Source organism: Homo sapiens, chromosome 1, assembly GCF_000001405.40.
Source record: "Homo sapiens chromosome 1, GRCh38.p14 Primary Assembly".
NCBI classification, from domain to species: Eukaryota; Metazoa; Chordata; class Mammalia; order Primates; family Hominidae; genus Homo; species Homo sapiens.
Genome location: NC_000001.11, coordinates 93,006,851 through 94,138,198, shown reverse-complemented (window position 1 = coordinate 94,138,198; position 1,131,348 = coordinate 93,006,851). Strand labels below are relative to the sequence as shown.

The 1,131,348-nt window shown below is 41.3% G+C and overlaps 9 protein-coding genes, 6 long non-coding RNA genes, 3 other non-coding genes and 13 pseudogenes across 125 annotated transcripts, besides 95 other annotated features; 19 read left to right on the top strand and 12 right to left on the bottom strand.

Annotated features, from left to right (window-relative positions):
- On the top strand, positions 17,051–145,365 carry ABCA4 (ATP binding cassette subfamily A member 4). Of its 2 annotated transcripts, NM_000350.3 has the most exons (50): positions 17,051–17,219; positions 25,133–25,226; positions 26,620–26,761; positions 29,483–29,622; positions 35,057–35,184; positions 39,208–39,405; positions 54,758–54,847; positions 57,481–57,721; positions 58,738–58,877; positions 59,493–59,609; positions 60,312–60,509; positions 74,882–75,087; positions 75,446–75,622; positions 77,440–77,662; positions 81,377–81,598; positions 82,884–83,088; positions 86,501–86,566; positions 89,242–89,331; positions 91,106–91,280; positions 93,455–93,586; positions 94,724–94,863; positions 95,301–95,438; positions 96,797–96,990; positions 98,072–98,156; positions 100,849–101,054; positions 101,411–101,459; positions 106,156–106,421; positions 107,079–107,203; positions 107,673–107,771; positions 108,568–108,754; positions 113,151–113,245; positions 114,781–114,813; positions 116,248–116,353; positions 116,485–116,559; positions 116,790–116,959; positions 118,440–118,617; positions 122,345–122,460; positions 123,509–123,656; positions 126,814–126,937; positions 127,270–127,399; positions 129,328–129,448; positions 129,902–129,964; positions 130,459–130,565; positions 132,617–132,758; positions 136,207–136,341; positions 137,094–137,197; positions 137,271–137,363; positions 140,089–140,338; positions 142,004–142,090; positions 144,957–145,365. In NM_000350.3, the coding sequence occupies exons 1-50, from the start codon at positions 17,154–17,156 to the stop codon at positions 144,960–144,962; spliced, it is 6,822 nt and encodes a 2,273-aa protein (NP_000341.2). In that variant the 5' UTR covers positions 17,051–17,153; the 3' UTR covers positions 144,963–145,365. The 2 variants fall into 2 exon arrangements, with proteins under 2 accessions (NP_000341.2, NP_001412253.1); NM_001425324.1 differs by lacking the exon at positions 81,377–81,598.
- Positions 23,977–24,959: an enhancer, noted in NCBI's record as "OCT4-NANOG-H3K27ac-H3K4me1 hESC enhancer chr1:94578796-94579778 (GRCh37/hg19 assembly coordinates)". NCBI's record gives its function as "activates a minimal SCP1, AML or CMV promoter by ChIP-STARR-seq in naive H9 embryonic stem cells {active_cell/tissue: H9 hESC(naive)}" and the evidence as "EXISTENCE:reporter gene assay evidence [ECO:0000049][PMID:30033119]".
- Positions 30,695–31,194: an enhancer, noted in NCBI's record as "H3K4me1 hESC enhancer chr1:94572561-94573060 (GRCh37/hg19 assembly coordinates)". NCBI's record gives its function as "activates a minimal SCP1, AML or CMV promoter by ChIP-STARR-seq in primed H9 embryonic stem cells {active_cell/tissue: H9 hESC(primed)}" and the evidence as "EXISTENCE:reporter gene assay evidence [ECO:0000049][PMID:30033119]".
- Positions 31,195–31,696: an enhancer, noted in NCBI's record as "H3K4me1 hESC enhancer chr1:94572059-94572560 (GRCh37/hg19 assembly coordinates)". NCBI's record gives its function as "activates a minimal SCP1, AML or CMV promoter by ChIP-STARR-seq in primed H9 embryonic stem cells {active_cell/tissue: H9 hESC(primed)}" and the evidence as "EXISTENCE:reporter gene assay evidence [ECO:0000049][PMID:30033119]".
- Positions 36,308–36,808: an enhancer, noted in NCBI's record as "H3K4me1 hESC enhancer chr1:94566947-94567447 (GRCh37/hg19 assembly coordinates)". NCBI's record gives its function as "activates a minimal SCP1, AML or CMV promoter by ChIP-STARR-seq in primed H9 embryonic stem cells {active_cell/tissue: H9 hESC(primed)}" and the evidence as "EXISTENCE:reporter gene assay evidence [ECO:0000049][PMID:30033119]".
- Positions 44,377–44,929: an enhancer, noted in NCBI's record as "OCT4-NANOG hESC enhancer chr1:94558826-94559378 (GRCh37/hg19 assembly coordinates)". NCBI's record gives its function as "activates a minimal SCP1, AML or CMV promoter by ChIP-STARR-seq in primed H9 embryonic stem cells {active_cell/tissue: H9 hESC(primed)}" and the evidence as "EXISTENCE:reporter gene assay evidence [ECO:0000049][PMID:30033119]".
- On the bottom strand, positions 52,765–67,840 carry LOC124904222 (uncharacterized). The gene is made up of 2 exons (XR_007066231.1): positions 67,639–67,840; positions 52,765–54,470 (listed from the first exon to the last, which is right to left on the bottom strand). It is a non-coding gene; the product is annotated as an uncharacterized LOC124904222 (long non-coding RNA).
- Positions 65,892–66,186: a silencer, noted in NCBI's record as "tiled region #14437; K562 Repressive non-DNase unmatched - State 22:ReprW". NCBI's record gives its function as "represses a minimal TATA promoter and a strong SV40 promoter by Sharpr-MPRA in K562 cells {active_cell/tissue: K562}" and the evidence as "EXISTENCE:reporter gene assay evidence [ECO:0000049][PMID:27701403]".
- Positions 68,386–68,943: an enhancer, noted in NCBI's record as "OCT4-NANOG hESC enhancer chr1:94534812-94535369 (GRCh37/hg19 assembly coordinates)". NCBI's record gives its function as "activates a minimal SCP1, AML or CMV promoter by ChIP-STARR-seq in naive H9 embryonic stem cells {active_cell/tissue: H9 hESC(naive)}" and the evidence as "EXISTENCE:reporter gene assay evidence [ECO:0000049][PMID:30033119]".
- Positions 69,134–70,333: an enhancer, noted in NCBI's record as "BRD4-independent group 4 enhancer chr1:94533422-94534621 (GRCh37/hg19 assembly coordinates)". NCBI's record gives its function as "activates an origin of replication core promoter dependent on BRD2, P300/CBP, MED14 and CDK7 cofactors, and independent of BRD4, by STARR-seq in HCT116 cells {active_cell/tissue: HCT116}" and the evidence as "EXISTENCE:reporter gene assay evidence [ECO:0000049][PMID:35650434]".
- Positions 93,341–93,841: an enhancer, noted in NCBI's record as "H3K4me1 hESC enhancer chr1:94509914-94510414 (GRCh37/hg19 assembly coordinates)". NCBI's record gives its function as "activates a minimal SCP1, AML or CMV promoter by ChIP-STARR-seq in naive H9 embryonic stem cells {active_cell/tissue: H9 hESC(naive)}" and the evidence as "EXISTENCE:reporter gene assay evidence [ECO:0000049][PMID:30033119]".
- Positions 100,368–101,567: an enhancer, noted in NCBI's record as "BRD4-independent group 4 enhancer chr1:94502188-94503387 (GRCh37/hg19 assembly coordinates)". NCBI's record gives its function as "activates an origin of replication core promoter dependent on BRD2, P300/CBP, MED14 and CDK7 cofactors, and independent of BRD4, by STARR-seq in HCT116 cells {active_cell/tissue: HCT116}" and the evidence as "EXISTENCE:reporter gene assay evidence [ECO:0000049][PMID:35650434]".
- Positions 116,254–117,453: an enhancer, noted in NCBI's record as "CDK7 strongly-dependent group 2 enhancer chr1:94486302-94487501 (GRCh37/hg19 assembly coordinates)". NCBI's record gives its function as "activates an origin of replication core promoter dependent on BRD2, BRD4, P300/CBP, MED14 and CDK7 cofactors, with strong dependence on CDK7, by STARR-seq in HCT116 cells {active_cell/tissue: HCT116}" and the evidence as "EXISTENCE:reporter gene assay evidence [ECO:0000049][PMID:35650434]".
- Positions 126,389–126,888: an enhancer, noted in NCBI's record as "H3K4me1 hESC enhancer chr1:94476867-94477366 (GRCh37/hg19 assembly coordinates)". NCBI's record gives its function as "activates a minimal SCP1, AML or CMV promoter by ChIP-STARR-seq in naive H9 embryonic stem cells {active_cell/tissue: H9 hESC(naive)}" and the evidence as "EXISTENCE:reporter gene assay evidence [ECO:0000049][PMID:30033119]".
- Positions 157,952–158,246: an enhancer, noted in NCBI's record as "tiled region #9909; HepG2 Activating DNase matched - State 1:Tss". NCBI's record gives its function as "activates a minimal TATA promoter and a strong SV40 promoter by Sharpr-MPRA in HepG2 cells {active_cell/tissue: HepG2}" and the evidence as "EXISTENCE:reporter gene assay evidence [ECO:0000049][PMID:27701403]".
- Positions 209,897–210,485, top strand: MTCO1P21 (MT-CO1 pseudogene 21; annotated as a pseudogene).
- MTCO2P21 (MT-CO2 pseudogene 21) lies at positions 210,630–211,584 on the top strand (annotated as a pseudogene).
- Positions 212,127–212,793, top strand: MTATP6P13 (MT-ATP6 pseudogene 13; annotated as a pseudogene).
- MTCO3P21 (MT-CO3 pseudogene 21) lies at positions 212,814–213,456 on the top strand (annotated as a pseudogene).
- Positions 213,483–213,813, top strand: MTND3P21 (MT-ND3 pseudogene 21; annotated as a pseudogene).
- On the top strand, positions 214,642–215,624 carry MTND4P11 (MT-ND4 pseudogene 11; annotated as a pseudogene).
- Positions 216,530–216,930, top strand: CHCHD2P5 (coiled-coil-helix-coiled-coil-helix domain containing 2 pseudogene 5; annotated as a pseudogene).
- LOC124904221 (uncharacterized) lies at positions 218,601–228,607 on the bottom strand. The gene is made up of 2 exons (XR_007066230.1): positions 228,045–228,607; positions 218,601–218,870 (listed from the first exon to the last, which is right to left on the bottom strand). It is a non-coding gene; the product is annotated as an uncharacterized LOC124904221 (long non-coding RNA).
- Positions 228,246–228,405: an enhancer, noted in NCBI's record as "active region_1345". NCBI's record gives its function as "activates an Ori minimal core promoter by ATAC-STARR-seq in GM12878 lymphoblastoid cells {active_cell/tissue: GM12878}" and the evidence as "EXISTENCE:reporter gene assay evidence [ECO:0000049][PMID:35858748]".
- Positions 228,446–228,685: a silencer, noted in NCBI's record as "silent region_1091". NCBI's record gives its function as "represses an Ori minimal core promoter by ATAC-STARR-seq in GM12878 lymphoblastoid cells {active_cell/tissue: GM12878}" and the evidence as "EXISTENCE:reporter gene assay evidence [ECO:0000049][PMID:35858748]".
- On the top strand, positions 228,769–253,000 carry GCLM (glutamate-cysteine ligase modifier subunit). 4 transcript variants are annotated; one of them, NM_002061.4, is made up of 7 exons: positions 228,769–229,161; positions 233,611–233,676; positions 236,530–236,614; positions 240,301–240,360; positions 241,379–241,581; positions 243,471–243,585; positions 249,040–253,000. In NM_002061.4, the coding sequence occupies exons 1-7, from the start codon at positions 229,036–229,038 to the stop codon at positions 249,207–249,209; spliced, it is 825 nt and encodes a 274-aa protein (NP_002052.1). In that variant the 5' UTR covers positions 228,769–229,035; the 3' UTR covers positions 249,210–253,000. The 4 variants fall into 4 exon arrangements, with proteins under 4 accessions (NP_002052.1, XP_047273987.1, NP_001295182.1 ...); XM_047418031.1 differs by lacking the exon at positions 249,040–253,000 and adding an exon at positions 244,109–244,310; XM_011541261.3 differs by lacking the exon at positions 228,769–229,161 and adding an exon at positions 229,277–229,534.
- Positions 228,896–229,255: a silencer, noted in NCBI's record as "silent region_1090". NCBI's record gives its function as "represses an Ori minimal core promoter by ATAC-STARR-seq in GM12878 lymphoblastoid cells {active_cell/tissue: GM12878}" and the evidence as "EXISTENCE:reporter gene assay evidence [ECO:0000049][PMID:35858748]".
- Positions 229,306–229,355: a silencer, noted in NCBI's record as "silent region_1089". NCBI's record gives its function as "represses an Ori minimal core promoter by ATAC-STARR-seq in GM12878 lymphoblastoid cells {active_cell/tissue: GM12878}" and the evidence as "EXISTENCE:reporter gene assay evidence [ECO:0000049][PMID:35858748]".
- Positions 247,130–247,278: a silencer, noted in NCBI's record as "fragment chr1:94356477-94356625 (GRCh37/hg19 assembly coordinates)". NCBI's record gives its function as "represses an EF-1alpha promoter that drives an FKBP-Casp9 reporter gene in an ReSE screen in K562 erythroleukemia cells {active_cell/tissue: K562}" and the evidence as "EXISTENCE:reporter gene assay evidence [ECO:0000049][PMID:32094911]".
- Positions 258,171–258,986: an enhancer, noted in NCBI's record as "H3K27ac hESC enhancer chr1:94344769-94345584 (GRCh37/hg19 assembly coordinates)". NCBI's record gives its function as "activates a minimal SCP1, AML or CMV promoter by ChIP-STARR-seq in naive H9 embryonic stem cells {active_cell/tissue: H9 hESC(naive)}" and the evidence as "EXISTENCE:reporter gene assay evidence [ECO:0000049][PMID:30033119]".
- Positions 258,171–259,267: a biological region, named in NCBI's record as "H3K27ac hESC enhancer GRCh37_chr1:94344769-94345584".
- Positions 258,838–259,267: an enhancer, noted in NCBI's record as "active region_1344". NCBI's record gives its function as "activates an Ori minimal core promoter by ATAC-STARR-seq in GM12878 lymphoblastoid cells {active_cell/tissue: GM12878}" and the evidence as "EXISTENCE:reporter gene assay evidence [ECO:0000049][PMID:35858748]".
- On the top strand, positions 258,993–271,915 carry DNTTIP2 (deoxynucleotidyltransferase terminal interacting protein 2). Its single transcript, NM_014597.5, has 7 exons — positions 258,993–259,122; positions 260,337–261,931; positions 262,416–262,554; positions 264,985–265,080; positions 265,963–266,127; positions 267,407–267,516; positions 268,255–271,915. Exons 1-7 carry the CDS (start codon positions 259,051–259,053, stop codon positions 268,346–268,348), a joined length of 2,271 nt encoding a protein of 756 aa, NP_055412.2. The 5' UTR covers positions 258,993–259,050; the 3' UTR covers positions 268,349–271,915.
- Positions 271,916–290,047: 18,132 nt separating this feature from the next.
- Positions 290,048–576,458, top strand: BCAR3 (BCAR3 adaptor protein, NSP family member). 53 transcript variants are annotated; one of them, NM_001412054.1, is made up of 15 exons: positions 290,980–291,129; positions 292,487–292,632; positions 414,660–414,900; positions 432,057–432,107; positions 463,258–463,585; positions 495,856–495,895; positions 545,806–545,934; positions 548,780–549,222; positions 554,078–554,181; positions 555,246–555,898; positions 562,070–562,185; positions 566,358–566,529; positions 570,348–570,459; positions 570,708–570,920; positions 575,780–576,458. In NM_001412054.1, the coding sequence occupies exons 3-15, from the start codon at positions 414,894–414,896 to the stop codon at positions 575,956–575,958; spliced, it is 2,547 nt and encodes an 848-aa protein (NP_001398983.1). In that variant the 5' UTR covers positions 290,980–291,129; positions 292,487–292,632; positions 414,660–414,893; the 3' UTR covers positions 575,959–576,458. The 53 variants fall into 53 exon arrangements, 33 of the variants coding, with proteins under 33 accessions (NP_001398972.1, NP_001398983.1, NP_001398984.1 ...); NM_001412055.1 differs by lacking the exon at positions 414,660–414,900 and adding an exon at positions 354,008–354,226 and having other exon boundaries at positions 290,980–291,246; NM_001412043.1 differs by lacking the exons at positions 290,980–291,129; positions 414,660–414,900 and adding an exon at positions 290,048–290,808 and having other exon boundaries at positions 575,780–576,408.
- Positions 290,217–290,266: an enhancer, noted in NCBI's record as "active region_1343". NCBI's record gives its function as "activates an Ori minimal core promoter by ATAC-STARR-seq in GM12878 lymphoblastoid cells {active_cell/tissue: GM12878}" and the evidence as "EXISTENCE:reporter gene assay evidence [ECO:0000049][PMID:35858748]".
- Positions 290,481–291,271: an enhancer, noted in NCBI's record as "H3K27ac hESC enhancer chr1:94312484-94313274 (GRCh37/hg19 assembly coordinates)". NCBI's record gives its function as "activates a minimal SCP1, AML or CMV promoter by ChIP-STARR-seq in naive H9 embryonic stem cells {active_cell/tissue: H9 hESC(naive)}" and the evidence as "EXISTENCE:reporter gene assay evidence [ECO:0000049][PMID:30033119]".
- Positions 290,542–290,626, bottom strand: TRR-TCT1-1 (tRNA-Arg (anticodon TCT) 1-1). The gene is given in 2 exon segments: positions 290,542–290,577; positions 290,590–290,626. It is a non-coding gene; the product is annotated as a tRNA-Arg (tRNA).
- Positions 290,967–291,106: a silencer, noted in NCBI's record as "silent region_1088". NCBI's record gives its function as "represses an Ori minimal core promoter by ATAC-STARR-seq in GM12878 lymphoblastoid cells {active_cell/tissue: GM12878}" and the evidence as "EXISTENCE:reporter gene assay evidence [ECO:0000049][PMID:35858748]".
- Positions 291,287–291,666: a silencer, noted in NCBI's record as "silent region_1087". NCBI's record gives its function as "represses an Ori minimal core promoter by ATAC-STARR-seq in GM12878 lymphoblastoid cells {active_cell/tissue: GM12878}" and the evidence as "EXISTENCE:reporter gene assay evidence [ECO:0000049][PMID:35858748]".
- MIR760 (microRNA 760) lies at positions 291,288–291,367 on the bottom strand. The gene has a single exon (NR_030621.1). It is a non-coding gene; the product is annotated as a microRNA 760 (primary transcript).
- Positions 291,757–291,816: a silencer, noted in NCBI's record as "silent region_1086". NCBI's record gives its function as "represses an Ori minimal core promoter by ATAC-STARR-seq in GM12878 lymphoblastoid cells {active_cell/tissue: GM12878}" and the evidence as "EXISTENCE:reporter gene assay evidence [ECO:0000049][PMID:35858748]".
- Positions 291,947–292,076: an enhancer, noted in NCBI's record as "active region_1342". NCBI's record gives its function as "activates an Ori minimal core promoter by ATAC-STARR-seq in GM12878 lymphoblastoid cells {active_cell/tissue: GM12878}" and the evidence as "EXISTENCE:reporter gene assay evidence [ECO:0000049][PMID:35858748]".
- Positions 298,619–298,819: a silencer, noted in NCBI's record as "peak325 fragment used in MPRA reporter construct". NCBI's record gives its function as "represses an SCP1 promoter by STARR-seq MPRAs in K562 erythroleukemia cells {active_cell/tissue: K562}" and the evidence as "EXISTENCE:reporter gene assay evidence [ECO:0000049][PMID:32103011]".
- Positions 304,440–305,078: an enhancer, noted in NCBI's record as "OCT4-NANOG hESC enhancer chr1:94298677-94299315 (GRCh37/hg19 assembly coordinates)". NCBI's record gives its function as "activates a minimal SCP1, AML or CMV promoter by ChIP-STARR-seq in naive and primed H9 embryonic stem cells {active_cell/tissue: H9 hESC(naive and primed)}" and the evidence as "EXISTENCE:reporter gene assay evidence [ECO:0000049][PMID:30033119]".
- Positions 323,586–324,126: an enhancer, noted in NCBI's record as "H3K27ac-H3K4me1 hESC enhancer chr1:94279629-94280169 (GRCh37/hg19 assembly coordinates)". NCBI's record gives its function as "activates a minimal SCP1, AML or CMV promoter by ChIP-STARR-seq in naive H9 embryonic stem cells {active_cell/tissue: H9 hESC(naive)}" and the evidence as "EXISTENCE:reporter gene assay evidence [ECO:0000049][PMID:30033119]".
- Positions 341,743–342,331: an enhancer, noted in NCBI's record as "H3K27ac-H3K4me1 hESC enhancer chr1:94261424-94262012 (GRCh37/hg19 assembly coordinates)". NCBI's record gives its function as "activates a minimal SCP1, AML or CMV promoter by ChIP-STARR-seq in primed H9 embryonic stem cells {active_cell/tissue: H9 hESC(primed)}" and the evidence as "EXISTENCE:reporter gene assay evidence [ECO:0000049][PMID:30033119]".
- Positions 367,299–367,499: a silencer, noted in NCBI's record as "peak324 fragment used in MPRA reporter construct". NCBI's record gives its function as "represses an SCP1 promoter by STARR-seq MPRAs in K562 erythroleukemia cells {active_cell/tissue: K562}" and the evidence as "EXISTENCE:reporter gene assay evidence [ECO:0000049][PMID:32103011]".
- Positions 383,812–384,106: an enhancer, noted in NCBI's record as "tiled region #10321; HepG2 Activating DNase matched - State 5:Enh". NCBI's record gives its function as "activates a minimal TATA promoter and a strong SV40 promoter by Sharpr-MPRA in HepG2 cells {active_cell/tissue: HepG2}" and the evidence as "EXISTENCE:reporter gene assay evidence [ECO:0000049][PMID:27701403]".
- Positions 399,432–400,631: an enhancer, noted in NCBI's record as "P300/CBP strongly-dependent group 1 enhancer chr1:94203124-94204323 (GRCh37/hg19 assembly coordinates)". NCBI's record gives its function as "activates an origin of replication core promoter dependent on BRD2, BRD4, P300/CBP, MED14 and CDK7 cofactors, with strong dependence on P300/CBP, by STARR-seq in HCT116 cells {active_cell/tissue: HCT116}" and the evidence as "EXISTENCE:reporter gene assay evidence [ECO:0000049][PMID:35650434]".
- Positions 420,870–420,989: an enhancer, noted in NCBI's record as "active region_1341". NCBI's record gives its function as "activates an Ori minimal core promoter by ATAC-STARR-seq in GM12878 lymphoblastoid cells {active_cell/tissue: GM12878}" and the evidence as "EXISTENCE:reporter gene assay evidence [ECO:0000049][PMID:35858748]".
- Positions 421,000–421,069: an enhancer, noted in NCBI's record as "active region_1340". NCBI's record gives its function as "activates an Ori minimal core promoter by ATAC-STARR-seq in GM12878 lymphoblastoid cells {active_cell/tissue: GM12878}" and the evidence as "EXISTENCE:reporter gene assay evidence [ECO:0000049][PMID:35858748]".
- Positions 426,692–426,751: an enhancer, noted in NCBI's record as "active region_1339". NCBI's record gives its function as "activates an Ori minimal core promoter by ATAC-STARR-seq in GM12878 lymphoblastoid cells {active_cell/tissue: GM12878}" and the evidence as "EXISTENCE:reporter gene assay evidence [ECO:0000049][PMID:35858748]".
- Positions 426,852–427,146: a silencer, noted in NCBI's record as "tiled region #5000; HepG2 Repressive non-DNase unmatched - State 23:Low". NCBI's record gives its function as "represses a minimal TATA promoter and a strong SV40 promoter by Sharpr-MPRA in HepG2 cells {active_cell/tissue: HepG2}" and the evidence as "EXISTENCE:reporter gene assay evidence [ECO:0000049][PMID:27701403]".
- Positions 426,882–426,931: an enhancer, noted in NCBI's record as "active region_1338". NCBI's record gives its function as "activates an Ori minimal core promoter by ATAC-STARR-seq in GM12878 lymphoblastoid cells {active_cell/tissue: GM12878}" and the evidence as "EXISTENCE:reporter gene assay evidence [ECO:0000049][PMID:35858748]".
- Positions 430,048–430,177: a silencer, noted in NCBI's record as "silent region_1085". NCBI's record gives its function as "represses an Ori minimal core promoter by ATAC-STARR-seq in GM12878 lymphoblastoid cells {active_cell/tissue: GM12878}" and the evidence as "EXISTENCE:reporter gene assay evidence [ECO:0000049][PMID:35858748]".
- Positions 430,318–430,367: an enhancer, noted in NCBI's record as "active region_1337". NCBI's record gives its function as "activates an Ori minimal core promoter by ATAC-STARR-seq in GM12878 lymphoblastoid cells {active_cell/tissue: GM12878}" and the evidence as "EXISTENCE:reporter gene assay evidence [ECO:0000049][PMID:35858748]".
- Positions 433,418–433,567: an enhancer, noted in NCBI's record as "active region_1336". NCBI's record gives its function as "activates an Ori minimal core promoter by ATAC-STARR-seq in GM12878 lymphoblastoid cells {active_cell/tissue: GM12878}" and the evidence as "EXISTENCE:reporter gene assay evidence [ECO:0000049][PMID:35858748]".
- Positions 434,198–434,277: an enhancer, noted in NCBI's record as "active region_1335". NCBI's record gives its function as "activates an Ori minimal core promoter by ATAC-STARR-seq in GM12878 lymphoblastoid cells {active_cell/tissue: GM12878}" and the evidence as "EXISTENCE:reporter gene assay evidence [ECO:0000049][PMID:35858748]".
- Positions 434,544–445,048, bottom strand: LOC102723480 (uncharacterized). 4 transcript variants are annotated; one of them, XR_947602.3, is made up of 4 exons: positions 444,684–445,048; positions 444,025–444,185; positions 443,754–443,920; positions 434,544–439,063 (listed from the first exon to the last, which is right to left on the bottom strand). It is a non-coding gene; the product is annotated as an uncharacterized LOC102723480 (long non-coding RNA). The 4 variants fall into 4 exon arrangements; XR_007066228.1 differs by lacking the exon at positions 434,544–439,063 and adding an exon at positions 440,921–441,150; XR_426726.4 differs by lacking the exon at positions 444,025–444,185.
- Positions 435,720–436,630: an enhancer, noted in NCBI's record as "H3K4me1 hESC enhancer chr1:94167125-94168035 (GRCh37/hg19 assembly coordinates)". NCBI's record gives its function as "activates a minimal SCP1, AML or CMV promoter by ChIP-STARR-seq in primed H9 embryonic stem cells {active_cell/tissue: H9 hESC(primed)}" and the evidence as "EXISTENCE:reporter gene assay evidence [ECO:0000049][PMID:30033119]".
- Positions 435,720–437,053: a biological region, named in NCBI's record as "MED14-independent group 3 enhancer GRCh37_chr1:94166702-94167901".
- Positions 435,854–437,053: an enhancer, noted in NCBI's record as "MED14-independent group 3 enhancer chr1:94166702-94167901 (GRCh37/hg19 assembly coordinates)". NCBI's record gives its function as "activates an origin of replication core promoter dependent on BRD2, BRD4, P300/CBP and CDK7 cofactors, and independent of MED14, by STARR-seq in HCT116 cells {active_cell/tissue: HCT116}" and the evidence as "EXISTENCE:reporter gene assay evidence [ECO:0000049][PMID:35650434]".
- Positions 444,001–445,200: an enhancer, noted in NCBI's record as "P300/CBP strongly-dependent group 1 enhancer chr1:94158555-94159754 (GRCh37/hg19 assembly coordinates)". NCBI's record gives its function as "activates an origin of replication core promoter dependent on BRD2, BRD4, P300/CBP, MED14 and CDK7 cofactors, with strong dependence on P300/CBP, by STARR-seq in HCT116 cells {active_cell/tissue: HCT116}" and the evidence as "EXISTENCE:reporter gene assay evidence [ECO:0000049][PMID:35650434]".
- Positions 444,822–444,991: an enhancer, noted in NCBI's record as "active region_1334". NCBI's record gives its function as "activates an Ori minimal core promoter by ATAC-STARR-seq in GM12878 lymphoblastoid cells {active_cell/tissue: GM12878}" and the evidence as "EXISTENCE:reporter gene assay evidence [ECO:0000049][PMID:35858748]".
- Positions 456,340–456,619: a silencer, noted in NCBI's record as "silent region_1084". NCBI's record gives its function as "represses an Ori minimal core promoter by ATAC-STARR-seq in GM12878 lymphoblastoid cells {active_cell/tissue: GM12878}" and the evidence as "EXISTENCE:reporter gene assay evidence [ECO:0000049][PMID:35858748]".
- Positions 471,192–471,486: a silencer, noted in NCBI's record as "tiled region #8830; K562 Repressive DNase unmatched - State 7:EnhWF". NCBI's record gives its function as "represses a minimal TATA promoter and a strong SV40 promoter by Sharpr-MPRA in K562 cells {active_cell/tissue: K562}" and the evidence as "EXISTENCE:reporter gene assay evidence [ECO:0000049][PMID:27701403]".
- Positions 475,115–476,314: an enhancer, noted in NCBI's record as "MED14-independent group 3 enhancer chr1:94127441-94128640 (GRCh37/hg19 assembly coordinates)". NCBI's record gives its function as "activates an origin of replication core promoter dependent on BRD2, BRD4, P300/CBP and CDK7 cofactors, and independent of MED14, by STARR-seq in HCT116 cells {active_cell/tissue: HCT116}" and the evidence as "EXISTENCE:reporter gene assay evidence [ECO:0000049][PMID:35650434]".
- Positions 493,427–494,148: an enhancer, noted in NCBI's record as "NANOG-H3K27ac-H3K4me1 hESC enhancer chr1:94109607-94110328 (GRCh37/hg19 assembly coordinates)". NCBI's record gives its function as "activates a minimal SCP1, AML or CMV promoter by ChIP-STARR-seq in primed H9 embryonic stem cells {active_cell/tissue: H9 hESC(primed)}" and the evidence as "EXISTENCE:reporter gene assay evidence [ECO:0000049][PMID:30033119]".
- Positions 495,633–495,682: an enhancer, noted in NCBI's record as "active region_1333". NCBI's record gives its function as "activates an Ori minimal core promoter by ATAC-STARR-seq in GM12878 lymphoblastoid cells {active_cell/tissue: GM12878}" and the evidence as "EXISTENCE:reporter gene assay evidence [ECO:0000049][PMID:35858748]".
- Positions 498,148–498,783: an enhancer, noted in NCBI's record as "H3K27ac-H3K4me1 hESC enhancer chr1:94104972-94105607 (GRCh37/hg19 assembly coordinates)". NCBI's record gives its function as "activates a minimal SCP1, AML or CMV promoter by ChIP-STARR-seq in primed H9 embryonic stem cells {active_cell/tissue: H9 hESC(primed)}" and the evidence as "EXISTENCE:reporter gene assay evidence [ECO:0000049][PMID:30033119]".
- Positions 498,912–499,206: a silencer, noted in NCBI's record as "tiled region #755; HepG2 Repressive non-DNase unmatched - State 16:ElonW". NCBI's record gives its function as "represses a minimal TATA promoter and a strong SV40 promoter by Sharpr-MPRA in HepG2 cells {active_cell/tissue: HepG2}" and the evidence as "EXISTENCE:reporter gene assay evidence [ECO:0000049][PMID:27701403]".
- Positions 500,790–501,348: an enhancer, noted in NCBI's record as "H3K27ac hESC enhancer chr1:94102407-94102965 (GRCh37/hg19 assembly coordinates)". NCBI's record gives its function as "activates a minimal SCP1, AML or CMV promoter by ChIP-STARR-seq in primed H9 embryonic stem cells {active_cell/tissue: H9 hESC(primed)}" and the evidence as "EXISTENCE:reporter gene assay evidence [ECO:0000049][PMID:30033119]".
- Positions 501,349–501,907: an enhancer, noted in NCBI's record as "OCT4-NANOG-H3K27ac-H3K4me1 hESC enhancer chr1:94101848-94102406 (GRCh37/hg19 assembly coordinates)". NCBI's record gives its function as "activates a minimal SCP1, AML or CMV promoter by ChIP-STARR-seq in primed H9 embryonic stem cells {active_cell/tissue: H9 hESC(primed)}" and the evidence as "EXISTENCE:reporter gene assay evidence [ECO:0000049][PMID:30033119]".
- Positions 520,133–520,785: an enhancer, noted in NCBI's record as "NANOG-H3K27ac-H3K4me1 hESC enhancer chr1:94082971-94083623 (GRCh37/hg19 assembly coordinates)". NCBI's record gives its function as "activates a minimal SCP1, AML or CMV promoter by ChIP-STARR-seq in naive H9 embryonic stem cells {active_cell/tissue: H9 hESC(naive)}" and the evidence as "EXISTENCE:reporter gene assay evidence [ECO:0000049][PMID:30033119]".
- Positions 522,093–522,745: an enhancer, noted in NCBI's record as "NANOG-H3K27ac-H3K4me1 hESC enhancer chr1:94081011-94081663 (GRCh37/hg19 assembly coordinates)". NCBI's record gives its function as "activates a minimal SCP1, AML or CMV promoter by ChIP-STARR-seq in naive H9 embryonic stem cells {active_cell/tissue: H9 hESC(naive)}" and the evidence as "EXISTENCE:reporter gene assay evidence [ECO:0000049][PMID:30033119]".
- Positions 523,399–524,051: an enhancer, noted in NCBI's record as "H3K27ac-H3K4me1 hESC enhancer chr1:94079705-94080357 (GRCh37/hg19 assembly coordinates)". NCBI's record gives its function as "activates a minimal SCP1, AML or CMV promoter by ChIP-STARR-seq in naive H9 embryonic stem cells {active_cell/tissue: H9 hESC(naive)}" and the evidence as "EXISTENCE:reporter gene assay evidence [ECO:0000049][PMID:30033119]".
- Positions 524,052–524,705: an enhancer, noted in NCBI's record as "H3K27ac-H3K4me1 hESC enhancer chr1:94079051-94079704 (GRCh37/hg19 assembly coordinates)". NCBI's record gives its function as "activates a minimal SCP1, AML or CMV promoter by ChIP-STARR-seq in primed H9 embryonic stem cells {active_cell/tissue: H9 hESC(primed)}" and the evidence as "EXISTENCE:reporter gene assay evidence [ECO:0000049][PMID:30033119]".
- Positions 527,940–528,503: an enhancer, noted in NCBI's record as "H3K4me1 hESC enhancer chr1:94075253-94075816 (GRCh37/hg19 assembly coordinates)". NCBI's record gives its function as "activates a minimal SCP1, AML or CMV promoter by ChIP-STARR-seq in primed H9 embryonic stem cells {active_cell/tissue: H9 hESC(primed)}" and the evidence as "EXISTENCE:reporter gene assay evidence [ECO:0000049][PMID:30033119]".
- On the bottom strand, positions 538,169–546,231 carry BCAR3-AS1 (BCAR3 antisense RNA 1). The gene is made up of 4 exons (NR_034091.1): positions 545,691–546,231; positions 543,750–543,826; positions 539,209–539,282; positions 538,169–539,038 (listed from the first exon to the last, which is right to left on the bottom strand). It is a non-coding gene; the product is annotated as a BCAR3 antisense RNA 1 (long non-coding RNA).
- Positions 545,535–546,035: an enhancer, noted in NCBI's record as "H3K4me1 hESC enhancer chr1:94057721-94058221 (GRCh37/hg19 assembly coordinates)". NCBI's record gives its function as "activates a minimal SCP1, AML or CMV promoter by ChIP-STARR-seq in primed H9 embryonic stem cells {active_cell/tissue: H9 hESC(primed)}" and the evidence as "EXISTENCE:reporter gene assay evidence [ECO:0000049][PMID:30033119]".
- Positions 545,869–546,028: an enhancer, noted in NCBI's record as "active region_1332". NCBI's record gives its function as "activates an Ori minimal core promoter by ATAC-STARR-seq in GM12878 lymphoblastoid cells {active_cell/tissue: GM12878}" and the evidence as "EXISTENCE:reporter gene assay evidence [ECO:0000049][PMID:35858748]".
- Positions 548,521–549,065: an enhancer, noted in NCBI's record as "H3K27ac-H3K4me1 hESC enhancer chr1:94054691-94055235 (GRCh37/hg19 assembly coordinates)". NCBI's record gives its function as "activates a minimal SCP1, AML or CMV promoter by ChIP-STARR-seq in primed H9 embryonic stem cells {active_cell/tissue: H9 hESC(primed)}" and the evidence as "EXISTENCE:reporter gene assay evidence [ECO:0000049][PMID:30033119]".
- Positions 549,066–549,610: an enhancer, noted in NCBI's record as "H3K27ac-H3K4me1 hESC enhancer chr1:94054146-94054690 (GRCh37/hg19 assembly coordinates)". NCBI's record gives its function as "activates a minimal SCP1, AML or CMV promoter by ChIP-STARR-seq in primed H9 embryonic stem cells {active_cell/tissue: H9 hESC(primed)}" and the evidence as "EXISTENCE:reporter gene assay evidence [ECO:0000049][PMID:30033119]".
- Positions 552,978–553,490: an enhancer, noted in NCBI's record as "H3K4me1 hESC enhancer chr1:94050266-94050778 (GRCh37/hg19 assembly coordinates)". NCBI's record gives its function as "activates a minimal SCP1, AML or CMV promoter by ChIP-STARR-seq in naive H9 embryonic stem cells {active_cell/tissue: H9 hESC(naive)}" and the evidence as "EXISTENCE:reporter gene assay evidence [ECO:0000049][PMID:30033119]".
- Positions 564,720–565,717: an enhancer, noted in NCBI's record as "OCT4-NANOG-H3K27ac hESC enhancer chr1:94038039-94039036 (GRCh37/hg19 assembly coordinates)". NCBI's record gives its function as "activates a minimal SCP1, AML or CMV promoter by ChIP-STARR-seq in primed H9 embryonic stem cells {active_cell/tissue: H9 hESC(primed)}" and the evidence as "EXISTENCE:reporter gene assay evidence [ECO:0000049][PMID:30033119]".
- Positions 576,459–583,537: 7,079 nt separating the features above from the next.
- FNBP1L (formin binding protein 1 like) lies at positions 583,538–690,081 on the bottom strand. Of its 3 annotated transcripts, NM_001164473.3 has the most exons (17): positions 689,894–690,081; positions 638,616–638,731; positions 616,064–616,117; positions 614,708–614,855; positions 613,876–613,938; positions 608,443–608,547; positions 607,316–607,444; positions 605,131–605,277; positions 603,291–603,494; positions 601,709–601,867; positions 597,143–597,157; positions 593,983–594,092; positions 591,225–591,357; positions 590,758–590,852; positions 588,773–588,921; positions 587,094–587,252; positions 583,538–585,790 (listed from the first exon to the last, which is right to left on the bottom strand). In NM_001164473.3, the coding sequence occupies exons 1-17, from the start codon at positions 689,915–689,917 to the stop codon at positions 585,783–585,785; spliced, it is 1,818 nt and encodes a 605-aa protein (NP_001157945.1). In that variant the 5' UTR covers positions 689,918–690,081; the 3' UTR covers positions 583,538–585,782. The 3 variants fall into 3 exon arrangements, with proteins under 3 accessions (NP_001157945.1, NP_060207.2, NP_001020119.1); NM_017737.5 differs by lacking the exons at positions 597,143–597,157; positions 601,709–601,867; NM_001024948.3 differs by lacking the exons at positions 597,143–597,157; positions 601,709–601,867 and having other exon boundaries at positions 583,538–587,252.
- Positions 584,657–585,185: an enhancer, noted in NCBI's record as "OCT4-NANOG hESC enhancer chr1:94018571-94019099 (GRCh37/hg19 assembly coordinates)". NCBI's record gives its function as "activates a minimal SCP1, AML or CMV promoter by ChIP-STARR-seq in naive H9 embryonic stem cells {active_cell/tissue: H9 hESC(naive)}" and the evidence as "EXISTENCE:reporter gene assay evidence [ECO:0000049][PMID:30033119]".
- Positions 585,233–585,527: a silencer, noted in NCBI's record as "tiled region #13550; HepG2 Repressive non-DNase unmatched - State 6:EnhF". NCBI's record gives its function as "represses a minimal TATA promoter and a strong SV40 promoter by Sharpr-MPRA in HepG2 cells {active_cell/tissue: HepG2}" and the evidence as "EXISTENCE:reporter gene assay evidence [ECO:0000049][PMID:27701403]".
- TRC-GCA7-1 (tRNA-Cys (anticodon GCA) 7-1) lies at positions 621,850–621,922 on the top strand. The gene has a single exon. It is a non-coding gene; the product is annotated as a tRNA-Cys (tRNA).
- RNA5SP53 (RNA, 5S ribosomal pseudogene 53) lies at positions 649,747–649,866 on the top strand (annotated as a pseudogene).
- Positions 658,510–658,710: a silencer, noted in NCBI's record as "peak323 fragment used in MPRA reporter construct". NCBI's record gives its function as "represses an SCP1 promoter by STARR-seq MPRAs in K562 erythroleukemia cells {active_cell/tissue: K562}" and the evidence as "EXISTENCE:reporter gene assay evidence [ECO:0000049][PMID:32103011]".
- Positions 682,471–682,989: an enhancer, noted in NCBI's record as "H3K27ac-H3K4me1 hESC enhancer chr1:93920767-93921285 (GRCh37/hg19 assembly coordinates)". NCBI's record gives its function as "activates a minimal SCP1, AML or CMV promoter by ChIP-STARR-seq in naive H9 embryonic stem cells {active_cell/tissue: H9 hESC(naive)}" and the evidence as "EXISTENCE:reporter gene assay evidence [ECO:0000049][PMID:30033119]".
- Positions 682,990–683,509: an enhancer, noted in NCBI's record as "H3K27ac-H3K4me1 hESC enhancer chr1:93920247-93920766 (GRCh37/hg19 assembly coordinates)". NCBI's record gives its function as "activates a minimal SCP1, AML or CMV promoter by ChIP-STARR-seq in naive H9 embryonic stem cells {active_cell/tissue: H9 hESC(naive)}" and the evidence as "EXISTENCE:reporter gene assay evidence [ECO:0000049][PMID:30033119]".
- Positions 689,454–690,432: an enhancer, noted in NCBI's record as "NANOG-H3K27ac-H3K4me1 hESC enhancer chr1:93913324-93914302 (GRCh37/hg19 assembly coordinates)". NCBI's record gives its function as "activates a minimal SCP1, AML or CMV promoter by ChIP-STARR-seq in naive H9 embryonic stem cells {active_cell/tissue: H9 hESC(naive)}" and the evidence as "EXISTENCE:reporter gene assay evidence [ECO:0000049][PMID:30033119]".
- Positions 689,924–689,973: a silencer, noted in NCBI's record as "silent region_1083". NCBI's record gives its function as "represses an Ori minimal core promoter by ATAC-STARR-seq in GM12878 lymphoblastoid cells {active_cell/tissue: GM12878}" and the evidence as "EXISTENCE:reporter gene assay evidence [ECO:0000049][PMID:35858748]".
- Positions 690,913–691,207: a silencer, noted in NCBI's record as "tiled region #11866; HepG2 Repressive non-DNase unmatched - State 1:Tss". NCBI's record gives its function as "represses a minimal TATA promoter and a strong SV40 promoter by Sharpr-MPRA in HepG2 cells {active_cell/tissue: HepG2}" and the evidence as "EXISTENCE:reporter gene assay evidence [ECO:0000049][PMID:27701403]".
- On the top strand, positions 753,205–753,705 carry LOC100421273 (F-box and WD repeat domain containing 11 pseudogene; annotated as a pseudogene).
- Positions 768,706–792,292, bottom strand: DR1 (down-regulator of transcription 1). Its single transcript, NM_001938.3, has 3 exons — positions 791,334–792,292; positions 784,128–784,291; positions 768,706–777,706 (listed from the first exon to the last, which is right to left on the bottom strand). The coding sequence occupies exons 1-3, from the start codon at positions 791,551–791,553 to the stop codon at positions 777,560–777,562; spliced, it is 531 nt and encodes a 176-aa protein (NP_001929.1). The 5' UTR covers positions 791,554–792,292; the 3' UTR covers positions 768,706–777,559.
- Positions 791,453–791,662: an enhancer, noted in NCBI's record as "active region_1331". NCBI's record gives its function as "activates an Ori minimal core promoter by ATAC-STARR-seq in GM12878 lymphoblastoid cells {active_cell/tissue: GM12878}" and the evidence as "EXISTENCE:reporter gene assay evidence [ECO:0000049][PMID:35858748]".
- Positions 791,723–791,792: an enhancer, noted in NCBI's record as "active region_1330". NCBI's record gives its function as "activates an Ori minimal core promoter by ATAC-STARR-seq in GM12878 lymphoblastoid cells {active_cell/tissue: GM12878}" and the evidence as "EXISTENCE:reporter gene assay evidence [ECO:0000049][PMID:35858748]".
- Positions 792,162–792,697: an enhancer, noted in NCBI's record as "H3K27ac hESC enhancer chr1:93811059-93811594 (GRCh37/hg19 assembly coordinates)". NCBI's record gives its function as "activates a minimal SCP1, AML or CMV promoter by ChIP-STARR-seq in primed H9 embryonic stem cells {active_cell/tissue: H9 hESC(primed)}" and the evidence as "EXISTENCE:reporter gene assay evidence [ECO:0000049][PMID:30033119]".
- Positions 792,388–828,090, top strand: CCDC18-AS1 (CCDC18 antisense RNA 1). Its single transcript, NR_034089.1, has 9 exons — positions 792,388–792,475; positions 797,689–797,741; positions 798,520–798,550; positions 798,663–798,842; positions 798,925–800,822; positions 811,537–811,597; positions 812,304–812,430; positions 813,470–813,564; positions 826,591–828,090. It is a non-coding gene; the product is annotated as a CCDC18 antisense RNA 1 (long non-coding RNA).
- Positions 808,938–809,047: an enhancer, noted in NCBI's record as "active region_1329". NCBI's record gives its function as "activates an Ori minimal core promoter by ATAC-STARR-seq in GM12878 lymphoblastoid cells {active_cell/tissue: GM12878}" and the evidence as "EXISTENCE:reporter gene assay evidence [ECO:0000049][PMID:35858748]".
- Positions 859,013–859,431, top strand: LOC100130531 (ribosomal protein L39 pseudogene; annotated as a pseudogene).
- Positions 859,469–958,286, bottom strand: CCDC18 (coiled-coil domain containing 18). Of its 41 annotated transcripts, none has more exons than XM_011541361.4 (29): positions 957,317–957,483; positions 954,704–954,839; positions 954,053–954,221; positions 951,696–951,854; positions 946,093–946,199; positions 944,455–944,583; positions 936,211–936,307; positions 932,568–932,689; positions 930,801–931,092; positions 927,273–927,397; positions 925,938–926,098; positions 923,233–923,456; positions 921,453–921,563; positions 920,330–920,461; positions 916,456–916,590; positions 916,263–916,340; positions 911,750–911,866; positions 905,606–905,773; positions 901,809–901,951; positions 898,726–898,889; positions 898,303–898,516; positions 891,995–892,094; positions 891,245–891,361; positions 883,585–883,728; positions 881,661–881,864; positions 879,314–879,451; positions 873,298–873,498; positions 867,385–867,852; positions 859,469–859,736 (listed from the first exon to the last, which is right to left on the bottom strand). In XM_011541361.4, the coding sequence occupies exons 2-29, from the start codon at positions 954,835–954,837 to the stop codon at positions 859,722–859,724; spliced, it is 4,368 nt and encodes a 1,455-aa protein (XP_011539663.3). In that variant the 5' UTR covers positions 954,838–954,839; positions 957,317–957,483; the 3' UTR covers positions 859,469–859,721. The 41 variants fall into 41 exon arrangements, with proteins under 41 accessions (XP_011539663.3, NP_001293005.1, XP_047275448.1 ...); NM_001306076.1 differs by having other exon boundaries at positions 923,233–923,453; XM_047419492.1 differs by having other exon boundaries at positions 923,233–923,453; positions 927,273–927,349.
- Positions 860,484–861,451: an enhancer, noted in NCBI's record as "OCT4-NANOG-H3K27ac hESC enhancer chr1:93742305-93743272 (GRCh37/hg19 assembly coordinates)". NCBI's record gives its function as "activates a minimal SCP1, AML or CMV promoter by ChIP-STARR-seq in naive and primed H9 embryonic stem cells {active_cell/tissue: H9 hESC(naive and primed)}" and the evidence as "EXISTENCE:reporter gene assay evidence [ECO:0000049][PMID:30033119]".
- LOC107985521 (uncharacterized) lies at positions 912,508–917,732 on the top strand. Its single transcript, XR_001737683.2, has 2 exons — positions 912,508–912,547; positions 913,828–917,732. It is a non-coding gene; the product is annotated as an uncharacterized LOC107985521 (long non-coding RNA).
- Positions 947,113–947,509, top strand: RPL36AP11 (ribosomal protein L36a pseudogene 11; annotated as a pseudogene).
- Positions 957,176–957,385: an enhancer, noted in NCBI's record as "active region_1328". NCBI's record gives its function as "activates an Ori minimal core promoter by ATAC-STARR-seq in GM12878 lymphoblastoid cells {active_cell/tissue: GM12878}" and the evidence as "EXISTENCE:reporter gene assay evidence [ECO:0000049][PMID:35858748]".
- Positions 957,446–957,725: a silencer, noted in NCBI's record as "silent region_1082". NCBI's record gives its function as "represses an Ori minimal core promoter by ATAC-STARR-seq in GM12878 lymphoblastoid cells {active_cell/tissue: GM12878}" and the evidence as "EXISTENCE:reporter gene assay evidence [ECO:0000049][PMID:35858748]".
- Positions 957,786–988,457, top strand: TMED5 (transmembrane p24 trafficking protein 5). Of its 4 annotated transcripts, none has more exons than NR_030761.2 (5): positions 957,786–958,145; positions 977,973–978,070; positions 979,314–979,384; positions 981,716–981,899; positions 983,311–988,457. NR_030761.2 is itself a non-coding variant. In NM_001167830.2 (5 exons), exons 1-5 carry the CDS (start codon positions 957,957–957,959, stop codon positions 983,370–983,372), a joined length of 582 nt encoding a protein of 193 aa, NP_001161302.1. In that variant the 5' UTR covers positions 957,786–957,956; the 3' UTR covers positions 983,373–988,457. The 4 variants fall into 4 exon arrangements, 3 of the variants coding, with proteins under 3 accessions (NP_001161302.1, NP_057124.3, NP_001397754.1); NM_001167830.2 differs by lacking the exon at positions 979,314–979,384 and adding an exon at positions 982,115–982,163; NM_016040.5 differs by lacking the exon at positions 979,314–979,384.
- Positions 958,256–958,405: an enhancer, noted in NCBI's record as "active region_1327". NCBI's record gives its function as "activates an Ori minimal core promoter by ATAC-STARR-seq in GM12878 lymphoblastoid cells {active_cell/tissue: GM12878}" and the evidence as "EXISTENCE:reporter gene assay evidence [ECO:0000049][PMID:35858748]".
- Positions 967,233–967,342: a silencer, noted in NCBI's record as "silent region_1081". NCBI's record gives its function as "represses an Ori minimal core promoter by ATAC-STARR-seq in GM12878 lymphoblastoid cells {active_cell/tissue: GM12878}" and the evidence as "EXISTENCE:reporter gene assay evidence [ECO:0000049][PMID:35858748]".
- Positions 991,450–991,650: a silencer, noted in NCBI's record as "peak321 fragment used in MPRA reporter construct". NCBI's record gives its function as "represses an SCP1 promoter by STARR-seq MPRAs in K562 erythroleukemia cells {active_cell/tissue: K562}" and the evidence as "EXISTENCE:reporter gene assay evidence [ECO:0000049][PMID:32103011]".
- Positions 999,123–1,058,916, bottom strand: MTF2 (metal response element binding transcription factor 2). 4 transcript variants are annotated; one of them, NM_001164391.2, is made up of 16 exons: positions 1,058,668–1,058,916; positions 1,027,953–1,027,969; positions 1,027,771–1,027,872; positions 1,027,573–1,027,654; positions 1,023,416–1,023,511; positions 1,023,111–1,023,211; positions 1,022,581–1,022,729; positions 1,019,759–1,019,854; positions 1,018,798–1,018,866; positions 1,017,527–1,017,650; positions 1,010,900–1,010,967; positions 1,008,751–1,008,921; positions 1,004,391–1,004,496; positions 1,004,219–1,004,271; positions 1,004,004–1,004,108; positions 999,123–1,001,529 (listed from the first exon to the last, which is right to left on the bottom strand). In NM_001164391.2, exons 5-16 carry the CDS (start codon positions 1,023,489–1,023,491, stop codon positions 1,001,172–1,001,174), a joined length of 1,476 nt encoding a protein of 491 aa, NP_001157863.1. In that variant the 5' UTR covers positions 1,023,492–1,023,511; positions 1,027,573–1,027,654; positions 1,027,771–1,027,872; positions 1,027,953–1,027,969; positions 1,058,668–1,058,916; the 3' UTR covers positions 999,123–1,001,171. The 4 variants fall into 4 exon arrangements, with proteins under 4 accessions (NP_001157863.1, NP_031384.1, NP_001157864.1 ...); NM_007358.4 differs by having other exon boundaries at positions 1,027,771–1,027,969; NM_001164392.2 differs by lacking the exon at positions 1,008,751–1,008,921 and having other exon boundaries at positions 1,027,771–1,027,969.
- Positions 1,008,260–1,008,460: a silencer, noted in NCBI's record as "peak319 fragment used in MPRA reporter construct". NCBI's record gives its function as "represses an SCP1 promoter by STARR-seq MPRAs in K562 erythroleukemia cells {active_cell/tissue: K562}" and the evidence as "EXISTENCE:reporter gene assay evidence [ECO:0000049][PMID:32103011]".
- Positions 1,008,260–1,008,667: a biological region, named in NCBI's record as "Sharpr-MPRA regulatory region 11191".
- Positions 1,008,373–1,008,667: an enhancer, noted in NCBI's record as "tiled region #11191; HepG2 Activating DNase matched - State 9:DNaseU". NCBI's record gives its function as "activates a minimal TATA promoter and a strong SV40 promoter by Sharpr-MPRA in HepG2 cells {active_cell/tissue: HepG2}" and the evidence as "EXISTENCE:reporter gene assay evidence [ECO:0000049][PMID:27701403]".
- Positions 1,058,873–1,059,167: an enhancer, noted in NCBI's record as "tiled region #13810; HepG2 Activating DNase unmatched - State 1:Tss, and K562 Activating DNase unmatched - State 1:Tss". NCBI's record gives its function as "activates a minimal TATA promoter and a strong SV40 promoter by Sharpr-MPRA in HepG2 and K562 cells {active_cell/tissue: HepG2 | K562}" and the evidence as "EXISTENCE:reporter gene assay evidence [ECO:0000049][PMID:27701403]".
- Positions 1,058,873–1,059,353: a biological region, named in NCBI's record as "Sharpr-MPRA regulatory region 13810".
- Positions 1,059,104–1,059,353: an enhancer, noted in NCBI's record as "active region_1326". NCBI's record gives its function as "activates an Ori minimal core promoter by ATAC-STARR-seq in GM12878 lymphoblastoid cells {active_cell/tissue: GM12878}" and the evidence as "EXISTENCE:reporter gene assay evidence [ECO:0000049][PMID:35858748]".
- Positions 1,095,447–1,095,706: an enhancer, noted in NCBI's record as "active region_1325". NCBI's record gives its function as "activates an Ori minimal core promoter by ATAC-STARR-seq in GM12878 lymphoblastoid cells {active_cell/tissue: GM12878}" and the evidence as "EXISTENCE:reporter gene assay evidence [ECO:0000049][PMID:35858748]".
- Positions 1,111,657–1,111,947, bottom strand: RN7SKP123 (RN7SK pseudogene 123; annotated as a pseudogene).
- Positions 1,116,293–1,116,587: a silencer, noted in NCBI's record as "tiled region #7481; HepG2 Repressive DNase unmatched - State 12:CtcfO". NCBI's record gives its function as "represses a minimal TATA promoter and a strong SV40 promoter by Sharpr-MPRA in HepG2 cells {active_cell/tissue: HepG2}" and the evidence as "EXISTENCE:reporter gene assay evidence [ECO:0000049][PMID:27701403]".
- RNU6-210P (RNA, U6 small nuclear 210, pseudogene) lies at positions 1,127,848–1,127,942 on the bottom strand (annotated as a pseudogene).
- Positions 1,129,653–1,129,947: a silencer, noted in NCBI's record as "tiled region #5366; K562 Repressive DNase matched - State 9:DNaseU". NCBI's record gives its function as "represses a minimal TATA promoter and a strong SV40 promoter by Sharpr-MPRA in K562 cells {active_cell/tissue: K562}" and the evidence as "EXISTENCE:reporter gene assay evidence [ECO:0000049][PMID:27701403]".

Genomic DNA, 1,131,348 nt, shown 5'->3' with positions numbered 1-1,131,348 from the left:
GGGCATCCCTGTCTTGTGCCCTGGAATGCTTCCAGTTTTTGTCCATTCAGTATGATATTGGCTGTGGGTTTGTCATAGATAGCTCTTATTATTTTGAGATACGTCCCATCAATACCTAATTTATTGAGAGTTTTTAGCATGAAGGGCTGTTGAATTTTGTCAAAGGCCTTTTCTGCATCTATTGAGATAATCATGTGGTTTTTGTCTTTGGCTCTGTTTATATGCTGGATTACATTTATTGATTTGCGTATATTGAACCAGCCTTGCATCCCAGGGATGAAGCCCACTTGATCATGGTGGATAAGCTTTTTGATGTGCTGCTGGATTCAGTTTGTCAGTATTTTATTGAGGATTTTCACATTGATGTTCATCAGGGATATTGGTCTAAAATTCTCTTTTTTTGTTTTGTCTTTGCAAGGCTTTGGTATCAGGATGATGCTGGCCTCATAAAATGAGTTAGGGAGGATTCCCTCTTTTTCTATTGATTGGAATAGTTTCAGAAGGAATGGTAACAGCTCCTCCTTGTACCTCTGGTAGAATTCGGCTGTGAATCCATCTGGTCCTGGACTTTTTTTGGTTGGTAAGCTATTAATTATTGCCTCAATTTCAGATCCTGTTATTGGTCTATTCAGGGATTCAACTTCTTCCTGGTTTAGTCTTGGGAGGGTGTATGTGTCGAGGAATTTATCCATTTCTTCTAGATTTTCTAGTTTATTTGCGTAAAGGTGTTTATAGTATTCTCTGATGGTAGTTTGTATTTCTGTGGGATTGGTGGTGATATCACCTTTATCATTTTTTATTTTGTCTATTTGATTCTTCTCTCTTTTCTTCCTTATTAGTCTTGCTAGCGGTCTATCAATTTTGTTGATCTTTTCAAAAAACCAGCTCCTGGATTCAATGATTTTTTGAAGGGTTTTTTGTGTCTCCATTTCCTTCAGTTCTTTTCTGATCTTAGTTATTTCTTGCCTTCTGCTAGCTTTTGAATGCGTTTGCTCTTGCTTCCCTAGTTCTTTTAATTGTGATGTTAGGGTGTCAGTTTTAGATCTTTCCTGCTTTTTCTTGTGGGCATTTAGTGCTATAAATTTCCCTCTACACACTGCTTTGAATGTGTCCCAGAGATTCTGGTATGTTGTGTCTTTGTTCTTGTTGGTTTCAAAGAACATCTTTATTTCTGCCTTCATTTCGTTATGTACCCAGTAGTCATTCAGGAGCAGGTTATTCAGTTTCCATGTAGTTGAGTGGTTTTGATTGAGTTTCTTAATCCTGAGTTCTAGTTTGAGTGCACTGTGGTCTGAGAGACAGTTTGTTATAATTTCTGTTCTTTTACATTTGCTGAGGAGTGCTTTACTTCCAACTATGTGGTCAATTTTGGAGTAGGTGTGGTGTGGTGCTGAAAAGAATGTATATTCCATTGATTTGGGGTGGAAAGTTCTATAGATGTCTATTAAGTCCGCTTGGTGCAGAGGTGAGTTCAGTTCCTGGATATCCTTGTTAACTTTCTGTCTCAATCTGTCTAATGTTGACAGTGGGGTGTTAAAGTCTTCCATTATTATTGTGTGGGAGTCTAAGTCTCTTTGTAGGTCTCTAAGGACTTGCTTTATGAATCTGTGTGCTCCTGTATTGGATGCATATATATTTAGGATAGCTAGCTCTTCTTGTTGAATTGATCCCTTTGCCATTATGTAATGGCCTTCCTTGTCTCTTTTGATCTTTGTTGGTTTAAAGTCTGTTTTATCAGAGACTACGATTGCAATCTCTGCTTTTTTGTTTGTTTGTTTTCCATTTGCTTGTTAGATCTTCCTCCATCCCTTTATTTTGAGTCTATGTGTGTCTCTGCACATGAGATGGGTCTCCTGACTACAGCACACTGACGGGTCTTGACTCTTTATCCAATTTGCCAGTCTGTGTCTTTTAATTGGAGCATTTAGCCCATTTACATTTAAGGTTAATATTGTTATGTGTGAATTTGATCCTGTCATTATGATGTTAGCTGGTGATTTTGCCCATTAGTTGATGCAGTTTCTTCCTAGCATCGATGGTCTTTACAATTTGGCATGTTTTTGCAGTGGCTGGTACCGGTTGTTCCTTTCCATGTTTAGTGCTTCCTTCAGGAGCTCTTTTAGGGCAGGCCCAGTGGTGACAAAATCTCTCAGCATTTGCTTGTCTGTAAAGTATTTTATTTCTCCTTCACTTATGAAGCTTAGTTTGGCTGGATAGGAAATTCTGGGTTGAAAATTCTTTTCTTTAGGAATGTTGAATATTGGCCCCCACTCTCTTCAGGCTTATAGAGTTTCTGCTGAGAGATCAGCTGTTAGTCTGATGGGCTTCCCTTTGTGCGTAACCTGACCTTTCTTTCTGGCTGCCCTTAACATTTTTCCTTCATTTCAACTTTGGTGAATCTGACAATTATGTGTCTTGGAGTTGCTCTTCTCTAGGAGTATCTTTGTGGCGTTCTCTGTATTTCCTGAATTTGAATGTTGGCCTGCCTTGCTAGATTGGGGAAGTTCTCCTGGATAATATCCTGCAGTGTTTTCCAACTTGGTTCCATTCTCCCGTCACTTTCAGGTACACCAATCAGACGTAGATTTGGTCTTTTCACATAGTCCCATATTTCTTGGAGGCTTTGTTCATTTCTTTTTATTCTTTTTTCTCTAAACTTCTCTTCTCGCTTCATTTCATTCATTTGATCTTCCATCACTGATACCCTTTCTTCCAGTTGATCAAATCAGCTACTGAGGCTTGTGCATTCATCACGTAGTTCTCATGCAGTGGCTTTCAGCTCCATCAGGTCCTTTAAGGACTTCTCAGCATTGGTTATTCTAGTTAGCCATTCAACTAATTTTTTTTCAAGGTTTTTAACTTCTTTGTCATGGGTTCGAACTTCCTCCTTTAGCTCGGAGTAGTTTGATCGTCTGAAGCCTTCTTCTCTCAGTTCGTCAAAGTTATTCTCCGTCCAGCTTTGTGTCATTGCTGGTGAGGAGCTGCATTCCTTTGGAGGAGGAGAGGGGCTCTGATTTTTAGAGTTTCCAGTTTTTCTGCTCTGTTTTTTCCCCATCTTTGTGGTTGTGTCTACCTTTGGTCTTTGATGATGGTGACAAACAGATGGGGTTTTGGTGTGGATGTCCTTTCTGTTTGTTAGTTTTCCTTCTAACAGTCAGGACCCTCAGCTGCAGGTCTGTTGGAGTTTGCTGGAGGTCCACTCCAGACTCTGTTTGCCTGGGTATGAGCAGCAGAGGCTGCAGAACAGCGGATCTTGGTGAACCACAAATACTGCTGCCTGATTGTTCCTCTGGAAGTTTTGTCTCAGAGGAGTACTCAGTCATGTGAGGTGTCAGTCTGCCCCTACTGGGGGGTGCCTCCCAGTTAGGCTACTCGGGGGTCAGGGTCCCACTTGAGGAGGCAGTCTGTCCATTCTCAGATCTCCAGTTGAGTGCTGAGAGAACCACTACTCTCTTCAAAGCTGTCAGACAGGGACATTTAAGTCTGCAGAGGTTTCTGCTGCCTTTTGTTCGGCTATGCCCTGCCCCCAGAGGTAGAGTCTACAGAGACAGGCAGGCCTCCTTGAGCTGCAGTGGGCTCCACCCAGTTGGAGCTTCCTGGCCACTTTGTTTACCTACTTAAGCTTGGGCAATGGCGGGCGCCCCTCCTCCAGCCTCACTGCCACCTTGCAGTTTGATCTCAGACTGTTGTGCTAGCAATGAGCAAGGCTCCATGGACGTAGGACCCTCTGAGCCAGGCGCAGGATATAATCTCCTGGTGTGCCGTTTGCTAAGACCTTTGGGAGAGCGCAGTATTAGGGTGGGAGTGACCCGATTTTCCAGGTGCCATCTGTCACCCCTTTCTTTGACTAGGAAAGGGAATTCCCTGACCCCTTGTGCTTCCCGGGTGAGGCGATGCCTCACCCTGCTTCAGCTCATGCTTGGTGCGCTGCACCCACTGTCCTGCACCCACTGTCCGACATTCCCCAGTGAGATGAACCCAGTGCCTCAGTTGGAAATGCAGAAATCACCCGTCTTCTGCGTCGCTCACGCTGGGAGCTGTAGATGAGCTGTTCCTATTCGGCCATCTTGGCTCCACCCTAGTCCAGCCCAAAATCTTAAAGAGAATGGAAGCCATGCTATCTCTAATTGGAACAGAAGTCCAGTATCTGTGACAAGTTGACCTACCCTGTTACTGACTAGCTACATGTCTTTGGGTAAGTAAATTCTGAGCCTTAATCTCTCCAGAGCTGGGGGGGCATAATGTTTTCTAGGCCACCTTATAGGTAATTGTGAGAATCAAGTGAGATGGTACATATGAAAGTATTTTTGGATACCATAGAAAGGAAGGGCTTGATTAAGAGTTTCTTCAACCAGAAAGGGATTGGGGGAAATTTTGGTAAGTAGTATAGGAAAAGAAAAATAACCTTTAATGTCCTGTCTGTAATAGTCTTTTCATTATATAGTTGATCATCTAAAGAAGTGTCTTTTAAAGTATGGCCTGCCTATTGGTGCTGCACAAGATGATTTTAAAATGTACATGTGAAATGTATTTTAATAGCTCTGTACTCTTTCTAGAAGTTTAGTAAACCTGTGATTTCCCAGATTATTGTTTAGGGTTCAGCTAAGTATAAAAAGTGAGTCAAGCCTGGGCACAGTGGCTAATGCCTGTAATCCCAGCACTTTGGGAGACCAAGGTGGGCGGATCACCTGAGGTCGGTAGTTCGAGACCAGCCTGACCAACATGGAGAAACCCCATCTCTACTAAAAATGCAAAATTAGCCGGGTGTGGTGGTGCATGCCTGTAATCCCAGCTACTCGGGAGGCTGAGGCAGGAGAATTGTTTGAACCCAGGAGGCAGAGGTTGCGGTGAGCCGAGATTGTGCCATTGCACTCCAGTCTGGGCAACAAGAGTGAAATTCCATCTCAAAAAAAAAAAAAAAAAAGTGAGCTAAGCCACTTGCAGTGGCTCACATCTGTAATCCCAGCACTTCGGAAGGCCAAGGCAGAAGGATTGCCTGAGCCCAGGAGTTCAAGACCAGCCTGGGCAACATAGTAAGACTCTATTTTTTTTTAAGTGAGTCAATTGAAAATCAATTAAATATAATAAAGTACAGGTGTTCCATGGATATGGCGAACATAGTAAAAGTGGAAGACAAATGATTCTAGGAAGCACTGACAAAAGCCTGCTGTGTTTGAAAACAAAGGCTTATCTCAGAGGCGTTTGTCAAGGCTATCTCTGATTGATCTCTATTGATCTCATTATGTCTTCAACAACAGTAATAATAGTCATAAATAAAGAGGTCTGTTGACATTCTCCCCAAAGCTTACCCTGCGCCCCCACCCCTACTCTGGTTGAATGCACCAACCCCATAAGGAAGGCAATGGGAGCCAAAGAGTTGTTTTATTTTTATTTGTTTATTTGTTTATTTATTTATTTATTTATTTGAGACAGAGTCTCACTCTGTTGGCCAGGCTGGAGTGCAGTGGCACGATCTTGGCTCACTGCAATCTCCGTCTCCCAGGCTCAAGCAACTCTGCCGCCTCAGCCTCCCCAGTAGCTGGGATTACAGGCATATGCCACCATGCCTGGCTAATTTTTGTATTTTTAGTAGAGATGGCCCCGAAGGGTTGTTTTATTCCTACCCTAAGAAATACAGTTTTTCATCCCGTATCACTTACAGGATACAAACCATGGCTGCATCTTCTATACGGGGCACGAGTCTCTACTCTAAAAAGTGAGAATTTCCGAAAAGTCTTGATCCAACATCTTTCAGAGGGAAAGCCTAAGTGCTCTGGAAAAGATTTGTAACAGCCTTGCTGGGATTAGCTCCTCAGCTCAGGCCCAAGGGTCTGCCATTCCCTAGCTGCAACTTGGCTGCCAAAGGTTGAAAGCCAGTTATAACCATTTTACAGAAAGGTTTGTTTTGTCTTTGATGACAGCGCTTTTGCTTAAGACAGCCTCTCCAGGCATTGTTGGGAAACCAGTGTTGACCTGATGTGACCTCTAGAAAAGCAATATAGCCTTCTATGTTATGGGACTTCTATGGCCATGTCTAAACTTTCCCTGAATCTAATCTAGCAGCTTAAACAGCAGTCGAAAGAAAGATAAAGACGCATCACTGATGAAGAAAAAAGGCCCTTCATGTGTTTACTTGAGGTGCTCCTGGTTTAATGCAGACGTTTTCTGTCATCATTTTAATAGCAGCTTCCAGACTTTTAAACCTCTCTAAGGTCACATAGCTAAGTGGCAAATATGAGATCGCAACCCAGTTTTGTCTGGTTCCAAAGACCGTGGTATTCCACAATATCACAATACTCACACTCGAATCTTTATCAATGAAGTGATATCGAGGATCAGCACTTTAAAAATAATCTACTTTCATAAAAGAATAAAGAGGATCAAAGTTTTTGCGTCGCCTGCAGGGACAGAGCCACTTGCACACCATTCATGGGGGATCCTAGGATGATTGCTGGGTCCACTGGGGCCCTGTTGCTTCCATGGCTATCCTTGTGATTATTAAAATGACCCTGCGGCATCCCACTGGGGTGGAGCCGGAAACGAGATGGCAGGAATGAAGGCTGACACATGAGGCAGAGCTAAGGATATGGACCACTTCTCCGTTCTCCTTCCCAGCTCCAACATGTGTGAAGAGAGGAGGACACAGAGGACTGGGGATGGTGTGAGCCAGGGAGGAGGGAGGCGATGTGCATCTGTTTGAAGAGAGAGGTCTCTCACTCAAGAGAGGTTTCTCTCCCTTTGACACATTTAGTTGAAGGAATCTGACAACAAACCACAGCTTTCTTTGTCAGGCTGAGTAGGCAAGAGCCATGTGAAATATTTTCCCACGCTGCTTCCACCTCCTCACAAAATGCTGCCTAAGTAGTTTCCATTTTCCTTCTGTTTTCTCCACGCTCCAGGTCAAACAGTAACTGAAAAACCAACGTCATGTTCGGTCATTGTTTGGTTTTGCCGTTTAGTGGATAAATTGGAAAAGTGCTTCTCCTGATAATTTGTTTGTTGCAAGATTGTACCAGGAGGCAAGCTCTGTACCTGTTATTGAAAGTTATTCAGGCACATGCAAGTTCCAGGTCTGTGGAGATTTCACTTCCCAGCCTCCTGATCACAGATTCCTGCGGGCAGGGGCCAAGTCTTCCTTCAAAGGAAGGCAGTGTAAGGAAGCACACACTTCCATACAGTCACTCAAGTTACTATCATTCATCTTATTCATAGTAAATGCATCACTACAAAGGCATGTGCTGAGTTAATCTGGGTCCCTAATTCTAAAAAATTATTATTGGCATTAGAACGTCTCTTTCCCTATGTGTTGTTGTTGTTGTTGTTGTTGTTGTTGTTGTTTTGAGACAGAGTCTCGCTTGTCGCCCAGGCTGGAGTGCAGTGGCTCAATCTCAGCTCACTGCAAGCTCCGCCTCCCGGGTTCACCATTCTCCTGCCTCAGCCTCCTGAGTAGCTGGGACTACAGGTGCCCGCCACCATGCCCGGCTAATTTTTTGTATTTTTAGTAGAGACGGGGTTTCACTGTGTGTTAGCCAGGATGGTCTCGATCTCCTGACCTCATGATCCACCCACCTCGGCCTCCCAAAGTGCTGGGATTACAGGTGTGAGCCACCACACCAGGCCTCCCTTTGTTTTTTAAGTTTGTCATTGGGTTGGGTTGCTTGCTTCTGGCCATAGCCTTTTGGAATGTCCAACTCTCGATACACAACCACAGCTGAGCTCAGGATGCCCTGAGACTCAGAGTGACAGATCTGGCCCTGATAATGAAGCTTCTCAGGTGTTACCCTACTCTGTACTCAGCCGGCACTTCACTGCGGCTCATGTGATAACAGCCCAGTCTCACGGTCTGCTATGCAACACTCCTTGGCAACCCCCTAAAACTCTGTTATCTGGCAAGTACTTTGCACTTAATGCCCAGAAAATGTAAAATCTCTGGACTCCCGTGGGTTTTCTGGGTGTCAAATCGGCAAAACTCTAAACAGCTTTGGAAGTGAGTGTATTAAATGTGTTTGGAATAACAACCTGCCTCTCATTTTTGATAACAACTTGATTTAGCTTTTTTTTTTTTTTTTTTTTTTTGAGACAGTCTCGCTCTGACATCCAGGCTGGAGTGCAGTGGCTCAATCTCAGCTCACTGCAAGCTCCGCCTCTTGGGTTCCCGCCATTCTCCTGCCTCAGCCTCCCAAGTAGCTGGGACTACAGGAGCCTGCCACCACGCCCGGCTAATTTTTTTTGTATTTTTAGTAGAGACGGGGTTTCACCATGTTAGCCAGGATGGTCTCGATCTCCTGACCTCATGATCTGCCCGCCTCGGCCTCCCAAAGTGCTGGGATTACAGGCATGAGCCACCGCTCCCGGCCCGATTTAGCTTTATTCTGCTAAAGCAGAGCCCATCGCTCTGGGGTATATGGACTCCACCCTACCCCCGTGCCTCCCTGGACTCCACGAAGACTTCCCAAAGGTGCCTGGCCAGGTAGTTTATATGAATACATTCCCCGATCTTTAGTTTCCATATGTGTAGTCACCCCAAACTGATCTGCCTTCAGCAGAGCTTGGGGTGCCAGCAGAAGCCCCAAAGCAGCTGAAGATTGAGAAGAAAGTTGGTTCCACTGCAGGACACAAACTCGACCTTGCTTTTCCTGGGGCCAAGAGACCTCTGAACGGATTTAGCTGTCCTAGGCCAGAAGAAACCGTACCTGGGAAAACAATTTCCAGAAAGCATTGTTATTGGTGCTAATTATTGGGTTAAACTGTCAAGCTGAACTGAATAACAATACTCTTTATCTGTCGTTTGCCAATTAATAAAATGGATATAATGGTGAGTGTATGTGTCTGGGTGAGAAGGGAGGGGGAGTTGTCTGTGAATAATTTGTCCCCCTAAGATTTCTACACACTGTCTATAAGTTTTTTTTCCATTTTAGATGACTGACTAAACTGCACTTTGCTTTAGAAATGATCAAAGGAGAGCAAAGTTAAGATGAGGCAATGAATCTGCACATAAGATTTCTCATTATCTGACTTAATCTCCTTATTGACCTCCTATGCAAATTTAAGTTAGAAGTCATGAGGATGAGCTCCCTCAACTCTCAGCCTCCACTCCCTCAGTGAATCGTACTTACTTCCTGGCCTCCTTTCCTGCAGTGTCTGTGGAATGCAAGGAGCCCCTTCCCCTGCCCAGGGCTAATCCCACCTCCTCCACTTCCTCGGGAACCCCATCAACCATCCCCCAGTAACTTTAGCATCTCTCTCTCAACCAGCTGTCTCCCACACATTAACGTGGTTCAATCTCTCCTGTCTTCAGGGAAAAGACCTCCTGGACCCAGTGTTCTCGTTCCCTGCAGCTGCTGTGGCCACTGGAAAGAGTAGCTCCCATCTCCAGGGTCTTGCTCTTCAACCCTCTGCTGTCTTGTTTCTGCCTCCCATTAAAACTGTTCTTTCAGAGGTCAGTTGTCAAATCCAATGGGCAGCTTTCAGTCTTTATCCTTCTAGGCCTTTCTTGAGCCATTTAGTACTGCAGACTGATCCTTCCTCCTGAAACATCCTCTTTCTGTGGCTCCCAGGGCACCCCTCTTTCCAGACTTTTCTCCATCATCTCTAGCTCATCCTGCTCAGCCTCCCTCACTGGGTTCTCTTCCTTCACCTGTTTAAAAATAAATAAATAAATAACAGACTATGATTGAAGTATACATACAGAGAAGTGCACAAATCGTAAGTTCACAGGTTGATCATTTTCACAGACAGAACACTCCACGTAACTAGCACTGAGATCAAAAGATGATGTGTTTCCAGCACGCTTAGAAATGGTCTTGTGCCCCTTCCAGCCACCAGATCCCCCGAAGAGTAACTACCATCTTGACTTCAAGCATTAGAGATGAGTTTTTTCTGTGCTTGAACTTTGTAAATGTAGGCTATGAATGCTCTGCCAGGCTTCTTTTGCTCAGCATTATGTATGGGAAAATTGTATTTTTGTAGATGTGGTTTATTCATGCTCACTGCAGTGAGAGATTTGGCTGAGAGAATATACCATAATTCATTTATCCATTCTTCTGTGACAGATATTTCCAAGTTTTGCTGTTAGAAGGGATGTTGTGATGAACACTTGTGTACCTGCCTTTTAAATAATCAGTTCCCTAGATTTCCATCTTAGACCTTTCCCCCTACATAGTCCCCTGGAATATTTGGAATATTTGGAGGAACTCTGGAATATTTGGAGGAGGTGATGGACAAAGATTGTTTAGACATAAAAGCAGTAACTCTCTTCTCATTCCCAAGAAAAACTCATGAAAATGTTCAAGTGAGTATTGTTTTTGCAAATAGTACTATTTTCATAAGCTAAACTTCAATATCTACATGTCAATCCAATAGTAACAACAACCTGAGGTCCAAAATTATTACAGGCAAAGTGAAATTAGTACCAGCTGGAGTGCAAGATTTTTATAGGGGAAATTCAATTAGTAAAATAAAATTTATTTCTCAGCTGATGGGCCCAATGATTCCACAATACCACTGAGTCCTTTAGTTCTATTAGTTTGGTCATTAATTTCTGCTCCACAATAATTAGAGATGAGGGGACCTCTTTTGCTGTGTAAATTTTCCTAGCAATGAAAGGTAGAAAATTGGGCATGCCATTCTTGCTACAATGACCAGCCAAATCAAAGCAATATGCAATAGCTCCAAGCCACATGGCTTACTAATAAGACCATGTCAAGTATGAGAACAGTCAAGATTGATTAATAAGTAAAATTGAGCTATAGGCATTTTAGGTAAAAGTAAAGTTCTGGAATTACATTTGCATCAAGTTTGTAAAGTTTTTTTAAGTGTTTTGTTATTCAATAATTCAGAAATTATTTTCATTTTGGTATAATTATCAGAAAAAAAGTATGAATTTAAATTTACTGATATAGTTAGTAAGCTACAGTTAGATATTAATCTTATTCTGTCTTGAGGAGGTAGGGGGAAATGCCTTACCCCAAATCTTACAATTTTAAGTTTTTTCTCCTCCAAAGATATTTTAAAATATGGGAATTTTGGAGATATTTTTTCTGGAAAAATTCCTCTTCTCTGTGCCAAATGGTTTTGAAATATCCATCACTTCTCTCTGATGGTAAACTATGTGATATTGCTTCTATTTTTTAAAACAAAGGAAAAATATTTTTACAGTTCCACTTTGAGGCGCTTTAGAAAGAATTCTGGTAATGCTGAGTGAACAATAAATAAATTTTAAACAAAAGTCGATTCAGAATTGGAAACAAATATTTCACTTGATTCATTGGCCATGAAAGGATTTGGAGAATCAGATGATATCATTTTAATGTTTTTGTAACCTATGAAAGCACTTCCGTTCCAGCTAGTAATGTGCAATGGTTGATGTATTTTGAACTTGCCACACATCTTCCTACTTGGCTTGACACTGCTTAGCAAGTTTTGAAAACTTGTAAGCCTTTTCTTAAGAGATGCAGGAATTGCTGATATTGGGTATTTTGGATTTCTTTTACTTTCTTGAAGATACTCATGACAGTACCTCTCTTCTTTAAATTCTGCTGCAACTCCATTGGATTATGTTAGTATTTATAATACTTATATTATTATTGCAATCATGGACCTACCCAGGAATTTTATTCATATACTATGGAAGCCAAATTTGAACTAATTTAGGCAAAAGGAGGTTTTATTGAAAGGATTGGAGTGTCTTACTGCTAATCTGCCTGAAGAGGAGGGAACAGCTGTCTCCCAGGGACAGCTGGAACCAGGGACTCAGCTACAACTGGGACCTATGCTCTCTACCTCGGCCTCTCTGTGCATTCCCTTCATTCTCTGTTACTGCAGATCAGATTTCTCCTAGTGGTGGGGAACACAGCCTCAGGTCCTCTGCTAGCCTATATGGCATTTTTATGCAAATTAGAAAAGGTGCTCCTCTGGGTGGATGCAGCCTCGTGGTTGTATAGTTTGGTGAGCAGAAGACGCCTTTGTGAAAGGAAAAAGGTACCTCCTTTGATAGGATGCAGCCCTATACCAGGGTCCCGGGCTTGTTTAGCAAAAACAAGTGAAATCCAGTCCCCAGTCTTTGCTTAGGCCCCTACGTACACAAACTGAACCTAGTGACCCAGCATGGCCTCTAATTTCTCAACACTTCTGTACTTCTGTAATGATTAACCCATGCTTCTCACAGATCCATGCCCCAAATTTCTGTGAATAGGCCCTGACTGGCCCAGCTAAGATCATGTGACTGCACATGACCAGTCCACTTTGGCATTAACAAGCCTACTGCAGACTCTTCCCTTGGTGTTGGAGTCACTCCTAGAAAAGAGCAAATCTTTGTGAGCCAGGCAGTCAACCTGCTGGCAGCTTCCACTCAGCCTTGGAGTTTTTTCTATGTGTAACTTTCATAAACTGAGCCTTATTTATTTATTTTTTGCACTATCATCTCATGAAATATTATTGCGTAAGCTGAGGAAACATGTTATTCATGATGACTGGAGTTTCAAGTTTTAATTGTACAATGATTTAGTTTTGAGTTTGGTAGAAATAAAATCAAATTTAAAAATCAGATATTTTTCATCTTACATTATGATGTCCCAAAACTGCCTTTATGCTTGTGACATAGATTCATAATGTCTTCTCATTCCACCTGTAATCACTGTTTGAAATAAACATATGTCTAATGATATATTTGGGGACATTCTATTTTCTTCAGCTTGTTGCAAGTGAATTGATGGTGATCTTTTGGTATTGGTTTCATTATCAAATTTATCTCCACTCCAAAATTACAGTAATTTCAAAGTAATTTAGTCTATATATTTTTCCATAGCTTTTCTTCCAAATAGAAACTGTAAAAAGTTATAAATTACTTCTCTCCACTACTGAATTTTTGTTTGCAGAATAACTGATGTAAGTAGCAGAATGCCTCTTCCTAGTTCAACCCTCAGGAATAGAAGTGAGAAGATCTTTAAAACTTCACCATTTTCCTTGACTTGTTTATAATTCTGAATGTAAATGTGAATTGATATGGTCTATCGCTTAACACCACAACTCTTAATCTATGTGCAGGGTCGTAGCTCAAAACTACTGCCAGGACCACATCAATTTCATATTCACCCTGATCAATGTGTATTAATGGTGATAACTATGAGAATGAAATGTACAGTTATCAGTATCATTTTTGACTCACTAGGTATATCCTCAGAAATATATGAAAAAACTAAACACAGCTTTTAGTTTGACATAATTTTTAAACAACTGGAGTTACCTTGGGAGAAAAATCCTACCAAATATCTATAATATTGAAAGAGTAAAAAAGAGTTAAATGTCCTTAACATCATTAATCATTAGGGACATGCAAATCAAAACCACAGTGAAATACCATCTCACACCCTTTAGGATGGTGGTGATAAGAAGAAAAACAGAGCATAACAAGTGTTGGCCAGGATGTGGAAAAGCTGGAACCATTGTGCACTGCTGATTGGAAAGTACAATGGTGCAGCTGCTAAGGGAAATAGTATGGTAGTTCTTCAAAAAATAAACAGTTATACCATTTGATTCAGCAGTTTCACTCCTAGGTATATACCCCAAAGAATTGAAAGCAGAATCTCAAATATTTGTACACCTATGTTCATAGCAGCATTACTCACAATAGCCAAAAGGTGGAAACAACCCGAATGACCCTGGATGGACGAATGGATAAACAAAATGAGGTCTATACTGACAATAGGATATTAATTGACCTTAAAAAGGAAAGAAATTCTGGCCGGGCACGGTGGCTCACACCTGTAATACCAGCACTTTGGGAGGCCAAGGCAGGCAGATCACCTGAGGTTGGGAGTTTGAGACCAGCCTGACCAACATGGAGAAACCTCATATCTACTTAAAATACAAAAAAAAAAATTAGCCAAGCATGGTGGCGCCTGCCTGTAATCCCAGGTACTCAGTAGGCTGAGGCAGGAGAATCGCTTGAACAGGAAGCAGAGGTTGCAATGAGCTGAGATTGCACCATCACACTCCAGCCTGGGCAACAAGAGTGAAACTGCATCTCAAAAAAAAAAAAAACAAAAAAAACAAAAAAAGAAATTCTGACACATCTGCTATGGTCTAAATTATGTGTTCCTCTAAAATTCATAAATTGAAATCCTAACCCCCAAGGTGATGGTATTAGGAGGTGAGGCTTTGTGGAGGTGATTAGGTCATGAGGGTACAACCCTCGTGAATGGGACTAGTGCCCTCATAAAAAGAAGCCCAAGAGAGACCCCTTTTCCCTTCCACTGGATGAGGTCACACCAAGAAGTTACCATCTACATGTCAGGAAATAGGCCCTCACCAGACACCAAATCTATTGGCACCTTGATCTTGGACTTCCCAGCCTGCAAAGCTGTGAGAAATAAGTTCCTGTTGTTTATAAACCACCCAGTTTATGGTATTTTGTTATAGCAGCTCAAACAGATTAAGATGGCTTGCTACAACATAGATGAACTTTAAAGATTATGCTTTTCTATGATTCCACTTAGATGGGGTACCAAGAGTAGTCAAGTTCATTGAGACAGAAAATAGAGTGGTTGGCAGGGGCTAGGGGGAGGGAACTCTGGGGAGTTAGTGTTTAATGGATACAGAGTTTCAGTTTTGCAAAATGAAAAAGTTCTGAAGATGGATGGTGCTGATGGCTGCACAATATGAATGTATCAACACTACTCAACTGTACACTTAAAATAAGGTTCAAATGATACATTTTATTTCATGTGTGTGTCAATCTCAACAAACAGATTTGTTCAGGCAAGGAAACTGGTTAGATGCGAATAATACTATTAGAGCATCATCAATTGAATATTAACAAAGTGCTCATAGTTTAACTTTCTAGCTCAAGGAAGAATGGACCATTTTGAAACTATGACAGAACATTACTTATATAGCTGATGTCTTTGGGAATTGGAAGGAGGCATATTCCTTCACCAGCTGTGGCTCCCCTTCAGCAACCTCATATACTCTCCAAGCTTCTCTTTCCTGGGTCACCTGTTTAATCACTCCCGGGACTTAATCTTCCACCTATATGTTGACCACTCACAAATCTATGTCTCCATCTCACAAGCTTATTCTTGACTCCAGACCCAAGTATTCAACTGCCTGCTGAATACGTGTGGTCAGATGTCATAGAACTTCAGCTTCAGTATATCAAATGCAAACCCCTGTTCCCCCCAACTGCCTCCTACTCCCCACTGGCCTTCCTCTGGCATTCCCTCCTCAGTTATGAGCACCACCGTCTCACTAGCCAGCCAGTCAAGCCCCAAACTCCATCTAGCTGACTTCTGCCTCTTCCTCACCACCCTCTTCCAGTAACTCATCAGGCACTGCTGTGTCTCATTCCTTCCTATCCCTCCAGTCCCTCCCCTTCTCTCCATCATGGCTGTCACTGCATGGTTCAGGCTCTCTGGCTCCCCCCAAACCACCCCCACATTGCTGCCGAGGTGAACTGACTACTCTTGGCAGCCACTGGATTAAAATCTTTCATCATCTTCAGCATGATAAAACCCATATCCTTTAGCATGTAACAAGGTCTTAATGATTCTGCCAGAGCTTGCTTGGGGGTAGCCTGCACTTGTGGGCCACTCCAGTCACTTCACAGGTGCTCAGTAAATCTCAGTTGAATCAGTCATCATCATCATCATCATCATCATCATCATCATCATCATCAATTTTTCAGTCTGGTTCCTGTCTCCTTTTCCAGCATCCTCCATTCATAGCCTCATAGCCTTCACTCCAGCCATGTTTCACTTGTGGTTTTCCTGGGCAAGATAAGCTATTCCTCCCTGTCTTTGCAGAGTTTAAATGACTCACTTGTTCAAGTACCCACCGTTGCCATGTGGGACCGTGAGCAAAGTACTTAATCTCACTAAGCTTCACGTTCCTCATCTGTAAAACAGCAAATATGGACCTCACAAAATTGTAGTGAGGCTAAAATGAAATAACATATGCAAAAGCAGTTTATAAATAATAAACTTACTATAAAATATTATTTTGTAATTCTGCAAGCTTGTCTTAAATGCCATCACCTCCAAGGAGCCTTTTTGCCATCATAAGCAGAAACTATCTCTCTCTTCTTGGAAGCTCCACCATGCACAGCCTATGGGCCCTCATCACACTCCTTGAGTTATTCGAGTTCAAGTCCCGTGTTTACAACCAGACCGCAAACTCTATGAAGTCAGCATCCATTCCTCTCTGTGGTTCTCCCTCCGCCCCATCCAGGTCTCAAGGGTCTAGAGTCTTTCAAAGAGAACACATTCTGAGATTTGAGGAGGCAGAGACAAAAAGTTCCACTGCGAAGTGCCAGGGAGGCTTCTGTTTGGGGTGTCCCTTGGGATCACAGATCCCCCACCTGGTGATGAGTCAACCCAGCACCACCCCATTGCAGGGCTGGAATGACAGTAATGGGCCCACCTGCTGCCTCTCCTCATACCCGCACCCCAGTCAGACATTGCAAGTCAGTCACGGCTCTGTCCTGCTGGGCCTGGAGTGTTCCAGTGCCTTTTCCATCACAGCACCAAGCAGCCACTACTAGTCGATCAATTTCAGCACAAGAGATAAACATCATTACCCTCTGCTAAGCTCAGAGATAACCCAACTAGCTGACCATAATGACTTCAGTCATTACGGAGCAAGATAAAAGACTAAAAGAGGGAGGGATCACTTCAGATCTGCCGAGTGAGTCGATTGGACTTAAAGGGCCAGTCAAACCCTGACTGCCGGCTCATGGCAGGCTCTTGCCGAGGACAAATGCCCAGCCTATATTTATGCAAAGAGATTTTGTTCCAAACTTAAGGTCAAAGATACCTAAAGACATCCCCCTCAGGAACCCCTCTCATGGAGGAGAGTGCCTGAGGGTCTTGGTTTCCCATTGCATCCCCCACCTCAATTTCCCTGGTGCCCAGCCACTTGTGTCTTTAGGGTTCTCTTTCTCTCCATAAAAGGGAGCCAACACAGTGTCGGCCTCCTCTCCCCAACTAAGGGCTTATGTGTAATTAAAAGGGATTATGCTTTGAAGGGGAAAAGTAGCCTTTAATCACCAGGAGAAGGACACAGCGTCCGGAGCCAGAGGCGCTCTTAACGGCGTTTATGTCCTTTGCTGTCTGAGGGGCCTCAGCTCTGACCAATCTGGTCTTCGTGTGGTCATTAGCATGGGCTTCGTGAGACAGATACAGCTTTTGCTCTGGAAGAACTGGACCCTGCGGAAAAGGCAAAAGGTAACAGTTACTGTCTGTGGTTTAAAAATGAGGTGTGGAGCAAATAAACAGGTTGGAAGTGTGGGGTGGGGTGGTGGGGTAGGGTGGTGGGGCAGGGTGGGGGGTTGTGAGCAGTCAGTGGGCTTGTCGCCGATTAGCACTGAAGCAGTGTTTAGCTGGACGGCCTTTCTGTGGGCCCCTCTGACAGTGCCCTTCCCAGGAAGATGTGTTTCTCTGTCCTCAGCCACATGAAAATCTTTTGCCTACCGTGCCTGTCAATCCATTGCCTGCCCGCCCCTCCCCCACCCCCCGTTTTACACCTGCCTGTCCAGTCTACCGCTCTCTAGGGCATCCACGCTGAGCAGTGGGAAGAACTTTAAGCCCTGAAGAGCAGGCCAAAGGCAAGCAAGAACCCCCTCGAACAGCTTCCCAGCTTAGTGAGGCCTTATTTCATTGATTCTCTGAGGCACATTGTTTTTTCACATGTTAGCATTTCTGAAATTGGGATGCAGCTCACGATCAAGTCACAGTTTAACTGGACACATTATTTTTCTTTCTTAGTGGTGCAGAAAAGTAACAGTGTGTCTTACAATTGACTGCGTCCTAGATTCTGTGAGATGCAATACGTTATTAACCATCACGCACATTTCCTGAACTCTTTCAATGAGCAGACACCAGCCTGGGTTAGACTGGAGCCCTAAAAGCACGACACAGATTCCACCCTGGACTGGCTTCTGTTCTGCCTGGGAAAACCCAAAGTACGTTTGGAGACCAAGAGCAACATAAAGTAGCATAGGTGGAATAGTCCATGAGAAGTGCGAGCAAAAGGTGCCGGAGATCAGAGAACACCAAGACTGTACTTGTAAATGACAACTGGCTTTGTGCAATTTTTTCTGGGAAAGGATAAGGAGTGACTATAGAACTGTAAAGAAAGAATGCACTTTGCTACAGCCTTGCAGAGTTGTGCAAATGCCGATGACTAAAGGAGCTGAAAGAGGAAGGAGGGGATAAGGGATGGGGGCTGGGTAGGGGTGAGATTAGGACCCTGGGAGCTGCAAGCCACTGGAGAGATCAGGAGGAAAGGGAGGGAGACCTGCTTTAGGCGAGAAGAGAACAGTATTTGTTCCAAATCTCGGTTCAGAATAAGTTCATGTAGGTGATGGGGCCAACTGGAACAGGTGAAGGCCTATGAATGAGTGTCTCAGTTAGGGTCTCCTTAGAGTTTAATATGAAAAGGTGTTAGCTAAGTACAGAGCTGGTACCTGAGAGAGTAAAAGGAAACTCTAAGGTATCATGGAGGTAGCAATTGCAGGACACAGCTCCCACCCCTAGGGCTGAGAGAACCAAGGGAAGAGACAGGAATTATTAAGACTTGGAGCATAGATGAGAGGTCTGTGGAGCTGACATTAGGACTTGGGAGGAAGGCGTGCATGGAGGCTGCTGCTGGATCTCTGAACCTGACCTCGGGTCTGGACCCCTGAGGAGAAAGCCCTGGCAGGTTGGTGCATGTGGGGCCGAGGGACAATAGCTTAACAACCAGCATAAAAGAGAGCAGCATGGGACACGCTTCAACCATGCGCATGGATGGCTCCAAAACCTGTGTGTGGCTGGCCCAGGACGCAGGGAGGCTGCAGGGGGAAGAGACAAGTTAAACCTGACTTGTCTGGGAAGCACCATTGTCCTCAGGTCACTTTCCTCTGTCAAGCCTGGTGCTGAAGTTATCTGTTGTCTCCAGGGGCCAAGTATTAAGAGTAATCAGAAACTCAGTCCTTTCTTCTAGGAGCTTCCCTTCTTGCATGAAAATCCTGATAAAACTGGAAAAAAAAACCTCATGATTAAATTTTTTCATGTATTCATTCTTTCCTTCTATCAAAAAATAATCTCCAGGCACCGTGCTAGGTTCATTGGTATACAATGGCAACAAGACCTCCCAGCCCCTGCCTATGTGAGGCATCTGTGGACTGCGGAGGAAAATCCAATATGCCATTGTTCTCTCTTTCCCATAAGAAATTACAATTCTCAGTTCATTTTATTCTCACTGTGCTCTTTGTGACCCTCAAAGGGGGTCACATGATAACAGGACTGTAGCTGCTGGCCTAAAATGAGCCCATTCCTGTGGCGCTCATGTCGCTGTGACAGAGAATAACCCTGTTTTCAGAATGCTCTGGTGCCCTCCCTCTCAATCTGGCCTTTCGCTGGCATGGGTGGGCGACTCCTGCTCAGGGACTCTGCCTTCTCCACAGTGTGCTCCCAGGGAGATGGAGCCACTCGGGCTGAGGGCCTTGGCCAGGGCACCTCCCAGGGCTGGGCCTGGTCTGGGCTGGCGTTCACTGGATGCCATCCTGATGGCCTGGAAATTGAGATTTCTGTCTGGCACGCCTCCCGATGGCTCCCCACCTGCTACCACATTCCAGGAGCTTCCAGGATGTCTGGGTAAGACAGAGGCACCCCCAACAGATTCAGTAGCTCTGAGAGGGATCTGTGGCTCCTTCCTAAGCTTGCGGTTCTTCTGGAAACTTCTGCCTCTAGAAGATGGTCCCTCTAAGAAAAGTACAACCACCCAGCCCATAATTCAGCTCCCAGGTTTTCCCTCAAACCTCCATGTCTCCTGTAAGCAGAGCAAGAGTAAAATCAGATACCAAATTTCCTCATTCCTCAGCTCCCAATCCCTAAGGGCATAAGATGAAAATCTTCAGATCTCTGCTTTCCTCCCTCTTTTTTTCTTCCTCTGTTAACATTTGTCAAGTGTTACTAAGTGTCTGGCACTGTACTAAGTGCATCACCTCCCTGAACTCTCCGAACAGTTCCACGAGAGAGGCCTCTCTGTGATCCCCCCGGTACTGATGAGGTCACTGAGGCTCCAGAGAAGGATTAGTAACTGGTGGGGTTGGACCTGGGATTCACACCCATGCTGCGTGACCCAGGACAGGCAGGCATGGCCGTTACACCACACTGACCCCCGTGGATCGAGATCTATCCAATAGTCTGGTCACTGATATCACTAAGATAGAGTGGCCATATAATTTATCATCCAATCAGGGCAGTTTTGCAAGTGAAAGGGAGCACTATTAATAATTGCACTGGGACAATAAATGTAAACCAACACTGGACCTGGAAAACTGGGACGTGTGTTTGCCCTATACCAAGGTAAGCTAGACACAGCCACTGCCTTCATGGAGTTCAGAACCAGGCAGGGGCGGCTCCCACGTATAATTACTGTGCAGCACAACGTGGAGACCGTGGAGTAGAAGGAAACACGGATGGGAGGTGAGGAGGAGGTCTGTGAGCTCAGAGGAGGCACCGGGGCTGGAGAGGGTGAGAGAAGACTTCCCAAGGAGTTCATCCTGATAACGTGCATTCCCAATGACGAGCGCTCTCTCCACTGCACAAGACAAGTATACATCTGCCCGTGTTGGCTGTGGACCTGGCGCTGTGTCAGGGAGGGTTTATGAAGATCACTAGGTGGGTCTCTTGGTGTCATCCCTTCATCCCAGCTTCTGGGTTAGGATGGATATCTGTGGGGGGGCCTGAGGACTCATGAAAGTGGGGCGCTAATCATGTTTTGGACACCACACCCTGGAGCACCTGGGACAGCTGTGGCCTTTGTCCTGGGTTCAGCATCAAGCCGAGGATGTGGCAAGTAAAGAGAGGCTGGGCACCAACTCCAGTGTACCCAGGCTCCGGGTCATGTTTGTCCAGGCTAAGAATTCTGTCCTGGTTCTCAGTGCAGAAGGAAGAATCATGGGGCTCATTTTAGGCCTTGGCTGCCTTCTGTTAAATTGAAAACAGAGCAGGAAGGAAGAAAATTTAACAGGCTCAGTTCTAAAACAACAAGCACAACTGTGCCCTTGCCAGAAACCCCTCCTCCCCATGTTGATTGAATGGTAAAGAGAGGAGGGGAGGTGAGAGGGAGAGAGAGAGAGAGGAAGAGAGAGAGAAAGGAAAGAAAGGAAAGAAGAAGAAAGAAAGAAAAGGAAAGAAAGAAAGAAAGAAAGAAAGAAAGAAAGAAAGAAAGAAAGAAAGAAAGAAAGAGAAAGAAAGAAAGGAGGGAGGGAGGGAAGGGGAAAAGAAAAGAAAAGAAAAAGAAAAAAAGAAGGAAATACCAGTTTGGGAAAAAAGAATTTTCCACCAGCCCTTCTGAGCCTTGGCTGGGCTTAATTAAAGTTACAGACATGTGTAAAGGGCAGGGTAGGGGGAGTCTGAGCTGCTGAGAAAACATGTTTTTAATTATACTGTGGAATTTCTCCCTGGGGTATGCCTGTACGCAGTTAAGCGTCAAGGACAGGGATGCCGCTCTGGGGAGGGGAAGCTGAGCATGATTTTGGAAGCCGGCAGAAGAGGCTATTGTGAAAACCAGACCTGTCAGGCTAGGAAAAGAATGGCTGGTGGTCTTTGACCAGGGAGTGACGCGTGAAATGCAGCAACCGCCCCCGCCCCCCGCCAAAAACAAACACACTCTCACAGAGTTAGAACAACAGTGACCTCTCAACAAATATTTTTCAAAGATTACCAACCAACCATTACCTAGAGCAGCGGTTCTCAACCTTGGCTGCACGGTGGAACTACCTGAGACGTGTTAAAAAGAAGAACCCTGATGTCCCATGCCCCAAGATTCTGATGTAGTTGATCTGGGGTATGATCTGAGACCCCGGCATGTTTTCAGCCTGCAGCCACATGAGAAGTGCTGACCTAATCAACAGGGGTGATGATTTGAGGGGCGGGGACTATAGGCAAAAAAAAACAGCCTAATTCAAGGATGAGAAGAGGGCACAGGTGAGGTGGGAACAGTCCTAGGGCCAGACAAAGAAGGAAGGGAGAAAGGAGGTGCTGATCCCTCCCCTACTCCTGAGAGGAGGCCTTTAAGTCACCGTGCCTTGTGGAGACCAGATTCTTCAAAAATACAAGAATGAGTGAGTGAGGGAGTGGGTGGATGCCAGGAGAGTGCGTGACAAGCCTTGCAAGGGAGGATGACAATGCACTAGCTTGGTTTGGAAATTTTACCCCTGGAACAGGCAGGCCAAGCTGGCTGGTCCCCTCCCTGATACACAGCCCTCCCTCTTTATATATGGAGCAGGGGACGGTGTGTGGCTGGTTTCTTAGCAAGCACCATGGTTCCAAGTTGGCAACTGGGGAGTTCTGAATCCAAAAAGGAGGGAGATGAACGTAAGTGGAGGGCAGGCCTACAAGGTTGCAGATAAGCTTAATTCTGTCTCCTTACTCTTCTGCCTTTGCAACAACCCTGTGATCTTGCGACAACCCTGTAAGGCAATAACAAATGGCTCATGTTTATTGAGTGTTACCTCATGCCATATTGTGCTTTCGTGTTTAACACAATTGTCTCATTTCACCCTCACGACTGCTCTGGGAGGTAGGTCCTGGTATCACATCCATTTCACAGATGAGACCATTTGGCACGGAAGAGTTGAGTGGGCTGCCCAAGGTCACATAGCTAAGATGGAACAGGCTGGATAGGAACCCCAGTAACTTGACCTCAGAGTAACCTTCTCTTAACCCTGAGTGTACACTGTAGGAAAAATGAGCAGTCCCATTTCAGAGAGGACAAAACTGAGACTCAGAGGTTAAGCAAGCCCCAAAGTGGTTGTTAACCCAGATCTTCCCACTAACTCCCAAATCAGCATCAGTGTTTAACGTACCAGACCTCTCCCAGATAGATGTTGCCGCATGGAAGACAGCCGATCTACGTGATAGAAAGCCAATATTGCAAGCAGTCGTCTAAAGGAGTCAAATGTGTTGGATTTGAACTGGATGTCTCATTTCTTTGGTGAAGACACTGGAAACAACTTCCAGGTTTCATCAATTGCTCCTATCACTCAACGTTGCTATCTTACTGAACTTGTTCCCCAGCCTTACCCACTGATGGAATGATCCAGAATGGAAGACAAGACACCAATGTACATGACCCTGGGGGAGGCTGTTTCTTAAATCTACAGACTGTTGGTGACCTGAGCCCCATGTCACCAAAGGCTTTCCTGGAGAAGCCTCCTAGACCAGTCTTGACAAAGGCTCACTCATTCCGTGGATATTTATTGGGCACCTATTATGAGTTCTGCCCCATGTGGGGTGCTGGAATCACAGTAGTGACAACGACAGATGAGGTTCCTGTCCTCAGGAAGCTTACTGCCCTTGAGGGCTTCACTTACTTGGAGGAGTGATGAACCTGAAGTGCGGTGTGTGTTAAGAAGCGGAAGTCCAGGGCCAGGCGCGGTGGCTCACGCCTGTAATCCCAGCACTTTGGGAGGCTGAGGCAGGCGGATCACCAGGTCAGGAGATCGAGACCATCCTGGCTAACATGGTGAAACCCCGTCTCTACTAAAAATACAAAAAAATTAGCCGGGCATGGTGGTGGGCACCTGCAGTCCCAGCTACTCAGGAGGCTGAGGCAGGAGAGTGGCGTGAACCTGGGAGGCAGAGCTTGCAGTGAGCCAAGATCGTGCCACTGCACTCCAGCCTGGGCAACAGAGTGAGACTCCGTCTCAAAAAGAAAAAAAAAAGTGCCTCACGGAGAGTCTATTCTTTTCTTCCCATATTGTGTGTGTGTGTGCGCGCTTCCTCCAACACATCCTCCCTATATATATTTTGAGTAAAACATCTTGTAAAAAGTTACAGCTACATAATCACCACCTGTCCCTAAATAGTTTTTGCTTTTTCTTTCTTCAATGCACGATCATTTTCCCCCATCAATTTATTTTTTAGTTTCTTATAATCTTGTTGCCAGTAGGCTGTTTTTTAAAAAGCAGAACATGGTTTGTTCTTACTAGCAGGAAAGGAGCATTTATTGAGCCTCTGCTATGGTGTCTTTTATTTTGCTGAGAGCCTATTTACATTTCTTTGAGAGGAAAACAACAAAGGGTTACATGAAAGACCATGTGAATAGCCCCTAGCTGATCTATTAAACTTGCTATTCCCCGGCCAGCTGCTTCAGATCTCCTTCAGATCTTATGTGTTTCCTTCCTAAGGTCCCTGGAGTAAGGGTTGCATAGACCTATTCTACTCTCCAACTCACATGTCCCTCTCCCTCTTCCTCTCCATAATTCCACATCTCCAACCCCCACCCCTATGTGCAATGCCACAGGGTGTGGACTGCCACAGCCACTGGATCTGCTTTTGGAATCAAGAGTCCTTAAGCTCCAAATGGAACCGAAATTTAAATACCAACTTTCAACCATATGTTAACATCAGCAGCCTCTTCCAATGTAAAAACCCATGGCAGTGTGCCCTGCTTTGTTTCTTTAAGCAATAGAAACTTGAAGGAAGCATGTTGGTAGGCCAGATTTTTGTTGGCTTTGCAATGGATCACAGTCATTTATTCACTCATTCATTCACTGATTCATTAAATGACCACATTTGCAAGGGCAAGGTAATGGGGAGGGCCAGAAAGGACACTGGCCCCAGAAACAGGAGGCTGGATTTTGGTTCTGATGCTGCCACTGCTGATGTGACACTGCACAGGTCACCTGCCTCCTCTGAGCCTCTTTCCTTAACTGCAGAGTGAGTGGCTACAGAGAAATCTTTACTACCTGTTAGATCAGCATTACCTGGGAGCTTGTTAGAAATGCAAGCTCTGGTGGGGCCATACTGAACCCAAATCTGCATTCATGTGCATAGTGACAGCTAAAATGCACTGAAGCAGATGATCTTGATGATCCTTTATGAAAGTCTCATGCTAATGCAGTTTTCTAAAATAGAGGCAGAGTGGAACCCAGATGGACACAAAATCTGGTTGATATAATAAAACAAGGTAGAGGGTGTATGGTGGGGAGGGGGTAAAGGAAGGAAACTGTTTAGGTAAAGATACCACAACCAAAGTCCTACTGCACACATGGGATCTGAGGAGGGCTGTGTCTGCTCTGGTTACGTTTTCTATAATCTCTTAGCACCACTGAACTTTCTCTCTTTTTGTTTTGTTTTTCCAGATTCGCTTTGTGGTGGAACTCGTGTGGCCTTTATCTTTATTTCTGGTCTTGATCTGGTTAAGGAATGCCAACCCACTCTACAGCCATCATGAATGTAAGCATAGCAGGGTAGCTTGGGCAAGCCCTGAAGAGACTTTGGTCTGGGCCTTTTGTCTAGAAAGATCTTGGGGTGGGAGTGTGGGGATCAGATCTGCTTATCATCATTTCATGTCTATGATGCATGTAACAGATTTATCAATGTTACACAAATTATAATTTTTAAAAAGTCTTTAGAGACAGGGTCTCACTCTGTTGCCGAGGCTGGAGTACAGTGTTAGGACCATGGCACACTGCAGCTTCTATCTCTTGGGCTCAAGTGATCCTCCTGCCTGGGCTTCCAAAGTGCTGGAATTATAGGCATGAGCCACTGCTCCCAGCTAATTTTTTTGTTTTTTGTGGAGACAGAGTCACTACATTGCCCGGGCTGGTCTTGAACTCCTGGCCTCAAGTGATCCTCCCACCTCAGCGTTCTAAAGCACTGGGATTACAAGCATGAGCCACCTTGTCCAGCCCAAATTTTCATGTTTTAATCCTACACATTCTAAGCAAATACTTGTGTGTAGTTACTAAGGGACTGTGCACTTATTTTTGTTTGCTTTGTTGTTGCTAGTTTTTATTTTTTTATACCTAAACTCTCTCGTTTTAAAGAGAACAGATTTGTAGATGAGTTCTCGAAAATATTTCAGGAATCAATATAGAGAATATGTTATACATGGTGCCAGAGAAAAATGAGGACAAGAGATGCTATACAATCGTACTGAAGAAAAATTTTATTTCTTGGACCCCTGAGGTGTCTGCAGACCTGAAAGGAACCTAGTGAGAGCCTCTTTTACACTCTGCCCCTGTGGGAAAGCCTTCACCTGGTTTCCGGCCCTCTATGTGGTGAATGTGGAAGCCTCAAGCGTTATGCAAATCTGCCCAGTCCTCTATTCTTGATCTTCACCTTCTCGTTCATGAGTTTCAGGCCCCAGTTCTGAATCAGCCTCCTGTCCATCAGACTCTTCTTTACCTCTCCCCGAGGAGCCCATAACCTGCAGCCCTACTGCATGCTTGGGGTAGGTGCTCAGTTCACCGTGGTTGAAGGAATAGACGAGCGTCTGCTCAAGCAGCAGCAGCAACTGCGTGGAGTCTTCTTGAACTAACACTCCTATGCCCCTCTCGGCACAAAATGACGTGTCCCCCCTTGCTTCCCCTTCACATTTCCACCCATGCCTATTACAACATCCGTCTGTCTCCCCACTACACCGGGAGCTTGAGAGAAGAGGCCATGTCTCTAGCACCCAGCACAGGGACTGGCACACATGAGATGCTCCTGCTTCTTAAATGCTGAGAATGAAGGAGGACATCAGAGGGGCCCGGGCCCCTTCCCAAAAAGGCCAACTCCTAGGTCTGCATCCTGCTTGGTCTCCATGACTAATCCCGTCTTGTCCTCATTTTCTGTTTTAAAGGCCATTTCCCCAACAAGGCGATGCCCTCAGCAGGAATGCTGCCGTGGCTCCAGGGGATCTTCTGCAATGTGAACAATCCCTGTTTTCAAAGCCCCACCCCAGGAGAATCTCCTGGAATTGTGTCAAACTATAACAACTCCATGTAAGTGTTGAGATCCCTACCATGCAGGGGAGGAAGTTGCACACCCCTTCACGTGCTGAAATGCACACGTGCGTGCACGGAGCATGGAGCACTGAGTGTTCTTGTGGCTTTGCTGAGCCCCTAACCTCTTAGGAGCAGAGCAGGTTTCCTCTCTGGAACATTCTGTTAACTGTCAGGGCACTTGGGGAGAAATCTCCAAGCTAAGGCCACGTGCACAAAATTTCTTGGTCCTTATATCCCCAGAATGTGACCTGGAGTCTGATGGCAGCCCGCTGCAGAGATGTGTCCACTGCCTTCTGGTCATTGACCTGCTTGGGTGGAGTGAATCATTGTAGGAGAAAAACTCAGTTCCCTCACCCTGATCAACCTGGACAGATCTCTCTTCCTTTAAAAGCTTTCTTGGACATCTAAGGGCTAGGAAAAATGTCAGGGAGCATTGGGAAGGTAAATGAAGTCAGGTTTACAAAGTCAAGTTTACTTCTTGGGAGAAAAATACAATTTCCAAATCCTCTGTTATAATTGCCATCGGCCCCCTGGAGTGGTGAGATCTCGGAATATGGCTCGGGTGCAGTGGCTCTTCACTGTGGGCCTGCAGGCTATTCTGAAAAGCTGATGAAAACCAATGACCCCTCTTCCAAGAAAAATGGCCACATACCAAACATTACACTGTACATCTGATTTCAGGGAATTGTAGATGCCAGGTTAGTAGCCTCAGGTCTAGGGTCAAAATTCAAGTCGAATCCCACAGGAAGAGGGTCTGCCTTCGGAATTCCCTTTCAGAGCATTGGGAGAACATCATGGGAGCATATTCTAGAGACAGAGGCTTAGGGTGTGGACAGGGCCATCCCTCACCCACTGTGCTGACCTTAAGCAGCACCTTGTGCAGCCCATACCTGAAGGCCACCAGCAAAGGCCTGTTGGGGAGCAGGCTTTACCCGACCTGTATAAACACCAGGCTAGGTGAAAACTGAGATACCTGGTTACTTTAGTTTTTTCCTTGGGGGAGCTCAGTATGATTCTTCCAGGAGAAGCCTGCTTTTAGACTAAAAAGAAAAAAAGTTTGATAGGTCAACCTAATGATTGGAGGTGGCCTTCCCCACTGTGAACAAACTATGGCTGCATGTGCCCTACAATGGCAGAGTTGAGTAGTTGTGATAGAGACTGTATGATCTGTAAGCCTGTAATTTTTATGTTTGCTGACCCCTGGATTACCAGATGATAGAAGAGGAAACATCTGTCTTCCTAGCAAAGTCAAGGAAGTGGCATTTAGCAGGACTCATATTGCTGCAAGCACTGCCTTGCAGTTTTAGTTTACAACTGCACTTTCAGCTTAAGAAACACCTGCCCATCCAGAGAGATCGTGTGGGGTCACATGGTGGGATCAGGGAGGCCTGAAGACAGCTCAGTGGAGGCTGCATGGAGCTTTGGTGGGAACGGCCCTGGCAGTGTCTATAGATGTTATTGCGGAAAACTGAGGGGTGGGAGTTGGAGAAGGGGGCTCCAGACTCTAGCTGTACTTGGCATTTGAACCCGGAAAGTTGGGTTTCATGTTTTGCACTCACATTATGAGTGAAATATTGGCTTATTCAAGGTTCTTTTGCTTGCAAGGCACGGAAACCCATTCAAGCAATCTTAAACCCCAGAAGGAAATCTATGATTTGGATACTAGACATTCTCACAGAGCCAAGGGCAGCAAGGCGGGGCTCAGGAGAGGCAGGCCAAGACCTGGAGAGCTGTCAGGAGCTGCTTCCTCAACTCTCTTCCATCTGGGCCTGCCAGCCCTGGCCTCTGTATCTACTCCATTCACCTCTCTCCATGGACCAGTCTCCCCTGCTCCTCAATGCCTGGGCTGCCATTGTTCATGCAATTCACAATACCTCGGCCTGGGCAATCAGAAGCTCATCTCTGAACACCATCCAAATTCCTGGGAACAAATCGGGTTGACCCAGCTTTATTCTCCCTGTCCCATCAGCCTTGGCAGAGGCGTGCATGTGCATGCGTGCCAATGTGTGTGTGCAGGGAGGTCCTTGTGGATGAAGCATGGCTGTCAGAGCCTACCTGCGTGAATGGGTGGAAGGGCAGGTCTCAGAGAATTGGGTAAAAACTGGATAAACCCTCCAGTGATATCCACCAATGTCACCCTGTTTAAGGCTTCTCTGGGCAAGAGACACACAGAGCATGGGACCGAGAGGCGAGCAGACCCTGCCAAAACTGGGAGACTGAATAGATCGCTCACCATCCTTGTCAGTTAGCCTATATGTACAAGGAAGTAAAATTATCTCTTTCTCCTGCCTTGGCAGTATTGTAAGGATACTCAATGTAGTAGCTAGGCCAGACACATAGTATCTTTAAATATAGCATGAGATGGCCAAGCACGGTGGCTCATGCCTGTAATCCCAGCACTTTGGGAGGCTGAGGCGGGTGGATCACGAGGTCAGGAGATCGAGACCATCCTGGCTAACACGATGAAGCCCCGTCTCTACTAAAAATATAAAAAATTAGCTGGGTGTGGTGGCGGGCGCCTGTAGTCCCAGCTACTCGGGAGGCTGAGGCAGGAGAATAGCGTGAACCCGGGGGGCAGAGCTTGCAGTGAGCCGAGATCACGCCACTGCACTCCAGCCTGGGTGACAGAGCGAGATAAAAAAAAAAAATAGCATGAGATATTATTACTGTTATAAAAATAACAGCTATTTCCTTATTAATGAGGCTTTGTCCTTACAGCTTGGCAAGGGTATATCGAGATTTTCAAGAACTCCTCATGAATGCACCAGAGAGCCAGCACCTTGGCCGTATTTGGACAGAGCTACACATCTTGTCCCAATTCATGGACACCCTCCGGACTCACCCGGAGAGAATTGCAGGTAAGCATGACTGCAGTGCTCTCAAGCATCATTTCCCTCACCTATGGAGAGACTGAAGATATAGGAAAGAACAGGGAGAGTTGGTGAAAAATATACTAGCGGAGGCAGGAAGGGATGGGGTCTGGAGGCGGCTTGAACATCACCTTGGTGAAGATGCCTCTTCCTCCACAGAAGCCTGGAAGGTAGGAAGTTGGGAAGGAAGGCAGGAAAGGTCTCATCCACGTTAAGTCTAGAGACAGAAAGAATGCTAAGAGAGATGGCACTATGGGAAGTATGAGGCTAGGTCAAGGGCTAGAAGCAGGGGAGACGAGTTTACAGAGTTTCGTAAAGATATAGAGCAACTCTCACAGAGTTCTAGAGCGAGAGCTAACCAGGAACATGAAGCAGCAAGGCCAACTATCATTAAGGAGCCAGGGAGGTCAGAGATCATGTATTATCATGACATAAATATGCATAATTGTACTATTTCTCCCAGTAATATTTAGCACCCAGGCCCCGAGGCAGAGCAAGTGGAGAGTGGGTGATGCAGGGCTGGGGGTGTGTATGGAGGCACCACAGAAGGTCAACAGGCAGCGGGCTGAAGGCAGGGACTGGACTACATGCATCAAGTCCAGGCTGCACGAGGAAGGATGAGAAGGCAGATGAGCACGGAAATGGACTGGGGGAAATGAAGAGGCAAGGGAATAGAAGTCTCAGTGGGTGCCATGACCCTGTTTAAGTGATTGAGAAAATGAACAAGATGAAAAGGTTAATGGCTGTGGTCAGAAAGTGAAATATGTGAATTCAGGATTTCGAAGGTAGGGTGGGTGATGACTGGCCCCCAGATGCGGCCATGGTGAAGTGGGGCAAAGGTGCAGGTGCATGGTGAGGGGAAGGAGGAAATGGGAGGTGATGATGTTGGCCCCACACGGACACCACGGTTGTGCAGGAAGATGGCAGGAGCTGGGCACCAGGGTGGGAGCCACCTGGAGTCAGGAAGAGTGAAGAGAAAGGATGAAGAGGCTCCCTCTCCTGTGTCTCTCCTCCCCAGGAGAAGAACAAGAAACAATCCGAAAGTAATAACACCAATGTGCCTTTACAAAGTGTGAGTGGGTGTTGTGTGCTGTCACGTGTGTAGTAGGCTCCTCTGTGGATGGCTAGAGGGACTGGACATGGCCACTGGATCCCACTTGCAAGAGCAGAGGAAAAGAGTGGTCGTGAGGAAGTAAAGCCCCCCAAAATCCAGGGGTTGCTGCAGCTTTGGGTGTGGAGCGTGCCCTCTGAGGAAAGGCTGCTCTGGGGGAGATTGCCCAGGAAACGGGGCTCAGAGGCCACGAAAGCAGCTGTTAGGGGCTTCTGGGAGATGTGTGCTCCTAGGATTAGGGAGTTGACTCTAAGGATGACCTTAGAGGTTAACAGGGATGAGAAAGGGGTCACCAAGGGGTCTACCAGGGGAATGGGAGAGGCTGTATTGATAGAACAGCTTCTGCTGCAGGTTCCAAACAAGAAATGTGGGAGAATGGTTGAAATCAGCCCCGGGGGCACCTTCCCGTGCATGCGTGCAGCTCCTTCAACATTCAGTCGACCTTCAGTGCCTCCTGTGAGCCAGGCACTGGGCTAGTCTCTGGGGGTGGAGAGATGAGTCAGGCAAATGCCAGCCCTCAGAGGGCTCACAGGGCAGAAGGTGAGAGATGAGTGAGCAGAAAATGACCACAGCGCGTGTGGGGCCCAGTGGAGGGAAGGAGGGGATTCAGGAGCACAGGAGAGTCAACAGGGGAAACTTCTCCGAGGAGAATCTGATCCTCCTCCCATCTGGCCACCTTCTGAAGCCCTCTCTCCCCATCCAAGTGAGAAAGGACAGGCGTATGACCAGATTGGTGTATGAAGATGCTGAATTACGTTCTCATTGTTTCAAACTAGTAAACCATAGATTTTATGTAGTAACTTCTACAAACTGCATTACAAACACTCCATTCTTTGTTGCCCTGGGTAGAAGTTTATTTTAGTGAGCCCAAGTTTGAGGAACCTTATATGGTATGAGTACAATTACCATTTTAATAGTAAGAAATCCCCCTTCCCCTGTGTACCAACCAGAAGGTGTTTTTTTCCTAATTTAAACAAACAGATGCAGACGTGGGCTGTCCAGCTCCTGGCGGGATGACATACCTCATGCATCCAGTGGGTTTGATGATGAGGCAGACATTTCACTTAAGTGCCTGATCATCAGATTGAGTCCTGCTGGGAGGAAGTGTGAAGGAAGTAATTTCAAACCACAGTTTCTCTGTGGCTTTTACAATGTGGATATGAGAACCAAAATCACTACTTCTTAACCCCAGAGCAGGACTGATTTTGAATTGGTATGCAGGCGGTTCCTTCTGCAGGCTTCGGGCTGTGAGAAGTCCCTAACAGAGCAAATCTGGGGACAAGGGCTCAGGAAAGGTTGGCCACGGCCCCCTAGGAATGGGGGCTCTGCAAGATCCCTGGCCTTAGAGGCTGTGAGAGGGAACAGGGGTCCATCCCCAAGTAAGGGACACGGTCTTTGAGGAAATCCCAGGCCAGGGCCTGAAGGGCACTGTCAGGAACACAGGCTGTTTCAGTCTGTTGAGATTCACCGGGGCGCTGCTCACTGTGAGCACGGACTCCTCAGGCCAATGTGGCAGAAGAGCCCACCTTTGAAAGCGAGCGGGTGGGGGTGGCGGGGCTGGTGCTGGTGCGTGCTTCTGCACAGCCACCTGGGAAGGTATGCCGCTGGTTGACCCAGGCAGAGGTTTTCTTTCATGGCAAACCTGCAGTACTGCATTCTCAGCAGGGAGGATTAATGGTAAAAGACCAGGCATGGAGCCCCCTTCCCTCTCCCTCGAAGCAAGCTCTGTGGTCTCTCAATCATCTTTAAAACACCTTCTTCCCGGGAGCCTCCTACATTCTCCTGGCTTCCCTCCCACCCCCACCCTCAGCTCCTGGGGCCTCAGCAGCCCCACCCCCAAGCCTCTAATCTTCCCAGGGAAGGGAACAAGAAGAACCACATTTTAAACGAAATTTATTTTTCTTTCCTCAGGCTCCCAGTTCACATTTCTCCCTCAGGAGTCTAGGGAAGCTTCTGTCTGGTATCGGCCTCCTCTTCACCTGGGCCCCCGCCCTCCTCAGGTGTACCAGAAGCCAGCACACTCCCCCTTCCCCCCCAGAGCCACAGCAGCCCTGTCTCCTGGGTGGTCTTGTGTGCCAAGCCTGGGCAACATCACTCCCAGCTTTTCTTGTTTTGCCCCTTCTCCCCAGCAAGATATTTGTATGTAAGGTCAGGTGAGTGAGTTAAAGAATAACGAAGAGATAAACAGTCAAATGGAGTCCTGACTGTCAGGTCAAGACAACAGTTATTTACTGAATGCCTCATGTCATTCAACAGACATTTATTGAGACTCTGATTGGATGTCAGTCTTTAATGCTGGGTGTCAGAGAGAGGTGACTTCAAGGGCTTGCATCTGTGCACCCAGCATTGCTAGGTACAATGAGGAGTATAATAAAAGCAGGAGCCATAGCCCCCAACTCTCAAGAGATCTCCCATGTGTGTATGTCTGCATATGCGTGCGTGTGCATGTGTGCGCATGTGTGCATGTGTGTGTGCATGTGTGTGCATGCGTGTGTGTGTGCGTGTGTTGGGGATGGTGTTGGTGGAGTGAGAGTGTACAAGGCTGTGTATGAAGGGGTAATTGGGAAAAGAACAATGGAGCTGGCACCCAGGGACAGGAGGAAAAGCAGGAGGGCTGGGTTTGGAAGACAGCCGGATTTATGTTTTTGAAGAGGGAAGACTAGAATATAAGGGAGCAGCCCTTCTCAGAGCCCTCCTCCTCCCTTCGGGCCCTGTGTCCAGCTTTCCCCAAAGTCCTTGGATCTTTCCTATGCAAAGGGGAGTGACAGTGGGCACCACTCTCAGGGAACCCATTACTGTGAGAGAAGCCACTGTGCCACTGTGTGGTCGAACTTCAAGACCGGCTTCCCCTGCCCCAGCTGCATGGACAGGCCTGTGGGGTTGGCGCAAGACCCTTCCAGAGGAAACTAGCTGCAACATAAATCCGGATATGGTGCTGTTCAGGGAAAGGCACAACCTGGGGATGAGAAGGGTGGCTGTCCAGCACACAGGGGCAGGCCTCTTGGCCACTGGGGGAGGGGAGAATTTGGAGAGGAAGAGGATGGGATGCCGTGGAATTGGGACCAGGAAAGAATGGGGACATGTGATGGTTAAAGCTAGTTAGAGAAGAACTGGGAGATAAACAGTCACCCATGCCCCTGAAGCACTCGGGGTGAAGAGATTGGCATTTTCACGCACCCCAGTGCTTTCCCTTTGTGTTGAAGTCCCTTCGTAGACATCCAGGCCCATAAGGCTCTTCTCTGGCCAGAGCCTCATGAACTATAGCACTAGCAGGGTTGAGGCCAAGCATTGGCCCTGGAAGCCAGCCGAGGAGGAGGGTGCTTGTGTGAATCTCCCAGGAGGGGTAAGAATTATATTAATTCGATCATAATAAGCATTTATTGAGTGCTGTTTTGAGGCCTGGGAGCTAAGCACTTCACATTCCTTACCCCGCATCAACAATCCTATGAGGTAGATGTGGAAAATGCAGACACGGGGACAGGCTCAATCACTTGCCCCAAGGTCACCTTAACTGTTAGGTGTTCTTTATGCCTCCTTATAAAGAAACCCTGCTTCCCACAGGTGTTGAGAGGAGCTGGAGGGAGCTTGACTAGGGCTCATCAGGCAAGCCCCGGCATGTGCCTGGCTCTCCTCTTTCTACCTGGAGCTTTTCCTGCCCTTAATGGCCCCAACTCATTTCTCTTAGTCCATGTCAGTGCCCTGAGCATCTCAGCCCAAGCTGAGATGATAGAAACACCCAGAGGGGTCCTCTACCCTGTGACAGCTGCGGTGTGGGAAGAGCACGTGTCTCCTCCAATCCTAGACCAGAGTTTCTCAGCCTCAGCATCACTGACACTTGGGGCTAGATAATCCTTTGTGTGGGGGAGGGAGGAGTGTCTTGGGCCTTGCAGGATGTTTAGCAGCATCTCTGGCCTCTACCCACCAGCACCTCCCCAGTTGTGACACCCAGAAATGTCTTTAGATCTTGCCAAATATTTCCAGGAGGATGAAATTCCCCTGTTTCAGTTCCCCAGCCCCACCTCAATGAGAAGCACTGTCCTAGACCAACCCCACAAAGCATCTGACACCCCCATCCAGCCCTGGCTAACTTTTTCCACCTTCTTACTAAATTGGGCCCAGCTGCTTCAGCAGTCAATGTGTTGGGGGCAGCCCACTGGCAAGAGCCTCACCTCTAGGGGCTCCCAGAGACCCCAAGAACAGAACCTTCCTCTGAGAGTTGAGTTACAAGTGTTTCCAATCGACTCTGGCTGTTTTCCTTTTTTTGACCCATTTCCCCTTCAACACCCTGTTCTTTCTCTTATTCATATGTAGGAAGAGGAATACGAATAAGGGATATCTTGAAAGATGAAGAAACACTGACACTATTTCTCATTAAAAACATCGGCCTGTCTGACTCAGTGGTCTACCTTCTGATCAACTCTCAAGTCCGTCCAGAGCAGGTAGGGGGATGTCACTGGCCAGTGGTCCCTGGAGGGGAGGGAAGCACCCAGCCTGAGAAAGGCAAGAAATATATTGGCTTTTTTCTTCTTTCTTCCTTGTGTTCACATTCAGAATCCATCACTTAATGCCTTGTATTTAGAAAAAAACCGGGGGATCACTTGAGATCGTGATCATTTTCAACATAGGATTCGAAGCTGTACACATCCTGGTGACCTTAAAACATCTCAGGTTTTTATAACTGGAAGGAACCTTAGAGATCATGGGGCACAACCTTCTCTTTATAGATGAGGAAACAGAAATCTATTCATTTATTACTCAAATATTTAGGGACAGTTGTAGGTACTAGAACACAGTGTGAACCAGACAGGCAAAACCCCAGGCCAGGGAGCTTCCATTCCAGTGGGGCCACAGGCGATGCTCAGGTAAGCAGAGACTCCGCTGTGTGACTTCTGGCTGTGATGGGTGCTGCAAGGAAAATCCGGTAGAGTCGAGGGTTAGAGAGGGACGGAGGGGCAGGTTTAAGGGGGATGCTCAGGAAGGCCTTCCTGAGGAGGTGGTATTTGAGCAGAGTTGTCTGTCAGCCACACAGTAAGTGAGAGGGGAGTTCCGGGCTTGGAAGCTGCCAGCACAGTGCTGGCAAGTGCTGGGGTGGCGTCCCGAGGCTACAGAACCTGAGATGCTGCAGAAGAGCCCACTTCTGCTTTCCTGGACCACTTCCTTCTCAGCACCAGGCAAACTCCTTCTTCTATCCCCTGGCACATTTCTGACCTGTGTATACGCCCCCAATTTATCTAACCCCTTTAAATAATCTCCTCTATTTATGCAGAGCATTCTTACCACTAACTCACGACTTGCACATCCCTTAGCTCCCTTACTCCTCACAACAATCCTGAGATGGGTCAGAGAAGGAGGCTTGCGCGTCTGGTGATGGGGTGATTTGTGCACAGTTACAGGGCTAGAAATTGTCAGAGCCAGATGGAATCCAGGTCCTCTCAATCCTAATCCAGTGTTTCTTACTTCAGTCCTGTGGCTCTCAAAGCCCAGAGACCAGCAGCATCAGCGATGCCTGGGAGCTTGTTAGGAATGCAAATTATCAGGGCCCACTCCAGGTGAACTGGGTCCAAAGCCCTGGGATAAGGCCTAGCAATCTGTGCTTCACAAGCCCTCCAGGTGATTCCGCAGGCTCAGGTGTGAGAGCTGCAGCTGTCCTCTGGGCCTTCTGGGCTCCCCGCCCAGCTTCTTCAGTGTGATGAACACAGCGAGAATGCTAGATCTGCAGCAGCTGATATCCCAGACACCCTCCCGACTCCCTCCTGGCTGGGTCTGATCCTCCTCCAGACTCCAGGAGAGAACGAGACATAAACAGAACTTCAGAGCCTGTGTTAACCCTGAGATCAAGGTCTGCACAGGGTGCTGTCTGAGTCCAGAGGAGTGAGGGACCCCACCCCACCTGGTCAGCACCAGCTCCTGGAAGCAGGTTCTCACACTGGTTCCCTGCACAATGAAGGAGCTCATACCTGCTTTTCTGGCTTCTCAGACCCTGAGGTTTTCACCGAAACTAGACAAGGGGAACCTAGGGTCAGCCTGGAGGCAGGGTGAGCTTGGCGCCTGCAGTGCCCAGGCCCTGGGTGGTGCGGCTCCGGCCAGGCCCTGTTTAGCTTCCTCTCCCACCCCCACAGAGGGGGTGCTGTCGGCACCGATTGCTCATTTTCCCCTTTGCTTTCTCTTCAGCTCGTAAAACTCAAGTCCTGACAATGCCTTGATGACTTCCAGTTGGTAATAAAAGGGAGATGAAGATAAGGACAGGAATTTCGGGGAAATTTCTTTCCAGTTCCTTACTAATGTGACATTTAGATCTCTAGTACTGTGCTTCTGGCATCAGTGCCAAGGCCTTTCATGTTGGAGAATGGAGGCCGGGGTCACCAGGTTGTGCCTTTATTTCATGTTGCTGGCTCTGATGAGCTGATGCTCTGCTGATTAGCAAACGCTGAGCCATCTGCGCTTCGCAGAGGCACGTTCCAGCCAACCCGGCCCTCCCTGCCCACTTCCCAGGATGCTTTGCCTTGTGGGCTCACCTGTCTTCTAGCTCCTGATCTGTATCTCCACCTCCATCCAGTTCCGGGGCTCCTTATCAGCACTGTTCCCAGAACTGTCCATCACGATGGCAACGTTCTCTCTGGGCGCTGTCCAACATGGGAGCTCGCCTCTGTGTTGTCACTCATGCTCATTGAACATGGATTTGTGTCCTTTACCATCAGGACTGGATACCCCTCCTGGTCCTTTCTGCCTGGGGTCTTAGCACAGCTCAGAAGGAACCTCACCATTCCCTCTCTCCATCTAGGGAATTAGAAGATGACAGGGGCACAGTTCTCTGGCTCACCCCCAGCCCAGTAAACTCCTGGACATGCTTCAAGGCCCAGCTCAGATGTTGCCTCCTCAGTGAAATAATTTATAAACCCACCCTTCTTTGTCCTGCCTTCTCCCTCTTCCCTACTCACTGGAGAGTTAACAGGTGATGGTTAAGCTCTGGGTTCAAATCTCACAAGGCCACACACTTAGCTATGTGACTTCAGGCAAGTTAATTAACCACTCTGTGCCTCTCGTTTCCTCATTTGTAAAATGGAAATAGTAAAAGTGCCTACCAGCATGGCAGTTGAAGTTAAAAGAAATAATATATGTGAACACTTGGAAGGGCGCCTGACACATAGTAAACTCTCAGTAAATACTAGCTGCTTTTAGTGGCTATTCTTAACACACCCTCTTCAGTGCTCTGGTTTCACTATGTTTTATGGGTCCCTGAGATCGAAAGTGTCCACACCGACTCATGGTCAGCTGTAACCTGTGCCTCGTGTGGGGACCAGGCTGCCATGTGTAGTCTGGACAGTGTAGGAGGTGGCAGAGCTCAGGCCTGTTCTGCCCTCCAGCCCAGAGAGCCACGTCGTTAGATGTCATGGGAGACTGTGGTGCCCCGGGAATCTCACGAATTTGCCCACGGTACTCAGTGTCTGTCCAATGCTATGGGAGTCCAGGACTCTAGGAGCCAGTTAAGGTGCTGGGTGGCCACAGGTCCCTGGCCAAGGTCCAGGCCTCTCCCCTGCCACCTGATCCTCGAGAGGCCATCACGAGGGTTGTACTTCAAGAACCACTATCCTTGAGCTACCTAGGAGCTGCAGAATGTGCACTCTGCAGGGCTTAGGGCCTGCAGACAAGATAGATGCAGGGTGTCTAGTTAAATTCGAACTTCAGATAAACAACAAATAATTTTTTCAAATAATTGTGTTCTATTCGGTCCCTATTTGGGACATATTTGTACTAAAAAGTATTCATTTATCTGAAATTCAGATTCGACTGGGCATCTGGTGCTTTTGTTTGCTAAATCCAAGAGCAAATTTGTTCTAGCTACTTCTCAACCCCACCTTCAGAGAGGAAGCCTTGATGGTACTGTAACATCATGCTGTAAGAAGGGGATCCCTTGAATTGTAAATGGCACTCTGATAAGATGAGGTATGGGGATTGTATTGGTTTCCTGTTGCTGCTGTCATAAATTACCACAAACTTAGTGGCTTCAAACAACACAGATGCATTATCTTACAGTTCTGGAGGTCACAAGTCTGAAAGTTAGGGCATCAGCAGGACTGCATTCCTTACTGCGGAGTTCTAGAGAAAAATCCATTTTCCTGCCTCCTTCAGCCTCCAGAGACACGCCACATTCTTTGGCTAGTGGTCTGCTTCCATCTCCAAGGCCAGTGGGGGCTTATCAAGTCTTTCTCACATCACATGACTCTGTTTCTTCTGCCTCCCTCTTCTACATTTAAGGGACCCTTGTGATTACACAGGGGCCCACCTAGAAAAGCCAAAATAATCTCCTTATTTTAAAATCAGCTAATCAGTGGCTTTAATCCCATCTGCGATCTTAATTCCTGTCGCCATGTAACACAAGGTATTCCCAGGTTCTGTGGGTTAGGACGTGGGTGTCTTTCCTACCACAGGGCAGTTTCTAGTGTTGCCTCTTCTCCCTGCAGTTCGCTCATGGAGTCCCGGACCTGGCGCTGAAGGACATCGCCTGCAGCGAGGCCCTCCTGGAGCGCTTCATCATCTTCAGCCAGAGACGCGGGGCAAAGACGGTGCGCTATGCCCTGTGCTCCCTCTCCCAGGGCACCCTACAGTGGATAGAAGACACTCTGTATGCCAACGTGGACTTCTTCAAGCTCTTCCGTGTGGTAAGGGAGGGGTTTGGCTGCTCGCCAATTGCAAGGTGATTCCTGGGGTAGCAGAGCCTCACGAATTGACCTTGGGGAGGGCGTGAGCCTGGTGTTCTGGACAATCCTTGCAAAAGCTCCAGGCTCCCAGGGCTCAAAAAATCACAACTGATAGTATTTCTAGAACAGTGGCCCAGGGACCCAGAAGTCACTATGAGGTTCACCATTAGGTATGTGGCTGTGGCATGTTTGTGTCCACTCTAAATGTGGGGATAATCCCCTTTACCTCCTCTAACAGAGTGGTAAAGGAAGGAGGAGGCCTGGTTTGACTCCCTGACCTGCTATTTCCTAGCCAGGTGATCATGGTAAGATATTGAACCTTTTCTGGTCCCAGTACTCATCTATAAAACAAATATAATACTTTACAGAGTGGTAGGAATTATACAAGAAAAGTATACGCAAAACATTTCATAAATTTTAATAAATGATGGCCCCATGCTTCTTCCTCTGGAAATGGTCTCAACCTCAATGGTTGGTGTTTCTAGAGAGAAAAAACGACAGAGAAAGTTTCATAGTCTCAAAAATTTGGAAAGCCCTGATCTAGCTCAACCCTTTGTTCTAGAACTGCATCCCAGACAGACTGCTTGGGACCTGAAAATATCTCCTCCTTTGCTAGAAGGATAAGATGAGAAGGAATTAGATAAAGGAGGTGTAGAGCAGAGGTTTTCACACTGCAAAGTGCATAAAAACCATCAGAGGGCCGGGCGCAGTGGCTCACGCCTGTAATCCCAGCACTTTGGGAGGCCGAGGCGGGCGGATCATGAGGTCAGGAGATAGAGACCATCCTGGCTAACACGGTGAAACCCCGTCTCTACTAAAAAACACACACACACAAAAATTAGCCAGGTGTGGTGGCGGGCGCCTGTAATCCCAGCTACTGAGGAGGCTGAGGCCGGAGAATGGCGTGAACCCGGGAGGCGGAGCTTGCAGTGAGCCGAGATTGCGCCACTGCACTCCAGCCTGGGTGACAGAGCAAGACTCCGTCTCAATAAAAACAAACAAACAAACAAACCAAAAAAACCCATCAGAGAAGTTGGTAAAAGATGCAAGTGCTAAATCCCCACCCCCAATCACTGTGATTCAGAAGAACCAGGCCAGGCCCAGAATCTATCCTGTTACCTTAGGCGATTCTGATGAAGACCATTGTAGGCCACACTTTCAGAAACACTCAAAATTAGAATCCTTCAGAGAAGGTGGCATATATAATATTTCTAGCATGGAATTATGTTTTTTTTCTTTTGCCTACATTTTAATTTCTAGAACTGTGTTGTAGGGAATGTCAGTCACTAAGAACTTGATTGAGGAACTGTGTTTTGTCTGTTTCATGACTGCTCTCTCAAGTCCCAGGAAACTCACTTTCAGCTTGTCTTAAAAAGCAAGCTGAAGGCTTTTAAAAATGAAGCAACATGAAATAAGACACCGCAGTTTCTGGCACGGTCCACGCTTAATCCCCTTCAATGTGTGACTTTCCGTGGAAAGTTACTCTACGATTTTCCCAGCTCGTCAGGGTGGGGCCCCAGAGTGAGTATGAAGGGTCAGAGCCTAGGGATGCCACCATCAGTGAGAGCCCAGGACCCCAGAAAAGGTCTCTTGGCTCACCACACTGTAGGAAAAATAAAAAGCAATGTAGTCCAAATGTCTCTATCCAAAGTTTCAAAAAGAACTTGATTTTAGACACGCTCCTTGACTTGTTTTCAGAATCAGACAGAAGAGTGAGGCAACAAAGGTCCCTTATTCCAGGCAGCTGAATACCAGCACAGCCAGGAGTCCAGTGCTGGTGTTTGCAGAGCCACCAGAGGCTCCCTCTCAGGTGTCCAGGGCCCGCATGCTTTGTAGAATGGGCAGAATGAGCAATGTCTGTGCACCTGGGCTTTGCAGGCAGGGCCTGGGTACCCAGGTTCGTGCAATCCTCTCGTCACCATGAAGGGAGCAGCATCATTCTTCCCTTCTTGAAGCACCTTGGCCACCAGTATAGGTAAATTTACCTCCCAGGACATGACCATTGATTCTGGGATGTCAATGCCAGAGATAGTAGGGTAAATCGGCACCTGGGTAAAACTTTCCATTGGAGACTAGAACCAAAACTCAGGACACTGGCTTCCAAATGTTTCTTTATCAGACAAGAAAGACCAAGTCTTTCCTTACGTCTTCACATGCTGCCTTGGCAAATGCTAGCATTCACAAACCCTGGGCTACCTTGACCTGTCACCCTTGCAGACCTCAGACGGGTCCTGGGGGCTTGCTTTCTCGGTTTCTGTATGCAGGCACTCAAACCTGCATCAGGCACCTGTGAAGGGCCGGGCACTGTGCTGAGGCCAAGGCTCCAAATGTGAACCTTCCACCCTCACTGAACTCACAGCCAGACCAGAGACAAGCAAACAGGACATTTCACAGCAGTGCAGCCTAGAAAGGGCCAACACCAGCAGCATTTGTCCCCCCGAGCGGTAGCTTTTAGAAGCTTCCCCAGTGATTCAATGTGTCCTACAAATGCCTGGCCCCCACTCCCAGAGATTCTGAGTCAGCTGGCCTAGGGTGCAGCCTTGACTTCACTGTGTTAAAAAGCTTCCCAGATAAGTCCAATGTCCGGCCAAGATTGAGAATCACTGACCTAGAGTTTAATTTACCACCTCAGTCTCTATAGACCACGCATAATAATAGTACCCCACACACCTCTGAGGGTCCAAAGAACTTTCATTTGATCACCCATGAGACCACCGTGGTGTGGAGATGCTTTCTCTCTCCTGTTCTCTTAACAAAGCTGGTGAGCGACAGAGCCTGCAGTGGACCGGGAGATGGCCCAGAGGAGAAAGCTCTGCCGTAGTCGGCCTCAGTTAACCACGGAGCACCACCCCTACCTGCTCTCCTCTCACTCCTGCTTCCGTCTCGGTGGAGAAAGATCCAACCGAAGCAGGACACATCTAGTCTTCTGGTGCCTTTAAAATGTACTTTTCCATTTGACAAATGGATTACACTAAAAACAAAAATTTACAAAAAAAAAAAAAAAACCTGAAAGAAATTGCAGGCATTAAAATGGGACTTTGCCTTTATTGCTCCTGGGCCCATCCTATTTGGGTTTTTAGAAAAACAAGCCTGAGGCAGGCCCAGAAAGGCTCAGGGCAGACCCTCCGATCCTCTGAAAGGAGCATCAGGCAGGCAGGGGTTGCTCCGGGGCCAGGGAAGGGGCCCCGCTGGGACGCGGCTGTTATTGCAGCTGGTTGGCGCGCAGCCATGCTTAGCTGCAGTGCGGGAATGCTGGGCCTTCTGTTCTGGGCTGTTTCTCATACGCACGTAGGCCAGTGTATAAATAAGGTTTTATTAAATGCCAAATGAGTTCTCATTAACAAAGAAAGAGGGAAAATCTCAGTAAACCACCGTGACGGCATCTACCCACTTTGAGTCAGGAGCTGGGGGTGTGAGTGCAACCTCCGAGACAAGGGAACCTGTGGAGCCCAGAGAATCGGAGGGGGGCGCTGGGGTTAGCACCGACTGAGACCAGCTGTGTTTTCTCTCGGTTCCTTGGAGATCAGAAGTGAGTGTTGTCATCTTCAAACAATCCAAAGGCAGTACCCATGGCCTTACTACATCCCTCCCACACCATCCCACCCATCCCCGCGCGTACACTCACACGCTCATTTGCACACTATCGCACACGCTCACTTGCGTGCGCACACACAGATTGGTGACCTAGGTGGACTGGGAGAGAAATAAGAGCCAAATGACTGGATTTTCTCCAAGGAAATTTATTAATAGCCCCTCTTGGTTTCACCTGAAGGAGCTTGTCTTCACCTGCGGCCTTTGCAGGCTTAACGCCCCCAGCTTGAAACCCAGAAGCTCAGACTTGGGCCCAAGGTATTATTAGTGCCAACACTACCTGAAATGTTTCGCACCTCATAAAAATGGTGTGTCAGTTTCGGGTGAGAGGTTGGGACGCTTCCCATCTGATTTGGCCCAAGGCATGCATGCCCCTCCTTCTCCTTCCCCTCCTCCTCCCCCTCTTCCCCCTACCATCCTTCCTGTTTTCTCTCCAACTCTGGTGCACAGCTTTGAAATCTTGCTGAGAAGCAAATCTGTCCCTTCTGCTTTGAATGTTTATTTGTGGAAGTTCGGCAGGGGAACCGAGGCGGGTGCCAAGACCTGCCATGCTGCTGGGAAGTCTGAGTCTCCCTCCCTTCCCCCTCCTAAATGCTTGTTGATAGAGAAAAGTCAGCCTCCTCGGCATTTGGGCTCACGGTTTTCCTTTGAAAATGCTTCCAGTGTGGCATGATTCAGCTTTCTTTTCTGTCCCCCAACCACTGCTCTGTTGTCATTTTTACTTTTCTGATTGCATTTTATCCGTGTCTCTTTGACTACGGGGTGGCTGGACGTTGAGTTCCAGGAAGAAAAGGGCCCAATCTTGGGGTTCTGACTACATGCGCCCATCAATGTCCTGTTTCATTCTTGGCTCTGGCTCCCTGAATTCCTGAGTCACTGGGGAGAAGCGTGGGTGGACCGCCCCCTACCCAGTGAGAGTTGCCACAGTTGCTGCTCTCCTGGGTCATTGGTTGCAGATTGTTAAACTTCACCTATGCATTTCAACTTTCGGGTGGATATTGCTACGTCAAGTGTCTGGGAAAGCCCCCACAGCTACAGGATTTTACAGTGAGGTCCCACTAATGACTTGATGTCATGACTTCCTCATTCTTTCCAATTTCTCCCACTTCTCCATAAGGGTTTTGGGAAGGGGAGAAGAGAAAGGAGTGATTCCTGAGTGCCAGTACCAGGGAACAGCAGGGCTGTTGGGAGGAAACAAAACTAAATCAGGAAGGTTTTTGTTGTTGTTTTTGGGGGGTTTTATGAAAATATTCAAGCCACAGCAAATATATTTGATTTATAGCATTAGTATTTTTTCTGCCTGCATCTACAAAAATCTTTACCTATTACCATCAAAATATCCTCTGGGTGAATGGATTTCAACAAAGAAGAAATAAAAATGAAATAGAAGAGAGGCCCCTTCGTGCACATTGAGCCTACTGGCTGGATTGTCACTTGCCTGCCTTGATGTCTTTTCAGCTCCAGGCAGGCAGTAGGCCAGGGCTTATTTTCATGACAGATCAGATGTTCTTTTATGGATTTACAAAGAAAGAAATACTGAGAAGTCAAAACTGAAGTCACTTAAGACAAGAGCAGGCCCCTGGGAAGGCTGCCATTGAGGATAATGAGTCCTGGGGTCCTGGCCTTTGTTCAGTAAATACGCACTAGGCGCCTACAATGTGTGCACCAATGTGTGAGGCGTCAGGTTCTCTCCAGGGTCAGTTGGTTTTAAGAAAGGTTTTGGCTTCTGATATGTTTTATCTCTACAGAACAGTAGCTCTTAACCTTTCTTATGGGTTAGGATTACCTTCGAGAATCTGACTACAGCTCTAGACCTGTTCCCTAAAGAAAACTAAGTTCACAGGGACACACAGGATGGGGCTCATGGAGCAGCTGAAGCCAGACCCCAGGTTAATAGCCTTTACATTAAAATGTTTTTCTACCTACCACTAATATGCATTCTTTAGTAAGCGGTCTCAATATACACCGATTCTTCCTTAACTCTGTTTATGAAGTATTCAGCATCCTCCCTGCCCCCTTCAGCATCCTCCCTGCCCCTGAGCACAGGATCCAATGGCGTGAGGACCACAGGCCTGGGCAGCTGCTGGGGCATACAGGCATCTCTTAGTGGCTGAGAGACTGGGCCCTGGCTCTATGTTGGCTCCTAACTTGCTGCCATTTAAAGGAAATCTTAGCCTCCCATCCGTAAAATCGAGAAAATAAGACTTGTCCTACACAGCTCATGAAATAGTAATGAAATTCACATTAGAGAAGAGATGGAAAAACACTTTGAACAAAAAGCATTTTGCTCTTATAAAAGCACAGCCTCTTTTGAGAGGCCCTTTGCTCCCCATTTCTCCTTCTTCAGACCCCCCCAGACTAGGAGAAGGTCTGTCTCATGGAGTGACCTTTTGGCTGCCTCTAGATTCCAAGCTCAGTTTTGCTTTCATTAACCACAGATACTGGGACGGACAGAAAAAGACCTAGTTTCTGTTGAGCCAAAGAGTCTCATAACTTGTCTGTTCACATACCCAAGAGCCCACCCTCTAGTTGAGACACTCAGTTCCCTCTCATTCTGGGAGACTGCATGTCTCTGTGACCTCCTGGTAGAGACCGTTTGACATGTCCCCCAACCCCCCAGTGATTGAGTCTGAATTCTCCACTGATGACGCATTTCCTAGCACTCAGGGTGTCCCCTCCTGGTTGCCCCCTCACCACTGAAGCCCGCTTCCTCCCTTTTCATTTGATGCTTAACAACTGTCAGTTTGCAAGAAACATGCTTCAAATCCACATTCTCCCAGTTGCCTAGCAACAACTTCCCTCCCGGATAAATGTGGGTTTCCTGTAGCTCAGCCCAGGACTGAACACAGCAGCACACACTTCTGTCCACTGCTTCAACTGCTTTTCACCTCTGGTCTGCATGCCTTCAAGACTGCAGCTCATCCCTCCCTTCAGAACCTTCCATAGCCTGCAGAGGCCATGTCTGCCCCAAAAAGACACATTGAACCTGAGGCTACTTATTTACCCTTGTGTTAGGTATATCCTCAACTTAGAAATTAATACTGTTTCCAGATTGTCTTCTTTGAATCACAGAAAGTAAAACAACAAAACATTCAATGCTTAAGACATTTCATGTGCGGTTGGGTGACATCTGTTTGATGAACACATTTGATCCAAAGCATCAGAAATACTATGCCAACAAGACTTTTTAGGAGGTGATAAACATGTCTGTTCTACCTTAAGAAAAAAATATTACACAGTCCCAAGGGAGAGACATGGTTTTGATCCCAGACAACCCAAGCAGAGACCTCTTAGGGCCGGAATCATCTTGGCTGCTGCCTAGGACCTTATATCAATTTCTTAAGCACAGGATCAAGGCCTAAAGGCCCCTTAGACTGACCTCAGTTAGTAGAGGCAGATCCCTTCACAGCCTTATCTTCCTTAGAGGTCTAGTCTGACCTTGAACTTCGGCTGGCAGTGCTGTCAGTTGTGATGTGTGACATGGAAGAGTTATTTGTTACTTGGAAAATTAAGAGAACTTATTTGGCATAGGAAATTGTGTGTGTGTGTGTGTGTGTGTGTGTGTGTGTGTGTGTGTGTGTGTGAGATGATGTTTGCCATTTTGATCTGTGACTTTTTTTTCCAGAAATAGTTTCTCAGTTCCATTCCAACTAAACTTACAGTCTCTTCCGGTTCTTTGACAGAAACAATTCATGTGAATTTGAACAGATAATAGGGAAGGGGGAACCAAAAGAAGAGGAGAGCCCTGGGAAAGTTATTTTATAATTTATGGCAACCTCAGTCAGGCAACTGTGAACAGGTACATATGGAGGGCTCCCTCGGGACTAGGCAGTATTCAGAGATGTAAGGTGTGAGGACCGGACCCTCATCATTTACCATTCCCACTAAAAAGAGCTGGGAAGGAAATTGTAGCTGTAGCACCAGGCACGTAACTGGAGCTTAGTAACTATTTGGTGAAGGAATATTATTAAATTATTAACAAGATGGAAAAAAGGGTATTAACCACACAAAAATACATCTCAAGCTATTGTTTCTCTGTTCCCTTTCCCCCAAATTCCTAGTCTTGCTCTTATCTGGCTGTCTCTCTAGTCACTCTTTCTTGCTGACTCTCTTCACGTTCCTTTCTCCACCTGGAATTCCTGGGCCCTCCCCTTTTACTGACAGACACTGTCCTCACTCTCACAGTCATCAGTTTGTCTCTTTACAAACCTCAGCTCAAGTGTCACTTCCCCGTCCCCAGGTGAAACTGACTGCTCCCTCCCTGTAAGTCACCATGATGACTGCTATATATAGCCCTCATGGAACCTAAAACCTCAACAGACACAGTCTCTTTCCTACTCTGTTATAGTTTATTTACTCATTAATTACCACAACACGTATTATTGAGCACCTACTGTGTACCATGCCCAGAAGATAAAAGACAAACAAAATAAAACCTATTCCTATGCTTAATGAGTTTACAGTCTAGTGGAGAGATAGATACATTAAAAAATAACAGCAAACCAAAATAAAAGTGGTAAATAAATGCACTGAGAAAGACAGGAATAGCTAGGAGGGGCACCTAATCCCTAGGGAAGGAAAGCTGGAAGAGCATGGTGATGGGGGAAGAAGGCTTTCTGGAGAAGGTGAGGTAGTTTGAAATGAGTTGACTCTGGCCAGTAGGGGTAGAGTGAGAATGGGGTGAGACAGGGTGGGTTGGTCATTTTGATCCATTAGTCCTCAAAGTGATAGGACTAGTGGCTAAGGACTGCAGGCTTTACAGAAGCCTACAAAACTATTTGAGATTTGAAGTTTTTTTTTTTTTTTAATTGGCTCCAAAAGAAAATGAAAAAACTTTAGAATTATAATGAATGAATATTAAATGAATATTTAAGGAAGGTAATTTTATTCAACTTCATTGTTAAATTTAGTTAAAACAAGCCCTTGAGTTTCATTCAACACTGTTTTATCATACCGTTGATGAGAGAAAACAAAACTGATTCCTGGCCAGGGCCACTGTCAGCGTGGGGTTTGCACATCTTTCCCATGTCTGCTTGGGTTAGCTCCAGGTACTCCTGTTTCCCCCACATCCCCAAGATGTGCCCATTAGTGGAAACGGTGTGTCTGCATGATTCCAACGTGAGTGAGTGTGGGTGTGGGAGTGAGTGCCCCTGCCATGGGAGGGCATCCTGTCCAGGTTAGATTCCTACCTTGTGCCCTGAGCTGCTGGGATGGAATCCAGCCACCCATGACTCTGAACTGAAATAATTGGGTGAATAATTATCTTACTTTTTAATTAATCTTTGAAAATGTATGTATAGTTCACATGTATTTCAATATTTAATATTAGAAGTATTTTAGTCTTTATTTTGAAGTTTGGTGATTTATTGTAACCAGAAACAAGCTATAGAAACTTAATTTTGGGCCAAGTGCAGTGGCTCACACCTATAATCCCAGCATTTTGGGAGGCCGAGGCAGACGCATCACTTGAGGTCCGGAGTTCAAGATCAGCCTGGCCAACATGGTAAAACCCTGTCTCTACTAAAAAATACAAAAATTAGCCAGATGTGGTGGGCACCTGTAGTCCCAGCTACTTGGGTGGCTGAAGCAGGAGAATCACTTGAACCCGGGAGGCGGAGCAGTGAGCAGAGATCGTGCCACTGCACTCCCACCTAGGCGACAGTGTGACACTCCATCTCAAAAAAAAAAAAAAATAGAAAAGAAAGAAACTTAATTCTGGTTTATATCAATTAGCCTGTGGTAAAATTGGTTTCATTATAGCCATTTCACTTAGTTGAAGTTTCCAATAACCTGTGGATGAATTAAGTGAGGATTTACTATATTCATAAAATCTTAAATTCCAAAGCCTGTTTGCAGTTCAGGTTTTTCCACTTTACAAACACTTCTAAGTATTCACAATGATTGCTTAAAATTCATACCAGATAAATCATTAAATAAGTTGTTCAAAGTCAAATAATTTCATAAGTAAAAATTAGGAGCTTTTAGAAAACTATACCTACATAGACCTAGACCTATAGATAGACAGAGATCTGAATAGATATGGACACAGATGCTTTCCAAAGTGTTCATGTGATGTGTGGTGGAGTTTCAAGACCAGAGTGTGCCTGGGGCCTGCAGAAGTAAAGGAGAGGGGATGGAGAGAAGATTGTCCACATGGCCATGGGCAATCTCCCACCCACACTCAAGTGAGGAAGACAGGAAACAAATTCAGAAAGAAGAGAAAATAATCAAAACTGATGGGAGCTTGTGACTGATTTACTTATGCGCAGCCTCCCTGGAGACATGAGTGTGGCTGTTCCTTAGGTTGTGCCTCTGGGCTCCTACCCCCTCTTAGATGCCTTCCTATTATCTAGGACCTGGTTGCTTTTTGTCTGCATAGCTTCTTTGGATTCCAGTCTTTGATGCCAGCTTCCTCCTAAAGTAGCCTTTCAGATGTCCCTTGGTTACCCTCTGCTATCTAAGGGCTCATCCTACCCCACACTCATTCCCAGCACCAATTTCTGGATCTCCAGGCTGGAGATTTAGACAATGGGATGGGAAGAACCCATGATGGGTCCCAGACAGAAAGTGGTGCCAGCCACAGAAAGGGCACACAGGCACAGAAGTTGGTTTGGGGTAAGACGATGTGGTCAGTTCAGAACACGCTGGATCTAGGCAGATGCCCAGCAGACAGTTGGATATGTAAGTCTGAAGCTCTGGGGAGAGGTCTAGGTTGGAGGTACAGATTTAGAAGTCATCAACAAAAAGGTAGCAGATTAAATGATAAAGGAAATGAGACTATCCGGGGAGTGTGCAGAGTGAGAGGAGCAAGGGAGGCCCTTGGGAACCTCAGCACTTCAGGGGAAGGTAGAGGTACAGTTGCTGGTGGGAAAGGCAGAGAAGTAGCAAAGCAAACCAGGCAAAAGCAGTGTCACAGACGACCAGGGAGGAAAAGGACATGATCAAAATGTTGAGAAAAGCAGAGAGGTTTGAAAATACAAGAAGCAAAAATGTCCACTAGACTTAAAAACCAGGAGAAAACTGGGGGGTTCTTGATAAAGCATCTTAGTAGGATGGTGAGGGTAGAAGCCAGGGAAGTGTTGGTGAGGAAGTGAAGTCACTGATTACGGACTATGCTTAAAAGAATGTGGGAATGAAGGGTGGAAGAGAGAAATTAGACTGTAGCTAGGGAGACATAAGCGATCAGAGGTAGATTCTTTCTCTCCTGTGGGAGAATCTTGCACGTATACACAGCATGACGACAGTGATGGAAGGGCTGGCGAAGCCTCAGGGAGACTCTTGGAGGTAAACCCCATGAAGGGAGGACTTTGTTTCATTCACTGCCGTGTCCCCAGCACCTGGCACAATAGCAGACACTCAATACATATTTGTCAAATGTGGGATTTTATCATTTAGAAACTGCACCTGGCTGTGAGTAACAAAAGTCAGAGAAACCGTGGGTTTCATTTTTCTCCCCAGGCAGAGTCTGGAGCTGGGTCCTCCAAGAGGGGTTTGGAGCACCACAGGTTTCCTCAAGACCCCCAGGCTGCCCTGTGTTTCCCTCCTTCATCCCCAGCATATGCCTGTCATCTGGTGACCTCCAAACACCTGTGCTGCCTCCTCCAGCACATCCATGTTGCAGGCAGGGACCAGGCAAAGGGCAGAGGGGCCTACTTCAAAAGACCATTTCCAGAAACCCCATCCTATGACTTCTCCTGGTGTCTTGGTTACCATTGTGCCATAGGCTCACCCTGTATGCATGGGAGGCTGGGCCAGGCATTATGACTTTTAGCAATATTGCATAGATAAGCATCAATCTTTGTCACTGTGACGAAGCCTAGTCACTCAGTGCTAGGCAAGGTTAATGGAATGGGTTGGTGTGTGCATTATTCTTGAGGTCTTTCTTATGCTTCATGTTATACATTTATTAGGACGTTTAGGCAACAGGGGGATAAAAATGAAGAGGAGATGCATGCTATGATCTGAATGTTTGCATCCTCCCCAAAATTCATATGTTGAAATCTTCATCCCCAAGATGATGGCATTAGGAGGTGGGGCCTTTCGGAGGCAATTAGGTCATGACTGGGATTAGTGCCCTTGTAAAACCCCAGAAAGCCAGCTTGCCGCTTCCACCATATGAAGACACAGAGAGAAGATGCCATCTACGAATCAGGAAATGAGCCCGCACCATGCAATAAACCTGCTGGAGCCTTGATCTTAGACTTCCCAGCTGCCAGATCTGTGGGAAATAGATTTCTGTTGTTTACCCAGCTTATGGTATTTTGTTGTAGCAGCCAGAGTGAACTAAGACAGTGCTGATCTCGTATTCTTGGAGGGAACCCTTAGTCTTTAGGGAAAGCAAAGCCACCATTTGGGGCAGGGTGTTCTCCAAGTGCTGCCACATATGCTGATGTGGTTAAACTGCAAACTATGGTAAAAATGTGGAGGTCTGTGGAATTGTCAATCAGGAAAAAGATATAAAAAGAAGTTAAAGTCTTCGTGCTTCTGGAAGGATATGTGCCAAATTGTTAACATTGATTATCCTTGGGTAGAGATGTGGGGAAGTTTGCAGAGACAGTTTTGCCTTGTACTTTATATAAGTAAACAGCTACTACTTCGTTGTCTTAAAAAAAAAAAACAGCCTATGTGCTCTTCATGTGACTCAGAACTACCTAGGCAATACGATTAATTGAATTAGTAAAATTGAGTGATTATGAATTTTCAGGAAGTCATTAATTTACCACTTCTTTATTACATCCACTTCTAACAGGACTTCAATATAGGGGAATTTGACTTCAAGATAAAAAGACCAAATTTATTTACCCTTTTAAAAAAAGACAACTTAAAAGCAGACTTGTCTTACAGAACCTTCCTTAGTTGGACATCGATGAGTGTACAGAAAATGCAATGGATAAAAAGCTTGGTGATACAAAGATAAAAAGTGGGGTCCTGTCCTTAATGAACATACCATTTCATGGAGTATCAGGTGTATAAACAATTATAATCAATCTGCTTGTTATTCTGATAAGATCATTTACTCACACATCAAATACTGAGTGCCCACCACATGCCCAGCATACCTAGAAGTCATCCAGTATGATTTCTGTCTACATGGAGCATAGAGTCTTACAGGGGAGATAGATGACAAGTAAACACCAGAATAATTACCAATGGTGAAGAGCACAAGGAAGGAAACAGAACTCCTAAAGAGAGCGTGGCTGGGCAGGGGTGAGCAAGAGGCATAGAAAAAGGGGCATCTAAATCTACTTGGGAGGAAGCTGTTTCTCACATAGGTCATCATGTTAGGAATGAGACTTGAGGGATGAGTAGAAGTTTGCCAGGCAAAGAAGGAATGGGGGGGAATAGAGAGCAGAGCTAGGGGCAGGAGACAGCTGACGTGTGAGCAGACATAAAAAGAAGTCCACTGTGGCAGCAGAGAAGCAGGAGAGAAGGCAAGTGAGGGAGCCAGGCACCAGCTCACAGAGGTCATGTGTGTCAAAACGTAGTAATGGCCTTCTCTTCTGGAGACAGTAGGGAGCCATGGAAGATGTTTGAGCAGGGAAAGCGACATGACTGGATTGGCCTGTTGGGTAACTCAGACCACAATGCATTGGAAGGGAGGGGGCTAGAGGCAAGGGGACTGGCAAGAAGGCCAGTCCTTTTTCTATGCCTATTTTGATGAAATATTCTAGAAGGGAAGTGAACAAAGGTAGTCCTAGAGAGGAAGAACAAAACAGATAGGATACTTCCTTAGTATTTGCTCATTCGACAATTTATTTTTGCATATACACTAAAACCTTTTTTATTATTAAAACGTTTTATTGTAGGAAAAAAGTATGAAAGTAGAGTGAATAATAAAATGAGCTCCCATGGATCTATCACCCAGCTTCAACTATTATCAATATTTGGCTGTTCTTGTTTTAACTGTTCTCCACCTTTTTTTCCTGAAGTTTTTTTGAAGCAAATCACAGACAACATATCATTTCACCATATGTACTTCCCTCTGTATCTCTAACATGTAAGAACTTGTTTTAACAAAATCACCATGCTATGATCATACCCAACAAAATTTATCATAATGTCTTAATAATACCTAATACCCATTTCATGTCCACTTTCCCCCAATTGCTACAGCTGGTTTGTTCAGATCAGAATCAAAATCCACCTGTGGCCATTTTACTGCTATGTCTCTCAGGTCTCTTTTCATCTCTAATAATCTCAGGGGAGACAGGAGGGAGGACGGGCAGGACTTGGGGCTAACTTGCTTATCGACACACAGTTTTGCCTACTTGCTTCCTCCCTTCACACCCACTCTTCTTCTCAGCCCCACCCTTGTATGGAAAAAACAGAAATTAAAGTGCTTTGCCCAGCACCCACTGAAGCTATTTCGAAGGAGTTTGAAGAGTACTCCCGGCAAGACAAATGCCTCGGTCCAGTGCTCAGGTCAAAGAGGGGAGACGCTTCTCAGTGATGTGGTGTCAATAGCAGCTTAGTTGTTCTTTCCTCTGGAAAATTCTACCCATCTGCTTTGTAACTCCCATACCTAACAAGGCCTTTTATTTCACAATTAGAAAATAAGCCTGAAATATGAATGCTGCCTGAGTGTACCTACATTTATTCTAGAGTTTCAGGGTCAAAAAGAATACAAGGACCTCTGCATCTACAGCCAAGAGGAGAGGGGCAAAGACACACAGCTACAAATGAGAACCTGGCTGGTCAAAGCCTAACTCCACCTGTTTGTCAGCACTGATGCAAGTTAGGTCAGCCCAATGATCATTTAGGAGAACTGTGCTGGCAAATAAAAAGCAGAGGCTTTTGGTCCCCAGATACTTGGATGAGAATTACAAGTCCAGCTGGTTAAAAGGCACATGCCCAGTGCTCACTTCACACCTACTCAGGAAGCACACTTGAGTTGGAAAACCACTGTCTTTACACTTAGAACTCAGTCCTACATGACTCCTCTAGGATCAGTGATTCCATCAGTTTTGAAACATGAAGCATGAAGTCAAACAGGACATGACCTTGGTTTCCAGAAAACCAGATGTTCACATCAGTCTCTGGAGCTTGGAGGCAGCACACCTGGGGACTTCCACATCCCCTGCCGAGGTGGCAAAAGCAGGAGCAGTGGTGAGTTCACATGGGCTGGGGTTTCCTGAACACTGCTGGCAATTGGAGAATCTGCAAGGGAACTTCTCCGACTCCTACCAGCAGCTGCTTTAAAATAAAGGTGATGTAGCTGGTCAAATCCTCCATGAGAGAGCAGTGTTGAATGGAGGAAGAGACACAACCTGTCTGAAAATGGCACAAAGGAAGAAAGATGTAAACAATGACGAGAAGACTGCAGTGTCTACAAAGCTCCGAGGTGAACAGATGGGCACCCCAGGCCCGCAGCACTTCCTTCAGTCTCTGCCAGCTGCACTCTGTTTTCCTTCCTCCAGGAATCTTGTTTGGTGTCACTAAAACAGCAATTAGAATCACTTTGAAATAGTGATAGTATTTAATATAACTATGAAACTATCTGTGATTGACAAGTGCAGCAAGGAGTCTTGGAATGAGAGCCTTTATTTTTTCAATTAAATAAAAGAGTTTTTTGTTTCTAAAAGTAATCTTGCAGAAAAGATCCTGCGATCAGAAAGAAGGAGGGGGGGAGTTTTCAAACATATAGGAGATCAGACTGTGCCTATGTGTGTATATACCTACAAACATATATATATTTAAAAAATTGTTTTACTGTCAATTACAGCTTCCCACACTCCTAGACAGCCGTTCTCAAGGTATCAATCTGAGATCTTGGGGAGGAATATTATCTGATATGTCACCAAGAATTCAAGAGGTGAGTAGCCTGATGGTAGTAATTATAATTTCATTATGTCTTTCCACCATTTACCCCACTTATGTCAAATAATTTAATTGTATTTCAAACCTGTTCAAGGAAAAGTACATTTGATCTTTCCATCTAGCAATTTCAAAGCACCTGTTCACATCCCAAATTATCTGTGCTCTTAAGTAAGAGGCAGAAAGAAAGGAACCACCCTTCTGATTTCACATCAAAAAAGAAATGCCACTGGCAATAAGCAACTTGCCTGGTGTGGCATAAATCATCAGAAGACTTACAGTTGAATCTAAGTCTTTTCAGTACTGAGGTGGTTCATTATTCTGTTACAGTCTTAAAATTCACATAAATATATACTGCCAATAATAATAGCATACACCTTTATAGCTTACAGGCACTCTTCTTCTAAGTGTTTTACCTATGTTGGCTTATTTCATCATAAAGAAAACAATGGACTTTTGTGTTGTTTTGTAAAAAGATGCGCACATTTTAATTAACATCTGATTGCACAAGTCTCCTCCCATATAGAAATGGATTCTTCCACGCAATAGATAAGAGGTGCTGGGGATATGATGATGAACACACAGATTTGGTCATGACCCTGTGGGAAAGAGAGATGGGAAAAAAACAATTCTCTTCAAGTGTGATGAGTGTTACGAAAGGGAGGGAAAAGTTGAAACAGGTTTTTTTCCAAACTTTTCTCCCTCCATTATTCGCAGCTGACTTGGGCTCCACCAACCTGGAAAACTGCATGGTTGGAATCTGTCTTTATAAAACGCATCTCAACCTGGGCCGAGTATGCACACTGATGTGGGAAAGTTAGAGAAGAGCCCATTGTACTAATGCTCACCTGCTACAGTGGGAGTCTCTGTTAAACAGTCTTTTCTTCATAGCATTAAAAAAATTTATATCACTACAATAAGGTTGAAATTGATAGAGAATGTACAAACAATCCCCAAAGTATATCAACACTCTTAGTTCTGAGTAGAAGTTCCAGAAGGCTTCTTGACTGTCTAGATAGCAAGTCTAATCATTTGTGAACTAAGTTAAAGCAGAAGGCCCAGTTTATATGAATTGGTATTACACCATTTGACCTGAGAACAGCCCCTTCATCTCTGAGTGCTTTGACTAAATGAGCAACATAATAATAGTAATAACCCCTTACAAGATGTCATAAGACTCACTGTTGTTGAAGCAATTTGAGATTTTGACTTTATTGAAGCATAGATGGTGATTATAGGCATGACTCACTGTGTGGATTCTCCCTGGGCTCATCAGTTTCAGAGGGCAAGTGTTGGCATGTGGACAAAGAGAGGGATGACACGTAAACATGGCTTATTGCAATGGGGAAATATTTTCAGTCTCACTGATTGAATCCTAATGGTTTTATAAATTCCCCAGTACCACTGAAAGCAAAGCAAGTAATCAGGTGTGTTTTAGGAATAAAAGCAGCATTATTTTAATTTCGTATTTTCCCCTAAAGCAAAGCCAAATGGCATTATGGGAGCCAAGCTACTGGCAGCTCCACCAGCCTTCTCCTGAGTTCTCGGCATTACAGATCTACCCTCAAAGGATGAGGCCAGCAAGCACCACAGGGTGCCCACATGGAGAAGAGAAGGCCACCAACCTCCTCTTAGCTGGCACAGAATTGAAAAAGTGTTTTTCCAGGAATGGATACTTCATCTGTTCTGTATTTGCTAGAATTTTAAAACGCACACACAGACACACACAGGCGTGCACACACACACGCACACACACACGAGAAAACCACAAACCACACATTTCAAGGAAATGGAAGAATTCATTGGTAAAATTAAGCTAATAAGATTATTTTCCAAATATAAGAAACTAAATTTTAGACTATTTAGCCAAAGAAATTTGCTCTGATCTTGCTTTTCTACAACAGAATCATTCCCCAATCATTTTATTTCCCTCTTTTTCTCCCCAGTATCCCCATCTTGGTGGGACAACAGAACCCAAGAACTGGCTTAACAGTAAAATATTTTCTGCATTTGCCCAAGGACACATTCCCAACGAATTCAAATAAAGGAGACTAGAAGAAGAGAGGCTATACTACAGTGCTCTAGGGGTCACTCTGTGATTTGTTGTTGTTGTTGTTGTTGTTTTGAGACGGAGTATTGCTCAGTCGCCCAGGCTGGAGTGCAGTGGCACGATGTCTACTCACTGTAAGCTCTGCCCCCCAGGTTCACGCCATTCTCCTGCCTCAGCCTCCCGAATAGCTGGGAGTACAGGGGCCCGCCACCATGTCCGGCTAATTTTTTTGTATTTTTAATAGAGACGGGGTTTCACCATGTTCGCCAGGATGGTCTCGATCTCCTGACCTCGTGATCCGCCCGCCTCGGCCTCCCAAAGTGCTAGGATTACAGGCATGAGCCACTGCGCCCGGCCACTCTGTGATTTTCTTTAAGGCTCATCCTAGTATTCTCCTAGTCCCTAAGTAGATGGCAGTAGGTTTTGTTTTTTGTTTTTCGCAGCTGGATTAAGGATTGCTGAGAATATATGGATGTTTTCTTTTAAATGTGGAAGTCAAACCAAACGTTGGAGCATTGGCCTCACAGCAGATTATGACTCTAGCTGCCTTAAAATAACCTGAAGACTTTGCCTTGCCCTAGTTTATCCATCGGCCGAGTATGCAGGACTTGCTGTGGGTGACCAGGCCCCTCATGCAGAATGGTGGTCCAGAGACCTTTACAAAGCTGATGGGCATCCTGTCTGACCTCCTGTGTGGCTACCCCGAGGGAGGTGGCTCTCGGGTGCTCTCCTTCAACTGGTATGAAGACAATAACTATAAGGCCTTTCTGGGGATTGACTCCACAAGGAAGGATCCTATCTATTCTTATGACAGAAGAACAAGTAAGTTTTCTGAGTCCTGCTTATAAATTGGCCTCTCATGTTGGTTAAGTTGATGGTTTAACACTTCTAGGTGAAACCAAACCTGGGGTTGCATCTGTCTTGTCTTGCTGAGTGGCCTTAGGTAAAGAGACTTCTCCCAGAAAGTCCACTTCCCCTTGCAGAAAGGGGGCATTGCTTATAAGCAATTCTGGACATGAACCACAGAAAGAACTGAGGCCCACTTGGAAAGGGAACAGAGGGGCCATTTCCCACTGATGTAATTGAACTAGGGCTAAGTTCAAGAGGAAGAGAATGATCCGCAAGGAAGCAACCCAGAGTTCCAGGTGAAGCTCAGGTCAGAAGGGCCCTGGCAAGTAAACACGGCTGTGGGATGCTTTTACAAACACAATATCGTGAAAATCTATGTGTGTAGTACTGAATTACATTCCAAATGGCAAATTCCTGGCAAATCATCTTCCCCACCTTTCACTATTTTTTTTTTTTTGGTCTTCTATGGGGTAAAGGAGGATGGGGTGGGGAAGAAATGTAACTGGCTGCCCCTCTAGTTAAAAACTGAAAAGAGGCAGCAAGGGACATGCCAAAAGTAGTTGGACTCTAAGATAGCTACACACAACAAAGCAGCTAAGCAGCTAATTGAAGGGAAATTACTGAGGCTCAAGCTGAGATTCCAAGCGGGGGCCTTGTTTGGCCTCTCAGTCCCTTTCATCTGAGAAAGGCCTCAGTTCCTAGCAGTAATCAGAGGCAGGCTTCTCAGCCTCCTTCTCCTAAAGCAGAATAAACCACAGGGCAAGTCGCATCCTTTGTTTCTCTGATGAGGCCATTACTGAGAGTCACTGTGGCATTTTGCTACTAATGATGAGCTTGTTATTGGTGGGGTACAGCCTATTAATTTAGGTTATTCATCAAATCCTCCAGCATGGAGTTGAATGAGACATGTGATGTGGATACACTAATGACTATATTGAGTTACAAGCAATGGGGAGTTTCTGTAAAATCTGTCCCTTGTCTCCTGGCAGCATCCTTTTGTAATGCATTGATCCAGAGCCTGGAGTCAAATCCTTTAACCAAAATCGCTTGGAGGGCGGCAAAGCCTTTGCTGATGGGAAAAATCCTGTACACTCCTGATTCACCTGCAGCACGAAGGATACTGAAGAATGTAAGATCCCAGCTGGGCTTGCCTTGTGTACCCTGGACCTCCCAGAAGTGTGTGTGTGTGTGTGTGTGTGTGAGAGAGATGTGCCTTCCTGGTAGCACATCTCATGTTTGTTTTTTGCTAAGTGGACTCTTGCGTTTCCTCCCCCATCCACAGTCATCACTGGAATGCTTTGCTTCAGTGCCCCTGCCTGGGCCCTCCCCTCTCTACTGCAGCCTACAATGAGGTTTTCTTTCCCATTGCTTGAATTATATCCCTAATGGAAGGGTTCACAATTCTCTGAATCCTGGCTACTCAGATAAAGACAGGGAGGAAGGGAGGAAGGGTATTTTCTCCCAGGGGGTCCAAATCTAGCTTTAACGAGGGAGGTTCTGAGAAAATAATATCATCAATATTACATGGACTTCTGAGATACTAAGAAATTAGATTCTGTCAGCCCAGGAAGTTGGGAGATGGTGAATTGTTCTGGGAAATAGCAATAGACTGAGAAAATAAAAACACTTCCTTGAAAAGCCTTTCCCTAACACTAAGTGATAGGGGCAGAAAAGACACAACCAAAAGTTCTCTCTCACTTTTCTCTCTGTTCGTGTCTCTGTCTTGATCTCTGTCTGGTTTTAGGCCAACTCAACTTTTGAAGAACTGGAACACGTTAGGAAGTTGGTCAAAGCCTGGGAAGAAGTAGGGCCCCAGATCTGGTACTTCTTTGACAACAGCACACAGATGAACATGATCAGAGTAAGGGGGGTTGGAGGATGGGGAGGGGAGGGGAGGAGGAAGCGGTGGGGGCAAGAAAGTTCCACTTGTTTCCTTTTCCCAGGAAAGAGTTAATCGCTATTGGAGTTAGATCAAAATACAACAAGCAGGCCCCAAAGGCCTTCATTCCAAGCAGTCACCAAGTGGGGTCACTGACTTTGGATGAGAAATATGTTTCTTGAATTCTGGGAGAAGTCTAAAAGCTGCCACAAGACCAGTGGCTTCCTGGAGTTTCCTACTTTTATGAATTCACTCAAGGGCCTCAAATTCAAAGAGGCATCTCCCCAAGGGGCCAGCTCTGTAACTCCAAAGATGGTGGAATGTGTTTGTCTGGTCTCATTTTCAGCTTTGCAAAATGAAGACAAGAGTTCTATATATCAGGGACACTCAAAAGAAAACAAAAATATCCATAAGCAAAAGAAAGCTTTTTATACACCATATTCAATGACCCCCATCTGGCCCCTCCTTTGCCCCTACACATCTTCCCTCTATTCTAGAGACCCATGGACTTGGGGAAATGGGATATAGATAGGTATGTTTCATAGTGGAACAAGCTCACCAGCTCTTCAGGGAGCCTTAGCATCTCTATCCTCAATCACTAAAAATTAGAAATGGCTGAAGAACAAGACCAAAGATCCTATGGAATTTCTAAGCAGAGCAGTGACTGTATTTCTTCTTCCCAAGGATACCCTGGGGAACCCAACAGTAAAAGACTTTTTGAATAGGCAGCTTGGTGAAGAAGGTATTACTGCTGAAGCCATCCTAAACTTCCTCTACAAGGGCCCTCGGGAAAGCCAGGCTGACGACATGGCCAACTTCGACTGGAGGGACATATTTAACATCACTGATCGCACCCTCCGCCTGGTCAATCAATACCTGGAGGTAAGGGGCTGCAAGCCCCACAGTGGGCCCCTTGAAGATAGCCCCATGAGTGGGGCCAGAGCTCCCTTAGCAAGTCAAGTGGTCTTGAATTTAAGCTTTCATTTTCCCCACTGAAGAAACAAGAATCCCTACATCCCCTGTACAGTTCTCATTCTCTAACAGCTTATCCATACTTAAAACTTATCTATGCTGAAAACGGTTTCCTCTTCACATCTCCTACTTCTCATGCTGGGCACCTCCTCCTGTAGCCCCCTTTAAGCATCTGTGTCTGTCCTCAACCCTCTTCTGTCTGACATTGCTTGAGTGGCCATCTATGGCCAGTGTCCCCTCAACCCCACAGTCCATTGCTTGCTGGACACTCCTGCCCTCAAGTTCTACAAGCACATCAGCCTCAACATGTCCCCTCCAAAAACTGTATGTTCTCCTTGCCCATAGAACATATCCTTCTCCTATATTTCCTATCCTAATTAACGTCCTCAGCATTTGCCCGAATTCTCAAGTGAGGGATTTCAGGGTCATCCCTAATTTTCCTTCTTCACCCTCCACACAGTAGCTGTCACTTACTGAGTGTTACTTTATGCCAAGTACTGTGCCAACTGCTTTTACACACATATGCTTCATTTAATTCTCACAGCTCCATGAGGCTTGCACCATTATCATTGCCAATTTGCAGATGAGAAGCCAGGGCTTAAAGAGGTTAAATAAGATCCCACGCATGACCATTAAGAGGAGCGAACAGGATCCAGCTCTGGGGGTGCCTGAGTTCAGAGCCTGCCTTTCTGATTTCTCTTACCAAGCTTTGTCTCCTCTCCCTCCTAAATATCTCTCAACTCTGCCTCTTGCATTCCAGGCTCTCTGAGGACTAGAGGCCTTGTCATCTCTGCGCCAGCCCATTCCAAGGGCTTCCTTCCTGGAATCCAGGGTCCAGCCTCTGTTGGCCCAGGCATTTCTCTACACTGGCACCAGAGTTACATTCCGCACACCTGCTTACGTTGCTCTCTCACTTAAAATCTTAATGACTCGACCCCCAAATAACACAGGTCCCTTCCAAATCTGTCCTACCCCACCTTCCCAGCCCTTGCTCAACTCTGCTACCTGGCCCTTTCACGCCTACAGGCATTCCCATTCCATGACCTCTTGGGATTCTACCCTTTGCAAATGCTGTTTTCATTGCCCATTTATTAGAGCGCTTTTGGTCACAAGCTTTTTGCTTAACCAAAAAGAAAGCATTTATTGGTGGACATAAATAATGAAGTTCAGGAGGATCCAAGAGTTGGAAGCCACCATGAGACCCCTGTGTCCTTCCACCTCACTTTTCTACTCGCCTCTGCTCAGCTTCATCTCTGGCCAGGCCCTCTCCTCTGCTGATGCCCTAGCTGCTTACAGCCCTTAGCAGTCATCTATACACCAAAAATCCCTTTCCCATAGCAGAAGCAATGCTCCTAGAGAGTTTCCCTGTTGGTCTGGCTCCTGTACCCACCCCTGTGTACTCTGATTGGGAGGCCTGGGTCAGCTGCCCACCATGGGGCCATTTCTATGAGCAGGATTACTGTGAAGTGGAGGAAGATGTTTCCCCAAAAGAAGAAACACAAGGTAGAAAAGTGTATGTCCACCAATGCCTGAAATGACTGTCCCTTTCCTCATCTGCTGAGCTTCTACTCATTCATTCTTTGAGACTCAGCACTCAGCTCTTAAATGTCACTTCTGCTTTGATGGAGGTTTAGTCATTCACTCCTCTGTGCTTCCTGGCCCTCTCTTCACACCTCTCTCAGACCCCTCTCCCAGATAGATTAGAGTTGGCTGTTGACATGTCCATCTCTGGCTGGGCAGCTAAACTGGAGTTATTTAGAATCAGGGAGCACATGTCAGTCATTTTCAAATTCTCAACCTCATACTCCCAGTAAATGACTCCATCTAAGGGTGGACCACTCTTGCCCATGGGCCAGGTCTGGGTCTGTGTCATCTAGAACTGTTGGAAGGTAGGGGCTTCTGTGAGCAGTAGGAGAGGGAATAAACTCGAGGGCCCTCGGGAGCATGCCCTCTTGTCTCAGACTTGTGAGTCCTGAGGATAACAAACTAGTGAAGAAAAGCCTCGTTCTATCTGTCACCTGGTGCTCTTGAGGACTTTCTGTTGCCCTGGTGCCACCACAATTTTCCAGAGTGTGTGACCCTCGCTCTCCAAACTCTGGAAGTGGCAGCCGAGGCTCCCCAGTGGCCTTTCAGAAGGTGCCAGTCATGACAGCAGCACCAAACTGCAGGCAACTACTAAGCGATCACCAACTTGTCTGAAGATAAGAATGACCTTGAATGCATTTTATAAAACAGGATTTTTTTTTTAATTTTTAGATTTTCTTTCTTTATTTTACCTTAAGTTCTGGGATACAAGTGCAGAATGTGTAGGTTTGTTACATAGGTATATGTGTGCCATGGTGGTTTGCTGCACTTGTCAACCCATCATCTAGGTTTTAAGCCCCACATGCATTAGCTATTTGTCCTAATGCTCTCCCTCGCCTCGCCCCTACCCCACCCCAACAGGCTCCGGTGTGTGATGTTCCCCTCCCTGTGTCCATGTGTTCTCATTGTTCAGCTTCCACTTACAAGTGAGAACATGTGGTGTTTAGTTTTCTGTTCCTGTGTTAGTTTGCTGAGGATGATGGCTTCCAGCTTCTTCCATGTCCCTGCAAAGGACATGATCTCATTCCTTTTTATGGCTGCATAGTATTCTATGGTGTATATGTACCATATTTTCCTTATCCAGCCTATCACTGATGGGCATTTGGATTGGTTCCATGTCTTTGCAATTGTAAACATACATGTGCATGTATTTTTATAGTAGAATGATTTATATTCCTTTGGTTATATACCCAGTAATGGGATTGCCTGGTCAAATTGTATTTCTGGTTCTAGATCCTTGAGGAATCACACTATCTTCCACAATGGTTGAACTAATTTACATTCCCACCAACAGTGTAAAAGCCTTCCTATTTCTCAACAGCCTCACCAGCATCTATTGTTTCTTGACATTTTAATAATCACCATTCTGACTGGCATGAGATGATAGATACCCATTTGTCAGATGGGTAGATTACAAAAATTTTCTCTCATTCTGCAGGTTGCCTGTTCACGCTAATGATAGTTTCTTTTGCTGTGCAGAAGCTCTTTAGCCTAATTAGATCCATTTTTCAATTTTGGCTTTTGTTGCAATTGCTTTTGGTGTTTTAGTCATGAAGTCTTTGCCCATGCGTATGTCCTGAGTGGTATTGCCTAGGCTTTCTTCTAGTTTTCATGATTTTAGATTTTACATTTAAGTCTTTAATCCAGCTTGAGTTAATTTTTGTATAAGGTGTAAGGAAGGGATCCAGTTTAAGTTTTCTACATATGGCTAGCCAGTTTTCCCAACACCATTTATTAAATAGGGAATCCTTTCCCCATTGCTTGTGTGTGTCAGGTTTGGCAAAGATCAGGTGGTTGTAGATGTGTGGTGCTATTTCTGAAGCCTCTGTTCTGTTCCATTGGTCTATGTGTCTGTTTACAAAACAGATTCTTAAGCATCAACCCAGATCGACTGGCTCAGAATTTCCAGGGAAGAGGCCTGGTTATCTGCATGTTTACAGACCTATTAGATTTGTGGGACCTGCAGTTCCCTTGTACAGTTAGTTACTCAATTAACATCTCCCTCCTCTCATGGTGCCTCTACCTGCTAAGCCCTTATTCCCAGCCAGGCCCACCACCATCCACCCACTGCTGTTATAACATAAGCAGGACCTGTGCGAGGGGGTGTGGACGGAGGAGAGAGGCTCTGTTGCTTCATTTGTGCAGCATGGAGTTCAGTGGTTCTCACAATGTTTTTGCAAAGTATATAAAGAATACTCCTTGTCTACTTGACATTCGTATCGTGACATAAATGTCTTGTTTTCCAGAAGGATTATTTTTTCCAAGCAGCTTGTTCCTAATGCAGCCCCAGGCACCAAACAGATACTTAAAATATATTAATTGCTTAAATGGTTAAGAATTCAGTCTCTGGACCCACACTGCCTGGGTTCAAATTCCTATTATCTGTGCCCAGTTTCCAAGTCTATAAAATAGGGATATTAATAGCACTTACCTAATAGGCTCGTTATGAGAATTAAATGAGCTAATTCATGCAAAGCACTGACATATAGTAAGCACTTAATAAATATTAGCTTTTTAACAAAATACAAGCCAAAAAACACTGCTTAGGAGAGGAAATGATGTTAGTGCCTCCTGTAAATAGGCCCAGCCTCCAAGCTGGTGCTCCTCTAGGAATCACAACGCTGCAAATCACATCCTCCGGGGCCGCCAGGACTTCACGAGGGCCTCTGAGCAGAGGGGTATGATGGGAGCAGAAGCCCAGCAGCTGTGATGATGTGGTTTCTGATCTTCCTGCCCTTGGGGTGGGGGAGGAGGAAAGCAAGGGGCAATGAACAGAAAGGAGAAGATAGCGGGGAGGAAATGTGTGAGGAAGAAACACATCACTGTGGCTTGTCCTGGATTTTTCTGCTTCTGTTCTCGTGTTTTGGGAAGTCTGGAGGAGACTTGAAAATCATTCATGTCCCCACCCTGAGGATGGCTTAGTAGCAGAGAGGCCATGAAAACTCTTTGCTGATGGCTCTGAAAGCAAGGATGTTGCTTCACTGGGCTGCTGAAGGCCTGCCTGGGGGTTCTGAGCAGAGAGTACAGGCCCCTCCCAGGAGGGCGGCCTAACCACCATGCTGGCATTTCTGTGGACCATGGTCTGCTGTCTCAGACCCCCTCCACAATAGGGTCTGCAATCTCATTCACCCCATAAATACATTCTGTCTTTCCTCTGATCCCCTCCCATTAGCAGGGGGAAATAAATGGAAGTCAGACGGCCCAGTTAGAAGGCAGGCAGTGGAGTAGGAAAATAGATGATGGTGGTTTGGGGAGCCTCACATCACTCATGGGGAGACATTCATTCCCATGGGCCTTCCAATCACCCTTTTCTCCAAATCTAAGGACACAGGACAAATGGGTCCTCATACAGGCAAATATCTTAAACTGGTATGTGTATTCATTTATAGTTCTAATTTATATGTGTCTTTATTCACATATATTTTGCTTCTGGAGAAAAGCTCAATTAGAAAAATTAATACATTATTCTTCTTATTGCCCTTCAGCTAAAACAAGCATACACACCCCTCCCCTTTGGATTTTTTGTTTAGCAAAAGGTTAGGCCTGGCACAGATGAAATACTATTCAGAGTTCACAGTGTATTTTCATTTCATAATATATTTGATTTTCAGGTCTTGAATTTCACATCAGGAAGCTGATATAGGAAGCTGAATTCAGCCAGATTTTAATACGAAAATACCTCTGATCAAGGCATAAAATTGTACTTTAACCAGTAACCACTGTATTTCTCTAAGCTGTGAAAAAACATGCATTCATTAACTGCTTTTTCCTCTGCTGTCAACACAGTCAATACATGTGCATAACTCCTTATTGTCTACATGGTGATTATCTTGCTGATGAATTCTCAAAGGCCAGAGATTTGGACTATTTTTTCTCTGTAACCTTGCATGTTCCTGGCCACATGCCACCACCACCCAAACAGAATGTACGCAGGGAATGTATTTTTCAGGATAACCTAAGAAAAAATAGGATTAAGAAGATAAAGCTGCTGATCATGTAATGTACTTTAGACTCAGATATATAAATATTTGTGAATTATCTGTCCTATTTCTTTCTTCTATTAATTCATTGACTCTAGATGTGCATTGGAAGGCTAGGGAGAAATCAGGGGATCGTGAGAAAGAGCACAGAAGTCTGCATCACACAAACAATATTATTTCAAGAGCCATGAACTAGATCCTAAGCAACTCATAGGCAATGACCTCATTTCATACCTCTAGTCTCTAAGAAACATATAACTGGCCTGAGGAAGGAAAATGTGGGCAAGGGGTAGACCGGGGTCATGGGTGGAGGTCCAAATAGTAATCAATGGAGCTCATAGGGTGGACTGATATTGAAGCTGCTATGAGCCAGCCACATGCTGGGCACTGTTACATGTCATCTCATGCAATACTCCCAATTACCTGCCTAGTAAGCATAATTGTCATTTTATAGAATTAAAAACAGACTCAAAGAGGTTGACAGTCTAATGTAACACAACAGCTAAATGGGGGATCTGGAATTATAATCCAGAGCTGCCTGGCTCTGATGAGAAAGCTCTTTCTGCTGTCATATGCAGCCCACATTAATAGGGGGCTCAGAAAGTATTCTCTGGATAAATTATATAATGAATCCAATGAAGGAAGACATTATTTTATAATATGCAGCATAATAGGCACTATTATGATTGGATTTTCCTGCTTGAAAGTAGCTAGATTAGAGTAGGAAACCAAAAAGATGTGAATTCATTCAGTCATTCATGCATTTGCATGGATTGAGCTACCTACATTTGAATAAATGCTGTTAATCCCTGATTCCTTGGAAGCTCACATTGGAGAGATAAGCATGTCATTAAATAATGCCATAATAGTGGTATCTCAGAGGACTAGCAGAACATAATTCAATCTGACAGAGTAGAAACAGATTGTACAAATCCAATTCAAAACATCATAAATCCTCTAAGCACTGTCAATTCTTCCTCCAAATTATCTCTGAAATTCCTCCTTCTTTCCCATTTATGGCCTCCATTTACAGAAGCGTGTACTGTCTCTCTTAGCTGTTTGCCAGGCCGCCAGTCTCTTGCTGTTCAGCTCTCAACTGCTTCCAGCAAGATCTTTCTAAAATCCCAGGCTTGCCAAGACTTAGCGCCCACAGCTCCACAGTGACTCCTCATTGCTGTTAAGGTAAAGGCCTTCCCAGTCTAGCCCTTCATGCTTCTTCCATGTTCTATGGGACTGCCCCAGGCTTCCCACCTGGTACCACTGAGCCTTTCCATCCTTCCCCCACTCGACTGCCAGGTCAACACCCACACCCACGCTTCAGGACTCAGGTCCTATGTTTCGGGCCTTCTTCTGTGCACCATTCCCTTCCCTGTAGCCCTTGATCATGATTTGTTTATACGCCTCCGCACCTTCATGGCCCTGAACCCCTCAAGGGCCGAAACTGCCTTACTTTTCTTTTTGACTTCCCAACTTACCTTAGTGGAGCTGTAGTCACATAGAATAGACGCTCATAAATGCTTCTCTGGGCTGTAAAGGTTGAATTTTCCAGCTAAGCAAGGAAGAAAGACAATTTCAGGCAGGAGGAAGGGCATAAGCAAAGTGCAGAGATGTGAAGCTCAAGAGAAATGGATGGGCTGGGCAGAGGTGTGGCTGCAGCATCAGGGGAGAAGAAGTAGTGCCTGGAGTCAGCAGGCACGGCTTGCAAAAGCTTCACCTATAGGTGAAAGGACACCATCTCTTGCACCAATAGGCTCTGTGATTGGAGGCAACTTTGCTGTTTTACTGCCAGAAAACTGAGGATGATAACCCAAACTGCAGTTCAAGTGGCATTCACTGGTGTGGCTGAAATGGGTGTTTGTGGCCAGAATGTGGTCTGATTGGTCAGTGCCCAGCTCTGTTGATTAGCAGATGTTTTGAATATAGTAGCATCCATGTGCCCAAGTTGTTGGGATGATTCAACAAGAAACTTTAAGAGCTCAAGTGCCCTGCAGTTGTCAGCCAGGTGATTCTCTTCCTTTGGACCCAGTTAGACGCAGGCATTACCTCGTGGCTTTGCCCCAGTGTGAATCTTTGTCCTCCAACTTGATCTTTTTATTTGTTTCATTATTGTATTTAAGTTGTTTATTTTAGAGACAGACATTTTTTAACAGCTGTGCATTTCCTGTCCCTTTGTTTTCCAGTCGTCATGTGTTTCCTTACTCTCTGTGGGTGAACGTTTCAGATGTCTGTTTGCGGTGCCCAGCGTGCAAGATAAAATTTATTGCAGTGCCTTCGGCCTCTAACTCACCATTCCAACCAATTCAGATAGCCCAAGGCTGTTTTATCCAGTGGATTTTTCCATGTAGTGGGAAATAAATCTTGAATGTTACTGTTTAGATTAGCCAGGAAACTCATTCTGGGATGTTTGCCCACATCCATTGGCATTTCTCAAAAGGAACCCCAGGTGTCTACCTTGACACCAGCAGGGCCACTTGAGCCCTCCGCTGGCATTCATCGCCCGCTTTGTTCTCAGCCTGAGTTTAGGAGTTACAGATGTGAGAGGCGGGATTATACAGCCAACATCTCTAAGCGGGCAGTGGCTCCCTTACCCTCGAAGACCTCACTCCTAGCACGTCCTGGATGTATTCGTCAAAATATGTCCTCTTATGCCACGTCAGCACAGGGTTGCTCCCCACTTTGATCATCAAGTTTAAACAAAAGGAAAGATTTTCTTTCTTTCTCTGCCTCTACTGGACATCATTTCCCACCTAACAGATAATTTAATGTATCTGTTACTGAATGTGTTTGAATTACAGACAGAGAGGTCACAGTTAAAGAAGGAAGCCTGCTGCTACTGCAGCTTGTCCTCCCAAGGAGGTGTTTGATTTAGCTGTGTAAACAAATGACTGCATTCTCCAGAGGTCCTGAACACAGCTGCCTGCGCTGGAGAGGGCTCAAACCTCTTCCGCCAGGGTGAACTCTGCTTCCTGGTGAGTGCCAGCAAAACAACCAACAAAGAGCTGTAGGACTTGTGTGGACTTCAAATGGTGGTGGTCCTGCCACTTGGGCTCAGCCACAGCAGTTAGGAAACTAAAGGGGAGGAGGAAAGCCCTTTCCTTGCTTTATTGTCATTGGCTGTCATAGGGCATTACAATGGTTCTCTTTGAGATTCTGAGCTCCGGCTATAACATTTGCCCAGAATCTGCCTCTGAGGCCTTAAGACACTGTGTTTTTATTCAGCAAAGATGCCCTTTGACTCCTTTTCCCACTAGTGGTGCTAGGTTTGAGCACCTTACACTGGCCCCTTACAATAGCCAGTTCTTGTCTACCTACATTCTTCCCTAACATTCATGATTGCATAGTTACTCTTAGTGTAGAAGCAGACAGCTTTTACACATAGACTCCATGGCCGTAGCCTCATAGAACCTACTATATTCTAACTTGCAAGCTAATCAGACCAAATATATCAAAATCAAAAACCTCTGCTGAGAGTTTATTCATTCATCTCTGTCTCCCAAACGTACTTATGTACATACGTGCACTAATATACATGTCCATTAGCCAAGATTTTGATTTCAGGGATCAAAGCAAGTACCAATAGGGAATGAGGTCACTTGCTGCATGGCAGGTGGCTTCCCCATGAGAATGCAAGGCCACCTCATGACTCATACTTCAGAGGGTGACCCAGGAACTTCTGATTCATGTCCAAAGCAGCTTCTACAATTGCTCTACCTTGATCTAGGGAAGATGTGGGGAGGATGACATTCGGGATTAGCTTTATAAGGCCTTCCTGTGGGCAGAGTTGTCTGACTTTCACCTAGTGATCAACAAGCAGCTAGCAAGCATCAGTGTGTGAGGCCCCACGCCCTCTCAGCTCCCCTACTGCCCACCTGGGACATGGGCTTTGGCATCTGTCCATAGCATTGTTCTAACCAAATGAGGTGTTATGGATCAGCTCAGGATGGGATATGTTCCCAGACATATTATTTAAAGAAAATAGCTCCCTTCCTCCCCTGATAAACAGCTGCCATGGCTAAAAGGTAACCTGGCTGGGGCTTAAAAGTCTGTTGACTTTCAAGATATTTTGCAAAAACAGTCATAAAAATGGTATTTATCAGATCCTAACTATTTGTGAGACGGTTTGGTATACCATAGTGGTTAAAAACACAGGCTCTTTCCAGAGGAGGTTTACTTTGCTTAGTCGTGTCTCCTAAGTGAACTTGGACCTCATAAGGTTGTTGTGAGAATGAAATGGGTGAATATGAGTAAAGTCCTTGGACCAGTTTTGGCCGTATAGTAAGCCTTCAGCAAGCATCTGCTTTTATTCCTACAGGGAGGCAATTGTAAGCCCTTCACAAACAGCGTCTAATGTGATCCTTAGAACAAACCTATGAGATAGGGCATATCTCAATTTTGTAGGTAGGGAAACAGAAGCCACACAATTAGGAAATGGCAACAGATCTGTTAGACTCTTAAACACTATGCTACACCAATTTGCAAGGCAAGGAAGACAAAGCACCTTTGAAAATGGGTCAGATGTTTTAGGGTAAATGAACGTTTGAGAATCTTTTAAGTTTTTTTTCCCCCAGAGATTATCAAGGTATCATTGTAGGGGGATGCATCAGGAAACATGACTATGAATCAGCTGCCTGATAAACCAGCCAGGATGGAGCCCACGTCATCACAGCAGTCAGCAATGCCACTGAAAAACATCAGCTGCTTATTCCCGTATAGATTTCCCCTTAAGACATGAAAAGGGAGTTCAAAGAGAATGGGCCAGATATCTCTGAGAGTCATATTACTAAAATATATTTATTTTTACTAGCTTTTTTGTTTTAAGAGGTATACTGTCATTAGCACTGTAGCAAAAATTCACGTTTTATTAATTTCTCCTAGTTTATCATGTGATTCTAGGGTAGGATGCAGAGTTATATTCAAAATACACAAATCAACTCAACTCAGTAAACATATATCGAGGCCCTATCATGACAAAATGCTATTCTAGAGACCACGGCGAACAAGCCACGGCCCCAGCCTCAAAGAATGTACTATCTTTGGAACTGTGCTGGCCAATACAGTAACCAGCAGCCACGCAGGGCTATTTAAATTTAAATTAATTAAAAGTAAAAACACAATGCCTCAGATGCATTAGCCACATTTTAAGTGTTCAATAGATATTTGTGGCTCCTGCCTGCCATATTGGACAGGGCAGATATAGAACAATTCCATCACTGCAGAAAGTTCTACTGAACAATGCTGCTCTGGAGCAGAAGATCTTCTTGTTCAGGGATGTTACACCCCCGCTTGTGGCTAGAGTGTGGCTTATCCTCAGAGCAAGGATAGGGGAACCATGGCACTCTGCAGGCTCAGCACTGAAGACACGGATGCAGGCTCTGCTTCTGACCTAGATTGACCTTGGGCAAGGCCCTTTGCTCCTCTGATCCCAATTTCTTCACCAGCCAAGTAAGAACATCAGACCACAAGCCCTCTAGGGCTCTGTCCAAATGCCCCATGACTGAGTGAACTGGTAGAACATTCTATGTGTGTGTCACAACATGAAGAGCAAAGACTTTCATCTCCCCAAATAATTTTGTTTTTCGTTTTAGGAATTAAATTTCAGATTCACTCTAATTGCCAATACTAAAATTCTCTATATGCAGTTCTAAACTTGACAAACCAATAAAAAAAGATTATTTGACTACTTATCTTTGTACAACATTGAGGTCTCCCTAAAGCAAATTTAAATGCATATTTTAAAAATGTATTCTAGCAGTTCAGTTCAGAAGCCCCCTGGCCCAAGCATCACACTGTCAATCCTTTGTCCTCAAGCAGCATGGTTGGGTGGGTTAAGTACTGACAAACACTGGGTGTCAGGCCCATGGTCAGGGACTGTGCTAACAGTCTACATATTAGATGCCACCTACCCCCACCCTCAACAGACCCAAACTATTTATCCAATAGCAAACCTTGCATTATTTCTGTCCAGAAGAAACAAACATTTATTGACAACTTTTGGTGTGTGACCTGTTTAAGTCCTACATCTCATTTAAGGACTGGTCAATGTTAGGCTAGGCAATGCCTGTTTGTGAGAGAATCACTGCCTAAAGAAAATTCTCCATTTCCCTTAGCTCTATGGTGGGTGACTACACATACTGGTATTTCTTAAAGAAATACCAATTCCATTTCCTTTTAACATAATTATTAATATCTCATTAGCATGGTGTCACTGAAGCCTGGGCCCAAAGAAATACCAATTCCATATCATTTTAAGATCATTATTAATATCTCATCAGCGTGGTGTCACTTAAGCCTGGGCCCTTTAGAATTTTTCATGTACCTGTGTTCCTCTGCCCATATCAGCTGGAACACTAATAGTTTTCTTCCTTTTTATCTAGAAGACTGAGAACATTACATGGGACCTGCCCCCAGGGCATGGAGGCTGAGGTGGGACAGTTTAGTTCAGGAGGCCCAAGAAGTGTTGGGTGTGCAGCCCCTTGTTCAAACACAGCCTCTGAATCGCCAGAGGCTTCCGGTGCATACTCTGAGGCGCAGGTGGGACTCGGGAGTGAGAGGTTTCGGCGAATGAATTGGGATTGCCTACTTCTTCCCAGTGCAGTGGAGCTTGGTTCTGTGGTCAGGTCCTTACGCCCTGTCTGCCTTTCTCGTTTCTTTATTTCTCGGGTAGTAGTTGTGGAATCAAATGACCTGGGGTTTGATACCTACTCTACCACGCCTCTGGGGGAGTCACTCAGACTCGTTGAACCTAAGTTCCGGGGCTGCCAAGTGAGGATAAGTAGTAATTGCTGATCCACCTACTTGACAAGATAGTAGTGAGGGCCCTGAGCGCCAGGCTGTGGATCCAGCCTTTCCCACGGTTCCTGGTGTGGCAGGAAGAACTCTAGGCCTGAAGGTGAAATTGGGGAGGGAGTCCCAGCTCTGCCACTGTCTCTCTGGGTGACCTCAGGCAGGTCTCCTCAAAAAAATAAGATACTTTATAAAGCTCAGTTTCCTCTTCAGTAAAATGAGGATTCCAGGTAACTCACAGATAGTTTGTGGGGATGAATCTGTTCCTTAAAGCCTGCAGTACATCAATAACCCAGTCTTCCTGCTTGCTTTCCCCCCTCTCCACTACCAGTGATCATAGTCTGATCCCATAGGTGATATCCCAGCTCAAAACCCTACATTAGCTTCTGTGGCTGTTTAAGGCCTGCCCAGAACTCCCCTGGTCTTAGCACTGAAAGCACGTGTCCGGGGAAGCCCTGCATTGGTCGTTCATACTACTGAGTCCCGCAGGGCAAACCGTCCGGTCCCACCCTCCTTTCTAGTGCTGCTGTCACACTCACCTCCCTTCACCCTACACTCCCTTCTGTGCCTTGCAATTACCTAGGGAGTTTTTTACAAGATATGGATGCCCTGGCCCTGCCACTAGAGATTCTGATTTAATTGCTTGGGGTAGGGCCTGGCATAGGTATCTTTTAAAGCTCCGCAGTGGTTCTAAAGCACAGCCACAGATGGGAACCACTGATCTATTCTTGTAGGTCCCCAGATACCTCATGTGCTGTTCCCTGTGCCTGAGCTGACCTTTCCCCCACTTTCCTCTCCTCGGCTAATTCCTGCTTATCCTCCTACTCAGGAGGCTCTTCCTCCAGGCAGCCTTCCCTGATCCCTCCAGGAAGACTTAGCTGCGTCCCTCCGCTGGGCTTCCCCAATACACTGGGCTTGCTTTCATTAGAACCTGATCCTTCCACATTATGGTTGTTGGTTTGCTCCAATCCTCTCCCTCATTAGCTCTCAACTTTCTTTCAGGAAGAGATGTTTATCTTTCCTTCTTGTATTCCTAGAGTCGACCAGGCTCTGGCACATTGCAGATTCTCAGTATGCATTCAGGGAACAACTTAATCAAGACAAGACCATCTGACTTCTTGTGAGTTACATGCTAAGAAAGAAATGTCGACACCAATAGCCCTCACAATGATAGGAACAGGAGGTTAAAGAAAAGGAAATAGATGCAAATAGCAATATAAGTGCTTTAACAAATCTATACAGGAGGACAACCATCATATTCAAATTTTCAAACATTCTTAGTTCTGCTCTTTTGTGGGTAATGGTTTTTTTTTTTCCTCTTCCAGGAGAAGAAAAGAGGCATATTATAGAAATTCCTCCTCCCCCAGCATTACTTGTCACAGAATTGTAATTGGAAGTGATTTCCCTGACTAAGTTATTTTGGCTGTCTGTTATTTTCTCTCTTCCTCCTTGCTCTTCCCTCAGCTGGCCATCCTGTGTGTTTGGAGAGAGCCAGAAAGGTTCAAGGCTAGGAATGTTTCTCTCTCTCTTTAAAGCTCTTTAATCGTCAGGCTTTCTGATCTTCAAAGCAGGCTGTAGCCAGTGTGACCCCACTCCCTCGCCTCCCCATGCTGGAGAGTAAAAGCCTGGAGTATTTTTGTCATTTTGAAGACTTGCATATTTGGACAGCCTTGGACATCTGGAAAGTGTGGTCCTCACTAGCTCTGCAGGGATAAGAGCACGTCAGCACTTCCAAGCTCTCTGGCGCCCCTACATCTGGACACGTTGAAAAATTAACACCAGACTCTGGAGTTAAGCAAACATTAAGTTTATAGGCCTCCTTGCATTTGACCATTTCCTGGGACAGCAGCCCTTATCCTGTGACTTTCTGTGTGTAGAGTTGAGTCTTTGCAGTTGGTCCTCCTCACACTCTCTCAACTTTGTGACTCTCTGCAGTGCTTGGTCCTGGATAAGTTTGAAAGCTACAATGATGAAACTCAGCTCACCCAACGTGCCCTCTCTCTACTGGAGGAAAACATGTTCTGGGCCGGAGTGGTATTCCCTGACATGTATCCCTGGACCAGCTCTCTACCACCCCACGTGAAGTATAAGATCCGAATGGACATAGACGTGGTGGAGAAAACCAATAAGATTAAAGACAGGTGATGTTTCAGGAAGGGCTCGCTGCATTTCTCCAAAGTCAGTGGGAAATTACATTTGGTAGAGAGAAAGGGATTGAGACTGGACTCATAAATCAATAAAATTAAGTTAAATAAGAAAAAATAAGATATTTTATAAAGCTCAACAAAGAGTCCTTGAATGAAAGCAATTACAGAGTCACATTGTGGCTAATATTCAAAACTGAGATTTAAACTGAGGACTAGGAAATAGAATTGGATCCTTTTGAAGCGTTTAGGAGAAAGATTTTAAGAGAATGAGTTCCGAGTCACCCTGTGGTCGGGAGGTGTGAGTGAGCTATCCAAGCCCGTTCCCATCCTTTGTCCCTCTGTGTCTTCTCAGGTATTGGGATTCTGGTCCCAGAGCTGATCCCGTGGAAGATTTCCGGTACATCTGGGGCGGGTTTGCCTATCTGCAGGACATGGTTGAACAGGGGATCACAAGGAGCCAGGTGCAGGCGGAGGCTCCAGTTGGAATCTACCTCCAGCAGATGCCCTACCCCTGCTTCGTGGACGATTCGTGAGTCTGAAGTTCGCGATCCTCCTCCATGACACGCTAATGGGGGTGCTGGAGTGGGCTGGGGTGGGCTGGGGGTGCCCTCAAGGCTTCCATGTCTTTAGAGAGAGCCCCAGGGACCAGAGCCAAATTGGAGAGCATGGAGCTCTGACTGAGGAACCTGCTTCTCCCAAGCTCCAGGCAGGCACAGATGAGTCAGTGCAGTGGTGGGAAAGGGAAAAGAGTTGATGTTGTAGCTGGAAAAGGGAAGGGGAAAATTAAAGCAAGGAAAGTGAGGCTGGGGGAGGGGACAAATTCCCCACTATGTAGTATGTTTGGTATGTGGAAGGGTTCTGGTCAGAATGTTTGCCCAATGATTGCCACATCAGCATTCATTTTGGACTCTGTATGGCCAGTAGGTCTGGTTCCTGGGAGCCCTGGAATAATGCAGCCCCTTCCCTAACTAACATTTCCATGATGTATGCTCAATGACAAGGCAGAGGAATGTGTTGGATGAGCTCAGGACCTGCCTCCCTGGACACTCCCATCCCAGGCCTGTATATCTGTTGACCAGGAATAAGCCAAGCAAGCAGCCTACTGTTTGACTGAATATGGATTTGGGGGGTGGTAGAGAAAGGGCCGGGGTGGAGGGTTGGGAGGCTCATTTGTCATTATAGATGGGGTCAGACACACTACCAAAACAGCAGCAGAGATCTACAATTGAGTTCACCTAAAACTCAGTGTGGACACAGGAAACCCTCTTTTAATAACTGTCCAATGGGTTTTCCAGCCTCAGCTCTACAGAAAACTTGAGATAACAGTGGCCAGTCTGCAGTTAGTTTGGGTTCGGACAATAGGCAGAGCTGGGAAATGGAGCCAGGGGCGAAAGCCCAGGTCCACTTTAGGATCAGGACGGGAGTGGCTGGTGGGGAAGTGAGGTGGGTGTGGGGAGGCAATAGGGAGCTGGGTCATTTGGTATGGGAGAGTCCTCTGGTGGCTAGTCCCAGAAGTGCATGCTTTACGAACATATGCTTCTCTCCCTAGGGCCACCTTGAGTGAAACCCTCCCATGCTGGAATTGGGCCCTTTCAGTGACAACACACAACAGTTTTCAATAGATAATAATCCCAAGGGCTTTACTAGCACATGAAACACAGGGAAAACGTGTAAAGTTCACAAGAAAGTCGTTCCAGTGTATCAAATCTATCCTGTTTGCCAGGTGGATATACCAGGGTCTCCTCCACCTGTGCATGGCTGGTGGTGGGTCCAGTGGCTGTTGGATAACTGATGTATTGATGGATCATTCGCCTTCTGAAAGTGCCAAACTGATTAGTTATTTTGTGTGTCTTTTTGTGTAACTAGGGTTTGACCTTCCAGGGCAGACTGTGCTGGGGCGGCTGACCCCTTGGGGAGCCAAGTTATTGCTCTTACCACCACCACTTGCCCTTGTCAGTCCTCCACCCTCTTGGGTTTCAGTGTCAGCATGTAGCTGTCTACTCAGATCCCATCCACATCATCAAGTCTGCAGTTTTTTCCTTGCAAGGCCTTACAGGGAAGATCTTTGACATAGAGGATATAATTTTATTGACACATTTTACTTGCAGAGCATTCACCCGGGCTAACCAGAAAGCCAGCACTCTGCTATAAACAAAAAATAATGCTTCAGGGCTAACATGGAATGTGTTAAAAGATTCCAGCCCATTAAATGTCCAGGGGAGGTTTTCCTGTTTTCCTTTCCCTCCATCTGGGCTTTGTTCTCAACACATTCATTCAACAAACATTTATTCTGCCTCTACCAGGTACAGAGCACTCTACTATTCTGCTTCTCTCCTTTTGCTTTAGTTTCATGATCATCCTGAACCGCTGTTTCCCTATCTTCATGGTGCTGGCATGGATCTACTCTGTCTCCATGACTGTGAAGAGCATCGTCTTGGAGAAGGAGTTGCGACTGAAGGAGACCTTGAAAAATCAGGGTGTCTCCAATGCAGTGATTTGGTGTACCTGGTTCCTGGACAGCTTCTCCATCATGTCGATGAGCATCTTCCTCCTGACGATATTCATCATGGTAAGCCAAATGGAGAAGGCCCAGAAAATCTTGAATACTTTGGTTCCTTTCCCCTTTCCTCCTGTTCATGTGCCTGGATTAGTCATGTGGCCACCAAGGAGAGCGTGACATCTAGCTTCCCAGCCCTTCCTTTTAGCCAACGTGGGAGACACTCAAAGAGACGAAATCTCCTGAAGGAGCCACTGTATCACAGCATCCTCCCATCTCCCACTTCCTGCCCAGGGGTCCATGGTCCACACAGACTTCCCAGTCCCATTCCGTGACCATCTGGAGAAGCTGCTATTAGCAGAGCCCTGCACAGGGTGATAGTGTAATTAAAGTGGTCTTCTCTTTCCAAACACAGAAAAAATCAGTTCAGGGAGTGTTTTCCTGGGCTTACAATTTTAACTACTGGCTAGAGTTGAAATGGGGAAAGCCTTTTGCCTTTTCAGTAGCAGTAGGGGAGGAGATCTGGATTATTTACTTATCATCATCATGGTCACCTCCTACATGGCTTCACCAAAAAACATTCTGCTGCCTGAAAAAGCTCCAACACCTCTCTCTCTTTTAAAGGATGGAATTTGGAGTCCATCCTTCCTCAGTGATAAGGAGTTTTTATAGCCACAGGCAGCATCTATTGGTCTGTCCTCTGCAAACTTGCAACTCCTCTGAGAGCTAGACTTGGAAATGAAACATTATTTTGCAATGCGCTGCTATCCTTCATTTTTAGCTCCTCCACCGTAGATGATAGTTTGTACTTGTTAAATGATAAGGATATAAATTTAGGTCATTTTTTATATTTTATTGGGTGGAATTTGGTATAATTTTTAGACTTCAGGCTTTACAGGCTCCTGAGATGGACTGATTGAGCTTGTTCTACTTCTTCCCCATCATGATAGGAAGTGCTGTACCACACTAGGCAGTGTGTGTAGTGACCACAGACTGGCTGAGTGTCTCCCATCCCATGCTGGCCCATATCTGGTACCCACCTGATCCACAAATGTTCCATCAGATCCTGTTCAAACAACACATCTCCAGTTAAGCCAAATCTTGCCCTTTCTCCTTACGGTAAAATGTACTAAATCTGAAGGTTTTGTCTTTTTAATGTTGCTCCATGATCCAGTGATCTGTGGCCTTGGTTATGCTCTGTGCTAGAGTCCTAACAAGACAAATGCTAAGGTAGAGGTCATTCTGCTCAAACAACCTGACCCCACCTGGATGTGGGCTTACATTTGCAAAGGGCACCAAAGTTCTAAGAGATGAGGGGAGGAGCTGAGCCCCTTGTCCTTATCTAGGTTTCCCTTGTTCTTTCCCATCCCTCAGTCTGCTTCTTTTCCCAGTACCAACATGTTTGTGTCCTCAGAATTAAAGGAGTAAAAATGTGTAAACATCTGACTAGCAACAGCCATGAGATTTTGCCTGGCTTGTTGATAAGCAGCATTGAGATCTGCCCTCCTAAGAATGGGCCATTAGGTCTTCAAAGCTTTTACGATGTGAGGTAAAGAATGTTCACCAGGAGTTTCATGCACAAAAGGGTTTCTCTTTGTGGGAACTAGAACATTGTTCCAGTGATGACGGAAACAGGGCTTTCCATACCAAAACAGGGTTTTCCTTTGAATGACTCTCCCACCTTTCCCTTGTCTCTTCCTCCCCACCTCAACAACACAGGAAAGAAGCTGGAAGCAGGGACAATGGGAAGGTCCCTTTGTTACTCGAGCTATTAGAAACAAAAAGAAAAGTGGCCATCTGAGGAAGCCACAGCTGGTGAAACTGTAGGGTCACAGAGTGAATTACACCTCTGGCTTAAGTCAGTGAAAAGTCCTAGAAGTTTGTGGTCCTAGAAGTCCTAAAAGTTTATGGGACTTTGTTTTGAGCAAGGATAAGAAATTGATTTCAGGCTGGGCGTGGTGGCTCACGCCTGTAACCCTAATACTTTGGGAGACAGAGGCAGGTGGATCACTTCAGGTCAGGAGTTCCAGAGCAGTCTGGCCAACATGGCGAAACCCTGCCTCTCCTAAAAATACAAAAATTAGCCAGGTGCGGTGGCACATGCCTGTAGTCCCGGCTACTCAGGAGACTGAGCAAGGAGAATCCCTTGAACCCAGGAGGTGGAGGTCTCAGTGAGCTGATATCATATCACTGCACTCTAGCCTGGGCAACAGAGCAAGACTCTGTCTAAAAAAATAAATAAATAAAAAAGAAATTGATTTCATTCTTCTGAGAACTGCAACAACTACCTTAAAGTGATTCCATCCAAAACCCACATGTTCAGCCATGGACTTGCTTTTATGGAGCTGCGTGTGGGTGACACACAAAATCAGGAGCTCTGAGTCCTAATTTAGACTTTTATTTAGATTTCCTCAAATTTGGGTTCCAGTTAAGCGTGGGTCTCTTCTGTGCCCCGCTCCCCTTTGCCATTTGTTTTATCTGTTCTTCAGTCTGTTCTGTCAGTACCCACAGGCAGGAGAGCAGAAAGGAGAAATGGCAGCCACAGCAGACAAATGGCACATTCGTTCCACTCAGCTCTCGCATGCCCATCACAGATACAGCTCATTGGTCTCTTTTCTATGAGAGGAAGCCAGAGCTCCAGGGAACTACTGCCAACTGATCAGAACTCATTTAGGACATGGACCTATTTGTTCCTTTATGTTCCTGGGAAGAGCACAGGATGAATTCTATGTACTCATTTACGTGTTCAGAGAGTAAAGTGCCTCATAGGATGCCTCCAGCAAAAGATAACCAAGAAGGTCTAATACCTTTGACAATCTCAGTTTATCCTATAGTGTAATTGGATAGCAGTTCCCCTAGCAAAAGTTGCTAGTTTGGTCCTATTTTCTACATAGCCAAAGTGATTGATTCATTGGTTAATGTGAAAGTTACTGAGTACTGCCAGCAGGTTCTAGGAAATATATTTGTGTGATATTCATGGATGGGGAGGATCAATCCACTTCCAAGTGATTTGGATTAATTACTGGTATTTTCACCTGTGTGGGTAGCAAACCTCAGAAAATCAAGTATAGATGACGGCATAGGACAGGCCAGGCCCCAGGCAAAATGTTGAAGCTCCTCTGGAGTTCCCTCCCATCTCCCTCTTTTGTTTTCCATATACCTGGTTTATCCAGGGCCCTGGAGATGCTCCAAGACCCCCTACCCAGGTCTTCCTCCCTTGTCCCAGCTATATTTCTCCATATTACCACTCTTCTCACCGAGGATTTGCTTACTTAACACATAATAAATACTATTAAAAGAGAAACTTAGGCACATTAAAATGTTAGAGTTGATTCCAGCAAACAGTGATTCACAGGAGGCTCCAGATCACAAGTGGTTCAGGGCCCCACTGAGGGGTAGGGAAGCAAGACAAAGAAAAACAAAGCAAATATTTGATTGGTTCAAGTGGAAAGTCCCTGATTACAGGTTAGTGGGCAGTTTGTGATTAGTTAAGTTTCTCTAAGTTGGGTTTTGGTTTGCTGATGTAGGAACACAGAATGCTGGGGCCGTTTCAACCTAATGGTCTCCCAATTAATTTTTTTAACATTACTGATGACTGTTAGGAGTCTAATGTGCTACTCCTCCCAGGGAAAATGGCATTCCTAGGATTAAAGGAACTCAGCACATGGAGTGTGCGTAGAAATTTAGACACTAACTGCAGGCTGGTGGGAGAGAGCCCTTTAGGGCAGAATGAGAAGGCGTCCGGCCAAGGGCAGGAGTTACTGACGCATGGCCTCTTGGTTTCAGCATGGAAGAATCCTACATTACAGCGACCCATTCATCCTCTTCCTGTTCTTGTTGGCTTTCTCCACTGCCACCATCATGCTGTGCTTTCTGCTCAGCACCTTCTTCTCCAAGGCCAGTCTGGCAGCAGCCTGTAGTGGTGTCATCTATTTCACCCTCTACCTGCCACACATCCTGTGCTTCGCCTGGCAGGACCGCATGACCGCTGAGCTGAAGAAGGCTGTGGTGAGGCCCTTGGGCTGGCCCCTGTCCTACAACACGTTTCCTTGGAAGGGTCCGTAGCAGTCCTGGAGGCCCAGCCTGCCCTCTGAGGGGGTCCACTTTGCCTTTGACCTAAGGTTAAAAAGTTCACGTGAGGCTAAAATGTACAGGGGCAAAAGTGGGAGCAGTCCTCACCCCGAGCGATGCAACAGTGACTCCTCACCACGCCTGCTTGATTCATCTGCCCTGGAAAGTCATTAAAAAACCAGTTCAACTCATGGGTCCCTTTATTTACTCACAAGAGAGAGCCAGCAGCCCATTTCACTAGTTTTCCTTTCCTACTCTTTGAGAAGAATCAGAAGGGAGGGAGCTTGCCACTTTACTATCTGTCTAAAGAGATGTTTCCATTAATTAAAGGTTTTTGTTTTGCTTCAAAAAAACTTGAATTGGAGTATTTCCACAAGTATCTTTAACATGCTCTACCAATGTTTGCAGAAAGAAGTGCAGAAATGAGACTGTCCACAGAGTCAGGCTCGCTGGCCAGGAGAGGACTCCCGAAGCTGACTTCTGATGGCCTGAGAAACTTCCTAGTTCACAATTCCCAGACCCAGACAAAGAGCACTGTCTTTTCTCTAATTGTTTTCAAATGGGCCATTTCCACCCTCTAATCAGCCTCTGGCCCTGGAGGGTGCAGTTCCCCTTGTCCTCCGGAGTCTCCCTGTCTCTGTGCTGTAGAGTCAAGAAGGGACAACCACCTGCCCTCACTGGGAAAAGACAGAAAGTCTGACTTGTTCTCACGACTCACACTTATTAGGCTCCAGAGGTGTCAGGGCATCTGCCTTTCATTTCTTAGGTTAAATAAGAAATCAATTGCTGCCATTTGTAGTACCCAATTTTCTAAAATGATCACAATGGATAAGTGGCAAGAAATCCTTATGACTCATCTGTGGGCAGAGTTGGGCTATTTTGGTAATCCTTGAGTAGGCAGATGGAATTTGAGGCCATCTTCTTGGGTACATAGATCACTAGGAAGCTATAGGTCTAGCAACTGTGGATTAGGGCTGGGCTGAGAATTGTTTCATGTTTTTTGTGACTGTATAGCTAGAGACTCTCTTGTTTGCAGAGAGACACTCTGAACTCCCCCTGGCCGTCAAGGGAAAGACTGCCTTCACCCTCCTGAGCTGACCTTACACTGAGAGACAATGGGGACCCTCTTTTGGCCCTCCCCTCTACCTCGAGGGCATCTGGGTGCTGTTGCATTGGATAAAAGGCACTGCTCTTTTTCTGTGCCCTCTCCGCCTCACTGCAGAGCTTACTGTCTCCGGTGGCATTTGGATTTGGCACTGAGTACCTGGTTCGCTTTGAAGAGCAAGGCCTGGGGCTGCAGTGGAGCAACATCGGGAACAGTCCCACGGAAGGGGACGAATTCAGCTTCCTGCTGTCCATGCAGATGATGCTCCTTGATGCTGCTGTCTATGGCTTACTCGCTTGGTACCTTGATCAGGTGTTTCCAGGTAAGCATCCTCCTCTATAGGGTAAAGGTAATTGAGTTCTTCAGATCCCCAGCCCTCTCCATTCATCTAGTTTAAATTTCATTTCTTCCAAGCTCTTTGTCAGAACCAGCATTTGAAGTTTAAATCTAGAAGTTAAAAATCCACCAGCAAATCCTACTGGCTCTACTTGAGAAACAAATCCAGAATCTGATCTCTTGTCACCACCTCCACCACAACCTTCCCAATGCCAGTCTCTTCCTTCCACTACCACCTCCCATCAGTCCATTCTGCACACTGTATTCAGGGAGATCCTTTCAGAATCAAGGTCATGTGGTGTCAGCCCTCTCTGTCAAATGCTTGCACTGGCTTTTCCTCTCTTTCAGAGTAAAACCCAGTGTCTCAACCCTGGCCTCCAAGCTGCTTCATTATCCGGCCTCCAACTCTCTTCTTCATCTTACGATTTTCCCTACTCCTCCATGTTCCTCTGCTCCAGCCACGTCGGCCTCCTTACTGACTGTTTAATACACCGAGCGCATTTCCTCTTCAGGGCCTTTCCACCTGCTGTTCTCATGCCAGAAGCACATTTCTCTCCCCACAACCTGCAACCCGCCCCTCATATCTGCAGGCTTGCTTCCTTACTTTGTTAAGGTCTCTGTTCAAATGTCCCATTATCACAGGGATCTTTCCAGACTGAAGAGATCTACATAACTATGGCTCTGTAAACAACATTCCTCCAGGGTTCCTGTCCCCTTACCCTACTTTATTTTGGGGAACATTCTTCACCATCTGATACAATGATGTATCTTATGCATGTATTTACTGACTCTCTGCCCTTAGTAGAATATGAGCCCAGAGAGCATGCATGTGGTCTATTTTGTTAACTGTGACAGTCCCAGTGCCCAGAATAGTGCCTGACCTTTGGTGGGCACTGAATAAATATCTAAGTAATCTGTAGCATGGAAAATCAGCTTCTGAAAATTGGCTGTTTGCACGGTCGTGTATTTGCTTGGTAGAAAATCAAATTTTCCTTCAAATTAGCATTTTCTGGTAACTAGAGCTGCCCCATCTTCCTCTGAGTGGTCTCCAAGTCAGCCAATAGCCTTGTGCTGTGGCAGCCATGCCTGGCTCTTGATGCTGTAGCCAAAAGCAGGCAGGGGATGGTGAGGCTGGTCCAGTCCATGGGGAGGGACAAACTCACAGCTCTCAGATCATCTCAGGGCAGCCTTTGTTGGCAGAAATAGGTAGGCAGCCACCCTGAATAGGAGGAAGGCTTCTAGACTGGGTCAGGAGGCCTGGGTTTGCATCCTAGTGGCAAGCGTGCATTCATTTACTAGGGCTGCCATAACAAAATACCACTAACTGGGCAGCTTAGACAACAGCCATTTATATCTCACAGCTCTGAAGGCTGGAAGTCCAAAATCAAGGTGTTGGCAGGGCCATGCTCCCTCTGAAACCTGTAGGTGCTTGGGCACTCCTTGACTTGTAGATGCTTCCTGCTGATCCTTCGTCTGCACATGGCATTCTGCCTGTCTTACATGGCCATCTTATAAGGATACCAACTGGATTGGATTAGGTGCCTACCTTGCTCCCATGTGACCTCATCTCAACTAATCACATCTGCAATGACCCTGTTCCTAAACAAGGCCACATTATGAGGTACCTGGGGTTAGCACTCTGGTATCTTTTTTCTTGACAGCACTTCTGACACCAAATGTGTGTTTTGGTTTTTTGTTGTTGTTGTTTTGGCACCAACCAATTCTCCTATATTAATGGGTTGTCCAAGAATTCAATTGAATTCTGACACTATCCAGAATTCACACAGACTCCACGGGTTCAGTCCCACAAGGCTTCCCCGTCTTCAGATGCCAGCTGGAAATGTGGTGCCCAGGCTACCCACACTTTTGCCAAAATCCTGTACTTACAATCACAGCTTTAAAATGAAGGATGCAGCTCAGGAACTGCCACATGGAAGAGAAGCACAGTATGGGGTCGGGGGAAGAGTTTCTATGCTCTCTCTAGACGCACCACTCTCCCAGCACCTCAAAGTGTTCAGCAACCCAAAAGCTCTCCAAATCTTGTTGTTCGAGAGTTTTTATAACCCTATCTCCAGCTCCATACTCCCCCATTGGAGGTTGAGGGTTGGGACTGAAAGTTCCATTCTTCACATGTGTGGTGTTTCTGGTGACCAGTCCCCAGAAACTGCAGCTATCTTGGGGCTCTACCCTGAGTCACATCATTAGCATAAACTCAGATGTGGTAGAGGAAGGGGCTTATTATGAATAAAAAAAGACACTCCTTTCTGCCAGGAAATTCCAAGGGTTTTAGGAGATCTGTGCCCTGCACAGGAGCTGGGGACAAAGACCAAGTATATTTTGTGTTATGCCACAGACCCCAACATGTCTTTTTGGAGGGAGACCAAATTCAACCCATGACAGTGACTTTGAACAAGACATTTGAACTTAGTCTGTTTTTTCTATCCTACTAGATTGTTGGAAACAGATATAATAGATGAAAATTAGTTGATTAAAATTGAAATTTGTGCATAATTCAAAAGTTTTATTTTAGCCAAGCTAAAGCTTTCATTTATTCAACAGCTATTTACTGAGCAGCACCTGTGCATGAGGCTCAGCAGGGCCAGGTTCTGGGAACAGAGCGGTGGAGATAAAGATCCAGACCTGCCCCGAGGAATAGACAGTCCAGTGGCAGCAAAGGCCATGAAACATACGGCAACTCTTAAAAAAAGCCGAGACCATGATTTTACAAAATCAACATTTTGTAGGGAGCAGAACTTTCAAAGAGAACTGGACTAGAAATTTGGGAGTCTTTTTCTTGGAACCCTGGTAGATCCAGTAGAATGAGGGATGGGGGTGTAGGGTTAAAAACACTGACATTAGAACTGGATTACCTGTGTTGGAATTCCTACATTTCTGTTTCACTATCTGTGACGGGGGGCAGATGGCTGAATCTCAGTGTGCCTCTGTTTCCTTTCTCACAAGAATAATATTACTACCTATCTCCTGGGGTTGTTTTGAGGTTTAGATTATTTAACACATGGAAAGCACTCACAGCAATGCCTGCCACAGAAAGAATATCCAGTACATCTTAGTGATGATCACCATTATTATTATCTGACTCCTGGAAAAGGACTTGATTTAATTCTCTCATGAAACGTTTTCTTGGAAAACTGATGTCAACCAAGATTATTGGTCTTGCTGTTGCTTATAACACCCCAAAAACATGACTGTGTGGATAAAAATATGTTGGAAGGGGTAGTCTTTCTGGGAGCCTGAGAATAGCCATGTAATAATAACTGCAAATATCTATAGTTACAATTTGAGGTTCAGGTAAATAAACTCTAGATCTTATAGAACTGCGGTAAGGTAGGATAGGGAGACTCCTTCGACTTTCTCTGTTTATTTGTCTCTATTTTTAGGAGACTATGGAACCCCACTTCCTTGGTACTTTCTTCTACAAGAGTCGTATTGGCTTGGCGGTGAAGGTGAGTCCTTTAAAACACAAATCTTAATGTTTGAAATCAACTCCTTGGGCTCTGTGCAAGATGTATATGGATCACAGAGGTGGCCCTCTATGTAAACGGTGTGATTCCTGATGAGTCAGCTGCCTCCTGGGGCTCTGCCCCTTGATGGGCATTGCAGCGTCTGGGGGACCACCTTTCACAAGTTGCTGGGCCCTGTGTGATCATGAATGGCTGATCATGGATGAAGCCCTGGGTCCTGTACACCTTGTCCAGTAGACTAAATTGCCCTATTTAAAAAAGGCCAAGCCACTTCAGGGTTCAAAGAACTTTTGCAGCTTTTCAGTATAAAGCAGAAATCCAGGGAATCATGAAGGAACCTTTGCATTCATCTCCCATTGCCTTCCTTGTGCCTTTTTATTCTTCTCTGCCTTTTCAAAATATAAATTAGTTTATTCTCCCAAGATGAAGACTCCTCCTGGGGCTGAGGCAGAGCTGTTATCTTCAGGGCAATACCTCAGATTCTCCTGGTGTTGATCTTTCTTAGGGGTGGGGAAAAAGGCTGAAAGGGCATTTGCCCACAACACATCTTAGGTAAAAGGCACCTTTACTACTGAACCAAACAGGAGGCCTAGCTAGAGAAAGTTCTAGAAGCAGGGAAAAGCACAGACTCTTTTGTGAGGTCTGAGAAAGCAAAGAAATTCCAGGGTGAAAGCGGGGGACTCCCCTAGAGCTGAAGTACTCTCCCATCTGTTTGTTGCTCACCTACCTATTCTTTACTTTGTATTATTGGGCCTGGGCCAGGACTTATCCTGCAAGCACTGAGATGGATGTTTGTTTTCTCTGGGGGATTAGTCTTTTTTTTTCTTTTTTTCTTTTGTTTTTTGCTTTTGTTTTCACTGGGTCAAACAAACAACACTTTAACAGCTCAGGATTTTTTCATTGTATTGACTTGTCTACCTGTAAACTTGTTAATTTTTTACTATAATAAAATTATCATATAATAAATGAAAAATTTCAACACAGGGCTTGTGGGCATTTTATTTTTCTCTACAATCCCAACAGATACTCTGCCTCTTAAGAAAAAAAGAAATCATAAGGAAAATATGCTCCTTCAAAAGTGAATCACAAATATGTTTGCCAACGGAAGGCAAATATTTTTCACCTGTCTCATAGGCTGGACTGAAATGGATTTCTAAAACTCTCTAAAACCAGAAAAGAGCTGAGTGTCTCCACCCAACCTCCCTCCTTTCACAGATTAAAAAATAAAAAATGGAGCCCAGGAGACATCCAGTATCTTCCCCTATTGGTCACCTGGGACAAAATCTGGAACATGCACATGCATTGCCTGGCAGGAACTCATTCCAGTGATTAAACTCTTCAGGAGGATGTTTCCTCTTGCTATTTCATTACCTATTTGTGCAGTTTGATAGCTAGTAAAGTGATCAAAGGAACTGTGGGGCATAGATTCAAAAGTCCTTCAGGAAGCAGAAATAGAAGAACAGTACTAGAGGCAGCAGGTCCCTGACCAGCAGGCCCACTACCTGCTGCTCCAGCACACATCCTGCACATTTTCAGAGGGTGGGGGACAGAGGGGCCCTGGGTGGCTGTTGCATTGAGAAATCTCGCCCTGCTCCTGTATGTGCACTTGAGGCCGAGAGCCCTTGGATGCCTGGTGACAGTGGTTTCCTCCTGCCCCTGCCTTCCTCTCTGGCAGACTGACTGGCCCTTCTGCTCCTCTTCCCCTTCCAGGATGTCCTGATATCTTTTTAAACCAAATGCCAAGTTTGCCAAAAAGTGTCTGTTTGTGTGTGTGTGTGTGTGTGTGTTCAATGCGTGTGTTTATACCACACTTCACAATTTGTCCAGGCTTGTATTAATACCATCACCAGGCTCAACCCTGGTGTTAATTCCAAGATACTTAAATGCCCATCTAGGTGAATTTCTCAGGTAAACCATATATTCAAGCTGTAGTTTAAGCTGGCTGCCCGTCATAGCACTTTGAATAGACTTTGTTTTTGTTTTTGTTTTTTGAGACAGAGTCTCACTCTGTCGGCCAGGCTGGAGTGCAGTGGCACTATCTCGGCTCACTGCAACCTCCGCCTCCCGGGTTCAAGCGATTCTCCTGCCTCAGCCTCCTAAGTAGCTGGGATTACAGGTGAGCGCCACCCCACCCGGCTAATTTTTGTATTTTTAGTAGATACGGGGTTTCACCATGTTGGTCAGACTGGTCTCGAACTCCTGACCTCATGATACGCCTACATTGGCCTCCCAAAGTGCTGGGATTACAGGCGTGAGCCACCACATCCGGCCCCTGAATAGACTTTTACTCAAGGTTCACCATGACTTTCACATGTTTTGTATTGGAGTAAAATGTGCCAGTGGTGGGCTAAAGAAAATTAACTCATTTCAAATTCAAACCTGGTTTTCTTAATTTTTTTAAAATCACAGTTTCTGAAACTGTGGGCTCCTCATGGCACATTGAGAGGAGGAGGTGAAACTCTCCAAGTCTGAAGCTCCTGTTATAAATCTTCCTCTGGCAAAGATTGTGTGATCAGGCTTGAGTACCTCACAGTCCTAGAGCAGGTCAAAGGCTGGCTAGGAAACTCATTTGCTCCCTGTACCTCTCCCCTCCTTTCCTGCCTTTGCTCGTTCTCAGCTCCCGGTGGTAGAGTAACACTGGCTTCTGATTGGTGCAGGGTGTTCAACCAGAGAAGAAAGAGCCCTGGAAAAGACCGAGCCCCTAACAGAGGAAACGGAGGATCCAGAGCACCCAGAAGGAATACACGGTAAAACCCCGATAAAGAATACACAGCAGAGGCGAGGAAAAGGCTCTAAGCACTGCAGAGGGCCAGAGCAAAACATCTCATGGCAAGGGTGGAAAGAAGCCTAGGAAACTGACTCTCTCTGTGGACAAGTGTTAAACCAGATCCCTTCTCAGAGGTCCATCTGCATGTGTGTGGAATGAATGGTTCAGCCCAGACATTAGCGCATATTTCCTGGAGAAAGCAAATACCAACTATGTAGTGTGCCTGTGCCCTTGTTAGGCAAATCCCAAGTGAGTTGCACAAATGTGCTGACTTCCGAGGATTTAGCAAGAACAATAACTTTGGTCACTGGGACTTAAAGCGGATATGAGCTATAAGGAAAGACAAAAATAAATGCTTCTGTGTCCAGGGGGAAAGAGACTCCAGGGGAGCTGACTACACTTCACTTACGGCTTACAAATCTAGAAGGCCATTCATTGAAACCATCAGAAGCCTTTCCTGACAGTGGAAGTTACCTAATAATCCCTAAACTGACGACCCAGATTTACAAGTTTTGTTTTCCTGGCTTTTGCTGCCCTCATCTTCTCTCTTAAACTAGTTCTGTATTTCTCCCAAGGCTTTTCATTCCCTAAGCATACGCATTTCTCTGTGGCCAAAATGCTCTGGGTTTAGACAGGCAGCACAGCCCCTGGGCTCTGCCTGACAGGGCAGGAGAGGGTCTGGCCTTTATCCCTCCAGCCCACCCCAGGGGCCATTTCATAAAACTAAAGCCAGAGACCTGCAGCCCCTCCCAGAGTTAGACTGCAGTACACCATGCCTCTGGCAAGATCCTCCTCCCACAGTGGAAAGTCTAAGCCAAATCAGGAGGCTGGGGACTGGTTCCACCTCAGTTGCAGGCAAGGCCAGGAGGCACGGATAGAAGAAACAGTGGACTTTTTCCCCCTAGGGAAAGAAATGCTTAGAGCTACAGTATTAAGATGACAAATTAAGCTGTGCCATATAGGGTGAAATGAAGCAGGGATAGATGGGAGGTCAGGGAGAAGTGAGAGCACTCGGTGAGGGTCTGCACTGGAGGGGGCATGGGAGGAAGAAGGAGGGGAGTGGGGTTTGAGGGATGGTGATGAGGAAGCGTGGACTGCCCTACCCACCTATTGGAAAACCTGGGAGTTCTGAGGAGCAAGAAGCCTTAGTCAAAGTCAACTCAAAGATTCAAGCCAAGGTGACTAAGAGAATGGCGGTCCAGAAAAGGTCATGGGAGAATCTGAAGGCAGATGTTGTTTTGGGAAGATGAAGAACCTAAGCCGCTTCCAGAAATTCATGAGGAAATGCCCCGTGGACTGTTGGCAATGAGGGCCTAGGACCAAGGTTGAGCTTGGGGCCAACTCTCCCTATAGACAGTGAGTGCATTCTGACAAGCATGGGCTCTGGGTTCAAATCCCAACTCTGCCACTCATGCCTATGTGTCCTTAATAGGACGCTTGATGTCTCTGTGTCTAAGGTTTCCTGGACTATGGAAATGAGCCTAATAAATGTCTACCCCTTAGGACCATTGTAAGAGTACATTGAGGTAATTTGTGTAAAGCAGTCGAAGCAGTGCCTGGCATATAGGAGGTGCTGTATAAACGTTTGATGCTAGTATTACTATTATTATTCTGGAGTCTTCCTTGCAACGGTGATAGCCGAAGCCACAGGGGCAGGTGACGTTATAGGCAGAATACAAGGGCCTGGAGACAGAGCCCTGGGGCCATGTAATTAGGCATTATGTTTACATCATGTTCATTTTTTTTCCTCCAAGACTCCTTCTTTGAACGTGAGCATCCAGGGTGGGTTCCTGGGGTATGCGTGAAGAATCTGGTAAAGATTTTTGAGCCCTGTGGCCGGCCAGCTGTGGACCGTCTGAACATCACCTTCTACGAGAACCAGATCACCGCATTCCTGGGCCACAATGGAGCTGGGAAAACCACCACCTTGTGAGTCTTCCAGCAGAGAAGCTGGCTGCCATGCTAGCCTGTCATTTCCTGGCTTAGTCTTTCCCTATCAGCGGCTGTCTACTCTTTCCCACAAATTTTAGTGACAAATATTTGCGGCCCCAAAAATGTGTAAAAGCTTTCTGCAGTATTCAAAGATCACTAATATGTATTCTCTTGATGGGGAGGTAGAATACGTTTATTGCCCCTTTTGTGTGCCGGGGAAGTGGACATTCATTCAGAGAGTTGAAGTGACTTTCCTGAAGCCACCAAGTTGTCATGGCTCAGCGGGGGCAAAAGCCAGGCACCACAGTTGCCTCTTGTTTCTCACACCTTGAGTCTTTCCCCCCATCTCAACAGTCCATGGTGGTGATCAAGTCATGGCCACTGTCATCATGTGCATGGAAGCTATAGAGTCCTCCTATTTCCTTTCTCTTTTCTTTTCTTTTTTTTTTTTTTTTTTTTTGAGATAGTAACCATTACCCATGCTGGAGGGCAGTGGTGCGATCTTGGCTCACTGCAACCTCCGCCTCCCAGGATCAAGCGATTCTCCCACCTCAGCCTCCCAAGTAGGTGGGACTACAGGTGCATACCACCATGCCCAGCTAATTTTTGTATTTTTTTTTTTTTTTTTTTTTTTTAGTACAGACAGGGTTTCACCATGTTGGCCAGGCTGGTCTCGAACTCCTGACCTCAGGTGATCTGCCCGCCTCAGCTTCCCAAAGTGCTGGGATTACAGGCGTGAGCGACCGCACCAGGCCGAGTCCTGCTATTTTCAAGGAACATTCCTTTTCCTACCAATCATTAGGCAGGCTTCAACATCAGCTGATGAGGGTTAGTGGTCGTTCTGGAGAAAGTGAAAAAAGAATCAGTCTCTAGAGGGGCTTGTGGAGTAACCGCCTGGTAACAGAAGGTCAGGGCAGGGAAGGCAAAGGGGCTCTGCGCGGATCTCTCAGCTCCGCAGGCGCCCCACTCTCCTCCAAGGGACCCGAGCGCCATCTGCTGAGAGGAGAACACGGCCCGCCATGGTTTCCCAAGGAGCAGCAGACACGGACCTCGCAGGGGGCAGCGAACCCACGTGACACAGTCTTCAAGTCCTTTGGAGAGCCCCAGGAAGGAACAACAGCGTGTACACCCTGTGATGGAATGTTCTCTAGGGCGGTTCAGTGTGAATGGAATGTGGGGCCGGTGCCATTCTAATTGGTTCTGTTTCCCTCTAGTGGTTGATCGCGGAGATTTCGGCTTCTCCATCAGGACAAGTTCAGATAGCCTGAGATGGTATCAGAACTCAGGGACAGAGCTGGGTGTGGCGGCCCTGCATCCATCTGCTTTCTCTCCATGCTAACTGATATGGTCAGAGAGCTGGAAGCAAATTCCAGGACCCCAGGGCTCCGCAAAGGCAAACACATTACTTCATCGGCTGCTGACATGCAACTTCCCCCAGGGGTTAAAACAATGTTTAATACTAACAGTAATAATATTTTTGAGTTTTACTTTATGCTGGCGCTGTTCTAATGTTGTAAGTGTATTAACTCATTTAAGCCTTACAACAACCTAAGGACATGGGAGTCATAGTTCCCATTTAAAAAAAAAAAAAAAAAAAGCCCACCATTGCTCTGAGGCTTTTTATGTTTTGGATCCAAAGCTAATATTGGTGGTGGTAATTCCCATGCCTGGCTTCGATCAATTAATCAGCAAATGCCTAGGACTGCTTAGGGTTCTGGCCTTCATCAAGACCTTACCCGGGCTTTATGATGATGACACCTGGCTTTTCAATAGCCATGACTGCTCACCCAGGAGGCAACGCCTCGAGTCATGCACCGAACACCTTTTATTGATCCTCTCCAACACCAGGCTCCGTGATGGCTGAGCTGGGGACACCTGTGACTGCACGTGAACATTTTGAGGCTGGGAATCCCAAAGGCCCTCGGCGTTGGCCTGGGAGCACCATGAAACAAGTAGAAGCAGAGAAGGATGGCAGAGGTGGCCCTCTGCATTAGGGCCTGGATGTATACACTGGTGCTAAGGGGGCCCCACAGCTAATAGGGGTTTGAGTTTGACTGACAGCCCCAGGCAGGAATCTGTGAGAGTTCTCACTGAACCTGGTGTGGGGGTGGCCCTCCTAAGGCATGTTGCTAAAGGCCATCTCTTCTGCCACTGACGCCTGTGTTCTGCAGGTCCATCCTGACGGGTCTGTTGCCACCAACCTCTGGGACTGTGCTCGTTGGGGGAAGGGACATTGAAACCAGCCTGGATGCAGTCCGGCAGAGCCTTGGCATGTGTCCACAGCACAACATCCTGTTCCACCAGTAAGCGACACAGGAACTGAGACCGCCCCATCCCCTCTCCTCACCTCTGCCCCCAGCACACTTCTCTAGAGCCCAGCTCAGGGGTGCCAGGCCTGGGCACAGGCAGAGATACAGACTCTTATTTGGTTTCCCCTATGTTTAAAGTCCTTTGTCCTACTTGCAGTGAGAATTGTCCCTGAGAATATGGGACTCTGCCTCTGCTGCTCAGAGCTGAGGGCTCCTCCCTCAGAAGGGTGAGGCTGCCTTCGCTCTGACAGAGCAGCTGATCGATCCCCGAGCCCCTTGTGCAGCCCTGAAGTACTTCCTCTCTGGGACCAAAGACAGGAGAACCATTGTTCCTTTTTCCTGTTGAAGCCACGGCCTGAAAGGCAAACTTTTCAGGGGGCTTTTCAGTTACTTTTTTTCCCCAATAAGATATCTTTTATTTCTTATCTAAGAAGCTACGCATAGTCATTGTGAAAGAAAAAAAAGGAAGGGAGGAAGGAAGGGAGGAAGGAAGGAAGGAAGGAAGGAAGGAAAGAAGGGAGGGAGGGAGGGGAGAAGGAAGCGAGGGAGGGAGGGAGGGGAGAAGGAAGGGAACAGGAGGGAGGAAAAGGGAAGGGGAAGGAGGAAGGAAAGGGAAGGAGGGAGGAAGTAAATATAGGTAAACAAAAAATTGAAAATAAAAGTCACCTGTAATTTCACTACTCAGAGATAACCGCTGAGTTATAACATTGGTATATAATTTTTTAGAACTTTCTCCTATACATGTATAGATAGATAAACACATATACTTCAAAATGATAAAGAATAGTAAAACTATGCATACAATTTTATAACCTGACTTTTTTTTCAAAAAAAAGGATTGCTTTTTTAAACATAAGATATCAGGAACATCTTTCATGTCATTACATATTCTTCTATAAAATAATATTTAATGTTTACAGATTATTCCATTGTATGCATGAACTATGTAAGCCATCCTCTTATTAGATATTTAAGCAGGGTCTGCTATTTTTGTATTGTATCATAAACACCACCACAGTGAGCATCTTGATTGCCAAATCAAGAATACTTGTCCTCAATTATTTCTGTAAGATCAGCTGCTGGAAGTGGAAGTGCTAAGCCACTGCTTTTCTCGTTGTCCCATCCTCCTAGCCTCACGGTGGCTGAGCACATGCTGTTCTATGCCCAGCTGAAAGGAAAGTCCCAGGAGGAGGCCCAGCTGGAGATGGAAGCCATGTTGGAGGACACAGGCCTCCACCACAAGCGGAATGAAGAGGCTCAGGACCTATCAGGTGCTCAGAGCTGGATGGAGACAGGGCCACAGATGGCAAATCCATGGCTCCCCAGTGCACCCAGGAGGCAGGGGAGGCTTGGAGCAGGAGAGCTTCTAAGGGTGGGAACACCTCTGTGAAGTTACACCAAAAATCTAAGAGCAGCCCCCAGATCATTTTCCCTGCAGAGCACTGTCTCACAGCAGCCTGGGTTTTATTTGTCCTGAGATTGATGTGCTTGAACAGTCTTCAAAGGGTCTGATCCGAGGAGGTGAGGGTTGCCCTTTCTGCATTTACAAAGCCTGAACAGTATTAGGGCTTTGAACGCTATAAACATCTAAGAGGCAGCACCAAACCACTGCTGGGTTAAGGTACCCCCACAATGCCACTTGCCCTGGGCCTTTCTCTTCCTCACCCTCCACAGCCCCTTAACTCTCCCGTCCTTCTTGTGCCTCCAGGTGGCATGCAGAGAAAGCTGTCGGTTGCCATTGCCTTTGTGGGAGATGCCAAGGTGGTGATTCTGGACGAACCCACCTCTGGGGTGGACCCTTACTCGAGACGCTCAATCTGGGATCTGCTCCTGAAGTATCGCTCAGGTAACAGCTGCTGCTCAGTCTCCTGGGCTGGGCTCTCACTGCAGCCCTAGCTGTGGTCCCCACTCTCTCACCTGCCATTTTGTAGCTGAGTACAGGAACCACAATGACTACACTCAGAAGGGGGTTTATCAGTGACTTGGTGAATCTAAGTTCCAGCTAAAGCCTCCTGAGGTTTTTACAAATATAAACAGAGAATCACTGATGATGCAACCTACTTCCCAAAATATTTTAGAAAATTCTCTTGACCTGCAGCCCTTCTGTCTGGAATAATGGATGCTACTCTAGGTGAATGTCTTCTCTGACCATGGGGACCCAGGTCACCTGCAAACATACCTAGAAGCTCCATAGCTGTCAGATGACCACTCAGGACCAGTGTGAGGGTGACCTGCTGGGCATTCAGTGCTCCAGAGGGTGGCCACAGATGGAAGTGGCTCCTCTGTCATGGCACCTCTCAGACAAGGGGCTCAGATCAGAAGAGACAGCAAGCAGAGCTGAGTGCCCATAGAGGTAACAGCACGGTTCAACCCCGTGGTCAAGCCAGAGCTTTCCCCCTTGCTCTACTCACACAGCGTTGCCCCGTGCCTTTCTCTGAGGGTTTGTCATCCTGAAATCCTCATTGCTATTTTCTTTCTTTCTTTTCTTTTTTTTTTTTTTTTTTTTTTGAGACAGAATCTCGCTCTGTCGCGCAGGCTGGAGTGCAGTGGCGCAATCTCCACTCACTGCAAGCTCCGCCTCCTGGGTTCGAGCCATTCTCCTGCCTCAGCCTCCTGAGTAGCTGGGACTACAGGTGCCCGCCACCACGCCTAGCTAATTGTTTTTGTATTTTTAGTAGAGACGGGGTTTCACCGTGTTAGCCAGGATGGTCTCGATCTCCCGACCTCAGGTGATCCTCCCGCCTTGTCCTCCCAAAGTGCTGGGATTACAGGCATGAGCCACCGTGCCCGGCCTGCTGTTTTCTGTTAATGACATCTCCAGTTAGTGAGAGTATGCACGTGTGTGTTCTTTATGAAGAGTATAAATCCAGAGCTTAATGATCCAGAAAATGTACATATGAAACTCCCTAGATGCTGACCATAATACATGAGCCCCTAATATAGAGATTTATTTGAATCAGATCCTATGCTGGATACAGAGACACTGTGTGTGGCAATGCTTTACAGTATGTAGGAAGCTATGAAATGTTAGTTATTATTGTCCTAATATGCTGGAATTTGCTGCTGAATTAGTTCCCTTGGGTTTTTTTTTTTAGTTAACTCCTGATTTTTGCAACTATATAGCCAGGAAATTGCTGTACACCCTTTACCAACAATGCCCAACCCAGGGCAGGCCTGGTGATTGCCCTGGCCCCTACCTTGCAGGCAGAACCATCATCATGTCCACTCACCACATGGACGAGGCCGACCTCCTTGGGGACCGCATTGCCATCATTGCCCAGGGAAGGCTCTACTGCTCAGGCACCCCACTCTTCCTGAAGAACTGCTTTGGCACAGGCTTGTACTTAACCTTGGTGCGCAAGATGAAAAACATCCAGAGCCAAAGGAAAGGCAGTGAGGTAGGTGTCTGCCCAGGGAAGGACCCTGGCCTGGGTGAGAAGGAGCACACAGCACGGGGCTGCCACTCCAGACATGGCTACTCACACAGGCTCTCGCCACCAGAATCAGTGTCTTTGTTCTGGGACCATTTGCAGAAGATTTCGATGAACACATTCTGAAGCCTCCTCCTACAGAGATGCTTTAGCCAAAATGAAACAACTAGCTTTAAATGGTCTGCAAGTATTACATGCCAGATTACACACCAGTTTGGTGCGGTTTGGTGCAACATAGAAGTGAGTGTCTTATTCTGTAAGGTTAGGCTGTTTTAAGAGCAATTGGTTGAGCTTCATTTCAACATTAATATTCCCTAATTAAACCTGAATTTCAGTGGTAAGTGAAAACTAAGAAGAGGCCTCCTTGGGTGCTATAACATAAAAATGATGAAGGCAAAAAGTACCAACCAGCAGAGACCACTTCAGCACATCAGGAGACCCAGTTTTATGTCTGTGCTGCGAAGTGAACAAACTGTGTCATCCTAGGCAAATTATTTAATTCCTCCTTTTTTTTAGTATTTTTTTCTTCTTCACATGGAACATGAAGCTAATGACCTCTGCTTCTATTTCTTAGGGATGTGAAGATAAGTGAGATAAAGTATTATAAATGTGCTCTGGGCTTCTTAAGAACAGGCATTGCTCACATTCAAATGGTCATGATTATGATATGGCAGCATTATTTATGCCTCTGGTTTAAGTGTCTGGCTGCCGCTGGGGTTTCCTATGTCCATCCACGGGGAGGGAGGCACAGAATGTCTCCCACAGGCAGAACCTACAGCTGCCACATAATTGATGACAAGCCAAAGGGACCCTTGGAGGTTCTGCTCCTCTCTGTGTGTGACTCACACACTCTCTAGGATAAAATCAAGCGACTACACCCTCAAAATGCTCAGATGAATTAACAGATTAAACAGTGAAGAAAAAAATGTGTTGACTACACTTGGCAGTGAGAAATAAATAAAGCGGGCGGTGACAGCAGCTGGCATCAGGGAGAGGCTGTCATGGAAGGGATGTGCATCTTGTCAGTCATCCCATCCATCTGTTGCAGGGGACCTGCAGCTGCTCGTCTAAGGGTTTCTCCACCACGTGTCCAGCCCACGTCGATGACCTAACTCCAGAACAAGTCCTGGATGGTAAGGACTGGACGGGCCATACTTGGGTTCCGTCTGGCAGCCATCTCCCAGTATTGCTGGGTGTGTCCTGTTGTGATGCATTTTAATGGGAGCAAAGAGAACACTGGGTACTTCTGCAGGTCACACAGTTGTTCTTTTGCTTTGAGCTTCTTTCTCCTCTTCCTTCTTCCTTCATTCCCAAAGGGATTTTAAAAGTCATGCACCTAAAGGCCCTCTCCCTTTAATGAGGAATACACTCTGTGCTCTTACCCTTAGTAAGCCATCATTCCTGGGGTCCCCCTGCCCTGGCTCCAGGCCACATTCCTTAGTGTCTGGGGAGAGCTTCTTCTACATGTGTGCCGTGGCGCCCTCTAGTGGAAGCATGGTGATGCACGGCTCTTCCAGTGAATTCGTGGAGTCAGAGATTGCACATGTGGATGGCAAGTCTGGAAATAGCATACACCCCTGTTATACTCCTGATTCTCCCCTCAGCTTCCCAATTTCCCAGTGATTCTCCCTTTAATTAGGATGCACTGAAGCTCTCAGGGGTGCCCCCATCTCCAAGGAGCTGCAGTGGAGAGGCTATCCCCTCTCTATGTGAGAGAATGTGTGAGAAGCGTATTCCCACACAGGAGCAAAACTAAACTTACGTACTGATGCAGGTTAATGAATGGGGAAAGTATCTGCTTATCAAAGAAAAGGCATATTTTTCTATTTAGCACAAACTTTTTCAAATGTTAAGAATTTACTAACTGAAATCTGGTGAAGCAAGAGAACCGGGCAATATTTGCGTTGTCTGATCATTACAACTGGAGGGAACATGCTCAGAGAGGCATCATCACTGTTCATGCACCTGCCCTCTCTTTACACTGAGAGACCCTGTGATGAACAGAAAACATCTTTTTAGGATGACATCTCTGGGTCTTTCTCCTAGCCTGCCTTGCTGTGGGTACCTATCTCCCTGCTCTCTGAACCTTGGTCAAGAAGTTTATATTTGTTTTAAATTGATACTAATATGTTAAGTTACTGTGATTTGCCAAAATCAGATTGGAAACAGGGCCTGCATGGCTGAATGATTCTTTTTTTTAAATTACTTTATTTCTAAATAAAGGTTTTCTTTGTATAGAATCGGGATGCTGTGAATGGTGGGAAATGCACTAAATAGTTATGCCCCAAATAAGAAAGGGAAAATCATTTGAATCCCCAGTTAGCTCCTTGAAAGTCTTTTCACTTAAACACACCCACATACCACACACACACTCACAGACCTCCCTCCCAGATGCCCAAAGCCCTGCTGACCTACAGAGCTACTTCTGGAAAGGCTGACACATGCCTAAGACACAATTCCTGGGAATCCAGCAGCTTTGGGTTCAATTTCCTTCCTAAAAGAACAATGAATATGACCCCTGGAGAGCTATTAGGGCAGAGCTGCTTCCTTAACGTAAAGGACTCTCCAGCCTCCGTATGAAGTCATCTCAGAGCTAAAGACAATCAAGTCCAACTTGCAGATTTGACATAAAGCAAGACTTCCAATCCGGCTAGGCAGAAGGATTTTGGTTGAAAACCATGAAATCCCTTCATATGGATCATTTTTTAAACAACAAAAAAAGAAAAGAACCTACTGGGTGTCCACAACTCTGAGAGCTGCTTTCTGAAGAGTCATGTTTTGAGTCCTGGAATCCCTCTCCCTTTGACCTGCCTCTCAAGACAATGTGCGAGAGAACTCTCTCTTCAAGTGCATGCAAGTGAGGTTTTCACAGTTAGATTTTTAATTTTAAAGTAATACACATTTGTACATAAAATTCAATTCTGACTGTATACATGTGTCAGATAAACAGTTGATACCTGACACTTGTTCACAGTCTATGATACGCACCGCATATCCTACCCTCTCCCCCAGCCTCTCTCCATGGCTTCTCAACCCCCCCTCTGCATTTCCTGTGACCTGAGGATTCAGTTTTGTTTGTGGAGGCAGGTGCAATCCCAAGAGAAACTGTGCAATCTTCTGAGAAGTTAGAGTAGGCATGTGTGTGTGATTTAGGGAAGGTACTTCTCACTCAGCTTGGTCACCGGTTCCAGGTTTGTGTCTTGGGCAAGTCCCCCATAGCTGGTGACAGACCAGAAAAATGAAAACAACTTTGACTTAGCCCTCAAGTTTTCAGTGAATGAGAATGAAAAACAACCATGAGTAAGAGATTTCTTACCGAGATGATGTAAAGGATAATAATAGCAGCCAGCACTCACCTATGTGCCAGGTATTTCTCTAACTGCTTTGTGTAGTTTGACTCATCCAGTCCTCAAAAACAACAATGAAGTGGATACCAGTATTTTCCCCTTTTCACAGATGAGGAAAGTCTAATGTGACCCACCCAACATAACATAGTTTGAGGGGACAGAGCATTTCGTTGAACAGAGGAGGAACTGGCACAGGAAAGTTGCATGACCCCCCCACCAACCTCCGCCCCCAGGTTGCACAGCTAGCTAGTCGGGAGGACTTTGCTTCCGTTTCCCTCTGCCTCTCAATGATGATCTCAGGGCCAACTAAGCTAAAAGCAGACTTGATGGAGCATCAGTCCTCTGAAAGAGTCACTGCCGAGATACAAAATACCTCTTCTTCAAAGGGGAAGTGGAGAGAAGTAGGAAATCTGGGTAACCTCACAGTCTTCCAGTTTCTGGAAAACAGAGCTGGCATCAGTCTTTTTTCTTGTCCTAGGGGATGTAAATGAGCTGATGGATGTAGTTCTCCACCATGTTCCAGAGGCAAAGCTGGTGGAGTGCATTGGTCAAGAACTTATCTTCCTTCTTCCAAATAAGAACTTCAAGCACAGAGCATATGCCAGCCTTTTCAGAGAGCTGGAGGAGACGCTGGCTGACCTTGGTCTCAGCAGTTTTGGAATTTCTGACACTCCCCTGGAAGAGGTAAAGTAGAGATTCCAGCTGGTTTCTGTCAAGTGCCAGAAGTGGCGGTTCTTTGAAAAAGTCTAACATTAGAGCAAAGTTTTGTAAAAGCAAAAAGCCATCGTTCCCCACCCAAGCATAGCAACTATCTTTATTTTTGGCATAGTTCCCCCATCTCTGCATGCATACAAATTTTATGTACTTGTGGTTACTGTGTGCTTACGTTTTTGTATTTATAGAAGATGATGTTCTCAGATAGAGTCGTAATGGATTTTCTTCCCATTATGAAGCAATACCCAACAAAACAGAGCTTGGGTTAGATTTTTCTGAGAATAAGAATGACTAAACAAAATTCTCTCTTTTTTTCTTCTTGACAGATTTTTCTGAAGGTCACGGAGGATTCTGATTCAGGACCTCTGTTTGCGGGTATGGTGCTGGAGCCAGTGGCTTGTTCCCTTCCTTGCCTCCCTCCCAAGTTCCATCTCGAAAGTCTAAGGGGCTGGGCACAGTGGCTCATGCCTGTAATCCCAGCAATTTGGGAGGCCAAGGCAGATGGACCACCTGAGTTCGAGACCAGCCTGGCCAACATGGTGAAACCCCATCTGTACTAAAAATACAAAAATTAGCTAGGTGTGGTGGCGCGCACCTGTAATTCCAGCTACTCGGGAGGCTGAGGCAGGAGAATCACTTGAACCTGGGAGGCAGAGGTTGCAGTGAGCAGAGATTGTGCCACTGCACTGCAGCCTGAGCGACAAGAGCAAAATCCATCTCAAAAAAAAAAAAAAGTCTAAGGAAAAAGTCATGAAACAACAAAGCAGGCAAATACTCCTCCATAGTATCTGACTCCCCAGTAGTAGGCATTTTGCATCCTAGATGGCTTTGAGTGACAAAGGAATAACAGACTGAGTTAGGTCTAGATGGGGACACTTTGGATGAATGAGGATTCTTACGGAGGTCAGGTTGGTAGCTTCATCCCTCAGCTCCTCATGCTGTATCCCCAGTCTCTCGGCCTGCCATGTCATCATCCTCATCTCCTCCTGTCATCTCCACCAGGCCTCTGATCCATCTCTGTCTGCATGAGTGACAGCTGGCAGAGTCCTTAATGTTTATCAAATACAACTCAGACGTCAGTCTCCTGGCCCCTTTGAGATCAACATAAAATCATTTTGAACCCTTATTTAGTGGTCTATGGGCTTTGAAAACATGGGGACCAAAATTCCTGTGGATTCTAGAAGTCTCTCTTCTACATGTGTCAGCCTGGGCACCAACTAGCTCCTTCCATGAACTTTTATCAAACCCACAGCCACACAAAGCATGTGTGAGTGTAGCAGAGTTTACAGCAGAGGGTGGAGGGTGGGGAGATAGATGTGTGGAAGGGTTACCTGCCACACAAACAGAAACCACTTCTGATAGAACACGAGGTGTCCACCCACACTGTAAAATCCTCTCCTGGTACAGGCAAAGCTTTGCAGCGATTCTCCTTTGCTGCCCCTGGGCTCCTAACACCTCCTAAACCACCAGTTACCTCCTTCTTTCCAGTGTGGCATATTTCAGTGTTTTCCTGTTGGAGTGTTTCCTTTCTATGTGGATTCTGGAATCAGCTCTTAAGATAACTTGGTTTTCATCTTTCTTCATAATGATCCCAAACATCTATCTACTATGCCTAGAACTACCAATGGACACATATACCAGCCCAGATATGCTTCAGCCCATCCCAGTACATCGCATGGTGACCAAAAGATGTAGTCGTCCTGGCACAGTGGGTGTGGGGCAGGAAGCAGTCCTCTCCAGGGGACAGCAGCAATTCACCACAGAACCCAAGTTTCTTTCAAGCTCTGCTGACACAGAAATTGAATAATCTCAGCTCACCCAATGTCAAAGACTCATATTAACCAAGACCAGAATGAAAATATGCTAATTTATATCAGAAGCTTTGCTGGATTCAAGAGTTAGGGCCTTTTACCTGTGCAGAATATTCCTTCTTGATAAATAGGCCCTCTCAGGAGAATAAATTACACATCAGAGGACTGTTTAGTCAGCATAGGCATAGAACAGGATGTTCCAAAGATACAGTCAAGGGGAGTGGGTAAGAGTGTAGCCTCTGGAGTGAGGCCGACCAAATATCAAACCTGAGCTTCATAATTTGCAAACTAACTGGCTTTGGGTAAGTACATAGCCTCTTTGTACCTGTTTCCCCATCTGCAAAATGGAGATAATAATAGCATCTACCTGTAGCATTGTTGAGAGAATTAAGTGAGTTAATGCTTGCCGACTTATAACACAGTATACGATCACTGATTAAGACTTAGCAACTCTAAACTAAATGTTTACAAACCATCTCTTACCTCAAAGCACTTAACATCCATTGTCTTATTTGATTATCACTGTAATCTTATGAAGCAGGCAGGGCAGGGGTCTGCCCCATCTGGGGGGAACTGAGCTCACAGAGGTTGGAGGGTTTGCCTAAAGTCACCCAGGCCACTGGGTCTCACTCTCTGGTCTTAGCTCTGTAATCTAGGATGCTCAATGCCACACTCTCAGCCACTTTTCAGATGGCTAAGTACATTTGTTTTGAGTTAGCTCAGTCTCAGAGGATGACATTTTCTGATCTTGTCTCCAGTGTTTAAATGAACCTGTAGCTGTGCATTGGGGTCACACAATGCGTGGCATGGAGAGGGTCTGTGGCTGACTGCCACGGTTACTACGTGAAACCATCATTACAGCAGTTACTACTGTTACTGCCTGAGAACATCATTACAAGACTGAACGAAGGGATCAACATGGAAATGATAACAAAAAAACCAAAGTAACTGTTTTAAGGAAAGGCTAGCATCGGGAAGAAGAAGAGAGAAGAAGAGAAGAAGAAAAGGGCTCCCTGCTTCTAATGAGTAAAGGCAGCTCCCTAAGCTTCTGCAGCCCTTCATTATTTATTGGGTAACAGGAGGAAGGAGCAGGAGGTAATGATTGGGTCAGCTGCTTAAATGATCACGGGTTCATGTTGTTACTGACAGATTTCAATTATGCCTAATCATAAGAAACATTTGTGCAGCCTCCAACAAGGGTCAATGCCACTTCTGAAGGGGTGACTCATAGTCAGTAACTAGAAAGCAGCAGATAGCTAGGGACAAACTGGCGATTCTGAATAGGCCTGGAACCCTTAGCTCTGGCCAGGTCAGTGGGCTCCAGTCAGGATGGAGCCTTCAGGGAGAGATCAAAGCTCAGAGGTTTGAGATGATATCAGCCAGCAAAGAGGAGGGGCAGTAGGGATCCTCCCAGAGGGAGGGCCAGCCATAGAAGACATCAAATCTGAGCCCGGATCAGGAGAAGGAGCCTGCAGAACTGGGGCTCTGGCACCGAGAACCTGCAGAACTTCGCCCCTCTGAGTGCAGGTGCCAGGGCTGGGGCTGCCACCCAGCCTTCGCATCCCAGGCCTGGCACGTCATAGGTAAATGTAGTTGAAAGGATGACTGAGCTGATCCAATTCCCTTTACAACTGTCCTTGTCCTGGGGGACTTGAGGAGGGTTAAGAAAGCAGCTGGGGACCAACCAACAGTCCTCTAGGCTCTCCATGTCCAGCAATAGTTGTTCAGCAAATGAGCATTAATCAGTGACTATAAACTGTAGCTTCAACATAACCGACAACTTGCAATGGTTTCTAGAGCATGCTCCCATGTGTTATCTCATTTAAATTTCCAAACCAATCCTGTGAAATGTTCTTTTTTTTTTTCTTTTTTTTTTTTTTGAGATAGAGTTTTGCTCTGTCACCCAGGCTGGAATACAGCGGCTCGATCATAGCTCACTGCAGCCTTGACCTCCTGGGCCCAAGGGGTCCTCCCACCTCAGCCTCCCAAGTAGCTGGGACTACAGGCACACGCCACCGTGCCTGGCTAATTTCTTTTCTAGTTGTTTGTAGAGACAGGGTCTCCCTATGTTGTACAGGCTGATCTGAAACTCCTGGGGTCAATCAATCCTCCTGGCTTGGCCTCCCAAAGTGCTGGGATTACAGGCATGAGCCACCATGCCTTCATTTTACAGATAAGAAGTCTGAGAAAACTCAGATTTAGGCAGATTGAGTCACTTCCCCAAATTTATGTATCTTGTAAGAATCCATATTCAAACCTCAGTCCCCTAACTCTTAGTTCATTACTTTTTCTACCACTTCTCAGTATCCTCTAAGAATTCAGAAAGAACCACATCGACTCTGATTTTTCATTTGTTTAAGTACACAGGTAATAGGTGAATGTATTTTGTTGTTTAAAAATTCATATAATACACAAAAGGCTAAAGTCTCGCTTCCCACTTCCTCTCCCCTTTCTACCCAACTCTGCCTCCCCAGGGAGAGCTTCTGCTGACAGTCGGTGGACATTCTTTCAGAGTTTTACAATTATGTGTGTGTGTGTACATAAGATGTCAGTTTTTCTTTGTGTAGGATACATGAACATGAATTTTAAACATAAATGTGAGTGTATTACACATATTGACCAGCACCTTAGTTTTTTTGTTTGTTTGTTTGGTTTTCTTTGTGCTGTTTGAGAAGGAGTCTTGCTCTGTCACCCAGGCTGGAGTGCAGTCTTGCAATCTCGGCTTACGCAACCTCCACCTCCTGGGTTCAAGTGATTCTCCTGCCTCAGCCTCCCGAGTAGTTGGGATTACAGGTGCCTGCCACCATGCCTGGCTAATTTTTGTATTTTTGTAGAGAGGGGGTTTCACTATGTAGGTCAAGCTGGTCTCAAACTGCTGACCTCAAATGATCCATCCACCTCAGCCTCCCAAAGTGCTGAGATGACAGGCGTGAGCCTCCGTGCCCAGCCAGTTTTGTTTTTTTATTAACCAAGTTACGTATTTTAAACTTCTCCATGTCAATGCTTTTAGAGCTATTTTGTTCTCTTTAATGTTAATAGAGAATTTTAAGGCAATTTCAGGTGAATCTATACAATTTCTCTGTATAAGTAATTTACACTAGAAATAGATTTTTATAAAGATGATTAAGCTACCAGCCTGGTATTTCATTGCTGACTTAAATGAAGAGGAAAATCAATGCTGTAAGGGAAAAAAAAAATGGCATTAGAGATCCAGACCTTATAGGCATTTTCCAAATTATTAATTCAATCTCTCAAAACAGGTGGCGCTCAGCAGAAAAGAGAAAACGTCAACCCCCGACACCCCTGCTTGGGTCCCAGAGAGAAGGCTGGACAGACACCCCAGGACTCCAATGTCTGCTCCCCAGGGGCGCCGGCTGCTCACCCAGAGGGCCAGCCTCCCCCAGAGCCAGAGTGCCCAGGCCCGCAGCTCAACACGGGGACACAGCTGGTCCTCCAGCATGTGCAGGCGCTGCTGGTCAAGAGATTCCAACACACCATCCGCAGCCACAAGGACTTCCTGGCGCAGGTACTATTGTCGGTCGGTGTTTAGCTGAGCTCAGTGGCTCCTCTCCCAGCCTTCCCCTCCTCTCCTGAGTGTTCCTTCAGGCATGGGTTATAACTCAGCAAGGAGCACCCTCTTTAGATTCTGCTGGTTTTGTTTCCTGCTTTCCAAACCCTTATCTTGATTCTTGGTAACATGAATCTTCTTTGTAAGTTGGACCTCCCCTAGCAAAGAAAATAGAATAATAGTGAAAATGTTAATATTGTTTTTATTTTTACAGTGAGGGATAAAGTCATGTTTTCATTCATTTTTGCAGTGACCCTACATATCAAAATCATTGCCCTCTTTTTTCTTTTAATGTTGTTTAATTTAGAAAAAGAAGCTCTGGTTTAAAGAACAGTGAGTCACGTGACTTGCTCTTTGAAATGCCCTTTGAAGTCTGGCTGAACACTGGGCTGCATTCAGATTCTTCAGTGGCCACCAGAACATTCTGTTTTCTTCTGCACATCTTACCTTTGCACACCCTGCTTATTATGTTCCCCCAGAAGCCCAACCCTCTCCACCAGGGGCTGATTAGGAGGCTGCAGGATAAATGTTTAAAAGAATGAAGATGTGTGTGCACGCGCACGTGTGACATCTCCATGCCACAGTCATGTTTATTCCACGTCTATTCTCCCACAGATCGTGCTCCCGGCTACCTTTGTGTTTTTGGCTCTGATGCTTTCTATTGTTATCCCTCCTTTTGGCGAATACCCCGCTTTGACCCTTCACCCCTGGATATATGGGCAGCAGTACACCTTCTTCAGGTGCGCGGACTCGGGGTCACCATTCTCCTCTGTGGGTTTGGGGCACCTGGGTCACATGCTGCTTAGAAGGGCCCTGACCTTCCCACTTCACTGGGACCTTCACCAATGAGAGAGGGGAGGGGTCTTTGGGCTGCCTGCAGAAAGGAACTTAATGTATCTGCCACTGCTTGGAAAGGCGATCCTAGTGGACAGGCAGGACTGCTTGGGAAGGCCGAATGGGGAAAGGAATGCAAAGCTTAGGTGAATGGGTTGAAGCGCCATCTTTTTGAGGCATAGGTGACATGCCATCAGACCACTGCGAGTGTTCAGGCAGCCTACCGCACTCCCAGGAGAGCTAGCGCCATCCCAAGGCAGCATTCGGTGCCTCCAATACATACCTGGCACACAGCAGCTATCCAGTAAAGGCTCTGAGTTGCATGATGTTGGCACGCGCCTGCTCTGTCCCAGTCACATGTCTCACTCTGTCTAGCATGGATGAACCAGGCAGTGAGCAGTTCACGGTACTTGCAGACGTCCTCCTGAATAAGCCAGGCTTTGGCAACCGCTGCCTGAAGGAAGGGTGGCTTCCGTAAGTGCCTACGCGCCCCTGTCCTAAGAAGACTAGCTCCCCTGGGAGGACCCAACGGTGGGTTCAAGATGGCAGGCGTTGGGGAGGCCCCACTCAATCCTGCTCTGCTGGTCACTTCCATGTCTCTGACCAGCACTCCCCCAACCTCTCCTTCCACACTTGTGTGCAGGGACATTCACTACCTCCTAGGAAGCCCCCACACCACTGGACAGCTCTATATTTCTCAGCATAGAAGTTCTATGTTGAGTTGACAGATGATTCCCCATAACTTATTTGAAAGGCCTCTGAGCAGGGAGGGAGGGAAATAGGGTTATGCTATTGTGTGATTGGGCCTTGAATGGCGTGAGTGACACAGTGGCCAGTACTTTGTGATAGTTGTGAGTCTGGAGAAGGGAGTTAGCGAAGGCCATTGACATCCACCAGGAATCCTAAAAGTTCAATATAATTTTAACTTTTCTCCCTCAGTCTTTTTCAAAGCTGTCAATAAGGACCAAAACAGACTAATTTCAAATTCCTCTTCTGGTTGCTGTGTCTCTCAACAGCTAGAGCTGCTAGGAATAAAAAGGGAGACAAAACGATCCACAAGCTAGAGATGGTTATTCCCCAGCCCCACACCTAGTCAGTCACAAAACCCTAGTTTTGATATTGCTTGAGCAGAAACCAGCCTCCAAGAGAATAAGAAGAAAGGGCCTGGGTCTAAAGAGGAGGAGGAAAGGGTTGGGCACAATTTCTTATGCCTAGGGATTTGTCAGCAACTTTGAGGCTGATTATGGAATATTTTCTTGTCTTCCATGAGGGAGTACCCCTGTGGCAACTCAACACCCTGGAAGACTCCTTCTGTGTCCCCAAACATCACCCAGCTGTTCCAGAAGCAGAAATGGACACAGGTCAACCCTTCACCATCCTGCAGGTGCAGCACCAGGGAGAAGCTCACCATGCTGCCAGAGTGCCCCGAGGGTGCCGGGGGCCTCCCGCCCCCCCAGGTACCTGACCTCCAAACAACGGGGCCCCAGGTCTGCCTGCCACAGAGGGACTAGGGGAGTCCCTGGTATCTCCTGAGTCTCTCACAAACTAACATTTCAAACTGGCAGTTGAGTAGGGGACTAAACCAAACTCCCTGCACCCTCTGGGAGGGGCTCCCCACAGGGCGCTGTGGCTGCCAACTGGAGGAAGCCACTCACCAAAAGCTTCATTTTCCACCAGATACTTCCTATTTGATCTAGTAGAAAAAATGTGTTTAAGCACTAAAAAAAATTAAGTCATATGTGCTCATTATAGAAAAATTAGAAAACACAGGTAAGTCAGAAGGAAAAAAAATCATCGCTTGGATATAAACACAGATAATGTTTGGTTTGCAGCCACCCAAACAGATTATATTCCAAATATTGTCTTAAAATCTGATTTACTGCATAATTTACTAGGAACATGCATCCATGTCAATAAATAGACATCTGCATCACTTTTAATATCTGTATATTATCCCATTGTTTGAATTTCTTTTTTTTTTTTTTTTTTTTTTTTGAGACAGAGTCTCTCTCTGTCACCCAGGTTGGAGTGCAGCGGTGTGATCTCGGCTCACTGCAACCTCTGCCTCCCAGGTTCAATTCTTGTGCCTCAGCCCCCCCGAGTAGTGGGGATTACAGGCATGCACCATCATGCCCGCCTAATTTTTTTGGTAGTTTTAGTACAGATGGGGTTTTACCATGTTGGCCAGGCTGGTGTTGAACTCCTGGCCTCAAGTGATCTACCCACTTCTGCCTACCAGAGTGCTAGGATTACAAGCGTCAGCCACTGCTCCTGGCCTAAAGTTACTTTAAATTAACTGATCTCCCATTATTCGCCACTTAGGTTTTTTAGTTTTCACCATTATAAGCAATGCTATGATGTACATTCAAATGGAAATGTGTTTACACACTTATTAACAGTCTTAATTAAGAAGCTCTCCATGTGCTGTGTCTCTAACATCTGCAGGTATGTACACAAATACATGCACAGCCAGCATCCATCTTTTGCAGGGACATTAATGATCTTGGCTCTGAGCAGCACCCTGTCCTGGGAGTTCTAAAGTCCAGAACAGATTACAGTGAGCATCTCCTGGGGGATTTAGAGACATCAAAGAAGGCTGTGTCCGTGGTTGATAATGGGCCTCCCAGCTGACTTGCCAGGGCTGGGCCTTAGACAGCCCTGTCCAATGATTTGTCAATGAATAAACTGTTCCCAAACAGGCTATGCAGTTCAGTGGGAAAGCACAGGTATGGGACACGGAGAGCCCCAGGTGGACTACTTGACCTCTCTGAGCCTTAATTTTATCACCTGTGAATTGGGAATAACTGCTTATTTCATAATATTATTATGAGGATTTAATGAAATCATGTGGGCAAGGAATTATTTAGAATTAGATTCAACTCAAGTGATGACAACCCCAAACTAACAGCAGATAAAACAAGACACAACTTGTTTCTCACTCATCTAAAAGTCTACGTGGGTGGTGCACGATGTTCTATTCTCTTTCTCCTCCACACTAAACAGGCCTCAGCCTCATCAGCCAATAAGGCAGGAGCTGCCTTCCAGGCAGCGGAATGGAAGAAGGATGAAGCAAAACAGAGGGCAGAGTGTGCACATGTGCTATGTTTAGGGAAGGTTTTCTGAAGTTCCCACATAGTACTTCCACTTACAAACCCAACAAAAAAGGCTATGGCTAAGGCAGCAGGGAGGAGCAAATAATGGGAGCAACTAGATTTTGCCACAGCACCTATCACAGTCTGGTTTATAAATGGTTCTAGGCCAAGAACACCCGATCCCTGCTCTTTTTTATATTCTAAAGCATGTATCTTTATATTTCTCAAGCAATATTTTCTCTCTTTGAATCACAGCTCATCTGCTGCATCATAGGGATCCCAAAAGAAGGACCCAAGGAACTTGTCTCAGTCCTCTGTGCCCCAAGAGGAAGCTTTGCTTGTTTGCTTTGCTGTCAATGCTGAGGGCTCCTGTGGCTGCCTCCACTCAAAACCCTCCAGCATCAGGACGTCAAGGCTGTGATACTGTACCCTGAGCTCTTGGCCAGGGCGAGGGAGGGGAGGCCAAGCCTACCTACATGGTGTTTCATTTCCTAAACGAACCCTTACTTCCACGCGGTCTGTCCAGCTTAGAAACTTATTTTCAGTAGTGTTGGTCCTTGGTCCCTGGACAAAATGTAACAGCCAAAGTCCTAGAAAAAGGCAAGCCAGTTCCTGCCATTTTCTTTCACTTCTGCATTTCCTCACTATTATACGTGCCTTCCATTGGAGCAAAACTGAATGCCACGCATATGCACAGGAGCTGTGCGCGCTCTGTCTCTCTCACTCACTCTTTTTCTCTCTCTCTCTTTCTCTCTCAATCTCTCTGTCTCTATCTATCTCTTACTCTTTATCTCTCACTCTCTCACTCTTTCTCACTCTTTCTCTCAATCTCTTTCTCATTCTCTCTCTATCTTTCTCTCTCTCTCTCTTTCTCACACACACACACTCACAAACCCACACTCTTATTCACATCTGCTCACCCTAGCCACTCAAACACAATCCCTCATTCAGCCTGGAATAAGTCCAGAGGGCGTGGGCCTGATTCAGAGACAATCAGTTGTTCTCATCTGGGAAATGGGGCAATGTGGTCATCTCTAGGGACCCTCCCTGCTCTAACATTCTTTGAATGTGGTGGGTCCTGAGGTGGAAGCACTCTGTCCCTGACTTCTAGTATATGTGGAGATAGGGTTACACAAATATTTTATTGGGCAGAACTTTTATAAAACAATTTATCATAAGCTATCGCAGCCAGCAGCAATTTTTCCAACCTGGATTCCACCAGGGGAGCTTGGCCGGTGTCTGAGTGCCACTTTCAGCTTGAGAAGCAGGTGACTCAGTGAAAAGAGCAAGGAGGAGACAGAGGCAGATTCAGTTCCTAGGCCCTGGGCCACCCACCTGCAAGTTTGCAGCCCAGTCAGTGCAAGTCAGCTAACTGTTCTGAACCTCAGTTTCTCTGTCTGTAAATTAAGCTAAAAATTCTTCTTTCAAAGAGTGTCAGGATGAAGTGAGATCGTGTATGTAGGGCATTTAACATAGTGCCCGACACACAGGGAGCATTCGGTAGGTGCCAGCTCTCCTCCTGGCAGGAGAGAGAGAAACAAGGTGAAAAGAGTGAATTAAAGAAGAGGAAAGTCAAATGGGAAAACAGGGGGAGGAGATAGAAAGTGTATGAAAAGGAAAGAATGGTGCGCAATAACGGCGGTGTAATGCCACCAAAATCCCCTCAACTACTTCTGGGCAGCACCCTTGACAGAGTGAATGCTTTTATGAGAATGTAAGCGGAATGTGTTCCCAGATTTGCAGTAATATTGCCACCTGGTGGACAAACCCATGCACCTTTGAATTTTCCAAAATATTTCGATGAACTAGCTTCCAGTCCTAGATGTATTTTGAAAGTGATTTGTAAATTGTAAGGAACTATTCAAATTCTTTCATTAATGTCACAAATCAACTGTGTCATCTGTATGCCACCCACTATTCTGGGTGCTGGGGACACAACAGCTCACAAATCAGGCAAAGTCCCTGCTCTCACCAAAATGATATCCTACGGGGGATTACAGATACAAATACGTAAACAGATCCATCGGGAGGAAACTCTCAGATGGAAATGAGAGCTATGAAGATAACACAACAGTACATGACAATACAGAGTGACTGGAACCAGGAACATTTCTCCGAGGAATAAAATTTGAAGCGAGCCATGAGAGGGTCTACAGGTAGAGTTCCCAGGCAGAGTGAACAGCCAAGCACAAAGCTGCACCAGGAGAGAGAGGTGCTCGCCGAGAGACAGGGAGGGGAGTGTGGCAGGTGAGCTCAGAGAGGGGCAGGGCCACACACATCGGCCACATGGGCCTTGGTAGTGAGTCGAGATTTGATCCCAGGGTTTATTGGAGTGGATAAGTAAGCAAGGTGACTGAGGTGCTCGGGTTTACATTTTTATAGTTCAAGCTGGCTGCTGGGTGGAAAACGGAAGTTGGCAGACCAAGGACAGAATCAGGCAGACCCATGTGGAAGTTTCTCTAGTGGTCTAGGTGGTGGCTTGGGTAGCGTGGCAGTATTGGAGCTGGAGAAACGCAGATGGATTGGAGATTTGTTTTGGAGTGACGCCATTCTGTCTTGTCAATGGATTGGCGAAAAAAGAGGCATCAAAGATGAGTTACACATCATTGAAGTGAGAACTAGGGAGATGCCAGTACTTTATTTAGTATTTTCTCAGCAGCTCAATCCATAAATAATTTTTGGAAGACAACAAGCAGTTTCACAAACTACTTATAAGTCCTCAAGTTCCAAGGTAATTAACGTGGGTGTCTCATTGCCTCAGAGAACACAGCGCAGCACGGAAATTCTACAAGACCTGACGGACAGGAACATCTCCGACTTCTTGGTAAAAACGTATCCTGCTCTTATAAGAAGCAGGTAAGAAGAAATCCTTTTATGCTTTTTATCCTGGCTCCCTGTAGAAGATATTAACTAGGGACAGAAGATAATTTTCTCTCTCAATTTATGTATGATCAGGGCAGTAGATTTTTTTCTTTTTTATCTGATTTGAGGGCCCCATTCAACATAAAAAGCAATTGAGGCACATACAAGTAAAATGTAACTTAAGATTAATTCTTTTTTTGTTGTTTGTTTGTTTGTTTTTACATTTAGGGCAAGCAGTCTTAAATTTTAACCCACGTATTATTAAAAGTTATATCAGAAGACCATAGAAGTTATTCAAAAATGCAGCCACATATTTTAACTAGTTAAAAGAGAGAGTAAAAATTTGGAGGGAGGTGGAGGAGTATAGGGGAAAAGGTAGAAGAAAAAGAGAAAATAAGTAAGTGGCAAAAAAGAGAAAGGAAAAAGATAGGGTGGGAAAGAGGCAGCGGGACAGTGTCTGAGTCCAGCACACGCCAGGGCGAGCCAGGTCAACTGCAGCTGTCATATTCTAACTGTGAATTATCATCTTTGATCACTGCCCTTTGAGATGCCAATGAACTTTTCAAGAAATATCTAGTTCTCTTGGCTCTCCAGCTGTTCTTATCAGCCCCATCCAGGATGGAACAGCTTTGGCAGCCCGTATCAGAACAAGCAGCTTGACAGGGGCATGCCATGCCAGGAGAGAGGATCCTAAGGAAGCGTGGTCCAGTCCGCACAGGCTCTGGGGCTTTAAGATAAAACCTCCTGTCTAACTTTAGTAGGACTTTCTGTTGCTTCACCTGCCAGAGCCCTGAACGAGGGATAAATTGACTTAATTAACTAGAACACACTGCAAATGGTGAAAGCATTTAGCAAAACAAAGAATGCCATCCAAGCCCCAAAATAAAAGCAGAATAAATAGAATGCAATAAACAGCAACCATCCCAAACTGAGTTCTCAGCAGCAAATCTCCAGTATGAAATTTTGGATTTTGTGCGTGTGTGCTTAAAGGTGGATGACAATGACAGTTCATGGGATTGAGCTCTGGGGTCCAGAGTTGGCATCTGTTCATTTCCCATTTTGTCATTTTACCCTTGATTGACTGAATGTCAGTGCCTTAACTTTGGGCTGTGGAGTGAGTCGGAACTCCCCCGAGGTGTGCAGGTGGTTGTTAGAGTCTCATTTTTGCAGGGTGGAAGACAGGAGGGCTGCAGCCTTCATTCCACACTGACATGGTCATTGCCGTGTGTTCTGGGTCCAGATCAGGCATATTGACCTGACATATGACCTGACAACAGGACCACTCAGAAAGTCCAGCATGCGGGATATGATTTGGAGAGCCAGTGGGGGAAATCATAGGTCCTTTCTCTGCATGTGTATTCAGGCAATGTCCCAGGGCTGGGCGGCTTCCGCATTGCTTGGATATCGGAAAATGCAAAAATGCCCCTGAAGACTGAGACTTCAGTCTTCAAAATGAATGTTTGGGAAAGAAAGTTAACGGCACTGCTGTACTTGTGGTATTCATTGCATTATTTTATTTTGGCTTTCAGCTTAAAGAGCAAATTCTGGGTCAATGAACAGAGGTAAGAAACTATTTTTATCAGAATTAAAATCTCAGATTGATTCATTGTTGAAATAATTGCACACTTTTAAAAGGCACACCTCACAGCCATGAGGAGGGGCTGTTCTGTAGGTGCTCAGGAAGTCACAAGACACGTCCTGAAGAATATGTGGCTAGGGACATCCCAGACTCAGAAGACACTCAGTGGTGCCTCTTCTTGGAGGACATAAGTGGGGGTGGCATTCCCTGATGTGGCGTTTCAGAGCATTCTCACCCAAAAAAAGCTTCTAAAACCTCCAAGTATATAACAGTTTATAATACTCCAACAAGAGGGCCTTGTAGCCTAAACCCGGGACACTCCTTGGCCCATTCCTTTTAAGCTTCAGGGAGTGTGGGCCAGCCCCAGACTCACCCCATTCCTGAGGCATCCTGGAGGTTGAAATATTTCCAGAGGTTTAGAACCTCACCAAGTGGGACTCTAGGAGCCTGCTGCCTCCCAGCCTCCCTCAGGAACTGCACCTCCAGAACAGGTGCGGGGCTGACATGTATGTGCTTTCCTGGGCAGATTCTAGACCGTACACATGAAATCTGGCTTTCAGGATTGCTCTCCAGAGGGACCTGTGGGGCCTCGGCTGAGACAGAGAGTAGGAGTGAGGCAGTGATTCAAGGCCCTGAGAAAGAGCTCCTCCTCTGCTTGGTATAACCAGCTAATTCATTCTGTTCTGTTGACTTTGGCTTCTGCCCTGCCTTTGAAGGGTTTGAGGCCAGGGAGTGATGCACTCAGACTGGTGTTTCCACACAGTCACTTCAGACTTCCAGGGCAGTACAGGAGATAGATCCCAGGGCCAGTGAAGAAGCAGAGCACAAGTCCAGGCAGGAGAGGCTAAGGGCCTCCCTGAACAGGTGTGAGGCACAGAAGCCCCGAGAGGTAGGGATGACAGGATGAAGATGGGTCCTGTGCTGCTAGAAGTACCTGCAAAGCACAGAGGTGGCACAGAAAAGGAGTCCTTGGCTGGGATGGGAGGAGATGACATGTGACATGTGAAAGAGGACCTGGAGTTGGCTCGATGCTCCCAAAAGGGAAAGGTGCCGAGGGGAGCTAGCAGCCATGCAAAGGCAGAGACATGCAGGCAGTCTGGGCCATGAGGAGCTCTGGAAGTGACTCGATATGTCCAGAATAGGCCACTCCAGGGAAGGGCTGAGGAAGGATGAAGTTGGAGAGGGGCACAGACCAGATGCAGAAGGGCCTCAGAGGCCAGGATGAGGGTTTGGACTCCTTCCTGGAGGCAGCAGCAGTGGGAAAAGAGTTAAAAGCTGGTTTGTAAAGTGGAGCCATGTTGCTCGCTGGTCCAGGCAATTCCCCCGAAAGTTCATGTTTCCCTACAAAACCCGAGAGAGCTACTAGTAGGCGTGAAGTTCGTGGCCCTGGTCTGAGGATTTCCTGTTTCCTTGTCAGGTATGGAGGAATTTCCATTGGAGGAAAGCTCCCAGTCGTCCCCATCACGGGGGAAGCACTTGTTGGGTTTTTAAGCGACCTTGGCCGGATCATGAATGTGAGCGGGGTATGTAAACAGACTGGAGATTTGAGTAGGATTTTTGACTTGCTTAACTACCATGAATGAGAAACTCTCATGAGTGATAACAGGAAAAAAAAATTAAAACCGTCTTGTTTGTTTGTTTACATGGTTTTTAGGGCCCTATCACTAGAGAGGCCTCTAAAGAAATACCTGATTTCCTTAAACATCTAGAAACTGAAGACAACATTAAGGTACTTGACCTATGTATAATCTGCTCTGGAGCTAAAAATTTACCTGAGCTGGTTATTTTATTTTTACTTTCCTACCTTCATTAAATTCCATCCCTCCTCCTGCTGAAATCTAGCAAGGAATGTCTTCCAGCTACCAAACCCTTCCTGCTTCTCAAATTTCCTTTCCTTCACTGATTTCTGCTTTAACTAGCTGTTAGTGCAGCGTCTCAGATGTCCTCTCCACCCTCTAGGTGTGGTTTAATAACAAAGGCTGGCATGCCCTGGTCAGCTTTCTCAATGTGGCCCACAACGCCATCTTACGGGCCAGCCTGCCTAAGGACAGGAGCCCCGAGGAGTATGGAATCACCGTCATTAGCCAACCCCTGAACCTGACCAAGGAGCAGCTCTCAGAGATTACAGTGTAAGCCACCACAGCCCCAGCCTCACCACTTTCTTGTCACCTTCTCCACTCTTTGAACATCCTGAGAGGATTCTCACCACCGCGAAGTGCTGATTTGGATGGTAATGCTGTTTAGTCAGGCACATATGAACATCCGACTTTCAAATAAGTGCCTCACACTTCACATACCAGACCTCTTGGTCATTCTTTCTCCCCAACATTTATGTGGCAAGTAAGTTTACATTTGGTTCCATTCCCTTTTGGCTTTTGATAGCAAGTTGCTCCTGGAGCTTATACAATTATTATCTTTGCTATGTGCAAAGCAGCTGCCAGGAACTGGCAAAGTTCAGTAAACCTTTCAGCTCCCTCGGAGTAATTATCTTAGATTCCAGGAATTTCCTCAGAAGAGCATACTTTGGAGATGTCGACAGAGCTTTGCTACCCTCAAGCTGAGGCTCTTCTTGCACAGTTTCAGCCAGTGGAGACAGTGGCCTTGTGCGTTTTGTAGTATGTTCACTCTATTTGAGGCCTACATGGAGGAGGGGTTGGTAGGAGCACCTTTGTTAGTGCAAACTTCAGCAACGTTGTGGGGTCCTGATTTTACTATCCTAGCACACGCTGAGTGCCAGTGAACATGCCCAGGGTCATCCACTAAAACCTGGGCCTTGGCTCCTTGGTGTCTTCCTCTGGACACCCTAGGGCCCTAGACTGTCCTCTGTTAATTCTCACTCAGCCACACTTTCGTGTGTCTCCTTCCAGTCATTTGTTCTAAGCTTACTACGTGTATGGATGATATGATCTGTAGTTTTATCAAGGTAGTGACTACCACATAGGATACCTTTGTGGAAATTAGTAAAAATGCTCTTTTCTGCAGGTGGACACTGTCCCATGCCAGGGGTTATGGCTTGTACATAAAGTTCAGGCTGGCTTTAGCCCCAACTTACCCCTCAGCCAGATGCCTTCTATTTGTCCGAGGAAAGAATAAATAGAGCCAAGTCCCTGTACAACTTGCCTGCCCTCTTTTCACTTAAATTTACATCATGAACATTTCCTTGTGTTACGATGTACTTCTTGAAAATGTGATTTAACAAGATGATTATTAACAAAAGATAAATCTCACAGACCGTATGTCTGTCAACATAGAAAATTCAAGAGACTCTATAGACAGATTATTAGAGCTAATGAGAGCATTGCAGTACATAAGATTAATATAAACATCTATTTCTATACACCATAAAAATAATTAGAGAATATAATAAAAAGAAAGGTTGTCTAGAAATATTCACATGAAATAGAAAGGCAACCCGCAAATACCCATTTAACCTTGGTCCATATGGATTAAGACAGTTTAGTGGAGTGACAGCTTCAAGGTAGAGAAGAGGAACCTGGAGGCCACACCTGGGCGGGTGTAAGGCCTTCCCAAAGCCTGACTTTGTATCTTCTCCTCCTTCTGCTCTTCCCTCTTCATCGCCCTCTCCCTGTGTCTCTGGCCCTGCTGCAGGCTGACCACTTCAGTGGATGCTGTGGTTGCCATCTGCGTGATTTTCTCCATGTCCTTCGTCCCAGCCAGCTTTGTCCTTTATTTGATCCAGGAGCGGGTGAACAAATCCAAGCACCTCCAGTTTATCAGTGGAGTGAGCCCCACCACCTACTGGGTGACCAACTTCCTCTGGGACATCGTAAGTGTCAGTTTACAGCGCCTCCCTCCCCTCCGTGGGCCCAAGGTGGAGCTTGTGTGTGCTCTGAAGGACCAGACCAAGAGGGGAGGGGTTCTCACGGTGCCAGGGCTGCTGAAAGGCACTGGGCCAAGGGCCTTGTGTATCTGCTGTCCCTTGACATCTTCTCAGAAAGGCACAGAACTAGGAGCCCGAAGCTAGGAAAGGCTGTGGGGTGCAGCTTAACAACTGGTGAACGGGGGCTCTCTATGTCCTGCACTGAGGGGTCTTCTGACCCATCAAATAATCACTGCACCGCAGGCATGAGTCTGGCCTTCCTGGCATCAGTCTGGCGCTGAGAAGGTAATATGAAGGGGTCTTTCACCCCAAGTCCCCTTCTCAAATCCTGCCCCACCTTCAAAAGGGTAAAGGTAAAACTTTCCCTGTGGTAGGGTCACCAGATAAATACAGGACACCCAGTTAAATTTAATTTCAGATGATGAATAATTTTTAGTATAAGCATATGCTACTTCAAATATTGCACAGGACATATCTACACTAAAAAAAAAAAAAAAAAAAAAAAAAACCTGGTTGTTTATCTGAAACTCAAATTTCACTAGGCATCCTAGATTTTTATTTGCCAAATCTGGCAACCCCAGCCAGTGGCCAAAATAATAAGACCTTCACTTATTAGATTAACCACCGCTACAGGGAAAAATGAAGAAAAAATATTTATTAAATCAATAGCACACTACCACCTTCCTGACAACCAAGGTTGGTGGGGGTAGGGAGGGGTCAGGATAGCGTACCCTATTACAGGCTGCAGGGTCAAAGGAATTGGTAGTAAAGGCCTAGTTATAATGTAACAGGGATCATTATGACATCAACCCCAATTTATTCTAGGTGTCTTGAGTAGTAAAATCTCAACATTTTAAGACCAACATGAGCCTCCATTTCATGTGATGATAAGATATACCAACTGATGGAGACCAACACAAATGACCTTCTCATCCATGGTTTTTTAAAATGATGGTGAATATTGGAATTCCTGAAGATATGATTTCTATCTTACTCAGCTTAGTAAGCAGCTATCACTTAACAATACAAAACCAGAGATTATCAGTAGCAACTAAATTATTTCCTCTCTCTTCTGTCTACACGAGGAAACACTCATAAATGCACGGGGAGGAGGTCAGAACCTGAAAGCCTTTCTTTGGATAAGAGCATCAACTGCAGGTACCACATTGGCCCTGTGATGCTAATATAAAAGGAGCTAGGCCCACCGGTACCGAAAAGTTACTTAGAAAAGTGCGGAGGCTTTTAATTTTACTTTTTTTAAAAGATAAGAAATAGAATTTACACACTTGGGGCTGGCCCACGTGTTTCTGTGTGTGTGTATGTGTGCACGCACGCGCGTGTGCGCTTACAGGGATCTCTGAGCCTATGGAGAGAGATGTAGCTAGGATAGAGTGGACATCTGAGGTGGGAGGTGATACTAGCTGGCAGTCCAATGAAGGGGTAGAAGATGGTAGGCATCATGTTAGCAGGCTTTCTGATGCTCCAGAATTTTAAAGCTGGCCTGGAATCTCACCTCCGCGATCCATCATTTTGGAACTTAGGACCACCATTAGCCAGTGGCAAAAAAAAAGTTGAATGAAGGAACAAACAATTATTGCTTATGTAATTCACTTAGCACATATATGATGTTTTAAATTCTTATATGTGTCATCTATTTTTCTTTACTTTAAAATTTTGCAACAGTTACAGACTTATGGAAAAGTCACAAGTACAGTTGAAACCTTTTTTTCTTAGTCATTTGAAAGTAACTTCTCAGCAAGATGCCCCTTCTCATTTATTTCTCTCTTCCTGTCTCTCTCTCTCACACCCCTCAGCACGTCCGATGTATACTTCCTACAAACGAGGATACACCCCATACAACCACAACACAAACTGTCAACATGAGGAAACCAGCACTGATGTGTCATCACCACCTAATCCTCACACCCCACTCCTCTTTCGCCCATTGCCCCAGTGATGTCTTTCAGAAAAAAGGATCTAGCTCAGAATCATGCATGACATTTGATTGTGCTGTTTCTTTAGTCTCGTTCAGCCTGGAAGAGTTCCACAGTCTTTTGTTAACACTCATGGTCTTGACACTTTGAGGACTGCAGGCTGGTTATTTTGCAGAATGTCCCTTGGTCTGAGCTTGTCTGAGGTTTCCTCTTGCCCAGGTTGAGGGTGTGCATCTTGGCAGCAGTATCAGCAAACAGATGCTGTGTTCTCACTGCATCCTATCAGGTGGCTTCTGATTTCAATTTGCTCTGTTACTGATGATGTTCAATTCGGTCACTTAAGAAGGTGTCTGCTGAGCTTCTTCACTGTAAAATTACTCTTTTCCCCTTTATAATAAATACAAATTTCAGGTAGAGGCACTTCAAAGATATATAAATATCCTATTCATTATACAATTTTCCATTTATTCATCCATTTATTTATCTCTGTATGCAGTCATGGTTCATGTGTTAATCAATGGACTATGATCCAAGACTATCATTATTTATTTTGATATTCACATTATCCCCACTGTGGTCAGTGGGGGGCCGTTGAAGCTGGCTTCTGTATCGTCTTGACTTGGGTCCTCATGCCCCTGGACCTCCTCCATGCTCAATGGCACAGCAAGATATTCCAGGCTCATCCTTCCATTATCCCCATTCCTACCCTCTCCCCAAGAAGCCCTGGTTCCTGCCAGTGGGAAGTGGCCCTCAGAAGCCAAGGTCTGAGTGCTAGATATGTTCATTGCCTCTGGAGCACCATTGGTCCCAGGCCTTCTCAGTGATAGAACTAGGGAAGATATGGATGTACACACACAGGTATGCACACACCTCTATCTATAGTTCTCTATCTACCTATACAGTGAACACTATGAGCTCTCCAAAACCAACTCCACAGGGCTCATTCTAGTTTTTTTTCTTTCCACATCTGTAACTCCCTTCTCCAACAGTGAGACGCTGGCTTCTCTCACTCCCAACTCATTTATCTACCGGACCTATACACCTGAACAGTGCCCAACTCTGCCACCATCCCCTCCCCATGTGGATGCCGTCCTCTCCCTGCTCCAGCTGCCTCTGCTGCATGCAGGTCCTCCTCGTTCTGCTCTGGCTCTGATACCCTGCACCAGATCAGCCTCCTGTAAGGATATCTTTCTCATCCCGTTGAGGCCTCCACACCCCACGGCAGGTTGCCCCCTGAGGAAGCCCGTCTCTGGTTCTTGCCCTGCTCCTGATCACCATGGCTCCTCCCCTAACCCCACTGTTGCCGTCCCCTTTCTGTGCCCAGTATAGTGGCTGTAGGACTAAATTGTTTAAAAAGGGTATCATTATTTATTTGAGCTTTGTGAAGCCAAGAACTAGGCTTTAAGTTTTTCTGAATTCTGAAGACATGCTTAGAAAGAAGAATCAACAAAACTTTATGACCAAATAGAAAGAGTGAGAGACCAGGCAGAATTTTGTAATTGATCCTTTCAAAAGATACAAACTAAAGGTTCCCTTGGCAGGGAGGTAGGGCATGGGGTGGGGTAGGAGGACTAGTGACAGCTTAACATATGTTTGCCAACCAAGAACTGTTTAAAAAGCAAGTCGAATCAGAATCCCAGACCCTACGAGCTGGAGGAGCCTGGCCCCACCCCTCATTTTGCAGAGCTGGCAGCAGGTCTGAGAGGTTAAGTGACTTGCTCTCCTCTTCTCTTTCCGAGATGAATTATTCCGTGAGTGCTGGGCTGGTGGTGGGCATCTTCATCGGGTTTCAGAAGAAAGCCTACACTTCTCCAGAAAACCTTCCTGCCCTTGTGGCACTGCTCCTGCTGTATGGGTAAGCCGTTTGGGCCATTAGCTAATGCCTCTGAAGAGAAGCCTGGTGGTGGGGGTGGGGGATCATCTCCTGACAGAAAACCTGGGCTGTCCTGTGGTGGTAGCACCCACAAGTTTAGCTTCCGGCCCCAGGTAGGGTCTGAAGCTGATAACCAGGGATCTGTCTGGCTTCTGATTCTGACTCCACTGACAGAGGTATCTCTGAGGCCTGGTCCTGTCAGTGACAATGAGAGAAGTCCCACATGATCTGAATCTCCTACTCAAACTGAGGCCTTGACCAAAGCCTGGGGGCAGCCATTCCCCAACCCCTCACCCAGCTCTGACTCTCACTCATCTGTGGCCAATCTGTCCACCTCAGTGTCCCCATGTGAACTGGCCAAGAGTTACCGCCCACAGTAGAAGACTCCGGCCAAAAAGCTCCTCCTGAGTCAGGGACAGAGGATGACACAGGGGTTACATCAGCAGAGTTACAGGGCCCAGCATGCAACTTTCTTTCCCACGTGTGTAAATTTGAATGAGTAATTCATCCATCTCGGCCTCAGTTTCCTCATCTGTAAAAGAAAATAGTGATCCTGGTCCTTCCTCTGTGGGCCAGTAGAGCCTTGCCAAAGCATTGTTCTCCACATCTTTCTCTTGGAAATAGAGAATTTGGGAACCAACCTGACTATAAGCTGTGAAGATGAGCTCACTGGGCTCATCTGAGATGACCTCAGCTGGGCTTTGCTGACCCAGGCTAGAGTGGGAGGTGTTGCAGGCTGGAGAACCCTCCTATGAATTGTACAGGGCTTTGTAGTTTACAGAGTATATACACAGCTAGCAGCCCATTTGCTCCTCACAAAACCCCATGAAGTGGTCAAGGCAGGCATCATTATCTCCATTTAAAGTTGAGGCACAGAGACCAACAAATGGAGTATCTCTCTGGTCCCCTGGGACTCTGGCCAGTTCACACACATCACCTCAGGTGTAAGGGGAGTGCATTATATCCAGACGTATTGTAGGTGGAATGGAATGTGGAACTCCATCACTCTGAGTTGTCTCATTTCACACAGATGGGCGGTCATTCCCATGATGTACCCAGCATCCTTCCTGTTTGATGTCCCCAGCACAGCCTATGTGGCTTTATCTTGTGCTAATCTGTTCATCGGCATCAACAGCAGTGCTATTACCTTCATCTTGGAATTATTTGAGAATAACCGGGTGAGCATAACTTTCTTGGCTTTTTTGTTTGATTAGTAGGATAGTAGAGTATGTGTTGGTCGAGCAGAGCCAGGGGCAAGCATCGTACATGTAGCAGCTGTATGCGGATGAGTGCCACTTTCTTCCTCCCTACCCCCGACCCTGCCTCCTTTCCTTCCTTCCTTCCTCCCATCCTTCCTTCCTCTTTCCTTCTTCTCCTCCCTCCTCCCTCCTTCCCCCGTCCCTCCTTCCTTCCTTTTTCATTGCTTCCTTCCTTCCTTCGTCCCTCCTTCCCTTCCTCTTTCCTTCTGCCCTCTCTCCCTTTTTCCTTTCATCCTCCCTCCATCCCTCCCTCCATCCTTCCTTCTTTCTTCCTTCTTTCCTTCCTATAAGCACCTTTTTCATTTCTGTGCTCTGAATGAAATGGTTTTCTGTGTTTATTCTGCAAGCAAAACTTGATTCTTGCAATAAACTTTAAGCTTTGCTTACTCTTTCAGAAAGGTTTTCTCAGGGACTTTGGGTGTTGGGTTTTACACACACACACATCAATACATTTGGGTAATTTCAAAATCTAAAAGGAACAAAAAGGCATACAATGAAAAAATCTCCTTCCTACCCCTGTTTCCCACTCATGCAGTTCTCTTCTCCAGAGGCAAACTCTTACTTGAGTTTCCTGTGTGCTCTGGAGACACATCAGCAGATCCCTATACGGTCTTTCTCCCGCTTTCTTATGGAAATTGTAACACTCTGACATATACTATTCCTTGGGCAAGTTAATCTTGATGAAGAGACTGGGTGTTCTCCATGCTGAATGCCTCACTTTTATGAGCTGCCAAGCCCAGTTGTCCCTTCCACCTGACCTCCCCCTGTCCAGAGACAGATGGCCAAACTGAATCATAAAAAGAGGGGGAAAAAAAGAAGGCAGTCGCTGCAGGGCTGTCTTTACTCCACACTCCACACTCCCAGTCCCCACCGCTGTGTCTGAGTCCTGGCTGTGGCTGTCCTTGGAACATTTGCCTCACCACGTGCCTGTGTCCCCAGGCGCCTCAACCTTTCCTCTCCTCATTAGCTCTTCCCAGTTCAGAGGGTGGGACCGGCCAGCACATCTGCACTGCTGCCCTGCCACACCCACCTCCACCTGCCTCTGGGCCCCACTGGGGAACACAGGACAAATCTGTGCGGAGGCCCCACCATGAACCGCCCAGACCCGTGGACCCCTGAGACTGACTCTTTCCAGATCTTGTTAGGGTTTCGTGGCTGCTAGGCAAGTAACGAAGCCTCATCTGTCCCATGAATGATAAGAAATTCAGCATGTCAGAGTCAGACTCTGGAAAGGCGGGGGGATAAGAACACAGCCCCAGCAGATGGCCAGAGCACCCAGGTGACTGAAAGTGCTGCTTTGCAGAGCTGTGTTTGCCACAGGCTCACAGCCCACTAAGTCTTAAGACAGTTTTCCTTCAGAATAATTAAATAGCCAGCTTAAAGCAACTCAGAACATTTTCCCCTCTGAGGCTGCACCCATTTAGCCAACATTTGCTAAGCACCCGCCTTCAAAAACCTGGTATTTTCATGTAAATTATCCGATACACAGCTGCTATGGAAACCCCCAGTATCCCACAGGAAGCTCCCCAGCTCCCAGCAGCTGCCGGCCCGTGTGAGATCAGGAGGTCTTTACCAGCTGAACACCACGTGCCGGGTGTGTGCTGATATAAACAAGCGTGGCCCACTCGTCCTGCCCTCCAGAGGCTCCCGTTCCAGTCGGAAAAGGACCTGCCCACGAAGTTTGCAACGATATAAGCCACAGTGTATGATCCTCCATAATACAGCGTGTGACAGAGCAGCAGAGGAGCGAGGCAGATAACATGCTGCAGGCCAGAGGCAGCGGGAAGAGCCAGGCTGCAGGGGCTGGGGGAGCCGTGGTGGAGGAAGTTCAATTTCAGCCTGTAGATTTCTATTAGCCCATTTAATAAATAATGAAGTGCCTACTCTGAGCTAATCATTGTGCAGGTATTTAGGAAGGACAAAAAAATAATTAGGACTCAGTGCCCACCCTCCAGGGGCCCACTGACTAGTAGAGAAAGTAGGCAGATTTTTAAAAAATTAATCATGGGAATGTGATAAGTGCTGGGAGAGAGGAATGGATACTTTCTCATGGGAATCTTGGAAGGCTTGTAAGGGAAGGCACTCTCTGAGCCAGCTGTCTAAAGAAGAACAGGAATCTTTAAGAAAGCAGAAGGGAAAAGAGCATTCTTTCCTGCTTGGAGCAATAGGTAACAGCCTGCACATGCCCAGGCCTAGAGGCCAAAGAGCACAGTGATTCCAGAAAGAGTGGGGAGAAAGGGTAGGCAGGGAAGGATGAGGTAATGTGGGCGCAGGTGTGGAGGCTGGAGAGGGAGGAGGTTGTGGGACTGGGAGGAGCCAGATGGAATGGACAGCAGTGGCCCAGCCAGGAGCTATGCTGGCCTCGTACGCCTCGATGTCCCTTCTATTTTCTCAGGGGAGGCTCTGCCCAACATGCCAAGTCCGACCACTTGAAAACAAGTCCCTGGCTTAACACAGACCCCAGAGAGAGTCTCCAACCCTCCTCTCCCTAGACAATGGTAGTTGCCCTGTGAGGGGCTGAAAAGCAGAGCTGGAGATGGCTCAGGGCCTGGTGTTAACAAATGCCTTGAGGGCTCCTGTTGTTTCAAAGTGAGTCTGCAGGGAGAGCTCCCTAAGTGGACAGCAGGAGGGCTGCAGCTTCTCTGCACATTCCTGCTGTCACCCCCAGAGTCACCTAGGGGAGGGGTAAGGACAGTAATGCAGGTTCCTCACAGTTAGCCTCGGTGCCCACATGGTACTGAGCATAGTAAATGTTTAGAAGATGCTGCCTGGCTAGACAAAGGGGAAGCTCCCGCCCACTAGAAACTTGCAGGGAGCCCCAGTCCTTGATTGGTCATTTAATTGATTAGCTCCTTGGCCTGGCCTTGAGGCACTGCTTGTAAGTACTTCATGACCTCCATTGCAAACCCATGATGCTCTGCTGGACAAATCCCTCCAGTGGCCAGTCTGGCTGCAAGGACTCTCTGTCTGCAGGCCTTGCCCTGTGCTGTCCTGTGAGAGCATCTGGGCCCCACCTGCTGAAGAGAGGGGGGGTGGGGTTTGCCCCGTTTCCAACAGTCCTACTTCTCTGTTTCAGACGCTGCTCAGGTTCAACGCCGTGCTGAGGAAGCTGCTCATTGTCTTCCCCCACTTCTGCCTGGGCCGGGGCCTCATTGACCTTGCACTGAGCCAGGCTGTGACAGATGTCTATGCCCGGTTTGGTGGGTGGTAGCCGAGGCCCATGGAGCATGGGCCCTGGGTCCAAAGCTGGGAGGGTTACCGGGGGGGCTCCTGCATCAGACTGTGGCAGGGGCTGGTGCTAGGAGGGGACCTTGTTGGGCTGGAGGTGTCCTGCCAGCTGGAGAGGATTAGGGTGCCTCTGTTTCCATGGCTGGGGAGCCACAGGAGGGATGGAGGGCAGCCCTTATGAGGCGGGTGTTTGGCTCTTGCTCAGTTCCCACATAAGGCCTGGTCTAGTGGGCCCTGTGCTGTGGCCAGGTCTGTGGGGTGAGCTGGGGCGGCTGAAGTGGACTCAATTCCTGTTGATGCCCAGGTGAGGAGCACTCTGCAAATCCGTTCCACTGGGACCTGATTGGGAAGAACCTGTTTGCCATGGTGGTGGAAGGGGTGGTGTACTTCCTCCTGACCCTGCTGGTCCAGCGCCACTTCTTCCTCTCCCAATGGTACGTCCATGCCACACCCTGGGCCAGTGGGCAGCTCAGGGCATCCAGAACTGGACCTTATACCCACATGGTCATTTCTTTCCTCAGGAGCCCCACTCCACAATGTTTTTTCTACATTCTCAAAGCCTGGCTTTTCTCCAATAATACAAGTAGAGGATCGGGTTAAAATAGGCACATTCAAATATGTGAAGAGCATCCACTTTAAAATATTTAAAATGCAGTGCTATTAATTTCAATTGCTGATATTTAATCCTTCTCATTTAATTACCAAATGTGTATTTTGATTAGATGATAGTATTGCAAATAACAATGGTTACAGGGTATCCAAAGTACTAGGAAATAGACTAATGTATTTATGAGAGAAAGGACACAGCAGGCCCCTTTGCTAATTAGAGATTTGGGAGCATGGGAGTAATATGGGAGCCATGTGGAGGGGTGCGGGCAGTGATCACGACCCCCCACTCCTGGAGGAAGGTGGGTAGCTGCCAACCCTGACTTTTGACCAGGGCTTCTCAAATGCCAGGTTAGCTGGCAATTGCCATTCTTCCGCAGGCTCTTCCTGAAGCTGGGTGGGCCCCTGCCTCACTCCCCTCTGCAATCCAGTCCTACCTTTATTGTCCTCACCCAGGGGCCTGAATTGCCAAGCAGCAGCCCTTCCTAGCAAGCTTTCCCCAATAGTGTTTTGTTTCTTAACTTTTCCTCCTCTCAGGCTGAGTGTGGTCACCTGTAAATAGATTCCAAGGACTTGGTTTTATGTTTTGATCCACAGGGAATTGATTTATTGGAAATGAATCTGCCTTTCTACTCACAGGACTGTGAGAGGTGAATGAGATCACAGGTGTCAACACACGCCTGATGAAACAGGATACACAAGCAGTTCTAGTTATGGGAGACAGTGTCAGGAATTGTTGTCCTTGGCACCCTCAGCCCCTGCAGACCCTTTCTGCAGCCTTGGCCATACCTTTTAGAGGCTTTTGTGTGGGAGAGAGCAGGTCAGGAGGTTGACTACCCAAATTGACTCATTAGCTTCAAACTCTGATGTCAACACATTTGAATGAGTCCTGCCTGCTTTAGGGCCTAAAGAGGACCAGAGAAGTACACCATAGTCCCTGGCTTCCAGAAGGTCAGGGAGGGTTTCAAAGAAGAGGCTGTGTCTTTAAGAATGGGGAAGATTCCATTTGGTGGGGCAGGAGGAGGAGAACATTGAGGGACTGGAAACACATGCGGAGGCTGGGAGACGGGAATGACCAATAGGACTGGGAACCAGGGGGAGATGCCAATTGCTGACAGAGGAGTTAGTGCAAGAGGTAAGTGAGAAGGGTAGGTGGGGCTGGATTGCAGGGCTGTAACTACAGCTGCAGAGGGAGGGCTTCAACCTACAGCTGATGGGGAACAACAGAAGGTTTTGAGGCATGAGGTGGCCTGATGACAACTCTGTTTTGGAAAGGTGGAGTTGGCAGGGCAGACTGGAGGAAGTGGGAGGCTCGGAGGTTAGTAACTACCCCTTACTGAGTGCTTGCTGTAGAGGAAGCATTTTAGTCCTGACGGTGATCCCAGGCCCTGAGTCTTTACTCTGTGCCAGGCACTGTGCTGAGTTCATCTTCAGCACAATCCTATGAGACAGGTATTGTTACCCTCCTCCTCATCACATGGTTGAAGTAGGCAAGGTTCAGAGAGGTCCAATGCCCAAGATCACACATGAGGAGGCCAGGACTGGAACCCAAGGCTGACTCTGGACATGAGCACCTGACCTCTCTACCTAATGCCTAATGCCTCTCCTGCTGGGAGCCCTTTTTAGAATTTAAGTCTTAAAGGATGGAAGCCCAGAAGGAAGCAGAAGCAAGGAAGTGGAAGAGAGGTCCCATGGAAAGGACAGTGCCAAGGACACTGTACAGCCAGCCCAATCCTGACCCCTTTTCTTCATCTAGGATTGCCGAGCCCACTAAGGAGCCCATTGTTGATGAAGATGATGATGTGGCTGAAGAAAGACAAAGAATTATTACTGGTGGAAATAAAACTGACATCTTAAGGCTACATGAACTAACCAAGGTAAGGGAATGGGTATGAGTTTGGAGGTGCTGGTTAGATCCACAGTTGGCATGATGTTGCCATTTTCCTTCTATAGAACAATTGATATGCTTATGCAAGCAATTTGGTTCCCAGTTTTATGTAGGGTCATCATCCCTGTGTTATAACTCGTCTTCCAAGAGCATCTAATTCCAATGTGTGTTCCCTGCTATTCATCTCGGGCACTGACACAGGGCCTCAGTGAGAATCACTCCAGCTGAGCATCATTCCCTTTTCTGTGTTCTGTTTCTGCAGAGCATGGGTCAGCCTCGAGATGTCTCAGTACTCACCACACCTCTGTGCCTGCCCATGTCAATATGTAACCTCCTAGTGCTGGTAGTTTTCTCCTAAACCATCCTTTGCTCTTTGTTCCCTCTTCCCCTCCTTGCTCTCACCCTGTCTCAGTTCTCAGTCCGGTTTCTTCGTATCTTGCAGATTTATCCAGGCACCTCCAGCCCAGCAGTGGACAGGCTGTGTGTCGGAGTTCGCCCTGGAGAGGTGGGTACTCTGCAGACCACGTGTGAAAGGCTTCCGAACATCAGCTCTTGTGCCTGCCTCTCCTCCCCATAAGGCAGAGCTATTCAATAGGAACATAATGCCATAATGCAAGTCACATATGTAATTTTAAATCTTCCACTAGCCACATGAGAAAAGTAAAAAGAAAATAGGTAAAATTAATTTCATTAGTATTTTTTATTTTACTCAATATAACCAAAATATTATTTCAAAATGTAATTAATAGAAAACCTTATTAATGAAATATTTGACAATTTCTCGTTGTTTTTAAGTCTTTGAATCTTTACACTCAGGGCCCGTGTCAACTGGGACTTAGATGTGTTTCAAGTGCTTAGTAGCCACATATGGCTCGTGGCCTCTGATGGCAGCCCAGGTCTAAAATTCCTCCCCCAGCTCACACACACACTTACCCTGGGGCCTGACATTTTAGACCTTCTTGATCTCTAGGGCCAGGCTAGCTCTGTGTTTTCTCCTAGTGCTTTGGCCTCCTGGGAGTGAATGGTGCCGGCAAAACAACCACATTCAAGATGCTCACTGGGGACACCACAGTGACCTCAGGGGATGCCACCGTAGCAGGCAAGAGGTGAGTATCCTGCTCCTCCTGTCTCAGGGAGTCTCTCACAGGTCCTGTGAGAAGAATAGGAAGGGTGATCATCAGACCCTATAGTAGGGTGGCTCTGAGGCCCTGAAAGATCTGTACAGAGAAGGAGGCCTCCCAGAGAGCATGGCCCAAAAAGCCCAACACATAGACCCAATGGAAAAGTGAACTGAATTGTGATAGTTAAGAGATTCCTCTGTTGGGATGGATTCTTGGAAAGACCTGGGAAGCACTAAGTGTGTGGTTCTTAATCTCTTAGAGGTCACGGAACCTTTTAAGCATCTGATGAATATTTGTAGCCTATTCCTATAAAAATGCACCATTGCTTCCCATTACCTCCCTCCACACATTTTTACAAAACGTTTCAGGGAGTTTACTGAGCCCCAGGTCACATTTATGATCCTGCAGGAGCTCTTGAATCCCAGGTTAAGAACCCCTGTGATGAATGAAGAATCCTTCCTCTGGGTTGAGTTTCTAGATAGGGGCTCATGCATGGGCCTTTGGGGTAGCCTAACCTGCATTGGCTATTTGTAGGCTGATATTTGGCTTTGCCAGACCAAGGAGCATAGAGGGAAAACTGGCGTGTGCCCTTGGATTCTGGAGGGTGACTGCTGCTCTCTGTAATAAAATGTGTTTAAACAGACTGGTCCCCTATGGGCAGGACAGAGAGGATGAGCTCTCACTCATCTGCCTCTTTCCTGGCTGCAGGAAAAGCTTGAACAGTAAAACTTCAGCACACACAATAGAGGTGCCCAGAGGAAGCCTCTGCCCTGGTTTATAAGTGGAGTTAGGTGCTGCTGACATCTGTCCAGCATCTGCTTGACTGGGGCCTCTTCCTCTCTCCTGAAAGCCATCCTCAGCATGGCCCAATGCCCAGTGGGCAGGACGAGTCCTGAGCACGCTTCACTGGCTCAGACAGGATGAATTTGATTCTTTGGCCTCCATAGCCAGCCCTACTGGGTTTACAGAAAAGGGACAGGCAGGGGTGAAGCCAGGTCATGGCTGAGTCCATCTCAACAGATCCAGCTTCACCTGCAAGTGACCACGCAGGTGACTTCCTCATGGTGACAAAAGGAGTCATGGCAGGGTAGAGATATCATACCATGGCAGGGGAAAGATATCATAGAATTTTCCATGAGCACATTTATGAGACATCAAGTTACAACTGTGTCCAAGTGAGGCACAGTCTGACATCCAGAAGGTAAAACTGAGCTGGACGCTAGAAAGAAACTATAGGCTTAAGACACAGAATTGGGATTATATGGTAGGGTAGCTCCCACTAATTTGGAAACGTACCCTACTTGCTTCCCTGAGTAGTTTTAATTGGCCCAGCCATGCCTTTGGTGGCTTTTGTCATTGTGGGGAACTGTAATGGTCTCTCTGTACCATCCTATATCATCCATCCTTTATTCATAGACCCTAAGCTATAAGAAGAAAAGGATGAGATTAGACTAAATGTCTATGTATAGTTTATTTTCCATCTTGGCAATATATTTTTTAGTGGGGGTGAATATATTAGCCAAAGGGAGTTGGTGGAACCCAACTCACTCTACCCCTGCTCCCTGCAGGCCTCTCGCTGTGGGTAGTTATCTGACTGGCTCCTCTTTCATTGCTATCTTTGCCAATAAATACAGATAGAGAAGTTTACTTCCATCGGGACACATGCATCTTTTCTAGTTACTTCCCAAATGTCTGAAAATTATTGATAAATCATGAATCATTTTCTTAAACCTGATCTTCCCTCTGTTTTTAAACTCACATGTGAGGTGATCTGATCCAAAATGAAAGCTGACTTTTGGCGTAACAGGGATTCAATTAATCCTAGACATGGAAACATGGAAGAATCTGACAGGATTCAGTTTCTAACCGAAGGGCCCCTGTTTTGATTCCCAAATATCCCATGCATTTCTGAAGCCAAATAGGAGAAGAGAAGAAGCAGCTTCCTTTTCCCGTTGGCAGAAGCTTCTCCAGCCCTAGCTCTATGGTCATCCCTCCACTCCTTGAAGGATACTCAGTAATTGCTTTTTTTCTTGCAGTATTTTAACCAATATTTCTGAAGTCCATCAAAATATGGGCTACTGTCCTCAGTTTGATGCAATTGATGAGCTGCTCACAGGACGAGAACATCTTTACCTTTATGCCCGGCTTCGAGGTGTACCAGCAGAAGAAATCGAAAAGGTGAAAAATGTTTTGTTGTGGCCACATAGGAGTCTGGTTAATTACAAGCCTGTTTCATGAGAGTGCATTCTCTTGGAGATGAGAAACTGAAGCGTGCTATTCATTCATTCATTCCAACAAATGTTTACTATGTGTCTACTGTGTGCCAAGTACTGTTCTAGAAACCAGGAGTATAGCAGTGAACAAGACAGACAAAAAAAAATCCCCACTCTCATATCTAACAAAATGTTGTATGCATTTATCCTCTGACTCAGCAATCACACGTCTAAGAGTTTATCCTGAAGATGCATCTCCCACAGTGCAAAATGAATATGTATAAGGTGATCCATTGCATTTGTAATTGCAAAATGCTGGAAGTTACCTAAATGTTTAGTCATTGTAGATTGGCTGAATAATTTATGGTACAGACACACAATAAAGTCTTACGCAACTATAAAAAAGAAGAAGAAAAGTCTCAGTAAACTGATATGGAGATATTTCCAGTAAATACTGTTAAATGATAAAAAGCAAAGTGGAAAACAGAACATAGAGAACGCTACTTTGTATGTAAGAAAGAAGGAAAAACAAGAAAGTAAACGTATGTCTGCTTACCTTTGCAAATAGAACGTAGAAAGGATAAACCAGAAAACAATGAATTTGGTGATCAACAAGAAGAAAATGGGAAGAAAGAAAAATGGGAGGAAACAGTACTTCTGGGGATATATTTTTGTATAGTTTTAATTTTTGGAAGCATGTTAATGTTCCACATATTCAAAAAAAATCAGTAAGAATGGGAAGTAGGCAAAAATGAAAACAAAAAGAAAACCTAACACTGACAGCAAACTAAATAAAGTAACCCAATTTTATTTCAAATAAATATCATAATCTTGCAAAAGGGGGATAGAGCTAACACAAACAACTGCTGAACACAGTGTTTGACTCTATATCCTCATTCTTGGGCAGGGTGGAGCGGGGGAGAAGAACTACAAATAATTTCTGAGTTCTTTTTAGTTTGTTTTTTATAGTGGTATAGGCAAAGTGATTCTGAAAATTTTAGATGTGTTACAGGATTAAATAAATTAATAAATGTTTTGATGTTATTGGGACCCAGAATTCTCACCGTGGAAGAAGGGACTTACAAATATGGAAAAGGGAAAAGCAAGAAAGAACTGTGAGGTCATGGATAGGAACCGGAGGTAGCACTGGGAATTCAGGAATATTTATATGCTTGTGTTTGTGGGTGCATGCAGATGTGTTCATGTTTCATGCACATAGGCATGTATATATAGACATATATTTGCATGTGTGTATCTGTCTTCCGAAAGGCTCAAGAAGCAAAAACACCCCAGTAGCCATGAGCACACTTAGCACTCAGGCTTTTGTCTTAATAACATTCCCCACTAAAAGTAACCCTGATTCCTCCAATAAATGATAAGTTCCAGGGCTGGAATGGCATAGGTATAAAATGAACCTGGAATATCTTATGCCAGAAAGTAAGGAAGTGCTTTTAAAAAAAAAATAAGGGGCTGGGCATGGTGGCTCACACCTGTAATCGCAGCACTTTGGGAGGCCAAGGTAGGAAGATCGCTTGAGCCCAGGAGTTCCAGATTAGCCTGTGCAACATAGGGAGACCCTGTCTCTACAAAAAATTAGCAAACAAATTAGCTGGGCCTGGTGGTGCACGCCTATAGTCCCAGCTACTCAGGTGGCTGAGGTGGGAGGAATGCTTGAGCCCAGGAGGTTGAGGCTGCAGTGAGCTGTGATCAAGCCACTGCTCTCCAGCCTGGGAAACAGAGCAAGACTCTGTCTCTTAAAATAATAATAATATAATTTTAAAGAAATAAAAGTAACTCTGTACAGATTGCTTATTGGTTACATGGGAGAAACATAATAATTTTACAATGGAGAAATTAGACAGCACCTTAACTGGGTGATCAAAATTAACCATAAGGGGCAGATGGACATCTCATGCCCCGAGATGTGATACCCTGTGAAGGACACAATTTCACTTATGTAGAATCCAGATTGGAGATATGTAACCTGAATCTTATCATGAGGAAACATCTGACAAGCTCCAAAGAAGGAATATTCCTTAAAAAAAAAAAAAGGAGACTGTATTCTTCAAAAACATAAGAGTCATAAAAGACAAAGAAAGAGCTATGGAAATATCTCTGATCGCAGGAGGCTAAACAGGCATAATGACTGAATAGCAGACAATAGACTACATCTTGTGCAGAAGAGAAAAAAAATGATAGAAGGATATTATTGGACCAACTGACAAAACTGAACTATGAACAGTAGATTAGGTAAATGTATCATAACATTAAGTTTACTGACATTGATAATGTACTGTGGTTATGTAAGAGAAGATCTCTATTCTTAGGAAATATGCCCTGAAGTATTTAGGAGTGAAGGGCTGTGATGAGTAATTTACCCTCAAATGGGTCACAAAAAATTGTGTGTGAGAGAGAGAAGGGTTTTATTAGTTAATAATTCTATGAACTATTTTTATTCCTATATGTTTGTGTGAGTTTGAAACTATTTCCAAATAAAAAGTTAAAAATGGAGATTACATTCTAGTGGGAGGGATAGACGATCTGTAGATAAATAGGTAAAATATCCAGTACATTAGAGAGTGAAAAGTCCTCAGGGAAAAGTAACGCAGGGAGGAACTGCTGGGGCAGGGTTTGCATTTTGAGGTAGGGTGGCCCAGGGAGAGCCTGCAGAGGAGAGAACCTGAATGAAGAACTAGAGGTGAGAGAAGGAGCCACGTGCACACCTAGGGAGGAACATTCCAGGCACGGGGGACTAGTATAGAAGGCAGAAGCATGGTGAGCTTGTCTCCAGTGGCTTCCCTAGATCCCCTCCTGCGCATGTGCACACACACCTGGTGTCTCTGTCATCGTTCCCTCACAGCACTGTCACGATCTGCCAGTATTCTGTTTATTTTGACTGCCACCTCCCCGCAGTCTGAGGATAGCAGCAATGGCTGTGTTCACATTGTTCTCCAGTGCCTGGTTCAGTGCCTGGCGTATGGTCAGTGCTCCATAGGTATGTGTCGGATGCACAAGGCTTTGGGTGTAACCCTCTTGACGGGTGGGATCAACAGGTCTGGGACTCACCATCTTCTCAAACAGAGCCTTCCTCCTCCACTGCTAGCCATGGTCCAGGACGCTGGGCGAGACCCACTGTCTTGCTCTTTGTAAGGCTGAAGTCCATTTCCCAGGCGGCTACACCCAACAGATGCTGAGCAGGCTGGGCCACCCTGGGATCCAAGACACAGAGAGAAAGAGCCCCTGTCTGGCGCCTGAAGCACATGCCAGAGGACAGGAGCCAGCAGGAGCCTGTTTCAGCCTAGCTGGGGATTTCATTCTGGAGGCGTGAGATCTGGGAGCCCAAGGCTTTGAACTGGGGGAGGTTTGGGGTGTTTGCTTGTCTTCTCCAAATGGCATTTCTTTCTCTTCCCTAGGTTGCAAACTGGAGTATTAAGAGCCTGGGCCTGACTGTCTACGCCGACTGCCTGGCTGGCACGTACAGTGGGGGCAACAAGCGGAAACTCTCCACAGCCATCGCACTCATTGGCTGCCCACCGCTGGTGCTGCTGGTAACTGCGGGCTTGGGCCGCACCAAGGGCTTAAACCAAGTGCTGGGTCTCTTGGGTTGGGGAAATAGGTTCTGGGTCGGCAGATTTAGAAACTGCAGCAGTTTGGCTTTAGTCTGGACTGTTTCCTGTGTTGCTCATTTTGAGCGATCAGCCCAGTGTTTGGTTCACACAGCTCCGGAGAAAAACAAGTCACGGCACAGCCTTGACTTGGGACTGCGCACATCCTGCGTTCCCAGGATGTCTCCTGTGGGGCCATCGGCTCACAGCCGGGAAGTTCAGCCCACTCTGCGGCCTGTCGGTGTCTGGTCCCCATACAGGAGCACTGAGCTGGGTCAAAGGCTCCTGAGCTGAGCCAGGCCAGGCCTGAGGCCATGCCCACGCAGCCCAAGGATCATGAGGGCACAGGACATAGCGGGAACCAAGGAAGTGACCTGAGTGACCTCCCTGCCTTCTGACAAATGTATTTGCAGGATTTTCTTTTTTTGAGGAGAATTCTGTCATTGCCTTAATCCACTTTAATCCCCTCGTGGGCTGAAATGGGCCCAGGATGGACGCCACGCTTCTTTACTCTTGGATCCACCTCCTGCCTTCCCTACCCTACACCAGGGTACCCCTGTCTTGCTCAAGTGAGGGGAGTGACTGTGTGCGCCTTCTGTCAGCTCATCCTCCACAGGGGAGCCAGCCCAGGGGGAAGCAGTAATCAGAAGGGCCAGCTCCCAGCCTGTGCCCCCAACCTTCTCTCCACCCCCCAGGATGAGCCCACCACAGGGATGGACCCCCAGGCACGCCGCATGCTGTGGAACGTCATCGTGAGCATCATCAGAGAAGGGAGGGCTGTGGTCCTCACATCCCACAGGCAAGAGATTCCCAGGGCTGGGGAAGGTGGGTGGGAATCCTCTCCTGCTCACCTCCTCTCTCCTGCCCCACAGCATGGAAGAATGTGAGGCACTGTGTACCCGGCTGGCCATCATGGTAAAGGGCGCCTTTCGATGTATGGGCACCATTCAGCATCTCAAGTCCAAGTAAGCAGATGGTGGGGCGTGCCCCTTGTTGCCTTCTGTGGATCCACCTGGATCCTGTGTTCTCCATTGACACTTGGAAGAGTCCTGCTGCTCCGTCATCCCCTGGGGCAGAGGCAGGTGGTGGCTGGGCCTCATTCTCCAGCAGCAGATGGAGAAGGCCATCATGCTGATAAGAAACTCCTCTATATTGGCCTAATTTCCTGTGGTCGAAGACTCGCCCAAGTCTCTGGATGGGGCATCTGATCAGGATGCATGCAGAGCCTGGCTGGGATGAGGGAGGGCTGCTACCACTGCCTCAATATTTCACCACTTATCTCAACAGATCCGGGACCTGTGGCCTATTTACTAAGAGTCCACTCCAATGTAGGAATGGTTAGGAGACCAACTGACTTGAGGACCCATCTTTGTTTTTAGAATATTGTATGCTTTTGAGTTTGAAAAAAGACCATATGTTATATGACAAACCAACAATGGCAGTAATCTTGAATAGGATTATCCTTATCCTGTACCCACACATTGTAAACTATTGTAGATAATTCCTTATTATTAAGAGTTTGCATGCCAAAGCTAACAGTTTAAGATTATCAGCATATTGCCGTGCTCATTCACGTTCTGATATGCTTTATAACCTAGAAAAGAGCAGAGTTACAATTACTCATTTATTTAACAAACACTTATTAAGAGCTCAGAATATAAGTCACTAAGCTGGTTGGTGGGAGGAACAGCACATAACCCACCTTATCTATGCTGAGGTGCATAATCCTGATGCACCCACAGGAGGGTGTTACACAGAAGATGTCATCCTTTCATATGTGTCAGAGCAGATAAATAATTGAGAGAAAGGTCTAATAGATTAGCTGCTTGTGGCAAGTGGACGTTTGACCCATGATTTATTGAGCAACTACAACTTGGACACTGCATAGATATCTATAGAAATAGCAGCATGTCAGGTCACCAGACCTGTGTCAGCAACTTCCTGTGTCCAACTGCTGGAGAAAGGGAAGTCTCCTATTCCTTTCCCTCCAGCTCCTTAATATCTCCATGATAGAGGGGGTGAGAGGGGAGTGTTCCCTGTGTGGAGGGATGGTGAGTTTTCTGGAGCTGAAAGGTAAACAGCCTTTCTCCTCTGCATCTTACTGCAGAGGAGAACAGCCCTAGACTGTGGAGGAAGCTTTGGAGTCAGTTATGACTGACACAGGATACCAGGGCATAGGGTACTGACACCCGCTAGCCGTGCACACACTCTCTGGTGGACCATCACTCATCCAAGAGAGGGTAACCAGCCATCCTGCTGAAGGAGAAAGAAAGCACCAATGGCCCAAGCCCTAGCAGCTCCATTGTTTCAGGAAGCTTCCTCAGGGAAGTGCTGCCTTCCCGAGCCTTTGCTCCCACCTGGCCCATCAGCCCTTACCACCACTCAGTATGCACTGGTCCACGTGTCTTTATGGGCAGTCTTGGGATCCCCACACTGGGCTAAAACTACCTTTGACGGCCAGGTGCAGTGGCTTACACCTGTAATCCTATCACTTTGGGAAGCTGAGGCAGGTGGATCACTTGAGGTCAGGAGTTCGAGACCAGCCTGGCCAACACGGTGAAACCCTGTCTCTACTAAAAATACAAAAATTAGATGGGCATGGTGGTATGCACCTGTAATCCCACCTACTCGGGAAACTGAGGCACAAGAATTGCTTGAACTCAGAAGGCAGAGGTTGCAGTGAATCGAGATCACACCACTGCACTCCAGCCTGGGTGAAACAGCAAGACTCTGTCTCAAAAAATAAAATAGGCTGGGCGTGGTGGCTCATGCCTGTAATCCCAGCACTTTGGGAGGCCAAGGCGGGCGGATCACTTGAGGTCAGGAGTTTAAGACCAGCCTGGCCAACATAGTGAAACCCTGTCTCTACTAAAAATACAAAAAAAAAAAAAAAAATTAGCCGAGTGTGGTGGCAGGTGCCTGTAGTTCCAGCCTCTCAGGAGACTGAGGCAGGAGAATTGCTTGAACCCAGGAGGCGGAGGTTGCAGTGAGCCAAGATCATGCCACTGTACTCCAGCCTGGGCAACGGTGAGACTGTCTCAAATAAAATAAAATAAAATAAAATAAAATAAAATAAAATAAAATAAATAAAATAAAATAAATAAAACTACCTTTGACTTCAGCAAGTACGATTATCCCACATTACCATGCAGACATTTGATCTCTAAAAACTGGTATCAAATGATTTCTCCAGGGACTACCATGGTTTTTCTCTCCTAGTTTTCAGTATGTACACAGGTCTATGGTATGGGCCTTTAATCCCCAGTATTTCTTTTTTTGTTGTTCTTGTTTGGGTTTGTTTCTTGTTTTTCGGTTTTTTTGAGACAGGGTCTCACTCTGTCACCCAGGCTGGAGTGCAGTGGCATGATCATGGCTCACTGTAGCCTTGACCTCCTATGCTCAAGTGATCCTCCCGCCTCAGCCTCCCAAGTAGCTGGGACCACAGGCATGTGCCACCATGCCCTGCTAATTTTCGTAGAGACAGGGTCTTTCTTGTTGCCCAGGCTTATCTTACATTCCTGAGCTCAAGTGATCCTCCCACCTCTACCTCCCAAATTGCTGGGATTTCAGGTGTGAGCCACCAAGCTGAGCTTAATCCCCAAAATTTCTGATGAGTCTACTCCTTATTTTGGGATTACCTTAGGCCCAACCACTAACAGAGGCCTGTCCTGCACTGTGTGCATCCCCTAGATTTGGAGATGGCTATATCGTCACAATGAAGATCAAATCCCCGAAGGACGACCTGCTTCCTGACCTGAACCCTGTGGAGCAGTTCTTCCAGGGGAACTTCCCAGGCAGTGTGCAGAGGGAGAGGCACTACAACATGCTCCAGTTCCAGGTCTCCTCCTCCTCCCTGGCGAGGATCTTCCAGCTCCTCCTCTCCCACAAGGACAGCCTGCTCATCGAGGAGTACTCAGTCACACAGACCACACTGGACCAGGCAAGTTGGCCCTGGGGCACCGAGAGCTGAGCAAAGACTGGTCCAGAACACCCAGTGTGGGTTGGAATTGCCATAAGAGGGAGGCATAACATTCCCGATTTTTAACAAACTCTTGCCCTCTGTTTATTGGGGTAAAAGCTGATATATCAGAAATTGTTTTCTAACAATATTTTTTAGTCATCAGGAAACTTCATTGATTCTTTTTTTTACATTTTCCTTCCCTGTGATGCTATGGTGTGTTATTTCATTCTTGCTCGTTTGTGGTGGTGGTTTTTCCTTCAAATCAGCTTTATTGATGTGTAATTAACATACGATGAAACACAGGTTCTTTGGGAGGCCAAGGCAGGAGGATCACTTGAGCCCAGGAGTTTAAGACAGGCCCATGTAACAAAGTGAGACTTTGTCTCTACAGAAAAAAAAAAAAAAAATCAGAAAATTAGCCAGGCGTGGTGGTGCATGCCTGTGGTCCCATCTACATGGGAGGTTGAGGAAGGAAGATTGCTGGAGCCCAGGAGGTCAAGGCTGCAATGAGCTGTGTTCATACCACTGCACTCTAGTCTGGGTGACAGAGCAAGCCCCTGTCTCAAAAAAGCAAAACAAAACAAAAACACCTATTTTAAATGTACAGTTTAGTGAGTTTTGATAAACGTGCATTCCATGTGTGGTTTTTAAAAATGTAATCACATTTTTTATTGCGGTAAAATATAATAACATAAAATTGACCATGCCAACCATGTTTAAGTGCACAGTGCAGTGGCACTAAGTACATTTACATTGTTGTGCAACCGTTACCACCATCCCCGATAGAACTCTTTCATCTTGCTTCAGTGAAAATCTGTGCCCATTAAACACTAACTCACCACTTACTGCCCCCCTCGCCCTTGGCAACTACTGTTCTACTTTCTGTCTCTAAGGCTCTGACTACTATAGATACCTCATATAAGTGGAATCATACAGTGTTTGTCCTTTTGTGTCTGGCTTATTATGCGAGGACTTAGCATAATGTCCTCAAGGTTCATCCGTGTTGTATCATGTGCCAGAATTTCCTTCCTTTTTCAGGCCGAATAATATTCCTTTGTACGTATATGTGCTACATTTTGTTCATCCATCTATTCATTCATTGATAGACATTTGGGTTGTTTCTGGGTTTTGTGTTTTTATATATGTTTTTTTAAAAATAAACATCTTTAGAGACAGTTCAGTAAAGCAGTGGAAACAGGGAAGTCTCCATTTAACCCCTGAGGATCTGGCTCACCTGCACCTTCTCATCAGCATTAAGCAGAGGGAGGCACGAGCAGGAGCCACCTGCACACTCAATGAGGAGCTGAACAGGGATCAATTACCTTTTTTTTTAGTTATTAGGATGCTGCTAGCTGAGAATCTGCCTTGCCTTGATTACCCCAATGTCTGGTGCCCAAGTCCCTTGAGTCCTCCAGCAGGAACTCCTGTGGCATCACTCAGGAGTCTAGTCTAAGAAGCTAGCTCTGACCAGGGCAGTGGTGGCCAGGCTTCTGTGAGTGGGCCAGCCTCCCCCGGGTAGGACACAAGCCATACCAGCAGGGCTGTATGTGAACTGTGGAAAATAGAGAGCAAAGTGGGTAGGTGGGTGTAGGGTGCTGTTTTCCTGGAAATATCTACCTAATCTCGCTCTTCTCTTACCTCTAGGTGTTTGTAAATTTTGCTAAACAGCAGACTGAAAGTCATGACCTCCCTCTGCACCCTCGAGCTGCTGGAGCCAGTCGACAAGCCCAGGTACCCCTGCTGCTTATGCAGTCCACAGCTTGAGGCAGTTCCTTGGCTCAGAGCCCAGCTGGTTCACTGGGCTTGAGTTGCTCCAAGGCTCAGATATGCCTCCTACAGAGAGCCCCACCCACACCACGGTCCCTACCAAGTCCCCACCACATCCTCATCACATCCTTGCTAAGTCCCTGCCACTGTGTGTTCTGTGCTGAAGAACTTTTCATTCAGTAGTTGTAGGGGTTCCTATTGTAATCAGGAAACCATCTGGATAGCATGGGAGAGCATTTTTGAAAAGAACTTTCCCATGTTTTTGCTTACAGCAAAAAAGCTTGGATTTGGGGAATAAGGAGCAGAGAAGGTAATAGAGAATATTAGAATGTTTTGGGTGCTTGACATCTATGTCTGGACATGTGTTTGAGTTTCAAGGGAAGGGACTTAACTGGCACATCATTTCAGTGTCAGACACATTTGGTTAGATCAAGGAATAGCATCTGTTGTAGGAAGAGGGCTCTTTGTTCTTTATAAAAATTACAAGAAGATGGAGAAAGAAGCAATAGGAGGTATGTCTCCTGGCTTGTGATAACTCTTGGAATAGGTGCTTGTAGGTTCCTGCCCTGGCACAGTGCCCCATGTAAGGAGCACACCACCCAAGAAGGAGAGAGCTAGAGCAAGTACTGGAGGAGGCACCAGCATCCCAATGCCTTGGCTTAAGCCTGGGATTGTAGAGGGATGAATTAGCCACTCTCTTCTGACTTACCTGGAGAGTAAATCAAATCAAATCAAGAAGCAAGGATATGCAAAAACCTTATTTCCCCATAAAGTTTTTATTCTGCCCAGTTTCTGGATTGCAAGAAAAACCAAATACAGCTAATGATTGAAACACTGCTGTCTAAAGCAGTGCTTGTGATGAATTTTTTCCCTTCCTCTTGACCAGCAGAGACCTAATGGCTACTTGGCAAAACTGACTTTGTCTTCCCACCCCTTACCTGCCAGAGGGCCCAGAAATGCCTAAGGCTCCTTTAGTTACAGAAAGTTTGCTTTTACTGAGATCTTCCAGCCACTGATTCCCATTTATAGATCTGGTGATTGCTGTTGACATCAGTTGAAAATTATTTTTAAAAACCACTTGCAGTTGCAAATCCTTTTTATAACTCTGTAACTCAGAATATAGAATTGGGTAGCAAAATTGTTTCCCAGAATTACCAATGGTCTCCCCACCCCTGCCTGGCATGTTCCCTCTTAAAGGACTAATCCCACCACATCACCTCTGGGCCAGGCAGAACATCAGGGGTGCTGATGTTCTGTGATCTACAGCAGTTAATTCCAAACTTTTCTCCCTTATTGGATGAGATCATTTTTCTATTGTGTTTTTTACATTTTTGTTCACAAAGATTAGAAAACCTGCAACACACTTATTGGCATATTTTTCTGATAATTTTCATCCAAAACCTAATTCTGACTTTACAACATACTATCTTTACAAAGGTTTGCAAAAATTCTTTCATATAGCATTGTATATGTCTGTCATGAAATAATAGTAAGTATATTATTGTTTACATTATACCACTTCAAAATAATTTCCTTTAAAGTATTCTTCAAACAAGAAAAAGGCAATTTCTCTCAAGAAGTTTTAGAGAGAATTTACAACTTGCTCCTAAGCAAATGTGAGAACTTCAGGAGGTTCATCTGGCCATTGGCTTTACAACTCCAAATTGTGAGCCAGGACCACACAGATATTTCTCTAGAAATCAGCGTTTGCTTACCAAGAACATTTTTACTCTCCAAAGGACTCCATCCTGGAAAACATGTTTTGGGATAAGGTCTTATGCAATCTTATACTCTGTTATTAAAACCAGTGAGGGTCAAGGTGTTAATAGATTAAGTAGTGACAGATGATCAGACAACTTAGAAACATCCTAAATAGGTTAATAATTATGTGACCATCGCATGTGCATTCCCAAATTAGGAACAACTCAGATCAATTTCTAATCCTTATTCTTACACTGTTCCAGTTCCCCCATATAACTCGTATCTTTGTGTTAGTTTCAGAAGTTTCTGAAGTACCCTCAGCCTTGATGGGGATCCTCGCACCACCTCAAATCCTGTTCTCAGCCCTAAGAACTGTGTTAGTCATCCTCTTAAGAGGATGTGTGATTTTAAATCAGATAATGGGATAAACCACATTTCGTCTAGACTGGTCAGGCCTTTGTCCAGTCCCCTCCTCGCCCACACTACCCCAGCTCCACAGCGGGCATTGGTTCAGGAATTCAACCCACACTTTATAACTGGAGACAGTATCTCTCCAGTTAAAAAGGTCACCTTGGTGTCCGCTTCTCAAGGAACATGGACATCTTTATTAATCAAAGCCCAAGCTTTGATCTGGAGCCTAATATCCTGCACTCCAGCTCTCATCTCTCCCCTCCCCCAGTCACACTTTCATGCTTCCCAGAGCCACCCCTACAGGAAGTGGTCAAGGGAATTCTATACCTCAGGGCTGACCTAAATTAGGATTTCTTGGCTTTTAAGATAATGGTAACTTTCTTAAGCTAAAAAAGCCCCAAAAGACCCTGTAAGAGCCCTTGGAAACAGCACCATGGGTGTAGCTTCCCCCCAGGATGTAAGCATGTATGCACACATCTCGTATGTGTGTCTTTGTAACAAATGCCTGGATCTTAGTACCAGGGAGACCTGATTCATAGATTTCATAGAGAAGGAGAGAAAGATGGCCCATAACCTGGGTGATCTGACAGAATCACAGTGCCCTCAGCTGAGTGCCCTTCAGAAATTGATTGACAACTGTTTAGCTTTTGAAATCTAAAAGTAGTACAGCATCTCAGAAAACCAAGATGACGCGAGTCCATGTGATCTCCTTCCACAGGACTGATCTTTCACACCGCTCGTTCCTGCAGCCAGAAAGGAACTCTGGGCAGCTGGAGGCGCAGGAGCCTGTGCCCATATGGTCATCCAAATGGACTGGCCAGCGTAAATGACCCCACTGCAGCAGAAAACAAACACACGAGGAGCATGCAGCGAATTCAGAAAGAGGTCTTTCAGAAGGAAACCGAAACTGACTTGCTCACCTGGAACACCTGATGGTGAAACCAAACAAATACAAAATCCTTCTCCAGACCCCAGAACTAGAAACCCCGGGCCATCCCACTAGCAGCTTTGGCCTCCATATTGCTCTCATTTCAAGCAGATCTGCTTTTCTGCATGTTTGTCTGTGTGTCTGCGTTGTGTGTGATTTTCATGGAAAAATAAAATGCAAATGCACTCATCACAAACTATCCTAATTCACAGTCTCCCTGGTGTGCACCACCTAGTATAGTTTTAGACATTCTTTAGATGGGTGCATAGCTCCTTGTCAGTCCCATGCACTTCTGTGAGTGTTACTGCCTCAGGACTGCTCGTTCTGGCAAGATTCTGCAACACTAGGTTGGAAGTGAATGGACTAGTCTTAATGTTCCATGTCAAGTCTTTGTAGAGTTTGAAGAAAACACCCAACTAGTAATGCCTGTAAACATTATCCATTGTCAGCTGGGTATTACTGACTTTAAGTTTCGTGTCTGTTTGCCCAGCTTATTTGAGTGTTTACCTCACAAGTGTAATTAGGACAGGAGACAAAGAGGCATGCACAGGCGAGAGTTGGTCCTTGGTTGGACGTGAGACCCGACAGGACTTTGTAACCATTTGAAGAGGTCAGGACCTCATTCTCATGCTGCTGTGCCTTTTCTGCAGTGCTACCATGTGCATCTTCTGCAGTGGTGTTAGAAGGGAATGAAGGCCGGGCGCAGTAGCTCACGCCTGTAATCCCAGCACTTTGGGAGCCTGAGGTGGGCAGATCACAAGATCAGAAGATCAAGACCATCCTGACTAACACAGTGAGACCCCGTGTCTACTAAAACTATGAAAAATTAGCTGAGCATGGTGGCACATGCCTGTAGTCCCAGCTACTCAGGAGGCTGAGGCAGGAGAATCGCTTGAACCCAGGAGGCAGAGGTTGCAGTGAGCTGAGATTGTGCCACTGCACACCAGCCTGGCGACAGAGCAAGACTCCATCTAAAAATAAATAAATAAATAAAAAGGAATGAAGATGGACATCTAGTTCACATAAATGCTCATCAAGATTCAGAAAATAATAATTTTAAACCAAACATTTCCAGAGACTGTGGATGAGGAGAACAAGTGGGTTTCCTTGTCAGGGCAGTCTCCCCTCCATGACCTAGAGATGGGCTTCGTCGTAAACATGCTTTCATTATACTGAGGATAGACTCCAGAGTCGGGGTGAGGCAAGAGGAAAAGGGGAGAGATGCTGAGGCCCAGGAACTGTTGCTGAGAAGAGGATGAGAAAGAAAGTGAGCACAAGGTGCTAAAATTTTTGTTTCAGCTGTGCTTGTTTAGAGGCAGACAGAGGGCAAGGGCTACACAACTTTAAGTCCTGCACACCTCCTGGCTTGCCACTTTGCACCTTCTAGATGCTAGGCAAACAACTGCCCATAGAGACTATAAAACTACTTTGGTAACCCCGCAGCTTCATCTGGTGTTGACTTTTTCTTTTAAGTTACCAAGGACCAAAACTGTAAGACCATTTTAGCTAGGGCTAGGATAGAGGTTGGGAAAGCCCAGCACACTGCTTGCATCACACTGCTGCACCCTGGCTGGTTTCATAATTTAAATTAGCAACTGCAATATCACAGGAAAGAAGACTACACTCTTCGGGGCTGCTTAGGAAAAGAAAACTAAAAAAAGACTATGTAGGGGAGGTGGTTTAGCAGCCATTCTGTTTGGCTGTGAGGGTTTCGGAAAGGCATCATGAACTGGGAAGAGTCGATGCAGGTAAAATCTGCACACCCCCTTAAGGAAAAATCTCAGTTTACCTTTTGTCTCCACTACACCTGAGGTCTGTGTCTTTTCATCCTGTTTTTTCCAGCTCCTGGCACACAGAAAATGTTCAACTAATACCCACCAAACTGAAAACCCAGCAAACTATGAAAACTCAGCAAGAAAAATAGACAGAAAAGAAGTGGGTCCAAGAAAATGATGCCTCCAAAAAGCAGCAAAGGGCAAGTGGAGCAGGAGGATGCCGTGCTTTAAAAACAGCCACAGGCCGGGTGTGGTGGCTCACGTCTAATCCTAGCACTTTGGGAGGCCGAGGCGGGCGGATTGCCTGAGCTCAGGAGTTCGAGACCAGCTGGCCAATGTGGTGAAAGCCCGTCTCTATTAAAATACAAAAAAAAAAAAAAGAAAGAAAGAAAATTAGCCAGGCGTGGTGGTGGGTGCCTGTAATCCCAGCTACTCAGGAGGCTGAGGCAGGAGAATTGCTTGAACCCGAGAGGCAGAGGTCACAGTGAGCTGAGATCGTGCCACTGCACTGCAGCCTGGCAACAGAGTGAGACTCTGTCAAAACAAACAAACAAACAAACAAACAGCCACAAAGCAAGGAGGAGGTGGCAAAGCCACAGCTTGCTTGGGTTTGAGGAGGGCTGAAGCTGGAAGCTTGGCCCAGATCTCCTGAGAATGTGTGACTCTACTGAAAGATGCCTCAGTCTGTTAATAAGGGAAATTATTGAGGAAATGGAGGAAAAGGAGGAGGAAATGGAGAGAGTCAGTTCAGAAAACATGGCCACTCAAGAGAAGCTACAGGCATATGATGTGCTGCCAGAATTTCTAAGTTTCCAGTTCTTTGGGGAGCTCAAGATTTTGGAATAGCTGGGATAAAAAGAGAAATCTCTTTCAAGCTGAGTGAAAAGCCCACTCTAGCTCTCCTGAAGAGACAGGAAGAGAAAAGTGGGGCAGAGAACCCATCGGCAAAGCTCTGGGCTTGGGGCACAGGGTCTCTGTGACATCCTGGGCACCTTCACTGTGGCCAGTGAGGAGGAAGTTCTGCCCCAGCCGGCCTGCGGGGACTATGGGGCAAGGGAGGAGCTCTTCCTCTAGAAATACAGCAGCCTCACCCTTGTGGGGTAGCTGTTTCAGGCACCAGAAGGACTCAGCCCATGGACTCCGGCCACCTGGGGCTTGGTTTCCTCAATGCAGCATTTCAATGCCTGAGCAGGTGCCCCGAGCTTAACAGTTCATGACTCCTGATGACAACAAGGAAGGATTGCTCCACATTTTGTCCAAGGCGATCATCAAGTTGGGGAAAGCATAGGTACTGGAATTTTCAGATTCATAAAGCCATAGGCTTGTAGAGTTGGAAAATACCTCAGTATTCACAAATTAAGCCTTTGTGGGATTGTTTTGTTTGCACTGTTTTCATAGAAAATGAAAAGCACATTCCAGAAAAATTCAATGGCTTGGCAGGCCATCCAGCCTTCCCTGCAGCCCCGCTCCACTGCCGTCCTCCTTAAGTGGCTGCATTCTCCCAGGGCTAAGCATCCACAGGTCCCAGGGGGCATGCCCACTGGACCCAGAACTCCTCTGCAATTCCCTGTCCAAATGATCTAAAGCTCACTTCTAGGGCCTGTGTGAGCTGAGTCAAGGCTGGTCCCGGATCGTGCAGGCTAGTGTCCATCCATGGCACACGAGGCCACTTGGGAAAACAGGGGAAAGAAGAAAAGGGGAGCGAGCCATGGGGCAGTGGGCTGTGCACCACCACAGGCCAGTGTGGAACTCCAAGGATGCCAAGAAGCTGACATTTGAACCCAGGTCATTATGAAGGTGGTTATTTAGCAGTTTGTTAGCTTCGTTTGTAACTTTAAGTATTGAGACATAAATGGCATGAGGACCCCCCAAGGCACTCTACTCAGGGCCCTTCCTGCAGCTCACCATGACACACACTCAGCTTCCTGAGCAGCTGCCTGATGTCCAGGCTCAGATGTGCACATCCCATAAGACATGCTTTGCCCAGACCCAAGCCTTCTTGGTTTTATACTTTAGTACATTTCATAAGAGACCACAGATTATTGTAGCCAAATCCCACAGTCTTGAGTCATGGTGAGTTTCAGGGGGCACATTTCATCCATAAGACACTGCACAGCACCTGGTCAGACGGCATTCCAGGCACACAGCCTAGCCCTGGTGCAATTCTTGTTTTCCAGCAGAGCTAGGCAGCCTCTTTGGTCCTGAACAATACTGATTGCCACATTCATCCTCTAACAGTTGCCAAAAAGCAAAAGAGGAAGGGGGAAAGGAGAGGAGAGAGGAAACATTGCAGAAGAAGGTAAAAAAGCATCCACTACTCCATATTCTGGGGACAAAGCAGAGAACAAGACACAGCCTCTGCTTTCACGGTGTTAACATCCTAATGCATCAGTCAGCACATTTTTTTTTTCTGTAAAGGGCTGGACAGTGACTATTTCAGACTTTGCAAGTCATACAGCCTCTGGTTGCAACTACTCAACTTGGCTGTGGTTCACGGAAGCAGCTATAGACAACATGTAAGGAATGGGCAAAGCTGGGTTTGGCTCACAAGCCATACTGTGCCCACCCCTGTTCTAGCAAGTAAACAGATTAATGTTAAGGGACATCAGACACAGCTTCAGGTGCCTTTTAAGGACCCCCCCCCCCCCACACCCATTGCCACTTGTTCCATTTTCTGTTTTATAGTAGGAACTGCAAGTAACTCCAGTTTAGCTGGGACAGCAGATGTTGAAAGATAAGTTGAAGGTCAGAGAATGGGGACAATTTTAAGCTCAGAAACTGTGATTTTAGATCTTCGTTGAACTAAATCAACAGCTGACAGCAGCCAGCCTGCAGGAAGGTGTAATAAGCCTGGGTTTTTACCTGCTTCCCCCATCAGCCCCACTTCATGTAACAAGATGTCTTATAGGTACAGCATCAAGTCCCACCTAAACCAGCAGGAGCCTGAGGGCTCAACTCCAAACATTCATAATTGTTCCCTCAGCTAAATGTCTAGGGAGCTCTATAGAAACAAAATAGCAAGGTCAGTAGGTTGATCACTTTTAAAATGTGGGCTCTTGGGCAAAAATGTCAGGGAAGAGCCAGGAAGTCCCAATGTATTCGTAGTCCCCACTTTGGAGAGGATTCCCTATTTTGGAGTGTTCAATGGTATTTATCACTATAAAGGTGTAGATGATGAACTTTGAAAACTACAGGATGGTAAGCAATTATAAGGTAATGTTACACTTTTTGTTATTTTAATTGTCCTCACTTTCTGAGATCCTGAACTGATTAATTTTCCTGTTTCAATTGTAGGCATGACTCTTCTCCTGTCCTAAGAGACTTAAAAAAAACCCTCAGATTCCTTCTCTTCCACCTTCTTCACCCCCTGTATTCTACCACTTGCCAAAATACAGCTTCCAACACCACAAGGTCATTCCCAAATACCCCTTTTGCCTTTCTTTTATCACTGTCCTTTCTCTGATAGAGGCCTTTATTACTTCCTGCCTGGGTGATGTTCCAGCTCCAAGCCTGGCCTGGCCTCGCCTCTCCCACATCCACTGATACTACTCTGCTTCTTAAAATTCATTTCCTGAGGTCTGTTTGGTAACCACGATTGAACACTTACTATTAGCCAGGCACTGTGCTAACTGCCACATACAATAAAAGTCCCCAACACCACTCTGGTTGGGAAGTTGTCTCAGAAATAGATGAGGTCAATTTAGTAGGGAAAGGGAGGGAGAGGGGATGGGAGAAGGAGAAGGAAAGAGGAGGAGAGAGAGATTGAGAAAACATGAATGAATGAATTATAGGAGCCCAAAAGAAGCACACTCAACTAGCAGGAAGTGGGAGGAGTAGGGAAGTCTTCCCAAAAGGATCATTCACTTAAGTTCTCAATGGTTCCTATAAACTGCAGAGTTAAGTGCAAAATCCTCACTTTGACATTAAAGGCCTTTTATGATTTGGCCCCAACTTACCCTTCCAGATTGACCCCTTGCCAGTCCACATATGAGCTACAGTCTAGCCAAACAAAACCCCTAAATTCAACCCTCATTTTCCTGTCCTTGTCTTTAATTATTCTCTCCCCCCTCCCTAGAATATCACTTTTCAAATTTGTATTCAGTGTTAACAACTAGTTATCTACATGAAAGTATTTAAAAAATTAAGTTAGTTCTATCTCACAGCATACACAAAGATAAACTCCAAGTGGATTAAAGTATTCTTTTTAAAAAATAAGAAGTCATTTTTATGTAATAATTTTTAAATTGTGAAACAATCACAAATTTACAAGAAAGTTGCAAGTATAATAGAATTTTCTCTTCAATCATTTGACAAAAAACTGCCAACCTGAAGCCTCATAGTTTGTATAGTTTGTATATTTCCTACAAACAAGTGCATTCTCCTGCATGATCACAATACAACCACCAACAGCAGTAAATTAACATCACTACCATCTAATCCTCAGACCCCATTCAAGTCTCAACAATTATCCCAATAACCTCCTCCTTTATAGCAAAAGGATCCAGTTCAGAATCACATGTTGCATTGAGTTGACAGGTCTTTTTGATCTCCTTTAGTTTGGAACAGCTCCTCAGTCTTTTAACGATGACAGGTCAGTTATTTTTTAGTGTTCTTCAATGTGGGCATGTTTGATGTTTCCTCATAATGAGATTTATGTTATGTATCTTTGGCAGGAATATCTCAGAAGCGATACTGTGTTCTTTCATTTCATTGCATCCTATTAGATGGCGTGCAATTTCAATTTGACCCATTACTAATGATGTTCACTTTAATCACTTGATTACGGAGGTGTCTGCAGGCTTCCATAAGATGATTCTCTTTTCCTTTGTAATTAACAAGAATTTTATTTATTTATACGTATTTATGAATTCATGGCTTCCTATTTTATTCAATGGGTTTAATTCTTTACTATTTAACTTAATGTCCAATTTGTCTCTTATTTAGCTAGTAGAAATCCATCAAATGGCTCTTGTGTCCTTTTGATGTGTTTCACATCATTCTTTGAGCACTTACCTGCTTTCTGGCACAACAAGATATTCCAGGTTTATCTTGCCATTTCCCAATCTGGAATCACCCATTTCCCCAAGGGCCCTGGTTCTTTTTAGGGAAAATACTATTCAGAAGCCAACATCTAGGCTCTCTTAGTGGACAATTAGAGAATATGTATGTATGTATGTATGTACATATGTATAGATAGAGAATAGATATATATACAGTCATATCTATATTTATTTCTCTATATATTAATGTATACATCAACAATCGTGAGGTTATGCTGATACCTCCAATTCCAATACATCACAGCATTTACTTTCATTTTTTTCTTTCCACATTTTCAGCTCCCTTCCCTTAAAAATTGGCTCCCAATATCTTTAAGATATTTATACACACATTTACTTATATGATCGATCCCTCTGGATATAACACATCTCCCATCTCCACCATTGTCCTCCTGCCTACCTTCCCCAACAAGAATCTCACCTGACACTACCGGGGTTCTGACACCCACACTTCCCCCCCTGCTCAGGCTCTGACTCCCCACCCTGGGCCACTCCAGCACATAGATACCCTCCTCACCCTGCCTGGGGTCTGGTTTCCACACCAGGCCACCTTCCTACACAGACGCCCTCCTTGCCTCGCCTGGGCTCTTACACCTGCTCACAGCCCCTGAGGCTCCCCTCAGCCCTACCTGGGCACCTACCCGGCTCCCTAACACCTAAGAGCCTTAAGAATGATTTACTCGGCCGGGCATGGAGGCTCACGCCTGTAATCCCAGCACTTTGGGAGGCCTAGGCGGGTGGATCACAAGGTCAGGAGATCAAGACCATCCTGGCTAACACAGTGAAACCCCGTCTCTACTAAAAATACAAAAAATTAGCCAGGTGTGGTGGCGGGCACCTGTAGCCCCAGCTACTTGGGAGGCTGAGGCAGGAGAATGGCGTGAACCCAGGAGGTGGAGCTTGCAGTGAGCCAAGATCAGGGCACTGCACTCTAGCCTGGGCAACAGAGCGAGACTCCGTATCAAAAAAAAAAAAAAAAAAAAAAAGAATGATTTACTCAGAAAGAAAGGAAACAGAAGAGGGAAAAGAAGAGTACCCAAGACCACTTTTGAAAAACCAAAGTGGAAAATCCTTAGAAGAAAACATAAGATACTGTTTTCATTGTGTTAAGAAAAGTTTTCTTAATAATGTTGGTTGCTAACACTTAATGAGTGCCAGGGACTCATGGCACTAATGAGTCAACTATGTGCCAGGGACTGTTTTAAGCACTTTATATATTTAATTACATAATCCTTACAACTACCTAATAAGCAGGAACTGTAATTATCTCCATTCGACAGATAAATGGATGGAAACCCAAAGAGGTAAACTTGACCGAAACTGCACAGTAAGCCGTGGGGCTGGGATTTAAACCCACATGGTCTGGCTCCAGAGCTTATATTCTTACTCACTACTCCATACAGCCTCTCCAAAGACACATAACAAAACATGCGCATGTGCGCACACACATACACAGACGCACACACACACACGCGCACACTCCGTAGGGGAAAAGATTCATCAATTTGAGCACATTAAAATGAAAAACATACACAAAACAAAACACACTCTAAAAAATAAAGACAGACTGCAGACAGGAAGAAATTATTTTCAGTGTACATAATGAACAAAGAATTAGTATTTTGATAGATGTAAAAAAGACAAATAACCAAAAAGACAAATGAGCAAAGAATACAAATAGACACTTCACAGAAGGGGAAACTCAGATAGTCACTAAGCATGTGAAAAGATGCACAGCCTCACTAGTAATCAAGGAAATAAAAATCCAAATAACAACGGGATACTATTTCACACCTATTAGGTTGGCAAAAATCAGAAAGATGAATGCTACCAAATCTGTCATCATCATGAATTGGGAACTCTCCCTACTAGTGGACATGTGTGAAGATTAGAAGAAGACTTAGAAGATTCAGCATATAATTGTACTCATGTCTAAGATGTATTACAGCAATGGAGTAAGAATACACAGCTGGATCATACAGGAAGAAAACATGGAAAGGATCTGGTGGGATCCATGCATAGGCTCCTGTATGCTTTCCCCCTCCCATGAGGGATCACATGGAGTACATTCATTTCCCAGTGGTGAAAATGCAGCAACAGGTATGTGATGCTTCTGCCCAGAGAAGCCCATTAGAGAGTTGGTACCCAAGGTTTTTATTGTGTCACATAAGCACACTTTAACTAGCATGTTTCAAAATTCCAGTCTCCCAGGAGGAAAGGAAGGGCTCAGCATGAACCACATTGTTTGCACAGTCTAGGCACAGTAAGCCATGCTTATTCATTAAAGAACAATAGGAACACTCCAGAAACCCAAGTTCCCAGATGCCAGCTAAGGGCTAGCCTTGCAAGCAGGCCCTTCTAAAAACAGCAGCTTCGGGTCTGCTATGATAACCATTTACTGCAGAATGTCCATGGATAGGACCAGTTTGGACAGCCTTTGACAACATCTAGTTAAGTTAAAGATGTGCATGTCCACTGGCTCAAACCTTTCTTCTAGGTCTACTCTGTCTTAGAGAAACTGGACATGTGCACAGGAGGAGATGCTCAGGTGTGTTCCTTGCAGCCTCGTTTATAAAAGCAAAATATTAAAAACAATCTGAATGCTAATCAAGAGAAAATGAGTAAATAAAGTATGACCTGTTCATGCAATGGATGTTATGTAGTAATGAAAATGAACTAGAAATGGGTAAGTCTCAAAATATAATGTTAGTAAAAATATATAATGGCAGCAAGATCTTCCATGGCCACTCTAAGGAAAATTTTGATTTCCTCTACAGCCATCCTCATGTCATATTCCCTTCTCTGCTTTTTCTTATATTGTTAGTAGTTGTCACTTTGTCACATACCACGTTTTTATTTATTTATCTTGCTTATTGTCTCTCTGCCCCTCTGGAATACAGAGAATAAATTTTCATTTATTTTTTATGGCTGTATCTCCAATGCCTAAAACAATACTTGGCTATAGTAGTTAATAAAGTACTTCCTACCTGGGAAACACCATTCTGGACTTCGTCTGGGAAATAACTTATAACTAAGTCCTCAAAAGCAATTGCATCAAAAACAAAAATTGGCAAGTGAGATCTAATTAAATTAAAGAACTTCTATACAGCAAAAGAAATTGCCAACAGAGTAAACAGACAACCTACAGAATGGGAGAAAAAATTCACAAACTATGCGTCTGACAAAAGTGTAATACACAGAACTTATAAGGAACTTAATTCAACAAGCAAAAAACAATCCCATTGAAAAGTGAGCAAAAGACATGAACAGACACTTCTCAAAAGAAGACATACAAGCAGCCAACAAACACGTGAAAGAACGTTCAATATCACTAATCATCAGAGAAATGCAAATCAAAATCACAAGTAGATACCATCTCGCACCAGTCGGAATGGCTATCATTACAAAGTCAAAAAACAATAAATGCTGTGAGACTGGAAAAAAGGAAACACTTATACACCGTTGGTGGGAATGTAAGTTAGTTCAGCAACTGTGGATTTCACAAAGAACTTAGAACTACCATTTGACCCAGCAGTCCCAATAAATCATCCAGAATGATTTATTTCTCAAAAGAAAATAAGTCATTGTACCAAAAAGACACATGCACACATATGTTCACTGCAGCACTATTTATAATAGCAAAGACATGGAATCAACCTAGATGCCCATCAACAGTAGACTGGATAAAGAAGAAAATGTGAGATTATATATATATATATATATATATATATATATATATATCATGGAATACTATGAAGCCATAAAAAAGAACAAAATTATGTCCTCGGCAGCAACATGAATGCAGCTGGAGGCCAATATCTTAAGAAAATTAAAAAGCAAAAGAAAACCAAAACCACATGTTCTCATTTATAAGTGGGAGCTAAACATTGGGTACTCATGGACCTAAAGATGGCATAATAATAATAGACACTGAGGACTACTAGAGGGGGCAGGGAGGGAAGGGGGAAAGGGTTGAAAAACTAACTATTGGATACTATGCTCACCACCTGGGTGATGTGACCAATGATACCCTAAGCCTCAGCATCACACAATACACCCATGTAATAAACCTGCACATATACTTTTTAAATGTAAAATAAAAGTTGAAATTATTTAAACAATAAGGTATTTGCTGAATTAATAAGTGAAGTATGGTGCAATTTTTATAAAATTTAAAACGTAAAATACTAAATACTATAGATACATGTGTATATAGTAAAAAAAAAAATATTGTGACATGCATGAGGATTATCAACACCAACTTCAGGAAGTGATTGTCTGTTCCTAGGCAGGGAAAGAAGGGGATGAGATCAGAGAGAGCTACAAAGGAGGCTCAACTGTATCTGTAATATTTAAATTTCTTAAAAATATGTGACACAAACATGGCAATACGTTAAGAATTGACAAAAAAAAGTGGTGGGCACACAGATATTTTTAAGATTATTCTCTATATTTTTATATGCTTGAAATGGTTCCTTTAAAAATATTATATCCCTGCTGGGCACTGTGGCTCATGCCTGTAATGCCAGCACTTTGAGAGAATCGCCTGAGCCCAGGAGTTTGAGATCAACCTGGGCAACATGGCAAGACACCATCTCTACAAATATTTTACAATATATTAAATAAATAGAAATAAAAATTAAAATATTCTACCCAGAGCAAATATCTTACACCACCAGCCACCACCCCTGCCAACATCACCATCAAGCAGAAGCTGCCTTCATTCCCATGAATATTCACAGCCATATGTGCACAACTCTTCTGAATGACAACTTACTTCACTTCTCCCAGCTCCCTACTGGACTGCAAGATCTCTGATATTGAATTTTACTCATCTTTGCATCCCTCACATGATCTTTCATGGTATCTTGCTATAAAATGTATTTTCATTAAATACTGAATTGGGTAGAACAAAAATGTTAATTTGGGAAAGAGCAGACAGAACGGGCTACGTAATCTGTGGGGCCCAGTGCAAAATGAAAATGTGGTCACCTTGTTAAAAAAATTAGACTTTCAAGAAGGCAGTAACAGAGCATTAAATCAAATGCAGAGCCCTATGAGTGTAGAATCCTGTGCAACTAAACAGGCCACATACCCTTGAAGCCGGCTGACAACAGGCTTTGAATTCACAATTCACAAAGTATCTGAATGATTTATAAGGATGGAATGTAGGGAGGCCGCTAGCTATGCATCCAAATCCATTCTTTTCTTTTTCTACAGTAACAGAGTAATAAGTTGGTGGGTGGTCGCCCAGGTAAGAGCTACATTTCTCAAGCTCATAGTAAGGTGTGGCCTTGTCACTAAGTTTTCTCCAGCAGAACAGAGTAGAAAGGATGTGTCCAAAGTCCAAGAAGCATTGCCCCTCCACGCTGTCTTCCCCGACTCTGCCATATGACATGTGGATTTATGGTAACCCAGTTTCGACCATGGAAACAGCCTCAAGGACTCAGGATAGCAGAGCCACAAGATGGAAGGACTCTGGGTCCCTGAGCGTTTGTGTGGAGCAGGACTGCAGCACAGTCCCCTTAGACCACTAGGTGGCCCAAGTTAGTGAGGGTCTCTGGCTACAGCAGCTGAGCTTGGGTAACTTAAGTGATAGGATGAAAATACTATTTTTTATTCATACAACAGCCAGATATATGACCTTCCAGACTAAGCCAATGCTGTAACAGGCCTGCAGGCCCCTGTGCACTGGCGGCAGCAGTGGGCCCTGGGTCAGCTCTGAGGAAGGAGCTTAGTTTAGAGGAGGAAGGAGCTTAGTTTAGAGGGGGAAGGGAACTCAGCTCAGGTGGGACAGACAGCTCTCTCCAGAGAACTCAAGCAGCTGCACAGGATGTTAAAGTTCCTTGACAGAGCAAGCTTGGAAGTCCCACACTGAAAATATCTTACGGTACAGTCCATTAAAGATGTCCCCAGAGTGCCCAGAATCCTTCCTGCCAGCCTGGGATGGGCTCCTCACCAACCATTCAGATCTCTGTCTCTAGGAGAATCAGTAAGCAGGATCACTGGAGCTGAAAAGCAGCTGGGCTGTGGCAGATGGATCAGGGAAAGAGACTATTTACACAGCAGGATTGAGACAACACAGAGTCATCTAGTTCCCACCAAGGCTCCAAACAGCTCCCAAGCCATGTTAAGCCCCAAATCCAACCAGCTACTCACTGGATAACATCCAGGGATCAAGGATCAGAAGTTATATAACAAGCACATATCCCACAATGCACGCACATGCACGTGCACATGCACACACACACACACACACACACACACATCTTTCTTTGGCAACAGGCCTTGGCTTTCATAACCACATTCTACTTGGATTTGCTTGGGAATTTTAACAGCTACAATTAATGAATGTCTATGCCTCATATTCCTATTTCCCTGAAAACTGGGCCAGCTAACTGAAGAGGCTTAGGCAGAGGGAAACTAGGATATCTGACCTTGGACCTTGCAAAACCAAAGACGGATAGGAAGGAATCTGGAATTTGCCAAAGGATGCAGCTGAGAAAGTATTTTCAATATTTAGCATTTTCAACATATTTAACATGTTTTCCAAGAAACAGCCAGGCTACTCACTAAAGCCCATAAAAAAGCCAAGGTTTAGGGAACTTGCCTGAGGTCAGAGGGAAACTGAATGCCAGAGCCAGGACCAGGCTCAAGTCTTAACGGCCCCAGTCCTGCTCCAGCCCGCATACATACCTCTCTCCCTTTTAATTAAAAAGAACAGCAGAGGAGCAGACAGGTATCAAGCAAAGGCCAAATGGCATGTACTGCGTATACATGTCAGACTCTCTTCTCAAAAACACAGTGCAGTTGCAGGACCTAAAACACTAGTGAGAAACAAATCTTGGGACTGTAACAGCAAGGTAGGATGGAGAAGGGGGTTGAAACAATGCTGAAGCCATATGCAGAGAGCCCAGGAGTGGTTCCCACCTGGAGGCAGGCACCCGCAGGGCTGTGCATACACAGCCAAGCAGAGAGCAGCGGGGCCAGGACGGAGGTGGGGAGCCAGGACAACTTGCCTTCACGATACTCCCTGATGGCATGGTTCCATGGAAATCTGATGAATAGACATCCTTTCATTCAACCTTTTGATGAAGTGGAAAAAAATGGCAAATACAGGCCAAGCTGAAAATAATAAAACAAAAGGATGTAAGAAAGCTAAAGAAACATGCATGGTGAGCCATTTGGAATAAACACTCTGCTGCTGACACACCCTGGGATTCTGGAAAAAGACAGTTAACACAGGGAGGCGGACACAAGCTTCTTGTCAGGCTAAGGTTAAAAGGTCTGCCAAGGTAACAGAAGCTGGCTGTTTAGGGAAACTGCATCTTCTATCAGAGGCCTCTGCAAAAAGAAAGAACTTCAGGAGTGTTAATAAAGTTTCAAACGTGCAAACTCATGGGCGCACCATTTCGTGATCTGAGTTTATTTTGGGAGAGCAAGAGATGAAAAAGGGGCTACATATGGTTGACCAGAGCAGAGGGAGGGGTGCTGGCCTGTTTTTAAGCCATGAAAGCCTTGGTTAATAGCAGAGAGAGGAGACTGGGGAGAATCTTATCAAGGAGTTCCTGCCTACCATGCCCACATGCCCACCCTTCCATAGGTATCTATTGCCATGAACACTCACCAGCACCCACAACTTCCCTCTGGTTGACAGCCCAAAACAAGGCCTTCATTATAAAGCCTCATGGCAGAGCCTGCCAAGCCTCCCAAGAGCTGGTGGGAGCATACCAGCTATACCTTTCCCAAACTCTTCCCCATTCTTGGCCCAGTTTTTGTCTGACCCCTGACCCTCACTGATGGTGTTGTTTGTGGCCCCTACTCTAATTCCTACCTTTAAGACTTGGTATGGTTTTTACTTGATCTTAGGAGCACTGACCCTTAGTACGCCGACAAATGCCCACTCAGACCTCCTTTCTCCTTCAAAGTCCTGGGGTGAGGTACATGTCTTAGTTTCAGGCCCTGGGTTCCCTCACTCCCAGTGGTAGCCCACCCATCTGCCACCCCCACCAGTCCAACCCCAGCCTCAGGTGGGTGGTTTTGCAGAGTTAGAACAGGGACATACTGTGGTGGTACCTCTATTTGTAATTTGTTCCGTATGTTATACCTAACTTAATCTTTAGTTAAATGTACACAGCTAATCTCATATCTTGGGTTTATTTCTTTTATTAATTTTATTGTCCTTTAGCGACCAGAATTTAAAACCACCAATATTCAGGTTTTGTTAAGAAGACATACCAACCCAAATAGACTCAAAGCTCTGGTATCTCTAACTGAAGATCTTTGTTAGCTCTCACCTGTTTCTGAGCCCCTACTATGGGTCGAGAAGCATAGAGTGCACTGAGAAACCAAGGACAAGACACAATTCCCAATCTTGCAGGGCTCAATGTCCCATGGGGAGAAAGGCAAATATCCAGTGTTATGATTCAGGGTGAGTTTCACTAAGAGGGAGGAAGTGGAGGCATGCCTGATCCAAAGGAGATGATGACTAAACTCACTGTTAAGAAGACTAACAGAATAACAAGGGGGAAGAGTAAGGAGAGGAGGGGAATGGTAGAGAGAGTACTCTAAGAATGGGAGCAGCATGGGAGTGATAGAGAGACCCTGGCAAGTTCTCTGAGATGCATCAGTATGGCTAGAAGTGGGGAGATGTGTGTTTGGTAGGTGCTTCCAGGGAAGATAGAAACCAGTCAAGCTATGTGCTGGTGCACCTTGTACTCCAAGCTAAGCCATTTGGATTTTAGCTTGTGGTGTACTTTGACTCTTACACTTTCATGAACATAAAATCACAAGGAGAGCTTGTTTTAACTGTAGGCTCCTGAACCCTGCATGCAGAAATTCAGATTCAATGGCCAGAGAGTGGACCCAGGAGTCTGCAGGTTGATAATCCCTCCCTTCCCAGGGTGAGTTTGATGCAGGGGATTGTTGGGTGACACTTTTCCAAACACAGCTGTAGGAGACATGGAGTTATAGAGGGGTGGCATGATCAGGACTGTTTCAGAAAAATCACTCTTACAGAAAGCACCCTGTACATGCTCACTCAGCAGAGCCCCCTAATCCTTTGATAATCCTCCTGTAACCTTCTGTTGCCCAGGGGCTGCAAAGCTCAGAGTGGGCTCTGAGAGTGACAGTCTCCTGAGAAGAGAGGCCACTGGGAAGGCCATGTCTGAGTGGTCCTGGACTGCTTTGTTTTGCCTCTTTTGTAGCCCAAAACCCAAGACAAGGAGGTGTGCTGGTTGTGAAAGCATGAAAGCCCTGGGGCCCCAGGTCCATTGATGGGCTTATGGATTCTGGAGGACACAGCTAGGGGCTAGAGCCTGGAACAGATCCCTGTCTGGTCTAGCCAAGGCTGCAGAAGCTCCTGACAGGATGGAACCTGTGCTCATTTTGTTAACAAAAGACCCAGGGGAATTTGGGTTCAGGTCCTGTCAGCTATTTACCCCTGAAATGTCAATGAAAGCACCTCCTAGAGCTGACCTCACCCTGATTAATGTAGTCTAGCTTCCTGCAGCCAATACTGATAAATTCACTGATAAATATTTTGTATGTGGGTTTTTGTAGCGACTGCCTTCTTATAACCTGGGGATACTGGGAATGGTCAGAAACCCAGGCTGGGTGGCTGACGCTGGCTGACAGCACAGAAGGCTAGGTGATGTTATCTCTTCTTGTTACTCACAACCTGCTCACACCAAATTCCAGGTCCTATCAGCACCCACCATCTGTCTCATCTTCCCATGCTTCCTCCAAAGCAAGAGTCTCATCTCTCCCAAATTTAGACAATGCTATGGAAAGTATCATTTTGCATCATAATTTTAGAACATGATGTCAGAGCAAGAGGGCAAGAAACAAGTCTTGGGCTTCTTTTTTCTGGCTCTTGGTAGCAAGCAGCTACTCCAATGAGCAGGTCTGAAATGAGCAAGAGATCTCTCTATGGGTGGGGTGGGCTGGGACTCACTTTCAGCCCCCCAGCCAATATGCTAAAAACTCAGCTCCAAGGCCACCCAGTCACCAGCTATTATACTGGGACCACTTGTTGACTAAACACTTCCCAGATAACTTTTTGGCCTATGCTTAACATAATTGCCCCTTCACCAGCTGAATCCTGACTGGAACTTGCTGGTATTGTGACCCCATTGCCATCTGGTGGGACAGCATTAAAGATCTGGAGAAGAAAACAGAAAAAATAATCATATTCAGGTGCTTTAAACGTCTATAAGGAGATAGCTCAATTTAAGGTAGAGACAGGGACCTAAATTAAACATTTTGGCTTTTCTATGTCAAACTGTCTGTCAATTTATAGGCCATAAACATTTAAACGTCATATTTGTGTGTGTGTGGTCTGATGATATTTGCGTGCAGTCGATACCTAAAATATTTAAGAAACATCAACCTTATGTCACTAATTAAAGGATAAGTTTCACACAAGTATCAAACATATTTATAATTAATAAGGAGCTTCTAGAGAGTTGATCATTTGGAATCTACTTTCAATATCATGCTCAGGCCAGGCATGGTGGCTCATACCTGTAATCTCATCACTTTGGGAGGCTGAGCCAGACAGATCATTTGAGGTTAGGAGTTCGAGACCAGCCTGGCCAACATGATGAAAACCCATCTCTACTAAAAATACAAAAATCAGCTGGGCATGGTGGCACATGCTTGTAATCCCACTACTCAGGAGGCTGAGGCAGGAGAATCACTTGAACCCGGGAGGCGGAGATTGCAGTGAGCTGAGATCAAGGTCGAGCCACTGCACTCCAGCCTGGGTGACAGAGCTGAGACTTTATCTCAAAACAAAAACAAACCATGAACAAAGCTTGAGATGGCTATCAAGGATACTATTCTACTCTAAAGAACTAAAGCAATAAAATCATTACAACTTGTTAACATGAGGAATTGAGTGGTTGGGTTTAGTAAGACCCAGACAAAGTACCTGCGCATCTTGGTGCAGAGACCAAGAGGCTGATGGGTCAGGACAATTCAGTGATGATCATCCCTCTGCTGCTCATGACACCCATGACACCTAGAGACAGGGATTTAAAACTGGCCCAACTAGGGAGTGCAGTCACCATCCATTCGGATCTGGGATAAAGATACCTGAAGTCCCAAGATAACTGTTAGATCTAGGAATTGGTTGTAACTAGAATAAGCCTTCAGGTAGTCTCCAAAATGATATGTTTATACATTTTATAGCTATTTTGTCAAAAGTGGGACATATAAGTCAGACATGTCCACATACAGGAAACTCATTCATGTCAATTAATTCTAGACATTATTACCTCAACATTAACTATGAGAATTAAACTGAGGCTCAGAGAAATTCAGGATCATATAACTGGTAAGTGGTAGAGTTCACCCAGAATGGTCTGTCCCCACCCCCATCTTGTTTCCACTACACTTTCTTTCCAGCACACCATACCTGTGACACCTGGGTTTACTGTCTTGTTCAAGGGACATGGCTGTTTCTCAGTCTTATAGTCAAGAATTTCCATCTGGGGTACACAACAATTATAACAAAAAACTATAATTATTGGTCATGTCTGGCCTGCCAGTGTAGGATGGCCCCCAATACCATCAAGGCCAAAATCAAAGATCAGGGGGCCCCACTGCCATGCCTTCACCCTTCCCAAGTACTCTCAGCTTGGGGACCCAACTCAGAACCACAGAATAAATTTTCAGACACCAAATGGCAAAGGTGAGTGATACGGTTTGGATCTGCGTTCCCGTGCAATCCCATGTTGAATTGTAATCCCCAGTGTTGGAAGTGAGGCCCGGTGGGAGATGATTGGATCATGGGAACAGTTTCTCCTGAATGCTTTAGCGTCATCCCTCTTGGTATTGTCCTCATGACAGTGATTTCATTTTTGCAAGATCCGTTTTTGTTGTTGCTGTTGTTGTTGTTGTTGTTGTTGTTTTGAGATGGAGTCTCACTCTGTCTCTCAGGCTGGAGTGCAGTGGTGTGATCTCGGCTCACTGCAACCTCCACCTCCCAGGTTCAAGCGATTCTCCTGCCTCAGCCTCCCAAGTAGCTGGGACTACAGGCATGCACCACCACCCCCCAGCTAATTTTTGTATTTTTAGTAGAGACGGGGTTTCACCATGTTAGCCAGGCTGGTCTCAAACTCCTGACCTCAAGTGATCCACCCACCTCAGCCTCCCAAAGTGCTAGGATTACAGGCATGAGCCACCACGCCTGGCCAAGATCTGGTCATTTAAAAGTGTGTGGCACCTCCCCTCCCACCCCCCTCCCCCCGCTTTCTCCTGCTCTGGCCATGTGACGTGTGTGCTCCCCCTCTGCCTTTTTCTGTGATTGGAAGCTTCCTGAGGCCTCCCCAGAAGCTGATGCCACCATGCTTCCTGTTGAGGCTGCAAAACTGTGAGTCAATTAAACCTCTTTTCTTTATAAATTGCCCAGTCTCAAGTATTTCTTTATAGTAATTCAAGAATGGACTACTACAGTGAGTTTCAGGAGATCAATATTTTCACACACACAAAGGCACACAGACAGCTGGGTTGCTCTTCATCTTAGGCACACAAAGGATTTTATAAGTATCTGGTTGGTTCCTCTCAGATATTATATTTCAGGTGGGTCAGTTGAGTCCTTCCTATTCTCAAATTGTCATCTCAATTTATAAATTATGACTGCCCCAAGCTGTAACAATTATGTTGCAAAGCTGTGGCTCTGTAACCTACTCATGGCAAAACAGAGAAGGCTTAAAAGACATAATAGAAATGGGAGGAACACTAACATTTGTCAGGTCTCTATTACAAACCAGGAGCTTTCAAAATAATCCTATGAAGTAGTTATTCTTACCCTCACTTTTTAGCTGAGGCCACTCAAGCTTTGGGAGGTTAAGTGATCTGCCAAACTCATACAGGTAATGAGAGGCAGAGCTGAGATTTGAATCCAGATTTGTCTCTTTCTCTCTCTCTCTCTCTCTCTCTTTTTCAGAGACGGTGTCTCACTATGTTGCCCAGGCTGGAGTGAAGTGGTGTGAGCATAGCTCACTGCAGCCTTGAACTCCTTATCTCAAGCAATCCTCCCGTCTCAGACTCCTGAGTAGCTAGGACTACAGATGTGCACCACCATGCCCAGCCAGATTTGTCTCTCTTAACATCAATATATTATCTCACTTAATTTAATTTAATTTAATTTAATTTACTATTCTTAACATTATTACTATTACTCCTCCTTTACAGGCAGAAAACTGAGGTTGCTTATGAAAAGGGTTTGCCCTCTGGGACACTCAACTTAAGCACTTTTCAGTCTTACAAAACCATTATTAAAACACAAATCAAGACTCCTAACAGAATACAACACAATATAAGCTCTTGAGGACAAACCCCTCACAATAAGCACTCAACTGTTTCACAGTTCCAGGAGAACTATGTATAGCCCTCATGTTTTAATGGTACAACCATTATGTTTTAATGATACAACCATTACCTACGTAATGATGTAATGAGCCACCTCAAATGAACCAAGACTTCCAAATCAAGATCTGAAATAAAACTCAGATCTGAAGAGAGGATTCTGGGAAGATAGCAGAGTAGGGAAGCACCAGGAATCTATCTCCCCACCTACACAACAATTTCGGTGGCAGGATCTGTCTGATGTGACTATTTTGGAACTCTAGAGTCTATTAAAAGACTTCCAATTTCCAGGGGAAGGCTTGCATGGTAAAGTGTGGGTTAATTTTAGTCAACTTCAGCTCATAGCAGCTACCCATCACTCATGCCCAGGGCAGGCAGCTGTGATGTGTTCCTGGAGCAGCTTGCTGGCAACTAGCGGAAGGCAGGACAGACAATAAGGACCCTCTGCTCCAAAAATTGGGGATCTGTGTTCTGATTACTGATTGTTGCTTCTGATCTTGAAGATGCAGGCACAGGCAGGCAGCCATTATTGCTCCCTTTCCCCTATTGTTGCAAGTCCTTTCTCCTCAAGCAGAAGCAAATTCTGGGGGATTTAAAGTGCTGTGTCCTTTTCCTCCCTGCTCTACCCTTTCATTTTTCTCTTTTTCCCCTTTTGGGAGCCAAACATGTAAAGTCTTGTACATTCAAGAGCAACCATACACACAGGGCAGTTTAGAAAATGATTGTGCATGCCCAGGGAAAGGTGCAGGCTTTAAAAAGACCTGAAAAGACTTTAGGTTTGCACCTCAGGCTGATCCTTGGCATAGAGACAGCCCACAACAATCAAAAAACAAAAATGAAAATCAGTAAACCTTGGGGAAGAGTTAGAATCTGATTTCCAGAGTTACTGCGATATTAGATTCAAATGTCCAGTTTCAATAACAACAACAGAAAAATCACAAGGCATACAAAGAAACAGGAAAGTACGGCTTCTTCAAAGGAAAAAGTAAACCAACAAAAGCTGTCCCTGAGCAAGACCAAATCACAGACTTGTTAGACAAAGACCTTAAAACAACTGTCTTAAAGATGCTCAAAGAACTAAAAGGAGACATGGAGGCTGGGCGCAGTGGCTCACACCTGTAATCTCAGCACTTTGGGAGGCCGAGGTGGGCGGATCACCTGAGGTCAGAAGTTCGAGACCAGCCTGACCAACATGGTGAAACCCCATCTCTACTAAAAATACAAAAATTAGCTGGGCATGGTGGCAGGCACCTGTAATCCAAGTTACTCAGGAGGCTGAGGTAGGAGAATCGCTTGAACCTGGGAGATGGAAGTTGCAGTGATACAAGATCATGCCACCGCACTCCAGCCTGGGTGACAGAGTGAGACTCTGTCTCAAAAACTAAAAATGGTTAATATGTAAGTGTCATGTGTATTTTACCACAATTTTTAAAATGCATTGTTTTTAAAAACTCAGATCTGGAAGCAACTGATGTATCTTATCATTGGCTTCTTTGGTTTTTGTTTAAGACTTTCTTGAATGCAAATAACAGAAACCAATCTGAGTTAGCATCAATAAAACAAGGGTTTTGTTGGAAGAATGAAATCCAAGAAATAGGACAAGACAGCTTGTAAGACTTCAGTGAAGAAATTTGAAGACCTTCCTTCTACAGCTTAGAAAGCTAACATGAATCCATTCCCAATTCCTGGACTCAGTCCAAAATCTCAGAATAAGAATCTAATGGGTCCAACTAAACCAATCAGTTACAGTGGGAGTAGGGTGCCAGGACGTATCTGAGAAGTAAAGTTCTCAGCAAGGAGAAAATAATCAGTCACCCCTAAATATCCCTTCACAAAAATATATGGTAATTCCAAATTCTAAGCATAAGATTATAATATGAGCAGCAGAATATGGTGGGTAAAACGCCATGTAAGAAGTCAGAAGATCTGATTCTCATGAATCCTCTGTACTGACCTTGGGCAATTCCTTCATCTGTAAAAGGAGGAGTTGAAGTAAATGATCAAATATCTTCTAAAGTCACCCTCAGTTCTAAGGCTCTCTAGATGCTGTTGTACTATTTACTTCAAGGCAACTGTAGCACAGCTGTCTGAAGAATGTACATGCTTTGATGAGCTCGAGGATCTCTTAGAAGCTTTTTCTAAGAAATAAATGAGTGCAGTATCTCAAGAAGATAAACATCCAGCTCTATGAAAGGAGGAAGAAAAAATAAATGTCTTCAGGGCTGGCCTCACAGATCCCATTTCTAATGGGATTTCTTCTATGCCTATTACTGTGTAGACTGAATGTTTGTGTCCCCTCCCCCCACCCCCAAATTCACATGTTGAAATTCTATTGCCAGTATGATGGTATTAAGAGGTAGGACCTTTGGTGGGTGATTAGGTCATTAGGGCTAATCTGGGACTAGTGCCCCTATAAAAAAGACCCTGGAGAGCTCCCTCACTCCTTTCGTCATGTAAGGACTCAGTGGTAAGATGGCTGTTCATGAACCAGAAAGTGAGCCCTCACCGGACATCAAATCTGTTAGCACCTTGATCTTGAACTTCCCAGCGTCTAGAACTGTGAGTAATAAATGTATGTTGTATATAAGTCACTCAGTCTACGGAATTTTGTTATAGTAGCCCAAACAACACCTATCTAAAGTTCTGTTTGTCCTCAGCTCACCTAGCACATGAAATGACCACAACATAATATGGCTATTCTGGATTTGTGCTCAGTTCTTTATTTTTATCCCGCCTCAAGTTAACTCTGAACCTGATCCAGAGGTACTGCTGGTATTTTCCTGATGCCAATCAACCAAAATAGAGCCCAACTCATTATTAGAATAGGAATAATGAATCACAGCAATTTGTTTCAACCATACACTTAATTTCTTATCATACCCTTTGTATATTTTCTATTAATGATTCTATTCTGCACCAAGCACAGTACAATCATGCATTGCTTAACGATGGGGATATATTTTGCAAAACGCATCATTAGGCGATTTTGTTGTCATGTGAACATCATACAGTGCACTTACCCAAACCTAAATGGACTAGCCTACTACATACCTAGGCTATACGGTATAGCCTATTACTCCTAGGCTACAAACCTGTATAGTGTGTTACTGTACTGAATACTGTGTAGAAAATTGTAACACAATGGTAAATACTTCCATATCTAAACATCAAAAATACATTTTAAAATGGTATGCCTGTATAGGGCACTTACCATAAACAGAGCTTGCAGGACTGGAAGTTGCCCTTGGTGAGTCAGTGAGTGAGTGGTGAGTGAATGTGAAGGCCTAGGACATTACTGAATACTACTGTAGACTTCATAAGCACTGTACACTTAGGTGACACTAAATTTATTCAGAAACTATTTCTCTTTAATAACAAATTAACGGTTTTACTTTATAAACTTTAACATTTTTTAAACTTTTTGGTTCTCTTGTAATAACACTTAGCTTTAAACACAAATTGTATAGCAATAACAAAATTATTCTCTTTCTTTATATCCTTATTCTATAAGCTTTTTACTGCTTTTTAAATTCTTTATTTTTTCTCTCTTTAAATGTTTTGGTTAAAAACTAAGACACAAACACACATATTAGCCTAGGCAAACACAGCATCAGGGTCATCAATGCCACCTTCTTCCACCTCCACATCTTGTCCCACTGGGAAGTCTCCAGGGGCAATCACACTCATGGAGCTGTCATTTCCTACCACAGCAATGCCTTCTCCTGGAATTCCTCCTGAAGGACCTGCCTAAGGCTGTTGATGGAAATGTAGTTATGTGGCACACAACTATACTTGAGTTTTTGCCTAAAACTAAATTAGCTCTCACCTGAAACACATTTAAAATTGCTACACATTTGCCACTCCTGCCCACCTATCCCCCAGCCCCTTTACTCTGCTCTGCTTTTTCCCCATAGCACTTATCGCCTTCCAATATGTCAAAGAACTTATGTCTATTTTTTATTGGGAGTTTTCTCCCACCAGACTGTAGGTTCTACAAGGACAGATATCTTACTGTGGTATAATAAAAAATACATATCTGGTATTTCTCCCTGCATCCTGGCAGAGAGCTCCTAAAACCCTTGAAATTTTCTGAGTGATGGAAGTGTCTTTTTGTTATTCCTAATAAACCTCTTTTGAACAAACCTGACTTTTTGCTAATGAGGTGACTCATCGTGGACCCCCATATAGCTTCAGGATGGGGGCTGGTTGCCAAAGGAACCAACCATGTTATTAGAGAGCTGGAACTTTCAGCCCTTCTCCCAACCTCTGAGAGGGAAGAAGAGCTGGAAATTTAGTTCAATCACCAATAGCCAGTGATTTAATTAATCATGCATATGTAATGAAACTCCATATAAAAGCCCTAAACAATGGGGCTTGGGGAGCTTCCAGATTTAACACTTCCATATGATGAGAATATACCCCAATTTCACCAGGACAGAGGCCCCTGCACTCCAGACCCTTCCAGACCTCAGTCTATGTACCTCCTCATCTGGTTGTTCATTTATATCCTTATAATAAACTAGGATCATATGTTCCTGAGTCCTGTAAGTTGTTCTAACCAATTATTGAACCTGGTGCTGGGGAGGTTGTGGGAACTCTAGATTTTGCAGTCTGCCAGGCAGAAGTGTGGGTAGCCTGTAGACACCATTTGCAGCTGGCATCTAAAGTTGGGGGTGGGGGGTGCATTCTTATAGGACTGAGCCTTAACCTGTGTGGTCTGCACTAACTCCGGGTAGTTAATGCCAAAATTGAATAGAATTGCAGGACACCCGGTTGGTGTCAGAGAATCAAATTAGTTGTTACTGGAAAAACAACACATCCTCCTAGAAAACTGCCTAGTACACAGTAGGCACTCAACTAATATTTGCCGGATGAATGGATGGATGTCACCTCCCCTACAGACTGCCATTAAAGTTCTCATTCTGATCATCATCTTCCTGGACACCCCATTTCCTTGCTAATGGTTTCCTAGCAACTCAATAAATAAGTATTTTTGATGCCCACACAGGCATCAAATACGTATTTTTGATGCCAGGCACTGAGGTACAATCACTAAGGAAGGTAGCCAGGAGGCATGGAGGATGCCATCCGATGCCATGCAGCTTAGTGCAGCTCAGAACTCCAGGATTCCTTGCCTACCCCACCAGGGCGGGGCAAGGCCTTGTGAACAGGAGAGTCCTGGCCCTCTTTGAAACTCAATCTTCATGGTTCACAGGCATCCTTCAGCCTCTCCCTGCATGCAGCAATAATGCAACCCTGAACACATCCCTCTGAACTTCTGAAGCCTGAACTAAATTGCAAGGGAAAGACCGGCCCTGACAACACAAGGTACAAGAGTTATTTTCAGCAGGAAACAGAGCTGGCCAAGAGCGCAGTCATCTGTGTTTTCAGCAATTGAGCCCTCCCTCCCCCACCTGCTGCCAGGGTATCCACAGCTAAAAGCCAGCTCAGTCCATCTGTGGCTTTGAGCTTCTACATCTAACACTATAGGGAATTTTAAAGAAATTCCACTTACCCCACAACATCCACAAAAATAAATTCCAAATGGATAAAAGAGATTAATGTAAATATGAAGCTCCTATATTACTAGAAGATAATATTGTAATCTGGAATAGAAGAGGCCATTCCAAACAGAATACAAAACACAGAGGTTATAAAGGGAAATTTAGGCCTATTTGCCTAACTAAAATTTTGAAAATGTTTAAGAACAAAAGTTTCCACTAACAATGTCAAAGACAAACTGATACAAGTGTCTTCAGTATAGATAAATAGAAGGTTAATAATCATAATACATAAAAGGCTTCTACAAATTAAACTCTTTGAAGATGAAGGACAGGAGAGAAGAGAGTTTTATTTGAAAGAGTGGGCAGAGGCAAAGAAAGGGGAAAAGAACAGTGAGAGAGAGAATAGCCTCTTCCCATCCACTCGATCCCCAGGCTGATTTTGAGGCCACCTACAAGAGGCATTAGCAGCAGAAGCTGATGGGGACTACTCAGTCGAGAACTCATGAGATGCAGGATCTGAGCAGAGCAGACTGGGGACCCAGATGACAAAGGACACTGGCACACATTGAGCAGACTGTCCTCTCCCACCTCTGCCTGGACACCATCATCCCATCTATGCCAACCAAGGACTGGAGACTCAGGAGGCACCTGGAGACAGCACCTACGACGTGGACTTTGGTGTCTGGCTCCCATGAACTTCTCCAAGCTTCTGTGAGCAGCAGACACACAAGGGTGGGAGCAAACGTGGGAGAAGAGAAACAGAGAGGTTGCCATATGGACTACAAGCACCAGACAGGCTTATGGACACATGTAAGGCACCCTTTGGGGGACTTCTGGAAAGAACTGGGGGACACTTTGAGGGTCCTGAGGGCTTGTTTTTGCTTGGGTGAAAGATACTGCAACAGGAAATGTCTGGACCTACATATATATGCATTTCTTTTAAAGTTTGGAAGGATAATGGTTGGGAGGGACAGGACTGTAAGGGGAGGCAGGAAATTCCACTTTCTATTGTATAAAATTCTGGAATGTTTCTTTTTTATAAGGAATATACATGTACATAAAACTTTAGTAATAATAACTTACAATAAGATAGTCCCATTTAGAAAAAAATACACAGGATATGGCACTGGCTTTCAAGGATTGAGCTCTTCTCCTCACCGTTGCTGGTGACAACATGAGTCCACAATGACATCATCTAGTGCATGCCAATACCTGTGACAGGGAATAAAGCACAGAGCTGCAGGAGGCACAGGAGCTTCCCTGGGTCCAGTTTCCAGAACAGAATCATGACCAAGGTCAAAAGCTGGCTTGGTGGCCAGCGTGGAGTGCCAGGGTTACCTGTTAACCCTGGCATAGAGCCCCTGAACTTGTTCTGCCTCCAGAGCTCTTAGAAGTTTTTCTTAGAAGTTCTTCTTTTGTGGGCTGACACCATGGGATAAAAAGGGTTTCTCTCTCATAAATGCTTAGGTTACAGGAGAGAGATGGAACTGAAGTCTCACACCCTACTGCTCCCATGAAAATGTCCAGTGTCTCCACTGAGACATGTGTGACCTGGCCCTGCTTTCCTCTCCAGCCTCATGTCCCATCCCTTGTGACTCTCTGCAGAGGGCAATAATACAATTGGGAATAGAAGAATGAGCCAAGGGGCTGGTGTGGTGGGAGGGGATCCAGATTAGAGAGGTGACAGTTTGGGGAATAGTATGTGCCTGCTACAAGAGTCCTCCCTGAACACCCCTGGGTTAGACACCATCAGCTCTGCTCCTGGACCACCCAGGGTCATCTGTGGAAACATTACTACTTTGTGGAATGTTTGACTCGTTATATGTCTATAGCCCCTACCAGACTGTGCGCATTTTTGCCAGCATGGGCAGTAGCATTTGTCACAGTTGCCTCTGGTTCTGGGCAAAAGGTTCAATAAACAGTTGCTGAATGAGAAAGTTGCTGGTCTGGCCTAACCTTTCAGGCACTCTCATGTCAGGCACAGAGCATTCTGGGCTGGGCTCTCACTTGCTCACCTGTAAGCTCCACACAGTTCTAGGGTACAGATGGTGGCAAAACTCCAACAAATAGCCACACTGGCCCAAATATCTCTTCCTGGAAGAGAAACCTCAACACACAAAAAGAATTAAATGCCGACGGAGGTCACTGAGGCCGCAGACCCCTCACCCAGAGTTCTCAATGTGCTGATTCACCAGGAGCAAACAGGAGCCCTAAGGCCTGGCAGAGGAGAGGATGGTGCACCAGAAATGGGAGTTCTAGCTCTGACTCCACCCCAGAGCCTGTAAAGGTCTGGGTTTGGTGCTGGCTATGATCCTGGGAGTAGGAAGGTAAGAGAAAAGCTGGCCAATCTGAAAAGCACATAGGCTGGGCTACACCCAACCTTGACCTCAGCTCTGGAGACAGCCCAACCCAAATCCTCCCACCTAAAACAAACTCGCCTTGCATCATACATTCATATTGTGAGTCACAGGGCAAAAATCCCCTGAAGACCCTTGTGGTTGGTGCTTTTTACAAACAAGGATATCTATATTGGGCAGCTAGCTACCTTTCCTTTGACAGGAAAGAGACATGCCTCCCCACACCTCATTTCCCACAGTACAGATCTTGTCTGGACCTTATTTTTGCCAAGACCAGGCAATAACCAGCCCTGTGGTGCTGTGCTGTGTCACCAGCCTCAGCCTCCCTCCCCAACACTTGAACTCTGGAGGCAAACCCATGCCCCTTTCCTAAGATGCTGGAGTTGAGAGGCTGCCAACTATGTTATAAGGAAGATGGGAGCAATCTATTCCCACTGAGCTAACTGAGGTAGTGGGAAAGGAGAGGGTTTGTTGAGATTTTTCCTCTATTCTATTAAATGCACAGGCTTTGGCATCAGTCAGACCTGGGTTCAAGTCCCAGCTCCGCCACTTTCTAATTATTTGACTTTGGGCCAGTCACCAACCTCTCTGAATCTCGGTTTGAATCTATAGAGTGCAGATAGGACTAACATCCACCTTGAAGGGTTGCTATGAGGACTATGTGAAGCAATAACTGTCATACACGCAGCATGGCACCTGCATAGTGCACAGTAAGAGCTTAGCAAATGTTAACAACTGTTCACAGCCGGGAAATTTTGGGCCCAGAACAATAGGGCTTATGTTTTTTTTTTTTTAATTTCCCCATGAACCATTGTAATTGAGCTTATATCAAGACCAAATCCTAATCCCACACACAGAATTCATGTCTTGTCGTGTCACCCATCTACTACCCCATAGTTCCAGCTACTTTGGATTAAACAACTGAGAGCTCAGAAGTGTACAAATAAAAATCCACAAGCAAAGACTGGCCTGTCTCTGACCGTAATGGCAAATACAAAGCCCAAGAATCCCCACAGCTCAGATCTGCTGTTTCTTTCTGCCCTGGCAGTAAGCTCAGAAATCTGGCAGCTGAAATTCAAGTTACTCACTTTGAGCGTGCAATACCTCTGCCTCAGTGTTTTTGCTTATTCATGGTGAGAAGGGTTACTTTTTAACCTTATTTAAAAAAAAAAAAAATCTCTGCAGCCAGCAGTGGGAGGACTGAGTACCAGGAAGCTGGAAGCGCCTTCAGGACGCGTGATAATAGACGTCACCTGTTGGAGAGGCTGGTCCCGGGTCCCCCTGCCAGTTTTGGGCCAATAAACCCTACTGTTCTGTTTGGGTTGGCTTCGATTTCTGGCATTTTACAAATCTAAAGGATTCAGATGAGGCGGGCAATAGGGTGAGTAAAGACTACAACCCCAAATGTAAGTTAGGGTCCTTAGCCAAACTTTCCCTGACTTGGTTAACAAATAAGCCAGTGATTAAGCACATTCTATTCTGTAGCCCAGAGAGGATCCTCCCCATTACCCAGCCACATAAACTCTAGAATAGTAACTTCAGCCCCAATTCAACATCACTTTGTTTGTGTTTGCTGCATGTGGTGGATGGCAAGCCCACCTCCAACTCCAAAGCCACTGCTGGGACACCATCAGGACCCAGAGCAAAGGAAGGTGGGGCCCTGTTCTGTGGGACTGGCCCACAGGGATTGGTGTATGCCTGGCACTGTGCCTACCACTTTACCTGCATTTCTTCAGTTAATCCTTATAACAACCCCATGCCGCAGAAACTGTTATTCATGTCCCCTTTACCTATGGGAAATGGATAGCTCAGAGAGGTTAAGTGGCATGTCCAAAAAATCGTCAGAAGCAGACCTTAAACTCCACAATCTGATGTCAGATAACACCACCTTTACCATCAGAAGGGGATGCAAAGACAGGAAGAAGAATGTTCCAGATTGAAGGAACAGCACTTGCAAAACCATGAAGTTACAAGTTAGAAAGACTGTGGCATTTCCAAAAATTGGGAGATTAGTGAGCAGTGGAGTTACTTGGGAAGGCTCAATGGGAGAGGGAGAAGGATTGGGAGGGACCCAGGGGAAAGGGAAGCGGAAGAGGCAAGAAACCCAAGTGCAGTTAAGGAGTCTGGCATGTTCAGGAAACAGCGAAAGACCAAGCACAGACTTGGTTACAGCAAAATGTGCTGACATCCCTGCTGTAATATATCTATTCTCTAAACTAAAGCCTATCTGAACATGTATGAATGAGTGCTGTTAAGGACACCTGTGAATTGTGGCAGCTCTCATCAATGCCTCAGGACCAGAACTCAGGCTACCATCCTCAGGGAGGCATGGTGTCCTACCTGTGGTTCTCTCAGCCAACCTCTGCTGACATTCTATTCCCTTCCACACCAGGGGCATTGCAAATGTGGGTGGCTCATGATAGCTTCCTCTAGACAAGCTCTTTAGACTCAAAATCCTTTTACAAAAGAAGTTGCTCTTTATTTGTGCTTTGGGAATTCCATTGTTCAGATGGCAAGTTTAACTTCTTCTCTCTTTGGCACTGAGAAAAAAAAATGTTTTTGTTTTTAATAGGCTTCTACAAATCAAATACTTAATATTTCTCTTAAAATTGAGGTTATCTGGGTGACTAGTTCAAGAGACATTCCAGGTTGTCCTGACACAACCAGAGAGGCTGGTCACTGTCCGGCTGAGACACCAGCTCCTTGTCCGGGAAAGTTAAGCACACTGGAGCCAGCCCCCAACCCCCAGGCAGCATGGGTCTCTCCCTCCTCCCAGGTCCTCAAGCCTCCTAAAATCTCTGCCTCTGACCTCATATCATAACTTTCTGTGACCAAGCCACCACACAGAAAGTTCCTGGAGGTGAGGGTCACGCTTCATCTACTCTTCCAACAAGTATACACTAATGCCTTCTAAGTGCCAAGCAAATTGTTAGGCCTGGAAAACACTGCCAGCAAGGCTGTTCTGGTACTGGAAATGCCAGGATGCCAAGAGTACATGAACATTTATGAGTATGCACTCTGGAGCTAGACTCCCCTGCTCCAACACTGGCTAGCTAAGTGACCCTAGGCAAGTCACTTAACTTCTACGCAACTTCGTTTCCACTCTATCTAATGGTGATAATAACAGGGCCTACCTTATCATGATGAGAGGATAAAATGAATCCAAATAGGTAAAGTACATCTATGGTTAGTACTCAGTAAGCTCTATGTACAAGGGTAAGCACAAGATGTTTTAGGAGACCACAAGAGGGTTGCATAACTCAGACTTGGGAGGGCTTCCCAGAGGATTCGCACTCTAAACAGGGACTTTAGAAATCAGTTAACCATCGGAAGGGGATGCAAGGACAGGAAGAAGAATGTTCCAGATTGAAGGAACAGTACTTGCAAAACCATGAAGGCAAGAGTCCATGCTTTCTTTGATGAGTTTGCTTCATTTAAAAAAAATAAAACAAACAGCAATTCAGTCACTAATAACAGTTATTACAAAGTTTGTACTGTGCCTTCTATCCTTGAACTATTAGTGTACAAACTGCAAAGAATGCAGATTTAGGTCACAGAGAGCAAGTCTGAACTAAATCCATCTTTGAAGGCTCTACCAGCAAGGTCAAAATGGCTCACAGTTCTCTTTTTATTTTCAACAGGAAACAAACATTTATGAACCCCAAATGTTAGGTTAATTTAATGGCTTCTTAGAAGATGTTTGGTCTGAGGATTTTGGAAGAGAAAACACAGTGTAGTCTTTGTTTTTTACTCCTCACCACAGCACATTGCTTGTGGGAGGCACCCAATAAATTCTTTTTCCTTTTATACTCAAATGCACTGCATTTTAGTTTTCATACTAGTTTTTTAACAAATGCTTTTTAAATGATGTATGTTCAAATGAATCCTGCCAATGCCCAGAACTTCTCTTCCCACTCACCTCACAAAAGGCAAGCCTAGGCCTGCCTCCAGCCTCTTAGAGTAGCAGCTTATCTCCAAGATGACATCCCCACAGAGCTGAGTTTTATGATCAGCTATCAAATCTCAGCATAAACTGAGAGCAAAGATTGGAAAGACAATAAAAATAGAAACGAGGCCAAGCATGCTGGCTCACACCTGCAATGCCAGTGCTTGGGGAGGCTGAGGTGGGAGGGCCTCTTGAGCCCAGGAGTTCAAGGCCGTGGTGAGCTAGAATCACATCATGGCACTCCAGCCTGGGTGACAGAGCAAGACCCTGTCTCTAAAAACAAACAAACAAGCAAGTCAGGTTTTACATGCCAAGCCAGTTCAGAGAAGCAGTGGGACCTATGATTAAATTTCGATTTTAAGAAAACTAAAGGGGAAGGAATTTTCCCAGCAAGCAATAATCCTTTTCAGAAGACTAGCAAAGCCTGTTCTTTATTAATGAATGAGGAACTGTGGTTCCTGAGATAATAGGAGGAAAGGGATTTTATAATTCATCAAAGCCAGGGATTTTCAAACACCTTTTGAAAGCTTTGTTCAAAATAAATATTACCAAGATATGTAAATAAAACACACCATGACAGAACTATTCTGGTTGAACGCAGGGACTAGGCCCCAATATTGTTGCCTTCTAACCCCAGAACATATCTAAAACTACTAATTTTAGTCTAATAACCACTCTTCCCTTTTACAGATGGAAAACCTGAAGCTGAGAAAAAAATAGATGACTTCTCCAAGGTCACACAACTAATTGCTAACAGAGCCAGTGTAAGTTCCTAGGTCTACTTACTCCAAATTCAATGACATGTAGATGGTATGAGAAATACACTTACTGATGTGGAAGGGGTGGATGATGGAAAGTAGATGGGACATGAGAGGAAGAGGGTCACCCTGTTGAATACACACAGAAACAGGGCAGGACAAAGCCATGCAGTGGCTATTACAGGTTGAGTATCCCTTCTTCTAAATGCTTGGGACCATAAGTGTTCCAGATTTCAGACTTTTTAAGATTTTGGAATGTGTGCATTACACTTACCAGTTGAGCATGCCTCATCCAAAAATGCAGAATTCTAAGTGCTCCAATAAGCATTTCCTTTGAGAGTCATGTCAGCATTCAAAAAATTTCAGATTTTGAAGAATTTTGGATTTCAGGTTTTCAGATTAGGGACACCCAATCTGTAGCTGCCTGGGGGGCTCTAAGATGCCTACTTAGAAGACAGCATATCCCATCTTCTCTGGATTACTAGGATGCGATGATTTGTTTGCATATTCAAGTCAACAGGTATTAACTGAGCTTCTGTTATTAGCTGCTAGGCAGCGTGCTGGACAGAGTTAGCAAACACCAACCCACTACCACCACTATCCCAGCACTCACCACCCAGTACAGAAGACAGATGGGAAGCCCTTAACTTAATGGACCTTTAGGGTAGCTACGCAACCAGAGGGAGGAGGGAGACAGATTGAGTCACTGGGAGAATCAAACAGCCCAGAAGAAAAGACATCTATGTAGCGTTTCCAAGGATGAGCTTGTCACCAGGAAGACAGGGGAAGTGGGGCATCTTGTTCATAGAAAACAGAAACAGCTTTCAAACGAGGCAAAAGATATTCATTTGTAGTTTAGAGAGATCACCAAGGTGGCACTGTAGAAATCCATGGCATGAGGAGGCTTCTGTGATGGTTGAAAATGGTGGTTTTCAGAAGAAAAATCAGCGTGGGGAGCAGGAGGGATAAAGCCTTCCCTGGTTCCCATGGCTCCCAGAAACTGCCAGGTGGTATCACCAACCAAGATTAAAAAAAAAAAAAAAAAAACGTTTGGGAGGGAAAATAAGGAGCCCATCTTAGCTGTCAAGAGTTGAAGGTGCTAATGGGAGCTCCAGGTGGAGATCCCAGCAGCACAGGGCTGAGTCTGTGTCACAGCTTTAACTTCCCAAGGAAAAGCCTCAGCCTGATTCCCCTGTTGTGTACAGAGCTTGTTTTAGGCTTCTACTCTGAGGGCTTTACTAAGTAGAATGTACTGAAATTGTGTGTTTGGTGGTTTCTTTTTCTCCAATCTATCTAGTAGAATCCAAACCCTATCAGCTTTTACCACAAGTTAGCTGGGGATTGCAGCAACACCCGAGAAACTGGCTTCCTCTATTGCATCTAAGCTAGGAAGCAAATTTATTTTAAGCAACAATAAAAATATGCCACATTGAAAAAATATAGAGGGTCTGTCCAATTTAGTTCCATGCCATTCTTTTACAGAATAAAATTAGCACAATTTTGCAAGCAAGAAAAGTAAGATATGAAGAAGGTAAATGTATAGCTGCCTAAGCCAGGGAATCCTGTGATTATTCACAGTTGAATTCAATCAACACATCTTCACCAAGCAATCTATGGCACTGAAACACAACACTCAAAACCAGATGTTAAAAATATAAGTCTAAGAAATAGCACATCAACTCCAGGAGCAGATTACTAATTGATTAGGTAAGCAAAATACAAAAATAATGACAATTTACAGAAATATGTAACAAATGTCAACAGAAGCTAAATGTCACAACAGTTCACAGGTGGGATATATAATGTTTAACCAGGATAATGAAGAAACATTTCACAAAAGAGTGCTGCCATCTAAATTTAGTGTAAAAGGGAGAGCTGGGTTTCTATAAGCAAATAAAGGAGAGGCCAGCAAAGAGGGAGAGAGAGAATGGACTCAAGACATGGCCATGGAAACCACTGGGAGTTTCAAAACACAAAGAAGAGAAGCCTTTGGATGGAGCACAGAGTTTACACATGGGGATGACTTGAGACCAGACTGGAGGGGTGTGAGGGCCTTCCCCCCTGTTGGACTTTAACTGAGGTCATGGGCAATCCCAGAAGGGATTCTGAGCAGGAAAAGACACGGAGCATAGGAAGGGTGGGAGTCAAGACAAACTGCTAGACAGGACTGCCAACCAATCATAAGCTAGGGCAGAAAAGAATCAGGTCATGACAGGGGCAGAGCAGAACAGAGGCAAGGGTGGCTTCATGAAGAAGAGAGCATGTTAGACACGCCTTGTAGTTTGGGCTGCTTTGGATGTTGAGATAGGAGAGCAAAGTCATGGAGGCTGGAAAATGTGGCACAGAAGGGGCAAAGCCACAAGGTCCAATTGCCTTAAATGTAGGGCATGAGTCAGGAGTCAGAGGAGGTGAGGAAGAAGGCAGGCTGGGGCCATGAGTGCAGGGCTACCAAGAATTTGGATTCTACCCAAGAGGTAGTGAGATTTCCTAAAAGTGACTTACTAGATCACAAGCTGTATTGAGGAACATTTGATGATAGCTCTACTACTAAACATTTGCAGTATTAATGGCATTTACATTTGGTAGTAAGCATGGTCAAGACAGGTCAGAAAAAGCTTCTCAGGCCAGGCAGAAGGGGTGGCAAGATCCAAGCACAAGGCAGTGCCTACCTAAATTGGAATGTGGGCATTAGAAAGAGCAGAAAGGAAGTATGGAAGGGACATTGTGAAGGCCTGACTTGAAAGACTGAATGTGTTGTGGTGGTGCCATGTTTCCTTGTTTTTTTCATGTTTCCTGTGTCCTCATGTTGATATTTGCCCATCTGGTGTAACAGAGGAGAGGAAGTTGCAAGCTATGGCTTGAAGATTTTGAACAAACACCCTCATAGACCTTCTGCTTCTGTGAACTGTGAATGCTCAGCACAGCATAACATTTATATTGATGGCACTGAAACTTTCTAAGTTTAAGGATCCATACCTTTGGCTTTTTAAGAAATTTTCCCTACATACATACTTAAAGGGTACTCATAGGACAGTAAGAACTTCTAAAAATATTCTTAAATTATTAAACATATCATCTTTCCAGAAAGAGTAAGTAAAACATGTATGTGCATCTTCTAGCAAGGGAGGGGGTGTGTGGGGATCACCCCACCCTACTCATCACAGCCAGCACCTGAGCATACCAGCAGGGAGCCTGAGGACAGTCCCACCTGGCTTGGTACCACATGCACCCCCGTACCCGAGCACACTGCCTGGGGGCCTGTTGACCACCACTGGCATCTGTGCATTCTTCCTGGGGGCCTGAGGATAGGCCCACCCAACTTGCCACTACCACCACAGCCAGCACCCACTGCATATACTACCTGAGGGGTTGGAGACTGGCCCATCCAGCCTGCTGCAGCCACTGCAAACACCAACACATGTTGCTTTGGAGCCCAAGCAGCTACTGCCATCACTGCTACTGCCATCACCCACACCATGCACACTGCCCAGAGGATCCATGAACCTGCCTGGCCTCCCACTGCCATTGCCATCACCCAAGCAAGCCATCTGGAGGCCCAAGAATTGGCCTGTTGAGACCTGTTAACACTAGTGCCGGTGTATACTCCCCAGGGACCCAAGGACAGGCATGCTCAGCCAGCCACTGCCATGACTGGAGCCTAAGGACCAGCCTACCTGGTATCCCAGGTCCTCAGGTTTGTCCCCAGCAAAACCTTATCACTGCCTCCATGAATAACCACACTCTAAGCCACTGAGGAAATCACAGACACCACTGACACTGTTTACAGCTGAAGAAATCACATGAAGACTACACTACTTCATGTATCCAGAAGCAAAGCTAAAGTGTCCCACTTAACCAATACCATAGACACATCTTTGGGATGTGTCCCCAATGAAGGTCAATCCAAAAAATTGGAAGAAGCTACTGTTACACAAGATGGGCAAATATCAACATGAGAACACAGGAAACATGAAAAAAAAACAAGGAAACATGGCACCACCAATAATTCTCCAATAACAGATTCCAATGAAAAAGCAATTTATAAAACACGAGAAACATAATTCAAAATAATGATATTAAAGAAGTTCAGTGAGATACAAGAGAACATAAACAATACAAAAAAATCAGAAAAACAATTCAGAATTGAATGAGAAATTCACCAGAGAGATAGATATCATAAAAAAGAACCAAACAGAAATCCTGGAACTGAAGAATTTAATGAATGAAATAAAAAATTCCTTCCACAGCTTCAACAATAGACTAGAGCAAGCAGAAGAAAGAATCTCAGAACTTCAAGACAGGTCTTTTGAAATAACCCATTCAGACAAAAACTAATTTTTTAAAATGAACAAAATCTACATGACATATAGGACACCATAAAGCGACCAGATATACAAATTTTGAGTAATCCAAAAGGTAAAGAGAAGACTAAAGGCATAAAAAACCTTTCTAATGAAATTACAACTGAAAACTTCTGAAGTCTAGCAAGAGACTTAAACATCCAGATACAGGAAGCTGAGAGATCCCCAAATAGATACAATCTAAAAAGGTCTTCTTCATGGCTCATTATGATCAAACCACCAAAATTCAAAGGCAGAGAGAATTCTAAAAACAGCAAGAGAAAAGCATTTAGTCACATATAAGGAAATCCCCATTAGACTAACAGTAGATTTCTCAGCAGAAACCTTACAGGCCAGGAGACAATGGGTTGATATATTCAAAGTGCTGAAAGAAAAAAGGAACCTTCAGCCAAGCCAAAACAACAACAACAACACAAAAAACTTTGCTATACCTAGCCAAGTTACATTTCATAAATGAAGGAGAAATAAAGTCTTTCCCAGAAAACAACAACAACAACAACCATATGACCACTAGGCCAAACCTGCAAGAAATGGTTAAGGGAGTCCTATACCTGTAAGCAAAAACAAAAACAAAACTCAAACCATAAGTACCATCATGAAAACACACCAAAGGCCAGGTGTGGTGGCTCACACCTATAATCCCAGCACTTTGGGAGGCCGAGGCGGGTGGATCACAAGGTCAGGAGATCGAGACCATCCTGGCTAACACAGTGAAACCCCATCTCTACTAAAAATACAAAAAAAAAAAAAAAAAATTAGCCAAGCATGGTGGTGGGTGCCTGTAGTCCCAGCTACTTGGGAGGCTGATGCAGAAGAATGGCGTGAACCCAGGAGGCGGAGCTTGCAGTGAGCCGAGATCGCACCACTGCACTCCAGCCTGGGTGACAGAGTGAGACTCCAACTCAAAAATAAAAAAAACACACACACGCCAAAGTATACAACTCACTGGTGCAGTGAACACAGACAAATGAAGAAGAGAAAGGACTCAAAATTTTATCACTACAGAAAACCACCAAACTTCAATGATAAACAAGAGAGAAAGAAAGAAACACAGGATATGCAAAATAACCAGAAAACAATGAACAAAGTGATAGAATTAAGTCCTCACATATCAATAATAACCTTGAATGTAAACAGATTACATTTTCCACATAAAGGATAGACTACTAAATGGATATAAAAAATGTGACCCACCTATATGCTGTCTACAAGAAGCTCACTTCCCTGTAAAGGCATATAGACTGAAAGTAAAGAAATAGAAAAAGGCTGGGTGTGGTGGCTCATGCCTATGATCCTAGCACTTCGGGAGGCCAAGGCAGGAGGATCCCTTGAGGCCAGGAATTCAAGACAAGCCTGGGCAACATAGTGAGACCTGTCTACAAGAAATAAAAATTTAAAAAAATTTTTTTAAAGAACTAGACAGATTCCACACAAACCAAAAGCAAGCAGGAATAGTTATATCAGATAAAACAGACTTTAAGTCAAAAACAGTAAAAAGAGACAAAGAAGGTCATTATATAAGGATAAAGGGATCAATTTTGCAAAAAAAAAAAACTATTCTAAATATTTATGTAGCCACCACCAGAGCACCCAGATATATAAAGCAAATATTAGACCTGAGGAGAGTGATAGACTCCAAAACAATAAAAGCTGCAGACTTCAACACCTCATTGTCAGCACTGGACAGATCATCTAGACAGAAAATCAACAAAAAGACTTTAGATTTAAACTGCACTTTAGACCAAATAGACCTAAAAGACATCTAAAGAACATTTTATCCAACAGCCGCAGGACATACATTCTTCTCATCAGCACATGGCACATTCTTCAGGATAGGCTATGTGTTAGGCCACAAAACAAGTCTCAATACATTTTTAAAAAATTGAAATTATACCAAGAATATTCTCAGAACACAATGGAACAAAACTAGAAATCAATAAAAAGAAGAATTTTGGAAACTATACAAATACATGGAAACTCAGCAACATGCTCCTGAATGACCATTGGCTCAGTGAATAAATTAGGAAGGGAATAAAAAAATTCTTGAAACAAATAAAAATAGAAATAAAACATACCAAAACCTATGGGATACAGCAAAAGAAGTGCTAAGAAGGAAGTATATAGCAATTAGCAATGAACACCTACATCAAAGAAGTAAAAAGATTTCTTTTTTTTTTTTTTTTTTTTTGAGACAGAGTCTCACTCTGTCACTCAGGCTGGAGTTCAGTGGCGTGATCTTGGCTCACTGCAAACTCCACCTCCCAGGTTCAAGCGATTCTCCTGCCTCAGACTCCCAAGTAGCTGGGACTACAGGTGCTCGCCACCACACCTGGCTAATCTTTGTACTTTTAGTAGAAGCAGGATTTCACCATGTTGGCCAGGCTGGTCTTGAACTCCTGACCTCAAATGATCTGCCCACCTCGGCCTTTCAAAGTGCTGGGATTACAGGCGTGAGCCATTGTACCCAGCTGTAAAAAGATTTCATATAAGCAATCTAACAATATACCTAAAGGAATTAGAAAAGCAAGAACATGCCAAACCCAAAATTAGTAAAAGAAATAATAAAGATCAGAGTAGAAATAAAATAGAGACTTAAAAAGCACAAAGAATTAGTGACACAAAAAGCTGGGTTTTTTAAAAAGATAAAATTGATAAGCCAGTAGCTAGACTAGCCAAGAAAAAAGAGAGAAGATCCAAATAAACAAAATCAGAAATGAAAAAAGAGACATAACAACTGATAACATATAAATATAAAAGATCATCAGAGACTATTGTGAACAACTATATGCTAACAAATTAGAAAAACTAGAGGAAATCGATAAATTACTAGACATATACAACCTACCAAGATTGAATTAGAAAGAAATAGAAAACCTGAACAGACCAATAATGAGTAACAAGGTTGAATCCATAATAAAAAGACTCCCAACAAAGAAAAGCCCAGGATCTGAAGGCTTCATTGCCAAATTCTACCAAATTTATAAAGACCTAACACCTATTGTCCTCAAACTATTCAAAAAAATTAAAGAGGAAGGAATTCTCTCTAACTCATTCTAGGAGGCCAGCATCAACCTGACACCAAAACCAGACAAAGACACAACAAAAAAAGAAAACCAGAGGCCAATATCTATTGCAGGAAGTCAGGGACCCCGAATGGAGGGACCAGCTGAAGCCATGGCAGAAGAACATAAATTGTGAAGATTTCACGGACATTTATTAGTTCCCCAAATTAATACTTTTATAATTTCTTATGCCTGTCTTTACTGCAATCTCTGAACATAAATTGTGAAGATTTCATGGACGCTTATCACTTCCCCAATCAATACCCCTGTGATTTCCTATGCCTGTCTTTACTTTAATCTCTTAAACCCATCATCTTTGTAAGCTGAGGAGGATGTATGTCGCCTCAGGACCCTGTGATGATTGCGTTAACTGCACAAATTGTTTGTAGAGCATGTGTGTTTGAACAATATGAAATCTGGGCACCTTGAAAAAAGAACAGGATAAAAGCAATGTTCAGGGAACAAGGGAGATAACCTTAAACTGTGACTGCTGGTGAGCCGGGTGGAACAGAGCCATATTTCTCTTCTTTCAAAAGCAAATGGGAGAAATATCGCTGAATTCTTTTTCTCAGCAAGGAACATCCCTGAGAAAGAGAATACGCCCCTGAGGGGAGGCCTCTGAAATGGCCACTTTGGGGACGGCTGTCTTTTACGGTCGTAGTGGAGGGATGAAATAAGCCCTAGTCTCCCGTAGCGCTCCCAGGCTTATTAGGACGAGGAAATTCCTGCCTAATAAATTTTAGTCAGACCAGTTGTCTGCTCTCAAACCCTGTCTCCTGATAAGATGTTATCAATGACAATGCGTGCCCGAAACTTCATTAGCAATTTTAATTTCACCCCAGTCCTGTGGTCCTGTGATCTCTCCCTGCCTCAATTTACCTTGTGATATCTTATTACTTTGTGAAGCATGTGATCTCTGTGACCCACACCCTAATCGTACACTCCCTCCCCTTTTGAAAACCACTAATAAAAACTTGCTGGTTTTACGGCTCAAGGGGCATCACAGAACATGCCGACATGTGATGTCTCCCCTGGACACCCAGCTTTAAAATTTCTCTCTTTTGTACTCTTTCCCTTTATTTCTCAGACCGGCCGACACTTAGGGAAAATAGAAAATAACCTACATGAAATATCGGGGCTGAATTTTGCCCAATAAATGTCCCTGATGAACACTGATCAAAAATTTTCAAAAAAATACTAGCAAATTGTACATCAAAAGATATTATACCCCACAGTCAAGTGGGATTTATCCCAGGGATGCAAGAATAGTACAACATATGCAAATCAATAAATGTAATTACATCATATCAACAGAATGAAGGACAAAAACTATGATTGTCTCAACAGATGCAAAAAAAAAAGAGCACTTGACAAAATCCAATATCCCTTCATGATAAAAACTCTCAACAAACTAGGCATAGAAGGAATATACCTCAACATTAATGATATGGTTTGGCCTTGTGTCCCCACTCAAATCTCAACTCAAATTGTAATCCCCACGTATCGAGGGAGGTACCTGGTAGGAAGTGATTGGATCATGGGGGCAATTTGCTCCATGCTGTTCTCATGATAATGAATGTGTTATCATGAGATCTGATGGTTTAAAAGTGTTTGGCAGTTCCCCCCTTGCTCTCTCTCTCTCCTGCCACCATGTAAGATGTGCCTTGCTTCCCCTTCACCTTCCCCCATGATTGTAAGTTTCCTGAGGCCTCCCCAGCCATGCAGAAATGTGAGCTAATTAAACTTCTTTTCTTTATAAATTACCCAGTCTCAGCTATTCTTTATGGCAGTGTGAAAATGGACTAATATAGAAAATTGGTACTGAGAGATGGGTACAGAAATAAAGAGAACTGAAAATGTGGAAATGACTTTGGAACTGGATAATGGGCAGAGGTTGGAACAGTTTGGAGGGCTCAGAAGAAGACAGGAAGATGTGGGAAAGTTTGAGACTTCCTAGGGACTTATTGAATGGTTTTGACCAAAATGCTGATAGTGATATGGACAATGAAGTCCAGGCTGAGGTGGTCTCAGAGATGAGGAACTTATTGGGAATGGGAGTAAAGGTCACCTTGCTATGCTTTAGCAAAGAGACTGGTGGCATTTTGTCCCTGTCCTGGAGATCTATAGAACTTTGAACTTGAGAGAGATGATTTAGGGTATCTGGCAGAAGAAATGTCTAAGGAGCAAAGCATTCAAGAGGTGACCTGGCTGATTCTGAAATTGTTCAGTCATATGTGTTTATGAAGAGATTATCTGAAACTGGAACTTCTATTTAAAAGGGACACAAAGCATGAAAGTTTGGAAAATTTGCAGCCTGACCATGAGGTAGAAAAGAAAAACCCATTTTCTAGGGAGGAATTCAAGCTAGCTGAAGAAATTTGCATAAGTAATGAGGAGCTGAATATTAATAGCTAAGACAATGGGGAAAATGTCTCCAGGGCTATGTCAGAGATCTTCATAGCAGCCCTTCCCATCATAGGTCTGGAGGCCTAGGAGGGAAAAATGGTTTAGTGGGCTGGACCCAGGGCCCAACTGCTCTGTGAAGACTTAGGACTTGGTGCCCTGAGTCCTAGCCACTTCAGCTCCAGCCATGGCTAAAAGGAGCCAAGGTACAGCTCAGGCCATGGTTTCAGAGGGTGCAATCCCCAAGCCTTGATGGCTTCCACATGGTGTTGGTCCTGCAGGTGCACAGAAGACAAGAGTTGAGGCATGCCAGCCTCCACCTAGATTTCAAAGAATATATGGAAACACCTGGTTGTCCAGGCAGAAGTCTGCTGCAGGGTCAGAGCCCTCATGAAGACCCTCTAACAGGGCAATGCACAGGGGAAATGTGTGGTTGGAGCACCCCCACAGAGTCCCAACTGGGGCACTGCCTAGTGGAACTGTGAGGAGAGGGCCACCATCCTCCAGACCCCAGAATGGTAGATCTGACAGCTCATCCATGTACCTGGAAAAGCCTCAGGCACTCAATACCAGCCCCTGAAAGTATCCATGGGGGATGTACCCTGCAGAACCACAAGGGTGGAGCTGCCCAAGGCCTTGGGAGCCCACCCATTGCATCAATGTGCCTGGGTGTGAGACTCGGAGTGAAAGGAGATTATAGCTTTAAGATTTAATGAGCACCCTGCCGGGTTTTGGACTTGCATGGGGTATGGTCCCTTTGTTTTGGCCAATTTCTCCCATTTAGAACAGGAATATTTACCCAATGCCTGTACCCCCATTGTATCTTGGAAGGAAAAACTTTTTTTTTATTTTACAGGCTCACAGGCAGCAGGGACTTGCCTTGTCTCAAATGAGACTTTGGACTTGGGCTTTTGGGTTAATGCTGGAATGAGTTAAGACTTTGGGAGACTGTTGGGAAGACATGATTATGTTTTGAGATGTGAGAAGGACATGATACTTGGGAGAGGCCTGGGGCAGAATGATATGGTTTGGCTTTGTGCCCCTACTCAAATCTCATCTCAAATTGTAATCCCCACTTATCAAGGGAGGGACTTGGTGAAAAGTGATTGGATCATGGGTGCAGTTTCCCCCATGCAGTTCTCATGATAGTGAGTGAGTTATCATGAGATCTATTGGTTTAAAAGTGTTTGGCAATTCACCCCTTGCCCTCTCCCTCCTCTGCCACCATGTAAGATGTGCCTTGCTTTCCCTTCACCTTTCACCATGATTGTAAGTTTCCTGAGACCTCCCCGGCCATGCAGAACTGTGAGTCAGTTAAACCTCTTTTCTTTATAAATTACTTAGTCTCAGGTATTCTTTATAGCAGTGTGAAAATGGACTAATACAATAATAAATGAGAAATTCACAGCTAATATAACAGTAAATGAGGAAAAGCTGAGAGACCTTCCTCTAAGAACTGAAACATGACAAGGATGCCCACTTTCACTGCTCCTATTTAAAATAGTATTAGAAGTGCTAGCCAGAGCAACTGGGCAAGAGAAAGAAACAAGTGGCATCCAAATTGGAAAAGAAGAATTCAAATTGCCCCTCTTTACAAATAACATAATCTTATGTCTAAAAAACCCTAAGGACTCCACCAAAAAACTCTTAGATCTCATAAACAAATTCAGTAAAGTTATAGAAAAGATACAAAATCAACAGACAAAAATCAATATTGTTCCTATACACCAATAATGAAATAGCTGAAAAAGAAAGCAAGAAAACAATTCCATTTACAGTAACTACAAAAAAAAAATAAAAATAAAATAGCTAGGCATACATTTAACCAAAGAAGTGAACAAACTCTACAAAACGTTGATGAAATCAATTGACAATGACACAAACAAATGGAAAGATATCTCATGATCATGGATCAGAACACTTAATATGGTTAAAATAACCATACTGCCCAAGGCAATCTACAGATTTAATGCAATCTCTATCAAAATACCAATGTCATTTTTCACAGAAACAGAAAAAAACAATTCCAAAATTTGTATGGAACAAAAAAAGAGCCTGAATAGTCAAAGCAATCCTGAGCAAAAATAACAAAGTTGGAGGCATCACACTGCCTGAGTTCAAAATATATTACAATCCTATTGTAACCAAACAGCATGGTATTGGTGTAAAAATAGGCACATAGACCAATGGAACAGAATAGAGAACCCAGATGTAAATCCACATATTTATAGCCAATGAATTTTTCACAAAGCACCAAGACCACACATTAAGGAATGGATACCCTCTTCAATAAATTGTGCTGGGAAAACTGAATATTCATTTGGAGAAGAATTAAACTAGACCTCTACCTCTCACCATATGCAAAAATCAACTGAAAGTGAATTAAAGACCTAAATGTAAGACCCAAAATTATGAAATTACTATAAAGAAAACATAAGGGAAACCCTACAGAACACTGGTCTGGGCAAAGATTTTATGGCTAAGTCCTCAAAAGGCATGCAACAAAACTAAAAACAGATAAATGGGACTATATTAAGGTAAAAAGCAAAGGAAACAATCAACAGAGTAAAGAGACCCAAAATGGGAGAAAATATTTGCAAACTACTGGAACTAATATTTGATAAGGAACTAATATCAAGAATAAACAAGGAACTCAAATGACTCAAAAGCAAAAAAAAAAAAAAAACCAAAACAAAACCCTAGTAATACCGTTAAAAAGCAGGCAAAGTACATGAACAGAAATCTTTGAAAAGAAGAATACAAATGGCCAGGAAGTACATGAAAATGCACAATTCCACTAATCATCAAGGGAATGCAAATCAAAACCATAATGAGATATTATCTCACCCCAGTTAGAATGGCTATTATTTTAAAAACAAAAAAATAACAGATGCTGGCAAGAATGCGGGGAAAAAGGAACTACTATACAGTGTTAGTGGGAATGTAAATTAGTACAGCCATTATGGAAAACAGTATGGAGATTTCTCAAAAAACAGAAACAGAACTACCATACAATACAATTCAGCAATCCCTCTACTGGGTATTTATCCAAAGGAAAGGAAATCAGTATACCAAAGGGTTACCTGCACCCCCATGTTTATTGCAGAAGTTAAAAAAGAATGAAATCATGTCATTGGCAGTAACAACATGGATGGGACTAAAGGTCATTATGTTAAGTGAAATAAGCCAGGCACAGAAAAACAAATATTGCATGTTCTCACTCATGTGGGAGCTAAAAGAGTTGATCTCACGGAAGCAGAGAGTAGAATAATAATTACCAGAGTATTGAATAATAGTTACCAGAGGCCAGGCACAGTGGCTCACATCTGTAATCCCAGCACTTTTGGAGGCTGAGGTGGGCAGATCACAAGGTCAGGAGTTCAAGACCAGTCTGGCCAATATGGTGAAACCCCATCTCTACTAAAAACACACACAAAAAAATTAGCTGGTGTGGTGGCAGGTGCCTCTAGTCCCAGCTACTCAGGAGGCTGAGGCAGGAGAATTGCTTGAACCTGGGAGGCGGAGACTGCAGTGAACCAAGATCGTGCCACTGCACTCTAGCCTGGGCAACAGAGTGACACTCCATCTCAAAAAAAAAAAAAAAGTTACCAGAGGCAGGGAAGGGTGTGGGGTTGGGGGTGGAATGAAGAGAGGTTGGTTAATGTGTACAAAAGCTCAGTTAGATAGAAGGAATAAGTTCCAATTAGTGTAAGGTGACTATAGATAACAACAGTGTGTTGGATATTTCAAAATAACTGGAATGGAAGACTTGAAATGTTCCCAACACATAGAAATGATAAATTTCTATGGATGATGGATACCCTAAATACCCTAACTTGATCATTACACATTTTATACATATAACAAAATACTACATGTACCCCATAAAAATGGACAAATATTATATTATATAGTAATAATTTTTTAGAAAAACATATGTGGAGTGTAAAAAGCTATTTTAAGGTGAGCCTCTGAGTAACCTCCCCCAGGTTAGTAAATAAAACTTTAGTAGCACCCCAGTAGCAAGCCATGGCGCCTCCTAATTTACAACCTCACCATCACTCTAAGAAGTGACTACTGTCCTGAATTTTGTGATTAATATTTTCTTCCATTAGTTTCCACTTTTAACATATGTGTGTGCGTCCTTCAATGGCATAGCATAGTTTTATCTATGTAAATGAAGTTACACTGTGAGACAAAAACAAATGAAATAAAATAAATAATACCATAGTGCTACTGGATAGAGGACACATCAATGAAGAGAACAGAAAGACTAGAAACAGATTTAAGCATGTATATTAATTACACATGCCTACTCATGTCTTTTTTCAAAATAGATGCCAAATGAGATAAATATTTAGTGTAAAAATTAAACCAATAAAAAATTAGAAAACTTTAATAGACAGTTCTTTTTATTTATTTATTTATTTATTTTTGAGACGGAGTCTCGCTCTGTCACCCAGGATGGAGTGCAGTGGCACTATCTCGGCTCACTGCAACCTCCACCTCCCAGATTGAAGGGATTCTCCTGCCTCAGCCTCCCAAGTAGCTGGGACTACAGGTGCGTGCCACTACGCCTGGCTAATTTTTTGTATTTTTAGTAAAGAGGGGGTTTCACCATGTTAACCAGGTGATCCGCCCACCTCAGCCTCCCAAAGTGCTGGGATTATAGGCGTGAGCCACCGCGCCCGGCCAATAGACATTTCTTAAAAGAACATATACAAATAGCCAACAGGCACATGAAAAAATGCTCAACATCACTAATTATCAGAGAAATGTGAATCAAAACCACAAAGAGATACCACTTCACTCCAGTTAGAATGGCTATTACCAAAAAGATGAAAGAAAATAAGTGTTGGTGAGGACGTGGAGAAAAGGAAACATTTAAACACTGTTAGTGGAATTGTTAACTAGTACAGCCACTCTGGAAAATAGGATGGAGATTCCTCAAAAAATTAAAAATAGGCTGGATGTGGTGGCTCACACCTGTAATCCCAGCACTGTGGAAAGCTGAGGCGGGAAGATCACTTGAGCCCAGGAGTTTGAGACCAGCCTGGGCAACATGGCCATCTCTACAAAAAATACAAAAAAATTAGCCAGGCATGGTGGTGCTGGCCTGTAGTCCCAGCTACTCACGAGGTTGAGACAGGAGGATTGCTTGAGAATCAGTAGGTGGAGGCTGCAGTGAGCCGTGATCACACCACTGAACTCTAACCTGGGCAACAGAGTGAGACCTGTCTCAAAAAGAAAAGAAAATTAAAAATAGAACTACAATGCAATCCAGCACTCCAACTACTGGGTGTATATCCAAAAGAAATGCAATCTGTCTATCAAAGAGATATCTGCACTACCATGTTTATTGCAGCACTATATGTAACAGCCAAGTTATGAAATCAACCCAAGTGTCCAACAATAGAGGCATGGATTAAGAAAACGTGGTTTGTATACACAATGGAGAACTTTCAGTCATAAAACAGAATGAAATCCTGCCATTTGGGACAACGTGGATGAGCCTGGAGGGCATCAGGTTAAGTGAAACAAGCCAGACACAGAAAGAAAAATACCTCATGACCTCACTCAGGTGAAATCTAAAAAATGAAAGAGTTGCTATCATAGAAGCAGAGAGTAGAACAGTAGTTACCATAGCCTGGGGAAGGGAGGTGAAGGCGGAGAAGGCAAAGAGGTTGGTCAATGGAAACAAAGTGACAATTAGATGGAAGAAATGAGTTCCAGTGTTCTGTTACACAGTAGAGTGACTTATAGTAAACGGTAAGGTATTGTATATTACAAAATAACTAGAAGAGAGGCTTTTGAATGTTCTCACCACAAAGAAATGATAAATGCATGCAGTGATGGGTATGTTAAATACCCTGATTTGATCACTATACAACATATACATTTATGGAAACATCAAATTTTGCCCCTTAAATATGCACAATTACAATGTGTTAATTAAACATAGTAAATTTTTAAAAGAAGTTTTTAAAATACTAGAGGAAAATAAGGGGAATATTTGTGTTATATTACTGTATATTTTTAACTTATATAAAATGTCCAACATATGCAAATCTATAGAAACAGAAAGGTTTGTTTTTGCTTAAGACTAGGGAATTGGGAAAAAATGTGAATGACAACTAATGGGTAAGGGGTTTCTTTTGAGGGGGTCTCCCTCTGTCACCCAGGCTAGAGTGCAGTGGTGCCATGTCAGCTCTGCAGCCTCGACCTCCTGGGCTCAAATGATCCTCCTGCCTCAGCCTCCTGAATAGCTGGGATTACAGGTGCACGCCACCACACCTGGCTAATTTTTGTATTTTTAGTAGAATCGGAGTTTTGCCGTGTTGGCCAGGCTGATCTAAAACTCTTGAGCTCAGGTGGTCCACCCACCTCAGCCTCCCAAAGTGCTGTAATTACAGGCGTGAGCCATCTCACCCAGCCAAAGTGTCTAAATTTTTTTTAAAAACCTGTTTAAAAAGTAAATTTCTGGTCCCCAGGCCCCAAAACCAAGATAATCCACCTAGCCATACACAGTTGCCAGTCTTTGATTCTTACTATACAAAAACTGTATTTGACAATGCAATATCTGAGTATAGGCAAATATGAATATCTCAACTTAATATCTTCTAATACAGACAATTTTCTCATAGTATTTCTTTTTCTTTTTCTTTTTCTTTTTTAATTTTTGAGACAAGGTCTTTCTCTGTTGCTCAGGCTAGAGTGCAGTGACACAATCATAGCTTACTGCAGCCTCGACCTTCTGGGCTGAAGTGATCCTCCCGCCTCAGCCTATAACGTGCATATAGCTGGGACTATAGGCATGCACCGTCATGCCTGGCTAATTTTTTTAGTCCTTGTAGAGACAAGGTCTTGCTCTGTTGCCCAGGTTGGTTTCAAACTCCTGGGCTCAAGGGATCTGCCCACCTTGACTTCCCAAAGTGCTGGGATTACAGGTGTGAGCCACTCTATCTGGCCTGTATTTCTATTATAACACTGTCATATCTGAATTAAAACTGTTATGATAATAAACCTTTTACAACTTTGCTTTCTCAGTTGCCAATTATTCAGGAAAGTTCTTCTTTTTGATAAGTGAGCCAGCCATTGGGAAATAGTACCATCCAAACCAGTTCCTTCACTTCACAAATGAGATTCTGACACTAGGGAAAGTTCATGGCTTGCCTGAGGTCGCTCCTCTGTTCTGTGAGAGCCTCTGCTAGAACAATGGGCTCCTGATTCCCCAGCAACCTGGGGTTCTCTCTAACCTTTTGGTTTTTCTTTCTTTCTTTCTTTCTTTTTTTGTTTGAGGTGGAGTCTTGCTCTGTCGCCCAGGCTGGAGTGCAGTGGCACGATCTCGGCTCACTGCAAGCTCCGTCTCCCAGGTTCACGCCATTCTCCTGCCTCAGCCTCCCGAGTAGCTGGGATCACAGGTGCCCGCCACCATGCCCGGCTAATTTTTTGTATTTTTAGTAGAGACGGGGTTTCACCATGTTAGCCAGGATGGTCTCGATCTCCTGACCTCATGATCCGCCCGCCTCGGCCTCCCAAAGTGCTGGGATTACAGGTGTGAGCCAACGCGCCCGGCCACCTTTTGGTTTTTCAATGGTAATTCTTCCTTTAAAGATGAACATGTTTTCTGAATTTAGTCTGTGTTCATCTTTGGACACAGCCATCTCTGGGGACAGTAAAGGCAGAATCTAGGTTTCCACTTTCCTCTGTGTACTCACAGGTTATACTTAGTTCTAAAGTCCACTGGTCCCCAAACCAACATCAAGCAATTTAATACAAACCCAAAGTAGGATCAACACTGTTCAGTTCTTAAATATAACTTGTAGAGAATTAGCAAGTACTGGCAAGTTTTGAATACATTTGAAGGTCATTTATTATCTAGTATTCCTTGGATGAGTCTTTGAGGAAGACAGCCAATGTACCATAGATTATATGAAATTATATGTAGAAATAACTAAAAGCAGAAATCAAGAAGTATCACTTCCTTGAAGGAAAGTTTAAGAATCTTTGGACTAATAGTCTTGTATTTTCTGAGTAAATCATGCAAAAAAAGATAATCACATACCTGTTCCTATGACAGTTAATTATTTGAGCTACATATGCCAGGCATTATGCTAAGAACTTTAAATATATTCTCTTTTATATAATAACTATACAAGTTGGGTGCTAAGATTACCCCCATTTTATAGATGAGAAAACAGCCATGGAGAGATTACAAATTTACCCAAACACAGTTGAGTGTGGTGTCTCATGCCTATAATCCCAATAAGTTGGGAGGCCGAGGCAGGTGGATCACTTGAGGCCAGGAGTTTGAGACCAGCCTGACCAACATGGTGAAACCCCATCTCTACTAAAAACACAAAAATTAGCTGGGCATGCTGGTGAGCACCTGTAGTCCCAGCTACTCGGGAGGCTGAGGTGGAAGGATCGCTAAAACCTGGGAGGTGGCGGCTGCAGTGAGCCGAGATAGTAACATTGCACTCCAGCCTGGGAAACAGAGTAAGACTCTGTCTCAAAAAAAAGAAAAAGAAAAAAACTTATCAAACACATGCTGCTGGCAAGTGTTGGAGCCAAGATTTGAACTAAGGTTGTCTGACACCACGTCCTTATTCTCCTAACAATTCTACCATGTGCTTCTCTAGATAGCTATCATCTATCATTCTTCTATCTATCTGTGAATATAATCCTCAAATATGTATATCAGGATTATGAGGGACTTTTTTCTTATTTTAATCTTCCTAGAACTTTGCAATTATGTTTTATAGAAAAATAATTTTAAATAGGTATAGCATACTTATGGGTGTTATTTTGTGTACAAATTGCAAAATAATATTGGCATTTTGCCCAAATGTGTAAACACCTTACCAATGTATACCTAAAAATTATAAAGTAATGCTTGCTTTTGTCAGAGAGGAGAAAAAAATACATGATATTTTCTATGTAGTAGTATATTTCAAATGTGGTTATAAGAACAGAAATGATACCAGTCAGGGTTCAGTTGTGGGAAATAGGAAGTACTCCACTTTAAGCAGAAGGTATTTAGTACAGGGAATTAGGTACTTACATAATTGAAGGTTGGGAAACAAACTCGGCTGGGCCTCCAAGAATCACTCACAGAATGACACTGCTCAACTGTTCTTCCAGGAGAACTGTTCCTGGGTCATAATAAGAAGGGGGAGTAGTATGGCCATTTTCACAATATTGATTCTTCCTATCCATGAGCATGGAATGTTCCTCCATTTGTTTGTGTCCTCTTCTACTTTGTTGAGCAGTGGTTTGTAGTTCTCTTTGAAGAGGTCGTTCACATCCCTTGTAAGTTTGATTCCTAGGTATTTTATTCTCTTGGAAGCAATTGTGAATGGGAGTTCACTCAGATTTGGCTCTCTGTTTGTTTGTTATAGATGTATAGGAATGCTTGTGATTTTTGCACATTGAATTTGTATCCTGAGACTTTGCTGAAGTTGCTTATCAGCTTAAGGAGATTTTGGGCTGAGACGATGGGGTTTTCTAGATATACAATCATGTCATCAGCAAACAGGGATAATTTGACTTCCTCTTTTCCTAACTGAATACCCTTTATTTCTTTCTCTTGCCTGATTGCCCTGGCCAAAACTTCCAATACTATGTTGAATAGGAGTGGTGAAAGAGGGCATCCCTGTCTTGTGCCAGTTTTCAAAGGGAATGCTTCCAGTTTTTGCCCATTCAGTATGATATTGGCTGACTGCCCGAGGTAATTTATAGATTCAATGCCATCCCCATCAAGCTACCAATGACTTTCTTCACAGAATTGGAAAAAACTACTTTAAAGTTCATATGGAACCAAAAAAGAGCCCACATTGCCAAGACAATCCTAAGCAAAAAGAACAAAGCTGGAGGCATCACGCTACCTGACTTCAAACTATACTACAAGGCTACAGTAACCAAAACAGCACGGTACTGGTACCAAAACAGAGATATAGACCAATGGAACAGAACAGAGCCCTCAGAAATAACACCACACATCTACAACCATCTGATCTTTGACAAACCTGACAAAAACAAGAAATGGGGAAAGGATTCCCTATTTAATAAATGGTGCTGGGAAAACTGACTAGCCACATGTAGAAAGCTGAAACTGGATGCCTTCCTTACACCTTATACAAAAATTATTTCAAGATGGATTAAAGACTTAAATGGTAGATCTAAAACCATAAAAACCCTAGAAGAAAACCTAGGAAATACCATTCAGGCCATAGGCATGGGCAAGGACTTCATGACTAAAACACCAAAAGCAATGGCAACAAAAGCCAAAATTGACAAATGGGATCTAATGAAACTAAAGAGCTTCTGCACAGCAAAAGAAACTGCCATCAGAGTGAACATGCAACCTACAGAATGGGAGAAAATTTTTACAATCTACCCAACTGACAAAGGACTAATATCCAGAATCTACAAAGAACTTAAACAAATTTACAAGAAAAAATCAAACAACCCCATCAAAAAGTGGGCAAAGGATATAAAGAGACACTTCTCAAAAAAAGACATTTATGCAGCCAACAGACACATGAAGAAATGCTCATCATCACTGGTCATCAGAGAAATGCAAATCAAAACCACAATGAGATATCATCTCACACCAGTTAGAATGGCAATCATAAAAAAGTCAGGAAACAACAGGTGCTGGAGAGGATGTGGAGAAATAGGAACACTTTTACACTGTTGGTCAGACTGTAAACTAGTTCAACCATTGTGGAAGACAGTGTGGCGACTCCTCAAGGATCTAGAACTAAAAATACCATTTGACCCAGCCATCCCATTACTGGGTATATACCCAAAGGATTATAAATCATGCTGCTATAAAGACACATGCACACGTATGTTCATTGCAACACTATTCACAATAGCAAAGACTTGGAACCAACCCAAATGTCCATCAATGATAGACTGGATTAAGAAAATGTGGCACATATACACCATGGAATACTATGCAGCCATCCAAAAGGATGAGTTCTTGTCCTTTGTAGGGACATGGATGAAGCTAGAAACCATCATTCTGAGCAAACTATCGCAAGGACAGAAAACCAAACACCACATGATCTCACTCATAGGTGGGAACAATGAGAACACTTGGACACAGTGTGGGGAACATCACACACCAGGGCCTGTCGTGGGGTGCGGGGAGCGGGGAGGGATAGCATTAGGAGATATACCTAATGTAAATAACGAGTTAACAGGTACAGCACACCAACATGGCACATGTATACATATGTAACAAACCTGCACATTGTGCACATGTACCCTAGAACTTTAAGTATAATAAAAAAAAGGGGGGGGGGAGTAAGCAGGAGTTTACCATTGAATCTCCTGAGTTTGAGAGTGCATGGCCATCACTGTGTTCCAGGGATCAGAAAAACAACTCTAACCACCCTCTGACACCTGTAAATCTGGAGCTAGGACGTCACACCACAGCTGCAGCAAAACTCAACAGCTGAATCAGTAGGAAGTGCCCTTCATTACACTCCAGTCTTTGAAGTCTAAAGACAGTACATGGAATTGATGTCAACTAATTTGTATCCAGAAACAGCTGCAAGGGGTTCTGGGAATTATAGTGTTTAGCCCCCAAGCTCTGTATAGGAAGACACACTAGAAGAAATCTGGAGATTGAATGTCAATTTAAGATTTCCACCACAGAGTGCATTACCAAATAATGTAACTGGGATTCCTATAGCTATAAGCCAATGTAGTCTATGTCCCACTGGCAAACCACCAACTCAGTAATTGGACAGCAGCCTCCAGTACTTCATGAAGAGATATGTGATGTTGTCTAACAAGTTCCACTGGAATTGCTACAGAAACAGGAATCAAGAGAGAAGAAACTTGGTTTGTGGATTCTTTTTTTAACCTGTTTAAATCACTCTTGCAAAAAACAAAATCTGTTTGTCCCCAAAGGTTACATACTATCAATAGATACATGATAGCTACCTTGACAAAATATGTCTTAAGACCAAAAAAATAACAAAAATTGGCAATGTCCTTGTGTGTGTGTGTCAACAGAGACTAGAAAATAATTCATTGTAGTAACAGGGAAAAAGTGCTTATGATACAACCTTAGTGTTAAAACGGTGCAAAATTATATAGAGTAAAAGCACCATATATCATAAAACAACAAAATGTTACTAGTAATTAAGGAATAATGAGATACTATTTACCACCCATCAGATTGGCAAAAAAATAAAAAGACTGATACTATCTAGTATTGGTGATGGTGGGAGGAAATGGGGAGTCTTACAGAATTTCAGTTTGAGTGCAAATTGGGTCAGTGGTAGTTATTAAAGTAGAAAAGGTACACACCATTCAGAACAGCAATTCTACCTTTAGGTATCTGAGAAAAATGTTCCCCTGTGTACAAAGAGTCAAGTACTAAGAATGTTGTCACACTGTTTATTCTAGCAAAAACCGAAAACAATCTATGATGCCATCAATACACAGAATAAATTATATCCATACAGTAGACTAGGTCATCTTTAATATGGACAAGGTAGACTTCTATGTACAGACCTACACATACCACAATAATATATTATTAAGTTAAAAATAAATTGCATAAAATAATGGTATATTCACATTTATGTCATGTATACACACACACATACACACAAACAAAAAGTAATAATTATATTTATTTAGAACAAAACATTCACTCACAACAAAAAGTATAGGAGACAGAAATTTCTTTACATGCTATGGAAAAAGTACCATAAGGGAAAGATAAATTTAAAAAGCAAACCTAATGGCTTATACTTCTCGCATAATGAATTAACTAGAACAACTTCATAAAGAGAACTTTAGCTAAAAACACTGAAATTAGACAGGATACTCATGGATGGTTGTAAGAACTCATGAATGTAGCAAAAATAGTAAGAAAATCCCTGAGTAGAGGTGAAAAGTCAGCCAAATATGGTGATAGCTGGTTATTCAGAATAGAATTTCAGTTCAACTTTAAATTCACCTAAAGAAATGTTAATCTTAATGTAAGTTTAAGTGTTAATCTAAAAAGGGACACCTCTTTATAAACAAGAAATAATTTTTAATAAAGTGTAAGTTATTAAATTGTCATAGGTGGCTTAAAAGTAGCCAGCCACTAATTAAGAACTCATTCAAGCCCAGCAATTCTGATATCTTAATCCCAACTATTTCCATAAGCCCCTAACATTTTACTGATTAACCTATTTATAACCAGAAGAAATACTGTTAATATAAATAACAAGAAACAAAATCTCCTTGCAGAAACTTAGATCGGATATCCACTGATAGTTAATGACTAAAGAAAACTAAATTAATTAATTGACTGTTTATTCAAATAATTATTAACACAACACAGGCATGCACCTAAGGAAAGATCTCAAAAAGTAAAAGGATCTCAGCAAACACAAATGCCACCTGTTTAATGAAACATCACCTCTAGCAACCTAGTATTAGAGGCACTGCCTACTCAGTGACATGTTTAACAGCTTTGGTCTCCTGACCATGCAAAGGCAACATAATCACTGGTTCCCTAAATAGGAACTTGAATGAATGGCCACAGGAAGGATTAACTGTCTCTTACTTTCCATGAAATTGGCCTTCACATGAAGAGGCAAGGATATAAAAATAAGACAAGATGACCCTATGAAGGTTAAATTAATGAGACCATATAAAAGCAAACAACCCAATTATAAAGCATAACACTGTACTTACTGGACTAAAACTTTCAGCTGGGGTGACCTCAGAGCACAACATAACCTCCAAATGATTAACACTTAGACCTATCCAGTTGAAGTAGCATAATCATCAACTGACCCAAACAATTCAATCAACAGAAAAAGTTACCCTAGGAATAACAGTGTAATCCTATTCTAGAGTCCATATTGACAATAGGATTTACAACTTTGATGTTGAATCAGAACATCCCTTTGACGTAAACATTGTTAATTGTTCATTTGTTTAACAATTAAAGTCCTATGTGATATGCATTCAGATAGGAGCAATCCAGGTTGGTTTCTAACTACAGGCATACTTGAGAGATATTGAGGATTCAGTTCCAGACCACTGCAATAAAGAAGTATCACAATAAATTGAGTCACACAAATTCTTTCACTTCCCAGTGCATATAAAAGTTATATTTGCACTATACTATTGTCTATTAAGTGTGCAATAGTATTAGACCTTAAAAATGCACATACCTATATTTTAAAACAATGTATTGCTAAAAAATGCTAACAATCATCTAAGCCTTCCACAAGTCAATCTTTCTGCTGGTAGAGGATGTTGCCTCCATGTTGATGGCTGCTGACTGATCAGGGTGGTGGTTGCTGAAAGTTGGGGTGGCTTTGGCAATTCAGTCACATCTTGAGGTTCTACTTCTAGTTCTCTTGCTATTTGCACCACATGCAGCTATGTTCTCTACTGACATCTTAAACCCAACAAAGTCATCCATGAGGGTTGGAATCAACTTCTTCCAAACTCCTGTTAATGTTGATATTTTGACTTCCCCCCAAGAATCATGAATGTTCTTAGTAGCATCCAGAATGGTGAATGCTTTCCAGAAAGTTTTCAATTTAGTTTGTCCAGATACCTCAGAGGAGTCACTGTCTGTGGCAGCTATAGCCTTACAAAATGTATCTTAAATAATAAGACTTTGAAAGTCAAATTGACCCCTTGACCCATGGGATGCAGAATGGATGTGTTAGCAGGCATGAACATAACATTAATCTCCTTGTACATCTCTGTCAGAGCTCTTGGTTGGCCAAGTGCATTGTCAATGAGCAGTAATATTTTAAAAGGAATCTTTTTTTCTGAGCAGAAGGTCTCAAAAGTGTGCTTAAAATATTCAGTAAACCATTCTGTAAACAGATGTGCTGTCACCTAGACTTTGTTGTTCCAGTTATAGAGCACAGGCTGAGTAGAGTTAGGAGAGTTCTTAAGGGCCCTAGGATTTTCACAATGGTAAATGCATGGGCCTCACCTTAAAATTACCTGCTGCATTGGGCCCTATCAAGAGAGTCAGCCTGTCCTTTGAAGCTTTGAAGCCAGGCATTGACTTCTCCTCTCTGGCTATGAAAGTCCTAGATGGCATCTTCTTCTGATATAAGGCTGTTTCATGTACATTGAAAATGTTGTTTAGCATAGCTACCTTCATCAATGACCTTAGCCAAATCTTCTGAATAACTTGCTATTATTATTAATACATTATACTCTGGGTAATGAACAATCATAAAAATCCCCAACCCAACAGCATCCCTAATAATTACTGTGGCACTAGTTATAAAACTTGGACTCTCCCCATTCCATTTTTGAGTCCCAGAAATAACAGAAGGAAATCCACTAATATCAGGCATAATCCCATTAACATGACCAAAACGGGTACCAATTTCAATTCTACTCCAAGTATCATCAATTGACCTAAACATAATACCAATCATTGCTATAATATTAATTCTTGTAGGAGGCTGAGGACTAAATCAGACACAATGACAAAAAAACTTAACCTATTCATCAATTACAATAATCTTGTCTACGAATTTACATTATACTAAAAATTACTGTATTCATAATATTCAGTTTAAACACAACTATCACAACATTATCACTTCCACATACATAAAATAAATTATCACTAATAACTTCCACAATCCTTATAATCCTATTATCTTTAGGGTTACAATCACCACTTACAGGATTTTTACCCAAATTAATCATTATTCTGGAATTAACCCCCAAAATAGCATTATTATACCAAAATTTATAGTTATCATGCATTATTCAACTTACATTTTTATATACAATTGTTAGTGATGTTGAGCATCATTAACAATATTCCCAACAACCAACAACATGAAAACAAAGAGACAATTCAAAAATACAAAACATTCTTTCTATCATTACTTGTTATACTATCAACCTTTTTCCCTCTGACTTGCACCAATATTCTCAACACTGGACTAGGAATTTAATTTAGACAGACCAAGAACCTTCAGATCACTAAGGCTGGGCATGGTGACTCATGCCTGTAATCCTAGCACTTTGAGAGACCAAGACAGTTCAAGGCATTACTAGAGGCCAGGAGTTCAAGACCAACCTGGCCAACATAGCGAGACCTCGTCTCTACAAAAAAAAAAAAAGACTAAGAAAGTACTCCATACTTAATTCCTGAAAAATAAGGACACAAGACTCTATCTTACATCAGCAGAATGCAAATCAAACACCTTAATTAAGCTAAATCCTTACTAGACAGATCAGTGGCATCCAATCCCGCAGAGAGTTAGTTAACTGCTAACTCTAATCAACTGGGTTTAATCTACTTCTGCCATCAAGGGAAAAAAGGTGGGAGAAACCCTGGAAGAATTAGAGCAGCTCTTTTGAGTTTGCAATTCACTTTAAATATTCACCACAAGACTTGGTAAAAAGAGAGCTCAATCTCTCTTTAGATTTATAGTCTAAAGCTTACTCAGCCATTTTACCTTACTGTCTACATTCATTAATCTTGACAAACCACAAAGGTATTAACACACTGCATTTACTATTTGATGCTTGAGCTGGAATAGTAGAAACTTTCCTAAATCTTTTAATTTGAACTGAAATGGGTCAATCAGTGGCCCTGATAGTTGATGATCAAATTTTATAATGTCATCATCACTGCCTATGTGCTGGTAATAATGTTTTTTATTTATTTATTTTTATTATTTTTCCATAGGTTACTGGGGTACAGGTGGTGTTTGGTTACATGAGTTTTTTTTTTTCGTTTGTTTGTTTTTTGTTTTTTGACACGGAGTTTTGCTCTCGTCGCTCAGGCTGGAGTGCAATGGCGTGATCTCAGCTCACTGCAACCTCTGCCTCCCGGGTTCGAGCGATTCTCCTGCCTCAGCCTCCCAAGTAGCTGGGATTACAGGGATGTGACACCACGCCCGGCTAATTTTTATATTTTTAGTAGAGATGGGGTTTCACCACGTTGGCTAGGCTGGTCTCAAACTCTTGACCTCAGGTGATTCATCCACCTCAGCCTCCCAAAGTGCTGAGATTACAGGCGTGAGCCACCACACCCAGCAGTTTATATGAGTAAGTTCTTTAATGGTGATTTGTGAGATTTTGGTGCACCCATCATCTGAGTAGTATACACTGCACCCTATTTGTAGTCTTTTATCCCTCGCCCCCACACTCCCACTCTTACCCCCAAGTCCCCAAAGTCCATTGTATCATTCTTATGCCTTTGTGTCCTCATAGCTTAGCTCCTACATATCAGTGAGAACATAACGATGTTTGGTTTTCCATTCCTGAGTTACTTCATTTAGAATAATAATCTCCAATCTCATCCAGGTTGCTGGGAATGCCATTAATTCATTCCTTTTTATGGCTGAGTAGTATTCCATCATATATATATATATATATATATATATATATATATATATATATCTCACAGTTTATCCACTCATTATTGATTGATGGGCATTTGGGTTGGTTCCACGATTTTGCAATTGCAAATTGCTGCTATAAACATGTGTGTGCAAGTATCTTTTTCATATAATGACTTCTTTTCCTCTGGGTATATACCCAGTAGTGGGATTACTGGATCAAATGGTAGTTCTACTTTTAGTTCTTTAGGGGATCTCCACACTGTTTTCCACAGTGGCTGTTACAGTTTACATTCCCACAAACAGTGTGTAAGTGTCCCCTGATTACTGCATCCATGCCAACATCTGCTTTTTTAAATTTTTTGATTACGGCTATTCTTGCAGGAGTAAGGTGGTATCGCATTGTGGTTTTGATTTGCATTTCCCAGATCACTGGTGATGTTGAGCATCTTTTCATATGTTTGTTGGCCATTTGCATATCTTCTTTTGAAGATTGCCTATTCGTGTCCTTAGCCCACTTTTTGATGGGATATTTTTTTCTTGCCAATTTGTTTGACTTTGTTGTAGATTCTGGATATTAGTCCTTTGTCAGATGCGTAGACAGTGAAGATTTTTCTCCCATTCCGTGGGTTGTCTGTTTATTCTGCTGACTGTTCCTTTTGCCATGCAAAAGCTCTTCAGTTTAATTAAGTCCCAGCTATTTATATTTCTTTTTATTGCATTTGCTTTTGGGTTCTTGGTCATGAAATCCTTGCCTAAGCCAATGTCTAGAAGGGTTTTTCCAAGGTTATCCTCTATATTTTTTACAGTTTCAGGTCTTAGATTTAAGTCCTTAATCCATCTTGAGTTGATTTTTGTATAAGGTGAGGGATGAGGATCCAGTTTCATTCTCCTACATGTGACTAGCCAATTATCCCAGCACTATTTGTTGAAAAGAGAGTCCTTTCCCCACCTTATGTTTTTGTTTGCTTTGTCAAAGATTAGTTGGCTGTAAGTATTTGGGTGTATTTCCAGATTCTCTATTCTGTTCCATTGGTCTATGTGCCTATTTTTATACCAGTACCATGCTGTTTTGGTGACTATGGCCTTATAGTATAGTTTGAAATCAGGTAGTATGATGCCTCCAGATTTGTTCTTTTTGCTTAATCTTGCTTTGGTTATGCAAGCTCTTTTTTGGTTCCATATGAATTTTAGAATTGTTTTTCTAATTCTGTGAAGAATGATGGTGGTATTTTGATGGGGATTACATTGAATTTGTAGATTGCTTTTGGGAGTATGGTCATTTTTACAATATTGAGTCTATTCATTTACAAGCATGGGATGTGTTTCCATTTGTTTGTGTCATCTACAATTTATTTCAGCAATGTTTTGTAGTTTTCCTTGTAGAGGTCTTTCACCTCCTTGGTTAGGTATATTCCTAAGTATTTTATTTTATTTTTTGCAGCTATTGTAAAAAGGGTTGAGTTCTTGATTTGATTCTCTGCTTGGTCACTGTTGGTATATAGAAGAGCTACTGATTTGTGTACATTAATCTTGTATCCAGAAACTTTGCTGAATTATTTTATCAGTTCTAGGAGCTTTCTGGAGGAGTCTTTAGGGTTTTCGAGATAAATTATCATATCGTCAGGAAACAGTGATAGTTTGACTTTCTCTTTACCAATTTGGATGCCCTTTATTTCTTTCTCTTGTCTGATTGCTCTGGCTAGGACTTCCATTACTATGTTGAAGAGGAGTGGTGAGAGTGGGCATCCTTATCTTGTTCCAGTTCTCAGAGGGAATGCTTTTTGATTTTTCCCCATTCAGTATTATGTTGGCTGTGGATTTGTCATAGATGGCTTTTATTACATTGAGGTATGTCCCTTGTATGCCGATTTTGCTGAGAGTTTTAATCATAAAGGGATGCTGGATTTTGTCAGATGCTTTTTCTGTATCTATTGAGATGATCATGTGATTTTTGTTTTTAATTCTGTTTATGTGGTGTATCACATTTATTGACTCGTGTATGTTAAACCATCCCTGCATCCCTGGTATGAAACCCACTTGATCATGGTGGATTATCTTTTTGATATGTTGTTGGATTCAGTTAGCTAGTATTTTGTTAAAGATTTTAGCAACTATGTTCATTAGGGATATTGGTCTGTAGCTTTCTTTTTTGGTTATGTACTTTCCTAGTTTTGGTATTAGGGTAATGCTGGCTTCATAGAATGAATTAAGGAAGGTTCCCACTTTTTCTATCTTGTGGAGTACTGTCAATAGGATTGGTAACAATTCTTCTTTGAATGTCTGGTAGAATTCTGCTGTGAATCCACCTGGTCTCGGACTTTTTTTTGTTCGTTATTTTTTAATTACCATTTCAATCTTGCTGCTTGTTCTTGGTCTGTTCAGGGTATCTAATTCTTCCTGACTTAAGCTAGGAGGGTTGTATTTTTCCAGGAATTTATCAATCTCTTCTAGGTTTTCTAGTTTATGCACATAAAGGTGTTCGTAGTAGCACTGAATGATCTTTCGTGTTTCTATGGTGTCAGTTGTAATATCTCCTGTTTCATTTCTTATTGAGGTTATTTGGATTTTCTCTCCTCTTTTCTTGGTTAATCTTGCTAATGGTCTATCAATTTTATTTTTCTTTTCAAAGAACTAGCTTTTGTTTCATTTATCTTTTGTATTTTTTGTTGTTGTTGTTTCAATTTCATTTAGTTCTGCTCTGATCTTGGTTATTTCCTTTCTTCTGCTGGTTTCTTGTTTCTCTAGTTCCTTGAAGTGTGACCTTAGAATGTCAGTTTGTGCTCTTTCAGTCTTTGTGATGTAGGCGTTTAGGGCTATGAACTTTGCTCTTAGCACTGCCTTTGCTGTATCCCAGAGGTTTTGATAGGTTGTGTCACTATTGTCATTCAGTTCAAAGAATTTTTAAATCTCCATCTTGATTTCATTTTTGACCCAATGATCATTCAGGAGCAGGTTATTAATTTCCATGTATTTGCATGGTTTTGATGGTTCCTTTTGGAGTCGATTTCCAGTTTTATTCCACTGTGGTCTGACAGACTGCTTGATATAATTTCACTTTTCTTAAATTTATTGAGGCTCGTTTTGTGACCTGTCATATAGTCTATCTTGGAGAATGTTCCATGCACTGTTGAATAGATTGTGTATTCTGCAGTTGTTGGATGGAGTGTTCTGTATATATCCTTTAAGTCCATTTGTTCCAAGGTATAGTTTAAATCCATTGTTTCTTTGTTGACTTTCTGAATTGATGACCTGTCTAGTGCTGTCAGTGGAGTATTGAAGTCCCCTGCTATTATTGTGTTGCTGTCTATCTCATTTCTTACATCTATTAGTAATTGTTTCATAAATTTGGGAGCTCCAGTGTTAGGTGCATATATGTTTAGGATTGTGATATTTTCCTGTTGGTCAAGGCCTTTTACCATTATATAATGTCCCTCTTTATCTTTTTTAACTGCTGTTGCTTTAAAGTTTGTTTTGTCCGATGTAAGAATAGCTACTCCTGCTTGCTTTTGGTGTCCATTTGCATGAAATGCCTTTTTCCACCCCTTAACTTTAAGTTTATGTGAGTCCTTATGTGTTAGGTGAGTCTCTTGAAGGCAGCAGATAGTTGGTTGGTGAATTATTATCCATTCTGCAGTTCTGTGTCTTTTAAGTGGAGCATTTAGGCATTTAGGCCATTTACATTGAATGTTAGTACTGAGATTTGAGGTACCATTTCATTCATTGTGCTATTTGTTACCTGTGTACCTTGGTTTTTTGGGTTTTTTTTTTTTTTTTGCCTTTTAAATTGTATTTTTCTTTTAGGTCCTGTGAGATTTATGATTTAAAGAGGTTCGTTTTGATGTGTTTCCAGGATTTGTTTCAAGATTTAGAGTTCCTTTTAGCAATTCTCGTAGTGGTGGCTTGGTAGTGGTGAATTCTCTCAGTATTTGTTTGTCTGAAAAAGACTGTCTTTCCTTATAGATGATGCTTAGTTTCACTGGATATGAAATTCTTAGCTGATAATTGTTTTTTTGAAAAGGCTGAAGATAGGGCCCCAATCTCTTCTAGATTGTAGGGTTTCTTCTGAGAAATCTGCTGTTAATCTGATAGGTTTTCCTTTATAGGTTACCCAGTGCATTCATCTCACAGTTCTTAAGATTCTTTCCTTCATCTTAACTTTAGATATCCTGATGACAATGTGCCTAGGCAATGATTTTTTGCGATGAATTTCCCAGTTGTTCTTTGTGCTTCTTGTATTTGGATGTCTAGGTCTCTAGCAAGGCTGGGCAAGTTTGCCTTGATTATTCCCCCAAATGTGTTTTCCAAACTTTTAGATTTCTCTTCTTCCTCAGGAATGCTGATTATTCTTAGGTTTGGTCATTTAACATAATCCCAGACTTCTTGGAGACTAAGTTCATATTTTCTTATTCTTTTTTCTTATAGTTCCTCAGGCTGTATAGGAAGCATAGCAGCTTCTGCTCAGCTTCTGGAGAGGCCTCAGGAAACTTACAGTCATGATGGAAAGCAAAGGGAAAGCAGGCATGTCTTCACACAGCCAGAGCAGGAGGAAGAGAGGGTAAGTGGGAGGTGCTGCACACTTTTAACCAACCAGATCTCATGAGAACTCTATCACAAGAATAGCATCAAAGGGATGGTGCTAAACCATTCACGAAGGATCCACTCCCATAATCCAATCACCTCCCACTAGGCCCCATTCTAACACTGGGGATTACAATTCAACATGAGATTTGGGTAGGGACACAAATCCAAACCATGTCACTATTCCCACAGGAGTTAAAGTATCTAGTTGACTAGCAACACTACATGGAGGTAATATTAAATGATCTCCAGCTGTATTTTGAGCCTTAGGCTGTATTTCTCTATTTATAGTTGAGGGCCTAATAGGAATTGTACTAGTTAACTCATCACTAGACATTGTTCTTTGTAGCACATATTATGTTGTAGCACATTTCTACTATGTTCTATCAACAGGAGCAGTTTTCATTATTATAGGAGGGTTTGTTCACTGATTCTCACAATTTTTAGGTTACACACTGAACCTGAGCCAAAATTCATTTTACAATTATATTTGTGCGTATAAACCTGACTTTCTGCAACATTTCCTTGGTTTATCCAGCATATCATAACAATAGTCTAATTATCCTGATGCATATACAACATGAAAAATCATCTTATCAATAGGCTCCTCTATTTCACTAACAGAATATTAAAAATTTTCATAATTTGAGAAGACTTTACTTCAAAATGAGAAGCCTCAGTAGTGGGGCTTTCATTACAAACTTTGAATGACCTTATGGCTGCCCACCCCCATATCATGCATTTGAAGAGCCTGCTTACGTAAAAGCTTAAGATAAGAAAGGGAGGAATCAAAATCACATAACCAATTTCAAGCCAGACCCATAACCACTAGGCTTTCTCAACAAGTGAGATATTAGTAAGAATACTAAATAACTTAGTTGAAGTTAACTTACAAGTTAAAATCCTTTATATCCTTATGGCATACCCATTCCAGTTAGGCTTCAAGATGCAGCATTACCTATTACAGAAGAACTTTTGCATTTCCATGATCACGCTTTAATAATTATATTTTTAGTTATCCCTTTATTTCTTTACATTATTTTATTAACAATTAAACTAACCCACACAAGTACTATGGATGTTTAAGAAGTAGAGAGAACATAAACTTTTTTTTTTTTTAAGACAGAGTTTCACTCTTGGTTGCCCAGGCTGGAGTGCAATCTCGGATCACTGCAACCTCCACCTCCAGGTTCAAGTGATTCTCCTGCCTCAGCCTCCCAAGTAGCTGGGATTACAGGTATTTTTAGTAGAGATGGGGTTTTGCCATGTTGACCAGGCTGGTCTTGAACTCCTGACCTTAGGTGATCCGCCCACCTCGGCCTCCCAAAGTGCTGGGATTACAAGCATGAGCCACCGTGCCCGGCTGATATGACCTATTTTACCCACTATTATTTTAATCCTAATTGCTTTACCATCTTTACAAATCCTATTAATATACATAATGGATGTAATTAGTAACTCCTCCCTAACTATAAAAACTATAGTCCATCAATGATACTGAAGTTATGAATACACACATTACAAAGACCTAATTTTGATTCCTACATAATCCCTATAACAAATCTAAACCAGGAGAAGTACCACTACTCAATGTTGATAATTGAGTAGTCCTGCCTATAGAAATATCAACTCATATACTAATCTTCTCTAAAAATATCCTACACTCATTACATTTATGAGCTGTTCCATCATTAGGATTAAAAACAGACACATTTTCAGGACGTTTAAATCAAGCAACTCTAACACCCACACAACCAGACCTGTATTATGGACAATGCTCAGAAATTTGTGGATCAAATCACAGCTTTATACCCATAGTACTTGAATTAGTTCCACCAAAACACTTTGAAAACTGATCATCTGTTATAATGTCATTGTGTGAAGCTAAATAACCTTAATATTTTAAGTTCAAGACTGAGAGTATTAATGTCTTCATAATGAAATGCTATGACTAGACACATCAACATGATTTATCAGTTTTTTTTTCTTTTGTAGACAGGATCTTGCTGTGTTGCCCAGGCTGGAGTGCAGTGGCACAATCAGGACTCACTGCAGCCTCAACATCCTGGGCTCAAGAGATCCTCATTTCAGCCAGCTGAGTGGCTGGGACTATAGACGTGTGCCACCATGCCTGGCTAATTTTTTAATTTTTTTGTAGAGATGGGCATCTCACTATGTTGCCCAGCCTGATCTCGAACTCCTAAGCTGAAGTGGTCCTCCTGCCTCAGTCTCCCAAAGTGCTAGGATTACAGGCATGAGCTACCACTGTGCCCTGCCGATTTATCACCCTTGTTTCAATATTTCTAGTACTATATATTCTATCTCAATTAAAAATTTTGAACTATATTTATTCTTTAAATCCATCACCAAAGAACATCAAAGCATCAAAACACTAGATCCCTTGAGGAAAAAAAGTGAACAAAAATTTATTCACTTCTTTCACTACCCCTACAATAACAGGACTACCTATTGTTATTCTAATCATTTCATTTCTAAATATCATGTTTCCTGCCCCCAATCACCTAATCAATAATCTATTGAACAGTCTCTGTTCAACAGTAATTCGTGCAACTCATACTAAAACAATAACAATACATAATATCAAAGAACACATTTGATCTCTAATATTAATTTCACTTATTTATCAGCTAAACAAATTCACTAGGATTATTACCCCACTCACTCCCACCAGCCACCCAATTATCAGAAAATCTAGGTATAACTATCCCACTATCAGCAGGAGCAGTAATTACCTGCTTTCACCACAAAACAAAGCATTATTAATGGCTCACTTCCTACCACAAGGAACACCTTTCCACTTATCCCCATGCTAGTTATTATTGAAACTATAATATTAGCCTTTTTATTCAACCCACGGCCCTAGCAGTACAATTAACAGCCAACATTACAGTGGCTATCTACCATATGCTTAATCAGTGGAGCCACCTTAATCCTAATATCCATTTGCCCGGCAACAGCCTTAGTTACATTTCTCATTACTTATCACTCCTGAATTTACGGTTGCCCTAATTCAGGCTAACATCTTCAAGCTTCTAGTTAGGCTTTACCTAGATGATAATGCTTAGTCACCCACCAGACCAGCTCTTGATCACTTATCAGTTCTGCTCATAGCATTTAGTAGTATAATTTCACTTTAGTTCAATTCTTTTACTATCCTTAGTTGTACTAACTGATACATTAACCGTATATCAATGATAACAAAATGTAGTCAAAGAAAACACATTTCAAAGCCACCACACATTAATTGTTCAAAAAGGCCTGTGATACAAAATGATTCTCTTTATTGTATCAATGTAATTATTGGTGTCACCATTTTTATCATTTCCTTCTTATGTCAATCGCAATTCCTTTTCTTTTATTTAAGACAGAGTCTCACTCTGTCTTCCAGGTTGGAGTGCAGTGGCGTGATCTTGGCTCACTGCAGCCTTGACCTCCCGGACTCAAGTGATCCTCCCACATCCACCCCCTCAGTAGCTGGGACTACAGGCATGGACCACCATGGCCAGCTAATTTTTGTATTTTTTGTAGAGATGAGGTCTCCCTATATTGCCCAGGCTAATTGCAATTTCACTTCTTCACATCTAATCACCCATTCAGATGTGCTGCTGCTGCCTGAGAGTGACATTTTGTAAATGTAGTCTGACTATTTGTATACATCTCTGTTTATTGATGAGGATCCTATTTTAGTATTAATCAGCACAATTGGCCTCCAATAAATTAACTTCAGTATCAACCTGAAAAAGAATAATCAATCTTACATTAACCTTATTAACTAATACATTACTAGCACTACTGCTTATCATCATTGCATTCTGATTACCACAATTAAATATCTATACAGAAAAATCAAGGATATACAAATGCAGATTTGATCCAACAGCATCTGCCCAGCTATGATTTGCCATAAAATTTTTCTTAGTAGCTATAGCTTTCTGATTATTCAATCTAGAAATCCCCTCTAATTACCATTACCATGAGCATCTCAAATAAACAACTCAAAACTCATACTCATTATGGCACTAATTTTAATCCTTATCCTATCCCCAGGCCTAGTTTATGAATGGATGCAAAAAGGACTAGAATTAATTAAATATGGTTTTTAGTTTAAATTAAAACAAACAATTTCAACCCATTAAATTATATTTCATAATTACCAATATACCTTCATTTATATTAACATTATTCTAGCTTATATTGCATACTTAATACAGCTTTCAGTATACCAGTCACACCTATTTTCATTATTATGTTTCGAAGGCATAATGTTATGATTATTTATTGTAAAATTCTAATTTTTTGTTTTTTGTTTTGTTTCATTACAATTTTTTGTTTGTTTTTTGTTTTGTTTTGTTTCAGACAGAGCCTCACTATGTTGCCTAGGCTGGACTCAAACTCCTGGGCTCAACCTATCCTCTCAGCTCAGCCTCCTGTGTGGCTGGAATTTACAGATACATGCCACTGCATCTGGCCATAATTTTAAATATTTATCTTATCCCACCCCATCCAAGTCCAACTTGACTACTTTCCCTAATAATTATAAGAAATCAACACCATCTCTCAAAAAAATCAGATACATGAAAAAAACTATATTTCTCAGTATTAATTTTTCTTTTCTTTTTTTTTTTTTTTTTTTTCCAGACAGGGTCTCACTCTGTCACCCAGGCTAGAGTGCAGTGATGTGATCACAGCTCATAGCAGCCTTCCCTGCCCGGGCGATCCTTCCACCTCAGCCACCTGAACAGCTGAGACCACAGGTGCGCACCACCACACCTGGCTATTTTTTCTGCATTTTTTGTAGACACAGGGTTTTGCCATGTTGCCCAGGTTGGTCTCTAACTCCTCAAGTGATTCTCCAGCTTCAGGCATCCCAAGGTGCTGTGATTACAGGCTTGAGCCGCCACACCCGGCCAATATTAATTTTTCTACGAATATTCTTAATCATGACATTTACTGCCATAGAACTAATTCTATTCTATATTCTCTTTGCAGCAACCCTAATCCCTACTCTAATCACTGTCACTTGATGAGGAGGCTGAAGAGAACAATTCAATGCAAGACTTTATTTCCTGTCCTACACACTGATTGGCTGTTCAACCCTACTCATAGCATTAATCTATATCCAAAATTCCTCAGACTCATTAATTTTTTTAAGAACCACTATTGAATTCAAACATGACCAAGCTCCTGATCTAATGTCTCCCATGATTAGCCTACATAATAGCATTCCTAGTAAAAATACCCCTTTACGGCCTCCACCTCTGACTACCAAAAGCGCATGTAGAAGCCCCAATTGCAGCCACATTACTAAAACTAGGAGGCTGTAGTATAAAATGAAATTTTGCAATTTTAAATCCACTAACAGAATACATAACCTAATCATTTCTTATATTATCCCTAGGAGGAACTATCGTAACAGCTCTATTTGTTTACACCAAACAAGACTTAAAATCAATCATTACCTGTTCATCCGTAAGTCTTGTAGCACTAGTAAAACTAGCCATTTTTATTCTAATGCCATGAAGTTTTACAGGAGCCACAGCCCTAATAATTGTCCGTGGCCTAATGTCATCAATGTTGCTGTGCCTCAAAAACCCAATCTATGAGCGAATCCATACTTGAACTATACTATTAGCTCTCAAACTACAAATATTACTGCCTTTAATAGCAACATGATGAGTACTGGCTAGCTAACTTATCTAGCCCTACCACCACTATGAACCTAATTGGAAAATTCTTTGTAGTTATAGCATTATTTTTGTGAGCTGGTTTTACCACTATCCTAATAGGACTTAATATACTAATTAGAGCCCTATATTTACCCTACATATTAAACACAATATGATGAGGAAAGTGTACATACCACATTAATAACATTAAGCCAGCTGGTCACGGTAGCTCATGCCTATAATCCCAGCACTTTGGGAGGCCAAGGCAAGTGGATCACCTGAGGTCAGGAGTTCCAGACCAGCCTGGCCAACATGGTGAAACACTGTCTCTACTAAAAATACAAAAATCAGCCAGGTGTGGTGGTAAACACCTGCAATCCCAGCTACTCAGGAGGCTGAGGAAGGAGAATAGCTTGAACCCGGGAGGTGGAGGTTGCAGTGAGTCGAGATTGCACCATTGCTCTCCAGCCTGGGCATCACAGCGAGACTCCTCAAAAAAACAAACAAAACAAAACAAAACAAAACATTAAACCATCATTCACACGAGAAAAATATTCTAATACTTATATATTTCTTCTCCTATCACAACCCCCAAACTATTCTAGTACCCATATATTATAAATATTGTTAAACAAAACATTATATTGTGACTAAAACAACAGAAGCCTAAAACTCCTTATTTACTGAGAAAGTAAGCAAAAACTACTAACTCATGCCTCCATGTAGAATAATATTGTTTTTCAACTTTTAAAGCATAGAAATAATCCGCTGGAGTTAGGAGCTAAAAAAATGAGTGTAACTCCAAATAAAAGCAATAAATTTGTTCTCTTCTTCTATCATAACTTCACTTACCATCTTAATTACTAACATTTCCTAAGATACCTCTTATCCTCACTACATAAAAACTATTTCATATGCTTTTGCTATGAGTCTAATTCCAATCCTAATATTCATCTATTCAGGCCAAGAAATAACTATTTCAAACTCACCCTGGATGATTATTCAAATCTTAAAACTGACACTCAGACAGAGGTCCACACTTCTAGAGGTAAAGTTACCACACACACTTACGATGCTTGCAGAAGTCAAAGCACCTTCCTCATGGTTGCCTGGGCCAGTTGGGCGTCTCCAGCAGGTACCTCAGATGAGAAGTGCACCCAGGCCAGCACTAGCAGCAGCCCCATCATCTGCAGTTGGCTCACCTGCTGCTGTACCCCACAGCCAGGTCTGATGACCCAAATGACAACTGCTGCAGCTGGCATGGCTGTCAGGCTGTCAGGCACATACTGGGTCAGGCCATCACTGGGAGCTTCAGAAGAGTAAGTAATGCTGAGCCCTCAAAGCCTAACATCTCTAAGTAGGGCCCTCAGAAACCCAGCTGGCACAGCAGCAGCAACAGCAGCAGCAGTTTCGCCCTTGCTTCTATGAGATAAACAGTTTTTAGAGTGTGCGCAGAACCAGGGTGACATAAAGCTCTGTGAGGGTTTCACTAAGGTGTTGAAACAGTGCAGACTTGCAGGTGAATTAGCCTAGTCAAAAAGTTCAGATTGAAGAAATGAAAAATCAGCTCACCTCACCAAGATAATTTAGCATAAAAATATAGTTGATAATAAAAGTATAAAGTGCAAAACCATCAGTTAAACTTCTCTTTCATTAATAGCTTCCTTGCTTCAGAATTGCAATGGAAAAGAGCATTCTTACTGTATACAAGTTCACTGAGATGGTATAGAATTTCGGGCTGGGCAAATGTTTGTGTGGCCTCCTTAAACCTGCCATTGTGGTGTTACTGTTTGCGGAGTTAGTTGGAATAACGTGATTTTCTTTAAAAAAAAAAAAAAAATTGTAGAGAGGAGGCCTCACTATGTTGCCCAGGCTGGTCTCCAACTCCTGGGCTCAAGTGATCCTCCTGCCTCGGCCTTCCAAAGTGCTCACTTACATGTATGAGTCACTGCACCTGGTCGTGATTTTCTTAAAAAAAAAAAAAAAAAAAAAAAAAAAAGACACTCATCCCCAAGTTACATTACTTCTCAATGATATCTGTACTAGTAGCACTCTTCATCACATGGTCAATCATAGAATTTTCAATGTGGGCAGGGCACGGTGGCTCACGCCTGTAATCCCAGCACTTTGGGAGGCCAAGGTGGGCGGATCACCTGAAGTCAGGAGTTCAAAACCAGCCTGGCCAACATGGTGAAACCCCATCTCTACTAAAGATACAAAAATTAGCCAGGCATGGTGGTGCATGCCTGTAGTCCTAGCTACTTGGGAGGCTGAGGCAAGAGAATCGCTCAAACTTGGGAGGTGGAGGTTGCAGTGAGCCGAGATCGCACCACTGTACTCTAGACCGAGCAACAGAGTGAGACTCTGTCTCAAAAAAAAAAGAAAGAATTTTCAATGTGATGTATACATTTAGACCCAAATATTGACTCTTTAAATATCTACTTGTATTTTTCATCACTATACAAATTTTAGTTACTGCCAACAACCTCTTCCATCAGCAGATGAGGAGTAGGAATTGTATCATTTTTAGTTAGCAGATGATGATGATGACACAGACAAACAGATGCAAATACAGCAGCCCTCCAGGCAATCTTACATAACAGTATTGGATATTTTGGATTCATATTATCAATGGAATGATTTCTATTGTACTTGAACATATGAGAATTTTAACAAATTTTCTTGCTCAACCCCAACCCTGATATTCCCACTGGGACATTCTCCCATGGCTCCCTATTGAGAAAAGAAACTATTTTGCTTCGTCTAAGTAAATCCATGGTAACCTGATTCCCTCCTTCCCACTAACTAGGGCAAAACAAAGGCACCTGAGCTCTGTCTTGATTCATATTCACAGCCTGCATTCAGTGTGGGTCATGTTCTCACTAACCTATGTCTAGGTGATTACTAGAGTTTTCTCACTGGTCTCCTAGCATTGAGTCATTCTCCACTGCAATTTTACATACCACTTGCTGATTTGTTATATTTGTACTCCTTTTTCATAATAACCACCAGAGTATAATTTTACATTTACTATAATTATATGATTAAAATCTTTCTCTACCACTAGACTGTAAATTACATAAGAACAGGAACAATGTGTTTGCTCACTATGAATTTGCAGTGCCTAGCTCAGTACCTTAAGTATTAGACACTGGAGAAATATCTACTGAGTAAATGAATAGCATTTTAAAATATAGGGGTGTGGAGTTTTTTGCCAATTTATTACTTTGAGTCAAGACTCTACCTTACTCAAGTTTAAGAGGTTTCCCAGTGCCTCTCAGACCAAACCCAAAAGAGTCTTCTTGATAATGGTCCTCTGTTGCAACACCCACGTTCCCTTCACCTTTAAGGGGTACCACTGCTCCAGGAAGGTGCCGCTGTATCCAGTCTTCAGAACAAACTGTGGTAATTTCCACTCCTCTGCACTCGTTCATGTTCTATTCCAAACCATGGCTCTCTTCCTCCAAATCCTTAAGATGGTAACAGGTCATGACAGCTGTATTATTTTCAAGGGATTTAGGTTTCAGAAAAATCCTTTTAAAAATAGAACCTTCAGCTGGGTGTGGTGGCTCATGCCTATAATCCTAGCACTTTGGGAGGCTGAAGCGGGCGGATCACTTGAGGTCAGCTGTTCAAAACCAACCTGGCCAACATGGTGAAACCCCGTCTCTATTAAAAATACAAAAAAATTAGTCAGGCGTGGTGGTGCATGCCTGTAGTCCCAGCTACTCGGGAGGCTGAGGCAGGAGAATTGCTTGAACCCAGGATGCGGAGGTTGCAGTGAGCCGAGATTGCACCACTGTATTCCAGCCTGGGCGACACAGTGAGACTCTGTCTCAGAAAAAAAAAAAAAAAAAAAAAAGAACCTTCACCTCTAGATGGGGCAGGATCCATTTAGTGGCTTCTGAATATGGCAACATAAATGTAGCAGTTACACTCATTCCAGGAGTTAAAATTTGAGAATTTAAATCCATTTTACCTTATTAAGAATAAAATGCACCAGGTGGTCTCTTAATAAAGTAAAACTAATTTTAATTCATTTTGTTTGTCTTGATAAAGCAAAAAGACTATGAATAAAAATGTGATCACTTCTACAGCAATTAATTAATCTGTGAGACTTTTTTTTGCTGCCTGCTTTGTTCTAAACACTTAAAGCTTGTGAGCTCCTGTTGGGCTTCCAACAGTACATTATAATTTCAAAAGCGTTCTGTGATCAAATACATTGGGGAAACTGATGCAGGGTATTACAGGACACACAAGGAGACTGGTTTGTCTTGTTTTTATTTTTTTGAGACAGGGTCTTTCTCTGTCCCCCAGGATGGAGTGCAGTGACACAATCACAGCTCACTACAACCTCTGCCTCACAGGCTCAAGTGATCCTCCCACCTCAGCCTCCCAAATAACTGGGATGACAGACACGTGCCACAACATTTGGCTAATGTTTAAATTTTTTGTAGAGATGGGGTCTCTCTTATCGCCCAGGCTGGTTTTGAACTCCTGGACTCGAGCGATCCTCACACCTCAGCCTCCCCAAAATGCTGAGGTTACAGGTGTGAGCCATGGTGCCTGGCCTGGAAGAGTGGTTTTTTAAAGAAAAACATAAACAGTTGAATATCAGATCCTATAAATGTCAAGCATGAAAAAAAAAAGCAGTCAGTGTTAGTGACACTGTATTTATACAGCACTTGTAGAAGTGCTTTAAAGCACCTAAAAACAAAAATATATTCCCAAAGATAGAAATGTTATCAATATTATTTCTCTTTTCTAGACAGGAGAAAAATAACTTACTAAAAGTGACTACATAATCAATTTCTGATTTACATTCCCTGGTTTTTCCCCCAAAATAAGTTTAGAAGATTAAATTTCCCTCCCTAAGAACTGCGGTGTTATGGCAAGGGTATCATTAAGTACAATATGTAGTAAATTTAAGCCGTACAGGCATTAAAAACATATAAATCATGTATAAGCACATTCAAGAATTTAAATTATCTATAGTATGGAAGAGTAAAGAATTTGAAGTTGAAGGATCTAGGTTTTGATCGTGGCCACAATACTAATTACTAACTGAGATTTTCAACAAGTTACTTAACTGAGTTGCTGCGAAGAGCAAATGAGTTTACATATGCAAATCTTAAAAACATAACACGATGCCTGCCGTGAATTCATGTTATAAATTTACCAATATTGTGAGAACTGCATTGTAATGGGGAAACAGTAGGGGCATTAATAATAGGAGCTCTCACTTACTGGACATTTACTAAGGGCTTTTCATGCCTCTTCATCATTAACTCCTCACACCTGCCCAATGTGGTAAGTATTCTATTTGGTGGAACCATGGGACTTTCCATTTCTGTCGGTTAAAAATGGTCAATTATCACCGGACGTGGTGGCTCAGGCCTGTAATCCCAGCACTTTGGGAGGCCGAGGTGGGCGGATCATGAGGTCAGGAGATCGAGACCATCCTGGCTAACACTGTGAAACCCCGTCTCTACTAAAAATACAAAAAAAATTAGCCAGGCGTGGTGGCAGGCGCCTGTAGTCCCAGCTACTCTGGAGACTGAGGCAGGAGAATGGCATGAACCTGGGAGGTGGAGCTTGCAGTGAGCCAAGATCGCGCCACTGCACTCCAGCCTAGGCGACAGAGCAAGACTCTGTCTCAAAAAAAACAAACAAAAAAAAGGTCAATTATGAGCAATTTCATATGGTTCAAACTATCCTCTTGCTGGTTTAGAGAAACTGAAATACAGAGAGACTTGGGTAAGTAAGATAAAAGAGCCAGTGCCTGGTAAAAGTAAGGTTGGTAAGCCAATACCGGTTGATGTCAGCACCAACATTCTTGGCCAATATGTTATATAAGTTCCCAGCAAAGAGGCAAGTCTAATAGTTTAGGAGATGTAAACTCTAAGCTTTAATCAAGTATTGATTGCATGCTATCAGATAATATACAAACAATCAAGAAATGATGCCACAGCAAATTCAGCATATGAATCAAATGTACACATTAATTAAAGCAGCACAAGCGAAGATGGCTGAATAGGAACAGCTCAGGTCTGTAGCTCACAGCATGATCGACACCGAAGACAGGTGATTTCTGCATTTCCAACTGAGGTACCTGGTTCATCTCATTGGGACTGGTTGGACAGTGGGTGCAGCCCAAGGACGGCGAGCCAAAGCAGGGCGGGGTATCACCTCAACCAGGAAGCACAAGGGGTCAGTGGATTTTCCTTTCCTAGCCAAGGGAAGCTGTGACAGACTGTACTGGGAAAATTGGGACACTCCCATCTTAATGATGCACTTTTCCAATGGTCTTAGCAAATGGCACACCAGGAGATTATATCCCGCTCCTGGCTCAGCAGGTCCCACGCCCACAGAGCCTTGCTCACTGCTAGTGCCGCAGCTCCCAGATCTAACTGAGTGAAAGCCGGCAGCCTGGCTGCAGGGTGTTGCAGGGGCGGGGGGCGGTCTGCCATTGCTGAGGCTTGAGTAGGTAAACAAAGTGGCCTGGAAGCTCCAACTGGGTGGAGCCCACCACAGCTCAAGGAGGCCTGCCTGCCTCTGTAGACTCCACCTCTGGGAGCAAGGCATAGCTGAACAAAAGGCAGCAGAAACTTCTGCAGACTTAAACGTCCCTGTCTGACAGCTCTGAAGAGAACAGTGGTTCTCCCAACATGGTGTTTGAGCTCTGAGAATGGACGGACTGCCTCCTTAAGTGGGTCTGTGACCCCCATGTAGCCTAACTGGGAGACACCTCCCAGTGGGGACTGATTGACACCTCATACAGCCAGGCACCCCTCTGAGACGAAGCTTCCAGAGGAAGGATCAGGCAGCAATATTTGCTGTTCTGCAATATTTGCTTTTCTGCAGCCTCTGCTGGTGATACCCAGGCAAACAGGGTCTGCAGTGGACCTCCAGCAAACTCCAACAGACCTGCAGCTGAGGGACCTGACTCTTAGAAGGAAAACTAACGAACAGAAAGGGATAGCATCAATATCAACAAAAAGGACATCTATACCAAAACCCAATCTGTAGGTCGCCAGCATCAAAGACCAAAGGTAGATAAAACTACAAAGATGGGGAGAAACCAGAACAGAAAAGCTGAGAATTCTAAAAACCAGAGTGCCTCTTCTCCTCCAAAGGATTGCAGCTCCTCGCCAGCAATGGAACAAAGCTGGATGGAGAACAACTTTGATGAGTTGACAGAAATAGGCTTCAGAAGGTCGGTAATAACAAACTTCTCCGAGCTAAAGGAGGATGTTCAAACCCATTGCAAGGAAGCTAAAAACCTTAAAAAAAGATTAGATGAATGCCTAACTAGAATAAACAGTGTACAGAAGCACTTAAATGACTTGATGGAGCTGAAAACCATGGCACAAGAACTACCTGATGCATGCACAAGCTTCAGTAGCTGATTTGATCAACTGGAAGAAAGGGTATTAGTGATTGAAGATCAAATTAATGAAATGAAGCGAGAAGAGAAGTTTAGAGAAAAAAGAGTAAAAAGAAACTAACAAAGCCTCCAAGAAATATGGGACTATGTGAAAAGACCAAATCTACGTCTACGTCTGACTGGTGTACCTGAAAGTGACGGGGAGAATGGAACCAAGTTGGAAAACACTCTGCAGGATATTATCCAGGAGAACTTCCCCAACCTAGCAAGGCAGGCCAACATTCAAATTCAGGAAATACAGAGAACACCACAAAGATACTCCTCGAGAAGAGCAACCCCAAGACACATAATTGTTAGATTCACCAAGGTTGAAATGAAGGAAAAAATCTTAAGCGCAGCCAAGAGAGAAAGGTTGGGTTACCCACAAAGGGAAGCCCATCAGACTAACAACAGATCTCTTGGCAGAAACTCTACAAGCCAGAAGAGAGTGGGGGCCAATATTCAACATTCTCAAAAAAAAGAATTTTCAACCCAGAATTTCATATCCAGCCAAACTAAGCTTCATAAGTGAAGGAGAAATAAAATACTTTACAGACAAGCAAATGCTGAGAGATTCTGTCACCCCCAGGCCTACCTTACAAGAGCTCCTGAAGGAAGCACTAAACATGGAAAGGAACCATCAGTACCAGCCACTGCAAAAACATGCCAAATTGTAAAGACTATCGATGCTAGGAAGAAACTGCATCAACTAACGGGCAAAATAACCAGCTAACATCATAATGACAGGATCAAATTCACACATAACAATATTAACCTTAAATGTGAATGGGCTAAACGCCCCAATTAAAAGACAAAGACTGGCAAATTGGATAAAGAGTTAAGACCCATCAGTGTGCTGTAGTCAGGAAACCCATCTCATGCACAGACACACATAAGCTCAAAATAAAGGGATGGAGGAAGATCTACCAAGCAAATGGAAAGCAAAAAAAAGCAGGGGTTGCAATCCTAGTCTCTGATAAAACAGACTTTAAACCAACAAAGATCAAAAGAGACAAAGAAGGCCATTACATAGTGGTAAAGGGATCAATTCAACAAGAAGAGCTAACTATTCTAAATATATATGCACCCAATACAGGAGCGCCAATACAAAGAGACTTAGACTCCCACACAATAACAATGGGAGACTTTAACACCCGACTGTCAATATTGGATCAACGAGACAAAAAATTAACAAGGATATCCAGGAATTGAACTCAGCTCTGGACCAAGTGGACCTAATAGACATCTACAGGACTCTCCACCCCAAATCAACAGAATATACATTCTTCTCAGCACATCACACTTATTCTTAAACTGACGACGTAATTGGAAGTAAAACACTCCTCAGCAAATGTAAAAGAACAGAAATCACAACAAACTCTATCTCAGACCACAGTGCAATCAAATTAGAACTCAGGATTAAGAAACTCACTCAAAACTGCACAACTACATGGAAACTGAACAACCTGCTCCGAATGACTACTGGGTAAGTGAGGAAATGAAGGCAGAAATAAAGTTGTTCTTTGAAACCAATGAGAACAAAGACACAATGTACCAGAATCTCTGGGACACATTTAAAGCAGCGTGTAGAGGGAAATTTATAGCACTAAATGCCCACAAGAGAAAGCAGGAAAGATCTAAAATTGATGCCCTAACATCACAATTAAAAGAACTAGAAAAACAAGAGCAAACAAATTCAAAAGACAGCAGAAGACAAGAAATAACACAGATCAGAGCAGGACTGAAGGAGATAGAGACACAAAAAACTCTTCAAAAAGTCAATGAATCCAGGAGCCGGTTTTCTGAAAAGATCAACAAAATAGACTACTAGCAAGACTAATAAAGAAGAAAAGAGAGAAGAATAAAATAGATGCAATAAAAAATGATAAAGGGGATATCACCACTGATCCCACAGAAAATACAAACTACCATCAGAGAATACTATAAACACCTGAATAGACCAATAACAGGTTCTGAAATTGAGGCAATAATTAATAGCCTACCAACCAAAAAAAGTCCAGGACCAGACAGATTCACAGCCAAATTCTACCAGAGGTACAAAGAGGAGCTGGTACCATTCCTTCTGAAACTATTCCAATCAATAGAAAAAGAGGGAATCCTTCCTAACTCATTTTATGAAGCCAGCATCATCCTAATACCAAAGCCTGGCAAAGACACACACAAAAAAGAGAATTTTATACCAATATCCCTGATGAACATCAATGTGAAAATCCTCAATAAAATACTGGCAAACTGAATCCAGTAGCACATCAAAAAGCTTATCCACCACGATCAAGTTGGCTTCATCCCTGGGATGCAAGGCTGGTTCAACATACGCAAATCAATAAAAGTAATCCATCACATAAACAGAACGAAAGACAAAAACCACATGATTATCTCAATAGATGCAGAAAAGGCCTTTGACAAAATTCAACAGCCCTTCATGCTAAAAACTCTCAATAAACTCGGTATTCGTGGAATGTATCTCAAAATAATAAGAGCTATTTATGACAAACCCACAGCCAATATCATACTGAATGGGCAAAAACTGGAAGCATTCCCTTTGAAAACTGGCACAAGACAGGGATGCCCTCTCTCAACACTCCTATTCCACATAGTGTTGGAAGTTCTGGCCAGGGCAATCAGGCAAGAGAAAGAAATAAAGGGTATTCAGATAGGAAAAGAGGAAGTCAAATTGTCCCTGTTTGCAGATGACATGATTGTATATTTAGAAAACCCCATCATCTCAGCCCAAAATCTCCTTAAGCTGATAAGCAACTTCAGCAAAGTCTCAGGATACAAATTCAATGTGCAAAAATCACAAGCATTCCTCTACACCAATAACAGACAAACAGAGAGCCAAATCATGAGAGAACTGCCATTCACAATTGCTTTGAAAAGAATAAAATACCTAGGAATCCATCTTACAAGGGATGAGACGGACCTCTTCAAGGAGAACTACAAACCACTGCTCAACAAAATAAAAGAGGACACAAACAAACGGAAGAACATTCCATGCTCATGGATAGGAAGAAACAATAGTGTGAAAATGGCCATACTGCCCAAGGTAATTTATAGATTCAATGCCATCCCCATCAAGCTACCAATGACTTTCTTCACAGAATGGGAAAAAACTACTTTAAAGTTCATATGGAACCAAAAAAGAGCCTGCATTGCCAAGACAATCCTAAGCAAAAAGAACAAAGCTGGAGGCATCATGCTACCTGACTTCAAACCATACTACAAGGCTACAGTAACCAAAACAGCATGGTACAAAAGAGAGATACAGACCAATGGAACAGAATAGAGGCCTCAGAAATAACACCACACATCTACAACCATCTGATCTTTGACAAACCTGACAAAAACAAGAAATGGGGAAAGGATTCCCTATTTAATAAATGGTGCTGGGGAAATTGGCTAGCCATATGTAGAAAGCTGAAACTGGATCCCTTCCTTACACCTTATACAAAAATTAATTCAAGATGGATTAAAGACTTAAATGTTATACCTAAAACCATAAAAACCCTAGAAGAAAACCTAGGAAATACCACTCAGGACATAGGCATGGGCAAGGACTTCATGACTAAAACACCAAAAGCAATGGCAACAAAAGCCAAAATAGACAAATGGGATCTAATTAAACTAAAGAGCTTCTGCACAGCAAAAGAAACTACCATCAGAGTGAACAGGCAACCTACAGAATGGGAGAAAATTTTTGCAATCTACCCATCTGACAAAGGGCTAATATCCAGAATCTACAAAGAACTTAAATTTACAAGAAAAAATCAAACAACCCCATCAAAAAGTGGGCAAAGTATATGAACAGACACTTTTCAAAAGAAGACATTTATGCAGCCAACAGACACATGAAAAAATGCTTATCATCACTGGTCATCAGAGAAATGCAAATCAAAACCATAATGAGATACCATCTCACACCAGTTAGAATGGCAATCATTAAAAAGTCAGGAAACAACAGGTGCTGGAGAGGATGTGGAGAACTAGGAACACTTTTACACTGTCAGTGGTAGTGTAAACTAGTTCAACATTGTGGAAGACAGTGTGGTGACTCCTCAAGGGCCTAGAACTAGAAATACCATTTGACCTAGCGATCTCATTACTGGGTATATACCCAAAGGATTATAAATCATGCTACTATAAAGACACATGCACAGGTATGTTTATTTTGGCACTATTCACAATAGCAAAGACTTGGAACCAACCCAAATGTCCATCAATGATAGACTGGATTAAGAAAATGTGGCACATACACACCATGGAATACTATGCAGCCATCAAAAAGGATGAGTTCATGTCCTTTGTAGGGAATGGATGAAGCTGGAAACCATCATTCTGAGCAAATTGTCGCAAGGACAGAAAACCAAACGCTGCATGTTCTCACTCATAGGTGGGAATTGAACCATGAGAACACTTGGACACAGGGTGGGAAACATCACACACTGGGGCCTGTCATGGGGTGGGGGGTTGGCGGAGGGATAGCATTAGGAGAAATACCTAATGTAAATAACGAATTAATGGGTGCAGCAAACCAACATGGCACTTGTATACATATGTAACAAACCTGCACATTGTGCACATGTACCCTAGAACTTAAAGTATTATAAAACAAAAAGTATAGACAAATCTTATTCAATCTTGAGTTCAGAAGATAGTTATATCGGGTTTCATTATAGTATTCTTGCTATTTTTGTATATGTTGGAATTATTTACAACAAATGTTAATTGTATGTTACAGTGCATCAAAATGTGTTTAAGTAGTGGTGGTGCTTGTGGGTAGCTCTTTCACTATAATAAAAAATCAATATCCAAAAAAAAAAAAAAAAAGCAGCGCAAGCTCGTTCAATGAACTCTTACCATCATTCATTCAGCCAACAAATATTTACTCAACATCAGGCTCAATTTCTAACTTCCTAGAAAGATCTTTTTTCCCATCCCTCCCCTAATTCTTACCATTTTACCAACTGGTTCATCTCTCTTTTCAATAGCTATATTGTCCCCGCTTATAATGAGAATCTCATTTTGCCTTTAATAATCTGATTCACCTCAACGAATGTGAAAGATTGTTGAGGAAAGCTCAATACATGTTCAATTTGATGTTTATACCGAGTCCACCACCACACGTGAAATTTAATAGGGGTAAATAATCTCGACCACCTCTAAAGGGGTGGGTGATAAAAGCTTTCTGTGATCTCACCGGCTCAAGTGTCCTCTTTAATCTGAATTCATCTGGAGAATAACTGCCCTATGATGTTCTTATAAAATTACTTGTTTCCTGTGCTTAGAACTTGTCTCTGGGTAGAGTGTACGCGTCTCAAGGGCAAAGACTCAGTCTTGTTCGTTGACTTCACACACTGCCAGCAAATAATGTGAATCAATAGACCTTTAACGGATGAAGAAAAATTAGCAGTTTGGGAGAAGGTCCTTGAAGGTAGCAAAGCGAAAAGAAGAAGGGGGCGCTTGCGCATAAACAGCTGCTTCTGAGAACGAAAACTACGTAGCATTTCCGAGTCCCGGTGGCCGCTCAGGCTGCCCTTTAAAGAGACGTGTAGGAAGCCCACCCTGGGGCGGCCGTGGGCGGAGCCGCGACCTGAACGCCGGGAGACCTCACCAGGCGGAGGCGGTGTCTACCTCACCAGGCGGAGGCGGTGTCTGCCTCGCGCTGTCCTCTGACCGCCAGGGGGAGCCCTGCCGCGCGCTGCGCTCCGGGCCGCGCCGCCACGCTCTCTCGACCCGCGCGCCCGCCGCGCACCACCCGTCGCCACGCCCGCCGCAGGCCAAGGGCCAGTCACTTGCGGGCCGGCGTCCCGCAGCCCATTCGCGCCCCGCCCCTGCCCCGCCGCGGGATGAGTAACGGTTACGAAGCACTTTCTCGGCTACGATTTCTGCTTAGTCATTGTCTTCCAGGAAACAGCTCCCTCAGTTTGGAATCAGCTCTCCCGCTGCGGCCGCAGTAGCCGGAGCCGGAGCCGCAGCCACCGGTGCCTTCCTTTCCCGCCGCCGCCCAGCCGCCGTCCGGCCTCCCTCGGGCCCGAGCGCAGACCAGGCTCCAGCCGCGCGGCGCCGGCAGCCTCGCGCTCCCTCTCGGGTCTCTCTCGGGCCTCGGGCACCGCGTCCTGTGGGGCGGCCGCCTGCCTGCCCGCCCGCCCGCAGCCCCTTCGCTGCGCGGCCCCTGGGCGGCCGCTGCCATGGGCACCGACAGCCGCGCGGCCAAGGCGCTCCTGGCGCGGGCCCGCACCCTGCACCTGCAGACGGGGAACCTGCTGAACTGGGGCCGCCTGCGGAAGAAGTGCCCGTCCACGCACAGCGAGGAGGTGAGCGTGGCGACACTCGCCGCGGGGCTCCCGGGGCAGGCCTCGGGCGGGGCCGGGCGGTTCCGGCAAGGGAGAAGCGCCCGCGGGCGAGGGAGGGTGGCAGGGCCTCGCGCGCACCTGGGCTCCGCCCGCGGTCAGATGCTGAGGCCAGTGTCGACGCGACCTTGGGTCCAAACCCGCTGCCGAGGGCAACGCGTCTAAAAAACTTAGCCGGTGCAGCTGCGCACTGAGTGACACCTCTCTCGGTGCTTAAGGCTGGTAGCAAAACTCTCAAACATCCTGGGTCCCTCTTCCTGGCACGGAGGTCACAGAGGGCCAGGACGTCGCTCCGTCTCTCTCCACATCTCTCGCTTCCTTCCCCCACCCTGTCCAGGTAAAGGAATATTTTCGGAGATTATCCTTTGGTGCATTCAGATGAAGTAGTATTCATAGTACACCTAACTTTTAGAATGTTGACATTAGACTCTCTATTGCAGTGAGGCAAATGAGTAAGCACTCAATTTTGGCTTTGGAATACCCTAAATACCCTGACTTTAGTCATTACACATTTTATGCACTTATCTGTGCGTCTATGTATGCTTTATCAGTACACATTCTATGCATGTAACAATATCATTGTACATTCTATGCATGTAACAGAATATCACATGTGCCCCATAAATATGTACAAATATAATCTATCAATTCAAAAATTAAAGTTTTGTAAAAACTGGAAAATAAAAAGACTAGTCACTAGTTGGAGGTGACAGAGATTAATCTGGAATTACAAACTTGTTACCTATTTGTTGGCCATTTCTGAGCGGATAGTCATCCACTGCACATTGTGCATATTGGTGGTATGGGACAATTTTAGTATTTAAAAAATAACAAAATCTTTAGATTTAGGAGCTATATGACTTTGGAAAATTACTTTAAAGTTGGATAATAACACCTTCCTCATCAGGTTGTTGTGAGAATTAAGAGGTAATATATGAAAACGCTCACCATGCAGGCATCTATCTCCCTGTCATCTGGTTCCATCAGAAAGATAAATCTTAATTAAGAGAAAAACCTTCCTAAACTATGTGTGTTTAGAAAAACCTTCCTAAATCAGCTGTGTTCCTAAGTGGTTTCTGCTCTCTTCTATGAGATGTTGGTAACAGACCATGCAGCAGCACACGGCATCCCTCTGAGTTAAGTGCTGGACCTGTGCCCAGGCCTGTTGTTGGGGTCAGTGCCCATCAAGAGATGAGAACTCTTGCTTGTAACTTTAGTAGGAATCTGAGTCTGTACCATATTCTGTGTTCACGTTCCAGCTCAGTGTGTATGTTTTGTTTTATTTAAACCACCTACTTTGGCTGTTTCTCCCACAGATAAATATTTCTGTATTCGGTACATAGACTCTTAATTTCTTCCAGTACTGTTGGTGGTAGTTCAATACAGAATTTTGCACGTATATTGATATTATTGGGTGAAATTTTACCTATCTCACAATAGCATACTCTAAAGTAGTGACTCAAAAGAGTTTCTGACTGCAAACACAGTAAGAAGTACATTTTACTTTGCAATCCAGTTAATAGTTGTATAATCAGTATATCTGAAACAGGTTTCACAAAAAGATATTAGCCCTTATACCGTATATTCTGATTTTTTCTTTTATTTTAATTTTTAAAATGTTGATTTCTTGATGCTCAGAGTCACACACCACAGTTTGTAAAACATTGTTCAAAGGACTAATTCTGGTTTCTAGTGTTTTATTTAGGGTGCTTCATAACAGTAGGATAAAACTAAAGAAACTAGAAAACATTTCAGGAAAACTTGAAGGAATGGCATCATACTGTAGGGAAACTATGACTGCTTGGTAAGAGCAAAAGGGGAGGCACATTTTGTTTCTATGTAAAAGAACTTTGTAACACCCAGAGCTCCAAATTGGGATGTACTACTTGGAACAGTTCCGCTTCACTGAAGAAATTAAGTAAACTGAACAAATCACTTATTTTTGAGAAAATGTACGTGTTGGGTCAAGAGTTCAGTTAAATTTCTTACAAGGTCTCTTCTAGTTCTAATTTTTTAAAAAATGTTATGACCTCTGCCCAGATTTTTTGTCTCACTGGAATTTTATGAAATCAAATAGTTTGTAAGTGGACCATTATAGGACTGTTTTGCCCAGTTCTTTGTTGTAAGGGTGTTTGACCGGTTGAATCATGGTATTTAAAAAATTCTTATACAACTCCAGATCTAATGGTAGGCTAAGTTGTGGTGATGCTTATACTCAGTGATATTGGGTGTGTATTATAAGAATGAAGAGAGCGGAGAACAAACATAAACATTAATGTTAATGACAAACATTAACCCAAGTACAAGGTTAATGTTTAGTCAATATAGCAAACATGTAATTTACAAGATTAAAAATAATTAGGCTTGTGATAAAGTCAATGAATTTCCTACGTAATTGTAACATTAGACTGTTTTATTATTTGTCCTGACATTTTGCAGAATCCAAGATTAATTAAAGAAATGGTTTCAAGAAGAGGGTGAATACTATAAAAATAGACTTACCTTCCTGAATTGAGGAATTCATCAGGAAAGCCTCAAGTGTGCAAATGAGCCATCCTTCCAGAGGGAAATTTCTTAGAATTATCCCACGATTTGAGCCAAAGCACTTCCGATAGAATTTTTAACCTCTAGTTGGTTCTGCTCCTTCCATTTTTACTAATTTTTAAGAAAATACTATGACTTATAATTGTATCTGGAATGATTATCAACTCCTTTTCATCCACTGACTTAAATTTGATTATAAATATGCTTTACATAAAGATCTAGACCTTATAATTTGAATTCAAGTGAATTGTTGTGACTAGCATGTAAATTATTATTATGGATTGTAAATCTTAACATAGGTAGTTCTGTGCCCTTAAATTGATAAACCAGTTATCTCTTGTAATCATGTGTACTAAGATATACGTAGTAAAGTGATTGTATCAGTTTTTATCATAAGCAGTCATAGTTCAGATAGTTCAGAAGTTTAGTGTCTGCTGTTTCTATTAGGAAAGTGCTTTTGCAATTCAGGGGCTTGCCTCTAGTTACTCATTTGTGTTTTCATTGATTGCCCACAGAAGAATGCAAAACACTGTGTCCTTGGTTATCTAATAAGGCAGTGATTTCAGATTGCCAGGTTTGGCCCATTAGTGGTCATAAATCAGTTCAGTGAGTCATGGACCAGTATATTTTTTCTAATTAATATATTGGAAGCCATTAGAGTGCCTGGCATGTTGTGAGCATAAATACCGCTTTATGACTGTTTTGTTCCATTATATGTATATAGGTCTTTGCTCACTATGTGAATGTATGTCTTACTTTGGACTACTATCAAATAAGTCTGAAATACACTTTAATAAAGTATGTTTGAATTAATTTACAACATACTATAATATTTGTATAAATTTTTTTTTGTTTATCTAAGAAAACATGGAAGATAGGTTAGAGGTGCACCTAAATGTTACGAAATGACTTCTGGAGTGTCATACAAGTTGAGTTCTGCAAGATATGTCTATCCTGGTGGTTCTCAGACTTTAGAGTACGTAGATAAAGTACTCTCCTTAGGATGCTTGTTAAAATGAAAGTCCAAACTGCTCTTGGAGAATGATTCAGTGGGTCTAGGATTAGGCTCAGGAGTCTGAAATTTTAATAAACAGCACAGGTGAATCTGAGGTAGGATTTACCAGCCACACTTATTCTCTAATAATTTAATTTGTTTGTCTTTGAGAAATGTAGCATAGTTGTGATATGAATTCTAGTCAGACAGCCTGGGCTTGACTCCAAGTTCCTTTGTTTATAAACCTTATTTTTGTTTCTTTATGAATGCCTTTTTTTTTTTTTTTTTTTGGAAATAGAGTCTTGCTCTGTTGCCCAGGCTGGAATGAAATGGCATCATCTCAGCACACTATAACCTCCACCTCCTGGGTTCAAGCAAAATTGTCCTGCCTCAGCCACCCGAGTAGCTACTACAGGCTTGCACTACTAGGCCCACATGATTTTTGTATTTTTAGTAGAGACAGGGTTTCACCATGTTGGCCAGGCTGGTCTTGAACTCCTGACCTCAAGTGATTTGCCCCCCTCAGCCTCCCAAAGTGCTGGGATTACAGGCATGAGCCACTATACCTGGCCTATGAATGCTTTTGTGTCTCAACAGTTAGCTTAAATTTTCACTGGTACAAAAAAAGCTTTAAAGTAATTAGACAACTTCTTTAGTTCAAGAACATTTGAGAAACAAGAGTAGGATGAAAACAGGCCTGAATTTATGTATGTTGAAGGAAACAAAAACCTTGTAGGATTAAAATTGGGGTTTGTATGGTATTTCCTGTTGCTATCTTTTTTTTCCTGCTTATCAAATTAATATATTCTTATTGTAGAAGTACAGAAAAGTATATAGACTTTGATTAACAGTTTCAAAATGCATTCCTTTTGCAGCTTCATGATTGTATCCAAAAAACCTTGAATGAATGGAGTTCCCAAATCAACCCAGATTTGGTCAGGGTAAGTGAAATGTGAATGCAAAAATCATGCAGGTCAAAAAGGAAGTAAAGTAAACAGGAAGTTAATTTCTTCAGTTTTGTGAGGGAAGTCAAATAGGCAATTAGCCATAAACTCTCTGTGGTTGATTTGCTGAGACGGCACTCTGATCCAGTAGGCTTATGCATAAAACAGAAAATCTAGACCGTAGGCAACTCTTTAACCAGACAAGATACTAGGATTCTCATGCTTAATTCTCACCATGGTTTCCTCACTATCAGTGTTTTATTTCAGTTTATATTTGGTCTAGGAGAGGAATGATTATCAATTGTGATTGGTAGATTGCTTTAGTAGACTCAACATCACTAGAAGTAATTTTTCAAATGTCAGTTTCTGATGAAACAATAAGGAACTGTGTTCCACTAAATGTCAGTATATGGCTACTATCATAAATGTTAATGTTCAAAACCCTAAAACACATTTTGAAATCCAACTCAGTCAAAGGCTCACAGCACATTACTTAGGCTACTTTAAAAGTATGGAAAAGGACATGTGCTGGAAATACTGGTTCCCCTGGGCATACTGCAACCATGTAACTCTATAGCTACTATATAGACATTGAGTTATGGTTTTTTTTAAATCAATCTCTGTTTCTCTGAAATGACTGTTTATTCTACTTATGCTTGACTTGTAAACACTTACTGAACCCCTGATACGTGCTGTGAAAGTGCTCAAGAATCATGGGAAAGCCTTTGCCGTTTACTTTGTATGATATTGTAAATGTAAGTTAATATGTATCTGATTTATATGTACTAATATTTTCTCATTATCCTTGTAAATTATTCATTAAAATACATTCAAATAGCCTTTGCTTTTTTCTGCTGCACTCAGGAAAAAAAAAGTTTTGGTTTACAATGCTTGTGATTACAGGCTGGGCGCAGTGGCTCACGCCTATAATCCCAGCACTTTGGGAGGCTAAAGCAGGTAGATCACCTGAGGTCAGGAGTTTGAGACCAGTCTGGCCAACATGGCGAAACCCCATGTCTACTAAAAATACAAAAAAAAAAAAAAAGCCAGGCGTGGTGGTACCCGCCTGTAATCCCAGCTACTCGGGAGGCTGAGGCAGGAGAATCACTTGAACCTGGGAGGCAGAGGTTGCAGTGAGCTGAGATCACACCACTGCACTCTAGCCTGAGCAAGAGAGTGAGACTCTGTCTCAAAAAAATAATAATAATAAAATTAAATAAATAAATAAATAAGAATAAAATGCTTGTGATTATAAAACTAAATATACTATTGTCATAAAATCAGCAATTATGCTCCTTAGTATCTACCCAAAGAAGCTAAGAACTTATTTCCACACACAGACCTATGCATGGATATTTATAGCAGCTCCATTCATAATTGCTAAAATTTGAAGCAACCAAGATGTTCTTCAGTAGGCGAGTGTATATATAAATTATGAATGCATATATAAACTATCCAGACAATATAATATTATTCAGTGCTTAAAAGAAATGAGCTATCAAGCCATGAAAAGACATAGAGGAAACTTGAATGCATATTTCTAAGTAAAAGAAGCCAATCTGAAAAAGCTACATAATGTATGATATCAACTATTTGATATTCTGGAAAAAACAAAACTATGTAGACTATAGTTTTGCTAGTCTAGTAAAAAAAACTAGTAAAAAGATCAGTTGTTGCCAGGGGTTAGCAGGGACGGAGGGATGAATAGGCAGAGCACAGGATTTGTATGTCAATGAAACTACTGCATATGATATTGTAATGGTGGATACATGTTATTATATGGTTTTCTAAATCCATAAACTATGCAGCACCAAGAGTAAACCCTAAGATAAACTGGACTTGGGTGATTATGACATGTCAATGTAGGTTCATCAAGTGTAACAAATGTATACCACTGTGGTGGGTATGTTGATAATGGGGGAGGCTGTGTGGATGTGAGTGTAGGGAGTGAATGAGAAATCTGTTCAATCTACCTTCTACTTGATATTCTTGTGAACCTAAAACTGCTCTAAAAAAAAAGTATATTTAAAAAAAAAAAAACAGGCTGGGCGCGGTGGCTCATGCCTGTAATCCCAGCACTTTGGGAGGCCGAGGTGGGCGGATCACAAGGTCAGGAGATCGAGACCATCCTGGCTAACACGGTGAAACCCTGTCTCTACTAAAAATACAAAAAATTAGTCAGGCGTGGCGGCGTGCACCTGTAGTCCCAGCTACTCGGGACACTGAGGCAGGAGGAATGGCGTGAACCCGGGAGGCAGAGCTTGCAGTGAGCCGAGATCGTGCCACTGCACTCCAGCCTGGGCGACAGAGCGAGACTCTGTCTCAAAACAAAACAAAACAAAACAAACAAACAAAAAAACCCAAAAACTAAATCCCCTTACAGGTTAAAGTTCAAATAACATTAAAATCCAAATAAATTAAAAAGTAAAAGAAAATGCTTGTAATTAATGTAGAACGTGTTTATTATGTCATCTAGAGTGGATATTATTTTCATTGGTTTCTTTTTAGAGTAAAATTATCTGCTGTGCTACTGTTTCTAACTCCTCACATATCCCTCCACTGCTTGTTTATTTTTAATTTTTTTGATCATGCTTCTTTCTAAATACCTGGTCAAAATGAGATACATTTTCCTAGAAAATAGATACACACACACAAACACACACACACACCCCACTTTACCTTTATTTCAGAGCTTTACAACCCTTGTGAAGCCCACCCAGACCTCAGGTAGAGAACTCTGTTGTCTTATAGGTTCTCTGATTCTAAAAGGCATTATGGATAATAGAAAATTTTATAATTAATCAGAAGCATTAAATTTTATATTTGTTTTAAATATTGTGTTTATTATAGGAGTTTCCAGATGTCTTGGAATGCACTGTATCTCATGCAGTAGAAAAGATAAATCCTGATGAAAGAGAAGAAATGAAAGTTTCTGGTAAAGTCCAGTCTTTTCTGTTTATTTTGTTACATAGCGGAAGCGATAGATTTTGTTAGGCATTAGAATAAGCCTTTCTTTGCTCAGACACTAAATGTGGGAAATACAGAAATTCTTTTTTAGCATAATTTTACTTAAACTCCAAGATGGAGTTATAAGAGGTCAGTGCTGGCTATTATATAAGAGTCAGAATAGAACTTCAACTTGCTGTTCTTCATGATGATGTCATCATGTCATGTAATTTATGTGTCAAACTTCAGAGCAGTAGAAAGATTAAGATGAAGGAGATGGAAAGGATAAAGGGAAGGCTTAGAAGCAGCATCCACCCAAAGCAAGCATAAGCACCCCCTTCCTGGTAAGATACTGGTAAGCAATGTGTGAGGTCACCTGGGAATATAAAAAGAAACCTGGGCAAGTTACATGAAGAGAAAGAAAATACTGTAACACCCATTCAGGAAATGTAGTAAGTGACAAATTCCAGAAACTGTACTATACTCAAGGAATACAAAAATGAAAAGATGCGCCATCTCTGCCCTCACCTTACAATTAGCATAGCATAGTCATTAAAAGCTTGAGCTTTGAAGTTTCGGGGTGTGCAGATTACAGGCTAGTATAATGTTGGGCTAACAAAGACTTTAACCTCCCTGAGTCTCAGTTTTCTCTTCTATAAAATGGGGATGTACCTGTTTCTCCGGCTTCTTTGTAAACTGGATGAAATAACAAAAGAAGCACTTAGCACAGTGTTTGCCTCAAAGTAAGTTCTAGGTAGCTATTATTTGCTACCATGTTGTTATTATTGTGGTTGTTGCTATTTTATTATTATTGAGATGGATAATAATAATAAATTACATGTAAGATGAGATAGGGTATTGTCTCTTTTTAATCTAATTATAGTAACTACCATTTATTGAGTCTTGCTTTGTGCCAGGCACTGTGCTTGGTACTTTATGGTTATATTTTCTCATTTAATTCTCAAGACAATCCTGCAAGTTAAGTCTGTTACTGCATTGCATTAGTGATACTAAATAACTTGAAGGTTGTCATACAACCAGTAAGTGGTTGAACCAGGAATCCACTCAGGTATGCCTAACTCCAAAACCCATTTTTTCCTGTTAATTTCACATTGCTGTTTGTGTTGGAAAGGACGTAAAGCAACATTCTTTCTGAGGTTGACTGTAATTCATGATTTAGTTCCATCTTGGGTCTCTTAGAAGTCCTCAGTTCCTAGAGGGCTTGAGATTTTTTTATAGGTATCAAAATTCTCCCCATATAAAGAGCTTTCCTCTTTCTACCTATCCAAAAAAGCCTCATCCTTCAGAGAGAAGAGGCCATTTCAGATGGCACAAATTCATGGACAGAGAAATAGTATTGGGGGGGGCTTTCATAGAGTTATAGGGGCTAAAGTTAGACCAAAATAGTAAATACTGACTCTCATCTAGTAGAGAAGCTAGGATGGCTGTTCAATAGGGAGTAATCTCAGGGAAGCAGTGTTTTTAGGGAGATCACCTAGCAGTAGGAAGGAAGGGACTCATATAAGAAACGTAGAAGAAAATGTGTTGCATATATCGAATGTCAGCACTTTATGTAAGGGTATTTCATTAGCCTTATTTTTCTCCATTTCCTCTTTTGATTTTTTTTGTTGCTCTTCTGCTACTCTACCTGTTTGTCTATTGAATACATTTATTTTTTTGAACAGTGAGTTTACATAAAGTAAATATGTACATATAAAGTTGAATTTGAATGAAACCAAAACCTCAATATTACAAATATAGAAAATGACTCAACTTTCCTAGTAACCAAAGAAATGACAATTAATGTGGTCTTGGGTAGGTATGCATTGTACCTACTAAGTTTTAAAAAAAAATTAATAATAGCATCCTATGTTGTTAGAAGAGCAATTGTTAATTGGTGGTGGTGTGGTAAACTGGCACACATCTTTTAAAATATAATAAGACTCACACAAAACGTCACATGCTTTGACTCATAATAACATTTCTAACAATTCATCCCTGGGAAATTATATAGTATAATGCTGAATAAAAAGTTACTAAGATGTTTGTTTTGGCATTATATATGCGAAAACAGAAAACTGGAACTAGTACTGGAACATTTACTAACCTAAATGTTCAATAAGTAGAACTCATTTAATAAATGACACTCTTCAAAATTTACAAAATAATATTCAACCATTAAAAAATGAGCATGTAAAATTGGCTGGGCGCAGTGGCTCACGCCTGTAATCCCAGCACTTTGGGAGGCGAGTCGGGTGGATCACTTGAGGCCAGGAGTTCGAGACCAGCCTGGACAACATGGCAAAACCCCGTCTCTACTAAAAATACAAAAATTAGCCAGGCATGGTGGCGCAGGCCTATAATCCCAGCTACTTGGGTGGCTGAGGCATGAGAATTGCTTGAACCCAGGAGGAGGTTGCAATGAACCAAGATGGCACCACTGGGCGACAGAGTGAGACTCTGTCTCAAAAAAAAAAAGTATGTAAAATTATACACTAAAAACATAGAATACGTTCAAGGCCACCCCTAAGTGGAAAAAAAGCCACAGAATACACAGAAATCTAAACAGTAATTTGGGTGATGAGACTGGCAATTCTTTTTGGTCTTTCTGCTTTTATAGGTCTTCGTTATTTCTACAGTAAGCACATGACTATTAGGATAAAAAAAATCTTGGCCTGGTGTGGTGCTGTAATCCTAGCACCTTGGGAAGATTGTTTGAGACCGGGAGTTCAAGAGCCCCTGGGCAACATATCGAGACCCTGTGTCTACAAAAAAATGAAAATTAGCCAGGTGTATTGGTACATGCCTGTAGTCCTAGCTACTTGGGAGGCTGAGGTGAAAGGAACACTTGAGCTCAGAAGGTTGATGCTGCAGTGAGCCGTGATCGCACCACTGCACTCCAGCCTGGATGAAAGTGAGACCCTGTCTCAAAAAAAAAAATTGTGGTGATTCACACCTGTAATCACAGCACTTTGGGAAGCCGAAGCGGGAGGGTCCTTTGAGGCCAAGAGTTCAAGGCCAGCCTGGGCAGTATAATGAGACCCTGTCTCTACAAAAAATTTTTAAAAGTAAAGAAATTTTAAGATAACTAAATACTACATAGACATATATTTTAAATATTTATTACATAAAGGTAAACCAAATAGAAGAGGAAATAATGTTATGCCCTACTTCATATGACCAAAAACTGGAAGATAGTGTCTGAAAATGAAAATGATTGTATTGGGAAGGTAGAATTGTGGCCTTTTTTTTTTTTTTTTTTTTTTTTTTCAGTTTTCTTCTCATTACATTTTCAATTTAGTCTTTGTATATAGATTTTGGTTTATTGGAGAATATATAATGTGCTCTATTAATGTTTAAGTCATAAAAATATAAATTTCAAGTAATTTAAGCTCCAATAGTTATCTAACCTGCCTTCTAATAAATGGGAAATAAATATTTACTTTTTGTTTTGATAAACATATATTTGTTGGCAACTAGCACATGATTTTAAAAGTATAGTGGAACTATACATTTATGTCTTAAAATTAAAACTATAAAGTTATGTGACTGGGAAAGGAAAAATAATTCATTCAGGATTATCTGACATCTTAGTATTATAGTAGTGTTAATACTAGCATATAGTGAAATGTGTATCCAAATGTAGTAATCAGTTTTGTTTTCTTTGTTACCCAGCAAAACTGTTCATTGTAGAATCAAACTCTTCATCATCAACTAGAAGTGCAGTTGACATGGGTAAGCAAAAACTGAATTTTTTATCTTAATAGTGGACTTTAAATTAGTATAGGTGTATTAGTTATAACTTGTGCTTAGGTCCAGGTAAAAAGAAAATGAGTTGATTCCAATTTTACCTTTTAAAGTTCTAGCTTAGTTTCTTAAGGCTTCTGTAAAATCATACTGACTTATGTAGGGTCATATTTTGATATGCAAGAGGAATGTAAAAGGTGTAATGTACTTAAATGTTCACTATCCGTTTGGAGATAGAAGTTCTTATTCTTAGCCCTTTTAGTACTAGAGGTGAAATATCAAAACCAAACAACGGCAAAAAAAAAAAAATCCAAAAAAAATCCAAGTATATCTGTTTTTAGCACTTAGGTTATTGTGATATTAAAGTTATTCAATACTTAAATAAAAAATTATTCCAGTATTTACATATATTGAAAACTTAAATAATTGGCTCTTTAATGTAACTTTAGAATGAATAATCATTTAAAATAAGCTCTTAAATTATTTTTATAGAATTAAGAAATTATCTACCTCTATAAATATGGATTAAGACCAAACATTCAGTTTTTCAGTGTCTCAAGCTTATTCTTTGCTGTGACTACTAGTTACAGAATATTAGGTCATAATTCTTGTGATCATCCATATGCGATAGTAGTGAGCAAGTAGAACTGGAGAAGAAAATTTTATGAAGATAAGGGAGCTACTAAAAACTTCTGGGACCTAGGAAACAAGAAGAAATTTTGTTCCCTAGAAAGAGGAGCATGTAGTAGTAGCTGCAAGCTGCCTAGGAATAAGGCAGGTCAGAGAAACCCACTTGTCTGCCACACAGAGCAAGTAGGTAAATGGGCACTTACACATTTTTGAAAGATAGAAATGTTCTAAATGAAAAGTAAACTATGAAATAATCTGTTATTTTGAAAACAAGTGAAGAATATGGACAGAATTCAGTGGGATACTTTGAAAACATTAGAAATATTTGTTTTTATGATGTAAGCATTTATTTTCTTTGTGTCTTCCTTCCTATCAGCCTGTTCAGTCCTTGGAGTTGCACAGCTGGATTCTGTGATCATTGCTTCACCTCCTATTGAAGATGGAGTTAATCTTTCCTTGGAGCATTTACAGCCTTACTGGGAGGAATTAGAAAACTTAGTTCAGAGCAAAAAGATTGTTGCCATAGGTACCTCTGATCTAGACAAAACACAGTTGGAACAGCTGTATCAGTGGGCACAGGTGAGGGATGGCAGGATCATGAGCACTCCAGGAAGAACTTGCCCTTTTCAGTCTTTGCTGCACACTGTTGAGCATCATGCACATAGTGGCCACCCCTGCGGGGTGACTTTTCCACATGTGGGAGTTTTGTTTTGTTTCTGCAGGAGTTTTGAGGCAGGTTTTATCTAAATCATTTGAGGTTTTTGTTTGTTTTTATTTAAATATATCTCTGATTGAACTGAATGTTAATCCTGGTTAAAATGAGTGACAAAAATACTAGAAGATGTGTGTTAAAACATTTATACCAAATGAATTAAGGCCATTTCCTTCAGTTCTACTTATGTGCTGAAAACAATAATACCTAAAGAAAAACCTTACGGCCGGGTGTGGTGGCTCACATCTGTAATCCCAGCACTTTGGGAGGCCGAGGCGAGCAGATCATGAGGTCAGGAGTTCGAGACCAGCCTGACCAACATGGTGAAACCCTGTCTCTACTAAAAATAAAAAAATTAGCCAGGCATGGTGGCGTGCACCTGTAATCCCAGCTACTCAGGAGGGTGAGGCAGGAGAATCACTTGAACCTCAGAGGCGGAGGTTGCAGTGAGCTGAGATTGCGCCACTGTACTCCAGCCTGGGTGACAGAGCAAGACTCTGTCTCAAAAAAAAAAAAAAAAAGAAAGAAAAACCTTCTTTTTCTTTAGGTACTATTAGACCATGGCTCTAATTTCCTAAGTAAGGGAATATTTTATATATAACAGATATTTTGCTGTTATTCAAAGATGTGTAAGACTGTCAGTTCATACAACTTGATATGGAGTGAGTGTCATAAATTAATTATTCCCACTCTCTGGTCTAATAACCTACAAAATTATTAGGAAAGTCACTTACTAGCGTTTTACCTTTACTCTCAGTATTTCTTTATTCCTTTTACTTCTTCTTCAGCCTTCTCCTTTTCAGAGCTTTCAGAGTTTCTTATGGACAGGAAGACCTAGAGAAAGTATTTCCCCTTCTCCTTGATGATAGCCAGAATGAGGACAAGAAAGTATTGGAGAGACTTAGATGATTCAGAATGTAAATTAACCAGTGTAGCTACTGGAAGCTGTCAATTCTTCTCTTTCAAAATGTGTCTGATTCATAGCCATATTTTATACTTTAACATTAAAGGTATTTACTTGTATTTGATCCTTTACCTTTAAGAACTATTTGCTCTGTAGCTGAAACCATCACACTTAACAAACTAACAAAAATCATGTTTGTGTTCTAGGCAGATGTATTAGATTGTTAAATGGTTCTAGCAGGAGACTTTTTAATAGTGTAGTACCAGGCTGGGCATGGTGGCTCATGCCTGTAAGCCCAGCACTTTGGGAGGCCGAGGTGGGTAGATCACCTGAGGTCAGGAGTTCAAGACCAGCCTGACCAACATGGTGAAACCGCGTCTCTACTAAAAATACAAAAAATTAGCTGGGCATGGTGGCAGGCACCTGTAATCCCAGCTACTTGGGAGGCTGAGGCAGGAGAATTGCTTGCACCTGGTATGTGGAGGTTGCAGTGAGCCAAGATCACGCCACTGTACTCCAGCCTGGGCGACAGAGCAAGACTCCATCTCAAAAAAAAAAAAAAAAAAAAGTGTAGTACTGTTGGCTTTTTCGTTCCCCTAGTGTTACACTTCCTTTCCCTATTACATAGGGAAAAGGTAATAGGGAATTCCTATTCCCTATTACTACTAACCTGGGTTAGAAAAGCATATATTAATAAAGATATTAATGTAAAAGTATTTTGTAAACTTTAATCACTGTGGATTGTGATTTTTCATATGTTCTAAAATTAAGTTATTTTATTGCTTATTGCTTTCTACTTTTGGTATTATATTTAATTTAGTAGTGATATCATGATTTTATTTTCACTTCTAGGTAAAACCAAATAGTAACCAAGTTAATCTTGCCTCCTGCTGTGTGATGCCACCAGATTTGACTGCATTTGCTAAACAATTTGACATACAGCTGTTGACTCACAATGATCCAAAAGGTAAAACTGATATTTTCATTATAGAGATTGATCATAAGCTTTTGTCTTACAAAAAGGTATTTGTTGATACATAATTTTAAATGTGGACAGTGATAAAAATACAGTGTTATCTGAACTATTCTTAATGGTTAGTTCAAAACCTATATGCCCTCATTTTATTTTCAGAAAACTTTATCTCTGTACCAATGGGGAAAAAAAAGTGAAGGGATCATTTCCTGAACATCTGGTCTTTTGAGGTTCACAAATATTAAACTACACAGAAAAGATCTTTTGAGACATTCTAAATAGTAATATATATAATCCTATCTAGTATAGCAAAGACTGGACCAAAAGGCCACTTGATTTTTTTAGTTTTGAGATGGAGTCTTGTTCTGTCGCCCAGGCTGGAGTGCAGTAGCATGATCTCAACCTGACTGCAGTCTCCACCTCCCGGACTCAAGCTCTCCTCCTGCCTCAGCCTTCCGAGTAGCTGGGACTACAGGCGCATACCACCACACTTAGCTAATTTTTCTATTTTTTGCAGAGACAGGGTTTCACCATGTCACCCAGGCTGGGCTTGAATTTCTGGACTCAAGCAATTCCCCCACCTCGGCCTCCCAAGGTGCTGGGATTTTAGGCATGAGCCACTGTGCCTGGACAAAAGGCTACTTTATTCAAGGAGATAAATATCTGGAAAAAGTGGCACATGTAATTTAATTCAAAACTTAATAAGCATCTTAGGATAGGTAAGTAGGTATTTTATTAAGACGTTTAGTGTTAATCAGAAATATTTGATTAATGAGAATGGCTTGTCTGCCTTTTATAGAATAATTTTTTACAACATTTTGTAAGATAACTAGAAAGACTTGGAAGATAATATTGAACATAACTTGCAAAGATAAATGTTTCAGAGAGCCTGTATATTATTAAGTAATGTATATTACTACATATTTTTGGTATAAATGAGAAATGTTTGGTTATAAGTGAGAAATGTCTTGTGAAAGTTTTAATTCTCGATGACATTTTTATAGAAGTTCTGATTTAATAAATATTAGAGGAAATTATATTTCATAGATAATTCCCGCCGAAAAAATATTCAGCTTTTATTTCCATACCTAAAAAGATGACACAATATCAGTGGGTTGATTCAGTTTGCTCATTTTAAGAATGCTATGGATAATCTATTAAGACTTTATACTATTTATTAGCAGTCTACTTCATTCTCATTTCTTCACTGTTTCATCAGAGGAGGGGGAGATGGAGGAGAAAGAGTTTTAATAGTTATTTTTCCTTGAATGCCAAGCATCATGCCAAATGCCTCAGAGAGATTATCTATAATCCTCACAACAACGGAAACTATACATTTTTTTTGTCAGGAAATAGAGCCTCAGAGTGAAAGGAACTAGCCAAGGTCACCCAGCTGGCTTTGGGCAAAGTTTGAACTTGGCCTAAGTCTTGGATTATTTTGGAGCCTTTTCCACTATACAATCTCTTTGATTTGAAACATTAGTATTACAGTATTACAGTCTGAAAACTTCATCCATTTTCATTTAAATCATACCAGAATAAAATACAGTGACTTTTGCCTTCCCAGTAGAGCTTTCACAATCAAGTAAATTGATTTTTTAAGCCATTTTAGTGAAAATCTAACAAATTGTTATGCTGATTTATTCTGAACTATAAGTCATTTAAATTTTAACTTTCCATATGTTGGCAGATGTCATGTGTCTGTTTACTTTTTGGAGGCTCTTCTAACAGTAATTGTTACCAACAGCTGATGATCCAGCCTGTACCCTCTTCTAGCTTCACTTGAAAAAAACTCAATCCTTTTACTAGTAGGAAAGGAAGTAGGAAAAGATTAAGGTTCCTAGTGTTTTATTTTCACATATCTAAATGTTGACATTTAGAATGTGTGCTAATACATTATTGTTATGGCAAAATATATTGCATATGTATATGAGGAGAGAGATTTAATCCTTTTTTATATTTTTTGTATTACATAATTTGATACTTAGTTGTCTTTTTTAATTCTAAGACTTTTGGTGAAAATGTATAGGCTTATCCTGCATTTATCATTAATGAACCTTCAGACACTTTAATCTATAATGAAGCAACTCTCGATTTAATTTGTCATGTTTACTGACTAAAGAGTTCAACCATAATTAAATTTTAAAAGCAGTTAAATGAATAGCATAGTCTCTGATTTTGTGTCATATTTTTTATTTTTTTAAGCAACCAAACTGAAAAAACTGTAAAACATTTAACTCTGTAAAATTTAACTCTGTAAAACTGTAAAACATTTAACTCTGCTTGTCATCTAAAATAGAATTTTGTTTATAAATTCCCTGAAGGTCTACCCCTGTTCTAAAAATTACCCTTACTCCCCATAATGGGTTTATTTTCCATTACCCTTTGTTCTAGAAGTGTAATAACAATTTAACTAGAGAGTAAAATTGTAAAGTAGATGATCCTGAATTTAGAACTTTCCATTTTTATTTGTTCCCCGCCCCCCATTTCGATTAAATCCAATCTGTATTATGTCTCTTTCCCTCAGGGTCTTCTCTGTTAGAAAATCTGATAAACAAATCCATATTAATGTTACTTTTCCAAGGAGACATTTGTGTTCTATATATGAAAACTACCATTTACTAGTGGTGTGACCTTGGCCAACTTACCGAACCTCTCTGCCTTGGTTTCCCCCCATAAAGAGATAATAGAATCTATCTCATAGGGTTAGCATGTGGATTAACTGAGTTAATACATGTAAAGTACTCAGAAAAGTACCTCGCACATGAAAATAGCTAACATTGATTGAGCGTTTACTGTTAATGCTATTCAGGTATCACAGCAGTTTGGGAGTAGGTGGGTCCTTTAGCACTCCGAAATCAAACTGTGAAGATGCTCACTTAATCCCTATCTGTAGGTTGCTTCTGACCCCAGTGGAATCTTTCCATATTGATTGATGCATTTAATAGACGTTTGAGCACCATTTGCCAGCCATTGTTCTGGGTACTAGAGATAAAGGATCAAGTCAGACAAAAACCAACCCTCATGGAATTTATATTCTAATGGGAGGAGACAGACAATAAAATAAATGTTACATATGATAAGTGGTAGTATATGCTATGGAGATAACTTGGCTGAAGGAGAAAGAGTATCCAAGTTAATTGTTGTTTTATATGGTACAGTCAGAGAGGCCTCTCTACTAAGGGAATGTTAATCAGAGACCTGCAGGAAGGGAGTGAGCCATGTGAATATCTGGAAAAAGTGTGTTCAAGGAAAAGGCAGAAGCTAATTCAGAGGCTCCAAGGTGTGAATGTGCTTGAGGTTTTCAGGATACAGCAAGGAGGTGAGGCCAGTGTGGCCAGAGGAGTGAGGCAGTGAGGAGAGGAGTGGTGGGATATGGCATCAGAGCAGTCATAGAGAGCTTGGATATAAACTTGGAATTTGCTGGGCATGGTGGCTCACACCTGTAATCCCAGCACTTTGGGAGGCCAAGGCAGGGGATCACTTGAGTCCAGGAGTTTGAGACCAGCCTAAGCAACATAGTAAGACCTCATATCTACAAAAATAATAATAATAATAATTAAATTAGCTGGCCTTGGTGACGCACACCTCTAGTCCTAGCTACTCAGGAGAATGAGGTGGAAGGATGCATTGAGCCCAGAAGTTTGAGGCTGCAGTGAGCTGTGATCATGCCACTGCACTCCAGCCTGGGCAACAGAGTAAGACATTGCCTCAAAAAAAAAAAAAAATAGAAAAGAAAAAAAGAATTGGCACTGCGGCACTCTCAAATTATCAACTGCTGGTAGAAGTGTAAAGTATAGCCTTTCTGTAAAGCAGTTGGCAATATAGCGTGTATCTAGCTTTAAGAATGTACTTGTACTTTGGCCCTTCATTCCACAGCCAGGCATGCATTTTAAAATGTTCATCATCTGCATCATTGTGACGGTTTGTTTCTTCCATATTTGGAGATAAATTTATGTGTAGACTTTTTTTTTGTAAGACATAGTTGATAATGAAAATTTATTTAAATGGTCTTGCAATGATTTAAGTATTCAAATGCTTAAAGAAAGCATTGCTGGTACAAATATTTCTATTTTTAGAAAGGGTTTTTATGGATCAATGCCCCAAGTGTCATCAGAGCCATTGGTGTTTTCATTTTTAAAATGTCACCTGTAAAATGGGCATTATTTATGTGTATATGGCTTTTTTTGGCATTCCTGATAAATGTATTATATAAAGTCTATACATTGGATAATAACACTAGTATATTTAAACTTACAGACTTATTTGTAATGCAAACCACCATTTTAATGTACTGTAATTAATATGGTTATAATATATATATAGTCCTTCTGTCCTACCATCACACAACTTTTTGTGTGTGTAATAAACCGCTTTTGGTTTGAAAATATTTTTCGAGGCCGGGCACGGTGGCTCACACCTGTAATCCTAGCACTTTAGGAGGCCAAGGTGGGTGGATCACCTGAGGTCAGGAGTTCGAGACCAGCCTGACCAACATGGTGAAACCCCATCTCTACTAAAATATAAAATTAGCCAGGCATGGTGGTGCATGCCTGTAATCCCAGTTACTTGGGAGGCTGAGGCAGAAGAATTGCTTGAACCCGGGAGGTGGAGGTTGCAGTGGGCCAAGATCACACCATTGCACTCCAGCCTGGGCAACAGAGTGAGATGCCATCTCAAAAAAAAATATATATATATATATTTTTTAAAAAAAGAATGTTTATCCTGGCATTATTCTTATTAGCAAAATATTAGGAAAAACATAAATGTTTTGACCAATAATAAGGAAATATATGAATTATGATATCTATGTAATATAGTAATGGGGAAATTATTAAAAATGATCTTTTCACAGACTATTACATGGGAAAATATTCACAATATAAGTGGAAAAAGATAAGCAAATAAGGCTTTAACTACAGTGTGATTTCTAATTTTGTAAGATATGGATATACACACACACATACAGATATAAGATCTAGAGATATATAGAGATTCAAGATATGGATGAAGATATATATATATATATGAAGATATATACTCATATACACCAAAAAAGTTGTAAGGAAATGCATGACAATGTTATATCATCTCCAATTGATAGGATTATCAGTTACTTTTTTTTTCTTTAGACTTTCCTGTATTTTCCCTGACTATACATTAGAATCACCTGGAGATCTTTAAAAAACTGCAGATGTCTAGGCTCCACTCACCAAAAGTTAAGAATTAAATAGGCTGGGGTACAGGTGTAGATACTTTTTAAATAACTGCCTGGGAATTTCTAATATTCTGGTTCAGATTCATAGCACACACATGAAGAATAAGCATATTATATATTAAATGTTGAGGTGTTTCTTTTGTTATGTTAAATGCTTACCTACATACTAAAGTGCTTTTTTGTTTTCCAATTTAACACGCTGGAGTTTTGTTTGTTGTTGTTTCTTTTAGAACTGCTTTCTGAAGCAAGTTTCCAAGAAGCTCTTCAGGAAAGCATTCCTGACATTCAAGCGCACGAGTGGGTGCCGCTGTGGCTACTGCGGTATTCGGTCATTGTGAAAAGTAGAGGAATTATCAAATCAAAAGGCTACATTTTACAAGCTAAAAGAAGGGGTTCTTAACTGACTTAGGAGCATAACTTACCTGTAATTTCCTTCAATATGAGAGAAAATTGAGATGTGTAAAAATCTAGTTACTGCCTGTAAATGGTGTCATTGAGGCAGATATTCTTTCGTCATATTTGACAGTATGTTGTCTGTCAAGTTTTAAATACTTATCTTGCCTCCATATCAATCCATTCTCATGAACCTCTGTATTGCTTTCCTTAAACTATTGTTTTCTAATTGAAATTGTCTATAAAGAAAATACTTGCAATATATTTTTCCTTTATTTTTATGACTAATATAAATCAAGAAAATTTGTTGTTAGATATATTTTGGCCTAGGTATCAGGGTAATGTATATACATATTTTTTATTTCCAAAAAAAATTCATTAATTGCTTCTTAACTCTTATTATAACCAAGCAATTTAATTACAATTGTTAAAACTGAAATACTGGAAGAAGATATTTTTCCTGTCATTGATGAGATATATCAGAGTAACTGGAGTAGCTGGGATTTACTAGTAGTGTAAATAAAATTCACTCTTCAATACATGAATGGAAACTTAAATTTTTTTTTATGTGTCCTTGCTTATAGTTTAGCTGTAATAATTTAACCTTGTATTCTTGTGCCATATTCTGTCTTTTTATTACTTATAAAGACAAACCAAAGTAAATCTGAAAGGAGACTAGAAGCTTTGAAATTATTGTTTGGGGGTTTTATAAAAGCAACTACTGTCACCTCCATCCAGATTCTTTTAAATTATTGATCCATCCATAGTATATATTGCTACTCATTCAAGAATCCTCAATAAGTATTGAGTATTTACCATATGTTGGGATACTGTGGGCTCTGGAGAGAGGAGGGGGCAATAGAGCTAGGAATTAAGAATCAGTTGAGTAAAATGTGTAATATTTATTCCCCATTAATAACTGACTAGGAAGGACTAAAAGCCAGAAAGGGGATGAAAAAAAAATCCTTAATTCAGGGCCGACATTATCTACTTAAACAACTTTGAGATATGGTCTTAATTATTTTAAAGCAGAATAATATAATTGAAAGTTTATAGCTAAAAGAGACTATATAGGTCATTTAGTATAATTCTTCATTAGTTTACGAACCACAAAATTGCAAATAAATAAGCTATGAACTTTGATGTACACTATAAATCTCCTTAATTCTATAAATTTGTGTCTGTAACCTGAATAGTTTGAAAACTTCTTTAAAAATCTCTTGTATTTCATCCGGGCGCAGTGGCTCACACCTGTAATCCCAGCACTTTGGGAGGCCGAGGTGGGCAGATCACGAGGTCAGGAGTTTGAGACCAGCCTGACCAACATGGTAAAACCCCATCTCTACTAAAATACAAAAATTGGCTGGGCGTGGTGGCACTCGCCTGTAATCTCAGCTACTTGGGAGGCTGAGGCAGGAGAATCGCTTGAACCCGGGAGGCGGAGGTTACAGTGAGCCGAGATCACATCACTGCACTCCAGCCTGGGCGACAGAGCGAGACTCCATCTCAAAAAAAAAAAAAAACTCTTGTATCTCAATATTTTTAAACCACAGGCCTAAATAAAACTAATTTTGCTCAAGTTTTCTCAACCTAGGGAAAAAGAACTATGGTTCCATATTCAAAATAAATATTATAGACCCTTTTCCTAAGTAGGATTTTGTGGTTTACTGATTGGGTAATTTGATCATTAAAATTATGTGAAATCTGCCCGGGCACACCTCATGCCTGTAATCCCAGCACTCTGGGAGGCCAAGGCAGATGATCACCTGAGGTCAGGAGTTCTAGACCAGCCTGGCTAACATGGTGAAACCCTGTATCTGCTAAAAATACAAAAATTAGCCAGGCGTGGTGGCGGGCTCCTGTAATCCCAGCTACTTTGGAGGCGAGGCACGAGAATCGCTTGAACCTGGGAGGCGGAGTTTGCAGTGAGCCGAGATCACGCCATTGCACTCCAGCCTGGGCGACAGAGCGAGACTGCGTCTCAAAAAAAAAAAAAAAAGAAAAATTATGTGAAATCATGTGATTTGCCTGGGAAAACTTGTTTAGATATTGAGCTACTTATGCCTTCTAGCCTTTATATTAATTGTATGTAATGTTATTAAATATATATATAGTTCATCTTTACATTTGGAAATGCCCAACATTTTTTTCATATAAGTCCTTAAACAAGCGTTCATTTTATTTTAAATCTATACAGTGAACTGGCCAAGATATTTTAAGAGGGAACTTTAATATCCCATTTATTGTTTTTATAACCCTGGACTTATAAAAATGGGTTGTTTGAAGGGTTATTTTGAAAGTGGGGGAAAAAAAAACTTAGTTGCTAATGTATCTAAACTTCAGCAGAGCTTTTTGGTGATCTCCTACCTGCACCCTCAACTCTTGACAAAGAAGCAAGACTATAGATTCATTTTCTGAAGGGGATCATGTATGGAATTTTTTGATGAGTTTTTACTTTTACCTCTCTACTCTTGATTTTCTATTATTGAATACTCTTTTAAAACACTGATTTTTAAGGCTTTATATATGTTTTCCAGGCTGATGTTCACATCTTTTTTTCATGAACTATCAGAATATAGTGAACACTTTTCAAATATTTAAGGACTTAATGTTTAAAAAGCCATAAAATAGAGAGTGGTAATACTACCAAATAATTACTTAAAACTGAAAGCTAAGTTATCAATAGTTTATATAAGAGATGTTTTCTGAGGAGATGTGCATCCAGTGAGACCAAGGTAGAAAGTTTATATAATTGTTTTTTTTCCAGTAAATATGAAAAAAAAAGCTGTAGCTTGTTTATTACATGTCCAAAATACAGTGGAGCCTTACTTTAACACAATGTACTGTAACTTGGAATTTGTTCTGTTATGAGTCTATCTTGAATTCCCATCCATGAAACTGTAGTCACCAAAAGCAACAAGTATTTTCACATGATGTAAAAGACCATACTATGATGGCCATTGCTAGAAATTGAATCACAAATAATAGCTAATAATTTTTCATTTTTCAAAAAAGATCATTTGGATAGCAGCTATGTATAAAATGGAAAATAAAAAATTATTCTATTTTGCATGAATAGTTCAGACTTTCCCATACCACAGCCAAGCAGTAACTAAAATTAGGATCTTAATTTTCAATGATAAAAGGTCTAAGGTTCATTTAATTATGCTCCTTTAACACTGTCTTTCTAGATTTTTCACCCAGTATTTTCAAAATTTGGGAATGTAAACAATTGATATATTTATTGTATGTTGGCTAGCAGTTCATCCTTCTGCAAAATATGCATTCAGAGAAATGTGAAGCTTGTTTTAATGAAGACTTAAACCATTTGTGTCATTTGTGTTTTCATATTCAAATACACCAAATTAAAATTCTGAACCTATATTTTTCATCATTAACTTCCTAATATACCAGAACATATACCTTTTTCATGTAAAGTTGGCAATGGGATATGGCAGTTTTATTTTTGAAAAATATGTAACATGACTTTAATATTTTTATAGTTTTCAGAATTAGAAACATAGGAAGGGAAAATGTTTTAATTAGATAAGTCAACTTTTTATGTGTCTGTAGTGGTGTACTATAATAGCAAATTATAAAGCATTATTAAATGTTTATAATAATTTTTAATATTACCTACATTATGAATTTAACTAAAATAAAGTGTGAGTTGTATATTTTTTAATTGGGTTGTTTCAATAGCTGGAAGCATCCTGAAGCATTATATTGATTTTTGAACTATTTGAACTCAAACTGAGTATGATTTGAAAATAAATTAATAATTTAAAAACATCCAAATCATAAAGCTATTTATGCATTCATTCATTCCACAAAGATTTATTGAATGCCTGCTATGTGTTAGGCACTGTGCTACAGATGGACACAGATGAAAAATAACTCCTATACCCAAGGAATATACGATATATTTGGGGGGAAAGGGAGGAATCTGTATGTGAATAAGAGCAATAAAAGGCTGCATCTGTTGGCTGGGCGCAGTGGCTCACACCTGTAATTCCAGCACTTTAGGAGGCCGAGGCGGGCAGATCACTTGAGGCCAGAAGTTCGAGACCAGCCTGGCCAACATGGTGAAACCCAGTCTCTACTAAAAATACAAAAATTATTCGGGCATGGTGGTACATGCCTGTAATCCCAGCTACTTGGGAGGCTGAGGGATAAGAATCACTTGAACCTGGGAGGTGGAGGTTGCAGTGAGCCGAGATCACACCACTGCACTCCAGCATGGGTGACAGAGCCAGACTCTGTCCCCCAAAAAAAGAAAAAAGGCCGGGCACAGTGGCTCATGCCTGTAATCCCAGCACTTTGGGAGGCCGAGGTGGGCAGACCACGAGGTCGGGAGATTGAGACCATCCTGGCCAACATGGTGAAACCCTGTCTCTACTAAAAATACAAAAATTAGCTGGGCGTGGTGGCATGTGCCTGTAGTCCCAGCTACTCAGGAGGCTGAGGCAGGAGAATCGCTTGAACCAGGGAGTTGGAGGTTGCAGTGAGCCAAGATCATGCCACTGCACTCCAGCCTGGTGACAGAGCAAGACTCCGTTTCAAAAAAAAAAAAAAAGCTGTATCTGTTGATAGAAGTAATGAAAAGGACTGGGGCATGTGGAAGGAAGTGGGACTGAGTAGCAGGTTAAGGATAAGAAAAACTTCCCTGAAGAAATTAGCTTTAGACTAGGGTCAGATGACAAGGTGTGGTAGGCATTCTGGGCAGAAACCCTTGTTTGCCTGGTTTGTAAATATGCCCCTATTGAATGATGGAGTAGTTAATATGTAAACTTTAGAAGTTCAAGGAAAACATCTTCAAAAGCTTATTCTTATAGAAAGGAATGGCTTCTGTTGAGATAAGCGTAGGTTAAGTTTGGAAAAGTCATAAAAAGATGAAAGCTTGCTAATTTCCTCTAAATATATCAGGATATGGTCATATGTAGTTCCGCTACCAGAGAAGTCAACAAAAGCTTTAACATGTTTCCTCAGCAATGACTAAATGTGTAAAATGTCATGCAAGATTTTGATGTGTCTGCTGGTCCATTATTTTAAGGTTCATGTTTTACAATGAACATTACTTATTTTGATTATTTTCCCTCTTTCTTTGCTCACTGTTGATTCTTGCATTCTATTCAAGTTTTTTTTTTTTGTTTTTTTTTTTTTTGAGACAGGGATCTCACTCTGTTTCTTAGGCTGGTGTACTGTGGCATGATCATGGCTCACTGCAGCCTCAACCTCCCAGGCTTAAGCCATCCTCCCACCTCAGCCTCTCAAGTAGCTGGGACTACAGACATGCACCACCACACCTGGCTAACTTTTATTTTTGTAGAGACAGGATCTCGCTATGTTGCCCAGGCTGGTCTTGAACTCTTGGACTCAAGTGATCCTCTCACCACAGCCTCCCAAAGTGCTGGGATTACAGGCATGAGACACAGTACCTAGCCTCCTTAGTAATTCTTTACCAAAGGTCTTTAGTGACAGTAAATTTTCTAGATCCCATTTGTCTGAAATGTCTTTATTTTGCACTCAACCTTTGTTTTTTGTTTTTGTTTTTGTTTTTTATAGAGATCAGTTTTCATTATGTTGCCCAGATTGGAGTGCAGTGGTTATTCACAGGTGTGATCATCGCATACTACTGCCTAGAACTCCTGAACTAAACAATCCTCCTGCTCCAGCCTCCCAAGTTGCTGAGACTACAGGCACATGCCACCACACCCAGCTTAGTTTGCACTCAATCTTAAATGATCATTTGACATTACAGAATTCTAAAAGCCCCCAAATACAATATTGAAAACCAGATACAACCCAAATGTCTATCAACAGCTGAATGGATAAATCCATTGTTATATAGTCATACAATGAAATACTCAGCAATAAAAAAGAATCAACTACTGGTATACACAATAACATGGATGAATTACAGAAACACTATGCTGAGTGAAAGAAGCTAGACATGAGTACATACTGTATTATTTCTTTTTTCTTTTTTTTTTTTTTAAGACGTGGTCTCGCTCTGTCACCCAGGCTGGAGTGCAGTGGCATGATCATGGCTCACTGCAGCCTCAACCTCCCAGGCTCAAGTGATCCTCCCACCTCAGCCTCCCAAGTAGCTGGGACTACTGGCGCATGCCACCATGCCTGGCTAATTTTTATATATTTTGTAGAGATGGGGTTTTGTTATGTTGCCCAGGCTGGTCTCAAACTCCTGGGCTCAAGTGATCCTGCCTCCTCAACCTCCCAAAGTGCTGGGATTACAGGTATGAGCCTCTGTACCTGGCCTGTATTATTTATTTTACTTGAAATTTTAGGAGAGATGAAGTTAATCTATAACTACTGGTTATCTATTGTTGTATCTGGATGACTTTGAGGCATCCAGATGCAGCAATGGATAAGTCAAGACTGCAGTCTCACCTGAAGGCTGGACTGAGGGTCTGTTTCCAAGCTCACTCGTGTAGTTGTTGGCAGGACTCAGTGCCTCACACGTTGTCAGACTGAGTTCCTTAATTCTTCACTGGGTGTAGGCCAGAGGCCTCCTTCACTCAGTTCCTTGCCACAGTGTTCTCTTCAAAGGACAGCTTATAACGTACAGCTAGGTTCCTACAGAGTGAATGATTGAGAGAGAGCAAGATAGAAGCCAGCCTTTTGTTAACCTAATCCTGAAAGTGACATCCATCATTTTTGTCATACTCGTTTCATTAGAACTCACTAAGTCCAGCCCACATTCAAAGGTTTGAAGACCAGAAAATGGGATCACTGGACATCTTACAGGTCAAACTTAATTTTAATAGTAATGTTTTACATGTAACAATGCAGAATGACCATGAATAGTATGCATTTTTAGAAGGCTCATGCACTAAAACTCTCATCTTTTGGTTAATGCCTAAAATTCCAGGGAGCTTTGACCTTTCAGTTTAAGGATTTAATTAGTAAAATATAGATTATTTAAGGTAAATTTCCTTTTGGGCCTGAGTAATAGTACTGGTTACCGTTAAAAAATGTGGGGGTTGGGGCATTGACCCCCCTGCACAGTTGAAAATCCACAGATAACTTTTGACTACCCCAAAACTTAACTACTAATAGCCTACTATTGACCAGAAGCCTTGCAGATAACTAGTTGATTAATACATATTTTATATGTTGTATATATTATATATTGCATTCTTACAATAAACGAGAAAAGAAAATTTTAAGAGAATCATAAGGAAGAGAAGTGGAAGTGGATCATCATAAAGGTCTTCATCCTTGTCTTCATGTTAAGTAAGCTGAGGAGGAAGAGGAGGGGTTGGTCTTTCTGTCCAGGGGTGGTGGAGGCAGAAGAAAATCACTGCATAAGTGAAACTTCCCAGTTCAAACCCGTGTTGTTCAAGGGTCAACTGTATTGTATATACTATATATACCTAAAATTAAATATACTGTATTTGCCCTAAATCCACTTCAGATAAAGAAGATAGGCAAAGAATATGGCAAACCTGGTAAGCCCACGTAAAAACACTTCTTTTTTTTTTGGCCTATGGTAGATTTGTTGATAGACCAGCTCAATCTTCTCATATTATAACTATGTACTGACAATTTTAGTATCTTACGTTTGTTTCTTGACCTTAGATTGTATATGAGTTGGTTTTCTCCTTTTTTTTTTTCTTTACTTGAAAGGGCCATGCTTGCAAGTGAGTATTAGACATTGCATGATTTTCTAATATTCTCTCCAGTTTTCTACACCTACCTCTGTCATCTTAATTTCTATTTTCATGCATTTGCTCAAATTAAAGATGTGGAGATTAAATGAATGAATACATGTAAAGCACGTAGATTAGTATCCAGCAGATATTAAGTGGCCAATACTATTATGATTGATGCTGTTGTTCTTTGATGCTTTGATCTCCACAACCTACATCCAATTGGTTCACTTTCCTTCTACACGATTTGTCTCCTCCTCAAATCTAACCTTTCTCTTCTGTTCATCTTCTTACATAGTCTCACTGCTACTTGGCCCTACTAAAATTTATTTTTGCTTCTTACCACATTTGCCACAAATGTTGATATAAACCATTTCCATTCTTCTGAGATGTATCACCTACTTACAGAGGTTATTATCTACCCAAAATCTTCTCTTCTTCACTCCACTTGAACATACTTGCATTCACATTCTCCTCTCTGTTTCAGATATCAACTCTTTCCTCCTGGCTCAAAGGAAGGTGCATTCTTTTCTGACTACACCCACATCTCTGTTTATTATCCAGTTCAGTTAGCATTAGGCTCGGCTGCAAATAGAAAAATCCTTAATTAACAGTGGCTTTTAACAAGGTGTTTCCATCAGGTGAAAAATCTAGAAGGCGGCTCTTGAGGGCTCATAGGGCAGCTCCACAAGTTGATTTTTCCATCTCACTGCTATGCCATCTCTAAAGCATGCCTTCATCCTTATGGCACAAACTTGCCGCCTGAAAACCAGCGAACCCAACTTTCCAGGAAGTAAAATGCACTTTAAAAGATCAGGAGGGCTGGGCGAGGTCGTTTAGGCCTATAATCCCAGCACTGTAATCCCAGCACTTTGAGAGGCCGAGGCGGGTGAATCACCTGAAGGCAGGAGTTCAAGACCAGCCTGCCCAACATGGTGAAACCCCGTCTCTACTAAAAATACAAAAAAAAAATTAGCCAGGAATGGTGGCGGGCGCCTGTAATCTCAGCTACTCAGGAGGCTGAAGCAGGAGAATCGCTTGAACCCGGGAGGCGGAGGTTGCAGTGACCCAAGATTGCGCCATTGCACTCCACCCTGGGCGACAGAGCAAGACTCCGTCTCCAAAAAAAAAAGTCAGGGACGGCCTCCTCTCTTTTAGATGCCGTCCCTAAAGACATGCACACAATTTATACCTAATTGGCTAAAACGTAGTCACATAGCCACATTTGGCTGCAAGAGAGACTATAAAATAAGCTATTTTAAGCTGGGAAGCAGTGTGTCCATCGACACAGTGTTCTGTGACTTTAAATAAAAAATTGGTTTTCTGTCATGAAGTAGAGACTAGGTTTGGTGAGGCACTCATTCATCCTTTCTCACCTCCAACAATAATTTGCGTTTACTTATTTTTTCAACCCCTTCCCATCCCCTCAAACATAGTTCTCTACCTTTTATCTCAAAAGATAACCAAAGAAACCTCTTGATTCTGGTCATACTCTTCCTTTCACTGTGACAATAACAACAACAACAACAACAACAAAACCTTATTCTTCTCCTTTACAATTTCTTTAACGTTTTTTTCTTTTCTGCTATTCCCAATCCCTAAACACCATCTCACGTTTAGATTATACAGCTTTCCACTTCGTCTCCCAGTTCCTGCGAGCACCTTATATCCCTTTTACCCCAACCAAGTCCTTAAATTTTATTTATAGTTAGCGTCACAATACACGAGTAAATATTGTCTTTCTTTAAAAAGCACAAATATCTCAAACTTCTCCCTTGGACATACCAATGGCTACATTAAGCTCTTTAGAACGTAGAAATGAAAGAACGCCTCCCGGGTTCAAACGATTCTACTAAACAAATGAAAGAACGAATGGCATGTAAGTGCGTTTTTACAATTCATGTGAACGGGTACGCTAAGACCCTCTGTCACTGCGGGCTTCGCCGCCCCGATGAAGGTCTTTCCCAGCAAAAATCTGGCTTGCCTTCTACAGCTCTGAAATGCACACTTAAACCCAGGCCCTTTGTCTCTGACCGCCCTGGCCTGAACTGGCTGGGCGGAGATTCTCGCGAATTCTCGGATCTGCGCGGAAAACGCGCTCGAGGCAGTTCTCTGACGCATTTCCGGAGCGCCAGGGAAGAGGGAAGTCGTGGTGGTCGCGAGGGAGCCGGAAAGATGGTGGTTACCAGATCTGCACGGGCTAAGGCCAGCATCCAAGCCGCGTCGGCTGAAAGTTCCGGGCAAAAGGTAGGAAATCCAGTCTTCCCTACTTCTCGCCGCTTCGCAGAGCCGCGCTCAGGCAGGCGGGGCGGCGCAAGGGTCCGGTTAAGGGTGAGGACCTGCCGACAGAGAGGACCCGAGCTTGCCGCGCGCTTGGGTCTCCCAGGCCCCGTGCTAAGCCTGTCACGGAAACTGTTTAGCCTTCACCACTGTCTCTTAAGGCAATTTTTAGTATGGAAGAGAGGTTAGATAACTTTATTTGGGTCGTTCAACTCCTTAATGCAGAAGCACAGTTCGAACTTTTAAACCTTACTGTTAACACGGTACCAAGGAGGGTTAATTTCGGCCACCATGCACAAGCCCCATTTAGGGGGGCTGGAAAAAAAGCTTCGTTTTCACGTGGGGAGGCTGGCAGCTGTCCAGCATCACCTCCTTAAGGCGTGAGGAGGGCTGTGGTGTCGTCGCCTGGTGACTCTTAGTGGCGTTAGTCGGCTGTCTCATTCTGACTCAGCGATGCAGGGAACGGAGCGGCGGCGATTTTTTCCTGTACGTAAAGGTAAGGGCGGCGACTGATTCCATCAGTGTGTTCCTAAACACATCGGTGTTCAGAGTTAATATTCCCTTTCTCCCCTCTTCTATAGGTGGGTCAGAATGTTGGTCTACCCATTATATTTGACTTTAAACAGAAAAATTTTAATCGTTCTGCTTCTGAAGTTACATCTAGGAAGGATGAGGCTAGTGAAGTAAATGCAGGGTTGGCTCCAGTGTTTAAATTTTGATTTTTTTGTTTGTTTGTTTTTGATTCGGAGTCTTGCTCTGTCGCCCAGGCTAGAGTGCAGTGGCGCAGCCTCGGCTCACTGCAACTTCTGCCTCCCGGATTCCAACAATTCTTCTGCCTCAGGCTCCTGAGTAGTTGGGATTACAGGTGCGCACCAACACGCCCCGCTAATTTTTTTACTTTGAGTAGAGATGGGGTTTCACTATGTTGGCCAAGCTGTCTCGAACTCCTGACCTCGTGATCCACCTGCCTCGGCCTCCCAGAGTGCTGGGATTACAGCCGTAAGCCACCGCGCCCGGCCAAATTTTGATTTTTTAAAAATCATGAGTTGGGCAGGTTTTTTTGTTTTTTGTTTTAAAGGTAATCTTGTTTACTGGGTTTTAGCTTTTGGGGTCAGTATTTCATTTGCTTTGCCCTTGTTCCAGCCCTACCTAAATTACAGTGTGTTTTCTCTGGTTTGCAGAGTTTTGCTGCTAATGGGATTCAAGCGCATCCAGAAAGTAGTACTGGATCTGATGCCCGAACTACTGCTGAATCACAGACCACTGGGAAGCAAAGTTTAATCCCTAGAACTCCTAAAGCTAGAAAGAGGAAGAGCAGAACTACAGGCTCACTACCAAAGGGGACTGAACCATCTACGGATGGAGAAACCTCTGAGGCAGAGTCAAATTATTCTGTGTCTGAGCACCATGATACCATTTTAAGGGTAACTAGGAGAAGGCAGATCTTAATTGCATGCTCCCCAGTGTCCAGTGTTAGGAAAAAGCCGAAAGTAACTCCAACAAAGGAGTCTTACACTGAAGAAATAGTGTCTGAAGCAGAATCTCATGTTTCAGGTATTTCTAGAATTGTGCTTCCTACAGAAAAAACTACAGGAGCCAGAAGAAGTAAGGCTAAATCTCTGACAGATCCAAGCCAAGAATCTCATACAGAAGCTATATCTGATGCTGAGACATCAAGCTCAGACATTTCATTCTCTGGAATTGCAACTAGAAGAACCAGGAGTATGCAGAGGAAATTAAAGGCACAAACTGAAAAGAAAGATAGTAAGATTGTACCAGGAAATGAGAAACAGATCGTGGGTACACCTGTGAATTCAGAGGATTCAGATACCAGACAAACTTCCCATTTACAAGCAAGATCTCTTTCTGAGATAAATAAGCCAAATTTCTATAATAATGACTTTGATGATGATTTCTCCCACAGAAGTTCAGAAAATATATTAACAGTGCACGAACAGGCCAATGTTGAATCTCTTAAAGAAACAAAACAGAATTGTAAGGATTTGGATGAAGATGCCAATGGAATAACAGATGAGGGGAAAGAAATTAATGAGAAAAGTTCTCAGCTGAAGAATCTTTCTGAACTTCAGGACACTAGCCTTCAACAGTTAGTTTCTCAGAGACATTCAACCCCCCAAAATAAAAATGCTGTATCAGTGCACTCTAATCTGAACTCTGAGGCTGTAATGAAATCATTAACTCAAACATTTGCAACTGTGGAAGTAGGCAGATGGAATAACAACAAAAAGAGCCCCATAAAAGCAAGTGACTTGACAAAGTTTGGTGATTGTGGTGGTAGTGATGATGAAGAAGAGTCCACAGTTATAAGTGTCAGTGAAGACATGAACAGTGAAGGGAATGTAGATTTTGAATGTGATACCAAACTATACACGTCTGCGCCCAACACATCTCAGGGTAAAGATAATTCTGTCTTACTAGTTCTCAGCAGTGATGAAAGCCAACAGTCTGAAAACAGTGAGAATGAAGAGGATACTTTATGTTTTGTTGAAAATAGTGGCCAAAGGGAGTCATTAAGTGGAGACACAGGAAGTCTGTCATGTGACAATGCATTGTTTGTAATTGACACAACTCCTGGAATGAGTGCTGATAAAAATTTTTACTTGGAAGAGGAAGACAAGGCAAGTGAGGTTGCCATTGAGGAAGAAAAAGAAGAGGAAGAGGATGAAAAAAGTGAAGAAGATTCATCAGACCATGACGAAAATGAAGATGAGTTTAGTGATGAAGAAGACTTCCTAAATAGCACAAAGGCTAAACTGTAAGTTTTTCCTTTATTTTTATAAGTTTTTGATACATGTATTTCAAGTGGTTAATTTACCATAAAAATATGAAATGTTAGCCTGGGGAATGAGAAAATCACTGCCTTGGGTTCTTCATGGAATGGCTCATTCATTTGACATTATGGAGCCAGGTGTTGGGTGTGCACCTGTAGTCCCAGCCACCCAGGGAGGTTGAGGTAGGAGGATCACTTGAGTCCCAAGAGTTCAAGGCTGCAGTGGTCACTACTGCACTCCATCCTGGGCCAACAGTGAGACCCTGTCTCAAAAAATAAAATAAAATGATGAAAAATATATTTATTTAGAGTTTTTTTTCAGGAATTCCTCATAAAAATAAGATGCTTTTTTTTCTTTATTGTGGACAATACAAGGGAAGAGAAGAATAAGTGATTTTTTAAAATGCCATCTTATATGTTTCCATTTTGATTTAATTACTTGATCTTTAAGTGATGATTTCTTTTTCAGTCTGAAGTTGACAAGCAGCAGCATAGACCCTGGTCTGAGTATCAAGCAGTTGGGTGGTTTGTATATTAATTTTAATGCAGATAAACTACAGTCTAACAAGAGAACCCTAACACAGATCAAGGAGAAAAAGAAAAATGAGGTAAGTTAATTGTGCTGTTAGGTTTTCACAGAACTAACCAATCACTTTTAGAAATTAGTCCTTGGTAAAAGACTTAATTTTCCTACAGTGAAACCACATTGGCCTAATGTGTTAGTTTTTTCCTTCTCTCTAAAACAGTCATTTCTTTTTACAATAAAATCCTATCTATGAATGATAATGCTTTAAAAATAAATCAATACAGGGTCAGTGTTCCTCATCTTACACCCACCAATTATGATCCCAGGGGTTTTGTTTTTTTCCCTTTTCTTGCTATACTTTTAGTTCTTAAGTTCTTAACTAGTGTAGACTGTTGAGAATCTGAAAGCTGTGAATGCCTGCCTGCCTCTTCCACCCGGAAAAAAATGCACATGTGCATATAGACATTTTACATATAATTTCAGAAGGAATTACTGTTAAGGTAACTTTACCCAAACCCTTAGCTTTAGCCAACACCTTGCACTGTTTTCTCCTAAATCTATATTTTCTAGCCTTGATGCTTCTCACTGTCACTTTCAGACCTTTAAATCCAAGTACCTATTTGTTCATTTAGATGTCCTCAGGTACTTGACGTCACTAATTCCCCTTTCCCTGCCTGAACCAGGAATCCTCTTCTTGTATTCTTTTTTCTGGCTAATGAAACCAAACTCTCTTTTCCTTTTGTAGTCAGTCACCAAGCCTCTAGGGGAAGATATTTCTCTGCTTCCTCCTTTTCAAGCGACTGTCACCAGCTAGTGCAGGCCTTTGCTTCTCATCTGGACTACTCCAGTGGCTTCCTTATTGATCTTGTTTTCATCTTGTTCTTCAAGCCATCCTCCACACTTCTAGATTTCTCTGTCTAAAAACACAAATCCGGCTGGGCAAGGTAGCTCACATCTATAATCCCAGCACTTTGGGAGGCTGAGGCAGGAGAATTGTTTAAGCCCAGGAGTTTGAGACCAACCTGGGCAACATAGCTAGACCACATCTCTCCTCCCTGCCCCAAAAAACACACCACACACACAGATGTGACAGTATTCTCTTGAATCCTTCAAAGTACCTCTCTACCCCACCCAGCTGTCATCTGCTCTATTCTTGCCACTGAAGACTACTGTAGTTGCCTGAACTTACCCTGCTTTTCCCCAAGCAAGTGCAAAATAATTGATCGTTGCCCTTGGGGAATATTTTACCTCCAGTCCTTCTCACAACCCCTCTGTTTCCATAACATCTAGCATAGATCTGATTCATTGTTGATCATGTGATATATTAACTTACCATCTTTTCTTTATATTCCTAAAACAGGGTTTTTCAGTCTCAGCACTACTGATGTTTTGGGCTGCATAATTTTGTTGTGAGATGTTCCGTGCATAGTAGGATGTTTAACAGCATCCCTATCTTTTGCCCACTAGATGTCAGTAGCATTCTTCCTTATCCTCACCACCACCAAAAATGTCTCCAGACATTGCCAGATGCTCCCAGTTGAGAACCACTGTCCTTGAATGTACTACAGTACTTGACTCACAGCAAACTCTTAATCATTTGTTAAGTAAATATCATGCCCCCTTTTATGAGTGATAGGAAAGCCTAGACGGCTACCTATACCACACAGAAACATCTAGGCCTGAACCTGAATTGTGTGCCTGACTGTTAATTTCTGAGTTGATCATTTCAAATGTCAGTCCCAAATTAATGCTTGTACTATATTCCTGTAAACTATTTTGAGGGCTACAGAGCAGTCTTACTTGGTTCTTGTACTGAGAAAAATACTAATTAACCTGAGGTTCCTTTAGTCACACAGAGTTTTAGGAGAATATAATCATCCTAGTCAAGTAACAAAAGTACAGAAATCATTTAGGAAAAGATAAACAGATTTGACTGCACAAATTTATTTATTTATTTTGGAGAAATGGCGTTTTCTTATGTTACCCAGGCTAGTCTTGAACTCCTGGCCTCAAGTGATTGTCCTGCCTTGGCCTCCTAAAGAGTTGGGATTATAGGCATGAGCCATCGTGCCTGGCCTTTTTTTTCTTTTTTCTTTTTTTTTTTGGGAGGGAGCTGGGTTTGGGGGGAGACAGGGTCTCACTCTGTCACCCAGGCTGGAGTGAGTGGCACAGTCATAGCTTGCTGCAGCCTCAAGCTCCTGGCCTCAAGTGATCCTTCTGCCTTAGCGTCCTGAGTAGCTGGGACTACAGGTGTGTGCCACCATGCCCAACTAATTTCTTTTCTTTTTTTTTTTTTTTTTACAGTCAGGGTCTTGCTATGTTGACCAAGGTGGTCTAAAACTCCTGGCCTCAAGTGATCCTCCTCCCTTGGCCTCCTCAAAGCACTAGGATTATAGGTGTGAGCCACTTTGCCAGGCTGACTAAAAATTTTAAAACTTACAGAAGTTTAAACTGTTGAAAAACTTATATAACATTCTGACATTATTTTAAAACCAATTTTATGTTTTTATAGCTTCTGCAGAAAGCCGTCATTACACCTGATTTTGAAAAAAACCACTGTGTTCCACCATATAGTGAATCAAAGTATCAACTTCAGAAAAAACGCAGAGTAAGTACAGTGACTTAATTAAAATGCTTAGATATGTTTGGCTATATATTTTCAGCTTATACAACATAACTGCACAATTAAACTGTATCTGTTGGTCTATATATGAGTCCAAAGAAAATAATTACAGATTTCTAAGGGCTGTAAAATATAGTACCATAAACACATTATGTATAGATTTTCACATCTTTGCAGCCACAATAGTGCATCTATAAGTAGAGGTTTTTTAAAAAAATATATATATATATAGATTACTTCTATCTGCCATTTCGACTAGTTATCCAGAGAGCTTGAAGGAAAGTTGAGGATGGTATTCTAGTAATGTTACTGTAATATGGAGCACCCTGGCACATGGTAGGCACTAACTAAATACTTGTTGTATGAATGAAACAAAATTAAATAACTTGTAGGAGTTTTCTAAAGAATAGTATTTTGTTTTATTGTAGAAATAACACAAGGTTCTGGATCCTTGTATGAGTGGCATTCTGAGACTCCTGGGTGACTGAATAAAAATGTTTACATATAAGCTCTAGAAACGAAAGTGTTTTTATACATTTTCTTACTGCATATAGTCTGTTTTAGACAATAAAAATTGAAGTTGTGTGTTATTCTCCCAGCAAGTCAGCAGTTACTCTCTGAGACAGAAAATAGATTTTACGGAGCCCTCATTTATGAAACTGATAATCCTGTCCCTAATTTAGCGGAGAAGTCACTTTTTGTGATTTAATTCCTTTTATCTCTATGATTCTGGATTTAAGTGCTTTCAATAAAGTAACCATTTGTTTTTAATTTACAAAATTTTCTGTATGTGTTACTTCAGGGGAAATGAATTATAATGTATACTCTTAGCTGTTAGAATGTTTATTTTTGAAATCATAATTTCAGAAAGAACGACAAAAAACAGCAGGGGATGGCTGGTTTGGTATGAAAGCTCCAGAAATGACAAATGAACTGAAAAATGATCTCAAAGCACTGAAGATGAGAGCCAGCATGGACCCGAAAAGATTTTACAAGAAAAATGATAGAGATGGCTTCCCCAAGTACTTCCAGGTATGAAGCAAACAGAATAGTGGTGATGATCTGTGAATTTTAGTTTGGAAAGCACTGTAGTGTTCTTTAAAGTTTACTCCTAAAATAGAGGATATTTCCATTGTGCATGCCTAATGTATGGAACATATCTGCATAGGCCATATAAGAATGGCCATTACCCAATTCAGCCACTAACTTTTAATTTGATCACATTTAGAGAGATGGTGTTACAAATGGTTTCCAGGTCAGCTAAAACCTGTTGAACCTATAAAGTTCACTATGTGAATGTATGAATAGTATCAGCCTAACAGCAAGAGTCCATACGGGATAGGGGTAAAAGGGTATCACGTGTACTAATCCAAGTTGGTTTTTAAAATGTTTTCATCTGTTCGTGTTACACCTCTGCTCAGAAACATTCAGTGATGAATTATGACATAGGATTGGGTCTGTATCCTTTCATTTAGCCATTAATAATCCATACCCAAACTAGTTCACCTGCCTTTCATCATATAGCCCAACAAATTCCAACACACTTAGCTACTCAGTCTTGTCAGAACACGTACATACCAGTCCCTGCATAATTTGACTTTGCATATCCATAGTTCTTGTTTGTTTGGTGAAATTTTACCCATACAAATTCAAGCTAAATTGTCATTCTTTGTTAAATCTTCCTTACCTCTCTTAGGTACAATTGGTCACTTTGTCTTCAGAGCGTCTATAGTGTTTTGTTCAGCACATGTTATGCTTTAATATTTTAGTTACTTTTTGTGGAGCTTCCTTAAGACTGCAGGCTCTGCACTGCAGGAACCAGATGTTCTTTGTTTCCCTAACATGTAACACAGTGCCTGGTGCATAGTGATCACTGTAAATTTTATTCAGTTGAGTGTATGAACAAATACAGAATGATCACTAAGTAGGCCAAACTGGCAGCCTTTGTGATGACCTAGGAAACCAAATAGGTATGTAGTAGAATTTATGTGTCTAATTCATTGATTTGGGAAACTAGAACAAAAAGTATATATTATCTGTTCCACTTTTCTCCTTTAGTTACACTGTGCATCATGAATTTAGTGTTTAGCAAAGAAATTTTGGATCTACTATAAACTACTGAAGAAACATAATAGCACCACTATGCTACTTTTTTTTTTTTGCTTTAAATAAATGGCAAAATTTACATTACTATTAGTGTAATGTAAGCTTGTTCTTTCCATTCCTTTCTCTAAATATAATTAGAGCTACACTGAAGTATGAAAGCATCTTGGCACTCAATGCATGACTTATTTCAATCAATTGTTCACAGATTGGAACCATTGTTGACAATCCAGCTGATTTCTACCATTCACGAATTCCCAAGAAGCAAAGGAAAAGAACTATTGTGGAAGAACTGCTGGCTGATTCTGAATTCAGAAGGTAAAGGAATTCATATTTATTTTATAATATGTATACTTTGCTTTAAAAATGTATAAACTTATAAATTTTCAAATAATTTAAAAATAACTCATTTATAATAACCCATAACATATTAACATGAATATATATTTTTATGAAAAATAATTTAGTGCAAATCTCTTTAATGTCTGGCTTAACTAAAGACAGAGGCTCATACCTGCTTCTGCAGATAACATACATCACGTAGCCCCTGGAAAACACTACACTCATGAGAGAACGAGGGTGAAAAAAGCGATTAATGCCTTAGTATTCTTGAGAAAATAGTTTTTACCTAATGAATCCCTTGAAAGGGTCTACTCCACAGACCACACTTTGAAAACCATTGGTCGCTTCTAAGAAATATATATATCATACTGTGCATTTTCAGGATAAGTGTGACTTTTTGTTTTGCTTAGTCCTGATTTTTGTGTTTTTATCCCTCAAAAATGTTTAAAGCATTTGATACAGCCTGGTGGATGGATATAGTGCATATATAGATCATATATGGATATATGGATAGATAGATGGATATAGTGCATATAGTAGGAAAGTCTTCCTACTACAGTTGCCATTTTTTCTCCCTAGATTGCAAGCAAGTGCTATGAGGTCAGAGACTATACTTGTCTTGTCCACCACTCCATTCCCAACTTTTACCCTAAGGTTATATTAACTTCTAATGTCTGATATATCAAACATAAAGTTCTGATTTTTCTTTTTCAGATACAACCGAAGGAAGTACTCAGAGATCATGGCTGAAAAAGCAGCAAATGCAGCAGGAAAAAAGTTCCGAAAGAAGAAGAAATTTCGCAATTAAGATTTACCAAGCAAACTGCAACATTTTACATTGCTCCTTTATTTACTTATTAAAGACGTTTGGAAAACTAACACCATCATCTAAATTAATTTACCATAGACTGGCCCTGTTCATACAGGAATTTGTATTTGGAAAAAGTTGATTTGAGAATCGATTACATGCCCTTAGAAAATAGGGGTGTCTAAAAGACCCACCCTGGTGTAGACTCTTTATGGGAAAAAAGGAAAAAAAATCTCAACCATTTTAAGATAACTGATGGTTTGTAAAGTTTTCAATGCTTAGTTATTTAAAGAAAATTTAATTAAAAGATAGGAAGTATAAAGTTTGCTAACATGTTCAAAGAACTTTAAAAAATGATCAAAGATATATAAACATTATTGTAATTAATAGGTAGTTTTATGTGTGTATGTGTGTGTGTGTCTGTGTAGGGGACGGGAGATGGTAGAGAGGCAATGCCCTATAGTTAGCTATAAAATTCAGATCCAGAAAGTTGGGATACAAAGATATGAAGAATATGACCTAGAAAGCTTGGGCAGAGGAGCTGTTTTCCTTGCTTGGCAACTGAAACAGGGAGGAATAATTGGTTTTTATCTAGATTTAAGTGTTGTGGTCCAAGTAAAACAGGATTAAACTATAATTTAAGTTGGCCAGGGTTTCTTCGAAGTTAACCCAGCTTACCTCTTCTCCAGTGGTACAGTATGCACCCTGGCTAAGCTGGTTTCTGGCACCCAAGGAGTGTTGGTCATTTCTGTTGATACTTGGTGAGTTGTAGCTTCCTTTATGTTACTATTCACTTTACCTCTATTTTTCCAGCATACTGCTTCCTTGAGATATCAGCAAATATGAAATCTTTTTTTTTTTTAATAATAGTTTTGGGGTACATGTGTAGAACATGCAGGTTACATAGGTATACACGTGCCATGGTGGTTTGCTGCACCCATCAACCTATCTACATTAGGTATTTCTCCTAGTGCTATCCCTCCCCTAGTCCCCCACCCACAACAGGCCCCAGTGTGTGATGTTCCCCTCCCTGTGTCCATGTGTTCTCATTGTTTACCTCCCACTTACGAGTAAGAACATGCAGTGTTTGGTTTTCTGTTCTTGTGTTAGTTTTCTGTTCTTGCTGAGATGATTTCCAGCTTCAGCCATGTCCCTGCAAAGGACATGAACTCATGCTTTTTTATGGCCACATAGTATTCCATGGTGTATATGTGCCACATTTTCTTTATCCAGTCTATCATTCATGGGCATTTGGGTTGGTTCCAAGTCTTTTCTATTGTGAACAGTGCCACAGTAAACATACTTGTGTATGTGTCTTTATAGTAGAATGATTTATAATCCTTTGGGTATATACCCAGTAATGGGATTGCTGGGTCAAATGGTATTTCTGGTCCTAGATCCTTGCGGAATCACCACACTGTCTTCCACAATGGTTGAACTAGTTTACACTCCCACCAACAGTGTAAAAGTGTTCCTAGTTCTCCATATCCTCTCCAGCATCTGTTGTTTCCTGACTTTTTAATGATTGCCATTCTAACTGGCAATGAGATGGTATCTCATTGTGGTTTTGATTTGCATTTCTCTAATGAGCAGTGATAATGAGCGTTTTTTCATGTTTGTTGGCTGCATAAATGTCTTCTTTTGAGAAGTGTCTGTTCATATCCTTCACCCACTTTTTGATGGGGTTTTTTCTTGTAAATTTGTTTAAGTTCTTTGTAGATTCTGGATATTAGCCCTTTGTCAGATGGATAGATTACAGAAATTTTCTCCCATTCTGTAGATTGCCTGTGCACTCTGATAATAGTTTCTTTTGCTGTGCAGAAACTCTTTAGTTTAATTAGATCCCACTTGTCAATTTTGCCTTTTGTTGCCATTGCTTTTGGTGTTTTAGTCATGCAGTCTGCCCATACCTATGTCCAAAATCTCATATTTACTGCTTGGAGTCAAAAGCTAGTAATAGCAGAACTGACAATAACATTCATAGTTGGAGTTAGGGAAGCATCTATGTCTGTTCTCTTTTATTTTAAAAAAAAACTACTTTTGTTTCTGGAATACTATGTTTTGCCTTCTACTGGATAAAATAAGGACCCAGTATGAGAGAATTGTATCCTTTAGTGCTTCTGGCCTTCTACAAATACCTGGATATTTAAATAATGGATGAAGTTATGTTTTGCTTTTTAATAAGCAAGTCTTTTGAGAAACAGGTTTTACTGACTTTGGCCTGTGTCACTAAACTCAGTTCACCTACTGGAACTTTTTTTTTTTTTTTTGAGACGTCTCACTCCATCACCCAGGTTGGAGTGCAGTGGTGCCATCTCAGCTCACTGCAACCTCCGCCTCCCAAGTTCAAGCGATTATCATACCTCAGCCTGCCAAGTAGCTGGGACTACTGGGCATGCCATTATGCCCAGCTAACTTTTGTATTTTTAGTAGAGATGGGGTTTTGCCATCCTTACCTCAAGTGATCCACCCGCCTCGGCCTCCCAAAGTGCTGGGATTACAGGTGTGAGCCACCATGCCCAGCCAACTGGAACTATTTGAAGGCTTTATACCAGAAAAGTATAAAGAATCCAAAGGGCTGCCACAGTCAGGTGTGCTGGTGAAAGAGACCTTCAAGATACCCCTGAGAAGATCTTGAAAGATTTCGAAAAGAATGCTGTATTTATACACCATCTGGCTCCAAGATGCTTTTTTTTTTTTTTTTTTTGAGAGACGGACTCTCGCTCTGTCGCCCAGGCTGGAGTGTAGTGGCATGATCTTGGTTCACTGCAACCTCCGCCTCCCGGGTTCAAGCAATTCTGCCTCAGCCTCCCAAGTACCTGGGATTAACAGGCACCCACCACCACACCCGGCTAATTTTTGTATTTTTAGTAGAGACGGGGTTTCACCATGTTGGCCAGGCTGGTCTTGAACTTCTGACCTCAGGTGATCCACCGGCCTCAGCCTCCCAAAGTGCTGGGATTACAGGCAGGAGCCACCACGTCTGGCCCAAAATGTTCTTAAAACAAAGTAGATGCTGTAAGACTACAGTTGATAAAGTTGGGCTCTGGGCTAGGTTCTTAGCATCCAACACAATCAGTTCTGTGTTCAGTGTTCTGCTGTATGATAAACCAACTGCTCTAGAGAAACACCAATATTCCTCTTCTGAAACCTGGGAAAATGTCTTTTTTGGGTCCCATAACTAGATGTCACAAAAGGAGTGGGGAGTGGGGAGGCTATATAAAAAAGTTCAACAAAACCTTAGTAACTGGTATACATTAATAGGATCCCATTCTTAGAAACAGCAAGTTAAAGAAAATACCATAATGGGAAAAAAAAGTTAACATTTCTGAGAGATGTACCAGGTATTCAGTCTCTCAGGCAGTGACAACTTGTTCAGAATAATTACCTACAATAGATCCCAAACCATTGAAAAATGCCTAATTGTTTACTTAATGGAATTTGTACTTACTATTTAATTAGATGAATATCTTTATTGAAAGTTTTCAGTAAGGGTTGCAACAAAAAGGGCTTTCTAATTAACCAATTCCCCAAGCATCTGTCTAATTAAAATGTAAAGTGCAATTATTCTCATTGTCACATAGTTTTTGAAGTGAAGAAAAATCTTCCAAGAAGTAGGATCAATACCATGACCTATAATTAAATGTCATAAGCGGATCAGTGTTCTATCACTGGAGAAATGAGACATCTCCAATGAACTATGAAATGTAAAATTAGGTAAGTTTGTGCATAGAGGATTTCTAGGAGGACATACAAGACATACCTTCAAATCAAGATGGCCCTGTAGTTCCTCAAGCTCAATTTTATCAATTCCAGTTACCCTCATTTCCAGTTCACTTTAGCGAATCACTATCATGGCCTTAGACTCGTTGTTTGAGAATTCAGTGGTCAAGATTCTTAACTCAGACTACCCCAATTTGTATCTTGTTATCTGTTATCCTGTTAGTCTTCCCTTCAGTTGTCTCCAACTTAGCCTTGGCTGCAATTTGGAATTACCTATGGTGGCTTCAAAATGCTGATGCCTGGGTCTCACCCCCCAAACATTGTGAAATCATGATTTCAAGCCTTTCAGCCACTCATTCTCTGAATCCTCTATCCTCATGAAGATACATTTTTCTCCCTAACCAATCTAGACCCAATTCATCAGACATTTCAAAAATTCTTTGTATGCCCCGCTAGTCTCTTTATTAATAGTCTTTTGGTTTCTGTTACTCTCGCCTCACCAATCCCAGTCAGGGAAACACTCACTATTCTTATTCTTACCAGTCTAGATTATTGAGATTCAGGAAAGTATAATGAAGCTATTGACTCAGCTGGGTTTTCACTGCCACTCCACAATCCATTTATTCAATTTTAAATACTTTCTGCCAAATTCAGTCATTCATCCTGCGAGTCAGCTAACACAAATAATTGAGTCCTGTGCATTATATAAGCACTTGGGTACAGCAGGGAAGCTAATGCAGCCTCTACACCCAAAGAGCACGCAGGAGATACAGGACACTTCCATTCTCCCAGAACCCAACTTCCACGCCTAGCCTCAGCAAACTACTTACTCCTCCTCCGCTAAACCAGCCATGGCCATCTGATGAAGGCTGCCTTACCTCCTCATGGCCCCACCAGTCTAGAGAAACTGTTCCTACATACTGCTATATTCAATTTTTTTCTCAGTCTTCATCCCTTCTAACCAGACAATGTCATCTGACACACTGATCTTCCCCTTCTTGAGGCTTCAGCTACTCTGCTTCGGTAGGAAGATCAGCTTTTCTGCTTCTCCTACCTACTCTTTATTTTTTTACTCTGTCCATCACTTAAATTGTTGGTTTCCCTAATGCCTGCCCTCATCTTCTTTCTCGATACTGTTTGACTTGAGTATCTTGTCCTCCCTCTCCTTCAACTTCTGCTCTCATCTCTTCAGATGACACCAGAGTCTCCATCCTTACATCTCTATCCCCCACCCTCTGTTGCAGACTCACATTTCCAATTAACTGTGCAAATTACCCATATGAAGTACTAGTAAGTTATCTCAAATTCCACGTATCTGGAACCAAACACATCATTTTTCTGAGATGATTAAATAAAAACTAGCACCATGCCTAGTAAATAACAAGTACTCAAAGGGAAGCTACTGTTTCCCTTTTCTCCCCCAACCTCCCCATTGAACAGTTTTAATGAGGCCATACTGCATTTTACCTTCTATGGCTCACCTCTGCGTAATGACACATACAGAAACCCTACATTCAAGACCTGACATTCAAGCCCCTCCACAAAATGACGCCACCACAGGTTTATATTCACTGCTTCCCTACTCATGCCCTAAACTTCACTTGTGCTACTTACTTGCCTATTTCTCTCTCAGCTCTTTTCACACCCTTTCTCTGGTCTGCTCTGGAGTGTCTGGATTGCAGGAAACTACATTTCCCAGATTCCCTTGCCAACTGGCTTAACAGTAAGACACTGACAAAAGACAGAGGGGCATGAAGAGGAAATAAACCAGGGTATTTCTCTCCTCTGCCTTGGTTTGGGTTGTGGCCCCACCATGCTCCCAGCCCCCACCAGCCAGATGACTCAGGCTTCCAGGTTCCGGTAACACCATCTCCCATTGTCCCTCTGGCACTAGAGGTGGTAGACGTTTCCTACTGTTGCAGTATCTGCGTTGCCAACACTTTCAGCATTTCTGCCACCTGTGGAACAATTCCCTATATTAAATTCTCTAGAGTGATGTGTTTTTCTGTCCAAACCAGACTGATACATTTCAGCCAAACCAAACTACTTGATACTGAGCATTCATTCAATCAACATATACTGAGTTCCATGCACACCAAGTACCATGACAGGTTCACCTTTTATGTCTTTGTTCATATGGTTAGTTCCACCTAAAATATCTTTCCTGCCTCCATTTCACCTAACAAAATAGTACTGACCTGAAGCCTATTCAGCAACCAATACTTTGAGCATCTCCTCTGTGTAAGGCACCACACTAGGTGCTAGGGGTGCACAGGAAAGGAGGTCATCCTAGCCATCACAGAGCTGACAGTCTACATGCTTCAGAAAGCCTTTTTCAGATTCTCTACACGGATGTATATACTCCTATTTGCCTGTGCTTATTTTTACTCCACTTATTTCTATTTAACAAATGTCTATATAGCACTTATTGTCAGGGACTGTTCTAAGGACTTACACATATAACTTATTTTTATGTTACACTTATGTACCTAAGTTCGTATGTACATATGTAACATTATATTTGTATGTAATAACTTAGGCATTTGGTAAACCTATGAGGTAGGTGCTATTATCCCATTTTATAAGTGAGAAACTGAGGCACAGAGATTAATCTATGGTCACAGAACTAGTAAGTGTAAATCTCTGTCACACTTTTATTCTTGTCTTGAACTACAGCTATCTGCACACCTGTTTCAGCATCACTGGCAGAAATTGCTGGACTTTAACTTTCTTCTGTAGTTACAGGACACTTGATTTTTGGCTGAGAATGTGGCCACCTGGGGGAAAAAAGCTGTAATTCCCACCTTCCTATGGGATGTGAGTAGAAAAAAGTGGTATGTGCAACTTTTAGGAAGTGTCCTTCAAAGATGGATGAGGTTGGAGTAGGGCCCTTCTCTGCCCTTTCATCTCCTTCCCACAAGCTAGTACGTTGACCTGATGGCTCCTGGTATGTTGACCAGAAGCAGCCATCTTGGAGCAGGAGGTGGAAGCTGCATTTTGAGGATGGAAGAATATGCATTTTGAGGATGGAAGAATAAGAACGAACCTGGATCTCTCATGATTAAGTAGCTGCTATTCCCTGGTAGCTGTTATTTCTACATGAGAGAGAAAAAGCCTTTATCTTGTAAAGTCCACCATTATTGTGGGTGTCCTGTCACACTCATAGCTGAAACCAATCCTAATTAATGAAATCACCAATCCATGCTCTCTGTCCCTCACTAGGCTCAACTTTTAAGAATATTCACTCTATCTCACTCATGTTTGTATTTCCTTCGTGCATAGTTCCTCGCACAAACTACTACTCAAAAGTTACATACTGAGGGTGAGTAGGTTACAAAATATAAACTGATGGATGTAGAAGGTCCCAGATAAGGAGGAAATTGATATGAAACCGCTCCTGACCTCTGGTCTTTTAGAATCTGTATTGGTCATAGGCAACAAAAAGGTGGGAGTGTCTCATCCTTTAAGGCAGCTTCCACTTTGTCAATACCTTCCTTAGGTCCTAGGTATGAGTAGAGCTGTAAAAGAGAGCACACAGAAGCTAGGTCTTCAAACATGAACACCTTCAGTTGTCCCCTGTCTACCTTCATGCTTTTATCTCTGCCCCCTTCCCTCTTGCCTCAGAAGGACAGGCATTTTTCTACCATTCTTAGGCTGATCATTTCACCCGACTCTCAGAACATCTTTGCATCTTAACTTTCTCATCTGTAAAATGGGGATAATTCACACTTCTTAGAATTGGGGGATAATTAAATGGTAAGGGTTAAATAAACTTTCTGGCATAAAGCAGGTGTTCAAAAAATGTTAGGTGATTCTCTTTTCCTCTTGACCCCCTTCTCCTCCAGAGGAAACTTGCTCCATTGGTTCTTGGGGAAACACCTCTTCCCTGCATCTCTTCCTATCTCTCTGGACACCCTTTCCTGGTCTCTTGGAAGGACTCATTATTTGCCTGTCCTTCAAATGTCTGTGCTGGGTTTCTGTCTTCTATACTCAGCCCTCTTCTTTTTTTTTTTTTTTTTTTTTTTTTTTTGAGAGAGTTTCGCTCTTGTTGCCCAGGCTGGAGTGCAATGGCGCGATCTCGGCTCACCACAACCTCCACCTCCCGGGTTCAAGCGATTCTCCTGCCTCAGCCTCCCAAGTAGCTGGGATTACAGGCATGCGCCACCACGCCCAGCTAATTTTGTATTTTTAGTAGAGATGGGGTTTCTCCATGTAGGTCAGGCTGCTCTTGAATTTCTTTTTATTTTTATTTTTATTTTTATTTTTTTATTATACTTTAAGTTTTAGGGTACATGTGCACAATGTGCAGCTTAGTTACATATGTATACATGTGCCATGTTGCTGTGCTACACCCATTAATTCGTCATTTAATATTAGGTATATCTCCAAATGCTATCCCTCCCCCCTCCCCCCACCCCACAACAGGCCCTGGTGTGTGATGTTCCCCTTCCTGTGTCCGTGTGTTCTCACTGTTCAATTCCCACCTATGAGTGAGAACATGTGGTGTTTGGTTTTTTGTCCTTGCGATAGTTTGCTGAGGATGATGGTTTCCAGCTTCATCCATGTCCCTACAAAGGACATGAACTCTTCATTTTTTATGGCTGCATAGTATTCCATGGTGTATATGTGCCACATTTTCTGAATCCTGTCTATCATTGTTGGACATTTGGGTTGGTTCCAAGTCTTTGCTATTGTGAACAGTGCTGCAATGAACATACGTGTACATGTGTCTTTATAGCAGCATGATTTATAATCCTTTGGGTATATACCCAGTAATGGGATTGCTGGGTCAAATGGTATTTCTAGTTCTAGATCCCTGAGGAATCGCCACACTGACTTCCACAATGGTTGAATTAGTTTATAGTCCCACCAACAGTGTAAAAGTGTTCCTATTTCTCCACATCCTCTCCAGCACCTGTTGTTTCCTGACTTTTTTATGATCGCCATTCTAACTGGTGTGAGATGGTATCTCACTGTGGTTTTGATTTGCACTTCTCTGATGGCCAGTGATGATGAGCATTTTTTCATGTGTCTTTTGGCTGCATAAATGTCTTCTTTTGAGAAGTGTCTGTTCATACCCTTCACCCACTTTTTGATGGGGTTGTTTGTTTTTTTCTAATAAATTTGTTTGAGTTCATTGTAGATTCTGGATATTAGCCCTTTGTCAAATGAGAAGATTGAAAAAATTTTCTCCCATTCTGTGGGTTGCCTGCACTCTGATGGTAGTTTCTTTTGCTGTGCAGAAGCTCTTTAGTTTCATTAGATCCCATTTATCAATTTTGGCTTTTGTTGCCCTTGCTTTTGGTGTTTTAGACATGAAGTCCTTGCCCATGCCTATGTCCTGAATGGTATTGCCTAGGTTTTCTTCCAGGGTTTTTATGGTTTTAGGTCTAACATTTAAGTCTTTAATCCATCTTGAATTAATTTTTGTATAAGGTGTAAGGAAGGGATCCAGTTTCAGCTTTCTACATATGGCTAGCCAGTTTTCCCAGCACCATTAAATAGGGAATCCTTTCCCCATTGCTTGTTTTTGTCAGGTTTGTCAAAGATCAGATAGTTGTAGATATGCGGCATTATTTCTGAGGGCTCTGTTCTGTTCCATTGGTCTATATCTCTGTTTTGGTACCAGTACCATGCTGTTTTGGTTACTGTAGGCTTGTAGAATAGTTTGAAGTCAGGTTGCGTGATGTCTCCAGCTTTGTTCTTTTGGCTTAGGATTGACTTGGCAATGCAGGCTCTTTTTTGGTTCCACATGAACTTTAAAGTAGTTTTTTTTCCAATTCTGTGAAGAAAGTCATTGGTAGCTTGATGGGGATGGCATTGAATCTATAAATTACCTTGGGCAGTATGGCCATTTTCACGATACTGATTCTTCCTACCCATGAGCATGGAGTGTTCTTCCATTTGTTTGTATCCTCTTTTATTTCCTTGAGCAGTGGTTTGTATTTCTCCTTGAAGAGGTCTTTCACATCCCTTGTAAGTTGGATTCCTAGGTATCTTATTCTCTTTGAAGCAATTGTGAATGGGAGTTCACTCATGATTTGGCTGTTTGTCTGTTATTGGTGTATAAGAATGCTTGTGATTTTTGCACACTGATTTTGTAACCTGAGACTTTGCTGAAGTTGCCTATCAGCTTAAGGAGATTTTGGGCTGAGACGATGGGGTTTTCTAGATATACAATCATGTCATCTACAAACAGGGACAATTTGACTTCCTCTTTTCCTAAGTGAATACCATTTATTTCCTTCTCCTGCCTGATTGCCCTGGCCAGAACTTCCAACACTATGTTGAATAGCAGTGGTGAGAGAGGGCATCCCTGTCTTGTGCCAGTTTTCAAAGGGAATGCTTCCAGTTTTTGTCCATTCAGTATGATATTGGCTGTGGGTTTGTCATAGATAGCTCTTATTGAGATACGTCCCATCAATACCTAATTTACTGAGAGTTTTTAGCATGAAGAGTTGTTGAATTTTGTCAAAGGCCTTTTCTGCATCTATTGAGATAATCATGTGGTTTTTGTCTTTGGTTCTGTTTATATGCTGGATTACGTTTATTGATTTGCATATTTTGAACCAGTCTTGCATCCCAGGGATGAAGCCCACTTGATCATGGTGGATAAGCTTCTTGATGTGCTGCTGGATTCGGTTTGCCAGTATTTTATTGAGGATTTTTGCATTGATGATCATCAGGGATATTGGTCTAAAACTCTCTTTTTTTGTTGTGTCTCTGCCAGGCTTTGGTGTCAGGATGATGCTGGCCTCATAAAATGAGTTAGGGAGGATTCCCTCTTTTTCTATTGATTGGAATAGTTTCAGAAGGAATGGTACCAGCTCCTCCTTGTACTCCTGGTAGAATCTGGCTGTAAATCCATGTGGTCCTGGACTTTTTTTTGTTGGTAAGCTATTAATTATTGCCTCAATTTCAGAGCCTGTTATTGGCCTATTCAGAGATTCAACTTCTTCCTGGTTTAGTCTTGGGATGGTGTTTGTGTCGAGGAATTTATTCATTTCTTCTAGATTTTCTAGTTTATTTGCATAGAGGTGTTTATAGTATTCTCTGATGGTAGTTTGTATTTCTGTGGGATTGGTGGTGATATCCCCTTTATCATTTTTTATTGCATCTATTGGATTCTTCTCTCTTTTCTTATTAGTCTTGCTAGCGGTCTCAATTTTGTTGATCTTTTCAAAAAACCAGCTCCTGGATTCATTGATTTTTTGAAGGGTTTTTTGTGTCTCTATTTCCTTCAGTTCTGCTGTGATCTTAGTTATTTCTTGCCTTCTGCTAGCTTTTGAATGTGTTTGCTCTTGCTTCTCTAGTTCTTTTAATTGTGATGTCAGGGTGTCAATTTTAGATCTTTCCTGCTTTCTCTTGTGGGCATTTAGTGCTATAAATTTCCCTCTACACACTGCTTTGAATGTGTCCCAGAAATTCTGGTATGTTGTGTCTTTGTTCTCGTTGGTTTCAAAGAACATCTTTATTTCTGCCTTGATTTCGTTATGTGCCCAGTAGTCATTCAGGAGCAGGTTGTTCAATTTCCATGTAGTTGAGCAGTTTTGAGTGAATTTCTTAATCCTGAGTTCTAGTTTGATTGCACTGTGGTCTAAGAGACAGTTTGTTATAATTTCTGTTCTTTTACATTTGCTGAGGAGTGCTTTACTTCCAACTATGTGGTCGATTTTGGAATAAGTGCAGTGTGGTGCTGCGAAGAATGTATATTCTGTTGATTTGGGGTGGAGAGTTCTGTAGATGTCTATTAGGTCTGCTTGGTGCAGAGCTGAGTTCAATTCCTGGATATCCTTGTTAACTTTCTGTCTCGTTGATCTGTCTAATGTTGACAGTGGTGTGTTAAAGTCTCCCATTATTATTGTGTGGGAGTCTAAGTCTCCTTCTAGGTCTCTAAGGACTTGCTTTATGAATCTGGGTGCTCCTGTATTGGGTGCATATATATTTAGGATAGTTAGCTCTTCTTGTTGAATTGATCCCTTTACCATTATGTAATGGACTTCTTTGTCTCTTTTGATCTTTGTTGGTTTAAAGCCTGTTTTATCAGAGACTAGGATTGCAACCCCTGCCTTTTTTTTTTTTTTTTTCCATTTGCCTGGTAGATCTTCCTCCATCCCTCTATATTGAGCCTATGTGTGTCTTTGCACATGAGATGGGTTTCCTGAATACAGCACACTGATGGGTCTTGACTCTTTATCCAATTTGCCAGTCTGTGTCGTTTAATTGGAGAATTTAGCCCATTTACATTTAAGTTTAATATTGTTATGTGTGAATTTGATCCTGTCATTATGATGTTAGCTGGTTATTTTGCACGTTAGTTGATGCAGTTTCTTCCTAGCCTCGATGGTCTTTACAATTTGGCATGTTTTTGCAGTGGCTGGTACCAGTTGTTCCTTTCCATGTTTAGTGCTTCCTTCAGGAGCTGTTTTAGGGCAGGCCTGGTGGTGACAAAATCTCTCAGCATTTCCTTGTCTGTAAAGGATTTTATTTCACCTTCATTTATGAAGCTTGGTTTGGCTGGATATGAAATTCTGGGTTGAAAATTCTTTTCTTTAAGAATGCTGAATTTTGACCCCCACTCTCTTCTGGCTTGTAGAGTTTCTGCTGAGAGATCAGCTGTTAGTCTGATGGGCTTCCCTTTGTGGGTAACCCAACCTTTCTCTGGCTGCTCTTAACATTTTTTCCTTCATTTCAACTTTGGTGAATCTGACAATTATGTATCTTGGAGTTGCTCTTCTCGAGGAGTATCTTTGTGGCGTTCTCTGTATTTCCCGAATCTGAATGTTGGCCTGCCTTGCTAGATTGGGGAAGTTCTCCTGGATAATATCCTGCAGTGTTTTCCAACTTGGTTCCATTCTCCCCGTCACTTTCAGGTACACCAATCAGATGTAGATTTGGTCTTTTCACATAGTCCCATATTCCTTGGAGGTTTTGTTCATTTCTTTTTATTCTTTTTTCTCTAAACTTCTCTTCTTGCTTCATTTCATTCATTTGATTTTCCATCACTGATACCCTTTCTTCCAGTTGATCGAATCGGCTACTGAGGCTTGTGCATTCATCACGTAGTTCTCATGCCTTGGTTTTCAGCTCCATCAGATCCTTTAAGGACTTCTCTGCATTGGTTATTCTAGCTAGCCATTCATCTAATTTTTTTTGAAGGTTTTTAACTTCTTTGCCATGGGTTCGAACCTCCTCCTTTAGCTTGGAGTAGTTTGATCATCTGAAGCCTTCTTCTCTCAACATGTCAAAGTCATTCTCCGTCCAGCTTTGTTCTGTTGCTGGTGAGGAGCTGCATTCCTTTGGAGGAGGGGAGGGGCTCTGATTTTTAGGGTTTACAGTTTTTCTGCTCTGTTTTTTCCCCATCTTTGTGGTTTTATCTACCTTTGGTCTTTGATGATGGGGACGTACAGATGGGGTTTTGGTGTGGATGTCCTTTTTGTTTGTTAGTTTTCTTTATAACAGTCAGGACCCTCAGCTGCAGGTCTGTTGGAGTTTGCTGGAGGTCCACTCCAGACCCTGTTTGCCTGGGTATCAGCAGCGGAGGCTGCAGAACAGCAGATATTGGTGAACAGCAGATGTTGCTGCCTGGTCGTTCCTCTGGAAGTTTTGTCTCAGAGGAGTACCCAGCCATGTGAGGTGTCAGTCTGCCCCTACTGGGGGGTGCCTCCCAGTTAGGCTACTCGGGGGTCAGGGACCCACTTGAGGAGGCAGGCAGTCTGTCTGTTCTCAGATCTCCAGCTGCGTACTGGGAGAACCACTACTCTCTTCAAGGCTGTCAGACAGGGACATTTAAGTCTGCAGAGGATTCTGCTGTCTTTTGTTTGGCTGTGCCCTACCCCCAGAGGTGAAGTCTACAGAGGCAGGAAGGCCTCCTTGAGCTGCGGTGGGCTCCACCCAGTTCGAGCTTCTGGGCTGCTTTGTTTACCTACTCAAGCCTCGGCAATGGCGGGCGCCCCTCCCCCAGCCTCGCTGCTGCCTTGCAGTTTGATCTCGGACTGCTGTGCTAGCAATGAGCGAGGCTCCATGGGCATAGGACCCTCCAAGCCATGTGTGGGATATAATCTCCTGGTGTGCCATTTGCTAAGACCATTGGAAAAGTACAGTATTAGGGTGGGAGTGACCCAATTTTCCAGGTGCCGTCTGTCACCCCTTTCTTTGACTAGGAAAGGGAATTCCCTGACCCCTTGTGCTTCCCGGGTGAGGCGATGCCTCGCCCTGCTTCGGCTCACGCTCAGTGCGCTGCACCCACGGTCCTGCACCCACTTTCCGACACTCCCCAGTGAGATGAACCCGGTACCTCAGTTGGAAATGCAGAAATCACCCATCTTCTGCGTCACTCAACGCTGGGAGCTGTAGACTGGAGCTGTTCCTATTCGGCCATCTTGGCTCCACCCCGGGTCTTGAATTTCTGACCTCACATAATCCACCCACCTCAGCCTTCCAAAGTGTTGAGATTACAGGCGTGAGCCACCGCGCCTGGCCCATCTTTTCTTACTCTACACTCTCCCTACACAATCTCATCTTTGTCCAGAGCTTCAAGTGCCATCTGTAGGATAATGAATTTTAAATCCCAAGCATAGATCTCTCTCCTGAGCTCCAGACCTTCTCTTCTTTTCTTTCCCTCTCCCTTCCTATAATTCTCCTCTTCCTGATATTCTTTCATTCTATAAATACTTACTGAGAGCCTGCTATGTGCTTGGCATTGTATATCCAGCTGCCAGGATGTTCCACAGACCTCAAACTCAACATATGCAAATCTGAGCTCATTTCCATCCCCCATCCCCAAACCCACTTCTCACTCCTTTGTTTGTGGTCCCAGTGACTACTTCAGCACCCACCCATCTGCCTAATTAGAAATGGGAGTCATTCTGACTGCTCCCTCTCTCCTTTACATCCCTTAATTCATCAAGGCCCATCAATTTGGCCTCCCTTGAAACATCTCCAGTTTGTATACTTAACCTTCTCTCCAAACCACCTCCCTGGTTCCAGTCCTCATCATTTTATTACCTAGATAGCTCCAACTACCTTGGGCTGGTCTTCCAACTTCCAGTTTTGTGTTATTCCAGCCCGTGATCCACATTGCAGCCAGACAGTGGTACAAAACACACATCTAATCCTACTGCTTCTCAACTAAAAACTATTCAGTGGCTTCCCATTGCCTTTAGGGTGAAGTCCACACTCTTCAACACAGTGTACAAGACTTACAGGATATGATTCCTGCTGGAATCACTCTGAAAAGAGATATTTAGTTTATATGTTTCTCCAATAGTATCAGGAGGAGTTCCTAGAGATGCTTAACAGATGGGCTCCTAATGGGCTTATTAATCACTGAAATCAGGCATATAGTAGAGCATAAGGGGTCAATAAATGTTTTTTAAAAACCAAGTTTGAGAAATCTTTAATGGATAAGCAGTATTAGAGCTACCTGTGTGAAGGTGATCCAGGAACACGTAGGTACTCTTTTTTCCTTCCTCTTTAGCATTAAAAAAAAATTTTTTTTTTTTTTGAGACAGAGTTTTGCTCTTGTTGCCCAGGCTGGAGTGCAGTGGTGCATTCTTGGCTCACTGCAACCTCCACTTCCTGGGTTCAAACGATTCTCCTGTCTCAGTGTCCCGAGTAGCTGGGATTACAGGTATGCGCCACCACGCCCAGCTAATTTTGTATTTTTAGTAGAGACGGGGTTTCTCCATGTTGGTCAGGCTGGTCTCAAACTCCCGACCTTAGGTGATCCCACCCGCCTCGGCCTCCCAAAGTGCCGGGATTACAGGCATGAGCCACCGCAACTGGCCGACCTTTAACTTTTTAAAAATTAACTTTTTATTATAAAGGTAAGATGGCTTATTAAGAAAAAACCTGAAACATTACATACAGGTATACAGTAAAAAGGAATGCTCCCTCCCTTCATACCACTGCTTCCCCCAAACCAGCATTACCCTAAAGTAACCACTGTTAATTGTTTGAATATCTTTCGGGAAATCATCTATGCATGCACAGTGATAGGAGTAAACATACATAATTTCTACTGTTACTATGGGCATTATTTAACACAAATGGAATCTCATTTAAAATATTCATCTGCATATCTTCTTTTTTCACATAATCTTGGATATTCTTGGATATAGCAATATATATAGATATTTCTCATTTTTAAAATGTCTGCGTTGTATTTAATTCTATGTCTCTACCACACTTTCTTTAAACAGACTATTATTGATGAACATCTAGATTATTTCCAATTTGGGAGCCATTACAAACAATGCTGTACATGCTATTCATTTTATGATAAATAAATGTCAATTTTTCTAACTATGCAAAAATTGTAAAATGTTAGAATATTAAAATAAGTATACACCACAACCAGGTAGGATCATTTCAAGAATGTAAAATGAGTTAAATATTACAAAATCTGTTAATATATCACGCAATATGAGATCAAAGAAAAATCTCCATAGATTATAAAGAAATAGGGATAGGTATTTTCTTAATGTGATAAAACATGTGTGTGCTCATGCCACACCAACCCCAAAAGCCAGCATCATGCTTAGTGAAGAAGCATTTCTATTTCTATAATGACCAGGAACAAGTCAAAGAAGTCCACTATCACCATTATCATGAAAAATTATTTAACATTTTCTGGATTACTGTACTAGCTAATGCTATTACAAGAAAAATAATAGTAAGCATAAAAATTAGAAAGGAAAAAGTAAACTTATAATTTGAGGCTATTTCTAGATAACACAACTTAGTCAACTGAAAAACTATTTTTCCTTTTTTAAATTGAGATATAACTCACTTATCATAAAATTCACCCATTTGAAAAGTGTATAATACAATGGATTTTTGTATATTCACAGTTGTGCAACTATCACCACTACTTCCAGAACATTTTCATCATCCCAGAAAGAAACCCCATACCCATTAGCAGTCAGTCACTTCACATTCTCCCCATTCCCAATTCCTGGCAACCGCTAATTTACTTTCTGTCTCTATGGATTTGCCTATTTTAGACATTTCATATAAATGGAATCATACAATATGTGGTCTTTTGTGATTGGCTTCTTTCATTTAGCATGTTTTCAAGGCTTATTAATATTGTAACATGAATCACTACTTCATTCCTTTTTTTGCTGAATAATATTTCATCAAATAGGTATACCAGATCTTGTGTATCCAATCATCATTTGATGGACATTTGGATTATTTTTACTTTCTGGTTATTAAAAACAATGCTAGCCGGGCATGGTGGTTCACACCTGTAATCCCAGCACTTTGGAAGGTTGAGGCAGGCGAATCACTCGAGCCCAGAAGTTCGAGACCAGCCTGGGGTAACACGGTGAAACCCATTCTCTACAAAAAATACAAAAATTAGCCAAGCATGGTGGTGCACGCCTGTAGTCCCAGCTACTTGGGAGGCTGAGATGGGAGGCTCCCTTCAGCTCAGGAGGTCGAGGCTGCAGTGAGCTGTGATCATGCCACTGCACTCCACTGCACTCCAGCGTGGACAACACAGCGAGACCCTGTCTCAACCACCGCAACAAAAATAATGTTGTTATGGATATTCCTATACACATTTTTGTGTGGACATGTTTTTAGTTCTCTTGGGGATATGCCTAGGAGTGGAATTGCTGGGTCCTATGGTAACTCTAATATTTAATTTTTTGAGGAATTGCCAAACTGTTTTCCAAAGAGGCCACACATTTTACATCCCCACTGGCAATGAATGAGGGTTCCAATCCTTGCCAATGCTTGTATTGTCGTCTTTTTTATTACAGCCTTCCTACTGGGTGTGAAGTGGTATCTCATTGTGATTTAGAACTGAAAAACTATTTTAAATAGTAAGATAATTTAATGAGATATAAAATTATTTAAAATATCAAAAGCCTTCTTATATATAAATAATAACCAGTTACAAAATATAGTGGAGGAAAGGATTCCAACAAAAAAGATAAACTATCTGGAAATAAAGTTAAAAAAATCAAGATTTATATTTAACACACTCCAGAAGAGCACAGGACTGAAAATGAAAAGGCATAGCTGTTCTTTATTTCCTCCTGCTGCTCTTACACAGGAAGACTCAACATCCTAATTAGTTCAATTCTCATTTTCTCTCTCTCTCTCCTCTCTTCCCTCCCTCCCTCCCTCTCTCCCTCCCCCTCCTCCCTCCCTCCCTCTCCTCCCTCCCTCCCTCCCTCTCTCTCTCTCTCTCATCTGGCTCTGTCACCCAGGCTAGAGTGCAGTGGTGCGATCTCAGCTCACTGCAACCTCCACCTCCCAGGTTCAAGCGATTCTCGTGCCTCAGCCTCCCAAGCAGCTGGGATTACAGGCATGTGCCAACATGCCCACCTAATTTTTATATTTTTTGTAGAGACGGGGTTTCGCCACGTTGGCCAAACTCATCTCAAACTCCTGGCCTCAAGTAATCCACCTGCCTTGGCCTCCCAAAGTGCTGGTATTACAGACATGAGCCACAGCACCTGGCCCAATTCTATTTTAATCTATAAATATAACATGACTCCAACAAAAATACCTCCTAAAATTAGAGCCAGACTAGCTGTAGCTAAAGCTCATGTGAAAAGATGATAAGGAATTGTGGTTTTACCCATAGACCCAGCCTTTCTGGGTTCTCATCCAGGCTTGTTGCTTATTAGCTGTGTATCCTTGCACAAGTTACTTAACCTCTCTGTCTCAGATGCCTCTTCCATGAAAGGGGATAATAGTATCTGCCTGGTAGGGCTGTCAGGAGGATTAAATGAAGATACATAGAGCACTGAGAATAGTACCTGTCATATAACAAATGCCAAATAAGTGCTATTATTATTCACTGAGGAAAAATAATAATTCAAGAATGAGTAGAAAAATGTTTAAAAAAACAAAAGAGTAACAAGAGAGGACTTGTGGGTGGCAAGCCACCTAGGTGCTGAGGCAAGAGACCGAGGGCATGAGCTGTTCCAGTATAATAAAATATATAAAATAAGAATAGTTATACTATAGATCATAGATATTATATATGAATATCATTAATCATTAGTTTGTAGCAATTAGTCTTTATTCCAATATTATAATAATCCTTACTCTATAATCATAACCTAGGAAAAACCAGGCCATACAGAGATAGGAGCTGAGGGGACATAGTGAGAAGTGACCAGAAGACAAGAGTGCAAGCCTTCTGTTATGCCCAGACAGGGCCACCAGAGGGCTCCTTGGTCTAGCGGTAACACCAGCGTCTCGGAAGACGCCCGTTGCCAAGCAGACCATGGTCTAGCGGTAGCGTCGCTGTCCAGGAAAAACACCTGCTACTTAGCAGACTGGGAAAGGGAGTCTCCCTTTCCCCAGGGGAGTTTAGAGACAACTCTACTCCTTTACCTCTTGTGGAGGGCCTGACTAGGCCTAACCATCTCCCTGTGATGCTGTGCTTCACTGGTCACGCTCCTAGTCTGCTTTCATGTTCCATCCTGTACACCTGACTCTGCCTTTTAGATAGCAGTAGCAAATTACTGAGAGTACTAAAAGTCTCTGATATGCAGAAATAATGGCACAAGCTGTCTCCTCTCTCCCTCTCTCTCTGCCTCGGCTTCCAGGCAGGGAAGGGCCCCCTGTCCAGTGGACACGTGACCCATGTGACCTTACCTATCATTGGAGATGGCTCACACTCCTTACCCTGTCCCTTTGTCTTGTATCCAATAAATATCAGCGCAGCCTGGCATTTCGGGCCACTACTGGTCTCCGCATCTTGGTGGTAGTGGTCCCGCAGGCCCAGCTGTCTTTTATCTCTTTGTCTTGTGTCTTTATTTCTACAATCTCTCGTCTCCACACATGGGGCGAAAACCCACTGACCCTGTGGGGCTGGACCCTACAAGGACTGACCCTACTAAATGGTAAAACAGCACAGTTCTGGTGAATCAAAATTAACAGAAAAGTCAGTGGAATAGAGCAGAGAATCCAGAAACCCATATGCAGCAGAGAATCCAGAAACCCATATGCATGTGGGAATTTAGAAAATTATAAATGTGGGCCGGATGTGGTGGCTCTTGCCTGTAATCCCAGCACTTTAGGAGGCAGAGGCAGATGGATCGCCTGAGCTCAGGAGTTCCAGACCAGCCTGGCCAACATAGCGAAACCCCGTCTCTACTAAAAATACAAAAATTAGCCGGGCGTAGTGGCATGCACCTGTAATCCCAGCTACTCAGGAGGCTGAGGCAAGAGAATTGCTTGAACCTGGGAGGTGGAGGTTGCAGTGAACTGAGATTTGTGCCGCTGCACTCCAGCCTGGGCAACAGAGCAAGACTCTGTCTCAAAAAAAAAAATTATAAATGTGGCATTTCAAATGACATCGTGTAGAAAAGAAGGAGTGTTCATTAAAAGTGATTTTGGGACAAAACTTCCACTTCACTCCTTATACAAAAACACATTCCAGATGAAGCAAAGATAAACAAAACCATAAAAATAAAGCCATTAAAGAAATAACTTAATAATCTGAGTGTATTATGGCCCCAAACCTAGAAGCCATAAAAGACTGATAAATCCAAATACATGAATCATGAATTTCTGTAAGACAGAAAAACAAAACAAAATACCATAAACAAAGTCAAACGACAAAAAGACTGAAAAAGAATAAGTGTAACATATATCACAAAGGGCTGTTTTCCATCATACCACAGAAAAATGAACACAACTCAAGAACAGATAAATCACAGGAAAAAAATTACAAATTATTCTCTGTATGGAAAGGTACTCATCTTGATTCATAATAAAAGACACAGTCCAGGCGTAGTAGCTCCTGTCTGTCATCCCAGCACTTAGGGAGGCCAAGATGGGAGGATTTCTTGAGTCCAGGAGTTCAAGACCAGCCTAGACAACATAGAGTGACCCCCATCTCTACAAAAAATTTTAAAATTAGCCGGGTGTGTTGGCATGTGCCTGTACTTCCAACTATTTGGGAGGCTGAGGTGGAAGCACTGCTTGAGCCCAGGACGTTGAGGGTGCAATGAGCTGTGATAGTGCCACTGCACTCCAGTCTGGGCAACAGAACAAGACCCTGTCTCAAATAATAATAATAATAATATAAATACAAATTTTAAAAAATCAATATAAGAGACGAATTAAAATCACAGCTAGAAACCACCTTTTGTGAGTTGTGGGGAAACAGGCACTCTCACACATTGCTAAGGAGAGAAAAATGGATACAATCTCTATGGGGCAATTTGCCAATATATATTAAAAAATGTACAGATTAAGAACGCACAAACCTTTGAACCAGCAATTCAACTTTCTAGGAATCTATCCTACAGATAGATGTACCTGTACTTGTGTACAATAATAAAAGAACAAGGATGTTCACTGATGCATTGTTTGTAATAGGAAAATACTGGCAATCTAAATGTCCAGCTATTAGGGACTGTTAAATCATTACCATACATACGTACAATGGAACGAGGCAGCTCTACATATATTCATAAGTAAAACAAGCCAGTATAGCATACTACCATTGTGTTTTTAAAAGGATATGTATCAATAACATTGTTATTTACGACATATTTATGACAAAAGATGTTAAAAATGCTGATATGGGCATAAAATAAATCTGAAAATATTTCCAAGAAACCATTACCACTAATGGCTTGTGGAGAGAATTGCAAGGCTGGACTATAGGAATAACATGGATGTTTACTTTTCCCTGTATCTTTTTTGACAATTTTGGATTTTGTATCTTTTGTGTGAATTACCTTTCATTGTTGTTTTACGAGTTTTAAGATTCCATTCATTCCTGGATTTATTTGCTAACCTTGTACAAAGTTAACAGTTGTCAGAAAAAGATATAGTAATTCCTGTCTTGAGGAGCTGATGGGCACTGGGCCTAGGACCTCTTTGCACTGGAATAATGGGGGAGGGGAGCGGGTGACCTTATCAGAAATGCAGATTCCTGGGCCCCACCCCAGACGGACCGAATTAAGAGTCCCAGAGTGACGGCAGAAATCTCCATTTTTGACGGGCTCCCGCTGGGATTCGGGTGTCTGCTCATCTGGAAGCCTCCATGCTGGAGAGGTAGTCAGCACAGCGCACGCAGGGCGTAGGCGTGTTTTCTCGTCCCTCCCTCGCAACCACAGTCCCGCTCAAGGCGTGGGGGTGTCACCCGAGACCCGGGCCTCCCCTGCACTTTCCTTTAGGCCGAAACCGCGAGCCTTCGCTTCAGTGTCGCTTTTCCTTCGCCGCCGCCGCCGCCGCCGCCGCCGCTCTTCTCAGGACCTACATCGACTGCCCAGTCGGCTGAGCTGGGCCCTGGGCCACCGAGGCCCGGGGAGCTGAGGGGCTCGGGACCCTGCGAGCCGCTTAAGAAAGGACCGCAAGAACCGAATGCAGTGAACTGCGAGAGCAGGGAATGAGAGAGAAGTTAAACCGTTTAGCAAAAAAAAAAAATAAGAGACATGATGGAGGCAGAAAATAAATTGTAGGGGGGAGGGAAAAAAGCGTTACGACTCCGCCGGGACTCGAACCCGGAACCTTTGAATGCCTTCAGCCTCTAGAAGTCCAATGCGCTATCCATTGCGCCACGGAGCCACCTGTTGGAGTCTCAGCGCATCTGCTATGTTAAGCCAGAGGCGACGGCCCCGCGCTCTTCCGACCGCGCCTCCCGTCGTCAGTGTCACCGAGACCCAGCCGCCGCGCTCAGGGCACTGCCATCCGCCTCAAACGCCAGCCGCAGGCTCTCGGTCTCCCCGCAGTGGTCGCCCCTCAACAAGGTCGGCGACCCAGTTGAGCCAAGGGCGGCCGCAGTCCGACGGTCCCACCTGGTCGGTGTGAGGGCAGCCGCAACCCGGTCCCCTTCACGGTCCGGGCCCAGCCGTACGAATCACAGTCGCGCTTTTCCCTCCCCGGCTCCCTTCCTGCCCCAAGCGCCCCGCCTACCAGGTCTCTCCGGCGGCCGCTCCAGCCCGGCCGGGACCCCAGAGTTGCAGGCCCAGGCCAGCCGTTGCACCGTTAAGCCGGGCCGGTGACGCCGGGCCTTTACGTCGCGCCTGTGAGCGGCCGAGGCCGAGCGGCCTCCCCTCGGGCTGCGAGACGTAAGCGGCGACCCCTCTCGGGCCTGGGCTCTTCCCTCGCGCCCGGCCGCCGCGCCCGACCCAGCCGCGGCTGGACCTGCGCGCGAGCGCCGCCGCGCGACGTCTGTGTGCGTGCTTGTGCGTGTTTATTTGCGCGGGGTTCGAAAAACGGGGTTTGGGTTGCATTTCGCTCCCCACAGACCCAGAGCCGAATTTCTGAGGTATCCGGGCTCTGGTGGACTGAGGGGGGCGACGCGCCCCGCGCCGCAGCATCCTCCGAGAGCTCGTCTTGCCGCCAGCACCTGCCTCCAAGGACGCCGCGCAGCTGCCCCGAGCCCGCGCGCCCGGGGCCCGCGACTGCGTGGGCGGAAGCCGGGAGGGTGTCAGCACGCGTGGGAGCGCTGGGAGCATGCGTATGCGGGTGCATGTGGTCGGAGGGCGCGCGCTCGAGCGCGGCCGCGGGGTTTCCTGGTGGCTGCGAGCGGTGGGGACGGCAGCGGGCCTGGCGCCGCTGCCCAGAAGGGTGCGGTCGCCACGAATCTGAGAGGCGGCTGGGTGGGGGCCGGCAGGTTTCCAGTGCCCGCAGTGATCCCCATCCGCAAGACCCCGAAGCCCTTTGAAATAGACGGTCAAAGCCGCGTGGTTGCTCTGCGACTGCAGCGGCGAGACCGAACGCCCGGCCCCCGTTCCTATTAGCTCACAGCAGTCCCGGCCCCGCCTACGGAGGATTCGCAGGGCGGCCGCTGGGCGCGCTTTCTCGGCTCGGCCACAGCCCGTTTCTGCACCAAACCCGCCAGCCGCGGCCCACCCTGTGCTTCACCCATACCCGCCCCTGCCCAGCATCGCCAGGCCTCAAATGCAGAATAGTCTCTGGCAGAGTTCAAAGAGGGAAAGGGAAGTCCTGGGAAGAGTCCAGTGTGGTAGGGATTTTACAGTCTTACTTAACCCCAAGACGAAGCTATGGGGCGGGTACATACACACCACCGTCCCCTTTATAATATAAAGAAGGGAAACTGCAGCTAAGAGAGGTTAAAAAACTCGTGTAGGGACGCCCAGCTAGTGAGCGTGGAGAACTGTGATGAATCATATTTTGTTATGTTTGCAAACTAACACGTTAGCTTTCACGGTTTCATGAATGCTGACAGAACACACCAGACTTCTGAGTCAGAGATAAAAGACTATTACAACAAAAGCAATAGCCAGAGTATCACCATTTTTGAGTTGGCTCCCTGGACCCCAGTTCTCACAGGAACGAAGCACACGGGCCCAGATGCATGCTTACACACAAGATGGGTTGCATTACAGAAGAGGAATGCTGAGCTTGGGGAACCCACCATGTTATAGTGAGCAGTAAGCAAGCCTGCTCTTTGTTCCATAGGGAGACATTACCTCATCCCTCAAGATTGCTCGCTGCAAACACAACGCTGAGAAATGGCCCAAGTAAAGCGTGATCAGGGTCTTGCATTCTTGGCACATCTAGGAAGAACGTGCAAGGATGCGAATTGTGAATCGCTTCTCCAAACAGTAAGTGGCAGAGCCCTGATTGGTGCCAGGCCTATTTAATTATACTCTAATGTAAACAAAGTTTTATATATATATATATATATATATATATATATATATATATAAAATTGTTATGCCCCTTTAATGAATTAAATGTCTTCACATTGCATGCAGGGAGAATTCTCATATGGATAAAATTAGCCTTTAAAATGGAATATGGTTTTAAATTGTATTTATTTAAACAAATCTTTTTTGAATTCTGAAATATGCCAGGCACTGGTGGCATCTCAGGGTCTCCACTGGTCTTAGGAGTTGCTCACAGCCGAAATGGGAGAAGAGATGCTCTGTATGCCTGTGGGAAAACCATACAGAGGAATTCTGCCTGGGGTATTGGAGCCAAATCTCAAATGATGAGGAGTCATTGACGTGATTAAGTGACAGTTGAGATGCGTATATAAAAATTCTGGAAAGGGGGAATTGGGAAAGAAACAATGTGCTAAGGAAAGATGTGTATGTGTTTGATTCCACTTAATGATTCAAACGAATAATTTTAGATATTTTATTCCACTAGATGAAGCCAAAAAAATTCCTGTATCATGGAAAATATTAGAGATACAGTGTTAGCAGACAGTGTGGGAAAGCCAGGCTTTCCCTGTGCAGCCTTCTGTGAGCTATCAAGGTTGTACTTCTTATACCCTGCAATTAGAAGACTGGGGCCAGGTGCAGTGACTCACGCCTGTAATTCCAGCACTTCTGGAGGCTGAGGCGGGAGGATCACTTGAGGCCAGGAGCTTGAGGTTACAGTGAGCTATGATCGCGCCACTGCACTCCAGCCTGGGCGACAGAATGAGACCCCATCTCCAAAAGAAAAAAAAAAAAAAAAAGAAGAAAGTCACAGCCAAACAAGGTCAGGTGTGTGGTGGTTCTCTGAACAATTAACTAAGCAGTTTATAGGTAGCAATGTTAGCATGTAAGAAAAATGAAAAGAGTATTTAGTTGCCATCTGGGGAGAAAGATTCAGTGGGTGTTGTCTTCCCCTTATCTAATCTGGCTGAATTTTCTCAGGCTGTATCTGTAGTAAACAGCCATTATACAACCTGAGCTAAGAATTCCCGCAAGTGAGAAAGCAACCTCTTCCTGCCAACAGAGGGAGTCAAAGCATGGGTTATAACCACTTTCAATTAGGCTGATTGCAGCACATCTGCAGTTTGAGTTCGCTGGACAGCAAAGCCCTAAATTAAATACGGTTTCATGTTGGTGTTTTATTTTTATTTTTATTTTGAGACAGAGTCTCACTCTATCACCCAGGCTGGAGTGCAATGGCATGATCTTGGCTCACTGCAACCTCCATTTCCCGAGTTGAAGCAATTCTCCTGCCTCAGCCTCCTAAGTAGCTGGGATTACAGGCACGTGCCACCACACCCGGCTAATTTTTGTATTTTTAATGGAGATGGGGTTTCACCATGTTGTCCAGGCAGGTCTTGAACTCCTGACCTTGTGACCTGCCTGCTTCGGCCTCCCAAAGTGAGGCGTGAGCTACCGTGCCTGGCCAGCAGGATTATTTTTAAGTTACTGTGTGGTTAGTGATTTCGGCCTTCCCAGAAGCTCTGGAAATGGACTATACTTCTACTGTATATATTTGCACTAGCTTTGCTTTACTCCAGAGGTATAAGGTTGCTGGAGTACCAGTTTTATTCAATTCAATGAGTAGGGACAATACAGTTAGGCCTACTGTGGGAACCAAGTGAAAGTTTAAGACATAATTCCTACCTTCAAGGACACTCCAAATTTCCTAGGAGAAATACGATTTATGAATATGAAGCAATAAGCAAATGAAGCAAGGTAGCATGTGAAAAAGTGGCATAATGTGACTGGGCATTCCTACCGGTAAAAATTTTTCAGTTTGGACCCCCAAGGAACCAGGATGCTCTATTATACTACTAATAAAACATACCTAAAAAGGAATTTTTAAAGGGTGAGATTTAAAAAACAAACAAACAAAAACTGTGGTAGTAGCAGTTAAGAGTACAGCCTGTGGAGTCAGGACCCTGTCATTCAAATCTTGGTTCAGCCTTTATTTGCAGGACATGATCCTTAACTTCTCTGCCTGAAAAATTATAAAATTGTTATGAGAATTGCAAGAGTTAATCCTCTCAAGGACTTGTCTCAGTTCTGGCACATGGTAAGTGTGTAACAAATATTTGCTATTATATTAGTAAGTAGCTCTTAATAAAGAAATCCCACATCCTGCAGAAACAAAGGACAGTACAGATACAGCATCAGCTAAATTTGTTGCAACCGGAGGGACATTCTGCAGCTCCCTACCCCACTCCTACTCAGCTGTACATTTCATTTCTGTTACCGAACAGAACACTTAGCTTCTCAGACTGAAGACATCTACCTTCAGCTTCAATTCCTCACAGTTCTTAGTTCAAGAACCTTAGGCACATTTTTATTTTCATTTGTCCCACCCACCACATGGTTTCCCAAGACAAGGGTACCATCCACCCTTAAGGACTTAAGAAGACTCATTTCTTGCTAGAAAAATCTACTCACAACGTTGAAATGAAGGCCTTTTTCATCCTAAAATCTACTCACAACATTGAAATGAAGGGCTTTTTCATCCTAAAATATCTCAGTGCTGAGTGTGATTACTGAGCCAGGCCAATAGCCAAACCACATTAGGTGGCCAGGCAGGAACAGGGGAAGGAAAAGAAAATTTTCCAGGATGAAGAAAAACATAACGTCAAGACAAAAATGAGGGTTGGATGGGTCCTTATGGAAGTACAGTTTGGGGTGATGGAAGATGTGTCAACAGACGAGGTTGGGAAGGTAGGATCCAGGCCAGATACGGCAAAAGGGGTAGGGGCAGACTTGATTCAAGATAAGGAATGTGGCAATGGGAAAGCATTTGGCATGAGAAAAGCTGTGTTTAGAGTGATTACTATAGGAGGGGATGTGCAGGCAGAATGGAGTGGGTCCAGAGGGTCAGGGAGACTACTGCATCCTATTTAATTTGTCTGATTTCTTCATCTTTTCAGAAAACCGTCTGAGGGTCCAGTAGTGACCTTGGGGCATACAGAGATGAAAAACACATGTGCTTGGCTTACAAGCCTTATAGAAAGGATGATAGTCCAGGCGTGGTAGGTAGCTCATGGCTGTAATCCTAGCACTTGGGGAGGCTGAGGCGGGTGGATTGCCTGAGCTCAGGAGGTCGAGACCAGCCTGGCCAACATGGTGAAACCCTGTCTCTACTACAAATATAAAAATTACCCAGGTGTGGTGGCACATGCCTGTAATCCCAGCTACTCGGGAGGCTGAGACAGGAGGACTGCTTGAACCTGGGAGGCAGAGGTTGCAGTGAGCCAAGATCACAGTATTTGCACTCCAGCCTGGGCAACAGAACGAGACTCCATCTCTGGGGAAAAAAAAAAAAAAAGGATGACAGGTACACAAACAGCTGTGATGTAAAATAAAAAGGTCTTTAAGTGAGGTGCAGGTGTGGTGATACGGGACTTCAGGGAAGAGAAAGATTACATTGTGAGAGGGAATTACACAGGGAGGCTGCATTTGAAATGGGCTATCTAACCTAGGACTGACTTGCGTACAAGGAATGCTGTGGCTAGGGCGCAGGGTAGAAACCAGACTCAGGAGTTATGAGGAAGAAGATAGGACAAGGCTGGGAAAATAATGGAGGCTGAGCAGTTCAGTGCACAGTGTTTAAAAGGGTGCCAAAAACTTGACCTTGGTTGCAGCAGGTGCTGGTAAAGAAGGTCACTGGGGTTCAGAGTACTGGTGACAAAGTCAGGCATGGTTCTGTGCCATCAGCCTGTTCAGAAGAGGACAAGAAACACAGCTAAGGATAAAGGGAACATGATCTGGTCCCGAAAGGGGAAGGCTTGGGAGGCTGATTGAAAGACTTAGACTGGTAGAGTGGTATTCAGAGAAGAAGTCTAGTCATGAAGGAAAACTGAGGCAGATGCAGGTATATCGTGTCTAAGGCAGGCAGCACCACCAATTCCAGATCTCATGGCTGGTTGCCTGGCTGACCAGGCTTCCAAGCCTAGTAGGGCTCAGGAAGGATGTAGGAGTATCTTGTAAGTGGCAGTTACCTGTCTCTGCTGTTGAGATGGCTAAACAAAGGCTGAGCCTTACTTGGGTCTTCAAGGCTGGTCAGGCTTGTCCCTGCACAAACAAAAGACCACATTCATTCATTTAAGCATTGAGACTAGCCAGGCTCTCCACAAGTCTCTTGGGACCCTTTGGTGAAGAAGACAAATGCTGTCCTTGCTGCCATGGACCTTGCAATCTTGAGCAAAGTCAGACAGCAGAGCATGAATGAGTATAGGAAATGGGCTTGACTTAAGAGATACAGCTGAGAAAGTCAGTGGGGCAAAGATCCGGAAGCGCTTCAAATGCAAGGCTAAGGAGCCTGGGGTTGAGCAGCCCCATGTCACCTCCTCCGAGAATTTTCCCAGACATTCTTCTGCAGCCTAGTCTGCTGGTGGTGGGGAGGGACTCCTGGATTCCCAAGGTACTTTCAAAGCTCTATAATTTTCTGTGTGGTTTTCTATCTCTTCTCCCAGACAATAAGCATCTTGGGGGAGTGGGAGGAAAGTGGGGGGAGCACGTCTTCTTTTCCTTTATCTTTGTAACCTCAGTCCCTAGCATTGTGGCTAGCTCACAACAAGTAGCTTTGAATATTGATTGAACAAATGAATGAGTCCTGTAGGCAATAAGGAAGCTACTTGACTATGTGCCTAGCTTATCTTCTGCATTAGACCAGAAGCTCTTGAAAGCTAAACATCCGTGCTTTCTAACTGTTTTGTAATTCTCCCCAAGGCTTGGCAGAATATCATGTACACAGTGGACACTCCATAAATGATGCCTGAATGCGTTTGTGGAAGTAGAAGTGGATCTTCAGTGTCCTAATTCCTGCTTTCAGTGACCCAGTTTGGGGGAGTAGGTCTTAAATTTCTTCCCCTCAGAATGACATCTCTGCCTTTTAAGTTCTCAACAAACTAGTAGGATGACTTCTTCTGGTAAGCATATTTGGAAGGAAAGGCATTCTGAGCCCCACTCGTGGGCCTCACAACAAATAACCATCTATTAAAGCTTAGTGAATCTTAATTGTTTAGCAGTTGAAAATAATAATGAAGTAATAACGCATCACACCAGGCACTTTTCTGGGTTCTTCATGTATATCAGACCTCACTTAATCTTCATAACAACCCTCTAAGGTAGGCAGGATCATTGCCCCATTCCCAGATGGGAAGGCAAACCACAGGGAAAGCAGCAGGATTGAATCCAGGCACCTGTCCCCAAGTTCACATATACCCTGGACTACAGCAGTTTCTCCTAGAAAAGAAATCAGGAGAGAATCAGCAAGCAACTGGGAGCAGACTTGTTAGACTAGCGGTCTTCAAACTCTACCACGCTCTAGAATCTTGATGCCCAGGATGCACCCTGAGGCCAGTTAAATCACAATTTCTGGGGATGGGACCCTGGCATCAGCATTTTTTTTAAACTCCCTAGGTGATTCTCATATGTAGCCAAATTTGAAAATAATGCCCTCTGCCCTTCCTGCAAAAATGCTGACCATGAACCAGGAGTATCAGCATGACCTGGGAGCAGATTAGAAATGCAGGCTCTCGGCCCCACCCTAGGCCTGCTGAATCAAATCTGTATTTTACTAAGATCCCCTCAGTGACTCATTTGCACTAAAGTTTAAAATGCACTGGTTTAGGGCTTAGGTATTCAAGCTCTCATTATTCCACTTGGGCTTCTGTTATTAGCATGAATTTAAATCCTTAATAAGCAAATCTCAAAACTCCATCAAAAAGCTCAGAATCAATCTGATATATTGGCCCAAAAAAATTACTTCAGAGGAAACTATGACCTTTTACTTCTCATTTTGTGAGGGAACTGAGGAAGAAAAGTTATATTGCTAATGGTGTCTAACAGAATGTAGATTCAGTCCAATCTAAAAGAGGCAGATGAATAACTCCTGGCTGCCTTCCTTCTTCTGAGTCAGAAGGATCAGGCCCACGACCTCAGTTAGGCAATGACCATACTTGAGTACCAAGCTGATTGATAAAGAAAATCCTCCAGCCAGAGGTATCTAAGCTTTCACAACTTCTGCTGTTTCCCCATGGTATGTTCCTGTTATAGACCCATAGATGAGATCAGCAATCCTTGTCCCAATTGAGATCTTGTTGTTTGTCATTCAGCTTTCTGAATCTAACTAGATACATTGCCCACTTTTTAGTTTAGTTTAGTTTTTTTCTTTTTATTTTCTTTTAGACTGAGTTTCACTCTTTTTGCCCAGGCTGGAGTGCAGTGCCACAATCTCGGCTCACTGCAACCTCCACGATTCAAGCGATTCTCCCACCTCAGCCTCCTGAGCAGCTGGGATTACAGGCACATGCCACCACGCCCAGCTAATTTTATATTTTTAGTAGAGATGGGGTTTCACCAGGCTGGTCTCAAACTCCTGAGCTCAGGTGATCCACCTGCCTCGGCCTCCCAAAGTGCTGGGATTACAGGCGTGAGCCACCACGCCTGGCACTTTTTAGTTTTTATTTGCCATTGCTTTGTTTATTTATAACTAAATAACTGAAATTTGGAACTAGACTCAGAATGTGTCCCAGTTCATCTGAAGGACATGGAGGTCCACTGGGATGCTCCTTATTTCACTATTTCACTATTTTTTGGTCTTTGCCCACTTTTTCCTTGAAATGATCCATTCTGTGCATTTTATTATATCTCAAGACATCAGGTAGATAGTCACAACCAGTAGCAAATACACCGGCTGAAATTGCCCTCCTTGCTTGGAATGTCTGCCCTTGAATGCAAATTATTTACTTCTGGATCCCTGACAGTGTAATTGTATAATAACTGCGTTTGTAGAATGGTAAGGTTAGCATCCCGTTTTTCTCAGATCTTCAGTAGCAGACTATAAATGACTAGAAAGGGGAGGGCTACTTAGTATCAAGTTTTTCAACACTAGTAATGGAGAGGTGCTATGGTTTGCATAGAGTTAGTTTGTCCCCACCAAAATGCATGTTGATATTTGATCCCCAGTGTGGCAGTGTTGGAGGTCAGACCTAGTGGGGGGTATTTGGGTAATGAGGGTGGATCCTTTATGAATGGCTTCGTGCTACTCTCATAGTAGTACATGTGTTCTCACTGTTGCTAGACTGGATTACTTCTCATGGATATGGATTGGTTTCCAGGGAGTGGGTTGTAATAAAGACAGGATGCTCCTCAGGTTTTTCTCCCCCTTCACACATGTCCACTTCCCTTTTGATCTCCTTTGCCATGTTGTGATGCAGCACAAAAGCCCTTGCGGGAAGCAGGGCCATGCCCTTGAACTTCTCAGCCTGCAGAACTGTGAGCTAAGCAAACCTCTTTTCTTTATGAATTACCCAGTCTCCAGTATTCTTTTATAGCAATACAAAACAGACTAAGGCCAGGAGCATAAAGAGAGAAAGAAAGGGGCCATCCCTTCCCCCATTTCTCTGGATGATCTTACTTGCTGGCCAAGCGTTTGTCATTTCTAAGCCTGTGGCGAACAATAATGATACATGGAAAGACCCTGTAGATACTGTCCTAACAAGAGTCCATGCTAGAGCCTTGAACATGACTCATGTGAGTGTTGAATGGATCAATTAATTCTTCAGGTACATTTATGACTGGGGCTGATACTGAGCTCATAGGTACTAACATGAAGTAAGGGCCAGAGCCCATTCTCATTGAGCAGGCTACCCACCACTCTGCTGGGCTGGTACCCACACTGTACCACTCATTACAGATGGCACCTAGAATGTGAGAATGTGGCTCCAAGTTGCAAGCCAGAAAACAAAGAAATGTTTACAACCCAACCTGATATGGCTTACTTACAGGACTGGTTAAAGGGAGAGAAGTGGAGCCTGATTGGCTAGGAATCTTGAAGGGGTGGGACCCAGCAGTCTCAGAGCTGCAACAAGATGGATCCTGGAGAAGGAATGAGAATTTAAAGTAATTCGAACTGAGAATGGATTAATATGGCTCTCTAGTAAATCTGGAGGCAAAATTTGGAAGCAACAGAGAAGTAAAAAGGAAGGAGAGACCAGGAACAGGAGCTGAGTGGGTAGAAGCTCATTGAAGTTTTGGGGAATGAAGAAGGAGGAAGAAGAAAGAAGGTGCATCAATTACATTGAACTAAGTGAGTGAAACACAGAAAACACAAAACACAGAGCAACTGAGGCTTAAATGAACTGGAGCTTTATTCTATATTGCTAGCTGTATTAGTCCATTCTCACTTTGCTATAAAGACATACCTCAGACAGGGTAATTTATTTATTTTTTTATTTTTATTTTTTACTTTTTTGAGACAGAGTCTTGCTTTGTCACTCAGGCTGGAGTGCAATGGCACAGTCTCAGCTCACTGCAACCCTGCCTCCCGGGTTCAAGCGATTCTCCTGCCTTAGCCTCCCAAGTATCTGGGATTACTGATGCTGTCGTGTGCATCCATGTGAAGAGACCACCAAACAGGCTTTGTGTGAGCAATAAAGCTTTTTAATCACATGGGTGCAGGTGGGCTGAGTCTGAAAAGAGAGTCAGCGAAGGGAGATGGGGTGGGGCAGTTTTATAGGATTTGGGTGGGTAGTGGAAAATTACAGTCAAAGGGGGTTTTTCTCTTGCAGGCAGGGGCGGGGGTCACAAGATGCTCAGTAGGGGAGCTTCTGAGCCAGGAGAAGGAATTTCACAAGGTTAATCGCTCAGTTAAGGTGGGGCAGGAACAAATCACAATGGTGGAATGTCATCAGATAAGGCAGGAACCGGCCATTTTCACTTCTTTTGTGATTCTTCAGTTACTTCAGGCCATCTGGATGTATACATGCAGGCTTGGGCTCAGGCCTGACATTCCTGTCTTCTTATGTTAATAAGAAAAATAAAATGAAATAGTGGTAAAGTGTTGGGGCGGTGAAAATTTTGGGGGGTGGTATGGAGAGATAATGGGTGATGTTTCTCAGGGCTGCTTCAAGCGGGATTAGGGGTGGTGTGGGAACTTAGAGTGGGAGAGATTAAGCTGAAGGAAGATTTTGTGGTAAGGTTGTTAGAAGGAGCATTTGTCGTATAGAATGATTGGTGATGGCCTGGATGTGGTTTTGTATGAACTGAAAAATTAAATGGAAGACACGAGGTCCAAATAAGAGAAGGATAAAAACAGGTATTAAAGGACTAAGAATTGGGAGGACCCAGGACATCTAATGTGAGAGTGCCCAAGGGGGTTCAGCATAATTACTTGTTTGGTTGGCAAGTTTTTAGGCTCTATCCAAGTTTTGGGGATGCAGTTCAAGTTGGGCTGATGTCTGAAATGAGACTGGGGCCTAATAAAAGGGAGTGTCCGTACAGGAGCTTAAATGGGCTGTACCCTGTAGCATCTCGAGGACAGGCTCTAATTCTGAGAAGGGCAAGAGGTAAGAGTACTGTCCAGTCCTTTTTAAGTTGGAGGCTGAGCTTGGTGAGGTGTGTCTTTAAAAGACCATTAGTCCATTTTACCTTTCCTGAAGATTGAGGATGGTAAGGGGTATGAAGGTTCTGCTGAATACCAAGAGCCTGAGAAACTGGGTGATTTGACTAATAAAGGCCGGTCCGTTACCGGACTGTATAGAGGTGGGAAGGTGAAACTGAGGAATTATGTCTGACAGAAGGGAAGAAATGACCGCGGTGGCCTTCTCAGACCCTGTGGGAAAGGCCTTTACCCATCCAGTGAAAGTGTCTACCCAGACCAAGAGGTATTTTAGTTTCCTGACTCAGGGCATGTGAATAAAGTCAATTTGCCAGTCCTGGGCAGGGGCAAATCCCTGAGCTTGATGTGTAGGGAAGGGAGGGGGTCTGAACAATCCCTGAGGAGTAGTAAAATAGCAGATGGAACACTGAGAAGTGATTTCCTTGAGGATAGATTTCCACGATGGAAAGGAAATGAGAGGTTCTAAGAGTCAGGCTAGCGGCTTGTAACCTACATGGAAGAGGTTATGAAATGACGACAGAATAGAATGGGCCTGTGAGGCTGGAAGAAGATATTTTCCTTGGTCCAAGAACCATTTGCCTTGTGTGGGAGGAGATTGATAGGTGGAAGTTTCAGTGGGAGAGTAGGTGGGAGTGACCGAAGAGGAGGAGGAGGAAAACTGGCCGTGAGGGACAGAAGTTGGAACGCTAAGCTGCTTCTTTAGATACCTTATCAGCATAAGCGTTGCCCTGAGCGATGGGATCTGATGCCTTTTGATGGCCCTTGCAGTGAATGACTCCAGCTTCCTTTGGAAGTAAAGCAGCCTTGAGAAGAGTTTTTATTAAAGAGGCATTAATGATGGAGGACCCTTGAGTAGTGAGGAAACCTCTTTCAGCCCATATAACAGCATAGTGGTGTAGGACATGGAAGGCACATTTAGAATCAGTATAAATGTTGATGTGTAGTCCCTTTGCAAGCATGAGGGCCCAAGTTAAGGCAATGAATTCAGCTTACTGAGAGGTAGTGGAGGGGGCAGAGCAGTAGCCTCGATAGATGTGGAAGATACTATAACATAGCCTGCCTTTGCTGGTGAATGGCAATTAGGCCTGGTGGAACCGCCATCGATAAACCAAGTGTAATCAGGGTGAGGAACAGGAAAGAAGGAAATATGGGGAAATGGAGTGAATGTCAGGTGGATCAGAGAGATAGTCATGGAGGTCAGGTGTGGTATCAGGAATAATGTGGAAGGCCAGATTGAAGTCCAGGCCAGGAACAATGGTAATTGTGGGAGACTCAACAAAGAGTGAGTTTAGCCGAAGGAGCCAGAGGGCAGAAAGTATGTGCATCAGATGTGAGGAAGAAAATAGATTTTGGAAGTTATGAGAACTGTAGAGAGTGAGTTGAGCATAGTTTGTGATTTTGAGGGCTTCTAAAAGTATTAAAGCAGCGGCAGCTGCCACACACAGACATGAGGGCTAGGCTGAAAGAGTAAGGTCACGTTGTTTGGACAGAAAGGCTACAGAGCGCAGTCCTGGCTCTTGGGTAAGAATTCTAACCACACGGCCCTGCACTTCAGCTGTGTGTAATGAAAAAGGTTGGGATGAGTTAGGGAGAGCTAGTATGGGAGCAGCTTTTAGGGCTGTTTTTAAGGAATGGAAAGAGGAGTGGGGAAAGGATTTAGGATCTATGGGGTCAGCTAGGTTTATCTAGAATAGAATAATGGGTAGTGGAGGGAGGTATTGAGGGATAGGAGAGTATATGGGTTTGGCACCATAGGGTGGATAGGCAAGACAATTTGGTTGATAAAGCGCAGATCCTGAACTAACCTGTAAGACTTGTCTGGTTTTTGGACAGGTAAAATGAGGGAATTGTAAGGAGAGTTTACAGGCTTTAAAAGGCCATGCTGTAACAGGCAAGTGATAACAGGCTTTAATCCTTTTAAAGCGTGCTGTGGGATGGGATATTGGCATTGAGCAGGGTAAGGGTGATGTTGCAGGAAGTCAGGGAACCCAAACGGAGGGACTGGCTGAAGCCACGGCAGAACATAAATTGTGAAGATTTCATGGACATTTGTTAGTTCCCCAAATTAATAGCTTTATAATTTCTTACGCCTGTCTTTACTGCAATCTCTGAATGTAAATTTTGAAGATTTCATGGACATTTATCACTTCCCCAATCAATAGTCTTATAATGTCCTATGCCTGTCTTTCTTTTAATCTCTTAATCCTGTCATCTTCATAAGCTGAGGATATATGTCACCTCAGGACCCTGTGATGATTGTGTTATCTGCACAAATTGTTTGTAAAGCATGTGTGTTTGAACAATATGAAATCTAGGCACCTTGAAAAGAACAGGATAACAGCAATTTTCAGGAAACAAGGGAGATAACCATGAAGTCTGACTGCCTGTGGGGCCAGGCAGAACAGAGTCATATTTCTCTTCTTGCAAAAGTGAATAGGAGAAATATCACTGAATTCTTTTTCTCAGCAAGGAACAGCCCTGGGAAAAGAATGCATTCCCAGGGGAGGCTTCTAAAATGACCGCTCTGGGAGTGTCTGTCTTATGCAGTTGTAGATAAGGGATGAAATACACCCTGGTCTCCTGCAGCGCTCCCAGGCTTGCTAGGATTAGGAAATTCCAGCCTGGAGAATTCTAGTCAGACTGGTCCTCTGCTCTTGAACCCTGTTTCCTGTTAAGATGTTTATCAATGACAATGCATGCACAGCGGGACATGGAACTTCATTAGTGATTCTAATTTTGCCCTGGCCTTGTGATCTTGCTCTACTCCCATTTGCCTTGTGATATTTTATTGCCTTGGAAGCATGTGATCTCTGTGACCCACACTATTCCTACACTCCTTCCCCTTTGAAAATCGCTAATAAAAACTTGCTGGTTTTGCAGCTCAGGTGGGCATCACGGAACCTGCCGACATGTGATGTCACCCCCAGAGTCCCAGCTGTAAAATTTCTTTCTTTTGTACTCTTTCTCTTTATTTCTCAGACCGGCCGACACTTGGGGAAAATAGAAAAGAACCTACATTGAAATATTGGGGGCTAGTTCCCCCAGTAGGGTGATTAGGTTTTAATGGGATGGTAAGGGGGGCATCATCCATCACCAAGGAGGGAGTAGAGGTGTCCTGTACTTGTGGATTAAGGTGGGGAGATACAAGGAGAGGACATGAAGGAGGCTTTGAACTGGGGGAAAAGGTGGCAGTGAGGTGTGGCTGTAGCCCAGGAATAGTCAGGAAAGCAGATAATTTAGTTAAAATGTCTCTACCTAATAAGCGAGCTGGGCAGGTGGGGATAACTAAAAAGGAGTGCATAAAAGAATGTTTTCCGAGTTGGCACCAGAGTTGGGGAGTTTTAAGAGGTTTAGAAGCCTGGCCATCAATACCCACAACAGTTATGGAGGCAAGGGAAACACGCCCTTGAAAAGAAGGTAATGTGGAGTAGGTAGCCTCCGTATTGATTAAGAAGGGGATGGACTTACCTTCCACTGTAAGAGTTACCCAAAGCATCTGTGATGGTCCTGTAGGCTTCCGAGGTGATTGGGCAGTGTCAGTCTTCAGCTGCTAAGCCGAGAAGATCTGGAAAGGAGTCAGTCAGAGAGCCTTGGGCCAGAGTTCCAGGAGCTCTAGGAGTGGCTGCCAGGTTGGACAGTCTGATTTGCAGTGGGGTCCCGCACAGATGGAACATGGCTTAGGAGGAATCGCAGGCTGCAGGCATTCCTTGGCCCAGTGGCCAGATTTCCGGCACTTGAAGCAAGATCCTGGGGTAGGCAGTCCTGGAGGAATGCCTGACTGCTGTGGTTCAGGCGTTTGGAAGTTCTTGTGTGCTGGAGATGTGGCTGGGGTTTGTCTCACAGTGTAGGCAAGGAATTGCAACTCAGAAATACGTTGCTACTTGGCTACCTCTACTCTATTATTGTACACCTTGAAGGCGAAGTTAATCAAGTCCTGTTATGGGGTTTGAGGGCCGGAATCTAATTTACGGAGCTTTTTCTAATGTCAGGAGTGGATTGGGTAATAAAACACATATCGAGAATAAGATGGCCTTCTGGCCCTTCTGGGTCTAGGGCGGTAAAGCATCTAAGGGTTGTTGCCAGATGGGCCGTGAACTGGGTTGAGTGTTTATATTTGATGAAAAAGAGCCTCAATGCTAACTTATTTGGGAGAGGTCAGATAAAGTAAAAGGAGCATTAACCTTGGCTATGCCTTCAGCTCCAGCCACCTCTTTAAGAGGAAATTGTTGGGCAGGTCGGGGAGGGCTAGTTGCGGAAAGAAACAGTAAGCCGGACAGGATGTGAGGAGGGGATGATAAAAGGATTATAGGGTGGGGAAGTGGAGGCTGAGGAAGAATTGGGACCTGGCTCAGCCTGCCAAGGAGCAGCCTGGGGAGGAGGGGAGAGGTCAGATGAGTCCATAGAAAAGGAGGATTCAAAGGAGTCAGAGCTTGGGGTGGAGACTGAAGGAACAGACAGGAGAGAAAGAAGAAAGATTTGGGACGAGTCGCTTCAGGAACAGAGATTAGGGAGGGACCAATGTGTAAAAGAATGCCTGGACATCAGGCACCTCAGACCATTTGCCCATTTTTCGACAAAAATTATCTAGATCTTGTAGGATAGACAAATCGAAAGTGCCATTCTCTGGCCACTTGGAACTACTGTCAAGTTTGTACTGGGGTCAAGTGGTATTGCAGAAGAATATAAGGCGTTTAAGTTTTAGGTCAGGTGTGAGTTGAAGAGGTTTTAAGTTCTTGAGAACACAGGCTAAGGGAGAAGAAGGGGGAATGGAGGGCGGAAAGTTGCCCATAGTGAAGGAGGTAAGTTTAAAGAGAAAGGTAGAGACACGGAGAAGCAGGTGGGTGAGCAGCCAAAGCAGGTGTCCCTGCAGTTGACTTGTCACCAAGAGAATGTGGGTGAATGACCAAGGTAGGCATCCCCATGGTGATCAGACACCAATGGAGTATGGGCGAATAATCAGGCAGGCGTCCCCACAGTGATTAAACACCAAGGGAAGACTGTCTTCCTGAGTCTGTGACCGCCACCAGAGTTTTGGGTCCACGGATAAAATGTGTCTCCTTTGTCTCTACTAGAGAGGAAAATGAACTGGAATTGGAAGGACAGGGAGATTGAAGGGTAGCGAGAAAGGGAGATTGAAGGGTAGCAAGAGAGGCTGGAGAAGAGAGTGAAAAGACCACTTACCCAATTTGAAATTCATGAGATGTTTCTTGGGCTGGTTGGTCTGAAGACCTGAGGTGGTAGGTGGATCTCCTCACAGAGTGAGGGCAAAGACAGGAGACCAGTCTCCTGAAGGAGTCCTCCTGTCCCAGGTTTTGGCACCAAATGTGACGCACGTCCGTGTGAAGAGACCACCAAACAGGCTTTGTGTGAGCAATAAAGCTTTTTAGTCACATGGGTGCAGGTGGGCTGAGTCCGAAAAGAGAGTCAGCGAAGGGAGATAGGGGTGGGGCCATTTTATAGGATTTGGGTGGGTAGTGGAAAATTGTAGTCAAAGGGGGTTTTTCTCTTGGAGGCAGGGGCGGGGATCAGAAGATGCTCAGTGGGGGAGCTTCTGAGCCAGGAGCAGGAATTTCACAAGGTTAATCGCTCAGTTAAGGTGGGGCGGGAACAAATCACAATGGTGGAATGTCATCAGTTAAGGCAGGAACCGGCCATTTTCACTTCTTTTGTGATTCTTCAGTTACTTCAGGCCATCTGGATGTATACATGCAGGCTTGGGCTCAGAGTCCTGACAGACGTGTGCCACCACGCCCAGCTAATTTTTGTATTTTTAGTAGAGACAGGGTTTCACCATGTTGGCCAGGTTGGTCTCGAACTCCTGACCTTGTGATCCACCCACCTCGGCCTCTCCAAATTCTGGGTTTACAGGCATGAGCCACCACACCCGGCCAAACTGGGTAATTTATAAAAAAAAGAGGTTTAATTGGCTCATGATTCCACAGGCTGTGCAAGAAGCATGATGCTAGCATCTGCTTGGCTTCTGGGGAGGCCTCAGGAAACTTACAAATATGGTGGAAGGCAAAGAGGGAGCAAGCACTTCACATGGCCAGAGTAGGAGGAAGAGAGAGTGAGTGGGGAGGAGCTATACATTTTTAAACAACCAGATCTTGTGAGAACTCTATCATTATACAGTACCAAGGAGGGATGGTGATAAACCATTCATGAGAATTCCACCCCCATGATCCAGTCACATCCCACCAGGCCCCACTTCCAATGCTGGGGATTACAGTTGAACATGAGATTTGGGTGGGGACACAGATCAAAACCATTTCAGTAACAAAGTCTGGAAGTAAGCCATTGTAGGGGTAGAAATGTGTGGTACCTTTTCTCAACCATCATAAGGCTCACAGCCAACACTTTTATAACAAAAGACAAATTAACAAGGGAAAAGCATGGCAAATTTATTTAATCAAAGTTTTAGGCCAGGCGTGGTGGCTCGTGCCTGTAATCCCAGCACTTTGGGAGGCCAAGGTAATACAGGAGTTATTAAGAAATAATTTTTAGGCAGCTAGAAAGGGTGGGAGTTCTCGGTGGAATTTTCCTTTAATAAAAAGCAGCCCCAAAACCATTTCTTCTCTAACAGAAAGCAGACTGAGAAGGCATAGATAAGGAAACTAGGAGTTTTTATATGTAAATGCAGACAGCTGGAAGCCAGGTACATTCAGTATGGCATCTCCCACCCTCTTTTCCTTGTCACCAGGTCTCTCACCCTCTTTTCCTTGTCACCAGGTTTATGGGTGTCACAGCAGCCTCCAGGTAAAATCACGTGTACAAGTATAGCCACCACCAGGTGGAGGCCATATTTGCATAATAAAAGACTAGGGTAGGAGAGCCAGTCTTTTCCTGGGCTATGTGAATGGCACACCTGGTCAACCCAATCCCCTGAGCCCTAAGTAAATCAGTCACCGCCTCCTCAAGCCTGTACAAAACCAATTGCGTTCCACTGCAGACCGGAGACCCTCTTTTGGGTGACCTGCTTTCTCAGCATGAGGAAGCTTTTTCTCTCTCTTTTCTTCTATTAAACTTTCCACTCCTGAACCCACTCCTCGTGTGTGTCCATGTCCTGAGTTCTTTCTCAAGTGAGACCAAAAGCCAGGGTATATACCCCAGACAACAGAGCTGTTTCACAGGTGGATGGATCACTTGAGCCCAGGAGTTCAAGACCAGCCTGGCAACATGGTGAAACCCCATCTCTACTAAAAATACAAAAATTAGCCGGGTGTGGTAGCATGCGCCTGTAGTCCTAGCTACTTGGGAGGCTGAGACACGGATTGCTTGAACCCAGGAGGCAGTGGTTGCAGTGAGCTGAGATCGTGCCACTGCACTCCGGCCTGGGTGACAGAGCAAGATCCTGTCTCAAAAAAAAAAGTTTTACATGATGCAGGAGACTTCAAAAATGAATACACAAAGACCCAGGGAAAACTGTCCACTTTTATGCATAGATTTGATGAAGATGAACAGCTGTGTAGAAATGTGATTGCACAAAAAGGAGGGGCAGGAACCCAGCAAGGCCTGTCTGTTCAGATTCTTCTTGGTCTTACTGTGTAGCATTCCTTCCTCCCAGGCAGAGGGGAGAACCCCTCTGGAGCAAGGATAACCTGCAGTCAGACAAGGTAGGTCAGGGAATTTATTTATGGCTAGCTTCTGCACAGAAAGGCAGGGGAAGGTCAGAGTAATATTTCTAGGTTTTATAGCTTAATTTGGAAGAGAGGGATTCTAGTTTCTATGACTTGCCTTGGGGAAGAGGAATTATGATATTTTCTAAAGAGACAAGGTCTTGCTCTGTCGCCCAGGCTGGAGGGCAGTGGTTGCAATCACAGCCCACTGCAACCTTGAACTCCTGGGCTCAAGTGAGTGATCCTCCTGCCTCAGCCTCGCAAGTCATTGGTACTACAGGCACATGCTGTCATGCCCAGCTAATTTTTTTTTATTGTTTGTAGAGACAGGGTCTTGCTCTGTAGCCCAGGCTGGTATGCAGTGGTGCAATCATAGCTCACTGCAGCCTTGATCTCCTGAGCTCAAACAATCCTCCTGCTCTCTGCCTCCCAAAGCACTGGGATTACAGGCATGAGTCACTATCCCCTGCAGGAATTGTGATTTCTATGACTGGGAAGAATGAGGGGCAAGAGACATGAGGGTGGGAGAAGGTCAGAGAGAACTTGCTACTGGGGCTGCTTCTGAGGCCTTCCAATCTCTTTTAGTTTGAGGTACTCAGCATGCCAATGTCTTATTTTGGGGTATTGTTTTCTGAGCCCCAACACTGTCCATCACTTCTCTCTCTCTCCCCTACATACTTTCTCCTTCCCTCCCTTCTCCTTTCTCTCCTCCTTTCCCTCCTCCCTTCTCTTCCTCTCTCTTTCCCTCCCTCCCTCTTTCCTTTTAGATGCGTTTACAAGAAGGCTGGATATAGAATCAGGAGACCTAGAAACCTGGCCTGGTCTTATCCTTAACTTAGGGTAAGTAACTCAGCCTCTCTGGACTCAGTGTCCTCACTTGTAAAATTAGGGGCTGAATAAGAGAGGATGCCTAGGGTCCTGCCCAGCTCCAAAATGCTTTGGTCCTCCAAGATCCATAAGACTGCAGGAAGTAGCTGAGACAGCCCTCTCGGAGGGAGCTGGGTCACAGTCTGCTAGACTCCCCTGCTATGTAAAGTCCCATTCTGGCAGATGTCACTTAGATTTCCCCCACTGGCTCCAGATAGGCCTGCTTTGGATAAATGACACTCCTGTTTTGCTAAATCTGACCAACTCAAATCATGCCATATGTGCCTCATTACAAACTTGTCCCTGTGCCAGCCAGATGGATGCAGTACTTTTTGGTCTCCCAGCTAAAGGTTGAAATGGCCTTCATGATGGCACAGCTGGCCTGTAGAGGTGCTTTTGTTTCACTTGTTAGACACCATGTTCTGTTTCAATTCTGTTTCTCTAGTTAAAGTGTTTTCATTTCTTTATTTGTTCAATAAACACCTCTCAAGTACCTGTATGGCCCTGGCACTCTGAGGGGCTCCATAATACCAAAACAAATAGGTCACAGTCCCTTCCTTTCTGGAGCTGGCACTGCCCATGGCCTTCCTGGTATTCCACAATCTCTTCCTACTTAACTCTCCAGCTTTATTTCCCTCCACTGATGACTCCTCCCTGTCATATTGTCCCTTTCCCTGGGGAGGTTTTGCACATGCACATGCTTAGCCTGAACAGGAACCCCTGCCCTCCCAGGTACACATAGGCATTTATACACACACACGTGCATGCACACATGCACGCACACACACACACACCCCTACCTCTCTCCCCAGCCATGGGATTCTCCATTCTTCAAGTTTCGACTTCAGTGTACTTTCCTTAGGAGATCTCCCCTGACTGTTCTGCCCCCAATTCCTGTTATATATTCCTTTAGCACCCTGACTTTCCTTCTCAAAACATTCTCCATCTGGTAACTGCTTTTTAAGTCTTCTCCCTCACTGGAATGTAAACTACCTGGCAGCATGAGGATCACTTCCTGCACACGGTAGGCCCTCAGTAAATGAAGTATGAATGAATACGTGGATGAATGAAGCTGTGAAAGGGAGAGACAAATAGACAGAGATGGATATATCCCATCAAGATCACAGAAGGAATGGGAGCGAAGACTGGTAGACAGACCCATAGAAAGGGACCCCAGCTGCTGTGATGGGGAAGGGATGGGTGGCAAGGTCTCAGAAGAAATTTGTACCTGATCCTGAAGAAGGAATGAGTAAAGTGAAGAGGAGAGGAAAGTGCAGCTCAGGCAGAAGAGACAGCATGAATAAAGACAGGAGGTGGTGGGCCTGGTGTTTTCAGGGTCTGGAGAGTTGTTCATGAGGCAGGTGTGGAACATCAGAGGCTGGCAGGAGAAGCTGTGAGCTCCCAGACAGTGCCCTCCTCCTTGAATAAGAACTTGCAGAATCCCCGACTCTGGAGTCCTTACCATGGCAGGGCACTCTAAAGAACAGAATTCTTCCTTCCCTCTCCCCTCTTTCCCTTGCTTCCTGTCTTCCCTTCTCTCATTCTTCATCAAATTCAACTCACATTTACTGAACTCCTTCTGTGCATCAAGAGTTAGAGAATTTTCTTCTCACTCTCTGCTTTGAAAGATGAATCTAGCTCCAAACCAGAAATGGTTCCACTAGGCTGGAACTGTGGTCAGGGAAGCAGATGAGAGCTGGCATGTGGGCAAATTAGGGCAGAAACAGACTCTTGGTGGATTCCAAAGTAGGCACAGATTTAGAGGGACCAGGTTAGTGAAGTTACCCAGAACAGAGATGGGTCAAAGACAGAGGAGAGAAAGCCTCTTTGCTGCTGCGGGCCCTTTAAATGATACCCTCTCCTCTGCTCGCATGGCCTGGGGGCTGGTCGGCAAGTGCCCCACCAGTGGGTGCTGACTCCAGAGGTTTGGCCCTGGGGAAGGAGGGTGGAAGGCCGAGCTCAAAGTAGAGAAAAGGGGCATCTGGAATCTCCATGGCAAGGGGCAGGCAGAGAGTGCAGAAAGGCAGGGAGCATGACCTGTTTCCTTTCCACAAAAGAAATGGTACTATCTCCTGCTGGGGTGACCTCTGCTTTCCTCTCTGAAGAGACCTTAACTTTTAACTGTTCAGGTTGCTTTTCTTGATCAGGGAGGAGCTCAAGCCTGCAAAACCTCCCTGTAGGTAAGAGGGAGAATATGCCAAGGGAGGCTGCTGCTATACAGCTCCTAAAAGGAAAGTAGGGTGGGTAGGATGGGATCTCAAGGCCAGGCTGCCCATGGTGAGTGCACTTCAGGTGGATAGCTGTGCTGGGGGAAGCTGCCGGCCAAGTGGACACTCAGAGCTGGCAGCCCTGGAAATGAGATTGGAGCCCTGAGGCTGAGTGGGGGACATAGGCGTTAGCACTCCAGTATTGTATCATGTATTACTGTCAGGTTTTGTGCGTACTGCCTCCTGAACTTGACCTTGGATGTGGAGGTAATGTTATACGTCACCCAGAGAAACCATTCTAGAGCTGACTAAACCCACTGAGGGGGTCTCTGTACGCACTCGTGAGTTTTGATAGGTTACCAGAGAGCCACAGATGGGTATGGCTTGGAACAAAACCCAGGCAGGTGGCTCACAGCCAAGCCCAACAAAGCTGCCTCTTTCACAGACTCTTTCTTGGGATGGCTTGGATATTCCGTGGAGAGGGATGGTCCCCCCAGACCACCTGGGCACACAGAACAAAGTGCCCAGAGGGAAACTTGGTTAAATCCAAATTAAGTGCATTTTTTGATGAGACAGAAGAAATGAAGAAAGGCCCTGTGGGCAGCTTTGGGCTTGCAGAGCGCATGAAAAATATGTCATCTGAGGAATGGGGAGAGGAGACAAAGAGGTTAGTGTGACAGGAAGCCTGGGAGGAATAAAGCCAGAGTAGGAGGAAGAGAGGGCCACTAAGAAAGGAGGAGGGTCTTTGCCAAGAGGAGGCATGAGAACAAAGGGAGAGAGGTGGTGGGGGTAAGGTCGGGGATGCAAGGAGAGCTGCCGGACCCTGGTCAGTGTTTTCCCCAGCACTGAGAGTTGTCACCGGAGGCCTGTAGTCTGTGTGTTGGAGGAGCCCAGCCTAGCCCTCTCGGACGGAGAAGAAAGAATGGGCCCTTTTAGCTGAAGGAGTTAGCCTCCACCTACCCACCAGCCATGGATGGATGAGCACCTGCTCCTGGCCCCTGACCTGTGTGTTCAGTGCCAACAGTGCTTTAGAGAGGGTAACAGCACTAAGGGTTCTGAGGGAAAATGTGGACAGAAGCTGTTTATGTCCATACTGTTTTGTTCTTTAGGAGTCTTAAACAGTGCTTGCAGGAACAGTTTACAATGGTAGTGAAGGAGGCACTTTAGGCAAGATGTAGAGAGGACGTGGTAAAGTTGGCCAGGCCACGTTGGCCAGACCTGGGGTAGTGGCTGAGGGTTCTTGTTCATTCAACAAACATTAGTTGAATGTCTACTAGGAATACCGAAAACAAGACAGACTCCCTGATCTTCTGGATTCTAGTTTATATTCTAGGTTACCTTCTAGTGAGGGGTGACAGACAAGTAAACAATGAGATACTTTTCGGCCAGGCGCGGTGGCTCATGCCTGTAATCCTAGCACTTTGGGAGGCCGAGGAGGGTGGATCACGAGGTCAGGAGATTGAGACCATCCTGGCCAACATGGTGAAACCCCATCTCTACTAAAAATGTAAAAATTAGCTGGGCGTGGTGGCACGTGCCTGTAATCCCAGCTACTTGGGAGGCTGAGGCAGAAGAATGGCTTGAACCAGGAAGTCAGAGGTTGCAGTGAGCCGAGATCTTGCCACTGCACCCAGCCTGGCCACAGAGCGAGACTCCGTCTCAAAAAATAATAACAACAACAACAAAAAACAATGAGATACTTTTCTATGTAGGTTAAAAAAGCTCTTTGTTTGTCTTCACTTCCCAACCAGGTTGAGGCTGCCAGGGCTGTCTTCTCTGACAGCAACAGTAGAGCAGAAGTACAGTCAGTATTTTGCCTGTCAATGTCATCTTGACTTACACAATATTTTTATGCATTTTTCCTCTCCTCATTTCCAAAATAGTCAATAATCCCTTCAGGAGTGGAAGGGAAAAGGAAGATTGCAGAGGGCAGATAGCTCCAGAAGAAGAGACCACTGCCTCCTAACTGTATTCCTTCCACCAGCTTCTCCTCATTCACCTTCCTACACTCCTGGAGGAATTTTATAACATGCTAATGTCACCATGGGACTTCCTGCTTTAATGGTTTAGATTGAGAATTGGTTGGGATGCTTTTGACTCCTAAGAAGTAGAAAGCCCTGACTCAGCTGGCACAGTCATAAAGACACTTAGCACCTCACCCAGCAAGAAACCTGGGGAAGGTGCCTCCTGGTAGGTTAATTGAGTGATTGACTCCCAGGAGCCCAAGTCCTTCCCCTCTTTCAGCTCTGTCATTTCCACGCTGTACGCCTTCAGAGTGGCATGATGGCTACTGCATCCAGATACCACAGCACTCAGCAGGAGGAGAGACACTCCTCCCTGTGCATCTACAGCAGGGAGGGGACCCTTCCCAGGGCCCCAGAAGATTGCCTTCATGACTCATGGGCTGGACTTGAGTGATGCCTCTTCCTAACTCACTGGCAAGGGAACTGGATTTCCATGGTTGCCTCTGAGAAGCACAGGGCCATGGGTGGAGCAAATTTCCTGATCTACAAAGGGAGCTCTATTAGTCAGTGAGTCAAGAGTGAGTGGTGATGAGTTGATGGGTAGGTAAGCATAGGTGTCTGTTACAGATAACTTTGTCTCACTTTCAGGAAAAAAAAAAATCAAACTCTGTAGCAAGACATCAAATGCCCTTCATGTTCAGGTCCCTGCCTGCTCCTCCAGCCTCATCTTTTCAGCAATACTCAAGTGCCTTTCTCCAGCCATATCCAAAGTATTGCTGGCTGGGCATGGTGGCTCACGCCTGTAATCCCAGCACTTTAGGAGGCCGAGGCGGGCAGATTACTTTGAGCTCAGAATTTGAGACCAGGCTGGGCAACATGGCAAAACCCCATCTCTACTAAAATATAAAAATTAGCCAGGCATGGTGGCAGACCCCTGTAATCCCAGCTGCTTTGGAGGCTGAGGCAAGAGAATCGCATGAACCTGGGAGACAGAGGTTGCAGTGAGCCAAGACCACGCCATTGCACTCCAGCCTGGACAACAAGAGCAAAACTCCGTCTCAAAAAAAAAAAAATTAGCCATGCGAGATGGTGAGCTGAGTAATCTCAGCTACTTGGGAGGCTGAGGCAGGAGAATCGCTTGAACCTGGGAGGTGGAGGTTGCAGTGAGCCGAGATCACACCACTGCACTCCATCCTGGGTGATAGAGAGACTGTCTCAAAAAAAAAAAAAGAAAAAAAAAACATCACAAAGATGGATTGCAATGTCCATCTGAACCTTCTCTGTTCTTTAATGCCTCAATGCCTTTGCCCACACTGTTTCTGGCCCTTGCTGCCTTGTTCTTTGAGACAGCCCTTGCTATACTAACACTCTCTTCAAGCATATCCCAGCTTCCCTAACCTTGCTTGGCTCCTGCCTCCAGGTGGAATTAGAAGGTGCTCCTTTGCAAGTGACTCAGTTATTGCAGACTGGTACAGTGGTTAAATACAAGGTGCAGAAAGCACACACCCAAGCTCTCATGCTTACAGGCTGGGTGACCTCAGGCAAGATATTTAACTCTCTGAGCAATCTAATTGATTCTTCTTCTGTGAAATGGGCATAATAATGGTAAAAATGGGTCTAATAATAGTACCTACTTCATTAAATTTTTGTGATGATTATAAGGTATGCTAAGTGCTTAGCACAACACAGGGAGTACTGTGCTAAGTATATGTGTAGTGCTCAGTAAATGCTAATTCTTTTTATTTGGTGGTGGTTATTATTAGCATCCTCATGGAGGGACAACTGTAGACACAAATACAAATAGAGTGACCTCATGCCAAAATGTGATTCCAAGACGTTTGCTCACTTTTCAAATGGCTCTAACATTTCACCACCCAGTAACTGCATGTTGAAAGGCCCCTGTAGTCTTTGGGGCTACGGTATTTAGTGTGGGCAAACAGCGTGATGTGTACCGTGGACATTTTTGAAGGTTTCTTTACCACCACCTCTGAACTCCATCTGCATCCAAGGGCTATCTCTAAAGAGAAATCGAAGACATCCACCCACAGTTTCACAGAGCTCTCTACAGGCCTTTCCCTTATTGGTCATCTCCTTGGTGAGGTCAGAGGAGGCTTTGCTCCTGGCCTCTGCAGGAGATTCCTGTCCTCTAATCTCTGAACTTCAATGGAATCTGGGTTAGAAGGATCCCTGAGGGAGTCTCAAGGGAGGACAGCCGATTTACCCTCCCCAGACCCCTCAGTGTTGAAGAACGACCTTCAAGAGGCAAATGATGATTTGAAGGTCGAGTAAGGCTCTTATGTACTTGTGACAAAATAAGAAAAATACATTTGGTCTCTGCCCCAGTTCCTAGCACAGAGCTCCTAAAACTCTTGTAATTTCCGGAGTGATAGGGGTGACAGGAGTTTTTTTTGTTTTGTTTTTTTATAATGTAACTAGGGTCTTGGTCCCTAGTTCCTGCTATAAGAGCTTCTAACACCCTTGGAATTTCTGGAGAGATAAGATGTAATTTGTAATGCTAATGAGGTAACTCTAGGTTGGGTGGGGGTGGGGGAGCTAGACAGCTTCAGGATGAGGTCGGCTTACCAGAGGAATCAAGCTTACGATTAGAGGGTTGGAACTTTCAGCCCCATCGTCTGACCTCTGGGAAGAGGGGAGTTGGAGACTGAGTCCAATCACCAATGCCCCCTGATTTAATCAATCATGCCTATGTAACGGAACCTCCACAAAAACCCTAAACAACGTTATTCAGAGAGCTTCCAGGTTGGTGAACACATCCACATGTCAGGAAGGCAAATGCCCAGAGAGTGTGGAAGCATCTCACCTCCTCCCACATACCTTGCCCTATGCATCTCTTTCATTGGCTGCTCCTAGAGTTTTATTCTCCATAATAAACTAATCAGAGTAAGCAAAGTGTTTCACTGAGTTATGAGAAGCATTATAGCAAATTTTTGAACCTGAGGAGGGAATTTGGGGAACCCCCAATTTATAGCTGGTCAGTCAGGAATACAGGAGACCTGAGACTTGTGATTGGCATCTGAAGTGGGGGTCAGTTTTATGGGGCTGATCCCTTAACCTGTAGGGTTTGTGCTAATTCCAGGTAGTTAGTATCAGAATTGAGTTAAATGGTAAGATCCTAATTGGTGTCTGCAGAGAACTAAAGAAGTACAAGTACTTAGTTTGGAAAACCTACACATTTTGGTGTCAGAAGTATTAAGAGCATCGAAAACTAGTTTTTCTTTTGGTATTCTTACCAATTTCCACAGAAATTGAGGTCCTGATGGACTCTGGATACTTGAGTAGCATCTTTAACTGTGTTTGTGTGAGTGAGTTCTGAGTTTAGAGTTTACTGTTAAATAAATCTGGCTCCTAAGCAAATTAATGCAGGAACAGAAAACCAAATACCACATGTTCTCATTTATAAATGGAGCTAAACATTGAGTACACATGGACACAAAGGAGGGAACAACAGACCCTGGGACCTACTTGAGGGTGGAGGATAGGAGGAGGGTGAGAATCAGAAAACTGTCTATCAGGTATGATGCCCATTACCTGGGTGATGAAATAATCTGTACACCAAACCCCCATGACACACAATTTACCCATGTAACAAACCTGCATTTGTACCCCTGAACCTAAAATAAAAGTTGGAAAGAAAAATAAATAAATAAATAACTGGAAATATATAAATAAATCTGGCAAAGTTATAGTGTTTGTGGTAGGTGAAAAGATACTCGCACCCAGCAGCGTCTGCCTGAATTTTCTCTGTAAGTTGCAAAGGTCCAATATTTAATACAGGTCACATTTTAGGATTAGAATTTTAATCCACTTTCAAGTAGTAAGTTTGTTCCTCAAAAAATAAAAAATAAAAATAAAAGATCCAGAAGAGAGCTAAGAGTAGGAAGCAACCTACCTTTGTATCTTTTGCTAAAGCGCATGTATTTTGGTAGTTAAAAGCAAAAGCAAGTGGGCTTGGTAACCAGTGGGAGGAGTGGCCAGGGAAGGTGCTCCCGAAGTATCAATTGGTTAGCAAAGTCAGTTTAAAATGGGCGACCCGGCTGGGCGTGGGGGTTCACACCTGTAATCCCAGCACTTCGGGAGGCCGAGGTGGGTGGATCACGAGGTCAGGAGATTGAGACCATCCTGGCCAACGTGGTGAAACCCCGTCTCTACTAAAAATACAAAAATAACTGGGTGTGGCAGCACACGCCTGTAATCCCAGCTACTTGGGAGCCTGAGGCGGGAGAATGGCTTGAACCGGGGAGGCGGAGATTGCAGTGAGCCGAGATTACACCACTGCACTCTAGCCCGGCAACAGAGTGAGACTCCATCTCAGAAAAAAAAAAAAAGGACAACCCACAGAGTATACAATTATAACAACATGTGGATCATTGCTTCTATCTCAACATTATTATAACAAACATTTGATACTTTTCTATTTACAAAAATATCATATATACATTGCTGATACCTAATATCTAACAATTCTTCAGCACTTAACTATGTACCAAGCAGTGTTTTAGGTGCTTACACTCATTTGCTCATTTAATCATTACTGACCCATGGGGCTGTATTCCAGTGCCTCCTTAGCCTGCTCTTTAAAACCATTCATCACCCACCCACTTACTCTCCTACACAGCACTTACCACTCTCTGACACACTATGTTTACTTCATTACCTGTCTGTGTCTCTCCACTAGAATGTGAGCTCCCTGTTGGTGAGAATTTGCTTTATACCCAGCACCTAGAATAATGCCTGACATATAATGAAACAAATGCCTGGTCCTCAGTAAATACTTGATTAATGATGGAAAGTACTGTTACCTCCCATTTTACAGGTGAGGAAACAGGCTCTGAGTGGTTAAGTAGCTTGCTCAGATCACAGCTAGGAAGTGGCAGAACTGGGATACAAACCCAGACACTTCCGCTCTGGAGACACCCACAACCACGACAGTAGGCAGCCCAGGTACACAGCACTGAGTCAGACCAGTCCTGAGGTGGGGACTTGCGTGGTAGGCATAGACCAAGGTATTTAGCCTGCAGGCAGAAGAGGAAGGCCCTGAGAAGGAGGCGGTAGACATTGAAGATTAACGTCAGCTGTGTGGCACTTGTGCTTTAGTGTGATCCTGGCTAACAGTGCTGATATCAGTCTCTCATGAGTGTAATCACACAGAAACCAACAGATATTTCTGAACTCCTTGTGTGTGTAAAGCACTGATGTACGTGTTAAGAAAACTGTCACAAAGTACAAAAGGAGACACTTGGCACTCAAAGAGCTTATAATCTAATTGTGGGAAGCACTAGCACATGAAAAATAACATAGCAAAGTCAGCAGTATTAAGAGTACCATAAAGTGGCACGTGGTTAACACTCAAACCAGGGGCCCTGGGAACCAGTGCGTCACCGGTAAGGAGGGAGCAGTCACTAAAGTCTCAGTAGGCTGGGAAGCTTCGTGTGGTGTGGGGCGGCGGGGAGCAAAGCTTCCTTGGGACTGGCAGAGCCAAGAGGGCTGAGGAGGTCTAGGGGAAGGTGAACTGGGAGGGTGGGAAAGCAGGGAGGAGGAGAGCCCCTTGGCAAAAAGTGCTGTGGGGCAAAATACTGCAAAGATGCTGGGCAGGGATGTGGGGGGGTAAACAGGGCTAGTCAGCTGTAGCCCATCAAAGCCAGGATGGAGAATGTCATATGTAGTTTGTGCATGGATGTCACCTTGAGCTGGGAAGCAACTCAGAGACTTACAGGGAAGGAGAATAGAAAAGGAGTAAGATTGGGAATGCTGCCAGAGATGACATGGAGAAGCACAGGGAAGGCCAGAGAACCAAATGGCTAAGGGCACAGGCTTTAGAGCCAGCCTAACTTCCACCTCTACCTCTGCCACTTCTGAACTGTATGAAAGGTCACGACACTCAACTTTCAGAGACTCATTTCCTCATCTGTAAATGAGAGAAAAAGAAAAAAGTTGTCTCATGGAATGTCTGTGAGGTTAATACAGTGAGATAATATAACATGTAAAATACTTAGCACAGTGCTCAATAAATGGTAGCTTTCAAAAACCATGGAAGTGACCCACTGGGAATGCTGGGCTCTCAGCCCCAAAAACCAGAGAGCAATGCCAGACCATGGTGCCTGCTGCCCCCCGCACTGGGGGTGACCCCCTTCAGCCCCTGCTTTGATGCCCAGTGGCCCATTTCTTCCCTCATACTTAAAAGTGCCTGCTCACATATAAGGCTAAATCAAACTCCTGCAGAAACATGACAGGAAGCTGAAAAGATAACATAAAGCAGAAGCAGGGATTCCTGTTACCAGAACAGTGTTGGTTGAACAGGATGTGGGGGGATCAGGGAAACAGATGGCTGAGAAGCAGATATTGCGGAACCATCCAGGAAGTTATTGCCCTCCCAAGCTCAGGACAGAGGCTAGTTCTATTATTATGACTTTTTTTTTTGAGGGGGTGGTGGTTTAATGTACTGATTGCTTGCCTGCCCCTGAAGGCAGTTTTAGGACTTCAGCAAAATACAAGTTAGCACCTGTTTTTGTAAGTATAGCTAAGATAGTTTTAGTTTGGGGGGTTTTGTTTTGTTCTATCTTCATTTTTTGTTGCATTCCTGAATATCTTGTTCCTAGCTATGGTGGTTGTTTTGACATTGTCAATCAAGAATTCAGTGGGCAATAGCTTAAATGCCTTCAGTATTACCATCTATTGCTTGTTTAAACAGAGTTTTAATTTCTTTTTTTTTTTTTTTTTTTTTTTTTGAGATGGAGTCTAGCTCTGTCGCCGAGGCTAGAATGCAGTGGTGCAACCTTGGCTCACTGCAACCTCCGCCTCCTGGGTTCAAGCGATTCTCCTGCCTCAGCCTCTTGAGTAACTGGGATTACAGGCGCCCACCACCACACACAGCTAATTTTTGTATTTTTAGTAGAGATGGGGTTTCACTGTGTTGGCCAGGCTAGTCTCGAACTCCTGACCTCGTGATCTGCCTGCCTCAACCTCCCAAAGTGCTGGGATTCAAGCGTGAGCCACTGCGCCCAGCCCAGAGTTTTAATTTCTAAAGGATTTTGTGAATTATTCACCAATGAAAGCAAAGCTATAAATTGCAGCATAATTTCAAAATATTGCTTGGGGGATATGATCATGAGAAAACATAAAACTCTATTCTCCTGTCAATTCCTGAGCAAAAATTATCCTACAGTGATAGAATAAACTAGTCACAGTGGGCTTTCTGTGCAGCTAATTTATTTTATGTGCCTACTGTGTGCCAGGTATAGCACTAGATTCTGGGTATACAGTGGTGATTAAGACAGCATAGTCCTCACTCTCTTGGAATTTTCTAGTATAGTTTTCCAACTAGCAGCTGGCCTTTTGCATATCTGGATAGCCTGAATACGTACCTCTTGTTCTTTCAGTAGTAATAATATGTTTGTGAATGTTCCATTCACATTCTTCCCCAGCATCCTTTGTATGTAGAGTGTACTATACACATGGCTGAGGGATCAGGGAAGGTGTGAATCAGATCCTGTAAACCTAGCACAGGCCCTGACCACGGCAGCATTCTTCTAACCTCCTAATCAGTGAGATAAGTGTGGTTGCTACCTAATAAACCACTGTAAAATTACATTAGAACTCCTCATTTATATTTTTTGGCTCAAACATGTTCTCCGTGTGTCTGTTGGTGTATAGCGCATCTCTATACAAATGTACATGGCCCTTTCCCATGTTTTATTTCATTTTCCCTTCAGAAGAAGCCTGTGCAGCAGAATGAATCAGGCAATGGTATCTCACACATGGATGAAAAGTGACTTCCCTCCCCATTCTTCTGGGGAGGGCTGCTTCCCCGCTTTGCGAAGCCCCACCTCTTACAACCTAATCTGCAGCGCCAGCTTTACCAAGTGAGGTTCACTTTATATTCAGCATTTACTGAGTCATCAATCCCCAGGAATCTCAAGATACCAAAAATATGGAGACCCCACAGAGAAAGCTCAAGTTCACTACTGCAAATGCCTCTGTTCTGAAGAGTAAATTCGAGTAAGAAAAGAAACAACTAATCATGTTTATGCTGAGAAATGTTTCTCTTCTTTCTCTCCTTCTTGATCTGCTTATTTCTCATAGTTCCCCGTCTCTGAGCTTCTCCCTGGGGCCTACAAAATGCATCTCGCTGGCATCCTAGGAGAGCACTGAATAAATATAAAGTGATAATGAGGAGGCGGCAGCTCTGGGCCACCTGGGAGGTGATAAGTGCAGCCAAGAGGCCCGGTGGGACCTGAATGCCTGCTCAGACAGCCCAGGGATCTCAGGTGTGATATAATTGTTGCTCAGCTTGTTTCCTTTACCCAATAAACTGTAGCTCTGTGGGGGCAAGTTGTATATTGTGCTCTCCATATAGCCCTAACGCAGTGCCTGGTGCTCCATAAATAGTTATTAAAAGTAGGAAAGAAGGCAGGCAGGCAAGGAGGAAGGAATGTGTGGGGGTGCACCTAAGCTTCTGAGGTTGTACAGAAAATGTGGACAGAAACCTAAAGTCTAGGTAGGAGCGGAGTTTGCACTCCGTCTTTTAAGACAGAATCCCTGGGTTAGTTCAGGTGAAAGCCCCGTGGATTAAACCTGTTTGATGCCTGGTTTGTGGGAGTCAAGGGATGTATGCGCCTCCTCTCCTGGCTGCCACACAGGAGCTGTGTTCAGTCTCACAGGGGCATCATCAGCCTGGGAGCAGCTGTGTGGCTGTAACACCAGTGGATGCCGGTGTAACAGCTGGTACACACACCAGTGGTGACCCCCAGATGGGCCCACAGGGCAGAAACACTAAAGGCCAGGCCTCCTTCTCCATGAGGGCTGCCCAGAGTTCCTTCACAACAGCGACAAAGGCAGAGCCCAAGCCCATTGGAGGTTTTGCAGGTAGTGGACGTGAGTCCTGAAGAGCAGCTTTACCACTCCAGGGACCACCAGGCCCTGCCCGCCTAGAAGTCATAGCAGCCAGTGTAGACTTTAGCTTAGGAATACACTGCATGACCATCTCTGTGGGACCCCTTCGCCCTCAACCATCCTGTGAGATGTGGAAATTGAGGTTCAATAAGGCTGAATAACTTGCCTAAGGTCACACAACCAGTGAAGTGTCAGAGTTCGTACTCAGGGCATCTGGTCCTTTGTCAATCACATCAGCAGAGGCATAGCAGCTGCAATGTTGAGAATACACTTGATCTTAGCCAAAAGGCCAAGAAGTGATGCAATGTTGAGAATAACCAGCAGAGGACAGCCTCCACCAAGAGGCCATTTACTGCCTTTGCAGAGATCAAAGCTAACATACCAGTATTGGGGCATATGTCACCATGTGCTCCCTGCTCCCTGACAAGATACACTGAAAAGGATCCAACATCAATTCTGTGATTTTCCTGTCATAAAAAATTTACCTAAACCTAATCCTGAAATACCAGATAAACTCAAAATCAGGGGCAGTCTGCTAAGCAACTGGCTAGTACCCTTCAAAATTGCTAAGGTCCAAAAAGTCAAAGAAAGGCAGAACTGTTCCAGGTTAAAGGAGGGCCATACAGCTAAATGCAATTAAATGCAATAAATGATTGATCTTTCATTGGATCCTGGGCTGAGAAAAAAGCAATACAAAATGTAAAGGACATTATTGGGACAATTGACGTAATCTGAATTTGAACTGTGGTTTAGATAGTAGTATTGTATCAATGTTAAGTTTCCTAAAGTTGCAATCATAATATGTTTACATAACAGAATGTCTTTGATCCCGAAATATTAAGGGGTAAAGGGGTACAATGTTTCCAACTAGCTTTAAAATAGTCAAGGAAGAACACAGAGATAGTAATAAGGCCACAAAAGAAATGGAGCACAATGAAAGCAATAGGTGAATCTGGGCAAAGGGCACATGGAAGTCCCTTATACTGTACTTACAATTTTTCTGTAACTTTTAAATTATATCCATATTAAAAGTGAATGAGAGAGAGAGAGAAACTGTCCTAGTTTTTCAGAGCTTTGGACTTGTGGTAGCCACACCCGATTTGAGTCAGTGAAAGCTTTCTCATTGAGGGGGTGGGGGCAGTGAGGTGAGGCCTCTTTTTAGTAAAGTGTGGCTTCAGCCCACTGTGGAGCCCTGACCTTTGCCCTGGACTGACCAGAGTGACTGCACACAAAGCTTACCTGATAATAGATTTACCTGACCTATGAGACGGCCTTTGCTTAAACATTTTGAGGGAGTGAATATAATTCACACCTATAGGTGGAGGAAGAACAGTGGACCAAGCTGAAGGCAGAATGGAGCTCTGGGGGCTGGGGACACAGGGAGCATTCCAGGGCCTGTGAAATACAGAGAAGGAGAAAGGAGGGTCATCTGGGGGAGGGATGCAGGGTGGAACCACCACCTACAGCTTTGCTGGGGCAATCCTTCCAAAAGGTAAGACTGCTGGAATCTGAATGAGCAGGGGAAATGTTAACAGTAAAAAGACTGCTATGAGGGGTAGCCATGAAAAAGGACATAGAGTAGAAAAAGCCGATGGAGATGATATAGACAATGATGTGTGTTAGAACCACTTGGAGGACTATTGGAATTCTGATTCTTTTAGGCCTGGGATAGGGGGGTAGAGAATTTACATTTCTAACAAACTACCTGGTGCTGCTGGTCTGGACCACACTGTGAGTTGCAGTGGTGTTGCAGATGATTGTGTCCAGCCCACCCTGGAGGGGTAATGCCTGTGAGGAACATGTGAGAGTCACAATCAAAGAGGTCCAGGGTTGACCCTGTGGTGCCTCTAGCTGGGCAGTAGGGATTAGGGACAGACAGCCTCATGGATGAAATGCCACTTAAACTGGGTTTCAGAGGAGCTGGGGTAGAGGAGGGCCTTCTAAGGAAGCAAAGACCTAGAAAACAGTCCAGTCCAGTTCATCATTTGGGTTTCCCAGGGAAATGGTGGGCAGAAAGGCAGTTGAAGGGCCTGAGTGCCAGGTCAGGAGTTTGGACCATATTTGGCAGGTGGTGCAGAGCCTATGGTGGAGACATGACAGAGAGAGGGCTTTCAAAAGATTGACCTGATAGAGGTATGAAGAGGTATGAAGGGCAGATAGGAGAGGGGGAGACTTGAGGTAGGAAAACTAGACAGGAGGTCCCAGCGGTGGGCTTCCTGGGACGGAAGGGCCTGGGGAAAGGGGATGGTAAGGGTGCGTGGAAAATAAGGGAGTTTAAGCATTCTAGCTAAGTGGGAAGTAGAATTACACAAAGAATCCATTTGTTCTATTAGACTTTTGGCCTTGAGTTACCACCAAAATTGATATGAAGCATTCAAGTCTTCAAAGATGTTTTTTAAAAAAATCAATCCATTAAATGTATTTACAGGACATTTATTACTAAAAATTAAGCACGAGCTTTCATATGAACATCTTCAAAAGTCTCCTAAGCAGCAAGTGGGCAGATGGAGACAATGATGTGCTGGGAAACGTTTACCAACAGGCTGGGAGTCAGGAGAGCCCTGATTTGTAGCGAATGTCAGTTTCCGAGCTATAAAATTCTCTCATAATGGCCGATTTCAAGCTAACAACATGATGTCAACTAGCTTGTAAAATTCCAAAAATATGTCAGTTGGCTCTTGGGAGCCAGTACAAGCTGTTTCTAGCACACTCCAGAATGTAGAACAAATGACAGGAAATGGTTGGAGCCACTGCATAAGTAGTGAGTAAGTTTCTTTTCAGCATTGGTTTCTGAACCCAGAAAGCCAGGATTACCTGTGGAAGAAGCTCACAGGCCAGGTGACTTTGGGCCCCAAGCATTGGAGCATCAGTTAACAACAGTTCTTTCCAAAGAATGGAAAATGGCGGATAGGTTGGATTTGTTCCAAAGCCCCAAAGCCAGGAGGATTATTTTACATAATAGAGAAGCATAAAGGAAAGGGAAGAGTCTTAAAACTAAGAGGAAAGAGACCCGGTGTTTGCACTTATCTCTGTCTCTGATACTTAGCAGCTGTGTGCTTAACTGCTTTGAGCCTCACCCTCTGTCTTTGAAAGCAAGGACAATACTAATAGTATACACAGCTCCATGCAAAGCCTAGAAGGCATTCCATATCAGTCAGACTTCACAACCCTCCCTTTCTTCCCTGCTACAGCATTCACCCCTCTCCACTTAGGTTTATGCTGCCCCAGACCCTGTATCTGTCCCATAGAAACTATCCTCTCACGTCTGAGGGATGTCCCACACCTTCAGGGTAGATCTGGAAGCCGCACTGGCCAGTCTGCTGCAGAGAAGAAGGCAAAGGGAGAGAAGCTGATTGTGTCCCCATCAGCTTTCACGGCTGTGCTTTGGTCCCTCACGAGCTGTACTTCCTGCCCTTGGATTCTAGTCTTTCTTTTTTTCTGATAATTTTTTCTTTTGGCTTAAAATTGGGATTCTGTTACCTGTAACCCAAAGAGCCTGAGACACCCTAATTATCTTCCTTCAAAAATTCTGGTAGAGACAAAAGACACTGGCCTGGGAATCAGATTTGAGTTTTGACCTTGGACAAATGACTTCACCTCTCTGGGTCTTGGTTTCTCATCTGTAAGATGAACCAATGAACCAAATGAATGTAAATGAATTTTAGCACTAGTGTACTGCTCTGTTCTACATATCTTTAGCCTAATGGGAGTATATTAGAGTTAAATGCCCACTCAATTCCACTAGTCAGAAATGAGTTGATTTGAATGACCAGAGAGCTTTGGACAGTATTTGCACAGTACTGATTAACTCCCTAGCCAGTACTATCTGGGCACGGGTGACACCTTAGTTCGCCTGGTGTCTGTAGAGGGTCCTGGAACTTGTGTAGGATTGTGAAAGGCTGCTGACAGTGGGCCTTGGCATGCATGGAGAAGGATGATGCTGCAGGGACATGTGGTTTTCATGAACATTTTTGAAGCCATGAAAGTGTCCTAGGGTTCCTGACCTGGCATCAGAGTGTGCTGATGTGGGCCAGTTTCCTGTCTGAGACTTTGAGAGATGGATGGGAAGAGGTGAATATTTCATCAGTCATAACCACGTTTAGTATTCACCCTGGGAGATGCTTTCCCTGTGCTAAGGGAAAACTTAAGGGCTAGTTGTCAAAAAAGTCTTTTTGTGTGTGTGTGGTAACAATAAAATAGTAATTGCTATGGAAGATGCGTATATTTATAAACTATAAAGAAGAAAGTGAAATAATCTGTTAACCAAAGACCTGGAGATAACTTCTAACAGCAATTTCTTTTTTTTTTTTTTTTGAGATGGAGTCTTGCTCTGTCACCCAGGCTGGAGTAAAGTGGCATGATCTCGGCTCACTGCAACCTCCGCCTCACGGGTTCAAGCAATTCTCCTGCCTCAGCCTCCCGAGTAGCTGGGATTACAGGCACATGCCACCATGCCTGCTAATTTTTGTATTTTTTTTTAGTAGAGCTATCTTGGCCAGGCTGGTCTCGAACTCCTGACCTCAGGTGATCCACCTGCCTTGACCTCCCAAAGTTCTGGGATTACAGGCGTGAGCCACCGCATCGGGCCAGCAGTTCCATTTATATCCTTCTAACTGCATGCCACCAGGTTTTACACCGTCTTATAAACTGCTTATCTTAAAAATGTTTGGGAGAATTCCTCGTTAAAGACCTTTATTGGGTCTTCAATGATTTTTTTTTTTTTTTTTTTTTATCTTTTTGAGACGAAGTCTTGCTCTGTCGCCCAGGCTGGAGTGCAAAGGCGCTATCTAGGCTTGCTGCAACCTCTGCCTCCCAGGTTCAAGCAATTCTCCTGCCTCAGCCTCCCGAGTGGTTGGGATTACAGGCACCCACAGCCACGCCCAGCTAATTTTTGTATTTTTAGTAGAGATAGGGTTTTGCCATGTTGGTCAGAGTGGTCTCAAACTCCTAACCCCAGGTGATCCGCCCACCTCGGCCTCCCAAAGTGCTGGGATTACAGGCATGAGCTACCGTGCCCAGCAGGTCTTTAATGATTTAAGATCAAATAGTACCAAAGACTTTATCGTGAGAAATAGAAGTTACCTGCCCCACGACTCCCCCCACCACCACCCCTCAGCCTTGATCCCCCAAAGAAAATTTTAAGCATTTTTGTTTTGTTTTGAGTTTTTTTGGTGGTTACCTCCAACAGAAGATGTTGTTTATTAATTTAGCATCTTTATTCTTTTCTATTGACTTTCTACAGTGATAGAGGAGTCAGCTACTTCTATCCCACTCCTGCCTCCTCCCCATCCTTCTAAATATAGTGAAATCATTATTCTCAGATCTTTCTCCATCTCCTCCTCAACTTCAAAGAACATAATTAAAGCCCCATTTCCTGTTCCATCAAATATAGATAATATCTCTTTACTCTTCACTTTGTCAAAGGAGCACTTGGCACCCTACCCTTCCCTCCCGCTTCTCTCTCTCTTCTACTTCCCAACCTCTGTCAGCCTGTTACATACTTTTACGCTTTGTTTTGAAATCATTGTTGAGTTGGTTATGTTTGTCTGATGTTGACTCTACAAGTTGAAGACCAGAAAATAATATTTATCTTATTTTGGCTATAGAAATATAGTTCACAGCAGATAAAGTAGTGAACTAGGATTACATTTCTTTATGGAACCAATGTCCCTACCCAATAGAGAATATTTCTGGAACAAATTATCTTATTTTCTTTTGTTTTTAATCCCACCAATTTTCTTTATCTTATCCTCATATCATGTTTTCCATGCTTTTAATCAAGCTATTTTTTTTAACTGATTCTACTTCTGTTTGTTCCAGCTGCCCTCCAAAAACAAAACAAAACTAGAAAACTGTGTAGTTCTCTATCTTCCTTCTCTTGTTTCCTCTGGGTCTGTAACGTGGTTGCCATATTGCAATTTCTCTTCATTGTTCTCAATGTTCAGAATTCACATTTTTCAAGTCCTCAACAGCTTCCTCTTTCTTAATTTATACATCGATTTTGCTGGAGTGTATTCTCAGGTAACTTTCTAGAAAATGCTATACAGGAGGTACAATTCTGCTTTCATATCTGAAAATGCCTTTATTCAACTTTTCACTTAACTAATAAATTGGCTGGGTATAAAATTCTAGGTCAAATACTATATTACTCAAAATAGAATCTGTGGTTTTTTTCTGGAATCTGTTAGCATCTACTTTTTATTCTTGGTGCTCTGAAAGTTTTCAATGGTGTGCTATGTGTGGGTCTTTTTGATTCATTTGTTCTGGGCATTCATTTGCCCTGTTGGGGCTCTGAAAACAATAGCCAAAAATATGGTGCTTTAACGTGTTAAACTAATGAAGCAGACTTAAGGTCTCTCTCTGATCTTCTCCACCTCCCTTTCTCTCTGATTCTCTTTCTGAATGTACAGAGAGGGACTCTCTGCAATTTTTTCTTTTCATTTTTCTTCTTTTTTTTTTTTTTTAAAAAAAAAAAGAGTTTTGCTTTATCACCCAGGATGGAGTGCAGTGGTGTGATCTCAGCTCACTGCAACCTCTGCCTCCCTGAACCTCCCACCTCAGACACCCAATTTCACTGTCAAGTAGCTGGGACTACAGGTCTGTACCACCACACCTGGCTAATTTTTGTTATTTTTTGTAGAGACAGGGTTTTGCTATGTTGCCAAGGCTGACCTGGAACTCCTGGGCTCAAGCATTCCTCCTGCCTCTGGCATCAAAAGTGTTGAGATTACAGCCATGAACCACTGGAATTTTCTTATCTGACCCAGGAAACTTCTTTCCAAAAGAAGTGCAGTTGTCTTAAGACTCCTTCCCTAGGAATCTCACCAACTAACCAGGAAAGATTAACCACTGGAGAGAAGAAACAGGGAGTCATCACCACACCCACACAGACTATTAATCTATTCTTCCGAGAGTAGCATGGAGAGATTAGCTGGGGGACTTAATCTGCATAATAAGACAACTTTTGTTCACAGTGAAGTTCCACCCCTAGCCTTCCCACCACCTTCCGCAGAGCTCAAAGGAACTTTTTCCCAGGCCATTGTTCTTTGTGCTCATTCATTTCCCCTGAAAATCATTTACTCCCACACCCATCATTCTCCATCTCCCCTTCCTCTATGATAAAGAATATATAACTCTCATTGGGTTATTGGGTAATCATTCTCATGGGATTTCCCTGTGCTTTGGCATGTTAAATAATTTTTTCCCCCTCAGTGATCCTTGTTCTGATGTTAAATAAATTTTGTATGTCTTTTTCTCCTATTCATCTGTCTTTTTTTCAGTTTATTTTCAGTGAACCTTCAGTGGATGGAGAGGAGGCTTTCCTCCACCCCTACAGGCCATATCAATCAAAGACATATGCTCTTCTAAATTTTAGAAAATTCTACTATTTTTTTTTTCTTTTGAGATAGGGTCTCACTTTGTCATCCAGGCTGGAGTGCAGTGGCATGATCTCCTCTCACTGCAGCCTTGATATCCTGGGCTCAAGCAATCTTCCCACCTAGGCCCCTCAAGTAGCTGGGACGACAGGTGTGCACCAGCATGCCAGCTAATTTTTGTAGAGACAGGGGTTTGCCATGTTGCCAAGGCTAGTCTTGAACTCCTGAGCTCAGATCTGCCCACCTTTGCTTCCCAAAGTGCTGGAATTACAGGTATGAGCCGCCATGCCCAGCCTTCTACTATTCTTTTATAACTTCTATTGAGGTTCAGAAAACGATAACCCAAAATATGATGCTTTGACATTATGAGTGCTTTGAGTTAAAGAAAATTGAAAGACCTAAGAAATTAGCCACAGAATCAAGGTCTCTTTCTGACCTTTCCCCAGCCTCATCTTTCTGATTCTTTTTCTGGAAGCACTGAGAAGGGCTTTCTCTAGAAGTTTCTTTATCATACTGAAAAAAACTTCTGAAGGAAACACAATTGTCTTAAAACCCCCTCCTAGGAATTTCATCAAATAACCAGGAAAGATTAACCACTAAGAGTTGTCACCACACCTGAACAGAGTTTTCATCTGTGCTTCTGAGGACAGTTCCAAGAGATTACCTAAGAAACTTTATCTACATAATAAGACAACCTTTGTTCTTGCATAGTTTCACCCCTCACTTTCCATGTTAGTCCTATCCAGCTTTCAAAGATAATCATTTATAAAATAGTGTCTGCCTCCCAGGTTCATATATCACTCTCCTATGAAGAGAATATTTAAGCCTCAACCATCTGGCCTCTCTTTGAGTCTCATACTTTGTGTATGGCTCCTGTGTTTATGCATATCAAATGCCTTTTTCTCATATTAATCTGTCCATGGTTAGATCATTCCAGCAAAATTTCAGAGTCGGTAGAAGGCAAAGTTTTCCTCTTCAACACTATGCTTCCTTCCTTTTGTTTTAACATTTTTCTCTTTTTGAAATTCCTGTCATTTAGATCTCAAATCTTTATATCACCCCTTTAGAACTTTTATCTTTTTTTAAATCATATTTTACATTTCTTTTCAAATCTATACTTGGGAGATTTCTTCAATTTCATTATTTAACCTTATTATTGTTATTTTGGAAACCATATTTTTAATTTCAAAAAGCTCTTTCTTGTTCTCTGATTGTTTCTTTTTCATAACATCCTCTTCTTGTTTTGCCACTGTGACATATTTTTCTTAGTTTTCTCTAAGGTTTTTAGAAGTTTTTGTTCATTTGTTTAATCCTTTTCTTCCCCATGAATTATCTCTATTTCCTCTAAAATTATGTTTGTCTGTTGGTTTATTTTTCCTTTTTCCTATTGCAGACTTTCCTCTCATGTTTGTTTACTCTTGGCTTTTCATTTCTGTTTAAGACTGAGGCAATAAGGAGGCTGATAGAAAATCTTAAGAACATAGGGAGAACTTGTCCACTGTCAGGGAATGTTGACAATAAGTCATTCTTTTTGTTGAGGGTCCTAAAGGCAGGAATGCAGAGGGCTTCACTCTGGACTTCCAAATCCCATGTTGGCTGCCCTAGTTCTCCACAGGCAGTCTATACAGTGTCTTCAGAGACACACTGTCCAGTGTTTTACTGAAAGAAGGTGATTGACACCTGTCTAATCTATACAAGCGAGGGTGTCAACTGCTGCACATATAGAACTTTAATGGCTTTCAGCCCCATTTTCCATTACTGCTATCTAGGATCCTTTTCATTTCCAGACTGAAGCACCTCTCATCTTCTGTGGAGAGAATCTTGATCCCTTAGCTGCAGCTCACTCCACCCTGCTGTATTAGTCAGTATTCATACATCTATTTCTGTTTCCAAGAAATCTGTTGAAATCTCTATAAAGCAGATTCCTATGTTCTTCTTTATTGTAGGCTTATGACATTTTAATTCCTGAGCTAGAAGATTCCTGAACTTAAATTGCTGTATGGTACTCTATAACATGGTTGTATGTTTAATTGTAGCAAATGTATAAACAATGTTATGATGAAGATCCTGGTAGCTAAATCATTACACACATCCATGATTTTTTATTTAGAATAAATTGTGAGAAAAATTGCTGCATTAAAATGGAAGCAGTTGTGTTTTAAAATAAATTAAACATGCATTTACCTTAGGGTCCAGAAATTCCACTCATAAGTATTTACCCAAAAGACGTGAAACATAATTCCACACAAAGACTTGTACACAAGTGTTCATAACAAGTTTATTCTATCCATGATGGCTAAAGACTGGAAACAACTCAAATATTCATCAACTGATGAATGGATAAACAAATTGTTACACAGTGGTTCCTCCTTATCCACTGTTTCACTTTCTGCAGTTTCAGTTACTTGCAGTCAACTTCGGTCCAAAAATATTAAGTGGAAAATTCCAGAAATAAACAATTTCCAAGTTTTAAATTGCATCCTGTTCTGAGTAGTACGATAAAATCTCATGCTGGCCAACTCTGTCCTGCCCAGGATGTGAATCATTTCTTTGTCCAGCGCTGCACACTATATACACTGCCTGTCTGTTAGTCACTTAATAGCCATCTTGGTTATCAGATTGGCCCTCATGGTATCACAGTACTTGTGTTCAAGGAATCCCTGTTTTACTTAATACTGCCCCCAAAGTGCAAGAGTAGTGATACTAGCATATTATTATAATTGTTCTATTTTACTGTTAGTTATTGTTGTTAATCTCTTACTGTGCCTAGTTTGTAAATTAAACTTTATCATAGGTATGCATAATACCTATCTCAGAAGAAGAAAAATTTGAACAAAAATTTCATTTTTACAAGAGGTCCAAAATGGCTGTAGGTTAGGCATATGGGTAATAGAAGCTAGGCCTACGAATTAAAGCTGAATTCTCACCTGTGAGGCTGGAGTTTGCCAAAATTAAAAACAAATTATTTTTTAATGTATTTGAAATAGAGATGGGGTCTCACTGTGTTGTATAGGCTGGTCCCAAACTCCTGGCTGTAAGCCATCCTCCCACCTCAGCCTCCCAAAGTACTGGGATTACAGGCATAAGCTGCTATGTCCAGCCTTCAGATATTTCACTGACATGTACTTATGGCCACTTTGCCTATCAGATGAAGCACAGAGGCAGGATAGGATCAATCATCCCTCTCCAGAACCTAAGATGCCTACATATGCATTAAACTTTTACCCTATATACATCAATAGCATATTTTAAGAATGTCACCTTTGCTTCACTGCTCCCTGTTTTCATTTTCTGTGTTGCAAAACATATAAATACTGTGCCTCCTGTACCCATCTGGGGACGCCTTCTCAGTGTTCCCTGAGTTTGTTTCCAAGCTATAGTTCTTAAACTTGGGTCAGAATAAAATTAACTTTGATTTCTTTAAGTCTATAGTGCCAGTTATTTTAACCTTTTGGGACCACAGATGGCATAGTTGGCAGGATTCTAGCAGAATTCATGGACACCCAGGACTCATTCTCTGGGACTCAGTACTTAGTACCAGAATGAACCTATTGTGTTTGAACTGACTCTGGAGGAGCCACTGGGTATACAGGGTGAGTGGCATGGAATCTGGACCTCTCTCTTTTTCTGGTAGAGGTCTATTTCACTTTTTTCTGAGATATTTCCAGAATCAGTAAAAGGAGTAGTAAATCCTGGGTTTGCTAAATTCTTCCTATGCTTGTTATTATTATTCTAAATTGCTAGGAAGGAAGAAAGGAAACAGGTCAACTAAGCATTGCTGCAGGTTAGAGTGGCGGTTTCTTTGATCAGCCGAGTGTTTTCAAAGCTCTTTTGTCTGGTCCAACCCTTTACATTCTATATGTGAACCACTGAGACAGAATGGCTCTGAAGGTATGGGACACTTGCTTCCTACAGCCTGAATCTTGGGTATTCTTAGGTGACAAAATCTTGTGGAGGTATTGCAGGAGATCCCTCATGGCATGTAATTTGGTCTCAAAGGGCTTCACCGTCAACAGAAGAACACTTCAATTGCAATAGATCCTGCAGGGGATGCTCATAAAGGTTGGTCACCCCACATTTGAAGCACCTCACTGCTTCAACAGGTGAGCATCTCCTGAGACGGAGAAGATTAACTCTGGGGTAAGAGCCTGAGAAGTGAAGTTCATAAGCAGCACACTTTTGACCCTGAACACGATTAGTTGGTTGCAGACAAAGGAGAAGGAGGGAGTCTCTTTATGTGCACAATTGGAAGGAGCCGGCTCAAAAACAAAAAGAGTGGAATAGTTTTTTCCAGGGGTATTTAGAAGCTTCTAAAAGAGGGAATGATAAAATTGCTTCCATTCAGAAGGTGGGCCACAAGATTTTGGAAACTGTTTCTCTACTGCAAAAATTGTCTGAAGTTTCCACTGTCTCTCACTCCTCCTCTGACCATTCCTTCTTCTGATCCTCCAGAACCCTTTTATTCTTTGCTTTCAAAACTGCTGGCCTAGATATTCCTTTACTCCCACTTCCATAACCCACAGAAGTTTTGACAGCATGCATTAGAGAAAAGCCTGACCCAAGGGGAAAACCTTCAGTGGCCCATACTCCCTGGACCAAGGCAGAACTTAGAGCTCTTACTAAGGAATTTCCAGATCCTACCCAGGATCCTACTGGTTTTACTTAGGAGTTTAGTCTAGCTGTAAGAAATTATGAATCTTGGCCATTTAGCTCTGTGTCAGTTGGTTCACATGTTAGTATCTGAAAGAAAAGCAAGGGAATGGGTGTCAAAGGCTGACTGGAAAGATCCACTAAACAATTTTCTTTTTTTTTTTTCTTTTAAAGTTGAGATCTGACTCAGCTGCCCAGGCTGGAGTGCAGTGGTGTGATTATGGCTCATTGCAGCCTTTAACTCCTGGGTTCAAATGATCTTCCCACCTCAGCCTCTTGAGTACCTGGGACTACAGGCACACATCACCACACCTGGCTAATTTTTTTTAATTTTAAACTTTTTTTTTTTTTTTGAGATGGAGTCTTGCTCTGTCGTCAGGCTGCAGTGCAGTGGCACAATCCCAGCTCACTGCAACCTCCACCTCCCAGGTTCAAGCCAGGTTCAGGTGATTCTCCTGCCTCAGCCTCCTGAGGAGCTGGGATTACAGGCACGTGCTGCCACACCCAGCTAATTTTTGTATTTTTAGTAGAGACGGGGTTTCACCATATTGGCCAGGCTGGTCTCAATCTCCTGACCTCATGATCTACCCATCTTGGCCTCCCAAAGTGCTGGGATTACAGACATGAGCCACTGCGCCTGGCCAATTTTAAACATTTTTTGTGGAGATAAGGTCTTACTATGTTGCCTTACTATATATGCCTTACTATGTTACTACTGGTCTCTAACTCTTGGCCTCAAATGATTCTCCTGCATTGGCCTCCCAAGTCGCTGGGATTATAGGCGTGAGCCACCACACCCAGCCTGAGAAACTGTCTTCATAAACAAACAGCTGCAGACCAAGCAAAAGCTTGAGAACTGACAAACCATTTAGCCTAAACAATTCGCCTGATATTTCCTAAGACCTCTGACTGGTCTAAAGTCCAGCAATGTAAACAAAAACCAAACAAGATCGTGCTGGATTACTTTGAAAGATTTGAAAAGGGTTTTAGACAATATTTGGAAATGAATGAAGAAAGTCTAAGGAATCATCAGAATGATTCTATTTTAATTTTAACCTTCTTTTAGAGATTGGATGAGCAATTGGCCAAGGTGGTCAAAATGCACCAAATAAATTGGGATTCTGTGCACACTTTGGAACTAGTGAAACTTGCGATAAATTGGCCAGTTATACAGAATAAGAAAGACAACGAAGCCGCTAAAATCATGAATTTACAGATTCAACAACTTACTGCTCAGTTTACCTGATCTAAACAGAGGCCTTGCTTTCAAAAGAAGCCTCAGAAACATCTAAAGATGTTTGTTGTTATTGCAAGAAAACAAGACATCTAAAGAAAAATTGCAGAATACTGAAATGGGCATAGAAACAAAAGGAAGAAAAGGAAAAGAGGAATACGGGCTCCGAGGGAATCAAGAGGGCTTTCCCTTTTCTTTTGCAATACTCTGCGGGAAGTGGAACTATGTATAAATAGAGAATAAACGAAAGCATTAGTTGACATGGGAGCTACCCTTTCTGTTCTCAACCCTACCTTTTTAAAGAGTGTTCTTCCTCAGCGTAATCAAACAGTTCAAATGATAGGGATATATACTCAACCAGTGACTACATACAAATCAGAATCTCTGCCTTTCCAATAGGGAAATTTAGATGAACATCCTTCTTTTCTTTGGAGCCTTCTACACCGATACATCTTATGGGAGGAGATTTTCTAGAACTTTATAGTGCTCATACTTCTTTTTCAGAAAGAAGAAAAATATTTTAAAAAAATAACTGAAAGAGGATTGATTCAAAATTATAAATCAGAAAATTCAGAGCAGATAATCATCCAAATTCAGTCATCAAATATTAAGACAAATAAAGAACTTGATGCTTGCTTTCCTTCTTATTTATTTATTTATTTATTTATTTAGAGACAGAGTCTCACTCTGTCACCCAGGCTGGAGTGCAGTGGCACAATCTCAGCTCACTGCAACCTCTGCCTCCCGGGTTTAACCAATTCTCCTCCCTCAGCCTCCAAACTAGCTGGGATTACAGGTGCACACCACCACGCCCAGCTAATTTTTTTGTATTTTTAATAGAGACAGGGTTTCACCATGTTGGCCAGGCTTGTTTCGAACTCCTGACCTCAAGGGATCTGCCCACCTTGGCCTCCCAAGGTGCTAGGATTACAGATGTGAGCCACCATGCCCAGCCATCTTGATGCTTTATTAAGCCAAATCCCTAATTATTTATGGTCTGAATCATCCACCAATGTCATAAAAATCTTAACAGCTACCCCAATATGGATATGAATGGATCCAAATAAACCACTTCCATGTCCAAATATTAAACAATAACAGGAAGCGATAATAGAAATAAAATCAATAATCAAATATTTTATTGATAAAGGATGGATTATCTCTTCCACCAGTCCTTGTAATACTCCCATCCTCCCAGCATGAAAATCTAATAGGAAGGAATGGAGGTTTATACAAGATTAGAGAACCATTAACAAGATTGTGATTCCCCATCATTCAGTAGTCCCAAATCCCTACACACTCCTTTATTTAACATACCAGTAGGCAGTGAATTTCACTAACTGATTTATGCAGTGCTTTTTGTTTATTAGCATACCAGTAGGTCCTGACAGTCAATATTTGTTTGCCTTTACCTGGAACAGCTGTCAATATACCTGGACTGTTATGCCTCAAGGTTATACTGGAAGCCCAACTATTTTTCAAAATATTAAGGGCTGAGATGGCTGAGCTAAATTTTGAGGAAATTCCACTCTAGTTCAGTATGTGGATGATCTCTTGTTATGCTTTTCCATTCTTCATGATTGTAAAAAACACACCCTGTAATTGCTGGAACAATTAGCTGAAACAAGACATAAGTTATCTAAAGAAAAATTCCAATATTGCTTAACAGAAATAAAACATTTGGGAAATTTAATTTCTAAGGAGGAAATACATATAAATTCAGATAAAGTAACTGGAATTTTTGCATACCCAACTCCAAAGACTGAAAGACAGCTTAGGAGTGTTTTAGGCTTAGCTGGCTACTGACACAGTTAGTTACCCAATTTTTCTTTCATGGAACAGTCTTTACATGCATTGTTGAAAGATCAACCTGACCCCATACATTGGATATCCTAAGAACAAATAACTATTCAGTAAATAAAGGAAAATCTTACAAGGGCGCCTGCTTTGAGCCATCCAAATTATCAGCTACCATTTTTGTTCTTTGTTTATGGAAGCCATGGCATCATCCTGGGTGTTCCAGCCCCAAAACACGGGGGAAAATATAGACCTGTTGGCTCTGATAGTCAGCAATAGACTCTATAGCTCACGGGCTGCCCCCTTGTTGGAGGGCCATTTCAGGCATTATCATATTTCTCAAGGCTACTCAGGAAACTAATGGAGGCTCCCTTGACTATATATGTACTTCATTCTGCAGAAGCTTTTTTGAATTCACATCATACACAATATTTTTCTGTCAACTGATTGGCTTTATTACAATGTACTTTTACTCTCTGCTCCACACATTACCCTCTCTTGCTGTAATACTCTTAATCTCACAAGTTACTTCTTGAAGCAACTGAGGAGATTACCTCATGACTGTATGGAACAGCATACAGTCTGTATGCTGTATAGTTCTATTACTAATAGAACAGCTTTTGATGCCCAGTCAGAATTTGCAGGAGATACCACTACAAAATGCTGATGTTACCTGGTTCACAGATGGATCATATCTAAAGGATAAGTTTGAAAAATACCAAACAAGCTATGTCGTTGTGTCTCATGTAGACATCATAGAGAGCAATTTCTTGCCTAAAGTAAAGTCAGCACAGTTGGCTGGATTAATAGTACTCACCAGAGGTTGTCTAACTGGCCAAAAATCAAATAACTAATATTTATACTGACAGCCATTACACTTTTGGTGCAGCTCATGTCTTTGGAATGTTATGGAAACAGCGAGGTTATTTAACCTCCTCTGGACATCCTATTAAACATGGCTCTCAAGTTTCTGATCTTCTGGAAGCCATCCAGTTACCAAAAAAAATTGGCTATTGTTAAGAGTCTTGGACATTCCAAACATGACTCCCTGGAGTGAAGGAGATAATTTTGCTGATGCTGAGCAAAAAAAATAAAAATAAAAATTAGCTTAATGCTAATATCAAATGAAACTGTAGAGATGGCCATGTTTAAAGTGAAGGGGCTCAAGAAAAGGCTCCAAAGCGGAAAAAGCAAATATGACTAAGGGAGAATGCTTTTCCCCCAACTTGCAAAATATAATATAGACCCAGTGACAGGAAAGCACATCCCTATTTTGCCTTTGGGATATCAATTTCCTATATTACAGCATGTCCATGAACTCATTCACTGGGGACTTGAGAAAATATTTGCCTGGGGAAAACACTATTACTGGAAACCCTCACCCACAGTAGTTCATAAGGTTTGTGCTAAATGTCCAATTTGTCCTATATATAATCCAGGAAAGCCTCTTCTAGATCTCAAGGGCATTTACCTTTGCCCACCGGCCCTTTCAATATTTGACAAATGGATTTTATCCACTTACCTCCAGCTCAGGGTTATAAATATGTATTGGTTATGATTTATATGTTCTCTCATTGGGTTGAAGAATTTCCTTGAGACAGTAGGAAAATGTTTGTTGGAATGGATAATTTCCTTTTGAGGAATTCTTTCCAAATTACATAGAAATAGGGAACTCATTTCACTGAACAGATAATTCACTTAATTTGTATAATCTGGCCTATTTTCCAATATTTTTATTGTACATACCATGCCCAGTCTTCTGATTGGTAGAATGAATATATCAAAAATAAAACCCAGCTAGAAAATTATCGAAAGCTTTTCCTATTACTTGGCCCCAGGCTCTTCCACTGGTTTTGCTTAACCTAAGAGCAGCTCCTTCTGGAATAATATGTCAATTATCCCATGAGATAATTACAGGTTGACCTATGAAAGTAAATGGCAGTTTATATGAACCAACTTTACTGAAAGGAGATATACTCCATTATTAACAAAGCTTAACTAAACTTCTTTTCCAAACAAACTAAATTGTAAAAAGAGCCTTAAATGCAATAGAGGCAGGACTTGGGACATTAAGACAAGTTGAGAATGTATTTAATGAAGAAAGACATTTACAAGAAAAGTTGATACTTACCAACCTAAGTAGAATAAAAAGCATACTCTTTCAGAAGGAAAGTGAGGGTTGAGAAGCTGCATGGAAAGATAATGATGCTATTGCTAAATGGGTGAATCAAACTGCCTGGCTAACGAGGGACTATGCCAAAGCCCAACAATCAGAAAAAGCATGGGTTCAAATTCAACAAGGTTATTGACCATGCTAATCCAAATGGAAGCAGAAGTGGCCTCTAAAACGTGGCCAGTCGTTTTGGATGCAGAAGCACAAGGTATACATTTATGGAAAACATATGGGCCCTCTTCTTCCTGGAAAATTGCTACCAGGGTACACAGCCTGTACTCTTAGGGCTTCAGCAACCCACATATACAGTAACCAGAAATATAATGCAGTATAGCTAGTGGAAATTGGGATCATTTTTAATAATACCCGTGTTCTCCCAACAGGCAGTTGATGGAACCATACTAAATAATAATATTTGGAATCCAATTTCAGTTTTAGATTGCAAACAAATTCAGGAAGAATTGTTCTGTCCCCAGAACATCTGGAATCCTGAAATCATGGAAACATGGTTCCTAATTTTTACCCCTATTCAAAATAATATATAGGAAATGGATATTTTTGTTTGGAAGCGAAGACAAATAAGACTATAAGTGTTGGGGAGGAGCCAAGATGGCCGAATAGGAACAGCTCCAGTCTACAGCTCCCAGCGTGAGCGACGCAGAAGACAGGTGATTTCTGCATTTCCATCTGAGGTACCGGGTTCATCTCACTAGGGAGTGCCAGACAGTGGGCGCAGGCCAGTGTGTGCGCGCACCGTGCGCGAGCCGAAGCAGGGGGAGGCATTGCCTCACCTGGGAAGCGCAAGGGGTCAGGGAGTTCCCTTTCCGAGTCAAAGAAAGGGGTGACGGACGCACCTGGAAAATCAGGTCACTCCCACCCGAATATTGCGCTTTTCAGACCGGCTTAAAAAACGGCGCACCACGAGACTATATCCCACACCTGGCTCAGAGGGTCCTACACCCACGGAATCTCGCTGATTGCTAGCACAGCAGTCTGAGATCAAACTGCAAGGCGGCAACGAGGCTGGGGGAGGGGCGCCCGCCATTGCCCAGGCTTGCTTAGGTAAACAAAGCAGCCAGGAAGCTCGAACTGGGTGGAGCCCACCATAGCTCAAGGAGGCCTGCCTGCCTCTGTAGGCTCCACCTCTGGGGGCAGGGCACAGACAAACAAAAAGACAGCAGTAACCTCTGCAGACTTAAGTGTCCCTGTCTGACAGCTTTGAAGAGAGCAGTGGTTCTCCCAGCACGCAGCTGGAGATCTGAGAACGGGCAGACTGCCTCCTCAAGTGGGTCCCTGACCCCTGACCCCCGAGCAGCCTAACTGGGAGGCACCCCCCAGCAGGGGCACACTGACACCTCACACGGCAGGGTATTCCAACAGACCTGCAGCTGAGGGTCCTGTCTGTTAGAAGGAAAACTAACAACCAGAAAGGACATCTACACCGAAAACCCATCTGTACATCACCATCATCAAAGACCAAAAGTAGATAAAACCACAAAGATGGGGAAAAAACAGAACAGAAAAACTGGAAACTCTAAAAAGCAGAGCGCCTCTCCTCCTCCAAAGGAACGCAGTTCCTCACCAGCAACGGAACAAAGCTGGATGGAGAATGATTTTGACGAGCTGAGAGAAGAAGGCTTCAGACGATCAAATTACTCTGAGCTACGGGAGGACATTCAAACCAAAGGCAAAGAAGTTGAAAACTTTGAAAAAAATTTAGAAGAATGTATAACTAGAATAACCAATACAGAGAAGTGCTTAAAGGAGCTGATGGAGCTGAAAACCAAGGCTCGAGAACTACGTGAAGAATGCAGAAGCCTCAGGAGCCGATGTGATCAACTGGAAGAAAGGGTATCAGCAATGGAAGATGAAATGAATCAAATGAAGCGAGAAGGGAAGTTTAGAGAAAAAAGAATAAAAAGAAATGAGCAAAGCCTCCAAGAAATATGGGACTATGTGAAAAGACCAAATCTACGTCTGATTGGTGTACCTGAAAGTGATGTGGAGAATGGAACCAAGTTGGAAAACACTCTGCAGGATATTATCCAGGAGAACTTCCCCAATCTAGCAAGGCAGGCCAACGTTCAGATTCAGGAAATACAGAGAACGCCACAAAGGTACTCCTCGAGAAGAGCAACTCCAAGACACATAATTGTCAGATTCACCAAAGTTGAAATGAAGGAAAAAATGTTAAGGGCAGCCAGAGAGAAAGGTCGGGTTACCCTCAAAGGAAAGCCCATCAGACTAACAGCGGATCTCTCGGCAGAAACCCTACAAGCCAGAAGAGAGTGGGGGCCAATATTCAACATTCTTAAAGGAAAGAATTTTCAACCCAGAATTTCATATCCAGCCAAACTAAGCTTCATAAGTGAAGGAGAAATAAAATACTTTATAGACAAGCAAATGCTGAGAGATTTTGTCACCACCAGGCCTGCCCTAAAAGAGCTCCTGAAGGAAGCGCTAAACATGGAAAGGAACAACCGGTACCAGCCGCTGCAAAATCATGCCAAAATGTAAAGACCATCAAGACTAGGAAGAAACTGCATCAACTAACGAGCAAAATCACCAGCTAACATCATAATGACAGGATCAAATTCACACATAACAATATTAACTTTAAATATAAATGGACTAAATTCTGCAATTAAAAGACACAGACTGGCAAGTTGGATAAAGAGTCAAGACCCATCAGTGTGCTGTATTCAGGAAACCCATCTCACGTGCAGAGACACACATAGGCTCAAAATAAAAGGATGGAGGAAGATTTACCAAGCCAATGGAAAACAAAAAAAGGCAGGGGTTGCAATCCTAGTCTCTGATAAAACAGACTTTAAACCAACAAAGATCAAAAGAGACAAAGAAGGCCATTACATAATGGTAAAGGGATCAATTCAACAAGAGGAGCTAACTATCCTAAATATTTATGCACCCAATACAGGAGCACCCAGATTCATAAAGCAAGTCCTGAGTGACCTACAAAGAGACTTAAACTCCCACACATTAATAATGGGAGACTTTAACACCCCACTGTCAACATTAGACAGATCAACGAGACAGAAAGTCAACAAGGATACCCAGGAAATGAACTCAGCTCTGCACCAAGCGGACCTAATAGACATCTACAGAACTCTCCACCCCAAATCAACAGAATATACATTTTTTTCAGCACCACACCACACCTATTCCAAAATTGACCACATAGTTGGAAGTAAAGCTCTCCTCAGCAAATGTAAAAGAACAGAAATTATAACAAACTATCTCTCAGACCACAGTGCAATCAAACTAGAACTCAGGATTAAGAATCTCACTCAAAGCCGCTCAACTACATGGAAACTGAACAACCTGCTCCTGAATGACTACTGGGTACATAACGAAATGAAGGCAGAAATAAAGATGTTCTTTGAAACCAACGAGAACAAAGACACCACATACCAGAATCTCTGGGATGCATTCAAAGCAGTGTGTAGAGGGAAATTTATAGCACTAAATGCCTACAAGAGAAAGCAGGAAAGATCCAAAATTGACACCCTAACATCACAATTAAAAGAACTAGAAAAGCAAGAGCAAACACATTCAAAAGCTAGCAGAAGGCAAGAAATAACTGAAATCAGAGCAGAACTGAAGGAAATAGAGACACAAAAAACCCTTCAAAAAATCAATGAATCCAGGAGCTGGTTTTTTGAAAGGATCAACAAAATTGATAGACCGCTAGCAAGACTAATAAAGAAAAAAAGAGAGAAGAATCAAATAGACACAATAAAAAATGATAAAGGGGATATCACCACCGATCCCACAGAAATACAAACTACCATCAGAGAATACTACAAACACCTCTATGCAAATAAACTAGAAAATCTAGAAGAAATGGATACATTCCTCGACACATACACTCTCCCAAGACTAAACCAGGAAGAAGTTGAATCTCTGAATAGACCAATAACCGGCTCTGAAATTGTGGCAATAATCAATAGTTTACCAACCAAAAAGAGTCCAGGACCAGATGGATTCACAGCCGAATTCTACCAGAGGTGCAAGGAGGAACTGGTACCATTCCTTCTGAAACTATTCCAATCAATAGAAAAAGAGGGAATCCTCCCTAACTCATTTTATGAGGCCAGCATCATTCTGATACCAAAGCCGGGCAGAGACACAACCAAAAAAGAGAATTTTAGACCAATATCCTTGATGAACATTGATGCAAAAATCCTCAATAAAATACTGGCAAACCGAATCCAGCAGCACATCAAAAAGCTTATCCACCATGATCAAGTGGGCTTCATCCCTGGGATGCAAGGCTGGTTCAATATACGCAAATCAATAAATGTAATCCAGCATATAAACAGAGCCAAAGACAAAAACCACATGATTATCTCAATAGATGCAGAAAAAGCCTTTGACAAAATTCAACAACCCTTCATGCTAAAAACTCTCAATAAATTAGGTATTGATGGGATGTATTTCAAAATAATAAGAGCTATCTATGACAAACCCACAGCCAATATCATACTGAATGGGCAAAAACTGGAAGCATTCCCTTTGAAAACTGGCACAAGACAGGGATGCCCTCTCTCACCACTCCTATTCAACATAGTGTTGGAAGTTCTGGCCAGGGCAATCAGGCAGGAGAAGGAAATAAAGGGTATTCAATTAGGAAAAGAGGAAGTCAAATTGTCCCTGTTTGCAGACGACATGATTGTTTATCTAGAAAACCCCATCGTCTCACCCCAAAATCTCCTTAAGCTGATAAGCAACTTCAGCAAAGTCTCAGGATACAAAATCAATGTACAAAAATCACAAGCATTCTTATACACCAACAACAGACAAACAGAGAGCCAAATCATGAGTGAACTCCCATTCACAATTGCTTCAAAGAGAATAAAATACCTAGGAATCCAACTTACAAGGGATGTGAAGGACCTCTTCAAGGAGAACTACAAACCACTGCTCAAGGAAATAAAAGAGGACACAAACAAATGGAAGAACATTCCATGCTCATGGGTAGGAAGAATCAATATCGTGAAAATGGCCATACTGCCCAAGGTAATTTACAGATTCAATGCCATCCCCATCAAGCTACCAATGACTTTCTTCACAGAATTGGAAAAAACTACTTTAAAGTTCATATGGAACCAAAAAAGAGCCCGCATCGCCAAGTCAATCCTAAGCCAAAAGAACAAAGCTGGAGGCATCACACTACCTGACTTCAAACTATACTACAAGGCTACAGTAACCAAAACAGCATGGTACTGGTACCAAAACAGAGATATAGATCAATGGAACAGAACAGAGCCCTCAGAAATAATCCCACATATCTACAACTATCTGATCTTTGACAAACCTGAGAAAAACAAGCAATGGGGAAAGGATTCCCTATTTAATAAATGGTGCTGGGAAAACTGGCTAGCCATATGTAGAAAGCTGAAACTGGATCCCTTCCTTACACCTTATACAAAAATCAATTCAAGATGGATTAAAGATTTAAACGTTAGACCTAAAACCATAAAAACCCTAGAAGAAAACCTAGGCATTACCATTCAGGACATAGGCGTGGGCAAGGACTTCATGTCCAAAACACCAAAAGCAATGGCAACAAAAGCCAAAATTGACAAATGGGATCTAATTAAACTAAAGAGCTTCTGCACAGCAAAAGAAACTACCATCAGAGTGAACAGGCAACCTACAACATGGGAGAAAATTTTCGCAACCTACTCATCTGACAAAGGGCTAATATCCAGAATCTACAATGAACTCAAACAAATTTACAAGAAAAAAACAAACAACCCCATCAAAAAGTGGGCGAAGGACATGAACAGACACTTCTCAAAAGAAGACATTTATGCAGCCAAAAAACACATGAAAAAATGCTCATCATCACTGGCCATCAGAGAAATGCAAATCAAAACCACTATGAGATATCATCTCACACCAGTTAGAATGGCAATCATTAAAAAGTCAGGAAACAACAGGTGCTGGAGAGGATGTGGAGAAATAGGAACACTTTTACACTTGGTGGGACTGTAAACTAGTTCAACCATTGTGGAAGTCAGTGTGGCGATTCCTCAGGGATCTAGAACTAGAAATACCATTTGACCCAGCCATCCCAATACTGGGTATATACCCAAATGACTATAAATCATGCTGCTATAAAGACACATGCACACGTATGTTTATTGCGGCATTATTCACAATAACAAAGACTTGGAACAAACCCAAATGTCCAACAATGATAGACTGGATTAAGAAAATGTGGCACATGTACACCATGGAATACTATGCAGCCATAAAAAATGATGAGTTCATGTCCTTTGTAGGGACATGGATGAAATTGGAAACCATCATTCTCAGTAAACTATCGCAAGAACAAAAAACCAAACACCGCATATTCTCACTCATAGGTGGGAATTGAACAATGAGATCACATGGACACAGGAAGGGGAATATCACACTCTGGGGACTGTGGTGGGGTCGGGGGAGGGGGGAGGGATAGCATTGGGAGATATACCTAATGCTAGATGACACGTTAGTGGGTGCAGCACACCAGCATGGCACATGTATACATATGTAACTAACCTGCACAATGTGCACATGTACCCTAAAACTTAAAGTATAATTAAAAAAAAAAAAATTAAGAAAAAAAAAAAATGAATACAAAAAAAAAAAAAGACTATAAGTGTTTTAGATCTTACATGAAAGCAGACAGTATTTGATTTAAATTATACTGCCATTTAGTGCACTACTGGATTCATAGGAAAGCTACCTTTAGGACAGAATAACCCATATAATAATGAGGACACTGATAATCAAATATTTTTGGGAATTGGAACTCAACCCTCTTCAAGTTGTACTCCCAGCAGAAAATGAATGGTAAGTTAAGCAATTAGATATTATAAATCATCAGTTAATTACAGTTCTGGATAAATCAACTCACATATATAAAAAAGTACATATATAAGCAAAGGGAGAGGGATGATTATTCTATTAAGCACAAACTATCAAAATGTATGTTCAGGGTTTTTTTCTATAATATGTTATTTCTTTTCTTCATTGTCTTTAGCCAAATGAACCTCTCGGTTGTTCACTGTATTGTTTATTATTTTTCTAATATTTCTGTTACAAATGTTATAAATGCTGCAGAAATTGCAAATTTCATAGAAAGAACAGAATTCCAGCTAAAATTATGTTAGTTCATCAATTTGAACTAATAGCCATAGAATGTAAGTAAAGGCAGTCTTCTATGGCCCATTTTGTCCCACACACTCCCTCCTCTACTTCTGACCAAATGGGGAAGGGCTTCCCATTAACTTTTGTTTAGCCCTAAAGTCCCAAGGCTTACAAAAGGACATCAAGCTGGATATTCTTCCACCTGACTCCTCAAGGTCCCTCACCAGTATGACTGACTGTGCAATGGATCATTGCCTCTAAAGAATCTCTCCTAAGGAAATAATCCTAATTGCAATCCTGATCTTGTTTCTCCCTATGCTAATGAGGATACATTAGCATAAAACAAGGGGCTTTGGCATTCCAGAAGGAAAAATAGGAGCCTCTGCATCTTCACTGGAAAACCAGATGATGGCACTTCATGTAGGGGTGAACAATAGCGTAAGGACATTTCAGAATTCTGATTTGATCCTGTATGCCCTATCATTCTAAACAAATGAGACCTGTTCTCTTCAAATTTCTTATTATTTGGTCTTCCCACCCCACCCCAAGTTACAGCCACAGTGATTAGTTTGGTGTTTGTTCTTCCAGATTATCTAATAAATATACTAATACGTATCTGTGCATACAATTTTTGTGGATGTGGAATGTTACTACATACATATTCTTGCAACTTGACTATAACATTTTTAAGGTTTTTAGCTCCTACAAAGGGCCATTGCTTTCCCCCATAGGGAGGGCTTAGCAAAGAACCCTACATATAATAGGTCTTTACATGTTAGATTCAGTGTCTTTCTTTGCTGGTGAGCATTTCCTCTCACACCAAAAGACAGTATTTTAATAGGTTGGGTGTAGTGGCTTGTGCCTGTAATCCCAACACTTTGGGAGGCTGAGGAGGGAGGATTGCTTGAAGCCACACGTTAGAGACCAGCCTGGCCAACAATTTTACATATTTTTTTAATTAGCTGGGTGCTAAATTTTAGTAGTTCCAGCTACTTGGGAGGCTGAGACAGGAGAATTGCTTGAGCCCAGGAGTAAGAGGTTATAGTGAGCTAGGATCGCACCACTCCACTCTAGCCTGAGTGACAGATCATTTCTCAAAAAAGAGAGAAAGATAGAGGAAGAAAAAATAAAGGAAGGGAGGGAGGAAGGGAGGGAATATTTTAACATTTGCTGGTATTATTTTTACTAAAATCACACATTCTCTAACTTTTAGCCTAAGTTCTTGTAGCCTAAATTCCTTCTACTACTGAAAGGAAAGCAGGACTCAGTGGGACTCTGGGTGGTAGTTGGGACTGAGCAGTGACTTGGCATGGATTAAGGATGCCCAAACAGTGCCCAAAAAATGAAGTTATAGGAATATTTGAGCAGGGAGTGGCAATGGTCTATCTCTGCCAGCCAGAAGAGGCTCCAGCCCCCACAGTCATCTCAGATTAACAGCAGATTTCTCAGCAGAAACCTTACAAGCCAATGGGATCGGGGTCCAATCTTTAGCCTCCTTAAACAAAATAATTGTCAGCCAAGAATTTTAGATCCAGCAAAACTAAGCTTCATACCTGAAGGAAAGATAAAGTCTTTTTTCAGACAAACAAATGCTGAAAGAATTTGCCACTACCAAACCACTGCTATAAGAAATGCTAAAAGGAGTTCTAAGTCTTGGAACAAAACCTCACAATACACCAAAATAGAATCTCCTTAAAGCATAAATCTCACAGGGCCTATAAAACAATAACACAATGAAAAATAACAGGGTATTTAGGCACTAAATAACATAATGAATAGAACAGTACCTCACTTCTCAATACTAATGTTGAATGGAGAAGTTCTAAAAGCTCCACTTAAAAGATACAGAATGGCAGAATGGATAAAACTTCATCAACCAAGGATCTACTGACTTCAAGAGACTCACCTAATACATAAGGACTCACATAAAGAGGTGGAAAAAGACATTCCACAGAAATAGAAACCAAGAGCAAGCAAGCAGGAGTAGCTATTCTTATATCAGACAAAACAGACTTTAAAGCAACAAAAGTAAAAAAAGACAAAGAAGGACATTATATAATGATAAAAGGATTAGTCCAACAGGAAGACATTACATTCCTAAATATACATGCACCTAACACTGGAGCTCCCAAATTTATAAAACAATTACTACTAGACCTAAGAAATGAGATAGATGGCAACACAATAATAGTGAGGGACTTCAATACTCCACTGACAGCACTAGACAGGTCATTAAGACAGAGCGTCAACAAAGGAACAATGGATTTAAACTACACCCTAGAACAAATGGACTTAACAGATATTTACAGAACATTCTACCCAACAACTGAAGAATATATATTCTTCTCATCAGCACGTGGAACATTCTCCAAGATAGACCATATGATAGGCCACAAAACAATTCTCAATAAATTTAAGAAAATTGAAATCATATCAAGTATCTTCTCAGACCACAGTGGAATAAAACTGGAAATAAACTCCAAAAGGAACTCTCAAAACAATGCAGATACATGAAAATTAAATAATCTGCGCTTGAATGATCTTTGAGTTAACAATGAAATCAAGACGGAAATTAAAAAATTTTTTGAGCTGAATGATGTTAGTGACACAACTTATCAAAACCTTTGGGAAACAGCAAAAGTGGTGCTAAGAGGAAAGTTCGTAGCATTAAATCCCTACATCAAAAAGTTTGAAAGGGCACAAATAGACAATCTAATGTCACACCTTAAGGAACTAGAGAAACAAGAACAAACCAAACCCAAACCCAGCAGAATAAAAGAAATTAACAAAGATCAGAGCAGAACTAAATGATTATTCCTCTTAAGTTTTCACCCACCATCTGTCTCAGATGCCCCTTTTCCTCCATTCCTTCAAGCTTAATGCCAAGCCCACTATATCCAGTCATTGGGGACACAGGGCCTCTGTCAGCTGAGAATTGAAACCCTGCTCCCTCCCCTGACAAGACACGGACTGCTTAAATGTTAAACTATGAGCATTTCTTTAAGAAATAAACTGCAGGAGAAATGTCTTAAAGGATTACATGGAAGATGTGTGAAGTATAGATCTCTAAACTTAGAAACAATCAGTGATTCTTAGGTGCAAAAGAATCATCTGGAAAGTGACTGAAAAATGCAGCTTCCCAGGCCCCATTCTAAGGCAGTTAGCTGCAGGGGACAGTGTGAAAAATCACAGTTGGAGGAACATTGGCCCAGATGATCCACTAAAATGCTTAGTCTTCACACTTAAAAAGAGTTTGGAGCAATGCTACACTCAGCTATGGAAGGGTTACCACTCCTTCCTCAGCCTGATGTCAGGTTCAAATTAAGCTTCAGATTGTCCATTTCCCCTGCTATTTGTCTCAGTGAGTTCTCTCTCAGCCTTGGAAACCTGGAAGGAAAACACCTTTTCCTTTTAACTTAAAAATTTTGGTATCTGTGCTTTTGGAGGTTCTGAATTGATCTTGGGCCTTTCTTTGGCCTTCCAGGAGTGTCTCTGGCTACAAATTCAACATTTGATCCTGTTCCCCTTATCTATTTCTGTGTAAAAAGTCACTCCTAAGCTTAGTGACTTAAAGCAATGACATTCATTTATTTTGATTATGAATCTGTAATTTAGGCAAGACTGAGCAGGAATGGCTTTGTCTCTGCTCTCCATGGTCTCAGCTGGGGCTACTTAAATGGGAGCTGGAGGACCCACTTTCGAGATAGTTTACTCACATAGCTAGCCAGTTAGAGCTAGCTTTTGGCTAAGAGCCCAGCTAAGTGTGTGAGCTGGGTGCTTTGGTTCCTGTCAACATGGTCCTCTGCACTCCACAGGGGCCTTGGGCTCCCTCATAGTATTGAGGCTGGGTTACAGGTATGAGCATTCCCAGGGAGCAAGGCAGAAATGCATGGCACTTTTTTTTTTTTTTTTTTTTTTTTTTTGAGACGGAGTCTCGCTCTGACGCCCAGGCGGGAGTGCAGTGGCGCGATCTCGGCTCACTGCAAGCTCCGCCTCCCGGGTTCACGCCATTCTCCTGCCTCAGCCTCCCGAGTAGCTGGGACTACAGGCGCCCGCCACCACGCCCGGCTAATTTTTTGTATTTTTAGTAGAGACGGGGTTTCACCGTGTTAGCCAGGATGGTCTTGATCTCCTGACCTCATGATCCGCCCGCCTCGGCCTCCCAAAGTGCTGGGATTACAGGCGTGAGCCACCGCGCCCGGCCGGCACTTTTATGACTTACTAGCTTTGGAAGTCACATCGTATAATTTCCACTATACTATTGTTTCAGGAATTCATAAAGTCCCACTCAGATTCAGGGGAGGAAAAGTAACCTCCACCATTTGATAGAAAAAGTGTCATGGTTACCTTATAAAAATAGCATGTGGATGGGAAATGTTATTGCAGCCATCTTTGGAAAGTACAACCTGTCACCAGACCCTGACCTATTTTGTATTATATCTGTGGGTTTTTCTTAAAAGCATTAATGATGCATATTCACTAGTTAATTATTGTTGGTTCTATTCCATCTCATTTTATCCTTCTCACAATCCTGTGATATAGCTAGATCTTTTTGTATACATCCAAATATGGTTCACAGACATGTTTGGTATAGCTAGCACATTATTTTAAAAATTGTGAATTCTTACGTATTTGAATTTCTGGCTTCTCTTCACAATCATAAGATTGGATAAACCTAGGCCAAGCTTTCCTCCTATCAGCAGTGAGCTGGAGCTGAGTAGTGGTGGTTCCCTTAGTAAAACCCTGTCTTCTGTTTGCTGCAGTCCCCACCACTCCCTGTTACCACTTAACTCATTACATTTTATGTCTGACAAGCATTTGACTTTGAGGTTTTCCACCTTAGAAAAAATAGGCCCAGATTCTACTATGGAAAATTGTAATAGCCTACCCTTCATTTGGTGTTTCCAAAGTACTTGCTATAGAAAGCTACATTTTGGGGTTTCTTTTTTAATCCTCTCTCTCATTTGGGGAGACCATCAGGTTGCTGTTTCTTGTTTGAAGGACACCTTCAGCTGTCCACTGACTGAAATGAATGATATGCCCCAACTCCCAGAATGGCCCAGCTGCCCAGTTCTAGCCCTTCCCTTCCAGGCTGGCCCTTTTGGGGATCCCCAAGGTGGAGCAGAACTCTCCTTAATCCCTTAAATTTGCTCTTTTCACTGCCTGACCAACATTGGATCCTTATAACTTGGAATTCTCAACAGGAGTAAGGGAAGCTCATACAGGGAGCACCAACGTCAAAGTTTCCTAACACCACAATCTTGCCTAGAGCTAAGTCTGCACACAAAGACCTCCTCTCTGGAAGATAAGTGCCCAGTGTTCATCCACTGTTCAGAACCAATTCTCAATATTCCTAATGTCACAATGCTCGCTTTGTCCTTTCAAAGGCTCTTGATTTTGTTTCCAAAATGTCAACAGATAACTCTAAGTGTTGATTAAACAAGCAAGAGCATTGCCTAGGGAGAGCATTTGGCTGCGCAGTCTTCATCAAGCCCACTAGAGAAGCTCCAGCCTGCACAGAAAGGACAGTCTGGGCCTGACTAGGCAACTCTATCAGATAATCAGGACACTTTCTTCCCCTTTGGCTCTTGGGTTTTTCTTTAGCTCTTTCATGCTGGGGGAACTGCTCACCCTCAGCACTGCTGGCACTTAGGAGTAGGAAAGGTCTGTGGTTTTACTCCTCTTAACCTTCTGAGTAGTCTCTGCCACCAAATTAGGACATTCTGGGGCAGGCAGTTCCCCCACTTGATCCTGCTCCATCACATTCCCTGTCCTCACCTCATCAATAACCATAATCCTAAATTTTAGGTTTATTCCCTTACTGTTCATTAGAGATTTTACTATCTATTCTGGATATCTGTTGCTTAACAAAATGCCCCAAAATTTAGTGGTGTCAATCTTTTTTTTTTTTTTTTTCTTTACAGATCCATTATTTGGGCAGGATTCTGTAGGGAAAACTCATCACCACTTCATATAGCATCAGCCATGCGGCTCAACTGAGGGCTGTTGGATCCACTTCTAAGATGACTCACTGCTGGCTGGCTGTTAATGCTGGGTTGAGGCCCTGGGGCCTTGGTTTGTCTCCACATTGGCCTCTCCATTAGGCCTGGACTTCCTCACAAAATGGTGGATGAGTTCTAAGGGTAAACATCGCAAGAGAGAAAACCAGACAAGAGAGCAAAACTTGCCTTTTGTGACCTAGCCTCAGAAATCACATAGTGTCTATTAATTGAAGCAGTCCCAAAGTCCCACCTGGGTTCAAGGGGAGGAGATACTGACTACACTGTCCTTGATGGGAGGGTGGTAAGATTCTGGAAGAGAGATGGGACCAGAAATGTTGTTGCAGCCATTTTGGGGAAGTGCAATCTACCACAACGCATATGTATGTACTCCTAGGCAATATGCTATTTAATTTTGCATGTTTTACGCTTTATAGAAACATCCATACTGAATATGTTTTTCTACAACTTTGTTCCCTCAACATTTATGAGTCGCTTATATTTTTGGAGTTCATTTATTTTTAGAATTGTATAATATTTCATTGCAATTATTTGCTACAATTTAGTTCTCTGTTATTTTGGTGAATGTTTGTGCTCTTTCTATATGTTTCCAACCCTTTTTTTCTATATATTTATGCTTTTTGCTATTTTGTACAGCTGCTCTGAACATTCTCATAGAACTTTGCACATGAGCCTAGGGCAAGAATTATCAACCAGTGTGATTTTTAGCAATGTCAGAGGCATTTAGCAAATGTCCTACACATTTTTTATTTTTATGACTGGAGTAGGAAGCGTTGGTACTGACATCTGGCAGGTAGAGGCTATGGATGTTGCTAAATATCCTACAGGAAAGCCCCCTATAACGATTAGCTGGTCCAACATGTCAATAGTGCTGAGATTGAAAAATCCTAGCTTAGGGTATATATGGAGGAGTAGAATTCTCACTCAATGATAGGATATTCACAGTTTCAACTTTATTATATAATACTAAATTGTTTACCCAAGTGGTTGAGCAAGTCTATACTCCTACCAAAGGGAGGCTCCACATCCTCTGATATTGTCAATCTTCTTAGATTTTGCCAGTTCATGTTTTTTTCCTTCTGAAATGCACATTTGTGTGCTTTGTCCATTTTTATAGAGTAAATGTTTATAGGATTGATTTGTAGGCATTATTTATATATTCTGGATACTAATTCTTTGTTGGTTGTATGTGTTGAAAATATCTCCTCCCAGTCTGTGGCTTATCCTCTCACTTCTTCCTGGTTCTTTTGATGAACAGATGTTCTTAAGCTTCATGTAGTTAAATCCATCAATCGTATACTATCCATCAGGCTTGTGATTTAGGGTCATTATTTAAGAAAGAATGTCCTGCCCTGAGGTTATCATTGCTTCCCAAGCCTGGCAGCATTTTGGGGTTTTATCTTTTCCAGCTGGCAAGACCTGGAGTTCCTCTTGCTGACCCCAGAGGTGCCTGGCCTTCCTTATCCTCCACTGTTTGCTCAGTCCTTATGAACACTCAGATTGTATTTCCTAATGTACTCCATTTTCTCTGTTGGGCTCTTTCTACAACCTCTGTAGCCCTCTCTACCCAGGACTGGACTCTACTGTCTCGGGACTGGCCTCAAAATGAACTGACTTCTCTGGAACCACAGTGCCCCACTTAGTATCAGCACTGCTGAAGATGTCCCTTAGAGATTAGCCATGGCAGGATTGAGCCCCAGTTTTCTAAAGTACTTGGATGGTTTCATTTGCACTCATGTGGGGTATTCTCCTCTAGGGCTAAAATCAAAAATGGGGCAAAGCTGAAGATGCCAAGTGGTCCCCAGGAACATTACTGCTCACAGGAGGGACACCCCAAGATGAGCATATCTGCTCTGACCACATACCTTCTAGCCAGGCCTATCTACCCAGGGCCCCTCAGAACCGACCATGATTAAAGGACAGCCTTGGTGTGATCTGCTCCATCCAGGGAAATCATTCAGAGTTAATTTTGCTTCCTTTTCCCTCCATTCCGGTTCTGTCCACATCCTGACTTCTGATATGTCCTCCCTTCTGGATCCTTCTCCCATCCTTTAGACTTCACATTGATCTGGGTTTCCCTGGCTTTGACACTCAGTAAGGGCTTTGGGCAAAACCCACCTTTTGGTTCCAGCAGCTCCTGTTTGCCCCAAGAAAGGCACCTTATCCTAGCTCAAGTCATGATGACCCAAACCCAAGGACCTAGATAAAGTTGAAGAGATATGATTCCAGGTGCCTAATCTGAACAGTTGTCGAGCTTGGGAGAAGATAAATCTTAAAGTGGGGAACAGGGAGAAGGTAAAAGTAAGAATCTAAAAACCCAAACAGCAGGAAGAGATAGGAAAGTAGACAGGCATAGGAGGATTTGAGAACCCAAAATGTATGCCTATGATGCAGAGCCAGCATGGGAGGCATTATAATGGCTGAGAACTTGGGCTTTGTAGATAGGCAAGGATCTCCTCACCTTACTAGTTGTGCGACCTCAGGCAGGTTATCCTCCCAGAGCCCTGTTTTCATCATCTGTAAAGTAGGGCTGGTGTAATAACTTGCTCAATTGTATGAAGATTAAATGATAAGTATGTAAAGCATTTGCATAGTATTTTACACTATGTTCAAAATGATGGGCATTATCAATATTAATTGATGTTAATATTAATATTCATGGACTAATGAACAGAGGACCCGCTGCCCGGTTCCTTTATGGCTGTTCTGGCACACACTGAGGGTCAGCAAATTACGGCCTGTGTATCAAATCCAGGTTGTTGGCCATGTGGCCCATGAGCTAAAAGTGGTTTTTACATTTGTAAATGGTTGAAAAAAATCAAAAGAAGAGTATTATTTCATGTGTGAAAATAACATGAAATTCAAATTTCAGTGTCCATAGAGTTTTACTGGAACATAGCCATGGTTGTTTCTTTTGTATTGTCTTATTTTCTGCCTCTCCAAGAAAGCTTGCTGACTCCTGGCATAGGCCAAGTGGACTAGGGGCAGGTGCTTTAGTCAGCTGGACCTTGGAGAACTGGGCAATCTCCTCCACTCCACAGCTCTATACATGGTGGCTGCCCTTCTTTTCCTACTGGCCCTCCCCTGGGGTTCCAGAGTACCTTTTGTTCAAGCCAGCCCCACTTGACCCAGGGCACTGGGATCTAGATTTCTGAACAATGAGCCAAATCATTGCAGAATCATAGGGGGAATCAGGACAAGGCTGTTTTGAGATTAAAATGAAATAAAATATGTGAAAGTACTTTGTAAATGCAAAGGATGTTATTATTTAGCAAGTAATGGTTAAGGGGTATCAGTGAGGTTTTTTACTCTTCTTAGTAAATTTAGTAATGTATGTTATGTTCACTTTTAACAAAATGTATTATTAACCAGAATACCCTAATTTCTGTCCAGATCAAAAAAGATTTTAAACCAAATGAAACCATCCACAATGCATGTCAAACGCACCCCCAAAATGGAGTTTTGAGCTTCTAGCCCTTTCTGCAAAGAAAATCCTGGCTCCTCCATCTTGTTTTTTTTTTTTTTCCTCTCCTCTTCACTTCCTGTTTACCATCTCCATTTTCTTTTCCAGTCTCTGTGCCTGTGCTTTGGGCCACTTGATTGCTTTGGGTGGCCAGAGTAGAGAGCAGATGAATGTCATTGTGTTTGAAGAAGCCAAGGAAATGTGACAGAAGAGTTTTAAGAGAATCATCAGCCCAGTGTAGACATTTCAAGTGATGTTAAGAGTTGGAGTGGAAGAAACATTATGAGTCAATTCCTCAGTCACTATTATGGGATAACCAGGATTTGGTAGGAAAAGCAGAAGGAAGAGGTAGATGGCATAAGAATCAAAGATCATTTGTACAAAGGAGAGTTGAGCAAAGTATCAGGGGAGCTAGGACAATGCTGATCGCTTCTGAGTCCCCACAGGATGTGGGAAAATGAGCAGCCTTCCATGAAAAAGGTGGCAAAGGAAGGCCACAGAGGAGTCCTGTAAGGGAACAGAAAAGAAAAGGCTGAGGTTTGGGTGTTGTCTACCTTAAGCAGGCCCTGAGGGTGGGAGGGAATTCCAGGAGCAGTGGGGGATGAGGTCAGTGGGAAGGAGGTTGGAAACAATGTGGGTTTGAGGATGAGAAGACATGTCCTGAGGGGTTTACCTTTTGGGTGGAGGCCAAGGGCAACAGGAACCGGAGTCACCTAGGATTAGCTGGTCCCAAATTGTAAATGAAGCACTGGGGTCATGTTGTTCACATCCTGGGATTGGGGGAGGAGGGAAGAGGTGGGCATGAGAGGCCCTGCTGGGCTGGAGGTGGGTATTGCAGCTGCCACATACCATTCCCTTGCTGCAAAATCCTTTAGCAGAATGTCTGCTATCCAGGAGTACGTGCATTGTTAAGTTTGTTCTCATTTCCTGAACAACTTACGCACTAAGCAATTACTTAAAGCGCTGAAGGAAGAGGCTCAGGTTTCTAATGACATTCTGTCAACATGACTAATGCTACCCTGGAACACCCTTCCCCTAGGTATCTGCATGGCTCACTTTCTTTTTCAACCAAGTTTCCCTCAAAGAGGGGTCTTCTCTGATCCCAATACCCAAATAGCCCTACTCATCACTCACTATCCTCTTGCCATGCTTTATTTTTCTTCATTTTACTTATGTCCACCGACTCATCCTTATTTGTTTATTAGTTGGTACCTGTCATTCTCACTAGAATGTAAGCCACATGAGGTTAGGAGTTTCCTTTTGTTCTCTACCCTATTCTCCACTGCTGAAAATAGTGCCTGGCATACAACACAGCTCAATAAACAGCTGTGGGCAAATGAATGAATGAATGACTTGGCCCTGGCCAAGTCATTGGACCTCAGGAATGGCATCTTTCAATTAGAAGTTGTTGCTACTCTAACGATTTTGTTAATCATTAGGTGGCCTATCTTCACCATGCTTCCTATACAAAAGTGAATTGCCTAAAACTCAGCATCGGCGCTTCTCCCTCAAAGTTTTAGACAATAAACTCTGACTGTTTGAAACTCAGCTGTTTGCCTTCACCACTCCTCCTCCCATCTTGCCTCCTCCCATCCTCCTCAACTGCTTTTTCTGATGTTGGCCAAGATATCAGAACCTGAGATTAGTATCAGAAAATTGAGCTCCTACCATGACCCCACACCAAAGCTTGAGGCTTTCAATAACAAAGACAGACACCCTCCTTTCTCCAAGAGCCTATATATTGTGAGGGAATTGATAATTAAATATGTGATTGTATAATGGTTTAATGAGAACCACAACAGGGGAGGTGCTACCTTCAGAAAGGCTTCCCTCGAGAAATGATACCTGAGTATTAAACTGCAGGATGAGTAGGATTCAGCTGAGCAAAGAAGGGTTGGAGAAAAGTAGACAGCAGGGAAAATCCCTGATCCTAGAGAAGTGGGTCTTGTTGGAGGAGCCAGAACTGGCAGGTGGCTGGGAACCCAGTAGGAGGTGTGAGTAGTGGGTAAAACCAGGGCTGCAACAAGCGTTAGAAACAGATTATCCTAAGGCAAAAATAACTCCCTTTCACTGCTGCTGCTGGTTTGGTTGGCAAAAGGAAAAAAAAAAGGACTCCATGATTTTAGTAATCAGATTGCTGGTAATAATATTGGTATTATTATTCTGATACTATTCACTATATATATAATAGGATAGAGCAAATAAGTAATTAGGCTAATGTTGATAGAAACCAAGATTCTTCACCATAAGAGATGCAAATATAAAATTTTTAAAATTGTAAAAATTCTGTAATTTTAAATTTGAATAAAATATATTAGTGTAAACTAATGATACATTTTCTTATCTTAAATCTGTTTCCTATCTCTGACCACTATTAAGGCCTAGAAACAATGACCAGTCAAATGCAGTCCATGCCCCTAGTACCGGTTTGTAGTCTCTAAATTATGCTTCCCACCAAATGGAACCAGGGTTTATTTCAGAAATGGATGGTCCAGAGGAGGAATTGCATATGATGAAGCTTAAACACCATGATATACCAGATAGTGAGGGAAGTGTCAGAGATCCCTGGGGTCATGTCAACAGGACTCAGAAGTCAACTTGTCAAGGCTCTCACTGGCCACAAATGGGACAATGTTAATATGAATAAGAATAACTAAAAAGGACTGAAATCCACATGAATTCTGTTGGAAATTCACAAGTTTATAATGATGTTCAAAAAAGAAAAATAAAGACCATTGTTCACCTTTGGATAATACTGGGGAACCAACTCATTATTCTGAAAACAGGAAAGCAAAGCAAAGGAATCTACATTTGCCATATAAATTGAACCTCAGGGTAACCAAATAGTGGAGAAGGGAATGTTTCTTTCTATAGGAGTATTCCAGCCAATAATTTAGAAGAAATATTGGGCCAGGTGTGGTGGCTCATGCCTGTAATCCCAGCACTCTGAGAGGCCAAGGCAGGAGGATTGTTTGAGCCCAGGAGTTTGCCACCAGCCTGGGCAACCTAGCGAGACCCCCATCTCTACAAAAAAAAATTTTAAATTAGCCAGGCACAGTGGTGCATGCCCGTGGAGGAGGAGGAGGAGGAAGAGGAGAAGGAAAGAAGAAGAGGAAGAGGTGGAGGAGGAGGAGGTGGAGGAAGAGGAAGGAGGAGGAGGAAGAAGAGGAGGAGGAAGAGGAGGAGGAGGAAGAGGAGGAGGAGGAAGAGGAGGAGGAAGAGGAGGAGGAAGAGGAAGAAGAGGAAGAAGAAGAGGAGGAAGAAGAAGAAGAGGAGGAAGAAGAAAGCAGAAGAAATATTATTTGCAAGCTCTTAAATAAATAATAATTCTGGGTATCAATAATTGTATTAGTTTCCTATGGCTGCCATAACAATGTACCACAAACCAGGTGGCTTAAAACAACAGAAATTTATTGTCTCGCAGCTCTGGAGGCTGAAATCAGAAATCAAAATACTGACAGGGCTGTGTTCCTCTGAAGCCTCTAGAAAAGAATTCTTCCTTTTGTTTGCCAGCAAGCAATCCTCAGCATTCCTCTGCTTGTAGAACCATCACTCCCTTCTCTGCCTCCATGGTCACATGGCTGTCTTCTCCCTGTGTCTATCTGTGTTCAAATTGTCCTCTTATAAGGACTGAATCAAGGCCCACCCTAATCCAGTATGACCTCATTTTAACCTGATTCCATCTGTAAGAACCCTGTTTCCAAATGAGGTCACGATCACAGGCACAGCGTTGGTGGGTAAATGTTCAACATATCCTTTTGGGGAACATAGTTCAACCCGTAATAATCATCAAGGGCAGCCTAGATCACAAATAGGAAGACATAAGACTTTATTTTCTGGCAGAGCATACCACCTATTGGCAAAGAATTAGACATAAATCAGAGTAAGTCTAGATCTACCTACCAATTTACAGGAAGTAGAGAGTACAAAAAGGCATGTTAAAAAATACCACAGGCAGTAGAATCAGCAAGATCCAGAATGTGGGAAACTCTACAGGACTAATAACTTGGTTTCTTCAACAAATAAATTGCAAGGAAATTCCAGGAGAGAGCTCTGTAAATTATAATAAAATGGACATAATAGACGTAACAACCAAATACAATATATAGATTTTGTTTGAAAATTTGAATACTTACTAGATATTTAATAAAATAATGGCTTATCGACAGTTTAAAAAACTTAATTATATTGTGGTAATGTTTACAAAGGGGAGAGTCTTTAACTTACAGTAGTACATTTCCGCAGATAAAATGGCATGTTTGGGGGTGGGAAGACAGTAGGGCGTGGGTTGGCTATGAAACAAAGTTAGCCAAGTTAATTAATGAAACTTGGTGGTGGGGACATGGGGGTTCATTATATTATTATCTCTGCTTCATATGCGGACATTTTCTATCCTATAAAATTAGAAAGAATTAACATGCAGTATGTTTAGTTAATGCTTCTCAGCTTGGGAAGTATCAGAACCTACCAGATACTGCTGAGGATACCTCCCTCCCTCAGCCTCATTGAGATCTTCTATTCTAGATACTTTCCTAGGAAATTGAGTTTCTCTTTTCAAACTTATTCACTGCAGCTTGATTGCTGATGGAAACCTTTTGTTTGCTGGAAGCTACTGGCTAGCTGACGAGAATACTTTTCATTAGGCAAGAAAGGAATTTTTCAAAACCCCTTTTATTATAAAAGTCCTAGGTACATACAGAGTCAAAAAGAAAATTCAAAAAGTGCAGAAAAATTAAGATCACTCCTCCCCAGTTCTACTTCCTGGAGTCTTCACTGCTTCAAGTTTCTTGTGAATTGCTCCAGACATTTTTCTAAGCATATACAAAAATAAGCATGATTTGGACCTTTCTGTAAGCCTAAGTATGTTTGCAACTTCGCTTTTTTTCCACCCAGCAATATATCTTAGAGACATTTTCATAGCAGCAAATACACATCCTCCTCTTTTTTATTCCATTATGTGGAAAATCGTATTTATTTCAAATTGGTCCCTGAATGGCAGGCACTTTTTTTCCAGTGATTTCCTCTTAGAGATAATGCTGCCATGCACCTTCTTGAACACATATAGAAAATGAATTTTTTAAAAAATATGCATCTCTTAAAAAAGCCCTTCCTTTCAGCTCAGGACAGGAAGTGCCCTATGATATGAAGCAAGCACACAACAAACCTCCTGGACCTGTCCGCATCACACTGTGACTCACCAGCCGCGCGCGTGCTGGGCAGGTAGAGGCTGGAGCGGTCAGGAGCATGCCTGGCTCCTGGTGCCTCTCTATGGAGAGCACCTCTGTGCCTCTCTGAGAGCACTCACAGCCAAAAGTACACAGCTGCCCCCAGGCTGAGAGTGCTTGATACACCCTTGAATCCCCTCTTATATGATGCCCCAGCCCAGGAGAGATAAAAGCATCAGCACCATGAGATTCACCTGCCTCTGGTCGTTAGGTAAGTTCACAGGCACTAGCGTTGAAAGATTCTAGGACTGAGGGATGTTAAACTCAATTAAATTTACCTGGACGCAGCAATTGCTTAGCTGGTGGTGTGTCCAAGTTAAGAAACTAAAATGCTAATGTGTAGCACCAGTGCCTCTGATGGCTTAGTGGCTTCTCTGAAAGTGGGTAACCAGAGTAAGATTTTATTTTAGCTTACTTTTTAGCTTACTCTATTTTGTTTAAAAATGTGGTTTGTGTTTAATCCTCTGGAAGTCCTCTGTGTCAGCATGGCTTTTCTTTCCTGCTGTGTGGGACTTTATACAAGACATCTCTTGCCAGATTTTGGAATTCCCTGGCAAGGAAGAGAGGCAATTTGAGTAACCTGGCCACAGACAAATACATTTCACTTCAGCAAAGCTTTTCAGATGTCATTGAAGATGTGTGAGAAACCAGATAGAAAGCTATAGAAAATGCTCTTTGAAAAAGTATTCCCTCATTGACTGCTTAGTGAAGCTCTTGCCATACGATCTCCTGAATGGGATAGATAACTTCAGGTCGTTGCTTTGCCAAGGAGAGGTTTGTTAGACCATAGGGACAGGGCTTGGGTGATGGTCAACTGTCTCAGTACAGGCTATGTGGGGCCTCCTTTACAGCTTCAACAATAAGTATCAAGGCTAGGGTCAAAATGTACATAGTTTGGTTTGCTTGTCTTTTTTTTTTTTTTTTGAAACAGAATCTCGCTCTGTTGATCAGGCTGGAGTGCAGTGGTCCGATCTCGGCTCACTGCAACCTCTGCCTCCTGGGTTCAAGCGATTCTCCTGCCTCAGACTCCTGAGTGGCTGGGACTACAGGTGCACGCCACCACGCCCGGCTAATTTTTGTATTTTTAGCAGAGGCAAGGTTTCACCATGTTGACCAGGATGGTCTCGATCTCCTGACCTCATCATCCACCCACCTCGGCCTCCCAAAAGTGCTGGGATTACAGGCATGAGCCACTGTGCCCTGCTGCTTGTCCTTTTTAAAATAATGCTCATGTGCCTGTTTGAAAAGTCAATGCTGGCTTACGTAGTTTCTCCCTGAAGAGTATATTTTGGAGTTACTCCTGATTGCTCTTAACTTCCTTTGTGAAATGTGGCCAATTGATAGTTATTCGAAGACAAGCATATGCTTACTTTAAAGGGACCAACAAAGTTCTTGATCATCTGACAACTTTGTTGTTTCAATAACAGCATTTGGCTTACAAATAAGGCTACTCAGAAATCACCATTTTAGTGGGACTTGAGGAGGGGATTCAAGTAGGGAATAGAGAAGGAGTTGAGTAAAAGTCCTGAGGCCAACACAAGAGATGCAGGATGAGCTGGCTAGAAGGAGAAGGCTGTTCTGTTTTTTATTTTTAAAAAAAGGAGCATTAATATAAAGAAAACATAAGAAAAAAAGAGCTAATGGAGGTGTGGTGGCTGGGGTGGGGGAATGGACTAACCTAAGAGGTCCTGGTCAGGCTGGGACAGAGCTTTGGACACAGTTCACTGCTGATTCCCAGCACCATGTGGAAATCCAGTCCTATACTTTATAGGCACTGGGCACTAGCTGATTGTGCAACTGGAACCTGGTCTAAGACTTTCATGAGCAGGGTCCAATCACCAGGTTTCATGGGGCTATGGAAATAAATCCTGACCAGAGATCAAGTGGATTAGGACCCAGGAGACAGGCACTGATTCTTAGGAAATCATCCAGGGAAGCTTTCTGTCTGCCCCCCTCCCCTTCCCACCTGCACAGGGGTGTCCCATTTCCTGTCCAGTCTCCCTAAACAGCATTTATGTTCTGAACTAGTTCAGCTCCATAGAGAAGCTTTTGTTAAGCATTCATTAGCTTGTAAGATTTTTTTTTCACCTATGAAATTCTCTCAAGTCTTTTGACATTGTCAAGTGCCACAATGATTGGTTTGAACAACTGTGACTTTCAGCTGCCTGAAGACTTGTAATGCCATCCCTGTGGATTGTAGATTCAAACGCAGGCATCTTTTAGTCAACAGGAGGAAACATGAGAAAGGGACGTAGGGTCCTCTCTCCCTGCCTTTGGGGTCTGCAAGCTAAAACCTGTTTTTCCAACTAACCTATCAATCTTCTAGTCAATCTTGATTCTAGTTCCTGTAAACAGATCAATTTCCTAGAGAGACAGAATACCAGGGTGCCTGGTTTAGGAGTCAGAAAATCTGGGTTCAGTATTGTCCCTACCACCAATGACTATCCATGGCCCTTCAGCAAATCTTTCAGTACTTCCCCTTAAGTAAAAAAGAAGAGGTTGATGGCCGGGTGTGGTGGCTCACACCTGTAGTCCCAGCACTTTGGGAGGCTGAGGTGGGCGGATCAAGAGGTCAAGAGATAGAGACCATCCTTGTCAACATGGTGAAACCCCATCTCTGTTAAAAATACAAAAATTAGCTGGGCGTGGTGGCGCATTCCTGTAGTTCCAGCTACTCAGGAGGCTGAGGACAGGAGAATTGCTTAAACCCGGCAGGTGCAGGTTGCAATGAGCCAAGATCACGCCACTGCACTCCAGCCTTGGGGACAGAGTGAGATTCCATCTCAAAAAAACAATAAATAAAGAAAACAGAAAGAAAAAAAGAAAAAGTTGGATCAAGATGCACAAAGATTTCAATACCCCAAAAGGAAGAGCTGAAACTAACAAGATTAGATTTAAAACAGTTAGTTGCAGAGATAGATGCTGGGAAAGAGCTAACCCTGCTATTCCTATAGAAAAGGCTCTGTTGCCCAGAGCTGAATGTGAAACAAGAGTGAGCTATGGCTGCTGGTATAGCTCACCATCACTGGCAGCATTGATAGAAGCTAGGAGGTTAGAGGCCTGCTTTACTGTGCCCTGGTCTGGCCATGGCATATCCTGCCCCCAGTCTCACATTTGCCTCCAATCCTCTCTCCAACTTGTAGTCAGAGTGATTTTTCTTAAAATCCAAATTTGATTGTGTCACTCTCCTGCTTAAAAGCCTTCAGTGGCTTTCCATTGCCCTCAGCATAGAATCTCATACAATGTCCCTTGTGATTTGGCCCCTGCTGACGTCTCCAGACTATCTCTTGTACTCCACTGATCCATGACCCTCACCTCTGATGAGGCTAGAACAAATCATATTTCACTTGTTCCCTTTGAAATGCCTAGCCTTCCGTTGACATTATGAGAGGTGTAATAACTCACCTTCTTGCCAAGGGCTGCCAGGAGGAAGTGGGATATGATTTGCTCTGGCCACAGCAGAGGGCACAAATAGTATCTCTGGTGGGAGGGAGATGGACATGGTGCAATCTTAGAAGCAGCTTTGGAAAATGCTATGATGTGCTATATTTGGGTACATTTGGTAGAGGAAGGGTGTATTGTGGAGAAGGGATAGCTTCCTGGTGACCCAAGGAGCAATCTGGCCCTAAAAGGCCTCAGCACCTTCTCAGGAATGTGGTTGGAAGGATTCTTGTGTTGCGTGAGGTGTTCATATAGATAAAATATTAAAGATCCTGCAGAGTATGGATTCTAAGATCTGCAGGTCCCTGACAGCTCTAAAACATCACACAATTTAGAAAACTAAACAGACATTCTAACTTATGACTTATTTTCCTTAGCAGCTTCTAGGTATTTACCTATTCCAAATCTGCCCTTGATGCCTGGTTCACTTCATTGTTCCACTGGGAAAGGAAAAAGAGACATAGAGACGTTATATAACTTGTTGTAGTTTTTGCAGGTAATAATAAGAGGCAGAGTCTTAATAGGAAACAGAACTCTCAGTTCCTAGGCACTAAAGCAGATGCTTTTCCAGGTCCTTGATGACTTCATGTGCCAAGTTGCCCTATGTCGTGTCTCTTACCATTTACAATTCATGCCTGAATTCCATGTATAAAATTCAAGAACACAACTCTGACAGGGTGGCTGTGGGTATGGGCTCTGGAATTAGATTGCCTGTGTAACCTCAGAAAAAGTCACTTAATTTTGCTGTTTCTCCTATTTCAGCATCTCTCAGTTTCCTCATCTTTCCATTTCTCCATCAATAAAATGGATATAATAATGGAATTAACCTTGTAGGGTTGTTATAAGGATAAAATGAGAACACAGTACATGGGTATAGTAAATGCTTAATAAACATTAGCTAGTATTATTAGTACTGGATAAGGACTGGATTGGAAATAAAGATAATTGATTTATCATTCCCTTGTGAAAGGTATAGTACAGTGGTCTTCAGACTATTTTCTGTGTAACCTCAGAAGTTCCTCAGAGCTTCCACTGAGAGCCGGGACTGGGTTTAATGGGTGAGAGATGACACCACTTGCATAGATGAAATAAATGGGGTGGGAGTGTGCACCAAAATGGTGCTCCTGTGCTGCTGTCTGTGGTCCTGAAATACAATTTGTTAGTAGGACCTAGCTAATTCTCTAGAAAACTGGTGGGTACTCTATTGCCCCATGTCTTTCCTCCCTCCCTAGTAACTCCTTGCCTATGACTAGTTCTCCCACCAACGACTATTTGGATAAATTGTTGATAACCTATTGAAGCATTAGTTTCCTTATATTTTAATATAGGTATTTTCTACCCACCCCCTCTGTATGTTCATGGGGATGCTCCCAGGTTATGTGCCATCCTATATATATAAACTCCTCCCTCAATGCCTGCCTGAGGGACATAGTCAGAAAGGGACAACATAGTGGCAACAAAAAAATGTTTGCCTCTGAGCTCCCTCCTAGTAGAGTCACTGGAACCCCAAGCCCACTGAAGGCATAGCCCAGTTTCTACTTGCAGAGTCCCAGGGGGCCCACATAGATTTTTAGCAATCATTCAAGTTTTTCTGAGGCCAGGATCAGAGCAGAGGCACTCTCTTCACTGTCTCCTGGTGGCCTACGTGAGCTGTCATTGCCTCTGCCATTACTGATGCTGTACCTCCTTTCTGGTAGTCCTTATGGTGGGGACAGGGCAGGGCACTCCCCCAGCAGCTCTTCCGTTAGATGCCTCGAAGTATTCTCTTGCTGTTTCAACTTAAAATCTTCTCGACCAAGGACTTGGGATTGATCTCCAGTGGAGCCTGGGCCAAGTGACAGTTGAGCCACCTTCTGTCCCCCACTATCTTGCTGAAAAGCCTTTCCCCTTTCTGTCTCATAAGCCCAGACAGTGCAATCCATCACTGTCCCAGGATAAAGTCCAGCCTCCACTGGGCCCTCCCCAGGGAAGACAGAGGGGATGCGCTGCTTTTGTCCTCTTTCTTGGTGTCAGGGTTTTATCTGACATCCTGCAGCTCAGCTACATTCCCAACACCCTCATCAAGTAACTCTCCTGGTGGCCCACAAGTGGGTCTCCTAAGGGCATCCTGTCAGCTGAGCTCCCTCTGGGATTCCCAATCCAGGATATGAAAGTTCTGCACCAGAGGAGTTCTCCACATTGATGGAGTATTATTATGAGGAAAGAGTTGGAAAAAATTTTCCTTTTCATAGATTCACAAAGCAGAAAAGCATGCTTGGTGTTGATTTGGCCCATCTTTCTGGCTCCAAGTGGGGTTAAACTCGAACAGTAATTCTTCAAACTTAGAGAGAAAGAGAGGAAAACACCTCCCAGAGATTGAAATGCAAAAACACTCCCTTCTAAGTTGGAGGGTTTTTTTTTTCTCCTAGTGGCCACACAAATTCTCTGGTGGTGCAATTTGAGTCCTTTGCCTATTGTTCTGTCCTCAAGGGGAATCAGAGAGAAGATCATAGCCTCTTTAACTATTTCCATCACATTGCATTTCTCTCTGGCTGAGTTCTTCTCCACCCCGCTCCTTGACACACACACACACACACACACACACACACACACACACACACACACACACACATTCCTACCCACATATTTAGTCCTAAACTGTAATCACCTGTGTCCAACTTGGCTCTTGGAAGTGAAGAGGGAGCTCTGTGTTTGCAATACCACGAGCGTATTTTCCCCAAGAGCTGCTTATGCAGCAATCCAGAAATTCCCATTGCTCTGCCTTTTAATTAGTTCAGGGAGTTGCAGCCTAACGGTGTGGGTGTGCTTGCCAGCTGTGCTTTTCGGGAAGTTATATCGTCTGCTGCTCCTTCTGTCTCCTCCCCCAGGGTTGGGAAATTATAGACCCTGCTCTCTTTACCCTGTAAAACCCCAGACGCTCCAGGACCTTTTCCAGCCAGCGCTCAAAGGCCCTTGGGGACAAAGGGCGACACTCAGATCTCAGGTCTTGAAGCCTGCTGTCCTTGAGCAGGGTGGCAGAGATGACCTTTGAACTAAAGGGATTATTTTCATCTGTGACTGTTCAGTCCCCTCGGGTGACCTACCACAGAATCAGTGCTTGCTGGGGACCAGAAGAGGGATTTTATGGCTTGAGGGGTACCTGCATCTCTCCCAGGCAGCGCCCTGTTTGTTTTACAGGCTGCCAGATACCTTATCTCCACGAAATGAGAGGCCTCCAGCATCCCCTCCAGCCCCACTTCCTGCGATATCTCTACTTCCCCACAGGGGCCCTGGGCTGGCTGCATGGCTGAAATTAAATCTCTCATCGCTGCTGTCTTTTTAATTAAACTTTTTTCCCCTTCATATTTTGTTTGTGCATTCTCCCTCTGGGTGATCACATTGCACTCCCAGCTCCGGTTTTAAGTTCTCCTAGTTACCAAGATTCAGCACATCCCCCTCCTTCAAAGGGTGGGTGATGGTGTTTTTCCTGGCATCCTCCCACAGACACTTTTCCAGCTCAGCTGAGCGGCTAGTGCCTGTCTGATTTGCCCAAATGGGTGGTGCAGGTTTCTACCACACACTTTGAACTCAAACCCATCAGGGCACAATTTTCTTTCTTCACTTATCTCAACCTTGGGCATGGATTCTACTGTTGATTGCTTCGTATTTATATACCTGCTTTTTGTTGGGCTGTTGTACACACACACACACACACACAAACACACACACATTCACTCAGTCTTTTGAGCAGAGCTTCTGCCAGCCTTCCTCCTTGGCACTTGGCTTCTCCAGCACAACGTCTCTCTGCAAATGGGGTCATTCGTTGCTGCTCTGGCCATTGACTCTAATCCGACAGCCCTGCACATAGCCACTTGCTTGCCATGTAGTCCCAGCACGTCACATTGATTTTCACCAAGTGTACCTCGGCAAAGCCTGAAGACAGGCACCAGCCTTGCTATGTTCCTGTCTTTTTCAAGGCCTAGACTAAGGCAGAGCACAAACCTCAGAACTCTTTGATAGATGATGTTTTCCACTACTAGAAATATGTGCTTTTGTAACCCCTATCTAGTTTCAGAAGATCTGCCTAATTGAAATGTTGTCTTGGATGTTATATTTATTTTTCAAAATAGCAAAGTAAATTAAACTGTTATTTTCACTTAACCCATTTTCTGTTTGCCCCGAGAATACTCTTGCTTCTAATCCTAATGGAACATCATATATATTTCTGTTACATTAGGATTAGAGACAAGTTCTGCTTAGAAATAACTCCAAAAATAGTTTATATATTTTATTTTCATACCGAAAATCAGATTTCCTTCAGCCTCAAAGAGCATATTTATGTAAAATTGCTGGCAGTGAGCTGCACTTTTATTTTCTAAACAGGAAATGGGTTAATTTTCAAAAGGTGTAATACATTTATGTGGTTTGAAACACAAAAAGTATAAACTTTTTTTTTTTTTTTTTGAGACAGAGTCTCACTCTGTTACACAGGCTGGAGTGCAGTGGTGTGATCACGGCTCACTGCAGCCTCAACTTCCCAGGCTCAAGTGATCCTCCCACCTCAGTCTCCCAAGTAACTGAGACTACAGGCACATGACACCATACCTGGCTAATTTTTGTATTTTTTTGTAGAGATGGAATTTCAACATGTTGCCCAGACTGGTCTGGAACTCCTGTGCTCAAGTGATTCGCCTGCCTCGGCCTCCGAAAGTGCTGGGATTATAGGCATGAGCCACCCTACCCAGCCAAAAAGTATAAATACTCTTAGACAGCAAAAATGCTTTCTCCCAGTCTTGTTCCCTTGTTCTCAGTTCCCACCCTGCCTGGATAACTACTGTTCTTGGTTTCTTGTGTTAAAGATGGATCTTGATAGTCTCGTACCAGATTCAAAAATCAGTCAACTACTTCAAAAACAATGACATGCTGGCTACTTAAATAGAAAAGGAGGCTTTTTTTTTACTCTGTCACACATTTGCTGCCTAGGATTGAATTACCTGCCCTGCTCCCCACCCTCAGAGCTATATAAATTCTGTCCTAAACTTTTTCTGTTTCTGACAGTCTCTACAACATAGCCTTTGTTGTACTATGAATTTTTATCTCAGCCATCTTTGTCTAAGTTTCTTTGTTTCGATGTCTTGAAGCTTAAAGCAGATTCTATTACTTGGAAGCTTAGTGAATTGGCCCCAGTTAATCAGATAAGCACTAAATAAATTCCCTGGAAACCTCCAACAGATAGACTTTAAAAGATCCAGCACAATCGGTTTATCCTGACAAGATTACAGCTGATACGGTGAAGATGGAGGAGACTCTGGTTTTCTGAATAACTTGAAGCGGACTCTAAGAAAGAGGAAGGCATCAGGAATGTGGACGGGCAGCCGTGCTCAGGCTCAGGCTGGATGTGTGCTGTGGCCAGCAGCGGCTCTGGACGGCAGTCAGCAAACCAGGCAACAAGAACCCAGCATTCCTGCAGTCAGAAAGAAAATTCATCTGGGAAGAGGGACCTTTAGAGAGCTCTGGCTGCCCACTTCCTGGGCACTCTTGCTTCTCAGTCTGGAGGAAGGACCCTGGTAGCTCAGTCATGGTCAGCACCATCTCCAAGACTGCCCAGCACAGTCCTCCAACACTTTACCCCAAACACATGCACACTTAGTGTTACCTAATGCATTTGTCCCAAGTCATCACTTCTCTACAAAGAGCTTTTAATTCACTGGCTCAGGTGGCTCTGGATGAGTTAGGAGGGGTCACCAATGTGGTTTCCTCTGAGGAAACTCTCTCCACAGGGTTGTTCTGTAAACTGACTATCCCACACATCTCTGTGACCTGGTACTGCATTTAAAGATGTTGGTCAAACTCATGGAAGCAGAGTAGCATGGTGGTTGCCAGCGATTGGCAGAAGGGGAAAGGGGAGATGATGGTCAAAGGGTACAAAGTTTCCGTTACACAAGACAAATAAGTTCTGGAGATCTACTATACACCATAGTGCCTGTAGCTTTGAATGCTATATTATATACTTAAAATTTGCAGGCCAGGAGCGGTGGCTTATGCCTGTAATCTCAGCACTTAGGGAGGCCGAGGTGGGTGGATCACAAGGTCAGGAGTTTGAGACCAGCCCAGTCAATATGGTGAAACCCCATCTCTACTAAAAATACAAAAATTAGCCGGGCATGGTGGTGGGCGCCTATAGTCCCAGCTACTCAGGAGGCTGAGGCAGGAGAATCGCTTGAACCTGGGAGGCGGAGGTTGCAGTGAGCCAAGATTGTGCCACTGCACTCCAGCCTGTGTGACAGCAAGACTCTCTCTAAAAAAAAAAAAAAATTGCTAAGAAGGTAGACCTTATGTTAAGTGTTCTTACCACACACACAAAAATAATGATAATAATAATAAAGGGAGTGGGAGGAAACTTTGAGAGGTGATGGATGGCCTTGGTGAATGGTGTCGATGGTTTCACAGGTGGTATCTACAGAGTCATCAGGTTGTATACATTAACTATGTCCAGTTTTCTACCTGTCAATCATATCTCAGTAGAGTAGTTTAAAGAAAAGAGATGCTGACTGGTGATCCTAGAGATGGCCCCAGGTCCCACAAGATTCAGAATAACCAAGACCAGGGAAATGTGCTGTAGTCTCAGTAGGTAGTATTAATATTAACATTTGATTGTGAGGCTGTGAAAACTGACCATTCTTATATGGTGAGTGTGGTTTCTATGGTAACACCACATTAAATATTTATTAAGAAAATGTTATTCTCAAGCCACACCTAGTAGGAGTGGTTATTGTACACAGCACTGGAGACACACAAAGGGAAAGCAAGTACTTTTTTTGGGTAAACCACTTGGTCCTTAATTAGGAGTTGGGAGGAAAATACAGGGTCCTAGCTATGAGCTATGCCCACCTTTAGCCACCTCCCCTAGGAGTAGCCCCCGGGATGTCCACTGAAGCTCATCCTGACCTTGGGGATATCCTCTGACCTCTGAGCAGGGGAGCTCAATCCTTAGGGCTGCCTGGCGTAAGAGCGAGGTCCCACTTGAACAGGAGATGCAAACATGTGTGCTACAGTGGGGCGGACACCTTCCCCTAGGACTGTGGATGTGGCCTGGGGTAGACCGGGCAAGAGGAAACCTCTGGACCCAGACTCCCACTTAGGAGGCAGAAGTGCTCAATCAGGGGCATATACAGAGCCCAAAGGAGAGCTAGATACCAAAATTGAAGAGAGGAAGCATTCTGACCAGGTCCCCCACACTGAAGAACCCAGGTAGGTGTGGAAGCCCGGGTGAGAGGCAAGGACTCTGGGCACCCTAGGCACTGAGGAGAGAGGCAGGAGGGGCAGGCTTGGTGTCATGGGGAGCCAGGTCTCCTGGTAGCGATGTGGGGATGGGCCTGAGCAGAGGCACATAGGTGGAAGACTGTGGCAGCAATTCAGGAAGAGAGTGGTGATAGCCGCAGCAGAGATGTGACTGTGAGAGGCAGGAGATGGAGGCCACAGATATCACAAGGGTAGACTCTGTAGGGCTTGGTGCCTGGGCTGGGGTGGGAGAGGGGAGGGAGGTCTCAGATCATGCCCATGTTCCTAGCTTGGCTGATGCGATGAATGGCGGTGTCAGAGACTGGGACATGGAGGAAGGGTTGGGTCTATGGAGAAAGAGGATGAAGGAGGCCTAAGAATGGCTGAATGGGAGGGGCCTATGGGACATCCATATTCCAGAAACATCATCACAGGAAGGAATGAGAAGAGATGGGCCCCCTGGAAGTGTGGGAGGATTGAGAAGCGCAGACACACAGACCCAGGCAGCAGCGTGGGGTGTTCTGGTGGAGGAGGGCAGGGGCTGTGATGAGTCAAATCTGCTGTGGCAAGCAGGAGACAGGGGCCTGTCTGGAAATGACAGCAGCCTTCAGTTCTGCCTTAAGATTTCCAGTGGTGGACAAGAAATAAATGTGGGCTTTCAACAGCACTTTCCGGATCTATGTGTGATCAGGTGGAGGGGTGTGTGAGGTCCAAGGTAGTCCATCCTTGACAAGTGGAGTCATGGAGGGTGACAGAGCTGGATCCCATCAGTGGTGTGCTGGAGCCAGCTCCTGCCAGCTCAGCTCACAGACTGATTGTGCGCATCTCTTCCCAACTCTGCATTCAGTGACATCATATTCATAGCTTGAAATCGGCCATAGTGGTAGCATTTACACCATGGAGGTTGGCAAATGCTGCAAGTCAGGCCTTTATGTTCCAGAAAGCCAATGTTAAATATTTACTGGCACACCAGTGGGGTGGAAGAGGGAGCAAAGCTGCATGTGGGCAAGTGAAAATGGATGAGTCTGGAGAGAGAGGTGGGCAGGAGCCAGAAAAATGAGCTAAGAAGACTGGAGAACAACTGAGAAGCAGTATAATTACTGTGCATTGCTCGAGAGTGAGGAATTTAAAGCCTGGAGGCTTGAGTTCAAATTCTGGCTCTGTCACTAGTTGTATGACCTTAGCCAGGTTACTTAACCTTTCTTGGCCTCAGTGTTCTCCTTTATGAAATGGGAGAAATAATGCCTACTTCATGAGGTTATTGTGAGATTTCAACACATTTTGCATGTAAGCACTTAGAACAGAGCCTAGCATGCAGTAGGCATTCAACAGTAAGTGTTAGCAGGCTGGCTGCAATGCTCATGTCTATAATCCCAGCACTTTGGGAGGCCGAGGCAGGAGGATCACGTGAGGCAAGCAGTTCAAGACCAGCCTGGGCAACATGGTGAGACCCCAACTCTAAAAAACATTTAAAAATTAGCCATGTGTGGTGACGTGCACCTGTAATCCTAGCTACTCTGGAGGCTGAGGTGGGAGGATTGCCTGAGCCTGGGAGTTTGAGGTTACAGTGAGCTGTGTTCATGCTACCACACTTGTAACAAGCAAGACCCTGTCTCAAAAAACAAAACAAAATAGAAAAACAGTGTTGGCTATTGTAGAAGAGTTTATGTAGATCATGACATGATTGTATTTGTCTTTTGGAATGAACCCCACAGTGTAGAGAATAGATTGAAAGGGGCAAGAGAGAAAGCAGGAAGAACAGGCAAGGAGTGGTCATTTGACAAGAGATGGGGGAGCCTAAGCTAAGGTGGAGAGAAGAGAGGAGATTTGAAGGAGCTTGAGGTGGAATGGAGGGGACTGGGAGATTAATTGACTATGATTCAGGAGGGAGAGAGAGAGAGTGGGTGAGGCAACTTAGAAGAGGCTTTGGGAAAGAGGTTGGGATCAGGCTGGGGTTTGAAGGGCCATCTTTGCAGAGAAGAGGGAGGAGGAAGCAATATGGGAGGAGAACAAGGGTTTTTCAGAGAGTATTGGGGTTGGGGATGGAATATGTGGTAGGACGTGACAATGATTGGGTTCGGGGTGAAGGGTGTCATTTCAGCAGAGAAGCATGAGTCCGTAGCACGTCAGGTCCCTCTGTGGCCTGGCCTGCCTTTGCCTGGCTCTGGGTCTTAGCCAGGTGTGGCCATCAGCACATGTCCTCCTGCTGCCCTTGCTAACTTGTCTGCATCCACTGCTACTGCCACTGGGTGTACACGAGCTCTCAGCAGAATGGTTCTGAGTTCTGACCCAATTCTATGGTCACCATGATGGGGAGCCTTGCTTGACAGTTTTGTCTTTCTGTATGTGGATGGTGCACAGAGCAGAGCTGGGGACAGTGACCCTTCAGGGGTCTGTTAGCATGAGTTGATGTGCATGGAGGCTTTCATTTCTTAGCAAAGGAGGTGGAAAGATCTCTTGCTTGTTAACTGTGCATCATGAAAGTGAGAGAAGGACAATGGAGGAGTGAGATGTGTCTGTCTTCAGCCTGGTCCCTGGTGCTGCTGTCTTCAGCCCCTATGGAGAGAGAGCTTGAAGGAAAAAGTTTAAAGAGCTATTTTCATGAGGTACTTTGTGATACTTAGAGCACATATTCTGCTTCTGTGGGACCCTGGTGACAAGGTGTGGCACAGAGTCAGGGAGAAAACCATGATCCCAACTCTTGCAGGAAGTCAGCACTGTGGGCCTGCATGCTGGTGCTCTTATCATAAACCCTGAGAGCCCAGACAGCAGTATGGTACCCTCAAGTGGCTTCTTGGGTGAGGATATCAATGAGAGAAAACCGGAAGGGGACAGGAATAGCAGGGAGGATGCTATTGATGTAATCAATGGACTGGCTCATGGGCATGTAGGCAAGTGGGGTAAGAACACGATCTTTGTGTTATTGAATTTCTTTGGAATTAAACAGGATCCACAGGAAGGTGGCCTGGGGATGTTCAGATTACCCATGAAAGTGAAACATTAGAAGACCACATTCATGCTGGCTTGGCTGGCTTGAGCTCGGGGGTTTGCCGTGGCTGCCCCAGCTGGGATGGCTGAGGGCACACAGTAACTGCAGGGCTAGGTGCTCTCAAGGTAATTCATCTGTCTCCAAGCCTTTCTGGGTCACCACTTACGCCTGCTCTCATGGTGAAAACAAAGAAAAGACTTCAACCAAAGACCAGCCTGTGGTTTCAGCAGGTCCAGGGTGGTCCTTGCCTGAGCTGGAGTGTCCTTTGGTGATAGGATGGCACCTACTAAGGTGTTAGGTATTAATCTCAGTGGGGAAGGGGTGGGTGAATTTCAGAAGCAGGGTTGGAGCTTCAGCCTCAGGAGGCCAGACCTCCTCTCTGAGCAGTTCTACACTGGTTGTGTTCACTGGTTCCAACTTTTTAAAGACAAAACTGGCTCAGGACGTTGGGGTCAGCAGAAATAGGTGGAAACTGCTTTGGAGATTTAGTGTTCTAGGGAGTGGAGGTTCCACACCCCCGTCATCTCAGCCTTGTGTCTCTACAGGGGGCAGACTCCTGCCACCAGCTCTGTCCCAGCAGGATTCTACTCCACATGCCTAAAATCATCTCCTTGACCCTAAGTTCCTGCTTTCCATATTTGTGTTAATGGCCCCAGCATAAAACCACAGTAGTTATCATTTCTGAGTGTCCTACATGCTGTCCCATCTCACTTCTTCCAACAGGAGTGGCTTATATTTCCTTTTAGTTCCCACTGTCTACCATGGTCCATGTGGACCATCAGTCACATGCCTTGCTCCTCTCTGGCCTCAAAGGTGCCATGAAATGGAAATCTGGCCAATCAGAGACCTCTATTCCTTGGGCCACAGTGATAGGTCCAGGGATGAACTCCTGACCAAGGCCTGGCCAATCAGAGTCTCTCCTGGGACCTTTCTACCAGAGGTCATGGGAAAGCTCACCTATGTTTGCTGGGAGATGAGTCTGGGGCTGCCTAGAACACTTGCCTGCCCACAGAAGGAGCCTGGCCATGAGTGGAGCTGTGCCTGCAGCAAGAAGTTTCCTTACACTTCCTAGTGACATGGCTAATACATTCCTTCTTCTTTTTTTTTTTAAGCTAATTTATATAGGTTTTTACCATTTGCAACTAAATCTAATGCAACCACAACAGCATCCAAATTTGATTTCTCAAATTTATCTTTATTTTATTAGTCTCCATAATGTCTCTCATATCTGTCCCTTCCTTTCCATCCTAACTGGAGTGAGTAAAGCACCTGCTACCATGCTTCATCATGCTTTATACCTGGAAGACACCCTCCTGCTCCCCACTTCTCATTGAGTCTCACCCGAAGTCAGACCTTTATCGCCTTATAAGCTGGATTATTGCTGAGTCCCCACTGAAAATCATGAAAGATCAAAGTCAAATACCTTAATTCCTAGTGCAAGACTTCCTTTGATTCTAATCTTTCTTTTCAACCCTCCCTTCCCCTATTTGTCTCTTAGATGACCTCTCTGAATGGTTAGCCCGAAAACTCCAGAAATGCCTTTTTTTTTTCCTGTGGGCCACATTTATTCATTCATTCACCATGGCCTTTTGTATGCCAGGCACTTGCTGGGTCTCTGCCTGGAACACCTGCTTTTTTATCTGAATCCTGTTCCTGCTTTCACACCTAGTTTACGTAAGTTACCCTTCCTCCAGCAAGCTTTCCCTGACCTACTGACCCACTCACTGGATAGGTCCAGTTTATCCCTGGACCTTTCACTGTGGCCCAAGGAATGGAGATCTCTGATTGACCATATTTCCATTTCATGCCACCTTTGAGACCAGCGAGGGGCAAGGCATGTGGCTGATGGTCCACGTGGACCATGGTAGACAGTGGGACCTAAAAGGAAAAATGAGCCACTGGTCTGTTCCAGCCCTGGACCTCAGCAGCACCTCCTGTGTGGCTTTCTGGTGTGCTCATGGCAGCTCATCAGGCTATCATTTTCTCTTTCTTATGTGTATTATCTTCTTCCAAATAACGCAAGGGCAGGTGTGTTCCTTCTCTCCCCTGAATCATTTAGTGTGGTGCTTGACAGGTACCTAGTGGGCTTTCCAGCAACATTTGTCATTTGGTTATTTAAATGTTTGATTGATGCAGTTGGCATGAAAATGAAGAAAAAACAGGAAACTTAAAAAGCAAAAATTGCTTGTGAGGCCCCAATGGTACTCTCTGCTCCACACACTCCTTCCCCTAGCACCCATAGAGGCCGCTTGGTAACACAGCCAGGTGCCACCTCTGGTGCTGTCTGGCAGACAGCCTTCCAGCCAAGAACTACTCCTGCCCCTCCTGAATGCCCAGCTCAGTGTGGTGCTGCAGTTACCCTTGGCCAGTGTTACTTAGGAAATTAGCCGGACACTGGAGGGTTAAAAACCTCTCTCTTTTTTGTGAAGGGTAGAGAAAGAGAGATCTTTCCTGTCTATACTATGCTTAGCTTTCGGCGCCTTCCTGTTATCATAATGGTTTTTTGTTGGTGGCAAAAGCCTTTTCAGACCAGTGAGGCAATATTTCACCCTTGGCCACACTTTAAACATTGTTGTCAGGGGCCGGCTAACTGTGCCGCAGGATGTGGGTTGCATCAGCCTGTGATGTATGCTTGTGAGGTTAGTTTGGGGATAATGACTGGCTGGGGTTATACCTAATTTTGCACAATAGTGTTGGGAGAGGGATAACAGGGTGCTAAGAGTTATACACTGAATGCTCTTGGCTAGGAAATGCAGGCCCAGAACCTTCCACCATTCCCTGGCATCTGGCCAACCAGCCCCCTGATGGCCTGAGAAAGGTTCACAGTGCAGACAGCTGGACTTTTCTCCTATTCGGTTCTCTAACAGCCTCTCCTCAGTTGCCACCCACTGTCCCTCCTCCCAAATGCAATAGAAAAATAAAGATAGGTGGCAGTGATACCCAGGGGGTGAACACAGAGCAGAGAACCACACTGGACCTGATAAAGTGACTTGGTGAACGCTGATAGGCAGACATCACTCCTAGCTTTGGTCAGTATTTCTCAGTTCCCAAGAACATTTCTCAGCTATTCTCCTCACCCAGTGCCTATGAGTCTGCTATGCTTTAAAAATGACATACACTAGGAAGTGCAAAGCAGAGTAAGGTTGTAATCACCTTTGAGAATCTAGTGAAAGTGTCATAGATTTAGACCATCATAGAACTGGCTCCCGATTAGGGGTGTTTTCCAGACCAACTCTTTGTCTGCACTGGAACTCTCCTGTTAGGCTTAAGCTGGTCGTCTGGGCTCCATCTACAAGATGGCAGCCAGTTCTTCTTCACACTGGGTCTGCCCTGCAGCTTCCAGCTGACACTTGTTCTTTTCCAGCCACTGGCAGGGCTCCCTGGAAACTCTTCTTTGTCCTCCCCTGGCCCTGTATCCTGATGGATCAGGCCAAGGCGTTGACCTAGAGCAGTGCAGACCAGAGGCCGCAGCTTTATACTCCTCTTTCTCTGGTCTCTGACAGGTACAAATGCTAGGCAGGCTGCCCTCATCTCCCTTATGAACCAAGACACTAGTCCTCCTGACTTCGGGAGTGCTGCCTGCTGATGGGTCGGTCCTTCCCTGGGAGTTGCCTTCAGCCAGTGGGAGCTGCCTCCCAAAAGTTACATGCCCCAGGCACAAGTGGACGATGCAGCAGTACCAAGGGCTCCTCCTTTCCCTCCATTCAAGATATCTCTGAAGGGCCAACTTGGCTTCAGAGCTCCCCGTGAGATCAGTTGAGGCCTCTAGTACGATTTTGCACTACTCAACCTTGTGTCCGAGCCTCCTTTCTCTCCCTCATGGGTATTGTTCCCAAGAGCACATTTGCATGTAAATTTCCTTCTCAAAGTCTGTTTCCCAGACAACCTGACCCATGGCACTTAGAAATAATGGGCAAGAGGCTGCCAGCACAGAGGCCAGCATGTGCATTCTGCAGGCTACTCTCACACCAGCAAGGAAGCTGTGTGGTGGGAGAAGCAATGCCTGGAGACTGTACACCCAAGAGATTGGGAGGGTGATGAATGAATGACCCAGAGGAGGAAGAGTTGACTCTGGAGGATGCCTGCCTAGCCCTCTGCAACCCATGCAGGATTGCCTTTTCCCAATTGAAGGAAGAGGAGAAAAAATGAAGTGCAGAGGAGTCGTGATGCTCGCTGAAGGGTCAACTATTTATACAACAGTTAACCCAACACATATTGCAAAATGATCTTACTCCTTGTTGCCTAGGCAAACTTCCCTCCCAGTCATTGCTTCTCTCCCTTGAAAGTTGGCCTCGGAATTGGTGCAGCGAGACTTCCCAGCAGCTGTCTCAGTGGAGTGAGATGTGAACGCAAAGTGGACATCAGAGAAAAGAGAAAATGGGGGGAGCTGCTGTCTGCTCCACTCCTCTGTGGGAGAAGAGTGGTGTGGAGGAGAGAGGTCATCAGGTAGGCCTGGCCCAACTTCTTTGGCCGGGCTTCAGCCCCCAGGCCCCATGATTGTGTGCCCCTTTTGGAAGACCACTCCTCACTATAACAGAAGACAGGAGTAAAGGTCTTCCTCTTTGCACCTCAACATGGATTCCAGAGGCTAAAACACACTAACCTGCCCATCAGACCCAGAACAGACCCCAACCGGCAGAGACTTTCCTACTGTGGGAGCTGAACTGGAACTGCAGCTAGTCAGGGGACATGCCTGCAGGTCCTCCCCACCCCTCCCTAACTCCAAAGAGGCCAGTCCAGCTCAGCATCTCTGCCTTTTCCATTCCAGGCAACTCTAGAAGCCTAGAGTGTAAATTTTGTAAGGCCAGGCACCCCCACATTTGGGGATAACCATTACATAGCACTTGGCACAGCAGCCATAGGAATGCCAGGGACTAGTCATCAAAGCCATGAGACTCTCTGAGTGCTGTTGATGCCAAAAATCACTCTAACCCTTCCCAGAGGCTGCACCTGGGCATTCCCTGGAGTGTTCCTTATGGAGCATGGACAGTGGGCACAGACACACTTCTTTCCAAATGGAATATTGCCTCTTAGGAACTAACCAAGGCCCTTTCAGTTTCTGTTAAGGTTTTTGTTCAAAAGTAATTTTTAAAAATGTTTTATAACCATTTTAATTGGAATTGGAAAATTAGCACATATACTGACTTGCTTTATCAGCTTTTCCCCCACCTTTTAAGAGATCCCAGAGAATAGGAGAAATGAAATGCAAAATTTACAAGAACTTGTATAACATAAAGTGGTGCTGGGCTCTTCGGTTAGTCACCAGGGTGGTTCCTGGCATGAAGCACCAGCCATTCGTGTCCCATGCAAAGGAGGGTTCTGGACGACTTCAGGGTGGTGGGGTGTTGATTATTAGACCAGGGAGTGGTATTACAGAGATAGAATGGCTTGGGAAGGGGTTAAGAGTGAACACTCCAATAACAGCCTTTGGGTGACCCTGGGCCAACCATTGTTTTCTAAGAGAAGGGGAACCCAAGCCACCAAGGGCACTAACACACAAGGGGGAAAGAAAACAATTCTAGACCACTGCATGCAATTAAAGAGCAGCTTAATTTGGTTCTTTTAGGTTATAGATCACTCTCAAATCCTGCTTATCAGTTCTGTGCATTTTGTCTGTGCTATTGGCAGTTCTCCACAATTCACTGAAATTGTCAGAGGCTCTAGACAGGAGAGCCACAAAGCCCATGAAACTGGGGACGTATTCTCCCCACTCTTACTTGTCAAGAGCAGGTGAACTTCAGTAGCAAGCTGGCTCCTGCTGTGGGAATTTCCACTCTGTTTGGCTTGAGCCCTGGAGTCAGTGTGACTCCAGATAACCTCGAGATGGGACACAACAAAAAATTTAAATGATACAAAAGTCCCTGTCATTAGATATTATCTTAGATAATTTTAAGTGATTAAATGTTTCCTCCCTTTTGCATGCACGCACACACATGCACACGCACACGTACAACACACACATACCTCTTCACTCTATATCTTTTTATATATAGTCGTGTGTAGCTTAATGATGGGGATACATTTGGAAAAATGCATTATTAGGTGATTTTATCATTGTGCAAACATCATAAAGTGCACTTACACAAACCTAGATGGTATAACCTGCTGCATACCTCTGCTATAGACTATAGCCTATTGTTCCTAGGCTACAAACCTTTACAGCATGTTACTGTACTGAATACTGTAGGCAACTGCATCAGAATGCTAAGTATTTGTGTATCTAAACATGTCTGAACATAGAAAAGATACAGTAGAGCTACAATATAAAGATTTAAAATGGTACACCTGTATAGGGCACTTACCATGAATGGAGCTTGCAGGACTGGAAGTTGTTCTGGGTGAGTCAGTGAGTGAGTGGTGAGTGAATGTGAAGGCCTAGGACATTACTGTGCACTACTGAGGACTTTATAAACACTGTACACTCAGGCTACACTAAATTTATTTTAAAACTTTATTTTTCTTTCTTCAATAATACATTAACTTTTTAACTTTATAAATGTTTTATTTTTTTAACTTTTTTGATTCTTTCATAACACAACACACAAACATGTTATACAGCTATGCAAAAATATTTTCTTTATATTCATATTTGTTAAGCTTTTTTCTATTTTTAAAATTTTTTACTTAATATTTTTAGTTTTTAAGTTTTTTGTTTTGTTAAAAACTAAGACACAAGCACACACGATTAGCCTCAGCCTAGGCAGGGTCAGGATGATCAGCATCACTGTGTTTCACCTCCACATCTTGTCCCACTGGAAGGTCTTCAGGGGCAACATACATGGAGCTGTCCTCTCCTAGGATAACAGTACCTTCTTCTGGAATACCTCCTGAAGCAACTGCCTGAGGCTGTTTTACAGTTAACTTTTTTTTAGTAGGGGTACACTCTAAAATAACATAAAATTATAGTATAATAAACACATAAACAAGTATCATAGTCATTTATTATCATCAATTATGGAGTACTCTACATAATTGTATGTGCTAGGCTTCTCTATGACTGGCAGTGCAATATGTTTGTTTACACCAGCATCACCACAAACATGTGAGGAATGCACTGCACTGCGATGTTACCACAGCTATGACATCACTAGACAACAGGAATTTTTCAGCTCCATTATAATCTTATGGGACCACTGTCATATATGTGAGTCATCATTGACTGTATATATTTCTGATTCTTCATCTGCACAATGGAGATAAAAAAGTAAGTCTGGCTCAATTTCACCTCTGAGATATGTTTTGTGGGTCAAACCATATTATGCAAGCTCTCCAAAAAGATGAAGTGCTGTAGAAATGGAAGGTATTTCCACTAAAAACCATAATTTCATCATTTGTTATCTGATTACTCTCTCTCTTGCCCTTTGTGTTCAGGGAACAATGGAGGCCTGCGATTTGGAGTTAAACTCTCAGTGATCTCTGTGTTGACAACACCAAAGCTAGAGGAATCCAGTAGGATGTGGGCATGGTTTTCCCGGAAGGCTGACTGAGCAGTTCTGCAAATGTTTGCAAGTACAGGGCAGAATTTCATCCAGCCTCAGAACCTTGAGCCAAGACTCAGCATCAGCAAAGCCAAAAGTTTCATTTCTTCGACTGTGGGAGTGCTAGTCCCAACCTTTAGATGGCCATTCAGTTTTAAGTTCAATAAGCATTTTGATTGAGAAATACTTTGCTGAGGAGTGAAAAGTCCTTGGCTTTGAAAGACGAATGATGAGCAGTTCAGTGGCCCATGTCACAGTCCAGGCACCTGCCAAAGGTGACTCCCTGGGAGGAGCATCTTAGTCACAGAGCCAGTGCCTGCTGTAGGTGTGCAGAAGGGTGCATGTGTGTGTGTGTGTGTGTGTGTGTATGTGTACGTGTACATGTGTGTTGGGGGAAGGGAGCAAGGTTGTGGGAGCATTTCTTATCTGCTCTTCTCTGCAAGATTTCCTGTGATTTAAGTCACATTAAAGTACCCATAAGCCCGTAATGCAAAAGAACCCCAAAACCAGCCCAGCAGCCAACCATGGCAGCAAGTAGATGCTCTGGTCTTTAGATAGTCAGAAATGACACTTCTGGGCTCTCAGGCAGTCAGTGGGTTGAGCTCCCCATTAAAGTCCCCCTGCCAAGTCTGGAATAGTCCTAGTCCCGTGTGTGTGTGTGTGTGTGTGTGTGTGTGTGTGTGTGTGTGTGTGTGTACCCGCGTGCATATGCGCGCATGCAGTGCAGGGTCTGCATACCTAAAGCAGATGAAATTCTGCAGAATGGCTGCCTCACTAGACAAAGTCAAGAAGACAGACCGAGGAGAGAGAGGTTGATGTGTCTCCACTACCAAGAGATAGGCTTCTCTAAGCCAGCGAGACATCCCATCCAACAATATGAAACTGGCCACATTTCCTTGAGATGTCAACGTTGAAAGTGTAGCTGCATCTTTATTCTTCACTGTTATGAAGTTGGGTGCAACACAGCTTGAGTGGAATACAAAAACACCGCTTGGAAACACATGATCTGGATTTGAATCGCAGCTGTATCATTCACCTGCTATAGACTTTGAGCAAGACCTCTCTGAGGTTATTTCTTCACAGTAGGTAGAGACAAGACTTACTTCAAAGGTTCTTAAAGTTGAACCTGAGTCAATGAATGCAAAAGTGTTCACATTTAAACTGTAATTTTAAAGCACAATACAAGTAAATAGCATTAATATCATTAGAGAGATTAACTTAGCACTGTGCGTCACATGATTCATCACGGGCCATCTGTGAGATATCAAATAGAGAGGTGAAGCCTGCAGTAATAAAAAATACTGCCATAGCTATAACCAGTGTACTCTTCTCTTCCTAAACAAACAACAAACAAATCTTGCCAGAGTCAAAAGGCAACAGTTTCGACTGCTTTTTCTGTTTTCTTGAAAGACAGAAGTCAAGCTTAGTCCCTTCTCTATGAGAAATGGTGAAGGAGGCACTCTCTTTGTTAGAGCTATGGAGTGTGGCCATGTGTGGATCAAGCCAACGTCCTGCCTTCACTGGGCTCACAGACAACACTCACAAATGTCACAGAGCTCAGATCACCCCTCTCCAACACTTTTTCCTTCATCAAAGAAAGTGCGTCCAAATGCAAATGAGAGCAATGATACCGTATGCATACCCATGAATCCACTCTTTGCTCATTCTTATTTTGAATGCACTCCTATTTCAAACCTTTGGTACTTCCTATTATTGATAACAAATTACTTCACAACCGATTGACATGTGATGGCACAACTGAAAGTCAAGATTGAGGACAAATGTCTGCAGCCGTGGGTGGGGGCAGGAATTTGTTTTATGCATCTTAGTATTTCCAATGCCCAGGTAGATGCTCATTGCTGACTTGAATTGGCCCTAGCCTGGGAAGGAGAAACCTCACAGCTCCCTACCCATGAGCTCTGGGGCCATTCCTAATGCAGAGGGGCTAGTTGGGTAGTCATAGCCCTTTTAGGAGCATCACAGTCATGACAAGAGACCAGAAATGGCCTCTACAGGAGATTTCAATGTAGGACAAACCAGCTCCCTTCACACTCTGTGGTAGTGACAGTTTTAAGTGGAGGAGTAAGTGCCCAGCTTCTTTCATGCCTGCCTTTGAAGAGGGTGGCCTCTTGCCAGCAAGAAGTGTCTGAGGTTTGGGTGGGTGAGAGCTGGATGAAATGAGTGTGTAGGTGGTACTGCCCAGGGAATAAATGTGAAAAGCCAAAGCAAACCTTCAAGTGCACAGCAAAGAGATGCATTCTCAGCTGTGTTCCTAAAGACATTCAAAATCACATGCGTCTATCTGGGTCATGTGGGCGGATCTGTAACCCAGGGCATCCACAGATACCAGAGCCAAAGCTGGCATGGCTGTTCCCCGCCAGGCTGGGGAGGCCTTGCCAGGGCAGCAGCCCCAGCCACACGCCCTTGTGTTGGAGCAGTCTGGAGGCTGCCAGCCTGTGGGGCTGGCTGAGAGCACCAGCATGTGGGGAATCTTCTAGATAATTTGTCACAAGTGTGCTAATGGCTCTGGGGGCCAAGAGGAAAGGGGTGATACAGCATGTTTGGAGACTGGAATGTGTAAATGAGTTGCTCTGTGAATTATTTGATATTTTCTCCCTGCAGTTTAGAAGAAAACTAGGTCCGATGGGCTTGGCCAAGGTTTATGAGGCAAAGCAGGGCTTCTGAGGTGAAGTTACATGGCTGTTTGAGCCCGAGGCATGGCAGGATTGCTGCCATAGTCTGGAAACCTCTCTGGTGATACCAGGCCAGCTTGGTACCAGGTATAAAGTTACCCAGGTCAGAAAATGCAGAGGCTTCATTCCTTTCTTGAAAAAAGGGTATTGTAGGTAGCAAGTGGGAAAAGAGAGGAACCAGGGGAACCAAATAGATGAGGGCATAAGGGAAAGGCCGTCAGAGTGGAAGTCCAGAGGTTTATGTTGACAGTCTTCCTGTCACCCACTGCATGGGAGGAGTCAGCTGCAGCTTAGGGGTGGGCTTTGCAGTTAAGCCAAGCCGAGGTATCAGCCCCAGCTCTGCCACTTCCTCCCCATGGAACTGAAGTTGTTAGCCCCTTGGTCTTCAGTTTCCTCACTGTGTGAAGGGAAAATGATGACTTCCTCCCTGAGTTCTGGTCAGGATGAAGGGAGGTGAGTGTGCAGGGCTTGCCGGTGTGCCGGGCGTTTGGTGGTGTTTCTTGGTTACCATGGTCATTGTTACCCAGTGTGACTGTTCTGATTACGATGGCTGCATCACACACAGCACAAATTTAGTGGCAGAAAAACCCCAACTATTTTTTATCAAGCTTATGGATTCTGCGGGTCAGAAATTCAGAAATGGCACAGCAAAGAGGACTCATCACTGCTCCACGATATCTGGGGCATCATCTGGGAAGGGTAAAGATCCAGGGTATCTTGACTGTTGGAACCTGGAATCACCTCAAAGCTCATTCACTCACATGTCTTGAGCCTGACCTGGGAGGGCCTTGTTGGTTAGGACTGCTAGCCAGAGGGCCTACACGTGGCCTCCCTGTGTGGCTTCCCCACAGCGTGGTGGTCTCAGGGTAGTTAGACTTCTAACACAGTGCCTGGTTTCTCCCAGAGCAAGTGTCCCAAGAGAACCAGGCAGGCAGAAGCAGAATCACCTTTTCTGACCTAGCCTCAGAAAGTTGTGGCATTCTGTTGGTTGTAAGTGAGTCTCTAAGGTCAGCTGTCTGTATTCAAAGAGAAGGCAGCTCTGGATGGGAAGACTGTTAAAGAATTTTAAAACCGTCATAGTGACTATAGAAAATAATAATGCCTTATGCTCACAGAATGTTTACAGTTTCAAAAGCACATTCACTTGATCCTCACAGTGCCTTTGAGTGGTGAGCAGGACAGGTAGCAAAATCCCATTTTGCAGATGTGGAAACAGCCTCGGAAAGGCTGCCACTTCATTCCCCTGAGCTACAAGATGAAGAGTTTATACAAGATGCCCTCGCTGGTGCCTGAAATGCAGTGGTTTTCCGTTCCTTGCTGAAGGAGGCAGTCCTGAGCAGTTGGCTTTAGTGAAGGAAGCAGTCTGATCAGAACTCTGTTTGCTCTTTGAACAACTTCTGTGATTTCCTGGGCCAAACTGAATTGCTTCCACTTAGCTCACACCTGGATTCTTGAAGGCAGCTAATTTTAGATTCTTTGGTCTGGTGCCAAATATCAAAGGAGTTGAAAGAATAATCTTTGCTCAATTGTAGTACAAATTCCTTCAACTGAGACCAATTCTGGTGCCTCATATTAAGATAAGGAAACCCCCATTTATCATATATCTTTAAGCTGAAACATTTCAACCAAAGCAGGAGAAGCAAAAAAAAAAAAAAAATAAGTCAAGATCATCTTTAAGCAAATTACTCACTGAGCAAATATCAAGAACGAAGATTTTTAAGAGTATAAAATTACTAAATTTGTGCAGGTGCAATTTGCTTTACGTAATACTTGTGTTCCTGATTTGGTGAGTGGAAATTAAACATTTATACTTTAAGTCTATTTTAAATTGACTTGAAAGTAATGTGAGAATGGGGAATTTCCTAGTAAAGGCGCCTGTGCAAATTTACTTCCTAGTTTCAGTTTTGTTAATTTGGGTTTCTAGAGATTGGATTTTCTTTTCTTTTTTTTTTTTTTTTTTGACGGAGTCTCGCTCTGTCACCCAGGCTGGTGTGCAGTGGTGCGATCTCAGCTCACTGCAAGCCCCACCTCCTGGGTTCATGCCATTCTCCTGCCTCAGCCTCCCGAGTAGCTGGGACTACAGGCTCCTGTCACCATGCCTGGCTAATTTTTTTGTACTTTTAGTAGAGACGGGGTTTCACCATGTTAGCCAGGATGGTCTCGATCTCGTGACCTCATGATCCGCCCACCTCGGCCTCCCAAAGTGCTGGGATTACAGGCGTGATCCACCTCGGCCAGCCCATGATTTATATTTTTAAAAATACTGTGAGGAAAGGGTAATAAGAGGGAAAACCATGAAGAAACATTAACCAAAACTTAAACCCAAGTATGTTCTTCATTAGTGGCTCTGGAAGCCATAGTGAGAGATTAATATGCAATTACCACACACACACACACACCATTATTTGTTTGTGTGTGTGGGGGCCCACACACATACCATTATTTGTTTTGTTGAAGGATATAGTAACATTGCTTTGAGACCTATATAATGCCCTGTAGTTAATGCAGATCATCTTGTAATTCTAAACTTAATGATAATTTAGTTTTTAAAACTAAACTGGCACATTATGGTGGTGAGGCTACTTGAGGACCCAGTCAAATGTTGATTCAGCACCTTCGTTGTCTTCAGCATTGTGTTGGGCATTCTGGGAGCTAAAAGAAGCATAGGACACAGTTCCTATTCCCATGTACCCCAATCTAGCTGGAGGGCTGAGACATACACACAGTCCACAATGAACAAGCCAGGTTTGTATACAACATTATGTCAAGCAAGAATAGAGTTCCAGGCCATGCGACACTATGGAAAAATATGTAGGTCAGTATTTGAAGTGCTATTAATTGTGCAGACAATAAGAATATATAGGTCAGTATTTGAGGTGCTTTTAATTGTGCAGACAGTAAGGACAAAAGAAGATTGGTGCAGTGAGAAATAATATTGAGAGGGATGGTGACCAAAGGGGCTACTTCCCTTTAATGAAGAGCCAGAAATTAAAAATCACAAGATCATTGAATATGGCCGATCGAAGTCCAGTCTGGAATGGCATTAATAATCAAAGTATCTGATCCAAGGGATGGAGTCAGGTGCAGTGCTAAGGGCTTCTAGGTGGAAACAGTTCTTGGGGATGGGTAAATGACAGACTTGGAGATCAAGTTAGGTGAAGGAAAGGATATCGCAATTAGGATGCAACCCTTCGTGAATGGAGAGTAAAAAGGGAGATGGGTGCTGGTCAGTGGGGTATGGGGGAGCTGGCCACTGAAATGGAATTCAGAAGACAGTGCAAAAGCCCAGGCAAGCAAGCTAGCCCCAAACAGTGGACATTCAGCTGACTCTGCCCTCCAAGATGGGCAATGGCTATCTCTCTATGCTCAATCCCAGCACCTAGCTCAGTACCTAATATTGAGTGGGCATTCACTAAAGAAGTGTTGAATAAATAAATGAATGAATTAGGAAATGAGGAAGAAAGGAGGCACCTAGGACTCTGTTTACTCTAGGGACATTAGATCCAGGGCTCAGGGAAGCAGACATTTCTACTCACTAAAGGTGAGGGCCTTCCAATGAACCACCAGGGTTGGTTCTCAGTTGGGACCAGAGGCACTTGATGGGTCATTACTGCTGGCAGGTAATGTTGGAGCAGGCAGGACTCTCCAGGATCATAGTAAACAAAAGCCTAGAGGTTTTCATCAGTGTGGCATGTACAGGAAACACAAGCAGTTGGGTATGGCTGGAGCATAGCACACTGGGGGAAGTGGCAGGAGATGGAACCTGAGTGTCATGCTAAAGGGTTTAGATTTTATCCTCAAAGCAATAGAGAGGTGCTGAAAGATTCTAAAGAGCAAAGTAACAAGGTCCAATTTACATTCAGGAAAGACAGTTCTGGTAGCAGCTCAAATTATATGGAATGGGAGAGACGAGAGGCAGGGAAACTCACTAGGAGGCTGTTTTGATAGGGCAGGTGAGCACTAATGAGACCCTAAACTAACATAGTGGTGGTGGGACACAGGGGAGGAGACAAAATCAAGAGATATGTTCAAGGTTCGTTTAATCTCATTGGGTGAAGACAGACACCAGCAACTGCAAATAGGATGATGTGATGCTGTTACTCAAGATTGGAAGTATAAGAGAAGGATCCCTGTGGAAAGTAGAGGGTAGCCCCTATACTGTCTGCAACAATGCTGGGCACAGACACTACAGCTTGTGCTATTGGACACTGGACACTACTTCTAGAACCTGGACATAGCAGCATCAGTCCTCACCTGAACAGAGCCTACCAGTGCATGCCTTTTGAGCCTGGTTTCCCATTCAAAGGTGGCTTTCAGGTGCATCTGGTTGCCAGAGCCAAGGTTGCATGTGTGCACCCTAGCTGCAAGGGAAGCAGGAACCAGTATCCAGACTACCTCTCCTTCCCACCTAAACTCTTAAGGTGGAGACTTCAAAGAAGAAACCTGTTTAGAGGGGCTGCTCAGCCATAAAGAGTGATAAATGTCCATTAAAAATATGAAGAATGAAGAAAACAAAGAAGACCAAGACCACAGCCCTGAGGAAAGCCAATATTTAAGGGACAGAGGAGAAAGAGTTGGTGAAGGAAACGGAGAAGGAAGAAACAAGATAAAAAGAGATTGAGAAGAGTAGGAGTGTTGCAGAAGCCTTGGGAAGAGAGGGCTTTGAGCAGGACTGAGCAGCCATTGGATTTGACAGTTAGGAGGTAGCCAGTCACCTGTGGGAGAGCATTTTCAGGGGCAAGTGGGGGTAAAAGCCAGACTCCAGGGGTCTCAGGAGTGTGGGAGTTGTGTTAGTGAAGACAGAGTGTGGATCACCTTTAAAGACAATTTGACTGCAAAGGGAAAAACAAAGAGAAAGTCGAAACTAAGGAGTGGCTCAGAATGGTAGGGTGTGGAGTTGGGTTTTTGAGCCTGGGGCGCCTTGACTACATTTACAGGTGTACGTGCTGGGCAAACCTTGTGTTCACCGAGGATGCCCGCAGGCTGTGGGGAGAACAAATTTAATAATGGCCTCTCCCTTTCTGCTGCTCTGAGAAAGTTGCTCTGTTCTACAAAAGATATTAGTGTTCTTTTTAAGACTCTAAACTACCCATGAAGCTCTGTTTCTTTAAGGATTAAGAACATAGAAGGTCTCAACTTTACATCTAGTGTTTGCAAGTGTTTACTTCAAGAGGCATCCTGAAAGGCTGGAGGGAGGTGTGAGGGTTGGGGTGGGAGGCTTGAATTGAGCACAGCCTTGTAGCATCTTAGCCCAGTGCATCTCTTTCCATCTCCTAGACAGGACTGGCACCCAGCCATATTCCTTTGGACCTGGGCTGGTGGCTGCTGCTGCCACTCCCTTCTGTGCCTGTCCCAGAAGACTTGGCAAGTTAGATGCTCTTGACATCTTCTTACCCACATGCTTGCAAATCCCTGAGCTGATCCACAGCCAGCTGCCTTTTACCCAGTAGAGCACAAGGAAAGCATTAGGCTTCTGTTGAATTTTTCGTGCAAGTTGCAGCCTTCTATCATCCCAAGACCTCTGTCTCACCTTTAGTTTCACACAAATACTATGTTTAAGTGAATAAAAGCTTCTATCTTCTGAAGAGTTCTAAGCACTTTCACTTATCACACTCCCCCAGAAACATGCCCAGAGTAAAATATTTTTGGTTTTGTTTTTAATTTTTTAAAATAGAGATGGGGTCTTACTATGTTGACCAGGCTGGTGTTGAACTCCTGGTCTCAAGTGATCCTCCCACCTTGGCCTCTCAAAGTGCTGGGATTACAGGTGTGAGCAATCACGCCCAGCTATAAAATTTCTTAAAAGCCTTACTTTTCAGATGGGGAACTAATGAACAAGTAGATAGGGTTGCCTGCCTGCTACCCCTGCCTCCCCACCCCACACCTGGTTATGAACACCTGGAAGAGACAAGATGAGAATCCAGGACACTTTCTTCTGCACATCAAGTAGCAAGAGACAAGAGGCTATGGAATGTTTATTTGATTGTGCTGGTGATAGAGGGGATTCATTGAGGAGAAGAAAAATGGTGGGGGGTAGGAGAAAGATAAAAGCATCTTGATCTCCCACCTTTAATTTGCATAAAACATTTCAGCTCAAGAAGCTAACATTTGGTAATTTCTGAATAATCACAAGGGCCTGTGACAAAGCAATTCTGGAAACAACTGAGCCATGGGCCCCTCTGCTCTTCTCACAAACGCTGTTGTTCATTTGCTGAAGGGTGAACTCATCGGTCTTCAAAGCACCTAACTCCTTGGAGGTGGGCAGAGGCTGAATCCAACTGCCAACTCCCATCTGCACAGCCAAGCTGGCAGCATCACTTCTTTCCCTCCACTCCCAGTCACATGGCCAAACCAGCAGGTTCTTGGAGCATCTGCTTCTGCCCCACATGGTGGGCTCCACCTGGGAGACTTTCCATCACTGACTCTTTGAAAGAGTCTGTTTGTCTGTGGGAAAGAGAGTTGCTGTCACCCATAAAACTTCTGACCCCAGCCATCCAACAAGAGTGTACCTGCTGGGTAGGGTAGACATGTGCTTGCCTGATTTCTAGCTATGGTTCCCTGGAGGTAATTAAGTAAAAAAGAAATGCCTTTGGGTTTTGGCCCAGCTCAAAGTAAAATTAGAGAAGGCCTGGAAGGGGAAAGAGAAACTGCAGTTTGGGCAAATCTCTTTCATTTGTAGTTTCTTTCTTCTCTCAGACACCATGGCAGCTTTCTTCCTAAGGGGATTTCCTCGTGGGGAAGACATGAAACCCATTGCGTTTGACTGAGAATCCTGTTTAATGAAAGCAATAAATCATGTCAGTGAGGGAGGTCTAGAGAACTGAGCCAAGGAAGGCGGGACAGGGGTTTCTGCTGGCCTCAGGCTTGGTCCCCTTTATGATCGACAGTACAGTGGGAAAGACAAACGTTTCATGGGATGTGCCTGAGAGAGCCCAGAGGGAAGCTCAGGATGCTTCTAGCTTTCAAACCCAGCTTACCTCTGCCTTGAGCAGGGCTCTAGCTCCTGTGTATGCAGAAGGGCCAGCCTCTTCATCATACAATACAGATTGGTGGACTGAGAGAGATCCAAGGAAGGTCCCAGATTCTCTCTTGTACTCATTTGTTGCTAATGTAAAGTGCTACTATCGGAGAAGCACTTTACATTAGCAACATGGTCTTCTCAATATGACTACCTCTAAAGTAGGCTCATTTTATGGGTATTTACCCCTGTTGAAACGTATCCTCAGGAGGAAGAAAGGGACTGATCAGGACAGCTTGCCAACTTCATACTTTACCTGGGCCTAACCCTGCAATCAAGCACCATTGGGAATAAATGATTTTGCCATTAAATTCTAATGTGACTAAGACTCTCATCATGCTCTGAGCTTTGGCTTTCCAATCTGTAAAGTGAGGATAATAATGCTTACCTAACAGGGCCATTGCTAGGGTGAGGGGAGATTGCAGATATGAATGCCCTGGGTAACTGTAATGTACAGTGTGGGTGGTGGGGGCTATTCTTGCATACAGCCTGCTGCCTCCCAGGCCTCAGGCTAATCAGGCCTGGCTAGGTTAGATCCATGGGTCTTCCCTGCACTTTCTGTCCCCTCCCACTACACATCCCCATGCCCTTCCCTAGCATCCTTTTATGTGACATCGTGATATCATACTGTTGGCACCATTTAGCCTTAACCTTTCTTTTTAAGAAACAGACAACAGTAATGTGGACTGAGAAATGACAGGCACACAGACCAATCTATGATCTTTATACAAAGAGACACATTAAATAAATACCTATTTACATTATAGACAAATAATGTAGTCAGTGTACTTAGTTGTAGCTGGGTAAGAATGAGCTTGTCTGTACTTCCTGGCTGATTGAGTGCTCTTAGCAAAGTCCCTACAACATTTTTCAAACAGAGTTAACCTGGGAAAACACCATGTGCTTAGATCCAAATTAGACAGGTGTCTCAAGGAAAAACCATATCAGCGCTTTCTCCCTTGAGGTCCATGTTTTAACAGTGTACAGGGAATATTTGGTAAGTTTAAATGAATTTATTTTTTATGAACCTCCCAATGCAGAGGCTGTATGCTCCAGAGCAGTGGAAACTAAGCTGGAATATGTGAGATTTATGGAGCAATTGGGGCTGTTTACAGGACTCTTAAGCTCTGCCTGTATTACTAGCCCACTGATCTGGAAGGGTCACCTCCAGATCTGTCTTTTTTCTGGACTCAATTTTTCTCTCTTGCATGATGATAAAACTTTGAGAAAGTGCGATTAATTAATTTATGGTCTATTTCTCATTCCCTATTAGATGAAATGTTTTAAGAAAAAATACACAGCATAATTGTTTTAAATACACCTAGCACCTGTATTAAAAACACAGGTCTTCTGTTACCCAAACCAGTAATCTCTCAACTGTATTCACTTTGGCACTGTATCAACATTTTTTTCTGATAACAAAAACTGATCAAATATTTTTTATTAACCTATATAAAGAATTTGACTGCTTATGATTCAATACATATGATTTAATAAAATAGATTGCATTTTTTAAAATAAAGAATGATTTGAAAAAAGGCTTATGGAGTTAAGCAGAATATTCATTTTCTTTCCAGTTCTACTCAGTATGAAAGAGGCGGCATTTCAACACATGCCCTTTCTTCAGTTCCCTTCTTTATATGATGACATTTTGGCAAGAGGATTTCTTTTCTGTGTGGTAGCATTTCTGAAATAATTATATGTGGGTTTGTTGTTTGTTGTTTTTGAAATAGTAGGTTTACAAAAAAAGACCCCTGTTTCAATTTGTAAAATAATCTACTTCAGCAGAAACCTAGGAAGGTCTTGTCAGTGGTTTTAAATACAAGAGACTTTTAGTACCAGCAATTTTATTCCCAGACTAATTCAGCATGGGAAAGAGTTCACCAAAAACAGATGACAAGGATGAAATCTGTGTAGATAGAAAACTGCTTCTAATGGGTGAAAATCCCATTTTAAGCAGACCCAGGTGTGCAAGCCAATTAGAGAAAATGGAACCTGGCAAACGGAGAGAACGTTTCCAGGGTCCCCTGGGAGTAGCAGGTTTTAATCACAGCCTGTGTGAGGAACACTTAACTGAGATTTGGGAGATTATCAGAAACTATTAGCACCTAGTCAACTCAGGAGTCAATAAGCCTCTTGCTTTAAACTTTGAACTGTAGTTTTCCACTTTCTTCCTAAGACTATAAAGACACAGTTTTGGTGGTTACATGGAGCAACTCTGCTTGCTGAATTCTCACTCCAGAGAGCTCTTTGGATTATAGCAGGAGGCATAATCCAGCAAGCATAATGTCCCTCACCTTAATTCTCCTATTCCTAAGTCTTCTGGTTAGCAAATAGCTCTTCAAAAGAGACGTCTTCACTCTGATACCCTGCACCACTCACCTTCCCTTCTCCAGTGCCCTGGATAAATTCAAAGGGATATTTTAGGAGTGAGGAACACTGTTTGGAGATGCCAGACCCAGACAACTCTCCATTCTCCTGTCTACACTGAAACACCATGTGGTGGAGGCAGGTACACGGGCTCTGATTTAAATTAAGACTCCATCACTTACCATCTGGGTTAGATGGACAAATGATTTAACCTCTTTGGAGCTAGTTTTTAATCTGTCAATATGCGTTCCTTACCACATCATTGTGAAGATTAAATTTAAAAAATAAGGCCGGGAGTGATGGCTCATGCCTATAATTCCAGCACTTTGGGAGGCCAAGGCGGGTGGAACACCTGAGGTCAGGAGTATGAGACCAGCCTGGCCAACATGATGAAACCCTGTCTCTACTAATAATACAAAAAAATTAGCTGGGTGTGGTGGTGCACGCCTGTAATCCCAGCTACTCGAGAGGCTGAGGCAGGAGAATCACTTGAAGCCGGGAGGTGGAGGTTGCAGTGAGCCGATAGCGCCATTGCACTCCAGCCTGGGCGACAAGAGTGAAACTCTGTCTCCAGTAATAATAATAATAATAAAATAAAATAATAGCTTCCAGTTATTGAGCACTTGCTATGTGCTAAGCATTATTGTAAGTGCTTTATGAATATTAGCTCATTTAATCCTTACAACAACCTTATGAAGTAGTCACTTTCATCATCTTTGTTTTACTGAAAAGACAACCCGGGCACAGAGAGTAATTTCCCCATGGTCAGAGTTAACAAGTGTCACAGTGAGGCATCACAAACAGTCTGACCTGAGTCCATGATCTTGATATTGAACTGTAATGGCTTTGTGGAGGTATCAGGCATTAATAATAATATAGGCTGTTATTATTCAGCATGTTTTCCCCAAGTTGCAAGCCAGTATAAAAGTCTGGGCCCTGCTGCCGTTGCTGTCATTGGGATGTTGGGGCCTAACCACTAACCCCTACCATTAACTGATGTTAGTTACAACTTCCTTCAAGTGCCACATTCTAAATTACATTTCTGGCTCCATTGAGCATATTTCCTGAAGCCACCTAACAGATTTAGGCACTGGTCACTTGATGTCAGCCGAGCAAGGACTCTAGCTCAGAGACAAGCAGGCAAAAAGCCACGCTTTCACCCTGGCCATCTGCAGCTGTTGTCAATAAAGCCGGTTGCAGAGGATATGGAAGTCGGCAGACGCGCTTGCATCTAAGGGCTGAACACAAGGCTGTCAGCTGGAAACACAGCCAGTGCTTTCGGCTAATTCCTAACTTCCTATTAGAAATAAACAAAAAGCCCGCCCTACTGAATTTCCCACTTGGCTTCTCTGCTTGGCAGCTAGTCCCTAATGCCTATCACCTAAGATAGCAAAGATATTAGGCCGGGCTGCTGGACTAGAACAAAAAGGATGGGAAAGGCCGCCTCTTCCCTGACCTCTGCTCCGCTGAGCGACTGATCCTGTGGGAATCTAGATGCATCAGGGTTTTTGGGGCGGGAAGGAGCAGGGGCCAGCATGTGGGGTGAGGGGAGTACTAAGCAGAAGACAAAAGAAGGAAAGAATGTTGAGTGAGCAGAGTGGACAACAAGCTCAAGGACCCATTCCTGTTAGTGGTCTCCCTGCATCTTGCTGGAAGTTCAGGCCCACCCAGGGCCCACTGAGCAAGTCTGTCTTTGGGTGAGGACAGACCCTGACAGACTGATGGGACTGGGGTTGCAGGGAGATTCTGTCTGAGGATCTAGAGGCTGCTCTCTGTGCAGTTAAAAGTGGATGGCCCAGCTTGTGGCTGAGGCTGGAAGCCTCTCCCTCCACAGCATGCCCCTTTGACTTTGTGCTGTTAACGCCTGTGTCTGTGGGAAAGAACATCTCTGTGGACATGCTGAGTTTCCTAGGCCTGGATGCCACACACACCTAGCCATTGTTGTCGGCATTTGGTGTCACCATGAGCAGCTTCCTGGGTGACAAGATACCTGCCGGAGTTGACTTGACTTTTCTCCCCAGATGAAAATGCCTTCCTGTTGTGATTTTGTGCCACCACGTATCAAATTTGGGCTGGTATTTCGGAGGCTCTTTTCTTTTTCTTTCTTTCTTTTTTTTTTTTTTGAGACGGAGTTTCACTCTGTCACCCAGGCTGGAGTGCAGTGGCATGATCTCGGCTCACTGCACCCTCCGCCTCCCAGGTTCAAGCAATTCTGCTTCCTCAGCCTCCCGAGTAGCTGGGATTACAGGCATGGGCCATGATGCCTGGCTAATTTTTTATATTTTTTGTAGAGACGGGGTTTCACCATGTTGGCCAGGCTAGTCTCAAACTCCTGACCTCAGGTGATCCACCCGCCTCAGGCTCCCAAAGTGCTGGGATTACAGGCATGAGCCACTGCACCTGGCCAGCTCTTTTCTTCCATGTACTGTACTCATTTTTTAGGCATATTCCATCCCCTTAGGGCAGGGCTGAGTACGTAATTGGTAGGGCTCAGTGCACAATGAACATGTAGGGAGGGCCTCATTCTAAAGTTATTAAGAATTGCAAGATGACAATCGCAGAGCATTAAACCAGCTGTGGGATCCTTCCAGCTCAGGGCCCTGCATGCGTTCTAAGAGGCTACATTTCTATAGGCAAGGTTAACTGGGTCAAAGATGACACTATACATTTTTGGTCATTTTTTATTTTAGAATATTTTAATACTGTATTAAAAGATTAAAACATAAAGATTTTAATCAGTCATTACTAGTTCTTTTTTAAATATAGAGGTCCTTAAATTTGGGAGATATGAACATCTAGGCACCCCTTCTATTAACACTTAACTGATTCTAATCACTACTTAACCCTAATTTTCACCCATCCTTGAGTAGCACTGCATTTCCCATCTCACAGGCTCCTCTGTGGCTCTGAAATGTCTCGTCTTAACTGGAGTAGGGGTCATCTAAGGTTGCGGCAGCTGTCATGTAACCATGCCACCCAGAGAGGACAATTTCCCTGGGGAAAGGAAGTTTATTTCCCAGTTGTACCGCTTGAAACCCAGGGAGCAGAACCTGGGAGATTAACACCTACAGCACAGAGGACGAAAAACGTTCAGTATTGTCCAGCAAGTCAAGGTGGGAATTCCAGGAGATTAGAGGCAGTGCCAGGTGCCTTTCCACCAGTTGCTTGGGTGGGGTCAGGAAAACATATCCTCAGAGGACAGAGGCCAAGGCTTTGCCCCTCTGCTCTTCCCACGGCTCCTATTCTCTGGCCCTGGCTCTCAGGTTATCCTTTGTTCACCTGAAGGGTCCTAACTAAAGTTGCCAGATTCAACTAATAATAAATACAAAGTTCAAATTTAACTGGATAGACTGTATTTTATCTGGCACCCCCAGTCCTAACCCTGGCACCCCCCGCCCCACCCTGTCTTGGCTGACTCAGGACTGGCTTCTTAATGACTGTAACTGCTCCCCGACCAGTGCTCTCCCCACCAGCATCTCCCACCAGGCTTCCTTGGACTTAGCTGCTGATCTGCCTTGCCCTGCCCTGCCCAGCCCTCTGATGGGGACTTCACAGACAAGCTGTTAACCACCATGGAAGATGCCAGTGCCAGGCGGAGACTCATCTCCGACCTGCGGTCAGCTCTGCCGGGACCTCTGTGCATTCCTTCCCAGTGCAGCTCATCCTTGGCACTGAGACCCATGGCGGGGGAGGGCGGAGCACAAGCTTAGCTCCATCACCGGCCTGCAGGGTAGGCTCAGAGTGCATTGAGGTGGTAACTGTGGCTTGGGAATGCCTATTAGACAAGTTATTCTCCTCAATTTCATTTCATTTTAAATTTCCCTTTTTGGAAATGAGCATGAAAGTATTGAGTGTCAGGAATGTCCACATTTCTTGATGATATGTCATTGAATCCTCATAACAATACTATGAGGTGAGTAATATTGTCCCTACTTTGAAGATGAAAAAACTAAGGTTCCACCACCTTACTATTGGTAGATTTCAAAGCTTGAATTAAACTCTGATCTTCTAAATCCAAGCCCAGGAGCTGGGTGCAGTGGCTCATGCTTGTAACCCCAGCACTTTGAGAGGCCAAGGCAGGAGGATCGCTTCAAGCCAGGAGTTCAAGATCAGCCAAGGCAGCAAAGCAAGACCCCGTCTTTAAAAAATAAAAATAAAAAAATAAGGCTGGCATGGTTGTGCTTGCTTATCCTAGCTACTTGTGAGGTTGAGATGGAAGGATCACCTGAGCCCAGGATTTCAAGGTTACAGTGAGCTATGATCACATCACTGCACTCTAGCCTGGGTGACAGAGCAAGAGCCCATCTTGAAAAAAATTACCCCAAGCCCATGCTTTATTGTTGCACAGTTTCATCATTGACCACCCAAACAGAAACTTTTGAATAATTAATTGTTCATACCTCACTCTTTCTCCAATCTGATCCCTATGTCCTTATGATTTTGCCACTGAAATGCCTCTTGATACCACTGTATTGGCTTCCTAGGGTTGCTGTAACAAATGACCACAGACTGGGTGGCTTAAAACAACATGAATTTATTCTTACAGTTCAGGAGGCCAAAAGTCCAGAATCAAGATGTCAGCAGGGTCGGTTCCTTCTGGAGACTCCAAGGGGAGAACCATCCTGTGCCTGTCTCCTTGCTTCCGGTGATTGCCAACATCCCCGACATTCCTTGGCTTGTAGCTGCATCACTCCAGGCTCTGCCTCTGTTGTCACATGGCTTCTTCCCTGTGTGTCTCTCTGTGCTTAGGTACATCTCTCTCTCCTCTTTCTTATATAGGCATCAATTACTAGATTTAGGGCCCTCCCGAATCCACTATGTCCTCATCGTAACTAATTACACCTGCAAAAGACCCTATTTCCAAATAGGATCACATTCTGAGGTTCTGGGTGAACAGGAATTCTTGGGGGACACCATTCAACCCAGTACAACTGCTATCTCTCTACTCCAGACTTTCACCATCACCACTGTTCTGCTTTGAGGCTTTCCCCTCTCCAATTCATACATTGCTCAAAAATTTGCTTTCTGAAAAGCAAATCTGACCACAGCACTCCACAACTTAAAAATGGTCACATATCTAAATGGCTTCTAGCAGTGGTTCTCAAACTTGAGTGTGCAAAAGGATCACCTGGAGAGCTTCTTAAAACTCAGGTTAGAGAGCCCCATCCCAGAGCTTCTGATCCAACAGGAGAAGCTGGAATCTGCATTTCAACATGCGTAAGATGATTCTGATGCAGATGGACCGTAGACCATGCTTTCAGAAAGGTCTATAGCATAAAATGCAAAAGCCTAACAAAACCCAGCACACAGAAAGCACTCAACGAAAGTTAACCATGATGATTTTTTATTTTCATAGCTTTGCTCATTTTGCCTACTTTTCCTGGGAATTTTTTCCCTCCTTTTATCACTTGGAATAGTTTCTTTTATCCTTCAAAATCCAGTGACGAGGCCATCATCTCTGTAAAATCTTCCTGGACCCCCTTAGTGCCATATTAGTTACTGTCTTCTTGTCCATTCCCCCATAATTATTGCTGGTATTCTTTGTTCCATTACCATATTATGCAAAGGAATCACACATATTTCTGTCTACATACATGAACAGTTTGAGGGCACCTACCATTCTGTAGGGCTTAGTAGAGTGTCTGGCATATTTTATAATTAAACTGCTTATTGGCCAGGCACGGTGGCTCACGCCTGTAATCCCAGCACTTTGGGAGGCCAAGGCGGGCAGATCACCTGAGGTCAGGAGTTTGAGACCAGCCTCTAACATGATGAAACCCCGTTTCTACTAAAAATACAAAAAATTAGCTGGGTGCAGTGGCACGCGCTTGTAATCCCATCTACTCAGGAGGCTGAGGCAGGAGAATAGCTTGAACCAGGGAGGTGGAGGTTGCAGTAAGCCGAGATCGCGCCATTGCACTCCAGCTTGGGCAACAAGAGTGAAACTCCATCTCAAAAACAAAAAATAAATAAATAAACTTCTTATCACATCTCTTCATACAATTGAATGTTCAATTTATTGTTTTAAAATGGAATTGCATGATTCTTTTCTTAATTTAATTCAATAATTATACTAGCTCCTCTTTCTTCCTACCACGCTGTCTGTTTTCTCTCTCCCAGATGCTCCAAGTTTCACACTGTGGTCAGTGTGCAGTGACTAGTCTGGCTGGATTGTTTTGCATTCCAAATACCTTATTTAGGAACTAGGGCTTACCACCCACTCATAGATACAACCCTCAATTCTGGTGGCAGGAATGTTCTTTCTCTGCTCTGCCTGCAGAATCCATAGGAAGGCCACCAAATGCTGTGCTTCAAACTCCTAAGGAAGTTTGGCTCCTACCAGTGGAAGCTAGAAGCTTATTTACTGGCGCAGGCCATGGAAGCGAGCTGCCTTGGTCCAAAATATCATCTTTTCTCTCTGAGAATATTATCTCAAGACCACTTTATGCAATAAATGGATAAATGAGCTTTTCATGGGCCTGTAAAGATTTTTGAGACTTGAAAAACTATATGTATTTTTCAAAATAAGGAAAGGAAACTCCAGAATCAAAATTGATAAATTGAATTAAATGTCTACAAAATATAAAATGATTCCAACTAGCCAGCTGCATCTGAGCTCAACTCTGATGTGGTTATATATGTTCTATTTCATGTGGAGCACATTTTAATAATTTTTTAATATGGGATGTGGTCTCCGAAAGCAAAAGTGCCTGATGTTTGGGAAGTTCTCAAAATGATCCCATGTTGTCTGCCATGACAGAGCTCACGGCTTTGAGTGGAGTCCATGTGAGGAGTGGGAGAGGAGGGTCCTTATCTGGACAGTCAGATCCAGAGAATCACATGGAAAATCATCCCACAATCCAGGCTTTTGGAATGTGGTTCCACATGTGAAAGAGCATTTGTGTAGATGATTGCTGCTCAGCTTTTGACACTGAGGTCCAAGCCAATTCTGACCAGGCCAGAGGGGGCACCAGAGGCCCGGATCCACCAAACCCAAAGGGCCTAAAACTCACATTGTTTGCATTGCATCAACAAATATCTACTGAGCCCTGTTATGTGTCTAGAACTCTGCTAGTGATGGGGAACACCACAGTGAGCAAGATAGGCACCATCCCTGCCTCAAGGAGCTTACAGAGCAGTTAAACAAACTCCAAGAAGCTAACCACCAATAGAAGAAGGAATGCAAAGGGATGTGCAGATTATCATGGGTGTCTGGTAGAGAGGTTAACCTAGTCTGGGAGTGAGGGAGGACCACTCAGAGGAACTAACATTTAGTATGATAACTGAAGGGTGAGTAGGAGTCAGCCACAGGAAAGCGTTTCGCACAGAAAGCCCCGTGCTGCCTTAACATGGTGTCAGATGCCAGGAATGGGCATCCTCTGTGTGCCCGCTATTCTGAAGCCCCTTCTGATTGGCCCAGTAACATCTCTGAATCCCTGCCTTGGCTTCCTGATTTGCCTTGAGTGCTGGAACTACAGATAGCTTTGCCGACGTTGCTGGGGCCCTCCCCGCCTGGAAGTAACAGCCTCTGCACTAGATGGTTTGCCCTGGGTGGCCCATGCAAAGCTGTACTGCTGCTGCCACCTGTTCCCAGGTACCGCCACTGCCCTGGAACACCACACCCCCTCCCACCCCATCTGACCTCCTCAGACGTCAGCCCAGGTCAGAGCACACTCTTGTGTGTCTCCCTCCTTTGGCCTCAGTGACTGCAGGAGCCAGCCACCCACCCTATTGCAGTCCCACCATTTCCTTCCAGCTCAGGCCTCAGGTTCAACCACACCATGTGACAGATCCTACCAGAATGCTGAAGTCATAGAGCAATGTTTCCTAAACTAGGGAATCCAATGCATCCTGAAAATATATCCATGCACTCCAGTTTGAGGAACACTGCACTGAAAGATAATGCAGTCACTTCTAGTTGACATGATTATGAACCAAACACAAATGTGCGCCTTGAAACTTCATGTCAGTACTCTTGCATACTTCACAAATGTTGTGAATATAGATTAGATGAGGCACATAAGACACCTGGAACTCCATCTGAAGAGGCCATGTAATTACGAATGTGTATTATTATTTGTCTTCATCCTGTCTGCCAGCTGAGAGAGACAGCCAGCCTACATTTGCTCAGCAGCCTGGAACTTTCTCCTCCAAAGAAAACCCAGTTCTCCCTATAGAAATCCAATAAGGCCAGATATTTAGGAGAAAAGTCACTGGTTTCTACCCCTCAGAGATTGGATTTTGGTTTTAGATTCTGCTTTTCAAATTAACTTGTCTACTATGCCTATCTGGCCTAATGCTTAAAAGAAAAAAGAATGTTTGAATAACCTTTATACTAGTCCCCAACAGGCCAAGGGCTCTGAGAAAATGAGAGGATCTGGAGAAGGGTAGATGCATGCACACACACACAAACACAACCCACGTGCATACACATGTGTGCACACATATGTTCTAAGAGTGCCCATACAGGTGCATGCGTGTGCACACACTCTCACACACACATCATCCAGCTGTGCTGAAGTCTCTGGGTAGAGAAAAGGGTACTGACCTGTGTTTACACTGTGCCTTTTGTCTGGGGTACGCAAAGTTCCTTCCAAGGAAGGCAGGCTTTGTCACTCCTCACCACCCCACTGGGAGGCAGCTGCCCCAATCAAGTCCTGGGGGATATCCCGCTAGAGCCCTGTGTGTCCCCTCTAAACTCTCCTTTACCCCCAGCGCAACCCTCCTCCTGAACACCGGCTTCCTGTTCCTGGGCATTTTGTCCTTAATCCCCCTCCACTGTCCTGCCCACTGTCTTGTAAGGTGGGTCGGGGGGTGGGGGGACATACAAAAAAATCCAAAATACTAAGTAAGCCGGGGCATCTTTATCTTTCCTGTGACTCTTCTGGTTTGGTGTGTCTGTACTTCCAGGGAACTTGTCCTCAGGCGGGCCTGAGTAGGAGACAAATCTTCAGCTGCTGGTGGGGAGGGGCTAGAATATTTGGAGTTTTCAGTGCACTTATTCCTCAGGGACTTTTTTTTAAAAAAAGAAAGCAGCCGAGACCCAGAGTCTAGCAAGGATCCATAGTCCCAAATTCTGCTCTGGTAGAAGACCTGGTAAAATGCTGCATTGGTCTCAGTTTTGTATTTCGTGTTGCTTTCTTTGCTGGGGGACTCAGATATTAACTCCATTAATAGTTTGAATGCAGTGCAAATGCTTCTCCTTCTGTAGTTATTGTTTGTGTTTAGCTGGTCTTTGTCTAGAAATGATCATTGCTGCAGGTGTAGGAGGAAGGGGCACCATTGTGCAGTTCTCAGTCTGTATCAAAGGTTTCTGAAATTGCTGCCCTGAGAAGTCAGGCAGGTTGAGAGGAGGGGAGATCTCTTTACTTTCCTGAGGCTGTTTTCTGCAGTTTGGGGTTTTGGAGAAGGCATCAAGGCTGAAGGACGGTGGGATCTCCCCTAGGGGGCCTCAAGGCAACTGCTGAAGTCGTTTTTCTCAGTCCTTTCAAATCAGATCTTCCTTTTCTTTTCTTTTTCTTTTCGTTTTTTTTTCTTTTTTTGAGACAAGGTCTTGCTCTGTCACCCAAGCTGAAGTTCAGTGGTGTGATCTCAGCTCACTGCAACCTCTGCCTCCCAGGTTCGAGTGATGCTTGTACCTCAGCCTTCTGGGAGTAGCTGGGATTACAGGCACCCACCACCACTCCCGGCTAATTTTTGTATTTTTTGTAGAGACAGGGTTTTGCCATGTTGGCCAGGCTGGTCTCAAATTCCTGGCTTCACGTGATGTACCAACCTTGGCCTCCCAAAGTGCTGGGATTACAGGCATGAGCCACTGCACCTGGCCAGATCTTCCATTTCAAACCTCTTTCATTCTCTGTCTCCCTCCACCTCTTGGTGCTGATTTGTCTGTCCTGAGGCTTTCTGGCTTTACAAAGCATCTTCTGGCACTGGACACGTTGTCTAGGAACAGGTTTCACCCCCAGGGCCCTGTCCTAAACACTAGCCCTGCTAATTTTGGCTCCACACTGTGAAGCCACCCGTTCTGTGAACCTCTTTCTATTCCCTAAATATGCCAATTCTCTCTCTTTTTCTTTCTCACTTTCCCTGGAGAGTAGAGTCTCTCCTGGATGTGCAGACATGGACAGTCAGCTGTCCACGCGGTTTGCTGTTTTTGGTCTTGTTTCCCAGCTTTGCCTGCCAGGCCCACCTCTGAGCCTCACCCACGGGGCCTCTGCTTCTACCATCTCCAGGATCAGAGCCCTTGCTACCTTCCTTCTCTTTGCCCAGAGGCAGTGGGGGCAGGTGAGGGGAAGGCCCCTTGAAATCTGGGAGGATAATATTCCCACTCCCTACTCCCCAGGCACTTGGGGCACTATGCCTGAAAAGGACTGTTTGGGAGATTTTGAATCTCATTTTGTAATCTCTCAGCCATGCACTGTGCCAAAGGGAGAGAAAATTGCTTGGATTCAGGTGGCACTTGAAATATTTTATTTTATTTTATTTTATTTTATTTTATTTTATTTTATTTTACTTTAACATCTACTATTTATTTATATAAGACAGAGGCTTCCCACTGCTGTTTTTATCCCATTCAGAACATGTTTTCATAGCTGAGCCCCTGGCCTTGTACCTTCTTCCTTTCCAGCCTCTCAGATAAAATGGGTTAATTGGAGGGCGGAGCAGGCCCAGCGGCTTTCCCCTGGCATAGAATCGTTGTTGTGCCTCTCCTAGATTGGAAAAAAAGAAAAAACAAACTAGCTTTAGATAAACAGAAAAGTTGCAAAGATAGTACAGGAAATTCCCATAGAATCCTCACTCAGTTTCCCTGTTGTTAACCTGTTATATTCCCATGGAATATTTGTCACAATTAAGAAACCAATACTGGTACATTATACTAGTAAGTAAAGTCCACCCTTTATTTGGATTTCACTAGTTTTCTCCCCATGTCCTTTACTGTTCCAGAATCCCATCCAGGATACCACACTGCACAGAGTCGTCCTTGGCCTCCTCTGGCCTGTTTCTGACTGTTTCTGACTTTCCTTGTTCTGATGACACTGGCAGTTCTGAAGAGTACTTACTGGTCAGGTGTTTTGTAGATTGTCCCTTGGTTTTCATTTGTCTGCTGCTTCTCCCATGGCTAGACTAAGGTTATGAATTCTGGGGAGGAAGACCACAGAGGTGCAGTACCTTTCTCATCACAATGTACCAAGGGCACATGCTGCCCACATGACTTATTCCTGATGTCCATTCACCTGGATCACCTAGCTGAGGAGTGTTTGCCAGGGTTCTCTACTGCCAAGTTCTTTCCCCACTTTCCATTCTGTACTCTCTGAAGCAAGCCACACTCAAGGGAGGTGGGGGAAGGAGGTAAGCTCCACCTTCCGGATGAGGGAGTACCGACACATATTACTTGGAATCTTCTGTAGGGGAGATCCCAGACATGTTTTTTAAGTAACTCAGACATTCCCTCCAGCACTTACTAAAAGGTCAGTGGTGCTGGATGTGTGGATTTTGCCAGGTTGGTGCCACAGACCTCAAGTAGAGCATCTAACAGGGCCATACCCTGGGGGTTTTCAGTTCCTTGGTATGAGGGAAAGCGATTTGGATATGCAGAGTACAGGACGTATGTGTATAAACATGTAACCACTGTGTAAAATCACAGAGTCATTCAAAAATGTTTAGCAAGGGACCACAAATGTACAGCACTCTGCTGGGTGCTGAAGGTGTGGAGTGGCAAATAAGACTCAATCTAGGTCCCAGGTGTGGCGGGCTGGAATGCCATGCAGTTAACCAGATATCTCTGCACACCCACTGTCAGCCCAGTTTTGAAGCAGCAATTACAAGCGTGATGAGCAATAAGATGGAAAGTTCCAGGTACTGTCAGAGAGCTCGGGTAAGGGGAGTCAGTGAAGGCCTCTCTGTGGACGTGAAGGATGGGCAGGAGTGAGCCAGGTGTTGGCGGGGGAGGGACAGGGAGGGCTTCCAAGGAGAAAAGCTCACCAGGCGAGAATAATATGTGTTAAAAACAAACTAGTGTCAAGAGGGACATCTGGAGGAACTGAGAGATGCTTATATGGAAAGAAAACTGCTTCCTGGGAAAAAAATCACATGATAATTTAGTCATATGGAATAGTTCTACTTTCTTAAAATAAGCCTGTTCTATACAATTTAAGACATAAAATGCACTAGTGTTTGATAATAGATTTATGCTTTAATATTCTGCTAAATTTATATATAAACATGCATAAGATTCAAGTGTTTCAGAAATTAAGTGCTAAAACTGAAAATGTGTACTAGAGAGAAGCGTAGAAATGACTGGAAGGTTATTTTAGTGCAAGCTGATGTGGCCCCAGTTCTCCATCTCAGGACAGAGGCTCTCATTTCCCCAGATGCTGGAGTGGTGCCCACTGAGGGCTCACAGCCAGGACATCCCAGACGTTGCCTTCTTCTGAGGGGAGCTGCCCACCCACAGTATACCCCTCCTGATGACTGGCTGATGCAGAGGTATCAAGGCCTGGCTCCCTGGCCTCAATCTCAGACAACTCTGAGAAGCCATCCCAGCGTCAGGGCTTCCGGTGGGGTGGGTTAAGGCCTCTGTGACAACTGCACTGCAGTTCAACTTCCCCTCTGCCCAGTGCTACTCCTCTCACAGCATGTCAGATCTGGTTGGTCCCCAACATATGATGGTTCAACTTACAATTTTTAGGCTTCTTGACAGTGCAAAAACTATCTACATTCAGTAGAACCCGTAATTCCAGTAGCCATACAACTTTTCTGTTTCTCACTTTCAGTACAGTATTTAATAAACTACATGAGATACTCAACACTTTATTATAAAATAGGCTTTATACTAGATGATTTTCCCCAACTCTAGGCTAACGTGAGTGTTTTGAGCACAGTTAAGGGAGGCAAGGCTAAGCTATGATGTTCAGTAGGTTAGGTGCATTTTCAACTTAAGATAGTTTCAACTCACAGTAGGTTTATAGGGACATAACCCCATAAGTCCAGATCATCTGTATGGTTTTCGAGAGCATTCCCCAATAAACTGCCTACATGAAAATCTCTGCCTCAGAATGTATTTCCTGGGGAATTTGACCCTAGAAAATACAGTGTACAGCAGATATACCATGTGTTAGTGTCCTAGTGATACAGAAAGGAAGAGCATGGTCCTTTTAAATGATAGGGAAGCCGGGAAGGGAAGTGCTGGGTAGAGGAGGGCGTGGTCCCTGGCTATGGCTCCACCCCCACGGACCTAAGTGAGGACAGGCATTTTTTTTTTCCTGCCCAAATGTTGCATTTCCCAAGACCACCCTGGCCTGCCGCGCCCCCATCCTATGTCTATAAAAACCCTGAGACCCTAGCAGGCAGACACACAGATGGCTGGATGTTGAGAGAAGCAGATCGGTGGAGGAAGACACAAGTGGCTCGATGTCAAGAGGACGTCGAGGGAAGTATGCTGGCAAAAGAGGGCATGACAGATGCCGGCATGCCTGCAGGCCATTGACCAGCACTGGAAGAAGGCAGAGTTTGGCTGGGACAGTTGGAGGAGAGCCCGGGCAGCTAAGTAGCCTGACTCCATCCCTTTTTGGCTTCCCCATCTGCTGAGAGCTATCTGCACTCAATAAAACCTTGCACTCATTCTCCAAGTCCACGCGTGATCCAATTCTTCTGGTACACCAAGGCAAGAACCCAGGATACAGAAAGCCCTCTGTCCTTGCAACAGGGTAGAGGGTCTAATTGAACTGGTTAACACAAGTCGCCTATAGACAGCAAAACTAAAAGAGCACCCTGTAACACACGCCCACTGGGGCTTCAGGAGCTGTAAACATCAACCTCTCAACACTGCCATGGGGTGGGAGCCCCACGACCTGCCCGTCTGTGTGCTCCCCTAGAGGTTTGAGCAGCGGGGTACTAAGGAAGTGAGCCACTCCCCCTGTCACACGCCCTGCGAGGGGGACAAAGGAATTTCTCATTTCACTAGGGCTGCTGTAAAAAATTTATCACAAACTTGATGGCTTAAAACAATAGAAATTTATTCTCTTCCAATTCTGGAGGCCAAAAGCCTCACATCAAAGTGTCAGTGGGGATACACTCCCTCTGGAGGGTAGAGGGGAGAATCCTTCCTTGCCTCTCCCAGCTTCTGGTGGCTCCAGGCGTTCCTTAGTCTGTGGCAGCATCACTTCAATCCTGCCTTGGTCTTTGCATGGCTTTCTCCCCTGTGTCTGTTTCTTGCCCTGTCTCTTCTAAGGACTTGCCATTGGATTTAGGACCCACCCAAATCCAGGATGTTCTCATCTTGAAATTCTTAACTTCATTACATCTGCAAAGATAGTTTTTCCAAATAAGATTATAATTACAGGTTTCAAAGTGGATGTGTCTTTTGGGGGGGCCACTATTCAACCTGCTGCATACACCAACATATTAAAGTGATTATATCCCAGGGTGGGAATGGGATTTATAGGTAACTTTAATTTTCTTCTTTGTACTATTTTGTTTATTCCAAATTTTGTACAGAAGGCATGTATAACTTCTGTAATGGTAATTTTTTAGAGTTGATGGTTTGACCTAAAGTGTGCAGTCTGGATTAAAAGGTACCTGCCTCGTGAGTGGAGGGCAAGAGGTAATGGCCACAGATAGGCTGAAGGACTCTCCCATTACAAAATGACTGGATCCCAAATTCTTGAATAAAGTCCAGTTTTTAATACATTGCCGAGCTTACAAGAAGTATGGTGAATCCCTAAGTTCTCTCCCAGTCTTTTCTGACCCAAATTCAAGAGTTGAAACTAAACCTGGGTAAAGCAGTAAATAACCAAGAGTGAAAGTTGACCTGAGAGTAAGTGCCTATCTAGGAGCTAGTCCAGAAGAAAAAGCCTTGGGCTAGAGGTAAGGTAAGGCTGCCACATTAAATCCAGGGACCTCTTAAGGGGCTTATGTGGTTCCAAATTAATGCATCATCTGGATCTAGACAGAAGCAAATGCAAACTCCCTCTGCAGGAAAGCATCCCCACTTTAGGACCATAGTTCCACAGATTAAGACCATGACAATGCAGGCTTACAATGAAAGACTGCAAAATGCGCAAGGAAACAAAGCCACCATGTACAAGAGTCAATGGAAGGAACAGAAAACAGATTTAAAATTATTAGATAAACAAAAGCTCTGCAAGGATTTCTACAAATCAAAAAGACAACCCAAGAGAAAAGATGAAAGGAGTCATAAAACAGGCATTTCACAAAGAAAAAACACCAATGTTTGATAAACACGTAGAAAGATGCTCAGCTTCGTTAGTAAAGGAAGTACAGGCTGTTGATAAATACAAAATCAATATACAAAAATTAATTGTAGTCACCACCTGTGGGCAGAAATTTAGTGGTTTGTTTTTTTAAAAAAGATACTACTGCAAAGCAATAAAAGTAGTGTATTTCATAGAATCTAAGACACCATCAGTGATACGATGAACCACGACTTTATGCACTCTAAGAAAGGAAAAAGACTGCCAATTATAATTGCAAGATGCCATCAACTATAAGACACAATCCAGATTGTGGGCAAAAGTGTGAGAGCTATGTGGAGAAAAGTATAACTTTATCCAAAGGTACTAAAGAAGGCCTAAAAGTCAAGAAGTAATCTGAGTTCATAGACAGGAAAACTCCCTATCACAATTACATCAGCTTTCCCTAAAATAATTAATTAAAGCAGTTAAGCCAATGCAATTCCCCTCACAATCCCAACAGAATTTTTTTTGAGACACATGACAAGATAATTCCAAATTTAGGTGGGCTGTAAAGTATTAAGAATAGCTAATAGGCCAGGCACGGTGGCTCATGCCTGTAATCTTGACACTTTGGAAGGCCAAGGTGGGAGGATTGCTTGAACCCAGAAGTCTGAGACCAGCCTTGGCAACATAATGAGACCCTGTCTCTCTCTCAAAAAAAAATATATTTAAATTGGCTGGGCATGGTGGTATGCACTTGTGGTCTAAGCTACTCAGGAGGCTGAGGTGGGAGAACCGCTGGAGCCTAGGAGGTTAAGGCTGCATTGAGCTGTGTTTGCCACTGCACTCCAGCGTGGGCAACTGAGTGACACCCTGTCTCAAAAACAAAAAAACAAAAAAAAAAGCTAATAACCTCTGAAGAAGAAGAATAAGGAAGAGGGAATTTCTCTACCAGATATTATTGACTTATTATAAAGTGGTGATCAAGATAAAATGTACTGATGCCAGAATGGAAAAACTGGCCAATGGAACAGAATAGAGAGCCCAGAAATAGACCTGCCAAATATGGAATCTTGATATAAGACAGAAGTGAAGCTGCCGATTCCTGGAAAAAGAAAGGGCTAGTAAATAAGTAATGATAATTGGTGGTTAATAAGGCAAAAAATTGGATCCCTACTTCACCTCTACCCAAATATCAACTCTTAGTGGATTAATGATTTCAATGTGAAAGACAAACCTTTAAAACTTTTAGAGAGAATACTGAAGAATATCTTTATGGCTTCAGAATACAAAAAATTCATTAGACACAGAGAGCATTAATCATAAAAGATTAATAAGTTAAGCTACATTAAAATTAATATACCACAAAGAAATAGAAAAAACAAACCCCAAACTGAGAGATACACAATAGGATCAATATAGGATTTGTTTCCAGAATATGTAAAAGATTTCTACAAATCAGAAAGAAATAGACAAACAACCCAAGAGAAAAGATGAACAAGAGACATAAGCAGGCATTTCACAAAAGAAGAAACACAAATATGTGATAAATATGTGGAAAGATGCTCGGCCTCATTAGCAAAGGAAGTACAGGCAGGCTGGGCCATTTTAAGGCCCTCACAGTCCCTATGTAATGCTTATTTCTGGAAGTCTAATCTTATAATATTTCACATACCATCATGCATCCACATCCCACATGAAATTTATTCATTCAGTATATATTTTTGAGTGCCTACTGGTGCCAGGAAATATTATATGTGCTTGGGATGTATTGCTGAATAAAGGAGACGGGGTCTCTGCCTCTGTGAGCTTACACATGAGTGGGACATAGACAATGAAGAGAAGGAGGTGAACTACGTAGAAGTGTAGTGGGAAGCGACGAGTGCTGTGGGCTACGAAAGACAAAGCAGAGCAGGGTGAGGAGAAGTAGGTAAGAGGGACAGAGGCTCTTGGCTGGTGCAACTTACCCCACAGGTGCTCACAGCATTTCCCTCACTCATCAGTTCCCTTGGACCCTTCCGTCAGGCAGTTTCAAGTACTGAAACCCCTTCCTGGGGTTTCAGCTAAGAATGGTTTAGAGGGCTAATGCACTCAGAGGTCTTTATGGGTTGGTGGGTGGAAGTGGAGAGAAACCCTTGAGGACACCTCCACCAGCCCCATCCTATTCAGATACCAGTGGCAGGTCAGGGGTAGTAAGGACATTGCATCGGCTTCCCGCCATCTTCTCCAGCACCTCCCTCTCCTGTGGCCCATCCAGAGAAGGGGCCCACCTCTCCAAGGCCCACTAGATGGGACCTTTCCCAGATGAGAGTCCTTGGACACCAGGCTGGGTGGCAGGAGGGGAGCCAGGTAGCTCAGACTGGACAGCCGGTCATCCCTGTAGACACAGGCTCACAGTGCTGCAGGAAGCAGGCATTTTCTGCAGTGTGATCCTTTGATGCACCCCCTTGCACAAGAAAGAATCTACGGCAGCTTTCTGAACTCTGCAGGCACCACTTACATGTACAAATTTGGTGGCGTCTATTCCTTGGGAGTTATAACAGTCCAACAAACAAGGGCTCCTGTGTATGAAGGCCCAAAGATAGGGCTGCCCCAGCAGCAGAAACAGACCAGGAAGGCACTGCAGGCCAGTAATGGACGCAGCCTTTCGGAAGTCCATTCACAATGGGACTGGTGTGATGGTGGCCCTTTCTTTACCAATGTCCCCACCTGAGAGGCTGGACATGGACCCCCCAGCCACCAGCGCTGGCATCCTAACTCTGGGGGCCTCGGTTCCCCTCTGTGGGGCTCCCCTCTGTGGCTCCCCTTGTTTTCACTTTGGCTAAGCTGCCCAAGCACAGGCTGCAGCTCAGTGGGATTAGTGCTCAGCCCTACTTAATCACTTTGTTGCCCCCCAACCTGTTCATCAAAAGCTCCTACTGGCCTGGACAGAGGATCAGTTCATTTCTTCCAGGTCTGCAGAGACAAAGGCACTGCTATGAGGTCCCCAGAGGGAGGTGGCCAAGTGGCTTCTCTTTCATAATGGAATTCGACATCTCCTTGTAATTAGAGACCACACAGGATGGGAAAATAAGAGCAGGGTAGCCCTTCTAGCATGAAAACCCATCCGCCTTTACCAAGAGAACTGCCGAGAGGCCCTGCATTCCAGTCCCAGCTGTATAAAACTCCTGGCCTCCTTCAGTGGTTATCACAGCCTCTTTTTCCTTTGCCTGCCTCCTAGATCAAATTCAAGGTCCTGTCTCTGAGACAAGGTTCATGTCTCAGGATCATTCAGTCCTCAAGAACAACCTCCCAAGTCTTGTTGTTCCTGAGGCTCCTGTGGCAGAGAAAGACATTTAATAAAGGCATTGAGGGGGTGGAAATCAAACAAACTAAAACCAAGTGGAAAGTCAGAATCCATCCTTAAAGAAATGTGCTCTTCCCAGGAGACTCTCCCAGGGAGCTGGTGGAAAAGACTGGGCCTGAGGACCCTGGAGCGAGGAGTCAATGGAGGATGCTGAAGGTTGAGAGGGGCACAGTGCGCAGCTACAGTCATCAGCAAAAGCAGCTTCCATCGTGGTGTGGAGGGAGCAGCCAGACCATTCCAGCACATCGCTCCTTTGAATGCTGGGTGTCCACGCCCAGATGGCCTTTCCCTAAAGGAATGCAAGCCTGTCACCATGCAGGGTATCTGTTTGCCTCCATGCCAACAGGGCAGCTCGGCCAGAGGACACTGGAGTGTGTGTTTCTATTTCAAATCTCCCTGCAAACCACTTTCCTTGCTAAGATGTGTACCCCTGCTAGGAGCATCAGGTTTCCAGAAGGACCTTATTCCTGGGGCCAAGTCAGTGTTTCAGGGAAAATTGTTTTTTTCCAGCTACACCTCTGGGACTGCCTCTGGAGCTGGGGTCTATTGGTTCCTTTCTTTCTTCCAGGCATTTTGAGGTCTTGCCTGAGAGCTTAGAGGTCTGCCCAAGCCTCTAATCACGGCTGCTTCTTTGTTCTTCAGGCGGTGACCTTTACTGACATCATCTCAACCCCCATCTATTTGAATCTCCCATTCTTTTTTCCTCTTTCTGGGTTAGAGTGAAGGATTTTACTCTCAGGGGCCTAATCCTGTCGCTCTTGTGTGTGACTAATTCCCTCCCCTCCCCCTTGGCTCCTGCAAAGAGGAAGGGGCCTGTTCGCCTGACTAGAGGGTCTGCGGCCCTTGTCAGCAATCAAAGCACAAACATATTCCTCCGGGTGATTTCCTGCCCTGAGAGCCCAGCCCGGAACACAAGCCTCCTCTGTTCCCTCACAGCCCACCAGTCCCTGGGACTGGGACTTAGGCAAGAGGATTTATGATATAGAAAGTAATAAGTCACCCTTCCAACCTGGCAACGTCTCGTGTGAAAGCAAGTTGTATTGTTGTTCAGACAATGGCTCCCAGGAGGAGAAATAGCGTCCCTCAGAGCCCCACAGTCCTCTAGTGGCTGCCTGCGGCTTAGAGTGTGCAGAGGTGACCCAGCGCAGGATGGAGGCCTTAGTATCCCCAGGGCACCCCATGGACCGTGGCGGGTCAGCTGTGGCTATCTGATTTCTGAAGTTAAAAAGCACATAATTATGGTATTGTTTGACTGCCAAGAATTCTGGGTTAATCTCAGTTTTATTTTGACTGCTACCTAAAATAGTAGCCTGTCCCCAAGGACGCAGTAAAGGCCAAGAAGCCAAAAACAGAAAGGCAGGCCTGAGCTCTAGGAGGCCCTCACTCGGGAGTTCTGGAGAGGCTTATGAGTGCATGGGATCCGGTACCGGGAGCCAGGTCACCCCCAGGCCCTCCCTTCCATAGGCCTGTCCTTAGCCACCGGCCATGGCCGCCCCTCCCCCATGGGACCTGGCCGAGACTGTGGAGAGCTGCAGGATGGCCAGTCCCCACACACCCATTGTCTCCCTATGCACTCAGGACAGTCCCTGAGACAGTGTGGAGGTCTGCTTCTGTGATTTGGGGAGACAATAATAATAATAATAGTTGTCATTACTGAGCACTTGTGATGCACCAGCCACTGATCTAAGTGCTCCTGCATATGGTAACTCCTTTAGTCCTCATAGCCAGTAGGCACTCTGGCAATCTCCTAACCTGGCCAGAGCCATATGGCTAGTAGGTGGTGGAAACAGAATTCGGACCTGAGGAACCCTTGCTCCAGAGGCCACCTCCCCTACTTTGTCACATGGCCTCTCAGGAGGTGAGCAGTGGCAGAACTTAAAGGCTCAGAAAGAACAGCTCCCATTGGAATCGGTGAGAGGCATCAGTTCCTAAGTGGAGGCCACGAGAATGGGCTTGGTGAGGGGTCGTTCTCCTTCTTGGAGCACAGATAGAAGATGTGCCTCAAGCATTCTCCACCATACTTAGGTCAGCAAACATTTACCAAGGGTTCCAGTCTGTTCTAGAGGTCTCCTGGCCACTGGGGCCTGTATCTCTAGGAAAAGTTCCGTCGCATTCCCAGGAGAATAACAATACAAAGTCATGTGTGCTTAGAGAGGAATGCTTCCTGCATGCAGTCAGGGAGGGCTTCCCAGGGGAGGGGACATTTGAGTTAGATCCTAAGGGATGCCAGGATTCTTCTGGGTTGACAAAGTAGAGGTGAACTCTCTGGGCAGAGGGGACAACCTGGGCAAACCACTGCTGTATTCCTCCAGGCTCAAGATGTTGTTCTTGAGGATTCTGTTCCCAAGGATTCTGAGCCACTGGGCCCTGGGCTCCAGTCTGCAGGGCATGGCAGGAACTGAGTAACTGTCCCCTCCCAGCTACTACTAATCCCTGCCATGCTGACTTCAGAGGAACCTTTCCTACCCTTCCTTCCTGCCCCACCTAGATGCCACCCTTCCAGTCTGAGGCATCCCTGAACTTCTAAAGTGCCCAGAGCTGCCAATCTAGCCGCTACCAGTGGCCACTATTCCAGCGGTGCTCCCAGGGTCAGCCTCGCCTCAGCCAGAAGCACCTGCGGAGCTGGCTCAGGCTAGCCCTGCTGCCCGACACCCTGATGCACTCCCAACCCTGCTCCACTCCAGCCACCTCCTGCCCTGCTAATGGCAGGGCAGGCAGACACCATGAGAGCGCAGGGCCTGGGAGTTCCGGCAGCTTCTTCATTCTTCTCCCCTCCCCACAAGTGAGAAAAAGACACAAGGAAGGCCAAAGGGCCAGGCCCTCAGGCCCAGGGTGTGTAGGGGCGGGTGGGTCTGTGTTCCTCTGGCTCCGGGGAGCATCCTCCTCCTTTCTACCTTTTGTTTGTAGTTGTTCATTTATTTTAATAAAAGTGATTCTGAGTTTTTATTAGGAAAAAACAAACACACAAGGAACAAAGGCAGTAGGAGTTTTAAGTCTTGGCCTGTGGAGGAGGCAGTCGCAGCACCGGAGCATCGACCCAACTTCGGGTCTCCATCAGGCGCTGTGGTCTGGGAAGGCGAGTGGCCATGTAAGGCACCACTGTTCAGAGAGACCAGGGTCTGGAGGCAGAAGCCCCTCTACTGAATGCTCCTGCAGGCCCCTGTATCAGCAGTGAAGAAGGATACTCCAAAGTTAGGTCCTGTTTTGCCCAAGAGCACACAGCCAGGAAAGAGTGGCACCAGCCTCCAGAGTCCAGGATCTTTCTTTCTGCAGTATCTCACAATTTCAACTTGCCCTCTTTGTCTTAACACTTTTTTCTTAAAGCCTCCAGAGGAAGCCTTCATTCAGAGATGCAATGTGCAGGGGAAGCTGCACGTCCACAGAGCTGAGGCCCCAGGCAACCCAGAGCATCCTAAAACCCTGTGGAACTTCAGGGGAGAAACAGGTGGAAGGAGAGGCCTTCCCAAGGAAGTGAGGCATAGCCAGCTGGCAGCCACCACCTCATTTCTTTGAGAGCTTCACAAATCCCAGTCCCTTGCTTGACTGAGGATTTTTATAAGAAAGACCCACGGGTTTATTCTACAACATACCAGTGCCCAGGAAAATTACATGAGCCCAGAAGTTCAAGGCAATAGTGCACTATGATTGTACCTGTGAATATAGCCACCGCACTCCAGCTTGGGCAACATAATGAGATTCTGTCTCTAAAATAAAAAATTGTAAAATTCAACTTTGAGCAAATCATAAGTGAACATTCAAATCTTCATGCATCAAGGGACCCAATTCCTCTTCCCAGAAGGATCAGAGATTCTCTCTCCATCAGAATTGCCGTAAACATGAACATCATGAAACACTTGCTGATTGTCTATGTACAGGTTCAAAGGACTTCTCCACTGCAGTTCAGCATTTATCACCAGTGCTTAGCTCGTTAAACTAATTATGTGCCTGCATTTCCACATTGAAAGTTTAAATATAGAGGCTGGGCAGGGTGGCTGACACCTGTAATCCCAGCACTTTGGGAGGCCGAGGCAGGCAGATCACGAGGTCAGGAGATCGAGACCATCCTGGTTAACACAGTGAAACCCCATCTCTACTAAAAAATACAAAAAAATTAGCCGGGCGTGGTGGTGGGCGCCTGTAGTCCCAGCTACTCGGGAGGCTGAGGCAGGAGAATGATGTGAACCCGGGAGGCAGAGGTTGCAGTGAGCCAAGATTGTGCCACTGCACTCCAGCCTGGCAACAGAGTGAGACTCTGTCTCAAAAAAAAAAAAAAAAAAAAAAAAACAAGAAAGTTTAAATATAGAGACTAACTTACTCCTTTTTAATTTCTTTGTCAAAGCAAAAGCTGATGCAATAGAGGGCCCTCATACAACATGGAGCATCAACCATTTGCTAATGGCAGGGTCCCAGCTGGACCTTCCAGAGTAGTGGGCTCTATGAGAACCTGGAGATGAGAGTGGGGTTTATTTGGAGGCTTCCCTTTCACCCAGAAACGATTTTACAGGCGGAAAAAGATAAACTAATAAACCTGCAACTCTATTGGTGGTCTGGGGAGGCAAGTGGCCATGTGAGGCACCATCATCCAGGAATCCATTGACATCTTTTTGAATATACTTCAGCTGGGCGTCATGGCTCACACTTGTAATCCTAACACTTTGGGAGGCCGAGGCGGGCGGATTGCTTGAGTTCAGTAGTTCAAAACCAGCTTGGGCAACATAGGGAGACCCTGTCTCTAAAAAAAAAAAAAATACAAAAATTAGCTGAGTGTGGTGGTGCATGCCTGTAGTCCCAGCTACATGGGAGGCTGAAATGGGAGGATTGCTTGAGCCTGGGAGGTTGAGGCTGCAGTGAGCCGAGATCATGCTACCACACTCCAGCATGGGGTAACAGAGCCAAACCCCGTCTCAAAAAAAAAAAAAAAAAAAAAAAAGAAAAACAATGTAGTTCAGATGGTTGTGAAAATTAGACAGCATTTACTTTATGGCCAAGCATCCTGGAGGGACTTTACATTAGTTCACTTAATCTTCATGACAGCCCTTTAATGTAGCTATCATCTCCATTTTATAGTTGAGGAAATTGAGGCCCAGAGGTGTGAAGTAGTGCATGTAAGGCCACAGCTAGGATATGGCAGAGCCAGTAGTTAAGCCTGACCCCAGAATCCCTGCCCTTCTCCCATCATACTGCTGTGTCCTGGCCCAGCATCGCTCCTCACACTGCAGCCTCCCTCTGCACCACATGCCAGCGCTTTCTCACCCTGCTGCATTAGTACGCATTCTACCTTCATCTTTGGGGTCTAGTGGTTTCAGTCTTTCTAGGGAGAGTCTGATCATATGTATCAAAGTTTAGAAAACTACTTCTATCTTCCTTCATTTTCTACCTGCCCAAATTCCATTTATTTTACCAGACTCAGGCCAAATGACATGTCCTTTGTCATGAAACTTCTCCTCATCCTCTGATTGGAATTCAACATCTGCTACAAGAATGCAGGAGTATGTTTAAATTTATTATTTTATTTTAAGAGCTGTGAACGCAGGAAGTTTCCAGAGAAAGTCTTTAGACACTTGGAAATATTAAATGTGACAAACAGAACCAAGTAACAACCAAGTGAAGTGAACTTTAGGCTTCCCTGTCTTTTTAGAGTAATCTGCAAATGAACAGACAAAAAGTTCAACCCTCTGCCACCATAAATAAAAGAGATTTGCAATTGCTTTGATTTTGTTTTTAATATTAAGCTTAGACCCCTCCAAAAACGCAGGCCACACTCTCAGACTCTTACGCAATTTTCCACAATGAGCAGCCCCAATAACAACCCTGCAAAGGAAACCATCCTGTCACCTGAAGACAGGAATCTGGTTGCGCACAGTTCTCTTATCTCCAATTCTTTTTTTTTTTTTTTTTTGAGGTGGAGTCTCGTGCAGGCTGGAGTACAGCGGCACGATCTCGGCTCACTGCAACCTCCACCTCCCTGGTTCAAGCAATTCCACTACCTCAGCTTCCTGAGTAGCTGAGATTACAGGCACATGCCACCATGCCCAGCTAATTTTTTTTGTATTTTTAGTAGAGATGGGGTTTCACCATGTTGGCCAGGATGGTCTCAAACTCCTGACCTCAGGCAATCCGCCTACCTCGACCTCCCAAAGTGCTGGGATTACAGGCGTGAGCCACTGCGCCCAGCCTCTTATCTCCAATTCTTACTTCCATGTAGCCCTTGGCCTAAATGCAAAATCAACTAACTTTTGCTGCTTAAAAAACTGCCCCCAAATTTAGTTGTTCAAGGCAACAACAATTTATTTAATTCACAATTACAAACTCAGCAATTTTGGCTGGGCTCAGCTGGGCCTCCTTCTGGGCTGGGCTGGGTTCACTCATGTGTCTGTGATCAAGTAGCAGGTTGGCTGGGGACTGGTTGATCTGGGGTTACTCAGCTAGGATGACTCATCTCTGCTCCATGAGGTCTCTCATCCTTCAGCAGCCTAGCCTGGCCTTATTCACATGGCAGCAGCACAGATCTAAGAGTATAAGTAGATACTGTGCGGTTTCTTGAGTTCTAGCTAAGAACCTCTACAACCTTGTAACCTCTGCGTTCTGTTCATCAAAAGGCCAGCCCACATTCAAGGAGTAGAGAAATTGATTCCACCTGTTGATAGAACTGCAAAGTGTTGTGGCCTCAGTCTGTATCTACCGAGCCCATCTACAGCTTCACCACTCGTGCACCTGCATCTCCCTGCCTGAGTGCATGCTCTGCTCCTGAGAGCATGTCCATCTCCTGCATAAAGCAGACTAGAAGATCAGAGTGGATGCCCTCCAGTCAGCCCTCAGCCAATGAGGAGGGGAGCTAATGGACAAATCCCACAAGTTCCTTTCCCTTAGATAATTTCAAGGTGTGTTCTACACAGATTCTCCAAGGCGCTGTGGGAGATTGAACCCAAGTTTCCTATGGTGGTCACCTGCTCATGAGGCACCCTTTCTCGGCATTCCTCTTGGTTGTCTCAACGTCCCCTCTACCTTACCACACTCTGGGGATCAGCTCCCTCAAGTGATCTTGCAGTACTTGAAACCAAATCCTTTTAGGGCCTGGTTTTGGGGAAATCTATGCTAAGACAGAGAGATAAGAGTCAGATCACCCTTGATCTCACAGGCCAAGCTAATGAGTTTGAATTTATCTTGTAGGTGATTGAGCTTCAGTGGGTTTTGAGCAGAGAAATTGGTGTTTTACAAACAATATTAGTGGCAAAGTAGAAACTAATAATACCCAGTTCCGCTGACTTCAGGCCAGTGCTGTGACATCAACTGTATGCTATTGCTATTTTAGGCTTTGGATGTGAGAATATGCAGATCTTCTTTTAAAGTTCATTTATTTTTGAATAAGTAATACATACACATGGTGCAAAATTAGAAAAGTGCAAAAGATCTTTTGTTAGAATCATTTTTCAACACCAAAGGAGCATTTAAATAGCCATTGTGTTTTTAGAGTGTGTTAAGACATAGGGAGCTAGCTCTTGGCTCCTTCTGAGACCACTCACTCCTGGTGGCATCTTGCACTCTCACTCCTGCAAACTGTTCTGGGCCCTTCCAACACCCTGCAGCTCGCAAACCTCTGCTGGAAGGGCAGGGGAGAGACGCTGACATTTGTGGCCCAAAGTAAACTTGGCAGGGTTGGTGGATGCCATCCTTGCTCCCTGTCACCACAAATAATTGCAAGCTGGCTGAGCGCTACTCAAACGCATTAAGGTTTGTGGCTTGTTCTGACAGAAATTGAAAAAGGGCAACGTCAAGGCCAAGCCTACAGCTTTTATCTCGGTTAGCTGGGGAGAGGAAGAGATAATGATTCACAACACTCCAGGTCTTCACATTTCTCCTGAAGAGCCACCATCTGTCTATAACGTGAGGGAAGAAGTGCTGTCAGGTTAATTGCCTTGCGTCAGCCAAACCGTCTGCATTTATTTAAATCAAGTCAAGTCCATAAATAGTTTCGAGTGTCTGCTGTGGGCCAGCTCTGAGCTCAGCTCTCTGGGGTACTCAAGTAAGTGTGAGCCACCAGCTCTGGCACCCTAAGAGGCAGGCTGGTGATTTGGCAGTTCTGGTAGCTTAGAACCAGGCATGTTCAGTAAGAATCCCAGCCCCATCATCAATCAGCTGAGAGATCTTGGGCAGCTGAGTTGATCTCTCCAGAACCTCCTTTTCCTCACCTTTAAAATGGTCCTGCCTACTGCAAAGGGGTAGATGAAAATCTCCAAGGCAATCTTTGTTTCTGTCATCTTTCCTAGGAACTTACAACCTTTCCAGGGAAAAAAGACAATTTTACTTTGTGAAAAGTTAAGAAAACATTTCTAAAAGATAATTAACTGTTCAAAACAAAAAAAGAAACAAGAAAAGAAAGTAGGTAAACACAAGGGGTGATGAACTGCCAGACATCAGTGTTTGCTCTAGAAGTTGAGCCAGGAAGAATAGCAGGGGGGAAGAACAAGGAGGTGTTCCTGGTTTGTAATTTTATTCCATTTTTGCCTAATACAAAATTGCAGTGCCTGGCACATGGTAGGCATGCAATAAATATTGTTGAATGAGTGTTCAAGTAAATAATAAATGAATGAATATTCTGTACAGGTTTTGTCACTGACCCTTAGGAAAGGTACCCAGAGGAGAGTATGCAGAGATGATAAACAGATGGAATGGGAGATTTTATTTTCAAAAAAAATGCTTTTCCTGAGAAATCTTTCTGGTCTGTAAAGGCAGGAGTTGAAAATGGATATGACAGAAGCTTACAAAACTGCGAAAGTCACGGATGAGACTATTATCATCTTTTTTAGGTTTTTAATTAATTTATAAATCTTCATTTAAATATTGTGTTGCTAGAAGTAGGTACAGGATAACCTTTGAACTATATGAAGTTTTAGGACATCTGAAAAAAAAAAAAGAAAGGCGGTCTTAGTTGTGATTAGTATGTTAAAAGAATTTTTATCCCTTCACACTGGAGGCTGAAAATACAAGTAAAGCCAAGAGGGATTTGATGAATTCATGAAGGCTGATCTCAGGGTAAGTTGCTTCAGATTCCTCAGGGATTTTGAAGCTTATGTTCTGAAGGACTCCCATGTTAGAGACAGACTGCTGGGCTGTGGTGACCCTGGACCTAGCCTAGGAGCACATTTCTGTGGTTTTGTGTCCCTTCAGGGAATATTTAATAAACTCCCACTATGTGCCAGGCAGTGTTCTAGGGGCCAAGAACACAGTAGTCAATAAGATGGTGTCCTAGACCTCCAGGACTGCCAACCTAGAGACAGAAGGCGATATGGGAAGAAATACATTTCAGTGTATTAAGTTCCATAATAAAAGTATGATGGGGCCGGGCGCGGTGGCTCACGCCCGTAATCCCAGCACTTTGGGAGGCCGAGGTGGGCGGATCACGAGGTCAGGAGATCGAGACCATCCTGGCTAACACGGTGAAACCCTGTCTCTACTAAAAATACAAAAATTAGCTGGGTGTGGTTGTGGGTGCCTGTAGTCCCAGCTACTCGGGAGGCTGAGGCAGGAGAATGGCATGAACCCAGGAGGCGGAGCTTGCAGTGAGCTGAGATCGCACCACTGCACTCCAGCCTGGGTAACAGAGCGAGACTCCATCTCAAAAAAAACAGTTGAATCTATAAAAATTGTCTTTCTAATTTTTTAAATGCCTCTCCCCCACCTGCATTTTAGAATTCCCATGTACTCAGAAAATGTTTGTGGATGGATGAATGAATGAATAAGTAAGTAAAAGAATGAATTTTGGCTTCCAGAAATGGGCATAATTTTCAAATAGAAATTTATTAACATTTGAAGGCTCACTACAGTCAAATTCACTAAGTAACCACTTCTAAGATTGCTTTGTGTGAAAGTCCTAGAGGCTACATGGTTTAATAGAAAAAAAAATGGCATTTCAGTTTTTGGAACCATTGCTGTGGGTTTTTCAATCTGCAATTCTAGAAATCTTGAAGGGGGAAGCTCTATGCAATTGCAGCTACAGGCCAAAGGTCATTTTTACTAAGTATTGATTTTAGCAGCAAGGAACTCTTGCTTCAGTAAGACTTCTCACACTTGCCCTACCCTGAAATGAGCACATTTCACTCTGCATGTTGCTCAGGAAGGCTGCCTCTCTGAAGAGCCTCAACATAATTCCTACAGCCTGGCATGCTTGATGACATCACCAGGAATTTGGTGATTGGAAGGCAGAGGTCCAGGAAAGAATCTTGGACCAGGAATCTGGACCTCATTAAATAATTGGTCCTTCTGAGAAGCTTAGTCTTGGGTCCATATTCATGAACAAAGAGTTCTGTGGCTTCCTCAAGCTGCCTTTCTCCCCATCTACCTTTCACTACCTCCTGCCACTTATTCTCCCTCCAATAACAAACTGCACTAAGATAAGACCCTAGAGTGTGCCGTCCAATACAGAAGCCACTACCCGTGTCTGGTTATTTAAGTTTAAGTTAATTACAATGAAATAAAATTGAACATGCAATTTCTCAGTCATACTAGCCACATATCAAATGCACAAAAGCCACATATGTCTCCTGGCAACCATAGTGGACAGTGCAGAGAACATTCTCATCATTACAGAAAGTTCTACTGAACTGTATTGCCCTAGAGAAAAAGGAAGATGAAAGCTGAGGATGAAGGTGGTAATTTTGAAGAAAATGCTGATAACATCTAGACCAGCCATATAGAGATAAGGAACATTCTAGCAGGAAGTTGCCACAGGATGCAAAACTAGGCAACAAGTGAAGGGTGTGAAGAGAGAGAGTATAGCTTTGGGACGAGAACCCAGGTTTAATCCTGATTCTAACCAAGTGTGCGGCCATGAAGAGGTTATGTGAACTCTTGGAGCCTCAATCTTTTCATAAGGGAAATAGTGGTGATAATGGTTCCTATGCCATAGAGCTGATGTGAAAATCAATGAGACAATTAGCGTAAGGTGCTTAGCATGCTGCCTGGCATATGGAAAAGGTCAAAAATAATAAGGCAGGGAGGGGTAAGAAAAAAGAAAGGAGAGAACCTAGTGAGAAGACAGCTGACCTGGAAAGAAGAAATGTCAAGAGTATGTTTACATGGACCTAGACAGTGAGCACTTTTATGATGGCTGGAGAGTACAAATCAGAAGGACAGAGCAACAGAGGCAGCTGGACCTCTGGAAACCTGAGGAGCACGAGGTGAACGTCCTCTGGATTAGGGGAGCTGTGCCAGGCGGGGCACAATCCCATATGATCCAGTGTTCCTGCCCATGTGTGGCAGCAGGAATTGTACCACTCATGGGAGCTTAGCTGTACTCAGCTTTATGCCATTGACTGCATTCTTGAGACCAAGGGAAGCATGGGACAGATGTGGCTTTCCTGGGACAGGCTGGGTGAACCAGGGTCGGGGACAGAGGGGTCAGACAATGATCAAGTTGATACAGGGAATTAAAGGGAAGAGGATAACATTTATTCAGTGCCTGCTACATGTTCAGCACTTCACATATCCAGTTGCACTTCACCCCACAACAGTAGCCACCTCCAGTTTGTAGGAGAAGAAACTGGGGCTCAGCAGAGTGAAGGAACTTGCCCAAGATCACACAGTCAGTAAACGAAATTTAGGATCTCAGCCCTGGTCCTCAGGATTGCAAAGCCTGTGCAAATCAGCTGTGGAAGCCCCTAAGCTTTGAGGAAGGAATAGCAATAGAGACGTGCAGAGAGGGTTTGAAAAGAGTTGGCATTGCATTTTTTTCATCATCTAGTAGAGTTCTATGCAATGTCCATGTTTTGCAGGTCACAAACATGAATAAGACAGGATTCTTGTCTGTAGGTGCTTCCTTAGCAGTGAGGCAGACAGGCTAAGAACAAGATGAGGACAACTAAAGGTAAAATGTTCAAACTCATCCCTGTAAGAAATACTTTGCTTATTGAGTCTCTACTATGTGCCAGGTACTGTACTAGGCTCTGGGGATACTCTGGTGTGCTGTGTTTACAGAAATGGTTGCACTTTCCCCTTTTCCTATATCCACACCCCTTTGCGGCTTCTTCCATTAAAGTTGAGTCTATTCTCCACCGATTGAATCCAGGCTAGCCTCATGACTTGTCTTGGCCAATAGAATGTGGTAGAAGTGACATTGTACCTCTTCCAAATCTTGCCCTTAAGAGGCCTCATACCTATCCATTCTCATTCTTGAAACTCTGTAGCTGCCACGTGGACTCCCCCAGGCTAGCTGGCTGAATAATGACAGACACATGGCCCTTTCACTTTCATTGTCCCAGCCAATGGTCAGTCACCTGACAGACATGAATGAGGCCATTTGGACCCATACCATACAAGTATATCTTAAGGGAAAGGAAGCGATAATTAAGCCAGCCTCCCACGATGGCCCCAGAGATCACCATTCTGGTATTCACACCATGTGTAGTTTCCTCCCACACTGCATCAAGGGTGGTCTGTGTAACAATGGCACATGGCAGAAGGGATGATGTGTTGCTTCTGATATTAGTTCACAAAAGCCTGCAGCTTCTATTTTGGGTGCCTTCTCTCTCTCTTTCTTATCATTCATTCTGGGAGAAGCCAGCTTCCACATCCTGAGAACACCCAGTCAGCCCATGGAGGGGTCATATGGTAAGGAACTGAGATCTCCACCCATAGCCTGAGAGGCACTGAGGTCCACAATGAGTGAGCGTGGCAGGAGATCCTATAGCTCCAGATGACCAAAGCCCAGGCTGACAGCCTGAATGTAACCTCTTGAGAAACCCTGAACCAGAACCATCGAGCTAAGCTGCTCCCAGACTCATGATCCAAAGAATATGTGAGATAACAAATGTTTGTTTTAAGCTACTAGGTTTGGGGGTAATTTGTTATGCCAGAAAAGATAACTGACAAAAAGCGTTAGCTAGATAAAGCAGGGGGAGGGGATGGAGTGTTCCAGACAGAGGGAATGGCATGATCAAAGGTCCTCAGGTAGGAGGGAATACAGGACCAGAAGAAACCGAAAGAAGACCAATGCGACAGGAGTTCAGAGAGCAAATGAGGCCGAAAGGTTGGTGGGGTCGAGACCTGCTGGGTGTGGCCTGGGGGTCTTCCTAACAAGTTTGCATTAGGAGCAACAAGAAATCAAATTATTGAGGGACCAGCATTAGGGGCTTCAAGGAAACCCAGATATCCTGGCTAGGATAAAGTCTCTCCCTGCCAATCCTCCAAATTAGTAACTTTGGGTTTTTAGTTTTCCCTACTCAAAGGTGCCCTTCAAGGTCTCCAAGGGAAGAGGCAAAGGGAGACGTAGCAAACATCCAGCATGGTATGGGTAAGGCTTCTCCAGCTCCAGCCATGCCAGGCAGCCAGGCCCAGCAGAGAGCTGTGCTTCCCTGACTGGTCAGGACTGGTCCCTCCAGCAGGGGCAAAGCCAGAAACAAGGGGTACAGGTCCAGGGAGGGAGCCCACTTCTTGATCAGCCTTTCTTGGTTCCCAGCTTCCCAGCTTCCCACCCCCTATCCACCGGGAGTGAGTTTATACTGTTTTACAGAGACTAGGACACTTGAACTCATATTTCATTCTCTCATGGATTTCGTCCAACTGGCCTAATCTTTTTTCTCTAAGTGACAAAGAATCTAAAGATATGGAATGTTCCCCAAAACAACTTTGCAGAAAAGCAAAATAAACACAGCATCGAACAGGCCCATTCATTTCATGAATTGATTATAGAAAGATAATTTCTATTTTTCTTTTAAAAATATATATTTAAGATAGAGATATGAAAAAATTACATGATGATCCATCAAGGAGATACATTCCACCATGATTATGTTATAGCAGCAAAGCCCTAGTCCTAATATAGGACGGTTGAGTTGATCAGATAAAGACTTTTTTCCCAATCTACAATCCTATAGATTGTAAATACAATTTTTAAAAACTACAACAGTTTTCCATTAAACAGCCTTCCTTTTTCTCTTCCCATCTCTAGTCTAGGAGATATTCCCCTCCCTCCTTCTTGCTGTTCCAAGGACAATCAAGGGGGACTGCCTGCTGAGCATTCACTAATGTCAATCCTAATCTAATGCCAGTAAGACATCCTTATACAGGGTCACCCACACTAAGAGAGAAGGCTCTGTGTCCTGGAGCCCCTGGCCAACACCTGTACAGATCAAGACCCACTTCACTGAAGGGCAAGGGACCAATCTGAAGACAGAGTGTGTTGTCAGAACATCAGTGCTTGCTCAAAACCACTTCCCAATTGGGCAGATTCATTGGTCTCTCTTTCCCTTGAGTGTGCTTTGAACAGACCGCAGGCTGGCTTGGAGGGACAGGAAGAAGAAGAGATGCAGCTGTAAATCAGTGTCACCTCTCCAACTCAGGGTCAGAGGAGGAGAATGTGCCCACCTCCAGGAAGGCCTGCTGTTATCAGATGTGCCTGAGCAGTCATGAGCACGCTGCTCTGCTGCCCTGCAGCCTGTGGACTCCCCCTCGTTCTTCTCTTTTGCAGCCTGGAAACAGATGCCCTTGGGAGGGGAAAAGCTCTGACTTCATCGGGGCTCCCAGGCCCTCCCTTTTCCAAACAGAACAAAGCCTACTTAGCTTATCGCAGCACTTCTCCTTGTGATTTTTTTTTAATTGGCCTCTTCACATGTGCAATCGACTCTCCTGATATGAAAGTTGTGAGCCCTGTTTTTGCAAGCCCGAAGCTTAGAAGCTGATCCCCACGAGCATCAACAGAAATCATCTGAATGCTCTAAGTACTGCCAGTGCTTGCTAAAAAATAAAACAGCCTGCCAACCTCCTCCTGCCTGTGTCCTTGGCACAGCCCTGGCGGGGCAAAGGAGCCCCAAGGACCCCATTGTTCTTTGGAAAGAAAGAAGCAACTCCAGCCAATTCAGGTGTTTGGGGGATTATTGAGATGGTCTTTTTTTGTAGATATGATGTGGTGGTGAATAGGGTAAGTTATATAGGGGACTCTATGGTGGTGACATTTGAAAAGATTGAAGAGTGAACTGAAACCGGTTTCTGTGAGCCCAAAGTTTTATTCAGCCAGTACAGTTCTAGAATTTGCTACTAATATGTTTATTTTCTCCCAAAGATCTTCTCCTTTTCTGAGAGTAATGGGACACTGGGGAGAGAACTTATGGACAAAAATATGGGGACAGAAAAGATTATGACAATTTGTAAAGTGTCCACACTGTTGGTTGGATTAGCTATGTGAGATGATGAGGGAGAAAGAGAGAAAAACAGGCAAAACCAAAAAAGGCCCCTTGGAAACAAAGTTAAGATGGTTTTTGGACTCATCCTACCTCCTGTGGGTTTAGCTTAACATCAGTCCCATCTGCCAGAGGCCGGAGGCAAGGTGCTTAGGGGTTTAATTGTTCTGTGAGACCCTGAAGCAGGATGAGAAGTGGCCTGGTGTCAGAGTAGAGCAGTTGGCCCATTACTGAAGGTCATGGTTCAGAAGTTCTCAACTTACTCTTTTCTCTATTCAGGTTCTATATAAGTGAGCAGTAGAAGGATATGGTTATCTCCTTCCTTTATTGTAGCAGTCTGCGAAGTTCCATTTCCTTCTTGAAACCTCTGACTCAATGGCTAGAGGAACCCTCCCGCACCCCTCCCCTCCTGTCTATGCTGGCAACTTTTGAGCCGCCCCCTCGGCTTACCACCTTGCAAAACCTGTCAGATCCATTGCTTTTACACACTGCTATTTACCTCGTTGTTTATTTTGTGTATGTGGGTCATCTGTTGTTTAGGTTAGATTGAAGTCTGGCTGTGTTGGTGTAGTTAGCTTTTGATTATTTCCAGAAGAAAGATAGTACACCATATCCATACAAGCATTTAATATTACGTTGTTTTCTTTTTGATCTAATGTCCAGCTTCAGCCTAGAAAACATCCTGAATGATCCAGGCTTGGGGACCGTCAGAGCTATTATTATTATTTATTTATTTATTGAGACTGAGTCTCACTCTATCACCCAGACTGGAGTGCAGTGGTGCGATCTCAGCTCACTGCAACCTCTGCCTCCTGGGTTCAAGCGATTCTCCTGCCTCAGCCTCCTGAGTAGCTGGGATTACAGGCACGCGCCACCACACCTGGCTAATTTTTGTATTTTTAGAGATGAGGTTTCACCATGTTGGCCAGGCTGGTCTTGAACTCCTGACCTCAAGTGATCTGCCCACCTTGGCCTCCCAAAGTGCTGGGATTACAGGCATGAGCCACCATGCCCGGCCTATTATTATTATTTTAAAGCATAATTATTTAATGCGGATTTTGCATATCTACTGCATTTGATCCCTTTCTGAATAGTTTTCACTGTTTTATTTAATTACTGTACTTCAAAATACAGAAATTTTGGAAAACAGAGAAACACTCTTTGGTGTATATACTTTTAGTATTTTTTTAAATGCATATAGATTTATTTTCTGTTTTCAGCAATAATATTATACAGTTTGTTTTAAACTGTATACTTTTTTTGTTTTTTTGAGATGGAGTCTTGCTGTTGTCACCTAGGCTGTAGTGTAATGGCATGATCTCAGCTCACTGCAAACTCTGCCTCCCAGGTTCAAGCAATTTTCCTTCCTCAGCCTCCCGAGAAGCTGGGATTACAGGCGCCCGCCACCACACCTGGTTAATTTTTGTATTTTTAGTAGAGACGGGGTTTCACCATGTTGGCCAGGCTGGTCTCGAACTCCTGACCTCGTGATCCACCCGCCTCTGCATCCCAAAGTACTGGGATTACAGGCGTAAGCCCCTGCGCCCGGCCTAAACTGTATACTATTAAACTGTATATTGTTTACTTTAGTAATAGATCATGAATGGATTCCCATGTTGCTATAGAAATTATAATGGCTGTGTAATATTGAATTATGTAGATTTATATAAGTAATTCTCCATTATTGGACTTTTATTTATCAAACATTTATATAAGCACTTACTATGTGCCAGGCATAGTTCTAAGCTCCAAATAGATATTAACTCATTTAACTCTCATAATAACTTTATGAGGTAAGTACTATTTACATCCCCATTTTGCAGATGAGGAAACTGAGTCACAGGCTGACTAGCTTGTCCCAGGGCACACCTCTTTGTAAGTGATGGGGCCAGATTCAAACCCAGACGATCTGGCTCCAGAGTCTGTGCTGTAATCACAGTCCTCTGCTTGCTTCCCTCTACCTCTATTGAAAAGTAAAGACCTTTCTTTCCTGGGAGAATAGCTTAATCTTAATAAGACTTCCCTGGCAAATAAGGGAACTGCTGTCCTGTGAGTCACTGTTATTTGTAATTAATTGTAACCTGCTGAGACAACAGGCAAAGAAACATCTAGGCAGAATGGGCGGTGTGAGCTCTGCAGCCCAGAGAAGGTGACTCCAGGAGGGGCTGTAGACTTGAATCCAACCAGGCTGAGGTCCAGGTTACTCACCCACTGGCAGAACCCAAGTGACTCTGCCTCCCCTGAAGCTACTGTAATTGCCTCACACCCACCTGAGATGGTCTTTCCTTTGCATTCTACTACAGGAGCTGCTTCATCTGACCCAAGCTGGCCTGGAGAAAGGAGGAAGAGGCAAGGTAGGAAGTGGCCTGGCCCCCTGCTGCTCTGCCCCAGAGTGCAGGGCAGAAACTGCAGCTGGAGCTGTGGGGTGGTGTTGATCCAGCCTACAAAGTGACTTCTGGGGCAGTACCTGGAGTGTATGAGAATCCTCTTGTTAACCTGCAGAAGCTCCAGCGTAGTTGTTTCTGGGTGACTCTAGGATCCTTATTCATCGCAGCCTTGAGACCGGGCTTTGGCTTCAGCCACCTCCTTTCCTATCCTCTCCCTTCCAGTAATGACAATATGATATCATAGCTGACCATAATTGTTCTGTCTGACATTTAATTCATTCTAACTCATTAAATTCTCACAACAGTGCTATGAGGTAGAATGATGGTTACCATAATTATCCTCATTTCAGTGGTGAAGAAAGGCAGCCACAGGGAGGCTGAATAACCTGCCGTAAGGTGGGGAGGGTTTCAGGTGCTGGGAGCACCACAGAGTTGTGACCTTGACTTGTATCCCAAACAGACCCTGAGAAGGGAGCAGTGGCTGGAGGGGAAACTGCAGTTGAACCACCTTGCTCCTCTTAACCCTAGTGGGAGGAGAAGTTCTAAACAAACAATTGGCATTTGACAGGGGAGTGTTAGGGCTGGAGGTGGTCGGAAGTTATATTTTATTGAAGCACCTTGGCAGTTGTTTGCAGGGCTGGTAGTGGGTTTATATGGCATAACATTCCTGCTCTCTCCCTGGGAGGTCTGTCAGTTTTCCTTTATTTCCGCATTTACAAGGGAGCCCGGAACACATACACCCTACATTCAAAGTCAATGTCACAGGGTAAATTGGTCCAGGGAGGACCAATTACTGCAGTCCTAAGACCTGCCACTCTAAATGCACGAGATGGAGATGCTTACATACCACCCAGCCCGTGAAGTTCTTTTCCACGCAGAAACCCCACAAGTTGGGTTCCCACCTGGATCAGGACTCCACCCCCTTCTCCTAAACATGGAAACAACCCCGGGTGGAGCTAGAACCAGCTCAAGTCAGACCTCCCAGTCTAGGAAGATCATTGGTCTAACTTGATAACAATGTATAGAAAAGATGCTTTAAACAGAACTAGGTAAGGCTTGGCAAAAACTGGCTTTCCTGCAGCTAAATGCATGCTGACATGTACCTATTGAGTTTTGGAGCAACTAACTCTTAGGAATGTGTGTGTACTTTTGTCTTAGGAAAAAGACAAAACCTGCCATAGTCCTTGAAGGTAAGTAAACCATGAAAAATAGAAGTGCAATGTCTGATAGGCTTTTAAAAAGAAGAAGAATTGCTGCTCTCCTAGTTGGAGCCACAGTAATGTTATTACCTCGAATAATGAGGCAGTCCCCTGACTTGGCCTTCTACCATCTATTCTCCCCACCATGAACAGATGGATCACTTAAAAGTACAATAGATCATGCCACACTCCTGCCTAAAAACTTTCAAGGACTTCCTTTCACACCCTGATGGGGTCCACACTCCTCACAGGGCATTCATAATGCACCCCTGACTCTGGAGATGTGGTGAAGTGTAGTATAATAGCTAAGTGCTCCATGGCTATGGCACCAGCTGGAATCCTAGCTCTGTCCCTCACTAGCTGTGTAACTTTGGCCAAGTATCTCTACTTCTCTGTGTCTGTGTTTTCATTCGTAAAATGAGAATAGCAGTACCTACCTTATAGATGCATGTAATGAGCACCCAACAGCCATCACAGCTGTTTTTATTATTACTTTTGACCTCATCGTCTCTACTTTCCCCACCCCCACCTCATTACACTCCAGTCACACCAGACTTCTTTCTGTTCCTCAAATTTGCCAAACTTATGTCTAAATGTGGACTTTTGCCCTAGAGTGAGTGAAACTGTCTGCCCACACCCACTCCCACTCAGGCCTGTGAGCTGCTGGTTTCTTCTCATTTTCAGATTCCAAATGAAGGCACCTCCACAAAGAGGCCTTCTCTGACCACCTATTCCAAATCAGTCCTAAGTCTCTCACTAGCCCTGTGCTGCCCTATGGCAATTTCTGTGATGATGGAAATGTCCTATATACCACTAACCACTAGCCACATTGGCTATTCAGCACCTGAAATGTGGCTAGTGTGAATAACTGAATGTTTAATTTCACTTAATTTTAATTCATTTAGACTTAAATGTAAATAACCACATGTGGCTCCTGTATTAGATAGTCTGGCTGTAGCCATTACCTGACTCGTGCACTCGTCACTCCCTGGACTTGTCTTGCTGATTCATTTGTCTGTTGTTTGTCATTTGTCTGCCTCCCCCAACCAGACAGTAAGGTCAACAGAAGTGGCAGAGGGCCTTATGCACCTTGCTCACCGCTGTATCTCCCTGTGCCTAGGAGAATATCTGGGTCTTTGTGGGGCTCAATAATATTGTTGGATAAATAAATGAATGGGCATATAGAAGCACTCTGTAAACCAAATTACATAATATAAATGTAGTATATTATCATTATATGTGTATATAATTTGAAAGCCTGCAGGGTTATCTCTTTTTTTTTTTTTTCTTTTTAAGAGACAGGGTTTTGCTCTGTCACAGGCTGGAGTGTGGTGGCAAGATTATAGCTTGCTGCAGCCTCAAACTCCTAGGCTCAAGCAATCCGCTGGCCTTAGCCTCCCGAGTAGGTAGGACTACAGGAGTGTACCACGACACCTGCTAATTTTTTAAATAGAGACAGAGTCTTGCTTTGTTTCCCAGGCTGGTCTTGAACTCCTGCTTCAAGCATCCTTCTGCTTCAGCCTCCCAAAGTACTGGGATTACAGGTGTGAGCCACTGTGCCTGGCTGTGTTTCACTTTTTAAAAATCCCTAATACACACACAGCTGATCGTTAAATGTCAATAATTTTTAAAAGTTGTTTTCCTGTTTGGAGTGCATTTTTTATGTCTTCAAGTGAGACCCCTCACCACACAGGTAGTATATATGATAAGCAGTCCCTCTGGAAACCTAAGGAGGGCCTGGCCTGATCACAGTTCCAATTCCAGGCAACTTCTGAGCAGCTGTCTTTGAGTTAAGTAAAGCAGGACACACCTGTGAGCTCTTCTGCCTAGCACAGGCCGCGGTGGCCAGCCTTGGACCACAGAGGGCAGGCTCTCTTTGCTGGTCCCTGGGCTGTTCATCTGCTGCCCAGAGATCACTGTTCCAGGCTTGATCAGGATCAGGATCAGGTCTGAAGCCTCTGACATGCGTGGGCAGCTGCCATTCTATCATGAAAACATGAGTTTTCCTAAGGGGATTGCAGTATTCTGGAAATTAAAAACAAGGTAGGAGCAAGTCGTCTCCTTCCTGTGGGAGTAGCTGAAGCTCAGTTCTGAAATACAATGCCTGGCACTCCTGGGAGGGCTGGGACCTGGCCTGTTCCATGCCACTGGGCGGTGTGCGGTTTCCAAAGAGGGCTGGGGCTGTTATCTGACCTCCTGTCTTAATGAAGTGCTTTGGCTTCATGTCTGCCTCTGAGAGAGCTCTGTGACTGGAGCAGCAGAGTCAAATCGAAGACAGGGGACATCCCCCCAACCCCCATCCCCACCCCCACCTGGGCCTGAGCCCAGGAACTCCATGAGCACAGACTCACTGCCACTTCCATTGCTCAAAACCAGCTGCAGGGTCTGGGAACCAGGCTCAACTTGCTGTGCCAGGCCAGCCTGGACCTCCTCTGACCTGGGCCTGAGCTGATAAGTTGGGGGAACAGTCAGGAGACAGTTGGGCTGAGGTTGTTTTTAAGACTCCTCTGTGGCCCATGTGCTTGGATTTCTTGTCAAAACTCTCCCTCCTGACCTGCCTAACTTGCCCCTCCCCGCCATGCCTAGGCACACATTTTCTTCCCATAATATCAGACCTGATTCTCAGAATGGGTACAGGGCGTATTCATGGGGGCGCAGCTTCAGGAAGGGGCCTGCTGCAATGGCGTGCTGTGCTTGGGGGCATGAAGTGTGCAGGGGTAGGTATGCTGGCCCTGAGACTTTCCCCCGTGAGAATTTCATTGCCACAGCGCCAGTGGGTGGATCGATAGCTTTAGGAAGGTGAGGTTTCTTTTGTGGAGAAAGCACCAGGAACACTGTGTCCACCCCCAACCCCACCCCAAGCCACAGGCTCCTGGATGGCCTGGGTTCTTCCACTACACTCACTCAGCCCTTCTCTATGTGGTGCCCATGCCTGGAGCACAGCCCAGTCCCACCCTGCCCCTGAGGGTGGCTCACATGTTCTTAAGGCAGGTACCAGGAGGATGACTGGCCACTCAGGGATGCAGGAAGTGGCTTTTCTGCATGGCCTGCCTGGTGAGTCACCTGGAGAATGCTGGGCCCAGTTCAGTCCTCCCAGTCCCACAAGGCCTGTAGATACCAAAAATGGAGACAGAATCATCCTTGGAGAGAGGCCCAGGGGCAGGCCTGGGAAGCAGGCAGAGTGGGGACAAAGAGGGCCACCACATAAAACAGGCCCCTGTGGGCCTGCCCAGCCCCTCATCACACACGGTGGTTGGTCTGTGCAGTGTCTCTTTTGTCCCAGTGGCTTCATTTTGTTTCCACTTTTTATAAATGCTTGCTAATTCGGCTTCATCTTTTTCAAAATAATAATATGTCATTGTGAAGAGATGTCCCCTGCCAGGCATCTTTAGGGCTTTTCTCAGGGCCCAACAGACCGATGCACATGAGGGCATCAATGCCCTCCCCCAGCCTGGTGAACCCTGACTTCCATTCCAATGGAAGACACGTGGGGTGGCCGGTCTCTGCCCCTCTCGAAGGCACGTTTTGGGTTGGAAGGAGGCCTTGGGCCCCCTAAGGCAAGCTCAATAAGGGAACCAGTGACAGCGGAGAACTCAGCCACACAGCTCCCTTCAAGGCAAGTGGGGACCTCACGATGACCGCTGTGGTTATTCAGTGCCTGCGTGTGGCAGGCCCTGTGCTCCATGCTCCTTTGACATCATTGGGTCTAATTCTCAAGGGCCAGTCCAAGAGGCAAATATTCTCATTACGCCCATTTTACAGTGGGGAAACAGGAGCAGAGAGGTGAAGGAATTTGCCCAAGGTCACACAGCTTCAAGCAGCAGAGCCACTGCTCAAAACCCAGGTTTGGCTGCCCCGAAGGCTGTGCTTTTAACAGCACACCATCTGCCTCCCACCTGGTGAGGTCCGCTGAGGGTGCCCACATGCCTGCCCTGCGCTAGGTCCTGAGGGGACGGCAGACGCCTGTGGGCAGAGCCTACCCTCCGCAGTAGCTCAGAGCAATCTGCTTCCCTCCCCAAAAGGCCTGAGTCAAAACCCTCTCCACTGATGAAATGTTTCTTCCTGTGGAATTCCGCTGAAAGACAGCTCCCGACTGTGTCCATTTGTTCTCCACAGGAGAATCCTGTAGGGGAAAGATTATCAAAATATTTGCCGGCCTTGCAGGGAGTATTCAGAGTCGTTGCCGGAGTGCTACTAGATGTGTGAGGTGCTGCTGTTCCTCCTGGCTTCTGTTTGTATCCATCTGCCAAGGAGGGGAGAGGGGCAGAATCTCTGTTTAACCTATAGGTGGAAGCTATAGTTAGCATTCTATGAGCCCATCGGGGATGCTCAGGTACAGTGCAGATGTCTGCCAGTGGCATGTCCAAATAAATAGGCATTTAAGGATTTCCTAGGCCAGGCGCAGTGGCTCATGCCTGTAATCCTAGCACTTTGAAAGGCTGAGGCAGGCAGATCTCTTGAGCTCAGGAGTTTGAGACTATCTCTACAAAATTATAAAAATTAGCCAGGTGTAGGGGTGTGCCCCTGTGGTCCCAGCTACTCAGGAGGCTGAGGTGGGAGGATGGCTTGAGCTCAGGAGGAGGAGGCTGCAGTGAGCCAAGATTACACCACTGCACTCCAACGTGGGCAACAAGGCTAGACCCTGTCTCAAAAGAAAAAAAAAGAATTTTCTAGTTTAAAGCATTAGGGGGGATCTAAACTTTGAACTGGGTGAAGTGCAATTGGCATACTCCTGGAGTCTTGGGTGTGCTGAGCCCCCAGGGTGGAGGAAAAAGCCTTGGGTTTTTTGGTCAGAAGATCTGACAACTTGACTAGCTCTGCCCTTGACTGGCCAGGCAAGTCCCTCACCTCCCTGGGCTCATTGCCTTACCTGTAAAATGGGGTGGGGTAGCCAGGGGAGATGATCTTTGAGAGGCAGGGCAGCATCTGGGAGCCAGGCTGTCCAAGTCCCTTCATAAGAGCTGGCAAATGGCGGGCAACCTCTCTGGGTCTGTTTCCTCATTTGTACTGTGTGTATGTGTGTGTGTGTGTGTGCACCTGTGTGTGTGAAATGGGTCTATATGTAATGTCTCTGGAACAGTGCTTGGCTATTACATAATAAGCACTCAGTAAACTTGGCTATTATTATTTATGGCCCCTCTCCACTCCCACATGAACTAAACTGTGGGTCTTGGCAATCATCCTCTGAGAGAAAATGCTTTGTTTGAGCAGTGGGTTGAAAGGCTGGCTGGAGGGAAAGAAGATTCTTCCTTGCTGGAGTTTAAAAACAAGACATGGGGCCGGGAGGAGGAGAGAATCACTGAGGCCGGTATATGATCACCTCATGAGTTCTTCTGCCCATCCACCCCCGCCCCCGCAACAAGGTACAGCTTTAATGAGGTGATTTCACCCCTACAGAAATCCTCGAGGTTGGGGTTGGGGAGGCAAGGAGTGTAAATGTCCCCAGCGCCCAGCCTCCCTGATAGCATCTTGGAAGCATGAACAGGAAGAAGACTGTAGGGAGATTGGCTTCAAGTGCCGAAGCAGAACTCTTCAAACTTTTTCTGTTCGTTTTCACTATTTTGGGTTTCTCTCCCCCGAAGGGAAACACTCTGCAGGTGACACAGTGTGAGTTAAGAAAACCCCATGTGTCGGAGCCAGACAGAGGGGAGAATTCAAATTGGATCTCTACAGTTTACTGGCCGACCAGGGTTATCTCTTCTCTCTGAGGTTCAGTTCCTTCATCTGTAAAATGGAGATAATGATACTTGTTTTACAGGGTTGTTGGAGAATTAAATATGAACATATATGTACAGCAGAAAGCAGGGGTTCAGAAAAGCTAGGTCCCCTGCGCTGCATCCCCTCCCTGTCTATGCCTAAGAGGGTGCTCCACTTGCCTGTCCACCTTCTGTACCAAGCCAAAAAAGCAGGAGGCACGATTCCCTTGTGTTGTGTGCTGTTAGCTTTCAGAACAAGGCTATAATCTTCCTAGAAGCTCCTGGGCAGGTTAGAACCTGTGGGCTGTCGTCAGTAGTGGATGCTGTTAAGGTAAAGCTATAAATACGAATGAAACAAAAGGAGAAAACTCAACAGCCCCCTTTCACCTGACATTAGGCCACAGACAGATTGGCCACAGACTTGACTTAGCAGCGAAGGTTGATGCTAAAGGCTGAGCACAGTGGCAGTCACAGGGCAGACTAAGGACACCTCTCTTTATCAAGTATCCTCCACCCCACTCAGGAATGGGTTGTTGGAGTTTAGGTGGCCAGGGCCACAGTCATGAGTATATTGCCTTCTCTCCTCTGGCCACGGAGGCCTCGTGGTTGGGGTAGGCTTGGAGTGAGTGGGATGGTCCTGAAGGGGTTAAAGGAGGAGTAGGGCACAGTCACAGGCCTGGGAAGCATCTCAATGGGCTGAAATTCTAAGCCCCCACCCAGTAAGGTCCTTGGGGATCCCAAAGCCCTTGTCATCTATCACCAGATCCTGGGTTCCTTTTATGTTCTCCTAAACTTTCTCATGGCTGCTACCAGTGTCTTATCTGTCAAGGTTGTGACAATCCAAAATGGTACCTTTTTGCAGATTAGAAATAGGCTCCCCTTTCCCCAGCAAATGCAGTCCTGCGCCAGGACACACAGCTTGTGATACAGGTGCATAGGCTAGATTTCAGCCCCCAGTTGCCCCCTTGGCTGAGCTGCCTTGTCCTGCTTCCCATGCTCTGCTTCAGTGGTCAGGACTGGCCATCCTGCTTCCGCTGCTGCCTCCTCTGAACTTGCTTCTCCTGCCTCCGCCGTAGCCCTTCCTGTGAGCAGAGCTGGCTTTCAGTAGGACACAGAAGGTAGCCTGGATGTGCCAGCTTTTCTAGCCCTCTCTTTGTTTTGTTTTTTTGTTTTTGTTTTTGTTTTGAGACAGAGTTTTGCTCTTGTTGCCTAGGCTGGAGTGCAATGGCACGATCTCGGCTCACGACAACCTCTGCCTCCTGGGTTCAAGCGATTCTCCTGCCTTAGCCTCCCGAGTAGCTGGGATTACAGGCATGCGCCACCATGCCTGGCTAATTTTGTGTTTTTAGTAGAGATGGGGTTTCGCCATGTTGGTCAGGCTGGTGTCGAACTCCTGACCCCAGGTGATCCGTCGTCTCGGCCTCCCAAAGTGCTGGGATTACAGGCTTGAGTCACCACGCCCGGCCTAGCCCTCTCTTTAAAGGGGCTTGTGACCCATTCCAGGGCTGGGTCAGAGGACACTTGAAGGATGCCACAGAGTCCAATTGTATAGTATTCTCTCTGGCATCATTCAGCACATCAGGCCCAGGTGAAGGTCTCCCCATCTCCTATAGTAGTGAGAATCCCCCACCTATCCAAGGCTGATGGCAGTGCCCCCAAGACTGTTCAAGAGAGTGCGTCCCCAAGTCCTGGGGCCTCTGGCATCAATCTCGGCCTCTTCACTTTCCTCCCAGCAGGGCATGTAGGCTGTCTTATAAACAGCGTCCTGGGTGCCTGCTCTGGCATCTCAGGATGCCTGAGGTGGGCAGGTAAGTGGGCTACGCCCTCCCTCCCAGCTGGACTATCCCCTCACAACTGGGTTACACAAATAGGAACAGCCTAAGCCCTTAGGGTTTAGGGTAGTCTGAAAACATGGCATTTTATGATTCCATCTCTCCCCCTTTTAAACTCACATGCACATCCCTGCCAGAATATCTGGACCACCTGTTTAGATGTGAATGGTCTGAAGCCAAGTTTCTGGTAGCTTTGCCAATAGCCAGGAGAGGCCACTCCCTTTGAGGGGCAGAGCTCGAGGTGCGCTGTACCTGGGTGGTCCTGCTGCTTCACTGTGAGAGGCTAAGGGAGGAGAGGAGGGCTGGCTTCAGACACATTTGTGGGTGCACGGAGACGCCAGCTCCCAGTCACTGAGTATCAATCAGGGCTGGAGGAGGCTGTAACACCTTAAAACAGTCTTCAAACTTTCTCTCCACAGCTAATAGCTGGATTTACCATATAATCTGGTAAGTGGAAAGTAACACAGGAACACGCTTGAGAAGTGCCAACCCAGAGCCAAAAGAGAAGTTGCTGGGGACACGATGCCTGGGCAAGGGATGGGAGTTGGTTAGATAGAGAATGAAAGAAACTGTAGGAGCAATGGCTTGGAGGCACCAAATAAAGGGTGAGTTCAGGGGAAGCATCCTGAGGAATTTGAATTTCCACTTATGGGTGGCAAGAAGCTCTTGAAGGGCTTTAAGTGGTAGAGGGATGGATCAAGCTTGCCTTTCAGAAACATCACTCTGGGGCCTGCATGGAAGACAGAATGGAGAAGGGCAGGATGGGAGGGAGGGAGACCAGCTGGGAAGCAATGGAGAGTCCAGGCGAGAGAGGAAGGGACCCTGGGCCAGAGTGGTGGTGGGGGAAGGAGAGGAGGGCATGACTTTGAGGATTCCTTAGGGATAAAGTCCCCAGGCCTTGGTGAGAGATTGGCTGTGTGTTATTTGTGTGCGGGTAGAAATGGAGAGAGACTGGGACCCAGGGTGGTTCCCAGGGTTCCAGCTTGGGCAATAGCTGGATGGAGATGCCATCCTAATATGTGGGAATTCAAGAGAAGAGGAAGCTGGCTGTGGAGTGTGCAAATTTTAAACCGTCTGTCCCATAATCAACATTTAGCAAACCATTTGGATGTGAAAACTAAGCTAAAGAGGCAGAGCTGGGCACAGTGGCTCATGCCTGTAATTCCAACTACTCGGGAGGCTGAGGCTGCTTGAGCATGGGAGGTCAAGGCTACAATGAGCTTTGATTTTGCCACTGCACTCCAGCCTGGGCGACAAAGCAAGATCCTGTCTCAAGAAAAAAAAAAAAAGAGAGAAGCAGTAGCAGGTTGCATTATACTGTGGAAGTATGTGTGATAACCAGGCAGAGTAGACCAAGTGCAGGACCTGGATATGCCCATTTTCAAGGTGGTTGGGGAAAGAGGACACACAGAAAGACAGGCTGGAAACTGTCAGAGAGGTAGCAAAAGAGTCAGGAGAAAACGGTGTCTCAGAGGTCACAAGAGCTGAAAGATTCACAAAAGAGGAAGCAGTCAACAATGTCAAATATAGCAGAAAAGCCAAGTAACACAAGTTCTGAATCCTGTCCACAGGATCATACACTGAAGAAGTCATTATCAACCTCAGGGAGCGCAATTTCAGAGGAGGGGCTGAGGCAGGCCTGACTGCAGAGAATTACAGAGCCTTCAGTGAAAGGAAGACAGGAGATTGGATAAAGATGGTAGATAGGGGCATAAAATTGAGCAAGCTGTTCAGGGCAAGGGAAACTTGAGCAGCTTAACTGGCTGAGCTGGAACAGCCAGCTGAGAGGGAGGCATTAAAGATAGAGAGAAAGAGGGTGATGATAGAGTGGGATGGGAATGGGATGGATGGCAGCAAGAACATACTGGGTGGGTTTCTACTGAACCACAGGAGTGAGACAGTGAAGAGACAGGTGGAGAGGTTGACAGTGATGTCAGTTCCATTGTAGGGGGAAAAGGAGTGGGAGTTGGAGCCTGATGGCCTCATGGGCTCTAATTCTAGATGAAGTTGAGCTTACCCTAGATTTGTGATGGGGTGGGCCTGCAGGGTTGTGGGGTTTCTCTGAAGATTTCAGAGAAGATGGAATGAATTAATCTGAGCGTTCCTGAGTAAGTACAACAGAAGGATATGGGTCCAGACTGACAACAAACTGGCTCATGTGATTAACCATGGGTGGGCAGGGAAGGAAGAAGGAAGCCCAGGAGGGGCCTGATAGACCAGAATGATGTCGATGCATGACAGGATTATGCTCAAGGGCCAGGTGCCAGGGAACAGGAATGTGGGAGGGCGAGGGGAATGTGGGCAGAAAGAGGCTATTGGCCTGACGATGTCAGGGGAGGAGCAGTCCCAGGGAATAACAAGGCCCAGGTGGGCCAGAGTGTAGGCTGAGGTGGAGCACAGGTGAAGGTGATCAGAGTTGGGAGGTCATTTTACTTTGAGGCTGGAGCATTGGAGGTGCTGTCACAGGACAGGAGTGGGTGGCTTTGAGGACCCCAGCCATTTCCAGGGTGAATTAGGAACAGTGTTTGGTGGATTACAACAGGAGGAGTGTGGTTTGGGGTCTCCCAAATGTGTTTGATCATAAGGACACATGGGCTCTTGTTAAACATTGGCTGCCAGGTCTCACTTGGATCTCTCCAATTCAGACCTCTGGGACAGGAGCCAGGGGATGTGCATGATTCTGATGATCAGGTGACTTTAATGATCAGGAAAGTTGGAGAAGGTTGATATTAAGAAGGCATAGGCCTCCAAGTATGGAGAAGGGGACTATAGAGAAGAATGGATGAGAGGTTTGGAAAAGAAAGGGGTAGGGAGAAGAAAGAGGAAGGGACCAGGAGAGCCATGGAGAGTGGAGTGGAGGAGAGAATTCATGCCCAGAGGACTCACATTTTGGATGCTGAGAAAGAATGATGTGATGTGAAGCACTCTGGAGTCATGACTGGGCTCAGTCACAGTAGCCGGGATCCCACGGTGGCTGGGAGGGCGTCAGTCCCTGGAAAGTCTCCTCTTTTTGTCCCTTGATGATTCATGCAGGGCATTTCAGGATCCCGGAGCTGGCACCAGATTGACATGGAAGTGGAGTTGCCAGCCAACAGTGTGATGTGATTTCCACGTGCCAGGGGAGCTCCCCACCCTGTGCTCTGTGAGCATCCCTTACCGGAAGTTCCACCAGGAGCTGGGCAAGGCTGAAGCTACCAGGTGTGGAGGGAATGACGTGGGCTTTAGAATCCTGGTCAGATCTGTATTCTCATCCTCTGATACTTTTTAGACATGCAACCTTGGGCAACTTAGCCTCTCTTTGCACCTCAATCTCCTCATCTATAAAATAGGGATAATAATACCTGCCTCAAAGAGCTGTCGTGAGGATTAAGTGGGCAAAGCACACAGAGTGCCAAGAGTAGGTGCTCAGGGGCTCAAGCAAGAGGCAGAGCCTTGGTGGTGGAGACCACTATCAGCTCCACTCCACACTGAGAGCCCAGAGCAGATGGGAGATGGACAGTGGGATAGGAGCACAAGAGGTGAGCGTCCCTGGAGCTACTTTCGAGTTTCTGCCCCCTACTAGTCACCAAAATCACAGCAGTCCGTGTTTACAGAGGCATCTTACCTGTCCTCTATTTTTACTGTGTTACCAAGGTGGTAACAGTATAATATTATTTTTGTATAAAGTGTTTTAAAGGACCACCTGATCTGTTGTCCCCAGCACCTTGCACTTTGGGGGACGCTATGTGTTCATCATCAATATATTCTGAAATAAGAAACAGAAACCAGAAATTTAATCATCCAGTACCCAGTCCACAAGAAAGGCCAATGACTCACTTCAGAATATGCGAGGATTGTTCACTCATTTCCTTCCATGTGGCGTGTTTGTCACTGCCTGGTCATGCTGTGAGGAAGAGCTGCTCTCACCTTCATGTTCATGAACCTGAGACAGACGAGGTCACATGGAGATCACTCAAGGGGTTCTTTCTTCCTGGAAATGCTGACAACTGAGAAGTTTGCCTCTCACAGCTGTATGAAAGGTTTTGTGAGGAAGAGGTTAGGGCAGCACCAGGGGTTAGCCCCCCAAAGTGCTATTCCCTAAGCCTAGTACAGGAAAAAGAAATTTCCCCTGTACTGGGTAGAAGGATGACTGCTGGCTTGCTCCCTTGCAGGAGGGTTGTTGAGTTGGAGCAGTGCCTCTCACACAGGTCACTGGGAGGCTTGTTAAAATGTGGGTTCTGAGTCAGTGCCTTAGGGTGGGGCTGAGATTCGGCATTTATGGCAAACCCCGGGCACTGGAGAGGCAGCTGCTCCACAGCCCCAGGACGGCGCTAGGACACACCTGTGAACCTTCAATGTGGGTTCCTGCCATGGGGAAAATTCAAGTGTATGTAGAGGCTTGACTGTGGTTCCTGACCTGCTTGAGACCCCCACACACTCTGACCCTATGTCTGAAACTCTGTTCAAAAGTCCAAATCTCAAATATCTATGGAATGCCTAGCAAGTGCCAGGCACTGGGCTAAGTTTACCTAACCCAGCTTGCTTGCTTCTCTTAAGATTCACTGTGCCATTCCACACCACGCTCAAGCAATCAACCCCAAACTCTCCCACTCACTCTGAGGAACAAGGGTTCACACTGGGAGATGAAGTGGGCAGTGGAGTCAGGGAGGCCAGTTTAGGGAGCTCCACATCCCAGCTCTGTGAACTTGGCTGGTTACTCTGCCTTTTTGTGCTTTCATTTTCTCGTCTATAAAAAGGGCTTAATAACCCCCACCTCTCTAGGTTGCTGAAAGGATTAACTCAGATGATGCACACAAAGTTCTTAGCCCTGGGCTGGTAAGCATAGCTTTTATGATTCATATTTAGTTTGTGTTTCCCCCATCAGAACCTTTGGTGCTCTCTCCCTCTTTGCAGACACCTAGGCCAATTCTTGTGTGTCTCCTTATGCTTGACTGTGTTACTATCTGGAAATTATTCTTACCATTTGGAAACCTCAGTACTGTCGACAGCACCATTAAAAGCAGTTCCAAATGGTTACCACACAAGAGGAGGCAAAAGCAGTGCCCCACAGCAGCTGTGTGTGCACTGGGGAGGGGGGTTCCTGTGAGGAAGGAACCAGAGAGGAAAGGGCCAAACTGACAGCCTCTTGCAGCCCTCCAGCTTGCTGTGCCAGCTGCTCTTGCACTGGATGCCGAGCTGTGCGGCGAGCACTTCATTCCTAATGATGCAGTGTCAGTTATAAATCACTTATTTAAAAATCAAACTGGCCAACCCTAGATTGTCTTTATCATAGCACCACTTTCACTCACTTGCATTCCAAAGGAATTTTAGAAACATTATTTAACTTTTCATCATGGCATTTTTCAACCATATGCAAAAGTAGAGAGAATAGTGTAACCAAGTCCAGCTTTAAGAGTTGTCCACATTTTAGCAGCAAAAGGTCTCTTGAGTGAAAGAGAATGGTGTGGGATCGTACACCCCTGCCACTCACGTGGGAGTGAATTGTACATATTCATGTCTTATTAGAAAAAAGGCTGAGAACTCTTGGTCTTTCCTGTCCATTTCCATTTGCATTTTTTTTTTCCTGGAAAATGGGATAATGACCCTTACTTTGCAGGGATTGACTGAGCCTGAAAAATGGGCTGCTGGTCAGAGCCTCACAGATGCACATTCCTTCCTGGGCTCTGCCTGCCCCTTCTGCTCCTGGGTGGAAAATGAGGAAGGAACAGGCACAAGCAGGAGGCTGCTGAGCTGGGAGCAAGGACCAAGGCTCTAATCTGGCCCCTCCCACCACCCACTGGCAACCACCTGCCTGCCAAGGCCGCCTGTCTCTTGCAGGGTGGATTGTGTCCTGCTTTGTAGAATGATAACTCCTGTAAAAATAAGCACCTTAAACAGCCGAGAGAAAGGGACAGTAATCTGACCCCAGGCTGTGTGTACCCCACAGGGAAGGGGTGTGTCTGTCATACTTGCCCCTGCTTCGATTTAGCTCTGAAGTGCAGGGGAGACCATTTTTCCCACTCAGCAACAGCAGCCTGTGAAGTAATGGGAGGCTGTTCCCCAGTGGGACCATTACCACTATCATTTCTATAATGCTTTCCTTCTGAGAGGCTGAAGTCACCACTTCCCAACCCTGATAGCCCCACACTGGCTCAGGCAGTGGGTGTTGTGGAAAGAGGATGGGATGTGGAATTAGAATGTCTCACCTTCAGTCCTGGCTCTGCTATGTAATTTGCTCAGTGGCCTTGGGCAATCCCTGAGGCTCCATATTCTCCTCCTGAGTATAGTGATATTTTACCCCAGAATGACTCTAAAACTCATACACATATTATTCATCTTAATGGTTTAATTGGACTCGGTTTAGGCAAAACTGTGAAACAGAAGTGTTAATTTAGCATTTTCTACTTTTTCAGTCAGATTCCCCCTTTTTCCCAAGTTCCCCCTTTCCACTCACCCTTGAAGCACCCAATAATGTCAGGCAGCCAGTCAAGAAAATGGCCTAGAAAACGAATATACATTAAAGGCCTAGTAGTTTAATCTCGATAGTCAAAATAGTCTACATTTATCAAGTGCTCACTAAGTGCCTGGCACTAAACATATTTTTTGTAATTTTCACAACAGCATCATGAGGTATGTAACTATTATCCTCATCTTACATATGGGGAAACTGATCTAGAATTCAGACAGTTGCTAGGAATTGCACAGCTAACTTGCAAAATCTGGGATTCAAATGCAGATGTGTCTGATTCTAAAAGCAGTGCTATTTGTTTATTTAGTCTTTTTGAGGCACTGAACCCTAGTGATTAAGAGCACAAAGTCTGAACTAGATGGCCTGGGTTCAGAGCTCAGCTCCTTTACATATTGCTATATGACCTGGGCAAGGACCATGTCCTCATCTGTAAAAGGGGAAAAGAACAGTGCCACCTTATAAGATTATTGTCAAAATCAAATGAGTTAATGTATGTAGGGTTCTTAGAACAGTACCAGGCACATAGTAAGCACTGTGTAAATTATAAAACAAAATAAAAGTAATTAGTGATAATCAGAAAAAAGTCAGTTTAGAATAACATGAAAGAAAAGGAGCATCCCTTTGTGCTCACCAGTCAGCTTCACTTCTCGGTTTGATGGGAGGAAATTCTTCAAGACATTTGTACATAATCCCACACAAATGCACACAATTACAGAAGTCTGTTATTTTCACATGAAAAGGGCAACTTGTATTTTTCACCTAACGTTTCACAGCTGCCTATCGGTACCTATGGAATTACCTCATTCTTATCAGCTGCAGAGTGCATGCCAGGTATAGATGTGCTATAATTAAATAATTCCTCTACAGATTATCTGTAAATGATGCTGCCATGAGCATTTTAGGATGTTTATCTTAGTATGTACAGGAAAGTGAACCCCTGGAAGGCTGACTTTGCTCTCAGAGACTGAGTTGGTACATCCAAGCAAGTCAGGTTTTTCTGTCAGTCTGGCTCCTTCTGTATAGGGGAGTTGGTGAAGCATAAATGCTTTCTGTTCCCTGCATTTCCCTCAACCATCTGCATTCCTCCTGCGCTAGAACAAGGCAGCACAGCTCATCATCACCACCCACCCCCAACCCCAGGGTAGCCTGAAGCATCTAAACTGAGCCCTTTCCGGTCATAACTCAAGAAGGCAGTCAGGTGGCCATCGCCACTAGGTTTTACATACATTTGTTTCCTCTCTCTTCATTTCCATAATCAAGCTCCCTGCCCCCCTACAACTCCTCCCTCTTCTTTATTTTTATGGGCATCACCAGCATCAACAGTCTGTCCCCAGCACTTTTTTTTTTTTTTTGAGATGTAGTTTTGCTCTTGTTTGCTAGGCTAGAGTGCAATGGTGCGATCTCGGCTCACTGCTACCTCCGTCTCCCAGGTTCAGGTGATTCTCCTGCCTTAGCCTCCTGAGTAGCTGGGACTACAGACGCGTGCCACCACACCCGGCTAATTTTTATATTTTTTTTAGTATATGTGCTGCCAAAGTGAGCACTAATTTTTGTATTTTTAGTAGAGGCAGATTTCACCATGTTGGCCAGGCTGGTCTCGAACCTCTGACCTCAGGTGATCCACTGGCCTCAACCTCCCAAAGTGCTGGGATTACAGGCATGAGCCACCACGCCCAGCCCCCAGCACTTTTAATCTCTCCCTTCTCTGCGTTCCCACAGCACTGGGAGCTCTGCTGCAGCTCATCCTTCTCTCACTCCAGATCCATGCCATGTTCCCTGCTAGGATGAAAGTCCTGGTAATGTGATCACTTTCATACCTCCCAGGGCTAGTGATGCTTTCCATATGGTAGATGCTCAATGAATTTTTAAAACTTTGTTTATATTTTTAAAATATGTTTTTGAATTTGTTTTTAAGTAACATTTTACATGATAAAAATAATATATGCTGGCCAGGCATGGTGGCTCACACTTGTAATCCCAGCACTTTGGGAGGCCAAGGTGGGCAGATCACCTGAGGTCAGGAGTTTGAGAGCAGCCTGGCCAACGTGGTGAAACCCTGTCTCTACTAAAAATACAAAAAACAAACAAACAAACAAACAAACAAAAACAAACAAAAAAACCTTAGCCAGGTGTGGTGGCACACGCCTGTAATCCCAGCTACTAGGGAGGCTGAGGCAGGAGAGTTGCTTGAACCCAGAAGATGGAGGCTGCAGTGAGCTGTCATGGCTCCACCGCACTCCAGCCTGGCCAACAGAGTGAGACTTTGTCTCAAAAATAAATAAATAAGTAATGTAAAAAAAAACATACATATATATATACACAGACACACACACGCTTACTGTAAGGAAAAACTGGAAAGGAAAGCTGTGTAAATGAGGAAATTAAATCATCTGGAATTCCTATCCAGAGACGTTTTGGTGTATTTCTTTGAATTGTTGAATTAAGAAGATAATTAGTGAAAAAAAAAAGCTAGTAATTAGACTGAGGATGTAAATGGGAAACAGGCTCCAGAGTCCGGTGATAAGAGTAAGTCTTGAAATGGGTGGTTCAAATATAGACAATCAGGTTGAGGTGTACTTTGCATAGAAAATGAGCCTATGTTGTCAAGAAGTTCATCTTTTCTTCACTCTGTCACTATTTATTCAATAGTATTTACTGAGGTTTAGTAAGCCATAGTCCTCAGACAATGATTTCTCTGGCCAACGTGATAGTAAGTATGCAGCTATCACACAGGCCTTTTGGAAGCTGAGTTGACTTCCCTGCCTAGTAGACTGGACACCAAGTTCATGGCTAGCTCTTCAGGGGCAGGCACCTAGAGGGTAAGACTTCTGAAAATATTGCAGAATTTTGCCTTTCTGGTCCATATCAGTGTTGCCAGCTCTTTGTATCAGTAGTTATGATATATTAACTTCAGGGAATTCTCTATCTTTCTTTCTGCAGTTGTTCAAGTTCAGCTTTTCTGATTGATCTTCCTTGGTGATAGCTTAAGCACTTGTTATTCCTTACCTGTTACTGTTAGGGCTTGGCAAAGCAAGAACTTTAGGGATTGTTCTTTGTTAAAGTGCATTTCATCTAATGCCTACCCCAGCTGCCTGTTAATTAGTGCTGTTACGGGATGGGACTCAACCAATTACTTTGTGGCAGGAAGGGATCAACTCCAGGTTGAGTGCTCCCTGACAAAGGCTTTTGTGCTGCTCAGAAGTCATTGTTATGTTGTCTGTTCATGTGTCTCTTGGGCAAAGGAACCCAGGGTTGCAATATTTAAAAATTTAAGTGTGGCTGGGTGTGATGGCTCACGCCTGTAATCTCAGCACTTTGGGAGGCTGGGGTGGGTGGATCATTTGAGGTCAGGAGTTCAAGACCAGCCTGGCCAACATGGCGAAATCCCGTCTCTACAAAAATACAAAAATTAGCCTGGCATTGTGGCGCACACCTGTAGTCCCAGCTACTTGGGAGGCTAAGGCGGGAGAATCGTTTGAACCCAAGAGACGGAGTTTGCAGTTAGCTGAGATCATGCTACTGCACTCCAGCCTGGGTGACAGAGCGAGACTCCATCTCAAAAAGAAATATATAAATAAAAATAAAAATAAAATAAATGTTTAGATGAAGCCTGGTTGTGGACTTGAAGAAGTTTGAATTCTAAAATTGTTTATAGCATGACCAACATCCAGGGGATTATATTTATTTAGCCTATGGGGAGATTTATGATGTAATATAAAGGTGAAAAGCCAAAGGAGTTCATTCATTCAATAAGTACTGAGTGCCAGGCCCCAAACTAAGAACAAAACAAAGGCAAAACCAGATATAGATCTTAGAGTCTATAGAGCAACAGGTATTCAACAGCAATAACGGAAATGAATAATTACTGGCTGTGACAAATTCCAGGAAGGAGAGGGTGCTGTAAGGCACATTTAACTGGGGAACCTGACCTATGCTGGGTGTCAGGGAAGGTTTCCTAGGGAATAGAACATCTGGTTATTTAGTTTGTGGTACCTGAGTCTTCTCACCAGTAAAATAGGGATACTACCCTCTTTGACTCACAAAGACACTATAGCAAGAGTGGTCATGGACAAGAATGAGCTTTGAAAAATGCTCAGCGTTTCTAAAACTGAGTTTGTCCCTCCAGCCAAAGGGAGCTGTTCTCCAGCTTTGACATCTGTTGCCAAGCCAGGCAGTTACTCAGGCACTCTGACTGAAGACCTTTGATAATTCTCCTCCACTCTGCCAAGCAGCAGGGGTCAGACAGACCTGGGGTTAGCTTTGGTTCTGCCATTTAAATCTCATTTGAACTTGAGTAAGTTTCTTAATTGGTAAAGTCACTTTTCTCATTTGTGAAATGGGGCAAGTATCGATTAATGGCTTAAAGCTTGTAAAGCACTTAGCATAGTAGTTGGCATGTAGTTACTTCTAAACCAAGTACAGCTAATGTTATCGTAATTGTTATCATTGCTAATTATTAACTTTTTTTTTGTAATGGGGCTCACTGTATTGCCCAGGCTGGAGTGCAGTGGCTATGCACAGGCACAATCATAGCATACTATAGCCTCAAGTTCCTGGCTGAAGTGATCCTCTACCTCAGCCTCCCGAGTAGCTGGTACTACAGGCATGCACCACAGTGCCTGGAGCTAATTAATAACTCTTGTCAATTATTTCTTTGTAATAACTTTGGCCTTTTACCTCTATTCCCACCAGCCTAGAGAAAGCCCTTGTCATTTGGCAAGAAGTGATTCCATAGCCTTCTGATCAGTGCCCCCAACTTGTCTCTCACTTCTCTAATTCATTCTACTTGCTTCCTAAAATAACAGTATTTTGCATATGTCACCCCTTTTAATATTATCATTGAAAAATATGTGAAGCTCATAGCACAAAGAGCTAAACTTCCTAATGTGGAAAGAGGTCCTAGATAATTGGTAAGAAAAAGACCTACAAATGGGTAGAAAAACAGGAATACAAATTCCAAAAAAGAAAAAAAAGTCTACTAAACATGAAAATATAAGCATCCTCACTTATTATAAAAGAAATGTAAATTAAAATTACACTGAAATTCATATTTTACTTATCAAGTTGACAAAAATTGAAGGGGTTATTAATAACACCTTCTGGCCAAGCTGTGGGGAAATAGGCATTTTCTTACATTGCTGGGGAGTAGAAATTGGTACAATCCTTATAGAAGGCAATTTGGCATTATTTATCAAAATTACAAATGCATATACCCTTGGACTCAGCAATTTTACCTCTGGAAATTTATTTTACAGAATACTTGCACATTTTATTTATTGCCATATGGTTTGTAATAAGAAAGGATTGGAAACAAGCTAAATGTTTGGTAAATTATGGTTCATCTCTTCAAAGAAATGCTATGCAAAAAAGAATGAAGAGAGTCCCTCTGTACTAATATATGAAAATCTCCAAGATATATTAAGTGGTTTTTAAAAAGCAAAGTGTAGAACAATGGGTATAGTATGTTACTTTTTGTGTAGGGAGGGGGTAATAACACTCGCACACACACATACACACACACACACACACATAGAAACTCTGGTAGGCACATACAATATTAATAGCAGTACTAATAGCAGTACTTATTTCTAGTGGGAGGGGGTCTGGGCAGATGGGAGACAGAGGTAAGAGGGGAACTTTTCACAGGATACCTTATTATATAGTTTTAACTTGTGAACCATACTGCAATGGTTCTGTGAATACTACCTAGTCAAAAAATTATATTTAAATTACTCCCACTATTAAACCATTAACATATATTGAGCATCTACCATGTGCCAGGCCCAGGGGATACAAATGTGAATGTGGTTGTGGTTTGATGGAAAGATCCACTGAACTTAAAATACCTGATTCAGGTCGGGCACAGTGGCTCACGCCTATAATCCCAGCACTTTGGGAGGCTGAGGCAGGCAGATCACTTGATGTCAGGAGTTCAAGACCAGCTGGGCCAACATGGAGAACCCCTGTTTCTACTCAAAATACAAAAATTAGCTGGGCATGCTGGCACGTGCATGTAATCCCAGCTACTTGGGAGGCTGAGGCAGGAGGATTGCTTGAACCCAGGAGGCGGAGGTTGCAGTGAGCTGAGATCACACCATTGCACTCCAGCCTGGGCAAAGAAGCGAGACTGTCTCAAAAACAAAAAACAAAAAACAAAAAACACCTGATTCAAATTCAGATTCTGCTTCTCACTAGCTATGCATCTTGGCACACAGTAGGCATACGACAAGTATTTATTGAATGAATTTATGGTTGAAGTTACTTAACCTTCCTGAGTCTGTTTCCTCCCATGTAAGATGAGGATAGAGATGCCTCCTATCTCTCAGGGATATTGTGAAGACAAATGATAGAATGTGTCATCAATTCTAGTGATAATTAATGAAACCTGCTATGTGCTAGGCAGTTTCACATCCATTATTTCCTTGACTTCTCATGGAAACCTGTGAGGTGGGCATATATTCACTTACTCATGAGGAAATGGAGGGACTGAGGGGAAGAATGGCTTGCCCAAGGTTTTCTTCTGGTCTTTCTTTATTGCTACCTCCCCCATGCTCTGCACTAGAAACTTTGTAGGTTATGCAGTAGATACTGTATAGTAGGTACTCAGGGAACTTTGAAAATCAAGAAAAACTAATGTTTTTCCACTGTTCTCAGTGACACCTCAGAGCAACAGAAAATCAGTAAATGAATTTCGGATACTTCGATTTAGAAATATACTAGCTGGTCTGTTTGACATTCACTGCACTAAACACTTGGGGGAAAATACAACAAAAATCAAATATTCATGCTTCTAATGAAGTAGGAAGGATAAAGACTAACCCACAAAAACACTCATAAGCGAAAGGTACTCATTCTAAAGGATGCTGCACTTAGAATCTTGTAGACTTACCAACAACTGTTTCTAAGAGGGATTAAAATGGTACACCCAATACAGTACAATTAAAAAAAATTTCTTTGGAGTAAAACATACAAGCAGAGTCATGCACAAATCAATTGATTTTTATAAACTGAAGGACAGGTGATTTTTATAAAATGACATGGATTAATAAATAGAATATTATCAGCATGCAGAAGTCACCTCTGGGATCCCTTTCTGTCATAATCCACAGCTCAATATAACCACTGTCTTCACTTTTAACATCACAGATATGCTTTGACTATTTTTGAAGTTTATGTAAATGGAATCATATAGTATGTACCCATTTGCGGCCAGCTTCTTTCACTCAATATCCTATTTGTAAGATTCACTCATCTTGTTGAGTGTAAATGAGTTCATGCATTCTTATTACTATGTTGTATGTTACACAGTTTATCTCTCTTCTGCTGATGGACATTTGGGTTGTTTTCTTTTTGGCCGTCATAAAGAGATACATTATAAACATTTTTCAACATCTTTTGGTGAATATGTGTATACATCTCTGTTGGGTGCACACTTAGGGGTGGAATTGCTGGGTCATAGGATACATGTTAATTTAGCTTTTCTAGATAATGCCAAGCAGGTTTTTAAAGTGGTTGTAAAAAGTTCATTTTGACGAGCAGTATGGTCAGGCCCTTTAATTTTAGTCATTCTGGGTGGTATGAAGTTAGATCACATTGAAATATCAATTTGCATTTTTGGGATGGTTAATAAATTGAGATATTTTCCATATGTTTATTGGCTTTTTTGAGAAATGCCTGTTTGTCCTCTCTTGAGGACAGTTGAAATATTCTGCCTGTTTTTAATTGGATTTTCTGCCTTATTCTGGCTGATCCGTAGGTGTTCTTTATATATCTGTAAACAAACCTTTTTTGGATGTATGTGTTGCAATTATGTTTTCTCACTCTGCGGTTTGCCTTTTCACTCGTGGTGTCTTTTCATGAACAGAAGCTCTTAATTTTAATCTTGTCCAATGATGAGTTTTTTTTCTTTATATTAGTACTACATGTGTTTAAGACATCGTCTTTGTCTACCCCAAGGTAATGAAGATTTTTTTGGACATTTTCTTTGGATCGTGTTATTGGTTTACTTTTTACCTTTAAAATCCATCTGGAGGCCGGGCGCGGTGGCTCACACCTGTAATCCCAGCACTTTGGGAGGCCGAGGTGGGTGGATCACCTGAGGTCAGGAGTTCGAGACCAGCCTGACCAAAATGGTGAACCCGTCTCTACTAAAAATACAAAAATTAGCCGGGCATAGTGGCGTGCGCCTGTAATCCCAGCTACTTGGGAAGCTGAGGCAAGATAATTGCTTGAACCCGGGAGGCGGAGGTTGCAGTGAGCCAAGATCATGCCGTTGCACAACAGCTTGGGCAACAAGACCGAAACTCTGTCTCGAAAAGAAAAATTCCATCTGGAATTGACTGGGGATGGGGGGATTCAGTTGATCCAGCATCATTTACTGGAAAGAGAGAGCTAATCTGACCCCCAATACAGCACAGCAGCACCTGACATAAATCAAGTGACCACATATTGTAAATCTGTTTTTGGACTTTATTCCATTGGTCAGTTTGTCTATCCTTCTACTATTTCTATGACTTTATAATGGATCTTGATATAAGATAGTGTTAAGTCTTTTCCAGTGGGCTCCAATTTTTCACCCCACCAAATCATCTAGTGCTGAAGTGCCACCGCCAACTCGCACTTTGCTTTCAATACGTCCATACGAGTGCAATTGATTTGCCTGTTCCCGTGGATGGTTCATTTGTGGTTACCTGGGGCTTTGTCTCATCAAAGCCCTTCACATTGAAAGCCAGCCAGGTGTCTGCAGACGAGCAAAGCAGATCTGTTGGGTAATTAAATAACGCGGGGAAGGGGAAGGAGTGGATTCGACGAGGCTGTCTCTGGAGAGAGCTTCAGAAAGGAAGTGATCGAGCTATACTTGAGGACTGGCTCCTTGGGGAGATACGAAGAGAGCCAAACTCTAAAATCCGGGCAGAGGAGGGCCTGGCTAGGTCACCGAATGTAAATGTCTCGGGGGGTTCCGCAAGGCAGCGCGAATCGGCTCGCCGGGGTGGGGCCGCGGAGCCGCAAATCACCAGTTGAGGGCCGGAGTGCGCGCCGCCGGCTCAGAGCTGCGCCTGCTGCTGGCCGGGCGGGGGACGGGGCCGGGACCGGAGCCGGAGCTGCGGGGCGCACCGGCTAGACGCGCGCGGGATTCTCGGCGGGCACGCCCCGCGGACCATGAGCGTCCCCAGCTCCGGGAGCAGCCGCGGCGCGGGCGGTGCGAGGCCGGCCGCGCGGCGCCTTTGAGCCCCAGCCGGAGGTCCAGAGATCCTGAGAGCCCGAGCGCCCAGCGCCGCGCCGGGAGGTGAGTCTCCGCCGCGCGCCCAGCGTCCTCGGGGTGCTGTTCCTCCCGGGGCGCCTGGGCCTCCCCCACCCCGGTGAGGACACGCTAGGAAGTTTGTTGGACAAAGTTAGGCTCTGGGGAAAGTAGAGCCGGCGTTTGTTGGTCCCTACCCACCCCCGCCAGCGGATTTGGCGTTGGGGGCGGGGGTGACTGAAGTGGGGCTGGGGCTTGCGCTCTCCAGGCCCTCCGAGCGCGCTGGGACTCCCCGAGACGTGGCCCACGGCGGGGAGCGCTCAGCGATTGGCGGCCAGGCATCTTGCTCGGTGGCACTCGAGCGGCATCTTCCCGGGCGCTGGCCTCGCCCGACCCCCTGCCCGTCGGAGCTGCTCTGCCGGCCACCCCGCCCTGTCCCGCCCGTCCCCTCTTCGCAGAAGCCGGCCGGGGTCGGGCAGATGCGAGGGCCCAGAGCGCTCTGGTGGAAGCCCAAGGCTCCGAGGAGGCGAGTTTCTCCGGTAATCTCTTGGGAAGTTTGCAAAGAAAGCGAAGGAGCCTGCCCTGTAACTGTTGACAACATCTCCCTCCCTCTCTCCCTTTGTTGAGAAAGAATGAATAGTTGGTTGTGTTGCTCCCTCTGCGTCGCGGTGGGGAGAGGCGAGGGAAGGCAAAGGAAGGGAGGGACGGTGGGAAGGAGGTTCCGATAGATCGTACAGCCCAACTGTCCTTACCCACTTAGGCCGCTGAGGGCGCCGCCGCTTTAAAACGGTGTAATCAGGTGTAGACACTCGTCGAGGAGGAGGTTGAGCGGACTCCGAAGCATCTGGCAAGGCGGCGTGTTCCGTGGGGCGGCGGGTCGGGTCATGGTTGGGGTTAACTCGCTTGAAGCAAGGTGCAAAGGAGAAAAACCATTTTCCTAACCTCATATCTGTTTTCGCTTAAAGCTGTTAGCTGAGATGGAAAGTAGAGCCGTGCATTCAGATTGTTTTAAACCTTGACTTTATCTCCCAAGGCTACACAGACCTCCCCAAGGAAAGTACGCTGGCCGAGGGAAGGTCATTTTGGGAGCTGATAGCCTCCCTTGTGTTGCCTGGGACTGAGTTGAGATCCTGGAGGCTGGGAGAGGCCTCAGTGCTGGGGGTGGGGCCCAGCTCAACACAGGTCCAAGTGGGAAGGGGCTACCCGGGTAACAATGGGAAGCCCACAGGCAAAGCGCTTGTCTGCGGGCGTGCCAGGGGGTATTGAGGATAACGTAAAGACCTTGCCAAGCCAGGGGATCCCACACCACTCCAACTCCAACTTTCTCTAAAGTGCTGCTGAGAAGGCTGGCATTTCCAGGATGACTAACCAAGGTCTAAATCTCCTGTTCATATAGGCAGAACTGCTTGTCAAATGGATGCTAATCTTAAGAACCTTATCGGGTAAATCCTGTACTGTGTTGCTTGAAATACAATCCATGGAGGAATTATTCATACTTGAATCATTTGGCTAGACTTCATAAGTTTACTTCAAAAATAAAGAGATACTCTTAATTCCTAAACCCAAGCAAAACTTCATTTTAAGTGGATAAGCCAATTGAATATGTGTGGTTGTTTCATCTCCTCTCTCCATCTGACTCTCCAGAGAAGTTATAAAACTACAGATCCAAGTTGTAAATTCTCTGTCATGGGGCAGCCGAGACGGTTACATTTCCAGAGTTTAAAATATAATGAAAAGTTCTTAAAGCTCACATCAGATAACCATTATGAGTTAAACTTGAAAATATCCCGTTTCAGAAATAAAAGAGTAAAATCCAAACAAGTGGGCTGCTTATCTCTGCCTCAGCTTGCAAGATCATCAGTTTCTTTGAGACATCATTGTAAAGCAAGTGAGTTGGGCCTCAGTTCACAAACATTTCAAAGCCCAGCGACTGACCAGGCCCAGGAAGGCAGCACATGTGGTAAAGTTTGTCAGCCTCGCTCTTGTTCCTGATGTTCACATGAGTCTCAGATTTTCATATCAAGATGCAGAGTCTTTGACTTTTGTATAATATTTCAAAATCTGGCATTAGACTGAGTCAGGACATTGTGTTTGTTTTCCTGCACAGTAGAGAGAAGTCAGATGGCCAGAGTCTCACCTGGGCTTTTTTCTAAAGACTGCATGTAGGCTCACTTGGTTTGCCTGTACGTGTGTCTGTGTCTGTGTCCGTGTCCATGTCCTACTTGGCTTGGTGTCTTTGCATCTATTGTTCTAGGTTAAAACGTTTCCCTCCCCATCCTTCCCAGTTGCAGTCTTCATTTGTGAACTCTCAGAGTTACTTCCTTTGTGAACCCTCAGTATAACAGAGATACAGTGACTCTTATCTGACAAGATAGATAAGAGCAGCCCCTGTCCTGCTTAGAGGGGACCTGCTATTTACTAAGTGTTTGCAGTATTTCAAGAACTTTGTATACACAATCACTTTTAATCTTTACAACAATCTTATGAAATAGCTGTTAAGTCATTTTTTAAAATGAGAAACCGTCAGGTTGAGTAACTTGTCCCAGGCCATACAGCTGGTAAGTCAGTGGCAGAGTAGAGATTTGAACCTGTAGATATCTGCCTCCAAAGCCTAGGTTCTGAGTCATACCATTTTATTTTTAAAAAATCAAATGGTACATAAGAAGTATATAATGACTAGGGACATTGAGACAGAAATATTTCCAAGTGGAGAAAACATGGGAGCCAGAGGCTGGAGACTTGGGTTTAGTCTCCATCAGCTGTCATTCCAACCGCTTGTTCCTATGGCAAGACCTTTGCATTTGCCAGATCCCTTGCCTGGAACCCCCTTCAGACCTTTTTTTGACTGGCTCCTTCCCTTGCCTTTTTTCAGGTCTCATGTCATTGTTACCTTTTCAGAGAGGCCTTCCCAGTCCACCCTAATGTAAAGTAGCTCTCCACCCGCAACAGTCATCCTTTGTCAGTTCATCCTGTTTATATTCCTTAGCGTGCTTACAACTTGGATGTTAACTCATTTTCTTGTTTGTATAGGTTGGATTCCTCCATGAGAGCAGGAGCTTGTCTAATTTATTATATCCTTAGCCTTGGTACACCATAAGCCCTCAGAGAATATATATCAAATGAACATTTATTTCCCTTATCTAGAAAAATGGACTGGGAATTACCAGTACTTATGGTCATAATTTATTGTCTGCTTCCTCCAGAGTATTATTAGCTTCATGAGGACAGACCACTTCTGTCTTGTTTAATGCTGTCCCCAACACCTAGCATAGTGCCAGCCATAAAGGAGACCCTCCATGAATGTATGCATTGAAGAATCAATGTTTCTATTGATTGAATGATACTCCTTCATCATCATTGAATTCTGTTTTGCAGGTAAACAATTATGACTCAATTGCTGTGTACCAAAAAGACTCACTAATCCAGTGGTTCTCAATCCTGGCTTCACATTGGTCAATACTGGAGACTGATGCTAATGTCCCGCCCACAGAGATTCTCATTTTATTGTTCTGGGCTGAGGCTTGGGCATCAGGATTTTAAAAGCTTCCCAGAGGATTCTTATGTGTAGCCAGGTTGAGAACCAATGGTTTACGTTTTTATAGTAGAACTCATTCCTTGCTTTGGTCCTTATAGGCTTGAAGAAGCCATGGTAAGAGAGAGCAGGGGTATAATTCATGGGTATTGTATGATTCCTGACAGTTTAAGAGGTACTTCACAGCTGTTATCACATCTGATAATAACAAGTTAAGGGATCTACTCTCTGGTTTAAATATTGCCTTTATGTTGATGATTCCTAAAAATCTCCATCTGCCCTCACTTCTAATTGTGCATACCAGTATCTAACCTCCTCTTAGACCAAATTGTTTGCTGATACCTCACATGCAGCAGCTCCAGTGCTGTGCTTGGTTCCTGCAGGGGTGGGTCCCCTTCTGAAACTAGTTGGCATGTTACAGCATCGCACCACCTTCTGTGGCTGTAGGCTCCTTCCTTCCAGCCAGATGCCTCAAGCTCTGATGTCTCATCACTCTCTCCTTTCTCTCCCTTTACCCAGCTGCTGCCCCAGGTCAGAATTCTTCATTGTTCCTCCATGGGTTTCACCATCAGCCTCAGTAACCTCCCTGCCTCCTTTTTCTCTCCCCTCCAGAACAACCAGAGTCACCTACTTGGGTACAGACTGGGTTCGGTCCTTCCCTTCCAGATCTTCCCTAGCACTTCCAGTCAAGTCCAGACACCTTGGCAGGGCCTTCAAGACTCCATGGTCTGATGCTAACCTAAGTTGCTTCTGGGAAATGCTTCTCGGCTTCACTCGAGCCACAGCACACAACTGGGAATGTCCTGAGCCTGTGGGGTCACTTCCATGCCTTTATGCATCTGCCATCCTCCCGGGAGGCTTTTCCCCACATGTTAACTTTTCAAAATGCTTTGTCTCTATTGTTGCCCTCTCTGAGCCTTCTCAAGTCCTTTTGTCAAAATTAATTGTTCCTTTCAGCATAAGGGCCTCTATGAATTATTCTCTCTTAGAGTTCATAGTCAGGTATTGGGCCTTAGGCATCTTTGTTTCTCCAGGTGTCTTGTATGAAATAGGCACTTAAATGTTTGTTGAATTGAAGGTAAGAAGGGGAAGTATTAACATCCCTTGTTATTGGAGAATAAATTGAGGTGTTGGTAACTTGAAGGACATTTTAGAACACTTTAGGACAATCTTGAAGTCTAAGTAGATCTTGGGGAAGCAGAGAGGAAACAGGCTGCCAAAGGCAGTGGTGCTAGGGTGACTTTTGCCCATCATGCTATTGGAAATAGATTTGATCAACAGTGTGGCCCTATGCACATGAAGAAGTTCTGTAGGGTGCTGCAGGCCTCCCCACGAGGTTCTTTGAAATGACCCAGTCCTGTCTGTGAGAAGTCACAACTGTGGTGTGTATGTGTGTGTGTAGGGTGGAAGAATCCTAGTCGGTTTACGTCACTTGTGTTCAGGCGGTGGGGCTAGGGAGTTTGGTTTCCTTTCTAATAAGGATGGTTAGCATTGAGCAAGTGCTGACAGTGTGCCAGGTACTGGCCAGAGCTGGGAGGGGCTGCACAGGACTCTGTCCTATTGTTCTGCACCCACTGTGAGCAGACCTTCTGTGTGGTCCCAGTTGGACGTGGAGCAGGCAGCCCCCAGAATTACTGGATTTGACAATGAACCGAGGACAGAGTTAAGATTGTACACCTTCAGTAAAGATGCTCCTTCCATCTCACCCCCAGGACTTCTGTACTTTCCCCTATCTCATGTGGAAGCAGTGGAACGTGTGTGTTTTGTTGTACACACACATACAAACACATGCGTTTTCTTTACACACTCTAATGTCATTGTCTCGGCTCCACTTCTATCAGCTTGTGGAGGGTTGCATTCTTCTTGGTTGTCTTCAAACCACGTCCCAAGTCCGCAGTTCCTTTGTAGAACTGACTCTGCAGTAGTGCTATTAAGTGAGGATTTTCATGCAAAGCTCTTCCCTGAGTAATGCAGTGGAAAGGGTGGTTTGTGAGGAAAGAGGGCTGCTGGGTTGGAGAACAGACTAAGGGGCAGCTCTCCTCACCAGCCCGTGGGAAGGGCTGTATGTTGGGCTTGGCCACCCTGCAGTGCTGTCCAGACCAGAGTCTGATATCATGACTAGTATAAGACAGATCCTGGAGCCTCTATCTCCAGGGGCCAGCCTTTTTTTTTTTTTTTTTTTTTTTTTGTCTCCTATTTCTTTTCCTCTGTGTGTTGGCCTTAAAAATGTATTATATAATTTGTCTTAGGCCAAAACCATAGTTTGCTTTGGAGCTGGAGGCACTGACTCTGCTCAGGGTAAATGCTTCTACTCATGGTCCTAGATAGGAGAGAGTGTCGGGGCTACTTGCTGCACACAGCCTGACGTGCCATTCTCCTTTCCCTTTCCATGCTTCCTTTGCCCCCCACCATTTTTTTTCTTTTCTTCTTCCCTTCTCCTGTCTCTTCTTCCCCGACTGTACAGGCACCCATGGGCATTACCTAACCCTGCTGGTGGCAGGCAGATCCTGACCCCTCTGTGGGGGCCATGTACATGCAGCCCCCACCCCAGTGGCTTTCCTCTGCAGCTGAGCCTGCTGGTGTATGGCAGAATGGCCCACCTCCTGACCCTGACCCTAGCCCGTGTTCACTAATTAGAGTGCATTGATTTATTTATAAACACTGGGTCTTTGCCAGAAAAATTCTGTCCCATCCTGTGTAGCACAACTGAGGACTGGTCTGGCACTGAAGACAATTCTAGCAGCTAAAGAATTTCAATAATCCCTGCCTGTTCTTATCATTTACAGGGCAGTGAAAATAATGTGAGCTAATTATCTAACAGTTTATAATATTTTCTTTCGTACATTTATTACTGCAACTATGAGTCCTCTCTTAATCATCTTTTTTTGCTGGTTGTGCATGGCTTATATGCCTCTAACAACTCTGAAAGTGTTTGCCCTCTTGGTTTTGCTGCCAACCCAGGACAATTCCTATGTAGGATCATTTCAGGAGGAAGATAAGTAAACTTCCCATTCTTATTAGACTCCACTAGTGATGCCATTAAATGTTGATCTGTTAATGGTCTGTGAATATTTCATTTTATGTGGCATATTTCCATTTCCTTTTGTAAGTAGGAAGTCAGTTCTTGTGACTCTCATAGATTTATACCTTCACTCTTTTCTTTCCCCCTTAGAGTTGAGAATTATGGCTGCAGGAAAATTTGCAAGCCTTCCCAGAAACATGCCGGTGAATCACCAGTTCCCCCTGGCCTCATCCATGGACCTTCTGAGCAGCAGGTCCCCTCTCGCTGAGCATCGCCCAGATGCCTATCAAGATGTGTCTATACATGGCACCCTTCCACGGAAGAAAAAAGGTCCTCCTCCCATAAGGTCCTGTGATGACTTCAGTCACATGGGCACCCTCCCCCACTCCAAATCCCCACGGCAGAACTCGCCTGTGACCCAGGATGGCATCCAGGAGAGCCCATGGCAGGACCGGCACGGCGAAACCTTCACCTTCAGGTAACTTCTGTAATTTCACTAGTGAAGATGATTTGTCTTAAACAGCTTTTTAAAAGGTTTTTATGGCCGGGCGTGGTGGCTCACACCTGTAATCCCAGCACTTTGGGAGGCTGAGATGGGTGGATCATGAGGTTAGGAGTTTGAGACCAGACCAACATGGTGAAACCCTGTCTATACTAAAAATACAAAAATTAGCTGGGCATGGTGGCATGTGCCTGTAATCCCAGCTACTCAGGAGGCTAAGGCAGGAGAATCACTTGAATCCGGGAGGCAGAGGTTGCAGTAAGCCAAGATCGCTCCACTGCACTCCAGCCTGGGCAACAGAGTGAGACTCCGAAGTTTTTATTAGGAAAAACATCAAACATACACAAAGTTGAGCGAATAATTAACTCCCATGCACCTGTCAGCCGGCTCCAACAGTTACCAGCTCAAGGCCAGTCCCGTTTTGTCTGTACTCCCACCTACTTCCCTCCTTTGGTATTATTTTGAAGCAAATCTCAGATTTCATATTATTTCATCTGGAAATATTTTGGTATGTTCCTTTCAAAGATAAGGACTCTTATTTTAAAAACTGTATAACCACAATGTAAAAAAAACTATAACACCTAAATAAAAACCACTTCTTAACATTATGTAACATTTGAGGATATTTTAAAATCCAGCTTCCTCTCTTAAGTCCCTTAAAAGAAAGCCCAAGTATTTTCTTTTTATCATAGCATCAGATTCTGAACTATGTCCATCCACTTCTATAGAGATGCCAGGATGTCTATAAATTAGACCCCATATCTCCTTATATTTAGTTGTCAGCATGCTGAAATAAAATTTTATGTGGATGCACCAGCAGGTCAGCTTCAGAATACTTTAGGACAAGAATTGATTTTTCCCTCTCTGTGACAGAGATCTGGGTAAATGAGCCTTATGGTTGTAAATGCTTTTTCTCTGGGTTTGTAATGGGCCTGGCTGTGATTGGTTTCTGCCTGTTAGAGCTAGTTTGGAAACTGCACTCCTTTTCCTGTTGGGGAAGATCAGCAGCCTGTGATGCTATCTGGTAAAGAATGGGACTGTTTCTTTTGTTATCTCTCTTTTTGTCCAAGCTTGTCGCAAAGCCACTTGGATCCTAGCTCATTTATTTGTTCAATATTTATATATGGAGCACCTATATTAGAGTATGTTGATTTCATAAGCCCCAGGGCTTACCAGGAAAATTCTGCTCAGTCCTGATTATCTTAAATGAAGGGCTGGTCCAGCATTGAAAACATTCTAGCAGCCAAATTATTGAGCAATCTGTTCTTGCCCTTTTATAGGGTGGTGGAAATATGTGGACTAACAGGGTAGCAGTGGAGCATCTGAAGCAATATCTTCCCAGAGTTTACATTCTAGTGAGCGCATTAGGTAGTATATACAAATAAATAAGACAACTGCAGATTATACCAAATGCTATAGAGGAAATGGAGTGATATGCTGGAGATTTATTGGAGGTGGTACGTTTTTGGTAGGATGAACAGGTTTCTGAGATGATATTTAAGCTCATATTTGTATAATGAGGGAAAGCAACCATGGGCCTTCCAGGCTGTTGCAGGCATGGGGAAGTCAAGTGCAGAGAACTGGAGATGGGAGCAAGTTTGGCATGTTTGAAAACCCCAAAAGGAACTGGAATGGCCTGTGGCTGGAGTGTAGCACATTGAGAGGAGAACAGTGTTGGTGTTGGTGCAAAGCTAGGCGAACAAGAGTTCAGAATTATTCTCAGTTCCATAATTGCAGTAGTACAAGAAGAAAATAAGTGGAGGCCCAGATAATCTCCATAGAAACCACTAGAGAGCCCTGAACTGCTTCTGTCACCAGATTAGGACATTCCTTGGGGTATCCTGGGGGTTAGAAGGCCCTGGACCGGCTCCACAAAATCTAGGTGGGTGACCTCCCAGCTCAGAAAGTTGGCAGGCAGCCACTGCTGGAATGGGTGAACATGGAGGTGCATACCTGTGCACAGGATTGTTAACATCGCATAATTGGCACTTAAGGGGCAAGAATGCAGGAGGTGAGCAGCAAAGACAGGTAACTTCTGGCCTGCTAAAGATGAGCACAGATGCCAGGCTGTGTGATACGGAGTCAGAACCAACTGTTAGCTGGCTTATGGTGGACCGCTTTTCATTTATTAACTTAAACTGTCCTGAGCTAGATGTCTACCATGTACTAGACACAGACAGTTTATAGACTTACTCCTTGAAGTTCTGAGGCCCTGGCTAGGTGCCAGCTCTTACAAAGGGAAACTCCACACTAGGGGGGTGGGTGGGGAGGCAGTAGTGATGGAGTCACCCTTCCTATCTTGGGGAAGTTCTTGGTAAACACCCAAGGTCCAAGCTGTCAAGCTGCCAAGAGTGTAAAGCTTTTTGATTTGAAAACTGACTTGGACAGAGGTCATATTTCTGTAAAAGATCTTATCGGAGGGTGGGTGCAGGTCCTGAGTTTGAAGTCCAGGCTGTGGAAGACTTAACAAGCACTCCTGGTTTAGGGTTTGTTTATGATTGAGAGCTATATTAATCCAAATTCACATCTTTTTTTCTTAACTGAAAATATCTTATTGTTAAAGATGAATACAGGAAGTAACAAATGCATATCCCTCAAAAATTGTGCTGAGTGAGAAGGCACATGGTTCTCTGTTAAAGGGTCGTAAAGTCCTACCCTGCTCTGTACTACTATTAATATATTTATTTCTCTAACACATTAAAAAAAAAATCTCCTGAGGTGTTCCCAATTTTGAGGAGTACAAAATACCTTATATTCTTTTTTTGTTAAGTATTCTTAATAAGATTATAAGCTGCCTGAATTCCTTTTTGAAACCAGCAATGATATAAACAAAGTTTTTGCATATGCAGAGCTAGGACCAAGCAGCCTGAATGAGAACCCAAGGCTCTAGAGAAGGAGGTTTTGCCAAAGGTGCCACAGCAAAAATACAGTGAGAGAAATGGAACTTCTCATTCAACTCTTCCAGTTGAAAGGAGCTGCGAAACACCAACCATTCACTCCAGCTCAGTCACCTCTTTTTTTCTTTTCGTAGTGAATTCAGGGGTTAATTTCAGTTGACAGTGACTTGCCCAGATGTCAGCTCTGAAAACATTGCATCTCATCATGTTGGGTATTGGCCTGACGGGTATTGGCATGAAGATAGTGGGCCGCCTTGGATGTCTCCTGCCTCCTCTATCTTGCTCAGAGGGAGGCCCTCCAGATAAGCACCTCTTTGTCTTGTGAAGTACTCTGTTGCAAGTTTGCTCTTTTCCAAAAAAATATGTTTAGCTTGTTAATCATTAAAAAGTCACCTTTATAGGCCGGGCTTGGTGGCTCACGCCTGTAATCCCAGCACTTTGGGCAGCCGAGGTGGACAGATCACGAGGTCAGGAGTTCGAGACCATCCTGGCCAACATGACGAAACCCCATCTCTACTAAAAATACAAAAAAATTAGCTGGGCATATTGGCGTGTGCTTGTAATCCCAGCTACTTAGGAGACTGAGGCAAGAGAATCGCTTGAACCTGGGAGGTGGAGGTTGCAGTGAGCTGAGATCACGCCACTGCACTCTGCCTTGGGTGACAGAGTGAGACTCCATTTCAAAAAATAATAATAATAACCTTTATTATAATTGAACATTCATTGAAAATACATCCTCTCGGAGGCCCAAGACAAAGCAGAGGAAGTCTCCTCTTTGACCTTAAAACTTGCATGATTAAGCTTTCATATCTACATGTGTCATTTCCTCCATTATTAATTCCTCCATTATTAATTATCCCAATAATTATAACATGAATAATTATCCTAATATTATTAATTGTTATCTCCTACATTTTATAGTTTTCAGATAGCTTAAAGGATATGTTCATAAACTACCTTGTTTGAACATTGTAACCCTGTGTGAGAGACATAGCAGATTTCATTATGAACATTGTTATCACCATCATCAGTGTCATCATTTAGAGTTGAGGAAATGGGTTCAGGGATGTTGAGGCACCTAAGATCATACCTTAATGGATAACTGAGCTAGGATTAGAACCTAGAAAGTATTATAGGGCCTTCCCCAGACAGTGTGTTCCATAGCCTCCGAAGAATGTTGGCACCAGCTGTGGGCATCCTCTGAGCTATCTTCTTGCACAGGGGTCAGTACCCTGCTTGTATTCAGTGCTTTGGACACCTACTTTGGGGAGAATGGAGCCTTGCCTGCTGAGAGCCAGGCAGAAGGCAGGCCTGGAAGGGGGAGTTGGTCTTCTCTTTTGGTGACTGTATCTCTTGGCTTTGTTGTTGTCTTGGCTGCCCTTGGATGTACTTGTGGTTTTGAAAGAGGGCCAAAGCCAGAAGCCAGGGAGCTCTTAAACCTGCTGCTTGATGTCACAGAAGGAGCCTTTGTTCTGCAAGCAGACCCAGGTTTCTCTGAGAGGTCTGCAGACAGGATTTCCTCTTGACATTCACATTGTTCAGCTGATATCCCCTTGATTCATTTATCTTCAAGGATGAATTTTTATTATTATTTATTTTTATATTTTTCCATAAGTTATTGGAATACAGGTGGTATTTGGTTACATGAGTGAGTTCTTCAGTGGTGATTTGTGAGATTTTGGTGCACCCATCACCCAAGCAGTATACACTGCACCCTATTTGTAGTCTTTTATCCCTCGCTCCCCTCCCACTCTTCCCTCCAAGTCCCCAAAGTCCATTGTATCATTCTTATGCCTTTGCATCTCATAGCTTAGCTCCTACATATCAGTGAGAACATATGATGTTTGGTTTTCCATTCCTGAGTCACTTCACTTAGAATAATAGTCTCCAATCTCATCCAGGTCACTGCAAATGCTGTTAATTCATTCTCAAGGATGAATTTGTATTCAAATCTGGAATCTTCCTTGGGCTGAGAGGGGACTGGTTCCTGTTGTCGGGATGTCTGTGTTGCTAGGATAGCTGAGGGATCAGTGCTTGGATACCATTCAGGTCTTTTTCCTGCCTGTGGGTACGTGGAGGCACACATTCCTGGGAACAGCTGTGAGTGCCTAATTCCTTCGGCCTCTTGTGCTGTGGGAGCATGTGGTAGGACAATGTGGTGTTTCATTAGTTTGCATGAGTGGAACTGACTGACTCGTCACAAGTGTTTTAACTGACAGTGGCCAGAAAGTCTGCAGAATTATCCCTAGTTAAAATGAGCAGTACATTTTCCCAGGCAGTAAGTAACCTACCCTGTCACAATGTCAGATCTTCAAGGTTGAAGCAAAGATGTAAGGTCCAGAATCTATGCAGCTTTTTTCCTCTAAAACATTGATTTAAAGCCCTAACTCTGGGCTGTATCAATGCCCTCATCTGAAAAATGGTTTTAGTTATTCCTCTTCAGAACCATTGGTTTCTGTAACTACTGCCTTCTCTTTAACAAAGCAAGATGTTCCCTCAGACACGCAAATACACCAGCCTTTAGCTCAGGGTTAATCAGAAGGATGTACGATGCGAAGGTCCACATGCAAACATCTGCAGTTTATTTATACCCAGGCATGTCTGCTGTCTGCAAATTGGAAGCTTTTTGTGTACTTTTTGGAGAAAAAAATTGGATTTTGAGTTAAAAAAAAAAATCTTGGGCCGGGTGCGGTGGCTCATTGCCTGTATTCCCAGCACTTTGGGAGGCTGAGGCAGGTGGATCACCTGAGGTCAGGAGTTCGAGACCAGCCTGGCCAACATGGTGAAACCCTGTCTCTACTAATAATACAAAAATTAGTTGGGCGTAGTGGCACATGCCTATAATCCCAGCTACTGGGGAGGCTGAGGCAGGAGAATCACTTGAACTCAGGAGGCGGAGGTTTTAGTGAGTCAAGATCACACCACTACTCTCCAGCCTGGATGACGAGAGTAGAACTCCGTCTTAGAAAAAAAAAAAGAAAAAAAAAAAAGCTTTTATTAGATTAATAGATTCTATTTAATAGAAGGTATACTTAGCATAGTGACAATGGCTTAACAGCCCAAGTTCAAGAATGTTTCTGAAAAGTAATAGTCCATGGGTTGAATTGATGTTTTTATAAGTTTAAAGTTGAGTTTTAGTAACATTTTGAAATACCCCTCGGTGTTTGAACGCAGCTGTTGCGAATGGTTTAGTGCATTCCGAGGAATGGTGAATGTCCCGGTCCCTGGTGGCCTCTGGTGTGCTGAGGACAGGAGCAGCTGGGTCAGAGGTGAGCTCAGCCCCTGCATCTTGCGCTGCTCCTGGGTTGAAGAAGCCCAGAGGGTGGGAAGTGCCTGCAGATCTACCAGCTGTCTGATGGTTGTCCTAAATCCTCTACTGACAAGGATGATTTGAACCTAAATGCCAGGATCTACGCATTCTCAGCTGTTCTGGGGCAAAAAAAAATTGTTAACAGATTGCAAACCACAACCAAGAAAATGATCAGAGAATTACACAATGCAGTCCTTGTTGAGTGGAGCTGTGTAACATCTCCTCTGGACTGCCCCCTCCTCACTCCCACCCCAGGACAGACCTGTTTTAAATCATGTTTTTTTTCAGGCCACCAGCATGCTATTTGGGAAAGGTGAGGTATTTTAGTCTTCTGGGTTTTTCACGCCCCTCAATATATGTTGAAACACCTTGTAAACAGAGGTGCTATGCAGTTATAAATTACTACTCATATTCTTATCACATGTGGATTTGCGAGCCAGCCTAGCCTGGCTAGAATACACAAGCTGGAGAAGTCTTAGTTGTAAGCTAAAGGAGTAGTTGCTGTGGTTGATTGGAAGGAGACTGTCCTCAGGGGGATTGGTCTAGGTGGCCAGACCGGCCTGAGCCACATGGCTGATATGCCCTCAGGTCATGCTTCGGAATGGTGTCACTATCCAGTCTGTCACCAAGAGGCTAGCTGTGGGATTGGATGTAGAATTTCAAGCTCTCTTCTTAGAGGCCCCAAAGACAAGCATATAGGGCCTTGTTTGAAGGACTGTGCTGTTATTTACAAGTTAGAGAGGTCTGAGAAACCTTCCCTAGTTGCCCCAGCTTTTATGCAGTGTGATCTGTCTGTAGGTCCAGTTTGCCTGTGAGTATAATCACTGAAGATAAAATAACTCCTTTTGTGAAGAGGAGAAAAAACACAAGACAGATAATCCAGAGGTTTCAGTTCATATCCTTGTTTTTGCCACTTATTAGATGTGTGAACTCTATAGCAAGTTCTAAACCATAAAGTGGGAGCGTAAATAACCCATCCGAGAAGTGCTATGAAGGTTAACTGCTCACTAAATATGAAGGCTCCACAGAATCTCAGAGCTCTGACTTTCACACTTGACCCTGGTACACCCTACTGGGAATCTGCGTTGAGCAGGTCCCATGCCTGCTCCTAGCTCCCACCTGGTCACCAGCAGTTTCTTCTTCTCCTGCTCAGCTCTGCTGGGACGCCTGGCTCAAAGCCACTGAGGCCCTTGCTGGGATGTCGACGTAGCCGTGGCTATCAAAGAAAGCCACTAGTGACCTTGACGCTGATTCCAGCAGCCTGACTTGGTAGCTTTGTGACCTTGGGTAAGTTATTTTACCTTTCTGAGTCTCCATGTCCTCAAAGGGTGACTCTAAGGATCAGATACAATCTCATGTGAGGGTGCCTAACACAGAACCTGGCATAGAGGAGGCTCAGACTGATGGATTTCCTTCCTTCCTTCCTCCTGGAAGGCTAGAGCTGGGAGGTGCCTAATCCTTTGGTGTAACCTGAGATCACGTTCAATGACGGCAGCTTCTGTGGGAGAAAGTTTCTCACATGTTGATGGAGTCTGGCTGGAATCCCTCTATCTGAGCCTGCCCTACAGCAATGAGCCTTGGCCAACACTCAACAGTTTATAGGTATAACAACTACGCAGTGCACTAAAATATCAGCATACCATCGTACTAATACACAAAACAGAGCCTGTCTTCAGTGAACGGGCCCCGAGCCTTTGCCTGATTGTTCTTGTGCTTAATATCAGTGTCTTTGCTGTTTATTCTTCGATGCGTATTTATTAGCTTGTTTTATGCCAGGCATTGTGCTAGATGCCAGGTACCTAGTGAAGCACGAAATAGATGTATCCCCTGTCCTTAGGGAGTTCTCAGTTTAGGGGGCATTCAGGCAAATGCATCATTAAGTACGTAACTACAAAATGAGGAGGTACAAGGAAGATACAACATCAGAGGACCCCAAGTTACTTAGACTGGTGGAGAGAAGGCCTCTCTGGCATGGGAATTTGAAGATTTGATATAAAAAGAGAATATATTTCAGTAATAATTTTTATGTAACCGTGTTGAAATAATGTCTTTGAAATAGTAGGTTAAATAAAGGATTAAAATTAACTTCAGCTATTTTTTAAATTGACTATCAGAAAATTTAAAATTACCCATGTGGCTCACGTTGTGTTTTTATTGGCTAGCACTGGTCTAGATTTGGGTAAGGACTTCAGATTTTCTCTGTAGGGCAAAAGGAAATCTACCTTTAAAGGATTTTAAGCAAGGGAATGGCACGATCAGTTTTTAGAAGATTGCTTTGTCTCCCTGTGGAGGAGGATTGATGGAGAAGAGGATGAGGAGGGAAGGCAGGAGGTGGTTGTAAAAGTACAGGGAGCAGGTGGGGTTCTGCACTAGCGTGGTGGTAGAGGAGAGAAGTCTGTGGATTCGAGATATAGTTTGCAGGTACAGTCTGCCATATCTGCTGAGGTTTGGATATGGTGGGGTGGGGGAGAGGTATAGTCAAGCATGGCTCAGGCAGCTGGGTATATGGGATAGGGCATTTGCTGAGATAGGGAAGCTTGGGAGAGGACCAAGGCTTTATTTGTTTGGTTGATTGCATTTTCTTAGGGAAGGGGGTTATGGTAGATTGCTGAGAATCAGGACTTCTGTTTGGGGTTTGCTAAGTTTGAGATGCATGCATGTCTAAGTGGAGGTGTTAAACAGACAGGCGGTTGGAATTATGAGCCTGGAGCTCTGCAAAAAAGGTCTGGCCTGAAAGGTATAAAGTTAGGAGTCTGCACAGAAGTGAAATTAAAGCCATGGAAATGGATGCCATCGTCAAAGGAGAGATCTAGAGCTCTATGTAAAGAGTAAAGGGAAGGAACCCTAAGAACGACCTCAGAGGAATCCCAGCACAGTTTGTTCCAGGGAGTCAGCAGAGGAGGCCGAGTGCAGAGAAATAAGATAGGATATGGATAGATAGGATCTGGATAGGGTTGGTGTTCAAAAGAAGATTTTTTTTTTTTTGATGATAGAATTCAATAGGAGACTATCTTGCCATTTAAACTAAAGCATATTTTATCCACTACTTGATTTTTTTAAATAAGGCAGACATGTTTTCAGGGCCACCCTCCCTGGGGTCTGTGTCAGCAGCATGGTGATTATACTCCTGTGGTTTCTTCCCAGCGGTCCTGGACATTCCCCAAGGACCCTGTAGACAGAGGAGGTACATGGACACTGCAGTGTCTGCCTTTGCCTAAAGGGTGATGGCTGCTTTTTCAAGGTTTAGGTAGGTGGCCACGTTGAGGATGGGTGTCTGCCCGGGAAGACAGGTCAAGGGGATATGTTCCTTTATCTGGTAGGCAGAAGCCCTTCCTCTTAGAGGCTTGAGGACATTATCTCAAAACCATAGCATTTTTATTCTGCCTCTCGATTAGTTAGAAAAAGCCTTTACAAACACACTCTTTCAGAAGCCGGTAGGGAATGGGTGGGGGTGGGGTAGATGGGACTGGTGGGATTGGAGGAAGGGCAGATAGATAGCAGCCAAACAAAGCATCTGCTTTTATCAGAAGTGCTGTGTTTGAGCTTAGACAGCCTGAAGCCTGATGATTCACTGATGCCAGATCCTCTCTGCCTGCCAAGAGACATACTGGCCTTGATACGGTTTTTCTTGTTCTTACCCTATTCAATTTGACTGACTGCTGCCAAGTTAAAATTTCAACAGTGGCTTTTAGCTTCATGCTGTCACTAGAATTCTGCTGAGCCCAGGTTAACCCATGACTGGGTCAAGTTTTTATCAACCAGTACCACTGTGTATTAGTCTTGGATTCCTATATAGACTCACCATAGTGTAATATGCAGGATATTTAAATGATGCTGTTTTAACATGATTAGGGAAACTGCCTGAAAAAGGAGTTGAATTGCCATTCTTTTCATGAACACAGTCATCAGGCATTGCAATGTTTTCAGATAAGATAGACACTGACTCATAGAAAAGTAGGAACTGGGCCAGGCGCGGTGGCTCACGCCTGTAATCCCAGCACTTTGGGAGGCCGAGGTGGGCGGATCACCTGAGGTCAGGAGTTCGAGACAAGCCTGACCAACATGGAGAAACCTTGTCTCTACTAAAAATACAAAATTAGCTGGGCGTGGTGGTGCATGTCTGTAAGTCCAGCTATTTGAGAGGCTGAGGCAGGAGAATCGCCTGAACCCAGGAGGCAGAGGTTGCAGTGAGCCGAGATCCTGCCATTGCACTCCAGCCTGGGGCAACAAGAGCAAAACTCCGTCTCAAAGTAAAAAGAAAAGTAGGAACTCGCTGTTGAAATGAAAGAACCAGGCATTTTAGAAGTAATCAGGCCTTAGAATCTCTGACAGCCAGGGAGGGAAATGTGTTCTTGTCTATAGTCTACCCTAGACTGTAAGAAAAAGGATTCCCAAGGTCGAGGTACATGATAAACACAATCCCATGGCCTCAAGTTTAAAAAGAGAAACACAGTTCAGGACAATTAAAAACAATGCTGTGACCCCAGTTCCAAAGGAGGAAGAGGTATGTGGCCATCCAGATAGCTCTTCTGTTTAAGGATGTGAATGAAAGACTGACTCCAGTCTGAACCTGCTCCTTTAAAGGATTCCCCCAGTGTGGTAATGAGGAGCCAGGGCCACTTTGATGTATTCATTCACAAGTATGTTGAACTTTGGTGTGCCAGGCTTTATGCTAGGTGCTGGAGATTCAAAGACAGAAAGGCCAGGTCTTTGTGCATGTAAGGAGCCCTCAGAGGAAGGATGCCCATTTGAACTACCTCTCCTTAGCAGCACCTGTTCTCCATCTTCTTTGCAACTGACCTAATTTCTCATCCACGGTATAGCCCTTTGTATTGCTCCACTGGATTGATAAGCAATCCTGCCTTTCCTGACCTCTGACCTTAACATCTTTCCAGGTATCATGTTACTTTTTCTCCTTGACTTGCTGACTGCAGGTGGCACTTTCTAGATAACCCTTTCCTTTGGACCTGCCTTCTCTGTGCTGCCACTTCCTCTGTGCTTTCCTGACCTTGGACCCTGAGCCAGACCCAGGGAAGGTCGGGTCATGCAACCAAGGTCCATATCAGAGGGTGGCTCTGGGCTGTAAAGAAACAGAGTGCAGAGTGAAAAGAGGATTGTGAAAAATGTGAAGGGTAACAAAAGGGCTTTCAGAAGTTATGTTTGGAACAATAAGACCAAAGAGAGGGGCTTGTGAGAGAAACCAAACTGCTAAGCTTCTGTTCAGCTTGCATTTTTTTCCATCAAGAAATGACTTCTCTGACTGGAAAGGGTAGGATAAATGTGAAGCAAGAATCGCTGGCCTGGAGTAGATGAGGCCATGACAAGAGACTCTAATGCCACCCGATAAGGTGAAGCCCCAAAGTCCAAGAAGACTGAGGGAGTGTGAGACTGAGATCATCAAATCATGTGATGTTGGAGGAATAATGGAGTAACAAGAACTACAGGAAGGATGCAGGTGGATACATAGTTTAATTTTTAAAAAAGGATTTAGAGAGAGAAAAGCTACAAAATGATAAGCTTGACATCGATCTCAGGAAATATTCTATTATAAAGTGGATTATCAAGACAACGATTTTTGAATACTTGATAAAGGAAGCAGTCATCGTTAGTAGCTATCAGGGCTTTGCTAAAAGCCAGTCATACCAGATTAACTTTAGTTCCTGGGGTTACTTGGTTGGAAGCTTAGAAGAATGTTGAGAAGGCATGCATGCAAATCAGTCACTGGTGCTATCCGTGGGGTGAGGAAAATTCAGGCTAGATGATAATACAGGAAGCACGCTGGAGGCTGTGTCCCCTGTTTTCATCAGTTAAAAAAATCTTCTAGACAATAATATTGGCATACAGATCACATACATGAATGACAAATCTAGGGGAATTGTTAATAGGTCAGAGCAACAGAAATGAGATTTTTTTTTAAAAAAAAAGAGATCTTGGTATTTTGAAACAGCAAACCAAACCTAGTTGAATACAACTTGAGAGGGAGAAAGAAAGACTAGCACCAGAGTCCAAAACCATTCATTACAAATGAAAGTATGGGGTTTGGCTAAACAGCCACACACGAAAAATATTTCAAGATCTGGAGAACTGCAGCCTCAGAATGAGTCAGCAGCATGCTATGGCTGTTAAAGAAGCTCCCGTGATTTTCAGGAGCATTAACTAAAGTTAATATTCTGACCATCGGAGTTGGTCACACATGGCTGCCCAAATCATACCTGGTGAATTGTTTTTAACTCTAGACATCAGAAATGGAAGGTGAATCTGCCCCTGACTGCAGAGCAGTGAGCTTCTGTTTAGACCTCTCCTGCTTTGAAGCACTTCTATTGCTTTAATCATGAAGTATCCCTAACATTCTTCTGTATTCGTGAAAAGGAATTTCTCGCATCACGTGTTAACCCTGGGTGCAGAATATAAAATGAGTGTCAGCCTTAATCCTGCTAACTGCTAGTAAAACATACTTTAACAAATAAGATCAATGGGTATGTTTTAAGATGTGGAAGACTGAATCTCTTCTCATTTATTTTGCAAGGGGATGAAACAAAAATATTTAAGCGCACATCTAGAAGTTTTATAGTTCTCTGTTTAAAGCTACATTGGGGCTGGGCGCAGTGGCTAACACCTGTAATCCCAACACTTTGGGAGGCCAAGGTGGGTGGATCACCTGAGGTCAGGAGTTCGAGACCAGCCTGACCAACAGGGTGAAACCCCGTCTCTATTAAATACAAAAAAATTTAGCCGGGTGTGGTGATACATGCCTGTAATCCCAGCTACTTGGGAGGCAGAGGCAGGAGAATCTCTGGAGCTCGGGAGGCAGAGGTTGCAGTGAGCGGAGATTGCACCATTGTAATCCAGCCTGGGGCAACAGAGCGAAACTTCGTCTCAAAAAAAAAAAAAAGCTACACTGGGCCAGGTATGGTGGCTCACCCCTGTAATGCCAGCATTTTGAGAGGCCAAGGCTGGCAGATCACTTGAGGTCAGGAGTTCGAGACCAGCCTGGTCAACATGGTGAAACCCATACCGTCTCTACTAAAAATACAAAAATTTGTAGGCCGGGTGCAGTGGCTTACACCTGTAATCCCAGCACTTTGGGAGGCTGAGGTGGGTGGATCACCTGAGGTTGGGAGTTCAAGACCAACCTGACCAACATGAAGAAACCCCGTCTCTACTAAAACTATAAAATTAGCAGGGCGTGGTGGCGCATCCCTGTAATCCCACCTACTCGGGAGGCTGAGGCAGGAGAATCACTTGAACCCGGGAGGCGGAGGTTGTGGTGAGCGGAGATCATGCCATTGCACTCCAGCCTGGGCAACAAGAGCAAAACTCCATCTCAAAAAAAAAGAAATTAGCCAGGCATGGTGGCGGGTGCCTGTAATCCCAGCTATTTGGGAGGCTGAGGCAGGAGAATCACTTGAACCCGGGAGGTGGAGGTTGTAGTGAGCCAAGATCGTGCAATTGCACTCCAGCCTGGGCAACAAGAGTGAAACTCCGTCTAAAAAAAAAGAAATTATCCAGGCATGGTGGCGGGCGCCTGTAATCCCAGCTACTTGGGAGGCTGAGGCAGGAGAATCGCTTGAACCTGGGTGGCAGAGGTTGCAGTAAGTCAAGATCGTGCCATTGCACTCTGGGCTGGGCAACATTGCGAGACTCTGTATCAAACAAACAAACAAATAAATAAGCAAGCTAGCTACATTGCTTTTAAATTTAGCAAAGGCTATATGCACAATATTCCCCTGCCTGCAGTAAGAAAGTAACTCTTTATTGGGACCTTAATATGATTCCCAACATCAGTAAATAACCTGCTAATCTAAGCACACACTAGCTGATATTTTTCCAAAAATGTCATTTCTGCACTCACCAGGCGTGTCCCATTTTAAGCCTGTTTGTTTTCTCTTTTTCCTGGTAAACAGATAGAAATGGCCCTATGGTAAACTCTGTCTGTTCTCTTGGTTATCTCCCTGATTAAGTTTCTCCCTGGTATTTTAAACATGTTCAGAGAGATTCATTTTCAACAAGATCAGCCAGCCTCTCACAGTATCACTTTGAAAACATCTGGTCTCATTGGGGCTGGGGAGCCAGGCGCTGCTCTGGCAGCAGTGCTGTTCTGTTGCTGAGGGAGTTCTGTCTGAGGCCATCACAGTTCGGTCGCTGGCCTGTGGCTAAATTATCTCCTTAATGAGGGGGCCTGTCAATCCAAGAACAACATTTCTCTCTTGTTCCCTCTCTCCTTCCAATGTTTTATTCCCTTAGTGAACTCATAGAGTGTAGTGGGAGGAAGGTCTAGGTCTTCCGCGTATTAGAGAAAACACACACACACACACACACACACACACACGTTCATTTATTCAAACCAACATACATGGAGCAACTGCACGGGAGGTACAAAGGTGAATACAGTGTGGTCCCTGTTCTTAGTGAGCTCATAGTCCAGTAAGGGACATAGACGGGAATACACATGGTATATCGAATTGTAATTGTTTGTCATCACAAAGTTTTATAATTCATAGGAAAGGAGCACTGAGGAGATGTCACTGATTGTATGAGTTGTGTGTGTGGGTGGGGGTGGGAACGTGTGGTCAGAGAAGCCAGGGATGAATGAGAAGAGGATGGGGACCCCAGGCCTATTGATACAGGTAATTCCAAGTAGTTAAATTTGCTGGAGTGTAAGGAGCAAGGTGAGGAGATTAGGCTGGTGAGTTGGGCAAGACCTTAGAACCGTGATTGTCATCTAAAAAATATAAAATGAGAATGCTAGACTGTCCCATGTAATAACCTTATCTAATAGAACATTATTATACTTATATATGTAACCATATATATAATATATATTTCTATTATAGTAGAAGGAATATTGTCCAGTAGATGCAAAATCTTCATAGACTTAAAGCCGGTTGCTGGCCAGGCATGGTGTCTCATGCCTATAATCTCAGCATTTTGGGAGGCTGAGCAGGGAGGATTGCTTGAGCCCAGGGGTTTGAGAACAGCCTGGACAACATAGCAAGACCCCATCTCTACAAAAAAATAAAAAATAAAAAAATTAGCCAGGCATGGTGGCATGCGATTGTAGTCTCAGCTACTCAGGAGGCTGAGTCAGGAGGATTGATTTATTTAACCCCATTAGGTCGAGGCTGCAGTGAACCAATGTTGCACCACTGCACTCCAGCCTGGGCAACAGCAAGGCCCTGTCTCAACAACAACAAAAAACCTGTTGCTATCTCTGTTTCCCCTATCCCTTCATTCCCTCTTATCCCCAGCTAAGATTTTGAGATGTTGCTGAAGCTTCATGCTGGAGAACAAGGGGTGAAGCCTCTGGATTCTAAGGCCATATACACATGCAAATGAGCGGAAGCCCCCAGTTTGCCTGTGGAGGGCACACTGTCTCCCAGTTGTGTAGTTCACCTTTCCTGATTGTGTGACATACCCTGGTGCATGGGTTGGTTAAATGGTAGACTAGTGGACTCCAAGGCTGAGGTGTTTGTTCCTCATGGGCCCCACTGCTTCTGGTAAACAGAGAGGTTCAGCCTACTGGCTACACTCATCTTAAATCTTGTTGTGTTACATTGTAATTAAGTGTTCTAGGAATGAGTTCATTCAGGATGAATAAACACCAGCAAAGCAAGAACTCCATCCAAGACATGTAAGCCTTCTAGTCCCTGCCCTCAGTAAGTTCTAAATCTAAGGTTTTTGCATAGCGCTTTTATATCCAAGAAACTTGCTCAACTTTCTTTTTTGTTTTTGAGACAGGGTCTCACTCTGTCGCCCAGGCTGGAGTGCAGTGGTGCCATCTCGGCTCACTGCAACCTCCACCTCCAGGGTTCAAACAATTCTCTCATCTCAGCCTCCAGAGTAGCTGAGACTATAGGAGTGTGCCACCATGCCCAGCTAATTTTTGTATTTTTTTTTTTGTAGAGACGGGGTCTCACCATGTTGCCCAGACTGGTCTTGAACTCTGCTCAACTCTCTTAGTAGCTCTGCATAGATTCTTTGTGTGTTCTATGCAGACAGTCATCATTTGTGACTCATTACTGTTTTGAATCATTACAACCAGTTTTGTTCTTTCTTTTCCAGTCCTGATACCTTTTATTTCTTTTACTTTATTTAACTGTACTGGCTAAGACCTCCAGGACAATGTTGAAAAGAAGCAGTAACGGACTGGGCGCGGTGGCTCAAGCCTGTAATCCTAGCACTTTGGGAGGCCGAGGCGGGCGGATCACGAGGTCAGGAGATTGAGACCATCCTGGCCAACATGGTGAAACCCCATCTGTACTAAAAATACAAAAATTAGCTGGGCGTGGTGGTGGGCACCTGTAATCCCAGCTACTCGGGAGGCTGAGCCAGGAGAATGGCTCGAACCCAGGAGGCGGAGGTTACAGTGAGCCAGGATCATGCCACTGCACTCCTGGTGACAGAGGAAGACTGTCTAAAAAAAAAAAAAAAAGAAGCAGTAACAAGCGACATGCTGTCTTGTTTCTGACTGATTGATTTTAGTGATGCTTCTAATACTTCACCATCTAGAATGACACTTGCTGAGGTTTTTGGCAGATACCCTTTTCAGGTTGAAGCAATTCTCTTGCATGTCCAGTTCATTAAGCTTTTTTAATTCCAGACATTATGAAAAGGTGAGGATTATTTTTTCTTTTTCTTTTCATTTTTTTTTTTTGTGGGCCATACATCAGACTTAAAGGATTCTTTTAATGCTTTTTTCATCAATTCAATGTTCAAAATTATTTTTCTCTTTTAATCTGTGAATGTGGTAAATTGTATTAACAGGTTTTCTCATGTTAAACTGTATATGCCTGGAATAAACTTTATTTGATTATGATATATATTTTATACATTCTTGGATTTGGTTTGTCAATACTTTTTTAGGATTTGTTCATACCTACTCATGTGATATTAGCCTATGCTTTTCTTTTACTGACTTTGTCTGTTTTTGGTATCAAAGTTATAATGCCCTCTTTTTTGTCTCTGGAAGAGTTCATATAATTTTCAAGTAATAAATAATTCCAAAGTTTGGAAGAATTTGCTATATAGTAAAACTATATAGGCCTGATATTTTCTTTGTGGGAAGATATTGAACTACTTCTTCAGGTTTTTTTAAATGTTTATAGGATTATTTTGATTTTCTGTTTCAGGGAACCAAAAAAGAAACCTATTGTCTCTACACAAATGCTGATGGGAAAAAATAATGGCAATAATTTTTCTCCTAAGAATCCATAACCACGGGTCAAGTCTTTATGTTGGTTGGGAATTCAAATTCCTATTACCTGCTTTCAGATAAATCCAAAATAGAGAAATCAAAGTGTCTGGGTTGGCAGTGCCCACTAGTAACGAAACAATGCAAATCTTTTTTGGATGAAAACTTGCTCAACAGAATGCTACTCAGGTTATCCACAAATTTGGCTGAATGTAAATTCCCTTTCAGAAACAACCATACACACTGGAAAAGAAGCCCCAAAGAGTGAAAGTCAGCAGAAATAACAATAGCCTGAGACCCACAAAGACTTTAGATATTAGAGGCCGGGTGCAGTGGCTCATATCTGTAATCCTACCACTTTGAGAGGCTGAGGCAAGAGGCTCAACATAGCGAGACCCTGTCTCTGCAAAAGATTAAAAAATTAGCTGGGTGTGGTGGTACATGCCTGTAGTCCTAGCTATTCAGGAGGCTGCAGCAGGAAGATCGTTTAAGCCCAGGAGGTCGAGACTGCAGTGAGCTATGACTGTGCACTGTACTTTAGCCTGGGTGACAAGTGAGATAGTCTCAAAAAAAAAAAAAAAGACTTCAGATATTGGAATATCAGATACAGGCTATAAAATAACGATGTATGGTACATTTTTTTTTAAAAAGATAAAATCATAAGTGGTCTCAGAATAAACAGGAAAATATAAAAAGAACCTACTATAATTTCTAGAAATAAAAAACTATAATCAATAAAAATATAAAACCCAATGGCTAGGTTAAATAATAAATTAGATATGACTGGAGAAAATACTTATGAATTAAAGACAGAAAGTAATCACACAGAACATAGCACAGAGAGAAAAGGCAATGGAAAGTATGAAAGAGACACTGAAGGAGAAGGAAAAGCCCCAAGTACATTTAACCAGAGCTCTAGAAGGAGAAAATTGAGAGAAAGGAAAAAGCAATGGTCAAATTTTAAATAATAATGAGAAATGGTAAATCTTCACCTAGACACATTGCAATAAAACTAGACCACCAAAGACAATGAAAAGATCTCAAAAGCAGTCAAAGGGCAAAGAAAGCACAGTAACAATTAGACTGATAGCAGATTTTCATCGGCCAAAAGGGAAGATGAGGCACTTAAAATTTTGTGCCTATCAAAACTATTAAGAACAAGGGTGAATACAGAGACTCCTAGACAAATGAAAACAGAGAATGTCCTGCACGAAGAAGGAAAAGGATGCCAAAAGGAAAGCCTAAGATCTAAAAATGCATTCTTAACTAGTGTCTGCACAGCTCCCTTGTTTTGTTGTTCTCTGCTTTTCCTTCATGGGTTGACTATTTTTGTTGGTCTGAAGGGATCCCTTAAATGTTTGTCATGTTTCATTGTACTTTTTGGGAAAGATTTATGTGTCCATAATTTGAAGGATGTGAAAGACTCTCCTAAAAGAGCTGATTTACCAGTTGAGAGGGAAGGAGAGCTTATTTGCTATTCAGTAGTTGTGTGGCAGCAGTCATATGTGCACTGATAGCCACAGAAGTAAGTAGTAATGAAGAGAATTCTTATTTATTCAGATCCCAGTGGTCTTGAAAGTTAGTATAGTATAGTGCTTGGAGGCAAAGGTATTTGCTAATTCATTGTTAACAAATGGATTGAGTGCCTGCCATGTGCCAGGCATGATCTACTTAGTTTCCTTGGAAAGAATTCTGTGGGTGTCCTTACCTCTCTCTTCCCTTTCACTCACCAAAGCCAGTCATTTATCAAGAGCTATCTATTCTTGGAAAAATTTCTTAAATCTGTACACCATCCCCCCACCTCCCACACTCTAGTTCAAGTCTCATCATCATCTCTCATCCAGATGATGCCAACATCCTCTTCTTTGGGCTTTCTGAGTCTATCTTGCCCTCCAGCTAATCTGATTTCCATGCTGCTGCAGGGGGACTTTTCAAAAACACAAATCTCTGGTTATTTTCCAGCTTAAGATCCTTCAATAAATCCCATTGCTATCATGATAAAGTCTAAGCATGTTTGTGTGGCATCCAAGCCCCTTGTGACCTGGCCCTGCCTCCTCTCCAGCCTCAGCTCCCAGCCCCTTACTGTTCCTGCTGCTGCCCCGAACGCTGCGCTTAGGTTTATTGTTCTCTTACTCAAGAATCCAGCAAATGCTCACTGGGCAACTGCCATGTGCAAAGCACTGAGGGTACCAAGGTGAGTAAACTGGACAAAGCCTCACCCTTGGAGGGTTGTATTCCAGGGGAAAGATAGACCCTGAGCAAACAGACATTTACTATAATATCAGGTATGATGGAAAAAAATAAAGCCAGATTAGCAGATAGAGGGGAGTGGTGGGGCAAATCTAAATAGGCTAGGTAAGGAAGGTCTCTCGGAGGAGGTGGTGTGTGAACAGAGACCTGAATGGTGGGAGGGAGCAAGCCCCTGAGTATCTGGGGATGAATATTCTGGGCAAAAGAGTAGTCAGTACCAAGGCACTGAAGCAGAGGCAGGCTTGGCATGTCTGAGCAACAGGAAGAAAAAGTCAGTATGTGACTGAGATGGAAGAGTGGAATAGACAATGAGCATGTTCATTTTTCTTTGCTGTGTAACAAAAACTTGGCGACTTCATACCCATTCATTACCTCACGGTTTCTGTAGGTCAGAAGTCTGGCTTAGCTCAGCTGAGGTCTCAGTTCAGGGTGTCCCACTTAGGATGTCAGCTCTGGGGAAGAATCTGCTCCCACACTCATTCAGGTTATTGGCAGAATTCAGTTCCTTGCGGTTGTAGGACTGAAGTCTCTGTTTCCTGGCTGTCGGTGGTGAGGGCAGCTCCCATCTCCTGGAGACCACTTGCAGTTCTGTGCCATAGGCCTTCTCATAACACTGCACCAGCGGCAGGGTCCCTCACATCAGATCCCCGTCATACTTCATGTCAGGCCCACCTGGGTGATCACTGTCTCGTAACATCAACTGACTTCAGCCCTTAATTCCATCTACAAAATCCCTGTGCAGCAGCACTAATCTAAACACCAGACTAATTTTTGACTGAGTAGCTAGGGGATAGGAATTTTGGGGGGCTGTCTTAGGAATTCTGCCTGCCACCATGAAGTTGGACTGGTGGCTGGGGTCAGGCCAACCAGGCTCATAGGGCATGGTGAGGACTTGAGGGTTTTGTTCTGATGAGGTGGGAGCAGCCTGAGTAAGGACCATCGTGGCTCTGGGTAGAGAGCAAATTGTGGAGCTGGCGAGATGCAGAAGGTATTGCAGGTGTCCAGCGGGAGATGATGGTGGCCTGCGCTCAGGTGGCATTGACTCCTGAACAGCTTGCAGTCCCCCAAATGTACCATGTTGCCTTGTGTCCCTATATCTTTGCACATGCTTCTCCTGTTGCCTGGAGCATTTCGCATCACCACCTACCCCATGTGGGGCTTCTTCACTGAAACAAGTCCCCACTGAGTGCTCCAAACCTAGCTCAGATGCTGCCTGGAGGCCTCTCCACAGTGTTTCCCACCCACTGGCACCTTCTCGCCAACCTGAGCTTTGTTGGGTCTGTTAAGCTGTCTTCCGCCCTGTGCTGTAACCTCTCTGGAGTCAGGGGCTTTGTGTTTGGTTCCTGTGTTTCCATTGTCTAGCCTAGTGCATGGCATATTATAGATGCTTGATGATGTTTGTGGGCTGAATACAAGAACTATGGGAGATGACTGGGCGTAAAGTAGACATGTTACGACTGTTGGAAAGCTCACCCTGTAGAGGGAAAGAGCATATATAAAAAAATATACAATACAGTGAACTGGAATACAGACACCATGCCAAGTGCACACAGGAGGTGTGCCACCTCTACAGATTGCTAGTGTGCGTGGAGCTTAAAGGGAGCCTTTATCCTACTCAGTCTGCAGTAGTTGGCGCTAGCTTTTCACATTCCTCCATTGCATGAAATATTGATAGTATTGCAAACAATTCCATTTTGTTATATCTAAAAACATTTGTTTGGCAATACTCTTAGCCATTAATTTATTCAATAATTAAAGAAGTAAACAGTCATTCATTTAAAACATTCTATAACTTAAGACTGACAAGTAACCTTCCTTCCCTATCTGTATTTCAACTACTTGGAAAAGAAGGTCTGTACTAGTGAAATTTTGCTGAAGAGTAGGACCTCTTAATTCAAAATAACAAACACTTACAGATCAAGTGTCCTTTTAAGAGGGAGGAAATTGTCAATCTGGTTACTAATGAGAAACAAACTAAAATAGTAAGAATATCATTTCTGCGACTCAACTAAACATTTCTAAAGTTTGAACTTTAAAAAGTGGGATGCTGGAAAGAATGATTTAACCAGAGTAGACACAGTGATGTTATTTAAAACTTCATAAGCTTAAAAGCAAAATAATGAGGGAGTCCAGTTTCACCCTGCTGGCTTCCCTGTTGGCCATTCACAGTGGGGCAGCGTGCCTGCCAGGAGGGGCCGAGGTGCCTGCCAGACCCTCCGTTGCAAGTAGAGATGCACCCACCATGGAATCACAGGGTGAGGACTCATAATTGGCATAAGCCAAAAAAAATTATAAAAAAAAAAAACCTTTTCATTTATATCGCCAAGTTTCTCTGTTTGTTTTCTAGTGATCTGTCTTAGAGAATAGAAATCTGTGGTGCAAGAACTGTTTGCTGTACAGTCTTGTGTAAATAATTGGATATTCTATTTCCAATTAGAGGCTCGGTCTATAGGGCCAACTGTGATGTTTTCTAGCTCCCTGGAAAGGGTGTCTGGGTGTGGAGAATGTCTTCTTTTTGGTTAGCAGCGATTGGGTGGCTGGCTGGGAAAGAAGTAGACACAGCATTTCTGCATTTAAATATAATTTTAATTTGGTTCAGATTTTTTAAAGCTTTTGGATTTGTAATGCATTAACTTGGTTTTATGATACTGTCCTTGTATTCTTTCCCATGCTTCTCTAAAAAGGGTGAGGAGAATAAGCAGATCCAGGACCCCTTGGAGCCCTGTAACTAGAATCTGAGAACACTTGAACTCCTGTTTGCTTTCAGAACAGAATGAACAAGGCTCCCGTAGCAGGCCTTGCTGGGTTCACCTGGGAGCAGCACTAAGAGGGAACTTTAGTCTTATCCTTTTCTCGGCTCTCAAGGCGTTTTAGATGAAGAAAAGCAGAATAATTTCATGGGAAGTGCCAAATACCCCCTCAGAAGTTCTCTGGGTAGTTTGCCTAACTTTTTTTGGCCTCACTGCCAGAGAGCACCGCTGGTTTGTCTGTGTGTGGCCGCATGGGCTAACATGTTGACATGGGGAACCCGGTGTGGATGCTTCCACAGGCCTGATGAGATCAGTGCTGACACGGGCTTGGGAGGCATCCTAAATGTGATGCCGCTTCTCTTGGCTTCCCTTTTATAAAAGGGGGAGGGGAAGGGAGTGTAGGGTAGGGGTAAGGCCAGAGTGGGAGAGTTACCTGGCAACTTCTCTGTGCCTTTTTGTAGCCTCAGTGTTGAATGGTCAACTGTACATCTAATCGACTTCTTTAACCATTACTCCTGAGAGCCTCTAACTTGCTGGCCATTGTACCAGGACATACAGTCTAATGTAGTCCACATCTGGTTCAAACCTCAGACTCCTCTTCCTAGCTGAGTCTCCTCTGTTTTGTGGTCTGTAAGTTGAGGATAGTACCCCTTTCTTCACAGGATTATAAAAATTAAATCTTCTAATTTATGTAAATCACTAGCACAAAGTAAATGCTCAATAAATGTTTTCTTGTTTCCTAAGATAGATACAGTCTCTGCTCTCACATGCTAGCTTTTTCCAACAGTCTGGACAGAGGACCATCCAGCTTCCCATCTGCCAGATGACCATGGACCTTCACACCCATCTTGGAAGGCAGTTCATCCCATTTTCAGATGGTGTAGTTTTTGGAAAGTACTTCCTTAAGTGAGGTGAAAATCTTCCTCCCCGTAGGTCCCTCTGGCTGTGCCTAAACGGAATATTTGCTCCTTCTTCCATACAGAAGTCCTAAGCTGTTACTGACAAGCAGCCTGTGTCTACCTTCTCCCCAAGCCCACTCTCACCCAAGCTAAATGTTCCTCTTCCTTTTGGTTCTTCCCATGTTATGTGGCTTCAGTACCTTCTCTCTCTACCTGGTTGCTGGTTTTCTGGACCTGTCCTGGGGAGCCAGTGTTCTATTTATTCCTGTTTTATTTACTTTTAGGGTATAAGTGAATATTCCAGATGTGCTCTGACAAATGGCTCCTACCTCCTTTCATTCATGGTTTTTAATCTTCTGTCAATGTAGCCTAACATCCCACTGGCATCTATGATAACTGTATCCTGCTATTTCACAATTAAACTTGGTCAATCAGATTTCACATCTTTCCCATCTTCTACTTGCACAAGTGGAATTTTTAAATTAGAAGTTCAAATTTTATTCCTGTTCTGTTTCATCGGGTTAGGTTTTGCCCATCACCGAATTTTTTGGGGAGAGGGGAAGACCTTATTAATGTGATTTAATACACAGGTCACACTTATAACACTTAATATATGCCCACATATTACTTACTAATGCCAGGTGCTGTTTTAAGTATTTTGATAAATTTCACCTTTGCTCTGTCTCCACAACTATCCTATGATACAAGTACTATTATTCCCATTTTATAGATGACACAACTGAGGCATAGAGAGGTTGTGGTCACATGGTGAACTGTGTTGAGATTCACACAGTAGTAAGTGATAGAGGCAGTATTTGAAACCAGGTAGTCTGGCTTTATAGCCTGTGTTCATTATCACTCAGCTGGAGTGACTGTTACATGAACTAGCCCTTCTGGTTTTCTTTTTTGAGACAGAGTCTTGCTCTGTTGCCCAGGTTGGTGTGCAATGGCATAATTTCGGCTCACTGCAACCTCTGCCTCCTGGGCTCAAGTCATTCTCCTGCCTCAGGCTTCCAAATAGCTGGGATTACAGGCGCTTGCCACCACGCCCAGCTAATTTTTGTATTTTTAGTAGAGACTAGGTTTCACCATGTTGGCCAGGCTGGTCTCGAACTCGTGACCTCAAGTGATCTGCCTGCCTCGGCCTCCCAAAGTGTTGAGCCAGGTGTGAGCCATCACACCCTTACTCGCACACATTACAGGTGTGAGCCATCGCACCCTCCTAGGCTTCTTTTTTTTTTTTCTTGATTAATGAATTTGATCACTGTGCCATCAGAGTTCTCGTTTAAGGGATCATAATAGTATGAATGGAATGGAGGCTTGGATGGAACACTTCTGTCCACTTATAAGGACCTTTCTAGATAATCAGTGGTTTGTTGTTGGGCTTTTTTTTGGTTGCGGGTAGAGTGGGTAGAGTGCTGGCTGTTGAGTTCAAACAAATCTACCTTACGGAATACTAGATAACTTGGGGTCTTATAAATTGTTTGGTCATAGCAATGTCATGACTTCCTCAACTTCCTTGTTGAAATCCAGATATGATTTAATTATAGCATTCGTTAGATCTGCTGGTCTATTCGTCATATCACAAAAGGCAATATAGTCAGATTTGTGACTGTAACTCTTTTTTTTAGGTGCTGAACAAGTCATTCTGGTTAAATTTTGCCTAGGACCTGCTGTTTTTACCAGATTTATTTGTAAAACCCTTTTCCTTTTGCCTTTTTTTTTTCCCAGCTACATGATTTTTTTTTTCCTTTCACCTTTTGAAAGCTGAAACAATCTTTTTTTCCCTTTCTCTAGAGAGGCATGTGAACACTCACCACACTTCCTAAGCTAGTTCTCTTTGGCTAAACCTCAAGCTCTTGGGAAAGAGGTGGATAACCAGAGTTGGCCAAGCCAGGTGCTGTGTGTGGGTGGTTTCTGGGGCAGCACTGGCTGCAGTTAGCAGTGTCCCCACACAAAGATGGAACCACCTCAAGACAAGGTGTCCTGTGCTGTCCCCATAGCCTTGCTTGTCTGTGCAGACCCAGCACTCAAGATGTCCCCCAACCCACCCCTGGGTGAACTCCCCTGTGCTCCTGTTTGGCCCTCCACCATAACACACTTCTCTTGGCAGAAGAGAAGGAAACTAGGAGTTGCTGAGCAATCTGTGTCTTCCCTTAGCCCAGGGCCCTTTGCTTCCAGCAGTTGGCTCTCCTTGTTCTCAGTCTTCTTATCCTAGTTACTAGAGCTTTCTTATGCATCTTAATTTTTCTTCTCTGGTTCCTTGAAGCTGGAGCTGGTATTCAAGAAGAGTTCCCTGCCCTCTAAAGCAGGGAACAGTCAGTGAGAGCAGTCAGTCTCACTGTGGAAGTTAGGTCCAAGCAGGGGGAATGACAGCTAATGACACAGGGCAGCCTGCAGGAGTGGTGCAGACCAGGGAAGCTGCAGCCAGGAGCCAGGCTGAGGGAAGGTACCTCAGGGAGGGCTTCCTGGAGGAGGTTGGACCAAGACCCACTGGCTGGGAGAGGCCGTCTTGGCTGGAGTGATGGCGGGCCTCAGACAGAAGAGGAAAATGAGGCTCCTCAGGTAACTTGGGGTTTCCAAATAGCTGGTCCTCAGTTTTGCTGTCAGGACACTGGAGTACTGTTATGAATTAGGAAGGTTTAATCACAAGTAGGAGGAAATATAAGCAAGCACTGACTGATGATAGTTAATGTTAGAGATTTTAGGAGAGAAGCTGGGAAGACAAACCTCAAACCTCTTTAGCCAGTTAACGAAAAATTCTCTATTTTATTCTTTCTTTTTCTTAATTATCCTAATGTCATTCATTTAAGACCTTAATTTTTAACGAGTCTCCTTTTGGGTCTCTATTTCAGTCAAACCTCGTTGAAGACCATCCCTTTTCATTTTTAATGTGTAATTTCCATTTACCAAGAGTAGCTTTTGGTACTTTTACCATTTACCAAGATCAAACCATTTACCTCTACACATAGCACCTCTCTCCTCCATCCCATTATGCCTCTCACTAAAGCAGAACTACAACCCTCACCTCATAAGCCCTGCTTTTATTGCAGACATTTCAAGGGAATGGCTTTGGATGGCTTTAATAAAATTTTCCCTAATTTGAGTCATTCATCCAATGCTATGTCGTGTTTGATTGACCCATGTTACTTTCCTCATGTAGAGATAGTCCACTGGCACCCAGATATTTCAGAATTTTAAGTGAAAAAGAAAAGATGGACCCAGGCGCGGTGGCTCACATCTGTAATCCCAGCACTTTGGGAGGCCGAGGTGGGCGGATCAGTTGAGGTCAGGAGTTCAAGACCAGCCTGGCCAACATGGTGAAATCCCCATCTCTACTAAAAATACAAAAATTAGCCAGGTGTGGTGGTGCATGCCTGCGATCCCAGCTACTCAGGAGGCTAAGTCAGGAGAATCGCTTGAACCCGGGAGGCAGAGGTTGCAGTGAGCCAAGATCACACCATTGCACTCTAGCCTGGGCGACAAGAGCAAGACTCGAAAAAAAAAAACATATTTCAAGAAAACAATACATAGGAACTTTATCGTACAGCTGGTCTCAGATGCCATTGTTTGGGGCTACCTTATACGTGAGAGCGCTTCAAATCTCCTTTGGTACTTTAGTTACTAAGTCATAACCAAGAGCAGCAAAGTGAGGGTCTCTTTGGAAGCAGAGTGTCCTTCTATTTAGAAGAAGTGTTTTCTCTAGAATATCACTGTCCCGTAGAACTTTTTGCAGTGTTGGAAATATTCTATAATTGGGTCATGCTAGCTGCTAGCCACTAGTGTAACTGAGGAGCTGATTTGTAAATTTTATTTGGCTTTAATTTAAATAAAGCTTGTTTAAACATCTTAAATTTTATACTTCTGTTAACCTGTATGTTTTTATGTTCTGGTCTCAGGAACTCTTTTTTACCCCTAGAACATTTTACCTTTTCTGGTGAAAAGGATTTGGGTTCCCAGCAAGGAGGTGCATCTCTAAGACAGCAAATTTGATTAGGCTTCTTAAACAGTCCTATGATTCTGTGGGAGGGGCATTCATGTTTAGAGCAAAAATTCACCACACAAGAATCATTCTTATAAAATTACTTTCCTTTTTACCTTCTTTACCAAAAATACCTCTTTAAATCTTTAACTTTCTTTTCATCTCTTATTTCCTGATTCCTTTACCTTGTTTTAGACATAACTCTATGAGGTTTGAGTTAGACAAAGATATTTTACCTTTAATAAGAACATTAAAAAGAAAATGTTTTCCTGTAATTCTTAAATCAGAAATTACCCAGATACTTAATATCAAATAATAACCTTAGATTCTAAATTATGACAAGTTTGTTTGTAAGCATTTATTCCATTACATTTATCTGATTAATGTAATAGTTTACCTAGACTATTAACAAAAACTGTGATAGCTAATATTTAAAGTTATTTTCCTTTTAACTATTTTTATAGCTGTGAATTTCAGGTATTTACTTAAGTAATAAAACTTATGCTTAATTTTAAGGTTATTTATTCCAATAACTCAGCATTTAGTTATTTTCATTAAGCCAACAATATTTCATAGGTATACACAAGCAAAGATTATTCTGTCTTGGGCTGGGTTTTATAGTTGATAACCCTCATGGCAAATGTTATAGTATTCTGCAGGGATAAACATTGCTAGTATTTTACCAATAATTTTTTTTTTTTTTTTTTTGAGACGGAGTTTTGCTCTTGTTGCCCAGGCTGGAGTGCAGTGGCGCCATCTCAGCTCGCCGCAACCTCTGCCTCCCAGATTCAAGTGATTCTCCTGCCTCACCCTCCCAAGTAGCTGGGATTACAGGCACGTGCCACCATGCCAGGCTAATTTTGTATTTTTAGTAGAGACAGGGTTTCTCCATGTTGGTCAGGCTGGTCTTGAACTCCCGACCTCAGGTGATCCACATGCCCCGGCCTCCCAAAGTGCTGGGATTACAGGCGTGAGTCACCGTGACCAGCCTACCAATAATTTTAAAGCCACCTTATTTATTAAAGATTTTACTTAAGTCATGGGTATCTGGGTAATTTCCAATTTAAGAATTACAGGAAAACATTTTATTTTTAATGTTCTCATTAAAGGTAAAATATCTTTGTCTAATTCAAACTTTATAGGGTTATGTCTAAAAGCATTTGACTAGTCTTTTAAGTATCTGATTAAGTGCTTTTATATATTTTTTAAGCCAATTAATTAGAGCTCTTTATATATTTTTAGTAGTGAAACACTGTTTACACAATGTATAAATACATAGAGGTATTTAGGCATGCTGATAGAAATACATTTTATAGATTCATAAAGACTTCCTTTTTCCTTTTTTCTAGTTAAAAATTCTTAATAACATGTTGCATCACTCTAGGCAGTTCTCAGCTAAATAGTCCTAAATTTTCATATGAAAGGAAAGAACTTAGGTGAAGATCCGATAGCAAAATTTACATTATAAGCTACAGGGAGAAAAAGTTTGGTGTGCTAGAGGGAAATTAAAATAAATTTAGCTGCCAATTAAACATAAATATTATAAAATTATATATTTATATATCATGTATATATAATGTATAATATATGCATATCATAAAATGCATATATAGTCTATAATGGCCTTTTAAATATACATGGATACATATATATACACACACACACACACACAAAGATCCTGTAGCTTTACTTTAGTACTTTAGCCATGAAATAAGTATAAATTCACTGGCTTGCAAGAAAAAAAAAACTGTTAGATCCAAACAGTGGTTTTTATCTCAGTGGAAAAGTAACAGCAGATTTAAAGTAGGCAGAAAGGAAGACAGAAAAAGAGAATTTAGGAACTCTATAGTTTGCAGGTCGACCCTAGGGTTCTTTTTCCTTAATGTAAATGTGCACAAAGACCATATTACTTCTATTTTACATAAACTCTGGGAAGTAGAGGTGCCATAAAACCTACAGAGTACTCAAAAGGGGATCATTCTCCTTATTTTCTCCTTATTTTTAGAGTATTTCTTTCTCACATTTTTTTTTTTCCCCCTTGAAAGGAGGAACTGAGCTCTGGCCTAGGATTTTTGTGTGGTGGATGGATATGTGTCCTGGATGAGCCATTTTAAAAATTAATTTGCACTGAGGATTTCCCTGCAGGGTTGCTGCACATTGTGGGGGGCCAACCCCCTAGACACTCCCACGAGGCCCCCAGTCACCCATGGGCGCTTTTTGGCTGGGAGGAGCAAATGCCCTTTCTCTTCAGAGCTGAAAAAACTCAGTCTCTCATTTACCTATGAAAACAACAGTTCAGTTTCTCACGCAAATATGCACAGTCAAGCCAAATTGAGATTAATTCTGAGAGAAAAAGCAATAGAGGAGACCCTTTAGAATGCACCTTCGAACTGGAATTAGGATTCTTAAACAACAACTTCCTAGGAGAAAAATCAGCTCAAGAATAAATTAAGGACCATCAACCAAAACAGGAGGTCCAGAGCTCAGGAGGACTTACCAGTTCCACCAGAGGAGAAGCTCAAACTGGGTGAGGCTTCAATGGGCCCTGGCTGGTACCTTAGCTCCAGTTTTGGGCAACTCCTTCAGGGTCCTGAGTCTTCTCTGAGGCCCCACATGTTTGGGCATCAAATTATTGTCAATGAAAAGAGTCAAACTCTGTAAAATATTTGAAGAGATTTATTCTGAGCCAAATATGAGTGACCGTGGCCTGTGACACAGCCCTCAGGAGGTCTTGAAAGAATGTGCCCCTGGTGGTTGGGGCGCAGCTTGGTTTTATACATTTTAGGGAGGCATGAGCCATCCGTCAATCAAATACTTTTAAGAAATACATTGATTTGGTCCAGAAAGGTGGGACAACTCAAAGCAGGGGCTTCCAGGCTGTAGGTGAATTTAAACATTTTCTGGTTGACAATTGGTTGAGTTTGTCTAAAGACTGGGGATTGATAGAAAGGAAATGTTCAGGTTAAGATAAAAGATTGTGGAGACCAAGGTTCCTTTGAAGTCTTATAGTGGCTGTCCTTAGAGACAACAGATGACAAATGTTTCCTGTTCCAGTCTTTAAAAGGTGCTAGACTTTTAGTTAATTTCTTTAGGATTGGGAGGGCCTGGAAGAAAAAGATTTAGCTATGTTACTAGAGATTCTTTACAGATGCAAATTTTCCCCCACAAAGGACAGTTTTGCAGGGCCATTCCAAAATATGGCAAAGAAACATGTTTTGGGGTAAAATATTTTGACTTTCTTGTCACATGTTATGCCAGAGTCAGATTGGAAAGTAAGTCACGATATATAGGGTTAAATAAAACCCATCTGATGAGAATTTATGGTTTGTAGGGCATGACTCTCCAGACCCCTTAGATAGGAATTTGGACAAGATTAAAAAATCTGAGCTTAGTCCTCAGTATGTATCCAAGATATACAACATGATGCTATGGAATACATGCAATATTTAAAAGGTTACTAAAGTTGAAGCAAATTAACATATTCATCATCTCACATAGTTATCCACTTTTTTGTTTTTGTGGCAAGATCAGTTGAAATCTACTCAGCATGAATCCCATATACAGTACAATTGTATTACCTATAGTCCTCATGTTGTCCATTAGAGCTCTATGCTTGTTCATCCTACGTATCTGCTGCTTTTTATCCTTTGACCTACATCTCCCCATTTCCTCTGCCTTCTGCCCCCATCCCCATAACTACTGTTTTATTCTCTCTCTGTATTTTTAAAAAAATTTCTTTTTTTTTTTTTTTTTTTTTTTTTTTTTGAGAAAGAGTCTTGTTCTGTCACCCAGACTGGAGTGCGATGGCGTGATCTTGGCTCATTGCAACCTCCGCCTCCTGGGTTCAAGCAATTCTCCTGCCTCAGCCTCCCAAGTAGCTGGGACTACAAGCACTCACCACTACGCCCAGCTATTTTTTGTTTTTGGTTTTTTTTGTGTTTTTAGTATAGTAGAGACGGGGTTTCACCATGTTGGTCATGCTTGTCTCCAACTCCTGACCTCAAATGATCCGCCTGCCTCGGCCCCCCCAAAATGCTGGGATTGCAAGCATGAGCCACCACGCCTGGCCTCTTTTTTTTTTTTGAGATGGAGTTTCACTCTTGTTGCCCAGGCTGGAGTGCAATGGTGTGATCTTGGCTCGCCGCAACCTCTGCCTCCTGGGTTCAAGCGATTCTCCTGCCTCACCGTCCCTAGTAGCTGGGATTACAGACATGCGCCACCACACCCAGCTAATTTTGTATTTTTAGTAGAGACGGGGTTTCTCCATGCTGGTCGGGCTGGTCTCGAACTCCCCACCTGCCTTGATCCTCCCGCCTTGGCCTCCCAAAGTGCTGGGATTACAGGCATGAGCCACCACACCTGGCCCATATGGGGGAATAAAAACACTGGGCACACAGAACAGTAGGATGAATTGCTGAGATTTTCACCAGGAGTGGGTGGGTAACAGCCAGCGATGAGAAGAGAAGGCTCCGTTCCCTCCATCACCCAGGCACTGGGCAACCTGGGGCAGCCCCTCCACCCACCTAAGCCTCTCTCTTCTTACTGTCAATGTGGGCACAACACAGTTACTGGTGGGGACGTTCTGGGGATTAACCCAGACACCACCAGTGACCGAAAGTGCCACACGTTCCCGTACCCAGTCCTGCCTGTCTCCCACCTCTGCCCTCCCCTGAGCTCTATGCTTCAGACTTTCACTTTCTATGCTCAAGTAAATCTAGAATTACCACATGTAAATACTCTAACATTCTGGGGCCTGAATTTGACAGGAAAGCATGTGGGAGCTTCTAGACTGAGGTCATGGTGGTATCTCCCACCCCACCACACACACCCTGTTGTGAATACTGCCTGGGAGATGGGGCCCAGCTTAGTAACTTAGTGAATAGGGTGAAATAATGTTGGACACATTATACTCAATGTAAGAATGCATCGTTCCCAACCATTCTCATATTTATATTTTCTCTTTTCAGGGATCCACATCTTCTGGACCCAACTGTGGAATATGTGAAGGTAGGAAATGAGAATTAAACATGTAGCCGTGACCCTGGGTAGTAGATTTCCCATTTGGAACACAGAGTTGCTAAATAATGCTGCAGCCTGGTTTGTGTAAAAAGCTGATTAGACTCTCCAAAACAACAGGGAGGAAATTTGACTCCCTTAGGCCTTTGGTAAATTTTGTAGGGGTCTCACGTCATCCTATTACAGGTACCCTTATCTGGCCTTAGAGCCAGGTGTGTTTTAAAATTCAGAGTTTGTTTGTTTGTTTTCCAGAAAGGTAATATGGTACGTATAGTAATACTCCCAGAGAGGTTTGGGGTCAGCACTCCATAATCACACTCATTATTTTCACAGTGACAAGTAAGAATATTCACACTAAGAGGGATAAATAGATGACAAATGATTTTGTGTAGTTCAGGTCACATTTTGCCACCAAATGAGTTTGCTGCCAAGTAAGGTTTTTTTAATGTTAGTGTTCAGAGTTTTTTGGATTTTGGAATGTAGATGAGGAATTGTGGACCCATATTTACCTTCAGTGGAGGACCGAAGGCTCCCTGAGATTTTATGAGTCATCTTTTCCATTCCAACAGCCACCCTCTTGTTCAGGGCTAATCTGGGGCCAAGTAGTAATATTAGGTACTTAGTTACTTTCCAGCCGGACTGGCGGTCAATGCTTCTAAGTATTCAACCCTTCTAAATAATGTATTTCTTCGGAGCAGGAAGAAAAGATGCTTTTCACTTCTTCCCTCTGCCTCCGCATTTTCCAGTGTTGCTGTTTGCTTTATTTTCTTTTATTTTTGAAACTGTATTCTGTCACCTCCTACAGAAGAAAGAAGTCTGATTCTCACATTTGGTTTCTTGGATTTATGACAACATACTTATTTTTTGGGAGAAATCGTAGCAAGAGTTAGAGTTTAGAATCAGGAGTCTCATTCCACCTTCGCTATCCCAAAGGCAGCAGCATCCTAGTTTCAGAGTATGTAGGCATGTCGCTTTTGTGTGTACCCATGCCTTCCCCCAGAGTTCTGCCATTTCCTCCCTCTTTAAAAGACCAGAGGATGGACGGAAGAGGAGGAAGCTCCAGTAGAACCACTTGGCCACTTGGGGCGGTCGTAGTGAGGTTTGTTGGAATGGAGGTGGATATTCTTTTTTCCCATCTCTTATACCTGAATGACAACTGAGCTGTGTTTTCATGGGAGAAAATGTATAATCCTAAACCTGCAGGGCTACCACACCAGAATCTGGCCAGAGCTTTATAAATATGTATCTGTGTCCCTCCCGGATGCATCACATGTTTTGTGCAGGTTGTGCATTGCAAAGTATTAGAGGATGCTATTTGCATAGACTGTGATATGACTTAACAAAAAATGCACTCTAGAATTCTGCAGTGTGTAACAACAGCTCTTTAAAAATCACTCCATGCCTTGTTTCAGAAATTGGCTATCTCCTACCACGGGCCAGTCTGGCTGTGCTCAGCAAGTGTACTGCCTTCTTCTTACTCCAATACCAGTTTTTTCTTTTACAAAAGTCTAAACCCTTTTAAGATAATTTGGTAGTGCATTCTCAAGCTAAATATAGAGGATTTTGGAATGGCCTGTTTAGGTATTATGCAAGCTATTGCATCTCATTTATGAATATCAATCATTGTGAGTTGAGTGGTATTGACAAAGAAGAGATATTGGAGTTGTCAGTGGCTTCTGTTTATCTGGGCTCTCTTTGCCTTCTCCTGACAGTGAGATGTGATGGAACTGCTCTTTGAGGTTCAGAGGGTTCTCCTTTTCAAGAACTTGTTGAGGTATTCCGAAGGGTACCCTTTCCTCCTAACTTGATCTGAATCTAGTCAGAGCCTTATAAATCATGTGTCTGTATCCTTCCTGAATGCACCACTTTTTTTTTTCTTTCTCACTTCACCCTTGGTTTAGAGGGATGGTTTGGGAATGTGTTGAGCCAATGTAGGGTATGTATTTTCATTTGCCTCTATGGACACTAAGGCTCTGAAAGCACATTCATAGAGGTCTCTGACGTAAAGGTCCAAGGGGACCCAGGGACCCATCTTCTTGGGTTGGGTCTGTTGTAGCACTTCTCACACTTAGTTGCCCTGTGGAGCCGGGCTGACCAGTGCCAGGAAGGCCTCATAAGTTGATGCCAGCTGGTGCCTCATGGCTGGAGATAAATCAAGGGAGGTGAGAGAGTTGCAGCTAAACTGAGGTGCAGTTTGACCCCCTTAACTTCTTATCTACAATCCGCTTGTGCACTTAATGCCTCTTGAGCTTGGAGAAAAGTAGTTCTATGTGAATTATGTTGTGTCATAAAGGCCCCTTCCAGTAGGTTCAGATTCATTGGCCGAAAAAAACAAGCATCAAGAAGCCAAATTTTAGGATCCATTTTGACTCCAGAATAGGGGGAGTCTTATCCTATCCTGAGTCTCATCCAGGCAGGGGAAGCACCCAGTTGTGGCCAACAGACAGCAGTCCAAATACTGGCAGGAGCTCCAGCCCCAGGTCTCCCTCCCTCCCTGTGTCTTTAAATGCTGCTCCCCTGCTGGGTGCGGTGGCTCACACCTGTAATCCCAGCACTTTGGGAGGCCGAGGTGGGCAGATCACCCGAGGTCAGGAGTTCGAGACCAGCCTGGCCAACATGGTGAAACCCTGTCTCTACTAAAAATACAAAAATTAGCCGGGTGTGGTGGCGGGCATCTGTAATCCTAGCTACTCGGGAGGCTGAGGCAGGAGAATTGCTTGAACCTGGGAGGCGGAGGTTGCAGTGAGCTGAAGTCGCACGATTGCACTGCAGCCTGGGTGACAAGAGTGAGACTCCATCTCAAAAAAAAAAAAAAAAAATGCTGCTCCCCTCCCCATCGGAGACTTTCCAACCATCTTCCCTTGGTTTTTTCAGTGCCCAGATAGAAGAGAGAGGTCTGGGACTGCCTCCTGCCTCCTTGGGTCTGGGAGAGACAAGGTTCTGAGGCTGACCCTCATAGCTCGTGGGGCGAGGGGACTGCAGTGTCATGGCAGGAGAGAGCTGGGTGGAGGAAGAATCCAACATTCAGCTCTGGCAGTTTGTATGTGTGTCCTCCTAGCACCGTGCACCGTTTGTGTTGCAGTACATTCATGCCAGGTGAAAGGGGACCGGTTTCTCGGTTGCTTAGCTACCGGTCGTTCATCCCAAGTGGAATGGAGGAAAATATGCATGGCTGGGAAGCCCCAGGGCTGTTGGGCAGCTCTTTTACCTTGTCCAGCAGGCTGGCCTCCTGCTGGGACTCCTGACAGCACCAAGACCCCAAAGGCTCAATTTGATATTTGGATGTGAGAGGAAAATAAATTGCAGATCCAAAGTAGTCCAGGGATTTGGGGAATCTCATTCCTCACTGTTTCCGTCTCTTTAATTCTGGCACTTACAGGAGAGAATTTTGTTTTTTTTCACATTTTTCCTAACCTTCTCTCCTCACAATTTTTTCCCCCCACAGTAGCTCAGAACATGATCATCTTGATAGTTTGGTTTTAACTTTTGTCTAATCATGAGGTCCTTTTCTGTGGTCAAACGTAATTGATTCTGTTTCCCTGCATTGAAAGGAAAGATTTCTTCCAGGTTGGAAAGCTGAACCCTCCAGAGTGGCTCCACCTTCCTCCTGCTGTTTACCATGTAGCTAGTGACTTCGGTTCCTGGCGTACAGCTCTGGAATTTTCCTCTGCGTACCTAGCATACCTTACCCTAGATAAAACCAAACATTTTTTTTTAATAGGAGGAAATATCTTTTAGAGCCAATAACCCTAGGCAAAATTATGAAGTAGAATTTTATCTCTATACTGCTCAACCTACTCACTGCCCCATTGCACTTGCCCAGATTTTTACTTCGTTAAAACACAATTACACTGTGTCCAGTTTCTTAGATCACTATCAAGTAGTTGCTTAGAAAATTTGATAAAATAGTAGTGCTAAAATGTTAATAAATGATAACAGCTCCATGTGTTCCCCTTCCCAGATAGCTGTCCAACAGAGATTCACATCCCCTGAGACCCCCCACCCCAGGGAGGGAGCTGGGTCCACACTCTGGTTCTTTTTGTTTTGAGACAGAGTCTTGCTCTGTTGCCCAGGCTGGAGTACAGTGGCGCAATCTTGGCTCACTGCAACCTCCGCCTCTCAGGTTCAAGCGATTATCCTGCCTCAGCCTCCCGAGTAGCTGGAACTACAGGCGTCTGCCACCACAGCTGGCTAATTTTTTGTATTTTTAGTAGAGATGGGGTTTCACCGTATTAGCCAGGATGGTCTCGATCTCCTGACCTTGTGATCCACTCACCTCGGCCTCCCAAAGTGCTGGGATTACAGGCGTGAGCCACCGCGCCCCAGCCCACACTTTTGTTCTAATTAGCAATGTGACCCTGGATTTGCCACCTGCTCTCTGTGGGTTCCATTGTCCCCACGATAGAAACCTTGGAGTGGGCTATTGTTCCTTCTAGCTTACGTTTATAGGATTCTCCATGCCTAGAATAGGCTGGAGAGGAAAATCTTGTAGCCAGTGGTAAGGAGTTCTTAATTGTGCGATATCCCTGTTGATCCTAAGATTGCCGTATTGATTGGAACAGGATACCATTTCATGTTGTATCTTGGATATGAAGACCAAGGTCATGATGGATCATAACTGCCACCACCATGTTCCCAGAAGAGTGGAAGTTACCCCAGCACTCCTGCATTGCTCTGTGATCCATTATGGTTCACTTCTGTAACCCCCTTTCAACCTATGAAGCCTAGGCTCACTTCCACTCTTTATCACTCTCTTCCTTTTATTTTCCCCTGGAACTGCATCTTTAAGCTTCAGAAGTTGCCCCCACAACCAGCACTAAATATAAATGTATATTATCTCCTCTGGGTGCGATGGCTCATGTCTGTAATCCCAGCACTTTGGGAGCCCGAGGTGGGTGGATCGCCTGAGGTCAGGAGTTCGAGACCAGCCTGACCAACATGGTGAAGCCCCGACTCTACTAAAAATACAAAAATTAGCTGGGCATGGTGGCAGGCACCTCAGGAGGCTGGAGCAGGAGAATCGCTTGAACCTGGGGGGCGGAGGTTGCAGTGAGCCGAGATTGGGCCATTGCACTCCAGCCTGGGCAACAGAGCAAGACTCGTCTCAAAAAAAAAAAAATTTTACATTTTCTCCTTCCCCTTTATACCTATATTCCTTTTAGCCTCAAGACTAGTGCTGCTTTGTTTGTTTTGTTTTTTGAGACAGGGGCTTACTCTGTTGCCCAGGCTGGAGTGCAGTAGCAGGATCATAGCTCACTGAAGCTTTGAACTCCTCGGCTCAAGCAATCCTCCCACCTCAGCCCCCTCAGGTAACTGGGACCACAGATGACCACCACCATGCCTAATTTTTTTTTATTTTTTGTAGAAACAGGGTCTCACTATGTTGCCCAGGCTTGCCTCGAACTCTTGGCCTCAAGTGATACTCCTGCCTCAGCCTCCCGAAGTGCTGGGATCACAGATATGAGCCACCATGCTGGGCCAAGACTAATTCTTTTTGGCCTCTTCACACACCAGCCCTACAGTTATTTTAGTAAAGAGTTCTTTTCTAGGGGTGGTTTAAGCTGTAGTTTTTTAAGGGAGGAAGTGATTGGCTAGGGCAGGGCTGGGTGATTTTTCTTTTAGAAGAAGTGTTTATTATACATTTTCCATTTTAAAATAAATTGTCCTCAAAAAAGTTACATTAGAAAATATGGTGAAGTAGAAAAAAATATTGGAATGCCTGTTTTTTTTGTTTTTTTTTTTCAAATTAGCCATGAATAGGCAAGTGTTTTTTTGTGGCCAGGCTGTAAACAGCACGCTTGCCCGCCTGTGGACAAAGGCCTGCTCTCCAGGCTACCGCAGTGAGGAAGTGTCAGGACGGAATGCAACCTTTTGTTCCTGGCTAGATTCCTAGTGAACGCATGTCCTCTTTCTTTTGTAGTCAGCCTTGGTGGGTTCTTGTTAGACCCACTGTGAGCTGTAATAGAATGACCTACAGTCTCTGAGCTTGTTGCGCAGGTTAGGAGAAGAAAGGACAAGGCTGCAGCTGTTATCCTGAGTGGGGACAGAGCCCTGCAGCTTCTCCCTTCACAGTGCAGATGACCCCAGAGAAACTCAGGAAGCTGTCCTTTCTGGGGTCAATGCTCTGAAAATTCTCCTTCCCCAAGGGTCTTCTAGGTCTATAGACGTTACAGGCCATCCAAGGCTCAGATCTCAGCAAGGCCATTTCCTGCAGCCGGCTGGGGATATATTAGGTCACCCAGCATATTTAAAAAGGAGTAATTATGCAAATTCCAATGCCAAGAATAAGTGCCCTGGCTGCCGGAGACCTCAGTGGAGAAGGGGTGATGTGACTTCAGCTCCCTTTTTGTGCTCAAGATGGCTGCAGCCATGGTCACAATTAAATAGCTGTCTTTGAGAGAAGCCTTTTCTTCCAGCAGGAAAGCAGGCCAGTCTGCTCTGAATTAGCCAGCTCACAAAGCCATGAAAGGGACTTACAAAAACAATGGCACGCTGTACATTCCATGAGATTTTAACAAGTTATATGAACCAAATAATGGGCCGATTGGCTGGCTCTGCAGGTTTTTGCCTGAGTGTGCACATTGGCAGAGCCAGCGCCATCCCCTGTGGGACCAGAGATCAAACACCGCCAGCAGTGAATGTAAAACAGCCCTGGCCCGCTCTGGGGCCCACATGCAGAGGGACGAAAGGGAGCTCCCATCCAACTTCTTCCACTCCACCCCAAAAACATTCTCTGCAAATATTCTTGGGAGGTTCGGTGTTACTACAGTTATTAAAAATGCTGAGGTAGGATGTTCCCACATCCTAGGTATGGATGACAGTCTCCCTCATTCAGTGGAATCTTATCCTTCAGGTCTATGAAAATGTGGCCATTTATAAAGAGTAAAACCTTATGAAAACACATGTCCGTATAAAAGTCTATATGCATGTTTATAGTGACATTATTCGTAATTGACAAAAACAAAAACTGGAGACAACCCCAAAGTCCTTCAACTGGAAAAAAGTAGTACACCCATATAATGGCATATTATTTAACCTTAAAGAGGAATGGACTTTTATTTACTTATTTTTTTAAGAAACAGGGTCTCATTCTGTTGCCCAGGCTGGAGTTCAGTGGTGCAATCATAGCTCACTGTAACCTCAAACTTCTGGTCTCGGGTGATCCTCCCACCTCACTGAGTAGCTAGGACTCCAGGCACTCACTACCACACCCAGCTAACTTGTTTATTTTTTGTAGAGATGGGGTCTCCCTGTGTGCTTGGGCTGGTCTCGAACTCTGGCCTTCCTCCTGCCTTGGCCTCCCAAAGTGCTGGGATTACATGTGTGAGCCACTGCTTCCAGCCTAGGAGTGGACTGTTGATATACGCAGAAACACACATTGTGTTAGTCTGTTTTCGTGCTGCTGATAAAGACATACCCGAGACTGGGCAATTTACAAAAGAAAAAGGTTTATTGAACTTACAGTTCCATATGGCTGGGGAGGCCTCACAATCATGGTGGAAGGTGAAAGGCACATCTCACATGGCAGCAGACAAGAGAAGAGAGCTTGTGCAGGGAAACTCCGTTTTTTTTTTGTTGTTGTTGTTGTTGTTGTTGTTTTGAGACAGAGTCTCACTGTGTTGCCCTGGCTGGAGTGCAGTGGCATGATCTTGACTCATTGCAACCTCCACTTCCTCGGTTCAAGCAATTCTCCTCCCTCAGCTTCCCAAGTAGCTGGGATTATAGGCCTGGGCCACCATGCCCAGCTAATTTTTTTTGTATTTTTAGTAGAGGTGGGGTTTTGCCACGTTGGCCAGCCTGGTCTCGCACTCCTGACCTCAAATGATCCACCCACCTCGACCTCCCAAAGTGCTGGGATTATAGGCATGAGCCACTGCGCCCAGCCAAAACTCCCCATTTTAAACATCAGATCTCATGAGACTTATTCACTATCATGAGAACAGCATGGGAAAGACCTGCCCCCATGATTCAATTACCTCCCACCAGGTCCCTCCCACAACACATGGGAATTCAAGATGAGATTTGGGTGGGGACACAGCCAAACCATATCATGGGTGAATCTTGAATACATTACGTTGAGTGAAAGTAGACAGTCTCAAAGGCTACGTACTCTAAAATTACATTTGTATGATATTCTGGAAAAGGCAAAACTTATAGTGACAGAAAACAAATAAATGGTTGAAAAGAGGTTGGAGAAGAGATGAAGTACACCAAGGAGCTTCCAGGGATGATAGAAATAGAAATATCGTGATTGTAGTGGTAGTTACCCAACTGGGGTTGGCTGTCAGTGCTCATGGAATTGTACTGAAAAGGGTGACTTTTGCTGAATGCAAATTATACCCAATAAGCCTGACCTTAAAAAGCAAGCTAGGCTGGGTGTGGTGGCTCACGCCCTTTGGGAGGCCGAGGCAGGCGGATCACAAGGTCAGGAGTTCGAGACCAGCTTGGCCAACATGGTGAAGCCCCTGACTACTAACTAAAAAAATACAAAAATTACCCGGGCATGGTGGCATGCGCCTGTAATCCCAGCTACTCGGGAGGCGGAGGCAGGAGAATTGCTTGAACCTGAGAGGTGGAGGTTGCAGTGAGCAAAGATTGCGCCACTGCACTCCAGACTGGGCGATAGAGCCAGAGTGTATCAAAACAGACAAAAAAAGGCAAGTTAAAGCCTTGTATTTCAGTCCTTAAGTGCTGCCACCTCAGTAGGAGAAATTTTCCATTTTGAGATGGGCCACACCAGGGAGGCCAGACCCTTGATGAGATGGAAAAAGTGCCGAGCTTGAAGATTTTTGACTGCAGTGGCTCATTCAACAGATATTTTTTAGTATATACCATGTGTTTGTAATTGTTCAGTCAGGTCAGACCAGGTGGGAAGAAAGTGTTACCAGGAGCCTAACCTGAGATAGTCGCAGTGGGAATGGAAAGTTAGGCCACATGGTGAAGGGCTTTTAGAGATAGAATTAAGACCCAGTTATTAGGGAAGCTGAGAGATTCTAACAGGATGTAAATGGTGCAGGTGAGGGAGAGAAGCTAGGGGCAGTTCCTGGGACCACACCAGTACCTAGCATTGTGCCAGAAGCCAGTAAATAGGGAGGAAAGGAGATGTCCATTTGGAAACCTTGTTACCACAGTGACGTTAATCTTCGAGCATTTGTGGATATCTTTAGACCAAGGGGTCAGCAAACTATAGCCTAAGACCAAATCTAGCCCACCACCTATTTTTATATGACCACTAAGCTAAAAGTGGATTTTATATTTTAATATGGCTTTTTTTTTATGTGGAGTTTCGCTCTTGTTGCCCAGGCTGGAGTGCAACCATGCAATCTCGGCTCACTGCAACCTCTGCCTCCCAGGTTCAAGCAATTCTCCTGCCTCAGCCTCCCAAGTAGCTGGGATTATAGGCACCCGCCACCACGCCTGGCTAATTTTTTATATTTTTATTAGAGACGGGGTTTCATCATGTTGGTCAGGCTGGTCTTGAACTCCTGACCTCAGGTGATCCACTGCCTCGGCCTCCTGAAGTGCTAAAATGGCTTCTTAAAAATCAAAAGAAGAGTGGCAAAATTACATAAAGTTCCAGTTTTTATGTGCATCCATAGTTTTATTGGAACACAGCAATGCCCATTCATTTATGTATTGTCTGTGGCTGCTTTTCCTATAATGGTGGGATTGAGTACAGATTCTACTCCACTTACGATGGGGCTACATCCCAATAAACCCATCATCAATTGAAAATATCATAAGTTGAAAATGCATTTAATACACCTAATCTAGAGAATATTATAGCTTAGCCTACTGAATATTATAGTTTACCCCAGCATCACCTAAGAGTATCATAGTGCATGTTGCTAGGCCAGAAAAGATCACATTTCAAAATTTGAAGTACAGTTTCTACTGAATATATATCACTTCAGCACCGTCGTAAAGTTGAAAATCAGTGGAACCATTGTTAAGTTAGGGCCTCTGTAGTTGTGACACTATGGCCTCAAAAGCCTAACAGAACCTTTTACAGAGTTTTCTGACCCTTGCTCTAGGCTGTTTGCACCTTTGCTGTTTCTGTTTTGCCTTCCCAATAATGCATAACAGGCTTTCAACAAAAGTGAGTCCTTGGGCAAATTTTATGATCTTGCACAATCACAAGGATAGTGCTTTTGTCACACTGTGCAGGATTTGGACGCATCTCTGCATCTTATGAGGTGTACCTGTCAGCTCTGAGCAGCATCTCTCTGCTGCCCTGGTCGGTTCTGGCATCTTTAGCCCAGATGGATGAACAGGTGTGTGGGGGCAGCATGGGTACTTGAACCCTGACTGCTCCTGCCTGGGGCTTGCGTGGATAACTCCTCAGGCCAGACACTGCTTTGTCCATGCAGCCTGAGATGGGTTTTCTTGTGCCACAAGTCAGAGAGAAGGGACTTCTCACTGGGCCTCCTGAACTTGATGGTTTGAGATAAGGTCAAACCCTGGAGCTGCCCTCTGGAGGTGCTGAAAGGAACATGGTCTGGCCAGTGAGAGGAATAAGACCAGATTTACATTCTGTGTGAATTTGTATTCTGTGCTGCAGGCATCAGCCTTGAAGCTGAGGCACCATCCTCCCTAACTCGAGGAAGGATTCTTCTGAGATCCCGAACTGTAGGGATGACTGAGAGACTCAAAAACTAACAGGCAGGCAAGAATTGAAACTGTGGCTTCTGACGGGACTCAGCTCCATATTGGACTTCGAATCTGGTGTGGCCTGTCCACCTCTAACCTCATCTCCTGCCACCCCAATAGTCACTGTCCTCTGCCACCCTGGCTTTCCCTAGTGTCTCTGGGGCTTTGCCTTCCCATTGGCCTGGAAGGTTCTGAGGCAGAATAGCTGAGAGGTTTGGAGTGAGTGCTAGGACACTGCTGTGGGTTGAATTGTGTCCCCCAAAAGCGATATGTTGAAGTCTTAACCCCCAGTAACTGTGAATGGTGACCTTATTGGGAAATAGGGTCATTGCAGATATAATCAAATTAAGATGAGGTCATATTTGACAAGGATGGGCCCTAATCCACTGACTGGTGTCCTTATAAGAAGAAGATTTGGACCAGACACAGGTGTAGAGGGAGAAGGCCATGTGAGGACAGATAGAGACTGGGGGATGAGTCTGCAAGCCGAGGAGTGCTAGCAACCACCAGAGGTGAGGAAGAGGCAAGGCAGGCTCCTCCCTGCAACCTTTGGAGCCATTGTGGCCCTCCGGATACTTTATATAGGATTTTTAGCCTCCAGAGCTGTGAGACAATAGAAACATTTCTATTTTAAAGTAGCCAAGTTTGTGGTAATTGGTCTTGGCAGTCCTGGAAACTAATACAAATCCAGAGCCCGGTTTTAGCCGTTTCTTGGTTGTATGACCTTGGGCAAGTTACTGAAGTTCTCTGGAGCTCAATTTCCTTAACAGTAAATGGGAAGATCGGGGATTAAACAGTGAATACATGTGAAGTTCTTAGTTCTTAGCACAGTGCCCCACATGTACTTAGCACTCAGTAAATACCAGCTATATGGCTGGTTCATTTGACACATTTCACTGCCTCAGAACAGCCTTCCCTGACATCCGTACTAAAAGCAGTCCCCAAGTCACTATCTCATTACTCTGTATATTATCCTCATTTGTCCCAAATTTTATTTATTTTATTTTTTTTGAAACAAGGTCTGGCTTTGTCACCCAGGCTGGAGTGCAGTGGCGCAATCTCAGCTCACTGTAATTTCTGCCTCCCAGGCTCAAGCCATCCTCCCACTTCAGCCTCATGAGTAGCTGGGTCTACAGGCATGCACCATCACACCTGGCTGATTTTTGTATTTTTTTTTTTTTTTAGAGACCTGGTTTCACCATCATGTTGGCCAGGCTGGTCTCAAACTTGTGAGCTCAAGTGATTCGCCTGCCTTGGCCTCCCAAAGTGCTGAGATTACAGGTTTGAGCCACCACACCCGGCCTTATTTGTTTACTTTTAAAAATAAGACTTCTCACTAGCATGTGAGTCCTGAGGACAAAGACCCTTCTTTTGTTTAGTGAGTGAGCACCCACACCAGATGCACAAGGGCGTTTATTTTAATTTTTAATTTTTGTGAGTACAGAGTAGGTGTATATGAGATATTTTGATACAGGCATACAATGTGTAATAATCACATCAGGGTAAATGGGGCATCCATCACCATTTATCCTTTGAGTTACAAACAATCCAATTGTACTCTTCAGTTATTTTAAAATGTACACACACTGGGCACTTAAATTTAGGGAAGGGGGAATGAGGTTGTTCTAAAAATTTTATATTTTGCAAAGCAGGTAATGCTGATGTCTCTAAAATTTTTCCAGAAATCCTTCGGTGTTTTTATTGCAAAACAGCAAAGAGGTTCCCGCACCTAACCTCAGTCTACCTTCTCTTGCCCACCTGGTACAGGATAAAAACTGTGGGGTTGCTGTTGTCACCTTAAATACTCACATATTTGGGCAGAGATATACACTGTTTTTAAAAGTGTAGTTCTGGCAACTTCTATGACTTAGACCTATCTACTCTTTGGGAGATCTTGTTAACTATAGGGAGTCAGTAACTTCAACACCAAAACGAGAGGCCTGGATTGCTAGCTTTAGAATCATTTGCTGTTAAGCTCTGCCCTCTAGTGCTCATCAGTGTCACAACAGTTCAGCATTTGGCTACAATTCGGTTTCTAAATATTCTAAGAGCTTTTAATATTAAATGTAATAGCATGTCAGGACTTGTATTCAACTTCAGAAAGAAGAGCTGTGTTTACAATACATGAAAATGCAGATTTAAATTGTCAAGGAATTTTATTATTAGAATTAATTGTCAATGTTCTTGAATGAAGAGCTCTAAAATGCTATGATACTGTATGTAGATTTTGAGATAGGAGGTTTGCATTTGGCCCAAAGTGTTACCTCCGGTAACCAAGAAGTTTCCTGGGAACAACTTGTATTTGAATTGTGATTTGGTATCTGAAAAAACATCTCGGCTTGGCAGGAAGGATGCTGGTATTGGGTAAGGCAGAAGACTCCATGCCTGGGAGACAGCGTGTGCCCAGGCTGACTGGAGCAGGAGAGAACAGTGGGAGGAGCCTTGGGAGAAGCAGTAGGTGCTCCATGTTGCTTGAATGGGAAAAGAGATTCCGAGAAGAAGATCACGTTAAGAAATGAGTTTGGGAGGAATTTTATTTATTGCCAAACTGTCTAACTACATATAACTTTGCAACTTGCTTTTTTCATTGGACATCATTCCATATTAAACGTATGGGCCTCCCTCCTTCTTTCGAATGGGTACCCAGTATTCCATTGTATGAAATACAGTTATAGTTAACTAGTTGCCTACTGACATTTGGGTTTTGCTAATGTTCTGTTAGAAACAATTTTGTGGTTAGTACATAGTCATTTAGTAAGTATTTGTTGAGTCTCTTCCCTGTGCTGGTCACTGTTCCAGGGGCTGAGGATACAGCAGTGAACAAAACAATATCCCTGCCCCTGTGGAGCTTTTACTCTGGGGGTGGAGGACTGGAAAGACAATAAGAAAGACAGTCAAGTCAATCCTGTTAGCTGACGATGAGTGCTTAGCAGAAAAGATGCATCAGGGAAAGCAGCTATGAAAGTTGGAGTAAGGGGACATTAAATTTTAGATAGGGTGACCAGGGAAGGGCCTCACCAAGAAGGTGACTTTTGAGTGGAAATACAAGTCAACTGTAATGTCTAAGGGGAAGAAGAAGGGCAAGGCTTTGAAGCCAGGGTCCGCCTCTTCCATGGAGGAACGAGGAGGCCAGAGGCTGGAGCTGGTGAAAGCAGCTGGTGTTAGAGTGGCAGAAGGTGATGTGCGAGGGATTGTGTGTCAGAGTAAAGACTTCAATTTTTTCTGGAATGAGATGGGAGGCATCTCAGGTTCACTTTGGCTTCTGTGTTGCTGCTAGACTGCAGGGGACAGGGGCAGAAGCAGGGAGACCAGTGAGGAGGCTACTGTGATTGTCCAGATGAGAGATGATGGTAGTTTGGACCTGTGAGAGCAGGGGAGGTGGTAAATAAGGGGGTTCTAGGAATGTAACGTGAAGGCAGAGCCATCAGCACTTCCTGATGGATTGGACATGAGGTGGGAGAAGAGAGGAGCCATGCTTGACACTGGTAGGATGGTGCTGTTGTCAGTGGAGGTGGCTTGGTGTGCGTTAGTGTAAGAATTTTCAGAAGATAAAAATCTAGGAGTAGAATGATTCAGTGTCACATAATGGGTCAAAATAAAACTTCTTGGCAACCGAAAGTTTTTTTTATTTGTCGTTTCTTACATTTTTCTCAGTTTCTAATTTTTTTCTAATAGTGTTTTTATGATAGTTACTTATAAAAATAAAAACACCCCTGTAATTATATCCCTTAGTCTACTCCATAGGTAAGATACTGAAAACTTATGGCTCAATCAAAATTATGTAAAGCAAGTAACTTAAATATTAGAGCAGAAGTTCTTAAATTCATTTGTCTCAAGACTTTTTAAATTATTGAGGACCCTAAAAAGTTTTTGTTATGTGACTTCTAGCTATTGATACTCATCATGTTAGAAATTAAAATGGAATATTTTAAAATGTTTATTTAACTTATTTTTACTTGATGAGCATTTCATGTAATTCATTTAAAAATAAGAATAAACCCATTATATACCAGTGAATGTACATTTGTGGTAAGAATGACATTGTTTTACATATTTGCACATCTCTTTAGTGTCTGATAGAACACAACTTGATTCTTATATTTGCTTCGGTGTTCACTCTGTTGTTTTGTGTTACTTTGGTTGAAGTCTCAAATAATGTGGCCCTGCACAGGTATGCAGTTCAGAAAGGGAGGAGTATTTTAATAGCCTCTTCAGATCATTATAGTTGTTGGTCTTTGATACTAGAGTTCAACAAGTTGTAGTTCCTTAAAAGTTAACTGCAATGTGGACTCTGAAATCCTGTCAATGAACTTGTTTTATTTCCTTAAAATTCAATTTGAATGGATCTCTCTTGCAATTTGAATGGATCTTTTACCCATGCATGAGTTTATATCATCATGCATTGGCCATTTGAAAAATATTGGTTTACGAGTTATGCAGATCTTATAAATGTTACATATTTCACTATGTAATATCAGAACTCACATTCATTAATATGACCACCGATCTCATCAGAAAAATCATTAAAGTATTGGAAAGCTGTCAAACTCATGTGGTGAATACAAGTTTTCCAAAATTCTAATTTTCACTTGAAACCTGGAATTTTATCATTGGCAACAAACACTGTCTGTTGTTTTCCTTGAAGTAACAGGCTCACTTTGTTCGTTTTTCAGAAAATGGCTGCCAAATAAATACCCGAGTCTGAATAACCAAGTTTGTCAGACATTCTTTGAAGTAAAAATTGTGCTCTATGAAAAAGCAGCTAGTTGAGCCCACAATTCAATTGCACAGTTGCTTTTCCTTCACACAAACTCTGTGCTTGGAAACACAGCAGAATTGTTTTCTGTGCATGTCCTGTTGCATTGTATAGAATACTAAAGAGACATGTACTCGAGGGCCCATATTTAATAAAGTGAGTAATTCTCACTGCTTCATCAAAGACTTCTAGGTGGAACTGGCTATTTTTCTTCAATTCTTTGAGCCAATGGGAGTCAAGAGTGCAATGGCCCCTGGTAGAGTTTGGTGCCTCTGCCTTGCTTTGTGCTGAGGCACCAGGAATTAACCCATCATAGCTTTTGCACCACCAGTATAAATGTCAACCCAGTGAAACAGGCAAAAAATGTCTCTGTATTATTATGAAAATAAGTTTTGACCTCTCAGACCCCCAGAAGACCCCCCAGCCTGCAGATCAGCCTGTGGAACACACTTTGAGCACCACTGTACCAGAGGGTCTTTTGCTACTTAAGAGACTAAAAGCTGCAAAAACACTTAAAACACAAATAATCCCCTCTTGTTTATCTAAATCCATATTTATTTCTCTAGCAAAGTTTACTTTTAAGCTCAGCTTGCCCAACAGTTGCATTTACATTTAAAGAGACTTGTTTTTAATGTAGGAAAGACATTAAATTTTCATTTAAAAGTAAGGAAAAAATTGAGAGTCAATCCTTGAAGTAAGGGTTCTCAATTGTGGGCCTGTTCCTTGCAGTGGAGTGGATTGTGACACCTCTGGAAATGCTAACTCTATGTAACATAACCAAGTCATGATATACTGTAAAGATCTGGTTGCTCATCATATACTATAAAGTGCTAGGCCAGAAGCAATTGTAACTCTCCTCTCATTGCTTTATATTAAAACTCTGAAAACCCCAAGCTTGGTGAGGCCAAGGCTGGGTTATGGCAAGGTGCTCTGCCTGAGTATGCAAGTGTAGTCGAGGGAGAAATTTGTTGCAGGGATCCATTTACTTGGGACAGGCTGGAAGTGCGCATTCTCCTGATCCTTAAGCTTTTATTAATTGCTGCAGCCTTGGCTCCTTCTATGCTCCCAGTGTGGATTTGCTGGCTGAGCTCCATCCATCCTTTATGTGAATGAAGATAAGGATGTGTCAGACCCTGGGAATGAGAACATGCTGTTTGGCCCTTCAAGGCAATTTCCTTTCGAGTCCCAGCCCTCTCCAGATGGCATCTAATTGTTTCTTGAATGACCTCAGTGTCCAGGCTGCAGGAACCTGGTCTGAGAAGCCATTTCACATATTTATTAGCCTGTGGATGAGAACTTACTATATAAAGCCCCCATTCACATTCTCAAAAGAGCTTTTTGTACAGAAGAAATAAGGAAACTGATGGACTGTTTCCTGTGACCACCAGTCTTCAGCCGGATTCTTATTTTTACCAGGCCCAGGTGGGTGTATTTTGAAGGGGTCTGTGTGGTCCAGCTGAATCCATCCTGGTTCAGTGCCCTCCTGTCTGTCTCCTCATGGTCTCTACATGAAAGCCTTGACAGAATAGAGTCAAGTCCCCTTACCTCCTGGTTTCAGGATTACTTGAACAGAGTACAGGTAGTGTGAGTTGGGAATTACTGCATTCTGGAAGCCTCTCCCAGTTTGGAATCCCAGCTAGTTCAAAGTTTGAGAGAGTAAAATGACTCTTTTATTTTTGAGATGGAGTCTTGCTCTGTCACCCAGGCTGGAGTGCAGTGGTGCAATCTTGGCTCATTGCAAGCTCTGCCTCCTGGGTTCACGCCATTCTCCTGCCTCAGCCTCCCGAGTAGCTGGGACTACAGGCCCCCGCCACCATGCCTGGCTAATTTTTTTGTATTTTTAGTAGAGGTGGGGTTTCACCATGTTAGTGAGGATGGTCTTGATCTCCTGACCTCGTGATCCGCCCTCCTCGGCCTCCCAAAGTGCTGGGATTACAGGCATGAGCCACCGCGCCTGGCCGTAAAATGACTCTTAGGGCCAAAGTGGGAAGCAGCCGTAATTCAGCCAGAGGCTGGCAAGGCTGGCTTACCCGGTGAGGAGCATGACTTCTGTGTGGCCTGTCATCCCTCACGCCTCTGCAGTTCTGAACTATTTTTGGAGAGACAGGGAAGGGCCCCTACCTTCTTGCAAATACCATGAACAAGAGCCACGTCTCTAGAAATATGCATGCACACTTACTGCACATCTTAGTTCCAGGTGTTTGTGGACCCCAGGTTGAGAATCCCTGAGCTATCTCCAAATGTTCAGTGGGCCCCTATCATGTTCAGGCATTCCAATGATGACAATAAGACATGGGTCATGAGGCCAACAGACAAGGGCACCAGTCATTTTAATGAGTGCTTCAGTAGCTGAACCCTGGAGGACAGGGTTGGAGCTAGGGCTTCTTAAGGGGAGAAGGAAACCCCTACGGGCCCACACAGACTGAGAGCAGGGGCTCCCAAACTTCCAGGCCATGTCCACCTAAGGACTGTCTAAGGAGCACATTTGGGAAGATTTGAATGTGATTTGGAGATGATGTAAACGTCCTGTCCTTTGACCTGGAAAGAAGTCATGAGGGTTGCCCTCGCAGGTGACTGTACCGGGAAAAGCTCACCTGGCCTCAATAAGGGGATGTCTCAGCCAGTACCTCTAAATTGGGTCCTGTGGCCTTCCACATAGCAGAAAAGCCTTTTGGAAACATCCTCCAGGAGCTGAGGATGGTGCTGATGCCACATAAGCAGGGCTGAGAATGCAGTTTGTTTGTGCTTTCCCCTGGCTGGGAGGTGCTGGGTGTGGGAGCAGAACTCACCCCTACACCAGTGGCACAGTACATTCCAACAACATGAATCCCTCTCCCTCTTCCTAGAGGCAAATTCGTGTATTGTTATCCTTGAAAACTCAAGGCAACTCAATTATTTCCATGGAAGTCCCTGGAATAGACTGCAAAACACCATTAATTTCCATTCATTGCTGACACATGAGTGTACAACCCTATTATTAATGGGTGTATAATATGCATGTTTTCATGTAACATCAGTTCATGTTGGCTCCTTGTAGCATTTCTCAGATACAGAGATCACATTTTATACACATAATCTCCAACAGAGCCAGACACAGTATGTTACATCTCCATCTCAAGTTTTAATCTTACACTGATAAGGTGAGCCTGTAAACCCAAATTGATGGTGTGAGCTAGGAAACTTACCTCTGGGAAGGGCAGGGGTGGAGTGGCCTGGGTTGATGACTACTTCTGGGAAGGAAAACATTTTTAGGACCTTAGTCTCTTGCATCTGCCTCTCTCAGCACTTTGACCACATTCTCTTCCATCAGCTTCTTTATGCAGTGAGGGCCTGGCTGTGGGCTGCTCTAGGCTTATATTCTTAAGGCTTGTGGTCCAAGGGGAAAAGGGGATGTCTCTCTCAGCCCTAGTTTGAAAAGTCTCAGGGAAGGACTCTGTTTGGTCTCATGTCATTCACCTGCTTACTCTTGGACCATTCAGTGTTCAGTATTCTGATTGGCTCACACATCCATTAAAAGGATGAATACACATGCTACTCAGTAAAGCTTTTAAATATAATAGCCACCACCTGCTATCTATACCATTCCCCCCCTTACATTTTTAGGATCAGAAGTATATTCTGCTATATTTCTATTATCTCTATTCAGGATACATATATAAAATGTTGAGACATGAATGCTAAGTTTTGCGAAAAAAAAGAAAATCTTTTCAAGTCCTATTCCCATCTTTCCCTAGTTTATCTCCCTCCTGGTTTATGTACTGGATACCCATTGCCTCCAAGTTTGCCAGATTTGCTACTGTTACAGAGAAGTTATGGGCAGGGGGTGGGGATGTCCAGAGGGGCTGTGGATCCCCAGCCCATCTATAGCTTGTCCTTGGATGGATTCCCACATCTTATCACAAGTGACCCAACCGGGAGTCCTGGTGTTCCTGGATAGTTACCCAGATGGGTTTCTGCTGCTCTCCCTAGTAATTCTCCCTTCCTCCACCCAGCCCTTCCACCCATTTGGATATACACTGCAAGGCGTACCCAAATCTTTGAGCCACTGGCAAAGGAATTTATTGTCCCCACCTTGGCACCAGGAAGGGCAAATATTGACCTTCTGGATGTCACTCCTGCAGACAGCATTATGCTTGGCAGTTGACTACGTTAGGAAGTGAAGAAACTGGCCGGCAGTCAATGAGGTCCTTCCATGCACAGAACCCTCTGAATTGGCCTCTTCCTATAGAGGAAGGGGTACTGTTTGTGTTTCCATGTGACAAAAGCGGTCCCTTAGCCCTTCTTGTGCAGCAAGCCTTTGTTGCCTCCTGGTTCTTCTCAGATTCTGATGTCAGCATCCATCTCTCCCAGCCCTGCACTTTCCTTTCAGCTGTGAGCGGAATAGGACCTCTGATGGACTATTGCAGATGAGATCTGCTGCCTGTGTTGCCAAGAGTATCTGTCCCTCTGTTGGAGGGAGGTCTGCCTTTCAGATTTGCATAAGATAAAGCACTTCTGGTGACCAGGTGTTCTCCGTGCTTCCCTCATCACACCAGATAGAGCCAGCCATTCTGATTCGTTGTTGTTTTAATCATTAACTTTAAGAGCTGTTTGATCCCACATGTGAAATGGAGATAATAATACTCCTCTCCTAGTGTGACTATGAAATAGGACACCATGGTAAAAGTTCTCTGTAGAAGTGCTGGCTCCTGGCCTGGCATGGTGGCTCACGCCTGTAATCCCAGCACTTTGGGAGGCCTAGGAGGGTGAGTCACAAGGTCAGGAATTCAAGGCCAGCCTGGCCAATATGATGAAACTGTGTCTCTACTAAAAATACAAAAATTAGCCCATCTCTACTAAAAATACAAAAATTAGCCAGGCATGGTGGCGGGTGCCTGTAGTCCCAGCTACTCGGGAGGCTGAGGCAGGAGAATCACTTGAACCCGGGAGGCGGAGGTTGCAGTGAGCTGAGATTGCGCCACTGCCCTCCAGCCTGGGCGACAGAGTGAGACTCCATCTCAAAACAAAAACAAAAACAAAAACAAAACCAATGTGGCTTCTGGGGACCTTTCACATGGGGTGAGTGAGGTGAAACGATATCTGTGACGGCTGCAGGCTTCTTCAAGGCATCTCTGAAGTCTGTGGTGAGGAGGGGTTGTTGAGAGTCAAACTTGTAGCTCTTCCAATTTTCTGTCCTAAGTATTACATGCAAACAAGGTCCATCCACCCACTGAGTGAAGGGGTTCCCGTGCTGGTTAAAGCTGCTCCAGCGGCCATAAGAAACTGCAATACTACTTGCCTCAAGGCTATCTATCCCCTCCTCTTACCAGCCACATCCCTGCTACAACCCGGGTGTGTGCAAGGTGGCCAGCCAGGGTGCTTTATCAGTCCGTACTCACTTCTGTGACCACCAAGGTATTCTCACCTCCCTTCCTACATGCCACTGAAAGTCTTTCTGGATCAGAAGGAATTTTTTGGTCACGTGACTCTTTGAAATTGGGTAAAAGTCATAACCCCTCTCCTCAATGAACACAACAATTTGTATACAGTTTCTAGTGGCCCATGGAAGCCCCAGTCCACCCCTAGGTTCAGAACTCCTCATCTGGACTGATTCTCACAGCTACTTTGGCAGGATACAGAATTATCCAGTACGTCACTTAGATGGTAATGCCCATGATCAGCTTATGACCATGAAAAAGAGATATTTTCCCACTGAAATATTTTGTTTGCATGGCTAGAATTTGCTTGACAACAGAAAAGCGATTGATAAGACCATTTTCTCTCCAGGCTGGAATGGGTGGGGTTACTCCTGACTCCACCTCTCACCTGGTACTGACCCCGCCCTCCGCCCCTGGGTTCCTGCCTTCCTAGGCGGGTGATCCCTTGCAGGCAGGTTCATCCACTCAGCCACTTGGCAGCCTTTCTAGGTGGAGATAGGGATGTGTGGCTTTAGAAGAATGCACTGTAACTCTGGCAGATTCCTGCCATTAGGGACTTGAGAGAAGGAGATCTAGGCAGAAGGCAGTATCTGGGAGGACACAGAGAGAAAGTCTAGAGAGGGCAGAGGGGTCACAACATCTGAGGAGCTATACCAGACACGGTTGTAGTTCTAGAATTGGTTGGTATCAGACAACCCAGTAATACAGGGCGGGGAAATATGAAGGAGTCGGCATGTGAGAGGTGGTTCTCTGGGGATGCTAAACACATGTGGAAGATCTGTTCCCAGGGCTGAATTGCAGGGCCAGGGCAGGAGGAGGTGGGGCTGGAGGAGTGAGGATCCTGTAGGGCATCCAATCAGGACTGAGGCTGAAGTCCAATTCTGCAACTAGCTTGGTCCCAAGGCAATGGGAAAGGAGGGGTACCACCCAGGCCCCATAGGCAGAGGGGGCCCACAGGATCCCCAGTCAGATTGGCTCAGACAAGGGTGGTACATGGAGAGCTGGTAGTTGTGGATGAACCCAGGAGTCCCCTGGGTTAGGATCATGTGAGCAGATGCTGTGGATACACCTGCTGCCTGTTAAACAACTCCTAACATGACAGAGACTCTGGAGTAGACAATCCTGAGACATCTGGGCAAGTGTGATTAAAACCATATGTGGTATTTGAATAAGCAGTTTTAGAATTTAATGAGTAACATATATTTTAAGGCTAAAAGCTTTTAGAAGTCTCCTTATTATACCAGCTCCTAAGTATACCAGCTGGGAGCCAGCCAGTGGTCAGTGGCTCATGGCATGGGTGGGTGTCCACTCTCTTCTCGTGGCTACAGGCGTGGTTCCTGTAGCCCAGCGTGTGGGTGGGCGTGTGCCCTGCGAGTACAGTGGGGAAGATGGGGTTTGTTGTCCCTTCTTTCGAAGGGGGAAGGAAGCTCATGTTTGTAGAGTGCCTACTATGTGTTGGGTGCCAGGCCCTCCATGTGATATCTCACTTGATGCTTACAATAACTTGGTAAGTCTGGGGAGGAAACTAAGGCTCAGAGAAGTTAATTAATTCCCCAAAGTCACCCAGCTAGCTAGTGGTGAAGACCAGAACCCATCCTGGCTCGCTCTCTAGCCTCCTACCTCCAGGGTGTGTTACAGAGCCATTTTGAAGACAAGCAGGTGTCTGTCTCACAGCTCAGTTTTGGAAGATGCCATTTTGCAGAGGTGCTTGTGAGACAGAGAACTGGCGCAGTGGAGGTGGGAGAGAGGCAGCTGTTCCTGGCTGGTAAGGCCTCCAGAGGGCCTCGCAGATGCCCGTCTGCCCATTTCTGCAGCACTCTGCATGGGAGGGACCTCTGAAGGGCTTTGTGGTCGTTGCCTATTAGTTGCTTACATAGCTCATGCCTACCAAAAGTGGATGGAAAGGGAAAGAGAAAAGTGTACAGCAAAGAAAACCCAGGAGCTGAGATGGCAGGAGAAGTAAGTGATTGCTCCAGGTGTAATTGCTTGCATAGTAAGTGTAGAAGAAAAGGAATCTTGGGAAGTAGGTGGTGAATCATCTTGGATGGATAAGACTCCAAGGGGTATATGGATGGGCTTCTAGTGGATACAAGAATCCCCTGAAGCAGAGGTGTCCAAGAGGGAGAATGGGTTCTTAGTTTCTGTTTCTGGTTGGGCCAGTAAAGCCCCTTCCTCATCCCTCTTTTCCACTTATCACTAGAGACAGAAACTAAAAACCATGGCTTTGGCTGGGCACAGTGGCTCACGCCTGTAATCCCAGCACTTTGGGAGGCCGAGGTGGGCGGATCACGAGGTCAGGAGATCGAGCCCATCCTGGCCAACATGGTGAAACCAAGTGTCTACTAAAATACAAAAAAAAAAAAAAAAAAAATTGGCGTGGTGGCATGTGCCTGTAGTCCCAGCTACTCGGGAGGCTGAGGCAGGAGAATTGCTCGAACCTGGGAGGCAGAGGTTGCAGTGAGCCAAGATCGCGCCACTGCACTCCAGCCTGGCGACAGAGCGAGATTCCGTCTCAGATTAAAAAAAAAAAAACAAAAAAAAAAAAAACCCACGGCTTCAGGCTGGTAAATGCCTAAAACAGAGCAAAACGGAACAACATAGTAAAGCGGATTGGACAAGTTCTAATTGTAAAGCATTGCAAGTATGTGTCTTTTGCTCTAGAAGGAGGGCCCATGACTTTCATAGAATCTCAGAGAAGGCCAAGATCATCAGATAGTGAGTCTGCCATTTGAGAGCTTGGGATTATGTCCTGTATGTATTCTTTCTTTTTCTTTTCTTTCTTTTTGCCTGAACGCTAAAAACAGAAAATTGAGCTTGTGTAATATAAGATTTCTGGGGTGACACCAGGAACTAGGTGGTAGTGGTAGAGAGGTGAATGGGGCAGAATTGTGTGTGATAGCGTAAGAAAGCAAAACAGGGCACAGTGCCTAATTTTGCTTCGCATTACTCAGTTATACAATTTTAATAGCTAGTTAGAGAAACAGAAATTGGTAAGGGAAGACAGAAGGCCCAGCAGAGAGAAATCTGCTGTGAAGACTGTACTTTAGTCTCTTTGTTTATGTGCTAGGCAGATCAATATTGCTTCCGGATAGAGACCATTTAACAGCCATACTCTTTCATCCCCTTGAGGAATCTGGGGAAACTGTTAGACCAGGATATGTACAGCACGCACTCCTAAATGTACTGTCTGTGTTCACCAGGGCAGGCGAACGTCTTGTCCACAGCAATACACAAAGGGGGCCAGAGGGCGCAGGCATTGTTGCCTGCCCTCCTCCCACTAAGTCTTGTTTGCATTCCCTTTCGGAGCAAGAAATCAATCAGATTTGCATATAGGGAAATGTGTAGAACTGTCTTTGGCAGCTTCTGTAGCTACTGAGCCTGGCTGGAAGAGGAGCTGACCTTTTGCACAAAGTCCTTTCCTCCTGTCCTCCCTGGTTTCCCAGCTCTCCTCCCTCAGGCCCTCTGGCTCTTTGTGGGAAGGTGTGTGAGCTGCTGGCTTATTTGTTCAGAATCAGGCAGAGATAGGGTGGGTGCTGGGGAAGTCTTGAGAAGCAAGGCTGCGGATCAACTTGCCCCTTTATCTGCCTAGGGCTTCCCAGGCACCTGCCACACTGCTCTCCACAGAGCCGAGTCTGCAGAGGCTGTCCTCACCGTGACGCCAGGCTGGTGCTGAGTGGGGCAAGGTCCAGGCTAATCATTGCCTACTTCCCAGGGCACCAGGAAAGATGGAGCTGGTTGCATCAGCCTCATGCCCTGGCTCATTAAAGCTGTCTTTGTTCAGCAAGAGCCAGATCACCTGGGTTTAGGGGAAGCAAAAAGCCAGAAAGCATTGATCTTTAGGGGAGAGGGAGTAGGATAAAGGGTCTTAGTAGTTGCCACAAGATGTTTTGAGCTGTTCTGATCACGATTACTGGTGTTCACCCCTGACCGATGTCCCTTTGGGCAGGAACAAGCCAGGCCTTGAAGCCTGGGGTGAGTCACTGTCCTCTAGCCATGGGCAGAGTCACTGTCCATGGGGCCGCTTGACAAAGCCCAAGAGTGCCTCAGTGTAAGGCTTGATGCCCTGATTCTGGGCTGCTTTGGGGAGGGTTTGGGGCTATGGGCAGTATTACGTTCCAGATGTGCTGAAACAGTGAAAAGCAGGTACCTAGCAGGCATATCTTTCTCCTGCCATCTCCCTCCATGCCCTGTTGGAGAGAGGGCCTACCTCACTGGGAGCCTGATCTTCTAGCAGGGACCGTGGTGCTTTGGGAAAAGGACTCTGCACTCACTCTCTTGGCCCTTCTCAGCTGAGGGGCTGCTGCCAACAGGAAGCATGTGTCTGCTGAATATGGCTGGCAGGCAGCTCCTGTTTCCATGGTTACTAAATAGGGCAGGTTAGTATTAGGGCTGCCCAAGGAAAAACTGGCATTGAGGGCAGTGCTTATGCAGGGGTCTTCCTCCGGCCTGCCTTAACCCCCTTTTTGAATTAGAGGGTGGGCAACATTTGGCCTGAGGTAATAGAGGTTTCCTTCAAGGACCCACCTGGCTTCCCAGCCATGGCTTTAATCACAAGTGTTTCCCTCGGTGCAAAGGAGTGAGCCTTCCAGGCAGCCAGAGAAGGGCGGTGGATGGGAGTTCACCCTGTAGGACCTTTTCCAGAGCTCAGAGCTGCCTGACTGGGCCCCTCCCTTCCTCAGTCCCTGGGAGTTCCTTAGAAATGCCCTCCCCTATCCCGAAAGGGGCATGGTGTTTAGAAAGCCCTGTATCCAAATTTGATGAGTCCCAAATCCCACACACCAGATCATCAGAAAGTGGCCCACTGCCCCAGGTCACAGCCCTTTCACGGGGCTGTGTGAGTAACAGGTTTAATTATAAGACATTAAAAAATCTATTTGTGTTTCTATGTGATCAGATACCAGATTCTGCAGTCTGAGGTTGGAGTCCCTAGCCCTTTGTTCTCTGCTGAGTGGTACACAGGTCTGGTCCTCTATTTCTTTGTAACTAGAATAATCATTGTGGGGAGAATGGGAGGAATTGATCAGCGTAAATAGGCAGCGTTTAAAAGCTTAACAAGTCAGTGAAGGGCACTTTGAGAATGTATGCAATTATCATCTTTAGTTACAAAAACAACACGTTATTTTAGTCTCTCTCCTTGACCGTTTCAGGAGAAAATTGATTAAAACCTTTGAGTGCTGCTTCAGAAATTATTTTTGGTGTGAAATAAAAATAAAAGATGCTTAGGAAACAGTTACCTAATAAGATTAGTCATTATTTAATCCCGGTGGAACAAATTCTTTGGGTATTTTGGAGATATTCTTAGAATAAACAGAGAAAACCTCAGGTAACAAGAGCTGTGATACCACAGTGACCTAAGTGTCTTTGGTTTTGTTTTTACCCTGGCTGTGGAGCACTTTATTCGTAATTCTATGTGATTTACATGTCTGAGTTATTTGCATATTACTTTCAGGAATGCATTTCATTCACGATTTCTGGGGGAAGGGTGTCTGGGCTTCGGAGTCTCTTGGCTGACTAATCTCACGAATTTCTGTGCAGGATTTCAGTCACTGCCCCCCTCCCTTTTCTCAGGCCTGGGATGGTGCCTGTCTAGCCTCTTGGGGAGGTTTTTAGCTTGAAGGAATCGTTATTTGCTCTCCAAGGAGAATACCAGGTGAAAATGGCCCATTCTGTGGTGGCTAATGGCCTGATTGATGAGTCATGCTCACAGAACTGCTGGGGCCTGGGCCTGGCTGCTCACACGGACTTACCCTTTGAACTCCATCTAACGGAAATGAGGGCAAGCCAGAAAACGCTTCCTCACAGGTGCGGTACTGGACCTTCGAGGACAGTGGGGACCCACTGACCAGACAGTCTTCAAGGGCTCTTCCAGCTCAGAAAACCCTTCTGAGTTCTGCCACCTTGGTGCTTCCTTCTAGGTTCTCTGGTGGACTTTCTGTGGCCTGGGAGCCGTCAAGACTGCAGACCAGACCTCCAGAGTCAGAGAGGAGAATGAGTGAGGGAGGAAAGCAGAAAGGAAGTCATCGCCCACACTCGCTGTGGCAATAGCGCCTCACTTAGCAGCTCCATCCCCATGTTGACACGTTGATGAGGCCGGGCCCTTGCCCTTGCGTGGGTGTGAGACTGTGGCTCTCCATACCTGCTCACTGGGCCCAGAGCAATTTCCTATTTTTGTGGGCAGACTTGACCTAGTCCAAAGGCCAAGGTCTCCCGAGGATTTGACGCTAATCCCGTTGGATATTTCTCATACCTCCCTCATGCCTCATCTGGTATTGTTCCTTTCTGGACTGAATAGATCTTGTTTCTTCCTCATTACAAGTTTCTGCCTGTGTGAAGTTTTAGAAAGCTTCAGGACACATTCCATATTTGAGGCCGAAGCCACAAAAAGTTAATATTTGGAGCGGTAGGATAGGAGAGGAAGAGCTACAGGCAGAAATCTGGATTTGATTAAAAAAAAAAAAAAAAAAAAAGAACTCGTTGAGCATCCGCTATAACTGGAATGAAGGGAAAAGCAGTTAGTTTTCCCTAAAGGTGTTATGTGGCTCTTGGTAGGGGTAGAGGCCTCAGGTCGCAGGGAATCCAGGAGGGCCTTGCTTGGCTGCGTTGGATGCGAGGTTTGTGTGCAGGATCTAGGTTACGCAAAGTGGGTAATCAGAGTGGCGATGAGTAATTAAAGTGAAGGATTTAAAGGAAGGTATAGGACAAACAGTTGAGTCAGAAGTGGGTACACAGTCCCCATCCTCCCAACAGGTTGCACAGCCAGGTGGGAGGGCATAGGGCGCTCAGGGTGTTTGCTGACAGACTTGCTAATTAAACACCAAAAGGCAATATTGCTTTGCCAGTAGTGATGGCTGTGCCAACGTTATCAGCTGCAAACTGGCTGCCAGGAGCATCTTAATTAAAAATAAACAGCTCTGGAGGTGGGCTTGGGAGAGTGAGGACAGGGATCCTGCCTGGGTTACTTAGTACATCTAGTATTTCTCCTAGGGAAAGTCACTTTTAGGCCACCTCCTTTCCTCAAAGGAGCCTCTGTTCATAACAAGGTGGTGTGAATGTACAACTTACCCTGCTTCCTTAAACCTCTGGGTGCTGGAGTGACAAGCAGACAGAACCACTAGGAGCAGGTCGCATGGTACAGTTCAGCCCCAGAAGGAAATTCTGGGTCGGGGGAGAGGGGCTGCTAATGATTTCTGCCTGGTCTCTAAATTGAGGGGACAGCTAAAGCCCAAGGCCTCTTCTAAGAGGGGTTAGAATTTCATCAGAAAGCAAGTCTGGTCACATGAGAATTTCTGGCACTGTGTGCATGGCAGGCTGGACACCAGCCTGCGAGAATTGAGCGAGTGGATCGTATTGGCTTCAGCAGAGGGGAAAAGTCCCAGACTAGCCTGGGAGAAGGAGCCGACTCACTCCCCCGGCTGCCGACTTCCCTGACTTCTGGGCAGAAACAGCACAGCTGCTGTGGTGGGCTAGGGCTTTAACGTCCGAAGCCCCCTTTCTTTTAACCCTAAAGAAAGTGTGTGGTCCCCGGGACTGAAGACCGAAAGATGCCTAAGGAATGCAGTGCTTTCCACGCCCTCTCAGCAGCTCTGTGCTGCTTCTATCACCGCAAGTCTTTCATTGGAGTCAAGGTAGGTTTGGTTTGGAAATAAAGTACATCTGTCAATCTTTTGGGGGACCCTGAAAGCATGAGTTTCCTAAAGGGCAATAGATAAAAGTTTGCAGCTTGCTGATTGTGAAAACAGAGGTGCTTTCTTTGACTGATGGGTCTTCAAGAGCCCCTAGTGGTGTACCTCCCCTGGAAGCAGAACCCAGTGGCACAGAACAGGGCTCCTTGTCTGTTTTGGGCTGAAGCTGTTTTTCAGGACACTTTCAGTTCTCTGTAGGCTGAAATTTTATACTAAAGTAGCTCAATAGGACAGAGCTATTTTTCTTCTTTCTCTCTTTGTCTCTCTTCCTTCATTTCTAACGAACACAAGGTAGCTGAGCCCTTTTCTCTGTTTATCCTGCTGGTCCATTACTTATCAATAATGTACATAATGTACAGAAGCCACACAATATTTCCTTTCAAATTGCAGCCAGGTTTCAAAACATCTCAGGGTTCAGAACTGTTGTTGTCTTTACTGCTCACATTTTAACATTTGTTATAAGACACCGGTGCCAAGAGCTTTGTATAATATGTCAATACACTATTTTGATGAAAATATTCAGAGAACCTCCTTTGGCTAATTCAAGATGAGGCCTGTGTTCTATTTGCCTGCCTGTGACGCACTAGGAATTAAGATTAATATAGGCTTTCGTGGATCTTGGGGTTTGTCTGCCTTGGAAAAAGCCTGTCGGCCCCAGCCTGACTGCGGACCTCGTTTATTCCTGGGAAATTGGACTCTGAAAGCTCTCAAGGAATCCTTCCCACCCTGAAGCAGAGCTCCCTCTCCTGTGGGACTGGCTCATTCATTACCTTTGAAAAGGCTGCAGCAGGGTTATGATGTTCTGCTTCTTTCTTCTCAATACGCTTTTAAAAAAATCAGGAAAACTACCTGTTAGTGGGAGAAAACCTTTTTGTTTAAAAATATACAGAGTGGGAAAAGGGTGAGTTTCCATTGATTTTGCTCCCTGGTAGGAGTGTTCATTTTTGTCCCTTTGTCAAGAAATTTGACAGAGGATGAGTAATTAATCATTGGTTAGAAGCATTCCCTTCCTGACTTGAGCCCCTTTCTGTCCTGGAGCCCAGTGAAGTGATGCGAGATCCATGTGGTTTCTGGCCTAAATATGGATCGTTCAAGTGTGGGGCAGATGAAGTCATGCCATTAACAGTATTTTAAAGCTTCCAAGATAGACTAGGAGGTCCCAAAGGGTATGGTGCACTTCGGGGATTGGCAGTGGGTTTCACTCTAATAGAAGTCCTTCCACAAGCCAACTTCTGCTAATTCAGTGAAGTGCAACTCAGCATTGGGTGTATGAGGGAGTCAGCCTATAAATATCTGGGTCTGAGGGATGAGTTTCTGTTTGGGTACCTGTTGGTCTGCAGTTACGGCCCCAAGGCTACATAATATATAGAAAAGGCCACTTAATATATGGGGTAGTCGGGTCCAGCTGTCCTTCAGCTTGTGCACTCTCTATCTCTCCACCGTGGCCACTCTTGGTGGTTGACTGTGGTAGAAACACCCTTCTTTCCGCCTGGACTTCTACTCTATTCCCAGTTTGTCGAAGTCTTCATAGCACAGAGAGAAGGCCTGAGCTGCTCACTCACTGGAAACTGTAGCCCTCGGTCCCAACTTAGGGTTTACCAACTGCACCCTCAAGATGAGTCTCCCTGTTTTGTTTTGCTTAGCTAGTTACTTGGGAAAGAAATCTGCTTGTACTTAATCCCCCATCCTGCCAGTGGTGCCCCAGTTGATAATGCCGAGTCGCTTTATTGACTCCCACTTTAATTAGGGGTTCCAGATCTTGCTGCTCATAATTAGTTTCCGTTGCAATTAGAGTTTCAAAATTAAATTGGGATTGATTGCCTGATAGCAAAGAGGAAATAAAGCTCCAATTCTTGACCATGTATACTGCTTCTCTTGGCATGAATTTCTCATACCAAAAATAACACTGCGGTAGCCATGGTAACTTTCCATTTGGTCTAATCCATATCATCTCTGGAGAAAGTACGATGGTATTAATAGTGTTTGCTGTATGGGAACAAAACTAAAAATATAGAGGGTCCCTCCTTACATAGGAGAATGATTATACAGGTGTTTTTAGAGAGTAAGATCTTATTTGCAGCGGTCTTACAGAATTTAGGATGTATTTAGAGGCCTCATACGGACTTGTGTATAAAGACCTTGGAAAGGAATTAAATGGGAGGCCGAAAATGGAGAGAAGGATCAGGGATGTGCTGGCCCTCATAGAGTTGGGGCCAAATACAAGATGTTCCAGCCATGTTGAGGGTCATGACTTTAATATCCCGAAGGGGTTCACAGTAGACAGCCGTTACATAAAAGACTACTGGATCTTTTTTCTGGGGGAAAAAAGACGAAAGTGTTTTATTTAAGCCCAGTGGAAAGAAACTTGTAATGGAGATATTCCAGATCATAACATTAACAGACATATTCAAGTTCTAAAGTCCATGCGTGTTGAATGTAGAATGGGTGTTGAATGTAAAGTCCATGCATAAGCCCTCTGTTAGGTGGGGAGGGATTTGTGGGAGGTGTGGGGCAATAAATGAGATTTGAGGCATGGTTCCTGCCTTCAAAGACTTACCACAAGGATATTATTAGGTCATAATATCACTTCATTACATTTGCAAAAGACTTTCAAATGTATGAGTTCTTTCACATCTTGTCTCATTGGAGTCTCAAAACAAGCTCTCTATGCTATGAAGACTTCAACAACTTTGTCTCACTGGAGTCTGAAAATAAGCTCTGTGAGGTGAGCAGGGCAATAATTTACCCTTTCCGCAGAGGACACACCAAGGCTCAGAGAAACAGCCCGCCCAGAATCATTTCGTGGGGAACTAGGAATAGAAAGCAGATTTTCTGGGCTGAAGCCTAGTGCTCTTTCTTTTTTTTTTTTGAGACGTAGTTGCCCAGGCTGGAGTGCAATGGCGTGATCTCGGCTCACTACAACCTCCGCCTTCTCCTGTCTCAGCCTCCTGAGTAGCTGGGATTACAGGCACCCACCACCACACCTGGCTAATTTTTGGTATTTTTAGTAGAGACAGGGTTTCACCATGTTGGCCGTGCTGATCTTGAACTCATGACCTCAGGTGATCTGCCCACCTCGGCCTCCCAAAGTGCTGGGATTACAGGTGTGAGCCACCATGCCTGGCTGCTAGCGTTCTTTCTACTGTACTATATTAAGACAATTGACGCCTAAAATAAGATGATATTGTGTATGTTAATACTTTATTTTGCAGTTCAGTTGGGAGAGAACAGTGTGAGCCTTAGTTTTTAGGAAAGCTTCAGGGAGGATGTGGGACTGTTTTTGTTTTTGATGTTGTTGTTTGTTTGTTTTTAAGAACAGGTAACCCCTTTTAAATTTTTCTCCTTTTTTTAATAACTGGGGATTTGGATGGACAAAGAAAAGAATGGCATAGGGACGGCATTTCAGCCTGGGGGAGCAGCAGACCCAGTAGCTCAGAGATAGAAAAGCCACTGGCATTTGCAGGAGTGCAGAAGGCCAGGCCTGCTCAGAGCAGAAGGTTCACTGGGAAGGTTAGTGTGTGACATGGTCAGAGAAGTCACAGAGGATCTAGGAATAATCCCAGCAGCCAGGCCTCCTGTACCAGGGGTTAATAAGTATTTGAGGCACATTTCCCCATTGGCTTTCATCCCATTGCATCCTTAGTTCAGCTCAGCAGTCACCGGTTGTGGTACCTCGGATGTGTCGGTGCTGGGGACCCAGTGGGAGTTGTTGGTCCAGTGGGGATCTCTGCTGTAATACCATGCCTGGTGGGCATTCTGCAGACATTTAACTCTGGTTGAAGGAAACGATCGGTTATCACTGATTTGGTGTTGCTCTCTTTAGAGGGTGCTGTGGCTCCCTGGAGGCACATGCCTGGCATAGATGGGGCAGGAGTGGCGAGGATCAGGGATGGCCTCCTGCAGGGAGGCAGAGCCTTTGCTGAGTCTGGTGAATTAGTCGAAGTTATCCAGAGAAGGAGGAGAATTGGCCTTCTTCGTGGAGAGAGGAGCACGCACAAAGTGTAGAGACGTGGAGTACCCCGGTGTGGGCAGGCAGGGAGGCATCAGCCTGGAAGGGGAGCACAGGGAGTGGCCGCTGGCAGGCCCGCCCCCAGGTCCCTGGTGAGCTAGAGGAGGAACTTGGTAAAAAGCACAATGGGTCACATTTCTGGGGCTGGCACTGGAAACAAACCCCTACCTCTTCTGGCCCCTTGTGTCTCTGACTGTTAGTAACTTATTTATTTAGGTATTTTTGTGGACAGGGGACAAAGGAGCTGAAACTTGTCACTTTGTCAATGTTTGCGCCTGAGGAAGGTCAGGGGTGCCTGTGTCAGAGGAACCTAAGAGACGGGAATTACCTTGCAAGGGCGGAAAAGCCACCTTTCTGAAAGAGCGCAGATAGAGAGGTTGGGGTGTGGTGCCTGTGGATAGATGGAATCAGTAAGTCTCAGCTAACCAGGCCTTAAGTCTAGTGGCCATGGTCTTGTCAATGAGCAGCCACAGAAGGCAGGGATGTTAGACATGTGCTTTCCTAGACTTATATTCGACTGTCTTTGCAGCCAGGAAGTGCTATGTAGTATTGTTTCTTTTTTGTTTTCCTTTAAAGTCATTTCCCCTACCCTGAAAAAAATATCTGGAGCCTCTTGGAATCCATATTACAGCCTGAGGAGTCACATCTGCCCATCCTAGAGTGCCAGGCCCCTGGAACTTGGTTTCATGTGAAACTGTCTTTCTGTGGCGGTGCGTGTGTGTGGTGCAGCAGAGGCCCTGCTCATCTTCCCTGTGGCTGGTCATTTGGTCTGTCTGTTACGGTGACAGCTTGGGGACTGGTGACACATCCCAGCATTGACGATGGCCTGAGTTGCCTTTGTCAGTGGGGCAGATGCACCATCAGCACGAGCTGCGCAAGGTGGAAGAAGCCTTGCAGGAAATGTCTTTCCAAGTAACTCAGCCCCTCCTCGTGGCAGCTGCTAGTTGCTCACTTATCTCTCCAGCCCTCCAAAAAGAAAGGACAGTGTAGCTTTTTGAAAGAGGCTTAAATGCATTCCATTGGCATCTGGTTGGGTGGGATCTGGTTTCAATATCAGGGGAAAGACATGCTTGACAGAGCCTGTGTCCCAGGACCCGGTTCCCTAGCAGACCCTGGAGCTGGGATCCTGGCCAAGAACTTGTTTTTGTTGGAGAGACCTAAGTGGGAAGCAGAGACGGGATTGGGATCTTGGGAAAATTCTGTTAGTGGATTCAGCACCTCCAGGACTGCAGAGGGATGGGCCATGCTAAACACTGGGGAGGACGCTGGAGGCTTGGTGTGCTCCGACCACAAAGGTCTCCCCGCACAGCCTGCGCGAGAGGTCAGCAGTGCACGGGGGACCCAGGCCTGTTGCTGGGTTTAAAGATGTTGTCAGTGATAGCTTGGGGGCCTTTTAGCTGATGGGTATCTTGGGTATCCCCAGGAACAGCAGAGGAGACTCAGCCTGTCCTGGTTGGGAAGGAAAGGAGAGCCTCAGGAGGTTGGACACCATCTCTGGCCTCAGCTGTATTTCCAGTGTGTGTCCACAGTGCCAGGAGCTACTGTTGAAATCTGGCTCTGGCCATGAGAATCTTATGGCCTATTTTTCTGTCTAGCTCATGAAAGTGCTATGTTTCATGTCTTTTAGTTCTTGTGGAGAAGAACTCTCCCCAGTGTCTACTCTAGATATGTGTGTGCTTTTACAAAAATAGTTATGTAGAAAGGACTGATGAGTAAAATCTGGATTCTCAGTAAGATGAGATTTGAGGAACTATCCATCCAGCCTCTGACTCAGAAGCCATTGATTCATCGCCCTTCCCCAGCCTACCCCTAGCATGTGCACTGAGGGCCTACTAGGAGGGGGAAGACAGAGGTGAACATTCCGCCCGAAGGAGCTCTGCTGTGTCTGGTGGGCGGATGGAGATACAAGCAGCTTACGCTGTGCTTTGTGGTGGGTGCAAAGGCAGGAAGGATGCACAGCCTATTGTGAGATCCAGGGAGAGGTCTTTAACCCAGCCCTGGATCAGGGGACTTCCTGAAGGAGATAACACTGTAGGAGCCATAGGGACAAAAGGCACAGGAGAGGGAAAGAGCTTCCTATACGGGAGCTTGAGGCTGAAGCTGAGGAGTGGAAGGAGATGAGCCCATAGAGGTGGTTGGGGAACAGAGCATGCTGGGCCTTTTTTTTTTTAAGGGCAGTGGGGACCCAGCAAGTGGCTTGGATGCGGAGTGAGTGAGAGCTTGGGCGTTGGACTCTATGTGTGGGATGAGTTTGAGGAGCAGCAGCAGCATCCCCCTAACTCATGCCTGTGTCCTCCCTGGGCCCCTGAAGCCTCCCATCTGTCCTGCTTGTCCTAGTTCAGCTCACCCTAATTTTCCTCCCTCCACCTTCTCTTCAGGCCTTGTCCTTCTAACTCTCATAACGAGATCGTGTTTCCTCTTAGCTTAGAAACATGCTGTGGTCTTTCCCATGTTAAAAACCCTCCTCGTTTCCATGCTCATTCCTGGTCCCCATCTTCCTCCACCCCGAAGCTGGTTAACAGTCTTTTTAAAATTATTGATCTGGGGGTGCATGCACAGGTTTGTACATGGATATATTGCATAGCGGTGGGATTTGAGCTTCCAATGTACTCACCACCCAAATAATGAACATTGTACCAATGGGTAATTTGTCAGCCCCTCACTCCCTATCCCTCCGCCCCTCTTTTGGAGTCCCCAGTGTCTATTATGTCCCTCTGTATATCATACATGCATAAACTCTCACTTGTAAGTTAACACAGTCTTTACTCCCTCCCTTTCCATTGGCCACTCAGCCCCTTTTATGCCACCAGTGACCTGCACATTGCCAAGTGCAGCGGATGCTGTCCAATTCTGATATGATTGGAACTCTCTGCAGCACTTGACAATGTTGACCATTTCTTCCTGAAATCAGCTTTCTCAACCTCCAGGACACTGCATTCTGTTTGTTCTCCTGTGTCCTTCCTGTCCAGTCCTACTGTCTTCTTGGGTTTCTCTTTCTAGTCTGCCTCTGAAAAGCCTCCCCCAGCCCTCTTCTCATGCTGTATCCCATCTGTTTGGTGAAAGTTGGGATAGAATACCCCTCTATACTGAGGACTCCCAAGCCGTAGTTCTCCAGATAGGCTCTCCAGTCAACCTATGTCCATAGCACCTGGACCCCATGGCCCAGTAAGTGACTCCATCCAGAAGGCCCAGCAGACCTTAGTTCTACATCTTCTTCCACAAACCCACTATGCCCTCGTGCATTTTTATTGGATGTTGGTGGCTCAGTCATCTTTCTGGAATGCCCATGCCCCTTCCTCCTATTCATTTTCCACATGTAATTAATGAGTAGGTCTTCATGATATTACCTTCTAAACACCACTCTCACCTGTCTCTTTCTTTCTGTCCCTACCACCACCCTATTTTCTTGTGAGATGTAAACATTCTTGCTCACTGTTTAGCCCACAGGAATGCTGTATGAACTCATGAGATCTGAGTTGTATTGGGTTGAGTATCTTGTGTCTTTAAGTCCAGTTTCTGGTTCTCTGTTTCTCTGCATGACATGTAGGATGTTTGCTGTTTGCATTTTTTAAAATGCTTGTTAAATGAGATATGTGGGTATCTAGTGCTTTGAGCTCCTCTAGAAGGAATATACCTTTAAAGTGACCTGTGAGTTGTATATTGAAAGTGGTGCAGTTGATGTCTGGCCAAAACCCATCTTGTGATGAATCATTTTGTTTTACTGCAAGCCTGCTGCGTACTTAGCACTGACATGTGATGCGCTTTGTCCCAGAGCAGAGTTCTAAGATGGTAGTTAGTCATGGTACTATTTTGGAGAGAGAGAATTTGAAAGTCATTTGTTCTACACCCCACGCTGGAAGGCTGTCTGAATCTTTGGCTTTTCCTCCATGTGTTTGGCATATCTTGTTTTTCCTTCCAATTACATCTTTGGGTGTCTTTCAACTACGGTGCATTTTGTTCATTCAGTACTCTCCTTTTCCTAATTCATCTCATTCATTCAAGGTGAATTAGGAAATGAGAGTATTTGAATTAAGTTGATTTTGATTTGCTGACATTCTTATTGAAGAGCAAATAGGACATCTGGTTTGATGAATAGCTGTGTTCCAGATCATTCATAATTTGCATTAAGATGTTGAATTAACAAGATTGAATTACCAGTGGTGAGGATTTCTGGCTTGGATCTTCTAGCATTTTGAACTCTGATCAGCCGGTTTTCAAACTCTTTTATTAGGGTCTGCCTTAGCCAGGGCAGTCTTTGTTCTTTTCATTCTTTAAAGATGTTAAGAAAGCACTACTATTACTGAGTGTAATCTTGCTGCTGAACTCAGCGATTAATATTTCACTTGCATTGTTTCTTTTAACCCAAGTGCCAGCCCTGTGAAAGCAAGAGAGATATTATTCAAAGTCGCTCGAGGACATGGTTAAAGGGAGCAAAGTAGTTTAGACAGGGTTTTCACAGTAGGTTGGACTGGTGTTTAGCTTTTATCAAAGCCCTTCATTTCTCTAGTCCAATAATGATTAAGTGCACCCATTGACCTTCGGCCTTCCTCTGAAGTGTGGCACATCCGACTTCTCTCTAGGAGGAATGAGAATACAGGCCTGCCTCTTGGGGTGATTTGGATGTCTGGTCCTCTGTGGGCTGCTCCAGGAAGTCATCATCTAAATTTGATCTAGACGGAAGGTACCCGCCAGGGCTTTCAGCGTGGCAAGATGTTAACAAATGGCCTGTTGGAAATCTCATCGTGTTTCGGTTTATCTATTAACGAAAAGGTGAGACCCCCTTGGAGCTGAGCTTTGAGTGAGGCTGTAGGTAAATGATGTTTATCAAGGGGTAAGAAACATGATGGGCAAACTCACTGGGGTCAAGAAGGGATGGAGAGAGACGTTACAGTGCAATGAGTACATTGAGCAGTTTCACCAGTGAGTGGGTGATCTTAGTGAAGAAAAGAAGCCACATTTGTTGGCGTTGTATGTGCTACATTCTGTCAAGCTTAGAATTCTACCCGAAGTTTTCAGAACAAAATCAGTGAGAAATAATTTTCAGTCCCTTGGTGTTCTATCAAAATAAAACTGAGCTTCAAAAGCAACAGCTTCATGATCTGGCAGGATGGGAATGTGTGCAAGAGACCTTGCCCAGAGAATGACTGTGGATCAAAGGTAACAGGGGTTTAACATCAAAGAAGGCATGGGCACCTATCACAATGATTCTAATGTAATTAGTTTGTCATGTAGGATTAAGTTACTGCTGCCTGCTTACAGAGTGCTCTGCTCTAAGACTTCAGTCTGCACAAATTAAAATTAAATTAGTCTTTTTAGTTTGCACACATGGATAACAGAAATTTAATGGGAATTTCTCAGAACTTTGATAAGCAAGGGGTTCTACAGATATCCTCTTCATATTTACTATACATGATTTCTGAGCCTCTTTTGATAAGAGATTGATTAGGTTTGATAATGAATAAAAGGAAATCTCTTAGATTTGGGATCTCTAGGGGTTTTGATGGTATTTTCTTGTCTGCACTAGGGTCTGATTGCCCCTTGTATCCTCACTCATCTGTGAAAAGGAAAATCATATACAGTAGGAAAATGAAACATCTTAATTTAACAGCAAATTGCAAATCAGTTTTTAATGGCACTAAAACGACCATTTGGTCTACAGTGTGATAAATGATAGAGATCTAACTACAAAATGGAAAAATGGCATCAAAACCCATCTGCAGAATCTTTGCCGAAAGGGAGATTCTTTCTAGGATTTGGAAGAGATAAATTTATTTCATCAAGGTGCTTAAACGTTAACATCAAACTAATTGAAGTGTTTCAGAATGCTAAAACTTATTGAAATTTTTATGGAATCTCTGCTGCCAATTTCTTTGTCAGAAGGGACCAGAAACCCTCACTGACCCCAGATAAGATAGATGTTTATTGCTGCACATTCTCTTCAAATGCTTTGTCTCCTCAAAAAGGCTGTGACTGCTGCAGGGCATGGAGTCCTCCTTCCATCACAGCTGCGGCTGCCTCAGATCTAGCCAGAGAGGCAGAGTAGCACGGCAGGCATGCAGTAAGTCCTTGGGTTTCATTTAAGGCACGGTGTTCCAGTGACTATCAAACTCTTGATTGAAAATGGAGCCCCTGACTATTTCTGCAGAACTTTAGCCAAAAGGGTGAAGTGTGCATGGATTAGGAAGCTCTCTGCAAAGGCTGCTTCACTGAGCTTTAATGAGAGAATTTGAAGGAGCTGGCTCATAGCAAGGGGCCCAGTGAGGCCAGAGGTCCTCATCTGCCAAGGGTCCAACACCTAAAAGGCAGAGAAGTCTCAGGGACACACTCAGGGACCCTCCCTGCTGGCCTGTAGAGTGCCTCTTGAGTGAATAAGAGTAAGACACCCTTTCCTCAGGACACTTTATTGTCATATGTTGGGCAGCTGTTGTAATCAATATATAGATCCATGACAGCTGTGTACAAGTGGCACCTCCTTAGCTATGGTTCTGGCAACGTCCTGGACCGCTGGCCAGGCCACCATGTGCCCACTGGGCTGGGTCAGGCAAAGATGCCCAATTGCCCACGTTCACATTTGGTTTTGTTTACCCAACAGGGATATAAAATATGAATTTTTTTCTCTTTGAACTTTTTTATTTGTAAAGTTAATTATTTAAGTAAATGCTTTGGCTTTAATCACAGTTATTAGCATAAGAAACTATTTTTCTAGCCTAGCATCCCAGTGGGAAAAGTAGGATTGGTGAATTCAAACCTTTCTTCATTTATCTTTGGATTATAATAAAATAAACTATTTTTAAGTAAGCCACAAAACCAGCAAGTGTCAGTAAAAGGTGAAACAGAACCAATCTACTAATTATTTCATTGCAAGGCTTTAGGATCGCCACAAGTGCCATTCCTGTTCTTTCTGTTCTACTTTAGATGAAAACACCCAAGGGCTCGTACTAGAAGTAACTGGTCTTCAAACTTGTGGAGAACTGGATTTTTATTTTCAGCTTCGGGCAGGGTTTAGAGTGATGAAAGTAATTGGGGTTTATTCATTCTTTGGGTTCATGATCAATTTATGCAGGTTTTCAATTGTAAAAATACCAATTGGGTCTTTAAAAGTCCTTTATATACTTCAGAATTTGGTTGTAAACTTGGCTTGAAATTCAACGCAAGGCAGGGGTTCAAAAGGGCTGAGTTTCTGAATTCTCCAAAGAACTTCATTTCGGGTTGGATTTACTTGTAAGACGATGCCAGATGTAGCAGCCTTCTTCAGAGGAAGGGTTCAGACTGCTTTGTGTAGTGCTTTTGAAAGTGTGCTTTTTGGGGATTCAGTTTCTTTACATGTTTACAACATTATTGGGGGCAGTGATGATGCAGGTCTCAGGTCATCACAGGGATTCCCAGAGTTCAGTGGATTTGAGATGTGGATCTGTCTTTTTGGACCCCCAGCTTGGGCCACCTGGTACAGTTCACAGCCCAACCCCCGTGGGGTTTCCCACCCTGAGCTCATTGGAAGACACTGGCCTTGCTTAGAAATTAGACCAATGGCCGGGTGTGGTGGTGCAGACCTGTAGTCCTGGCTACCTGGGAGGCTGAGGCGGGAGGATCACTTGAGCTATGAATGCGCCACTGCACTCCAGCCTGGGAGACAGAGCAAGACCCTGTCTCAAAAAAAAAAATGAAAAAGAAATTAGACCAATGTTAACATCGAAGATCCAGAACTCCAGTCAGACTTATAATTTTATTTGTAATCAAAATTTCTGGATAGGATTTCTAGAAAATCCCAACCTGTGGAGTTGTTTGATACAATTTGATAAGAGGCCTGGACTGTTGTGGACTTCTCCCTCAAGCTAATAAACTGTTCCAAAACTGAAGAAAGGAGGCTTTTGTTTGAGAACCCTGATAGCATTCCGGGTGTTGGAGCCTGACACTCCCAACTAGGATAGAATAGCCCAGCAGCTTGCTAGCTTGCTCCTTCTCCAGCCTCCTCTCCCTTCTCCTCCCCACCTCCTCTTTTTATGCACACATTCCCTCCTTCTTCTTTTTCTTTATTCAACCAAGTTAATTGCCAGGCTTGATCATGGAATAAATGAATGACTAGAAAATCATCTCAGTTTTTAAAATTCAACAAAAAATTTCTCAACAACTAAGTGTCCAAGAAGACAGAATCTACATACAAGGACCTCTTAGTCTTGTGCAAACACAAAACTGTCTTGCACTCGCATGCTGGGCTGTGTCACCTGTGTATTTGTGGATATGTGAGCCACCTGGCGCTAATACATATACTTGTTAATAGTGAGATATATGCATACAAAGTGCTTGCCACCAAGCGACAGTATGCCTGCTTACTCACCCTGCATCTATAGAACCATTGAGTGCTACTCAAAATCCCAGGAACTGTTGACTTTGCACTGAAATAAACGAATAAACAAACCTGTGCCTAAGTAGAGATCAGTTTTCCAACTTCTAGCTTTTTTATTCCATTAGAACTAAATTATCGAGGGCCAGATATCTCTAAAACCTCTGATGGATTTTGTAATTTTTTTTCTTTACTTCTTTAGTGAAGTAGTTCCATTTTGTTGCTAAAAGCCGTCTTTGAAAGAGGGTTCAAATTCCACATTGTGTCAAGCGAGCATCCATGTGCCAGGTATAGTGCCAGATGCTTTACCTGCATCAGGTCCTATAGTCCTGTAAGGTGGGAGTTATTATCCCCACTCCTTATGCATAGAGAAACAAGCTCAGAAGTGTAGAGATGGCCCAAGGTCACTTGTTCTTGACCAGCCTCCAAGCTCTCTCCTCTCCTCCACACCCAATGTGACAAGGAACCTGCTAGACAGAGGGCAAGCAAGTGAGCATGGTTCCAGCCAGTCACTGTCTACTGGGCACTCGCTGTGTGCCAGGCACTGGGCCAGGCTCTGGGAGCCAAAGGTAAATAAGGCATGGTCTCTGCTTGGCCTTCAAGGTCCCCACCTACCTTGTCTGACTTTCCCCTGGCTGTTCCCCAGTTCCCATCCTGGACTCCTGCCAGGCCGTGTACCTCTACAGATGTGTCACTGTCTGCTGGACCACAAGACAAAGGCATGGAGGCAGGACATGAGGGATGTTTTGTTCAGGGAGCCATGGAAGGTTCCTGCAATTGGACCCTGCGTCAGAACATGTTAGCAAGTTAGCTTGTGGCCAGGTGGAAAAAGGCATTACTTGACTTATGAAGGAGGCTTTGGGCTTTATCTGGAGGTCACTGTGAGCCCTTGGAAGCATAACCAATATTTCCTCAGGCCTTGGCAGCCAACAGCCCCAAATAATGTCCTGAAAACTTTAATGCCTCAACTCTGCTGACTCTTGGAACCCACTTCATAATGGCAGGACCCTTGCCCATCTCCCCTGCCAGTCATGCCTCTGACAGTTATTTCTGGGGGCCCACAGGGACGCTTCCTGTTTGCATCCACAGCCCTCTCATGATCTGGGCCTCCTAGCAAATTCAGAGCCAAATCCCAGTGTGTCTGCAAGTTCAGTATATGTCAGGGGCCATGGGTCAGCTCCCTGGGGCAACAGGAAATGGTGCTTAAAGCTCAGGATTCTGGAGGAACAGGGCAGGACTGGGGTCTGCGCCCCCAGGGACCAGGCCCGAACCCTGGCATGAATGAAAACTAAATATTAGAAGCTCGTTGATTCTGTGTATATGTGTGTGTGGTGGGAGAGGAGTTGAAAGAGACTGTGGCTGTCATGTCGGCCTTAGCTGGAGCACCCTTGGACTAAAATCTCTGAACCTAGGGGCAATATGACAAGGTTGGTGGTATTGTAGGTGGCAGGTTGTGGGACTAGAAATGGGAGGTAGGGAAACTGTTAGGAGGCTATTGCAGAAGTTCTAGGAGAAAAGAACAGTAATCTAAACAGTGGGGATTCGAATGGGGATAGGTAAAAGAATCAGGAATGTCTTAACCAATGGAAGCCGATTCTGAGGGTTCTAGTTCAGGTAATGAGGACAGAAGAGATGCCAGTGACTGGGGAAAAGGGCGAAGATCAGGCTTTGCAGAGGGGATGAGTTCAATTTATCCATATTGACATCTGAGCTTTAATGCGGATTCCAGTAAATATCCCTACCAGGCACCGACCCTAAGGGCTGGAGATGGAGATCTGGGCGTTGTCAGCACATTTCAAAAGACTCTGACCTGTGCCTCCAGCCCTGGCCCCATCCAGCCCATTGCTCTCACTGCAGCCAGATCTCTCTAAAAGTATCTTTTTATATACCTGTTGCCTTCCTGGGCAAAGATTTTCCGTGACTCTGACTTTCTGGAGTGTGATGGTCTAAACCCTCAGCCACCAATGTTGGGCTGCCCTCAGCCAGTCCCTGCGTTTCTGGGTCAGGACTGCTTTGGTCACAAGTGACAGGGATTCCACTCATACTAGCCTAGGTCACAAGAGGAGTTTGCCGGCTGATATAATCAGCTGGGGCTTAGGGATGTGCATGCTAGAGGTCACTTTCCATCTCTTGCTCCTCTTCTCTTTGCTTGCTGGTTTGATTCTCTCAGCACTTTGTTCCACCTGGCAGGAAACACGGGGGTGAGGCAACTTCCATGCTTCAAGCCTCATGATGTTTTCACTGAAGTGGGATAGAGTATCTTCTTCGCTCAGTTCCATCTAGAAAAATCCCAGGAAGAACTCTGATTGGACCAACTTGGTACAGGCACCCTTCCTGGGCCAGCTGGCCACGGTCAGGAAGGTGGGGTCAGAACGCATGCTTGGGGTGAAGATGTGGCTTTCCTGGGGAGTGGCGGGGTTGCTGGATGTATATAAAATACATAACATACCATTGTTGTGCCTTCGCATGCTTTAGCCCTCTCCTCCTAGCCAGAACCTTCCAGCCAAGGCCAGCTCTTTTTGGCTTCAAAAGACAAAAGGAAATGTCCCTTAGCTCAAATGTCCCAAATACTCTTCCTATCCCTGTCCTTAAGTTTTATCCTCACGGTCCAACCCTGATTCTCCAGACATCTGTCCTCCTCCCATCTCCATGAAGCTGTTTCCAGGACACTCCTGGCCACAGTGACTTTTCTCATTTTTCCACAGGGAAAACCAAAGGACAAAGAGGTGGGGTAACTTGCCCCGGCTGCCAAGCTGGGAGGGACAGGGAGCAGATGGCAGGACAAGCAGTATGTTTCTAGAGCTTGGAATGTGTTAAACTGTTCTTTGTGTGTCATCTTCCAAGGAGACTGTGCCTTCCTTGAGGGCAGGGACCAGTGCATCCATCCCCCACTGGCAGCCAGATGCTGGCAACTGTTTGGTCATGACAATGGATGGCCATGGCCTCTGCAGCCTCTTTCCACCCTCAGTTCCTAGGCCTGGGGATAGAGTCTTTCCTGCCGATTTGCACAATTTAAAATCCTGTGGGAACTAGGAAGCCTTTCTTACAGGCAGGGATAGAGTAAAATAATTATTAATTATAATGCAGATGCCACCTTTTTCAAATTCTGCTGTCTCCTACATGCGAATGAGTGTCCCCAGCCTCCTCTGGGGGTTTCTGACAGATCGCCCAAGTGCACCCCTCCCCGTCCCGTCTTCAGAACTCGAATCTCCTGTGCCTCCAGGGTCCATTGTTGTGCCTGATTTGAAATGCAGGCTCTGATGCTCACGCAGGAGACCCCTAGCTCCATTCCTCCCATGCCAGAATGGCTTTTCTTCCTTGGAGAGCTGCTGAAATGTGGGTTTCTGCATTAATCGAGGTTCCCAGCACGTCTGCAGACCTGGCTCTGTGCCTCCAGAATGTGTTTTCCAATCATCTCCTGGGCCCTGGCTATTCCAGCCTGTCAAGACTGGACTTGCTGGGGCCACGTGGGGCTGCAGAGATGTGCTTTCCAGATTCAGAGTGATATTTATGATTTCTTGGAGCCAGTCCCAGCAAGCTAGGACCAGTCCCCTCCGTGTAACCGAGCAGAGGTGCTGGGCCAGGCGGGCAGTGAGTGAGGATTGAAGAAACTTGTGGCAGGCAGCCTCCAGGCACTTGGCAGGCTCCAGGCTGCTTTCCTTAACTGCTTGCCTCCCAAACACCTGCCTCCCTCAGCCTCCTGCATCAGACCTTGAACATGAAGTCTGCTTATTTTATAGAAACAGATTAGTAGCATCCTGATATGAGTCTATTATGACAATTAACAGTGCTGACTACATGCCAGGGATGTTCTTAGTGCTTTCCAGATGTTGACCCATTTAATCCTTATTAACACCTCATGACATATTATCATGCCCATTTTGTAGATGAGGAGCCTGAGGCTCTACAGAGTTAATGTCACCTGCCCGAGGCCACACAGCAGGTGCGTGGCACAGTGGCCTGTGGATTGAGGTGGCTCTTAAACACCTTGCTGTAACACTTTTTGATATCAGGGCTATTAAAATGCTGGGGATAGGAAAGATGTAGCTAGACTCAGATTTTCATGAAAAGCATCAATTATAGTAACTTATTAATTTTCTAACTATCCTGCAATTTGGTTGGACAAGAGGGGGCCTCATCCACCCCCTACATTTGCCCTGTTTGTCACTTTACCTACATCTCATCTCAGACCCCAATGCTAATGACTGGGACAAACATGAACATTTCGAAGTGGGGCCATGTGAGTGGGTAACCATGTACAGTAGTTACTAACTCTCCTTCCCTTCTTTTCTTTCTTTCCTGCTGAAGTTATACTTATTATTTATGTACATAGTACCTTTTCTTACTCTCCCTGTGCCTCTAAAAGGACTACTCAAATTTCCTGAAGCACAAGATATGAGCCCTGCCTGCATGTTTGTCTCATTGTGGTCTCATCATGGTTGTAGGTAGATTTGGTCCCTAGAATGAAGCTGGCAAGACCTGTGGGCACAATGTTCTTGATCCAAAGCCCAGCAGCATCCCTTCCTCTGGAGGCTGAGCCCACAGCTGCTGTGTGGGGTGAGCTCAGGATGGCTGGAGCCTCTGCTGAGGCAGCGAAAACCAACTTTGTCTCTCTGACTCCTCCTCTGCTGCCACCTCCTTCCCCTCAAGACAAAACACTAGAAAAACAAGGAATCAGATGCCTTCTAGGAATGAGGTTCAAACTCAAGGGCAAATGTTAGAGAATTTGATCTTGGAGAGAAAGTTGTATTACTAGATAATGTGATCATTATTAACGTTTATTGCATTTATGTGAGCGAATGATTATTCACAAGTTGTCTTGCTCTCTCTGCCTGGCAGTTGAAGAAAACATATAGTCCAGAGGGCCAGAGTCCTCCATTCACACTCAATGTCAACTTTCTAAGAGAGCACAGCCGTGTTACTCATTCTGGGTGCCACAATGCCTGCTGTCCCTTGCTGACAGAGGGATTGAGGATGATTTGAGTCCAGCCTGTCTTTAAAGCACATTGAGTTCAGAAGATGTCTACAAATGTGAGAGAGTTGGAAATGAGCTAGGAGAAAAGGCTATGGGAACTGGGGTGGATTTGAACAATGTCCTTGTGTCTTCTTTATTTTCCCAAGATTGGAAGCAGTTAGAATGCCTAGGACCTGACACCTTATTCTCTGTCTTCTCATGCATCATTCTGGGCTATGCAAATAATAACAATGCATGCGAATATTATGTGAGCGAATACAGTACTAATCTCTTCTGCCCTTGCCTTAGAAAGGTAGTCTAAGGAAGGGCAGGAGGATTCTTAGGGCATTCGTAGAATAAATTAGAACTTAGATCAATTAGAGGACACAGATAGCCACACAGAGGGGATGAAACCTTTGCTGAAGGCAGAGGCTCTGTTGTGTTACCTTAAATTGCTAGAATTTGCTTCATAGCCAAGTTGCAAAAACTAGCCTATGCCATGAATAGAATGCTTGCATTCCAGGGAAAAAATCCAAATTCTTCCCACGTGGCAGCAGAAAAGCGAAAGGATACACTGTCACCAGTAATTCAGGTTGTATGTGGGAAGCCTACAGAATTCCGCCAAATGTTGCAGACATGCATGACCAGTGCTATGAAGCAGGAATCTCATTTCTGGTCCCCAAGAAGCACAGATATCAATCACAATGTTCTCAGAAATACAGATGGATACATTTTGCCACAATTTGTTATATGGTCACCTCTCACTAACCTGTGGGGTTTACAGTCCATCAAAGTACTTATCTAAAGTGGCAAAATCACAGTTGGGGAGATCAAGATCTCATAAAATACAGGCAGCTGGGAAAAATAATTGCATTAATTTATGTGACGAAGGCAGTAGTGAAAGTTCTAGAAGGTTTCCACTCCCAAAATAACCACTGTGTCATCATGAGGTGGCCATATGGGGTGATCCTTTTGAATTGCTTTCTTCAGTTGTCTGGGAGACATTGTCCACATCATCTGCTAAGGCAGAGGCTCCCAGCAGCAAACCTGGCTCTCTGCAGTGTATTCGAGCCAGCCCTCACTGGCTGGAAATGGAAAACCTTTTGCAATTGCTTGTTCACTCTGGGTCTCCCTCTCTCCCTCCTTTCCTCTCATTTTCCTCCCTCTCTCTTTCCCTCCTTCCCTTTTAAAATACAAGTCTAGGCAGTTGTGTAACCTTCAAACTTTTCATAAAATATGCAAGAGCTTAAAGGCATAGTTTTTGAAGTCTGGTCTTTCATCCCAAATTATTTGAGAGCGTCAATCTTAATATCTTCATTTCTCTCTCTCTAGGTACTTTCCTGTAATACCCTACCTCCTATAGTACCCTGTAGGATTCACTCTCTGGAGTCTACAGGGAGAAAGAGCAATAATTTAGGATTTTCCTGTTCTTCTCTTAGGAATTAGGACAGAAGTAACAAGATAGCTGATTTTATATTTTTTGTAACCAGTTTAAAAGCATTATCTCAAAACCTGGAATAAAAGATTGATGCATATAAAGTGCTAAAAAGAATAATAACCCTTGCTGTTATGAGCAGGGCTGAGAAAGGAGCCGGGGAGAGGGAGAGGTGGCTGAGTGTTAGGACATCAGGGAGGAAGGAAAATGCAAAGATAACTGTGGAAATAGCTTCTTGGATATAAGCAAATAAATTTTCAACAAAGAACTGTGCAAGACCTGCTGTATATTTTCAGATCTCCACATTTTCAGAGGTCAGACCAAGAAGTGGGCCCAGGGTGCAGCACAAGGGATTTAGGCTAAGCCTGCAGACTGCCTGTCAGGGTGACTCAATGGGGGTCAGGTCACAATATGGGTTAGGATTTAGTTCAGCTGCCAGTGACGGGAACACCCACAAATCACAGGCTTCCATAAGGTAGATCACCTAGAAGACCTGGAGGCTGGCGGTCCAGGGCTGGTGTGTTGGCCCCACAGTCATCAGGGACCCAGCCTCAATCAGACCTTCCACCCAGCCAATTCCTTGGTGTGGCTCCCCACTCACCGTCCAGAATGGTGTTGAGTCTCCAGCCATCACATCTCAGCTCCTTGGTCAGAACTGAGTCCTGTGGCCACATCTCCCTGGAAGAGACAGAGATTGAGGAATGTGGTCTTTTGGCTGAATGGCAGCATGCCCAGCGAAAACAGGGCTTCAGATGACTTGAGGGCGAAAGGGAGAATCTCCATAACTAAGCAAAGTCAGCATCTTTTCTCATCCTAGGGTATTTGTTTACTGAATACCCAGTGCCTGATGTTTTCAGGCATTGCTCAAGGGCAGTGGGGAAAAAGTAGATGGATTTCTGTTTTCATGAAACTTACAGTCTAGTGGGAGGCAAGTCAGACAATAAACGAACAATAAAGCGTGGCCGAGTTGACAAACTGCATTCCACACTCAAGCTGTCTTCAGATGAAGCCGTACAATATTAATGATGGGAGCGGACGGTGTCAAACATCACCGTCTAAAGCCTGCAGGCACCCTGGACAGCCAGCGTCCGCATCTCTTTGATGCAAATTCCATCCTTCAGACACTCCCAAGTGAGTGTCTGCCCAGTGAGAAGGAGGGAGAAGTAAACAAATAGTAAGCCAGAGCCCCATCTAAAAATCAGCCCCTGAGTTACTCTTCAGCTAGCGCTCCTTATGGGCCAATGTGCAAAGAAGCACTAGAGGATGAGAATCTAGCCCTAAAATTCCAGGGCTTTGTTGTTGTTGTTGTTGTTGTTGTTGTTTGGTGGAAAAGGATTTGGAGCTATTTCTTTGCTGACGTGCAAAGTAGTGTAATAGGCCGGGCATGGTGGCTCACGCCTGTAATCCCAGCACTTTGAGAGGCCAAGGTGGGTGGATCGCTTGAGCCCAGGAGTTTGAGACCAGCCTGGGCAACATGGCAAAACCCTATCTCTAAAAAAAAAATTACAAAAATTAGCCAGGCATGGTGGCACGTGCCTGTTGTAGTCCTAGCTACCAGGGAGGCTGAGATGGGAGGATCGCTTGAGCCCAGGAGGTTGCTTGAGCCCAGGAGGCCAAGGCTACAGTGAGCTGAGATTGCACCACTGTGCTCTAGCACAGTGAGACCCTGTCTCAAAAAAAATAAAATAAATAAACATTTTTAAAAAGTAGTGTGATAAGTAATAATTTTGTGGCTCCCATGGGGGTTTGAAGGACAAGCTGGGAAACTTGGGAGAACCACAGGGACACAGCCTTTTTCTGTTCATGGGACTTTCAGCAAGCGGTTCCTGGTCAGCATGCCTGGTCTTGCTGGGAACTGGGCAGGTTTCCAGGTTCAGTTCACATGTTGTAAGCAGGCATGGTTCTAAATTAAACCTGGAGCCACCGCTGTCCACCCAGCACTCACTGCCATGGCCACTGTGCAACGCCGCAGACCACTGATTCTCAAACATCTGAGGTGAAGGACCAGGGTTGTCTTTTTAAATTTGTTTCACTTTCCTATCTGTCATAAAAATGAAATATTAGAAATGTGAAATAAAGACAGACTTCTGTTATTAGATTCAAGAGACATAAAATTGCTCTGTCCATTTGCCCTAAAAGTTTCTAAAGACTGACTCAATTCCTGAACATGAGTTTACCAACAGCAAAGAAGTTAGGGCCATCGCTACCAGCCCAAGGACTGTGCTTTGGGCCTCACTGCCCAGAGGCCCAGGATCTAAGGCCAGAAGGGAACAGCTGCCCTCCCCACGCTATGTCAGGACAGTCCTGAAGGAGAATGAGGAAGCTCTCCGCTGGGAAGAGAGCAGGCTGGGCTGCTGTGTCTTGCTGTCTGTACATCTCTCTGGCCCTTCCTGCCCAGCTGCTTGAGTAGACTGGTAAAAGGAACCTCTTGGTGGACTCTCCTACCATAGTCCCCATGTGCAGGTGAAAATTTTATTACATGGTTGCGGCCGGAGAAACGAAAGGTCACAGCTCTTTGTAATCATTATCCAGGCTCCCCTACCTGAATGCAGGCTGTAGCATAACTGGTTGGATTAGTGAAGCAGGCGGTCACCTCCAGCTGGCATGGCCTGGTGTGGCCTGGGCAGGGTGAGCTCATGGTTGACTCTGTGTTGCAGTTCTCCAAGGAGAGGCACATCATGGACAGGACCCCCGAGAAACTGAAGAAGGAGCTGGAGGAGGAGCTGCTCCTGAGCAGCGAGGACCTGCGCAGCCATGCCTGGTACCACGGCCGCATCCCCCGACAGGTACCTGGTCTTGTCCCTTCCAGAGCATACACGGCTGCTCTCAGGCAATGTACAGATTGATGACCCGCAGGGTCCCACTCCGAGGCCACATGGGCGGAAGCACCTGTGTAACCAAAAACAAATACTCTAAAAATGACTTCATTTAGACCCTTCTCTAAGAAGACCTTGGGAAGAGCTGAGGTCAAGAACCCAAAGCACACATCCACATGTTCAGGAAGTGAAGGGACAGCCAGCGCTCCTGGGGTCTGCAAGCACAGCGTTGTGGGAGGCAGCAGCCACAGAGTCAGTAACCGGAAGAACTAGGAGGGCGGGCTGTGGCCCAGGTAATTGAACTCTTGGCCAGCTGCCAGCAGCCTCAGACCATTTGCAGCCCCTCCTTCTCAAGGCAGTGGCTTAGCTTCGGGAGGAGAGAGGGCAGGTGGCCCAGATCAACAAGGCTGCCTCTGCCCCATTGAGCTGGCAGTTATTCACACTCTCCATCACTTCCCTACTGGATCCTGTGACCCAGAGGTGGGAAAAAAGGGGAATTAAACCCATGACCACAGACTCATGGCCCAGAATATACTTTGTGATCGTCATTTGGGTGATTGCCATAAATAATGTTTTTTCATTTAATACTGTAAAAATTGAAAAATAGAGTAAGTCTGCAGAATTGAGGCATAGAATTTCCCTTGGGTTTTTATTGTAAACCTGATCTGGCCAATCATTAACCAAGGACAACATGACAGGAAGTGTGTGGACAGGGGCTGGGGGGAAGGGCATCATGTCGTAAGTTTTTTTTCTTTTTTTTGAGACAGAGTCTTACTCTATCACCCAGGCTGGAGTGCAATAGCACAATCTCAGCTCACTGCAACCTCTACCTCCTGGGTTCAAGCGATTCTCCTGCCTCAGCCTCTCTGGTAGCTGGGATTACAGGTGTCCACCACCATGCCCTGCTAACTTTTATATTTTTAGTAGAGACGGGGTTTCACCATGTTGGCCAGGCTGGTCTCGAACTCCTGCCCTCAAGTGATCCACCCACCTCAGCCTCCCAAAGTGCTGGGATTACAGGCATGAGTCACTGTGCCCAGGCTTTTTTTTTTTTTTTTTTTTTTTTAATGTAGTAGATTTCTTGGCACAATCAAATAAATAATTATTATTCTGACTTTGTTTTTTTAAGTTTAAAATTGATTGTAGAAAACATAGATAGCAAAAAGAAGGAAATTAAACTCTTATCCATAATTCTCCTCATAATTCTCCTGGGGATAACCACGATGAATACTTTTGTGTACATACATCCTCCCGGGCTTTTTGAAATCAAGTATGAGATTGTACTACATATACTTTTTTGGTAGCCCATTCTACTCACTTACTATGTCCTGGGAATTTTCACCCACTGTAGAATATTCTTCTGCACCAGCCTACATTGTATGTCTGTCCACGGTATGCATGCACTACAATTTACTGGACACATAGGGTGTTTCTAATACTCTGACCAATATCCTTTAAGATTGCTGTGTTCATACCTACAATTATTTTCACAGGCTCAATTCTAAGAAGTGGCATTTCTATGTGAAAACATTTTTAAGGCAAAGATGCAATTTTAAAGTAACCATGGTAGCCTACTATTTTGACCTAACAGAAGTATACTGTTGATCAAATGTTGGAATGTTCCAGAAAAATTGTCAGAATTATAAAACCGATACTATCACCACCGTCCGTCTCCTTATCATGGTCATTACATTCGTTTACTACTTGCATGAGTATTAATTTTCAGTGATAAATCGTTCCAAACTGGATAACTGAACACTATAACCATAACCGTAATAACGAGTTATTGCTAACATTTTAGCCCCTTAAATCTTTGTAGCCATTCTATAGGTAATATTATCATTTGTGTTTTTCAGATGATATAAGTGAGCCACAAGGAGATTATGTAATTTGTCCAGAGTCATACAGCTGAGCCAGGATGCAAACCCAGGTGGTCAGGCTACAGGAACAGCCAGGCTGCACCACATTATAAATTCTCCAGTTGCTGTAAGCAGCAGCATCATGCTTGTTAACTATTTTTGAGCATCCACTGTGTTCCAGTGCTTACATATGTTATGTATACAAATACATAACCCTGATAGTAACTGTAAGATGAGGGACCCCAGCCTGACTTTGTTCTAGGCCTTCTAGCCAGTAATTGGTGTGTCCAGAATCTATACCCCAGTCCTGCATGTGGACTCCTCCTCCCCACTGGCCAGGCCTGGAGAGGGGCATCTTAGGAGAGGGCCCCTAGGATGACTTCTAGACACCAACAAATACCCTTCTTTCTCTTCACTCCACTTGTTGGGGAGGGAAAATCAGGCCTGCCAGGCACACATTTTCTCATTTCTTATTTCCTGTTTCATTACATCATTCAGGTCTGTATAAACGTCATGTTCTTGTGACACCTCCCCAACCACCCTATTTTACTGGACAGCCCTCATCCCCTCCCCGGCACTTCCTGCCTCCTTTCCTGGTTTACTTCTTCCCTGACCTTACAGCTGACATACCATAGCCACTGGTTATTTATCCTCACTAAAACAGAAGCTCCCCACCAAAAACAGGAGCTCCATAAGGTGGGCTCTTGTGTGCCACTGTCACCACTGCATCCCCTGAGCCTGCAGTGGTGCTTGGCACGAGTAGGTGGTCAGTGAATAGTTCTTGAATGAATGATTGGCTCTTCTATGAATTTGATCTTTGAAAAACTAAAGAGCTGACCCAAGAAGAGACATAGTAGCATTGTCTTCTGTTGGCCCAGAGAAGTGGGTAGCCATAAGCTTTTAGAAGGAATGTGAATTTGCCTTTCCTACTCCTCACTCACCTTTTTGTCCCAAAGGTGTCTGAAAACCTTGTGCAGCGAGATGGTGACTTCCTAGTTCGTGACTCTCTGTCCAGCCCTGGGAACTTTGTCCTGACCTGTCAGTGGAAGAACCTCGCTCAGCACTTCAAAATCAACCGGACAGTTCTGCGACTCAGCGAGGCCTACAGCCGCGTGCAGTACCAGTTCGAGATGGAGAGCTTCGACTCCATCCCCGGCCTGGTGCGCTGCTACGTGGGCAACCGCCGGCCCATCTCCCAGCAGAGTGGCGCCATCATCTTCCAGCCCATCAACAGGACGGTGCCTCTGCGGTGCCTGGAGGAGCATTATGGCACCTCCCCAGGCCAGGCCCGGGAGGGCAGCCTCACCAAGGGAAGGCCGGATGTGGCCAAGAGGCTGAGCCTCACCATGGGTGGCGTCCAGGCCCGAGAGCAGAATTTGCCCAGGGGAAACCTCCTCAGGTAGGTCAGGGCCTCCTCTGCAGGACTATGAGGGGCGCCGGGGTGCCCAAGGTTAGTTAGGCAGGTGAAGAATTCATCATGGAACAAAGAAATAAAAGATGTTAATAGGAATGCCGACTGTTCGCAGAATAGCTGTCACGAGGCAGTGAACAATTAGCTCCCAGCTGAGCAGTGTCAGCAATGAATGGTACAGGAGCTGAGGAAGAATTTCGGGGGGTGCTGATGGGGATACCTTGTGAAGGGGGTAGACTTAGGCTGGTCTGATGGCTGGGGGAAATTTGGATAGATGCTGCAAAGGGCTGGGGGTGTTCCAGGTGGGAGGCATAGCATGGGCATAAGTGTGGGGACAGAAAATGGTATGAAGAGCTTGAAGTGAATGTGCTGGTAGGGCTGGAACAAAGGGTCTGTGCAAGGGACCCGTAGCAGTGGGCTTAGGGAGATAGCCCCAGCCAGATCATGGGGGCCTTAATGCCAGGTGCAGGGCTTTAAGGGAGCTGTACAGACTCAGCATAGCGAACACGGTGTCCTAAGAATAGAAATGGACAGTGATGTACCGGGGGTGAGGAGAGAGACAGGAACAGGAAACCCAGTTAGTGAGTCATGGAGGGCCCCGGCTGCAGGAGTGGAGTGGAGGGAGAGTCAAGAGATGTAGGAGCCTGGCCTCCCAGGACTCTTCTTCACGTGGTAGAGTCAGAGGAGGGCACATTGGAGACCACAGGAGTGACCAGGAGGGAGGGGACTTTGGAGGATAAAACACACTTTTTCATCTGAGCTGGAAGACTATGGGCTTGTTGAGTGCCACAGTCCAGCAGCAGTTTTGGGGTCCAGGAGGGGAGTTAGAGCTGAAAACTTAAATTAGGGCTTGGTCCACCTGGAAAGGGTGGTTCACTTGGTGAGAACAGATGAGATTTCTAAGATAGGAGATGCAGAGAACATGGGGTCTGTAGTCTGAATCTCAGGGAATGGGGGAAGAGAAAGATTCAGGGCACTTGGTGGAAAATCAAGGCTTCAAAACCTCACTGATCCTAAGCACCCAGCTGTCAAATGTCAGCGACGTTGGCCTGCATTTGTATAGGGCCCGTCTTTCACAGAGCTCAGAGTCTTTGTGCATATTATCTAAAAGCACTGGGAAAGGAAAGGAGGGAAAAGGCAGGCATCGGGGACATAGATCCAGTCCAGCCCCTCAGTCACACAGCAGCCCTGACCCGGCTCCCAGCTTCTAATCTTATGCACGTAAACCAACATATTTTATTCTACTCACTGGTTTTTTTTTTTGGCGGGGGGGTCCATGAGGAAATGTCATAAACTGTCATTTCTATACTGCAAAACTTAGGGAGGAAAATACAGGACTCTGTGTGGAATGTAAATGACAGCTGTGTGCTGCCTGGAGGCTCCGGCACATGCTAGTCAGCATCTGGCTGGGGACCCAGTAGCCAGGCACAAATGCCGGCTCCACATTGGGCAACTTTTCAACCATGGGCAAGCGACTTGACCTTCCTGGGCCTCACCTTCTTCATCTAGAAAGATGGAGCTTGTGAGGTGTACATGATTTAATATATGCAAAGTGCTCAGAACAGTGCAGGCACAGAGGAGGTGCTAGGGAAGTGCTCATGATAATTATTATCTGGAGGAGAGTAGAATGTCAGACTCAGACCCAGCACAGTGGCTCACAGCTGTAATCCCAGCACTTTGGGAGGCTAAGGTGGGCAGATTGCCTGAGCTTCAGAGTTCAAGACCAGCTTGGGCAACATGGCACAACCCTGTCTCTACAAAAAATATGAAAATTAATATAAGGAGCTCAAACAACTCTATAGGAAAAACTCTAATAATCTGATTTTTAAAATGGGCAAAAGATTTGCTCTTTTGAGAAATGAGTATTTCTCAAAAGAAGACATACAAATGGGCTGGGCATGGTGGCTCACGCCTGTAATCCCAACAATTTGGGAGGCCGAGGCAGGTGGATTACCTGAGTTCAGGAGTTCAAGACCAACCTGGCCAACATGGCAAAACCCCATCTCTACTAAAAATGCAAAAATTAACCAGGTGTGGTGGTGCACGCCTGTAGTCCCAGCTACTAGGGAGGCTAAGGCAGGAGAATTGCTTGAACCCAGGAGGCAGTGAGCCGAGATCATGCCACTGCAGTGGCAAACAGGCATATGAAAAGGTGTTCAACATGATTGGTCATCAGAGAAATGCAAATCAAAACTATAATGGATATCACCTTACCCCAGTTAAAAAGGCCTATATCCAAAAGACAGGTAATAACAAATGCTGGTGAGGATTGTGGGGAAAAGGGAACCCTCCTACACTGTTGAGGGGAATGTAAATTAGTACAACCACTATGGAGAACAGTTTCGAGGTTCCTCAGAAAACTAAAAATTGAGCTACTATATGATCCAGCAATCCCACTGCTGGGTATATACCCAGAAGAGTGGAAATCAGTATATCAAAGAGATACCTGCACCAATGTTTGTTGCAGCACTGTTTACAATAGCTAAGATTTGGAAGCAGCCTAAGTGTCCATCAACAGCTGAATAGATAAGGGAAATGTGTATATACACAGTGGAGTACTATTCAGCCATAAAAACAATGAGATCCTGTTATTTGCAACCACGTGGATGGAATTGGAGATCATTATGTTAAGTGAAATAAGCCAGACACAGAAAGACAAATGTTCTCACTTATTTGTGGGATCAAAAAGTCAAAACAACTGAATTCTTGGACACAGAGAGTAGAAGGATGGTTAGCAGAGCCTGGGAAGGGTAGTAGTGGGTGGGGAGTAGGGGATGGGAGGGAGGTGGGGATGGTTAATGGGTACAAAAAATTTAGAAAGAATGAATAAGACTTATTTGATAACACAATAGGGTGACTGTAGTCAAAACAATTATATATTTTAAAATAAAGAGTGTAATTGGACTGTTTGTAACTCAAAGGATAAATGCTAGAGGGCATGGATACCCCATTCTCCATGATACACTTATTTCACATTGCATGCCTGTATCAAAACATCTCATGTACCCCATAAATATATACACCTACTATGTATGCACAAAATTTTTTAAATATAAAAATTAGCTGGGCATGGTGGTGTGTGCCTGTGGTCCCAGCTACTCGAGAGGCTGAGGTGGGAGGATTGCTTGAGCCTGGGAGGTTGAAGCTGCAGTGAGCCATGACCATGCCACTTCACTCCAGCCTGGGCAACAGAGCGAGAGCCTGTCTCAAAACAAACAAAAAAACTCAGGGCAATTGCAAGGAGGGAGGCAAGACCTGATATTTAGAAATCCTCCTTTTCATAGTAATAGGATTGGACTTGAGATGCCTTACAGTGTTAGAAGGGGTACCTTTTCTTCTGTTTCCTTTGGGAAGGATAGGCTGCTGAATGGTCGAAGCAGGGAATTAATGTCATGCACAGAGTGGGAGTGTATTCGGCAGGATAACAGAACCACTGCTGCAGGGAAGGCCTCCTAGTTGGCCCTGAATGATCCTGGTTTAAAAACTTTTTAAGATAAGAAATGAAAAAAAGACTAAGTCTCTTAAGTCAACAAGTCAGGCCTAATAGAGCCACTTTTCTGTTTGCCCTTTGGAATGCAGATCCTCCTAGAACTTGTCACCACTTTGTACACGCAGCACGCCCAGAAATGTTTAAGTGGGAGGAGGGGAAAAGATGGCTCATGGCCTGCTGCCCTGCCCCAGTGTCCTTCAGTGGCTCCCTTATGCAGCTCTGGCCAGGTGCCACCTGCCCTGACGTCGGGCCTGCTAGTTGGCTGGCTGGTGGCCTGCCCTGGGCGAAGGTGTGTGCTCACAGGCAGGTTGCATTCCACACCCTGCCGTTCTGGCCCCTGGAGTCCAGCCGCAGTGGTCACTGCTTAAATATCACTTCTCGGGAGATATTTCCTTTTGTAATTTGCCCTCGGTCTTGTCTTATCTTCGAAAGGTTGCTGGAATTTCTCTGTTCCTTGGAGTTTGGGGGTTTTTTGATTTGTTTTTTCTTTGGTGCTTGTAAAGGTAGGAAAGAACTTCGTGATTTCTGTAACATAACAATGTTTTATGCTTATGGGAAGGCCAATTAAAGTTCATAACAACTTGGCTGGTGCAGTGCCTCTGTCTCTAGCTAGGGAGATTCTGGTGCTTGGTGCTGGAGAAATTCCCAGTCTGAATTGGAAAGGGACAGAAGGAATAACAGCGAGTGTGTTGAAAGTTACCTTCCACCTTTTCCTTGTGTGGTTACACAGTGTGCCTCCCAACTGCTGCTTGGTGACCGTGCCGGTGCCTTTTCCCAGCTCAGCAGGAGGAGGCTGTGTGGGGGTCCCCCGAGAGCAGCCAGGAGGTTGGGGATGGCAGCCTCCCCAGGCAGTCCTGCAGGTTATTTGGGGGATGCTGAGATTTGCACCAAAATGGAAGTTTCCCCACAGCTTCCTTCCTAACTGCAACACTATGGAGCATGTGGAAAATGCATGTTAGTTAGGCAAGCCATTCCCTCTGGGCCTGTAAGTAATTTTAGGCTCTGTTAAAAGTACACATTCCAGTTCATCAGATTTTCCCGGGAGTATCGTAAAACTTTTACCCTACTCTGTTCAACAGGATGGAACAGCCCAGAGGAGGCATCCTAGGACTCAGCTGCTGCATTGGTCATGGGGACAGGGGGATGGAGTACACAACACAGTCATATATTAATCGTCCCATCAGTAATTTGTTTCTCCAGCGGTCATTCCTTTACTTTTAGGGTATGCTGTAGCACTCTCGTTCTGAGCAGTTTTCTTTTTTTTTGTTTTTGTTTAAGTTCCCATGGCATTGCCTAAAAGTTTTATTTTACACGTTAGTAACACATTTCCATCCTATGTGTCTTTTACTTCAGAAACAAAGAAAAGAGTGGTAGCCAGCCCGCCTGCCTGGATCACATGCAGGACAGAAGAGCCTTGTCCCTCAAAGCCCACCAGTCAGAGAGCTACCTGCCGATTGGTATGTTTCGGGGAATTTTCAGGGAGAACGTCAGTGTTACCCTGGTTTCCTTCAGGCTGTTACCCTGCCCCATCTAGTTGTCTCATTCGAAAACGACACAAGGCCTCAGGCCTGCAGCCTGGAGGGGAATGGGTTTGCAGAATTATATCCGGCGGCGAAGCACTGAGCTAGACACCGTATGCCAGCTTTTAGGCCTCGTAGCAAGCCTTCAGGGTAGGCATGATTATTGCCATTTCACAGCTGAGGAAACTGAGGCACAGATAGGTTAAGTAACTTGTCCAGAATCACCCAGCATTTGAACCCAGGTTTTCTGATTCAAGCCCATTTAAAAACTGGTAGTCTTCATGACAAATGAGCCTACTCCCTTTTCCCGGGTGGGCGGGTGGATCCTGGGGCTTTTGGCAGAACAGCTGTCCAGGCCAACTCCCCTTCCTCTCCATTCTGCTTCCAAGGCTGGAAGAGTGATAAGGTATGGGGTATGGGGAGACCTACTAAGCAGTTACATTAGTAAGACAGGGGGTTGTTTTCATTATTTTCATAACTGACTTTCCCTGGGACCACAAAGGGATTTTCCTAATGCCCCTGCGTAAACTACCTCCATGTAGGTTACCCCAGTGTCTCTTTTCCCTTCCCTGTCTCCAGCTCTCCTTTGGAAGCTGGCTGGGATCCACCCTTTGAGAGTGGCATTTTAGGTGGCTAACGACTTCTGTTTCTTAGGGCAAGATTACATTATTCATGCCCTCCTCGCTCATATATTTTATCATTCTGACTGTCCCAGCCTTCTATGACCATACAACATTTGTAGCCCAGGTGTCAGCAGTCCCCGGGATTTCTATTTGCACCCAGGAGTGTGGGATGGGGCAAGCCCAGCCCAGCCCTCACGATGCTGTAGACTCCCTGAGATTGGGCGTGGGACAGTCACACTGAATTTTCTTTTGGAAATGAAAATGAAAATTGAAGCCCAAGGGCATGAATGGAGGGCTGGGGAGCTGCCACTCTGGTTTTGTTTGTTTTATATTCTCCACACAGATGAGCTTTCTCTGACCTTTTCTTATCCCCCACAGGCTGCAAGCTGCCACCTCAGTCCTCGGGTGTGGACACAAGCCCCTGCCCAAACTCACCTGTGTTCAGGACGGGAAGCGAGCCTGCCCTGAGCCCAGCAGTGGTTCGGAGGGTCTCCTCAGACGCCAGGGCTGGGGAGGCGCTGAGGGGATCAGACAGTCAACTGTGCCCTAAGCCCCCGCCTAAGCCCTGCAAGGTGCCGTTCCTCAAGGTTCCCTCGTCTCCCTCTGCCTGGCTCAACTCAGAGGCCAACTACTGTGAACTGAACCCAGCGTTTGCCACAGGCTGCGGCAGGGGAGCAAAGCTACCCTCATGTGCCCAGGGAAGCCACACAGAACTGCTCACAGCCAAGCAGAATGAGGCGCCAGGTCCCCGGAACTCTGGCGTCAACTACTTGATCCTTGATGATGATGACAGGGAAAGACCTTGGGAACCTGCGGCAGCTCAGATGGAGAAGGGGCAGTGGGACAAGGGCGAGTTTGTGACGCCCCTCCTGGAGACTGTCTCCTCCTTCAGGCCCAACGAGTTTGAGTCAAAGTTCCTTCCCCCTGAGAATAAGCCCCTGGAAACAGCAATGTTGAAACGTGCAAAAGAACTGTTCACCAACAACGACCCCAAGGTCATCGCCCAGCACGTACTGAGCATGGACTGCAGGGTAAGCGCTGGGGGTCCTGGTGCTCCTCTGGCTTTTCAAGGTTTGGTAAGAGCTAGGGGTCCCGGTGCTCCTCTGGCTTTTGTAGGTTTGGAAGGAGGGGATCCATCTGGCCTCACTCTGCCTCACCCATTAAATGCTTTGCCCATAGGAAAGTCTGAAGATAACACCAGCATGGGAATTTATTTAAGGGGTGGGAACCACAAGCTGGGACAACCTTTGCCCAAGCAGGAAGCTTATAAAATTCATCTCAGACAGAGGGATGGCAGGCTGCTGCCGGGGGTGGGGGCCGCCCTCTTCTCCCACCCACCCCTGCTGGCATCAGCAGCTGCAACAGAATCCTCCTCACACCTGGTGCTTATTTATAAACTACCCCCTTGCCTCAGCTCCATCAGAATTGGTAAAGCCAAAGCTACAGGAGAGTAGATTGTAGATGAAAATGTAGTTTCTGGAGTAGCAGACCTTGGTTATTTTTATTACATTATACTTATGCATTACATATTTATTTTATTACTAAAATGATCTTTAGTATAAACATCTTTAAAGCTACCTTGATTTTTAAAATAATCCTTCCTCAATTTAGAAAAATTCTAAAATGGCGGAGCATGTTGGCTCAAGCCTGTAATCCCAGCACTTGGGGAGGCCTAGGCGGTGGATCACCTGAGGTCAGGAGTTCAAGACCAGCCTGAGGCATGGAGAAACCCCGTCTCTACTAAAAATACAAAATTAGCTGGGCTTGATGGTACACGCCTGTAATCCCAGCTACTCTGGAAGCTGAGGCAGGAGAATTGCTTGAACCTGGGAGGCGGAGGTTGTGGTGAGCTGAGATTGCACCATCACACTCCAGCGTGGACAACAAGAGCACAACTCTGTCTCAAAAAAAAAAAAAAAATTCTAAAATACAGATTAAAAGATAAAACCACACAAATCCAGTTTCCTGGAGATCACCATTGTCAGCATTTGGTTTACGCAAAAACATTATTATTTTCTCTGTAAATGGATACATGTAAATAATTGCATGTGTAATATCTGTTTGCCACAGGTCTGTACACACTATTCCAAACCCTGAACCTTTCATTGACAAACATGACTGTCTTTCCATGTGATTAAATATTTACATTGTCACCTTTTTTTTTTTTTCTGAGACAGGGTCTCACTCTGTCACCCAGGCTGGAATGCAGAGGTGCGTTCACAGCTCATGGCAGCCTTTGCCTCCCAGGCTCAAGTGATCCTCCCACCTCAGCCTCCTGAGTAGCTGGGACCACAGGCGCATGCCACCACACCTGGCTAACTCTTTGTATTTTTTGTAGAGATAGGGTTTTGCCATGTTGCTCAGGCTGGTCTTGAACTCCTGAGCTCAAGTGATCTGCCTGCCTTGGCCTCTCAAAGTGCTGGGATCACAGGTGTGAGTCACCGCACCCGGCCCATCACCATTTTTTTGTAGGAAACGTTTATTTTAGATGTAAGTGACTTTTGTTCATAGGTGGTCCCAAAGCAACCTCATCCTTAAGAGAGATTAAGTCACTTTTTCAGATCCGTCGGGATTCGTTTTAGGACCTTCAGTGGCTAGCAAAATCCACAGAAGCTTGCATTCCTTATATAAAATGGAATAGTATTTGCATATAACCTATGCAATCCTCCTGTAGATTTTAAATCATCTCTAGATTACTTACAACACCTAATACAACGTATATGCTTTGTAAATAGCTATTATACTGCATTATTTAGGGAATAATGGCAAGGAAAAAAGTCTACATGTTTCATACCAATGCAGCTTTTTTTTTTTTTTTCCTGAATATTTTTGATCCTTGGTTGGTTGAATCTACTGTTGCAGAAGCCACGGATAAGGAGGGCTGACTGTATTCTAGACACCAGATGTTGTCTCAGGCGATGGTGGGCTCGGTCCATCTTTTCAATATAAAGAGGCTGGTTCCTGGGCATTTGAAGCCCTTTTTTATTTGTAGCTCAGTGAAGTCAATTAGCTTCAGACGTCAGGGCTTATTTAGGAACTGGGTTTTCCTTCCTATGTGTTGAATCATGGCAAGAAGTCCAGTCTCAGAACACTCCTGCAGGGAGTGCCAAAGTTGATGGAGGGCTCCCCAAAACAGGCTTGAGGAACTTTAGGCAGCTGCTGACCATCCTGGAGTAAACAAGACCCTTGCTGACAACAGAACTTGAGGGATGACTCAGAAACCAGAGTAACTCATTGCCCAGGCCTGGGAGGTGGGGCTGAGGGTGGACTTCTGCTGAGCAGGCCTTGAGAAGAGAGCCAGGGCTGCACTGGAAGAACAAGGGCCTGCTGTACTTTTGGCCAGATGGCCTCGGGCAGTGCTCACAGGTAGTCACGCAATTTGCGAAGTTATCCGGACCTCACTTTAAAGCGAGCTTAACCTGTTTGGGAGGTAGGAGGATTGAGGATTTCTGTTCTAGTCAGTCAGGCACATTGGGCCCTGAATCTGAGAGCAGAACCATGTCAGTGGGCCAGGAGGGAGACTCTGGCCTGGTATGAACCTGCGTGGGTTCTCCATAGAGGAAGCTCCTCGTAGAAACAGGCCTGGGTTTACAGAGCAGCCCGATTCCCAGGGGAATGAATCCTTCCTGTGGCCCTGGGCAGGGCTTAATGATCCTCTAGGTGGAGGAGAGATGCCTGCCTGCCCGCCCTTGGCAGGAGGCCTGGGACCTGCCCACTACCTTTGGTAGCCATGAAACTAGACCCCAAGGATGTTCCCAACTGAAGAATGCAGTCTCCCTGGCTTGCTGTGGTGCATTTTGTCCTCCTAGTGGGGCCTCACTCTCATGTCTGCCTGCAGGCACCCCTGGACAAGGGGCTGGATGGGGTCCCCAGGCAGCGAGCAGGAGCTAGCCTGGACTCTGCCCACCCAGCCCCAGGGCAGGGCTATGTTGAAACTTCCTTCTTCCCTGTCTCTGGAGTCTACCACCATTTCCATGTTATCTTCCTGGAACCACTGACTTCCAAGCGGGCACAATCAGCATCTCTAAGAGGGAAATACAACAAGACCTGTTGTTTCCTATCCCAAGTGCAGTGGCAGCCCAGACAGGGCCACCCAGAAGCTGAGAGCAGGCTCTGGCTAGCATCTGGGCCCCGCGTGCTTGTTCCCAGCCATGTGGGCAGATGCCCAGATAGGCCATCAGGACAGTGGGTGGTCCTAAGAGCCCTCCAGGCTCCCTGTCCTGCTGTGTCCATGCCCCCACCCCCCAAGGGCCTAGTTAGGAGCCACTGAGCCCCTCCCACCGTGCGCAAGGTCTTTGCCTATAGCTAGAAGTGAGGACCAGTAGTGAAGCACTTGGCCCGACTGAGCCTGAATCCTGCCTCTGCCACATCAGCTGAACAGCCTCCCCTTCTGTGCCTGTCTGTAAGGAATACAGCTACCCAGGTGGTCAGCGAGGACTAAATGAGATAATAATATATTAAAAGCCCAGGGCACCTTGCCTAGCCCACAGTGAGCACTAAGTGTTTATCCGTGTTATATATTCAGCTTTGACTGAGCGCCTACTGTGCCAGGGCAGCTTGTGGTCTCTGCTCTTGGAGCACCTGCTATCAGGTGGGGGTGGGCTGGGGAGGGACAGTGATGCAGGAACTTGGGCCACAACCCAGGTGGGAAACGCCCTGCAGGGGAAGGCACAGGAGCTGTGGGGCCTCTGGGCAGGGCCTTGAACAGGGAGTTGGGTGTGGAGATGGGGCAGAGATGTCCAAGATGAGTTTGGAAGGCTGCATCTTTGGCCCGATGAACACCAAAAGCATCTTGCAGACGGCAGGCAACGCACATGCACAGACACTTAGTTGTCAAAACCCATGGAGAGAGGGGTTGGTTTACAGCAGATTCATTCTGTGTGGGTGGAAGAAGATGGGGTTAGGGGTGGGGTGTGGGAGGGCTTCATACGTCTTTTCTAAGTCTCTACTTCTGGGCTCATACCAGTTTCTTGCCTTCAAGGCACTTTACAGTTGAGTTGGGTGCAGATCTGATCCTCTGTGCCAAGGGGAACAGAACCAGTGAGTGGAGCCAGGCAATCTCATGGCATTTTAGAAAGGCCCTTGCGGCTGGGAGGAGGGCTGGGCCGGGACCCCATCAGGGCTCTCCTGGGTCCGTGCAGCAGCCTCCAAGGCAGTGGAAGAAGGAGCAGAGGGTGGAGTCCAGAGATGCAGCAGAGCAGACCAGCTAAGATTTGGAGGGCAGAAGGAAGCCTCATCGGGGGTGCTTCTGCCACCCTGCCCTGTGGAGTCGGCTCACAGTAAATGCTCTAGACATGTTTGTCCTTCCTTTGTGTCAGTGAGCTGCATAACCTTGGGCATTTGTCAGGGAACCTAATGCAGGCCCTGCGGTGTGAGCTTGGGATCCCCTCAGCCCTCAGGCAAGCAGGCGTGGCTCCAGGGAAGTGACCCAGGCATGGCATATATGTGCCGACGAAATGCAGACTGGAGAGCAGGGGCCGCCGCCCATCTGCCAGGTTTTCCAGAGCAAACCTGAATCAATCACAGGCCTTTTAATCTCGCCACCCAGAGCGTGGGGGACACCCCTCAGAAGTACAGGGTTTGGGACCTCTGACAGAGGGCAGCTGTCTAAATATGCGAGGAAGCGTGCATGGCGTGCGTCTGGGCTGCCTTGCCAAGGTCAAGTTGTAAATCTCTTTCCCAAGATCTGGCCAGAATTCTTCCCCTTTCCACATGGCTGATGATTCAAAACTTGTATTTTCAGGTAGCTTTTAGGGGTTCTAAAGTTATCTGAATCCTTTGCAAAGTCCTTGAGAAAGGTGAACTTAGCAGTTATGTTAGAAAAGGGGAAACTGAGGCCCAGAGAGCACAGGTAGGAGCACAGTAGGAATTCTGCATCCTGTCGTGGCGTCTACCACTAGAGAGCTCATCCACAGGGTCATCCCCTCAGGGTTGACAGTAGTTCAGCCACAGAAGTTACAGGGTAGGGTTAGTAATACCACCTAAACATCCAGATGTGTTTTGATAGCCTGGGGTAATTAAGGTTGAGGACAAGTGTACCAGATCAAGGAGAGGAACCGTCCCATGCCTGCCGTGTGTTCAGGTGGCTAGACTTGTTGTTGCATCTGTTAGTTCCACTCTTAGTACATCATTGTGCTGTGAGGTGTCATTAGCCGCCGTTTAATTTTTCTTTTGTTTTTAGAGACAGTGTCTTGCTCTCACCCCGGCTTAAGTACAGTGACATGATCATAGCTGACTGCAACCTCAAACTCCTGTACTCAAGTGATCCTCCTGTCTTAGTGTCCCAAGAAGCTAGGACTGCAGGCACACACCACCATGCCTGGCTAATTTTTAATTTTTTTGTAAAGATGGGGTCTCGCTATGTTGCTCAGCTGGTCTCAAACTCCTGTCCTCAAGCAGTCCCCCCACCTTGGCCTCCCAAAGCACTGGGATTAGAGGCATAAGCCACCTTGCCTGGCCTATTGGCCCCATTTTAGAGACACACTGGCTCAGTTGTAACACTTCTCCATGACATTGTAATAACTAATACCTGATTCTAATAAACTGAGATTACATACTAGAATTGAGATGGGTTGAGAGCTGTCTGGGACAAAGATTTTAAGAAAAGCCTCTCAGGAGAAAGAAGAGTGTTTGAGAGCTCAGGTTTCCAATCACTGTACACATTTTTAATAGTTTCCAGACGTATAGAGCATTTACTGAGCCCAGGAGAAGCGTAATTAAGGGTAATAGCAGCCAGCTGTGGCTGTTAAGTGAGAACATGAATGGCAAAGCCCACAGCGGAGAGGCTCTTGGATGAGATTCTGCTCTTCCACTGCAGGGGATCGGTCAGCTCCGAACACATGCAGCCTTGCTGTTGGCAGCAAAACGTCGCAGCAGGATCCGGCCGGTGTCAGACAAAAGCTCAGAGAACTAAACTGTTCTCTGGCTGGGCAGAAACACTTAACAAATCTGTAGATCTGCAGAGCAGTGTCAGCATCTCCCACCAGTCTTTCTTTTCCCCCTAAGTTTTATACTGTACTATGTGTATTTAAACACCCTAAACATCATATAAGAACAGCATTGTCAGCAGCTGCTTATAAAGAAATGTAACTCATAAAGTGTCCACGCCATCGTAGTTCAGTGTGTTTCTTCTCATATGCTGAATTCATGATCAGGCAAGCCCACTTCCTGATCCAGTGTATTTCAACTTTGGCTCTTGACAGGTTGCTAGGATACTTGGAGTCTCTGAAGAGATGAGGAGGAACATGGGGGTGAGCTCAGGCCTGGAACTCATTACCTTGCCTCACGGACACCAGCTGCGCCTGGACATAATTGAAAGGTGAGCAGTGCCGTCCTCTGCACTTCCGACCCTCCCAGCTCCTTCCAGGCATCAGAGCAGCAGGTTTTAGAACAAAGAGAGGCGCAGCACCAGCCTAGCCCTGGGGTAACAGTACTTCAGGGCGCATGGCCTACAGCGACTCTTCCCAGAAGCCTGAGCCTGAGAATTCCTGGAGTTGCACACAAAGACAGCACAACTCAGGAACAAAGAATGTGTTCCCGTCCCTGCTCCTGGAGGAGTGGATGGAGAGAATAGATGGCCTGAAGCCAGTGACTCAATTGGCCTGTGTGAGCAGGAGTCACAGATCCTGCAGCCTGGGGCAGAGCTGGGGCCCCAGCACCTGGAGTCTCCTGGGTCTCCTGCCCAGCAAGCTGCCCCTTTGTCTCTTTGGGGGTTAAGATTGCTTGAGGAATTAGGAGGAGTTTGTGGGAAAGGCTGGGAAGAGCAGAGTCTAGACAGTGTTTTCTTTGAGGGGTGGACAAATAGGGTCAGAGGTTAGGGGATGACGGCACTGGTCCGGGGCCTCCGAGGCATCCCTCCCCTCTTCTCATGAAAAGCCAGGGCCCTGGGCATCCATTGAAATGGAATGTTTAGGAATTAGAAAGACACCAACAATGAGGTATGTTTTTAAGAAAAGAAGCTCTAGACTAGATATCCATATTACCACAAAGCCAGCCTTTTTGACACATTTTTTAAAAGTTGATTTGGGCAAGACTATCTTGTTAAGTTTTCTGTCTGTCCAGCCCATGTCCTAGTTGCCATTACTGACTGCCCATGGCTTTCCATGAAGTTCCAGGTCACAGTGCTGTCCAGGAAAGCTTTCTGTGGTAACAGACGCATTCTGCACTGGCTATTACAGTAGCCACCAGCCACATGTCACTCTCGGGCACCTGAAATGTGACTGATGTGATTGAAGGATGACTTTTTATAATTAGAATTTGCTGTTTTCACGGTAAAAAGCCACTTCTCGGGGGATGGATGTCGCTGCTTTAGAGTTTCCTCGGCTGTACAGCAGATAAAATGACTCCTATGCTGCTGCTGTTTTGGCCTCGCAGCCGTGGATACATCCCATAGAAAATACCCAGAATGCTGAATTGCAGCCATGTGGGAGGATGGAGGTGAAGAAGTGGGCCATGCGGATTTTGTTCGGGAATACCCATTGCTTAAGCCTCTGGGGAATTCTAGGTCCCGCTTCTGAATTTCCCTGCTCTTCCTGATGAGACTTTTCTAGGTTCCAGCCTCTCTCCGGGTGTCCCCTTTTTCCCTCCTGCCCTAGGGGCCTGACCTCCCGGCTCCACTAGCTTCGTTCTATCAGCAGAGGTGAGCTGTGCCACCACACTTTGCCATTTCTCCCATGAGACATTTCAGCCTGAAAGGCCGCAGGTTCCAGGCCTCATGAATCTGAGCCCTATTTTCTTAGTATCATTCAGTGTGCTGGGACAGGCTGAGGGTGACAGGTTTGGGGCTTCTCTCTTGGCTGTTTTCTGACTTTCCACTTCATTTGTCTTTTCTCCTGACTGCCTCTTGGCTGGGGTCTTGCTCCTTAGCTTGTTTCTTGTGACCTGTGGGATCTTCTTTTTAGAGCCTGGGGAGTAGTTTTATTAATTACAATGTGTTTATTAAATAAAGGCCAAGGTTATAGAGGTCCTGATGTGTCACATGATATCACCTTCTTGCATTTGAGAATCAAATACAAAACCACCCTTTATTTTTAATTTACCACCTCACCCATTCCAGGCATACTGCTCTGGAAGTGTCCTTCATGTGACATCTGAGTGCCTCCTCTTGCCAACCACAGGAGCTTTTGCTGCAGATTTGCCAGCCTGAGTTGTTTTTCCCATAGTCGGTGTATCCAGGAGGTTTCAGGCAAATATTGGTTGAGTGAATGGATATAACCATTCAGTTAACCATTTATACAACACTAGAGGGCCATTAAAACACAGGGAGAGAAAACACTGAATAAAGAATCAATTGAATGCAGCATGGGAAGTGAGTTTATAGTTAAAAGCAACATCTAAAATGTTCTGTCAATGTTAACATTTTGCAAATGGATAAGAAAACTCTTCCAAAAATGTATCAGATAACAGCTGGGCGTGGTGGCTCATGCCTGTAATCCCAGCACTTTGGGAGGCCAAGGCAGGTGGATCACTTGAGCCCAGGAATTCGAGACCAGCTGGGCAACATGGCAAAACCCTGTTTCTACAAAAAAACACGAAAATTAGCTGGGCATGGTGGCATATGCCTGTGGTCCCAGCTACGTGGGAGGCTGAGGCAGGAGGATCCTTTGAGCCAGGGAGGTCAAGGCTGCAGTGAGCCATGATCACACCACTGCACTCCAGCCTGGGCAACAGAGCAAAACCCTGTCTCAAAAAAAAAAAAATAATAATAATAATAATAATAATAAAAATATATTTTAGGTCTATGTTTGGATTCATTAATTGAGAAAGACAAATCAGGAGAAGGAGATAAATGGAGAAAAGAGGAAAGAGATGGAGACAAAGAGGGAAAATGGACCAAGATACACAGGGAGAGACATGTACAGAGACAACTCTAGTAACAACTGCTATTTATTAGGTGCCCGCCAGTGCCAGGCACTTTAATTATTATTATTATTTTTGTTTTGAGATAGTCTCTCTAGTTACCCAGGCTGGAGTGCAGTGGCGCAATCTGCTCACTACAACCTCTGCCTCCTGGGTTCAAGCGATTCTCATTCCTCAGCCACTCGAGTAGCTGGGACTACAGGCATGTGCCACCATGCCTGGCTCATTTTTGTATTTTTAGTAGAGATGGGGTTTAGCCCATGTTGCCCAGGCTGGTCTCAAACTCCTGGGCTCAAGCATTGTGCCTGCCTCAGCCTCCCAAAGTGCTGGGATTACAGGCCTGAGACCTGGCTCACTTTAATTATTTTCACACCTATACACAGTCTCTCCTTCTCACAACCCTTGCTCCCATTTTACAGATGAAGAACCTGAGGAGTGGAGCAGTTAGGTACCAGCCCAAGCTTACACTGCAAGTGAGCCCCATACATGCATATATACGCAAACACACTTGGAGGCAGAGCCCATTACCTATTTAACAAACATTAGAGAAATGAGTGATGCTAAGCACTCAATGAATCCCTGCTGCCCTTTGCTCAGGGAGAGCAAGAGACCGACCAACACACCTGGGCACGGAGAGAGCACAGCGTGGAGTAACATCGTAAGCTCCGAACGTTCAGGACAGAGTGGCCCTGGAGTTCAAATGCATGCTGTATTTTAGTAACTACAGCTATAAACTGGGGCTTCGCCTCCAGCACTTGTACCACAGCCTGGAAGAAACTGAGGCAATTCTGGTCTAAAGCAGTTAACTCCTGGGTCCTGATTTACAGTGGGAAGGAAAGGGGGTCACAGTCTATGCTTTCTGCCGCAGACTGACCCCATTCATATTGATCCTGTTGTCATGCGGAGAAAAGATCACCCTGCTTCCTGTTTTGGGTCTCTGAGGTTGACCCATGTAGTTTAGGATGAGAAAAGGGAGGTTTGTTGGGGAAAATGAGATTTCGATTTTATTAGGGTCTGGCCTTACAGGCACATTCCAGCCCATCAACTATTCAATCTTTATCCTCCTCCCCATTCATTTCCTGGCCTCTGGAGTGGGGCTGGAGAACACCATTCTTACCTCCTCTTTCCTGCCTTTGTTCTGATGGCCATGTTATTGTCTTGGATCAAGCATGTCCTCACATTTTTCTGTCCCTTCCATCCCCAAATCCAGGGGGCTCAGTGGAGGTGGCCCTGGGATTCCCCGAGGAGAGATTCTCAGGCGTTTTGGGGGACCTGCTGTCTCCATGGACCTCTCATGGTACAGGGTACTAGGAGCCACATGCACTTCTGAGCACCTTTGCCCCAGGAGCTCCCTCTTTGTGCCCCCAGGTCCAGGGTTGAATGTGGCCCTGTCCGGGGACATCTTGCTTTCTGACTGAAAGTGCACCCTCTGTGGCCTACTTTGGCCCTCCACAGTCAGCCTGCTAAGGGGCGTTCTCTCTGTTGAGATTGGCCGTCTAAACTGTGCTGCCGGCACATTTTAGAGCAAAAGGAGCAAATGGCACAAAAACAGCCCTGCTCTTGGCTGATTTGGTTTAGTTTTCTCCTAGTCCCATTGGCCCTGAACCTGACCGCTGATCTCCTGGCTTTCAGACACAACACAATGGCCATCGGCATTGCAGTGGACATTCTGGGATGCACGGGCACTTTGGAGGACCGAGCGGCCACTCTGAGTAAGATCATCCAGGTGGCGGTGGAACTGAAGGATTCCATGGGGGACCTCTATTCCTTCTCAGCTCTCATGAAAGCCCTGGAAATGCCACAGGTAAATTTCCAATTACTTTATGTGTACTTAATGTTCTGTAAAGAGATCTGCATGCCATGTTTGGCAAATCAGACTATTTTAGTCAATCTCAAAAGTAAATTGAATCTTAGTGAAAGCTGCTTCATTTAGGGGACAGTGTCCTAAGTATTTGGGGTCTACTTTTTTTTTTCTTTTTTGAGACAGAATCTCACTCTGCCACCTAGGCTAGCAGTGGCACAATCTCAGCTCACTGCAACCTCCACCTCCCAGGCTTAAGTGATTCTCATGCCTCAGCCTCAAGTAGCTGGGACTATAGGCAGGCACCACCACACCCAGCTAATTTTTGTATTTTTAGTAGGGACAGGGTTTCACCAGGTTGGCCTGGAACTCCTGACTTCACATGATCTGCCCGCCTCAGCCTCCCGAAGTGCTGGAATTACAGGCATGAGCCACTGTACCTGGACTGGGGTCTATTTTTTTTTTTTTTTAAACGAAGTCTCGCTCTGTTGTCCAGGCTGCAGTACAATGGTGTGATCTTGGCTCATTGCAACCTCTGTCTCCTGGGTTCAAGCGATTCTCCTGCCTCAGCCTCCTGAGTAGCTGGGATAACAGGCGTGGGCCACCACACCTGGCTAATTTTTGTATTTTTAGTAGAGACGGGGTTTTGCCATGTTGGCCAGGCTGATCTCGAACTCCTGACCTCAGGTGATCTGCCCACCTCGGCCTCCCAAAGTGCTGGGATTACAGGCATGAAGCACCACGCCCAGCCTCTGGGGTCTATTTTTTAAGGCAGTAAATATTTGCTGACAGTCCATGCTTTCTCTTTGATGTACAGTAGCAAGTGTCATCCTCATGAACAGTAGTGATTCAAGGAGAACCAATTAGGATGAGACATCTGGCTAAAGTGTGTTGTATAAGAAGGAGACTGCCTCCATCTGGGTCACCAGGTGTGGGCAGTCTAGGATAATCACTGGGAAATGAGACATTTGCAGAGCTTCTATCAGAATCCTTAGAATAGTTTATCTCAGGTCACCTAAAACAGACTGTCCTATTAAAAAGTTCGGATTCCTGGTCCATCTGCCATAGAACTCCCTAATTACCGTTTCTGAAACTGGGCATTTGAATTTATCTGCTGTGCCAGGGATTTTTTAGGATGAGTGTCAAACCTGAATATCTGTATCTGAAGTCAAGCAGGCCTCATAGAGGAAAGTCAGGCTGCCATCTTTATTGCTGAGGATCAGCACTCCCACTTCTGTTCTCCCAAGCCCTGGATGCTTGGAGGACTTGAGTATGAGTTTACAGTCCAGCCAGCAAAACTTTCTAGTAACACCAAAACCGCTGGTCACTCGGCTTGGCTGTTTCATAGCCACAGGTTAGCTCTGAAATCCTGCCAGGTACTCACTGAAATTCCATCATTGCCACTGAAAAACAGCCACAATCACATGTCCCGCAAGTCAGATCATGGCAGGAATAGAATTTACTTGCATTAAAGCAAGGTCACCTTAAAAATAAAAAGTTGAAAACTTAGTGCCTTCATCGGGAATTTGTGGGGGGTCAATTCTAATTATATTTCAGAAGCTTTCAGAATTCTTCAGGTAGACTGGTATTTTGTAGGATTGGTATTTGAAATAAGCAGCCCATAAGTTCTGCCAGATTTTCATGATATACTGATTTCTACTATAACGGGTTATCATTTTTTCATTCAGGTATTTTAATGTGCATTATGTTTATTTCCTGTCACCTAAAACTGCCTAGAATTTTGACAGCAGAGCCAACAGGCCAGGCTGTGGGTAAAGCCTTCCAGCCCAGAGCTTCCCCTGAGACTGGTAAAGGAGATGTTTTGTGGGATCACATGGTTGCCATCCATGACATCAAACTCAGCAGTTAGGGACTTGTCCCCAACCACATTACCATGCTTTGTAGGCGGCTCCCTGCCTTCTAACAGTGTCAGCCTTTCCCTTCTGGAGCACATCAGCAGTGACAGGACACAGTCCTCCAGAGCATACAGTGGCCTAGGAGGAAGTGGCATACCCAGAGAAAGCCCAAAAGGAGGGTCACATTACTTTGCGTGTCACCATCCAACCCAGCCCTTACACTATAGCCACATCTGCCACCTTCTCTTCTCAGCTTCTAGTATCAAGAGAATATGTCCAGGAGATGGGCCTAGCCCAGACCCAGAGGCTTCTTTCAGAAAGGCAATGCCTCAGGGAGTGGGTGTAGGGAGCAGGGGTCTACAGAAGGAAGGGCAGCATGGTGGGCAGCAGGAGGAAGGCGGCCACAGCCTTTTCTTCACAGCACGTCTGCTGGTGCTGAGCCTACTCACCTTCCTTTTGGATACAGGAGCTCTTCAAGGCCAAGTAAATGAATCTCAGCTCTACCACATACCAGCTGGGAAGCCTTGGGCAGTTACCTAATCTCTTCTGTTTTCTCATCTGTAAAAGCCAAAATACCTGTCTTAAAGGGCATTGTGAAGATTAAATGAAATTCTTCAAATATTTGACACAAACTTGGCTCTTATTCCCCAAATACTAATGCCCTTCCTTGTTTCATGTAGAAAACTTAACATAGCCTTGCCGGTTTTAGGGTATGAGTTGGGGACCATTTATCTTAGGACAGTCAGAGTCAGTGGTGTATGCTGCTGCTGACTAAATTGTTCCAAAAGAAAATTGAGGCCCTGAGTTACCTGCAGAAGAAAAGAAATGAGTAGCAGGCATGGTGTCTCATGTTTGTTGTCCCAGCTACTCAGAAGGCTGAGGTGGGAAGATCACTGAGCCTGGGAGGTTGAGGCTACAGTGAGCTGTGATCGCACCACTGCACCCCAGCCTGGGCAACAGAGTGAGACCCCATCTCAAAGAAGAAAAGTCATAAAACTCTTTAAGAGACGAGTTAAACTATAGCTATCCATACAGTGGACTATTATGCAGAAATTTAACAAAATAAGGCTGTTCTATATGTACTTATACTGAATGCTTTTGAGGCAAGGAATGGGTGTGGTTTATGTAGTATATAATATGCATGTATTTATTTTTAAAAGGGGTGTGCGTATAGACAGGAATTTTGGGGAGGTCAATTCCAGTTTTATTTCAAGAGCTTTCAAAATTCTTCAGGTACACTGGAATTTTCTAGGATCAGTATTTAAAATAAGCAACATCAGTTCTGCCGTATTTTCATGATAATGCTGATTTCTATTATAACAAGAGTGTAATTTTTCATTCAGGTGTTTTACTTTGCATCATGTTTATTTCCTCTCATCCAATACTGCCTTGAATTTTGACAGTGGACTGGCCAGCAGGCCAGGCTGTATGTGAAACACACACGCACAAGCAGTTGAAGAGAGTTGCCATCTCTGGGATGCGCTAACAGCAATGCAGATGGGGCGGATGGGGGATTATTTTTTCTTTCTACCCTGCTTTCAGACACTTTGACATTTTTACCATGTGTATCTATCACCTGTTCCAAAATTTAAGCAAAAGGGTAATTTTATTTTATTTATTTTTTTTTTTTTGAGACAGGGTCTCACTCTGTCAACCAGGCTGGAGTGCAGTGGCATGATCTTGGCTCATTGCAACCTCCGCCTCCCAGGTTCAAGCAATTCTCCCGCCTCAACCTCCCGAGTAGCTGGGATTACAGGCACACGCCACCACGCCTGGCTAATTTTTGTATTTGAGTAGAGACAGGGTTTCACCATACTGGCCAGACTGGTCTTGAACTCCTGACCTCAAGTGATCCACCCGCCTCAGCCTCCCAAAGTGCTGGCATTACAGGCGTGAGCTACCACGCCCAGCCACTAAAAGGTAATTTTAAAAAGAACCTTTTCCAAAACACCACCTTTCTTCCAGATCACAAGGTTAGAAAAGACGTGGACTGCTCTGCGGCACCAGTACACCCAAACTGCCATTCTCTATGAGAAACAGCTGAAGCCCTTCAGCAAACTCCTGCATGAAGGCAGAGGTGAGCACGTGGGCAGAGCAAGCATGGGGCTACCCCGCTGGGGAGTGGAGTACAAGTACACAGGGCATGTTATGAGGCCCTGAGTTATCTGCAGCACTGTGGATGGCTCATCAGGGCTTTTATCAGATGACAGCGTTGCTTGTAGAAGGCTGCAGTTGCTGTAACAAGACAAGGGCTATGAGTCACCTCATTCTGTGCTTAACTTTGGAAAACATGTGATATGGAAAACTCTACTCCTTATTCTTCAGAGTCCACATGTGTTCCCCCAAACAATGTATCAGTCCCACTGCTGATGCCGCTTGTGACGTTAATGGAGCGCCAGGCTGTGACTTTTGAAGGAACCGACATGTGGGAAAAAAACGACCAGAGCTGTGAAATCATGCTGAACCATTTGGCAACAGCGCGATTCATGGCCGAGGCTGCAGACAGCTACCGGATGAATGCTGAGAGGATCCTGGCAGGTAAGAGATGGGTTTTGTAAGCTGTTCTCTAACACTGTATCGTAATTGAAATGAAGGAATGGAAGAGCATGGCTGACTTCACTTAGAAAAAGACCAAAAAGGAAGGATTAAAGAATGGAATTCCATTTCCTATATGGCTAGTTATTACTTCCTCTTAATTCCAGAATGACTCAAGTGCCCTGTTTCTCCTTGTGTGTTCTGTTGTTCAATGGTATAGAATAAACAGAGAGAAGGGGTCAAGAAAGAACTGGGGCCGGGCGTGGTGGTTCAAGCCTGTAATCCCAGCACTCTGGGAGGCTGAGGCAGGTAGATCACTTGAAGTCAGGAGTTCAAGACCAGCTTGGCCAACATGATGAAACCCTGTCTCTAATAGAAATACAAAAATTAGCTGGGCGTGATGGTGTGTGCCTGTGATCCCAGCTACTCAGGAGGCTGAGGCAGGAGAATCACTTGAACCCGGGAGGCGGAGGTTGCAGTGAGCCGAGATCGCACCACTGCACTCCAGCCTGGGCGCTGGGCAACAGAACAAGAATTGGCCAACTTGCCTACCACTTATTAATAGTACCTCTAATAGGTGAGATTAGAAAAGGTGATGTGCCAAGATGAGGAGGTGGAGTTTTATCCAGACCTCATTTATCTGCATTCCTGTTCCTTCCCAGTCACACTGGGAAGTGAGCTCCCCTGCTCTTAGCATCAGACACATCCTGGAAAGTGTGGGGCAGTGTTGCGTAAACGGATTTTTCTTACAAGTGCTATGGTGACAGAAAGCAGCCTCCTCAGTCAGCACGGCCGGCATTTATCACACATGTGGCATGCGCGCGGCACCGTGCTAACTGGATGTCCTGAGGAATTTAAGCAGGTACGATAAATGCAGTGTATACTGTGGGAGCACTTAGGGGAAGGGACTGATTTGGTCAGAGATGTTAGGAAAGAGGAAGCACCTGGTGACAGCTTCCCAGAAAACACTGCATTGATTGTTAAAGGACAAAAGCAGTTACCAGCAAGCAGGGCTGGGAATTCCACTCAGATGGCACAACCCAAGCAAAGGCGCTGAGAGACCTTGGGGAAAACTGGGATCCACAAGTACTTGGGTTTAGATTTGTGCAAAGTATGACCTAAGGAATGGCCAACTAGGCTACAGAGGGAGGTGCAGCTGGGAAGCCCTTCCACATAAGACCGTGGCTGAAGAAGAGCCAGTGAAGGGTTTAATCATGGGAGGGTGTCACATGGTCAGATTTCTGTTTTAAAGTAAATTACTCTGGTGTCTGTGTGGAGGAAGGCTGGAAGGCTGAAGGTTTGCTGGCAGAAAGACCATTCAGGAAGGAGGGCTTTGCCAAGGCAGTCATCAAGGATGACTATTTTCCATTACTATATAATTTTTTAAATTCTTCAAGGGCTCACAGTTTGATTCACAAAGTTAAGAACTATGTGGGGGCAGGAGACTCCATTTATTTAATTCTAAAAGGGAGCTGCCTCAGAACCAGATGTGGGACTTAGTCGTTTGCACCATCTGCTGTGGGTATAAGCACCGCATACCTGTTTCATTTTCTTCCTCAAAAAGTTCTCCAGGATTGGCTGTATGTTACTCAAACAATAAAAGCACACAAGTCAACAAGTATCAGAGTGCCTACTTAGACAAAGCCAATGAATACATTACCATGGATGTTGCATAAGCCAATACATCAGGGTGGGTTTTGAGAAAAGTGTGCCATAAGCTGCTCTACAGCTTTAAATCACTTTAAAGGTCACTGATGGAATTTTTCAGTCGATCCTAATATAGATTTCACAGCAAGTACCCATTGCTGTAAGTGACAGTGAACCCAGGAAAGGCAGAGATCTGCTCACCAGCATAGACCAGACCACGTGAATGGGAAGGGGCTCAAAGCATGTATGAATAGGAGTCACCATCTGGGGGCCGGGCGCAGTGGCTCATGCCTGTATTCCCAGCACTTTCGGAGGCTGAGGTAGGCAGATCACCTGAGGTCAGGACTTAGAGGCCAGCCTGGACAACATGGCAAAACCCCGTCTCTGTTAAAAATACAAAAATTAGCCGGGGAATTTTGAGAGGGAATACTTGAGAGGCTGAGGCAGGAGTATCAAGCGATTCTCCTTGATTCTTAATTTCATTGAGCCGAGATTGTGCCACTGCACTCCAGCCTGGTCTCAAAAAAAAAAAAAGTCACCATCTGGCCTTTGGTTGGTTATCCACCAAGGATATTCTGGCATCATCAGGAAGAAAATATTCCTGTTGTCCTTTCTACAACCAAGATCCTGTGATCTAGATGGCAGGTATATTTAATGGCAGAACAAACTATCCCAGCAATAATAAAGGATGAGAACCACATGACTCTTTGGCTAGAGGCTTCTCTCTCTTTAAAAGAGTTGCCTGAACATCTTTGGCCTTAAGCAGACCACATCCTCTCTTAGATGGAATAGAGTTAAGAAATAGGCCCACACATATGGCTGACAGTTGATTTTCAACAAAGGTGCCAAAATAATTCACTGGATAAAGTATAATCCTGCAAATGGTATCTGCTATTGGATATCCATATGCAAAAAAGTGAATCTCGATCCTTACCTCATACCATACACAATAATCCAAAATGGATCATAGACCCAAAATGTAAGAGCTAAAGTATAACCTTCTGTAAGAAAACATAGGAGAAATTCTTTGTGCCCTTAAGCTAAGTAAAGACTTCTTGGCCAGGCACGGTGGCTCACGCCTGTAATCCCAGCATTTTGGGAGGCTGAGGCAGGCGGATCACCTGAGGTCGGGAGTTCAAGACCAGCCTGACCAACGTGGAGAAACCCCGTCTCTACTAAAAATACAAAATTAGCCGGGCGTGGTGGCGCATGCCTGTAATCTCAGCTACTCGGGAGGCTGAGGCAGGAGAATTGCTTGAACCCAGGAGGCAGAGGTTGCACCATTGCACTTCAGCCTGGGCAACAAAAGCAAAACTCCATCTCAAAAAAAAAAAAAAAAAAAAAGAAAGAAAGAAATTCTTAGGACACAAAAAGCATGAACCACAGCAGAAAACATTGAGTACACATATATCTGATAAAGGACTTACATCTAGGCTATACAAAGAACTCTTACAACTCAGTGAGAAGATAAAATTTAAATAGACAAAAATTTGAATAGACACTACATCAGAGAAGGCATACAAATGACAACTACATGAAAAGATGTTCAAAGCATTCATCATTAGGGAAATGTAAATTTAAACCAACCACAATGAGATACCACCACACTATCTAGAATGGCTACAACTAAAAAGAATGATAGGCCAGGCACGGTGGCTAATGTCTGTAATCCCAGCACTTTGGGAGGTCGAGGCGGGTGGATCACCTGAGGTCAAAAGTTCGAGACCAGCCTGGCCAACATGGCAAAACCCCGTCTCTACTGAAAATACAAAAAATTAGCCAGGCGTGGTAGCACACACCTGTAGTCCCAGCTACTTGGGAGGCTGAGGCAGGAGAATTGCTTGAACCCGAGAGGTAGAGGTTGTGGTGAGCCAGGATCGTGCCACTGCACTCCAGCCTGGGCAACACAGCGAGACTCCTTCTCAAAAAAATAAAAATAAAAAATGATAAAACTAAGGGTTGGCAGCATGTGGAAAAACTGGAGTCTTCATATGTTACTGCTGTGAATATAAAATGATACAGCCATTTTGGAATAGAGTTTAATAGTTTCTTTAAAAGTAAACATATACTGATTGTATGACCCAATAATTCCTTTCCTAGAGAAATGAAAACACATGTCCACACAAGATTTGTACACAAGTGTTCACAACCACTTACTCATAGCAGCCAGAAGCAATCCAAATGTCATCAATTGGTGAATGGATAAACAAAAACAATGGCATGTCCATAAAACTGAATATTGATCAGTAAGAATGATTAGCATGCAACATATGGAATAATCTCAAAAACATCATGCTAAGTGAAAGAAGTCACACATTAAAAAGTTCATAGTGGATGATTCCATTTATCCCATATTTCTAGAAAAGGCAAAACAGTAGCAACAGAAAGCAGATCAGTGGTTGACTGAGGTCTGCAGTAGGAACAGGAATTGACTGCAAAGAGGTACTAAGGTGATGGAAGTGTTCTAAGACTGGTGGTAATGGTTTATGTAAAAACTTACCATCATAAATCAAACTCCACAGCCAAAAACAGGTGAATCATATGACATGTAAACTATACATCAGTAAAGTTGGTAAAAACAAGTAACGAACTCCTAGGTACAATGAACCCTCCTTCCCACAGCACTACTTCCCACAGTGGTTTGTACAAACCAATTTCACTCTATTGTTTTTTAATGAGTTTACCTGTTATTTCTTCTCTGAAGGTGCTTAGGTTCTGCAGGGTGGGGCTCTGCTCTCCCTTATATAGAACAGATCCTATATTTTTCTTTGGGGACATTTTTTAAAGTTCTGAGAGAGAGAAGATGTTCATTTTGATGCTACTTTAAGCAAGCTTTCAGTCTATTTTTTTTTTTTTTTTTTTTTTTGAGATGGAGTCTCGCTTGTCACCCAGGCTGCAGTGCAGTGGCGCAGTCTCGCTCACTGCAAGCTCCACCTCCCGGGTTCACGCCATTCTCCTGCCTCAGCCTCCCGAGTAGCTGGGACTACAGGCGCTCGCCACCACGCCTGGCTAATTTTTTGTATTTTTTTAGTAGAGACGGGATTTCACTGTGTTAGCCAGGATGGTCTCGATCTCCTGATCTTGTGATCCACCCACCTCGGCCTCCCAAAGTGCTGGGATTACAGGCGTGAGCCACCGCGCCTGGTGCTTTCAGTCTATTTTTAACACATCTTAGGCAGAACTGAAGTAACTTTTTGTTTATTTTGTTTCATTAGGTTTTCAACCAGATGAAGAAATGAATGAAATCTGCAAGACTGAATTTCAAATGCGATTGCTATGGGGCAGCAAAGGTGCACAAGTCAATCAGACAGAGAGATATGAGAAATTCAACCAGATTTTAACTGCCCTCTCGCGTAAATTGGAACCTCCTCCTGTAAAGCAGGCAGAGCTTTGATAACTCTCCAGAGAACCTTTAGAATATCTTTTCAAGTTTCCCCAGCTTCATCTTTGGGAAAGCTTACTGTTTTTGATAAAGTAATAATGTGCAAATCTGACAATATACAAGCTTTTAGTATCCACAGGATATTAAACGTGTAAATTGCACAGAGCACACTTATTTATGAATTGTCTAAAGTTACTACTGATTTTAAAATGAATAATTTATTATTAAGGTAACTACTGCTAATGTTGATCAGCAAATTTAAGAGAAGACCTAGCTATGTTGGCTGGTTGCTTTCTATTATCATGGTATTTGACCATTTTAGTTTTAATTCCATGTCAGATAAGTGTAAATAGAAGAGTTTAAAAGCATGAAACATTTCAGAAGGTATCAGTTATATGATATTCTTTAAACAAATATGAAAAATGTAAATACTCATGAATGAAAATACATCTTTTTGTGAAACAGTTGTATCCAGTCTCTTTCATATTAAACAACTCATCTTGGTACAATAACTCTACCTCTTAGCTACCTCAAGCATGCTCTTCCCTAGGTACCGTATCCTGATAGTAAACCAAAATGAATGAAAGTGGTATGAAAAATTTAATGTTCCTGGATTAAAAGGCAGAGTGATTGATAGTGACACAAGGTAGAAACAGCTCGAGAGGACCTGGGTTCAAACTCAAGCTATGGTACTTGCTACCAGCTGGAGTTAGGCCAAGTTTACCTCATTGAATTCCATGTGCAGCATGGACACCCAGTATGATGAACATAACATCATCTCTTCACATATTTCAGAGTAATCAACTGTTTTACCTTTTCCTCTAGCTGATAAGTACAACAATGAGTTTCCTAGGTTGGCTTTCTAGGTTTCTCATTTTGCAAAGGGGATACTTTCTAGTTTCTTTCTAGTTTAGCAATATCCCTCTCAACTTTCCCTATTGTACAAAATTTGGAATATAAGACTTTAACGTATTCTGTTACTCTGCCATCAACTGTCAAACTTCTTTTAATAATCTGTTTTTCCTTCTTCTATTTTAAATAATATTAGGACCATACCAACTTTTATATTCATCTTAAACCGGCTGTGAAAATTTCTTCATGATGTTAAATAGCCTTTAAAAAATATGATTTATTGGTTACAGAAGTTACACTGTAACTTAACTATCACCCTATGATGGTTTTTAAAAATGTGCCACATTTTTTAAAAGGTGCCACGTTGTTATTTTTTGTTGAAAAAAACCAAAGCACATTTCTACTTCTGGCAATATGGTGGTTCAGATGTTCTTAGCCCTCTCACCATAACTAACTAAATCCTGAATACATTTTAATAAACATACCTTTTAGTGTATGATCAACCTTGATAGAAATCCCCAAGGAACAAACTTCTCTCCCCGCCGCACCTGAAAAAGGTACAGCACATTTGAATCAACTCCTCATGAGAACTTAAGAGCCGGGGCAGACCTAGAGGCAAAGAGTAACGTCAGCTCAGTGAATGAGAGTCTGTCTTGGGGGAACTTAAAATGCCTCCATTAAGCAGGAATCCTTAAAGGGTCCCTGTTAATGGAATAGAAAACATTCATCTGCCAGCAAAGGAAGGTTGCCAGGAAACATGACTGTCTTCACATACAGCTCCAGGAAGAAAACAATTATAATGACTATAGTGTTCAGTGAGGATTGGCAACCACACACCTGTCCTCATACAGGTCTGGAGTAAAAATTACAAAATCCAAAACCAAGAAATTGATTTACAGTGGTCCCAGGTTGGTGGTGTCTACCAGATATAAAAGCTTATTATTAAGCTATAGTAATTAAGGTTTCATCAGAAATTTAACATGACAGAGTGAAACTGTTGATAAATGGGGGAAATAATGACTTTAATTCTTGAACAATTGGTTAAGCAAATGAAAGGGGGAAAATGGCCTCTTACCTCTTATCATATACAGAAATAAAATCTGGATGAGTTAAGAACCTACATGTGAAAGGCAAAATCATAATACTTTTAGAAGAAAGTATCTTTTACTTTGAATCAAATAAGAATTTCTTAGAAAAAGCATTAATTATAAAATAATGATTAATCTGCATTAAAATGAATAAATTCCATTCAAAAGACATCATAGAGAACCTGAAAAATCAGAGATATTGACAACACATAAAATGGACAACAGAATACTATGGTTGGTAGGCAGCCTCCAAGATGGTCCCCAATGTTCTCTGCCTCCTGGTGCTCACACTCTGTGTTGTCCCTTCCTGCATTATACCAGGCTTTGTCTGTGCCACCAAGCACACAGGGCAGAAATGTTGCATCTGAGATAGGTTATGAGAAGACTGTAGCTTCTGTCTTGAGTCTTGGATCACTCAATCTGGGGAAAGCAAGATGCCACCTTGTGAGTATCCCTATGGAGAGGTCCATATAGCAAGGAACTGTAGCCTCTGGCCAACAGCCAGCAAGGAAAGGAACAGAGGCTTACCAGCAACCACATGGATAATCTTGGAAGTGGACTCTCCAGCCCCAGTCAAAGCCTTGAGGTGACTACAACCTCAGCCAGCAGTTGGACTGCTACCTCATGAGAAACCCTTAGCCAAAATCAGCCAGCTATGTTACACAGTAAGAGATAACTAACACAATTAGCATCCTTAATACACAAAGAGCTTCCATGAATAAATATAAAAAGACAATTGACCAAAAAAAAAAAGGATGAAGATAAAACAGGGTTTTTACAAGAAGGGGAAACATAGAAACACGAAGATGCACAACACCAATCATCAGGGCAACACGATTTAGGCCTACAATGAAATGCTCTTTTATATCCTTTAACTGACAAAAATTGAAGTCTGAATCCTAAGTGCTGGCCAGGATATGGAACATGAATAACCCTTATACGATGCTTGTAGGAGTGTAAAAATATTACAATAACTTTGGGAGGAAAATGTGGCATTATATTTTAAAAATGAAAATTAAGGAAGTCCTAGCCAGAGCAGTCAGGCAAGAGAAACAAATAAAAGGCACCCAACTGGGAAAAAGGGAAGTCATATTTTCTCTGTGCTGATGATACGATTCTATACCTAGAAAACCCTAAAGATTCCACCAAAAGACTCCCAGACCTCATAAATGACTTAAGCAAAGTCTCAGGATGCAAAATCAATGTACAACAATCAGAAACATTTCTACATACCAATAACATTCAAGCTGAGAACCAAATCCAGAATATAATCTCATTTACAATAGTCACCAAAAAAAAAAACCAAAACAAAACTAGGACTGCTGAAACACTGCTGAAAGAAATCATAGATGACATAAACAAATGGAAAATCAATCAGTGTTCATGGGTTGGAAGAATCAATATCATTAAAATGTCTATATTGCCCAAAGCAATATATAGATTCAACACTATTCCTATGAAATTACCAATGTCACTTTTCACAAAATTAGAAAAAACTATTCTAAAATTCATATGGAACGAAAAAAGAGTTGGAATAGCTAAGGCAATCCTAAGCAAAAAGAATAAAGTGGAAGGTATCACATTACCTGACTTCAAACTATACTACAAGGCTACAGTAACCAAACCAGCATGGTACTGGTACAAAAATAGACACAATAGACCAATGGAACAGAGTAGGGACCCCTGAAATAAAGCTGCTGCACACCTACAACTTATCTTCAACAAAGTCAACAAAATAAATAATAGGGAAAGGATACCCTATTCAATAAATGGTGCTGGGAAAACTAACCATATGCAGAAGAATGAAGCTGGACCCCTACTTATCACAATATACAAAAATTAAGATGAACTAAAGACTTAACTGAAAGACCTCAAACTATAAAAAGCCTAGAAGAAAACCTAGAAAATACTCTTCTAGATATTGGCCTAAGCAAAGAATTTATGACTAAGTCCTCTAAAGCAAATGCAACAAGAACAAAAGTTGACAACTAAGACCCAACTAAACCAAAGAGTTTCTGCATAGCAAAAGAAACTATCAACAGATTAAACGGACAATCTACAGAATGGGAGCAAATATTTGCACACTACACATCTGACCAAGGACTAATATCCAGAATCTATAAGGAACTTAAATCAGCAAGAAAATAACTACATTAAAAAGTGGGCAACGGACAAGAACAGACACTTCTCAGAAGACATACTAGCAGCCAACAAACATGAAAAAATTATATCATTAGTCATCAGAGAGATGCAAATCAAAACCACAATATCAGCTCACACCAGTCAGAATGGCTACTGAAAAGTAAAAAAAAAAAAAAACAAAAAACTAAAATTACACCATTTGACCCAGCAATTGCATTACTGGGTATATACCCAAAGGAAAAGAAATCATTCTACCAAAAACACATCTGCACTCGTGTATTTATCACAGCACTATTCACAACAGCAAAGACACAGAATCAACCCAGGTGCCCATTAATGGTTGACTGGATAAAGAAAATGTGGTGGCTAGGCATGGTGGCTCACGCCTGTAATCCCAGCACTTTGGGAGGCCAAGGCGGGTGGCCTGAGGTCAGGAGTTCGAAACCGGCCTGGCCAACATGGTGAAACCCTGTCTCTACTAAAAATACAAAAATTAGCCGGGTGTGGTGGCGGGCACCTGTAATCCCAGCTACTCAGGAGGTGGAGGCAGGAGAATCACTTGAACCCAGGAGGCGGAGGTTGCAGTGAGCAGAGATCATGCCATTGCACTCCAGCCTGGGCGACAAGAGCAAAACTCCATCTCAAAAAAAAAAAAAGAAAATGTGGTACATACACACCATGGAACACTACACAACCATGGAAAAGAATGAAATCATATTCTTTGCAGTAACATGGATGCAGCTGGAGGCCATTGCCATAAGCAAATTAATACAGAAACAGAAAACCAACTACTACTGCATGTCCTCACTTATAAGTGGGAGCAAAACATTGGGTAAACATGTACATAAAGATGGAAACAATAGACACTGGGGATCCCAAAAGCGGGGAGTGAGAGAGGGGAGAAAGGCTTGAAAAAATACCTATTGGTTACTATGTTCACTACTTGGGCAAAAGGATCATTAGAAGTCCAAAGCTCAGCAGCACACAATATATCCATGTAATAAGCCTGAACACGTGCCCCTTGAATCTAAAATTGTAATGAAAACTATAACCATAACCTAGCAATTCTACTCCTCGGTACAATTTTAGAGAAACTCTGAAATCAGTAAACATGTACATAGATACACATAAGCAGTATATTTTTACTAGCAAAACTAGTAGCCCAAATGTCCATCGACAAGAGGATGGATAATTTGTGTATACTTTTATAATGGAATACTATACACAATAAAATTATGCATAAACAAGGATAAATCTTAAAAATGATGAGTGAAAAAGTCTCAAGATACAATGGAATATTTAAAATATTTGATAACTGGGATATTACTAAATTCATAAATATATAAATCAGTGTACAAATCAACAAGATAATTCATTTTATTTAAACTACATAAAACTTTATCAAGTGATATAAGTAGCACAAACCATTTATAAATCACTAATAATTTTCAAGTTGTTTGTTTAAACAAATGGGTTGGTATAATCTTTTGCTTGATATGGCTGTCACCAGGGAAATGATGCCCCTGTGATTTGACACAAGGAACTGCAAACTCTTCCAGTGACTTCCCCCATTCAACTGACCACTGTCATTAGTTTACTAACCACTGCCTGGCACCTGAAGAGAGGGAACAGGTAATGGATCGCCATCTCACCTCCTACCCTCATCAGACAGCACAGCACCATCTGGGTGCTGGCTATATGCCAAGAGCCAGTGGCAGGAGCTCTCAGCCATAGAAGAGAATGGAGAAAAGGGAGAAAGACGGAGTAAGATGGTTGGGGATTGCTCATCTTGGTTTGCCAGAATTGGAAGCTTGTAGTTTGTCTGTCTCACTCCACACTCAAGACAGTGCTTCCACTGTGCCCACCTGGTAATATTCTACTTGTTAAACTGGGTGATATATTTATCTTATAATGGTTCATAACATACATATACATATTATCCACAAGAAACTCCTCAGGATGGAGATTCTGGGTTTACCAAATCAGTTCGTCAAATGCTCCCATATCCCTAATAGTGCTGTCACAACTCACAGAAAACAAGTGAGAAATCTTGTCAAACTGAAATTGTGTTGAAAGCAAGACACTAATTATGTCTTAGAATTACCCCCATTTGTATCAAAAGAAATGAGGCTATTTTGACATGGCTTATTCTTAGGAACCTCAGTCAGTTGCCCAATACACTGTCCCCTAAAAGCTAACATCATCTAATACTTTCAAGGGTTGTTGTCCAACTTCTCAGAATTTACTCTTCAAAATGTGTGTTTGCCAATTCCCCAATCTTTTGGTGCATCTTATGTTTTCTGTAGTTTCCCTAATTCCTGACAGTGACTATACTCAGGAATACATTGATCCTAGGTATATAAGCTCATTGAAATAGGTTGTTTCTTAAGCTTTTTTTTTTTTTTTTTTTTACTTAAGCTAATACAAGTTGAGTATCCCAAATTCAAAACTCCAAAATCTGAAACTTTTTGAGCAATGACATGATGCTCAAAGGAAATGCTGACTGGAGAATTTTGGATTTGGGGATTAAGGATGCTCAACTGTTAAGTATGTAATGCAAATATCTAAAAAAAAAAAAATCGGAAATATTTCTGGTCCCCAGCATTTCAGATAAGGAATACTTAACCTGTACATTCTTCAAAATAAAACCCTTTTCAATGAGACTAGAGAGACTTTTCATTTGTTGTTATCAAGGACGTTATCTTCCCCTCGCAAATAGGAAGTGATTTCACTGATCTTAGTTTTGATAATAAAAGCTTTCTTCATTGTTTTGAGCTCTCCACCCCAAACCTCTGTCCATCTGAAGCTTTAACAATTGACACTATTTTCCTGCTATTTTCATTGTTTTGTGTGTTCCTACTTCCAAACTTGGCATTGATCCCTAAATTTTCATCTCAACAATCGTAACCTCTCATTGTTCAGCATCTACCCTGAATTTTATTCCCTTTTCTGAGTTTCTAAAAGTTTGCAGTCATAGTTTCACATTTGCATTTTTTAAAAGGTGAATCTTCTGAAATTAGACTTCCTGAAGTTACAGATAATGTGTCACTAATTATGGCAAATGTTCTTTCCATGCTTTGAAATGCCAGGAAGACTTGGGTGTTGTAACTGATTAGGAATCAAGCCGGAGCACAGGAAATGCTGTCCAGCGTGTAGTGGCTAGATTGGGCTATGAGGTACAGGGACAGTTCGTATGGTTGCAGTGGACAGATGGTGTAAAAGGAAAGTCTATGCAACACAGCTACTGGAGAAGAAAGATAAATCCAAATTATTGCATGCAATTTAAATTCACTCTAAAGAGACAGCAAACTTTTTTTTTCCTTTAGGAAAGCTTAGAGAAACCAAAATTAGAATACAATTTCCAAAACTGCTTTGCAAAAAACAAAAAAAACTTGTCCCACTTATGGAATTTGTCATCTACTCTGTATTATCTGAGACTTGGCACATTCAAGAACAAAATCATCACATCTCTGATTCACATAGCAATGAAAGATCACACACTAAACACCTTAACAGGCCATGAAAAGATTGTTTTATTCCATGTAAATATTCTCAACAGAGAACACTATCTTTAAATGAAGGATTTACCATTAAGAAATCAACATGTGCACAAAAAGAGTAAAAATTACCAAAAAATTAAAGATTTTTTGGGACAATTCACATGTTCAAAATTTAAGAATGATTTAAACTGTGCAAGTACAAATGTCTTTCCTATTATAATAACCCATATACAGGTTGCACTATTCCACATCAAGGAACTTGCCTCCTACGGAAGCAAATCCTGCTTTTAGAAAAACAAACAGTAGCTTGAAAAGAACAGTTAGTCCTTACAAGAAAGTCTTAAACTTTGCCCTCTGTGGCTGTTAGCCAAAAAACCATAAGCACTTCAGGCTTTGTACAGAAGACAAACACAGCCAGATCACATTTCCTCCTCATTGCTAACCTTTAAAATAAAAATAGCACTAGATTTTAAAACTACTTCATGTAGTCTGTCAGTACTGAATAATGTCACATTATATAAATAACCCTGTAACGAGATTCAATATCTAAACTTTATAGTTTACTAGCTGCAAAGGTAATACACTATATGTCAGCTGTGTAACAGTGGTGACTTGATCTTATGAAGGCAGTAACTTTCACACAATTGTCATTCAGCTTTAGTATAACGGGTAGTATGATTCAAATAACACTGGGAAAAAGTTATTAAAGCAGTCACACAGCTTCTAAAATATTGCTTAAAATTCAATAATACACAAACCATTTCACGTTCTTTCTCCCCTCAAAACAGTAAAGAACCAAATTAATGAAGATTCAGTGGTACAAATAACCCCCCACCTGCCCCATCTCCCTATTACAACACCACTAAGAAATTAGTTAAGATACATGTCATTAACAGAATCACAAATGCGAGGCAGGACACCATGAGCAACAGGAGCACTAACAACAATCATATTTACAAGTATAAACATACAGAAATTCCATTTTACAAGTAAAAGTGCACATAGATCATTACAAAGTTTCACTAAATTTTATCAGGTTCAAACAAAAGCATCACGTGGAAAGAGACTATCATTGTAATTATCAAACATGATCGTCATAACCCAAAATAAAAAGACAATTGGGGGAGGCCCATAAAACTTCTCATAAAACCACTGAGGAAATTAAAATGGACTTGGACATGTCTTTAGTTTGATGCATAAATTTGAAGATGCACCACTGTATATGGTAGAGCTCTAATAGCCACCTACCGAGGCTACATCGGCAGCTGCAGCGGTGCTGCAGAGTTAAAGCAGGTCGCACTGAGCTGACACATAAAGCCCTTTGTGGGATACTGTAGTGGTAGTGTTGGCAATCAACAGATTTAGGCACTCAAGTTTAAGGCAGCATTTGAATGGAAGCAGCTGACTTTTGACAATAGTCCTTTGTCTTGAGGTGGTGAATATCTTCTGTGTTTATTATGCCAGGATTTCAGTGCTGACTAGATTCTTCCCAGACTGAGGTGCTGAAGATGTATCACGTTTCAAAGAGTTCTTTCAACTGGGCTGTAGGCTACAGCAGAGATGTTTTCTTTTTCTTATCATAAATACTTCAGGTTCACAGCTACTTCTTCGTAATGCCAAAACTGGAATGTTTGCAGTGGGGAAGTTATAGCAGTGTGCACAAATACTAAGATGGAAACATTAGTGCTGGAGATGTTTGACAAAGTGATTTGCACTACAAATGTAAAACAAAACAAGGCTTTGACAAGAACAAGGGAATCTAAAGACATGCCTGAAAAATCTAGCTCAATCACGCTAGACATGCAACAGGATGTTAAGCAAGCACGGAGGTGGCGCAGGCAGACACTGACAGATGGCAAGGATCTGACAGATAGTGGGTCTAAAAGCCAATTAAAACAGAGCTGGGAGGGAAGACAATCCTGTTGGGACAGCTAATGTAAGACACATTTTTTGACAGCTCTGCATTCTTTATTGATTAGACAGCAATAAAATAAATAGAAAAATGGTACACTATTGTTGGCTTTTTCTTTTGTGGGAATAACTGTGAACTAGGAACTTAAGGGTTGGTATTATGATTTTTAAAAACAATGTATGGAAATGCTAATGAAGTTAGTAAAAAAAAAATCATGTCTGCATGCACTCATGCAACTTGCTTCTCTCACTCTCTTTGAGCCTGACAACTCTAATACCCTCCCCCAAAAGCAGCTGCATGTAACCTCCTTCAACATCTTGCCCATTTCCTCAGAAACCCTCTTCAGGAACCTGCAGTCCAGGAGGAAAAAGAAAAGAACAATTACTGAAGACCTTTGGTAAAACCAAAAGGGGTGTTCAGTTTAAAGTGCCTGTCCCAAATGTCTCTATCATTTTATAGTCAGCTACCGAAAACACCAGGAAAATTTAAAACATGGGCAAAATTAAAAACCAATCTTACTGCTTCTTCACACTTTACTTCCCCACACCACTGACTCAGGGTGTGGTCACACAACCAGCACTGCACAATCCTTGACTGCACAGTGTTTCCAACAACGCTTGCTGAAACTAATTGGAAAAATTTATCTATCCTAATAACTAATGATTCAGCGGAAATAACAAAATGCCCTAAAGGCGGTACACATATCTTCCTCTAACCCAGATAGTCAAAAAGTTTCTCCTTTAAAAATTAAAATTTGTCAACACTTCCCCTCCATTCAAGGTTTCCTCTATCTTCAAATGTGTATTTTTCTATGTAACTGTGTATTTTCCTATGTGTAACTGCTAAATGCTAAATAATCACTAAAGTGGTATTTCCCAAAAGATATTTTCAAGATGAAACATACAAAAGTATGAGATTAGTTTGGAAGGAAGCTTGTAAATTATTGAAAATTACCAGCTAACCTCAAAATATTTTGAGGTCTCAAACAAAATCTATTTTATTCACCTAAGAGCTAGACCAGGAGATTTATTTTGAAACTCTCTTTAAATCTACTTAAATAGATTATGTGCTACCTGCTCATTTTCTTCCTTTAGGAAACCAAAGTTAAGAATAGGTAAGAAAATGAAAATGATGTTATTATTTTACTAAATTATCCAACTACTATTTTTCTTCTTGGAAACTGTAGCTACAAATTCAAACTTCTAGAAGAAACCACTCTTTGGGGAGTCGGCTTTCCATAGCATTTCAGAGCAGTTTCACTATTCAAATTCACTAAAGTCACTGTGTTTTCTGAAGTAAAGGGGGCAGAGAGCATTACTATCCATGAATTCCTGCCCAATAAATCAAATTCTATTTGTAAGGCAGAAAAACACAAATCCTTCACACAGACTTAAGCGGGACATAAAGCAAAAGGCATCAATTAAGCTTCACACCAACGTTACTCAAACAGTAAAGTGCCACAAAATGTTTCTTGTGGTAATATTCACAAGATCAAGCCTACACTCAGCTCACATAGTGAACAATTAATCTTGGATGCCCTTTAAGTTTCCTTATTTTTTTCAACCTGTTGAATGTGTTTTCATTTTATGTTACTCTTCCTATGTCACACATGGCACAAAGGTGCCTGGTTAGTTTAGATATAAGTTACTGCACCTTTACTGTTTTTCTCTAGAGTTACATCTATGTATGACGTGGGAACGTAGCCTTCTTCACCGTTCTGTCTCCGAGCTCTTGTCCATCCGTCACCTTTGTCCTCCTCTATAATGTAGAGAACTTCACCTTCTTTCATTGCTAGAGTACCTTCATTATGTCCTAGATGAGAGTTTTCACAAGCATAATTTAAGCATTGTGATAATTTTTTTTAAAGTTACTAATACAATGCACAAAATACAATGAAACCCTACTAGATTTCAATGTACCTGGAACTACTGACTCTCACTAGCAACATCTCTATTGTGCTTTGTGGCTTACCCAGCACTTTCATATACATTCTCTCATTTGAGCTGCATAATAAGCCCGCAGGGCTGGATAACATCACCCCCATGTAACGGATGAAGTTAACTGAGTCACAGTGACATTACATGATTTGACAGGGTATTCTAATTCCTATGTCACTATTCCAACTCTTTTCCCAAATTTTAGTAGTCTATCTAAAAAAATTCAGCAGGTATGGATTAGGAAAACAGTAACCAGATAGCAAAAGAGCAGGAAGAAAGAAGGAAAAAAGAGAGTCTGAAGGGAGAACAGAGAAAAATACGGGTTTGACTCTAGAGATGGTAGAAACAGAATGGCCATACACAACTCTTTCACTCTCTATCCCCAACCACGCCCAACCTGCTTAGCAGTAACAATTTTCACAACTGAATCTTCATTTAACACGTGCCAAATTGCTTCCCTACTCTCTAGATTACATTATAGCAAGTTTGTTTTCTTTTGTTTTGTTTTAGAGATAGGGTCTTACTGCCCAGGTTGGATTCGAACTCCTGGGCTCAAGCAATCCTCTCACCGCAGCCTCCCAAGTGTCTGGGACTATAGGCACACATCACTGCACTTGGCTGCAAGGTCTTAAATTTAATATATTTTCTAATAAGAAGTAACTAGAGACTTTGCTCAATTTTAAACCAACACGAAGTGGGGAGAAAGACCTTAAATCAAGCACCATTTTACAACCGTTTATTTATGAAAGTGTCGCTCAGTTCTCCTGTTAGTTGAGGGAAAGTATTTTTCACAGTCCAGGATAAAGAGGAACTAAAAATCTGCAGGAGAAGGCCTCAGTGCCTTACTTCCCTTCCAGAGTTTGTTCTTCAACTTTCATAGAGTAAGAGATAACATAGTCAGTAGCTACTACATTCTCTCCCACTTTCATCTAAACAGGTGGCCTACGGACTCAGTATATGATGATGGCATTCAGCTAGCTATGCCTTGTACCTGTCTCTTAATGTTAGTAAGCTACAAGGAAGAGCATGAAGTGGCATCCGCCAGCATCCCGCTTCCTGGGTTGAGCTACATGTTCAAGCTGCCTCGACTTTGTTTAGGACATGTGCACAGTAAGGACTCTGGTGAAAATTCTGCACTGACCAAAATTGATAATTAATTAATAATCTGTATTAGGATGCTAGTAACGTGGGCAATTTCCTTTTAATTCCATGTACGGAAGAAAAATATCTACATTTGTAATACAGTTATAACAAAAGTATGCATACTAAAGAAATGGGATAATAATTTTCTGACAACATATATTACTTAAATAAGGATACTACAGTGAGTGACTTGATGTAAATACTTTTAAAGAACCAATTTTTTTACATACAATATTATTAAGAAAATCATACCATCAAAAGGGTAGATAGCTTTGCAGTGTCCAATAGCAGGCAAGGGATCATCATCCTCAAATTCATCATCAAACTCATTGTGGTGACCATGCTGCTGGGGTGGCCCACGGACTTCCTGGTTTGCATCATCAGTGTAACTTCCCTCAGGACTATAAAACAAAAAATTATCTCTGATCAAGTATCATAAACATGAGAATTCTATATATTATTTATAAATTGATCACCTCAGGATCAATTCCAAAAATTAAATATTAATGACACAGTTTCCACTTAAGCCCTATTTTTTTCAAATGTCAAGTATACAAATTACTTCTAATACAAAATGCTGCTTTGCTGAATTTCCTGAATTAAAAAAAAATTACAAGATTACAATATTCTAGGCACAAAGTATTATTCAGTAAATACACCTCACTATCACTCGGTCTAGACATAAAACAGAAAAACGTTCTAGACCCTTGTCTTCCATCATCCCAAATTTATCATCCTAAAATTCCTTAAGGGATCCATGCATATCCATGTTTAGTTCACACGCTTCAGGTGGATTGTTTCTATTCTGAATCTGGAGTGGCCCATCAGAGCAATCATCTATATAACCAGTTCACAAGAAGTCCTGTAACCTAATCAGATTTAAGAAATGCACAGAAACTTTTGCTTGGGACTCTTCGAAGAGAATTCACTCTGTCCCTTTTCTACTGGACTCGAAACCTGCAGGAATACTCGCCTAGAGCTTTGGAGCCTTAAAAGGAAGCCAACACAGTAGAAAGCACAGCTGTGAGGTGGAGAGAAATTGAGTCCTAGGGATAACATCTGAGCTCCTAGATCAAGCTCTCCCTGAAGTCAGCCAATGAAGTCCATTTTTAGTTTAAGCCAGCATGGGTAAAGTATTCATTCTGTCACTGAAAATTAAAAGATTCTCAACTAAAATAAAAAGTAAAGTAAATTTCCAACTAATCATGGTAACAGGGAAGTTGGTAACTTAAAAAAATCCAAAAAAGCAGGTAATACAAACACAATTTATTTTTCTTAAAATTTTTTAAATCAGAGAAAAATGTTAATAATTTTGCTGAAGAATCAAATGACTGAATTAGATTTAATAATGGAAAATTTTACAGAATTAGATTTTAACAGTACTTTCAGTAAGCCTGGAAGCCAGAGAAATAACACATGCCAAAGAAATTAGATCCTTTTAATCTGAGTTTTACCTAATAACAAAAACCAGTAATTTGTGGGTATCTCTTAACAGATTAAAGATATGTACTCTTTCAAGAAGTGATACTACTATTACCACTATTTACTACTAGGTGCTTTATGTGTATTATTTACTTTTTTACTAACAAACCTAAAGGGTGGATATTTTAACCTCCATTTTATATTTCAGGAAATTGAGACTTAGGGAGCATTAAAAATGAACTTGCTCAGATTACACTGTAATTAAGTAGAAAACTAAGAGTTGTTACTAGGCCTCTCACATTTTTCTCTAAGGTGAATCCTAATTTGTGGACTTTTAGTCTGGAAAAAAAGATATAATACATCAAGAAAGAAATGTCACAAGTGGTACAGAAACTTAGCAAAGTGTCTTTTGGAAGCTCTGGTCCAAACTAACAATACATTTTTTTTTCTTCACAAAACTCTGAGCTATTTGATAGTAAAATTTTTCTTTGGCATAAGCGACCCTAATTCCACTTGAACCTTAGGAAACCTTCCCATGCCCGAGGAGCCTAGGCCCTCAGACTGTAGCTCCAAGAATTTTCTATGTTCCTAGCTCTGTGTTTGGATGCATGACAAACTAGGATTGAATAGCAAGATGAACTTTCCTACTTCACCTGTAATTATCACTAAAGAAAATTACTTAGGTTCAAAAGACTGAGGTTACTAAAAGCTTAACTTGTTAAATTTGGAAGAAAAAAACGAATTGTATAAAGTTTAGGACAAAAGGGTGAGAAAACTCTGGGGAGAAGAAATACAAATAAAATACAAAAAATCACCTTTCTCGTCCCTGTGTTACAAGATGATTTATGTCACTGCTATGTCTTCTGTCTCCTCTCCCACCTGTTTTGCCTTCGACTTCAGAGAGCCAAGCCTTAGGAAAAAAAATAAGCAAACAACTGAGCTCAATAAATATGTTTAAAAGCTCATAAGATATCTACATTTAAAATGTGTTTAAGTTTTTATAATTATGTAATTCTTAGAGATGTGAAACCTTTATTCCAAACTGGTCAAAGGATCAACTTTATAGCTGATTCAAAAAAATAGTATAAATGTTTAATCTTATATAAAGGTCTAAATAAAAAACTTTAATGAGATTAAATAACACACATCACAATAATACTTTTAGATCATAAACCCTAACATTAAATATAAACATTTGAAGATAATTCTAACAAAAACCAATCTATCATAATGAAGTTTATAAAAATAATTTATCTTGACAAGTGCTGAATAACAAATCTACCTCATTCTTATGGATTTCCATTCGTAGGCGGTCAATGTTATTCATGGTCTCTGCTAATTTAGGCTGCAAACTCCCTGGATCCCCCATTTGTGGATTCTTCTCATATACATCTTTCATTTTGTTGAGTGCATCTCTAAAAAAGAGAAGGAACCCCAGAATTAAATATTAACTTCATATGCTTCCAGATAAAAGAGTTTTATTGGACTCTGGGGACTCGTACGCAGCTTAATCTTAAGTAGAGTCACATCTTTTTAAGTTTGTCTAACATGACCTGATTAAAGACAATTTGCATAAAGGTGATAACATATAGAGTTACTAATTTATGAAGACAATCAGAATACCAAAAGAGAACAGAGTTCATTTCTTACTTCCTGCTTTCTAAACAAGGAATTTTATTTATATGTACATATACACACACACACAAAATCAAGGGCTGGAAGAATATTCTTCAGCTCATCATGTCCCAAATCAAACTCATTATATTCCAACTCAGCCACACTATTCCACAGTGTTCCTTAGCTCATACATCATCATTGTCCTCCCACTCACCTCTGCTAGAAATAGGAATGGCAGCTTTAACTTGCCCCCACCCAAAGTCAGTCATTTGCCAATTCCTCTCAACCTACCTCCTATTCTCTAATCATATTACAATCGGTTGTGCCTCAATTAGCTGTCCTTGACTCTAACATCTGACACTATTGACTAACACTCCTTAATACTCTTTTCCTTCATGACTTCCTATAGGTTACATTTTCTTTTCCCTCCTCCTCACCTCTGCTTTCTCACAATCTCCCTCACTGCCTTCTTTCTCCTTCTTTGTTCAACCTTTAAATGTGTATTACATAAAATGACAAAGGTTTCTTCTCGTCTCTTCCTACAGTCTTGTTGGAGGATGATCTCTTAATTGTTTTAATATCATCCATCTTCAGATGATTTTCAAATGCATATCTCCAGACCTCTCTCTCCTGAATTCTAGATTCATATCTTTAAACCCAACTGGACACTTCTAATATGGATTTTTCACATTTCAAAAATCAACATAAACAAAATCTTTATCTTTGCCCTAAACTTTTTTCTTATTGTTGCAATTAAATCTATAGCTACAAATCTTTTTTTTTTTTTTAAGCTTCCTCCATGTTTTCTCTTCTCCAGCATCCAATCAGGTGAAAGTACAACCTACTTTGGCTTTGAAATGATTCTTTTATCTATTCCTCCTTTCTATTCCCATGGTCATGCCTTAATTTAGGCCCTCAGTATCTCTCACCTGGATTGTTAAAGGCTTCTACCTCCAATCTCTTTCCTATACTATTTACTCTTCATACAGTTTTCAATTATCTTTTATCACACAGAGCTAATAATGTTACCCCTTCTCTCAATAACTGGGGACTGTAGTACCTACAGAACTTCACAGAAAAGCATTCAGAATTTTTCACAAGTCCTATACTTCTTCATCCTCAACTTCTATTATTATGTTCCACATAATTTTTAACCAAGTCTCTCTGGATTAGCACTAATTCCAGTCCATGGCAAGAACATTCACATTTCTGTGCCTTTACTCTTGTTTTGGACATGGAGATATCTGGGAAAATTTGAGTCACCAGAGGTACATTCAAGTTCTAAACTGTGGTCAAACCAGTGACACTCTGGCCTTCTTGCTCGTATTCTCATATTCTGGACATGTATCCTTTTTGCAATCTACTCATTTAGTGCAATGTTTCTCATATTTTTATGCTTTTTGTTGATATTGGTGTTTAAAATAGCCCCTAAGCATGGCAATCAAGTGCTGTCTAGTGTTCTGAAGCACAAGAAGGCTGTACCTTACAGAGAAAATTCTAATCTTAGATAAGCTTTGTTCAAGCATGAGTTACAGTGCTATTAGAAAAAAATCAAAGTTAATAAATCAACATCATATATGAAATAAGGTGTTTTTACACAGAAACACAAATAAAAAAAGGTTATGTGCCAATCAGCTGACTGAAACATTGTGACCAGTGGCTACCTAGAACCTAACCCTGTATCTCCCTAAGAGCAATGTTTCAGTATTCCATAATTTAGTGTTCACAGTGACTTTACAGAACACAGCTACTGTGAATGAGAATCAAAGGTAGTGCAAATATTTCATTATGATTAAGCGCCACATCACACCTGATACACTAATTCTTAGCATCAAAACTTCAATCTCTCATGCTACAATTTAAGCCCCAATTTTATCGTAAGTGAAGACATAGCAAGTCACCAATTCATTGTAATAACACTTTAATGATCGTGAATAATTCTTCTATGTCTATTTTTAAAAAATTAAACTAGAGGAAACGTCTTATAAAAATGAAATAAAAAAGTAAACTTATGTGTGAACAAATATGAAGCCGTCAGTAATCAAGCACCGTTTGCCAAATGTTTTGCTACAAAATAGCCTCAGGTTGCTAATGAAATCAATTTATATATAAAAGCAAAATGAAAATATATCAAAGTATAAGAGGTAGTGCTGATGAAACTACTCTTGATAATAAAATATCAAGAAATTTTTTGCAAATTAATGAAGGCATATTAGCATTCAATAAAAATCTGCAACCAAGGAAATTCTCTAACCTATGACAGGGTAACCATAAAAATTTCCAGGGTAGGAGTATAATTCTCTCTCAAAAGATATTTCAATTAGGATATATGATTTTTAAACCTTCTGTATATCACATTTAAGGGCGTCACTCAAAGTAGATCCTAAAATAATAATGATAGAGAAAACTTAAAGGAATAATACTTTTGGTCTGATTCTTTCTGTAGTTCTCTGTTAAGTTCATCAATGCGCTGCTGTAGTTTTTTACGTCTCTGTTCTGGTGGCAGATGACTGAAATCTTCTAGTGCTGGGCCCTGAAAAGAGAATCTAAATCATTATAATAGACATTTTCGGGAAATTTTATTTTTAAAATATACCTGCTATAAAATAAGAATACATACCAATCTTAAGTTTAATTTCAAATTTGCCTCAAGCAACCCCTTAAAAAAAAAAGAAATCTACACAGATGTGTGTGTTTATGCGTATATGTTAATGAAAACAATGTACTGAAGAAAAGAGCTCAAATTTCAGTCATTTTATAAAACCATGAAACAGAATAAGTAAAATCATACCCAGATACAGATAACTGGTAGGTAGTATCACATTACTTTCAAATCTTGGCAGAGTTATAATGAATACATGTAAACCTTCTTACAGCAACAACAACAAAATGGAAACACGTAACATTCTTGTCTATACAGGGTATTGTTTTATATATAACATATCACAACATTTCCAAATAAAACCCATTGCCATGACATTCAGAATGTTACAAATGTTCAAACTGAAAATATGAATATAATTAAGAAACTTACCTCACAAAGACAATCTAATGAAATATACTTTAACACTACATATAGTCTTTGAACAACTGATTAAACCATTCAAAACATACCTGGTCATTAAAAACCAAAGATAGAACTATCCACTGAGCAGAAATTATATTCAAACAAGTGTATATTTTCAATTAACCTTTTGTAAACCAAATAACATACCTCAGTTGTTACTGAAAGAAGGATAAAATCCTTCTTTAGGAAAGATCCTTGATGTCTGAAAATTTTTTAAAGTTTTGATATTCAAAAAACTATGCAATTTAAGAAAAAGTACTAGTATTTAAACGTAAACATCTGATCCAAATGACACCTTTTCCCTTAAATGTTATTTTAATCACTGTTACTTATATTACAGATTACAACAGAACCAATATTAGCCGCTATTGAATCTATTTAATATAAACCTATATTACTTAAATCTTTATATATACTCCAGAAATTGATGATGCCTGTCACTATTCATTTTCTTTTCAAAATGGTTATTCTAAGAATAAGGCCAGGCGCAGTGGCTCACGCCTGTAATCCCAACACTTTGGGAGGCTGAGGCGGGTGGATCACCTAAGGTCAGGAGTTTGAGGCCAGACTGGAGCCTGGCCGACATGATGAAACCCTGTCTCTACTAAAAATACAATAAATTAGCCAGGCGTGGTGGCAGGCGCCTGTAATCCCAGCTACTCGTGAGAGGCTGAGGCAGGAGAATCACTTGAACCCGGAAGGCAGAGGTTGCAGTGAGCCAAGATCGCGCCATTGCACTCCAGGCTGGGCGACAAGAGCGAGACTCCGTCTTTTAAAAAAAAAAAAAAAAAAAAAAGGTAAAGAAAAGAAAAAAGAATATAAATATTCAAATTTGTTAAAGTGATGCTAAAAGGAGCTCTCAAAACAAATACGATCTTGCTCTTTGGGCCACTTATGCCTGTAACATATGCTAAATAGCTTTATTTCACCATGTGTAAGAATGAGTCACTTACTTTCAGAAAAGAGAAAACTCACTCCTAGGATGAGCTATAATTAAATGTAACATTTAATTAATAACAGAATCCCTAGCCTCTTTCCCCAGTGGCCTGTAGATTATGGATATTCAACAAGCTTGCTAGAAAAAAGTAGGGCATCCTAAGTGTTGCTTTTTTTTTTTTTTTTTTTTTTTCATTTACCAATCACCAGAAACAAGGATATCAATCAACCCAATCTGGCCTAAATAAATCAATGGTGAAATTTCCTTTGTTGAGTTCCTTTAGATTTACTGGTTAATTTGCAACATAAATTTGTCATATTTAATCTACTTTGGAGTTGAAGGTTTTTTGTAGAGATAGGGTCTCATTCTGTTGCCCACAATGGAATGCAGTTGAGTGATCATAGCTCTCATGGCTCACTATAGCCTCGAACTCCTGGGCTCAACCAATCCTCCCGCCTTAGCCTCCCAAATAGCTGGGATTACAGAAAAGGAGTACAAGTTTTGAAAACTAGTATATATATATGCCAAAAATAAACTTCTTAATTTAGATTTTTAAAAATATTTCTAAAAATCTTGAAAAATTATTGAATAAAATGAAGAAATGCATTTCAACATACTGTGGAGTTTTTTTTTGTTGTCAAAATTATGATAAACTCACAATAACCTACAAGTAAATCTGCCAGAATTCCACTTATCCCTTATCAAACCCTGTTCTCAAATTTATGAACAGTAAACACTGAGGCACTTACATTTCTAATATCCCATTTGACATTGGAACTCTATTCTTACATAGAATATGAGAATTAAACTTAACTTTATTTCCTATGGATGTTCAGAAGACCTCTGGGGCATTTAACAACCTCTCTTACTACAAAGGAATTTATAAAAGGCTGATTCCAACAATGTAAAAAAGAGTGGTCTATTTTCCAGTAGCTTCCTATACAATAATTTTGGGGTTAGTTCCTAATGTAGATCCATTAATTTGTTTGAAATAAACATACCAAGGAACATCCCAAACACACACACACCTTCCCCGCCCCGCCCCACCCCCCACACAAACACACACAGGATATTTAGATCATTTGTGTTTCTATTCTCCTTCAATAGCACAGAAGAACCAAGGACTAACTCCATAATGATACTAGTTTGAAATTTTTCTTTCTTTTTTTGGAAAAATCTAATGACTCTGGGGATAAAACTACAAATCAAATTTATACGATTTTTTAAAGGCTATTAAGCAAAATAATATTTGCTAAATTTTCCTTCTGCATAACAAACTGTGGCTCTACCATGTAATCTTTAAAAAATGTTTAACCACAATTTTACGCTCCTCTGTAACATGACAAGGACTCCATTCAATGACATTTAAGAACTTAATGGGTTGATGACAATTAACCACATTTTCTAATCTTATGACATCAAGAGTACTGGCATATGCTGGACTATGAAACTATAAAAAGAAAAAACACACAAGGTGAAAACGTGGGATGTAATTTACCACTTGTTTTGAATTAAACAAAACAATGTTTTGAGATTACTTAATGTTGGCACAGTATATAGATCAGCACATAAGGCTTACCATCTTCACCGACCACTGAATAGTTCAATGGAAAACAGAAAGAAATGGTAAATTATTCACAGGAAACCATAATACAGAAGATGCAATAGCCTATTCTTTTTCACAATACTAAAATAAATCACGTACATTTCACAATCCAAACAATTATGCCAGAAAAACCATTTTAAGCACATTTTGGGAAAGTAAATTACTTGCAAAAAAAAAAAAAAAAAGCATACATTGATGATAATGGGCAGATATTTTCTATGTTTAACTAAAACTTAAAAATAAACATTCTACCTGTAATCATGCATTTTCTTTTAAAGTGAATTTTATGTAAGTGGATTTCACTTCTATAGCTCTTTATTCTCAAATTACTAATATTTGAAAAGTTGAATATGAACTCTAAGATTAAACATTTAAAAAGAAATCTTATGTGAAATATTAAAAAATAGAATGTTCTTTCCAGTGTGTTAAAGAAAACACTATTACCTACATTTTTATACTTCAAAGTACTGTTTGAATTTAAATATACCATGGTTAGATGAGGGTAACATTTTTACTTTCATTTTAAAATCTTTTAAAATGTACATTTAAAACACATTATTTTCAAAATAGTGAGTTATCCAGATTCAAGTTTCCCGTACACATTTCCTAATATATACAAGTATATAGGTTGAATTTTGCTTTAAAAATATAGCTTCCATTTTTCAGGTTTTATTTTAAAATCCATATGCTTGAACAACACTAAAAACATAACTTCAATTTTTAGAAAATTGATTAAAATGTATTCTTTCTGAAAATATGAAATGACACAGATTCTGAAGAGACCAACCATAGTGCTCTTGTACAACAATACTTTATATATGTATATATATGTGTGTGTGTACAGATATAGATATGTATATGGATTTGGATATATCTCCCACATTCTGTGGGTCAATAGGATTCTGCAACTGGCATGGCATCTATCTAGCATCCCAACTACACACCCACACACATACACACACACGGTGACCCAGAAAATGCAACGGAGCTTTATAAAGTTAATCTTCACATTCATCTCAATTAGTGAGCTGCCTGTAAAATTTTTACTTTTCCCTATTTTCTAAATCACATGTTTTAAGAGAAGGTGTTGGGGAGATGTCAGATAAAAAATTCACATTAAAAATATGAATGAATTTTAATAAATAATCTGACAAAAATATCTACCCCTTATCTCTGATGAGTTGGTCACTGCTTATGCATTATCGTTCCAAATTAAGCTTAACATTCTTTAGACTGTCAGTATTTTTGAGAAACAAAAAAATTTATTTTGCTATTAAAAAACTCCTGGTAAGGAAATAGAAAGGTTTGAAGAAAGATATTCACAGTCTTTCAAAAATGTTATTAAATGAAATTATACATAGGACAAGCAACAAAATATTTGAAGTATATGAATTTGACTTATCTTTCAATAATTTTCACCAGTGAAATTTCTAAGTGATGCAAATTATCTAATTTCTATATTAATATTTTAGAGAAAACATTAAGATAATTATAGCTGAAATATCAAATGTTTCAGCTATTTGTTAATCTAGTCTTACTAAATTATCAATTGGAAATTTGATAATTAGATTTGGGGATATACAAAGCTCAAGTTCTTTGTAAAAATATTAGACATATGTTCTGTGTAAGGTTTTAAAGTAATACATGTTCCATACAAAAATATCTTATTCTCATATACAATTATATACTCATAAACTAGAAAACTTCATATACTCAACTACATTTAATAAACACAAGAGAGCTAAAAAGGAAATCATTTAGACAATTAAAATTATTAGGTGTATTTCATTTTAAATAGGACAAAATTTCATGAGAACTACTCTGGAGAGATAAAAGCTTAGAAAAATGTCTCTGAAAGTCTATAAAGTCATAAATATTCAGAGAGAAAACCTGGACTCATTGCTAAATAAATAACTTAAAAAACAGTATCCAATAAAACTCAAAGTAGCAATAGAGTAAAAATTATTAGTTTGTTTTTAAGTAGTTAAGTTCGAGTATATCCTCAAATATCCATTAACGGTTAGAACTTAATGTCACAGAAGGAAATTATAGAACTTCCTCCCTCAGAAAAGATCTGCTGATACCACTGTCAAACTCAAAAACATTTTTCATATCCTTAATTTATACTGGGATCTGTACACACGAGTTTTTCTTTAAAAAAGGAAAAGAAAAAGAAAAAATCATAATTTTTAAGAAGTTATTTAGGAAAAGCAATGTGCAGCAAATATCGCACAAAACAGGAGTTTCTGAACTGAATGGTACAACTCATCAGTTTTAAGAAACCTCTAGACTTATTTTGTAATCTTAATAGACTGAAAATTCCATGTAAAAACATATAAGCAGGCTTACTAAAGCTTACCTTCTTCTTTTTGAATTTTTCTATATTGAGAAAATTCTTATGTGGAAAAAAAATCTCTATAGGTTAATTTTTGAGATAAATATCTAGTAAATACCAAACGGTAATCAAAAGAAAAAAATTTCTCAACCTCCAAGTTGTAATCCACTTTCTTCCCTGCTCTGTCCTCTAAACCCCTAGTTGGTTTGTCATATTTTCTCTTTCACACTGCTTTCTTCTCTGGAGTGGTATAGCTAATAATAAATCTGGGAGGGGATTTCAGCCTTCTAAAACTAGATCCCTACAAAAATAACTTATGCTATCTTACGTAAATAACTTATGAATATCTATAATTTGTGAGAAACAATAAGCAAATAGTTTTAAGTTTTACAGTTATAAAATTCTACCTACAAACTTATTCAAAAAAAAAAAAAATAAGATGACACATATTTAAGCTTCTCTCCAGGGTTCATAGCTCTAATTGCCTGAGTTTTTTTTTTCCTTAGAATTACACTTACCTCGCATCTCTATGACTACATGTGGAAAATATGACTATGACTATATAGTGTAAAATATGACTATTTTAACTGGGCCTGGTAGACTCATTATATAGGATATACAAATGATTACAAAAACGTGACTACTACATAGTAATTTCTCATGATTTATGTAACAATATAATATTTAGTGTAGTCTAAATTGCCAGAGGAGTAGTGGTTCATGCCTGTAATCCCAGAACTTTGGGAGGCTGAAGTGGGAGGACTGCTTGAGCCCAGGAGTTTGAGATCAGCCTGGGCAACAGAGCAAGACCACATCTCTTTAAAACAATTTTAAATTAAAAATAAGTAATAAATAAACTGCCATAGGGAAGCAACATGGGAATGAGTTCTAGCCTTGTAACTCAGGCAATAGAAATCCCAAATATGATTTCTCAAAGTCTTTCAAACAAGTGTTCAGAGCTTTTAGAAGTGATTATAGGCATGCCTACAGTTATCATACAGACTCATCCATGGGGACTTTTCAAAATGTCATCAATTACCTACCATCCACATATAGAATTAGGTAAGACAGATGCAAAGAAGTTCATGTCACTGGAGGAAAAAAGAAGTCCAGAAAATGACATAATACACTGGGACATTTCTGCTGCATTAGTAACATCAGTTAAGTTTGTCATAATGTTTTAAAGCAATATAGATGTAATCTTGTCCCTAAACTAATATATCTTGTTCTATAGGAGGCCAAAATGCAATGTGAAGACAGAAAGGAAGAAAAATAGAAGGGAAGGAGGGGTAAGAAGAGAGAAAAGAGGAGAAAGGAAGGGAGGGAAGGGTCTAAGAAGGAAGAACGAAACAACCTAATTTTAGATTATTATTGTTAGGCTTCTTACGACATTGAAAGACTGATTTCTCATCTATGGGTTAATGAACCTATGTTTTTCAAATGTCCCAACAAATGCTCAAATCTTATAAATGAGTCTAAATTACAGGTTATGAATATTAAAAGCACACCCTTAAAATCAAACATAAACAAGAAAAATTAGCCTCACTAACATTAAATAGAGTAACACTAATGTATTTATTAGTAGTATAACAGTTGTTGCTAAACAACAGTTTAGTAAACATTACTCAGTGATATCTAGTATTTTTGTAGGCTTTACAATTTACAATCTATTTTCTAATATATTATCTCAATTTGATCTACAACAATCTTGATATTTAAAATGCCTATCTTTAATTTTTTTTAACTATTGGAAACTGTTTTATACATCTGAAAATAAGCAGGGCAATTAAAATTGAGCTTGACATTTTATTGTCAATAAAATAATATTTTATAAAATTGGCAGGTGAAGTCAGCATTGGTGACAAATTATTACAAGAGTAACTCCAGTGACAAATTACTGAAAGTCTTAAAAATGTAAATACATTACAAGACAATGGTGAACATATGATTTCACATAAACAAAAAAATAGCTAAAATATGATTGTACCCAGCACCCTCTTTATAATACCATTCTTTTATGGTTGAGCATTTCAAATGTTATAAAGAGGAGTTGTTTTTAACTTGAGGGCAGCTATTCTTAATTCTGTGGTGTTTTTAAACTGTGTATTTATAGGAGAGAGCCTTATAATGAGGGTGGAGAGTATTAAAAGCCACACTACACACACAATAGGCCATCATGCATTTTAACCCATTATTAAACTTACCCCTCTTTTGAGGCTTCTGAAAGAAGGAATTCTGGGCTTCCCTGTTTTTATTTCATTCATACAATAATGCACGGGCTCAATGGAGAATGTGAGAAACTGGGACCCATTAGGAGTACTGGATGTGAATAAACTAGTAGGGGTTAAGGGTGGGGACTGTGGCTAATATGGAAATAAAGAAAGGAATCAATAAGCCAAATGTGCATAGTTTTCTCCTAAATGAAAATTCTATTTTTGGCAACATACTTTTCACAAAATATATCTCAAATAAAGTTTTCTGTAAAAATATTATGAGAAAGTAAACATAGTTTTGCCCAAAACTATTATTTAAAAAAATCAAATTTACTTTTTAAAATGTACCATTTCACTTGATTACTTTTAACATCGGACAAATTAAAAACACAGAGTTCACAAATTATATTGTCAAAGAAAGCAATATGGCCTAGATTTTAAAATTCTCTTCTAATTTCTAGAATATTAGCATTACCATGGTACTTGTCAAGAAATAAAGCTGGCAGCTACACCTAAAGTTATCTAAACAGGTAATGTCGCACATAAAATATTAAAACTGTAACTGATTATTACCAAAAATAGGCAAAAAAATTTTCATTACATTCATGGCTTTCCTCTCAGGCTGTTTCTATTTCATCCTTATTTCACCTTTTTTTTTTTAATTCCAGTATTCCTTGTACATCTAAGCTCTTCTAGCTACCTCGATCTGACTTAAAACAGGTCTCACCTCTCAACTTCTTGACTGGACAATATGATTAAAAGCATAAATAAAGCATGAGTTAATTATAATTGTGCTTTTAAAGATACAGGTATATTATAATGAGTTAAATTTTAATTTTATCTACACTCATATGCCATGATCAAAAAATGAATTAAAATAATCAAGTATACTTTAATAAATACAGCACATCAGATTAAAAGTATTTCTCTATTCTCCTTACTAATAAGACACGAGTACAACCACTTAATTGATAAGAAAGACAAAGCACCCATCTATTTCATTTGCTCACATGCTGACCTAGATCTATCTAAAATAAAGAGCACATCAGAAGGTGGGTTCTAACAAGAAGTTAAGAGTGAGATTCTCTTACCAAACTAGAAATTGTTTTAAACTTCAATTAACCAAGACTGAACCTTTCCCATTAAAAACTCATATGGATGATAAAAATAATTTTAGTAGTAGGATCTATAAAACCTAACTTGACATGTATTATGGCTGTGGTCATTCATTCCATTTGAGAATTCCAATTTTAGTGCTATTTTAGTTAGATCATGTTTCCTTAAAAATTCTGATGGAAACTACATACAAATGAAACTTCAAAAGCATATAACTTAACTAGATATTAACAACTTTGTTAATACTCTTACCCATTATTAAGCGGTAGTCAAATGTTAAATCCATAAATAACTGTTACTGTTAAGGTATTCCTAATATAAGTGAAAGGTTAACTGAATCATTCAAATTGAAAATATTTATTCTCCATTAATGGTAAATCATTTTGCATTCAATACCCACATTGTTTTAGTTGGTACACTTAAACTGATTAGCATATAGGAATTTTATGACTTTTACCTTTGGCTTCTTTCCAAAGAGCCACAATTTGCCCTTGGCCTTTCCTACTGTGGTTTTGGCATCCATCTTCCCACTCTCCTGTTTGGATGCACTGATAGTCCCATCAGAAATGGTTCTATATATATGTTGACTGTAATCTTCAAATGGAAAGTCTCCTGGAGGTTCAAAACCAGATTTGAAGGAGTCTACCACCATTTGAGAGTCCTATACAAAAGAAACTAGGTTTTAAAACTGTTTCACTTGCTCATAATTCTACATCAGCTTTCATAACTTTTTCAGTACAAAAAAACAACAAATATAAGTTTAAATAAATAATTCCACAATAATCATTAAGGTAAATAATTTATTCCCATGAATGTGTAACAAACTCAAAGTATTTTAATCCCAAAAGAAAAATATACTTGCAAATTACAACTTAATTAATTTATAATATTCATAAAATGTTTTTACTTGGTAGCTTTAACCACCTGAAATTCATCTGAAGACTACTTAGCTGAAAAAGACCTAACTGACAAAAAGAATACAGAAAGAGGTTATTAACAAGTAGAAATTCTGAGAAGTTTCAAAGGAAAAAGGCTTTTTGCTTTAAAAGATAGATGTCAACAAAGAAGCTAATCTTTGGAATGAGGAAAGAACATCTAATTGTAAAAGAGAGTAAAAGATGAGTAGGAAAGGCTTTCTAACTCATCCAACATGGGAAAAGATAAATAAATTAAATATATACTGTGGAATGTTAACAGAGCAACAGGGAAAAGATCTCATAAACACTACTGAGTGCAAACAACATTTGAAAGTTTAATACCATGTATTTAAAATTTTTAAACTCACATAAATATTGTTTTTAGACATACATACCTCTACCTGAATGCTTTAGTGATACCTTAAACTCATTATTTTCAGAGTATCTCTACAAATTCCTCCCCACCCCTAACAACAACCTCTCTTTTGTTGCCTATTTCTGTTAACAGTACATTTTGCCCTTCATTTAGTCAAAAGTCATCCTTAAGTCATAGCTTACTTTTGTCAGTAATGCTACCCTCAGCAATAATTTGCTAAAGGGTAATTAGAGAGAAGAGGGCTGTAATGATATTGTATAAACTTGTATCCAGCCATGCTGAAAGCCAAAAATCCTCTTTTCTAAATTTAAGTGAGAATTCTATTAGCTGTAACAGAAAGGATCCTCACTAATATAATATCTACTTGATAGGTTCATGAAGACTAAAATATGTGACACATATCTGATATCCTGCAAACACCAGTTCTCTTCTCTTGCCACTGCCTTTCCTCAGTTTCTGCCAACCATGCTTTTTGATCACTCAATCAACATTTACTGAGATAAAAGACCCTAGTCCTTAATCAAGATACAATGTGATTACCTATCCTCAAGGGGAGGAGGGCTATGCTGTTTCATCTGCACATAATGCCCTCCTTCCTCCTCCTCATTGGTCATCACTCCATATGCTACCCACATTTCTTGATCCAGCTCAAGTGCTAAAGGCAACTCTAACCACATACTTCTCTAAATTTTCACTAAACTAATATAATAGTATAACACAATTTGTAACACACAGTTCCTAGGTTAGACTCTTTGATAAGAACTGAAAACTTAGTGGGAGAAGAGAGTTAGAAATCTTTTTTTTTTTTTTAAGAAAGAATTAGAACTTTTGCATGTAGAATGAATCTCAGAACTCAAAGGAATCTATTGCAAGACATTCTTCTACAGAATATAATTTAGAACCACACATCAGATTACTTTATCCCTTTCTCAACTCATTTCACTAACTTAAACTGCACACCTAAACCAAACAGATGCATTCAAAGATAATTATTTAGCACTTACTCTTCTTTCATCAACTGATTTTGCTGCAAGAATCATTCCTTCCAAACATTTTGAAATGATGGGAATAACTTTGCGTTCTGAGTCAGCAAATCCTCTGTAACACTCACTGAGTTTAATAGTCCTTCGTTCGTCCATTTCTTGTAGTTGCTAATAATCAAGAATTTTTTTAAAAAGAGAAAACTGAATTTTTCAATCATTCTAAAGGAGTTCAATTAGTGATCCCCCATCAAAAATTAAATATTTCTACCCTCATAGTTACACTGTTGTTAATACCTTTTAACAAGTGCTATTGACTTATAATACTTAAAACCTGGGACATGCTAAACAACAAAAGAAAGAAAAAAAATAGTAAGGCACTTAGTATTGTTTTCCTAAAACCAGATGACACTGGGATTCTAGCCTTCTAAAAGGACCCCTTACTGGCTATCAGCTCCCTGCCCCATAGCACTCCCACCTTTTACTATTCAATCAGAGTAGTTCTTGTTTATGCTTCCAGAAAACATTTCATTTGATGACAAAATTCTGGTGCTTTTTTTTTTTTTTAAAGCAACTGGCCCATAACATATACAAGACTGAGACTTTTTTTTTTTTTTTTTTTTGAGGCGGAGTCTCGCTCTGTCGCCAGGCTGGATGGAGTGCAGTTGCGCGATCTCGGCTCACTGCAACCTCCACCTCCCAGGTTCAAGCAATTCTCCTGCCTCGGTCTCTCAAGTAGCTGGGACTACAGGCACGTGCCACCATGCCCAGCTAATTTTTGTATTTTTAGTAGCGATGGGGTTTCACCATGTTGGCCAGGATGGTCTCAATCTCTTGACCTCGTGATCCACCTGCCTCGGCCTCCCAAAGTGCTGGGATTACAGGCGTGAGCCACTGCCCCCGGCCAAGTCTGAGACTTCTAACCTCAAGTTAATTCAGGATACTTTGGTAAGACTTGGCTGGACCAACAGTCCATACTAGTTGTTTATCAACAGGTACCCAGACCTACTGCAGTGTACACCTCAGAGCTGGGGATACGTGAGGAAAAACAGGAAGTCACAAGCTCAAAGTGGCACATATAGAATCCTCACAACTGAAAATTCACTGGCACATGCCACTAGGAAATATGTTGGAACACATAAAGTCCAATAACTTAAAGGCATTTTTTTTTTGACATATCCTATTTGCCAGCACTGACCTTGCTGTTTCATTGACAGCAGTTACACTCCTTGTCTCCCCAAACTCCCACAGCCTGGGACTTTGAGACCTGCATTTTCACAGAATTGCTCCATAGAAAGGTCCAAATCCAAGTATCAGGCCCAAAACACAAAAGGTAGTTTATCTCCACAAGTTATAGTTTCCCCAGAATATGAAGACTTAACTACTAAGCCTAGAAAAGCATCACAGTGAAGACTGGCAGGCTTGGCCCTCTGGATTCAATGACCAGAATTCTGGTCCCCACTCCAGTTCATTATCTCTCACTGTGCTTTCTTTGTATTTCCAACTTGCCTTATAAAGAAGAAAAAGTGTACCCGGGCTGACACTCTTCCCACAGAAGCTCTGCTCGTTGAGATAATAACTCATCAACACTGCTTTACTAAATCCCTTTTCTGTAATTTCTCTTCTTTCTAGAACAGGCAATTAAATAATTTAACCCTCATGAAAATTCTGAGGTCTTTTTTACCTGAGGCTGTTTGGCAACTGTTATCATCAAGTGATGACAGACAGGATTTATAAGCAAGCTCAAAGTCTGAATTACATTTATCATCTAACAGAGCCAGCATGATAAGCAGGCAAAAACCATGCTAGCAAATATATTTTGTAAGATTTATTTCTGCCATCTGGACTGATGCCAATGACTCTGGTTTGGTATAAAAATGCTACATCTCAATTCTAGGTGAGCAGATTACAATATACAAATTCAATTAATTCTCCTTTGTCATGTCAAAATACTTAAAGTATTTAAATGTATCTTACAAATGTCATTGTTTTAGTAAACTGTTTATAACACTAATAGTAGATACGTAGGAAAATGTGTGACTTAAAAGTTAGAAAACACTTGTTTTCAAATCTATAATCATAAAGGAATCTCTCACCCCAACCCTGATGTCTAGTGAATCTAGAAAGATTCTGATGTCTAAGACTTACAAGTTTTATATTTAAACACCAGTTAATCTAAAACTAGATTAACTTCATATCTAAGATTTACCTTGTAAATCTGAGGAATCACTACATAAAAATGTTTATGTTGTTCTCCATTAAAGTTTTGTAATTGTGCAGCATATTCATTTTTATTTTCATCGGCCATATGCGTACGCAGATTCAACTGCTGTTTGGCCTAGGGGCAAAATGGTCGAAATTATTATCAACAACAAAATCACAGCAATTCACTTTTTTGAAAATTATACTAAAACTAGATTTTATCAATGAAGAAGCCAACACCTGACATCAAAAGAATAATGACGTGGCATAACTTTTTTGAACTATTAATATCATTTAAAATATATTTTATATTTAAAGACACCTGCAGATCTTACTGTCAGAGTGGTCTCCTTATTACAATATTCTTCCCTCTCTCATTACAATAGTATTCCCTGATAGCAATAAGACATTCTAATATAGACTCTCCTTACCAAATCCAGATAAAAAAACAAACAAATGAAAACATTATAGCTTGAAACAGTGTGCTTTTAATCAGAAGAGAAAAACAGGTAGCTTTAGGAATATTTTCAGATTGTTAAAAAAGTTAACAGTAAAACATTTATGATCCAACTATATCCAACTAAAATATGGAACTTAAATCACAGTGAAACTAAATAATAATATGATTGTTGAATAATGCAACATTCAACAGTGTTTCCACCAATGTGTAGAACCACAGATACTTTAAGGAATGCTTATTTAGAATACAGTTCTGTTCCTCTTGATCTCTTGTACAAAGTCAAATTAAGGAATGCTTATTTAGAATACAGTTCTGTTCCTCTTGATCTCTTGTACAAAGTCAAATTACAACAGTTATTCTCTAACTAATTATTACCCCATCAACACATCTTAGCTTTCTAACCTATTTTGGAATAGGCTAAAAACTCAATCCCAGTAGCAACTACGTCTTTCCTCTAAATTTGAATGCAGCTAAGATATTGTAATAAATTAACATATATTACTTTCTCAGACCAATACGTATAATTTAAAGTTGGCAAATATTTGTATATTTTAGACTTAGATACAGTGTATCTCAAGTAAATCCTAATACTGTAGTCATACAAATGTCGTGACTACTTTCCTTATGCAAATAATAATATTTTGACATTAAAGTTGGTTTGGAGTATTTCTTACCTTTTCAACATCTGCCTTGGTTGCATTAGTATCATTATCCAATCTTTCATAACTCTGTTGTGCCTTTTCTGCCTCTCTACATTCTCTTTCAAACTTCTTTTTACTCTGTTAAAAAAATTAAAATATCACACTGAGAAAATAAAATCAGGCTAACTTCATTTAAGAAATAACTTTAGAGAGCATTAGGAGAAATAACTAACATAGATGACGGGTTGATGGGTGCAGCAAACCACCATGGAACATGTATACCTATGTAACAAACCTGCACGTCCTGCACATGTATCCCAGAACTTAAAGTATAATAATTTTAAAAAGAGAGAAAAAAGAAATAACTTTAAAATGTGCCACTGTGTATTGTGTGGAAATGAACTGCGCACTAAGTAAAATTTGTCCTTTCTAAATTAGAAAATAAATTTTACTATTACAACCAATCCACGTTCCTTAAATATCAGACATTAATTACAGACTATGAGGAAAAATAACATAGGCATGACTGAGTTAATATTTATTATATATCTCACTCAAAAAATGTGTGTTTTATAATTTTTTTATAAAAAATATAAGTCCTCATCTTCAGGAGGACTTTTTTGGTTTGGTGTTTTTTGTTCAGTTGGTTTGTTTTGGCATTTATTTTTATACTTTTTTGGTGAGATCCAATGTAGCTTGGGTATATGGAGCGTCCCTCCAAAGTGGTTTTATATTGTTTCTTCCAGGTGTCCCACGAAGAACATCAGCCCAGACCCCAAATCTTTTTAAATTTTATTTCATTCAAACTATTATGACTTTGTAAAAACTATTCACAACTGAGCCATGTAAAATATATGTCATATTACATTTTCTTTCCTACATAATTTTTTGATATTCTGGAGTTAATACATGTCTTCATTTTTTCAATTTGCTTAGTTTCCAATGCATAATTCAACCAGTTTTTTCCAGTTCTTTAAAACTGACTGCAGTTAATTCTAACACATTAGGAATTCTATTGATTTTATTTTCTTGATAAATCTTTCCCAAAGGCTTCTAAACTTGCTGGAATTTGAACTCATTACCAACTAGGCCTAATGCATAGTTGTTACCTTAGCATTTCCCTCCCCCATCAACCTGTGGATTCATTTCACCTCCATCTTTGTTTGGATGTCCTATTTCCTAGTTGTATGCTTTCTCCGTTCTTGATTCACTTCCTCATTTTGCTAGAACACATTCAGCAGCAGCCTCCTAAAAGGTCTGCAGGAGATAACTGAATCTCCATGGCTAAAAATGCATTTACCATCATTTTTAATTGACAAAATTTGGCTGGATATAGAACTCTAAGTTGGAAATCATTTTCCTTCAAAAACTTAAAAGTATTGCTCCACTATTCTTCTGGCTTCCTGTGTAACTATCCTGTCTATTCCATTCTGATTCCTGACCCATTGTATAAACCATGTTTGTTTGTTTGGGGTTTTTTCTCCCTGGAGGGTGGTAGAATCTTCTCTCTCTCCAAAGTGTTCGAAATTTCAAGAGATGTGGACCCACTGTGCTGAGCACATGGGATATCCTTTCCATCTGGAAATTCATGTCTTTCAGTTCTGGGAAAACTTTCTTGAGTTATTTTTGTCCTTTTCTATGTTTTGTTCCTTTTCTATGTTTTCTCTTTTCTAGTATGTTTACTATTTTGGAAATGAACCTACTGGATGAGTCTCCTAATTTTCCATATTTTCAATGTCTGTCATTTTGCTCTACTGGGGTATTTATTGAACTTTATCTTTCATTTTTTTTCTAGTGGGCTTTTTTTTCTACTATCATAGAGTTATTTTTTGTTCTTTATATGTTTCTTTTAAAATAATACCTTATTTCATGGATGTAAAATTTTCTCTATTCCCTTTGAGAATATTAGCTAACAGCTGTAAGTATTTTCCTTGTTTGTTTTTGCATTTTAATTTTCATTTCCTTTCATAGTCACATTGCCTTCTTTCCTGCATATTAGTTCTGGTCCCTCATGTGCACATTAGATGTCTTCTTTAAATATCCTGGGATCCTTGGATATCTGCTCTTATTTAAAAAGCCATTGAAAGCTCCACCGATCGGGCTTTACGGATTATGATATTTTCCTCTAGGGTGACATGGCCAGGGAGTTCGTTTCCTTGGAAAAACCTGGCAGCAGTTTTTATAAGCTTTTTCTCCCTAAATGATTAGATTACCCCGAAAGACTTCCAATTTCTTGCCTGGAAAATACGCACCTTGCAACCTGTGCTCTGAGAATTCCTCAGAAGAAGCAAACAGGGGATCTCAATATTTTGTATTTACCTAACCTCCTTTATCGAACCAGTTACAATGTTAATTTCTTACCCTGGAAATCCAAGCCCTTAGCAAGTACCAGGTCCAGGAAACCATTATACCTCAAACACCCTGTCCCCATTTTTCCAAATGCCACTTATCAGCTCAGACACCTACTGCTCTGGATTTGTTTACCCATAGTTCCCTAGCAGTTAGCAATTTCCCTTTCTTTCAAGTAACTAAGAGTTTAAAATACAATTTAAAACTACAATAGCTGTTATATCAAGCCATTTGTAGCCAAGAGGTTTCGTAGTTCAGTTTGTAATACAGTTACAACCAGATAGGCCTATAACTTACATCAAATAAATGCGCTCCAGGATTTTTTCAAATTTATTTAAATGTAGGCTTTATTTTGTACAGGTATTTTGATTAGTATGAGACACCAAATGAGGCACTTGTAATTTACTCAAAGCCCCTAAAATATTTAAATACTCATACATAAAATCACTTTGCTATGAAAATTAAGCTTCCACATTTCATTCTCTGAAACTGAGTTCAGAGCTGTGTTTTCCAATCAAGTAACTATAGGCTACTAATTCTGGTACAAACTGAGGCTACTTATGTACAAAAGTATTTTTATATTTGGTATCTTATTTGTGGGAAAACACCTACCTAATAATTCCTTGCAAAAGCAAAAGAACTAGTAGTACAATAATATTAAAAATGCTCCTTCCCTGAAAGATAATATAACATTATACAAGACAGAAATATACTCCAGAAAAGATTGTTTTTCCCTTCATCCTTGGTGTGGCAGACGAAGTACAGCCACTTCTACTCCCCTACTCTTGCTTAGCAGAGCCTGCCCCGCCCAGTACAGAGGCAGAAAACAGCTAATACTTGCTCTCCTAGACTCCCCACAGCCAGGGCAGAGGTAAGTAATCTAATTCTGTCAAAGGCATCCAGAGGAAATTTGTTGGGGACTTTCTGGGAAAGTTTTCCTTCCCTGATAAAATGGGATAGTTGGAAGTGAAATGCTGCCTTTTTCCCACCTCTGGATGAAACTGAATGAGGATATCGTGTTTAGCTCTTTAAGCCTACTGCTGACCTTAAGGAGACATGGCTGAGGAAAAGAGCACCTGGTCAAGATGGCAAAGTAGACAGATGAAAAGGAGATGGAGCCTGGTGACAACCGTGGGCTACTGACTAACTATGGAACTGCTCCATTTCTGAGCTCTGCTCTTATAAAACTGTATGCTCTGTTACTTGGAGCCTTGTAACTGATGGACCTCGCATCTCTGATGCTTCTATCTTCTTAATCTCTGACCATTCCTTTAATACCTCCTTTACAGGCTCTTCTGTCCTGATCTTAAATGCCAGTACTGCCTACTTTATTCATCCCAAGGTTAATAACTGTCTTTTAATTTTTTTCCTCAATTTTTAATACCCTGTCACTAATTCAACCTGTCCACCAGTTCTTTACATCACCTCGCAATTATTTCAAACGTGTTAGGAATTCTACAATTTCATTTTCTTGACTAAAGAGGAAGACATGGAACTAGGAAATAGAATCCTACACTTGTTTCTACATATTAAACAGAAATTATATTGGTTAGTTTCCCTCACTAGACTGCAAGTGCTACAAAAACAAGAACCATGTCATACTTACTTTTGTACCTCCAGAGTACATGTCAAGGATACTTTTCAATAAACACAAGTAGAGCTGAACTCACCTTTTTTTATAGCATTGTTAATGCCTTAAAGAAATCTCTCCTACATTTTTGATGCTTCTTTCTTTCTTATGACCTCTAAAACTTTTGCTTAACAACGGTCAATTGTTCTAAAGGCAAGTTGGCACCTATTAAGAATAATTTGTGCCAACACCAATTTTTAAAGGAACCAATGACTCATGAATGTAGGAGTATGTTATTTTGTGCAAATGAAAACACACACACACTCATTAGGTGGCAGATACTAAGGATGATAGTTAAGGCAATTTAAAACTTAATCAACATAAATACTTGGTGAAGTCTTGCTGAAACCAATTAGAAAATCAAAATGAAAATGAAAACATTATTAATATACCTAAGAACTCTCAATCAGCACTGGTGATTAGAATATCACATCAATGGTAGTTACATAGTAGAAATGTAATCAAAGTTTTGAAAATGCATTTTTAAAAGGGAAAGAAAACAGGCTGAAAGCAATGGAAGTATATACATGAGATTTTTAATCTCAAAGTACTTTTTCTAACAAGCACAGGCTAAACTGATTAATTTAACATGGAAAAACTCCCTTCGGCATAATTTTCAAGGAATACGCAGTGTCCACCAGAGAAATATGCTAGTAAAGAGTAAACTGTTCGATAACTTGAGGGTCCAAAAAGAGTATCTTATACTACAGAATATCATTTAATAGAGCTTTTTTTTTTTTTTGACTCTAATCCCATGACACAGATTATAGAGCATTTTATGTAAAGGCAACTGCAGTGTTCTACGTGAACATCTTGTTTTACAAATTATATACGAGAGCATTTAAGAAAAACCACATGAGCAAGTGCCTTGGGGAAATTTTTAAGTAAATAATTATTATGCCTTTATAATTTTGCCCTACAAAGTACTTTATTTCCTACAATGGGAAGGTTTCTATTAGCAGGCCAATATCAGGAGCATTTACAAAATTATACAATGACTGAACTGGAAGAAACATTTCATATCATCTCGTTCACTCTCTTCATTTTTCACATGCTAAAAATGAAGTCAAGAGACATCAAGTGTTAAGTTAAAGGTAGAAAAAGAACCTTGATTATTCTCAGTCCTCAGGAAATAGTCTTCTAAGATATATCTCCTTTTCCCTCTTACTTCTATCCTCTATTAATACTTTATAGTAACTACTTTAAAGTAAAAAAAAAAAAAAAAAAAAGAATCTCCTTAAATGTTCACAATGATTGAAGATTACAGAGTTCTTAAGTATAGAGTTATAAAGGACAACAAGAAAAATGACAAAATGACCTCACATCCTCCATTTACACTTTATTGACTATTATACAATAATACCAATGTCAAATTATTAATAATACACTGAGAAACATTAAACTCAAATAGATATGAAGCATAAAAGTATTTAGGGCTAATCTAGTCTACAAGATTTTATGTTAACCATGAAAATGTCATAACTCACATTATCCATCTGTTTCCAGCACATGTCAAGATATTGTTGAGCTTTTCGTCCTTCTTGCAGATGCTGAAGATTATAACCACGGCCAAAAAAAATAAAAATAAAAAATAAAACAAAAACAAATAAAAATAATTACATTTAAACACTAAAGTCTAAAGTCCCCAAAAGGCTTTTCACTTTATTTTTTTCAAGGTACTAATTATATAACTTTACCAAGACTTAGGAAGAAAGTAATGCAAAACTTCCTAAAAATGCATTTTATAGGATATTGTCTTAACACTTTACATATAACCTTGAAAACAGATACAATTTCCAGAAAAATAATGATTGTCTTGAATAGTAGATGACAAACATTTTTTATACAAGGTCAGATAAATATTGCAGGCTTTTTAAGCCACACAGTCTCTGTGACACTCAACTCTGCTAGTGTGATGCAAAAGCAGCCACAGGCAATATAAAAGTCAATGAATGTGGGTCTGTTCCAATAAAATTTTATGTATGGACATTAAAAATAAAATTTCATATAATTGTCAATGTCATGAAATATTATTCTTTTTTCAACCATCTAAAAATATAAAAATCATTCTTAGCCTGTGGCAACTAGCAAACAAAACCAAGCAGTTGGTTGGGTCTGGCCCATAGGCTGTAGTTTGCCAAACTTAAATCCAAAAGGATCATAAATTAGCAAGAGTATTTTGTGATAATTTTTAGCTAGAAGAAATGTAGTGAAATAGAAAAACCAGTTTATGCTGAACACACATTTTAAAGAAAACAAAGTGTTTCTGTGTGACTATTTCATATACTATTGCAATTGGATGAAAATTGTAAGAATTACCATTTTTCTTTCAGTTTTCAGATCATGAGCATATCTCATTAATTCACCATACACTCTGTGCGCCATTTCTTCTGCTACAACTTCTCGCTGTCCTGCATAGTCATTTAACTCATTAAGGATATTAAAAAAGGCTACACACGAGGTAAACCTGGCAAAAACATTTCAAAATGGTGAGACTTACTTTTATTTTCATTACAAATGTTGGTGAGGTATGGACTGAATCTAACATTTCGCAAATTTTAGCATATTCAACCTAAATCTCAGCTACTAGTTCTAAATTAACTTCATATGGAAAAAAATCCTGCATTAAGCTCAAGTCATACATGTTTGTATATCTTCAAGTAGTCTTTCATTTATTAGTAAAGGGATATTTGGGGTCAAAAAATAATAAGAATACTACCTGCAGGCTCTTTTGGCATACTGGAATCTCTTAAGTTGCCAACTGACTGGCCTGAGCTTGGGAATGAACTTGGTTGGATTCCTAGGCTTGGTAGCTGAACCTGTTGCAGAGATGATGTGCTTGCCAAATGCATCTCGATGGCTGATCTACAGAACAATTTTGCTATCAGCTCTGGACACAGCTGCCTGTATGCCTGCCCATATCCTGAATGGAAGTGAAGTGCCATTATAGTTGACACCAAAGCGGGTAAAGGGTCAAAAATAAGGGTAAAAACGTGTGTGAGGGAAGGAGAGAAACAAAGAGAATCACTGTATTAATGTATATATCTACTTTGAACATACTGCGGAACACTCTCTTACAGATGAAGATTAACAGCTCAGATAGGACTCCATTAACACTAAACCTGAGAATCCTAACAACTGACAATTATATACAGAGTTGTTTGTTTAAGTCGAGTCTCCTCTTGTTTCTCCATCTAAACAGTCATCCACATATTCCTCTTTAAGACCACAAAAAAACTCATAAGTGATTTCTAACCTTTTAATTTATTTCTAATGCAAAAACTCTCAGTGCTTTTCAACATCCCTTTATACCAATCAGTCAAATTGTTTTACTATCTATAAGAGTAAAAGCAAGAATCTACGAAGCCAACAACTACACAACCAAGTATGAAAAATATCCTTTTCTTCTGCAGACTAAATCATTCAAGTGGAGTCCTAGTCTACATTTTAATTGAAAATCTGTATCTGACTATTCTAGAAAACTGTTGATCAAGCCCACTACAGTATTTATCCTCATAAAAGATAAACAGTAGTTCCTTCTTTCATAAACATTAATTTTTAAATTAAACTTTATAAAATCTTTATAAAAAGCTAAGAATATATCTTACTAAATAATAAAAATATAAGTATTTTTAAATTTTTTAATATGCATTAATGAACAGGTATGTAATTTACCGTGGCTCTTCATCTTTGGATGAACGTTTGGGGCAGTACTTCTTAACCAGATTTCTATAGGAAGAAGATTTTTTAAAGTTTATTAAAAATTTCAACTATTGTTACAATTGAAATAGTCTAAGTTTTCAATTTCATTCAATCATGAATTTTATGATATAAAACAATTAAGACAGCAATATGATCTCTACTCCATTAGCATCATAATATGTAATCATTACTTACAATTTGTTCTTAAAATACTGATACCTGGAGAAAGAAAGGTTATTTCTGTATTTTCATATGAATGGAATCACAACAATTTGGTTGATGTTACTATCAAATAAGAAAATAGTTAAGAGGAAGAATAGAAGAAACAAAGTACAATTGGCCCTCTGTATTCCAGGGTTCCACAACCACAGATTCAACGACGGGTCAAAAATATTCAAGTAAGTAAATAACAATGGAGCTATAAAAAGTAATACAAATTAAAAAACCAATAGAGCCTAACAAGTATTTACATAGCATTTACACTGTATTAGGCATTCTAAATAATCTAGAGATGATTTAAAGTATGGGGAGGATGTGGGTAGGTTATAGGCAAATGTTATGCTATTTTATATGAGGGACTGAGAGCATCTTTGGATTTTGGTATTCATGGGTCTGGGAACCAATCCCCCTCAGGAACAATTACACTCAGTATGTGAAACTGAGTCAGGGCAAAAAGAAACATTTCAAAGAAATACCATCGCTTTTTTTTCACAAATTGAGGACTTTAATACTAAGGTAAAATGTAAGCAGATGCTGACTCAAGGAATAAAAGAACAGTTTGTCACCATCTCCATAACTCCACTTTTACATGCAAATCATTATGTGACTCCTTACCCTTCTCTTTTCTAGACAAATGAATTATATTCTGACTTGTAACTGTTTTTTGCCTTCATCCATGTCTGTTCTTAACATTCTTATAGTAGAATGCTACCTTATTTCATCTTTTCAAAATCAGAAAGAGACTAGCATATGGACTTTGGAGCCAGAATGGACTACCTTTGTTTGAATCCTGGTTGGCTGGTTTGTTGGTTGGTTGGTTGGTTGGTTGGTTGGTTGGTTGGTTTATTGAGATGGAGTCTCACTGTGTCGCCCAGGCTGGAGTGCAGTGGGGCGATCTCAGCCCACTGAAACCTCTGCCTCCGGGGTTCAGGCGATTCTCCAGCCTCAGCCTCCTAAATAGCTGGGATTACAGGTGCATGCCACCACACCCAGCTGATTTTTGTATTTTTAGTAGAGATAGGGTTTCACCACATTGGCCAGGCTGGTCTCGACCCCTGACCTCAGGTGATCCACCTGCCTCAGCCTCCCAAAGTGCTGGGATGAGCCACCATGCCCAACCTGAATCCTGGCTTTTATGTAGTACCTATGTGACCTTGGACAATTTGCCTAACTTCTCTGTCCCCTCATTTCCTATAAATGGTGCAAACAGTACCTACCCCATACAGTTACGAGAAATAAATGATATAAAGTGCTTTATACCCTGAGTCTCAAAGTATGGTCAACCTGGGTCCAGCAAGGGTCCATAGACTCTTTGGTAATAATCTACAATGAGATAAGTACAGAAGTTGGGAATAATTGTATTTCTTTTGAATCTAATAATTAAAAATTAGGGCCTATATTTTCTATGTCTCTTTTATGTCATGTTTCTAGTATTTAATTTTTATTGTTTACAAAAGCATCAGTACACAATGGATTGGAAACTAAAACTGGTCCATCATCGCAAACAATTTGAGATGCACTGCTTAAAACTATAAGCAGTTTTAAAGTAAGTGGCCATACTATCTTTCAATACTATAAAAGAATCACTGTCTTAATTATTCTCAGATTAGTATCAATTAATGCCACTTGAATCAATTTATTCATTCTACAAATTGTCTATTATGTGCTAAGCACCATGCAAACTACTAGGAGCATCATAAATAAAAGAGGACCCATGAGCAGGAGACTTATACTCTATTGAAAGGAGACAAGTATATACCAATAATTGTAATATACTGCATGGTAAGTGCTATGATAAAGATACACAAAGAAAAGGAAGACCTAACACCCAGTGAGGGGTGGAAAAAGAACAGGCAAGACACTGAGAAAAGAGTTCAGATCAACATGTATTGAGTTCCTACCATCAAGAAACCCATAGTTGCCACTGATTATAAAGTTAGGGACAAGATGAAAGCATTAGCACTTCACTCACTCTAGGGTGCAACCATAGCTCACTGTAGCCTCAAACTCCTGGGCAAGATCCTCCTGCCTCAGCCTACCAAGTAGTTGGGACTACAGGCACACACCATCATGCCTGACTAATAATATTTACATATACTTTTTAAAGAGACAGGGTTTCACTATGTTGCCCAAGCTGGTCTCAAACTCCTGGCCTCAAGTGATCCGCCTGCCTTGGCCTCCCAAAGTACTGGGATTACAGGTGTGAGTCATCCTCCTTGGCCTTCAAAGTTTTGCTGATATTTAATATGTCACTACACTAATACATGTACATAATTTACAAACTGTGCAGTCATATGCTCAAACATTTTTTACAGGTGAGCAATAAAAAGTTCAGAGATCTCTGGTCTAGAGAAATCAAATATATAGACACTCTTACATAACATAATATGGTAAGAACAATAGAGGGCTCTGTAAAGAGGGTTCCCCAGGGGTAAAAAGCTAAAATTTCTGATTTGCTGACTAAGCCTAAAGAGATAAACAGGAATTGGGCAACTGGAAACCCCTGGGGGAGGATTCTGCTCATTAGAGAAGATCTAATGAGCAAAGACAAAGAAGTGGGGAAAAACAGAGCATTTAAGAACTGTAAGTGGGTTCAATGTTGCTGGAACATCAAATATGAGCTAGAGAATTGCAAGTAGTAACGTGAAAAGTAAGAGGGGAACGAAGCAGAGACCCTTCTAAAGTCATATGAAGGAACTCTGAATAAATACTCTTGACCAGTGGTTATTAATCCTGGTTACCCAAACACTAACAAAACTCACTGTTATGAATGATTTACTAATTCACCCAAATATCAGCAAAGCTACTATCTGCTATAAATTAATTATTTCAGATACTAGACTGACAGAAAGAATGGGACGAGTCATGGTTAGCAAACTAGTAATTGGGCATGACCTACAGTCCTTTCTACAAAAGAACTCAAAAAGGAAGAAGGGGAAAACATGATCAACAGAATAATTCACTAGAATAGGCAAATTCAGATACAGAAAATAGATAACAGTTGCTAGCACATGGAGGAGGAGGAAATGACTGCTAATGGGTACAGGGTTTTCTTTTTGGGATGATGAAAATATTCTAAAATTCAATTGTGGTTATGGTTGCACAACTCTGTAAATACACTAAAAGAACACTCAAGTGTAGACTTTAGCAAATGAATCTTATGGCATATGAATTATACCTCAATAAAGCTTCTATAGGAGGAGGAGTGGCAGTTGCATAGGCAGTCCATCTGCCCCAGGTACCTCTATTCAACAAGTCTAAAATGAAATTTATCTACTTTTTAATCTTCTTTTACATACCTCTTTTCTTACATTAGTGGCACTACCATCCATCTAGAATTTAGACATTTAAGCCAAAAATTTGACAATCATCCTACACTTTCTCCCACCTTAACATGTTCAATCCCTACAGATTCTATTTCCTAATTAACTTTGTTAAAAACAATAATTTTTATAATAAAAAGGAAAAAATACACAAAGAGAAGCCCTGTCTTGTGACTACTTTATAAAATTGTTTTGTATACAGATGTGGGAGGACAGGCTGCTGGAAGCTACCGTAATATCTTGAAACCATAAGGGGAAAGACCAAGAGATGTACGAAAATGCCCTAACTTCATCACTGAGCTCTAGAATGCCGTTTCCAAATTTGTTGTATAAAATGACTCTATTACGTGAAGCTGAATGCTTCTTAACTGACACTATAGAAGAGTTAAATAAAAATGCCCAGTAGAGATATATAGTAAAAACTAGAACTCTAAAGAAACTTCTGGGATCACGATGCAGATATGAGGGTAAACATTTGTAAAGACAATAACAGAAACAAGGAGTTACCATTTGTCATACATGTATTACTTGACATTACCATTTGTCATCCATGTATTACTTGCCAATCTTAATGCTAAACTCTTTATATATAATCTTATGCTTACAACAACTGCAAGCAGATATTATTAGCCTGACTTTACAGGACTCAGACACATTAAGTGACTTGCCCACAGTCAAACAGCCAGTAAGTGACAAAGCCAAAACCTTCCTCAAATCTGATGCCAACACCAGAGATGGTTAAAATAATGAATGTGAATGAGGCTACTGAAGAAGTATGAAATGAAAGGTAGCTAAAGACCATCTACAAACACAAATTTAACAGGGAAGGAAGAAGAGTTGCTTCAGAAGAACAGTAAGGATGAACTAAGCTAGGAAGATTACAGGTAAACAAACTATGTCCCACTACCTATTTTTAAAACAAAATTTTATTGGAATGCACTACACTCATTCATGCATGTATTGTCTATGGCTGCTTTTGCATTACAACAACAAAGCTGAGACAACCAAATTGAGTAGACATATGGGTAACAGAAAACCCAAGAGAAGGGATTTTTTTAAAAGATGTTCTCAGACAAGCCAGGTGAGGTGTCTCACGCCTGCAATCTCAGTGCTTTGGGAGGCCAAAGTGGGAGGATCCCTTGGGGCCAGGAGTTCGAGGATGCAGTGAGCTATGATCGTTGCCACTGCACTCCAGCCTGGGAAAGAGAGTGAGACCCTGTCTCTTAAAAAAAAGAAAAAAAAGAAGACACTTAAGACATTTTGGGAGGCCAAGGCAGACAGATCATTTGAGGTCAGAGTTTGAGACCAGCCTGACCAACATGCTGAAAACCTGTCTCTACCAAAAATACAAAAAAATTAGCCAGGCATGGTGGCGCACTCCTGTAGTCTCAGCTACTCGGGAGGGTGAGGTATGAGAACTGCTTGAATCCGGAAAGCGGAGGTTGCATGCAGTGAGCTGAGATTGTGCCACTGCACTCCAACCTGGGCGACAGAGCAAGGCTCTGTCTCAAAAAAAAAAAAAAGGAAGAGGAAAAGAAGAAAAGAGGAGGAGGAAGAGGAAGAACAGGGTGAAGAAGAAGTTGTTCTAAGACAGAAACAGTCTATTATCATCAAAGATAATAAAACAGGTACCTAAAATATCCATGGAATTTAGCAATTACCAGGTGATTTAACGGTGTGGTTATGACAGGCACAGTCTCCCACCTACAAATGGGGTTGTTTTCTAGAAATTACTTTTAAGTTCAATGGTTTTGAAGCACAAACTCATGAACTGCATTAAACAAGTCAAATTTAAGCAAAAAGCATTTCATAGAGTGAGTAGTTTCAAAGATTGACTACTTTTTTTTTTTCTCCTGCCTCAGCCTCCCTAGTAGCTGGGATTACAGGTGCCCACCACCACGCCCAGCTAATTTTTTTTGTATTTTTAGCGGAGACGGGGTTTCACCATGTCAGTCAGGCCGATCTCAAACTCCTGACCTCACCTTAGCCTCCCAAAGCGCTGGGATCACAAGCGTGAGCCATCGTGCCCAGCCCAGGATGTCATTTTTCAAGTGTTCCCTTTCAGTTTATTAGTGGTCAAGGGACAAGCCAAAGCAGATGATGGACAATTAAGAAGGTGGGGCTTTAGAACACAAAGCTTGCCAGAACTCCTGTGGGTGGAACTTGAATGTATTGAGTCACCGTAAGTGGACAAGGAGGGAGCTTTTAACAGGTAAAGGGGGTATAGCTCAGGTGGTAGAGCATTTGACTGCAGATCAAGAGGTCCCCGGTTCAAATCCGGGTGCCCCCTTCCAGGATGTTTTCTCACTTCCATTTTAAAGTAGATACTGCCAGCCACAGTGTCAACAGAAAAGATGAGAAAACTTTTTTTTTTCCCCCTTGACACAGTACTCCTTTAATCCCACAATGCTCTGTGGTAATTTTAAATCAGATACACTGAAAGGCTATTAACTTTTACAATAATATTGTACAATTAAAACTATATATGTAAATCCAAGAGACTGGAGGAGTCTACATATACTGAGTTTCTGATTTAACAATAACTGATGATTTTTATATAATTGAGAATAAATCTTTATCAGATGATGAGACTCATAGAGGATAATAGGTCAATTATTATGGTAATTTTTAAAATCTCTTTTTATTATTATTATTATACCTTAAGTTTTAGGGTACATGTGCACAATGTGCAAGTTAGCTACATATGTATACATGTGCCATGCTGGTGGGCTGCACTCACTAACTCGTCATCTAGCATTACGTATATCTCCCAATGCTATACCTCCCCCTCCCCCCACCCCACAACAGTCCCCAGAGTGTGATGTTCCCCTTCCTGTGTCCATGTGTTCTCATTGTTCAATTCCCACCTATGAGGGAGAATATGCGGTGTTTGGTTTTTTGTGCTTGCGATAGTTTACTGAGAATGATGATTTCCAATTTCATCCATGTCCCTACAAAGGACATGAACTCATCATTTTTTATGGCTACATAGTATTCCATGGTGTATATGTGCCACATTTTCTTAATCCAGTCTATCATTATTGGACATTTGGGTTGGTTCCAAGTCTTTGCTATTGCGAATAATGCCGCAATAAATATACGTGTGCATGTGTCTTTATAGCAGCATGATTTATAGTCCTTTGGGTATATACCCAGTAATGGGATGGCTGGGTCAAATGGTATTTCTAGTTCTAGATCCCTGAGGAATCGCCACACTGACTTCCACAATGGTTGAACTAGTTTACAGTCCCACCAACAGTGTAAAAGTGTTCCTATTTCTCCACATCCTCTCCAGCACCTGTTGTTTCCTGACTTTTTAATGATTGCCATTCTAACTGGTGTGAGATGGTATGTCATTGTGGTTTTGATTTGCATTTCTCTGATGGCCAGTGATGGCGAGCATTTTTTCATGTGTTTTTTGGCTGCATAAATGTCTTCTTTTGAGCAGTGTCTGTTAATGTCCTTCACCCACTTTTTGATGGGGTTGTTTTTTTCTTGTAAATTTGTTTGAGTTCGTTGTAGATTCTGCATATTAGCCCTCTGTCAGATGAGTAGGTTGCGAAAATTTTCTCCCATTTTGTAGGTTGCCTGTTCACTCTGATGGTAGTTTCTTTTGCTGTGCAGAAGCTCTTTATTTTAATTCGATCCCATTTGTCAATTCTGGCTTTTGTTGCCATTGCTTTTGGTGTTTTAGACATGAAGTCCTTGCCCATGCCTATGTCCTGAATGGTAATGCCTAGGTTTTCTTCTAGGGTTTTTATGGTTTTAGGTCTAACGTTTAAGTCTTTAATCCATCTTGAATTGATTTTTGTATAAGGTGTAAGGAAGGGATCCAGTTTCAGCTTTCTACATATGGCTAGCCAGTTTTCCCAGCACCATTTATTAAATAGGGAATCCTTTCCCCAATGCTTGTTTTTCTCAGGTTTGTCAAAGATCAGATAGCTGTAGACATGCGGCGTTATTTCTGAGGGCTCTGTTCTGTTCCATTGATCTACATCTCTGTGTTGGTACCAGTACCATGCTGTTTTGGTTACTGTAGCCTTGTAGTATAGTTTGAAGTCAGGTAGTGTGATGCCTCCAGCTTTGTTCTTTTGGCTTAGGATTGACTTGGCAATGTGGGCTCTTTTTTGGTTCCATATGAACTTTAAAGTAGTTTTTTCCAATTCTGTGAAGAAAGTCATTGGTAGCTTGATGGGGATGGCATTGAATCTGTAAATTACCTTGGGCAGTATGGCCATTTTCACGATATTGATTCTTCCTACCCACGAGCATGGAATGTTCTTCCATTTGTTTGTATCCTCTTTTATTTCCTTGAGCAGTGGTTTGTAGTTCTCCTTGAAGAGGTCCTTCACATCCCTTGTTAAGTTGGATTCCTAGGTATTTTATTCCCTTTGAAGCAATTGTGAATGGGAGTTCACTCATGATTTGGCTCTCTGTCTGTTGTTGGTGTATAAGAATGCTTGTGATTTTTGTACATTGATTTTGTATCCTGAGACTTTGCTGAAGTTGCTTATCAGCTTAAGGAGATTTTGGGCTGAGACAGTGGGGTTTTCTAGATATACAATCATGTCGTCTGCAAACAGGGACAATTTGACTTCCTCTTTTCCTAATTGAATACCCTTTATTTCTTTCTCCTGCCTAATTGCCCTGGCCAGAACTTCCAACACTATGTTGAAAAGGAGTGGTGAGAGAGGGCATCCCTGTCTTGTGCCAGTTTTCAAAGGGAATGCTTCCAGTTTTTGCCCATTCAGTATGATATTGGCTGTGGGTTTGTTGTAGATAGCTCTTATTATTTTGAAATACGTCCCATCAATATCTAATTTATTGAGAGTTTTTAGCATGAAGGGTTCTTGAATTTTGTCAAAGGCCTTTTCTGCATCTATTGAGATAATCATGTGGTTTTTGTCATTGGTTCTGTTTATATGCTGGATTACATTTATTGATTTGCGTATATTGAACCAGCCTTGCATCCCAGGGATGAAGCCCACTTGATCATGGTGGATAAGCTTTTTGATGTGCTGCTGGATTCGGTTTGCCAGTATTTTATTGAGGATTTTTGCATCAATGTTCATCAAGGATATTGGTCTAAAATTCTCTTTTCTGGTTGTGTCTCTGCCCGGCTTTGGTATCAGGATGATGCTGGCCTCATAAAATGAGTTAGGGAGGATTCCCTCTTTTTCTATTGATTGGAATAGTTTCAGAAGGAATGGGACCAGTTCCTCCTTGTACCTCTGGTAGAATTCGGCTGTGAATCCATCTGGTCCTGGACTCTTTTTGGTTGGTAAGCTATTGATTATTGCCACAATTTCAGATCCTGTTATTGGTCTATTCAGAGATTCAACTTCTTCCTGGTTTAGTCTTGGGAGAGTGTATGTGTCGAGGAATTTATCCATTTCTTCTAGATTTTCTAGTTTATTTGTGTAGAGGTATTTGTAGTGTTCTCTGATGGTCGTTTGTATTTCTGTGGGATCAGTGGTGATATCCCCTTTATCATTTTTTATTGCGTCTATTTGATTCTTCTCTCTTTTTTTATTAGTCTTGCTAGTGGTTTGTCAATTTTGTTGATCCTTTCAAAAAACCAGCTCCTGGATTCATTAATTTTTTGAAGGGTTTTTTGTGTCTCTATTTCCTTCAGTTCTGCTCTGATTTCAGTTATTTCTTGCCTTCTGCTAGCTTTTGAATGTGTTTGCTCTTGCTTTTCTAGTTCTTTTAATTGTGATGTTAGAGTGTCAATTTTGGATCTTTCCTGCTTTCTCTTGTGGGCATTTAGTGCTATAAATTTCCCTCTACACACTGCTTTGAATGCGTCCCAGAGACTCTGGTATGTTGTGTCTTTGTTCTCGTTGGTTTCAAAGAACATCTTTATTTCTGCCTTCATTTCGTTATGTACCCAGTAGTCATTCAGGAGCAGGTTGTTCAGTTTCCATGTAGTTGAGCGGTTTTGAGTGAGATTCTTAATCCTGAGTTCTAGTTTGATTGCACTGTGGTCTGAGAGATAGTTTGCTATAATTTCTGTTCTTTTACATTTGCTGAGGAGAGCTTTACTTCCAAGTATGTGGTCAATTTTGGAATAGGTGTGGTGTGGTGCTGAAAAAATTGTATATTCTGTTGATTTGGGGTGGAGAGTTCTGTAGATGTCTATTAGGTCCGCTTGGTGCAGAGCTGAGTTCAATTCCTGGGTATCCTTGTTGACTTTCTGTCTCGTTGATTTGTCTAATGTTGACAGTGGGGTGTTAAAGTCTCCCATTATTAATGTGTGGGAGTCTAAGTCTCTTTGTAGGTCACTCAGGACTTGCTTTATGAATCTGGGTGCTCCTGTATTTGGTGCATATATATTTAGGATAGTTAGCTCTTCTTGTTGAATTGATCCCATTACCATTATGTAATGGCCTTCTTTGTCTCTTTTGATCTTTGTTGGTTTAAAGTCTGTCTTATCAGAGACTAGGATTGCAACCCCTGCCTTTTGTTGTTTTCCATTTGCTTGGTAGATCTTCCTCCATCCTTTTATTTTGAGCCTATGTGTGTCTCTGCACATGAGATGGGTTTCCTGAATACAGCACACTGATGGGTCTTGACTCTTTTTTTTTTTTTTTTTTTTTTTGAGACGGAGTCTCGCTCTGTCGCCCAGGCTGGAGTGCAGTGGCGGGATCTCGGCTCACTGCAAGCTCCGCCTCCCGGGTTCACGCCATTCTCCTGCCTCAGCCTCCCAAGTAGCTGGGACTACAGGCGCCCGCCACTACGCCCGGCTAATTTTTTGTATTTTCAGTAGAGACGGGGTTTCACCGTTTTAGCCGGGATGGTCTCGATCTCCTGACCTCGTGATCCGCCCGCCTCGGCCTCCCAAAGTGCTGGGATTACAGGCGTGAGCCACCGCACCCGGCCGGGTCTTGACTCTTTATCCAATTTGCCAGTCTGTGTCTTTTAATTGGAGCATTTAGTCCATTTACATTTAAAGTTAATATTGTTATGTGTGAATTTGATCCTGTCATTATGATGTTAGCTGGTTATTTTGCTCATTAGTTGATGCAGTTTCTTCCTAGTCTTGATGTTCTTTACATTTTGGCATGATTTTGCAGCAGCTGGTACTGGTTGTTCCTTTCCATGTTTATTGCTTCCTTCAGGAGCTCTTTTAGGGCAGGCCTGGTGGTGACAAAATCTCTCAGCATTTGCTTGTCTGTAAAGGATTTTATTTCTCCTTCACTTATGAAGCTTAGTTTGGCTGGATATGAAATTCTGGGTTGAAAATTCTTTTCTTTAAGAATGTTGAATATTGTCCCCCACTCTCTTCTGGCTTGTAGAGTTTCTGCTGAGAGATCAGCTGTTAGTCTGATGGGCTTACCTTTGAGGGTAACCCGACCTTTCTCTCTGGCTGCCCTTAACATTTTTTCCTTCATTTCAACTTTGGTGAATCTGACAATTATATGTCTTGGAGTTGCTCTTCTCGAGAAGTATCTTTGTGGCATTCTCTTTATTTCCTGAATCTGAATGTTGGCCTGCCTTGCTAGATTGGGGAAGTTCTCCTGGATAATATCCTGCAGAGTGTTTTCCAACTTGGTTCCATTCTCCCCGTCACTTTCAGGTACACCAATCAGACATAGATTTGGTCTTTTCACATAGTCCCATATTTCTTCGAGGCTTTGTTCGTTTCTTTTTATTCTATTTTCTCTAAACTTCCCTTCTCGCTTCGTTTCATTCATTTCATCTTCCATCGCTGATACCCTTTCTTCCAGTTGATCCCATCGGCTCCTGAGGCTTCTGCATTCTTCACGTAGTTCTTGAGCCTTGGTTTTCAGCTCCATCAGCTCCTTTAAGCACTTCTCTGTACCGGTTATTCTAGTTATACATTCTTCTAAATTTTTTTCAAAGTTTTCAACTTCTTTGCCTTTGGTTTGAATGTCCTCCTGTAGCTTGGAGTAATTTCATCATCTGAAGCCTTCTCTCAGCTCATCAAAGTCATTCTCCGTCCAGCTTTGTTCCGTTGCTGGTGAGGAACTGTGTTCCTTTGGAGGAGGAGAGGCGCTCTGCTTTTTAGAGTTTCCAGTTTTTCTGCTCTGTTTTTTCCCCATCTTTGTGGTTTTATCTACTTTTGGTCTTTGATGATGGTGATGTACAGATGGGTTTTTGGTGTGGATGTCCTTTCTGTTTGTTAGTTTTCCTTCTAACAGACAGGACCCTCAGCTGCAGGTCTGTTGGAGTACCCAGCCGTGTGAGGTGTCAGTCTGCCCCTGCTGGGGGGTGCCTCCCAGTTAGGCTGCTTGGGGGTCAGGGGTCAGGGACCCACTTGAGGAGGCAGTCTGCCCGTTCTCAGATCTCCAGCTGTGTGCTGGGAGAACCACTGTTCTCTTCAAAGCTGTCAGACAGGGACTTTTAAGTCTGCAGAGGTTACTGCTTTTTGTTTGTCTGTGCCCTGCCCCCAGAGGTGGAGCCTACAGAGGCAGGCAGGCCTCCTTGAGCTGTGGTGGGCTCCACCCAGTTTGAGCTTCCTGGCTGCTTTGTTTACCTAAGCAAGCCTGGGCAATGGCGGGCGCCCCTCCCCCAGCCTGGCTGCCACCTTGCAGTTTGATCTCAGACTGCTGTGCTAGCAATCAGCAAGACTCCGTGGGCGTAGGACCCTCCGAGCCATGTGCGGGATATAATCTCCTGGTGCGCCATTTTTTAAGCCTGTCGGAAAAGCGCAGTATTCGGGTAGGAGTGACCCAATTTTCCAGATGCCGTCTGTCTCCCCTTTCTTTGACTAGGAAAGGGAACTCCCTGACCCCTTGCGCTTCCCGAGTGAGGCAATGCCTCGCCCAAGCAGGGCTCGTGCACGGTGCGTGCACCCACTGACCTGCGCCCACTGTCTGGCACTCCCTAGTGAGATGAACCCGGTACCTCAGATGGAAATGCAGAAATCACCTGTCTTCTGCGTCGCTCACGCTGGGAGCTGTAGACCGGAGCTGTTCCTATTCGGCCATCTTGGCTCCTCCGATTGACTACATTTTATATATCAACATTTTAAACATTGTTTAGGGTCCCAGTCTGTAGGGGACACGTTTTACCTACCTGTATCACTACCCTTCTTTTGTAACAGCTTGTGGAAATGCATTTCTGTTCATCAAAAAGCCATGTTATTTCACACACTTTCCAGCCCCCTAACAGTTTGGTAGAACGACGTGGCCAATTCTGCATGGGGCTATGAGCTCTGTGTAAGTACAGGCTGAAGCATTTAGAGCTTGTGTACAACCCTCTGGGCTCCCTCATTCTCTGCTGAAGCAACTGTGGAGGTTGAATGATGAGATGAAGATAAGAACAGTATGGATCCTCGAGTTACCACATGGACTGTCTGAACTTGTAGCTGACTTTGCATGATTAAGAGTGTTAATAAATGTTTAGTTATGTTTAGTCCCTGGGATTTGGAATTTATCATTCTAGTATAGCCTAACATATCCTAAAATACAGCTCCTCCACTGTCATGCCTATGAACCTGTGGTCACGGTGACCACATATTAAGGTCCAGGAGTATTTATTTGATCCAGGTCCATTAATCTAGGCCAATGAAAGTCAATCCTAAAATTTCTGTTGTAATTCTTAGGAAGGCATGCTCTCTTTCTGCTGAAGCTGTTAAATTGATAGGACATAATCTTAAAGCCACGGAAAAAGAGCCTACTGGGAAATTAAACCAACACAGAGAAAAGCAAAGCCAAGAAGAAAGATCCTAAACACTTCTCTAAGTACCTGGATCCCTAAATTTTTCCCTCAAATAAGCCAGTAAATTCCTTTCTTTGTTTAAACCAATCTGAGTTAGGCTTCTGATACTTGGAAGAATTATGAGTACTACAGAGGGTAACCATAGAAGTCTTTAATAGCTTAAACATCACATAAATAACACTAATTTGAACTCTAGCTTCTGGGAGGAAGAGCACATGTAACACAAGAGGTAAGGGGAAGAGGAAGAAAATAACTGTATTTTGAACATGCAGGGTAGTCCTAAGCAATTTTAAAAATAAATTCCTCTTGCCTCCCTGTATGTAAAACTCACACATCTATAGGTGACTCATCCCAAACCCCAATATCCTGAGCCCTCAGATGCCATACACAGGTCACTAAAGACTCCATTCAAGCCAACCCTGCAACCTGAAAAACTACAGCACTGTCCACAAAGTTCTTCTCATTTTCCACCAAATCCAAATTTCTAGGAAAACATATGCTCTGAAAGAAGACACATCAATTTATTATTTTGAGACAGGGTCTCACTCTGTCACCCAGGCTGGAGTACAGTGGCACAATCTTGGCTCACTAAAACCTCCACCTCCTGGGTCAAGCAATCCTCCCACCTCAGCCTCCCAGGTAGCTGGGACTGCAGGCACATGTCACCGTGCCTGGCTAATTTTTTTGTCTTTTTAATAGATATGGGGTTTCACCATGTTGGCCAGGCTGGTCTTAAACTCCTGGACTCAAGCGATCCACCTGCCTCCACCTCCCAAAATGCTGGGATTATGGGGGTTAGCCACCGCCCCGGCTAACACACCAAATTATTAATAGTACTCACTTCTCAGGAGAGGAACTGGGAAGGGACTTGAATTTAAATGTTATAATGATCATATAATGCTTTCATAATTTAAAAAAAAAAAAAAAACTAGGCCAGGGGTGGTGGCTCACACCTGTAATCCTAGCACTTTGGGAGGCCGAGGCAGGTGGATCACCTGAGGTCAGGAGTTCAAGACCAGCCAGGCCAACATGGCAAAACTCCGTCTCTACTAAAAATACAAAAATTAGCCAGATGCGGTGGTGTACACCTATAATCCCCGCTACTAGGGAGGCTGAGGCAGGAGAATCGCTTGAACCTGGGCAGCGGAGGTTGCACTGAGCCAAGATCGCACCACTTCACTCCAGCCTGGGAGAAAGCGTGAAACTCCGTCTCATAAATAAATAAATAAAACTAATAATAAAAATATACAATAAGAATTTATTCTTCCGAAGCAGCTGATCTCATTTGGGCCTTCTGAAAAAACAGTCTAAAGTCAACAAAAAGTCATACAAAGGCATGAATGGTTAAGTAAGTCCCGCAAATCCCTGCTTTGCAGTTTTAACACAATATGCTTATTAGCTCAAATAAATTTTAATAGGTAAGTGCAAAGCATTCAGGTTGTTCCTAAACTAAAAATATTTTAGACAATTCATCTAGTTTAAGAAATCTGCCCTTAATGTTACTTCCCCTAGGCTCTTTTTCTGTTCACCCCTCTCTAAATCCAGGTTTTCCACCAATTATGATAGCAGTTTATGTGTAAGACATGTTTTTAGTATGTTGTCATAAATCAGGAGCTAACTGAAACACAAAGTTTTATACACACAGTACATATTACAGAAATTATAATAGATTCCATAGATATGCTGATACATTGTTTGGGGGGGTGGGGGAGGGAGGGACGGAGAGAAAGAGAGAGAGAGAGAGAGAGAGAGAGAGAGAGAGAGAGAGAGAGTGTGTGTGTGTGTGTGTGTGTGTGTGTGTGTGTGTGTGTGTGTGTGTGTGTTCCATGTTTTTCTATGTACTTTGGCTTCATGCACTCTGGATACAAAAGAAATTAATGTTGTTCCTTCAGTTGTCAGAGAAGGCTTCTAAATTTAGTGGGCATCTCTAAAGATTATAGTAGTCTATACATATTAGTTATATATGTGATATTAAATATATCACCCTTTTTAATATATATTTAAGTTGTTGATTCTAATCTTTTTATCCATTCTAGTTTTGTCATGTTTATATTTACTTTTGAGTTTCAGTAAAAATTACAAAATATTCCAAATACTTTCTCAAAATATTAATTCACTTCTATTAAAACATTTTGCAGCTAAGTGCCAGAATGTGAACTATCTCAAAAATCTTAAAAGACTGAGAATCACCTCTATACATTTTCAACCTTTCAATATTTGAGAGGCTGAGTTCTAATCACTGTTTAAGAGGTGATCAATATCCTATTTATAAAATGGAATATAAATCATACCATTTCTTCCAGCAAAGGGTAATATTAGAGACCTGAGACTCACTGACTAGTACCCCTTTTCTTAACTTACTTAAGAGCTGCCAGATTAACACATATGGCCCAAATTTGTGGGCTCAGTTAAGTGACCCAACGATAGAAAACAAAATAGCTGGGCCAACGAGATCCCTTTCTGAAAGTTGTAAGACTTTGGATCTGACACAGCTTTGAGGCCAGTATGGGAGCTGAATCTCTAAGACATAAAACTGGCACTGTTGATGACTGTATTTCCTGCCACATGGAGAAAGCCAGTCTGCACTAAAAGAATAAAGCCACCAACCCACCAAAAGAAGAAGAAGAAGAAAAGACAAAGGGCTTTGGCGGTGTTTCAGATACTGTCCTTATTTTTTTCTGTGACCTAGCTGTAGACCAAGCCTTCTAGCAGTATGACTATTCCACTTCTTGAACTCAATAAAAAATTAAAATCAATAAATCAATAAATTTATATTGTAAATAAATTTCTCATTATACTTAAATTAGCTCAAGCTGGAGTTCCATCACTTTCGGCCACGAATCTTCTCTCTTATAGTAAAAAAATTAAACATAAAAGGTATCCATTGCAAAAGAATGAAGCTGGGCCAGGCATGGTGGCTCACGCCTGTAATCCCAGCACTTTGGGAGGCCAAGACGGGTGGATCACAAGGTCAGGAGTCCGAGACCAGCCTGGTCAATATGGTAAAACCCCGTCTCTACTAAAAATACAAAAATTAGCTGGGCGTGGTGGCAGGTGCCTGTAGTGCCAGCTACTCAGGAGGCTGAGGCAGGAGAATCATTTTGTAAAAAGTAAAGTAGAGGTTCCTCTTCAAAGACTTTCCTCCCCATCTAATTAGGAATAAATAGTAGCTTCTCTTAGAAGCAAAATTTATTTAAAGACCTGTGCTAACATTCTTAAATATCTGCTAGCCGTAATAAGGAAATCAACATTACTTTATGCTCTTAGCTCCCACAATTTAGCCTAAATATTTACCCTAGCGTGCTTATACTGGTCCAAGCAAGCATTAGGTCATAGCCTGTTCCTCTTCCTTATTTAAAAGTGTTTTTACCTTTCTCAACATTCCACAAGTTACTTCCTCCTTCCTTTGTTCCCCTCTACCTTGGCCTCTTTTTACAAAGTTCTAAGTTGCTAGCCAATCGGGGTGAGGTCCCGTTCCAGCCAATGGAAACTGGACACAGCAGTAGGGTGGATGCCTCAGGTTATAAATGACCCTGTCTCCTTTGTTCGGTGTACTCTTGTGGCACGAGTGTACCCTTTCTGCAGGAAGTAAAAATGGCCTTACTAAATAAATTTATGTTCAAGTGCTATTTCTTTACGGCTCCGAGGAACAAACATTTCAAACAGCTTGAACCCAGGAGACGGAAGTTGCAGTGAGCCAAGATCGCGCCACTGCACTCCAGGCTGGGCGACAAGAGTGAGACTCTGTCTCAAAAAAAAAAAAAAAAAAGAATGAAGCTGGACCCTTTTAACACATACAAATATTAACTCAAGATGCATCAAAGACCTAAAACTATGAAACTGAGAAGAAAACATAGGAGAAAATCTTTGTGATACTGGATTTTGCAATGATTTCTTGGATATGACACAAAAAGGCAAAAAAAATAAAAATAGATAAACTACATCAAAATTTAAAACTTCAATGCATAGAAGGACACAATCAAGAGAATGAAAAGGCAACCTATAGAATGGGAGAAAGAATGTGCAAATCATATATCTGGCAAGGGGTTAATATCCAGAATATACAAAGAACTCCTAAAACTCTACAACAAAAAAACAAGTAACTCAATTTTAAAAACTGACTTGAATAGACATTTCTCCAAAGATACACAAATGGTCAGGGAAATGCAAGTCAGAACCACAGGGAGATAACAACTCACACCGATTAGGGTGGCTACTTGCAAAACAACAAGGATGTGGACTAACTGGAAGCTTTGTGTATTGCTGGTGAGAATGCAAAATCTTTCAGCCGGACAAAAGAGTGACACAGAAACCAAATTCTGATAAAGAGGTATGAGAAAAGTAAAATGAGATAGAGACTATGTATTAGTTCGTTTTCACGCTGCTGATAAAGACATACCCGAGACAGGGAGGAAAAAGAGGTTTAATTGGAATTATAGTTCCACATGGCTGGGGAGGCTTCAGACTCATGGCGGGAGGTGAAAGGCACTTCTTACAGACTAGCTATATTTGGATTGCTCTGTATCTAAGCCTACCCGAAATATTTAGGACTGTTCTTAGCAGACACAATGATGTACACAACACCAACTTAATGACCACATCACAATGATGTACACGACACCAAACTCCAGTATTAATAGAAAGCTGCTATGTAGTCAAAGGTTCAGCATGTGGTCAGAAATCCTAATTTCTAAACTAAACTGAAACACAGATTATTTAATTATTTATTCATTCAACTTAAATTTAATCACCCAGTTCCAGAGGTACCAGGTAGGCTTGGTATGGGGTAGAGAAATGCACATAATATAATCTCTGATCAAAGGAATTCAGAGATGTCTGCTTGCCAAAATAAGAGTAGTTTGTGCACTTCCTGTCTTCCAGCCTAATTCTCTTCCACTATACCATACTGCCACATCTGAACCAAAAATTTATGTATGCTCTGGGGTGGAGGCTGGGGAATATAATTTCATACAGCACTATCTCTATGATAGAACTTAATACAATTACTTTTACTAGAAAAAACTAAAATGATACAAACTTATCACATATATATGGCTCCTTTTTTTACTTAGAAATCTTAATCTGTTATACAAATACAATGTTTATTAAAAGAATGACTGATTTCAGTTGCATATCTTTGCAAACAAAAAACACTCTACCAAGTGATCTGAAGTAACCATTTTCCATCAATCAAAATGGACATGATTCAATTGCATATAACTATGTCTCCAAATGTAATTAGATGCTTTATTTTCTATTTATTCCCATCCTCAAACCAAAACCAAAAATCAATATCAAACACCAGAATAAAGTTAAACCAACACCATCAAAACACAACAACAGAAGAGTAAAGGGAGAAAAGATTAAAACAATCTGGAATTACCAAAGATTAAGAAATTTTAATCTTGTAATATATTTAAAATGTAATTGCTTAACATCAGGAATATAGTTGATATGATTTGGCTGTGTCCTTACCCAAATCTCATCTTGAATTACAGTTCCCATAATCCCCATGTGTCATGGGAGGGACCAGGTGGAGATAACTGAATCATGGGGGCGGTTTCCCCCATCTTGTTCTCACAACAGTGAGTTAGTTCTCACGAGATCTGATGGTTTTACAGTGGGATTCCCCCTTCGCTTGGCACTTATTCTTCTCCTTCCACCATGATTATAAGTTTACTGAGGCCTCCCCAGCCATGCTGAACTGTGAGTCAATTAAACCTCTTTCCCTTATAAATTACCCAGTCTCAGGTATGTCTTTATTAGCAGCGTGAGAATGGACTAATATAATATTATTTAGGAGAAAAAAAAAAGTGCTGCCTCACTATGAAAGAAATTATCCTCTGCACTAGCAAAAATAAGGGGAGTTAACCAAAAGAATTTTTCCCATTAAAGAGGAGGAAACAAACAAGGCAAACCTCTTCCCTTTGGATAAAAGACATACTATAAACAGCAGCTGATAATCCAATCATTTACTAAGTAGTCATCCAAAGCAGCAAATCTCAATGTAGATCATTTCAAATTAAACATGCCTTCTCTCAACTCTTCATTACTCCTCATACTTCAACACTCCAATAATTCTGCCCTTGTTGAGAATCGCTGCTATTGAGAATCATCCTTAGAATGGAAATGTGCCAAATTCCTTAAGTGTGCTTCATTCCTTCAAATCACCTTTGTAAAGCATCAGTACATAATAAAACCCACTTTCTCAATACAAAATTCTACTTTTCATATCATGAAGTTGTGGGTTCTAGCCACCCTTGTTTCAATGAACTGGAGCTCAAATCCCTTTTTTGCAAGTAAGTGAAAATTCTAATGGTTATTATCAGTCTCAGAACAGAGAGAAGGCAAACAAGTCTGCCATTTGATTAGATGAGTCCTGTTACACTAGCAAAACCCTGGCCATCTCAAAAGCTTTGAGGTCTAAGTTGTCCTGGACAGTTAAATATTCCACATTACTGAAGTTTTTTTTAATCTTATAAATTATCAATTTTTATTTTATAATTTGTGATAGGAATCTCTTTTGAAGCATATCCTCTTCTTAACAAGTGTTTTAAATTACAAAAGTAATACACAATCATTGAAAAGACTACAATTCAAAAGTGTATGAAATAAAAAGTTCCTTCCCTTATCATTCCCTACTCTGGTTCCACAACGGTAATCATTGTAACATAATCTGGGTGTACTCTTCTAGACCTCTTCAGAATACATACAAATTTTATATGTAACTGTATATACAAACACAAGTAAGCAATAAAATCATGTTACTGTACATTCAGTTCTTACTGCACATTCATCATTCAACCTGATGAATAAGGCTTTTAAATTTTAAAATGCTGGTACACCTGATTTTTTTAAAACTTTATCTACCACAGTCTTTTTCATCATTCTTCTACTGACAGGCACTTTTACAACCAGAAACTTTTTTTTTTTCCTGCAATGAAGAGTTTTGTGCAAACACCTTTGCTCACTTGTATTTTTCTGCAGGAAAGTTTAGAAATGAAAATGCTAGATTAAAGGACAGATTAGACTTTTTAAACATTTTGAGAAACACTGTTATATTCTCTGCCTTCTTTAAAATAATCTGATTATTTTCTTGAAGGTGCAGGATCATTCTTACCAGTATTTACTTTTTCACTCTGTATAATACAGTGATTCTCTTGGGGCCCTAGAAGTAGATTCACTTCTCACTATGGTTTGGATATGGTTTGTTTGACCCCAACCAAAACTCATGTTGAAATTTGATTCCCAAAGTGGTGGTGTTGGGAGATAGGGCCTAATGGGAGGTGTCTGGGTCATGAGGGATCCGCCCTCATGGATAGTGGTTTGGTGTCATTTTTGGTAGTGAGTTGCGTTCTCACTCTAATAAGACTGGATCACTTTTTGAGAGTGGGTTTTTAAAAAGTCAGTTTCCCTTCAGGTTTTCTTTCTCTCTTCATACATCCACGCTTCCCCTTTGACACATCAAAACCCTGTGCCAGAAGCCGGGGGCATGCCTTTGAACTTACCAGCCTGTACAACCATTAGTTAAATAAACCTTTTTTCTTTATAAATTACCCAGACTTAGGCATTCTGTTATGGCAACATAAAATGAGCTAGGGCACTCCTGCAGTAAATTTCATCTATTTTTGTAATTTTTAAACCTTTTCCTTTATTGTTTGTCCCTTCACACTGCCATCACTGTATTACCTATAGCACTTTTTCTCATTTCTATTGGAAAAACTGAGAATTTTCCAATAGAAATCTGAGAATTTAATGTGCTAAAATTGAGATCAAATTAAAATTTAAATAGAATTTTTATTTGCCACACAAGAATACATCTGGTAGCTGCTATTTTAATCTCTCAGAGGCCATTTCATGCTCTCCTAGATTCTAGAGAGGTAAGTTTCCCAGATCATTAACTTTTGGACAGATGAAACATCATCACTGTGATTATTAATATACTAATAGGCTCCCTGTTTATACTCTCATGTGGAAAATACCTTGTTTAAACAAACAGGAGGGAAACGGATTAGGAAATTAGCATAATGCCATTATTCAGTAAATATAATAGTGTTTATCATTATAAAAATATTATAAGCAAGCTTTTTATTACTCTAGTCTATTCCATCCCTACATCCAGTCAGTTGGTTACATGCACTATTATGTGGATATATGAGGCACTCAAGTAACTCCCCCTTCCTTCTGGGACCACTAGTTTAAATTAATTTTAAGTAACTATCCTTCCCCCATCATTAGCTATAAGTCAGTATTAGTAAATTGTTTAGGATAAACACATAACCTAACCAAAGTCAGTATGACTAAAGGAGACCCTCTGCTAGTATTTCTGGAGAAAAGAAGCTTGGTGCAGGCTTGCATTTTCCCTTACTTCCATCCCTCTTCCTCTTCTTCCATTCCCCCACTTCCTCTTTCCCTCCCTTCCTTTCTCCCCAAAGGTACAATAGAGAAGACCATCATTCTTCTCCAGGATATGGGGGTATGAAGATGTAAAACCTAGAGCTAAACGAACACGGAGGATGGTATGAATGGAACCTGAGAATAAAAAGAACAAGAGGGAGCACAGCCAAGAAATGGGGCCTGAAGATTATTTGACCCCTGAATCAAAATATGCCTGGACTTTGTAGTCATGTATGCCTGTTTAGGTTGGATTTTTTGTCACTTCAGGACACTTTTTTATCCTAAACCCTACAGCTAAAACTTTATACTGGTGTCTAGTCTTCAGACTTCAAGCACCATTTTTACTGAATAAGTTCCAGCAACTACTTGTCAACAAAGTCCATTAGTTTTAAGACTAAAATTTTCTCTTTAAAACTTTTATCTTCCAAAACATATTCTAAAATCACATTCATTCATAATATGTAACTGAATACTGACAGAAAGAAACTCAGCTCAGCACACACTCTATTTCCAAGTCTTACAAACTCTGAAGAAAAAAACTCTGAAGAAATATTCAATACTTTGAAAAGATGACTAAAGCAAAAAGTTAGAGAGGAATAAAAGTATAAAACACAGAATAACACGCAGATATTTCTTTTTCCCGGCATTTTGCTCCCCAGTTTTCAGATTTTTAAGTGTCTTTCTGGAATGAAAGCTATTTGTGATCCAGCTAGTCAATATTCCTTGTGGTACTGTACTAGCCAATGACTTAATTAATCATTAAAACAAACCGGTTACCTAATTCAATCTAATTCTGATGAAAAACATAGAATTTAACCTCTGGACTATCACATTCCTCTAATATTCAACTGTTTAAACATGTAATTTCATTCTAAAAACTGAAAAAAAAATTAACTTACCTCAATTGTTTCGCATAGTTCTGTTCAATTTCTATCCTCTCTTTAACAAATTTGGCATATCTTTCCAAGAAGTCAATTCCCCATTGTGTATGCTTGTCTAAGCTGTCGAACTGATCCTGGAAAAGGAAGATAAAAATGCATTTTCAAAAGTCTAAAATTTTATCCACAGATATTTTTAACAGCTTCTGGTATTTGTACAGAGAAGCAATGAGGTATAAAAGGAAAAACCCAGGCTCTTCTACTAGCTCCCCCACTTCACCCTTTAAGACCTAGAAATAGGTCGTCCCTAAGCATAAATCATGCTACTTTATGTCTGAACGTCTTTACAAACATGGCTCTCCCAGTTGCAACACCCTCCCCTGATCAGCTTTTTGCAGTCAACTCTTCCCCAAATCCCCCCTATCCTGGCCTTTGAGATTCTGTTCAGGCATTATGTCTGCCAGAAAATGGTCCTAAACTCTCAGACTTTCTCCAGGTCCCCAAGCCTCCCTAAAATTACTATCTTATTCATTTGCTATACTATATTGAGGGCCAGAATCATGTGTCATTCAACTCTGAACCCCCACAGCCTAAGCACCATGCTTGGCACCATAGCAGGTACTCAGTGAAGAATTATTTAACTGGACAAAATCAAACATACCTGAGTTCAAATTCTGGGATCTGCCATTTCCGAGATGTTTGAAACTGGGCAAGCTAACAAGGCTCCTTGAATGTTTTCCCATCTTAAAATGGAAGTCCCATCACCCACCTAAATAGGACTGTGGTGATGTTATTAAACATGTTCTGCAATGCAGGAAACATGATAATGACATATAATAGAGTACCACTGTCCTACAAGGCTCTTTCAGTTCTCAAAGATGCCACCTCCTGCCACAGAAACCATCATTTCCCTTGCTTTAAGAACAAGCTCCAAATTGACTAATAACTTGGTGCTGTCTCCCCCTCTTATATCAAGTCTGCAATGCTGAAAAAAATTCAAGTATCATCCCTTTCCATAATTACAGGTTGTTTTAAAATCACTTGTGGTTTAGTCACGTTATTTACAAACAAATTATCTCCTTTTGCCTTTTATCTCTTTCTCTACCTTAAACCATCAAAAAAAATTCTACTCCTAAAAGCAAGTTACCACTCTATTCTTCCACGAAACTTTCTGATTATCATCTGGTTTTCAAAATATATCTGAATACAGCAAGAAAATGCACTGCTCAGTAAACTCAATCTGCATAATATAAACTACTGTAAATTAGAATTTTCATCAAACTGAAACTAAAACACAATCAATGAAAAACAATTCCAAAAACAAACAAACAAAAAAAACAACAACACTTCAAAGCTGAAACAATCTTCCTTTATTTTTCTAAATTGCTTCAAAGGCTTCTCTTCCCACAATCTTCTTCACCAAATTTTATATTACACTTCTTTATCCTCTAGATTAAGTCTCCAAATTTTAAATTCCAAACCCCATCAGTAAAAAACCTGAACAAAAACAATTATATGTAGTTATTTATATATTAAATGATATACTATTGAATTACGTAGTTATGAAATCACAATAGAAATTTTAAAAAGAGATGAAAATGAAATGAACATTATTTTTAAACAGTTTTTTTTTTTAACATATTTGACAAACAAAAGCCTTTGAGCAATGACTTTTAAAATATTATGGCCGGGCGCAGTGGCTCACACTTGTAATCCCAGCACTTTGAGAGGCCGAGGTGGGTGGATCACTTGAAGTCAGGAGTTCGAGACCAGCCTGGTCAACATGGTGAAACCCTGTCTCCACTAAAAATACAAAAATTGGCCAGGCGTGGTGGCACGCACCTGTGGTCCCAGCTACTCAGGAGGCTGAGGCAGGAGAATTGCTTGAACCCAGGAGGCGGAGGTTGCAGTGAGCCAAGATCATGCCACTGCACTCCAGTCTGGGCAATAGAGTGAGACTCTGTCTCAAAAAATATGTATATATTATTAAGAATATTTTTAGTGAGGGCAATAATCAAATATGCTTTATTATTTATAAACTCCTAGTTGAACACTTAATGGTAAAGTAATCTGAAGGTATTGGTTCTAAACTATGATATCTAGTTTCTAGTTGTTGCCATAGCTAGGGAAACAAAAGACACCACATAAAGATATAAAGACACCATCAATGCAAAAAATTTACTGTTGCTATATTTTCTAATTCATTTTTCAACCCACCTGCCAATATGCAAAGGTTTATGTTAAAATTTGGCCAATAAATTTATTTGATGCCAATTTGTTATTTTTGTAAACTAAACTAAATCAGAAAATATTACAACTTTTTATTTTTAAAAAATAAGTTCAGGCCAGGTGCACTGGCTCACGCCTGTAATCCCAGCACTTTGGGAGGCCGAGGTGGGCGGATCACGAGTTCAGGAGATCGAGACCATCCTGGCTAACACGGTGAAACCCCGTCTGTACTAAAAATACAAAAAAAAATTAGCCAGGCGTGGTGGCGGATGCCTGTAGTCCCAGCTATTTGGGAGGCTGAGGCAGGGAATGGCATGAACCCAGTAGGTAGAGCTTGCAGTGAGCCGAGATCGTGCCACTGCAATCCAGCCTGGGTGACAGAGCGAGACTCTGTCTCAAAAAAAAGTTCAAACCCCACTGAAACTAATTGTGATGATTAATTTTATGTGTCATCTGGGCTGTGCCACTGTGCCCAAATGTTTACTTGGTCGAACATTATTCTGGATGTTTCTGTGAAGGTGTTTTTTAGATGAAATTAACATTTAGGCCAGGTACAGTGGCTCATGCCTATAATCCCAGCACTTGGGAAGGCCCAGATGGGAGACTCATTCGAGGCCAGGAGTTCGAGATCAGCCTGGGCAACACAGCAAGACCCTGTCTCTACAAAACATAAAAAAGGCTAGATGGCTCACATCTGTAAGCCTAGCACTTTGGGAGGCCGAGGCAAGAGAATCTCTTGAGCTCAGGAGTTCAAGACCAGCCTTAGCAACATGTTAAGACCCAATCTCTAACAAAAAAAATTTAAAAATTAGCCAGGCATGTTAGCACATGCTTGTAGTTCCAGCTACCTGGGAGACTGAAGTGGAAGAATTGTTTGAGCCCAGAAGGTCATGACTGCAGTGAGCCGTGATCACTGCACTTCAGCCAGGGTAAGAGAGCAAGACCCTATCTCAAAAATAAATATTAATAATAAATAAATAAATAAAATTAGCCAGGTGAAAGGCGGAGGTGGGAGGATCCCTTGAGTCCAGGAATTCAAGTTACAGTGAGCTGTGACTGTGTCACTGCACTCCAGCCTGGGTGACAGTGAGATCCTGTCCACAGGAAAGGAAGGAAAAAGAGGAGAAGGAAGGGGGAGGTGGGGAGGGGGAGAGGGTAAGAGGGAAGGAAAAAATTAATATTTAAATAGGTGTGTTTTAAGTAAAGCAGATTATGCTCCAAAAGGGGTGGGTGGGCCTCATCTAATCAGTTGAAGGCTTTCATTGAACAGACTGGCCTTCCCCCAGCAAGAAAGAATTCTGCCAGAATACTGACTTTGGTCTGAAACTACAACTGTTCCCTGGGCCTATCCTGCAGATCCCAAGCTTCCACAATCACGAGTCAATTTCTTAAAAGAAATTTTTCTCTATACATGTATATATCCTGTTGATTACCTGTCTCTAAAACACTGACTTTACAACAAGTAAAAGATTTCTGTTTCTAAGAATTTTAAGTGTACAGACAAAATAATATTTGCACATGACACAGATCATTTTCAGCAACAAAATTATATAATGAATACATTTCCAAACATTCATCATCAAAATGCTTTCTATATAGCTCAAATTTCTTTGGAAAAGCAGATATTCAGTCACCATTAAAATTTCTCTTTTATCTTGAAGGGACAGATTAAATTTTCTCAAAAATACCTGGTAGGTAAGCATACTAGTTAAAGAAAAATGTCAACAAATTTGAAACAGCCAGAAGATAAATAGCCAACCTGTATTAAACAAAGATTTTTCAATTGTCTCTCCCTGTTTCATTTGGAAACACTGTAAATAGCCTTAAAGGTATTGTTTTTATAAAACTAACCATAATAAAAATATAACTTAATATTCTGTGGACTTCCTGCTTTAGTTTTCTTTGCATACCTACAAATGAAGTGAATAAATTCCAACCTTATTCCAATTTCCTTTTTAAAATTCCAGCCAACACACTACTTTATCAGTGGTTAATACATTTACTGTTAAGAATAAATCTTTCTCAACACATCTTTCCTTTAGTGGGTCACAAAAAGGCAGTTTTAAATATAACTACTTTATTGAAACATTATTCATTATTGAAACAATCTAGACATAAGCTGAGAAATGTTGGAAACTTCTGTACTTTAATGAAACTGTACAACAAACTTTCCATGTGAAATCTCTCCTAAAAAATATTTCTATTTTTCCATGTGGCCTAAGAGTATTTGCTGAGATAATTTATTTTATTGCCATATTTTACACATATCACTATTTTCACCATAAAAGGAAGAGTTAGTGCTAATGATTGATACCGTTTGGCTGTGTCCCCACCCAAATCTCACCTCAAATTGTAATAATCCCCACATGTCATGGGATGGACTTCACGGGAGGTAACTGAATCATGGGGGCAGGTTTTTCCCTTGCTGTTTTCATGAGAGTGAATAAGTCTCATGAGATCTGATGGTTTTATAAAGGGGAGTTCCCCTGCAAATGCCAATGCTCTCTTGCCTGCTCCCATGTAAGACGTGACTTTGCTCCTCATTTGTCTTCCGCCATGATTGTGAGGCCTCCTCAGCCATGTGGAACTAACTGTGAGTCAATTAAACCTCTTTCCTTTATAAATTATCCAGTCTTGGATGTCTTTATTAGCAGTATGCGAACAGACTAATACAGCTACATAATAAGAAATATATACATTTGGTCTCCACCCCTGATTCTAAAACCCTTATTCCCTGAGTCACAGGGGTAAGAGGAGCATCTTTTGTTATTCATAATAACCCCCTTTCAATCATACCTAAATTTATGCTAATGCAGTGACTTTGAAGGACAAGGGCTGGCTGGAGAGGAACCAACCATGTGATCTGAGGGTTGAAACTTTCAGTTCTCCCCACCCCCAAACCTCCTGGGAAGAGAGAAGGGATGGAGACTGAATTTAATCAACAATAATTAATGATTTAATCAATCATACCTATGTAATGGAGCCCCCATAAAAACCCTAAACCATGGATTTGGAAACCTTCTGGGTAGGTGAACACATCCACTTGCAGTGCATCTCAACTCCACAGGAACAGAAGATCATGCACCCTGGGTCTTTCCAAATCTTACCCTAGGTACCTCTTCATCTAGCTGTTCATCTGTGTCCTTTATAATATCCTTTGTAATAAACCAGTAATAGTAAATGAAGTGTTTCCCTGAGTTCTGTAAGTCATTACAGCAAATTATCAAACTGGAGGAGGGGGTCACAGGAACCCCTGATTTGTAGCCAAGTCAGTCAAGTACCAGAAGTCCAGGACCTGCAATTGATGCTTGAAGTCCAGGCGGTATTATGGAACTGAACCCTTGAACGGTAGGATCTGTACCAACTCCAGACAGATAGTGACAAAATTGAACTGTAAGACATCTAGTTAGTGTCCAGGGAGTTGAAAAACTGGTTGTTCAAGTGGAAAAAACTCATGTGTTTGGTGTCAGAAGGAACACTTTTTCCTTTTAGCAAGAATATTTCTAATAGTGTACGTCTTTCACCACTAAGTTCAAAATTTCAAGAGACTTTCCAGTAACCCATATTCATATCATAGCAGCATTATGGAAGCAACCCACTTGTCCATCAACAAATAAGTGAATAAATAAAATGTGGTATATAAATACAATTAATATTATTCAGCCTTAAAAAGGAAGGAAATTCTGGCACATGCTACAAAACATGGATAAATATCTAAGACATCATGCTAAGTAAAATAAGACAGAAAAGGACAAATACTGTATGATTCCACCTACACGAGGTACTTACAATAGTCAAAACCAGAGAGAAGGAAGTAGAATGGTAGTTGACAGGGAACAGGGGTAGGAAGGAATGGGGAGTTATTTAATGAGTGTAGAGTTGCAAGATGAAGATCATTCTGGAGATTTATGGTGGTGATGGTTGTACAACAGTATCAACGCACTTAATGCCACTAAACTGTACATTTAAAAATGGTTAAGATGGTATATTTTACATTATGTATTTTACACAGTAAAAAAATCTTCACCCCTCCACCAAAAATAAATTTCCTGTGGTTCACCTATGCATTCACCATCATAGCTCACTGCAGCATCGAAATCCTGGGCTTAAGCCGTCCTCCAGCCTCAGTCTCCCAAGTAACTAGGACTACAGAGATGCCCCATGGCTCACTGCAGACTCGACCTCCTGAGCTTAAATGATCCTTCCAGCTCAGCTTCTCAAGTAGCTGGGACTATAGGCGCATATCACCAAGCCCAGCTAATTTTTGTATTTTTAGTAGAGACACGGTTTTGCCATGTTGCCCAGGCTAGTCTCAAACCCCTGAGTTCAAGCGATCCTCCTGCCTTGGCCTCCCAAAGTGCCATTTCAAATAACCTTCTCAATAATTTCTTAGAGGGGGAAGGTCACCTCTAATCCATATGATTATATAGACATTATATCTTTCTTTGTTAATAAACATTGTTTACGTTTTATTCTCAAACACATTAAGAAGCATCAACCTGGCCATTTCTTATCGTTTGCCTATATTCACATTAAAATATTATATTTAATCCACAGTTTCTTTTTTATATTTTATTTTTTAGGTTTTTAAGAGATGGGATCTGGCTCTTTCACCCAGGAATGTAGTGGCACCATCATAGCTCACTGCAGCGTCGAACTCCTGGGCTTAAGCTAATTTTTAAAAATATTTTGTAAAGACGGGGTCTTGCTTTGTTGCTCCGTCTGGTCTCAAACTCCCAGTCTCAAGCAATTCTCCCACTTGGGCCTCCCAAAGCACCAGGACTATAGGCGTGAGCCACCACACCCAGCCCAATCCATGGTTTCTTTATAGGAAACTTTCTAAGTCCAAGACAAGACACCAGTATCAACTCACATTTTAAATACTAGTAAAGTATCCCATTTCTTATTTTTTAGATAACATATAAACAGAAGTTCTAAGCTCTTTTCTCCTTATGTCAGTGGATCATCTTGTGTGCTCTTCTTTGAAGACCCATGCATTTAAATAATGCATTATCCTTTATCTAATTTTTATCAAGTCCTTCCTACCTACCCTACTAATATGGTTTTACTGGCTTTTCTCTTCTTGTTGTTATCTCCTCCACCACTGGTTCCCATAAAGAATTCATTTTCTATTTATCACTTTTCAAGCTCTTTCAGGATTCTCAAAGAAAAATTACTTCATCTAAAAAATAGATATCTAAGACCTGTATCAGATTGTTTTTAAAAACTAAATGTCATTCTTATTTTCTCCAGTACTCAAAATCATGCGTGCTGTGATTCCACTGGATAGAACCTTAGACTATATCTATGTATTAGCTCTCTCCAAAAGGTATTTTGAGAGTTGGTCACCATAACAAATGTCTAAAAGCTCAGCTAATCAGAATATTGAGAAAGTTAATCAAATTTCATTTTTCAGTTACTGATAAGTTACAAATTATAAAAATTATTTAGATACCATTTTTTAAAGTTTTAAATTTATTTTATAACTGACAAAAACTGGATATATGGATACAATGTTTAATTGTTAATGTTGATTTAAAACTCAAAATAGAACTGTACAAGTAGAAAACATAACAGAAGCCTATAATTGTGTTAAGTATATTTAAGGTTGTACTATACTTTTAAAATAAATAAAAGCCAACTTCAAAAAATAGCAATCAGCTTTAAAAGGCACCATAAAGGTAAAATATAATACAAGTTTAGCTACAAGTGAAACAAATTCTCTTCTTTTTAACAACTGTGACCTGGCAGTAGCTCATGCCTATCATTCCAGCACTTTAGGAGGCCCAGGTGGGAGGATAACAAACGAAAATTTTTTTATACTAGGTTATGGTGGCACATGCCTGTAGTCCTAGCTACCGGGGAGGCTGAGATGGGAGGACAGCTTGAGCCTAGAAGTTCAAAGTTACAGAGAGCTGTGATCATGCCACAGTGCTCCAGCCTGGGTGACAGAGCAAGACCCTGTCTCTTTGGGGTGGGAAAAAAAAAAAGTCATTCAGCCTTTCTTTAGTGGTCACACTATTAGTGATCAAACAATTCCAGAAACATGAGAGAAGAAGGCTGGAAAGCAAGGAATGGTTTTAATCACCACAATATAAAGTAGAAAGTTTTTAAATTAAAATATAAGAATCAGCCAGGCATGGTGGCTCACGCCTGTAATCCTAACACTTGGGAGGCCAAGGTGGGAGGATTGCTTGAGTCCAGGAGTTCATGACCAGCCTGGGTAACACAGCAAGACCATCTCTAAAAAAAATAATTTTTTAAAAAAAGTAGCCAGGCATCATGGCCCATGCCTGTAATCCCAGCTACTCTGGAGGCTGAGGTGGGAGGATTGCTTGAGCCTGGGAGGTTGAGGCTGCAGTGAGCCATGATCGCACACTGCACTCCAGCCTGGGTGACAGTACAAAACCCAATCTCTTAAAAATAATTAAGTAAATAATAAAATGTAAGAATCAAAGTCATGAAGTCTTAGATTATCAAAAGTAACATCTTCCAACCTCTTTAGTTTCAAAGCCTGAGATCATACATCCTCCTGGCTCCACATCAGCAAATACTTTGGGACTATGGAAAAGGTCAAGGGAAAAGATCATGACAAACTAAAGGAGTGAAGGTGAGCAGTATTCTGAAATCATCTGTAAGTTAGAAATAAAGAAGAATATTAAGTCATCAAAGAGGCATCACTTCCCTATTCTCTCTACCTTTAGCACTGTTCTTATTCCTATGGATTTATTCCAGATAGAACCTGGAATAAATTACTAGTTAGTAATTTCAGCTAGTTGGACTTACTCAGAGTTCAACTTCCTCATTTCCTTGTCTTAAATATCCTCTCACTTCCTTTTCCAACACATTCATTCTTACCATAGCTTGTGTGAAATGAATCTCTGTATCAGTGGTGAGCTCTAATTTAAATCTTATCATCTTATATGTAAACTCAAGAAAGCTCATTTTCTGTTTCCTTTGGGCATTCTTTTTTAATTTTGTAAAATATTTAAAGTTATTTTACTGTATTTACTTGGAAACACAAGGAAAATATTCTAAATTAAAGCTGGCATCAGCACCAACATAAATGTCCACATTATGTAGTATAACTCGAATTATATGTTGCTACAAGGTTCTACCGTATAGTAATGTGAGGCAATAAATATTATGTTTACTCAGTCTTCTTGCTTTTATCTGTATGTCTTTAATGTAATTTAATTTAAAAAAAACTATTTTATGTATCACTTTAGAAGTCACTATTTAATATTCAATCCTTGTTTTCCCAATTACTTTGATACAGCCTTGCATCCAAATGAAGTACCAATAAAGTACTTTTTGGTAAAAAACCAAGTGTCATCATCATTTTAAAAATACTTTCTTCACTAAAAAGCAGAATAATGACTTTGCTGTCCTAGTTTGGACTTGCTCTATGGCTCTGACTTTCTGCCAAAGTTCCTCCAGCACTTCTGAATACCAAACTACCACCAAAAATGTTTTTAAAGATCTAACACAACTGACTTTTCTCCCTCTTTAACTCTTATGGACTGCAGAAACTTTTTGTTTCAGTCTCATAGAGCTAAAACACCAACTTCCATTCAGGATCAACCATGTCTATCCTCAAAGAAAATTGAGAAATATTGTAGAATTTTTAAAAAATCAATTTAGTTATTTTTGGTTTCTCATGGTGTTGTTTTTTTAAAGATAGGGGAAAACTCGCATATTTGGGAAACTCCTCCAAGTCTTTTCATTTAATTTTTTCTTAAATTTAAATTAAGGTTGTAGTGACTTCAAAATCTACCCAAACGATCTTTCCAATACCCTACTGCAATTTTTTTTTTAACTTCTCTGTGATTTTCACTTCCACTCCACCTTAGTAAGTCATTCCCATGGTCATCTCCATTGTCAATAGCAATAACTGCCTTATGAAGTAGGAAGAATGTCAATCTTGTTTCTCCCACTCCACTTCCCTGCAATAAATTTCAAGAATATCTTTCTCAGACAGCTACCCTGTCAAGTCACTCCCTGAAATACCCCAAGTCCAACAATTTTTTGGCCCCACAGAGACCACAACCCATTGTTCCCAACACATCATTATTATTATCCTTCACCCACTCCTGTCGTCATATCCACCTTTATACAGCTTGGATTCCCTAAGCCGTCATTATAATCACTCCTTCCAAATATACTCACTGTCCTTGCCCCTCTCTAGCTTTGCCAAATTTCAACCCTGATTTATGGTTAGATTTTTACTAACCCTTCCTCATGCTGCTGAAGAAAGTTGGAAAAAAGAAAAGAAAGAACCAGGTTGGCTAGTTGTGCTTTGAAATTCATGTCTATTACCTAAGGGACTTTAATACTACTTAGCTCAAAACCATTCACTACTTCATTATCCTAGCCAACTATCTCATACCTTATTCTTTTCCTTTAAATTTACACCATCTCCTAACCATCTCACTCTTAGCTAATAACCTTGCCTCCTACTTCACTAAAAGAGAAACAGTCAGAAGGTAACTCCTTGTTCACCAACTCTATTTTTTACCACAATACCTGCATGTTTTTATTAGGCATTCCTGGTTATTACTTCGGATAAACTGTCCATAACCCTAATACTTCTGCTTACCTGGAGAACTAGTGCAGTTACAAGTTCAGTTGTTAAAATGGTTAAAACCCTGGGCCTACATATGTTTGATGTATTCCAGGAAGAGCAAAAAGCTGAATAAGCAAGCCACAGCTGAGCGAGCAAGAGGGGAGAGTAGTAGATATTGGAGTGTGTGAGCGCCAGAATGCCAGTTTATATGCCCCATCTTCCACCATAAGGACCTTGGCTTTAACCCTGAGTTGGAAATACATTGGAGGGTATAACCTCCAATAAACCTGGCATGACCCAATGCAAGTTTTTAAATAGATCACTGGAGTTTCCATGTTGATTAAAAACTAGCTCAAGGTCCACAGACCCACCAACCCTGAACACATCTGATCTTGACTGATCTTGGAAGCTAAGCAGGGTCAGGCCTGGTTAGTATTTGGATGGGAGACTGCTTGGGTATACTGGGTGCTACAGGCTTTTTCTTTTTAAAAAAGACAAACAAAACAAAAATTACACGCACACACAATACACACATACACACACACACCCCGAACTCAGAGCAAGAGAGACCTTTTAAGGAGGCTACTGCAATAATCCAGACCAGAGATGAGCTAGTTTGGTCCAGAGTAAAAGCAGCAGGGTAGTGAAAAGTGGTTAAGATTTTGGATATATTCCGAAGGTAATGTTAACAAAATTTTCTAATATTTTGAGCATGGGTTGTAAAAGAAAAACAAACATCAATTTTGAGCCCCATGAACTAGAAGGATGAAACTGCTTTTAACTAAAATAAGAGATCAAGTTTGGGCAATGGGAAGAAAAAAGTTTTGGCTTTAGACAGTTAAATTTGAGATGTCCTTAAGACATCCAGGTTGACATGTTGAGTAGGCAACTAAATACATATGTCTGGAATTAATAGTAGTGGTCCTGCTGAAGATACACGATAAAAAAATTACCCTGGACATGATTGCAATTATGCCTTGTTGCACACCAATATTCAGAGGTCAAGGAATTGATGAAGAACCAGCAAAGGACACTGAGGAGTGACCAGTGAGGTACAAGTAAAACTAGAAAAGTGTGGCATAATTTATAAGAAGACAAATGAAGATCACTACAGTGATGAAAATCTTAGTCCTGAATTCAGGGCGTTTATGGCTAGTTAGGTTGACCTGTTAACAAGATCTTCCAAGGTCTTCTAAGGAGCCTCATTCCCTTATATGATTTTCTCTTTTTCTGAATTTCCACCAGGCCTGGAGTCAAAAATCTCTGTCATGTGGTTGGTTAGTGAAAACTTATTTGTTCTGCTTTCCTCTATCGAATGCAGTGACAAATTAAGTATGATGAAAAATGAGATGCCAAACATGTACTACAGCCTAACTTTGTAACATTTCAGACTGTAAGAGTTGAAATTTACTTGACAAACTATACACTCAGTTTGAACACTTTGACTTACACTGATTATCCAAATCAGGCTTTCTTGGATGAAAAGAAAGTGATAGGGGAGTAAAGAATGGGCAAAATCAAATCCCAGGTACCCACTGTTACAGACATGAAACAAAACAAGCAAAATTAAAAGCCAACATTTGGGGGGAAGAAAAAAGAAGCCAAATGAATAATGTATTATTTCAAGGAGGAGAAAGTGTTCCACTTTGTCAGGTGCTATTAAAAGTAGTAAAAAGACTGAAAACTGACCACTTTAGCAACATGCAGATCATTGACTGTCTTAAGAGCAGTTCTGTTGAAATAATGAGGGTAAGAGCCTGACTGAAATGGGTTCCAAAAGATTAGATAGAAGTTGAAGACAGTAAGCATGGACATCACTTTTAAGGAATTTTGCTTGAAAGGAGAGAAAGGATATGAAAAATAGCTAAAGAGAAGAGTGGGGTCAAGTGAGGGTGGTTTTTAAGATAAAAGAAATAATATGATTTTCTTGCTAATGGAAATGATCTGAAAGAAAAGAAAACACTTAAGTGTAGAAGCAGTGTTCATTGCTGGAGCAATGAGCACTGAGCCTTTGCTAAGAGCATGAGCAGTTCAATTACAGTAACAGGAGAGAAGGCAAAGTAAGTGGGCATAGGTCTAAACAGCTTGGTAGATGTGGTAGTAGGAGCACGTGGAAATTCTCCTACGATTGCTTCTGTTTATTTTCAGTAAAACAGAAGGCAAGGTCAATAGTTGAGATTTACTTATTCAGAAAGTCTTTGAATTAAGAATTATTATTATCAGTTACCTGCTCTGAGATTCACATTCCTCAACTGTCAAATGAGAACACCTATGCTGCCTACCTTACAGGGTTGTTGTGAGGGTCAAATGAGAATGTATGTGAAAGACTGGTAAATGGTAAAGCACTTTAAAAAAAAAAAAAGTATTCTGCTACAGAGCCATATTTTACCCATTATTTTCTTCATCTTCTTGAAAATTATGGAATTATAGAAGAGTGACATTTTTACATCTGAAACTCTAATAACTAGCTGGGCACATCTCAACATGCAAGTGATTCTGATTTTTTTTAATTCCAAAATAACTGTATTACACCAAAATAGTGGTACATCCGTGCAATAAAGGTATATGAGACCAAACATCAATGCTGTAATAACTACACATGAACAGTAGGCTAACATTTTCCATGTTCACTTAGAGCTTTTAGTATACTAAAAACTCTAAGTACAGAATCCATTTGTAATTCTTTGCATCTGCCATCTAACACAGTGTCATTTACTAGCACTTGATCTCTGAGCTTCCTGTTCCACATCTGTAAAACTGGAGTAATTACACAATTCTAAAGTGAAAAGATTAAATGAAATATAAATAATGTGGCCAGACACGTTGGCTCACGCCTGTAATCCCAGCACTTCAGGAGGCTGAGGCAGGCAGATCACAAGGTCAGGAGTTCGAGACCAGCCTGGCCAACATGGTGAAACCCCATCTCTACTAAAAATACAAAAATAATCAGCCAGGCGTGGTGGCAGGCACCTGTAATCCCAGCTACTCGGGAGGCTAAGGCAGGAGAATCGTTTGAACCCGGGAGGCGGAGGTTGCAGTGAGCTGAGACCACACCACTGCACTCCAGCCTGGGCAACAGAGAGAGACTCCACTTCAAAAAAAGAAACGAAATATAAATAATGCATTTAACATAGTACTTGGCACTGGTAGCTATTACTATTCATTTAATGCAACAAAAAAATGAGTGCTGAGCTTGGCACTAGGGATGTGAGTAAAAATATACTTAGTGGAAAGGAGAGTTATCAAATAATCACTTGTCTTTAATTTCACTAGCTAGGACCTCCAGAATGTTATATACAGTAATGACTGTTAACAATTTTTAGTGGTCAGCTTTGTATGACTGAACTTCATACAATACATAGGTTTTATGTCTTCTAGCAAACTCAATATATAAATGTATTTATTAAAAAATTAAATTACAGGATAATTGTTCTCTATAGGGGTCTTTAAAATAGTATATGTTCTTAGGACAATTAAAATGATTTGATTAATCCAAAATAAATTTACAAACTATCAGAGCATATCTGTTGTGTGAAGTAAGCTCTATCTGTGTAGTATATGAGCCATCTTCCCATCTTCCCACACAGCTATCTTATTTCACAGTTCTTTGTAATGTGGGAGATCCTACTACCTTTCTTTCCTTTTTTTTTTTTTTTTTAGAGATAGGGTCTCATTCTGTTGCTCAGGTTGGAGTGCAATGGCACAATCACAGCTCACTGCAGCCTTGACCTCCTGGGCTCAAGCAATCCTCCTGCCTCAGCCTTCCAAATAGCTGGGACTACAGGTATGTGCCACTATGCCCAGCTAATTAATTTTATTTGTAGAGACAGTGTCTTGCTATGTTGGCTAGGCTGGTCTCGAACACCTGGCTTCAAGGGATCCTCCCACCTTGGCCTCCCAAAGTGCTTGATTACAGGTGTGAGCCATTCCTCCCAGGAGCTGTCTTTCACTTCTGTTTGACATTAGCCTCTCTATTGTTCAGCACTGCTCTGCCTCCCAACATCTCAAACTTGAGCCCAGGGTCATTCAGTAGTTAGGGTTAACACCATAACTAGAGTTTAAGATTAACTATTTTAAATCTAGTTTTCTTTATGTTATACTGTTTAGCCTTTGCTCAGATTCTCAAGTCATTTGCTTCCATAGTTATCCCTGCTACCTACCAACCTAGACTACTTCCTGCCAGGAGTTCCTCTACCCTCACACCAATTAGCAACACAGTTTGGTCCCCCTGTGCTGACATTTTATCCTGACATCAGAGAACATAATTAGCGAACAGGGGATTCAAGAACAGAACTAGTCTTTGTGTATAGGCACTCATATTTTTAACATGAAAATTCTCTAGAACAGGGCTAAGCATCCCTTTGCACCATCTCTCTCTGATTTCTTGGCTTCTCATTGGGCTCACTTTCCATTTTACTCTAGTCTGTTTTCCCCTTTTCCCTTTCTGAGACTCAATCTACTTGGTGACTGCAATGTTTAAGTATGAAATCTAATCATAGGCCTTTACAGCTAGAAGAGACTTCAAAGATCAGTCTCTATTTACAGATGAGGAAACTGAAGCCTCAAGATGAAACTATTTGCCCAGCCAGGCGTGGTGGCTCACGCCTGTAATCCCAGCACTTTGGGAGGCCAAGGCGGGAGGATCACAAGGTCAGGAGTTTGAGACCAGCCTGCCCAACATAGTGAAACCCCATCTCTACTAAAAATACAAAAATTAGCCGGGCATGGTGGCGCACGCCTGTAGTCCCAGCTACTCAGGAGGCTGAGGCAGGAGAATTGCTTGAACCCAGGAGGCAGAAGTTGTGGTGAGCCAAGATCACATCACTGCACTCTGGCCTGGGCAACAGAGAGAGACTCCATCTCAATAAACTATTTGCACAAAGTAACAGAGTTAAGAAACAGCTAAATCAATGATGCAGATGTCTTGACTTAATTAGCTTTGTTCCCTTGTGTTGATGCTTTAAATCAGTTCACTTAAGTAAATTCTCTAAGACTATTTATTATTTGGAAAGCAAATAGGCTTTCTGGCTCTAATCTAATCTGAAGGAATACTTAGTTCTTGGTATATTCATGGGAATAACTCCAAAGAGTGACCTCATACTATTCTTAGCATATAATTATGGTTAAATATTGAGATAATTTAGTTTTATCTATATATGGTCTATTATATTTTGGAAGAAGCAACACTGATCTAGACAGAACTCTTATGGTTCATTTTTATCCATAATATTGAAAAATCTTAATATTTAGGATTAAGAAATTATGATTAATGTAGTCAATTTCATATAATAGATAGATGCATAATAATTTAATCAGAAGTCTCCATGATCCAAAACAGCAATACTCTGAACATATATATGAATAATTTAGGCTGTGGTTTATTCTTTCATGACTTACTGTGACTGTAATACTGGTGGGAGGCACTGAGTAAAACGGAAATGATTAAGTAAATGAATTCTCCTGCACATCAACATAAACTAGGCACCATTAGTGGCACATTAAATTTTGTCCTTTTCATATTGACTCTATATAATTCTTTATTCAACATCGAAAACTTGCCTGTGACCCGGTAGGGTGGTTGCTACTAGCTTTCCTTTCTTTTTTTTTTTTTTTTTTTTTCGAGACAGGGTCTCACTCTGTTGCCTAGGCCAGAGTGCAGTGGCACCATCACAGCTCACCACAGCATCACCACCTTTCTGGGCTGAAGTGGTCCTCTCACCTGAGTAGCTGGGACTACAGGAGTGTGATACCATGCTTGGCTACTTTTTGTTTTTTGTTTTTTTTGTTTTTTTTAGACGGAGTCTTGCTCTGTCGTCCAGGCTGGACTGCAGTGGCACGATCTCGGCTCACTGCAAGCTCCGCCTCCTGGGTTCAAGCCATTCTCCTGCCTCAGCCTCCTGAGTAGCTGGGACTACAGGCGCCCGCGACCACGCCTGGCTAATTTTTGTATTTTTAGTAGAGACGGGGTTTCACCGTGTTAGTCAGGATGGTCTCGATCTCCTGACCTCATGATCCACCCACCTCGGCCTCCCAAAGTGCTGGGATTACAGGCGTGAGCCACTAAGTTTTTGTATTTTTTGTAGAGAGAGGGGTTTCACCATGTTGCCCAGGCTAGTCTTGAACTCCTGGGCTCAAGCAATCTGCCTGCCTCAGCCTCTCAAAGTGGTAGGATTACAGGTGTGAGCCACTGTGTCTGGCCTGCTACTAGCTTTCATTTCAATAAATCATTACCATGCACAGTATTGTAAATGAATACATAATTTCAGACTTTTAAAAATAACTTCATTTCAAGAACGATTCTTATTTTTACTCCTAAAAGAGCACTAGAGCGAACCTTATACTGCACATGAAGTACTTACAAGCATATTTATAAAAAAATTTAAAGAAAAACTATTAAAATTCTTAACTTGACCTTTAACATTTACATAAAATGGCTCTAAATGGAAAAAGAATGATTTCTTTTTGCTAATGTGAAATAAATCATATGTTTACAGTAATAATTAACAGATATACTAGGAGAAAAGTACACACATAGACGAAGTTTAGCAGCTAAGAAGAAATGAAAATAAGGCAAACAAAAAAATTTTTTGGGTTGTGCTTGTGTTTATTTGGTAGATTTATTTATTTTTTACTTATTTATTTATTTTTGAGACAGGGTCTCACTGTGTTGCCCAGGCTGGAGTGCAGTGATGTGATCACGGCTCACTGCAGCCTCCACCTCCTGGCCTCAGTGATCCTCCTCCCACCTCAGCCCCCCGAGTAGCTGGGACTACAGGTACACGCTACTACAACTGGCTATTTTTTGCATTTTTAGTGGAGATGGGGTTTCGCCATGTTGCCCAGTCTGGTCTCAAACTCCTGGGCTCAAGTGATCCTCTGGCCTCAGCCTCCCAAAGTGCTGGGATTACAGGTGTGAGCCACTGTGCCCAGCCTTTGGCAGATTTTTATTCAAATGCAACAGACTGAAATTTTACCTAAATACAGACCAACACTTTCCTTTTTTTCCCAATTTTTAAAAAATTTCTCATCTACTTTCAAAAAGGATTGATAAGAATGACCAACAATTACGTAGAAATGGACAGTTTATTCAGAGGTGGCAAGGAACTATAACAATGTGTCAAAAAGGTATTATAATTAGGACAGCAGTCTGTTACTCTCTTGTATTCCAAGCTCAGAAGTAAAATTTATTTTGAACCTCAGTTTCTCTTGAATTTTACCGTATGTTCATTTCAGTACAGGAGTAAATTAGTAAGAGGCTTGTAAGTGTGACTTGATAAACTAGTTAAGATGTTTGATTATTATTATTTTATCCCATAATTAATGGGCCAGTCTCCTTAATTTTCCCTGTTAAGCATCCTTAAACATGTCAGACATCAATATTGTTTTCCTTTCTTATGGTGTTAATACTAAGTAGTTACAACTCTTCATTTAGTAGCTATATATTTGATTACTGACAGGCTGATAGTGATAATAAAGATTGGGTATGAAGTGTGCTTTCACTAAAATATTGAAGGAATAGTATGCAACAAATGGCTGCCTCACACTTTTAGCCTTAGGGAAAAAAAAGGAGCACACATGGACCTCTGGGGCCTATCTAACTGCTTATATAGAAATTAAGAAGTTTGTTCTACACATAGAAACACTGAGATTATGTGTTGTAAAGGGACCTCTACATCAAAAGGGGGGAAGTTTCAACTGCTGATTGGTTATGTGCTTCTTCCGCTGGAGCATTTGTCAGGAAAATGTCTATGGTAACACAAGTAAGATTAATCACATCATACATTGGAGGAAGCGATTGGGATTATGATTTTTTTTTTCATAATTCTACCCGAACCATTATTTGCTCTTGCACAAATTGGAAGATGTGAGATACAATCTGGCAACTTTATAATACAGAAACCTGTGGAAGAGATTTTAATAAATTGATTCCTTAAGAATTAAGAGACTCAGCCAGGCACAGTGGCTCACGCCTGTAATCCCAGCACTTTGGGAGGCCGAGGCAGGCGGATCACGAGGTCAGGAGATTGAAACCATCCTGGCTAACACGGTGAAACCCCGTCTCTACTAAAAATACAAAAAATTAGCCGGGCGTGGTGGCAGGCACCTCTAGGCAGGAGAATGGCATGAACCCAGGAGGTGGAGCTTGCAGTGAGCCAAGATTGTGCCACTGCACTCCAGCCTGGGCGACAGAGTCCCTCTCAAAAAAAATTAAAAAAAAAAAAATTAAGAGACTCTAAGAGACCCAACTTACAGGACCCCTAGAGTCATCAGCAAGAAAGTAGGAAGACACTTGAAGGGAAGCACACTCCAATGCATCAATGTCTAGAGAAAATTTCCATGCATTTCTCATTTAATCTTCACCCACAACAACCCTATGAAGTTGGTGGTTTTATAGATAGAGGAATGGGTTCTCAAAAGATTAAGTCATTTGTGAAAGTTAAAATTTTTGGAGAGTCTTTCCACTCGCTATGGCAAGAAAAAGACAACAGCATTGTTGATGTGTCCAAGGTATTCAGACTTAGGTTGGTATGCGGATGGAACAAGTGGCCACTAGAGGTTTACTCATTTCTCTTTGTTAAATTGTTCTCTTCACTAAATTGTTCTGAGGTTCAGTAAAATCATAAAATGAAGAACTGCATGCTTTGTGGGGAAAGGGATTGTTGTGGGAAGTCAGGGACCCCTAACAGAGGGACCAGCTGAAGCCGCGGCAGAGGAACATAAATTGTGAAGATTTCATGAACATTTATCACTTCCCTAATAATACTCTCATAATTTCTTATGCCTGTCTTTACTTCAATCTCTGAACATAAATTGTGAAGATTTCCTGGACAGTTATCAGTTCCCAAATAATACTCTTATAATTTCTTATGCCTGTCTTACTTTAATCTCTTAAACCTGTTATCTTCGTAAGCTGAGGATGTACGTCACCTCAGGACCACTATTGTACAAACTGATTGTAAAACGTGTGTTTGAACAATATGAAATCAGTGCACCTTGAAAAAGAACAGAATAACAGCGATTTTCAGGGAACAAGGGAAGACAACCATAAGGTCTGACTGCCTGCGGGGTTGGGCAGAATAGAGCCATATTTTTCTTCTTGCAGAGAACCTATAAATCAATGTGCAAGTAGGAGAGATATCGCTAAATTCTTTTCCTAGCAAGGAATATAACACTAAGACCCTAGGAAGGAAAAGAATTGCATTCCTGGGGGGAGGTCTATAAACGGCTGCTCTGGGAGTGCCTGTCTTAGAGCCTTTCTTAGTGGTTGAGATAAGGACTGAAATACGCCCTGGTCTCCTGCAGTACCCTCAGGCTCACTAGAGTGGGGAAAAACCCCACCCTGGTGAATTTGAGGTCAGACCAGTTCTCTGCTCTGGAACGCTGTTTTCTGTTGTTTAAGATATTTATCAAGATAATACGTGCACAGCTGAACACACACCCTCATCAGTAATTCTAATTTTGCCCTTTGCCTTGTTATCTTTGCTTTTGTCCTTGCCCTGTTTCCTCAGAAGCATGTGATCTTTGTTCTCTTTTTGCCCTTTGAAGCATGTGATCTTTGTGACTTACTCCCTGTTCGTACACCCCCTCCCCTTTTGAAGTCCTTAATAAAAACCTGCTGGTTTTGGGGATCAGGTAGGCATCATGGACCTACCGATATGTGATGTCACCCCCAGCGGCCCAGCTGTAAAATTCCTCTCTTTGTACTCTTTCTATTTCTCAGACCGGCCGACAGGGAAAATAGAAAGAACCTACGTTGAAATATTGGGGTGGGTTCCCCCAATAAGGGATAAGATTTAGAAGAGTTACAAATTTTGATGTACAAATTTTGCTTTAAGTTTAAATGGCTGCCTTTTAGAAAGCAAACCTCAGGATGTGTCAAATCATTAAGTATCTTCCTTGTCAATGTGACTGTGTGAATTAAAGAAGACCTGAGTCCGAATTAAACTTACCAAACATTTACCTCTTTATTTCTACATCTATCCATCTATCTATACCATGAGTTTACACCAATATCTCCAATTCCAATCTAACACCAACACCTTTCAATATTTGTAATTTCCTTCTCCAACAGTCAAAAAACCTGGCTCCCTTTATCCTTAATATATTAACTCACTTAAAACAATCTCCAGCAGGTAGTAATCAGTCTCTCATTGCCACCATGGCTACATACAGGTACCCTCTTTACTGTACTCAAGGCTTCATACCTTATTAGACTGCCACTGCTGCCCCCTACTCTAACACTCTCCATCAAGCTGATGCCACTGTGCTGCTGTCTGCATGGACTGCCCCCCTCTCCACCTGGGTTCTACTATCCTGAGGCTGGCTGCCCTCCTGCACAGGATGCCCTCATCATTCCACTTAGGCTCCAACACACTGCAATGGGTTATAGCTGCCACTCTTTCTACTCTCCCAAATGGTCATCCTCCTTATCCCATTCATGCTCTGATACCCTACACTGAGTCTGCCATCCTCTCACATGGAGGCTGTCCTCTCTCTCTCTCTGCTTAGGCTCTGACTTACCATTCCAGGCCACCTCCTACACTCCTCAAGACCCAGGTTCTGATACCCTGCTCTAGACCATCGCAGCTTCCAACACCAAAGACATCAACCATGCTGAGCCTCACTTCAATTGCTCAGAGGGTAAAAGAGAGAAGGGAAAGTTCCTCCTATTCACTTTAAATTCTGATTTACATTCTTGAACTATCAGTTCCCCATTTATCCCTAACTGGAAAGATTCTTAATTCACACAGTTTTCACAGTGTGAATTATTCACAGTTTGCTTATTCTACAACCAAAGTGAATCTGTGTGTGTTCCAGACATTTTAAAAAATAAAGTTTATTTCTAACACAGAATTAGTCTGTGTCTATCGATGGTACTCACAATTATAGAAAGTAAGAGGACTGTTAAAGAAACAGAAAAGGCAGAATTAAAAACAATTATTGTATCTTATTACATCTTTTAGCTTTCTGGAATAAAAATGTTTTAACCACAAAATGCACTAATGCAGGGTATGGTTATAGTAGGACATCTGAAATAGAAATATGGATTTTTCAAATTAGACTCAAGTATTTATTCTGCTTATCTGCCTTTACTGTTCAGGAAGGTTATGATTTTCAATTTTAGAGTGAATAATCTCTTCCTTTTAATTCATTTATATTTATCTTTAGAGCATTCTTCATTTTCTGAGAAGCAGTAATAGCTTTGTACTACAATTCATTTTTGTGCTGAAGAGTATTTAAAGGTCTAATGAGAAATAGAAGAGCTTTACAGCATCAAGTGCACCCGAAAGTTTGCAGAATGAACATATACAAGCTACTATTTTATAGATTAACACATTTTTCTACCATCTATTTAAGACAAAAACCTTAGTTGGTGGTAACACAAATCTAAATAGGTTTACATTCACCTCGTTTTTATTCCAACAGATAATTCAGCAGTTGTTGCTTATAAACACTGTACAGTAAGACAGCACACTGCCATATTATACATGTGTCTCAGCTCATTCATTCGTTTTTCATTTATTCACACAGGATACACTCACTTTGTAATAATTAGCCATCTACTACCCTGTATCTCTATTGCCATCATTCTACTCCAAGCTACAATTACCATTTGTTTAATACTGCAATAGCCTCTTGACTGATCTCTCAGTGTGCTTTCTAATTATCCTCTAATCTATTTTTCACATTGTAGTTAAAGTGATCTTTTCAAAATGCAAGTGAGCATGTCAGGCAATATGGTACAAATATTACGGGCACTGATTCTGTATCTAGGCTGCCTGTGTTCAAATATAGACTCTGCCATTTATTAGCTGTGTCACCTTGGGCAAGCCATTTAACTTCTCTGCCTTGTTTCATCATTAGTAAAATGGAGAGATGTCAATTTATGTATCTTAAATGACTGGAAGGATTAAACGAACTAATATGGTAAGTGTCCTGTGAATGGTGGTCACCTTATCAACTTCAGTAACACATCTTTCTCTGTGTCTGTTTTGCTCTGGCTACAATGGATTTTTTTTGTTTGTTTCATTTTTCATTGAGAAAGACACCCTCCTGTTTAAGAGTATTTGCACATGCTACATCTTTTTTCTGAACTCCCCCCCTCTGCCCACTCACACACACCTATTATCTCCTAACCATTTTTCAGATCTCTGTTACAATCTTTTCCACAGGACACCCTTGCTGAACTTAGTGGTGGGTTATGTTTTTATGCTGATATCATCTTACAGAATTTTACTTACTTACCCCTCTATGCAACTATCTGATTAATAGCTCTCTTTCCACCATACCAAAAACATAAGGATATTTTTGTTCACATAATATCCCTATCCTTAGGTTAACATTCAATTATTTGTTGAATTAAATGAATAATAATAACTGCCACCAGTGCCAAGCACTGTGTTGAGTGCTTTTATATATTATCTCATTTAATCTCTCCTTGAGAGTAGGCGTAATTACTCCTATTATTATACAAACATGGAAAGTAAGGCTCAGGGTTTACCAGCTAGTAAATGACACTGGACTAGATGGAAGATACAAAGAATTAAAAGCAGATTCTACACTTAAGAGTTTACAGTCTACTAAGAGCTGAATAAATACTTTAATTGAACATAGAATCAGTTACATATCATTTGTACATTACTATCGCAATGTTGGTGTTCAGTCCAATATTTCACATGATGTTTTAATGCACTAACATACCAATGAAATTAAACAAGAGAAAGAAATTGGAGGTATAAACATTGCAAAAGGAAAATATAAACATATTGCTACTTGCAGACCTTGTACCTGCAAAATCTCAAAAACTCAAGAAAACTGGCCAAAAAACTATTAAAAAAACAAAATTGAGTCGGGTAACAAAACACAGAATATGTAGAAATCAGCCATTTTCATATATAAAACTACCAGTAAGAATTTCTGATTTCACAATTATATTTCACAACTCTGTAAAGTTAGTAACAGGCAACCTTACTTTATGTTTCCTTTTAGTAAACAGAATAATTCAAATACTTAAAGCTGTTAATAATGATTATTTTGTTATTATTTTACAACTACTCTCATGCATAATTTCTTATGAATAGCAGTTTTTATCCTTTACAAGTTATGTTAATTGATTTTTATGTTTACAGCTTATTTATCTAACATTTACACTTATGCAAAATATTTCATGAAATGTGATGATTGGCTCAGAGTATCTCTTTATTACATGCATGTGATGTGTACTGAGTGGTGGAGATAAGGAGTTTGGTTTTTGTTTTGGGAGTTTTTTTGAGACAGGGTCTCACTCAGTCACCTAGGCTGGAGTGCAGTGGCACAACCACAGCTCACTGCAGCCTCGACCTCCCAGGCTCAAGTGATCCTCCCACCTCAGCCTCCCAAATAGCTGGGACCACAGGCACGCACCACCCTGCCTAATTTTTTTGTATTTTTTTAGACGAAGGTGTCTCTCTACGTTGCTTCTGGCCTCAAGTGATCCTCCCACCTTGGCCTCCCAAAGTGCTGAAATTATAGGCATGAGCCACTGCACCTGGCCTAAATGTATTTTAAATAATAAAATTTTTTATTATATATTTTCAGAATATGTAAAGCTTGAATCTTTAGTTTCTAAAAGTTAGGAGTATATTTTACTTCTTTCATTGCAAACTGCAGCTCTATATATTTTGCATGTCTCATAGTTTTTTAGTTGTATGTGTATCATCATTCTAGACATCAAGAAAAACTCAAAAAAGAAGAAGTCACTTCAGATTCTGTTCACTTAAAAAAAAAATACAAAATGACCTTGGCTCTAGTTCTCTACTGGAAATGAACAAGCTTTAGAATTCAGTTATCATGACACAGTGCTACTGTTATCACTTTTATTTCTCCAGTTTCCTTGATATATATATCTCCTACTAAGGAATTGGAGGTTCATAACAAGACATCAAAGAAAAGAAGCTAGGTGTGAGAATGAGAACTACAGTGAAAAGAGGCAGAAGAAGTTAGGATGTAGTTATTTAGTAAGGTAACTTAAAAACAAAAAAACAAGAATGGCTTATAGGCTCTGGCCATCATCTCTCTAGCTTCATCTCACATCATTCTTTCCCTGAACCTCTAAGCCCCAGCATTATGGCCTCTCTCTAACTCTAAGAAATGATTGACAAAATAACCTGGGTAGGATTTTTAAAATATATACTCTCCAGACCTAGTAAATCAGAATCTCTGTAGAAGGGGCCTGTTTTGTTTCAAAAGAACCAGGATGTGTGAAGAACATTCCACAGAGAAGCCTTCTCAGGCTAGGCACGTCTATTCTAAGTTTCCACAGCTCTCATCACACTTGTAGTAATTTGCTCAATACTTATCTTCCCTGCTTATCTTATCTCAATACTTATCTTCGGAGTAAGGGCCCTGTCTGTGCTCTCTTTCCTCCTCCAGAATCACTCTCTTTCTTTCATCAACACTTCTCTGGGCCCCAACAGACTATTATCAATGGTTTCCCTTGCCCTCTAACTTATCCTTTGGTTCAGTCGATTGGAGGCATCCTGAAGTAGGATGGAAGTGAAGTCAAAGTTTTTGTTTTTGTTTTTTTTGAGACGGAGTCTCACTTTGTCACCCAGGCTGGAGTGCAGTGGCGTGATCTCAGCTCACTGCAACCTCCGCCTTCCGGTTCAAGCAATTCTCCTGTCTCCACCTCCTGAGTAGCTAGAATTACAGGCATGCACCACCACACCCGCTAATTTTTGTATTTTTAGTAGAGATGGCGTTTCACGATGTTGGCCAGGTTGGTCTTGAACTCCTGACCTCAGGTGATCCACCAGCCTCGGCCTCCCAAAGTACTAGGATTAGAAATCCAAGTTTTTATTCCTCCACCACTCTGCTGTAAATTTCCTATATTCCCCTACTAAAGGCCATAGATCCCGTCACGCAGCCCTTTCTGCCTACAGCTACTGCTTAGGGGGCTAGTAACCAATGCCTCTCCTTGCCCTTAAGGCCTAACTACTAGCAGCTCCCAACTGTTACTAGCTCTAGGGTAATGCACCATCCACCACTGCTGGCTCCACAGACCAGGCCCACACCTTTATAAAAAGTTTATTTAAAACTCCTCAGTTAAGCCTTTTGAGTACTGTTTCCTACCAGGACCACAGACTAATACAAATGTCTGTTCAAATACACGTTAAGCTCAAGTTAAGACATCCTATCCAGTGTAGCAATTTCTACAAGGCAGTTGGGGATGTATACCCAGAACTAGGCACAGTGCTTTCTATAAAGTATTTTATAAATGCTTGTTGAAGATGGAAACGACCCCCACTAGAGGATTAATAAATCTCTAGGTAAATTACATCCATTAGAGGCATATAAAAAAAGTTTTGGAGTCACACAAATCTAGATCAGAGTTTAGCTTTACATGACAAAAGTTAACCTTAAGTTTCACCTTCTGTAAAATGGGAATACCACTACTTATCTCGCAGAGCCGGCATGAAAGTAAAATAAAAAATAAAAGAACATCTAGCAAAGTGCTTGGCACACAGATAATGTTCCAAATTATAAGATCCTTTCTTGCCCAAATTCAAAAATCTTTCAGAAAGATTTTTGACCAGAATAAAATAAAATGGTTCAAAATCACTTGTTAATTACTTTACACTTCCATCTAAAGCAACATAAAGATAACAGAGCAAGATACAATAATTATAAAAGAGATGAAAAAAAGAAATAGACAAATCTAAGATGATACTAAGAATAAAATTTGTAAACAAAATGCAGACAAAAAATCCTATACATTTGCTAACAGTGAACCAGAAATCTGACTTTAAGTTTTCTAGCAGCAAGTGCAAAATGAGAAACATAAACAGTCATACAAAACGCAGTTTCTATACTATAAAAAAGCTAAAGAGTAATTTCTTCCATGAGTCCCACAGAGAATAGCACGATAATGCAATCAGCAATATTCTTAACAGCTTTATGGTAAACTAACAAACTGTTAGGATTTTTTTTTTTTTTTTTTTTTTTTTTTTTTTTTTTTTGAGATGGAGTCTTGCTCTGTCGCCCAGGCTGGAGTGCAGTGGCGCAATCTCGGCTCACTGCAAGCTCCGCCTCCCGGGTTCACACTATTCTCCTGCCTCAGCCTCCCGAGTAGCTGGAACTACAGGCGCCCGCCAACACGCCTGGCTAATTTTTTGTATTTTTAGTACAGACGGGGTTTCACTGTGTTAGCCAGGATGGTCTCAATCTCCTGACCTCGTGATCCACCCACCTCAGCCTCCCAAAGTTCTGGGATTACAGGCATAAGCCACCACGCCCGGCCGAGGATTTTTTTTTTAATAATCTCTCTGCACATACACTGATGGCTGCCTTCTCAACAAAATTCAATAAAAGGTAGTATAATATTCATGGTAAAGAATAAGGGCTCTGGATACAGAAATATCTGAATTTATATCACTCTGCCACTTACTATGAAGTAGTTTTAGACAAGATACTTAATCTCTCTGAACCCAAAAATGTGAAATGCACTGCTTAAGTATTCAAAAATCATTAGATTAGTAGTAGTATTCGTGAAATCAATTTAATAGGAGTAAAAAGGGAATATGACTCAGTCCAAGAACAAGGAGATTTCTAATTCCCTGACTTAAGTAAAGATTTTAGAGTACATAAACCAATGGTTCTCAAACCTTGGTACTGTCAGAATCATTTGGAGTGTTTTCAAAAAACACAAATTTCTGGGCCTCATTCCAGAGATCTGATTCAAGAGATTAGAGTAGGGTTAGGGAGTATGGTTGTTACTGCCTTTAAATTCTCTACATGATTCTAATGATTGTCCAGATTTCTGTACTGCTAATTAACAGCACCATTTCTCAGACAGGCAAGAATCACAATAATCAATGAAGTCTTAAAAAACTATAAACTGCTGCCCACCCAACACCCCCATAAATTAATGTTATTATTAGACTCTCCAAGCCAAAGGCCAACTGAAATAAAAAGTTGTTGCTGATGTTTAAAAGGTATAAAATACACAAAACAAATGACTAACTTATCGACTACCAGCCAGAAGTTGAACAAAGAAATGAACCAACATTTTCACCCAAGCAAGAAACAATGAGGATAAATAAAAAAGAATTAGGTTTTTGGTTTTGCTTTTGTTTTTTGAGGCAGGGTCTCACTCTGGTCACCCAGGCTGGAGTGCAGTGGTGCAATCACAGCTCACTGCAGGCTCCACCTCCCCGGCTCAAGCAATCCTCTCACCTTAGGCTCCCGAGTAGCGGGGACTACAGGCACACACCACCACGCCCAGCTAATTTTTGTATTTTTTGTGGAAACAGGGTCTTGCAATGTTGCCTAGGCTAGTCTTGAACTCCTGGGCTCAAGCCATCTGCCCACCTTGGCCTCCCAAAGTGCTGGAATTTCAGGCATGCGCTACAGTGCCTGGATAAGAATTAGGTTCTTAACATAGATGATTAAGTCAAAACACTAAGCAAAATAAAAACAAAAATGTAGCTTTAACATAAACTAACGTTCCACAGATTGAGCATCCCTAATCTGAAATGCTCCAAAATCTGAAACATTCCAAAATCCAAAAGTTTTTGAGTGACAGCATGATGCTCAAAGGAAATGCTCCAATGAACATTTCTGATTAGGAATGCTCAACCAGTAAATAAAATGAAAGTATTCCAAAAAATCCAAAAATAATCCAAAATATTAAAATCTTCTGGTCCTAAGCATTTTGGATAAGGAACACTCAACTTGTAGCTACAATATAAATGAGTAAATAAGTACCACTGCAGTATTTGTAATTTTGCATCACTAAAAAAGAATAATATTGCAATTATTCTTCTTAGATATTACCAAAGAACAGCCAAAATATCTTAGTTATAGAAACTAATCGAATTCTAAAGTCCTGTTTGAATTATGCAGAAGATTTTCATTACCTAAGACCCCACATTTCCTGGACTTTTTTTTTTTTTTTTTGAGATGGAGTCTCGCTCTGTCACCCAGGCTGCAGTGCAGTGGCACGATCTCTGCTCACTGCAAGCTCTGCCTCCCGGGTTCACGCCATTCTCCTGCCTCAGCCTCCCGAATAGCTGGGATTACAGGCATGCACCATGACGCCTGGCCAATTTTTATATGTTTAGTAGAGATGGGGTTTCACCATGTTGGCCAGGCTAATCTTGAACTCCTGACCTCAGGTGATTCGCCCGCCTCGGCCTCCCAAAGTGCTAGGATTACAGGTCTGAGCCACCGTGCCTGGCCCATTTCCTGGACTTTCATATCTGAAACTATTGACATCTAACAACATAAGAAAGCTTTCTACTTATACAACAACAAAGACTCCCATCCATAGTCAGAGACAAGAGAAGCAAGCCAACTGGAGAGCCAATTAGTGGAAAAGTTTCTTTTAAAAAGTAACAGACAAGGCTGAGTGTGATGGCTCATGCCTGTAATCCCAGCACTTTAGGAGGCCAAGGCAGAATGACTGCTTGAGCCCAGGAGTTTAAGACCAGCTTGGGCAACATAAAGAGACCCTGTATCCACACACAAAAAAATTAGCTGGGCTTGGTGGCACACACCTGTAGTCCCAGCTACTCTGGAGGCTAAGATAGGATGCTCACTTGAGCCCAGGAGTTTGAGGTTACTGTGCTATGACAGCATCACTATACTCCAGCCTGGGCAACAGAGCTAGACCCATCTCAAAAAAAAATAAAGAAAGAAAAGAGAGCATAGCTAACATTCACACTTAGATTTTAAGTTTCTTAAATTAATGCCAAAACCAAACATCTCAGTATAAAAGAGTGGCTGGCAAGTTCAGGGAGGAATATCAAGGACAAATATGGTACTTTAACACCACAATTACATTTTTCCTTTTCTTTTTTTCTTTTAAGAGTCAGAGTCTCACTCTGTTGCCCAGACTGCAGTGGTGCAGTGACATGATCATAGCTCACTGTAACCTTGAATTCCCAGGCTCAAGTGATCCCAAGTAGCTGGAACGACAAGTGTGCACCACCATGTCAGGCTAATTTTTTTATTTTTATTTTCTTAGAGACAAGATCTTGCTATATTGCCCAGGCTGATCTCAAACTCCTGGCCTCAAGTGATCCTCCCGCCTCAGCCTCCTGAGTTCCTGCCTGGCAATTTTTCCTTTTCTTAAACAGTACCACTGCCATCAATATTAGTTTTTATTTATAGTTTACTAGTACATACTACCACAGAAATTTATGGTGAACATTCATACTTAAAAGTTAACTAAGGTAACAAAGGATTATAAATCATGCTACTATAAAGACACATGCACACGTATGTTTATTGCGGCACTATTCACAATAACAAAGACTTCAAACCAACCCAAATGTCCATCAATAATAGACTGGATAAAGATAATGTGGCACATATACACCATGGAATATACTATGCAGCCATGAAAAAGGATGAGTTCATGTCCTTTGCAGAGACATGGATGAAGCTGGAAACCATCATTCTCAGCAAACTATCGCAAGGACAGAAAACCAAACACTGCATGCTCTCACTCATAAGTAGGAGTTGAACAATGAGAACACATGGACACAGGGAGGGGAACATCACACACTGGGGCCTGTTGGGGGGTGGGGGGTTAGGGGAGGAATAATGTTAGGAGAAATATCTAATGTAAATGACAAGTTGATGGGTGCAGCAAACCAACATGGCACATGTATACCTATGTAACAAACCTGCATGTTGTGCACATGTACCCTAGAACTTAAAGTATAAATATAAAAAAAAAAGTTAACTGAGGTAAGCAGGTATTTCTTTAGGAAAGATATACAAATGAACAATAAGCACAAGAAAAGATGCTCAATATTATTTGTCATCAAGTAAATGTAAATCAAAACCACAATAAGATACTACTTTATATCTAATTATGATGGCTATAACCAAAAATTCAGATGATATCAACCGTTGGCAAGGATATACAGAAATCAGGACTCTCACACATTCCTGGTGGTAATATAAAATGCAAAATAGTCTGGGAGTTCCTAAAATGGTTAAAAATAGAGTTACCATATGACTCAACAATTCTACTGTTAAGTATATACCCAAGAGAAAGAAAAATATATACACACAAAAACTTGTCCATCGGGCCAGGTGTAGTGGCTTACACCTGTAATCCTAGCACTTTGAGAGGCCGAGGCAGGCAGACTGCTTGAGCCCAGGAGTTTAAGACCAGCCTGGGCAACATGGCAAAACCCCATCTCTACCAAAAATATAAAAATTAGCCAGGCGTCATGGCACGTGCCTGTGGTCCCAGCTACATGGGGTGCTGAGGTGGGAGGATCGCTTGAACCCAGGAAGTCGAGGCTGCAGTGAGCCAAGACTGTGCCACTGCACTCCAGCCTGGATGACAGAGCGAGACCCTGTCTCCAAGAAACACAGAAAGAAAAATTTGTCCGTTAATGTTCACAGCACACAGCAGCATTATTCATGCCAAAAATAGAAAACACCTAAAAGTCAATCAACAGATGAATGGATGAATAAAATGTGGTATATGCATACAAGGGAATATTATTCAGTTAAAAAAAAAAGAACAAAGTAATGCATGTTACAGTATGCATGAGCCTTGAAAACATTTAAACTAACTGAAACATGCCAGTCACCAATGACCACATATGCTATAATTCCATTTATATGAAATGTCCAGAATAGGTAAATCTGTTGAGACAGGAAGATTAGTGGTTTCCTAGGGCTGGGGTTGGAGGAGAGGGAGAAGAAGGGAGTGACTCTTAATGGGCAACAGCTTTCCTTCTGAGGTAATGAAAAGTCACAGTAAAAAGATCAGTGGTTACACGGGAAGAGGGGATGACTAGGGCAAGCACAAAGGAATTGTGGGGAGGAGAGAAGCAATTTTTTATTGTGGTAAAATACACATAATGTAAAATTTACAATCTTAACTTTTGTTTAGAAAGAGACAAGGTCTCACTCTGTTGCCCAGGCTGAACTCAAATTCCTGAACTCAAGTGATCCTCTCACCTCACCCTCAAGAGTAGCTGGGACTATTGCGCACACCGCCAAGCCTACCTTTTTTAAGAGCTGGGGTCTTGTTATGTTGCCCAGGCTGAAGTACGGTGGCTATTAACAGGCACAATTATGGCACACTACAGCCTCAAACTCCGGGCCTCAAATGGTCCTCCCACCTCAGCCTCCTAAGTAGCTGGGACAACATGCATATGCCACCATGCTTGGCTCTACCATTTTTAAGTGTACAGTTCAGTGGTCCTGGGATACATTCATACTGTTGTACAACCATCACCACCAACCATCTCCAGAATTCTTTTTATCTTGCAAAACTGAAACTCTATACCCATTAAATGATAACCCCATTCCTGCCAACCCCTATTCCCTGGCAACCATCATTCTACTTCCTTCTTTCCAATTTTGACTACTATAGGTACCTCATGTAAACGGAGTTGTACAATATTCGTCCTTCTCTGACCTGTTTGTTTCACTTAACATGATGTCCTCAAGAGTCATCCATGTTTTATAGAATGTGTCAGAATTTCGTTCAAGGCTGAATAATATTCACTGTATGTGTATAACAAATTTTGTTTATTCATTTATCTGCTGATGAACAAGTGGGTTGCTTCCATTTTTTAGCTATTGTCAATAATGCTGCTATACACACGGGTGGACAAATATCTCTTTAAGACCCTACTTTTGGCTAGGCGCGGTAGCTCATGCTTGTAATTCCAGCACTTTGGGAGGCCAAGGCGGGTGGATAACTTGAGGTCAGGAGTTCAAGACTAGCCTGGCCAATATGGTGAAACCCCATCTCTACTAAAGATACAAAAATTAGCCAGGTATGGTGGCGCACACCTGTACTTCCAGCTACTCTGGAGGCTGAGGCAGGAGAATAGCTTGAATCTGGGAGGCGGAGGTTACAGTGAGCAAGATTGCACCACTGCATTGCAGTCTGGGCGACAGAGCTAGACTCCATCTCAAGGAGATGGAGGACACAAACAAATGGAAGAATATTCCATGCTCATGGATAGGAAGAATCAGTATCAGGAAAATGGCCATACTGCCCAAAGTAATTTATAGATTCAATGCCATCCCCATCAAGCTACCAATGACTTTCTTCACAGAATTGGAAAAACTACTTCAAAGTTCATATGGAACCAAAAAAAGAGCCCACACAGCCAAGACAATCCTAAGCAAAAAGAACAAAGCTGGAGGCATGACGCTACCTGACCTCAAATTATACTACAAGGCTACAGTAACCAAAACAGCATGGTACTGGTACCAAAACAGAAATATAGACCAATGGAACAGAACAGAGGCCTCAGAAATAACACCACACATCTGCAACCATCTGATCTTTGACAAACCTGACAAAAACAAGAAATGGGGAAAGGATTCCCTATTCAATAAACGGTGCTGGGAAAACTGGCTAGCCACATGTAGAAAGCTGAAACTGGATCCCTTCCTTACACCTTATACAAAAATTAATCCGAGATGGATTAAAGACTTAAATGTTAGATCTAAAACCATAAAAACTCTTGAAGAAAACCTAGGCAATACCTTTCAGGACATAGGCACGGGCAAAGACTTCATGACTAAAACACCAAAAGCAATGGCAACAAAAGCCAAAATAGACAAAGGGGATCTAATTAAACTAAAGAGCTTCTGCATGGCAAAAGAAACTACAATCAGAGTGAACAGGCAACCTACAGAACGGGAGAAAATTTTTGCAATCTACTCATCTGACTAAGGGCTAATATCCAGAAGCTACAAAGAAACAAATTTACAAGAAAAAAAAACAAACAACTCCATCAAAAAGTGGGCAAAGGATATGAACACATACTTCTCAAAAGAAGACATTTATGCAGCCAACAGACACATGAAAAAATGCTCATCATCACTGGTCATCAGAGAAATGCAAATCAAAACCACAATGAGATACTATCTCACGCCATTTGGAACGGCAATCATTAAAAAGTCAGGAAACAACAGGTGCTGGAGAGGATGTGGAGAAATAGGAACACTTTTACACTGTTGGTGGGACTGTAAATTAGTTCAACTATTGTGGAAGACAGTGTGGCGATTCCTCAAGGATCTAGAACTAGAATTACCATTTGACCCAGCCATCCCATTACTGGGTATATACCCAAAGGATTACAAATCATGCTACTATAAAGACATATGTACACATATGTTTACTGTGGCACTATTCACAATAGCAAAGACTTGGAACCAACCCAAATGTCCATCCATGATAGACTGGATAAAGAAAATGTGGCACATATATACCATGGAATACTATGCAGCCATCAAAAAGGATGAGTTCATGTCCTTTGCAGGGACATGGATGAAGCTGGAAACCATCACTCTGAGCAAACTATCACAAGGACAGAAAACCAAACACCACATGTTCTCACTCATAGGTGGGAATTGAACAATGAGATCACTTGGACACAAGGCGGTGAACATCACACACCGCGGCCTGTTGGGGGGTGGGAGGCTGGGGGAGGGATAGCATTAGGAGAAATACATAATGTATATGATGGGTTGATAGGTGCAGCAAACCAACATGGCACATGCATACCTATGTATCAAACCTGCATGTTGTGCACATGTACCCTAGAACTTAAAGTATAATAATAAAAAAGAACCCCCCCCCCCAAAAAAGAGACAACCCTCATGACACTGAAACAGGGCCTCCCAAAGGGTAACATTCTCTCAGAGCAAAACAGAAAAACCTGACCCCACAAAATGAAACCATGATATGCATAATTCTCTCAGCCTTAGTTTGAGAGGAACAGAAAAAGTTTCCCCTGATGATTTTTAGCCTCAAACTTCTACTTATGTAGCTATGTAGCCTAAATCTTATGACTATTGTGGCCCTGAGAAACCCCCAAGTCAAAATTATTGCTTATATGGATTCTGGGTTGGTATCATCCCCAAGGTACCTGACAGAAGTAATAGAAATCATTTCTGGAGGAACACATGTTATACTCAAGCCTCAATGGTTCCTGCAGATAAATTTAAAGTAACATGAACTTCTGATTAAGAATCACTAAACCCACAAGTAAATAGCTCACATCTTGAATGACAGCAATAACATCAAACTAGGTATTTAAGTTATTAGGTAATAATTTAATAATTATGTTTAATATGTTTAAAGACTGCTATTGAAAGTATGATTAAAGAACAAGAAATTGACTGTTTGGAAAAGAACAAAATAGTACTTGTAGAAAAGAAAACAACATATTATGATTGAAATTGGAAACATGTCAAACAACCAATTAACATAATTTATCATAAAATTTATTGAAAAAATCTGTAAAAAGAAAACAGAACACAGTAGAGAAATATAAATAATGAATGTTTTATTCATGTGGAGGATAGAGCAAGAAGATCCAACAAACATGTAACTGGGATTCCAGAGACATATGATAGAAACATAGAGGCAATTTTCAGAATACAAATATTGTGTTTAGTAAATAGTATACCAGATTTAAGGTTCCTATATTGAATAAGCATAAATTAGAGAAAATTGTACATATCTTTACAATTACAAGGAGAAGATCCGTATGTACTGTAGCTACTCAGTAAATCTTTGTTCAAAACCCTACTTTCAATTCTTTGGGTATATGCTCAGAAGTGAAATTGCTGAATCATATGTTTAAGTTTTGGAGAAACCACCACACTGCTTTCCACAGCACAGTAGCATTTTACATTCCTACCAAAAGTGCACAAGGGTTTCAATTTCTTCACATCCTTGCCAACACCATTTATTTTCTGTTGTTCTCATGGTAGCCACCCTTATGGGTATGAAGTAGGCCACAGGGGATTTTTAGGGTAGTGAAACTATTCTACATGATCTTGGAATCTTGGATTCATGGCATTATGCACTTGTCAAAACCTACAGAACTTCACAGCACGAAGAATGAAAGTTAATGTATGCAAGTTTAAAAAATCATTTAGGTCACAGAATCTCAGGAAAGAATGTAAAATGTGATAGGAGAATCTGTTTTACAAATGTATGAAACAAACTCACTGAAGGGCATGAGAAAAGGTGATGTAAGTAACTCTGGAAACGAAGAGCCTAAAACCAAATGCAAAGGAACTGCACATAATCACTGTACTCCAGTTGACAGAGTTGTTTCCCACAGGGATATGGGTTAACAACTCTGGTACTGCAATACATATATACTGGAAATAAACGATTAAGCAAATGGATGGCAGGCAGAGAAAATCACTGGAGTAGGAATTTACAGATAAGCAAGGAAGGAGGCTAGAAAGATAGATGTGGTAATGGATTAGATTTGGAGGCATCAGTGAGAACTCAGATTTAATACAGATGGTTACATAAGGAAATATTTATAAATATGTACACAGACGGTCCCCAACTTATGGTTTTTCAACTTTACAACTGGTTAATTGGAACACAACCCCATCCTAAGGAGCATCTTATACACAGGTTAATATACAAACATGTATTTTTTGTTAAGCTAAGAGGTCCTAAAAGAAATGATACAGCAGTAGCAATGAGCATACCCAGCACCCAGATCTGTTTCTAACACTATTCTACAACAAAATGAACCAGGGCTCTTTGAAGAAATGGCTTATTCTAGGTTTGGGGCAGGAAATGCACAAAATGAGCCTGGATCACATATCTTACAGTCCCAGAAAGTAAGGAAGCGCTTTAAAAGAAAATCCTTATTGATGGCAGTGTGTTAAAAGGACACAAAAGCCAACCGAAAGAGCTCAAACAGTCAAAAGCTGAAATAATCTGAGCAAAAAAACTAATGAAGTAGTCTTGGATTATAACTCAAAGTACAAAGCAAATATCCATCAGTTCATACTGATATAAATAAATGATTGATGAATAAATAGATGGAGGAGAAAAGACAAATCTCCTATGCAAAAGAACTCTAAATAAATTATGTAGATACTTTATCATAAAGGAGGGGAGCATAACTCCCCTCTCCTTCAGTTTTCGCTATACATAGTGACTTCCTTCCAGAGTACAGTATAGAAAAAGGAGGAAAAAAAAATACAGTGGAAAAATCTGATAAACACTACTTTAGCCAGGTGACCAAGATCAATGCCAAAAGTGATAAAATCCTGTGGATAACAGACACCCTTGAAATAATGTAATGCAAATGGCATATGGTCTTCCTCCCCAAAACCCATTAACTCCAGTCTAATCATGAAAAAACATCGGACATTTTCCAATAGAGGGGTATCCTACAATATGCTTGACCAGTACTCCTCAAAATTTTCAAGGTTATCAAAAACAAGGGAAGTCTGAGAAAATGTTACTGCCAAGTGTCTAAGGAGACATACAACTAAATGTAATATGGAACAAAAAAAGGGGTATTAGGTAAAAACTAAGGAAACCTTAATAAACTGTGGCCTTTAGTTAATAATAATGTATCAATATTGGTTCATTAGTTATAACAAATGTACCATACTAATGTAGGATGTTAATAATAGGAGAAACTGGGGCAGAAGGAATAATAAATATCTGCTTAATTTCTAAGTAAATCTAAAAGTGTTCTAAAAAATAAAGTCTATCAATTTAAAAAAAAAGTAACTCCAGGCTGATGGCCTCTTATTCTCTGTAGACAAATTTATAGCTTGGTATTATATTTAGGTGACTAAGAGATTTGGGTTAAATATAGATCTTTGTTTCCAACATCCAGGGAAATCTTCTACTCACAAAATAAATTTCTGGCCTTTTGTTTCATGACTCTTTCCTCAGTCCCTAAAGTATCTTCTCATCTGTCTTGAGTCAGGTCAACTCCACCATGCACTGCCCATCAATTCTGGATACTTGCTCAAAACACCCTTCCATTCTGGCAGGTGATGTCAGCATGGCATGATGTGTGACAAGTAAGAAGTGGTCCATAGAGTCCAGCTAAGACACACGAGTCCTTCACTAACAGGCCTCTTAAAATGATGGTGGGCTTTGTGAGATCCCTTAAGATGTCATCTCTTCTTAAAATGTCAGATCAGTTACTTGTATTATTATCCTTTTCTTAACTCCCATGTAATAATTCAAATATCCACATATTTGTTTTCCCTCTACAAAGCCATCATTAATTCCTTGGAGACAGAGATCTTATATTCTTTGCTTTGGCATACCTTATACCTATTCCTCTTCTTCCTAACAGAATCCTAATTTTGTTCAGGTACAATGCACCCAGCTCTGGAGAGTGAGAATAAGGGAGATGTTTTTTGTAGGGTTTCTAGAAAAGCTTTTGCATTTGTGATAAAGAGGCAAACATTGTTGATGTTGTTCCCTGCTTTTTTTTTTGCGCCTTAAATACAAACACGATGGTTAGAACTGCAACTATCACCTTATAACTACAAAGGAAAGTCCAAAACAATTGCACATATGCTGACTCTGAGAGTGTTGATCTCGTGAACCCACGCCAGTGACGGCCTACCTCCAAATTTCTTGTTACATAAGACAAGCTATTTGTTTAAGCACCTGATTAAGAAAAAATTCAAACTGTGCTCCCAACACCATAAACAGCAATGGTATATGTGACATCAACACTTCAACTTGCTTCTACCCTGGGAAGACCCTGCATACCTCCTGGGCCTTCACAAAAGGATTGGAAAAGAAAAAAGGGATCTGAACACTCCAGCGTAAACAAGCAAAATTCCTTTAAAAGGATCAAAAACTTCAAACAATCCAAACTCTAAATTTACAGGCAGAGCATATCAGAGCTCAGTATGCCCTAATTTTAACAGACATCTTTCCAGAGTCCTGGAATCATAAAATACTTGAGGAAAGCCTCTAACATGAAAGACAGAAACCAAAACCGACAAAGAAAAAAATGCAAACTTGGAGGTTACAGATATTATGCAAAGATAAGAAAACTAAACATAAAAAACCTATTTTTATTTTTAATTGACAAGTAAAAATTATATATATTTATGATATAAAACTATTCTTACAGCAACTTTCAAGTATACATTATTAACTGTAGTCAGCATGATGTACAATAGATCTCTTTAACTTATTCTTCCTGCATAACTGAAAGTTTAAGTCTTTTGACAAACATCTCCCCACTTCTCCCCACACCCAGCCTCTGGTTACGACCATTTTGCTCTGTTCCTATGAGTTCAACTTTTCTACACTCCACATGTAAGTGAGATTATGTGATATTTGTCTTTCTGTACCTGGCTTATTTCACTTAACATGAAATCCTCCAGGTTCATCCATGTTATCGTAAATGACCGGATTTCCTTTTTTTTCTGTGACACATCCCACAGGAGATCCTGAAAACATGTGCCTGGGATTTCCTTCTTTTTAAGAACTGAGTAGTATTCCACTGTGAAAACAGATATTTTCTTTATCCATTCATTCACTGATGGACATTTACGTTGCCTCCTGTTTCAGTCCCATTTGTGCTGCTAAAAGAAAGTATCTGAGACTGGGTAATTTATAAAGAACAGAAATTTATTTGTCATTGTTCTGGAGGTTGGGAAGTCCAAAATCAAGGTGCCAGGAAAACTGGTATCTGGTGAAGGCTGCTCTCTGCTTCCAAGACAGCGCCTTGGTGCTATGTCGTCACACACCAAAAGGGCAAATAGGAATGGAAAGTGTGAACTCTCTCCTTCAAGTCCTTTTATAAGGGCTGTAATCCCATCCATGAAGGCAGAGCCCTTACAGACTAATCACTTCTTAAAGGCCCCACTGCTTAAAACAGATTGAGCATCCCAAATCTGAAAATCCAAAATCGGAAATGTTCCAAAACCTTTTGAGTGCCAACATGATGCTCAAAGGAAATGCTCATTGGAGCAGTTCAGGTTTTGGATTTTCAGATTTGGGATGCTCAATTGATAAGTATAATGCCAATATTTCAATATCCCAAAAACACACACACACACACACACACACACACACACACACATCTGAAATCCAAAACACTTCTGGTCTTCTCCAACCATTTCAGAGAAGGGGCACTTAATGTGTACTCTTGTATTAGAGATTAAGCTTCAACTTGTATTTTGGAGGGGACACAAACATTCAAATCATAGCAATCCCGTATCTTGACTAGTGTGAATAATGTTGCAAAGAAAGTGGATGCAGGTATCTCTTCACCATACTAATTTCCTATCCTTTGGATAAATACACAGAAGTGGGATGCTAGGCCATATGGCAATTCTATTTTTAATTTTTTGAGGAACTGTCATATTGTTTTCCATAATGGCTGCACTAATTTACATTCCCATCAACAATGTACAAGGGTTCCGTTTTCTTCACATCCTCACCAACATTTATCTTTCCTTTTTTTAGTAACAGTCCTATAACAGGTGTAAAGTGGTATCTCATCGGGGCTTTAATTTGCATTTCCCTGATGATCAGAGATGTTGAGCATTTTTTCATATACATGTTGGCCAATTACATGTCTTCTTTCCAGAAATTTATGCTCAGGTCCTCAGCCCATTTTTTTAATCAAGTTGTTTTCTTGCTAGAGTTGTCTGAGTTCCTTACATATTTTGAGTATTAACCACTTTTCAGACCCATAGTTTACAAATATAGTAGTCCCCCCTTAACCACAGAGGATACATTCTGTTCTTTCTTTTGTGAGACAGAGTCTCTCTCACTGTGTCGCCCAGGCTGAGTGCAGTGGCGTGATTTCAGCTCACTGTAACCTCCACCTCCTGGGTTCAAACAATTCTTGGAGTAGCTGGGATTACAGGTGCATGCCACCACACCTGGCTAATTTCTGTATTTTTAGTGGAGACGGTGTTTTGTCATGTTGCCTAGGCTGGTCTCATATCTCTGGCCTCAAGGGATCCACCCACCTTGGCCTCCCAAAGTGCTGGGATTACAGGCGTGAGCCACCATGCTCAGCCCACAGAGGATATACTGTAAAACTCCCAGTGGATGCCTAAAACCTCGTGTAGTACCAAAGTCTATATGGGTCTATACTGTTTTTCCTATACTTCTATACTTGCCATAAAGTTCAATTTATAAATTAAGCACAGTAAGAGATTAACAACAATACTAATAATAAAAGAGAACAATTAGAACAATAAATAGTAATAAAAGTTATGTGAATGTTTATTTCTGAAAATTTCCATTTAATATTTTCAGACCACAGTTGACCACAAAAAGCAAAACTGAAGGGTGGATTACTGTAATATTCTTCCATTCCATGGGCTGTCTTTTCACTCTGTTGACTGCTTCCTTTGTTGTGTAGAAGCTTTTTAGCTTGATGTAATCCCTCTTGTCCATTTTGCTTTTGTTGCCTGTGTTTTTGGAGTCATAACTAAAAAATCTCTGCCCAGATCAATGTCATGGAACTATATTTTCTTCTAGTATTTTTACAGTTTCAGGTCCTATGTTTAAGTCTTTAAGCCATTTTAAGTTGATTTTTGTATATGGTGTGACATGAAGGTCTAGTTTCATTCTTCTGGGCTGGGCACGGTAGCTCATGCCTGTAATCCCAACACTTTGAGAGGCTGGGGCAGGAGGATCACTTGGGCCTAGAAGTTCAAGACCAGCATGGGCAACACAGTAAGACCCCATCTCTATCTAAAAACAAAAAATTCATTCTTCTGCATGTGGATATCCAGTTTTCCTCCTCAAAAACCTGTCTTTGATCTATAAAAAGAACTAAGAGAAGATATTGCTCCAAGATACTAGTAGAAGATGCTATTTTAAAATTACATTCAGAAAACAAAACCAAAAAAACACAGCTCTTAGAAATCAAAATAGCAAAAATTAAAAACTTAATATAAGAAATTCCTGTTTCCGGCCGGGCGTCGTGGCTCACGCCTGTAATCCCAGCACTCTGGGAGGCTGAGGCGGCAGATCATGAGGTCAGGAGGTCGAGACCATCCTGGTTAGCACGGTGAAACCCTGTCTCTACTAAAAACTCAAAAAATTAGCCAGGCGTGGTGGCGGGCGCCTGTAGTCCCAGCTACTCGGGAGGCTGAGGCAGGAGAATGGTGTGAACCCAGGAGGCAGAGCTTGCAGTGAGCCAAGATCGTGCCACTGCACTCCAGCCTGAGCAACAGAGTGTGACTCCATCTCAAAAAAAATTAATAATAATAATAATAATAAATGAAATAAAAAATAAATAAAATAAAATAAAAAATAAATTCCTGTTTCCAGTAATGGTGGGCTAAGTTATCTGGGTCAACTATCACTATTTAACTTAATAAAAAATCTGGATAAAATATATATCAAAATTTTTAAATCATCAAAGATAAGCCAAGAAACGTGAAGTAAAAAGGAGAATCCAGAAAGGTAAAAGAGCACATAAGCTACTCTTGCCCTGAGGATGTTTGCCAATCTTGAAAAATTAGAATCACTGTTTTGCTAGTCTAGCAAGAGATACAGGGGAAAAAAATCAAAATCCAACAACCACACAAGGGAACTGCACATTTTAAAACTAGTTTAAGGTAGTCCCAGACCAGTAATGACCCCAAGCAAATGGCAGAAGAAAACACAAATTCTATACATAAAATAGAACATTGCAACTAACCACGGAAGGATGAGTCTCACAGATACCAAGGAAGAAGATGCAAAATGGAAGAAAACAGATGTTAAAAAGGAAGAAGGTGCAAAAGAGTACTTACCATACGGTATCATTTATATGAAATTTTAAAACCTACAAAAGTAATCAATGGTGATACAATTCAGAATAGTGGTTGGAGGTCAGACGCAGTGGCTCACACTTGTAATCCCCAGTGCTTTGGGAGGCTGAGGCAGATGGATCACTTGAGCCCAGAAGATCCCAGCCTGGGCAATATGGCTAAACGCTATCTCTACAAAAAATACAAATATTAGCTGGGTGTGGTGGCAAGCACCTGTAGTCCTGCTACTCAGGAGGCTGAGGATGGAGGATCACCTGAGCCAGGTAGGTCGAGGCTGCAGTAAGCTGTGATGGCACCACTGCACTCCAGCCTGGGCTATGGAAGTGAGACCCTGTCTCAAAAAAGATAAGAAAGAAAAGCAATTGGCATATATTAAGCACTCAAATTTGTTGAATCAATAGAGGGATTCAGTGGCTTGTCATCCCCTGTAAATACTCCCCCAAAAGCAACGATTTTTTTTTTTTTTGAGACAGGGTCTTGCTCTATCACCCAAGCTAAAGTGCAGAGGCAGATACCAGCTCACTGCAGCCTCGACTCCTGGGCTCAGGTGATCCTCCCGCCTCAGCCTCCTGAGTAGCTGGGACTACAGGTGCCCACCACCACGCCCAGCTTATTTTTGCTTTTTTTTTTTTTTTTTTTTTGGTAGAGAAGGGGTTTCACCATCTTGCCCAGGCTGGTTTCTCTGGGTTCAAGAGCTCCACCCACCCTGGTCTCCCAAAGTGCTGGAATTACAAGCATGAGCAGCTGCACCTGGCTCCTTTTCTATAAATTGGGTGTGCAGCAAGGACACAGCAAAAACAAAACAGATATCCTTTACTCCCTAAAAACAACAAAATTATGATGTACCAAAAATAGAAAAATCTCACTCTATACACTGATTCTTTTCAAACTATAACAAGTATACAAATACTAGTATTTCCCGTCTTTCATGAGATATTTGTAAAGTCTGCTGATTAGTTATTTATCAAGAACTTAAGGAAAAAATGCCCCAATTGCCAAACATGAATAACTAATTTGGATTCAACATGGACACTTTACATAAACTTTTATCCTTGTTATTAGAGATTTTTTTTCTTGGGCTCCATACAGATTCTAAATGCTGACTCCCACATTACAAAAAGCAGTCAGACATTATTTTTCCTTGGAGATAGTGTCTCATTATATTGCCCAGGCTGGACTCATTCCTGGGCTCAAGCGATCTTCCTGCCTCAACCTCCCAAATAGTTGAGACTAGAGGGGTGTACCCCCATGCCCAGGTAGATAACATCTCACAATGCCCGACGGCATCCCCCTATAGTATAAAAGAGGTTTCAAAGAACTAGTCAATGAAAATTCTGTAAAACCAATCATAGAAGTTAATACAACTTATTTTGGGAAAAAAAGGAAAATGCCGAAAGGCACAGATGACAATATTAAAATTATCTGTAACACTAACAGATTACTTTTATTATTTTTAAAGCACAATTTGCAGTTTTAAAGCATTTATCATTGTCATCAATTAGAAGGTGATATTTCAAATATTCTAAAATATTTTCTTATTAGAATACTCTTAGTACATAAATCAGCTCATGAAACTAGGAATTAAAGCAGAAGAGTGGGGATCTAAACTAACTGCATTTTTCCCAGTGAACACCCTCTCACCTCCAGAAAAAGCACTGATATTTAAACTGATATAGAAGTAAAAATATAGTTGTCCACCAGCATTGGTATTCGCCATGGATGCTCAAGTCCCTTATAAAATGGCATGTGGCATAGAGCCAGGCACAGTGGCTCATGCCTGTAATCCCAGTACTTTGGGAGGCTGAGGGAGGAAAGTCACTTGAGGCCAGGAGTTCACGACCAGACTGAGCAATACAGCGAGACCTTGTCTCTACAAAAGATACATTAGCTAGGTATGGTGGCACATGCCTGGAGTCCTAGCTACTTGAGAGGTTGACGCAGGAGGATCGCTTGAGCCCAGGAGTTTGAGGCTGCGGTGAGCTATGACTGTGCCACTGCACTCCAGCAAAATAAACAGGCCAGGTGGGGTGGCTCACGCCGCTAATCCCAGCACTCTGGGAGGCCGAGGCGGGTGGACCACGAGGTCAGGAGATCGAGACCATCCTGGATAACATGGGGAAATCCCGTCTCTACTAAAAATACAAAAAATTAGCCAGGCGTGGTGGTGGGCGCCTATAGTCTCTGCTACTCGGAAGGCTGAGGCAGGAGAATGGCATGAACCCATGAGGCAGAGCTTGCAGTGAGCCAAGATCACACCACTGCACTCCAGCCTGGGCGACAGAGCGAGACTCCGTCTCAAAAATAAATAAATAAATAAATAAATAAATAAATAAAAATAAAACAGCACAGTATATGCACATAACCCACATAACCTACACACATCGTCCCATATATTTTAAGTCATCTCTAGACTGCTTATACCTAATACAATGTAAATGATATGTGTAAATAGTTGTTATGCTGTATTGTTTTTAGATCTGTATTATTTTTATTGTTGTATGATTGTTTTAATTAGTATTTCCAGTCCATGGTTGGTTGAATCCACAGACGTGGAAATCAAATGATATGGAGGGCCTACAGTATACAGTCACAGATAAAGGGAAAATAAAAAACAATATAAACGAGCTGTAGTAATAATATATATTTAAAAATAAAACTAATTTCAAATTAGTAACATATTATTAAAGGAAATAACATCCTTCAAATATTCTTGCAGCGGCGCTAAAATAAATACACTTTCATCTTCTAAAACCCAGAGGTATTCCCCTCCTGCCACCAAAGTATTCAGAAGCAAGAGGTAATCCCTTCTACCAATAAACTAAGATTTTCTTCTGTGAATTTTTAAATGGTCTGAAAAGTGGTTTGATTATATACAAATGTGTAACTACACACACACACACACACACAGACACACCCATACACACACACAAGAGGTTCATGAATCAAGCAATCAGCCAGACCAACCTCTTTGCCTGCCTGGTTCCAGTCTACCCTTCATCACTACTTTCAGACATTGTGCACTCAAATTCAAGTCAAACGCAACACTAGACTCAGGTCAGTCCAACAAACATTTATTAAAGACCCTACTAATGTCAGGCTAATCCAGGCAGGATACAGCAATGAATCAGACAATGAATAAGCAATGAGTAAGACACAATATCTGCCCTCTAGGAACCTGTCAGGAACCCCCACCTGCATAACCCTTCTTATTCCAAAACCTAGGTCAAATGACAGTCTTCCTAAAGATTTTCCTGTGATACCTAGAATGAAAAGTCACTTTTCATAGCCCTAAAGTCCATCTATTACTTTCTAGTTGTTTTAGGGTTGCTTTGAGGCTCATGCTGATATCTAATTGATTCTTTTAGTATGCCCCACAAAGCCTAGCTTAGTGCTGAAGCCATAATAGGCATGAAATAAACATCTGTTGAATGAACAAGCATCAGTCCTGTTTACGTGTTTCAGGTGTATTAGATAGACATGGCCTGAACTGAAATATGGAACGGCTTTCACATTCTATAGAACAAAACCTTTACATAACCTTTCCTACCAGTTTTTAATATTCTATAGATATATTCCCCAAGACAGATTTTTTTTTGCTATTGAAGTGAAAATGTTTAAAGATTGAAGATTATTAAATAAGACAGCACTTGTTGATATACACAGAAGGTATTTGACATTTATAAGCCATTACTATTTCTCTTACTATTTCCTCTCTACAAACTAGCTGACAGAGGAAAAAGTTGGTAGAATAGGTTTTTTTAAAGTTTCCAGCCAAAATCATATTTTATAGGTTTATAGGGTGGGGGAAGGAGAGAGAGCAAATATTTTAAGAAAAAGGCAAAGAAAGCAAGCAAATGGAAGTAAATGGAGTATGAGTGGCTATGCAAAGGAGATACTGGTTAGAGGCAGCTCTCTAGCTTCCAACTTATTATAGTCATTATGGAATGGTGACATAAACAGATATCTTGATACCTCTCACTCATCCTCCTTAACTAATAGCAATAACGTCTGTAATACAATGTTGAACACAACAATTTCTACCAACAAAAGGGAATGTAAGATATTTAAGTATTTATACCATGACAATTTCCCTAAGATTTGAATACACAAGAAATAACTATAATAACCGTAATATAAGGTGGTAGTCCCATAAGACAATATCCAGAATGGGTAGTCTGGAGGCATGGGGTTGATAGGAATTGGTCAACAGAGGGCATTCTGGGCAGTGGTATCAATGTAGGGAAGTATTTTGGAGTTTACAGTAAAGTTATATCATCTCAAAGCAACTCTACCTTTTGTCAGGGCAGGGCCAATATCATAAGCCTTCATAAATCTCACCAAACATAACAGTGCTTCCCAAATAATAGACACAAAATTATTGTATTTTTAAAACAAAACTGAATTCCTACAGCAGTTTCACGGCCTTTCATTTACTTTTGGAGAAGCAATTCAGTTTACATTAATAATGAATTTTCTTTGTCAACCTCCTCTAGACAAGCACCCTCCAAAAAATGTGAAGTAAAATTAAAGTCAATATTATAGACAGTCCCAGCTTCTTGAGAGCTTAAGGAAGGACGATTGTGGAGCACAGAGTTCAAGACTGGCCTGAGAATATAGCAAGACCCCATCTCTAAAAATATACATATATATTACAGATATGGTCTAACCAGTAGACTATGAGACCCAATTCCTTTGTTACAGATAAATCTATTAATGTGGCCTAAGATTTCACCAATTATTTAGGCAGTCACATTACCAAGCTATCAATCAAGTAAATTCACCAGAAATTACCTGTAGGTCTTTTCTTCCCCATCCTTTTACCATTTTACTTGACAAAAATGTTTAACCCAAGTAGTAAAACTTAACTTTATAATTTTGGTTTCAGCTTTAGACTTTCTTGAGCTGTTATCCAGATCACCTAACCTATCACCATCTACAAAGGCCTTCAGAACCCTAAAGATACACTTGCTAATTAGTAATCAATACTCTGGGTAATGCAATCAACTATTAATGCAATTGGGCAAAACATGCATGATCACCTACAAGCATTGTCTTGGTCAGTGAAAACAAAGATGAATCCAGCCTTTCTACACTCAAGGACAATCTAGTCACTTACAATGTAAATTTAAGTGCTATATAAAGTGTTATGAAGCCAAGATAATAAAGTATTAAAAGGTTAACACTGAGGATAATACATAAATTATCCACCTAATCTATCACTCAACCCACATTTTTCAGTTTCTTCCAAAAAGATATAAGCTTTGTCAAATGCATTTAGTTAATAATATGATGAAGACCGGGCACGGTGGCTCACGCCTGTAAACCCAGCACTTTGAGAGGCCGAGGCGGGCGGATCACAATGTCAGGAGTTCAAGACCAGCCTGGCCAACGTGGTGAAAACCTGTTTCTACTAAAAATACAAAAATTAGTCGGGCATGGTGGTGTGCACCTGAAATCCCAGCTACTCGGGGGGCTGAGGTGGGAGAATGGCTTGAACCAGGGAGGCTGAGGTTGCAGTGACCCGAGATCGCACCACTGCACTCCAGGCTAGGCAACAGAAGAGACTCCATCTCAAAAATAATAATAATATAAATAATATGATGAAAATAACAATGGCTTTTAAATTACACATTCTTAAACTAAGGGCCAAAGATTATATCGACCAAGAAATTAAGGCATAAAAAAGATTTATATGCACTTATAAATTAAATCAGATATTTGAATCCATCTTCTAACTACCAGACTTGTCCAGCATTTTCCTTGGGTAGCAAATTTTTCAGTAAATCATATGAATGTGAGGTGCTCAGCCATATATTTTTTTCATATTTATACACACATTCACAACCCATACACAGATTTTTTCTGTCGAACTTTAACTAGGTCCTCAAAAACTAAAAACCTATTTCTTAATAAGTAAAACTTATTTACTAAACATAGGTCTTTTCCAATCTCTAATGTCCCTATCTGTTAAAAAAAAGCTAGTAATTTCAAAATCTGTGCTTTGTGAAATTATTAATTCATATTTGGCTATCTGATCCATCCATTCTTGCTATGTAATAAAGAAATGAACACAATAAGCAATGCCTAAGATGTTACCACGCATCCTGAAGAAGTGAAGACAGTATCATCTCTTTCCTTGGTATTACCCAGAATACAATGCAAAACTGTGACTGTAGTATATATTCACTAACTTATTTACTCATTTGGAACACTAGAAATCCCTGTAAGCACAGCTCAAATTTATTACAAGTTAATTCATATCCCCTAACAACTACGCAACCAAAGTCTGACACGATCCACTCAGCACATCACTACAAAAGTCCCCCAAAGTCAGTATTAGAGCCGTTCTATTGAATTCCTTTTTTTCTCAAATTTAACATAAGACTTAAGAAGCATTAAAATAGCAATAAAAATTCCAATGATTGTTACAAGAAACAGACTCAGGTTTAAGTGCATGGCTACATATCATTTTTCTGTAACAACATATTCTCAATAATTAACTCTTTGGGACAGTAATGTGATTCTAAATATGAAATAATAGGAGAACTGGTTTCTAAATCCAAAATTTCGAGAGAATTTCCCAACCTCAAATTCCTCAATGGCAAGAGCACAGTACAGGTTGTTTGTATTACATTACAATCCATTAGAAGTATAATCCTTTTTCAAAACTGAGAACAGTAAAAAGAGGAAGCATACTCAAATTTTTCTAAGGTTTCTTCTAGTCCCAACAATAGTCCTCTACACCAAGTTCTGCTTATCTAAGTTTCAGACACCAAGTTGATATTAGTTCACTCTACATTACTTAGTTTCTAATAAATGTTTCCCTCAAATCCTCAAACTAAAAATCTTAAAATATGGAGATGTATTAAATGTTGAGAAAAATTAAAAATCTTTTTCAGAATTTCCAAAGGACACAAAGCAAATTTTAGTTAGAACAAAAATTCCCATCTCTTCTACAGTTTATCTTTTCAGATTGCTGAGAAACTCTTTAAATGCTGAAAGTAACCAAATTATAGGAGACAGTAGAGGAATGGAATCGTTTCCTTAGGTAGTACCATAAGTTTAAAAAAAAAACTTTTAAAATCACATTTTATTATTCACTAAAATGTTTTTCCTTAAAACTGTTATTCTTTAGTGTGATACAAAGTGAATTTTTTAAAAATCTTAAGAGTTAAATCTAAATAACATGCCTCCACTGTTTTCCTATGTTTACTTTTTAGAAGTATTCTACTTACATTTTAGTTTCCTTTGAAGCACAAGTCATTTAAGTAGGCAAAAGTTAAAATATTTTGTAATTATAAAAACGAATGAATGCACTCTGGTAGGCATGAAAAAAATAAAAAATTTAAAAATTTAAAATAAAACTATACCCATTTCCTTTCATTGATAATTCACTATAATCAATTATAGAATGCACAAAGTGTAAGGGAAAAAGGCCAATAATGCCTGAGAAACTAACCAATGTAAAAGAATTAAACTTTATGTAATTCATTTACCATGCAATCCTCCCCAATATAAGAACAATTAATGCTATCTAAGAAACGGAATGAAGGGGCTCCTAAGGTATTTTCTCTTGGGTGGTGTGTTTTCAGACTGGGTAAGCACTTGTACAGAATGTTGCACAAGAGATTCCTGGCTGGCTAAGTAAAGCATTCACTAGATGGACTCTAAAGTCTCACAGTTCTAAGATTCCCAATCTATGAGTAGACGTGAAAAATAAGAAAACATTTTGCCTTTCAATTAACCCATTGGCTTTCACTCCCACCCTAGCTGGGCACACACATACTCAAAAGTTATTTCTCCCCTTTCTCTGCAGTGATTTCACGAGATCCTCGCGAACAAAAGGCACGGAAAACAGGCACAGGTGGAATAAAAAGGGGAGTGGCTGAGGCCAGGCGGCTCTCGGGACAGCGCCCCCACGCCCCCAGTTCTCCCGGCCGCACCTGAGAAATCACTGCCCTCCGCACCTGAGAAATCACTGCCCTCCACACCTCGACCCTTCCGCGCCGGCGCCAGGAGCAAATTCTCCGACCTATTACCCTCCGCCCGTACCTTGGCCAGACACTGGGCATTGTCTGGAGCCTCCTGTGCCAAAGAAAGGCAAGGAGGAAAGGAAAGGAGAGAACGAAGGAGAAAGAACAAGTGAGAATAAAGAACGGAAAGGGAAGTAAAGCAACAGGGAGACCGTACGCTCCTTTTGGTAAAATTAGCTTCCTCATCGATCACTCGATTTAATTCAGCCCCCAAAACCAACCCACCAGCCCAAAGGCTGCAGCCGGGGGTGGCCAAACCGGAGTCCCTCGAAGCTGTGCCCGCCCGAAGCACTGAGGCAGGGAGAGAGAAATGTGCGTGTGGGCTGGGCCTGGCTGGCCCGAGGCCGGGCTCCGAACAAAGCCGCCTGGGTCCCCATACCTGGGGCGAGGGCTCTGGGCGGCGCCGCCCCAGACGGGCGACGCCCTAGCCCCGCGGACCTGGCCCGGGCGAGGAATCGCGGCCGGTCCCCTCCCCGCCCTCGAACAGCGCCCCTTGGGGACAATGGGCCCCCTCCCCCGCCTCCGGGAGGAGAGATACAAAGGAAGAGAGGAGCCGCCGGGCGCGAAGCCAGGCGTCGGGAAAAGTGAAGGTGGAGGAGGGAGAAGGAACAAGAGGGGATCACGGCGCACGCAGGAGCCCGCGGGCTGCTCCCCCGGCCGTCCCGGGCGCCGCCCGAGCTGCACCACGGCGGCAAAGGCGGGAGCACGGACTAGCGGCCCCCTAGACCCCCGGCCGAGAAGGGAAGAGGAGTCTGCACACAAAGACGAGCGGGACCCTCACCCTCCGCCAGCGCCGGACCGAGGACGGCGGAGCGCGCTTTCACCGCCGAGGGTCCGCGGCGCCCGCCCAACCCGCGCTTCTCAGGGGCCGGGGTCCGTGCGGGGCGCCCCTCTCCCCGACTCACCCACAGCTCCGTGCCCCAGCTCATGGCGGAACTTTCTGGCCGTCTGGCGGTGCCGCTGTCCTTCAGTCTGTCGGCTCCACAGTCTGTCCGACCTCTCACTCGCTGGCCGGCGGGCTAGCAGCTCAGCGGGTCTACCTCGAAAGGTGCCGCCACCGCCGGGCTCCCCAGTGAGTGAGAAAGACGCGACTGGAGAAGCCTCCGCCGCCGACGCGTCCCCGCCTCCCCGCGCTGGGCGGGAGGGGGCCGGGGCCGAGGGGAGGCGGAACGCGGCGCGGGGAGGGGGCGGGGCGCAGTGCATCCTGGGATCGGGGAGGACCTGGGCTAGCCTGGCCACCGCCGGCGGGGTCCCCAAGCGGGCACCTGGTCACCCTCGCTGGCCCCTCTCGCTGGTCGAGTCTCCTCCTGCAGGTACCCCGGAGCTTGGACTGCCCCCACTCCGCTGCCAGTCGGACCCCTGTTTCCAAGATAGAAAGGGAGAGAAGGGAAAAGACCCCCACCGCCGCTATTATCTCATTCCTCCTCTGCGCTGAGCCCCTTTACATGAGGCAATTTTAGTTACCTGCCTTTCCTGCCTCTTGTCTCCTCCACTCGGGAGAAACCTTGACAGGGAAGCGTCATCCAAATCCTAGAGTTTAGACTGAGGAGAGTTGTGTTTTATTTTTTTAAATCTTGATGCTTAAGGTGATCTCTCCTTTCAAGCCTGATGCTTTGGCATGACGATTCTTGGGAACCACCAAAATGTGCACAGGTTGAACAGCAAATGTGAAGGCAACATGTCCCCGATTCTGTCTTTAATTAAATATTTTAATTTTATAAATTCTGTCAGGAAATTATAAAAAGAGGCAGCTCTTCCAGTAATCATTTAGGTATGTTGCCAGCGCACGAGATGGAAGACGTGGACAAATGTGAGCCGAGCTGTCACCTGCGGAAGATGAGAAGGCAGCTTGCCCCATGTCTGGAATGGGCACCTCGTGGGTGAGGGTTGGATGGGAGCCAGATTTTTCTCTGGTAGTGTAAACAGCTTATTCGGAACTTCAGATCTCTTTCACCTCCCAGTATCGGAACCTTGGAGGCAGGTCCACTACTTCCTTTTTTCTCTATGGAGCTACTTCCTGGCCTATCTCCATGGAAAGGCTGTTAGCTAGTTTGGCTGGTGCTACTAGATATCAAGTACGCTGAGCAACTCCCTAACATATGCTTTAGTATTAATAGCTTGTCTCCTAAAGCAAGCAAGCGCACACACACACACTTCAAAACAGTCAACTAGTAGAGTACTCCTCAGTGCGTCATGACAGCTGGGTGTTTTAGGAAGCTCTCCCAACGGGTTCTTTGTCAGCATTGAAACTCCTCCCCTACCTGGCCTGGACAGGTGTTCCAACCTCTTCCGCTTAATCCGTATTCTTTTGCCTAGCTGCGCTCCCTCTTGGAGTTGAGGCCAACAGCCTGAGTTCGCCTGACAGTCCAGTTGCTAATCTTCCTAAATTCTCTGCTGTCCTTTTCTGAGGCCACTTTAAGCATACAAATGCCCTCTTCCAAGTGGGTTATAGCCAATTTTTAAATGCTTAACTTTGTACCATGCAGTGAAAAGCCTGTGAAGGATTGAACAACACTTTCTAACATTTTTCTACATTGCCTCTATTCCAAAATAATTTCTTCGTTTATTTATGTCACCTAACACTGTTAACCGCCTCTCCCATCACTTCCTATCACTCCCTAGAATCATGAATGTATTTTGCAATTGCAAGTAACATTAATTAGTAAGGGGAAATGGATTTTTTTTTTTTTGAGACGGCGTTTCACTCTTGTCACCCAGCCTGGAGTGCAGTGGCGCGATCTCGGCTCACTGCAACCTCCACCCCCCAGGTTCAAGCAATTCTCCTGCCTCAACCTCCCGAGTAGCTAGGATTACAGGCGCCTGCCACCACGCCCAGCTAAATTTTGTGTTTTTAGTGGAGATAGGTTTTCACCATGTTGGCCGGTCTGGTCTCGAACTCCTGATCTCAAGTGATCTGCCCCCCTCAGCCTCTCAAAGTGCTGGGATTATAGGCGTGAGCCACTGCGCCCAGCTGGGAAATGGATTTATTAAATGGGTGTCATTATTTAGCACCACAGCAATACCAAGATTTATTATATCTAAGTATTGTCATAAAAGCTAAGACCTATAGAATATAATTTAAACCCAAGTTAAAGGATTTATCTTTTTTTTTTTTTTTTTTTTTTTTTTTTCTGAAACAGAGTCTTGCTTTGTTGCCCAGCAGTGCAGTATTGCCATCTGGGCTCACTGCAACCTTCACCTTTCCAGCTCAAGCAATTCACCTGCCTTAGCCTCCCAAGTAGCTGGGAGTACAGGTGCTCACCACCACACCTGGCTAATTTTTTGGATTTTTTTGTAAAGATGGGGTTTTGCCATTGGTGCCCAGGCTGGTCTTGAACCCCTGGGCTCAAGAGATCCAACCCCCTCAGCCTCCCAAAGTTTTGGGATTACAGGCCGTGAGCCACCACGCCCAGTGAGGATTTCCCTTTAAAGTAAAATAATCTACTGTTCACATTAAAATTTTCAACCGTGCTGTTTATGTAATTTCCCAAATGAACATAAAGCTCACCTCCTACATGAAGACTTTTTCTTCTTCCAAGGTTCTGAAGCAGGATTCCACAATTAAAACAATTCATTTCTCTTCAAAAAGCTAGATTTGGGGGCATCAAGGGTTTTCTTATTTGTTTTTGTTTTGAGACAAGGTCTCCTAATGTCCTGGAGACGTTAGGAGTGGCTGGAGTGCAGTGGCACCATCATAGCTCACTGCAGCCTTGACCTCCCAGACTCAAGTGATCCTCCCACCTCAGCCTCCTGAGTAGCTAGGACCACAGGCACACAACCACACCTGGCTAATTTTATTTATGTATTTATTTTTATTTATTTATTTATTTTTGTAGAGACAGAGGTCTCACAATGTTGCCCAGGTTGGTCTCAAATTCCTGGACTCAAGTGATCCTCCTACCTCAGCCTCCCAAAGTGATGGGATTACAGGAGTGAGCCACTGCACCCAGCCCTGCATCAAGTTGTAATATTCAAATTTAAATAAAATTTCTGTTACCCTCCATTACTATAAAATTTTTAATATAATTCATATTACCACCTTAAATAATCTCTTCTAAAGAATTATTTGTAATTTATAAAATTCTTTCATGACATTAAAAGTCACTGGTTCAACGATGTTTAAGCAAAAACAATTAAAAAGTGAAAACTTTCACAATAAAGAAATAAATGTTTAGTGTTATACTTTGTTAAAAAAATAATAAAGATTAATCAGATTTCAAAGTATTTCCTATTAGAACAAATCCTCTCTAAAATAGCATATAGGCATTTTAGCCAACAAACATGCAGATATTTTACATACACATAGTCACATACACAAATGTATATTATCAGTATGGCAGTTTATAAGACATTTATGATTTTTCACATAATCAAAATCATTTTGGCATTAAATTATTTTTACAGATAACTTATTCTTTATAGACTCATGACAAGGCATTTTGTAAGCAGTTCAAGCACAGAATTTTTATCTCTAAAAATGTTAAAACTGGCCAGGTACAGTGGCTCATGCCCGTAATCCTAGCACTTTGGAAGCCTGAAGTGGGAGGATTGCTTGAGGTCAATAGTTTAAGACCAACCCAGCCAACAAAGCAAGACCCCATCTCTTATTTTAAAAAATTAAAGTAAATTAAATTTAAAATGTTAAAACATAACTTTCAGAATCGTGAAAGAAATATCTCTTTATTATAGTAGAAATCTAATATTAATTTATTCCAGATGCTACCTCTATATCATAATTTTAATAATTAAATGTAAAAATCTTCAAACCAATTATACTTTTTTGCTACTTGACCTATCTTGGCAATCAATCACCACATAGTTTCGATTTCATATTACATAATTTATAAGGTAATAATACTAAGAAACAAAAGAATGATATTGTTCTATTTTCTCCATATACAATGAAGCTACTCTACAAGTAAACTTGAAAGGGCTTAAATTACAAAGGTGCTTTAGCAATTTAAACAATTATTACAATGTATCTTTTTATTATGAAAAATAACTTATTGAATGCATTTTCTTTTCAGGCATATCATAGAACTCTGGTCTATAATAATCCATTAAAGTGTTTTCTTTTGCATATATTATCATGTAGCAATTCAAATGCAAATTCCTTTTATAATTTCTTTATGTTATAAACATTTAGCTAATGCCCTTTCTGGTTTCAAATATTCCCTTCATGAATCCTTTATTAAGGCAAAATATGAAACAAGGTTTTTTCACTGCTGCTTTCTGGGATATATAATAATTTACTAGTCCAAGAACATCAACTTTCAACCATAAATCAATCCCTTGTCATTTGAAAATCTTAAGACATTGTCTTAAAATTAAAGCTACAGAGACAATGTCCAGAAATAAAATTATCCTCCAAGTAGCTAGGCCAGAACAACCAAGCTAAAACTACCTTAAGGAAGAAAATCAAAGAGCAGTACCATTTTAATGTTTCAAAAATGGGATCACACTAGCATGCTGAGTCCATGCCAGCCAAATGAAGAATGGCACTGGCTAGTTAATAGTCATCACTACTTTCTGTACTGCCAGTTTTCCTACCCAAGAATTGGAAGAAATCCAAAACTTCAAGGGCATTGCTCAAGGTGGCTCCCTGAAGAAAGAAAGAAAGAGAGAGGGGAAAAAAGTGAGAGGGAGACAGAGAGGCCATTTTATATTTTTTGGAATTCTACTCACCATTATTGAATCTAGTTAAAGCATTTCATGTAATTGCTCTAGTGAAATGTGGAAAAACAAAAAAAAATTCTATATAAATCAAACAGAATAGACGTGTTTAAAGAGGTAACTTATGTCTACTTTTCTACATTGGTTGGATTTTTCCCACTGCATTATGATAGAACTGTGTAACTTTAAAAACGTTTAGGTATTTGTTTATATTAAATTTTCTTCAGGGCAGGAGACCTGGTAGAACAAAAGTTATAGTTTTCTCTAGGTGTTGGTTGTACTTTCCCAAACCCGTTCAAAATTTATATTAATTTCTTAAAGTATTCCTATTTTTTTTCTTGTTGTTGAGTTTTGTTTGTTTGGAAATTTTTTGGCATGTGATAAAAATTTTCAAGATATGCACACCAGTTAACAAAGAACAAACATTCTCTGTTTTCTTTTTATGAAAACCAGACAGGTACATCATATAAACTCATAGAAATAAAATCAGCTTGTACAGATTCACAAGAACAAATTTTCAGGAATTTTGCCAACAGGTTGTTAAAAAGTGTTAGCTTGATAGCAGTCATGGTAAGAGTTTTTACACCACAGGAATTAGGAAATGCTTCCAATCAGGGCTTTTTTGCTGGAGCACTGATTGTTAAACATAAGCATACCACCGTCTAAATCCTATGTAGATTAGCAAGGAAGGAAATGAAAAGGTACTGTAGCTACAATTCTGAAATGAAATGATAAATTTTAATTTTATTGAGTCCATTCAGATATTGTCTGGGATACTCAGGGTCTAACACAATTATAAGTTCTTTTCATCTCTTATATAACAAAATCATATCCATTGTGGTAATCTTTGCCTCTACTATCTTCATAGTAGGATTCTAACATTTGTAATTCTTTGTCATTTGATATTTATTATAATATTGTTGCAGGCCGAAAGAGTGAGGTTTGTGACCAACTCAGTATACCACTGGAGGCTATATGAGTAAACAGCAAACTGTTCCCTTGAAAGCAGGGTGTTGGCAAACTGATAAACTGCGTCTGCCGCCCAGAAGGAATGCTGAGGGCAGTCACGCCCCAGGCACGTGTTTCTTGTGATTAGGCGCATCTGAAGCCTGTTAGCAATAATGTGAACCTGTGATCAGTTAAGTAGCTGACCAATCATTACCTCCTGCTCCCTGCTCTATCTACACAATAAATATGAACGGCTGTAGAAGCTCAAGGCGGCTGCCTTTGCTTAGTAGAAGCAGGAAGCCCTCTTCTTCTTCCCCAGATCCCTTCTTTAAGACAGTTTCTTTTGTTTTAAGTTTTCATTTCTCGTTCATCCTCCTTCGTTCAGCCCTGTGGTAACCGTGGCAAACTGCAGCATAATATGTTATTATTGATTTACTTAAAAGATAATAAACCACAATTCTGCATCCTTCATGTCAGAATTTTTCACCATTTAAGTAAATGCTTAATAACTTTTTTATTGATAATAAAAATGATTTAAATAATCAATCATGAACACTTACCTCTAGGCTGGTTCTCTTTATCCTTATCCAAATCCAGTCTGCTAAGATTTTAATGTTGATTCTAAAGACTAACATGGCTCAGACTTTAGATATTTTAAATTCTTTAAAAGTAATACACATAATCTACTATGTGTAAATTCAAGATTTGGTGTTTTGTTTGTTTGTTTTTAAAGAGATGGGGTCTTGCTCTGTTGCCCAGGCTGGAGGGCAGTGACATGAAGCATAACATCATATTTCACAGCAGCCTTAAACTCCTGGACCTCAATTCCTCCTCAAACTCAAGTGATCCTCCCACCTTAGCCTCCTGAGTAGCAGTGACTAATTGTATTCCACCAAATCTTGCTAATTTCTTGTGTTTTTAGAAAGAGGGTCTCACTATATTGCTCAGGCTGGTCTCAAACTTTTGGCCTCAAGTTTATTTTTTAATTTCAGTGGCCACTTCACTGTAACAATACAGGTTTATCCCATGAGATAAAACAGCAAATTAAATCCATTTATGTTGAAGTAAGCCAACAGATACCTAATTTATCATTAAACTCAGAGAATTTGGCTTTAACCTAAAGGGCTTGGTTTTAAAATTATAACCTAGGTCGTCTCAAAAAGAGGGCATTCTACAGACTATCAGTTGGAATAACTTCCGATGACTCAAAATTTTCTATAGGGCTGCCAGATTAAATATTCAGACTCCCACTTAAATTTGAATTTCAGATATTATAAATATTGCATGGAATATACTTACACTAAAAACTATTTTATATCTGAAATTCAAATTTAGGCATCCTGTATTTTAATCTGGTAACACCAAGTATTCTTAAATTGAACACCCTAGATCACAGAGTCTTAACCCGATGAATTTAGACCACAGATTTGAGGGCATTGCTGAATACATGAAATTAGATATAAAAGATTTTTAATAGATGCATCCATAGCTTTTAGCAGGGAACAGAAGCATAGCTTTTATCGGTAGCTCTTAATGAAGCATTTGCTTCAAAATCTCTTGGAGAGCCTTTTAAAAATTAGTGACTTACAATATTCAGAACAGTAGTAAATGATGCTATCACTTCTGTTTAAAAGAGAAAATCTCACTCTCTGTGTGCATGCACAGAATACCTCTGGAAGGAAACCCAAGAAACTGGAAGTAGTACTTCCCTCTGGACAGGGGAACTAGGAGACTGGGATGATTTAAGAGTCCTACTTCTCACTACTTCTCTTTTGTACATTTAATTTTATTACATTGTCCGTATTTTATCTATCTAAAGAAAGTTTAAAATTACAAAAACCAACAACGCCCAGGCCTCACTGTAGGCCTATTAAGTCGGAATTTCTAAATTTCCAGTGATGGAGCCATAATGTTTGCATGTATTTTTGTTAACTCCATAGTGTATTTTGATTATTAATGAATATCACACACATTGCTCTGTGGAATTTGCCAAAAAAAACAGCAAACACAAACACACCACAAACTCACACGAACACCATTCCCTGCATCTCCCAGGAAAGACCCAGAAAATAAATGACTCACTTCGAGCAAGGCTGGAGAGGTTCTGTTTAAGGACTCATGTGCGGTGAGTTCAAACAAATCTCCGCTTAGGTGTGGTGAGACAGGAAGCTGCTCAGTGTTTAAGCTGAAGGTTCAGGAGAGGGGACTCTTAATTAATGTTTTTGGCCACCAGATTACACAGAAGGGTAACTGAACATTTGCTTATCCACCTATGAAGTAACCTGCCTTTTCTGCACTTCTAGTGGGTGGGTCCAGGAGTAACAAGGATCTGCTACCCCTGGAAACTCTTCCTAGTGTTGTGCTCTCATAGCAATTTACCCAGACTGCTTCAAGGAGACACCCTGCCTGTTCACAATTTATCTCATCTTCACTATTATACTCAAATGTCATTTAAGGCCAGGTGCAGTGGCTCATGGCTATAATCCCAGCACTTGCAATGCCAAAGGTAGGAGGATAGCGTAAGTCCAGGAGTTTGAGACCAGCCTGGGCATCATAGTGAGACCCTCCTGCCTCTACAAAAAATAAAAATATTGGCCAGCCATGATTGCATGTGCCTATAATCCCCGCTGCTCAGGAGGCTGAGGTGGGAGGACAACTTGAGCCCAGAAAGTTGAGGTTGCAGTAAGCTGTGATCATGCCACTACACTCCAGCCTGGGCAACAGAGCGAGACTGTGTCTCCAAAAAAAAAAAAAAAAAAAAAAAAGGTGTCATTAAATGTTAAAGGAATGACTGACTACAATACTTCAGGATTCAATCTGCAAAAAGAAAACACGCCCAGCTGAGTATCCTAGAACACTTTCTAGATCATTCTCCTGGAGTTAACCTGAAGAAGTGGTGTCTCTTGCGTACCCTTTCTTCTCTCCATTTCAGCAAAATTGGCAAGAAAGAATTTCTTCACAGGCAAACATACAATTTGAGAAAAAACAAATTTTTATTCTCTGCTCTTAGTATCCTATTTCTGGTTCCTGTGCCCAGAAGAAAGGAATGCCACAAGTTACATGACTGCAAGCAATAGTAAACAAGTGTATTTCACAGTTTGATCTAAAATCTACCTGGAGTTGAATTTTGTGAAAATACAGAGTTTCACAGTTAATACAGTGAAGTTTCTAGAACATGTCATATGAGACTATCTTCACAACTCTGGTATAGGCAGAGGTTTTTAAAACAAAGTACAAAAAGCACGAACTAACCATAAAGGAAAAAATTGATAAAATGAGTAAATTAAAATTTACCAAAAAGTGCTTTTAAGAGAATGAAAAGACAAACCCAGAATGGGAAAATGTATTAGTAATAGATATACCAAACAAAGGGCTCATATCTGGGGAATATATAAAGAGTTCCTACAAAACAGTAAGATAGACCACATGGTGGGAAATTGGCAAAATACATGAATCAACACTTAACGTAAGAAAATATATTCAAAAAGTGTTTAACCTTATTAGGTATGAGGAAAATGCACATTAAAACCCTACTGAAATATCGCTACCTGTCTACCAGAATGGCTGAGATTTAAAAGATCGACAACACCAAGTGTTAGTAAAGATGTGGAATGATAGAAATTCTCACACACTGCTGGTGGAAGTGTAAATTGATACAAATTTGAAAAACTATTTGGCAATATTGCATACCATGCAATCCAAAAATTCTACTCCTGGGTATATACTCAAACGCCATACATTCTTATGTGCACCAAAGGCACATGCAAGGATGTTCATCACAGAAAATTATTTATAATAGCTAAATACTGGAAACAACCCAAATTTCCAATAGTAGAATGGATAAATAGTGGTATATTCATATAATAAAATTTGTTAACCACAAGGGAAAAGAATGAAATATACCTACAAGCAAAAATAACAAAAATATTGAGTGAAAGAAGCCAGACATAAAGAATATATAATAACACTTATAAACTTTCTTAAAATAGGAAAACCTAAATTATAATGTCAGAAGTCAGGATAATGGTTACCTCTGGGGAGAAGGGAGAAGGTAATGATTGGGAGACAGCACAAGGGAGTCTTCCGAGATGCTGGTAACGTTCTTTCATTTTATCTAGGTGATGCTTATATAGGTGTTTTCACTTTGTGGTGATGCCTCGAACTGACGTTGCTTTCTGCATTTTACTGTACATATGTTATACTCCAAATTTTCAGAAAGCATATTTTAAAAAAAGACCTGATCTCTTTGGGATACCTATTTACCTTGGAAAATGCCTGGTTACCAAGAGGAATGTTAGATCATTGACAATGTCTTTCAATTTTCACAGAACTTTTTATAAATATGTCCACTGAATAACATGTTGTACCTATGCAAATCATTATTAAACTTGAAGAGGAGTTTAATCATTGCATTAGTTTTGACTGCCATCTAATGGCAAGAATGTTGAACTATATAGAAGTAAAAAGAACCAGTCTCCCTGCAGTAAGCAAAAGAACATTGATTTTGGCTACAATTTGCAGGACTGCTTTATAGTAGAATTTATTGTTTGCACTCAGTGTAAATATTAGGACATCATGCAAATATTATGCATTCAATTAGGATTGTTAAATCTGAAATAAAACAGAATTTTTCATTTCTTCATGTAAGAAGTTCATGACCTTACTGCAATTTTCATTCTTTCTTTGACCATACATTATAGTCCTTTCAGATTACAGCCCACTTAGTACAGAAAATATTAGGCAGTAGCACAATATGTACAACCAAAAGAGAAAGTTGGCTGGGCATGGTGGCCTACGCTTGTAATACCAGCACTTTGGGAGGCCGAGACCAACAGATTACTTGAGCTCAGAAGTTTGAGACCAGACTGGGCAACATGGTGAGACCCCATCTCTAAAAACAAAATACAAAAATTAGCCAGGTATGGTGGTGCTCACCTGTAGTCCCAGCTACTTGGGAGGCTGAGGTGGGAGAATCGCCGGAGCCTCAGAGGCAGAGCTTGCAGTGAACCGTGACCGCGCCACTGAACTCTAGCCTGGGGAACAGAGAGAGACCTTGTCTCAAACAAAAACAAAAAGGGAGAGGGAGAGAAAGTTAAAAAATTATTAAGTTGAAAATAATCACTTCTGAGCCTCAACTGTTAATTAGATATTTTTTAAGCAAATATTTTTAAAGCAGAGTCCCCTAAAAGGACCTTTAAGACAGCTAGCAACTTCTTGGTGTGTTTCAGCAACATCTATGGAAAGCCAAAAAAAAATGAAGAAAAAACAGAAAAGAGGAAGCTTTGCTTATATTTGTTTAAGCATCCTGCCCCCACCAAATCCAGTTTGCTTATGAAGTAACCAAGATGAATATAGTTTCATCCTCCAGCAAAATGCTCCAACCCCTTTTATTATCTTTAATCCAAATGGAATCAATTGTTTTTGTTTGTATTAACACATTTACGGAGGTACAACTGACATACAATAAACTGCACATTTATAAAGGGATATATGTATGTACTCATGAAACCATCACAAAAATCAAGATAATGAACATATCCATCACTCCCAAAAATGCCCTTATGACCCTTTGTAATCCAAACCCACCTCTCCCATCCCACTCTGTCCCTAGGCAGCTGCTGATTTGCTTTTGATTACAGATAAGATTAGATTTTCTAGAATTTTTCTATAAATAGAATCATACCGTATGTACACCATCATCTGGCTCCTTTTATCTGCTGTGATTACTTTGAATTCATCTATGTTGTTGCTGTATAATTTCTTTTAATTCTGAGTGGTATTCTATTTGGTGGATATATCACAATTTGTTTATCCATTCACTTGCTAAAGGAGAATAGTTTACTTTTTGTTTTACAAATAAAACACTTGTAAATATTACAAATAAAATACTTGTAAATATTACAAATAAAATACCTGTAAATATTACAAATAAAATACTTGTAAATATTACAAATAAAGCTGCTATGAACATTTGTGTAAAAGATTTTGTAGGGGCCAGGCATGGTGGCTTATGCCTGTAATCCCAGCACTTTGGGAGGCTAAGGTGGGAGGATTGCTTGAGGCCAACAGTTTCAGACCACCCTGGGCAGCGTGGCAAATCGTCATCTTTACAAAAAAAAAAAAATTAGCCAGACATGGTGGTGCATGCCTGTGGTCCCAGCTACCCAGGAGGTTCAGGTGGGAAGATTGCTTTAGCCCAGGAGGTTGAGGCTGCAGTGAGCCATAATCTCACCACTGCATTCCAGCCTGAGCAACAGAGTGAGACCCTGTCTCAAGGAAAAATAAAAAGATTTTTTATGAACACATGCTTTCCTTTATTTTTGGAATGAATACCTACAAGTTTTTGCCAGACTGTATAATGATCTGCCAAAGACGTCCATGTCCTAATTCCCTTCTGCCATTTACCTTATATGACAAAAGGTACTTGGCAGATGTGATTAAGTGAAGGGTGGGAAATTGAGGTGGGAAATTCACTTGATTACCAAGGGGGCCCAATGTCATCACAAGGGCCCTTGTAAGAAGGAGGCAACAGAGTCAGAGTCAGACACCAAGTGAAGTGACAACGGAGCTGAGAGAGGGATTGAAAGATGCTATGTTGCTGGCTTTAAAGATGGAGGATGGGAGCAGGAGCCAAAGAAATTCAGCCAGTCTCTAGAAGCTAGAAGGCAAGGAAACTGAATCTCCCCTGGACCCTCCAGAATGAACCAGCCTTTCCAACTCTTGACTGTAGCCCAATGAGATTGATTTTAGACTTCTCACCTCCAGACTGTAAGATAATAAATTTGTGCTGTTTTAAACCACTGAATTGGTGGTAATTTTTTATAGCAGCAATAGAATAATATAATAGAATGTAATGACTGAGTTATATAATAGTGATGGCAACTGCAGCCTGTCTGGAGTGGCCTCAGGCATGACACTGGCTGCAGTGGGGAGGCACCGCTGGGGCTGCGTGCTCCACAGAGCCAGAGGGATCCAGGAACAGATGGAAGCCCCGCCCCTTTCAGAGTTGGAGGGGTAGAAGCCCTGCCCTCCAGGTGCACCTGCAGTCACCCAGCCGGGGTTGTGAACCCAGGCATTCCAAAGCTCTGGGGGCCAGGAAGGCCCCCTACCCCTGCAGGCTTGGAATTGTCTGCTCCTCTCCCTACTCCTGGTGCCTGGTCTGATTTTGGAGCAGAGTTGAGACCCCAGCCTGGGCACTGTCATGACCTGGCCAAGTGTGTATGCTTGGGGCAGCACTGACACACCAGCCCTTGCCACCTCAGTCCGCACTGGACTTTGGGCACTGAGGAGCATGGGAGGGAGGCTGAGAGGGGGCAGAGGGTAGCTCAGTGTGAGCTTGCAGGTGCCCCTCAGCATGAACAGCCTGGGTGCTGGTGAGCACCATGGACAGCAAGTTGACGGCAGCAGGAGGCAGCCAGGCTCCTGGGTGGAAAGAGGTGGTTCCTGGTGAAGTCCTACCTTCAAGCCAGGGATGGCCTGAAGGCTGTGGCCCGGGCTGCCAGTTCCACTGTCTGAAGTGAGAACTTATGGTGCTTTTTTCAGGTTCTCCCATGGCCGCCCACGGACCAATCAACATGCACTTTCTCCATTCTGAAGCCCATAAAAATCCCTGGACTCAGCCAAACTCGGTAGATGACCTGTCTGCAGATTGGAGCTCCCCACTCCAGCTCTAGTCTCCACTGAGGGATGCAGACTTGTCAGGATGAACTGCCTGTGGACAGGAGCTACCCACTCCAGGTCTCATCTCCACTGAGAGCTGTAGAGACATCCAGACAACCTGCCTCTGGATAGGAGCTACCCACTCCAGGGCTTCTCTCTGCTGAGGGCTGCAGACATTGGGATGACCTGCCTGTGGATAGGAGCTATCCTGCCTGTGGATAGGAGCTATCCTGCCTGTGGGTAGAATCCACGCTGAGGGCTGCACAGACAACGGGACAACCTGCCTGCATATAGGAACTATCCACTCCAGATCTCCTCTCTGCCGAAGGCTTCAGAGACATCAGGGTGATCTGCCTGTGGATAGGAGCTACCTACTCTGGGTCTCCTCTCCACTGAGGGCTGCACAGATGATGGGACAGCCTGCCTGTGGAGAGGAGTTACCAACTCCAGGTCTTCTCTCTGCTGAGGGCTGCAGAGACATCGGGGCAACCTGCCTGTGGATAGGAGCTACCCATTCTGGGTCTCCTCTCTGCTAAGGGCTGCACAGATGTTGAGATGACCTGCATGTGGATAGGAGCTACCCACTCCAGTCTCCTCTCTGCTGAGATGATGGGATGACCTGTCTGTGGATAGGAGCTACCCACTCCAGGTCTCCTTTCCGCTGAGGAAGCAGAGATGTCAGGGTGACCTGCTTGCAGAAAGGAGCTACCCACTTTGGGTCTCCTGAGAGCTGTACTGTTGCTCAATAAAACACCTCTTCACCTTGCTCACCGTCCAGTTGTCCACATACCTCATTCTTCCTGGATGTGGGACAGGAACTTGGGACCCCCAAATGGCAAGTCTGAAAGAGCTGTAACACTAACAGAGCTTAAACATGCCCCCCTGCTCACCATGTTGCAGGTGATGAGAAGGAGAGAAGAAAGGAGAGCTGCGACCATTTGGGCAACCCAGACCTTGAAGCTCCCCAAGCCAGGGCTGTGACACCTTCTTTGGGGCTGTGTGGTTCCTGGTGTCTCCTAGCTTCCAGGTGCCACCGTGTTCCCCAGTGCCCCTAGTGGAAGCTGCTTGCAGTATGCCTGGTCCAGCCACAGCCTCACAGGGGGCCGGCACCTGTGTCAGCACCTGGAGCTGCCTGCCCCACTGCAGCCGGCATGCCTGGCTGTGTGCAGTGGCCAGACCCCATGCTCACTCACACATTCCTCACCGCTCTGTCCCTGGCTCACCCTTGGTAGGTGTGGGATCCAGACCAACAGTGCAAGCCAAGTGCAGCCTGACAGGCCAAGTGGGCAAAACAAGCCCCGCAGGCCTGAGCAAAACTTGGGTAAAGGTGCCAATGGCCACAGAGGTTTCCAGCAGGTGAAGCAACACCCCAAAGATCTCATGATAATAGGTTTATGTTTAACTTTTTAGGAAACTTCCAAACTGTTTCCTAAAGAGATTACATCATTTTCAAGTACCACAAGCAGTGTGTGAGTGTTCTGGTTGCTTCACATGTTCACCAAAGACTAGTATTGCTAGTCTTTTTAACATTCTAGTGGATATATGATGGTATCTCATTGTGTTTTAATTTGCATTTTCATAACAAATAATGATGTTGAGCATCTTGTCATGTACTTATTTGCCATCCACATATATTTTTTATGAAGTATCTATTTAAATCTTTTGCCCAGTTTTTTATTTTGAGATGGGGTTTCAGTTTGTTGCCCAGGCTGGGGTGCAGTGGCTATTCACAGTGCACTACATGATCATGGTGCACTACAGCCTCAAACTCCTGGGTGCAAACAATCATACTGCCTCAGCCTCCCAAGTAGCTTGTATGATGGGAATGGGCCACTGTGCCCAGCTTTTTGGCATTTTGAAAATGGAATTGTTTGTCTTTTTATTATTGAACTGTGTGAATTCTTTATATATTTTAGATAACAGTTCTTTTATTGGATAATGTTTTTTCCCAGTCTATGACAATGTCTTCAGAAGAGCAAAAGATTTTAATTTTTGTAAAGTTCAATGGTTTATGGTTGGAAATTTCTGAAACGGTTTTCAACAATCCCTACCTTCTGGCATTTGTGACCTTGTGTAATCCTCTTCCCTTGAATGTGAGTTAGACATAGTGGTTTATTTCTAATGAATAACTTGTGGCAAAGGTGATAGAATATCACCTCAGAATTACACTAGAAAACACTGTGACTTGCTTCTTGCTTGTACCCTCTCCCTGACTCTTCTTTTATCCTCCCTTTGATGAAGCAAGAGGCTCTATTGTGAGCTGCCCTACTGAGAAGCCCACAGGGCAAAACAGAGTTACCCCTGGCCAATAACTAGCAAAGAATTAAGAGCCTCTCAACAACCCTTGAGAACTAAATCTTGAAAACAACAATCAAAAGTGGATCCTTAACCAGCTGAGACTTCAAATGAGAGCACAGCCCCAGTTAAAAGTTGACTGTAGCCTTGTGAGAGACCCTTGAAGCAGAGGTCTCAGCTAAATCATGCTGGGATTCATGACTCACAAAGGTAATAATAAGTACTATTTAAGTCACTATTTAAGGATTAGAGGTAATTTGTTGTCCCACAGTAGATAATTCATACAGTGACTTTTTTCTTTTATGCTTTTTGTATCCTGTTTAAGAAATCTTTGCCAAATCCAAGGTCATGAATATTTTCTCCTTGTTTCTTCTAGAAATTTTATAGTATTAACCCTTACAATTAAGTCTAAGAGCCATTTTGAGTTAATTTTTTGTGGACAGTATGCATATAGTGTGAGGTAAGTGTATATAATCTGTGTATAGCATGAGATTCATTTTGTCACATATAGCAATTCAATTGCTTCAGTGTCATTTGTTTAAAAAAATTATCCTTTCACTATTGAATTGCATTGACCCTTTGTGAAAAATCAATTATATTTCTAATTCCAAACTCTCTATTCTATTCTATTGTCTGTCTTTACACTACCATATCACATTGATTACTGTAGCCTTACCTCTAATTCCAGAGTATCTGCTCTGTTCTATTTTCTATCTACACCAATACCATACCGTCTTGATTACTGTAGCTTTATAGGTCTTAAAATCAAATAGTGTAAATAAATAGCTTTATTATTTTTTAAAGTTGTTTTGGCTGTTTTAGATTCTTTTCATTTTCAAACACATTGTAGAATCAGCTTGTCAATTTCTATTAAAAAATTGCGCTGGCCTTTTATTGGGATTGCTTTGAATCTCCAGGGGGAGAACTAATATCTGACCAATATTGAGTCTTCTGATTCATGAACCTGCCATATCTCTCTGCTGTATTTATTTAGGTCATCTTTAGCTTCTCTCAGCAATGTTTTGTCATTTTCAGTGTGCATGTTTTCAACATCTTTCATTAAATTTATTCCTAAATATTTTAAATTTTCTAGTCTGGGTGCAGTGGCTCATGACTGTAATTCCAGCAATTTGGGAGGCCAAGGTGGGTGGATCACTTGAGGCCATGAGTTATGGACCAGCCTGGCCAACATGGTGAAACCCTGTCTTTACTAAAAATATAAAAATTAGCCAGATGTGGTGGCGCATGACTGTAGTCCCAGCTACTTGGGAGGCTGAGGCACGAAAATCACTTGAACCCAAGAGGTGAAGTTGGCAGAGCCAAGATCATGCCAATGCACTCCAGCCTGGGTGACAGAGCAAGACACTGTCTCAAAAAATTTTTTTCAATGTTATTATAAATGGTATAGGTTGTAGAATTTTGATTCCTGACTGTGGTTAATATTTTTATGTATTTTGTACATTATATATACTTCAATGATGACTCACTTCTTAGTTATATAGTTATATTATCTTTCTTGAGGGGTTCCTTAAGATTTTCTACCTAGATGATTTTGTTGTTCCAAATAAAATTTTCCTTCTTCTTCTATAATTTATATACTGTTACTTCTTTTTATTTTCTTAATAAAATGTTGAATAGAAGAGGTGAGCATGGAGGACCCATCCAGTGGCTCATGCCTATAAACCCCAACACTCTGGGAGACCAAGGCAAGAGGATTACTTGAGCCCAGGAGTTTGAGACAAGCCTGGGTAACGTGGTGAAACCCTGTCTCTACCAAAAATACAAAAAAAAAAAAATTAGCTAGGCATGCTGGTGCACAGCTGTATTCCCAGCTACTTGGGAGGATGAGATAGGAGAATTAATTGAGCCCAGGAGGTCAAGGCTGCAGTGAGCCATAATAGCGCCACTGCATTCCAGTGTGGGTGATAAAGCGAGAACCTGTCAAAGAAAAAGAGGTGAGCATGGACATTTCTTTCTTTCTTTGGAATCTTAGACAGAAAGCATTCAGTTGTTCATGATAAACCATGACGGTAGCTGTAAATTTTTTATATATGGACTTTGTCAGGTAAAAGAAATTCCCTTCTATTCCTACACTGATGAAAGTTTTCGTTAGGAATGAATGTAAGACCTTGTCAAATGTTTTTCTTTCAGCTATTGAGAAGAATTTGTGTGTGTGTGTGTGTGTGTGTGTGTGTGTGTGTGTGTGTGTGTGTGTAGATTAAATTACATTGGTTAATTTTCTAATTTTTTTCACCAGTCTTGCATTTGTGGGATAAACTAGTTTGGTCAGAATATATTAACCATTGTATTCATTACGGGATTTATTTTGCTAACATTTTGTTGAGGAATTTTATTTCAATGTTCATGAAGAACAGTGGCATACAGTTTCATTATCTTCTGTGTTTTTGTTTGGTTTTGGTACCGGGTGAATGCTAGTCTCATATAATGAATTAGGGGAAGTTTCTTCTTCTTCAATTTTCTGAAAGAATTTTTGTAGAACTGTTATTATTTTGCTTTTACATTTTGGTAGACTTCAACAGTGAAGCCATCTGGGCCTGGAGTTTTCTTAATGGGAAAATTTTTAATTAAAAATTTGATTTCTTTAATAAAAATAAAACTTTGCATATTACTATTTCTTCTTGAGTAAGCTTTGGTAGCTTGCCTATTTCATTTAAGTTGTTGAATATATTAGTAAAAAGTTATAATAGTCCCTTATTATCCTCTTAATGTTTATAGAACCTATAATTATGTCACCCTTTCCTTCTCAATATTAGTGATGTGTATCTTCTTTTGTCTCCTATCAGTCAGGCTACAGGTTTATCAATTTTATTGATCTTCTCAATCTGTTTTTGGCTTTATTGATTTTCTCTATTCTTCTTGCTTATTTGTTTTCCATTTCTCTGATTTCTGCTCTTATATTTATTACTTTCTTTGGCTGATTTGGATTTGAATTGTTCTTCTTTTTACAGTTTCCTAAGGTCACTAATTTGAAACAATTTTTAAAATATATATGCCCTTAATGCTATATATTTCCTCCTAAGCACTGCTTTAGCATCATCTCACAAATTTTTCTTTTTACTCAATTCAAATAATTTCTAACATTCTTTTGCTTGCCTTTTTGATACTTGAGTTATTTAGAAGTGTGTTATTTATGTTTAATATCCACCTATTTGGGGATTTTTCAGATATCTTTCTGTTGTTGAGTTCCATTTAATTTTCTTGTTGTCATATTTTGTATATTTGAATTATTTTCAACTTACTGAGACTCGGTTTTTGATCAGAATATGACTTATCTTGGTAAATGTTTTGTGGATATTAGAAAAGAACATGTATTTTGTTGCTGTTGGGTGAAGTATTTGATAAATTTCAATTAGGTCAAGTTGGTTTATGGTGTTTGAATCTTCAATATCTTTACAGATTTTCTGTTTATCTCTTCTATTAAATTCTAATGAGAAAGATGCCAAAGTATCTTACTATAATTGTGAACTTATATATTTTTCCTTGCAGTTCCATCAGTTTTATTTTGTGTATGTGAAGCTTAATTATCAGGTGCATAAACATTGAGAATTGCTAAGTTCTCTTGACCAATTGACTCCTTTGTTTTATCTCATTTTCTTTTCTTTTTTTTTTTTTTTTTGAGATAGGGTCTCACTCTGTCATCTAGGCTAAAGTATAGTGGCATAATCATGGCTCAAGGTAGCCTCAATTTTTCCCGGGCTCAAGTGATCTCCCACCTTAGCCTCCTGAGTAGCTGGGACTACAGGCACTCGCCACCACACCAAGCTAATTTTTTAACTTTTTTTTCACTATGTTGCCCAGGCTGGTCTCAAACTCCTGGGCTCAAGTGATCCTCTTGCTTCAGCATCTGGAGTAGCTAGGGTTACAGGCACACATCACTGTACCTGGATTTAGGATGATTCTTTTTAACACTGGCAATATTCTTTGCTCAGAAATCTACTCTGTCTGAAATTAATATTGTCATCCTAGTATTCTTTTGATTAGTGTTAGCATGAGATTTTTTTCCATCTTTTAATTTTTAGGTTATTTGTTACTTTGTTTTTCAAATGGGTTTCTTATAGGCAGCATATAGTTGGGTCTTGCTTTTCTACCCAACTTGACAATCTCTGCCTTTAAATTGGGGTGTTTAAGATGTTTACACTTAACATAATTAAGGATATGGTAGGGTTTAAGTCTACCATCTTACTTTTTGTTTTCTGTTTGTCCTATTTGTTTTCTGTTCCCCCTTTTTCTTGTTAACTTCTCTTGGATTGAGTATTTTTTATTATTCCATTTTATCTCCAGTTGGCCTATTAGCTACAACTCTTTGTTTTGTATTTTAGTGGTTACTTTAGGGTTTCTAATATACATTTTTTAAACTTTATTTTTAAAATGACTGTTTTCCTTTTTGAGACAGGGTCTTGCTCTGTCACCCAGGCTGCAGTGCAGTGGTGTGATCTCGGCTCACTGCAACCTTCGTTTCCCAGGCTCAAGTGATCCTCCTACCTCAGCCTCTCAAATAGCTAAGACTGCAGGTATGTACTACCACACTTGACTAATTTTTAAATTTTTTGCAGAGATGGGGTCTCACTGTTGCAGGATCCTTGGGTTGTTGCTTTTCTGGCTGGAAACCTCTGTGGCTGAGTTTTGCTTGGGGCTGCTGGGCTTATTCCACCCACTTGGCCTGGCAGGCTCCTCTCAGCTCATGCTACTGGCCTGGATCCTACGGCTGCCAAGGGCAAGCCAGGCATGGAGTGGTGAGAGATGTGTGAGTGAGCAAGCATGGGGTCCAGCCACTGTGCACAGTCAGGCATGCCAGCTGCTGCAGTGGGGCAGGAAGCTCCAAGTACCGGCATGGGTGCCGGCTTTCTGCAAGGCTGTGGCTGGACCAGGCATACCAAAAGCAGCTTCCAAGGCTGCCACTGGGAAATGCAGTGGCACCCAGAAGCTTAGAGACTCTAGGAACTGCAGGACCCCAAAGAGGGAGTCACAACTCTAGCTCAGGGAGTTCCCAGGTCTGGGCTTCCCGAAGGGCCACAGCTCTTCTCTCCTTCTCTTCACCTGCAATGTGGCAAGCAAGGGGCATGTTTCAGCCCTGTTTGTGTTACAGCTCTTTTAGCCCCACCATTTGACAGGCCCTGAGTTCTGTCCTGCTACCAGGAAGAATGAAGTATGCAGACAAGTGGAGGGTGAGCAAGATGAGAGGGAGCTTTATTGAGGGATAGAACAGCTTAGAGGAGGCCCACAGTAGGTAGCTCCTTTACACAGCTAGGGTATCCTGATGAGTGTTTCGCTCCTAGCAGAGAGGAGGCCTTGGAGGGGGAGCCTCCTCTGCAGGTAGATTGTCTTATCATATCTGCTGCTTTCAGCAGAGAGGAGGCCCTGGAGTAGGTTGTTCCTTTCTGCAGCTGGTTATCCCAATGTATCTGTAGCTTTCAGCAGAGAGGAGGCCATGGAGTGGGTAGCTCCTCTCTGCAGCTGGTCGTCCCAACATCTGCTGCTCTCAGCAGAGAAGAGGCCCTGGAGTGGGTAGCTCCTCTCTGCAGCTGGTCATCCTGAAGTCTACTCAGCTCTGGCTGAGCCCAGAGCTTTTATGGGCCTCAGAGGGGAGGAATTAAGCACTGATTGGTCCATGGGTGGCCATGGGTCCGGAAAAGGCCCCAGAAGTTCGCACTCTGGTCTGTGGAACTGGTAGCCCGGTCACCAGCCTTCAGGCCTTCCCTGGCCTGAAGGTGAGGCCTCACCAGGAACTCACCCCCTTCCACCCAGGAACCTATCTGCTTCCTGTGGCCATTTGTGGTGCCCAGGCTGTAAGTGCCTAGGGGTGCCTGCAGGCCAGCACCAAGATGCCCTCAGTCCCCATTGGCTTCCCTCCTATGCTCATCAATGCCCAAAGTCTGGAGGGGGCCCAGGCAGCAGGGAGCTTGTGTGTCAGCACTGTTCCGAGTGTGTGCACACCTGGCCATGCTGTGACAGCACCTGGGCTCAGCCCTGACTTTGCAGCAAGGTCAGAGTGAGCACCAATAGCAGGGAGAAGCCAGTCAGTGGGAGCAGGCATTTCTGAGTCTGCAACGGTGGTGTGGGGCCTTCTGAGGCCCTGAAGAGTGTAAGGATGTCTGAGTCCACAGCCATGGTTTGGGCAGCTGCAGCTATGGTGTTGTGGGGTAGGGCTCCTGCCTGTTCCATGGAGTAGGAGACCCAGGTCCACAACCACAACTTGGGCAGCTGCAGTTGTACCCAGGGAGCTCCTGCCCCACCAACTCAGAAGGGGAGGGGCTCCCACCTGTTCCTGGCTCCTGCTGGCTCCATGGAATGTGCAGCCTAGCTGTGCCTCCCTGCTGCAGCTGGCGTGATGGGAGCAGCTGCTCCAGAGAGGCTGCCACTGTTATCATCACTATATTGCCCAGGCTGGTAAAACAACTTTTTTTGAGATATAATTCACATATCATACACTTCATCCACTTAAAATATATAATTTAATGGCTTTAGTATGACAGAATTTGGCAAGTATCATCATGATCAATTTTAGAACATTCTCATTATTCCCAAAAAGAGATCCCCTATACCTAAGCAACCTTCCCCTCCATTTATCCATTCTCCTCAGCCATAGGCAACCATTAGATTTGCCTATTCTGGATATTGTGTATAAATGAAATCATGCAATATCTGGTCATTTGTGACTTTTTTTTTTCAATTAGTATTGTGTTTTCAAGGTTCATCCATGTTGTAAAATATATCAGTACTTTATTCCTTTTTATTCACAAATAATATTCCATTATATGGATATAACATATTTTATTTATCTATTCATTATCATCTGTTGATGGATAGTTGGGTTGTGTTCACTTTTGGACCATTATCAATAATGATGCTATCAATATTAGATATATGTTTCTGTGTAGACTTATGTTTGTATTTCTCTGTACATACCTGGACATGGAATTACTGGGTCATATGGTAAGTCTATGTTAACCATTTAAGAACTTCCAGACTGTTTTTCAAAGCAGCTGCATCATTTTACATTCCCACAGCAGTGCATTAGAGTTCTAATTTCTCCATATCTTCACTAACACTTGTTCTTATTTTTGTTTTGGATTATAGCCATCCTAGTGGGTGTGAAGCAATACCTCATTGTAGTTTTAACTTGCATTTCCTTGATGTGTAGTATAAATCTTTAATTTATCATAATCTGCCTTCAAGAATTATGATACTTCATGTATGGTATAATAACCTTACAACAATATACATCTGTTTTCCCTCCCCTGCCTTTGTGCTATTTTCATGCATTTTACTCCTTCAGATGTTATAAGCATCACAATGCATTGTTATTAAGTTTTTTTGATATGGGGTCTCTCTCTGTTGCCAGGCCGGAGTGCAGTGGTGCAATCACAGCTCACTTGTAGCCTCAACCTCCTGAGGGGCTCAAGCAATCCTCCCACATCAGCCTCCCAGGTAGCTGGGACCTCAAGAACTTACCACCACACTCAGCTAATTTTTAAATTATTTTGTAAAGTTGGGGTCTTGTTATGGTGCCCAGGCTAGTCATGAACTTCTGAGCTCTAGTGATCTTCCCACGTTAGCCTCCCAAAGTGCTGGGATTATAAGTGTGAGCCACCATGACTGGCTCATTGTTATTAATCTTGCCTTAAATACCTAGTTATCTTTTTAAAGAATTTTATTGAGATATAATTAACAATACCAGGCATGGTGGCGCATGCCTGTAGTCCCAGCACTTTGGGAGCCCAAGGTGGGTGGATTGCTTGAGCTCAGGAGATCAAGACCAGCCTGGGCAACATGGCGAAAGCCCATCTCTACAGAAAATACAAAAAATTAGCTAGGCATGGTGATGCATGCCTGTAGTCCCAGCTACTTAGGAGACTGAGGTGGGAGAATCACCTGAGCCAAGGAAGTTGAGGCTGCAAGGCTTCAATGAGCCATTATCACACTACCGCACTCCAGCCTGAGTGATAAGGTGAGACCTTATCTCAAAAAAAAAAAAAGAGAGAGAGAGATAATTAACAAGCTATACAATTCACTCACCTAAGGTGCACAATTCAACAGTTTTTAGCATATTCACAGACTTGTGCAACCATCATTTTAGAGAATTTCATCATCCCAAAAAGAAACCCCTAACCCATTAGCAGTCACTCTCCATTTTCCCCCAATCCTCCAACCCCTAGGCAATCACTAATCTGTGTCTATAGATTTGCCTATTCTGGCCATTTAAGGTAAATGAATCCCTATCATATGTGGTCTTTTGTGACTGGCCAGCCAATTTTTTTTTTTCTTAAGAGATAAAGGTCTCGCTTTGGCGCTCAGGCTGGTCTTGAACACCTGAACTCAAATGATCCTCCTGCTTCAGCCTCTGAAGTAGCTGGTACTACTAGAACATGTCACCACACATGGCTTCAATTATCTTTTAAAGAAATTTTTTAAATTAGCAAGAAGAGTATTTTATCTTTGCCCACATTTTCACCATTTCCAGTGCTCTCTTCATTCCTTTGTGTAGTTCCAGGTTTTCATGTGGTATCACTTCCCTTCTGCTTGGCAGATTTCTTTCTTTTCTTTAATTTTCTTTTCTTTTCTTTTTCTTTTCTTTTTTTTTTTTTTTTTTTGACGGGGTCTCGCTCTGTTACCCAGGCTGTAGTGCAGTGGTGCGGTCTTGGCTCACTGCAAGCTCCGCCTCCCGGGTTCACGCCATTCTCCTGCCTCAGCCTCCTGAGTAGCTGGGACTACAGGTGCCCGCCACCACGCCTGGCTAATTTGTTTGTATTTTTAGTAGAGACGGGGTTTCACCAGGATGGTCTTGATCTCCTGACCTCGTGATCCACCTGCCTCGGCCTCCCAAAGTGCTGGGATTACAGGCGTGAGCCACCGCGCCCAGCCTCTTCTTTCATTTTTTTTTAAGACAGAGTCTCACGCTGTAACCCATGCTGGAGTGCAATGGCACAATCTTGGCTCACTGCGGCCTCTGCGTCCTGGGTTCAAGTAATTCTCGTGCTTAAGCCTCTTGAGTAGCTGGAATTACAGGTACCTGCCAATACACCCAGCTAATTTTTTGTATTTTTTAGTAGAGATTGGGTTTCACCATGTTGGCCAAGCTGGTCTTGAACACCTGGCCTCAAGTGATCCACCCACCTCGGCCTCCCAAAGTGCTGGGATTACAGGTGTGAGCGATGGCACCCAACCCTTTTAGCATTGTAGTGCAATTCTGCTGGCATTAAATTTTCTCTCTCTCTCTCTCTCTCTCCATATATATATATAATTTATAAACAACAGAAATTTATTCTCACAGTCCTGGAGGCTGAGAAGTTCAACAACAAGGAGCTGGCAGGTTTGGTGTCTGATGAGAGCCCAGATCTCTGCTTCCAAAATAGTGTCTTGAATGTTGCATCCTTACATGGCGAAAAGGATGGAGAGCAAAGTAAAAGGGGGAGTTTTTATATATTCAATAAAGCCTTTATTTTGCCTTTTTTTGAAAGATATTTTTACCCAGTATAGAACGTTAGTTTGATTTTTTTCAGTGTTTTGCCAACAATGTTCCACCATCTTTTGGTTTGCATTATTTTCAACAAGAAATATGCTGGATTTTTAAATCTTTGTTCTTCTCAATTTTTTTTGTTGTCCTAGCCCTCCTTTTCAGGGATTTCAGTTATACACACATTAGGCCACTTGAATTTGTCCCAAAGTTCAACTTTTTTTCTTTCTGTGTGTCATTTTGGGTAATTCCTATTGCTACATATTATATTTTCTTCCACTGTCTAATCTACTATTAATCCCACCCAGTGTACTTTAAAAAATCTCGGCCAGGTGCAGTGGCTCAGGCCTGTAATCCCCGCACTTTGGGAGGCTGAGGCGGGAGGGTCACGAGGTCAGGAGATCAAGACCATCCTGGGAAACACGGTGAAACACCGTCTCTACTAAAAATACAAAAAAAAATTAGCCGGGCGTGGTGTTGGGCGCCTGTAGTCCCAGCTACTAGGGAGGCTGACACAGGAGAATGGCATGAATCCGGGAGGCAGAGCTTACAGTGAGCTGAGATCGCACCACTGCACTCCAGACTGGGCGACAGGGCGAGACTCTGTCTCGAAAAAAAAAAAAATCTCAGAGCCTGTATTTCTCATCTATATTAGTTTGATTTAAATTTCTCTATATCTTCTATGTTTTTCTTTAACATGCTTATGCTTTCCTCTGCCTTCTTGAACACATAAGTTATATAACAGTTATAGTTATAATAATTTATACTGTCTACTAATTTGATGATAGAAACATTGATAATAACAGATGATAATCTATGCCATTCTAGTGTCTATTTCTTTCAAGTAATTTTTCTCCTGTTATAAGTCATATTTTTCTGTTTCCTTGTATCCCTAATAATTTTTCACTGGATGCTTGACATTGGAGTTTTATGCCATTTGATGCTACATAATTTATATTCCTTTTGATATTCTTGAGCTTTGTTCAGTTAAGTTACTTGAAAATAGTTTGTTCCTTCTGAGGCTTTCCCTCAAGCTTTGTTCGTGGGACAAGAGTAGCTTTTAGTTTACAGCTCATTTTGCCTCATTACTGAAGCAATACCCTGTGTGTATTCCACCTCATGTCCCATGTATTACCAATTTTTTTTCACTCTGGCGGGTGGACTCCTGTGTGATCTCCAGGGATTGTTCCAGGGATTGTTCTTCCTGCTCATCTCTGGTGATTCTCTCAGCAGCCCTAAATAATTTCTTTCTACATACACTTTGGTGAGTTTGGGAGGCAGGCGGATCACGAGGTCAGGAGATAGAGACCATCCTGGCTAACACAGTGAAACTCCGTCTCTACAAAAATACAAAAAAATTAGCTGGGCATGGTGGCGGGTGCCTATAGTCCCAGCTACTCAGGAGGCTGAGGCACGAGAATAGCGTGAACCCGGGAGGCGGAGCCCGCAATGAGCCAAATCACGCCACTGCACTCTGGCCTGGGTGACAGAGCAAGACTCCGTCTCAAAAAAAAAAAAACCAAGAAAAAAAAAAGACTCAAGAAGGGCTGGGCACGGTGGCTTATGCTTGTGATCTCAGCATTTTGGGAGACCGAGGTGGGAGGATTGCTTGAGACCAGGAGTCCCAGACCAGCCTGGGCAATATAGGGAGAACCCCGTCTCTACCAAAAAAAAAAAAAAAAAAGAAAAGACTCAAGGACAACTTGGCAAATATCCGAAGCTCTCTTTCTCTATTTAGTTCTCTCTTTTCCATGAAGCTCTCTCCTCACCAGTACTCTGCCAAGTGAAATCTAGCTACCTTGCCCTGTGTGAATTCTCAACTCTGTTTCCTCTATTCAAGGAGACCATCAAGATCTGTTTCCTCTATTCAAGGAGACCATCAAGATCTGTTTGAGTCCTCCCTTCCTGTGGTATGGCCTGGAAACTCTCCTCTGTCAGTAACTGAAGCTACTGAGCTAAATGAGGCTCACCTCATTTGTTCCCCTTCATCCCGCCTGTTGTCCAATGTCTGAAATCCTTATGTGGTAGATAGAATAATGACATCCTCCCAACCACAAAATGTTTATGTCCCAATTCGCAGAACCTGTGAATATATTAAGTGGCAAAAGGGACTTTGCCTGTGTAATCAAATTAAGGATCTTGAGATTGGGAGGTTATCCTGGATTATTCAAGTAGGCTTACTGTATTGATAAGGGGTCCTTATAGGCGAAAAGGGGAAGCAGGGGAATTAGAGTGAGAGAAGGAGATGTGATGACGGAGCACAGGTCAGAATGATGTGTTGCTGGCTTTGAAGATTGATGAAAGCCAAAAAATAATGAATACATAAGCCAATTTCCCAGCCTCTAGAATGTAGAAAAAACAAGGAAACAAATTCTCCCCTAGGTCTTCCAGGAGGAATGCAGCCCTGCTGACACCTTGATCTTAGCCCAGTGAGATCCATTTTGGACTCTTCAGAACTGTAATATAATACATTTGTGTTTTATGTAATATATTTTTATATAATATATATATTTTATATTATATAATTATATATAATATAAAACGTATTAAAAATATATTAAAACATATATTAAAAATATGTTTTTAAAATATATTTTTAAAACATATATATTTAAAAATATAATAAAAACATATTTAAAAACATATAATAAAACATATATTATATATATGTTGCTGTTGTTATACCGCAAACTTGTTTTAAGGCACTAAGTTTGTGGTAAATTGTTACAACTGCAATAGAAAAATAATATACCTCCTTTCTATATATTTTATTCAGTTTTTGATTTGTTTAAAATGTGAGTGTGCTCCATTGCTCATCAAGGCAACTCAAAAACACAGACTCTGCAGTTTCTTTTTCTTTTCTTTTTTTTTTTTTTTTTTTTTGAGATGGAGTCTCACTCTGTTGCCCAGGCTGGAGTGCAATGGCACAATCTCAGCTTACTGCAACCTCCACCTCCCAGGTTCACCTCCACCTCCCAGGTTCACCTCCACCTCCCTGCCTCAGCCTCCTGAGTAGCTGGGATTACGGGTGCCCACCACTACGCCTAGTTAATTTTTTGTATTTTTAGTAGAGACAGGGTTTCACCATGTTGGCTAGGCTGGTCTTGAACCCCTGACCTCATGATTCACCCACCTCGGCCTCCCAAAGTGCTGGGATTACAGGCGTGAGCCATTTTGCCTGGCCTCTTTTTCTTTTCTTTCTTTCTTTTTTTTTTTTTTTTGAGACAAAAGTCTTGCTCTGCTGTCCAGGCTAGAGTGCAGTGGCACAATCTCAGCTCACTGCAACCTCTGCCTCTGGGGTTCAAGTGATTCTCCTGCCTCAGCATCCCGAGTAGCTGGGACTACAGGTGCATGTCACCATGCCTGGCTAATTTTTTGAATTTTTAGTAGAGACAGGATTTCACCATGTTGGTCAGGCTGGTCTCAAGCTCCTGACCTCAAGTGATCTGCCTGCATCGCCCTCCCAAAGTGCTGAGATTACAGGCAGGAGCCACTGTGCCCAGCACAGACTCTGCAGTTTCTACACACAACCACATTCGTGATATTTGTACTTAGCACAATAGGCTCCATTCTTGTGGGCACATAGACTCCATTTATCAGCTTCCTTTGCAGTTGGTTTTGGCCATGTGACTTGTGTTCTAGCCAATGAAAGAGGAGCAGAAGTGAACAGTGTCATGGTCTATCCATACAATGAAATACTCTTCAACAATAAAAAGGAGCAAACTACTGACACATGGTATGTCACAATGAATCTCAAAAACATTGTGCTGCATGAAAGAAACCAGAAACAAGAGACCACATATTGTGTATGATTCCATTTAAATAAAATGTCCAAAATAGGCAAATCCATAGAGAGAGAAGATACAGTAGTGTCGCCCAGTGGGATAGAAACAGATTAACAGGAAATGGGCACAAGAGATCTTACTGGGAGCATAAAAGTGTGCTAAAACTGACAGGGTAATGGTTACACCGCTTGGAAAAGCTACCAAAAATCACTGAATTATACACCTGAAAAGGAGAAACTTCATGATCAGTAAAAAAAAAACCTCAATAAAGTTGTTTTCTTAAAAATAAAGAATAAAGATGAAAATGCGAATCCAGTCTGTTACCTCATCATGGCCTGAAGCAAAAGTCCCTGCCAATTCTTTCTTTTTCTCTTTTGTCTTAATCCAAGCCCACAATTCCAGTCAGGTAGAGACAGAATAAATGTAAAAACTCTCCCTCTAAGGCTGGCTAACTTGGAGTAAAAACCTGAGGGACCTGATATAAGGAAAGATTCTAAGGTAACAAAGAAAAGGTAAATGCATAAAATCAGAATGGAAACCTGAGCATGAAAATGCCAGAAGATTACTCATCTTTATTATCTACCTATTAAAATACACATCTAATGGAAAGGGGGAACTGGAATATATAAAGCAAACATGTAGTCAAAACATTTCTGTTTCTGAAGCTTTTGAAGCAGATCTTTTTGTTATATCTATGGAATAACTTTAAAGACAAAGAAGAAGAAGACTTTTTTTTTTTTTTCGAGACGGAGTCTCGCTCTGTCGCCCAGGCTGGAGTGCAGTCTCTGCTCACTGCAAGCTCCGCCTCCCGGGTTCACGCCATTCTCCTGCCTCAGCCTCCCAAGTAGCTGGGACTACAGGCGCCTGCCACCACGCCCGGCTAATTTTTTGTATTTTAAGTAGAGACAGGGTTTCACCGTGTTAGCCAGGATGGTCTCGCTCTCCTGACCTCGTGATCCGCCCACCTCAGCCTCCCAAAGTGCTGGGATTACAGGCATGAGCCACCGCACAGGGCCAGAAGAAGTCTTTTAAAACTTATATTAATTCCTGAGTTGGTGGTTGTTTTCCTGGACCCACACTTTAGAACTGCCCAAGATATCCAATCCTTTTATCATTCTGGAGGAAAAAAAGGTAACTCCTCCCATCCTATACAGAGTAGGTCAGAGTCAGTTTGTGAAAGTATTCTCTTGGCTTAGAGTGCCCTGGTGGAAGATTTTAAATTATGGAATTGTAGCTTTAGAATTTTCATCAGTTTTTGTTTGTTATTTCAATAGTTTTGGGGGTACAGGTGGTTTTTGGTTACAGGGATAATTTGACTAGAGGTGGTTTCTGAGGTTTTAGTGCACCCATCGCCTGAACAGTGTACACTGTACCCAAGATGTAGTCTTTTACTGCTCATCCCCCTCTCAGTCTTCCCCCGTAAGTCCCCAAAGTCCAGCATGTCATTCTTATGCCTTTGCATCCTCATAGCTTACCTCCCACTTATAAGTGAGAACGTACGATAGTTGATTTTCCATTCCTGAGTTACTTCACTTAGGATAATGGTCTCTGGCTCCATCCAAGTTGCTGCAAAAGACATTTTGTTCCTTTTTATGCCTGAATAGTATTCCATCATGTATATATACCACATTTTCTGTATATCACTTGTTGGTTGGTGGGCACTAAGTTTGGTTCCATGTCTTTTCAATTGCGAATTATGCTGCTACAAACATGCACGTGTATGTGTCTTTTTCATATAATGATTTAATTCCCTTTGGGAAGATACCCAGTAGTGGTATTGCTGGATCAAATGGTAGTTCTACTTTTTGTTCTTTAAGGAACCTCCAAATTGTTTCCCATAGCAGTTGTACTAATTTACATTCCCACCAGCAGTGTAAAAGTGTTTCTTTTCACCTCATTAACGCTAACATCTATTATTTTTTGACTTTTTGGTTATGGCTATTCTTGCAGGAGTAAGGTGATATCTCATTCTGGTTTTAATTTGCATTTCTCTGATAACTAATGATATTGAACACTTTTTCATGTTTGTTGGCTGTTTGTATATTTTCTTTTGGGAAATGTTCTTCGCCCACTTTTGGCCACTTTTATTCATGTACTTTGCCAACTTTTTGATGGGATTATTTATTTTTTAATTACTAATTTGTTTGAGTTCCTTATAGATTCTGGATACTGGTCTTTTGTCAGATGTATAGTTTGCAAAAATTTTCTCCCACTCTATGGGGTGACTGTTTACTCTGCTGATTATTTCTTTTGCTGTGCAGGAGCTTTTTTGTTTAATTAGGTCTCATTTATTTACTTTTTGGTGGTTATTGCATTTGCTTTGGGGGGACTTAGTCATTAATTCTTTGCTCAGACAATGTTATCTTATAGAATTTTTATGGTTTCAGGTCTTAGACTTAAGTGTTTAATCCATCTTGAATTGATTTTTGTATAAGGTGTGAGATGGGGTTCCAGTTTCATTCTTCTACATGTGGCTTGCCAGTTTTTCCAGCATCATTTATTGAATAGAGTGTTCTTTCCTTAATTTGTATTTTTGTATGTTTTGTCCAAATTCAGTTGGCTGTAAGTATTTGGCTTCATTTCTGGCTTCTCTATTCTTTTCCATTGGTCTACTTTATATTTTAATATCAGTACCATGCTGTTTTGGTAACTACAGCCTTGTAGTATAGTTTGAAGTTGATGTGTTTGTGTGTTTTCATGCTGCTATAAAGAGCTACCTGAGACTGGGTAATTTATGAAGAAAAGAGGTTTAATTGACTCATAGTTCTGCATGGCTGGGGAGGCCTCAGGAAACATACAATCATGGTGGAAGGCAAAGTAGAAGCAGGTACCTTCTTCAAAAGGCAGTAGGAGACAGAGTGTGCACTAAGAAAGCTACACACTTTTAAACCGTCAAATCTCATGAGAATGCACTCACTATCATGAGAACAGCAAGGCAGAAGTCCGTCCCCATGATTAAATCACCTCTCACCAGGCCCCTCCCCTGACACATGGGGATTACAATTGAAGCAAGGTCCCAAGAGACCATCATAGTAACCTAGAAGTAAACCATAGAATTGAACTTCTAAAGATACCCTTTATTGACTTTTCTTTCTTCTCCTTTCAGACAGTTTCAGTAGAGTCAGGTCAACTTACTAAAAGGAGGGACTGAGCTGATTTGAACCAAGGAGTCAGTTTTTATAATGGCTTGTATATTTTCATCCCTAAGTTGTAGACTTCTGGGGAATCACAACTGGAAAACTGGAGTATTTATTAGGATCTCTCCTTTTTGTTAGGCCCTGAAGTGCAGTTTTTCTTCACCTAGTCCTATACAACTGCAAGCAGTCTCAATCTCTTAGCCAATACTTAATAACTGGTGCCAGGAAAGAAAGATGAAAGTAAAAAAATAAAAATGTATAAATAAGTAAAAATAAAAGAGAAAAAAGAATTGCCAAACATCTTACCTCTTTCTGTGCATTCTTTCCTTCTAGGATCTTGACTTCTAATCTCTTTGTTGCCTAGGTAGCTCTTCAATACCTTCAATCATGTATTTCTAAAAACATTTTACAGTGTTTTTAGTTGTTCTCAGCAGGAGAGTTAGTCCGTAACAAGCTAAATTGCTGTTAATAGAAATGCCCATTAACTCTCATCTTCTCAGCAATCCTATGAGGGAGATAATACTATCTTTTTTACTGCTGAGTAAATTGAGACACAAAGAGGCCACGTATCTTCTTAAAGCTGCTGAAGTAGAAAATTTCAAACCTGGGCAATTGGACTCCAGAAGCCATGTTCTTAACTTCTAATAGTCTGCCTAAATAAGCTGAGTCAGTGGCAGGACCAGGACTGAATTCCTACCCAAATCCAATACTCATTCCATGTGGTTTGCTCGCTAATCATTACTTCCCTCTCTTTATTACTTCCCTTTCTTTATTGTATGCTTCTTTTCACTGCACCTTGTGCCAGCCTCGCAATGTGTTCCATCATGCTGTCTTTCTCTAATTTTTTCTAGTTTGCTTCTTCTCCATCTCTAGGCTTATCTCCCTCTTTTGTAAAGTGTTTTGGACAGTGCCTAGTGTATAATAGGTGCTCAGTAAGGGTGAGTGATTGTTTACCTTTTCAGTGCCTCAGTTTCCTCATCTATAAATAGAAGATAATGACACACTCAGTTAGAAAAAGCCGGCTCTAAAATAAAAACACAATCACTGGGAAAGCTATTTCCTGTGTTTTTTTTCTTATTTATTTATTTATTTTTGTACTTCAGGCCAAAGGGAGAGCTATTTTCAATGGTACTTAGAAGCTTCTAAAAAAGGCTCTGATAAAGTCATTTCTTTGCAAGAGAAAAACAAAAAATTGTCTAAAATAATTTCTGAACGGAAAAAGACTGCCAAAATTTCTCCTCGCCCTTCAGTTCCTCTTTCTCTTTTGTCAGAACCTCCTTGTCTGGACTTAGCTCCCCTTTCTCCTCCTCCTCCTTCTTCTGCTGTTTTGGCTCCGTTTTTGGAAACACCCTGTGTTCAGCAGAGGAGAACCTGCCTAGGTTTATCAACCATAGTCAAAAGTTAAACTTAAAAGCATAATTAAAGGATTCCTTGATTCTCTTCAGGATCCTATTGAATTTGCTAGAAAATTAAAACCAAACATTTGAATTTATGATCCTGATTTTCTGATTCATATCAACTGGCTCAAATGTTAGTGTCAGAAAGTTAAACCAAATATTAGATAGCAAATGTAAATTGGAGAAATCCTTTAGAACCTAAAGGATTTAGACTTCCACAAATTTTTGGAAGCAGATTGTGAATTGACCTACAATACTGCCAAAGCTTTGCTACATACTATTCCCTTAGTTCTCTAAATAATAGTTGGGTGGAACAAAATACAGCAATACCAACAAAATCTTAATGAACCTGTAATATCATACTATGAGACCGTTGAAAGAGTGTTTAAACAATATTCAGGCCTAAAAGAAGAAAGTTATATTAACCACCAAAATGATACTCCCTAACTCAAACTTTATAAACAATCAGATGAGAGTTGATAATTATATTAAACAGACAATGCCCCAGTTGGACTACCTGTCAAACTCATGTTCTAATTAATGTTGTGTGTCAAATGTCCCATACTCTAACCAGGGAAGAAAAGGAAGGAAAATTAAACAGAGAAGAAAAGCAAAGGAGGTCATGAGTTTACAACCAAAACATTTTTTCAACCAATTTCTAACCTCTAAATGGCCTAATAAGTTCCAAAACTTACTCAATCCCCTGCTTCGCAATTTCTACAAAAAGCTTGGACATTCCAAAAAGGATTGTAGGTTACACACCACCCATACCTCCTTGTCTCAAAAGGGAGGAAATGTGTTTCAAATTAGAAGATAATATAGAATTATTAGGGTCAGCTGGGCCTGGTGGCTCACGCCTGTAATCTTAGCACTTTGGGAGGACCAGGTGGGTGGATCCCTTGAGCCCATGAGTTTGAGATCAGCCTGGGCAACATAGCAAAACCCAGTTTCTAAAAAAATACAAAAAATTAGCAAGACATGGTGGCATACACCTGTGAACAAAGCTCTTATTTTTTCTTATCTTGCCCAAATATCTAAAGGGTCTGGGGAGTCATACCCTACAAACCGTAAATTCTCATCAAATGGGTTTTATTTAACTCTATATATGGTGAGTTACTTTCCAATTTGACTCTGGCATAAAATTACATGACAAAGAAGAAAATCAAAATATTTTATCCCAAAGCATGTTTCTTTGCCATATTTTGAAATGGCTCTGCAAAACTGTCTTCTGTGGGGGGAAATTTGCATCTGTAAAGAATCTCTATTAACATAGCTAGATCTTTTTCTTCCAGGCCCTCCCAATCTTGAAGTGATTAACTGAGAGTCTAGCAACTTTTAAAGGTCTGAACAGGAAACATTTGTCATCTATTGTCTCTGAGGGCAGCCACTATGAAACTTGAAAAGAACCTTGGTCTCCACAATCTTTTATTTTAACCTGAACATTTTCTTTCTATTGATCCCAGGTCATTAGACAAACTCAACCAATAGTCAACCAGAAAATGTTTAAATTTCTGGACTAGAAGGCCCCTCTTCCCAACCCCCTCCCCCAAATTCAAATTGTCCCATCTTTCTGGACCAAACCAATGTATTTCTCAAATGTATTTGATTGATGTCTCATGCCTCGCTAATATGTATAAAACCAAGCTGCATTCGACCACCTTGGGCATATGTTCTCAGGACCTCCTGATGGCTGTGTCATGGGCCATGGTCAATTATATTTGGCTCAGAATAAATCTCTTCAAGTATTTTATAGAGTTTGATTCTTTTCATTGATACACCTGTGGTCCCAGTTACACAGGAGGCTAAAGTGAGAGGATCACCTAAGTCCAGGGAGGTCAAGGCTGCAGTGAGCTGCGATCATACCACTGCACTCCAGCCTGGGTGACAGAGTGAGACCCTGTCTCAAAAAAAAATAAAAAACTGAAAAAAGAATTATTAGATTCAAAATTTTTTCCAAAATCAGATTCTGTTAATTCACAAATTGCTATTCATATTGGCATGGGGGAAACTAAATTGTTAAATGATAAAGAATTATAAGCTGTTAAAAATATTGCCTGGTCTCTTTGGCTTTTGGGCTACCAGAGATTACTTTGTAATGTGAGAGAACTTGACTTTTGTGTGTGCTGGTAAGTCACTGGCAAAAACTACAGTTTTGGAAGTGGCTGACAGCAGTTGCAGTGAATGGTTATTCCTGCAAAGGTCTTAGATAAAAAGGCAGGCTTGAACTCTTACCATCAAGAGATAAGACTCCTGATGGAGATGAGCAGATCACAGAGCGGGCTGATTGCTGTTGGGTTGCCTACTGTAAGGAACATGGCTGTGCTTTGGTCAAGGATGGGCTGAGGTAAGATGCTTACATGCTGCGTGACTTTGTAGCACAGGCATATAACTCCACTTGTTATTGCAGCCATGTAGCCATAACATGGGAAGGCCATCCCTTGGCCCTATGCCACTATTGTCTGTAAAAAGTATAACTGTGGCCAGGCATGGTGGCTCATGCCTGTAATCCCAGCACTTTGGGAGGCTGAGGTGGACAGATCACAAGATCAAGAGATTGAAATCATCCTGGCCAACATGGTGAAACCCCATCTCTATTAAAAATACAAAAATTAGCAGGGCGTGGTGGTGCGCACCTGTAGTCCCAGCTACTCAGGAGGCTAAGGCAGGAGAACTGCTTGAATCCAGGAGGTGGAGGTTACAATGAGCCAAGATTGCGCCACTGCACTCCAGCTTGGTGACGGAGCAAGATTCTGTCTCAAAAAAAAATAAGGGGGTATAATTGCCTTGCTGACACTATATAAGCACACTTGCACCCAGAGAAAAAGAGAGACAGTCACAGCTGTCTGGAGGGACAGGGGGGAGCCAGGACACAGCTTGGACAACTCATGCACAGAGAGAGAAAGAGTTAAGCTGCTGACCCTGACAGGAGAGCTGGCCACGCAGCTGTGTGCGGGAGCCACTGGACTAAGCAGCCAAGATGAGGCGAACAGTGTGAGAGAGCTAGTGTAAGTAAGCTGCTGAATAAAACTACATTGTACCTGCCTACGGCCCCCTGAATAGTCTTTCAACTATCTCCTCATCCACCCACTCCCCTCGGACCTCAGTATGGGCTGAAACCTGGCCCTGGGCATGACAATTGGCATAGTCATGGACCTGACACCTACCACCCTTGAGAAATGTCTTTGTAGTGTGGTGCACTGTGGAAGTATCATGCAGCCTGGTCTTAGAATGTTTCCCTCTTTCTTGAACCTTGAATCCAAGGTTCAATGTAAAAATGGGGTCCTTGATTTTTAAAGATCTAGATGCACTGCCTTCCAGTTGTGCCTGCTTTCACATACTTAAGTATTAATACTTAAATATGTGAAGAATAAACTGCAAGTGCTTTCTTTGCTCTATTCATTAAAAGTCTGCACCCTAAAGTCAGTAATCTAATTAAGAAACAAGGTAAAGTGAAAATACCTATGTAACTGTCTCCAAAATAAGACTTTCTGGCATTTAGCTGGCTATTTTCAAACACTTTGTAAAAGAAATTTACATCTATACAAGAAATCTCCATTTGTAAGGGCATCTCCCTCACTGCTCTTAAACCACTAGAAATTTTTACAATGGGGAAGGCTTGGCTTAGAGTTTACCTAACAAACCTTATCTTGTTTAAGACACTTTTCCTGGCAACCTTGTCTTGACTGGGCCTTTACCTATGCCCTTCTTTGTCTCATGAAATAATGGTGTTTAGACCTAAATACTGTGCCTTTGGGATGTAAATTTTCACCTAAGAGTCATGTCCTTTGTAAGTGCAAATTTAAAGTTACCCAGTTAACAATTGTTGACGATTCGATAGTCTAAAGTGGGGAAGGGAAATTATTTGAATTGGCAAATGAAAAACCTAATAAAGTTATAAAATCTGCTTCTGTCTGTGTATGGTCTGTGTATATTCTGTCTGTATATTTTTATGCTTATACATGTCATGAGTACATGAAATTTTACTATCAAAATATATGAAAGGGCTCTAATTGGCTTAAAGTAAAAGTAAGAACTTACATATTTTATCAGAAAAATAGACACAAACTCAAATGCCTTTGAGTTCACACAACTTAGGAAATCTTTAGTAAATAAGACTAGTTTAATATTGCTATTTTAATAAAAACAGAAGTGTCTTCTAAACAGCAGAATACCCATGTGTTTAACTTTAGGGTTCTTGCTTAGGTAGTGGCTAACATACTAGGTAGCCTAACATTCACAGGATGTAAAAACAATTAACAAACAAATAACTTGAGTTCATGGCTAGCTTTGTTTAAGAAACTGTTCAAGCATAATTGATAAGAATGAATAAATATCTCATCTGAAGGAAAAAATAAATGAAAATAAAATAAAAAAGAATGAATAAATAAAATAAAAATGCAATAAAAGTTTATAAATGAAATTTTCATAGTTTTAAAATCTTTTTCAGAAGCTTAAAGTCATGTCATGTTACATTAAGTATTAGATAATCATAAAATGTGTGAGTCATTTATAATAGCATAGAAAGGCTAAATATACTTCAATCTGTTAATAAACAAAAAAATGATGAGTATCTTTCTAAAAACTATGAAATGGGCTTCACCTACAAATACTGGTATGTAAGCTTAAAATTACTAACTTCCTAGGCTTTCTTTAGATATTAGGGTTGCTAAGAGTTGAAATTGTAGTTTATATATATATATAACTAAAACTATAAGATATAAAAAAAAATTCTATATACAGAGTACACAAAGAAAGTAAGATGTGGGCCAGGCATTGCGGCTCACATCTGTAATCTTAGCACTGTGGGAGGCTGAGACAGAATTGCTTGAGCCCAGGAGTTTGAGACAACATAGGTAACATAGTGAGACCCCCATCTCTATAATATGTTTTTAGTAGCCAGGCATGGTGATGCACATCTGTAGTCCCAGCTACTCAGGAGGCTGATGCAGCAGTATTGCTTGAGCCCATGAGGTCGAGGCTATAATGAGCCATGATTGTGCCACTGCATTACAGAATGGGTGACGAAGCAAGAGACCCTGTCTAAAAAAAAAAAAAAAAAAGTAAGAAAGATGTATTTTTGGTAAAGAAAGTTGAAAAGAGTAATTTTTTCTTTTGCATGAGGGAGAACTTGGTGTAGTCAAAATAGTAAGAAGGAAGCAAAAGTAAATTTTTGTCCTAAGGTAGAATACCAGTATAAAAAGGCAATATAGGACAAAACTGAAGGTTTAAGTAAGCCGTAGAAGGTTTGTGGAAGATTAATCTTGGGAAAGGAATTTTATGTGTGATCAAGTTGGCTAAAATTAGAAGGGAATTATTTATAAGTTTTTCTAAAGTTTGAAGATTAATATCAAAAGCATGCTGATGTATCTGGGCATGGTGGCTCATGCCTGTAATCCCAGCACTTTGGGAAGCTGAGGTGGGTAGATCACTTGAGGCCAGGATCTTGAGAAGAGAGGCCTTCTACCAAATGTACAGTTATTACAGGCACAGTCTAATGGTGAATCCTTGAGTTGGCTTCTTAGCATTGAGATGCCTTTAAAAATCTAATCCAAGAGTCCTTACAAGACCAGCCTGGCCACTGTGGTGAAACCCTGTCTCTACAAAAAAATATCAAAAAATAAAATAAAATAAAATTAGTCAGGTGTGGTGGCATGCACCTGTAGTTCCAGCTACTGGGAAGGTAAAATCACAAGCAAGTTAGTTACTTCCAAGATACAATGTGGATACGGGCATTGGGTAAATGTTCCCATTCCAAATAAGAGAAATTGGCCAAAACAAAGGGGCTACACGCTCCATGCAAGTTCAAAACCCAACAGGGCAGCAATTAAATCTTAAAGCTCCAAAATAATCTCCTATGACTCCATGTCTCACATCCAGGGCACATTGACACAGGAGGTGTTCTCCCAAGGCCTTGGGCAGCTCTGCCTCTGTGGCTCTGCAGGGTACAGCCCCTGTGACTGCTTTCACATGTTGGTGTTGAGTGCCTGGGGCTTTTCCAGGCACACAGTGCAAGTTGTAGGTGGATCTGCCATTCTGGGGTTCTGGAGGATGATGGCCCTTTTCTCACAGCTTCACTAGGAAGTGCCCCAGTGGGGACTATGTGGGAGCTCCAACCCCACATTTCCCCTCTGCACTGCCTTAGTAAAGGTTCTCCATGCAGGCTCTGGCCCTGGAGCAGACTTCTGCCTGGACATGCAGGCTGAAACCTAGGCAGAGACTCTCAAAGCTTACCTCTTGTCCTCTGCACCCCCGCATGCCCAACACCACGTGGAAGCTGCCAAGGCTTGGGGCTTGCACCCTCTGAAGCAACAAACTGAGCTGTTCCTTGGCCCCTTTTACCCATAATTGGAGTTGGAGCAGCTGGCACACAGAGTGCCATGTCCTGAGACTGCACAGAACAGCAGGGCCCTAGGTCCAGCCCACAAAACCATTTCTCCCTCATAGGCCTCCGGGTCTGTGATGGGAGGGGCTGCCGGGAAGATCTCTGAAATGCCCTGGAGACATTTTCCCCATTGTCTTGGCTATTACTATTCAGCCTCTTTTTACTTATGCAAATTTCTGCAGCCAGTGGCTTGAATTTCTCCCCAGAAAATGGGTTTTTGTTTCTACTACATGGTCAGGCTGCAAATTATTAAAACTTTTGTACTCTGCTTCCCTTTTAAACATAAGTTCCAATTTCAGACCATCTCTTTGTGAACAGATGTGACTGTATGCTTTAGAAAAAGTAGGTCAGGGAGAGGGTTGGAGCCAAGATGGCCGAATAGGAACAACTCCAGTCTACAGCTCCCAGCGTGAGCGATGCAGAAGATGGGTGATTTCTGCATTTCCAACTGAGGTACCAGGTTCATCGCACTGCGGAGTGTCGGAAAGTGGGTGCAGGACAGTGGGTGCAGCACACCAAATGTGAGCCGGAGCAGGGCGAGGCATCGCCTCACCTGGGAAGCGAAAGGGGTCAGGGAATTCCCTTTCCTAGTCAAAGAAAGGGGTGACAGAAGGCACCTGGAAAATCAGGTCACTCCCACCCTAATACTGTGCTTTCCCAATGGTCTTAGCAAACAGCACACCAGGAGATTATATCCCGTGCATGGCTTGGAGGGTTCTATGCCCACGGAGCCTCGCTCATTGCTAGCACAGCAGTCTGAGATCAAACTGCAAGGCGGCAGTGAGGCTGGGGGAGGGGCGCCAGCCATTGCCGAGACTTGAGTAGGTAAACAAAGTGGCCAGGAAGCTCGAACTGGGTGGAGCCCACGGCAGCTCAAGGAGGCCTTCCTGCCTCTGTAGACTCCACCTCTGGGGGCAGGGCATTGCCAAACAAAAGGCAGCAAAATCCTCTGCAGACCTAAATGTCCCTGTCTGACAGCTTTGAAGAGAGTAGTGGTTCTCCCAGCACGCAGCTGGAGATCTGAGAACGGACAGACTGCCTCCTCAAGTGGGTCCCTGACCCCTGAGTAGCCTAACTGGGAGGCACCCCCCAGTAGGGGCAGACTGACACCTCACATGGCCAGGTACTCCTCTGAGACAAAACTTTCAGAGGAACGATCAGGGAGCAGCATTTGCTGTTCACCAATATCCGCTGTTCTGCAGCCTCCACTGCTGATACCCACGCAAACAGGGTCTGGAGTGGACCTCCAGCAAACTCCAACGGACCTGCAGCTGAGGGTCCTGACTGTTAGAAGGAAAACTAACAAACAGAAAGGACATCCACACCAAAACCCCATCTGTACGTCACCATCATCAAAGACCAAAGGTAGATAAAACCACAAAGATGGGAAAAAAACAGAGCAGAAAAACTGGAAACCCTAAAAATCAGAGTGCCTCTCCTCCTCCAAAGGAAAGCAGCTCCTCACCAGCAACGGAACAAAGCTAGACAGAGAATGACTTTGACGAGTTGAGAGAAGAAGGCTTCAGACGATCAAACTACTCTGAGCTAAAGGAGGAAGTTTGAATCCATGGCAAAGAAGTTAAAAATCTTGAAAAAAAATTAGGCGAATGGCTAACTAGAATAACCAATGCAAAGAAGTCCTTAAAGGACCTGATGGAGCTGAAAACCAAGGCACGAGAACTACGTGATGAATGCACAAGCCTCAGTAGCCGATTTGATAAACTGGAAGAAAGGGTATCAGTGATGGAAGATCAAATGAATGAAATGAAGTGAGAAAAGAAGTTTAGAGAAAAAAGGATAAAAAGAAACGAACAAAGCCTCCAAGTAATATGGGACTATGTGAAAAGACCAAATCTTCGTCTAATTGGTGTACCTGAAAGTGACGGGGAGAATGGAACCAAGCTGGAAAACACTCTGCAGGATATAATCCAGGAGAACTTCCCCAATCTAGCAAGTCAGGCCAACATTCAAATTCAGGAAATACAGAGAACACCACAAAGATCCTCCTTGAGAAGAGCAACTCCAAGACACATAATTGTCAGATTCACCAAAGTTGAAATGAAGGAAAAAATGTTAAGAGCAGCCAGAGAGAAAGGTCAGGTTACCCACAAAGGGAAGCCCATCAGACTAACAGCTGATCTCTCAGCAGAAACTCTACAAGCCAGAAGAGAGTGGGGGCCAATATTCAACATTCTTAAAGGAAAGAATTTTCAACCCAGAATTTCATATCCAGCCAAACTAAGCTTCATAAGTAAAGGAGAAATAAAATCCTTTACAGACAAGCAAATGCTGAGAGATTTTGCCACCACCAGGCCTGCCCTAAAAGAGCTCCTGAAGGAAACACTAAACATGGAAAGGAACAACCAGTACCAGCCACTGCAAAAACATGCCAAATTGTAAAGACCATCGAGGCTAGGAAGAAACTGCATCAACTAACGAGCAAAATAACCAGCTAACATCATAATGACAGGATCAAATTCACACATAACAATATTAACCTTAAATGTAAATGGGCTAAATGCTCCAATTAAAAGACACAGACTGGCAAATTGGATAAAGAGTCAAGACCCATCAGTGTGCTGTATTCAGGAAACCTATCTCACGTGCAGAGACACACATAGGCTCAAAATAAAGGGATGGAGGGAGATCTACCAACCAAATGGAAAACAACAAAAGGCAGGGGTTGCAATCCTAGTCTCTGATAAAACAGACGTTAAACCAACACAGATCAAAAGAGGCAAAGAAGGACATTACATAATGGTAAAGGGATCAATTCAACAAGAAGAGCTAACTATCCTAAATATATATGCACCCAATACAGGAGTACCCAGATTCATAAAGCAAGTCTTTAGAGACCTACAAAGAGACTTAGACTCCCACACAATAGTACTGGGAGACTTTAACACCCCAGTGTCAACATTAGACAGATCAACAAGACAGAAAGTTAACAAGGATATTCAGGAATTGAACTCAGCTCTGCACCAAGCTGACCTAATAGACATCTACAGAACTCTCCACCCCAAATCAACAGAATACACATTCTTCGCAGCACCACACCACACTTATTCCAAAATTGACCACATAGTTGGAAGTAAAGCACTCCTCAGCAAATATAAAATAACAGAAATTATAACAAACTGTCTCTCAGACCACAGTGCAATCAAACTAGAACTGAGGATTAAGAAACTCACTCAAAACCACTCAACTACATGGAAACTGAACAACCTGCTCCTGAATGACTACTGGGTACATAACGAAATGAAGGCAGAAATAAAGATGTTCTTTGAAACCAACAAGAACAAAGATACAACATACCAGAATCTCTGGGACACATTCAAAGCAGTGTGGAGAGGGAAATTTATAGCACTAAATGCCCACAAGAGAAAGCAGGAAAGATCTAAAACTGACACCCTGACATCACAATTAAAAGAGCTAGAGAAGCAAGAGCAAACACATTCAAAAGCTAGCAGAAGGCAAGAAATAACTAAGATCACAGCAGAACTGAAGGAAATAGAGACACAAAAAACCCTTCAAAAAATCAATGAATCCAGGAGCTGGTTTTTTGAAAAGATCAACAAAATGGATAGAGCGCTAGCAACACTAATAAAGAAGAAAAGAGAGAAGAATCAAACAGATGCAATAAAAAATGATAAAGGGGATATCACCACCGATCCCACAGAAATACAAACTACCATTGGAGAACACTGTAAACACCTCTACGCAAATAAACTAGAAAATCTAGAAGATTTGGATAAATTCCTCGACACATACACCCTCCCAAGACTAAACCAGGAAGAAGTAGAATCTCTGAATAGACCAATAACAGTCTCTGAAATTAAGGCAATAATTAATAGCTTATGAACCAAAAAAAGTCCAGGACCAGATGGATTCACAGCCAAATTCTATCAGAGGTACAAGGAGGAGCTGGTACCATTCCTTCTGAAACTATTCCAATCAATAGAAAAAGGGGGAATCCTCCCTAACTCATTTTATGAGTCCAGCATCATCCTGATACCAAAGCCTGGCAGAGACACAACAAAAAAAGAGAATTTTAGACCAATATCCTTGATGAACATTGATGCAAAAATCCTCAATAAAATACTGGCAAACTGAATCCAGCAGGACATCAAAAAGCTTATCCACCATGAACAAGTGGGCTTCATCCCTGGGATGCAAGGCTGATTCAACATATGCAAATCAATAAACATAATCCAGCATATAAACAGAACCAATGACAAAAACCATATGATTATCTCAATAGATGCAGAAAAGGCCTTTGACAAAATTCAACAACGCTTCATGCTAAAAACTCTCAATAAATTAGGTATTGATGGGACTTATTTCAAAATAATAAGAGCTATCTATGACAAACCCACAGCCAATATCATACTGAATGGGCAAAAACTGGAAGCATTCCCTTTGAAAACTGGCACAAGAAAGGGATGCCCTCTCTCACCACTCCTATTCAACATAATGCTGGAAGTTCTGGCCGGGGCAATCAGGCAGGAGAAAGAAATAAAGGGTATTCAATTAGGAAAAGAGGAAGTCAAATTGTCCCTGTTTACAGATGACATGATTGTATATCTAGAAAACCCCATTGTCTCAGCCCAAAATCTCCTTAAGCTGATAGGCAACTTCAGTAAAGTCTCAGGATACAAAATCAATGTGCAAAAATCACAAGCATTCTTATACACCAATAACAGACAAACAGAGAGCCAAATCATGAGTGAACTCCCATTCACAATTGCTACAAAGAGAATAAAATACCTAGGAACCCAACTTACAAGGGATGTGGAGGACCTCTTCAAGAAGAACTACAAACCACTGCTCAAGGAAATAAAAGAGGATACAAACAAATGGAAGAACATTCCATGCTCATCAGTAGGAAGAATCAACATTGTGAAAATGGCCACACTGCCCCAGGTAATTTATAGGTTCAATGCCATCCCCATCAAGCTACCAATGACTTTCTTCACAGAATTGGAAAAAACTACTTTAAAGTTCATATGGAACCAAAAAAGAGCCTGCATTGCCAAGTCAATCCTAAGCCAAAAGAACAAAGTTGGAGGCATCACGCTACCTGACTTCAAACTATACTACAAGGCTACAGTAACCAAAATGCATGGTACTGGTACCAAAACAGAGATATAGACCAATGGAGCAGAACAGAGCCCTCAGAAATAATGCCGCATATCTACAACCATCTGATCTTTGACAAACCTGACAAAAACAAGCAATGGGGAAAGGATTCCCTATTTAATAAATGGTGCTGGGAAAACTGGCTAGCCATATGTAGAAAGCTGAAACTGGATCCCTTCCTTACACCTTATACAAAAATTAATTCAAGATGGATTAAAGACTTAAATATTAGACCTAAAACCATAAAAACCTAGAAGAAAGCCTAGGCAATACCATTCAGGACATAGGCATGGGCAAGGACTTCATGTCTAAAACACCAAAAGCAATGGCAACAAAAGCCAAAATAGACAAATGGGATCTAATTAAACTAAAGAGCTTCTGCACAGCAAAAGAAACTACCATCAGAGTGAACAGGCAACCTACAGAATAGGAGAAGATTTTTGCAATCTACTCATCTGACAAAGGGCTAATATCCAGAATCTACAATGAACTCCAACAAGTTTACAAGAAAAAAACAACCCCATCAAAAAGTGGGCAAAGGATATGAACAGACACTTGTCAAAAGAAGACATTTATGCAGCCAAAAGACACATGAAAAAATGCTCATCATCACTGGCCATCAGAGAAATGCAAATCAAAACCACAATGAGATATCATCTCACACCAAATAGAATGGCGATCATTAAAAAGTCAGGAAACAACAGGTGCTGGAGAGGATGTGGAGAAATAGGAACACTTTTACACTGTTGGTGGGACTGTAAACTAGTTCAACCATTCTGGAAGTCAGTGTGGCGATTCCTCAGGGATCTGGAACTAGAAATACCATTTGACCCAGCCATCCCATTACTGGGTATATACCCAAAGGATTATAAATCATGCTGCTATAAAGACACATGCACACATATGTTTATTGCGGCACTATTCACAATAGCAAAGACTTGGAACCAACCCAAATGTCCATCAGTGATAGACTGGATTAAGAAAATGTGGCATATATACACCATGGAATACTATGCAGCCATAAAAATGATGAGTTCATATCTTTTGTAGGGACATGGATGAAGCTGGAAACCATCATTCTCAGCAAACTATCACAAGCACAAAAAACCAAACACCGCATATTCTCACTCATAGGTGGGAATTGAACAATGAGAACACATGGACACAGGAAGGGGAACATCGCACACTGGGTCCTGTTGTGGGGGGGGGGAAGGGAGGAGGGATAAGATTTGGAGATATACCTAATGTTAAATGATGAGTTACTAGGTGCAGCACACCAGCATGGCACATGTATACATATGTAACTAACCTGCACGTTGTGCACATGTACCCTAAAACTTAAAGTATAATAAAAAAAAGAAAAAAAAAGAAAAAGTAGGTCACATCTTGAATGCTTTGCTGCTTAGAAATTCCTTCTTCCAGATACCCTAAATCATCTCTCTCAAGTTCAAAGTTCCACAGATCTCTAGGGCAGGGGTAAAATGCTGCCAGTCCCTGTGCTAAAGCATAGCAAGAGTCACCTTTATTCCAGTTCCCAACAAGTTCCTCGTCTCCATCTGAGACCACCTCAGCCTGAACTTCATTGTCCATATCACTATCAGCATGTTGGTCAAAGCCATTCAACAAGTTTCTAGGAAGTTCCAAACTTTCACACATTTTCCTGTCTTCTTCTGAGCCCTGCAAACTATTCCAACCTCTGTTCATTACCCAGTTCCAAAGTCACTTCCACAGTTTTGGATATCCTTATAGCAGTGTCCCACTACCTCAGTATCAATTTACTGTGTTAGTCTGTTCTCACACTGCTATGAAGAAATACCTGAGACTGGGTAATTTATAAAGAAGAGAGGTTTAATTGACTCACAGTTTTGCATGCCTGGGGAGTCCTCAGGAAATTTTCAATCATGGTGGAAGGCGAAGGAGAAGCAGGGACTTTCTTCAAAGGGCAGCAGGATGGAGTGAGTGCAAGTAGGGGAAATGCCAGATGCTTATAAAACCATCAGATCTCGTGAGACTCACTCACTATCATGAGAACAGCATGTAGGAAACTGCCCCCATGATCTAATTACCTCTGCCTGGTCCTGCCCTTGACACATAGGGAGTATGGGGATTACAATTCAAGATGAGATTTTGGGTAGGGACAAAGCCAAACCATACGGCACAAGACATTAATCAATACATGTAAGATTTACTTTGGCTTGATCTGGAAGGATGGGACAACTCAAAGCAGGGGCTTCCAGGTCATAGGTAGATTTAAGCATATTCTGATTGGCAATTGGCAATTGGTAGCAGGCTTCAGAGAAAATAGATTGTAAATGTTTCTTATCAGACTTAAGGTCTGTGTTGATGTTAATGCTGGAGAGGTATAATAAGGTATGTCCAACCCCTCCCACCCTTCCTGTCAGTCATGGCCCCAACCAGTCTTTCAGGTTAAATTTTAGAGTGTCCTGGCCAAGGAGGCAGTCCATTCAGATGGTTGAAGGGAGGCCTTTGAATTTTATTTTTGGTTTACGTTCTGAAAGGACTGGGAACCCCAAGACACATAAGCTATCAAGCAGCACACTCTTTGTTCAGAATGTGCCAAGCTCTCAGGGGAGTTTGTCTCTTTTTTTTTTTTTTAAGAGACAGGGTCTCACTCTCTCACCCAGGCTGGAGTGCAGTGGTGCAAAATAGCTCGCTGCATCCTCAAACTCCTGGGCTCAAGGGATCCTCTTGCCTCAGCCCAGTGGCTGGGACTACAGGTGTGTACCACCATGCCTGGCTAATTTCTCTCTCTTTTTTTTGTTTAGGGGAGTGGGAGATGTTGCCCAAGCTGATCACGAACTCCTGGCCTCAAGGGATCCTCTTGCCTTGCTTCCCAAAGTGTTGGGATTATAGGTGTGAGCCACCACACTCGGCCAGGGAAGTTTGTCTTCATAAGAAGTCTTAACCATAAGGGACTTTTGTTGCCTCGTTAGTTCTGGGAAAGTCTAATCCAAAGAGAACCTACCTGTTGTCACCAATTAAAGGATCTGTGACTGGTAGTCCCCTATAAATTTGTGGGTTATTGAAGTGTAGAGGCTAAAGCAATTCCATTTTGAATGCTTATCCACAATGTTGACTTCTGATTCCCTGTTCTGAGAATACCTCTAAGATTTCTACTTTACTGTTACTGTAAATTCTGCCCTTAGGTCAAATAACCTTGACTTTAAATCCTGCCCTTTGGCAGATTCACATAGCATTCTTGCCTTTCCCTGGGTGTTGACTTCACTTGTCCTACACATTCCTCCCCTGTGGTATGTAAACCCTGGGCCTGGGAGGGTAAATGGTGCAGGGATCCACTATCTTGTCTTGCCATCAAACAAGACACAGAGATGGCTTCTCTTTGTTAATTCCCTATTAAATCTTTCTTCCTGAAAAACTGGATTGTCAGCCTGTTTCTTCAGCCTCTCAGCTTCCTTAAACTTTGGGGGTAGATTTGCATAGACTTGCTCCCTGCAGAACATGAAGGAACAGTGCACACAAACACCATTCTTTACCATCTGTGACAAGAGGTTTTTGCTATTTTGGCCTATTTCTGGGAGTGAATTTGGGGAAATCATGGGAATTAGCTGTTCTATGCCCTCTCCAGGGATACGCTTGCTTATGTGGTAAAAACTTATTCCAAACCTGGAAAATTACCTGCTGGTCTATCCATGAAGAGGTTTATTGAATTGAGTTGCTATTGAAATAAATACATAGTTGGAAATTCTAATCGTTAGTGGCCAGAAGATGGATCCTTTGGACTAGAAAGACTCCTATATCTGAAAAATATTTTACTCCATTCTAAGTAATTGCCTTATTTGTTTTTGTGGGAGGATCAAATTGAAAGAAAGACACATATTAGTGTCATGACTAGCCTTAGAAATTCTCCTTAAAAAAAAAAGCAGAAATCAGATTTAAAACAAAGTTAAAATCCTTTGTACACTAAAACTGCCTGCTTTGGATTCCCCACAGGATTTAAAAAGGAGACATTTCAACTTGTAGTCTAGTCTTATATTCCTAGATGTAGGCCAAGCTAACTTTGGGAAGAACTTAGTTTATAGTTTAATCTTAAAGCAAAGATGATAATAACCCCTTCCCCAAGCTAACCCACCTTTGCAGAACTAATGAAAGGCCATAAGGTTAGGATTATGAGTGGGGTCTGAATGCTGATAAGATGTAGATATAGTTTCTATAATCCCTTACTTCTCAGGAGTCAAGTGGCCAGAGGTCACAAGATTTGTGACCTCTCCAATTGCTCCTATAGATCACATCACTATTGTAGAACCTGACATTGGTGTTTTGAGATTTTTTTCAGACTGTCTTGCAACTAACTGACCCCATCTGGACCCATGACTCATAACTCAACTGGTCCTGTGGCCCCTATCCAAGGTGGAGTTGGCACATGTGGACCATTTTCCATACCCCTATGATTTCATCCCCACCCAATCTGCAGCACCCATTCCCTATCCCCCTGTCCACCAAATTGTCCAAAACGTTGGCTTCCCGGAGACTTGTTATCCCATTTACTTTTATTCTTCCTTCCTTTTTTGCCACCTTTGATACCACACGAAGAGATCTAGAGGGGACTCTTAGCAACTATGACACTCCTTAAGGAAGACCAAAAAGGTGCCTCTGACCACATTTTGGGGTCTCCTGTCTTCTTCATGAAGCACCAAAAGTCATGAGAAGGTTCTTCTCAGGTGTAAAACCCTAACTCCTGAGCCTTCGTGGAGACTGATTTGAGTGATAACTCCAGTTCTTCCACATGGCTGACCTTACATCAATTAAACTCTTTCTCTATTGCAATGCCATGCTCTAAATGAATTGATTCTGTCTGTAGAGCAGGCAGGAAGAACTCATTGGGTGATTACAGGTTTGATATTTGTGTGTAACTCTTGACTTTTGGAGTACCCATTTATTACTGTTCTTGTTCCCTTCCATGGACAGCTTTTAGTTTCCTGTCTTACTAATTGTTTGTCTATTTTAATCTTCCCTCTATGGGGCATGCAATTGCTGAGACTTTATGTGAAGATGGTTAGTTGATAAGCCAAGACCCTAAAGAACATGGTTGGTCAGAAATGTATATTGTACCCCATTTGCAACTAGTAAATTTTTTTTCCTTGAGCTGTCTTTGGGGTAGTTCTGGTTCTTGTGAGAACTGCTTTGCACCTTTTTGGAGATGCCTTATGCATCCTTGGTTAAGTCATAAAAGGCTTATAGGTTTTGGTTGGAGTCACTTGGAAGATAACTTTGATTTAAAGAAGTTCAAAACCAAGAATATTGGCTGTTTGTCATGGCTAAACTCTGACAGATTTTAAAAGATTGTTTTTAAAAAGCTTTATGTGGTCAGAAGCCAGCTTAATTAAAAACTGATATTCAAACTAAAAGTTTTTTTAAGGCCTTTCTGCTTTTTCTCTTTTGGATCTTGTTTCTCCCATGAGAATTTTTTTCAGTTTACTGAAACTCTTTATAAAAAGTTATATGTTTGGGCTGGACATGGTGGCTTATGCCTGTAATCCCAACATTTTGGGAGGCTGAGACAGATCATTTAAGCCCAGGAGTTCAAGGCCAGCTTGGGCAACATATGGAGAACTCATGTCTACAAAAAAAAAAAAAAAATTACCTGAGTATGGTGGCATGCACCTGTGGTCCCACCTACTTGGGAGCCTGAGATGAGAGGGTCACTCGAGCCTGGGAGGTCGAGGCTGCAGTGAGCCATGATGGTGCCAATGCACTCCAGCCTGGGTGACAGAGTGAGACCCTGTCTCAAAATTGTATGTGTGCGTGTGTGTTTATGTACATATACATACACATGTGTGTGCGTATATATATATGTGAGTGTGTAAAATATGTTTCATCCCTCTGTTTGCTTCCTTTCCTGTTGGTATAATTTTTTGCTTAGAAAAAGGTAAAACTTCACTGACTTTTTTTGAGAAGTTTTAAATCTCCCCAAATTGGCTTCCCTGAGACTTATTATCCCATTTACTTTTATTCTTCCTTCCTTTACCACCTTTGATACCACACGAAGAGATCTAGAGGGGAACCCTAGCAACTATGACACTCCTTAAGGAAGACCAAAAAGGTGCCTCTGACCACATTTTGGGGTCTTCTGTCTTCTTCATGAAGCACCAAAAGTCATGAGCAGGTTCTTCTCAGGTCTAAAGCTCTGCTCTCATTTGCACTGAGCTCCCTGACAGCTTTGGCTTTGAGGGTACCAGAAGTTACTTTGTACTGTGAGAGAATACCTGATCCTTGAGTATGCAATGGCTGGCTCTACATTCAGTGGCTGCAGTCACTGGTGAGGGCTGCAGTTTTGGAGGTGGCTGACAGTGGTTGCAATGAATAGGTATTACACAGAGGCTACTTTTTTTTATTTTTATTTTTTGCATGGCTAGATTTTTTTTTTTTTTTTTTTTTTTAATGAGACAGAATCTCGCTCTTTCGCCCAGGCCGGACTGCAGTGGCGCTATCTCGGCTCACTGCAAGTTCCGCCTCCTGGGTTCACTCCATTCTCCTGCCTCAGCCTCCCGAGCAGCTGGGACTACAGGTGCCCGCCACCACGCCCAGCTAATTTTTTGTATTTTTAGTAGAGATGGGGTTTCACCGTGTTAGCCAGGATGGTCTCCATCTCCTGATCTCGTGATCCGCCCTCCTCGGGCTCCCAAAGTGCTTGCATGGCTAGATTTTTTAAAAAGTACATTTTGGAAACTTGGAGGCTGTAGGAACACTCACCACCAAAGGATAAGACTCCTATGGGGGATAGGCTGATCACAGAGTGGGCTGGAGTCCTACCAGCCTTGGGGGACTTTTATTGAGTCACCCACCAGCCTTGGGGAACTTTCCTTCTAGTGAGATACACTGTAGAAGATTGCACGACCTGTTTCCATGACCTTTCTCTCTTGGACTTTTGCCTCCACTCTGAGAAACTGGAATTCAGTGTGAAAATGGGGTCATAAATTTCTAGGATCTAGGTGCTCTGCCTTCCAGCTGTGTCTGCTTTTCACAAATACCAGTATTAGGCCCAGGAAACTGTAAGCATTTTGTTGGCATTATTCATTAATGGGCTTCACCCTGAGCTGAGTGGTCCAATTGGAAAATGGAGACTAAATTGAAAACTACCTAACTAAAATTGATCTCCTTATAAAATCCTGTGGTGAATTCCTATAATTTTGTGTTACCTAGGCATCTATTTTTAATCTTTCTCTAACACACCCTGACTTCTTCTTCAGAAAGCTTAAATTCTCTTTGTGCTGTGAGATATAAATGTGCTACACTGTTTTCTCTAAAAAAAAACAAAACAAAACAAAAAACAAAACAAAAAAAACCCTTATAAGGGCTTTGAATATGTGGGACAGATAAACTTTAACTCGTTCCATTTACAATGACAGAGTTTGAATTCAACTGCCCTTTATGTGAGTTTTACCTGTCTTATTGCTAAAATTTTTAAATCAATGCTATAAAATCTTTACTTATGTTTGTCTGTATTTTATGCATACATGTGTACATGGCTGCCTTTTTATATTATCTACATGGTACCAAATTGACTTTTAAATAAATGAGTGTTCATAAATTAAATAATCAGCCAAAATGCTTTTCAAGTTCATGTCAATTTAGTAATATCTGGCAAAGAAAAACTAGTTTTTAAATTGTCGGCAAGGCCAAGTGCAGTGGTTCACGCCTGTAATCCCAGCACTTTGGAAGGCCAAGGCAGCAGGACTGCTTGAGCTCAGGAGTTCGAGACAAGCCTGGGCAACACAGGGAGGCCTTGTCTTTACAAAAAGTAAGAAACAAAAATTAGCTGGGTATGGAAGCACATGCCTGTAGTCCCAGCTACTTGGGGAGCTGAGGTGGGAGGATTGCTTGAGTCTAGGAGGTGAGGTTTCAGTGAGCCATGATTGGGCAACAGAGCAAGACCTCATCTCTGCAAAAAAAAAAGTATAAATTAGCCAAGCACAGTGGAATGTGCCTGTAGTCCTAGCTATTCAGGAGGTTGTAAGGTGGAAAGATTGCTTGAGCTCAAGAGATCAAGGTTACAGTGAGCTATAATCATACCACTGTACTCCAGCCTGAGTGATAGAGTGAGACTCTTGTCTCTAAAAAAATTAAAATAAATAAAATTTGCTTTTCTCTTTTGAAAAAGATTTTTGCGTAGTATTAATGAGTAAAAAAAAAAATTGTTGCTCATTTTTCGTAAATTGCAAAAAAGTGGGCACACAGTAAGAGAAGGACAGATAGACTCTGTTTGCCTCCAGCTGTCTTTATTAGGCCTTTTGATAGTTTAGAAAACTGAGTCCCCTCTCTAACATAAAGAAAAGATTTTTGCTTTTTGAATTATTTTAATTATCAGTTTTGCTAAATGAATGACCTATGATCCTATTTCTGTTCCAGTGTTTTAAATCTTTGACATATTTGACAGGCTTTCTAAAATCAAATTTCAAATTCTAAATTAAGTCTTTTTGACTTCAAGCTAACTTTTGGACACTCCAGAAGGGTCCCTGGAAGTACAAGAGAGACATATTAGGCTTATTTGGTATGTTAAAATCATGCAGGAAGGATTGTGAAATAAGAAATAATGTTTAGCCTTTTGCGAGTCATATTTGTATAAATGTGTTAGTATGTGTTCCAAAATGGAATGAGATTCTTAAAAATCTGGTATGTCCTGGTATGTGTTATTAGTCACAATTATGGATATTGTGTAAAGTTGTAGGCCACAAAAAAAATGACCAAATTTCCTTGTCAATTGCATCTTTAATCATGGTTACTTTAAGTCTTATTGTCCGCAATTAAGCATCTGTGGCTTTATGCTTATGCTCTTGTTTTCTGAAAGTTCTTTTTTCTGTTCCCCAGGCGGGAGTGCAACAGCGTGATCTCGGCTCACTGCAACCTCCGCCTCCCAGGTGCAAGTGATTCTAGTGCCTCAGCCTCCTGAGTAGCTGGGACTATAGGTGTGTGCCACCACACCCAACTAATTTTCTGTATTTTTAGTACAGACGGGGGTTTCGCCATGTTGGCCGGGCTGGTCTCAAACTCCTGACCTCAGGTGATCCGCCTGCCTCAGCCTCTCTCTTTATAAGTTTTAAAGTTTTGTCTTTAAGGAAATTCATGGAAAAGACTACAACAAATAATCTTGAATACATGTTTCTGATGACTTTAAGACTGAATCATGTCTGTAGTCCCAGCACTTTGGGAGGCCAAGATGGGAGGATCGCTTGAGGCCCAGAGTTCAAGACCAGCCTGAGCAACATAGCGAGACTTCATCTCTATTTTAAAAATTTGTTTTTTCTTTTTTTTTTTTAACAGCAAGCTCATCCTTTAAAAAATTTTTTAAAGAAATCAAGATTGAATCATTAGATGGGGTAAAACAATTTTGGAACACTAATAGAACAAAAGTGGACTCATAAAATTGCTAATGTATAATCACACGGAACAATACTTAAGTACATGAGACTGAACTGATGAAAAACTGAAATTGTTTTTTAACCATAACTTTTTATTTGAAACATTGCTGATTCTTTTTTCCCCAGAGTAAACATTTTTCTTTTAAGCTATTTATAGCTTACACCAATTAAGTAAAGTATACTTTTGTGAGCCAAATTCAAATATTTACCTCTTTATTTGATCCCTCCAAAATTTAGAAACTATTTGCAAGTAGTGTTATTTTATGACAATATAATTATTTGCATAGATTCGTAAGAATTTGTTTTCTTTTGTAATAGTACACAATTTGAAATGCTGATTACTGAGGATTAGACTGGAATGTCGTATTTTTAGAAATGACTAGACTGTTTTGAGGAATTGAGGTTCACTTTAGAAAGCCAATAGACTTGGAAAAAGACTGACCTGGTACCTTGTCTACACAGTTCCCTTACAAGGTCCCTGACCTTGAAGTAAGTAAAGAATCTCACTTTTGGACAGACCCAGGAACCTCAATGTATTTTGAGGACCTTGAGAAGAAAGGTATTCACCGAAGTTTTCGTACAGGTATTATAGTGTTTGGCTTGGCTCCTAAGCTTTTTTACTTTTTTTAAATTTTTTTATTTTTATTATTATTATTTTTTTGGTGGAGATGGTGTTTCGCCATGTTGCCCAGGCTGATCTCTAGCTTCTGAGCTCCAGCAATCCACCCACCTCGGTCTCCCAAAGTGCTGGGATTACAGGCATGAACCATCACACTCAGCTCTGGCTCCTAAGCTTTTAGAAAGTCTAATCTGAGATTTTTTATGAAAATGTTCCAACAAACCAACTTAAAAGAGCCTGTGTGATAAATCACTATTCTTACTTACTTTATGCAAATAATCAGGCCAGGTATAAGACTAAAACATAATTTTACAAATAGATTGGTCTTTCTATGATTTATCTTTGTTAGAAGTAGGGAACTAAAGAGAGAAAAACTATGTTTCAGAAGAAAACTTTCATGTACCTGTTATAAATTCCTAACCCTGTCCATTGTTTTGGGGATTTTATTATTTTCCTTGCAGGAAATCCCGAATCCTGAATTCTTTCCTGGCTATAAGTCTCCAAACTAATGTTTCTAAATTTTTCTTCCATTTTTCTGACTTGGACTCACTAAAATTGAAACTCTCTTTATCCTGAAGTTCTATGAGCTGAAGCTCATGTATAAACAACCTTGCGACACACCAACTATAAACCAGAAAAGTCTGTCAGATTGCTACTGCCTGCTTGCTATAACTAAAGATGTTTCAAACCCAAATCTCAATGGACTGCCCTCACAAAAAATACATTTTTTTTTTTGCAGTTTAGATACTAACTTTAAAAGTAGACCTGTGACTTTGCTCTTTTTATTTTACAAAAAATGAATCTAAGTATTTTAGAAATTTTATATCCATCATAGAATTACAGATCAACTAGCTGTTTACCAAACCCACTTACTCTTCTTCATGGATGAAAAGCATCCCTTGAAATTAGGTGTGGCTGTGTAGAATGAATTCAGAGCAACAGAATGTGAGTGAAAGTAACTTATGCTACTCCTGATCAGGCCCATAAAAACTACCCATGCACGATCTGCATGCTGCTCTCTCTCTCTCTCTTTCCCCTTCTACCAGCTAGATGTTGATTGACTACATTAGCAAAGATAGTTTGCTCCAACCACTGCCTTCCAATCTCCCATTAACATCTGTCTCCCTGATAACCATTAAATTTTTACGTGAGTAAGAAATTTCTACTTTTCTTCTTTATTAGTCTTGCTAGCGGTCTATCAATTTTGTTGATCTTTTCTAAACACCAGCTCCTGGATTCATTGATTTTTTTAAGGGTTTTCTGTGTCTCTATCTCCTTCAGTTCTGTCGTGATCTTAGTTATTTCTTGCCTTCTGCTAGCTTTTGAATGTGTTTGCTCTTGCTTCTCTAGCTCTTTTAATTATGATGGTAGGGTGTCAATTTTAGATCTTTCCTGCTTTCTCTTAGGGCATTTAGTGCTATAAATTTCCCTCTACACACTGCTTTGAATGTGTCCCAGAGATTCTGGTATGTTGTGTCTTTGTTCTCGTTGGTTTCAAAGAACATCTTTATTTCTGCCTTCATTTCGTTATGTACCCAGTAGTCATTCAGGAGCAGGTTGTTCAGTTTCCATGTAGTCGAGTGGTTTTGAGTGAGTTTCTTAATCCTCAGTTCTAGTTTGATTGCACTGTGGTCTGAGAGACAGTTTGTTATAATTTCTGTTCTTTTACATTTGCTGAGGAGTGCTTTACTTCCAACTACGTGGTCAATTTTGGAATAAGTGTGATGTGGTGCTGAGAAGAATGTATATTCTGTTGATTTGGGGTGGAGAGTTCTGTAGAAGTCTATTAGGTCAGCTTGGTGCAGAGCTAAGTTCAATTCCTGGATATCCTTGTTAACTTTCTGTCTCGTTGATCTGTCTAATGTTGACAGTGGGGTGTTAAAGTCTCCCGGTACTATTGTGTGGGAGTCTAAGTCTCTTTGTAGGCCTCTAAGGACTTGCTGTATGAATCTGGGTGCTCCTGTATTGGGTGCATATATACTTAGGACAGTTAGTTCTTCTTGTTGAATTGATCCCTTTACCATTATGTAATGGCCTTTTTGTCTCTTTGGATCTTTGTTTTATCAGAGACTAGGATTGCAACCCCTGCTTTTTTTTGTTTTCCATTTGGTTGGTAGATCTTCCTCCATCCCTTTATTTTGAGCCTTTATTTTGAGCCTTTTTGTCTCTTTGGATCTTTGTTTTATCAGAGACTAGGATCGCAACCCCTGCTTTTTTTTGTTTTCCATTTGGCTGGTAGATCTTCCTCCATCCCTTTATTTTGAGCCTATGTGTGTCTCTGCATTTGAGATGGGTCTCTTGAATACAGCACAATGATGGGTCTTGACTCTTTATCCAATTTGCCAGTCTGTGTCTTTTAATTGGAGCATTTAGCCCATTTACATTTAAGGTTAATATTGTTATGTGTGAATCAAATAGACATAATAAAAAATGATGAAGGGGATATCAGCACTGATTCCACAGAGATACAAACTACCATCAGAGAATACTATAAAGACCTCTACACAAATAAACTAGAAAACCTAGAAGAAATGGATAAATTCCTGGACACATACATCCTCCCAAGACTAAACCAGGAAGAAGTTGAATCCCTGAATAGACCAAAAACAGGCTCTGATATTGATGCAATAATTAATAGCCTACCAACCAAAAAAAGTCCAGGACCAGAGAGATTCACAGCCGAATTCTACCAGAGGTACAAAGAGGAGCTGGTACCATTCCTTCTGAAACTATTCCAATCAATAGAAAAAGAGGGAATCCTCCCTAACTCATTTTATGAGGCCAGCATCATCCTGATACCAAAGCCTGGCAGAGACACAACAAAAAAAGAGAATTTTAGACCAATATCCCTGATGAACATCGATGCAAAAATCCTCAATAAAATACTGGCAAACTGAATCCAGCAGCACATCAAAAAGCTTATCCACCATGATCAAGTTGGCTTCATCCCTGGGATGTAAGGCTGGTTCAACATATGCAAATCAATAAACGTAATACATCATATAAATAGAGCCAAAGACAAAAACCACATGATTATCTCAATAGATGCAGAAGAGGCTTTCAACAAAATTCAACAGCCCTTCATGCTAAAAACTCTCAAACTAGGTATTGATGTGACATATCTCAAAATAATAAGAGCTATTTATGACAAACCCACAGCCAATATCATACTGAATGGGCAAAAACTGGAAGCATTCCCTTTGAAAACTGGCACAAGAAAGGGATGCCCTCTCTCACCACTCCTATTCAACATAATGCTGGAAGTTCTGGCCGGGGCAATCAGGCAGGAGAAAGAAATAAAGGGTATTCAATTAGGAAAAGAGGAAGTCAAATTGTCCCTGTTTACAGATGACATGATTGTATATCTAGAAAACCCCATCGTCTCAGCCCAAAATCCCTGTAAGCTGATAAGCAACTTCAGCAAAGTCTCAGGATACAAATTCAATGTGCAAAAATCACAAGCATTCCTCTACACCAATAACAGACAAACAGAGAGCCAAATGATGAGTGAACTCCCATTCACAATTGCTTCAAAGAGAATGAAATACATAGAAATCCAATTTACAAGGGATGTGAAGGACCTCTTCAAGCAGAATTACAAACCACTGCTCAATGAAATACAAGAGGACACAAACAAATGGAAGAACATTCCATGCTCATCAGTAGGAAGAATCAACATCGTGAAAATGGCCATACTGCCCAAGGTAATTTATAGATTCAATGCCATCCCCATCAAGCTACCAATGACTTTCTTTACAGAATTGGAAAAAACTACTTTAAAGTTCATATGGAACCAAAAAAGAGCCCGCATTGCCAAGTCAATCCTAAGCTAAAAGAACAAAGCTGGGGGCATCACACTACCTGACCTCAAACTATACTACAAGGCTACAGTAACCAAAACACATGGTACTGGTACCAAAACAGAGATATAGACCAATGGAACAGAACAGAGCCCTCAGAAATAATACCACACATCTGCAACCATCTGATCTTTGACAAACCTGACAAAAACAAGAAATGGGGAAAGGATTCCCTATTTAATAAATGGTGCTGGGAAAACTGGCTAGCCATATGTAGAAAGTTGAAACTGGATCCCTTCCTTACACCTTATACAAAAATTAATTCAAGATGGATTAAAGACTTAAATGTTAGACCTAAAACCATAAAAACCTGGAAGAAAGCCTAGGCAATACCATTCAGGACATAGGCATGGGCAAGGACTTCATGTCTAAAACACCAAAAGCAATAGCAACAAACACCAAAATAGACAAATGGGATCTAATTAAACTAAAGAGCTTCTGCACTGCAAAAGAAGCTGCCATCAGAGTGAATGGGCAACCTACAGAATAGGAGAAAATGTTTGCAATCTACTCATCTGACAAAGGGCTAATATCCAGAATCTACAAAGAACTTAAACAAATTTACAAGAAAAAAAACAAACAACCCCATCAAAAAGTGGGCAAAGGATATGAACAGACACTTGTCAAAAGAAGACATTTATGCAGCCAAAAGACACATGAAAAAATGCTCATCATCCCTGGCCATCAGAGAAATGCAAATCAAAACCACAGTGAGATACCATCTCACACCAAATAGAATGGTGATCATTAAAAAGTCAGGAAACAACAGGTGCTGGAGAGGATGTGGAGCAATAGGAACACTTTTACACTGTTGGTGGGACTGTAAACTAGTTCAACCATTGTGGAAGACAGTGTGGCAATTCCTCAAGGATCTAGAACTAGAAATACCATTTGACCCGGCCATCCCATTACTGGGTATATACCCAAAGGATTATAAATCATGCTACTATAAAGACACATGCACATGCATGTTTATTGTGGCACTATTCACAATAGCAAAGACTTGGAACCAACCCAAATGTCCATCAGTGATAGACTGGATTAAGAAAACGTGGCACATACACACCATGGAATACTATGCAGCCATCAAAAATGATGAGTTTATGTCCTTTATAGGGACATGGATGAAGCTGGAAACCATCATTCTAAGCAAACTGTTGCAAGGAAAGAAAACCAAACATCGCATGTTCTCACTCACTTATAGGTGGGAATTGAACAACGAGAACACTTTGACAGAGTTTTGACAATGTGTGATGGGGAACATCACACACTGGGTGCTGTTGTGGGGTGGGGGGAGGGGGAAGAGATAGCATTAGGAGATATACCTAATGTAAATGACAAGTTATTGGGTGCAGCACACCAACATGGCACATGTATACATATATAACAAATCTGCACATTGTGCACATGTACCCTAGAACTTAAAGTATAATAATAATAAAAAAAAGAAAAATAAAAAAAAGAAGAAATTTCTACTTAAGCCATTGAGATTTGATGGTTTATCTGCTTCCGTAGCTTATAGACCCTTAACCATCATCCATTTAAAAAATACAAAAACAAGCTCTTCTGAAACAAAGTAATTTTAGATATTCCTTTTTCTCCTTGAAGTCATATTCCCATCCCACTTCTCCCATAGTACATTATCCAAATATATTTTATGCTTGAATCTTTAATTAGCTTCTCTGCAACAAAGTATTGTACTTCTCTGCAACAAAAATAAGTCTATAACTTGACATTATGAAAGCTATTTGTTTCCTCTGTTCATAAAGCTCTAAATGTTGGAAAAAATATTTTATATAGATTTATTATTACAATTATTAGTAAAGGGTACAAAACTGGAGCCTCAGGCCAGTTCACATAAGAGAGGATTCAGGCCAAGCATGGTGGCTCATGCCTGTAATCCCAGCACTTTGGGAGGCTGAGGCAGGCGGATCTCCTGAGGTCAGGAGTTTGAGACCAGCCTGGCCAACATGGCAAAACACTGTCTCTACTAAAATCACAAAAATTAGCCAGGCATGGTGGGTGCCTGTAATCCCAGCTACTTGGGAGGCTGAGGCAGGAGAATCGCTTGAACCCAGGATGCAGAGGTTGCAGTGACCCGAGATCACACCACTGTACTCCAGCCTGGGTGACAGAGCAACACTCTGGCTCAAAGAAAAAAAAAAAGAGAGAGAAGGATTCATTATGCCACCCTGAACACCATGTCAAAGACAGTCATCTCAGACACAACCCAGAGAAACACTGAGTCCACCCAGGACACCTACCCAGACAGCCAGGACCACACAAGGACAAGGTAAGAAGCTAGTTGGACTTCAGCAACTTAGTTGGGACAGCAGTACCTGACTACCCAGCATGACATGGGACAAATTCATCCCAGCCCCTAAGCCATTCCCAAAACATGCAGTTTTTTCAAGGTGATAACGGGAACCATGATTTATAGCCAGTTGGTCAGAAGTATTGGTAACACTCCACTACTTGCGATTTGTGCCTGAAGTGGGAGCAGTCTTGTGGGACTGAGCCTGTGGAATCTGACACTATCTAGGTAGATAGTATCAGAATTGGATTGTATTAAAGGACATCCAGCCGGTGTTAGCTGCAGAATTGATTGGATGTGGGGAAATACCACCATACATCTGGTCACAGATGTGTTCTGTGTTAAGTGTGTCAGTAGAGAGAAAAAGCAGTTTCGTTTTTCCTCTTACAATGTATGCCCTGAGAAAGTCTCAGGTATCTCACAGTCCACCTGTGAGGTGTTGGGAGAAAGCCCCCCCAAAATCTGGCTGTAAACTGGCCCCAAGACTGGCCATAAACAAAACCTCTGCAGCACTGTAACATGTTCATAACGGCCCTAACGCCCAAGCTGGAAGGTTGTGGGTTTACGGGAATGAGGGCAAAGAACACCTGGCCTGCCCAGGGCAGAAAACCACTTAAAAGTATCCTTAAGCCACAAACAATAGCATGAGCGATCTGTGTCTTAAGGGTGTGTTCCTGCTGCAGTTAACTAGCCCAATCTATTCCTTTAATTCGGCCCATCCCTTCGTTTCCCATAAGGGATACTTTCAGTTAATTTAATATCTATAGAAACAATGCTAATGACTGGTTTGCTGTTAATAAATATGTGGGTAAATCTCTGTTCGGGGCTGTCAGCTCTGAAGGCTGTGAGACCCCTGATTTCCCACTTCACACCTCTATATTTCTGTGTGTGTGTCTTTAATTCCTCTATCGCCACTGGTTAGGGTCTCCCTGACTGAGCTGGTGTCGGCAGTGAGGTAGGCTATATGTCTATTTGGGGTAGTTGAGGGGCTCTGCTCCACATTGTGAAGACAAGTTGCATAAGCATCTTAGTCTATTTGGGCTACTATAACAAAATACCTGAGACTGGGTAATTTAGAAATAATAGGAAGGTATTTCTCACAGGTCTGGAGGCTGGAAAGTTCAAGATCAAGGCAACAAAATCTGCTGAATGCTTGCTCTCTACTTCATAGATGGTGTCTCTTAATGCATTGTCACATGGCAGAAGGGGTGAACAGCTCGCTGCACCTGTTTTATAAGGTCACTAATCCTATTCATGAGGGCTCCACCCTCATGGCTTAATCACTCCTAAAAGCCTCCACATCTTTTTTTTTTCAAGGCTAGTCAACTGCAGTAGTGAGAAGGGGGAAAGAGTAGAACAAGGGTTCTATCTGTAACTGACTGTGAACAATCAAGATAACTGACTACCTTCAGACCAGCCAGTCTCCACTTCTTATATATTATCACATTGACAATTAAGTTTCAACAATAAATTTTGGGGGACACATTCAGACCATAGCAATAAGCAACAAATAAATCTTTATTGTTTTGAACTACTGAGAATTTAGGGCTGTTACTACAGCAAAATCCAGGTCATCCTCACTTAAGGTAGACATGGTTATCTAAAGTGGGGTGCTGCAATAACAAGAATATAAAACATTTAAGAGCGACAGCAGGTAGCAATAAAATTGTTTTCAGAGATTCAGATAGCAATCCATGCTATGCAGTAGTGAAACATTTAATAAAATTGTTATCTACAGTAACTTGGAAGACAGGTCATGTACTTAATACATTTGTAGCTCGGGGGAAGGCTAGAAAACAGAATGTTGTGTGTTATTTGCTATTGGCTGCATTTGGCAAGCTATTACAAGAAAGAGATGAGCTGAGAAAAAGAATTGACCGTTTTGTAAGCAATGAAGGGAATCAAGAGTCCACCAATTTGAGGACCTACTTGTAGAGTTGAAAGAGGCAACTACTTCTTCTCAACCTCAAATAGTGAAAGACAAATTTGAGAAATGTTTGGAATGACAAAGGATAACTAAAATTTAGCCTGGAGGCAATGTATCAATTTAAGACAGCGGCTGTTCTACCAATTTTTTTAAAACTCTGAGTGGATTAATAGGTCCCAGATTAAAGGCCCAACCAACTAAGGCTATTTGGAACATCTTAGTTCACAAATTTGTCACTATCAGTATGGGTGTATTAACTCTTACCCAAAGCCCATGTTGCAGCAGGACTTTACCACTTACCAGATCAAGGCTTAGATCACATAGCAGAAAAAGTTATTTCGATGCCAGGTCTCTGTGTGCAGCAGAGCTGGTATGTAAAGAATGGCAGCAAGTGACCTCAGAATGAATGCTTTGGAAGAAGCTGATTGAACGAATGGTACACGCTTATCCTCTATGGAAGGGACTTTCAGAAAAAGGGTGGGACAGCACCTGTTTAAAAACAGACCCACAGATGGCCCTCCCAATTCATTTCATAGGTCATTATACCCAAAGATTATCCAGGTTATAGAGACTATAGAATCTAACTGGCAGTGTGGATGACACACCTTACAAAGGATTCAGTGCCACTCTGAAAAGAGTAAAGGTGTCTATTGTTTACAGTATGATGATGAAAAATTATCCGTGGCCTACAAGATAATTCTATTAAGGTGAATGACTGAATTTTGTATGTATTATTTTTAGAATCATGGTTATGTGTTAGAGACTAGATGTGACAATCTTTCCATTTATTCCAGATGTTTTTTATCTCTTCTACTCAATCTTGGTAGCTCTTGGCATAGTTCTAAAGAACTGGAGCTAGAGTATTTCCCTGTAACTAATACAAGACCCTGATTGTCTCACTTCTTATCCTTCTCTAAGCACATTCACATTCTGTATTCTGTATTAGATGCAAATAGAAAATATCCCAGAATCACAGGACTCTTCATTACTTTGCTAGCTGGTAAGAGTACTGCTAGTTTATAAATCAAAGCCACTACCTTTTATGGTTTCTGAGAAGGACTCAAATAATAATACAGTAGAATGATAGAGTAACTTATATTGTTTTCAATAGTAGATCAACTGGATTACTTCTCCATGTTTAATCTGTCTGATGGCTGATCTGACCTGATTTTGTTTTACATTGTTTGTATTAGTAGCTTATTTCTTCATACTTAAGAAAACATTCCTTTTTTTTTAACTTTGTTAAAAAAGTTATAATTTACAAACAGGGACGTTTGCTCTTTTGGTGTACAATTCTGAGTTTTAATAAACACACAGAGATATATAACTGTAACAACACTCAAGATACAGAACAGTTCTCTCATTCCCCCCAATTCCTTTGTCCAGCCCCTTTCTTTTCCTGGGCTTTTCTGCCTCTTTCCTGTGCCTACCCATTTACCTATTGAAGGACATTTGTGTTGTTTCCAGTTTCTCACAATTATGAATAAAGCGACTATAAATATATAAAATAGACTTCACGACTATCACAATGTCTAAGAAAGAATGTTAAATACACTCTTAAGTTGGAAAGGAGATGACAATAAGGTGTTAACAAGTAAAACAAACTGTAAGGAAAAGAAAACAAAGTGTAACTAATTAAACTGTTGTAACTCATAAGCCAGCCTAGTAGTGAAAATGTTATAATCCTACTAAATTTCTTTGTTTTCTGCATTTATAAGCAAGATCTTAACTTTTAACTTCAGAGCACTGACCCCATTTCTTTGGAGTCTGTTTCCCAGATGGCCATTCCCAGCTTTTTCCTTGAATAAACTCTTGGCGTTTTTGTTGTTGTTCTGAGACAGGGTCTTGCTCTGTTACCCAGGCTAGAGTGCAGTGGTGCAATCATGATTCATTGCAGCCTTGACCTCTCAGGCTCAAGTGATCTTCCCACCTGAGCCTCCCGAGTAGTTGGGACTACAGGTGCATGCCACCATGCCTGGCTATTTTTTTATTTTTTAAGAGATGGGGTCTTGCTATGTTGTCCAGGTTGGTGAATAAACTCTTTAAAACTGGATTTTAAATTTTTTATTATTTTTTTTTAGAGACAGGGTCTCATTCTGTTGCTCAGGTGAGAGTGCAGTGGTACGATCACAGCTCACTGTAGCCTCACCTTCCTGGGCTCAAGTGATCCTCCCACCCCAACCTCACAAGTAGGTAGGAGTACAGGCATGTGCTGCCATACCTGGCTAATTTTTTAAATTTTTTGTAGAGTTGGAGTCTTCCTATGTTGCCTAAAACAGGATTTTTGATCCTTTTGATTATTTCAGGCTGACACAGGACAGCTCCTCCAGTTCCATGCTTCATATCCCTTACAAAACAGTAAACACAGCAGGGAGAAAAGGGGAGAAAGTGACTCTCTATCAGGGAAGAAGACCTCTCCCTGAAGCCTCAGCATCTTTCCTCTGTGACTCATCATGCCCAACCCATATGGATCACTGGAAAAGAAGAAGGGGATGTCATGACTGACTTAGGTCTATCAAGAATCATGCCATAGGATACATTGCTACAACAAAAGCTGGGTTTTAATAACAAAAGAGAAAGGAAGAATGGCTGTTGGGTAGGCAACTAACATTTGCTATAATTCTTAAATGTGTTTCCTGAAGATTATTAATGAAAAAAAGTATCAGCCCCTTTATCTACCATTTTACACTGATTCTTTCAACTAGTATTTATAACATCTACTATATGTTGGGTACTGTGATAGAAGCAGGAGCCTCAAAGATCATCAAGACATAGTTCCTGTCCTCAAGGTCAAATTAAATGAGAGAACAATTCGTCAATAATTCAGAACAGTATAGCAAATGCTGTTAGGTAGCATATGCATGGTATAGTGGGGCAACAGAATAGTCTGCAGCATCTTGAAAAGCAATCCTTGAATTGAGTTTTAGAGGAGAAGCAATTAAACAGAGAAAATGTAGGGATGAGTAATGATGTTCTAGATAGAGAAAAGAGCATGTAAAAAGATACTGATGATTGGAGAATACTACTATGCATTTGTACAACTACAAACATTTTAATGTGGCTAGAGAACTGTGGGGAGCAGGAGGTCAGGTCAGATTGGTGAGGTGGGTGGCAGCTAGATGGAGAAGGGCTGTCTGTGCTAAAATAAGAAATTGATACTTGATACCAAAATCCATGAGGAGCTATTAAAGTATTTCAATCCAACGGATTAACAAATTAGATTGTTTTACAGATTATTCTGGCAGTAGGTGGATGGTTCTGATTGTGTGACTGGGTAGATGGTGAAGGGCAAATAATAGTAAAGAAATGAGAATTGGGAAAAGCTATTGCATTCAGGTGTGTATTTTGAAGTTTAAAACACCTGGCCCAAATGGGTCTCTCTCTCTCTTTTTTTCCCTGAATAACTTCTAACATACATGTAACATGCAACCTGTCACTTTTTTGTGGACTTTTAGGCCTCTGTTTTTTTACATTATTTCCATTTTTAAAAAGAGATGCCGTTGGATTAAGAAAGGGGTATATCAAAATGTTACGGGGAACTGTGTGGTGAGATTACAGATGAGTTTTTTTAAAAAAAAATCTTTCTGTATTTCCCAAAGTGACCATTCTATACACACTTAAGAACCCCAAATCCCTCAACTGTAACTGCCCAAGATGTTTTTCATTCCAGAGCAAACGTTTTTTTCTCCTGGATATGACATCTTCTTGGGTAATTTTAAGTAACCTCCAAGTTTCTTGTCACTTAAATTTTAAAATTTTACCGTTCAATATTTTTCTTGTGGTCATACTTTCAATTTATCGATATACTTATCACAATCTTATAATCATTTGCTTATCAGTCTTTCTCACTGGATTATGAGGACCTCGCAGAAAGAAATCTGGCCTTAATTCATCTTGGTAGACCCAGTACCTAGTGCAGAGATAATTAATAAACATTTACTGAATTGAGGTGTATAATTTGCATCTGTGTGTCCCTAGTTTCCAGCACAGTGCCAATGCCTAATACACATTAATGAAGCTGTATTTCAACTTTCAGAATTCTACCAGTGTTCTATCAAAATCATAGAGTGATTGGTTGGCAAAAACAAACAAATTCCATTTTCACAAACCACAGTATTCTTTTTGTCATACAATATACTATATATAATGTGTGTGTATCATTCACTTACACACACACATATGTGTATGTGCACATACACACTTTCCTCCTCTGTCAAATAGGCTCAAAGATCTACTTTTGTACCTTTGAAAGACTGCCTTGTCAGGTACCTTTTCTAATATTTTTAAAGAATTTTTTAAAAGTCTCATTGCTTTAGCTAGTACTTCCATAACAATGTTGAAAAGGTGTAGTGAGAGGGAACATCCTTGCCTTCTTCCTGATCTCAGTGGAAAGGATCAGGTTTCTTACCACTAGGCGTAATGTTAGCTTTTTTTGAACATGTTCTTTACCAAGTTGAGGAAGTTCCCTCTAGCTTTTCTAATTTATTAGTAAAAATATTAAGGCTGAAAGTTACCTAAGATCTTATTTATTGTGTGAAATATTTAAAAGCATTAGAGACAAATTTCTTTGTCTCTATATTTCTTTCATAAACTATATTTATAATGCTGTGTTCCAGATATTGTGATGTGTTCAGCATCATCTCCGCCTACCCTTTTACTGTATTGCAGGGGCTAGGCAACACAGAAATTTCCTTAGACTCTGTTGCCGGCAGGGTTCCTGTTTTTGTTTTTGTTTGTTTTTGTTTGCAGGTATATAGCAGGTGCATATATTTATGGGGTACATGAGATATTTTAATACAGGCATACAATATGTAATAATCACATCAGAGTAAATGGGTATCCATCATCTCAAGCATTTATCTTTTGTGTCACAAACAATACAATTACACTCTTTTGTTTTTAAATGTATAATTATTGTTGACTGCAGTCACCCTGTTGTGCTATCAAATACCAGATTTTATTCATTCTATCTAGTTATATTTTTGTATCCATTAACCATCCCCACTTCCCCACCCCCTCTCCCACTACCCTCCCCAGTCTTTGTAGCCATTATTCTACTCTCAATCTCTGTGAGTTCAATTGTTTTAATTTTTAGCTCCCACAAATAAGTGAAAACATGTAAACTTTGTCTTTCTCCAACTGGCTTATTTCACTTAACATAATGACCACCAGTTCCAACCACGTTGCTGCAAATGACAGGATCTCATTCCTTTTTGTGGCTGAATACTACTCTATTTTGTATATGTACCATATTCTTTTTCCATTCATCTGCTGATGGGCACTTAGGTTGCTTCCAAATCTCAGCTACTGTGAACAGTCCTGCAATAAACATGAGAGTGCAGAAATGTCTTTGATATACTGATTTCCTTTCTTTTGGATATATACATAGCAATGGCATTTCCGGATCCTATAGAAGTTCCATTTTTAGTTTTTTGAAGAATCTCCAGACTGTTCTTCAAACTGGTTGTACTAATTTACATTCCCACCAACAGTGTACAAGGGGTCCCTTTTCTCCACATCCTCACCAGCATTTGTTATTGCCTGACTTTTGGAAAAAGGCCATTTTCACTGGTGTGAGATGACATCTCATTGTATTTTTTATTTGCATTTATCTGATGATCGATGATGTTGAGCACCTTTTCATATGCCTGTTAGCTATTTGTATGTCTTTTGAGAAATGTCTACTCAAATTTTTGCCCATTTTTAAATTAGATTATTAGATTTTTTTCCTATATAGTTTTTGTCCAACCCGTTGATATTTCACGTTGATTGATCTGCATATGTTGAACTATCTTTGCATCCCTGGGATAATCCCACTTGCTCATGATGCATGATCTTTTTAATGCTTTGTTGAACTCAGTTTGCTTGTATTTTGTTGAGGATTTTTGCATCAATGTTCATCAGAGATATTCACCTGTGGTTTTCTTTTTTTGAAGTGTCTTTGTCTGGTTTTGGTGTCAGGGTAATATTGGCCTTGTATAATGAATTTGGATGTATTCCCTCCTCTATTTTTCAGAATAGTTTGGGTAGGATTGGTATTAGTTCTTCAAATATTTGGTAGAATTCGGCAGTGAAGCCATCGGATCCCATATTTTTCTTTGCTGGGATACTTTTTATTATGGCTTTGGTTTCATTACTTGTTATTGGTCTGTCCAGGTTTTGACTTTCTTTATGGTTCAATCTTGGTAGGTTATATATGTCTAGGAGTTTATCCATTTCTTCTAGGTTTTCCAATTTATTGGCATATAGTTGGTCATAGTGGCCACTATTGTTTAATTTCCATGTGTTTGTATAACCATTTCCAAAATTTCTCTTGTTATTGATTTCTAGTTTTATTCCATTGTGATCAGAGAAGATGCTTGATATTATTTCAATTTTTTTGAATTTCTTAGGACTTGTTTTGTGACCTAACATATGATGTATCCTTAAGAATGATCCATCTTCTGAGGAAAAGAATGTATTTTGCAGGCACTGGATGAAATGTTCTGTAAATATCTATTAGGTCCATAGGTCTATAGTGCAGATTAAGTCCAATAATTCTTTGTTGATTTTCTGTCGGATGATCCGTCCAGTGCTGAAAGCGGGGGTGTTGACATGTCCAGATATCATTTTATTGCGGTCTCTCTTTAAGCTCTAATAATATTTGCTTTATATACCTAGGTGCTCCAGTGTTGGGTGCATATATATTTATAATTGTTATATCCTCTTGCTGAATTGACCCTTTTTCATTATATAATGACCTCTTTGTCTCCTTTTATAGTTTTTGTCTGGAAATCTATTGTGTCTCATAGAAGTATAGCTACTCCTGTGCTTTTTGGCTTCCATTTGCATAAAATATCTTTTCCCATCCCTTTATTTTCACTGTATGTGTGCCTTTATATTTTCAGCCTATGGTGCCTTTATTTTCAGTCTATGTGCATCGTTATTTTCATTCTATGTCCTTCTTGTAGGCAAAAGATTATTGGGTCTTTTTTGCTAGTGTGTGTGTTGGGGGAGGGGGCTGGCAGGAGTTGGTTCTTGAGACAGGGTCTTGCTCTGTTCCCCAGACTGGAGTGCAGTGATGTGATCACAGCTCACTGCAGCCTTGACTTCCCATGCTCCAGTGATCCTCCTGCTTCAGTCTCCCAAGCAGCTGAGACCACAGGCATGTGCCACCATGCCCAGCTAATTTTAACATTTTTTGTAGAGAGGAGGTATCATTAGGTTGTCCAGGCTAGTCTCAAACTCCTGCACTCCAGTGATCCTCCAGCCTTGGCCTCCCAAAGTGCTGGGATTATAGGTGTGAGCCACAGTAACCAGCCTGGTCTTGTTTTGTTTTTTTTGTTTTGTTTTTTTTTTTTAATCCATTAAGTTACTCTGTCTTTTGATTGGAGGGTTTCATCCATTTAAATTCAATATTATTATTGATAAGTAAGGCCATAGTCCTACCATTTTGTTATTTGTTTTCTGGTCTTCCTTCTTTTCTTCCTTCCTGTCTTCCTTTTAGTGAAGGTGATTTTCTTTGGTGGTTGTTTCAATTTCATTTTTTGTGTATCTTTTCCATATTTTAAAATCTGAGTTTACCATGAGGCTTGCAAATAATGTCTGACAACCCATTATTTTAAACTGATGACAAATTAACATTGATTCCATAAACAAAGAGAAAACTAATAACTTTAACTCTGTCCCCAACTTCTTAACTTTTTATTGTTTCTATTTATCTTATTGTACTATGTCTTGAAAAGTTATTACTTTTTTTTACTGGTTCATCTTTTTGTCTTTCTACTTAACATATGGGTAGTTTACACACCACAGTTTACAGTGTTATTATATCCTTTGTTTTTCTGTGTAGTACTATTACCAGTGAGTTTTGTACCTTCAGATGGCATGATCTCGGCTCACTGCAGCCTCCACCTCCAGGGTTCAAGCAATTCTCCTGCCTCAGCCTCCTGAGTAGCTGGGACTACAGGCATGCACCACCATGCCCAGCTAATTTTTGTATTTTTAGTGGAGACGGGGTTTTGCCATCTTGGCCAGGCTGGTCTTGAACTCCTGACCTCAGGTAATCTGCCTGCTTCGGCCTCCCAAAATCCTGTGATTACAGGCATGAGCCACCACGCCGGCCAGGAATGTCTTTTCTTCCCTTCGCATTTGAAGGATATTTTCACTGGATATACTATTCTAGGCTAAAAGTTTTTTTTCCTTCAGCACTTTAAATATGTCATGCCACTCTCTCCTGAGCTGTTAGGTTTCCACTAAAAAGTCTGCTGGAGACATACTGGAGCTGTGCTGTGTTATTAATATTTGTTTCTTTTCTCTTGCTGCTTTTATGTTTCTTACTTTATCTCTGATCATTGGGAGTTTCATTTTTAAATGTCTTGAGGTAGTCAAGAGCCAATAATTCTTAAATTTGTCCTTTTGAGGGCAAATCTATATCTTGCAGGTGTGCTTCATTCTTTCTTATTGTTTCCTTTTGTCTCCTCTGTGCATAGCTTGTCTTCAAGCTTACTAATTCTTTTGCTTGATAAATTCCGCAGTTAAGGCTGATACATTCTTCAATATATCAATCACATTTTTCAACTCCAGAATTTCTGCTTGCTTCTTTTTATTTCAACCTCTTTGTTCAGTTTATGTGATAGAATTCTGAATTGTTTCTCTGTGTTATCTTAAATTTTGTTGAGTTTCCTCAAAACAGCTATTTTGAATTATCTGTCTGAAAGATCACATTATCTCTATCTCTCTATGATTGGTCACTTGTACTTTATTTAGTTTGTTTGGTGAGGGCATGTTTTCTTGGAGGGTCTTGATGCTTGTGGTTGTTTGTCAGTGTCTGGCCATTGAAGAGTTTATTGTAGTCTTCACAGTTTTGACTTGTTTGTACCCCTATTTTAGGCCCTAGCTTTGAGACTTTCTTCTTGAGAAGGCTTTCTAGGTATTTGAAGGAACTTGGGTGTTGTGATCTAAGTCTTTGGTCACTGCAGCCATATTTGCATTAAGGGGCACTCCAAGCCCAGTAACGTGGTGGTCTTAGATAAGTTCCAGAAGAATTATCTGGATTACCAGGCAAAGACTCTTGTTCTCTTCCCTTAGTTTCTCCCAAACCAATGTAGTCTCTCTTTATGCTGAGCTGCGTGGAGCTGGGGGAGGGGTGACACAAGCACCCCTGTGACACAAGCACCACTGGGACTGTGCTGGGTCAGACCTGCAGCCAGCACAGCACTGGTCCTCGCCCAAGGCCCATGATAAACACTGCCTAGCTACCACCTATGTTTGCTCAAGGCCCTAGGGCTCCACCATCAGCAGATGGCAAAGTCAAGCTTGCGTCCTTCCCTTTAGGGAAGCAAGTTCTCTCCCCACCCCCCACCCCAAGTCCTGGGCAGGTTCAGAGATGCCACCTGAGAACCAAGCCTGGATTTTGAAACCTTAGGAATCTACCTGGTGTTCTATGCTACTGCAGCTGAACTGGCCTCCAAGCCATAAGACAAAGTCCTTCTCACTCTTCCCTCCTCTTTCTACAAGCAGAGGAGTCTCTTTCCATGGCCACCACTGCCCCAGGCCCACAGTAAGTACCGCCTGTCTACCTCTAATGTTCATTCAAGGCCCAAGGGCTCTTCAATCAACTTGTGGTGAATGTTGCCAGGCCTGGGACTCTCCCTTCAGGGCAGTGGACTCCCCTCTCATCCAGGGCAGGTCCAGAAATGCCTTCCACAAGCCAGAGCCTGGAATCGGGGACCCCAAGAGCCCACTTGGTGCTCTACCCCACTATGGCCAAGCTGGTACCTAAAGCTGCAAGGCAAAGTCCTCTTTACACTCCCACTTCCTTTTCTCAAGCAGGAATTCTTCCCTGTAGCTACCACAGCTGAGAATGTGCTGGCTAACATCTAAGGTCAGTATGTCTCTGAGTCTCATTCGAGGCCTATGGTGAACATTGCCTGGGTACCCGCTGCTTATTTTTCACAGCCCAAGGGCTCCTTAGTCAGCAGGTGATGAATCCTGCCAGAAAGGCCTTTCCCTTCAAGGCAGAGGGTTCCTTTCTGGTCCACGGTGTGTCTAGAAATGTCATCTGGGAGTTAGGGCTTAAAATGGGGACCTCAGGAATCTGCCTTATGTCCTGAGGCATAAGGTGGTATCCAGGTTGCAATGTGGCTGAGGTGGTATCCAGGTTGCAAGGCCAACTCCTCTTTATTCTTTCCTCTCCTCTCAAGCAGAAGAAGCCTCTCCTAGAGCTGCACTGCCTTGGGTTGGGGGAGGGATGGTGCAAGCATTCCCTTTGCTGCCCAGCTGGTGTCTCGCTGGGTTGCATACCCCCAAGTCTACTGGCTCCAAGGCCAGTACAGCATGAGGAGTCGCCTAGGAACTGCAGTCCTTGTGGCCTAAGCTGCCTTTCAAGTTTATTTAGAACCTTTGCAGTGGCAAGGCTTGCCAGAACACAGGTTCCAACCTCTGCGGTGGGCAATTCCCTTCGGACTGGGGTTTGTGTAAATGCTCCCTCTGTGGGCACTGGCTGAATTCTGCCCAGTGTTGCTTTCTGCTGTGACATGACTGTGCAACTCATTCAATGCAAAGTCCCATAATAACTGTGCTCTCCCCTCTCCAGCACACAGATTCTCTCTCCATGCCACATGGTGCTGACAGGCAATAGAGTGGCTGGCAGTTCAGTCTAGGCCACAAGGGCTGCAATTCTTGGGCAAGTGCTCATGCTGTACTGGGCTTGGAGTCAGTGAACTTCAGGGGCATGCAACCCAGTGAGATGCCAGCTGAGCAGCCAAGGGAATACTTGCACCACCCCTCCCCTAACCCAAGGCAGCACAGCTCTGGGAGACTCCTTCCTTCTGCTTGAGAGGAGACGAAAGAATAAAGAGAACTTTGCTTGGTCAGCCACAGTAGGACAGGACACCATGAGGAGTCCTGAGGCCACCATTCCAGGACCTAGCTCCCAGATGACATTTCTAGACACATCATGGGACAGAAGGGAATCCTGTGTCTTTCCTACCCTCTTAAGTGCCTTTCAGTAATAAAAAGGTAAAGCCAGGTGTTGTGATCACTGACCTGATTTTTGGTTCTTATGAAGGTGCTATTTTTGTGTGGATAGTTGTTCAATTTGGTGTTCCTGTGGGGAGGATGATTGGGGAAGGCTTCTATTCAGCCATCTTGCTCCGCCTCACAGCGTCCCTGTTAGGGTTCTGTCAACTGTAGGCATTTGCAAGAGATTAAAAAGCTGAACGACATGGAAACAATCTTCTGGCTCAGGTAGTGGTGGTACCAGCAGACTATGGTACCCAACTGTCATAAGAGTAGGCTCCTGTAGAACCTGGATAGCAGCTGGACATTGGATCTTATGGTGGCAGCACTGGCTGCATGGGGGACAGAGGAGCACAACTCTGTTAAAGTCATCGTGTAGTATGGGTTGACTACTGGCTCCAGAGGAAGAAGTAGCTTACTATACTTCCTCATTTCTGGGCAACACCACCTCTTTTTGCTCCACCAGCCCTTCTAACAATTTCATCATTTAGTTTTGTCTATTAAATCCCTCCTTACTTAAAATATTGCAGGTGACTTCCATTTTTCTTTTTTTTTTTTTTTTTTTTTTTTGAGACAGAGTCTCGCTCTGTCGCCCAGGCTGGAGTGCAGTGGCACGATCTCAGCTCACTGTAAGCTCCGCCTCCGGGGTTCACGCCATTCTCCTGCCTCAGCCTCCCAAGTAGCTGGGACTACAGGCGCCCGCCACTACGCCCGGCTAATTTTTTGTATTTTTAGTAGAGACGGGGTTTCACCGTGTTAGCCAGGATGGTCTTGATCTCCTGACCTCGTGATCCGCCCGCCTCGGCCTCCCAAAGTGCTGGGATTACAGGCGTGAGCCACCGTGCCCGGCCGTGACTTCCATTTTTCTTATCAATTGTATGGCATAACATTTTATCTGGCATTCCTAGAATCAGAAAATGTGCTATGCTGGAAAAATTATTTTTCCAGGTAAGTTTAAACCTTTCAAGACTAAAATACCAATTTTCCTGAAATTTTTAATTAAATGTTTCACATATGGTCCTTTCTTCCTAAACAGAGTATTTGAAATACAATTTTTTTCTCCTTTTCCATTATCCCCACTGAATATTCACTATCTTTTGTGTTTTAAATGGTCTCAGGTTGAAGCTCTACGGACAGATGGTATGGTACTCTAGGTGAAATTAGTACTGACCAGAAGCAGATACTTACAAGTTCAATAGCAAATACCTTCACTGTTGCAGTTACTAGAGACAAAGAGTTGGTGACAACATGCTTACTTTTCCCTGGACACTCTGACAGAAAAATATCTAAGCAAATAAATGATAAGGAATGATGGACATAAAAATAGAAATATATACAACAGGCACAGATTATACAGAGGAAAAGACTACTGACTATAATCTGGAGATGACAGAAAAAGCTCTACATGGGTACTGAATTATAAGCTGCATCTTGCAGTATGAACAAAGGTTTGACAGGAAAAGAGCATTTCAAAGCAGGGAAGAACCTGTGCAGACAGGTGTGGTAGCTAGTCTCCAAAGATGGTTTCCAACATTTATCCCCATTCTATATGCTTATATCTTCTCCCCTTGAATCTGGACTGGCCCTGCAATTGCTCTGACCAATAGAATGTGATGGAGGAGCTGTTTTGGGACTTCTGAGCCCAGCACTTAGGAGGACTAGCAGTTTCTACTTCCTTCCCCCTGGTAACACTCTTGAGATGTTCATTCTTAGAATCCCACTAAGCTAAAGAAAGCTCAAGCCACATGGAGGAGAATCAGGGCGCTGCAACTGGCCACCCCAGCTGAGATCCCACCTGATAGTACCAGCTAATGGTCATACAAGTTAGCCATCTTGGACCTTTTAATTAATCCCTCAGATTAATTAAATAATATAGCATATGAAGAACTGCTCAGCTGAGCTCATTCAATTATCAGAATTGTAAGAGATAATGATTGTTGTTTTAAGCTGCTAAATTTTGAGGGTTTTTTGTTTGTTTTTTGTTTTTTTTTGAGACAGGGTCTTGCTCTGTCACCCAGGATGGAGTGCAGTGGCATGATCTCAGCTCACTGCAGCCTCAAACTCCTGGGCTCAAGCGATTCTCCCATCTCAGCCTCCCAAGTAGCTGGCACTACAGGCACATGCCACAATGCCGACTACTTTTTGTATTTTTTGTAGAGATGGGATTTCGCCATGTTGCCCAGGCTGGTCTCGAACTCCTGGGCTCAAGCAATCCACCTGCCTTGGCCCTCCAAAGTGCTGGGATTATAGGTGTAAGCCACTATGCCTGGCCAAGGTGATTTCTTATGCAGTGAAAAGGCCCTGTCTGGGTGCAGTGGGTCATGCCTATAATCCCAACAATTTGGGAGGCCAAGATGGGAGGATCACTTGAGCCCAGGGGTTTGAGACCAGCCTGGGCAACATAGTGAGAGCCTATCTCTCCTAAAAAAAATTAGCCAGGCATGGTGGCGCACACCTGTAGTCCCAGCTACTGGGGAAGAAGAGACCGGAGTGAGCTATGATCAAGCCACTGCACTTCAGCCTAAGTAACAGAGTGAGACCCTGTCTCAAAAAAAAAAAGGAAAAAAATAAGGCTCTGGCATGACTGAAAGTTACAGATGATCAAAGGAGTTCTCACAGTTTCTCATATCTGGGCAATCGTGCCTGCCTTGCCTTTTTTGCTCCTCCAGTTCTTCTTGTAATTTCATTACCTAATCCCTATATTAAATCACTTTTTGCTTGAAGTATCTTTTTTTTTTTTGAGACGGAGTTTTTGCTCTTGTTGCCCAAGCTGGGGTGCAATGGCATGATCTCGGCTCACCGCAACCTCCGTCTCCTAGGTTCAAGTGATTCTCTTGCCTCAGCCTCCTGAGTAGCTGGGATTACAGCACCCGCCACCAAGCCTGGTCAATTTTTGTATTTTTAGTAGAAACGGGGTTTCACCATGTTAGCCAGGATGGTCTCGAACTCCTGACTTCAGATGATCCGCCTGCCTCAGCCTCCCAAAGTGCTGGGATTACAGGTGTGAGCCACCGCGCCTGGCCTGCTTGAAATATCTTAAGGTGCTTCTGTTTCGCTAGCTAACCATGTGGAAAACATTTTGTTATCTTGTATTTCTAGAACCAGAGAATGCTATGCCAAAAAAATAAATTTCTTCTGATAATTTCAACCTTTTCAATATTGAAATACTGTATTCCTGAGTTTTTCTTAAATGGTTTATTCATGCACCTTTCTTTTCTTTTTTTTAGAGACAGGGTCTCACTCTGTTGTCTAGGTTAGAGTATGATACAATCATAGCTCACTGCAGCCTCAAACTCCTGGGCTGAAGTGATCCCCCTGCCTCAGCCTTCCAAAGCACTAGGATTACATATGTAAGCCACCATGCCTGGTGTAGACCTTTCTTCTTAAACACAGCATATGAAATGCAATTTTTTCTTCTTTTCCATTATTACCATTAAATATTTACCAAGTTCCTATCATGTATTGTATAGTTTTCTAGGAACAAATGGTATAGAGTATCAGGTGAACTGAGGGCTAACTACAAGTAGATTACTTGTAATTTCAAGTGCAAAAACCTTTACTGTGTCAGTTGCTAGGATACTGAGAGGATAATTAAATGGTCCCTGTCCTCTAGAAGCTCCCACTATAACAGAAATAGATTTGTCAACAAATAAATTATAATATGCTAGGAAGAATTCAAAAATAGAAATATCTACCACACATAATCAAAGAAAGGGTGATTACACATAAAAGTATCAGAGAAAACTTCATATAGGAGCTAAAATTTAAGCTGGGTCATGAGGTATGGTTTGAAGTTTGCCAGGTAAAGATGGGAAAAGGTTACTCCAGAGTTGGGAGGAAGCATGCACAAAGGTAGTTAAAGTGATAGCATTATTTAGCCCAGATTTCATTACGATTAAGAGATTATAGAAAACAAAGTTGAGGTGTGCTGTGAAACATACTTTTTATGTAATACTTAAGAGTTTGGACTTTATACTATTATCACCAAGGAGCAGAGAAGCCTCATATTCGCTTTCGTATTTCAGAAAAATAACACTGGTGGCAATGTGAAGGATAGACTGGGACAAGGAAGGACTGGCAGCAAGGCAAGTTAGGAGGCTACTGCAAGCTTCAGAAGAGAATCAATAAAGCTACAAAGTGAGGAATGGTAGTTGCCTAACCTCCAAGGCAGCATGATTAGAATTCTGTGTAAAATAATTCCTAAAATAGTTCTTTCTCCTAAAATAATTCCTAAAATATAAGGGTTATCCTTATATATTGATAGCTGCTGACTCATCAGTACCAATGAGATCATGATCCTTAATTTCAAATTAAGAACATGATCTTCAATTTCATTTATAGTAGTTATGGCTCATTTAAATCCTAAATAATGAGCCATAGCTACTAATTTATTTATTTTGCCACGTCCATTGCTAAAGTAGCTACTAGATGTTATTTCCTATTTGCACAACAGTAGGTTTGTTACTGGGATATGGAAAACAGGGAACTTGCAATTTAGAAAAACGCAATTTGGCCTTGTTTTTATTTTATTTTTACTCACCACTATACTAAAGGTGATGGGCTTGTTTTAAAGAGAAAGTGTACTCCAAAAGATTCCAAAATTCTGCAACATTTGGATAAGGATGAAACTAAAACCTGACACCAGGTCACTTTTTCTATAAGCTTTCTTTAGTATTTTGACCAAAAGAAAAGACATATGTAAAGCCTATACCACAAATCAACTTTATAAAATAACTTCTCATATTCTGCATAACACTGAGTGAATCATTTAGACAACAGTGGACAGAAAAAGGGAGCTGAAAATAGTAACAGACATTACCTCTGCTTCCTTAGAATGAGTTCTACAATTACCTTGCAAAAGCACACAATTTTGCTATCCTCAGGCAGGCTTATAATTTTTTTAAAAGATCTTCAAATAAAGGTCATTTATTTTAGTATTTGTTCCAGTATTTCCAGAGTATTTTTGGGGAAAAAAGTTCTAGTGGAAGAAAAATAGTTTTCATAATTACTTACATTGGGGTTCAAATCCTTCACTTGTTAGATGTTATTATATTACAGTCATCCCTTGGTATCCGCCAGGGATTGGTTCCAGGATACCCCAAGGATACCAAAATCCAAAATCCAAGGATGCTAATCATCTCTAGATTATAATATCTAACATAATGTAAATGATATATAAATATTGTTATATTATTTTTAAAATTTATACTATTTCATTGTTGGGTTATTTTTTGTTTTTTCCCCAAATGTTTTCAATCCATCAGTCCATGGTTGGTCGATCTATAGATGTGGAACCCCCAGACACAGAGGGCCAACAGTACTTAATTTCTTGGAATCTTAGTTTCCTCACTTACAACATGTTTATAATAAAGACAGACGAAATTTTGTAAGGGCTACTAGTATATGTGTAAGGCAACTGCACATGAAAACCTAACACTATTTGGCTTAGAAAACATACTCTATCCTATGTAATATACCAAATAAGTGTTTTGGAAATAAATACCATTGTTCTTCATAGCTTAACCACACTACTACACCCTACTACATGGATTCTAGAAGTTTATTAGTGACATAAATATGAAGTTAATGGCATCTTTTATAGGCACAACAAAAGAAACAAACGTATTAGAAGGTATTTGCATAATCAGACCATTTTGAGCCTGGTATGTTTTCCCCAGTAATTGGAGCATCCTTAGATGCCTTAACAACAAGGACAGTTTCTCCATCCTTTGCTGCATACATACTTTCTAATACTATCTCTCTCCTTCCACTCCCAATTCCTAATAAAAATCTCTGATTCACATTAAAAACTTATTCTGGCAAGTCTCCCTCTTCCACCTCTACTGCTTTCTATGTTAGTGACAAGTGCTATTCATATAAAATATACAAAGGCAAGAAACATAAAGTTAAAAGGAAACAGTATGTACTATTCTTCATACTCAATACATCATACATAAAATACGGAGTTTCATAAGTAAAACAAAATACTGCATACTGTATGTCTATTATTTTTAATGGTGTGCCTGTGTTACCAGTCTATGACTGGACTATCAATACTTACCCTCACAGAGGAAATAAACAAATGAAATAACATATGTAAAAAAACTATTACAAAAAGAGTTGATCCTCATTGTTCATATCACATACAGCAGGTCCTCAACTAATGTAATTTCTTTTTTTGTTTGTTTTTTTGAGACGAAGTCTTGCTCTGTTGTCAGGCTGGAGTGCAGTGTCGCGATCTCAACTCACTGCAACCTCCGCCTTCTGGGTTCAAGAAATCCCCTGCCTCAGCCTCCCAAGTAGCTGGGACTACAGGTGCACACCACCAAGCCTGGCTAATTTTTTGTATTTTAGCACAGATGAGGTTTCACTATGTTGGCCGGGATGGTCTCTATCTCCTGACCTCGTGATCCACCCGCCTCGGCCTCCCAAAGTGCTGGGATTACAGGCGTAAGCCACCACACCCGGCCTGTAATTTCATTATAACATTGATGAAAAACAATTATTTACAACCAGGGCCACTGTCTGTGTGAATTTTGCATGTCCTCCACATATCTGCATGAGTTTTCTCTGGGTATTCTGGTTTCTTCTCAATTCCCAAAGATGCACGTTAGGTGAATTGGTACAGCTAAATGGTCCCAGTATGCGTGTGTGTGCCGTGTGAGTGCGCCCTGTGATGAAAAGGCATCCTGTCCAGGGTTGGCTCCCACTTTGCTCCCTGAGCTGCTGGGATAGGCTCCAGCTACCCAAGACACTGAACTGAAATAAGCAGGTTGAAAAACGAATGAATACAAATTACTGTAAAACGAAAATTTGTAAAGTATATAATAATCATACAAATGCACAATAAATGATGCAGTATGAAAGCACTCAGCAAGCCCACTTTATTTCTTATTTTTTGTTTTTGAACTGCATGGTGGTAGGAGGTGCTCCTTAAAATTTTCACTTCCCAACAGTTATTCCTTGATTTAACCCACTAGCACTACAACTGCTGTCACTCACTGATTCGCCAAATATTGGGTAAATAATTTTTACTTTTTTTTTTTTTTTTTGAGACAGGGTCTCATTCTGTCACCCAGGCTGGAATGCAGTGGTACCATCACGGCTCACCGCAGCACCGACTGTGGGATTGTTTAATGCAGGGTTTATCAATAACAACCCCATAAACATTTGGGGCTGGATAATATATATATTTTTTTTGAGATAGGATTTTGCTCTGTTGCCCAGACTGGAGTGCAGTAGCGTGATCATGGCTCACTGCAGCCTCGACCTCCCAGGCTCAAGGGATCCTCCCACATCAGGCTCCCGAGTAGCTGGGACTACAGGTGCAAGCCACCACCTCTGGCTAATTTTTGAATTTTTCTGTAGAGACGGGTTTCACCATATTACCCAGGCTGGTTCCGAACTCCTGAGGTCAAGCCATCTGCCCACCTCGACTTCCCAGTGTTGAGATTACAGGCGTAAGCCACCATGTCCAGCCAATTCTTACTTGTTTTTATCCTTTTTAAATGTATATAAAGCTCATATTAATCTCAATGTTTAATTTTAGAAGTGTTTTGGGTCTTTATTAGAAATTTGGTAGTGTTTTTGTAACCAGAAATATATGCCATAGGGACTTAACTCTTATTTATATCAGTTCACCTATGGTAAAATTGATTTCATTATATGTTGTTTTTCTTAAACTCGCAGTTTCCCAGAACCTATCAACAACATTGAGGACTTATTGTATTATAAATTATCTTTATATGAATATAAAGACTTTCCCTATTTCAATTGCGAATATACAGATCTGTGCACTCAAAAATAACAAGCCTATTAGGACTCAAACAGTTATTTGTATACCCACGTTCACAGAAGCATTATTCACAATAGCCAAAAAGCAGAAGCAACCCAGTGTCCATTAATGGATGAACTGATAAACAAAATACGGTATTTACATACTACGGCATATTTGGCCTTTAAGAGGAAAGAAATTCTAATACATGCTACAACATGAATGAACTTTGAAGACATTATGGTAAATGAAATAAGAATGAATCCATTTAGATATCCAGAGTAGTCAATTCATAGAGACTGAATGCTGGTTACCAGAGGCTGAGGAGAGAGGAGGTAATGGGTGGTTATTGTTTAATGAATACATAATTTCAGTTTGGGAAGATGAAGAGTTCTGTAGACGGATGGTGGTGGTGGTTGCACAATAGTATGAATATACTTAATGCCACAGAATTGAACACTTAAAACTGGTTAAAGTGGTGAATTTTACGATATGCATATTTAATCACAATAAAAAATGCTTATTAAAAGATGTACTAGTTATGAAATAGCATACCTCATCTGTTTCAAACTGGGTGTGGCTAACAATGAGGTAGAAAAGCAGCAAGCAGGTACAGAGATTTATAATGGCTGCTCTAGGTCCTATCGGGTAAAGGGATCAGCAGATGTGAAGTCAAGAGTCTCCTGTAAGATTTGACTTTCTTGGAAACATATTTTAATCCTGGGCCTCCTCTTTCCAAATCACCTATTTCTTTTAGTCTTTTTGCAGTGATACTGTGTGTTGCTTCTAACAGAGGTTCAGTTTCACAGCCTTTCCCTCAAGTGTCTTATCCTAAAAGTAAAACCTAGATGATCTAAGGTGGTGGTTTTCAACAGGGTGCAATTTTGCCTCCTATACTCGCAACACCCAGGGACAGTTGGCTATGTCTGGAGACATTTTTGGGTTGTCACAACTGGAAGTAGGGTGGGGAGTGGTGCTAATGACATCAAGTGGGCATAAGCCAATTATGCTGCTAGAAATCCTACAATGCACAGGATAGGCTCCCACAAACAAAGACTTAACCAACCCCAAATACTAACAATGCTTGGTTTGAGAAACCCTGTTCTAAGGTTTTTCTAAGTTGCTTGATTTATGGTAGAAACTGATCATAAGTTAAAAGTTTCCTCCTTTTGGATTGCTTGAGCCCAGGAGTTTGAGGCTATGGTGCATTATGATTATGCCTGTGAATAGTCACTGTAATCTAGCCACTGCAATCTATATTAAGAAACATAGGCCGGGCGCAGTGGCTCACGCCTGTAATCCCAGCACTTTGGGAGGCCAAGGCGGGTGGATCACGAGGTCAGGAGATCGAGACCATCCTGGCTAACACGGTGAAACCCTGTCTCTACTAAAAAAAAACAAAAAAAATTAGCTGGGCGTGCTAGCGGGCACCTGTAGTCCCAGCTACTCAGGAGGCTGAGGCAGGAGAATGGCGTGAACCCGGGAGGCGGAGCTTGCAGTGAGCCGAGATCGCGCCACTGCATTCCAGCCTGGGTGACAGAGCAAGACTCTGTCTCAAAAAAAAAAAAAAAAAAAAGAAAGAAAAGAAAAGAAAAAAGAAAAAGGAAACATAGTGAGACCCTGTTTCTTTAAAAAAAAAAAAAAAGTTTCTTCCTCTTATTCCTTACTTTCTCTTCTCATTTATTTTGAGGAAATAGGATAAGAACCAGTGGTAATACTTTAGGTGAAAGGAGGCTACTTATGTTATCATTCTCTTCACCCTGGCCGATCCTAACCATGACACTTTATATCCTGGGGGATGGTGAAAAACAGAGGAGGTGGGGTAGGACTTGTGGTCAAATTGTTGGGGACAGAGGCAAAAAAGAAAACAGCAACAAAAAAATACAAATGAAGAAATTGGAAGGCAGTGCCTATGCCATCTGAATTGGATAATTCTTCCTAATGGCCATTTGGATATAGATGAGTTGGACAGACATAATTTAGAAACCTATATAAGGAAATATCATGCATTTTAATGAGGTTATAACCCAAAATTTAAAATTCAATTAAAAAATTAAATCACAGATTTTCCCACAACATACTAATTCAACATACTACTTACGATTACTTAAAATTTGCATTTTTTCTAAGGAGCAATAACCTAATGAGTATGTAATACTAATGTGTCAGTTAATAAGGGCAATTACTTTTGCTCTTATTTTCCTGTTATATGAAATTAACAACATACCTGCTGCAATATAACTCATTTGGTACAATTTAGGTGTTTCGAGAAATTCAACCCACTAAGATCATTAGCGTAATTCATTTTTATGCTACACATTAAAATGGTGCCTTCTTACAGTCACTTTGGAAAACTGTTTGACAGTAAATACTAAAACTGAAAATATACACACCCTACAACCTGGCAATTCCATTCTTAGGTTTATACTCAATGGAAATGTATACACTCACCAAAAGACATGTATAAGAATGTTCTACACAGTACTATTCATAATAGCTCAGAATTGAAAAATTCTCAAAAGACTATTAATGGGAGAATGAATAACTTTTGGATGTAATGAAAAATGGATAAACAAACGGAAGACTATACAGCAATGAGAATGAATGAACTACAAATACATGCAACAATAAGAATGGATCTCACTTTGGCAGGTTGAATAACGGCCTCCAAAGATAGCCAGCGTATGAATCCCTGGAACCTGTGAATGTCACTTATATGGCAAAAGAGATTCTGCAGATGTGATTAAATTAAGGATCTTGAGATAGGGGGATTATCCCTGCTTTATGCAGGTGAGCCCTAAACTTAGAGGCAGGGAAAGATCTGACTACAGAAGAGAAGATGATATAATGACAAAAGCAAGCTTTGATCATAGAGAGGAAGGGGTCACAAGCCCATAAATACAGGCCGTCACTGGAAGCCAAAAAAGGGAAGAAAACATTCTCCCTCACAACCTCAATAAAGAGCCAACCCTGCTGATACTTTGATTTAGGCCTAATGAAACTGATTTTTGGACTTCTGATCTCCAGGACTATAAAAGAATAAATCTGTGTTGTTTTAAGTCACTAAGTTTGTGGTAGTTTGTTACAGTGGCAACAAGAAACTAAAATATTCACAAAAATGATGAATGAAAAAAAGTGTATTATGTATGATTACATTTACATAAAATAAAAAACAGGCAAAACTAATCTATGATTTTAGAAGTCAGGATAGTAACTTTCAGCAAGAAAGAAGACAGTGTTAAGATGGGGAAAGAGGAGGGCTTCTGGGGTACACATAATGCTCTGTGTTTTGATCTGAAGACTAGTATGTGAGTTTGTTTAATTTGTGAAAACCTTTATTTGTGTACTGTTTTGTGTGTGTGTGGTATATGCAGTTTTAAAAACTGATGCCTTTTAAACACTTACTAATCTGATAATCTGCCGAAAAAGAATATATAACATATATTCAAGGGGATGGAAAAATACTTACTGAACAATAATTTTATTTCTCAAGAACGCTGAAGATTTTGTTTCTCTCTTCAAAAGATTTAAAAAATTTTAACTGGCAAAACATAATAGTGACTCTTAAATGCTAAAAAAAAAAAAAAAAAAAAAAAAAAAAGAAAAAACCTAAAAATAAAATATTGCATAAGTAAGCTTTGTTATGCCTCGATCTTAGGACTGTAAATTATAAAAATACAAGTAAAACCACATTTTTTGAAATAACAGTAAACAAAAACAAAAGGCAGGTACTACATACCAAATGACCAAAATGTCTTTTGGGCCTAAGATTCTTGAAAATAGTAAAAATGGTAATAATAGAAATCTCTCTATAGAACATTAAATATAAAAACCATTTATAAAACACATCACAATTTTATTGCTTGAAGAATACAGCATATGAAATCACAAGAATGTCAAAATGAAAAGTCACTAGGCTTCAAACGTATAATACATTATCAGATGCAGTAAAATATTAACCTGAACTCTGCATCAGAAAAAAAAAAAAAGGTGTGGAAAATATCTAAGTTGTTTACTTAAGAAACAGATATACTTAAAATAGAAAGTATAAGGATGTTACAGTACAAATTAGAAAAGCCAACACGTATTAACTTATCGTTCTAGACTAGACTACCTTTGGTACTTAAACTTTTTAAAAAACAATTTCTTCTATCTCATCCAAATGCACTTCATGGGTATGACATCCATGAAGTAACTTCAACTTAAAACATTCAGCAAAATTAACCTTTTCACTTCATGGGGGAAGTATATTTAATAAATGTATAACAATATTTCCCTTTTACTAAAACTGCAAAATATGATCATTAAGAAACCTAACAGTTATAAAACTTTACTTACTTAGCTCTCCAATTAAAATTGGAATCCTGGGAGCCACAATCTATTTTTGGGCTTGGTGAATACATAAGTTTAAAAGATTTGGCAACTGACATAGGAATTTAATTACTTAATACTATCTTAAGTGACTTTTCCTTTCTGTTTCCAAAATATAGACATTATGCCATTTCTTCAACATCCTGGATTCCTATAAACACTACCATACTGTATTTATTAGAACCAAATTAAAGCTTCTCTAACAAGCAGGTAGAAACTATTTATGTTCCATATACGGCTGATAAGTTATAACACAACTTATGTTTCATATAGGGCTGATCAGTTAATTCATATAGGGCTGATCAGTTGTAACATAACTTCTTAAGCAAAACTAATCTTTTTTTTAAAGCTATCACTCAATTATGGAGACAATAATGTCATCTCAAAAGGTAATGTTGGACTCTAGGCCATCTAGTTGGGAAAATGTAAAAGTAATTCTAAAAACAATAAGTAAACTATAACTACAAGTTAAATTAAAAATCCCTCTCTCATAGCAAGCATGCTCATTAACTTTCATTTCTTTCCCCCAGCAAAGGTTTGAATATTCATAAACCTCAGTTAAACCAAGAGAACCAATGTAATTGTTTCAAAAGTACCACCTATATATTTGAATAATATGAGTATGGATGGACTAGGTAAGTAATACTATCAACAATTACTGAATTGGAGTGAAAGAGTAAAAATCATGACAGACTTCCAAACTGGGCAGTCTTTGAAATGTCATAGTGGAGCTCAAAATGAATTATGCTGTAATAAAACTATAGTTTTTACCTCTACACAAAACAGAAACAAAATAAAAAAACATAACCACCAAATTTATACAAATACTATTAAACATACTCCTTCCTAGTTTTTGAATGTCTTGAAGTTTTTCTAAACAAGTATATTGATCTGAGCATATATATTTATTGCCTATATATGTACTCATTTTAAAAGACAAATTCAGATACTACAGAACTGAACTCTTTCACCAACCCAATCCAATGTCTACTGATTCACACAGCACCCCCCCCTTAATAATTTAAAATTCACAAGTTTTAGTTTAGTTAAAAGGGCAGAGGAAATGCAAATGCAGATTTAGAGCTTTGTAGAAATTTCACTGTATTTTTATAAACTTGAAGTTATCTGTAACACTGTTTATTGATCAAACGAAGGACTCGCTGCTATCTAAAATTTCATAAACACCATTAAAAATTCAAAATTGATATTATACTGAACCTTAAATTTTCAATAGTTCAAAGAGACAGTTTTTACATGTATAGCACACAATAGATGAAACTTAATAGCAGACATCCCTAGAATACCAATGACAAGTCCACCAAGATGCATACAAAATTACAGATAAGCATTTCTTTCACTGTTTTTGTTGTGCAGGGAAAAACATTTATAGAAGAAATAGAAACTCAGCTGGTGAATTTCAGATATCATCATCATCTTCTTCATCCTGAGAAGATCCCGCCTGATTAGATGCACTGGCTGAGGCAGCAGCAAGCTGGGCTTGTTGGGCAGCTTGCTGCATTTGAAGCCATTCCTGTTGGGCCAATTCTGCTTGTTGCTGTCTAGCCTAAACACCCAAAACATAAAAAAAAATAACAATTTTTTACAAACCCACAATATATACACTTTGGTTAAATGTAGATTAGGCCAATTTCAGACAGTTTATTATCATACTTGGATACTGTCCAAGTACTATGTAATTGTCACACATCTGGAGAACATAAACTCTATAGGTAAATATAATTAGAGATTGCTTTTTTCTAACTACACAGGTCTAAGAAATTTCTCAAACTTGGATCTCTTATAAATGGCCCTGTTTTATTTCACGTAATTTATGACCTTTGATTCAACTGAAGAAGTTGAAAAAGTGGAACCAATATTGTGAAAAACCCACAATATTCCCTCTGGCTCTTTCCCTCTTCTTTTCCTTTCATTTCACTTGACTCTTCTGTACCCTCATATTACAACTTTGATACAAACATTTTTCAATCTAAAATTTATTTATATGGTTTAAAAGTTCTCTAGTATAGTACCTCTACCTCATAGGAAAGAAGTACTGTACATGTATGCAGTAGCTACCCCATTATTTCTTTCTGAGTTTCTATTACAATTCCCTAACCTACTATATGCCTATCTCTCTGTGTCCCTCATTCCCTCTCTGTAAGTACACACATTTGCATATACACACATACAAATATACATATCCTTCCCGTATACACACTAGTAAAAAGATACTACTTAAAATCCATTCATCTGATATATCCTCTATTAAAAACAACCACAGGATTTAAGAAACCAGGATGCATACATTATTAATTACCTATGAAACAGCTAAGGCTCCTTCACAATTTAATTTCATCTGTTTGCAGAAAAACCACACCAAGAAGGGAAAAAATGAACCTGTTCTTAAAAAGGTCTTACAATTTCCCATTAGACTCTGCCAAAACAATCCTTTTCTCCTTCTCTGTCTGTTCTTGGAATTGTTCTTTAAGTCCAACTCAGACCCTCCCCTTTATGCATAGCTAATTCCTAGTCATCATCTGAAATGCAAATCAGCTAGTCTTTCTTGACCTTTCCAAGCCATATTTTATGCTCTATTTAATATACCATAATTCCCTATGCATTCCCATATCCATCCACTTTGTTCTAGAATTATCTAAGTTTATATCCTTTTTTTCCACCACACTTGAGAATAGAGATTGTTTCCATATTCTTTGTTGCATTCCTAACATAAAGGCCCTCAGTATTTTCTGAATGAACATGCTACAGGAAAACAGTGATGCCCAGCATAACCAGTAACATTTAAGATTTTACCATGTACAATCCTCACTCTTCTGAATAATCTGTCATGACTTTATTATCCAAACATTTCTAGATATAAATTCTAATCAGGTCACTATTTCATTTTTTTAAAAAAAATCATTTGTTATCAATCAAATCCAAATTTCCTAGCCTAGAGTTCAAGGTCTTCCAAATTAGTGTCTACCCCAACCTCTCTATAGTCTTTTTTTGTAACATGTACTTTGTGCTTCAAAAAAGCCTAGAACACAAAATGTTTCCCAAATATACACCATACTTCCTCATCTTTGCTACCTTTACTCATGCTGACACTCATCCTATGTGAAATTTCCTGCCACTTACTGAAATTCTACCCTTCCTTCAAGTCAAACTGAAATACTATTTTCTCCTCCTGGCATCAGTCAGTGTATAATCAAGAGATAGATGTCACATGAGTTACTGGAATGGAAAAAATTTAATACGAAGAATTGTTAAACAAGTATAAAGTTGTTATTAGGGAGCTGAAAAGGCAGGAAGAGAACATGAAGATGTCATGAAAGTAGCAGCTACAGGAAGCAGCCACCAACCCTAAAACTGAGGGAATAAAGGAAAATGCTGGAATTTTTAAAATTTAGAAGCTTAAGAAACCACTTCATGGAACTGAAACTCAGGCCTCGGAAGAATGGGCATAGATAAGCTAGTACTAATATATCTGCGCTTGGAGGAGGGCCCCAAGGGTTGGGATCCACACTGCCAGAGTGGGGGGATGGGGTGCGGGTTCAGGCTGGTGGTGTATTAGAGAAAATGCAAACCGCGTTCAGTCTCTGCTACAGGAAAACTGATGCAACCAGGGTGAAGAAGTGTTGCTGGGTTGTTCAAAGGAACTGAAAGACAAGAGAAAGTAAGAGAAAACCCTTTCTCTTCCTCCATCCATGCAATCTCCCACGATAGCCCCATATGGCAACAGAGTCTAATGGAGAGTCAGCTAGCAAAGAAACATGTGGCTTGCAGAGTACTAGGTCCAGTCACAAAGCAGAGCATAGAAAGGTGGGTCTGGAGCTAAGATAATTGCTTACTAGTTGGCATACTCCTGTACCCCTAAAATTTGATGTAATGTTTCCATACTTGGGATTTCTTTCTCTTTCCTTCTTCCCTCTTTCTTTCTATTTTTGTAGAGAGAGGGTCTCACTATATTGCCCAGGTTGGTCTCAAACTCCTGGGCTCAAGTGATTCTCCCACCTGGGCCTCCTAAAGTGCTATGATTACAGGTGTGAGCCACTATGCCCAGCCAGAATCTCTTTCTCATAAGTGGTCAGCCTCATATTATAGTTATCTTCCTCATCCAAGTAGTCAGTCTCATAATGATATATTCTTCATTTTTTTTTATATCTATAGTACCACATATGTCTTACATACAGTAGGGACATGTTAATTGAATTCTGACTTGAAATTTGTTGACTGAAGGGCAGGAGTAGGGTGGTGCTGGTGTAGGTGGCAGTAGTGAAGTGGAAGAAGAAAAGCTATTACCTTGGGGGAAAGCTATCCAAGTAACCATAGTATCAGAGACTAATAAAGGAAGAGGTCTACATTAAATGTTATTTTTAAAAAAACAGATGAGTAAGAATTGAAAGGAAAAAAAATTACTGAATTTGGTGATTAAATGCCTCTGTGGTAGGACAGAAGTTAAATTTGAGGAATAAGTGATTGTACATTTTCAAAAAATGGTAGCACTGATCATTATTTATTTATTTATTTATTTATTTTAGAGATGGGGTCTTGCTATGTTGTCCAGACTAAAGTGCAGTGGCTATTTACAGGCATAGTTGTTATGCACTGCAACCTTGAACTCCTAGCCTCAAGGGATTGTCCTGCCTCCATCTCCCGAGTAACTGGGACTACAGGAAGGTGCCACCTTGCTTGGTGGGTAACACAGATCATTATAGCAAAAGATGAAAGGGTTTGGGGGATACAAGGAAATGCAGAAGACCCGTATATGGTTAAAGGCAAAGAGGAAGAAATAAGTAAGGAAAAGACTATAGATATTAGAAAAAACAAGGATAAGACAACTTTTACAGTAAACAAAAACTTCATTTTGCTTAGGAAATTAGAAACCATCCATTCTCCCTAATAATGACTGTCATCCATTTTTGTAAAGAAATAGGAAAAATAGTTGATTCTAACACAATAGCATATTTACTTTTACGGCAGGAATATCCAGAGTTCAAAACCAACTAACAGAGCTTCGCTAAAAACATTTTAAGGCCGGGCGCGGTGGCTCATGCCTGTAATCCCAGCACTGTGGGAGGCCAAGGTGGGCGGATCGCCTGAGGTTGGGAGTTTGAGACTAGCCTGGCCAGCAGGATGCAACCCTGTTTCTACTAAAAATACAAAAATTAGCCAGGCATGGTGGTGCATGCCTGTAATCCCAGCTACTTGGGAAGCTGAGGCAGGAGAATCGCTTGAACCCGGGAGGCGGAGGTTGCAATGAGCCGAGATAGCACCACTGCACTCCAGCCTGGGCAACAGAGCAAGACTCCATCTCAAAAAAAAAAAAAAAATTGTAAGAGTTCATAAGAAAATTGCAGGGCAAATCAAATACATAAATTCAACCAACATAAGCATACCTATATTTTGTGGTCTAATCAACTACAAGTTGGTATAATTTTGTGACATGGAAAAAATTCAAATAATTTCAAGTCTCTACAAAGGTTTTACTGCAAAGGTGCTTGATTTGGTAGTCTATTCAATGGTCTGCAAAGCTGTGTACTAGTTACATTTCAAATTTAATTGACTTTTAGCTACCACGGCCCTGTATCAGCGCTGATACTTTTCTCTGAACATAAAAACATTTCTATGCCTTTAAAACTAACTGTTGAGCTGGGCTCACTAGTGCACATCTATAGTCCCAGCTACTCATGAGGCTGAAGCAGGAGGATCCCTTGAGCCCAGGAGTTCTAGGCTGAAGTGTGCCTGATCGAGCCTGTCAATAGCCACTGTGCTCCAGCCTGGGCAACATGGTGAGATCCTGTCTCTTTAAAAAAAAAAAAAAGTTGATTGATAAAATTTTATTTGTATTCATTTCCACAAATTGAACATTTTTCAGTGATATTTACTGTAATATATTTTTTTCTCTCTTGCCCCCTACTCAATCCATCCCAAGTATTTTTCTTCTAAAATTGGGGTGTGAAAGACAGGTAAGCAGGCATGTATTTCCTAATTCACTTTTCTTTTGGAGGTTTTCATTATGTTTTAAGATTCTCACTCCCACATATTAAAATGACTCATTTATAATTTAAAGTTAACTTTAATCTTGATGTATTAAAGGTTCCCTCCTTCCAAATATTTGCTGCTAGCTTCAAATGAGGCTGTCATTGTGTTAATATTTAAAGTCTAAAAAATGAAACAAAATGAAAGTGATAAAAAAGATATATTTACTTATCCACTCTTTCATATTTAGAACTTCAGTGCTCTAGGGAAGAAGTACTAGGCAACTGCTATAATATTACCTCTCCGCTGGTCATCCTCACAATAGTAAAGAAATACTAGAGATCTTCATACATAAGTCAGGGTAAGAAACAAGGGAGACAAAAAAGAGGAATAAAAAAACAGATAATAGGGATAGAAAGGTGAAGACAGATATAGCAGGCAGTCAATTATTTCTTTATATTTTGCCCTGGCAAGGATAATACATATTCTATTTAAAAGCCCCATAATAAGTTTAAGCATATAAAATGGAGGCTAGAGCATCAGCATGGTATGTTAGAAACAGTACAGGCTTTTGGGTCAAAATACCTAAGTTTAAATATAGACTCCAACACTTCCTAACTTTCTGAACTTACTGTTTTATTTAAGTCAATCTTTCCCACTCAATCTTCCCCAGTAGATTAAGCTCTATAATGACAGGAACCCTGTCTCCTTGTTCACTCTTGTAAGCCTAGCACCTAGCATGATGCTTGGTAAATAGTAATGACTTCAGTAAGTAACTGTAGAACAAATGACAAACAATTTCAAGGAAGTTTTTCCGCCTCTGAGTCTATTTTTTAATATGTAAATGAATACAATAAAATTTATATTTCATAAAAACTCTGCCAAGTTTTTATGTATTTAAAGTATCCAGGAGAAAATCTTCTGTCACTAAATGTTCAATTTAGCATTCTCTAGGTGGTCTGCAATATCAATAAATAGCCATTAATGTTTTTAAAACATCAACACCTCTTCTTTTGTACCTCATATTCATATGAATTATAACATTGCATGTACTAACGCCTGCTTCAAAGGCTTTTCCTCTTTAGTGCCTATGATAGGTTGTTGGGAGGATTAAATGAGATAATGCAGGAAAATTACTTGGCAATGTGATTAACACGTGGTTAGAACTCAATAAATGTAAGTTTTTCTTTTTATCTTGTTTAAATGGTACTTGGTGTCTAGTGACCAACAATACTTAAGACTAAAATGCAGTTTGATGTAAACCAAACTGATTGTTATGGCTGCAGAGAGATCAGCTACAGGACTAACCTGGAAGAGTTTACCTAAAATGATACTTCCCAGTTCTAATGGTTACTACGGCTTCTCTTCTATTCAATCCAAAGCTGCCTTATAATTTCAAATGAGAGGCCAGAACTTAGAAGGGAAAACACAGCATTGCCACCAATTCCCCTCCCTTCTCTTTTTGAAACAGAGAACATTAGTATTTGGTTCTAATCCTTCAGAGTCTAGATATTAGAATTATTACAAGCAAGGAAGAAGACATTTTCTCCCTTTGCTCTACTAGCTTTAAAATATTTTTTAAGATTAAAATGCTTCAAAGGTGTATATTAAAGACCTAATTTAACTACACAGTTGATATTAATCAGATTTTGCTGGTATGTCATGCATCATAAAATTTGATATAGTATTTTCTCATCAGCTCATCATTTTAAATCTTAAGAATATTTAGGTATACTTTTCATGCCTTAAAATGGTCATTCTGTCTGAAAAAATATCAAGTGAAATTTCAATAGGTATTTGGAGTTGTTCTCTTTAGAACAGATTGCTGCAAATATTTACTTTCACATAAACCAGAGTCAAATTGGTCAGCTCTGAACACCAGAATCTATAATCAACTACCTAGAAAAAGGGAATCCTCTGGGTATGTCTGTTAATTTAGGAAGCAATTTCAGTTAGCAAACAGGGTAGGATTCAGAGGAAAATAATTTAAATAAATTACTTACTTTTGCAAATAATTCTTGTTGCTGTCTCAATAACTCTTCTTCAGGAATGCCAAGGTTTTCCAAACGAGAACTGGCCTTTCTTCTTTTTAATGCTACTGTTTTACACTCTTGCAAGACTTCTTTTACTTCACTGATGTAAGAGCCAAATCCCAAACTTTCTAGTGCTAGAGAAATGAAAATATTAAAATATGAAAGGGTGATAAAACACAGCTTTCCCCCAACCCGTAGACCTAAAGTTTTTGTGGGCTTTTCTTTGGGGGAGGGGAATGTTTTGCTGTTTTCTAATAATTTTACCTATTTTATAGTTGTACAACAACTGTCTGGGCAGCCAAGACAAATATTTTATCAATCTGCTAAATATTAGGTGGCAAATCAGTTAAAACTTGAAGAACCAAGGCACATGCCTTCACTTTTCATTCTGACTAATTTTTAAAAGACCAAAGCATTTCCTGTAAGCAGGGAAGAAAAAAAAGCCCATTATAAGAACATATGGTTTTAGTAAGAAAAAACATTTTGTGTCATTTGACTTAGAAAAAGTAGGCTGGTAACACATTCTCTACTAAGTTCTGGTAGGACAGAATAAAAGAACAGAAGTTTTTCTTTTGTCCAATATACCAACAGGAAGCTATTTTTAGCAGATACTCAAACTGCCAAGTTTAAAAAATACTGGTGGAAATAAAAGTCATGAAATTCAGCACTTATAGTCAGCCAACAGGTTTCTCTTGAAAATAAAACTTAACAGGAAAAATAAAAACATATTTAAATGATGTGGCAAAAAAAACGTAGCTGAAAGACTATAAAGATACAAGAAGCACTAATAAAAATGTTTCTCCCCTTTTCGTATTTAGAAAGGAAATTTTATAAGGAAAAAAAAATGGGCTAGGCATGGTAGTTCATGCCTGTAATTCCAGTACTTTGGGAGGCCAAGGTGGGAGGATCCCTTTAGTCCAGGAGTTCAAGACCACCGCGGGCAACATGGCAAGACCTCGTCTCTACAAAAAGTAAAAAAATTAGTCGAGTGTGATGGGTCGTGCCTATGGTTCTAGCTACTCAGGAGGCTGAGGTGAGAGGATTGCTTAAGTCCAGGAGATTGAGGATGTCACGAGCCATGACTGCGTTACTGTACTCCAGCCTGGATGACAGAGCAAGACCCTGTTTCAAAAAAAAAAAAAAAAAAAAATTCACACACCCTAAATACCTTCTGTAATCCAGAAAAGACAAGGCATAAAATTTCCTTTTGGGTCATAGTATTTAAAATTATATTTTATAGTTTTGGTATATTGACTAATGCCCCAAAGGCATATTTTGTATTGTGAACCAATGATGAAACATAGGTGGCAAAAAACAGTAAATCAATTTAAGTCATCAGTTCTTGAAGTCTTTCAATCATTATGTTGAACCAGACTCCTTTTAGTATACATGCTCTCACTTCTAACTTCAGGGATTTGCTCTTCTGGGAGAATGCCAAAAACACCTTTACAAATCTACATGCCCATGCAAACTGTGGTTTTTAGACATTTTGAATGATTTACAACTTTAAGTATTTCAAATGTTAAGCTGTTTTCATCAACCTTCTTTAGAAATAATCTGATGCCAAAAAGCATAGTACTGTCCTATTATTAAGTTAACTCACTTCCCCTGACCTCCCTAAAAACTTCAGAAAGGCATTATTCTAAGTTCTGTATATCAAATTCACCAACATGGCCAGGCACGGTGGCTCACGCCTATAATCCCAGCACTTTGGGAGACCAAGGCAGGCAGATCATGAGGTCAGGAAATCGAGACCATCCTGGCTAACAGGGTGAAACCCTGTCTCTACTAAAAATACAAAAAAAATTGGCCGGCGTGGTGGCAGGCGCCTGTAGTCCCAGCTACACGGGAGGCTGAGGCAGGAAGATCGCTTGTGCCCAGGAGTTTGAGGCCACAGTAAACTATGACTGTGGCACTGCACTCCAACCTGGGTGAGAAAGCAAGACCCTGCCTCTTAAAAATTAAAAATGAAGCAATAAATATCATATTGTTATTAGTTTTAGGGTTGTAGGAATCAACAGGTAATTAATATAAGGCGTTTGACAGTGTCTAGCACCTAAGAATCACTTAACCAACTCAGACTATGTATTTCTCATCTGTATTTTTTATTTTAAATTTAAAAGAGTACCCTCATAAGTGTACAGGACCTAAATAAATGTATAGCTATACAATATCATATTTAAATACAAGCTGGACAAGCATATTTATAAAATATCAAATTTATAAAATTAACAAATCAACACAATGGAGAGACAACCCTTCAAAATACCATAGTTACTATACTAGACATTAAGGATATCCAAGCCAGCCGACCATGGTGGCTCATGCCTGTAATCCCAGCACTCTGGGAGGCCAAGGCACGGGGATTACTTGAAGTCAGGAGTTAGAGACAAGCCTGGCCCACATGGCAACACATTGTCTCTACAAAAAACAGAAAAATTAGCCAGGCGTGGTGGCACACGCCTGTAATCCCAGCTACTCAGGAGGCTAAGGCATGAGAATTGCTTGAACCCGGGAGGCAGAGCTTGTAGAGAGCCGAGGTCACACCACTGCACTCCAGCCTGACAGCGTGACTCTGTCTCAAAAAAAAAAAAAAAAAAAAAAAGAAAGAAAATCCAATCCAAGCTATTTTTAACCATGGAGGGCTTGGATTAAGAATTTTTTTTAAATATATAACTACCTTTAAAAACATTTAAGGCTGAGAACACTGCTTTCAAGTAGGTCCAAGGTTAATATTTAATATTATTCAAAGAGTTGCCATACGTAAAAACTATACTCTCAACAAAATGGTTGAAAAGGAGCAGCCATAAATTTAATTTCAAAAATTTCATTGACTTTAATTTTAAACACATTGGGCTAACAGATATCAATAACTGGACATAATACCTTCTAAATAGAGAGATATTTTACATTATTTGCTATCATGTATTAGTTATCATTCCCATTTTACACAAAGAGAATATTAAAGGATAAAGGAAATGGCTCCCAAGCAGGGCCACCATTTACATACAGTTAGGTAGGTTGTTCAGTACACAACATACTAGAGGGCCATTCTTATTGTAAATACCATAAATTCGTATGTTTACTGTGATACTTTTTCTGGCAGACAGTAGTAATGCTTTTTAAGGAAGGAGTGCCTTTTTCTAATTTGTACAGAGACCTTATGGACTATTCATGGCCCTATTTCTAAGGATCTCATCTTTCCAAAACAGAAAAATATTTTTTTAAAAATTTGTGAGTAAAATTAACACACATCACTATCTGTCACCCTATGCCGTGTATCTCAAAACTACAACCAGAAAAGTCCATGGTGTACATTAGGGGAAAAAATACTTTGCACATTTTTCAGCTTAAAAGACAGATGTTAACAAGACAGCTATTAAAAAAACAAAAAAGAAGTAAAAATTTCTTTGAAGCAACAATAATCTTCATATAGGCTTATCTTATTTTACAAAGTGATGTACTCCTGAAAGGTTCTGTCATAACATGAATTTATGTGACTCACTTTATACTTCATATGCATAAAACATGTTTTTCATTTGTAAAATTACGTGATATACAGTACCTTTTAAATACTATATAAATCAGCATTCTCTAATTTCTCCATTTTCTTTTGTTTGTGGGAAGGAAGCAACTAATGTATTTCACATAAAATACATTAAGAGGATGTAGGCCAAAGTGACTTCTTGGCTCATTAGCCTGGCAAAGGTTTCTGAAACCCCTTAAGAACCATGTCCTCCATGGTATCACTACTGGAAATCTTGGACAACAATGAGAGACTAATGGCAGAGAAGGAATTGAGTATCATTTATCTTAATATCCTTAGTAGTACCTAGCATGATGCCAAATAATTGGTAGTATTCAATAAGTAATTGTGGGGTGGCAGAAGGAAAACAGAAATAAAAGATATATTAATTTAAAGAAAAGTATTAATAAAATCCTAACTTGAAAAGCATTTGATTATGTGATAAATTTTGCAGTGCAAATTAGATGTGTCCCTTCGGAAAAAATATCTGTATAAACGATTATTTACTACTTACGTCCACTTTCCAACAGAGACTGGTTTAGGCTTTAGAGCAAAGGTTCTCAAACTGTGGTCCATGGACTTATGCCAAAACTGCTCCTAATGGTTAACATTAGTTAAGTATGGAAATTCAAAGCATTTAAGTACCTTCATTGCAATTTGACAAAATAATTTTATGTCTATTGAATCAAATAGTAAAAAATTGAGTGTTGGTCTTTCCCTCATCTTTTCCAGTGATCTATTTTCATGTTATCTTACAAAGCTACTAGTGTGAGAAGGACAGGAATTTTTTAAAAATTCCTTCAACGTAAGACAGCTTGGAGCAACTCAACAGCTGAAGACGCAAATTCTCAGATACTCTTTCAAACTTTTACTACTTTCAGTTACAATTCTCATAAATGTGAGGGGAGATATTTCATGTAAGGTTCTCAACCCCTGACTAATTCTCAAAAATTACAAGTAATACCTGAAATCAAGTATTATTTGTACACAAATAAGAAAACCTTAGTTAAAAGATTTCCCTAAGGTTAAAGAATTCTCAGTGCGGAACTTACAGCTGACTCTCAATGTCAATTCTTTCTATAAGGCAACAGAACATGTTAGAACTCATTCAAGAATACGTGTTCACAAAAAACTGCAACAAAATAGGAACACCTTTTATAGCTTAGAACTCCCTCTATTCATGTATCTATGGTCTTCAATACCAAGTCTACTTTCTTAAACTCAAAATAAGCAAAACAGAAAAAAAAATTTTTTTAAATAAGTTATTTCATAGATATACTGGTGATAAAATTAGTTCAACTTTAACTTGCATTTTACAGAACTATCTCAGAATGCTTAATTTGCTCAGACAAGATAAAGCAAGGTGAGAAATGAACAAGTGAAATGTCCTGAAGCAAAGTCTAATTCATTAAACTTATCACTAAAAACCCAAACTTCAACATGTGAGAATCATATCACTTTAAAATGTACATTACTTATTCCATTTGGATATATTCTACATTCCTAATCAATGCTGACAGAAAAGTATAAAAATGTCCTATTATGATTAGTGTATAGGCACACACTTCAAACACCTAAAACATATAAACCTTAAGAATTTCTTTAAAAATGTAATCTCTCAAAACAAAACTTCTTTGGAATAATTAAGCAATATGAGATTATAAATGTATAAAGTCTACAACCCCAACTAGGGAGAATTCTTGGGCGAAAATGTAGATTCTTAACCACTTTTAAGAATAGCATAATACAAGAAAAAAAGGTAAATTTTTAAATTTAAGGTAACACGTCAATACATGATTTTTAAAAACAAATCATCTTCATTACACAATGGAAATGCTTTTTCACTATAGCTTTCTGACTCACACATTAAACTGAATTTAGCATATTCCAAAGTTGAATTATTTAGCATACTGCTTGCTACAGCTGCACTTCTATTCCATCATGTCAATCAGAAATCTAAATATATCCTAGAAAAGAATCAACTCTCCCCAAGAAGACAGACTGTAATGTGTTATTAGGTTTTTGGAACGATCCCCACTTCTGTAGTGTAAACAAATGTTTAGGCAGACCCTGCTGAAATCTTTTGCAATTTTCATTAGAAAGGCAATGTTGATAAAGGTTCTTTTTCCTTTTTAAGAGTTGTAAAAAGAAATTATAGCTATCTGTGCTGGATAATCTTGTGAAAGACTTATGACAGCAATCACACATACAATGTAAAAATAAATACACAAGGGAAAAAATAGACAACTTGGCTTTCATTTTACTTGCTAGAGTATTCAGCACACCAAACAAGTAGAAAAAAAAAAAACTAGTACTAGTTTTAAGAATCAAATATGCTTTTTCCTAGGGATTTTTCTGCTTGTGTACTGAAATGGCAGGATATATTTTAAAACTACTTTCAAGACGTCATAAAGGATTAAAAATGAATCATTTAATCCTTTTGTCAATACTGAGAGTAAAATATTGGATATGGTCAATATAAGCAGATGTGTTCTCTACTTCAGTACAACAGGAAAGTCACATTTTAAAAAGTTAAATTATAAAAATTAAGTGATAGACAACCACCTGCCTATCAAAATGATTAAAATTAATCATTTTTCCCTGATTTCACAAGCAATCAATAACTTTAATTAGATTATTACAAAAGGCAAGTTCTCACCTCAAATTGAGTACAACTCTTTCACAAGAGTACATGTAAAAATATCGCAAAAGGTACGTTCCCGAAACATTATGAATAGTAAATATGTTTCTCCTCTCTGAAACCACCAGAATACAGTCCCCCAAATCCCTATTACGGGACCAAATCCTTTCCAGGATAAAAGAAACTGTTGAAGTTTTCAGAAGTGCTGTTCCATAAAAGCCTAAGTGTATACATTCAAATAGGAATGACAGCAGGAAAGGACGGGGAAATTTTCCGTTAAAAAAAAAACTTGCATAAACTTTCAATCAAAGATTTCAAAACTTATCTCCACAGAATAGAACAAAGCAAACGACATAAAAGCAAACGAAAAGAAAAAAACGAAAATTTAAAGTTCACCCTATTCTTACAGAATGGAACAGGAGTTATTTGGTAACTCATTCATGAACGTACCATCAAACCATTTTTAGAGCAGAAAACATACACCTTTTATTTAACAACGATAAACTTGACAACGTTGAACACATTGTATGTTAAGAATTTTTTAACTCATGTGTTCAGAAAATAAATCTTTTCCTCTACATTGGTGAAAGGTCAGGTGGGGAAGGGGGTGCTCTGTCTCCACCCACGTTGAAGTTCCTCCGTCTGAATTTTAACTTTCCAAAGGAGAATTTCTGCGTTCCTTAATTATTATCTAAGTTCAACTTCAGGCAAGTAATTCTTGTTGCTTCGGCTTACCTGGCTGTAAAGTGAGATCACTCTTATTCTTTACGTTTTGGGGACGCTGACCTAAATGTTTGCACTCCTTACATGTATTCGCTGGATGAAAAGTACTGCAAAAATGCTACAAAGGGATTGTTTTTAAAGCACCGGCTGCCTACATGCCAGTCTGGCTTTTTCATTAAGTTACTTACCAGGGAAGAGGAATGGAGGCTTTGACACGAAAGGGTCACGCGATTAGCAGACTGCTACCCTAGAACCTCATTCAAACCAGCTCTCACACACGACTTACCTTGTATGACATGCTCTGGTGAGATGGTCTTCTTTTCCGATTTGTTACAAATCTCATTGGCTTCAGAAGATATAAGGTGAATGAATTCAGTGCAGCAGTTCACCACCAGCTCTCGAGCATCGTTGGCCACCCGGACATTAGGAAGAGTCTCTTTGATCATTTTATTGATAGCAGCTCTGGGGATAGTGAGATCATCATCGTTGCCAGACGAGGAAGCCATAGTACCTTCCTGTTTCTCGCGCCCCGGCTTTTAAAAACTCCCCAGCTCTGGTCCACTACTCCACCGAGATTTCTCAAAAAGTCGCCCTCGGAGAGTGATCCCGGGGGGTGCTTTGCGAAGAGGGTGCAGAAAATGAACGGAGGAGCAGCTGGCTTGAGGGCTGGGAACACTCGCGTGTGTGAGAGATTTAGGATGAGTTTGGGAAGAAAGTGGGGGCCCGAGGATTCTAGAGAGAGCACAGCCCAGGCTGAGGAGGGGAAAGCGCGGTGGTCCGGAAATTTGAGCGGCTGGGGAACCACCTTCGTGTCTCCTCAGAGGGGCGGGCGCTGTCGCCTAACTGGTCCCCAACGGCGTCGGAGCAGAGGCAAGATCCAGGGGCACTGGCCTCGCCGCGGTACCGGGCGGGTACCCAGCGGGCTCGGCTCTATAGAGCCCGAGGCCCCGCTGCCGCTGCCGCCGCCGCCAGCAGCCGTTGCCGCCGCCTCGGCCAAACCATCCTTCAGACACCCGCGCCGCCGCCTCACAACATGTCCGCCGCTGCCGCTGCCGCTGCCGCTGCTGGAACGGCGACGGCCGCCTGGGAACTAATATGGACAGAGCCAGGCACAGTGGGAGTCGCAGTGGCTGCCGCCGTGGCCGCGTAGCCCGAACGCAGATCGTGGAAGCCGAAGACGCGGCAACGGTGGTCCCTCCAGATGCCAGGGAAGGTTTGCAGGAAGCCGCTCCCGACACCCTTTGCGCCACCGGAAGCCTCGTTCCCTCAGATTTCCCCCTCCCTCCCGGACCGACTTCCGGGTGTGGCTGCCGCCCTTCCCCCACCCACGCCGGCGGGAGCCGCCCGTTCGCGCTGCCAGCAGCTTCCGCCTGCTACGGTCCTGGCAAGCACCTCGGGATCCCATTCCTTCACAGGGACCCTAGCCAGGCAAGCGCGCGCCTCACTGTACCGGAGAGCTCCAAGCACGCGCTTGGTCTGGGGCCCGGACGCTACATCTGGGAAGGGGTGGGTGGCTGGGTAGATAGGCGAGGAAGGATCGTCTCTACCCTCTCTCAAGTAGCTGAGGCCTCCGAAACCTTCCCTAGCTGGATTTGGGGACAGAGGAGCGCTGGTATTGATAAAATAACTCTCTTTGCTATTCCTTTAGGAGCCCAAATGAGGATTGAAAGTGAGAAGAATGGGACCTGGGCTTGGGGGTGGGAGGTGGGGAAAGCAGAACCCCGTGTGCCTGTTTCTGCGTCGTCTGGAGAAAAAGCTTTTCAAGATGTCTGATAGACCTTATTCGGTTCAAAGCTCTCTAAAGTCCTTCACCTTTTTTTTTTTAAACTTCATGAAAAATGAAACATTTCAGAGAAGTTACTTGCCTAGAGGCAACTAAGTCGCCTAATGGCTAAGTAGGAAAGCAGAAGTCAGTTCCAACATAGTGGAAATGGAGTGGAAATGCATGGCATACAATGAGCTATATTAGAAGGTTCCCATTTAGACAGTTTTCATGTTGTATTCCATGTTGGCTTCTACAGGGGAAAAAAGTGTTAGAGCATCTTAAGCAACTGTTTTTACTTCTTTCCATAGTGACTAGTAATATCAACAGGTGTCAAGGTCTAAACAGAAATTGCATTTAAAAAAAAAAAAAGTGTGTCAGCCAGGCGTTGTGGCTCATCATACCTGTAAACCCAACACTTTGGGAGGCTGAGGCAGGGGGATCACATGAGCCCAGGAGTTCAAGACCCGCCTGGGCAACATAGTGAGACCCGTCCCTACAAAAAAAAAAAATATATATATATATATATATAATATATATTTATATATATAAATATATATTCCAACATCCCACTGTTTATAGTATAGCCTCTTCTATATGACAATATGAAACACGGGTTTTTTTTTCACCAGGCTTGGTGGCAGGCACCCGTAGTCCCGGCTACTCTGGAGGGCGAGGTGGGAGGATCGATTGAGCCAGGGGGTCAAGGCTGCAGTGAGTTGCGGTTGTGCCACTGCACTTCCAGCCTGGGTGACAGAACAAGATTCTTTGTCTCAAAAAAGATAAAAAAAAAAAAAAAGTAAAAAAACTGAGTCTGTCATACTGTCATGTGGAAGAAGAGGCTATACTATAAATAGTGGGATGTTGGAATTTCTAAAAACTAAACAAGACACTGTTGAAATCCATTTTGTCACTTTGGTTCATCAGATTCATTACTCTTGATACATATGATGGCAACTGGCTTGTTGACAGTGTTTTCTTAAAACGTTCTGTCTGAGCCCTATATGCTGCTCTCAAGAAGACATTACAGTTTATTATGCTATTTTTTCATTTAGCATTTTCTGCAGGACAACTTACTGGTTCTTTAATTTCTGAAGTGTAGACACTTGTTTTTCAGTGCTACTAAATTTAGTCAAAACAAAATTTCTTTGATTAAAAACAGTATTTTAATTAAATTTTCTTCAGGCTGGGCATGGTGGCTCATGCTTGTAATACCAGCACTTTTGAGAGGCCAAGGGGGGCGGATCACTTAAGCTCAGGAGTTCGAGACCAGCCTGGCCAACATGGTGAAACCTCACCTCTTCTAAAAATACAAAAATTAGCTGGGTGTGGTGGTGGGCACCTGTAATCCCAGTTACTTGGGAGGCTGAGACAGGAGAATCGCTTGAACTCTGGAGGCAAAACTTGTAGTGAGCCAAGATCGTACCACTACACTCCAGCCTGGGAGACAGAGCACGACTCTATCTCAAAAAAAAAAAAATACTTTATGAAGTGGTGGGTTTGTTTTTTTTTGTCAGTTTACTGTTGATTTAAAGATTTATTATGGTGCCTAAATTTATCTTGACCTTAACAAGTTTATCCGTCTGAAAAAGCTGGCTGGCAAAAAATGTCCCAAGTTGTCACAGTGTCACTGACCCTTATCTTGTCTCTCCTGAAAAAACTATAACTTTGCTTTTTCATGTAACATTTATGTTTATAGACTTATGCTAAATAGACGAGTAGAGCACACATTATTTCAGTAATAGTTTATTGCTACAGGCTTCTGTGGTAGCATAAACAGAATTGAATGTGTAGTAAGAGTTGTAGGTTCCAGTCCCAGCTTTTTTTTTTACTTAGACAAGTCACTCTCCAAGCCTCATTTTCTTCAGTTCAGATATAGAAATATTATGTAACACACAGGATTCAAAATCAAATGAGAGTTGTGTGAAAGTACTTTTTATAGTATGAAGTGTTATATAATGTTAGTGTCTTTTATCATCTTTATCAGGCTTGGTCAGTCTTCAACTAGTAATGAACCATGTAACTAGTTTATTACATACGTGGCTGAGAGAAATTTAATTGGATATAAATACCAGTGTGATATGTCATAAAATATGCTAATCTGTAGCCCATATTTAAATAGTTATTTATAGTACACTACATGTATCTGTATTATAAATAGGCTTTTAAGGACAAAGAGAACATCTCCTTATTAAGCTTTAAGAGTTTCAGAGAGAATGCATATATATGAAACTTTTTTTTTTCATGTTGTCTAGGTGTGGTAGTGCACACCTGTGATCCTACCTACTTGGGAGGCTGAGGTGGCAGGATCACTTGAGCCCAGGAGGCTGAGGCTGCAGTGAGCCATGACACTACTACACTCCAGCCTAGGTGACAGAGTGAGACCCTGCCTCAAGAAAAGGAAAAAAAAAGTTTAGCCTCAGAGTAGGGTTAGGGGAGTGTCACTGTCAAAAACAGTGGAGTTGAAAGGGAGCTGTTTAGAGAAGATGTGCTTGCTTTTGCACATGTTTGGGCAGGCATTTGTAGAAGTGGTGTCCTATAGAAAGTGGAAAGAGAAGACAGCATCTGATTTCTACATTCATTCAATAACTGTCTAGTGTCCTGACTATGATGTGGGAGAAATAAAGATGAATATAACTCCCACCTTGTTCTTGAAGACCCTATAATCTGGTGGGAGAAGCAGAATATAAACCAGATTCAAATAAATATTGTGATAAAATATACAGGCTAAGAATGCATGGGAAGAAGTGATTAACACACTAGTTGTGGAGTACAAAGGGTTTTATGGAGGACTGGATATTTTAACTGCACCTTGAAGATTGAGTACAATTTTGATAGGGAAGGAAAGAGCATGTAGCTGAAGAAAAAACACAAAAGTACATTGTATGGCTTGGGGAAATAAAGTAGTCTAGAGTGGCTCTATTAATAAGGTTTGTAAAGAGGTGTAGTGGTATATGATGCAGGAAAAGTAGGTTAGGGCAAAAAGAAAACAGATCAGTGCCTGATATGAATTATACACTGGGCCAAAAGTTTTTCATATTTGCTATTTCATTTAATTTCCATATAGCCATGCAAAATAGGTGTTTTGACATGGGGGGAAAACAGTCTCAGAGAGTTTTACTAATTTGTTCAAAGTCTCACAGATAATAAGTAATGGAGCTGAAATTTCAAACCAGGTTGTTACTTAACTCCAAAGCTGAAGCTATTTGTAATTTGGTAACTATCTCTAAATTAAAAAAAAAAAGGAAAAAAGGTTATATTCATTATAGGACTTTAAAAATATAAAGCACTTTCACATGTATTTGGTCTTTATAACTAGTCATTAATCCCAATTGATGGATGGGAAAATTGAAGCCCAGTGAGATTATTCAAGGTCACAGAGTGAATAAGTGGCAGATTGGAAATGCAACCCAAGCTTTCTGACTACAAAGTCTCAAGTCTTTCCACATCATTTTAAGAAGTCTGGAGATCCTTTTGTAAGCAGTGGAAAGAGTTAGTGAACATTTTTGAGAAGGGGGATGACATAAACAATAATGTTTAAAAAGATTAGTTTGAGTTCGCATGTGAGATGGTCTGGAATGGACAGAGACAAGAACATTAATTATTAAGCTATTGTAAAAATAGTAATGATGTAGACCTGAACAAAGAAAGTTTGGTGATAATAAGATAAAAGAAACAAATTAGAGGCATTTGGAAACAGAATTTACAGGATTTAGCTTCTGCCTGCATCTACCGTGAGATACGAGGACCGTGCCTAAATAATAATGGAGGTGGGGACAATGATGGTAAGAAGAGGTAGATTTGGATGGAGAGAAAGAAATAGCTATCCAAATGGATGTATCCAGTGAGAGTTGGACAGCGGAGATGTGGGATCATATAGTAGGGCTATGTAACAAGTCCCTCTATAGCAGGGTTTGTTTAAGCTAGACTGTAAGTACCCAGAGCCAGTGAGGGTCTGGTTTATTTCTGCATCCCCAGAGCCAGGACAGTCCTTGGCACTCAATAAATATTTGTTAACTTTGAAACTGGATAAAGACCTTTAAGGATGGTAGAATTTTTTGAAAAATGTTCAAAGACAGAAAGCAAAAAGAAGAAAATATTTGAGGAAAGATTTGATAGAAACCAAGAAGCATTATGTAAAGGAAGTCGTGGGGAGAGAGTTACAAGAGTGTGAGATGCCACAGAGAGGCATTGTTGGAAGGGGATCAAAGATAGTGTTACTGAAGTAAAAGTTCAGGAAGAGAGATCGGAAGTCAACATGCAAAGAACTGAAGAGGAATGGGGGGAGAACTAGAGCCAGGCAGCAGAGAGTACTCTTTCAAAAAGTTTGGTGGTGAAGGAAAAGGGAGCAATGAGAAAACACCTTAAGGAAGAAGCAGGGTCAAGGAGGAATTGCAAAGGCACATGTAGCTCAAGGGAAAGGAGCCAGAGAAGAGAAGCAGATTGAAAATACAAGCAAAATGAAGCTCAAAGAAATGGAGGAGGATGAGATTGAAAAGACACAGATGGAGTGATCAGGATTAGGTATACAGATCTGAGCATGTTTCACAGAAAGGACAAGTTGAAGCCAAATTATAGGTGAGTGATTATAGACAGTGATTGCAAAGGGAGAAGAGCAGAAGACTAAGGAAATATTTAGAGAATGACCACAGGCAAGGGCAAAGGAGGGGTCAAAGAAACAGCAAGAGAAGTTGTGTAAATTCATTGTCACAAAAACAGATACACAACCAACCAAGTTTGAGAAAAAGAAGTAGCCCAAAGTGTCAAGCGTTGCAGAGGAGGATGAGAACTGGGAATAAATGGTATATATCCAGTATATTTGTACAAACAGTTCATGAACAAACACCTTAGAATTTTTTTTTTTTTTTGGTCTTTTCAGTTAAAGCTGATACATTCCTGTGGGTCAACTATGCAACTAACTCAGATTTTGAGGTGAATAGCAAATCTCTTTATCTATAGATGATAAGTTTAAATTGTGATGCAAATAAATTTTTCTTTCAAATGGTGTGAATGTTGAATCTAATTCAGTCCTGCTAATTTTGTTTAAAAAGCATTTGAAGCAGATGGAACTGGAAAGCCTACTTCTGTAAATTCCATTTACTCATTCATGCATTGCTTTCATTCAAGAAATGTTTATTAGTGTCTACCATATACTTTGCTAGTTACTGGGGTTATGAGGGGATATGGCAATAAACAAGAAAGACAATGTCTATTGCCTGAAGAAGTAATACCAAAAGAAGAAAAAACTATTTGCTGTATTGTTGGTAATAGAAAAATATTAATTTAACTTTTAAAAACAATTGAAACAATGATTAATTATAGTAAATCTATTTGAATAACTTATGTAGGCATGAAAATACTTATGAATATTATATATGAATATGGTAATTTTCCTCTAATATTAAAACTAAATACAACATTGTTATTAGAACAACGTGAAAATACATATGTACATGGAGAAAGGCTCAATAGAAATGCAAACGTGTGTGCTAGAATAAAGAAGTTATTGGTGGTTTTACTTTTGATTATCCCGTAAATTTTTTTAATTTTAAATTATTCTTTTTAAAAATGTCTTCTACTAATCTTTAAACATTATTAAGTAGTGAGAAATATTATTTCTACTGATTTATAAATATATCCATTCTTCACATTCACAGTGGGATTTGTAAAAGCAATCCTTGGATTTACAACCTTTTTTTTTTTTTTTTAGCAAACAAAGCTCTCAAGTTGGTGATCCTCAGGTAAAATCTAACCTACAGATATTGCACCAGTTATTTATTGCTACAAAAATGCTGCCTAAGAAGCCACCCAAAGGGCAGTGGGTTACAACAATAACTATACCTTTTTTCTTAGGAGTCTCTGCATTAGTTGGACAGCTCTTCTGGAATTATCTTCTAAGTCAACTGTGGGTTGGGTAGGTGGCTCTGCTGATTTTTCGCTGGACTTCCACATTTGGGACGAGTTGGCTGTCATCAGCTCTAGAAAGGGTGTGGCCGTTTTACATTGGCTGTTTTCCTCACATTCCTCAAGCAGGTAAGCTTAATCATGTTCTCATATTGAAGCAGAAACTGTTTACTCATTTATCTATTTACTTACTGGGTCTCCTGGGCACTAGGTACTGTAATAAAGAACTGGAGAAATACAGTCAGATGGGAAGTAGCCCTTGCTGTCAAGGAGCTTGCCATCTAATGGGGGAGACAGGCAAGTAAACCAAAGACTACACAGTGCAGTATGGTAAGTGCCATGATTTTGATGTGACAGGGCACAGTGGACGACCTTCCAAATCAAAGCAAGTAACTAGGGGTTGACAATGGTAAGTATCATAGTTGAAGTATCCTTGAACAAGGTTTCAGGAAGAAGAAGAAGGGAATTTCATGCAGGGAAACAGCCAAAGCTCAGTGAGTCAAAATATCACAGCATTCTTGGTAAGCCCAATTGTTTTTTCTGTTTTGCTATTTTGGTGGAGAGAAAGGAACACATAAAGGAATAACATGAGAGAAGGCTATTTGGGGAAGTGTAGTAGTTAAGGTTCTGGCTCAAACAACAACTGCAGCTCATAAAGTTGACTTTAGTGGAAGGATACTGGGGTATCTCATGGAATCTTGGGAACTGTTGAATAACCAGGGAAACTCTGGGAAACTCACTGGTAGGAATCCATAAACTGTCCTCCTGGTGGGCTGTAAACAACTCACCCTCTATGCATCTCACATCAAAATTCCAGTTTCTTGGGAAAACAAGTCTGTTTGCCCAATTTGGGTCATATTTCCACGTCCATGTTACTCAGGCATGATTCATCTGCAAGTTATGTGTATAGATATTTTGCTACTGTTCCACCCTTACGCTGTGCTGGGGAGGGAGGTGTCACTGTGAGCTGTGTCGGTGCCTTAAGAGATATCTGTTGTGTCTTATTACTTGGTTGCTTTTCCCCACATGTACAATGACAAAAATGCCTTCAACCTATTTGATCCAGCCGTTCCAGTACAACTCCTATACTTGCCATCTTTCCAAGCCCAAAGGTACATCCAGCTGATGGAAGGAGCATCTTGGTGTTAATATTCTTTTAGTCATGGTCTCTGAAAGTAAAATGTCTATTCTTCTAATTCTGGCACAATCTTATCTAGCTATAGTTCCTCATGGTCCTGCACTCCATGGACTAAATTGTAAGTATAATTACTACCAATGTACTCTATAAATAACTTTTGGGGCCAGGGTGGCAATAGTTGCTAGAGAGAAAAAAAAAAAAAAGGAAGGAGAAGAAAACAGTGATAGTTCTTATTTTAAAAGGAAAAAAAGAGGCAGGAGGCTCTCTTGAGGCCAGGAGTTTAAGACCAGCCTAGGCAGCATTTCAAGACCCTGTCTCTACTAAAAAGTAAAAAAAAAATTTAGTCAGGCATGGTGGCATGCACCTGTAGTCGTAGCTACTCAGGAGACTGAGGTGGGAGGATTGATTGAGCTCAGGAGTTTGAGGCTGCAGTGAGCAATCATCATGCCATTGCACTCCAGCCTGGGCATCAGAGCAAGACCTTGTCTTTTAGGAAAAAAAGGCAGGGAAGAGGAATAGGTAATTTTTCAGTGTTCAGACATTCCAGCAATATGTGTGGAGTACTCATTCTCACTACAGTTTATGAGGCCATAGCTAGTATGTATGACTACCCATCCAAGTTTCCCTGCTTACAGTTACTATTCCAACTGATTGGGGGGCTTTTCCTAATAGAGTGATTTAAGCCTTCATTTTTAGACATCTAAGCCCTTGGTGATCATCAGCATAAAATGTGACAAATTAAACAAAAGCAAGACAGCACATCAGAGAACAACTCTGAGGTGGAATGATTGGGAACCAATGAATAGTTGTTCAGTAAATGGTTTATATTTTACAGATGATGAAACTGAAACACAAAAAATTTAGATTAACTCTTAGGTGACAAAGCCAGGATTGAAGCTCATGCGGTCTGGCTCCAGAACAACTCTTCTTCATAGTTACGTTATACTGCCCCTGCATTGTTGGTATTGAAAGTAAGTGTAGGCCCTGGGCCTTCTATACCTGGGATTAAGTCACATATTCCTCTTCCTCTTCAAATTTTACTAGTCTTGTGAGCGAGAAAAAGCTACTGAATTTTTCTAAGCTCAGTCTTTTTCATTTATGAAATAGAGATATCCTTTGTGGGCCGGTTGCCGTGGCTCACGCCTGTAATCCCAGCACTTTGGGAGGCCGAGGTGGGTGGATCACGAGGTCAGGAGATCAAGATCAGTTGAAACCCCCTCTCTACTAAAAATACAAAAAATTAGCCAGATGTGGTGGCGGACGCCTGTAGTCCCAGCTACTCGGGAGGCTGAGGCAGGAGAATGGCGTGAACCCGGGAGGCGGAGCTTGTAGTGAGCCGAGATCACGCCACTGCACTCCAGCCTGGGCGACAGAGCGAGACTCCGTCTCCAAAAAAAAAAGAAAAGAAAAATAGAGATACCCTTTGTGGAGGCATGATGCTTATCATGTGATAAGCGGATTTCTAAAAATGGTGGTGGCTTTAAGCCTAGCACATAAAGTTGGGATTTTACAAGAAAAGTAGAGAGAATTGATCAAGAGATTTTGTGACAGAACAGGAAGTTAGAAGGCGGCGAAATGAGAAATGATCTGTGAGAGACTTGAGGAGATGAAGAGGTAGATATTCTCAATACACTGTAGAAAGCATGATTAAGGGGAAGGAAGTGAGAAACATTTTTTAAAAATCATCCTCCAGCTAATTTGGAGAACAGCCACACTTTGTAATATGAGCCAAGAGATAAAATCAAATTTGTGTCTCGGGAGGGGAAAATAAGCCTCTTTTCAAGTTAAATTCCCCTGCCACCTGGTTTGTTTTCTTCACTGTAAATGAGCACTGGGAAAAGAACAGGCTTTAGAGATTCTGCCCAAGCAATTCGCAGACCATTTTCTTGGTAATCACATTGTAGCTCTTTTTTCAGTCAGGCTCACACAGGATTTAATGCTGTTTTTTGACAGCAAGTATTATTTTTGACGTCTATCAAATGCACCAAAACATGCCTGAAATGTCTTATTGGAATGTATATATGGGAAGAAAAGTGAGTTACATGTATCTTTGAAATGACCTAATATAAAATTCTGCAAATTCACCTTTATAAGCTTGGTTATGTAACTTGACCTAAGTCATTGTTTTGGTTAAAACCTATTTATTCCTAATGTTCCATTATTGGAATGCTAAGCTTGTGGGAGTTATTTATATCCTATGCTCAAGGTCATCGTCTGATTTTTCACACAAAAAAATTTGCAACCTCTGGCATAAATGGGTTAAGGCCAACATTTACTACAATGAGCTAGTACATTGATTAAGTGACCAATTATAGTATTTTCAGGAGCATATGATGGCAAGTGGCATGTGGTTAAATTACAGGCAAAGTGATTGAGAAAGTCACTGTCTAAATACCAGTTCACCATGATGGCATTCACCATCAAACCTATCGTCTTTATTAAAACTAAAATTAGGGTTACTGTTTATATTTAGAACAGAAATATGTATCTTTGTGATTTTCTTGTATTTGGGAGAAAGGAACAACTTAAGCACAACTTAAACCTACGCAGATGCTTTTCTAGTATTGGGAGCTTTAAAGGATAACAAAATCGATTTCTATTTCTTTGGTATAATTATATTGATTATATTGGAAAAACATGAACCAATACATTTGGCTTTAAGATCTACCAGCTGGTCACATACAGGTACCCATGTATGCAAAATGTGTTTGATCTTTTTTTTTTTTTTTTTTTTTTTGAGATGGAGTCTCGCTCTGTCACCCAGGCTGAAGTGCAGTGGTGTAATCTCGGCTCACTGCAACCTCCGCCTCCCGGGTTCAGGCAGTTCTCCTGCCTCAGTCTCCTGAGTAGCTGGGATTACAGGCGCGCACCACCACGCCCGGCTAATTTTTGTATTTTTAGTAGAGACGGGTTTCACCATGTTGGTAAGGCTGATCTCAAACTCGTGACCTTGTGATCTGCTCACCTTGGCCTCCCAAAGTGCTGGGATTACAGGTGTGAGCCACTGTGCCCGGCCTTGATCATTTTAAATTCATAAATAATACTTAGCCCCTGAGTAATTATAATAAATATATAATTAATGCATATATCACCCATAGTTAATTAGGAATATTTTATTGGCTTAATGAGCAAAATATGATCATAAAATATAAGCCATCATAGCCCAGATGTATAGCAATAAAAGAGCTTAGATTATAATATCTCACAATACAAGTCTGCATTAGCAATGACACTGTTATAAAATATTTATAACACTTTCTGATTTAATTTTAAAGAGATTCATTCAGTATCTTTTTGGCATTTGAAATGAAACCTTATTTTCCCTCCACACAATAGCTGATTAAAAACAGCTTTTGAAGAGGTCCCAGGCAACACACACAGAGGGGAAATGGTTAGATACGTGGGGCATCTTTGTATTTTCACATTAAAATTCAATGTTATTCAGACCCAAGTAGATAGATAATAAAAGTGGCATTCAAGTTGGGAATGGTAGCACAAGCCTGTAGTCTCAGCTACTCAGGAGGCTGAAATGGGAAGATCACTTGAGCACAGGAGTTTGAGGTTTTAGTGCACTGTGATTGCACCTGTGAATAGCCACTGCACTTCAGCCTAACATAGCAAGACCCCATCTCTTTTTTTAAAATGTTACATTTATAATCAGTGAGGAAAATATAAACTATACAATAAATGAAAGGGTCATTGGCCAATTGTTTGGAGGGAAAAAATACACCATGTTCTAAAATAAATTTCTAGTGATTTATTGTGACTTTCATGCATTTGGATGATTTTAAAGATTTTATATAAAAATGAAACCATAGCCTTACGAGAAGAAAATATAAAGAAAAACTTGTATAGTCTTGGGAGGGGGGATTATATTATGTGAAACATTAAGTAAAATATTTATTTTTTAAATATTAAAAAACTAAAAACTGTGCTTTAGAAGTCACCAAAAAATTAAAGGGCAGGCTGGGCATGGTGGATCACACCTGTAATCCCAGCTTTGGGAGGCTGAAATGGGAGAATCACTTGAGGCGGGGAAGTTCGAGACCAGCCTGTGCAATATAACAAGACCCCCATCTCTCCAAAAAAAAAAAAAAAAAAAAAAAAAAAAAAAAAAAAAAGCCAGGCATAATGGCGTGTGCCTATAGTCCTAGCTACTCAGGAGGCTGAGATGGGATGATTGCTTGAGCCCAGGAGTTTGAGGCCACAGTAAGCTATGATTGCACTATTGCACTCTAGCCTGGGTAACAGTGTGAGAACGAGACCCTGTCTCAGAAAAAAGAAAAAAAGAAAAAGAAAAAGGGCAAGTGCCAAATGGAAAGAGAAAAAAAAAGGACTAACAATTAGGAAGTCTTACATATCAGTAAGGAAAAGATAAATAGCCAAACAGAAAAATGGGCAAAGGACTTGTACTGGTAAATCAGAAAAGAAGAAATGAAAAGGGTCAGCAAAGATTTTTTTTTCATTTCCATCAATAATAAAAGATGCAAATCAAAGCAACATTAAAATACCATTTTGCCTATCTAATTGGTAAGGATTATTTTTAAAGATAATACTCAGTATTAGAGAAGGTAATTAATAATGTGTGCCACAAGATGTTCATTGCAGTGTCCTTCCTTCCTCCCTCCCTTCTTTCCTCCCTCCCTCTTTCCCTTCTTTGCTCTCTCTTTCTTTTTTCTTTATCTTTTTTTGGTATATGTTTGATATTGGTGAAAAACTGAAAAATGAAAATGACCAACAAAAAGAGGACTGGTTAACTAAAGTATGGTAAATTCCTTCAACCAAACATCAACACTATTCAACCAATAAAAATGACACTATAGTTAATATATTTGAAAAGATGTTCATAATATATGAAGTTTTTGTTTTGTTTTGTTTTCTTAGACGGAGTCTTGCTCTGTCGCCAGGCTGGAGTGCAGTGACACGATCTCAGCTCACTGCAACCTCCACCTCCCAGGTTCAAGCGATTCTCCTGCCTCAGCCTCCCAAGTAGCTGGAACTACAGGCACGCACCACAACACCCAGCTAATTTTTGTATTTTCAGTAGAGACAGGGTTTCACCATGTTGGCCAGGATGGTCTTGATCTCTTGACCTCGTGATCTGCCCGCCTCGGCCTCCCAAAGTTCTGGGATTACAGACGTGAGCCACCATGCCCGGCATATATGAAGTTTTAAAAAATCAGAATACAGAACAAAATTTATTGGGAGATGAGCTTCTTTCTTTCTCTCTTCAACACCATCGCCACATCACCTCCACATATACACACACTGAAAAGATACTGAAAAGACATAATAACCATGGGAAATGGAGATTACTGGATTGTTAAATGTTCTTTTTGCCTGTCTTTATTCTCTAACTTTGCTATAATGAACAGAAATTATTTTTTGATAAGCAAAAAATATTTTAAATTTAAACATGTAAAGTAACTTAGTAGTTGTCTTTTCAAAATATGTAAGAATCATTAGTTCACTAGTTGGTTAAATATGTTTTTAATCCCAACATCTTGATAATTGTCGCAAAATTGAGGGAACATTTTTTGAACTCTAAAATGCTATAGAATTGACAGATCATTTTTCAGTTCATAAGTTATTACTTATAATCAGTTTTTTTATTGTTACTATGGCAATATTTTATACACAAGAATGGCTGAGGTTAGGAATTTGTGCCCTGAAAATTGTATCAACATATCAAATATGAAGTAAATAACAATTTCTTGCTTTAAATATAACAAAGATGTGGGAAGAAGTGGTAGGCAAGAGTCTCTGTGTTACCATGGGAACGATTAAGTTTTCCAAGGTGCAAACCAGCCTCATTCCAGCTTCAGGGTCAATGACTTACTAGCTCAGAGGGAAATGTATAAATATTTAAGTACATACCTACTATCTGTACAGAGTGACTCTCATTACCCAGAGAACTGCTGTAAAATATTATTTATTCACAGATTACACAAAACCAATCTAAATTAGTACTTTTATACATTCTATTTGGGGAGTACTTAAGGTGTATGAGCAAACAAATTGTTATCCAGGTCACTCCAGAACTGTTGTATACAGATTAAGAATTGATGTTGGATACTAATTAAAATCATTAAAGCAAAATCAAAAAACACTTTGGCTAGCATTTCAATTATTTTTTAAACAGGATTTCTTAAAACAATCCCCAAAGTAGTCTTGTAATTTGTTCATTTTAAGGATCTATGTTACTCTGAGGCCAATCAAGGGGGCTAACAGTCTAGTTGGGGAGCCAAGATAGCCATTCATCAATTCATTCATTCATTCAGTAAAATGTATTGAGAACCTACTATGTACCAAGCAATGTGCTGGGCACTAAGCATTGAAGAATACCTGAAACATGGCACCTGACCTCAAAAAGCTTAAAATTAGGAGACATAGACATGTAAGTAAATAACTGCTATAGGCAAATCTCAGCAACTGCCACACCTGCTTGCTCCTTTAGCAGAACTTCTCTGATTGGCCATATTCTGCACATAGTGACCAACTCACCTCTTTTCCCTATCTGCTTTCCTTGCTATAGCTGAGAAAAAAGCTGTGGCCCAAAAGTTTCTCCCCTGAGAGGGACAGGATCAGATTGTCTTTTCAAGAGTTCCCATGTGCAATACAGAGCTGAAGTTGAAGCTGAAAGGATTCATAGAGAAAGGCCAGTATAAATCTTCAGCATACCAAAGTTATGAGAAAGGAGAAAGCTTGCAATGCATGTATAGAGGAGGTGCTGAGGAGTTGGTGGTAGCAGCAGACAAGGGAGGAGAAATGGATAGAATCATGGTTATTGTCAAGGTGGAGGATCCGTGAACTGCAACTGAAGAGGGCTAGTGACATGACCCAGTTCTTAGGGCTGTCTCTATTCCTGAATATTTACTTAATATAAGGCAATTCTTATATAGCATTAGGGTAAAAAAAAAAAAAAAAGGATTCGAAGTTTCCGAGAGACTTCTGTTTCAGCCATAACAGAATAGTGAATTTACCTTCCCCCAGTAAATAGCCATAAAATTAAATAAAGTAAATAAAACCAACTGTTTTCAGACATTGGACAATAGAAAGCACAGAACTCTATGATCCTTGAGAGAAGGGGAACAAAGAAGGTGTTAATCACAAAGCAATTTAATTTACATAAGCAAGGAATATATTAAACATCTATTTAGAAATCATTTGCATGAATGTTCAATATTCACTTTATTTCCAGAGTCATCCATATGTAATCTGGATTACTTAGAGGCTGTCACGTTAGCCAACATTAATGTATAATGAAAGCGCATCAGTTTAATATAAGCATCCACAAGTGACCATATGGGAGAAGCAGTTAACATTGAGCTTGCTGCAATACTAAGGGAGTTACTTTTATAAAAATTAGGCTATAAAAAAAAATTAGGCTGTAGTCTCCATAATGTATTATACAACTAATTTAACTCTGGAAATCTACCTATAATCCTACAAAATATTTGCAGATAATCAACTGCAAGTTCAGACTTGGAAATAAACAAAAGAACTACCCACTGTTTGCTTAAATCCGCTTAGGTCAGCAATATACCTGAAATTCAGTAGCTTGCTGTCAGTTAAGATGCCGTGCATTAACACTGAAGGAACTGTTGTGGAGAGGAAGCAGGGAATGATTAGCACTGAAACCACTGCACTTTTATAAGGAAGGAAAATTTTCTTTATGCGGGTATGAATAATACTAACAAATGAAATACTGGAACATGTAGGTGGAGGATACATCATTTTGGCTGTTACGGATGATGTCAAGTCATACCTAACCTGCTCATTGTATAAAACTTAATTAGTACTCCAAAGTGCCTTACTGTAACTAATAAAAGATGTATTGACCCCCCTGTGCTATTAAGATAAGACTGAGATTCTGTAGCAAAGAGACATCTCATGTCAGAGGTAAGAGGTCAGAGGTCAGTGCTTCGGGCTCCAGCAGGGTTCTGTTCCATGCAGTCATTCAGGGTCCTAAAGTACTTCAGTCTTTGTTTTGCCATTCCCTAAGGTGTTGTCCTCATTTACATGGTCTCAATTGGGTTTGAGTTCCAGTCTGTGGGAAGGGAGAAAGAGAGGCCCTGAAGGGCTGGCAATTTCCTTTTAAAAAGAAACATCACAGCTGGGCATGGTGGCTCATGTCTGTAATACCAGCACTTTGGGAGACTGAGGCTGGAGGATCTCTTGAGGCCAGGAGTTTGACACCAGCCTGGGCAACATAGCAAGTCCCTGTCCCTATGAAAAATGCAAAAATTAGCTGGGGTGTGATGGCATGTGCCTATAGTCCCAGCTACTCAAGAGGCTGGCTGGGTGTGGTGGCTCATGTCTCTAATCCCACCACTTTGGGAGGCCGAGATGGGCGGATCATGTGAGGTCAGGAGTTCAAGACCAGCCTGGCCAAAATGGTGAAACCACATCTCTACAAAAATACAAAAGAAAATAGCCAGGCGTGGTGATGGGCCCTTGTAGTCCCAGCTACTCAGGAGGCTGAGGCAGGAGGATTGCTAGAACCTGGGAGGCGGAGGTTGCAGTGAGCTGAGATTGCGCCACTGCACTCCAGCCTGGGCGACAGAGTGAGACTCGGCTCAAAAAAAAAAAAAAAGTGTGCTTGAAGATTTAGTTACAAGGTTGTTCACTGCAGAATTCTGTTAATAGCAGAAAAATTGAAAACTGTCTAAATATTTATCTCATTGCTTCCTGTGGAAGAGAGCCTTAAATGTGTCCATGGATACCAAGTGACAATATCATTACAGTTACTGCTCCAAGAACCATAATCTCATTTTGACATAAATTATTTCATTTAATCAATCCTGCAAGGCAGATGTGAATATGTAAATAAGCAGAGGCTCAGTGACCTTAAGAAACTAGTTTAAGGTCAAACAGCAAATAAGTAATATGGTTAGCTTTCAACTCAGTTGTGTCCAGTTCTTCCCACTCTGCTTCGTGCATCTTTTCTCATTTGTTTTGCCTAGCAGGACTGATGAGTGGAACACCTTGCTAAGGAGAAAGCAATGTGCACATCACAGGGCAACTCTTGATAAACAACTGCCTCACCAGAGATTGGTGGGGACAATGCCTAGCCTTCAGGATTCATCAGGGTGTTTGTTTATCAAGAGTAGAAACCAACTTTGAACTGTTTTAGGTAGAAAAGGGGAAACATAAGAAAATAGAAGCATCTCACGAAGCTAAGGCAGGAATGCAAGCAACCAGGTGTCAAAAGAGCTGACACTGAAATGGAAATATCAGCAGGAACTCAGAGAGAGAGAGCTTACTTTGTTTCTCAGTTCATTTTTTTTCTGCAGCATCTGGCTTTCTCAGTTATTCAAGCCATATGGCAGCTGGCAGATGGCAGCCACAGCTTTCATATTTACTTTTTACAGTTCCAACCACATGGAAAGACACACTCTCTCTGCTCCCATCCCCACTTCCAGATTCCTTGGGAAGGGACTCTGCTCAGCTTGAGTCAGCAGCCTATTTCCAGTCCAGTCACTGGCCAGAGGGAGGATGGGGGACGTTGTACACAGCTCTGCCATAGCTGAGGGGACCAGTTAATGGGTTCATTGTGAGCCATCAAGATATTCCAAAAAGTGTCTAGAAGACACTTCTCCATGTGACTCTGGACTGACCTAGTTCTCCCCCCGACCACCATTTCTTGGTTGTAGTTCTCAAGAATAATTTTTAAATGTTCTGGGAATGCAGTATCATTAGAGAGGAACTGCCTGAAACAGCCTAGGCCTTGTGCTGGGGCAGTCAGGGATGTGATTTTCTGTAGTTACACAGATATACTTTCTTGATGCATCTCTTGACCTTGAAACTCAGACTAAAAGGGAATTGACAGAAGTATTGTTTTTTGTTTTTGTCTGTGACAATAGTTGCTACAAAAATAAGCAATTGTCTTTCTCTACAAGTGACAACGACCAAGTTTGTCCAAAAGAATTTATTTCACCCCCTTAACATCTTGCTCAACTGATTTGGTGGTAACAAATTTAAATGCTAATAAATGGACTGATTCAAATAATCTATCACTAAAAAATATAGATGTATATTCTGATATTTGTAGTACCACTTATTGACAAGTAGCAAGGGTTTGTTTGTTTGTAGTTTTCCCCAGAAACATCTGGCCTTGTAATGCACATTAGCCATAGATTGCACTGGAAGAAAGGCAGAGAAGGATGGAAAAGACTCAGGCAGGGACAAAGCTGGGATAGCATTTCCAGTATATCAACATAAGGCCAGTTCTTTTTATTAAATCTCAAAAGTACTTTACTTGGAAAATACACAAAAATAATTCATTTGGAAAATTACACCAACAATTAATAGTTTGTGTGGCCTAAATTAGTATGGCATAAAGGAATACAATCTTAAAACCTTGAGCTACTCTAATCTGGATGGATACTTAATAATGTTACACAGGAAGTTATGTGGCAACTGTTTTCTGTCCAATGGGGAGAAGGAGTTTTCAGCTTAGATTCTACAGACAGTCCCCGATTTAAGATGGTTTGATTGAGGAGTTTTTGAATTTACAATGTTGCAAAAGCAAAATGCAATCAGTAGAAGCCGTACTTCTAGTAATCACACAATTGTTTTGTTTTTCACTTTTAGTACAAAATTAAATAAATTACATGAGATATTCAAAACTTTATTATAAAATAGGCTTTGTGTTAGATGATTTTGCCCAAATGTAGGCAATGTAAGTGTTCCGAGCATGTTTAAGGTAGTCTAGGCTAAGCTATGATGTTTGGTAGGTTAGTTGTATTAAGTACACTTTCTACTTAGGGACACTTTCAACTTATGATGGGTTTATTGGGACTTAGCCCTATCATAAGTTGAGGAGCATCTGTAACTTGTAAATTATTCTTTTATATAAAAAGATTTAAAAGATCTTTCTCCTCTTCACATTATGGGAAGAACACTTTGGAGAGAGAGAGAGAGAGAGACAAAGGCCACACCCCAGTAATGAGCAGAAAGCATTTTGCAGAAATAATTAAATTCTAGTTAGAAATGCCATTGATAAGAACTTGGCACATAAGGTAAAATTTAGGTTTCAGTTTAAATGTCCCTTCCTCCAGGAAGCCTTTTATTATCTTCTTGGACTAACTTTGAAGCTCCTGCTCTGAACTTTGATAGAGTTTCCAGATTGTATGGGACATATTTATAGTAATTAATAGATTATACATTATTTATCTGAAATTCAAACTTAACTGAGCATCCTATATTTTATCTAACAATCCTATCTATATTTCATCTTTTCTTTTTTAAGAACCTACCAAATTTTATTGTGATTGCTTATTTAAGAGAGTAAGCTGTGTAAGGTCAGGGACTATGTCTATCTGGCTTACGTTTGTATTTCTTTTTTTTTTTTCTTTTGAGACAGAGTCTCCCTCTGTCACCCAAGCTGGAGTGCAGTGGCGCCATCTCGGCTCACTGCAACCTCCACCTCCCGGGTTCAAGTGATTCTCCTGCCTCAGCCTCCTGAGTAGCTGGGACTACAGGCGTGTGCCACCACGCCTGGCTAATTTTTTTTGTATTTTTATTAGAGACTGGGTTTCATCATGTTAGCCAGGATGGTCTCCATCTCCTGACCTCGTGATCCACCCACGCCCAGCCTGTAAGATTTTTAAAAATATATTTATACATCATGTAATTTCAAGTACTCAAACTTTGTTTATGCTCTTCTCTTTCCCTAAATAGAATTTCCTTTCATCTCTGGTAAAAGTCAGCTCTCTAACTACTGCATCTCACAGCTGAACAGGTAAACATGTTCACTGGACCTGCTTTAAATACATATCCCTTAATGCTGCCCATAGCCAGACTATGTTTCCTTAGTCCATTCACTCTTCCACTACCTCTTGCCTTTTCTTTTCTCAAGCCTTCAATACCTCCTCCCTCATCCTCATTCTCAGCAGATGATCTTGTTTCCTATTTCACTGTAAAAGGAGAAGCCATGGGCTGGGCGCGGTGGCTCATTCCTGAAATCCCAGCACTTTGGGAGGCTGAGGCGGGTGGATCACCTGAGGCCGGGAGTTCAAGACCAGCCTGACCAACATGAAGAAACCCCATCGCTACTAAAAATACAAAATTAGCCGGGTGTGGTGGCACATGCCTGTAATCCCAGCTACTCGGGAGGCTGAGGCAGGAGAATCTCTTGAACCCAGGAGGCAGAGGTTGCGGTGAGCCGAGATCGCACCATTACACTCCAGCCTGGGCAACAAGAGGGAAACTCCATCTCAAAAAGGAAAAAAAAAAAAAAAAAAAGAAGCGATAAGAAGGAAATTGGCACAAAAAGGATAGCCCATCATGTTCTTTTTGGGCCTAATTCTCTTCACCCATTTCCCCTGTTCCCCAACTTTTACTAGACCCCAGGCCATTTTGGTACTAATCTGTTGGGCCAAAGGAAAAAAGTAATGGAGAACTAATGAAAATAATAATGTGTTTGTTGTATTTGTAATGTATTTCAGATAACTGATACCGTGCTTCCAGAAGATTTTTCTAACAGTGTTTGCAAGCTATAAAATAGTGCTTTCACTTAGAAAAGGCTAGACGTGGTGGTTCATGCCTGTAATCCCAGCACTTTGAGAGGCCGAGGTGAGTGAATCACTTGAGATCAGGAGTCTGAGACCAGCCTGGCCAACATGGCAAAACCCTGCCTCTACTAAAAATATAAAAATTAGCCAGGCATGCTGGCACATGCCTGTAATCCCAGCTACTTGGGAGGCTGAGGCAGGAGAATTGCTTGAACCTAGGAGGCGGAGGTTGCAGTGAGCCGAGATCTTGCCACTGCACTCCAGCCTGGGCAACTCCATCTCAAAAAAAAAAGAAAGAAAGAAAGAATTACCATTCTCATTCACCTTAATCCATAATAGCTTCAGAGCCCTGACTAAGAGGGCTCTGAGGTCAACCCAAATCCTCTCCTAGGACTACCAAATAGTCTCCTTTCTAAGATAAGATATTATATTAATGCTCATTTAGGCAGTGGCTTTCAGACTTTTGTTGTTTATTTCCCACAGTAAGAAATATATTTTGCATCTATAGCAAGACAGTTCAAACACATACAGTCACATTTATGACTGAAACGAAAGTTCATGAGACCATAGTTATCTTTATGATACGCAATGATGAGTCAAAGCTTATAATTTAGAAAATACTACATTAAAGAATTGTTAGAGGGAGCATAGGCTGGGCGCGGTGGCTCATGCCTCTAATAGACAAAATCTTTACGATTCCACAAATAGCTAGATGAACATTAGTTTGGAAACTACTCAACTATAACTCTCCACCCTCCACATACACACAAAAAGGAGTGCCCACATGCATGATTAAGCTGCTTGGCTATGAATAAATGACTCATATGACTGTTTGTCTAAGTGGTAAAAAGCAAAGCTGATGTAGGAACAAGTAAGGTAAAATCAATTAGGGAAAGGGAACAGCTCCTCCCTATTGTTCTTTTTTGTTCTCCACCAGCATAAACACTGCTATCCAAGTAGCCTCTGCATTACAGAGGGCTGAAAATTAAGCCCTGAATTGGGGAAAGGGACTAGATGGATTCGATGGTTTCTAAGTTACTTTTAAATCCTAAAACTTTATTCTCTTAATAAACATTTACTGATTGCTTAATACGTACCAGGCACCATGCTGGGAGATAAGGATCCAACATAAGACAAACAGTGCTGATGCTTTTGGAAAGCTCATATTCAAGCTGGGGAGACAAACAACATACAAGTAAGTAAATACAATGAAATTAATGTTGTGAAGGAAGTAACAAAGTCCAATGATAGGGAATAATAGGGGTAACCTACTACTATTCTTATCTATTATTATTATTAATTACTACCATTACGATTATGGTAGGAGTTTGACTCTATGCTGTGTCAAATGGGCAGCCATCAAAAGGATTTAAACAAGGAAGTGACATGACTTAGTTTTAAAAGAGCACTATATTGTGTGGAGAATGTGTTGGGAGGTGGAAAGAATACAAGTAGGAAAATTATTTTAGGAGTCTAGGCAAGACATGATAGGGGCTTGGATTATGGTGGTGACAAACTAAAATCCTGTTTTGTTTGCAATTAATAGACAATGAAAAAGTATTTTTGAATACTGATTTGAAAATCTTACTTATTTTGCCTCCAAAGCATACATTTTTTTTTTCTGTCTTTGCTAAATCATTTAAATCCAAGGGTTCCAAACTTTTTTTTTTTCTGCACACAGTATGCTAGTGGTGGTTGCTTTTAATATTCCAGAGCTCTGTAGTCAAGATCTTGAGTGTAGGAGTTGGTTGGGGTGGAAGGACTGTAATAAGTTGAGACTAGTGGAAAGAAGAAGCTGGTGCCAAGTTGCTGTGCAGAACAGGGCATAGGTGCATACTATAGTTCCTTGGGAATTCTATGAAGCTTGGGACAGTGTTGAAGATTCTGTATGGACAAGGCCCACCTTAGTCAAATAGGGGAAAAGAAAGATATATAAACTACAAGTTCACTTTGGAAAGGCAGAGATATCAGAATAAGAGAGTATTATTTGCATGAGGGTCTCAAAGCTTCTTGGAAGAAATGATACAAGAATTTGGAGTGATGATTATTACCCTAGAATACCATGATTATATTTCCTAAACCAAATAAGAAGAGACTTTTTCCAGCCATTTTGAGGGAAAGTGAATGGGGCTGCCTGGGAGGGCAGGAAATTCATCTAAGGTAGCAGAAAACTAAGATTTGTGGCTAGTGTTAGGACAGCAGCTGTCTGCATGTGATGAATTATTTGTTATGATACAGTTCAACGTTTCTCTGGCCTAGTCTCTGAGAAAACTTAAGTCTTTAATAAAGAACTGAAGAAAAGCTTAAAGAAAAAGACTGCCTCTTGGAGGATTAAATTGAGTTAGCCTAAGGGCCAGCTTTCAGCTCAGAGAGCTGTTACAAGCACCAGAAGGAAGGAGGTAGGAATCCCTCTCCCTACCCCACCCCTATCAACTTTGAGTAGAGCCCCAGCAGGAGCAGGGGGAGAACTAGTGCAGAGTCCTGGCTGGAGCCTTGGCAGAAGGGTGAGAAAGCTCCCAGGGCTGGGAGGCCACTCGGGACCCATGAAAATGGGAGAAACCTCACACGTTGGTTGTCCTTATAAAGAAAGGACAGGGTGGGAACTTGTTATCCATGTACCCAAAATCCCCAAGTGTGGCCTCAGAAAATAAAGGTTACATTGGGTGGGTTGGTGTAACAATTGCTGTATCCCAAAACAAGCTGTAGAATCTTTGGAGATTCACAAGAATTAATTAAACCGATATTAGTCTAGAAATGGTTTACATCCAGATTCTGCTTGGATCCGAGAAAACAGTTTCCCTAAACTTCCAGCCCCCAGTTTGCGAGAGAACAGTCACAGACACACATTCGGACTGATACTGTGTTCTTTCCTCCTACACATGTAGTTGAACAAATGCGGAAAACTCTAAAAATAAGTTCTCTAATCAAGATTCCAGATCGGGAGCAGGCTAAAAGAGGTCTGAGCAATGTTTTCATTTCTTAATGCTCTTGGTGGGTTCTTGGTGAGAGGCTTATTCTTAAAAAGCCCATTTGTAGGCTAGGAGCAAAGACGCTACAGGAATTTACCTGGTTGCTGACCAGTTACCAATGCATGTCCATGTCCATTCTGGTTCTTAAGCCACACTTGTAAACAGCATATAGACTTTTGTAAAAAGGCAAGTCAAAAGCTTTCATGAAGATATTGACATGCTATATCATGTATAAACATATTTGGCTCTTTGAAATGTCTCAGGAATGAATCATACATGTCGCTTTCCACTTTTGGAATAGACTAAAACTGGTTCAGCATGTCCAGCAGGTTAGTCTGGCTTCCAAAAGTTGTTTGGCTATGTATTTGGCTAATGCGAAAGTAATTGCGGTTTTTGCCATTGCTTTCAATGCCATTACTTTTGCACCAACCTAATATATTTGTGCATTTCTTTAAGGAAAATAATTAACCATGCTCTTACCTGCCAGAAGTAGTTCTTAGCTTAATTGCTATTTTCATCACCTTCATAAATTCACATCTAGTTCACAGCAACATTCTAGAGGAATGGTATATGTCAGCCAATAAAAACCACCTCATTAGAAAGTGTTAAAAAAGTCATTTTAAGAAACACCATTCAAAATTTGAGTACGAAAATTAATTTTGCAGCACAGATATACGTTGAGTAGAACTTACTGTTCAAATATAGAAAATGACCAATACATATAAGAAAAATATACTTATTTAATTCCTAAAAAACACATAGATTTTGCTGATAGGAAAAAGAGAAGCAGGGATATAAAGGCATAAATTGCATGCTTTCAAAACACACAGGCTGTATTGATGAGAAACAGAGATGTGTGGACATGGATGCGTGAAAGGACTCACTAAGGCTATAATGAAGGGCCATGAGGAAAGAAAGCATTGACATTTGTTCTTTCCTGGACCTTGACCTTGTGTTATCAGGACCAGATATAGCAGATCTTATAAAGAGGGTGGAAAACAAAACCAGTAGATTCACATAATTCAATTCCAGGCCAAGAATGTAAAAGACATGAGATTGGTGTTTTTGAAAGCCAATGCTACCTAAAGGGGTAAAAATTCAAATTGTTTCTTCCATAAAATTACTTTTTAAGAAATGATAATTAGAATTGAAACAACAAAACTCTCAACTACTGGTTTTTTACAAATACAACTTTTGAAGGAAGAGTCAAGAATAATTCATTACCCTTCTTAAAACCCTGTCCCACTGTTTCTCATTATCAGCCACTTTATGTCCCAAATCACAGAGAAAAGGGGGTCTTCCTTCTTTTTCCCACCCTTTTTTTTTTTTTAGACGATGTCTCGCTCTAACGCCCAGGTTGGAGTGCAGTGGTGCGATCTCAGCTCACTGCAACCTCCGCCTCCCGGGTTCAAGCAATTCTCCTGCCTCAGCCTCCTGAGTAGCTGGGATTACAGGTGTATGCCACCACGCCTGGCTAATTTTTGTATTTTTAGTAGAGATGGAGTTTGACCATGTTGGCCAGGCTGGTTTGGAACTCCTGACCTGAAGTGATCCTTCTGCCTTGGCCTCCCAAAGTGCTGGGATTACAGGCGTGAGCCACCACGCCCTGCCTTTCCCACCTTCCTTTAACCTCCTTCCAGAAGAAAGAAATAGCCAATTTAAATAAACATCTATTGTGTGTTGATTTTGTTGTCTGTGATGTTCAAGGTACTGGAGAATGAGCTGTAAATAAGACAGACAGCAATTGTGCCCCCCAGGAGTTGACGTTCTAATGAGGGATGACAGCCAATAAACATACAGAAAAAAATGAATTAGAACTTCAGGTGCTGATCAACATTATGAAGCTATAATAGGGTATTGTGAGAAAAGTGACTCAGGGAGATGGGATACTACATTAGCTGTGATAGTCAGGAAAGGGCTGAGAAAGTGACATCTGAGTCACTTTGTATCACCTAAATCAGGGGTCCTCAACCCCCAGGCCACAGACCCATACAAGTCTGTGGCCTGTTAGCAACCGGCCTGCACAGCAGGAGGTGAGCAGCATGTGAATGCGAAGTTTTATCTGTATTTATAGCCATTCCCCACCACTCGCATTACTCGCATTACTGCCTGAGCTCTGCATCCTATCAGATCAGCAGAGGCGTTAGATTCTCATAGGAGGGCAAACCCTGTTGTGAAATGTGCATTTAAGGGATCTAGGTTGCATGATCCTTACGAGAATCTAATGCCTGATGATCTGTCACTGTCTACCATCACTCCCAGATGGGACTTTCTAGTTGCAACAGGTTCAGGGTTTCCACTGATTCTACATTATGGTGGGTTGTATAATTATTTCATTATATATTACAATGCAATAATAATATACATAAAGTGCACAATAAATGTAATGTGTTTGAATCATCCCAAAACCATCCCCCATAACCCTAGTCCATGGAAAAAATTGTCTTCCATGAAGCTGTTCCCTCATGCCAAAAAGGTTGGGGACCACTGACCCAAGTGATAAAAACAAGGAATCTTTTTATTACCCAAGTGATAAAAAGAGATCCGGGGGGCTCTCCAAGCAGAATGAGCAAGAGGTGGGATGGCCTGAAGCATGAACAAACTTGGTGTGTTCATGGGACAGAGTATCAGAGTGGTTAGAGCTCAATGAACAAGGAGAAGAGTGGAGAGAGATGAGGTCAGAGACACAGATGGGGCAAGATTTGGAGAGCCTCATAGACTCTGATGAGAAGTTTGTTGATTATTCTGATGCAATGGGAAGTCTTTAGATAATTTTAAGCAAGGAAATTATATTCTCTGGTTTACGCTTTAGAAATATGACTCTGGCTGCTATGTGGATAGAGGAAGGACAATGAGGAATCAAGAGTGCAGCCACAGAGACCAGTGAGAAGTGATGATGGCATTGACCTAGATTGGAAGAGTAGAGATGGAAAGAAGTGGTTAGGTTCAGAATATATTTTGGAAGTTGGAGCTAATGGAACCTATTGATGAATTGGAAGTAGATACTGATGGATTGAATGTGCTGTGTGAGGAAAAGAGAAGAGACAAATAGGGCTCCTAGGTATTTGTCCTGAGCAACTGAGTGTATAATTGTGTAATTTACTAGGACCGGAAAGGCTCAGGGGAAGCAGACTTGGGGTGTGATAGAAATCCGATAGCTTGGTTTTGGCCATGTTAAATTTGAGATGCTTATTAGACATCCAAGTTATATGCTGAGTAGATAGTTGGATATACAAGTTCTGGAGCTCAGGCAAGGAGCTTGGGTCTAGAGATATACACTTGAAAGGTATCAGTATATAAAGTTCTTTGAAGCAATGAGTCTAGACGAGATCACCTAGGGAGACAATATAGAAGGGGTATCCAATCTTTTGGCTTCCCTGGGCCATGTTGGAAGAAGAATTGTCTTGGGCCACACGTAAAATACACTAACACTAACAATAGCTGATGAGCTACACACACACACACACACACACACACACACACACAAAATATCTCATAATGTTTTAAGAACGTTTACGAATTTATAAATGTATAGCATTCCCTACTCTGGGATAGAACACACACACACACACACACACACACACACACACACACACACACACACACACACAATATCTCATAATGTTTTAAGAAAGTTTACGAATTTGTAAATGCATAGCATTCCCTACACTTGGATAGAAAGAGAGGAGCCGAGGACCAGAGTTCTGCATACTCCAACATTTAGCAGTATTCTGTCTTCATGTCCAAGGCAAATCTTTTATTATATTCTCTGATCTTATCCAATTCACCTCTTCTATAGCAGATTAAAAATGACTGTAAATTCTTTGACACTTCTACCAAGAGGTGGGGTGTAATTCCCTTTCCCTTGAATCTGGGCTGAGTCAGTAAGGCCAGTCAGTGACTTGACCAACGGAATTAATCAGAAGTGACATTCTGGGATCCGAGAGATGAGGTAATAAGAAGACTTATACCAATAGTTTCTGCCCAGGATATTTGGAATATCCTCTCTGAAAGCTTGAACCATCATGTAAGAAGGCCAGTCACCCTAAGAGTACCCTGGAAAGACCATCTGTAGGTGCTCTTATTGACATTCTTAGCTGAGCCCAACCTTCCAGTCACTCCTGCCAAGATATCAGACATGTGAATGAAGCAATCTTGGAATTTTGAGACTAACCCATCTACCAGCAAACCTGGCAAGTAACCACATAGGATATCGTGGGGCAGAGAAATTGCCCAGCTGAGCCCTGCCGAAATCTCTGGCCCCTCAAATCATGATATATAATAAAATGGGTAAATTTGGGATAATTTATTATATAGCAATAGAAAACTGAAAACACCTTCCCTCTTTGTCTGGGACCTTATTTTATAATCAATTCTCATCCCTTCTGGTTCATGCTACCTTCTCAACCACACATTATTTTATTACCAACTTTTCCTTCCTTCCTGGTTCTTTTTCCTCCACCTGCAAGCATGCTCAGTCTTTTCTACCTTGTTAAAAACTTTCTTAAACCTACTGCAAAATCTTTTTCCTTTAACGCACCCCTAAATTGATCTCACTGAGTTTACCAATATCTAATTGACAAAACCATCAGATATTTTTCTGTCCTTATATTTAACTGTATTCGGTTTCAGAAGTTCTCATCATGATACTTTAAGGATGAGGACAGCTGATGTGGCTGGCCTGAAAAATAAGGTAAGAACCAGAACTAATCTGCACAGTCAGGGATTTCAGTTTTTTTAGGCCTGAGTTTCTTTAGCTGAGACATGAGAAGCACCTCAAAATCAGAGCTCCTGAAGACAAGGTGGATACAGAGTGAATGAACCAAGTAGAACAGAGCTGGATAGGTGAGAGGAAAATAGCATGAGAAATTCCTTGATCTAGAATTTTGGTCCAGCATTTGAGGAACAGCAGGATCAAACTTCTGAAAATAGAGTAATAGACTGTCAAAAAGAAGGGTAGGCTTAGATTAGTGTGGAGAACAGTCAGGAGAAAGCCCTTAACCAGGTTCTTAAACTTTATTTTCCTTATGAATCAATTGGAAAAGTTTTGTTAAAGATACTGATTATCCTGCCTTGCCCAAGAAATTCTGGGGTTGGATTGACAATTTTTCTTTCAAATAAACACCCCAGGTCATTCTGATACAGGTGGTCTTCAGGCCAGACTTTCAGAAACAGCATCCTAAAGAAAGAGGAAGGGCTTGGGTGGGCATTCTGGAATGGGACCATTTGGTTATTTCTTCTTTACCTAATTGGTTAACTCATTAGTTTGCTCATGATTCCACAATCTAGGCTGGGCTCAGCTGGAACACTGGGAGGCTGAACTGAGTTTCTCTCTTTCTCCATGTAGTTTCAGGGCTTCTTCCTCTTTACATGACCTCCATATGTAGCACTTTCCATGTGGTCTCTGCAGCAGAGTAGCCAAACTTCCTACATGTGGCTCGGAGCTTCAAATAGCACAAAAACGGAAGCTGCCAGGCTTCCTTAAAGTTGAGGCCTGGAATTGGCACTGTGTCACTTTTGCTACATGCCACTTGTTGAAGCAAGTCACAGGCCTAGCCCATATTTAAGGAAAAGCACCATACAAATGTGGGAACACTGTGAGATGTGGTTCACTAAGGGGCCATAATTTAATGGGTTAGCAGAGAAAATACCAGAATAAAATAAGATAAAGCTGGCTTTGTTGGGAGTAGAGATGTATAAGGTTAATATATATAATAAGCACAACCACAAAAGCATGCTCAGTTTTTAAAGATGAACCACAAATTAAGCTCTGAGTTTCCTAATAGCCAGGAAAATCAGTTAGGGTTAAATAAATTAATAAAGAATTAACAATTATTTATTATGGGTAGTTTGCAAATCTTTTTTCCCATTCCGTGGGCGATCACTTCACATTATTATTTGTCTCCTTTGCTGTGCAGAAGCTTTTTAGCTTGATGTAATCTCAGTTGACAACTTTGCTTTGGTTCCCTATGCTTTTGAGGCCACAAAAATCTTCCCAGACCAATATCTTGGAGCATTTCCTCAATGTTTTATTTTCGTAGTTTCACAGTTTCAGGTTTTACATTTAAGTATTTAATCCATTTTGATTTTATTTTTGTATATGGTAAGAGATAGGGGTCTAGTTTCATTCTTCTGCATATGGTTATCAAGTTTTCCCAGCACCATTTATTAGAGACTGTCCTTTCCCCATTGTATGTTCTTGGTGCCTTTGTGGAAGAAGTTTGGCTGTAAATGTGTGGATTTATATTTTGGCTCTTTTTTTTTTTTTTTTTTTTTTTTTTTTGAGATGGAGTCTCGCTCTGTCTCCCAGGCTGGGATGCAGTGGTGCGATCTCGGCTCACTGCAACCTCCACCTGCCGGGTTCCAGCTATTCTCCCACCTCAGCCTCTTGAGTAGCTAGGACTACAGGTGTGGGCAACCATGCCCAGCTAATTTTTTGTATTTTTAGTAGAGACAGGGTTTCACCATGTTGGCCAGGCTGATCTCAAACTCCTGACCTCAAGTGATCCACCAGCCTCAGCCTCCCAAATTGCTGGGATTACAGGTGTGAGCCACTGTGCCCAGCCCTTGGCTCTCTATTCTGTTCCATTGGTCTATGTGTCTGTTTTTATGTTAGTACTATGCTGTTTTGGTCACTATAACTTTGTAGTATATTTTGTAGTCAGGTAGTGTGATGCCTCCAGTTTTGTTCTTTTTGCTCAGGATTGCTTTGGCTATTCAGGCTCTTTTTTGGTTCCATATGAATTTTAGGATTTTTTTTTCTATTTCTGTGAAGAATGTTAATGATATTTTGGTAGAGATTACATTGAATCTGTACATTGCTTTGGGTAGTATTGTCATTTTAACAACATTAACTCTTCCAATCAATGAGCAAGGAATATCTTTCCATTTTTTGTGTCCTCTTTAATTTCTTTCATCAGTGTTTTATAACTTTTCCTTGTGTTGATCTTTCCCTTCTTTGGTTAAACTGTTTCCTAGGTATTTTATGTTCTTTGTAGCTATTGTAAATGGGATTGCTTTCTTGATTTCTTTTTCAGATTTTTTTGCTCCTGGCATATTTTAAATGCTACTGATTTTTGTATGTTGATTTTGTATCCTGCTACTTTACTGATTTTGTTGATCAGTTCTAAGAGTTTTTTTGGTGAAGTCTTTCTTTAGAGTTTTCTAAGTATAAAAGCATGTCATCTATGAACAAGGCTAATTTGACTTCTTTTCCAATTTGAATGTCCTTTCTTCCTCTTATCTAATTGCTCTAGCCAGGACTTCTAGGATGATACTGAATGAAAATGGTAAAAGTGGCCATCCTTGTTTTTCCTCCAATTCTTAGAGGAAAGGCATTCAATTTTTGCTTGTTCAATACAGTGTTAGCTGTGGGTTTGTCACATATGGCCTTAATTATTTTGAGGTAGGTTTTGTTTTTTTTTTCTGAGATAGGGTCTTGCTCTGTTGCCCAGGCTGGAGTGTAGTGGCGTGATCTCGGCTCACTGCAACCTCTGCCTCCCAGTTTCAAGAGATTCTCTTGCCTCAGCCTCCCAAGTAGCTAGGATTACAGATGCACACCACCATGCCTGGCTAATTTTTGTATTTTTAGTAGAGATGCGGTTTCGCCATGTTGGCCGGGCTGGTCTTGAAGTCCTGACCTCAGGTGATTCACCTACCTCAGCTTCCCGACGTACTGGGTTTACAGGCATGAGCCACCGTTCCCGGCCAAGGTATGTTCTTCCTATACTCAAGTTATTGAGGGTTTTTAATCATGAAGCAATGTTGAATTTTATTGAATGCTTTTTTTGGCATCTATTGAAATGATCAGAGGTTGGGTGTGGTTGCTAACGCTTGTAATCCCAGCATTTTGGGAGGCTGAGGCAGGAGGATTGCTTGAGGCCAGGAGTTCGAGATCAGCCTGGGAAACATAGTGAGACTCCATCTCTACAAAAAATGTTTAAAATAGCTAGGGGTGGTGATTTACACCTGTAATCCTAGCTATTCAGGAGGCTAAGGCAGGAGGATCACTTGAGCCCAAGAGTTTGAGGTTATGGTGAGCTATGATCACACCACTGCACTTCAGCCTGGGCAACAGAGTAAGACCCTGTCTCAACCACTCAATCAATCGTATGGTTTTTGTTCTTGGTTCTTTTCATGTGTTTTATCACGTTTATGGATTTGGATATGTTGAACCATCATTGCATCCCTGGAATAAATACGAGTTGATCATGATGAATTATCTTCTTAATGTGTTGTGGAATTCAGTTTACTATAATACTATGATAGTTTGTTGAGGACTTTTGCATCTGTGTTGGTCAGGGATATTGGCCTGTTGTTTCCTTTTTTTGTTATGTCTTTGTCTAGTTTTGGTATCAGTGTAATGCTGGTCTTGTAGAATGAGTTTGAAAGTATTTCCTCCTCTTTGGAGCTTGCAGTGAGCTGAGATTGTGCCACTGCACTCCAGCCTAAGTGACAGAGTGAGATTCCATCTAAAAAAAAAAAAAGAAAAGAAAAGAAAAAAAGAAAGTATTTCCTCAGTGTTTAAAAATACTTTGAGTAGAACTGGTATTTGTTTAACTGTTTGGTGGAATTCAGCAGTGAATCCCTCAGCTGTTGGGCTTTTCTTCGCTGGGAGACTTTATTACTGCTTTAATCTCATTACTTGTTATTGGTCTATTAAAGTCTTCTGTTTCTTCATGGTACAATCCTGGTAGATTGTATCCAAGAATTTATCCCATTTTGTCTAAATTTTCCAATTTGTTAGCATATAGTTGTTCATAATAGTCTCTAATGAGTGTACTTCTGTGGTCTCAGTTCTTATGTCTCCTTTTTCATTTGTGAATTTATTTATTTGAGTCTTTTCTCTTTTTTTGTTAGTCTAGCTAAAGGTTTGTCAATTTTATCCTTTTTTTTTTTTTGAGACAGAGTCTCACACTGTTGCCCAGGCTGGAGTGCAATGGCGCGAGGCTCACTGCAACTTCTGCCTCCCAGGTTCACACAATTCTCCTGCCTCAGCTTCCTGAGGAGCTGGGATTACAGGTGCACACCACCACACCTGGCTAATTTTTTGTATTTTTAGTAGAGACGGGGTTTCACTATGTTGGCCAGACCGTCTTGGACTCCTGGCTTCCTGATCTGCCCGCCTCAGCCTCCCAAAGTGCTGGGATTACAGGCGTGAGCCACCGCCCCAGGCCTTATCTTTAAAAAAAAAAAATTTCATTTCATTGATCTTCTGTATTTTTTAGTCTTAATTTCATTTATTTATTCTCCAATCTTTATTATTTCTTTCCTTCTACTAATTTTGGGCTTGGTTTGTTCTTGCTTTTCTAGTCCTCTGAGGAGCATAGTTAGGTTGTTTATTTGAAGTCTTTCTATTTTTCTCATATATTTGTTTGTTGCTATAAATTTATCTCTTTGTACTGCTTTTGGTGTATCCCATAGATTTTAATATGTTGAATTTCCATTTTCATTGCTTCAAGAAATTTTTAAATTTCTTTCTTAATTTCTTCATTGACTCATTGTTTGTTCAGGAATATGTTGTTTAATTTCCATGTGTTTGTGTATTTCCAAGGTTCCTCTTGTTATTGGTTTCTAGTTTTATTCCATTGTGGTCAGAATAAATACTTGAAGGCTGAGAGCAGTGGCTCATGCCTGTAATCCTGACACTTGGGGAGACCGAGGTGGGTGGATCACTTGAGTTCAAGAGTTTGAGACCAGCTTGGACAACATAGTGAAACCCTGTTTCTACTAAAAATACAAAAAATTAACTGGGCGTGGTAGTGCATGCCTGTAGTTCCAGCTACTCAGGAGGCTAAGGCACAGGAATCGCTTGAACCTGGGAGGCGGAGGCTGCAGTGAGCCATGATCATGCCACTGCACTCCAGCCTGGGCAACAGAGTGAGACAATGTCTCAAAAAAAAAAAAAGAAAAGAAAAGAAAAAAAAAACTTGATATAATTTATACTACTTTGAATTTGTTGAGACTTGTTTTGTGGGCTGTGTTCTAATCTGGAGAATGTTCCATGTGCTGATGAAAAGAATGTGTATTCTGTAGCAATTGAGTGAAATGTTTTATAAATGTTAGTTAAGCCTATTTGGTCTAGTGTGTAATTTAACTCTGATGTTTCTTTGTTGATTTTCTGTCTGCATGATCTGTCCATTACTGAGAATGGGGTGTTGAAGTCCCCTGTTATTATCATATTGCAGTCTATCTCTCCCTTTAGATCTCTCTTTTTTTTTTTTTTTTTTTTTTTTTTTGTAACGGAGTCTCGCTCTGTCGCCCAGGCTGGAGTGCAGTGGCACAATCTCGGCTCACTGCAAGCTCCGCCTCCCGGGTTCACGCCATTCTCCTGCCTCAGCCTCCTGAGTAGCTGGGACTACAGGCGCATGCCACTATGCCCAGCTAATTTTTGTATTTTTTTTAGTAGAGATGGGGTTTCACCGTGTTAGCCAGGATGGTCTCGATCTCCTAACCTCGTGATCCGCCCGCCTCGGCCTCCCAAAGTGCTGGGATTACGGGCATGAGCCACCGCGTCCAGCCCCCTTTAGATCTCTTAATGTTTGCTTTATATACTTGGGAGCTCCAATGGTAGGTGCATAGATATTTATAACTGTTATATCCTCTTGCTGAATTGACCCTTTTGTCATTATATAGTGACTTTCTTTGTCTCTTTTTACAGTCTTTGATTTGTAGTCTATTTTATCTTTTAAGTATAGTTAATCCTGCTCTTTTTTGGTTTTCATTTACATGGAATATCTGTTTTCCACCTCTTCACTTTCAGTCTATGTTTGTCTTTATAGGTGAAGTTGTGTTTCTTTTAGGCAGAATATAGTTGGGGCTTGTTTCTTTATCCATTCAGCCACTCTGTGCCTTTTAATTGGAGAATTGAGTCCATTTACATTCAGTGTTAATATTGATAAAGACCTACTACTGCCAATTTATTACTTGTTTTGTAAACTCTCTCTTCCTTTCTTATGGTTTTCCTTTGTGGGTAAATGATTTTCTCTGGTAACGTGTTTTAATTTGTTGCCTTTTATTTCTCATGAATCTATTATAGGTTTTTGTCTCGTGGCTACCATGAGTCTTCTAAGAAAACATCTTATAGATACAACGAAAGTTATTTTAAAGGGATTATAATTTATCTTGTCACAAAAAATGCTAATAGACAAAAAAAGAAAAACAAAATCTCAATAATTTAATTCCATGCCCCCTACATTTTAACTTTATGTATTCTCTATTTACATATTTTTATATTTTCTATCTCTTAACAGGTGGCTGTAGCTACCTTCTGCATATGGATATCCAGTTTTCCCAGCACCACTTATTAAAGAGACTGTCTTTTCTGCAGTGTATATTCTTGGCACCGTTGTTGAAAATGAATTCATTGTAGGTGTGTGGGTTTGTTTCTGGGTTCTCTATTCTGTTCAACTTGTCTATGTGTCTGTTTTTATGCCAGTACCGTGTCATTTTAGTTACCAGAGCTCTGCAGTATAATTTGAAACCAGGTCATGTGATTCCTCCAGTTTTGTGGTATTAGGATAGGTTTGGCTATTCTGAGTCTTTTGTGGTTCCATATAAATTTTAGAATTTTTTTTTTCTATTTCTGTGAAGAATGTCATTGGTATTTTGATAGGGATTGCGTTGAATCTGTAGATTGCTTTGGGTAGTATGGACATTTTAACAATATTCATTCTTCTAATCCATGAACATGGAATACCTTTCCATTTTTTGGTGTCCATTTCAATTTCTTTCATCAGTCTTATACTTTTCATTATAGAGATCTTTCACTTCTTGGATTAACTCCTATGTATTTAATTTTACTTGTAGCTATTGTAAATGGGATTACTTTTTTTTTTTTTTTTGACGGAGTTTCACCCTTGGCATCCAGGCTAGTGTGCAATGGCGCAACCTCAGCTCACTGCAACCTCCACCTCCCAGGTTCAAGCAATTCTCCTGCCTCAGCCTCCTGAGTAGCTGGAATTACAGGTGCCCGCCACCACACCCGGCTAATTTTTGTATTTTTAGTAGAGACAGGGTTTCACCACGTTGGTCAGGCTGGTCTTGAACTCCTGACCTCAGATGATCTGCCCACCTCGACCTCCCAAAGTGCTGGGATTACAGGCATGAGCCACCACTTCCAGCAAGGGATTACTTTTTTAATCTCTTTTTCAGATTTTTCACTGTTGGCATATAGAAATCCTACTAATTTTTGTATGTTGATTTTGTATCCTGGAACTTTACTGAATCTGTTTATAATTTGTGTATTTGTTTATAGTAGTTTTTTGGTGGACTCTTTCAGTTTTTCCAAATATAAGATCATATCATTGGCAAACAAGGACAGTTTGATTTCTTCTATTCCAATTTGGATGCCTTTATTTCTTTCTGTTGTCTGATTGCTCTAGTTAGGACTTCCAGTACTATGTTGAATAACAGTGATGAAAGTGGGCATCCTTGCCATGTTCCAGATCTTAGAAAAGAGGCTTTCAGTTTTTCACCATTCAGTTTGATACTAGCTGTGGCAGCTTCCATGAGAATCACGCAGTTTGAAGAAGCATTTCACTGAAAAATAGGGATTGCTGTTCTGGAAAGACAAAACAATTGTCTACAATTCTAAAGAAGAAGTGAACACAATAATTAAATCAATGTTATTCTGGGTCTAAAGCTTATATTCTTAATTACTATATTATCCCATCTTAAAATTTTAATTTGGAAATTATATATCTAAATATTATAATCAATAAAGTTGAACACACATGATGAAGTGTGAAAAGAAGTAAAAAACAGATGTGTGAAATGATTCCATAATTATTAATGTGCTTATGTTTCAAAGAGTTTTCACAACCCAACAAAACTTACCCTCTCTGGGGCCTTTGTAAAAACAAACAACAACAACAAAAAACTCATTCTCCATTCTTCCACCTGCTCCACAAAACAAAAATGCATCTTATTCACCTTAGAATCCACAGGTACTTGGTAGAGGCTCAAAAAATGTTTATTTAGTAAAACCAAAATGTCTTCCAAAAAATAACAATAGTTCTTTTCTTTTTCTTTTCTTTTCTTTTTTCTTTTTTCTTTTTTTTTTGATACAGAAACTCACTCTGTCACTCAGGCTGGAGTGCAATGGCACGATCTCGGCTCACTGCAACCTCTGCCTCCCGAGTTCAGGTGATTCTCCTGCCTCAGCCTCCCGAGTTGCTAAATTACAGGTGCTCAGCACCACACCCGGCTAATTTTTCTATTTTTAGTAGAGATGGGGTTCTGCCATGTTGATCTTGCTGGTCTCGAACTCTTGGCCTCAAGTGATCTGCCCACCTCAGCCTCCCAAATGCTGGGATTACAGGTGTGAGCCACCACGCCCGGCCAAGTAACAATATTTCTGGATATAATACCTGAAAACTCAGCGCAGAAAGATATAAAGGGATAAAAAATTTATAATATAGTCATTACAATGGAATAAAATGAAATATAAAGCAATAAAAAGGAACGGACAGCTGATATATGTAACAATATGGATGAATCTCAAAAGCAATATCAAAAGATCAAAAGGGTATATATTACATGATTCCATTCTGGAAAAGGCAAAACTATAGGGACAGAAAACAAGTCAATGATAGGCAGTGGGCCGGGGGGGGAAGTGATTTATTATAAAGAGGCATGAGGAAACTTTAGGATGACATAAATGTTCTATGTCTTTATATGGTGGTGGGTACATGACTGTATACTTTTGACAGAGGTATATCTAAAAGGGGTGAGTTTTACTGTGTATAAATTATACCTCAATGAACCTGACTAAAAAAAAAAAGATGTAAAAATCTTAATATAACACTCTTTGTTAATTTACCTAAAATACACCTATTAATTTTGAAGTAAATATCAGAGAATTTCACAGAAGCTATAAAAGCAATTGTCCTGCCATTAGCACAGTCAAATAATCATTTAACTATAGCATTTCAAAGATACAGTTAATTCTAACTATTTATTTGCTATTGTTTTTGGGAAGAACATTTTGTACATGAAAAGGAGGTGAGAAATGAGATATGGGCTTTAATTTGGGAGAAATACATGGAGCTAGGAAATGGAAAGGAATAAAAAAATGAGCTTTCTTCTATGAAAGGTACTTAAGGGCTGGGCGCAGTGGCTCATGCCTGTAATTCCAACAGTTTGGGAAGCCGAGGTGGGCAGCTCAAATAAGCTCAGGAGTTTGAGACCAACATAGGCAAAATGGCAAAACTCCATCTATACAAAAAATACACCAAGCGTGGTGGTGTGTGCCTGTAGTCCCATTTACTTGGGAGACTGAGATGGGAGGACTACTTGAGCCCAGGAAGCGGAGGTTGTAGTGAGCCAAGATGGTGCCACTGCACTCCAGCCTGGGTGACAGAATGAGACCCTGTCTCAAAAAAACAAAGAAAGAAAAGAAAAGGTACTTAATATCTTCAAATATTCAAGATCTGAATGAGAAAAATGTAATTTTAGGTCAGGTGTATATAAAAAGTATCCAGCAATTTCATAGCTACTTATCTTCATGGACTGTTTCCTTGGTTGGTTATCTCTGTCACTGTTCATATCACACCGAGGGTTGTTACCTGCTGGCTTTCACATCTTCCTGTTCTTTCACTCATTGACTAGACTTTTCACTCATTTAATCACTGTTTTCAAACATCTCTATGTGCCAGACACTGGAGTAGAGATGCAAGGGTGAGTAAAACACATGAGATCCCTGCCCTTTCATTACATTTAATGAGAAGAGAGACAAAAAAAAAAAGTGGATACTTTCAGATTATGTTAAGTGTTATGAAGAAATAAAACAGGGTAATGGGGCTCAGAATGACTTTGCAGGTGAGAGATAGGTGGCTGGAATATTTTAGATAGAATGGTGAAGGGATCTGAGGAGACAATTTGTACTGACAGCTCTGGGAAGTGAACAAAGAGAAGGAGCCAGCCATGGGAAGAGTTCCAGCCATAGGAAACAATAAGAGCAAAAGCCTGAGACAGAAATGCATTTGACATTAAATGAGAGGGCTGTAAAGCAGGCCTATGTGGCCAGGGTGCAGTGAACAAGGGGAGAGTGGTAGGAAAGCTATGCAGGTCTTAGAGGCTTTGGAAAAGAGCTTCAGTTTTTTTCTAAGAGCGATGGAAAATTATCATAGGGTGTTAAGTAGGGCAGAGATGTGGTTTTGTTTTTAGAAGGCTCTCTGGCTTCTCTAATAGTGGGCAAGAAGATAAACCTGGAAAATAATTAGATGGCCACTGCAGTCATCCAAGCAAGACATGATGACTTGGACTAGGGTGGTAGCTGTCACAGTGGTGAGAAGAGGTTTGATTCAAGTTCTTTTTTACATATGGGGCTGAAAAGACTTGCTGATGGATTGGTTTGAAGGTGGTGAGAGGAAGTACTAGGTGAGTGGGGATGCTTTATTCAAGATGTACAAAACTGGAAAAGGAGAAATTCTGGAAGAAATTCTAGAGAAAAGGAAATTCTGGAAAGACCAATAATTTTTCTCAGTCTTGTTACATTTGAGATGCCTTAAGAAATACAAGTGGAGATGTGAGAAGGCAATTAAATATTCAAGGAGATTAGGGGGGTTGAGTAGAGGAAGAAGTAACCAAGAAGAAACACCAGTGAAATAGGAGGAAAATTGAGAGCATATGGTTACAGAAGCCAACTACAGAATGGATTTTAAATAGGAGGAAATGGTCACCTCTGCCAAATTTAGAGTGGTCAGATAGGAGAGGACTGAAAATTGACATAATCTTTGGCAAGGTCAAAGTCACTGGTGACAGATCTGGTAAATATTATTTCAGCAGATGCAATGAACATATAATTGGAGTGGGTTGAACAGAGAAAGAGAAGTTAGAAAGTAGAGAGAGCAAGTATAGGCAACTCTTGATAAGCTTTACTGTGAAGGCATGCTGAGATAGAGGGCAGAAGCCAGCAAGGATGGAGAGTCTAGAGAGAGTTTAGTCAAGCAAGACAATACTAAGGCATGATGCAGAAAAGAGGACACATAATGGCAGGAGTGAAATCCTCAAATAGGCAGGAGGGCATGGGATCCAGAGCCCTGGAAAGGACAACCTCATTGTGAAAGGAGGGAGAACATGTATTCAGATTCAGGTAGGTTGGTAGATTCGATGGTGGGAAGATATAATTACTGCCTGAGGCTTCTGTTCTTTCAGTGAAGTGTAAATTGAGATCACCAGTTGAGAGTGAGGAAAGATGAAGTGTTGGAGGTTTGAGGAGAGAGGAGATGTGAAATAAATAACTTGGAGAGTCAGAGATAATGTCATATTCATATTTGTATCCCAGCATCCTACCACAGTGCCTGGCACATAGGAGGCACTGAAAAACAGTTTTGAAGAATGACTGAAAGTCAGAATCAGAAAAGAAAGAACAATGATACACACTTAAAACTTACATCTTAATACAAGAATAACATATTTGTAGAATATCTTGGTTTATAAATGTTTTAGCATCTACTTGAATTTACTCAATAAATTCCAGAATACTCGAGGAAGGAGGCATACTTGCAAAAGGTAATTTAAGACAAGATGACCTCTTTACACTTTATTTACAAGAGCACCTTTCTCATTAGGCTGATTTTTTCAAGAGTAAGGAGATGCTGTCTTTTCATCTTAATATTCTCAGGACATGCATTAAATAGTGCCTGGCACAAAATTAAGTGCACAATAATGCTTTTTCGGTTTTTTGTTTGTTTTTGAAACAGGGTCTTGCTCTGTCACCCAGGCAGGAGTACAGTGGTGTGATCACAGTTTACTGCAGCTTCAACCTCCTGGGCTTAAGTGATCCACCCCAGCCTCTCAAGTAGCTGGGACTATAGGCATGTGCTACCATACCCAGCTAATTTTATTTTTTGTAGAGACGGGGTCTCACTATGTTGCCCAGGCTGGTATCAAACTCCTGGGCTCAAGCAATCCTCGTGTATCTCCCAATGTATTAGGATTACAGGTGTGAGCCACCACATGGGCCAGTAATGCTTTTTTGAATAAATAAATGACTATAATCACATGGAGCTTCTAATCTCCAAAGGATTTACAGGCTGAAATAGAAAAGTCTCCAAAAGAATTTAAATACTTCAGGGATGAAAAGCCAAAGTGGATTGATTATAAAGACAAACAGATGCTTTAGGGACATTTTAAGGGAGTCACAATATGCAACCAAACATTTCCACAAAACTTTCTTTGTAACATTGTTTCAAGAATAAAAACCTAAATGATTTTGGGTCTCACTAGCATGGCAATTTTTATATTTGTTTGAGTTTATAGGCTCTTTTGACCTTTTCTCTATAGTAGTAATAGATTTTTGTCCTTTTGCCTAACACTGTGCATTATAGTGAACTACATTCCCAGATACCTTAGAATCACCCATGTTTATCCCTTTCCTCCTCTAGGAGGGCTCTGAGAGATTTCATTTCTGTCCTGCTGATGAAGTCTACGTTCATTCAGGGCCTGCTGTGGAAGACCAGCCCCAAAGGTGTGTTATACTAAGTAGGCAGATTCTATCTCCATCTAATTCCTAAGTTAGGCTTTTCTTACTCCTAGAGTTCTGTATAGCATGGCCTTCTTATTTCTTGTAACATTGCTTTTGGGAATAAAATGTTTGAAGAAAGGAATATAAAGAAGAAAAAATGCTGGGGAATATATAAGGGAAAAAGAACAAAGGTTGAAAAACAGAAACAGAGAAAGGGAGGAAAGATAAATCTGACCACTTTAAAGTCAGTCAGTATACCTACAGACATTCAGTTGAGCAATAAAAGAATGGGATAAACTATGCAACTGAGAAAAAAAATGACAGAGGGGCAGGAAAGACTGGTCATTTTGTCCTGTAATGAAGACCACAGAAGTCATTTTTACGTCAGGGTGAAATAATTGTGGCCATAGCTATCTCTGGTCTCATGTTTATACATCACTACAAATCACAAGTGAGAAATAATATAAACATATTTACTAAGGCTTTACCAAGAACAGTTGGCTTTTCAGATTTAGAAATAGCTCAAAGGGGAAGGAGGTATTACTCAGTCATTATGTGACTGGCACCCTCTAGTGGCTGTTTAGATTTCCTGCATGTGGATCCTAATTGCATTTTGAGGAAAAGACCTTTAGAACAAAAATCCCAATACTCAAGTTATATGTCCTGACATACGGCTTTTTTTCAGTGTGCTTTGGCAGCAAAGCTAAGTTAGAAGTGTAGAAATAGGGGAAGATAGATTATTTGGGTGTAACATACTTTAATTATTGAAAATGAGCTACATCGTTGACAAAATGAAATGGCAGCGAGAGAATAGCAAGAAGTCCATTCAAGGGAAGTTTTTTCTACCCATTTGTCATTGTCTTCATTCAACTCTACAGAATTTCCACATGGGAATTTAACTCTGCAAATGAATCTATATGATGCTATTAATTGATATTTACATATTAATGAATGTACTTGGAAAAATATTATTCAACTAGGAGTCCTTTTCTTACAGTTTATACGTAAAGACCATCCTTTTATTTATGCTAAGATAGCTCTTTGCAGAGCTTGATATTATGTTTTGTGAATTTCCTACTTAATCCAGTGTTAAAAATCTTCGCTTTTATTCTTTACCATTGTCGACCTAAAGGTAGATGCTAAGGCACAAAATATGATTTAAAGAGTTTACTTAAGCTGGGCACAGCTACTCAGGAGGCTGAGGCAGAGGATTGCTTGAACCCAGAAGTTCAAGGCCAGCCTGGGCAACATAGCAAGACCCCATCTCAGGACAAAAAAAAAAAGTTTACTTGAGCCAAGATAAGGACAGTTGTTCTAAAGACTCAGACCCAGTTACCTTGGATATGAGCTCCGTCAGCCTCAGTTACAAGCAAGCTTTCAAAGGAAAAAAAGATAATTAAAAATTATCAGGAGTGGGCTGATAGAAAGTTGTTTGACAGGCCAGGTGTGCTGGCTCATGCCTGTAGTCCCAGCACTTTGGGAGGACGAGGTGGAGGACTTTGAGACCAGCCTGGGAAACACAGTGAGACCCTGTCTGTACAAAAAATAAAAAAATAAGCCAGGCATGGTGGTGGGCACCTGTATCCCCAGCTACTCAGGAGGCTGAGGTGGGAGAATTGCTTGAACCCAGGAGGTTGAGGCTGCAGTGAGCTCAGATTGTGCCACTGCACTCCAGCCTGGGTGACAGAGACCCTGTCTCAAAAAATAATAATTTAAAAAAAAGTTGTTTGACAGGAATTCTCATTGGTTTACAGAGATAACATTAAGTGTTTGACTGTACATTGTTGAACGATACGATATGAGTTCTGGTGTCCAGCTGTAGCATTTCATGGCTTCTTGGTGTCAGCCTCGGGCCCACGTAGCAGGTGGCATCAAGAGACAATTATTTGGCCAAGTGCAGTGGCTCACACCTATAATCCCAGCACTTTGGGAGGCCAAGCAGATGGATCACTTGAGGCCAGGAGTTTGAGACTGGCCTGGCCAATATGGCAAAACTCTGCCTCTACTAAAAATATAAAAATTAGCCAGGTGTGGTGGCATGCACCTGTAGTCCCAGCTACTCGAGAGGGTGAGGCATAAGAATCTCTTGAACCCGGGAGGCGGAGGTTGCAGTGAGCCGAGATCACACCACTGTACTCCAGCCTGCGTGACAGAATGAGACACTATCTCAAAAAAAAAAGAAAAGAAAAGAAAAGAAAAGAAAATATAAAAGAAAAAAAAAGACAATTATTTAGCCCAAGGGGAAGTGAAGTGAAGTAACTGCTGTTTCATTCTAATGCCTGTTTGGGCCTGATAATTTAAAAGGGCTTACATTCCTAAGATAAAGTCTCTTTTCTTCTTTTTTTACATTGTTTTTAGTGATCAGGAAAGAGTAGTATGTTTGATATAGCGACAATAATCCAAACTGATCATGAGATAACTAACCATGTTGTGAGTTGTTTGCTAGCCTAAGGCATTATTCAATAGCCAAAAGCAAGCTGTGGTATTGACAAGATCCTTTCACTGTTGCACTTCTGGTACTGTAAAGAATGGACTAGATCCGGGCAAGTAAAAAGTTAGCTGGCTGTTTTGTTAGTCCAAGGGAGAGAGGATGCAAACCTAACCTAGAGCATTGGCACATAGGATGGAAAAGATGGGTTAGACCAAAGATATTTCTGAAAGAGAATTTCAAGATTAGTAACTGAATATGAAAGGAGTGAGAGGGGGAGGAATTAAGAATAACTCTGAGATCTCCGGCTTGGGAAAATGGGTGGATGATGACACCATTAACTAAGAACAGGAATATAAGATCATTTGTATTTGTACAAATACAAATTTGGAATTCAAGGTTAAGATTGGCATTTGAGAAACAGATTTGGGAATTAATAAATGAAGCTATGAGAATAGATAAGGCCATCAAGGAAGCACACTGGAGAAAAAGGAAGAGGTCCAAGGAAAGCAGTGCAACATCTAAAGGCAGCGAGAAAGCCCAAAATAAGAATTATCGGAGTGACGGGAAAATGGCATTTGAGAAGATCACAGAAGAGAGAGCATCAAGGCATGGTAGTCTACAGTGTTAAATGGGGCAGAAAAGTCAAGTAGACTGCAGAAAAAAAAGCCAGCCGTTTTGCAATGAATTCAACAGGTTAAAATAACTACCACTTGTAGAGGAGGAAAAAAACTTTTCCCTATCCTCTTAGGTTCAGTACCTGGGGCCGTACAAATTAAACTAGCAAAAGACAGATTAACAAAAGTGAAAAGTTTATTACATGAGCCTATTGGAGCTTCATAGAAAAGTTGTGAAAGCCTCCAAAGGCCAGTAGACCCAGAGGCTTACATATCATTTTAACAAAGTATGGACAAAGGGATTTTGAACTTGAGGTGAGGGATAGGTTGTGTGGGAAGGAGACTTACTCAGATTTAAGTCATCTCAGGTGATGAGAGTTGTCTCCAGAGTTGGTATCCTCTTTCTGGTACCAGAGAGGAGGATACCTTTATAAATAGAAATTGCCTTTACAAAAATAGAAATTTATACTCTGCTTTTAGAACTTTTTCTGCATCTTCTGTTCCTCAGTTGCCTTCAGCTCAAAGTAATCATTATGCCAAAGTGACATATTTTGGGGAGGCTTCCTCTGATCTCCCTCACATTTGAAAACAAGCAAAGTTTCTCTCAGAAAGCAAATAAATATACTGATATAATATAGGCCAAAATGAATCCTAAAAGCTTGTCAAAATTCTTTTATTTTACTAAAGTTTAGATGTAACAAATATGTTTGCCTGGCTCCTTTTATACACACACATACTCTCTGTCTCTGTCTTTTCTAGACCAGAATTTAATCTGTATTAAACAGAGTTTAAACTGCTTTTATTTCAACATGAGGAGGTGGCTTATTGAGCTATTTAAAGAAAAATGACTTGAACCAAAAGCCTTCTGTCTTTCTAACTACTCTCAACAGACTGACTATTGTAAAATGTTGAGCCTATTAACTTCTCAAATGAATCACAATATAAGAGGATATCCAAACACAATAAAGTGAATGGAATTATGGTCAGACTATGAAAATATTATTGAGAAATACATTTAAATCACTAAACACTTAGCTGATTTGGTTATCACGTTAAAATGCTTCTACTGTTGTAGAACATTTCTCTTTAGTCCACTTAAAGATGAGAAAATTGGCATATTGTATAGGAGCTTACTGAAATGCCTGCATTGCAATAATACTATTGGCATCAAGAGAGATTTATCTCAAGTCTTAAATCTCAGTTGGGTAAATTTTGTTTTATAGGTTTTCATGCCCCACCCCAGACTTATTGAAACGGGATTTTTGAAAAACTGTTAATCTATGGTTTGTCAGTACAGGTACATAAATATTAATAAATCCAGACAATATGCGGGGTTTATTAAAAAAAACAACTGAACAGAATAATTTTGAAGAATTGGCTAAACCCAGATGAAATAATTAGAAAAGTATTTTAAAACAAATCCTACACAGAACCACATTTTTTTTTTTTGAGATGGAGTTTCGCTCTTGTTGCCCAGGCTGTAGTGCAATGGCATGATCTCTGCTCACCACAACTTCTGCCTCCTGGGTTCAAGTGATTCTCCTGCTTCAGCCTTCCGAGTAGCTGGAATTACAGGCATGTGCCACCATGCCCAGCTAATTTTATATTTTTAGTAGAGTCGGGGTTTCTCCATGTTGATCAGGCTGGTCTTGAACTCTCGACCTCAGGTGATCCGCCCGCCTTGGCCTCCCAAAGTGCTGGGATTACAGGCATGAGCCACCGCTCCTGGCCTCACAGAACCACATTCTATACAAGTGCTTCTTTTGTATTGATGGCACACAACTATATTATATTCTTTGAACTTGGTTGACTACATATTTTAAATCTTCAGCTACCAGCACGATGTCATCAAAATAGTAAGTCCTCAATTACTGAAACCTTTGTTGACATGAATAATAACTACGATAAGTAGAATTCTAAAGATGTCCTGCCAAGGCCAGGGCAGCAGCTCATGCCTGTAATCCGAGCACTTTGGGAGGTTGAGGTAGGAAGATCACTTGAGCCCAGGAGTTCAAGACCAGCCTAGGCAACACAGCGAGACCCTGTCTCTACAAAAAATAAACAAAATTAGCCAGGCATAGTGGCGTACGCCTGTAGTCCCAGCTATCCCAGAGGCTTGCCTGAGCCCAGGAGTTCAAGGCTACACTGAGCCAACTTCAGGCCACTGCACTCCAGCCTGGGCAACAGAGCAAGATCCTGCCTCAGAAAAATATTAAAAATAAATAAATAAATAAATAAAATAAAGATGTCCTGCCAAGATTCCTGTCCCTTGGTTATTCAATCAAACGCTATTCTAAGTATTGCCATAAAGAGACTTTTCATTTGCAATTAAGGTTACTAATTAGTTCATCTTAAGAAAGGGCCCGGCCAGGTGTGGTGGCACATGCCTGTAATCCCAGTACTTTGGGAGGCTGAGGAGGGAGAATTGCTTGAGCTCAGGAGTTTGAGACCAGCCTGGGCAACATGGCGAAACCCTGTCTCTACAAAAAATTAAAAAATTAGCCAGTTATGGTGGTGCACACCTGTAGTCCCAGCTACTCGGGGGGCTGAGGTGGGAGAAGGCTGCAGTGAGCCATGATCATGCCACTGCACTCCAGCCTGGGCAACAGAGTGAGACCCTGCCTAAGAAAAAGGGCAGGGGTGGAGCTAATCTAATCATATGAGGTCTTAAAAGTAGAGAATGTTCTATAGATGCTGCAGAATAAAAGGCAAAAGATAAAGTCACTTTGTAGCATCAGGAGGACCTGACACTGTTGCTTGCTTGAAGATGGAGGGGAACACATAACAAGGAAACAGAAACCTCAGTCCTACTACCATAAGGAACTGAATTCTAACAACAACCCAAAGGAGCTTGGAAGTAAAATGAATGTCTCCTGAAGTACATGTGAAATAATTTTTTAGGGTATGTATCTAGTATTAGCTATAGAGTAGGTGCATACTTACTGTACTAAGTAAGGCCAAATTATTTTCCAAAGTGGACATACATTTTCCTTTTAAAAAACTGATTTATAGTAGTTCATTGTTCTTGGTTTGTATTCTTTGGTGGTTATATCTTTTTCTTGTCTATGGCATTTGTTTTCCACTGGTATCTTTTGTAGATCAGAGGTTCTTAATTTAAATGTTTGATCTTTTCCTTCATAGTTTATTCATTTTGTGTCTTGTTTAAAAATCCTTTCCTACCCTGAAATCATAAGAATATTCTCTTGCAAATATCTTCTGAAGGTTTTATAATTTTGCCATTCACATTTAGATTTTTAATCCACATGGAATTGTTTAATTACCTTTTTAAAACTTTTACAAAGGAGCTCAATGTATTCATTTTAAAGTGGACTTAAATATCGTCTCCTTTTTCATTTTATAAATGAGGAAACTCAGGCCTGAGTTAATCCCAGCACTTTGGAAGGCTGAAGCAGGTGGATCACATGAGGTCAGGAGTGCGAGACCAGCCTGGCCAACATGGTGAAAACCCGTCTCTACTAAAAACACAAAAATTAGCTGGGCGTAGTGGCAGGTGCCTGTAATCCCAGCTACTTGGGAGGCTGAGGCAGGAGAATGGCTTAAGCCCGGGAGGCGGAGGTTGCAGTGAGCCGAGATCGCACCACTGCACTCCAGCCTGGGTGACAGAGTGAGACTCTGTCTCAAAAAAAAAAAAACACACACACACACACGCTGACACACACACACGCAGACACACACACAAACTGAGATGTTTTGTTATTCTTGAGTTTTAAGAGTTCTTTATATATTAAGATTACAAGTCTTCTTCAAATATGTGATTTGTCAATATTCCAGTCTATGGCTTGTTTTTTTCATTCTATTTAACAATGTCTTAGGCCGGGCACGGTGGCTCATGCCTGTAAACCCAGCACTTTGGGAGGCCGAGGCGGGCAGATCACAAGGTCAGGAGATCGAGACCATCCTGGCTAACATGATGAAACTCTGTCTCTAGTAAAAATACAAAATATTAGCTGGGCATGGTGGCGGGCGCCTATAGTCCCAGCTACTCGGGAGGCTGAGGCAGGAGAATGGCGTGAATCCACGAGGTGGAGCTTGCGGTGAGCCAAGATTGCTCCACTGCACTCCAGCCTGGGCGACAGAGCGAGACTCCGTCTCAAAAAAAAAAAAAAAAAAAAGTCTTTTGAACATAAGTTCTTAACTTTGATAAAGTCAAAATTACAAACTTTTTTCTTTTATGGATCATAATTTTGGTGTTACATCAAATAAATCTTTGCCTAATCCAAAATCACAAAGATTTTTCTCCTTTGTTTTCTTCTAGAAGTTTTAAATTTTATATTTAAAACTTGAAAGCTTTAGATTTTACATTTAGATTTTACATTTAGATATAGGATACATTTTTTAGTTAATGTTTATGATGTGAGGTATGGATTGAGTTTTCTTTCCCACATGGATATTGAATTGTACCAGCACAGTTTATTAAAAGATGTCTTTTTTTCTACTGAATCACCTTTAGAACTTTCTTGAAAATCAATTGACCACATATGTGTGGGTCTATTTCTGGATACTCATCTTGAATTCAGATATTGAGTCTTCCAATTCTGTTTTTGTTTTCAAAGCTGTTTTGGCTTTCTAGGTCTTTTAAGTGTCAGCATGAATCTAAAATTCATTCGCTTATGAATTTCTACAAAAAATCCTGCTGTGATTTTGATTGGGATTTTCATCTGCAAATAACAAGTATTATTACTTCTTTTCAAATCTGGAGGCCTTTTATCCTTTTTGTTTTTTTTACCTTATTGCACTGGCTAACATCTCCATTAAATGTTGAAAAGAAATGGTGAGAGTGGACATCCTTACCTTGTTTCTAATCTTTGCATGAAACCATTCAGTTTTTCACCATTAAGTATGGTGTCAACTGTAGGTTCTTCATAGATGCCTTTTATCATATTAAGGGAATTAGTCTTCTATTTCTAGATTGTTGGGGTGTGTGTGTGTGTGTGTGTGTGTGTGTGTGTGTGTGTGTCTGTTGAAGATATATACAACATAATGGGAGGAAGTGGAGCAAGATGGTTGAATAGAAGCCTCTACCAATCAGCCCCTCTGCACACTAAATTTAACAATTATCCACATAAAAAGCACCATAAAAACCAAAAATCAGGTCAGCAGTCACAGTACCTGGTTTTAACTTCATATCACTGAAAGAGGCACTGAAGAGGGTAAGAAAAACAGTCTTGAATTGCAGATGCCACTGCTTCCATATCCCCCAGCAGTAGGTTATATAGCGCAGAGAGAGAATCTGTGCATTTTGGGGAGTAAGAGCGCAGTGATTTTGGGACTTTGCATTGGTACTCAGTACAGCCCTATCACAGTGGAAAACAACACTGGGCAGAACTCAGCTGGCACCCAACAAGGGAGCATCTAGACCAGCCTTAGCCAGAGGGGAATCACCCATTCCAGTGGTTGGAACCTGAGTTTCAGCAAGCCTCACCAACACAAGCTAAAGTGCTCTGGGGTCCTAAATAAACTTGAAAAGCAGTCTAGGCCACAAGGACTGCAATTCCTGGGCAAGTCCTGGTGCTGTGCTGGGCTGGGAGCCAGTGGATGTGGGGGGCATACGACCCAGTGAGACACCAGCTGGGGCAATCAAGGGAGTGTTTGTGCCACCCCTCCCCCAACTCCAGTTAGCACAGCTCAAGCCCCAGGAAATACTCCTTCCCTTCACTTGAGACAGGAAAGAGTCTTAAACAAATTTACATTCCCATCAGCAGTGTCCATTCTTTATTTTGTAACAGTTAAGTTTTATAGGTGTCTTGGGGTGATGATAAAAAGTAAAGCTAAATCAGTTTCTAAATATATATTTGTTATAAATGGATAGAAAAAAATGCATCTTGAACATGGAATTGTTAAACCACCTCTGAGTAGTGTATATCAGAACTTGCTCATTAGGTTGGCAGCAAAAGGACAGAAAGAAGTTTAAAGGGAGAGATGTATGTAGATGTGTTTATATTTACATATTGATGATAGCCATTTATGTGTGTGCATCTCTTTTGGTTCTACTATAGTAACACACTCAGTAATCCAATGGAAACATGCTTTTTCACTAATATTCTTTTTTTTTTTTTTTTGGTGAGACAGAGTCTCGCTCTGTCACCCAGGCTGGAGTGCAGTGGTGCAATCTCGGCTCACTGCAACCTCTGCCTCCCAGGTTCAAGCGATTCTCGTGCCTCAGCCTCCTGAGTAGCTGGGATTACAGGCGCCCGCCACCACGCCCGGCTAGTTTTTGTGTTTTTAGTAGAGACAGGGTTTCACCATGTTGCCCAGGCTGGTCTCAAACTCCAGGGCTCAAGCAATCCACCCGCTTCGGTCTCCTAAAATGCTGGGATTACAGGCATGAGCCACAGTGCCCGGCCTTTCACTAATATTCTAATAATATAGTTCTGATAATGAATTCTCTTAGAAACATACTAGTGTACTCTTGCTTTATGTCTCATTTTAAATAGAGCATTAAGGGAATGCAGTAATTTTTATTAACTTTGCCGATACCTTTATCTAGACGCCTATTGCCATTTTGGGCTTCTGTGAAATTTTTGTCCCCAAGAAAGGCAGGATTATATATTTTTTAATATAGATTGAGTTGGTGTAGTATATTCTCAGTTATCAAAATACTTGAGATTTTGAATTGGTAAATATTCATAATGTGTGAAAAGGCATGATACATACTGCATGATCTCAACCACATAAAATTGGATGTTGTATATAGACAACACAGGACCTAGAAGGACACATCCAACTGTAAGATGCTTGTTATTGTGGATTATTTTGTTCTTTGATTCTTGTGTTTTTCAATTCCCCGTAATGCACATTTGAAATTTAAAAAAAAAGTTATTTTTAAAACATGTATGAAGTCCCCATTGCTCATAGAATAAAATTAGCATATTCCATAGGGGAAAAAAAGAATTAAAATGTCATAATCTGAAATTTTCTTTGTGGAAAAGTTTTTAAACTTCAGTTAAATTTATTTAATAGATATAGGGCTAATCATGTCATCAGTTTCTTCTTAAGGAAGCTTTGGTAGTTTGTGTCTTTGAAGAAATTTGTGCATTTGAAATTGCCAAATTTATTGGCATAACTGTTGATAACATTCTATATCCTTTTAATAAGTGCACAATCTGAAGTGATGTTACCTGTCTTATTTTTGATATTGATACTATGTATCTTCTATTTGTGTGAGCCTGGCTAAAAATTTATATATTTTATTAATCAACTCCAGTAACTAGTTTCTGGCTTCATTAACTTTCTCTGTTTTTTTAACTTTTAATTTTTAAGTTGTGTGGGGTACATAGTAGGTGTATATGTTTATGGTGTATATGAGACTTAATTTGTTTTTGTTCGTTTTAGAGATGGGGTCTCACTATGTTGCCCAAGCTGGTCTCAAATTGCTGGGCTCAAATGATCCTCCCACCTCAGCTTCTCAAAGTGCAAGAATTACAGGCATGAGCCAACCTGCCTGGCCAGTATGAGATATTTTGATGCAAGCAAACAGTGTATAATGATCACACTGGCATTGGTGTAAATGGGCTATCAATCATCTCAAGCATTTATCCTTTGTGTTACAAACTATCCAATTATACTCTTTCAGTTATTTTTAAAGGTACAATAAATTATTGTTGACTGTAATCGCCCTGTTATTTAATCCAACAATAGGTTTTGTTCATTCTAATTATATTTTTGTACCCATTAACCATCCACACTTTCCCACTGCACCCCCACCACTACCCTTCCCAGCCTCTGGTAACTATCTTTCTACTCTCTATCTCCGTGAGTTCAACTGTTTTAATTTTTAGTTCTCACAGATAAGTGAGAACATGTAAAGTCTGTCTTTCTATGCCTGGCTCCTTTCACTTTAATGTAATGACCTCCAGTTCATCTATGTTGTTGCAAATGACAAGATCTCATTCTTTTTCATGGCTGAAGAGTACTCCACTGTGTATAAATACTCCACATTTTCTTTACCCATTCAGCTGGTCATGGACACTTAGGTAGCTTACAAATCCTGACTATTGTGAATAGTGCTGCAATAAACATAAGAGTGCAGATATTCCTTTAATATACTTATTTCCTTTCTTTTGGGTATACAACTAGCAATGGGATTGCTGGATCATATAGAAGTTCCATTTTTAGTTTTTTGAGGAACCTCCAAACTGTTCTTCATAGTGATTGTACTAATTTGCATGCCCATCAACAGTGCAAGGGTTCCCTTTTCTCCACATCCTTGCTAGCATTCATTATTTCCTGTATTTTGGATAAAACCCAGTTTAACTGGGGTGAGATATCTTGTAGTTTTAATTTGTGTTTCTCTAATAATCAATGATGTTGAATGCTTTTTCATATACCTGCTTCCATTTGCATGCATTCTTTTGAGAAATGTCTATGTAGATCTTTTGCCTGCTTTAAAATCAGATTATTAGATTTTTTCCTGTTGAGTTGTTTGAGCTCCTTATATATTCTGGTTGTTAATCTCTTGTCAGATGGATAGTTTGAAAATATTTTCTCCCATTCTATGGATTAGCTCTTCACTTTGTTGATTATTTCTCTTGCTGTGCAGAAGCTTTTCAACTTGATGTGATCCCATTTGTCTATTTTTGCTTCAGTTGCCTGTGCTTGTGGGATATTATTCAAGAAATCTTTGCCCAGTCTCATGTCCTGAGGAGTTTCCCCAGTGTTTTCTTTTAGGAGTTTCATAGATTGAAGTCTTAGATTTAAGTCTTTAATCCATTTTAATTTGATTTTTGTATACAGTGAGAGACAGGGGTCTAGTTTCATCCTTCTGCATATTAATATTCAGTTTTCCCAGTACCATTTATTGAAGAGACTGTCTTTTCCCCAGTGTATGTTCTTGGGACCTTTGTCAGAAATGAGTTCACTGTAGGGGTGTGAATTTGTTTCTGCATTCTCTATTCTGTTCCATTGGTCTATGTGTGTCTTTTTATGCAAGTACCATGCCGTTTGGTTACTATAGCTCTGTAGTATAATTTTAGCTCAGGTAATGTGATTCTTCCAGTTTTGTTCTGTTTGCTTAGGATAACTTTGGTCTTTTGTGGTTCCATATACATTGTAGGATTGTTTTTTCTATTTCTGGGAAGAATGTCATTGGTATTTTTATAAGGACTGCACTGAGTCTGTAGATTGCTTTGGGTTGTATGGACATTTTAATATTGATTCTTCCAATCCATTAACATGGAATATCTTTCCATTTTTTGGTGTCCCCTTCAGTTTTTTGAAGCAGTGTTTTATAGTTTTCATTACAGAGATCTTTCACTTCTTTGGTTAATTCCTAGGTATTTCTGTTTATTTGTGGCTAGTAATAATGTGATTACTTGCTTGATATCTTTTTCAGATTGTTCACTGTTGGCATATAGAACTGCTACTGATTTTTGTATGTTGACTTTGTATCCTGAAACTTTACTGAATTTATATGTTCTAATAGTTTTTTAGGGGAGTATTTAGGTTTTTCCAAATATAAAATCATATCATCTGCAAACAAGGACAATTTGACTTCTTCCTTTCTAATTTGAATGCCTTTTCTTTCTTCCTCTTGTCTGATTGCTCTAGCTAGTACTTCCAGTACTTTGTCAAATAACAGTGGTGAAAGTGGGCATCCCTGTCGTTTTCCAGATCTTAGAGGAAAGGCTTTCAGATTTTTCCCATTCACTATGATACTAGCTGTGGCTCTGTTGTACATATTTTTTTCATGTTGAGGTATATTCCTTCTAAACACAGTTTTTTGAGGGGGTTCATTCTGAAAGGATGTTGAATTTTATCAAAATCTTTGTCAGCATCAATTGAAATTATGATGTGGTTTTTGTCCTTCTTTCTGTTGATATGATGTATCACATTGATTTGCATATGGTGAACCATCCTTGCATCTGGGAATAAATCCCAGTTGATCATGATGAATACTATTTTTAATGTGTTGTTAAATTCAGTTTGCTGGTATTTTGTTGAGGATTTCTGCATGAGTGTTTATCAGTGATAGTGGCATGTAGTTCTGTTGTTGTTGTTGTTGTTGCTGTTTGATGTGTCTTAGTCTGGTTTTGATATCAGGGTAAAACTGGCCTTGTAAATGAATTTGGAAGTATTCTCTTCTCCATTTTTTGGTACGATGGGTATTAGTACTTCTTTAAATGTTTGGTAGAATTACTCAGCAGTGACTGGGTATGGTGGCTCATGCCTGTAATCCCAGCACTTTGGAAGGCCGAGGCAGGTGGATCACTTGAGGTCAGGAGTGTGAGACCAGCCTGGCCAACATGGCGAAAACCCATCTCTACAAAAAATACAAAAATTAGCTGGGAGTGGTGGCGGGCACCTGTAATCCCAGCTACTAAGGAGGCTGAGGTGGGAGAATTGCTTGAACCTGGGAGGTGAGGGTTGCTGTGAGCCAAGATCATGCCACTGCACTCCAGCCTGGGCAACAGAGTAAGAGACTCCATCTCTTAAAAAATATTCAGCAGTGAAACCATCAGGTCTCTGGCTTTTCTTTGCTGGGATACTTTTAAATATATCTTCAGTCTCATTACTTCTCATTGTTCTGCTCAGGTTTTGCATTTCTTATGGTTCAATCTTTGCAGGTTGTATCTGTCTAGGAGCTATTTCTTCTTGGGTTTCGAATTTATTGGCATATAGTTGCTCATAGTAGCCACTAATGATCCAATACCATGGCCACTAATTTCCATGGTATTGGTTGAAATGTCTTCTTTTTCATCTCTGGTTTTATTTATTTGAATCTTTTCTCTTTTATTCTTAGCTAGTCTGACTAAAGGTTTATCAACTTTATCTTTTCAAAAAGCCACTTTTTGTTTCATTGATCTTTTGTATTGTGTTCTTTATTTCAATTTCATTTAATTCTGCTCTGATCTTTATTTTCTTGTACAAATTTTGGGTTTGACTTGCTGTTGTTTTTTTAATTCTTTAAGATACATCATTAAGCTGTTTATTTGAAGTTTCTCTTTTCTGATGTTGGCGCTTATAGACATAAACTTCCCTCTTAGTACTGTTTTCACTGTATCTGATAGGTTTTTGTTATGTTGTATTTCCATTATCATTTGTGTAAAAAGGGTTTTCAATTTCCTTAATTTTTTCATTGACCCACTGGACATTCAGAAGCATATTGTTTAGTGTCCATGTGTTTGTATAGTCTCCAAAATTCCTCTTATTGATTTGTAGTTTTATTCCATTGTGGTTGGAGAAGATACTTGGTATTATTTCAATTTTTTGAATGTTTTAAGACTTGTTTTGTGACTGAACATGTGGTATATTCTTGAGAATAATCCATGGGCTGAGAAGAGTGTGCGTTTTGCAGCCATTGAATAAAACGTTCTGTAAATACTTATTAGATCCACTGGGTCTATAGGGTAGATTAAGTTTAATGTTTCTTTGTTGATTTCATGTCTGGATGATCTATCCCATGCTGAAAGTGGGGTGGTGAAGTGTCTGGCTATTATTATATTGGGGTCTACATCTCCCCTTAGCTCTAATGGCATTTGGTTTATATATCTAGGTGCTTGAGTTTTGGGTGTATATATATTTACAATTTTTAATGCCTCTTGCTGAATTGACCCCTTTATCATAAGACCTGATTTGTCTCTCTTCTTATAGTTTTTGTCTTGAAATTATATTTTATTTTCTTTCTTTTTTTTTTTTTCAGGAGAAGTTTTGCTCTGTTGCCCAGGCTGGAGTGCAGTGGTGCAATCTCAGCCTACTGCAGCCTCTGCCTCCCAGGTTCAAGCAATTCTCCTGCCTCAGCCACCTGAGCAGCTGGGATTACAGGCATGTGCCACCAGGCCCTGATAATTGTTGTATTTTTAGTAGAGATGGGGTTTCACCATGTTGGCCTGGCTGGTTGCAAACTCTGATCTTAAGTGATCTGCCCACCTCGGCCTCCCAAAGTGCTGGGATTACAGGTGTGAGCCACTGCACCTGGCCTTGAAATTATTTTTTCTGATAGAAGTATAGCCACTCCTACTCTTTTTTGGCTTTAATTTGCGTGGAATATCTTTTTCCAACCCTTTATTTCAGTCTATGTGTGTCTTTATAGGTGAAGTGTGTTTCTTGTAGGCAACAGAACGTTGGGTCTTTTTTGATTGGAGAGTTTGGTCCATTTACATGCAGTTATTGATAAGTAGGGAATTGTTCCTGCCATTTTGTTATTTGTTTTCTTATTGTTTTGTGGTCTTCTCTCCTTCTCTTCCTTCTTGTCTCCCTTTTAGTGAAGGTGATTTTCTCTACTGTTGATACGGGAGCTAGAAAGAAATTATCTAGGCAGATAGTGTGCATAAAAGGAGTCTTCGACAAGGCTTCTCTTTTAACAAAAAGCAGCTCCCAAATCATTTCTTTTCTAACAAAGAGCAGCCTGAAAAATCAAGCTGCAGACATAGATAAGCAAGCTGAAAGCTTTGCATGGGTGAGTGCCAACAGCTGTGCCAATAGAAAAGGGCTACCTGGAAGCCAGGTATGTTCAACATGGGGGCTCCATCTTCCCTTTTCATTGTCACCACATGTACAGTAAGGAGCAGGCAACATGGCACCGGCCAGGTAGAGAACCCTTCTGCATAATAAAAGATTAGGATGGGACAGCCAGCTTCTTCACATGCTATGCAAATGGCACACCTGGTCTGACCAATCTTTTCTGCCCTCTGTAAATCAGACACCACCTCCTCAAGCTCATCTATAAAAATTCCTGCACTTCACCAGAAAACTGGCAATACATTTTTCTCTGGGACCCTTCTGCACAGAGAGCGCTTCTCTTTCTTTCACCTATTAAGCTTCTGCTCTTAACCTCACTCTGGTATGTCTGCATCCTAGTTTTCTGTGGTCATGGGACAACTAACCTCAGGTATTATCCCAGATGAATGATGCTGCTTCATTGTGGGGGCCTGCTTGGGATCTGAGGTAGATTCATCAGAAGGGTGAGTATAGGATGAGACCCCAACTCTTTTCTTTCATTTCAAGGCCTTCTGCCCTCCATTTTAAAATCAAACTAAACACTGGGACCCTGTCAGCCATTTAAAAATGGTTAGCCTGGCTGCCAGTCTTACAAGACTCAGGGGACAGGCTTGCCAGGGGGAACTTAGCAAATCACCCAGTATCCTCAGGGTACTAGGAATGTTGACTTTGTTTTGAACTGGTTTCATTTCATGGAGAGCCTAGCCATCACATGGGGCTAGAAGAAGTCCAGAGGCAACTGAGGGTTTCTGGCCAGGGCAACATCCTAGTGTTACCTGAAGGCTTCTGAACTAACTCCAGCCTCTGACAGCTCAGTGTGTGATGGCAAAGGATCTCCAAGCTTTCTCTATTGCAATTTTCCTTCATTTCTTATATCCATTCTCTGTATGCAATGCTGTGGGAATTTTTACAGTATAGGGAAGTAATCATATTAGGTAAGATCAGGAAATGCTGTAGTAATTGGGAATACAGCTCAAGCTTAAGGGATTGCCGTTTTTGAGATTTTCTAGGAAGAGAGGGCCCCCCAACCCCCTGCAGCAAGCATCTCTCTCTTTATATTTGGTCTGGAGAGCACATGGTATTTCAGAGTCAACAGCACCACCTAGTAGAATAGGAATCCTCTCCATTAGGCACATTGTTGGCCGTTTGCCAAAACACTCTAACAGCTTCATTAAGCAGTTCCCCAATAGGGACTCTGTATGGGGGTTCTGACCCCACATTTCCCTTCCACATTACCGCAGCAGAGGTTCTCCATGAGGGCCTGGCCCCCTGCAGCAAACTTCTGCCTGGACATCCAGGCATTTCTAGACATCTTCTGAAATCTAGGCAGAGGTTCCCAAACCTCAATTCTTGACTTCTGTGTACCTGCAGGCTCAACATCACATGGGAGTTGCCAAGGCTTGGGGCTTGCACCCTCTGAAGCCATGGCCTGAGCTGTACATTAACCTCTTTTAGCCATGGCTGGAGCAGCTGGGAGGCAGGGCACCAAGCCTCTAGGCTGCACAGAGCAGGGGGACCCTGGGCTTAGCCCACAAAACCATTTTTTCTTCCTAGGCCTCTGGACCTGTGATGGGAAGGTCTCTGACATGCCCTGGAGACATTTTCCCCATTGTATTGTTGATTAACATTCAGCTCCTTGTTACTTATGCAAATTTCTGCAGCAGGCTTGACTCTTTCCCCAGAAAATGGGTTTTTCTTTTCTACCTCAAGGTCAGGCTGCAAATTTTCCAAACTTTTATGCTCTGCTTCCTCTTGAATGCTTTACCACTTAGAAATTTCTTCCACCAGATACCCTAAATCATCTCCCTCAAGTTTAAAGTTCCACGGATCTCTAGGGCAGGGGCAAAATGCCATCAGTCTCTTTGCTGAAGCATAGCAAGAGTGACCTTTGCTCCAGTTCCAAATAAGTTCCTTATCTCCATCTGAGGCCACCTCAGCCTGGACTTCATTGTCCACATCATTATTAGCATTTTGGTCAAAACTATTCAACAAATCTCTATGAAGTTACAAACTTTTCCACATCATCCTGTCTTCTGAGCCCTCCAAGTCTCTAGGAAGTTCCAAACTTCCTTGCATTTTCCCGTCTTCTTCTGAGCCCTCCAAACTGTTTCAACCTCTGCCTGTTACCCAGTTCCAAAGTCACTTCCACATTTTCAGGTATCCATATAGCTGTGCCCCATTCTACTGGTACCAATTTACTGTATTAGTCTGTTCTCATGCTGCTAATAAAGACATGCCCAAGATTGGGTAATTTATAAAGGAAAGAAGTTTAATTGACTCACAGTTCAGCATGGCTGGGAAGGCCTCAGGAAACTTAACAATCATGGTGGAAGGGGAAGGAAACACATCCTTCTTCACATGGCAGGAAGGAGAAATGTCAAGCAAAGATGGAAAAGCCCCTTGTAAAACCATCAGATCTGGTAAGAACTCACTATCACGAGGACAGCAGCATGGGGTAACCGTCGTGATTCAATTACCTCCCACCGGGTCCCTCCCATGACACATGGGGATTATGGGAACTACAATTCAAAATGAAATTTGGTTGGGGACACAGCCAAACCATATCACTCAGCTTCCAACTGCTGGGATGGGTGATTCCCATCTGGTTAGGGCTAAATACTCCCTTTGTGGGCATTGGCTGAATTCTGTCTGGTGCTGGCATCACTGAGTTCCAATGCAAAGCCCCAGAATCACTGCATTCTCCTTCTCTCCCCCAAGAGCACAGATTCTCCCTGTGCCATGCAGCCTCTGCCTGGAGATGGGAGAGGAGTGGCATCAGCAATACAAGACTATCTTTCCCACCCTCTTCAGTGCCTCTTTCAGCAGTATGAAGTTAAAAACCAGGTATTGGGAATGCTCACCTGCTTTTTGGTTTGTACGAAGATTTTTTCTTTTTTTTTTTTTTGTAGACAGTCGTTATACTTGATGTTCCTGAAGGAAAGATGATTGGTGGAGGCTTTTATATGGCTATCTTGATGTGCCTTATTCTTTATTGTTTTTGTTTTCTATTTCATTAAAATTCACTATGATCTTTAACATTTCCTTTCTTGTGCTTCCTTTGGGAAGCAGTTTATTCTTTATTTTCTACTTTCCTAAGGTAGAAGCTGAAGTCATTGAGACCTTTCCTCTTCTCTGATATGAGGAGGTCTCCAATTATTATGAAAAATGGAATTATAAAATATAAAATATAAAACTTTTAATTCTCAACATAAGTTCCATTAAATTCAAGACATTTTTGTACACAACGATCCCTGCCATTTAGTTTCTCCTTAAAGAACTGAGGGTCCTGAGAATTTAATCATGTCAATACAGTCTTTTCTACATTATTAACTGAAGAGAAATGGGTGCTCTTTATAGATTTTTTTTAAAGATTAGGAAACACAAAGAAGTCAGAAGGAGCCAAATCAGGACTGTAAGGTGGATGCATAATGCTTTCCCATAGAAACTCACAAAATTGCTCTTGTTTGATGACAGGAACGAGCAGGAACATTGTCCTGGTGGAGATGGATGCTCTGGTGAAGCTTTTTTGTGGATTTTTGTACTGAAGTTCTTGTTAACTTTAACGTCTTTTAGAGAAAAGGTATTGCTTTTTCATCCTGACTGGAATGCAGTGGCACAATCAAAACTCACTGCAGCCTCGAACTCCAGATTCAAGTGATCCTCCCACCTCAGCCTCCTAAGCCGCTGATGTGACAGGCACACACCACCGTGCCTGGGTAAACTTTATTACTTTTGTAGAGATGGGGGTCACACTGTGTTGCACAGGCTGGTCTCAAACTCCTGGCCTCAAGTGATCCTCCTGCCTTAGCCTCTGAAAGTGCTGAGATTACAGGCATGAGCCACTGCACCTGCCTAGATGTGTGTTACTTAATTTCCAAAAATTAAGGTTTTCCCAGATACCGCCTTCTGCTCTATGTTTATAATTTAACTCAACATTGTGTTCAGAGAACATACTTGGTATGTCTTAGATCCTTTTAAATTTACTCAGACTTGTTTTATGTCCTAGAACATGGTCTATCCTGGTAAATGTTTCCTGCATAGTTTAAAAATATATCTTCTGCTGTTGTTGGGTGAGGTGTTCTAGAAATGTCAGGTTCAATTGTTTTATGTTGTTGTTCCTGTCTTCTATATCTTATTATTTTTCAGGATACTTTTTCTATAAGTTACTGAGAAAGGGGTATTGAAATATCTAACTTTAATTCTGGATTTGTCTATTTTTCCTTGCAGTTCTATTAGCTTTTATATCACGTATTTTGAAGATCTGTTATTAGTTACTTATACACTTAGGATTGGTGTCTTCTGGATCACTTGACCTCTTTGCCTTTATGAAATTACCCTCTTTATCTCTGGTGATACTTGTCCTGGAAAGACCTTTGGTGTTAATATAGTCACTCCACCTTTATTTATTTATTTACTTATTTTATTTTTTGGGTTTGTTTTTTTTTTGTTTTTGTTTTTGAGGTGGAATCTTGCTCTGTCACCCAGGCTGGAGTGCAGTGGTGTGATCTTAGCTCACTGCAACCTCCACTTCATGGATTCAGCTGATTCTTCTGCCTCAGCCTCCCAAGTAGCTGGGATTACAGGCATACACCACCACGCCCAGCTAAGTTTTTGTATTTTTAGTAGAGACAGGGTTTCACCATGTTGGCCAGGCTGGTCTCGAACTCTTGATCTCAAGTGATCTGCCTGCCTCGACCTCCTAAGATGTTGGGACTACAGGTGTGAGCCACTATGCTCAGCCCCACCTTTATTTTAATCAGTGTTAGCATATAATATTTTTCAATCCTTTTCATCTATTTCTGTCTTGTACTTCTTGTAGGTAGTATTGTTTCTTGTAGGTGTCAGATAGCTGAGTCTTATTTTTTGATACAACCCGATGATCTCTTTTAATGAAGATGGTTATGCCATTTACATTTAATATGATGATTGATTTAGTTGTCTTTAATCTACCATTTGCTATTTATTTTCTATTTGTCCCAGTTATTCCTTGCTCCCTTTTCCCTCTTTTTCTGTCTTCTTTTGGAAAAATTATTTTTTGTGATTCCATTTTATTTTCTTTTTGGGTTTATTCACTATAACTTTTTGTTGTGTTATTTTAATAGTTACTTTAGGGCTTATAATATAGAGCATTAACTTATCACAGTCTACTTTCGGGTGATATTTCACTCTTATACCTGAGATAAGATATAAGAGCCTTAAAATAGCCTTAAAATAGTATGCTTCTGGGCAGGCGTGGTGGCTCACGCCTGTAATCCCAGCACTTTGTGGGGCCGAGGCGGGTGGATCACGAGGTCAGGAGATTGAGACCATCCTGGCCAACATGGTGAAACCCCATCTCTACTAAAAATAACAAAATTAGCTGGGCATGGTGGCGTGCATAGTCCTAGCTACTCAGGAGGCTGAGGGAGGAGAATCACTTGAACCCAGGAGGTGGAGATTGCAGTGAGCCGAGACTGCGCCACTTTACTCCAGCCTGGCGACAGAGCGAGACTCCATCTCAAAACAAAACAAAAAACAAAAACAGTATACTTCCATTTCCCTCCTCACAGTCCCTATATGCTGTTATTGGAATAGATTTACTTTACATAGATTATAAACCCCACAACACACTACACACTAGTTTCTAATATAGTATTCAAGAGGTTTGAAAACATTTTTTAAGAATTTTTGTTTCCCCTTGTCCCCTCCCCTCTACCTTTTGTTTTGTAGGGACTTCAATTAGAAGTATATTATGTCACTTGAAGATTTCCTGCAGCTGGTTGATGCTATGCTCACTTTTTTTTCTACAATTTTTTATTTGTTTCATTTTGATAGTTTCTAGTTTTCTATTCATGTTCATTAATCTTTCCTCTACAATATATAATCTCCTGTTCATCTCATCCAATTTATTTTTCATCACAAATATTGTTGTTTTAATCTCCCAAAGTTGTTTGTATTTCTTTTTTTATGTTTTCCATGTCTCTACTCAACATGTTCAGTGTTTCTTCTAGCTTCTTGAACATACGGAATAGAGTTGTAATAATTTAGTGGCCTTGACTACTAATTTGATCATCTATGTCTTTTCTGGTTGGTTTACATTGCTTTTTATCATTATTGGGTCATATTTTCCTGCTTCTTTCCATTCCTGATAATTTTTTAAGAGATGGGGTCTTGCTATGTTGCCCAGGCTGGAGTGCAGTGCCTATTCATAGGTGTGATCATAGCACACTACAGCTTTGAACTCCTGGGCTCAAGTGATCCTCCTGCCTCAGCTTTCTGAATAGCTGGGACTACAGCTGTGTACCACCATTCCTGGACCTGGTAACTTTTGATTAAACACATTCTGAATTTTACATTATTAGATAAATAGTTTATTCCTATAAATATTCTTGAGCTTTTGTTCTTGGGCATGGTTATTTGGAAACAGTTTTATCCTTTCAGGTTTTGCTTTAAATGACTCTAAACTAGTACCCAAGAGGCATTTAGTCTAGAGTTTATTTCCCCATTATTGAGGCACCATTCTTGAGAATTCTACCTGATGCCCTGAAAATGATGAGATTTTCTCACTCCTAGTCATGGAAACAAATCTATTCTCAGAGCTTTCTGAGCTCTGAGGATTGTTCCAATTATTCAAGTGGTTCTTTCCCTTGCCTTGTGTAGTTTCCTCACATATAGTCACTGATGATGTCTCATCTGAAAATTTGAGGGAGATCCTTTAATTTCCAGAGTTCTCTGTGTAGCTCTCTCCTCTTTATTACTGTGCCCTGTGAATTCTAGCCTTCTTAGCCTCCCCAGATTCCTAGCTCTGTCTCTTCAACTCAAGGTCACAGCCTAGAAACTTACTCCAGGTAATAAGATGGGGGAAATAAAGGGCTCAACCATCTCTCAGAAATCACTGTCTTTTGTTGCTTCATGTCCAATATTTTAAAACTGTTGATTTGTAGCTTTTGTCAGGCTTTTTAATTTAGGCAGTCTGTATGCACTGATGACCCTCATATTTAATAGCAATCTGCTTTTTGTTGTTGTTGTTGAGATGGGGTCTTGTTCTGTTGCCCAGCTTGAAGTGCAGTAGAGTGATCATGGTTCACTGCAGCCTTGAACTCTCAGGCTCAAGAGATTCTCCTACCTCAGCCTCCTGAGTAGCTGGGACCACAGCCACACATCACCATGTGCAGCTAGTTTCTAAATTTTTTTGTAGTGATGGGGTCTCACTATGTTCTTCTTGCCAGTCTTGAACTGCTGGGCTCAAGCAATCCTCCTGCCTCAGCCTCCCAAAGTGTTGGGATTACAGGTGTGAGCCATCATTCCCGGCCTACAATATGTATTTTATATATATAATAATTTTATATATATAATATATATATATAATTAATTTATATTTTATATAATTTATATATATGTAAAAATTAATCTATAAAATATGTATTATATATAATAATTATATATATGGTCTCGCTCTGTTGCCCAGGCTGGAGTGCAGTGGTGTGATCTCTGCTCACTGCAACCTCTGCCTCCTGGGCTCAAGCATCAAGCAATCCTCCCACCTCAGCCTCCTGAATAGCTAGGACTATAGCACACACCACCATGCCTGGAGTGCAGTGGTGTGATCTCTGCTCACTGCAACCTCTGCCTCCTGGGCTCAAGCATCAAGCAATCCTCCCACCTCAGCCTCCTGAATAGCTAGGACTATAGCACACACCACCATGCCTGGTTGATTTTTTTGTTTGTTTTGGTAGAGACAGGGTTTTGCCATGTTGCCCAGGTTGGTCTCAAACTTCTGGGCTAAAGCAGTCCTCCCACCTTGGCCTCCCAAATTGCTGGAATTACCGGCATGAGCCACCACGTGTGGCTCTACAGTATCTTTAAATGTCAGTTAAGTCAAGTCAGTTTGATATTATTCATAACTTCTATATCCTTGCTGATTTTTTTTTTTGGTCTCTTATTCTTTTAATTACTGAAAACTGGAGGTTAAACTATCCCACTATGTGGATATATTTGTCCCTTTAGTTCAGTTAGATTTCAGTTCGTGTATCTGAAGTCTGTTATTTGGTGTATACACATTTAGGAGTATGTCTTCCTATTAAATGGATCCTTTTACCATTACGAAACATCCTTTTTTAATCTCTGGCAAAACTCATTTTTGACATCTACTTTGTCAGATATTAATATAGCCCTGAAGCACTTTTTATGCTTGTTTCCCTGGTATCTTTGTCCATACTTTTAACTTTCATTATATTGTTGATATGGTTTGCTTCTGTGTCCCACCCAAATCTCATATTGAATTGTGATCCCAAGTGTTGAAGGTGGAGCCTGGTGGAAGGTGATTGGATCATGGGGCCTGTAGCCCCTTTGTTTTTGGCCAATTTTTCCCTTTTGGAATGGGAGCATTTACCCAATGTCTGTACCCCCATTGTATCTTTGAAGTAACTAACTTGTTTTTTATTTTACAAGATCATAGGTGGAAGGAACTTGCCTTGTCTCAGATGAGACTTTGGACTATGGATTTTTGAGTTAATGTTGAAATGAGTTAAGACTTAGGGGGCTGTTGAGAATGGATGATTGAACTTTTGTGTGAGAAGGACATGAGATGTGGGAGGGGACATGGTTGGAATGATATTGTTTGGCTTTGTGTCTCCACCCAAATCTCATGTTGAATTGTGAACCTGAGTATTGGAGGTGGGGCTTGGTGGGAGGTAATTGGATCATGGAAGTGGTTTTTAATGGTTTAGTACCATCCCCCTAGTGCTGCCTCATGATAGAGTTCTCACAAGATCTGGTTGTTTAAGTGTGTAGCACTTCCCCCTTTGCTCTCTCTTCCTTCTGCTCCTGCCATGTAAGACATGCTGGCTTCCCATTCACCTTCCACCACGATTTTGTTTCCCAAGGCTTCCTGAGCCATGCCTCCTGTATAGCCTGTGGAACTGTGAGTCAATTAAACATCTTTTCTTTATAAATTACCCAGTCTCACATAGTTCTTTATAGCAGTGTGGGAACAGACTAATACAGTTGTCCTTTTAAAAGTGTGTCTCACTCTTTCTCATGGCAAATCTGCCTTCTTTTGGATCACTGTTCCCCTACATGAGGATTTTTCTGTCTCTGTTTTTAAGGTATGTCTGTGTTTGGTTTACAGAATTTTCACTATTATATTACTAAGCAGGATTTTTTTTTTTATCCTGCTTAGGGCTTGCTGAGCTTAGAAAATCTATAGGTTGTCATCTTTTCACCACATTTGTGATATTTTCAGCCATAACTATAAGAACTTTTTCCTGCCCCATTTTCCCTTTCTTCTCTTAATACTATCTTACAGGTCTTAGATGCTCTTTTTATATTTATTCAATCATATTTCTCTTTGTTCTTCAGAGTGGAAATTTACTATTTATCTGCTTTCAAGTCAACTGACTTTTCTGTCACCTCCAATCTGCTGTTAAGCCAATATTGGGAGTTTTAAATGTTCAGCTACTATACTTTTTGGTTCTAGAATTTCCATTTGGTTATTTTATCTCTAAACATCCATTCTCAATTTTCTTTTCTGCCTGCCTGTAAAATATTGGGACTCCCTAAGTTTCTACCTTGTACCACTCATTGATTTGTATTTGTCTAAGATTCCTCCCCATCTATTCACTCATTATGGCCATCTTTTCCTTTAAATCCTCAAAAAATATGAATCATGAGGGTGGGTCTTTCCCATGCTGTTCTTGTGATAGTCAATAAGTCTCATGAGATCTGAGGTTTTATAAAGGGGTGTTCCCCCACATATGCTCTCTCTTACCTGCTGCTGTGCAAAACTTGACTTTGCTCCTCCTTTGCCTTCTGCTATGATTGATTGTGAGGCCTCCCAGCCATGTGGAACTGTGAGTCTATTAAACCTCTTTTCTGGCCAGGCACAGTGGCTCAAGCCTGTAATCCTGACACTTTGGGAGGCCGAGGTGGGTGGATCACCTGAGGTCAGGAGTTCAAGACCAGCCAGGCCAACATCGTGAAACCCCATCTCTACTAAAAAATACAAAATATTAGCCAGGCATGGCGGTGGGCACTTGTAATCCCAGCTAGTCAGGAAGCTGAGGCAGGAGAATCGCTTGAACCCAGGAGGCGGAGGTTGCAGTGAGCCAAGATGGTGCCACTGTACTCCAATCTGGGTGACAAAAGCAAACTCCATCTCAAAACCAAAAAACCTCTTTTCTCTATAAATTACCCAGTCTGAGGTCTGAGGTATGTCTTTTTTTTTTTTTTTTTTGAGTCTCGCTCTGTTGCCCAGACTAGAGTGCAGTGGCACGATCTTGGCTCACTGCAAGCTCCGCCTCCCGGGTTCATGCCATTCTCCTGCCTCAGCCTCCCAAGTAGCTGGGACTACACGTGCCTGCCACCACACCCGGCTAATTTTTTTGTATTTTTAGTAGAGACAGGGTTTCACCATGTTAGCCAGGATGGTCTCGATCTCCTAACCTCATGATCCGCCTGCCTCGGCCTCCCAAAGTGCAAGGATTACAGGCGTAAGCCACCGCGCCCAGCCAGTCTGGGGTATGTCTTTATTGGCAGCATGAGAACAGACTAATACAACTGCCTAGAATAGTCACTGATAAACAGTAAACTGACTCAATGAAAGTCAGCCATTATTAGTACAATTATAAACCTGTGGCAGAATGACTTATAAATTTATACTAATTTTAAAAATTAAGTAATACTAGAAAAATTAGCAAATAATAGTCTGATTAAGAACTGACATTCCTCGCCTCTTTTCCTTTCTCTGCCATCATGGTGTGTGCTTGACTTTGCTTCTTGCCATGTCTTCTCACAAGACTTTCAGGATTAAGTGATTGCTGGCCAAGAAACAAAAGCAAAATTGTCCCATTCCCCAGTGGATTCAGATGAAAACTGGTAATAAAATCAGGATTTTATTAATAAAATAAAACCAAAAGGAGACAATGGAGAAGAACCAAGCTGGGTCTATAAGGAATTGCACATGAGATGGCACACATATTTATGCTGTCTGAAGGTCACAATCATGTTACCATATCAGGCTGAAAATGTCACCACTATCCGGAGAGTTTGACATGTTTTGTTGGGAATATATTTTGTCTCTCTGCATCTGTTATGAACGCATTGGTTGGCTGGGTTCAGTAATAAATATGTGAGGCCTTTCATTAAAAAAAAAAAAAAATTTGCATTCCTCAATGTACTTATGCATTTTAACAATGATTTTTATATAAAAAGCAAAAGAAAGCAGCAAGTTTAAGCCAAAAAACAATAAATAAAATAATAAATTTTCTTTAAAAATATAATTAAGTTTTAGAAGGGCTTTCTTTTAAAATATTGAAATATAAAATTTATTCAAAAGCAAAATAACAGCTTCTATGAAGTATGAGCTACATATAATAAGTAAACAGCACAGTACCAAAAATTCCATTTTTTCAACACATCAGTATCTTCTTTGAATTACACATTTTCTCCCTAGAATAATGCAAAATAATAGATTAATATTTGAAATATTCCTAAACTGATTTAGCATTAAAAGTCTACCATAATAACAGGAGTATAATTTAAAGCGAGAGTGAGAAATATTTAGTCTACTGAAAAATATGAATCATAAAAAGTCAATAATGAACCACATGAATATAAAATGCAGGCCGGGTGCAGTGGCTCACTGCCTGTAATCCCAGCATTTTGGGAGGCCGAGGTGCATGGATCACCTGAGGTCAGGAGTTTGAGACCAGCCTGGCCAACATGGTGAAACCCTGTCTCTACTAAAACATACAAAAATTAGCTGGGTGTGGTGGCGAGCGTCTGTAATCCCAGCTAGTCAGGAGGCTAAGGCAGGAGAATCACTTGAACCTTGGAGGGGGAGGTTGCAGGGAGCCGAGATCGCACCACTGCACTCCAGCCTGGGAGACAAGAGGGTAACTCCATCTCAAAAAAATAAAATAAAATAAATAAAATAAAAAATAAAAGCAAATAATTCTGGCTTGATGAGGTGGGTGTGAATATGGGGTTAAACTAATTTTAAAACTCGAAAAAAGGAACATAAATATAACATTTTGGCATCAGTGTCATGTTATAGTTTGAGAGCACAATAAACAAGGATGATGAATAGCTACATGAAAAAATCAATGAAAAAGGAAGATTAAAAGAAGAAAAAAAGAGCAGACAGAGACAAAAGACAATTATGTGGGGAAAAGCAAGAGAGATCAGATTGTTACTGTGTCTGTGTAGAAAGAAGTAGACATAGGAGACTCCATTTTGTTATGTACTAAGAAAAATTCTTCTGCCTTGAGATTCTGTTAATCTATAACCTTACCCCCAACCCCGTGCTCTCTGAAACGTGTGCTGTGTCAACTCAGAGTTAAATGGATTGAGGGAGGTGCAAGATGTGCTTTGTTAAACAGATGCTTGAGGGCAGCATGCTCCTTAAGAGTCATCACCACTCCCTAATCTCAAGTACCCAGGGACACAAAAACTGCGGAAGGCCGCAGGGACCTCTGCCTAGGAAAGCCAGGTATTGTCCAAGGTTTCTCCCCATGTGATAGTCTGAAATATGGCCTCGTGGGAAGGGAAAGACCTGACCGTCCCCCAGCCCGACACCCGTAAAGGGTCTGTGCTGAGGAGGATTAGTAAAAGAGGAAGGAATGCCTCTTGCAGTTGAGACAAGAGGAAGGCATCTGTCTCCTGCCTGTCCCTGGGCAATGGAATGTCTCGGTATAAAACCCGATTGTATGCTCCATCTACTGAGATAGGGAAAAACCGCCTTAGGGCTGGAGGTGGGACCTGCGGGCAGCAATACTGCTTTGTAAAGCATTGAGATGTTTATGTGTATGCATATCTAAAAGCACAGCACTTAATCCTTTACATTGTCTATGATGCAAAGACCTTTGTTCACGTGTTTGTCTGCTGACCCTCTCCCCACAATTGTCTTGTGACCCTGACACATCCCCCTCTTTGAGAAACACCCACAGATGATCAATAAATACTAAGGGAACTCAGAGGCTGGCGGGATCCTCCATATGCTGAACCCTGGTTCCCCGGGTCCCCTTATTTCTTTCTCTATACTTTGTCTCTGTGTCTTTTTCTTTTCCAAATCTCTTGTCCCACCTTACGAGAAACACCCACAGGTGTGTAGGGGCAACCCACCCCTACACAATTATTTGCATATAAAAGCAGTTTAACATAAAGTAGAAAAATAGAGGAAAAAGGCCCAGGGGATTTAAAAAAATATGGGCCAAATTTTCTTGTCATACCTTCATCTTTACTGAGGGTGTGAATTTGAAAATATTATCATGTCTCTAGGTATTACCTGTACTCCTGGTTTAACATTTTTTTTTCATCTTTGTTTTCCCTATAGCTAATTTCCTAATTTCTTATTTTTCATCTTACTGCATGATATATGTACCATATCTTGAAAACTACTTACAAATAAGAGAAATAGAAGTAATAACTTTTTATAAATTCCTAATAAATGGTGAATTAGCTAATTAATCAGTATTCACAACACTTCCACTGCTCTAATCCAAAACAGGATTAGAATAGGAGTTAATATGAAGTCTCTGAACTTGCTGATATTGTGTTCTAAATTGTGTACAGGTGTAATTTTTTGAGTTCTGAAGCTTTTGTTAGTCTGAAAGCAGAATACTTCAGTGTTAAGAGGCTTTACTCTCAATGGAAGTGCCAACGTACTTAACCATTAGGAAAATAGTATTTGGGCTGCAACACAAGGGAGCTAACACTTATTAAACACTTCTCATGTATCGGTTTCCACATTCTTTTCATTGTACCAGTGGACTTTAAAACTGCACTTTTCTGAAGCAGAGCTGGATTTAGGCCAGCTGATACCCTCTGCACAGCCCAACAATGGCGCCTCCTGGCCCTACCACTGCTTTAAAAAATTGCTTAAGAGTCCTTTAGACGAATCAGCTGATGAGTCAAATGCTATCCAGACCCAGGTAGCTGGTTTTGAAACTCACACCATGTGTAAAGAAACAAATGTAATACCTGATGACACTTTCAAATCAAACTTTTAAACTTTTGTCACTCATCATACCAAAGAAAATGATTTTTTAATAGTGCAGATTAAATTTGAACTGGCAGATAAAGACAGTTACTAAAAATTCTACTAAAGTCAAGTGTGGCAGTGAACGAATTAAGAGGATGATAGCTAGGGCAAACAACTCTGTGGCATTCCCCTTAGTCCCCTATGCTCCTGCTTATTTTCCTTAATGATTAATCCAGGGCTGCTCTGGAGCTTTTGCATGAGCAGCCATGAGTAGATTTAAGTAACTGGGTAAAGGTCAGACATATCCTACCCCCAATCAGATAAACTACCTTTGAATCTATTTGACATACTGGATTTCTTTATTTAAATAATAATTTATTTGGTTTAAAAGAGTTTTAAAATCCTGCTTTTAAATAGGAGACCAATGCAATGTCATACTTAAGTGGCAGGTGAAATAAGCCGAGGACCTGAACTAGGCTACAGATCATGGCTCTACATCCCAATTTAAAATGTCTCTTTCAGGCCAGGTGCGGTGGCTCACGCCTGTCATCTCAGCACTTTGGGAGGCCAAGGTGGGTAGATCACTTGGGGCCAGGAGTTTGAGACCAGCTTGGCCAACATGGTGAAACCCCATCTCTACTAAAAAATGCAAAAATTAGCCAGGCATGGTGACACACGCCTGTAATCCCAGCTACTTAGGGGGCTGAGGTATGAGAATTGCTTGAACCTGGGAAGCGGAGGTTGCAGTGAGCTCTCGTGCCACTACACTCCAGCCTGGGTGACAGCACAAGACTCTGCCTCAAAAAAATAAAAATACATCTCTTTCATTAAATTTTACAGAGTAGTATATATTTATTAATGCAACATACATATAAATGACTATGAGGTGGTCACTACCACAGGTAATGCAACTGAGGCTCATGCGCTGTAGGAGTTCCATGTGAGCTTAAAGTTATGAGTATTGACAGTGGTCAATGCATTTAAAACTCAGTAGAGTATCATTGACAATCAAGAAAACTATGTTTATACAGAATATAACTTTGATAGGATTTTAAGAATCCAATCTTTAAGTTTAACAATAGGCTACGTTTGTTTGTTTTGTTTAGAGATGGGTTCTTGCTGCATTGCATGATAATAGCTCACTGCAGCCTCGAACTGGGCTCAAGCAATCCTCCCACCTCAGCTTCCAAGTAGCTAGGACTACAGATGTGCGCCACCATGCCCAGCTAGTTTTTCATTTTATTTTTCTGTAGAGATCGGGTCTTGCTATGTTGCCCAGGCTGTCCTTGAAATCCTAGTCTCAAGTAATCCTCCTGCTTGGCCTCCCAAAGTGTTGGGATTAAAGGTGTGAGGCACCTTGCCCGGCCAGTATTTTGAATATTTTAATTTGGCATTGATCTTCAATGATAATTGAATAGGTGAAATGACTTGAAAAATTCAAATATATATTGCAAAAACCTACAGAGTAAGAAATTATTCTATCTGTTATGTAGTAACTTTTAACTCCTACTATTTATTTATTTATTTAGAGATGGAGTCTCGCTCTGTCACCCAGGCTGGAGTGCTGTGGCGCAGTCTCGGCTCACTGCAACCTCTGCCTCCCGGGTTCAAGCAATTCTCCACCTCAGCCTCCTGAGCAGCTGGGATTACAGGTGCGCACCACCATGCCCAGCTAATTTTTGTGTTTTTAGTAGAGATGGGGTTTTGCCCTCTTGGCCAGGCTGGTCTTGAACTCCTGACCTCGTGATCCACCTGCCTCAGCCTCCCAAAGTGCTGGGATTACAGGCGTGAGCCACCGCGCCTGGCTAACTCCTACTCTTAATCCTTAATTGGCTAAGCAACTGCAAGACCAAACTATGTAATTAGACATACTGAAGAAAATACCAATACAATTATGTAAAGATTATATATAGTGGTTAAGAGCAGGGACTCAGTTTCCTCATATCATAAGGATAATAATAGTACCCACTACAGTAGAACTATTAGGTACTATTATTTGGTACTATTCAGATAATAGTACCTATCAGGGGGTTGTTATAAGGATTAAATGAGTTAATTTATGTAAAGGATTTGCTTGACATACAGTAAAGGCTATGTATTGTTATGATCACAGTCTGTCACTGTACTTATCAAATTTATCCTGCATAAATTAGGTGCGATTTTTACCAAAAAGAGAGTCTTGCATATCTATGACTGCAAGGGTCACTGGAGTAGAGCAGAGGTTCTTAAAGGGTGCAGTACCATCCTCTACAGAACATTCTAGAAATTTGTGATGGTACTTTTTGTTTGTCATTGTGATAGGGGAGAAAGGGACATGCTGCTGCTGATATACAACAGGCAGAAACAAATGATGCCAGATGTCCTGTATCTTGCACGGTTGTTCCACATGACAGAACTATCTGGCTGGCAATTCTACTAGACTTTGCTAGTCTGTTTATGCTTTCCTACTCTCCAAAGTAAGTAACCATTTCACATACCTTCCCTGTTCTTAAATATCCAATATCTTACTGTGCCTTAACTAAAAACCCTGCTTCTTATCTCACTAAGAAAATAAAAGCAATTGGCCGGGCACGATGGCTCACGCCTGTAATCCCAGCACTTTGGGAGGCAGAGGCAGGCAGATCACGAGGTCAGGAGATCGAGACCATCCTGGCTAACACAGTGAAACCCCGTCTCTACTAAAAATACAAAAAATTAGCCGGGCGTGGTGGCGGGCGCCTGTAGTCCCAGCTACTCGGGAGGCTGAGGCAGGAGAATGGCGTGAACCTGGGAGGCGGAGCTTGCAGTGAGCCAAGATTGCGCCACTGCACTCCAGCCTGGGCAACACAGCCAGACTCCGTCTCAAAAAAAAAAAGAAAAGAAAAGCAATTGATAAAGAAATTTCTCTCCCACTATCAAACCTTCCATTCCATGTGTTTCTGTGCTCCCATATTCTGCCTGCCTTCCCACCACAGTGGATGAACTGCCCCTTTTTATCCAAGACCAACTCCTCTACTGCTCTCCTGTATCCCATTTCTTAAGCCTACCTTAAGGATTTTACTCCTTCTGCTCTGTCTTGAATGGCTGTTTCCCTGTCTACTGGATCATTCCTATCAATATCCAACAGCTGTTTTCTCTCTTATGTTAAAAAGCAAAACAAAAAACTCTCCCTTGACATCACATCTCCCTCATTTCTCTGCTTTACTCTTTATCCAAAGAGTTGTCTATTCTTGATGTTTCTATTTCCTCTCTTTCCATTCTATGCTAAACCCACTCTACAACAGGCTTTCATTCCCATTGTTAGGCTAAAGCCAGTCTTATGAGGGTCATAAAAGCCTCGACATTACCAAATATGATAGTCAATAATCAACCTTCACTTTACTTAGCAACACTGGACACAATTGATCTCACCCTCCTTGAAATACATTGTGAAATATTATACTCTCCTAATTTCTCTTCTATTTCACTGATTACTTCTCAGTTACCTTTACTGAATCTTTAACTTCTTGGGTGCTAAAAGTAATATGCTAAAAGTGAAATTTTGGCCAGCACAGCCTGATGAAATCTAGCATTTAAAACTACAGTTGTGTTTACTGTATATAATTTATTTAGCCACTTGATACATTCATAAATATTCATTCAGCATCTACTATATACCAGGCACTAGAAATATAGAAATAAGCGAAATGACCATACCCTCTCCACACAGAGCTTACATTTTCAGTGGGGGAGACAATCAATAAACAAGTAGATAGACATATACTTAAGCCAGCAAAAATAAGTATTATGAAGAAAAACTCACTCAACAATTTTTCTTTGTCTTGGATCTATTCCAAAAAAATAGTTTTTAACTGTTCAGGCCACCAAAGCTATCTTGATGTGTTTGAAAATGATGTTAGGCATTTTTTAAAAAGCTGACATTATCTAAAGGAGATTATTTCCATTCTCAAACTACAGATTAAATCCTATATTGTGGAACATAAGGAATACGAGGAGCAGAAAAGTGAGAAAGTAATTAGTTCAAAATAAGAAGAGGACCAGAAAAATATTAAATCATAAAAGTCAAGAGAAGAGAAAATATCAAAAGGGGGAATGGACAGTTAAATCTACAAAAGCTGAAGAAAAAGAGGATACTAAATTTGTTTATTATACAAAGAGTTTTTTGTGACTTTCAAGAAAACAGTAAATTTAATATTCAAGAGACAAATACAGTAAGTTACAAAGTGGGAAGGGTAGTAAGGAGGTAGCAACAATGGAGAAATAGAATGAATAAAAATTTTTTTTGAGATGGGGTCTCCATGTTGCCCATACTTGTCTCAAACTCCTGGGCTCAAATAATCCTCCTGCCTCAGCCTCCTGGATAGCTGGGATTGCAGGCATGTGCCACTGCACCCAGCTTAGAGTGGGTATGAATTTAAGATGTCTGGAAATGAAAGGAAGAGGGAAATAAAGAAGCCTGAAGATACAGATTAAATCAGGAAGCAGAGAAGCAAAACAGGCAAGCATATTAAAGGCTTGAAAGTACATGTTCAAGAATTTCTCTCTAAAAAAGAAGAGGGATATATCTTTCTTTTAAAGAGAAAAGGGACAAAAGAAGGAAAGATGAATATAAATATTTTAGGGTGAAAAATTATAAGGATGAGGACAGTTGGCCTTATTCATGCTTTTAAATAATGGCTAATTCAGTAAATCAACTTTCCAAGGATCAGTGATAGCCAGCAATAACTTATTTTGACATACAGAGCCCAAATGAACAGTAAATTATGACGAAGTTATGAGAACATTCACCTCAGAACCTACTTTCTCTGGATTCCTCTCACTGCATATTTCTTACCATTTTTCTTTTTTTCAGTTTTTTAATTTTTTTATTTTTAAGCACTTTCATGTCTATCTTCCTATTTTTCGTTCTACTTCCTGTTCTGTCTCCCTCTGCCTCTCTCTTTCCCCGTATTGTCTCACACCATGCAATAGAGAAAATGTCTTTTGGTATTGATTTTACTTAATGTATAAAATGTAAAATCTTCCTTCTTCAAATATTAGTAGTTTTTCATTTAAATATATGAATTTTCTTCCAAGTAATAAAATGATATTCTTTGGAAACAAATTATTACAGTTTACAGTGTATAAAATACATACCTGATTTAAACCAGCACCTGTTTGCATAGAAGACTTTTTTAATAGTCTTACTTCTTTGTTTATGTATCTTAGCATCCCACTAAGCGTGTTAAAGTCATTATTCTCAGAACTATCAGCTTCTAGGTTATATGTGAGAGGTTTAAATGAGTCTGGCTGGGTGTAAGTCAGATTCTTATGGCTTTCTTCTAATGTTGAAGGCTGTTCTAATTGCATTTTCTTTAAGTCCTGTAGTAATTCTTCAGAAAGATCTTCATCACCATGAATTTTGAAAGTAAGATCACTGGCACTAATAGAGCGACGTAATTTTGTACACTTGGAAAAAGATGTGTGAAAACATTTAGCAAATTTTGGATCTTGAACATCAGGCATAATTTCTGTTGGAGATGTAAATGGGGCTGGCAGAAACTTGATGTCTTCTGCCTTTTCATGTCCAGAAATTTTGGCCTGTAATCTGGTTAATTCTGATTCCTGCAGATAAATTGGTACATAGTAGGTGCTCAATACATTTTTGTTAAATGAATGAACTCCTTAGAAAATCATAGACTTTTAGAAAGTCAACCTTTGTCCCACTATAGGAATTCTGTTTATAATTCTTGAGAGTTTTCCAAGCTCTGTTTAAAACCTTTACTTAAGATAGGTTCACTTTGGGAAAATTACACATATTCCTTTGAAATATGCTTATTCTAAGAAATTCCATTAAAACTAGATTCTCCTTATATATATATTTTTGGTGTTAATGACAATATCAATTTCTATTCAAGATTGAAATCTTACACCTAAAAATTTCTCTGCAAAGATGTAGAGGTACGCTATCTTTTGTTAATCTAACACATATAGACACAAAAAGACCCCTTTCAGAATTTCCAGTAGGGAATAAATAGATAAGCTATTCTGCTTTTTGTGTTCTCATTACAAGAAAGCTTTAGTGCATTAGAAATTTTTCAAAAACTTAAAGTGATAAATTTTTAATAAATCAATCCTTGTTAAATAAACTTTTCATTTCAATTTTTTTCATGTCTTTCATTTGGGTCCTCTGACTGAACTTTGGGATCCTAGGAATGAGACTACATACACTAAAAAACCAAAAAGCCTAAAAAAAGAGATGATATTTTAATTTCAAAAGCTTAATAATGTAAGTATAGTAGTCTCCTCTTCAAATACATTTGCCTTTTCTTAAAGGTATCCATAAGATATATATTTCTAAATCCTGTCAGTTTTACTCTGATAGTTTCTATTCTTAAAGTAGCTTTCAAAAATACTGTGTTCATAACTAAAACTGTCATAACCACAGAATGCATTACAAAATAAAAGTTTAACACGCATATTTTGGTATTTTCCTTTTTTTTTTTTTTTACTACTTCATCTAAAATTGATTTATATGATTTTTTAAAAATACTTTAAGTTCTAGGGTACATGTACTCAACGTGCAGGTTTGTTACATATGTATACATGTGCCATGTTGGTGTGCTGCACCCATTAACTCGTCATTTACATTAGGGATTTCTCTTAATGCTATCCCTCCCCCCTCCCCCCACCCCACAACAGGCCCCAGTGTGTGATGTTCCCCACCCTGTGTCCAAGTGTTCTCATTGTTCGATTTCCACCTATGAGTGAGAACATGCGGTGTTTGGTTTTTTGTCCTTGCAATAGTTTGCTCAGGATGATGGTTTCCAGCTTTATCCATGTCCCTACAAAGGACATGAACTCATCCTTTTTTATGGCTGCATAGTATTCCATGGTGTATATGTGCCACATTTTCTGAATCTAGTCTATCACTGATGGACATTTGGGTTGGTTCCAAGTCTTTCCTATTGTGAATAGTGCCGCAATAAACATACATGTGCATGTGTCTTTATAGCAGCATGATTTATAGTACTTTGGGTATATACCCAGTAATGGGATGGCTGGGTCAAATGGTATTTCTAGTTCTAGATCCTTGAGGAATCGCCACACTGTCTTCCACAATGGTTGAACTAGTTTACAGTCCCACCAACAGTGTAAAAGTGTTCCTAGTTCTCCACATCCTCTCCAGCACCTGTTGTTTCCTGACTTTTTAATGATCACCATTCTAACTGGTGTGAGATGGTATCTCATTGTGGTTTTGATTTGCATTTCTCTGATGACCAGTGATGATGAACATTTTTTCATGTGTCTGTTGGCTGCATAAATGTCTTCTTTTGAGAAGTGTCTGTTCATATCCTTCTCCCACTTTTTGATGGGGTTGTTTTTTTCTTGTAAATTTGTTTAAGTTCTTTGTAGATTCTGGATATTAGCCCTTTGTCAGATGAGTAGATTGCAAAAATTTTCTCCCATTCTGTAGGTTGCCTGTTCACTCTGATGGTAGTTTCTTTTGCTGTGCAGAAGCTCTTTAATTAGATCCCATTTGTCTATTTTGGTTTTTGTTGCCATTTCTTTTGGTGTTTCAGTCATGAAGTCCTTGCCCATGCCTATGCCCATGCCTAGGCAATGGTATTGCCTAGGTTTTCTTCTAGGGTTTTTATAGTTTTAGGTCTAACATTTAAGTCTTTAATCCATCTTGAATTAATTTTTGTATAAGGTGTAAGGAAGGGATCCAGTTTCACCTTTCTACATATGGCTAGCCAGTTTTTCCAGCACCATTTATTAAATAGGGAATCCTTTCCCCATTTCTTGTTTTTGTCAGGTTTGTCAAAGATCAGATGGTTGTAGATGTGTGGTGTTATTTCTGAGGGATCTGTTGTGTTCCATTGGTCTATATCTCTGTTTTGGTACCAGTACCATGCTGTTTTGGTTACTGTAGCCCTGTAGTCAGGAAGCGTGATGCCTCCAGCTTTTTTCTTTTGGCTTAGGATTGTCTTGGCTGTGTGGGCTCTTTTTTGGTTCCATATGAACTTTAAGGTAGTTGTTTTCCAGTTTTGTGAAGAAAGTAATTGGCAGCTTGATGGAGATGGCATTGAATCTATAAATTACCTTGGGCAGTATGGCCATTTTCATTATATTGATTCTTCCTATCCATGAGCATGGAATGTTCTCCCATTTGTTTGTGTCCTCTTTTATTTCATTGAGCAGTGGTTTGTAGTTCTCCTTGGAGATCCTTCACATCCCTTGTAAGTTGGATTCCTAGGTATTTTATTCTCTTTGAAGCAATTGTGAATGGGAGTTCACTCATAATTTGGCTCTCTGTTGGTCGGTTATTGGTGTATAAGAATGCTTGTTATTTTTGCACATTGATTTTGTATCCTGAGACTTTGCTGAAGTTATCAGCTTAAGGAGATTTGGGGCTGAGATGATAGGGTTTTCTAAATATACAATCATGTCATCTGCAAACAGGGACAGTTTGACTTCCTCTTTTCCTAATTGAATACCCTTTCTTTCTTTCTCCTGCCTGATTGCCCTGGCCAGAACTTCCAACACTATGTTGAATAGGAGTGGTGAGAGAGGGCACCCCTGTCTTGTGCCAGTTTTCAAAGGGAATGCTTCCAGTTTTTGCCCATTCAGTATGATATTGGCTGTGGGTTTGTAATAAATAGCTCTTATTATTTTGAGATATGTCCCATCAATACCTAGTTTGAGAGTTTTTAGCATGAAGGGCTGTTGAATTTTGTTGAAAGCCTTTTCTGCATCTATTGAGATAATCATGTGGTTTTTGTCTTTGGTTTGGTTCATGTGATGGATTACATTTATTGATTTGCGTATGTTGAACCAGCCATGCATCCCAGGGATGAAGCCAACTTAATTGTGGTGGATAAGCTTTTTGATGTGCTGCTGGATTCGGTTTGCCAGTATTTTATTGAGGATTTTTGCATCGATGTTCATCAGGGATATTGGTCTAAAATTCTCTTTTTTTGTTGCGTCTCTGCCAGGCCTTGGTATCAGGATGATGCTGGCCTCAGAAAATGAGTTAGGGAGGATTCTCTCTTTTTCTATTGATTAGAATAGTTTCAGAAGGAATGGTACCAGCTCCTCTTTGTACCTCTGGTAGAATTCAGCTATGAATCTGTCTGGTCCTGGACTTTTTTTGGTTGGTAGGCTATTAATTACTGCCTCAATTTCAGAACCTGTTGTTGGTCTACTCAGGGATTCAACTTCTTCCTGGTTTAGTCTTGGGAGGGTGTATGTGTCGAGGACTTTATCCATTTCTTCTAGGTTTTCTAGTTTATTTGTGTAGAGGTGTTTATAGTATTCTCTGATGGTAGTTTGTATTTCTATGGGATCAGTGGTGATATCCTCTTTATCATTTTTTATTGCCTCTATTTGATTCTTCTCTCTTTTCTTCTTTATTAGTCTTGCTAGCGGTCTATCAATTTTGTTGATCTTTTCTAAAAACCAGCTCCTGGATTCATTGATTTTTTGAAGGGTTTTTTGTGTCTCTATCTCCTTCAGTTCTGCTCTGATCTTACTTATTTCTTGCCTTCTGCTAGCTTTTGAATGTGTTTGCTCTTGCTTCTCTAGCTCTTTTAATTGTGATGTCAGGATGTCAATTTTAGATCTTTCCTGCTTTCTCTTGTGGGCATTTAGTGCTATAAATTTCCCTCTCCACACTGCTTTAAATGTGTCCCAGAGATTCTGGTATGTTGTGTCTTTGTTCTCATTGGTTTCAAAGAACATCTTCATTTCTGCCTTCATTTCGTTATGTACCCAGTAGTCATTCAGAAGGAGGTTGTTCAGTTTTCATGAGTTGTGTGGTTCTGAGTGAGTTTCTTAATCCTGAGTTCTAATTTGATTTCACTGTTGTCTCAGAGACAGTTTGTGGTGATTTCTATTCTTTTACATTTGCTGAAGAATGCTTTATTTCCAACTATGTGGTCAATTTTGGCAGAAGTGTGATTTGGTGCTGAGAAGAATGTATATTCTGTTGATTTGCAGTGGAGAGTTCTGTCGATGTCTATTAGGTCTGCTTGGTGCAGAGCTGAGTTCAAGTCCTGGATATCCTTGTTGATTTTCTGTCTCGTTGATCTGTCTAATGTTGACAGTGGGGTGTTAAAGTCTCCCATTATTATTGTGTGGGAGTCTAAGTCTCTTTGTAGGTCTCTAAGGACTTGACTTATGAATCTGGGTGCTCCTGTATTGGGTGCATATATATTTAGGACAGTTAGCTCTTCTTGTTGAATTGATCCCTTTACCATTATGTAATGGCCTTCTTGGTCTCTTTTGATCTTTGTTGGTTTAAAGCCTGTTGGTTTAAAGTGGCTAGAGTGCCAATTTTTTGTTGTAAATCCTACATTCACATTCTTAAAATCACAATTAACAAAACAGTTGTAGAGTTGGCACAGAATAGGACTGTACACAGCTGCAGTCTTTTTCTTTTTCCTATTCTGCATTATCTAGCCATAATTGATATGTGGTATCTCATATAAGTAGGATTTTATTTAAGTTACAGTTTAACACATAACTTTTACAATTAAATATAGTACACTGAATACATTAAATTAATTCAACTTTTTCTTAAGACTCAAAGAAGGTCACTGTTGTGAACGTAATTGTAGTGAGCCATAATATAATGATGCCTTCATGGCTCTCAAAAAATTGTCTTTGCCCTTGTTGACCTCAAGTGATCTGCCCACCTCGGCCTCCTGAAGTGCTGGGAATACAGGAGTGAGCCACCACGCCCGGCCTACTTTATGATTTTAAAAGAACTTTGCTGATTTTGAAAAATGTTTCTACCTTTTTTTAGGTACATCAAGTATAAAACCCTCTAAACATTATGATTAGATGAGTTTATATTTGAACATTTATAAATTATATCTTCTACGGTAATAAGATGTACATCATCTTAATAATTTCCTAAATTCAACATCTTCTAAATCAAATGGTTTTTATTCAAACAGGCCAATATTTGGTCATATAGTCCTCTATAAACTACTAAGACAGGTAAATAAGTCAGACATTTATGTTTTCATAGATATGCTTTATTACTTTTATATGTTTACTTACTTTAGTAAGTAATGCTTCATTTGCAGCTTCAATTACTTCATTCCTATCTTGGACTTGTTGATGCAAATTGCTTACAGTATCCTGAGCTTCTTCTAATTCCAATTTTGCCTTCTCTAACTGTTCGTTTAGTTGCTGAACAGAAGACTTTTGAGAGTCAGCAGAAATCTTCCACTTTGCATGGTTCTCTTGATGTGAAATCATCTATATAGCCCCAGAATTGGAAAAGAAAAAAAATAAAAAAATGGAAGGAAACTGGATTCGACAACAGTCTAATGCTTTCTACTTTTATTTACTTTTTCTTTAAAAAAAGTAAATTCTGTTTATAGTTACAAACATCTGATTTCTCAATGAATACTAGAGGAAAAAGGGAACAAAGGAATCCATAATCTTCAATTTACTTAAGAACTTAATTAACCAAATGCAATGGACTCTATTTGGGTACTGATTTGAACAAATAAACTATAAAGACATTTTTGAGACAATTGGGGAAATGTGAACAATGATTGGGTATTTGATGATATTAAGGAGTCACTGTCAATTTTTAGGTGTGATCATGGTATTGTGGTTCTGTTCCAAAAAATAGCCCTTATCTTTTAGAGCTATGTTACAGTTTGGCTCCGTATCCCCATCCAGGCTTCATCTTGAATTGTAATTCCTGTATGTCAAAGGAGCAACCTGGTGGGAGGTGATTGGGTCATGGGGATGGTTTCACCCATGCTGTTCTCATGATAGTGAGTTCTCATGAGATCTGATCGTTTAAAAGTGTGACACTTCCCCTCTTGCTCTCTTGTCTCCCACCACCATGTAAGACATGACTTGCTTCCCCTTCTGCCATAATCATAAGAATTGTAATTTTCCTGAGGCCTCCCAAGCCATGTGGAACTGTGAGTCAATTAAACCTCTTTTCTTTATAAATTACCCTGCAACTGTCACCATTCTCCAGACCCCAGAATGGTAGATCCAGCGACAGCCCTTGCACCTTCACCTGGAAAAGCCTCAGGCACTCACACCAGCCCTAAGACTGTGTAATTTATAAGGAAAAGAGGTTTAATTGACTCACAGTTTTTATAGCACTGTGAAAATGGACTAATAACAGAAAACTGGTATCAGAATAGTGGGGTACTACTATAAAGATAACCTGAAAATGTGGAAGTGACTTTGGAACTGGGTAATGGGCAGAGGTTAGAACAGTTTGGAGGAATCAGAAGACAGGAAGATGTGAGAAAGTTTGGAACTTCCTACAGACTTGTCAAATGGTTTTGACTAAAATGCTGATAGTGATATGGACAATGAAGTGCAAGCTCAGGTGGTCTCAGATGGAGATGAGAAACTTATTGGAAACTAGAGTATCTTGTATGTTTTAGCAAAGAGACCAGTGGCATTTTGCCCCCACCCCAGAGATCTGTGGAACTTTGAAGTTGAGAGAGATGATTTAGGGTCTCTGAGAGAAGAAATTTTTAAGGATTCAAGAGGTGATCTGGCTTTTGTGAAAGTGTACAGTCATATGCATTCACAAAGAGATGATCTGAAATTGGAACTTATGTTTAAAAGGGAAGCAGAGCATAAAAGTTAAAAAAAAATTGCAGCTTGGCCATGTGGTAGAAAAGAAAAACCCATTTTATGGGGAGAAATTCAAGCTCGCTGCAGAAATCTTCTTAAGTAATGAGGAGCTAAATATTGCCAAGACAATGGGGAAAATGACTCCAGGCCATTTCAGAGATCTTCAAGGAAGCCTCTCCCATCACAAGCCTGGATATCTAGGAGGAAAAAATGGTTTTGTGGGCCAGGCTCAGAGCCCCACTGCTCTGTGCAGCCTCAAGACGGGGTGACCTGTATTGCTGTTGCTTCAGCTCCACCCATGGCTAAAAGGGGTCAAGGTACAGCTCAGACCATTGCTTCAGAGGGTGCAAGCCCCACACCTTGGCAGCTTCCATGTGGTGTTAAGTCTGCAGGTGCACAGAAGACAAGAGTTGAGCTTTGGGAGGCTCTGCCTAGATTTCAGAGGATGTGTGGAAATGCCTGGAAGTCCAAGCAGAAGTCTGCTGTGGAGGTGGAGCCCTCATGGAGAACCTCTACTAAGGCAGTACAGAGGAGAAATGTGAGGTTGGAGCCCCCACACAGAGTCCCCACCGGGGCACTGGGTAGTGGAGCTGTAAGAAGAGGGCCACCATTCTCTAGACCCCAGAATGGTAGATCCACCAACAGCTTGCACCGTGCACTTGGAAAAGCCCCAGGCACTCAACGCCAGCCCATGAAAACAGCCACAGGGGCTGTACCCTGCAGAACCACAGGGGTGGAGCTGCCCAGAACTTTGGGAGTCCACCCCTTGCATCAGTGTAGCTTGGATGTGAGACATGGAGTCAAAGGAGATTATTTTGGAGCTTTAACATTTAATGACTGCTCCACTGGGTTTCAGATTTGCATGGGCCTTGCAGCCTCTTTGTTTTGGCAAATTTTTCCCATTTGGAAGGGGAGCATTTACCCAATGCCTGTACCCCCATTGTATCTTGGAAGTAACTAACTTGTTTTTTATTTTATAGGCTCATAGATGGAAGGCTTGTCTCAGATAAGACTTTGGACTTGGACTTTTGGGTTAATGCTGGAATGAGTTAAGACTTTGGGGTTCTGTTGGGAAGGCATGATTGTGTTTTGAAATGTGAGAAGGACAAGAGATCTGGGAGGGGCCAGGGTTGGAATGATATGGCTTGGCTCTGTGTCCCCACCCGAATCTCATCTCAAATTGTAATCCTCACATGTGGAGGAAGGTACCTGGTGGGAGCTGATTGGATCATGGGGGTGGTTCCCCCAAGCTGTTCTCATGATAGTAAGTTCATTCTCATGAGATCTGATGGTTTAAAAGTGTGGCATTTACACACTCTTTCTCTCCTGCTGCCATGTAAGACATGCCTTGCTTTCCCTTAACCTTCTGCCATGATTGTAAGTTTCCCGAGGTGTCCCCAGCCATGTGAAACTGTGAGTTAATTAAAGCTCTTTTCTTTATAAATTACCCAATCTCAGGTATTTCTTTATAGCAGTGTGAAAATGGACTAATGGACTAATGGAAAATGGACTAATACAAGATACTTATTGAATATAGAATAATTATGTCTACATAATTATTTACAGATGAAATAATTATGTCTAAAATTTGCTTCAAATAATATGTGAATATGGGGGATGGGTTGGGAATGGGTTTAACATTTATGTTAAACTCCATTCAAGGGAGTTTGGTAACATTTTTGTGGGTGATTGATGTGGCTTGGGGGACCATGTCTTGCTTAGATTGGTGGGGCTTGTGGGGACCATGTCTTGCTTAAATACATTTAGAATCATATCTCTTTGAAAGCACTGTGCTTTCAAAGGTTAAAGGTATGTTGACACACTTCCGAGAATGCTTAGGACTGTCTAGGTTTTATGCCTGGTACCCTCATGTAATTACTATAGCATTCCTTTTCATTCTCAAAAGTATTCTCTTTTAGATAAAGAAAATGGTCAATGTATTTATGGATGAAATAAATTGGCTATGCATTGAAAATTATTAACGTTCAAAAATAAATATGAGGATGTATATACTATTTATACTATTCTATTTTTAAATATATTTAAATTTTTCACAATTAAAGGTTAAAACAATCTCATTCTCCTCCAATAAGTCAGGAGTTTTACATTTATTATTAAGTGATTTTCTGACAATTTGGAAACCTATATATTAAAAAATACTGTTGATCTCGAACTGGAAATACCATTTGACCCAGCCATCCCATTACTGGGTATATACCCAAAGGATTATAAATCATTCTACTATAAAGACACATGCACATGTATGTTTATTGCAGCACTATTCACAATAACAAAGACTTGGAACCAACCCAAATGTCCATCAATAATAGACTGGATAAAGAAAATGTGGCACATATACACCATGGAATACTATGCAGCCATAAAAAAGGATGAGTTCACGTCCTTTGCAGGGACATGGATGAAGCTGGAAACCATCATTCTCAGCAAATTATCACAAGAACAGAAAACCAAACACCGCATGTTCTCACTCATAAGTGGGAGTTAAACAATGAGAACACATAGACCTAGGGAGGGGAACATCACACATCGGGGCCTGTTGGGTGGTGGGGGATTAGAGGAGGGATAACATTAGGAGAAATACCTAATGTAGGTGACAGGTTGATGGGTACAGCAAACCACCATGGCATGTGTATACCTATGTAACAAAACTGCATGTTCTGCACACGTACCCCAGAACTTAATGTATTAAAAAAAAAAGAAAGTATAATAAAAAAAACTGTTAAAAATTATTGATCCTCTTTTCTAGCTCTCTATTACTTTAATACCATATCCTCTCATTTTTATATTCAAACAACATATATATTTTAAAAGTAAATTTTTATCAACTTCCAAACAGGTAAAAATATATACTTCAATATTATAGACAAAATATTAGTATCAAATATTAAATAGTAATATTAAATATTAAAATGCAGCAGCATGTACTTATTTTTTTTGAGACGGAGTTTCACTCTTGTCACGCAGACTTGACTGCAATGGCGCGATCTTGGCTTACTGCAACCTCTGCCTCCCAGGTTCAAGCAATTCTGCTGCCTTAGCCTCCTGAGTAGCTGGGATTATAGGCATGCGCCACCACACCCAGCTAATTTTTGTATTTTTAGTAGAGACGGGGTTTTGCCATGTTGGTCAGGCTGGTCTCGAACTCCTGACCTCAAGAGATCCACCTGCCTTGGCCTCCCAAAGCACTGGGATTACAGGTGTGAGCCACTGCGCCCGGCTGGCGTGTGCTTTTACTCCCAGCTACTTAGAGGCTGAGTGGGGAGGGTTATCTGAGCTCTGGAATTTGAGGCCAGTCTGAGCAACACAGACCCCATCACTTTTTTAAAAAGATAGCAATACTGAACTAATTTTACAATTTATTTTATGTACAATCTATTTATAATTTCAGGTGGCTTATAAAACTAAAAGAAACAATTGGATAATTATACTTAAAAACAGAACAGAGGCCATATAATGAAAGTGTAATGAGTAGTTAAGGGCAAACACTTGAAAGCGCCTAATTATTACTGATAGTTACTAAGCTGAGCTGTTAATAACAATTATATAATTATGCTGAGTCCAACAGCATTCATTCAGGTTTGTCGCTAAAGATCAAAGGTTGCAAATTCTTAGCCTTAGGATTAGATTCAGCTTGTAAATATGTTTTGTTTGGCAGGCACAATGCTTTCAAAGAGATATGATTCTAAATGTATTTAAGCAAGACATGGTCCCCACAAGCCCTACCAATCACTCACAAAAATGTCACCAAACTCCCTTGAATGGAGTTTAACATAAATATTTGCAACCCTTGCCGTATTAGAAAAAACGCTTTATTAGCACTAAACGTAAGTAATTTATTTAAATCATATACAGAGATTTTGGGTAATATCTTTAAATGTAGTTTTTAAAAAGATGAAAAATGCTATTCTAGTCAATAATACTGCCCATTTCTGTGAAGGCTCAAGACATGCTGACAGATAAAAAGGCTCTAGTATTATCTCTCTAGCTAAGTTATTATAAGAAGAAATGCTGAAAATTGCAAAGCATTATAGATTTACATCACATGAAACGGTTTATATCAGTTATTAAATATTTCCAGTTAATCTTTTACAAATGCTATTTTATATTATATATTAATTCATTTAATATTCACCACAGTTCTATGAGGTAGATACTATTATTATATCCATTTTAGACACAGGTTAAGTAACTTACCCAAGGTGATACAGGTGGCTCCGTGGTGAGCTAGGGTTTAGAACCAGGTTGCCTGGCTCAGGAATTCAAGCTCTTAACCCCACAGTATATTAAAGTGAAAGCTGTATGTTTAGGCTACCAGAAATGAAGACCACAATGTATTATTCAATAATGAACACTTAAGAGCTGGACTCATACTTTTGTCCAGATAGGTCAACCTACTTTAGTGGGCACTAACAAAACAAATTAAATTTTTCTTTACCTCCATATGATAAGCTTCTTTGAGAGATTCTACTTCTGCTGACAATTTCTTGATTTCTGCTTGCATTCTTGCTTCTAAATGAGCTTCACGTACTTTAGAAGCCCCCAGTTCTTCAGCTAAATGGTTTCCATGAGCATCCTTAAAAATGACATATTGAGTAAAAGCTATAAAACTTGTTTATTTGGTTATTATAGCTAAACTAATCCAGTGCATTATTGGAAGTAGTTTAATTTTTTATATTATATAAACACAGACACAAAGTTAACTTACTAAATAGTATGCTTTAAAATCTAGACATTTCAGAGACTATTAATGGGAGAGTATTAATATAATTGTTTGCTGTCATCATAAAATAGATGTTCACTAACCAATGCTTTCTATAAAATGAACTATTAATAATAACCTCAGGACACTGAACTCTGGCAGATAACAGTCTACTGCTAGGTATGCCTGTATATTTTTGCTCACTATATATATTGTCTGTTTATCAAGAGTCAGTTGTGTTTTTATTCAAACTTATTTATGCTAATTTAGCTAACTGTGCTTGTAATTTTAATTGTGTAATTTTATTATAGATTATGAACATGATGAAATAAGCAAATGCAAAGTTTTTATCCAAAAACTAAGTTATATGTTTTGAACCAGCTTAATAAGTAAGTCATGAACATTTTGCTATCCAATTAGAAACACTCAAAATTGTTATAAAATATGGTAGGAGGTCCCATAAAAATATAACATGGTTCACTTACAAATGTCTTTTAATTAATTATTATTAATTAATTTTTATTAATTTAATTTTAATTAATTTAATTATTTTAATTTTAATTAATGTCTTTTAATTAATTCTTCCTCCACTTTAAAGAAAGCAGAATTGGAAACTATAGATGATGGAATATAGTGTGGTGAAAGACCAGGTAGGAGTCTAGTTATGTGAGAAAGACTAGGTAGAATTCTAATCAAATGACTCATACAAAAAGAACCAAGGTTTGGCCCTACATCAAAGGAAAAACATATCAATATATATTTAGTTTTGGGTTAAAATAAGTATTTAAAACACTGTCAATTAAAAAATTCCTAACTTTAATTCACTTTTTAAAGTGAGCTTAGCTTATCAAATAAAAACCAATTGTACTATACTTTGACACTATTGATAAAGGCAGAAATGAGATAAAAGTAGATAGCTTTCCTTTTCCTAGAACCCCAAATGTATAATATATCTCTAATAAACATTCTCTATGTATGCTTTACTGGTCTAACCATCCAGAAATGTGAATAACAACATAGGTAGGCTTAACCAAAATTAAAGGTAAAAATATTTTAATTCAGTTCCTATGGAATTGAATTAAACCATGGAAACCACAATGGAAAGCTGAATTTTTTTTTTTTGCAACATCAATAAACACATTTTTCTTAAAGTCTAAATAATTAACCCAAGTATACCAATGTAAATATTTTTAAGCCAAGTAGTTAACTTCCTACCAAATACTGGAAAAATAAAATTTATATTAGTATTTTTGCTTTTTAAAAGCACTTTACCTCCAAGTTACTTTATCAACCAAGGGTTTTGAACTACAGGTTTCCTAAAAGTTACAAATTTAATAGTTACAAATTTGGATAGTTTTCATGTTTTTTTTTTTTTTTTTTTTTTTTTTTTGAGATGGAGTCTTGCTCTGTCGCCCAGGCTGGGGTGCAGTGGCACGACTTCAGCTCACTGCAACTTCTGCCTTCGGGATTCAAGCGATTCCCCAGCCTTAGCCTCCCGAGTAGCTGGGACTATAGGTGCCCACCATCATGCCTGGCTAATTTTGTTTTTTGTATTTTTAGTAGAGATGGTGTTTCACCATATTGGCCAGGCTGGTCTCAAACTCCTGACTTACTTATCCGCCTGCCTCGGCCTCCCAAAGTACTGGGATTACAGGTATGAGCCACCGTGCCAAGCCAATAGTTTTCATTTTTAAGAGTCACTACAAATGTAAAAATTTTTACTCAAAAAAGATTAGCTTTATTTTTTCTTCAAGTAAGAGCTCGAACTCACTTAAAAGTCTAAAAGTGCTTTATAACTCAATTTGAGAACTAGTTTAGCCAAAACTCAGTTCTGAAGGACTTCCTGGTTATATTACAAAGTTATCTATATATAACACAGTTCATTATTTTCTAAAATTGTGGTAAAATACACACAAAATTGACCATTTTAACCATTTTTAAGTGTATAATTCGGTGGGATTAAGTACATTCACACTGTTGTGCAATACAGTTCATTTTTGAAAGAACTATATTCTACAGTTCAAAAAAAATGCTAATATTTGTAAGATTTCAGATACATAAGATTATTTAAAATAGGGATTACTTTCTCTTTAGAGAGTTGCTTCATATCCTCCAGTTCACTAGAGAGCCTTTCTATTTCTCTCTGTGCTTGGACTTGCTGATGACGAGCCTCTGCCAATTCTGTATGAGAGTTCTGCACCTGCTCCCGGGTCAGCCTCAATTCTTGCCCCAAATCTATGGCCTCCTTGTACTGAGTGGCAATGTACTGTTCTTGCTCTTTCATAACCTGAAAAGCATAAGGTATTTGTAGGTTTCAGAATGAAATATATAGATAACCTATTTCTTATTCTGATTTTGCTTAATACGTAAATTTCCACCTTCCAACTAAATCCTTTAACATACAATGAGTATGTTAAAATTTAACATACAATGAGTATCACCCACTGTGAAACTGATATTCAAGAAAAAAATCTAATGAGAAAATGACAAAAATACCATAATTGGGACTCTTATTGATATATATTACATCACTGTAACATACACAAGCCATATAATCTTTTATCATTTTAAATGTAACATTTATGACAGAAAACATAAAGAGAAAAGAGAAGTTAACATTTGATTATCTATGTCAAAGACAGAGAATATATTGGTATAGATAATTAAAATCCACCATTTAATCCACACAGCTGGGTTAAGGTCTTACTCTCTGTGAAAGTAAAACTTGTCACTGGGGCTGCTACTCCCACTGAAATGGTTTTATATTACTCAATTAAATTTCTAATAAAGTATTCCTCCCCCTCCTCCCCACTATCCCTCCCCCCTCCTTCTTCTTCCTCTTCTTCCTCTTCCTCCTCTTCTTCCTCTTCTTCCTCTTCTTCGTTTGGTACAGGCTCCTGCTCTGTTGCCCAGATTGGAGGGCAGTGGCGTGATCACAAATCACTGCAGCCTTGACCTCCCAGGCTCAAGCAATCCTCCCATCTCAGCCTCCCAAGTAGCTGGGACCACAGGCATGCATCACCACACCTAGCTAGTTTTTTAATGTTTTTGTAGAGACAGGGGTCCCACTGCTACGATGCCCAGGCTGGTCTTGAATTTCTGGGCTCAAATGATTCTGCCAACTTGGCCTCCCAAAATGCTGGGATTATAAGTGTGAGTCATCGTGCCTGACCCTAAATTCACTTTTTAAAAGAGCAAGTGGAGGAATGAATTCACCAGTCAACACACATGCATACTGATGATATGAAGTCATCAAACTTCATCTGGCAACTCAGTGCACTTGGTCTCAATGTACAATTATTTATTTATCCATTCTTTTGATGGAGTTCCTAACAGACAAAACACTGTATCTTATTAATAGCTGACTCTTCGGCCGGGCACGGTAGCTCACGCCTGTAATCCCAGCACTTTGGGAGGCCAAGGCAGGTGGATCACAAGGTCAGGAGTTCAAAACCAGCCTGGCCAATATGGTGAAACACCATCTCTACTAAAAATACAAAAATTAGCCAGGCGTGGTGGCAGGTGCCTGTAATCCCAGCTACTTGGGAGGCTGAGGCAGGAGAATCACTGGAACCCGGAAAGCAGAGGTTGCAGTGAGCCAAGATTGAGCCACTGCACTCCAGCCTGGGCAACAGAGAGAGACTCAGTCTCAAAAAAAAAAAAAAAAAAAAAAAAAAAAAGCTGACTCCTCAATTCTATTACATAGCAGCTTCTCAATAAATATTTGTCAACCAAATAAGCATATATTGTAGATTTACTATATGAAAGATACCATGCAAAGGCCTGTATACAGAGATAAATAAGACACTGTCTTTGCCTATACCTAGACCATCAGAAAAATATTTTAAAAGGTCAAAGAAACTAACAGGTTTCTGGCACAAAAAACTAGCCTAAAAACAGTTATGGCACAGTTTCTGTATATTAAAACCAACCAGTTTAAAACATAAAGATTCATTTCACTCAACAGAGACTACCACTTGTTCCTTAGGTGGAAATAATTTGCTTACACTCTCCATTTCTTTCATCCTTTGTTGTGTTCTTTCAATTTCTTTTTTCAGTTGACTTATCTCCTGTTCATTTTGTAGCATTATAAACTCTTTTTCTCGAAGCTGTTCTTTAGCATTTTGTAATTTGTCATTCAGACTTTCTATCTGAATTTTAAACAGATAAGCAGTATCAGTAAAATTAATGAAATGTAATTTAATCAATGCTGTGTTCCAAGTAAGTCAAGCTTTAAACACTCATATCTAAAAGCAAAATATAAATAGGTTAAGGCAATCGTATCCTGGAAATAAGCACAAAAATTCTTGTTCTTGGACATTACCAGAAAGGCAGAATAGAGGGTAACCCACTCATATTCCCCCACAACAACAGGAATCCTGCACCCTCTCAGACTTCACCACTATAAAATGTATCTATGTAACCAAAACTACTTGTACCCCAAAAGCGATTGAAATTTAAAAAATTAAAATAAATAAAAGTAGAAGTTGTATTCTACCATTATATTAAATAGAGAAGACTTTTTTGTTTTTGTTTTAGCTTATAGAAGTCTGTAAATTACAAAATGAAAATTGTGTCTTCACCCCAGTCTCTCAACAATACTTAGAGGTAAATAAACACTGTTAATTTAAAATAAAATAAAATAAAAAAAGAATCCTGCACCTTTCTATAGTCAAAAGCCTCTTTGCAGGAGCCTCAGGATTCAGGTAGGAGTTTGTGAAATCCTGGTAGAGACGAAGATGTGGGAGTGTTATTTTGAGAGCACAGACAGAAACCCAGGTGGCTGATATGCCAAGCTTGCTTCTGGGTTCAAGCCTGGAAACAGCCCACGTCCCCAAGGGACTTGGCTACAGCCCCATTTGGCCTTGAGCCTACAAGCACAACCATCTGAAAAGGGGTCCATAAGGAATCATGCATACTAGTGCCTTAGTGGAAAGGCTCTCTCCCTGCTGACATCAGTCTCAGCAGTGGACCGGAAAATTGCCTGGTGACTCTGCTCCAACTCCCCTCAGCAAAGGTCCCAGCTCAGAGCTACTCACACACAGACCCAAAGGGAGACCTGTCCTTATCCTGCTGCCTAGGAGTCTAAGCCTCCTTGAAAGGCTTGCCAACCTCTGTCCCAGAGCAGATCCCAAGGGGACCCAGTCTCAGCCCCGACTCTCTTGCTGCAATCAGGGAACTATCCTGTCTGTGCAGGGACTTGCTGGGAGACACATGCACCTCTGAAATAATGAGATAGGCTCTCCAGCCTCTGTCCCACAGCAGATGCTAAAGGGGTTAAATCTCAGCTCCAGCACCTCCCACTGCAGACAGGGAACTATTCCATCTGAGCTGAGACCTGCTGGCCCTGTCTGGGCCAACAAGATAGGTTCTCCAGCCTCCATCCCACAGCAGATGCCAAGGGGGCCCAGTCTCAACTCTAGCTCCTCACACTGTCGTTGGGGAAATATCCTGTGAAGGAGCTTGCTGGGCTATGTGTGCCCCTCTAAGCTGAGACTGGGCTCTTCAGCCTCCATTCCACAATATATCCCAAGAGGGCCAGTCTCAACTCCAGCCCCTCTCATTGCAACTAGAGACTCATCTCACCTGTCAAAAGATTTGCTGGGAAACATGCCCATCTGGGCCACCAGGACAGCCTTCTGGACCTGGGTCCCTGGCAAGCATTCCCACAGCCTTAGTACGCAACTTGACCCCTTCCCAGGTCCATGTGGGCCAGAAAGCCATGTCAACCTTGAAGCCCTTGTAAGACCTGCAGCAAGCCTGGATGTAGATTATTCTCTAGTGTTCAACAGCTGCAGTGATCACAGCCTCAGGGAACACAAAAGCCAGTTTGCTTAAATTCCTGGAAGGGCCTCCCAAAAAGGACAAGCACAAACTAAGCCAGACTGCAAAGACTAAAATAAATACCCAGTCCCTGAATATGCAGATGTCGTTGCATATCTACAAGTATCAAGAACATTGAAAGAAATACAACCTTACCAAATGAACAATATTAGGCACCAGAGAGTAACCCTGAAGTGATGGAGATGTGTGATCTCTCAAAGAACTGAAAATAGGTATTTTAAGGAAGTTCAACAAACTCTAAGACGACGCAGGGAATCAATTGAGAAATTTATCAAAAAAACTTAACAGAGAATAAAATAATTTTTAAAAAATCAAACAAAAATTTTGGAGCTGAAAAATACAATAAATGAAGTGAAAAATGAAATAAAGAGCATCAACAGCAGAATGGGTCAAATAGAATCAGTGAGCTTGAAGATGGACTATTTGAAAATATATAATCAGAACTGAGGATGGTGGCTCACACCTGTAATCCCAGATACTCAGTAGGCTGAGAGGATCACTTGAGCCCAGGAGTTTGAGACCAGACTGAGTCACATAGTGAAACTCCATCACTTAAAATAAATTTTTTTTTAATTAGCCAGGTGTGGCAGCATGCACCTGTAATCCCAGCTACTCACAATGCGGAAGTGGGAGGATTCTTTGAGCCCAGGTGGTCAAGGCTACATTGAGCTATGATTGTGCCACTGCACTCCACCTCTGGGTAACAAAGACCCCATGTTAGTTAGTTAATTAGTTTGATAGATAGATAGATAGATAGACAGACAGATAGATAGATAAATAGACTACACAGTGAGAGGAGGAAAAAAGGAATAAAAAGGAATAAACAAAGCTTATGGGATCTTTGGGACAACATCAAAAGAGCAAATCTTTGAATTATTGGAGTTAAAAAGGGAACTGAGAAAGACAAAGGGGTAGAAAGCTTTTTTAAAGAAACAAAAGAAAAATTTCCAAACCTGAGGAAAGATATAAGTATGCAGGTATAAAGAGGTCAAAGATCGCTAACCAGATTAAACCCAAATAATAACACCCTAAGACATATTATAATGAAACTCTCAAAGATCAAAGACAAACACAGGATCCTGAAAGCAGTGAGAGAAAAGAAGCAAATAATATATAAGGAAGATCCAGTATGCCTGGTAGCAGACACCTCAGCAGAAATTTACAGACCAGGAGGGAGTAAGATGACATACTCAGTGTTGAACAAAAAAAACCTGTCAATCATGAATACCGTGCCAAGCAGAGTTATCCTTCAGAAATGAAGAAGAGACACTTTCCCAAAGAAAAGCTGAGGAAATTTGTCGCTACTAGACCTGTCCTACAAGAAATGCTAAAGGGAATACTTCAAACTTAAAAGAAAAACCGCCACTAATGTGACTGTTACACCAACACTGAAATCATGGTGTGTAAACCACTTATATCTTTAGTAAGACTAAAAGGCAAAATTATTAAAAATAATAATTACAACAATTTATTCAGAGATAGGCAATATAACAATTTAATTGGAACACCAAAAATTCAAAATGTGGAAGGAGAAGGAGATTAAAGTATACAAGTTTTTACTTTTTTTTGTTTTTGCTATCACAGTTGATATCAGTTTTTGATAGCTTGTTATAACAATAGGATGTTTTCTATAAGTCTCACCACAAAGCAAAAACCTGTGAGAGATACACTAAAAATAAACAGCAACCAATTAATCATACTACCAGAAAAAATCATTTAACCACAATGAAAGACAGTAAGTGGGAAAGAAAGGGAGGAGTTACAAAACAACTAAGAAACAAGTAACAGAAAGGCACAGATCCTTACCTATTAATAATAACATTGAATGTAACTGGACTAAATTTTCCATTTAAAACACATAGAGTGGGTGAATGGATTAAAAAACAAATCCAACTATATGCTTCCTAAAAGAAATTCACTTCATAAAGACACACATAGACTGAAAGTAAAATAATGTAAAAAGATGTTCCATTCAAATGGAAATCAAAAGTATAGCAGAAATAGCTATACTTAGACAAAACAGACTACAGATCAAAGACAGTAGAAAGAGACAAAGAAGGCCAGTATTTAATGATAAATGTGTCACGCTAGCAAGAGGATATAAAAATTATAAATATCTATGCACCCAGGCATATAAAGCTCCCGAGTATATAAAGCAAACATTAATAGATCTCAAGGGACAAATAGGTGGTTGCAATAAAACGACAGGGACTTCAATACCCCACTCTCAGTAATGAACAGATTGTCCAGATTAAAAAAATCAACAAAGAAACATCAGAGTTCAACTACAAACTAGGCCAAGGAGGCATTTTGTGACTGACATTTACAGAACATTTCACCCACTGTTACTGAATACATATTCTTTTTTTTCTCTCTTTTCTTTTTTTTTTTTTTTTTTTGACAGGGTCTCACTCTGATGCCCAGGCTGGAGTGCAGTGGCACAATCATAGCTCACTGCAGCCTCGACCTCCTGGGTTCAAGTGATCCTCCCGCCTCAGCCTCCCAAGTAGCTGGGAGTACAAGTGCTCATCATCACACCTGGCTAATTTTTTTTCACTTTTTGTAGAGACAGGGTCCCACTATGTTGCCCAGGCTCACATTCTTATCTGCACATGGAATATTATCCAGAATACATAAATATGTTAGGCCACAAAATAAGTCTCATCAAATTTTAAAGGTAGAAATCCTATCAAATATATTATCTAACCACTATGGAATAAAAATAGAAATCAATAATAAGAGGAACTTTAGAAATTATATAAATACATAAAATGTAAACAAATGCACCTGAATGAACAAAGGGTGAGTGAAGAAATTTTAAAAAAAATTTTAATGTCTTGAAACAAATAAAAATGGATATACAACATAACAAAACCTACGGGCTACTGTGAATGCAGTACCAAGAGGAAAGTTTATAGCAATAATTGCTTACATCAAAAAAATACAAAAATTTCAAACAAACAATGCACCTAAAGGTGCATGTTAAAAGCATTATTGAAAATATTATTGGACATATTACTGAAAATGATGCTTTTAGAATTGCATTGAGAATATATTTGATAGGATTTCTACCTTTAAAAATTTGATGAGACTTATTTTGTGGCCTAACATATTACATATTCTGGATAATACATAATACATTTATGTATTCTGGATAATTCCATGTGCTGATAAGAATGTGAGCCTGAGCAACATAGTGGGACCCTGTCTCTACAAAAGGTAAGTTCAAGTTGGTCTTGAACTGCCTTTCCCACACTGGAATAGCAACAGCCAAACCCAATATTATTAGAAGGAAAGCAGTAATAAAGATCAGAGCAAAAATAAATGAAATTGAGACTATAAAACAATACAGAGGATAAATGAAACAAAGAGTTAATTTCTTGAAAAGATGAACAAAATTAACAAATACCTTTAGATGACTAAGAAGAGAGAGAATCCAAATAAATAAAATGAGATGAAAAAGGAAACATTACAACTCATACCACAGAAATACAAAGGATCACTACAGACTGTTATGAACAACTACATACCAACAAATTGGAAAAACTAGAAGAAATGGATAAATTCCTGGACCCACACAACCTACTGAGATTGAACCATGAAGAAACAGAAAACTTGAATAGAACAATAACAAGTAATGAGATAAAAGCAGTAATAAAAAGTCGCCCATCAAAGAAAAGCCCAGGACCTGATACATTCACTGCTGAATTCTACCAAACATTTAAAGAAAAACTAATACCAATTCTACTCAAACTATTTCAAAAAATTGAAGAGGAGGGAACATTTTTTTTTTTTTTTTTTTTTTGAGACAGGGTTTCACTCTGTCGCCCAGGCTGGGGTGCAGTTGTGCACTCATGGCTCAATGCAGCCTCTACTTCCCAGGCTCAAGCAATCCTTCCACCTCAGCCTCCTTAATAGCTGGGACTACAGGCACATGCCACTACACCTGGCTAATTTTTCTACTTTCTATAGAGATGGGGTTTCTCCAGGTTGTCTAGGCTGGTCTTGAACTGAGCTCAGGCAATCTGCCCACCTCGACCTCCCAAAGTGCTGGGATTACAGGCACGCACCACCGTGCCTGGCCCACTTCTAAACTCATTCTACAAGGCCAGCATTACCCTGATACCAAAACCGGACAAGGACATAACAGAAACAGAAAACAACAGGCCAATATCCCTGATGAACACAGAGGCAGAATCCACAACAAAATACTATCAACTGAATTCAAAGACATTTTTAAAAGATCATTCACCATAACCAAGTGGAATTCATCCCAGGGATGCCAAGATGGTTCAACATACACAAATCATTAAACATGATACATTACATCAACAGAATCAAGGACAAAAACCATATAATAATTTCATATTAAAATTAAAAGCATTATTGAAAAGCATCAGATAAAATTCAACATCTTCACATTATAAAAGCTCTCAACAAATTGGGTATAGAAGGAAAATAACAGGCTGGGCGCAGTGGCTCACGCCTGTAATCCCAGCACTTTGGGAGGCTGAGGTGTGTGAAGTCATGAGGTCAGGAGTTCAAGACCAGCCTGGCCAAGATGGTGAAACGCCGTCTCTACTAAAAATACAAAAATTAGCTGAGCGTGGTGGTGGGCACCTGTAATCCCAGCTACTGGGGAGGCTGAGGCAGAGAATTGCTTGAACCCGGGAGGCGGAGGTTGCAGTGAGCTGAGATCAAGCCACTGCACTCTAGCCCGGGTGACAGAGCAAGACTCCATCTCAAAAAAAAAAAAAAAAAAAAAAAAGAAGGAAAATAACACAGTAAAGATCATTTACAACAAACCCATAGTTAATATCATAGGAATAGGGAAAAACTCAAAGTCTTTCCACTAAGATATAGAACAAGACAAGTATGCCCACTTTCACCACTATTATTCAGTATAATACTGGGAGTCCTGACTAGAGCAACTAGACAAGAGAAAGAAAGGGCATCCAAATTGGAAAGAGAGAAGTTAAATTATCCTTGTTTGCAGAGGATATAATCTTGTATTTGGAAAAACCTGAAAACTCCACCAAAAAACTATTAGAACTGATAAACAGGGCTGGCGTGGTGTCTCATGCCTGTAATCCCAGCACTTTGGGAAGCTGAGGGGGGAAGATCGCTTGAGCCCAGGAGTTTGAGACCTACCTAGGCAACATGGCAAAACCCCATCTCTACAAAAAATTAAAAAATTAGCCAATCATGGTGGTGCACGCCTGTAGTCCCAGCTACTTCAGAGACTTGAGGTGGAGGGATCACCTGAGCTTGGGATGTTGAGGCGGCAGTGAGCTATGATCATGACACTGCACTCCAGCCCAGATGACAGGGTGAGATCTTGTCTCAAAACACAAACAAAAACAAAAACTAAAAAAGAACTGATAAATTCAGTCAAGTTGCAAGATACAAAATTAACATACAAAAATCAGTAGCATTTCTATACACTAAAAGCAATCAATGTGAAAAAGAAATCAAGAAGGCAATCCTATTTAAAGCAGCTACAAAAAAATAAAGTATCTAGGAAGAAATTTAATCAAAGAAGTGAAAGATCCACAGAGTGTGGTCGCTCACGCCTGTAATCCCAAAGCTTTGGGGAGACCGAGGCAGGAGGATTGCTTGAGCCCAGGAACTCGAGGCTGCAGTGAGGTATGATCACGTGTCACTGCTCTCCAGCCTGGGTGACAGAGAACGACTCTGTCTCCAAAAAAAACAAAAAACAAAACAACAATAACAAAAAACACCCACTATTTGAAGGGGTGTTTTTAGTTACAGTTTGAATTTTTTAAAAAATAATTTAAAATACGTAATTTTAAAATAATTTACCTGTTTGTTACATTCTTTAAGTTCCAATTCTGATTTCTCCAGAGTACCTTCTAATTTAATTATTTTTTGTTCCATTTCTCCTCTGTGCTCACGAATAGTCATATCCAAATGTGTAACCTAAAAAATAACCTTAAACTGTTGTTCAATTTTATTCTGATATAAAAACTTGTATGCTTAGAATAGGCTTTGTAATTGTTTATAGCAAGTATAACAAGTATAAACTCATTAGTATAGCTAATATACTAATGCTCTTTGCTTTAGTATAAACTCAAATTATTTTTTAAATGGGAAAAATAATCATTGTTTACTAATACTGGCTCATGAGCCCCATATGCATTTTTTTTAACAATACATAGTGACATTCAATCCCATATACATTATAGAAACAATAAAATATAGTTGTGTTCATAAATGACAAATAATTCAGACTTCATTTTATGCTGGACAAAAAGTGCTAAATAACGCCTTCCAAATATTTTTGTTCCTCCAACACTTAGCTTCTTCTGATACGGGGTAATATAAGAGATCAAAAGGCTCAGATACTAAGCTAATCCTCATTTTCAAAATCTACTTGCTAGAAAAATATCAAGATAAAGAGAGATGACATATCTCTAATTTAGTAAACCCTATGTGCAGAGAAAAGATATGCTATAAAAATGCCCATTTTACAAAAAATTGGTGACCTCTCAAATCCTGTGTGACTGTGTCATAACAGAAAACTCCATTAAAATATAATCAAGAAAAATCAACCTGAGCTGCTCTTTGCTTTAGTTCCCAATTTCTCTCTTTAAGTGCCTGATCCATTTCAAGGAGCTCCTGCTTTTTGTCTTCAATCTCCATCTTGCATTCTCTACAATTTATCAAAGGAAAAAGATCAAAGCAGATAGTAGAAGAGTATAATTTTAAAAAGTTAGGTCAACCAGGTTACCTCTTCTATAAATTAAAAGCAAAATAATATATGCAATCAAGTCAGATTGAAAGGGTCAAATTTAAGGAATAATAGATAAAGAAAAAGATTGACATCAATACAATTAATTTAATAAAGGGTATTCTAAAAGGGTAAAAGTTAACTCACACTGTGGTATTACAGATAATTTAAGCTAATTGCTAAAACACTCCCAGGACTCCAAGATTGAATGATTATAAGAATTTTTAAAAATACATATCCACATTTTTTCATACACAGATCAAAGGAGTGTTTCAAAGTCTTTTACATGTAACAATTGTGACTTCATTACAATTGAATGAGGCATTTAACCATAGTATTTCTCATGAGGATGTTACTCAAAACGATGCCTTACATATAAAAAAGCACTTAAATCTAATATAAAAATATTACAAATTCTAAGCCCTCTTAAACCCTAATTTATGTATAACCTTATATTATAAAATGCTTAATACTGACACAATTTTAAGGCTTTTACCAAAGTGAAGCCTGTGATCAGAGAATAATTTGAAACTCTAAGTTCTGATAAGACAAAGGTTGAAAATGTTGATCTTGAAAATCTTCATATGATTTTCCAGTCTGAAATATGAAATAGTACTGATAAGGGTACTAATTTTTAAAAGAAGATTTTGAACTTCTTTAATGAGTTGTTTTTAATATTCTTCTAAAAGTCTCAAGAGGTATATAACACAAGGCTAAAACTAATATTCTAAAAATAGTATGAAATTAAAGAAAACTCTAACTTCTATCTATGCAAATAGCGGAGCTTCCACAATTCATCTGTTAGCTAGAACTTAAGATTTCACTGTTTACATCTTTCATGTTTTCATTCACTTATTTATTTTGCAAATATTTACTGGATGTTTCCTATATGCCAGGGTTCTAAGTGCTGTGGATTTAATAGTAAAAAAGATAAATGTCTCTGATCTGAGTTTACATTGTAATAGGTCCAGAAGAAAAGACAGACACCTAAGTAAGAAAAATATAATATTAAATGCTATGTTAGAGCATTAACTGCATGATGAGGTAGTGACTGGGTGGCTACTTTAGAGTGGGTAGTCAGAGAAGGCTTCTCTCTGAAGTAATGTGAAGGACAAGAAGAAGCTGACCATGTAACTGTTATTCCAGTAAAAAGAAACAGCTATGGCCAAGGTTCCATGGTAGAAGAAAACTTGGTAAGTGTAAAGTATAAGAAAAATGTCAGGAACAAGGACAGGAACCAGACCACATAAGGCTTTGTATTCAAGATAAGGAACTTGGATTTTTTTAACTGTGGTAAAATTCATATAATATAAAATTTACCATTTTAACCATTTTAAAGTGCACAGTTCAGAAGCATTAAGTATATTCATAATGTTATGTAACCATCACCACTATCTATGTCCAGTATTTTTCCATCAGTCCCCCACAAAGAACTTCCTACTCATTAGCACTTATTTTCCATTTTCCCTTCCCCTAGTCCCTGGCAACCACTAATCTTTCTTTCTCTATGAATTTGCCAATTCTGAATATTTCATATAAATGGAATTATGCAACATGTGTCTGGCTTTCACTTAGCATAATGTTTTCAAAGTTCATGCACTTTGTACCATGTATCAGTAGTTCATTCGTTTTTATGACTGAATAATATTCTTTGTATGGATACACTATATGATATGGTTTGGCTGTGTTCCCACCCAAATCTGATCTTGAATTCTACATGTTTAGGAGAAACCCAGTGGGAGGTAATTGAATCATGGGGGCAGGTCTCTCCTTGGCTATTCTTGTGACAGTGAATAAGTCTCATGAGATCTGATGGTTTTAAAAATGGGAGGTTCCCTGCACAAGTTCTCTTGTCTGCTACCAGTGAGATGTGCCTTTCACCTTCCACCATGATTGTGAGGCCTCCCCAGCCACGTGGAACTGTGAGTCCATTAAACCTCTTTCTTTTGTAAATTGTGCAGTCTCAGGTATGTCTTTATCAACAGCGTGAAAACTCACTAATACAGTAAATTGGTACCAGTAAAGTGGGGCACTACTGTAGATACCCAAAAATGTGGAAGCGACTTTGGAACTGGGTAACAGGTAGGGTTGGAACAGTTTGGAGGGCTCAGAAGAATACAGGAAAATGTGGGAAAATTTGGAACTTCCTAGAGACTTGTTCAATGGCTTTGACCAAAATTCTGATAGCAATATGGACAATAAAGTCCAGAATGAGGTGGTCTTGGAGAGAAATGAGGAACTTGTTGGGAACTGGAGCAAAGGTGACTCTTAAGTTTTAGCAAAGAGACTGGTGGCATTTTGCCCCTGCCCTAGAGATTTGTGGAATTTTGAACTTCGGAGAGATGATTTAGCGTATCTGGTGGAAGAAATTTCTAAGCAACAAAGCACTCCAGAGGTGACTTGAGTGTGATAGAAAAGAAAATCCCATTTTCTGAGGAGAAATTCAAGCTGGCTGCAGAAATTTGCATAAGTAATGAGAAGCCAAATGTTAATCCCCAAGACAATGGGGAAAATGTCTCCAGGGCATGTCAGAGGTCTCTGGAGCAGCCTCTCCCATCACAGGCCTGGAGGCCTAGGAGGAAAAAATGGTTTCATGGGTGGGATCCAGGGTCACCACGCTGTGTGCAGCCTAGGGACTTGGTGCCCTGCATCCCAGTCACTGTAGCTGTGGCGGAAAAAGGACAACATAGAGCACAGGCCGTGGCTTCAGAGGGTGCAAGCCCCATGCCTTGGCAGCTTCTACCCAATGTTGAATCTGTGAGTACACAGAAGTCAAGAATTGAGGTTTGGGAACCTCCACCTAGATTTCAGAGGATATATGGAAAGGCCTGGTTCTCCAGGCAGAAGTTTGCTGCTGAGGCAGGGCTTCATGGAGAACCTCTGCTAGGAAAGTGTGGAAGGGAAATGTGGGGTGGGCACCCCCATACAGAGTCCCCACTGGGGCGCTGCCTGGTAGAGCTGTGAGAAGAGGGAGGGCCACCATCCTCCAGAACCCCAGAATAACAGATGCACTGACAGCTTGCACCATGAGCCTGGAAAAGCCACAGATACTCAATGCCAGCCGGTGGAAGCAGCCAGGAGAAAGGCTATAGCCTACAAAGTCACAGGGGTGGAGCTGCCAAGACCAAGGAAACCCACCTCTTGCATCAGTGTGACCTGGATGTGAGACATGGAGTCAAAATAGATCATTTTGGAGCTTTAAGATTTAACTGCCCTGCTGAATTTCAGACTTGCATGGGGCCTGTAGCCCCTTTGTTTTGGCCAATTTCTACCATTTGGAATGGGTGTATTTACCCAATGTCTGTACCCCCACTGTATCTAGGAAGTAACTAACTTGCTTTTGATTTTACAGGCTGATAGGCAGAAGGGATTTGCCTTGTCTCAGATGAGACTTTGGACTGTGGACTTTTGAGTTACTGCTCAAATGAATTAAGACTTTGAGAGACTGTTGGGAAGGCATAATTTGTTTTGAAATGTGAGGACATGAGATTTGGGAGGGGCCGGGGCAGAATGATACAGTTTGGCTGTGACCCCATCCAAATCTCATCTTGAATTCCCATGTGTTGTGAGAGAGACCCAGTGGGAGGTAACTGAATCATGGGGGCAGGTCTTTCCCATGCTGTTCTCATGAGAGTGAATCAGTCTCAAGAGATCTGATGGTTTTATAAAGCGGAGTTTCCCTGCGCAAGCTCTCTTGTCTGCCACCATATGAGATGTGTCTTTCACCTTCCACCATGATTGTGAGGCCTCCCCAGCCACGTGGAACTGTGAGTCCATTAAACTTCTTTCTTTGGTGAATTGCCCAGTCTCAGGTATGTCTTTATCAGCAGCATGAAAACGGACTAAGACACTATATTTTGTTTATCCATTCATCTGATGATGAACATTTGGGGTGTTTTCACTTTTTGGCTTACTTTGTAAACATTTGTATACAATTTTTGCTTAGATATCTGTTTTCAACCCTTTTGAGTACAAAACTAGGAGTGGAATTACTGAGTCATATGGTAATTCTACGTTCAACTTACTGAGGAAGGCTAAAGTGTTTTCTACAGTGGCTGCACCATTTTAGATCCCCTCCAGCAATGAATGAGGGTTTCATTTTTTTTCTACACTTGCTAACACTTGTTCTTTTCCATTTTTTGGTTTTTAAAAATGACCATCCTTGGTATGAAGTGATATATCAATGTAGTTTTTATTTTCATTTGTGAAGGAGTTTGGATTTTATTCTGAAGGTTTTAGAAAGCCATTAGAAGGTTTAAGTAGGTAAGCAATATGATCTATTTTTTTTTTTTTTTTTTTTTTTGAGATGGAGTCTCACTCTGTCACTCAGGCTGGAATGGATCATGGCTCATTCTTGGCTCATTGCAACCTCCACCTCCCAGGTTCAAACAATTCTCCTGCCTCAGCCTCCTGAGTAGCTAAGACTACACACACCTGCCACCACACCTGGCTGATTTTTGCATTTTTAGTAGAGATGGGGTTTCACCATATTGGCCAGGCTGGTTTCAAACTCCTGACCTTGTGATCTGCTTGTCTCGGCCTCCCAAAGTGTTGGGATTACAGGCGTGAGCCACCGCGCCTGGTCTAATTTATGTTTTAAATAATAAACTTAAATCTATTTTTGGAAAATGGATTGTTGGGAGGGGGTCAAGATTGTAAGCAGAGAGCCCAGCTAGGAAGCCACAGCAACAGACCAGGTAAGAGATGATGCTTTGTGCTAAGGATAACAGAAAAGAGGCCACGAAATCAATGGATTTAAGAATGTGTTTTGGGGCTGGGTGCAGTGGCTCATGTCTGTAATCTCAGCACCTTGGGAGGCCCAGGTGGATGGATCACCTGAGGTCAGGAGTTCAAGACCAGTCTGGCCAACGTGGTGAAACCCCGCCTCTATTAACAATACAAAAATTAGCCAGGCGTGGTGGCAGGTGCCTGTAATCCCAGTTACTTGGTGGCTGAGGCAGGAGAATTGCTTGAACAGGAGGTGGAGGCTGCAGTGAGCTGAGATCATGCCACTGCACTCCAACCTGGGCAAGAATCTGTCTGAAAAAAAATATATATATATGTTTTGGAAATAAAGTTGACATGGCTTGCTAATACACTGGATGAAAAAAGGGATGGAAAGAGAGAACAAGAAAAATCTTATATATTTGTGGTTTGAGCAACTGCATGATACTGAGTTAGGAGAAGGGTAGGGTTATGAGAAAATATGAGTCCTATTTTGGCTAAGTCTGAGATGCCTCTTAAAAATATCCGAATGGAGGTAACAACTAGTTGGATATTGAATCTGGAGTTACAGGAAAAGGTCAATACTGGAGAAATGGGTTTGGAAGTGTCTGACACATAGTATTTAAAGCTACATGAAATTTACTAAGGATGAGTTTGTGGATACAGAAGAGAAGGAGGCCCTACACTGAATTCTGTGGTACAGTATCTAAGTTTCTGGGTTATCTTGCTGCTCTTTATCCTGTTCTTTTATTTCACATTTTACATCCTAATTTGTAATTCTATTTTCCTTTTCTGAACCTATTTCTCATACTTTGGCTCTAATCTGGCTGTACACCTCCACTCACTATACATGTGTGTCAGCATAACAGTTTATGTTATACTGCTAATCTAAGATCCCAGACTTTAGAGTTGGACAGACTTGTGTTTAACTCCCTTCTCTAGACTCTACTACCTGTATGACTTGGGGCATTTTATTTTTCTCAAGGCCTCAGGTTTCTCAACTATTAAAAAGGTGATATATGTTTCTAATAGGTGTGTTGTAAGGAAATGAGTGAGATCATATGTGAAGTCCCTGGCGTAGTCCTAGCATAAAATAAGGACTTAATACAAAGAACAATATTATCATTATTAATATCCTCCTGCTGTTAGCCACTGCTGTATGCATGCCCAATGATTTTTTACCACTAGGGCTAGTATAAAATGGTCTAAAGACTGAGGATGAAAGTTTTGGCGGCCAACAAAGACAGCTGAATTAGTTAGATAAGGCATGGGATAGGCTGGCTGGGATGAGCCAAAGTGAGCCAAAGACAGTTGAGAAATTTAGACGTCTAGAATGCAACAACATATTTTATTGTATTATCCAAGGACTTATAACTGTGATATAATTTCTTATTATTTAACTCACCTAAGTTCAGCTGTGAGATCCTTTATAGTAGTGTATTTTTCCTCTAATGATAATTGAGCCTTCTGTAGTACATCTCTCAATTCCTGGAGTTGTCTTAAAGTACTTTTTAATTCTCCATGAGCATTTTGTAGTTCAGTCTCAAGTACTTCCCGTTTTTGCAAGGCTTCTGTTAGTTCAGTTTCAGTACTGTGCTGTAACTTTTCTAACTCCTTTACTATTAAGAGGAGAGAATAATTTTATAACTATATGTAAACCATTTATTACAAACTTTGTATATATTAAGAATATTCAATTATATTCATCTACGAGAGGCAAAATACCACTTATTTTCCCTTCCAGCCCCACCATCTCAAATTCTCACATTATTTCACTTCGTTAAGTACAAATACATAGGCAGCTATACTCATCTAACCACTTGCTTACCAGCATTTGTTTTCTTTTCTAGCTCTGTCTTTGTCTGATCTAAGATCATATCTAATTGAGAGAGGTGCATTGCTTTATTTTCTCCATCTCGTTTTAGGTGCATTATTTCCTTTTCCATTTTAGACAGCTCTTCTTTGTACTGATCCATCTCAATCTTTACTTGCCTAATTAAAAACAAATAATAAAACAGGTAATTTAGAAACTTAACCAACTAACTTGTCTCTGACTAAAAAAAAAGCCTGCAAGTTATATAAGGACAAATATCAGCAAAATATCTAGTTGGAATTTTAAATCACCTATTTTTAAAAATTCTCCAACTAAAAACTATTCCTTTACACATTACATACCACTAAATACAACTTTACTACTACTACCTGGTAATATTTAACAAGCCTAGCATTCTTTTCACTCTAACCACATTTAACTTTAGCTTTGCATGTATTGAAAATATCCAAGGACCTCATTCATCTAGGAATTTTTGTTATTAGCAACAAAGAAAATAAATAAGCCAAACAATCAAATTATTCACCATAAAAACCATATTACTCACTGGAGAGCCAAGTCAATTGCTTTTACTCAGTTTTATTATTGGTTCTATCCTTTTTTTAGCTTTAAAAGGAACTAGAGATTCCTAGACTAGTGCAACTTCCCTGCTTTACAGAGGAGGAAACTGAAGACTAGGTGAGTTGTCTGAGATAATACAACTAGCTGTTAATAGTGATAGGGCCAGGTTTACTAACTTTGTCAGTCCTGAACTTATTCTAATACGGCAGCTCCCCTACAGACAAATCAACATACTAAGAGCCAGTTTTAAGTCCCTTTGTTGGTAATTCTAAAGTGATATTTACTAATTAAACAATTGTTAATGTTACCCTCAATGGTAGGAAGAGTTCATGTTCCTTTGTGTCAACACTTTCTGTTGTTTGATCTTTGAAATTTCTAAATTGAGTTTGCAAGTAGGAGCATTTCTTTTCTAGATAAAACTTCAACAAATTTGGATTTGTTCAAGAGTTTTTTAATTGGAAGTCCATGAGTAAACTTAAGGAAAACTATAAAACCCCTGAAACAGTATGCAAAATTATACATGTATAATGTACATGTATACATCTATGTATAGAAGACAAGCTAAAGCTTTTTACCAGATCCTCAAATATGTCCATAGACCAATTAAGTACTAGATTAGATGAGTGCTAATGACACTTTTACATTTCTAAAATCCCAAGTAAATAATTTTTAGCTTGACCAATTAGCTCTAATATTAAAGTAGATATAAAACAGATAATTAGAAAAGAATAATCAAAAGAGATTGGCATAGAGCCATGAGCAGATGGCTTGTCAGCAAAGGAGTTAGGGGAAAATTATAGAAAATATACAAGGACTCAAAAAGCATTAGCAGCCTACAGACATTTTATAAAAAACAGAACTGTATATGCCTCAAAGTTTCATTAGGGTATCACTACATTTTAGCATGATGTATATAATGATAACCCTGAGATACCCAGAGAAAGTAAAAACCCCAAGAAAATATACATTTTAGAAAATTTCTACCAAAAAATGTTATTTGGTTTTGATTTAAATTTTCAGCACAAGATAAATTCCATGGGAGTAAGTGGCTGAGGTATGTTAAAGATCAGGATCACTAGAGTACAGAAATTGTTAAAAATGAGAAGCCAAGGTGTCAGAAGGATCAGCTTCAGAGGTGTACTGAAATCCCCAAGAAGAATGACAGAAGTGATGCTGGAGAGGGCAACAGTAAGTCAGGCCGTCTAAAGAAATCAGCACCAGTAAGGGTTCTGATGGCATGAGGTTCACCAAGTATAGTATATACTTCACACCTTGCCTGGACCCTGTGGTACAAGAGCTATGGGGAAAAGTTTTTTACTTTAGAAGGCTACAGGGGAAGAAGCAATGTCCTTAGGGGAGGGCCAGGTTTCTATTACAGCAAGAGAAAAGAAAAAGTAGTGAATACAGAGAATGGATTATGAAGTTCAAAAGGCACAGTAGAAGTCTTTCAGAAGTTGGGATGGGGTTGGAGAAAGAAACAGAATGTGTGGAGAGTTTTTTGGGAATTAGTGTGAGATATGAGAGCTGACCTGGAAATCTAGGGTTTCTTGTGGTATCTGGCATAAACAAGGATAAAGTGATAATGCAGTCAGTCTTCACAGACTCAAGGTGGACACCAGTGGTGAGGCCATGTTAGTGAGTAGAACATCTGTCAATGGAAGAAAGAAGGTGTGAAATACTTTGGTCTTAGTCTTAAACTTGGGAAGCCCTCAACCCTGCTGAGAGGGTGACAGACATCTGAGGAAGCAAGTTGCTCCTCTGAGCACAAAGGACCCCTGTCAATGGAGGAGAGGGAACCTGGGGACATGTGGTTTTAGTGCCAGTGCCTAAGTTCACTCTTGACTCCTGTTGGTAGAAGGGTGGGCTGATTATGTTATAAATTATGTCAATTCTTCCCAACAAAGTAGAAGAGATCTGAAGAGGCTGGGTACTGCTTTCAGCTCATGGGTTCCTTTCTTGACCAATTAAGTATCGATGCCTGGGACCAGCCTAGCCAAATTAAATCAGAATCTTTAGGTTTTATTTAATCTAAAAGTGGGACCCAGTCATCAGTATGTTTTTTTACAAGCTCTTGAGGTGATTTTAATATTCACTCAAGGCTGAGAACCACTTTTATATTGTCATTCTTCCCCTATATAATTGGATTGCCTGAAAGTTTCCTCTATGTGAGTACATTTACATTTTTGCCTACAACTTTTAATGTTATTCACAATTAACAGTTGCTGAGTGCCTATGAGGTATAAGGAACTGTGCCAGTTGTTGTGTAAGACCCTAAAATAAACCAGGTATGATCCTTGCCTTAAGAAACTTATAGTAGGAAGGTTAAAAGCATTAAACTGTAATACAGTAAAAAGCATAATGAGAGATATGAAGGAAATACAAACAAAATGCAATAGGAACACAGACTATGGAGACATTAATTCCTCAAGCAAATGCTCCACTGAACATTATCTGATTTCAAAACTCAGATACCACTGATATTGAAGTGGGAAGGTAAATAAAACATATTCACATTTTACCTGGCAGTGCCAGTAAGCTCAATCACTTTTTGCCTTTTCAAATCTGCTTCATGTGCAGCTGATTCACATTTCTCCTCCATTTTTCTCAACTTTTCAGCTGAACTTTCCCTTTGTTTTTGAAGTTCTTGTTCCAGTTTTGACACCTTGTAAAGCAGTTTTCAGTAAACATTTTAAATTCAGAAGAAAAATACTTTTATAAATATGTAACCTAGCTTATCAGTTTCAAGATGTATCATAAAAATCAACATATAGACCAAGAAGTAATGTTTGGAAAATATAAAAAGCAAGGCTTACTTTCTAATAATAAAGATACTTCACATACATATTACTATTTAGGGAAGTGGCCACATCATAACACTAAAGTGTTAAAATAATTGAACAAAATGATAGTAAATATTCCCCTTTTCATTGTCCCCATTTGAAATGCCCTTTCTTCTCTTACCATACTGCTCCTTTCTTTTCTTCACGAATTGGCTCACTCAATAGATTCCTAGATTTCCACATGACCTCAAATGCTAATTTGCATTTGCTCCCATCTTAACTTGAATCTGTTCCTATTCATTCTTCCTCTATTCTACTACAATAAAGGAGGTATTCTTCCTCCTTTATATAAATCAAACTGCTTCATAGGTGTTGTGGATTCAATTCCTATTCATTTTTTCAGGAACTTCATACTACTATCTCCTCTTTCCAATATCTTCAGTCTCTCTACTGTTTTTTTAATATTAGCATTTAAACATGTTAAAAGACTTTCCCACTGTAAAAAGCTTTTCTTCAGACCTTGACCTCCCTCTACCTACTACCCTTTATTTCCTCCCATATATAGCCCAACTTCTCAAAGTTTTCTATGCATGTTGTATCACTGTCTCACTTCTCATTCTTCAACCCATAGCCAGAGGCCATTCCACAGAAACAGGGATTACAACACCAGTGACTTCCAAGTTGCTAATTCCAATGGACATTTCCCAACCTTCATTTTACTTGACACTGATTCCAGTAGCCCATGACAGCAACATTCATTCCTTCCTTAATGAAATACTTACTTTGGCTTCCATGTATCACATCCCTCAGGGATCTGTCCAAGTCAATCTTCTTGCTTCTCATTCTATATTCTCTCCCTAGGTAATTTCAGTCACTCCATGTCTTCATGAATATTTATATGACTGTGGTCTCAAAGTTAACCTCTCAACTCTGACCTGCATATCCCCCGTTCTTCTAAAATCCCTCACTGAAGAACTAAATATAGATCATAAACCATTAATATCTTGCCAGGTGCGGTGGTTCACACCTATAATCCCAGCACTTTGGGAGGCCAAGGAGGGTGGATTTCTTAAGCCCAAGAGTTCGAGACCAGCCTGGGCAACATGGTGAAACTCTGTCTCTACCAAAAAAAAAAAAAAGAAAAAAAAAGAAAAGCCACACACACACACACACACACACACACACACACACACTCTTAGCTGGGCATGGTGGTATGCACTTGGAAGGCAGAAGTGGGAAAATCACCTGAGCCCAGGGAAGTTGAGGCTGCACTGAGCCATGATCATGTCACTGCACTCCAGCCTGGGTGACAAAGTAAGACCCGGTCTCAAAACAAAACAAAACAAGAAAACCCCATTAATATCCACCCCTCCACCTCAAGTTTCAAGAAGAAAATTAAAACAGTACCCAGGTAAAAAGGGAAAGGAACCAAGGAAAATCCACCTACTCAATTCTTAATTAAATAGAGAAATCTGAAGATGCAAAATGGAACCTATGCACAGTGTAATATGAATGAAAGGCAGAAAAGGAATACCAAGTCAAAAATTTACTCCAAATACTGAAGAAATTTTTAGATATAAACTTCTGTAGACCTCAGTGAAGCTAATGAGAACACAAAATCTTTTAAAACAAGATCACAAAGAAAATCACCAAATAAAAAATACAAATGAGGCCAGGCGCAGTGGCTCACGCCTGTAATCCCAGCACTTTGGGAGGCTGAGGTGGGCGAATCACAAGATCAAGAGATCAAGACCATCCTGGCCAACATGGTGAAACCCCGCCTCTACTAAAAAAACAAAAATTAGCTGGATGTGGTGGTGCGCACCTGTAGTCCCAGCTACTCGGGAGGCTGAGGCAGGAGAATCACTTGAACCTGGGAGACAGAGGTTGCAGTGAGCCAAGATCGCACCACTGCACTCCAGCCTGGCGACACAGTGAGACTACGTCTCAAAAAGAGAAAAAAAAGAAAAAAAAGTGAACTTGTTAAAAAAAAACAAAACAAAACAGAAAAAACCATACAACCATTATAGAAGTGAGTTAGGAACAAGAATCATAATCAATCCTGCAAGAACCAGAGTCAATGACAAAGGATGTAGGCAGTGGGAATCAAACATAGATGAGAAGAAGAAATGCTTCAGGATGAAGCTGTATAGTAGGCATAGCAAGCAGTAGGTCTAAATTTTAACAAAAGGGATGGAGAGTCACAGGAAGATGTCTCTTGAAAAAAAATAGAGGCCAGGAGCAGTGGCTCACGCCTGTAATCCCAGCACTTTGGGAGGCCCAAGTGGGTGGATCACCAGAGAAGGGAGTTTGAGACGAGCCTGACCAACATGGAGAAACCCTGTCTCTACTAAAAATACAAAATTAGCTGGGTGTGGTGGCACATGCCTGTAATCCCAGCTACTCAGGTCGCTGAGGTGGGAGAATCGCTTGAACCCGGGAGGCGGAGGTTGCAGTGAGCTGAGATCGCGCCATTGCACTCCAGCCTGGGTGACAAGAGTGAAACTCCGTCTCAAAAAAAAAATACAGAATACCTGCCTGATGTGTTTAAATGTAGTGAGAGGAAGATACTTTAGTTCCACTGGACAGGCTGAGGAGGACTTCAGAACAAGTAGATAAAAGACCGAAAAAATGACAAAAAAGGAAAATACAGTAAGATTACAGGGGACGATCATTTTCTAATTTACACATTACTGTAAATTTGATTTCTTTTCAAAGAAAAAACAAAATAAGAATGTAAAATATCTAAAGAATTCAGATAAATTCAGTAATGAATTAAAGGAAAAAGATTAGATTCTAGTATAAAATTCTCTAGAATTCTTACATTCAAGTAAGTAATAATTTTTAATTTTAGAACTTTCAGGGGTATTTTCCCTTGGGATTTTTCTTTTAGTGCACTGCTTTGCCATTTCTTTAAGGAATATCACATACCATGTCCTGATCCAAAAAGGAAAAATTATAGGTATTCAGATTAGGTACAAGAAGAGAGATTGAATAAAGAAACATGAATTATAAATTGTATGGAACAGCAAACATATAATCATGGTATAAGAGATGGAGGTCAGATTACATAGGAATAGAACTTTATTTTACAATATCAGTATAGAGTATTTCTTATAATGCAAAATCCTTGAGGTTTAACAGCAATTTTTTTTTTTTTAGGCGGAGTCTCACTCTGTCGCCCAGGCTGGAGTGCAAGGGCACGATTGCAGCTCACTGCAACCTCCACCTCTTGGGTTCAAGCAATTCTTGTGTCTCAGCCTCCTCAGTAGCTGGGGTTACAGGCATGTGCCACAATGCCTGGCTAAGTTTTGTATTTTTAGTAGAGACGAGGTTTGGCCATGTTGGCCAGGCTCGTCTCGAACTCCTGACCTCAGGTGATCCGCCTGCCTCAGCCTCCCAAAGTGCTGGAATTATGGGCACGAGCCACGGCATCTGGCCAAACAGCAATTTAAAAAACTAACGAAAAATCTATTCATGATTTTAAAAATTTCTATTTCATACAAATAAAACAATCTTGGGCTAATAATATATACCTGTTTTTCAAGTTTAGTTTGAGTATCTTCTAGCTCTCCATTTCTAATTGTCTCTTGTTGTAACATTTGCTGCTGTTGCTGAAGAGTATGCTGTAGAATAACGTTTTGCTCAGAAGTCTCTTGAAGACTGTGATTTTTTATCTTTAGCTCTTTCTGTAAACAATATACCTGGCAAATATATATATATATCTCTCAATACAATGCAATGTTTCAAATAAATGGCAATAAAATGTCAAAGCTGTCCTCCTTATTAGATAACCATCCACTTGTCATGTGGGACAATTGCATTCATGTCTATAGTTTGTCATTGGAAGGACAGTATTCATTTTTCTAATGGGGAGATGTACTGGAAGGGCTTGCTTATAGGATTGCTCTTGGTTGGTGTCTGGAAATGTGGCTTTAAAAATGTTCCTAAGTGATGAGGTTGTTTTGCCTGGCTGGGGCACTGAAACATGCCTTCCTTTAGAATTCTGGAATTTTTGATACTTGTAGGCTGGTCATTGTTCCTGTGTGACAAGCCCCCAATAAAAACCCTGAACTTTGAGTCATAAATAGGCTTCCCTAGGCAGAAACAGATATTGCCACATTTTACTGCTATAAAAAGGAGCATGTTCTGTCTGACCTCTCCCAGAAGGAGGGAACAGCATAGGCAGCCATGGTTTTATCTGCACTTCACCTGATTCTTTCACCCTTTCTAATAATAAACTAGAGCCATAAAAGCACTATATGATGTTTGGTGCTATTTATTGTTATTGTTGCTATTATTGCTGTTGTTTATATAATAATATCCCAGCAAAGCACTGCTGAATATTTATGCTACAAAAAAACACATAAAGGAATGACAATAACAACTAAGAAATTTCACTAATTACTCTATATATTTAGGACTTGAATATGATGGTCTCCAAAATTGCTTTAAGATACTTTTATCCAAGAGCACCTATTAAGAAGAAAAATAAATTCCCTTTGTCCTAGTAATCCAAATTCTAAAAATATGCCAGCAGAAATTATTTTTAAAATACTATCAACAATGAAACATAATTTAAAATATATTTTATAATATTCTTCATCTCCTACCAAAGTGAATGGAAGATTTAATAAGTGATGATTGTCAATGTGATTTAAAATGTGCAACCATTTAAAATAATTAAAAAGACAGCTAACATAAAAATTTATAAAGTTAAAAAATCACATTTCATTAATATAATTTTGAAAAATATACATGCAAACAGAAAAATGAAAACTGAAGTATTAGAGAATGGGCTGTAGGTAAATGTTCTTTAGAAGTTTTCTTGTTGTTGCTTATATAATAAATTTTTTAAGTGAAGGAAAATAAAGCCATTCCTTTAAAGCAAAGAATCTTTCCAGTAAATATCATTCCAAAAGGAAATTTAAACTCCTTATAGTAAATAGCGGAAGAGAATCACGACTTGCTTCTTTTTTCTAACTATCCAGCAGGTGAACATTAAGGCCTTCAGGGCCAAATATTCTTTGCTCATTATGAGAAGCTCTGAGATTTCAGATTTCTTAATTATATGATGATGTTGTATACTCGAAGTAACCCTGGATATCACAGGCAACTAACTGATCTCTAATCCTGAATTATAATCCCTTTTCATGCAAATATGTTTTGTTTAATTCTGTCTGCATGAAAATAATTTAGTGTAAATATGTGTCAGTATCACCTGTTTTGTTTTCTCTCTTAGCTCCTGACCAAACCTGCAGATCACACTTCTGCACTGGTTTATTTTAGATAGAACTGACTTGCCTGCAAGACAGGTTTAAATACTCTTTTTTTCTTTATTGGAACATCCTGTTTCATACTTACCTATTCAGAGAAAAAAATGGACAAAATATTAAAATAAGACAAAACAGAAGAAAAAAATAAGATCTAACCAAAACACAAAGCCTTACCACATAATAACAACAAAATTTTATTTCAGTAATCTAGTCACTGACATTTCAATTACATATATTGAAATAGCTAAAATTAGTTATCACAAATATTTACAAAATAGAACATATATCTATCAAACTTACACTGACATTTCATTGTACTGACCTTTAACTCCAGTCGGCTTTAGTTTTTTGTTTTTTTTTTTGAGATGGAGTCTTCCTTTGCCACCCAGGCTGGAGTGCAGTGATGCGATCTCGGCTCACTGCAAGCTCCGCCTCCCAGGTTCACGCCATTCTCCTGCCTCAGCCTCCCAAGTAGCTGGGACTACAGGCGCCCACCACCACGCCCGGCTAATTTTTTTTTTTTTAATTTTAATAGAGATGGGGTTTCACCGTGTTAGATCTCCTGACCTTGTGATCTGCCTGCCTCAGCCTCCCAAAGTGTTGGGATTACAGGCATGAGCCACCGTGCCTGGCCAGTTGGCTTTAGTTTAAAAGTAAATACAGAACAAATTGTTTTTACATCATATTTTCTACTAATGTATTATTATATTCCCAGAGTACTTAATATTTTATAATTGAAGTAAATAAGAAAGTAGAATTTAGATGATAAAATCTACCTTACACTTAACTTTATCTAGTATCACTATGTACCCAAAGCAGAAAGTCTCATAATTGTTGCTTAAAAATAAAATATAATGCAGAAATATGATGCCAGCTTCTCAAAATCTAAGTCCATCCATTTAAATGAAGATATTTATCAATGAAACGACTGATTTTATTGAATAAAATCTTTATGCAGAAAACATTTAGGCTTAGTCGCATCTACTTTGTATTGAGTTTCTTTTATCATGTTGACAATGTAATTTTGCATGAACACATAACTTTATTATTTTAAAAGCATTGTTAAAAACATTTTAATATGAAATTAAATATCTTCCAAAAATTCAGAACCCCAAAGTATTATTTTCATCATAAATATATTTATTTCAACATCCGGAAAAGAATATGTGGCTGAGGCAAAAGCTCAGAGGAACATATATTAGCTTTTTGCAACGGGTAATCAACATGTAGTTTTTACAACTGGCTAAATTTCTACCTATATGCCCTAGGGCCACTTAATTATTCAGTGAGTTATATGATTGGGGCATATTCCCTGATTTAAAAGATAAGAACATCTTTATAATATCACCTATTATTAACGGAATGGATGCACTATTACTCAAATCAGATTTTCTAAAATGTAGCTATATATGATGAAAACTTCACAACTCTGCTGTTACAAGGTGTTAATTATATTAACCAACATTAGAAAGAATTTTCTCTGTAAGACATAATTTGCTGTAAAGGCAAATAAGTCAACAGTTAGTACTTGGATTCTTCTCCACGTTTTTTATCAATACACATGAACATGTGACAGATGACCTTTTAAGTAAGCAAGCCAATGCATGTGCAGTTGAGCTAAGGATTGAGCGGCAATAAATGAGCTTGCAAATCTTTCTAATTTACTTACTCCCTAGTCTGGTCAAATATACCTGATTACCACTTCTGGTTTCTAATTCAGTTTGAGCCTAGGTATGTATTTCCAGTTGTAAAAATCATTCTAAATGAGCCAGGTGTGGTGGCACATGCCTGTAATCCCAGCTGCTGGGAAGGCTGAGGCAGGAGAATTGCTTGAACCTGGGAGGCAGAGGTTGTAGTGAGCCGAGATTGCACCACTGCACTCCAGCCTGGGTGACAAAGCAAGACCCTGTCTCAAAAAAAGAAAAAAAAAATCGTTCTATTTATTTTGTGTGTAAATATCTGTTATCCACCCTAGTCTCTGATGTTGTTTCTATGAATGCAAAGTCTAAAGCTCAACAGATTCTCCTGTTACAAATGCTGCCTACCTCCAGGTAGATTCCATCTCTGCCAAGTCTATTTATTATGAAGCGGAGTGTGGGTATGGGCAGTAGAATAAATGCCAAAATAATGTATTTTGTATACTACTTTAAAGATGATCATAGTAAAAAAAAAAAAGGACATTCCTATTTTTAAAAATCCAAGTACATACAGTTTAGATGATTTAGTTTCTATGTATTGGAGTAGAAAAATATATGCCTGTCAAAGATGCTATAAAAACCTTCATAAGGGAAGGTAGACAGAAGAAGACATGACCGTATTAAATCTGAAGTTTTTTTTTTTTTTTTTAAACTTCTAAGGCTATATAATTACTTGATGCACCTAAGTCTGGAGTGCTGGTCAACTACATTATTTACTCTTAGATTTACCTATGGCTTTCCCCTGTTCTGCTCTGTGTATTGCAGGAAACTGCATTTCTTGGCCTCCTTTGCCCTCTAGATTACAAATAGGTTTGGCCAATGGGAATGGCCAGTAGCTGCAGTGCTCCTCCTCTATTGCCCCAGTTCCTATTGGACAGACCTTTTTTCTTTGGCCCCAGCTCCAGATAGGCAGCCCTGCTTCTAGACTATGATCACACCATCTTTTCCTGATGTTCCTCTAACCTTAACAATGGTAGCGGGTCCCTGCTTATAATAATCTCTGAGTCACTGTGGTATACTGTTTGGCTTCTCTACCCTTTCATCACCTGTGTATCTAATTCTCTGTATAAATTTGCTCTATTTAAAAGATATAAAGGCTTCTGTTTTTCTCATTGGACCTTTCTGATATAGTCAAATCGATCTTGACTAATATGTAAATATAAATAAATATATATATATATATATTTTTTTTTTTTTTTGAGATAGGGTCTCGCTGTGCTGCCCAGGCTGGAGTGCAGTGGCGTGATCACAGCTCACTGCAGCCTCGACCTCCTAGGCTCAAGTGATCCTCCCATCTCAGCTTCCTGAGTAGCTGGGACCACGGGTATGCACCACCATACCTGGCTAATGTTTTTAATTTTTTTGTAGAGATGGGGTTTTGCCCCATGTTGCCCAGGCTGGTCTTGAACTCCCGGCCTCAAGTGATCCACCCACTTTGGCCTCCCCAAGTGCTGGGCTTATAGGCGTGAGCAACAATGAGTGGCCAAAAGTCAACCTTGATGAAGATTCATTGGGAACGATTTCTAAAAATAAATTTTAACCTTAAAATATATACATTATAAATTCTAACAAATACATTCTTCATTACGATTATCCATTTGAGCAAATGTTTAGTGAGTGCCTAACCAAAGTAAAGTGCTACAAATTGAGCATACAGAGATGAGTAAGATGTTCAAGAAAAGTTTCCAAGTCTGGGTGCAGTGGCTCATGCCTGTAATCCCAACACTTTGGGAGGCCAAGGTGGCAGGATTGCCTGAGTTCAGGAGTTTGTGACCAGCCTGGGCAACATGGTGAAACCCCGTCTCTACTAAAAAAAAAAAAATACAAAAAATTAGCCGGGCGTGGCAGCATGCGCCTATAGTCCCAGCTACTCAGGGGGCTGAGGCAAGAAAATTGCTTGAACCCAGGAGGTGGAGGTTGCAGTGAGCCGAGCCTGGGCGACAGAGCAAGACTCCATCTCAAAAAAAAAAAAAAAAAAAAAAGGTTTCCAATGCAGTATCTGAGAAACTTATCTTAAAAAAGTTGAAATTCTAAAGTTAATTCTCAATCCTACAGACAACAAGAACAAAAACAAAATGAAAAATTCTTGAAGAATTTTAAACCTCTAAATCTAAAACAATGTTCAAGGTGTCATGTAATATTATATTAGAATGACTGTAATATTAATAATTTATTCTTCTGATTCCCTAAAAATAAAAGAATTAGAATTTTAAGGTATATTCTATTTTGCATTGAAATGTTTGCTCTTTAAAGAAAATAAAATTGGAATTTACATTTTATTGGAAATACTTTTTTATATCAGATACATAAAAGATATTATTTTGGCCAGGCACAGTGGCTCACACCTGTAATCCCAGCACTTTGGGAGGCCGAGGTGGGTGGATCACTTGAGGCCAGGAGTTCAAGGCCAGCCTGGCCAACATGGTGAAATCCCATCTTTACTAAAAATACAAAAATTAGCCAGGCATGGTAGTGCATACCTGTAATCCTAGCTACACAGGAGGCTGAGGCACAAGAATTGCTTGAACCCAGGAGGCAGAGGTTCAAGTGAGCCAAGATTGCGACACTGTACTCCAGCCTGGGCAACATGGGGAGACGCTGTCTCAAAAGAAATATATATATATATATATATTTTGTCCTACATCTCATGCTTCTTAAAAAAAATCACTTGAAATATATGCTATATATAAAGTAAATGTTAATTTACCTCTTCAGATTTCTTCTTTAACTGTTTTTCAAACTTTTCCTTATTTCCTTCCAATTGATTCAAATGCAAGACAAGTTCTTCCTTACAAATTTCCAATGCTGAATCTAGTTGCCTAACCTAAGCAGGAAAAAAAGCAAAAAAAAAAAAAAAACACAAAACGATATACTCAATATTTTACAGATTTATCTCCTAATGTTACCTGACTGCTTCAAATAGTGAATATACAGTCCTACTTAGGATATAAAATGCCATTATAGAAGATATTTATTGAGTAAACTAATTCTTCATTGCAAATGAGGAAACCAAAGAGAAAACCAAGGTATGGAATCCTGAAGAATAAACAAGAGTTGGACAAGTTTAGAAGGGCATTCCAGGAAAAGGGAGTATGCTCAGAAGCAAGGCCCTGCGAAAGGGAGTGGTGAGAAGTTGGCAAAAGCCTAGGGTAGTAAGAAGATGAATTTGTAGGAAATGGTTATTTGGGAGCCACAATTGACAAGATAAACTAGGGCCAACTGTCAAGAACCTGTAGGCCAAACACTCTAAAAACTTTTCTTTAAAAGGTAAGTGGTATTTAAACCTACTTCTTAAGCCTCCTTGAATAAGAAAAATAGGAAAGTGAGTACAAACTAGCATACTGTTAATGATGCTTAAGTGAGATTTTTTTTTTTTTTTTGAGACAAAGTCTTGCTGTGTAGCCCAGGCTGTAGTGCAGTGGTGCGATCTCGGGTCACTGCAACCTCTACCTCCCAGGTTCAAGCAATTCTCCTGCCTCCGCCTCCTGAGTAGCTGGGATTACAGGTATGCACCACCATGTCTTGCTGATTTTTGTATTTTTAGTAGAGAGTGGGTTTTGCCATGTTGGCCAGACTGGTCTTAAACTCCTGACCTCAGGTGATCCACCCGCCTTGGCCTCCCAAAGTGCTGGGATTACAGGTGTGAGCCACCTTGCCTGGCCTTAAGTGAGAATATTTTGAAATGCTGAAGTTACTAAGAAAATAATTTGTCAGCTAGAAAAAAAGAAGTGAAACCTTCTTTGCTTTGAAACAGTGAAAATATTTTCAGAAAGGCAGCAATTTAACTTGGTCCAAGTGTTCATATAGTTGCCACTGCTTTACTACCTTAATACCAAAGAGCAACTCAAATTTGGTACTTTTCGTTCAAGGCGCACATATTGCATACATGCTCCACATCTCATCTATTAAGATTCTTGTCTTGCTCCTTGTTTTCTTTATTGTAAATTTGAGCTTCTCAATGGTGTTCTTCCTCTTAATGCTAATAATGTTCTAGTAAGCAGTCTTGAAAAAGTGAAAGAAATCTTAGATTTCTTAGCAGATGAAAAAACGAGAAAAACATTCTCTCTTGCAGATTCTATTCTACATCATGAAATTATCTTTGCCACTCTTATTTCTAAAAAGGGAATCTTATAAGATACACAGTTTTTGAACACCACCCTTATAGTCTGTATATGAAATCATTAACAGCTAAAAAATCTGTAATTCTGAATGACTAATTAACATTTGTTTTATGAAAATTATAAATACTTAGAAATTTTCTTTTTTATGAAAGAGAATGGGCATTGGGACTTGTATCATCCTTCACACAGAGAAAATAAATAAAACCTATGATTCTGTCAGAATATCACTACCTAATAGTTAACAGTGTAATAACTCATTTGGGCAAGATTCATCATTAGATATGAAAGCCATTGATTATAAGGTTATTGAGGAACAGGATATTCACATGGCCTCAAAGACTCACCCCAAAGTTAGTTTGCTAATTATCAATGAAAATGTATGCCCTTAAAATAATGAGATCTGGCAGTCATCAAATTAAATAAGGTATATAATCCTGAGAGTGTCTCCTTAAATTTTGTGTCATCACACTTGATTCACTGGGGTGAATCAGGTCTGGGGCATGGCTAGATACTCTTCAAAGCTTCCAGGTGATGCTGATGCTGCTAGTTCACAGACCATGCTTTGAGTAGCAAGGCTATAAAGGACAATTTTAAGTAATTGGGGAAATTTTAGTACGGACAATGTTGAATGATATTACTAACTTAATGTTGACTTTCTCTGTAGTGTAGTGGTGGTGTGGCCATACAGAAGAAATTCTCTGTTCACAGGAGATGCATGTTAAGTATTAAAGGGGTAAAGTATTATGACATCCGTACCTTCTCTCAGGCGGTTTGGCAAAAGGGAGGTGGGTTGGTAGGGACACACACAAGCATGCATGCATGTGTATGTGTAGAGAGAGATAAAGTGAGTGTACCTAGAGTTTAATAGAGTTTAACAGAGAGTGAATCTAGGTGAGGAGTAGACTATTTTTTCAATTTTTTGTGGGCTTGAAATTTTAAAAAATAAATTAGAAATAAATCAATTATAGCTAATAAAAAACTAATTAAAAACCCAAAACATCCGCTACTCTATTGAATTTCTTATTTGAACAGAGTTTGAAAGTCTGAATCTCATACAGATAAACATCTTGCATTGTATACAAACCACTTGCAAATGTGTGTGTGTGTGTGTGTGTGTGTGTGTGTGTGTGTGTGTATAAATAAATGAAATCAAAACAAAAACAAACACCACTCTGCTGAACCAAAGAAGCTCCTCAGGTGCACAATCTGGAGACAACCAGATAGGGCCCTAGGCTATGCATCTTCAAAAAAAGAAGGTAAACTCTTCTTTTATGTTTAAGACTTTTTTGTGGGGGTTTTGGGGAATCTAAAGTAGAAAATAAGAGGAAAACAAAACAAAAGAAATAAAATCTGTAAGTCTAATAAGCACCTTTTCAATTTTCCATTTAACAGCAGGTAACAACTGGTTTAATTTACTGATTTCTTGTTACCAGTTCAGAATTTTATCATCAACCTTTTAGCTTAGTGATACAACTTTAAACTGACCCTTATAACTTTCCTATAGATAAAAAAATTCATATTTCTTTTGCAGAGAACAAGTTGAGGCATGTTGAGAGACATGAACAAAAGTCATGAAAGGAAGGTAGTAATGACATAATCAGGAGAGAAGTAGACTTCAGGCTTCTATTTTGCTGCTATAAATAACTTATGTGTAGAATCAGTCAATATAGCTTAAATCATAGGAATTTGGCTTCTATATTTCTTACTCATTTTGATTTTTCCCCAAACAGCAAACCTGCTAAAGATGTTAAAGGAATAAAATCCAACATCATACTTCATTCTTTTGCTGATTTCTTTTCCATCTCATATCTGGCTATTAACACACGGAAATACCTCACCAGATGACTGCCCAGTTACGTTAGGTAGTTTAATGAAAACCAGGAGTTAAGTGGCTGCATGAGTTTTATCTAATAAAAGTATTTCATGCCTACAATCTCTGTACAGTAATCATTTTTTAATATTAATGAAATTTGGGGCTATTCTTACACAGGGAAATGAACTGACATTGCATTAAATGTTAAGAGTTTTGGTGAATACTACAGGAATATTTATGAATAAACACATGTCTACATGGGCATACACAGTCACAAAATGAATTAAAAACAGAATAGGGAAAAAATAACATCGTATCTTTAAAGCAAATCTTTTATATTCAAGCTACATATGACAGAATAAACGTCATAGCATATTTGGACCTACGTTTAACACTAAAAATGCAAGAGAAAATACTAAATATATAGCAGTTAGTTACAAAACTTCGGGCAACTCAGTATGTGCTAAGCACTTTATATACCCTGTTTCATTTAATTCTCACACTAATGCTCTTCTAGGGTATTGTCATTCCTATTTTGTGGATGAAGAAATTAAAGTTCAAAGAGTTAAATAACCTGGCTAAGGTTACAGTGAGTGGGTAAGCACTTGAAGCCACACTGAAACCCAATTTAACAACAAAGCCCATGTTTTTAACCATGAAGATATACTAGCCAGAAAGCCGTATTTTAGCTAGAAATTCTGGCTTTATCTCAATTAATCTTACAAGCCAACTGATAAAAACAAGCAAAATTGAATCACTTTTAGTTTTCTCTTCCTCCACTTCCTCTGGTAATTTTCTTTTTTTTTGGTAATGTTAATAAGTAGCAATTATAGCTAAAATTTAAAACAATTTTTAGGGTTATAAAAACTGTTTTAAGACAAAAAGAGGCTAGATAACCTGCAAACTAGATGATTAACTATCAAATAATTAAGATCATAATTCGCTCTAAAGAAAATACATTTAAAGGAACTAAGTTCATTGAGTCAGATCAAATCGTCAGCTCTGAATTGCCTTTTATCTGTACAATGTTTACAATTTACAGAGAAAAGTAAAAAAGCCACAAGAATGTCTCCAAATAGAAAAAAATAATTAGCCAGGCATGTTGAAGCACGCTTGTCCTAGCTGCTCAGGAGGCTCATGTGGGAGGATTACTTGAGCTCAGGAGTTCAAGGTTGCAGTGAGTTATCATCATGCCACTGCACTCCAGCCTAGGCAAATGAGAGAGATTCTGTCTGTTAAAAAAAAAAAAAAGGAAAGAAAGAAAAATAAAGTATTAGCATACTAGCCTTGATTGTTTCTTCAGATACTTGGTTCTGTAATGCTTTTAAAGCTTCATCTTTCTTCATATTTTCCTTTTTCATTTCCTAAAAACAGTAAGAAAAGTATAAGTATGCAGATTTGATTAGATTTAAAGGCAAGTTATAGAGACATAAAATATTAGTCAACTTCTAAATAGCACTTTTATAAGGATGATTTTACCCCTTTGCTTTCCGTCAAGAGTCTATCTAGTGATTCAAGATGATGTTGTTTGCATATTATATCTTGTTGCAACATGGACATAGTCTTTTCTTGTTCTTTAAATTGTTGGTCCTTTTTCTCTAGTTGAGCTTCAAGCTAAACATGAAAACAGAATTTTCATATTAAATATTTTAAAATTTTGAAACATTTTAAATATTAAATACATGTGACACTATAATTGAAATTACATAGATTTTTGTATTTTGCCAAATTGTCTTCAGCTTCTCTCTTTTTAAGGAAGAAATGAAATCACTTGCATGAACAGACACTTCTCAAAAGAAGACATATATGTGGACAACAAACATACAAAAAAAAAGCTCAACATTGCTGATCGCTCAAGAAATGCAAATCGAAACCACAATGAGATACCATCTCATGCCAGTCAGAATGGCAATTATTAAAAAGTCAAAAAACAGATGCTGGAGAGGTTGCAGAGAAAAGGAACACTTTTACATTGCTGATGGGAGTGTAAATTAGTTCAACCATTGTGGAAGGCAGTGTGGCATTTCCTCAAAGACCTAGAGGCAGAAACACAATTTGACCCAGCAATCCCATTACTGGGTATATACCCAAAGGAATGTAAGTCATTCTATTATAAAAATACATGCATGTGTATGTTCATTGCAGCACTATTCACAATAGAAAAGACATGGAATCAACCTAAATGCCCATCAGTGATAGACTGGATAAAGAAAATGTGGTACATACATACTATGGAATACTATGCAGCCATAAAAAGGAACGAGATCGTTTCCTTTACAGGGACACGGATGGAGTTGGAAGCCATTATCCTCAGCAAACTAACACAGGAACAGAAAACCAAATACTGCACGTACTCACTTATAAGTGGGAGCTGAATGATGAGAACACACGAAGACATGGGGAGGAACAACACATACTGAGGCCTATAGGGGAGTGGGATGGGAGAGAGGGAGCATCAGGAAGAATAGCTAATGGATGCTGGGCTCAATACCTAAGTGATGGGATGATCTGTGCAGCAAACCACCATGGCACACATTTACCTATGTGACAAATCTGCACCTCCTGTACGTGTACCCCTGAACTTAACGGCTGAAGAAAAAAAGGCAAAATGTAGAAACTAAGAATATAGACCCCTTTACCCCTCCCCCTTTACACTGTCGTTGTCACATGTATTATATCAATATACCTCATCAGTAAATGTTATAATTTCTTCTTTCAACTGCCATAGATATTATAAAAATCCTATATTTACCAAATATTTACTGTTTTTGTTGTTCTTCCTTTATTCCTGAGGTCCCAAGTTTCTCTCAGGTATTTTTTTTCCATGAGGAACTTTCTTTAGCATTCTCTTTTAGAACAAGTCTGCTGGTGACAAATTCTCTATGCGGTCCTTCATCTAAGAATGTCTTTATTTTACCTTCATTCCTAGAGAGTATTTTTGTTGGATATAAAATAGAATGACAGTTTTTTTCTCTTTCAGCATTTAAAAAATGTTGTTCCATCTTCTTATGTCCATAGTTTTTGATGAGAAATCTGCAGTAATTTTAACATTTGTTCCCTTATATGCAGTGTCATTTATCTCTGGGTGCTTTCAAAGTTTTTTGTTTTAGTTTTTGGCAAGGATTTTGATGTGTCTAGAAGTAGTTCTCTTTGATTTTTTTAAATTTGTAAATTTATTTCCTTCATCAAATTTGTGAAGTTTTCAGACATTATTCCTTCAAATATTTTCCTGCACTAATCTCATTCTCTCCTTTGACTCTGAAGACAAGAATATCAGATCTTCCAGGTCCTTCCCCATATATCTCTGAGGCTTTGTTCAATATTTTTATAAATCTTTCTTTTCTTGGAAAAAAAATTTTTTCTCTGTTGCTCAGACTGAATAATATCTATTAATCTACATTCAAGTTCACTGTCTTTTTCCTCTTGTCTGCTCCATTCTTCTGTTAAGCTCATCTAAATTACAGCAGCCCTGTGGTATTCGTGGTTTCACTTTCCACAGTTCAGTTACCTGCAGTCAACCCTGGTCTGAAAATACTAAATGGAAAATTCCACGAATAAACAATTCATACGTTTTGAATTGCAGTTCTGAGCAGCGTGATGAAATCTCATGACGTCCCACTATGTCCAGCTCTGGACAAGAATGATCCATTTTCCATGCTGTATAAGCTACCTGCTCGTTAGTCACTTAGTAGCCATCTTGGTTATCAGATCAACTGCCATGGTATCACAGTGCTTGTGTTCAAGGAACTCTTATTTTACTTAATAATGGCCCCAAAGCAAAAGAGTAGTGATGCTATCTGGATGCAGATCCAATTTGGATATGTCAAAGAGAAGACATAGCATGCTTCCTTTAAGTGAAAAGGTGAAGGTTCTTGACTTAATGAGGAAAGAAAAAAAACTGCATGCTGAGGTTGCTAAGATCTACAATAAAGAATAAATCTATCCATGAAATTGTGAAGAAAAATAAATTCATGCAAGTATGGCAGTTGTACCTCAAACTACAAAAGTTACAACCACAATGCGTAAGTGCTTAGTTAAAATAGAAAAGGCATTAAATTTGTAGGTGGAAGGCATTAACAGAAAACATGTTCCAACTGACTGCAATGTGTTGCACCAGAAAATATTGAGTATATATTAAGACTTCAGCAAAGATCCCCTGAAACAAGTGACACCAAGTCATTTACTGCAAATAAGGGATGATTACACAGATTCAATAATAGGGTTAGACTGAAAAATATTAAAATTATTGGAGAAGCTGTGTCTGCTGATGAAGCAGCTGCTGTCACATTTCCAGCAGAGATGAAGAAGCTAAGGAGAAAAGATACCATCCAAAGCAAGACTTCAATTGCAGCGAAACTAGGCTGTTCTCAAAGATGACTCACAGAACCTACATTCATAAAAGTGCAAAGGAGGCTGGGCGCAGTGGCTCACACCTCTGCGTGAGCCAGGCACATTGGGAGGCTGAGCCAGGCAGATCACGAGGTCAGGAGTTTGACATCAGCCTGACCAACATGGTGAAACCCCATCTCTACTAAAAATACAAAAATTAGCCAGGCTTGGTGGCGCGCACCTGTAATCCCAGCTACTCAGGAGGCTGAGGCAGGAGAATCACTTGAACCCAGAAGGCGGAGACTGCAGTGAGCTGAGATCACACCATTGCACTCCAGCCTGGCCGACAGAGCGAGACTCTATCTCAAAAAAAAAAAGTGCAAAGGAGGCACTAGGGCATAAGAGAGAGAACACACTTTTATGAGAACAAGTTTTCACATAACTTTTATGACAGTATTTTGTTACAATTGGTCGATTTTATTAGAATTCTTGCTAATCTCTTACTGTGTCTAATTTATAAATTAAGCTTTATAATAGGTATGTATGTATAGGAAAAAATATATAAGGTTCAGTACTATCTGTGGTTTCAGGCATTCACTGAAGGTCTTGGAATGTCTCTCCCATGGATAAGCAGGGACTACTGTATCTATTTTTTTTTACTGTGTCTTGCATTTTTGGTCTCAAATTTTCTTTTCTACTTTTAACCCAAGGTCAAGAGTGCTTCTCTTATTCTGCTTTTTCCTCTCAATCAATCTTCAAGCAACTGATATTTTTAGGGAAATGGAGTCTACAGAATTACTCTTACTTTAATAATGTCAAAAATAATGATTACAGCTGAAACAGAAGGCATACTATATTCTGTTAAAGCACTGAAAAATTATTCAGAAAGATTGGGATTCTAATTACAGCTCTTGCCACTAACTTTTGTGTATCTTTGTGTCCTCGTCTACAAAATAAAAAATGCTGGGGCTAGTAATGTTTAAGTTTCTTTTCAGCACTCATATTCTAAATATGTATTACTTACTCTTTCAATCTGCTTTTCCATTTCTTTATGCTGTTCCAAGTGAATTTTCTTTGCTTTTTCAAAGGCTAAACAAATTTTCTCATGCTCTGTATTAATATTGGTTTCTAGACTCCTTATCTTTTCATTCTTTTCCTAGAAACACAAAACACTTTAAAGGAGTATAATTGATTTGGGAGGCCAAGGCAGGCAGATCGCTTGAATCCAGGAGTTCAAGACTAGCCTGGGAAACACGGCAAGACCCCGTCTCTATGAAAAATACAAAAAATTAGCTAAGTAGATGTGGTGGCATGCGCCTGTGGTCATAGCTTCTGGGGACGCTCAGGGGGAAGCCTGGGAGGACACGGCTGTAGTGAGCCATGATTGTGCCACTGCACTGCAGCCTGAACCACAGAGTGAGACTTTGTCTCAAAAAAAAAGTATAATTGAAAAGCAGTTTTACATAAAAGTACATTAGTCAACCATTAAATATGTCATACTCCATTCTTTAAAGAACCACAGTAGTTTATACTTCAAACTTTAACAAAATGGCTAAAAATACTTTATCAAGACGAGAAGATTTAAACTATTTTAAATATCAAGAAGCATATCAAAGAACTACCATTATCTTCAATCCTATTAGGATAAAAATGAGAAAACGGCCGGGTGCGGTGGCTCACGCCTGTAATCCCAACACTTTGGAAGGCTGAGGCGGGTGGATCACGAGGTCAGGAGATGAGACCATCCTGGCTAACACGGTGAAACCTGTCTCTACTGAAAATACAAAAAAAATTAGCCAGGCGTGGTGGCGGGCGCCTGTAGTCCCAGCTACTCGGGAGGCTGAGGCAGGAGAATGGCGTGAACCCAGGAGGCAGAGCTTGCAGTGAGCCGAGATCACACCACTGCACTCCAGCCTGGGCGACGGAGTGAGACTCTGTCTCAAAAAAAAAAAAAAAAAGAGAAAACTTGGATAACTTGCCATATAAGCCTATTAACTTAAAAATATAAACAAGAAATGATCAGAAGAGTTTAGTAGAATTTATACTTTCCTATATATTTTATAATAATGATGCTAAAACAAATGTGCTGTCACAAATTAAGTGCCTAAAAATCACAGTAAATTTGTAGGAACAAAGATAAGTTTTACCATAAGCTCCTGTTCTAGTTCTGCATTTTTTGCAGCAATAGAGGAATAAGCAACTATCTTTTCTTCCAGCTGTTTCTCAAGAGTTAAAAGTTGAGAACATTTCTTTGTCATCTGAAAACACATTGAAATAAATGTAAAATTATTTTTTAAAGGTAATGATTTTGCATTCTAAGATCAAACACCTGCTCCTCTTTCAAAGTTCAAATACATTGTGTCTAGGTAAATTGGGCAAACTTACAGTTATAAACATTTAGGATGCAAAGTGAATAACTTTTTAACCCACATAATTATAAGTATTTTACAAAATAAGTGACAATTAAGAAGAAAAACAAATACTGAAAACAAAGGATCACTTCTTCTATCTATGTAAAACATAAGTCATTTAATTCAGACCCCTATATCCAAAAAGGACAATACCCTAATCTATTTTTACGTAGCTGTTAAAGACTGAAATAAGTACAATAAAATGTTATCAGCAGTTATTTCTGGTGGTAGAATTATCAATGGTTCATTTTCTTCTTTTTCCCCTTTTATATTAACAAGACTGTGCTATTTTTGTAATTTAAAAAACTTATTAATCCCAGTATTTGGCAATTTCCTAAGTAAACTGGTAGCCATAGTTATAAACTGTCTAAATCTCCATCTTCATTATTAACATAAGTTCCTATCTTATAGTTCTTTTTCCTCAGCCTTGGCTATAGACTTTAAGCTGAGAAAGCAGGTATTTAAAAAGTGTACCTATAGATGACTGCAGCCTCTGGTTTGAAGATCGAGTATAAGATATACACATGTGGTCCTGGTCCACAATTACCTAATGAGGCACCCTTATCCTGTCCTCAGTGAAAATGAAGACAAGATATTCACAAAACACTCATTATCCCCTTTTCAGAATGTAATTCCTTGCGTAGTTGTTTCAGGTTTACATGCAGTTGTTTAAAAATACAGACTCTTTAAACAGCAGAAATACACAAAAAATAAAAATACAGATTCCGGCTAGGTGTGGTGGCTCACACCAGTAATCCCAGCATTTTGGGATACTGAGGTGGGGATCACCTGAAACCAGGAGTTCGAGGCAAGCCTGGGCAACACAGCGACTGTCTCTACAAATAAAAAATAAAAAAACTTAGCTGGACATAGTGACACATGCCTGCAGTCTCAAATACTTGGAAGACTGAGGCAGGAGAATGGCTTGAGCCTAGAAGTTCAAAGCTACAGTGAGCTATGATCACACCACCACACTCCAGACTGGGCAACAGAGCAAGACCCTGTCTCTAAGAAAAAAAAAAAAAAAGAAAAAGAAAAGAAAAAAGCAGACTCTTGTGCCCATATATACTGAATCAGAAATTGCTGGAACAGGACCCAGAAATATGCATATTAAACAGGCTTCCTAGGTGGTTTGGGGTTTGCTAAAATTTGAAATCCTTTATTATCACTCCTTTTCTTCCAACAGCATAATCCAAAGTCTTTATTTATAAATGTATATTAACCATATTAACTTATACTATGGAAGAAATAATAGGCTGCAATGCAATATTATTTCCACCAAATTTGAGACTTTTACCCACTACAGTTTTTCCTACTTTTAATAACTTTAACTTTTAATAAGTTAAAATACAAAGGTTTCCAAATATAATTTTAAAACAATTTATAACTTATGTGGTACCATTTTTTAAAAACTTTAAATCTGGATGTAAACATATAATTTTTATAAAACCCTAAAATAATACCTTTTGTTCTAGTTCAAAAATTAACATATATACCAAGCTAATTCCAAGCTTACTTCACTTTCCAGTTTGCTGGAGTTTGAAGCTTTCTCTAGCAGCTCCTCTTGAATCAGCTGAAACTGACTAGTTCTGTGAGCCATGTTAACCTTCAAATCAGAATTTTCAGCTTCTATTTGTATCAGCTTAGTACGTAGTTCTTCTATTCCAGTAACAAGTCTTTGCCTCTCTTTTTCATATTGCTTGTTCATAGTATGTTGATTTTGATCTTTTACGCTTTCTGCTAATAAACATAAAAGGAAAATTGTTCTGAATAGGACTTCAAGAATAAAAACCTACTTAAATAGTTGAAAGATTTAGTCATAAACAAAGTTTAGTTTCTGATCTAAAGAGTACTAAAAGGGACAGAGAATGAGACATTCATTAAGGAAATCAAAGAATAAGTAATGTGCTCTCTAAATTAAATACGTAACAAAGAGGAGAAAAGTTCTGAATCACTCATTTTTCTAGGTAGCTAAGACTATTCCTTTGTACCAGAAATGTAAGAATCCTTCTCCACCTTTTAAATTCCATTTTTTAATAGAAATCATTGTAAAAATTTTTTTTAAGTTGCCCTGTTTCCTTAAACTGAAGGTAATCATAAAATTTATTTGGACAGTTTGAGATCATTAAGAACATTTTTATGTACTGCACACAGAAGCAGGTTCAAAAGCTCCAAAGAGTGAATCCTTCCCGACCCCATCGTCTTTCTCTCCAAACTAGCTAATGAGAATTCAGTGATGCTTTAAAAAAAATTACTGAGGGTAGCCAGGCACAGTGGCACCTGTTATCTGAGCTATTCAACAGGCTGAGGTGTGAGGATCACTTGAGCCCAATTCAAGACCATCCTGGGCAACATGGCAAGATCCTGTCTCAAAAAAATTACTGAGGGTTATCAGAGGTAGTTACTTGACCATGCCCCTTCTCCACTATAAACATACACATCTCCCACTCCAAGGTAAGTAAGCCTTCAGAAGTGCTTTTAAAAAGCATAATGTAGATGATTACATGAGAACACACAGATGTGGAAACAAGATACACTTTGCCTTCAAGATTTGCATCAGTAGCCATTTCTCATAAATTCTCTACATCTATAATATTTCACTTTCTAGGCTATTTACTTTTTATTGGCTCTGTTCTTGATGTAAAAGAATCTATAACATATTATATTTATTACCACCTCTAATTACTAGTATTCTCAACTTGGAACATTCACCAAGATAGATCATACGCTGGACAATAAACCAAATCTCAAAACATTCTTAAAAATGAAGTCCTATACAGTATGTTCTCTGATCATCATGAATGACACAAAAATATCTGGAAAAACCTCCAAATATTTGGAAATAAAACACACACAGCCTATGAGTCAAAGAGGAAATCACAAGAGATAACTATTTTGAACTGAATGAAAATGAAAATACAACACATTAAAAAAAGTAGTGGAATACACCCAAAGCACCGCTTAAAGGGAAGTTTCTATCCTTAAATACTTAGATGAGAAAAGAAAAGAGGTCTAAAATCAATAATCTAAACTTTAAGAAAAGTTTTGTGGTTTTTTTGGAAAAAAAAAAAAAGAGAGAAAATTAAGCCTAAAAGTTAACTGGGAAAAAGTACAAAGGATCCTGGTGGAGATGTCTTATGTCTTGACTGTGGTGATGGTAACAAGAGTTAAACATTAAAACACAAACACCTGACAAAACGTATCAAACTGTATATTAAAATGGGTGCATCTTAACTGCAGGGGTCCCCAACCCCTGGGCCACGGACTGGTACCAGTCCATGGCCCATTAGGAACTGGGCCACATAGTAGGAGGTGAGTGGCAGGCGAATGAGCAAAGCTTCATCTGTAGTTACACCCACTCCCAATCGCTCGCATTACTGCTGGAGCTCTACCTCCTGTCAGATTAGCGGCAGCATTAGATTCCCACAGGAACACAAACCCTATTATGAACTGCACATGCGCAGGATCTAGACTGCTCACTCCTTATGAGAATCTAATGCCTGATGATCTGTCACTGTCTGCCATGACCCCCAGATGGAACCTTCTAGTTGCAGGAAAACAAGGTCAGGGCTACCACTGATTCTACATTACGATGAGTTGTATAATTATTTCAACATCAATATGATAATAATATAAATAAATTGCACAATAAATGTCATGCGTTTGAATCATCCTGAAACCAACCCTGACCCTGTCCCTGGTCCATGGAAAAAATGTCTTCCACAAAACCAGTCCCTGGTGCCAAAAAGGTTGGGGACCACTGTTCTATTGGATATCAATTTTACTTCATTAACGAATGATACAAAGTCTAATAATTCTGAAATAACTTTTGCTGTCTTATCAGACCACAACTAGTAACAGATTATCAAGTATGTTTGATAATAGAAACCAAACAGTTGATAAATTTGTTCTTTAAAAACTATCATCTGAGAACACATGGAAACATAGAGGGGAACAACACATACTGGGGTCTATCAGAGGGTGGAGGGTGGAAGGAGGGAGTAGATCAGGAAAAATAATTAAGGGGTACTAGGCTTAATACCTGGGTGATGAAATAATCTGTAAAACAAACCTCCATGACACAAGCTTACCTATGTAACAAATCTGCACATGTATCCCTGAACTTAAATTAAAAAAAAAATTTAAATAAAAGTTTTTTTAAAAAAAAACTATCATCCAAAACTCTGAATATAATTTATTAAAATAACTCAATATACTTACCTACTTGATGACCACCTAGCTTTACAGGTTCTGTTTCTAAACTACTTAATTTGCTACTTTCTTGGCTGTCATTACAAGTAATAAGACTCTGAGATAACTGATTTGCAGTCAGGTTTGCATGAAGCTTTTGAATTTCTGCCTCTTTTATTGCAAGCTTAATTCTGGCACAAAAGAAAAGAAGGGAAAAATTATTAGAAAGATTCTATAAAAAAACTCATACTGTACTATTTTTCACCTTTCAAGTTGATTTAAAAAATTAGAATTCTAATATTAGTCAACTCTTTAGGCAGGATATGAAAACTCCCATATACCACTGTAGAATTATAAATTGGTTCAGCCACTTTACAAACTTGATGGTATTTAGTAAAATTGAAAATGTACACACTGTATGACCCAGCAATTTCACTGTTAGGAATATATACTACAGAAACTCTCATATATATGTATAAGAAAACATGTACAAGGATGTCCTTTGCAGCACTGTTTGTAACAGAAAACAGAAACAAGATACCTATAAAGGAACAAATAAATTATGACACTGTTATAGGACAGAATCCTATACAGCTATTAAAAGTAATTACACAAATCCATTTGTTAATCTACTCTATCTCAATATGAATGAATTTTTTAAATACTGCTGAGTGAAAAAGCAAAATTGCACACAGTATACGGTACATATTTGTGTACATGTGTGTAAACATACAAAAATGAATAGAGAAATATATATCCAATTCATGATGGTGGATACTTAGGGGAAAAATGGGACTAGTCATAAGGATCAAAGGGCATTATTCATCCTGTAATGTTTTATTTTTTATTTGGAGAAACAGATTTAAAACAAATACCACAAATTTTAAGGAGAATCAATCCTGGTTAAGAAGATTCAATTCTTAGTTGTGGAATCACAGATACCTGTTATAATATTCTCTGAGCTTTTCTGTATATTTTTTAAATTCCTCAATTAAGGGTCTTTTTTTTTTTTTTTTAATGGAGTCTCACTCTGTTGCTCAGGCTGGAGTGCAGTGGCACTATCTCAGCTCACTGCAACCACCGCCTCCCGGGTTCAAGTGATTCTCCTGCCTCAGCCTCCCAAGTAGTGGGGATTACAGGCGCGTGCCACCACCATGCCTGGCTAATTTTTGTATTTTTAGTAGAGACGAGGTTTCACCATGTTGGTCAGGCTGGTCTCGAACTCCTGACCTCGTGATCCGCCTGCCTCAGCCTCCCAAAGTGTTGGGATTACAGGCATGAGCCACCATGCCCGGCCAATTAAGGGTCTTAATTACCAATAAAAAACATTCTATTTGCTATAACTGCAGAATCTGAAAATTGTACCTCAATTCCGAAATCACCAATTTATTTGCCTCACAGCAGCCAATGCAACGGTCTTCCTTGTTTGAGAAGCTACTCATCTGGTATTTAGAAAGATATGATTTAAAGCCAAATAATTCTCTTTTTAACTGCAAGTTTAAAAACAAACATATGTAAACTTATGTAAATGAGATGCATTTGCTTTTTTATTCAGAACTTCAAATTTTAAAAACTGTATGAATTTAATGGAAACAACTTAATGTCCATCAATAGGAGAATATATAAATACATTAAGAAATATTAAGATAATTGGAAAACTACAATAGTTAAAAGAAATAAACCTGAGTCACATAAATCAGTATGGATACATCTCATAACAATATTGAGTGAAAAACAAATTATAGTGGCAAACAGTATTTTCATAAAAACACTAAGCAACATATATATATTTCTAGATGCATCGATATGTGACAATATTTAAAACATGGACGAGAAGGATACACATGAATTTCAGAATAATTGCCATTTCTGAGGAGAGAGGAAGATAATTGGGATCTGACAAGGTACACAAAGAAGATTTACCTGTAAAATTTTATTCTAAAAAAACATAGAGTTGATAAGACAATATGTGTCCCAAATTTTACAAATAAGGTGCTACACTAGCATATGCACCTTTCTGTATGTTTGGATAATACAGAATTTTAAAAGACAGTTATAAAAAGGAGCAAGGTTAGCATTTAATGACTTCTACCTTCAAACTATAACCGAATCACACCTCCTAGAAGTAGAAAAAAATCACATTTTCTAATCGTGTCATTCTTAGCACTACAAGAAACAAACGATCAAGCATACATTACCACATTCGGAATCATATCTCAAATGATTCTTTTTTGAGAGACAGGGTCTCACTCTGTCACCCAGACTGGAGCTTATGATCATAGAGCTCACTGCAGCCTCGAACTCTTGGACTCAAGCAATCCTCCTACCTCAGCTTCTCGAGTAGCTAGGACCACAGGCATGCGCCACCATGCCCAGCTAATTTTTGCATTTTTGTAGAGACAGGGTCTCACTGTATTACCCAAGCTGGTCTTGAACTCTTGCTTCAAGAGTTCCTCTCACCTTGGCCTGCCAAAATGCTGGGATTACAAGCAGGAGCCACTGTGCCTGACCATATATGAAATAATTCTTGATACACAAATGAGAATGCCAAATTAAAATTGTTATCTGTATATGATTACTTTCTAATTTCAAAAGCAAACAGTACATTAAAAATCCAAGCAAATAAACAGCATCCTGGGAAAGCAGATATCAGAGGAGCTAAGATCTTATGTTCTAGTTTAAATTCTACTACTTACCAGTTGGGCAAGTTATTTACTTTCTTGGGTCTAGGTTTCTTCACCAATAAAATAGTATTGAATCAGATGATTTCTGAGATTTTTTTGGTTCATAATTCCACAGTTCATAACAGTTTAACATTGGTAAGTCTACCATCTAGTCTACCATACATTCATATCTGAAACCAACCATAATATATTTACCTATAGTTTCCCCTGATCTTTCCTTCATTTTACACCTATTGATTACAAATTCCTGAATAGGTTTACTTACCTTCTTCTTAATCTCATTTATATATATGGTCACAAATATTACTAAAAGAGAAAAGGTGGTAGACCATTATTATAAAAACATTTTAGGCCAGGCGTGGTGGCTCATGCCTGTAATCCCAGCATTTCGGGAGGCTAAGGCAGGCAGATCACCTGAGGTTGGGAGTTCGAGACCAGCCTGACCAACATGGAGAAACCCTGTCTCTACTAAAAATACAAAATTAGCTGGGCATGGTGGCACATGCCTGTAATCCCAGCTACTCAGGAGGCTGAGGCAGGAGAATCGCTTGAACCCAGGAGGCTGAGGTTGCAGTGCGCCAAGATCTCGCCATTGCACTCCAGCCTGGGCAACAAGAGTGAAACTTCGTTTCAAAAAAATAAAAGGCCGGGCATGGTGGCTCACGCCCATAATCCCAGCAGTTTGGGAGGCCAAGGCAGGGGGATCACGAATTCAAAAGATCAAGACCATCCTGGCCAACATGGTGTAACCCCGTCTCTACTAAAAATACAAAAATTAGATGGGCATGGTGGTGCGTGCTATAGTTTGAGCTGCTTGGGAGGATAAGGCAGGAAAATCGCTTGAATCCGGGAGGCAGAGGTTGCGATGAGCCAAGATGGCACCACTGCACTCCAGCCTGGCGACAAAGCGAGACTCCATCTCAAAAAAAGAAAAAAAATTTTAAGTTCTATGCCATTCTAATAAGTACATGAAAAGTTGCTCATCATGAGCCATTAAAAAAAATGTAAATTAGGGCCAGGCATGGTGGCTCACGCCTGTAATCCCAGCACTTTGGGAGGCCAAGGTGGGTTGATCATGAGGTCAGGAGTTCGAGACCCGTTTGACCAATGTGGTGAAACCCCGTCCCTTGTGCCTGTAGTCCCAGCTACTAGGGAGGCTGAGGCAGGAGAATTGCTTGAACCTGGGAGGTGGAGGTTGCAGTGAGCTGAGATCATGCTGCTGCACTCCAGCCTGGGCAACAGAGTGAGAGACTCCGTCAAAAAAACAAACAAACAAAAAAAAAGAAAAACCACAATGTGATACCACTTCACACCCACTAAGATGGTTATAATAAAAGAGACAGACAAGAACAAGTGTTGGCAAGGAAGTGGAGAAACAGGAACCCTCATACATTGCTGGTGAGAATGTAAAATAGTGTAGACATTTTGGAAAACAGTTTGGAATAAATTCACCATATGACCCAAGAATTCTACTCCTAGGTATCTACCCAAGAGAAATGAAAACATGTCCAAAGACTTGTATGCAAACGTTCATAGCAGCATTATTCATAATATCCCAAAGTGGAAACAATCCAAATGTCCATCAGCCAGTGAATGGATAAACAAAATATAACATATCTATATAATGAAATACTATTTAGCAATAAAAAGAAATGAAATACTGATATCACAACATGAACGACTCTAAGAATGCAAAAGACCAGGTGCAAAAGAGCACATATTATACGAGTTCATTTATGTGAAATGTCCAGAAAAGACAAATCTACAGATGCAAAAACTATTAGTGTCTTCCTAGGGGTAGAAGTGAGTACAGGGACTAATTATAAATGGGTCCAAAATACCTTTTGGGGATGACAGACATGTTTCAAAGCTGGATCATGGTGATTGTTACAAAACTTATAAATTTACTAAAAATCATAGATTAGTACACTTAAAACAGGCAAATTTTATGGTATATAAATGATACTTCAACAAAGCTGTTTAAAAAAAATTCTGTGCCATTCTTATATATGGCATCTGAGAAACTGGGGAAAAGTGTAGAATGGTAAGTGCAGGAAAAAAAATAGAGATTTAGACAGAAGAGAAATTCATGACTAAAAGTATAGAGAAAAAGAAATTAGAAGCTAATAAAGCAACCACAAAATGATAGTCTTTTCTAAAACACTTTAGTAAAATTCTTCTTTTCCATTACGTAATCACACATACTTACTGGCAACTGGGATATAATCTTTTCCAAACTTCTTAGTTCTACCCTTGAACTTTCAATTTCTTGTTGACATAAATCTAGTCGCTCATTCTGTGCTGCAACACGGACCTTTAATTCTCGGTTTTCATTCATTAAAGAAAATTTGTCTCTAAGTATTTCGTCTTTGTTCTCTAACTCACTCTCTAGCTTCAAAATACTTTGTCTAGATTCAGTTAGTTGTGCCATGACTTCTGAATTTTTCACTGCCATGATCCTTAATTTTTCTTTTCCGTTGTTATTTTCTTCTTTTAACTGCCTATGAAGAAAAGAGAATAAAAATGAAAATAAAATATATATGCATTCATTTTAATCATATTTATTTAATCTCACTTTTAAAATTTTTTGAAGCTTAATTCTAAAATAATACCTGCTCACATTTACTAAATACCTACTTTCTGCATGCCAGGCACTCACAACTTTATATGGTTGGCACTATTATTACTTCTTATTTACAGATGAGGTAACTGAGGCACAAAAAGGTTATATAACTTTCCTAGTGTCTCACAGTAAATGGTAGGGAAGGACAGCCCTACTGTCTTAAAAGCATTTCTGCTCCCTGTTTAATTATATAAGACAGGAAATCTAACTTCAAAATCCCTGACATAGCATTTCACATTATCAACAAAGTTTTGGATTCCTAAAACAGGAGAAAAAGTAAACTGGCTCTACATAATTGTACAACCAGCTTAAGAGCCCAGCATCAATGACTTTCTGTTCTTACAAGGATTCTTTTAAGAAATACTGCATCAACAAGTCTTAATGGCACACTGGGAGATACTGTGAGGAAAAACTTAGACATTTTAGAGGGTTAGACTCCAAATGTGAAGTTTTAAAAATATCTTAACCAATTTATTTCACTTATATTTGAAATATGAGAATAACTTTTTTGAAAAATATGAAAATAACGACTTAAGAAATCATATCTAATTACAAATACAAGAATTCTTTCATGAAGTATAAAAATTTTAAGTGATAAAGGATTGCATCATAGTGTAATTGGCAGCATCTTTCTTTCTTAAAAGTATATCTTGCAATCGATAACCGATTCTAAAAAATACTCTAGTAAAAAGTATCTTTACTTCCTCCTCCTTGGCAAAAATACTAAACAGACTACCTTAAGGAAAGTATGGCAAAATTAGACAAATCAGTCATTGATTGCTTCCTGCTCCCCCTTTTTTTTAAATTAACAGTTTGAAGTGATAAAGACTGGTTAATATTAACCTCTGAAAGTTGATGGGTGTTAGTTTTGAGAGGACAACATGATGTACTAAAAGAGAGCATTGGAGTCAGAAGACTTCGATCTTTCAGACCTTCAGTAAATTCTGGCTACTCTCGGGGCTTCTGTTTACTTATAAAATGAGAAGTCTGGACTAGGTAATTTTTTATGATTTGAAAAACACTTTTTTTTAGAACATCGGATATTATACACATTTTACTAGTGAGTTAATGTGGTTATACATCAAGGACATTATATCTATTAATTTTCTCTAAATATATGCAAAGCAAATATGTTGATCAGTATGTCTCCGTATTTACAAATATTATTAGCATTAACACATTTTACTTCACTTCTAATTCTAACTCTATAGCTAGAAAACAGTTTCAGTCATGAAGCCTATCCTTCTATATAATGTAAGCCTATAATTACAACAATAAAATATTGTGTTTTAAAGTGTTTCAGTTTTTTCCATGTCCACACAAAAATCCTTTTTCTACAACAGAATACTGTACCTTAATTTCTCTTTCAGAATTTCAAGTTCACTTTTATATAGACCACACCTTTCTTGTAGCCTTTTATTTTCTTTTTCACAGTTAGTTAGATTTCTCTCTAATATTTCTTCTTCAGCTTGAACCTAAAACAATAATTTAAGTGGACATACTAATGTGGTTGTAAGTTTTAGGTGTTTCAAGCTAAAAATGTCAGTAGTGATTTCAGAAATAAGCAGGAGAGTAGACTAAGAATTTCATACATTTAAGTCCCCAGCCTTGTAGTGAAAAGAAGCAAAGTGAAGTTCCTGGGCAGTAGCAAAGGACAGAGAAAAAGACACTACTACCTGTCCAGAAAACCTGTAACAGATAGGCAATTGCATCAACTGAAGTCAAAAATTCATCTACAGCTGCTGCGTCCGAGTTACTAAAGGTTAATTTCAGTGCAAATATTCCAGAGAAGTTACTTTTGAAATTTGAACCACAAAATTTACCAACGAAACCACAGCCCAAAATGTAGAACAGAAAAAAGCACCCAAGATACACTGTTGAGAGGAGAAGATTGGGTAGATCTGCCCCAATTCCTTTGTTACCCTGTTACATCCACCTAACTATAGGGCTTTGCTGAGCATTGTTTGCAATTGATAATCCTAAGTGTAAAAAAACAAAACCTGTCTCTTACATTCTTCTCTCCTTCTCCATAAAGTCCTTCTTCTCCCCAAGCATATTCCTCCTACTAGGTCTTCTACCTCCCCTTACTGATCACCTTATTAAAAATCCCTTCTAAGATATTTCATTCCCACAAGGACCCTCTTTAGCTCTCAAAACAGCGTTCTGATTAACTAATTCACACTTAAGATTTCAGTACCCTAAAACTTAAAGTATAATAATAATAAAATTTAAAAAAAAAAGATTTCAGTACCTAGTGAGACCTTAATATTTTACACTGCCAAGTGATACTCACAGTTTTACTGCAAAGGAATGACCACTTTGTAATCAACTGCAGACTTTCTCCTTGATCTCAGTATTTAATATTGTTGGTAACTTCTCCTCTAAAATATTTTATCATGTAGCTGTCATGATAATATTACACTTGACTCTGGCCACTCTTGTTTTCCTTGCTTCCTTTTATTAACTCATCATTCCTGACTGCTCTTTTCTTTCCATATATTCTCTCAAAAGTTTAGCAAATTTCTTGGCTTTCCTTATTGCAAATATATTATGAGAAATACTCACCCCAAGTTTCCAAAATCCCTCCTATCCTCCTTACGCTATGAAAATCACTTAAGCAACATCTTAATTTATGAGACCAAAGACATTTAATTCAAAATCGTTCAATTTCCTTCCACCTAAAACTTTTTTCTGTTTTTATCCACTTTTTTCCCATAAAGAAATGTCCTATTTCATTAAAAAAAAGAATCTCACTTCTGCTCTTGGACTATCATCTTGCATATCATTCAGACCCTTGTGCCATCTTTTATTCCTTATAATTCTAGCATCTTCAATCTCCCCCTACTAATATGTTCAGGATACCCTTAGGTGCTTTACCACAGCTTCTTCACCTTAACTTAGCTTCTTTCTACCCTTCCATTCGCTGCCTCTCCCAACCCACCACACACACTTATTTCCTCTTCACCTACCGTATGTAAAGAATTGTCTGTTAGCTACCTCTACCCCCTCCCTTTCCATTTCTCCCATTTCAGAGGTTGTGCCTTCTACTTTAATAAGTTGCTCTCTACAAAGTATCCAATGACTCCCTGATTATAAAAACCAATAGCCCTGTCTTGTTCCTCATCTTTCTAAATTTTTTTTTTCTGATTTTTTACAGACAGGGTCTTGCTCTTTCACTCAGGCCTGAGTGCAGTGGCATTATCATGGCTTAATGCAGCCTCTAACTCCTGAGTTCAAGCAATCCTTCTACCTCAGCCTGCTGAGTAGCTGGAATTACAGGCATAAGCCACCACACCTGGTTCAGTCCTCATTCTTCTTGACCAATTTGCAACATCTGGCACTGAAGATCACCACCTTCTTTTTAAAATGTTCTATCACCTTGGCTTTTCTTATTATACTTTCCTGATTCTCTAATTTTTTTAAATCACTTCTCGATATCTTTCAAAAGCTAATCTACCTGTTCTTTATCTCCCAGGGTATCTTTCATCTTGTTCTCATTCTATATGAACTCTGTCAATGTCCAAGGCTTCTACCACTTTAATTCAGTACTGTTAATTCTCAAAACTACAGCCCTAGTACAGATTTGTATGTCTAAATCCAGACCTATAGATACAAAAGCCTACCTATAACTGGATATTCTACAGACATTTCCAAAATAGAACTCATTAACTTTTTTTCTTAAACTGTCTATTTTGATTCATGATGCAATCATCCAGCAGTCACTCAAACCAGCAACCTAAAAATATCCTATATTCTTCTTTCTCATACTGCCCGCTTCTAATGCATTCAAGTGGTCACTAGATCCCACTGATTCCCCAACTTTAACATCCCTCATAGCTACCTACTCAGCTCCTTCATCTTCAATATCTCTTGCCTTGTCTTTTAAAGTCTCCTTGACTTGTCTCTCACCTCTCAAATGCATCTTCACATGACATCAGGGTGAGCTTCCTAGAACATAGATTTTGATCATTTTCCCTGGTTAACACTGTTCAAAGATATATCACAATCTTTGAGATAGCCTAGCAGCTCAAGCATTGCCTACTCTGTGAAGCCTTCTTTGGGCCCACCAGAGTTTATTAACCACTGCCACCTTCACCCACCCTACCACACCTACCTCTTATTTCTATATTATACTTATTCCAAAATACTGAAATTATTTGTTTACATACTTGTCAATCTTACTAGACAGTGAGCTCTTTAGGATAGGTATCATGTGTTATGTATCACCGAATCTCCCAGAGACTAGCACAGTACCTGGCATGTAAAAGGAATTTCATGATTGTTTAATAAATGAACACCCATCTTCTTACTCTACCCTTCTACCTGAACATTCCTTCCTCTGCCTTTCTACCTTTCTTGGATCAGAATCATAAACTTCCTCTGCTTTCATTGCTATCTCAAGATGGAAGTCTCCCATATTAGTATCTCTTTACCAGACCTCTCTTTTGAGCTCAATATCTGAATATCCAACTGTGGTGTTCCTCCATACACATTTCATTACCATGTGATATTACTTAAAGATAATAAATGAATATAATAAATGAATGTAATAAACTCACTATTATTTCTATATCAAATCAGTTCAAGGAACCTTCCGAGAGGCAGAAGCAAGCCCCTCTCAGAGTAGCAGACTGAGGGAGACCAGTTGAAAGCTACATAATCTATCTTCATTTTCATTGAAGTGATAAAAATGAATTTCTTTTTTCTACTTCTTTAGCTCCAGTCTCTGTTAACACATTCCATCCTTCTCTGTATTTTGTTCCTTCTCCTCTCTCTACTCTTTTCCCTCTTTGGATAAAAAAGTTTCTCCTGATAATAAAAGGGTTGGTGAACATCATCCTTAACTAACATTTACAAATTGTTTATTTAAATGATTTTGTAAGATCATAAAAATTACTCTCTGTCTCAACCATAAACATATTTTAATTATTCCTACCTTTACTGTTGGAATATAGACAGTAATACAAAACACTGAATTTGCACAACTGCCTTTTACCTTTTCCAGTTTTTCAGCCACTTTTTTTTTATATTGTTGGAAAGCTTTACTCAGCTCTTCGGCATTATATAGTGCTTCATTCCTTTGTCGTTCAGCTCTAAAATTTAAAAAGAGATAATGAATAAAAGTGAAGAATGCTCTGCATTTGAAGAGTTAAGTTCCAAAGTAATCTTTAATTATAAGGAATAATTGGAGAGAAACAAATTTCTCTGCACTAAAAAGGAGTATTAGGCTTAAAGTATAAAATGAAGAATGTAGATCATACTACAAAAATTTTCTCACTCTATCAATATGAAAAATAAAACACAAAACAATAATAAACATAAATGTCGAAATATATATAAATTCTTATGTGTTGGCAATTTTTTTTTTCCCTATCTGGAAAAGACAGATTAGGGAAATAGCCTGAGGCTGGATGATACATTTTCAAAGGTTAGGTATTACAGAATCAGTCTATTGTCTAGAATATTAAATATACTCAGTAAATTCTGTGACCTTTGCAAAGGTCAAATAAATTTCAAATAGTTATTTCAAAAAATGGTAACTTCTATTGATACCAGATATAAAAATCTAGACAACAAAAAACACAACCACCACCAACCACTCTTTAAGCCGAACCTTGTTGCCTCATCTCTTAGTTCCTTATGCTTCTTGCAATGAAATGAAAATTTGGGGCACAATACATTGAGAATATTTGGTCAATATCACTCTCACACCTAAAAATATTTTAATATTTAAACCTATTCCCATCATATTCTTTCTAATGTAAGTGAGGTTAGTGACCCTCCTCTTATCCAGGGTGAATTACTCTATTTATAGTCTAGATCTTAACTCTTAACCCTTCAGAAATACACTCTAGCTTCTGTATTTTCATTCTCTCTGTTGGTTATTTTGCCACAAGTATAAACAAGTTCAAGTAAAAGTACTCCTAACTTTCTGAGTCTATGTGGTTAAGTACGTCTATTTGACTCCAAAGTTTCAGATAAAGGAAAGTAAGGACAACAAAGGACTTCTCTGAAAATCTGTAGGAATATAATCAATTCCTGAGTGTGCACAGGTACTGTTCAGATCAAAGGATACCTGTATTTCTCACTTAAACAAACAAAAACCTTCCCACGTATTGTGCTTTCCTCTATTATCCTTCTTTTCAAGCCAGACTTATCCGCTTTACACTTATCTACTCTTCCTCACTTCCAATTTGTAAAAAGTAATGACATATTTCAGCCACATCAAAAAGTCTGGATAAATATTACCATGTACTCCCAATCACGTTTTAATGAATCTTCACTCTTTGTCTGAAAAGGCTACAGAAGACAAACAAAATATTACAAATAAAGTTGAGGTCCTTATGTGTCCCTTCCAAATCCCATTCCCCTGACTTCTTCCAACAGAGGTAACCCTATCCTGATTTTGGTGTTTTTTATTTTGTACATTCATGTTAACCTACACCCACAAATAGTATATATCACAGTTCATCTATTCTAAGAGACACATTGTTTTCACTTTTTGTTGTGTGTGTGGGGTCTTGCTATTTTGCCCGGGCTGGTCTTGAATTCCTGGCCTCAAGTAATACTCGCACTTTGGCCTCCCCAAGTGCTTGGATTACTGGAGTGAGTCACTGTGTCCAGCCTGTTCTCGCTTTTTTTTTTTTTTTAAATAATCTCCTATAGTCTTACCATGTTTTCACATTTTTAACATCTCTAAAATTGTTATGTGCTGGGTGTGGTGGTTCACGCCTGTATTCCAAACAGTTTAGAAGGCTGAGCCAGGAGGATTGCTTGAAGCCAGATGTTAGAGACCAGCCTGGGAAACGTAGTGAGATCGTCTCTACAAAAAGTTAACTGGGCATGGTGGTGCACACCTGTAGTCCCAGCTACTCTAGAGGCTGAGGCAGGAGGATCCCTTGAACGCAGGGGTTTGAGGCTGCAGTGAGCCATGATCGCAACACTGCATTCTAGCCTGGGTGACAGAGCAAGACCCTATCTCTAAAAAAAAATAAAATAAAATAAGACAGTTCCAGGTGGGGGTCTGTAAAGTGCAGCAGCCACGGCCAGCTACCTCATGCTCAACAACAGCACCTAGATGCTCATACTGGGGCTGGGCACCTGCAAGTCCCCCTTGGGCCAGGTAACTGAAGCTGTGAAGGTGGCAATTGACATCGGGTACTGCTGCATTGACTGTGTCCACATGTACCAGAACGCAAATGAGGTGGGGGTAGCCATTCAGAGGAGCTACCCACTGTGGGTCTCCTCTGAGCTGTTCTGTCGCTCAACAGAGCTTCTCTTGCTCACCCTCCACTTGTTTGCTTACCTCATTCTTCCTGGATGCAGGACAAGAACTCAGGACCCACTGAATGGTGGGGCTTAAAATGCTGTAACACAAATGGCTGAAACACGCCCCCTGCTCACTACGTTGCAGGCAACAAGAAGAAAAGACAAGAGAAGGAGAGAAGAGCTACAGCCCTTCAGGGGAGCCCAGACCTATGAGCTTCCCGAGCCAGGGCTGTGACACCCTCTTTAGGGCTCTGTGGTTCCTGGTGTCTCCAAGCTTCCAGTACCACCCCGTTCCCTGGTGTCAGCCACAGAAGCTGCTTATGCTATACCTGGTCCAGCCACAGCCTCACAGGGAGCTGGCGCCCGTGCTGGCGCCTGGAGCTGCTCACACCACCACAGCCGGCATGCCTGGCTATGTATAGTGGCTGGACCCTATGGTCGTTCACACACCCCTTGCCATTCTGCACCTAGCTCACCCTTGGCAGGTGTGGGATCCAGGGTGGTAGCACGAGCCAAGCGCAGCCTGCCAGGCTGAGTGGGCAGAATGAGCCCACTGGGCCAGAGTAAAACTCGGGCAAAGGTGCCACTGGCCACAGAGGTTTCTGGCTCGTGAAGCAACACCCCAAGGATCCCAAAACAGCATATTGTGCCCCTCCTACTTCTAGAAATCTGTAAGTATAAAAATTTCTTTCTCCATGTCAGTCCTGTGTCTGTATCTTACCATACCTGATTAAAACAAACCCCAAATACATTTTAAAACATGCATTAAAGCCAGGCACAGTGGCTCATGCCTATAATACTTGCACTTTAGGAGGCCAAAGCAAGAGGACCACTTGAACCCAGGAGTTCAAGACCAGCCTGGGCAACACAGTGAGACCCATGTGTAAAAAAAATTTAAAAATTAGTCGGGTGTGGTGGGGCAAGCCTGTAGTCCTAACTATCTGCGAGCCTGAAGTGGGAGGATCACTTGAGCCCAGTAGTTGGGAGCTACTGTGAGCCATGACCACAGCATTGCACTCCAGCCTGGGTAACAAAGCAATACCATATTTCTTTAAAAAAAAATTAAGACTATACATATCTTCTGTAGATTTTTTCTTATAGTTTTTCTTATTTGATTTTAATTTTTTATTGAGTAAAGTACAGAAATCCTAAATGAGAGAAGTTTATAATAATGTGTATACTTACTTAACTACTAACCCAATCAAATAGAGAACACTTCCAGCACCCCTGTGTACCTTCCCAGTGAATATTCTTTACCCCAAAAAGGTAAGCACCATTTGGACTTTTAACAACATATGTTAATTTTGCCTATCCTTGATTTGCTATGGAATTATACAGTATTCTACTGTGTCTGGCTTCTTCTGCTGAGCATTATATGTGTGATAATAATCCATGTTGTTACATAGTTGTAGTTGCTCTTTTTTACTGATGTGTATAATTATGTGAACATACCACAGTTTATAGATTACACTGTTGATGAACATTTAACAATGAATAAAATTACTCTAACATTCTTGTACATGTCTTTTAATACAGGGACTAAGTTTTGTTGAAATGAATGCTGGATCATAAGGCAGGCTTATGTTTACCTTTAGCAGCTACTGACAAACAGTTTTCCAAAGTGGTTCTACCAATTTACACTTCCATTAGAAATGCAGGAGAGTGGGCCGGGCGCGGTGGCTCACACCTGTAATCCCAGCACTTTGGGAGGCCAAGGCGGGCGGATCACGAGGTCAGGAGATTGAGATCATCCTGGCTAACATGGAGAAACCCCGTCTCTACTAAAAATACAAAAAATTAGCCAGGCATGGTGGTGGGCGCCTGTAGTCCCAGCTACTAGAGAGGCTGAAGCAAGAGAATGGCATGAACCCAGGAGGTGGAGCTTGCAGTGAGCCGAGATCGCGCCACTGCACTCCAGCCTGGGCGACAGAGCGAGACTCTGTCTCAAAAAAAAAAAAAAAAAAAAAAAAGAAAAGAAAAGAAATGCAGGAGAGTTTCAATTCCACATCCTTGCCATAACTTGTTTTTGAGAGTCTTTTCCATTTTAGTCATCATGGGCTGTAGTGGGCCTGATGTTTCCTTTCCTTTTGTCACCATTGTTTTGACTAGTTTAGTTATTTGTGGGCAGATTTTTAATTACTGATTTGATAACCCTAATAGCTATATATATACACACACACATATATATGTACACACACACACACATATATTTATTCAGGTTTTTCATTTATTTTAAAGTTAGTTTTGTTAAATTTTATTTTGCTGAGAATTTTATTTAGTCTAAGTTTTCAAATGTATCATCTTTAAAATGATTCAGTTATTGGCCTTATTTCTTATATATTTCTTATTGCTTACCGATTTATAGCTAAATCTGTAATTTGGGAGTCCCTTGCCAATCCCAACACTTGTGCCTTTTCTCCTTTATTAATCTTGTCTGATGCCCATTTTCTTGTTCATTGTGAAAATAACCACATTTAGGTTTTGGTAATCCTTTATATTGTTTCACTGTTTTCTATTCATCCATTTCATCCTTATCTTTATTATTTCCTTACTTCTATTTTCTTTTGATGTTCATTCTTTCTTCTGATGTCCTCCTTTTCCTGACCACACAATAGTCTATTTCAGTTCATTAATTTTCAGTCATGATATAATACATGTATATAAGGTTAAATTTTTTCCTCTAAGAGTGTCTTTAGGTACAGCCTACATGCAGTGATGTGCATTTTTTATATCACTCAGTTCTAAAGGTTTTCTAATTTATTCAATGGTCAATGAACACCAGTAGGTCAATGAACACCAGTAAGCCTGGTTTTACATTTCCAAACATACAGGATTTCAAGGAGTTATATTCTAACTTAACTGAACTGTGGTTGCAGAAGATAATACATACGACATCAATCTTTTGGAATTTGTTCAAATTCATGCTTTCTAGCATAGTGAGGTAACAGATTACATCTGCTTGAAAGAATGTCAATTTCAAACTGTTGACTACATGGTTCCATATACACATCCATTAGATCAAGAATATTAATTGTCTTATTCAACACTTCAAGCCTTAATTTTTTGTTACTTAACAATTCCTGATAAATGTATAAAGAATTTTCCCCATATGACTACAGATTTGTTCTTTTCTCCTTGAAATTGTGTTATTTTTCTTATGTATTTTGGGACTAAATTATTAGATACATATAAGTTTAGAGTCTTTATATCTTGCTGGTTTAGAGTCTTTATATCTTCTTGGTTAAGTGTTAAACATTATATGAGTCATTTTAATGTTGGTAATGCTTGTTGCACTGAAGTCTATTCTGTGTGATCCTAATATAGTAATATCAACTTTGCTTTGGTGAGTATTTATCTGAAACATTTCTTTCCATTCTTTTTTTCTCTTTTTTGAGACACAATCTTCCTCTGTCACTCAGGCTGGAGTGCAATGGCACAATCTTGGCTCACTGTAATCTCTGCCTCCTAGGCTCAAGCAATCCCTTTCACCTTAACCTCCTGAGTAGCTGGGACTCCAGGCGTGTGCCACCACACCAGGCTAATTTTTATATTTTTTGTAGAGATGGGGTTTCACCATGTTGCCCGGGCTGGTCCTGAACTCATGAGCTCAAGTGATCCACCTATCTCGGCCCCACAAAGTGCTAGGATTACAGGTGTTAGCCTCCGCATCCAGTCTGCTTTCAATTTTTCTGTGTCCTTATGTTTTAGGTAATCTCTTACAAACAGCATAAAGCTAAACAATCTCTCCCTTTCTTTACACTGGCTTTTTAATCCATTATGATTAATCTTCTCCACCCAATAGTCCTTGAAAAGGTTCTGATCTTTCAATCTCAGAATGTGTCTTAGTCTATTTGTGCTGCTAGAATAAATATCATAGTCTGGGTAGTTTATAAAAAACAGAAATGTATTTCTCACAGTTCCGGAGGCTGGGAAGTCCAAGATCAAGGTACTGGCAGTTTGGTAGGGCCTAATCTCTCTGCTTCCAAGATGGTGCCTTAAATGCTACATCCTCCAAGGAGGAGGAACACTTTATTCTGACATGACAGAAAGGAAAAAAGGAACAAACTCCCTCTGTCAAGCCCTCTTATAATGGCATTAATCCATTCACGAAAGCAGAGCCCTTGTGACCTAAGTACCTCTAAAATGCCCCACCTCCCAACAGTGTTGCGTTGGGATTAAGTTTCCAATACAAAAAATTGGGGGGACACATTCAAACCATAGCAGAAAGTCAATATTCATTTTAGTTCTTCAAAAAGCTCCAAGAGTCTTCATGTCATACCTCTACCTAAAAATCTCAATTGGCTATTTATGCTTTCCAGGTTAAAATACAAATCCTTTGGTATAACACACAAAGCCATTTACAGTCTGGATCCAGCCTGTCTTTCTTGTCTCATCTCCCACTACACCTATTTACTTATAAGAACATAAAATTACTTAAGAGTTCTTCAGCAATAATACCCTTTTATACTTCTATACCTTTGCACATGCTGCCCAGAATGTGTCTGTCCCCCACTTACTCACTTTGTGAAGCCAAAGTCAATATTTAGCCAGGCGCAGTGGCTCACGCCTGTAATTCCAGCACTTTGGGAGGCCAAGGAGGGTGGATCACTTGAGGTCAGGAGTTTGAGACCAGCCTGACCATCATGGTGAAACCCAGTCTCTACTAAAAATACAATAATTAGCTGGGTGTGGTAGTGCATGCCTGTAATCTCAGCTACTCAGGAAGCTGAGAAAGAAGAACTGCTTGAACCCAGGGGGCGGAGGATGCAGTGAGCCAAGATCACACCACTGCACTCCAGCCTGCGAGACAGAGTAAGACTCCATCTCAAACAACAACAACAACAACAAAGTCAATACTCTATCCTAAAAGTCATCTCTTATCTAAGTTGCATAGAGGAAACTAGTAGCTCTTCCTCTTTATTTTTTCTTGGCAGCTATATTGTGAATGTGGTCTTCATGTATTATTATCTCACTATTTTAACTAACCACGTGCAAAGCTTATCTGAGTAAGTGAAGTGTGAATTCTAGAGTATTTAACCACAAAGTTTATAAAATAGTTAAATTGTTAGTATTTTTTAAGAGGTACATTTCTTTTTTTCATTTACTCTTCATTTCTATCCATATCAAGATAATATCATCTTTATTTAACAGATGAAAAAAACCTGAGATTTCAAAAGGTTATATCATTTGGCCAAGGTAACAAAGCCAATGAGAGGTAAAATCTAAAAATTTTCTAACTCCAAAACCTACGCATTTTCTACTAAGCAATATTGCAAATTGCAAAATTGCAAAATTGCAAAATTGCTTAGTACAGATTATGACTTTATACTGTATAACAACTGCTATAATCCTATTTTATTATAAAATCTTATTAGTTTAAACTCAAAAAATTTAAATCTTTATCAGTTTAAAAGTGAACTGGCATTCAGAGTTAATGGTTCCTTGGACAGAGCTACTTAAAAGACTTGATCTCAAGATATAATTTATACAAAATAGATATTTTTGTACTATTTATATATTTCTAAAGGAAGATCCAAGCACACATTCACAGGCATTGAGTTTCTTTCTCTATGAGGCAAAATTTTCTTTTAAAGAGTTCATTCAACATTTTATTTAGTTTTATTAGAGGTAATATTAATTTACAGGCTTTTTCCCTGTTAGTATTTTAAACTCAGTGTACTGGTTTCAAATAGGCCATAGAACTTAATTTCAGAAATAAGTATCATTAAACTGATAATCGTTATCAGTTTTGTAGAAATTAAGCCCAATCCAGGATGCTAATAACATAAATTCCACATATAAACATTTTAATGGAAAATTTAAAAAAATTAATAGATAAAAAAGAACATTAAGTTAATTTATTGCCAAATCTCTGAAATTTTTTCACTTCAAAAATTAACTAGAATTTTAAATAGGTAATATTTCCTTTTATTCCCTTTCAAAAACATGTATTTGCTTTAAAAACACATACCTTTTTCCTTGTTTGGTTTGTTCAAGTAAGTCCACCTTTAATTTTATACATTCCTCTTTGGACTCCTGCAAACTCTGTTCCTTTTCAATTACCATTTTCTGGCTCTGTTCCAGCTTATTTTCTGCCTCTCTATAAAATAAAGGATACTTTGTTTAAGACTACTAAAGAGATTATCCCAGGTATGCAAGAATAATTTAATATTAGGAATTATATTTGTTTAAATCAATGAGTTAAGAGAAACAATATACAAAAAGAGATAGAGAAAAAGGCATATTCATCACTTGTTAATTAAGAGTTTTTTAAAGAATAAAAGAATACTTCCACCAGATGATAAATATATCTGAAGTAATAACTCACATCGTATTTTATAGTCAGATACCAGAAGCATTCCTGTATAGTTCAGAAACTAAATAAAGATGACTGTTATCACCCCCACATCCAACAACTTTTCTGACAGTTCTACCCACTGCAAAAAGCAAATATGAAAAGGTAATAAGTAGTATAAATGCTGAAAAGGAAAGACAAAATTTTTTTTCTTTCTTTCTTTTTCCTACTCTTTGACTCAGAAACAAAATTTTTTTTATTTGCTGATAATACCATTAGCTACCAATTACAAAATAATTATATTATACAAAAGTCGGTAACCTTCCCATACACTAGCAATGAACAAAGTAGGAACAATTCACAATTGCCAAAAATATAAAATACCTACAAATTTAAAATAATATATGTATTACAAAGAAAATTACAAAACTCTGATGGACATAAAAGACAACTTCAGTGTGCAGCAGCATCATTTGCAGAACTTGTGAAACCCCTCCCAACTTGGTTCAGTATGCCAGAGATAAGACCTGAGAATTTGCATTTCTAACAAGTTCCCAGGTGATGCTACTACTGCTGGTCCTTTAACTATACTTTCGGAATCACTCAGAGTAATATGTTATTTAATATGCATATATTTCCCATTTTATTCAAAGCAGAAGAGAATAAATTATAAAGTGCCTGATGGCAAGGCATGGCAGCTCATGCCTGCAATCCCAACACTTTGGGAGGCCGAGGCAGGACGACTGCTTGAGGCCAGGAGTTTGAGACCAGCCTGACCAACATAGTGAGACCCTGTCTCTACAAAATAAAAAATAAAAAGCTTAGCTGGGCACAGTGGGTGCGTGCCTGTAGTCCCACCTCCTTGGGAGGCTGAGGCAGAATGATCACTTGAACCCAGGAGGCTGAGGCTGCAGTGAGCCATACTGTACCACTGCACTCCAGCCTAGGTGACGCAGTGAGACCCTTTCTGTAAAAATAATAAAAGTGTCTGACTCCTTTACATTTTATTTCTTGAACTCCCTTTGAAACACTGAGTATATACTTCTATGTAGGTGAAGAAATGAACTAATTCATGTTTGATAAAAGCATGTAAATAGGCATCTCACCTTAGTCTTTTTAGCCCCTATATACTACATGCAACCTACAGCCAAGAGGAGTTATGATTGACTAAAAATAGATTCAACAAGTTCTAAGACAGCTGAACACCATTAGGTTACTGTAAATTTATTGGGTGTGGGGAACAAGATTTAACAAGATATAATAAAATGTATAAGTAGAAAATAAAACTTTGAGAGCTATAAAAAGTATATTTACCTCAAAACTTTATCTTGAGCTGAAACCTCTGCTTCCAAATTTATAATCTGTTCTTCTAAGATTGGGACACTGGCTGCCTGCTGTTGAGCAGACTCAAGCATAGAAACCTAAAACATAAAAACAACTTTTATAGTACTTTCAGAAAATAAATTAACCTACTTGGTCCTTAGTTTTTTTCCTGTCAGATGAGGGTGTTCAATAGGGCTCCCAAATCATTGGTCAGATATAAAGCTTCCCATCTATTCCTTTGATCAACATTTACATGGGCATATCATCATTATAAGCCAGCCTTGGCATGTAAGCTCCTGGCATTACCTTCAACTTATAACTGAAGAGTTATTTAGGGGAGAAAATAGAATCTCTATTGATAAGCATCTAGCAAGATTTATTTTACATAAATTAGAAAATTAAACATAAAATATCAAACTATAAACAATTATAAAAGAAAATATTTATTGAATTTTTATGATTTAAAAACCTAATTATAGAATACATGCTTACTAGGAAGAATCTAAATACAGAAAAGCATAATAACCCTACAATCTGTATAATAAAGAGAGTACAACTACTATAGCAGGGTGGGAACCCACAATCTAAATGGTATAGAAGAGAGTATCAATAAGATAACTATCACTGAAAAAGAAGTTTAGAACATGAAGGCACAAGGTACTGTAGAGGGCAGAAGTGAGGACCCAATGAAAAACCAGGGATACAGTTCAAAGTATCTGCAAGTAACAGTCATCCTCTTTTTCCCACTCCCAGAACACCAATAGCAAGGTGTTGGCATACTAGGAAAGAGGCAGAAAGTTTATTATCAGAAGAAACTGAACAGAAGAAGCTTGAGACTGTGAGACACTAAGAGTAATGAGCAGGAATGAAGTACAGCTGTAACAAGGGAATTAATATAAAACGGTTAGCCCCACCTTACTACTCAATTTCATTTTGGGTTATCCCACAGGTGAGAAACTAAAGGATTCTTTGCTGGAGAAACTCAATTGCTCCAAAAAAAAAAAAAAAATCTCCTTGCTGATAGCACTCCCGCAAACATGGTGAACATTCCTAAAACCTGCAGGACTTTCTGTAAGAAGTGTGGCAAGCACCAACCCTAGAAAGTGACACAGTACAAGAAGGGCAAGGATTCTCTGTATGCCCAGGGAAAGTGTCGATATGACAGGAAGCAGAGTGGTTATGGTGGGCAGACTAAGTAGATTTTCCAGAAAAAGGCTGAAACTACAAAGAAGATTGTGCTAAGGCTTGAGTGCACTGAGCCCAACTGCAGATCTAAGAGAATGCTGAGTATTAAAAGATGCAAGCTTTCTCAACTGGGAGGAGGTAAGAGCAGAAAGAGCCAAGTGACCCAGTTCTAAGTGTTATCTTTTGTTTTATTATGAAGACAATAAAATCTTGAGTTTATGTTAAAAAAAAAAAAAGGGAAAGAAAAACATCTCATACTGATACTGTTTGGGGGCTGGCAGGTGTTTCCCTACAAAAGAACCACCTCCCTAACCATCACCCAGAAATAAAGTCCACTGGACAACAAACCACCAATCTGCATTTAAATGCCTTTCTCTTAAATATGAATAGCTAAAATACTAACACCTGAAAAAATCTTCTTTTTTTTGAGATGGAGTCTCACTCTGTCACCAGGCTGGAGTGCAGTGGCGCGATCTCGGCTCACTGCAACCTCCGCCTCTGGGTTCAAGCAATTCTCCTGCCTCAGCCTCCCGAGTAGTTGGGACTACAGGCACACATCACCACGCCCAGCTAATTTTTGTATTTTTAGTAGAGACGGGGTTTCACCATGTTGGCCAGGATGGTCTCGATCTCTTAACCTCGTGATCTGCCCACCTCAGATTCCCAAAGTTCTGGAATTACAGGCGTGAGCCGCCGTGCCCGGCCCAAAAGCTTCTAACATAAAAGTCAGAGGCCTAAACAAAAGAAAAAGGAAAGTAAAGCAAACATGAAAAAAAAATCATTAAATCTTCAGAGTGCTAAGAGAGAATACTACATTAGTATGTTATGAAATACAAAACAATCGGAACAAAAAAAAACTTCAGAAACCGAAAAAAGTATGACAGCCAAAATAAAAGATTTAATAGAAGTGCAAAAAATAATGTTGAGAATACCTCCTAAATAAAAATCACAGGGCCAGGCGCGGTAGCTCAATCCTGTCATCCCAGCACTTTGGGAGGTGGGTGGATCGCTTGAGTCCAGGAGTTCAAAATCAGCCTGGGCAACATGGCAAAACTCCATCTCTACAAAAAGACAATACAAAAACTAGCCAGGCATGGTGGCACGTGCCTGTAGTCCCAGCTACTTGGGAGGTTAAGGTGGGAGGATCACTTGTGCCCAGGAGGTCAAGGTTGCACTGAGCTGTGATTGCACCATTGCACTTCAGCCTGGGCAGCAGAGCAAGACCTTGTCTCAAAAAAAAACAAAAAAACAAGGCTTACATTCAAAAGACAGGTAATAACAAATGTTTGCATGAATGTGGAAAAAAGGGAATCTTCATACGCTGTTGGTGGGAATGGAAATTAGTACAACCAGTATGGAGAACAGTTTGGAGGCTCCTCAAAAAACTAAAAATACAGCTACCATATGATCCAGAAATTCCACTGCTGGGCATATACCCAAAAGAAAGGAAATCAGTATATTGAAAAGGTATCTGCACTTCCATGTTTGTTGCAGCACTGTTCAATAGCCAAGATTTAGAAGCAACCTAAGTGTTCATCACAGATGAATGGATAAAGAAAATGTAGTACTTACACAATGGAGTACTATTCATCCATAAAGAAGAATAAGAATCAGTCATTTGCAACAACATGGATGGAACTAAAGATCATTATGTTAAGTAAAATAAGTCAGGCACAGAAAGACAAATATCACATGTTCTTACTTATTTGTGGGATCTAAAAATCAAAACAATTGAACTCATGGACACAGAGAGTAAAAGGATGGTTACCAGAGGCCGGGAAGGGCAGTTGTTGGGGTGGGGAGAGGTGGGGATGGTTAATGGGTACAAGAAATAGAAAGAATGAATAAGAACTACTATTTTATAGCACAACAGGGTGACTATAGTCAATAATAACTTAATTGTACATTTAAAAATAACTAAGAGTTTAACTGGATTGTTTATAACACAAACGATAAATGCCTGAGGGGATGGATATCCATTCTCCATGATGCGATTATTATGCTGCATGATTGTATCAAAAAACCTAATGTACTCCAGAAATATATACGCCTACTATGTACCCACAAAAATTAAAAATAAAAATTAAGAAACAGAAAAATTTCCAGAACCAAAAGATACAAGTTTCCAGCCTGAAAGGGCTCTCAAATACCCAATATGAGTAATAAAGGCCTATTCAAAGACAACTTGTTGTGCAGTTTTAAAACACCAGAATGGGAAGGTCCTAAGAACTACCATCTACCATAAAGTGAAAAACAAACAAATGGGGGGAAAAAAGAGATTACATGCTAAAAAGTAATTCACAATGGCAACAGACTTTTCAAAGTGGCACTGGAAGATAGAAGGGAGTAATGCCCTAAAAATTCTGACATTAAATAATTTTCAAACTGGAATTTAATCACGAGTGAAGAAGAAATTAAGACATTTTCAGGCAGGCAAGGAAGTAACTGGAAGATATGCTCCAAATACAGAAAGAATAAACTAGGAAATAACAAAAAATAGAATTCAGGAAACAGTAGCTCCAACCTAGAACAACACCAAAGAGAAGTCCCAGGGTAGCAGTTGGACAGCAGGTGTAGAGGGCAAAAAGCTCAGAAAGAGCAGGATGCCAGGCTCCAGAAGAGTAAGTACAACCATTGCCAGACGTAAGTTATGAATATATTGATTGATTTCTGCAAAACAGTCTCAATAGTGGGCATATATGTAACATCAAAAGCTCATACATGGCCTGAAATAGGTGGCTTCCCTAAAAAATATTTCAACAACTTTGAAAATGCTGAGCTGAGAAATACAATACTAGTATCTTACTTTCTCACATAACCACTGGTATGTTTATATCCTAAAAAGAAAGGTTCAAAATGCTATTAGTTCGTAGTTATTAAATTATCTTTATGTCTCTTTTCTTACTTTAAATCACTAAGCAATCATGACTTTAAAAAGAGAGATTATCTACAGTTGAAGAAAAATTTTAAAAATAAGCAGAAAAAATGAACAGACAAATCACAAAGAAATCTAAATGGCAAAGAAATACTGAAAAGGTACATTTTGTAAGAAATCAAGAAAAACAGCATTTTTCCCTCAAAGTGACCAAGAAAAGATGAGGAACCAAATGTAAATGCTTGAAAAACATTATTTCCCTAAAATTTGGTCATTCTGCCTCTGTAAGTCTACCCTAGAAATAATCTCAAACACCAAAGAAGTTTTATGTTCATTGCTGCATTTTGTTTTTCCTGTGCTGAAATAATCCCTAATAGCATTTTGTTTTGTTTGAAAAAACAGAAAAGAAAAATAAAGTCTTCCCATAACTCCTCTATTTAAAACTACATATAATGTATGTATACAATGTTTATAAAAGTAAATAGTGAAAGCCTCACTCCAACCTTCCAGTCTCTCTCGAAATTATCAACAGTGTGAAGCATAGTTTCTAACCTTAATATATCACATGTATATATATTTACATACAAACACACACACACAGACACATGCACACTTCTTATAAAGAGGAAAACTAAGAGTATTATACATGTGTGTACTGCTCTGTAATGTTTTTCTGCCACTAAATATATTAGGTAATTGTTTTTGAGTGCTGACTACACATAGACACTGTTTTAAGTGACTACATATATTATATCATTTAAACCTTATAATGCTCCATACAAGTCAAACAACTTTGCATCTTAGTACTAGTATATTTGCCTCATTTTTTTAAAAAAAGGTTTTGTTGCAATCTATCTTATGGGTATACCATAATTTACTATGTCTCCATTACTGGACATTTTGGTTTCTTCTAATTTTTTGTGTAATACCAATCATTTAGTAAAAAAATAGGAAACCACTGAAATACAGGAATTATTAACTAAATTATGATATAATCACATGAAATATAATGCTACCATAAAAAATGTTCAATGGAAAAGCTATGTAAATGCATCAGAAAATGCACAGACTATATATAAAGTAAAAAACAGAAAACACCAAAACTATTTAAAACAGTCTGGATTCAACTACGTATTAAACTGGTAAAGTGGTTTCTAGGTGGAAACTCTGGGTGATCTTTCTTCCTCTTTTTGCTACTTTTAAAATTTTCAACAATGACAATGTGTTATTTTAAAAGGGAAGATAAGTAAGTTATACTTCCTTTGTATAAAAAATAAAACCACACAAATTGGTAATCTTAACACCTTAAGAAGCTGACTTATCTAAATGCAAAAACTGTAAAGTTCCCTTCAATCATTTTCAGATATAATTCATACAATATTGATTTTACAACATGTTGATACTATAGTATTATAATGAAAATTACTTCCCATAACACATTAAGGCAATGTGGCAATACAAGGAATATTTTTCCAATTATAAATCTTAAAATAACAACTATTTTCTGTTGGCAAACTTATTTCAAGATACATACTTTTGCTCTTGACTGTGTTAATTCAAAGTGAATAGATTCAAATTTAGTCATTAAGGAATGATTCTGTGTGACCAAACAAGCATTCTGTTGCCTAAGTTTATTTAGTTTCTCTCGAAGGCTTTTAATCTCCTGATCCACAGGGGCAGAAGATGAAAACATCTGAAAGAATGAAAAAGAACAAATATATTTTCAATTATTTCAATTAAGGGTTACATGTAATTAATGGAAAATTATGAGCAATTATTAACAAAATGACGAAGCAGCTCAGAAAATGAGTTAAAATACTTAGTGAGTATTGACAAGGATATGTGGAACAATCAATACTCTCTCTTCCACTGCTGGTGGAAGTACATACAAGTATAACCTGGAAAACAGTGGTGCACTTTGGGAAACTGGCTGGTATTATCCAGCAAAGTTGAATATGCTAAGAACCAATAATATCATCCCTAGACATAAACCTGATAAAAACTTTTGTACTTTTTCACGTGCAGATATAAAACTATTCATAGCTACATTGTCCAGAGATAGTAAATAGGAAGAACCCAAATGTCCACCACCAACAAAATGGATAATAGGTAAAATATTATTTCATCTGTATAAATATTTTTATTATATTCTTTTTATATATATTTTACAATACATTTAATTTTCATGAGGATTGTGATTTTCAAAACATTTCTTTTAATTAACTTTATTTTGAGTGATTTATTTATGCAATTCAAAACTTGAAACTATATAAAAGAAAAAGTATACACAGAAGTCTCTTCCCATCTTTAATAGGTGGGTAACCACTTTTATAAGTTTCTTGTTTAGTCTTCTGGTAATTCCACATGCATACATAAGCAATATAAATTACCCACTTCCCTCCTCTCCTTATGCAAAAACTAGCACATTAAATATAACATTCTGCACCTTGCATTTTTTTTTTACTTGAACAATATACACTGGCAATCTCTCCATAATAAATACATTGACAAACTCCTTTTTTCTTCTCAACTGCATAGTTTCCATTGTATGAATAAACCATTAGTTTATTCAACTAACCCCCTATTACTGGATACTTGAACTATTTCTAATCTTTTGATATGATAAACAATGCCTAATTTCATATCCTGCAGGGTGTCTACAGTATCGTTTTTCCAGAAGTGGGAGTTCCAAGTCAAGGTAAATGTATTTGTAATTTTGGTAAATATTGCCAAATGCATCTCAGTTGGGGTTATATCACTGTGCATTCCCACTAGGCAATGTACCCGTACCCAATATCACCAATAAAATAACACCTCAAACATTTGAATGTTTAATAATTCTATAGGTAAGAACTAGGTAAGGTACTTAGGTATAGTTTCACTTTGAATTTATCTTATTATGAGTGAAATTGGACACCTTTTCATTAGTTTGGATATCACTTTTATTTCTTTTTCCGTTCATGTCTTTTGCCCATTGGGTTACTGATATTTTTGTTCTCAATTTCTAGGAGATCTTTACACACTAGATTAGCCTTTTGTCTTTGATCGGCATTATCATTATTGTTTTCCCAATTAAGGCACATATACAATAAGAATGATCAGCAATTTGAATGAGGATAGAGATCAAATTTCTTAGAATTACATACCATGTAAACATGGAATTTGAATTTGTTTCTAAAAAGTAGATTCAGACAGCTTCATTAAGCAGATTCGTTACAAAAAGGAAAGCTCTTAATGGTTGGCTTTCCGAAGTGGAAAGAGCAAATACATATCCAAAAAGATTATGTGCAACCATATCTGTGTATATACATGTAGGGAGTCGGGGGAACAAAGAATAGGAAGAGAGTGTAAAAGGAGATAAAAGAGTTGAGTGAGGAAGAGGGATAAATGCAGGGAGATAAATATGTGATAGAATAAGAAAAAGGAAGAGAGTTTCAGACCAAGCAAAGATCTCTAACATCATTGACAAAATAGATAATGAAAAGAGAACAGTGCCATACTATCCAAAGTACTTGATCCAGGCTTTAAATGGTGGGTATACCTTAACTACTTAATAAACAATTGATTACCTATTATGTATAAGATGTAGTGTTAAAATCAAGGGGATTATAATTTACTTAAGAAGACATTTAACTGCAAAAAGGTAATAAATATGTAAGTTTAAAAGTAGAGTAATACACCAAGATAACTACTTTCTTGTTAGAACATAAAAAGAACAATTATATTTAAATTCTTGAGTACCATAGTAAAAGATTATGGAAACCATGAATAAGGTATTTAAAGAAAAAATTTTTTTCTTTAATTTAATTTTAAAATTAAAAAAAATTTTTTTTAAGTAGACAGGCCTAAAACCAAAACTTCTTTTAACTAGATAGGTCTAAAAACAATAACCTTATCTCTTGGCTTTTTTTGAAAATCAGTGCTGCTACCAGATATTTTACAGACGTTTTCATAAGGTGAATAATTCAAAAGTCCAGGGTGGCTAGGCTGAACATCCAAAATTAGCTTTTCAGACCTTGAAGGATTAGGGGCATAATCAGAATTTTCACTTGGACTAACACTAGAGAAAAAAGAAAAAACATATTTCAGTTCTTGGATAGTTTATTCACTACAAATTGCTATACATTAAATAAGAAAATAGAAAACCTGAAATGCTGCTAAGCAGATTCACAGTTATGAACATAAGGCAATGTTTCCACTAAATTTTAAATAAATCATAATTACTTTTAAACTAGCAAACTGTATTTCTAAAGCCTCTACGCTAAGATTACTTAAGATTCAAAAAAATCATAAAAAATTAGTAAAGCCCAAAATATATATTTTATACTGAGTTCTAATACACTGAAAGTGTTTTTAATATGCAAAGAGGCTTCTCTAATATTCCTTATTTTTCCCTAAACTGAAAGTTACATTAAAAAGTATAAGAAAATTATTTCTTATTCCAGAGGCAGGTTAGAAACAATACATCATAATGAAATCCACACATTTTACATTGATGTATTTAAGGCACAGTGAATTCTATATGTGATTTTACTTACTTACCTGGATAACTCTTCCCCTAAACTCTGCAAACTCCATTCTGTTATCTTCAGTTCATGTCTTAAGGAAGCAACATTTGCAAGCAAACTTTCCTCTTCATTGTCTTTATTATAGTAGTCTGATGAACTAGATTCCATTTCTTAAAAAAAAAATGAATTTCTTGTACCTTGTCTGAAAGATTCTGTAGTTTCAGTCAAAATACTCACATGAATAGAATTTAACTCATTAGTTTTCTATTTTAAATGTTGTGAAATCTTTCATGGTGGTTTAAAACAAAACAAAAAATCAATAATAATGAATTTATCTGTAGTGTAAAGCCATAAAGGAATTCAATACAATTTCAATGAATGAATTTTTCATTTTAGCCAGGGTCTAGTTATTATAGTTCTCTTTTGTAAGCATACCTGATCTTCCTAACAATTGTTAATTATTTTCATTACATGTTAAGGAAACTAAGAATCAGACATTAAATAACTTGCTCAAAGTCACACAAACTGTAAATGGTGAAATCAAGATTTGAATCCAAGTCATTAGGATGCAAAGACCATTAAATTATGTCGCATTGTAGCTTTATTACATATTACATATCAATTTCAATATGAGGTGTTTGAACTTTCATAATTACATTACAAGTACTGGACATCTGATTAAATGGTATCATTACATTCATATTTTGTTAGAAGGGAATTTATTACCAGATAAAAGCTGTCTCCTCCTCCTACGCCCAATAGTTATAAAATTTTAAAAAGACACATTTACAAGTCACAACCACAGGGATCAAAATAACATTTGGCAGGTCAACTCATAGAAATGAAGAAAAGCTTTTGTTTCTTCAGTGGATGAGTATCTCTAGGGTTGTGAAACTACTAAATTTCTTTGCATATAAAAATCACAATAAAGCATCACATTTTATTATTGTAATTAATACAATAAAAAACTAAAGCTTTATAATCTCCACTACTACAGAGCTTTCTGCGCAATCTTAAAATTACATTCCTCTTTCAGATCCCATTTACCTTTTTCACTGTAGCATCTCCTTCAACGCCCTTCTTAGCATTCTGATCCCATCCCAAGTTCCAAAAGGTTAAAAGTCCTGTGCATTACGTTCAGGACCGCAATGTACTTAGAGAAGCTCAATATTTTGAATGAATTAACGAATACTAAACTGTCCTTCCTTCCCTCATCCAGTTAGAATGGTATGTTACATTTATTCCCCACTCAAAAATTCTCAGATGTAGGGAGGAAGATTAAAAAGAAAACTCCCACCTTATGGAAAGAAAGTGGCAGGAAATTAAATGAGATACTATGTAATCTTAATAGACAAACTGGTTCTATCCTCTTTCCCTTTTTTGTTTCCACAAATTTGCTTCTGCTTAAGTGACAAGACTCTCGCAGACAAGTCAATAAATCAGGTCCCCATCCTGCTTTACCTATTCAACATCTCTAGCTCTCTGTAGGATGGTGAAGGAGAAAAGGGTAGAGAAAATTGGGCAAATTCTATAATACCATTTGGTACTATATATTTCATCTTAAATCAGGTTTTAGTTCAACATCTGTGTATTGCCATGCAAGAAATAACTCCCAGTCCGGGCGCGGTGGCTCACGCCGGTAATCCCAGCACTTTGGGAGGTCAAGGCGGGTGGATCACGAGGTCAAAAGTTAAAGACCAACCTGGCCAAGATGGTGAAACCCCGTATCTACTAAAAATACAAAAAAATTAGCCGGGGGTGGTGGCGAGCGCCTGTAATCTCAGCTACTCGGGAGGCTGAGGCAGAGAATTGCTTGAACCTGGGAGGCGGAGGTTGCAGTGAGCCGAGATCGCGCCACTGCACTCCAGCCTGGGCGACAGAGTGAGACTCGGTCTCAAAAAAAAAAGAAAGAACTCCCTAACTCTTCTGCAGTAGCAATGAATATATTTGATACTAAAATGTTTTCATTTTCCTAGTGGGACATTTACTGTCAAATGAATGTCCTTAACTTCAATTTACAGTAGTTACCCAAAAAAGGCTATCTTCACTGACTATGCATACCTAGAAAAGCACATCATCCTACTCACCGACCTTAACAACATCATCTTTCGGCCCTAATTAACAATGTGTTTGTAGGTTTGCACACGCACACCCATCAAACGAAGGACAAGTGTTCTTTTATACCCTATGTATGTGATACAATGGGCTGTAGTCGAAAAAGATTCCTCATTTTGGAAAGAAGTCATAACTTTATGTAGTAGTCTCCTGTCTCAAGATCGCTTGACACAGCTAATCTTACATCCGTCTGAAAGAAGCGGGGGCGGGGGTGGGGGACGGAAGTGACAGTTTCCTCTTTTTTTTTTTTTTTTTAATTTTATAGAGACAGTGGCTCGCCATATTGCCAAGGCTGGCCTCGAACTCCTGGGCTCAAGCAATCCTTCCGCCTCGACATCCCAAAGTGCTGAGGTAACAGGCGTAAGCCACTGCGCCCGGCCTCCTATTTTTCATCAAATAAAATACAACCGTTCAGAGCAGCATGCTCAGCAACCACGAGGACCAGTCCCAGCGCATCCAAGGTGCCGGGAGGGAAAGGAACAGAACTCCCCCAGGTAAGCCGGTTTCCCCACGCCAAGGCGCAGTCGCTCACCACCCAAATCGTCGCTGGGGAGAGACCCACCCGGCGACTGCGCGCTTCGCACTCGAGTCTGCGTTAGGAAGCCTCTGACCCTTTCCCGGGCCCCTGCGCGTGGAAGCCTCGGACACAACTCGGAGAACCAGCGAACCCCGGCAGCACAGAATTCGAACCGCCGCGGGAGCCGTTGGGACGCGCCTACCCGGTCACTGCCCCGCCCCGGCGCAGACTGCGTGAGGCGCCGCCGAAGGCGCGGGGCTTGCCGGGGATCGTGGTCGGCGAGCGCGCCCGAGCCCACTAGCGGAGCCCGCCCGGGACTACATTTCCCACAATTACCGCCATGATGCCCATTGGTGGGGGAAGCCATGGGAACCGGAGGCCGTCAGGGGGAGAGGCGGGCGGCGCTCACGCCTGGCCTGAGGGGGCCGAGACTGAGGCGGTTGCGGAATAGGACTGCTAGCCCCGCCCAGAGTCCCTACCCTTTGGAGAACTGCGCTTCTCTTTCGGAGGGAGTGTTCGCCGCCGCCGCGGCCGCCACCTGGAGTTTCTTCAGACTCCAGATTTCCCTGTCAACCACGAGGAGTCCAGAGAGGAAACGCGGAGCGGAGACAACAGTACCTGACGCCTCTTTCAGCCCGGGATCGCCCCAGCAGGGATGGGCGACAAGATCTGGCTGCCCTTCCCCGTGCTCCTTCTGGCCGCTCTGCCTCCGGTGCTGCTGCCTGGGGCGGCCGGCTTCACACCTTCCCTCGATAGCGACTTCACCTTTACCCTTCCCGCCGGCCAGAAGGAGTGCTTCTACCAGCCCATGCCCCTGAAGGCCTCGCTGGAGATCGAGTACCAAGTAAGTGCGGAGGATAAACCAGCCTCCTTCCTTTAACCCAGCTGCACTGCGTTGTCGCCTCTCACCCGTTTAGAAACTTCTGGTGGACGGCCCTGGTGGTGAAGAGGCGAGGGCCGTTCAGGAAGCCAGCCCGCTCCGCGCAGGCGCGCGAGGCGAGGCGAGGCTCTCGCTGGGGCCGGGGACCCAGAACTTAGGCTGGACCTGGAATTGATGACTACCCGCCTTCTCCCCTTTCCTCCGGTGGGAAGGAGGCCAGAACTGGTGATGTCGCTGGCTTTTCTCTTTGTTTCCTAATTCGCCCACTGCTTTTCTTAGCCACTACACGCTCTCATACTGAGAATTTCACAATGCAGAACTGATACACGTTCTCCTTCATCATTGGACAAGGTGATGACACTTGTTTGAATCACCCCCACCCCTTTCACACAGTTCAGATGTTACAAATCACTGTCTTTGCTTCAGTTAAGGGTTTTTGGATTATGATCGTGTAATTGGCATTAAGCCCGATTTTGAAATTTTTTGGAAGACGCTGTTGCTATATTTAATGATACATTTCCGTTTAAGTTATATATCCATTATTTTCAAAAGATCAAATCGTATATTAAAACTTTATAACCTTTCTTTTCATTTTTTCATTGAGCATTGTAAGCATTTCCCTCGTGTCATTGTTTTTTTTTTTTTTTTTTGAGACGGAGTCTCGCTTTGTTGCTCAAGCTAGAGTTGGAGTGCAGTGGCGCTATCTCGGCTCATTGCAACCTCCGCCTCCCGGGTTCAAGCGATTCTCCTGCCTCAGCCTTCCGAGTAGCTGAGATTACAGACGTGCGCCACCATGCCCAGCTAATTTTTGTATTTTTAGTAGAGACGGGGTTTCACCATGTTGGCCAGGCTGGTCTCGAACTCCCGACCTCAGGCGATCCACCCGCCTCGGCCTCCCAAAGTGCTGGGATTACAGGCGTGAGCCACCATGCCTAGCATGTTTTCTTTTTAGTATCTGCATAATATTCTTGCTGGGAATTACCTTATTTTATGTAGTCATGGTGGTAGGGGGTAATTTCTTAGAAGAAATCTTGTTCGTTCCACAGCAAATTCCGATGTTTTCAGGTAGCAGTACAGGGGGGAAAGAAAAGGCATTGATGTGTTTCATCTTTCAGTTTTTTAGAAGTTAATTATAATCATCAAATGTTAATTTTTTAAGTTGATGTAGAGAATTGTTTTTAAATACCAGGTACTGTCACATACAGAGCAAAATAAAAAGTTGTAGAATTTTTTATACGATGGAACTTTAGGATTAAGTTGTATATAGATACACACGATAAGCACAGAGAATAAAATATCTAAAATCACATAGTGAGCAAAACTGAGGCTAAAACTCAGTGTTTCTTGATTTCCAGTAAAGTTCAAAAGTTCAACATTTACTGAACAGTTAACACGTGCCAGGAATTGTGCATGGAGGTGGGGGAGACGGAGGGGGAGCTGGGTTGTGCGGGATGTAGGTAAAAGAGAAAGAAAGAATCCCTCTTCTCAAAGAGCTTAATAAAGGTTACTGGCTCATAAACAGGTAATTTCAATAAAGGATGGCTAAGTACCAGTAGAGGAGGGTCACTTCTAAGGGTTTCAGAAGAGGATTCCTGGAGAAAATAAAATTTAATCCAGAAAGATGCTTAATTGAGACGAAAATGCCAGGAACAAGGGGCATTTCAGAAAAGCGAACAAAAAGATCCATAGTTCTTAAAATACATAGTGTAAGTGGGGATGGTTAGTGTGTAGTGGACACTACAAGTACTGAGTTTGTATTAGACTTTAAGACATATAAAGTCTAGGGTGGGAGTAGCAGAAAAGGACATCGGAGAGGCCAGAAGGCTGGGGTCATTAAGCATGAATCATAGCCTTGTTTGCCGTGCTGAGTAGGTTTTCCTTAATTTTGTACAAGTCCATTTAAGATTTAAGCAGATCACTGGATGCAGTGTGGAAAATGGATTTAAGGAGAGCAAAATTAGAGTCAAGGAAACTAACTAGAGGGCTAGTGAAATAGTCTAGATAAGAAAACAATTTGTATTAATAAAAAAATCTTCAGTATTTACACACATATTAGGGAAGATATCTATTTTAACTACTGTCCTCTTATAGTTAAGAGCACCAGCTCTTAACCTTAGCCTGGGTTCAAATCTTGACTCTGCCTACTTAAAACTTATGTGATCTTCTCACTTGTAAAATAGAGATAATAATTGTAACTACATCATAGAGTTGATTTGAAAAAGCATGAGTTAATAAATGCTCATATTCAGTGTAAAGTAGTCTATTAAAAAATGCTCATAGATCATCCCTGACACATAGTAAATAATCAATGAATGTTAATTTTACATTTATACCTCTATAGTTATGTAGCTGGCTTGGTTTAGCTTTATTCTTTACATCTTTAGTCACTCTTAAAGGGACTGTTCCTTTTTTTTTTTTTTTTTTTTTTTTTTTGAGACAGAGTCTCCCTCTGTCACTCTGTTACCCAGGCTGGAGTGCAGTGGCGCGACCTTGGCCCACAGCAACCTTCATCTCCCGAGTTCAAGTGATTCTCCCGCCTCAGCTTCCCGAGTAGCTGGATTACAGGCATGTGCCACCACACCCAGCTAATTTTTGTATTTTTAGTAGAGACGGGGTTTCACTATGTTGGCCAGACTGGTCCCAAACTCCTGATCTCAAGTGATCTGCCAGCCTCAGCCTCCAAAGTGCTGGGATTATAGGTGTGAGCCACCGCGCCCGGCTGGGACTATTCCTTTAAAACATTCTCCCTAAACAATTTGTTTTGATTAAGGAAAGAGGTAAAATCATTTGTCTGTAATCCTAGACAGTGTTGGTGAGATGTGTAGGGTAACTATCATCTTCCACCCTGTTTGTATTTCCCAACTTGTTTAATTTCCCAGTAACTACATCCTACTAATTTTTGTCTTAAAGTTAGTTTTTAAAATTTTATAGAACAATCTAGTTTTGTCCTTGGTTACTTATTGAAAATTTTACTAATTTCTTACTTTTTAGGTTTTAGGAGAATACTTTTTGGATAATTGACTAGCCTCACATTATATTGATAGAGGTTCTTGAAAACTTTAATGCCAATTCATGTATCTTATGACTAAAATAGATAATCCATTTAGAAATTTAAGTCATTCTTGCGTGCTTGATATGTGTCAGCACTATCCAAGTTGCTAGGGATACAATGGTGAGTGAAAATATCAGCTAGGTGCAGTGGCTCACACCTGTAATCCCAACAGTTTGGGAGGCCAAGGTGGGAGGATCACTCAAGCACAGGCGTTTCACACCAGCCTGGACAACATAGCAAGACCCCATCTCTACCAAAAATAAAGTTAGCCAGGCATGGTAGCACACACTTGTGGTTCCAGCTACTTGGGAGGCTGAGGTGGGAGGATCACTTGAGCCCAGGAGGTTGAGGCTATGGTGAGCTGTGATCACACCACTGTACTCCAGCCTCGGTGACAAGAGCGAGACCCTGCCTCAAAAAAATATATATATATATGTTTGTGTGTGTGTGTGTGTGTATAGTCTGTGCCCTCATACAATCAAGTATTAATTAATCAAATTATTACACAAATACATGTCAAAATATTTACTAGGGGTAATGAAGGTAAGTTCATAAGACTATGAGTGGGCTCAGTAGGAGGACTTCATTTTATCTGGAAATTGAAAGACATCCAGAAGTAGAGTTAAGATCTACAGAATTATCAGACTTTCACTAGGCATAATGGAATGAGTGGTACGAGACAATGGGTAAAAAAGAACAACAACGTGCCAAGATACTAAGGAAGAAGAGAGAAAGATACCTTTGAGGTCCTGAAAGATAGGATACAGAGAGAGAAAAGTGGTACAAGTCTACTTTAGAGAAGTCAGTAGCAACAGCAACCAAATCATTGTGGGCTTTTAGGTCCTTGTTAAGGATATGGGTCTTTTGCAGAGACCAGTAATACGCCACTGAATAGTTATAAGCAGGTTAACTCGATCTGTGTTTTTTAAAAGATCGTTTTGGCCACAAGGTATTGAGCCTCTCTGTACCAGTTTCTATACTTTAACAGTAATCACCTGCTCCCCACTATATATTATTGTGAAGAATAAATATGCTAATACATGTAAAAGGAATGGTATCTAGCACCAAATAAGCACTCAAAAAATGTTAGCTAGAAAATAAACCCTGAGCCTAGAACAACAATACTTTTTTAAGGGCATAATAGGCACTAAAAAGTATCTATTGAATGAGTGAACCAGACGTTTACCAAACATGTAAAACTATCTGGGTGAGTTTTTGGGAGAATATAGCTATATCAATTTTTAAAAATTTTTATTAGTCTTTCATTTTTGTATAGAGCCAAATTTCAATATTTTCTGGTAAACTGGCCATTTCATCTAATTTTTAAAATTTACTTGTATAATATACCTGATGCCATTTGGAATATCTCCTATTTCCATTTTATCTACAGGTATACATGCCTAATATTACATGTATAAAGTAGATAGGACTACTTTATTGATCTTTGGGAAAAAATGTCTTTTGAGTATTTATTATTTTTTGTTTTATATACATACACACACATATCTATTATATATACACACATTTTATACATATACAAAATATATAATATATTCATATACATATAAATGTATATGTATATATAAATATGTATATAAAAAAACAAAAACTCAAAAGCCATATATGTGTGTGTGTGTGTGTGTGTGTGTATATATATATATATATAGGCATAAGGGAGTAAGTGGAACAAGACAATGGATTAGAAGGCACAACATGTGCCAAGATACTAAGGAAGAAGAGTGAAAGATACCTTTGAGGTCCATTTATATATATATATATATATATATATAAATGGCTTTTAAGTATTATATAAATATATATATATAAATGGCTGGGTTTTGGGGAGAATAATATATTTAATAATTTAATATATATATTTGGGTTTTATGTGAGTCTGTGTGTGTGTATATATACTTTTTTTTTTTTTTTAAGAGATAGGGTCTCCAGCAATCCCATTACTGGGTACACACCCAGAGGAATATAAATCATTCTACCATAAAGACACATGCATGCGAATGTTCAGTGCAACACTATTCACAATAGCAAAGACATGGAATCAACTAAATGCCCAGCAATGACAGTTTGGATAAAGAAAATGTGGTACATATACACCATGAAATACTATGCAGCCATAAAAAAGAATGAGATCATGTCTTTTGTGGGAATATGGGTTGAGCTGGAGGCTATTATCCTTAGCAAACTAACACAGAAACAGAAAACTAAATACCACGTGTTCTCACTTAGAAGTGAGAGCTAAATGGTAAGAACTTATGAACACAAAGACGGAAACAACAGACACTGGGATTTACTTGAGGAGGGAGGGTGGAAGGACAGAGAGGCACAGAAAAGTTAACTATTGGGTACTGGGCTTTATATCTGGGTGATGAAATACTAAGTTGGTGCAAAAATAATTGTGGTTTTTAACACGTTTACCTATGTAACCTTCACATGTATCCCCAAGCCTAAAATAAAAGTTAAAAAAAAGAGAGATATGGGGTCTCACTATGTTGCCTAGGCTGAATTTGAATTTGGGCACAAGTGATACTCCCACTTCAACCAGCCTCCTGGGTAGCTGGGACTACAGGCACATGCCACCACACCTGTCTCCTTTATGAATTTTTTTACTTCCAATTATAAAAGTAATATACAACCTCCTTAGAGTAAGTCAAACAATACAAAGATGTAAAAGCAAAAAAAGCTGGGTGCGGTGGCTCACACCTGTAATCCCAGCATTTTGGGAGGCCAAAGTGGGTGGATCACGAGGTCAGGAGTTGGAGACCAGCCTGACCAACATGGTGAAACACCATCTCTTAAAAAAAAAGAAAAAACAAAAAACAAAAATTAGCTGGGCGCAGTGGTGCGCGCCTGTAGTCCCAGCTACTCGGGAGGCTGAGGCAGGAGAATCACTTGAACCCGGAAAGCAGAGATTGCAGTGAGCCGAGATCGTGCTGCTGCACTCCAGCCTGGGTGACAGAGTGAGACTCCATCTCAAAAAAAAAACAAAAAAAAACCTCTTTGTAACTCTATTGAATGCCTGTTGTCATTCTCCTAGATGTGAACTCTTCCACACCTTTTCCCATACTCATAAAAACATATAGGGTTTGATGGGGTGAAACACATATGATTATTTAATTAAAATGTCATGGTCTTTAAGTCCTTACAAAGTTTTTACCAATAGGTAAACAAACCAAATCAGTTTTTAATAAGGAAGTCTATTGGTTCATATAACTGGAAGTCTGAATAGGACTGATTTCAGGCTTAATTTGTTTTCCTCTGGTTCTTACGGCTCTGCTCTCTTGACTTTTCTTAAAGAATTGAATTACTTAAAGAATTCTTCACTGACAGATATTTTTCCTAAATGCATCAAAACTAGTATTTTATTGTCTTCTGACTTCGATTATAGCTGTTGAAGCTTCCTGTCAGTTTGTTATATATTTGTAGTTCATCTCTATTTTCTCTTGTAGCTTTTTAAATTTTCTGCTTCTGCATTTTCACTGCAGTTTAAGTGGATCATCCAAGCTTCTTAATCTCTCATAATTTCTCTCTTTGTCTCACTCTCCTATTTTATGGATAATTTCTTCAGCTCTATCTTCTACATCATTAGCTTTAAAAATTTATTATCAGTATTATTTTTGATTGGCAAATTATAATTGTATACATTTATGCGGTATAGCGTGATGTTTTGATACATATATACAACATGTAATGATTAAATCAGGCTAATTAACATTGCCTTGCCTATAATTTTTTATGATGAGCTATTTGAAATTCAGTCTCAGTTATTTTGAAATATACATTATTATTGACCATAGTCACCTTCCTGTGCAATAGATCTCAAAACCTATTCCTTCTGTCTATCAGAAACTTTGTACTCTGTGATCAACAGCTCCCTATTCCCTCTCTCCCCAAGTCCCCCACCCCCAGCTTCTGGTAACCATCGTTCTACTCTCCACTTTTAGGAATGGAACTGTATGGAATTCTAGGAATTCCACATATGAGATAATGCAGTATTTGTCTTTCTGTCCCTGGCTTATTTCACTTAGTGTAATGTCCTCCAGTATTCCATTGTGTATCTATACCACATTTTCTTTATTCATTCATTAATGGACACTTAGGTTGTTTCTATGTCTTGACTATTGTGAATAATGCTTCAATGAATATGGGAGTGCAGATATCTCTTTTACATACTGATTTCAGTTCCTTTGGATGTATACCAGAAGTGAGATTACTAGATGATATGGTAGTTGTATTTGTGGTTTTTTGAGGAACCACCATATTGTTTTCCATAGGGCTGTACTAATTTACATTCCCACCAACAATGTACTAATTTGTTTTTTCTTTTTTGAGATGAGGTCTTGCTGTGTAACTCCGCTGGTCTCAAACTCCTGGGCTCAGGATCCTCCCATCTCAGCCTCCTGAGTAGCTGGGATTACTGGGATTATAGATCTTGTACATATTTTGGTAGATTTGTACCTAATTCTTTTTTTCTTTTTTTTTCTTTTAGTGCTAACGTAAATGGTATTGTATTTTTTATTCCCAACTCCAGTTGCTTGTTGCTGGTGTATAGGAAAGCAGTTGACTATTGTATGTTAATATTGTATACTGAGACTTGGCTATCATCACTTATTAGTTCCGGGACGGGTTTTTTTTTGGCAGTTCTTTAGGATTTCTACATGGACTATCACAAGGACAGTTTTATTTCTTCTTTTCCAATAGGTATGTCTTTTCTTTCCCTTTCTTGTTGTATTACATTAGCTCGAGCTTCCAGTATAGTGCTGAGTAGGAGTAATGAGGGAGTAGCATCTTTGTCTTGTTTCTGATTTTAGTGAGAAAGCTTCTAGTTTCTCGCCATTAAGTGTGATCTTAGCTGTAGGATTTTTGTAAATGTTCTTAAGTTGAGGAAGTTCCCCTCTATTCCTAGTTTGCTAAGATTTTTTTAATATTAAATATCATGGATTGATATTGGATTTTATCAAATATGTTTTCCATACCCATTGCTGTGATCATCTGAGTTTTCTTCCTTAGCCTGTTGATGTGATGAATTACACAAAATAATTCATGAATGTTGAGCCAGGCTTATATACTTGGAACAAATCCATCTGGTCATGGTTGTAATTCTTTGTTTACATTGTCGAATCAGCTTTGCTAATATTTTGTTGAAGATTTTTGCATCTGTGTTCCTAAGAGATACTGGTATGTAGTTTCCATTTCTTGTAATGTCTTTTCTGGTTTTAGAATTAGGGTAATGTTGGCCTCACAGAATGAGTAAAGAATTGTTCCCTCAGCCTTTATTGTCTGTAAGAGATTTTAGAGAATTGGTTTCATTTTGTCCATAAATGTTTGGTAGGATTCACCATTGAAACTGTCTGGTCCTGGTCCTTTCTTTTGGGGGAGGTTATTAATTATCAGTATAATTTCTGTAACAGATACAGGCCTATTCAGGTTATCTATTTCTTGTATGAGTTTTGGTACTTTATATCTTTCAAGGAATTGGCCTGTTTCATCTAAGTTTTCAAATTTGTGGGTATAGATTTATTAATAATGTTCCACTGTGTCCGGAATTGGCGGGTTCTTGGTCTCACTGACTTCAAGAATGAAGCCGCGGACCCTCGCGGTGAGTGTTACAGTTCTTAAAGGCAGCGTGTCCGGAGTTTGTTCCTTCTGATGTTCGGATGTGTTCGGAGTTTCTTCCTTCTGGTGGGTTTGTGGTCTCGCTGGCTCAGGAGTGAAGCTGCAGACCTTTGCAGTGAGAGTTACAGCTCTTAAGGTGGCGTGTCTGGAGTTGTTCGTTCCTCCTGGTGGGTTTGTGGTCTCGCTGGCTTCAGGAGTGAAGCTGCAGACCTTCGTGGTGAGTGTTACAGCTCATAAAGGCAGTGTGAACCCAAAGAGTGAGCAGCAGCAAGATTTATTGCAAAGAGCAAGAGAACAAAGCTTCCACAGTGTACAAGGGGACCCCAGCAGGTTGCCACTGCTGGCTGAGGCAGCCTGCTTTAATTCTCTTATCTGGCCCCACCCACATTTCGCTGATTGGTCCATTTTACAGAGAGCTGATTGGTCTGTTTTACAGAGAGCTGATTGGTCTGTTTTGACAGGGTGCTGATTGATGTGTTTACAATCCCTGAGCTAGACAACAAAAGTTTTCCACTAGATTAGCTAGATACAGAGAGTGTGGATTGGTGTATTTACAAACCCTGAGCTAGACACAGAGTGCTGATTGGTGTATTTAAAATCCCTTAGCTAGACATAAAGATTCTCCAAGTCCCCACCAGACTCAGGACCCCAGCTGGCTTCACCCAGTGGATCCCGCACCTGGGCCGCAGGTGGAGCTGCCTGCCAGTCCCATGCCGTGCGCCTGCACTCCTCAGCCCTTGGGCGGTTGATGGGACTGGGTGCCGTGGAGCAGGGAGTGGCGCTCTTCGGGGAGGCTTGGGCCGCGCAGGAGCCCACAGTGGGGGGCTGAGGGGAGGCTCAGGCATGGCGGGCTGCAGGTCCCAAGCCCTGCCCCGCGGGGAGGCAGCTAAGGTCCTGCGAGAAATCGAGCACAGCAGCTGCTGGCCCAGGTGCTAAGCTTCTCACTGCCCAGGGCTTGCAGGCCGGCCGGCCGCTCCCAGTGCGGGGCCGCGGAGCCCACGCCCACCCGGAACTCGAGCTGGCCCGCAAGCATCACGCGCAGCCCCAGTTCCCACCCGCGCCTCTCCCTCCACACCTCCCGGCAAGCTGAGGGAGCCGGCTGCGGCCTTGGCCAGCCCAGAAAGGGGCTCCCACAGTGCAGCGGCGGGCTGAAGGGCTCCTCAGGCGTGGCCAGAGTGGGCGCCAAGGCCAAGGAGGCGCTGAGAGCGAGCCAGGGCTGCCAGCATGCTGTCACCTCTCACCACTATTATCCTTTTATTTATATTTTTTAAGATGGAGTCTTGCCATCACCCAGGCTGGAGTTCAGTGGCACGATCATACCTCACAGCAGCCTTGAACTTCTGGGCTCAAGTGATCCTCTCACCTCAGCCTCCCAAGTAGCTAGGGAGGCATGCACCACCATGCCTGCCTAATTTTGTGTGTGTGTGTGTGTGTGTGTGTGTGTGTGTGTGTACAGACAGGGTCTCACTTTGCTGCCTAGGCTAGTCTCAAACTCCTGGCTTCAAGTGATCCTCCCATCTCAGCCTCCCAAAGTGCTGAGATTACAGGCATTGGCCACCACGCCTGGCCATTATTATCTTTTTAATGTCCATAGATAATTAATGATGACCCAGCTTTTATTTCTGATATTAGTGTTCTGTGTCTTTTCTCTTTTTTTTCTTGGTTTGCCTGACTAGAGGTTTGTTAGTTTTATTGATCTTTTTAAAAAACCAGTTTTTTGCTTCATTGATTTTTTTTTTTCTGCGTTGATTTCTTGTTATCAATTTTCTTGATTTCTGCTCTAATGTTTTTCTTCTGGTTGTTTTAGGTTTGTATTACTGTTCTTTCTCTGGCTTCCTAAGGTGGATGTCTACATTATTGATTTTACATCTTTCTTCTTTTCTAATAAGTTCATCCAATGTTATAAATTTCCCTCTAGGCACTGATTTCTCTGTATCCCACAAATTTTTGTTAGGTTGTATTTTCATTTCATTGAAGTTAAAAAAAATTTTATCTTGAGACTTCTTTGTCCCATGAGTTCTTTATAAATGTGTGGTTTAATCTCCAAATAGTTGGGAATTTTACAGCTATTTTTGTGTTACTGATTTCTACCTTAATTCCACTGTGGTCTGACAGCACAAATCAAGGTGTGTTTTATGGCCCAGAATGTGGTCTGTGTTGGTGAATGTTCCATATGAGCTTGAGAAGAATGTTATTCTGCCATCATTGGATTGATTAGTTCTCAAGATTCAATTAGACACATTTGATTGATGGTGCTGTTCAGTTCAACTATATCCTTACTGATTTTTTGCCTCTTGGCTTGGTCAATTACTGATAGAGGGATGTCGCAGTCTCCAGCTATAGTAATGATTTTCTGTTTCTTCTTGTGGCTCTTTCAGTTTTTGCCTCACATATTTTGATACATTGTTGTTAGGTGTATACACATAAGCATTGGTATGTCTTCCTGGAAAGTTGACCATTTATTATAGGTAATGCCCGCCCGCCCCTTTTCTTTTTGAGACAGAGTCTTGCTCGCTCTGTCGCCCAGGCTCTAGTGCAGTGGTGCCATCTCAGCTCACTGCAACCTCCACCTCCCAGATTCAAGAGATTCTCCTGCCTCAGCCTCCCAAGTAGCTGGGACTACAGGCACGTGCCACCATGCCCAGCTCATTTTTTGTATTTTTAGCAGAGATGGTGTTTCACCATGTTAGCCAGGATGGTCTCAATCTCCTGACCTCGTGATCCGCCTGCCTCAGCCTCCCAAAGTGCTGGGATTACAGGCGTGAGCCACCATGCCCAGCCAGTAATGCCCCTCTTTATCCCTGAAGATTTTCCTTATTCTGAAGTCGTCTTTCTCTGACATTAATATAGCTACTTCAGATTTCTTTTGATTAGTGTTAACACGGTATATCTTTCTGCATCCATTTACTTTAAATCTATCTGTGTCTTTATATTTAAAGTTGGTTTCTTGTGGACAGCATATGGTTAATCTTGTATTGTCATCCACTCTAGCAGTTCTTTTAATTGGCATATTTAGACCATTCACAATGTACTTACTGATATTGTTGGATTAATATTGCCATGTTTATAACTCCTTTCTATTCATTGTACTTGTTCTTCTTTTTACATCTTTCCCCCCTTTTCTGCCTTCTCTGGTTTTTACTGAACATTTTATATAATTCTACTTTCTCTCTTCTCAACATATCAATTATACTTATTTTTTAAAAGTTTTGTGGTTGAAATGGAATTTGTCCCTGGGATGCAAGGATGGTTCAGCATTCTCAAATCAATCAGTAGAATGATATGATACATCATATCAACAGAATGAAGGACAAAACCCATATAATCATTTCAATTGATGCTGAAAAAATATTTGATAAAATTCAACATCTCTTCATAATAAAAACCCTCAAAACACTGGGTATAGAAGAAACATACCTCAACATAATAAAACCCATAGATGACAGGCCTACAGCTAGTATCTTCTGAATGGGGAAAAACTGATAGCCTTTCCTCTGAGATCTGGAACACAACAAAGATGCACACTTTCACCACGGTCATTCAACATAGTACTGGAAGTCCTAGCTACAGCAGTCAGAGAAGAGAAACAAATAAAGGGCATCCAATTTGGAAAGGAAGAAGTCAAATTATCCTTCTTTGCAAATGATATATCTTATATTTGGAAAAGTCTAAAGACTCCATAAAAAAAGCTATTAGAACTGATAAACAAATATAGTGAAGTTGCAGGATATAAAATCAACATACAAAAATCAATAGCATTTCTGTATGCCAACAGTGAACAATCTGAAAAAGACATTTAAAAAGTAATCTCATTTACAGTAGCCACAAGTAAAATTAAAAAAGAATTAGCCGAAAAAATGAAAGATCGCTACAATGAAAACTATAAAACATTGATGAAAGAAATTGAAAAGGACACCAAAAATGGAAAGATATTCCATGTTCATGGATTGGAAAAATCAATATTGTTAAAATGTCCATACTACCCAAAGCAATCTACAGATTCAGTGCAATTCCTATTAGAATACCTTTGGCATTCTTCCCAGAAATAGAAAAAACAATTTAAAAATGTATATGGAACCACAAAAGACCCAGAATAGCCCAGAAATATCCTAAGCAAAACAAAACAAAACTGGAGGAATCACATGACCTAACTTCAAATTATACTACAGAGATATAGTAACCAAAATGGCATGGTGCTTGCAAAAAAACAGACACATAGACCAATGTAACATAATAGAGAACCTAGAAACAAACCTATACACTTACAGTGAACTCATTTTTGACATAGGTGCCAAGAACATACACTGAGGAAAAGAGTCTCTTCAATAAATGGTCCCGGGAAAACTGGATATCCATATGCAGGAGAATGAAACTAGATCTCTACCTCTCACTGTATACAAAAATCAAATTAAAATGGATTAAAGACTTAAATCTAAGACCTCAAACTATGAAACTACTACCAGAAAACATTAGGATAACTCTCCAGGACATTGGTCTGGGCAAAGATTTCTTGAGTAATACCTCACAAGCACAGGCAACAAAAGCAAAAATGGACCAATGAGATCACATCAAGCTAAAAAGCTTCTGCTCAGCAAAGGAAACAGTTAACAACGGGAAGAGCCAACCCAAGAATGAGAGAAAATATTTGCAAACTACCCATCTGACAAGGGATAAATAACCAGAATATATAAGGAACTCGAACAACTATACAGGAAAAAAAATCTAATCTAATTTAAAAATAGGCAAAAGATTTGAATAGACATTTCTCAAAAGAAGACATACAAATAGCATATAGGCATATGAAAATGTGCTCAACATCATTGATCATCAGAGAAATGTGAATCAAAGCTGTAATGAGATCATCTCACCCCAGTTAAAATGGGTTATATCCAAAAGACAGGTAATAACAAATGCTGGCAAGAATGTGGAGAAAAGGGAACCCTCATACACTGTTGGTGGGAATGTAGATTAGTACAACCACTATGGAGAACAGTTTGGAGGTTCCTCAAAAAACTAAAAATACAGCTACCATATAGTCCAGCAATCCCACCACTGGGTATATACCCAAAAGAAAGAAAATCAGTATGTCAAAGAGATACCTGCACTCCCATGTTTGTTGAAGCACTGTTCACAACAGCCAAAATTTGGAAGCAACCTAAAGTGTTCATCAACAGATGAATGGATAAAGAAAATGTGGTGCTTATACACAATGGAGTACTATTCAGCCATAAAGAAGAATGAGATCTTGTCATTTGCTGCAACATGGATGGAACTGGAGGTCATTATGCTAAGTGAAATAAGCCAGGCACAGAAAGACAAATATCACGTTCTCACTTATTTGTGGGAGCTAAAAATGAAAGCAATTGAACTTATGGAGATAGAGAGTAGAAGGATGGTTAACAAAGGCTGGGAAGAGTAGTGGGAGGCTGGGGGGTGGAGGGGAAGGTGTGGAGATGGTTATTGGGTACAAAAAGAACAAAAATGAATAAGACCTACTATTTGATAACACAACAGTTGACTATAGTCAATCATAACTTAATTGTTCTTTTTAAAATATTTTTGCTTTGTAAGGCACTTTTGTTGTAGCATAAATGTACATTTTAAAATAACTAAAAGAGTATAACTGGATTATTTGTAACACAAAGGATAAATGCTTGAGGGGATGGATACCCAATTTTACACTATGTGGTTAATATGCATTGCATGCCTATATCAAAACATCTCATGTACCCCATACATATGTACACCTACTATTTACCCACACAAATTAAAATTTTAAAAAAATTTGCCCTAGATTTGCAATATACACTTACAACTAATCCAAGTCCACTTTCATGGGTAGTACAGGTACATTATAACTGAGTATTCCCAGTTCCTCTCTGCCATCCTTTATAGTTGTCATTCATTTCACTTATCCACATGTTGTAATCACTGAATACATTGTTGCTATTATTACTTTGAACAATGATCTATTTATTAGATTAAAAAAATAAAAGATTGTTTTCTCTTCATTTATTCCTTTCCTGATGCTCTCCTTTCTTATGTAGATCCATTAGTTATCTATTGATAAAAAACTAATCAACCACAAAATTTACTGGCTTAAAATATTTACTAGCTTTAGTTTCTGCCAGTCAGGAAAATCTGGTCACTGCTTAACTGGGTCTTCTACTCTGGATCTCTCACAGGGCTGCAGTCATCTTAGGCTCAATTGGGAAGGATCCAAACTCACTCATGGTTGTTGACAGGATTCAATTCCTTACTAGTTGTTGGACTTAGGCTTCTGTTCCCTACAAGCTGTTGGCCAGAGGCCTTCCTTGTTTCTTGCCATGTGAGCCTCTCTGTAACGCATTTTACAACATGGAAGCTTTGCTTCATCAGAGCAAGTAAGAGGGCAAGAGAAAGTGCCAGCAAGAGAGGACAAGCTAGCAAGACGGAAGTTACAATCTTTAGTAACCTGATTATGAAAGCAACATCCCATCACATTTGCCATGTTGTATTTATTACACAAGTGTATGAATATCAGAAAGGCAGGGATCATTGAGAGCCATGTCAGAAGCTACCCATCAAACCCATACCCAATGGGGCTATATCCTATGTGAATCGTGTGTGCCCTAGGTTGAGGATATGACCCTCCAGAAAGGTTTTTGCATTTCCTCCTCCCAGGCATTCCACGATGGAGGACTACATTTTATATTGTTCTCTGCTTGAGTCTCTGAACACGTGGGTAGTGAAACTGTGAACTACAAATTTGCTTGATGTGTAAGCTTATAGATGAATTACCTGGTGAACTTATATTGTTTTTTTCACATATGACTTGAGGCCAAGACGGACAAGCTTTCTTGTGATCTCTATGTACTGGTGGACTTTTTAAAAAAATTAACCCTTTTACTGATGGTATGACCCTTCAAAGATCCTAGCTTTATGCATAGTTCTTAGTTCCTGCCCCTTACATAATTCAGCCCCAAAGCTTCATGACCTGTCCTCATGGGGATATTAAATCTCAAGCTCCCAGGTAACTGTGACAAGTTAACCCCCTTCACAAACTTCCATTTACCACTCTAGTTTTCATGTCTTTTTTTTCTTTGCCCTTGCTATGTAGTTGGAAAGATTGTTTTCAAAATATAATCCAGCATTTCCAGGGAGTTTTATACTGGGAGGGCTTTTCGGTTATCTGTATATTGCCAAATTAGATGTCCCTCTATTTAATGTTTAAGTACCCATTTGTCAGCATCAAAATTAATGTCTATGTTTCCTTTTAACCTAACTTTTAACAGTTTTACTATTATCCCCATCATGTTCCATTGAAATCAACTGGAATTTTTGTTCCAGATTATGGCTTTTTTTTTTTTTTTTGAGATGGAGTCTCACTCTGTGGCACAGACTGGAGTGCAGTGGCATGATCCCAGCTCACTGCAACTCTGCCTCCCGGGCTCAAGCAATTCTCCTGCCTCAACCTCCCAGGTACCTGAGATTACAGGCGTGCATCACCATGTCCAGCTAATTTTTGTATTTTTTTTTTTTATTAGAGACAGGGTTTCACCATCTTGCCCAGGCTGGTCTTGAACCCCTCACCTCAAGTGATCCACCCACCTCAGCCTCCCAAAGTGCTGGGACTACGGGAGTAAGCCACCATGCCTGGCCCAGATTGTGGCATTTTTAGTATTTATTTTGTATTTTTAAAGTGTATTTTATGGCCAGGCACAGTGGCTCACACCTGTAATCCCAGCACTTTGGAAGGCTGAGATGGGCGGATCACTTGAGGTCAGGAGTTCCGAGACCAGCTTGGCCAACATGGTGAAACCCCATCTCTACAAAATACAAAAATAGCCGGGCATGGTGGCGCATGCCTATAATCTCAGCTACTCAGGACACTGAGGCGGGAGAATCATTTGAACCTGAGAGCCAGAGGTTACAGTGAGCTGAGATCGCGCCACTACACTCCAGCCTGGGCAACAAAGCGAGACTGTGTCTCAAAAAAAAAAAAAAAAGTATATTTTATGATTTTTTAATTAACCTTCCATAGTCTTAAAAATCATTTTTCACAATTTCATTAAGCCTGACAGCCACTACCAATAACTGCTTTTTAACTTTGTTTTACTGAAATCTTTTCTTAGCTTTGTTACATTGCTTGTTTTCTGATTTAATATATATATTTTTTGTTTTTGGAGGGTATCCTTGAGTAATTCTTTGAGAATGTTTTGAGTCCTTGGATATCTGAAAATAACTTTATTTATTTATTTTAAAATTTTATTTTAGAGATGGGTTTTCACTGTATTGCCCAGGCTGGAGTGCAGTGACTACTCACAGGCACTTTCATAGAACACTACAGGCTTTAACGCCTAGCCTCAAGTGGTCCTCCCACCTCAGTCTCCCAAGTAGCTGGGAATACCAGTGCATGCTACCACACCTGGCAAATGGCTTTATTTTTGCTTTCATGTCAGTAAATATCTTTTTACTTGGGAACATTGACTACATGGCTCCATTATTTTTTTCCATCTAATGTTATATGTAAGAATTCTGATGCTAATCCCAATTCTTGTATTTTGCAGTTCTCTACTACTTCTGCTACTTCTCTTTGATAGAAGATTGTACTTTTTAAATCCTTTGGAAAACTCCATATTTTATGGTCTTTTTTCATTTATCCTGCTTCACATTTATTAGATCCTTTCTGTCTGAAGATTTTCATCTTTTGAAACAGGAATTTTTCTTCTTTGTGGGTTTTTTGTTTTTGTTTGACGTGGAGTCTCACTCATTCTTTTGCCCAGGCTGAAGTACGGTGGCATGATCTCTGCTCACTGCAACCTCCGCCTCCTGGGTTCAAGCAGTTCTCCTGCCTCGGCTTCCCAAGTAGCTGGGATTACAGGTGTGTGCCACCATGGCTGGCTCATTTTTTTATTTTTAGTAGAGATGGGGTTTTGCCATGTTGGCCAGGCTGGTCTCAAACTCCTGACCTCAAGTGAACCACCCGCCTCGGCCTCCCAAAGTGCTGGGATTACAGGCATGAGCCACCGCACCCAGCCTATAGATTTTAATTGTTACATGTCTTCTTCATTTCATTGGGATTTAAAGAAGAAAATTATGTACATTTAGCCAGCCATTTGAAACCAGTTCTGTTGAACAATAAAAGCACAGGAGTAGGTAATTTTTTATATCATCACATTAAAACTACCATGAAAAATAAAATGGAGTGTTAAGAAAAAGAGTAGCCATTGAGTTAGGTTTTTTTTTTTTTCAGTTAAAAGGCTGTACTATATAGTGTTCCAAATAGATTCTTTTTAAAATTTTAGCAAACACTATAAATACAGAAGAGAAAACGCAGGGAAAGAGGAAGACAGGAAGAGAAGTTTGCAGACAGATCTACAGGGAAAACACTGAGACACTTTAATTTGTATAGGATGATAAAAAGATGCATTTATTAAATATTTGCATCTGTGACAAAAAATCAAAATATGGATAATAACATTGTTAGGACCAGTACCCTTGGAGTTATAAAAATAGTGAACAAAATTTTCATCCATCTTATCATCTATGTTGGATATGCCACATAGGTGTCCATAAAGGTACCTACAAGTTTATGCTAAGTGAATCCTACAAAAAGATGCTTAGATTCCAGAGAACGTCTCATAAGTGCCAAAGAGGATAGGTGTGCAATCTGTAGTAATACAAGAGAGAGTGTGAGAGAACTGGACAGGAGGATTCAGAGGAGATTTCAAAGGACTTGACCCATTTATGCAGGAGGTTGCAATTTTTTGAATTGCAAAATGAGACCTTGGCAATGACCTTGAGCAGTAGGATATAAATAACTCCTACATGCTTAGTGTTCCACTAATGGAACACAAGGCATAAATGGGTTAAACTGGCTCTTAAAGAATGAATACAATTGGATGAGTACCTATTCAGGAGAATGGAACAGAAATAGAGGCAACACAGCATACTTATTAAAAATTATTCTAGAGGCAGATTGCTGAGTTCAAATTTTGACCATGTCACTTATTTGCTGTATCACTTTGGTTTATTTTTTACTTATTTTTTTTAATGTGGCCTAGATGAATTAATGCTGTGTCACTTTGGAAAAATGATTTCTCTGTGCCTCAGTTTTTGTTGTTTTTTTACTAAAATGAGAATAATAGGACCTACCTTTTAGAGTTGTTATAAGGAATAAATTAATCCACATAAAGCATTTAAGACAATTTATGGCATCAACTATAATTGTTAGTTGCCATGATTATCATCATCATCTTCATAGAAGGACATTTTGGAATTACAAATGGATAGATTGTATTCATTGGCTAGTAAATGAACCGGCCTGCTTCGAATACACAATTCATACTGGGAAGTAGTAGAAGAATGTGTTGAAGTCAGTTGGAGTCCACACCATGGTGGTCTTGAATTCCAGGCTAAGAAACAGTTAATTATTATTCTTTTATTGAAGAGGAAACAAAAAAGTTATATACAATGTCTGAAATTGCCTAAGTCTTTTTTTGGGGGGGCAGGGGAGGCAGGGGGGGCGGGGTACCGAGTCTCACTGTCGCCCAGGCTGGAGTGCAGTGGCACAATCTCGGCTCACTGCAACGTCCACCTCCTGGGTTCAAGCGATTCTCCCGCCTCAGCCTCCTGAGTAGCTGGGATTTTTCTATTTTTAGTAGAGACAGGGTTACACCATGTTGGTCAGGCTGGTCTCGAACTCCTGACCTCATGATCCACCTGCCTCGGCCTCCCAAAGTGCTGGGATTACAGGCGTGAGCCACCGCGCCCTGCCAATTGCCTAAGTTTTAACTAAAACGCCCAGCATTTGAACTGCTCTTTGTGTTTCCGTCCATTCTACAGGGATTCTGAATGAAACCACTATTTTAGGAAGATTTATTTCAGTAATATCCATAAGGCCTAAATTTAGGTGATGGTGAGAGAAATGGGTAAGGAAGGGACAAGTTCCAAAAATGAATGGAATTGAACTAGATGATCTTTTGGTTCTTTTCTAGCTCAGACATCACTGATGACTTTCTTACCTCTCTAGCTTAGATAATCTTTACATCATATGATCTACTGTATATAATTTTTTATTTCCAGAATTTGTAATATATGTTTTTCTCATGTATGCTTTTCTACAGGTTTTAGATGGAGCAGGATTAGATATTGATTTCCATCTTGCCTCTCCAGAAGGCAAAACCTTAGTTTTTGAACAAAGAAAATCAGATGGAGTTCACACGTAAGTAATCTCTTTTAGTTGAGTTTCATTGCTGAATAATACCAGTGGGTTATCTGCAGGGCATGGAAAGTTAGCACATTTGATACTACATATCAATATTAGATAATTCCATATGATTTAAAACAGTTCATGATAGTGTGCCATCTGATAAACAAAAACATCTTCCATTAACCTTTCTATTTTTGTTTAAGCGTTTTCTTTTGATCCAGGCTAAATTTTTTCTGTGCTTTGGTTAGTAAATTAGTATTCCCCTGGTATTCCATTCAATCTATCGTGGCATTTTAAACCTGCCTTCTGGCCAGCACAAGCTTTCTATTTTAACTTAAAGCTACTGTTCCAGGTATATGTCTTAAAGTTTCTTGAGCTGCTGGCTATATGCCATTTTTGTCCATAGTTTTCTTTCTTAAAACAGGACAGTATATCTTTGTGTGTACGTAAATTTTTTTTTTTTATTCAGACCTCATTCGTTTTAGGTAATTAGAAGGCCTGAAAGTAAAAGATCTGATCATAGGGAACTATATAAAAATAAAATACTTGTTATAACTCTTTGAGTTCAGAGTTCAGCAAAAGACCATATATTCTTCTTCTGACACCTCACTTCCCTCTTTTCATATCTCACTGGTATGTTTCCTGGTTCCATTCTATTATCTTACTATAACATTTTCTTAAGTCAGTTTTGTTATATGTTTAAACTGTGAGTCTGTAGGAAGAAGAGCAAATATGGAGTATCTAGTATTTGCTATAAACAAGGGTTGGCATGTTATAGGCTTCTAAATTAATCTTTCCATTACACTATGAGATAGAGTCTTTGACTCAAGATTCCCATTTTATAGACAAGGAGGCTCAGAGAAGTCAAATAAGTCTCCAGGGATACACATGCAGGGTGGAGACAGGATGGACCAAAACTCTTTGCTTTCTACCATATGCTTAGAACATCCCTGGTACATAACACTATTGTAAGAACTAGCTATTATTAAAATTATTGGTCTTTGTTAACCAAAATGCCTGATACATAATCGATACTCAGTAAACACTGAATACATGTATGAATGGATGAGAGGAAAAAAATGTCTCAACAATAATTTTTTAAGATACTCATTTAAAATGCATTTTAAATGGCATTTTACCTATGCAGAGCTCAGAAAAATATTTGCATAAGCTATTACTAAATAAGATAGAAATAGTAATTTTAAAAGTCAGTTTATATTGATATACTTGGAATTAACTGTTTTCTCTTTGATAGGTGTATAAGAAGTAAAAATGGGCCAGGCACTGCGGTTCACGCCTATAATCCCAGCACTTTCCGAGGCCAAGGTGGGTGGATCACGAGGTCAAGAAATTGAGACCATCCTGGCCAACATGGTGAAACCTTGTCTCTACTAAAAATACAAAAATTAGCTGGTCATGGTGGCACACGCCTGTAGTCCCAGCTACTTGGGAGGCTGAGGCAGAATTGCTTGAACCCCGGAGGCGGAGGTTGCAGTGAGCTGAGATGGCGCCGCTGTACTCCAGCCTGGCGACAGAGACTCCATCTCAAAAAAAAAAACAAAACTAAAAATGTAGTTCATCTTTTAAGTTTCAGAATTTTAAAAATGTTCAAAATGTATGTCAGTCTTTATTTCTCCCCAATTATTTGCTCCCTTTTTGAGATAATAAAATTCACTGTTAGAAAAATAAGTATCTTACTGCTTCCTTGTGTAGAATTACCTCTCATTAAATAATTGGGAGAAAATAATTGAGTTTATAATAGTTCACATTTATTGCATTCTTTTGATATGCCAGGCCAGTGTTCTCAGCACTTTTCATGTACTAATTTTTTTATTCTTAACCACAGTCCTATGACGTAAATATTATTTTACCAATGGGGAAACTGAGGCATAGAACAATTAAGTTGCTGAAGGTTACACAGCTAGTGAACGGCAAAGCCAGGATATACATTCAGGCAGTCCAACTCACTATTAATCACTATACCAGATTTACAAATTTTTTTTTTTTTTTTTTTTTTTGAGACGGAGTCTCACTCTGTTGCCCAGCTGGAGTGCAGTGGCGCGATCTCGGCTCACTGCAAGCTCCGCCTCCTGGGTTCACGCCATTCTCCTGCCTCGGCCTCCTGAGTAGCTGGGACTACAGGCGCCCGCCACCACGCCCGGCTAATTTTTTGTCTTTTTAGTAGAGACGGGGTTTCACCGTGTTAGCCAGGATGGTCTGGATCTCCTGACCTCGTGATCTGCCTGCCTCGGCCTCCCAAAGTGCTGGGATTATAGGCGTGAGCCACTGTGCCCGGCCTACAAATCTGTTTTTTAAACATTAAACAAAGCTTTTATCTTTAGCTATATTAATTTTGTAAGAGCAGCAAACATCTGAGTATGTCACTGGTTTTTCTTAAGTAGGCTTTTTCTTTTTCTTTTAAATGTAATTTCTTTTTTAAAGACAAGGTCTCACTATGTTGCCCAGGCCAGAGTGCAATGGTGTGACCATAGCTTACTGCAGCCTAAAGTACTGGGCTCAACCAAGCCTCCCGAGTAGCTAGGACTACAGGTGTGTACTCGGCTAATTTTTTAATTTTTGTAGAGACAAGGTCTCACTTTTGCCCAGGCTAATCTCGAACCCCTGGCCTACAGTAATCCTGCCTCAGACTCCCAAAGCGCTGTGATTGTAGGTATGAGCCACCGCACCTGGCCCTGCTTTTAACTTTCGCTAATATGGGAAACTAATTTTAACTAGGGTACTGGTAATTCAGATATTATTCATTTTTTTCTTCAGCACTTGGCATAATTAATGATGGGCTGAATTACCTTTATAGAATTAAATAATAAAATATAAACTAGTTTTATTTAATTCTCAAAAAAAGCATTTAGGATCAAACATAAACATCTATAAGGGAGCCAGTGGCAGTTAATAGGCAAAATCAGTAAGAGGCCTGGAAGAAGACATTTAGGACAATCCATCACTGCTTTTGAAAACAAAACTCAGTTTAATCTCAGTTGTAGGGTAGGTTGGCAGTCATATCTGCATATGAATTGAACTCATGATAAAATACTTTTAATAATGTATAAATATTAAAGTTTATTATGAGTTATGTATACAGGTTTTTAATTCTATCCTTTTCCAAAAATGAGGTCACTAACCATAATTTACTGAGTAAATGCCAAACATGTCTAAGTTGTACTTGAACATATATATTTTCAGGTTGCTTCTTTCCCAAGAAATTATAAATTATCTTTCAATACTAAGGAAATTTATGGGTAAGCTGTCCAATTACTATAAACTATGTTATTTGTTTTTTGTTTTGTTGGTTTCTTTTTTTTTTTTTTTTTTTTTGAGACAGGATCTTGCTCTGTTGCCCAGGCTGGAGTGCAGTGGCATGATCATGCCTCACTGCATCTTCAACCTTCCGGGCTCAAGCAATCCTCACACTCTGCTAATTTTTGTTATTTTTTTGTAGAGACAGGATTTTGCCATGTTACCCAGGCTGGTCTCAAACTCCTGAGCTAAAGTGATCTACCAGCCTTGCCCTCTCAAAATGCTGGGATTACAGGTGTGAGGCAACACACTCAGCCTGTTACTTCTTATTTTTACCTTTAGTTGCTTTTCATCACAAATAGAAATACAGGTAACTTAAAACATGTACTTTTTTTTATACAGTGTAGAGACTGAAGTTGGTGATTACATGTTCTGCTTTGACAATACATTCAGCACCATTTCTGAGAAGGTGATTTTCTTTGAATTAATCCTGGATAATATGGGAGAACAGGCACAAGAACAAGAAGATTGGAAGAAATATATTACTGGCACAGATATATTGGATATGAAACTGGAAGACATCCTGGTCAGTATGGTCTTCTAATAAAATAAAAATTATTAACAGCCAGAGGCCTTACTATGGTAATAAGTTACTGAACTAAGCATTTTATCTGCATTATCCAGGAAAATCTGTTTCTAATATTTTATTTTTGCCATAAATACTTTGACCTCAAGTATCAGCTTAATTTTATTTTATATTAATATAGCCCTTTTATAGTTTTCAAATAACTTATCTTCCAGGACCCTATTATAAAAATAGCTTCAGATGTGCAAATAAGACTGCATCTTGGTAAGTTTGTTTTATAAATGTGCAGTTAGAATTTTTAAATTATAAATAGATTATGCTTCTGATTATACAGCAGGCATATGAAAAGTAAAATGTTTTCTAATTTCACAACTATTTTGTGGTATTAAAACATTGGGTGTTTTACTGAATACTAAATTGTTCAGATAAACATACAAAGAAGGAAATATTATAAACACATGCATTATGTAATAGGTAAATACCTAAAGTTATATCAATTGGGTTTTTAAAAATGAAATCATTTGCCAGGCATGGTAGCAGGTACCTGTAATCCCAGCTACTCAGAAGGTTAGGGGGAGGATCATTTGAGCCCAGTTCAAGGCTGCAGTGAACCATGGTCACACATATAAATAGATACTACACTCCAATATAGCAAGACCCCATCTCTAAAAACTTAATCATTTGACCAGGCACAGTCTCAGGTTGCAATGAGCCGAGATTGTGCCTAGGCAAACTCCATCCCCCGACAAAAAAAAAAAAAAAAAAAACCTTAGTCATTTCCTTTGGTTGTGTGAGGACTAAGAAAGAGATAATGTACGTAAAACTCCTGATGCTATGCCACTCAGAATAATTTCATGTTACCTATTTTCAATTCACAGTAGCTTTGTTCCCTTGTTAAATAACTACTTATAAACAATATAAATATGTCAGGAGAACTATTATATAACCTTACAGAGAATCTCTAATGTAATATAAATAGTACCTGCCCTTTAATTGAATTGTGCAGCCATCTAACTTAAAATTGTGTTTGGATAAAAAACATAAAGCATATTTTGAAAAAAACTTTTTTTGAGACAGGGTCTCACTCACTCTGTTGCCCAGGCTGGAGTGCAGTGGCACCATTATGGCTCATTGCAATCTCAACCTCCTGGACTCAAGTGATCCCCCCACCTCAGCCTCCCAAGTAGCTGGGACCACACTTGGTGCTACCATACCCATCTTTTTGTAGAGGCAGAGTCTGTCTGTGTTGTCCAGCCCAGTCTTGAACTCCTGGGTTCAAGGGGTCCTCCTGCCCTAGTCTCCCAAAGTTCCAGGATTACAAGGCATGAGTCACTGCACCCAGCCTCATTTTTTAATTAAGTTAAAATTTCTGAGCATTCTTTAATAATAAAATTATTTTATTTATCTCCAGGAATCCATCAACAGCATCAAGTCCAGACTAAGCAAAAGTGGGCACATACAAACTCTGCTTAGAGCATTTGAAGCTCGTGATCGAAACATACAAGAAAGCAACTTTGATAGAGTCAATTTCTGGTCTATGGTTAATTTAGTGGTCATGGTGGTGGTGTCAGCCATTCAAGTTTATATGCTGAAGAGTCTGTTTGAAGATAAGAGGAAAAGTAGAACTTAAAACTCCAAACTAGAGTACGTAACATTGAAAAATGAGGCATAAAAATGCAATAAACTGTTACAGTCAAGACCATTAATGGTCTTCTCCAAAATATTTTGAGATATAAAAGTAGGAAACAGGTATAATTTTAATGTGAAAATTAAGTCTTCACTTTCTGTGCAAGTAATCCTGCTGATCCAGTTGTACTTAAGTGTGTAACAGGAATATTTTGCAGAATATAGGTTTAACTGAATGAAGCCATATTAATAACTGCATTTTCCTAACTTTGAAAAATTTTGCAAATGTCTTAGGTGATTTAAATAAATGAGTATTGGGCCTAATTGCAACACCAGTCTGTTTTTAACAGGTTCTATTACCCAGAACTTTTTTGTAAATGCGGCAGTTACAAATTAACTGTGGAAGTTTTCAGTTTTAAGTTATAAATCACCTGAGAATTACCTAATGATGGATTGAATAAATCTTTAGACTACAAAAGCCCAACTTTTCTCTATTTACATATGCATCTCTCCTATAATGTAAATAGAATAATAGCTTTGAAATACAATTAGGTTTTTGAGATTTTTATAACCAAATACATTTCAGTGTAACATATTAGCAGAAAGCATTAGTCTTTGTACTTTGCTTACATTCCCAAAAGCTGACATTTTCACGATTCTTAAAAACACAAAGTTACACTTACTAAAATTAGGACATGTTTTCTCTTTGAAATGAAGAATATAGTTTAAAAGCTTCCTCCTCCATAGGGACACATTTTCTCTAACCCTTAACTAAAGTGTAGGATTTTAAAATTAAATGTGAGGTAAAATAAGTTTATTTTTAATAGTATCTGTCAAGTTAATATCTGTCAACAGTTAATAATCATGTTATGTTAATTTTAACATGATTGCTGACTTGGATAATTCATTATTACCAGCAGTTATGAAGGAAATATTGCTAAAATGATCTGGGCCTACCATAAATAAATATCTCCTTTTCTGAGCTCTAAGAATTATCAGAAACAGGAAAGAATTTAGAAAAACTTGAGAAAACCTAATCCAAAATAAAATTCACTTAAGTAGAACTATAAATAAATATCTAGAATCTGACTGGCTCATCATGACATCCTACTCATAACATAAATCAAAGGAGATGATTAATTTCCAGTTAGCTGGAAGAAACTTTGGCTGTAGGTTTTTATTTTCTACAAGAATTCTGGTTTGAATTATTTTTGTAAGCAGGTACATTTTATAAAATGTAAGCCCTACTGTAAGGTTTAGCACTGGGTGTACATATTTATTAAAAATTTTTATTATAACAACTTTTATTAAAATGGCCTTTCTGAACACTTTATTTATTGATGTTGAAGTAAGGATTAGAAACATAGACTCCCAAGTTTTAAACACCTAAATGTGAATAACCCATATATACAACAAAGTTTCTGCCATCTAGCTTTTTGAAGTCTATGGGGGTCTTACTCAAGTACTAGTAATTTAACTTCATCATGAATGAACTATAATTTTTAAGTTATGCCCATTTATAACGTTGTTTATGACTACATTGTGAGTTAGAAACAAACTTAAAATTTGGGGTATAGAACCCCTCAACAGGTTAGTAATGCTGGAATTCTTGATGAGCAATAATGATAACCAGAGAGTGATTTCATTTACACTCATAGTAGTATAAAAAGAGATACATTTCCCTCTTAGGCCCCTGGGAGAAGAGCAGCTTAGATTTCCCTACTGGCAAGGTTTTTAAAAATGAGGTAAATGCCGTATATGATCAATTACCTTAATTGGCCAAGAAAATGCTTCAGGTGTCTAGGGGTATCCTCTGCAACACTTGCAGAACAAAGGTCAATAAGATCCTTGCCTATGAATACCCCTCCCTTTTGCGCTGTTAAATTTGCAATGAGAAGCAAATTTACAGTACCATAACTAATAAAGCAGGGTACAGATATAAACTACTGCATCTTTTCTATAAAACTGTGATTAAGAATTCTACCTCTCCTGTATGGCTGTTACTGTACTGTACTCTCTGACTCCTTACCTAACAATGAATTTGTTACATAATCTTCTACATGTATGATTTGTGCCACTGATCTTAAACCTATGATTCAGTAACTTCTTACCATATAAAAACGATAATTGCTTTATTTGGAAAAGAATTTAGGAATACTAAGGACAATTATTTTTATAGACAAAGTAAAAAGACAGATATTTAAGAGGCATAACCAAAAAAGCAAAACTTGTAAACAGAGTAAAAATCTTTAATATTTCTAAAGACATACTGTTTATCTGCTTCATATGCTTTTTTTAATTTCACTATTCCATTTCTAAATTAAAGTTATGCTAAATTGAGTAAGCTGTTTATCACTTAACAGCTCATTTTGTCTTTTTCAATATACAAATTTTAAAAATACTACAATATTTAACTAAGGCCCAACCGATTTCCATAATGTAGCAGTTACCGTGTTCACCTCACACTAAGGCCTAGAGTTTGCTCTGATATGCATTTGGATGATTAATGTTATGCTGTTCTTTCATGTGAATGTCAAGACATGGAGGGTGTTTGTAATTTTATGGTAAAATTAATCCTTCTTACACATAATGGTGTCTTAAAATTGACAAAAAATGAGCACTTACAATTGTATGTCTCCTCAAATGAAAATTCTTTATCTGAAATTTTAAAAGACATTGATTCCACATGTAAGGATTTTTCATCTGAAGTACAATAATGCACAATCAGTGTTGCTCAAACTGCTTTATACTTATAAACAGCCATCTTAAATAAGCAACGTATTGTGAGTACTGATATGTATATAATAAAAATTATCAAAGAAAATTAACTGCCAGTCATTTGTAAATGCTGTCTACTCCTGAAAGCCTTCCTTCATCTCTATTTAGTTAATAATGTGCTCTCTCCTCCTGTTTTGAAACCCCATAGCTCTCTACACCTCTTATTGTACATCACTCTACTTTGCATTGGAGTTCTGTTTCTATATGTACTTATTCACCTGTTGCCTAAACATGCACTGTTCCTAAAAGGTACAGTTTTTGCTCAAAATATATGAAAGGAAAGATAATCAGTTCTTAAAGTTTGGTATGCTAAATAAGCACCCAGGGAACTTACCTGCTCCACCTCACCCCAGAAATTGATTATTCAGGTCTGGAATATGGCTCAGGATTCTTAATTTTCAACCAACACAATATAGAATCCTGTCAGTTATCCTTGGATCATTTGCTAAGTGATCTTGCAAAATCAAAACTCCTTTGAGACTATTTCATTTTCAGAAATATTTTAAAACTTGTTCAGAAACATCTTAAAACTTGTTAGCATATAGGAAAAGTACAATGCTTGGTGTAGGTAGGTTATTATTTGGTCATTTCCCTCAAACCATCCAGACAAGCCACTCTTCTACCACAAGCTGGTAGAAATCCTTAGGCACCTTTCTGCTTCTGCACTGCTATCACTTTCAGGTGTCTAAGGCTTCTGGAAGGCTGTTGTCATAACCTGGAGCCATACACCTAATGTACGTCTGGGGAAAGGACACCAATTAAAGAATCTAGAGCTAGGATGATGTTACATAAGACAGGGCACAATGGAGATGGACTCTGGATCCCTGCATCTGAAAGAAAAAGGCAAGAAAATGCAGGGCAGGGAAAATCCTGAAGGTCTTCACTGACCATGAATTAAAATCCTAATTGACAGTTTTACAAACAAAAACCCTCGTTTTAGTACTTGTGTTGTTTTTGTTTCTGTTTTAACAAGCTTAGATTTATTATTGTGCCTTTTATGGAAGATGAGGAAGAAATAGGAAAGCAGTAAAATGAACAATGAGAATCTGTTACCCAAACTGATATAAACTCCCTCAGAAAGAAAGATACTACTCCCTAATCCTGGAAGTGTTAAGTGGCAATAATGATCAAATGTTGTAAAGGGGATTGTTACTACAGCTAATATGAAATGGGAGGCTGGACTAAATCTAACCTTTCTACCCTTGATTTCAATTCTAAAAGGACACGTAATACCATTGCAGAAAGAAAAGACAGTTCCAAATGATAAATTTTAGAGTTGTTTTGCTAGGATGCAAGAGAAATTGGATAAGTGGACCACTCATACGTTGCTGGTGAGATATGAAATAGTAGAGCCACTGTGGAAAATATTCTTGGCAGTTTCTTATAAAACTAAACATACATTTAACATATAACTGGCATTTGTACTACTTGACAGTTATCCCTGAGAAGTTAAAACTTAACATTCACAAATGTTACATAGCACCTTCATTTATAATAGCCAAAACCCGGAAACAACCTGGATGTCCTTCAAAAAGAGTGAATGGTTTAGTATGTCCACACCATGGAATACTAAATAGTAATATGAAGGAACAAACTACTGATACATGTAACAAATTGCATGGACCTCAAGGGAATTATGCTTGGGTGGTTTGGGGGGACAATCCTAAAGTTTTACACACTGTATGATTCTGTTTTTGTAACATTCTTAAATAATAAAGCTATAGAGATGGGAAACAAGATTCGTGGTTGCCAGGTCTTGGGACTGAAGGGAAGGAGAATGTGGCTATAAAGGGAGCCTTGTGGTGGAAAAGTTCTGTAGTTTGATTGTGGTGATTACATAAATATACATGTGAAATGTTAGAAGTATTTATAGCTGAAACATATTAGTATGTTGGTATATACATATTTCTGACTAATTAATTTCGCCATGTTGCCCAGGCTGGTCTCGAACTCCTAAGCTCAAGTGATGTGCCCGCCTCAACTTCCCAAGTGCTGAGATTACAGGCGTGAGCCACCATGTCCGGCCTGTTTTTTCCTATGCATGCATAATTACGATCAAGTTTAATTTGTAATTAGGCACATTAAGAGATTAACAATAGCTAACAAAATGGAACAATTACAACAATATATTGTAATAAAAGTTATGCAAATGTGGTTTCTCTCTCTCAAAATATCTTGTACTCACCCTTGTGAGGCTGTGAGATGTCATACAATGCCTACATGAAGAGATGAAATGAGGTGACTGATGTAGGTATAAGTGATGTAGTTAGGCTACATTATCATCAAAATAACTTCGGGTAATCCTGGATCACTGAGCCAAGGTAATGTTGATGGTTAAGGAGCAGACAATGTTGATGGTTGGGGATCCTCAATAGGTGAAGGATTTCTATTTTGGGGTCTTTTTGCTGAAAAATTTTGGAAGAACACTGTAACCAGAAGTTGTTGACTCTTCAGCTCATCGAAGTGTTGCTGCAGAGACTGTAATCCTTTGGTGATCATATTGGTAACTTTAATGCTGTGTCTCATCTGAGGATCGTATTCTATAATTCTGTTGTTTAATGTCTGTGCAATTCAAAACACTTCGGCAAGTTTAATTAATGTCTATGTTGGCTATTCTGCTTCAGTTTTTTTAATCTTCCTCTCCCTCTGCAGATGACTCAAAAATTTCTTCCAATTCCTCATTTGTTAACACTTCGTGATGGCCTTTGATATGCTCTTCATCAAGCACATCAGCAAATCCTTCACAAGTTCTGTGAAGGATTGTCTTGTCTTGCTACATGATTTAAACTTGCCATGGGTCCCTAGGAAGCCTTTAAATCATATATATAATTCCACATTCTTCCAGCAGGTATTTACCTGTTTCTGGTTTTAATTCATCCACTGCAGCTTTGATGAATGTTATCACATGAGCAATAGTGAATGATATCCAGCACTGCATTATATACGTATTAGGGTCTGCAGCAATTGCTGACCAAATGTGTTCAAATATCAGGCAGTTGTATGTGGCCCTGACAAACCGAATGATGCCCTGTTCAGGGACTGAAGCAGTGAGGTTTTATCTGGAGGTAAAAATACCACCTCAACATTTTCATTTTCATAGCAGACAGATTCATGTATTGTCCATTATTAATACTTTAAATTCTAACCCTTTCTCTTTCAAGTATTTTTGCACTTCTGGGATGAAGCACTGGTGGAACCATTCCATAAAAATGGCTGTCACCCACACTGATTATGTTGCCAAGACACATAATATTTTGTTTTGTTTTCGAGATCATGTAGGTTCTTCACTCTATACACTACACCTCGCTTTATCATATGCCCTGCAGCAATGCCATATAGTACCAGAGTTAATCTGTTCTTCCATGCTGTATGCCCTGATACCGCCGCATTTGCACTTTTATGAATCTAAGTTCTATTGGGCATCTTCTCCCAGAAGAGCCTGATGTCACTGCAATTGAAGACTTGCTTTGAATGGTATCCTTGCTCCTTAACTTCAACTCTGCCGGAAATGAGGCAGCAGCTTCTTCATCAACAGACACAGCCTCTTCAGTAATTCTTAAATACTTCAGTCCAAACCCATTCCTGAATCTGTGTAACCATCCCTTATTTGCAGCAAATGGCTTGGTATCACTCATTTCAGGAGATCCCTTGCTGAATGTTTGTATAGGCTCAGTGCTTTCGCGGCAACACCCTGACGTCAGCTGGAACACATTTCTTTCTGTTCGTGTCTTCCACCCACAAATTTAACCCATTTATACCGGAGGTTGCAAAATCTGTGAAAAATCAGACCTTGGCAATGACCTTGAGCAGCAGGATATAAATAACTCTCACAAGCTTAACGTTCCAATAATAAAACACTAGGCATAAATGGGCTAATGCCTTTTTCATCTTAAAACTAGCACGAATGTTTTTTCTTCACAATTTCATGAAGATCTGTTCTTACCTTAGATCTTACCAATCTCTGCATATAATTTTCTTCTCAAGTACTTTCACCTTTTCAGTTTATGACTTAATGACTTATCTTTGGCATATCCAATTGCCATCATCTCTACACTTATACCTTGGGGCCACAATAAAGTAAAATAAGGGTTACCTGAACACAAGCACTACAATACTGCAATAGTTGATAGGATAACCAAGATTATTAAGTGTCTAATGGTAGGTAGCATATACAGCATGGATAGGCTGGACAAGGGGATGACTCTTGTGTGAGATTTCATTACGCTACTCAGAATGGCATGCAACTTAACACTTGAATCCACAGACAAGAGGTGACTACTGTAATGTCTTTGAAAATGCTAGGCCCTCAAATATTGAGTGACACGCTCATTCTTGACTCCAGGCCTTATTCTGCTCCTTCATGTTGAAACTAGATTTTCTCTTATGTAGCCTCTATTCAAGCTAACCCATCCTTCAAGGTAAAACCTAACAAATATTGCAGTCCAGATCAATCTCATTTCTCCAGCAATACAGCACATATTTTGATACCTGTAGTCATCTACTGTTTTCAAATGTTACTTAACAATTACGCTTATGTCCTAACTCTCCAAGACTGTACTATTATACTATAAACAATACTTTCACCACCACCCCCCCAAATTCCACCTCCTTGATTTTATGCTATAAAATACACTATCCTATTTTTGCCAGTTAAGATCCTATCATCCTTCAAAGCCTAATTCAAATAGAATTAATTCCCTTTCAATAAGTCTTTCCCTTGGTATCTTTCTTAGGCTTACTCTAAATGTCAATGGAACTTTGTACCGATACTCCATAGTAATTATCAATTTCAACTCAAATTTAGTTTATTTATGTCTATCTTCCATAATTTAAGAACTCAGAGGCAGGCTCCTAATCTTTCCTCTATCTCTTCACAGCAACTCATAGGCATTCAAAACATGATTGCTGAATTTGAATAAACACTTAATACAACCACACAGAATTTTACATCTCAACCACTTTCAGAAAAACTAAAGCATAAAAGAAAAAATCCTGTAATACTATAGTGAGTTGACTTGTGTCCCCCCGAAAAAGATATATCCAAGTCCTAACTCCCAGTATCTGTCATCGTAACCTTATTTGGAAACAGGGTCTTTGCACATGTAATTAAATATCTCCAGATAAGATCACCCTGCATTTAGAATGGGCCCCAAATCCAATGACTGTTGCCCTATAAGAAAAGGAGAGGAAGATTGGAAATAGGGGAATGCCTCATAAAGATGGAGGCAGAAATTGGACTTATATGTCCAAGAATTACCAGCTGCAACCAGAAACAATAACAGGCATGGAAGGGATTCTCCCTCAGAGTATCCAGAAGGAACCAACCTTGACACAAACTCAGTTTTAGACTTCTAGCCTCTAGAACTCTGACGAACTGCTGCTATTTTATGCTGCCAAGTTTTTGGCAACTTGTAGCAGCTCTAGGAAATTAAAACAAAGGCCTCAATAGCAGAGCCCCAGAAAAAATTTTTTAGAAATAATAGCAATAATGAAGTTAAGAAATAAACATTTCTGAGTTTTATTTAATGAAAACCATACTTTGCCTGTACTTATGATGAACAGGATTTTGATTATAAAGCAGTGACTCATTTTATGTTGTTCAGCGCAACCTCTTAAAATGTCTTGTGTTAAAAGTATATTTTTAAAATGTTAAACCAAAGCTTTTACCACATTGACTATTCTCTCTCTCTTGCTGTGTGTACGTACACACACACACACACACACACAAACACTTTTTTTTTGAGACAGAGTCTCATTCTGTCATCCAGGCTGGAGTGCAGTGGCGTGGCCTCTGCACACTACAGCCTCCACCTCCCAGGCTCAAGTGATCCTCCCACTACATCCTCCCAAGTAGCTGGGACTACGTGTGCCACCATCCCCAGCTGATTTTTGCATTTTTTGTAGAGATGGGTTTTCCATGTTGCCCGAGGCCGGTCTCAAACTCCTGGGCTCAAGTGATCCACCCACCTTGGCCTCCCAAACTGCTGGGACTACAGGCATGAGCCACCGAGTCCGGCCTAGACAATAATTTTTAAAATTCATGCAATTTCTAAAGAGAATGATCCTAATTAAGTTCTATGTTATGATGGTTATTTTCAGTACAATCTACGTCTTTTTTAATTTTTTCTGAGACGGAGTCTTGCTCCGTCGCCCAGGCTGGAGTGCACTGGTGCGATCTCGGCTCACTGCAAACTCCGCCTCCCGGATTCATGCCATTCTCCTGCCTCAGCCTCCCGAGTAGCTGGGACTACAGGCACCTGCCACCACACCAGGCTACTTTTTTTGTCTTTTTAGTAGAGACGGGGTTTCACTGTGTTAGCCAGGATGGTCTTGATCTCCTAACCTCGTGATCCGCCTGCCTCGGCCTCCCAAAGTGCTGGGATTACAGGCGTGAGCCACAGCGCCCAGCCCAATCTATGTCTTAATGTTCTTAATGGTGAGGTTACACATTTTGGACATTAATACTAGATACGGCCTTATATTTTGCTTATTCTCTATAAAGAATTTTAGGCCAGGCACGGTGTCTGACGCCTGTAACCCCAGCACTTTGGGAGGCTGAGGCCGGCAGATCACGAGGTCAGGAGATTGAGACCATCCTAGCTAACACGGTGAAACCCCGTCACTGCTAAAACTACAAAAACAAATTACCAGGCGTGGTGGCATGCGCCTGTAGTCCCAGCTACTGGGGAGGCTGAGGCAGGAGAATCACTTGAACCAGGGAGGCTGGGGTTGCAGTGAGCCAAGATCACACCACTGCACTCCACTGGGAAACAAAGCAAGACTCCTTCTCAAAAAATTTAATCCAGTTCTTCCCTTTACCTTTATGCTTTATTTCTAAGTTATCCAGCTTGGGCTTTTTTAAGTCAGAGTATGCTAAAGGAATTACAAAAATAATTGCCATGAGCTTAAACCAAAAATGTAGACCTCAAATTCCAAATATAAATGATTGTTTTGTTAATTCTGCTTTTCTATGAAAACTAGCATCTTCAAGTAGCAGATAAAATTTGATTATAACAAACAACATATAGGTTCTTTAGAAAGTGTCCCAAAATAAATGTAAATTACATTTAAAACCACTTGAAGCTGGGCACAGTGGCTCAGGCCTGTAATCCCAGTGCTTTGGGAGGCCAAGGCGGGTGGATCACTTGAGGCCAGGAGTTCAAGATCAGCCTGGCCAACACAGCAAAACCCTGTCTCTACTAAAAACACACACAAAAAATGGCCAGGTGCGGTGGCTCACGCCTGTAATCCCAGCACTTTCAGAGGCCGAGGTGGGCGGATTACCTGAGGTCAGGAGTTCAAGACCAGCCTGGCCAACATGGTGAAATCCCATCTCTACTAAAAATATAAAAAATCATCCAGGTGTGGTGGCGGGTGCCTGTAATCCCAGCTACTCAGGGGGCTGAGGCCGGAGAAGCACTTGAACCCAGGAGGTGGAGGTTGCAGTGAGCCAAGGTTGTGCCACTGTACTCTACCCTGGGCAACAAAGCAAGACTCCATCTCAAAAAAAAAAATATATATATATATATTAGCTGGGCATGGCGGTGCACACCTGTAATCCCAGTTACTCAGGAGGCTGAGGCACAAGAATTGCTCAAACCCAGGAGACGAAGGTTGTAGTGAGCCAAGCTCGTGCCACTGCACTCCAGCCTGAGCAACAGAACAAGACTGTCTCGAAAAAAAAAAAAAAAGAAAAGAGAAAAAAGAAAATCCAATCCAAGCTACTTTTAACCATAGAGGGCTTGAATTAGAAAATTAAATATACATATAACTACCTTTAAAAACACTAAAGGCTGAGAACACTGCTTTCAAGAAACTGCTAAGTAGGTCCAAGGTTAATATTTAATATTATTCAAAGAGTTGCCACATGTAAAAACCGAAATCGCACCACTGCACTCCGGCCTGGGTGACAGAGCGAGACCATCTCTAAATAAATAAATAAATAAATAAATAAATAAATAAGTGCACTTAAGTCTCAAGTACTTTTTAAGTCCTTAGTTTTAAAATATTTTCAAATTTTTGAAAATTATTTCAAAAATATAGAGAGTGACCCTACTAAAACCAATTAAATTCTACCTTCCATATAAAAGCAAACCAGTACAGGTAACTTAATTTTACATATTTAGTTATTTACCCAAGATCATGAAACAAATCAAATTTAATAAATATTACTTGAATTTGGTAAAACAATTATCTTAGAAATTAATTATAATTCTTTGAAGCTTGACATTCTTAGTTGTAGATAAACAATTTCAGCACTTAAAGGACTAAAAAGTTAAGCAAATTACTAATATCAATTATTGTATCCATTTAACCTATAAAGTAGTAGGAATTAATATTGAATTGCTACTCTAATAACATCTCCATTCTATTCCTTTGGGCCTCTTTTATGCCTATTAAATATATACATGAAACAAAACCATGTCATGGCAATTTGCTGTTCTCTAAAATAGTACTATTCTTATCTGGCAAGTCCCTACTAGGCAAAACACTGTTTTTTCTTTCTCATAACAACACACAGCATACATGAGCCAACACTAGCAGTACTCTTACACTACCTCTCAGTTGACAGAAAACCACGGTGCTGTTTGGCCAGGCAGTTTGTGTCTGGACATGTGTTAAGGAAATGTGAAGACCAATTAGAGAGCTACAAAATAATCAACTTACTCTAGCCTACATTATAGTCACAGCTTAATTATCCAGCAGCCACATTTCTAAATATCTCAACCACTTATATTTCATAAAGTAGAAAGCAAGAATAACAAACTGAAAAAAATATCTTTCCAGTGGTGAACAATATTTTTAAGCCATTTACATTTTTTCAGAAGTAAATCACTCTCAAACCCTCATAGTCTAAAAAATCAGAACTGTGGTTTGTAAAAGGTTTGAACTTTATTCATGTGATTACTTGTCCCAGAAAGCCTTAATTCTTTCCAGCCTGTAACAAATTAATTAATAATGTTCAGAAGCTATGTGGGAGAGTAGAAAGCTGCTCAGTGCACTATGAATAAATAAACATGGATTATTAACATAGGGATTCCAACAGAAGATATGTGAAAAGCAGAAAAATATAAAAGCACCACCTAGCCTAAGTCATTAAGTGTTAAGGGTAAGATTCCCCCACCTACATCCAGATTCCCGTGAGTAGCACAACATGTTATAGCAATGAACAATAATGAATCTTCATAATCTCTCAGTAGAAAGGTAGGAAAGGTTAGTATGTTATAAAAATGGTGTTTTTAAAAGCATGAAATATTTAATACCTTCTAGGAAATGCTTCAACGAAAAGGTATTTTCAATGTTTCTGGTCTTCAGATGGTTTAAAAGTTGCTTACAGAACAAACTATAGTTTATAAAGAATGGGTCTCTAATGACACAATTCTTCATTGGAAAATTCATAGCAAGTTAAAATAACACAAAATATCCAAGATAGAAGGTTATGCAAAATTACAATAAACCTTTTAAAAATCAACAGACCTGTTACAGAATACGCTCTTGGATTCTGGCAGGAACTTGGTGACAAAGGGATACAGAAACCAAAACCATGCTTCCACAAGTCTTTGATGAACCCACAGGCTTTCCCTTCCAAAACTCTTTCCAACAAGCTTCATTTCCTTAAGCTTCCATGTCTCCTCAAGCAAAAAAGCTAATATTCAAGGATACCTCTCACAAAATCTCTTATCGGCTTATTGTCATCCCAAATTCTGTATACAAAAAAAAACCCTTACATTTTACAATATTAATGACAACATATTCAAGTGCCACTTATTGATTAAAACACTAATTATAATCTGTCACTAAGGATACATTACTAATCCAGGATGCTATTAACTTACTTGACTTAAATTTATAACATTTTATAATGTATCAAATTACACATGTAAATTAGCAACTCATATAAATTCAGAAAAGCAATGCAACCAATTTTAAAAAAATCATTCAAAAATCCTATTTTCTAGCAAAAGTAAAACATTTGAAAAAAATTAATTTCTTTTTTTTTTTTAATTTTTTTCAGAGACAGGGTCTCACTCTGTCACCCAGGCTGGAATGCAATAGCATGATCATAGCTTGCTGCAGCCTTGAACTCCTGGGCTCAAGCAATCCTCCCGCCTTAGCTTCCCAAGTAGCTAGGACTACAGGCATGCACCACCATGCCTGGCTAATTTGAAAACTGTTTTGTAGAAACAGAGTCTCACTATGTTGTCCAGGATAGTCTTGAACTCTTGGTTTCAAGTGATCCTCCCACTTTGGCCTCCCAAAGTGCTGGGATTACAAATATGAGCCACTGTGCCTGGCCAATTAATTTCTTAAACTATTATTGGTGAGCTTACTTTTAACTTCTGCTTGATATGAAAAAATTACTTTTAACTAGCTGCTAGAGATTCATTCAGATATTGTCAACATTTTTTCTTTTTAGCATTTGACATTTAATGATGGGGTAAATAACCTTGGTTAGAATTAAAATAATAAAATACAAACTAATTTTATTTAATTATTCAAGCCCAGGCCATACATAAAAGCACTGAGGATCAAACATAAATATCCACAAGGGTGCCAGTGACAGCCAACAGGCATGTGCAAACCACCTCTCACAATACGTTTTAAAGATCAAGCAGTCTTTCAAAGCACAGTCATCCATTTGCCGTGGTTTTGTAGCACTGATATTATACATATTTTATATATAGTTCCATTAACTGAATGTCAAAGCTGCCTGTGTGACACCTAAGAAAATTCAGTGAGAGCAATACTAAGACATAAAGATTTTTGTTGGATGGGTTGGACTTTGGAGGGCCACGGACCATTATCTAAGGTTTTTTGTCCCCTCCCCAAACAAATTTTTGCCCATTTATGGATGTGATCACCCACACTGGGAATACATGTCATAGGGTTAGGAGAAAAAATGGATTAGACGCCTTTTAGTAAATACAAAGAATAGAAAACAGACTGATTTCCGAGCAGGATATATTTTTATCCAAAAATATATTTTATCATCTGTGAAAGTTAAAATGGTTTGTTTGTTTCCTTGCCTAAATCCAGGGAAAGGTATCTTGAATGACACATCACATTTTCTGAAGATGCAGGACAAATAAAAAGTTACTAAGAATACAGTTTATACACTTATCATCTCCAACAAAGAGAAAACCGCCAGGGGAGCTAGCAAAGAGGGATTTTGTTGAGCAGAAATGAGAGGAGGGAAGAGGAAAAAAGCATAATATTTCAATGTAGCTATTACTCCAAGACATTTTTGTAAAAGTTACAAATATTGTACCTGGAGCCCATCTACTTGTTTTACAGAGAACCTATTAGTTTGCTTTCATAGCTTCTTCCATCTCCAAATGTGTATCAGACAGACGTCTGGTTTTCTAACTGCTGCCAATTAGAAAAGAATCCATAATCAGATAAAGTTCTTACCTTACATTTCACTGTCCAGTTTTTATTTTCCTGAACATGACTGATCAACTGCCACAGAAAAAAAACCAAAGGGGACTGTGATGTGTACATTCATTGAGGTACTCAAATATAACTAAGAAAAATCTCCCCACAAAAACAGGGCTTAAAAAAACAAAAAAACAAAACTGTTTCCCAACGCTGCATGAGCATCTTCTTTGTCATCACATCCTCATTCAAACAACTCTAGAACCACAATGTAAAACAGTCTGGTAGAACTGCCTAAGTCAGATCATATTCCAACCAAAATTTAATAGTACCTAGTAGAAACTCAATAAAGTGGCCCAAAACAGTTAGTTCTACCCCCAACACAGATAATAGAGATATACTCAACATACACATTATAGAAAACAACCATGCATACTTGGACATATCTTGCAAATAAAAAAAAAAAAAAGCCGGGGGCACCTTCAACTCTAACACATCAGTGAACATTCAATTCTGTTAAATATTTAGTAAAGAATATATGTAGCAAGAGCTGGCTTCATCACCCCTATATTAGAATTTATAGAGTAACTCTGATAGCTTATATTCTGGCTCTAGTTTGGTGGTCTAAGGGTCTAGGAATACACATTTATCACTTAGTAGCAGAATATTTATAAAAATGTATTTGTTTTGAATAAAAATGGAATTACAATGAGTAAGGTATATTGTTTCCACATCTTTTATATGCCTAGGGGCAAAACTTATTTTAAAAGTACAGGAAATCCTTTTTTTTTTTTTTTTTTTGAGACGGAGTCTCACTCTGTTGCCCAGGCTGGAGTGCAGTGGTGCGATCTTGGCTCACTGCTTCACTGCAAGCTCCACCTCCAGGGTTCACGCCATTCTCCGGCCTCAGCCTCCCGAGTGGCTGGGACTACAAGCGCCTGCCACCACACCAGGCTAATTTTTTTGCATTTTTAGTAGAGACGGGGTTTCACTGTGTTAGCCAGGATGGTCTCAATCTCCTGATCTCATGTTCCACCCGCCTCGGCCTCCCTAAGTGCTGGGATTACAGGTGTGAGCCACCGCACCTGGCCCAGGAAATCCTTTTATATGAACCCTAACAATTCTATGTAAGAAGCAAACATAGTTGGAAAATTAAGTCTGAATTTTTTAAAGTTTGGGGACACAATAGAGATATATTGTCTTTCAAATATAAAGTGTACATGCTCACTAAACGTACTTTAAGACCACTTAAGATGAACATGTGATAGTTATTAATATTATAAGAGGGATGAAGAAAATGAAAGCAAAGTTTTATAAAGATTAATTCAAGTGAACATACTAGCAGTGGAATTAGAAAATCCTTACCACCCTAGCTAAATAAAAGCAGTCAACTACTGCACTAGTGTGTATTTTCAAGCAAATACAGAAGCAAAACTCATTAGCTCTTTAAAAAATACACACATTTAATGTTGGTCTGTTTTAATTTCTAAGTAAAGCAATTCCAAAAATACAAACTGAACATCAGAGCCATGTGAACCACCATGAGAAAATAAAACAGACATTCACAATAATTACGTCTAAAGACAGTTCAGCTGGATAAATCATCTTCCAAGTATGTTAAAGAAAAATTTCTAAAAATACTGCTGGTGTTCAGTTAGAATTAAAGGACTTTGGGGAAAATGAAATAATATGATACAGGTGGAGTGAATAAGGATACACGGGATTTACATTTTTCATTACCCCTAGATATAAACAAACATTCAAAAATCAACACAAACTCTGTGTGTTATTCAAAATATTGCAGCTGCAGGAAAGGCAACCTTAAATTAATAGCTAGGGGAAAATCAAGTTTTGGTGGAGGTAAACAGAAGTAACAGTTTTTAATTTGCACTTTTGTAAAGCTCATTTATACCTGGCCAACCAGGAACCAAATGCAGACAATGAAGTTCTCTGCTTCTTTTGGCTATAATGTGACAAGAAAGGATCATCTTTTGAAGATGTTTAAAGAAATAAAGCAACTTTCTTTATAAACAGTCAAATAATCAATTAATGGAATAAATAAGTACTAACCCACATTTTAACCACTCTGTAATCACTACACTTTACATATTTTTTATTTTGGTGGCAAATTCCCCCATAATTAGTCTAAAATCCACCAATCACTTTTAAAAGTAAAATGAATAGCCACCAAAATAAGAAAATCTTCTGTTCACTCTTTGGCTAAAAAGGAAAACAAATAAAACAAAACAAAAAGAAACAGAAGACAACTGTAACACTGGTGATAAAAGAAACTTTTTTTTTACAAGTAAAATAAAGTTATCAATTTAAATCTTGGTACACTTTATAAAAACAAGAGGTAATGTTGTAATAAAACAGCAGTAGCCTCAGCTGGCAACATACTGTTTGTTAACCCTGTGCAATAAAATACTTTGTTCATACTACACTTATTCAAACATGACTAACAGTTACTACAGACATTTCAGGAATCTTCACGGGACTCCTATAGACTTACTGTTAAAAATGAGAGACATTTACAATCATAATGTGCCATGAAAACTTGAAAACGTTACTTCTAGTAGGAGATAATGTTCATATTATTTGAATTTGTTTTAGGTACTGAACAGCTGAGTTACAAGGACTAAAAGTGAAAAGCATTCTAAAAGCCCATGAACACTGTTGTTCACACCCTTCTTCAGAACACACTAAACTTGTCTGACACATTTCTCTTCATACATAGCAAGCAACAGCACCCAATAAAAGCCTGAGAAGAAATGCTGCTGTGTAAATACTGCAACTATTCCTGAAAAAAGAATTATGGGATATATACTCCAAAGCTGCCCATTCCCATAATTTGTATTGCATAGGTCACATAATCACACACATATATATACACGTGTGTATATATATGCACATGCAAGAATATATTAAGACGACAATGAAGTCTAGTCACAGAGCAATTTACAGGCTCAATATATTTTTTTACACTTTGCTTGAAAGAAAATTTCAATATTTTACAGTCTTTCAGTAGGCATTATATACACTGCACTTTATGAAATCTAAAAGGTATTGAAATAAATTTTTCCAACATTTTGGTAACAAAACAAACAACGTTTCTCCAAATACTTGTGCTATCTACATGATGTTTGCTCTGATAATCACTAATCACAAAAAACTGACTCAATGGAATAATTAGAAAAATTGTCTAACACCATGCATGGGTTTCAATCATTTTTAATATCCTATCCTAGAAACATTCTACAAATCTTAAGATTTAAAAAATTAAGTCTCTGTTCTGATTTTTAAAAGATACCTTTTTATGACAATATCCATAACATTGACAGGTACATGTTAAGGCTAGTATCATCCCCTTTTTTGAATTTTTTTGACTTTTTTTTTTTTTTAAGAAAGATAGTAAAAGCCAGACTCCTTTAGGGCTTTGAACTGTACCTACAGAAAATCAGAGTGCAGTGAACATAATGTTCAGTCCTACAGTCAGGATGCAGTTGCTCCTTCCCATTCCACAAGATACTGCACCTTTCCATCAAGTGTCACCCGACGTGCCAAAACTCGGTATTTTTCGCCACATGCTATTCTACCTGCAGCACCAAAATAACTGGTAATGGAGTTCTTTAGATGATTGAGTTGTAACTCCTGATCTGCTAAGTTATTCAGAATCTCTGTGTTGAGTTCATCAAACTGATAATCTTCTTTGCCTTCATCATCTTTTACAATTTCTGAGTTCTGAGTCTGGAGTGCTCTTCTTGGAAGACGACCTCTTCTTCTCCGCAAATGTGGTATTGCAGCAGGCCAAGATCTTCCTGTACGCGTTCTTTTTCTGGAGTCAGATAATCTATGTAACAGAGAAGGCCAGAATTGTCTACTGAGCTTTTTTAGCATCCTATGCCCATACAATATGTTCTCTTTTCTGGATTACTCTACTATACCATATATCCTTGATGATATAAAAATGAGCCAAACCCAAACAATAAATGCTATATAAATGGACTATCACTTGGGCTCATTACTTTAGATTTTGTCACGTTCTTGGAGCTGAACTTTGTGGAGCTTTTCTTCCTTAACTACTAGTAAGTTTAGGGTAATTTTTTTACTTAGGAGGCCAACAAGGAAAATTCTTACGAAGAGGCCCTACTCATAAATCAGGTATTGCCAATAATCACATCATTTAAAAGAGCTCATTCATTTGTTCATTAGAACAAATAATTAATGAGCACAAACTACATCTATGACACTGCTCCATGTCCTTAAAGAGTGGAACTAGAATAGAGGTTCTCTTATTACCAGTTCTAGGCCTAGTGAAGTAATACACCAGAATCAGAATAAGCACAAACTAGCAGTCAGAGTATCCTGGGTCTATCCCTAACTCTATTACTTGGCCAAATTCAAATCTCAATCTCTATGTTCATGAACTTAATGAGTGAAGGGGTTAGACTGGATAATGTGTGAGGTCCTTTTCAGCACAGAAATTCAATTATTTTATGATTTTATAATAAAAGGAGAATATAGTACAACAACTAAATTGAAAGACCTACAGTCATACTGTATAAGTTAACAACCCAGCTCTGTTATACTTGCTAAACATGCAATGTTGGGCTTGTTACTTAAAATCCCCTAAGTCTCACTTTCCTCATCTGTAAAATGAGAACAACAGGACTTACACAACTCAAAAAATTGTTCTCTTTTGTTTGTTTGAGACAAGGTCTCACTCTGTTGCCCAGGCTGGAGTGCAGTGGCACAATCATGGCTCACAGGAGCCCTGACCTCCTGGGCTCAAGTAATCCTCCGCCTCAGCTTCCTGATTATCTAGGACTACAGACACCAATACCACGCCCAGATAATTTTTTTCTTTTGTAGGGATGGGGTCTCATCTCAAACTCTTGCCTCAAGCAATCTTCCCACCTTGGCCTCCCAAAGTGCTGGGATTATAGGCATAAGCCACCACACCCAGCCAAAAAATTGTTTTAAGAATTAAATAAGACAATATTTGTAAAAAGCTTAGCAGAGTATCTAGTAAGAGGCCCCAAAAAAGTCGATTATTCAGAATTCATTAATAAATGGGTTACACTTTAAGCATTTAATGTAGAATTTTGCATAATTTATAACAGCAGTTTTCGAATTATGAACAAAATTTAAACAGAATGAAGTATAAAACTTGAAAATAGTAGCTCTGACCCCAAATAGATTAACCTTTTCATACCTGACATGATGTGCTTTAGAGAAAAGTTGTCCTGGCCAGGCAAAGTGGCTCACGCCTGTAATCCCGGCACTTTGGGAGGCCGAGGCAGGTGGATCACTTGAGATTAGGAGTTCAAGACCTGCCTGGCCAACATGGTGAAACCCCATCTCTATTAAAAATACAAAAAGTTAGCTGGGCATGGTGGCGCACGCCTGTAAATCCCAGCTACATGAGAGGCTGAGGTGCCAGAATTGCTTGAATCCAGGAGGCGGAGGTTGCAGTGAGTCGATATCATGCCACTGTACTCCAGCCTGGGTGACAGAGCGAGACTCCATCTCAAAAAAAAATAAACAATAAACAAAAACGTTGTCCTTCTGAAGGGCTGGATTAAATAAGATATCAGAGGGGAGTCTGCTATTGATGAAAATCTTAAGTTTAAAATCATTTTATGGACAAAAGGATTTAGGTGTCTGATTTTTTTTTTTTTTTTTAATCAAATCTTGGCCAGCTGTAGTGGCTCAGGCGTGTAATCCCAGCACTTGAGAAGGCCAACACAGGAGGATCACTTGAGATCGGGAGTTCAAGACCAGCCTGGGCAAATTAGCAAAACCATCTCTACAAAAAATAAAAAAGCATTACTTAGGTGTGGTGGCACAATCTGTAGTCCCAGCCACTAGAGAGGCCGACATGGGAGGATTGTTTGAAGCCAGGAGTTTGAGGCTGCAATGAGCCATGATTGTGCCACCGCACTCTAGCCTGGGCAACAGAGTGAGAATCTGTCTCTTAAAAAGAAAAAAAAAAATCATATCTTCCTAAAGCAAAGAACACTTGTGTAGCAGAGGCATTAAAAAGCCTAACGAGCACAGCTTCTAAACAATGGTATACTTTTTCTCTGTGTACACAGCAAATTTCCACACAAACATGAAAAATACATTTGTACTCTAGAAAGCAAAAATATTTCAAATGAATATTAACAACTATTGGGATCTACATATGGATTACCTCTCAAAAAGCTGATAGACACAACTTACATCACTTTCAATTGCTAAAAAATTATTCAATCAACACTTTACAAAGAAAAGAAATCTAGAGTAAAAAAAGTAAAAAAAATAAGAATGTAAAATATCTACCCATAATGCCTGGAAATGCTAGACGAGGTAGTTTCTTTTGCACTGGAAGCACCCGTGAAATCCACATCTGAGGTATTGGATGAATGTGCAGTTCCCTCAGTTCTCCTGAGACAAAAGAATTTAAATTGTGTAACGACTATATTATATAACAAACAAATATTAATATCTACTCAAAAGACAAAACCTAGAAAGGGAGAAAATAACTTTCTATTTACCCTATAGAACAAGGTAAATCCAAAGTAGGATTCTCTGAAATTGATTCCTTATCCTGGAAAATAAAAATATATACTTAAAGCATGTCTCTAAAGTAAGCTGAAAAAAATACTAGCTTCTCAGTTATTTCATGCATCCTTCTTCTTGAGAACATATACCAACATATCCTCTTACCAAAAGTGGCTCAGCAGTTTTTTGAATCATTTTTCTTGTATATGGGCCAGGTGGACGACCTACAGATTTTTTCTTTCCTTTTTTTTCTATGCCATTGCTTACTTCCCTGAAATGGAAAACCATTATGCATTTAATCTCTGCATAAAGAAAACAAAGACATTGACTCTATGTATGTAACTAGACACATATACATATATTTTATTATTTTATATTAATGGTAATAAAAAGTAAATATTAGTTGAATCCACAAGTTTAGTCAAGTGCACAGATAATATATTCTAATCCAAATAAATATTTCTTGACTTTAAAGATATTTACATTATGAAAGGTTTAAAGAAAGTCCTCTTTAATATAATTCTGAACAATATATACCACTTAAAGATTTAAAAACAACAACAAAAACCAGACAATTATACTGGATGGAAGATTTCAAAACTCCTAAAAGCTCAATTATATAGTTTAATTTTAGGTGGTTACAACTTGGAGGATGTTTCAAGGATTTACTACTAAAAATGACTATGAATTTAGCAGTTAACTTCATGGAGTCAGGAAATATCTATGTTAACATTGTAGTAGTCATAAAGGCTGCCTTTAGATATATATGTAGATTCTTGAATGACACTATCAGAAAGAGAATGAAGCCCAGAGTGGCAGAATGTAAAGGAGAAAGGAGTAAGAAATCCTTCATATTCTCAGGGAGTCATTCAAAAGGAAAAATCAGAAAGACCTAGAAAACCATTTTTTAAACATAAAGCCAAATACCAAGCAATAGGAAGGAAAAAAGTGCAATAGGCAAAGACACTAATTATAGAAAAAAAGAAAATATATATATAGAAAGAATATCTATTTCATTTACTCAGCAATAGCTACCATATAAAGATGATATTAGATAATATGGATACAAAGGTGTTCCCTGTGCTAAAGAGTTCACAATATAGTTAGAAAGTGACAAATGTGTATACAAGCCAAGCTAATAAAATGGAGTGAGGGCTATGAGGAAATTGTCCAGGAGACTTCAATTAAGGAGAGAAAAAAGAACACTATACAATAGCCTAGAAAGAGATGAATGGAGAAAGTAGGAAAAAAACTTATCCCTCCAGATGCCAAAAAAGGTCAGGGAATAAAGGTGGAAGTATGAGGAAGGAGAAAGTAGGGGAACTAGAAGGACAAAGTAGAACCAGACGCTATAATCAAAAGTCTCAAGAATAAGATGGATGGGATATCCATTTCTTTTGTAAAATGATCAACATAATATTTATAAAGGACTCCTGGACTAAAGAAAGTAATCTCAAACTAAAAGGAACAACTTATACACAAGGTCCAGAAGGAACTGAGGATGCCTTTAAAGAAAGCAGCTGAATCCTTATCTGGTGGCATCAGATGACCTGATAGCTACCACAAAGGGAATATCCTATCACAATCATGATAGAAATGAAAAAGCTTGTGGAATTTTTTTTTCTGATTCATAATATGGGCAACTGCTAGCAAAGGATCTGAGTGACAAAATCTGAAAGTGATAGAATAAGCATTCTTTCCTTCATTCAAAGAAAACTTAATTAGTAGCTAATTTCTTACAAACTTCATATAACTGGACTCATTGTCAAGGCTTTGTAATGACATTTTCCTTATCTCCAAGATGACTATTCCATACCTTTAACTGACCCTTAAATTCCCCTCTCTGTACAAGCCTCTCAGCTATCTTTACCTTATATTTCATCGAGAAAATGGAGGCTACCAGGCAAGAACTTCAGTCAATTTCCTTATCTCCAAGATGACTATTCCATACCCTTAATTGACCCTTAAATTCCCCTCTCTGTACAAGTCTCTCAGCTATCTTTACCTTATATTTCATCGAGAAAATGGAGGCTACCAGGCAAGAACTTCGGTCAATTTCCAACTGCCCAATCTACAACAGAACTGGCATCTGTACCCATCTTCTCTTTCACCCCATTTCAACAGAAGGATGCTTCTCCTTCTAGAAAAGGCCAGTCCCACATTCAGGCTCTACATCCCTTCTCTTTTGGCTTCTACTCTCCTATACCAATTTCCTCTTCTCCACTGGATCATTCCTACTTACACACAAAAACAGGTTCCAACTATCTCCCATCTATTTTAAAAAACCATCATTTGACTAGTCCTATCCCCCTCTTCAGCTGCCATTCCATTTGTCGGCCTCCCTACATAGGAAAGCTTCTAGGTGTTGATGACATATACCCTTTCCATTTTCTCCCCTCTCATTCAGGATCCTTAAAGATAGTTTCCTATTTTCCTCCTTTCCTTTACTACTGTTATTATTTTGAATCTGCCTGTGTCCCTGATACGCAGGAGAAGCCCAGTTTGACACGTAAATTTGGCAATGCTGGGTTCAGTCATACTTTCACCCAGTCCTATCTGGTTTCTATCTGTACCACTTCAAAGAAATTCCTTTTATCAAGGTCACTAATAACAAAATGATACCTTATGCAATAAATATTTTTCTTTCATTTTAATCTACCTCTCACTAGCATTCAATACACTTTAATATACCTATCTCTCTTGAAACACTACCTTTCTTTTGGTTGTCATGACATCAAACTTCCTGGTTTCCTCCCATCTCACTGATCATTCTTTTTTAGTCTCCTTGCTTATTTCACCTCTTCCAAATTTATAAATGATATCAGGACATGATCCCAGACCACCCTCTCTTCTCTCTCTACTTGCTCCCTTGGTAATTTCACTCATTCTCATAGCTTTTATCAATCAGATTCCAAATTTGTATCACCTGCCCAGACCTCTCCTATGAGCTCCTGAATTACACATCCAATTGCCTGTATTTCACATCATCCTGTGTGTATGAGGGTGTGTGTGTGTGTGTGTGTGTGTTTGTCCCTCATAAGAATCTCAAATTCAATGAATATGAAACAGAAGAATGCTTCATTCACCATACCAAAATCTGTTCTTCCAGATCTTGATTAACCACCCACCAGTTGCTCAGGCCAGAAATCTGGGCATTATTTAATTGATTCCTTATTTTCAGAAATTTAATTCATTAGCAAATCCAATTAATTCTACCTCCAATAAAGACCTCATATCTGTTTTCTCTCCATTTGAGTGTTACCACCTACCTCTGCACAAGCCCTCATATCATCTATCTCTCACCTAGACAATTGAGTGTTAATTTTCTCCTGCTTTTATTCTTACCTCTATACTATCCATTCTCAAAACAGCATCCAAAACAATATTTTTTTTTTTTGAGACAGAGTCTCGCTCTGTTGCCCAGGCTGGAGTGCAGTGGCACGATCTCGGCTCACTGCAACCTCCGCCTCCTGGATTCAAGCGATTCTCCTGCCTCAGCCTCCCAAGTAGCTGGGACTACAGGCAAAAGCCACCATGCCCGGCTAATTTTTGTAATTTTAGTAGAGATGGGCTTCACCATATTGGTAAGGCTGGTCTCAAACTCCCGACCTCAGGTGATCCACCTGCCTCGGCCTCCCAAAGTGCTAGGATTACAGGTGTGAGCCAGTGCACCCGGCCAAGTATTTCTAAAAGATAATTAAATCCCTTACATGCCTCCCCATTATTCTTAGAAAACAACCCAAATTCCTTGTAAGACCTACAAGACCCTACACAGGATCAAGCCCCACCTAATCTTTCCAATACCTGATGCTACTCTCTCATCCTCATTTATACCACACCAGTCTTCTGTGAGTTCTTAGAATATGTTTCAAAGCCTTTGCACTTGCTGTTTCTGCTAGCTGGAGTAGTTTTTCCCTTTGTTTTTCACATTGTTATAACATTCTCATTCTTTAAGTCTTAATTTAAATATTATCTTAAATAGTCCTTCCTTAAGCCACATTGTTAAAGTACAAAGGCCCCATCTCTATCCACAGTAAAGTCTAAAACAGTATGCTATCCTACATGGCACTAGCATAATCTGTAACTATTTTACTTATCACCTTTGTAAACCCCATCAGGGCAGAAGAAAAATCTATCTGTCATTGTACTGCCTAGCACTTAGATAATAAGGCACTTGAAAACTTAGATAATAAGGCACTTGAAAACTGTGCTGAATGAATGAATCAATCAATCAATCAATCAATGAAAAGTGAACAAACAAACAGGCTAGTACTCTTAAGCTGTTTGCTAACAAAATCAATAGAGTCTATTTCTGGAAGGCCAAAGTCCTAAAATAAATAAACAAGCATCTGGCATCAACTCTTCATACCTTGTCTAAGCAAGATATGATAGACCAAAAAAAAAAAAAAAAAAAATCAGAGTAACTGCCACTTGTACTTTCAAATATACTAAGGAGACTAAATAACATACATTTTTAGTTACAAATAAGCTAAAGAGAAAAACTAAGCCACAGATCAACTTTTACCTTGAATCAGATATAGGTTTGGATGCCTTTCTGCCTTTAATTTTAAATTCATGAGATGTTCCTTCAGGTTCTTTCTCTGCTTTGAAAGCCACATTTGGTGGCACAGGAGGAACACGAATTCGCAACCCAAACAAATGCTTCTTCTTCTTTATTTCTTTCCCAGACATAAACCTAAATTTTTAAAAAAATTAACTAAAATTTTAAAAACTGAACACATATACATAGTAGACCCTAACTTAACTTTCATATATAAGGCCCTTATACTTGAAAGCCCACCCAATACTACAAAAATTCACTTCCCCTTGCTTTCCTTGATTTTTATCTGCCCCAGAGCCAGTCTACAGTAGGATATGATGGGGAGGAAGGGATAGGACCAGAAAGGAGAAGAGCACATGTCCACTTTTCTTTTTAAACATGGCAACTAACTTTTTAAAGGAAGAAAGAAGAACAAAGAATGGTATATTTTTGGTCCCAATATGCTTTCCCATATTTAGTGTCATCTGTTAGAAATATTTCAAAAGGGATTTAGGGAAAAAAGAATTCCATCTCAGAGTGGATTTATAAAGAGAAAAACCTTAGTCAGAAATAATAGGTGACAGCATTGAAAAAGAAAGCAGGAGATAAATCCTAGAGGCCCAGAAAATAAAAGGAGTATCTAGAGTGCCGGATCTGGAAATGGAAATAACCTGGGGCAAAGAAGGGTTATTCCAGTTTATTATGGACTTGGGCCTCTGCAAAATATGCTCCTTAGACCTTTCTTTTAGTCTCTATGGTCCTTATTCCCAAGCAACTCCATCTACCTCAGCTCTACTGAAACTTGCCTGGCCACAAGAACCTCCATCAGTTGTTTAGAATGTTCTCCCTCTCTTTTTAATTTTTTTTTTTTTTTTTTTGAGACAGAGTCTCGCTCTGTCACCCAGGCTAGAGTGCAGTGGCTCAATTCGGCTCACTGCAACTTCTACCTCCCGGGTTCAAGCGATTCTCCTGCTTCAGCCTCCTAAGTAGCTGGGAATACAGGTGTGCACCAACATGCCTGGCTATTTTTGTATTTTTAGTAGAGACAGGGTTTCACCATGTTGGCCAGGCTGGTCTCAAACTCCTGACCCCAGGTGATCTGCCTGCCTCGGCTTCCCAAAGTGCTGGGATTACAGGTGTGAGCCACCACGCCCAACCAAAATGTTCTACTTTTTTGCAGGTTTAAGAAAGGGGATCCCTCATTACTACCATAACAGGAACAGATATATTTCTGGTACCCTAAACTGAAATTCAGAATTCACTGTCCCATGAAACATTTTTACCAGCACAATAACTGCTCAGGTACCTTATGACTTTTTTACAGTCTTTTTTCCTTTTTATTATACTTCAAGGTCATATCAGGTACCTCATGGCTTTTTGAGCTGGTGTAAAGATCCAGCCACTGGTAATTACATTATTTAATGAAGAAATACTATCAATTTCAAAACACCAACTTATTGCCAACAAAAATTTTATAATATAAAATTTCACTGGAGTCAACACATACATTTATAAAATTTGTTGCATTTAAAAATGTTTCTAAGAAATGTAGATACATTGTTTTAAAAAGAAGGGAATCCTTGTTAGTATAGTGGTGAGTTAAAAAAAAAGTAAAAATAAGGTAGGGGGAAGACCTGTAGATCTGTATGAGAATATATCAAATAATATCACTTAATTATCTTAGACTACTCAGCTAGAAATATTATTTTCTGTAACTAATGGTGTTAACTATTATAACCACAGATCTCAATCTTTTTAAAAACCCGTATTCCCTACAATATTCTCTATCTTTTGAATATTCCCACCAGCTAACAAGATTTTATTTTACTTTCAGTACATTACATTATAGAAGGAAGTTATTACTGAATATGCTTTTTCAATGGAACAGGCTAAATTCTCCCAGAGATACCGATATGTCTCCCACCCACCATTCCCAGGAGAAGGATTACTCCTCCCTCCTCCAATCCTTGAGAATCACTGCTTTAATCTAACTAAAATAGAATAGGACATTATAAAGTTTAAAATGGTATAGACTTCTTCTGTACATCAATCCCACAATTCTTAAACAATGCCATTATTCCTTATACTTACTAAATGTCTCCCTCATAGGGATACATAAAATAAATCAACTTACATGGTCTTGTAATCATTTAATGCCTCCAGAACATGCTCATATCTTTCAGATTTTGGTGTGTCTGCCAGCTGTGAAGTATCAAGAAACAATTTAACGCACTACAATTTCATCAATTAGTAATATACAGGTGCTAGATAGAGGCAATGTGATGCAGAGGAAAAGTGTACTGATTGGTAGTCAGAAGATCTAAGTTCTAATTCCAAGTCCTCACTGACTATTATGTGACCTAGGGCCATTTAACCTCTCAAGGCTTATTTTCTCACTTATAAAAAATGAAGTATAAATCCTACACTAGTTACTTGTTCATTACATTAATCCAACGATATGTTTATGAAGGAACTACAAACTGTAAAACACCACAAAAATGGGACTGTATTATTAGTTATTAAATTTTTCAAAAATTCTTTAACCTAGGGAAATAATACATTAGAATTATTTTAATATTTACTATAAAAGTTCCTAACAGATATCAATAGGAAGTACAAAAAGTAGTAAGAAACATACCATTTTCCAGTACCTCTAACATTAAGCATAAACCGATAATCTCTATAATTTTTTAGAATACTGTAAAATTGAGAGATCTTTTCATAACAATTATAGACTTTAGCCAGCTCTAAATGGCTCAATAATTTTTCATCATAACAAACTGTTTTAAAATCTAAATATTTAATTCTAGAAAAAAACCCTATTTTGTTCCAATAGGGCTTTTTCTCAGAGACCTTTCTGCCTCTTCTTGACTAAGGCATATTAGCAAAGAAATCTTAAATTACAAAAGGACCATCCTGAATTAATGCTACAAACACCTTAAAAAAAAAAAAGCTGCTTCCAAAATATCACAGTTGACTTTCAAAATTACAGCCAGTATGTTCTTTACCAGTTGAAACTCCCAAGCCTCAGAACTGCTTTAAGTGAGAGAGAAAACAAATCTGCCAAATAGAATGCTGGAGCTAGAAAAAACTTGTAAGTCATCTACTCCAATTCTATTTTACACGAGTTAACAAATATAAAGGTTAAAACTGCTCAAATTCACCTGTCTAGTTGGTGAGAGAGCTAGAACCTGAACTCAAGTGATAAGCCCATTCATTCTACACTCACTGAGAGCCCACTCTGTGCCAATATGCTGAGTGCTAAAAAAAAAAAACATGTTAAATACGAGTTAGGTACTCATTCCCCTATATCAAACCACCAACTCCTACTGTAATTTCTGAAGGGTCTAATGATAGAGAATTTCAATTTTAAAGGAGGAATAATAGAATCAGACTTTAAAGCTTGAATGAGACCCTAGATCCAATTCAGCCTTCCACCAATATTGCAGTCTCTTTTACAGTACAGATATTTATTCGACCTTGGCTTAATTAGTGCCACTGATAAAAGCTGATAAGGCACCAACTAAAAAAGCCCATTCCATAAGTAGGCAAAATCTTCCTCCCCAGAGCTCTTTCATTCCTTCTTTTACAAGACAGCTCTTCAAATATCTGAATGCAATTATTATGTCTAATTATAAGATTAGGTTAAAATGTTTAATAGCTATATCACATGGTTACTTCATATTAAGCTTCTGACTAACTCTGTCTTCTTCCTGGTCCCCCCTCCCCACCCCAACTGTGAAATCTTATCAGATGAACTGCTATCAAATTGAGTATCCCCTATCATACCCATGTACTGTTTGTGTTTATGGCTAAAGCAGAATTTTATAACTGCTGTTAATTGATCTTGTTTTCATCTCAATGTTCCAGATCTTTTCTCTTGATTCTGTCATCCTTCTAGAATTGAAGGTAGAGACAAAGACAGAACCCCTATGGCCCTCCATAAGAGTCTCCCTCAAGAATGTTTCCAAAGCACCGACTTTGTTACTGTTTTTCCATTAGTTACAAATCCATTTAATTTTCATTTTAACCAGTTCACATTTTAATATCTCATCTGAAATCAAGTTATACTATGTCTATATCATGCCCAAACCAGTGTTTGCTAACCATAAAAAAAAAAAAAAAAAAAAACACTGACAAACCAGCGTTGCTAATCATATCAAAAAAGAAACCAAGGGTATACATGACTTATTCTAATAAGAGATTTTCCTTATTGCCTTTTAAATCTTCACAAACCATATATCTGAAAAATCTGAAAATTTGCTGAGTCAACAGCAAAACTAACTTCCTAATTTCTAAAACCCACTTTTTTACTTTCTGACGATCGCAATGAACTCTACTTTCTTTTGGTATTTACTCCCTACCGTTTCTCAGAAATTTTATCTACTAAGTTCCTTCAGCACTCCATGACTACTCTGCATAGAACTGCATATTTTAGCTACCATAAAAGTGCCAAAGACTTCCCTCTTTCAGTGTTTTGCAAACTAAAAGTACAACCATTATAGTGTAAATCAGATAATCTACATTAGAAGAGCATCATATTCTACACCTTCCATCTGACCATGAGGTTTATTATATAAATCTCCAAAAGAATATTTTTTTTTTGCTCCCCCCTCTCCAGATACTAATCTCACACTAATACTTACAGTATAACTCTTCCTTTCAACTACCAATATTAAGTTCCAAGCCACCTGGGCTTAAGTATCCCAACAACTTAGGTAATTTGTTGCTAACCACCATACTATATGCTAATTATAACACTCTAAGCCCCAAGGAATTTTTGTTCAGATTTCTTATAATTTCCACTTATAAATATTATTCCACCTCTATTGTATATTTTCCTCTAGTATCATTTCTACCACAGTATTTCTTGAGTTTCATCTTTGCTTTTCTCCCTACCTCCCTCAGAAGTGAAGTAGCACTCCATAAATTATTCTGGTATCAACCTCAGGGTTTCTAAAATTTAAGACCACAGAAGAGTGGTTATTACAGAACTAGGATTTCAAATAACTTTAAGAATCAAACACAAATGACAATAAGCGATTACAAAAAGTACTAATATCTCATTTTAAACTCCCCAAAACAATCTGATACAACAGATGAGACTTCATTTTACATAAAAACCTTAAGAAAGTTTATCATGGTTTCAAATGTTAAGTATTTTTACTATCTCAAAGAAAATAATCCAAAACATAGTAGTTCCTCAAACAGCTACACTCAATCTATATGATAATCATTAGGTACCAAGCCAAAAGAAGTACAAAAACTACATAAGGAAACAATGTAATACTACCATTATCTTCTAAAATGATTCAAAAGTTTTATCTTCTCTTCATAACAATCCTATACCGTATTCAACTAAGAAAAAAATATGATACATGAATGTTACATTTTGGCTTTTCAGTATGACAGGATATTATCTCCAAAAGTGTAATATTTTTGAAACTTCTTTTTATTACTAAAAGAAGTCACAGCTTTGGATGATAATGATGTATTGATGTAGCTTCATCAATTATAACTATCTACCATTATGGTGGAGGGATGTTGATAATGGAGGAGGCAATGCATGTGTGGCAGAAGGGGACAACCTAAATCTGCTCTTAAAAAAAAAAAAAAAGTCTTTAAAATAAAAACAGTCACAGTGCTTCCTTTATTAAAAAAAGGGGGGGGGGACACAATACACGAAACAGAATACAACTGATTCAATGTAAGATTACAGCAAGTAATTACAAATGTAAATATGTATTTACTAGGTTTCTAAAATAAAAAATACCATTAAAGTTTAGCCAGCCTCATCATATGTAAAATTATAATTCAAAGTTCAGGGATAATAAATGTGGATAACTGCCTAGTTGTGCAATATATATTCCTACGCAAAATGCCATAAAAAATCTCAATCAACTTATATCATTACAAAATTTTTTCTCTGATCTGGTGGCAAGAGGAAGGAAACTCCACATTTTAGATAAACTAAAATCACAACCTTTGTTCTATTTTGTTTCATTTTTGAAGATAAATTTCTAGAGCAGGCGCTTTAGTCTATATTACGTATAACAAGAATTGCTGAGGCAGGAAGATAACTTGACCTCAGGAGTTCAAGGCTTCAGTGAGCTATGTATGACTGTACCATTGCACTCCAGCCTGAGCAAGGGTCTCTTAAAAAAAAAAAAAGAGAGAGAGAGACTCTCCTGTCCTGTCTCTTAAAAAAAAAAAAAAAAAAAAAGAAAGAGCTGATGTTCAAAATGACTAAAGTACTCCAAGGTACTCAATTATAAAATATAAACATTATATTTAGCATACACTACTTCCCATGTTTTGAAAATAATTAATGGCATTTTATAAGATTTGGAACAAGAATATAAACAAAAGTAAATTTTTGTTAACCTAAATTTGGATTAGTGACAAAATTCAATTTGTAATTCATTTTTAGTTTATCAAAAATTTTCTATTCAAATAATTTGGAATGACCCATTATTTATGTTACCTTTTTATTGATCACTACAAACATTTGAAAGTAATCTAAATGAAAAACACTGAATAAACATGATAAACTAGCATAAATTTTATCATCTCTTTATTATTAAAAACTCACCCTAAAATCCAATTATAATTACAGTACAAAAATATAAAATACAGAAAATTAGAAACCTTAACTTCAATCTGTCAGTTACCAAAGTCTGTGAATGAGATGTCTCATCTAAGAAGTCTGAATATTTTCTTATTTTAATCCACAGAAAGAACAGTAAGAAATTATTAGTCTCTTGTTTTAGTAATAAATTTGATGGTCAAAAAGTGGAAATAATTTGCAAAACTTTTTCTTTTTTTCTAAGACATTACCTCATAGGCTACAGAAATAAAAACATGTATTATTACTGAAGCAAATTTTTTCTAGTATGTTTCAGAAGTTCAGTTGGAGCTGGGACACCCAAAATTCATAAACTGAACTCTTTTCTTGAAAAATATACTAAATGTGATTTTCATTTTCTTATATTTCCAGCCTCTCAAATAAAATCTAAACACTAAAATTTAAATTTTAATTAAAAAGGACAGCATTTGAAATAAACACAACTTGAGTTTTTATATTATATATACCCAATGTCTACATCAAGTTACTACTGCAGAATTTCATCATGTAATGCAGACAATGTACTAACAGGTATACATATGTATCTGCATATGAAGTGCTAAAAGAATAATGGCTAGAAAGAATTTTTAAACAAATGTATTATAGTATTAAATATTAAGATAATTATAAAAACCACTATAGCCACTTCTAATGCCTTACCCCTTACTTTCTGATTACTAATCAGTTTATTAAAATTTATCAAATGTGGCCATGCCCAGTGGCTCATGCCTGTAATCTCAGCACTTTGGGAGGCCAAGGTGGGCGGATCACTTAAGGTCAGGAGTTCAAGACCAGCCTGGCCAACATGGCAAAACTCCATCTCTACTAAAAATACAAAAATTAGCTGGGTATGGTGGCAGGTGCCTGTAATCCCAGCTACTTAGGAGGCTAAGGCAGGAGAATGGCTTGAGCCTGGGAGGCGGAGGTTGCGGTGAGCTGAGATCACGCCATTGCACTCCAGCCTGGGTGACAGAGCAAGACTCCGTCTCCAAAAAAAAAAAAAAAAAAAAAAAAAATCAAATGTACACATCACTCACTTTCTCTCAGACTTCATCTAAAAAAAAAGTATTTAACAGAAAACTTAACAAAAATTTGTATGATAATCCAATATCTAACATTCAAAACTCAAATGATGAATTCAAAAATTCATCAATTGAATTTCAATAATATCCTAGATTTTAAAACTACAAACTAAATCATGCATTATGTTCTCCCTGATATCCCATAAACCCCCAAAAAGCCCTTTGATATCCTATTTGATATGAAATAGGATGTCCTTCGTGTCTCAAAGCTACAAATCAAGAAATTCTTCCTAAACTTCAAATCAGTGTGCAAAATTTTTACCTAAAAAAAAGCATGACTAAGATATACATATCAAATTCCATATTATAAAACAAATTTTTTAGTTTTAACTAAAAGTAGTTAATATATGTACTTTAGTAATTCTAAATAAAAGCTAAAAATAAGGTCCCTAACTATTAAACTTATTCTAGTTACTTTTCTCTTTCTGCTATTCATTAGTTTCAAAATTTTCTTTAATGAACACACATTACTTTTAAATTCATTTAAAAAAAGACTGTAAACCAGCATAGGTAGTTACACTTCAAAAATGAGAAGCAAAATGAGATGTCAGAATGAGAGGGGATAATTTTCTATTCAGGCAGCTTCACTCTACAACTCATTTTTCTAACAATATTATTAGATCCCACCATTCCTACAAGTCAGAAATATATAAAGGAGTACCAACAAGAGAGGAAGGAAGAATGTTGGTTATATCTCTAAGTTTATAGAAAACTTAGAAGAAAAGGAGGTTGAACTACAAGTAAGATACCCAATACTAAAGATTTCTCCCTCCCTTCTATCTTTAACTACAATGACTTTCACTTCAGAAAATGAAAGAATCAAATAATATACCTCCTCCTTCTACAAATTTCCAGAGTCAACAGGCAACAAACACACAGGAGGATGAGAAGGCTGGTCCTGATATCCATACCAAACTTATTTGTCCCCAGAACTAAAAATAAAATTCTATTTTAGTTGTCTGACTTATACATGTGTCTCAGTTGTTTTTTGAAAAACAAAACAAAACAAAAAAGACATCAAGTAGCTACTGAAGTTAGTTCTCAGACCACCTACCTCTCCAGGGTGCAATCTATCCCAGTTTTCATTAATGTATGTCATAAGCTCAAGTTCAGAATCAAAGTATTTCTTCTTATGAATAACACTTAGGTTGTAAAGGCATAGGTGTGCTATATCTACCCTGGAATCCGAAAATAATCAAATACACAAAACAATGTTTTTGGTTACTGTTAAAAAATCACGGTTTCCTTATAAAACAGTAATTAAAATGCAAAGAGAAATATTTAGGTGGATAGTCATATTCACAATACAATAAATCACTACACATAAAAATAACTAGAAAATAGTGACTAAACATTCACTTATTCTGAATAGCAACTATAAACTAGAAGATATATGAATTACTTCTTTTTTTTTTTTTTTTTTTTCTTGGAGACAGAGTTTCGCTGATTGCCCAGGCTGGAGTAGTACAATGGCACAACGTCAGCTCACTGCAACTTCCGCCCCGTGGGTTCAAGCGATTCTCCTGCCTCAGCCTCCCTCAGCCTCCCGAGTAGCTGGGATTACAGGCGCCCACCACCACGCTAGGCTAAATTTTTTTGTATTTTTAGTAGAAACGTGGTTTCACCGTGTTGGCCAGGCTGGTCTTAAACTCCAGACCTCAGGAGATCCACCCACCTCGGCCTCCCAAAGTGCTGGGATTACAGGCGAAAGCCACCGCACCTGGCCACAAATTACTTCTTCAAGTGCATTCAAAGAGGGTCTGGCTTTAAAAAAATATAACTTAAAATCAAGATTTTTGTGTTTTCACTTCCGGATATAAGCTACAGAATATACCATACTTAACCAAACTATTTGATTCATGGGTTAAATCCTATCTGTTGATAAAATATGTAAAATACAACAAAGATTTGTAAGTACTTACTGTAAGCATTTTATTAGTAAACCTCTAAAATTCATCACACTTCCAACACACAAGAATTACTACATTGAAGCAGAAATTAGCATATTTGTTATACCTATCTCTCTTCTACTGTATGGTATTCTGAATGTTCAAAAGAACTAGAAATATGAGTAAGAATTTAGGTCTAAAGGATATCTGAAAGTTTCATTTATAACATTCAACACTGAACAGCCTTATTAATTTAGCAATACAAGTGGATGTTACTTAGTGAAGATGACATCAGGCATGAGGATAAATAAAAGAAATAAAGCCAAGCATAAATAACCTATTTTTACTTAAGCCAAGTAAATGTATATAGAAAGTTTCAACTTGTAGGTTTAAGAAAATGGCTTTTCTTTCTTTTAACAGAAAGGTCCACACTTACCACTGTAATGGTAGACGTTTGAGGTATTCTGGTCCAGAACTGCAGACAGAGCATATAAACGTATAAAATCTAAGAAAAAAAAAAAAAAGAAAAAGTTTTATACTGAGTCATCAGAGATAAACTAACAATTATAGCTAATATTCACCAAGTGAATAACCTACAGCTGATATAAAGACTGATACTCAAAACAAAATATAATTTAAATTATAATGCTTTCTGTGATTGAAGGAAGTTCTTTTCCAATAACAAATAATGAAACAGTTCATATGTGAAGAGAAAGGATCTTTGTTTTTAACCATTGGAGACCTTCAAAGTTCACACACAGACTCACACGTACTTATAGTTTACTAATCGCTTGTGTGTGCCAGGAATTGTGATGGCTGCCCCCACATACATAGTTTAATTCAACGCTCAAAATAACATAATAAGCCCGAAAGAGACAAGTGAACTTCCCTAAGGTCAGAAAGAAAATTAAGTGGCATAAGCCAAGATTTTTAAAACCAGGTTTTCAGATGTCAAACTTAGTGGTCTAGCTTTTTGTTCCTGGAGCTCACTGTGCTACCCTGCATTCTTCTAATATAGAAAGTACATTAAGTCTGCTTTTACAAATTTTTCATATCTAAAGTATAGTTGTGTCTTTAACAAGGCCCTGTGGTCTTTTCCAATTCTAATACTATCCCTTTGAGGTTCTTTAAAGGAAGGTACCAATGAGAATACTTTAGAGTACTATGGGTCAATAGGAGCAAATGTAATCACTGACAATACTTAAAAGCATTCTGGAATAAAATCCAAAAGCACAAAAATTACGTATATTTTAAGTATATTATTTAATATTTTCCCTCTGAGACAACCCCTTTCCAAATCACTGTTGAAACTATCTTTAGGAAATCTGAAATCACAAATATAACCACAATTAAAAAGTGACAAAAATCAGCCAGTAAAGTTCAAATGCCCTTCTCACCTGTCTCCAAATAGCATTGGCTTTTGAAGGCATTGCACACAAGCCTCATGAAACCACTGCTTACATTTGCAGCACTGTAGCATCTTCAAATACCAGCTATTAAAAAAAACAAAAAAGTTAACACTAAAATTCCTGTCTTAAGGGAAAGGTTCATTTCTTTAAAAAAAAAAAAAAAAAAAGTGGCCTAATCCACAATACTGTTCTAATTAAAGCATCACATTTCTACTATACTTACTGTAAATATTTCCTTTCCCAAAAAGGCTTATAGTATCAGCTATTTCATCCCTCTTCTCTCTTTTATTCATGAAATTTTATAAGCTCTTGAAAGATACACTACTACTTCTAGTCAAAAATGCCTGGCTCCTACACTAGTCAAATGAGCTCTGTTAAAACACAAGCCTAGGCTATTTTTTTTTAAAGAGGCAAGTATTGCTATGTTGTCCAGGCTGGAGTGCAGCAGCATGACCATGGCTCATGCAGCCTCAACCTCCCAGTTCAAGTGACCCTCCCACCTCAGCCTCCCAAGTAGCTAGGACCACAGGCATGCACCACCAAGCTAGGCAAATTTTTTTTTTAAGTAAAACTGAGGTCTCCCTGTGTTGCCAGAGCTGGTCTCCAATTCCTGGGCCCAGGTGATCCTCTGTCCTCGGCCTCCCAAAATGCTGGGATCACATGCGAGAGCCACCATGCCAGGCCTCTGGGCTTTTTTTCACATCAACTCTCTAAACCCCAGGAGAGGTCAGATTCAGAGGTACTGTTGTTTGCCCCAAATATCAAATGGCCTTAGGCAGCTTTCAGATTATAAACATTCCACTTCATATCTTTACTGTGTTTCTATTATTCTTGTCAGCTATAATAAAAAGAATATAACGATTTAATAAACCTGCTTAACATTATCATAAATCTAATCTAAGACTCTACCAGGTATAAAGGCTTTTTGACAGGTTTAGCTATATTTCAATGTATGGTCTATAGATCTGTTTGAGAAAGCTAAAGATGCTAAAATTGAATCTTCATCTAAGAAATATATCTTCTCTTTTCAGTTAGCACATGGATTTTGGGTTTGTTTTAAGAGACAGGGCTACATTGCTACATTGACCAAGCTGGACTTCAGGGTTCAAAGGATCCTCCCACCTCAGCCTCCCAAGTATCTGGCAGTACAGGTACACACCACCACACCCAGCTAGTATGTGGTTTTGATATGGTTATCTTTATTTGAAAATAATAAAAGGCACCATTTCCAAACTTTGATACGGTTATCTTTATCGGAAAATAATAAAAGGCACCATTTCCAAACAGAGCTATACCTTGATTCAGTCTATTAGCACTATTTTTCTAGGTTCATGTGCTCACCTTATGTCTCTGTGTCACATTTTGGAAATTCCCATAATATTTCAAACTTTTTCATTATTATTAATATTGTATCTTTCATGGTGATCAGTGATCTTTGATGTTACTACTATAACTATTTTGGGCCACCAAAAACCGTGCCCACCTAAGATGGCAAACTTAATCACTAAATGTTGCATGTGTTCTGACTACTATCAACCAGCCAGTCCCCATCCCTCTCCCTCTCCTCAAGCTTCCTATTCCCTGAGACACAATATTGAAATTAGGCTAATTAATAATCTTACAGTGGGGGCCAGGCGTGGTGATCATGCTTGTATTTCCAGCACTTTGGGAGGCCAAAGCAGGAGAATCACTTGAGGCCAAGAGTTGGAGACCAACGTGGACAAATAGCAAGACTCCATTTCCACAAAAAAACTTAAAAAACTAGCAGGGTGTGGTGGCGCATGCCTGTGGTCCTACCTACTCAGGAGGCTGAGATGGGAGGATTGCTTGAGCCCAGTTCAATGCTGGAGTGAGCTATAACCATGCCACTGCACTCCAGCCGAGGCAACAGAGCAAGAACCTGTCTCAAAAAAAAAAAAAAAAAAAATCTTACAATGGCCTCTAAGTGTTCAAATGAAAGGAAGAGTCACAAGTCTCTAAATTTAAATCAAACGTTAGGAAGGTATGTCAAAAGCCAAGATAGGCCAAAAGCTAGGCCTCTTGCACCAAACAGCTGGCCAAACTGTATATGCAAAGAAAAAGTTCTGGAAGAAAATAAAAATGCTACTCCAGGCCAGCATGGCTCAGGCCTGTAAACCCAGCCAGCTTTGGGAGGCCAAGGTAGCAAGAACCTGTCTTTACAAAAAAAAAAATACTTTTTAAAATTAGCCAGGTGTAGTGGCACGTGTCTGTGGTCCTAGCTACTTCGGAGGCTGAGACAGGAGGATAACTTGAGCCCAGAAGTTCAGTGCTGCAGTGAGCTATGATCATGTCACTGCACTACAATCTGTGCCCTATCACTTTAAGAAAGAAATGAAAATACGTAGAAGAAAGCAGTAATCTATCTGTGAAAAAGTTCCATGTTGATTTTATGTCTTAAAAAACTTGTCTTTTACTCTCCCATTTAAATTATAATATTAAATATACCAGTTTCTAAATGGTCAATCACATTAAATATGACATCCAATGAAACTACTGATACTGGGCCCCTGCAGTAAATGTTTTCCCTCAATAGTTAATTTTATGACAATATTTATAATTCACTTTAAATTTCCAGAATATAAGACTTATACAAATATTTTAATGTGTGGATATGATCAAAAACTAGATGAAAATTATTTTTTTATGAAAATAATAGATTTTCCCCCTGGTTTTCTTCACTGATGTGTTCATGCAGTTGCAATTCACCATCACTCACACACCATAATCAAGAAAAATAGATAAGTAAATAAAAATTACTTAAAGGGAATTACATAACTGTATTTACTTACTCTCCAGGGCCTCCACAATAGCAGTAACACTGCTGGACATTGGTTTTATGACCTGCATCCCATTCAAGGTCTGCCACACTATAGGGTAATGTCTGCTTCATGACTTGCAATGCTTTGGCATTTGGTCCTTTCTTAAGTGCACCACCCCTCTACATTAGAGGGAAAAAAATGTGAAAGAGTGAAGGCTAAAATTTTAAACACAATTCTATACTTTAAAAACGACTCTGACACTTCTGGAGAAATTTCCTTTCCAAACTTTTACCATATCACAAACTGTCTGATTAATAATAATCTCTATTTTTCTTTTCTTCTTTCAAATTACTGCACCAATTCCCGTATTACTATCATCAAATAAGTGAAAGCATCATTAAAAAGTCACTTAAGCATCATTAGTCAAATAAATAGCACCTCTTTCTACCCAGCATTCATTGCTCATTTCATTCCAACAAACTTTCAGTGTACACAATCATTATGTTGATAATGTCTTACAAATTCCATCAGAGCTTTAGCCCAAAACACTTAAAATATACCTTTGTTGTTGTTGCAAAAACACACTGCCGACAGAGCCATTTTTCATCTGAATCAATCACACTGGAATCAATATGAGGTGTGTGACACAACTGATGATATCCTTAATATCAAAAAAAGCATAAAGCAAATTCGGTTTCATTAATACTTTCAACACAATTTCAAGAATGCATTTTAGCATTATTTCCTACATTAATATAATTAATAAAAAGGATAATTTCAAATTATCAATGTAAAGTATTTTTAGTCATTAATCTTCAACATAGTCATTCAGTATGTAACAAGATTAAAAGAAATCAATGGTTACCTTGGCCACACTTGTCACATATAACCATTTCATTGGGAGCTTCTGAATACTCTTCTTGACATATTGTACAGACCATTTCCCCACTTCCAGTGGCTCCTAAAATATTTAAAACACATTAAAAAAGAGAGTCATAAAAAATTCCATAAAACAAAACCACTTTTATGACTCAGTGAGCAGCACATATGCGCAATGTTTGCTAAGTACATCATAATGCTTCACAAGACAAAGTACACGAATGGTATCTCTCTGCTCTCTGTGTTCTTTCTACCTTTAACTTAACATGCCTACTTTCATAATTTAATCTGCTTTTTGGCAGAAGGCATAATTTAAATTGCTCTTGAGCATCTTCCCTTATTACTCATTTCTCATATTCCCACTCTTAAAGGTGAAGGTGGAGATGAGGGATGGGCGACAGCAGATAGAGAAGGTTTGTGAACACTAGAGCTACTTTATAGAATACTTATCTATTCATGTACATACATTCACTTATCCTACACCACTAATACCATGAAATTAAAGAAAAAAAGTAAGGAAGATAAGTAAACTACCTCTTTCTCGCTCAATTCAGAGCATTTCCTTTTACTTACTAATTTATTAAACAGGTTGAACACCAATTATTTAATCTCTAGCTTCTGAAATCTGAAAATATGGTATCCAATAATGTACCCTAACAAAATATCATTTCAACAAAATTTGGGGGTCCCAAAATTATTAATTTTTTTTAGCAGAACAAGTGAAGCATTTCTTCCTGAGACATTTTTATTCTCAAAAAAAAAAAATCACACAAAATTTCTAATACAATTTACCACCCTAACACATTATCATTTCCAGTATTCTCATCTTGTCTGTTTCAGCAGAGTCAAATTCACAATACACAGCCTTTATATACATAACAACAATAAAAACTTATAATTTTGTGCTATGGGCCAAGCACTGTGTAGGATCTTGATATATTTTGTTTAATTCTACAACTAACTTATAAATATACTATTTATAGAGAAGAACTGAGGCTCAGACAAAGTAACTAACCCAAAGACCCTGAGAAAACATCAAGACTAGGATTCAAATCCAGATGTGCCAAAATCCATGTTCTCTCCACTACGAGATGCTTCATCAATACTATGTAATATTTCTTCTATCAAAAGCATTTTTCACTCAAAATTGAAAATGAAAATCATTTTTCATTTCAAAATTGTAACTTCTAATAGCTGCATAGTATTACATCTAGTGGAAATAACCCAATTTACTTCATTATTACTCTACTCTCGGACATACAGGTTACCAACTGTTTTTCTTTTTTTGGAGGGGGAGAAATCTGTCTTTTGTATTTCTGCTATTTATTTGTTTGTTCTGGTCTCTCATCCTCTCTCTTCTGCTTTGTTTGCTTCCTTTTATTTTTCCCCTCAGATAGGGTCTTGCTGTGTCATCCAGGCTGGAGTGCAGTGGCACAGCCACAGCTCACTGCAGCCTTGACTTCCCAAGCCCAAGCAATGCTCCCACCTCAGCCTCCCAAGTAACTGGAACCACAGGCGTGTGTGTCACCATGCCTATTTTTTTTTTTTTTTTTGTAGCGACAGGATCTCCCTGTGTTGCCCAAGCTGGTCTCAAATTCCTGGGCTCAAGCAATCCTCCTGCCTGGGCCTCCCAAAGCACTGGGATTGCAGACATAAGGCACTGCGCCCAGCTGTTTGCTTCTTGGTACACTTCGTTGAAGGTGGTCTCCCATAGCTTCTGGGTTTATGGTTCCGATCATGAGAGCAACCAGATTAAGCCTGGGAACTCTCTGTGAAAATTTACAATTCCCTGGAAATGGAACAACAGCCCCGCGAGGGGAGGTGCCTGACCTGACTCTCACTGTAACTACCTGGACTAATGATGGGGAAGGCAATTCCTCAGAAAAGGGGGTAGTGACCCAAGAAACAATCCTGAGAAAGCTGGGAATTAACTTTTACTTGTGAAATCAAACATATATGTATATATTTTTTACCATCAAGTTTACAAGAACCTTCCTATATAGCTTAGTAATCTTCTATAGTCTCCTTTACTCTAAATCCAATTGACTAGAAAGCCTTGGCCATTTCATCTTAGAAATACCAAATTTTTTGTTGTTGTTAAAATAAACTTCAGGAAACATTTTTCACCTAGTATTTTTTGAATTACTTCTTATGAATAAACTGCTAGAAAGGAGTCTATTAGATAATTATAAACTTCTGCATTTAATGCAAATGCTAAACCACCAAAATAGAAATTTACACTGCCACCAGCAATGCAAGAGTATATCATTTCACAGAAACCAAAACAGCATTAGATGCTAAGATTCAAAACCCTCTTACATTTATGTAATAGTTGTAACATGATATATTTCACCCTGTTGACTACTAATATTTTTCTTTATGTAAAATTTTTAAAAGAAACTCATTAGACAAATATAATTTATTAAGTTTTGATATACATTATTGGCAGATTTCTTACAGGGAAGAAAACTACTAAACCCACTCCTCACTGAAATATGCCATAACGCAGGTTTCAGATTCATTTATTCATTTTTATAGCAACTATAAGTTTCATATGTGCTAATATCAGGGTGCTAAGAAGAGTTAAATGACCAGGAGCAATCCTTTGTAATTCCAAGAACAGCAAAAGGAACCAGTGAAGAAAGAACAACCACAGAACATTAAACTGACATACTGAGTGCAGGACTTATAGAACCCCTCACACAACAACTTTCTATCTCTATGTAACATTGGTTTTCTTCTTTTCTACCACTTTTAAAAGCAGAGGAGAAGTAGAAAGGAGGAAGTAGACAAAAGGACAGACAGACCTATTACATTAAATCCACAGGAAACTCCAAAAGATCTTCAAAAGCTGAAAGAAACACATAGCTAATGGAAGGGGAGTAAAAAGCAGCATAACATGTTTCACTGCTATTACAGAGAGACCTATGTTTACAAAATAAGGAAAAAAGAATAATTTTGTGTGCAGGGTAGTAAGATCTGCTCAATATTAGTAGTGTTGGAGATCTCCTATCCCTTTAAATCTTATGAGTCACACTTTTCTCTGGCTCCTCAATTTCAGATTCAAAATGTAATTTTAGTCCTTTAAACTTATCAGTCCAGGAACCATAAAAAGTTTCTCCAGAAAAACATTTTACCAGAGTAAAAGCTACTTAGTTCCCCACCTAAGCCCTGAGTACCAACTATACAGATGGTAATTAGAACATTCCAATTCCTTTACCAAAACTTTTTTTATTCTTTAAGAAACATTAAGAGTAAAGTCAAGAACTAAAACATGGCAGAAACCTACCATAAAATTGAACTTGGTATTCAAATATAAAACCCAATTGTTAAATACTTTGGCAAGGTGTCTACCCTTTAGGGAGAAAATTTATCTCTTTTCTATGAGAATACACAAAACACGGGTCTTAGTGTAGGCCTATTAACCCAGCAAAAGGAAAACCAAAAGTAGGGCTTTAATGAACAGCTAAAATACTCAGGCTTTTAGTAGAGATTGTAATTTTTAAAAGTACTTTGCATGAAAGAGGTACCTGGTAAAACATCTATATTTAGCAGATGCTAAAAGCATGAAACAATCATGGTTTCTAATAATAGAAATCATCACAAGAAGCATACCTATAACCAAACCAAGGCATACTTTCATTCATTTTTATTGGCACACAAATATAGCCTCATTTTCCCATTTAAACATAAAAAACCCATAACTAAATGGTAATTTTAAACCATTCTTATTAACGAATATTTCTATTATTCTAAATCAGTTTTATATGTCCTAATTTCCCAAATCATCTGACAAACAGTATGCTCCCAATAAACACTTGCTTTCTACAAATATAAGCAAGCAACAGTTGAATTGAATCCCAAACCGTTACTGAGATTAGTTACTAAAGATTTTTCTTCAAAGTTCTTAGAAGGGTCTTAACATAGCTTACAGGTATAAATTAGTGATGCATCTGTCCTCTAGAGTATTCTTGTTCTTCTTATGGTCTATAATAACGACTATGCTGATTTTTTAACCTCTCCTAGGAAGTAATACTGAGTTATCTAAATACACTGTATTCAACAGACAACATCATAATATGACAAGTTGAAGAAAATCAAATTTTAATTTAAATCATGTTCAAGAGAAATAGTAGCACCTGCCTGTTTGAATGTCCTTCCAGAGAACCCAGGATTTAGAACTGTCTTCAAATATGATGAAGCAGCTCTGTTTCAATATGTTTATCTGCAATACAGAGAAATACTTAACGGTGATCTCTTAAAATTAAAAACATGAAGTTAAATTTAAGATTATTAAATGCTTACTGCAAAAACAGCAAAAGATACATTAAAGTAACTTGCCTTTTTGATAGTGCCAAGATAAAACAAGCCATCTGACCATCTAGCTAGGACATCCTGACCCTCTTCAAATTTACATGCTGGCTTTTTGGCTTTATGTCCATCCTGTAAAGACAGCTTGGTCAAGGATGTTGGGGTCTTTTGGTTTCGACGTAAAGGAGACCGCTTGTGGACCAGTGAATTACCTGCCCCTGTAGAGTCTCTGTTTAGAGAATAAAAGACCATACATAAGACTTACTTGTAGAGCTTATTTTATACCAGTGGGATATTTTATATGTTAATCAAAGTTTTAAATTTGTTAAAAACCTTAAGACAAAAATATAAAAAGTACCTCAAATCATAAATACTCTCCAAACAAAGCAGTTTAAAACAAAATGATAACAATTCTCAATATCCATTCATTGCCTACTCTAAGTGAGGCCAAGACTCAGCAAACACTCCAAGATAACACATTCAAGGCAGCTGCCATCAAAATAACAGCTTTATGTTGAGGTATGCAGGCCATGATCATGAGCAAATAATGTCTTGAATCTCATGACTGGGTTTAGGTAAAGAATAAAAGTGAATTACATTTTAATCTCTTGATTATGCCACATGCAGTTAAGACACATTAACCAGTGACTTCAAGGGACAGCTGGTGTTATTCACACTCTTCACACTCAAAGGAAGGGCAGTCATGACCTTCTCCTTACAGGGAATCACCACTGAATTGAGCAAATATGCAGACTGAGAGTTTAAAAAAAAAAACATTGAGAACCAGCAATTTCATTACATTATAGACAAATAGTACACTATAAGGCCAGGTGCGGTGGCTCATGCCTGTAATCCCAGCTCTTTGGGAGGCTGAGGCGGGTGGATCACCTGAGGCCAGGAGTTCAAGACCAGCCTGGCCAACATGGTGAAACCCTGTGTCTACTAAAAAATACAAAGATTAGCCGGGCGTGGTGGTACACACCTGTGATGCCAGCTACTGGGGAGGCTGAGGCAGGAGAATCATTTGAACCCAGGAGGCGGAGGTTGCAGTGAGCTGAGATCATGCCACTGCACTCCAGCCTGGGCAACAGAGCAAGACTCTGTCTCAAAAAACAAAAAAACAAAAAAAAAGGAAAGTACACTATAAGAGTACTTAAAGGAAAAAAATATATATTAAATACTGTGAAATTACATTATAACTTATGTATCAGACATTCCATAAACAGCAAAGCATACCACCATCAGCTTTCTTAAAGGTAACAAAGCAGTGTTTGGTTTCACTTTTCCAAATTAGATTTTTCACTAATTAAACATACAGTGACATGTAAAACTAGATAATAATTCTAAAAACAGCATAAAAGTTTAGTAAAAATAAAATGAGCAGGGAAATTAAAGAAAAAAGTTTCAAAAAGTTCCTAAGTATTAGGAATATCTAACTTCAATATCTAAAAATACAGAAATTCTGGGAAACCCTGTCACATGCTCAAACACGGATGAACCTTGAAGACATTATGCTAAGTGAAATAAGCCAGACAAAATGGACAACTATTCCACTTATATGAGGTGCCTAGACACTCAAAGTCATAGAGATGGAAAACAGAATGGCGGCCAACGGCTAGGAAGAATGGGGAATAGGGAGTTAGTGTTTAATGGGTACGGAGTGTTTCAGTTTGAAAGAAATACATTTTAGAGATATCCAAAGAAATAACTGGTACCTTCCCAAATTTGCTGAAAAACATTATCTACACATCCAAGCAGCTCAACAAATTCCAAGTAGGATAAATGCAAAGAGATCTACACCCAGCCACATCATAGTAAAAATGCTGAAAGGCAAAAAAAAAAAAAAAAAAAATCTTGAAAGCAACAAGAGAAACACAATATATCACGTACAGGGAAACCCCAATAAGATTAACAGTTGACTTCTCATCAGAAACAATAAAGGCCAGAAGGCAGTGAGATGACATATTCAAAGTAAGCAGGCTGCAGGGAGTGGGTGCTGTCACCAGAGAATCTTATATCCAGCAAAACTGTCTTTCAAAAATGAAGGTGAAATACAAACTCCCAGATAAACAAAAACTGAATTTGTTATTAGCAGAGACATCTTACAATGAATACTACTACGATTGAAAGTAAGTAAACCCAGAAGGAAATTCAAATACATGTACATACACATACACACACACACACACAAAGAATACCAACAAAAGTAATTATAAAAGACAGCATAAATGCATATTCCCTCCAAAGCAAGTATATAAAACAATATGTACATAATTGTATTGTTAGACCCATAATATATAGAAATGTAATATATTTGGCAATAATAGCATAAAGGAAGTATGTAGGAGCAAAACTGTTTCAACTGTTTCAAAGAAATGACACAGGCCAGGTGCAGCATGGCTGACGCCTGTAATCCCAGCACTTTGGGAGGCTGAGGCAGGAGGACCCCGAATTCAAGAGTAGCCTGGGCAACAAAGGGAGAATGTCTCTAAAAAAATTAAAAAATAAAAATTAGCCGGGCATTGTGGCACGTGCCTGTGGTCCCAGCTACTCAGGAGTCTGGGGTGGGAGGACTATATGAGGCCAGGAGGTCGAGACTGCAGTGAGCTGTGATTGTGCCACTGCACTCCAGCCTGAGCAACAGAGAGAGAACCTGTCAAAAGAAAAGAAGAAAAGAAAAGAGAAAAATGGAAGGAAGGACAGACACAAGATGCTAACTTGAATTCACAAGAACAAACGAAAAAAAAAATGGTAATTAAGGTCAATATAAAACGTAGATTGTCACTTCAAGAAAATACCTGCCTTATACAGAACTAAGTGGCTGTTTCAAGTAAAAATGGTGTTCCATGAAAAAGCTGCTAGTTCAGCTGGCAACTCAAACAATGGCACAAGTGCCTTATGCCATTTCTATTTTATCACACATATTAAAAACCTGGCCAGCACGGTGGCTCATGCCTGTAATTCCAGCATTTTGGAAGGCCGAGGCAGGTGGATCATTTGAGGCCAGGAGTTCAAGACAAGCCTGGCCAACATAGCAAAACCCCCCATCTCTACTAAAAATACAAAATTAGCCAGGCATGGTGGCGCGTGCCTGTAATCCCAGCTACTCGGGAGGCTGAGGCAGGAGAACCGCTTGAACCTGGGAGGCGGACGTTGCAATGAGCCAAGATTACACCACTGCACTCCAGCCTAGGCAACAGAGCAAAACTACATCTCAAAAACAAACAAACAAACAAAAAACATTCTTAAGTGAAATAAGGTTTGGGGGTACGTGTGTGTGTTTATATTTTTTACCGTTAGTACACAATGAAGAATACAAGTACAGTTTGATGCCGCTGCCTTGATTCATGCTAAGGCACAAAGCAATTTTATCTAACATTGTTTTTTCTGTGCCATAGTCAGCTGTGAGGAGAAGGCACTTTTGGTAGTATAATTAGAGGGGTTAAAAAGTTTAAATGTTTGACAAGATCAGTGCAAGAGAACAGAAGTAAAAATGCAGGAAGAATCACAATGAATTATCATCAGGGATGCTCAAGGAGAGGGTAAGAATCCTCTTTCTCCAGATTTTGAAACAATTTAACGGCTTCACAGTATGGGAATAACTCTATTAGCAATCAACTTTGAAAAAAGCTTTAAGGGGCAGGATGCGGTGGCTCACGCCTGTAATCCCAACACTTTGGGAGGCCGAGGTGGGCAGATCACCTGAGGCTGGGAGTTCAAGACCAGCCTGACCAACATGGAGAAAAAACCCGTCTCTACTAAAAATACAAAATTAGCCTGGTGTGGTGGCGTATGCCTGTCATCCCAGCTACCTGGCAGGCTGAGGCAGGAAAATGTCTTGAACCCAGGAGGTGGAGGTTGCAGTGAGCTAAGATCGCACCATTGCACTCCAGCCTGGGCAACAAAAGCAAAAGTCTGTCTCAAAAAAAAAAAAAAAAGGCTTTAAGTTCAGTGTTCACTTGAGGGATTTTGCATCCCTTCAGTTAAAAAAAAAAAATAGCCAAAGCCTGAACAATTAATCAATCATGGGTGAAAAATGACCTCAGTAGAATGCCATGGCAGGTCTGCGTTAAGACCTAGAATTCCAAAGTAGAAACTGTACAAAAATAAAAATTGCAAACATTCCCAGTTTCATATGCTTTGCTATTATTTCAATAAATTATCCCCTTCTTTCAGGATGGCAAGGTCTGTCTCTGTCTTACTCTCCACTGTACTACTCCTGCTGCATAGCACATCCTTAGGTCATAAGGTATCAAACATTTTTTTATTTTTCCATCTCCTAGTGTTTATGCCCTGCTTCTCCTAATATTTCTGGTGTGCTGTGTCTCAAATGAGACCTAACCTAATTATAGTTACCCTTGATTCCTTATGCCCCCTTCCCACCACCTCCTCATTTTTTCCCTTCCATTCACAGTCAAACCTCCAGGAAAAAATTACTGAGATTACCAAGTCCCTAACCCTACATTAAACATTCAACACATTCATGGCCGGGCATGGTGGCTCACGCCTGTAATTCCAGCACTTTGGGAGAACGGGTCGGGCAGATCACGAGGTCAGGAGTTTGAGACCAGCCTGGTCAACATGGCCAAACCACGTCTCTACTTAAAATACAAAAATTAGCCGGGCGTGATGGCTGGCACCTGTAATCCCAGCTACTCAGGAGGCTGAGGCAGGAGAACTGCTTGAACCCGGGAGGTGGAGGTTGCAGTGAGCCGAGACCGCAGCATTGCACTCCAGCCTGGGTGAAAAGAGCAAGACTCTGGTCTCAAAAAAAAAACACACACACACACAAACAACATTCAACATATTCATTCACAAATCATTTTTGGGTCCCTATTATGAGCCACATACTGTGCCAGGCAGTAGATATATAGAGGTAATTTAATACTCAGATCACTGCTTTAGAGATATTTTTGCAGATGAGATTTTACAGATCCCTTTTTACATGAGGAAACTACAACTGCAAAACAGATTATAACTTGATGAAGTTTATTATAGGATACAAACCAGAGCCAGCATTCAATAAATCTTCTCTCTGGGCACCCTCCCATTAGCATTCAACTATGCTTAAAAACTTGCAAGGATCTTGGGGATGGGGGGTAGAATAACTAAATTCTCTTGATTCTTTGTGCTCCGTTCCCACCACTTCCTACTCTTTCCTCCCATTTGCAAGCAAACCTCGGGGTAAAGTTATACACGCTTAATGTCTCCACTCCTATAGTCTCCTCCCCTTTTCAGTCTTCGGCCCACTTCAATATAACCCACTAACCTCCCCCCAAACAGGGAATGTCTGTCTCTTTTTTTTTTTTTTTTTTGAGACGGAGTCTCGCTCTGTCACCCAGGCTGGAGTGCAGTGGCGCTATCTCGGCTCACTGCAAGCTCCGCCTCCCAGGTTCACGCCATTCTCCTGCCTCAGCCTCCCGAGTAGCTGGGACTACAGGCGCCCGCCACTACACCCGGCTAACTTTTTGTATTTTTAGTAGAGACGGGGTTTCACCTTGGTCTCGATCTCCTGACCTCGTGATCTGCCTGCCTCGGCCTCCCAAAGTGCTGGGATTACAGGCGTGAGCCACCGCGCCCGGCCGAGAATGTCTGTCTCTTATTCACACTTGTATCCTCAATCTCTGCATAGGGCATGATACATAAACGGCAGAAAGATTATGCAGAATTTATATAGTTCAAGTCAAGAAACGCCTATATTTAAGGAGTTAATTTTTTTATCTAACCAATATTTAAAGAGTTTAACTTTTCATCTTTATCTACTTTTTTTTTTTTTTTTTTGAGATGGAGTCTTGCTCTGTCACCAGGCTGGAGTACAGTGGCACGATCCCAGCTCACTGCAACCTCCACCTCCTGGGTTCAAGCAATTCTTGTGCCTCAGCCTCCCGGATAGCTGGGATTACAGGTGCATGCCACCACGCCCAGCTAATTTTTGTATTTTTAGTAGAGACAAGGTTTCACCATGTTGGCCAGAATGGTCTTGATCTCCTGACCTTGTGATCCACCCGCCTCGGCCTCCCAAAGTGCTGGGATTACAGGCCTGAGCCACAGCGCCCGGGGTACATTTTTAATCTAATGTCTCTAAGCACAAATCATCTGTTTTGCTTTAAGTAAAAAATAGACTCTACTTTCATTCACATTTAAGACAAATACACATCAACCTTTTACCCACATAAACATAAATCCTATATAAAACTGCATTAATAGAGAGATCATTTGTACCAGGCATGGTGGCTCACACCTGTAATCCTAGCACTTTGGGAGGCTGAGGCAGGAGGATCACTTGAGCCTAGGAATTTGAGACCAGCCTGGGCAACACAGTGAGACCTTGTCTCTACAAAAAAAAAAAAAAAAAAGCTGGGTGTAGTGGCATACGCCTGTGGTCTCAGCTACTCAGGAGGCTGAGGTGGGAGGATCACTTGAGCCCAGGAGGTAGAGGCTTCAGTGAGCCATGACTTCACCACTGCACTCCAGCCTAGACAACCTGTAACAAAAACCAAAAAATACATACATAAATAACGTGTAAAAGCAGTATCTTCTTTTAAAATTTCTCTGCCCAAAAAAATCTTACAGAAAACAAAGCAAGAAAAGAGTAAATTACCCATAATGTCACAACTCAAACGTAAGTAGGATAAACATCGTTGCACATTTTCCTCCCCTAAGGGTTTTCCTCTATGCAGTTTCCCCCACCCCATTACTATCACTGATTACTTCCCTCTTTGCTAGAATGTGACCTTTATTAGAAGTCAAATTAATTTTTCTAATTTTAGAATTTATTACTTCCTTTCTGATTACAAAGGTAAACATGCTGATGTTAGAATAATATAGAAACATATAGTTAAAAATGAAAATGCTCCATGCAATCTCCTCCCATAAAAAAAGTTAATCTCCTGATTCTTATTTGTACTACATATTTATAATTCATATAAATGTTTTTAATAAAATATAGGACATTATATATATTATTCTATAAATTTTCTCACATAACAATGTATCTTGAACAATGTAATTTCCATCTGTTACGTAAATATAAAATAAAAGCACATAAAATAATCTTTTCATCAGCTGCTAAACTGCTTTCCAACCATTACCCAATGGAGGAACATTTAGGATGTTTCCAATGTTTTAACATAAGCAGTAATATAAACTTCATTCTTCTACATTCCCAACTACTATATAGGATAAATAATAAAGAGAATTAATATATATATAATAAAATACTACGTATATTTTTCCTTTTTATAATAGAAAATTACAAACGTAGACAAAACAAGTATAATGAACCATCAAGTGACACCCAGTTTCAATTATAATTTCCTTTTTTTTTTTGAGCTAGTCTCACTGTGTCACCCAGGCTGAAGTGCAGTGGTGCGATCTTGGCTCACTGCAACCTCTGCCTCCCGGGTTCAAGCAATTCTCCTGCCTCAGCCTCCCAAGTAGCTGAGACTACAGGCGCCCACCACCATGCCCGGCTAATTTTTTTCATATTTTTGCAAAGACAGGGTTTCACTATGTTGGCCAGGCTGGTCTTGAACTCCTGACCTCGTGATTTGCCCGCCTCGGCCTTCCAAAGTGCTGGGATTACAGGCGTGAGCCACCGTGCCTGGCCCATAAAATTTCATGGCTAAAATTATTTCATTTATATACCCATATCCCCCCATCCTCATATGTGTATTTTTAAATATCATAGGTATTATCAAATTATTCTCCCAAAAGGTACCAACTCACACTCTCACCACACCTTCACCAACGGGAAGAATTATCATTCTTTTGCTGTTTGACAACACACACTCTATTTCTATCTACAACTCTATTAGTAGTAGTAAAAAAGCATGTTTCTCATAGGTTTGTTAACAATTTTTTTTTTGAGACAGGGTCTCTCTCTGTCACCCAGGCTGAAGTGCAGTGGTGCAATCATGGGTCACTGCAGCCTCAATCTCCCGGGCTCAAGGGATCCTCCCACTTCAGCCTCCCAAGCAGCTGGGACTACAGGCACACACCATGCCACCACGCCCACCTGATTTTTTAAAAATAATTTTTAGTAGGAATGGGAGCAGGTCTCAAACTCCTGAGCTCAAGTAATCCCTCCGCTTTGGCCTCCCAAAGTGCTGGGATTATAAGCATGAGCCACCACGCCCAGCCTATTAACAATTTCTAAGTCTTCTGGAAACTGCAGTTGATGTTCTTTGCCCATTTTTAAATGAAATGTTAATCACTGTCATGATAATTTTCAAGAGCATCTTATATGTTATAACCCTTTCTTATACATATTGCAAACATTCTTCTGAGTTCATATACTAAAGTGCCATGAGAAACAGACTTTTTGATTGGGGAATCAGTACTCCTTTTGGGTACTCAGTTGACTCTGGTCAGTAGCTACAAAGCTATATCCCTCATCTCACCTCATCTCAGATTCAAACTGCCTCTCCTGATTAAGCAGCCAGGGATTGAGGGGAGGGAGAAAGAGGTAGTTGTTATACAACGGGCATATAGTTTCAGTTTAACAAGGTAAAAAAGTGTTATGGAGACGGCTCAATGTATTTAATATCAGTGAACTGTACACTGAAAATTGGTTAAGACGGGCCAGGCATTGTGGCTCACACCTGTAACTTCAGCTCTTTGGGAGGCCAAGGCGGGAGGAGTGCTTGAGGCCAGGAGTTCAAGACCAGCCTAAGCAACACAAGATCCAGGCTCTACAAAATATTTCTTTGAAATCAGCCAGACATAGTGGGATGTGCCTATAGTCCCAGCTACTTAGGAAGCTGAGATGGGAGAATTGCGTGAGCCTGGGAGGTCGAGGCTGCAGTGAGCTGTGACTGCACCACTGCATTCCAGCCTGGGTAACAGGGAGACCCTGTCTCAAAAAAAAAAAAAAAAAAAAAAAAAAAAACCAGCCTGAGCAACATGGCAAGACCACATTCCTACAGAAAATTTTTAAAAAATTTGCCAAGTGTGATGGCACATAGCTGCAGGATCACTTGAGCTCAGGAGTTCGAGACTGCAGTGAGCTGGAATCACACCACTGCACTCCAGCCTGGGAAACAGAGTGAGACCTTATCTCCTTTTAAAAAAAAAAAAAAAAAAAAAAAAAAGGTTAAGATAGTAAATTTTGTTACATGTATTTTAACTCAATAAAAAGATTGGGAGAGAGGGCTCATAGTCACTACCACTGGATCACTGCTAGTCATATACATCTTGAAAGAGATTGCCTGGACAAATAAGTTTCTTCCCTTGAGACCAAGTGTTCAAGCCAGTAACTCTTTCTTGGTTTACTACCCCAGAATAAGTAAGACCCTGATTCAAGAAGTTGAAAACTGGATGTTTAATTCAGAAATAGTGTGGTTTAGGGAAAATGGATTAATTCTTCCCAATCCATTCCTCAATCTGTTCTCCTAGTGAACTAAATAAAGAACTATCTCAATTCTTAGTTGCCATCTTTCCCATGCCCACAATTTCTTCCCTTCCCTGGGAAAAGTAGTAAATATGTGGGTTAATAGCATGTGAAGGATATAATATAACCTAAGAAAAGTGCTATTTTTGGTGAAAACTTTCATACAGATATAGTCAAATTCATGAGGCCAAACAGGGCCAAAGTAAGGCCCAGGTATAAGGGAAGCAACAGGTAATCTGCTTAAGCTTGGCACTGCATTAAAGCTATGAAGAAGGAATTCTCTTTTATCTCTTGAGACAGGTATGTAAAATGAAGCCTGAGACTCGTTGCCTTCTTTCTGGTTAAGGTTTCCCTGAAAGTAGAATGTCAAAGAGAACCAGGGTTGAACCTAAAGGACAGAAAGCATAAAGCAAGCAGCTTAAAGGCCAGCTCTACTCCTTAGTTTTAGAAACAATACAAACAGCTGGGGGTGGTGGCTCACGGCTGTAATCCCAGCACTTTGGGAGGCCGAGGCGGGCAGATCATGAGGTCAGGAGAGCAAGACCATCTTGGCTAACACACAGTGAAACTCCGTCTCTACTAAAAATACTAAAAAATTAGCCAGGCATGGTGGCAGGTGCCTGTAGTCCCAGCTACTCAGGAGGCTGAGGCAGGAGAATGGCGTGAACCTGGGAGGCGGAGGTTGCAGTGAGCGGAGATCATGCCACTGCACTCCAGCCTGGGCGACAGAGTGAGACTCTGTCTCAAAAACAAACAAACAAACAAACAAACAAACATAATGCCACATATATGCTTTTTTATAAAAATAGCAAATAGTATAGAAAAAAATTAAGGTGAAAATCAATAGTTCCTCACTCCACCACTTCTAATATTCCAGTCTTACTCTCAGAGGCAAGTGGGTTTTTTTTAACTCTTTCAACTATGCCTTCTGAAGGTACCCTCGTATTTACAAATAATGTGTTTATACTTCTCTTTTTAAACTGATCAACTTCAAATCTGACTTCTTGCTATTGAAGTTGATAATTCACATCTTATGCCAACTCCTATTTCCTACCTCTCATCCTCTACAAATCTTATTGAACTATTTTCATTAAATCAGTAAGTTTTACTTATTGTACAATGTGTAAATATTGGTCATGCAAAGATAAGTGGTATGCCCTTATTAAATATCCTTTCTTATTCACTTTCAATTTTTCCCAAAATTGCTTAATATATCCCTTTGTTGCCTCCTGTTTCAAACTGTCAATGATAATTTCAAATCTTTTTTCCACATGTAACTCCTGCTTCTAAAGCTCTCCATGTTCCTGTGCCAATCTAGAATGACTATCCTCTAAGCCTTGCTCTTGTCATCTTGGAAGTTCCCCTTATCACTCTGCTTTCTAGATCCCATATTCTTTTGCTGGAGCAGTGGCTTACAACAGAAGGCTGTATAAACCTTGCATATCTATTTCAATCCCACCCTCACAATTGACCAATACTTTCCCAGATACAGAATTTAATGTTGAAAATATTGAATGTTGAAAACTTCCCTCGGAAGTTTGATACTATTCCTCTACCACACTCAGCATTCATAATGAAAAATCTGATGCCACTCTGACTTTTACTCCTTTATAGGTTACCATTTTTTCCTCAGAAAGTTTCTAGGATCTTCATTTATCCTTAATGTCTTAAAATTTCATAATGATGTGTCTAGGCATAAGGTCTTCTTTCAATCATACTGTCCAGCCCTTGGTAAATCCTTTCATTTGTTTTTCTGTTTATTTTAGACTCTCCTTTGATGCAGCAGGCTTTCCTCAGCTATTTAGTGGCCCTTAGTTGTCCAGTGACAGTTAAGATTGAGGTTATATAAATCCACATGGGATCTCTTCACACATGATGCAGGATTTGTAGAGAGTTCAGCTTTGCCTTAGTGTGATCAGGTAGGGAGGCAACGCTTAGACTGATAAACTCTGCCAAAATATGGAGGTCTTTTTCAGGACCTTATCAATGTAAAAACCCTCTCTACATTCTTTACCTGAGCGGCTGGACAACTGGGTATAGGTGGGTAGTGTCCATCTGTTTACAATATAGACAAACATCCCCCTCTCACCATCTGTAAATGTCATCCTCTCATCCCTCACCTTGCTGAAACCCATGGTCAGGGGTTGCTACTAGTGGCTCAGAATCAGCAGATACCCTAGTTTTACAACTGGGCAACACTGAGAAGAAACACATTCATTGGAGAACAAAGTCAAAATTCTGAAACCATTACAGTAGGTATTAAGTATCATAAATACTACAAATAAACTATATTACAAATTACAGACCAACTGACTTGGAATCCCAATTCCTATTTGTAATGGTTCATATGCAAAAATTCAGCCTTCTTATAAACAACCAACATATATACATTTGTCTCCTAACCTACTGACAACTTATATTTGAAAACTGGTATCTCAGAGTATACTTTAATTAAACAGAACATTTTAACCAACCAAAACATCCATACCCCAATCATTTTATAATAAAAGTCCAATGAGAGTTAAGGAAAACATGATTATTGTATTTAAACTCAATGGCTCTGGTCATTCAACAAATATACAATGCCTGCTATATGCCAGGTACCATGCCAGGTGTTAAGAGAGACAAATGTGGAAAGATACAGTACATACCACCAAGGAACATAGCCTTTGTAGAGAAACACGTGTGCACACCAAAAAAACTATATGCAGTGTAATTCCTATAATGAATAAACACAAGAAGAAAAATATCTAATCTGTCCAGAAGCAAAAGGCAGGGACAGACAAAACTTCATCAAGACTTAGCTTTTAACTACAGACTTAAAGGATGAGTAGTAGTTTCAGAGATGAACCTTAGAGAGGACTTCATAAGCCTAGGGAACATATGTAAAGGCACAAAGTCATGAGACAACACACACTTTTCTAGGAACAAAACTGCAGTATAACTGCAGCTCAAATTAGAGAGAAAGTGGCATAAATAACACTAAACAAACAAAAAAAGACCAAGCTATAAGAGTAGAGACATTGCCTCTTTGTCTTATTTACTCTTATATATCCCCTGTACCTGGCACACATCGATTCTCAATACTGGCTGAATAAACAAACACTATGCAAAAGAGAGAAAAAGATGGGAACCCAAATAAATCTGCAATAATCTATTAATAAAAAAAGGCCCAGGCATGGTGGCTCATGCCTGTAATCCCAGCACTGTGGGAGGCTGAGGCGGGCAGATCATTTAAGGTCAGGAGCTCGCGACCAGCCCGGCCAACAAGGTGAAACCCCGTCTCTACTAAAAATACAAAAAATAACTGAGCATGGTGGCATGCACCTGTAACCCCAGCTACTCAGGAGGCTGAGGCGCGAGAACTGCTCGAACCCGGGAGGTGGAGGTTGCAGTGAGCTGAGATCGCACCGCTACACTCCTGCCTGGGCGACAGAGTGAGACTCCATCTCAAAAAAAAAGAAAGGAAAAACCTGAAATCAGGCCACGAAGAAATTGGAATTTTAAAACATCCCTGGATACTAGGGTTTTAAGTAACCTAGTTTTCATACTTTATATTTTCCAAGTTTTTTAAAATAATCATGGCATCACTCTTATAACAATAAATAATTTAAAAGTAAAACAGACAGACATTAAGAATTAACTTTATGTGGTATTGAGAGCAAAGGAGAAATTCAGAACAACTCCCAAGTTTTTAACTTGGGAAACTGGGAAGATGGTATGGGGGAAATTAGAAGGAAAGTAGTAACAAGTTTAAATTATCTCTTTCATCCAAGAAAGGATGTCTGCTAGGCAAAATATTTACAAAAACTGACCATATACTGATCTATAAAGCAAGTCTCAACAAATTTTAAGCTATAAAATCATACAGCATATATTTCATGACTACAATGCCGTAAGACTCCAAAATCAATAAAAAGGTAACTTAAAAGTTTGGAAATCAAGACATATACTTTTAGGCCAGGCGCAGTGGCTCAGGCCTGTAATCCCAGCACCTTGGGAGGCCAAGGTGGGCAGATCATTTGAGCTCAGGAGTTTGAGACCAGCCTAGGCAACATGGTAAAACCGCATCTCTACAAAAAATTAAAAATTAGCCAGGCATGGTGGTGCATGTCTGCAGGCCCGACTACTCAGGAGGCTGAGGCAGGAGGATCAGTTGAGCCCAGGAGATTAAGGCTGCAGTGAGCCATGATCACACCACTGCACTCTAGCCTGGGAAGCTGAACTAGACCCTGTCTCCAAAAAAAAAAAAAAAAAAAGAAAAAGAAAAAAAGAAAATATACACTTTTAAATAATCCATGGGCCAAAGAAGAAATCATAACAGAAATAAGTATTTGAAGTTGAACAACAAAAAGCACATATTAAAAACTTGTGGGATGCAGCTAAAGCAGTAGTTGGAGAGATACGTCTCGAAATACATATAATAGAAAAGAAAAAAAAAGTTAATGAATTGAGTAGCTATCTCATGTTGAAGGAAGAAAAAAGAAAATAAGCCCCCAAAAAGTAGAAAAATAAAAGAACAGAAATTAACACAGAAAAAAAAAAGCATATGACAGAACAAATGGCACCAAAAGCTGGTCCTCTGAAAAAACTAATAAAATTGGAAAACATTTGGGAAATATTATTCATGACGTCTAGGAAGCAGCTGGCTATTAAGATCCACAGCTCAGAAAATCTGGTTTGGAAGTGAAGACTTGGAAGTTGTAACATATTAATAATACGTATTTGGGGCCCTGGATAGAAATGAGAAGTGAAAATGAGAAGAGTAGGACTTTGCTGTATTAAGATAGGAGAGTAAAGATTTATTTGTTCCTTTTCATGACAAAACAAAGAGAAAAGAAAAAATTAAAACACACTCCATCTTCAACAATACATGATGTTCCACGTTCATGTTACATGTGAAATTCTAAATCACAATATATGAAGATGGAAGGCAGATGGAAGAATGAACACTTGTAAAATAAGGAAGAAAATTAAACATAAGTGTCAGCTGAAAGAACAATGAGGAATGAGAAGCAAATCCTTTGCTCTACAGAACCTCAAAAGACTAAAGAACTGTTGACACAAGACTCAAAAGACAGAGGTCAAGTGGGAGCATTAAGAATGGAGAAATAGACCGGGTGCAGGGGCTCACGCCTGCAATCCCAGCACTTTGGGAGGTCAAGGTGGGCGGATCACAAGGTCAGGAGTTTGAGACCAGCCTGACCAATATGGTGAAACCCCATCTCTACTAAAAATACAAGAATTAGCTGGGTGTGGTGGCATGCACCTGTAGTCCCAGCTATTCAGGAGGCTGAGGCAGAAGAATCGTTTAAACTTGGGAGGTGGAGGTTGCACTGAGCTGAGATCACACCACTGCACTCCAGCCTGGGTGACAGAGCGAGACTCCATCTCAAAAAAAAAAAAAAAAAAGAACAGAGAAATAGCCAGGCAGGGTGGCTCACGCCTGCAATCCCAGTCAGTACTTTGGGAGGCCAATGTGGGCGGATCACTGAGGTCAGGAGTTCGAGACCATCCTGGCCAACATGGTGAAATCCCGTCTCTACTAAAAATACAAAAATCAGCTGGATGTAGTGGCGGACTCCTGTAATGCCAGCTACCTGGGAGGCTGAGGCAGGAGAATCGCTTGAACCCAGGAGGCGGAGGTTGCAGTGAGCCAAGATTGCACCATTGCACTCCAGCTTCGGCGACAAGAGCTAAACTCCATCTCAAAAATAAAATAAAATAAAAAGAATGAAGAAATATGTAGAAGTTGGTATAAAAGGACACTTGGAAGCCAGGTGAGGATCACTTGAGGCAAGAAGTTCGCAACCAGCCTGGTCAATATAAGGAGACCCCACCACTACAAAAAAAATTTTTTTAATTACTCAGGCATGGTGGCATGTGCCTGTAGTCCCAGCTTCCCAGCTACTCAGAACACATAAGTGGGAGGATCACTTGAGCCCAGGAGTTTGAGGCAGCAGTGAGCTATAATGGCAGTGAGCTATATAATCCAGCCACTGTATTCCAGCCTGGGTAACAGAGCAAGACCATGTCTGAAAAAAAAGACACTTGGAACCCCCGAGTCACATCTCCTATCCTGTACATCCCATCAGAATATGGAACGTTTATTCTTTCAAGGAATTGAATCAAGGGAAATACAAGGCACAGAGAGGGGAACAGGTAAGGTGCCAGCTGAAAATAGAGGTAAACTTTCTCTATAAATATATTCAAGCCAATAAATGAAAAAGAAAATGTTTTAAATCACCATTTTGCAACACCTAATGAATAAATAGATCTATGCACTGAGCATCAGTAGCTGCTAAGAGCACAGCAAGAGAAACATTACATGCTTCCTGATGGGAGAACCCACAGCACATGTGAAATAGTCTTGCCCACCCCACCCCCCAAAAAGGCAAACCTGAACCTGGTAAGCCTCTAGATCTAGTAAATGCAGAGAAATATGCTCAACTACACAGTGGGGATGCAACAGCAAAATACAGGTTAGGAAATGCACATGACAAATGACCTGGTTTCTCCCACAAATAAACTCCACAGAAAAAAAGAGGCAAGATCTAAGATAGAACCTGTAATTGAAAAAAAATCTTAAAACATATATTTTAAAACTAGTAAATTAAACTACAACCCTCAAAATGCACATCTGAATAATAAGACTACAAAGAAAAAATAATCACCACAGAAGTCAGGATGGAGATTATCTGGGGGATGAAAGGGTTGCAATGTGGGTTTCTGGGTTAGCTGGCAATGTTCTACTTTTGACCCTGGGGTGATTACAAAAGTTTTCACCTTATATAACCAAGATAGAAAATAAGAGAAAACAGATTAAGAAAATTAGAGGACCAATCAGAAATATCCAACATGTGAAAACAGAAAAAAAGTGGAGAAAAAATTATCAAAGTAAAAGAAAACATCCCAGTACTGAAAGAAGTAACCAGATTGAAAAGGCCACAAGTGTCCAGCAAACTGAACAAAAAAAACCTGTTCTAAGAAAATCAAGGACAAAGATACTACGTTTACAAAGAGATAAAAGGGCAACTAACAAGGGACTGAGAATAATAATCATTATAGCAATATTACAAGTCAGAAGACAGTGGAACTATTCACTTAAAAATCTGAGTGAAAAATAAATTCTGGGTGAAAATCAACCTTATAACCAGTCAAATTATCAATCAAGGGACTAAAAAGAGTAAGTAAAGCTGGGCTACAGTGGCACACTCCTGTAGTCCCAGCTACTCCAGAGGCTGAGGCAGGAGGATCGCTTGAGCCTAGTTCAGGGCTGTAGTGTACTATGATCATGCCTGTGAATAGCCACTACACTCCACCCTGGGCAACACAGAGAGACCCTATCTCTAAAATGTATTTTTTTAAAAAAAGAGTGTATGTGTATGAAAATTAGAACATTTTCAGCCATATAAAGTATTTAAAGATTTATCCCCCAAGCACACTTTATTTGAGCTTAATAAAACTAAACAGAGGGAGTAAACCAAATAAAAGGCAGGCACGGAATGCAAGGTATGTCACACAGAAGGGAAGAGAAAGGAATTCCCAGGATGGTGGTAAAGGAAAGCCCCAAGACAACTTCCATGCAGCAGGTCTAGAGAACCAGTCCAAATTAGAGCAGAACTCCAGAAGAACTCCAGGAGGATATCTCTAAGAAAAATAAATGGCACTGATAAATTAGATGACAGATTGACATTGTGGAAAAGTGCACTGTGAGACATTTTGTGGAACTGAAGATGTATGAAGATTTTAATGTTCAAAGAAAACTAGGCAAATTTTGTTTTTTAATGAGGCAATTTTTAAACATAGTTGTATAAGAAAAAAATGTAAATCTAGAAATAACAGCTAACAAGTATTTGACACTATTTTAAATTTTTTTTTTTTTTGAGACAGAGTCTCACTCTGTCGCCCACACTGGAGTGCAGTGGTGTGATCTCAGCTCACTGCAACCTCTGCCTCCCGGGTTCAAGCGATTCTCCTGCCTCAGCCTCCCAAGTAGCTGGGATTACAGGTATGTGCCACCACGCCTGGCTAATTTTTTGTATTTTTAGTAGAGACAGGATTTCACCGTGCAAACCAGGATGATCTCGATCTCCTAACCTCGTGATTTGCCCGCCTTGGCCTCCCAAAGTGCTGGGATTACAGGTGTGAGCCATCGCACCCGGCCTCTAAATTCTTTACAAGCATTAACTAACCCTCACCACTACTTTGTGGTACCATATTCTACGTGGTTCTTCATATGTAAACAATTTTTATATACTCACAAATGAAAACAGTTTAAAATGTTTTATATAACTATACTGAAAGAATGAGGAGAGAAGCAATGAATTTCTTTCTCATCTAACATGTTTATAGAGAAAGCTTTCTCTATAACATTATGTTTCATCTAACATTATGTTACAGAGAATATATTTATAGAGAAAGCTTACCCCCTTATTCCTCTCCTCATTCATTCTCATCTAACATTATAAAAAATATATAAAATTGATGAATCTAAATGCAGTGCTATTTTATTTAGAGATATAAAGAATTAGCTAAGGGTTAAAAGTTATTGCCTCTAAGGAGTGGGAAGGGGCGGAGGGAACAGAAAAGAAACTACATTGTTTTGGTAAAAAAGCCTTTTAATTTCAAAATTATCTGATTTTTAAACTTTTAGCAAGTAGCATGCCATTAAATATTCCAAATTTACTTTTTAAAAGATAGAAAATGATAAAAGCAGTGAAGACAAACCAAAAGCAGTGAAGACAAACCCTTGGTAACATCAACATCTATGGTAGTGTTTCAAAAGGATATTTTCTGAATACTAGTTCTAAAGAATGTTAATAGTTGGTATGTGAAAAAACTGTTTCAATAACCAATTAATATCCTCAGAGATATGAGAAAATATTACATCCATGAAATAATAAGGAGCTCTAAGAAATAAAATTATAGCCAAAATAAAAATTTCAAGAGAAGAAAAACCAAACATATATAATAAGAGAAAACAGATTAAGACAACCAAAGGCTCATCTAAGACATCCAGCACATGAAAACAGAAAAAAGGTGGGGAAAAAATTACCAAAGAAAAAGTAGAAGACGACATCCCAGTAACCAGGTAAACTGTGGGGCTTTTTCACAAAAGGACTTCTTGGAGATTTTAATATGTTAAGAAATACTTTATATATAGTTTTCTCTGACATGAGACAACAGAAACTCCACACTCCCTTTCCTTAAAACAGCTCAAGAAACAATTGTTTTAATAAGGCAGTGGTTCTCAACTCAAGTCCATAAACCAGTACTGATCTACAGCAAAGTAAGAAAAGCAAGAACAATGTATTCAGTATTTAATTAAGTTAGTTAACTTAAAAGACCACTCTGTATTTTGAGGGCATATCCTTCTTATATTCTTAAATGTAAGTATCTTTTATGCAATGATGGTGGTCACAGTTTAAAACATTCTTACTTTCTAAAATGAAACGTTGGCAATCTTGTCAGTACACTATCTCCACCCCACCAGTTAATGGTTCATGAAAGGTAAGTATAGGAATCTCTGGAAAACTCTTATTTGAATGATGGACAAACAACTCCAGAGGGGCTAAGCACAGTGGCTGTCACCTATAATCCCAGCACTTTGGGAGGCTGAAGTGGGAGGATTGCTTGAGGCCAGAAGTTAGAAAACTAGTCTGGGCAACATGGCAAGATCTTGTATTGCCATGTTTTAAAAATGTTTTAAATACAAAATTTAAAATGCTTTTTTATAAAAGTATCCTGAGGAAAAGAAGTCACCAGAGAAATACAAGGATAACCCAGAGAGTAAAATATTACCAAAAAAATGAGAAAATACAACTAAGTAGTAGTATACCAGATGTACCAGACGGGTTAAGTAAAATGAGTAATAAAAACTGTTTATTGAATATAACAATTCAAACGTCACATACGAGCACTGACTTCAAATGCCAGACTGCATGGGGTTTAGAAGTGAGGACTAACAGGCTGAGTTTAGCTTATTCTAAAAGTTTAGCTCCTCAAAAAGGTCAAAAAAGTTTTAGGGGCAAAAAAATGTTTGAACATTCATACAAGCTACAAGGTTACAAAAATGGAGAAGTTGTTAAAACTAGGAAAAATAGGCTGGGTGCGGTGGCTCACGCCTGTAATCCCAGCACTCTGGGAGGCCGAGGTGGGCGGATCATGAGGTCAGGAGATCGAGACCATCCTGGCAAACACGATGAAACCCCATCTCTACTAAAAATACAAAAAATTAGCCAGGCATGGTGGCGGGTGCCTATAGTCCCAGCTACTTGGGAGACTGTGGCAGGAGAACGGCATGAACCTGGGAGGCAGAGCTTGCAGTGAGCCGAGATCGTGCCACTGCATTCCAGCCTGGGTAACACAGTTAGACTCCGTCTCAAAAAAAAAAAAAAAAACTAGGAAAAATAACGTAACCAAGAATATTCATATTCCAACAATCCTACTCTCTTACTTTCATACACTGATGATTAAACCTGAATCTTCTGTGTAAAAGATATATTAAAAGTACAGTCAGTCAGGCACAGTGGCTCATGCCTGTAATCCCAGCACTTTGGGAGGCCAAGGCAGGCAGATCACCTGAGGTCAGGAATTCGAGACCCTCCTGGCCAGCATGGAGAAACCCCCATCTCTACTAAAAATACAAAAATTGGCCAGGCGCAGTGGCTCACGCCTGTAATCCCAACACTTTGGGAGGTCAAGGCAGGCAGATCACCTGAGGTCAGGAATTCAAGACCCGCCTGGCCAGCATGGAGAAATCCCCATCTCTACTAAAAATACAAAAATTGGCCAGGCATGGTGGCTCACACCTGTAATCCCAGCACTTTGGGAGGCTGAGGCGGGTGGATCACGAGGTCAGGAGATGGAGACCATCCTGTCTAACACGGTGAAACCCCGTCTCTACTAAAAATACAAAAAATTAGCCGGGCGTGATGGCGGGTGCCTGTAGTCCCAGCTACTCAGGAGGCTGAGGCAGGAGAATGACGTGAACTCGGGAGGCGGAGCTTGCAGTGAGCCGAGATCGTGCTACCGCGCTCCAGCCCGGGGGACAGAGCGAGACTCCATCTCAAAAAAGAAAAAAAATTAGCCAGGTGTGGTGGTGCACACCTGAGATCCCAGCTACTCTGGAAGCTGAGGTTGCAGTGAGCAAAGATTGCGCCACTGCACTCCAGCCTCGGTGACAGAGTGAGACTCTGTCTCAAAAAAAAAAAAAGGAAAATCAAGCTATTAATACTGGGGAGGCTGAGACAGGAACATCCCTTGAGGCTGGGAGTTCAAGACCAGCCTGGGCAACATAACGAGATCCCCATACACAGACACAATCTCTAAAACAATGAAAATATTAAGCCAGGCATAGCGGTGAGAGCATGTAGTCCCAACTACCTGGGAGGCTGAAGTGTGAAGATATCCTGGGCCCAGGAGTTCAAACGCTACCGTGATACAGTGAAGTACGAGAGCTGTGATTGTACCACTGCACTCTTGAGAGGCTCCATCTTTCTTTTTTTTTAAAGGCAGAATCAAACAATTTTCTAGAAATTTACAATCTAATAACTCCATGTAAACAAGTGGAATTTGCATTTTGAATTACAATTGAAAGTAAACATTTTGCTCATCACTGGAACTCTAAAACTTTTCAAGGTATGGCATAAAGTAGGGACTTAAAAATCTCTCTTGAATAAACTAATCAAAGTCTGTATTTATCAATACACACACTAGTAAGTAAATCCTCCATTTATCAAGCAAATATCACTATCCTATAAAAGCACATATTCTATTACAGAGACCCAAATTTATTTATGTATTTATCTAGAATTAAAAAGCCAAAAAAGCTCTTACAAATTTTACTTAATTTCACCTCACTTGAAAATTGCAACTAAAAGCAGAGGCAAATTCTCCTCCCCAACCTCAAGTTCAGCCTGAGCCCCCTAGAATTAAAAATAGCTTAACCACCTAACAGGTTAGAGAATGAACAGAGGTGTTTACAATGTCAGTGACTGTGGCTTTAGTACTCTTCATGAAATTACAGAAAATATTTTTAAATATCTTAAAATGTACGATAAAAAGTCAGTTTTATAGAACATCTTTGTATGTTTGTGTTTCTACCAAAAGCATGTATTTTTGTGATCACAAAAAAACTTTTATAAACTATAAAAAATACAGATCTTAAGATTTTTTTAAAAATTGTAAATGAGGTTGGGCATGGTGGTTCATGCCTGTAATCCCAGCACTCCACTCTGGTAGGCTGAGGCAGGCAGATCACTTGAGGTCAGGAGTTCCATACCAGCCTGGCCAACGTGGTGAAACACCATCTCTACCAAAAAACACAAAAATTAGCCAGGCACGTTGGCACACAGCTGTAATCCCAGCTACTTGGGTGGCTGAAGCATGAGAATTGCTTGAACCCAGGAGGCAGAGGTTGCAGTGAGCCGAGATCGCACCACTGCATTCCCGCCTGGGCAAGAAAGTGAGATTCTGTCTCAAAAAAAAATTGTAAATGACACTGTTAAATATAATATATCAAGTATTTTCAAAATGGTAAATACCAAACATTTAGAAACAGTAATAGATTTCAAAAATATATCTGATTTTTTTAAAAGCCAATATGACAACTGGTAAAATCTTTACATCACAATACCCATAGCCATCTAAATTATTTGTGCAAAAGGAATCCTTGATTATATTATCTCACATATACAATGAATAATAAAGAAAGGTTAACTACAGACTTAAAACACCAAAACCAACAAGGCCACTAATATACATTAAAACCACAGATAAATGTGAATTAAGTACAGGTACATACATTCATGTTCAAGTCCAGAATTTATAAAGTTGATTACACTACATAAAATGAGCCTCCACTAACAATTCAGGCAAGGATGAACTGGAAAGTTCAGCGTTGTCATTATAATCCTGCAGACTCTGGTCCTAAGACCAACGAGAAAAAAATAAGAGAACTGAGGGGCTCTTGCTGCAAGCCACTAACTATACCCTAGAGTTTTAAAAGTTCCAATTACTATAAACAAAAGTATGAACTGGATCTTTGGTAGGTAGTAGAGCATATGGATGATAAGGGCTTGAAAATATCTTCATCTTGCTATACTGCTTAACTTTCTCAAAAGCATTCATATCTCATTTTCTCCTCCTAATAATGCCATAGAATAGGAAGGGAAGACTACTGTTTAACAAGTGAAAAATCTGGAACTCAGAAGTAAAATTACTTCCTTAAAGTTGTAAAGAAAGATAGGTAATACCTGGCTCTACTATGGTAAACCCCAGTTAAGTGATACTATTTCTGAGACAAAGTTATTCTAGATATTTGTCACCTTTGGATCCCAATTATGAACCGAGGTCACATACAGTGGGGAAGGCCAAGAATATTTTCAGATTTAGCAACTGGTGAATGAAATCAGGCCATTCACTGCCAGTATCGACAGTATCCAGCCTCTTGTCCACAGTATATTTTGCCATTAAGGCTTTTTTTTTTTTTTGAGACAGAGTCTCACTCTGTTGCCCAGGCTGCCATGCAATGGTACCATCTCCGCTCACTGCAACCTCTGCCTCCTGGGTTCAAGCAATTCTCCTGCCTCAGCCTCCTGAGTAGCTGGGATTACAGGTGCGTGCCACCACGCCTGGCTAATTTTTGCATTTTTAGTAGAGATGGGGTTTTACCGTGTTGGTCACGCTGGTTTTGAACTCCCGACCTCAGGTGATCCACCCACCTCGGCCTCCCAAAGTGCTGGGATTACAGGCGTGAGCCACCACACCCAGCCTTAAGGCCTTTTTTATAAGTCTAACTGAAGTCATCTATCAGTGATGAAATGATGCATTCCTACAGATGGTTCAACTTGGTTGTTAAGTGTCCTCAGATACTAATACAAGTTGAGCATCCCTAACCTGAAAGTCCAAAATCTGAAATGCTTCAAAATCTGAAACTTTCTAAGCATCAACCACACATGAAAAATTCCACATCTGACCTCGTAACAGGTTGTAGTCAAAACGCAGGTGGCACAACACAGTTTATTCAGTGTCCCGAACGAAAAAATAAGCTTTAGACTAAGCATACAACGTGTGTATGAAACATAAATGAATTTTGTGTTTAAACTTGGGTCTCATCCCCAAGACATCTCATTTGTATATGCAAATAAGCCTAAAATCCTAAAACCCTTCTGGTCCCAAGCATTTCAAATAAGGGATATTCAACCTGTAGCTGTCTGCCCAATTTTGAAACAACAAGAAAAAGTTCAAAGACAGCTGCCTGTAGTATACATTTTCAAAGCTCTGTATTTATCACATAGATAAATACAAAAGGACTTTATAAATAGTTCTTCAAACACCAACAAAACTGGGAAACTAACATAATTACTAGGCTGAAAAAGCTACAAGTCAAATATGATATATTAGTTTTCTTCTCCCACAGGAATATGTCTTTGCATCTCAAGATTCACCCGGGGCTGCCTATCAATTATTCACAAACCAAGATCTTTTCCACCCAAGGCATTCATACATATTGTACCTACTACCAAAATTGCCCTTCTTCCTCATCTTTTTTTTTTTTTTTTTTTTGAGACAGTCTCGCTCTGTCACCCAGGATGGAGTGCAGTGGTGCAATCTCAGCTCACTGCAGCCCCCGCCTCCTGGGTTCAAGTGAACCTCAGCCTCCTGAGTAGCTGAGATTACAGACATGTGCCACCACACCTGGCTAAATTTTTTGTATTTTTAGTAGAGACAGGGTTTCACTATGTTGGCCCAGCTGGTCTCAAACTCCTGGCCTCAAGCGATCCGCCCGCCTCAGCCTCTCAAAGTGCTAGGATTACAGGCGTGAGCCAATGCACCCGGCCTCCTCCTTCATTATTTACATAGTTGATCCTTCCTTCTAAGCATAGTCATGTGCTACACAGTAAAACTTTGGTCAACGACAGATTACATATACAGCAGTGGTCCCATAAGATTATAATGGAGCTGAAAAATTCATATTACCCAGTGACTTTGTAACCACTGTAATGCAATGCTTTACAATGTGTTTGCAGTGATGTTGGTATAAAACAAACCTACTGCACTGCCAGTAGCATAAAGTCTTGCACATATACTCATTATGTACAATACATAATACTGATAACAAACGACTGTGTTACTGGTTTATGTATATGCTATTTAGTTGTCCCTTGGTATCCACAAGGCACTGGTCACAGAACCTCCTGAGGATACCAAAATCCACAGATACTCAAGTTCTGCAGTGTGACCCATAGAACCTATGGATGCTAAAAGTTGGCCCTGGCTGGGCCCAAGTGGCATGCCTGTAATCCCAGCACCTAAGGAGGCCAAGGCAGGAGGATTGTTTGAGGCCAGGAGTTCAAGAATAGCATGGGCAACATACCAAGACCCCGTTTCTACAGAATATTTTAAAAATTAGCCAGGTGTGGTGGCATGCACTTGTAGTCCTAGCTACTCAGGAGGCTGAGGTGGAAGGATCACTTGAGCCCGGGAGTTTGAGGGTACAGTGAGCTATGATCACGCCACTGCACTCCAGCCTGGGCAACAGAGAGACCCTGTCTCTTTTAATGAAGAAAAAAAAAAAAAAAAAAAGGCCGGGTGCAGTGGCTCACGCCTGTAATCCCAGCACTTTGGGAAGCCACGAAGGGCGCATCATGAGGTCAGGAGATCGAGACCATCCTGGCCAACATGGTGAAACCCCGTCTCTACTAAAAAATACAAAAAAATTAGCCGGGCATGGTGGTGGGCATCTGTAGTCCCAGCTATTCATGAGGCTGAGGCAGGAGAATGACATGAACCTGGGAGGCGGAGCTTGCACTGAGCCGAGATGGTGCCACTGCACTCCAGCCTGGACTCCGTTTCAAAAAAAAAAAAAGAAAGAAAGAAAAGAAAAAAGGTAATGTAATTAGGATCCATAACTATACTATAATGACAATGCTTTGAAATTTTAAAAGTATTTTTAGTACTAGATAAGCACTTCACAAACTACCCTTCTATCTCCCTGATTATGGGAGAATTCTTTAACTACTATCAAAAAATCCTCAGAACTGAGAATCAACAGAGGGGCTCAAGTACTGATAAGAACTTTAAATTAAATGAGGATAGGAGAAAGTGATGCTTTATCTTATCAAGGAAAATGGTTTACTTTGTTTCTATATGTTCAAAGTATTTCTTTTAATACTTACATTTTTAAAGACAGGGCCTTGCTCTGTCACCCAGGCTGGAGTGCAGTGGCACATCATAGCTCTCATAGTTCACTGAAGTCTCAAACTCCTAAGCTCAAGCAATCCTCCTACCCAATCCTCCTGCCTCAGCCTCCTGAGTAGCTGGGACCACCGTGCCTGGCTCAGGAATAAATTTAACAGAAGAAGTTCGAGAATTGTACAATGAAAACTACATAATATCAGAGAAAGAAATTAAATAAGATCTATATAACTGGAAAGGCATCCCATGTTCATAGATGTTAATAATATTAAAATGGCAAGTCTTCCCAAATCAATCTATAGATTCAATACAATACCTACCAAAATCCCAGCTGCGTTTTTTTGCACAGACTCACAGATTGATCCTAAAATTTACATGGAAAAGTGAAAGGAACCCAGAATAGCCAAATTGTTTTTTAAAAAGAAAAAAACTTGAGGACTCACAACGTCCCAATTTCAAAACTTACTATGAAGTAATGGTAATTAAAATATTATGGTACAGTCCTAAGTACAGACACATAAATCAATGGAATAAAACTGGGATCCAAGAACAAACTTTTACATGTATGGTTAATTTATTTTTGACAAGATTGTCAAACACAAGTCAATGAGGAAAGAATTAGTTTTTTTTAACAAATGGTACTAGAAAACTGGTATCCACATGCAAAACACTGAAGTTGGACCCCTACCTCACACCATATATAAAAAATTGACTCAAAATAGATGACGGACCTAAATGTAAAAGCTAAAACTATAAAGCTCTTTAGATACGGCATCAAAAGCATAAGCAAAAAAAAAAGGAATAAATTGAACTTTATCAAAATTAAGAATATTTGTGCTTAAAAGGACACCATCAGGAAAGTGAAAAGATAATGCACAGGATGGGGGAAGAAAAGTCTGCAAATCATATCTGATAACAGGCTTGTATCCAAGAATAAAAAGACAGTCCCATTTTTTAAATGAGCAAAAGACTTAAATAGACAGTTCTCCAAAGAAGGTATACAAATGGCCAACAAGTATGTGGAAAGATCCTCAATATAATTAGCCATAAGTGAAATGCAAATCAAAACCACAATGAAATACCAATTCAAACCCTAGGATGGTTATAATCAAAAGATAGACAATAATAAGTATCAGTGAGGATGTGGATAAACTGGTGAGATAATCACTCACCAGATAATCGCTAGTGAGCTTGTAGAATGGCACAGCCTCTTTGAAAAACAGTTTGGCAGTTCCTCAAAACACTAATCCGAGTTATCATCTGACCCAGTAATTTCACTCCTAGATATGTGTACCCAAGAGAAATGAAAACATGTTCACCCAAACCCTATACATGAATGATCACTGCAGCATTACTTACAATAGTCAAAATGTGGGAACAACCCAAATGTCCATCAACTGATGACTAGACAAACAAAAAAAGGTATATTCATATAATGAAATATTATTTGACCCTAAAAAGATATGAAGTGACTATAAATGCTACAACATGGCTGTTCCATGAAAACATTAACGATATAGTTTGGATTTTGTGTGCCCGCCCAAATATTCCGTCAAATTGTAACCCCCAACATTGGAGGAGGCCCCTGGTGGGAAATGACTAGATCATGCAGGCAGATTTTCCCCCCTGCTGTTCTCATGATACTGAGTTCTCTGGTTGTTTAAAAGCATGTGGAGCCGCCCCCATCTCTAATCCTCCTGCTGTGGCCACTTCAAGGGGGCCACTTCAACAGGAAGTTTCCTGAGGCCTCCCCAGCCATGCTTCCTGTATGGCCTGTGGAACCGTAAGCCGATCAAAATTATTTTCTTTATAAATTACCCAGTCTCAGTTATTTCTTCATAGCAGTACAAGAATGGACTAATATAGTCATGCTAAGTGAAGGAAGCCAGACATAAAAGGCCACATATTGTACTACTCCATTTACATGAAATGTCCAGAACAGGCAAATTTATAGACACAGAAGGTAGATTAGTGGTTGCCAGAGGATAGTGGATAGGTGAAGGGGACTGACTGTTAATGGATTAAGATTTTCTTTTCTTTTTGGGATGATGAAAATATTCTGAAATTAGGTATGGTGATGGCTGCACAACTTTGTGAGTATACTAAAAAAAATCACTGAACTGTACACCTTCAAAGAATGCATGTGAATTATGTACATATAACTATAGTATATAAATTATATCTCAATAAAACTTATTAACAACTGTACAGTTAAGATTTGTGCATTTCAATATATGTAAACTTCACCTAAAAATAAACCTTTAAAAAATAATAAAAACAATGGGCTGGGCACAGTGGCTCAATCCCAACACTTTAGGAGGCCACAGCAGGAGGACTGCTTGAGGCCAAAAGTTCATGACCAGCCTGGGCAACACAGTAAGATCCCGTCTCCACAAAAAAAATTAAAAATTTAAAAATTAGCCAGGTGTGGTGGTGTGCACCTGTAGTCCTAACTACTCGGCAGGCTAAGGCAGGAGGATCACTTCCGCCCAAGAGTCTGAGGCAGCAGCAAGTTATGATAGCACCACTTCACTCCAGCCTGGGTGACAGAGCAAGACCTTGTCTCTTTTTACAGAAAAAAAAAAAAAAAAGAATGGTTACATAAAAGCTCACTATTCTATTCTGCTCACTTTGTATTATGTTTGAAATATTCCTTAAGTTTTTTCTACCAAAGTGTAAAAACAAAGTAATTTTTTTAAACAACAAAACGTTCCTAATATCCATTTTTTGTTGTTTTTTGACACAGAAGCAGAATCTTATATTTTAAAAAGACTAGAGAGGTCACTATCTTTCATTATTCTATTGCAATGTTATATGAAAACAGAAATATGACAGAAGACATGGTATGTGGTAAAAATGAATACTTCATCTTAAATGTACAAAAAGAATCTGAACTTCCTCAGTTCTCAGGCATTTCCTCATCCTTGGATTCCTGTGGTTTCCATGGTTAATGAATGTAACAATTCCTCAATACATGGATGCAATAACCCCTACTACTGTGCTGTCCAATACAGTAGCACTGCTACATATGGCCATTTAAATTTTAGTTTTAATGAATTAAATTATAAATTCACTTCTTAGTCTCACTAGTTACATTTCTAGAGTTCAATACCCACATGCAGCTAGTGGCTACTGTACTGGATACAGCAGATATAGAACACTGCCATCACTGGAGAAATTTCTACTAGATAGCACTACTCTAACATATAAGAAATATCCACAGGGAAACTTTTACATTCCAATTTAGGATGGTTATACTGGATTTCACAGCAATAAACAAATTTTCCTGAAGAACAGGGAAAACAAAGTACAAAAATATTAACCATCAAAGATCGTTCATGGAAGTGTCGACTAACTAAAACAGCAGTTAAGTTTTACTTTCAGAACCATCAAGCTACAGATGTTGGTCATGGCAACTCCTCAGAGGCAAATTTCTCTGTTAAAATATAGATTAACAATATACTGTCAGTTTCCTCAAGTCAGATGTAAAGATTATGCTGAAAAATGATTAAAGCAAATTATCCTTCAAAGATCCCACAAAAAGGAATATTTATAATCCATGAAATCAAAGAGTTAATGACCCACAGTAAAATACACAGAATGTCTTTCCTAACAGAGCTTTGAGGCAACGGGGATGATTTAAAGAACTATTAAATATAATTGTGTCATCTAGAAAAAAGGCTTAACAAGATGATTTCTGTACAACTAGTTCTAAAACTGTGTATGCATTTCATCCTGATAGTTACACATTTCCGTTAATACCCACTAACATTATAAATGTAGTATCAGGAAGCAGGTGTGTTCTTAATTCAAATATTTAGAACATTTTTAGCACTTTAAAAAACTGCAGGTGAACTAATTTTAAAATGTGAATTCAAATACATTTTTATATTTAGGAATCTGAAAAAACAAGTCATTTTGTATTCCCTCTCAAGTTATAACTAAACTATAGGGCACTTAAAGCCATCAGTCAAAACAACTCCCTTTAAAGCATTTTCAAATCTTAAAAAGGTTATTGTGAATTTAATTACATTTTATCCACATTAACTACTTCTACATACAACTATCTTTGAAATTTACTGACAAAAAAAAAAAAAAAAGGAATTCCCAAGAGAGAATGAAACCATGGAAATTGAAACCAGCTTGTAGGCTAGGTATACAGGAGGGTCACATGGAATCCATCTGAAGGAGAAAGTAACTACTATTACTACCGGAGGTTCTGAAGTCAAATTAAATCAGGTACTATTTACATATTTCTAGCTCTGTACTGACCTCACATGGTGCCTTCCTATGTATTACACACAGGCCTAGCTAGGTTTTCACATTTAAGTTAGTGTTACATGGTTTCTATCTTTAACCAAAGTTAAATGTTTTAAAGAATAGAGTAACATTCCATAAGCCTTTTCCCATTGTTCACAAACCCTTGCTGTTAGTCAGATTACCCCGATAAATCCATCTGTTCCCTCTAATTGCTTCCAAAGAAAAATTCTAGCAACCAAGGACACCAGATTGTAAAACACAGAGTTAGAGTTCTGGCACTACCGAAATATGTTAAGAAATCTTGGCAAATTGGTTAAAATTCCTTGAGCCGTAATTACCTCAGTTGTAAAAATGAATACAATACAAATCTACATCCTAGACGTAGATTATATGAGTTAGGTTTAATTAAACACAAGAAAAGCCTCATATTTTTGGTGAGCTCCAAATATAAGCTACCTAGCTTTCCCCCATCTCACTTTCCCTCCCACCGCTTCCCTTTAAGCTTTCAGGTTGTGCTTCCAACCTCCACTTCAGTGTGTTCCCCTTATCCTTACCAGCACTTACACTCGACCCCCTTTACTCCAATTCCATACAATTCCACCCTCCGATTCCAAGCTGCTACTTCCCTTTGCGCACTGCTAAGGTCCCAGGCAGCCCTCCACTCTGCTCCCCACATTTCCCTCAGCCCCCATTTCCCAACGGCTCCTCCTCTCGGCTCCCCACCCCCTCGTCACCAGGTTCATCCTGCCCCTCCAACCGTCTCCCGCCCCCAGGTTCCTTCCTGCCCTCCAAACACAGCTTCCCCGTCTCAACGTTTCATCTTGTTCCTCCAACAGACTCCCCCAACGACCTCCTCGCTCCTTTAGTCCCTATTTTCTCCCAACACTCAACTGACTACTCCTCTTCATCCATTCTTTTCAATATACACATAAATGCAAAGGCACCCACATACAGGAGCCCCCACCCCCACCTTGGTCCTCCATCTTTCCCTTTTATACTTGCTTCCTTTCTTCCTCCTTCCCCCAACCCCCATCTCCTCCGGAAGAGTCGGTTCCCAGGCCAAGGTCTCTCACCTCATTCGGTCACTTCAGTGGTGCCAACCGCTTCATACAGGAAAAAACAACCAATCCGTCCCCGTGGGCGCTTCCCCTGCGAGTCCGAGCACTTACTGGGCACCCGCCCCACCGGGTACCCGGCACATATGCACGCACAAACCGAGGTCCTTGGAGACAAGGGTTGGGGGTAGAATGAGCGTTCTTACACCGGCCTCAAACACAGCCCACTTCAATACAGCCCCTCGCCATTTTGGTTTCCCGCGGACTGCCGGTGCATTCTGGGAGCGCGGAGCGACTCCGGTGCCGAATGGCAGCTCTCCAAAGCCGCGGGGGGGCAGGGACTGCGCGGCGAGCGCGGAGGAACACCGCGCCCTGCGTCCCCGACTGGGGCTGAACAAAGAAGGACTCTTTAACGTTGCAGTGAGGCTCAGTCCTTCCGCCGCCGGGGCTAACACAATAGTGAAAGCTGCGCTCCTGATCGTCGGCAGGCTGGCACTGTTATACAGGAAAAGGGTCGTGTGCGACCTTCGGTGTGCGTGGTCGTAACGGTGCTCTGTGCATCTTGCTGGGCCGATTTCTTTTCCCTGGAGAAAACCTTAACTGAAGCACGTTTCCTCTACTTTCATCCTAAGGCCTGCTGTTAGAATTTCCTTCAGAGGGGAGAAGACCCAGGATGTCGAGATTAAATTTTATTCAGCGATTCACTGTCCAGTCCCAAACTCCTTATCAGGAGCTGCTTTTATGAAAGACTTTCAGACGATTTTTTTCCTAACGATGAAAGGTTGTTTTCTGTTTACCCGCTTTGCAGTCCTTCCTAGTTGTAATGAAATCTGAGAATAGTCCCCTGCAAAATGGTTTAAGAAAACAGAATTGTTTATTAGTGCAGACCCTTAGCCTGCCCAGATTCTGCTGCCTACAGGGGTCCCAACTGACAAGCTGTGAGATTGTATGCTTGTCTCTTTAACTTACACCTAGATACAACCCAGCTCCTCTTAGTAGCCACGTGTGGAATCTTTATTTATAATTTCGTCAAAATATTTTTAAAGCCATTTTATATTTTTGTCCCATATTATGCCACAGGGATAGTGAACACCATATTTTTTCTGTCTCTGAAAAAGTACCTTTTGTGGTCTAAGCTCATTTGGCTCATACTTCAAAAGGGGTTCCCTCAGCCTGTGATCTCAGAATTTGGCAAATAAGCATATTCGTTTTATCCAATACCATTCAATACTTTAAATATTGTGGTCATACCCTTCCACTCCTCTGCTTCTCCTGAATAATAGTCCTAATCTTTTAAGTCTGTCTTCTTACTGTACCCTCACTGTATCTACTTACCTACTACCTTTCAGGTTTCACTTTATTTCAATTCTCATCATCGTCTCTCATAAATTCGTCTTAAGTGACCTTCATACGTTGGCTGAGGAAAATTTTGACTTAAAAAAAGCAGATGCAGCCGGGCGCGGTGGCTCACACCTGTAATTCCAGCACTTTGGGAGGCCGAGACAGGCAGATCACCTGAGGTCGGGAATTCGAGACCAACCTGATCAACTTGGAGAAACCCCGTCTCTACTAAAAATACAAAAATTAGCCAGGTGTGGTGGCACATGCCTGTAATCCCAGCTACTCGGGAGGCTGAGACAGGAGAATCGCTTGAACCCAGGAGGCAGAGGTTGTGGTGAGCCAAGATCGTGCCATTGCACTCCAGCCTAGGCAACAAGAGCAAAAACTCCATCTCAAAAAAAAAAAAAAAAAAGTAGATGCATTCCCATTCAGGAACGTGGCATTAAGGTAAATAAATAAATAAAATATTAAAAAGTAGATGCAGTACAAAAATTAATAAAGATATTGCACAAACAGATATATTTGCTGTGCAGCTAAGCCTAATCAGAGAACATCTGTTTTGGAGAACGTTTGGTCTAAGTTTTCCTCAACATTTCTGTAAAGTGGTCACCAAGCCTCAACTTCAAAATCTTCAGTGATTCAATACTTCAGACGCATTCATTTCCACCTCAGAAACTCTAATAATTTAGGCTCTTTGGCTACACAAAAGTATTCTAATCCCTTATACATTAGAGAAGTAAATTATGCCTCTATCAAAAAAAAGTGTTATTTTTCTGTGCAAACGTGTGAGTACAAAGGTGTAAGCAAACCAAGTGTTCAGAGATTTAAGGACACTCAGGGAGTCACAGTCAAGTATAAAGAATACCTGTCAGCCAGCCACCAGCAACTCACTCCTGTAATCCCAGTACTTTGAAAGGCCAAGGTAGAAGGATCACTTGAGCTGGGGAGTTCCAGACCAGTATGCAGTCTGAGCCACATAGTGAGACCCTGTCTCTACAAAAAATTTAAAAATTAGCTGGGCCCCTGCCTGTAGTCCCAGCTATTCAGGAGGCTGAGGTGGTAGGCTTACTTGAGCCACAGTGAGACTGCCTCAAAAAAAAAAAAAAAAAAAAAAAAAACCTGCTGTAGTTGTGGTTCCTCGGAAATATAGAGTGAACTCTGATCAGAGTAAACTGTACCCTTTATTGTTGTATGTATTTCTGTGATCATCCTTAGGGTGGTTCATAAGTATTCTGGTTCCCCTCTCTTCCAGACACATAGTAAAATTGCACTCTGGCCGGGCGCGGTGGCCACGCCTGTAATCCCAGCACTTTGGGAGGCTGAGGGGGGCAGATCACTTTAGGCCAGGAATTCCAGACTAGCGTGGCCAACATGGCAAAACTCTGTCTCTACTAAAAATACAAAAATTAGCCGGGCGTGGTGGTGCATGCCTGTAATCCCAGCTATTTGGGAGGCTGAGGCAGAGAATCACTTGAACCCAGGAGGCCGAGATTGCAGTGAGCCAAGATTGCACCGCTGCACTCCAGCCTAGGCGACAGAGGGAGACTCTGTCTCGAAGAAAAAAGAAAAAAAAATTTGCACTTTCTTGCACCCCTGAAGTTAATTGCTTTGACCAATAAAATGGGTGACATGTATCACTTCTCAGGAGAATCTTTAAGAAGCAGAGACACATCTCCCTCCCCCATGCTATGGTAATCATGGAAGCTTGGGTTGAGATAGAATGTCTGTCGCTTTCAGTTCCTAAATGTCTACAATAAGCAGTGACTAGAATTGTGCAATCATCACCACAATCCACGTTTAAAACATTTCCATCACCCCCAAAAAATTCATTATGCGCATTTGCAGTCAACCCTCCTTCCAAGCCCTAGGCAATCTGCTATCTGCTTTCTGACAATTTCATATAAATGGTTTCATACAATAAGTAGTCTTTTGCATCTGGGTTCTTTCACTCAGAATATTTTTTAGGTTCATCTACGTTGTACCAGTCAGTAGTTATTTCTTTTTATTGCCAAATAGACTCCATTTGAATGAATGTACTACATTTTGTTTATCCATTCGCCAGTTGAAGGACATTTATGTTGTTTTCAATCTGGGGCTATTATAAATAAGACTGCTATGAACATTTGTGTACAAATCTTTGTATGGACATTCGTTTTTTATTTTTCTTGAGTAGATCCCTAGAAGTGGAATTACAGAGTTGTATGATAAGTTTATGTTTAACATTTTAAGATACTGCCAAACTGTTTTCCAAAGTGTAAGCAATATGTAAGCCTTCCAGTTTCCCAATATCCTCACTGATACTTGTCTATCTTTCTGATTTCACTCATAACAGTAGGGATTGCTAGGCATGGTGGCTCACACCTGTAATCCTAGCACTTTGGGAGGCCAAGGCTGGAGGATTGCTTGAGCCCAGAAGTTTGAGACCAGCCAGGGCAATACAGTGAAACCTTGTCTCTAAAAAAATAATAATTTTTTTTTTTTTTAGATGGAGTCTCTCTCTGTCACCCAGGCTGGAGTGCAGTGGCACAATCTTGGCTTACTGCAACCTCTGCCTCCTGAGTTCAAGCGATTCTCCTGCCTCAGCCTCCTGAATAGCTGGGATTACAGGCACGTGCCACCACGCCCGGCTAATTTTTGTATTTTTAGTAGAGACTGGGTTTCACCATGTTGGTCAGGCTGGTCTCAAATTCCTGACCTTGTGATCTGCCTGCCTCGGCCTCCCAAAGTGCTGGGATTACAGGCATGAGCCACTGCACCTGGCCAAAAAAAAAAAAAAAATTATTATAATAATTTAAAACAGTGGGAGTGAAGTGGTTCATTGTGGTTTCCCTAATGGCTAGTGCTATTGAGCATCTTTGGTTTGTTAGCCATTCTTATATCTTCTTTAGTGAAGTGCCTACTCAAATATTTTATGTATTTTTTAACTGGACAATCTTCTTATATCAACTTGTAAGAGTTCTTTATATATTCTAGATTTAGGTTCTTTAACAGAAGCATGATTTGCAAATATTGTCTTCCTGTCTATGACTTTATGACTTGTCTTTTCATTTTTCATAATGATGTCTTTTCTTTTTCCCCCAGAAACAAGGTCTCACTCTGTTGCCCAGCCTGGAGTGTAGTGGCACTGATCATAGCCCACCATAACCTCAAACTCCTAGGCTCAAGCAATCCTCCCATATTAGCTTCTCAAGTAGCTGAGACTACAGGTGCACACCACCACTCCCAGCTAATTTTGTTTTAATTCTTTTAGAGATGGGATCTCTATATGTAGCCCAGGCTGGCCTGGAACTCTTGGCCTCAAGCCATCCTCCCACCTCAGCCTCTCAAGTAACTGGGATTACAGGTGCAAGCCACCCTTGCCAGGGCTTAATGTATTTTGAAGGGAAAAAAATTTATTTTAAGTTCAATGAAATCCTATTTATCTTTTTTTAAATACCATATGCTTTTGGTGTTATAACTAAGAATTATTTTACCAAAGTCTATTTTCTATTATGTTTTCTTCAGAAGTTTATAGGTTTAGCTCTTATATGTAAGTCTATGATCCATTTCGAGTTATTTTTTGTGCACAGTGTGAGAGGTATAGGTCTGTATTAATCTTCTTGTGGCTGGGTGTGGTGGCTTCTGCCTGTAATCCCAACACTTTGAGAGGCTGAGGTGGGAGGATTGCTTGAGCCCAGGAGTTTGAGACCACCCTGGGCAACATGGCAAAACCCTGTCGCTACAAAAAATACAAAAAAAAAAAATTAACTGGGCATGGTGGTGTGCACTTGTAGTCCCAGGTACTTTGGAGGCTGAGGTGGGAGGATCAATTAAGCCTGGGAGGTTGAGGCTGCAGTGAGCTGTGATCTTGCCACTGAGCAGTAGCCTGGGCAACAAAGCAAGACCCTGTCTCAAAAAAAATTTTTTTTTTGCATGTGAATGTTCAAATGGTGAAACAAACTTTTGTTGTATTAGCCACTGCAGTTTGGAGTTGTCTGCTACCCAGCATATTTTAGCCTACTCTGACTGATACAATCTAGATTTGTTAATACAGGCATACCTGTATTAATCTGCAGGATCGGTAGCAGACCACCACAAAAAGCAAATAGTCACATGAATTTTTTTGGTTTCTCAGTACATATAAAAGTCATGTTTACACTATACTGTAGTCTATTAAGTGTTCAATAGCATTATTTCTTTAAACAAATCTTAATTTAAAAATACTTTATTGCTAAAAAAAAATGTTAAAAATTATCTGAGCCTTCAGCAAGTCATAGTCTTTTTGCTGATGGAGGGTCTTGCTTCCATGTTGACGGCTGCTGACTGATCAGGGTGGTGATTGCTAAAGGTTTGTGGGGTGGCTGTGGCAATTTCTTAAAACAAGACAACAATGAAGTGTGCTACATCGATTGACTGTTCCTTTCACAAAAGATTACTTGGTAGCATATGATGCTGTTTGATAGCATTTTACTCACAGTAGAACTTTCAAAAATTGGCTGGGTCAGGTGGCTCACACCTGTAATCCCAGCACTTTGGAAGGTTGAGGCAAAAGGGTTACTTAAGTCCAGGAGTTCCAGACCAGCCTAGGTACCATGGCGAGACCCCTTCACTACAAAAAATAAAAATAATAAAAATAAATTAGCTAGGCATGGTGTTACATGTCAGTAGTCCCAGATACTTGGGAGACTGAGGAGGGAAGATGGCTTGAGCCTGGGAGGTCAAGGCTGCAGTGAGTTGTGTTCATGCCACTGCACTCCAGCCTGGAGTGAGACTTTTTTTTTTTTTTTTTTTGAGGCGGAGTTTCGCTCTTGTTTCCCAGGCTGGAGTGCAATGGTGTGATCTTGGCTCATTGCAACCCCCGCCTCCTGGGTTCAAGCAATTATACTGCTTCAGCCTCCCTAGTACCTGGGATTACAGGTGCCTACCACCACACCCAGCTAATTTTTTGTATTTTTAGTAGAGACAGCATTTCATTATGTTGGCCAGGCTGGTCTCGAACTCCTGACCTCAGGCGATCCACCCACCTCAGCCTCCCAGAGTGATGGGATTACAGGCATGAGCCACCATGCCCGGCTGACCCTGTCTCAAAAAAAAAAAAAAAAAAAAATTGGAGTCAATCCTCTCAAACCCTGCTGCTTTATCATCTAAGTTTATATAATATTCCAAATCCTTTCTCATAATTTATTTATTTATTTTTTTGAGATGGACTCTCACTCTGTCACCTAGACTGGAGTGCAATGGCCCAATCTCCACTCACTGCAACCTCTGCCTCCCAGGTTCAAGCGATTCTCCTGCCTCAGCCTCCTGAGTAGCTGGGATTACAGGCACGTGCCACCATGCCTGGCTAATTTTTGTATTTTTAGTAGAGACGGGGTTTCACCATGTTAGCCAGGCTGGTCTTCAACTCCTGACCTCAAGTGATCCACCCACCTCAGCCTCCCATAGTGCTGGGATTACAGGTGTGAGGCACCATGCCCAGCCTGTCATTTCAACAATGTTCACAGCATCTTCACTGGAGTAGGTTTCATCTCAAGAAACCACTTTCCTTAGAACAGTGATTGCCAAGGGCTGGGGGAGGGGATGTGTTAGCCCATTCTCACGTTGCCATAAAGATCTACCTGAGACTGTGTAATTTATAAAGAAAAGAGGTTTAATTGACTCACAGTTCCACAGGCTATATGTGAAGCATGGCTAGGGAGGCCTCAGGAATTATGGTGAAAGGTGAAAGGGAGGTAAGCACATCCTCACAAGGCCAGCAGGGGATAGAGAGAGAGAGCCAGAGGGAAGGTGCTACATACTTTTAAACAATCAGATCTTGTGAGAACTCACTATCATGAGAACAGCAAGGGGGAAATCTGCCCCCATGATCCAATCATCTCCCACCAGGCCCCTCCCCCAACACTGGGGATGACAATTCAACATGAAATTTGAGTGGGGACCCAGAGCCAAATCATATCGGGAAGGATAAGAAGTGAGTAACAGCTTAATGGGTATGGGGTTTCCCTTTGGTGTAATGAAAATGTTTTGGAACTAGATAGAGGAGATGATTGCACAAGTGTGAATGTACTAAATGCCATTGAACTATTCACCTTAAAATGGTTACTTTTATGTTACCTGGATTTTACTTCAATTTTTAAAATACTTGAAAAGAAAAAAGAAACCACTTTCTTTGCTCATTCATGAGAAGCAACTCCTCATCTGTTCAAGTTTGATCATAAGATTGTAGCAATTAAGGCATATCTTCAGCCTCCACTTCTAATTCTAGTTCTCTTGCTCTTTCTACCACATCTGCAGTGACTTCCTCCACTGAAGGACTCCCTCCAAGTCATCCATGAAATTTAGGATCAACTTCTTCCAAACTCCTGTTAATGTTGATATTTTGACCTCCTCCCATGAATCGTGAATATTCTTTTTTATTTGTTATTTTTTATTTATTTATTTTATTTTTTTGAGAAGAAGTCTTGCTCTGTCGCCCAGGCTGAAGTGCAGTGGCGCAATCTCGGCTCACTGCAAGCTCTGCCTCCCGGGTTCACGCCATTCTCCTGCCTCAGCCTCCCAAGTAGCTGGGACTACAGGCGCCCACTGCCACGCCTGGCTAATTTTTGTATTTTTAGTAGAGACGGGGTTTCACTGTGTTAGCCAGGATGGTCTCGATCTCTTGACCTCATGATCCGCCCACCTTGGCCTCCCAAAGTGCTGGAATTACAGGTGTGAACCACTGCGCCCAGCTGAATCGTGAATATTCTTAATGGCATCTAGAATGGTGAATCCTTTCCAGGTGGTTTTCAATTTACTTTGCCCAGATACATCAGAGGAAACACTATCTAAGGTAGCCATCACCTTACAAAATGTATTTCTTAAATAATAAGACTTGAAAGTCAAAATTAATCCTTGATTCACAGCTGCTGAATGGATGTTGTGTTAGCAGGCATGAAAACAACATTCATCTCCTTGTACAACATTCATCTTCATCAGAGCTCCTGGGCAACTAGGTGCATTGTCAATGAACAGTAATATTTTGAAAGAAATCTTTTTCTCTGAGCAGTAGGTCTCAACAGTGGGCTTAAAATATTCAGTAAACCATGCTATAATCAGATGCGCGGTTGTCTGCTTTGTTGTTCCATTGGTAGAGCACAGGTAGGGTAGATTTAATATAATTCTTAAGGACCCTTTGATGTTCAGATGGCAAATGAGCATTGGCTTCAACTTAAGGTCACCAGCTGCATTAGGCCCTAAGAAGAGAGTCATCCTGTCCTTTGAAGCCTAGAAGCCAGGCATTGACTTCTCTCTAGCTATGAAGGCCTAAGCTGGCATCTTCTTCCAACAAGACGCTGTTTCATCTCTATTGAAAATCTGTCATTTAGTCTAGCCACCTTCATCAGTTATCTTGGCTATATCTTCTGGATAACGTGATGCAGCTTCTACATCAACACATGCTACTTCATCTTGCACTTTTATGTGATACAGATTCTTTCCTTAAACTTCATGAACCAACTTCTGCTAGCTTCTAACTTTTCTTCTGCAGCTTTTTCACCATCTTAGCCTTCATAGAATGGAAGAGAGTTAGGGCCTTACTCCGGATTAGGCTTTGGTTTAAGCAAATGAATGTTGTAGCTGGTTCGATGTTCTATCCAGACCATGAAAAGTTTCTCTATATCAGCAATAAGGCTGTTTTACTTTCTTATTATTTGTGTGTTCACTGGAGTAGCACTTTTAATTTTCTTCCAGAACTTTTACTCTGCGTTCAGAACTTGGCTAAATGTTTGGCACAAGAGGCCTACCTTTTGGCCTATCTCAACTTTTAATATGCCTTGCTCACTAAGCCTAATCATTTCTAGCTTTTGATTTAAAGTGAGAGATGTGTGGCTCTTCCTTTCACTTGAACTCTTAGAGCTATTATAGGGTTATTAATTGGCCTAATTTCAATACTTTTGTGTCTCAGGAAATAGGGAGGCAAGAGGAGAGGGTAAGAGACAGGGGAACGGCTGGTTGGTGGAGTAGTCAGAATACACACAACATTCATCAATTAAGTTTGCCATCTTATATGGGCACAATCATGGCACCCCAAAATAATTACAATGGAAACATCAATGATCATTGATCACAGATCACCATAACAGATATAATAATAATGGAAAAGTTTGAAATATTGTCAGAATTACCAAAATGTGACACACAGACACGAAATGACCACATGCTGTCAGAAAAATGGTACCAATAGACTTGCTTGATGCCACATTGCCCCAAACTTTCAATTTGTAAAAAAATGCAGTATCTGTGAAGCACAATTAAAAAATGAAGTAAGCCTACATATGGGAATTCTACTATTTTGTCATGAACCTAAAACTGCTCTAAATTTTTTTTTTTTTTTTTGAGATGGAGTCTCACTTTGTTGCCCAGGCTGGAGTGCAGTGGCGTGATCTCGGCTCACTGCAACTGCAACCTCTGCCTCTCAGGTTCAAGAGATTCTCCTGTCTCAGCCTTCGAGTAGCTGGGACTACAGGCGCCCACCACCATGCCCGGCTAATTTTTTGTATTTTTAGTAGAGATGGGGTTTCACCGTGTTAGCCAGGATGGTCTCGATCTCCTGACCTCGTGATCCACCCACCTCGGCCTCCCAAAGTGCTGAGATTACAGGCATGAGCCACTGCACCCAGCCTAAAATGTCTATTTTTTAATAAAACCAAACAACCTTGTAACTGTGGCAGCTATTATTCATATGTGGAACTTTTTCATTTGTTTATTTAGGTATGTTGTACCGCAATTTTAAGAAATAAATAGAAGGTTTCCCTTTTCTAGCTTACCTCTGTCCACCTATTGTTCAAATTGGAACTCTCTCTCTTAGCTTCTCTGGTGAGTGAAGTAGTGCTCCCTAAAGAGATTTGAAAATACTAATGTAAGAAATATTTCCTTTATTCACTTTCAGAGGGAGTTCAAGTAGTTGTCAAATTGTCATAGTTGTCAAGTGAATGAATTAACTAGTTCAACAAATAATAATCAGTTTTCCTACCTTGAGTGAGCCTGGGATGTTCTTAGCCCTTGGTTCCCAAATTATGGTCTCCAGATCAGCTGCACTAGCATCACCTGGGAACTTACTATAAATATACATTCCTGGCCAGGCATGGTGGCTCACGCCTGTAATCCCAGCACTTTGGGAGCCCAAGGCGGGTGGATCACCTGAGGTCAGGAGTTCGAGACCAGCCTGGCCAAAACAGTGAAACCTCATCTCCACCAAAAATACAAAAATTAGCTGGGCATGATGGCACTTGCCTGTAATCCCAGCTTCTCGGGAGGCTGAGGCAGGAGAATTGCTTGGACTCAGGAGGTGGAGGTTGCAGTGAGCTGAAATCATGCCACTGCACTCCAGCCTGAGTGACAGAGCAAAACTCCCTCTCTGAAAAAAAAAAGAAAAAAGAAATATACATTCCTGGACCCCACTTCAGACATACTGAATCAGAAATTCTTGACCAGGTGCGTTGGCTCATACCTGTAATCTGAGCACTTTGGGAGGCCAAGACAGGCAGATAACTTGAGGTCAGGAGTTCAAGACCAGCCTGGCCAACATAGTGAGACCCCATCTCTACTAAAAGTACCAAAGTTATCCAGGTGTGGTGGCACTCACCTGTAGTCTTAGCTACTCGGGAAGCTGAGGCACGAGAATCACTTGAACCCAGGAGACAGAGGGTGCCATGAGCCAAGATCGCACCACTGCACTCCAGCCTGGGCGACAGAGTAAGACTCCATCTCAAAAAAAAAAAAAAGAAAAAGAAAAAGAAAAGAAAAAGAAAGAAACTCTGGGGGTGGGGCCCAGCAATCTATGTTTTTCCCAGCCTTTCAGATCATTCTGATGCATGTTCAAGTTTAAGAATAACAGTTCTAGATAGTGATGATACAGAGGCAAAGAAAACAAAGTGCTTATCCTCTTGGAGCAATAATAAACAAATAGTTATACATAAAATTTCAGGCAGAGGTGAGTGTTATCAGGGAAACCAGAACAGGAGAAGGAGGGAGAACACAGAGGATGCTCAGGCAGGGTCTCCCTGAGGGGTAGGAGCTCTGAAGTCACATAGGGCAGAGTCTGAAAATTGGCAATCCACCAGTTTCTAGCCTTTTAAATGTTTGGTTTCCTCATCTGCTAAAATAGAGATAATAATATTACTTACCTTACAAGCTCACTCTGAAGATTAAATAAGATAATGCTTATAAAATCCTTGCAACTGTTTCTGGCACAGAATAAGCCTTAAATAAATGTCAGCCCTCCAAATATGAGGGCAGGGGAGTGCTGTAGATGTATACTTGGGAATCATCAATGTAGAAATTAGTAGTAAAATAGATGAAAAGATAGATAAACCAACACACAAAAAGAGAAGAGGATGGATGGTGGGATCATGTCGGTAGAGACAGAAGTGGGTTGAGAGATGGTGAGAAAGTAAAGAAATGAAGATGAGGAGAGGGAGCTTTTATGTGTACCCAGCTAAAGCTGGAAACTTGGAAAAGAAGGCCAATAGATTAGGTGACCAACCAACCATCCTGGGTGTGGGACTTTCAGTGCTAAAATTAGGAAAGTCCTGGGCAAGCTGGGCCAACCTGGTCACTTTAGCAGTGGATATAACCATAGGGGATGAAGTAGACAATAAATACTCTGACCTTTCTTTCCTGGTGCCCTCTGATCTCCATACAGTAAGCTTATAAGGTGCCTTTATGGTGTCTTGACCCAACCAGAAGCCAGAGGGCAAGGGAGCTGGGGTAATATAGACCAGAGAAGTCGGTCTTGCCTGGTCACAGACCAGGGCAAAGAAAGGACAGAGAATCAACCTGGAAGGACAAAGACAATGACCAGCACAGTGGCAAAACTGGAATTAAAATTGTCTTGGATAAATCTGACTCCAGAGCTCTTCTTCTTCTTCGTCTTCATCTTCATCTTCTTCTTCTTTTTTTTTTTTTCAGACAGGGTCTCACTCTCGTTACCCAAGCTGGAGTGTAGTAGCTCAATCTCGGCTCACTGCAGCCTCAACTTCCCAAGCTTAGGTGATCCCCCCACCTCAGCCTCCCAAGTAGCTGGGACTACAGGCAGCCACCACCACACCTGACTAATTGTTTTTGTATTTTTAGTAGAGACAGGATTTTTCCACATTGCCCGGGCTGGTCTCTAACTCCTGGGCTCAAGCAATCTGCTCGCCTTGGCCTCCCAAAGTGCTGGGATTATAGGGGCCAGCCACTGTGCCTAGCCCAGAGCTTTTATTCTTTTTCCAGCCTTATCTAAAGGTAGAAAGCCCTCTAGGAGTGATGAGTGCTTTCTGCATCCTCAAATTAACCCTACATAAAATTTTAAAAATTACCCAAAGATATTCTTTGGTATCTGAACAGCCCACAAAGCTTTTCTTTTTTCTTTAAAGACAGGTTGTTGCTCTATTGGCCAGGCTGGAATGCTGTGGTGCAATCATAGCTCACTCTCACCTCAAACTCCTGGGGTCAAACCATCCTCCCATCTCAGCCTCCCAAAGCACTGAGATTGCAGATGTGAGCCACTGTGCCCAGCCATCTTTAAAAAACAAAAATTGTATACATTCAGTGGTGACTATAATGTACAAGAGGCAGACAGGATCTAGATGCTCCAGAAATAGAGTTAGTGGAGAAAATCCCTATGGGGACTCTGGACTCCCTCTGAAAAGATTTAGGTACAGGATGGTCCCAGGTGCTAGGAACTGTTTCCCAGCTCACTCCCTCCCTGGAAGGCTTAATCCTCAAATCACACTTGATGCGAGCTCTGGCAAGTGTCAGTGGTCAAAGACCACTATTCACATGGTACCTTTCTGAAGACCGGAAGGCCCAACTGCCCCATACCCCAGGCACCTCCAGCTCACCCAGGCTCCATTGCCACCAATGGCCAGAACTTTCAAAATTAGCAATATTAAAACTTTTGGAGCATTTATCACAGAAAATCTTCATAGCAAGGTAAAGCAAAATTCTTATCATTGATACTACCTCAGCCTATAAAAATATTTCATTGTACTTTTAGTCATGACAAATCTTTTTGCTTCATTGAAATAGGAGAATATCTTTTTGCTACTTTAAATAAGATTGCTCTTAAAACTAAGTGTGCCATGCAATTATCAAAAAGATTTGAGAGACTATAAGTGAAACATAGGAAGTTATGTAACTAGTTGCCAAGTGGTAGTGCATTATAAATATGACAGTGATTCCCAAAAGACTATAGATAACTTTCCAAAGTAATTAGGTGAATTTGTGACAGAGGATACTTATATACCACCATTCACTGGAGCAAAAGCCGACCAGCCTTCTCCTATTTTTCTTCTAACAACTCAGATCCTAGAAATACCAATGGGCAAGTCAGTAATGGAAAGGCAAGAGGTAAAGTGTTTCACTCATTCATTTAACAATAATTCATTAAGTGCCTACTGTATATTTTTCTGTAGTTTAACATGTATTTATTAGATTACTGTGTACCCTTAAAGAATATCTAATCTAATTGGGGAAATACAATGCATGAAGCAGTAAGAGGCATTAAATAATTAAATGCTAGGTTGTGAAGTGAATACTATAATTATTATATGCATTCAAAAGAGATAATATTAGGGTTAGAATAGCGAAAAAAGTCTTCATTCCCTTAGCACCCATTTATTGAGCATGTTAAATAAAATATAGCAGGTCCAAAATGGAATCACCCATGCTAAAGTTTCACATCACCAAACCAAAACCTAAGAGATGATAACCAAATCCCATTAGGCCAACAGGATTTCACTTATATCCCTGTAAGGAAATTAACCTTGAAATGGTCAATCTGCTATTTGTTTTTTGTTTCTGTCTGCTTCTGCTTTTTTCTGCCTATAAAACTCACCCACTCTGTTTAGCTCATTAGAGCTCCTTTTTATTTTGTAGATTACATATTGCCCAGTTCATGAGTTACTAATAACTCAATCAGAGCTTTGAAATTTAATTTGCTGAAACTTTTTTGTTTGTGTGTTTGTTTTGATACAGGGTCTTATTTTGTCACCCAGGCTGGAGTGCAGTGGCACAAACACAGCTCACTGCAGCCTTGACCTCCTGGGCTCAAGCGATCCTTCTGCATCAGCCCCCGCACATAGCTGGGACTGCAGGTGCAAGCCACCACATCCAGCTAATTTTTTCTTTTTTTTTTTGTAGAGATGGGATTTCACCAAGTTGCCCTGGCTGGTCTTGAACTCCTAAGCTTAAGCAATCTGCCCGCCTTGGCCTCCCGAAGTGTTAGGATTACAGGTGTGAGCTACCATGCCTGGCCAAAACTTCGTTCTTTGACAAATACATCTTCCACATGCCAGACACTGGGAATATTACTACGAATATATCCTGTTCTTACCTTCAAGGAGGTAGGAAGAAAACTACAAGATAGTGTGGCAAATATTGTAATAGTAAGCACAACATGCAACAAGAGCAATGAATGGTACAAAATTGAAAAATGGTTAGGTAGAGGGAAAAAAGAAGATTGAAGTAATAATAGTCAACATTATATTGCTTTGCATGTATTATCTCTTTTCATTTGCATAACAACCCTGTTATTATTCCTATTTTTCAAATAGGCAACTAAGGATCAGAAAGTATTTTGATTGGCTGGGCGTGGTGGCTCACATCTGCAATCCCAACACTTTGGGAGGCCGAGACAGTGGATCAGTGGAGCCCAGGAGTTCGAGAGCAGCCTGGGCAACATAGTGAGACCTCGTCTCTACAAAACACACAAAAATAAATTATCTAGGCATGGTGGCACGTGCCTATAGTCCCAGTTACTAGGGAGGCTGAGGTGGGAAGATCACCTGAGCCTGGGGAGGTCAAGGCTGCAGTGAGCCATGATCGCGCCACTGCCCTCCAGCCTGAGCAACAGACTGAAAACTTGTCTCAAAAAAAAAAAAAAAATTAATTAATTTGATCAAGGTCATTATGGTGGCAAGATAGGATTCAAACCCAAGTCTGTCTAACTCCAGATCCAGAGCTATCAACCAGAAAGTTATATTGCCTGTTACTCTCACTGAAGGGAAAACAAGAGAAATAGAAAAAATAATGCTGTGGAGGTTTTCCTTGAATAACATGGGGAAATAAAGTTGTATAGGTAAAAAGGGCTAAATAGAGTAGGTATGGAGGGTGGGAACTGGAGACAGAGGACTTTAGGACCTCTGTCAGAGACATTTGTATTTGAACAGATAATAACAATAAACTTTATGGATTTCTTTTAGAAAAGAATTTACATAATGCAATCATTTGAAAATTAGCCTGACAGCAGTATACAAGACAGACTGAAGGGAGGAAAGGTGAGCCACAAAGGCAAATGAGAATGTTACCACAGTATAAGGTGGTGAGGTTTCAGACAATGCTAGTGGCAGTGTAATGAAGAAAAAGGTATGGATCTAACAGAGTTTTTATTTTTTATTTTTTATTTTTTTGAGACGGAGTCTCGCTCTGTCGCCCAGGCTGGAGTGCAGTGGCGCGATCTCGGCTCACTGCAAGCTCCGCCTCCCGGGTTCACGCCATTCTCCTGCCTCAGCCTCCCGAGTAGCTGGGACTACAGGCGCCCGCCACCACGCCCGGCTAATTTTTTGCATTTTTTAGTAGAGACGGAGTTTCACCAGTTAGCCAGGATGGTCTCGATCTCCTGACTTCATGATCCGCCCGCCTCGGCCTCCCAAAGTGCTGGGATTACAGGCGTGAGCCACCGCGCCCGGCCTGGATCTAATAGAAATTTTGAAAGAGAGAAACTATAACAGAAAGTGATCTATAAACATAGTTTATAGTAAAGAAGGGGGAAATTTAAGATGACACCAAAGTTCTAAGCCTGGAATAATAAGAATAATTATATAGAAAAAGAGGGAGCTTGGGAGAAGCTAGTTTTCAGAAGGAGATGATGACTTTGTTTTGGGGATACTACTCTTATTTTTGACGTTTTGAATTTGAGATAGAGTGAGATTAGAACCGTCCCAATTAGAACTATTTCAAATAGAATTGGGAGGAAAAGCTTGGAGTTTAAGTAAGTGTGAGAATAAAGAAGTTTATTTAGAAATAGTTAACATAAATGTTTTTAAATTGTGAGAATAGAAGAACTTTCCATGAAACAAAGTCCCTAGAGTACAGCAAGTGATGGACTGAAACTTGGGACAGCCCACAGGTAGGAAGCAAGAGAAAGAAAAATAGAAGCCAATAAATGTAACTGAGGAGCCAGGTGCAGTGGCGTGCACCTTAGTCCCAGCTACTTGGGAGACTGAGGCAGGAGGATCACTTGAGCCCAGGAGTTAAAGGCTGTAGTGTGCAATGATCATGCCTGTCAATAGTCACCACACTCCAGCCTGGGTGACATAGCGAGACCTGCCTGTCTCTAAAAAAATAAAAAAGTAACAGAGATGGACATGCAAATAACAATAATGATAGCATCCAGAATAATTTCTATTCCTTCTCCTTCAGGGCTTTGGTGTGATTCAGACACTGATTCCAATTAATGGAAAAGTCAGAGTTTCATGAAAATCAGTATTAAAAAACTCTCTTAGATTCAATTAAACATTTATTGAAGATTTTTCATTGTTCAGCTTTACTTCCACTCTCCCTGATTGATCTTATCTGGACCAAGAACTTAAGAAATTGGCAGCTTCTATTTTTAGTCTTTTGGAACACTCTCTCTGGGAGTCCTGAACTGTCAGGTACAAAGTTGAACTACCCTGAGACCATCATGAAACAGAAGTCACATGTAGGTGCTCTGATTGAGTCTCAGCTGAGCCCAGCCTTCCAGCCTATTCACCCTAAATGTGAGACGTGGCTGAACCAATCTTGAACCCTCCAGCCATCTGCCTGCTAAATACCACCAGGTGGCCTCAGTCAACCACATGAAAAAGAACCACCCAGCTGATCTCTGCCCTAATTACTAACCTACAAAATGTTTAGTTATATTAAAGTTGTTGTTTTAAGCTATTATGTTTGAAGGTAATTTGTTATGCAGTAGTAGATAACTGGAACAGCATGTAAACATGTGCATGTCATTTCTCTCTTGAAGCTCAATTTCTTCATCTATAAAGCAAGGGAGTTTGATAACTAGATAATCTCTTTCTTCTCACTCTAAATTACCATGACTGTATTCCTTTTTTAGTGACTCATCTGGGACTAAAGCACTTTTATATAGAGTCCTCTATGCTAAAAAGAAAACAAGGCCAGGTGTGATGGTTCACAGCTGTAATCCCAGAGCTTTGGGAGGTCAAGACAGAAAGATCTCTAGGCCAGAAGTTTCAGATCGGCCTGGCCAACATAGTAAGACCCTGTCTCTACAAAATAAAATTGAAAAAAAAATAGAAGAAGCTGGGTGCGGCAGCTTTCGCCTGCTATATCATCACTTTGCGAGGCCGAGGCAGGAGGATCATTTGAGCCAGGAGTTCAAGACCAGCCTGGGCAACATGGCAAAACCCTGTCTTTACACAAAACACAAAAATTAGCCAGGTGTGGTGGTGCACGCCTGTAGTCCAAGCTGCTGGGGGGCTAAGGCAGAAGGATCACTTGAACTGGGGAAGTTGAAGCTGCGGTGAGCCATGATCGCGCCATTGCACTCCAGCCTGGGCAACAGAATGAGACCTTGGTTCAAAAGAATAAAAAAATAAAAATTAGCAGGGCATGGTGGCACGCTCCTGTTGTCCCAACTCAGGAGGCTGAAGTAGGAAGATAACTTGAGCCCAGGAATTCAAGGCTGCAATGAGCCATGATAGTACCACTGGACTCTATTCTGGGCAACAGAGCAAGACCCTGTCTCCAAAAAAAAACATTTTAAAAATAAGAAAATATTTTTGTTATCATCTAAGTAGATCAGGGCTACTGAGCACAGTGATGGCTTTGAGATTGGGGTAAAAAGACAAAGTGATAGCTTTCTCAGTGCCAGAGTAGGGGGCAAGAGAAGGATGAGATGGAAGGCAGTGAATAAGGAGAAGGCAGGGGCAGCAGCAACAGAGAAAGGGATGAAAGCTGTGGCTTAAGAGATGATGGCAGAGGAATTTCTTTGCCAGCTGAAAAAGTGGTGAAGGTAGAGAATAAAGACATTGAAAGCAGAAACAAAGGCAGTTGCATGGAGATGAAGGTAGTTCTCAGTCCACTGCGGGAGGAAAGAAGAAGAATTTATCCACCAGCTCCCATCTCCCTTTAGTCAGTAGTTCTCTCCCCAGGGTATTAAGACTCCTGCCTAGCACCTCTGAGTTGCCTACAGGGCTACTGTGGATTTTTATTGTGTCTCATGCCTCAAGGTCAACAGTGAAATCCCTGGGTGGGAAACAAGTATGCACATCGTGGACATAAAGTCAGGGGCTGTCAAGTTGTACCCTCCTGAATTTAGCCAGAAAGGCATTAGTGTTCTTATTATTTTATAATAAATTGTCTGAATCTCCCTGCCTATATAGATATATAGTCTTATATCTATAAAGTATAAGTTCTAATTATGGAATATATTGAAACTATACAAATGAATCTAAAATTAAGCATCATATCATCTTTTCCAAATATAGTTGCATGACGTAAACTTTCAGGAGCATAAAAAATTTTAGTTTTGACTCTTACTGTTACCTAATAATTTTAGATTTATTAAATCATCTTCCCCCTACTCCAATCTCATAAGAATTTGCATGTGCTTCCATCAAGTGATATTAGTGCTGTCTTGGCAGTTGGAAACTTAAGGTGAGTGATTGAAAAGTGTGTTTGCAGTCAAAACAAATCACTCGATTAAGAGTCATAAGGGCTAGGTTCCAATTCCCATCTTCACATACCCTGCTCACGACACAAGGTTTTGAATATTAAATCATCAAAATTTGGGAGGAGGAATAAGAGAGAGAGAGAGAATGAATTATATAATGGCAAGAAAAATAAATCTTCTTCCTTTTTTTGCTTCACACTGCTAATTTGTCCACTGAGTAGCAGAGGCAGGAATCTTTAGAGGAAAGAGGACTTCAGTTGCCAGCCAGCCTCTGTCACTTTTATAGCTGAGTGATCTTAGGCAAGTTTCCTGAACTCCCACAGCCTGAGATTCTTTGGGGGCTCAATGGAGAAAATAAGAATATCAACATTAAAGCTTTATTATACAGACTAAATGAGATTATATACATATATATATACACACATATATATACATATATATATATATATATGCGCTTCATTTCTTTTTCTCTTGCAGCACTCACTACATGTCTGACTCTCCTAATTAAACTCTGAGCTACTTGAGGATAGGAGGGCATTACCCTTTTTTTACATCCTGTCATTGGAAATTCCTCTGGCACAGAGCATCAGTCGTAAAGCAGCCCTTACATAAATTTTAAAATGGATATTCATTGGCTTAACAATGTTAACTATGTTCTTCTACATGTGAAGGACTGTGCTATCCACTGTTAGGACAGGATACAAACATTAAAAATGTATATAACCAAACACCGCATGCTCTCACTCATAAGTGGGAGTTGAACAATGAGAACACATGGATGCAGGGAGGGGAACATCACACACAGGGGCCTGTCGAGGGGTGGGGGCAAGGGGAGGGAGAGCATTAGGACAAATACATAATGAATGTGGGGCATAAAACCTAGTCCCAAATGTCCATCAATGATAGACTGGATAAAGAAAATGTGGCACATATACACCATGGAATACTATGCAACCATAAAAAGGATGAGTCCATGTCCTTTGCAGGGACATGGATGAAGCTGGAAACCATCATTCTCAGCAAACTAACACAGGAACAGAAAACCAAACACTGCATGTTCTCACTCATAAGTGGGAGTTGAACAATGAGAACACATGGACACAGGGAGGGGGAACATCACACACTGGGCCCTGTCGGGGGTTGGGGGCTAGAGGAGGGACAGCATTAGGAGAAATACCTAATGTAGATGATGGGTTGATGGGTGTAGCAAACCACCATGGCACATGTATACCTATGTAACAAACCTGAACATTCTGCACATGTATCCCGGAACTTAAAGTAAAATAAAAAATTTAAATATATATTTATATGTCCACCAGCTGGACTGGAGAGCTCGGAGTCTGGAGACAATGGCATTAATAAGTAATTAAGATGTAGTACAAATGTATACAGGTGTGAAGGGTGTGATACATCCTAGGAATGAGGAAAAAATTCAATGGAACCTAGTGTGAAGGATAAAAACAAGGATGGAAAGGCAGTTGGGTCTCATTGTGAGAGACTTATATGAAAAGTGGTATGGAGCAAGACATTTTTTATTGCAAGGGTCATTATTGCAACCAACACAAGCCTCAGAAGGGTGGCACCCCATCCCTTGGTGTTGTCTGGAAACAGAGTAGAAAGATGTCAAGATTCCCCTGGCCGTCTCTCATTTATTTCTGCTCCTGTCTGAATGTTGCTTTCATTCTCTGCTGCAGATAGTTTCTTTATTTAGTGGGAAACAGCTTTCAGCAAGGTTACATTTGAGTATAGAAACCAGTTAAGAAAAGGATATTCACTCCCCCAGCCTCCTCCTTTACCTCCATAGCCCACTTTATAGTTCTAGCCAAAAAAATAAAAAATAAACCAGGGAAGTATTCTTTTTTAATTTTTAATTTTTGTGGGTACATAGTAGGTGCATATATTTATGGGTTACATGATATATTTTGATATAGGCATGCAATGTGTAATAATCATATCAGGTAAATGGGGTATCCATCACCTCAAGCATTTATTCTTTGTGTTACAATCCAATTATACTCTTAATTATTTTTAAATGTACAATTAAATTTTTTGACTATAGTTACCCTGTTGTACTAACCAATACTAGGTCTTATTCATTCTTTCTAATTATTTTTTGTACCCATTAACCATCCCCACTTCCTCCACACACACCCCCACTACCCTTCCCAGCCTCTGGTAACCATCATTCTACTGTCTATCTCCATAAGTTCAATTGTTTTAATTTTTAGCTCCCACAGATAAGTGAGAACATGCAAACATTGTTTTTCTGTGTCTGGCTTATTTCACTTAACATAATGGCCTCCAGTTCTATCCATGTTGTTGCAAATGACAGGATCTCATTCTTTTTATGGCTGAATAATACTCCACTGTGGCTGGGCATGATGGCTCACACCTGTAATCCCAGCATTTTGGGAGGCCAAGGCGGGTGGATCATGTGGTCAGGAGATCGAGACCATCCTGGCCAACATGGTGAAACCCCGTCTCTACTAAAAATACAAAAATTAGCCAGGTGTAGTGGCACATGCCTGTAGTCCCAGCTACCCAGGAGGCTGAGGCAGGAGAATCATCTGAACCCAGGAGGTGGAGGTTGCAGTGGATCTTGCCACTGCACTCCAGCCTGGGTGACAGAGTGAGACTCCGTCTCAGAAAGAAAAAAAAAAAACAAACCTCCACTGTGTATAGGTACCACATTTTCTTCATCCATTCATCTGTTGATGAACACTTAGGTTGCTTCCAAATCTTAGCCTTTGTGAACAGTGCTGCAACAAACATGGGAGCACAGATATCTCTGCAATATACTAATTTCCTTTCTTTGGGGTACATAATAATTAGTGGGATTGCTGGATTATATGGGAGCTCTGTTTTTAGCTTTTTGAGGAACCTCCAAACTGTTCTCCATACCATGGACGTACTCTAGCCAACCAGGTTTGGTTCACGTGCCCAACCTGGGCCAGGTGCTATAGCCAAGAGGATGAGATATTTTGATCAACAAAATTATATCGATACCCACCTTTGTGGGCAGAGAGATGGAGTCTTTTATAATATTAACTGCACCACAAGAAGCACTTATTTAGAGTTGGAGAGACCTATTTCCCAAAATAAAAAGGGTTGCTATTCTAAGCTGCCAAAATACTTTGAGTCTACTAACATGCTAACTAAATATGAACTTTCATATGATAATAACAATAGTAACAGAAAAAATAATAACATTTACTGAATGCTTACTTTGCACCAAGCTGCATGAAAAGTACTTTGCATATGTTCTTTATTTAATTTTTCAAACAACCTTATGAAGAAGATAGAATAAATTCCTATTTTACAGATAAAACAACTGAGGCAGAGAAGATAAGCAAATTGTGCAGAGTCATACAATATACATATTTGAATCCACTTTTGTTTGACTTTGGAAACTACTCTTTAACCACTATCTTATATAGAAATAAAAGAACCATAAGAAGCTTTAAAATAAGTCCATCCTTGAGAAATATCTCTCTGTCATTGTACAGAAATAGGATTCAACAAGGGAATTACACTGCAAATAAAGAGGTTGCTGTGACTGCAATGCATCTGGAGCTCAAGAAAGGAGACGGCTGGTATCAGATGGAAAACTACACACCTAATCAAGCTTTGGTACCCCAATCCAGTTTGACTGACTACTGCTCTTCACTGTCTCTCTCATGCCAGGGACAAGGGCTTGGCACAAATAATAATTATAACTGAAGCAGAGTATATTTAATTACGCAATCTTAGATAATAAAATTTAATTCCACATAATTTATACATTAAATTGGAGCATTTGAAGGATTTCTGGCAAAGGAAAATTGGAATGGATAAGTAGGATTCATTTATACATATCATTTTATCATCAATTAATAATGAATGTACTTAATGTGGTAGGATTTTATTTTATTCTTTGTGCTCCTATTTCTCAATTTTTTATAAGTTGTAATTTTATACTGTTTTAATATTTAAGAAGACTTAGTTGAAACTAATGCAGTGCAGTTACATAGGTTTCTGGTCTTGTGAGACTTTGAGACAACTTAAATGCTGTCAGCTAGGGGCATTTGAGAGCTCCCACGTTTCGAAAATGTAGATGCTCTAGGAGCTCTCCAGGGTACTGGATTGCCTCTCCTCAATCTCTGATCAATGAATCAGGTCCTTGTGTTCTCTTCTGACCTACTGGTTTGCCCTAAATCTTGCCCTTCCGGTCAGCTGCCTGTCTCAACTATGTCTGAAAGCAACTTAGTTTCCCAGATGAGTTCCCAGCAGGCTTTGACTATTATTTTTATGCTGATGCCTTCTAAATCTATCAAGCCGGTAATTTTCTTCTCACCCAAGCTCTTCTATTTCATTTCTATTGCCATTAGCCCTCATTAACTTATTTAACAAATACTACTGAGAGTGGCCAGAAATGTAAAATTCAAAACTATAAAACTTACAGAAGGAGATAACAAAGGAGAAAGTCTACGTAACTTAGGTTTAGCAATGAGTTTTTAGAGGAAACACCAAACCACAATCCGTGGACTCAAAAATTGATAAGTTTGAGTTAATTAAAAATTAAAACATCTACTCTTCTAAAGATACTGTTAAGATAATTAAAAGACAAAACTCAAACTAAGAGAAATTTTTTTCAAAATATATGTCTGGTAAAGAAGTTGTATCCAAAATATACAAAGAATACTTAGAGTTCAACAATAAGAAAACAAACAACACACTTTAAAAATGGGCAACAGCCCTAAACAGACACCTCATCAAAGAAGATACACATAAGGCAAATAGACATATTAAAAGATGCTTAACATCATATGTCATTAGGAAACTGCAAATTAAACAATGGGATACTACTACAACACCTATTAGAATGGCCAAAAACAAAACAAAACAAAACAAAAACTGACAAGACTAAATGCTGACAACAAGGTAAAGCAACAGGAGCTGTCATCATTGCTGAAGAATGGTATAGCCACTTTGGAAGACAGTTTGGCTTTCTTACAAAGTTAAACATAGTCTTATCACATGATCGCACATTTAGGTATTTATCCAAATGAGTATGTTCACACACAAACCTGCACACAAATATTTATAGCAGCTTTATTCATAATTGCCAATAACTGGAAACCAGATGTCCTTCCATAGATAAATAAAGAAACAGGTGTATCTATACAGTGGAATATCATTATTTGATCAAAAGAAATTAGCTATGAAGCCATGAAATAAGAGTTTCCATGAAGGAAACTTAAAATGCCTATTGCTAAGCTAATGGAGTCAATCTGAAAAGGTTACACACTGTATGGTTCCAACTAATATGGCATTCTAGAAAAGAAAAAACTACAGACAGGTAAAAGATTAGTAGTTTGCAGGAAGTGGTGGCAGAGGAGGAATGGATAGGTGAAGCACAGGGGATTTTGAGGAAGCTGAAACAATTCTGTATGCTATCATGGTGTGTATAGGACATTACGCATTTGTCAGAACCTGTAGAACTATACAACACAAAGAATAAACCTTAATGTAAATGATAGACTGTAGTTAATAATGACACATCAATATTGGTTCATTAATTGTAACAAATATACCACACTAATGCAACATGTTAATAATAGCGGAAACTGGGGGTGGGGGGGGAATTATATGGTAACTCTGCCACCTGCTCAATTTTTCTGTGAACCTGATACTGTTCTAAAAATTAAAGACTACTAATTTTTAAAATATTACTGAGTGTCTTCTGTATATCAGCCATTGCACTAGCAACTGGGATTACAACATGAACGCAATGGACATGACCTAGCCCTCCTGGTGTTTATATCTAGTGTGTAGGGAGGGACCAGACACTAATCAAATAGTGACACAAATAAGTGCATAAATATACACCGCTGTGAGGTTGGGTGCGGTGGCTCACACCTGTAATCCCAGCACTTTGGGAGGCCTGGGGGGCGGATCACAAGGTCAGGAGATCGAGACCAGCTTGGTCAATATGGTTAAACCCCATCTCTAATAAAAATATAAAAAATAAATTAGCCAGGTGTGGTGGCAGGCACCTGTAGTCCCAGCTACTTGGGAGTCTGAGGGAGGAGAATTGCTTGAACCCGGGAGGAGGAGGTTGCAGTGAGCTGAGATCGTGCCAATGCACTCCAGCCTAGGCAACAGAGGGAGACTCCATCTCAAAAAGAAAAAAATATATATATATACACACACACACACACACACACACACACACACTGCTGTGAATAAAAGTTTCATAGGGCTATGAGAACTTATACTTAGTCTGGAGGGTTAGGGAAATCTTCCTTAAGGAAGAGATACTTGAACTGTGATCAGAAAGATGAACAGGAGTTAACTAGGTGTGTGTATTTGGTGGCAGAGCAGAGGAGCATTACTGACAGAAGGTAAGTAAGGCCCTATGGTGAGACACAGTGTGTACATGATAATTGAAGGCAGACCTATGTGGCTGGAACACAAAAAGCAAGAGGCAGAGTGCATGAGCTGAGATGAAAGAGACTGGAAGGAGCTACACTGTAGAAGACCCTATGGACAAAAAAAGATTTATGGTCTTAACCTAAAATCAGTAGGAAGAGCTTGAAGAATTTTCAGCAGTGTGTTGTCATGATTGCCTTTGAAAAAGACTTTTCTGACTACTTGCTAAAAAAAAGATTGCCAGGTTTCTCAGCCTCAGCATTATCGACGTTTGGGGATGGATAACTCTTTGTTGTAGGGGCTGTCCTGCGCATTGCAGGATGTTTAGCAGCATCCCTGGCTTCTCTACATCAGACGCCAGGAGCACCCACCCCCTGAGATGAGATAACCAAAAACGTCTCTGGACATTGCCAAACGTTCCAAGGGGGAAAATCATACCTAATTGAGAACTGCCAAATTAGAGGAAGAGCAAGAGGGGGTGAGGGGGATTATTTGGAGGTTTTTTTTTTACAATAGTCCAGATAACAGATTATGATAGCTTAGAATTGAGAAGGTGAAAAAGGAAGGAAGTGAACTGATTAGGGAGATGTTTAGGAAGTAAAGTCAACAATATAGGATGCTAGATTGAAATGGTGGGGGAGGGGAGGAAATAAGGAGAATGAATAAGTTTCTGGTTTAAGCATCCGGGTAGATGGTGGTACTATAAAACAGGGATCCCAGGAAGATCTAGATTTGGAACCAACAGAAGAATGGAATGAGACTTTTGGAGGTGTTGGGAGATGTGAGTACACTTTGCATGTGGAGGAACATAAATCATTTGAAGCCAAAGGCAGGGAGACTCTCTCAACCTATTCTGGCTCAGGAGGCTCCCTGACCACAAAAAAAAAAAAAAAAAAAACCAAAAAAACAAGTAGAAGCCAAAGGTAAACTGTGGTGGTCAATTATATTCATGGTTCCCAATGAATCGTGTGTCCTAGCATTCATTATTCATGCCCCTGTGTAGTCCCTCTGACTGAATTGGGTCTGACTTCTTGACCTTCACCAGTGAGATGTGGCAGAAGTGACCTTATGAGACTTCTGGGTCCAGCTATTAAGAAGTTCTGGTCATATGGTTTGAATCTGTGTCCCCACCAAATCTCCTGTCAAACTGTAATCTCCAGTGTTGAAGGTGGGGCCTGGAGGAAGGTGATTGGATCATGGGGACAGAGTTCTCATGAATGGTTTAGCACTACCCCCCTTGGTACTGTTCATTGTGAGAGAGTTCTCATGAGATCTGGCCATTTAAGAGTGTGTAGCACCTCCCCACTCTCTCTGTCTTCCACCTGCCCCTGCCATATGAAGGCAGCTGCTCCTGCTTTACCTTCTGCCATGAGTAAAAACTCCCTGAGGCCTCCCCAGAAGCAGATCCTGCCATGCCTCCTGTTCAGCCTGCAGAATCATGAGCCAATTAAACCTCTTCTTCTTTTTGTTTTTATTATACTTCAAGTTTTAGGGTACATGTGCACAACGTGCAGGTTTGTTACATACGTATACCTGTGCCATGTTAGTGTGCTGCACCCATTAACTTGTCATTTAGCACTGGGTATATCTCCTAATGCTCTCTCTCCCCCCTCCCCCCACCCCACAACAGGCCCCGGTGTGTGATGTTCCCCTTCCTGTGTCCATGTGTTCTCATTGTTCAATTCCCTTATACCTCTTCTTTTTTTAAATTACCCAGTCTCAAGTATTTCTTTATAGCAGTGTGAGAAATGGACTAATAATACACCTGGCATCTTTTACTTTTGTGCTCTGGGAGAAGCCAGTAGCCATTTAAGACAACTAATCTCCCTGAGATAGCCATGCTGTGAGAAGCCTAATCTTGCTATTTGCAGAGGCCATGTGGAAGACTACTGAGGCTGTTTGCCAACAGCCCCAGTTGCGCTTCCAGTTGACAGCTAGTGCCAATTTGTCAGCTTTGTGTGTGAGACCATCTTGGGTGTGGATCCTCCAGCCCCATCAAGCCATTCCAGATGACACCATGTGGAGTCTACAAGCTGTTGGCTCATCTCCAAGTGTTTGGTCACCAAGCCCTGACCAAATTGCAGAATTATGAGCAAAGAAGTAATGGTTGTTATTTTAAGCCAGTAAGTTTTGAGAAGTTTTGTTACACAGCAATAGATAACTAGAACAGTCAGCCACTCTAAGGCTCAGTTTCATCTACTGTAAATTTGAAATAATAATACCTACCTCAGACTTGTTGTAAGAATAAGTTAAATAATGCTTGACACTAGAAGTACTCACATACTGCTATTATCATTCTGGTAGTCACTCAAGAAGGGCTTGATGACTGATAATTTTATTGAATAATATTGATTAATTGGACCAGAGCAAATTTCACCTTCTCTGACTGCCATATATCTAACAGAACCTTTCAGTCACTCTGTTCCTTTTTTTGCTTCACAACACTTATCGCCACTTGAAAAAAATATTTTTTATTATCTGGCTTTCTTAGTAGAATATATGCTCCATGAGAGGGAAGACTTTGTGTTTTTTTTTTCCCATGATATCCCTAGTGCCTAGAACAACATCCTGTCAATTAGATGATCAGTATGTATTTGTTGAATGAATAAATGAGTTTTGCACATAAATTTCCATTTTTCACAAAAGCAATAAAGGAAAATGTTTTGTATTTTATTCATTTTTTTTCTTAGAAACAGGGTCTCACTATTTTGCCCAAGCTGGACCTGAACTCCTGGGCTCAAGAGATCTTGCACTGCAGCCTCCCAAGTAGCTGAGAACATAGGTGTGTGCAAAGGTGCCCAGCTTGCCCTGCATTTTACTTAAGGCTTAAACCCTTTCAGTTCTCAGTTCTCAGCACAGCATATTTGGTTAGCTGATGAGACAGTAAAACTAGTTTGTTCTCCTGAAAGGAAATCTTAGGGTACAAACATTATAAAAGTAGGTGGAATATAGTTGCAGAACAACTTAACTTCAATTAGCTTAACCTAATTTAATTCATTAAGCTTTACAAACTAATTCTTTAGCTTTTATTTCCTCAGCTGATTAATGCCTGTGGTCCAGATCTTTAAGACATTTTGTTAGCTTTAAATTTCAGTCTTATTTCAGCCTAAAACTCTCTTATATACAACCACCCAACCAGAAATTGGTAGTTTCTTCTGCTGAGGTCTAGGTAGGATGCTTTATCAAGGATACTTCTTCTTGAGCACACATCAATTTAGCTCTTAAAATGCTTCTTTTCTTCTACTCTTCTACTTTGAAAATATTCTCTTTTTTTCCCCCAGAGACAAGGGCCTTGCTATATTGCCCAGGCTAGTCTCAAGGGATCCACCTGCCTCAGCCTTCCAAGTAGGTGGGACTACAAGCATTCACCACCATGCCCAGCTTGCTTTGAAAACTTTCTAAAGGTTACCTCTAATAGATTTGATCAGCTTAACCTAAAATCTGATTAATCTCTTTAAAATATTTCTTCATTTCTTCTATGTTACCTGCAGTGATTTACATATTCAGAACTTTGAGTACAGACTTGTCAGCCACATGCCTGTGCAAATACTGGGGAGTGGGCACTGTCACCCCGTGTGCCTGAAGGGCCTATCTTTGACCCAGGCAGGTGTTGTAGGCCCTCAGGTACAAGAAGGTGTTAGGATGCATGCAGGCCACATATGTCTGTGCAGACTATATTCAGGATATTGAATGTACGGTAGCAACCTGCCAAGAACTGCAGGCCTTTCATGGCAGTATACACACAACCAGGAGTTTTGACAGAAAACATTCTTCTTTACTTTAAGGCTTCAGAAGACCTCACTCGACTGCTTTGTAATTTAGCCAAGTGTTACAGTGTATAGGTTGTTGCCCATGTTGAATTTTTACTTGTATATGATATACAAAAGATAGCTCAGAATTAATCAGTCTTAAATGTAAGAGCTAAAACTATAAAACCCAGAATAAACTACAGCTGAGATCTTGGATTAGACCATGATTTCTTAGATACGACACCAAAAGCACAAGCAACCAAAGAAAATAAATTGGACTTCATCAAAAAGAAAAAATTGGTACTACAAAGGACACCATCAAGAAAGTAAAAAGATACCATAGAATATTTGCAAATCATATATAATGAAATAATTTTATCCAGAATATGTAAAGAACTCTTACAACTCAAAAAAAAGACAAATTGCCCAATTTAAAAATGGACAAAGGATCAGAATAGACATTTCTCTAAGGAAGAGATTCAAATGTACAAAAAGCACATCAAAAGATGCTCAGCATCATCAACTTTACTTCAACTGGAGGCAACTCTCCATCTTCACAGCTCCCCCGGGGGGTCCCTAAGGCCTTGTGTGACTACATTGTAGCCAAATTCTCCTTCTGCCCAGTCTTGCTTTCTTCCCTTCCCAAACAGGTTTTGATCCCAAGAGACTTTGTAATAAACTCCCTGCATGCTAATTTCCATCTCAGGGTGTTCTTCCCAGAGAACTCAACCTGTGACAAATCTTTAGCCTTCAGCAGAAGTACAGGCCCCTAGTAGGGGCAGTTGTACCCAGCTGCTCATATGAGAGGTACTCCAGGTCAGAAAATAGACGATAATAACTGTAGGGATAAAAAGATGGCCAAACCAAGGAGTCTGGCTCAGTGAGTTCATCCAAGCCAGCATCAGAAAAGGCATGGTGTTTGTGCTATCAATCTTCTGTGCCCAGTTCAGGGCCAGCCTTGGGAAAGAGGGGCCCAGTCCTCTGTGTTTTCTGAAACTACCAGGCTGGTTCTGACCTTTATTTCCATTGTAGTTACTAGATTAATGTTATTTCAACGATCCATATATTTCCCATTAGGAGCTTGTTAACATTAATTGAGTTAATATTCATTAACCCTTTTCCCATTTGCCCAGAGAATACTCACCAGCAGCGCTTGCTGCAGCAGCATTTACCTTGAGATAACTTTGCCATGAAATAGCTCACTTTCATTATTATTTTCTTTCTTTCTTTCTTTCTTTATTTTTTCTTTATTTTTATTTTTTAAGACAGAGTCTCGCTCTTGTCGCCCAGGCTGGAGTGCAGTGGCGTGATCTCGGCTCACTACAAGCTCCACCTCCCGGGTTCACGTCATTCTCCTGCCTCAGCCTCCCGAGTAGCTGGGACTACAGGCAACCGCCACCACTCCCGGCTAATTTTTTTTGTATTTTTAGTAGAGACGGGGTTTCACCGTGTTAGCCAGGATAGTCTCGATCTTCTGACCTCGTGATCTGCCCGCCTCGGCCTCCCAAAGTGCTGGGATTACAGGCGTGAGTCACCGTGCCCAGCCTCATTATTATTTTCACACTGCTCTAGTATATCAACTCTGTAAACAAAAGACATCTTTCAGGCTGACAGTGGTGACTCACGCCTGTAATCCCAGGACTTTGGGAGGCCAAGGTGGGCAGATCACTTGAGGCGAGGAGTTCAAGACTAGCCTGGCCAGTGTGGTGAAACCTCATCTCTTCTAAAAAATACAAAAACTAGCTGAGCGTGGTGGTGTATGCCTGTAATCCCAGCTACTTGGGAGGCTGAGGCATGAGAATCGCTTGAACCCAGGAGGCGAAGGTTGCAGTGAGCTGAGATGGCGCCCCTGCACTCCAGCCTGGGTGACGGAGGGAGACTCTGTCTTAAAAAATTAAAAGAAAAAAAGACATCATTCTATTTATAACATTCTGTTTTTAGTAATGGCATTTCCATTTACAAAATGTAGTAATTCTCTATGGCTAAAAAGGCTAAAAATGTCAAATCCTAGAATACATAGCATTCTTATGCACGATGTTAATTAACATTGTTATTGGACAATTGTTGGCTGAAGATTCATTTGATGAATCCGATTTTTCCAAAATAGATGATTCTGATAATTCAGATGATTCTGTTGTTACTTCTGTTTAGAAATAACTCCAAGAACAGTTTTTATATTTTGTTTTCGCATTGAAAATCATCAGATTTGCTTCAGCCTCAAAGAGGGTGTTTATGGAAAATTAAATGAGAGCACTGGCAGAGAGCTGCACTTTTTCTTTCTAAATGGTAAATTGACCATGTTTTATCAAATAAATATTTTAGAAAATGTACTGTAGATTTATTGTCTTCGTGTGCTATGATCTGCACTAAGGCCTGATGAAAATATTTTACTCTGTATAAAAATCGAGGTCTATGAACAGAGATGGGTTCTGCCCCTTTCTTTTCTGCAAGGATTTGAAGTTGACATAGGGACTTTGATCCCAGGGTCCAACATAGATCAAACATTTTGTCCATAAAACCAGGCTAGTTGGGGTGAGGAATAGTGGCAATAAAACTTTTGTAACCAGCTTGCCTCTGAGCGATGGGAGAATGATCTAGGCCAGGGTTTGTGTAGGATGGAGGCTGAAGAAAACCAGTGCAACAATAAGGAACCATTTCTCCAAGCCCAAGCGGGCAGGTAGAGCCTGGTGCAGGTTAGATTTATAGCCCAAATCAGAGTAAAATGGCAGGGATGTCTAGACAGGAAGTGTCTAAAAGTTACCTTTATCATCTTTGATTTCTAGTGTCTGTACAGTGTATAACATTTATTATATGAATTACTGAATAAGAGTCTGAGTGAGCATGTTCATCTTTCTTGCCACCATACTCCAGGGTTTAGACGAGCATATCATGAAAAGTGATCTGAGAATAAAAGACACTATTCTTAGCATAAAAAAACTTCAAGTGACACTTTTCGGTAAAAGCTCAATTTCATTTGGGCCTTCCTTGGTTCCATTATTATTATTATTATTATTATTTGAGATGGGGCCTTGCTCTGTCACCCAGGCTGAAAGTGCAGTGGCGTGATCATGGCTCACTGTGGCTTTCACCTTTAGCCTCCAGAGTAGCTGGAACCATAGGTGCGTGCCACCACATCCAGCTAATTTACTTATTTATTTATATATATTTTTTGGTACAGATGAGGTCTCACTATGTTGCCCAGGTTGGTCTCAAATTCCTGGGCTCAAGCCAACCTTTCACTTTTGCCTCCCAAAGTGCTGGGATTACGGGTGTGAGCCACCATGCCTGGCTGGTTCCATTATTCATTTCTAGAGATGAAACAAGCAGAATGGGGTAGAATATTTAGATGGGGATATATCATAGTTTGTTGAAAGGAAGGACAGTGTTTTCAATTTAATTTTCCTTTAATTTTTGGCAATGCCCAATCTTCTATTGGCATATTGGCTGTAACCATTGAGGATTATTATTTTAGAGGAGTAGTTAATAATGACTTATCATTATCCTCTAAATACATTTTAAATGAAAGTACCTTGCTTTTGTTCGTGCTGAAACTCATGTGACACATTTTTCTCAACCTCCCTGTCTTATAATAACTTCCTCTGATTTATCCTCATGCATTTGGGTTTTCATCTCAAAGAAGAGCTGAGTGTCATCTACATTCCACTTTCTGCCTTCAAGTCTCATTTTCTTCATCTGTAAAATAGGATAATAATACATTACTCATAATTACTCATAGGATCGTTGGGAAGATTAAGCAATAAATCCATGTAAAATGCCTAGCATAATGTCTGATGTATAGTGGCATTCAAGAAATGTAAATTACATTTCTCTCTGTTATTGGGTCCTTTGATGATTGAATATGCCCACTGTTTTCTATTTTCTTTTTCTTTTGTTTTGTTGTTAGAACAAGATAAAACTCCTTGATAAACTGCAGACATATTCAACGGTTATTAGCGCTAACCATATGGGCATCAACATTCAGAATTAGAACAATGTAATAATATTGACCTAGTATTCAGTTAGCAATATTGACATACAGAAGATTGAGACCACCCTGGCTAACACGGTGAAACCCTGTCTCTACTAAAAATACAAAAAATTAGCCGGGCATGGTGGCGGGCACCTGTAGTCCCAGCTACTTGGGAGGCTGAGGCAGGAGAATGGTGTGAACCCCAGAGGCGGAGCTTGCAGTGAGCCGAGATTGTGCCACTGCACTCCAGCCTGGGCCACAGAGTGAGACTCCTTCTCAAAACAAATTAAATAAATAAACAAATAATAATAATAATGTTGACCTAATATTAGGTTGACCTATTAGTTTCAGATAAAGTTAGAGTTAGGTCAATATACATTACAACTAAGTTTAGGAATTAATCAATACGTAACTTCTCAGGATCTTCTCTCTTCAACTTTAGACAGGTTTTGATTAAATTAGTCAACAGAAAACTTTAAATATATTGAAATTTAGAAGTACATAAAAACTTGTAAATAAGCAACATTAGTTATGTTTAAAATAATCCTTTTGTCCAGGCACTGTGGCTTAGACTTGTAATCCCAGTACTTTGGGAAGCTGAGGTCAGTGGATCACTTAAGGCCAGGAATTCAAGACCAGCCTGGCCAACATGGTGAAACCCCAACTCTACTAAAAATACAAAAATTAGCTGGTTGTGATGGCGCACACCTGTAATCCCAGCTACTTGGGAGGCTAGGGCATGAGAATCACTTGAACCCGGGAGGTGGAGGTTGCAGTGAGCCAAGGTCTCGACACTGCACTCTAGCCTGGGTGACAGAGCAAGACTCTGTCTCAAAAATAAATAAATAAATACATAATAATAATCCTTTTATCCTTTTGTATAATCCATGTGCTATCCCCTGCTTTTTTTTCTTTTTTTCAAGCTTGTGGGAAGTGGTATGATTATGGACAGGCTATCAAACTTCTAAAAATGAGTTTTCAAACAACCTTTGTAGCTGGAATTAGATAGTTTGGTACCGATCATGCCTTGGCTACTATTAAAATTTCTAAAAGGGGCCAGCCTCAGTGGTTCACACCTGTAAGCCCAGCACTTTGAGTGGCCAAAGCAGGCAGATCATTTGACGTCAGGCGTTCAAGAACAGCCTGGCCAACATGGTGAAACCTTGTCTTTACCAAAAATATTAAATAACTTTTAAAATTGCAAAAACCACAGTTACTTTTGCATCAACCTATACAAAAACTAGCCAGGCATGGTGACACGTGCCTGTAGTCCCAGCTACTTGGGAGGCTGAGGCAGGAGAATCTCTCGAACGCAGGAGGTGGAAGTTGCAGTGAGCCAAGATCACGCCACTGCACTCCATCCTGGGCAACAGAGTGAGACCCTGTCTCAAATAATAATAATAATTGTTATCATCATCATCATCTAAAATGTTATAATCCCTAAAGATCTCCACATCTGATTCTCATATTTTGTAAGTTGCATCTGCACTGCCAGTAAGGTTTTGCTTTCAAATTGTTTAGTTTTGTTTTTGAGTCTTCAGACTTTAAAAAAATTAAACAAGTTATACTACACTGTGTTTGAAAAGAAAAAGAATATAAATGAAAAGGGAAGCCATAAATATCAGTCAACAGACATAGTTGAGAAATTTGGGGAACTCTAGGTCTATACAACTTTCCTAGATTGAACCCTGTAGTCTCAATTGATTTCAATGAGAATTTTTTGTCAAGTGAGGGATGATAATTTTTATATAGATCTCATTCTTACTTTTCCAAGTTTTCACTTTAATTCTGTAGTGGACTCAGTGTGGGTAATAGGCATATTAGATTCCACAAAATTGTGAAAGTTATTGGTCTGGATTTTATTTTAGAGTGCCAACTGTTGTGGTATTCACTTCTGTTTGAATCAACTATAGCGTATAATGTCAAAACAATACATTGGAACCAATAGCTCCCAGGGTAAAAATTATCCGTGTACAGATGGTGGGCAAGAGTGATTACTTAAATTCTAGATATATAAATACCATAAGTACATATTCAGAGTTATGAATGGAGTAAGGATTCCCACAGTATTAATCTAACTTCAACAAGCCACGCAAATAGAGTGAAACACAATCTGTTCTATACATTTTGCACACTCTCAATTGCTGTAACATGAGAAATGGTATTTTAAGGGTAGAAACCCTCAACTGCTTTGAGACCACAAAAGTCCATCAGTTTACAGCTGGAGGCTTCTATCTATTCAGAATGTTTGGTACTCTTACAAACAGTAGCCCCACCGTTAAAATTAATAGATTTTGTATCCTAGGGGGCAAAGTTCTTTAAAGTCATGACATGACTTTTGCTTTGGCCTTGATTTTCCTTTTATTTCTAAGGAGTTTCTGTAAAAGGATTCCTTTGTTAACATATACCATTTTCGTTATAATATAACATTAGTTTTTCCTCTGTATTTTCACAAAAGCAAAAAAAAAATTGTACAAGCCAATACTTATCCCTAAAATATATTTTTCTGATTACAAAGTATTGATGTTATTTCTGAAAAAATATAAAAAGTATAAAACAAAAAATAAAAATTACTCATAATACACATAGAGAATAACATTTTGGTGTCCATATTCCCATATAAAACACAGTCATATGTTGCTTAACGACAGGGTACAGTCTGAAAAAAGCATTGTTTGGTGATTTTGTCCTTGTGTGAACATCATAGAGTGCACTTACACAAACCTACATGGTAGAGCCTACTACACACTTAGGCTATATGGTATAGCCTATTGCTATACCATAGCACCATATAGGACTATGAATTGTCCTATAACTAAATATGGTACTAAGAACATAGAAGACAATAAATGCTTCAATTTATGATAATTAGGCATTGAGCAAAACTCTGATTTTCTATACCAGTTCTTCACAAGATGCCTATTAAATTGAGTTGAAACATTGATGGGATTGGTGTCTGCAAGAAATATTCTGGAAATACTAAATTTTATAATTTAATGTTAATAGGCTTTTAGTGTTGAGAGTAATGTATTTCTTGCTAAGTCATCAATAAACATCTAATTTAAAATACAATAAAAATAATTTATAAAATAGGTCATTACACTTATACAAGCTTGTTGAACAAAGGCTAGTAATATAATTTTTTAAGTACCATGAAAAGAGATCATACTGGTTCTGTGTGGTGGCTCATACTTGTAATCCCAGCACTTCGGGAGGCCGAGATGGGAAGATTGCTTGAGCTCAGGAGTTCAAGATCGGCCTGGGCAACATAGCAAGACCCCATCTTTAAAAAAATACAAAAAAATAGCTAGGCATGCTGGCACGCACCTGTAGTCCCAGCTACCTGTGGGGCTGAGGTGAGAGGATCGCTTGAACCCTGGAGGCGGAGGCTGCAGTGAGCCATGTTTGAGCCACTGCACTCCAGCCTGGATGACAAAGCAAGAACCTGTCTCAGAAAAAAAAAAGAGAGAGAGACAGTTTGTATCAAGTAGTCCAGAAGAAATAAAGCTGGAGACTAAAGTTTCAGTAGTGCTTTCTAGAACTTTTCAAGACAAGGTTATCTGTATAACTGAATTTGAGTATTTCACCAGGCATGAGAGCCAATCTCATGTGAAACACCGAATAGTCCCAAAGAACGTGAAAGGAATATCGTAATGAGGCAGAATAGGGTCTGGAGGCAAGGAACCTAAGGCTGATTCACCCTGACTTCCTAGAACTAAATCGAAAGAAAAACCCCAACTTTCTGCACCTACGTAACAAAAGGACCAGAAGCTACTCCCTTTGCAAACCCCAACCTTTTCTACACAGCAGATGGGAAACTGAAACTACCTCTGAGTGGTTACTTTTTGCAACCAATCAGACCTTTCCATAGGAATATAACATTGTAACTTCACTTCAGTGATTATGATTATGAGCCAAGGCTACATTTGCATAGAAGTGCAACTTTATAACTTCACTTTAGCCTCTGATTGTTTGCTTTCCACAACCAACCATATGTTTGCATAGGAGTGTGACCTTTGTAACTTGACTTCAGCCTCTGATTGCTTGCTGTCTGCAAGCAATCAGACTAATTGTGGACCACCACTTCATTTACATGTGGTGAACACCAAGTGGCCAATGGGAAACCTCTAGCGGGTATTTGGACCCAAGAAGGTTCTGTATCCAGAGCCTTTGAGCCGCTGTTGGGAGGGCTTCCACACCGTGGAGTGTATTTTCACTTTCAATAAATCTCTGCTTTCATGGCTTCATTGTTTCCTTGCTTTGCTGTGCGTTTTGCCCAATTCTTCAAAATGCGAAGAACCTGGGCAGCTTGCAGTCAAGAGCCTCTACTGGTAACAGTAACATGGGTTGTTTTTGTTTTGTTTTGTTTTTACAAGAGTAGGACTTTCCTCATACCCTAAGTCTTTGGTCATTAAGACACACAAATAAAACTGCATATCCTGCACTGATCATCAGCCAAGTATATTTACTAATTTCAATTAGAAGAATATAAACACCTTAACTGTCACAGTTAATTAGTATATTTGGAGATGGTGATGGAGAATGTTACGTAGAGAAAAAAAAACCAATTACTTATAGTGCAAATAGAGATTCTTAGAGGAGGGCTAAGGCAGAACTTCAAGATTAGTGTCAGATAAGGGATAAGAAGATAAAGAATAAGGGCCGGGTGCGGGACCTCACGCCTGTAATCCCAGCACTTTGGGAGGCGGAGGCGGGCGGATCACGAGGTCAGGAGATCGAGACCATCCTGGTTAACATGGTGAAACCCTGTCTCTACTAAAAATAAAAAAATAAAAATAAAAAATTAGCCGGGTGTGGTGGCGGGCGCCTGTAGTCCCAGCTACTCCGGAGGCTGAGGCGGGAGAATGGCGTGAACCCGGGAGGCGGAACTTGCAGTGAGCTGAGATCACGCCACTGCACTCCAGCCTGGGCGAGAGAGAGGGACTCTGTCTCAAAAAAAAAAAAGGGTTAATTTCATGCCAGGCACTGTGCATGACAATTGCAATACAAGTTAAATACTATAATAGAAGAAATAACAAAATTCTGTGAGGAGAAAGGAAGCTGTTCAGCCAGTGTGTCTACCTAGCCATTATTCCTTCTAAGCCAGCTGCTGCTATGTTAGTCATTTCACACAATTAGCTTTTGCTCCAATATATTTTTATTCCAACCTGACTCCGCTGGCAGATTCTGGACTCTAGGCTCCTTTACTCTGGCTCCAACCCTCTTCTGGCCTTTTGAACCTGGAGCTTGTCCCGTCTCCCTGCCATTTGATTCTTCTCTTTCTAATACATTGGCTTGGACTAGATTTCTTGAGTTTTGTATCTTCAGGTGCCTTGATAAAAGCGCAGATTCCTTTACTCTGTTTAAACCCTGGCTATAGTCACAGACTCTCTGAAAACCCCACCCGGTGTTCAGACAACTGTCTTCGTCTCACCCTAAGGCAATAGAAAACGAAATTCACGCTGGGCGCAGTGGCTCACGACTGTAATCCCAGCACTTTGGGAGGCCGAGGCGGATGGATCACCTAAGGTCAGGAGTTTGAGACCAGCCTTGCCAACGTGGAGAAACCCCATCTCTTAAAATACAAAATTAGCCGGTGTGGTGGTGGGCACCTGTAATCCCAGTTACTTGGGAGGTTGAGGAATGAGAATCACTTGAACCCAGGAGGCGAGGTTGCGGTGAGCTGAGATCGTGCCATTGCACTCCAGCCTGGGCAACAAGAGTGAAACTCCATCTCAAAAAAAAGAAGAAAAGAAAGAAAGAAAGAAATTCAAATGGCCCTTCACCATATGAAAAGACATTATCATAAGGCAGTTGCAAATTAAGGGTAACTGAAATAACATCCTGCACTTCTCAGATTACGAAAAAACAAAAGCGTAGCAATACACTTTGTTCAAGAGATTGTAGAAATAAATAAACTACTGTTGGAAGTGCAGAATCCACATCCCTTTGGGGGTGATTTAGAAGGCATTTCAATTGCACGTATTCTTCAACCCAGCACTATCACTTCTGGCAATTCATTCTAAAAATATGTTTGCATTTATACAAAATGACAAATTTACAAGGTCATTTATTGAGGCATTGCTTGTATAGCCATGAAGATTGGAAATAGCCCAAATGTCCATCCATAGCAGAATTTTCCAATCTCAGCACTAATTGACATTTTAGACCAGATAATTCTTTGTTATGGGACTGTTCTGTGCATTGTAGCATATTTAGTAGCATCTCTGGCCTCTACCTACTAGATGTGAGCAGCACTTTACTCCCAGACCAAAATGATTGTAGACAATGCCAAATGACCCCAGTCAGGGACAAAACCTCCCAGACTCTCTAATTGAGAACCACTTATATACAGATAACTGGTTAAATAATAATGGTATATTCACAAGTGGAATACTATGCAACTGTAAAAACAATGTGGAGCTTTCAATGTGCTAATATGGAATACTGATTGGATAATAAAAAGAATGGAAACAAGAGAAGAAAGAAAGCTACATTTTCATGATTACAAGGATGTGAGGAGATGGAGAGAGAAGACTGTATCTCCATTATCCATACACTTTTTTTTGTTGTTGTTGTTGAGGGAGTCTCACTCTCTCTGTTGCCCAGGCTGGGGTGCAGTGGCGTGATCTCAGCTCACTGCAACCTCCGCCTCCTGGGTTCAAGTGATTCTCCTGCCTCAGTCTCCCAAGTAGCTGAGATTACAGGTGCCCACGACCATGCCTGGCTAATTTTTTTGTATTTTAGTAGAGACGGGGTTTCACCATGTTGGTCAGGCTGGTCTCTAACTCCTGACCTCAAATGATCCACCCTCCTTGGCCTCCCAAAGTGCTGGGATTACAGGCATGAGCCACAGTGCCCGGCATCCATAATGCTTTTTAAAGTATATTCTAGATAACTTAAATTTTTAGCTGTGTGAAAAGTAAGGCTACAATTTTCATCCAGAATGTTCAAGATAAATAGTGAAGCTATAGAGAGCAAAAAGTAATTTTAAAACAATAATTCTCATACAAACTAAAGTTATTTCCAGAAAGTGTTGGAGGGTTGATTGCATTTGCTTATAACAGGTTCTTGTGCTACTGTGAAGAATTGTTCAGAGATCTGTTCTGGAATCTATTAATAATGAGTTATAGAAGTTATAAAGTTATATCTTTCCAATGCATTTTAATTTCCTTTTGAAAATACTTTATTATTTAAGGTTCTAGGCCAGAAAGGAATCAAGCTGCTGCCCTATGTTGCCAAGGATCTAAAACCATCCTCCAGTTGTGACTCAAATAAGAACTACTTCATAGGAGAAAAAAAATACATCCTGCTGATAACATATATCAGTGACAATGTCACACTAAGTGTCCATCTCTGATTAATCCTGCAGCCGAACCTGAGCTCCATGGAGATCTGTTTATTCCTCTATTCATTCAGCATCATGTTTAAATGCATACTGTGTATGAGGGATAATGTCAGGTACTGAATACAGTCCCAGCCATGAATGACACATTTCTTGCTTTCAAGGAGGAGTGAAGGAATTAGACCTTAAAAACCCTATAAGTACAGAATGTTATGGAAGTACAGAAAAGAAGCACAGAGAAATCAGTTTATGAATCTGCCTTGTTTTACTTTCAATTTTGCTCATAACAATCCTCACGACTATAATGAATGTCTTGTGTTTTCATTGCCAACAAGAATAGTACCCTTCCTACAGAATCCTGTTTAGGTTCTATAAGATTCCACCTTCTTAGAGAAGTCTTCCTGGACCATCACCAAGCCATCATAAATGTAATACATATCATTTGTTGATCAATACGTGCTAGGCCCTATTCATAAAATACTTTTATTATTTTCACATCTTTTTAAATATTTTTTATTATATTTTATTTTATTTTATATAACATTATATTATTATACTTCACATCTACATTTTGAAGAGGTGATTATTATGCCCACTTTACAAATGAGGAAAATGAAGCTTAGTGAGGTTGAGTAACCTCAAGTTCCTCCTGCTGCTAAGTAGTTGTGCCGGATTTGAAAAAAGGCCTGATTCTAAAGCCTGTTCTCATACACACTGCACTTCATGGTGTACCATTGTGTTACTCTGGACTCTTATAGCATTTGTCAACTGTATTACCCATTTATTCATTCATCAAGCATTAAGTGTCTATCATGAGGCTGGGTGCAGTGGCTTACGACTGTAATCCCAGCACTTTGGGAGGCCAAGGTGGGCAGATCACCTGAGGTCAGGAATTCGATACCAGCCTGGCCAACATGGTGAAACCCCGTCTCTACTAAACATACAAAAATTAGTTAGGTATAGTGGCAGGCACCTGTAGTCTGAGGCACAAGAATCGCCTGAACCCCAGGCGGCTGAGGTTGCAGAGAGCCAAGATCACACCACTGCACTCCAGCATGGGTGACAGAGTGAGACTGTTAAAAAAAAAAAAAGTCTATCATGTACAAAATGACTTGTCATTTACTGCCTAGGCTATTGTTTGTTTGCTGGGCTCTGTGTGTGTGCGTGTGTGTGTGTGTGTGTGTGTGTGTGTGTGTGTGTGGTTGCCTTGCCTTCTCAACCTGTTGTAAACTTGTCTTACAGTTGAGGACTTTTAGGTAGGTCCAACCATATAGCTTTCAGTTTGCATTTGATTTACATTCAGCTGATCCCTAAATCTTTTTTATTATACCTTGAAATGTGTCTCAGAGCTTTCTTCTTTTCCCTTGCCATTGCCAGTGCCCTAACGCATCATTTCTTGCCTTTTCTCCTGTTGGTCTCTGAGCCTCAGTTCTGTTTTTTTCCCTTCAAAGATTCTTCCTTCCTGCAGCACTTAGTTACATAGTTAAATCTGATCATATTACTTCTCTCTCTCTCTTTTTTTTTTTTTTGATTTTTTTTTTTTGAGATGGAGTCTTGCTCTGTTGCCCAGGCTGGAGTGCAGTGGCACGATCTCAGCTCACTGCAAGCTCCGCCTCCCGGGTTCACGCCATTCTCCTGCCTCAGCCTCCCGAGTAGCTGGGACTACAGGCGCTCGCCACCACGCCCAGCTAATTTTTTGTATTTTCAGTAGAGACGGGGTTTCACCGTGTTAGCCAGGATGGTCTCGACCTCCTGACCTTGTGATCCGCCCACCTCGGCCTCCCAAAGTGCTGGGATTACAGGCATGAGCCACCGCGCCCGGCCTCTCTTTTTTTTTTTTCTTTGAGAAGCTGGAGTGCAGTGGCGCAATCTCAGCTCACTACGACTTCCGCCTCCCGGGTTCAAGAGATCCTCCCACTTCAGCCTCCCAAGTAGCTGGGATCACAGGCACCCATGACCACACCCAGCTAATTTTTTTTTTTTTTTTTTCATTTTTAGTAGAGACAGGGTTTCACCTTGTTGGCCAGGCTGGTCTCGAACTCGTGGACTCAAGTGATCCACCCACCCACCTCAGCCTCCTAAAATGCTGGGATTACAGGCAAGAGCCACCTCACTGGGCCATTTCTTAAACACCTCAAATTCCACAGGACAAAGACAACATTCCTGGGCGGTAGCTTGAGGTTGGAGCCCTCCTCTCCTGGGCTGCTGTCTCCTGCACTCCCCTGCTCTGCACTTCACTCTCCAGCCCACTAGTCCAGTCACATTCCCTAAACAAAACGTGCTCTTTCTTTTTGTTTGTTTGTTTCTTGTTTTTTTAATTTTTAGACAGAGTCCACTCTGTCACCCAGGCTGGAGTGCAGTGGAGTGATCTTGGCTCATTGCAGCCTTGACCTCCCCAGCTCAAGAATAGCTGGAACCACAAGCGCAAGGCACAGCACCCTGCTACTTTTATATTTTTTATAGAGACGGGGTTTTGCCATGTTGGCCATGCTGGTCCCAAACTCCTGGACTCAAGTGATCCACCTGCCTCAGCCTCCCTAAGTGCTGGATTACAGGCATGTGCTGCTGCACCTGACCCAAACTATGCTCTTTAATAGTCCTGGGTCTTCTGCTATGTTACTCCCTCTGCTAGAATAAACTTCCTTTCTTTGTTCACATGGTGACCTCATCCTAATCCATCAAAAATCAGTTCAAATATTCTAGACTTTAGTCCCATTAGTGCCCAAATTAGAAGTTCCTTCCTCTGGGATTCACTTTGTTCATATTTCCATGTTTCACTATTCACAGTGTGATTTATATATGTTGACTTGCCTGCTTTCTTTTAGTCTGAGCTCCTTGAAAACAAAGGACCATGTCTTCTTCCTATATGTGCTATCATAGAGCAGCTTCACGATAAAATTAGGTGATAAATCAGTAATTAGACGAACAACATTTCTTTTTATAGCATTTATTTTTGCCTATGCTTTTTCATTACAGTTAGTCTACATTACCCACAAAAGAGTTAAAAAAAAAAACTACATGGGTTGTTTGTTATATGTTTCTTTCTCATAACATCTTTTTTCTTTCCCACTTCTATAATGGCAGGGAACCAGGAATTATACTCATGGGTGTCCTGGGGACCATCCTTCCTCAGTTCCCACTCATTCTGTCCAATTCTGAAGTATTAAAGGATCCTCCAGGCTTGCCCTCACTCTTAAGTCGTAGAGGTACTTTTTCATTCAGACTGATATCCTAGTTTTCTTTTCATTTGGACCATTCACCAGCCAGCTGTGATTTATTTCAATGGCCACCACTAGTCACAATAGAGAGACAAAATCAAATAAAATCAATATAATGGCTCTCACCAAATATTAAATCCTTTCTCCTCTGTCTTCAATAGACAGAGGCACCTGGCAGCTTCAGAGGCTGGTTTTCCCTGGTCCTTACCAGGATGTCTATTGTTTTCTGCTTATTTCAGGGAAAAGGTACTCATGTTTATCAGACCTCAGGAGTCAGTATTTTGTTGTAATTGGCCTGTGCTGGTCCCAGATCCTGGAGGTTGGAGCATATTTTTCCATGGAGAACTCCCTCTCCAGGCGTATCTGTACTCTATGTATTGAAGTGTTTTCATGCTAAGTAGATTTTTTGTTTGTTTTCGGAGATAGTGTCTTACTCTGTCACCCAGGCTGGAGTACAGTGGCTCGAACACCAGGCTGGAGTGCAGCCTCGATTCCCCAGGCTCAAGCGATCCTCTTGTTTCAGCCTCCTGAGTAGCTGGGACCACAGGCAAGCACCACCATGCCCAGCTAATTTTTTGACTTTTTTTGTAGAGACAGTGTTTCACTATGTTGCCCAGGCTGGTATTGAACTCCTGGGCTCAAGCAATCCTCCCACCTCAGCCTCCTAAAATGTTGGGATTACAGGCATGAGCCACCATGCCTGGCCTAAGTAGATTTTTTAAATATTCTAATTTCTTCAAAATTAATCAGTGAAGAGTTGGGCATGGTAGCACACACTTATAGTCTCCGCTACCAGAGAGGCTGAGGAGGGAGGATTGCTTGAGGGCAGGAGTTCCAAGGCCTAGTTTGCTGTCATCATGCCTGTGAATAGTCACTGCCCTGCAGTCTGGGCAACATAGTGACACCTCATCTCTAGAAAAAAAAAAAAAAGTACTGTACTAAACAATAATCTTTTTTATCTTTTGTAAAAAAATTTTTTTAATCAAATATCTTGTCAATTTCCTCTGGCAAATTGCATTATTCATAATATACAAAAAGTAGAAACAACCCAAATGTACACCAACTGACAAATGGATGAATAACACATGGCATATCTGTAAAAGTGAATATTATTCGGCCATAAAAAATGAGTGAAACACTGCTACATGCTACAACAGGGGTGAACCTTGAAAACCTTATGCTTGGCCAGGCACAGTGATTCATATCTGTAATCCCAGCATTCTGGGAGTCAATGGTGAGAGGATCACTTCAGCCCAGGAGCTCAAGATCAGCTCAAGCAGTGCTCCCATCTCAGCCTCCCAAGTAGCTAGGACTACAGGCATGCACCACCATACCTGCCTAATTTATCAATCTTTCTTTCTGAGGTGATGAAAATATTCCCAAATTGACTGTGATGATGGCTGTACCTATATGTGAATATACTAAAAACCATTGAATTGTGCATTTTAAGTGAGTAAATTGTATGATATATGAATTATATCTCAGTAAAGCTGTTTTTAAAAAGTGCTAAAATATAAAGCTTTTCCCTTTCTTCTGAGCTCTTCCTGGATTTGCAGTGGTATTTTTTATTTGCTATTTAATGTTTTTCTGAATAAAGAAAAATTTAAATTTAAAACTATTACCATGAATTTTAATGTTCATCTTTCCGTTGTGCAATGCCGGTTTTAAATGAAAATATCAGAGTATTTAACTCATGCAGAATCAACAAAATTACACAATTTGTATATTGTAGCTTATACACACACATATGTTTTGTTCTTACTAGAACAGTAGAAACACTGCACAAAACTAACTCAACTGTTTTTATTTCACTTCTTGATTGCACGTGTTCCTCCTAGCACTATCTTCAGCTTACTGATGAGTAAGGAGGAACTGAAAGGGAAAGAAACTAAGAGCTGTTATCTTTCCCTTTCCTTATAGGGCATCATTTTCTGTGTAAGTGGTTGGCTAATACAGGGAAGCAACATAAGCAAGAATGAATATGACATGATTCCTTTGATAATTTTTTTTAGGATGCCTTTGCTTTCTCTCTGCAGTCAAAACAGGCTCCGGTTTGAATGGAAAACATGGCCTCTCAGGACTGTCAGTGCCTACTTATTTGTGGACATACATGCTAATCATGTACTTCCTTTGTGTCTGCTACATTTCTAGGCATTGTGGGTCTGTAGTGGAATTCTGTGTTCATGGAGCAAATCTGGAGAGCCATATGCAGACAGATTTAGTAACAAAGACTGGAAGGCACTCATGTATCTTCTCTGCTCATGCCATTGTCCCATTGAACATCACTTACAAAATATAAGTTCAAAAGTAAAATAACTAAGAATTTCAAAATGGAGACAGCAGAGCATTCAACCAAGTGCAAAGCTCTTCTGAGAGTGGACCCTGTGTGATTGCACAGGTTGCACACCTGTGAAGCCAACGCTGATTGAAATACGAGATTTCTAAATCATTTTAGATACATTTTTGGATAAGCAGTGCATCTGAGGGCATAACATTTCTTGAGTTCTAATCTTTCTTCCCAACTGAGTGACTTTGAGCAAATGACGTATTGTTTGGCAAGTTCTTGGAATTGAATTGGATGTTTTCATCTCTCCCTTATCCTGTCCTGACTTAAAAAACTAGAAGAGTGAATTGCTGAGTCATTTTGCTCAACTTGTCGAAGTGAAGAACAGATGGCCCTGTTCAAAAGGTTTTAACCCCCAAGAGGGCCTGTGGTTGACAGGGAACAGGGGAGGGGTTGAGCAGTTGGATGTTGCTGGGAGCATGGGGCATGCATGTAGCTCAACGGGGCATGCATCTGATCCAGATGTGCATCAGGTAAACCAAGAGAGGTCTGATACAAAGCTCTTCAACCTCCTAACCCTCTCTAAGAAGCACAGCAGAGCATCAGAATAAATGGATAGAAAGGTAGTTTGTAAATTAAAATTGCAAATGCTCAACGATAATAAATATTGCTTTTTATCTACATGTCATTTAATGGCCTTAATAAAGGTAATCTATACAGATTGCCTAAGAGAAATATTTAAATAACAAGTTATTTATAATACTTACTATTTAACCAGAAAAATACGTTAATCAGATTCATGAAGGTAAAGCACAGAACAACTCTAAGTTATTTTATAACTATGATAGTAATACAAGCTCAAAAATATTTACCGAATGTAGAATTAGAAAAAGGAATCTAATTTTGAAGAAAACACTTTAAGCTGTGGTGATGGGCTGCTAGACACTATCAAATGCAGTAAATTCTACCATCCATTGTTCTATTAGTAAGAAATGCCTGTTATCTGAACATTTCCCTTTTTAATCCGATACCATATAATTATCATAGGATTTCATATATTATTTCATTATTATAGGATTTCAATTCTGTGTTCATGGGGCAAATCTGGAGAGCCATATGAAGACCCTGGGACTCATGTAGTAATCCAAAATTTTTGAATGGTGACATTACATTCTATTTTATTTCAATGATATTATCACATTTCAGTGCTTTGAAGACTCAGTTTCTAGAATATCTTATTTATAATGTACACATGGTATTTGATTACCAACATATCCTATTCTCTGGCCAAACATAAAAACTCTAGTAAGTAAAGATTTTATTTACTTAATTTCTAGATTAAGATTTCTAAATTTCTCTATACATCAAAAACATTTCTGCTTTTCAAAAAACTTTTCATTATTGTCAAATAAATGCAATACTTTTATTTACTTTTCTAGACCTCTGTCCTTCTATAGTTATAAAATTCACTTTTGTTGTTTTCATGTGCCAAAGCCTTATATCAAAACAATGTACTCTTTTAAAACTGCAAGATGCAAGTGTAAATTTTATCCCTGTACAGATGGTTAATACACTACTGATTGGTAAAGCGAGGTGGAAGCATGAGAAATACAATCCCAGACCAATTTGCCTGGCATTGTTCAAGCACAGAAGAATCAGAAAGCCCACGTGGGACCTTCCTCTACATTAAGAATACTCAGTGCATGAACAGATGCACCAGCCTTTTAAAATGATGGTGCATCTAGCTTGGTTATTTTCTTAAGAAAACTATTTAACTATTAACCAATGCTAGAAAGATATTTTTAACTTCTCTCTCAGTTAAACTTCCTCGTCATAAAATTGTATAAATCAAAGCTTTTCCTACACCTACTCTCCTATTTGCTTTATTTGAATTGTATGAATTCCCGTGGTATTAGACTTTGTATTTAGGAAACAGCTTTATCACGAATGCCATTAATCCAATATTTATGTAAAAATTTCTTTTTCTATAAGAAATAAGTTGGCCGGGCATGATGGCTCACGCCTGTAATCCCAGCACTTTGGGAGGCCAAGGCAGGTGGATCACAAGGTCAGGAGATCGAAACCATCCTGGCCAACATGGTGAAACCCCATCTCTACTAAAAATACAAAAATTAGCTGGGCATGGTGGCACATGCATGTAATCCCAGCTACTCGAGAGGCTGAGGCAGGAGAATCGCTTGAACCTGGGAGGCAGAGGTTGCAGTGAGTCGAGATCGTGCCACTGCACTCCAGCCTGACGACAGAGGGAGACTCCGTCTAAAAAAAAAAAAAAGAAGTAAGTCTATGTTAGCAATCTAAGGACTCATAAATGATGGATGCTAGCACTGATCATCAGTGAACTGGGAAGCTGCATTGGAAACAATGACACCAAAGAAAAAACCATAGACTTTCTTTTTTATCAACCAGACTGATAGACTGAGGAAATGCTAAAGATCCAGTGTTTCCTAATTAGAGCAGAGAAGTTGGCAAAAATTTTCCATTGTCTCCTTGTGAATAAGATATTAAAGTGAAGTGGAATTATGGTATTACAAGTGGCTTCATAATCCATGGAACACTGTACCCAAAGGGTGTCTACTAGTCTGGAGGGAATTTTCTAGTAAAGGGTCCTGGGCGAATACTTGGAATTGCCTATTTTCAGACTTATATCGGTGATTTAGATCACGGTTTTGAAAGATATATATATATTTTTTCTTTTTTTATTTTTCTTAGAGACAGAATCCCACTCTTGCCAAGGCTGGAGTACAGTGGCGTGATCATGGCTCACTGCAACCTTGAACTCTTGGGCTCAAGCAATCCTTCTACCCCAGCCTTCCCAGTAGCTAAAATTATAGTTGCACACCACCATACCTGGCTAATCTTTTTTGTATTTTTGTAGAGTCAGGGTCTCATTGTGTTGCCCAGGTTGGTCTTCAACTCCTGGCCTCAAGCAATCCTCATGTCTCAGCCTCCCAAAGTGCTGGGATTATAGGCATGAGCCACAGCTCCCAGCCTTAAATATTAGTTTTGTAAAGTATAACTCTTTACTCAAGGAAAATCATCACAAAAGAAAAATATATAAGTGGATAAAAATGGAATGGCTCTGGTGAAGACAACGGGTAAGCAAAGGCATTTCCACACATCTCTAGGTCTTTCCAAAGTGCAGTTACAGAACTCATGACCCAAGTTAATCATATTGGCTAACTTTTTTTTTTTTTGAGACAGAGTTTCACTCTTGTTGCCCAGGCTGGAGTGCAATGGCGAAATCTCAGCTCACTGCAACCTCTGCCTCCCAGGTTCAAGCGATTCTCCTGTCTCAGACTCCTGAATAGCTGGGATTACAGGTGTCCACCACTATGCTCGGCTGATTTTTCATATTTTTAGCAGAGATGGGGTTTCACCATGTTGGCCAGGCTGGTCTTGAACTCCTGACCCCAGGTGATCCGCCCACCTTGGCCTCCCAAAATGCTGGGATTACAGGCGTGAGCCACCGCACACGGCCCATATTGACTAACTTTTACTGGGAGTCACTATGTGCCAAGCATTGTCCTAAGAACTTTACAATCTATTATCCCATAGAATCATCACCACCACCCCTTTCTATGAGAAACAATCTCTTATTAGCTCAATTTTACAGACAAAGAACCTAAAAGTCAAGAGATAAGGTAATTGTTCATGGTCACATGGTAGTAAATAATGGAGCTGGGCTTGGACCCGAGGTTTCCTGATTCCAAAGCTCAGTCTTTTTAACTGCTATGGCATTAGGCCTTCTGTGAAAGCCTTCATGTTACAGGTGTCAAATGTTGGGCAGTGCAGTAGGGTGGGAGGAATAATCGTAGCATTGCGTTCACTCAAAGCAGCCCAATCCCCAGAACACACCACCAAGCCAAGGCACACTGGCTTGCTCTCTATCTGCTCTCGAATCTCCTATCCCCATCTATTATCTCCTTCTGCCCTTCCCCTTTTCTCAGCTACTGATCTGTGCCTCTCTTAGTCTGTGGCATCCTTTGATCCAATTTGACACCTTGTGGTTAAACACAGGCTTCACTCTGTGATGTTCCCATTGCTTCTCTGATTGAATCTGACACTTGTTTCCGCTTCTCAAGCAGCCCATACATCTGTTTTCAGTGTTGTGATGCCCCAGGTGTGGCCACCAGAATGCCAGATGTGGGCAACAGTTGCTACCATGAAAATTCAGAGTGAACATCAAATGCATTTTGTTTTTTTTACTTAGAACAAAAGCACAAGACACTTACATATGAGGTGAAATTGAGTGTTCTAGTTTCCACACTTACATGTGAACTTCCTAATAATTTACTAGCTTGAGCAAAAGTATTTCAACATTGCTTTGAAAAGGAAATGTTAGTTATTCTATACTGGCATGTAGTCACGAAAAAAATACTTTTAAGAAATGTGAGAAACATAACTGCTTATTTCCTTCTGTCACACACTATATATATTACATATATGTTATATATACTGTTTGTATATATATGTGTGTATATGTATATGTACATATATAGTCTCTATAATACATAGTATATACTACATAGTCAACATCTCAAATACAATAGACATTTAATATTTGTGTAAAATTAAATGTACAGAAAGCATCTTGCTGTAACATTCAACGAAAATGCATACAAAGAAAAATATCTGGTCTTTCAAAAAGAGTTAGAAAAAGTATTTTCACACGGATCCTTCCAAAGTTCTCTCCATGACATGGTCCAAATGAACCATGAGTTCAAAGAATCTGGATTGCTGCAGGAGGCTGGTCTTGGCTCTCATCACATCAGCCTCCTAGAAAGGAGTCCTGCAGAGAGCCAGGGAGGTGAGGCAACAAGACTGCACCTACCTCCACATTGTTCAGACCCAATTGTCATTCATACTTTCTGTCGACGTTTTTTCAAGCCTCTTCAGGCTCCTGTGTCCACTATGGGATCAAATACTCCTATAATTCCCTAAGCCCAGGAAAATGCCTGTATTTCTGGAGAAATTTTAAGGTAGAGAGGTACTGCCTATTTGCTTGCCAAAATCCCAGCTTTGATAGTTTCTGTTGAGATTTCAGACTGCATAATCAATAACATTTCCAGAACTTGGAACTAATTAAGAGAAAGATGCAAGAGTCAATTCGAGATCAAAATACCACTTGAATTATGATAAAGGGTAGTTTGGAGGTTGTAGTCTAGCAGCAGAACTGTGCAGACTGGGCTACCCACTCGCAGGCAAACCTGGGTGACCCTGGAGCTCTTGCTGTACAATTCAGTGTAGAGGAGATGCACAGAATGCATGTACTCCCTGCAGGAGGGTAGACGCCAAAGAGAAACAGAGAAGGAACATGCTCATCTTCCTTAACATCAGGAGTGGAAGGTTAAATGGTCTGAGGCAAGAATATATACAGACTGTGGCAGTAGTCAATGGCCTGACCATCAGGGGCTGATCAGGGGCTTGAGGATTGGAGACAGAGGCATGTGTAAGGACACGAGAGAGTAGGCACCAAGCGTGAAGATTTTTGCGTCATGTGTTAATGCCCACCAGAAGCAGCCACCACAGAAGAATTCCTGCAGAAAGTAGACAAAATTTCTTGGCTAGTTGATGTATGGTCAGCCTTTGCCACTGTCAATCCCAGGACAGACACAATGGGCACATGAACAGACTGGCTATGGTGGCAGAAATGAAGGCTATGTATTGACCCAAAAGCATGGACTCCCACTTCCCAGGGCCAGTCTGGCTATTGCTGCCTCTCAGTGTTCAAATTTTCAGGATTATAGACCAACACTGGGGTCCCCGAGGAGGCAAGCCTGAGGGTTCCTTCCATCCTAGGAGGGCCAGCAGTTCATGCTCACAGGGTAGATACTTATTCCAGACATGGATTTGCCTTTCTTGTCCACAGAGCCTCAGCCAGCATGATTTTCTGGAGGGTTTTGGAAAGCCTGATCCACGGACATGGAATTCCATCCAACATAGCCTCTGACCAGGCAATCTATTTTATAAGGAAGAGATATGGGTCTGGGCCCATGACTCCATTTCCTGAGTGAATAGAGCGGTCATGGCTATAAACAGTGGTGTTTACAATGAATTGATCACAACCAGTTACAGATTTCTTTGTTCCTTCTCCACTACCACTGCTTTACTTGACTAGCCTTAAAAAAAGATGGAGAGAAAAAAGAAAATAATGTGAGCTTTCCATTTTTCACTTGGCATTGCCTGAGTAGACATTGTGGAATTGCTCCATTTTGATCTTCTTATGTGCTGTTATAGATGGAATTGTGAACCCCCAAAATACACATGTTGAATTCCTAACCCCCAGTAGGACAGCATGTGACTATATTTGCAGACAGGGCTTTTGAAGAGGTAATTAAGGTAAAATGAGGTCACTTGGGTCCCATAATCCCATATGATTGGTGCCCTTATAATAAGAGGAGATTGGAACATAGACGTACACAAAGGAAAGGCCATGTGAAGACAAGTGGAGAAGATGGCCATCTACAAGCCAATGAGCGAGGTCTCAGAATGAAGTCAACCTTGCTGACCCTCCCACTTTTTTTTTTTTTAAGGAAGGCAGACTGTCACATGTAGCACCTCGTTTGGATCTGCCTGGAGTTCTGCGAGATCCAACATGAGTTCCTACATTTTCTTGCAAAAAGACCTTGAAAGCTTATCTGGAGGCTCCAGCAAAACTCACAAAGAGCACAGCTATTCTTTTTTTTTTTTTTTTTTTTTTTTGAGACGGGGTCTCACTCTGTCGCCCAGGCTGGAGTGCAGTGGCACGATCTCGGCTCACTGCAACTTCAGCCTCCCAGGTTCACGCCATTCTCCTGCCTCAGCCTCCCGAGTAGCTGGGACTACAGGCGCCTGCCACCACGCCTGGCTAATTTTTTGTATTTTTAGTAGAGACGGGTTTTCACCATGTTAGCCAAGATGGTCTCGATCTCCTGACCTCGCTATCTGCCCGCCTCGGCCTCTCAAAGTGCTGGGATTACAGGCGTGAGCCACCGCACTTGGCTGAGCACAGATATTCTTATATCTTTGACCAAAGAATAGTTATGTCCCTTGCTAGAACCTGATGTACGTCCCTTGGTTTATCAGAAGTTACCAAATCTGCTTCCTTACAAAACTCAGAAAAAGCACAGCTACTCTTATATCCTTGACCAAGGAACAGTCTTCCTCTATCAGCATGCAGCTTCAGGAGGGACACATATGGAGAGGTGAGGAAGGGGACACTCACTGAGCCAGCCAGATGAGCTGAGTCAACCCTGGGGATCATTGGGGTGACAGATGTCACAGCCAGGTTGCCCTCACATCCCATGCCCACACCTTGATCTCAGACTTCCAGCCTCCAGAACTGTAAGAAAATAAATTTCTGTTGTTTAAGCTACCCAGTCTATGGTATTTGTTATGGCAGGCTTAGCAAACTAACACATATGTTAATTTAATAATAGCTAGCATTTGTAGTTGGATTTACAGCTTACAAAGTACTTTTTTGAATCTCATAACAATCCCAGTGGTTGATAGGATGCTACCATTTTCATTTAGGAAACTGAGGACATGGGAAACCCTCACTATGTGGGGATGACATAGTGAGAGGCAAAATTAGGTTATGAACCCAAATATTTTGACTCCAGCCCCTCTCTACCAAGTGAGTCCTCTGTTTAAAAACCCTCAGTGGCTTTCCATTGCCCAAACTGTTTCCTGAGAATGGCATGCAACGTCCCTTACATGCCGGTGCACCCTAGCCTTCCAGTTCCATCTACCATCATTCACTTCCTTTCAACTGGTGCTTTATCAGTATGGAATTAGTCAGCACTCTTCATAAATCACATGCATCTTGCTTTCTCATGCCACTGTGTGAGCTATTTCTCCAGCCGAGAGGTTTTCACTGCTTTCTCAACTTGACAAATTGCTGGGCATTCTTCAAATGCCCAACTCAAATATTACCTTCCCTGTGAACCACATCATGACTTTCTCTGTGCTCCCATATTTTGTATGTATTTTTACTATTGCACTTATGATATAGGAAGGCAAATTAACAGAGTGGAAAGGGCCAGGGCTTTGGATCCAGGCACACATAGGATCAAATCCTGACTCTGCCATATTTCATTCAATCCAATAGCTTTTATTGAGCATGAATTACATGAAAAGCACTGAACCATGTTCCAGGGATACAAAGATGACAAAGCTGTTCTCACCTGAAAGATTACAATCCTAATGCAATATACTTGAGGGTTCAGACAAACAGTATATTAAAATTTTGAGAGACAAGTGCACTGTACAAAGAAGAGCAAGAGAAAGTCAAGGTAACTTCCTAAGCCTCGGTCTCCTCATCTGCAAATGGGGAGATGTGCACCTGCCCCTTACAGTTGGTGGTAGGATTAAATGATATCATATGTAAATCATCTAGTAAAGTGCCTGACATTAAGTACTCTGATTATGTTGTGGTTATTTCTGTGTTTCTGTCTCTCCTACTTGACCATGGAAGCTCCTTGAGGTCCAGGAACAGTCTTATTCATCTTTGTTTCATTGTTGGTTGAATGAGATCATGAATGCATGGGAGCCTGAGAATGTGTTTTAGGATCTTGTCTATTCTAAGGTAAGAAGGTTAAGGAGCCAAAGAAACTATAGCAGCCCTAAAAAACTCTTCAAACTTGTAAAAACATTCCATTTTTAAATTAGTAGAACAAGGGCGAGCTCAGTGGCTCACTCCTGTAATTCCCAGCACTTTGGGAGGCCGAAGCAGGTGGATCATTTGAGGTCAGGAGTTTGAGACCAGCCTGGCCAATATGGTGAAACCCTGTCTCTACTAAAAATACAAAAATTAGCCGGGCATGGTGGTGGGCGCCTGTAGTCCCAGCTACTTGGGAGGCTGAGACAGAAGAATTGCTTGAACCCGGGAGGCGGAGGTTGCAGTGAGCCAAGATCGTGCCACTGCACTCTATCCTGGGCAACAGAGCGAGACTCTGTCTCAAAAAATAAATAAATAAAATTAGTAGAACAAATAAGGCTTCCTGAGGTGATGTATGCCCCTCGGTTTATCAGAAGTTACTTAATCTGCTACCTTAAAAAACTCAGAAAGCAGGCTAGGCACAGTGGCACACACTTGTAATCACCTGAGGCCAGGAGTTTGTGACCAGCCTGGCCAGCATGGCAAAACTTCGTCTCTACTAAAAACACAAAAATTAGCCAGGCATGGTGGTGACGCCTATAATCTCAGCTACTCGGGAGGCTGAGGCACGAGGATCACTTGAACCCAAGAGGCGGAGATTGCAGTGAGCCCAGATTGTGACACTGCACTCCAGCCTGGGTGACAGAGTGAGTGTCTCAAAAAAAAAAAAGTAAAACAAAAACACCCAACAACTCAAAAAGTGACAGATCTGGAAGGGTGGATTTTGATATGAAAAAGAGGAGTAGAAAGTATAGGTCAGACCAAGTTTAATCCAAATCCCCTGATCTTTTTCCTCTTCAACAATTATCGGTGCCTTATTACTGAGAATTTAAAACATCTACTTAACTAAGAAGTTGGTCAATGATGGGAAGCTGGAAGATCAGTATGTCAGAAACTCCCTGTTTTTTTCTCTTTTGCCCTTGTGGCAACCCTTAAGGAGGATCCTGGGAACATGGTAAAAGTCACTGCTTTAATAAATTCTATAAATACCATGCACATAAATAGAAGCTTCTAAGTCTTCAACAACCATTGTTTTTAGCACACACACACACACACACACACACACACACACAAAGATTATGAGATAAATACACATTGGCCTTCAAGGTCAGATTCTCTTGTAACAATCCCAAGCTATTAACTGGGAGAGTAATTAACTTGTAATTTAAGCACATTTTAAATAGCTTAACAAATCTTTGTCCAGTGAAGCATTCCTAGAGGAGATGCCATACCTCTAGATTAATCTTAAATGTTCTCAGCTGTATGTGCAATCTGAAGTTTGCTCCAAATTACCAAATCCAGGTTCTACTTTTCACCATTCCATCGATTTTCTTCAGTTTGTATGCAGATTTCTGCCAAGCCGGTGGTCTGTAGCTTGCAATTGACAACACCTACCAGCTGTTAAATTTACACATCGCTCCAATTTAAATGCTTAATTGCTCTCAGTGCACTCAATTTACAGCTCATAAACCCCTCTCAGATGGCCCCTAAACCTCTGCCAATAATAGATTCTAAAGTTAAATGAACCATAGTGTCCCTTGGTAGAAAATTAAATATCAGAATAATCTTATACTTTTGGAATGTTTATAATTATTTGTTGGAAAAAATTAACATCTGAGGGTTTTCTTTTTTATTTTATTTTTATTTTTTATTTTTTGAGACAGGGTCTTGCTCTCTCAGCCAGGCTAGAGTGCAGTGGCACAACCATTGCTCACTGCAGCCTCAACCTCCAGGGCTCAAGCAATCCTCCTGCCTCAGCCTCCCAAATAGCTGGGACTACAGATGTGTGCCACCACACCTGGCTAATTTTTTACTTTTTTGTAGAGACAGGGTCTCACTATGTTGCCCAGGCTGGCCTTGAACTCCTGGGCTCAAGTGATCCTCCCACCTCAGCTTCCCAAAGTACTGGAATTACAGGTGTGAGCCACCTTGCCCAGCCATAGGGTTTTCTTTAAGTTAGCCTTGGAGAGAAATAAAAGTTTCAACAACTGTCATATCTTCTACCAGTCTCTTAGCATACTTGTCTTTGAAACTGGAACAGAAGGTTGTTACCTGCCCTTATATTTGTATAGTGTCCTGGATGACAGGGAGGATAAAGGAAATATTAAATATTTTATGGACAATGACTATATCATTACACACTATCGCAATGTCAATGGCATCTAAGATAAAGAATACAAGTACTGTAAGTGTGGTATTCTGGTGGGAGAATCTGTGAAGGCTCTTCTACTGTCTGCCTGCCCCCTTACCTGGGAAAGTGAATGTTGAGTTTGAAAGAGCTCATCTCATTCAACTCCCTCTTTTTATACATGAGGACACTGAGTCCCAGAAAGCTCAAGTGGATTGCTCAGCCAGTGAGTGAGGCAGGGCAGGACCGGGATCTCAAGTCATGGCCTCTTCAGACAGCATCTTAACCACTTGATCTACCCCAGTTTGTTGCCATCAGCATCAGAAAGGAGAAAAGGCAGAATTCAAGTAAGTCTTTCTTAAACCTGTACAAGATACAGAAATAAATTTTTATTCAACCAATGATGCATACCCAGGTACTTCCTGCTTTAAGCCGAACCGTATATGAAAATAGAGATTTACACGAGGCTAAATTACAGAGTTCTTCTTGATCTAATTAAAAAGGATTCATTATTGGATTCCCTTAAATATCTAGCACCTCTAGTGAATTTTTAAGTTCACTTATGCCAGCCCCAAAACACGTTTATTATGTAAATTAAGGTATTTATGCATTTTAACTGATTAGCAAGTGTTTATAAAGTACCTAACACTATGCTAGGTGCTATACAATTTTTAAAAATAATAAGTTTAATATAAGCCATGTTCCCTGCTAACAAAAACTTTACATGTTAGTGTGGGCACAAGACAAATGAAACAACTTGAAAACAAAACAGTATATAATGAAGTGTTAAATTGTATAATATGGAAGGCCATGTATAATAAAGGTGAAAAAAAAGACAAGTGAAACACTTTACGAAATTCAAACACCTCTGAACTCATTTCATTTGTGTGTTTTTCTTTTTATTCATGGGCTAGCAAACGGAAACAGGTTAATGGCAATGTAGATGAGAAACTGTCCTTTACTCCCTTTGAAATACGGTCATTAGACAGATTTGTAAGTTTTGACACCTCCTAGTGGCAAGTCATAGTAACTGTCTGTCTGCACTTAATGTTCTGTAACAATTTTTGATGCCAAAAAACGGTGAAGAAAACTTTAATTTAAATTGACTTTTCAAAGTTTTCTTTGAATAAGAGAGGCTGAGTAGTGTAGTGGTCAAGCACATAATCTCTGAGCTAGACTGCCTCAATCCAAACATCAGCTTTGCCACTTACTAGCTATTTGAGCTTGGGCAAATGTTCTCTGTCTGCAAAGTGGGAATAATAGTAGTACTTTCTTTATGACATTATAATGAGGATTAACTGAGAGAATACTTGAAAAGCAATTAGAATAGTGCATCTCACATAGTAAGCATAATATAAATGTTTGCTAAGTAAATTAGAACAAATCACAATAAAGATCATTCTTATATTTAGGTTATACTGATTATAATTTACACTTTTGCTAACTTGGGGAAATTATTTAACTTCTCTGGGCCTTGGGTCATTTACTGATGAGCAATTGGCCGGGTGCTGTGGCTCACGCCTGTAATCCTACCTAGCACCTTGGGAGGCCGAGGTGGGAGAATCTCTTGAGCCCAGGGGTTTGCCACCAGCCTGGGCAACATGGTGAAACTCTATCTCTACGAAAAAAAGTACTAAAATTAGCCAGGTTTGGTAGTGTGCACCTCTAGTCCCAGCTACCCTGGAGGCTGAGGTGGAAGGATGGCTTGAGCCCAGGAGGCAGAGGTAGAAATGAGCTGAGATTGCAACACTGCACTGCAGCCTGGGTGACAGAGCCAGACTCTGTTTCAAAGTAATAATAATAATAATAACAATAATAACAACTATGTGTCAGTAAATTTTTAAAAAATAGATTTTCTTTTCTTTTTATTAAAAAAAATTTTTTATAGAGATAGGGTCTCACCGTGTTGACCATGCTGGTCTCGACTCTTGGCCTCAAGCAGTCCTCCCACCTCAGCCTCCCAAAGTGCTGGGATTACAGGTGTGTGCCACCATGCCTGGTCAGATTTTATTTTCTAGAACGGTTTTAGATTTACAGAAAAATTGAGCTTTGAGGAGTACTGGTCAAGTGTCTTGGAGCATGTTCTCCAATTGGAATTTGATGTTTTTCTTGTCTTAGATTGGGGTTATGAGGCCACAGGAGGAAGATCATAGAGGCAAAGTGCCATTTTCATCACATCGTATCCCTGGATATACAGTCATCATGATTTATGACACTGGCTGAAGTGGTTTTTGCCAAGTTTCTCCACTGTAAAGTTACTCTTTTTCCTCTCTTTCCATAATCTTTGGAGGGAAGTCACCATGTGCTGCCCACACATAAGAAGTGGATGTATGCTCCCTTTTTGGAGGGTGGCAGAGTATCTACATAAATCACTTGCAATTCTTCTGTATGGACAATTTGTCTCTTCCTCCCACTTATTAATTTATTCAATTATGTATTTATAACATTGTTAACTCATGCATACTTGTTTTATACTTTAGGTTATAATTCAGTATTACTTTTATTTTATTTTTTTTTGCTCAAATTGTTTCCCCTTTGGTCACCGGGAACTCTTTCAGTTGGCTCTTATGCCCCTTTGACATAATCCAACAACATGATTTTTTTTTTCTAGCACTTCCTTACTTTTCGGCACTGCAACATGCTCCAGGTACATCTTGTGTCTTTCCTTCCCCAGTTCTAGAATCAGTCATGTCTCCAAAAAAACCCTTAGTTCCTTTTGTTAGATAATGGTATTAGGAACCGAGATCTGGATGGTAGGTGTCTGTGTACTAGAGAATATGCTAGGTCTTTTAGGACTTCTCTGCTAACAGATCAAATAAATAATTGTGTGGATACTAACCAGTGTATATACATCTATCTATAAATATTTTTATATAGGTCGGGTGCAGTGGCTCATGCCCAGAATTCCAGCTACTGAGAAGGTTGAGGCGGGAAGATCTCTTGAGGTCAGGAGTTTGAGACCAGCCTGGGCAACATAGAGAGACTCAACTCTAAAAAATTAAAAATAATTTACCTGGATGTAGTGGTGCATGCCTGTAGTCCCAGCTGTTCAACAGGCTAAGGTGAGAGCATTGCTTGAGCCCAAGAGTTCAAGGCTGCAGTGAGCTATGATCACACCATTGCGCTCCAGCCTGGGCAATAGAACAAGACCCTGTCTCTTAAAAAAACAATCTATATCCAAATTAAACTAAATATGAGTTCTTACTGATGTGTCTAACTTTAATCCATTAATATATGGATCATTCTAGCTTTTTCTCCTTGCTTATCTGTAAATTCCCACTCCAGCAGTGAGAAACCTGGTTCCTACAATCTGCCATCTATTTACTCAATCATTTAGTTCCAGTACACATGTGTAGCAGTATCAGAATTGTTAACCCATGCCCCCAAATGAAACAACTTTATCAACTAAAGCAGCATTATTTTTTTAATTTGTTTTTATTTCAGTAGCTTTAGAGGTAAAAGTGGTTTTTGGTTACATAGATACATTGTACAGTGGTGAAATCTGGGCTTTTAGTATATCTGTGTGTAGTGTACCCAACAGGTAATTTTTTCTCCCCACCCTCCTTCCACCATCCCTCGCTTCTGAGTCTCCAGTGTCCATTATACCAGTCTATATGCCTTTGCACATCCATAGCTTAGCTTCCACTTATAAGTGAGAACATATGGTATTTGGTTTTCTATTTTTTAGTCACTTCACTTAGAATAACGGCCTTCAGTTCCATCCAAGTTGCTGCAAAATACATTATCTTGTTCTTTTTATGGCTGAGTAGTATTTCATGGTATATGTATATCACATTTTCTTTATCCACTCATCTGTTGATGGGCACTTAGGTTGATTTCATATCTTTGTAATTGTGAATTGTTCTGCAATAAACATATGAGTGCGAGTGTCTTTTTTTGTTTGTTTGTTTGAAACAGAATCTTGCTCTGTCACCCGGGCTGGAGTAGAGTGGTGTGATCTCAGCTCACTGCAACCTCCACCTCCTGGGTTCAAGCGATTCTCCTGCCTCACTCAGACTCCCAAGTAGCTGGGATCACAGGCGTGTACCACCACACCCAGCTGAATTTTGTATTTTTGGTGGAGATGGGGTTTCACCATATTGGCCAGGCTAGTCTCAAACTCCTGACCTCAGGTGATCTGCCTGCCTCGGCCTCCCAAAGTGCTGGGATTACAGGTGTAAGCCACCGCACCTAGCCACATGTCTTTTTTTATATAATGACTTCTTTTCCTTTGGGTAGATACCTAGTAGTAGGATTACTGGATCGAATGGTAGATTTACTTTTAGTTCTTTGAGAAATCTCCACACTTTTTTCCATAGAAGTTGTACTAATTTATATTCCCGCCAACAGTGTACAAGCATTCCCTTTTCACCACTTCTGCACCAACCTCTATTGTTTTTTGACTTTTTCAAATGGCCATTCTGACTGGGGTAAGGTGGTATCTCATTGTGGTTTTAATTTGCATTTGCCTGATATTAGTGATGTTGAGTATTTTTCATGTTTTTTGGCCATTTGTATATCTTTTTTTGAGAAATGTCTATTCATATCATTTGCCCAGTTTTTAATGGGATTATTTGTTTTATTTTTGCTGATTAGTTTGGGTTCCTTATAGATTTTGGATATTAGTCCTTTGTCAGATGTATAGTTTGCAAACATTTTCTCTCATTCTAAAGGTTGTCTGTTTACTCTGTTGATTATTTATTTTGCTATACAGAAGCTTTGTAGTTTAAGTCCTGTTTATTTATTTTTGTTTTTATTGCATTTTTAAAGAAGTGTTCTTACGTGCTTTTAGTGTGCGATTTCTTTTGCCTTTAGTCTTACATATTCCACTCATTTCCAAAGTAACTTTAGGTCAGTATGTGTTCCCCCTACTTCCTTCAGTGAGGTTGTTTCATACATTTTTAATACAGTTAGATTTTACTGCCATTGTCTGCCTCCCTTCCTGGAACTCTCCTACCTCCTAAATGACTTTACTTAATCTGCATACATTATGGTTCACTCTTTGTGTTCTATCTGTGGGTTTTGATGAATGCATAATGTCATGTATCCACCATTACAGTATCATACCGAATAGTTTCACCTCCCTAAATATCTCCTGTGCTTCACCTTCATAATGAACCCCCATTTTCAACCCCTGGCAATTGCTGGAGATTTATTGTCTCTATAGTTTTGCCTTTTCCAGAATGTCATATAATTGGAATTGTGCAATGTATAGCCATTTCAGACTGGGTGCTTTCACTTAGAAATATGCATTTAAGTTTCCTCCATGCCATTTCATGGCTTGATAGCTTTTTTTTTTTTTTTTTGACAGAGTCTCACTCTGTCACCCAGGCTGGAGTGCAGTAGTGTGATCTTGGCTCACTGCAACCTCCACCTCCTGGGGTTCAAGTGATTCTCCTGCCTCAGCCTCCTGAGTAGCTGGGATTACAGGCGCCCACCACCATGCCTGGCTAATTTTTGTATTTTCTAATAGAGACGGGGTTTCACCATGTTGGCCAGGCTAGTCTCAAACTCCTGACATCAGGTGATCCGCCCTCCTTGGCCTCCCAAAGTGCTGGGATTACAGGTGTGAGCCACTGCGCCCAGCCTACAGCTCATTTCTTTTTATCTCTGCATAATATCCCATTGGATGAATGTACAATTTATCTAGTCAAGCAATATTTTAATAATTGAAAAGGTAAAGCTAAAGAAGAAAACATCCTCATCCTGGAGAAGCTCAGTCACTGGCATTGGTGGCACATAACTAAAGGATAGAATGATAAGAGGCATATTACATTACATTCAAAGTGCTGTGGGCACCCATAGAAGACAATGGGTATCTACATGAGAATGTGATGAGGTATAGGTATAGAGAAAAGCTGGGATTTGTCTTGGGCCTTGAAGAAAAAGTAGGTATTTGGGGATGAGGTGGGAAAGGAGGAAGAAGGTGAGTGGGGAAGAGGAACCTGCAGACAAATATGGCTAGAAGGTGAGAGAGACTGCGTCAGGTCCCAGATAACAGTGTATTTTCCCTCATCCACATATATGACCCCAGAGTTGGATTTGCAGGCCAGGAGGAAGGGGCTTTGTGGTGCCCTTTCACTCTGATGATAACAGTAACTCTCACACACAGAGCACCTACTACCATGTGTCAGACGCGGTGCTGGGCACTTCACACACATTTTCCTCACAATTCTTCATGTTACACATGTGCATTTGTAACACACATACATGCAAAGCTGCAGAAGCACTCTATAATACCTCCTGCTGGAAGCTGACACTCCGAATGGAGTTGCTGTTCACGTGTGTGAGGATGATGAAAGAGATGCTGTCTCACATGCCCTTTGACTCTGGCTGCAGCAGCCGCTTTCACCCGTTCCTCACTCCAGCTCCTCTTCTAGAGGTCCCAAAGCTTTAGAAAATCTGTGGCATTATCACTTGCTGCATTCCCCAGCAACCTCCTCTGTCTTAATCAGGGATCAGGTCTCCATCCAGCACACTGCATTTTTTCCCTGTACCTCTATGACTCTTTGTTTACCTAAACAATTCCAAGAATGAGTGATGATAGGAATTCAGAATAGAATGGGAGAGCACCAAGCTTTTCCTTTATGAAAGTAATAAAATGAGGTCAACTTTCTCTTCACTCTGCCCCATGTAAGTTTCCTAAAGAAAGTCAAAGCAATTCTGTTAATCTGCATTTAGACCGCCTACTTCCTACTCAAAGAGTTCAAAACTGAGCCTTGGGATTGGATCAGCACTTCATGGAGGTCATTAGAATAGCACTGTTAAGAAATAAAATTCTCCAGGAGGAAGATTTATAAGCATGGGGAAACTGGAAAAAAAGCTGCCTTAGTTCCACTCTGTTTGGTCGTCATGACTTTTGGCACTGTAAGATGACACGTCAATTTGTACCAAAACCAAAATACCAGTTTGGGATAATCTTTGATGAAGACTTGGCAACCCTATTGACTCTGCAGATCTTTCTCATATTTCAACTAATGCAAACCTCTAGAGAATGTATACTGAGTGACACATCACATAGCTAAAAATAAAGCAGCAGTTAATTTGACACCCACTGCTAGATAATAAAAAGTGACTCATAATTATTATTTCCAACATTTCAAAAACTTGTAATTGAGTTTCCTGTATGCATTTCCTGAGAGGCAAACTCTTCCAAAAATTAAACTCAAATTTGTTGTAGAATAAAATTTTAGGATCTGAAGAACTGTAGACAGTCACAACTGTGCAAATATAAACATGTATCCTCTTCCTAATGTGGTTAATATTTAGTTTACAGTCATTATCATTTTATCATTATTGTAATTACACCTTCCCCTTTAGAAAAAAAGTTATTTTAGTCAAGTTTAACTAGAGGTAGTTGTGTATACTGTGCAACTAATTCTGCTACTGTACCAAAGCATCATGAGGGTAGGTGTGTGTTCCAAGTGTCCTTGTATCCTCCGTGCAGCAGAGGCTTCCAATTGTCCTCTAATATTCATTGTACTAGATCCCTCAGTTTTTAAATGGGTCACATGGCCACTCAGAGTAAAAACCATGTTTCCGGCCGGGTGCAGTGGCTCACACTTGTAATCCCAGCACTTTCGGAGGCCGAGGCAGGCAAATCACTTGAGGTCAGGAGTTCAAGACCAGCCTGACCAACATGGTGAAACCCTGTCTATACTAAAAATACAAAAATTAGCTGGGTGTGATGACGCATGCCTGTAATCCCAGCTACTTGGGAGGCTGAGGCAGGAGAATCACTTGAACCCGGGAGGCAGAGGTTGCAGTGAGCCAAGGTTGTGCTGTTGCACTCCAGACTGGGCGACAAGAGTGAAACTCCGTTTCAGAACAAAAACAGAAACAAAACCACATTTTCTCAGCCTGCCTTACAGACAGGTGTGGCCTGGTAACTAAGTTCAGGCAAATAGATGCAAGCTTAAGTGTTATATAGCAGTCTTTAAGGACCTTTCTTAATTTCGCTTTTTTCACCATTCCTTCCTTCTTCCTTCTGGCTTGGTGGTGGAGCTGATGGCTGGGGGTGAACAGCTATCTTGGACCATGGAGTGATCTTAGAAGAGAATTCAAGCCCAGCAGATCAACTCCATGGAACAAGATCACCACACCAGTTCTGGCCTGTCTCCCTTTGGACTTCTACGCGCGATAAACTATCTTGTTCAAGCCACTGTCACTTGCATTGAAACATAATTCTAGCCAATAAACCCCACAGTCTCAAGCATATCCTAGCATGTCACTAGAGCAAAATATATAGTAATAAATGTTTATTGAATAAATGTTGCAAATTTGGGCTTTCAGGAAGTACATTATTTTTGTTAGTCCAGAAGTTTATGAGTTGAAACAGGACAGCAGTGAGGTCATCCAAGGCCAGAGGGAAATGAGACCAAGTGACTCAAGCAACCAGGAGACCACCGACTATCAGGCAAAAAAGGAAGAAACAGTCAAAGCTAAGGCTCAAAGAAAGAAGACACCACTCAGTCTGGGGAATCTGGAGGCAAGAGAAATTTGGAAACATCAGTCTCTAGTCTGGAGGATAGCAGGCAAGTAGCTCAAAGTCCACAGTCAGCAGCTCTCAGCTGGGGTCGATTTTACTCTTCAGGGGACACTGGCAATATCTGGAGACATTTTTGGTTGTCACAACTGGTTGGGGAGGAGTGGTGCTATGGGCCTCTAGTGTATAGAGGCCAGAGATGCTGCTAAAAATTTTACCATGCCCAGGACAGCCCCCAAAGCAAAGAATTATCTGGTCTAAAATGTCGATAGTGTTCAGGAAAAGAAACCCTGGTCTAGCTGATTATAGGTGTTCACTTCAGGCCCCAAACTCCAGCTACTCTTGGAGTTCAGGCCAGAGGGAAGATGGGTCATTTAGCCAGCCTGGATAACAGCTTGGAAATAGACAATCCAGACTTTCATGTTCAGCGTCATTAAGCAGACTTTGTGACTAAACTGAGTACCTGCAAATTGCTCTCTGAATATTAAGTAGCTTATAGCACAGTTCTTCCCACAATACAAAGATAATTATGCCCTATCCCAGACTAACAGAGACTGTGACATGCTCACAAACCATTAAGAAGAGTCTGAAATATAAAACAGGTATACATTGGGGTCCTAAGGTCTCAGAGAAGCTCCTTTGCATACCAAATGTGGGGAAGGGAGTAGAACTGACAAGCAGCTTCTCTTTTGATGTGAGTCCTAAATGTGGGAATCATCAGTCTCCACATTCCCAAAGCCAGGGTTTGTGTCAGAGAAGGTCCATGCCAGAGAGGCTGAGAGGGCAGATCTATTCTTGATTCTGCAGCTGACTTGCCGTTTGAACCCTCTGACTTTTCCAGGCACCAGTTTTCCTTACAGTGTGAAAGACAAAATTATCATTAGCTGGAGGGGAGGCCTGAGGGAAAGAGAGAAGAAGAGCAAGTTGATTGAGCTGCTGAGGCTGCTAGGCCCTATGTGCATAAATCAGTAAGCTTAAACCTCAGAATATCCCTGGTGGCTCGAGGATGACAGCATTATGGAAATAAAGTACTTTTTATATTCCTGCATCTGTATTAGCATACATACATTTACTTCTCATATTTATGAGATCCTTATAAATTTCTTTTCAAAAAAGTTTTTTTTGCCAAACTGAATTAAGTTAGTTAATTGCATACTTATTATACACAAAACACTATGCTTGGTTTTATGTGGTTTCTGCCCACAAAAGGCTTTCATTCCAGTAGAGAGGCAAAGATTTACACAAAGAAATCACAATACAAGGTAGAAAGTCATAATGCCAAAAGAGAGACATAAATAAAGTGCTGTGGGTTCACAGAGAATGAAATACTTAATATGGTTAGAAGAGGTAGGTTCAGTTGTTCATTATTTTGTTTAAAAAATATTTCTTGCACTTCTGCTATATGCCAGGAAGTCTGCTAAATGACAGAGATTCAAAAATGAATGACACCAAGCCCTTAGCTGAATGGGGAAGAGAAAAGTATATCAAGAGTGGCATTTGAGCAACATAAGGTTGAAAGTTGTGCTAATGTCAGATTTTGGAATGGGAGCAGGTAGAAGGGGAGCGTACTCCAGGCGAAGGAAAAAATAAGCAAAATATCAGAGTAGCAAACCAGCTTGTATTTCATCAGCCTCCATATGGGGTTCCCCACTACTACCAAATCCCAACCCCCACCCACACGCATCAGTTAATTTAGGAGGGGGCTTCTCTCTGAGCATGCTCTGTAATACAAATCCTCCATGAGAAGTTTGGTTTGTTGACCAGAAGAACAATATTTCTCCTATTAGCAATTATCTAGGTTGTTTCTGATTGGAAACTGTAATTAAAATGATACCATGAACATCCTTATACATGTGTCTTTGTGTACTCATGTGAATATTTTCTATAGACTAACGTTTTAAAATAGTTACAATAAACCAAGTTCAAGGATGAGTCACCAATGGACAGGATCTCAGATCCCCAGGATGATGATGAGTGTGTAAGAGAGCACTGAGCACCCCCTACAAGGGAAGATGGAAGTCTCTGAAGACAAATGTCACCTGCCTCCTAAATTTGTCTAATGGAAGCTCTGCCTGTAACCTTAAAACTGGGGTTTGCTTCCAGTCACAGTGGCTCTCGCCTATAATCCCAGCACTTTAGGAGGCTGAGGCAGGAGGATTGCTCGAGGTCAGGAGTTAGAGATGAGCCTGGGCAACATAGTGTGAACCTGTCTGTATATATATATTAGCCAGGTGTGGTGGTACGCACCTGTAGTCCCAACTACTTGGGAGGCTGAAGCAGAAGGATCACTTGAGCCCAAGAGTTTGAGGCTGCAGTGAGCTGTGATGGCGCCACTGCACTCCAGCCTGGGTGACAGAGCAGGGAGACCCTGTCTCTAAAAAACAAAAACAAAAACAAAATTGAGGTTTGCCAAACAGTTCTGCCTTCTAGTGCTCTCTCGAGACTCATTTCTCTCTGGGTGTGGTAAGCATTGCATTAATACTCCCCAACAGACAAGTAGAAGTAGCACCAACATTTTAAGATATACTATGGGTGAAAATCTTAACATTGAGAAAAACATACCCATTAACCTTTTACCTGTCATTGAAAAAGATGGGGCCTATTTCATTCTAGCTCTTGATAGTAAGTGCTTGGAAGCCTCTCGGTCTGATGCAAGTGTCAGGGCCCTTGTCCAAATCCTGCTTCTCTTGTTCTGCTTTGCTGAAGGGCATGAGCACTGAGCAGAGAAGGAGCAATGGGAGCTACTCCGCTCAAAAATATCTCCCCCTTTCATCCTACCAAGAGAGTCAACAAATCGTTCGATCTTTTTTGCTTTTTTAAAAAATTTACATACGGTTTACAAAATTCACCATTTAAAAATGTAAGGTTCAGTGGTTTTTAAATATATTCACAAGGTTGTTCAGCCATTACTATCTAATTCTAGAACACTATTACCCCCAAAAGAAATTCTGTACCCGGCCGGGCGCCATGGCTCATGCCTATAATCCCAGCAATTTGGGAGGCCGAGGCCGGCAGATCACTTAAGGTCGGGAGGTTGAGACCAGCCTGGCCAACATGGTGAAACCCCATCTCTACTAAAACTATAAAAATTAGCTGGGCGTGGTGACACATGCCTGTAGTCTCAGCTACTGGGGAGGCTGAGGAGGAGAATCGCTTGAGCCTGGGAGGTGGAGGTTGCAGTGAGCAGAGATTGTGCCACTGCACTCCAGCCTGGGCAACAGAGCAAGACTCTGTCTCAAAAAACAAACAAACAAAACACAGTCCCTCTCTATAACCCCTCCCTCATCCCCTAATCTACTTTAGGTCTTTATGGATTTGCCTATTCTGAACATTTCATCTAAGTGTAACCATACACAGCATGGTCTTCTGTGACTGGCTTCTTTCAGTAAGCATGATGTTTACAAGGTTCTTCTGTGCTGTAGCATGTATCAATACTTTACTCCTTTTTATGGCTGAATAAGATTATATTGTATAAGTAACCATATTTTTAAATGCATTCATCTGTTGACGGACATTTGGGTTGTTTCCACTTTTTGGCTATTATGAACAATGCTGCTATAATCATTTGTGTTTAGCTCTTTTTGAGGTGAAATAAGTTTTTGTTTTGTTTTGTTTTGTTTTGTTTTTTTGAGACGGAGTCTCACTCTGTCGCCCAGCCTGGAGTGCGGTGACGCGATCGCGGCTCACTGCAAGCTGCGCCTCCTGGTTTCACGCTATTCTCCTGCCTCAGCCTGTAGCTGGGACTACAGGCACCCGCCACCATGCCCCGCTAAGTTTTTTTTTGTATTTTTAGTAGAGACGGGGTTTCACCGTGTTAGCCAGGATGGTCTCGATCTCCTGACCTCGTGATCCGCCCGCCTCGGCCTCCCAAAGTGCTGAGATTACAGGCGTGAACCACCACGTCCAGCCGAGGTGAAAGAAGTTTCAATGGAAAAATATGAAATGCTTTCTGAATATGCATGTCATTCTTGTGCAGGGTCCATGCTAATCTTCTCTGTATTGTTCCAGTGTTATTAGGTTGGTGCAAATGTAATTGCGGTTTTTGCATTGTTGAAATTTGCTGTTTGATATTGGAATACTTTCTTAAATAAGTGTGGTTATGTTGTACATCATTTTAATGCACATTTCTCACTTTTATCTTTTGCTAATGACTTATTGCTGTTTATTTTATATTTATTTTAGACTATAGAAGTGACGTTAGACAAAAAGCAAATTCGCGCAATTTTCTTATTCGAGTTCAAAATGGGTCGTAAAGCAGGGGAGACAACTTGCAACATCAACAACGCGTTTGGCCCAGGAACTGCTAATGAACGAACGTACAGTGCAGTGGTGGCTCAAGAAGTTTTGCAAAGGAGACGAGAGCCTTGAAGATGAGAAGCGTAGTGGCCGGCCATCGGAAGTTGACGACGACCAATTGAGAGCAATCATCGAAGCTGATCCTACTACATGAGAAGTTGACAAAGAACCCAACGTCAACCATTCTATGGTCGTTCAGCATTTGAAGCAAATTGGAAAGCTGAAAAAGCTCCATAAGTGGGTGTCTCATGAGCTGAGCGAAAATCAAAAAAATCATTCTTTTAAAATGTCCTCTTCTCTTATTCTACGCAACAACAACGAATCATTTCTAGATCGGATTATGACGTGAAATGATTGTATACGACAAGCAGCAATGACCAGCTCATTGGCTGGACCAAGAAGAAGCTCCAAAGCACTTCCCAAAGCCAAACTTGCACCAGAAAAAGGTCATGGTCACTGTTTGCGGTCTGCGGCCGGTCTGATCCGCTACAGCTTTCTGAATCCAGAGGAAACTGTTACATCTGAGAAGTATGCTCAGCAAATCGATGAGATGCACCAAAAACTGCAACACCTGCAGCTGGCATTGGTCAACAGAAAGGGCCCAACTCTTCCATGACAACCTCACTTCGTGCGACTTCACGGCGTACAACCAATGCTTCAAAAGTTGAACAAATTGAGCTACGAAATTTTGCCTCACCTGTCATATTCACCTGATATCTTGCCAACTGACTGCCACTTCTTCAAGCATCTCAACAACTTTTTTCAGGGAAAATGCTTCCATAATCAGCAGGATGCAGAAAATGCTTTCCAAGAGTTCGTCGAATCCTGAAGCACGGATTTTTATGCTACAGGAATAAACAAACATATTTCTCGTTGACAAAAATATGTTGATTGTAATGGTTCTTATTTTGATGAATAAAGATGTGTTTGAGCTGAGTTATAATGATTTAACATGCATGGTCTGAAGCCGCAATTACTTTTGCACCAACCTCATAGTATATGTGCTGCTAAAGCGAGCACTTATGTACAAATTTTGGTGTGGATATACGCTTTTTCAATTCTCTTGGTTATATACCCAGAAGTAGAATTGCTTGGTCATAAAGTGGTTCAATCTTAAGGCCAAGGCTCCAGGGAAGATTTTAAGATTTTTTTAAGCAGCAGTTTTAAATTCACAGCAAAATTTAGACATTACAGAGGTTTCCCATATACCCCTGCCCCCACCGGTGTGTAGTCTACCCCATTAACAACACAAGGAAGCTTCTGAATTGTCCATACCTCAGGGTGAATTGTTTCAAGTAGCCAATCAGATTACTTTGGCCTATGAACTTGAGGAAGAATTTTATTTAGGAAGCAGGGGAGCGGGAGGGCAATTTTAGAATTTAGGGCAATGTGGAGAAAGACATTTATATTAGGATTCGTATTATCATGAAAGAAATTGAGCACAATTAGATTAGGCAAAGGGGGAAGTTTTTTGGCAGCCTTTCATAATTGCAGAGGGGATATAGTTGGAATTCCAGGATATCTGGAAGCAGGAGCTCCAATACCACTAACTCTCTTCCTTATCTCTCAGCTTCTCTCAGCATGAGGCTTCATTCTCTCCGCACAGCTTCCTTCATAGCAAGGAACAGGACTGTCAACAGTTCCCCTGCCTCGGTGCTCACAACGTTGTTCCTAGACAGAGACTGAATTTCTTTCCTTAAGCTCCAAGTGAAAAAATCCTGGGGATGGGTGCTGCTTAACTTGGCTTATGGTTTGACCTAGCTTTGACCAGGCTGTGGAAGGCTCTGTGGTCAGTGCACGAAGTATTCTGATTGGCCCAGTTTTAGTCATGTTCCCACCCAAAGACTCATGAATGTGACCAAAGGGCAGGATTTGTAATAACGTGGCAGCTCCTTTTGAACCACATGTTTGTAATGGGGAGAAGAACATGAGTCAGAAGAAAAGGGGTTCCATTACCCAAAGAAGGGAGGAGTTCTGGGCTGGCACACAACAGGTGTCCACCAGAAATGCCTGGGTGGGTTGGCATGACCTTGGGCAGTGTGAGTGCCCTGGGGGCCCAGAGGGGCAAATGGTTGAGAGACAGGTGTTTTTTCTTTTTTTTTAAATGGAGCCTTGCTCTGTCACTCAAGCTGGAGTGCAGTGGTGCAATCTCGGCTCACTGCAACCTCCATCTCCCGGGTTCAAGTGTCTCCTTCCTCAGACTCCTGAGTAGCTGTGACTGCAAGCATGTGCCACCACACCCAGCTAATTTTTGTATTTTTAGTAGAGATGGGGTTTCACCATGTTGGCCAGGCTGGTGTCGAACTCCTGACCTCAGGTGATCCGCCCATCTCGACCTCCCAAAGTGCTGGGATTACAGGCATGAGCCACCGTGCCTGGCCAAGAGAGGTTTAAGTGTAGCAAAAACAAACTCCTGGCAAATTTTTTAAGGGACCCAGAAGTCCTAACAGCCCTGCATAGTCCCCCAAGTAACCTCTGGTTATAGCTTCTGATAATCTAACAAACCACATACTGACTGAGGCCTCTTGCCTTCTGCTACTCAGGTAGCTGGTGAAGGAAATGTACCAATTCCTGACCATTAGCATTTCTTCCTCAAGAGATTAGGTTGTAATGTGAACCACAGGGCCCTAGTGCGGCATTTCATGTCAAAGATCACATTGCACCGATTTGCTCTGCTCTCCTGACATTTTCTGGCTTGCTTCCGCACTGTATTCACAGTGTTTATTGTATTCACATTGAAGGTCACCTCTTTGGAGACCTCCCTTACCCACTTAGGCACCCTCACCTCTATTCTCGTATTTGATTCCTTTTTTTTGTTTTTGTTTTTGTTTTTTTGTGACAGAGTCTCGCTCTGTCACCCCGACTGGAGTGCAATGGTACGATCTCTTCTCACTGCAACCTCTGCCTCCCGGGTCCAAGTGATTCTCCTGCCTCAGCCTCCTGAGTAGCTGGTATTACAGGCACGCGCCACCATGCCTGGCTAATTTTTGTATTTTTAGTAGAGACAGGGTTTCACCATGTTGGTCAGGCTGGTCTCGAACTCCTGACCTCGTGATCCACCCACCTCGGCCTCCCAAAGTGCTGGGATTACAGGTGTGAGCCACCGCACCCGGCCTGATTCCATTTTTAACACATT

Bases quoted from the DNA above. Each gene is read 5' to 3' on its own strand.
- DR1 (NM_001938.3), bottom strand. From the start codon at position 791,553: ATGGCTTCCTCGTCTGGCAACGATGATGATCTCACTATCCCCAGAGCT. The intron at 784,292-791,333 runs GTAAGTCGTGTG...TCATTTCTCTAG, and splicing joins ACCAGAGCATGTCATACAAG to CACTAGAAAGTTTGGGATTT. The intron at 777,707-784,127 runs GTAAGTAATTTA...TTGGGTGTTTAG, and splicing joins AACAAGAATTATTTGCAAAA to GCTAGACAGCAACAAGCAGA.
- DNTTIP2 (NM_014597.5), top strand. From the start codon at position 259,051: ATGGTGGTTACCAGATCTGCACGGGCTAAGGCCAGCATCCAAGCCGCG. The intron at 261,932-262,415 runs GTAAGTTTTTCC...TTTCTTTTTCAG, and splicing joins AATAGCACAAAGGCTAAACT to TCTGAAGTTGACAAGCAGCA. The intron at 267,517-268,254 runs GTAAAGGAATTC...TTTCTTTTTCAG, and splicing joins GCTGATTCTGAATTCAGAAG to ATACAACCGAAGGAAGTACT.
- TMED5 (NM_016040.5), top strand. From the start codon at position 957,957: ATGGGCGACAAGATCTGGCTGCCCTTCCCCGTGCTCCTTCTGGCCGCT. The intron at 958,146-977,972 runs GTAAGTGCGGAG...GCTTTTCTACAG, and splicing joins CGCTGGAGATCGAGTACCAA to GTTTTAGATGGAGCAGGATT. The intron at 978,071-981,715 runs GTAAGTAATCTC...TTTTTTATACAG, and splicing joins AAATCAGATGGAGTTCACAC to TGTAGAGACTGAAGTTGGTG.
- MTF2 (NM_007358.4), bottom strand. The intron at 1,022,730-1,023,110 runs GTATATTTTAAG...CCTCTAATGTAG, and splicing joins TTTTTGCAACAACAACAAAG to AGGGGTGGTGCACTTAAGAA. The intron at 1,004,109-1,004,218 runs GTAAATAGAAAG...CTTTTGTCTCAG, and splicing joins GATTTACCTTGTTCTATAGG to GAGAACTGAGGGAACTGCAC.
- FNBP1L (NM_001164473.3), bottom strand. From the start codon at position 689,917: ATGAGCTGGGGCACGGAGCTGTGG. The intron at 590,853-591,224 runs GTAGATTTGTTA...TTTTTTCCTAAG, and splicing joins TGGAAATCCATAAGAATGAG to GCTTGGCTCTCTGAAGTCGA. The intron at 587,253-588,772 runs GTATGATTTTCT...ACTCTCATCTAG, and splicing joins AGCTATCTACCCTTTTGATG to GACATAATGAAGGTACTCTA.
- CCDC18 (XM_017001164.3), bottom strand. From the start codon at position 954,837: ATGGAATCTAGTTCATCAGACTACTATAATAAAGACAATGAAGAGGAA. The intron at 944,584-946,092 runs GTAAATATACTT...TTTATTTTATAG, and splicing joins GCTCAAGATAAAGTTTTGAG to AGAGGCAGAAAATAAGCTGG. The intron at 898,890-901,808 runs GTAAAATGTGAA...GTTTTTAATTAG, and splicing joins GAGCTTACTGGCACTGCCAG to GCAAGTAAAGATTGAGATGG.
- GCLM (XM_047418031.1), top strand. From the start codon at position 229,036: ATGGGCACCGACAGCCGCGCGGCCAAGGCGCTCCTGGCGCGGGCCCGC. The intron at 241,582-243,470 runs GTGAGGGATGGC...TTTCACTTCTAG, and splicing joins AGCTGTATCAGTGGGCACAG to GTAAAACCAAATAGTAACCA. The intron at 243,586-244,108 runs GTAAAACTGATA...TATTTTTTGCAG, and splicing joins GACTCACAATGATCCAAAAG to AGACAGGGTTTCACCATGTC.
- BCAR3 (NM_001412056.1), top strand. From the start codon at position 362,936: ATGATGCCCCAGCCCAGGAGAGATAAAAGCATCAGCACCATGAGATTC. The intron at 566,530-570,347 runs GTAAATTTCCAA...CCTTTCTTCCAG, and splicing joins AAGCCCTGGAAATGCCACAG to ATCACAAGGTTAGAAAAGAC. The intron at 570,921-575,779 runs GTAAGAGATGGG...TTGTTTCATTAG, and splicing joins TGCTGAGAGGATCCTGGCAG to GTTTTCAACCAGATGAAGAA.
- ABCA4 (NM_000350.3), top strand. From the start codon at position 17,154: ATGGGCTTCGTGAGACAGATACAGCTTTTGCTCTGGAAGAACTGGACC. The intron at 29,623-35,056 runs GTAAGCATGACT...ATTCATATGTAG, and splicing joins TCACCCGGAGAGAATTGCAG to GAAGAGGAATACGAATAAGG. The intron at 86,567-89,241 runs GTGAGTCCTTTA...TGATTGGTGCAG, and splicing joins GTATTGGCTTGGCGGTGAAG to GGTGTTCAACCAGAGAAGAA.